This window comes from Canis lupus, chromosome 6 (genome assembly GCF_011100685.1).
Source record: "Canis lupus familiaris isolate Mischka breed German Shepherd chromosome 6, alternate assembly UU_Cfam_GSD_1.0, whole genome shotgun sequence".
NCBI lineage: Eukaryota > Metazoa > Chordata > Mammalia > Carnivora > Canidae > Canis > Canis lupus.
Genome location: NC_049227.1, coordinates 30,410,307 through 31,560,777, shown reverse-complemented (window position 1 = coordinate 31,560,777; position 1,150,471 = coordinate 30,410,307). Strand labels below are relative to the sequence as shown.

Genomic DNA, 1,150,471 nt, shown 5'->3' with positions numbered 1-1,150,471 from the left:
GCCAAGAAATCTGCATGCAATATTGGCAGCTAGTGAAGAATGGGGGAAGAGAAACACAAGCGGCATTTGGATGTTTTGCAGGACAGAGAGAAGGCAGGTAAGCACCAGGGACTTGAAACTCTTAAGGACAGTGTAATAATGTCAAGGGCGAAGACCACCCTTCCCTCTTGTATCCCTCATCGTGGGGTCAATTGTGATGAGAAATCAGCTCTTTGGAGTTGCTGTGCAGACATGTGACCATATGACAACCCAGCAAACGCCCAGAATCTGCACATTTAAGATGAGAACCCCGGCTTCGGATTCCTGCCCCAAGTTCTCACCGCGCTTTCCCCCAGGGGGGCACCTTGTACCATCACCACATAGAGTTGAGCACTTGGAAAGTCAGTGTCCTCCACCCCCACCACCTGTAAGTAACAGGTGCAGGCTACCCTGCTCTCCAGTGCCTGCCCCCTGGCGACCTGGAGCAGAGGCATGCCCAGCCCCCCACTCACTGTGGGCCCCTCCCTCCCATTTTTTACATAATGAATCTTGTGACTCCACTTCCCTTGTGTGGGTGTATTGAAACTACATCTTCAATCAAAACGACCCCATGGGTTTCACTTCCCCAAGGTGGGAGCTCTGATACAGAGGGAACTACCCACCCACGGACCCTAGGACCCCATATGGGTGGCTGGTGCCTCCTCATTCAGCGGGTGGTTATCTGCCTATTGTTCACTTCACACACCAATGATGATGACAACGAGGATGATGGCCTCCCTATGCAAACGCCATGTCGCAGTCAAACGCCACCAAGAACCCATTCCAGCTGCTGCCAGATTTGGAGCAACCAGCTAGAGCAGCAAGCCCAAAATGACACCTTAAGGCTTCACTCGCTCACTGTGATGGGATGAGTGTGACTCCCTTCCTTATCCACTGTCCCCCGGGGAACAGGGGGCCCACTGAGGTTCAGATGGATCAGCCCAGACGTTGGGGAGGGGGGGTCTTCTCACTGTTGGGGGATTTCCATAACAGAAGGGTCAGGCTGTTTTACAGACCCTGAGCTGGAAGGGGATGGTCAGGCCTGAAAAAAAAAATCACACACAGGGTCTTCGGCAGGAGCTGGACTCCTAGCACCCCTACCCAGGGTCCGCAGGATCCTTGTCACACCAGGCCCAAGAGCGAGGCATCCACACCTCAGGTTCACAGAGGACGGCCCCCACTCACACCTGCTGTCTTGCACAATCATAAGCAACCCCCTTCATCCTCAAAAGTCCCTATGTTGGTTTGCCATAATTAAAAAAATTTTCAAAGAACGCAGAGGAAAAAAAAAACTAACAAGCAATTATTTTATTAACCAATAGCACACAGCTAATTCTGTTTCTGAACAGCCAACAGGGCAAGTTGCAATCTTACGCTGCTGCAACTCAGATAAACCTTTTCTTTTAAGATTTTATTTATTTAGGGAACCCTGGGTGGCGTAACGGTTTAGCGCCTGCCTTTGACCCAGGGCGCGATCCTGGAGACCCGGGATCAAATCCCACGTCGGGCTCCCGGTGCATGGAGCCTGCTTCTCCCTCTGCCTGTGTCTCTGCCTCTCTCTCTCTCTCTCTCTGACTATCATAAATAAATAAAAAATTTTTAAAAAGATGTTATTTATTTATTCATGAGACACACACACACACACAGAGAGAGAGAGAGAGAGAGGGAGGGAGGGAGGGAGGCAGAGACACAGGCAGAGGGAGAAGCAGTCTCCATGCAGGGAGCCCGACGCGGGACTCGATCCCAGGTCTCCAGGATCACCCCTGGGCTGAAAGCAGGAGCTAAACTGCTGAGCCACCCAGGGATCCCCAACTTGGATGAACCTTAAAGACACTTCACTAAGTGAAAAAAGCCAGGCGAGGGACACCTGGGTGGCTCAGCGGTAGAGCGTCTGCCTTCGGCTTAAGGCGTGATCCCAGAGTCCCAGGATCGAGTCCTGCGTTGGGCTCCCTGCAGGGAGCCTGCTTCTCCCTCTGCCCGTGTCTCTGTCTCTCTCTGTGTGTCTCTCATGAATAAATAAATAAATAAATAAATAAATAAATAAATAAATAAATAATCTTTTAAAATAATAAATCATAAATTTATAAGGCTTTTAAAAAAGAGCCAGGCATGAAAAAAATCACAAATCACACGCTGTATGAAGTGTGGGGAATGAGCAAACCCATAGAGATGAAACAGACTAGTAATTACTTAGGGCTGAGGGTGGGGGTGGAGAAAGATTGAGGGTTGGCGACTGTAACATACGGGGTCTCCTTCTGGGGTGATGTTGTAAAATTGATTGTCGTGACAGTTGCAAAATTCTATGAATATACCCCCCCAAACCCCATTGGTCGTACACTTTAAACGGGTGGATTCTATCTCCATAAAATAAAGCTATTGCCCCTTCCCACACCCCTGAAAAAAGCTCTTACCTTGAAAGCCACCGCCAATGCCACCCAGGTGCCCGGAAGAGATTCCACAGTGGAGCCTGCACAATTCTTCAGAAGCCTGCCCCTCCCAGCACTTTCCTCCCCACTTTCCCCCCACTCGGAGCCCCACCAGCCACCTCGCCTGGGTCTCAGTTACATCACCCACACCTGCTTGCAGCCCCGCCTCCTCCGGACCCAAGCACACCTGTCTGGTATTCTAGTCACACCAGCTGCCGGGCCCTGCAAGGTAATAAATGAGCTCCTGCGAGGACTGTACAACCCACGTCCAAGCATTTCTTCATTCCTGCTTCCAGGGAATGGGCTCCGTTAATCATGACCCGAGAAAGAAACACCTTCCTTGAGGTCCATGAATGCAAAAGAGACGTTCCAATGATGGCCTTTGCAGACTGCAGGGGAAGCGGCCCCCCAACACCTGTAAAGGGATGTGAGGGCCTCCCAGTGACCTGCAGAGGTGGCCGCTGGCTCCGTCCTCACGATGCAGAGACTCACACTCGGCAGTCGATGGTGGAAAGGGGACCCACGGGGTCAGTTCTTGTGGCCGAGTCTCACCTGCTTGGCTATTCCAATCCTGCTCATCAAAACTGAACACTGCCTGGTCCTAATGGAGACTTACTGCTTGGTGCTGAGCATGGGTCTTGGGAAGTTTCCTACCTTGCCCCTGATAGGCCGAGAGCATGTTCCAGCCTGTTCTGGAATGTTCCATAGCCTTCCCCTGGACCTGCTGCCCATTCCCCAGGACAGACTCTTAGAGCTGGAAGGATCAGCCTTTTTCTTTTTAGAGAGGAGAGGAACTTGGCCCAGGGAAGTTTAAATGACTTGCCCCCCAAAAAAACAAACAAACAAACAAAAAAATGACTTGCCCCAACCACACTGCAGATCGTAGGCAACTCAGCCTATAATGGAACTGATGGAACTGCTGCTTTCATTTCTTTTTCCTTCTAAAGGTCAACAAGCCTGTACTACCCCCCTTCTCTGCACTGTCCTGGTTCCAGAGACGCTAGTACAGAGGTCCTTGCTTTTTACCCTTCACTTTCCAATATTATTGATTGTATGTTATACTCCTATTATACTTTTTAATGGTTATGACCTCACTTAGATGACCACTTTAAAAAAAATTATTTATTTGTTTGTTTGTTTATTTATTTATTTATTTATTTATTTATTTATTTATGAGACAGAGAACAAGCAGGGGGACTAGGAGAAACACACTCCCCGCTGAGTGCAGAGCCTATCTCACAACCCTGAGAGATCACGACATGAGCTGAAATCAAGAGTTGGATGCTTAACTGACTGAGCCACCCAGGGAGCTTAGAAACCCCGCCCCCCCATGTCTTTTTTTTTTAAAATGCATACTCCTGGGCAGCCCAGGTGGCTCAGCGGTTTAGTGCCACCTTCAGCCTAGGGTGTGATCCTGGGGACCCAGGATCAAGTCCCACGTCAGGCTCCCTGCATGGAGCCTGCTTCTCCCTCTGCCTGCGTCTCTGCCTCTCTCTCTCTCTGTTGTCTCTTGTGAATGAATAAATAAAATCTTAAAAAAAAAAAAAAAAAAGCATACTCCTGAGCCCCTCCCAGGCCTTCTGAATCTGAATCTCCAGGCAAGAGGCCCAGGGATCTGTATTTTAGCCAGCGGGAGATAATTTTAGGACCAGAAGGAGTTGCTCGTTATGGATTGTTCAGTGGCCCCGGATAAATCACTTAGTCTGTGTCTCCCTTACTGTATCTGTAAAATGGTGATGAAGTTTTTCCTTTGCCTCTGGAAGCATGCTTGGCAGGATCGGTGAAGACAATATGCAAAGAAGTATTAACCGATAAGATAACCTTATAACATGCAAAGCGATCCTAAAATGATAGCATCCTTATTTAAAACCCCAGGAGCAAAGCAGCCTGCATCTGTTTGCTCCTGTGTCCCTGGAACATGTTACACATCCAGTAAGCACTTACTGAGTGAAAGAGGCACGACAGAGTCTATCACACCAATGATAGAGCTTTGAAACTAAAACCAAACCCTAGACCAGGGTCTGTAACCTGAGAGCACACGGAAGCCATGTGCAGACATCACTGGGCTCCTCCCTTCATAAAATTATATCCAACAGTATATTTGGGGGTGCCTGGGTGGTGCGGTCCGTTAAGCATCTGACTCTTGGTTTTGGCTCAGATCCGCTGAGAGTTTTCTCCCCGTCTCCCTCTGCCCCTCGTGCTCTTGCTCTCTCTCTCTAAATAAATAAATCTACTTTTAAAAAAGTGCATTTTAAGACTGCCTTGGTAGAAAGAGGAATATAATCCAGGTCGGATTCATTATTATGTATTCATTATTATTTGCAGGCTTTTCCCTTCTGATTAAAGAAAAATAAAATCAAAGCATTCCCTGAGCCCCTACAAGTATCATGGGCCCCAGTGGGGAGGTGACTGGAGGCCTGGTTGGTTGTACCCCTGGAGATTCTGATTCAATTGGTGTGGGCTGTGGCTCAGTGGGGTGGGGGGGATTCTGAGGGGCAGCCCCCCGTGTGGGAGGTGGTGGAGCACAATCGCCAGGGCTGGTCCCACTGTGGGGGTCTCAGTAAGAGTCTCTCCCCACTGGAATCCCCAACCTGAAGCCTAAGAGGCTAGCGATGGACGAGGCCCCAGGCCAGGGAGGCCAGGAACGTCCATGCCCACACCATATTCCAAAAGGCTTAAATATAGGGAATAACAATCATTCTGGCCCTTTAGTCCTCAAGATCCCCCGACTGGGGGTGGTTGGTCTGAAAGTCCTTGCAGGGCTCCCAAGCTAGAGGACTAAGGCGCATCCAGGAAGCCAAAGCAAGGGATGGGTTCGGGGGTTGGGGGGCAGCTCCACAGTTCCTCTTTCCCTGCCTACACCAGGAGACACACTCAGAGCCAGACACAACAGCTGGTGGGACACCCAGATGCCACCCTGCAAACACCACAGACATACCCACCCGTGCACCAACACACACATACCCAGACCCCAAGCACCCTCATTGAGGCATGCACACTCCCATGCACTCACATACACACACTCACACAGGCACGCACGCACAGCACATGCATGCACACACATGCAGTCTGGTCACTGATAAACACCTGACCTGATCTAAGTCTTTAAGAAACAAAGGTAGCATGATGACAACGAAGGAGGTTTCCAAGTTAGAAAAGCAAAAAGGGGTAGCCTGGGTGGCTCAGGGGTTTAGCGCCGCCTTCAGCCCAGGGTGTGATCCTGGAGACCCAGGATCGAGTCCCGCATCGGGCTCCCAGCATGGAGCCTGCTTCTCCCTCTGCTGTGTCTCTGCCTCTCTCTCTGTGCCTCTCATGAATAAATAAATAAATATTTTTTAAAAGAAAAGCAACAAAGGAGGGGCGCCTGGGGGACTCAGTAGGTTAAGCATCCGACTCTTGATTTCAGCTCAGGTCGTGATCTCAGGGTCATGGGATTAAGCCCCACATCCTTGAGCTCCCTGCTCAGCAGGACATCTGCTTCTCCCTTTCCCTCTGCTCCTCCCCCTGTGCTCACTCTGTCCCTCGAATAAATAAAGTATTTTTCAAATAATTAATTAACTTTAAAAAGCAAAAAGGCAGGGAAAGTTAACCAGTACAACCACAAAGAAAGGCTCTCAGTGATATGGGGAAAGAATCATGTAATTACATGGTAGAGATGCCAGCACATGCACACACACATACACACACACACACACACACACACACACACATACACGGGAGCTCCATGCTGTGCTAGCAGCTTTGGGGTTGAGAAGGTGCAGAAGGGCGAGACCCCAGCCCACAACCTCTCCACCAGCCTCATGATGAGGATTTTTTTTTCTACCATTTTAATTTCAAACATGAACAAGAAAGGTAAAATATAGTTTCGAGAGCTATCTTAGGGAGGCCTGGGTGGCTCAGCAGTGGAGCGTCTGCCTTCAGCCCAGGGCGTGATCCTGGGGTCCTGGGATCGAGTCCCACGTCGGGCTCCCTGCATGGAGCCTGCTTCTCCCTCTGCCTGTGTCTCTGCCTCTCTTTCTCTCAGTCTATGTCTCTCATGAATAAATAAATAAATAAATCTTTAAAAAAGAGAGAGAGAGAGAGAACTATCCTAAGATGCTGTGTGAGTTCTTACCATACATGCCCTTCCCTCCTCTGTCAGCCTGGGGTGTGCCGGGAACAAAGCAATAGAAATCCCCCCCTTCCCCGATGGAAGTTGAAAGTGGTCATCAAATGTTTCCCACAATGTCTGAGGATGGCAAAGTCTGCTCTGGTGGCCCAGCTTCAGGGGGAAGTCCCCACCCTCAGGGGCAGACACCTAGGAGAATGTTGCAGCCCTGTGGGCATGTGTCCCACTTTCTGAGGACCACAGGCAGGTGGGCAGAGCCATGCCCCACCAGAAGCCACCCCATACTGGAAGCCGCACAGAACAGCAAACTTTCAGGCCCCTTGGGCATAGAAGTCCAAAGGCAGGGAAACATCGGAGGGACTTGACCTCTAGAGGATGAGGCACCCGCCCCCCCCCCAGCGTGGGCCTGCACTGTTTCCCCGGCCTTCTCCCTCCTGGCTTCAAACAGTTTGCAACGTTAGGTTCATTTGCTGTCTCTCTGTCCCCTTCTGTGGTCAGCTGCACAAGGGAGGGGACAATGCTCGGCTTCACTGCTGTATCCCAAGCAGGGCGCACAGGTAAACAAGTGACCAACAGCACCTGAGAACTCTATTTTGGAACCTGTAGCATCTTCTCAAAAGAGGGTCCGCTGAGGGGCAGCACCCACCCCTCCTCATTTTTCCAGGCTTATCGAGAGCCCCAGAAGGCCTGAATAGGGTTCACATCGGCCCAGGAGTCGGGACGGGCCAGCCCGGGGTGCAGGTTGCTCCGAATCCAGGTTCTGTGGTCACCGGGCTGCTCCAAATGGCTCTTGCAGCAGAAGATGACAAAGTTCTCCACGCCAGGTTGGTTCAAAATGGGGATCTTTGGCTAGATGCAGCTTTGCAGTAGGAGACAGTGCTTTTTTTTTTTTAAGATTTTATTTATTTATTCATGAGAGACAATGAGAGAGAGACAGAGACACAGGCAGAGGGAGAAGCAGGTTCCACGCAAGGAGCCCAACGCGGGACTCGATCCCGGATCCCGGGATCACGCCCCAAGCCAAAGGCAGATGCTCAACCGCTGAGCCACCCAGGTGTCCCTGTAGGAGACAGTTCTTTAAACCAACTGAGAGGTTCCTCAAAAAAGTTACAGGGAATTCACATAGCTCAGCAATCCCACTCCTAGGCAGATCCGCGGGAGAATCGAAAACCGCCATCCACGCAGAAACCCACAAACGTGAACGCCAGCTTCCGTGGTTCATAGCGGCCCGAGCAAAATGCGGAATAATAGCCCCATACCACAGTGTTTCTCAGCCAGTAGGAGGGTGAAGGGCCGACACATGCTACAACCTGGATGGCCCCCCAAAACAGGAGGCCGACTGACAGAAGCCAGACAGGAAAGGCCAGAGATCATATGACTGCATTTATGTGAAATATCCCAAAGAGGCCAATCCAGAGGCACAGGAGGCAAATTAGAGGCTGCCACATGCCGGGAGAGGGGCGAAGGGGCGTGAGCGCTTCACACAGTGTGGAGCTGTATGTGGGGCCCATGAAAATGTTTGCAAGTTGGAAGGGGCGATGGCTGCACAGCACCGTGGATGTTCTAAATGGCACGGCATTCGACATTTTAATGGAGGAGAATTTCAGCTTAAAAAAAAAAAAAAACAGGGGATCTCTGGGTGGTCCAGAAGTTTGGCGCCTGCCTTCGGCCTGGGGTGTGATCCTGGAGTCCCGGGATCAAGTCCCACGTCGGGCTCCCTGCATGGGGCCTGCTTCTCCCTCTGCCTAGGTCTCTGCCTCCCTCCCTCTCTCTCTCTCTCTGTCTCTCATGAATAAATAAATAAAATCTTTAAAAAAAAAAAAAAAAAGAGGAGGGATGCCTGGTTTTGCTCAGGGCATGATTCTGGGCTGGAGTCCCAGGATGGAGTCCCATGTCAGGCCCCTTGTGTAGGGCCTGCTTCTCCACCTGCCTGTGTCTTTGCCTCTCTTTCTATGTTTCTCATGAATAAATAAGATCTTAAAACAAAAACAAAAACAAAAAAAAAACAACAAGCCACCAGAAATATGGGCAGGGCCGTGCTGAGCCCACCACTCACACTTAACCAGGCAGGGCTGTGTTTGGCACCCCAGCTGTACGAGGCCCCGGGTACAGCAGGTGTCGATCCATGAGAAACAAGGCCAAGACCACACGTGGCAGACCAGAGACTCCCAGATGTTGCCCTTTGTGCTCACTTTGAACGGTGACCCCCCCCCACACACACACACACAACCCTACAAACAGGTTCACCAACACTGTGCTATTAGAACGCAGTCACTCCCCACGCCCCCACACCAAGCTGATGCTGCCTATTTGGGAAACAGCTTGTGGCCACTTAGGGACGCTGCCCACCAAGAGCTTTAGACCCCCTCGAATGTGTGGTACATCCGCACAATGGAATACACTCGACACAAACGAGCTCTCAAGCCATGAGAAGACGGGGAGGAAGCTTCAATGCATAATGCTAAGAGCAAGGAGCCAATCTGAAAAGGCTCCGTCCTGGATGATTCCAGCTCTGAAACACTCTGGAAAAGGCCAAGCTATGGAGACAGTGAAAGGATTCACGGTTGCCAGGGGTTAAGGAGGAGGGAGGGATGAATCCACAGGATGGATGGCCCACCGGATGTCCAGGGCTGTGAAACCAGTCTGTAGGATCCTTCAAGGGCAGACACATGGCATCACATTCTTGTCCAAACCCATAGAAGGTGCACCGCCAGGAGTGCACCCTGTTGGAAACCCTGGACTTTGTGTGTTGATGTGTCCGCACAGATTTATTCTTGGTAACAAATCCCCTCTGCGGAGGGGGCGGGTGGGATGGGTAGGGGACAGGGGGTGCATGGGAAATCTCTGTACTTTCTGCTCAGATTTGCTGTGAACCTCAAACTGATCTCAAATAGCTTATTTCAAAGGGAAATAAAGGCACTTAAAAGCATGAACATTTTCCTAATATTGTGGAGACTGGACACAAAACGGTTAAACACGCAAGCCGGTACACTTGGCTGTTAACTGTGTGTGTGTGTGTGTGTGTGTGTGTGTGTGTGTGTGTGTTAATCTGAGCCTCAGAATCTTGTTTCTTTAAAATTCTTAGACTGGGGAGAAAAAGAAAAAAAAAAAAAACACCAACTGAAAAAACTCCTGGTTTCTCTCTTTCATCGCCTGGCTGGATCTACTTAGAATTCTCTCATGCGCCTATGAAAAACAGACGGCTCATTGTAAACATTTGAGTCATACATGCAGGAGATAACTTTAATAGGATCAAAAATGCAAATCAGAATTTGGGAAGTAAAAATTCTAACATCTACATTTACTCCCAACGGAGATCTTTGAGCCCAGAAAGTCAGAGGAGGATTTAACATCCTGCACATGAGACACTGTCGCTGGGGGAGAAAAGCAAAGCCAAGCTGTGTGAGTATGAAGCTGCACTGATGAATAGCTCGGCGCCCAACAGAAGAGCTCTCAGTAGCAACTGGGAAGCCAGTTGTCCCAGAGAAAACATTTTCATGGGTAGCGCCGTGGTCAGCCAGGAAGCAGTCATGTGCTTCCAGTTGGCTCTAATAGAAGCTCTGTCTGAATACTTTTTGTTAACGAGACACAAGCCACCACTTCTGGAGAAGCCCACCTCTCCCAGACGGACTCACAGTAGGAAAAACAGGACACACAGCCATTTGAGGCTTAAATTGGTAACCCTCTTCGTTGAGGTCCAAGTAGGTATAAAGGTCTTGCATCACCTGAAAGTGGTTCCATGTTAACAAACTTAACTCTGAAAGCCCAGATGAACAGAGACTAAACAAAAGATCCTTTTTTTTTTTTTATTTCCAAAAGATCCTTTTGATTTGCAACCATATAGGAGTAAGCCTGCATTCTCAACAATACAAGGGAATGATAAAAAATTAAAAAAAAAATACAAGGGAATGAAGGATGGAGGCTTCCTACTCTGGGCATCTGACTTTATTTTTAGTTCCACAGAGTAGGTTTTATGGTCCTTGAAATAGGGCTGTTGTTTTGCAGACTCTGCATATGTAATTAATAACAGCTTGAGACCATTTGTATACCCCCATCTGAGCAAAACTGCTAAATATGCATGGCCTTCATTTTGTCAAATGAAAAGGAAAAAGACACAAACAAGATCGGGTGAGCGGCAATTTTGGGGGGACTGTGCAAGTTGGGGTCTAAATGACAACGTTAGCCACACCAAGATGATGGTCTTCTCCTGTGCCTTCTGAAAAATGAAGCTTTATCGCCAGGTAGGAAAAGGATTGATGGCATTCACATTCCCGGCCAGTTACAATGCCCCCTTCTAGCATCTCACAACTGCCCCGGATCAATTAACAAAGCATGTTTTGTTTGCAGAATGAATGAGGACCGCTTTCTTCTGTGCATTTTCTCAAAACTTGAAAGCTGTGGCCTGCTGCCATAGATGATGCCTGGTGGGTTCCAACAGCCTAACGTCCCAGTCGGACTCGCTAGCAATCCACCCGAATCAACATCGGTCATCTTGACATCGAAGGATATTCAGCGAGTCTGACGTTTTTAATCACGAGAGGTTTTCTACCCTTATGGAACAAGTAAAGGTTCTTTGTGGCTGGAAAACACAAGATTTCCTTCACATCATAAGAACTTATAAATAGTTCACCGAGTGAACCAAAGATTTTATTTTTTAATTTATTTTTTTTAAGACTTTATTTTTTAAAAGCAGGTAACACCAAAGGACTATGTCGTATCCGTATTCATTGCAAAAATAATTACTGGGACTTTCAAAATATCAAAAGAATAAGCTGGATCACTGGTTACAACTATAATTTTCGGCCAATATACACATTTTTGTGTGTGTGTGTGTGTGTGTGTGTGTTCCAGGTCTAGGCTTCCTTTCTATGTATTATCATTCATGTGCATTCTCTGTGTCTATTATCATCAAAATGGGGACACTTGTAACTCGAGCCCAGTTTTATCTTGATTTCAAAGCTGATGCAGCAGCTAAACGATAACTCTGATTTGCTGATTGAGTCCTAGAAATCATGTCTTCTGATGTCATACAACAAATCGTATCTCTGAAAAATAAAGTCAGAATTCAAACTCCTTTGAAACAGGTAAGTCCCCAAGCTCTCCAGCACCATGGTACCTGGATGCTCACACTGTGCTTTCCTCTGTTTCTCTAAACACACCACTGGGAACCCCAAAGGGGTCCCACTTGAAGAGTTCCATTATAGAGGTTTTTGTAGAACTGCACTAAACCCACATAGAGGCTATGGATAAAAATCATCCATTGCTTTTTCTGTTAAGAACCAAAAAAAAAAAAAAGAGTGCCTTCCTTGGGAAGTAGGAAAGTAGTAACAATCCTACAGTTAAGAAAAATGGTTCTATAAATCCCTCCTTCCAAAATTATGTTCAAAGGTGTTTAAGACCCAAAGGGGGTCATAAAAATGGTGAATATAAATGACTCCCCTACTAGAAAAAAAACCCTTCGTGCAAAGTGGCTGAGGGTCTGGTGCGGAGAACCGAGGAAAAGATCCATGGTCAAGACCCGACCCTACATGTTTCTAGCACGTATTAATGATCTCAAGGGTGTAAATGTGGTGGGTGTGAATTGTTCCTCCTTATGCTGAAAGAAGGAATGAAAAAATCAAAGTGAATTTGTGTGCTAACGAAAAGGCTCTGAGAGGCAAGCCCTTTGTTTCTAAGGCAAGAGTTTTGTCATCGGAAGTGGGAACAGATGCACATGGTGGCAGGCACTGAAGGTGGGGCCGGCCGTCTGCGGGCCAGGACAGTCTCAAAAATAAGGCAAGCCGCAGCTTCTCGGTTTGAGACCACCCCCAGGAAGGCCCACGGAGGCCAGTAAACGAAGCTGGCCCATGGCAAACCACCCGAAGATATTCAGACAGGGGCGACAGTCACAGTTAAGGTGGGGTGCCTTGGGGTCACGGCAGGCGGGAACCAGCATTCAAGGTGAATGTCTTTGCATGTCCTGCGCACGACTCCAAGCAGCAATCTCTGGGGTTTTTGGAGGTGTGTTACTTTTTGCAATATATTTTTTCCCCAAAAAGAAGACACGAGGGTGGAGCCCCTGGAGAGATGAGGCCACCAAGGTGGAACGGGGCCGGGTGAGGGTTGCAGAGCACTCCGGGCAGCACGCGGCTTCCTCCAGGTCTGGCCGAGTCCTACAAACGCTTGTAGGTGCCCAGGAGAGCTTTGCAGTTGGGACAGTAGTGGTCCACGTCCTGCAGGGCGTCCACACAGAAGGGGATGAAGCAGCAGCCCGCGATGCACCTGAAGAATAAAAAACAGCCACACACGGAGCACGTTACTCTCTGTAACAGTTTCAGATGGTGGCCACCAAAAAGATAGGTCAGGTGTCCTGACCCCTCTGAACCTATGGCTCTGACCTTACTTGGACTCAAGGTCATTGCAGGTGTCATGAATGAGCTCAAGACGGGATCCATCCTGGGAGGTCCAGGTGGGCTCCCTCAACCCCATGACTGATGTCCTTCCAAGAGGAGGGGACACACAGAAAGACAGGAGGGGGCAAAGAGGCGGATTGAAATCTGGCAGCCAGGAGCCAGGGACCACCCAAGCCACCGGAAGCTGGGAGCAGTAAGGAAAGGATTCTGCACTCCTGAGAGCCTTCAGGGGCAGCGCAGCACCTTGCTTGGGACGTTTGGCTTCCAAAATCCGGAGAAGATAAATCTTGGTTGTTTTAAGCCGCCAGGATTGTGGTTTTTGGGAATGGCAGCCCGAGGAAACGAAGCCACCAGCCAATGCCAGGACTGCTCTCGGATACACTGCCCTCGGTGTGTTTTCAAATCTTGGGTCATCTGAGCATCTGTCACTCTTAGATTGGGGTCAGTGACCTTCTTGCGTAAAGGGCCAGCTAGTCCACATTTTAGGCAACACAGGCCTTGTTTTGCCGAGGCCTGCACACTGCCATAGATAATCTGTAAACAGATGGTGCGATATGTTCCCACAGAACTAAAATGGGCTGGAGTTTACTAACCCTGGTGTCTAGACTGATCACTCTTCCCTGTGTAGAAGCTGCTTCTGACAGCAACGACGGAACAAAATTCCCCAAATGACTTCTCTTCATCTAGTAACCCACTATCAACACACCCAGGCAGGACCTGCAGGTGGCCTGTGGTAGAAGACAATAGATCTGATCTTTGTCCCCAGTTCCCAGGCAATTAGTTCCAAAAAACTCTTGGAATTTCCTGAGCTGACAGGTGAGCCTTCTGTTATTCAAACCAAACCCCTTTCAATTACACCTGATTTTATGCTAATAAGGCCACCAGGGCAGAGGAGAGAAAATGAGTGGGAAAAATCAGAGAGGGTGACACAACATGAGAGACTCCTAACTCTGGGAAACGAACAAGGGGTAGTGGAAGGGGAGGTGGGCAGGGGGTGGGGGTGACTGGGTGACGGGCACTGAGGGGGGCACCTGATGGGATGAGCACTGGGTGTTATACTATATGTTGGCAAATCGAACTCCAATAAAAAAATATACAAAAAAAAAAAAGGACAGGGCTGGTCACCAGAAAGACCCTTGGTTCACGGTGGTTCGAAGGTTAGAACTTTCAGCCCCAACCACAGACCGCAGGGAGGGAACTGGGGCTGGGATCGGGTTATAAACCCTCTTGAGCAACTGTATTCGGACAGCTTCAGGATTGGTAAACACATCCTTGTGCCAGGAGAGTGGTGCACCCCAACTCCACGGCAACAGAAGTGCCTGCACTGGGGACCCCTCTGGACCTCGTCCTATGTATCTCTTCATCTAGCTCTTGTTTTATTTGTATCCTTCATAATAAACTGATAAATGCAAGGAAAGTGTCTTTCTGAGTTCTGTGAGCCATTCTAGCAAATTATCAAAGGTGAGGAAGGAATAACAGGACCCTCCATTTATAGCTGGTCATCAAAAGTGTGGGTGACCTGAGGCTTGTGACTGGGGGCACCCCCACAGCCTTATGACCAATGTTTGCCCAAATTTTTTAAAAATCAACATTTTAGGGGTGCCTGGGTGGCTCCATCGTTTAAGCATCTGCCTTTGGCTCAGGTCATGACCCCAGGATCCTGGGATCAAGCCCACATCTGAGCACATATGGGGCTCTCGGGCTTGCATCTGGCTCCCTGCTCAGTAGGGAGCCTGCTTCTCCCTCTCCCTCTCTGCCTGCCACTCCTCCTACTTGTGCTCCTTCTCTCTCACTGTCAGGTAAATGAATAAAATCTTAAAAAAAAAAAATCAACATCAGCCTAGGGAGTATAATCAATAATATAGTAATATTTATATGGTGACAGATGGTAATTAGACCTATCATGGTGACTTCATAATGTATAAAAACATCAAATAACTATCTTGTATATCTGAAATTGATAGAATATTGTATGTCAATTATAATTCAATTTTTTTATTATAATTCAATTTTTAAAAAATCATCTATGTACAGGAAGACATTGATTTACAAAAAGCAGAAACAGGATGCAGCCTGACCAGGAAACAATCTTATGAAAAGAATTTCCTCCTACTGCCTAAGTTTACCCAAGTTCAAGAAAGGGCAGCCACAGTGCCTTAGCACTAATCCTTACTTGGCTCTCCTGCATTACAAACACAGCTCCATGATACCTCCAGCTTTCAGGGGAGGGAACTGGAGCACAGAGAGCTGAGGTCACTTGCCCAGTCACACACCAGTGAGAGGTAGGATTAGAACCCACAATACCATATTTAAGGAAGAAAAGAAGGGAGGGACAGAAAAGCTGCCTCGATTTGAGAGCTGGATCGTTCAATAGTTCTGACCCTCAATAGCTCTCATCCTGTCCTTCCCCAGTTTTCAAAGATAAAAATGAGTTTTAATACAAAAATGTCCCAGGACGATGAACTTTTATTTCACATTTCCTGCCCAGGGGCTGAAGAGGTCAGCCATCACTGCAGTCCCGTGGGCAGGACGGGGAAACAGGTGCCAATAAACCTGTTTGGTCTCCTTTCCACCCCACTGAACATGTGTCTTCAAGGAAGCTAAGCTCTCCAGGGCTTTGAGCCTCTCTCTTCGAAATGAGGAAGAGAAACACCGTTCCTTCTAGAGCTAAGCCACCAATGAGGAACACGCCAGTTGTACAAGAGGCCAGGGCTCCTAAAAAAAAAAAAGATGCACAGATACCGTTTCCTTCGAGGGAGAAAAATAGAGCCCATGTGGTTTTTCTGAGTGACTCCCAGGCCAGGAATAAAGAGGCTGCCTTTATCTGTTTTTTTTTTTTTTTTTTTTTGGGGGGGGCGGATAATTAAACTGCGTTCCCTCAAATCTCTCCAGAACAAAAACCATAATTTCTTGCAATATACTACCCTTGGTGCAGACATAAACATACACTTTCCCTGTGTAGACAATGCGAAAAATACTTGGAGTCATAAAAAGATAAGTTTCAAAGAGAGGGGCGCCTGGGTGGCTCAGTTAGTTAAGTGTCTACTTTTGACTCAGGTCATGATCCTGGGGTCCTAGGATGGAGCCCCATGCCGGGCTCCTCACTCAGCGGGGAGTCTGCTTCTCCCTCTCCCTCTGCCTGCAGCTCTCCTTGCTTGTGCTCTCTCTCTTTTTTTTTTTTGTTGCTTGTGCTCTCTATCAAATAAATAAAGTCTTAAAAAAGAAAAAAATTTCAAAGAGATCGCTATCAAGTATTATAACGTGCACATTGTTCAAAGCTTCTCTCAGAGTCAGGCAAACATTATTATCATTAACTCGGTTGTGAAATCCTTCCAAAAAAAAAAAAAAGACGCTGCTCAGGGTATCACTCGACAGATGCAGGGGGCTGCTGTGCTAGGCCCTGCACGCAGGGAGTGGTCTGAGCAGGCAGAGGGGGGACAGCAGCTTCTAGGTGCTGGTGGGCTCAAGAGCAGTGGTTCCCAGAAGGGAGGGGTGGGTGCCCCGGGCATCAACGGCAGAGGTCAGGGGGTGCAGCTTGCCAACCTGCGGTGCTGGGGACAGGGGTGGGGGGGCAACACAGATAGATGTGATACAGATTGAGAGGAAGGAGGAGGAGCCTGGGGTCCTTGAGGGCCCCGGGACTTACCCCAGCAGGCACAGGCTCCCGCAAGAGAGCCAGGTGAGGGCACCGGCATTATAGGACAGCTGGGTCACAATCATCTTGTTGCAGGAAGGACAGCACATCTGGATCGGACGGTCAAAAAAGGAGATGGGCTGCTGCACGTAGACGGTCTGCACGGCGACTGGCAGGACAGGTAGAGGCGATCGGTGAATGGAGAGAGCATCCGCTAGACGACCCGGGATGGGGCGGGGGCTGGGTCCCCACGGGGGCTGGTGTGTCCACCACTTGCAGGAGCCAAAGGGTGGACGTCACCCAGGTGCCCGCGGACAGGTGAGCAAATGGCTAAGCACAATGGGATCTACCCACGCGGCGGAGGCTCGCTCAGCCTTAAAAGGACACCCTGACCCGCGCTCCAACACGGATGAGCCGTCAGGATGTTGTGCTGAGTGCCACGAGCCAGGCATAGGACAAGGCCTGCACGATTTCACGTATGGGAGGCACCTCAAGTCATCCAATTCACAGAGGAGATGGTGGGTGCCAGGAAGGGGTGGGGGGGGCAACGGGGAGCTGCTGTTTACTGGGTCTGGAGGTTCAATTTTACAAGATTTAAACATTCTGGTGGGGGGGGGGGGGGGGAGCTGGGTGGTTCAGTCCTTGAAGCACCTGCCTTGGTTTGGTCATGGTCATGGTCATGATCTCAGCATCCTGGGATCGAGTCCCTCATCAGGCCCCCTGCACAGCAGGGAGCCTGCTTCTCCCTCTGCCTCTGCCCCTCCCCCTGCTTGCGCTCCCTTTCTCTCTCCCTCTCTCTCTGATGAATAAATTGTAAAAATAGGGGGATCCCTGGATGGCTCAGCGGTTTAGTGCCTGCCTTCGGCCCAGGACATGATCCTGGGGTCCTGGGATCGAGTCCCACATCGGGCTCCCTGCATGGAGCCTGCTTCTCCCTCGGCCTGTGTCTCTGTCTCTGTCTCTGTCTCTCTCTGTCTCTGTCTCCCATGAATAAACAAAATCTTTAAATAAATAAATAAATAAATTTTTAAAATATCTTTAAAAGTTCTAGAAAGAGATGGTGGTGACAGTTTCAAGACCACTTGAATGTGTTTAATGCCATTCAACTGTACACCAAGAGACGCTAAATTTAGGTGACAAATTTACCTTATGTGTGCTTTACCAAAACAGTGGCAGATTTCCAGCATTATCATTTGGGGGGCTTGCATGCCCCTGACCCCCTTGCCACGTGAGATGGGGAGAAGTTCCTGGAGCGGGGGTCTGGCTCAGCACGACCAGGCTTTCAAACTCACTGACCACAGAATCGGGTGGGGAACTTACTGCCAATGTTGCCAATGCAGGTTCCTGGGCCCTATACCCACCCCCAGCCCCTACCGCTGAGACAGGCTGAGTCAGCAGGTCTGGGGCAGGGTCCCCAGAAGGCTCTTTAAGCTCCCTGTGTGGTTCGATAAAGGTGGTCTGCAGATAGTAATTCCAGAAACAGTGATATGATGGGGTTTTAGCCTCAATTTTCTTCATCCATAGATTAGTGGTTGCCAGGGACTGGGGGGATGGGGAGGGGTGGCTAATGGGGACGGGGTTTCTTTCTGGGGTGATGGAAATATTCTGGAATTGGCGCCGATGCTTGCACTGACACCATTGCATCAGACACCTTCAAAGAGTGAACCCTATGGAGTTAATGGGAATTGTATCTCAATTTAACTCTTTTATTTTTTACAACTGGAAGTAACACGGTTGCTGCCAGGGTCCCATGAGAGAAGGATAGTAAAGAACCTGACACTCTGGGTCACAGCGAACCCAGATCAAACCCTCGATGAAACACTCCCCTCCTTTCACACGTGGCTCCGGACTCCTTAATAGGTCCAACCCCCCCGTGACAGGGCTGGAGTTGGTACCAAGCCGGGGAACACTGGCCCAGGCTTTGCAACGAGTCCGGGAATCGAGCTGATACATGAAACAAAGATATAAAATAGTGCTAAAAAGAGCAAACTATGTGAAAAACATGTACAGGCGTTCCCGGTTACCAGAGGAGAGCCCAGAGTGATATAAATCATGAAGTCCTTAAGCATTCAGAATGTTTTTGCGTTTTGGCAAAGTTGCTTAAGCTCATATTTCTGTCAGAGTGACTCCCTTCTGTTCCTCTCTGCGGTGCTGAAATGCCGTTTCTATAATCTGTGTATTAGGGGAAATTAATTATTGTACTAGCTCTCAGAACTTAATTGTCCTAGAAAGACCTAGGAAGTCTTTCCTTCCAGAAAAAGCAGTATTTGAGCATACTATAACACCTACATGTAAACTGTGTAAAAGTCTTTTTTTTTTTTTTGGTACAGAATGAATTTTTGATCAGAGCATGATGAGTCTGAAGTCACTTTGTTCTCTTCTGTGTGATAGCGTCAAAGTTACTCGAGCCCGGGGACAAGAGCTCACTTTTATCAAATGACTCCTCAGAGAACTTCATTTCATCGGAACAACCCACTGAAGGAGTCACCTGATGAGCCCTATTTTACAGGAGGGGAAACTGAGTCACCAGGCAGTTAGGTGAATCCAGGCAGTCTGACCCACTGGCCTAGTCTCTGAGCTGGCTATTCCCTCCTCGGCTGCTTGTGATACTGAATCACCTATGCACCTGGGCGCACCTAGGCGCACCTGGGCAGCGGGAAGTCCCCAGGGATAAGGCCATGAAGAAGTAGCTAGAAGGCAGGGAAGCAGGCTGGGACAGCACCTGCTCAACCATTTCTAACTCCCAGTTGTTTCTGCTCCTTCTCCCACTCCAGCCCTGGCCTCAGGGCAGGGTCTGTCCCAGGGAGTGTCAGCAGGAAGGGTAGGGGCCTTTGAACGCAAACTCCCATTCCCCAATTCCTCTGGGATGACTGGTGGGCAGTTAGCACCAAAAGATCGGTTTGTGGCTGATGTGGGAAAGCTCATAAACTGTGCTTTATTGGGGAGAAGACATGAGCCCCCCACCCCCACCCCAGAGGTGGAACCCAGAAGACTAGAAGTGACATTCCAGGGCGAGGGGTCAGGCCAGACTGACCGGCACTTCACTTGGACTTTAGGCAGAGTCACCTCTGTGGCTCCCCTGATTCTCGCAGGGGCCCCAAGGCCAGGGTGGAGGGCGAAGAAGACAGGTAAGGGGGCGCGGGAGGTGGCACGTACTTGCATTGGCGTTGGGGACGGGCACTGGCTGGGTGTAGTAGGCTGGCGGATTCATGCCCTTGCCATCCGGGCCCGTCACCAGCCCCGTGGTCGGCCCTGGCGCAGGGGCAGGAGGCATAGGGAAGTAACTATTGACGGCCACCGTCTCTTCATAGGATGGCGGCGCAGTTGGCACCGAGGAAGGCCCAGCGGCCGCCTGGTAGGATCCTGGAACAGACATTTTACCTAAAGCAAAAGCAGAAGACACCAGATCAGAAATACAAGTGACACCTCTCTCTCTCTCTCTCTTTTCCATACCAATCTTCCCAATTTCTACCAAATGGAAAATAGGAAGAAATGGCTCGCGTGCAGCCTTGTCCAAAAACCAGAAAGGGAGTTAGCATCCCTCCTAGACCCAAGCATTATCACTGTAACGAAGGATTCCCTAAATAAAGCTAAAAGGTAAACAGTTACAACCAAAAATCATCAAAACCTAGAAGGTCCCAAGGGCACACATCGCCCCAATCAGAGCAGACGCTTCTCTCCTGGCGCTTTGAAACTACCAACCAACGACGGCCCCGTCTTTCACATCGAGTGTCGTCCTCTCCTCTTTAACCACTGTGGGTTTTTTTTTTTTTTTTACTAAAAGCATCTTAGGTGCCGGAAAAGACAAAGGTGTTCCAAGTCAACCACAAACTATGTCACTGTATCTGCAAATATAGTGGGGGGCGGGGGGCGGGGCAGAGGAAGTCAGAGGGCAGAGGCACCCGGTGGGATGCCATCTACACCCAGTTCAGAAGCAGGCGAAATGAGTCATGAGCCACCAGTCAGGAAAGCAGTTAAATCCTGAAGGGGTGGGGAGTGGTGGCTGGAAGGGGTGGGGTGGGAGGTGGGAGGGGGGGTGGGGGGTGTTCTAGGGGTTGGCCCTGTTCTTATTCTTCATCTGGGGGTAGGCTTGGGTGGTATGCACACTATGTGAAAATCCAAGTGACGCAATGAAGATGTGTGCACTTTTCTGCTTATATGTTAGTTTTTGAAAAAGTAAACACACACACCACACACACCACACACACCACACACACACACACCAGCTCCCATTTTGCAAAAGGAGTATCAGAGCAGCTAGGCACGTATTTCCTTCTATGAGGCCAAAGAAAGGGCCCCCTCGCCACTGCCTTTCCCCCCACACACACTCTGGGGTGGGGGGCAGAGCTGATGCCCGCCTAGAATTACGTGGCCTGTACCCAGGGTGTGTTCCTGTCTGCAGCCCCGTGCTCAGCAGCCCCAGGGCAGCTGGAGAAGGACACAGTGCTGCCCTTTGTATGGCTCTGTTTTTCTAAATGGGCAGGGCTCACGCTGCCTTAGAAGATCCATTCAAACCTGCCTCAGGAGAAATAGGGAAATGAGCTCCCAGGGCGGTGTGCCATGGTCCATGGTCCGGGGACTTAGGCAGGCCTCTTCCCCCACATGCTGCCCCCGTGGGAAGCGGAGGCAGCAATTAACTCTGCCAAGGGAAGAAGGAGAGACTCCTTGGAGGAAGCTCTGCCTTTAAGCGGAGACCAACAAAGGAGAATGAGATCTCCAGGTGGAAAGAGAGGTTCCACCTCAAAGGGGAAGGAGAAGCATGGGAAAGTGGACACATGTAAAACAAAGTCAATAAATAAAGCTAGACAGGTTGGGGCCGGGTTGTAGAAAATTTGAAAGCCCTATGGAGGTGTTTAGGCTTTATCGAATAAGCCTGCCAGATGGAACCTTCTGGAAGGATGGAAACCTTCTCCATTTGGGCTGTCCAATATGACTGCACGCGCACACGTCTAATACTGCATGCAAACTGTTAGAAAACTTACATAAATTGACAGAAACTTACCTAAGTTTTCCCACATCTCCAAAGGGCACCTTGGCTATGTGAATCTACTTTTCCAAGAGCAAATTTAATGAGCTCTGAATCTATATCAGGCGTCTCTGACAAAATATTAGCATCCAATTTGGGATCTGATGTCAACACAAAACACACCCTGGATTTTGAAAAACTGTAAGACATTCACGTGAAGTACTTCATTCATAATTTTTTATACTGACTGTAAGTGGAAACGATGATATTCCAGATAGGTGGGGTTAAGTAAACTGTGTGTCTATGCACTTTTTAAAATGTGGCTACTGGGACGCCTGGGTGGCTCAGCGGTTGAGACCCTGCCTTCAGCTCAGGGTGTGATCCTGGAGACCCGGGATGGAGTCCCACGTCAGGCTCCCTGCATGGAGCCTTCTTCTCCCTCTGCCTGTGTCTCTGCCTCTCGCTCTTTCTGTGTCTCTCATGAATAAATAAATAAAATCTTTAAAATAAATAAATAAATAAATAAATAAATAAATAAATAAATAAAAAAATGTGGCTACTAAAAAATTGTTAAACTGCCTCTGTGGCTCACAGTTTCTGCTTCTACAGGTCAGCAGCACTGTGGAACAAGGGGAGCCATGCAAGGTGATAGAGAAGAGGAAAGGTCTGACCCAAGAAAGTGTAGATGGAGCAAGTCTGTAAGAGAAGCGCGAAGCAAACCTTAGAAGGCCCCTATGCGTGGGTGGAGGGGATGGCGGGTGGCGGCTACGTTCAAGTCCAGAAGAGACCGTTAATCAGGAAGGCAGAAGGGCAGCTAATGAGATTGCAGGGCATCTTTGTGCAAACGGGTCCGGGGTTTAAAAAAAAAGAATGATTGTGAAGGGGCACGTGGGTGGCTCAGCGGTTGAGCATCTGCCTTTGGCTCCGGGCCTCATCCCAGGTCCCGGGATGATAGAGTCCAGCATGGGGATCCCCATGGGGAGCCTGCTTCTCCCTCAGCCTGTGGCTCGCTTGCTCTCTCTGATGAGTCTCTCATGAATAAATAAATAAAATCTTAAAAAAAAAAATGATTGTGAGAAGCGGTTATGGTATGTTGTCAGTTTCCTCTGACACATGGGAACAGAAAAGCAGAAGGAGGAAAGGAGACGAGCACAAACAGCAGCCCGGGACACTTCGTTACCAGGTTCACCCCCCAAGCTGGATGATGTTCCTTCCCCTTGAGCTCCAGGAACCATTTCCTCCTCCTCCGCCTCCTCCTCCCCCACCTCTCCCTCCTCCTCCTCCCCCTCCTCTCCCTCCCCCCCACCCACTCATCACCACCACCACCCACCTCCCCGCAGCTGCTTCTGGGCAGCTGCTTCTGGGCCCGGCCTGCGTGTGCAGACTCTGGCTGGGGCCCAGCAGGCCGCCTGGGTGCTCTAGAGGAATTTGCGACCTCACCAAACGTCAAGGACTCGCTGTCCCTTCCTGTCTCAGGAAAGGCAGACAGACCCCCGGCTGCCTACACAATTTATTACAAAAAACTGACTCACAACAGAAAACCGCAAGAGCCGAGAACACCGGTCGGACAGAAGGCCTAAAATAGCTCGGTGTGCCGCGGTTTGCAAGGGCGGCTTGCAAGGGGAGTGCTCCGGGAGGGGGAGAATGAGGTCCTGGGGCACCCTGAATTGTGCAGAAAAAAGTTTGGGTTAAACCGCTTGGGAAACCATGACTCAACTCATGCCTCCACTTCAAAACCTTTGCTCCCTCCTCCCAAAGTGACCAAAGGCAGCCAGAAGCTGTGTTGTCAAGAGCCAACGGGGAGGGTTTGGGGGTGGGGACCTCCTCTCCTCTCAAGGAAGGAAGGGCCCTTCGCTTCTGGAAACCCAGGCTGGCCGGGTTGGCCGGGTTATCGTGCAGGCATCACTGGTCTCCAGGCCGCGGCCTAGTTTCCGAGCTTCAGGACGCTGCCTCTTGGGAGCATTGCTGTTGTATCCAACAGCCACGTCAACACGCTTAGAACTCTGAAAAGGATACAAGAGCAACAGGGCTGGGGGAATAAAAGCAAAACAAAACCCATAACCAGCTGGTCTGAAGGCTTTCTATAGAAATTCCAAAGCCTCCCTGCCCCAGGCCCCAGGCCAGGAAATGCCACATCGCTCGGGCCTATTTCTCTTTCTTTTTCTCCCAAAGCTCCCCCATTTCTTTTTAATTTGGTTTCCCCAGGGGGCAGGAGGCCCACCCCGTCAGTGGTAAAGGATCCGATCAAGATCAACCTGCCTCCACCTCCTGGTCCTCACCCCCCAGCGCTCTCCCGGCAAGTCTCTCACCGCAACACCCACACGCACAGACACGCACACCGTGGTGCAAGACACAGAAATAGACTACACGCGCGCACACACATGCACACGCTCCCCAGTCAGCACAGAACCCTCCAGATCAGGCCACCTAAGTGCTGCGGCGCGAGCACAGTTCCATCTAATACCCTGTGGGACAAACACCAAAGCATCTCTGGGTTCCACACAAGAGCCAAGAGCGGGGCCACAGCTCCGCCACATAAAAGCACAGCCTTGAGAATGCTTTTGGCGACAGTGGCCCTGGGAGGTTGGGGCAGTGTCTGCGGTGCCAGGTTGTCATGGTTACTGGGAGCCTGGGGGGGGTGGATAAAGGAGCAAACGAGGGGCTCTCCTTCCTCCCTCCCCACTTGGGTTATTAGGCCCCTGAGTGGCTTTTCTCTACTGCCTGCTGGAAAGGACACATGGAAGGCGATCTTCCACCCAAGTTCTCCCCACCCCCACCCCCCCAGTCCCCCCAGAGATCAAGGAAACGCTCAGGGTTGGGGAGCTGCGCGATGCCCATCTCTGAATGGCTCTGCCATTAGCCACTTCCAAGTGCTTCCAAATCCGCAGGCAGGCATTCCAAACCCATTGTTTGAACCGGAAAATATGACCAGGGCTGCCTCCCTGGGCTTGTAGCCTTTGCAGCACCAGGCGACCCGGAGACAGGGCTCAGCCCATGGCTCTGCTGCTACCTTCCTGAAATTCTCAAGACTTAGGGAGCTGGGCCCCCAGGTCACGCAGCCCAGGGTGACCGCAGGGCACAGGAAAGAGAAAGGAGGCACAGGTGATGCACGAAGATGCATTCCTAAAGGCGAGACGGGATGCGGACCTGGAAATCTCACGATCCTGGCCCCCACCTTCTCACCTGTAAATGCGCCCCTTGGAATCCCAGGGTCCCTAGCTGAAAATTCCCTTTGCTCCAAGTCTCCACCATTTCCTCCACGAGGGAGCCTCGCTCTTAAATGGGCAGCGAGGGAGAGACGGGATATTTATTCCTGGGCTTTCGGGACCGAGACTGACAGTTGCTCGTTCATCCAACCCAGGTATATAGAACAGGATTTCTCCGTCTTGTTTTCATTATAGCTGCCTCCACCACCACCACCACCCCCCTTTGCCCCTGAGGAGAAAATTTAAATTATATTTAAATTTAATTAATTAATTTAAATATAATTTAATTTCTGCCTAACAAGAGAAAATGAAATACTAAGAAATGAGATTTCGTTGGAGAGGGCTGAGTTTGGGAGGGCCACACACCACTGTCATCTCTAAGACTTCTTCTTTCTTTTCTTTCTTTTTTTAAATTTTTTTTACCTCTCTCCTAACCCAAAACTGACTTTCGCTCCCCTGGGTCCCCATTGAGAATGGGAGAGGGAGGTAAAGGGGATGAAGTATTTGGGTGCCAGGGAGTTTTTCAAATCACCATCCCTTAGTATGCCCAGAACGTGTCTCTCCTTGACGTCATAAATGCAGTTGTCCGAACAAATTTTAACCTTTTACTGACCAAGTCCTGAGGTCCCTTATACTCGTATGTTCTTTTCCGACTATGCCCAGCTCACTCACAATTTAACCTAATGGGCCGCAACCAAGGGAGGTGGGCAGGGGGAAGGGGCCCACCCGGGGAAGACGCGCCTCTGCCTAACGGGCCCACGCAGGATCGGACTGGCCAGTGTCCACTCCCTCTGCAGCCAGCGTCCTCTGAGTCTTGAATCCACATGTAACCTGCTGGATCCTCACGCAGGAAGAAACCGAAGGGTACTACGGGTACCAGATAACCAGGCTGTTTGTTTTTTTCTTTTTTTAAAGATTTTATTTATTTATTCATGAGAGACACAGAGAGAAATGCAGAGACACAGGCAGAGGGAGAAGCAGGCTCCCTGTGGGGAGCTTGATGTGGGACTTGATCCTGGGACTCCAGGATCATGCTCTGGGCCAAAGGCAGGCACCAAGCCGCTGAGCCAACCAGGCTGTTTGAACCTTCCTTGAGACTCTTGGGAGTCCAGAGGTCCTGGGGTGAGCAAAATCCCCTACCCATCAACTACTCCCCACCCCTGCCCCCAGATTCACAACTGTGTTAAGATGAACCGGCCCCAGCTCTGTACTTCACACCCTCACATGCGTCACCCCACAGTCCTCACACCACTGAGCGAATCACTGTTAACATCCTCCCATCTCACACACGAGAAAGCTGGGAGGTCAAGCTGCTTGTTCAAAGTCATGCAGATGGAGGAGGGAGGGCTAGGGTTTGAACACCTCCCAGGTCGGCAGACACAGACACAGTCAGCAGCCTTGTTTTGCACACCTTACCCACAAATGAAACATGAAAATGTTTGATCCACACATTGGAAGGCCTTCCTCCCTCTCTCTCTCTGCCTCCCTTACATGTGTAAAAAGATGCATTTACTGCAGACGTTCAAGCCAGGGTGAAAAAATACCTATTGTGGATTCCAACTGATTTTCTCAACTGATGACAGGTCATGATCTCAGGGTCCTGGGATCAAGCCCAGAGTTAAGCGAGGAGTCTGCTTGAGATTTGCTTTCCCTCTGCCATGCACCCTCCCCGACCCAACAAAAAATAAATCTTTAAAAACAAAACTAAACTGCTTCTTTAATAAGACCAGGGAACCCAGGACCTTAATATCAACCAAAAGCAGATATCCACAAAGCTCTTCCTTCTCATTCTGGAGGAAAGACAGACAGAAGGGGAACCTCCCTGAGATACAATGCAAGTCCGAAGCTGCATAGTTAAAGGACCTTGTGGTGCCAGGCGTCGCTGCCACCTGCTGTAACATCCAGGTGGGAAAGGCAAAAGTCCCTTGCCAGCAGAGTCTCAGAGCAGCTCAGTCCCAGCCTTTTTTTTTTCTTTTTTTTTTTTTAATTTTATTTATTTATTCATAAGAGACAGAGAGAGGCAGAGACACAGGCAGAAGGAGAAGCAGGCTCCCAGTGAGGAGCCTGATGTGGGACTTGATCCCAGGGTCCTGGGATCATGACCTGAGCTGAAGGCAGACGCTCAACCGCTGGGCCCCCCAGGCACCCCAAGCCCCAGCCTTTTAATATGGCTCTGTTGAAAGAGAAGGAAAGTGCCCTCAAAATCCTGGAGAGAAGCCACGCTGTCAGGCCCTGCGATCCTCACATCCTGAGCTGAGATGAATGAATCGCTCCTGAGACCTCATGATACTGAAATAAACCCAGAGAGGCCTCGCTTTCAGCTGCAGATCTTTTCCTAAAAAGTTCAGCCTGAACGGTCTCGGAATTCCCTGGAACACCCCACCCCACTGGGGGCTGCTATTGTAGGTGTCCGCCACTGCTTTGGGGACCAACCTCCTGGTTCTGTGCCCGCACAGATGTGTGACCCATGTTTGCGGAGGTGAGCCCTGCAGTGCTCTGCCTGGAATCCTAAATTCCCAGGGAAAGGGCTGCCCCCTGGGAAGTCTCTGACCTCTGGGAAGTCTGGCGACAACCAGCACACCAGCCTTTCCGCTGCAGACTCAGCCCCGACAGATCGCCGGGCGAAAACGTGATGCCAAAGGACAGAAGCCAGATGCCAAGATCACACAGGGTATGAGTCCATTTCCATGAAATGCTCAGAACTGGACACCCAGAAGGTCAGTCGGTGCTGGTCCGGGGCTGGAGGAAGGGTGTGGGGAGGAAATGGGGGGGGCGGACTGTTAACGGGCATAGGTTAACTGGGGTGATGAAATGTTCTGGGGGCGCCTGGGAGCTCAGTCGGTTAAGCAGCTGCCTTCAGCTCAGGTCATGATCCTGGGATCGAGTCCCGCACTGGGTTCCTTGCTCAGTGGAGAGCCTGCTTCTCCCTCTGCCCCTCCCTCATTGTGGGCTCTCTCTCTAAAAATAAACAAAATCTTTAAAAGAAAGCTCCTGGAACTTGAGAGAGGTGATGTTTGCACAACAATGAGAGCGTGCGTGCTGCAGGCCACTGAACTGTACACTCTGAGATGGTGAATTTTATGCAATGCGAGCTTAACCTCAGTCGAAAAGGGGGAAATAAAGGCATTGCTAGAAACCTCGAGCCGTAGTCCTCACAAGCCAAGGCTGAGCCTCCAAATTCACCACCAGGCTTATCAGCTCAGCCCAGCCTGTGGTTCCATTTACCTAAAACCAAAACCACTGGGGTCTTTCGGACGTGCCCTGTGCCCCCAAGACTAGAATGACCGAAGATCCTGAGTTGCCCGGGATGGAGGGGGTTCCCAGGGCACAATGAACCCCCACCCCCAACCCCGCCTCCCACTTCACCACCCACGATGCTGCACATCTTTGATGCGTCTGCAGCCTGGCTTCGACGTCCCCGGGCACGCTCTTGCCACTGCCCTGGCTTTCCTTCCTTCCCGGGGCATTGAAAATTCCTCTCCACTGTCATCCTCCAGCTTGCACATCACCTCCCCGGAGAGTTGATCTTTGGCCTCCCCAGGGGAGAATTAATTCCTGCTTGAACCTCTCTCCACCATGTAGAGATCAAGGGTGCCAGACTGCGTCTGGTCAGATGGCATGCCTCACGGCATGACTTTGGTGCCTCAGTTATCCCATTCATAAAATGGGAACACTGGTAGTGTCTTAAGGCTCATGGGAGGATTAAATGAATCCACTTATAAAAGCACCCAGAATGGAACACCTGGGTGGCTCAGTGAGTGAGCACCTGCCTTTGGCTCAGGTCGTGATCCCGGGGTCCTGGGATCAAGTCCCGCATCGGGCACCCCGCAGGGAGCCTGCTTCTCCCTCTGCCTGTGTCTCTGCCTGTCTCTGTGTGTCTCTCATGAATAAATAAAAAAGCACCCAGAGCAACGAGCGGCACGGAAGCACTGAGTATGTGTTAGCCGTGACTAGCACTTTGTCACAGAGCACTGTGTTTGGCTTGTCTGGCTTCCCGATCAGTCTGTGGGTCCTATGAGGACAAGGATTGAAATTTCTTAGAATCTGCATCCCTAGCACCTAGAACTAGGCTCAAAACATCACAGGTGCTTTTATTGAGTGACCCACGGGGATGGAGGGGTTTCCTTGGATATGGGATTTTGGTGCTCACCCTGGGAAAGTTCTAGACAACTCAAGACAAGCTGCTCACCCTGACGCTTCAACAGATGTGAGGAGAAAACAAGACCCATCTTGGATGGCATCAAGACTTGGAAGCAAATGTAAATGAGAGGCTCTTATCCTAACACCTCCGCTTAGAAGCCAAGAACCGTTTTGCAGGAAGATGTTTATACAATGACAAGCCTCAGTAACAGATGGTCTCCTGGTTCAGCTCAAGGTAACACGAGTATTTGGCCAAAGTGTCACCAAATACGCTCCAGAAGTGGAGTCACTTAATTGGGTCTGAAATCCTTCATTTCCCCCAGGATTCCTGAGGAGAGTGGTGTTTCTCAACAGGGCACCCCAGGATGTCAAGGCGGGAGATCGAATCAAGATGTGGGTGGAAAGGGAAGTGTGGAGGTGTGCAAACATGAACAAGATAGAATCAGAAAGAGAAAGAAAGAAAGAAGAAAGGAAGGAAGGAAGGAAGGAAGGAAGGAAGACAACAGGAATGAAAGAAAGAGAACTACAGCATACAAAAACTAAGAAATCCTCCCTACCACTCCACTCCATCCACCCCTCCCGCCGCCTCCCTCCTCCCTCCCTCAATCCACGCCATCACTCCCTCCCTCCCGTCAACTCCCTCCCTACTCCAAAAAAGAAAGAAAACCCCACAATCTCTGAACCTCAAGATGGGCTCCTTTCTACTCCTTGATGCAAGTTTATGACGCTGCTGGCATCCGCGCTCTGCAGCAGTGCCCTGGTTTGTGCCGATATCTGCTCCTGGTTCTGCTCGGGGTTACCGAGGAGGGTGGGGAGGGGTTCATCCTGCGACAGTATCATCCATTCCAAATCCAGATTCATGGGCAGGCTCCTCACTGCCATCACCCCAAACTCACAAACACCTGTCCCTGCATGTTCGTTACCTGCTCTTTGGTGTGGCTCTAGAGCCACTGGGTCTAAATGGATGGTGCGTCATCCTTTCTCCAGAAATGACAATCTGTCTTTTGTCCACAGTGTCAAGAAAACTCAGAGGCCCTAAATATCCTGTGCCCCAAGATGTCATAAATGTCAGCAACCTCTGCTGCTGCATGTGGACAGGAAAGCGGGGGACAGAGGTCACACCTGTGCTGGCATCTCTTTCCCCAGGGCATGTTTATAACCCGGATACTCTTGGCAGATGAGGGACTCACAGAGTCTTAGGTCATTTTCCCTCCCTACTCCTATCCCTTTTTGAGATTTTATTTATTTATTTGGGAGAGAGGGAGAGAGAGCACAAGGGAGGGGAGGGGCAGAGAGAGGGAGAAGCAGGCTCCCCGCTGAGCAGGGAGCTCGATCCCAGGACCCCGGGATCATGACCTGAGCCGAAGGTAGATGCTCAACCCACTGGGCCACCCGGGCACCCCTCCCATCCCTTTCTGATGAGATGACCACCAGGCAGCCCCAAAAGCAAAGAAGGACGTGAGGCCCGATACTAAGAAGTGTCATTGGGCAATGGCGCATCACGGGCTTCCCTGCAGAGTCCAGGCCTCGGAGGCCATGGCCAGCACCGAGCTCAGGGATGGGACAGGGAAGCCTGGTGCCCTGGATACAGTCACGCGTGGGGTTTCCAGAAACACCTGCATGCACTCCCCAGTCATTTGCAGGAGTGGGTGGGTCACTAGGCAAGGCACGGAAAGGAGACCAAACAGCTCAAAAGAAAATCGATATGATGGAATTCATTTCCTTTTTTTTTTTTTTAAGATTTTTTTTTTATTCATGACACACACAGAGAAGCAGAGACACAGGCAGAGGGAGAAGCAGGTGCCCTGCGGGGAGCCCGATGCGGGACTCGATCCCAGGACCCTGGGATCACACCCTGAGTCAGAGGCTGATGCTCAACCACTGAGCCACCCAGGCGCCCCTGGAATGCATTTCTTTTAAAATGATGCAATTTAAAGGCCGGTCAAACGTTGGAGAGCAAGAAACTCTGGAACTAATAAGCTCCTGTGGTTCGAATGCCACAACTCCGCCACTTCTGGGCGGCGTGAAGTGGGGCAGTCACTCAGTTTCTCCATGCCTTGGTTTGCCCATCTGGAAAATGGGCTAACAGTCCTCATACCTCAGAGAGGCACAAGTGGGTGTGCTCAGAACCCCGGGCACGAGGAGGACTACAGAAGCGTTAGTGCTCGTGACTCGGGGAAGCAGACAGGGACCGGGGAGGGGACCGCTTGGCCGCGGTGGCACAGAGGTTCCCACTGCCAAGATCCAAGCGCAGACCCCACTGCACCACGCGCTCCTGTTCTGGGGCCACTACCTCCATGGCTTTCCATGTTTGCCTAACCCCCCCACCCAGAATAGTGCCCCCTAAAGGCGTCCACATCCTAATCCCTCAGAATGTGTGAATCCCTTAAGAGGGACTTTGCAGCTGTGCTTGTTAAGAGAGGAGGAGGAGGCTGTCCCCGAGTACCTGGGGAGTACCTGGTGGGCCCAACGTAACCACGAGGCTCCTCTTAGGAGGGAGGCAGGAGGACCTGAGAGGAGAGGAGGTGCTCCCCTGCTGGCTTTGAAAGTGGAGCAAGGGGCCATGAGCCAAAAAACGCAGATGCTTCTGGAAGCTAGGGAAAGGCAAGGTGATGGATGATCCCCGGGAGCCTCCAGAAGGAACGCCAGCTACACCTTGATTTTAACCCCGTGACACCCATTTTGGATTGCTGACCTCCAGAACGGTGAGCTAATGGATGTGTGTTACTGTGGCCACTGAGCGTGTGGTAATCTGTCCCAGCAGCCGTAGGGAATGAACACACCCACCTCACCACTGGGTCGCCCAGATTCCCCACCTGTGGATTCTCGAGGGGGCTCCCCTCCCTCCCACACCTCTGCCCCCCTGCAGACCTGACTCCCTCAACCTCCCATCCTAAGCCCCAGGCATCTGTCCACCTGCCCTCAATTCACAAGCAAGCGCTTCTCTGACTCAAACTCCACTTAACCGTGTGAGTGTGGCCACCCTGGCATGCCTGCCATCTCTCCGGGGACCCTGCTCCAACAGCCCCCTCCACCTGCCAACCCTGCTCTCAGCTGGCTCCTCTCCTAAGAGCTCTTTGATGGCTCAGGTCTTCCAAAATGTAAAAACATTTCTGGCTCCTCTCCCTCAGCCCGGGTGCTCAGCCCCTCTGGCTTCCTGCTTTTCTTCCCCATCCTCGGGATCACCCTCCACCACTACCCCCCAGCCTCATTCCTCCCTCAGCCACGACAACACTAAACCCACTTCCTATTTCTTGTCCTCTTCTCCCCAGGCTGGAGGGCCTTCCTCACTTGGCCCAGGCTTGCACCTCTGTCTCCTTCTCCATCAGTTCTCCCCCAAAAGGTCCCCAGGGACACAAGAGTGTGCACCCACTCCTCAACTGCACACCAATCAGGTTGACCCTGGCCCATCCAGGACAACTCCACTGGAGTTGTCATCACATGCAAAAAGATGCTATCTCACTCGAGGAGATGCAGTTAAAACGGTGCGGAGACAGGCCGTCAAGATTGCTATCAGTGAGAAATCACATGGACATCACACACTTGCTGATACGATCAGGGGCAAAAGTATGTGTCAGCTCTGTGGTCTTCCTCCCCCAACCCCTTGACCTCAGGCTCATCATGAGAAAACAACAGACAAGCCCAAAACCAGGAGAGTACTCCCCAAAACTGCCAAGGTCACGGAAAATAAGGAAAGTCTCAGAAACGGTCACAGACCAGAGGGGAATGAGACAGAACAACGAAATACAATGTAGGATCCTGGATTAGATCCTGGAAAAGAATCCTGTAGGAAAAAAGGTTTTCCTCTGAGTTCGAATAGTCTGAAGTTGGTTAAGAGGCAGGTATACCAACGCCAGTTTCTTAGTTGTGACAAATAACCCTGATGTGAGATGTTTGGGGGGGTGGGAACCGGATGGGGTAAGTATGTGACTTCTGTACTAACTTGACAACTTTCTTGTAAATCTACAATGGAAGGATCTACCAAAAGGTAACATGCAGGAGACCTTCGAGCCAGCAGTTCTTCCTCTAGGCATCTGTAGCCAAGATACCCAATGCATGGGTGAAGTGACAAATGACGAGCACACAGGGGTATTCACTGCAGCGTGGCCAGAAACCACCTAACTATCCATCTGCAGGGGACCGGGCAGATCGGTGATGGCCCGTCTATGTCCAGGGAATAGAACACAACCACCAAAACAGAACAAGCAAGAGTTTTATGTGTGGAAATGTATCTCTCTAGACATATCACTGCATGAACAAAGCCCCAGAGTGTTCACAGCAGGCCATCATTTGGGTGTAAGGAAGGAGGATATACATATCTCCTTATAGGATAGATAGAAAATGTCTCAAAAGGATATATAAGAAACTGATTAACGGTGGCTTCCTGTGAGCGGGGACAGGGCTGGACTGGGAGATGCAGGAGGAAGGACGTTCTTCACCTACACTTCCCTGGTCTTCTGTTTGTTTTTTTGTTTTTGTTTTTGTTTTTTAATATTTTATTTATTTATGAGAGACAGAGAGGCAGAGACACAGGCAGAGGGAGAAGCAGGCTCCATGCAGGAAGCCCGATGTGGGACTCGACCCCAGGACTCCAGGATCACGCCCTAGGCCAAAGGCAGGCACTAAACCGCTGAGCCACCCAGGGACCCCTGGTCTTCTGTTTGTACACTGAGCCACAGCAATATTACATAATCAAAAAATTAAATTAAGAAAAAATTCAATATAATAGGTTTATTCATTATAGCTTATTAAGTTTACAGGACTCAGTATTTATTAATCATAACATATTTATAATTAAATAAAATAAAAATTAACCCATATCTGCCTCCCGTGTACTCCCACCTGTGGGTGAAATGATGTCATCACAGCCCTTTGTCCCGTGAACCATCTCACGTCACTGCCCAGCACCTGGCCTTTAGCTCCTCCCTGAGTGTTTGCAGAGTGATTAAAGCTTCTGATTACTTCTATTTGGTGAGGAGATATGTAAACTACTATTCTCACTGTATCATCCCCAAATTTGTGACAACAATGTCCTATTTACCAACATAAAGTTCTTTCTCTTTGAATTTTGTGCTAGGACCCATTTTTTTATGCAGGGGGTTCTGAAGGCTGATGGTTCATATGAGACTAGGGAGACACAGACCCTCCCTTGCCAGCCTTAAGGAATCCCTCTGGGGAGGCAAAGTTAACTAACGTGGGGGAGATATGGGAACAGATCCAAAGGGGAAACTGAGTCCAGATTCTGAGCCAAGTGGAGGGTCTAGGGGACACAGGCAAAGGCAGGTCGGGGCGTGGGGAACAGCGTGGCTGGACGCACAGAAGCAGGCACACCTGTGTCCTATGGGGAACATAGCAGTTGGCCAGAAGGGTGGGGTCGGATCACGGGAGCCTTCCCATGGCCAAGAATCTGGCTCAGGCTGGACCGTTCACAGGGGGTCCCCAAACAAGGGTTCTGTTTAATTAACCAGCATCCCAAGAACAACATGAAAACCCCCTAGAAGTATCCAACTCCTGCCAAGAAGGAGGGTTAGATTCTAAAAATAAGCCTCAAAACCTAGAATACCAGGAGAAACCAGCCACAGCAGAAGCCACGCAGCAACTGTCATCAGTATAAACACACATCAAAGGCCCAAGAGCCCAAAGCCAAGGGGGTCCCTCTCCCCACTCACGGCTGAACACAACGAAAACTCCAGCCTCGTGACTTCTGACACTGCTTCATTCTGACTGATGGCTTTCTTCAGCATCCCTCCCCAAAAAGCACCTGAACTTTTTTCTAATATCGATCCCATATTTCTCTCTGCTTCCTTAAAGTCTACAAAGAATAAGAAGATGACGATGCCTGGGTCGTATCTGGTGGTTCTGTGCTGTCCCAGACTGCAGAAGGTCCAGCCTGCGGCTGCTGGCAGCTCCCACCCACCCCTGCCTTTGCTGTGTCAAAGCCTCTGAGCATGGAAAACCCGCACCCACAGTGTAAGAACTCTATGTAAAGTAAGAGTTACGAGTTTTCCTTGGGTGTCTCCTATGAGTAAGGTAAACAGACTTGGGCGTCTGTCTTGATGATAAATATCTGTGTTACTCGGGAGTCTCATATTTGCTTATTTCCTCCATTCTGGCTATATTCCAGTTGACTGCTGGAATTATAACTGTCATGTCTTTGAAAATTATGGGAAACATCCACCTCGCCTTTAGCAAGCCTTCAGGTGAGAACAGGGTGGTAAACGTTACCTACTGAATTCCCTTAAAGACTGCCCCCGTATGCCTGGCCTCACCTACACAATCCAGCCCTCCACAACATATGCCGTCCTCATGCGTCCTAATTGTTTCCTGTCTCCCTAACTGGACCACATTACACCCCTCCAGGGAAAGGACTGGGTTCTACACTTCTCCCGGGTTCCCAGAGGGCTTTGGGAGAGTGATGCCCACACGACATCCTCGTAGAACAGAGATTTTATGCACATACACAGCATCTACACCCCATATACGATGGCGAGATCTATCATGCAAGCTCTTTACAAGTGTGTATTTATTAAATATAGAAGACAACCGTCCTTACAGAAGAATTCCAAATGGTGTGTGTCAATACCCCTCCCTCTCTCCATTCCTCTCTCCTGAGTGTGGGCTGGATTTAGTATCTTGCTTTTAAGGGACAATCTACAAAAAGACAAAGATAGGAACTTGGCAATGGGCAAACCTGGCAACCACCACCTCAACCTAGTGAGGAAGGTTCACATTATTAGCAATGTCTTGTGGATATCAGATACCCCCCAGATGTCAGGAGAAAGGCATTTCCCCATGCCAATTCTTCACCCAAATCCATAACGCCAATGCAACCAGGAGAAGAACTCCAAGACAAACCCAATCTGAGGGACAGTCTACAAAATCTCTGACTAGTCCTCCTCAAGAAGTCATGAAAACAAGACGGAGACATTTGTGAGAGCAGAGGATGCTGGAAAAGGGGGTTAAAATGCCATGTGGTACCCGGGATGGGACCTTGGTACAGAAAAAGAATGTCGGGGGAAAACTGGTGAACTCCAAAACAGAGTCTGGAGTTTTGTTAATGGTGAGGCATCAGTGTCAGTTCCTTGGTTTGACGGTACTGTGGGGATGACGTGAGACATTTTTAACAACAGGGACACCAGGCCAGGGGTCCTGGGAACTCCCTGTGCTAACTGCAACTTTCCCACAAACTTAAAACTAAACTAGAAGGTGAACCAGAGCAGGCAGGCCTCACCCAAAGACATTCAAGTTCAATTTTAAAAAACAAAAAAATTTTAAAGGTTTTTTTTATTTTTTAAGAAGTTATTTTTTTTAAGTGTATTTTGGTTAAATGCAAAAGATGAAGTGAACCAAAGTTTCTAATTATTTCTAAGTGGAGAGAAGGAAGGAAGGAAGGAAGGAAGGAAGGAAGGAAGGAAGGAAGGAAGGAAGGAAGGAAGGAAGGAAGGAGATATCCCCAAATGTAAGTGACTGTACAGGCCTTGAGGTTTAAGGAATCTCCAAAATCCCTCCCAACTGGATGCACAAGGATGCCTGGCCACAAATCTCCCTTAAAACATTGATTTCAAAACTCTCCCAAAGTGGTTTTAAACACATGTGGGTGATAAACTGTTCTAAAAATACATCAGATCAACACAGAAAAGGGCAAGGCCTTCAGAGAAGATAAAGCAGCTTTTTCACCACCAACTTAATCCTCCTTCTTAAAATCAGTTCTTTCAAGGAGAGAAAAGGAAGATTCTCCACTTCTACTCCCTGCCCCCACCCTCCAGCCCCAGAAAAGGAACCCAGAGACCAGTTCCCAATATTCGGAATATTTGCATCACTGAAATCACCCCAGGGGAAGAGGGATTCCTTCAGGAAAAAAAAAAAAAAATGTAGGGGGGCAGGGGCAAAGGGCGCTCCTGCAAATTGTCAGGATGCCTAAGAAGACCGTTCCGTTTATACCCAATAATGTGAACAGAAGTGAAACCTGATTATAAAAACTCTAAGGAACTATCTGGCTTGTACACGTATTAAATCGAATATTGCTCAAAATTCTTAAACTAAGGGCCACTAGCTAGCAATCTTGAAAATACAAAGATACTGTGACGCTGTTTTAGTTGTAATGGAATTTAACCTGCCCACGGTTCTGAAAAATGTCCCAGGCGAATGAATGGTGCTTTCTAAACTCTAAATTAGTATGAGGAAGAATTTAGACAAACAAGGAAAATGGGATCTCCAGCCTTCTTCGGGAAAGGAAGTGAGAAAATTGTACTACAGGGCTTAGGCTATTTGACCTCCATCAAATGCAAGTCCAAGCTACCTCAGTAAAAGCACAGAAGCTCATCGGAAATCTCAGAGAAATTATTTTCAAATGCCATGTTCTCTGAATTGTGTCTGTTTACACGGGCTGACATGCCCCACAAATCAAAGATAAAGTTACCACCATCCGAAAGCCAGGTTCGAATATGGTGCAAGTACCAATTACAGTGATTTGCGGGATGGAAAATCCTTCTACTGGGGAGGTGGGCTGCTCCCCGGAATCAGAGAGGGCGACTTCCCTCTGGATTCCTGGTGAAACCACATCCGCAAGTTTCCACAGGAATGATGAGTTTTGATGAAGCGACACAATGGGAACATCAGCAGGACTGCGTCGGGATGCAAAATTGTATGTGCCCTGATTACAGCTTCAGAAATAAACAGGCACCACGATAAAAGGCCAAGCCGCCGAACAAGGAAAACTGATGCTAACTCTTTGGTTCACAGGCTGAGATTATGCCCAATCTTCTTCTTTATCTTCCACGCTTTCTGTGATAGTGTTATTTTTTTTATATATAACTTTCAAAAATATCAATGCATCGCCTACAAATAACCCCCCTGGGCTCAGGGCTAAGGCAAGTCAATGCCAAGCTCTTAAATTTATCCCAGGAACACTGTCAATTCTAAAGTTCCATGACCTAAGTAACTGACCTTCTCTATCCTTCTCTCTCTCAACTTAACACCCATAAGGAAGAAAGTGATAAAGGAGGGAGTGCTTCAAGTTTTTAGGATCTCAGCGACTGAACTTCCTACCTCAAACTCTCAATGATTCCTTTCTTCTTTTTTTTTTTTTAAGATTTATTTTTAAGTAATCTGTCCCCCTCCCCAACACGGGACTCGAACTCACAACCCTGAGGTCCCGAGTTGCACGCTGTTATCGACTGAGCCAGCCAGCCGCTCTTCTGTTGGTGTCTTAACTAAAGCCTGTGAAACTACACACAGTTCTACTGAAGTCATGTGCACCCGAGGGACAACTATATTAGCCAAGGAAGTGTTGCCAAAGCGGCCCAAAATACCAATAGGGGTTAAAATAGTAAGAAGAAATTGCAGGGACCTAGGAAAGCACCACTCTGAGCACAAATAACAATTTTAAGGTTAAGAAAACAAGTTCAGAACAGACCAGGGCAGGCCAAGTGGGCACCGAAGACATCATCAACATGTCTGTACTAGCGACAGGCAGAGTTAAGGAGGTCTGTCTACCTGATGAGATGGACCACCTCTCCCACTGGGCTACTGTCATTGCAGTAAAAGCATAAAGAAATACAAGACAGGTTGTACGTGGTGCCAAGGCTCTAGGACTTCCTCTTATGAGCCTTCTTTCTTTCACCATCACTGTAGCTCTGGGTTAATTCATCTTTGGTGTGGGATGCCTGGGTGGCTCAGTGGTTGAGCGCCTGCCTTCGGCCCAGGGCATTATCCTGGGGGTCCTGGGATCAAGTCCCACATCAGAATCCCTGCGTTGAGGAGCCTGCTTCTCTCTCTGCCTCTCTCTCTCTCTCTCTCTCTGTGCCTCTCATGAATAAATAAATAAAATCTTTTTTAAAAAATTTCATCTTTAAAAAAAAAAATTCGTCTTTGGTGAGAGAATTTTAAGTTCCAGATGGGCACTAGCCCCTTCTTAGAGTGGTATCATACATGCCTCCATTCTGTAGGGGTGGTTAACAGCAAGAGTATGTACTGCTGATCTCTCTGAAAATTAACTTAGGTTGGGTTGGAAATGCCTTCTGGCTCCTCCCTCCAGTGGTTCCCCTTTTATGGTCCAACCCTCATCTTGTCTGTGCCTCCTCTGAAGCTTTGCCGAGACCCTTCTGTGCCTCTGGAATGCTGCTCCCCATATCCACCTGCCCCTTCTGCCACAGAAGCACAGGCCTCAGCTTTGTTACTAAACCCACTGTGACTATCCTGGCTCCTTGCTCACACCTCCCTCCTTCCCACTCCCCTCAAGATCCTTCCAGGCATTAGAAAGCACTGAATTTCTCACCTGCATGTGTCTCCATTTTCGACCCACAGTGTAGACCCCTCAGGGCCAGGAGCCATTTCTCCTGTGTCTTTTAACGGGCAAGGGTAGCACTTTGTTCCCCCACAGCCAGCCCATAAAAGGGACCGAAGGAGCAGAGGGAGGTCCACTCACCAAATTATCTAGTATTTTAGAGATCTAAGAAATTGATCCTCTGTCTCAGATCAATCACCCAAGTCACTTAATCCACAATAACACGACAGGGATACTTTTCCAAACACGAATGAAAGCACCTATTCTTGATGCCTTGAAGTAACAGGAAAGAGGGAAGATGGGCCTCCTCCATACTAGGTATTTCTTAGAGAGGCTGGTGCACATTCAGATCCCAGACAAAGGCCGGCTTAGAGTTAAGCCAAGTGCGGCATAGGGTGTTTCCATGCCAGGTAGAACCAGTCACCTGCTCTCTGGATTCTGATCCAACTATGATAAAACCAAACACGGTGGTGGAGTCCCAGATACCAGCTCATGCCTCCCTTTACAATGGCAGCCCGGTTCGTCCTATTTTAAAAGAAGTACCCTGAAAAGGCTGGGGGTGGGGGTAGGAAGGTAAGCGAGGTAGTCAAGCATATACCAACACAAGCCATGTCTTTCCTTACAAGGGCCCCAGGGGAACTGCAGGGCTAACCCGCGTTCCAGGCAGCCCCTCAACCAGCACCAGGCTACCAGGCTACGAGGCCAACCGGAGGGATTTACCCCTCTTGGGAAGCCGGGTGGGAGAGTCTAACCTGACGGGTTAGGAAGGGGAGGCCGGTGGCTTCCAGAACCCAGGTTTCCCTGAACACCAAATGTCAGTCCAAAAAGTAATGACATCCGCCCCATGAATCAGAAGCACAAAAGTGACCAGAAAACCAGTGAAGGTCCAACTGGCCTGATGCCTGGAATGTACCGCCCTTTCCAGAATATGCCCATTTCCCCATCTCCTGACCTTGACCAGGAGGTGCGGACACAACACCAACCCCACTGCCCAGGTCTGACCTGCAGAGCAGAGGGGAGCAGCTCACCTGCCAGGCCTGGCGGGGGAGGGGTGACGCCCACCTCTGCCACGGGTTCCCCAGCCCCCAGCCCGTGCCGCCAGCACCCAGCCGACCCCGGCAGCGGGCGGGCCTGGGCCACCCCTGCACTCACCCGGGGCCCCCTGACCCGCGGGGAGGCGGGCTGGCCGGCGCCACGGCTGCCTTCGCGCTCGGTCCGCTCCCCCCGGGGGCTCCCGAGGCGCCCGCGCGCCCGCAAAGGCACCGGCTCAGGATGGCGGGGGCGGCCCTTAGAAGCCGAAGGTCTGAGGCCGGCGTCCGGGAACTCTCCGGGACGATCCCAGCGCGGGCGACCGGCCCACTCGGGGGCGCAGGGCGGGAACCCAGCCCGTCCCGCGGTCGGGGAAGCCGGCGCCGGCGGGCCCCGCGCGGAACAGCTCGGCCGGACCCCTGCGCCCTCCAGCCCGCCCCGACCCCCGGGGCCCGCGCGATGCCCCGGGTCTCCCGGCGGCGGCTGCTCCCGAGCCCGGGGCCAGGGCTCACGCCGCCGAGCCCGGCCCCCGCCCGCGCCCCCGCCCGCGCCCGCCCGCGCCCGCGCTGCACTCACCGCCGCCCGCGCCGCCAGTCGAGCCGGGAGGTCTGAGCGCGCGGTGCAGCCGAGCTGCGGGGCCGGCCGAGCAGGGGGCGGGGCGATCCCAGGCTGGGGGCGGGGCCTGCCGCGCAGGGGGCGGGGCTAGTCATGGCCGGGGGCGGGGCCGGCCGAGCAGCGGGCGGGGCGATCCTTGGTTGGGGGCGGGGCCTGCCGCGCAGCGGGGCGGGGCGAGCAGGGGGCGGGCCGGGCCGAGCCGAGCAGAGCCGAGCCGAGCCGGGGCCGGCGGCGGGGCAGCTCCGGCTCCCGCCCCTCCCTGCTCCTCGCCCACCCAGCGCAGCCTGGCGGGGTCCCTGCCCGAGGTTGCCCACCCTCCGGGTTCTGCCCCTCCCCTCCGCCCCTCGGGACACCCCGCAGAGTACACCCCGACCCGGCTCACTCCCGGGACGCCCCCGCTGACCTCGGAGCCCCCCATCGTCCGGTCCTGGGTCGCCCCTTGGGGATTCCGCTCCTACAAGTCGATCCCCTCCCCTCCGCGTCCTGATTCCCGCCTCCAGCTCTCCCCGCTCCCCTAGGCCCCCCATCTCTGGCATTCCTTCCTCCTCCCTACCCTCAGGCAGCGGGGGCCCATCAGCCTCCAGTCCCAGGTCCAAGGTTGCCTGCCCTCCGCAGGGCGGCCTTTCTCTCCCCAGTGCTCAGTCCTGCACATTCAGACGCATCCACACAGCCCGAAATACTCCGTGTGCCTTTGGGCAAGTCACGCACTCCTCTGGGCCTCGGTTTCCTGTGTATAAAATGGGCATAACAGTACCTGTCTCATAAAGTCTAAGAATGCACCGAGAAGGGTTTAGCACAGATTAGGTCTTAAATAAAACCAATCTGCTGTGCTACTACTTCCTAGGCCCCCAGGGTGGTCCACCACCCCTAGGTACTTTCTCCCTGGCTAAAAGCTCTGGAAGTCTGTATCTGATCCTCTGCCCCTAAATGGGTGCTGCCTGCCTATTTGACCAGAGCCTGCCTGCTAGAGTATTAACAGCAGCCCTGATCCAGCAGGGGACTCTGAGAAGTCCTCACCAGGCATTAAGGAGCCTGTGTGGCTTTCAGAGTACAAAGTCCTGGAGATGCAAGGAACCCTAATATGGCCATCTAGAGAAATGCCACTTGGGTGAAGAGCCTATGAGCCACTCGAGAGGGATTCATAGACCTGGATCCTACTGGACCATCCTCCAGTGATAGAATCCAGCTGCCTTTACAGTGAGACCCAGACAGGGAGAGTGACTTGCCCAAAGTCCCACAGCAAACTGTCCCCTCTGTCCTTGTCCAAAGCTCTCACCACCTTTCACCAGGTGGACCCAGCCATTATCAGCTGTGGACATATTAGTCAATTGGAGGAGGGGATTTCAAAGTCCTCCCAACCATGATAAATTGCCAGGCAGGTGTTATTAGTGAGGCCAATCTTTTATTTTAAAACTATAGAAGAAGCTGAGTTATGCCCAACCTCTGCCATTCTCCATTTTCAATGTGGGCAAGAAGACCTGTTGTCCTGACCTGAAGCCAGAGTATCACAGGCTGCCACTAGCAAAACAAAAGCCTTAGAGAAACTCAGAGCAAAATGTTTTAAGAAATGGCCCTGTGGCTCCCCCTCCCTTCCTATCCTTCCTTCCTTCCCTCCTTCCTGCCTTCCCCTTCCCCTTTCTTTCCTTCTTCCTTTCTGCAGGGGAAAAGTAATTGCACAACTGAATTTACTGCTGTCTTTTTCTCAATGTTACTTCCTTTTTCTCCTCGCAACTGCTAAGCACAACTGGAGCTGGCTTTGCTTTTTCATATATCCTAAACACTTAACTGCGCCTATGAGTTTTTGATTATTTATGGGGAGAGCTGTAAAGCTGTGACTCTTTTTTTAATCCCTGAGAAACCACAGAGATTGAATTTCCAGCCCAGTGCTTCAGAGAAGGGGAGGAAAATGAACCAGGCACACGATCATCTCACTAGATGCTAAAAAAGCATTTGGCAAAATCCAACACCTTTTCATGAGAAAAACACTCAACAAAGTAAGAATAGAAGGAAACTTTCCACAAGCTGATAAAGAGCGTCTACTGCTAACATCCTCCATGGTGAAAGACTGGAGACGTACCCCCTACCCGCCCCCGGAAGTCAAGAACAAGTAAGAATGTCTGTTTTTGCCACTTCTATCCAACATTGTACCAGAAGTTCTAGCCAGGACAATTCCACGTGAAAAAAAATCAGAAGCATCCAGATTGGAAAGGAAGAAATAAAACAGTCTCTGCTCACAGACAATATGATTTTATGTAGAGAAAATCTTAAGGAATCCACAACAACAACAACACCTATCAGTGCTAATAAACAAGTTCAGCAAGGTGGCCAGATTATTAGATCAACATACAAAAATCAGTTGCATTTCTAAACACTAGCGAGGAATGACACAAAAATAAAATTCAGAAAACAATTTAAGGAACTTTGACTTGTACATTGAAAACTACAAAATATTGCTGAAGAAATTAAAGACCTAAATGAATGGAAAGACATTCACCTAGTGTATCAGAGTTCTATTAGAGAAACTGTACTTGAAGGAGAGGATAGATAGATAGATAGATAGATAGATAGATAGATAGATAGATAGATGATAGGTTGGATGGATAGATGGAAAGATAGGTAGATAGATGATAGAGTAGATAGAATGGATAGGTAGGAAGTAGACAGGATAGGATGGAGGAGGGAGAGAGAGAGAAAGAGAGAAAGAGAAAGAGAGATGAAGCTCTCAGGCAGGAGCAGAAGCAGAAGCTCTGGCCCATAGGTATAATTCTTCCTCTGGGAAATTTCAGTTTTGCTCTTAAAGCCTTTTAACTGATTGGATGAGACCCAAATTACCCAAATAATCTCCTTTGCTTAAAGTCAACTTGTAGAAGTTAACCCCATCTAAAAAAAAATCTTCAAAGCAACACCTAGATTAGTGTTTACTTGAATTACCGGCTACTGTAGCCTAGCCAAGTTGATGCGTAAAACTAACCATCACAGATGTGGCTGCCCAAACTGATGTACAGATTAATATGATCTCTACCAAAATCCCGACTGCCTTATTGGCAGAAACAGAGAAACAAATGTCCCACTCTGGTGGGGAATGTTGATAACAGAAGAGGCTGTGCATGCCGGGGTTGGGGGGGCACAAGGGGTATGGGAAATCTCTGTACCTTCCTCTCAATTCTGCTGTGAACTTAAAACTGCTGCTTTTTTTTTTTTTTTTTTTAAGATGTATTTATTTAGGGATCTCTGGGTGGTTCAGAGGTTTAGTGCCCGCCTACGGCCCAAGGCGTGATCCTGGAGTCCTGGGATCGAGTCCCACATCGGGCTCCCTGCGTGGAGCCTGCTTCTCCCTCTGCCTATGTCTCTGTTTCTCTCTCTCTCTCTCTCTCTCTCTCTGTATCTCTCATGAATGAATGAATAAATAAATAAATAAATAAATAAATAAATAAATAAATAAATATTTTTAAAAAGGTATTTATTTCTTTGAGAGAAAGAACACAAGCAGGAGGGGCAGAGCAGGGCAGAGGGAGAAGGAGAGAGAATCTCAAACAGACTCCACACTGAGCACAGAGCCCATGTGGGCAGGGCTCGATCTCACAACCATGAGATCACAACCAGAGCCGAAACCAAGAGTCACACACTCAACTGACTGAGCCACCCAGGCATCCCTTAAAACTACTTTTAAAAAATAGTGGTTTTTTCTTTTTTTTGAGATTTTCTATATTTATTCATGAGAAACACAGAGAGGCAGAGACATAGGCAGAGGGAGAAGCAGGCTCCCTGCGGGAAGCCTGATGCAGGACTTGATCCCAGGACCACAGGATCATGACCTGAGCCAAAGACTCCAACATTGAGCCACCCAGGCATCCCTAAACTATAGGTTTTTTAAATAAAATGTTCTGGAGCTGGATGGTGGTGATAGTTGTACAACATTGTGAATGTACTTAATGCCACTGAACTGTACACTTAAAAATGATTAAAGTGGGGAGTGCCTGGGTGGCTTAGTCAGTTAGGTGTCTGCCTTCGGCTTGGGTCCTGGGAGCAAGCCCCACATTAGGCTCTCTGCTCAGTGGGGAGTCTGCTTCTCCCTCTGCCTCTGACTCTCCTCTCTGCTTGCGCTTTGTCTCAAATAAATAAATAAAATCTTTTTAAAAAATTTTTAAAGGTTAAAATGGTAAGTTTTAATGTTATTTATATATTTTCCCATAAGAAATAAAATTCAGTTAAAAATAGGCAGAGGACATGAGGAGATGTTTCTGCAAACAGCCAAGAATCACAGGAAAAAAAATGGTCCCCATCATTAATCATCAGGCAAATCAAAACCACAATGAAAAAAAAAAAAAAAAACCACAATGAGATACCACTATGGTGGTCATAGAAAAAAAAAATTTTTTTTCAATGGAAAATAACTGGTATTGAGACAGACGTGAAGAAACTGAAACTCACACATTGCTGGTGGCCATGCAAAACGGCACAGCTGCTGCTCCAGAGCTAAATATATACACAAAGTGATTGAAAACAGGTATTCAAACAAAAATGTACAGAGGAACGTTCATAGTGGCAATACACCAGTCAAAAGTGGAAATGACCCAAATGTCCATCAACTGATAAATGGGTAAACAAAATGTTGTGTATCCATATGATGGAATATCATTTGGGCATAAAATAGAAAGAAGTACCGGCATGTGCTACCATGTAGATTGAAAATATTGTGCTTGAAAACATTAAGCTCATTGAAAGAAGCTGAACACAAAAGGCATCCCATTGTCATATGATTCCATTTGTATGAAATTTCGAGAATAAACAAATCTATGGAGACAGAAGGCTGACCAGTGGTGACCCTGGGGCCACGAGGAGCTGTGAGTGACTCCTAATGGGTATGAGGTTTCTTTCTGGTTGTGCTACAAATATTCTGGAAGTTGCTCATGGGGATGGTTGCACAATATTTTGAATGTACTAAATGCCATGGAATTGTAGGGTGCAAAATAGTGAAATGTCAAATTTTATATTATGTGAATTTTATCCCAATTAAAAAAAAAAAAAAAGAGTAAGGGTACCTGGTTGGCTCAGTGATTGAGCATCTGCCCTTGGCTCAGGACATGATCCTGGGGTCCTGGGATCGAGTCCCACATCAGGCTCCCTGCATGGAGCCTGCTTCTCCCTCTGCCTGTGTCTCTGCCTCTCTCTGTGTGTCTCTCACGAATAAATAAATAAAATATTTTTAAAAAACAAAAAACAAAAACGAGTCTTCAGAGAAGGAACTCAGTCCCCAGAAACACCCCCCACAGACTGGTCTCTGCTGCTTCTGATGACAAATTCTGGTAACTGATGTTTCCATAATACCTCTTCCGTTTGCAAAACACGGTTCCTGCCTATGTCACACGACTCATCCTCCAAGAAACCCTGAGCAGAGATTCTTACTGCTGAGTCAGGCAGACAGGGAATCTGAGGGGGGCCCTGTGCCCATTTCCTAGCCCTGACAAGCCCTTTGTTTTTGCTGCTGCAAGATGGAGCCAGAAAGGGGTGAGCTGGGGGGGTGGGGGGTGAGGAGGTGCTGGAGAGAGGCCTTGGGAGAGCTGCCAGATGTAGCAAATCAAAACACAGGGTGCCCAGTTAGGTGTGAATTTTAGACAAGCAGCTAGTGATTGTTTAGTGTACGTAGGTCCCAAATATTTGGGACCCAAATATTTCCCAAATATTGCAGAATTATAATGTATTCCCAATGTTGCATTGGACATACTTAGACTAAGGGGGGAAAAAAAACCCCAAACACTCCTTGTTTGTCTAAAATTCACATTCACCTGGGTGTTCTCCTTTTTTTTTTTTTTTTTTTTTAGATTTTATTTACTTATTCATGATAGACACACAAAGAGTGAGAGAGAGAGAGAGAGAGAGAGAAGCAGAGACACAGGCAGAGGGAGGAGCAGGCTCCATGCAGGGAAACCAACGTGGGACTCAATCCCGGGGCTCCAGGATCACGCCCTGGGCTGAAGGTGGCGCTAAACCGCTGAGCCCCCCAGGGGTCCCTGGCGTTCTCCATTCTATCCGGCAATGTTACCTGCCCAGTCTGCTGGGGCCGGAGCAGGAGGCCCTGGGCCGGGAGCAGTGGCACCTGCAGCCAGTGCCCAGATGGAGGCCCAAGTGAGCTTCCCTGTCATTATGCGGGTCACCCCCTCCTGACCCCCCAGGGGTGCAGACCTGGCCACCCTTCTGTCTTCACCAGGCCCTGGAGCTGCAGGTAGAGTCTTTCCTGGTCTGCTCAGAGTGAGGATCAGGTTACCTGTTGTGGGGACCCCCCAAGCACAGGGAAAGGTGTCCTCGGGATGAGAGCCCAGACCCCCCTTCATAACGACACCCAGATGTCGCACTGCGTGTCCGTGTTTCTAGTCAACGGGACACGTGCCAGCCAGTGCAATTGGGAAAGCATGCAGAATGCTCCCTCCCCAAAGTCACCACTGGCTGCCGAGCCCTGGACAGAGCGCTTTGACCTTCATTCTCTCATTTGCTCCTTACAAAAGTCCTTGTATCCTAGAGCGGGGCACACTGAGGCCCAGAGGGGTTCAGGTGGCACCAGAGCTGGCAGGTGGTGGAGACAGAGGTCCAAGCGGCAGAGGGGCTCCCTGGGTGCCCCTGGCGAGGGGAGGAACCTGTCTGGAGATCTCGGCTGGGCCTGGGGTAAGTTGGCAACGGTTGTTCCCTGTCACACTGGGGAGGGCAGGGGCTTGCTTCAACTCACACAGAACTGCTTGTCTCTGTTTTGTGGGTTGGGGCTCTAAGCTTCTATGGCCCGAAAGGTCTAGACCATCTGGAAGGCTCTAAGCTCCAGGAAGCTCTCCACAGCATGGTGGCTAAACAGACTGGCTCCAGATGCAGCAGCTGCTCTTGCCAGCTGTGTGACCTTTGGCACCTTGCTTAACCTCTCTGGGCCTCAATAGCCACATCTGCGAAGTGGCAACGATATTTCGTCATAAGGTTTGGGGAAAGCAGCACCTGGTGCACCATGTGACTGTGTGTTAAATAAATATGATTCTGGGGTTTATGTCCCCCACACCCCCACCCCCCACCTCCAGTCCAGGGCTGTGGAATGGATGTGTCTGTCCAGGGCTTTCCCTCTGGCTCTCCAAGGGACCTCCTCATCTAGGGCTTTCTCCCAGGCGCACCATCACTGGCCTGTTTCCGCATTTTCTGGAATTTGAACCTGAATACCCGTGTTGGCACATCAGCTCTGGGGCGCCTGACCTGAACTGCAGAATGTGGTTCAAGGCTGGTTTCTCCTCCAACCGGAAGGAGAAGCGCAAGCTGGGGGCTGTGCTTGTGGGTCCCAGGAAGTCTGGGATCACCCCACCTCCAGAGGCTCTGACCAGGGCTTGGGGACAGGGGGGTGTGGGAGGTGAGGGGGTCAGGCTCCTCCACTTTGAGGAAACGGGCAGTGATGACTTCAATTCTGGCATGAGGCCTGGGCCAAAGTTCCCTGTTGGCTCCGTCCCAGCAGCAAGACCTCAGCTGGCCCCTCCCTCCAGACTCCCCCAGTTTCTCAGCTGTCCCACCGGCTCCCAGCATGGTCGTGACAGTGAGAAGACATCACGAAGAGAGCAGTGAGGTGCCTTGCCTGGCACATACGAGGCTTCCGTCCTTAAGCTCCCCGTGCATCAGAAACAAAAACCCGCAAGGCCTACGAACGTGCCTCCCTTTGCTTCTGGGATCACAGTTTTGTTGCTGTTTTTTTTGTTTTGTTTTGTTTCTTACTTTTTAATGAATAGATTTTATTATTTAGAATAAGTCAGAATAATCGAACAAGTAATATAAACAGTTTCCCTATATCTCTATTCCCTGGCAGAGAATTTCCACAATTATTAAAACTTGCATCCCTGTGGAACGTTTGTCATGAAGAAGAAACCAGGGAGTGATATTGTTATTCGTTGAAGTCTATCATTTCCATGGAAGTCGGCTCTGTCGTGCCATAGTATGGGGTGTTTTTTTTGTATATTTTTTTTTTTGGAGTTCGATTTGCCAAAAAAAAAAAAAAAGTTCTGTTTAAAAAAAAAAAAAAAAGGAGTTCGATTTGCCAACATATAGTATAACACCCAGTGCTCCTCCCGTCAACTGCCCCCCTCAGCACCCGTCACCCAGTCACCCCATACCCCCACCCACCTCCCCTTCTACTATCCCTTGTTCGTTTCCCAGAGTTAGGAGTCTCTCATGTTGTGTCACCCTCTCTGATTTTTCCCACTCATTTTCTCTCCTTTCCCCTATAGTCCCTTCCACTATTTTTTATATTCCCCGTATGAGTAAGACCATATAATATTTGTCCTTCTCCGACTGACTCACTTCACTCAGCATAATACCCTCCAGTTCCATCCATGTTGAAGCAAATGGTGGGTATTTGTCGTTTCTAACGGCTGAGGAATATTCCATTGTATACATAGACCACATCTTCTTTATCCATTCATCTTTCGATGGACACCGAGGCTCCTTCCACAGTTTGGCTATTGTGGACATCGCTGCTATAAACATCGGGGTGCAGGTGTCCCAGCGTTTCGCTGCATCTGTATCTTTGGGGTAAATCCCCAGCAGTGCAATTGCTGGGTCATAGGGCAGATCTATTTTTAACTCTTTGAGGAACCTCCACACAGTTTTCCAGAGTGGCTGCACCAGTTCACCTTCCCACCATCAGTGCAAGAGGGTTCCCTTTTCTCCGCATCCTCCCCAACATTTGTGGTTTCCTGCCTTGTTAATTTTCCCCATTCTCACTGGTGTGAGGTGGGATCTCATTGTGGTTTGGATTTGTATTCCCCTGATGACAAGGGATGTGGAGCATTTCCTCATGTGCTTGTTGGCCATGTCTATGTCCTCTTTGGAGAAATTTCTGTTCATGTCTTTTGCCCATTTCATGATTGGATTGTTTGTCTCTTTGCTGCTGAGTTTAATAAATTCTTTCTAGATCTTGGATACTAGCCCTTTATCTGATACATCATTTGCAAATATCTTCTCCCATTCTGTAGGTTGTCTTTGAGTTTTGTTGACTGTTTCTTTTGCTGCCCAGAAGCTTCTTATCTTGATTAAGTCCCAATAGTTCATTTTTGCTTTTGTTTCTCTTGCCTTCATAGCTATATCTTGCAAGAAGTTGCTGTGGCCAAGTTCAAAAAGGGTGTTGCCTGTGTTCTCCTCTAGGATTCTGATGGATTCTTGTCTCACATTTAGATCTTTCATCCATTTTGAGTTTATCTTTGTGGATGGTGTAAGAGAATGGTCTAGTTTCATTCTTCTGCACGTGGCTGTCCAGTTTTCCCAGCACCATTTATTGAAGAGACTGTCCTTTTTCCAGTGGATAGTCTTTCCTGCTTTGTCAAATATTAGTTGACCATAAAGTTGAGGGTCCACTTCTGGATTCTCTATTCTGTTCCATTGATCCATGTGTCTGTTTTTGTGCCAGCACCACACTGTCTTGATGACCACAGCTTTGTAGTACAACCTGAAATCTGGCATTGTGATGCCCCCAGCTATGGTTTCCTTTTTCAATATTCCCCTGGCTATTCAGGGTCTTTTCTGATTCCACACAAATCTTAAGATGATTTGCTCCAACTCTCTGAAAAAAGTCCATGGTATTTTGATAGGGATTGCCCTGAATGTGTAAATTGCCCTGGGTAGCATGGACATTTTCACAATATTAATTCTTCCAATCCATGAGCATGGAATATTTTTCCATCTCTTTGTCTTCCTCAATTTCTTTCAGAAATGTTCTATAACGTGCCTCCCTTTGCTTCTGGGATCACAGTTTTGATCTGCAGGCAGCAGCCGTGGCTCTGTGATAAGGGAATGGTCCTGTTCGAACAAATGAATTCGGGACACAAAACACCAACCACTCCCCAACCTGAGCTCCTGACTCAGTTTCCTCACAATCTAGAGCAGTATCAGGGCCCTCCCTCCTCAAGGCCTCAAGAACTCTAGATGATCTAAGCCCCATTCTTCTCTGCCCTCATCTCCAAACACCTTGACCTCACTTACTCGGCTCCAGTCACACTGGCCGAGCTAGCACAATCCTGCCTCAGGGCCTTTGCACTGGCTGTTCCCTCTTTAAAAACATTATCAGTGGGGATCCCTGAGTGGCTCAGTGGTTTAGCACCTGCCTTTGGCCTAGGGTGTGATCCTGGAGTCCCAGGATCAAGTCCCACATTGGGCTCCCTGCATGGAGCCTGCTTCTCCCTCTGTCTGTGTCTCTGCCTCTCTCTCAATCTCTGTGTCTCTCATGAATAAAAAAATAAAATCTTTAAAAAAAAAAAAAAAAACAGTATCAATGAGAAAGCAATCCTGGTCAAGTGACCGGGATTTGAATCGAAGGTAGGACTACGAATAAATTCACCTGTTAACTGCTCAAATTCTTATTCCAATCCACTGCAGCCAGGAGCCCCCATTCCAAATCATGTGCTTGTGCACGTGCAGCCAGCTTTTCCCGCCTGGGAAGTGACAGGCCAAGTCACACCACACAAGAGCCCCAAGGCCCCTGGCCAGAAAGGCCGATGGCATGGAAGAGCTATGGAATCGGGGCTGAGGAGGGTCCCCTCCTCCAAAGCCTTCCGGGGACGAAAGAGGAAGTGAAGGAGGAGAAAGGAGAAGTGAGTGCGGGCCTGTCTCATTTCTCACACCAAAGCGGGTACTTCCCAGCATCGTGAGCAGGCTTGGAATGAAACAGGAGTGAAGTCCTGTGTAGTCATTGAAGGCAGGCTGCCCTGCAGGGAGCAAACAGTCCTGCCCCCCAACCCCCACCCCAGTACACCCCGAGGAGCCCCTCTCTAGACCATTCCCGGCTGCCATCCATCGAGGTGTCTGAGAGGGGCTCGCTCATTGACCTGGGGGTTCTGCTCTGAGAACTCAATCCACCGATGTCCTGATGTCCTCGCAGCTGTGCGCACAGGGGACATCCCACAGAGCCTCGCTGGTGACAGCCCATTGTGACCAGTCACTGCAGAGGTTCCTCTGCTGCTGTTCAGGAGGAAAAAAACTGTTCCAGCCCCGTAGGCCCAGTTATGGAGATCAGGCTGTGAAATCCTCAGATGGGAAAGGCAAGTTGTAGAGCAAGGGGGAGTAAGGGGTGGGGGGTGGACAGTTGACCTTGAACGTTAACATCTACAGCCTCTGTTTCCCTGGAAGTCACAGCCAGCAGTGGGGCGTGAAACCATATGACTGGGTTATGACCAGCCGCCTTTGCTCTTAATCAGAATGGGATGGGATGGGATGGGATGGGATGGGACAGACAGGACAGGATAGGATGGAAGAGACAACCCCAGACAGCATTTCTTATAATAAGCAGCATTACATAAAATTTCCAGGTAGTTATACGCCAGTGTCTGCGTGTACTAAGTTACAATGCAAAATCTATTTTTTTCACTGTGGCTTGGAGCTAAAAAAAAAAAAAAAAAAAAAAAAAGTCTGAAAACCCTTGATACAGAAAAAAATTAAAGAAAGGACCCAGACAGCTGAGGTTGGCTCCCTCTGGAGAGAAAGTGGTGGTGGGCGGGAGCTTTATTTTATACAGCTCTGTACTTTTTTTTCTTTTTAAACAATGACCATGTATTGCTTTTGCAATAAAATAAAGAGCTTTTAAAACCTTTGAGAAAGAAACAAACGTGCATGCCTCAGTCTCCGGCAAAGAGGCCGGCCGTTTGAGCTGTCAACAAGTATTTGATGTTGAAAAAGGCTGAATCCCTGTCCGGACGGGTGCTGCCTCCCCGGAGGCTTCAAGGGCCTCCCTGGGTTTTTCCATTCATCCTTCTCTTTTCCCTTCCAGAAAGCCACAGGATCCTCCAAAAAGGAAACATGCCTTAAGATGCCAGACTCCGAAAATGGAACGGGCGTCCCAGGGGGAGCCCTAGGGATGCAGCTGCCCACTGGGGAACAGGGCTGGGATCGCCCCATCCATCCCCCAAAGGCCATTGGGTTTTCTGCTTAGCATTAAATCATCAGTATTTTCCACGTGGATAAAAGAGCCCTCCTGACTCCTTTTTTAAAAAGCCTATTTACAAATCCACCAAGGGTTACAACACATTGGGTGCGCCCAGCGATTTCCTATTATAAATGTCGCTGCAGTAGATACTACCGGGTATGTGGCCTTTCTTTTCTTTTTTTAGGATTAGTTCTTTCGGGCAAATTCCCAGAAGTGCGATCACTGGAAAGCAAAGCACAGACCCTTTCTGGGCCCCTGAAACACTCTGCCAAACTGCTTTCAAAAAGATCTGGGACTCCTACCTTTTCAAGGAACTGATGCTGGGGTGGTTAGGTCATCCCCACCTTTGTCCCCTGGCGTGAGCCATCTGTGACCCAGGGGCCCATGTCAGGGAGCCATGGCAATGCGGGAAAGAGCATCTTCCTCTCTGAGCTGGGCCTCCAAGGGCTCCGGAGGGCAAGGAGAGCATCCCCTCCTCGCCTCCCGCCGTGGAAGCGTGGCACCCCAGCTCTCAGCACCCTGAAGCCAGGGCGGGGAGGATGGGCATCTTTTCTCGGTGGGCTGCCTTGTGCGCCATGGACCCCATCCGCGGGTCGTGACCATGAGGAATGTGGCCTAGAGCATGTGATGCTGGGCGTCTCTGTCTGTTTGGGTTGCTGGGATACAACACCGTAGATGGGCTGGCTCGGAAACAACCCAGATTTATCTTTCATGGTTCCAGAGGCGGGGAGGACCAAGGTCAAGGTGCTGGCAGGTTCAGTGTCAGTGAGCCCTGCTTCCTGGGTCCCAGACAACCATCTTCTCTCTGTCCTCACGGGGAGCTCTGTGGAGTCTCTTCTCATGAGTGGGCACTGATCCCACTCATAAAGCCTCTGCCCTCATGACCTAATCCCCTCCCCAAAGCGCCACTTCCTAACACCATCATGTGGGTGACTAGGTTTCAACATGTGAATTTGGGGAGACCCAGACATTTGGTCCATAGCACTGGGTATACACCCCACAGAGATGGCAAGAGCCAACAGTTGTTCAGATGGGACAGCTGGGGGCACAGCTGGGTGCTGGCGTTGCCTCCAGGGACACCCCCTCCCTGCCCATCCCATGGACCTCCAGGAGGTCTGGGGTTCTTCTCCCTAAAAAGCTGAAAAGCTGCTGCTTCCTGCTTGCAAGAAGGGCTGGGAGGAGGGAGAAGAGGTTGGCAGGTGCTTTCTCTGCGCCCCTCGCCCCCACTCCAGTGTGTGGACCTGGAACCACCCTCCCCCGCCCAGTGAGAATCAACACCAAACTCCCACAGGGCCTTGACTCAGGCCCCCACTCCTGGCTCCCCATTTTCTCCTTAGGGCCTTGCTCACGCATGGTGTGTAATTATCCAGTTAGTTAAAGGATCAAATTTTTGCTAAACTCACCAAGCACTATTACAGCATCAACTTGCTCTCTACTGATCTCATCCACCTTCCCCACGCCCCCTCTGCCACTGAATTTTTTTTTTTTTAATAAACTTGTTTCAGGGAATTATTTCATTTTACGGACTGCATTATTTCGAAGCAGACCCCTGACATCAGCTCATTTCATCTGTAAACACATTCATTCGAGTCTCTAAAAGACGAAGACTCTTTATAAAAATATATCCGCAGAACTACGACGTGCTGGGGGAAAAAAAATAAAATGAACACATTTCTGAATTCCATCCAATGTCATCCAGTCTGGGTTTACATTTCCCCGGCTGTCTCATAAACATTTTTGAAAGAATCTGGTTTATTTGAAACGGGACCCTGTTCAGTCTGTCTCCAGGACCTGGCACTCAGCTTGTCTGGCACATAGTAGGTGCTCCATAAATTCTTGCCAGATGAACAAATAAGGTTAAAGAATTTTCAAGACATGGCTCACATTTTCAGAGTAGTTCTCAAGCTGGGCAACCTGACAGCCGTGCTGAGAGGGAATGCCTTTGGTCGTCCCATTTTACAGAGGATACGACTGAGGCACATGAAGTTGAAATGACCTGCCCAAGGCCACACAGTGAGGCGGTGATGCCTGAATGAACAGGTAAAGAGGGCGTGGGGCACCAGCTCAGTGTGCTAGGTGCTCCACGCTACCTGGCAACAGCCCTGAGTCTGCAGGTGAGGCTGTGCTGGGTGGGCCTTACCCACTCCCAAAGGCTCCCTGGAGGCATGAGGACAGACGGGCACAGGTTCCAGGGCCAGGAGTTAATCCCTCTTATAGACAGACACCCAGGGTACCCTCGTGGCACCCTGCAGAGCATTGCCTGGTCCGCTTTCTCTCCCCCGGGAGGACTCCAGGAACATCCTCCTTTGAGCCCCAGAAGGAGAGACAAAAGCATCCGAGGCTACCCCTTGTCCGTTTGGTCATGCAGCAGCTATCGAGTGATCATCACAAGATGCCAGCTGCTATGGTGAGCCCTGGAGACCAAGTAATGGCCAAGACCAAGTTTGAGTCCGGTGGGGAGATAGGACTTAAAGGAGACCATAAAATGCATTTATAATGGCCAGTGGGAAAGGGGCACAAAGGAAGGACGTAGAGGTTCTAGGCGCATCAGGGTGGTGTGGTCAGCGAGGGCTTCCTGGAGGAGGTGAGGCCAAGACTGATGAATGTGAACTCCTGAAGCTAGTGGCTGAATCCTCTTATTTATTTTGAACAATTCCAATTAACAAAATACTATTAGTAATGGTAATTATGAACAAGAATCGCGACGGCTAGCAATTACTGGATTATGTTGTTTTTCGTGTTTGTTGTATACATACTTCATCTCCTTTAATCTCTTCAAGAACCCAACAGGTAGAGACTGTTGTAAACCCCATTTTATAGAAGAGAAAACTGGGGCTCAGAAAGGTGAAGTCATTTAGCCAATTCACAGGACTCAGTGGGTGGGGGAGCTGGGATTTGAACCCAGGCCGGCTGGATCATGGGATGCCTTCTTTTCTGTGAAGAGGACCTCCTGCCCTGATGGACTGCTGGCTGAACCCAGGCCTAGGGCCTCATGGGATCATTTGAGGTTGTCTCTTTTCTCCAGCTGCGACCCTAGGCCCAGCCCAAGATGACTTCAGAGTCACAGGCGCCAACAGTACGCAGAGCCCAGCTGCTGCCTGCACCAGCTCTGCGGTCAGTGGGGAAGGATCTGAATTCTACTCTGGCTCTGGGGCATACTAGCTGTGGGACCCGAGGCAAGCTCTGCAGCCTCTCTGAGCTGCTGCTTCTGCCCCGGAAAAGTAGGGATGACGACAGCTTGACCTTGGGGGCCCTTTGAGGCAGGAGGAACAGCAAGGACAAGGAGGTGGGGGCCCATGGGATATATTTGGGGGATTCCATTGCACCACCCCCGGGACCCAGCACATGGAGGTGGGGAGGCGGAGGATGAAGTTGGAGAACTTGGGATGCCTGGGTGGCTCAGTGGTTGAGCGCCTGCCTTCAGCCCGGATCATGATCATGGAGTCCTGGGATCGAGTCCCGCCTTGGGGTCCCTGCAGGGAGCCTGCTTCTCCCTCTGCCTCTGTCTCTGCCTCTCTCTGTGTGTCTCTCATGAATAAATAAATAAAATCTTTAAAAAAAAAAAAAAAGAAGTTGGAGAGTCTCTGTTGGGCCAGTTGACTTCACTTTTGCTGGGTTTGAGGGCTGCAGATGCAGAGCCCAAGGGTAGGGATTTTTGTCCATTTCACTCCCTGTTGTAACCCCAGGGCCTAGAACAAGGGCTGGCACACAGTAGGCACCCCGGTTGTTGGACCGATTGAATCAATGAGTGGATGTCCATCCTGGCAGCATTCCTAGAGATATAGCTGCGGAGGATGTGAGGCAGGAACCACTGTTCTCTGGGGGGTAGTAAACTCAGCAAAGGCTTTTTAAAGGGGCTGATGCTTCAGGTAAGTGCTACTGTCTGAGCAAGGCCGGGGGGCGGGGGCGGGGAGAGCATCCCAGGCAAAGGACACTGCGTGGTCAAAGGCCTGGGAACTTGACAATTGTCTAGAGTCCAGAATGACGAGGTCAGAGGATGAGGTGGGTGTAGGGCAGAAAGGTTGGTGGCAAGTCAGGGATGAGCCCCAAGGGTCTGGGATAAAGCATTTGAAGGCTGCCCTTCTCTGATGAGGAATCGGAGAAGATTTTCAGAACGAGTACAGCAGGGTCAGAACTGACCGTGTCTGGCTGCGGGGATCTCCCCCCAGCCAAAAACCTATATCCTTTCACTGCAATCCAGAGCACGGCTGGATCCCAAATGCATACACCCCCACCCCAAAGGCTGCCTCTTTCATTACTGGTAACAAATGCAGGTGTTCCAGAAATATTTACCGAGCACCCTCCATAGCACAAAAACAACAGCTGACACGGATTAAGCATTTACTTTTGCCAGCGCTGGAGTCAGCCTTGGGTACATATTATTTCATTTAATTCTTCCAATAGCCCTGCGAGGTAAGCCATATTTCTGCCTCATACGATCCATAAGGAAACTGAATTCAGACATGTTTAGAGAATGGTCCAGGGTCACACAGCTGCTTGAGAGAAAATCTGGGTCCTGACTCCAGGCAATCTGGATCCAGAGCCCCTGTTCCTGTCATCATCCTGAACTTCCTAAAGCACAAGCCCTGCTTTCTGCCAACAGGTTGGGAAAATAAACCACCATACTCAGGCCAGGTGCTTGAAAAAGGGCTGTATTTGCTGAGCTGGCCTCAGCCTTACATTACAGTCCTGCTTTGGAGAATGTATGACATTCACTATTGTATAAGGGCTGTCGTCAAGGACAGTGTTGTCAGCTCTAGCACATTGCTGTGGCCCCTGTATCAAGGGTGGATATGAGAAAAGCCTTGAGTTCTTCAGACCCAGGAAAACCAGACTTCCCTTGAGCTCTTAATTTGTTTTCAATTTTGGAATGGTGAGCATCTTGAAACAGATTATTTCCCTTTTTGCTCTGGCCACTAGGAACCTCAGACCAAATATATATCCCAGCTCTGGAAATAGGAGTGTACTTTAAGATGGGCGCTGTTTTATTTTCCTTTCTTCCTCTTTTTTTAAATGACAGTTTCCCCATTTTAAAAAATCTCATTGTTGGGATGCCTGGGTGGCTCAGCGGTTGAGCGTCTGCCTTGGGCTCAGGTCGTGGTCCTGCGGTCCCGGGATCAGATCCCACATCAGGCTCCCTGCACGGGAGCCTGCTTCTCCTTCTGCATATGTCTCTGCCTTTCTCTCTCTATGTATCTCTCATGAATAAATAAATAAAATCTTTAAAAATAATAAAATAAAATTAAAAATCTCATTGTTTTTTGCTATCTTTGTTAGTTACTTCTAATCCCTTTTGGCAAGGGGCAGGGTCACAAATACATACAGGGATTTACTCCAGGGATGAAAGGATGGTTCAACATCTGCAAATCAATCGACATGATACACATTACAAAATGAAAGATAAAAATCATATGAGCATCTCAACAGTTACAAAAAAGCATTTGACAAAATTCATTATCCATTTATGAGCAAAATATCTTCAACAAAGTGAGTATGAACAGAACATATCTCAACATAATAAAGGCCGCATATGACAAGCCCACAGGTAACATCATACTCAATGGTGAAAAGCTGAAAGCTTTTCCATTAAGATCAGGAATGAAATAAGGATGTCCACTCTAACCATGTTTATTCAACATATATTGGAAATGCTAGCCATAGCAATTAGGCAGGCAAAAGAAATAAAAGACATCTAGCTAGAAAAGGAAGAAGTAAAACTATTTATAGACATGATTTTATATATAGAAAATCCTAAAGACTCCACAGGAAAACTGTTAGAACTAACAAATTCAGAAAAGTTGTAGGGTACAAAGTCAACACGCAAAAATCAGTTGGTTGCATTTTTATATACTAAGGTTACGACCTATCAGAAAGAGAAATTAAGAAAACAATCTCAATTATAACTGCATCAAAGGGATCCCTGGGTGGCACAGCGGTTTGGCGCCTGCCTTTGGCCCAGGGCGCGATCCTGGAGACCCGGGATCGAATCCCACGTCAGGCTCCCAGTGCATGGAGCCTGCTTCTCCCTCTGCCTGTGTCTCTGCCTCTCTCTCTCTCTCTCTGTGTGACTATCATAAATAAATAAAATTTAAAAAAACTGCATCAAAAAAGAATAAAATACCTAGGAATAAATATAATCAAGGAGATAAAAGACCTATACGCTGAAAATTGCAAGACATTGATGAAAGAAATTGAAGATACAAATAAACAGAAAGATATTCCATGCTTATAGATTGGAAGAATTTATGTTGTTAAAATGTTCATGCTACCCAAAGCAATCTACAGCTTCAGTGCAATCCCTACCAAAATTCCAATGGCATTTTTCACAGAAATAGAAAAAAATGATCCTAAAATGTGTACGGAACCACAAAAGATCCCAAAGAATCAAGCAATCTTGAGAACAAAACTGGAGGCATCACACTCCCTGATTTGAAACTGCTACAATGTTATAGTAATCAAGAATGTGGCACTGGCATAAAGACGGACACATGGATCAATGGACCAGAACAGAGGATGCAGAAATAAACCCATGCATAGATGGTCAACTAATTTATGACAAAGGAAGCAAGAATATACGGTGGGTAAAGGGCAGTCTCTTCAATAAATGGTGTTGAGAAAACTGGGCAGCAATATGCCAAAGAATGAAACTGGACCACTTTCTTACACCACACACAAAAATTAACTCAAAATGTATTAAAGGCTTAACTGTAAGACCTGAATCCAAAAAACTCCTAGAAGAGGGACACCTGGGTGGGTCAGCGGTTGAGTTTCTGTCTTTGGCTCAGGGTGTGATCCTGGAGACCCGGAATCGAGTCCCACACCGGGCTCCCTGTGCGGAGCCTGCTTCTCCCTGCCTGTGTCTCTGCCCCTCTCTGTGTCTCTCATGAATAAAAAAAAAAAAAAAAACTCCTAGAAGAAAACATAGGTGATAGGCTCCTTGACATCGCTCTGGGTGATGGTTGTTCTGGAGCTGATTCCAAAGGCAAGAGAAACAAAAGCAAAAATAAACAAGCAGGACCACATCAAACTAAAAGGCTTCTGCACAGGAAAAATAAAAAATAAAAAAACGGTCAACAAAATGAAAAGGCAGCCTACCGAACGGGAGAAGATATGTGCTAGCCATATACCCAATAAAGGGTTAACATCCAAAAAGAAAGAATTCATACAACTCAATAAAAAAAAAAAAAAATCCAAACAATCCAATTTTAAAATGGGCAGAGGATCAGAATAGACTTTTTTTTTCCAAAGAAGACAGACAGATGGCCAACAGACACATGAAAAGATGTTCGACATCATTCCTCCTCAGGGGAACACAAATCAAAACCACAATGAGATGTTACCTCACACCCGTCGGAACGGCTAGTATCAAAAAGACAAGAGATAACAGGTGGTGTCAAGAATGTGGGGAAAAGGAAACCCTCGTGCACCGTTGGTGGAATACACACTGGTGCAGCCGCGCTGGAAGGCAGTACGGAAGCTCCTCAAAAACGTTAGAACGAGAGCTACCACCTGATGCAGCAATTCCACTTCTGGGTTTTTACCCCAAGAAAACAAAAACACTAACTTGAAAAGTCATCTGCGCCTGCGTGTTCACCGCCACATTATTCACAAGAGCCAAGACACGGAAACAACCTAAGTGCCCATCAATGGATGGATGGATAAAGATGTTGGACAGATATACAACGAACTACTATCCAGCCATGACAAAGAATGAAATCTTGCCATTTGTGACAACACGGCTAGGCCTTGAGGGCATCCTGCTAAGTGAGAGAAGCTGGACGGAGAGAGACAAATACCCTATGATTTCACTTACGCGTGCAATCTAAAAACAGGACAAACAAATAAAACCAAGCAAAACTCATAGATACGGAGAACAGATTTAGTGGCTGCTGGCTGGGGGGCTGGGGCAGGGGGTGAGGAGGGCAACAGGGATGAAGGGGATCAAGAGGTACAACCTTCTAGGTATAAAATACACAAGTCACGAGAATGTGATCTACAGCACCGTGACTATAGTCAAGAATGTGGTGGTGCGTACTTGAAATTTGCTAAGAGAGTAGATCGTGAAAGTTGTCATCAGAAGAAAATAAGGGTTTTGTAGACTGTATGGTGACAGTAATCAGATTTAGTGTGGTGACCATTTCACAACATGTACAAACATCGAATCGATACATTATACCCTGAGGCTAAGGTAACGTGACGCATCAATTATACTTCAATAAAAAATATTAGTAGATTAAATACATAGACATACGAAAAATGAGGAACAATGCTATCATATCACTGGCCTCCCCCCAGCATATGCCAGTAGCACCCTCACCCCATAGTGACGACTGATGAGGTCCATGGCCAAATGTCCTTGGGTGGTGAGCTTGCACGTGGTTAAGAACGTGTGCTCTAGCCTGAGTTCCTTCGAGGCGGGTGGGGGGTGGCTTAGGACACCAACCAGGGCCTGGATCCAGGCTGGAACTTGGCGGAGTGAGAACCCCGGCTGCAGAGATGAGGACGTGCTCACCCCAAGGCCACATCGCCTGTCTCCAGGCTTCCTGCACTCAGAGTGCTTGCCCACATCAGTCCTCACGGCAGCCCCATGGGATCAGAATTCAGTCCCCACTTCACAGATCAAGGCACCGGGGTCCAGAGAGGCTGAGCGGGTGGCCCAACCTCACAAAGCAAGCCGGTGACAGGGCAAAGGATGCAAACACAGAGCCATCTCCCTGCTTCTTGGGGAAGCTGAGAACAGAGTGACCACAGTGACCATCCAGCAGGGATGTCAGCTGGAGCCTGCAGCGTAGGTCAGATGTGACTGGGCAGGGGGACCCCAGGCTGGGAAATCCCAGCACGGAAAAGCCCACAGAGAGGCACTAGGATGGCTTGCTTTCTTTCTTTCTTTCTTTCTTTCTTTCTTTCTTTCTTTCTTTCTTCTTTCTTTCTTTCTTTCTTTCTCTCTTTCTTTCTCTCTTTCTTTCTCTTTCTTTCTTTCTTCTTTCTCTTTCTTTCTTTCTTTTTTTTTTTTTAAGATTTTATTTATTTATTCATGAGAGACACACATAGAGAGAGAGAGGCAGAGACATAGGCAGAGGGAGAAGCAGAAGCAGGCTCCATGCAAGGAGCCCGATGTAGGACTCGATCCCAGGACTCCAGGATCATGCCCTGGGCCAAAGGCAGGCATTAAACCGCTGAGCCACCCAGGCGTCCCTAGGACAGCTTTCTAATGACGAGGGACTCCCGAGAGAACAGAAAGCCTGGCCACAGATGCTCACAGCACCACTCCTCACCATCATCCACATGGAAGCCACCCCAGTGTCCATCAACAGACAAACGCATAAACAGGAGGTCCATCCACATCGTGGAAGAGCATCCAGGGGTGAACGGAGTAGGGTCTATACATGCTGTGACGTGGACGAGCCTTGAAAACACGGTGCTCATCAGTGAGAGCTTTGGAAGCTCTGGCGGGGGGAGCGCCGCTCCCCGTAAACCCTCATCCCAAGACCGGTCCCCCTCCATCTGGGAAGGTCACCCCCTTCCAACAGAGCATGCAGCTTCGGGAGGGACACGCACGGAGGGGTGAGGGAGGAGGGAGCCGCCCCACCCCAGCCACCCGGAGCCGCTGAATCAACCCCGGTGATCGTGGGGTGACAGATGTCACGGCCACATGGCCATCACATCCAGAAACGTGATCCTCAGCAGAAGGAGCCGGACACGGCAGGCCACGTTTTGTTCGATCCTGTGTATGTGAAGTGTCCTGGAGAGGCAGATCCCCGGGGACAGAGAGCAGATGAGCGCTGGCCAGGGGCTGGGGGAGCAGGGCCATCGGCGGTGACAGCTAAGCGGGAAGGGTCTCTCTTCTTTTTTCTTTTTTTCTTTTTTTTTTTCTTTTTTTTTTAAAGATTTTATTTATTTATTCATGAGAGACACAGAGGGAGAAAGAGAGGCAGAGACACCGAGAGAGGGAGAAGCAGGCTCCATGCAGGGAGCCCGACATGGGACTCGATCCCGGGACGCCAGGATCATGACCTGGGCCAAAGGCAGACGCTCAACCGCTGAGCCAGCCGGGCGCCCCAAGGGTCTCTTTTCCAGAGCGCAAGAGCATGCTAAACTGCGATGGCTGCAGAACTCCAGATACTGAAGCCACTGCTGGAACTGTGCACTTGAAAGGCAGAATCGTATGGTACGTGAGCAGTGGCTCAAGAAAGCTGTTTTTTAAACCAAAAAAAAAAAAAAATAGACTCAGGTGCGTGGGGCAGTCTCACGGCTGAGGGTTCAGTCTTCTGTGTTGGCTGCAACCCTGCCTCGCTGTGGGACCACGGGCACCTCGCATCCAGAGCCTCAGCTTCCTTATCTATAAAATGGGTACATCAATGGCCCCCCCGTCTGCTACGGTCGAAGGAAGAGAAGATGAAGGAGAAGCTTGAGACCGGAGCCCACCCTACAAGTGCTTCATAGACATTAGTCACCAGACATCGGACTCTGGATGTGCCTCTTCCTACCCGCTTCTCCCTTGAACTCCAGAAGCCTCGAGAATGCCCGTTCCAGGAATGGGGCGATTCCTTGAAATCTGAAAAGACCACGCAGACTTTCCTGGCTTGGGAAGGGAACAAAAACCTTCACTGTTGTCCAAGCTCTGGATCCTTTAAAAGCACGCCAGCCTTCTTTCCCCTGGACCCAGAGGCTCTCGTCCATCATTTATCGTCTCAAGATACCAAATGACCTCAGCGATGTGCAAAGGGATCCGACGTGCAAAGGGATCCTCACAGCCACTGCCACTGGGGGCCCTCGAATCCGTGCCCCCATCCCCCATCCCCGCAGCTTTTGGGGAAGGCAAAAAGAAGCTGGCACTGACCCTGCAAAATAATCCAGCCCGGGTGGGATGGGGTGGTGGGGGGACCCCACAATGAAGCGAGTGTGCGAGAAGCCCGTCTGTGTACAATGGCCCCTCAGAAACCTGTCCCCAGGGAAAACAGAGGATCTCTATTGGCACAGCCTAAGAAAGAAATGTCTGTGTTCTTTTAGGACCTGCCCCCACAGGCGCCAGGCCAAGAATGTGCGGCACAGCATCTTATTAAGTTTCTAAAATTATGCCTAGGTTGGGGGGTTGGCCAGGCCGAGGAGCGGGAAAGGATGTGGTGGGCGGGCAGGCGGGCAGGAAATCTTTAATCCAGCTCTTTACGCACGCTGGGCAGCGGGAAGGGAGTGCCCCTCCAGCAGATGTCAGGTCGGCCCAGAGAATCAAAAGCCCTTCTGTGCCCGGCCTGGGCACTCAACTGTTTTTAAACACTGCCACAGTGCCTTCCCAGGTTGCCCGAGTTTTCCTTGGATGGAGGGAGTCGGGGGCAACGAGATGGTGTCCTTGGGCGGCCCAGTTAGAGGAGCAAAGGAGAGAAAGAAAGCTCCTGGTGGTCAAAATCCAGACATGGGAACGGGGTTGCTATATAGGGTCGTACAGGATGTGCACTGCACGACTGCAAAGTGTCGCATTTTCGAAAATGGAGTTGAACTGCGTACAATGTGTACAACACTCAAGGTGGCCCATGATGTCACAGAAGGAGAAACAGCTGGCCATGGTGGCCGGGGTCCCACTCTTGGGTGGAGTTAGAAGGATGTGAATTGGTGGCCAGCCTGCGTGTCAGGGACAGAGCAAGACCTCATCACAAATATCAGTCCAGATTGAAAAATACTTTCACGCTCCTCCTCCCACCAAACACACGCAAATAATGAAATCTAAGGGGGAGGGGGAGGAAGGAAAAGCCAAAGGGGTAGGAGTCTCAAAATCAGTGGGCTGTCCTACCTCCTAGATATGGTGACCAGAAAAAAAAAAAAAAAAGACAATAGTCGGTTACATTTGAATGTTGAATAAACAATGAATAATTTTTTTAGCATAAGTATGTCCCAAATATTTCATGGGATATATTTACATTAAAAATTATCTGTTGTCGGGATCCCTGGGTGGCTTAGCAGTTTAGCGCCTGCTTCCAGCCCAGGGCGTGATCCTGGAGACCCGGGATCGAGTCCCACATCGGGCTCCCTGCATGGAGCCTGCTTCTCCCTCTGCCTGTGTCTCTGCCTCTCTCTCTTTCTCTCTCTCGCTCATGAATAAATAAATAAAATATTTTTAAAAAATTATCTGTTGTTTATCTGACATTCTAATTTAGCTGGACGTTCTCTGTTTTTATTTGCTAAATCTAGCAACCCCACCTCCAGAGGACATGCCTCTAAAAACTCTTCACCACCCACCCCTGCCTGGAAATAGCCATTAAGGCAGCTGCTAATTAGAGCATGTCCCCCAAGTGGCTGCCCAGCCGAGCCGTAGGCAGGGTAGAGGAGTGAGGGCTGCCTCCCTCCTTCCCCGGCCCAAACACACACACACACACACACACACACACACACACCCTGCCGTGGCCTCCCTCCTCCACGGGGGGCTCTGAGATCACCCCGGGCCTGGCTAAAAGGTTTTTCTGAATGCAGGTGCCCAGCCTGGCCACATGCCCCTGGGGAGGATGGAGGAACAGCCGCAGAGCCTGAGGATCTCGTAGCGCCGCCCACGCCACCGAAACCGGAGGAGTGAATCTTGCACAAACAAGGCTGGCTGGGTCCAGATTTACCATCGAGACTCTCCAGTAAGTCAGATCAGGTGGTTTCCCGGGTCTGTGACACGGTGGATTCTGGGAGCGCAGTGACCTTGGGCTCCGACGTTGTCTCATCGATCTGTAATGGGGCCACGGTGAGGGGGCGGGTGGCCAGATGCTCAGGCCCAGGCCAGGTCAGTTTTCTGGAAGGCTGGTAGAGAAGGAGGAAGGAAGGCGGGGCGGGGTGGGGGGGTGCTTAGTCTCCTCCCAGGTGGTTTCCATGGGAACAGCTGGCTGACCTCTTGTAGGGCCACCTGTGGCCTGTGCGGACACTGACAGGCGCAGAAGAGACGCCCAATGCCAGAGCAGGAAAGGCCTGGATCCCAAGCCCCCGAAGAACCCTGGCTTGGGATGTTCCCGAGGGTGTCTCCACTCCCCCGCCCCAGCTCACAACTGGCCACCGACTTGCTCACCCCTGCTCCCCACTTTTCGGTCTGTTGGAGCCTCTGGGAAGGGTGGGGAGGCCAGGAGGGGCTGAAATGACACATTAGGGGTGAGTCATCCCTCCATGGGAACGGTTGCACCTAGCTAGACCAAAGGTGATCAGGCACCCCTGGAGCTCCTTGTGGCTCTGGACGATTGTGCATCCCCTCCCCATCACCCCAGATCCCTGCTCCCTGGAGAGGCACAGGGACACGTGGTCCCTGCAAAAACTGTCCCCTGTGGGGCATAACTAGGAGATGCCCCCTTCCCACGAGGGGGCCAGCCAATCAGGGTCTTGCCTCTGGGTTCTGTTTCCATCTTTGGATCCCCTGGAGAGAGGAAAGGATGCTCACAGGGGCAGAAAGACCAGACAGAGCTCCTGCATCACCCCGGGCACCCCCACCCCGCAGTGCAGCCAGACACCAGGTCCCTGGGGCCCCTTTCTCCTAATGATCTGGGTACTGCCCTCACAGCCCGGTTTGTCTGCCTGTTTAGACCTGTCCCACTGCAGAGGCACCCGTGATTCACAGACTGCCAACTCCTGGAGGGTAGGGCCACTGCTGATTCAGACCGGGCTGCTGCGAGAGCCTCCTCTTCGAGGCAGATGGCAGTCAGGGAAGGCTTCCAGGAGGAAGCAGCTTGGGTGGGCGGGGGGAAGCCAGGGGTCGATGCAGAGGAGATGGAAGGGCACTGAAGGAGGGGGACAATGAGATCCAAAGTGTGGCACATGGGCAGGCTCAGCTGCCAGGTGACCCCTAGGCGGTTCAGGCTAGCCGAAGTAGGAACACGATGGTAGCTGAACATTAAGAACATTCTGGAATCTGGAACCTGGCCTCAGAGAGCTGGCCTCCGCCCCGCCATGTGCTGCCGCCAGGTGTCTTCACCCTGCGCTCAGGGCCCTTCTAGACCTCGCATCCCTCTTCATCTGGCAGTTCCTCTACACCCTTTATAATAAACTAGAAGAGTGAGAATAGTCCTTTCCTGAGTTCTGGGAGTCATTCTAGCAGATCACGGGACCTGAGGTGGGGTGGGGGGTCGTGGGAACCCCCCGAGTTTGTAGCCAGCTGGCCTCAGTGTGGGTAGGTTGACAACTGAAGTGGGGGCCGCTGGGGGTCTGAGCCTTAACCCGGGGGCTCCGTACCACTCCGGTGACTGTTGGAATTGAACTGTTGACCACCCAGTGGGTGTTGGAGAATCCAAGCACATTTGAGGGGTTCCCCTGGACCTTTGTGGTGTGGGATGGGCTAACCACAAGTTGGCTTTCTTCCCAGCAAGGGACCCAGGTAGTGCCCTTGATCCTGGTGGGTGGAGCATTAGGGAGCTTCTGGGGGGCTGTGGTGAGGGTGGATGAGAGAGGATGCAGGCTGAGAGCTTGGCACAGCTCCATGGGGTCTCCTCAGGTGAAAGCCAGCGCCCCGGGGGCCCTTGAACATCCCATGAGGGCCACAGGCGCTTCCCACTGCGGTGAGAGACGCCAGCTCGGCCAGCGACAGAAACAGAAGACGCCCCGCATAGTGACAACCACAGGCCGCTCCGAGCTACTCTTTCTCTTTCTAGCTTTTGAAGGTGATGCGATCGGAGAGGGAGGTTTCCCTTCTGGAAGGAAATCGGCCGCACGAGTGTGACAACAGGAGGAAGGAATCCCGCACGGCCTCCTGCCAGGCAGACAGGCGATGGGGAGTGGTGGGGACTGCGGCAAATTGGAGAGCCAGGGCCCATCTCGAGGGTGCGGCCGCGGCAGCCCTTTCTGGGACATGTCGACAGCGTGTAGGGTGACTCTCCATCTGTGTAGGGTGACTCTCCATCTGTGACTTTCCACCTGAGGTTTTTCTCTTGGGCAGATGGGCAGTGCCAGGGGGTTAATACCCCGGATCCAGCCCCAACCAGTGACAGACAGGAGCTGCAGGGCAACAGCCCAGTTCCCCGGCCCCTCCGGTAGCAGGACGCTGAGGCCTGCTCTGCGCCTTGTCCCAGAGGCACCCAGCAGTATCCCAGAGACGCAGTCACTGCCCTCTCCTCCCCACCCCCATCATCACCTCCTGGGATCCTCTCCCTAATAAACTACTTGCACCCAGGTCCCGGTGTCAGAGCCTGCTTTGGGGGCCACGGAAACTCGGGTGAGGGCCCAAACGCTGCTAAGCTGCAGCCCCCACTGGGGTGGAGCGGGGAGGACGAGGACGGCAGGCTCAGGACTGCAAGACCTTCCCACCTTGTCAAGACAAACCGGTATCCACAGTTCCCTGCGAAACCTCCGGAGCTTTGATGGCCAGCTCCAAAGAAACAACACAAAATAAAAGAGAACAAAACAAAACGCATCTGTGGGCTGGCTCTGGTCCTTGACCTGCTGGTTCAAAGCCGTTGGTGGCAGGCAGGGCGGGAGGGGCACGGAAAGCCAAGCAGTGGGGGGCTTGGCTGGGGGAGGCGCTTCTGGCAACCAGGCCGCAGCCTGAGTGCGCTCGGTGGGCCAGGCCGCAGGGCCTGTTCATGGGGCTCCAGCTGGAAGCATCTGGAGGGGCCCGGCATGGCCACCGCAGCTGCAGACACAGAGTAAACAATCAGCTGGAATGCTTTTCCCAACACGCAGACCCTGGAGCCGCCTGCGGCCTCCCCGGACTCGCCGGGTGGGGACAGATCCCAGGAACCCCTCCACCCGGCCCTGCCCTACATCTAAGCTTAGGCCCAGGAAAAACAAACTCAGGGCAGCCGGAGCACCCCAGGAGGAGGAGGGGGAGGAGGAGGGAGGGAGGAGGGGGAGGAGGAGCAGGGGGAGCAAGGGGAGGGGGGGGGAGGAGGGGAGGAGGCAGTCACGAGAGGAGCCACTTCTAGACCTCACACTTGCGAACTTCTTTTTAATCCTGAGCAGATGGAGAAGACCGTCTTTACAGATTTCCATGTCTCCGCACTGCCCCACGGCTGTCCTCTCGCAGGGAAAACACAAAGGGTGTCTCTTGAGATTGTTTTTGCATCATTTCACGCGGTTATTTACAGCCGTGGCTTCTCTGTCGCCTTTTCAGAATTTAAATTAAGAACACGGGGTGTCGAGCGTGCAGGCGGCAGTGTGAAGTTTTGCTTTTGCGCGTTCATTGTTCCACAACCAGACAAACCCATCCATGCCTGTTCTCAACGGGTTTAATGCTTTTAGTAGGTTTTAGGTCGGAGCTATATCCACTAGAGGGGAGGAGAAGAGAGATACCTGGGAGCTTGCCTTTCACGGGCCCCCATGAGCCGTGCATTCCATATATATCGTCAGCTCATTTAATCCTCGTTGTGACCCAAATAGCCGTAGAGCATCGTATCATTAAGATGGCTTTTGGTTGCAAGGGATAGAAACTGACACCAAAGGGAATTTATTGGGTTCCATAAATGGAAAGTCCACAGTAAGGACTTCAGGCATGGCTGGATCGAGGAGTCTAAATGTTGTCATCAGGAATCTCTCTCTCTCTCTCTCTCTCCCTCCCTCTCTATCTCGTGACTCAGCTCTCCACTCTGACTGCTTCATTCTCATTCTCATTGCAAAGATGATCTCCAGCAGTTCCAGGCCTCCAATCAGCCAAGCAACCCAAAAAAGGTGGAAACAGAGAACCTTTTTCCTAACCCTTTTGGCAAAAGACCTATGAATCTCATTGGTCCAAGCATGGATCATAAATCCATCCTTTGCCCAATCCCTATGGTTAGAATGATAGAGTTCCTGATTGCATGCCCCCACCTGGACCTTGGGAGGGTCGGCCCCTCCAAAATAGAGGTGGGGATGGATGGGGAGTGACTATCCCCAAAAGGAGTGCTGCACACTGGGCATTCAAAAGCTCCAGATGCCTACCACAGTGAGGTTCAGCGAGAACACAGAATCCCACGGCATCAGCAGGGCCATCCTGACAGTTGCACAGATTGTGCACTGCACATCTCAGTGGGGGGGGGGGGGTCCCTTTAAATTCACTGTCATTGTCCATAAATATATTTATCATAACAAACTTCCAATAATGACGGTAGGTGTCTTACGATTGACAAACATGGTCACAGTATTTTGTGACTTTTACCATCAAGAGACGCAATTTGTTTCCTCATCCCTCAAATCCGGGCTGGCCTGGGTGACCTGCTGTGACCCGCAGAACACAGCAGAAGTGACCCTGCAAATTTTGAGGTCAGGCCTTAGGAAGCCAAGTTTCCACCCTCACCCTGTTGGAATTCTGCTGGAGACCAGCGAGGAAGGAGATGAGCGGCTTCTGGGAGGAGGAGCCAAGGTCCCCAGCTGCCTGGCTCTGACCAGAGGACCTGGGGGTGGGGGTGTGCAGGGGACAAGGGTGCCGCATCCACTCAATTATGCTGGAAATCAGTTTCCCAGAACCCTCATCCCATGCAGTTCCGCGGTGAGGGTTCTAGGAATTTGCCAGAAGAGGAACATGCTTGGGGCTTAGAGGGAGGAAGCAAAGCAGTGGATAAGACTCTATGAAGGTCGGCACGGCCCTGTGCGATGACGGTGCTGGGGACAGAATGAGCCTAGAAGGTGGGGTGAGCCAAGCTGGTGCCAACCCTCGCCCAGAGAACACGGGCACGTCACCCAAGCCCTCAGAGCTTCGCGCAATCCTCGCAGGGGTCCCGTGGGGCAGGAAATGTCCGGCTTCCGTCAGTCAGATGAGGGAATGGAGGCTCAGGGAGGTTGGGTGACTGTCCCAAGGTCACACGGCTGGTCTGTGGCAGAGCCAGGGTTCCTACCAAGAGATCGACTCCAGATCCTATGTGCTTAGCCACGTCCCTAAAAGTTCTAGAGACGGAGGTGACTGAGGCAAGTTCTAGAATTTAGGACTTGCTCCCCGCTAATGGTATGAATTTGTTTCATAAGACTTGCGAGAATGATCTCATTACTTAACTGTTCTAAGTCTGACAAAATTGGAATCCGAGCCTCTTTGCCAGGGGGGCAGGGTTTTGCCACTCAGAAGCCCCCACCCATCCACCACGGCCACAGGCCTCTGTCGGACAGCCAGCCTCCGGAGGGCGATGTAGACGCCTCCTCTGGGTGTAGACAGCATCTCTCACCATCTTTGCCAAAACTCCCTTCTTCCCAGCCTCACCCCAGGCGCCGGGGGCCGAGTTATGCACATGACCAAGGCTGGCCATAGTGATGGCTTCAGTAATGGGCATGGGACCCACGCTGAGCCAGTGAGACTCAACCCCGAGAGTGTGGCTAGAATTTTTGAAGAGGAAATCTCTATCAGGCTGGTGGGATAGAAGCCTGGGGCTGAGGGGCACCATCTTTGCCAGCAGGTGGAGAGAGCCCACCTGAGAATGAAGGCAACACACAGGGAAGCAGGGCCTAGAGATGGAGACAGCGCCGGACCACCCTGCCTGAGCCCCTGGATTCAGCCGTGCCTGAAGCTGTTCCGTTCCCAACTCTTCAGCGACGCCAAACAATAGGTTCTGTTTGGCATCAACTAATCTCAGTAGGATTCGGTTCTTTGCAGCTGGATGAGTCCTGACTAAGGTACTGGGCTTTGGACTAACGTACCGTACCGAGGCCTGTTGATTCTCCCCCGGCCAAAGGCAAACACAGACCTTCAAACACAAAAACAGAGTTGCTCTTTGAAGCAGATTGGAGGGAGGGGGGAAATACCACTCATTCTTTGGTGATGAATCAACAGCCAAATTAAGAACTGGTTCATTTCTCAAGCAGGTTATTCTGCCTCACAACCATTACTCATCCCGGCCCCAACCAGCCCGGCGGTTGGTGTGGCCCCAGAGAACCTGCTACACTCGGAGCCGCCCCAGATTTCCCATGTTCCTATGAAAAGAATGTCTGTGCCATCGCTCCTTTCTCCTCCAGCTCGGAATTCTGGGAACAGACTGGGTTTTCTAAAGCTCCAAGAAAACACTTTATGGGATGTCCCGCCACGTCAGCACCCAACAAATGCTTGCGATGCTTCGGGGAGGGAGGGGGGCCCTCTGGACACCACATCTCCGCGGCAAGTGTCCAAAGAAGCTGGTCTTGCCTGTCCTCACCGAGTGGTGGGCAAGCACAGGGCCTTGGAAGCAAGGGGGTAGGGGTGGGGGAGGAGGTCAGCAGGGCGGCAGATGAGAAATGGCTTCGAAGGCCGAGCCAAGGAAGTGAGAGATCTTTCTGGAAGGATGGGGACCATATGGGAAGATTCTAGACTGGGGAAATCAGACATGATCTCATCTTTAGGTTTGGTCCCCTAGAAACGGAGCCTGAGATGGGGATTTGGGTGCACGTGGCTTTTTGAGGGGGAGGTTCTCAGGAAGAGGGGAATGTCATTCCCTTTGGGCTACAGATGGGGGCACGGGGAAGGGGTGGGAGAGGCAGCTGTTGGCCGCCTCTGCTCACAGCAGCTGGCACGCTGCAGTCTGGTAAACAGGATCTGGGCAGCTCCCTCCTTCCTCCTTGGGACCACATACCTGCTTGCTGGGAAGGGACTCCTCAGTCGGCTGCAGCTGGGTGGGGAGGGATCCACCAGCGTCAGCGCGGCGCAGTGGTTGAGGCCTACCACTGGGTTCGAGTCCCAACTGGGGCTGCGGTGGTGTGTAGATGGCAGGCTGCAGCGCGGATGAAACAAGACTAGGTGTGTTAGATGCTCCTCCACCCAGAGCCCAGTGTGTGGTAGGTGCCCCCAAAGTCTCGCCTTTGCACAGTCTCTGAGTATCTCAGGTCTGGTGGGCTGAGGTGCAAGTTTTAGAATCAGTCACCGGGTTTGTGTGTGTGTGTGTGTGTGTCTGTGTGTGTCTGTGTGTGTGTAGAGCATCTTCCTGGGCCCTTCCCAGCACCCGAAGACACTGACTGATCTTCCTTATGTGCCCGGTGTTACCAGAGCCCCAGTCTTTGGGGTGTCTACACCTCTCTGTGTTGGGAGTCCTCACTTCCCTTCCCATTCTTGATCCATCTGGATGGAAAAGCATTGGCATGTGAGTCAGATCTGGCCCATAAGGCGGGGGGCCGGGGTGGGAGGGTACTAACAGAAGGAACTCGGTAAGAGACATAGGAAGCCCGGCCTCAGCCTTGAACCAGTATCCCTTTGATGATGCTCAAGGCCCTGGGGACAAGCCCAGCCCCTCATAGGTCAAGCTCTTGGGAGAGACCTCTTGGACCTCATTGCTCACCACGACCCGCCTCCTGTGCCCTGGCTGCTCAGAATACCGATGAGTCCCTGTTGTTCCACATATTCCTGCCCCTGGGCCTTTGGACCTGCTGGTCTCGCTGCCTAGGATGCCTTCCCCTACCTACTCCCGGCCTACTTGTCCTCTGCTCTGGCCTCAGGCCTCCCCTGATTCCAGGAAGCCTTTCCTGACCCTGGCCCTCCTTCCTGTTCTCCCCCCACCTCCCCACCTTATGCTGTCACTCTCCTTGTCCACCCACCTCCCCAACAAGACTGAGCACCCTGAGGAGAGTCCTCCGGCTCGGTGGTCTTGCATCCACAGTGCCAGACACGATGCAGATGCTCAGGAAAGCCAGTGAGTGGGGTGGGCGGCCCCTCCACCAGTGGCCAATCAGATGCCACCATGAACTACGTGGCACTTGTGCCCATCACCACCGGAAGCCAGTGACACTGTCTTCCAAGCCGACGGTGACCACGGTGTGTGACGGCCACACATTCCAAGATACATTTCCTTACCGTGTACACCCTCCCCAGCAAATTAAAACTTCCCCTTGCCTTTGCGGGGTGTACGACAGGTACCTCCCAGGGACAGCAGTCACCATGGCGACAGTGACAGTGCTCCCTGCTGCTCCCCACCAACCTGGCTCAGCCAAGCAATGTCTAAATAAGTTTTTTTTTTATCATGTCCCTGTTTTACATTTGTGGATGATAAGGCTTAATGGGGTGAAAGTCGCCTGCCCGTGGAATAGGAACGAGGAATAGGGACCAGGACCAGAACAGCAGAGAATAAATAGGCTGCCCTGGGCTAAGTACAGCGCAGGGCAGGCAGTGGGGGCGGCGCAGCAGGTTCTCAAAAACAACAGAGACTTCCCCTCGCCCTGTCTAGAGGCCAGAAGTCTTCAGGGGTGTCTGTGCCTCTCCTTCGCAAATCCTCCCTCCCTCCTTCCTCTTACAGACCTATGTCACTGGGTTCAGGGCCCACGAAATCCAGAATGATCTCATTTCGAGATCCTAAACTTGGTGACCTCTGCAGAGACCCTGTTTGCAAATAAGGTCACATTCACAGGTCCTGGGACTTATATCTTTTTTTTTCCAGTGGGGGTTACTGTTGAGGGGGAACACAGGGCTAGCGGAGGACAAGGCATGAGCCCGGGGCAGCACACTGACAAGTCCTTGAAATAGGCAGAGGGACATTCGTCTACGGACTCAACTGCCTCGATGTTCATACTTCGCTAAGGGCAAAAGGCAATCTTAGCCTGACCCTCAGGAGCCTGTAAGTCTGCTTTAACATAAAAAAAATTCCTCTAGAAATTTCCCTTTATCTCTAAACCCCCAAGATTCGTGTTGGCGATCGTCCCCCAAGCACACGGCCCACCGATACACATCTGAAGGGTCTCATGACTCAGGTCCTGTTAGACGGTAACAAGTGACCTTTTCCCAACAACAGCTAGCCCCCTCAAGGTCCTGGAAACCTTGCTTCCAAAATTCCTTAGAGAGTCCGCTATCCTCAAACCCCTCCCAACTCCCAGGTATATAAGCAGCCTCCCCTCACAGGCCCAGGGCGGCCACTCTTCCTGCCCACGGATCCTGTCCTCCTGCTTTCATAAAACCACCGTTTTGTACCAAAGATGTCTCAAGAATTCCTTCTTGGTCATCGGCTCCGGACCTCACCTATATTCCAAAACTTCATCACTATCCACCCACTGCAGGTGCAGCAAGAAGACAAGGGCTGAGTCACCAGCTGCCCCCTCCACGGGTGCTGAGAAAGCCGGGGAGGACAGTAGGGTGGGGGGGGGATGGTGGAAGCACAAGAAGCAGCAGGGACAGAGGGCCACCAGCCTTCCTGTCCTGCTGGAAAACCCTCTACAGAAGAGGAAGCAGCCCAGGGAGGCCTTGAGGCTCCGGAAGGTCCCAGCTCAGGACAAATGCTGTGTCTGACTCTGAGACCCAGAGCATCTTGTGCCACCTCCCCTTCTGACCCTAAGTTCCTCTGGCCCTGTGACTCAGCACGTGGGGTCCCGTGGCCAGCCTGTCCTGGAGGAGGCCCCACAGAGCCAGATGGAGCCTCCTGCCAGCAAGGCTCCAGGCCCGAGGGAGGTGTCATCCAGACCCTGCTTTGGGTTCTGCAAACATCGCCAGCCCTGGTCCCTCGGAGGGCAGAATCCGCCCCCACAAGTGACCAGGCTGTGCCCTCCACCGCCCCTCACCCTCAAAAAGCAGATGCCTAGAATTCCCCAGGATTCCCACAGCAGAGGGAACAAAGGCCAGCTAGGGGCCTGGTGGGGGTGGGAGGGCCCAAGATGGGGGGTGTGGGTGGGGGGTGGGAAGACCCTGGGTCAGGGGGATTCCTGGGGCTGCCTTTCCCTAAGATTTGCTCTTAGAGAGAAAGGGTGGGCAGTGCGGGTGCCCCCAGGCTCCTCTTGGAGCCCCCACTCGGGGTGCGAGCACATGTGCACACACATGCACACACACATGAACCACAAACCCGCCCACCCGCATGTCTGACCACACACGCAGGTGTGCAGACACCCCTGCCCCCGTGTGCACATCTCGCCGGGATGGGACACAGGTGAACACAGCCCCGGAGGGCTGCTTGTCCAGGTGGAGCCCTGAGGGCCGACTTAGGGAAGCCTGCCTGGGTTCAGACCCCACCTCTGGAACCTCAGGGGAGTCGCTCGGCCTCTCTGTGCCTCGCTCCACTCCTCTGAAAATCGAGATAAGAGTACCCACCCCAAAGAGTTGTGGAGAGGGTTAACTGAGTTGATGCATGTAGGCCCCGGGATGCCTGGCGCACAGGAAGTCCGGGTAAGTGCTACGGTTACCAGCATAGACCACAGGTAGGCGCGAGGCTACCTACCCAGACACAGGGACGCACAGAGGGGGATACATGCAATCCCAGATAAAAACTTACATGCCGACAGACACACACGGACATGTGCATACACACAGAGATGCTCACACACACGTACACACGCAGAGAGATTCAGCATATAAGTGTGCATGCACAGATGCCACGTGGGAGCATGCATGCGCCATCAGGTGCACAGACAGGAGTGCACACGTGCCCACACATGTGCCCACATGCGTGCACGCAGCCCCTCCAGCCAGCCCCCCCGTCTGGGTCGCTCCCCTTTCAGTGCCTCCCTTTCCCGCCCACCCTCCCAGGGCCAGCTGTGCACAGGACACATCCGGGTGCCGTCAAGGGGGCCCCGGGGAGCCTTCCCCGTCCTAGAGCCTGTGTCATCCCTCGGGTTACAACACCCCGTCCCACATGCGCTGGTTTCTGTTAGACCACAGACACCCCACTCCCCCCCCCCCCCCCCCGCCACACTGCCCTTCCCCGGAGCACAGCCTGGGGCCCCTCTCCCCGCGGACAGAAGGCCCCAAAGTGGGGAATGAGGCTGGGCCGGAGCACAGACCACAATCCCAACCTGCAGCAGCAACTCCCACCTCCATCCTTGGATGGGGGATCAGCATCCCCCGCGGGACCCCTCTGGCCCTCAGAGTCCCACTCCTGACCCCGTGGACTGAAATCTTTTGTCTGCTGGACAACAAAGGGCATTTCTGATCTGGGACTCCAGGCTTTTTATTCCTTCAAGGCCTGCATTGTGGGCTGCCTCCGGCATCTCCACCCTGGGGCCAGAGCGGATTCTGGGCCGCACAAAGGCTCTGGGTGTTCATAGGGGAGGCAGGAGGTAGGAAAGGGCCTCCATCGCCAGCTGGCCGTCCTCCTTTTCCTCCCAGAGCCTCCTTCTGCTCACCTGCATACGAGGAGGACGAGAGAAGCACCATCCATGGGAGCCTGGGCTGTGCCCTTCCCACACTTGGAGAAATTCTCACCCTTAGGGGGCTCAGTGAGGCCGAAGCCCTGCTTCCCCCTGGGACGCCTGGAGACGGCCGCCCTGCATTCACCAGGCTCCTGGCAGCTAGGACATGGGCACCTGACCCATGCTGGGGTATCAAGTCCGCATTGTGGACACAAGTGCCACCAAGAAGCAGGAATGGGGGGGAAGGGGTGCTCCCCTGCAGGTGGCGGGATACCCATGTTCTCGGGCCAGGCCTGCAGCCCCGGGGATGGAACCCCACCTGACAGGTTCCTGGCACGAACGCACTTTCTAGACCATAATCGTGGCGAACACTTACACAGCACTTCCTGTGCGCCAGGCTTCCAGGTGCTCACGTGTATTAACTCAGTCCTCTCAACAACCCTCTGGGCTGGGTCCTATTATCTTGATTTTTAGAAGAGGAAAGCGGACACAGAGAGGCTGAGTGACTCACCCTGAGGTTGCGGAGGTGGGATCTGTGCCCCAGCTGGCTGGCTTCCCTGGCAGTCTAGACCATAGTCTTCAGGGCTCCTAAACATCTTGGAATTTCCCAGGTGATTAGGAGTGTCTTTTGTTCTAAGGAGGTAATTCTTGGTGGGCTCCTGGATGGGGGTTGCTCTTCTGAAAGACTAAGCCATGATTAGAAGGAATTTTCAGCCCCATCCTCCATCTGCAGGGAGGGGAGAGGGGCTGGAGATTGAGTTAATGATCCATCATGCCTTTCTGATGAAGCTTCCAGAAAATTCCCTAGAGCACCTGGGTGGCTCAATGGTTGAGCCTTTGACTCAGGTCATGATATCTATCCCTAGGGTCCTGGGATAGAGTCTTCGCCTTCTGCCTATGTCCCTGCCTCTCTCATGAATAAATAAGTAAAATCTTTAAAAAGAATCCCTAAATGATAAGGCTTCAGCCAGGTTCCAAATTGAACACAATCATGTGCAGGGAGGGTGGCGCAACCCCAGCTCCACGGGGACGGAAGCTCCTGTGCTCGGGACCCTCCCAGACTTCACCCTTTGTCCCTCCTCATCTGGTGGTCCACAGTCCATATGTTTCCTTTATCATATCCTTTATGATAAACTGGTAAATGGAGGTGTCTCTGAGTTTTGTGAGCTGTGCCAGCAAATTATCAAAGCTGGGTGGGGTGGGGTATGAGGATCCTCAGTTGCAGCCACTTTATTTTTTTTTTATTTTTTTTTATTTATTCATGATAGGCACACAGTGAGAGAGAGAGAGAGGCAGAGACACAGGCAGAGGGAGAAGCAGGCTCCATGCACCGGGAGCCTGACGTGGGATTCGATCCCGGATCTCCAGGATCGCGCCCTGGGCCAAAGGCAGGCGCCAAACCCCTGCGCCACCCAGGGATCCCTGCAGCCACTTTAGACAGAAGTGGGGACACTCTGGGGATCTGATATTTGTGACTGGTGTCTGAAGTAGGGTAGGGTAGTCTTGTGGGACTGAGCCCTTATGCTGTGGGGTTCACTCCAGGTGGTCAAGGTCAGAATTGAATTAAATCAGGGGATACGCAGTTGGTGTGTGGAGAACTGGGTGGGGTAATCCCCACATATTTGATGTCAGACGTGTCATGAGTAGAGAGACATCTTTCTTTTATCCTCATGGATTAAATAAGATAATGCACACAGTAATGCTCAGTATTTCTTCTTGGTAGCTTTACATGGTAATGGCAGGATTTATTTGGGCTTCATGACTAGAGGTCCTCAAATTCAGAGGATCTGTGGATTTGGATAGGAAAAAAAATAGCATCTTACTTCACCAGCCTACAACTGAAATTTAGTATATAACTTCAAATCCTACTGTAGCAACACCCACGGGCCTATGACTCTGTCACCAACAGGAATCACAAGGATTTTTATATCCCATGACTGTCACTGTAGATATATTTAGCTAGCTTCTTTTGTAAGCTGTGTATTTTATTTTGGAGGAGGGTATTGCAAAAGATCCTGAATACTCAACTCTAGTTACTGAAATGCATGCCAAAAACAAAAACAAAAACAAACAAAAAAAAAAAACATGCCCAAGTGTTCAAGGAGAGGGTACCGATGTTAGCAATTTACTTTGAAACACATCAAAAAGATAAGAAGGCAAGATAGATGGAAAGATGATGGGATGGGTGGATTGATGGATGGAGAGATGGAGGGATGGAGGGTGGGTGGTGGGTGATGGAGGGATGGAGAGATGAAGGGATGGAGGGTGGGTAGATGGGTGATGGATGGACAGATGGAGAGATGGAAGGATGGGTAGATGATGGATGGATGAATGGTTGGTTGGATGGAGAGATGGAAGGATGAAGGGAGGGAGAGAGAAATGGAAGGATGGAGGGTGGATGGATGGATGATGGATAGTTGGATGGAGAGAGGGAAGGATGGAGAGACCCAAGGATGGATAGATGGGCAAGTGATAAAACAAATATAACAAAATATAATGTGGGTGATAGGTACATGGCTGTTCACTGGACAATTCTTTCAACTTTTCTATATGTTTGTACATTTTCACCATAAAATATTGGAGGACAGTATTTTTTTTAAAAAAGAGGAAAGGATAAAATAGAAAGAAAAGAACACTTGAAGTATGCGCAGAGACAGAAGATTCACCTTAAAGATCAGCTTTATCGAGTCCTCATCAAAATCAGATCATACCAAGAAAGAACAGAACAAAAGAAGGGCAAGAACCAGATACACACTGCAGGTCCTAAGTGTAAAATTAAGGAAAAAAAAAAAAAAAAACTAACTCTCCCTACAAGGAAATTTCGGCATCTAGAGCTGTCAACGTGGTGGCCTCTGGCCACATGTGGCCACTGAGCAGCTGAAACAACGCTGGTCAGAACCGAGATGCGCTGTAAAACACACACCCGATTTTGAAGACTTGCTATAGAGACACAAACAAAAAGAGGACAGCAAATACCTCAGGAATATTTTTTAAAAATTGATTACGTGTTGGGATCCCTGGGTGGCGCAGCGGTTTGGCGCCTGCCTTTGGCCCAGGGCGCGATCCTGGAGACCCGGGATCGAATCCCACATCGGGCTTCCGGTGCATGGAGCCTGCTTCTCCCTCTGCCTATGTCTCTGCCTCTCTCTCTTTCTCTCTCTGTGACTATCATAAATAAATAAAAATTTTAAAAAAATTGATTACGTGTTGACACATTATTATTTTGGATATATTGGACTAAATCAAATATGTTGTTAAAAATTTTTAGGGACGCCTGGGTGATTCAGTGGGTGAGTGTCTGCCTTTAGCTCAGGGCGTGATCCCAGGGTCCTAGGATTGAGTCCCACATCGGGCTCCCTGCAGGAGGCCTGCTTCTCCCTCTGCCTGTGTCTCTGCCTCTCTCTGTGTCTCTCATGAATAAATAAAATCTATTTTTTTAAAGATTTTACTTATTTATTTGAGAGAGAGAGAGAGAACAAGCATGAATGAGGGAAGGGCAGAGGGAGAGGGAGAAGAGACTCCTCACCAAACAGGGAGCCTGATGTGGGACTCGATCCCAGGCCCCCGGTGATCACAACCTGAGCCGAAGGCAGATGCTTAACCAATTGAGCCACCCAGGGACCCCTAAAAATTAATTTCCTCTGCTTCCTTTTCACTTTCATAAACGCAGATACAAGAAAATGAAAACGACGCATGTGGCCTGCATTAATTATATTTCTACCGGGTAAGGCTGGCCTGCAGGAAGTGCCGCCTGTGAAAATTCTGAGTTTACCAAGATACATGTATTTTTCCTGCGCTCGTAGAATCATTCTGTCAGAGGCCAGCCCGATGTGGGTGTTTCGGGAAGGTCATCATCGCTGCCCCCTGCTTACCTGTGAGGTACATGGGGTTTGGTTTGGTTTGGTTTTCATTTTTCTCGTGGTCAGTACCTCTGGGAGATACACTGTCAAACTAGAGCCTAAGATATTTGGAAATAAAGTAAAATCTTTATATGGGGCCCGTGGGTTTTGCCAGGTCGCCAGAGGGGTCCCCGGGAGGTGGGGACATCTTGGTTGGGTTCTCTGCCCTCTTTCCCTTTGAGGGCCAGGGGCCTTCTTACCATTTCTGACTGGGGTTTCCGGTGCCACATGAAGATGGTCACCATGCAAACACGAGGCACTGTGTGACAGTCGCCTGACCCTCCTGAGTGGGCCGTGGTAGAGGCACTTCTGGTCCCTGCTTCAGATTAAGGAAGCTGAGTCTAGGCCCCTGACAGAGCCTGGTATGCAGCTAAGTCAGGTCCCCACACCCCGATATTTACCCTAAAGGGAGCCTGGGCAGTGAGGATCCCTGAGCTCTTGGGAAGTAGGCCCTGGGCTGGGCTAGTCGGCATTTGTCAGCAAGTCAATGGAAGGCATTTCCTGGAACGGGACCCTTTGCTGCCCACCTGTTCAGCCCTGAGCCTTTTTCTTCCTTATTAACACATTTTGAGCATGTTCCAGGAGCTGGCACCAGACATCATCGCGTGTCATCCCTCCAGACCCTCGAGGGAGGCGCTATCACCCCCCTTCCCCTATTTTACTAATCAGTGAATGGAAGCACAGAGAGGTTCTGTGACTGGCCCCAAGTCACGCAGCTCCGGGCCTGTATTTTTGGCAACCACTCCCTGCTGCCTCTAGGAAGGAGGGCCAGACACCCGAGTGTAGCAAACAGACCCAGCTCCACCCCAGTAAGCAAACTCAGGAGGAGCACTGCGCCACTCACCAGCTCCTCTACCAGGAGAGATGCTCCTCCCGGTGTGCCCGGAGTCCTCCGGGCATTGCCACCATCCAGTCATCCAGCCAGACACCCAGGAGTCACCCCCAGTCCCATGACAACACTCAGATCCTCTTTCCAACCCCTCCCCTCACTACTGAGGAAGGTGAGGCAAGCCTCTTGATGGCACTGTGCCTCAGTTTCCCCACCTTTAGAAGGGGGGTGATGATAGGCCTACCTAGGCCTCGCTGTGGTCCTTGGCACAGAGTATGCGTTCAGCGCTAACTACCTTAGTTATCATCTATATCCGGTGCCTAGCGCAGTGGATGGGACACCAGAGGCCCCCAAGCAAATATCTGAGGGATCCAGTCAAGGCCCTCCTGAGCCTGGGGTCCTCGATGGCTTCCTCAGGAGCCCGAGGATGGAGCACAGCTCCCCAAGGGTCTCAGGGGCCACAGCTGGTCTCCCCACTCCCTCCTCCTGCCCACCGAGCTCCCTCACCCTCCGGCGAGCTCTGACAACACAGACCCCATCCTGCCTCAGGGTCTTTGCACATGCTGCTCTGCAGCCCGGAATGTTCTTTCGCCAGCACCCAGTCCAGCCGGCTCCTTCCCATGCTTCAGGTTTCAGCCTGCAGGCAGCTCCTCATGGACCCCCCAGCACGTGGCCCTCCTCCAGGTGCTCACAGCTGGATCCTCCAGCCGAGCCCAGCACCCGGCAGCTACAGCCGGCAGGCGCTCAACAAACACTGGAACGACCACATGCGTGCGCAAACCGGTGAATGGACAAATGGACAGATGGGCTCTCAGTCCCCATGCTGTGTTGCGGTCTGGGAAACCGAAGCTGGTTGGAGGTGACTTCACAGGTCACACACATCGTGGGTGACAGAGCCACAGTGACCTACATGACTGAAGTTATTCTTAGGAAATATTTCGTAAGGACAGAGGGACACATGCAATGCAGATGCGGCTCTAGAAGGCTTCCTCTTTGGGACATCTGGGTGGCTCAGTGGCAGAGCATCTGCCTTCAGCTCAGGGCATGATCCCGGGGTCCTGGGATCGAGTCCCACATCGGGCTCCCCGCAGGGAGCCTGCTCCTCCCTCTGCCTGTGTCTCTGCCTCTCACTCTGTGTTTCTCATGAATAAATAAAAATCTTGAAGAAGAAAAAAAAAGAGAAAATAGAAGGCTTCCTCTTTGATTTGCCTCCAGCCCCAGCAGGACAGGAAGTTGCATCCTAGCTGCTGAGTCAGGGGCGGGTGCATTCCTAAACCAGGCAATCGCCCCCCCGCCCCCCCTCAGCTCAGCTATACCCTATACCCTGCTGGGGAGGCAGGAAGCAGGCAAGCCACCTGCAGACAGGACAGGACTGGTTTGTGGTGGGCGGTCTGGACCCACGTCCCGTCCCGGGGGCTGGGGGGGCAGGACTGAGTCACGATTCCAAGAACAGCTGGGTGCAGGAGGCGCCTACGCAGCCCTGGGCGCCACTTAATCCGTGGCCCGCAGCCCGCGAAATGGGCAGGATGGTTACGGCCACCGCACAGATGTAGACACGGCTCCGAGAGGTTGAGGGCGTTGCCCTGGGTCGCCCAGCCGCCCAAAATCCTGGGGGGCCTGGAGCTGCAGACTGACCTGAACCGCCTGGCCTCGTGCTCCGGGCTTAGAACACATCGCTGCCTTTATTTTATTTTTTTTTTAAGATTTTATTTTTTTATCCACGAGAGACACAGAGAGAGAGAGGCAGAGACACAGGCAGAGGGAGAAGCAGGCTCCATGCAGGGAGCCCGACATGGGACTCGATCCCGGGTCTCCAGGATCACACCCTGGGCTGAAGGCGGCGCTAAACCGCTGAGCCACCCGGGCTGCCCACATCGCCGCCTTTAGAGTGTTTTTACAACAAACTTGCAAGATTTGGGCTGCCTTTCCGGGGGCCGCACCTCCCCTCTGGGATCTGAGGGATCTGAGGCTGTGGGATCTGAGGCTGGGTACCGGTGACCACGGGCACAGAGCCCACAGCTGGGGGCTGCCACAGGGGGGTGCACGCCCCGCGTGTCCGGAGCCCGCACGTCCCCTCTGCACCCAGCTGCCTCGTTCCTCGTCTGGCTGGTCTTGAGACTCTTGGCTTCTGCGCAGTAGGGCAGAGGCAGGTAGGTGACTCACGCCCTGACCTCCAGGCCAAGGACATGGGACTCAGCCACCCCTCCCTGCCTCCCTCCTACTCCTGGGGCTCCTCTATCAGATCAGCCCCAAAGGGAGTGACCCAGTGACCTGATCTGCACACAATGGGGCAGGAATGGGACCTGAAGGCTGTTGGCCAGTGACACCCCAGGGGGGTGCGGGGAGTCAAGGCTGAGAAGTTGGTGACCTTCCCATTCAGGGGATAGGACAGAGGAGGTGCTGAGCACCACTGCCACCCTGGTGCTCCGCCCCGTGCCCCATCTCATGCTGGTGCCCCTCTCACTGCCCCTGAGAGGCCATCTGGTCTAGCAGGGCTCTCAGGACATTCCCCGCGTTCCCCAATCTGCGCTCTGTCAGTCCAGTCAAGCCTGCCCCCTTCCCCAGGCCCCGTGCAAGAAGCGGGGTGTTTCTCCCACTCTCCCTGTATCTCCTCCAGGGTGGGAGCCCAGGCCTCTGGGCTCAGGTCACCACCCCTCCTCCTCCACCTCCTCCTTCTGTCCCTCCTGCCCCAGGCTGTTTTCAGGGACTCTGGCTGTCCCAGCAGGGGGACACCTGGTCCCTCTATCCTCATGCACAGTCTCCTGCCCTGGCCCCACCTGACCTCACCCCCACCCAGGGAGCCCCTTTTAAAGAGTGAAATAAGGCTGGGACTGATGCCAAGAGCTGGACAGATGGACAGTCTTGGAGGCCGGTGGGGACCCAGCCAGGGCACCCCGACAACTAGACAAGCAGGCAGGGCACAAGTGTAATGCTGCTGGTGCCAGAGGTGAACAAGGCAGATACGGAACTTACGTACCTACACAGGGCAGAACAGGAATAAAACTGCCCTGATTTTTCACCAGCCAAACACAGCCCCCTGGAGGCCAAGTTGTAACATTTAAAAAAATACCCTGAAAGTGGGCCTGACTCAGCCCAAGAGTCTCAGAACCTTTTTTTTTTTTTTTTAACAGCTCTATCCGGGTACAATTCTGGTGCCTTACAACTCAATGGTGCTTAGCCTGTTCACAGAATTGCACAACCATCACCACCGTCAATTTTAGATTATCTTCACCCCCAAAAGGAACCCTTTAGCTGTCACCTTTCTATCCTTTATCCCCACTCACCCCGGCCTGGGCAGCCACTACCCCGACATCCCATCTCTACGCGTTTACCTAGTGTGGACGTTTCGTATCAGTGGAGTCACACAATTCGGGTGCTGGTCCCAGAAGAGGTTGAGGCACAGGGGCAGGTAACACACTAGGGCCCTGCCTGGCGGCTCGGATGTGCTGGGGCTGGAGGAGTGTCCCCTCCTCTTCCCAGGCCTCTTGGGAAAGGTCTAGGCCAAGAGGGCACAAGAGCCCAGAAATCCAGGCCTGTCACGCCGCCAGCCTTCGCTCCACCAGGTTCTGATCCTCTGAGATGGTCAGAAAATGGGACCCTCTGGGGCACTGGCCTGTATGCACAAGCTCACCTGGGCATGTGGGGGGCAAGCTAAAAAGCCACCCCCATCTGGGGGGAGGACCTAGCAACGGTAGAATCTGGACAAGAAACTGTCTCTTGGTTTTCTCATCTGTAAAGTGGAGTCACAGTCACCCCCTCTAAGTGCTCGTGAAATCAGGCAAGTGGGCGCGTACCTACGTGACACTTAGCGCCATGTGGGGCACATGGCAAGGGCCGTACGGGTGTTCCTCATCAGTGAGCATTGCTGTCACTACTACTGCCCCCGTGGTCACCCTGGGAGGCAGGGAAGGAAAGTGAGGGAGAGCTCCATGCTTTGGGGAAGTGAAGATCATTAGGCAGTAACTGTCTGGAAACTGCCTGGGGGGGGGCCCCCTGAGAACACCGAGCTGGTGATCAGGGCTGTCACCAGATCAGGGCTGTCACCAGGGCTTGTGCCCACTGCCTGGTGGTCTCGGAGTTGCCAATGAAAGTACGACTCACCTGAGCGCTGGACAGGACAACGCTCCAGCTTCTGCAAGTGGGGTTGGGGCGCCCGTGGCCCATGGAGCCTCCCTGGCAGCCGATGAGCACCTTCCTTGCATCACGGAAGGAAGGATCCTGTCCCCTCCCCACAGGGGACTGATGCGGCAGTGGGGTGGGCCAGGTGAAGCAGGGAAAGCCGTCCCACAGCAGGCAAAAAGCCGGCCCTGGGCTGAGCGGGCTCTTTGAGGCCAGATAAGGAGGGGTTCTGGGCCCAGGTGGGGGGCTGCACACTGCGTGCCCAGAACGCCTTTCCCAGCACGAGGCAATGCAGAGCAAGCCCAAATATCATCTAGAGCTGCAGGGAAATCTAGAGGTGATCTCAGTGTAGGGTTTCCCAGCAGTGGCCCTATTGACATCTGGGGCCCATCCTTCTTTGCTGGGGGGCTGTGCACCGTGGGATGTTTAGCAGCATCTCTGGTCTCCGCCCACTCGATGTCAGCGGCACTTCCCCTCCTACCCCTCACCAGTTGTGACAACCAAAATGTCTTCTGGGGTTGGGGGGTGTAAAATCAGTCTAGAACCACTGTTCTAGATAAACCCTGTCAGATTACAGACAGAAAAACTGAGCTCTAGAGGGGTTCAGGAGTCAGAAGCGCTGCCACCGTTGGGGTCCCTATGTGGTGCTGCCACCACGCCGAGGGCTCTCTACCCATTACCATCCCTTTCAGATTTGCAAAATCTGAAGCTCAGGGGAGGTCAAGTGACTTGCCCCAGGCCACACAGCAGATAAGTGTACATCAGCGCCAGGCATCCCTGAGTCCAAGCCAAGCAGCACTGTCCTCACCCCTGCCAACCCGCCCTGCCCACCCCCTTTGTGAGCTGAAGGTGAACCTCACTGAGGGAATTTTGGTAAACAGGCAACAAAGGCTGGCAAATCCTTGAGCCACATCTGTTGACATGTCTACTGTCAACAGCAAACATCTGCGTGTCTCCATTGGGATCCCTTTGGCTCCTTCTAGTCTCCGCGGCCTGTCAGACAAGGGTGGAATGACACGCTTCCAAGCTCACGGGCCACCCACGGCCCACATTATCCCGGGTCTTGGTGGGCAGGCGGCCCTGCTGACTATGTGACCATCTGTTATGATAAAATAAGCTGTCAGGGCTGGATGCACACTCAGGATGTACCCGATTCAACACCTGAGTTCTCCAAGTGGGGAACCAAGGCCCAGGGAGCTGGAGCAGGGCTGGGAGGGGAACTGTGCTCATGGCCTGTTGGCTTTTCTTCAACAGCTTCATTGGAATATAACTCACATACCAGACAACTCGCCCATCTACAGCGTACAATTCAGTGGCTTTTTACAGAATTGTGCAACCATCCCCACCATCAATTCTCCAACATTTTCATTGCCCTTCCCTGAAATCCATACCCATTAGCAATTGCCCTCACTCCGGGCAATTGCCAACTCCTCCTACCCCACCAGCAACCCCTGGCTTATTTCTGCCTTTATGGATTTGCCTGTTCTGAACATCTCCTATAAATGGAATTGTACGATGCATGATCTTTAAGGACCAGCTTCTCCCACTTAGCATCACGATTTCAAGATTCACCCGTGTTATAGCCGGTGTAAGTGCTTCGTTCCTCTGAAAGGCTGAAAAATAGTCCACTTTATGGATGGGCCACACTGTATTTATCCATTCATCTGGTGATGGACAGTCCTGTTTTGCCACTTGGCATGTTTTCTTGTTAACTCCTGTTGATTGAGAGCTTCCTATGTGTCAGCCTGAGCACTTGCCTTGCAGACAGATCGTACGGCCCTATGGGAGGCAAAATGGTTCCCATCTCACAGTCAGGGAAACTGAGGCTCAGAAGTGCCACAGGACCAGCTCAAGGACGCAAATCAGAGCTACTCCCAGAGGTCTCAAACTGGCAGCCTGGGAGCCAACATGGAATGCACCATTTGGTTTGGCCTGGATAGTATTCCACAGTTGTTTGAATCAGCTGCCCATATTTGAAACTTGGAAGTTTTTGTGTTTGAAAAAAAAAAAAAAAAACAAAAAACAAAAAAAAAAAAACTTTCTAGCTTCTTCTGAAAAAAATAAATAAATAATTGTAATCACAAAATCTGGACACCCAGGCCCTGCCTTTCCCCTTCTAGGAGGTTGGGGACAGCTACTGAAGGATAGGACAAGCCTGATGGGCAGGCTCTCCCCTACCCCCACCCCGACCACCTGCTTGGTTAGGTGGGACTATCCAACCCAGCTCTCCCAAGACCATCCCAGGTTTTTCAATTTTATTTTATTTTTTATAACTGTCTCAGTTATAAAACAAAGCTCTTAAGCCCAGGAAATCCCCTCAGTCCCAGGCAAACTGGGACAATCAGTCACCCAGCTGTCCCTGCCACCCATCACGGCCCCCGTAGCACCCTGCACTACGGAACCTCACCCCTGCTTTTGTTGGGTGGCTGCTGTTCTCCGTCATGGTCATTATTAACCATCTCTCACTCTGCCCTCGTGCTCCAGGGCGGATGACAGCCCTCAACTTCTCAAGGGTCCTTGGCAAGATGAGAAAAATGAGGAGTCTCAATTCTTTGCTAACCTGGGCTCACTCCCTGTCCACTCTCATTCTTTCTTTGGAGACAAGAGGCCTTCCCACTGTAGTGAACATCCTTCCTTTTCTGAAACAGTTGAGGGTCGCAGGTAATGTCTGGGTGAGGTTTTTAATGTGTTCCTTAGTGAAAATAAGTTGTCTCATGGCCACCCTCGAAAATCTTCTTAACAACCTTTGAATTTTAAGAGACTTGTAACTCGGAGGCTCTGAGTATGGTTCAGAATGTTGTACAGATTCACGTCCCCTTCTCCGATTATGAACACCTACCATGGGGACTGGCCACAGGTAACCAACCAACACTCACGCGCTCTTATGAACTATATACAGTCCATGCTTTATCAGGATTTCCTCAGTTGTTGCTAATGTCCTCTTGCTGTTCCAGGATCCCACCCAGGACACCACGTTACATTGAATCCTCACGTGTCCTTGGTCTCCTCTGGGCTGGGATGGTTTTGCAGACTTTCCCTGTTTTGATCACCCTGACAGTTTTGAGAAGCATTCGTCATGTATTTATAGAATGTCCCTCAATCAGGATCTGTCTGCTGTTTTTCTCATGATCAGAACAGGGTTGTGCATTTGGAGAGGAAAACCACACAGAGCAGAAGGGCCATATTGTCACAGCATATGTCACAAAGGGTATACGCCCTCAAGGTGGTGACCTATCACTGTTGGTGGTGTTCTTCTCACTGAGCTGATGGAGGTGAATTATCTGGAAATCTGCATAGGAGATTTACCCCTCTCCCAATTAAAAAAAAAAAAAAAATATATATATATATATATATATATAGCCCTAAATTCTGGCTCTCCCCACTGCAGGCTCCAGCTGGCCGAACGGGGTCTGCTGGGGAGAGCGAGCCCCCTCTGTGTGCCAGGCCCGTGTAGGGCATTTTCATTTCACACAAGAGGCTGCTTTCTGGCAAAATGGGGCTCGGCCTCCCCAGTTTACAAGCGAGGCTCAGAGAGGCAACCACAGAGCCCCAGGGTCACACGGTGTGGGAGGCAGCTATAGGGTTTGCACTTCCCACCTGCCTCCCCTAGGTTGTGTTTGCTCAAGCTAACTGTGAGCAAACAAGAAGAAAGCCAGGCACACAGGAAGGGGGCGGTTATGTGACCCTGGATCCTCTGCCTTCTGCCCATGAGGCCCTATGGGGGGGGGGGAGAATGGAGCCCCACGGGTATCCAGCTTCAGAAGCCTCCCCCTGCTGCTCCTGCCCTGTGAGTCAGGAAATTTAAAAAGTCAAGAGATGAGCTGCAGGACACCTGGCCTGAAGGGTGCCATCTGGCATCGCTCCCCCCACCCACCCCCTTTATGCAGGAGGTGCTGGGTGCCCACCCACAGGGAGAAGCCTGGATGCTTCATTCAGGGAGGCTTGGCTCCCCCCCTGGACCATGCTGTGATGCTCATCTCTGTCCTCCCCCTGCCTCCTAGCAGAGCTGCGCTGGGCATCAGTGAAATCAGAAGGGCTTGCTCCTAAGGGGTCAGCTGGGCATCCTGGATCCTACTCTTGACCTTCAAGTGCCCCCTGGCCCCCTCAGAGCTGGGAAATGCAGCTCAGGTTCCCCTGCTGGGGCTAGAGTAGGGGACCCAGGGGTAGGGTGGGGAATCCTGCGAAGCTAACCTGCCCCTTGGGAGACTCCTTCCTGCTCCCAGGCCCTCAGGGTCCCCCTGGTAAAATAGGCTAAGAGCTGGCATCCTGGGGGAGCCCAGTCCTGCAGGGGCTCAGCGGGTCGGCACCCCGCGCCCGCAGCCTGTGACCGCAGCGCCCCCTTCCCGCGGGCGCCTCTGGCCACCACCCCTCGGGTGCGTCCCTTGCTCTCTGCCTCCCCCTGCAGGTCACTTGGGGAAGGGCAGCTCGAGCGAAAGCCCCCCCAAGACCAGAACCAAGTTTCCAGATTTGGGCCCTCCTGGGTGCCCAGCTGGGCTCTTTCACCTCCTAACGGAACCTTAAGGGTGCCCCTGACCCCCTCAAAACTTAACCCAATGCTTTGTCTTTTTGTTCAACGCGTATAACGTATTTCTTATGTCTTTATGTTTGGTTGAGGCATAAAACCCTTACGGAAAAAAAGCGAATGCACATCTGGAGGCATAGAGGGGCGAGCCGGACAAGGAAAACACACTCGTGAACTATCCGGGGCAAGAACTGGAACACTGTCGGCCTCCCAGACCCCACCCTTCTCAGCCTCCATCACTGCTCCCTTTCTTTCTCCGCCCCAAATGTAGCCACCAGCCTAAATTCCAACACCGCAGTCCATGCCTATTAATATTTACACCCTCCTCGTGGGATTGTGATGAGGGAGGATCAGATGCGGGTCATGTGCACCCGCTGAGCACGTAAGAAGGGGCCCTATGCGAGGCTCTGGTATCCTTGTCTCGTCCACACTCCCAGCTCCTGGGCAGTGGCACACTCCTTTCCTGGGAGCTGTATTTGTAGCCCATGCTGAGGGCAGGAGGATGACCTGCTAAATGACTGGTGACCAGAACACCTCTGCCTCTCTGTGCTAACATCTGCCCAGGAAATAATTACCCCTGAGCCTTCTCCATTCTGCATCCTTGATACTGTCATTTCCATCCACCCACCCCTGGGTCCCTGCCCTGCTAGCCCCTCTATCTCGAATTAGCGCCTTGTCCTTCAAATGGCCCATGTCTCATCTCCAGTCTACCCCCCAAACTGCAGCCAGGGTTCTTTTCTAGAACACAGATCTCATGAGTCACTCCACCCTGCTTTACAACACTCCATGGCTCCCTAGCACCCTCAGCGTAAAGTCACTCCCTGCCCAGCATTCAAAATATTTTACCTTAAAAAAAAACTTTTTTTTACCTTACATCTGGTAGAATGGCTACTATAAAAAGGGGGTGGGGGAGAGAGTGAGACACAACAAGTGTGGATGAGGATGTGCAGAAAAGGGGACCCTAGTACACAGTTGGTAGAAATGCAAACTGGAGCCACTGTTGTGGAAAATACTATGGAGGTTACTTCAAAAATTAAAAATCGAATTACCATATAATCCAGCAATCCTACTTCTAGATACTTATCCCAAAGAAAAAAAATCCCTACCTTGAAAAGATATCTGTACCCCCATGTTCACCGCAGCATTTTATTCCAATAGCCAACACATGGAAACAACCTGTGTCCAAGAGCAGATGAATGGATAAAGAAAATTTTATATATATATATTTTTAAATACTATATATAGTATATAGTATTAAATGCCATATATATTTAATATATATATATATATATAAATACTATTCCACTCTAAAAAAAAAAAAAGAAGAGGAAGAAGAAGAAAACCCTGCCTTTTGTGACGACATGGAGGGTGCCTGAGGGCATTATGCTCAGTGAGATAAGTCAGAGAAAGACAAATGTTGTATGACCTCACTTATATGTGGAATCTAAAAAAGCTGAACTCGTAGATGCAGAGAACAGGTCGGTGGTTGCCAGAAGCTGGGGTGCGGGTAGGGAGCGAAATGGGTGAAGGTGGTCAACAGGTACAGACTTCCAGTTTTAAGTCATTCCCAGGAATCTGATGCACAGCACGGTGACTCTAGTTAACAATACTGTATCCTATATTTTAAAGTTGCTAAGAGAGTAGATCTTAAGAGTTCTCATCTCGGGGCACCTGGGTGGCTCAGTTAGGTAAGTGCCCGATTCTTGATTTCAGCTCAGGTCGTGGGATCAAGCCCCACTTCAGGCTCTGTGCTGAGTGTGGATCCTGCTTAGGATTCTCTCTCTCTCTCTCTCTCCCTCTGCCCCTACCCCAACCCACCCCCATACGTTCACCACTCTTTCTCTCTCTATGTCCCCAAAATAAAGAGTTCTCAAGAAAACAAATTATAACTATGTGTGTGGTAATGGAAATTAACTAGACTTGCTGTAATGATCATTTTATAATGATCAAATCATTGTAATCACCCATGATATGGGCGTATCAAATCATTATGTCGTACACCTACCCTCTCACCCTATGCGATTCTTACATCTGGGCCCTTGCACGTGCTGCCCCCGCTGCCTGGAAGACCTCACCTTTACCTCTGTCCACTACTTGCCTTTTGGGATTCAGCTCAAATGTCTCCACTGCTGAAAAGACCTCTCCTTCCTACTCTGTGTGCTGCCCAGAAAAAGAGTGGACCCCTCCTTCAACTTGTCCTTCAAGTCTTTGCCAGGCTCCACCTCCCCCAGGAAGCCATTCCTGACTACCCCCACACCCCCAGGGTCCTTCCTTTAGTCCCTGCATGCACTCGGCATGCTGAGGCTGGGATATACCAGGCTGCTTTTGGTCTCTCTGCCTTTGGGGACTGTGAGCTCTGTGAGGTCAGGGACTGTGTCTGAGGACGCAGGTGTCTCCCGCACCTTGCCAGGGCCTGGCATGGAGGAAGAAAGCCAGTTGGGGTTTGGTAGATGGACAGATGAATGAGTGAACCAATGAATGAAGGAATGATTGAGTCTGGATAAGTGAGCCAGCGTTGATGGGCATAGAAGGATTGCTGAGTACTTTGTGGGATGTGGGGAAGGCTTTTCCCTGACATGCATCCTGGCTCCTTTCACCCAATCCAAGCCTTGATTTCTAAACTTGGGATGATAGTGATACGTTTCCCAGTTGAGTGGGATCACATTATAGTTGCTTCTACCTGCCAGAGGCTCCCAGCCTGGTGGGGGAGGGAGGGAGAGGGAGAGGGAGGGAAGGAGGGAGAGAGAGAGGGAGGAAGGGAGAGAGAGAGGGAGGGAGGGAGGGAATAAGGCAAGGCTTGGAGGGACTCCAGCTCAGAGAGGCATTCACTGGGAGCTCTGATATGCGCAAGATGATGTCAGCGGGCAGAGAAGCCACGAGGGAGGGAGGGAGGGAGCGTGCTTAGCAGGGGAGGCCGCCTGAGCCAAGTTGTGGAGGTGGGAGTCAATGTCAAGGTCACTCTCTGAAAGAGAGAGCATCTGAGAGGCTGAGAGATACCCGGATACACACACACACACACACACACACACACACACACACACAGCGCGAGACCTGTCTATGTGACCCAAGCATGCATTCGCATGACTATGTGTGCATGCGTGCATACATGCGTGTGTACGTGCATCTGTGTGTGTGCACGCCGTCGGACAAATGATAAGATGTTTTGAAACAGGCAAAAAGAACTTCCTGGGTGTCTTGCTTCGTTCTTGATTATCTTGGCCTGTCTCATCTTCAAGCTGTCTTACAACTCTGCTAAGTTGGAGCAAACTGATTGTAATGCAAATTAGCCTCAGTCCCAGAAACACAAACGACACAGATATACTCCGCGTATTGCCCTGGGGATATCGACCAGCTTTGCCCCTGTGTGTACATCCAGGCCAGCATTCCCGGGCGCGGACACATGCTTTGTAAAGAAGAAACAAAGAGGAGACACAGAACTCCCCTCACTTCCGCTCAGGATGATCCCAGGTGCCCAGTTCCCAGATGTTGGCAGGAAACTCACTGTCTGCAAACAGGGTCCCTCAAGAGCCTGATTTTCTTTTCTCTTTTTTTTTTTTTTTTTTTTTTTTTTTTTTACAGATTTTACTTATTTACTCATGAGAGACACAGAGAGAGGGGCAGAGACACAGGCAGAGGGAGAAGCAGGCTCCTCACAGGGATCCTGATGTGGGACTCAATCCTGGGATCCCGGGGTCACGACCTGAGCCGAAGGCAGGTGCTCAGCTGCTGAGCGACCCAGAGGCCCCTATATTGCTCCTTTCACTTGGCTGCTACATCTTATTAGTTCTCTCATTAATTGATGAGTTAAATAAAATCTCTGGTGCTTGTTGAGGATTTTTACATTTGCACGAGACTCATGGGTTTGCCTTTGTCAAAAGGTGATCTTCAACTGGGCTCCTGCGCCTGCCCTCTCCGGGCCTGCCAGTCCTCTGCCCGCGTGTTCCCCACCAGCTGACCACACACAACAGCCCCCTCAGGCAGGGATGTCCAGACCCACTGAGGTCCATGGGACGTTAATCAGTGTTTTCCACCTGCCCAGCTCTGGATCGAGCTCTTTAAATGTCTGAGCTGGGGACCTCCAACGCTCCTGTGAGGCAGGTGGTCTCCTTACCCCAGCCTGGCAGGCGGGGAGACTGGGAGATGGGGAGGGTTGAGGTGGGGGTGTCAGAGAGGGTGAGAACGTCAGCTAGAGAGGAAGTGGTGAGGCCAAGCTTTGAAGCCCAGCAGCCTGACACCGGTGCATGTGGTTTCCTCCATTTCTACAAGTAAGAGTCTCACCTGAATCAGGCTTGTGAGGGACCCTGTTTGCACACAGTGATTTTCCTGCCAACATCTGGGAACTGGGCACCTGGGATCATCCTGAGTGGGAGTGAGGGGAGCTCTGTGTCTCCCCTCCAGCCACACTTCCCCCTCAGACTCAGTCCCATAGCCTGGGTCAGGGCATCCTACTTGACCACAAGTGGTCAGCCAGGAGTGGGCACTGGTCCCCCTGCCCCCACCTGCTTCCTGCCTGGAGATATAGGCAGTCTTTTCTTCCTTCCTTCCTTCCTTCCTTCCTTCCTTCCTTCCTTCCTTCCTTCCTTTCTTTTTTTCTTTTTTTTTTTCTTTTTTTTTTTTTTTTGAGAGGGAGAGCGAATTCTAAATAGGCTCCAGGCCCAGCGCGGAGCCCAACACGGGGCTCGATCTTCAAGACCCTGACATCATAACTTGAGCCGAAATTAAAAGTCGGATGCTTGGGCAGCCCCGGGAGGCTCAGCGGTTTAGCACTGCCTTCAGCCCAGGGCCTGATCCTGAAGACCCGGGATCGAGTCCCATGTCAGGCTCCCTGCATAGAGCCTGCTTCTCCCTCTGCCTGTGTCTCTCCCTCTGTGTGTGTGTGTGTGTGTCTCTCATGAATAATAAATAAATAAAATCTTTAAAAAAAAGTTGGATGCTTAACTGACTGAGTCACCCTGGTGCCCCTAGGCGGCCCTTTCATGGGAGGCTGGAGGTGGGAATGTCAGGTGTACCAGGCCCACCCCTGCCCCCTTCTCCAAGAACAGTCTGGGGTCACCATGACTTCCCAGTCACCTGCCCCTGGAGCATTGCTGCTCTAGGGATGCTCCTCCACACTCAGCCTCCATTCCCCCAACCATGATCATGCTCCCCTCACCCTGCACAAGGCTAGCTCATGTGTTAAACTATGTGGTACAAAGTTAGAAAGAGCCGCCCCCTGGTGCTTCCTGTCTCAGCAAATGGCACCTCCACCCACACATGTGCACAAGCCAGAGAGCGCAGAGGCCTCCTTACCACCTCCCTCTGCTCCCCTCCCCACCCCACCCCCAATATCCAAACGCTCACAGTGGCAGAGGCTGCTTGCTGGCTGTGCCCCAACCTCCACCTGCCCTTCTCCCAAAGTGATAGAACCACCAGGGACTAGCTGGGCAAGGCCACTCAGAATTAAGACCACATTTCCCAGCCTCCTTTGTAGCAAGGTGTGTCCAAGTGATTAAATTCTGGCATATGGGGGGGATGGCACCTGGGTGGCTCATTTGGTTGAGCGTCTGACTCTTGATTTCAGCTCGAGGCATGATCTTGGGTTGTGGGATCAAGCCCCACATTGGGCTCTGCGGTAGGTGTGGAGCTTAGGATTCTCTCTCTCTCCCTCTGCCCCTCCCTCTTCCCATGCTTGCACATGTTCGCACGTGCTCTCTCTCTCTCAAAAAAAAAAAAAAATCTGGCAAATAGGATGTGAGCAAAAGTGTGCAAGTTCTTGGTTCTGCCCTTACAGGAAAGGGTAGAACTCCCTCCCTCACTGCCTTCCCTTCCCACAAGTCATAGAGCAGGACATGGAACGATGTCTTTGGACATAAGAACAAAGGCAATGGCGTAAGAATAGCAGAGCAATAAGGCAGAAGGTGCCTGGGTCCTTGAGGCCTTGGAGCAGCCAACCCAGAACCAGAACACTTATACCAGCACTGCATGTGAGAGGGAGAAGAGAAGAGAAGAGAGCTCTTCTCCTCTTTCTAAACCAGTATTTAAACCAGTGCTTTGTGTCTCTGAAGTGGCAGCTGAACCTATATTCCAACTAATAGAATCACCAAGTTCTGTGCATTTTACCTCCTAATTATTACCCATGTTTATCTACTTCTTTCAAATCTCCACCAACTTCACCCCAGACAAAGGCATGCCCTCCTCATTCCCCTCACTTTCTGAGTTCCAGCCTCATGGGCCTTCCATCAATTACCCGACTGTATCATGCTCACTCCTGCCACAGGACCTTAACACATGCTACCACCTAGAACAATTTTTTCTCCTCTCACCATCCAGCCATCTCCCACTTTTCCTTCAGATCTCAGCATGACCACCACTTCTTCCAGGAAGCCTTCAGACTGCTCTTTCTGGGGGAGAGTCCCTATTACACGCCTCCATAGCACCATGAACTCCTATGTACCACAGTTATAATTAAAAACCCCATGAGGTCCTCTAGATTTTGCTGTGAACCTAAAACTATTCCATAAAAAGAGTCTTAAGGAAAAGTTAAAAAAAAAAAGAGAGATCAGGGAACCTGAGTGGCTCAGTCAGTTAAGTGTCCAACTCTTGATTTCAGCTCAGGTCATGATCTCGGGGTCATGGGATTGAGCCCTACATCAAGCTCTATGTTGGGCTCCATGCTGAGTGTGGAGCCTACTTGGGATTCTTTCTCTCCATCTCCCCCCACCCACTGTGCCCACGCATATGCACACACACTCTCTCTCTAAAAAAAAAAAAAATGCACTGACCAAAATATGAAATCATGTATGCACAGGTTTTTGTTGCAGCACTACTAGTAATTAGTAATAGTAACTAGTAGAACTGGAAACAATCCAAACATGCACCAAGAGGGAACTGGTTGAACAAACTGTGGACTGCCACATAGGAGTGGCACATAGGAGCTGTGAGAAGGAGCAGAGAAGCTCTCCTGATATTGCACTGGAGTGATCTCCAGGATATGCAACTCATGTGAAAAGATAAAAACAAAATCCACAGAGCAGAAACGTGTATGCAGGGTTTGCTATCTTCTGAATATGTGTGGGGTATATACACATTTTCTTTTTTCAAAAATAAACAATAAATAAACTAACAAATGAAGGAAGGAGGCAACAAGTAAAGGGAACAGGAGTGAAAGTTAGACTTCTCTGAGTGTATCTTGCTCCATAGTTCTTATTTTATAAATGTAAACACTTTACAAAAGTATAAAGCAAAGACCAAAAAAAAAAAAAAATCTCTTAAAATAAAAAAAAAAAACAAGAATGAATAAATCTGGCTGAAAGTCAACTTGGCAACCACACTAAGGATTATTGGAAGTGTCTTTAAAACAGCACTTTGATTGTACATCCCTAATGGGCTTTATCCTAAGGACCACAGAACCACAAAGAATCAGAACCGCAAGGCAAGTTTCAACTGCTCTCCATCATTTTATAGGCACTAATTATATTGGTATCATTGCTTTGAAACTATTAGCTTTAGAATATAAGATAAAGGGCAGCCTGGGTGGCTCAGGGGTTTAGTGCCGCCTTCAGCCCAAGGTGTGATCCTGGAAACCCGGGATCGAGTCCCACGTTGGGCTCCCTGCACGGAGCCTGCTTCTCCCTCTGCCTGTGTCTCTGCTTCTCTCTCTCTCTCCTCTCCGTGTTTCTCATGAATAAATAAATAAATAAATAATTTTAAAAAGATAAAGAAGATAAGAAATCATGTTAGTGTGTTAGGAACCAAGATTTCCTGTATAAGAAAAAAAAAGAGATACAAAAACAAAATCAAAGAAGTTAAATGAAACCTTGTAATCTTAAATGTGACTGAGTTCTCAGTTTCTGCAGCTTGAAGCCTAGATTCAATGATAACCCAGTGGCAGTGAGCACTCTGAATGACTAGATTATGGTCCCTAATTCCCATTGATCACCAAAAGGAACAGGACTCTTGTGAGAACAGCTGATTCCAGGTAGAAAGCATGTAAGATGATCCTGGGACGTGTTGTCACACAGAAATCAGAGAAACCATCAAAAGCTATGGAGGTGATGTTAAAAGGATGCAGGACATGGTGCTAAGGGGCTCCCATTTAGTTGTGCTGGTCATGGTTCTAAGCATGTGTTTATAAGTATTAGCTTACCCTTAGGAAAATTACTTCATCTCATTTAGTCCTTACAACAAGCCTTACGAAAGGGTTGTATGACTATGCTCATCTTACAGATGAGGAAACTAAATCCTGGGGAGATTAAGTGAGTTGCCCAAGGTCAGGCAGTGGGTGAGTGAGGATTTAAACCCAGGCCATCTGACCCTGGAGTCCATGCCCTTAGCCATCTTCTCAGCTGCCTCTTCATTAATGTTAGATGTCAGCATCAAAGTAGAAAAGGAAAATAAAGGGGCACCTGGGTGGTGCCCCTTGGTTTTGGATCAGGTCAGGATCTCAGGGTCCTGGCATCAAGCCCCGCATCAGGCTCCCTGCTCAGTGGAGTCCTGCTCCATTTGCCCCTCACCCCATTCGTGCTCTCATTCTTTCACTCTGTCTCTCTCTCAAATAAATAAATAAAATCTTGAAGAAGAAGGAGGAGGAGGAGGAGGAGAGGAAGGAGAAGAAGGAGAAGGAGGAGGAGGAGAGGAAGGAGGAGGAGAAGAAGGAAGAGAAGAAGGAGGAGGAGAAGAGGAAAGAGGAGGAGGAGAAGGAGGAGGAGTAAGAGAGGAAGGAAAGGAAGGAGAGGAAGGACAAAGGAGAGGAAGGAGAGGAGGGAGGAGAAGGAGGAGAACAAGAAGGGGAAAATAAAACAGCCAGAAGCTTGGCGGAGGCCAGTGGGGCGGGGCAGTTCAGAACCTGGGACAGCACCTCCAGTGTTTCCCCACCCCGTCCCCACCCCCATGAGTTCAGCTGTGTCATAACCAGGGGGCTCAGGCTTGGGTCAAGGAGCAGCTGGGATGTGCTTGGCCCCGTATCTTGGTCACCTGCAGGCCAAGCTGCCAGCATCCCTCCTGGCCACTCCTCACATCCTCCGGAACCTGATAGGGGCCCCTGAGGCTCTCTCCAAGACCGCCACTGAAGAGCAGGGGTCACCATGTAATTCCTCATGATGCCCAACCGAGGTGCATTCTCACTGCACAGTTGGGGAAACTGAGGCTCAGAAAGGTACTGCACTGAGGCCAGGCCCCTGGGAAGCAGCTGAGCCTGGTGTCGTTCCCCCTTGCTCACCCCTCTTTCCTGTCGTTGGCTAATCGTCTTTGGAAGGCTGAGCGTGGGTGCTGGTGGCCCATGCCGAGGAGTGAGTCACCTTCATTTTCTGTGTGTGTCACCTCCCTAGTTGCAGCTGTGAGCTGGGGCGAGGGGTCTGCGCAGATGAGCTGGAGGCAAGAAGGCTGCTTTTCCCAACAAAGAAAGGAGCCCCGCTGTGCAAAGCCCCCTGGAGGACTCCCACCCTCCTCCGCATCCATACAGCACCCAACCAAGTCTGCCTGGCCCAGACCACCCCCAGCTCTCTCTGAGAAGCTGGCAGGTTCCAGCTATGCTTTGAAGGTGGGACTGACAGCATCGTGACAAAATGCACCAATGAATAGATTTAGCCGCTGCCAATATCAACGCGCCTCTGTTTTCTACCCAGACCTAATTTTCTTTCTTTTCAGACAACCAGCAAGGTGGAAATCCCAGCCTCTCCACAAGACCTGGAGGCTGGGCCAACACGCACCCCACCCCAATCCTCGACGCCCTCCCCACTTCTGCTGGAGGCCATTAAAGAGGCAGCAAATCAATGATTACAAGCAAGTGCTCCACACTGTCTGCAATGATCAAAACGCCAGGAAATAAAGAAGAGAGAATCATGACAGCTTAAAAGGGCTTTAAGAGATCTACCAGCCAAATGCAATGTATGGACTTGGTCTCCCGATGCGAACCAACCACCCATAAAAATACATTTAGGAGACCACGGCGGGAAGATGGGATTTTAGAGGGTATTATAGAATCATTAACTCTGCGTAGGTGTGAGAATGGTCATTAAATGAAAATGTGGATATTTAAGGGTGAGTTCTTATCACTTAGAGAGAAACGGGTTCTGAAGAATTTATGGATGAAATGACCTAATGATATGATTTCCAAGAGGATAATCCAGCAGGAAGGGGGAAGGCAGGCAAGGGGATGGGAGCGGTGCTGCGGAACCAAGGTCATCCGAGGAAGCTGCACCTAAAAGGAAAAAAAAAAAAAGGAAAGAAACATAAAGGAAGTTGTATCCTTCCCAAAAGACATGCTTCACAAGCTGCAATAAATGTGCTGTGTTTGGAACTGAGCCAGCCTGGCGGTTTACCAGCACCGAGGGGAACGTGGCAGGACCTGCCCGCTGGCCCACCGGGCGGTGGTGACACCTGTTAGTTATTGTACTATTATCCTCTTTACTTTTGTGTGGATCGGGGGAGGGGTGGGAATAAGGGTTTGGGCGACACTGTGCAGTTCAAACCCCACCTCTGACACTTTGACCTTGGCAAGTCACATCTCCAGTGTGTGCCTCAGCCTCCCCATCCACCAAACAGGAGATATAACGTCAGCCTGACCCGGGTTGTTGTGAGCCACAGGAGTTAACGTTCAGAACAGAGCCCAGCACGTCACCAGTCAAGAAGAAATGTTAACTGCGATTACTGCTATTAGGAAATATCTGAGTATCTGAGCTTTCACATGGTACATTGTTTACTTCCCATCTGTCCGAACAGATCTGGACCTGGCCCCAGCCTTTGGTGGCCTCAGGACCCAAGATACCTGAGGGTTTTTTTTTTTTTTCTTTTATGACAGATACAGAGAGAGAGGCAGAGACACAGGCAGAGGGAGAAGCAGGCTCCATGCCGGGAGCCCAATGCGGGACTCGATCCCAGGACCCTGGGATCACGCCCTGAGCCAAAGGCAGGTGCTCAACCACTGGGCCACCCAGGCGCCCCAGGTTTTTGTTGTTTTTTATTTTTTTAAACAGATTGAGATGTACTTCATATGCCATGCAACTCACCCGTTTATTAAAGAGTACAGTTCCATGGATTTTAGCCTCTCCGTGGAGTTATGTATCCATCACCACAATCAATTTTAGGGTATTACTTGGGATGCCTGGGTGGCTCAGCAGTTGAGCGTCTGCCTTTGGCTCAGAGCATGATCCTGGAGTCCTGGGATCGAGTCCACATCGGACTCCCTGCATGGAGCCTGCTTCTCCTTCTGCCTGTGTCTCTGCCTCTCTCATTCTCTGTGTCTCATGAATAAATAGATAATATCTTTAAAAAAATTTTTTTTTTATTTTTTTAGAATATAACCCAAATCAGGGCACTGCTCCAAGGAAGGTAGGGTAGTGGCTCTGAGCCCTCTTATGACTTCTCTTCTGGCAGAAGGGGTGGGGTTGGAGGACCTCCACCTCCAGCAGCTTCTGTCCCCACAGAACGGCTTGCTCTCTGGCCGGACCTGCGGGGTTCCTTGGGGACACCAGGCTCGTAGACACATTGCAGGTACCGCAATCATGTGAGGTCTATCTTCAGAGAGAAGTGCCCACAGACCTCAATGTGGCTTTCTCTAGATCAATGATAACCTGCCACAATTTAATTTCCTCCCTTTCTCTCAAGAGGGAGGGAGAGAGAACCACTACCTACATTGTGGGTGTTAATACCGCTACCAGACCCATCGAGGGGCGTTCAGGGACCAGCCCCCGGAGAAGGGGCGGTGAAGGAATATTCAGACCGGCTCTGGGGTGTCCGGCTCCGCCACTGGGGAGCTGGTGATGACATTTACCATAACGGAGGAAGTGAAAGGAGGGACAGGAAAGACGCACAAGAATCTGAAACTCCTGTGTTGCAAAACTGTCCCCAAGGCTCTGACGAGATTTGGCATAGAGTGGGTCAGAGAGGACTCTGAGCTGGGTTCAAATCCTGACTCCTGGGCAGCCCCGGTGGCGCAGCGGTTTAGCGCTGCCTGCAGCCTAGGGTGGGATCCTGGAGACCCTGGATCGAGTCCCACGTCCAGCTCCCTGCATGGAGCCTGCTTCTCCCTCTGCCTGTGTCTCTGCCTCTCTCTGTGTCTCTATAAATAAATAAATAAATAAATAAATAAATAAATAAATAAATAAATAAAAACAAATCCTGACTCCTGCCTTCTGAGCCACGTGGCCCTGAGCAAGTCCTACCGTTTCCCCGGGGTCTCCTGATCTGTTAGATGCGCCGGTTGTGAGAGTCTGAGGGGCTCAGGCCTGGCCCGCGGTGGGAGGTCCATGCATGTGACCATCACCGTGAGCATCTGTTCCCCTCTCCTGCTCAGGTCCCGGTGAAATCCCGCTCCAGGGAGGGCCCGGAATAGGGGGGAAAGGGCAGACTCTGGAAAGACCCTGAGCAGGGCTGAAACAGGGTGAGGGGGTTTCCAGGCTGAAGGGGAAGGGAGATTCTGGTGGCTTAAAGGGGGTGGAAACCCCCCACGCCCCCAAAGTCACGGTCACCACAGCCTCCACCCTCCTCACCCCCTGGCCTCCCATTCCCACCCCCAGACTTTGCCCTGGCTGATCCCCTGCCTGGAATGCTCTTCTCTGCAGCTCTACGTCCTCAGGGGTCACACCCCGACCCTTCCCTGACGTGGCCTCCAGCCCACTCCCCACCCTATGTTCCCTGTCACATCACCCCTTCGAGCATTTATGCCTCTCTGAAATCTATCGCAACTGGTTTATTAATGTTCATGTTCCCTGCTCCTCCTCTGGAATGTCAGCTCTTCCTGTTGGTGACCAGTCCCCAGGACGTGGCTTGTGATTCCTGAAAGGGACGTTCTCAGGCCGGGCTGGGCCGAGCAGAGCAGGGCCTTCCTGAGAAGGAGCCCCAGGTCCCCAAGGAAGCCAGGGGACAGTGGTGGGCTCTCAGCCCAGAAGGCAGGCCAGGTTCCCTGCCCAGAGAGGGCCACCCAGCAGCTCCCAGGCGGGGCGGGGCTCAAAAGTCTCCTCCCAAGGGTACCTGTTTCTGGGAGGGAGAAGGGTGTTGGCTCCTGGAATGTGTCTTCTGTGGGGACAGGGTCAGCACCCGTTATGGCCCCAGGCCTGTGGCTCTGGTCCCAGGTCTCTTGTCTGGTTGATGACGGGTGGGCGGCCAGGGACTTTAGGCTTGTCACACCTTGTTCCTGGCTGACCCGGCCTCTGCTTAGGCAGGACCAGGCCTCACCCTGGGCCCTCCTATTCCTCTCTTCACAGAGCCAGTCCACACCTGGCCCCCGGGGTGGGAGAGGAGGTGACACTAGCTCTTTGCCAAAAATTCTCCAAACTCCTTGTGTCTTTCATCTCCACCTCAGTCCAAATGACTCAGGGGCTGTAGGAGCCTCCTCCCTGTTGTCCCAGCCCCTCTGATCTGTTTTCCACAAGGAAGGCTGACATAGTCAGCTTTTAAAAACTTGACTGGGGTCCCATCTTTCCAGGGATGGCAAATGCTTTAACATCCTCGCATTTCTGAGAGTAAAGTTCAGACACCCTCTCCCCTCTGCCCCCACCCTCCCACCCTGATCTCTGTGCTGTGGTGTCTCTCACACGTTCCCCTCTGCATTCTCCTTGACCACTGGGCCTTTGCACCTGTGGTTCCCTCTGCCTGGTTAGTTGTTCCTTCTCAGCTTTAGATTAGGCTTAAACATCACTTCTCCAAGGAGACTTTCTCAGACCCATGGCGGGGCCACACCCCCCTGTTACACATCCTCATGGCACCGTATTTGCCTTCAGGGACTGTATGGGGGTAATTATATAACTATTCATTTCACATCTGCCGCTCCTTAGACCTCGAGCGCCCTGGGGGTACAAACCCTCTCATCCCTGCTTCTCCCAGGACCACACCTGGTATCTTAAAGTTTGGGGGCCAGGGAGACGTGTTCATGCATTCATGCATGTGCTTGCATTGAGCACTTACTGAGAATCCACTGTTGCTGGGCTACCAAGTTGGCCCAGCCCTGATCCCAGCCCTCTGGGGCCCGGAGAGCAGAGCTCAGGGAGGGCTTCCTGGGCAGAGTCTTAGGCTGTGCGTAGGGGGTCTGAAAGGCCTGGGGAGGGTTGGAGGGACCCGCAGGTTGTGGAAATGGCCCGTGCAAAGAGCTGGAGATGGGAGATGACAGGAGCGGCTGTGGCTGTGCAAGGCTGCAATGCAGGGAGGGAGGAAGGAAACGGAGGGAACGGGGCAGCTGGAAGGCAGAGACCCCAGGAGACTTGGAGCAGAAACTCAGGGGGAAACTCAGAGGCCTGGAGCCCCGCTCCTGCCTCAGCTGCTGCTTCCCTCTGGCCTCCCAGCCTGGCAGTTCAGGGCCTGCTGGAGACCCGCTCATCAGGACAGGGCCTGGGGGGCGGGGCCCAGGGCACGGGTGGGCCCCTGTGGGCCACCAGCTCAGCTCAGCAACGAGTCTCATTTTCTTGCACACCCTAGTTGGCCAGAGTTCTTACCAAGGGCTCAGGCTGCCCCTGGACCAAGCCCAAGCTACAAACAGATGGAGAAGCTGGGGCGCCAAGAGGCGGGGGGCTCTCAGAGCTGGGATGAGGCACAGTCAGGCCTGAACCCACAGCCCACGTGGCCTGGAGCCCAGAACCATGTTCCCTGAAGGGCCCATCCCACGGAGGGCAGTCTGGTTCTGAGCAAGGCCCTCCCTGAGTGACATGGGGCTGGCCGGGGCTCACGCTGCTCCCAACAGCCTTGGCTCCCCATCTAAGTAAGCAGCTGCTCAGCTCTGCCCTGAGCACCCCATGCATACGAGGGCATCTAGCTGCCTCAGAGGCAGGCGTTCTGGTCATCCTATCAGCCCATTCCAGAATTCCAGGGATCCCCTGACAGGGCAGGTACACTGCCCGGAATCCCAGCCTTTGCAGAGGCCCTGAGGATGTCCTGATGGAGCCTATTCCCCCTGAACGGGAAGGAGCAGCTGCCGAGGGCAAAGAAGTCCTGGCACCACTTTTCCTTCTGGAAGCTTCTTCCTTGCTGGAGTGAGATCTGAGGGGGCACATCTGCATCCTTGTGCTCTAGTACCGTGTCCACAGCCTCATCCCCACGCACGGCCCCAGAACCAGCCCTGGGGGTGCTGGCCCTGGTCTCAGTTCCTGCGGGGTAACTGAGCTCTCCCTGGCAACATTCTATTCTTGTTAATATATTGCTATATTGTAATATTATTCCATATTAATGAAATATGATAATGCTATACATTAGTATTTTATTATTCTGTTCCTCTAGACAGGGAGCTCTCTCAGACCCCACCGTCTGTCTGTACTGTGATCCAGGACTTGACATTTCCCTAAAAGTTAGTGGTATTTCTTTTCCACCTGTTTATAAAAGCTGCTCATGAACTTGAATTGTTTTGGGGGAACAGCACCCACCCTGTGGGGTTGTGGGGGCCATCGGGTGAGGTGACCATCACTTGGAGCAGTCAGTGCTCAACAAATGCTGGGGTCTGTTATTCCAGCTCAGCAGCACCATGCTTTTATATGTTTCAAATTATTTTTTAAAATCAAGAAATCAAAAAAGAATAAGGCATATCTATGTGTGATGAGGGGAAGCGAGTTTTGAGATATATTTTCAGGTGAAAAAAGCAAAGCAAAGAACAGCACGTATGGAATATTACCATCTGTACTTTTAAAAATGGGGCTATCTCATTCATACAACTGAATAGCAAAAAAAAAAATCTGATTTAAAAATGGGCAGAGGATCTGAATAGACATTTTTGCAAAGAAGACATACAGATGGCCAAGTATGTGAAAGTCCTTGCCAAGCATGCATACAAGTACAAGGTGCATTAAAAGGTGCTCAGTATCCCATATCACCAGGGAAATGCAAGCCAAAACCACGATGGAGTATCACCTTACACCTGCAGAATGGCTATTACCAAAAAGACAGGACACAGGTGTTGGCGAGGATGTGGAGAAAAAAGGAATCCTCTTGCACTGTTGGTGGAATGTAAATTGGTGCAGCCACTGTGGAAAACAGTACGGAGGTTTCTCAAAAAAATTAAAATAGAACTACCATATGATCCAGCAATTCCACTTCTGAGTATAGATCCAACGGAAATGAAATCATTATCTTGAAAAGATATGGATTCATGGCAGCATTATTTCCAACAGTCAAGATGTGGAAACAAACTCAGTGTCTATTGATGGATTAATGGATAAAGAAAATGTGATGTGTATGTATACAGTGGAATAATATTCAGTCATAAAGAGGAAGAAGAAGAAGAAGAAGAAGAAGAAGAAGAAGAAGAAGAAGAAGAAGAAGAAGAAGAAGAAGACAACGACATAAGGAGAAAAAAGAAAGAAGAAGAAAGAAGAAAGAAAGAAAGAAAGAAAGAAAGAAAGAAAGAAAGAAAGAAAGAAAGAAAGAAAGAGGGCAGCCCCAGTGGCGCAGCGGTTTAGCGCTGCCTGCGGCCCGGGGAGTGATCCTGGAGACTTGGGATTGAGTCCCATGTCAGGTTCCCTGCATGGAGCCTGGTTCTCCCTCTGCCTGTGTCTCTGCCTCTCTCTCTCTCTGTGTCTCTATGAATAAATAAATAAAAAAATCTTAAAAAAAAATAAATGTAACAAACTTTAAAAAAGAGAGAAAGAAAGAAAGAAGAAAGAAAGAGAAAGAAAGAAAGAAAGAAAGAAAGAAAGAAAGAAAGAAAGAAAGAAAGAAAGAAAGAAAGAAGAAAGAAAGAAGAAAGAGAAAAAGAGCACCTGGGTGGCGCAGTCGGTTAAGTGTAGGTCCCTTCTCCTCCAGGAGTCTGCTTCTTCCTCTCCTTCTGCCTGCCTCTCCACCTACTTGTGCTTTCTCTCTCTCTTTCTGTCAAATAAATAAAATAAAATCCCTTTTTTCTAAGATTTTATTGTATTTATTCATGAGAGACACAGAGAGAGAGGCAGAGACAGGCAGAGGGAGAAGCAGGCTCCATGCAGGGAGCCCGATGCAGTACTCGATCCCAGGATCCTGGGATCACGCCCTGAGCCGAAGGCAGATACTCAACAACTGACCCAGCCAGGTGCTCCATAAATAAAATCGAAGAAGAAGAAGAAGAAGAAGAAGGAGGAGGAGGAGGAAGAGGAGGAGGAGGAGGAGGAGGAGGAGGAGGAGGGGAAGGAGAAGAAGAAGGAAATTCTGCTGTTTGTGACAATGTGGATGGAACTTTGAGGGCATTACGTAAGTGAAATAAGTCAGGCAGAGAAAGACAAATGCTTTGTGACCTCGCTTACACGTGCAGTCTAAAAAAGCTGAATCACAGAAACAAAGAACAGACTGGTGGCTGCCAGAAGCTGGGAGAATAAATGCGTGAAGGTGGTCAACAGGTACAAATTTCTGGTTATAAGGTAAATGAAGTCCTGGGGGTGTCACGTACAGCATGGGGACTACAGTTAATAACACTGTACCGTATATTTGAAAGTTGCTAAGAGAATAGATCTTAAAGTTCTCATCACAAGAAAAGCCAATCTGTAACTGCATGTGGCGACGGTGCAAAGGAGTCCTACTACGGTGATCATCTTGCAATACATGCAATTATCAAATTATTACGTTGCATACCTGAGATTAATATGTTCTCTGTCGGGGCACCTGGCTGGCTCAGTCACTGGAGCATGCAACTCTTGATCCCAGAGGGCTCGAGCCTCATGTTGAGTATGGAGATTACTTAATAAAACCTCTGAAAAATGTGTTATATGTCAATTATGTCTCAAAAAAAAAAAAAAAGACCAAGGGACGCAAGGATGGCCCAGTCAGTCGGGCGTCTGACTCGTGGCTTTGGCTCAGGTTGTGGTCATGGGGTTGTGGGATCGAGCCCTGGATCGGGCTCTGCACTCAGCGTGGAGCCTGCTTGAGATTCTCGCCCTCCTTCTTCTGCTCCTTGTCCCACTTGTACTCTCTCTCTGTTTCTCAAATAAATAAATACATCTTAAAAAACCAAAAAGACTGAAAATATAGGGCTATATCTCAGTGGTCCATCGACCCATCCATCTCCTGTGTTGATGGAAGGACCATATCTTTGGAAGGATGCACAGGGGATGGATAATGTATCCATGGACCCCCACCTCCCACACTTCCCTCTCCTTTGCCCTAGAACACAGGTGGCATCCTATACGTTAATTATCTTCTTTATTGTCTGTCTCCTCCAACAGAATGCCAGGCGGGCAGGGGGTTTTGTCTGCCGTGTTTGCTGCTGTGCCTCCTACACCAGAAATGCGCTGGCCCTGGGGGAAGTCGGGGATGGGGACCAGCAGGCCCCCGTGGTGACCCAGCACTTGAAACGGGGCTGCTCGGAACAGAGATGGGACGTGAGTGAAATACACACTGGGTTTTGAAGACTGAGTGTGTGTTACGACTCCACTGTCTCTCTCCTGAATTCACAGCTTCAAGCCCTAACCCTCAGTTTCTCAGAAAGCGACTGTGTTTGGAAACACCTTTAAAGAGGTGATCAAGGTAAAATGAGGCAGTTAAGATGGGCCCTGATCTGACTGGTGTCCTGGTAAGAAGAGATTAGGGAACCAGGAGAGAAACCAGACACACACACACACACACGGAAAACAGTGTGAGGACACAGCCAGAAGCAGACAATCTGCAAGTCAAGGACAGGGAGCCCTGTCCCCCTGGGCACCCCAGGCTCAGACTTCCCATCTCCAGAGCTGTGAGAATGTCCGTGTCTGTTGTCTGAGCCCCCAGCCTGCAGGATTTTGTTACAGAGACCTGAGCAGACTAGTTCAATATGAAAAAACAATGTAAGGTACGTCATTAATAATTTTTATACTGGTTCCACATCCTGGGTTTGGATATATTAAGCTGCAGAAAATACATGATTAAAATTAATTTCACCTGTTTCTTTCTCTTTTCACATGTAGCTTCTGGAAAAATTAAAATTTCATGTGCGGCTCTCATTCGAGGCTCACATCTATCATATTTCTAGTGGACATCACGGCCTAGCATGGTGTCTGGCACATAGCAGGTGCTCAACAAATATCTGTTGGATAAATGAATTAAATAGTTGTCTGTGGGGAGTGACTGGAGGATAGAAGGGAGGGAGCCTGGCTTGTCCCTTTGATTTTACATGAGCAAGTATCTCCTTAAAACAAAAACAAAAACAAAGATCTAGGAACATCTGGGTGGCTCAGTGGTTGAGCATCTGCCTTTGGCTCAGGTTGTGATCACGGGGTCCTGGGATCGAGTCCCACATCAGGCTCCTCACAGGGGAGCCTGCTTCTCCCTCTGCCTATGTCTCTGCCTCTCTCTGTGTGTGTCTCTCATGAGTAAATAAATAAAATCTTTAAAAAAAATCTAAAATAAAATATAATAAAATATGCCCCTTGTGATGATTTAATATATTAAGACAAATAATATCAACACTCATACACATAAAAGATGCCTCCAGGTGCGCCTGGCTGGCTCAGTTGGCTATGTGTCCAACTGTTGATTTCAGCTCAGGTCATGATCTTGGGGTCATGAGATCGAGCCCCACATTTCTCTAAAAGATACAGTCTATTTTCCAAAATAGAACCACAATATCATTATGGCACTATTATATCAAATAAAAGTGAATAATCACATCTTAATATCATCCAGGATCCCCGTGGTGTTCACATTTCCCAGAATATCAACAACCAAAAAAACCCACACCAGTTAATATACTGTACAAGTTAATATGTTCAAATCAGGATCCCAGCATTGAATTGTGTTTCAATGTTTCTCAAATTTCTCTCTCTCTCTTTTTTTAAAGACTTAATTTATTTATTCCTGAGAGACACAGAGAGAGGCAAAGACATAGGCAGAAGGAGAAGCAAGCTCCATGAGGGGAGCCTGATGCAGGATTTGATCCCAGGACCCTAGGTTCACGACCTGAGCTGAAGGCAGGTGCTCAACCACTGAGCCACCCAGGTGCTCCCTCAAATCTCTTTTTAACATAGATTCTAGATCACTCCAGCAGTTCTTTCTATCCTCCCGGCTCTTCCCTTCCTGTCAATATCTACCTATTATCTGTCTGCTGCAAAACAAATGACCACAACACTTAGTGGTTTAAAACAACAAATATTATCCTACAGTTGTTGTGGGGCAGGAATCTGGGTGTGGCTAACCCCTGGGTCTTGTGGGCTGCCCCCTGGGGTGTCTGCTAGGGCTGTGGTCTCATCTGTAGACTCGGCTGGGGAAGAGTCTGCTTCTGAGCTCACATAGTAGATGTTGGCAGCATTCAGTTCCTTGCTGTCCCTCCAATGTGGCAGCTCACAACATGGCAACTTGTTTCATCACAGTGAGCAAAGGAGATACAATGAGCCAGCAAGCCATGGGTCTCATGCATGTGTGCATCAGATGCACCTGGAGGAGCTGCAAAAACACAGCCTGATGGGCTCCCCCCGAAGCCTAGAGTGCCTGATTCAGTTAGGCCCAGAAGGGGCCTAACATTTCTAACAAGTTCCCAGATGATACTGAGGACCACACTTTGAGAACTACTGAACTATAGGGACCTCCTCTCCTTCATTTTTAATTTCCTCATTATATTTTATCTGTTGATGGGACACTTAAGAATTCCCAAGCAAGGACCCTGATTTCAACCCTGGCTGTGAATAAGAATTATTTGGCAAGCTTTAAAGAAAAAAAACAATATGCTTAGAGGTCCCATTCAAGACCTACTAAATCAGAAAATGGGGTAGGAGGTTCTGGAGGTTTTTTTTTTTAAGATTTTATTTATTTGAGAGAGAGTGTAAGAGAGATTGTGTGAATAGGGGGGCAGGGGCAGAGGGAGAGGGAGAAGCAGACTCCTCGCTGAGCAGGGAGCTCAACACAGAACTTGATCCCAAGACCCTGAGATCATGACCTGAGCTGAAGGCAGATGCTTAAATGACTGAGCCACCCAGGAGTCCCTGGAGGTATGTTTTAAAGCTCTGCTGTGATCCCTCCCGTGCAGCCAGGGTTGAGACCCACTGGGCTAGGAGAACAGAGGCTGGCCCTGGATAAATCCCTTTAAATACCCACAGTGGTATCAACAACCAGGGTTTACCGGGGTGTCACTAACATGACAGGCTCTGCATTTGTATCTTCTTGTCTCAACTTCCCAATCACCCTGGAGGCAGGGGCTATGACTCATTACCCCCATCTCACAGATGAGGAGACTGAGGCTCATACAGAAGGGACTTGCCTAAGGTTACCCAGCATGGAGATTTTCAAATATCCCCACAAATTCCTTGACATCCCTTCCGTCAAAAAGTGGAGCCTCGCCTTGGGCATGGGCTGGACTTGGTGACCCACTTCCAGTGAACCCAATATGGTGGGAATGAGGGAGGGTGACTTATGTGACGTGCTCATCCATGGCATCCTTCTTGCTCCCTATCTGGATTCCCTCCAGCCGGGGGAAGCCAGCTGCCATGTTGTGAGGGCACCCGAGCAGCCCTGCGGAGAGGCCCATGCCATGAAGAACAGAGGCCGCCTGCGTACAGCCAAGTGAGTGAGCCACGGAGAAGTGGGTCCTCCAGCCTGTCAGGCTTTCCCGTGACCACTGCCCTTGTCTGGCATCTCATCTGCAACCTCATAAGAGACTCTGAGCCAGAACCAACCAGCAGAGCCACTCCTGAACTCTGGACCCAAGGAACCTATGAAGAGAAACGTGTCTGCTGAGGTTGGGGTAGTTTGTGAGGTAGCAATAAACTAATAAGTGCTATAAGACAAACTCAAGTCTGCATGATCCCAGGGGCTTCGCTCTTACCCCAACAGGCAGGTCTTGGGGATGTGAGCTTTGCACAGTTTCAGGGATAGGTGTACATGAGCTCCCACCCCGCCCAGGGGCAGACCTGGGAGACCTCTGCTCCCAGCCTGTGCCCCAGCCTGGCTGCAGACTGACCCCCTCGGGAGGTTTCCTCCTATCAGGACTCCGTGTTTCCTGGGGCACTAGACAGTAAGTGCCATGGATGCAGGGACATGACTGTCGGGCACCATGGAAGCTTGCAGGGCACATAGTAGGTATTCAGTAAACAGCTACTCCATGACTCACCACCCTGCACCAGCTCCTCTGCGGGAATATGTTGGCTGATTAGAAGCCTTTTCTGCAGGCAGTACACTGAGGATCTGAAGGTCTGTCTCCTGCAGGAGACACATCTTTCTACCCTCAGCAGGGCTGGGACACAACCCCTGGAGGAGTGAATGTAATAATAGTAACTCCAGTGAACAAGCCCAGGTGAGGGCTACTCATGCCTCTTGTGCTGATTATTTCTACATCTTTCAGCAAGGATGAGCTAGTTATTCCCATCTTATAAATAAAGAAATTAGCGCTCAGGAAAGGTAGCTGGGAAGTGATGAAGATGGGCTCAAATGTAGCTCAAAGCCCTTTGTCTACTGGCAGGCCACATCCCTGTAGCACATGCTGGAGTCTGCATCCCCTCTTGGTGGGCAGCCACACTAAGGAGATGTCCCCAGGGGCAGGGAGGCTGAGCCAGCTAGGGCAGGAAGCTCCTGAACCCTCGGTCATTCTCCAGCAGAGACATTTATCCTTGGCTCTGTTAGAAGCGTCGTTCAACCTCGCCTTGTCAATGTCTCAGTAAAAGACACTAGACAGTTATGGACAATACACTCCAAGAATACTGGGCTTATGGGTGGGTTGGTTTTTTAAAAGTCCTGTCTTTATCCCCATGTAATGGAGAATGTGCCACTTGGCTAATAATGTGCTTTCAAATCTACAAGTTCAGTGATGACAGAAGAGGGCCATGGTGATCCCATAGAGGCTGGCAGGAAAGGTGAATCGCACATAAGCACCAGCAGGTTAAAAACCTGAAAGAGTGGCCCTGACTGCCCTCAGATCAAGAGAAGAGGCTCAGCTGTGGATAAAACCCCCTGAGAGTTGGGCCTTGGGAGTAATTCCTGCCTGACCCCAAAGCAACCCCAGGCTCAGGATGGTAGCTATGAATAATGGATGACACCGGGGAAAAATTATGGCCAGTGATTCATCTGTGTGGCCTCCAACTGTAGAGGGAAGGATGGATGAACTTTGCCACCAGCCTCTTGCCAGCTTTAGAGTGAAAGACAGGAGCCACCAGGGAATCGGGGGGCCAAGGTGGTCAACCGTACTGCTTACCCCTCCTCCATTTCAGCCTCTAGATACTTCCTCTGGGAAAGGCAGCCATTCCATTCCCTAGAGACTGGATTCTGGAAGCTGGAGGAAGGGAAAGGAGATGGCTTTGATGTGTGATGGTGATGCCAAGGTTCACATCCTCTGCTACGTGCTCGATGTGTGCCCTTAGAGGATTTACTCACTCCTATTGAGACTCAGTTTCCTCATCTGTAAATGGTGGGGAAAAAAACATCTATTTTGGGGCACCCAGGGTGGCTCAGTGGTTGAGCATCTGCTTTTGGCTCAAGTCGTGATCCCCGGGTCCTGGGATCAAGTCCCGTATAGGGCTCCCCATAGGGAGCCTGCTTCTCCCTTTGCTATGTCTCTGCCTTTCTCTGTGTGTCTCTCATAAGTAAATAGATAAATAAAATCTTAAAAATAAAAACATCTATTTCACGGAGTTGCCAGGGGTTCGATGAGTTAATAACACATAAAAAGTGCTTGGCAAGCTACCTGGCACACAGTAAGTGCTCGATAAATGCTAGTCGGTGTTCCTATGCTATGTTCCAAGCAATATCAGGAGCAGTCTGCATACTTTAAATCATGTAATCTCCACACCAACCAAGGGCCATATCCACTGGAATTCCTATTTTATAGATGAGGAAACTGAGGCTCACAGACATGAAGCAATCCATCAGAGAAGCAGAATTTGAACTCAAAACCCAGTGAATGATTTCTAGCATACTCAAGAGCCTGAGTCAAATGTTCTGTCCCACTGTTCCCCAAATACACCTGTCACCCTACAAAAGCTCCTAAGGTTATATGATCAATCCCTACCTTACACCATATATACAAAAAATGAACTCTAGATTGAAGACTTAAATGCCCAAAACCACTTAAAAATCTTTTGTAGAAATTATAGGTAAATATCCTTTAGAACTGGATGTTGGGAAAGATGATAGATTTTTAACTCAAATGTCTAAACAAAGCTTCAGAACCTTAGTAGAAAGTATAGGTGAATCTATTTTAGACCAGAAGGTTGAGAAAGATGTTCAGCACCATTTGTTATCAAGGAAATGCAAATCAAGACCTCAACTGGAAACAGCTTTCTACTCAATAGGCAAACATGTTCAAATCTAATAATACCAAGTGTCAGAGAGGACATGGATCATACACATTGCTGGTGGGAGCATAAATAGCACAACCTCTTTAAAAGGCAGTTTGCTATTCTCTCCTAAAGTTGAAAGTTCACGTATTCTGAGTCTTGGTGGTTCCATTTCTAGGTAAACACCCCAGAGGAACTCCTGCATGCATGTACCAAGACCATTCACAATAATGTCCAAACCATACTTCAAAGTAGCAGACACCTGGTCACCACCCAAAAGGCCACCCACAGGAGAGCAGACGGATCAGTGGAGAACAGTGGTACACTGACCTAGTGGAATATGATAGAACAGTTAAAACAAGTGAACTACTACGGGTCAGTCTTAGCTATATACTATTAAGTGAAGAAATTAAGCCCCAGAAGATTCATACCGCTTGATACCCTTTCTTGGTTGTCTGGACGCCCTTGTTATGGATTGAATTGTGTCCCTCCCCCACATATACACTAAAGTCCTAATTTTCATAACCTATAAATCTGACCTTATTTGGAAATAGAGTCTTTGCAGATGTGATGAATTAAGTTTAGATGAGGTCATAGTGGGTTACATTGGGACTAACCCACCCATGGCCAATTAAGTTTTTCGACAAGGGTGACAAAAACACCCAGTAGTGAAAAAAAGTCTCTTCAATAAATGGTATTGGGGGACGAGCAGGTGGTTCAGTTGGTTGAGTATCCGACTCTTGATTTCAGCTCAGATCATGATCTCAGCGTCCTGGGATTGAGCCTTGTATCCTTGGGCTCTAGGCTCAGCAGGGAGCCTGTTTCTCTCCCTCTGCCCCTCGGCTGGCTTACTTGTGCTCCTCTCTCTTTCTCTCTCTAAAATAAATAAATAACTCTTAAATAAATAAATGGTATTTGGAAAACTGGATATCTGCATGCAAAAGAATGAAACCAGACCGCTGTCTTATACCACTCACAAAAATCAACTCAAAATGGATCAAAGACTTAAATGTAAGATCTAAAACCATAACTACTTCTAGAAGAAAACGTAGGGGGAAATGCCAAGCCATTAGCCTTGGCAATGATTTTTTGTCTAAGATACCAAAAGCACACGCAACAAAAGCTAACATAAACAAGGGAGATTGTATCAAACTAAAGAGCTTATAGGGTCCAAAGGAAATAATCAGTACAGTGGAAAGGCAATCCACAGAATGGGATCCCAAATACATAAAGGACTAGTGTCCCCACGCAGCAGGGAGTCTGCTGCTCCTCCCTCATCCCTCCCTCTGCTCATTCTCTCTCTCAAATAAATAAAACCTTAAAAAAAGAAAAAGGACTCGTGCAATCCAATAGCAAGAAATCAAACAATCCAATTGAAAAATGGGCAAAGGACCTGAACAGACATTTTTCCAAAGAAGATATATGAAGGGCCAACAGGTAGACGAAAAGGTGCCCAACATCCCTCATCATCGGTGAAATGCAAATCAAAACCACAGTGTGATACCGCCTCATGTCTGTTAGGACGGCTGTCAAAGCGTCGGTAAAGACATAGAGAAAACACACTTTGGTGCACCGTTGGTGGGAATGTAGGCGCAGCCAGTACGGAAAACAGTTACAGGGGTTCCTCAAAAAATAAAAAAATAGAACTACCATAAGATCCCGTAATCCCACTTCTGAGTATAGATCTGAAGGAAATTAAGACACTATCTTGAAGCAGTATCTGTGCCCCTAGGTCATTGCAGCATTATTTACAATAGCCAAGACATGGCGACAACCTAATTGTCCTTCAATGGATGAATGGATAAAGAAAATGTGGTGTACACACACACACACACACACACACACACACACACAGGTAAGCGTGGGAGGGGATGGATTAATGATCCAGATCTGGGTAATCATTCCATAATGTGTATCAAATCATCACGTGGTACATTTTAAATATATACAATTATATTTGTCAATTATTCCTCAGTAACGTTGGGTTGGGGCGGGGAGGTGATGACACACAGAGGAGAACTCATGTGACAGCAGTGGCCGAGACTGGAGTGAAGCATCCACGAGCCAAGGGTAGCCAAGGACGGCTGCCAGCCACCAGCAGCCAGGAGAGGCAGGGAACAGATCCTTCCCTGGAGCCTTCGGAGGGAATGTGGCCCTGCTGACACCTTGACAGCGGGCCTCTGGCCTCCAGGACAGGGAAAGAAGATACTTCTCTTGTGTTAAGCCACCCAGTTTGTGGTCATTTGTCCCAGCAGCCCTGGGAGACTAACATACTCTTTTAATAAGGTTAGTAGGAAGAGACTAAAACTAAAAACACAGGGATAACTTGTTTCATTGCACTTTGCTTCATTGTGCTTCCCGGATACTATGTTTTCTGCAGCGATCTTGTGTCTGGCAAGTCTACGGGTGACATTTTCCGAACAGCATTTGGTCACCTCGAGTCCCCGTGCCACATTTTGGTTAATTCTCACAATATTTCAAACTTTTTCATTATTGTTATATTTGAATTCCTGCAAATCTCATGATACAACGGGGAGGGATGAGGACTTGCTTCTCGCAGATGAGCAAAGAAAGCGGTTTCTGGAGATGGAATCTACTCCTGGAGAAGAAGCCGGGCAGACTGTTGAAATGACAACAGAGGATTGCAAATATGACATAAACTTAGTGGATAAAGTAGCAGCGATGGGGTTTGGAGGATTGACTCCAGTTTAGAAAGATGGGTTTGTTTGTTTGTTTTTTAAGATTTTTAAAATTTATTTATGAGAAACACAGAGAGAGAGGCAGAGACACAGGCAGAGGGAGAAGCAGGCTCCATGCAGGGAGCCCGACGTGGGACTCAATCCCGGGTCTCCAGGATCACACCCTGGGCCGAAGGCAGGCGCTAAACCACTGAGCCACCCGGGCTGCCCTTGGAAGGATGTTCTACTCTGGGTGAAATGCGATGAGGGAGCATCACATGCTACAGAGAGATTGTTTAGGAAAAGAGGAATCCATAGGTGCAGCAGACTTCATGATTTTATTTTAGGAAACTGCCACGGCCACCCTCACCTTCAGCACCCACCAGCCGGATCGGTCCGCACCCTTCAACACTGAGGCAAGACTCTACATCAGCCAAAGGATTATGACTCGCTGAAAGCTCAGATGATGGCTAGTGTTTCTTAGCAATAAAGAAATTTTTTCAATTAAGGCATGTGCATTGTTTTTTTTTAAGACATAATGTTATTGCACACTTAATAGACTTCATTACAGCATGGACATAACTCTGACATGCACTGGGAAATTTAAAAAAATTCATCCGACTTGCTTTATTGTGATATTCGCTTTACTGCGTTGGTCTGGAACAAAACCGACAGTATCTCCGAGGTGTGCCTGTGTACTTTTAGGATGTAGATATGAATAAGCTGGACAAACATGAAAGCAGGGAGTGAAGAGGACAGGATTCAGGGCAGGGATGGGATGGGGGTACCTCTGGATCAGATGTTGGCCTTTGTTAGGGTCCTAGCTCTTGATCGACGGGCTGGTGGGTGTGCATTACATGATTGGGGTCATTTTATTTTATTTGTTAAAGATTGTATTTACTTATTCATGAGAGACATTCAGAGAGAGGCAGAGACACAGGCAGAGGGAGAAGCAGGCTCCCCAAGGAGAGCCCGATGTGGGACTCGATCCTGGGATGCCAGGATCACGCCCTGAGTCAAAGGCAGATGCTCAACCGCTGAGCCACCCAGGCATCCCCCTATTGGGGTTATTTTTAATCGCAGAAATTTTTAATAAGAGCGGGTCATGCAAGGACCAAAGAGAATACACCATGATCTGGATTCTGATGTGCCCATAATTCTGTGTATCTGAAGTTCATAACCTGAGTTCTACCTGTCTGGCTCACGGCTATCTCCCCAGTGCCCAGCACAGGGCTCAGCACATAGCAGGTGCCCAATAAAGACTGGTTGGATGAATAACTTAGTGACCGGGTGGATTAATGGGCGGTCAAGTGTGGTGAGGGGAGGGGGAGTACATGGATGGAAACATAGGGCAGCCCCAGGGAAGTAGGGGTGTGGTGAGGCATGCTGATCCCCCCTCCCTTGGTCTGCTCCTCATCACACTGACACCACAGACCCCAGGAATGAAGACCAGAGCCGACCCAGCTCCTACACAACCCATGACCACCCAGATAGAATTTTCTTGTGGACACTGGAGCCCGGGGGACATCTCAGTCTCCCAGCCAGGGCTCAGCTGCACAGCAGTCCGGGGATGGCGGGGAGCCTGAGCTGTGGGTGGCTCAGCTCCAACAGGTTCCCCACCTCATCCAACCGTCTGCCACCATCCCCACTGCTTCCACGTCCCCATGCCACCTCTACAGCTACTTCTATTACATTCTGCTTTAAGGTGACTCACATCTCCCCCCTCCACAAATAGATTAATTTAAAAAGGAATGAGTATGTCACTACGATAAATGGAAAAGTGATACCTGTGCCACAAATAGAAGGAGACTGTAAACATAAATAGGCAGAAAACAACAGGCTGTGAAATTCTGGCTCAAGAGTGGAGACGGAGCAAGATTGTGAGCCCAAGGCCTGCTCCCTCCTGGCTGTCTTTTTCATATATATATATTTTTATTTATTCGAGAGAGGCAGAGACACAGGCAGAGGGAGAAGCAGACCCCATGCAGGGAGCCTGATGCGGGACTCGATCCCAGGACCCCGGGATCATGCCCTGAGCCAAAGGCAGAGGCTCAACCGCTGATCCAACCCGGCATCCCCCTCCTGACTGCCTATCAGGGCTGCACCAGGGCTCAGGGGATGTGAAAGCAGCATAACAGTAAGTGAAACTTTTTCCCCTTGAAGGAGAATTGCTGTGTGATTCAGAGCTAGGTGCCACCTTCTCTGTGACCCACCCTAACCTCACCCTGCAGAACTCATCAGTGGGTCACCTCTCACCCTTCAGGAAACTCCCCTCTGGCCAAGCAGTTTTCATTTTGTTTTTAGGCCTGGAACCCTTAAGGGGGGGTAGGGGGGATGCCTTAGGAGCAGACTCAGCCTGCCAGGCCTTGAGAGCCCCAGCTAGGCAGAGAGGCCCAGCCAGAGGCCCCCGAGGCTGGCTGAGACTGCTCTACCCCCAGCAAGCCCCTCCCATGTTCCAGCCCCCCAGGGAAGCAGGCACGGGGAGGGCTAGCATGGGGCAGGCCCAGCTGGGCCCCGGCAAGCCCCAGGGAGCCAGGGTGAACTCATCCCCCGCCTGTAATTATCTTCCTGGCTAATGAGCAACTGAGAAGCTCCTGCCATCAACAGGGAGGACCCCTGGGATGCTGGGGGCTGGGAGGTTCTAAGGGCCAGATGTCACCTCCCAGGGAGATGGTAGGGGCCCTGAGAGAGGAAACGGGCTTGGGGAGGGGAGCTATACTTCCTGCTTCTGCTCTGCAGGGGATAGAGCTGGGGCCAGGCAGGCTGTGGGAGCCGAGGTTAAGTGCTGGACTCTGCAGCCTACCCAGTGGGGTGACATGAGGCTCAGTGCTCACGGCTTTGTGTGAACCCTAGTGAGTGTCTAGAGAGTGGCCCCTCATTGCTCCGAGTGTGGTTCACAAACCTTCAGCATCACCTGAGAGCTTGTGAGGAATGCAGAACCTCAGGCCCAGAGTTACAGAGCCATAACCTGCATTTCAACAAGACCTCCAGACGAGTTCTATACCTCAGTTTCCCCATCTGTAAAATAGGATTAAAATGTGCTTATGCATATGTGGTGCTTGCTGTTTCCTGCTATTATTATGACTTATCACTCTGTTGTTACTGAAACCGCTCACTCGGGGCAAGATAAAAGCTGGTCCCAGGTCACCGGCTCCCAGCTCCCCACCTCTCAGCATCCCACAGGTGGGTTTGATGGGACAAGAAGCCTGTGGCCCAGAGAGGTCTGATTTCCCACGGGGAAGCCCAAGTTCACCCCACACCTGTCTGACCCTGTTACTAATGTTAATAGTGAATGCATAGGATTGCTTCCTCTGCGCTAAACCCTTGATGGGCTCACACTCACGCTGTGATGGAGACCTTACTTCCACACCCATTTTCAGATGATTTTCAGATATTGAAGGATAGAGAGGGGTAGGGTGCTTTTTCAAAGCTGCCCAGCAGGAAAGGCTGGTCTTTCAACTTCTATGTCCTGTGCCATTCCCCTCACTAATTCCCAACCCAGTCTTTCCCCCCAAAGTGTCCCTACCTCTCCCGTCATCTGCCAGTCCTGGCTCTGGGGTTCTGAGCCTGCTAATGAGCTCTCTGCCAACTCAAGGCTGGGACTTCAGAGTCTTCTGGAACTGGCTTTGTGGGAAGAACCTGCTTCCTCCTGCTCTGAGCTCCTAGGTGTGTGACCCGGCAGGAGCCTTTGAAGGCAGCGCGCGAGGCAGAGCCAGGAACGGGAGCTGTTCTGAGATGCTTGATCTGGCCTCGAGGATAGCTAACCTGGAGCTGGGCTTCTCTCTGCTTCTCTGTCCCCCATTCCTGCTTCACCTCTGGTTCACCGTTTGCACCTGACTCCCTTGGCTAGGGTGTAGCTGTGCCAGGCCTGGAGTTTACTCACTCACTCATCAGCCATGTATTCAGGACCTACTGTGTGTTCTGTTCAGCAGACATGGCAGTGAACAGCACAGACCCAGGCCTGGTGGGAGAGACCGACCAAAAGTGAATCACACACCCTCAAAAACGTACCATTTCACAATGCACGGGGAGGGAGAATAATGAAGGGGCCTGCTCTTGGGTGGATACCTGAAAGATGAAGGCAAGAATGTTGCAGCAGGACGAAATGGCACTGGCCAAGGCCTCAGGGCAGGGGGTGCCTGCAGGGAGAGGCCAGCCACCAGCCACGCTGGAGTGGGGACTGTGAGCAGGGCCTGGCCCCTGGCCTGTGAGCTGGGCCCTCCATCTTCTCCCAGAGCCTTTGCTTGGGCCTGAGAAAAACATTTACAAGCAGACACACACTCCAGCTCCCAAGAGGAGGGGCTCCCTACCTGCATCCCTCCTGCCTTCCAAGCCGTGAGCGCCCTGAGGACTTGAAGGACCCTCTGTCACCCCTCCTGTTGCCCCCAGCTGGCCACCAAGGGACTGTCCTCTGGCTGCACTGCCTTCTTGGGTGGACCAGTGCAGATGAGCGCACTAGCAGGCACCTCCGTGTGTGCAGGCAGGCAGACAGGCCTGGCCCCGAATTCGGCCTCCATCACAAGGGGACTGCGGTGCTTCAGCACTTCGGGGCCTCGGGTTCCCCATCCGTAAAATGGGTGAGTCCCTCCTCCGCGGGGTCCAGTCTGTACAATGTGTTGAGCCATTAACACGGGGCGCGGCCTGGGTGGGAGCCGAATCAAGGAGTGAGCACCCTGACTGCGATGGGCCAAGGCGTGCGAAGTGCCTGCAGCCTCCGCTGGCCCCCGAAGGAGAGCTCCGCGGGGCAGGGGCCGTGTGGGTCTTGCTCGGGGCTGTTTGCACAGCCCCCCGCGAACCCGGCACCCGTGGGGGGGGGGGTGCTCCGCAGGGTGAAGGGAACCGACGCACGGATGATGCATGAATGAATGAGAGAGTGAGTGAATGATCTGCTCCTTCCCCAAACCAGGAGGTTCAACGGCAAGGTCTCGCCTCCCTCCTGGCCCCAGGGTGCACGGCGCTCTATGCCTGCCTCAGTTTCCCCTGTGCCTCGGGGCGTGGGAGGGAGGGCTGCAGGGGCCCCTCGCCCCCGGGGCCGCCAGCTGCGCGCAGCCCCCGCCCCGCCGGAGCCGCCCCGGCCCCGCGCGCACGTGACCCGCCTCGGCCGGCCCCGCCCCGCCGTCCCAGCGCGGGCTCCCATTGGCTCCCCGCGCGGGCCACGCCCCCGAGGGGCGGAGCCTGGGTGCCCCGCCCGCCGCAGAGCGGGGCTGCTGCGTCCCGACGGTGCGCGGCGGCCGGACCGGGCGGGCGGGCGGGCGGAGCCGGGCCCGGGGCTGCTGCGGGGCGATCGGCCGGGCTGCGGGCGGCGCCATGGTGAGCGGGGCCGGGCCGGCGGGAGGGGCGGGGGGCGCGCGGGGCGGCGCGGGGCGGCGCGGCCGGGCTGGGGGCGGCGCGGAGGGGGTGCTCCCCGCGGCGGGGGAGGGGCGGCCCGGGCGGGGGCGCGGCGGGGGCAGGTCGCGCGGGGGCCGCGCCCGCGGGCGGGGGTTCTTTGTCCGCTGCGCTGCGGCGAGATCGGGACAAAGGAGGCGGCGGCGGGCGGCGGCGGGCGGCGGCGGGCGGCGGCCGCTTGGCGGGGGGCGGGCGTCCCCCCTCCCCGGGCCTCCGCACGCCGCAGCCCGCAGTTCCGCGCCCCCGGCCGGCCGCCGGGTTCCTCGGGGCGCCTCGGGATGTTTAAATTAACGGAGGAGGCGGGCGTCCTAGCTTCCTCCGGGGCGGTCCGCCCCCCGCCCCGCCGCCGAGGGCTCCGCGGGCTCCGGGTGGGAGTGCGGGGCCTGCGCCCATCTCGCAGGTGCGGAGACTGAGGACGGGCCGCCGAGTTCCGTCGGCGGTGACTGCGCGGCGTGGGCACGACTGGGTGTCGCGGTTCCCCGTCCCCCCGCCCGCCCCAGTCGGGCCGACTGGAGTTGCTCTTCCAGCTGCCGCCCCGGGGGGCCGGGCCCCTTCCTCCCGCCCTCCAGCGTCAGAGTGGGGGAGACGGCGTCGCCTGGCAGAGGGTGAGAGGAGAGGGCGCTGGAGCTCGCCTGGCGCCGCGCCTGCTCGTCGCCCGCGCTCGGCACGCGGTAGCTGCCCGGCGCCTGTCATCCGTGTGTCCCCAGCATGAGCCCTTGTCCCTGCGGGGCCGCCCTGGGGTTCACCTGGCCCCTGAGCCTCAGGCAGGGGAGTGGGGCGCTGCGGGGTCGAGAATGTGACACTTCTGTGCCAGGGTTGACATCTGGGATGCGGGATCCGGGCTGCTTTGGGTTGGATTCCTGCTGCGGCTACTTTTGAGCTGTGCGACCTTGGGCAGTTGGCTCGACTTCTCTGAGCCGCAGATCCCTTATCTGCAGAGTGGGCGTAGTAATGACACTAGGGTTGCTTTGAGGCGGAAAGGAGAGAGGGCCTGTGGGAAGTGTTGAGCTGCCGGGTGTCTGGAATCCTCCGCAACTTTCGTCAGGCATCTACTGTTATTACCAAAGTTGTTTGGCCAAGTGGGGCTGACCCTGTGAGAGTGACCAGTGGTTGATTCACAGGGTGGGTCATGAGCCTCAGGCTGGGGCCCCAAGAGACCCAGCCTGAGCTTGGGGCAGTCCCTGGGCTAAGTGCACCAGCTTCCTCTTCTGCCCCCAGGGAACCCAGGGAGTTCTGGTGCAAGCTTCCTCTTCTAGAGGATGGGGTGTGATTGGGTGGGCGAGGGGAGGCTGAGATGGCACCAGCTACGTGGAACGCTTAGTTTCCCATTGGCATCCCTGCCCTGCTGTTCTTGGTCCTGGTTTTTGGAGGGCAGGAGCCTTGTGACATGCGTCCCTGGGTCCCAGTGCCTGCTTGGGCCTGGCGCAGAGTAGATGTTTCACCTGTGTCCCAACTGTGGCCACCAGTGCCCTGTCCTCCATATACCATCCTACGTTCCTAATCAGAAACTAGGCAGCAGACGTTTCTGGTTTGTGAACTGCAGTCCCCTGAAGAGGCTGAGTCCGGCTTGTTGGCACACCTTGCAGGTGGCTTTGTTGCCCAAGGGCATGGCTTAACCCCTAGCGGCGCTCCTGCAAGCCCCCTGCCCCATCCCACCCCAGGTGGAGGGGTTGGCCCCCGATAAGCAGGAGGGTGGGGGTGGCAAGCTGGTGTCCTGCTGGGCGTGGTGACACCCATGATATGCTCAGTTAAGCGAGAAGAAGGTGGCAGGTGTCCTTGAGGGAGAGGCTATTTGTGGTGTCAGCCCGGACCAGGCTGCCTACCCTCCTGGGAGGTGGGTCCTTGGTGGAAGGCGGAGGTGATACTGAGGGCTCACTGTCCTCCCTCGGGCACCAAGAAAGGCGTAGTGCCTGGTGATGGTGCAAACCCAGTGGCCCCTTGGCCTTTCCGTTTCCACATTTCTTATCACTGCTCATCCTCCCCACGGTCTGGCTGCTGAGGTCAGGACCTCATTCCCGTTTTGCACACTGCGACTCTGCCGTTTAGGAGCAGTTTGCTTGGTTGGCTAGGTCAGAACAGCTCCCAGTAGGGGCGGGAGGATGGCGGGGATTTGAATCTGCTCTGCCACTAGCTGTGGTCCGCCTGGGCCCAAGTGTGTAAAGTCACCCGTGGCCTGGGGCTAACTAGGGCTCACTTTGGGGGCCTCACAAAGAGGCAGGTAACTGGAACCCAGCGTTACACTGGGGAAGACCTAAACCATGAACTCTGAGGGACAGCAGGACAGTGGAAGGCGTCTACCCGCAACTGTCCTTTTGAACCCACCAGGGGGCAAGGGGGCAGGGAGTGGGGAGCTCCGAGGGCGCCCACGGACTGGCGAAGCTAGGCTTTAGAGCTTGTTTTTTCCAGGAGCTGTGGGTGAGATCTGAGGGCCAGGGCCACGGAGCGGGAGGGTGGAGGATTGGTCCTATATGTTTTGGGGGATCCCAATGCCAGCCCTTGTCCTGACTGAGGGAGCTGGCAAGGTGATGCTACAGAGGTTGGGCTGGGGAAGGATGCCCTGTCGCCCACCCCCAGAGCACCCAGAGCCTGCAGGCGCCTGGCTGGGCTCTGACCACCAGGTGGGCCTGCCCTCTGCACTTGGAAGACCCCTTCTTTTGATCTCTGGGCCCCAGGTAGGGTCAGGTCCTGCATGCTGGCTCCTCACTCGGGCAGTCCACTCAAACTCGTGCCTCAGTTGCTAATATGGAACCCAGAGCTGTGAGCAGTGTGAGCCGCAGGGTTGTTGGGAGGATGAAACAATTGTATGGAATGAGTGTTAAACTACTTAGGTAATTGTTCTGGGGTGGGGGTGAGGGTGCAGGTTTCCCAGGTGCCATCCTGGGCGTCAACCCAGCCCAGGTGTGGCCCTTCCTGGATCAGGGTGAAGGGTCAGCTGACCTGCAGGAGATACCTTGGCTCAGAAGGGCAGGAGGGAAGCCAGGGGAGGCAAAGCAAGCAGGTAGCGTCCAGCCCAGGACACCGGGGCTCAGGGAAAACCAGCCAGTTGCCATCACGCTTCACATTCCCTTTGGGCTCTGATTCTCTGTGGCTTCCTCCCCTCCCTGCCCCCCAGCATGTGGAGACAGTTGCCCCTTCAGGTCTCAGGCCTGCTGGGAATCCGCCTGCCCTCACACACTCAGGATGCCAGCTTCCTGGGGTCTCTTGGGGCAGGTGGGGGGACCCACGTGGAGGGTCCCGGGAGTGGCTTTGGGTTGGAGAGCTGGCTCAGGGGTGGGGGCTGCAGACCATGATCCCCATGAGGGCAGGGTCTCTGGGCTTGGAACACATTTATTGAGCACCTGCTGTGTGCTGATAAAGGGCTGGGGATCCATGGTGGGCCAGAGGGACAGTGCCCTCCTCTTACAGATTCAGAGTCCACCAAGGCAACAGCAGCCAAGGAAGCATGTTCTCGACCTGAGAGAACTTCAGGTAGCAGAGAGCACTAGGGAATAAAATGAAGCCGTGCAATGCAAGGCAGTGGCAAGTGTGGGGTGGTGGCGCATCTGGAGCCGGGGTGGTCTGGGAAGGTGTCCTCCCAGAGGCACCCACAGAGAAAGTCCCAAATAACAGAAAGGAGCCAGCCAGTCATGAGACAGAGAAGAACATTCCAGGTAGAAGGAACAGAAAGTTCAGAGGCCTTGAGGTGGGAAGGCGGGGAGGGTGCGAAGAAGCCTGGGGAGGCTGGGAGTTTTGATTCTCTGCTGATGCCAGGAAGGGTTCTGAGCAGTGGATGATGTGAGCAGAGTTTTTAAACTGTCATTTCTCAGGAAATACCTGCTGCGTGAATGCAGGGACAAACAAATGCACTGGGGGCGGGGGGGGGGGGGGGGGGGGGGGGGGAGGGCGCCAGCGAGCACAGCCAGGCATGCCCATGGCTTGGTCACCTGGCTCTGTGCACTTGGTGGGGGGGTCCTCCTGGCCTGGCCCCGGGACAGCAGACAGGGTTTTGAGGTCACCAGTCCTCTCAAAGGGTCCCTTTGAGCTAGAGCGGCCCCTGCCTGAGTTTCCCCATCAGGACCACTCGGCTCCCTCCCGGACTGGTGAGGCTCCCAGGCAGGTTTGTCCCCCGGGGACACCCCCCCCTCAGGGCTTGCTTGCATTGTTTGATTTCCTACTTCCTGCCCCCAAACACACACATACTTCCCGTTCTGAATTGATACTGCGTTTCCTTCCTATCCAGGGGCCTGGTAGGAGGGCAGGCACCCCAGCAGGCACTGGACCCAAGAAGTCCAGGGGGAGGGACAAGGCAGGCGAGTGTTCTCCCTCGTGCGGAGAGCAGGGGGTTGGGGACAGGTTCACCCCACACAGCTTGTGGGCCATCGAGGGGTAGAGAGGAGACCTGTCCTGTCTGGAGGCCCGAGGGGACAGGCCAAGAGGGGTGGGGGGAGTTGATGGCAGCCCTGGAGGTGCCAGGGAAGAGGCCAGGATAGGCTGTGCACTTGGCAGCACGCAAGTGTGCAGGGCCCTTCCTGGAGCCTGATGGGGGAGGCAGGTGCCAACCAGATGGCCGTGCTGTGGAAGCCAGGGTTGCACTGAGGCAAGGGCCCTGAGGGCGCAGGTGCAATTGCAGGACGAGACCTTCCTGGGCTGCGGGGCCTGGAAGGCATCCCTCCCTGAGCTGGACTGACCACCCTCCACACTGTTGATATTTGGGGCCGGATCCCTGTTAGTGGGGGCTGTCCCCTGCACCACGGGATGTTTAGCACATCCTTGGTCTCTGTCCACTCCATACCAGCAGAACCTCTCACTGTCAGCCGTGACAACAAAAATGTCTCCATACATTACCAGATGTCCCCTGGGAGGCTTAGTCACCCTGGCTGGGAACCCTTGAGCAGGGTGAGGGGAGCAGAGCGGCGGGGCAGAGAGACCTGCCTGGCGAAAGGCCTGGAGGTCAGAGGCGGCAGGGTCAGTGTGGCTGGGGAGAAGCCGGGCCTGGGGACGCCTCGGTCAGGCCCTGTAGGTCCCCGGGAGGACTTGGGCTTCTCCTCTGGGTGACGGGGGCATCGGCTGCAGTGGACCCACACAGGGGGGCCAGGGAGCCTGCCGAGAGTGGCAGCGGCAGCCTGACCCTGCAGTTGGAAAGAAGGGGGATCGCCCCCCCTCCTGCCCAGGGCACCTCTGCGGATGTGGGCACGGGTGGCAGGGCCATCCTGGGGGGAGTGGCGCTGGTCCCTGGACAGACTCCAGGGGCGTGGACGTAGCTGCCTTTGACCTTCAGGCACGCCTGGACTTGGATGGGCCGGGAGTCTCCTCGAGTCTCCTCGGTGTGGGTAAGAATCACTTCTAATTAAGGCCGTTATTGCTCAAGGACGGCAGGTTCCATCCTGTCGGGAGGGAAAACCTTCCCTTCCAACGCTGCCTCCCTGTGTTAACGTCCACCTTTCCGGGGAGCTGAATACAGCGGCCAGCCCTTACTGAGCGCCGAGGGTGGCACCGGATTCTCCAACACGCGGGGGGCCTCGGCTTCTCCAACACGCGGGGGCTCGTTACTGTTATTTGCTTCATTTTTGGAGAGGAGACGTTGCAAGGGGCAGGGTCTTGGGACCCGGGGAGCCTGCTAGCTTGGGCACCTCCAGCCTCAGCGAGTGGTCACCTAGAGAGTCGGGGTTTCTTCTCCCTGCTGCGCTTCCCACCGCTGGCTGGCTCGCCTTCACCCCTCAGCAGCAACAGAGGAGGGCTCTGAGGCTCAGCGAGCTGCAGGGGCTTGTGTGAGGTTGGCAGCGGCCAGGAGGTGGTGGTCCAGCGTGCCCTCCTGGCCCCCACCCACCAGCTGATGCTCCGGCCACCCACCGCCCTCCGCCCCTGCACTTGCCAGCAGGCCCTCTCCTGCCATTCCCCAGCCAGAATGCTTCTCCCTGGGGCCTGGCTCTTCCTGCTGGCTCAGCGTCGGCCTTACCTCCCTGGGCATTGCCTGCCCTGCCCGACGTAGCATCCTGGCACCCAGTCCCGTGTTCCTGGCACGGCCCTCATGCATTTGTAGTGAGAGGCGCTGGTGCGGGGAGCTGTCTGCAGTCTGGGTCCTGGACCTGGGGGCTGAGCTCGCTGCGGGAGGGTAGGTCTGTCCCCTCATGCTTGTCCTCCCTGAGGCTGTCCTGAGCACCTCCACGTTCCAGGACCGGGGCTGCTGAGCACTCTTTGCAGGCTGGTCACCGTTCCCTTGTGGACAAAGGCTGTCTTCTGCTGCACCCTCTCCCAGGTGTTCCGGAGGACCCAGCTGAGTTGCATCTGTCGCGTGGTTGAGAAAGGGACTCAGTCATTTCCCTGCTTCCTGTCCCTTTGTGTCTGGCCGTCACAAAGTACTGGCTCCTCTCGGTCCCTGAGTGGTTACCGAACACCTACCAACACAGGGCCTTCAGAACATTCACCTTAAACAGACCCTCTTCCAGCTTCCAGTGGGGTGCAGGGCATGGGCCCCCTTCCCTGCTTCTTGGTTGAGTGGGGAGAGGGGCTCCCGTCTGGCAGCAGGAGCACTGATGGTGTCCAGGGTAGGACGTGGAAGGGGGTAGTGTGAGCGAAGACAACGCTCATGACGTCACAAGCTACGAACAGCGAGAGCCCACCAGTGTGCTTTCCACCAGGATGAGGGCGGGATGGTCAGGCTTAAGACCTGATTAAAAACAGACCCTTCGGGCGAGGCCATCGCCTGCCCCCGGCCACCCCCGAGGCGGTGAGCTGTCAGGGCCCTGTGGGGTCCCCAGGGGCGCCTCACGCTGCTTTGTCTTTCAGGGCTCTCGTGTCCAGCCTGAGTTCCAGCCTCGCTGAGCAGACTGCCCCACGAGCTTCCTCCTGCGGAAGCCCCCTCAGGCGCTGACCATGTCTATAATGGACCACAGCCCCACCACGGGTGTGGTCACGGTCATCGTCATCCTCATCGCCATTGCGGCCCTGGGGGCCTTGATCCTGGGCTGCTGGTGCTACCTGCGGCTGCAGCGCATCAGCCAGTCGGAAGACGAGGAGAGCATCGTGGGGGATGGCGAGACCAAGGAGCCCTTCCTGCTGGTGCAATACTCCGCCAAGGGACCGTGCGTGGAGCGGAAGGCCAAGCTGACCCCGAATGGTCCAGAAGTCCACGGCTGAGCTGGGATGCCGGGGCCCCGACCCCGAGGCCTGTGTGCAGCCCCCTGAGAGGCAGGGGAGGGGCAAAACCACAGATGCGCTTGCTAAGGAAGGCTTGACACTTGCCAGCATGGCCTCGCTGGGCTTCATCACCGCCTGCACGGACTCCCGAGATCTTGGCTGTCCTTAGCCAGAACACGGTGGCCCTGGGCCTCCCCCTGGCCTCCTGGTGGGACTGCCCATTGCAGGCAGTGGGCAGGCCTGACCTTGCTGGGGCTCACAACCCCGTAGTGCTTTTGTTACTTGAATGTTTAGCTGAGCCTGTTTTTGATGGAGCTACTACTGTAACGTGTGAACTCACAAACCTGTGAACTGTAAATAGGCCCCGGAAGCATGTGCTTAAGCCTTTTTTGCTGATTTTTTAAAAATACCGTGTAGAGCACATGGGACTGGCTGTAGTAATAAGCTGACTCAAGGCTACGGGGGCGTGTCTTAGACATGGAAGGCCCACGCTGCCCTTGGCAGGGACCTCTAATATACCTGTGTGTGTAGGCAGAGGACGTGACCTGTCTTAAGGCTCATGGCTCACCAGCTGGGGTGCTTTGGTGATTTCTGCTTGGTTAGCGGTGGATGGAAGAACCATGCCCCCTTCTCTTTGGGTCGCTAAATGCCAGTTCCTGTTGAGAGTGGAGTTATTGCAAGGAAGCCACCGCCACTGCCTGAGAGCCGGTGAAGGACGCGTCAGGGCGCGCTGACGCGCGTCCCGAGGGCTGCCAGGCGGCCTGGTGGCAGAGCAGTTTCATGAGCATGCTGAGCACTCCCCTGCTGCTGTCCTCACCCAGCATTACTTGGCATAGGCTTTTGCTACAAACACCACAGCCTGTGGCGGCTACCTTTTATCTGAAACCCAGCTGGCCCAGGAAAGAGGAAATTGTGGGTCTTGTTTGTTGTATTTAATACTTTCTGCACTGGAGGGGTGGGGGAGGGGACTTTGAGGGTCCCCCCCTCCTCCTTTTCACACACACGTTTTCTCTCTTCTCTGAGCACCACCCACCTGCTGGGGAGGGGACTTCACTTTCCCCTGTGACCCTGCTCTAAGAGCCCCCAAGTGCATGAGCACCCTGAGTGGGCCCCCCCCTCCGGGGGAGGGTGCGACGGGGAGAGGGAATTTCCGGTTCAGGATGAGGTTTTCACGAAGACCGAGAGGAGCTGGTGGCTGTCGGGCCAGCACCCCCACAATCTGCATCTCCAAGGTCTCCCTTGTGTATCACTTCAGCGAGCTCGCTGAGATTATTGATCCCACCACCATGAGCACGTTCCCCACTACTGTGATTCAAACGTGACTTGTGTTGGCATCCGTGGTAATAAACTGGGGACCAACCCCAGGCTGAACCACGGAGCGCTGGTCAGGGTGCCGGCGGCTCCTCGGGCCCCACTCAAGTCTCTAACAAGCATGTTGAACTAATGATCTGCTTCCTGGAACCTGGAGGAGCGAGCTTAGGGAACACTTCCTTTTAGCAGCACACCCTTAAATTGGGGGTCAAACACGAAGTATTAGCTTGGGGGTTGGGAGAAGCACAGCTCTGTAACTGGGTGGTAGCTGGGTAGCCCATAGGAGATGCCCCAGGGGGTACTGAGGAGCCTCTGCAAGGCAACTGGGCTTTATTTAGTACCGGAGAGCTGCCCTTGGCCCCTAAATGATCTCTCCTGGAGATCCTCCGAGGCCCCGCAGGCTGGAGGGGGCCACCGCTTTCAAGGGTGCCCTGTGGAAGATTGAAGAGAAGGCTGGGTTTCTGATGACGGGCTCTGGAGACCAGTGTACAAGGTGTAAGGGGTGTCTGACCCATTCCGCTTGCATCTCAGAACTTCCAGGCTTTCTACCTCTACTTTTCCGCAGCCAGCAGCATACACTCAGGCTGTCTTCACCCGGGGAACCGGGGGACCCTGCAGGGCTCACCCTGAACACGACCGCTTGCCTGTCAGACTTGCCCTGAGGTTTTCACGGGGCTGATGAAGTTCTGGTTTTGAAATGATGAACCCTCACTTTCTCCTGGGTTTCGCTCCTGGAGGTTCCTCGTCCCACCTATGCCCCGGTGGCCAGGAGCAACATCTTTACAGTCGCAGTGCCCAGTGCCGGGTCAGGGTCGTGGGCGCAGGGGGCACTGCTGGGGGTGTCTGCGAGGCAACTGGGTGTGCCTGGGGAGGCCGAGAAAACCACATAATAGCTCTCACTGTTCCTATTTATCAATAGCTACTTTTTTTAGCATAGATGCCAGGGCCGCACACTCACATGGCTTAGTTCTGACCTGTCGTTGAATTCTTTCTGAATAGACCAACTGTTGTGTTCTGGTCCTCTGACGGGTCAGTCAGGAAATCAGCCTTTCATCCTGCATGGCATCACAGAAGCAACAGGAGGGGGATGGGAGGGAACTCTGACACTGAGCCACTAAAACACGGACTAACTTTTCAGACAAATGTTCAAATGGACTGTGCTACTGTTTGTCTCAAGCTACCAAGTTTGTGCAATAAGTGGAAGGGATGTCATCCCTGTTCAATAAAAGCTGAATGACATTCAAGTTGATTTTCTAGACCACTGAGAAAATCTTTATTTACAATAAATTTCAATAAAATTTGCATAAATATATTCCCAAAGTACAGTTTCCATCTCTGATTTCTTCATGTCATTGTAAAAGTTAGTCTGTCCTGTTCTCATTGCTCCTTTCAGACGCCAGCGTGGAGCTGCTGTTGGAAGGCGGGGGGCTGCCGCCAGGTAGCCGGGGGACACCCGAAGGGTTGGGGTGGCCAGAGCCTGCCTCTTTGTGGGGAGTGAGGTTTTCGGCTCCATCCTTGCCCTCCAGCTTCCGTTCCATGGTCGCCACCAAGATCTTGAGCCACGTGTTCTCAGTGAGGAGGTTTTCCGAGGCATCGGCCAGCTCCTGGAGCTTCTGGGCCACCTCCTCAAGCTCGTGGGTTTTCTGCTCATACAGGGTCTGCAGCTGCTCGCTGTGTAGCTGAAGCAGGCTGTGCTGCTTCTCCAGGGTCTGCTTCTGCCGGAGCAGCCGGTGCTCGTCCCTGCGCGCACTGGACAGCTGGGCCTCCACCTGCACTTGTGCTCTCTGAAGGGTGCTGATCTCCGCCCTCAGTTTCTGGATCTCTCTCTCCAAATGGGAGATGTGCCCCTGCTGGAAGACTGCCTCGCTCTGAAGACACTCTTTGGTAGGAGGGTTAGCTAAGTTCTGGGGGGTAGAAGCAGGGTCTGAGTGATGCAAAATGAACCTCAGCAGGTTGGGAAGGGTGACAGGAAGGTCTTCAGGGTATTTCACACTACGGTCCTTTCTGGAGAGAAAGGGAAAGGAGTCAAAGGTGAGAATCCCATCAACATTCTTAGTCCAAACCACACTGCTACCAAAGGCCAGGCTGCTTGCTTCCCAGCAAAAGACATTGAGGATTTTGCTTAATACGAGTCAGCCAGGAAAAGGTTTCTGGGCAAAAACTCTTCTACAAAGCTGAGGATGTCCCATATGCTCATTTTGTAATTAAGGTGACTTCTCCCAAATGTGTGTCTGCTTCTAAGGACAAAGAGCTCAGTTTCTGAGAACAACCTTCCAAGAAAGACAAGCAGCTCCCAGGCCTTATGGCAGGGCTGGAGGGCACTGGCAGCACGTGGACAGAGGGGACTCTGTGAGCTCTGAGAGGCCCAGTGGTGTGTAAGGAAGGACATGCTGGGGCAGGACGTCACCTGTGTCACTCCGTGGCCATCCACAATGCTTGGTGCAATAAGAAAGACGGAACACTCAGCCGGATTTCTTCAGCTGGCATTTATTACACATTATGCAAGGCACAAGTTCTTAAGAGAGGGTAACTATACCCCCCCACCCAGGGCATCTGGCAACATCTGGAGACATTTTTATTACCACAATGGGGAAGGTACCACTCAAGCCCTGACCCCTGACAAGAACACCAACCACAGGACTCTGAGAAGTTAAGGCTGCCCTGCTCTGAGAACACAGAATAAGGAAGGAAAGTGACATATGAAGGGGGTTCCCCCAAAGCTTTGATGCAAGCCCTGATGTACAAAATTCCTTTTTAGAAATTGTCAACTGTATGATGACCAAAATTTGTATCACATCTAAGGGCCCCAGAGGCACCTGCCGTGCAGACTCACAAGGCTCCACTCGCTGTCACAAGCGCCCAGACGAGTGACCCCCTTGAGCCCCTGCACTGCCTCATCTATAAAAGGAGTAATAAGAGCATCACTGCTCTCAGGGGACTGCTGTATGGATGGCATGAGCTACCTGACTGCTGAGTGTTAGCCTAAAAACAATCATATTATTCTGTGGTATTCTCAGAAACCACTCATTAAAAGCTTACACACACTTTCCACACACAAAACCAGTGGTCAAATATCTAAGAAAAGACAAAAGGTATTCTTTTGTGGGCGGGTAGCTCTTTCCCAATGAAATAAAAATCACAGGAAAAAAAAAATCACATATGCCCCATTTTATACATTTACAGAGACTTTCAAATGAATGGAATAGTCAGGTATTTGCAGTAAGTTTATAACCACACACCCCACCCTTTAAAGCATGGTTTTCTTAACATAGAGAAGTGTGCTTCAAGTGGGGCCTCCCAGTCATTCAACAGATGACTAAAAAACCTCCTGGCCCCCATGAAGCGTGGGCAACAAAGGACAAGAGGAGGCTGGCTCTGCCACTAAGATATGCAATGCCAACCTGGTCTTGCAGGATAGAGTAACTGTGAAAGACCCCAGGAGAGAGCTGCCTAGGTACCGAAGTATGTGGGGGAGACGTTTACATTACAGAGAATGACACCTGTAAGGATGCTATTTTAGAGACAGATCCCTGGAGCAATCTCTGTGAATCTACCAAACGGGTGTGCTAAACGGCTTTCCAACTTTTTGGAAGTAACAAGGACACAAGCTGTGAACAAACTTCCAAAAACGAATTATTTTGAAAGCGTTGTAGTAAAAGGTCCCAAAGTTTGACTCCACTCTAAATTCATTAGAAGTGTGTTCACACACTTCTAACACCTAAACAGCTAAATAAAAACATGACACGGGATCCCTGGGTGGCTCAGCAGTTGAGCGTCTGCCTTCAGCCCAGGGCGTGATCCTGGCATCCCGGGATCGAGTCCCACATCAGGCTCCCTGCATTGGAGCCCGCTTCTCCCTCTGCCTGTGTCTCTGCCCCCACCCTCTCTCTGCCTCTCTCATGAATAAATAAAATCTTTAAAAAAAATTAAAAAAAAAAAAAAAAACCAAAAACATGACAGGGTATAAGGTCTCTACTCTGAAAGAGGAGGTAGGATACTGAGGATACTAAGGGCAGGCTGCTCCTCTACAGAAGTGAGGCCCTCCCCAGGGCACACACTACAGTAAGCCAGCTGGGTCCTCACCCAGGCCCGTGCCAGAGCACCTGAATTTGGAAATGTCACGCAAGGAAGAGTGGCTCTCAGACACCCCTGCGCAGGAATGCCGCCTCTGCCAGGGAGAGGAGGGTCACACGATGGGGGAGGACAAGCTCTTTCATGTAGTTTCTCTCTTCAATGACTATAAAATATGTGCTCACTGGAGACCAATTGCAAGACAAACAAGAGGCATCCCTCACATCACCTGTAATCCTCCTCCAAAATAACTGTCTACATCTTGCTACTTACTGCACACACTTTAACCTAGCACATTTGTGAACTTATGTCTCATTAAAATATATATTTATAGTCTCTTCACCAAAAATAATATAAACATATGCATCATGAAAAAATCCTTTTCATTTTCTCTCTTGCGCCTGCTCTTGGCCCATTTACACCTTCTGAGTATACCAAACGTTCAACTTGGACCAGCTGACAAGGAGCTCACTTCATTTCTGACCACTCTTTATTTTTAGGAAATAAGAAAAATTCTATTCCTGAGTGGCAAGGCTTTGGTTTCCCAAGCTCTCTGTATTAACAAGGAGCTGGACACTCTTCTTATATCTAGTATTTACATTCTTGACTTTCCAATGGTGAGGGGGCTGCAGGGAGCACTGTTGCACATGCCCAAGGTGACAACATCAAGCAACTCTCTAATTAAAGCTCAGTCCTCCCCACACAGCCCAACTCAGTCTCCCAAGCACACAATTCTGTGTGTCTTGTGCTGGGTGTTAGAACTTTATCACTTTCCTAAACCATGTCTGAAATTCCAAAACCATGCTTCATTCAACTTCATGTCCAACCTCCATCCCACAGAGATGAAATTGCTAGTGTTACTATCCAGGATTCCTTGGCTGTGTGGCACTTTAAATGCTTAGAAGGAAAAAGGTTCATCAGGACAGTTAGCAGAACAGGATGAGTCACACTCTGTTTTTAGTATGTGATGTGACAGGACCCTACTACCCCAGGAAGTATTCCAGCAAAAATTCCTTGAGATAAAGAGGAAAAAACAAGGAAATGATTCAGTCCCCATGAAGGAAGCACTCTCTTAGAGAAAAAGAAAGTATGGCAGTGGCTGCAGTGAACAATAGAAGTGAGTGCAGGAAATGAGAACCAGAGACATCCTATGTATGACTTAGGAACCTCACTAAAATAATCCTGCAAACGCTTCTCCCTGGAAAGATACGGTCAGAGCTGCGTGACTGGTCCCTGAGGACCCGTCCTTCTACAAACAAAGGGAATCTTTTTAAAAAGGGGACAGAACATTTGGTTTATCAAGCTTTCAAAGGCCAAGAGTTAATTTCCCTTTTAGCAAAACATCCGCATCCAACACTTACTAATTGCCAAGTTAGGCTGTCCCTTTGCTGATGTCCCATCCCCGTCTGCTGGGCTTTCAGGGTAGGTGCTGTCATCACGGAACTTAGAGTCCACTTAGACAAATGTGGAGACATCAAGGTGAACTCCCCAGGGCGGATGTTCACAGATGTTTGCGTAAGTGGGGAGAAGGCGCCTAGAATCCCAGGATGGGGTGCAGTGGGGAGGAGAGACTCCATTTCCAACTTGCACAAGAGGGACAAGGCAGTCACCAGCAGGACTCCATGGAAAATGACAAACATGCGAGCCTGAGGCAGGCAGGGCCTGATATCCGGGAGGCCCAACGGATGAGCTACCGTCACCTGGCCCACGTGAATGCAGCTCTTTGCTTTCCAGCCACTGTACGCTCACAAGGCCAAGAAGGCACACCAGCTCTGATTGCCACATTCATGTTCGTGAGTGCCCCACACTCTGGGAGGGGCAAAGTTTTCACCAAAACCTCATGTGACCTTGTGATACCAAAGCTCTTTTACCCTTAGTCCCTAATGGCACATTTTGAGCAATGTATTTTATTTAAAATAATTTAGTAATAGCTAATGATCTGCATTTCACTTCTGTAAAGTACCTTAAACTCATTTCATTTTCGGCAAAAGGATCCCATCTGCCCAAATATTGAAAAAACTCAGCATTACCTGTTGCAGGGAAAAAATAAAACAGTAGGAAGACGGTCGACCATAAATTCCCATGGAAGGTCATTCTGAGATACATCAATCCTGGCAAAGGGAAAGATGAGAAAAAGTTAAAGATCAGTCCAGGACACTCCCAACGTGAAAGAACCTTCCCTGATAACGAAGAGCCTGGAGCATTTTCTGTGGCCCCACTGATCAGCTCCTCTTAGAGCACTACCAACGCAAGCTGGCTGCAACTCAGGCAAGAAGAACCGATTCTTCCAGAACATGCCACTTTCCACTCAATTTACGGAGCGGAAGTGACATATCCTGTGAGTAAGTATGAACTTTCCCAAAAAGCTCACTGACATCTCCGGGGGCTGTCTACCCACCTGATGGAGTCGGGTCAAGTACTTTAATCCCCAAATTCGCTCTGGAAAAAGGGAATCATTGTCCAAAATACATCAAGCCTCTGAAGACATAAGAAAGTTAGAAAATAAAGCTTATACTCTATTTTATATTTATGTTTTGTATATCTGGATGGAGGCTACAAAACATGGACTGTTTTGTATATCTGGATGGAGGCTACAAAACATGGACTTTCTTAGCAGATCTTAGATTAATTTTCTAATACAGAAAATGACATCTGTGCTAAATTACCCAACCTGTGCTTTTTTACTATTGAAGTAGCGGCCCCTCCTGCAGCCGGCACTCAGCTAAGCGTGTAGTCATTAGTCCATCGAGATGTCCCATTTGCAAGAATTAGTAGGATTGGAGTAAATAAAGTTATGACCCTGAGCCCCCCACCCCAGCCCGCAAGTCTTGCTCAAATGGTTCAAAAACAAAACACATCCTAGAAGAGGGGAGCAGACCAAGTGGAGGACCACTTGGCCAGGAGGTTCCGATGTCAATCATCAAAAACAATGCACACAAAAGATGGCAATTTTTTGAATCACTAACTTGAAACAAGCTTTCAGAAAGTATAATGGGGGATGGGAGTGAATCAGTGTGATGCATTTGTCCAGAAGGATGACCAAATTATAATGGTTTTACACAATTTAACAAAACAGGACTCCTGCCTCTGCCTGGGACAGCCTACTTAAAACATCAGGGTTCTGTTTTCTAAATAAGTGGTTATTGAACGCTTTAGTCTATCATCAAATACTTTTTTTCTCCTGAGTTTTACTTCAGAAAAAATGTACAATCAGAAGAAAAACATGATCATAAACCTCCACTCAGAATTCCACTGGGCTAATCAGGACTTTCTTTCTGGGATTCTTATTCGAGCGTGGTGTAGACGCCTACATATTGTGGAGAGCGGCATCCGTACATCTCACATGTGATTCAACTAATTATATGAAAAGCATTGTTCTAATAAATGGGTAAAAATCCCTTCAAACTCCAGTCACAATTTACTTAGGCACTGCTCTCCTGGTGGACATAAATCACGCTACAGTGACAGCTCACGCTTCTCTCCAAGTCCCAGTTCCTTAATTCCCCAAAGTGAAATTAACTGGGGCAAAAATGCATAACTATTTTTGTGCTTTCTTACAAATGTTGCTAACATGCTTTCCAAAAAGGTTCCACCCAATTCACTTATCCTATGACCTACTTCTGACTGTGCCAATTTCATTTGACTCTATCAACACAAGACTCCCGTCACTTAACAGCACCTATAAGTGTAAATGATACTGTTATTGTTTTAATTTACACTGACTAGACTGTACTCTCCCTACTTATGTATTTACACTCTCCTCCTCCAGGAGAATCCTACTCCTCACCTCTCTTCTTCACCCAGGAGTCCCTCCCAGCTGTGTCTCCCCCTGCGCCCCAGGTGGTTTTTCACTGTGGTAATATACACACAAAATGTCCCAGCCTGACCATTTCTGAGCGCACTGCTCAGCAGCATGAAGTGCACCCATGATGCTGTGCGGCCATCACCCCACCCGCCTCCACAACGGTTTCTTCATCCTACAAAACACAGACTCTCTCTCCATTCAACAGCTCCCCACTCTCCACTCCCCCCGCACCCACCATCTACTTTGATTCTGTGAATCTGACACGCTTGGGTGCCTCACATCACACAGTACGCATCCCTTTGTACTGCATTTAACACTGAGTCCTCAAAGGTTATACATGTTGTCAGGTGTCAGAATGTCCCTCCTTTTTAAGGCTAAAGAACACTTCCCTGTGTGGACAGACCACATTCCCCTCTCGGCAGTTCCTTAAACCCCTATTCTTTCTCAGGGTCTGGAGTTGGGAGTCCTGTCCTTCACTGACAGGCTATGTGACTCTGGGCAAGTTACCTTCCCTCTGTGGCTCAGTTTCCTCCTCAGTAAAAAGAGAGCAACTATTATACCTGCTTCACTGCATGTTCTGACAAGGTCAGATAACATGTATATAGAAAAACCTCATTGCACAGTAACCCCTCAAATTTGGTTCTAATCATTACTTATAGTAGATCCAGTGGGTGAAATACAGAGGCTGTAAAACATAGCTAGTGTCCTTTCTAAAAGCCTACTTTCCTTATTTTTCTCACTGCACGGAGTAGAATCCATTCATCTAGTGGAATCCGTTCATCTTTAATTATTTTTTTGTAACTGCTTCACTTTGGAAAGTTTCCATCTCTCAAAGGAACTAGCAAACCCAATATTCTATGTTCTGCTATTTTTTCCTATGATTTAATCTTTTATATTTAATTCTGTCTGGAAGGCTGAAGTCTAAACAGCCCCCCCGCCCCCTGAACAGCTTAGTACCTTTTCCAAAAACACTTTAAGGCTTGTTTCTATAAAACAACGATTTAAAAACTGTTTTGATTACTACAGAGGCCACATCCAGTACCCACGGAATCACGAAACTAAAACACACATATATCAACCAATCCTTCCTCCTAATTTTAGGAGCGAGAAGGGAAACCCAGACCTGGTGGAGAGATCTGCTCCGGGGCCGGTTGGCAGCACATCAGGGAGCGGCCCCCTTTCTCTGGGCCGAGGCTCTAGCGCCATCCAAGTCCATGGGCACCCTTCCCATGCTATTCCGGGGAGTTGGCCACTCCAGGAGTTGTCTTAGCAACCAGGTCAGCACTGCTCCCACCACACTCATCCTCCCATGAATTCAATCAGGGCTAAACATACTCGACACTATAGAAGGAACACTCAGAACTCATCAGGAAAACTTTGGTTTCAATGAGGTTTTGCTCATGGCTTTCAGCTGACAATGAAATTGCACCCTGCCCAGGGTTAATGGAAAATGGGCAGACCCCTGCAAACCAAGTGGCTAAGCCATAAGGAGGAGAGACAGGCACAAGCCCAAAGTGCCGCAGGCTCCCTTACCTTGCCACAGTGAATGTGTCCGACGGCAGGAGGCGAGCTAGCTGGATAAAGACGTGATTGAGGGATGGACAGAAGCCGCACCACTGTGCATAATAAAGCAGCAAAACGTCCTGGGGGAAGGGAAGATGGCTGTTACTGGCGCCTCGGAAATGGGCTCATGTCCTCATTGTGCTTAGAACCCAGCAGGCATTCAAGAAATGCTGCTTATGCACCAATTATGAAAAATTTCATTTTTAGAGCTTTCCAATTACAGGCCTTCTCTAAGGACTTTTGGCAGTTAGAAAACCACCGTGCAACTCATGTGCATTGTGCAAGAAGACTGCCACAAGATTAATCTACTCATCAAACCTGAACGCTCACCCCAGGAACTGCAGCTCTGGGAATTGTTTTAATAGGGAGAGATGGCTTAACTTTTGTCTCTCTCATTATTCCATACCTGTTTTTGAAGGACCACTTCCCAAAAGGTATCAGTTGTCACTTCAGTGATTAGATGCTGAGAAGGGAACTGGGCAGAGTCACTTCCTATAAGATGTCTTTTCAAGGGACTGTAGAGAACGCTGAAGTTTTGAATAAAAGACTCTAAAAATAAAGAGAAAATGAGATCAGCTCTTTGCTAAGTACAGGGAGAATAGCTGGCCTACTTTAAACTCTACATTTAAAAACCTGGGCTGGCTTCACAGGCTTACATTTTTAACACTTCCTCTACAGGTAAAACCCTGACTGCAACTGCCCAGGTAAAACCCTGACTACAACTGCCCAGCATGGCACCAGGTGTAGCTTTGAGACAACTCCCCAGACGGTGATTTAGGTAACAAAATGCTGTGCGGGATCAGATGCTCTAGTATTTACAGACTAGGAATTCTCTTTTTTCTAACAGGACTGGTCCACAAATAGACACCCGAGACTGCACAGATCAACACGCCACAATCTTTAAGAGATTTCAACCTACAATTCTAGGACCTTTATTTTTTTTATTTTTTTAAAGATTTATTTATTTATTCATGAGAGAGAGAGAGAGAGAGACAGAGAGAGAGGCAGAGACACAGGAGGAGGGAGAAGCAGGCTCCATGCCGGAAGCCCGACTTGGGACTCGATCCCGGGACTCCAGGATCATGCCCTGGGCCAAAGGCAGGCACTAAACCACTGAGCCACCCAGGGATCCCCCCAATTCTAAGACCTTTAAACATCACTACAAGGGCAGCTACTACACAAGCTGTTGCAAGTGGATGTCTCATGCTCATAAATTCAAGAACAAGGAGCTATGGTTTTTGTTTATTCAAGTTTTTCAAGTTTCCTTCTTGAAAGTTTAGGAAAAATAAACTCAATTATATTTAGTGGGAAAACCTATATATATAACCCAGAAGCAATACTAAAGCCTAACTTGACCTGACACCTCTCCTCATAAACTCCACTGTCCTCAGATTGCTTGGTTGTCTGTCTGAAGCAGGGCTGGTCTGCGCTCTCCCTTCTTTCTCCTTCTTCTAACCCTCTCTATTTTGAGGTCTTGATGAACAGTGACGTGTTCTGCAGAGGGGAGAGGAAGTGAAGGGTGTCATGTGCATACTAAACAGAGGTCATTGTCTACATCTGAGTAACTTACTTGGCTATGTTTCTGAGACATAAAACCAAAAATTTTCTCCTCATCTAAATGAAACCTAAATCCCTAAACTGGCCAAGAGAAGCCAACATAAAAGTCAACTCTGCAAATCAACGACACACAAGTATTTTTTCACAAGGACCCTTACAAATGTGGTCGTCAACTACAGGAATACAACTGAGCTAGATGTGTGTGTTTCAGAGTAGATACTCTGAAGAAGGCTTCTTTCAGATGACCCTTAAATTCAAATTGAATACCATTATGAGCTCAATGAATGCTTGAGTATTACTGAGCAGAATTCACAGAAGTCCAATGAACACTCCAAAAACACAGGCTTGTTTCACTTTAAGAAAATTCAGTACACCAAAATGTAACTTTAGAAAACACAGATGAGGTGCAATTTGTAGTATCAATGGAGAATGCAATTCATAAAGTGATTGGTTCACAGGGTTCCTTTCAACACTTAGGAGCTTCATGTTTATAATACATAATTTGGGGGGATCCCTGGATGGCTCGGCGGTTTGGCGCCTGCCTTTGGCCCAGAGCTGATCCTGGAGTCCCTGGGATCGAGTCCCGCATTGGGCTCCCGGCATGGAGCCTGTTTCTCCCTGCCTGTGTCTCTGCCTCTCTCTCTCTCTCTCTGTGTGTCTATCATGAATAAATAAATAAAATCTTAATATATAATTTGACAGGGGAAAAAACCAACATTTACATAAGCCTTTCCAAAAGTGTCGATTATCAGAAACAAGCTTCACCTGGGCTTTAAAGAAGACCGATAAAAAGACTATTATTTAGGGGGCTCTGAGTTTACTCTTGCTTTCATACCCTCTAAAACTTGGAAATAACAGGTTTCCCTCCCTACCAAATTCCTCCTGTCTGCATTTGGCAAACACTGACTTTCCCCGTGTTACCAATGAGGCTGAACTAACACGGCTTTTGAATTCTCACTTCCTTGTGTGGACATCAAGTATGTCAGCAAAGTCCTGGGAACAGGACAGCATGGGTTAGTTTACTGCGGCTGCCAAGCCCCAGGGGCAAGCTCGCACATGCTTTCCCATAATGGGCCCCCCACCCCCAAAGTGGTTTTTGCTGGTTTGCAAGGGGACACTTATTGCACTGGATGCTTGTTTGTTACAATCAAGGCACAAAAGGTCAGAGCAGCGTTTCTCAAGGAGGTATAAACAGCAACAGAACAAATTAGGTTTTGTGGCCTTGATATTCATACATCCAAACCTGTGAGACAAAAGGGAGGACAGGTGGTTCTACTGTTTCACTGCTTCCTAAGCTCCTTTACAGTGGCACTGCTGTGGGGGCTCATATTCATCAGTCCCCTGGGATGCTCCCATCAGAATGACTCTCCACCACACTGCTTTCCCTCGGGCCAGGTTCCCACCCCATGCAGCCCACTCCAATTTAGAAATGGGACAAGCACTATCAATCTGGAACCTTGACCACCTACCTCCCCACCCCACCCCCAAGGGGCTACATGACAAACTTATCCAAAATTTGGAGTTAGGAAGTTTGTTCCAATGAATAAACAAAATTAGCTTCTTTTAAAATTATGACCAACTGCAGCCTATATATTTTAAATGAGCTAAAGAGCTGATGTCCCCCCCGCCCCCCCCCCCCCCACCCCGTGACCAAATGTACTGAGATCCTAGATGAAAGTGACCGGTATTAAGTTAAGCAAAACTTTTTATGTTTGGGGAAGGAAACTGCCCACAGTACCTAGGGTGAACTTCATAAGAGCTTGTTTTGGATCCAAGATATAGTGAGACTCTTCTTTCACATCAACAATCGTGGCGAATTCCTTCACCCGAGTGGCACTCGGAGCCCCCAGCCTCTCTGCATATAACCAAAATAAATTTGAATCCAAAAGGTAGATGTTCAGGGTCTTGTTGGTTCTGCAGCTCAGGCCTGTGAAGTTTGTGCTACTCACGTCCACCTCAGGAAAGAGATACCTGTTCTCCTCAATGTGAGGAACGGAGCCTGGGGGATCGACCTCACATTTCTTCTCAAGGGAAGAAAACGTGATGGTCGGGGTTTCAAAGACACTTTGTCCAGAATCAATGAAGCCCGTCACGGCCCTGTTTATGGTCCTGCAACATGCAGTGTAGTAGCTGAAGGGACTATAGGAACTCAGAAAATTGCTGCATTCTATGCTGTCCGATGCCACATGATAAAATGTCTGCTCCTTGAGGTAGAAAGAATCCAGAGCTGCCGCCATCTCAAAAAAGCTGCACTGAGGCATGCCCACCGAGCTCGGCCTGACGCCCCCCGTGCTCTGGTTGACACACAGCTCGCAGACGTTGTGGGTCCTGGAGACGGAGTGCCACTGGGGCAGCACCACGGTGTTACAGCAGGGGGATGCCGTGATCAGCGGCGGCTCCGGCAGCTGCTCAGGGGGTTCAGGTGCTAGAGGCCTCAATAGCGGGGCGTCTGCCCGCCGCAGGTGCTGCAGGAGCTGCTCCACCACCTGGTCCCCATGACAGTTGTTATACTCCAAGGCCACTTCGGTGATCTGAAAGACAGGCAGAGCTGGTGAGAGGCGCGGTGACAGTGTAGGGAAAGAGCCCCAAGGCCCGCAGGCGGGGGAAGCATCCTGCTGAGCTTCACGAAGAGCCATGTCCTCTCCTGGTGCCAAAAAGGAAGAGGAAACCTGTGCACTGAAAGCTATTAACAAAGGGGCTCAGATTCTCTCAGAACATGTCCCTCTATCAACAGGGAGCCAACTGTGCAGAGAGGGAGAAGGCCTTAGAGGTGGACGTCTTTGTCACTGCACAAGAGCCCAGCTCACCCATGACATGCTTCCTGGCCAAGGGGCCAGGGAGAGATTTTTAATCTCAACTCCCAGAGGAGGGTATTTCCCCTTCAAGCATTGCAACTCTTACATACGTGCAATGTCTTCTTTTTTTACCTTAAGTCTATATATTTCCCAAACATCTCACAAATGGATCACAATACTTCACAGCATGCATGTTTCCAAGTAAATTCACACCTCACAAGAGACCGCAAGTTCAACCTGTTCCAAACCACATTTGTCCATCCCACTTTCCCCCATAACCCTCTCCTTCCCGCATACCGCCCTCTCTGGGAAAATAGCATCATCAAGTGGGAATGGTGATCCTTTGAGCTCCAACCTCCCCTTCATGTCAGCGCAAACCTCAAGCCCAGCTGCCTCTGACTTGAGCAACATAAAGCCAGCCGTTCTGTGTCCCCAAGGCCACAGCCTCAATCCAAGCCTTCAGTCGTCACAGACCACGACCATGTGCTCTCCCCTGCCTCACTCAGCCTCCACATTGCCACTGTTAATTCTAAAACTACCACCCTAAGCACAGCACTCTGCAGACAAATGATATTCGATGGCTCCCTACTACCTGGAGGATAAAATCCAGCGAAGTCTGGCCTGTGTCTGCTTTTTCAGTGTCGCTCCTCCCTCTTTAGACCAGGCCTGGCCAGGACCTCCTCCATCTGACAAACCTCAATACTGTACCCAAGGCCCAGCATCAGCAGGATGGCTACTTCAGTAAGGCTAACACCACCTCACCCTACCTCAGCTGGGAAGAGTTCAGTTCTGCATCTTCAGAGTCCCAAAGCCCTTCCCACAGTCTCACAAGTATCTGCTGAGACGTCCTCACAAGCTTATGGACCCTCATGGGTAGGGACCCTGTTTGATTTCTCCTGTCTTCCCCAGAGCCTAGCACAGAGCCAGGCACAGAACAAATGCCCAAGAAGCTCTGGTGCATGAATGGCATCTTAGGGTAACATACACATTTCCACTTCCTGGGGAGATTAACCGTTTTACTCTCAGAGATCAGTATTAGCCTGATTAGATTTACATTTCATTCTACAATTATTTCCAAACTGAATACCTTTTACTACCCACCTCAGGTTCATAAGGAAAACTAGCAAGTCATTATAATCCAAAAGCAGCTACTCCATTTACTCTCTAAAACAGAATCATGGGGAAGCCTGGGTGGCTCAGCGGTTTAGCACCTCCCTTTGGCTCAGGGCATGATCCTGGAGTCCCGGGATCAATCCCACATCGGGCTCCCTGCATGGAGCTTGCTTCTCCCTCTGCCTGTGTCTCTGCCTCTCTCTCTGTATATCTTTCATGAATAAATAAATAAAAATATAAAAAAATAAAATAAAAAAATATAACAGAATCATGTACTAACTTGGATCAAATCTTGCCATTTAGTTAAAAGGTGTTAAGTCACTCAGGATTTTGTTTCATTAAAATGTGTGTGTAGGGCAGCCCGGGTGGCTCAGCGGTTTAGCGCCTGCCTTCGGCCCAGAGTGCAATCCTGGAGTCCCGGTATCAAGTCCCATGTTGGGCTCCCTGCATGGAGCCCGCTTCTCCCTCTGCCTGTGTCTCTGCCTCTCTTTGTCTCTCATGGATAAATAAATAAAATCTTTAAAAAATAAAAAAAGGGCAGCCCTGGTGGCGCAGCGGTTTAGTGCTGCCTGCAGCCCAGTATGTGATCCTGGGGACCCGGGATCAAGTCTCACGTTGGGTTCCGTGCATGGGGCCTGCTTCTCCCTCCGCCTATGTTTTTGCCTCTCTCTCACTCCCTGTGTCTATCATGAATAAATAAAATACAATCTCAAAAAAAAATAAAAATAAATAAAATGTGTGTGTAAAGCCAGTTAATGAGTGCTTTTCCAATTTTAAAAACATCCCCCAATTTTATATATATAGTATTTATAGAGAGTTGATTCAAGACACATGCATTTGTACAGAAAAACAAACAGTTCTTGAAAAGATCATTTTAGATGATAAACCAGTGTTTCATTTTTCCCCCCACACAAAAACATCTCAGCCCTTTCTGGATAAGGCTCTGATAGCACATCACACTAATAAGGTCAAGCCCATATGATCCATAGGAACCCAGCTACCCTCTGACCACATCTGGGCACTGCTTGATACCCAAAGACACAGTGGATTACCATTTTCACCTGCACCCCCTGCAGTCTCCCAAAAAAAACCCACAAAAATTCAAGTATTTACTATAGTCTTTTACAAAAACAACCATGACTCTGCTCATGAGGCTTAAACATCGCGAATACCTCTGAGCAGTGCTGGTAAAGGGGGAAAGAGTCACACAGACCCTCTGCTGGCTGCAGTGAGCATCTCTCTGGGGAAGCCCACTGAGATGTCCTGTGACCTCTCTAGGACCCTCTGTAGAGATGCAGGGAGCCTGACGCTATATGCAGTGCAGGCTGTATTCTGTGGTGGGGGTCGAGGGGGAGTGCATGTGTATAAGCAGCTGCCAGTGCCAGACCGGGCCTCACAGTGGAGCCAGCACACGGCCATCTTCTTGTTTACTCCCGACCACAGCTGCCTCAAAACCCCTGGCTTGTCAAGCCCCAACACTACTACCCTCACGGGACACTGACCTCAACAATAGAAACTTCCTCTACAGTCTGCCCAAGTTGGGCCCAGAGGTAGTCACGGGGAAAAAGGCTTATTATGGCTTAACCTCTTCTGGGGTTGGGGAGCTGATGAGTTTAGAACTCACTCTGGGAGTGTCGAGTGTGGTGTTCATTCCCCCACCCCAGCCACCCTCACCCTGATGGCTTCCTTACCTCTGCTCACACACCCCACTTCCCTCCCCCACCAAGCTCTGGATTTTACTACTTCCCACACTCCTGGAACACTGCTACCTGGAAAACTTTACTAAGGAACACACAGCTCTGCTGACATCTCTCCTTTGTCAGTGAGATTGTGACGGCAACAACTAATCCAGAAGTCCTCAAAGATGTACCCAATGGCCTACCCTCTTCAGGCTTTCAATCTGGTTCTTTACCAGGCAGCCCCTATGGGGGGCCCCACAACCTACAGTACTTCTAATCCTGAACCTGCAGCAACTTCCCCATCACTGTGCCTCAGCTCAGGCTGTGCCTTCCCTTACGTTTCTCTCAATGCATCAACATCTTGGCCACCCCGAAAGTCTGTCCCCCATATCTGCCCTGTGCACAGCCTCTCCTAACCTCACCCCTGCCTGGCCCTCAGCATCCTGGGACAGAGCCCTCTCTCCTCTAATTCCTCCTGACCCGGGCCTGGGGCTGACCTTCCTGTGCCTTGTATTATAAGCAAGCTCCTGCTGCCCCACTGGACAAGCCTCTGAGACCATGAAAGCAAGTCTGCATCTTCTCTATCTTTCTCCTCTACGGCTCCATGACACAATGCTCAATAAACATTTGCTTAACTGACCTAAAGTGAAGAGGGAAATGTACTGCACAGAACACTTAATTTGACTAAGTAATCCATAATACTGCTAAGATGCCATCTGGTTTTTAACAACCTCAACCATAGGTTAGGGGAATCCACTTACCTTGCAGGGACACTCTGCTCTGAGGAAAGGAGCCACTGGAAAAAAGTGATTTAAAAAAAAGGAGGGGGGGCTGGGCCATAGGGAGGAGTTAGGAGAGAGAAGGGAGATATCGAGCCAGGGGAAATGGGGGAAGCTAGCGTCCTTCCACCAGGGGCCAAATTCCAACCACAAGGCCCTAAACAGAGGAACTGGGCTCCAGTCACAAAACACAACCCCACCCAGGACCCTGACTTGCCCAAATCAGACAAGACCGAATTCTCCACAAAGAAAATTTAAAAGTTAAAGTAAAAATCCAAACCATAGCTAACACCTCGGTGAACACCCTACCTTTCCTACAAAGAGCTTACGGCTCTTAACAGTAAATGCAGTAATTTGGGAGAGTTCTCCATTCATAAAATATCTGTGTAGTGAAGATTTTCTAAAGAAAATTAGTCTTGGGGATCCCTGGGTGGCGCAGTGGTTTGGCGCCTGCCTTTGGCCCAGGGTACGATCCTGGAGACCCGGGATCGAATCCCACATCGGGCTCCCGGTGCATGGAGCCTGCTTCTCCCTCTGCCTGTGTCTCTGCCTCTCTCTCTCTCTCTCTGTGACTATCATAAATAAATAAAATAAAATAAAAAATTTAAAAAAAAAAAAGAAAATTAGTCTTATTACTCCACATCTTCCCTAATGGGAGAAGAAACAAAGCTAGTCGGTTGCTCTCCTTTCCTCCTCTAAGCCAGGGCGGCAGCAGGGCTAACAAGTTTCACAGTGAGGCTCCAGAGTAGCAAAGTCAGGGGTCTGCTGGGCAAAAACCCCACCTCCCTGTCGCCTCCAGGCAGCCCGTCAGGCTCGCGCGGTGGGGCTACCGGACAGGCAGTGTCTGGTTAGCCTGGCCAGTGGCACACTGGCTGTCTGAAATTGGTTTTGGCCAATTAAGGGATCCTGGAGGGAAGGAAAAAATAAACCCCCCAGTAAATCCAATTTAGCAATCCCAGGCGCTCTCTGGTAATTGTTATTACTCTCTCTAAGTGTCTCCCAATGATCCATGTATGAAATAAACTCACACCCAGAGAGACTGCACCAGATGAAACAGGAAAAGAGGGAGGGGCAGACTCCTAGCAGCGTGTGTCTCTGGAAACCGCTCTGCTTCTCTGTGCAACAGAAAAGGCTTAGGGAAACAAGGGAGCCCAGCTCCACCATGCTGCTACCAACCACTGGGCTGGTGTTCAGCCCCAGCCCCCGACAACGGCATCGCCAGGGCCACACCGAGCATCTGGGCTCCTGTGCTGCTGGCCGTCCCTCCCATCCCACTATGCCCCCTTTGGTCATGGTGGGAAGGGGGACATCTGGCCCTACCCGAGGGACGCGCAGCTGCTCTCACCAACTCCCCCAGACCCAAGCACAGCTATCAGCCAATGTGGCCCAGAGATGCTACAGTGGACCCCATGTCCGGCACACACCCTCCCATTTATGGGACGAAGGAGTAAACACCTCAGAAATGCAGCTGCCCCTCCTGGCAGACTCTCGGCTCCTGGTGGAACTCACTCTCAACGTGGAGTGAGATGTCCAAGTTCTTGAGGTTTTCCTGCTCCTCGTGAGATACCTTTTAACATTCTGACTCTTACCTCATCTATTAAGGGGTGGCTTTCGGCTAAAGGATTAAAAGGTAAAAATACAAGAAGCGCTGGCCCCTTCTTCAGTTCATTGTTCAGCAGGAGGCTCTTGCCGCCGTGTGGCCGCAGCCATCGGAGGAGCGCCTCTCGATTTTCTAAGGCCCACTTATGGATGTTCTCTGCTGTGTAGTTGACAGCCTCCCTGGGAAAGACCTGTGAAGGACAACACACGGAGGGTAGAAAGCAGGGCAGGCTCAAAGCACATCAGCCCCGGCCTCAAGAGGCCCTGACCACCCCACCACTGCCCAGGAGCAGACTAGATGACTCAGGGACGTGACCTGCCCCTGTTCCTCCAGACAGTGTGTTTCCTCACAAGTGGGTGGAAAGAGCAAAAGTGGCTGCAGAAAGTCAGTGACTTTCATATCACAGATTCCTCTTGTTCCCTTTAGCAGACTCCTCTATCAAGGAAGAACTCTCCCTATCTGCTGCTGGCAACAGTGACCTCTTCCACCCTACCTGAAGGGGGCTATTACATTTTACTGAGTTCTTATAAAAGATTATAAAAGGATTAATGAATACCTACGGGAATGGAAGTTATAAAGTCAAGGATCATTTAGATTTTTACATTGGTTCCTCAAAACTTGGCTGATAATGGTGGGAGAAGACCCTCCATTAGGGCAGAGCTTTGTATCCATTTTGGTCACCTGTACCCCCAGTGACCAGAAGAACACCTGGCACACACCAGGAACTCAACAAATACTTGAATGAATCCACGAATGACCTAGAACTTACATAAGGCCACAGATCACACTCAAGTGTACAGAATGAAGGAAAAGAACTTTTAGATTTTGTACTTTTTCTGTTACAACCAAAGTCAACACAAAATTATGTTTGAAATTCTAACAATATGGATCACTGGGTTTCAAATCAAACTCCCAAAAGAAGTGCTTTGGAGGTCCCAAAAATGAGATATTTTATACTCCCCAAAACAGAATTAAATTGTCTCATGACAAAGATGTCCACTGGTTTTGTTGAAATACTGGTTTCCCAGTAGTATTTCATTTGACAAAAAGAATTCTGCTGCTAAACCAACCAGTCGACCTTTAAAAACCACCAAGCAGATGCAATAAGCCCCATGTACATGCCAGGGCCATTCCCACAGGCCTAGCTTCTCTCTGCTTTATGATTCTTCCTCAGTGCCCTCCCTTCTAAACCCAACAAATATGTGTTGGTCGTCCAGAATGCAACAAAAAGAGGATGAAGGAAATGACAGTGAAAACAGAGGGAGAAGAAGCTCAGAGGCACAAGGAGGGCAGGTGGGCAGCAGAGAAACCAGGACGTCAGTGATTCTCCACGTGGGACAGCAGGAGTTTGCAAACCACACTCTAACATCATATATGCATTTCTATTAGGAAAACACAAAAATATATTTGACTTTTGGAGTACAAACTACAAGAAATAAAGCACAGCATCTGGGCTCCTAGGGGTTTGCAGAAGCCAAGGGCACTGGCAAACCAACTGGGAACCAACTAGGGGCACCCCCAGAGAGGGCCTAATGGTCCCCTGGCAGGCACAAGACTTGCACACTGAATCAAGGGGAACAGGTTCAACGATTTGGGTACACAGGGTACAGAGATACTGGTCTTCACTCAACCTGTATGTTACACTGTCAATGAAGTTAGAGACAGAAGATACTTGAGAAAAATAAACTCTCGGTGATGGGACTGAAGAAGCAGCAATAAATAGAGCAGAGGCACAGGACTAAGCAAGATATAGGTCAAAAGCTCAGAAATAGCTGAGGTGGGGTTGGTCCACCAAAAGCAAATGAAATCAGTGAACAAAGACGACAATGGAAAACCAAGGATCTCTAGGGTGAGAAGCCATCAACTTCTCACTGATGTAACAAGAACTTCAAAATCCATTTCATCGGCTGAGAAGAACGTCACATGATCACTCCTGATAAATGGGACAAATGAACAAAGAACATCGTCCGATGGAAGCTTAATCTCTGAGAACATTGGCCCAGAGTAACAAAGCTCCAACAGAATAATCCTGCAATTTCATCCAATGAGGAAAACGAGGCTATACCAAAATCAAAGAATATAAACAAAGAATTTCTAGATGTTACATTTGAGAACCCTCTCTAATGCATGGGTTCATAAACAGGGACACGGGCTCTAGCATGGGATTGTAGAAACTCTCAATTTGCATATAAAATCATGTACACTTTCCTAGAGAGAGTGCCCAGAGATTTTATTCAATTCTCAAAGAAGTCCATGACCTAAACAAGGTTAAGAACCACTGCACTAATATAAATGTGATTTCAAAATACTTACAAGTGATGTGTTGAAATGTCTATGTAAATACACACTTCCAGAGTGTACTAAGGATACCAGTTTCGCAAGATGTTTATTTGTGATAACCCCAAATCGTACTGTTCCTAGGTAATCTGAAACAGAAAATTTTCCTTTATTAAAGAAAAAGCCTATGCCTTGAAACAACCATAAAACCCATTGATCAAGTCTTGATGCACAAATCCCCAGAGTAAAGCTCTTTTTGGTCACCTAGCCTAGACAGGAAAGGAGTTGCTGGAGAAACCTCCTCCTGAAACACCTCATGTCTCCTCCTGAATAACCTCCCTGATCATCACCTGCACTGTGTCTGCTGCAATGATGTGACCTCATCTCCTGTGACCCCGGGCTCCTTCACTCCTTAACCCCACCATAAAGCCCAGGCATATGTTGTTCCCTCTGTCTGGACATTTCCGTGCCTGGCTCCTCATCATTCAGACGTCAGCTCCAACCCAACCTTCTCCAAGAAGCCTTCCCTGACCACCCCGCCTCAATGCAAATACTCTGAGGATGAAATATGCAAGGGCAAATTGGGACTTCCTCGCCACTCTAGCATGTTCTCTACCATTACTCTATTGTTTTATAGCACTTATTAATATCTACATAATCTTGTTGATTTAGTTTGATTTTCTCTGGTCCACCTTCCCCTTACCTTCTGTGATATTAGAAATCTTGTTTATTGCTATTACCCCAGTACCTATAGCAGTACCTAGGCATCTCAGAGATCAATAAATATCGGTTAAATGAATGAGTCTAAGATGTACAAAGAACTCACACAAATTAATAAGAAAAAGAAAGTTAAAAAATGGGCAAACCACATAAAAAATGTAAAGGCTAAAATTACACGAAAATACACTGAACCTCCCTACTTCAGAGGACAGCATATTAAAACAAAATACCCCTCTTTACCGTCTAACTGCCCCAAATTTGAGACACAGGAAATACCAAGTATTGGTGACCAGTAGAGAAATGACGCTTATACAATGCTGGTGGGAAACATCAAGTGGTAGCCACCTGAGAGAGCAAGTGGCTATGCTGATCACAAGGAGACACAGGCGTCAGGCTGCAGCCTCAAACCTTGCTGCTTATCTGCATATGTGCACTGAGAGTCACACATAAAGACAGTCACCAAGAAATACTCTGCAGATGTTAAAAACAATGGAGCAAGGCTATCTATACAACATGAACATTTTTTTGACACGTGTGAGTGAAAAAGCAAGCTGAAAAAAAGATAAAGTATACATTTTTATGTTTAAAAAAACGGGGTGGGGGGTCCCTGGGTGGCTCAGCAATTTAGCGTCTGCCTTTAGCCCAGGGCGCGGTCCTAGAGACCCAGGATCAAGTCCCTCGTCGGGCTCCCGGCATGGAGCCTGCTTCTCCCTCTGCCTGTGTCTCTACCTCTCTCTCTCTCTATGTCTATCATGAATAAATAAATAAAATCTTTAAAAAATAAAAATAAAAACCTCCCACCTTATAAAATAGCATCCATTTTTTTTCCTACAGGCACATATGTTTTTAAACAGTGTAAAGACTCTGAAAGGATAATAAAAATAATTTTTTGGGGGGGGCAGAGATCAAAGAGGACTTTATCCTTAAGTGTAAGCTATCTTTTCTTACCCCTAAGGAGTAGATGTATTTGTATGGCTGAAAATGGACTAAAATATCTTGTGTTAAGGTGAGTGGATAAGATGGTGTAGGAAAAGGTACACTCTTTCCTAACCCCCCTTCTGTGTTATCAGTAGATGTTAAATAAGATACTAGTTAAACTTCAAATGTTACCAAGTTATATCCAAGTAGCCAAAATATAAAAATATGTAGGTAGTAAACACACCAAGCTTCCGGCTTCATCACAGGAGTCCCACTCTGCAGTAGTGGTGTCCCCCTCCTCTCAGAGGAGCGGCCAAGGGGAATGGCAATCCCTAATGTTGTGTTAAACCACCTTTCATACAAATATGATTAAAATGGCACAAAACCAAAGAAACACAGGAAGGATAAGCCAGAAACGACAGAGACTGGTTATGTGAGGGGGGCGGAGGGACGAGGATGGGAAAGGAAAGAAAATGGGGTCGGGAGAGCAGGGGCGAGACAGCCTGACCCTCCTCCTCCGGGAAGACCTTTGTATCGAACTCTCAGAGCCTCAGCGAGGTTTCACACACTTCACATATTTACAAAAAAAAAAAAAAAAATCATTACACCAACCAAGATGTGGGGCAGACTGAAGAGGAAAACAAGCACTAACAGATAAACTATAACACCACAGTGGAGGGGTAGAGGAGTGGGGAGAAAGAATGGAGTAATGAGAACAGTATCTTGACTAAATATTATAAAACTGAAGACAATGAGGGCCAGGATTCTCAGGGTGGGTGGGAAAAGTTACTTGTAATAGAGGAAAGCTATGCTGATATTAGACTGGAATCAGAGGGAATTAGTATAAACTTATGGCTTTTCACATACACACACACAGACACAGATAACAAACAGAACTACAAATGTATGAATATGTGTGGGTGTGAACACATACATGTCCTCGCTCTATCTGCTGAAAGGGCTTACAAGTCAGGATACCTGATAACAAACAGCACAGCCAGCACCCCGATCCTGGTTTCTAAATGCCTTTCTCCCATAACAGAAACCCGGGCTCCCTGGAGAAGAGGGTGATTCCAGAGCTAGGGCAAGGAAATACAAAAGAAAACGGACACATCTTGTGTCATAATGAAGGATGGAGTGCACTCAAAGGACACAGGAGCCAACCCAAGACACTCCTAATGGTGAAAGCTGGAGCTCTTTGAGCAACAAAATGAACAATGACCAGTGTTCTCTAAGTTGTCAAGATCATGCAAGACATGGGAAGACAAAGGAGTTGGAGGAGACTAAGGAGAAAAAAGAACTAAATGTGATATGGGATCCCAGAATGGATAACAGAACAGAAAGGAAACATTAGTGAAGACGACATTGGCATAATTCAAATAAGGTCTGTGGTTCAGTTAATGATACTGTATCAATGGTAATTTCTTAGCTTTGACCAAAGCATCATAACAAATGGTTTGTTATATAACATGCTAACATGGGGGAAGCAAGGCGAAGGAAGAAAACGGAGGAACTCCCCGTCCTATTTCTGCAACTTTTCTACAAGTATAAAATTAGCTCAGAATTTGAATTTCAAAAAATGGCATAATACGTAAGTTCAGATCCCAAAGCCGTCAAAAGAGAACACAGGATGTTAGAGAGGGTTAGGAGACAGATCTCCAGGAGAAGGCTTAATCTTAGGGACAGCCATGGCTTTAAAAAAAAAAAAAAAAAAGGGGGGGGGGAAGCAGCCAACGAGGAAATGCATTTGATAGCCAATGTCACCGACATGACTTATTGGAGCAGAGGAAGAAAAAGTGACAGCCTGACCCAGAAGTTGAAATGGCCCATTCAAATTGCTGTTTAATGGCTTTAAGAATGGACAGTCTGCCTGCACACAGCTGATTCGAACATGCCATGCCTGAACATATCACAATTTCAAAACTTTACTTTTCACATATAGACATATCTATGAAATTCACACATCTATTTTAAGTTCCTGCATATAGCGGAAATCTTGCTAGAAGAAGGCGCTTAAATTTGCACTCTCATGTGCACAAGGAGTACCTGAATTAGCAGAGGAAGTTTACAGTGTAAGAAAGACACAAAAAAATAACACTTCACACCTCCACATCCAGAACATTCTCTGTTAAGCAGAGCTCCAAGGCTTTCTATAGTAGGGGTCTCTGTCATTTCCAAAACAAATAATTTTCTCCTAAAAGTAATGAAGCTTCAGTATTTTAATTAAGGACTCAATCTTAATTAAAGAATTAAAAATAAACTTGGAATAATGCTTTCCCCTTCCCCATGAAAATAAGGCCCAACAATGATACGCATGATCCTGTTAAATTACTTTTTAAGGGATCCCTGGGTGGCGCAGCGGTTTGGCGCCTGCCTTTGGCCCAGGGCGCGATCCTGGAGGCCCGGGATCGAATCCCACATCGGGCTCCCGGTGCATGGAGCCTGCTTCTCCCTCTGCCTGTGTCTCTGCCTCTCTCTCTCTCTGTGACTGTCATAAATAAATAAAAAATAAAAAAATTTAAAAAAAAAATTACTTTTTAAAAAAATCTCAATAGGGATACCTGGGTGGCTAAGCGTTTGAGTGTCTGCCTTTAGCCCAGGGCATGATCCTGAAAACCCAGGATTGAGTCCCACATCGGGTTCCCTGTATGGAGCCCGCTTCTCTCTCTACCTGTGTCTCTGCCTCTCTCTCTCTCATGAATAAATAAATACAATCTTTTAAAAATAATTAATTAATTAATTAAAAATAATAAAAAATCTTAATAAACTCTTCTTAGCCAGGTTAAGTGGCCAGTTTCAAGTCCATTCACAACCATGTAGTGAAAGGTGTCACAAAGACCACTGCCAAAGATGTAACAAGACCAAGAAAGAACACTGAGGTAGGAGCAGCAGTTACTAATCAGTCTCTGTAGCTGATCATATAGGCAACTACGGAGGTCATTTGACCACAGTATGAAGACTGGCTTATCAGACACTTGGTACAAAAAGGTGCTAAGCCCCTGGCTTTGGGTCCCTCAGCTACAAGGCAGCCCACCACATACACAGCCACCATCTAGGCCCACAGCATCACATCACTGTGTGCTCTGAATTATAAATGACCTTGTTTTGATCCATTAATCTTGCCTACTTTCAGTACTTATGCAAGTTTACCCCTTGCTGTCTTTTGAGGTTGGGTTCTTCTCTGCCTCTAACAGAAAGCTCCACCACTGCTTCCCACATTCCCCCTAGGTAGATAGCTTCTGTTGACCTTCCTGTGCCTTCCATACACCACTGTCACCATGTACCTCATGGCAACCTCCAAGGGCACATCCAGGATGGAAGAATCCGAAATCCCATCTGGTTTCTACTCAGATGCATCTGGCTCACTTGCCATCTCTCTGGTTTGCATCAAGATTTTTGTTTTGAGGCTTTTGCATAACATTTTAACATCAGACTATTTTATTTTGCTTAAAGCCACTTCCTTAAATTCAATTTTTAATATTAAAACTTCAGTTTAGTATTGGTATAAAACACATACAAACTGAGGCAACAAAAACTACCACCTCAAGGAGGCAAAGCGTTAAAATTCTCAAACATTCCAGAAAAGAGTAACGATCATTTCTTTTGTTGGGAAAGAGAATAGATTTTCAATGGTTTTAAAATTAGTAATAGGGGTGGCCTTGGTGGCCAAGCTGGTTGAGCGTCTGATTCTTGATTTCAGCCCCCACTTCAGGATCCACACTCAGCAGAGTCTGCTTAAGAATCCCTCTCCCTCTTCCTCTGACCCCCACCCCTACCACTCACAGACATGTGCATGAGCTCTCTCGTGCTCTTGCTTTCAAAAAAATAAATTTGCCTAAAGCAAAGATATACAACTCACACTCACCAACTAACAGATAACCAAGAACAGAAATCTGAAACATTTAACTCAGGGATATGCTTGCAAGAGACTCAGTAGCTCAAGAAAAAACTGTTTTACCCTGGGACACTTGAATAATGAAGCCTATGTCCAGAGCTACAAGGTCCTAGCAACATGTGGCTAATGAGCACTTTAAATGTGAGTAAAGGACTCGATTTTCATCTTTATTTCAATTGATTTAATTTTAAAGTGATACTCAGCTCACTCACTGGAAAACTTTTAAGGTATGTTTAAAACAACTTGAATACGTAAATCCTTTTCCACGTAATTTTTATGTAATCTAAATATAGATTAAGTATTTACAACAAGGGATGCCTGGGTGGCTTAGCAGTTGAGCATCTGCCTTCTACTCAGGTTGTGATCCAGGAGTCCTGGGATTAAGTCCCACATCAGGCTCCTTCCAGGGAGCCTGCTTCATCCTCTGCCTATGTCTCTGCCTCTCTGTGTCTCTCATGAATAAATAATTTTTTTAAAAAAAGGATTTCCAAAAAATAAATAAATAAAAATAAATAAAAAAATAAAAAAAGGATTTCCTACAAAATTTCAACATTTAGGGGTGCCTGGGTAGGTCAGTTGGTTAAGTGCTTGCCTTCAGCTCAGGTCATAATCCCAGGGTTCTAGGATCAAGCTCCATCATCAGGCTCCCTGCTCAGCGGGGAGTCTACTTCTCTCCCTCTGCCCCTGACTCGTGCTTGCTTTCTCTCTCAATAAATAAAACAAGGAAGGAAGGAAGGAAGGGAGGGAGGGAGGGAGGGAGGGAGGGAGGGAGGGAGGGAGGTTGGTTGGTTGATTTCATCATCTGAATGGAGATGTGCTGTTAAGTGCAAAAGTATAAAAGACTTGATCCAAAATATCTCAATACTTTTTATACTGATTGTGTGTTAAAATGGTAATAATTTGGATATACTGGGTTAAATGAATTATTTTATATATGTAAGTTATTTTCATCAATTTCTTATCTTTTAATGCTGCCACCAGAGAATTTAAAAATACCTATATGGTTCATTTCTATTGGACTATGCCAAGGTGATAATCATGAAAAAGCAAGATTCACATAAACTTAGGAAGAAGCTGAGATAATGAATCCAATAATAATGGTCTGGGAAGGATACTTAAGGGAATATTTCATTTTTTTCCATGAAAACCCCTCCAACAGCAGAGAATAGTTATTTTTATTTTTAAAAGTGTGTCCCCTTCTCTCCTTCAGAAAGGAAAAGCTGAGTCTCTAGACCTTGTGACTGTAGGTGTAAACTGCTGAGCTTCTGAAATGAATTCTCTCTCAGAAGCCTAGAGCTGCATGCACTTGGTGCACTGCAAAGTAAGGCACTCAAGGATGCAGTGAAAGAATGAACAGAAAGGCTGGAGCTGAGCTGTGCGGCAATTTTTCTATCAGGAATGGTAGAAAAAGGAGACATCTGTGTGAGCTAATTTCTCAGGGATCATGGAACAAAATGGAGTTTCAGGTCCAGAAAAACACTCATGAGGAGAACTGCTAATAAAGCAGGATACTTCCAAACTAAATATCACTGGATTAAGTCATGTGGCTTTTAATCGGCAATGGCTAAGAAGTCACTGACTCCCTGAGAAAATTTCTTTCACTTCTTTATTCTGAGAAATAGTGACATTCCACAGAGCAAACCTGCATCATTGTACCTTCCACCCTAGAAATAACCCTCATTTTACTTTGCCATTTTTATTAACTTCTGCTTTCCCACTCCTCTTTCCAAGGTTTTAGACCAGGCAGAGAAAGGGAAACAATAAGATTCTATAGAGGAAAAACCACCCCCCTCCTGTGTCACTTAGCATTTACACAGTGATCCATAAATATTCAATGGATGACTTCTCACATTTCCAGTAATAAATACATTCATCCAAATGAAAGAACACCTTCATAGAAATGTAAGACTACCGAAATGTTTGTTTCCAACATATGCACTATAGCAATTACTTGCATTTTGTCACTAGACATGTGACTCTCAGGTTTGCATATTTTCAAAATTCTTTTTTTTTTAATTTTTTATTTATTTATGATAGTCACACAGAGAGAGAGAGGGAGAGGCAGAGACATAGGCAGAGGGAGAATCAGGCTCCATGCACCGGGAGCCCGACGTGGGATTCGATCCCGGGTCTCCAGGATCGCGCCCTGGGCCAAAGGCAGGCGCCAAACCGCTGCGCCACCCAGGGATCCCTCAAAATTCTTAATATAAAGCACAAAGCAATTATCCAGAAAATGAGCTGGCATTTGGACACCACAGATACAACATGCCATTGTGGTGCTTGCCACCATGCTGTTAAATGCTAAGTAAACATGGAACTTCTTCACTGTGACTTTTAATTTCTTGTGACTTAGGGAAGAGAGAAACGTGTTCCAAATACGTTGTTTTAGAGGAACACAAACTGCAGAGCTAAATATGCACTGTCACATATACTAACACGCCAGTGAGCACCCTCACACCATCTATTATTTTACCAAAGCACAATATTAAAATGATCAGTTCAAGTACCTCTCTTGTACATATTTCTTTTTTTTTTTTTTTTTTTTTTTTTTTTCTTGTACATATTTCAATTAAATTCCCTGTTGTTTTTACATGTTCAGGGAAGGAAAGACTTCACAAAAGAAATCCCTCCTTCACCACACTTAGGCTGCTCTAAGGGTCTAGCACAAGGGTCACACATTCTTTTTTTATTTTTTCTTGCAAACAAACCTTTAAAAATATAGAGTTCTTACTTCCTAGGCCTACAGAAACAGGCCAAGGGCCAATGTATTTTCAGACTGAAGTGTCTTTTAGAGGCAACCAGTGCACAGCTCTCTTATCTTACAGACAACCTCAAGACCAGTTGGAAGGGATGACTGGGTGGGCCATGGTCACCCAGGACACTAGCTTCTAAAATGACTTATTAAGAGACTTGGACTGGGCCTATAGGAGTTTCCTGTTAGGGGATCCCTGGGTGGCGCAGCGGTTTGGCGCCTGCCTTTGGCCCAGGGCGCGATCCTGGAGACCCGGGATCGAATCCCACGTTGGGCTCCCGGTGCATGGAGCCTGCTTCTCCCTCTGCCTGTGTCTCTGCCTCATTCTCTCTCTCTCTCTGTGACTATCACAAATAAATTAAAAAAAAATTTAAAAAAAAAATTTAAAAAGGAGTTTCCTGTTAGGAAGATGCTAATATAAAGTTCAGGGGAAAATCAGAAAACCATGCTAAGTAGGACTCCATTTGATGTCCGTAATGTGCCAGACATTATGCTAGCTAGGCAATATTTATAAACACCACCAGGACTTCAGCTAGGCCTTGAAAACTTAGGAAGGTGGATATTAACTAGGGAAAGGCGCTATAGTTGAAGCAGTGTTGGGGCGAAGACCAGGAGGCGGGAATCACCATACTGTGCCCCCTGCCTCATCCCCAGTACAGCACGACAGTAAATGGGAGTAACGTGGTCCTGGGTTCCTCTCAGGTCCTCCTTTACTGCTATGCCACAGTACTCGTTTGCTGCCTCTGCTGTAACAAATCACCACAAATGTAGTAGGTTAAAAGGACATCAATTTATCTCACAGTTCTGGAGGTCAGAAGTCCAAAACGGGCCTCAATAGACTAAAATCAAGGTGTCAATAGGGCATGTTCCTTCTAGAGGCTCTAGGGAAGAATCCATCTCTTTGCTATTGCCAGCCTCCAGAGGCTCCCTACGCTCTGTGGCCTGGGGCCCCTCTCACCTCCAATAACAGCAACAGCTGGACAGGTCCTTTCAAATTGCATCATTTTGACACTATTCTTTGCCTCAATTCCAATTTTAAGGATCTTTCTGAAGATATTGGGCCCACTCATAATCCAGGATAATCTCCCATTCTTTAGGTCAGCTGATTAGCAACCCAATTCCACGTGCAACCTCAGTCCTCCCTCACCATGTGATGTGCCATATTCATAGGTTCTAGTGGGCATCTTTGGGGAGCCACCATTCTACCAATCACAGTGACCTTGAGTCAGTTAACAGCCTCCTCAGAGCCTATTTTCTCAACAGAGACAGTCACGATGACATATTCACAGTTCCTATTTCAGAGAGTGGCAGGGAATTCTGGATCATCCAGGTAAAAGGCTTGACTCACGGAAGGGCTCAGCCTAGTATCAGCTTACCATATCCAATTTTACATGAAAAGTGGCCAAGTAGAGACCAGAACTGGGTTTGTCTGCACTGAGTTGTTTCACCTCTAAGCTTGACTTTATTTTAGAAGGTGAGTTTTTTTTCCCAAGATTTTAATGTTTTTGGTTCTTTGTCTGGAGTCTTATTTTAGCTTCAAAAACATCAAAAAGCCTACCTGTCTGCCACACTATCTGGTGGCACTACACAGTGGGGAACTAGTTTTATTCATCTTTATAGTTGGAGCACACAGTAGATCCTCAAATGTTTGTTGAATTAATAAGTCATGCTTCCAAACCTAACTTAAAGTGTGGAAGAGGTCTGCTTTAGGCTTAATTCTTCCCTACCAGCATTTACAAGGCTTAAGAGATAAGTCATAATGGGAATAAAAGCATCTCCTGTGAAACATGAGGACATGCTTGCTAAAATGACAGCAACATCACCAAAAAGTCAGTTTCAGGTACAGGAACAAAAAGTATATAATTTCTAACATACTTATTCTAATGTGTATTAATCAGTACCCAGTGGCCCTCAGAACAAGGAGACAATTAGGAAAAGATTTCCCTCTATGAGTATAGTGACAATGAATGAGATTATCCAAGAAAACCAAGTAACCCTAGAACCTGTTTCATTTACAGAGAATTGTTAAACCCAATGCCTGCCTGCCTCAAACTCCCAAAAGTTAGATCCAGGAATTCAAGAAAAAAAGCAATCCCAGAGTCAATCTTGCCTAAGAAATCAGTTCGTTTAAAAAAAAAAAAAAAAAGAAAGAAATCAGTCCGTTGTTTTTTTCAATACCTTTAAGAATGTTACTTACAGAATAAGAAAATCCTCCCCTTCTGACTTCTTGCATAAAATTTCACAATCTAACAGAAAAGTGCTCCAAAAAATTGCTTTATTCGTGAATAAGGATATGGAGGAGAGCGCTCTTTACACATCCTGACTCCAGTCTACCAGCAAAGCACAGGTCAATCTGACGCCACCTGGTGGAGTAGAGGGACCCTACACTGGAATCAGCAGTTTGTCCTCTAATAAACCCCTCTTTAAAAAACTCATTACAACCTATTTCCCAAAGGGTGTTCCTTAGAAAACTAATGCCACAAGATTCCCCAGTCAACTAAGTTTAGGAATTCCTAGAGGTAGCAGAAGAAAGTAGACACGACATCCTTAGTTAATGGTTTAGTATATTTTCAAGGTAACATTTAAGTACCATATGAAGTTCAGTTCAGTTCGTCAGGGCTCCAGTGTCAGGGGACAGTGAAACGCCAATGGAAAGACGAAGAAGAATGCAACAGGCAGGGGCCCACGCAGTCCTGCTGCGAGCGAGCCCACACACTGATTTAAGGAACCAAAAGGCCAGGGATGAGGAGAGGGGACGGTGGTGGGAAGAGATCCAAAGTGATTTAACATCTCATTGCTCCAATCACACTCACTTGAGCAATTTCTAAGTCAAGTGCCCTTTATTATAGTCATTCATTCAACCTTTTAGCTACAACACTGGTCAAGCAGGGTGCTGAAGCTGGAGGAGCAGGAGGACAGAACCTTGGCCAAATACTATCCAAACAAAGCAGCTCATATCCTAGTGGGAGAGAGACGTGGTCATTTCCACAGTGAGAACACCACACCATACAAGAAGAAGGTACAAGCAAAGGAAGGCCTGTGTCCACTGGTCAGTCAAGTTACACAATACCTGGTGGAGACACTTTTAAGAAAATAGACACGATACTTATTTGAAGTGCTTTCCACCAGGTGGCTTTCTAATTAAGCTACTGCAGACATGACGACTATTACTTTATTCAAAGTACTGTACACATGACATATCCTTATAAAGCATCTATTCTTCTCTCCACCCTCTCCAGTTTTACAGACACACAAACTCAAACAAAAACAAGTTATATTTTGCTCAAATTTATAGATCCTGTCCTTGGCAAACAAAGGGTACGGATCAAACAGTGCCATCTCCCAGACCACCACTTCCCTCCCTAGGCAGCACTGCATCCTTCCAAATGAAAAAAAGATCGAAACTGGTTGCAAATTTTCTCTTTTCAAAAAGTTGCTGAATCATAGCATAATATAACAACATTTTACCAGAACATATTTTTACAGCAATGATATAATCATAAGAAGGGGGGAAAAAAATCAAGTAAGCAACTTAAAAACATTGAACGCTCCACCAAATTTTCTATAGGCCAAAAAAGAAAGCCTGCCTGCCAAGATCAAAAGTAAATAGGTTCATAGAGGCTCTGTGGTCTGGGGAGAGCACAGAAATCCAAGACACTGGTTCCCTCCGAATCCTGAAAAAGACACAGACTGCTAGCCCACAATTAATCATTCAGCACTTTGGGGATCCCTGGGTGGCGCAGCGGTTTAGCGCCTGCCTTTGGCCCGGGGCGCGATCCTGGAGACCCGGGGTCGAATCCCACATCGGGCTCCCGGTGCATGGAGCCTGCTTCTCCCTCTGCCTATGTCTCTGCCTCTAGCTCTCTCTCTCTCCCTCTCTGTAACTATCATAAATAAATAAAAATTTAAAAAAAAAAAAAAAAAAAAGAATGGAAAAAAAAAAAAAAAAAAAAATCATTCAGCACTTTGAAATGATTACACATGAATGAGAAATGTGTAAGACCTATCATAAAAAATTAAAAGGTTTGAATAAATGAATAATCATGTTGCAATCCTAGAAAGAGAGGCTAAATGTGAAGATGTCCAACACCTCTAAGTCAATTTGTAAACTTAGTACAATTACAACCAAAATCCAGCCAAATGCACAGATGGATATAAAAGAAGATTCCATAGGACACAAGAACTAGAGGAAGCAAAGTCCAGACTTACAAAGCAAGAAATGAAATTATATTTACTTATACAAAAAGAGTAGGCATCTAGACCAAGAAAAAACACAGAAAAAGACCCATTTACAAGTAAAATATTTTGCAATAAAACCAGACATCATTAAGATGAAGGAAAATGCGGACACCTGGGTGGCTTAGTGGCTGAGCGTCATCTACCTTTGGCTCAGGGAATGATCCTGGAGTGACAGGATTAAGTCCCACATTGGGCTCCCAGCAGGGAGCCCACTTCTTGCTCTGCTTGAGTTTCTACCTCTCTCTCTGGGTCCCTCGTGAATAAATAAATAAAATCTTAAAAAAAAAAAAAAAAGATGAAGGAAAATGGAAGTACTATATTGTAAATGGTGCTGATTAGCCAGTAAGAAGGGGAGAAAACAACTACTATACTCTGTATGTGAAGCCAGAGGAAATCCAGGTAGCATAAAGTGCTAAACAAATTTTATATTTAAAAAGAAGAAAATGAACTAGTTAGTGATCAGATTTTTAGGGAAAAAAATCAAAGAAATCAAGAAAAAGAACCACAGATTAAACTACATGAAAATACAGAACTGCTATATAAAAATTGGTCACAGTAACACAGCCAAGAAAATAATGGACAGAAATATAACAAAGGGGCACCGCCCACATCACCTAACAGGCGGGCCTACATCAACTGACACATCAGCACCAAGGCTGAGATCAACTCATTAAGGACCCAGATAACTAAGATGAAAGGAAGCAGTTAAAACAAAGAGAAAGCAGTCAGTATTAAGTGCTCAGGTAGAAAGCCAAATTTCCCTATTGCCTTATGATAACATGCAAAGTATCAAATGTTATACAAATAGTCGGAAGAGAGGAACAAAGGACCATGGAACCAGATCTTACAACTAAACTCAAGAATTCTTGAGGCAAACATGCACTCTTCTCTCTCTTAGCACACTCCTCACACCTAGACATGAGGCTTCACATATGGTACATTCTCAAAATACTTGTACACTGATGGCCAGACAGCTTCAAGACAAATGTCAGAATGTCCTCTTTCTAAGACACTTAAAAAAACATTAAGGCAATGGAAAGATATGTGCATTTTGTAAACACTTGGTAGAGTGTCGAACCAGGACATCTGCTTTCTAACACATTCTAAACACTTCTTTGGTTAAGCTCTATAACCAAGTGTTAAGTGTGGCAAATGTGTCTTAGGCCTCAATTTGTTGTACAGAATCTAAATACAACACTGACCTATAATTTACATTTCAAACTATAACATTAAAAAAAAGTGTATATGTTTCTTACCGAACATCTACCATTAGTAAATAAAATATCATCTCCCTTCTGGGTATGAGAAAGAAAAGTGGGGGAAAAAAATCTTAGATATCAAGGCAAGATTTTGGTGCAGTTATTATGGATCATCCTTCCAAACTTGTCTTTTTCTTCTAAAAATGGTTCATTGAACTTAAGTGAGAGCTTACTCACAAAAACAAGGTGAAAAATGATGAATCAGAATGAATCTCAGCTCTTGCAAAGTTGATATGCAATAGGATTTTACCAGACCCCACTAAAGTCACATGCTAGGAAAGAAATGTAGTAAAGGTAATCATAGACTAGATTATTCTAAGAAACTGCATGTGATCATTTGTCAATAACAGGGATTGACTAAAGAGGTTCACTTTGTTCAAGTAATTTATTTTTTTTTTATTTTTTTTTTTTATAAATTTTTTTTTAATTTTTATTTATTTATGATAGTCACAGAGAGAGAGAGAGAGAGAGAGAGAGGCAGAGACACAGGCAGAGGGAGAAGCAGGCTCCATGCACTGGGAGCCCGACATGGGATTCGATCCCGGGTCTCCAGGATCGCGCCCTGGGCCAAAGGCAGGCGCCAAACCGCTGCGCCACCCAGGGATCCCTGTTCAAGTAATTTATACCGTCACCTTCCTTTGCTTAACAAAAAAAAAAAAAAAAAAAGAAAAGAAAAAGAAAAAATGGGGGAAAGGTTACTCTCTCACGCTTGGAAAGGTTCCTCCAAAAGGAAGTAATATTTTGGAAACCTCTGAATGAAAAAGTAACTTAAGATGAATCTTTAGCACACAATACAAGCTAACTGGGTAATAAAAACATCCTTCCACATTCTTGAAATGTCCTCTTCAACTCAAGAACTTGAACGATGGGGATCCCTGGGTGGCTCAGTGGTTTAGCACCTGCCTTTGGCCCAGGGCATGATTTTGGGAGTCCTGAAATCAAGTACCACATTGGGCTCCCTGCATGGAGCCTGCTTCTCCCTGTGTCTCTCTCTGTGTGTCTCTCATGAATAAATAAATAAAATCTTAAAAAAAAAAAAAAAACAAAAAACTTGAACACTACCATCATGTCAGTGAGTAACTGCAGACTGGACTCTCGTACAGTTTTCACTTGAGATCTCTGAGGGGCTTTCATTTTCTAAGAACATTTTTTTAAATATTTTATTTATTTATTCATGAGCAACAGAGAGAGAGGCAGAGACACAGGAAGAGGGAGAAGTAGGCTCCATGCAGGGAGCCGACGTGAGACTCGATCCTGGGTCTCCAGGATCACGCCCTGGGATGAAGGCAGCACTAAACTGCTGAGCCACCCAGGCTGCCCTCTAAGAACATTTCTGAGTATTGGCTTCTTAAGTTTTTTATGTTGGCAGTATGCTGCTTTCAGAATTCAAACTTTCACTTGCTAAGTCTTTTTATTCACTTGAATCTGTGCAGCTAAGTCTTTCAAGCAGGCACATACTTATGTGACAGCTTGATTTCCTCTCGCAATGTCCCCAAGGTGAAAAATATGAATGCAGTAGATTCTCTATGCATACAACCTTAAGACAGTGTACATCTTAAAATGGCCGGTCACAGAATTGTTTGATCCTCCTCCTCCCAAAATATGGAACCAATCTAATACCCAGTAGTAGAAGGACAGTTATGTATTTTTGGTTGATCTACTAGGGGATAAATGACACAGCCATCAGTCTGATTGCTCACTTGGCAAATAGTGATTGTTATGTGCCAGATACTGGAGAAAGAGCATTGAACTGAAGATCCATGGACCCTACCTAAACTCAGAAATCTCACAGTCTGGGAAGCAGACAGACAATAAACAAATCTCATAACTTCATACATAAACACAAACTATGTTAAGTGTTAGAAAAGAGAACTGATAGGATATCCAACTGAGATCAGCGGAAACTGTGAGAGTAGTATTTAACTGGACCCTGAAGGACGAATCGGGGTTTGACAAGTAAAGAACTGGGCCCTAGAGGCTGGGGAGAACAGATCCTAATGTGACAAAGGGGCAAGAGTGGGTATCAGCTAAGGGTCCATTGGTCTAGTCCAGGGGCTGGGGAAGGGGCCTAGACCAGGGGGTATCAGAGGAGACAGACTCGTGAGCAGATGAAACTGTATCAGAGGACAGAGACAAGCGAGCAGATCAAAGTGTATCCAACAGAAAACTGACAGGAGGTCATGACTGATACAGAGGAGGAACATGGAGCAACATGAAAAGATGGGCAGGATACAATGTTTCATCTAAAAAGGAGGGACTACAAATAATACATGTTTCAGCTAAGTGTAAATAAATTAATTAAAAATATATTTGTGCTTATGCTGTAATATGATATGACTTTTATACATGTAAAAATACTTCCCAAAGGAAATATATTCCTGAATTATGGTATATCCAACTGGTAATATAACCACTAAAAACTCTGACCAAACTTGTTAACTACAAACTCAAAAAATAGATTATGGTATGTTTTTTAAGTGCAAAATACATAATTGCAGACACAATATGATCAAGCCACATCTTAAAAAGCTAAATATCTAAGAGACTGTATTTGAAATAGCATAGTATTTTGTTTGCCAACGGAATCCACAACAGTGTATTTAATACAAATACAGAAGAAAGGAATTGGGAAAATTAAAATACATAATCATAAGGGTAACACACGAAAAAGATATTAATATACACACATTTGCTGAAAGTACTAATGTCTGGATAAGAAGCATTTTTACCTTTCTTTAGTGAGTGCAGCGCTGAAGTGAAGAAGGTCAGATAACCAGGAGGCTGGGGTGAGCCACTGAACTCAAAGTAGCCAAGGACTCCAGGCTGCGGGAACAAGAGCAGAATGAGGTGACTGAGGGACCAGCAGTCACTGCGTAACGGAAATATTTTAAACAGGACACGCCATCATCATTTGGCAACCACAATTCATTGCGTTTTGTTTTTTAAAAAGCCTAACCACATGAACACAGTTGCAGGATGGGACCAAGCTTTCCCTCCATCTAGAAAATCAACAGAGTAATAAGGGATGGAGACGCAGCAGCGTTTACTGGGGCATTCAGCGATGAACTTCCCTTCCCTCTCCCTAAGTAGGTCTCTCCACACTCTGCTGACAGTTCTCCTAGGTCTCTGGCTAGAAACCTCAACATCAAGTTCATCAAGTACTCACGCCTTTTGTTTAGCATCTCCCAAGTAAGCTATATCAATGATTTCTTTGTAATCTTTCTCAGATTTCTTCCTCAATCACTTCCTCTCATTTCCTCCAAACATGCCTTCATGCTTAGGGAAATCAGGTTAAATGCAATTGACTCCGCTTGTGTGCAAGGTCATTCTTCCAAGGGCTCTTTCTTCACCTGCCAGCCCCACGAGAACCTGGCCCTGTACAAGGATAACCCTCCTCTCTGCTCAGGCCAGTCTGCGGAGGGCCCATCTCTTACCTTCTTGCTCCTCTACTCCCACAAATTTATTTCCACCTGCTCATTCCATTTCTCTAACCTTTAACACAGAACACCTCTCAATTATGCCAAACCAATTAACTGCCCCTACCAGGGGAATAATTGTTTCCTACTCTGAAGGCCCTGTGGCAAAAATTCTGTCTGGTGATGCCCTGTGATAATCGTATCTGTCCTAAAAGACAAACTGTGAGATCTCAGGTGGACCATTCAATGGGAAGCCTCAGACAACTCTGGCAAGTTGGGGACAACTCCTCACAAGGTTCTTGAGAAAAATGAGCTTGATAAAGCACTAGGCAAATGTAAAGTCTCCTTTCTGGCCCTAAAGCATGCTCTTAATAAGTAACTGGAGCTGATCACTGAACAAAATCAGATCCCAAAGATACAGTAGAAATTTAATGTTAGTAAAATTTTAAATCAGTACGTTGTAAAAAAAAGGAAATTTCTGATCTGTAGTGGAACACACTCCTTGAAATCTAAATCACTTGCTTAAGATTCAATTTTAAATAAATCAACTGGCTTTTAGAAACCGAGAGTCAGAATGTTTAATCCTAACATCTTAAAAAAAAAAAACCAGCAAACAATTTCTCAAACAACTGAAGAAATCAGAAAGCAGCATTATTGAAAACAGGATTTTCTTTTGCTAAACTCCTTCAAGATGTTTTTTAACAAGCCAACCCAGAACTGACTTCAAACAGAATTACAGTGTTTGAGTTCTTAACAAGGCTGTGATAGTATGATATGCCTTTCTACCGAAAACAAAGGAAGACAAAATCTTTAGAAATTCTAGTCACTTAGTTAACACTGGGCACAAAAGATAACAAAAATGGAAACTAACAGAAAGAAAACAGACCCCTTTAAATTTCTTTAAATTCTGATCAATCTTCCAAACCAAAATCAAATGGAATAAGTTCATCCTACCTATTAATAAATGTTTTGTGGCTAAAATACTTTGTGCAGCTGAAAATTAAATGAGATAAATTTCAGCCCTCTTCTCATTCATGTTCACAGGAGTAGCATACAGCCCACAAGCATGCATGTATCACATGTGGTACAAATACTTGTGTTCATGTATACACATACATGCATGTACACGCAGTAATGGAAGGAAAATCTGAATTCTGAGTCTTCAAGGAAAACCCAAATTCAACCTTTAAAAATGAGTAACGGAGCAGCCCCGGTGGCTCAGCAGTTTAGTGCCGCCTTCAGCCCAGGGTGTGGTCCTGGAGACCGGGGATGGAGTCTCACGTCAGGCTCCCTACATGGAATGGAGCCTGCTTCTCCCTCTGCCTGTGTCTCTGCCTCTCTCTGTGTGTCTCTCAGGAATAAATAAATAAAATCTTTAAAAAAAAAATAAATAAAAATAAATAAAAAAATAAAAATAAATAAAATAATAAATAAATAAATAAAATAAAATAAAATAAAATAAAATAAAATAAAATAAAATAAAATAAGTAATGGTTGGACCATTTGCAAAGGTCCTCTGTGGACACCTCTACAGAGTAAGGGTTTATTCTTGCTGATGGTATCATGGCTGCAGTTTTCCAAGGGGTTATGTAGTTTGTTTTTGTTTTTTGTGTTTTTTTTTAAAGATTTTATTTATTTATTAATGAGAGATACAGAGAGAGAGGCAGAGAGAGAGAAGCAGGCTCCATGCAGGGAGCCTGACATGGGACTCAATCCCAGGTTTCCAGGATTATGCCTTGGGCTGAAGGCAGGCGCCAAACTGCTGAGCCACCCAGGCATCCCGGGGTTATGTAGTTTGGATGAAGGAGCCTTATCTCCAAAAGAACTGGCACTGAAATTTTCAAGCAGCTTGACCAAAGCAATTCCATAAACAATACAAAGCAAACAATCCCATAAGCAAAATGATTTTAACTTTTCATTGCCAAAGCAATGAAGATCATAAGAAGACTCAAAAACTATGGGGATGATACAAGGCTACAGAAACAGTAAAAAAAAAGACCAGCCATCCAGAACACAAGGAACAGGCAAAGTCTACTTCAAGTGTTATTTTTCAAATATTCATGCTATCGTTAACAGTCTGTATTAAATTTTGAAAATTGGGGGATCCCTGGGTGGCGCAGCGGTTTGGCGCCTGCCTTTGGCCCAGGGCGCGATCCTGGAGACCCGGGATCGAATCCCACGTTGGGCTCCCGGTGCATGGAGCCTGCTTCTCCCTCTGCCTGTGTCTCTGCCTCTCTCTCTCTCTCTGTGACTATCATAAATAAATAAAAATTTAAAAAAAAAAAAAAAAAAGATTTAAAAAAAAAAAAAAAATTTTGAAAATTGGCATGTTTGAGACTGAAACTTTCCAAAAAAAGGAAATAAAGGTGATAGTTATCAGTTTATTTCTACTGCAAATTATCACTTAAAAGTAATTATGGGGATCCCTGGGTGGCGCAGCGGTTTGGCGCCTGCCTTTGGCCCAGGGCGTGATCCTGGAGACCCGGGATCGAATCCCACATCAGGCTCCCAGTGCATGGAGCCTGCTTCTCTCTCTGCCTCTCTCTCTCTCTCTCTCTCTGTGACTATCATAAATAAAAAAAAATTAAAAAAAAAAAAAAGGTAATTAAACTGGCTCTCATGACGCCTTAAGTAACAAATATCACAACCACGCCCCTGGAGTTTCAGTGTCTCCCCAAGAGCTGTGTACGAGAAATGGTTACATATTTCAGAGTTTCCTCCACAATCCGTTCTTAAATCTGGAAAAAGGGGGTTTGGGGAACAAAACACTTGCATATTCACACAAAAGGACCTTAGGAGGCCCGGGCCCCTAGTTTGGTCAGTTGCAAATAAAGGCAGGGGCCAACACAAGGCAGAAACTCTGTCCAGCCCTCGCACACTTGTGAGGCTCTTTCAGATGAGCCAGCCGAGCATGTAAGGCCGAAGACGGGGGTGCAAGCCCTGCCGGGACACAGGCAGTCCCTCCTCACTTGGATGCTTACCAACGTGTGAAAATCTTCCAATCCTAGGTTCCAACCCCAAGGACCACTGATCCAGGCCCGTATGCTTTTTTTTTTTTTTTTTTTTTTCAGGCCCGGATGCTTAACTGGCCATCAGGAGAGGGGTCAGGAGCTCAACTGCCCGTGGGGCTCCTCCTTCAGGCGTGCGACTAAGTAAGAAGTTGCATCAGGACACATATAGGAGAAAGACACCTCTGTGACCCCCTCTCCTCTTCTCTGTGATCACTCTCCCCTCTGCTCTGGCTCCACCAGTCCTGATGCTGCCTTACGTCCCCTGACTTACTGTTCCTACCTCCCAGAGCCCTTCCTTCAAATTTCCTCAGGGTTGGGTCACACCCAGGCTTCGTGGGAAATTTCTGCTCCCACGTCCTTGCCTCCGAGAGGTCCTCCCTGTCTTCTACCCCCCTGCCCTCATGTCTGCCACATCACCCTTCATTTTCCTTTGGGCACTTGTCTGAAATGACCTTGTACGTGCATTTCCTAGAGCTGCCAAAACCAATTACACAAACTTGGTGACAGTTCTAGAGGCTAGAAGTCCAAGATCAGGGTGGCAGCAGGACTGTGCTCTCTGGGGGCTCCGAGAAATCCTTCTTGCCTCTTTCCTAGCTTTGGATGGCCCCAGACATTCCCTGCCTTGTGGCTGTATGTGTCTGCCTTTGTCTTCATGTGGCCTTCTCGCCTGTGTCTCTGTGTCCTCTCCTTCTCTTACAAAGACACCAGGGTGCCAGGGTGGCTCAGTCAAGTGGCCACTTTCAGAAGCTCAGGTCACGATCCCAAGATCCTGAAGATCCAGTCCCAGGTGGGGCTTCTCTACTCAGTGGGGAGCCTGCTGGGTTTAGGACCCAGCCTAAGTCCAGGATGATTATCATGTCAAGATCCTTAACGAACGACACCTATAAAGACCCCATTTCCAAATAAGGCAAATTCTGAGGTTCTGGGTAAATATGAATTTGGGGAGGACACTATTCAAGTCCCTGTACCTTGTTTGTGTCCCTGTTTATTGTTTATCTCTGTGTTTACCTCCATGAAACAGAGGGTCTCTCTTGTTCATCACTACATATCCACCTCAGACAGTACCTGGCAAGGAGCGGGCACAAAATAAACATTTGTTAACGAGAGAAAGAATAGAGTTAAAAAGATAAAGGAGACGAGACTCCTCCATTAAGTTTACAATTTAGCAAGAATAAAATATGAGTACCAGATTACAACTTGACCCAGTTTGCATGCTTTTAATTCCATTCCATGGAGCGCAGTGTATTCAGCACCTGCTATAATGAGGAAGTTGGAAATAGGCTATTTATAGGAGGCCAGCAAATCCACGGCAGCTTAAAAAATTTCTTTGCTAAGTGAATACCATTTGCAGTGCAGCATAAATTTCAGCAGATGGTGTCCACACCCTCTAGTGGCCATACGAATAGTAACCTCTGTGTTTCTACTCCATGGCAATTGAAATCTTTCTGTACTAACGCTAACTTAGAAAATTTTAAACTTTAATTCACAGTGCTACTAAACTTTGAATTGACAGAGGCAGTATCTACTTATGCGCTCAACGTCAGAGTAGATTTTTACTAACAAGCAGAAGGATAACAGCAGGTACAGGCATTCTGCTAGGTTTTTCTCCAAAAGACTCAGGTTTTCTATCACCTGGCAATTTTCATAACACCCTGCTTTCCCCTCCAAAAGATTCCTAAGATTCTTCCCAATCCCACTGAAATTTAAAATGTGGTTTGCCAAAACTGCTAAGGATAAATGAATGGATGTATGCTAAATCACTGATCTTAACTGGATAAATTATAGAAAATTCATGAAAAGAATTAGAAACTATTTTAGCTGCAAATACAAACTAAGCATTCTAAAGAACACTGTTGGCGTTTCGTGGGTAGATTACAAAGCACAAATCAGATGATTCTGTCAAGTGCTTTAAAAAATAAAAAACATTGATGTAGAAGCTACTGATACCCAAATCAAATAATGTCTAAAAACTACTAAAATTAGAAGAGCCATACATAGAAACAGTGACTTTGCCAGTGACATTACCATTACTGAATCCTAGTCCCTGTCCACTCGACATTCCAAAATAAAAATGACCCTGGCATATGTTTGTCTATGTTGACAACTAATAAACTACACTTTCCTGTCTGTATCTTAAGTAGGCAGGGAGAACCCTCAAGGAAGAGGGATTCTACAGCTGGAGGGAATGAAGGACATAGAATTTCTTAACATGATTTGCAACGAGAGGACTTCACGGTCATCTTCTCCATCTGCAGTATCCACTGGCAGGTTTACAGCTTTTAGCTGCATTCATTATTTATAAGGCAGGTATGATTGTATCTATTTATACATTCTGACGGAATCTCTACACCCAACATGGGGTTTACATGATCATACTCCTGAGATCAAGAGTTGCATGTTTTGGGCAGCCTGGGTGGCTCAGCGGTTTAGTGCCGCCTTCAGCCCAGGGTGTGATCCTGGAGACCCAGAATCGAGTCCTACATCGGGTTCCCTCCGTGGAGCCTGCTTCTCCCTCTGCCTGTGTCTCTGCTTCTCTCTCTCTTTTTTTTTTTTTTTTTTTTTTTTAAGATTTTATTTATTCATGATAGTCACAGAGAGAGAGAGAGAGAGAGGCAGAGACACAGGCAGAGGGAGAAGCAGGCTCCATGCACCGGGAGCCCTGATGTGGGACCCGATCCCGGGTCTCCAGGATCGCGCCCTGGGCCAAAGGCAGGCGCCAAACCGCAGCGCCACCCAGGGATCCCTCTCTCTCTCTCTCTCTCTGTGTGTGTGTGTGTGTGTGTGTGTGTGTGTGTGTGTCTCTTGAATGAATGAATGAATGAATGAATAAATAAATACATACATACATACACACATTATCTTAAAAAAAAAAGAGTTCCATGTTTTACTGACTGAGCCAACCAGGTGCCCTAAATCCCGGGTATGATTTTAGTGCATATCTGAGAAGAAAAACTGAGACCCTACCCTGCCTCAATATTGTAATTATCATACACAGAACACCCAATCAATAACAGGAAATGGTGATCTCCCATAATGGTGGTGAGGTATCTATTTCTCTCTGTGGTTCTGGTATGTTTTATGTACATGTGAATGTGTGTATGTATATAATTTTTAAGCTATTTTATAAGTTACCACAAGTTTTGAATAACTGGTCTTCTTATGTTGAATCTTTTATTAAGTTGTAACACTCCCTTTTTAATCTCTACTAACTCTTTCTTTGGCATAAAATTAGTATAGATATTTTAGCTTTATTTGGGGATATTTGCTTAATATCTCTTTTGTATTCTTTTACTTTCAACCTTTTAACAGCTTATATGTTAGGTGTGTGTCTCTTTGGAAACAGCATAAGACTAGATTTATTCCCCAAGCTGAATATCCTTCTCTTTTTTTTGAAAGGAAGTCAGTTCAATCAGTTATGTCTGCTGATATTTGGATTTGTTTCTACTATCTTATTTTGTATTTTCTCATTGGCTCACTTTTCTAAGCTATTTTTTTTAAGATTTTATTTATTCATGAGAGAGAGAGAGAGAGAGAGAGAGAGAGAGAGAGAGAGGCAGAGACACAGGCAGAGGGAGAAGCAGGCTCCATTCAAGAACCCGAGGTGGGACTCGATCTCAGGATTCCGGGATCACGCCCTGAGCCAAAGGCAGATAGATGCTCAACCACTGAGCCACCCAGGCATCCCCTAAGCTTTTTTTTTTTTTATTGACTGGGTAACAACATACAGAATCATCATATGCTTATCAAAGCTAAGAAATGAACCTTGGCATAATACTAGTAATTAGACTACATTTACTCAGATTTCTCTAGTTCTTCAACTGATCTTGTTTCAGGATCAAATCCAGGATCCCACAGTATGCTTAGTTGTCATGTCTCCTTGGTCTCCTCTACCTGATCATTTTATCTTTCATGACTTTCACATATTTAGAAGGTACTGGTGGATACGTATGTAGAATATCCTTTTATTTGTGTTTGTCAGATGTGTTCTCATGATTAGATCAGTATTATGCATTATTGGGAAGGATGCTACAAAAGTGATGTACTCTTCTCAATGCACGGAGTCAGGAGGTATAGGATATTGATACTCGTGACTTATGATGCTAATTTTGATCATTTGGTTAAAGAGGTGTATGCCAGTGTTTCCACTGTAGACTTAATAAAGTCTGTGTGATTAATAAATATTTGGAGGAAGATACTTTGAGAATCTGAAAATATCTTGTGTCTGTTTAAATTTGTATCAATACTTTTAGTATCCACAGGTGAATCCTGCCTGCATCAATTATTATTCTGCTGTTCCAATGGTGATTTTCTATTCTCATTTATCAATTATAATTCTTCTATAAGGAAAAAAAAAAAACACAGGAAATGATGAAACTCTGCTGCTTTAACAGCAGGTCAACACCCATGGCCCCATCTCAATCACTATTTATTCTTAAAAACCATTCCTAAAAATGAAGGGGAAAAAAATCACAGTCAAATTAAGAAGCCAAACCTTCAAAATTTGTCTATCCTGAAGAAGAAAGGCTGAAAAATGACATAAAATAGTTAAATATCCAAAGTTTTAACTCCTAGATCCACAGTGACATTTCAACTCCAAGACCTTGAAACATTGCTTTGGATCAAGGAAGAATGTGGGAGCCAGAAGCCCTGGTCCCCCAATTTTACCACCTTCTGAATCTGTTCAGAAGGACCTATCATTTCTATCTCACATGGCTATTAGGAAGATGGGAAGCAAAAGCACGTGAAAACCAGAGGACACTATACCAGGGCATAGTTTGCACATTCTTTGTTGGCTAATAATGAGTAAAGTATTTTGAAATTTACAGAAACAAATGTTCATAATATTCACCCTTCAATATCTTTCTGTGATGTTCAATAAATCAAAGGCAAATTTATTTTCCTAAAAATTGCACCCGGACTCAGTGTCATATTCTACACACAGATAACTAGGGTTAATGACAAGCAAATGGATTTTGGCAGGTTTGAGACATCAAAGTCAAAGGCAATGCTCTCCACTGGTTAAAAACTTCTACTGTTGGGCAGCCCCAGTGGTGCAGCAGTTTAGCGATGCCTGCAGCCTGGGTGTGATCCTGGAGTCCCAGGATCGAGTCCCACATCGGGCTCCCTGCATGGAGCCTGCTTCTCCCTCTGCCCGTGTCTCTGCCTCTCTCTCTTTCTCTGTGTCTCTCATGAATAAATAAATAAAATCTTTAAAAAAAAAAAAAAAAACTTCTACTGTTTTAGGTAATTTAATATCAAATCATCTGAAAGAGGCTTTTGGAAGGATTCATATGTAGGGCTTAGAAAAATTCAAACCAAGATACAATTAGAGCATTTCCCTTTCTAACAGCAACATAAGCATATACATATATGGTCAGGATATACATAATGAAATAATAGTGGATGTTAAAAGTTGTTAATTTCAGAATACCATCACTTCCCAAGTAATAAACACTAATGGCACAATTTTATGATGGTCCAAACTGCTCACAAATATCTGGATTAGAAACAAATGAACTTCTAATTAATCAATATAATTTTTTTTAATGAGAGGACAATTATCAAATGCATTCCTACAAGATGTCACAAACACACCTAGAGACATAAGCAAAAAGCACTGCTATTCTAACAGACCTCAGAAGTGCCACAAAAACATTAAATAATTATCTTATCCTAATTCTGGTATAGCTAAACACACTTGATACTGAAATGCCTCCTTATAAAAAATATAAATTAGAAGATAAGGCTCTTGATTAAAAGTAGTATTTTTCAGAGACGCCTGGGTGGCTCAGTGGTCGAGCGTCTGCCTTCAGATCAGGACGTAATCCCAGGTTCAGGGATTGAGTCCCGCATCAGGCTCCTGTATGGAGCCTGCTTCTCCTCCCTCTATCTGTGGCTCTGCCTCTGTGTCTCTCATGAATAAATAAATAAAATCTTTTTTTAAAAAAGTATTTTTCATAGTAAAAGTTCTTTAAATGAGCAAGATCCTTAACATATTTAGGAAGCACATTTTGGGGGAAGGGGCAGTAACAGTTTGAGTATAAGGCTGAACATCAGGGACAGCTCTACTCATGACAATACTAAGCATTCCTGTCTCTACCCCACAGATAACGCTCCAGAATTTTCCAGTCAAGGCACAGCTGAATTTTCATATTGTCTCTGCCTCTGTGGTAAGCAGATAAGCTTGCAACAATTAGACTTTGGCATTCTGCATGCTACATGAAAAAAAGATGCTTGGACTAGTACCTGCAAAGCATCATCCTAAGGCCTTAGTTGGGAAAACAGTAATTTACAACAGAGGTTCTCAACTGAGGCAATTATGTCCCCCTAGGGGACATTAGGCAATGCCTGGCTATTTTTGGTCGTCACAGCTAAGGGGGGAAGGGAGCACTATCAGTATCCAGCAGGTGAAAGCCAAGAATACTGCTCTGCAAAGCATGGGACAGCTCCCACCCCCCACAGAACTACCTGATTCCAAATGTCAATAATGCTGAGATTGGGAAACCTTAATTCAGAGGAAATGTCCAGAAGCATACTGTGCTCTAGAGTGGAGCCTCCTAAAATTCCTTTACTTCTCATCTTTATTCAACTCTGGAAGCCAAGGCGGTGGTTTCATTTTTTCATTTCTAGATCTAGAATTTTGCCGTTATGTTATCTCACAAAGGGTGTGCATGAAACTGAGACCACTTCTAGGCAGAGTTAGTATGTCTCACAAGATAAATGGTTTCACAAGTGCCATGCTGGGCTTGACTCCTGAGTTCTTTCACCATTAATCAAATATGTCTCTTGCCAACCAATTTCATCTTAGTGAAAAGAAGCCTAGTGAAAGATGATACTAACATGATAAAAGCTATCTACCACTTCAGGAGGAAGCATTCTAAAGGCCAACAGAGGCCATATAAGGTCCCATCTTCGCAACACCTTCTTGGTCCTATTTTAAAGGCAGTCTAATCACTGTTGTACATCATTCTAACCCAGTGCGCCACCAAACCACAACCTTGAGTAATGTCTCCAGCACATCAGAGAGTCTGATGTGAACTCAGTGTGAAACTTGGAACATCATCTCTGAAAGCACTGCTGACAAGCAGAGTCAGAGAACACGGAGGCTAAGGTAAGGAACCTGCCTTGCTGCCCCATCATACAGGGGAACTTGCCTCTCTCCTACAGGTCCAATCACAGAGATGCTACAGAGGCAATGAACAACACAAAATCAGAAAAGAGCTCTGATACAGATGTTCAAAGGCATTGTCTCAAAAAATCTTTCCCAACCAATAACTGATGAACCTTTTTCTGCCTGCCTCTTTCTAACCTTTAAATTTCACCAAAGCCAAAACAGTCAGGAGGGATTGTGTGAGTCAATCCCCTTACTTCAGAGATGAGAAATCTCTGTCAAACTCAGAAGTCAGAGATTTGCTAATGTCAGAGCTAAAACTCAGGCCTCTAGAACCCTACCTGAGGTCTACACCTGATCACGTAACCCCTGCTAAGACGTAGCTCAAAGCTCTTGGGATACAAATCTCCAACAGGGCTGAAAATAATAATTAAGTTGCCTCTTGGTGCTCTTGTTACAAAGCTAAATGATCTCAATTTTTTCTATACTTTCCTTTGAAAGGGTAAACAAATATCATATACTATTTATTGATGTATCATACATGTATTTATTGATGTATCATGTATCAATGGCTTCTCTGCCATTTCTCCCTTTACTTTTAGAAGAAACTGAGTGAAAATGTAAAGAAAAAACAAAGTTTCAAGCAAAATTAGGCACAGTGTTCCACAGAAGTCTCTACAGAGCATACCTGAAAGAAGACTTCTTTGTCCCTGCAGGTCATTTTTTATCATCTTAATTACAAAACAAACAAAACATTTCTTATGTAAGTAGGGAGTTCCAGCAAGCTTTATGCATGTCGAGTTCCCTCCATAGCGCTAAATATCCAAGATATTCCCATGATGTTATTTCTATGGGTAAGTTTTCATTTACTGGGATCCAAGTAGGCATTTCATGTCTCAATTATTTAATCTCTGTTTACAGGCATGGAGACTTAAAGAGCTTAAGTAGCCCGTAGGCCACAAAGTGGTCAGAGCTCAGTGCCTAAGTCCTGCTTCTTTACCGTTTCGCTGTACTGCCTCCATGACTCTATCATCTATTACAAATCTACATGAAAACCCACTTATCACACAATTACTGCACCTAAGAGTTAAATACCCAGTTTCAGACCTCTGATGCCTGGCAGGTGAGTGACCCACCCCAAGTCACAGAACTAGTTAGTGCTGCCAAAAGGACCAAGCCCAGGCACCCAGGGTGGTTCCCACCCACCAACTTGTCCCAGCAGAACAAGAGACACGTCCACGAAGGGCACAGAAGTCTATACTGTCTCCACCTAAGAGTAAGAACACATTCACTCTAATGCACATCCGAGAACTCAGAAGCAGAATAACTATAGATATTAACACTTCTACTTAGAGAATCTACACATAGTTAATACATAAACAGTGCTTCTAACATGACTGAAAAGCTGTAAATGATATCCCAGTGAAAGAAATTCATGTCCAATGTGCATAAAATCTCTCCAACGCAAAAGGTAAAATCTAACCCAGTCATAATTACTAAGTCTGGATTCACAGGGCTTCTCTTCAGATACCTACTGTCCTGTATCTAAGTAGCATTTTTACTTGCTGTACCCAAGTAGGATTTATACTTGCTCCAATCAACTTTTTTGTGGAACTATTCTTATAATTCATTTAGATTACTTTCAGCTTTATACTGGCTTTTCAATAATAAGCAGTCCTGAACACAAACTGAAGATCCTATAAATATAATTTATCAGGGGATGAAGCTGGCGATGTGAAAGCAGCAGAGAAGCCATGTTAGGAAACTTTGTTAAGACCTTGAAAGCGTTATGCACTTTATAAAATAGAAAGGCACGTATTCCCAGTTTCTTTAAAAGCTAAACTACAGCTGATAAGTAAAACCAGGTATTCCATAGTAACATGCCATAAAGTATCAAATAAAATGTTTAGAGATTTGCAGATGCACAGAAATCTTAAGTTAATTTTTACATGCTGAGTTCATTGTAAGAGAAACTAAAAGTCTGCTGGAAATTCCCAAACAAAAAATTCACTAAGTTTTACAAGTATTCTATTCTCTTAAAACTCACTTGGCCAAACCATCCCTACAATTGTGTATCTCAAAAAGCATTTAATTGGGGCTTATCTATAATGTGGTCTTTTCATTGCTGCAAATCAGGAGGTATAAAAACCCTTCTAATATAAACAATCCAACACAACCCGGTGAAACCTTGGGGATGGGAGGAGATATGAAAGACAGGTACCTCGTAGTTTGAGAGAAAATCTAGTAATTCTGATTGAGATGGGATGTAGAGAAGTGGTTTCATCACCCGGCGGACAAACTTCTCAATGTAAACAGCACTCATGGGGCCTTTGTATTCGATTGGTCCAAAACTAGTACCAAAAAAATAAAAATAAAAAAATAAAAATAATACACCATGCATTAAACCTGTAACGTATAACTGAAATCATCAACACCACAAAATGATCCTGACTGCTTCATAGGTAAGTAGCCTTCTGTGTCCTGGGAGGTGAATAGAGGGCCAATTTAGAATAAGCATTTCGTGTACAAGCAGCCACTACTTTTCTATGAGCTTAATTCAACTGCAAACTGAATTTCCACCAAAGAACATTCATGCTAGCCTCTGGGGAAAAAAAATTCTCATATTTCTTTAAAAAGCAAAATCAAACAGAAAGGTGATCCTGGAAACTGACCAAATGCTAGAGGATTTCAGGATCTTAACTATACATAATTTAACGTAGGAAGGACAGACTTTCCTTTTACACATCACTCTGAAATAAAAAACAAGCTGACCAACTGATGCTTGGCCTACTAAAATGTACTTATTATGTATTCCCATAGGCACTCACACAAAGTATCACTAAATAATCTGAAACCTATTCAAAGCTTTACTGCAACAAAAAAACAAAAAAACAAAACAAAAAAAAAAGATTATGTAAAGGGACAAAGTTAGGAACCTGTAAAAATGATCTTATTTTCCCTGCCAGTTGCACTTAGGGATGCAGAGGAAATTGATTTAGTATTGGTAAGAAATAATACCAACATTCACTTATCCTCCTAAGCTAATCAGAATCCTCACATGGCTTTCTACAATCTTGCACAATGCAAACATTGCTTAAATATAACTGAATGGTATGTGGCAGGGTAGGGGAGCAAGGTGAAATTCAGTAACTCCAAAATCATTCTTTTGTCTAAATAGAAATTGACATTAAGCTTGCTGTTAATAGCAACAATAAAAAGAGCACAGTAAAGAGTTACATAAATGCTGTGATCCCAACACTATGTGTTATATAAATGAACACACACACATATAATGGGATGAGATAAACACAATTCTTCAGGGTGTACTGAAACCATGATGTCAGACAAAAGAATGTTAGTAATGAAAAAAGTAAAAATAGCATTCTACATGCACAGCTCAAAGAGTCAACAATTCTATCTATCAATTCAAGACTTCTCTCAGTTTAAAAATAACCACCACCACCAACTCCATCAGCCATTAAACAACTTTTAATTCAAAGGAAGAAATCAAAAAATCATTTGATAACATATTTTGTTCAACAAAAAGGAACCAACGAATCTGGAAATGTCATCTGCTCAGGCAAACAGGCTCCTGGAGTGTCATTATAAGGATCCCAGTGACTTGTAAAAGCTGAAAAGATCTCAGAATGCAGGGTGTAGAACACATTTTACCAACACACCACAGTCATGAGACAGGACACGCTGATCCAGGGCCTCTGAGTCTTGTACAGAAAGTTATAAGAAACTACTCCCTGCTTCAGAATTTTTTATAAACTTTCTTAGTGAGTGGTATCAATACATGCAAAAAAAAAAAAAAAAAAAAAGGAATCTACTTAAAAGCAAAACAGAAGTCTATTAATTTCTCTAAGGAGCCACTAGTAGATAAGCCATTACAAACACAGCAACAACAAAAACACACAACAGCAATGGTCTGTCTGCCTGGTGATGAAGCTGAGGGGACCACCTTTGCAAGCACTATTAACCAAGAGAACCTCAACACTACTGAATGGTCCCAAGAGAGCTTAGTTGAAGAAACACATTCATTCACATGTGTTATGTACAACAGAGAGGACCTGAAGATTCTTAAATAGGATATGAAAAGGCTATCTTAGCCCTTAACAGGTAAATATGAGGGGCAAGCACTTCAGGGAGAGAACTAACCTCAAATTCTTTATTGGTAAAATGAGAAGGTTAGACTAGAGGTTGCTAAAGTTCCTTGCCTGCCCTTCCAATCTTTCTAAAATCTAAGAAAACAAGCAGTATAAGACAATATACTGCACAGCCATATAACCCAAAAAGATATTCTGCACTCAATTCAAGGGAACTTTCCTGATTTTAATATCATGTCAAAGTTAAGCCGACCTCTGGGTAGGTAGCTGGCCTGGTGACGTATAATTGTAGTTACGAGGCCTATATGCCTCACTAGGTACCTGTGCCCTATTTCCTAACTCCAAATATTGTCTATTTAAAAAAAAAAAAAAAAAAAAGAAATGCAGGGACCTTCACAGGGCAAGCTTATTTATCCTATTACAGCGCACAGATGCTTTAGCATCTTCAAATGTAACACTTTACACTGGGAAGTATTCTTGTATCTGCAAGAAATTCTGAAGGTGGGCATAGGGAAAGAACATACATTTTTGCTCAAATATTATTTAACAGGTCCTGAGAAACAATACTACATGCCACAAAATATTTTATGTTAGAAACATGAGGTGTGATGGAACGTGACAAATAATCCACAAATGACGGTTTGATGTTTCTTATAAATCCCCATTGACTAAAGCTTAGGAGTTTTAGAGGGAGGGGGAAAAAGAAAGCATAAAAAGTTAAGCTCTTACTAATGAAACATCCTTTTCCCACTTTACCTTCATTAATAAACTTCAACCCAATTACATTAGACAAAGTAAGAATCCAAAGTCTTCAAAATTCTTCAAGTCCGATTTTAGGTATTACTTAACACTCACGACAAGGTTTGGGCAGTATTCCAAATCAAACACCAATATTTCTGCAGCATAATAAACTGGCTCCAAATAAATAAATAAACTGGCTCCTTACATGGGATAAAGACTAAAGGCAGCCTCTTGTTACTTCAGGCTAGACATTTGGGGACAATGGATTTGGGAACAAAATTTATGAAAACCTCTCAAGGTTTTCAAAGTTCTTTGAATTTCAGGATATGGGAACAGGACTGTGGACTAGAAGTAACTTTCTTCTCAGATGAAAAGGTGCTAAGATTTCCTCCTATGTATGTTGCCAGGTAACAGAATAAGGATCTTTGTGTATTTTTATACAATAAAATACTCTAGAATTCCTGAAATGTACACCTACACAATGAACAGCTGGCATGATCAAAACAATGCCATAGACAATGTGATGGTATGAAAACATGTTCACACAAGCAAGAAGCAGCACTTTAGGAAATACTACTACCACATGATCCCTTTTTTAATTAAAAAAATAAAGAGATACTGGCTATGTATAGTCAGAGGATATAAATCAAAATACATAATGAGGAACGCGCCTGGGTGGCTCAGCAGTTGAGCGCCTGCCTTCAGCCCAGGGTGTAATCCTGGAGTTGCAAGATCGAGTCCCAATCGGGCTCCCTGTATGGAGCCTGCTTCTCTCTCTGTCTCTCTTGTGAATAAATAAAATCTTTAAGAAAAGAAACAAAAAACATATAATGAGGGACACCCAGGTGGCCCAGTGGTTGAGCATCTGCCTTGGGCTCAGGTCATGATTCCAGGGTCCTAGGATCAAGTCCCGCATCCAGCTCCCCACAGGGAGCCTGCTTCTCCCTCTGCCTGTGTCTCTGCTTCTCTCTGTCTCTCATAAATAAATAAATAGAATCCTTTAAAACAACAACAACAACAAAACCCACATAATGATTATGTATGGCTGATAAAACATCCAGATTCATTTATTTACTTTTGCTTAACTGTATTTTCTCAATTTCTTACAATGAATATCTAATACTTTTAAAAAGAAAAATAATTCACTTTAGTACTTAACTGGAATTAGAAAACTAGTTCAAAGTTCTTACCTCCGATGATACAGATATATCACAGGGAAATAAAAGAAGTGTTTTTGTTTTCTGCATTTCCCCTGGTTCCACCAACAGTTAATTGCCACAAACAACACCTGCAGAGCCAAAAAAGGTTTCAAATGACAATGAATAACAACTGAAAAATTACCAAGATTTTAAAGATAAAATTATAGAAATGAAACTATTCCTCTCCGAAACAGAAAGTGAGAAAAAAGTTATTTCCAGTATTCAAAGAGGGTCATCATCTACCACTGCAATTAAAAAATGATTCTCATCTGTAGTGTCTAGCTAGGATTCTAGTATTTTATTATTATTTTACAGTCTAGTTCAAGAGGGAAATGATTTACTTTGATTTCTAAAGCGAATGAGTACCACTGAGCTTTTACTAAGCATGACTACAATAAAACTCAATGGAAGGATAGGTCTTTTGATAGTCAAACTGACAACGGGAGAAGGGAAAAGAAAATGTTATCTGCAAATAAAACATCGCAAATGTCAAAGGACCATTTTTAACAACTATATTAAAAACTCATAAGAGTAAGACGGTTAAAGCTACACTCTAAAATGTAGTATTAAGCAGAAAAAATACAAATTAAATATAGATTTATAGGTAGATGTGAACATAAGGAGAAGTGTCCCTATATCTCCAATCTACTTTGAAATGTACCAAAAACAGGACGACGGGTTAACAGATTAGAGCAGAGTTTCCCAACTTTGGTACTACTCCTATTTTGGCCTTTCACTGTTATTGAGGCTTACTATATGTTTGTGTTGTGAGGAACAGTCCTACACACTGGATGTAGTGTTTAGCAGTATTCCTGGCCTCTACACACTACATGCCAGCAGCTTCCCCTCTCAAGCAGTGATCACCAGAAAGAGTTCCAAACACTGCCAAAGGTCCCCTGGGGAGAAACTTCCTCTAGGTAAAAAAAAAAAAAAAAAAAAAAAAAAACCACTGACTACAAGAATAATAAGAGGAATAAATACATGATAAAGAAAGCAAAATAAAATATTAGTAACAAAACTTAAGTGGCAGGCATATATAAAATCCCATCACCTTTTGCTATGTGAAGAAATTTTCATAATAATATTACAAAAATATGAAGACTACAAATGAAAAGTCACTTTCTGAGGCCTTCCTTATACTTTATAAACAGCAATATTGCTCAAAACTTAGTGGGAGCTCTTTAGAGCTCTTTTTAGAGTCCACTTATAAGAAAGGAAAACAACAGTATTTTTACTTCAGGTGACATCTCATCTCATTTTTTTACTCAAAAATAGGGCACATTCTACCATGTTTGCTAATTTTACTAAAGCAATGTGGCTCAAAAGATTTTTGCCTGTTTCTAAAAATAAGCAACCTCCTTCTCCCTAATAAGAACACAGAATTATAAGCTCTCAATTTGGAAGGAGCTGGAAAAAAAATTTGAAAAAAGCAGCACCCATTAGGTGTGGATGGCATTATAACCTACACCACTTATGTGATCTTTAGCCAACCACTCCAGTCTGAGATCCTGCTTCCAAGAACAGGGATGTTGGCACAAGCATACAGAGCTGTCATGAGACACAGCACAGGGCCTGGCATACCAGAAGGCCACTCTTATAATCACTTGGAAGGACACAGCTGCTTCAGTTGTTAACTGGCACCTGCTCTAAAACACAGCAGACTCCCTCCCCTTGATCCCCACACGTTCTCTTAAGTCAGACAATTTGGGGAATGCCCAGGGAATGAAGTGGTGACTTCTTTTATGCTAACATATCGCTTGCCTCCCAGTGCTCCATTAGAAATCCTGCTTCCGGGGGATCCCCGGGTGGCTCAGTGGTTTAGCGCCTGTCTTTGGCCCAGGGCATGATCCTGGAGTCCCGGGATCAAGTCCCACATCGGGCTCCCTGCATGGAGCCTGCTTCTTCCTCTGCCTGTGTCTTACCTCTCTCTTTCTCTCTCTCATGAATAAATAAATAAAATCTTTAAAAAAACAAAAAAAAAACAAAAAGAAAAGAAAAAGAAATCCTGCTTCCTCCCTGTAAGTGTCTGCCAGTTTGGTTATTATTGGCCTTTTTATTTTTTTAAGTTAGCTCTACTGCCCAATGTGGAGCATGAACCCACGACCGTGAGATCAAGAGTCACATGCTTTACCAACTGAGCCAACCTGGTGCCCCTATTCTCAGCCATTTTTAAAGGGGGTGGGGGGTAAAGACAGCACAAGGAATTGATCGATTCTATGGGTCCAAAGTCAGAACACAAAATCACAACCCCCTTAGAACCAATATCATAGGCAGCAAAGAGTTCTAATGAAGAGCTAGATTTAAACAGTACTTTGCACCACACTCAGGGATATATAATGGTTCAAAAGGCTTTACTAGGTTGGGCAGAAAGCTTCATCAGCATTTATAACATTGTTTCTAAGAAAAAAAACAACCCAGAGTTCCAAAGAAACTTCTGGAACTAGGCTGTCTGCATAAGTTACCTCACATCAGTGATTCTCGGCAGCAGCCTCTTAGAAATCTGCGGAACACTCTTTTTGCTTGTTGTGGTAACTGGGAAGCTACAGGGCATGTGGTGGGCCAGGGCTGCAGGAGATAGCCCACAATGCTCGAAACTGTTTTGCACAGGGAAGAGTTATCAGCAGCACCCCAGAGCAGTATGAAATGTCCTGTCGAAAAGGAAACTAGGGGAAAACCTGTCTGTTATCATTCAAGCCCAGGACCTAATTCTATTTTATATGTGAATCCAAAGCATGGTTTTTGTATTCACCAAATTTCTTGAGAAGGAAATTCCTATGTAAATCCAAGGCAGAAAATATTTTGTTTGGCTCCAGCCTTTACCAAGAGCTGTTCACCATTTAAGAAAATTCAGGGGATCCCTGGCTGGCGCAGCGGTTTAGCGCCTGCTTTTGGCCCAGGCGCAATCCTGGAGACCCGAGATCGAATCCCACGTCGGGCTCCCGGTGCATGGAGCCTGCTTCTCCCTCTGCCTATGTCTCTGCCTCTCTCTCTCTCTCTCTCACTGTGTGCCTATCATGAATAAATAAAAAAAAAAAAAAAGAAAGAAAATTCAAATAGCACGGGGCCTGGCTCTTACCGAGAGCAGTGTTCTCATGGTACCTGAGTCTCTAACACAATATACCTTTACCAGTCTGCATTTCTAACTGTCCACCCCCAGTAGTTCTACATAAAGGGACCAGGATTTATTGTGCCTGAGCATTTACATACTGAAACATACATGACCTGATTGGACACCACCTTTGGCTCAGCTACCTTTATGATATATAATTAGTGTACTGGATTGATGCTTGCAATTACATGTGTAGAGGAGTTTTATCATCTATGAATCCCTTTTCAGGACAGTAAAAAGCACACCATAAAATATTTGTTTATAAAAGGCAACTAAGATCTACTGGGTTAAAAACCACAGCCATCCAGATGACTCATTTGCCCACATATTCATCCCTCTGGTCTAGCACAAAGGTAGTCTTCATTAAGTATTTGTTGCATATAGCTCTGGTCCAAATATTTTTAAAAGGTCAACCTGTTACACTGCAGTCATTACGTGTAAATCTATCTTACAGAAAATAACTAATGAGCAGAGTGCCTGGTTGGCTTAGTCTGACTCTTGATTTCAAATCAGGCCACAATCTCACAGTGGTAACATCCAGCCCTGTACTGGGCACTGCGCCAGGCATGGAGCCTACTTAACATTCTTTATCTAACCTTCCCTACCCACCTCAACCTGATGCTCCTGCACGTGTTCTCTCTCTTAAATAATGTGACTATTAAAAAAAAAAGAAAAAGGGATCCCTGGGTGGCGCAGCGGTTTGGCACCTGCCTTTGGCCCGGGGCGTGATCCTGGAGACCCGGGATCGAATCCCACGTCGGGCTCCCGGTGCATGGAGCCTGCTTCTCTCTCTGCCTATGTCTCTGCCTCTCTCTCTCTCTCTCTCTGTGACTATCATAAATAAATTAAAAAAAAAAATTTAAAAAAAAAAAAAAGAAAAAGAAAATAACTCATCAACAAATATCAAATGGATATTCAACTAGGCTTTTCAGCACTGAAAACAGCATAGCACCCTGAGATGAGCACTGACCTGCTTCACGAGGAAACACAGAATCTGTTTCCTCTCCTGCCTCTAACCAATGATGACCTTCACCATCAGAAACCTGTTTCTTTATAGAAGGCTTTACAATTTATAAACTAAGACTCCTGGCCTTCACCCTGGTTCAGTCAGCCAGCTGGGGTAAGGTGTCTCTCTGGAAACAAACAGCCCTGCACATAGGGCTGACAGTCATCGATGTGCAGGCCGAATGTCAGCATTACCTGGTCTGAAAGCTGACTCGCTGCTTGCTCAATCTCTGACCTGGCGGCGATGGACTGTCCACACCATGGAGCGTAGAAGAACAGCAGTACTACCTCTGAGTCCCGGCGAACGTGCTCTGCGTAGTCCAGCTGGCCCTGGAAGAGGTCAAGAACCGGAGACCTCGAGGAGAAAAAGCTGACAGGTGGCTTTGCTGGTATTATCACATCTTTTGCTCGACTAAAAAAGAGCAAACACAAAGAAGACTACTAAGTTTATCTTCTTTTAACAACAGCTTTATGTGGAGGGAGAATGAAGCTTGAAAGAGAAATCTCTTGAATAAGAAAATGGAGTTCCCAAAACATTGCTCTGGAGTAAAAAATATGCTGTGCTAAGGCAATATTTAGATGAGAAAATGCAAGACATGAATAATACATTGAAAAAGACTCTCTATCTCCCCGGGTGTGGGGTGGGAAGGCAGCAGAGAGCAGAAGAGAAGGATGTCTTTCAATAATCCATATTCTTGCCTCCCACACCGAAAACACTCCACCCTCATCTCTCTGCTGCCTGGCTCTCCAAGGAGCCACTGATTTCCAGGGCTTCAGAACAACCAGGGAGCTTGCTCAGACCTAAGGGGAAGGGAGCTCTCACAACCACCACTAGTAAGATTTCTACAGGAAATTCTTACTATTGATTCAACTCTGAGAAATCATTAAGTTTATTAGCTGGAGTTGGCCAATCCTTATCCAAGGCATTCAGGCAAAAGTAATAAATAAGGTAGATTTATTTCTCCAGGTATGTATGGGGAAGCCACCAAAATGGAGTTGGAGGCCAGAAGGGGGCACCAGCACCACTCTCTGTCAATTATAGGAAAAATGATTAATTACAGACTCCAACAGGAAAAGAATTACCACCCCCAACAGGAAAAGATGTAACTCCTACAAAATGAAGGACTACTCCAGCAATCAGCCAGTGAAAAACTGTCATCCCCCTAAACTCTTGCTTCTCTTCAATGGACTTTCTTTATAACAATCCCTCCCATTTTCCTCCTTCTCTATAAAATAATGTTCTACAATGTTGTTCTCCTTTGTCTATGGGGCTTGCCTACAGTTTGCCATAGTTTACACATCCTGGATTGCAATGTTACTATTCCTGAGTGAACCCATTCTTCTGGTAAAAATAACTTTTATTTTTGAGTTAACAATATCATGATCCAAAGGTTAGTAAAGATGAACAACAAAATAACAGCCCATTTTAACTGGAAAACAGGCTTCTTGAATACCTTAAGTTCCCAAAAGGGAGAGATCAAGAGAAGACAGAAAAAGAGTGAACAAGTGGTCTGAAGTCATACAGCTGCCACTATTTTTCCCATCAAGAAAAAATATCTTGGCTGAGGCTGCATCCCACCAGGTGAAAGGAGCTTAATGAACACCCTGAGCTGTTCACACATCTGCACTAACATGGCATAAAACCATTTTGGTGGTTTGGCCGAGAAACAATAGAATAAAAAGAGACCCTGGAAAATATTCAATTAACCCAAAAAGCAGAAAAGGGCCAAAGAACAAACTCTGAAGGTACAAATGGAAAATAGCCAGAAGATATAATTACACCCAACAATATCAATCATTACATTAAATATAAAAGGACTAAGCCACCAAATTAAGAGGAAGAGAATGCTAGACTGGATAACAAAGCAAGACCTATCATATGCTGTCTAAAAGAGACATTTTAAAAAAGATTTATTCATTTGAAAGAGAGAAAGCATAGGAGTGGAGGGGAGAGGCAGAGGGAGAAGCAGACTCCCCACTGAGCAAGGAGCCTGATGCAGGGTTTGAACCCAGGACCAGGAGATCATGACCTGAGAAAAGGCAAACACTTAACCATCTGAGCCACCCACGCACCCCAAGGAGACATTTTAAACATAAAGACACAAGATGGAAGCACAAGGATGGGAAAATATAAACCAGTATGCATAAGGAAGCTGGAGTAGCTCATTAAGTGAAAAAAATAAGCAGGGGGTATATTCTTACAATTAAACGTTACTCAACAATACATGAATGGACACATACTATAACTGCATGAGTCTCAAAATACTCATACTGAAGAAGTCAGAAACTAAAGAATAGGTATAACATGAACGCATTTATATAAAATTCCAAAACAAACAAAACCAATCTGTAACAAAATAGTCAGTGAGTGGTTTTCTAGAGTGAGGAGTGGGGCAGCGACACTGTCTCCAGGGGCCACCGAGGAAACTTTCTGGGGAGAAGACAATATTCTCTATCTTAACTGAAAGCATGAAGGTGGTTAAATTTATCTAAAGTCATCAACCTGGGATCCCTGGGTGGCGCAGCGGTTTAGCGCCTGCCTTTGGCCCAGGGCACGATCCTGGACACTCGGGATCGAATCCCACGTCGGGCTCCCGGTGCATGGAGCCTGCTTCTCCCTCTGCCTATGTCTCTGCCTCTCTCTCTCTCTCTCTCTCTCTGTGTGTGACTATCATAAATTTAAAAAAAAAAAAAAAATTAAAGTCATCAACCTATACATGGAAAATGTGTGATTTTACCGCCTGTAAAATATACCACCATGAAGCTGATGAGAAAAACATCTCGGCTGGTGTGTCTCCTCCTCTGACAACTCTACCTGAAGTAGGAGAGAGGCTTCATTTTTTTCTATCAGCTCCCTGTGGGTTGCCTTTCTACCCCTCACCACAATCAGTAACTTACTTATCTTGCCGATTATCTATTTACTCTACCACAGCATTAACTCCCTGAGGGCAAGGACCCTATCTTCTTCGCTGTTTATGGTTCCTGGTCCTCTGAAGTTCGGTAATTTGTGAAATGAACAAATCTACCTTCCTACCTCATCTGAACATATGCAAAGACAAATAGAAACCCACACAGATATACATTATTAAAAAGACTCAGAATCAAAGTGTCAGAGGCCCATTTGCTTTACTAGGGATGATCGTAAGGACCACATCATATGTTCTAAGTACACATACATGTTCAAACAAACTTAATAATCTGGCTTCTCAGGGATCCCTGGGTGGCGCAGCGGTTTGGTGCCTGCCTTTGGCCTAGGGCACGATCCTGGAGACCCGGGATCGAGTCCCACGTCGGGCTCCCGGTGCATGGAGCCTGCTTCTCCCTCTGCCTGTGTCTCTGCCTCTCCCTCTCTCTATGTCTCTCATGAATAAATAATAAATAAAATCTTTAAAAAAAGTAATAATAATCTGGCTTCTCAGAAAACAGCAAAGTAGCAGGAAAGAAGAACAAGAAGGAAAGTGCTGTCAGCTCTGAGATGCCCAAGCAGACAAATGGGTATTTAGAACCAAAAAGGAAAATGTAAACACCGGAGACCCAACCTCCTCTAAGATAAGGGAAAGAATCCCACACCCTCCTCTGCATCTAGAAGGTGTTAGCTTCTTGCATTAAGGCAGGTTTAAATATATTACTTCCCTATTTTAACCAAAACATTAACATCATAAAGTAGCAGTATTAAAAGAGCGAATCTCCTACTTATTCACTCAAACTAGCGCTTTAACCCTTTCTATGTAAAATATCTCCATAACCTGAAAAACTCAGTCAGTTGCAAAATAATTCAAAAAATGTTCACTGAGCAAATGTTACTATGCTTCAGAAACTGTACCACAGGCATCAAGGCTACAGCAGCAAGCAGGATAGTGTTCTCAAGGAAGACAAAAGGCAAACCACCAAACGTGTATTCAACAAACAAAAACCCACAAAAGGATCACTGCTATATAGAGAATTTAACAGGGGGATGTGATGGGATCTTTTAAGCCAAGACCTGAATGACAGGAAGCCGTGCAAAGAGATGAGGAATGCCCTGCATGACACATTATCAAAAGCTCCAAAATCCCCTTTGAGATTCTTCTTATACTAGTCAAACTGCATGTTAAGTGTTAAATAACACAATATGAGGGAAAATGTAGGTCTGTGACAGCCAAACAAAGGATAATAATCCACTTAGTGTTTCTGTTCAGCATGTTCAGAGCAGTTCCTAAAGTCACCAGCCAGATAAAATACGTGGCCCATGGAAAAGCAAACATTAACCAGGGAAGAGAAACATCTGCCTCTGCTCCACCAGAAACATTCACAAGTTTCCATTTAACTCTTACGCTTGCTACATGTTTTTGAGAAACTATACCTAGATCAAAGGTTTTCTGCAGCTTTGAAGGCTCAGTGTCAGGTACAAAAAAAAAAAAATAAAACTCAAGAGCTGGCTGCAAGTAGAAAGGAGCAGCTGCAACTCCCGATTTTTTTAGGGAAATGCGCACCCTACATAACTCCTTCTGAAGAGGATCTGAAGCAACTTTGAAACCACAAAATGCAATAAAGCAAAATGAATATATGCACACACACATATATAGACACACACAACTATTTCCCTCCAAAATCAGGGTGAAAGGAAAGTGAGTAGGATGAAGTCAAGGAGACTCAATGCAGAGAAAGGCAGGTAAAATAAAGATGAAAATGGTGCCCAAGAATAGACCATTATGTTTCCAACCCAAATCAACCTTTTTTTTTTTTTTTTTTTTTAATATTATCTAGTTTGAACTCAGCTAAGCAACCAACACTGAAGAGGGCTTTACTTATTTAGGCCTGGAACTATTAATTAAAAAAAAAATTAAATCCAACTTTCTTATAAGCTTCTGTCCTCGTTAATGCAAAAAATCTTAAAACAGAACAGGGACCAGAAATGTTTGAGTATATAACAGTATCATGACACCATTCAATCAAACAAGACTCTAAAAAATCAATCTTAGTCTATTGAAAGATGGTCCAGATTTGCCAATGGCATAGAAAGAAGTTGGACAGGCAAGCAGCCCTTCACTGACTCACACCTATTCTGAAGCAGGTAGGGATCTTGCTCTATCTGCTCCAATAACTGGATTTACACTCTCCCTTCTTCCCCAAATCTCAAAGGACTTTCTTAGCTTTTTCAAGTCATGTTCTTTCAGAACAAACACTAAAGCACTATTTCTATAGATGAACAAGCAGAAGTCTGTAAACTCGCCACCCCCGGAGGTGAGGAAACCTCCCTTCCTAATTTGAACCCAAAGACACTTTGCAATCCCATGTTGTAAAAGACTTCATATATTTTCCTTTGTGCAGCACATGATACAGAGCAAGGTTAAGAGCCTAGTACCTGACGGTAAAGGATCCAAATTCCAGCTCAGCCACTTTGATAGGTGGGTGTAATTGGGGCAAATTTTGTAACATGACCAAAGCTCAACTCCATCTATAAACTGGAAGGACAGAGTATATCCAGACTTTACTGGGGACAGAGTTTTGTTTTGTTTTTTTAAGATTTTATTTATTTAAAAAAAAAAGATTTTATTTATTTATTTGACAGAGAGAGAGAGAGCACAAGTGGGGGTGGTGGAGAGGGAGATGCAGATTTCCTGCTATGCAGGGAGCCCTATGCATGTGGGGCCCGATCCCAGAACCCCAGGATCATGATTGAGGCGGAAAAAGGAAGCCACCAAAGCTACAACAGGATGGCACCCAAGAGGACTGATATTTATTTATTTTTTTTATTTTTTTTATTTTTAATATTTTATTTATTTATTTAGGATAGTCACAGAGAGAGAGAGAGAGAGAGGCAGAGACACAGGCAGAGGGAGAAGCAGGCTCCATGCACCGGGAGCCCGACGTGGGACTCGATCCCGGGTCTCCAGGATCGCGCCCTGGGCCAAAGGCAGGCGCCACACCGCTGCGCCACCCAGGGATCCCCTGAGGACTGATATTTAAATGGTCCATACCAGGCTCTCAGATAATGAATAAATGCACTGATGTAAGCTACAGTTCTCAAGCAAACAGTTTTGTCCCTCGGGCGGCACTTGGCACTGTACGGAGACATTTCTGGTTGTCATAGGTAGGGCTGTATCCTACCGGCATTTAGCAGGTACTTTGCAACACTCTGCAATGGCTAGAACAGCCTCTCTCCCCTGCTGGTAGGATCGCACCCGGCACTTGGCAAAAGCTCCATCATTTCTTCCCTTTCTACTAAAATTCCCCAATCTCTGACACCTCTCTGACAACAGGGCCACCTACTATGCTTAACACAGTCGATAAAAACGTTCCAAGTTGAAATCTTCCTCCTGGCTAATGTGCCAGTCGGCTGCAATGGAGACACTTACACACTGGAGACCCAGGAGATAGAGGACTTGGGAGATCAAAAGTACTCCTGAAATTTAAAGTAAATTTTGGGGCAGCCCGGGGGGGCCCAGCGGTTTAGCACCTGGCTTCAGCCCAGGGCGTGATCCCGGAGACCCTGGATCGAGTCCCACGTCGGGCTCCCTGCGTGGAGCCTGCTTCTCCCTCTGCCTGTGTCTCTGCCTCTCTCAAATTAATAAAATCTTAAAAAAGAAAAATAAATTGTGTACCTCCCTCACCCCCACCCCCACCCCAAAAAAAACAGGCCCAGTACCCTTCATTTCGTCCTGTTCACTGTGGTCCAGCCTGCCCAGGCTTTTTCGGTTCCAGAAGCACCAGCCTCGTCTAGTGTAAGGACACTTGTTGCTCCTTCCACCTTGGACGCTTCCCCCTCTGGCCCACCCTCATTCCTCCTGATTCCCCGCACAGCACTTACAGAAGCCCCGGGAAACTGCAGTAAGCTCTTTTAGGGCCCAGTGGAAGGGGGAGTGCGGTTTTCATCCTCAGCGCTCACCTGGACGAGTGCTCCGCACACAGCACGTGTGGACAGATAATCGTTAGACCCAAGAATGCACGCATTCTCCAAGGGCTCCGGGCCTCTAACAGTTGTAAGTCATCAGACGGGTGTTAAAGGAGGGTCCCACGGCCTGGGCTGAAGTGACAGGTGCGCCGCCCCCCCGAGAGGCCCCAGCAGGTGAGGAGCAGCCCAGAACCTGGCCCACTTAAGCTGGGTGCTCCCCGAGCAGCACCGGCCGGGGTCGGGGTCGGGGTCGGGGTCGGCTCGGGGTCAGGTCCGCCGCTCCAGGTGAAGCCGCCCCCCGCCCCCCGCCCCCCGCCCAGCCCGCTCCAAGCCCGGACCCTGCGCGCCCGAGCTGGCCCCGCGCCGTCGGCCGGGCCCCGGGGCTGCGGGCCGCCTACCTGCAGGTGAACTTGAGGGCGACGAGCAGCGCGCAGCCGAGCGCCACCGCCCCGCAGAGCAGCTCGGGCCGCCGGCGCGCCATGAGGGAGGCGCCGCGCAGCCCGCGGCGGAGCCGGCCCGCCGAGGACGCTGCGGCCGGGGCCGGGCTGAAGGAGCCGGAGCCCGCGGGGCCGCCGCCGCCGCCGCCACCCTCGTCCTCGGCGTCGTCGCTGCTGCTGCTGCTGCTGCTGCCGCCGCCGCCGCGGCCTCCGCATTCCGACATTACATGCTCCCCGTCGCCGGCTTTATACCGCCGCCGCCGCCGCTTCGGGCCCGAGGGCCCGGCACGGCCCGTCGCTCCCCAATCCCGCAGCCCGCCGCGCCCGCTAACCCGGACCCTCCACGTCAGCCCCGCCGCCGCCGCGGCGCCCGCCCCCGCGCAGGCGGCCCCGCCTCCCGTCCACGGAGTCTGCGCGGGCGCCGGCCCCGCCCGGAAGCCCCGCCCCCGCGCAGGCGGCCCCGCCTCCCGTCCGCCGAGTCTGCGCGGACGCCGGCCCCGCCCGGAAGCCCCGGCCCCGCGCAGGCGGCCCCGCCCCACAGCCGACGGCCCCGCCTCTCGGCCACTGAGTCTGCGCAGACGCCGGCCGCGCCCGGAAGCCCCGCCCCCCTCAGGCGGCCCCGCCTCTCGCCCACCGAGTCTGCGCGGACGCCGACACCGCCTGACAGCCCCGCCCCCAAGCGAGTCCCGCCCCTCGCGCGTGGAGTCTGCGCGGGGGCCCCCCCGCCGTCGCCCCACAGGCCCCGCCCCCCGCCCGCGGAGTCTGCGCAGGCGCGGGTCGAAGCCTCCGGCCAGTCCCCGACGGGAGTCCTGCCCACGCGGTTGCGGGCATCTTCGCGCCGCCGGGAATCGGCGCTTGCTTGGCCTGTGAGGCCTCAGCGCTGTGCTCGGGAGCGCAGTCGTGCCCGCGAGTCCGTACAGGCCACGGGGGGCACAGGCGCCGCTACCCATCCCCGCGGAGCCGAGGGGACAATCCATGCAGGGGCCAGAGGTGTCCAGGTCCCGGCACCGGGGCGGGCGGGAGAGGTCACCGCCTCGGCGTGCACGTCTGTGAAATGGGGGTGCGTAATAGCAGCACCTCCGTCAGGGTCGCTTCGAGAGTAAATGAAGGGACTACGGAGAGTGCCAGGCGCACGGTGCGGTCTCACTAGGCCTGGACTAGCGTGGCTGTGCGCCCCAGCCCCCTCCGGCTCCCGCACGGCCCCGGCCCTCCCGGACGCACCCTCAGGCCGCGGGAGACGCCGAGGCCGCGCAGCTAGTGGGCGAGCGAGCGGGTGCAGCCTCGGAGGCAGGGCGCCCCGTGACCTGTTGCGCGGGCCAGGGAAGTCGCGAGGGCGGGGGCACCGCTCTGTGGCCGCACCTCGCTGCGAACGAAACCGGGCCAGGGCGTGCGACCGCCCGGGCGAGAACCGGGAGCTGAGCCCCAGGGCGGCGGGGGGAGCCAGGTGCCCGCTCCCCGGGATGCGGCGTGCGCCCCGATGGCCTCGCCTGTGTCCCCCGCCGAGGCCAGGACTCGGGCCTTGTTGGCGCCCGCCGCTCGCTGATTGCTTCGTAGCTCTCGGGTCCTTCTTCCTTCTTTACTTCCTTGGTTTGTATTAAGTGGATATTTGCCAGGATCCCGTTAATTACTTCAGTGATTTTAAACCTTTCTTTGGTTATGTGCTTAGCCGTCTTTCTGGGGATCACTATGTTTTTTTTCAGAATTTTTTTTTTTTTTTTTTTAGATTTTATACATTTATTCACGAGAGACACCGAGAAAGAGAGAGAGAGGCAGAGACACAGGCAGAGGGAGAAGCAGGCTCCATGCAGGGAACCCAACCTGGTGCGACTCGATCTTGGGTCTCCAGGATCAGGCCCTGGGCAGAACGTGGCTCCAGCACCACTAGATCCATCCAGGCTGCCCTTTTTTCAGGTTTTCTGCCTCGGATTTATACTACCTTAATTCCAGTAAGATACAGAAACTTCTCCCGTAGAGCTCCGTTTCCTCTTCCCATTCCTGTGTTATTTTACGTTTTCATCTATTATGTTACAAACTTCGTATTACAGTGTTTTAGTACTGTTTTGTATTATCTTGTTTTTATAGATAAATGCTGAGAAAAAATGTATTTGGGTTTTTTTTAATTGGAGTTCAATTTGCCAACATATAGCATATCCCGCAGCACTCATCCCATCAAGTGCCCCCCTCAGTGCCCATCACCCAGTCACCCCAACCCCCCGCCCACCTCCCTTTCCACCACCCCTTGTTCGTTTCCCAGTTAGGAGTCGCTCATGTTGTGTCATCCTTACTGATATTTCTCACTCATTTTCTCTCCTTTCCCCTTTATTCCCTTTCACTATTTTTTATATTCCCCAAATGAATGAGACCATATAATGTTTGTCCTTCTCCTGATTAACTTACATCACTCGGCATAATACCCTCCAGTTCCATCCACGTCGAAGCAAATGGTGGATATTTGTCGTTTCTAATGGCTGAGGAATATTCCATTGTATACATAGACCACAGCTTTTTCATCCATTCATCTTTCGATGGACACCGAGGCTCCTTCCACAGTTTGGCTACTGTGGACATTGCTGCTAGAAACATTGGGGTGCAGGTGTCTCAGCTTTTCACTGCGTCTGTATCTTTGGGGCAAATCCCCAACAGTGCAATTGCTGGGTCGTAGGGCAGATCTATTTTTAACTCTTTGAGGAACCTCCACACAGTTCTCCAGAGTGGCTGCACCAGTTCACATTCCCACCAACAGTGCAAGAGGGTTCCCCTTTCTCCACATCCTCTCCAACATTTGTTGTTTCCTGTCTTGTTCATTTTCCCCATTCTCACTGGTGTGAGGTGGTATCTCGTTGTGGTTTGGATTTGTATTTCCCTGATGGCCAGTGATGCAGAGCATTTCCCTCATGTGCTTGTTGCCCAATTTCTGTTGTTTTTTTTTTTTTAATATTAACCTTATTTACCATTTCTTGTCCTCTTGATTCATCTGTGTAGATCTGAGTTCAGTGGTGTATTACGGAAACAAGTATGGCCAAAAGTCATCACCAGTCCTCATCCACTGTAGGTTACTAGGACAGAATCCACCCTATACTTCTGTAAGACACCTGTCATTTGCAGACCTGCATAAGGTTCAAAGAACTTTTGCTGCCTGTGGGTTCTCTCATAAGGCCCCACAGTACCTTGTGGCAATGTAAGGTGAGGTCTCGTAGACCAGGAAACCACCCTGGATTTAAAAAGGCAGTTCATTTCCTCTTCTCTCTAGACATTCTGACTGCTGCTCTCACACCACAATGTACTTTTGAAATGGATAAATTCATTTCTGAATGCAGCAGGCAGCCAGGATCAGGCTGCAGTGCTCTTCAAGGGTAAGTCGGCCCTAATTTGTCCATATCACACCATATCTGAGCTTTCAGAGCCACTCTTTATACCATAATTGAGTTGGTCAAGTTTGAGAAGGGGACAGAGTATATATTTTATATGCAAATCCTTTCTTAGAACCAGAGGGAAATCTACTCATTAACTTTTAAAGCTTCTAAGCATTTACTTAGCAAACAGGATATGCCTGACAAGGTGCAGGTTGGCAGGTGTTACAGGAAGCCTTGCCTGGAGCCTGGGTAGTCTGGACAATGGTGGCTATGCTTCTTGGAAACTTTGTATCAGCACCGCAGCTGGCTTTCCAGAAATTGCTATTCTTCCCTCGCAACAAATACTCACAAGAAAGAAGTCTATATTGTAATCTCTTCAGGCAATCTAAAGAGTGTTTTGAGTTCTCTACCACTCACAGGATTCTAGCTCACTGCATCCCAGCCTCTGAAGCAGATCAGGGGCCCAGAGGACAGCTTAGCTCTGTCTTTGAGTCTGCCAGCCATCCTGACCATGTCTTCAGTGGTCTTTGAACAACCAAAATGGCCCTATTTTGAGTATTGTGCCGGTCATCTGTGGAAACCCATAACCCCCATCCTAGTTGGCGGTCTCCTTGCTAGTCATGCATCTGAATGAAACACAGAAGAGCCCCAAAAGAGTTATTATGGCACCGAACAAGAGAAACTGCTTATCATCCCAAATCTGGGGGAGAGCAGGACAGAGTGAAAAGTCGCTCTCATGTCTAATTTGCATACTATCATTAATTGCTCGAATTAAAGTGTTTTTAAAAAAATCAAACCTTGCGATTTTAGGGCCCAGTTTCAATAATTCTTTGGGGGGAAAGGACCACACCAAAAAATGAAAGACATCTATATATAAAATCTTTATTACAGGCAATATTGGTCCATACACTACACAATACCAACAGTACAAGTGTAATCTTTCAAAATCATCATTTAAACAGCAAAAGACCAAGAAATAAAATTTGAGTCAACTGATTATTTTTCAAAATATTCTCAATGCACATTATCCTTAGTTCCCTTATGATAGTGAAACATACAAATACAGAAAAATACCCCATTTAACATGTACTAGTGTTAAATGGTTATTTGGCTTAAAATCTGAGTTAAGAAAATCCTTTTTAGCAACCTACGTACAGATAAGTAGCAAACTTTATTATATTAAACAAATTCGTTCCATTTAAAACATGTGAAGAATTTCATCCATAGTGTATTCTGACCCCTAGTGCAAGTGTCTATTCTCTCACCATGATGGTTCTTATCTGAAGGACCAACTCAAGGAGTCGTCTTAGACATAACCTCATCCTCTTCCCCAACACACTTCATCCAAAAGTCTGTTCAACAGATGGCAACTGGGTAGCGGTCACTTCGCCATATGATGCCAATGGTGCCATGAGAGCATGGCCAGACCTGTTAAACAGCCCGTTTTCCTACCTACTGTGGGTTGCTGCTCAGGAGGTACGAAAGACGCCAATACAAGCAGAAAATCTGCAGCTCCTCTGCTACGTGCCTTACAACACTTTCAATTTTTCTGGTCAATGCTTTGATTAGGTTACATACATAAAAGCCAGCATATTAGTTTAAATCTTTAAACAAAAAACTATATTTTCCAAAGTCATTATCATTTGGGGCGATTAAGTGATCTTTTCTTGCTTTGTTGAGCTTCATCTTTAGGGCATCCCTTCTTTCTTCCCACTCATGGAGCTCAGCATTCCCATGTGCAAATTTACAGCCGTTTCCTTCTGTGCAGGTGCCATTTGTATACCTGTGGGGCAAGTCAGCGTGGTGAGTGCCCATGAGTTATCTATATAAACCCAAAAAGTGGGATCCCTGGGTGGCACAGCGGTTTGGCGCCTGCCTTTGGCCCAGGGCGCGATCCTGGAGACCCGGGATCGAATCCCACATCGGGCTCCCGGTGCATGGAGCCTGCTTCTCCCTCTGCCTGTGTCTCTGCCTCTCTCTCTCTCTCTCTCTGTGACTATCATAAATAAATTTAAATAAATAAATAAATAAATGAATAAACCCAAAAAGTGCCCACTTCACTAGCTTGATGATTTGCATAAAACTTTTAATTCAGGGGATCCCTGGGTGGCGCAGCAGTTTAGCGCCTGCCTTTGGCCCAGGGCACGATCCTGGAGACCCGGGATCGAATCCCACGTCGGGCTCCCAGGTGCATGGAGCCTGCTTCTCCCTCTGCCTGTGTCTCTGCCTCTCTCTCTCTGTGTGATTATCATAAATAATAAAAAAAAGACCATTTAAAAAAAAACTTTTAATTCAACATCTTAAGCCTAGAAAAATGAGTTTATACAGCCTTGACATCTACAAAGGAAAAATCAGCACTTTAAAAAAAAAAATATATATATATATATATATTTTTTTTTTTTTTAAGATTTATTTATTCATTCAGAGAGAGCGAGAGAGAGGCAGAGACACAGACAGAGGGAGAAGCAGGCCCCATGCAGGAAGCCCGATGCGGGACTTGATCCCGGGTCTCCAGGATCACACCCCAGGCTGCAGGCGGCACTAAACCGCTGCGCCACCAGGGCTGCCCACTTTTAAATATATTTAACAAGAAATACTGATTGATGGGGGGAAAAGAGACCATAGTCCTTCCTGATGCAGTGGAAAGAAATCAGAAGTGGCATTAAGTAAAAGACGTCTTCAATAGTTTTGGGTGTCACGTGGCCCTAAATTGAGAAATTAAATATAAAACTGTGATGTGACAAAATGAGAAGCAATTCAAAACCATCTGGCAAAATTTTTTGCTAAAAAATTTTCAAACTCAACTTAAGCAAAGGAGTGATACTAACATTTTCCTTTGACCTGAGTCAGTTCCATATATGCACTTGAACAGTAAGTATTCAAAGGCAGTTTCAGAACTGACGGAACATCCACTGCAGGGCAGGTTGTGGTTAGCCACTCACCCTTGACAACTCAGAGACAATATGGGCAAATTGGAACAAACCTGTATCTCTCTTTGGTTATCTCAGGACATCTCAAACCCATTCAGGTAGACTAGCGCTAATCTTTTCAAGTAACCACAGGAGAGTGAAGAAACATTCAAGGAGCAGCTAAAACTTTTTTTTTTTTAAGATTTTATATTTTTTATTTATTAATGAGAGACACAGAGAGAGAGAGAGAGGCAGAGACACAGGCAGAGGGAAAAGCAGGCTCCCTGCAGGGAGCCTGATGTGGGACTCGATCCCAGGCCCTGGGCTGAAAGTGGCGCTAAACTGCTGAGCCACCCGGGCTGCCCTAAAACTTTGAGACCAAAACCAAGCATCCACTCTCAGAAGGCTTCACCACCCAGATAACCTCTGCCCACCAAATGAATGACCGTAAGAGTCACATGACATGAGTTTTCATGCAGGAGTTTACGAAACCTACGTACCTATCACAAATACTAAAATACCCTGTTGGAAAGCGGTGCTGCCAGCAGTACTGATCATCCTCGGTGTGAAAAACCTTCTCTTTGTGCTTCTCTGAAGAGATGTGGCCTTGCCACTGCTTCTCACTGTTACAGTTCTTCCCACACATCCAGCAGTGAAAGTCTGCCTAAAGTGCACAAAAGACACACGTCCCATCAGAGGGTGTTGTCCGGTCCCTCGATGGGTCAAACACTGTTCTGGGAGGGCACCAGGGCTAGAAACCACTTGACCTAAGACCCAGACTCTATTCTCAGGGAGCCCATCTGGTGGGGGGAGCCAGGCAAGAACATAAAGCTCAAAGTCAGAAACAGGACCAAGAAAAGGATCCTGGTGCTGGGAGATGGGCCAGAATACAGGCAGCAGAGAGCAGTGGTGATGGATTCGGCTGGGTTCCAGGAAGTCTCTGGCAGCAGGGTGACGGGGGCTGGTGTGTAGACAAGGATGTCTGGAGGGAGGACAAGAGGCCAGGTTCACCCGAGGACTCTGGGAAGGATGAACACCATCAGGACCGGCAAAGAGGACATGAAAGCCCAGAGCTCTCCAGCTGCAGAGGGACGAGCAGCCATTCCATTCAGGGCACGTGAAATGAGCTCCCACTATGGGCCAAGACTCGTGCCAGGGACCAGGGAGGTGCAGATGCTGAGAAGACCCTGCCTCCGGGGCACAGGCCTACACAGAAGGAACTGTGTTCTGGTCAGTGTAAGTGCTACCACAGATGCAAGCTGCAAGCCTCTGAGCTAGGCAAATGTTCCCCAAATGCCCTGGGTAAGAATCGTTTGGCAAGTGGATAAGAACGGGTTCCTGGAAAGACTTCCCATGAGACTGTGACTCACTCTGGCTGGGGGACAGATGGAAGAGCTACCTGAATAAACAGCCCAGGTAAGTCTCACAATCCAGCAAGTCCAGGTGACCCTGCCCTGGGAATGCGGACACACCTCAAGGGTGCAGGGGAATCAGCGCTGTGCCTTGGCAGAGGAGGTGGCGTTCACAGGGCACAGATCCCAAACACACATGTGGGGTCAAGGCCGGGCCACAGACGTGACCTGGATCCAGCTGAATCAATTATGGGGAGGTGCCAAAAACAAAACAACAACATAAAACAAGAAGCAGAATAATGCAAGCACCTGTGTCATCTTTAAAAAAAAAAAAAAAAAAGCCAGGCAAAACTCTAGCTTAGAAATATATATGTCAAAGATATGTAAACATAGCCTGGAAAATACATGCTGGCTCTGGTCCCTCAGGGATGGGGGGCAAAGAGAGTCCCAACTCTACCTGTAACATTTTATTCTACAGAAGCAAACACAGTGAACTGCAAGCATGGTCGACTCAAGATATAATGTTATCTTCTTTACGCTCATGAAAAATTTCAAAGAAAACCAAAACAGTAAAACACCACAGATGACTTGGTCTCCACAGAACCCCGAAGCGGAGGCTGGACACTGGCGGGTATGGAAGGAATGGGGAGTGAGGGGGACAGCACCCCCATGTCGGGAGCATCTTCTGGGGCCCAGCATTGGCCTAAGTGTCTGGGACCCATGCTATTTCCACTTACCAGTCACCACCACGCTCAGGGACGCTCAGTGACTCAGTGACCTGGCCAGGGCCACAGGCTAGTAAGGAGAGGCACCAGCACTGAGATTCCAAAGTCAGCAAAAGGATCAAGGGAAGGATTTGCTAGAATGAGGGAGGGGACTTAAGCTAAGGGCCCCAGATCACTAGAGGGGAGTGGAGAGATGGGAGGAGGCAGGCAGCCAGGGAGCCCTGCTTGAGGAAAAGGCAAAGAAAGGAAAGGCCCCATCAGAAGGGAAGCCAAGGAAGGGGAGGCGGAGTGACCACAGGCACTCGGGGGGGCACTCACGGTCACTTCGGCGTAATCTGTCGGCATGTGAATTTGTTTTCCGTTTTCCTTGTTTGACTGACTTGCTACATCATCACTTTTTTCGTTTTTTTGACTCTTTAGCCAGAGTTCATAAAACTGCTCCATATCTTGTACTAAAGAAAAACAAATCACTTTCAGCAGCAGAGATTTACATACGCCACCGAAATGCACACAAGATCATGCGCACCTTTTGTATCAGCTGGCATACATTTTGGAGAGCAAGACAAGAGGGCGGAACAGAGACAGACTGCATTCGGTGAGTAGAGGGGGACACCCCCCAACAACCCCCCCACCCCCCACCCGCCCAAGAGGGAGGTAAACTCTCACGGCTGTTGAGCCTAGTTCTGAACTGTTAGACTGAAAACGTTGGCTTTCAAGATGAATTAACTCCCTGCATTTGCAAGACACTGGGAGTGTTGAAAAGTCAGGAACCATTAAAAGGGTATTGCTTTAAAAAGGGGGGGGGGGGGCTCATACTGCTTCATGTTGCTCCCAGTAAGACACTCACTATCACCACCACAACCACACGGGCTCCTTACACGGCTCGAGGGCCTGCAGTGGATATGCTCCTATCTACTGAGAGAAAGATGGGAAACTCACTACTACCGGGGCCTGGGTTCTGACCCTGATGGGAACCCATCACTCAAACCACTCTCCCCAAAGACCCACATGTTGGGGCGCAATTTACAACCACCAGGTGCTGGGCAGTGGCTACAAGCTGCTTTCTACAGTAAGAACGAGAGCGTTTGGCATCACCATCAAGGGCTAAGCCAGGTTTCTCAACCTCACCACTGCTGACATTCTGGGCCAGATAATTCTTTGCTGTGGGGGGCTGTCCTGTGCATGGTAGGATGTTTAACAGCATTCCTGGATTCTACACACCAGATGCCGGTAAGACAGTCTGCCCAAGTCATAACAACAAAAACATCTCCAGGCATTGCCAAATGTCCCCAAGGGAGACTGGTATGTGTGGCAAAATTCACCCCCAGTTGAGAACCACTGGGCTAAAAAAAAATCTGGTAATGAGGTTAAGGTAAAAAATCGGCTTTGTTGCCTGCCCAAGTGTTTCTAATGATTTGCCATCAGACTAAGATGAGAGATAAACCTAGAAATCCTTCTCCATTCAGACCAGTGGGAGCAGGAATCATTGCAACAGTCCTGGTATGCAAGGACATCTTCAAAAGGTCCAATAGGACATCCCTCCTCCAAGCAAGATAGCAAGGAGTCCTGTCCATACATGTCACCGAATGTGAACACTGGTTAATAAACACAGCAGGTGACATGCTTGAATCTGATTTGTTCTTGTAATTCAGAGATTGCAGATCTTAAACAGTTGGTAAATTTCCATCCGTTTACTAGAGATTAAGTACAACGATCCTTGTCCTTGTATTAAAACCTTTCCGGCCAAAAGTGAAAGGTTGTCTGAGGCTCCTCTCAAAGCCTCTCATGATAATCTTGCAGTTTGACCAAGATAAACAAACATTCTCTCCTCGGGCCTCTGCATCTGGGCCTGTTCTACCGGTAGGGCCTCCTTATGGAAACCTTCGATTCTAATCTCATTTTTCAGGGATGACTATTCACAATAGGAGCAGATGGTCTGATTCAGGCAATCAAGGAGTTCACTTCCCAGACCATCTTTTGGGAACACGTCTGTGTCACACGCAGACCTACATATTTGTATCTAGCTCTGACCCAAGCAAACACAGATCAGATGTCAGGCTCTGCTCCACTGACAAAATGGCACAATTGTTTAGAACGCAAACTGCTTTCTGGGTTCGTGGTGAGCTGGCATATTTACAGAGAGGAGGGAAACTCCCTGGCAAGCTAGACTTCACGGATGTCAAGCCACAGTTAAGACAGCAACTTACTCCCATTCTCCTTCATGTAAGTCCACACTTCCCGTTCCTCAGGACTATGAGCAAAGGAACAGTTCCCAACATATTGACATTTTTTCCCAGAAGCAATATGATTGCACAGCTGTATTAAAAAAAATGAATATGCTTTAAGACAAAAGTACAGTTTGTAAAACTGCCTAATTTTTACATTTAAGCAAAATAAGCATCATTATCTGTGCTAATGCTGAGTAACACAATGATTACATAAGAGTATTTTGAATTCAAATTGACTCTAAGCCCAACACGCATGAGATGACATTAAGCTTTCTATCTCAATGTTTTTCAAAAGAAAATCTCCACAAGAAAGAAAGCATGGAACTAGGACATGGAATATTTTCTTACAAGAAAAGGTCTACAAACTCCCTTATTCAGAGTATCTGCTTTTAACACAGCAGAGTGTTTGATCTCCACGATGCAAATCTCTGGCCCCTCCTCTGACAGCTCCCACTCTCCCTGCCCACAAAGCCTCCTTGTCAGCTCCTGCAGTAAAGAAACTGCAGACTATTCCAAAGGTCCTAAGGAGTGTCAGGAGAAATCTGACATTGCGTTTACTTATAACCTATACTGGCAGCTCACCTCAGCCATCATTCATTCCATATGCACTATCTGGAGACAACGATTACACAAGCCGGGCCATCCAGTTACACAGCATTCAAATAATACCTCTGCTGGCTATTTGCATGGTGTTTTTACTAAGTAAGTACAACGAAACTGGTAGGAAAATAAAGTGACGGCGATCAGCAGAATGCAGATGTCTCTCTAAAAACCACAACTCTCAAGAACTAAGAAAACCTCCACCACCAAGACAGCTTGTTCTTAAATATCAGTATACTTGTCTTCATAGAGCATTCTAGTACAATTAGTCATCTGCTCACTGTTTCAACAGAGGCTGGCCGCTTAACCTCAGTTTTTGCTAAAAACCTGAAAGCAGTCAGCCCTTAATTCTGCAGGTTTCCTCCCTTGGAACAACGTCAATGCCCCCCCACTTCCAATCCTCTGCATAAAGTGAAACCCCGGCGAGTACTTAGGCAGGTGTTACTAGGGAAACATTTACCATAGTGTCTCAAAGTTCAACGATAAGGAGCAGGGGAGAAGAGGAGATAAAGGAAAAGGCCACCACTGTGCTGGGTTTTTACATAACACCATCCCATGTAATCTTCCCTAGGGCATAATTATTCCCATTTACAGATGAGTAAACTGAGGCTGGGTAACTTGACCAGGGCCCCTTCTGGCAGACTCTGAAGCCCATTCTCTTTGCACCTCACCATACTGTCTACACACATACACACACAGAGTATTATTTCCTCTTTTAGAAAACAGATCCCTTAGCAATACCTAGTATGGTAGAAAAAAAAGAAAATGAGCTACTGGCACGTTGCACGGCAGTAGAGCACGTCCGACTTTGAAGAATAATCAGTAGTCCTGGCAGCTGAAGTAGAATCGTTCTCAGTCACCTCTGTTTTACCAAAGAATGACAAGAGCTCCCGTAATCTCCTCTTGGAAAGCCTAAGATGTCCTGGTTCCAGTAAACCTTCTTCCCCTCCTACAAGGCCCACTGATTAAATCACTCAGGTCCCCAAGTCTAAAACCACTGTGGACAAAACACAAACATCCCGCCTCCTTCTGAGACCAACCCTTGTAACGTATGTAAGTTTACAAAATGCAAGGTACTCTGGGTGATGGGAAATTATCCTGCCTCTTCCTCAACTCTCTCGGGCCATTCAGAGAGGGGTCTCTGCATGTGCGAGGGGACTCTGCAATCCATCTGCACTGCTTCTCTGGGCAAATGCACTGCTTCTCCTTTTGTCTGCCATTGGGGCAGAAAGTTTACTGCCTGTCAATGCTCCAAGTGTCTCTGTTATCTCACACAGTGAAATCCCTCCAGACTCTCTCTCGTGAAGAGTAAAGTCCAGAGCCAGCCAGCTCAAGGGGTTCACTCGGACAGTCACTGTCAAGACGATGTAAGGCATCAGAGGGTACTGATCTGAAACGTGCCACCCGGTGAATGAAACACTACCCTAACTTTAAGTTGGTCTGGTACTTTCATTCTGAGGGTTTTGAAGAACATGTGCCTCTAACACTGAACATGCTTCCTTTGGGTTACTTTTAGAAAAATTCTACAAAGTAGGGTATCTTTTTAGCTGGTATCCATTGCTTGAGTCAAAAGAACTTATCAATAGCAATTATAATAGCAGAAGACCTTGGGTTTGAGAGCAAAGCCCAGGAATCAAATTTAAGTGAAATTCTCTCCCACTCACTCCCAAAGTAATTCATCGGAAAAATAAGGACAGGTAGGTCATGCCCATGACTATCTCTTGAGTCCACTGTCTATTTCCTTTTTCCAAGTAACTTACACAATCCCAGTCAACCTGAAAACTGTCACAGAACCACACATACAAAAGGGGAAGGAAAACAAAAGAGGACCATTTAAAAATTGTGTTATTACGATGAGCATTGAAAGGGCTCCAAGTTTCAATCTGAATCACTACTACTTTCTAATGATTTGAAATGCCTAATTAAAAAAAAAAGTGGCTTAAAAATTACGTATGTACATCAAACTGTAAAGGCATTTGTTTCTTTGTGGGGAGAGGACGGATGTTCATCCACTTCTTACGTTCGATGGACATCACTCTCATCGCACGCCGATCTCTGGTCCACCTAAGAAACATGGAGTTCAGAAAAAACAAAGACACACTGGCACAAGGCATAATATAAAGGGACAGGTACAACGTTCGTACCTGAAGGACCAGAGATTTTTTTCTCAACCCTCCTAAAAGAAATGCCTTAGGATCCTGTCATTTCATTTCCTGTTGATAATTGTTAACAGACATTCCCTACAAATCCTGAGCTAAGAACTGATCAAATTCAGGAAAGGCACTATCCCATTTCATTGAATTCGTATCAATGAAATAGTAAAACTCTCTTCTCTTTCACTTTGCAGTTACTCCTATGTTTTCTACTTTGCTGGGCTCTCTTCAATCTTCCATTCTTATATGTATGATTTTATACCCATGTAGAGAGAATTATGAAACAGGCATTGTTTACACACACACACACACACACACACACACACGTAACACTCACACGCTACTTACGAGTGCCTTGCTTTTGCACTACAATATTTTCTGTTTTTGTCTGGTTCAATGACTTGACCATTTCTCAGACATTGAGCACACACAAATTTTATCTTCATATTAAGAGATCCAGGCATTATTTGATTGCCAAGTACCTTAAACAATTAAAACATAGGTTTTACTTTTAATAGAACACCAGTTTTCTAAGAACAAAATGCTGAATTGCCATGTATTTCTTTTCATGATAGCATACACTTTCTGATACCATCTGTTTTGATGAGTTGATTATATATACTATTATATATATTATTATATATTATATATACTATTATATATACTATTAGATAACTAAATCCTCAATTCTCCACCCAATGCAAGGGAATATGATAGGAGCAGATGACAGACACCAAACCTCAATTTATGAAAGCCAGCTTTGGAGGATGATAACCAGAATTTTATGGGGTGGAGGCGAGGAGGTGATGAATAAAGCAGTTCTGCCAGGTGGGAAGCAGAGCCACGGTCTAACTCCCTTATCCCCAGGACCCTCACAGCCCAAGAACCAAACTGTTCTGTCAATTAAATTGAATAAGAGAATTGTACCCTACTTGGCAGGTATTATGGGATGCCTACTTTTTTTTTTATGATGATCAACTAAAATTTGGGATTTTTTTCACATTAAGAATAAGTCTTATGAACAGCAAAAAAAAGTAAATGGGACTATAAGTATAAACTGCAGCTAGGGCACCTGGTGGCTCATTCTATTAAGTGTCTGCCTTTGGCTCAGGTCATGGCTCCAGATCCTGGGATCCAGCCCCAAGGCTTCTGGTTCCCTGCTCAGGGGGGAGTCTTGCTTCTTCCTCCCCTTCTGTACTCCCCTCCCCCAGTTTGTGCTCTCTCTCAAATGAGTAAATAATATTTAAAAGAAAAAAAGTATAAACCGTATCTGCCAACAACTGGCATCTACTACACTGTCCCAGAAAGGATACCAAATGCAGAAAGCATACAAGAGAAAATACCTGAGCTCCAGGTACGTTCGCTTCCAAATTTTGCCAATATCGCTTCGATTCTTGAGCAATAGCATCATGTGAGATACCTGGCAAATGTACAAGCCTTCCTTTAGTTCTCCCTCTGTGCATGAACGGTCCCCAACCTGACCACAGACTGGATTCCCTCATCATCCCCCCATGCAGCATAATCTGCCACCAAGGATTGAATGCACGTCACTCTTTTTCACAACAGAGTATGTACAAATATAGCTCTTGGGGCCATCGGAAGAATCTCTCTTCCTCACAAAAGCATATTACATGCTTGAATTGGTACCAGCAAGTCACTGCATGAGGCGGTACTCAAGCCACTCTAAAAATGAAAAGTGACAGTTTAAAGCTAAGGACAAAATCAATAGCTATGTTGCCATAGCACAATGATGGAGAAAAGCCTCTGATACTGCTTTGCCAAACCCTGACTGTTTCCCACCGAAGTTTTTTATTTTAATTCCAGTGTAGTTAACATACACTGTCCTATCAGTTTCAGGGGTACAATATAGTGAGTGATTCAACACTCCACTCGGCACCTGGTGCTCATCATAACAAGCAAGCTCTTCATTCCCATCACCTATTTCATCCATCCCCCCATCCACCTCCCCGCTGGTGACCATCAGTGTGTTCTCTACACTGAGGAGTCTGTTTCTTGGTTTGTGAGGAGACATTTCTTTATCATGCACAAGCCTACCTGTTTCATTTTGCAATATCCAGACTTTAAGTTCTACAAGACTGTGCGCATAAAAGCACTCATCTTCCCTTAAACAGCCATATCGAACCTCATGTCGACATAAATCCAGCTGACACTGACCACGAAGAGAACGTATTTTGGAGTATTTTACTGTTGTCTCTCGCAAAATGTGGACAAGGCACCTGAGACAAAAACGGAGTGGCATATTATTGTTCCGCGTTAGCTTTTTCAAAGAAAAACAAATAAAAATATATACATACATCATGTCAAGTTCTAGGCTGAAAATATATCTTAAATCTATCGGAAAAAAATAAATCACTTTATGCAATTGTTGGATTGCATGGGTGGGGGAGATAATTACATATTAAGCCATAAAATACTTAAATCCATGTCATAAGAAGATACAAATTAGTAATGCTTTTCTATATTAAACATCGATTTAAGAATTCACTTAAAAATTCCCACCAAAATACACTAATAGACATTTTTAAATACTCATCAACTTTCAGCAACAACAGAACACAGAGGTAAAATGCCTGGGGAGATACTACTCTGGTTTTATTTGGAGCTAAAAACAGAATCTATTGTGTCACTATAAAAATTAGAAACTACCAACATACTTATTGTCTTCAAACTCATGCTTTGTAACCGGGTGAGAACAAGAAGTAGAATTATCTTTATTTCTTTTACTTATCATTCTAGGCTTATGATCAAAACATTTCTGGAACAGACAGAGAAGAAAAATTACAACAACATAATAAAAAATAGAACTTTTGTACCATACTTATACACATACGTATACATGCCATACTTCTACCGATTAATATTTAAAATGAGCTTTTTGTATTCTCTTGGATACTAGTACTGGCTACCACTGAGTGAGTGAACACTCCCCATATGGCCTGACTGGTGCTTAGTATTTTCTACTTCTGGGCTTGCAAGTTAGAAACTCTCACCGATTTGACAGTAGAAAAGAAGGTTCGGAGATAGTACCTCACAAAGGAATATAAACTCTCCAAGGTGCTCTTGGAGAAGTTTGAATACGGTGAGGTTGATCTTTCCATTGCCACCAAAGAAAGCCTCTCTGCTGAAAGCCCCTTTCCGCTCCAGCGTCCATATGTCTATCTCTTCTTGGCAATAAGCGAACGTGCAGTGGCCTGAGTATCTACATTCCTCCTCAGCAGCAACATCTAGAAAGACAGACAATTAAAAAATGGTTAAAATGTGGCTGTTGTTTTTTTTTCAAAGCCAGTGAATATTTAATATGTTTAGGGCACCGTCTGAATGTCTGTAACAACTCACGGAGAGCGTCAAGCAAGGATACGCATCTTATCGCACAGGGATGGTACTAACTCTAAAACATCAGCACCACGGCCTGAATTATTTCTATTTCTGGTGGGGAAAAGGCTTTGATTCTCTCATGTACTCCACCTAAGTTTAAAAAATCATTGAAGGTCATTCAAAGCACATTCAGGTGAAGTGACAAAAATGAACCCACGAGGTTCTCTCAAGAGCAATTTAAGAGACGCCTGGCTGGCTCAGTCAGTTAAGCACCTGCCTTCAGCTCAGGTCATGATCTCAGGGTCATGGGATCAAGCCCCATGTTGGGTTATACACTCAGCGCAGAGTCTATCTACTCAAGATTCTCTCCTTCTCTCTTTCTCTGACTCTCCCCTCATTCATGCTTGCTCGCTCGCTCTTGCTCTCTCTCTCTAAAATAAATATTAAAAAAAAAAAAAAAGAAGTTAAAAACGAAGGTAAAAATAACAGAAAAAATACAAATGTCTCAACTCAAGGAACTATTAACTCTACCCACACACTTTTAGTAACAGCAATACAGGCACCATTAGAATAAATGTAGCAAATCATTTATTATTTGTGTCATGTATACCAATTAAGTAATTACAGTACATACCTTTACATATATAATAAGGTCCCTCATAATTTGTTTTTGTTGGTCTTGGACGTATTTTTTTCCATGATTTATCGTCAACATTCTTTATTCTACCAATTAAAATATCCTTCTTACATTTATGATCAATATTAGCATGGTAAGTAAAATCCATTAACTTAGGGCCTGGAAAAGATGTAAAAAAGGATTGCTTGTAGGTACAAGAAGCAATGTTTTATTTTACAGGCACATTTACAAGCAGATAGGAGCAGATAGATACTGATTATTAAATTCCCATAAAAATCCTATTTTTATAATTCCCAAATGTAAATAAGCTACTGAAATAATTTGTGCCTCTTATATGCTACTTGTCAGAGAATACAAAGTCTTATTCGACACTAGTGGCCCCAAAACATAACCTTATTTAACTGTGAGGATAAGAATTCTGATGGCTTCTGAAGGTAAAAAATACCGTTAAATATACAACTAAGAAAGAAAATGAATTTAGGTCTGGTTTAGGATAAACTGTTTCTATCACCTGACTGAGGGTAAAGGTATGAAACAAACCAACCAGAAAATACTTTAATTTTATAAACAGTACATCAAACACTGATCTTAGAACACTTTTTTTCTAGTAGTTGCTTTATTTGAAAATGATCACATTCTCGGGGCGCCCTGGTGGCTCAGTCAGTTAAGCGTCTGCCTTTTCAGCTCAGGTCATGATCTCAGGGTCCTTGGATGGACCCCCACACTGGGCTCCCTGCTCAGGGGGGAGTCTGCTTCTCCCTCTACCTCCCTACTCATTCTCTCTCTCTCTCTCTCTCAGATGAATAAATTTTTTTTTCAGATGAATAAATTTTTTTTGAAAAAGAAAGAATGGGGCAGCCCGGGTGGCTCAGTGGTTTAGCGCCACCTTCGGCCCAGGGTGTAATCCTGGAGACCCAGGATGGAGTCCCAGGTCGGGCTCCCTGCATGGGGCCTGCTTCTCCCTCTGCCTGTGTCTCTGCCTCTCATGAATAGATAAATAAAATCTTTAAAAAAAAAAAAGAACATTTTTTAAACGTGTATGTGTGGTGCAAAGAATTTCATAAAAACGTCAATTAGATTTCAAAGTCAGGTAGAGGGCAGCCCGGGTGGCTCAGCGGTTTAGCACCACCTTCGGCCCAGGGCCTGATCCTGGAGACCCGGGATCAAGTCCCACATCGGGCTCCCTGCATGGAGCCTGCTTCTCCCTCTGCCTGTGTCTCTGCCTCTCTCTCTCTGTCTCTCATAAATAAATAAAAATTAAAAAATAAAAAAATAAAAAAAACAACAACAAAGCCAGGTAGATATTCTATTCTATGTAATTCTATAAATGAAATCATATCAAGTAAGAGTGGACTTATCCTATTAGACTCCCAAGGGGCCCAAATCAATAATCGCTGCTTGATAAGAAAGAAGTCAAATGGGGATGAAGAACCACAGTAGCTGGTGTTATCTATGCATGTTTACAAATTCCTAAGAACTCTCAGATTAGGGGCTGGAGCTTATTAATACTATCATTGGTTGGTCCTGACCTGATTTTACAAAACAGATCTGACAAGCTTGTCTCAGTTCATGGGTTCCTTCGAGGGGATGTCTTGGGGTCACTGATGAAGGTGGTTTAGTAACTGCACTTCCAAAAAAGTTTCCAAAGTCATTTCTGGGGTGGCTTGAAATTCCCAGGAAACTCTCAGAAGCAAATAAGTTGCCTGGTCCATTCATCTGCAAGAAGAATAAGAAAAACAAAAAACAAAAAACGGAAAAAAAAAAACAGCCAACAAATATTGCACTATCACTAAAGAAGGAAACAAATCTGTGAAAAATAGGACATTCTTCATCTGCTGAAATGGCTACTAGTCTGTCCTTGCTGTGCATCTCTGTTTAAAACCAGTCTCTTTCTGTTTTCCTCTCTTGGGGTGTCTAAGCCCCCCCCCCCCCAACTCTCTTTGATCCTCCGCGAGTTGTTAAAAGTAACAGGTAATTGTCCTGCCTTGACAGCGCGGGCTTTTTATCTGCCCTGATCTCCTCTTCCCTGTTTCGTTTCCGCTGCACTAGAGCCTCTTCCTTGGTCTGGGACAGCCCCAGTGTCCAACACGGAGCATCTCCTACTGGATGTCCCGGGAGAGTCTTATTTCACCACGATTTCCCCCAGCACACACAACGTTTAAGGGACACCGGCACGTCCATTCAAATAAGTCAGTTACTTAAAGCAAAAAGGCCTACGTTCAAGTTCAAGTTTAAGCGACGACGAATTTACAAAAGAGGAAGTGACACTTACAAGTAAAAGGGAAGAATTACTGCCGCTAAGCGCTGTTCCCTCTCTAGAAGTTGAGGTGGACAGATCTAAAATAATAAAAACACTTCAACAGACCTTCTCATTCTAATCACGTAATAAGAACATCAGGGCTCAGGGGCTGACTACGGCTTCCCCGCGTTACTCCCCGCCCCGGGTCCAAGGAGCTTTCCTGCACACTACTGACCCCCAGAGAGGGCAGTGGACTTTCTCCTTAACTCTGGAAACCAAGGGCGTACATAACCCTTCAGCCGACTTAAATAGAGAGCTGGTTTTGGAGACATAAGCTAATAAAGCAGGGCCTCTGGGACAGGACCTAAAGTTAAAAAAGACTAAGACAATAATTCATACTCCAAGTGGGAACTGAGCCTCTCCTTTGCAAACCCTGAAGCGGGAACTCATAACAACATTAAGAAAATGAGGAAGGCGCAATGCACCTTCTTATTTGTCAGTCTACCACTCAGTTATTCGCTCTCTGCCCTCCCGTTCCCCACAAATCTCAGGTTTTTCGGGTATCCATCTCTTTACATCAATCTCATTTTGATTTTTCTGCCTTTAACCATGTAACAATGCCTTGGAACAGTATGATGATGGTTATCGTTCTTGTTGAAGGTAGATGTTAAGCCTGGAGCTACAGAGACAGGAGTCAGACCAAAAACTCAGCAATCCCTTATAAAACTCAGGGAACCAGGCACAGGGCCCTGACCTCCAGGGATGGAGCCTAATCCAAACCTAGTTCTATAGGTCTAATTCTGAACAATTCTGACCAGAAATTGGTCTTGACTAAGTGTCTGCCTCGTTCAGAATTTGAAAAGATAGCCTGTCTTTAAGACTCTCTCAGATGGGGTACACCTTTCCTGGAAAAAACATTCCAAGTCATTTTGCCTCCGCTCTCCCAGAACAATAGACACCCAGCTTAACAAACACTCTTGTTAAAAAAAAAAAAAAAAAAGGTGCCACATACATTGCTACGTAACCCTATGCTTCCCAATCTCCAGAATGGCACCATTTAGCCCAGGCAAATTAAAACTGGAGACGGACTTTTTATATTTTCAGCTACCCTGAAAATAATCCAAGTACCAACTAGCCAGAGTCAGTTAAATAACGACCAAACACAGACTGTCTTTTTTAAAAAATTAACTGCGATTATTTACATAAATGGCTTGATTCTTACCTCGCTTGGAATCACTCATTGAAAATGAATTTAAAGAAGAGCAGAAATCTTCTAAGGATGTAGTCAAAGGTGGATACAGCTCTGAGAAGGAGGGTGGAGGAGCATACCTCGCACCAATGGGCAGGGTGCCTAACAGAGATGCGGAGAAGGGTATGCTAGGGGGGACGCTGGCTGCCGGGAGGGCTCCTCTGACTAACGCTGATGGCTAGAAAAGAAAAAAGGTTCTATTAAAATCCAGGAGACAGTTACCAGTAGGCCGAACTGCTTCAAACATCAGCATATAGACACGAATTCTTACACTGGGTAATTATATAACGAAGGTGAAATCAAAACCAAGGGGCTTCTGGGAGGCTTAGTCGGTTGAGCATCTGTCTTGGCTCAGGTCATGATCCCAGGATCCTGGGATCGAGTCTCACATCAGGTTCTCTACTCAGCAGGGGGCCTGCTTCTCCCTCTCCCTCTGCCCCTCCCTCCACTCATGTTCTCTCTCTCAAATAAAAATCTTAAAAAAAAAAAAAAAAGCAAGACTTAGAATAATCAAGGCTAAAGAGTTCATTTCTTTGCAAGCCCACTTTTTCAAAAAGGATGCAGGGATGATGTCCAGTACTGTATCAAGCCAAATGTTACATTCATGTTTTCATTTCCTTCTGATACCTTCCACTCATCCTTCCATGAGACTCATAAGATCCAGAGGAATAGAGTGGGGGCTGGGGGAGAAGGAGGGTACTCAAGACAAGGGGATAGCAGAAGCCAGAAACCCTGGACCGTCCTTCTGGGATGTGAATTTATAATCTCACAGGGACAAATGGAATGCAGCCTCTCTCCATCCTCATCAGTGTGACAATTGACTGAGCCTCCATGTGTCTTGTTAAGTACTGATGAAAGTTACATACCATCTATTTTTTTTTTAATTTTTATTTATTTACGATAGTCACACAGAGAGAGAGAGAGAGAGAGAGGCAGAGACACAGGCAGAGGGAGAAACAGGCTCCATCCATGCACCGGGAGCCCGACGTGGGATTCGATCCCGGGTCTCCAGGATCGCACCCTGGGCCAAAGGCAGGCGCGAAACTGCTGCGCCACCCAGGGATCCCCACATACCATCTATTTAATTTTTATACTTTGCAGGACACATCCTACTGTGTGGCCACGGTACAGACCAGGAAATTGGAGGTGAGGAAAGTTGCTAAAGCCCAGATATGTGGTGAAAACCAAACCCCAGGGTGCCTGCCTTTAACACTGTACTTCCTCTCAGTCAATTCCACATGGACATCATCTATTTCAGCCACACTGGAAACTGGCCCTGAATTCCTTTCCTCTTCCTCTTCCTCCTCCTCCTCCTCCTCCTCCTCCTCTTCCTGCTATTGCTGCTGCTGTTGCTGCTGCTCCTGCTGCTATTTCAATATAACTTATGGCAGGGGTCAGTAAACTTTTTCTGCAAAGGGCTAGTTCTTAAACATTTTAGGCTTTGCCAACCACAACCTCTGTTTCAACTATTAGACTGTGTTGCTGCAGTGTAAATGCAGCCACAGACAACACGTAAGTGAATAGCAGTGGCTGTGTTCCAATAAAACATTACTGATGACCCTGAAATATGAATTTCATCTCATTTTCATGTGTCACTAGATACCATTCTTTTATTTTTTCTTCCAGCCACTTGAAAATATAAGACCCCCCCATTCCTATTCTGCAGGCCATACAAAAACAAGAGCCGTCCAGATCTAGCCTGACCTTGGCTTTACACTTACCTTGAGGTGTTATCCTTTAAGCCCTTAATCCAAAAGACCCATTTTACTTTAAATATCAAATGCCTAATCTTTTTCAGAATTTTATTTATTTTTTAAGGATCTTATTTATTTATTTGAGAGAGTGTGTGTGTGTGTGTATGTGCATGTGCACGCGCGCACACATTGTGAGCCCACAAGTGGGGGTAGGAGGTGAAGAGGCAGGGGGAGAAGCAGACTCCCTGCTGAGCAGGGAGCCTGATGTGGGCTCAATCCCAGGACCCAGAGATTATGCCCTGAGCCCAAGGCAGACACTTAACCGACTGAGCCACCCAGGCTCACCCTTTTTCAGAGTTTTAAATGTACCCTTTCCATACTATGTAATTCCCAAAGGTGTTGAGGAAAACCAGTTCATTACTTGATTAGCAATCCTATCTTACTTAAAAAATAACCACATGAGCCTGCTACCACCAGAAAAGGTCAAAGTGATTTTCAAATTAAGAGACGCAAAGTTCAGCCGACAGGTATTGCTGAAAATACAGTTACGTGGCAATTTTTTAAAAATTAAGCTTGGTAATTTATTTTAAAAAATTGAACACCAATAAAAAATTAATTTATTTAAAAAAAATTAAGCTTGGGGTGCCTGGGTGGCTCGGTTAGTTAAGCATCCAACTCCTGGTTTCCGCTCAGGTCCTGATCTCAGGGTCACGAGATCGAACCCCACATAGGCACTGAGCCTGGAGCCTGCTTAACATTCTCTCTCCCTCTCCTTCTGCCCTTCTTCCCCATACCCCCACTTACACTCTCTAAAAAATAATAATAAAAAAAACATAAATAAAAATTAAGCCTGGCTTCAGAAGAGAGGAGTAATGCTGAAATTTACCATAACGGTTTCATTGGCTTCAGGGGCCGAATCAAGAAGGTCATCTATTTCATCCCCAAGGACCATATCTCCATCATCCACAAAAGCTTCTGGCATAGCAAAGGGAGTCTTTCCTCCGTTTGCCAACACTGTTGATGGCAGAGGGCTCTCTTCCACTTGCAGTGGCAAAATAGAAGTTAAGGGCATGATAGGAACTGAGGCCAGCTCACTTCCAACTTGGTGAGAGAAACTGGATGCAGGTACAGAGACAGCGGGAACTGCTTCCTGCCTCGGAGTTAATAAATCTGTAACATGGATTGAAACGTACTCATTCGTTTTCAGTGTACTCACATTAAGACTAGTGTCAAGAGCCAATAACAGAGAAAATGAAGAGCTAGGTGAAAATACGAAAGCAATCGTAAAAATCAATAGGGAGACAACAGTATAAAAGCGATTCAAATAAAAGGGTAAAAATAATTCTAAAAGTCATTTGTTTTACCCAGGAAAAGACATAGTCACTTGTGAAAACGTATCCGTCTTTCTCAAAATGCCTGGGCCCCTTCTGGGCAGAGCTATGAGATGCTGGGAGGGCCACAGGAGGTGTTCAATGACCGCTTACTGACATCCAGTATTATCGACCACTGGCCGGCACATCCAGAAGCACCAGGTAGTTTTCGAAATTATTCTTGCTTTAATACTAATAACCATACAGCAACCGTATTTGACAACACTACAATACATACAACATCTAAAGCTGGCACTTTCTAGATTAAGATGACATGTGGAAACATACCTGGCTCGATATCTTCCACAGAACAGTTCAAAGCCTAGAAATTAAACCAAATAACGGGTCATAGTATTTTCAGGATTCTCCACTACAAGCAATCTGTAAATCTTACTCGAAGACAGCATTGTAAGTTCTCCCAGCAATTTGACTTCCTTCCAGTTAAGATCCAAGAAACAGATGGAATATATAAATGTCGGTGACACGTGGTTAAGCAGGGCTGGTCTATCGGCACCACCGCCTGTTTCTTGTGCACAGTATTTCTCAAAGGATGTTCAGGAGCATATACCAGTTCCAGAAGGACTAGTCTAGCCACCACTCACTCCCCACTCACAATGGCATCCTAACAGCTCCAACACTTACCTTTTTAAAACACAACTCGTTAATTGTGTTTTAACCCAAAGACATCCGAAATTTGCATGTGTCCCTGAGCCATTTTTTCTAATAAAACCTAACATCTATGAACATCCTGTAAAATGCTCCATCAGGCTTCAGGAAATGCTGGTTAAAAGATATTACTTGGTTGTTTGTTTCTTTTTATAGGACAGGAAGCTCTGGCCAATTATGTGTCTGAGGAACAAAAAGCTCTCAAAAATAGAACAAACCAAAAATATTAAAAGCAGAACTGTAAATGCTTCTGCTTGGTTCTGTTTTTTTTTTTTTTTTTTTTTTTTGGGGGGGGGGGTTGTTTTGTTTTACAAAAAGCTATGAGTCTTACAGAAGTCATAACTTTACCTTGGTAGCCCCATCCCCAGGAACTGATTTTAATGAGAGCTGCAAGAAAATAAAGACACTAATTTTAAAAAATTAAGTTAAAAATAGAACTGACTCTAAAGTTACAAAACAGAATGAAAATACCTCATGGAGAGAACCTCAGCTTACCTCGGCCCTAACATATGCTTTTCTTATCTTAAATCCCAATTTCTGAGCTAGTTCTTGAGTTAGTTTTATTACATGTTCATCCTGGAAAAAAAGAAAAAGAAAGAAAGAAAGAAAATATGATTAATGGAGGGTTATATTTACTAACTGTGAAGACAAACAGGCAAAACAGCCGGAACTCCTATTCTGTTGAGATACTTGCTTTATGAGCCTTGTTCCCAGCTGAAGCACGTGGGCAGCTGGCTGGAGAACGGGAACTCTTTCAAAGCCATCTCCCCACTTGGGAGCAAGGATATAGTTATGATGTGAACCAAGGAACTGAAATAGGAGTTCCATACCTGAGGCACTGCCAAGGAGCACTTTGCTACAGAGTCATAAGCCTCTCTGTATCTTCCTAAGTCATTGAGAGCCTTAGATTTCCGATACAGAGCTTTGCAGTTACTGGCATTTAAACTGAGGACTGCATCACACTCTTCTAAAACTTGATCATGGAAACCCTAGGATGTAAGACCAAACAGAGTTAGCAACAATTCATTTCTTGTGCGGAGGTCTTGCCTACAAAGGCAAACAAATGAAGGCCCGGACTATTACCACCACCACCACCCCCATACCTTTTAATCTCTTAAGTTCAAAGTTTTATTTTTCTTTCTAAAAATTATCTTCAGAAAAAAACAAAATAAAAATAAATAAAAATTATCTTCAGGGCAGCCCAGGTGGCTCAGTGGTTTAGTGCCGCCTGCAGCCCAGGGCGTGATCCTGGAGATCCGGAATCGAGTCCCACGTCGGGCTCCCTGCGTGGAGCCTGCTTCTCCCTCTGCCTGTGTCTCTGCCTCTCTCTCTCTCTCTCTGTATCTCTCATTAATAAATAAAATTTTTTAAATAAAATTTTTTTTTAAAAAATTATCTTCATTAGAAGGCAGCCCCGGTGGCTCAGCGATTTAGCGCAGCCTTCAGCCCAGGGCCTGATCCGGGAGATCCCAGATCGGGTCCCACGTCGGGCTCCCTGCATGGAGCCTGCTTCTCCCTCTGCCTGTGTTTCTGCCTCTCTCTCTCTCTCTCTCTTTCTCTCATGAATAAATAAATTTTAAAAACCCTTAAAAAATTATCTTCATTAGAAAATTTCAAATATGCAAAAGCACAAAGAATAGCATGAATCCCCATGTACCCATCACCCAGATCAGATAAACATTAACATCTGGCCATAAACATCCCCAGGTCCTCAAGAAATAAAACTTTCCAGACACAGGTGGTGCCCCAGGCCTCACCCTGTCGTCCTACTCTCTTCACTAGTCACCCTTTGTTGGAGCTCCTTAAAATGTCAACTGGAAGGGCACCTGGGTGGCTCAGCTGGTTAGGCTGCTGGCTCTTGATTTCAGCCCAAGTCATTATCTCGAGGTCGTGAGATCGACCCACACATTGGGCTCCAAGCTCAGCAGGTATTCTGAGGGACATTCTCTCTCTCCCCTTCTCCCTGCCCATAACAATGCAAGCACATCCATGTGCTCTCTCTTTCTCTCTCTCTCAAAAAAATAATCAAAAATGTTTTAAAGATTTTATTAATTTATTCATGAGAGACACACAGAGAGAGGCAGAGACACAGGCAGAGGGAGAAGTAGGCTCCATGCAGGGAGCCCGATGCGGGACTCGATTCCAGGACCCCGGGATCATGACCTGAGCAGAAGGCAGACACGCTCAACTGCTGAGCCACCCAGGTGCCCCAATAATCAAATCTTTAAAAAAAAAAAATCAACTGGAAATATAATTTCCAAACAGCTAACCAAAGAAGAATCCATTACAGAAAACAAAAATCTGTGAACACCTGCATCTTCCTGTGCTGATTTCTTTTATGAGCAGACAGCCCAGAAGCCAGACTGACATGGCAACTCCAAGGACTAGTCCAAGAAACAAATGATTTCTAAAATCCCTAAACATTCAGCCCAAGTTGATCTTTCAAAGCCTCGGGCCATTCTAAAAGGAGTCAATATGTCTTTCTTAAGAATGGAAATTAGAAAATTGACTTTTATTGTACTATGTTACTGAAAACATTTTTTCTCTCTAGAAACATTATTTTAGAAAAATCACAACTCACCATATTAGAATAGCAAGCAATACGATTTATATGCAGTTTTTCAATTATTTCTTTAGGGATGACAATTTCTTCAGACTTTGCATAACCAGCTATATTCAAAGCTTCTGTGTACTGGCTTATTGAGTTGTTCCAATCATGTTCCCGATAAACATCATTGCCTTCATTAAAAAGATTTCTCACAAGAGCACGTAAATATACCTTTAAAAAAAGAAAGTTACCACTTGAAGCCCTTCACGGAACAAGTCAGGGTACTAGGAAATTTTCATTTTTGTACTGAAAACTTCAGAGCCTTATATGATAAGCACAGTTCTAAGAAAATGGGAACCCAGACCATGCCACCACCATCTCATCTTGCTTGTTTTTTAAGAGAAAATTCAATTTCTCATTATGAAGAAAAATGCAGCAAAATATTTTTTCACATCCCCAACTCTGTGCCCATGAGAAATTCCTCCAAGTGGAAACTCTGGGTCAGAAAGAATGAGCATCTTAAGGCTTCTGACCAGTATTTCTAAACTGCCTTCCAAAGGGGCAATAACAATAAACACACCTAGCAGTTTCCTTCATGGCACCCCCATCAACACTGGGTAGGTAGTATGTGTGCAATATGAGTGCACCTGTGTGTTTGTGTACACATAAAACCCCTACTAATTTCTAGGTGAAAAACTGTACTCTTTTTTATTTGCATGTCTGATTACCAATGATTTCCCAAATTTATTGTTGCTAGGTCTTTTTTTTTTTTTTTTTTAGTTTCAGAGGTAGAATTTAGTGACTCATCAGGTGCAAATAATGTCCCACATTTTCGTGGACCATTGTATTTCCTCTTTTGTAACTGTTTGCTGAGGTCAATTACTGATTTGGGAGTGGGGTTATTAAACTTCTTTGTCACCGAAGAAGTAGAGCACATTCATTCTTCTGATACATATAAAAGTTCTGAAGTTTCCTTCGTGATTTCCATTGCTGCTTTAATGTTTTAAGAGTCAGGATCAGATAAATAGTACAAGAACAGATAAATATTCAAGCTTTCAGTCTCATTTTATGAAATTCGTGTAAGCTGACAAAAGTAGTCAAGAAAACTGAAACGATCAACGTTTAACAAGGGAGGTGACTTGTGACATGCATGCCAGTTAACCTCTCGGGAACCCAGTTCCAAATGTAAATGTCAAGACTATAAAACATATTGTAAAATTAATAGATTGTTCCAGGTACTTTCTAGCCATAATACTCTCTGATTCTACATCTGTTTGGAGGGAGGGAGGGGAGAAGCAAGAAAACAGGGAAGGAAACAGAGAAGAGGGAGAGAGAGAAGCAGGCAGAAAGAAGTGACATCTAGAAGGATCAAAACTCAGAGAGACAAAAGCCACGGGTGAACTAACACTAACAGTGTGTACACTGTTAAAGAGGGCCTTTAATCTAAGACCCAGAGAACCGGGCTTTCGCTGTGTTTTGAACTAGTTTCATCTCTAGCTGTTCCCTCCTAGGATCCTGGCACCATTTAGTATTGTTAGAACCTCCCTTCTCTTTAATAAAAATGGAAGCTGCTGTGCACTCTCCTTCACAACACAGTCTGTCCCATTTGTTTTCAGTGAAATGAGAGGTGGACTAAGGGTAATTTTCAAGGGTCCCAGAAGAAAATTAGCACAACCTACACTCATGGAGAAAGGACGATACAGGACAATTGCCCACGCGTGCCAACAAATGACATCCTATGCATGTTTGAGATTGGCAAACTCTTTCTGTAAGTGCCCAGAGAGTAAATATTTCAGGCTTTGTGGGCCATATGGTCTCTGTCTCAGCTACCATATGTCATGTAAGCAGCCACAGATAAATACGTCAACAAATAGGTATGGCTGTGTTCCAATAAAACTTTATTTATAGAAACAGGCAACAGGCCACATTGGGCCCACAAAGCAGCAGTCCACCAACCCCCACTACACATTATAGTTCCCAAGCTATTTGCAGGGCTGTTAAGCAGATATTCCCCATCATTACCGCATATTGTTCCTGTGTTCCTGGATATGACAGTGGTGACCTAAGAAGAAGAAAACAATTAATTTTAATTATCACACTCTTATCAGGATTTGTTCATCCAGGGGTCATCATAAAACTGAGGTTCTATTAGTTTGCCACAAGTTCAAAGCACATTTTATTTTTTTTATTTATTTTTTTAAAATGTTTTATTTATTTATTCATGAGAGACACAGAGAAAGACAGAGAGAGAGGCAGAGGGAAAAGCAGGCTCCGTGCAGGCAGGACTCCAGGATCACGCTCCAAGCCAAAGGCAGGCGCTAAATCACTGAGCCCCCCAGGGACCCCCTCAAAGCACATTTTAAAGACCTACCTCTCTTTACTACCATTATTCACACATAACTGTAGTCACAGGGGAAATAAAGAATCTGTAACTCTTCCCTTCTATTCTCTTGAGTAAATATTATACTTTTCTTTTCAAAACTATTTCTACTAAAAGAAGGCTTAATTCTTCAGATACCAAAAAGGTTTCCAAATAGCATGGAATGACAAATACTTTTTGATTCAGGTCACTGTAGTACAGAGAAGGTGGTCTCCTTCCCAGGAAAGACAGAGAGGCCCTTCTACAGGGACAAATCCACCCAAGCCCTGGGCTGTATCATCACTGCCAGGCTCAAGAAGGCTAGTTAAAGCCCAAGCTTCTTAAGTTTGATTACAAAAGCCCTGTGTGCAAGTTCATTCTCAAGTCACTTTTCAGCCATCAGGAGTGCTCTGATGGGATCAGGTTCCAATTGCTCTTAGTCTAACATGTTCAGAGATGCTAAAGGATTTTCACTCTAAAAATCAGCAACGGGGGCAGCCCCAGTGGGGCAGCGGTTTAGCGCCGCCTGCAGCCTGGGGTGTAATCCTGGAGACCCGGGATCGGGTTCCATGTCGGGCTTCCTGCAAGGAGCCTGCTTCTCCCTCTGCCTGTGTCTCTGCCTCTCTCAATCTCTCTGAATAAATAAATAAATAAATCTTTTTTAAAAAATAAATAAAAATAAATAAAAATCAGCAACGGTAAAAAAAATTAATTAAAAAAAAATCAGTGATGGTAAAGTACATTTCAGAACACCCAAGTAATCAAATGTACAAAAGCAAAAACTATTGCTCAATAAAAATATCTAATTTCAAACCTGAATAAGAAGACTCATAAACAGGACTTAAGGTTTCTTAGTCTAATACAGAAAAACAGAGCTGACCCCTTGAGCAACCCAGGCTTGAGCTGTGTGGGTCCACTTAGAACTCTATCTTTTTTCTGTAAGTATGATAAAAGCCTAGAAACATATTTTTTTTCCTTGTGACTTTCCAAATGGTTTTTTCCTCCAGCTTACTTTATTTTAATATGGTAAATAACACATATAATGTATAAAATGTGTTCAACAACTGTTGATGCTATCGATCAGGCTTCCGGTCAACAGTAGGCTATTGTAGTTACGTTTTGGGAGTCGAAAATCATACGTGGACTTTCAACCGTGCAGGGGGAGGGGGGGTGCGGTCCTGCACCCCTGAGCCCACATTGCCCAAGGGTCAACTGCATCACGGGACGGGAACGCAGGTGCAACCTTACTGTATAAACTGCAGTCCTTCCTTAATGTTCTGCTGCCTTTTTCTTCTCTCCTCGGACACACTGGACATGTTACCCCACACATCCACTTTCTAAATGATCAATCTGGAAAGAAACAAGGCACAGAGTTACAGAAGGCCCCGTGATGGTACCATGCATAATTTGCAGTCCTGCTGCACAACTACTTGTGGCCTCGTCCCTCTCTGCTGACTTGACCCCGGGGTCCTTGATGCCAAGCACTCTGGCTGATCCAGAAGGTCCCTGTGGCCCACCACATGGAAGCATCAGCTTTTCACCCTCCTTTAAGGCCGAGCAGCCACACTGATTTTGTATGTTCCTCCTAAAGAATCTCCGAGAAAAAAGTCATTTTCTTCCACGCCTCTTCTCTCCCCAGCCCTTCAGCTCCAGGTTTTCTTTCTTTCCTTTCTATACGCACGCACGCATAAGCTGCCACTAAAACAGTCCTGGCCTTGTTTTGCTTCTGGAAGCTCTCCAGACGTGAAAAGTTTTCACATCCGTCTGCCTCATAGGGGCCTGACTTCCTGGTGAGCAGAGTGGAAACCTTATACATATTTTGTCACGCCAACTTCTGAAATAGTCCTTGTTCATACAACTGATAGAATAAAAAATCTGAATAAAGTCATTCGGTTGGAATTTTCTAGAAAGTAAGGGTTTACTTTCAACTTGACGCAGGCAAATGTCAACACAAGTCAATGCTGTTGGTGTCTGCCCCCCACCTAATCACTGTTCAGGAAGCAATTCCCAACAAAGTTAAAGGAGAACCACAGGGAAGAGATCTGTGATAAAGCACCATCGCCCAGTATCCTAAACTAGGGCTTCTCCACCCAGAAGCTTGAGCCAGACAGCCCTTTATCATTGGGGGCCACCCTGTGCACGATAGGATGTTAACAGCACCCCGGCCTCCATCCACCAGATGCCAGTAGTGACAACCAAAAATCCCTCCAGGCCTTGTTAATGTCCCCTAGCAGGGGTGAGGAGGGGGCATGGTCACCCTCAGATGAGTACTGGGGTTGAAGCCTAAGAGGACATCTTCTCACACAAACTGTACATTTGAACTCATGTGATGGATGGGGAACTCGTACCCAAGCTTCAAGTAAATAGCTGAGATGTTTTAGTTTCACTATTGCTTGACATTTGTAGTTTTACTTTTAAATCTGTTACAAACTGTAGGTAGGAAAAAAAAAAAAACTGTAGGTAGGGGTGGGGACAAGTGTTGGAATGCCCCAAGGGTGTGTAACTGATAATTTTTTAAATACTGTCAGTTCTAAACATTTTGATATTCTGCCTAAGTTGTCACTTTACTGAAGTATTTGTATGTGAAATGATCTATCTGGGATTTGCTTTAAAATATTTCAGCAGGGCACCTGGGTGGCCCAGGTGGTTGTGTCTAACTCCATCTCAGCTCAGGTCCTGATCTCAGGGTTGTGAGTTCAAGCCCCGAGCTGGGCTCTGCATTGGGTGTGGAGCTGAATGAATGAATGATAAAAAAAATAATTAAAAAAATTCCAGCAACCAAAAAAAAAAAGGAGGGGGTGGGGACGAAACAGTAGAATGTGGCCAACCAATGACAAACACAGGGATTCTTTCTACTTAGTCAACATTCTAAATTTTCCAAAATAAATGTTTACAAACCCCAGGACACAGAAGTAAAATGGCATTATTTCTCGAGTTTGTTTTGCAGGTAATCTAGCTTAAAGGAGGATGAACAGGTGGAAATGAATAAAACAAGACCACGAAAAATATGGACACCTGTCCCAAGCAGCAATGGGAGGTGTATGGGGTTCCTCCTACACTTCCACTTGACATGTCTGACCATTCCCTTAGCAAAAAACAATTTAATCCCTACTTGCATGTACAAAGTTATTTAAGGAGTATTTGTAAGAGAAAAGGATCAAAAATGTACTCAATGGCCTGTCAAGAAGGAAACGGATTGTGCCAAGAAAACTGCACTGGAAAAACACAGGTAAGGTGTGAGTGTCCACAAAATGACCCTGTTCTGATTCTTAATAAAAGGGTGAGGAGGGGATCCCGGGGTGGCTCAGTGGTTTGGCATCTGCCTTCGGCCCAGGGCGTGATCCTGAAGACCCGCGTCAGGCTCCCTGCGTGGAGCCTGCTTCTCTATCTGCCTGTGTCTCTGCCTCTCTCCTGTGTCTCTCATGAATAAATAAATACAATAAAAAATAAAAGGGTGAGGAGACACTATATATTCACATTTGCTTATACATCCACAAAACAGCTCCAGATGGAACCACAGCAGTGGCAGAAAACTGAGGGAAAGGCCTTGTCACTGCATACCTTTAAAACTTGCTTCCTGGGGACGCCTGGGTGGCTCAGAGGTTGAGCATCTGCCTTCGGCTCAGAGCGTGATCCTGGGGTCCCGGGAAGTCCCATATAGGGCTCCTTGCAGGGAGCCTGCTTCTCTCTCTGCCTATGTCTCTGCCTCTCTGTCTCTCATAAATAAATAAATAAAATCTATAAAAAATAATAATTAAAAAATAAATAAAGTGGGGCCAATTTAGAACCAGAGTTTACTGGCTCAAAGGCACTCGGATTAGCACTCAGGGGTGTCACAGCAGTCGGGCCTGAAAGTCAGTGACAAAAGAAAAGGTGACCCAAAGCAAGAACTCTTCCCGGTCTTCGGTGAACAAGACACCTTCCTCCCAACCTCTGTACAGGGAAGGTGGGGAATTAGTTTGAGGTCTCTGTTGGCTAAGAAGGGACTCCAGGATCATGATAATCCACTGAGTTAATAGCCTTAGGGCTATTTCTCCAGAAAGTGCCAGAAAACCTTGAACCTCGACCTCTTAAGGACAAAGGGCATGTGGCAAAGAGCTGACAACTCAAGCAGGTGATTAAGAGGAAATAAGTCGCAAGCTCTTTTAATAGCACAAAACACTTGCCTCCTTTAAATATTTAGGAACATAGTATCAGGGGATAGATACGCAAAAGTAGTAGGATAGGGAATTTCATGTTCTTATAGTCTTCTTCTCCCAAAACGGCATTATGAAAAACTGTACAAACCGTAAAGTTAAAAATCTTTCTCAATGAACACCACATACTATGTTCTACAATGACTATTCATTGTTTATCCCATCTGCCCATCTTTATCCACCCGCCCATCCCTCGGTCCATCCATCAATCCACCTTATTATTTTGATAAACTGCAAAGCGGCACAAATCAATCATAATTCATCAGTAAGCGCCTCAGCCAACATATTATCATCCTAGATTTCAGGATTTGTTTACAGTTTGGGTTTTTTTTTAAGGTAAAATGCAGAAACTTTTTTCCCTTATAAAATGCATAGTTTTAAGGCAGGTTTTGACAAAGAATATGTTCCTGTGACCCAGACCCAGACCCCAATCTTGACATAATACCATTACTGGCATGCTAGAAGTTCCCACAGACCCCTTCCCCAGCTAGTCCCTACCCCACTCCTGCCCTTGGCAATCCGTTCTGATTTTCTTCATCGTAGATAAGTTTCACCTGAGAAATACAACCTCTTTCCCATTTTGAAAGAGAAAAGACGAACACTTTTTTTTTAATTTTTATTTATTTATGATAGTCACACACACACACACACACACACACACACACACAGAAAGAGAGGCAGAGACATAGGCAGAGGCAGAAGCAGGCTCCATGCACCAGGAGCCCGATGTGGGATTCGATCCCAGGTCTCCAGGATCGCACCCTGGGCCAAAGGCAGGCGCCAAACCGCTGAGCCACCCAGGGATCCCCAAGACGAACACTTTTTTTACACATTATCTTATTTTTGGATCCAGCTAAAATCTGGCTTCAATTTTCAGGTGAGGAAGGATTTGATAAAGTCAATCCAAAAGCCACTTTTCTCATTCAAAATCGGCAGCACATGACAGGTGCACACTCCCTCCTCAAGAAAGGGGCTTCAGCCCCCAGCTGGCCTTCAACAGGAGAGCTCCTTCTTTCTCCCCCAGCCACTCTCCCCACTCCAGGACCTTCTGCACCGCCCAGTGCTCGAGATCCTCTGCCCGTCTGAGAGCTCTACTAGATGTCTCATAAGAATTGCAAACTGTTTAAGGAGTAAGATTTTCATATTAGGTGGTCAACAGGAGAGTCTCCTCTCCAGCCACTTGGCCACCCATCTGCCCTTCCTGAGGGCAATCACCCATTGCCACTGGTCTCTTCTATGTCCTGACAAAGAAATTCTGTGAAACAACAGAGTACCTTGACAGAGCAGTGGTTACATGAAATCTCTGCATGGGATTTTTCTTACATGAAAAACTGCAGAGACAGACAGACACACACACACATACACACACACAAGTGTATGTAAAACTGGTAAGAGTTGGGATCCCTGGGGGGCGCAGCGGTTTGGCACCCGCCTTTGGCCCAGGGCGCGATCCTGGAGACCCGGGATCGAATCCCACATTGGGCTCCCGGTGTATGGAGCCTGCTTCTCCCTCTCCCTCTGCCTGTGTCTCTGCCTCTCTCACTCTCTCTCTGTGTGACTATCATAAATAAAAATTAAAATTAAAAAAAAAAAAACTGGTAAGAGTAAGAGCCTGTAGTTTGGTTAGCAGCATTCAACGAATCTCAGTTTCCTGGCTTTGATGCCTCACTACAGTTCTGTAAGATGGCACCACGGGAGGAAGTAGATGAAGGGCTCATGGGCCTCCAAATACCACTTTAGCAACTTCCTGTGAGCTTACAATTTCTCTCAAAATTTAAAGTTAAATAAAAGTTAATAAAAATATCCCGTGTCTGTTATTCTATATACAAACTGGGGTTCCCTGGGACACCTGGGTGGCTCAGGGGATGAGCGTCTGCCTTTGGCTCGGGTCATGATCCCGGAGTCCCAGGATTTAGTCCCACATAAGGATCCCCGCACGGAGCCTGCTTCTCCCTCTGCCTGTGTCTCTGCCTCTCTCTGTGTCTCTCATGAAAAAATAAAAATATTTATTTTTTTAAAATTTTTATTTTTTTATGAGAGAGAGAGACAGAGACATAGGCAGAGGGAGAAGCAGGCTCCATGCACCAGGATGGACGTGGGATTCGATCCCGGGTCTCCAGGATCATGCCCTGGGCCAAAGGGAGGCGCTAAACCGCTGCGCCACCCAGGGATCCCGAAAAAATAAAAATCTTTAAAAACAAACAAACAAACTGGGGTTCCAGCATGCTCTGCACCTTGCTTTCATCTCCTAGTGCCTGACCTCAAAGGTCACTCCCTCTCAGAGCACGAGAAGCTGCTTTAACTGTCATGTTCTGTGTGATACAGTCGTACCCTAATTTCTGATGCACATTTGGGTTGTTTCCAATCTCTAAACTTCATCAAGTACTCCAGACATTTCATTTAGGTCTTTCTTCAAAGAAGTTCCATCGGCTGGGGGCACCTGGGTGGCTCAGTGATTGAGCATCTATCTGCCTTTGGCTCAGGGTGTGATCCCGGGGTCCTGGGATCGAGTCCCACTTTGGGCTCCCGATAGGGAGCCTGCTTCTCCTGCTGCCTATGTCTTCGCCTCTCTGTGTCTCTCATGAATAAATAAAATATCTTTTAAAAAGAGTTCTGTCGGGGAAAGGGTGCATGTGTTTGTTCACTTTACCAGCTACCACCAAGGTATAACACAACCCTGCCCAACAACGCACAAGGGCCCCGATTTTGCCACTTCACCAACCAGTTATCCAAGGTTTCACTCCTGCCAACCAGGGAGGTGAGAAACGTGTGACAACAGTGTGACGATGTGACCAGATTTTGTCTCAGCCCTTCTATCATTAGTGACAGAAGCATGTAGCTGCTCAGCTTGTGAAATTTAAGAGTCATTTGTACTTCCTTCACCATAAACTGTCTGCTCGGGTCTTTTGCCCATTGTCCTTCCAGGCCGCACCCTCTTCATTCAGGAAAGTTCTTTATATAGAGAGGAAAGTAGTCTTTTCTGGTGCTGTTATTGTTTTTCCCCACTTGATGACAATCCTTCTCCTTAGGTCTGGTTTTTATACTTTTTGACAGCAGTTTTTATCCCTAAGTAGCTGAATTTATCAATATTCTCTTCCATGGTACCAGGATCCTGACACACTTACATATACCTTCACCACTTTGAAGTTATAAAATAACTCTCCATGTTTTCTCTTCATATTCTTATTGTTTCATTTAAGAAAAAACTTTTTAAAGATTTTGAGTGAGAGAAAGAGAGCTAGAGCATGGGGAAGGGGTGGGGCAGAGGGAGAAGCAGACTCCCCGCTGAGCAAGGAGCCTGAAGTGGGACATGATCCCAAGATCCGGGGAACACGACTTGAGCCAAAGGCAGACCCCTAACCGACTGAGCCACCCAGGCGCTCCCCCTCCCCAAATTTTTTTAATGTGACCCAGCAGCTGACAGTGAGAACTGATGTAGAGATATATATATTCCCCTCCCAAAGAGCTACCCAGATGTCCAAGCCTCATTTATAGGAAGGCCATCTATTCTACGCTGATCCGTGGAAGGCCACATACCATATGAGAAATTCTGTGGTTTTTACTCAGCATTTCTGACTTGAATGGTCCTAACGCTAGGCCGTCCTGCCGACCCCAACCTTGCGCCCAAAAGACCTACCCTTTCAGTAATGAAACCATTTTCTCGCCACTTGCTCAAACCAGAAACCTGGCACCATCCTCTTCTCTCACATCCCACTTCCATCAACCCACTGACCAAGCTCACAAGTGACACTGTAGAATACGTACAGGGCGCCCCAAATCTGACCACTTCCCACGACTTGCTCCGCCACCCCTGGCCTGGATCACAGATCATACCATCCCGCCTAGATGTCGCAATATCCTCCTTCCCCGGCCTCTGCTCTAGGCCTGGGTCCTCTCCACTGTCCCCTCCCCCATGCACTTCCACCCTAAACTAAAAGGAATGTTCTTTTATTTTTTTTTAAGATTTTATTTATTTATTCATGAGAGAGACAGAGAGAGAGAGACAGAGGCACAGGCGGAGGGAGAAGCAGGCCCCATGCAGGGAGCCCGGTGTGGGACTCGATCCTGGGACTCCAGGATCACACCCTGGGCCGAAGGCAGGCGCTCAACCACTGAGCCACCGGGGCTGCCCAGGAAAGCTCTTTTAAAAACAAGAATCAGTTATGACAGCCCGGCTTTAATTCCTTCAGTGGCTTTCCTAGGACTGAGAATAAAATCCGGAGTCCTTCCCGTGACTTTTCAGGTCCAGGAAAGTCCTTCCGACCTCTTCTCACACTACTCTCACGCACCCACTCATTCAGCTCCCACCACGCTGGCCTTCTGTGGGCCTGTGGAATGAGTCAAGGGCTCCGTGTCTCTGGGGCATTGTGCTTGCTCATCCCTTCTCCCAAAAACACACTTCCCAGAACTACATAGAGCTGGTTCCTTTTCCTCCTTGAGTCCTGGCTTACATATCCCCTTTAGAGGCCTTCCCTTACCCCCTAAATTGCTGCCACATCCCGAGCTCACTGCGCCACTCACTTCTAGGGGTGCCTCGTCTTTCTTAGTCCTGACTGTAAGCCAATATCGGGATCCAGGACAACACACATTTGAATGGAAGAACGAATGAAATGGCCAAGTGTAAAGAGAATGCTTCCTACCAAGTTCAAGAGGCCTGAGAGTTTAACACCTTGCACAAATGTTCACTAAAGGACAGGTGGGACAAAGGAGGGCCCAGGGAGGAAATGATGAGGCAGGCAGAGCTGGCTGTGGTGGACTCTGCCTCCAACCCTTTGGCGGGGGGGGGGGGGGGGGGGGGGGTTTAAATCAACAGGATGGTGGTCCATTAAGGACCGCGACAGAGAGAAAGACCAGAAGCCAACCCTGCAGGAGCACAAGGACGGGTTTCCTTCACTACCAACAGGGGAGACCATGGCAGACACACCTCCCCCTAAAGGAAAGGGGAGCGGAGCAGGAGAGCTTTGAACAGTATACTGTAAAGCAAGAAATTCAACTAAACAGAAGCTTCGTTAAATTATCTCATGTTTTGCAAGCTGGAGATCCGCATCATCAACTTTCTCTCATCAGCTGATTTTATTTTATTTTTTTTTTTTATTTTTTTTTTTTTTCATCAGCTGATTTTAAATCTGTTAATCATTCTGAAGTTTTATGTAGGGAGAAAAGATAGCCCGGATCTTCATTATAATTCCTTAATTAGGGCAGCCCGGGTGACTCAGCAGTTTAGCACTGCCTTCAGTCCAGGGCGTGATCCCGGAGACCCAGGATCGAGTCCCATGTCGGGTTCCCTGCCTGGAGCCTGCTTCTCCCTCTGCCTGTGTCTCTGCCTCTCTCTCTCTCTCTCTCTCTCTCTCATGTCTCTCATGGATAAATAAATAAAATCTTTTAAAAAAATTCCTTGGGCAGCCTGGGTGGCTCAGCAGTTGAGCGCTGCCTTCAGTCTAGGGTGTGATCCTGGAGACCGGGGATCCAGTCCTATGTCGGGCTCCCTGCATGAGGCCTGCTTCTCCCTCGGCCTGTGTCTCTGCCTCTCTCTGTGTGTGTCTCTCATAAATGAATAAATAAAATTTTTTTTTTTTTTAATTCCTTGGGGATCCCTGGGTGGCTCAGCATTTAAGTGCCTGCCTTTGGCCCAGGGCATGATCCTGGAGTCCCAGGATGGAGTCCCACATAAGGCTCCCTGCATGGGGCCTGCTTCTGCTTCTCCCTCTTCCTATGTCTCTGCCTCTCTCTCTCTATGTGTGTCTCTCATGAATAAATAAGATCTTTTAAAAAATTAAAAATAAAATTCCTTAATTACTCAGTGCCTGTAGAGTGAAACCGATTATACTAAAGTCTGGGACGATGCACAATGTTGTTAGCTAGACACTGTATTCATATCCATGACATTTGGGCCTCACAAGATAACTTTAGAAACTAGCTGCCCTTAAGAGAAGACACCACCGTAAGTGATCCGTGATGGCCACAGTGTTAGGCAGAAACAACAGCTAACCCTCAGCGCCCATCCTGGATGCCAAGCGCTGGTCTAAGCGTGGTGTGTGTATTGAATCATTTAATCCTCATAATAGTCTCAAGAGATATGTACCATGAGGACACTTTTGCACAGAGAAGTGACGCAAGCAGTCCAGGATCGGAGCTATGAAGTGGCAGGGCTAGATTTCAGAGCCAGACAGTCTGGCTCCAGGCCCGAATTCTCATTACACCACGCTATGCCACACTGTAAGTGGCAGCGATGCCAGGAGGAGGCTGAGCAGTCTAAGTCGGCCCTGGACTGTGCTCCGAAAGGCAAATACAGCCCCGACAGGCAGGTGGGCATTTTCAAGCCACCCGAGGGGAACAGAATAAACACACCCCTGCACACGTACACACAATGACAGGCTCAAGGGGTTTCACACGGGAATGCAGCAGATGCAAGGGAGTTAGGATACCAGTCCGGGGAAAATCTGCATCTGGAAATATGCTCCACTCGTAATATGTTTAAAAACACGAGGGATGAATACTAAACAGTCTTACAAGACACACACAGGAAACGAGAAAGTGGGCGGGGTATACGGCGCAGTGTTTGTACTTTGCCTAAAAAGGTACCTCTAAATTTCTTTCTTTTTTTTTAATTTTTATTTATTTATGATAGTCACAGAGAGAGAGAGAGAGGCAGAGACATAGGCAGAGGGAGAAGCAGGCTCCATGCACCGGGAGCCCAATGTGGGATTCGATCCCGGGTCTTCAGGATCGCGCCCTGGGCCAAAGGCAGGCGCCAAACCGCTGCGCCAACCAGGGATCCCTAAATTTCAAGTGAAAAATTATAGTTACCAGCCTGGATTAAATTCTATTATCAGACTCCCGCCTGTCTGTGCAATGGTGTAAACAAACAAACAAAAAGTAGTGAAAGCAACTTTACTGTCAACCCCTTCTTTCAACAGTTAGCTCACTCTGTAACACTTACAAAAGTGGCTACAAAAAAAAAAAAAAAAGTGGCTACATCGCAACCGTCAGAGACTGCAAACCCAGGCGGTGAAACATCACAGCTAGTCTTCCACTTTCTCGAAACAATGGCTCCTCTAATGGATACTTTGTTATGAGACAGACAACCAGCACCCACCAAGCAAAAGTCACAGTAACTCAGAGGAAGGCCTTTCCAGGTCCTTTTCGCGGCAAGAGTACCTGAAAATCTACACGCTCTCTACAGAGCCCACACACAGATACTGGCAAATATTCATCCTCGGTAACCGCGATCCGATTGTGACTCTCACCTAACACAACTACTTCCAGATTCCGATACACAGCAGAGAGAGAAAATTTTTCAACAAAGACAATTTTGTCCATTAGCTCGAATTACTCTGCAAAAAAAAAAAAAAACGAGGACAAGATCTCATTTGCAATCAGCTCAGCAGTTCAGCTCGGCTCAGAGTGACCCAGAGAGGCAGAGGCTCCCTGCGAGCCTGGGGGACGGGAGGCCACATGCCACCGGGGAAGCAGGAAAAGGTAAGCAGATGGCCCAGGCTCCCAGCCGCCCTGCCCCCCCTCAGATGCTCAAGCGGAGCACTGTCCAATAGAAATAGAAGGCGAGCCACATATGTAATTTCAAATTTCCGAGTTGCCACGTTCAACAAAAGTAAAAAGATAACCGGTGTGAGTCATCTTAACGATTTATTTTAGTCGACCTAATTAGTTTCAAAATACTATCATCTTCACATGCACTAAAGACAAAAAAAAAAAATTATAAATGAGGTCTTTCACTGTTGGGTTTTCCCTCCCTTTCCCTACCCAGTGTTTGAAATCAGATGTGTCTTTTCCAGCCTTTCAGCCGGCGCACACTCAGCTGGGTCCCCAGCACACACCGTGCGGCCAGCGGGCGCCCCCTCCCCGGGAGGTCCGGCTCGCTCGGTCCCAGCAGGGGTCCCGTCCGCGAGGTGCAGGCGCCGGGGGGCCGGGGGGCCGCGAGGGCAGCCGGGCGCCGCCGAGCCCCCCGCCCCCCCCGCCCCGGGCGCAGGCGCAGGCGCAGTCTCGGGCCCAGCGGGCGCTCCCCGCGGTGGGCCACACCCCTGCCAGGACCGTCCCCGGCCGAGCCTCCGCGCTAACGAGAACTGACAGCTCTCCGTTCCTCAAGGGTGGGGGAAGAAACCCCAAACCCGGCGGTCTCCGCGTCCCCGATAAAGACAGGAAGCCGTCCGCCGCGCGCGTCCCAGCTGCGCGCCCCGCGCAAAAGAAAGGGCGGGGGGGATGGTCACCCCGAAACACAGGGGCCCCGCGCTGCGCGCATCCCTCCCGCCCGCAAACCCAAGACACGGATTTGGGGGCCCCGGGGTCACCAGACGGACACGCACGGGGGGGCGGGGGGCGGGGGGAGGAGGTGCCAGCGGGCACGCGGGCGGCTGGATGGCAGCGGGCTGTGGGCCCGCGCCCCGGGGTCGCCGCGCCGCCCGAGAGCTGGGGGGGAGGGTGGTCGGGGGGAAGGGAGGGGGAGGGCCCCGGGGTCACGGAGGGAGGGAGGGGGCCCGGGGTCACCAGACAGACGGGCACGCGATGGGGCGGGGGGCGGGGGGCTGGGAGGAGGTGCCAGCGGGCACCGTGCGGGCTGGATGGCAGGGGTCGCCGCGCCGCCCGAGAGCGGGGGGAGGGGAGGGGAGGGGAGGGGGGGCAGCGGGGGGCCCGGGGGGGGGGGGCAGCGGGGGGCCCGGGGACCCCGCCTGCCCGCGTCCGCCCCAGCAGCGGCGCCCGATCCCCCGATCTCCCGATCTCCCCCCCGGGGGCCCCGCGGGCCGCCGCCGCCCTGCCCCGCCCGCCGTCCGTTACCGGGCGCGCGCGAGCACGAGGCGGCGAAGGCGGCGGCGGCGGCCGGCGGGGGCGCGCGGGGCGGGGGAGGGGCGCGGGGCCGGGGGCGCCCACCTACCTGCGGGGACGGCCGCGCCGGCGGGGAGCGGGGCGCGGGGCGCGGGGCGCGGGCGGCGGCGGGGCGCGGGCGGCGGCGGGCAGCGGGCGGCGGGGCCCGGGCGCTCGCTCGCAGCTTCCCTCGGCGACCGGCGGCGGCGGCGGGTCGGCGGCGCCCGTGCGGCGCCCTCTGGCGGCGGGAGGCCGCGCCCGGCGCCCGGGAGACGCGGCCATTGGCTGCGCCCGCGAGCGTGGTTGCCGGGGCGGCGGCGCCACGTCGGGCCGGGCCGGGGCCGGGGCCGGGGCCGGGGCCCGGGCGGGCGGCGTGACCCCGCGTGCTGGGGGCGCCGCGTGCGCGCTCCGGGGGCGGCAGCGGGACGGCCCGGCCCGGAGCTGACCCCTTGGCGTCTCGGGCGCCTCCCCGAGGACCGGGAGCCCGGAGCCACCGGCGTGCGCCCCCCACCCCCACCCCGATCTCCCAGACGGGGGCGCGCGGCGCTCCGGCAGCCCCGGGTGCAGGGCCCGGCTCCCCGTCCCGCTCCCCGTCCGGCCCCCGCCCGGCTCCCCGTCCCGCTCCCCGTCCCGCTCCCCGTCCCGCTCCCCGTCCTGCAAGCGCCAGCCCAGCGCCACGTCAGCTCTGTGCCCTGGGCCGCCAGATGCCCCCGGAGGAGCGGGGCGGAGAGCAGGGACACAGACCCTGAAGCCAGGGGGCAGGACCCGCAGGGGGGCAGGGGGGCCTCCGAAGGTGACAGCTGTCAGGCCACAGGCATGCACAGATAAGACGCCTCCCCCGGGCGGAGGGAAGGACAAGTGCAAAGGCCCTGAGGCTGGAGCTCCGTGTTTAGGGAGCAGCAAAGGCCTCTACCTTCGTGTGTGTAAGGGGAGAAAGGTGCGAAGAAGAGCAGGGCCATGATGGGAATGAGGAGTTTGTTCTATGTGGCCTGAGAGTCCCTCCAGGAATCTGAATTCGGATTGCCATAATCTTGATTTGCATTCTAGACAGTCCTCTTGGGCTACTGTGCAGAGACTAGGGTCATAGGAGGGACAAGACCGGGAACAAAGAGGCTAGCCGAGTGGCTCTCACAGTGGCTACGGGGATGTGGACTTACACATCAGCTGTGCTGGGAGCCTGGGTGGCTCGGTGGCTCAAGGCATGACCCCGGGGTCCTGGGATCCAGTCCCCCATGGGGCTCCCCGCAGGGAGCCTGCTTCTCCCTCTGCCTGGGTCTTTGCCTCTCTCTGTGTGTCTCTCATGAAAAAATAAATAAAATAAAATAAAATAAAATAAAATAAAATAAAATAAAATAAAATAAAATACAAATCAGCTGTATTAGTCGACAGAGGCTATCATAACAAAATGCCACAGACCTGGTGGCCTAAAAACAAGAATTTTCTCATAGCTCTGGAGGCTGGAAGTCCAAGATAAAGGCGACAGTTGGTTTCTGGTGAAAACTCTCTCCTTGGCATTCAGGTGTCCACCTCCTCACAGTGTCCTCATATAGCCTTTCCCTGCACACACATCCCTAGTGTCTTTTTCTCGTCTTATTGGCTTAGGGTTCACTCTTATGACGTCTTTTAACCTGAATAACCTCAATAAAAGCCTTATAGCCAGATACAGTCACATGCACATTAGGATATGGATTTGGAGGGGACACAATTTGGTCTATTAACACCAGGTAAGCACTGTGGCAGAAACATCCAGAGAGAGCTGACAGGGGCCATGGCTTCAGGGAAGGCTCCTCTAAGGAAGAGGTTCTTAGGGCCAGAGGCTGCTTGTCATTCAGGCCTCAGCTCAAATGGCTTCTCTTGAAGAGGCCTGCCCGCAGCCCATCTAACAGTGCCCATGAGCACAGCATGCAGCTTGGTCCTTACAGCAGTCCTCACTATCTGGAATGATCCTGTTTAATCATCTGGGTACTTACTTACAGCCTATTTCCACCCCACTAGGACAGCAGAGAGCCTTCATGTTCTGTGGTGCATACCCAGCCCCCCAGAATAGTGACTAGCACTTCGTAAATGCTTCTCGAATGGATGTCCACAGGAACCCCAGAGCTGAGATCCGTAGGAGGTATGAGAGGTAACGGGAGGGATGCATGGAGAGAAGAGGGAAAATTTTAAGTCAGAAGATCCCAAGAGGCCAGAGTGGCCAAACCACAGAGTACTGGGTGGGGTACCAGGGAGATGAAATGAGCAAGGGCCAGGCCCTGGAGGTCATCATAAAGCCACAGGAAGGTGCAGGCTCTTCGGCCAATAAAAGGAAAAAATCAAGATTGTATTAGTTTCTTGTTGCTGCTGTTACAGATCATCACAAACACAGTGACTTAAAACAACACATATTATCTGACAGTTCTGGAGGTCTAGAGTCTGAAATGGGTTTCACCGAGCTAAAGTCGAGGTGTTGGCAGAGCCGGTTCCTTCTGAAGGTGCCAAGAGAGAATCTCTCCTCTTGCTATCCCCAGCTTCTAAGTTGTTTTTTTTTTTTTTTTAGATTTTATTTATTCATCAGAGAGAGAGAGAGGCAGAGACACAGAGAGAGAAGCAGGCTCCACGCAGGGAGCCCAACATGGGACTGGATCCCAGGTCTCCAGGATCACGCCCTGGGCTGAAGGCGGCTCTAAACAGCTGGGCCACCGGGGCTGCCCCTATCCCCAGCTTCTAGAGGCCATCCTAATTCCTTGGCTCAGGGCACCTTCCTCTAACTCAGGGCATGGCTCTGACTCTGCTTCTGTTACATCTTCCCCAGCTCTCCTTTTTCTTGTGATTACATGGGGCCCACCCAGATCATCCAAAATGCTCTCCCCATCAGACTTCGTCCTGTGACCGACAATTTGTACTCTGAAGAGAAGCCATTCTTTTTTATGTAGGAGTGTTTCCTAAGGTGTGTTCTATAGGGATTTCAATCTTCCTTCTTACCTTGGATACTGTACTCTGCATGTTGTCCCACCTGTTATTTCTCTACTGTATGAGGAGTCAGTATTTAGGACTGTTTCTGGTCACCTTGGTTTTCCTTTCAGTGGGGCACTAAATTAGATAACCTAGTGAAGGATTCTTATCTCCCAATGCTCATAAGGAGACACTCAAATGATTGCTCTGTGGGCCTCAGTGTCTCTGGACAGCAGCTCCCACACCTACAGAATGATGATGGTGTTTGTCCTATTTAATTTATAAGTTCTTCAAGATTCTCAGCTAAAGCTGGCCTGCACACATAACAAGAGTATTTTTTGTTTGGTTGTTTTATATATTCACATTCTAAGTTCCCTCCAAAGGAAAAAAGAAAAAGTTCTATATAATGATAAATACCACACTCTCTCACCCAAGCTCCTCCAAATAAATATAAGGTGAATGTTACAGAATGAGTATTCGCGTCCCCCTGAATTTCTCTGTTGAAATCCTAATCCCCAATGTGATAGTATTAGGAGGTGTGGCCTTTGGGAGGTGATTAGGTTTTGAGAGTAGAGCCCTTCTGAATGGGATTAGTGCCTTCCCCAAAAGAGGTCCCGGAGATATGATTTCTCGCTCCACCATGTGAAGACACAAGACAAGACGGCGGCCGTCTGCAAGCCAAGAAGCAGGTCTCACCAGACACCAGAGCTGCTGGCACTTGGATCTTGGACTTCCAACCTCCAGAGCTTTGAGAAATAAATGTTGTTGAAGCTCCTCTCTCTATAATACTCTTTTAGAGCAGCCAGATGGACTATGGCTGTGAACCCCTGAGCTCTAAGTTGCTGTTAGGAGGTGAAAGGAGAAGGACTTTGGAGTCTGGAAAACTTGGGCTAATTCCCAACTTGCTCCCTACCCATCTGGGTGAGCCCTAGGCCAGTATCTTAACATTTCAGAGGCTTGACAGTGCCCTCTGCATGGTAAGGATTGAGTAACACAAATGTATAGAAGGCACCTGGCACCCTGAGTGTGTTCAGTAGCTGTAGCAGTTACCTCTCCTTAGAGGAGCGACTACTGAATGGGGTAAGCTTTCCAGCATAATCTTTGGAGTAGGAAGGGGCACTTGCATGCCACTCCACCCCAGACATTGAGGCATATTCCCTGGCCCACCTGGGAGTTAGCACCTTTGCAGAAACTGTTCCCATGGGGCGCAATAGAGGGGTGGCCTATCTCTTAGGTGCACTGAAGCAGAAGCATGCTTGAGGGTCACTGGCTTAAAATTGGAGCCTCAGGGACTACTGAGCGGCTAGGTGGTTGAGTGTCTGCCTTTGGTGGCTCAGGGCATGATCCTGGGGTCTGGGGATCAAGTCCCACGTTGGCCTCCTTCCGTGGAGCCTGCTTCTCTCTGTGCCTATGTCTCTGCCTCTCTCTCTCTCTCTCTCTCTCTCTCTCTCTCTGGGTCTCTCATGAATAAATAAATAAAGTATTTAAAAATAAATAAATAGGGATCCCTGGGTGGCGCAGCGGTTTGGCGCCTGCCTTTGGCCCAGGGCGTGATCCTGGAGACCCGGGATCGAATCCCACGTCGGGCTCCCGGTGCATGGAGCCTGCTTCCTCTGCCTGTGTCTCTGCCTCTCTCTCTCTCTCTGTGACTATCATAAAAAAAAAAAAAAAAAAAAAAAAAAAAAAAAAAAAATCTTGAAAATAAATAAATAAATAAATAAATAAATAAATAAATAATAAAATCTTTTTTAAAAATGGAGCCTCAATCTTGGAACATTATCACTATATGCAGAGATGGACTGACTGGAGGGACAACATCAAATAAAGAATAATGAAAATAATCTGTTTGCTAATACTACATACCAAATTTCAGAAAAGGAAATTTTATAGCACTCAGACGTGAAAGACATGCTAAATGTTTGCCAAGCGACACTGTGATCATTGCACAAGCCACATGCATCAACATGTGTCAGTGAATCATAGGGAGCTCTGTACTGGAACCTAAATGTGCACCATAACACAGTTAATATTACTTTCCTTCATGAATAATCAAGTGAATTGAACGATCCCCGTGAATCACCTGGGCTATGCTTCTTCCAAATGAAGCTTAGATGAAATGCTGAAGTGTAAAAAAGATACAAAAAAGTATCAACTGGATTCCTTTATCTCCCTATGCTGGTTGCCAGGACATCAAGTTAATGTGTAACTAAAAAAAAAAAAAGTTTAATGTGTAACTAAGTGCAAGCTAGCCACTAAATACTAGCCACTAAACAAGGCAAATATTCAAGGAAATTTCAACCAAATATTCAAGGGAAAAAAGCAGATACATAAATAATATGGGGGATAATAAGACAGACTTTGCATTTTACTTGTTGACATTTTTTCCAGTAATTTTTAGGAGCTCTCCTGAAGGATACTCTGCACACTGGTAGGAAAACATCTTTGCTTCTGGACTTCTTTTCCTTCTGGATTTTTAAAAAATATTTTATTTATTTATTCACGAGAGACACAGAAAGAGAGGCAAAGACACAGGCAGAGGGAGAAGCAGGCTCCCTGCGGGAGGAGCCCGACATGGGACTTGATCCCAGGACCCTGGGATCACTCCTGGAGCCAAAGGCAGATGCTCAGCCATCCAGGCGCCCCCCTTCTGGATTTGATACTGAGGCTAATGTCACAGTGTATCACAGTTCCCTGCTTGTATTTGGAGAGAAAACACATTACCAGAAAAAGAGAACCCAATTCCTGGTAGCTTCTAAGAATGGAGGAGCACAAGAAATCAGGAGTGCTCCCTTCCTGGATCCAGGAAGGGTCCCTTGCATTTTTTCTTTGCTTTTTCTTTTTTTCTTTTTTTCTTTTATTTTTTCTCCAGAGCTGGGAATACAGGATCCCTTTGTCCATGTGTTCTGTCTTCCTTCAATACCTATTCTCAGCTGCTTTTTCCTCCCCCAACTCTCTGATTATGGAGTTAATCCTGCCCATACTGTCTACTGCCTCCAGCCTCTAGAACCCAGGCCACTTGGAATCTGGTCCTTTTGGGGACCATGGATAGAATCCAGGGAGCTTCCCACATCCTTTCAACAAAATACAAGTGCCAACTATGTTCAGAGCAGTTTGCTGGATTGCCAAATCTACCAGTCACGGTTCTACACTCAAGGTCCTCAGAATTTAAAAAGCTGTTTGAAGATCCTCCAAGATGTGGGTTTGGGAAACGGACTAGAGAACAGGAAGGAGCCCCAGGACCCCTGTGATGAAGCAAGAACACAGATTAAAGGGATTTGATCTGTTGGAATGTTGGGGCCAAGATCTTTGTCTTTTAAGATGTGAGATTGTGGGATGGGATGCATATAAATGAGGAGAATTAAGGTGACATCAGAAAGTAACTCACCACCAACATTGCATTTGAAAAGATACTTCCCGTCTCAACTAAAGGAAGCTGCTGTCAGGCTCCTTTAATCCAACTAATCTACAAGAGAGTGTTTTTTTTTTTTTTTTTTTTTTTAATCATACTCAAGGATCATACATTTTACTCAGTCATTTATATCCTTCGGCAGGCTGCCAAGGCTTATTAAGAAATTCACAGAAACCATAAATATAAAGAGTGCAGAAGTCCTCCCTTGAGTAAACACACGAATGTTTCCAAAAATATGTCCAAAGCCATTTTTTCCCCTTCAGTGAGGTTGTTATAAAATGTACTTAGCACAAACTTCCGTCTGCTGCCCTAGACTGATTTATAGCAAAATTTAAATCAACGTATTTAAAAGACATTTGCCAAAAGGGATACATGTAAACACATTCTAAATCTAAATCACGGTAATCTGGGTGTGCTGTAAATTTTAAATACTAATTAAAAAAAAAAAACAAACTCTTAAGCCAGCTCTGTTCCCTAACATTCAACATCCATCGACATGATATTGAAAGCACATTAAAAGAGAGGTTTTGGGGGGCAACCCGGGTGGCTCAGCTGTTTAGTGCCCACTTTCAGCCCAGGGCCTGATCCTGGAGACCCCGGGTCGAGTCCCACGTCGGGCTCCTTGCATGGAGCCTGCTTCTCCCTCTGCCTGTGTCTCTGCTTCTCTCTCTCTCTGTCCCTCATGAGTAAATAAATAAAATCTTTAAAAAAATAATAATAAAATAAAAGAGAGGTTTGGGAACATGTGCTGCCGCAGGTTGATAGTAAGTGCTGGAAACCAAAATGTCCATGCATATGTATGTATACCTTGCCTTTTGGAAGGAAAAAAAAATTCGACCAAAAATTTTATATATTTCACACAAATATGTCACAAAATGGACTTAAGTCTGCTGCGGCTGCTTCTTTTCTAGAATAAACCTGTCTACCTAGATTTTAGACATTCTTGGGTTCAGCATGGCTTTGAAGGGCGTTCACTTCAAATGTTAATTTCTCTCCACCTGGTCTGCAATATTGGCAAGATCTACCTTGCTTTATGTCACTTTTGATCAGCGGAATTGGTTTTCGGTCCACCAGTTTATCCACAGTACAGTAGTTTGGCACCTTTTTTTTTTTTTTTTTTAATAGAAGGACATCAAAATCTAGCAATGAAGTCCCTGGAGCCAGGGGCAAACAACATCCTAGTGGTTAAGATACCCTTTTGGGAACCAGTTCCTTCTGAAGCACTCAACTGGTTTAACGTCAAGAAATTTTTAGTTGCGGGACACCTGGGAGGCTCAGCAGCTGACATCTGCCTTTTGCTCAGGGCATGATCCCGGGGTCCTGGGATCCAGTCCCCCATTGGGCTCCCTGCAGGGAGCCTGCTTCTCCCTCTGCCTGTGTCTCTGCCTCTCTCTGTGTCTCTTATGAATCAATCAATCAATCAATCAATCAATCTTTTTTAGAAAGAAGAATTTTTTTGGGATCCCTGGGTGGCGCAGCGGTTTAGCGCCTGCCTTTGGCCCAGGGCGTGATCCTGGAGACCCGGGATCGAATCCCACGTCGGGCTCCCGGTGCATGGAGCCTGCTTCTCCCTCTGCCTGTGTCTCTGCCTCTCTCTCTCTGTGTGTGTGCCTATCATAAATAAAAAAATAAAAAAAAAATTAAAAAAAAAAAAAAGAAGAATTTTTTTGGTTGCAAGTGACCTGTGAGTAATGAACCCTACTTAAACTAGGTGAAAACAGAAAGGAAATGTATGAGCTGTGTAACCAAATCCTCATGAAGTTGGCCCCGATGTCATCAGAACCCAGGCTTTATCCATCTGTCGACTCTGCTTTCCATTCTTAAACAGGCCATCACCCTGTGGAGGCCAGAGAGCTGCCAGCAGGTCCAGGCTTACAGGGGCGCCTGTTCAGCAAGCCCGTGAATGTTGGCTCTTGGAAAAATTCACACAAGTATCCCAGCCTGACTCTCATTGGCCAGATCTGGGTTGTACAACTGTCCAGAATCAATCACGGAGGCCAGGAACACGCTCTGCAATGGGTTGTATACAATCATGTTATATGACTGGGGCCTAAATTAGGTCCTTGCCCCCCGGAGCCCAGGAGGAGCATCAACCTCTGCAAGAAATGAAAGGGTGGCTCCTCCAGAGAAAAGTGCTGGTACCTGAAGGTTATGTATCGAACACTTGTATGTCCAAGAGAGTGGCTCTATTTGCTGTTAAAAAATTTTTTTTTCACTTTTGGGGAGCCTGGGTGGCTCAGTCGGTTAGGCACCTGCCTTCTGCTCAGGTCATGATCCTGGGGTCCTGGGATCGAGTCCTGCATTGGGCTCCCTGCTCAGAGGGGAGTCTGCTTCTGCCTCTGCCTCTGTCTGCTGCTTTGTCTACTTGTGCTCTCTCTCTCTCTGTGGCAAGTAAATAAAACATTTATTTAAAAAAAAAAAAGAAGAAAGAAAGAAAGAAATTCATTATTGTATGTCCTCTCCTGTTCCAATTCTCTGTCCTTGCAGACAATCTTACAGATCTGTCTTCTTCCACCATCTACACTTCTATGCCTCTCGCATGTGTGTCTCTCTGGCCCAGATGAGGCCCCTACATTCACCTGCCTTCATAGCATCTCTTCTTGGCTTCCTCAGGAGCATTTCCAACATACTGAACTCATGGGTCCCCCCATGTGACACTTTCCCAGGGAAGCCTTCCCTAACTTTACTGAGTAGGGTCAAGTCTGCCCACAGAGACGTTCAGTGCACCTCCCTCTTGGCACTGCACACAAGGGCCAGGTTCCATTTGTTCATATATTATTTGATTCCTGTTTGTCTCCCTCGCTAGGCTGTAAGCGGATGAAGGCAAGGGTTTTCCCTTTTTTCCCTTTTTTTCTTCTTCAACATTGCACCTCATAGTGACAGGAACACAGATGTTCCATAAGTATTTTGTTGACTACATTAGTACATATTGATCTATTATCTATTCATGGAGAAACGTTTTCCATTACTATCTAAATATTCTCTAGGGGCGCCTGGGTGGCTCAGGCAATTTAAGCTTTTGATTCTTGATTTCAGCTCAGGTTGTGATCTCAGGGTGAGGAGACTGAGCCCCACATTGGGCTCCAAGGTGGGCATGGAGCCTGCGTAAGAGCCCCTCTCTCCTTCTCCTTCTGCCCTTCTCCCTCCCAATAAAAAATAGAAAATAAATACTTTCTTAAAAAGATCTTTTGCAAAAAAAAAAACAAAAAACAAAAAAACGTTTGCCAGTAAGAAATTAATTCAAAGTAGAGCCAAGGAGATGGCTGCTGATGGATGAAAAGAAGTTGGTTGTGAACCATACACCTTGATGACCACTCGTCTGCAAGAGATTCTAAATCTTTAGAATTTAAAAGGCCATCCTAAGGTGGGATGCCTGGGTGGCTCAGTGGTTGAGCACCTGCCTGCAGCCCAGGGCGTGATCCCAGAGTGGTGGGATCCAGTCCCACCTTGGGCTCCCTGCAGGGAGCCTGCTTCTCCCTCTGCCTGTGTCTCTGCCTCTCTCTGTGTCTCTCATGAATAAATAAATAAAATCTTTTTAAAAAAATAAATAAAAGGCTATCCCAAGGTGCCTGGGTGGCTCAGTCGGTTAAGCCTTCGGCTCAGGTCATGATCTCAGAGCTCTGGGATCGAGCCCCATGTAGGGCTCCCTGCTCAGTGGGGAGCCTGCTTCTCCCTCTGCCCCTTTCGCAACCCCGGGCTCCCTCTCCCTCTCTCTCTCTCTCTCAAATAAATAAATAAATAGAACCTTAAAAAAAGACCATCCTGATGTCAACTATGCTTCCAGTGTTAAGAAATTAAATAAATAAGCAAAAGGCCATCTGAAAAGATTCTTATGTAGCCTGAGGCTCTTGGAAGATATGCAAGTCAAAAGAATGCAGTGCGCATTTTATTCGTAGTTGCGAAAACCAAACAATAGTCAGATAACTGTATGAGAACTGATGGAGGTGTCAGTGTGAGAGAAGAGATGGGCCCCGGGGGAATAAAGCAGAGAGTGATAAGATCAGGAAAGGCCAGGAACAAAATGGAGAAACAAGAAAGGAAAAGTAAACAATAGGAGGTGATGAGCCAGGGAGCAAGCTGTCCTTCAAGAAAGCCAAAACTGGACAAAGTTCAGCATGTTTACAAACAACACCCACTGTGCTGGTGGCCAATTTTGAACCATGTGCTTTTTAGCAGGATTTAAAAATAAAAGTAGCAGCTCTGGCGGTTATTTGCCTCATGAGGGCCATTAAGTAAAAATTCTGAGAAGGCCATGAGGTAAAATAGCCCCAACACGGTGAGGAACTGTTGATACTACAGGCAAAAGCCATCCATCTGAAGAATCCAGTTTTGTTTTTTTTTTAAGATTTTATTTATTTATTCATGAAAGACACACACACACACACAGAGGCAGACAGGCAGAAGGAGAAGCAGGCCCCATGCAGGGAGCCCCACGTGGGTCTTGATCCCAGGACTCCAGGATCATGCCCTGGGCCAAAGGCAGGTGCTAAACCTCTGAACCACCCCGGAATCCCTGAAGAATCCAGTTTTGAAGTCAAAAGACCCAAGAGGAACACTACAAAGTTCTAGAACAAACACAGAAGTTAAGAGGAAGGCTATGGAAAAGTGAACTGCACTCATCAAGTGCTGGAAGAGACTGAAGCAGGTCTAGACAAACTCAGAAGATCAAAACCTGAAAGTGCTAATGGGGCAAAAGTCAAATGTTTCCCCATTAAACTCTGAAAGCTTTATTGCAGAACTTTCTGAGAGAATCCGGGTAACATTTCTATGTCTTAACAATGCCAGTATGAAGAAAGGAGGTGTAGGGGTGCTGGGGGCGTCTGACTCTTGATTTCAGCTCAGGTCGTGATCTCAGGGTCATGAGATTGAGCCCTGCATCAGATGCTCAGCCGGGAGTCAGCTTGAGATTTTCCCCCTCCCTCTCCCACTGCCCCCTACCCTATAAAATAATAATAATAATAATAATAATAATAATAATAATAATAATAATAAAGAAAGGAGGGGCCATCTGACACATTCTTGGAATTCAGTAATAACCAAATGATAACAGAATATATTATTTCATAAGTCAAAGGATCAGTATAAACCATTACCACTAAATCATTATTAAGAACATTAGTATGGGCAGCCCCAGTGGCGCAGCGGTTTACTGCCACCTGCAGCCCAGGGTGTGATCCTGGAGACCTGGGATCAAGTCCCACGTCGGGCTTCCCTGCATGGAGCCTGCTTCTTCCTCTGTCTGTGTCTCTGCCTCTCTCTCTCTCTGAATAAACAAATAAATCTTTAAAAAAAAAAAAAAAACGAAAGAACATTATTAATGGGGATCCCTGGGTGGCTCAGTGGTTGAGCATCTGCCTTTGGCTCAGGTCATGATCCTGGGGTCCTGGGGTCGAGTCCCACATCAGGTTCCGGCATGGGGCCTGCTTTTCCCTCTGCCTATGTCTCTGCCTCTCTCTGTGTCTCTCATGAATAAATAAATAAAATCTTAAAAAAAAAAAAAGAAAAAGAACATTATTAAAGCTTTGGTCTGAGTTTCTAAAATGAGTTATCACTAAACTTTTCTTATCGTTGTTGCAAGATCAGAACCAAAGCTTGATGTATGTATAATACATATTTAATACAATTTCTATGTTTTCTATGTCTACACATGTCTGTGCAGACATTATTTTGTGGGTATAATTAGGCAGGTGCCATAAACTATCAGCTTGTGATACTTAACCCAATCCAGGTTAAAATGATAATCCTGATTTCAAGAGCTCCAAATCAGGAAAGTGTTATTGTACCGGGAGCAGCTGATATTTCCCATGGCTCTCTCCATGTTCTGGGGTCTCTTCTAGATTCTTGTCCTGCTCATAGTATGATCTGTGTACCCACAGGTCAGCCCTTTGAACTTGTTGGGGATCTGATTCAGGAAATCTGGGGTAGGGCCTGAGGTTTGGAGCTTCTTAGAAATTCTCAGGCCATCCGTGCCAGTGCTGCCAGTCTGTGAACCACGCTTTAAGAAGGGAGAGTCCTCTAGACAATGTCCCATTGGCCTCTTTAAAACCCCATTTCTTTTGGGGGGAGGGTTCTGTGTTTTTACCTAAAAGAGCGGGGAACTGGGATTTCACAATGCTCCCAAGCAGGAAAAAAAAATGTTTGAATATAGCAGATTTGGCTCAGTCAGTAGAGCATGGAACTCTTTTTTCTTAAGATTTTATTTATTTATTTGAAGGGGGGGCAGCAGGGAGCAGTGGGGGAGGTCAGGGGAAAGAATCTCAAGAAGACCCCTACCTGGCTCCAGATTTTGCTACCCTGAGATCATGGCCTGAGCTGAAACCAAGAGTCCCATCCAGGCACTGAGCCATCCAGGCACCCCAAGCACACAACTCGATCTTGGGGTCATGCATTCGAGCCCCACCTTAGATAGAGATTACCAAATAAGTTAAATATATATATTTATATATATATTTAATATATATATTATATATATAATAGTTTGATATTCTTAAGTCCTTTCTTCATGAATGATAACTCATTTAGGGAGGGGGGAAATAATTTTGCAGAGGGCTGTGGCGGGCCACTGGTGACACCTTGTGGCCTGTTCTTATAATTACAATAGCATTTCTGGGACCCTTTCAAATGTAAAATTAGAAAAACTGACATTTTTTTCATTTCAATAGTCTGTGTTTTAATCCTACTTATTTTTTTTAATTTTTTTATTTTTTAATTTTTATTTATTTATGATAGTCTCTCTCACACACACACACACACACACACACACACAGAGGCAGAGAGAGAAGCAGGCTCCATGCACCGGGAGCCCGACGTGGGACTCGATCCCGGGTATCCAGGATTGCGCCCCGGGCCAAAGGCAGGCGCCAAACCGCTGCGCCACCCAGGGATCCCTAATCCTACTTAAATGCTTAACTTTTCATCTTGAAATAATCATAGATTCACAAGAGGTTTCTAATAAATGTATACAGAAGTCCCATCTATCCTCCCAGCTTCTCCCAATGTTTAAGTATCATACCCTCAACAGCAAGAAGTTGACATTGTTCAGATTTCACCAGTTATACGTGGGCTCATTGGTGACAAGAGCATTTTGACATGTCAAGAGAGCCACAGCAGACCTATAAAATTCTTTTATTTTGGTGGTTAAGTAATATTAAATTAAATACCAACTGGAAATTTTTTAAATTAATTAATTAATTATATTTATTGATTTGCTTATTTATTTGAGAAAGCACAGGCAGGGGGAATAGCAGAGGGAGAGGAGAAGCAAGCTCTCTGCTGAGCAGCAAGCCCGATGCAGGGCTCGATCCCAGGACTCTGGGATCATGACCTGAGTCAAAGGCAGACACCTAACCAACTGAGCCACCCAGGTGCCCTTTCCCCCTGCCCCTATTTTTTTTTTTTTTAAGATTTATTTATTTGAGAGTGTGAGAGAGAGAGAGCACAAGCAGGACAGGGACAGAGAGAGAAGGATAACCAGACTCCCTGCTGAGGAGGGAACCCAACACCGGCCTTGATCCCAGGACCCTGAGATCATGACCTGAGCTAAAGGCAGACGCCTAACCATCTGAGCCACCCAGGTGCCCCTGAACAGGAAATTCTTAAGAGTTGTAACAAAGTAAAATGAATTTCATATTCTACAACCCACAATTCTATTGAGTCAAATGTAAAAAGTATGATATAATAAAATAAGTACTAGACTGAAAGCCAGAAAGTTTGGGTTCCTGTCCTTGATTCCACATGGCTGAATGATTTTGGGCAAATTGTATAATCTCACTGGGCTTTATTTTCCTCATCTGTAAAGTGGGAGCATTGGACTAGCTGTTTCTAAGATTAATTGAAAGCCAATGATATATTCCTCGGTCTTTCTTTTTTTTTTTTTTCCCCCTCGGTCTTTCATTCAACAATTATTTGAATATCTTGGTGCTGAGATACATCAATGAATAGTATTCTTCTTCAAGGAGCTTGCAGCGTAGTATGGAGAGAGAGATCTGTAAATGAAGATATCCAGTGTGTCAATGGGTCTGGACCCATGCTATCCAGTACAGAAGCGCCTCGTCACATGTGATGATTTAAATTTAAATTAGTGAAAATTTAAAAAAATAAAATAAAAAATAAATAAATTAGTGAAAATTACCTAAAATGAAGACTTCTGCTTTGGTCAGAATGGAGCGACAGGGGTCAAATAACCCCCCTACATGGAGTGTTTAAAAGAACAGATAGAATGTAGGGACGCCTAGGTAGCTCAGTGGTTGAGCATCTGCTCAGGTCGTGATCCTGGGGTCCTGGGATCGAGTCCCACATTGCGGTCCCCATGGGGAGCCCGCTTCTCCTTCTGCCTATCTCTGTGTGTCTCAGGAATAAATAAATAAAATATTTAAAAAATAAATATAAGCCTGCTATGAATGGAATATTAATGTCCCCTCAGATGGGTATGTTGGAGCCCTAATGTGATAGCAGTAAGAGGTAAGGAAGGCGAGGAGGTCATGATGGTGGATCCATCGTGATTTGGATTAGTGCCCTCAGGAAAGAGACCCCGTGGAGCAGCCTCCCCTTCCTTCTGCCATTGAGGAGGCAACTTGATGTGGGCAGGCCCCGCAGGCCCTCACCAGTACCCGGCCTTGCCAGCACCCCTGCCAGCATCTCAGATTCCAGCCTCCAGAGAGGTGAGAAATGAGTTTCCGTAGTTTATAAGACTGTGGTATTTTGTTCTAACAGCCCAGATGGACTAAGACAGAGCCCTACAGATGTCCCTAGCTTACTGCCTGGGGAGGGTTTCCAGGCCGCAGCGCAGAGGGGGGACGGAGACACAGCCCCGAAGGCCTCCTGAGTTGAAGAGACCCAGCCGAGAGCATGGGGAGGCCAGAATGAATAGACTTCTTGGGGCAGGGGACCGGAGAAGAGAGGGGGTCCTGCAAATATTCAGGGGGGCACTGTGTTTGAGGAAACTACCAGAGGCCAACGAAGAAACACTCGAGGGGGGCAAGCTGACAACACTCAGGCCTCAAGTGCATCATCATGCCAGCTCCACGAATCAGAGGAGACCTCATGATTCAGGGGTGTGTGGGGTCCTGGGCAGAAGATTCGGGAGGGTCTTTACTTCCATGATGGGAAAAATCAGCCTTATCCTAAACAGGGCTCTGGTTCTACTTAAGAAACCTAAAAAGCAAGGAAGACCTGAGAGCGAACTATTTCAAGTAACTTAATTGCATTCCATGCAGAGCTCAAGAATAGTTACAAGAATTCCAAAATATCTAACACCCAACCAAGTGAAAATGGCAATGTGTGGCAGCCAATCCAAACCTTACAAGGCCAGAAAAAACCTCAGAAAACAAAACAGAACCAAAAAAAATCCTTACAAGTCATGTAGGGAAGTAGGGGAAAGTGACCCAGTTCTAAGTAACCTAGAAATGATACAGCAGGTAGTTATTACAACTGCATTCCACGTGTTCAAGGACGTGGAGGAAAACTGGAGGAAGCTCCCCAGAGACATGGACTATGTGTTTTAAGAAGAGACCCAAATCAACCTGTCAGGGATGAAAACTATCATGTGCGAGGTGAAAACCCTGCATAGGGCGCCTGGGTGGCTCAGTCAGTTAAGCATCTGCCTTTTTTTTTTTTTTTAAGATACTTCTTTATATATTCATGAGATACAGAGAGAGACAGAGAGGCAGAGACCCAGGCAGAGGGAGAAGCAGGCTCCATGCAGGGAGCTGATGTGGGACTCGATCCTGGGACTCCAGGATCAGGCCCTGGGCCTAAGGTGGCGCTAAACCACTGAGGCACCCAGGCCGCTCAAGCATCTGCCTTTGGCTCAAGTCGTAACCTCGGGGTCCTAGAATCAATAAATAGGATGGATGAATAAATAAATTCTTTTTTAAATTTTTTTATTATTTTTTTTTATTTATGATAGTCACACAGAGAGAGAGAGAGAGAGAGAGAGAGAGAGAGAGGCAGAGACACAGGAGGAGGGAGAAGCAGGCTCCATGCACCGGGAGCCCGACGTGGGATTCGATTCCGGGTCTCCAGGATCGCGTCCTGGGCCAAAGGCAGGCGCCAAACCGCTGCGCCACCCAGGGATCCCAATAAATAAATTCTTTAAAAAAACATAACTTCTTAGCAAATTTCATGTGTACAATACAGTATTGTTTTTTAATCTGTAATGAACATATATATATATATATATATATATATATTACTGTTATTTTTAAGTATTGTTAATAGTCACCATGCTGTACTTTACAATCCTGGATTTCACTCATCTTGCATAACTGAAACTCTGTACCCTTGACCAATATCCTCCCATTTGCCTTTCCTCCCCAGCCCCTGGCAACTACCATCTTACTGTCTCCCTCTATGAGTCTGTTTTAGATTCCTCATATAAGTGACACCATGTGGTCCTTATCTTTCAGTGAATGGCTTATTTCATTTAGTATGACTTATACGTATCACATAAATGTTCTTTTTTTTTTTTAAGATTTTATTTATTTATTCATGCGAGACACAGAGAGAGGCAGAGACACAGGCAGAGGGAGAAGCAGGCTCCCACGGAGAGCCCGACGTGGGACTCGATCCTTGGACCCCGGAATCACACCCTCAGCTGAAGGCAGACACCCAGCCACTGAGCCACCCACATGTCCCTACAAAATTGTTCTTTATCCATTATCTGTTGATGGATATTTAGGTTGCCTCCAGATCTTGGCTACTGTGAACAGTGCTGCAATGAACATGACAGTGTGGTATCTCTTTGAAATCCAGATTTTATTTCCTTTAGATATATACCCAAAAGTGGGATTGCTTGGACCATATGGTAGTCCTATTTTTTTTTTTTAACTTTTTTATTTATTTATTTATTTATGATAGTCACAGAGAGAGAGAGAGAGAGGCAGAGTCATAGGCAGAGGGAGAAGCAGGCTCCATGCACCGGGAGCCCGACGTGGGATTCGATCCCGGGTCTCCAGGATCGCGCCCTGGGCCAAAGGCAGGCGCCAAACCGCTGCGCCACCCAGGGATCCCGGTAGTCCTATTTTTAACATGTAATGAAATCATTGGTTCTTTTTTATGCTGAGTATAGTATTTCACTATTAAGTATATCGTAATTATTTACCCATTCACTCAATGATAGATACTTAGGTTATGGTTGGTTTAGGGCCATTACAAATAATTATAGATAATTAAAGAGATATGATAAATGAGAGATTTCTTTTCTCCTTTGGAAAAGAAATTTCTTTTTTTTTTTTTTTTTTTTTTTAAATTTTTATTTATTTATGATAGTCACACACAGAGAGAGAGAGAGAGAGAGAGAGGCAGAGACATAGGCAGAGGGAGAAGCAGGCTCCATGCACCGGGAGCCTGACGTGGGATTCGATCCCGGGTCTCCAGGATCGCGCCCTGGGCCAAAGGCAGGCGCCAAACCGCTGCGCCACCCAGGGATCCCTTGGAAAAGAAATTTCATTGAAAAAATATAGGTCAGTGGGGAGCCTGGGTTGCTCAGTTGGTTAAGCGTCCAACTCTTGATTTTGGCTAACGTTGTGATCTTGTGGGTCTTGGGATCACGCCCTGAAACAGATTTAGCAGAGAGTCTGCTTGAAGGATTCTCTCCCTCTGCACACTCACATTCCTGCATATGTGTGCATGTGCACGTGTTCTCTCTCTTTCTAAAATAAATCTTTAAAATACATATATGATATATATATATCATATATATAGTAGTAAAATTTTAAAAAGGAAAAACCACCCTATATGTGCAGAACAAGATTGTCAGAAAATACACCCTCCTTGTGTTTGAAAGGTTGGATTTTAGATTTTCTTAACAGATCTTCTCAGAAATGCAAGACATGTCAAAACCATCTTAGAGATTTGTCTCCATTTCAATGGGGATGCCAAGGCAGATAGTTTTTCATCGCCTGTATGAGAGACGGGTAAAATAACGGCCAGGCTCCCACAGAATACTTCCAGCTCTTTGTTCCTAATGGACACAGGAAGTCTCTCCTGGGAAATGTATTTTCATTTCCTGTAAACTTTCCCAAGTTACTGTCACAAGACAACGTATCAAGTTAATTGTATTCATTTTTTTTTAATTCTACCAATACTTACTGAGAACCTCATGTGTTCCAGGTGTGTTTTATTTCTGGGGACATAGCAGTGAACAAAATTGTCAAAAATCCCTGCCTTCCTGGACCTTCCCAATCCAGTTGGGATGATACATATGATATAGGAAATTAATAAGTAAACTAGACGCTGCATTAAAGAGTGGTGAACATTTTGGAGAAAAATAAGGGGGATAGGAACTGCTGGCAACCATAACCCTCATCAAAAAAGGTGACATTTGAGCAAAATCTTAAGGAGGGAATGTGCAAACCTTGCAAATGTCTTAGGGGAAAGCATTTTAGCCAGAAGGATCAGCTAATGAAAAGGTGGGAACCAGCTACACAGGCTCAGAAAGAGGAAACAGATTGCACAAGGGTGAGCAGATTGCACAGGACGAGAATACAACAAGGGGAGGTTAGGGAAGGCCAAGTGCAGGGAAGCAGCAGGTCTTATAGCACTGCAGACGCACACATACACCGGGTTTTTATGCTGGGAGCCTGAGTGGGTAATATGGGTGGCCTTGAGGGTCTTTTTTTTTTTTTTTAATTTTTAAATTTTTTAAATTTTTAAATTTTTAATTTTATTTTTTATTTTTTTATTATTTATTATTTTTATTTTTATTCTTTTTAGGCCTTGAGGGTCTTAAGCAAAGAATTGGCATGTCTTCACTATGTCCTAAAGGAAGCATGCTCTTTGTTGTGTTGACAGAGTAGCAGAGGCACATGGGAGGAAGAGGAGCCAAGAGTCCGATGTAAAGGCAATTGGGGGCAGCTGGCTGGCTCGGTTGGTGGAGCATGTGACTCTTGATCTCAGGGATGTAAGTTTGGGCCCCACACATTGGGTATGGACATTGCTTAAAAATGAAATCTTAAAAAAGATAATTAAGGCAATTTCAATGGCAATATTTTATGTTACTTATGAATAAATTGGATTTTAAAAAAGTATGGTCCATACATTATCATCCATAGTGGGTTGCATGGTAGACTGATTTTTTTTTATTTTTATTTATTTATGATAGTCATACAGAGAGAGAGAGAGAGAGGCAGAGACACAGGCAGAGGGAGAAGAGGCTCCATGCACCGGGAGCCCGACGTGGGATTCGATCCCGGGTCTCCAGGATCGCGCCCTGGGCCAAAGGCATGCGCCAAACCGCTGCGCCACCCAGGGATCCCCCTGATTTTTTTTTAAAGATTTAATTTGTTTACTTTAGAGAGAGAGAGCATAAGCAGGAGGAGGAGCAGAGGGAGAAGAAGAAGCAAACTCTCCACTGAGCAGGGAGCCTGACGTGGGGCTCGAACCCAGGACGCTGGGATCATGACCTGACCTGAAGGCAGATACTCAACCAACTGAGCCACAGGGCACCCCTACAGATACAGATTTTTTTTTTAATTTTTATTTATTTATGATAGTCACTCACAGATAGAGAGAGAGAGAGGCGGAGACACAGGCAGAGGGAGAAGCAGGCTCTATGCACCGGGAGCCCGACGTGAGACTCGATCCTGGGTCTCCAGGATCGCGCCCCGGGCCAAAGGCAGGCGCCAAACCGCTGCGCCACCCAGGGATCCCTACAGATCTTTTTTTTAAAGATTTTATTTATTTATTCATGAGAGACACAGAGAGAGAGAGACAGGGAGAGACAGAGAGAGAGAGAGGCAGAGACACAGGCAGAGGGAGAAGCAGGCTCCATGCAGGGACCCCGATGTGGGACTCGATCCCGGGGCTCCAGGAACACTCCCTGGGCTGCAGGCGGGTGCTAAACCGCTGCACCACCAGGGTTGCCTCGAGATACAGATCTTTTTTTTTTTTTTTTTTTTTTTTTTTTTTTTTTTTTTCGAGATACAGATCTTAACAAAGTTTCCTTTGAACATTTAATAACAAATTTGTAAGGTGCTGGTCTCTGTATCTTTGGGCCGCTATACAAAATATCTCAGCCTAGGTTAGAAACAGCAGAAAGTCACTGCTTACAGGTCTGGCAGCCACCAGTCTGAGATCAGGGAGCCCGTGGGGTCAGGGTCAGCCTGTTTTGGGGTCCCAGACTTCTTGAAAAGGGGCAAGGGAGGTCTGTGGGGTCTCTTTTATAAGCACCTAATCCCATTCATGAGAACTCAGTCCTTGGGACAAAAAACACTCCTCAAAGTCACTATCTCCTAAATACCATCACCTGGAGGGAGAAGGCTTTCCACAGATGAATTTGGGGGGCCACAAACATTCAGACCACCTCATTCAGACCCTAGCTTTGATCACATGTATATTAGTTGTACTTGTAAGCCAATTCAGAAGAAATTTTACAGTTACAACTTTATGGTCCAATCAATGATCAATAAATCCAAGATTTTTTATATCTACACACACACACATATTTTTGTTGTATAGAACAAGGATGGGGTCATCAAAGAAGACTAAAGGGGCACCTGGGTGGCTCAGTGGTTGAGGGTCTGCCTTGGGCTCAGGTCGTGATCCCTGGGATCAAACTTGCTTCTCCCTCTGCCTGTGTCTCTGCCTCTCTCTTTGTGTCTCTCATGAATAAATAAATAATTTTTTAAAAAGGAAGACTAAAGCATGACACATTATATTAAGATTCATTTCAGAAGAGACAGAATGGAATGGAAGGACAAATGAAAGAGGAAACCTAACTGAATCCGTTTCAGGCTGTGGAAGGAGCATGTACACGTATTTTCAAATGGATCATGGTGGCAAGGATTTAGAGTCGAGGATACATTGAAAGGTGATATAGCGGTTATTTTGAAGGGTTAACATTTACAACATGCCAGAGAATGCATGCATTGTGACTGTTTTAGTATGACGGAGACCTTTGCAAGTCAACTTGACATACAAGGAAGTATAGTTATCTCCAAAACTATTCTGATGCAGATTAAAAAAAAAAAAATCAAAGAGCTCAAACACAGGGAGAATAAAACAGCAAAGCTGTTTTTTGTTGTTGTTGTTGTTTTGTTTGTTTGTTTTTCCCGGTTTTGTATTGTCTTCAGTGGAAATGCTTTGGTTATATCACTGTGGGTTTTTTTTTTTTTTTTTTTCAATGTTCTTTGCTATTGGCTCATTCTTGTTCTTCGAATCAGCGTTTTTAATTCTTGGAGAAATCATCATCATAAATTGGTAGGAAATATTGTCAAATGCATGCTCAGCATTTGTTGGTAAATATGACTTTCTGATTTCCCATTTTAATAGGAAGAAGTTGGGGGGATCCCTGGTTGGCTCAGCAGTTTAGCGCCTGCCTTTGGCCCAGGGCGTGATCCTGGAGATCCGGGATCGAGTCCCACATCGGGCTCCTGCATGGAGCCTGGTTCTCCCTCTGCCTGTATCTCTACCTCTCTCTCTTTCTGTCTCTCATTAATTAATTTAATTAAATCTTTTTTAAAAATAGGAAGAAGTCCTTATGTCCTGAAATAAATCCTGAATGAGACCTTCATTAAATTAAACTGTACAAGTAATTTTCTTAAGCAAGAGTAACTGGTTTCTACAGGAGTTACAGGTTCTGCAGGAGTTACAGGTTCAAGGATTTAATCATGAAATGTATGAAGTCTGCCCCTTACTCCCTAATGATTCCACAAACAATAGCAATAGCATAATAAACTACATGAAGCTATACTAGAGTTATACAAAATGTTAATTTGTGTTGTCTGAGGGGGTAGGTGAAGGGTTTAACATTTCACACATTTGAAATTTTTGATTAAAGATTTTTAGGGGCACTTGGTTAGCTCAGTCCGTTGAGGGTCTGCCTCCTGCTCAGATCATGATCCCAGGGTCCGGGTTAGAGCCCTGCATTGGGCTCCCTGCCTGCTTCTCTCTCTCCCTCTCGCCCACCCCCCGACACACACTTGTGCTCTCTAATAAATAAAATATTTTAAAAAAAGATTTTGGAAAAGGTAAGATTTTATTTTCTTGTCATGTTAGGAACTTAAACATGTATATTTTTAAGTTAGACTATGCCCCAGTTTTGCTGTGGGGAATTTTATGGATGCTGGTGCTAGGGTAACATTACCTTTGGTTTGGTTATTTTTATTTAGAGAGAGAGAGAGAGAGAGAGCGCACATGCACATGTACTAGTGTGAAGTACTAGTGAAGCAGAGGGAGAGGGAGCAGCAGACTCCTTGCTGAGCAGGGATTCCCAACCAGTAGGGCTCTCTATTCCAGGACCCAAAGATCATGACTGGAGCCAAAAGCAGACGTTTAACCATCTGAGCCACCTAGGAGCCCCAACATTACCTTGGAAACATTCCAGAGGTCACAGCGATGGCCAGTCACTCCACCCTTAGGTGGAGGTGTGAATACATTTCTCGTAGCTTCTAGAGTCATTTGTCTGCTGCAAGTTTCTGTTACTTCTTGATTCAATTTTGGTAACTTTTCAAGAAAACCACCCCTTTAACCCAAATCATCAAGTATTTTGACATGAGGTTGTACCTTAACTTTTTCATAATTCTTTTTTTTTAACTGTTTCTCATATTATTCACAAAATGATCATTTTTTGTTGTTGTTGTTGTTGTTTTTTTCAAAATGATCATTTTGTATTGGTTTGATAAGGTTGGTCCATGTGCTGCCTTTCCCAAGAGCAAGCTTTTAGTTTTACCCATCAGGCACGGTCCTGTATTTGATTAGGCTTTTCTCATTAAATTCCTTCTTTATTCTCATTGGTTTTATTTATTCATAGTTCCTTAGGTTGAATGCATATTTTCAGCCTTCCAAAGTAGGGAAAGCATGTAAATTCTACATAGAAAAATAAAATAAAAATGCCTTAAAGGATAAAAAAAAAAACCACTTTTGAATGGCATAAGACATCATAGACAAAGTTATGGCCAGTGACCAATGAAGAGAACATATTTAACACAGAGAGAAGATAAAAAGTTACTGTCCCTCCTAAACAAAGAACATCCACAAATTAAGAAGGCGAAAAAAGAAAAGCACACAAAGGGCCTACCAGGAAACTCATGTCCAGGTGCGATCCTGGAGTCCTGGGATCAAGTCCCGCATCAGGCTCCCTGCATGGAGCCTGCTTCTCCCTCTGCCTGTGTCTCCTGTGTCTCCTGCCTCTCTCTCTCTCTCTCTCTCTGTCTATAATAAATAAATAAATAAATAAATAAATAAATAATAAATAAATAAATAAATAAATAAATAAATTCTAGTTCATTAAAAAAAAAAAAAAACAGCTCTTGATCAACCAGAAAAGCCCAACACCTTCCCAGTGAGACGCCAAAAGCAGCTCTTGGTGCGTCCCTTGGCTAATTGGCATCTTACCCATCGGCTTAGCTTTCCCCCAATTTATCCAAAGCCCAGGGCCTGAGAAAGAAAACTCTTTCCAGGAGAGGCTGGTGGGACGCTGTTTTGTAGTAGTTATCCATCTGGGTGGGAAACCGGGAAATCCTGATTTGTGGCCCCCTGTCTCTCGATGGAGGTGGTTTCATTTGGCTTCAGCTGATGATGGTTTGGTCAAGAGGAGGGAGGCCTCCTTGGCTCCCGCCCACTTCATCCCCATGTTTCCCATCGTCCCTGAGCTTGAGAATTCCCACGTCCCTTGTCAAAAGCACAAGTCACCTGCTGCTTCACGGGGCCTCCTGCAGCGGGACCAGGTGAGTAGACTTTCCACAGCAGCTGGGGCTTCCTAACATATCAGCAAGGGTGGGAAACGCTGCTTAGGATCATTCCCTCTATGCTTCTTTATTCCCAGCTGCGTGGAGATTAAAATGAGGGACAAAGCTGCACAAATTCAAAGTGTGCAATTGATGACTTTTGGTATATATGGGTATATATTTGTGAAAGCATCAGCACGAATAAGATGAGAAACCCATCCGTTGCTCCTAGAAGTTTCCTTGTACCCCTGGATCATCCATACCTGCCTCTCTCCTATATCCCGTTACCACGGATCTGTAGGTTGCTTTGCATTTTACATGAGAAAACTCTTTCCAGGAGAGGCTGGTGGGACACTGTTTGTGGTAGTTATTGATCTGGGTGGGAAACCGGGCAATGCTGGTTACACAGCATTAAGTGTGTAATCTTCTCTGTTTTGCTTCTTTCATTGTGGATGATTATTTTGAAATTCACCCCTGTTGTTTTGAGTATCAGCAGCCTGTTCTTTACGCTGAGTAGTTTTTGCACAACATGTGCATATCATTGTTTATCTGTTCCCTCTTTTATTATTATTTTTTTAATTTTAAAGATTTTATTGGAATGCCTGGGTGGCTCAGTGGTTAGTGTCTGCCTTCAGCTCAGGACAGGATCTGGGGGTTCCAGGATCAAGTCCCACACTGGGGTCCTGCATGGAGCCTGCTTCTCCCTCTGCCTGTGTCTCTGCCTCTCTCTCTCTCTCTCTCTGTGTCTCTCATGAATAAATAAATAAATAAAATCTTCAAAAAAAATAAAGATTTTATTTTGGGGGCCCTCCTGAGTGGCTCAGTTGGTTAAGCATCCAACTCTTGGTTTTGGATTGGGTCATGATCTTGGGTTCGTTGAGACTGAGCATCAGCATTGGGTGGGCTGGGAGGGTGCCATCTGTGTGCAGCAGGAAGTCTGCTTGAGAGTCTCTCCCTCACCCTCTGACCCTCCCCTCACTCACGCACTCCTGTCTCTCAAATATGTAAATATTTTTTTTTATTATTTAAGGGAGAGAGAGAGCACGCAAGTGGTGGGTGAGGGAGAAACAGATGCCCCACTGAGCAGAGAGCTGGACACACGGCTGGATTCCAGGACCCTGGGATCATGACCCAGGCCAAAGGGAGATGTTTAATGATCCACGAAGGTGCCCCAAAGATTTTACTTTATTTTTTTTAAAGATTTTATTTATTTATTCATGAGAGACAGAGAGAGAGAGAGGCAGAGACACAGGCAGAGGGAGAAGCAGGCTCCATGCAGGGAGCCTGATGTGGGACTCGATCCCAAGACTCAGGACCATGCCCTGGGCCGAAGGCAGGCACTCAACTGCTGAGCCACCCAGGCATCCCCAAATATTTTATTTTTAAGTAATCTCTATACCCAATGTGGGACTTGAACTCACAACCCCACAATTAAGAGTCATACACTCCACTGACTGAGCCAGCCAGGTGCCCCCTTACTGCTCCCTCTTTTATAAATATTAGGTTAGTTTGGGGCCATTAAAGTAATTTAAGTAATTAAAGAGATAAGATAAATGACAGTTTACTTTTTTTTCATTGAAAAAGAAATTCCAGGGACATCTGGCTGGCTCAGTCATACAGCATGTGACTCTTGATCTTAGGGTTGTGAGTTCAAGCCCCATATTGGGTACGGAACCTACTTAAAAAAAATTAATTGACAGGGGCGCTTGGGTGGCTCAGCGGTTTAGCCCCTGCCTTTGGCCCAGGGAGTGATCCTGGGAGTCCCGGGATCGAGTCCCATGTCAGGCTCCTGCATGGAGCCTGCTTCTCCCTCTGCCTGTGTCTCTGCGTCTCTCTCTCTCTCTCTCTCTGTGTGACTATCATGAATAAATAAATAAAATCTTAAAAAAAAAAAACAAAGATCTACTTACCTCATTACTTGGAAACAATTACCATTAATATGATTTCCTGTTATGATTACTTCTTTACGATATCAGTTTTAGGGACAGTAAAATGTTTTATTCTTATTCTACTGTATCTTTTTTTTAAATTACATACTGTTGGATATTGAGTTTTCCCCATTATAGATGGTTCTTCTCAAGTTTCTATCATCCAGAAATTTTTGGAGTTTTAATATATGCCATTTAAAAAATATATTTTATTTATTTACTGAGAGGGAGTGTGTGTGCACACGAGCAAGGGAAGGGACAGAGGGAGAGAATCTCAAGCAGACTCCACTCCCAGCACAGAGCCAGACTAGGGGCTTGATCTCATGACCCTGAGATCATGACCTGAGCCAAAATCAAGAGTCAGACACTCAACCAACAGCTAGAAAAGCCATCTGCCTTCATTTTTCTTAAGCTCCAAGAGCTCTTGCTTTTTGTCACTGATCCTTCATAACACCCTATACTTATTTCATTTCTACACTAGGTTTCCCATATGTCTGAAAATGTTAAATACAACTTGAAAGAACATTTCATTCTCTTGCTGCTCCCTGAGTGGTCCCCGAGTCCTCTAAAGCCTTCTGAGTTTGCTGATCATGGCAGAAACATTCCCGAAAGTTCTAGTTTCTGGGCTCTCTGTTCATATTTCAGGGTGAGGCACTGGGGGGCTGCTGGGTAAGGCTTTGTGGGCTGGGACTCCCAGGGAGAGGAGGTGACATAGTTAGGGATCATTTTCTTTTTTTTTAAAGATTTTATTTATTCATGAGACACACACACACACACACAGAGAGAGAGAGAGAGAGGCAGAGACACAGAGGGAGAAGCAGGCTCCATGCAGGGAGCCCGAGGTGGGACTCGATCCCGGGACTCTGGGATCATGCCCTGGGCTGAAGGTGGCACTAAACCGCTGAGCCATCCAGGCTACTCAGGGATCATTTTCATTGTGCAATCCCACATGTCAGAGGAGGGAGCAGGAAGATATTTTCTTCAGTCACTTATATTAAGTAACAATCTTCAATCTCCAGTAGGGCTGAAGGTATGGGGGACACATCGAAAAGGAAGGAGAGAAACAAGAAGTGTCCTTTGACAGAGTGGTCATGAGTTCAAAACAAACCAGCCAACCTTTTGGCATGATTTGCTCCCAGTTGTTTGGGGCTGTAGATTCAGAGACACAGTGGATAGTTTAAGTCAAGTTCCTATGTCCCCAGGCCTGTAGAGTTAGAAGGGGTGAAAAATTGGGGGTATTTCCAATGACAGTCTCTCCTTTAAAAAAAAAGATTTTATTTATTCATGAGAGACACAGAGAGATAGAGAGAGGCAGGGATACAGGCAGAGGGAGAAGCAGGCTCCACGCAGGGAGCCTGATGTGGGACTCGATCCCAGGATGCTGGGATCACACCCTGAGCCAAAGGCAGATGCTCAACCACTGAGCCACTCAGGCATCCCAACAGTCTCTCCTTGACCAAAGTTTAGACAGCTTCCTCTGAATCCTCTTCCCAGGTAGGACTCAGCAGTTGCACTTCAGAAATCTGTCTCTGTATTTGTCCAATTTTAGCAAGAGTCTTGCTGGGCTGGTCTAGTGAGGAGCCCCCGCACCCACCATCCTTCAGGCCATGTCTGACCACCTGGCTCACCTCCAGCGGGAATCCTCCTTCACCTGTGTGGTTTCCTCTACATGATGTCCCACCCACCCATCCTGCTCCCGGGCTATCCATCCCCACTTGTCCTTACTGTATTTGAAGTTGAGCCCGGCTCTACACAGTGGTCTCTTTTCCACTCTAGCCATAGTTCCTGAGTGAAATCTGTTTTTACCACCTTAAAAAAATATTTTATTTATTCATGAGAGACACAGAGAGAGGCAGAGACACAGGCAGAGGGAGAAGCAGGCTCCCTGTGGGGAGCTTGATGTGGGACTCGATCCCAGGACCCCAGGATCATGCCCTGAGCCCAAGGCAGGTGCTCAACCACTGAGCCACCCAGGTGCCCCTGTTTTTACCACCTTACCCACTGTGTGGCTCTGGTTTTCTTGGACTCCAAGGAGCCCAATGGGACAAGAAGCAAGTGAAGGCCCTGTTGGAGAGCGAGGAGCCAGACATCAAAGTGTTCCATGACTCTTCACAACAGAGAGCTGTCAAGTGCAGGGCATGACACCAAGTCATCAGGAGTGATAGACGAGGTGTGTGTAGTGGGGAAGAATGCATGGCGAGGGGATGAGGGGCCAAAAATGATGTTTTGGGGAGTCTCACAGATAGTGTTTATGATAAGGTGCAAAACAGGAGCACAGAGGTGGGCATCTGATGGGGAAAAGAACAAGACAGTGCAGGTGAAGAAGGCCGGCCACCTGCCCTCTTGGGAGGCTCCCCTCCATAGACATTAAAATCTACAGGAGGGGCAGTCCGGGGGGCTCAGCAGTTGAGAATGCGCCTTAGGCTCAGGGCTTGATCCCGGGATCGGGTCCCAGAATCCCACGTCGGGCTCCCTGCAGGGAGCCTGCATCTCCCTCTGCCTGTGTCTCTGCCTCTCTCTCTCTCTCTCTGTTCTTCTCATGAATAAATAAATAAAATCTTTTTTTTTTAAATAAAATCTGCAGGAGTTGACAGAAAGAACCAGAATAAGGGGCAGCAGCTGGATCTTCAATGATGGGAGGAAGACAGAAGTCTGGGAGAAACAAGCAGGAGGAAAGCATTTCCCTCACCAGACATGAATCTGAGAGAGAGGACTTCTTTTTTTTTTTTTAAGATTTTATTTATTTATTCATAGGCAGAGACACAGGCAGAGGGAGAGGGAGAAGCAGGCTCCATGCAGGAAGCCCGATGTGGGACTCGATCCCAGATCCCCAGGATCACACCCCAGGCTGTAGGCGGCACCGAACTGCTGCGCCACCAGGGCTGCCCGAGAGGACTTCTTTTTTTTTTCATTTTAAAGATTTTATTTATTTATTCATAAGAGACACACACACAGAGGCAGAGACACAGGCAGAGGGAGGAGCAGGCTCCATGCAGGGAGCCCGACATGGGACTCGATCCCAGGTCTCCAGGATCAGGCCCTGGGCCGAAGGCAGATGCTAAACCGCTGAGCCACCCCGGCTGCCCAGAGAGAGAGGACTTCTTAGGAGGGTTCATATAGGTGAGCTGGGACAGAAACATCTCACATTCAGGCAACAAAGCTTTCTGAGGCCAGAGTTTATTTCTAGGTAAGCAATACTCCTGGAAGGTTCTGAGGCTAAAAGGCCCCGGGGCATCCGGGTGTCTAATGTTAGAGCCGGGTGCTAGCCATGGCTGCTTCTACTTCGAAACCCTCTGACTGACCCCGGGCGGGGTGACAGCCCTCTCCTTCCTCCTGTCCCAGAGTGGTGTATTCCTTGGAGTTTTGGCGTAATTCATACAGGGCCATCCCTCCAGTAACGAGGACAAAAAGAACGCCAGAAGCCATCATTGTCACCGAGAGGAAGAAAGGTAACTGATCAGAGGAAGCCACCACGGCAATTTCAAGCAGCAAAATGATCAGTCCAGCGTAGAACAAACAGAAGCGTTTGCAGAATCTCCGTGACCATGCTTCCTGGGTTATTCTTGAAAACCAGGCCCTCGGCCTATGAGCTTGAGTCGCCGGGATCATGGTGAGCTTATCTGCAGGATGATGGACAGGAAAAGGTAAAAGTTAGATTTCTTTTTTCTTTTTTCCCCCCTGTGCCAACATTTTATTTTTTATTTATTCATTTGTTTATTTTTATTTTTTATATGAATTTATTTTTTGTTGGTGTTCAAGATTTTTTTTTTTTTAAGGGTTGACCAGAAGCCTATCTCCACATTAGGCGTGACAGAGCTTCTGATAAAGTTTTAAGTATGTTCGTATGCGTTATCAAGCGTCCTCATGCTAGCAGAGAACTTACTTTCTGGACAAATCTGAGAGCAAACTTTTTATTTTTTTTAAGATTTTATTTATTTATTCATGAGAGACACAGAGAGAGAGAGAGAGGCAGAGACACAGGCAGAGGGAGAAGCAGGCTCCCTGCAGGGAGCCCGACGTGGGACTGGATCCCGGTCTCCAGGACCACACTCCAGGCTGAAGGTGGTGCCAAACCGCTGGGCCATCGGGGCTGCCCTGATGGGATCCCTGGGTGGCTCAGGGGTTTGGTGCCTGCCTTCAGCTCAGGGCATGATCCCAGGGTCTCAGGATCGAGTCCCACATCGGGCTCCCTGCATGGAGCCTGCTTCTCCCTCTGCCTGTGTCTCTGCCTCTCTCTCTCTCTCTGTGTCTCTCATGAATAAATAAATAAAATCTTTAAAATAAAAAAAAAAAGATTGGCAGAAAATCCAGGAGGATGTGTGTGTATTTTGAGAGTGAGAGAGCGAGAATCTCAAGCAGACTCCTCACCGAGCCCAGAGCCCGACACGGGGCTCCATCTCATGACCCTGAGGTCACAACCTGGGCTGAAACCAAGAGTCAGACGCCCTACTGACTGCACCACCCAGATGCCTAAGTATATATTTTTAATTTCTTTTAATTATTATTTTTTTTTATGAGGCCATGTATCACAAACTTCTGCATCATTCCCAGAAAGACCACGACTAAATTGGTTACACCGGGTAGTCTGAGGTTCGCTAGCAGACACTTAAAGAACCAGAACATAATTGCATTTAAGGGAAAAGCAATATTATTCGGTGGCATATTTAAGATTTTTTTTTTTATATTTAAGATTTTTGAACTAACTCAGATACACATGAAATGGAACATAAAGCACGAGCTCTGTTGTTTCACTGAGACACAGATGGAACAGAATCCATGCTAAAAGCGACAGGCTGGCTTAGACGAGGCAGAAAGGGGACACTGAACCCCAGCGCAGGGTCCCCTTCTCCCTTCCTCTGTCACTGGGACGACCTGGAAGCGGGGTTGATGCGCAAGAGGGAAGAAAGCTTGCAGGTACTTCCTACTGATGCTCTTGTCCTGGCCTGAGGGACCTGAAGAGCTTCTTAAGGTCACCAGACTTCCAAGGGACCACTTGTGAGGGGCAGAGTTAAGGACAGAGCCGTGAGGAAACCCTGCCTCAGTGGGCTAATTTAGCAGACACACGGGCTGCCTGCTGCCTCAGGACCACGCAGGACCCACGCAAAGACGGACATGGTTTCTCATCAATGGGGTAAATAGGGAGTAACTCCTCTTATTTTCATCTTTTCATTTCTCTGGCATATAACCCACCAGCAAATCCTGGTGCTGCTATGCCTTGTGACATTTGAAGACATTTTTAGGAAGCAATGGGGTGCCTGGGTGACTCAGTCAGTTAAGTGCCTGACTCTTGGTTTCAGCTTGAGTCATGATCTCAGGGTAGTTGGATCAAGCCCTGCATCAGGCTCTGCAGCTCTGGGTTGGTGGTGGGGGGAAGGGGGAGTCGGCTTAAGATTCTCTCTCTCCCTTTGTCCCTTCCCCTGCTTGTGCTTTCTCTCTCAAATAAAATATTCAAAAAAGTGTTAAAGCAGCACTTCACAATTATGGGAACTTATATTTCGATACCTACTCTATTTATTTTAATCCATAAGGTTTTTTTTTACATTGTTCCTCTGGGAATCTCTATTTTTCCTCAAACCAAGAGGTCCAAATACTAAGAAATGACTTTCTAAGAAAGTAAGTCACCCTAACAAGTAGTTTTGCAAGTAGATGTCTCTTATTCTATTTTTTTTTTGTAGATGTCTCTTATTCTTAACAAAAAAACTGAGGACTTGATAGATCGCCAGCTCAGTAAGAATAACTGGATAAAAAAAATCATTATGTGATTTTTGCACGTAACCTTGAAAGTTCACAGAACTCAGTGACACAGCTCTCACAAGGCTCTTTCTATTCCCATATTTTGATGTGAACAGGATTGTTTCTGTTTCTAGGAAAAACATACCTGACCTCACCTGGTAGCAACAACAACAAAAAATTTAATGACTTCTGAACACAGCACAACTTATATTTTGTTAAATTGCAGTTTGCTTTACCTGATTAAATGTGTCTCCTTAACAACAGCCAACTCCTGTCCCATCGAAACGCCAAACGCAGCTCTTGGTGTGTCTCTTGGCTAATTGGCATCTTACCCATCGGCTTAGCTTTCCCCCAATTTATCCAAAGCCCAGGGCCTGAGAAAGAAAACTCTTTCCAGGAGAGGCTGGTGGGACGCTGTTTTGCAGTAGTTATCCATCTGGGTGGGAAACCGGGAAATCCTGATTTGTGGCCCCCTGTCTCTCGATGGAGGTGGTTTCATTTGGCTTCAGCTGATGATGGTTTGGTCAAGAGGAGGGAGGCCTCCTTGGCTCCCGCCCACTTCATCCCCATGTTTCCCATCGTCCCTGAGCTTGAGAATTCCCACGTCCCTTGTCGAAAGCACAAGTCACCTGCTGCTTCACGGGGCCTCCTGCAGCGGGACCAGGTGAGTAGACTTTCCACAGCGTTGGTCATGGGAAGTTCTTTTTTTTTTTTTTTTTTTTTTTTTTAATTTTTATTTATTTATGATAGGTACACAGTGAGAGAGAGAGGCAGAGACACAGGCAGAGGGAGAAGCAGGCTCCATGCACCGGGAGCCTGACGTGGGATTCGATCCCGGATCTCCAGGATCGCGCCCTGGGCCAAAGGCAGGCGCCAAACCACTGCGCCATCCAGGGATCCCTCATGGGAAGTTCTTAATAATCTTTCCATGCATTTCACAAAGCTATCTCATGACATCCCGAGACTGCTTCTGAAAATCAAGTCCTGTGCCAGGGGTACTTGAGTAGGCTTGACCTGACATCTTCCTGAAGCTCTGTTACTACTTGAGGGATACATTTAGATTTTTACATCTTAAATACAACTGATTAAATTTGACATGAAAGGTTAAAAGGGCATCTGGTTGAGCATCTGACTCTTGGTTTCAGCTCAGGTCATGATCTCAGGGTCATGAGATCGAGTCCCGCATTGGGCTGAGCCAATGGTGGCGCTGAGCCACCCAGAGATCCCAGCTCTACTTCTTTACACCATGAGTGTGTGTGTCTGTTTTCCTGAACCACAGAGTAGACCTCTGTGGCACTTTTTGGAATCTTGTTGGAAACATTTCCCCCTGAACAGGCCTGGGGAGTTTTTCTAGTCATTTTCATATACCTCCTTTTCTTTTCTTCTTAAAAGATTTTATTTATTCCTTTGAGAGAGAGAAAGCATGAGCAGGGATAAGAGGCAGAGGGAGAAGCAGGCTCTCCACTGAGCAGGGAGTTCAATGTGGGACTCAATCCCAGAACCCTGGGATCATGACCTGAGCCCAAGGCAGACACTTAACCGACTGAGCCACCCAGGCGTCCCTTCTTTCTTTAAGATGTATTTATTTATTCTAGAGAGTATGCAGGGGGAGGGGCAGAGGAAGGAGAGAGAGAGAGTCTCAAGTGGGCACCCTGCTGAGCATGGAGCCCTATGCGTGGCTCAATCCCAGGACTCTGAGGTCTCACCCTGAGCGGAAACCAAGAGTCACATTCTCAACTGACTGCACCCCTGGGTATCCCCATATACCTCCTTTTCTAGCAGAACTAGCTTTAATGTCACCGTCGACACACCTGAGCCTGACACAGGGCTCAATCCCAGGATCCGTGAGATCCTGGATATATTTTTCAGCTGGAAGTTTGTACGTCTTAATCCCCTTCACCTATTTTGCCCACCCTCCCAATTTTTCCATATGCATCTTCTGTCTTTCAGATTAGAGAAATCCTAGTAGCGTGAAGCAGTATCCGGTAGGTTTGATTTGCATTTCCCTGGTGACTAATGATGTATATCAATTTTTTTAAAAGATTTTATTTATTCATGACAGAGAGAGAGAGAGAGAGACAGGCAGAGGGAGAGGCAGGCTCTGTGCAGGGAGCCCGATGTGGGAGTGGATCACACCCTGGGCTGAAGGCGGCGCTAAACCGCTGGGCCACGGGGAATGCCCTACATCAATTTTTCCTGTGCTTATTGTTGGCCATTTGTAGATCTTCTTTGGGCAAATGTCCATTCAGATCCTTTGCTTATTTAAAAAATTGGATCATCTTGGGGTTGCCTGAGTGGCTCCGTCAGCTAAGCGTCTGACTTTGGCTCAGGTCATGATCTTGGAATCCTGGGGCCGAGCCTCGCATTGGGCATTTTGCTCAGCTGGGAGTCTGCTCGTCCCTTCTGCCCCTCCCCACCACTTGTGCTCTCGCTAATAAATAAATAAGATCTCAAAGCAAACAAACCAACCATTTAGGGACTCCTGGTGGCTCAGTGGTTGAGCATTTGCCTTCAGCTCAGGGCGTGATCCGGGGTCCTGAGATTGAGTCCTGCATGGGGCTCCTTGCAGGGAGCCTGCTTCTCCCTCTGCCTGTGTCTCTGCTCTTTGTGTCTGTCATGAATAAATTTTTAAAAAATTTAAAATATTTTGAGAGAGACAAACACACAGAGATAACGACACAGAGAGCACAAGAGGGGAGGAGGAGAAACAGGGTCCCCACTAAACAGGAAGTCTGATGTGGGGCTCAACTACAGGACCCCAGGATCATTTATCATCTGAAGGCAGATGCTCAATCAACTGAGCCACCCAGATGCCTCTAAATAAAATCTTTAAAAAAAAAAAAAAAATCTACAGTTTCTTTTCTCTCCAAGCCCATCACCCTGAAATAATCACAATCCAAATTTTATCTGTGGTCCATCACCACACTCATTATTTCTTTTAAGACCCAAGGATTGATGAGGGCCTCTTATGGCTCATAAAGTTCTACTTGGAATCTTGGTGCTGGGCACATTAACACAGGGAAAATAGTAGCATTTTTTTTTTAAAGTAGACTCCACGCCAGTGTGGAGCTGGAACTCACAACCCTGAGATCAAGACCTGAGCTAAGATCGAGTCGGACATTCAACCGACTAAGCCATTCTGGTGCCCCCCAAACAGTAGCAGTTTAAGGATAAAGAAATATAGGTAGCGTAGAGCCTTCAAATATTTAATAAAATGGAAAGATTTCTTTGCTATTTAAATCCTTACACAGCTGACAGGGCATCTGGGTGGGGTGTAGCAGGTTAAAACACATCTGACTCGTGTTTTCTGCTCAGGTCATGACCTCAGGGTTGAGATCCAGCCCCATGTTGGGTGAAGGGTCTGCTTAAGATTCTCTTTCCCTCTCCCCTCATCCCCGGGTCACATGCAAGCAATATTTAACAAAAAATCAGCCACACACTCACTCTCGTAACCCTGAGAGTATGATTCACCGTTGCACAGACTTCCCATACTCTTCCTGGCCCCTGCGTAGACAGACCACTGACGGCTCACTGCCCATCAGCCAGCTGGGACGGTGCCTAAGCCTTAGAAACCCAGCAGCATGACCTGTGCCTTTTCATTGCAATTCAGAATTTTCACCAATTCCCCCACCGTGGCTTTCCCTCATCAAAAAATGAGCATCTTGCTTAAAACGTTTAAATCTGCCATTTATGAGAGAATTTTCAAATGAAACAAAGGGACAAGGTAAAACGGGTGCTCATGTTCAATCAGGACAAAGTCACAGGCCAAAGAATCACTTGGTGTTGCAAAGTCCTTATTTGGTTAAAGGTTGGATTAAAAACCATACAGCTGTCTCTCTCCCACTCCCAAACTCTGTCCCGAAGAGGCAGACTAGCATGATTATGTACATGAGTTTGTCTCTGCCAAACAGTACTTTAATCTCCATCTCTGAACACGTGAAGCAAGTCTGGCTGTGTTCCCAGGTCATCTTGTTTCTGTGCAAGAACAATTGGATTATGCTAATGCGCTACATTAAGTGTATACGCGAAAGCTACAAGAACAGCCCGATGACAATTTTTTAAAAATATTTATTATTTATTCACGAGACACACACATAGAGAGGCAGGCTCCCCGCAGGGAGCCTGATGCGAGACTCAATCCCGGATCCTGGGATCACGTCCTAAGCTGAAGGAAGATGCTCAACCGCTGAGCCACCCAGGCGTCCCATTTTTTTTATTTTAGGAGCTTTTGTGACGTAAGGAGTTGATGTCACAATCTAATTTGTGAGTACTAAAAACCAAAAGCTCTCACTCCTCTGACTTGCTGGAGGACCACCTGAAGCTGGACTTGTTTCTGGAGCACGTTATCTTGGAAAGCAGGCTTCATTGGGCCTCTGCTGTAGGACAGTGCCTCCAACACTTACTGCCAGGGACATGGGCCTCAATTCAAATCCAGGGAGAGGCTGAGTACTTCAAGAGTCCTTTCCTGCTCCAGAATATATTTGATGGTCATCCAAAGTGTTCCCAGTGTACATGGGAGTAAATCCACGCAGGCTGAGGGGTCTGGATTCAACCCGGTGCCTCTACCCATGGCTCCCTGTTGACTAACCTCACTGAATGCACGCTAACTCAGTGACCCACAGACTTGGCCGACGACCACCAAAACCAATTATTTTGATCTCAAGGGTCCTTTCCAAAACCCAGCAAGGGTTTCTCGTAAGTTCCACAGTGAGCCCACTCTAGGCCTGAGGAAAAGCACTGGGAGGGTTTGCACAAACCAGGGTAACGGAGCCTCAGTGAACAGAAGGTGGAAAGCAGACGGGGTAAGGACCACATGTTAGGGATTCAAGTCAAAGCAACAGTGTCGGGAAGGCCCGCATCGCTCGGCAGTAAACGGCAGGCTCTAGTAAGTAAATGGACAGCCACAGAGAAGCAGAGACAAGCGCTGTATTTTCCCTGTCATATTAGCAAATACACAGAAGGGCAACTTAAAAAACGGATTTATTTCACAACTACTGGTTCTCTTGCGCACGAACATACGTCAGAATTACCTGCAAAGGTTCTAAAAAATATTTAAGTCTTGACCTCACGCCCGGAGAAGGCTGCAAGGAGTGGGGGCTTGGGACTCCGGCATTTTCAAAAAGCTCTTTGGGGAGTTCGGAGGTTTCCTTCTGCTTGAGTCTCTTGATTGTTAGGTTGACTGGGGTACTTTGCGCTTTTTGGGCCACTGTTTGGGGGTGTGGGGAGCTTTTTTTGCAGATTTATTAGCAGTAGTAAAGAACCTGGCTCCTGGCTTTTTGGTCTTCTGTCTTGGGTCTTTTTTCCCCAGTGAAGAGTTTCTTTCTTTCTCTGCCTCTTCTTTGATTCTTGGCTTCTTCTCTGGGCCGTTACCTGGAGTCTTGGCCTCTGCAGCCTTCGGGGTCTCCAAACCTGGACAGGCCTTTCTCTTTTTTCCACGGGGTCTGTTGGGACCAGGACTCTTTTTTTGAGACTTCTTTCCTGCAGCGTGGTTTTGCACCTAAGAAAAAGCAGAGTAAGTCCAAGGGAAAACAAATCCTGATATTGTAACTCCAAGAGCTAGTATCTTTTTCATGTCACCCCTAAAAGGTATACCTCAATACAATGAGATGGAGGTGGCTTTGCCTTTTGCCTCACAGGCATTTTGAAGGGCACCTGTTTTCCATTAAAAACTATAGCAAGGACCCTGGTGATCTCCATCAGGTCCAGTCAAAAGAGAACCACCTTTGCCCTTGGTAGGGACCCCTGAAGTGCCCAGTGGGGGCATCACAGGGAGCCTGTGCCCCAAACCTGACTCTTCTCCACCTTCAGTAATAAACGCCTTGCCTGTGGGTTAGGACAGAAGGTTCCCAGCCTGTGTGTGTCAAAACCACCTGGGTGGCCTGTCGGGAAACCCTGCTTCCCAAAGGCAGACTGGGAGTCTCTTAGGCAAGTGTGTTGCACAACAGGAGGCCTGCACTTGCCAGGACCTCAGGTGACTGCTGCTGGACAGGACTCCAGCGATGGGCACGTCCAATATGGGAGGACGTTAGAGAGACGACAACAACCAGCAAAGCAAAACTTCGCTTTTTTAGTAAATGTAAAACAACAGGATTATTATGGGAAATTTGGAAAACATAAGAAATGTAAAAGAAACAAAATTCTCTAATAACTATAGCACACAGTATTAACTACCTATTATTCACTACCTTCCCCCCACAAGTGTGCATACATTTAAAAGCCAAATGTTGAGGCGCCTGGGTGGCTCACTGCAGTTGAGCATCTGCCTTTGGCTCATGTCATGGTCCTGGGGTCTATGTCAAACAGACCTTAAATCTGTAATTTGGGATGGAGCCCCACATTGGGCTCCCTGCTCAGTGGGGAGTCTGCCCCTGCCCCCCACTCATGCTTTCTCTCTCTCTCTCTCAAATAAACCAATCTTTAAAATAAATAAACAAAAGCCAAACATTATGCCCTTTCCCCAATAACTTCATTAGCATCTCCAAGGACACTATGAAGACTTCCTTACTGAACATTATTTTGAATTACATATAAAAACTATTGCCAAGGGTACATGATGTGTCCTCATCTGTGCCTCTACAGTGAACGATAATAAAACTTCTGTATGTCATTCCCCGGATCCTGTTTCCTAACTACGGGGCAGGGCAGGACGCACCATTAGAAACGGAACCACTGCCCAAATTTCTCCCGACCTGCATTTTAAAGCCATGGGCAGTGTTTCCTAGAATTATAATGAATATCAATAAAAAATACCTCTATGTTTTCTTTTGCTGGAGTCCCTATTGGTACGAGGAGTGGGATCTCGTCTTCGGACTCGTCTTGCACCTTCTGCTGGGTTTTTCCTTTACCGGCCTCTTTCTTCTCACGAGCTTGCATCTTCTCCTTCTGTGGGGCAGGGTCCTTCGCAACAGCATCACTAATTTTGGGGTCCGCATCCTCTTCCTTTGGGGCCGATGCAGCCTTTTTACCCTGTTTCTCAAGCCTTTTGTTTTTTCTCTTCTCTTTTTGTTTTTCACGATTCTCTTTTTGTTTCTGTTTTTTCTTTGCTTCCTACAAAATAAATAAACAAACAAACAAACCCACACAAGACCCCAGCATAATTTTAGTAAGGGATACGCTTGTTGGCAAATAAATGGCACAGATTTAGCACTTCCAGTTCTTATGAACTGTAAGCTCCTGGAAAGTGCCTCAATCTGTACCAACTCTGAGCAAACAAACCCTGTTATCAGCATTTGCACATCAAGTCCACTTTGGTTTTGGCTCATAGTGCAAGATGCGTGCTCTGTGAATTACACGTTGGGACTCAGAACCCGGGTAACTGAAGTATGCAATCAGAGCTTCTGTAAAAGCTGATCTTGTTTATGGGGGACTAAGGAATTATCCTAAATGTAGAATATTCTGATGTGATTTATCTCAATAAAATTGTTTCAAAAAAACTCACAACTGATTTTTTTCCCCCTACTTCAGGGTTGTGGCTGAGAAGTTAAAACAGCAACTTTACACAGCTAGAGGTCCATTATCCTAACTACATAGTCACGTTAGGTAACATCCATAATCGTGTCCAATTCCATTTTAACCAGCAATTCCAACACTTTCACAAAGTCCTCAAATGAATCTGCTGACAATTGGCAAAAAACTCAGATTCCTTGCTTCTGAGAACAGCAATCTGTTTTTTTTTTGGATCATCTTCCCAATGAAAATAAATAAAAAATTAGGGTTAAAATATATTTAAAAAAAATTTTTTTTTCTTGAAGTCATCAGGGAACCAACTACCTGCAAGACATTTTTAAAACAAAAACCCAATGGGTAAGTGAGCCCAGAAGCAAATTTTGCCAAGAGTATTTGCTGATCTCTAATTTTTAACAGGGAGTCCAAGCGGATGGAGAAAAATCAAACCCCAGTGTCTACACCAGGCAGGGATTCTAAGAGGAACTCCCCATGATAAGCTGGGAGGCTAGTGAGATACTCTCAGGGTAAAGATGAACAGGAGGCGGAGCTGTGCAGACTCTCAGCATGGTTTGCTCTGAAACGTTCAGGGAATCTCAAGCTTTAAATGTGCTTTCAGGGAGCCCTGGACCCCAAGGTACCCAAGAGATGGAAATGGAAATCCTCTAGATTAAGATCTTCATCCTCCACCTCAAATTATTTCTACAAAAATTTCCCAAATGTGATGACCACAACACAAAGACAACTGAGCCCACAAGGAACCAGCAGATGCACAGACCAGCTGTGACACCAACACTGGTACTTCTCGACGGATCAGACAACAAATAATAATGTTTAACATGTTCCAGGAATGAAGGTGAACTGGAGGGCTATTTACAGGTAGGTAAAAAGAAAGTAAAAGAAGTAAAGTCAATCTGAAAAAGAACAAAACGGGCAGCCTGGGTGGCTCAGCGGTTTAGCGCTGCCTTCAGCCCAGGGTGTGATCCTGGAGACCCGGGATCAAGTCCTGCATCCGGCTCCCTGCATGGAGCCTGCTTCTCCCTCTGCCTGTGTCTCTGCCTCTCTCTTTCTCTGTCTCTCATGAATAAATAAATAAAATCTTAAAAAAAAAAAGTGACCTTTAGAAGAAATAACTAACCAACCCAAATTAAAAACCCACTGAACACGATTAACAACATGGCTAAAGAACAGACGTCTGGGTGGCTCAGAAGATGAGCCGCCTGCCTTCTGCTCAGGGCATGATCCAGAGGTCCAGGCTTCTTGTGGGGAGCCTGCTTCTCTCTCTGCCTATGTCTCTGCCTCTCTCTCTGTCTCTTGTGAATAAATAAATAAAATTAAACACACACACACACACAAACATGGCTAAAGAAAAGTGCTAGCAAACTAAGAGAGGTGACTGGTCTAACACATAGAAAAAAAATCTGAATTTTCTCTTGTTCTGGCTTTTTTGGGGGGCAGAGGGGCAACAGTACAAATAGTGCTAAAAACCTGCAAACCCAAACTGAAAGGTTACCTGCTAGCCTAATACAATCTTAAATTCTGTCCATAAAAAAGTTTTTCTTTTTTTTTTTTTTTAAGATTTTATTTATCATCATAGACATAGAGAGAGAAAGAGAGAGAGAGAGAGAGAGAGAGAGAGGGGAACAGAGACAGAGGCAGAGGGAGAAGCAGGCTCCATGCCGGGAGCCCGATCCTGGGCCTCGGAGGATCGCGCCTTGGGCCAAAGGCAGATGCTAAACCGCTGAGCCACCCAGGGATCCCCCATAAAAAAGTTCTTAATAAACTAGATTTAGGTTTTCTTTTAGCTCCTCTTGCCACTACACAGGCTCCTGCTGAGCCTACTCAGCCCTTATCACTGACTTATCAATAAACACAAGATCCGTCTACCTCAATATACTTTATTCACACCACTACTAAAGGGTCTCACATGAAAAGTGGGAACAATGCACACAAGAGCCCAACCACTGGAAAACCAGTGAAGGTCAGGCAGGAATGGAATCTGCTCCTCTTCATGGGCCATGTTTATATCTGTGATTAAGTCTACCTGGTATTTAAAAATTCTACTCACCTTTTTCCTCTGAATACGAGTGCATATTCCCTTGGCTTCATCCTGACAGCTGACAAATGAGGAAAAGATGGGCAGGGAAGCTGACCTCTCTGTCTTCACATACAAGAGTTTCACACTCTCCCACTTCTGCAATAGACAAAAACCGTATCATCAGTCCATGTCCTGCTTCTTTTATTTATTTATTTATTTATTTATTTATTTATTTATTTATTTATTTATTTATTTATTTTTAATTTTTATTTATTTATGATAGTCACAGAGAGAGAGAGAGGCAGAGACACAGGCAGAGGGAGAAGCAGGCTCCATGCACCGGGAGCCCGACGTGGGATTCGATCCCGGGTCTCCAGGATCGCACCCTGGGCCAAAGGCAGGAGCCAAACCGCTGCGCCACCCAGGGATCCCCTCCTGCTTCTTTTAAACGAACAATCAATGGGCGCATCTGTAAGACCGCACCTCTGGCAACTTTTGTGAAAGCCTCTTCGCAACAGCGATGATGTTATCAACGATGTGTTCAACCTCCATTCCAGTGTGGCCAACGCGGATGGTACTGAAATTTAATACACTATTAGACAAGTGATTTTAAAAAATGATTTGTTTTTCAAAGTAAAGCACATTCATGTGAGAAACGTGAAAACATGACCCTTAAAAAAAATTTAAGGCAGAAACATTAAAATCTTCAGGGTTTCACTATTTTTGTTTTTGCAGTTATTTTACAGAACTGGTATTTTTTAATACTGAAATTCAACTAATTTACATAGTGTAGTATTAGTTTCAGAGGTAGAATTCAGTGATCCATCAGTTGTATATAACACCCAGTGCTCATTACATTAGTGCCCTCCTTAATGCCCATCACCCAGTTACCCCATCCCCCATCCACCTCCCCTCCAGTGACTGTTTGTTTACTATGATTAACAGTCTCTTATGGGGGACGCCTGGGTGGCTCAGCTGTTGAGCATCTGCCTTTGGCTCAGGTTGTGATCCTGGGGTCCTGGGATTGAGTCCCGCATCCCTCTACCTGTGTCTCTGTCTCCCTCTCTGTGTGTCTCTCATGAATAAATAAAAACAATCTTTAAAAAAATAAAATAAAATAATAAAATAAAATAAAATAAATAAAATCTTAAATAAAAAAGTCTCTTACGGTTTATCTCTCTCAGATTTCATCTTGTTTTATTTTTCCTCCCATCTCCTATGACCTTCCACATTGAATGAGAGCATACAATTGTCTTTCTCTGATTGAATATTTTGCTTAGTTTCAATGTATTTTAAAGGGAGATTATCTTTCATATTCTAGAAATGCCTTGCTCCTGAAATCATGTCATACTGTTAAGCGGTGATGGAAGAGCTGTGCTTAACGAAGTGAGGCCTATGGGTTTGTGGGCAGGGCTGGAGGAAGTTCTACCTTCATTCTAGAAAACACAAGTCAGAGTCAGCCCTTGAACTTTCCTGAGGAGGGACTGTTCTGGAAGGAAAGACCCCCTAGAAGGGATGCTTGCATCATTATGGTCCCCTACCATGGCCCAGCTGTCATCCCCTAAGATAAACAGTTCTCATCCCTCCTGTAATAGCGTCCTCTGGCCAAGGGCAAGACCATCACTTCACCTGAAACAGGGTGCAGGTAGACGCCAAGTGGGAAGATCCTCTATCGCTCAGCCACTGTGTACCCTGTTCCTGCCAGTCCCCACCTTTCCAGGTGGAAGGCAGGCTCATGGTCTGCTGGCCGTCACAGCATGAGGAGGCAGAGCTGGTGCTCTCACCTCCCTCCAGCCACAGACAAGACTCTGCCCACTGTGTGCTCACTGCCACCTGCAAGCACACCCTTGAGTTCCCAGATGGAAAGATAACAAGGAGGGAAGGAGAGAGGGGAGAGGGGGAAGGGCATGAGGAGAGAGAGAAAGAGAATGAATGAGGGGCTGCAGGAGGAGGGGGTATGAAAGGAGAGCAAAGAATGGTCTGGGTGTTTGTGCTGTTTGTTCACTGTCCACAACACTCCCTAAGGAAAAGAGGAGACCGCTGCTGCCTCCCCCCACCAGCTGCTCATCCATCCCAAGACCTCAGGCCTATGACCTGCTAGTTAATCACTTCCCATGAGCCACTACTTTGGTGTCTGCCTATAACCAGAGCCAGGGCCCAGGTCTGACAACCAATTCTTCTTAGCTGCTTCATTATAGCCAGTTAAGGGACCACCACCTGCAGATAAGACAACCCCAGAAAACCCTATCTGGCCCACCATACTCTGATCTGCCCACCCTGGTGAGCAGAGTCAAGATATCTTGGCAGTACTGTTTTACGGTGTGTGCCACCAATGGATACTCAGAGGCTCCTGGGGTATCTTTAGGAGGGGCAGTACCCTACAGCTCTGCCCTACGGGCAGCTGCCCATCCCCAGACCACAGATTTCCCAGTCAGATTATTTTTATTTTTTTTCTTTTTTAAAGATTTTATTTATTTACTCATGAGAGACACAGAGTGAGAGGCAGAGACATAGGCAGAGGGAGAAGCAGGCTCCCTGTGGGAAATCATTTGAAATCATCATTTCAAAATGATTCTGAATATGATTAGAAGGCCCCTCCTCCTGCTAAACTGCCAAGCACTCAAACTTAACTGGCCCCTCAGCCCTAATAAAAAAGGTTTAGCCACATTCTCTGTCTGCTAGGGTAACCACCACTACCCTGAAGTCCCGGGATCGAGTTCCACATCAGGCTCCCTGCATGGAGCCTGCTTCTCCCTCTGCCTGTGTCTCTGCCTCTCTCCCTGTGTCTCTCATGAATAAATAGTATCTTTTAAAAAAAAGTTTATGGGCAGCCCAGGTGGCTCAGCGGTTTAGCACTGCATTCGGCCCAGGGCCTGATCCTGGAGACCCGGGATCAAGTCCCACGTCAGGCTCCCAGTGTGGAGCCTGCTTCTCTCTCTTCCTGTGTCTCTGCCCCTCTCTCTCTCTCTCTGTGTGTGTCTCTCATGAATAAATAAATAAAACCATAAATAAAACCATAAATAAATAAATAAATAAATAAATAAATAAATAAATACAAAAAAGTTTATGCAATTATCATCAAATGAATCTAAGATTGAACGAGGCACACATGGATACTTTTTGCCTACCTGCAAGAACCACTTTTAGAGATGTTTAAGACAGTGCCACCTATGCATTCATTAATCTCCCTGGATAAATTCTTGGCCAGAAGGTTCACAGGTACAGGAACTCTGTAACAACACACAGGTACTTGGAACAGAATGTATACACATCTATGACATTCACTCTGCTCAGATTCAGTTACCACCAAGAAACTTACTTCTTTCTGTGGTAGAAATGTCTCCCGAGGTGTGACGGTAAGAGCCGCCTGATTCTCGCATCAGTAAGGAAGAAATCAAAACTGCCCAAGAGGCGGAGCTTGGCTTCATAGGCTTTATACTCCTTTTTTAGAGTTCGGAGGGGGATAATCTAGAAAACACAAGAAAGAGTAAAAACATGAAATGTTAAGAACTTGAACAGAAAGGAGAAACACTCAGGCTAATAATTTGTGCCCAGATCTTAGAATGTCCTAGAGCCACAGTTTAGTAAACACGTGGAGATCGCCAACACATGCCAAGCACTGTATTAACCGCTGGGGACATAGAGACAAATGAGCTGGGACGCCAGATAAAGAAAGGACACCAACAACTACAAACCACAACAGGGAAGCACCAAGTCAGAGGCAAACCTGGGATTTTCTGGAAGTGCAGACTATGATCTAACAGAGCAAGCTTCTGTAAAGCCTTCAAGACTTAAAAGTTACTGATATACACATTAGCTTTTAGGTGAGGGAATCTTAACAGTTCATCTATCATAGAGAAGATGGAATATGCCCTACTAAAGCCAAGGAAAACTGGAAAAATTGTTTTAAGTGATTTTATTTATTTATTCATGAGAGACACAGAGAGAGGCAGAAACATAGCCAGAGGGAGAAGCAGGCTCCCTGCAGAGAACCTGATGCAGAACTTGATCCCAGGACTCCGGGATCATGCCCTGAGCCAAAGGCAGATGCTCAACCACTGAGCTACCCATGCACCCCCAAAATTTGAAATAATTAAGTAAAAAATTAAATTCCTAGGGGGCGTCTGGTTGGCTCCATCGGTGAAGCACGTGACTCTTGACCTCAGGGTCATGGAGTTCAAGCCCCACGTTGGGTGGAGAGATTACTTAAAAATAAAAATTTTTAAAAAGGAATGGATGGATGAATAAAAATAAAATCTCTAGGAAAGAAATACTGGGTTACTAGGTAGTACAGGAACCTATTATTTATCACTTCAATTAAAAGACTGAATCAGGGGCAGCCCCGGTGGCGCAGTGGTTTAGCGCCGCCTGCAGCCCGGGGTGTGATCCTGGAGACCCGGGATCGAGTCCCACTTCGGGCTTCCTGCATGGAGCCTGCTTTTCCCTCTGCCTGTGTCTCTGCCTCTCTCTTCACTCTCTCTGAATGAATAAATAAGTAAATCTTAAAAAAACAAAACAAAACAAACAAACAAAAATACCTTAAAATGCTAAATCTTTAAAAAATAAAAATAAAAAAGACTGAATCAGATCTTTTCATTGTCCTGAAAACATTAACCACGCCTGACCTGAGAAATGGTTTTAATTCCATGCTTGTTCAAAAGCTTCTTGTAAAACCGTTCTGTGTTTTCAGGAGTTAAATTGGGTTCATCCTTGGTAAGTAAACAAATATCTGTTAAATCTGATCGAATACCATGAGGCAAGGCCCTGCAAAATACAGAGATGGAACAGAAGAAGAAAGTATTAGAAGAGACAAAAATGTATATTTCTAGTCCATGGAATACACAATAAATTCAGTTATTTCAACAAATTTCATTTTATTTAAGCAAATACTCTACCAGGAATATTTAAAAATACATCTAATTTTCAATGGTACAGAAAAGAGATTTAAGATTCAAGTAAATCATCAATAAAATATCAATTAGGGTGGCTCAGTCAGTTAAGCATCTGACTCTTGATTTTGGTCCAGGTTGTGATCTCGTGGTTCTGAGATCAGCCCCACATTGGGCTCCATCCTGGGTGTGGAGTCTGCTTAAGATTCTCTCTCGCTCTCTCCCTCTGCTCCTCCCCTCCATATAAACAAAATAAAACAGAATATCAATTAATATGTGGGATACAACCAGAGTTAAAATATAATCAAAGACTATGCAAAGTAGCGCACGTGAGGTTATTATTTTATAAGTTGTTATACGTCGACGTGTACTATAGTGTGCTAGAACTATCTGTAATATCAGGATAGTTCTGGTTCAGAACTTCACCTTGCAGAAAACTCTGTACACAAAATAATACAGAAAACATGGAGCAAACCAACAGGGACCAACAAATGTATGTTATTACAGTTGAGCCTTTAAAATTTTTTTTTAAAGATTTTATATTTATTTGAGAGAGAGTGCACAAAAGCAGAGGGGAAAAAAAAAAGGAAAAAAAAAAAAAAAAGCAGAGGGAGCGGCAGGCAGAGGTAGAGGGAGAAGCAGGCTCTCTGCTGAGCAGGGAGCCCAATGTGGGGTGGATTCCAGGAGCCTGGGATCATGATAAGCCAAAGGCAGATGCTTACCTGAGTCACCCGAGAGCCCCCAGTTGAGTCTTTAAAACGAGAAAAAGGTGTAACCCATTTCTTAGGCCTACACGTCCTGAGGAAACATTTCCTTAGTCTAAGAGGCGAAGGCGCATGACTAGCTGAACAAGACGGGGAGTGATATGGAGCCAGGAAGTGGTAGTAATCATCATGAATAGAGTAGCTGGGAAGATATCTTAGAGGTGACAGGGCTTTCCAGAAAAGAGAAACTGCCTGAGCAGAGGTGTGGAATAAAGAATGCATGAGGTATACATAACCGACTAAGGTAACTTGCTGGGGCAGGTTTGTGGTCAGCAGTTAATAGAGAATCTGAGGATCCCAATTTCTAACCATCCTTACCAGCCCCATGACCCCACTCATGGGGGAAAAAAAAAAAGAAAAAGAAACCACCTCTCTGATATACTTTCTTCAGCACAACTGGCTTTTTTGGAGACTTCAAGAAATGAAAGACTTAAAAAAAAAAAAAAAGAAAGAAAGAAAGAAATGAAAGACTTCACAGAAGCAGGGGTGCCAGATAAAATACAGCACAAGTTAAACTTTAATCTTTCTGTGAGTTTTCTTTTAGTATTTATGTCCCAAATATTACAGGGGACCTATTTATACTAAAAAAATAACTTGTATTTTGGGGCACCTGGGTGGCACAGTCGGTTAAGCATTGACTCTTGGTTTCGGCCCAGATCATGATCTCCCAGTTGTGGGACTGAGCCCCCACATCCAAGCTCTGCTGCTCAGGGCAGAGTCTGCTTAAATTTCTCTCTCCCTCTCTGCCCATCCCGCTCATGCTCACGTGCACATGCTCTCTCTCTCTCTCTCTCTCTCTCAAATAAATAAACCTTAAAACAAAATAATACAAGTTTTATTTGCTGGCAATTCTGCAGAGAAGGCATCTCTGACCTAAGAGTTCTACCCATAGCAGTAAGAATGTGTGATCACCATGGGTTTGTTTTCCAGAAAGCGCTCACTGCCAAGTTTTTAATCATCTGCATGAAGGAGTCTGGGACCTCAGGAGTTTAGCTTGGAACCAGCATGATATGGAAAGATAACAGAATCTATACAAATACAAAAGCTGTCTCATTTCTTCTAAAAACCAGGTTCCGCATCCAGTAGAACTGCTAAGGTGAACTGTCCACCCAGCCCCAGAAAACTAGTGAAATGTTTAGGAAAGTTAAGCATGCCTGAATTTGTTTTGTTTTGTTTTTTAAGGCACAATTACATATTTCAACTCACATTTTTATCTTGAGTTTCCAAAGTTTCCACCAGAAACAAAAGGGCGATTGTTAACCGCTAGACAGAATGACCAAGCAGATAACAAGGTCAAAGGCAGAAAATCAGAACTTACAGTCTGACCCTCAGTTCTTTACTTGGAATCTTCCATAATATCACCATTAAAAAGAAATTCTCATTCTCATTCAAAAGCAAGCCATTCGCGTTCTTCCTGGACCTGGAGTGTGCCAACAGTGCTTCCACCGCTTTTCGAATCTGCAAAGTGGAGAGACACACAAATAAATTAAATCTCAATCTAATTTAATTTAGCATTTGCCCCGTCCTCCCGCCCTTTTTCCTCTTGAAGTTCTATGTGAATAGCATCTCCATCAGGATCCTACAACTTGGGATCAGACTCCATCAGAAACCACCCCAAGGGATCCCTGGGTGGCGCAGCGGTTTGGCGCCTGCCTTTGGCCCAGGGCGCGATCCTGGAGACCCGGGATCGAATCCCACGTCGGGCTCCCGGTGCATGGAGCCTGCTTCTCCCTCTGCCTGTGTCTCTGCCTCTCTCTCTCTCTGTGACTATCATAAAAAAAAAAAAAAAAAAAAAAAGAAACCACCCCAAGATTGCGCTCAGCACCCGCCCACAGAAAAGGGCCTCTCCCACGTGAAGGCATCGGGCCAGGTGGGAACATGTTTCCCGGGCCCTCGAGGATGAAGGCAGAGATGCCGGGAAAAGCCGAACACACCACGACCAGCATTTAGTGAGCACTTACTATGTGCCAGGCCCCGGCTACAGCGCGTCACGGGCCTCGCCTCCTCTGATCCGGGGGAGGAGCCGAAGCCAGCGGAGGCCCCTTTCAAACCCGGGGTCACTGAGGCTTGCAAAATTAAGCGACCTGCCCAGGTCAACTGGTAGGGAAGCAGAGCCGGGGGGCGGGGGGGGGGATGGTCTCACTCCGGGACCCCCGGCTGCACTTTGCAATGCACCTGCGGCCCAGGCCGCAGGGCTCGGGGGCGGCAGGCGCCTCCCCGCGTGCAGGCTGAGCTCAGCGCCACCCAGCGACCCTCCCCGCAACTCCGGGGGCGCCCGCGGGGGCACGGAGCCTGCACCCGGCACCCCGCGCCTCCCAAGCCCACCGCCACCCCCGCTTCAAAGCCCCACTCCCCGCCGCCCCCTTGCTCACCTGCCCTTTGTCCAGCTGCTCCAAGCAGGCCGGGGTCTCTGGAGCGGAGGCCGAGGCTGCGGTTGAGGACGACGGTGACGGCGGAGCTGAACCCTCCATGTCGCTCTCACCTCGTGCAAGCGTGCGCGCGGGGACCCGGGGCTGGCTCCCCGTGCGCACGCGCGAGGACCCGGGGCTGGCTCCCCGTGCGCACGCGCGAGCCCTGGTCCGCCGCCGGAAGGGGCGGGGCGGGACGGGCTGTTCCGTCACATCCGGAAACTCGGGGTCGGAAGCACAGGAAGTCCCACCCGCGGGGTTTCGCCGAATCGGGTGCGGCGCCCGGTGTCCGAGAGTCTCCCGTGAGGCGCGGGAGCAGCCTGGCCACTCCGGGCTCGCCCTCTGCCCCGGGGGACGCGGGGGGGCGCCTGGAGGCGGGGAAGCGTGCGGCCGGAGAAGTACAGTGCCCGCGCCCCGTCCCCCCGCTGCCACCCGGGTCCCGGAGCCTTCCGGGGTCGGCCCCCGCACGTTCAGGAAATACTCGTTCTGTCTCTTTAAGGATAACTCGGCTTATTTATTTTTATTTTTTTAATGTAAGATTTTATTTATTCATGAGAGACGCAGAAGAGAGAGAGGCAGAGACACAGGCAGAGGGAGAAGCAGGCTCCGTGCAGGGAGCCCGACGTGGGACTCGATCCGGGGACTCCAGGGTCACGCCCTGGGCTGCAGGCGGCGCTGACCGCTGAGCCACCCGGGCTGCCCTCGGTGCCTGGGTTTAAACGTAATCTTTTTTTTTTCTTTTTTTTTTTTTTAAACACAGCTAGTACTCTGGTATGCCCGTCGCTCTGTTCGTTGGCTCTTCCTCCCCAATGCACGTATCTTGGAGGTTGACTCAAGTCGGTAGGTACCTCGTCCTCTTCCTGCCTCATCGTTAAAACCTGCCCAGCGGCCTTCACCATCAGGCAGGAAACAGGAGTTTGTTTAGGAGCTTTTTGGTGGACATGCTCGTCCTGGCCTTTTTTTGCAGCCAGTTGTGGACCTCTTTGAGAGATGAAAGGACGAGAGCAGGAGGCCTTCCGTGTCTGTTGTTTTCCCCGAAAAAAAACGCGCCTTCCCTCTAGCCAGAGCTGGAGGACATTGCTCGACTCCGGCAGCGACCTTGTAATCAAAGTGTGGAAGAAATGTTTTGTTTTGTTTTTAAGATTTTGTTTATTTATTCATAGAGACACAGAGAAAGGCAGAGACACAGGCAAGGGGAGAAGCAGGCTCCATGCAGGGAGCCGGTCGTGGGACTCGATCCCGGGTCTCCAGGGTTTTTTTTTTTTTTTTATAATAAATTTATCTTTTACTGGTGTTCAATTTGCCAACATACAGAGTAACACCCAGTGCTCATCCTGTCAAGTGCCCCCCTCAGTGCTCACTACCCAGTCACCCCCCCCTCCTCCCCTTTCTACCACCCCTAGTTCGTTTCCCAGAGTTAGGAGTCTTTATGTTCTGTCTCCGTTTCTGATATTTCCTACCCATTTCTTCTCCCTTCCCTTCTATTCCCTTTCACTATTATTTATATTCCCCAAATGAATGAGAACATATAATGTTTGTCCTTCTCCGACTGACTTACTTCACTCAGCATAATACCCTCCAGTTCCATCCACGTTGAAGCAAATGGTGGGTATTTGTCGTTTCTAATGGCTGAGGAATATTCCATTGTATACATAAACCACATCTTTATCCATTCATCTTTCGATGGACACCGAGGCTCCTTCCACAGTTTGGCTATTGTGGACATTGCTGCTAGAAACATCGGGGTGCAGGTGTCCCGGCGTTTCACTGCATCTGAATCTTTGGGGTAAATCCCCAGCAGTGCAATTGCTGGGTCGTAGGGCAGGTCTATTTTTAACTCTTTGAGGAGCTTCCACACAGTTTTCCAGAGTGGCTGCACCAGTTCACATTTCCACCAACAGTGCAGGAGGGTTCCCTTTTCTCCACATCCTCGCCAACATTTGTGGTTTCCTGCCTTGTTAATTTTCCCCATTCTCACTGGTGTGAGGTGGTATCTCATTGTGGTTTTGATTTGTATTTCCCTGATGGCCCTGGGCTGCAGGCAGCGCTAAACCGGTAAGCCACCCGGGCTGCCCTGGAAGAAATGTTCTTGAATCTTCAGCACCTGCTCTCTTTCTCTCATCTATTCTAGAATTTTGTGCAAGAGAGAATTCATTTTGGGCAGCCCGGGTGGCTCTGGTTTAGCGCTGCCTTCAGCCCAGGGCGTGATCCTGGAGACCTGGAATGGAGTCCTGCCTCAGGCTCCCTGCATGGAGCCTGCTTCTCTCTCTGTCTGTGTCTCTGCCTCTTTGTGTGTGTCTCTATGAATAAATAAATAAAATCTTTAAAAAAAAGAATTCATTTTAGCACAGTGGAGGCCCTGCGTATCAACGTTTTCTGGTGTTCTGAGAAGAGCATCAGGGCTGTCACGTGTGTCACTTGAATTCAAGTCTGAGAACGAGGCTTTTATGAGACTGACGCGCTGCCTGCTGCACTAAGAAGGCACCGGCTGAGAACAAGGCTTTTAGACCAGAAGGAAAGGCATGACTTGAGGTTGACAAGCATGGTGGTGTTTGCATGTTTGCAAGTAGTAAGTGGCTGGAGCAGGGACATGCAGAAGGGAGGATGGGAGGTGAGGCTAGAATGGTAGGTTAGGGAATAATTAATTCATGACCAGGCTGAGGGGTGGTATGTACCTCAGAGAAATCTATAGGTATGTGGCTTTTTAACTGGCAGGGGAGAAGAGGAGGTAGCCGAATTCATCACTAGGCTGTGGGAAAGTTCATAATCTGGCTGTGGTATTGTGGTGATATGAAAAATAGGACACACACCCACAGATTCTCTGATAATCAAGTGATGGTGCTCCATTCCCTTCCCCTTGAGTGTCACTTGCTTCTATCAGATATGACACAGCAGACTATAGTTTGCACTTTTTTTTTTTTTATAGTTTGCACTTTGAGTATTTTTCACCCGCTGTGTCTACCCCCCGCCGCCCCCCCCCGCCCTTATTTCCTTCTGTTCAGATTACTTGCTTTGGTGTAGACATCTACCACGTCCTGAGGCTACTCAGCCTGCTGCAACCATGGGAGTGAGCATGGAAGTGGATCCTCAAGGAGTCAGACCTTGAGATGACCACAAACTCTTGACAGGCTTTCAGCCAGGACCATCTAGCTGTGCTGTCTCCTGACCCACAGAAACTGTGAGATAATAAGTGTTTGTTATTTTTTTTAATGCTTTTTAAAAAATATTTCATTTATTTATTCATGAGAGACACAGCGACAGAGAGAGAAGAGAGGCAGAGACACAGGCAGAGGGAGAAGCAGGCTCTATGCAGGGAGCCCGACGTGGGACTCGATGCCAGGTCCCCAGGATCAGGCCCTGGATTGAAGGCCGCGCTAAACCGCTGCGCCACCTGGGCTGCCCAGTGTTTGTTATTTTAAACCATTAAATTTGGGATAATTTGTTATCCATCATAGATAAGTAATGGGAATTTGTAAACCTTCTGTCTTCAGACCCATCAACTATGTTGACACAGAAGTCCTAGGAGGAGCTCACATCTAGTAGGCCCCGCAGCAACTCATTATCTTTCCCATAGGCCTGCTCGTCCTGTATTTTCTGTCTCGATTTATGGCACCACCAGCCACCTAATTCCTCCAACCAGAATTTGGGAGTCATCCTTAACTCTCTTCCTCATTTTCCATACACGGTCAATACCAAAGGCTTGTTTATTCCTTTGTTCTTATTTTATTTTATTTTATTTATTTTATTTTATTTTATTTATTTTAATTTCAGAGAGAGAGAACACACAAGCATGAGCAAGGGGAGGGGCAAGAGGAGGAGCAGACTCCCCGCTGAGCAGGGAGCCCAACAAGGGGCTCAGTCCCAGGACGCTGAGATCATGACCTGAGGCCAAGGCAGATGCTTAACCTGAGCCACCCAGGGGTCCCTTGTTTATTCCTTTTAAAAGTCTCTTGCATTTATCTGATTCTTTCTGCCCCTTCTATCCTGTAGTGCAGGCCCACATCTTATTTTCCCAGACTATCCTAACTCATCTTCCTGCCTCCAGTTGTACATCTTGTAGTCTGTTCTCCATCCCCTTCAATGATCTATATAATCTGCAGATCTCATCCTATCAAAGCCAATCATGCTTAACCTCCTTCATTTAGTTATCCTTGTCATAAGGATAAGGTATAGATTCTTCCAAGTGCCTTACATATATCTGAGTTTTCATCTGTTATCTGGGGTCCTATCTGGTTTAGTATTTGTCCTGAAAAAAAGTGTCCTAGTTTGAAAAATAAATTAAATGGTCATCCACATTAGGCAGGCTACCTTCCATGTTCCCGACTTCGAACACTTCCCCTCACTCTTTGTTTTAGATCCTGCTTTCAGCTCTGCACCTTCTACTCTTGTTTTTAAGATTATATATATATATATATATATATATATATGTATATATGTATATATTTATATTTATTTATTTATTTGAGAGCTAGAGCACAGTGAGATAGAAGGAGAAGCAGACTCCCCACTGAGCAGGGAACCCATGTGGAGCTCAGTCCCAGAGCCCTGGGATCATGATCTGAGCCAAAGGCAGACACTTAACAACTGAGCCACCCAGGCACCTTCCACTCTGTCTTCACACCTTCCCACGTGCCCTAACTTCTTCCAGAATGCTGCCACCTCCACAGTTGTTCTCCTGTAATTGGCTATTTTCTGTTTGAGGAGATGCTCTAAGAGGGCAGGAGAGGGCCAGTTAATGGTAGGAAAATGAGAAATGCTATGCTCACCACTGTATCCTAGCTCCTATCCCATATATGACATACTTGATGTTTCTTTAAAGAACGAATAATGCATTGGAATCGCCTGGGACAGGGCTTGGGTTGATGAGCACCGAAAACTACTGTGGTTTTCTAGGTACTGAGGTCTAATAGGGTGATAGCAGTAGGAAGATGTGTAAGTTTTTATCAGAAGGGCTCCTGGGTAGCTCAATTGTTTGAGCGTCCAATTATTGATTTCAGCTCAGGTCATCATCTCAGGGCGTGAGTTCAAGCCCCACATTGGGCTGCATGCTGCTGGGCATGGAGCATACTTAAAAAAAGAAAGAAAAAGATTTGATCAAAAATTAAATATACAAGGAGGTAAATTCAGATTACTCCCAAATTCTGAACACCTGGGCACATGGGTGGTCGTGTTAATACAATTTGGGAAGACAGGAGGAGCAGATTTGGAAAGAAAAATAGATTATTTTTCAGTATTTTGAGGTTGAAATTCCTGGAGGCACATCCAGGATCTGGAACATGGAAGAGAAGTTTCTTGAAGGAAAGGAATTTGGGACGTCACAGAGGGGACGGTTACAGCTGTGGATGGATGAGAGTACACAGAATAGGACAGGAAAAGCAGGGCTGTGCAGAGCCCCACAGTCCAGGAACAGGAGAGAAAGCCACTGTAAGAGCCTGAGAAATAGTCAAGGATGTATAAGGAAACCAAGAGGGTGTTCTGTTCACTCTGGGGCAGTGGGGAGGCGAGGATGTGGTGACAGCATGTCAGTACTGAAGGTGACAAGACATCCTGACAAAAAGTCATGCTGGTGGGCAGGTGGGTCACGGTGAGCTTACAGAGGCCCCTTCAGTGAAGGATGATGAGGGATGTCAGAGGTAGAGGAGAGATGAAACCTGGGCATATTGCCACCTTTTACTAGGAGGGCAACTGAAATAGATGACAAGATTTTTGTGTCCCAGGGAATATGTTAGAGTCCCAGTTCTTTCACCACCAAGGATAATAACGTGTGTAATGGCACTGCCTCAGCTCTCCAGTAGCATTTTGGTTTCCCCACAGATTGAACATCCATGGCCTCATGTGGCTTTGGGTCCCCAGGGCTCACCCACACGAGTGCACAGGGCGCTGTGTGGTGGGGGAGGCCGGATGTGATAGACCCATGGACACGGGTGGCTTATAAACTGCGAGGACAACAGTAGTAATGGTTCTTCTCTAGAGTCAGTACCTTGCTGTGCCGTGTGGTAAGACCTGCTCATTCCACCAGAACCGGAGGTACACACAGCGCTGGCCTGGCACACGGGGCACAGATGCTTGCTCCAGGCTTGGCTCTTCCTGGTCCACTGTCTTCCTTCCCTTGTCTGGGAGCTGTCCTTGTACTGCACATGTGTTCCTAAGACAGTGCCATGCTTCCTCTCTTTCCCCCTCCCTCCCTCTTGTCCTTTTTGTAGGTGCGTGCTGGTTCTCCGGAATCGTTCAGAGGATTAAATGAGATGGCTTCTATCTACATAGCACCCAGCACATACATAACAGCACGAGACTAGCCTATAGTTGAAAATATAATTAAATGGACTGGAGAGGAAACGTGCATCTCAGCCGCTGAAAGATGGAAGGAGGTGGTGCGCCTGTGTTCAGGCAGGGAGAACTGTTTTAAGGAACCTCTGGAGGGCGCCAGGAAGAGAAAGGAGGAGAGCGGGAAGTCACCAGGGGCAGTTAAGGGGATCCCCGGCAGCTGTATGGCCAGTTGGGCCCCAGAGGGACACCACGTCTCGCAGTCTTGGGCGTGCATCAGCCCCTCCTTGGACATGACTTAGGAAGAAAACGAATCCAGTCCACCTCAGCTTAGGGGAATTGCACTCCTTGAGGAATGTCCTATTAAGGCCAATCTAAAAAGTGATTTCTAGACTTACACAACATAGATTACGGAGACCAGCTATTATCTCTTACCGTGGAAGACAGGCAGCTGACAAGTGCTTGGAGGGCTGTGCTCTCTTAAGCAACACCCATATATAACTGCTAGATGTCGAGACAACTCCATGCCTCTTTACTCAAATTAGTAAGGTTTTCAGTAGCCACTATAAAATATCATGCTAGGTCATCAATGATGAAGGGTCAGTAAAAGAACTTTTAAAAGTTCTACATAAACATAATAAGTCAACTGAACAAGAAAAAGAATAGGAGTTGGTCCTGAGGTTTGAAAGAGTTGGATCAGTAGAGGTGCATGTCCAGTTAATTCACCCTGGCAACACAGAAGCCAGCTGGGGACAGTGCCACTTGGGAACAGGCATGACACGTCAGAGGGCGCACAGTGGAGAAGGCATTCAGGATTGCCTGGGAGATCAGAGGGGAGCTTGTGTAGTTTCATCACCTTTTAGGCGGACTGAATGGTCTGTTTAGTAATAAAAGCATTTAAACAGAAAAGATGAAACTTTTCTGTCTGGTTTATTTGCATTTGTAATGATAACTCCGAGAAGGCTGTATTTGCAGCCAACATGATGGAATCCTAACTGGGAAACAAAATTAAATCTCCCTTTAAGGAGGGATAAAAAAAATCTTGGGATATTCATAAAATAGAATGGTGTACTTGGCAAGAGAATAAACTGATAGACCCAGCAGGATTAATCTCGAAAACATGTTGCTAGAAAGAAGACAGCTGGGTGCATATAGTGATTCCATTTATGTGGAGCTTGAACCCAGGCAAAATGAACGTGTGGCAAAACTGTGATCACCTTGGCAGGAGGAAGGAATGGGTTGGAAAGAGTGGAAGTTTTTGGGGTGGTGGGAATACTCTGTTTTGACGTGGGTGTTTACATAATTGCACACATTCGACATTTATTGGAAGCTCAAGTTGTGTGCATTTCACTGTATGTAAACTTTGCCTTAATAAAAACCCTCCTTTTGTACACAAGTTCTGTCTGCTGGAACTTCTTTACAAATAGTAATTATTTTTAAGAATCTAATTCTTTCAAAATCTCTTGATCCTAAAAATGTAGTGTATTTGCCAGGGAAATAACATAACTGGTGATGGAGATTGCTTTTGTTCTAAGTAACCTGTGAAGTCTATAAGCAGTCACAAAGTGCTTGAGTACTGTGTCCTCATCCCATTAAAAGGGGTGAAATCACCAGAGTAAATCTCAGTCCAAATATAATCACACGATAAAGAATGCAGAACAAGTTAAATAGGTAATTTTCCCGTGATTTCCTCTCTAGCTGTTTTACCAGTAGACTTAGATGACCAATAGACTCTTAAACCACAGAGTAGAACTTTTTTTGGTAAAAAAGCCTTAAAATTAAAATTCCTATAAATCCTTAAATTTTTAAACTATTTTTACTGCTTGCTTTTATATTTGGGCACGATCATTTCCCTGAAACAAAATGTTAAAGAACTCAAAGTGGGATAGGTTAAGAAAATGTGCAGCTAACATTAAATGTGACCCAGTACACATGGAGAGGGAAGAGGTTTTGCTTATTTAAAAATTATTTTATGTATTTGAGACAGAACATGAGGAGGGAGAGGGAGAGTGAAAAAAAGCAGACGCCCCACTGAACAGGGAGCCTGACTCGGGGACCTGAGCTGAAGGCAGACACATAACTGACTGAGCCACCCAGGTGCCCCTAACTAGTTTTTAATAGAAGGATCATATAAAAAAATCTTGATGGGGCGCCTGGCTGGCTCAGTCGGTAGAGCATGCACCTCAATCTCAGGATCATGAGTTCAACCCCACGCTGGGCATGGAGCCCACTTAAAAAATGGGCTTCTAAGAAAAAATAGTAATTGAATAACAAAAAGCACACTTGTCAGCTACAAGATTTTTGTCTCCTTGTTTTAACTAATATATTTCTAGCAGAAAACAGGAAAATATTTCATGCAAGGAATTTGGGCACACAGCCTTCAGAATTTAAAGCAGATACATAATCACAGTAACAAAAATTCCACTTTTAAGACTGAATTTGGAAGGTGAATATAAGGAAACAAAAATGTTTGCCACTGCAGTACATTACTGAAAATTCTTCATATATCTAAATGGCCTTAAATGGCCAGAGACTTAAAATAGATAACCTCATCACTAAAGAGGCTAAATATATATTTTCTGGGACCTGTTTTTTCCCCATGGTCAAAAAGACCAGTGTTTTTTTCCTGAAAGTCTTTTTAAATGAAAATACTGTAACTTGGTCATCATTTATTCTACTAGATAGGGTCTGTAGTTCTTCACTACAGAGCTACCGTGTCCGAGGTACTGATGCTGGTTTTCTGCTTTATTATGCATTGATTGGAAGAATGCGAGTCTCTGAAACTGCTTCCAAGGGCCGTGATGCGTGAGATCCCCTGGTCCGTCTACCCACCGCAGTACAGTGCCTACATGTGGCTCATGTCCCGGCACGCTTAGAGCACAGGGTTGATGGGCAGGGCTGGAGACCTAGTCACTGAAGAGTAGAAGAGTGTGGTTAACTACTGTGGTTAATCAGAACCACTTGTGAACTCTTGTAAAACGGACTCCCTCTGGGCAGCCCCGGTGGCTCAGCGGTTTAGGGCAGCCTTAAGCTCGGGGCGTGATCCTGGAGGCCCGGGATCGAGTTCCGCATTGGGCTCCCTGCATGGAGCCTGCTTCTCCCTTTGCCTGTGTCTCTGCCTCTCTGTGTCTCTGATGAATAAATAGAATCTTAAAAAAATGGACTCCCTCCCTCCTGTTAACTAGCTGACAAGTTGTGAGCCAAGACTCCAGTGAATGTCAAACACCTCTACCACAGACACGATCAAAACCTTGAAGTGATTCCTTTCACCTAGGATGGTTTATGCAAGAACTCATACGAACTCATGCAATAAAAGGACGCAGGATTATACTGCTGTCAGCCCACCTACAGTGTATATGGCCTGTTTACCATTTCTGGTTTGTTTGGTTTTTTTTGAAGATTTTGTTTATTTATTCATGAGAAACAGAGAGAGAGGCAGAGGGAGAAGCAGGCTCCATGCAGGGAGCCCGACGTGGGACTCGATCCCGGTCTTCAGGATCATGCCCTGGGCCGAAGGCAGGCACCAAAATGCTGAGCCACCCGGGCTGCCCCTCCCTACTATTCATTTCTTGTCCTTAAGTATTTGGCTTCTTGATCACTATTAAAAATCCTGAATATAGGGGCACCTGGGTGGCTCAGGGCGGGATCCTAGGATCGAGTCCCTCATCAGGCTCCCGCAGGCAGCCTGCTTCTCCCTCTGCCTGTGTCTCATGAATAAACAAATAAATCTTTAAAAGGAAAACCCTGAATAGAGAGAGTAGTACTTGAGACAGAATCACCAATGTCTCCCCAACTCTGTTCACATAAAGCCACATACTGTGATACAGCTATTTTTTTTTTTAAGATTTTACTTCTATTAGGGCACCCCTGTGATACAGCTATTAAGCACCTCTCACCTGTTTGGTGTTTTTTTTTTTTTAAACTTTTTTTAAAGATTTTAAAATTTTTTATCTACTTATTCATGAGAGACACACACACACAGAGAGAGAGAGGCAGAGACACAGGCAGAGGGAGTCCCCTGACTTGGGACTTGATCCCGGGACTCCAGGATCAGGCCCCGGGCTGAAGGCGGCACTAAACTGCTAGAGCCACCGGGGCTGCCCTGTGTGGTGGTTGTTAAGACTCAGTCACCTACAGGGCCCCTGGAAGTTGTCAGTTAAGCCTCTGACCGTTGGTTTTGGCTCAAGTTGTGATCTCAGGGTCTTGAGATGGAGCCCCGCATGGGGCGACAAGTTCAGTGAGTTTACTCTTCTGCCTCCCTCTCCCCTGCATCTGCTCTATCAAATAAATCTTAAAAAAAAAAAACCAAAAAAACAAAAAAAAAAACAAGCAAGCAAGCTCACATAAGACTGTACAAAGCTTTGCATACCATGTGCAGGGAGACCACGCATTTGTCAGTCCCTCACGTGATCCGGCTCATTAGATCCCTCCAGATCCACTGGGAGATGGTGCTGGTACCTGACCCAGCAGGAACCCAGCTGGTACCTGTTCCCAATCAGGAACTGAACAGAGGACCACTGAGGCCCTCGGGCATGATACAGTACAGGCGACTGTAAACAGACAGACAAGTCCTTCAAAAGGGAAGATGACAATTTTTATTGTTATTACAAAAGCAAGTTCTTTTAACTTCAGTCATGTGAATAATTGCAAGAGCGGCTAAGGGCTTCATCCTCACACAGGCACCAAGTCAGGCACAGTAGGTAGCTACAAATCATAAGAAAAAGGTTTCTTGACCTTGGATCCCCACAGTTCCTACCTAGTCTGCCATACTTTGGAATTAGGTTCAGAACCTCAGCAGAGCTACTCCCTTCCCTTGAATTCTCTGGGTTTTTTTGTTTAAAAAAAAAAAAAAAGAGCCTAGGTATTGACCTATGCTGTTCTAGTAAAAACTAGTCACTAAGTCCTGGCCTGAGAGAGATCCACATTTCCTTTAGAGCAGAACAAACTAGGTAACTAAGGTGAGTTGACTTCCGAGAGTGGCTCCCTGGGGAGTCCCTAAAGTAGACAGGCCCTCGGGGCTGACCTCGGTCACCTGAAGCACGAGGATGGTCACCGGAGGAGCGCAGGAGCTCAGCTCCAGCACACTCTTCCCGGGCGGCAGGAAAGGAGGTAGCAGGGACTCGGGCTGACATCTGGAGCGCTAAGCGAATGTGCCTGGCAGAGGGAAGCCTCAGGAAGCACAAAACATCATTCCACCTTTGCCGTCCACAAATCTGAGGTTTCCGTGTTAAGTTTTAAAGGGCACAGTGGCATGTGTGGTGAGGCAGAAAAGACGGTTCCCATTCTAGGGGCTGCTCGAGAAATCCCAATTTTCTGCCTAATCAGACATGGTGCCTACCTGCTTTTCCCTTATGTTGGAGAACGTCAAGGTTCTAATCTCCACTCCCACACCTCCGGGCCCTTAGAACATTCCCTAGTAAACAACTCAGCTAGCAGATTACTGTTTCAAGGAAGCATAAGATTAGAGGTATGTGAAAAGTGTATTTATTGAAGGGAAGACTCAGTATGTTCCAGGATCCTGAAAATCAAGACTATCCTAGAACCAAAACCATCACAAGTTGAACCAATCTATCCGACCTGAATTCTGGCAGTAAATTGGTTCAAATGGAATCCACTGAACTATCACGGGAAAAAAAAAACAAACAGTCCCTATTCCACTTACTAGGAAATCTAATATAACCAACTGACTGCTAAATTTAAACCTAGTAATAAGTCTTTTGAGTTGTGCATGTATAATTACATTTATTTCACAAGCTGCTGCCATGGCAAGATCTCTAAAGAAACAAAGCATGAATATATCAGATGGCATTTTGCTAGAATCACTGAAAAGTTAGCGGGAGGAAATAGAAGCCACGTTATCTGGAGACAGAAAATCGTCCCCTGAATCCTGCTGATTGCTGTCTACCTCGCGTGTGTCTGTGAGAGGATTAATGGCACGTTTACTCTGATAAGGTAGGCCAACACTGTACAGAACGTCGCGTCGTTCTCCAGGCCGCTGGAGTGCAATGACCACAATTTTCAAAAGTTTCCAAGGGTTCAGAGTCGCCTGATGTTTAGAGTTGTCGTAAAAACTATTTGCCCTTCGGCTACCTTACATCTGTCCCCAGAGCCACGAAGCCACCTTTCACGTGGTGGCGGCCTGTGAGGAAGTCCGTGCCAACGAGGAGAGAAGCTGAAGTGCTGCCCCATGGGACAGTCATCACAGACCTTGGGGTAGTGACAGCTGTGACTAAGTCTTCCTGAAGATGCCAGGGAGTTTAGCTGACTTTTTTTCAAGAGTTCGTCATGGAAGCAGTTTTTGACCATAGGTCCGCCTTTTTCTTGGGTTGCAAAACTGCATCTGATTGAAAGCATGACCCCACATCTCTGCAGCACTTGAGCTGAGAGGGTGCCAGGGACTGTCCGACTGCACCCCCTTGAAAGTCCATCCCACACTGAGAACGCAGTTCTTGTCGCTTAGGGAACTAGCAGGCAAGTACGAGTTCCCTCTTGTTACAGTGAACCACCTGTACTTTAACAATTTACAGAGTTTTTACATTCAGTTATCACATATTTCAAGACTTTCAGTTCCAAACAAAGAAATATACAAGGGCTTAAGTATTCAAGAACACTTTACTATTTGTCACTTAATTTCATGGCAATACATACTCAGTCCAACTCTTCTGGTTTGATTTTACATTGGTTTCCGCTGGATATAAGTCCTTTTTGCAAATTAAAAACAAGAAATAGATGCTGTATTTTCCCCTCTCCCACAGCAGTAAAGGTTTAAAGTGGCAATTACTTCAGATGTTCATTAATGATACCTTTATTCTCAATTCATTAATTTAAAAAACTATAAATAATCTAGCATGACAGTTGTATACAGAACATTAAAGTAAAAAGATGCAAAGAAAGTTGTGATTCTAAGTCTAGATTCTAAGATCTATGCTAAAGCTGGAGGAAGAAACGTTTGGGTCCATATTACCCTCATCTGCAGCCAGTCAGCCTACGTTTGCACTGTCAGCCACACCCACAGTCCATCAGCACAGGACCTTGCACTGCTCTCTGCAGAGGCCCAGCATCACATGCTGCCAGTTCACGCCAGACACTGAATTTCCTCATCCAGATCACCAGCCAGGGTGAACTAGGAGTTAAAATGCATCAATTCTGAGAATACTTCCTAAAGAACTTCCAAGCCCATATTTAACAGTGCGTTTTTTTTTTTTCATGATTAAGTAATCATTTGCACAAATGTGTAAAAGAATCCAATGAAATTTATATTTCATAATCTTTTCTATTTTAGAGCTAGACCCTTTACAGTTGGTATCCATGTCGTTTTGCTGGAGTCTTGGCAACATGCACATAATATTCTAAAATTGTAAATGTTTTAATAGCAAACAGAACTGGTTTTTAAAAATATGCTCGATTTAAAAATGGAAATCTATTTTTGGAAATAATTTCAACAACTCTTGAGCTTTTAAAGATTCATTAAAATCCAAGCAATTGCTATTTGTTCCTATTAACTTGGAAGTACAAAAAGAGTCATTATGTACTGATTAAAGCTCCCGTATTTCCCAGAAAAATAAAAGCCCAGAGATTTTGCTGACATAATAAAATTTAGCTAAATTTCATGCAATTTAATAGCCGTGAGTATAGTTATAGGAAGCTGTAGGACAATAACTTTGCTCTGTCCATAAGATATAGCACCATTCATGAAATGAATGGTAATTCTATAGTTAAGAGAACAGGATTAGATTGTTTTATGCTTTGTGACTGGAAACAGTCTGACTAGGCTTTTCTTTTCTGAGGGAAGGGACTTGTCATTAAATGTACAATTACAAAAGTATCTTATTTAGAGATAAACCACAGTCTAAAAGAGGCCGTCTTTGATACATGATATCCCTCAAAATCAAGGGGGGCCGTCCAATAAACCCAAAAAGTGGCTCTTCCATTTCCCACTCATTCTCATTAAAAATTTCAAAGTCCTGTCAGTTATAGTAGAAAGTCAGCCTTCAGTCTAAAAACCACAGCCATGCTCCATTGTGGTTCGTCCAAATAACAGTTTAGCAAATTTCAGCTTTAAGAAAACAGTCAATTTCAAGTAACTGAGAAAAACTTCGATACTGTGCTTGATTCTATACATCACTGTTAACTTTAGTCTGTGCAGATTTGGATGGTTCTAAATAGGTGTTCCTTTAGTGGCCGGATGAGATTTAGCTTTAAACCAGCAAGAATCATCCAGCCTTTAAAATTACTGATACAAATAGTAAAGGAGTAATTTGCAGAACTGGCACTTGCAATGGATAGTTTTCATACTAGATGCATGCAGCTCTTATAAATGCTAAAGGAGGCATTTCTGCCAGGTCTCAACATGCTTGCTTTATTGCAAATCCCACTAATTTAACACGGTAATGGAATTTTCTGTAGGGGTACTTTTGTTACATTTTACTAATAAAAATGACAGTACACTGTTCTTTTTTAAAACAGCCTACTGTGTTGAAGAAACCGTGTTGAATATAAATTGGCAGGAAACAGCTGGCAGACCTACTACTACAGCAGCGTCCCAGCGCCATACAGGTGTTTGATTGGACATATGCACTAACCACCAAAGGAAGGGGCCAAACTAACGCTTTCCTTTATACAAACTTGCACAGCGTTTGGAAATGCCTCATTTAAAGTAGTGGGGAGGGAAGAGTTTAGAAAAGTCCAAGTCATAAAATGTACTCAATTACTTGGTAAGTTAAAAAGCTAATGCAACAATGTTACATCCAGATAAAAAACGTTATTCAAAAGCAATTCAAATACCGAAAAGGATTTCAAATTGAATATTTTATTAACATGGTAGTTGTCTCTATAACATGTGCACACACTCGCACACTCAGAATGATCTGCCTGGGGGGAAAAAAAGACTAAGTATGCCTAAGGGGAAAATGAAAAATAAAAAAATTCCTGTAAGTTTTCATTATTGTAGGCAATTGTGTCCACATCACTTACAAAGCTATTGCCAAATCTGTCCAAGGAAGCAGAGTTTGGGAGGGGAAGGAAAAAAATTTGGGGGAAAATTCAACAGTGGCATAGCAGAGCTCTCAATATGAGAAAGCTGACATAATGTGGACTTTTGCTGTGGATTTTGTCTTTGCAAAATATGGGGAGAAGTTTGTCAATGGGCAGAAAATAAGAGAAGGCGGTGTGAAGTAGGCTTTTGCAGTCAATTTTCCTCACAGTATTGTGCAGGGTCATCAAGAAAATGCTTAGTCTTTCTCTGGAACCAGTTTCAGAACTTTCCCAATTGCAATGGTTTTACCTAGAAATGAAATTTAAAAAACAGAAACAAAAACCCTTTTCAGTAGTTAACAGCAAGGCTACATAAGGTATTCAAGCTTATTATTTTTTAAATCATAAAATTATTGTCCACAATGTAAATACTAATTAACTGGCTCTTCCACCAAAGTCATGATTTCTTAGTAGGTGTCTTTTAATAAATGGGTCTCTAGAGGGTAGGGGGAGCTGAAAAGAAGCTTATCCTTTCCTATATCACAAACCTAAGCCTGGACAAGTAAAATGTGGAATGTCCGAACCACGGAATAGTATTTGGCAATAAAAAAGAACTAATTACATGCCAAGTTTAAAAAACTAGACACTAAAGACCACAAATTGTATGATTCTATTTATATGGCATGCCCAAAAAAGGCAAACAGAGAAAGATCTGTGGTTGGCTAGGGATAGGAACACCAAGTGACTGTAAACAGGTATAGGAGTTTTTTTAGATGTTCTATGTGTTCTAAATATAAAATGTGGTGATGGTTGTACAACCCTGTAAATAGATTAAATTCATTAAACTGTACACTTAAAACAAATCCATTTCAAGGTATATACATGAACTCAATAAAGATGTGAAGGAGGAGTTCTCAGTTCTATTTATTATAAAGGGTAGAAATACCACAAGGTCATGTGAAAAACCTAAAAGGCCAAGCTACCTTTTAGGAAAAAAACAACTCTGGGATTAAACATTCTTGCTACTTTCTATCCACCGGATTTTGTCAGGTTCTAATTGGTAACTAAGTTTCTCATTTTGTTAAGTTAACAGGACAAACCCAAGTAACCAGGTTTGCCATTACCAAGAAGATTTTTAAGATAAGGACTTCAAAATAAAGTAAATACTGTCTCTGTACAGATTCCTCTGAAATAAGGTGGAGGAGGTGTAGTGCTTGTCACAGCTCCTGACGTGCAGGAGACCCAGAGTAAGTTTTCTGTAGAACAGAAATGGAATGAACACGTGAGGTGCTGATTCTATATTTCAACTGAACCACAATGTTTTAATGTAACACTTTCCACACTCTTAAAATAGTTATCTAAGTTAGAAATATTAATGATCCACAGAGAAACATTTAATAAGAGCCACTTTGTTTTCCTGCTACCAAAAGTTTCATGGCCACAACATAGGAAAAAGCAGAGCTGTTCAGATTCACTCAGAACTAGGGAGAAATGGACACCCACACAAAAAAACGTAACATTAAATAAACCTGTATAAAAATCAGGTGCTTCTGAAAAAAAAAAAAAAAAAAATCAGGTGCTAACAGACCATTAATGTATGTGTTTCATGCTCCCGACATCAGTGTAGTGAATGTTTATTATATTTGATTTTAAAGTGTCTCCTGACCACAAAAATGCCAAGGTTTCTACTTCGGAGGCTTGCATGGCGAAAACTTGCCTTACAGGCTTAAGCCCTTCAAGATGGGCTTTAAGCACACATAGTACAAAGGATTTCACCATAGAAATGTCTCATTTAGTAAATAAAATAACTCTCAAAGCCCACTACTTGCAAATTATCAAAATTAAGATTCTTAATCTACAGCATACTGTTACAATGCATGGTCGGTTCTGTCTGTTCAAACCACTCAACTCATGAAACATTTATTACAGGAACATAATACAGAACACGCATCCAAGTTTTCTATGAACTTGTGACGTGCACCGTACTTGGATGGAACAAACTCGCATCCTAGAGATGCTACTAGGCAGCAGTGTAAATGCTTACCCTCGTCTCTTAAGGTAAAGCGCCCCATCTGAGGGAAGTCTTTAAAGGTCTCAAGGCAGATGGTTCCTGCTGTCCTTAAGCGGGCGATGCATACTTGATCTTGTTTCACAAAACGGGGTCGAGTCTTACTTTTTTCTCCTGATTTTTTGTCTACCAAGCAGATTAAGGCCTAGCCAAGAAAAAGGGAGGAGATCAGAATGCCAAATAAGAGAATCTTTAGGACAAGGAGTACAAATAAGAGTACATTACTGTTGCCGATCAGAAATTATCAAGATAGTCTTTAAACACATACATAAACAAAAAACCCCAATTAACTTAATTAAAGACTCACTGTTAATTAATTAAGACTCACTGTTATTTCGACTTCCTCAATACAGGTGTGAATATGCAGCACCGCATTATAACCTGGGCAGATGATGGATTTGTGCTCTATAATCACTATCTGTCAAACAAAAAAATTCACATCTTTATCCGTGGGGTAAAAAAATAACAGAATGTTCTCTAGTGCCATATAGTACCACAAGAATATGGAACTCAGTCTCAACTTAAGTTATTTTTGAATTAGAAGTGCTGGGTCAGGTCGCCTGATATCCAAGCATGAACTCTGATATCCTTACCCTACTTATCTTCTTGGCCAGACCCAAACTTTAGAAACCTATCAGGCAGACTCATTCTTCTCTGAGAAGCCTCTTTCTTCCTAAGAATTTAAGGTAATCACTGCCACTACAGCTACTTTTGTTTTGTTCCAGATGTGAACTTCTCATAATTTTATCCAGTTTTCAATATCTAAGATCCAGTAAAAGTAAACAACCTTGGGGATCCCTGGGTGGCTCAGCAGTTTAGCACCTGCCTTCGGCCCGGGGTGTGACCCTGGGGTCCCGGGATCCAGTCCCGCATGGGGCTCCCTGCATGGAGCCTGCTTCCCCCTCTGCCTGTGTCTCTGCCTCTCTCTCTGTGTCTCTCATGAAAAAATAAATAAAATCTTAAAAAAAAAAAGTAGACAACCTTGTATCCAAGCATCAAAATCTAACTTGTCATCATAGCTGGTTACAGAACTCAAAAATTCTGAGCTACACCAATCATCAACTCTGTTATTCTTCTGTGGAAGTCAGGTTGCTAATAACAGAGAAATTGTGTTTTCCTGTCTGGAAAGGTACTTACCCTGAATGAGCAGACACACCCTGATTTCCAAGGCAACTGTGTTCTATTTCAGGGGAAAGACACCTTGAGCAAAATTCAAAAGGAACGTGGTGTGCCTAGCTGGCTCAGTCAGTAGAGCATGTGTCTCAATCTCGGGGTTGTGAGTTCAAGCCCCACATTGGATGTGGAGCCTACTTCAAAACCAATGAAGTAGATAAACAAATAAAATAAAAAGGAACTTATAAAAAATACCACCTCTTAAAGACCTCATGTGTGAGATCTACATCATGGTTGTCGTAATATGGTAGGATTTCAATTCCCCCCCTACACAGTGGTATGTCACCAATCAGGACAAAAGGGATTTAAATTCTAATTTCATTTAGACAGTAGAGATCACTCAATTACAATAACTAGTTTACCTGGGCATCAAATGTGCGTCCAGAATGACAAAGATTATTAGGATCACAAAGTATGAATCCCGGAAGAATCTCCTCCTCTTCAATTCCTTTCAGTCTGATTTTGAGGTTTTCACCTGGGGCTACAGAATCAGTTTCTACATCATCAGAAAGGATTCCGAGAACTTCCACATTGTGCTTAAAAAAACAAAACAAAACAATAAATGCAAGCCTGGAGGATTTCTGACATTCACTGCTCAGCAGAACATGAAGTGATCTGAATGTTCATTTTTTTTTTTTTAAGATTTTTATTTATTTATTTATGAGAAAGACAGAGAGAGAGAGAGGGGGGCAGAGACACAGGCAGAGGGAGAAGCAGGCTCCATGCAGGGAGCCCGACGTGGGACTCGATCCCGGGTCTCCAGGATCACACCCGGGGCTGCAGGCGGCGCTAAACCGCTGCGCCACCGGGGCTGCCCTGAATGTTCATTTAAAGACTTGCAGGTCACATTTTTCTGAGGTCATGTATTAGCCAAAACACTTACTTGAATATGAAACTTCATTACATTTGTATGACATGAACTTAATGAAAATCATATCCTAGAAATATGAACTGCCAATTAAAATATTAATTTGGGGGGGTGGGGGTGACTGGGTAGCGGGCACTGAGGTGGGCACTTGACGGGATGAGCACTGGGTGTTATTCTATATGTTGACAAATTGAACACCAATAAAAAATAAATTTATTTTAAAAAATAAAAAATAAAATATTAATTTGGCTTAATATCATATCCTAATAATTTCCAAATTGAACACAGTATAAACTAGCATTTGCCTTATCTTTTCAAAATTAAAACATTAAGTCTAACATCTAGATTTTAATTTTACGAATGTCGTTATTATGATTAGATTCTAGGATTTAATAGCACAGCTTCTATTACCCATCAATTCCAAATATCTGAAGAATGTGCTTCTCAAAAGATACGTGAACAATTAAGCTTTAAAAGAACACAGACGGGATCCCTGGGTGGCGCAGCGGTTTGGCACCCGCCTTTGGCCCAGGGCGCGATCCTGGAGACCCGGGATCGAATCCCACATTGGGCTCCCGGTGCATGGAGCCTGCTTCTCCCTCTGCCTGTGTCTCTGCGTCTCTCTCTCTCTGACTATCATAAGTAAATAAAAATTTAAAAATAAATAAATAAATAAACAAACAAACAAACACAGACTATTTAATGGGTACAGGATTTCCTTTGGAGTGATGAAAATGTTCTAGAACCTCATAGTGGTGATGACGGTGAAGCTTAATAAATGTCACTAATGGTAAAATTTTTTTTTTAATTTTTTTTAAAATTTTTATTTATTTATGATAGTCACAGAGAGAGAGAGAGACGCAGAGACACAGGCAGAGGGAGAAGCAGGCTCCGTGCACCGGGAGCCCAATGTGGGATTCGATCCCGGGTCTCCAGGATCACGCCCTGGGCCAAGGGCAGGCGCCAAACTGCTGTGCTACCCAGAGATCCCACTAATGGTAAAATTTACATTATTTTACCAATTATTAAAAAAAAAGCATAGAGATGGTAGAACATGTTAAAAGCAATACCCACAAGTGCTCCCTTATTTTACTCCATTTCTTCCCTTGGAAATTCATATTGTTAAAACACATACCACAAATAAACAGCCCTCATGACAAAATAAACTATTTCACGCTGGTAGATAAACAGTGGAGAATCCAGAATCGTTATCCTCCAGAATTCTACAGTCTGTCACTTGTTAACCTCTAGTAGTCTCTCCCCTCTTCACCAATAATGGTCTCCTTTCCCAAAAGGCAGCTTATACCTTACTGATACCTACTGAAGTTCATTCCAAGAAGTGAAACAGAGCCATATTTGTTAGCTAAATTCTTTCCAGTAACAGGACAAAAGGGCAGAAACCAGGAGTTCCCCCATAGACAAACTAAGCAAGTACTGTAAACTACTTTTTGCCCAATGTAGTATAACAATCCCTCTCTCCAAACGCGGTCTTCTCTGGCTAAGTACAATAGTTACTCTAATCTTTTAATTAATCCATAGTTTCAAAAATTAAGACAGAACAAATTCTCTTGGTTTATGAAAGGTAATGAGGATTTTGCCTGTTCTAAGTACCTCACAAAAGTGGAATCATAGGAGCGCCTGGGTGGCTCAGTTGGTTAAATGACTGACTCTTGGTTTTGGCTCAGGTCGTGATCTCAGGGTCATGAGATCAAGCCCGGCGTTGGGACTCTGCACTCAGCACAGAGTCCACTTAAGGCTCTGTCTCCCTCTTCCCCTTCAAGATAAATCTTAAAAAAAAAAAAAAAATTGTGGAATCATACATTATTTATCTTTTTGTGACTGGCTTATTAATTCACTTAGCACAATGCCCTTGACGTTCATGTTGTACCATGGGTCAGAATTTCCTTCCTTTTTAGGCTGAATAATATTCCACTGTATGGATATATCACATTCTGTTTATCTACTTATCCATCAATTGACATGATAGGTTGCTTCCCCATTTAGCTTGTGTGAATAATGCTATTATGAACATGGGTTCTGAGGTCTGCTTTCCATTCTTTTGGGCACATATCCTGAAGTGATACTGCTGGATCATATAATTATTCCATTTTTAAATTTTTCTGAGGAAACATCATTATGTTTTCCACAGCGGTGTGCAGTTTTACATTCTCACCCACAGTTCCAATTTCTCCACATCCTCACCAACATCTGTTATTTTGTTTTTTTGATGGGTACGAGGTGTTATCTCGTTGTGGCTTTCATTTGCATTCCCCTAATGATTAGAGATGAGATCTTTTCATATGCTTGTTGGCTGTTTGCACATCTTCGGAGAAATGTTTCAGTCCCTTGCTTATTTTTTAGTCAGGTTGTTAATTTTGTGGTTGAGTTATAGTTCTTGATATATTCTGGATTTAACCCCTTATCAGATTTATGATATACAATTACTTTCTCCTATTTCGTAGGTTACCTACCCATTAATTTTTTATCCTAAGATAGTTTGGCATCTGAGTCTCTTAAAATATTTAATTCCATTCCACTGAGACTCAGCAGGACTAACAAGAACTGAGTCATCAAGGCTTGCCTACCAGCTGCAGGCAAGGCTACACTGACCTGCCTGGTCATCAGTATTAAGTCCCAGCTCCCGCAGAAAAGCTGTAACTAGTCTAGCCTGGCACTCAGTCCACTTGCTCTTAGTGAATTGTACTTTTCTTTCTATTGTGGTAGAACACTCATATAAAATTTACCTTTTACAAATATTTTACATATTACAACTCCATGGCATCTGGTTGGCATTCACAATATTATACAACCAATACCAGTATCTCGTTTCAAAACATCCTCATCATCCCAAAGGAAACTGTGCCTTCATTCAGGTCACTCCTTATTCTTCATCCCCTAGCCTCTTGCAACCCCCAATCTGCCTTCCTTCCATCACCATGACCAAACTACTTCTGTGACTGCCCTATGAACTAGGATTCATGATAAGCATTTTCATTCAATTGCCAATGACCTTCCAGTTGCAGCTATAAATACCTTAGTAAAAAGATCCTATGATAGGCTACTCTAATCTCCAGTGAATAAGGCATCAAAAAACCTCAAAGTATAATTTGTAAGATGCCAATTATACCTAAACCTTACACTGACGATGGATACCTTTTCTTATTTACTGTGCCTGGATTGAGGACTGGTGAAGACATTCTCACTGAAATCTAACAAAATCTCTATATGGAGGTTTTTTGTTTGGTTTTGGTCTAAAAAGGTTTACTTATTTATTATGGAGAGAAAGAATATGCACAAGTGGGGGAAGGGCAGAGAGAAGGAAAGATGCAGACTCCATGCTGAGGGCAGAGCCCCATGCAGGGCTGTATCCCACGACCCTGACACTCAAAATGACTGAGTCACCAGATGCCCCACTATTTGGAGGTTCTGATGGCAGAGGTCTGCTTTCCTACATAAATATCTCAGAAGAGGGAAGCCCGGGTGGCTCAGCGGTTGGCACCACCTTTGGCCCAGGGCCAGATCCTAGAGACCTGGGATCGAGGCCCACGTCGGGCTCCCTGCATGGAGCCTGTTCTTCCCTCTGTCTGTGTCTCTGCTTCTCTTTCTCTCTGTGTTTCTCATGAATAAATAAGTAAAATCTTAAAAAAAAAAAAACAAAAACCTCTCAGAAGCTGTGAGAAGGCCCTTTTGGAAAATAGGTAACGGTTTCTCAAGTAATATGTCTGTAATTATCAGCAACTGAGCAGCCAAAAATAACACAAAGGTAAGTTCAATGGAGACTTTACAGGTTTTAATAAAACCCTCTCCAATAATAAATTACAAAAAGATAGGAAGATTAGGGACCCATTTATGATAAAGGCAAATTCTCTTCTCTCAAAACAGATTAGGACTATAAATTGGGCACATTTTATAGTAGCCAATATAATAATACAAGAAAAAAAAAAGAAAGCAGGGGCATCTGACTTTAGGTCAGGTCATGATCTCAGGGTCCTGGAATCAAGCCCCATATCAGGCTCCCTGCTCAGTGGGGAGTCTGCTTGTCCCGCTTTCTCTGCTCCTCCCCCGCTCATGCTTTCTTTCTCTCAAATATATAAATCTTAAAAAAAAATAAAAATTTTGGGCAGCCCGGGTGGCTCAGCGGTTTAGCGCCGCCTTCAGCCCAGGGCCTGATTCTGGAGACCCAGGATCGAGTCCCACGTCAGGCTCCCTGCATGGAGTCTGCCTGTGTCTCTGCCTCTCTGTGTCTCTAATGAGAAAATAAATAAAAATATTTTAAAAAATAAAAATAAAAATTTTAATTTTAAGGGAAAAAAAGAAAATGAATTATATCATGATTAAGCCTGAGTTTTCATCCTGGACTCACTTGCTAATTCTTTTTTTTTTTTTTTTTTTTTAAGATTTTATTTATTCTTAGAGAGAGAGGAGAGTGAAAGACACACACAGGCAGAGGGAGAAGCAGGCTCCATGCTGGGAGCCTGACGTGGGACTCGATCCTGGGACTGCAGGATCACTCCCCAGGCAGAAGGCAGGTGCTAAACCGCTGAGCCACCTGGGCTGCCCTCACTTGCTAATTCAGTGTGTTAACAGAAACAAGTCACTGAACCACTCAGGATCTCAGTAAAAGTATGGAGGTAAAGTTCTCTTGAGGATACATCTTTTAGCTCTAACATGGTACTAATACTGGCCCTTCCCCATCTGTCATTGGATAACTCTAACACTCTATCTTCTTCTTTTTTAAAGGTGTTCTAAAAATAAAAAAATAAAAAAAATAAAAAGGTGTTTTTTTTTTTTTTTTTATTTATTCATTTATTCAAGAGAAACACACACACACACAGAGAGATAGGCAGAGACACAGGCAGAGGGAGAAGCAGGCTCCATGCAAGGAGCCCAACGTGGGACTCAATCCTGGGCCTCCAGGATCACACCCTGGGCTGCAGGCAGCGCTAAACCGTTGTGCCACTTGGGCTGCCCCACACCATATCTTCTGTACTAAATTTTGTACTTGACATTAATAAAACATAATCCTGAATCTTAAAGTCTCCTCTCCTCTCCTTTCCCTTTCTTTCTTTCTTTTCTTTTTTAAGATTTTATTGGGATCCTAGGTGGCTCAGCAGTTGAGCATCTATCTCCCTTCAGCTCAAGGCATGATCCCGGGGTCAGGGATCAAGTCCTGCATCGGGCTCCTTATGGGGAGACTGCTTCTCCCTCTGCCTCTCAATCTCTGTCTCTCATGAATAAATAAAATCTCATGAGAGACAGAGAGAGAGAGAGAGGGGCAGAGACATAAGCAGAAGAAGACTAGATGCCAGGACCCCAGGATCATGACCTGAGCCAAAGGCAGATGCTCAACCACTAAGCCACCCAGATGCCCCCTAAAGTTTCTTTTCATGGAAACCCTTAACTTTTTGAAAAGTTCTCTTTGAGAATACTTTCAAAAGAAAGTCTAAATGAGAAAGAGCATTACTAACTCTTACCTTGTTTGGCATCATCACAAGCTGCTGGCCTTTACAAATAGATCCTGATTCCAGCTTTCCCAGGACCACAGTGCCCATATCCTGTTTAAATTTGAAATAAAAAACTAAGTTACAGACTTTTGTTACTATTCTACAATAGTTCAACAACCCAAAGTGAAATCTTATGGGGCTTACTCAGAAAATCTTTAGTTCAAGTGGTAGAATGGTTAGGATTAATCTTAAATACAAGCTAAGTAAAAAATATATTATCTGTGTCATTAGCATATGTGCAATTATAATACTAGTAATACTAGTAAGTATGTAGGTCTAAGATCTTTTAAGACCCCCCCCCCCCAAAAAAAAAAAAAAAAAACATGGTACCAGAAACAGCACAAATTTTTACATCTGAAGATCTCAATTTTTTGTTTAAATTCTGGTTCGTTCAAAAATCTAAGCCTGCTTCCTCATGTGTAAAATTGGAAAAACACTTGTTTAAGAAATTTAGCATGGAGCTAATGAAAGAATTATTTGAGGAGGTCAAATATTACATACTGACAAACCTTTAAAAAAGAAAACTCACTTTGAAAATTAAATTAAACATAATAAAGCTTATTTTTTAAAGACTAACATCTAATATTGGTGAGGCTATGATAAAACCAGCACTCATATGCTGCGGGCAGTACTTGGGAAGGCTGCTGGTCAATATTCAGCAACTTTAATGTGCAAATTCTTTGACTCCAGCAGTTTTACTTGTAGGACTTTCTCTCTAAAAAATGATCATTGGCTCACTGAGAAAACAGCTTAAACTAAATTAGGATCCATCTACACCACTAAATAACATTAAGAGACATCTATGCTATGTTGTTATTCGGATTGTTTTGTAACTTAATACACAAAACAATGATTTCACCTCCCATAAATCCCAATCTCTTGAACATTCTGGGTACCTTGTACTTATCCACAATTGGCAGCCTGATTGGTCCATCAACTGATCTATTGAAGTTTGGCAAATTATCCAGATATGGAATAAACGGTAATCCACTGAGAACATAACAATATCCATTAAAGAGAATCAACATAAATGTCAAAATTTTAAGAAGTTACATGACCGTAACTTTATATGAAAAACAGTTATAATACTTTCATTCTACCCACATACTCTTCTCATTCAACTGATTTTTTAAAAGATTTTATTTATTTATGTATTCATGAGAGGCACAGAGACAGGCAGAGACACAGGCAGAGGGAGAAACAGGCTCCCTGTGAGGAGCCCAATGTGAGACTTATCCCAGGACCCCAGGATCATGACCTGAGTCAAAGGCAAACAATCACTGAGCCACCCAGGTGCCCCCCCCATACAACTGATTTATTATTCGGTTCATGCCCTTCTTTCCTCAGAAAACCAAAAATATAACAAAATAGCCTATAAATATAATGAAAAAGCTTCCCCAACAACTTACTTTATTAAAATTAGAAACATTTTCTAGTAAATGGCTTACATTTTGTAATAAAAGAACTACATTCTTTTTTTTTTCTTTAGGGAGAGAGAGCATGAGCACTGGGGGAGGGGCAGAGGGAAGAGAATTTTTTTTTTAAGATAGTATTTGTTTAGAGAGTAGGGGGAGGGACAGAGAGATAGAGTATCTCAAACCAACTCCAAGCTGAGCACTCCAAGCAGAGCCCAACATTGTCTGAGATCATGACCCAAGCTGAAATCAAGAGCCAGATGCTTAACCAACTGAGCCACTCAGGAGCCCATAAAATGACTACATTCTATTACTTAATTCCTAAGGACTTTTCCAGCTCTCAAATCAGGATTCTATAAAATAATTTCCCCTTATTTTTTTTAAAGAATTTTATTTATTTATGATAGTCACACACACACACACACACACACACACACACACAGAGAGAGAGAGAGAGAGAGAGAGAGAGAGAGAGAGAGAGGGGGGGGGGGGGCAGAGACACAGGCAGAGGGAGAAGCAGAATCCATGCACCGGGAGCCCGACGTGGGACTTGATCCCGGATCTCCAGGATCGCACCCTGGGCGAAAGGCAGGCGCTAAACCGCTGTGCCACCCAGGGATCCCTAATTTCCCCTTTAAAACTACAGTATAGGAATTGGGAAGCTTTACTGCCAAGATAGCAATGCTCCCCCAAATTCATCTACAGACTGAGTATAATCCCTATTAATAATCCCAGCTGCCTATCAACACATATTGACAAGTTGATCCTAAAACCTGTTATGCCTCAAAGGATATCATCAAGAAAGTGAAAAGACAGTAACAAAAAAACAATCCAATTAAAAAATGGGCAAAAGTCATGGTATTTTTAAAAACCACAGTTACTTACAGTTATCGTTTTCTGATATTACTTATAACGACGTAAAGTTTTTCTAAAAAGAAGCAAAGGTTACTTACGTGTACCAAGGACAGAAATCTGATTGCTCTTTTAGATTCGCTCCAGTGAGTCCTGAGCAGGGCATAAAGTGAATGTCCTTTTTGGGATTGAAGCCAACCTTTTTCAAAAATGGCACTAGTTTCTCTTTACATTCTTCGTATCTATGAATATTTATAAATAACTTAATTGTAATAGAAAGCAAGGGAACTCTGGTTTTATTATTAAACAAATTAAGGTTTAAGAAAAACCCGAGGGGGGGGGGGAAGAAAAACCCCAGGGGGAAAAAGGATACAGTAGCAAAACCATCCTTTATTCCACTTATGTGTCTGTAAAATCTAGTAAGACTGGCAAAACTTACCTCTCATTGCTCCAATTTACCGTTGGATCATCCATCTTATTGATGAGCACAATTAAGTGTTTGACACCTGCCGTCTTTGCCAACATTGCATGTTCTCTTGTCTGTCCGCCTTTTTCAAATCCAGTTTCAAACTCTCCTTTTCTAGCAGAGATGACCTATTCCAAGAAATCCGACAGTTTATTTTTAAACACTCAGGTATATAGCCCTTGAGCAGTGAAACAGCTTTCCTTTCAGTTTTATCAGGTTTTTGCAAGAAAATAAAAGTACGTTAATTATACCCTGCAGGCTTTTGAATGTCACAATGTCTAAATGGCTTAAGATTTTGGTAAATGTTTCTTCCGATCCCCCAATTTAAAAAAAAAATCTAGTATGCCTTTATATTTTGCGATTCAAACATGTATGTGACAGTGTTGGTACAGTGACAAAACAAACAAAAACTCTGCAAAATGACTGAGGCCTTAAGAAAACAGATAATTTCTCCCTCAGCTGTGTATCCACAGCACATGTGGTATGTACAAAGCAAACCCAGCTTGGCATTTAGTGGACACGGAGATCTGACAGTCATAGATAGATAATGACGAGGTAGAGAAAACATTAAGTGAATCCCATTATAAAGATTTGAGCAGATGAGTGAGACAAAAGTAAAATTTGTGACTGTATATAACTCATTGCAACCTCAATTTTAACTCTGAGGATAAACTCAAATACTTAACACTGAAATGGGGCTGCTCACAACCACACAAGTGAATTGGAAAGGTCTTTCTTACCAGTACAGCCAAATCTGCTTGAGAAGCACCACCAATCATATTTGGGACAAAACTCTTATGGCCAGGGGCATCCAGAATTGTGAAATGCTTCTTTTCTGTTTCAAAATAGGCACGGCCCACTTCTACTGTTTTACCCTTGTCTCGTTCTTCCTGATTTGTGTCTAAGGCCCAAGACAAATACCTGAAATAATTTTAAAATAAGATTAAGATTGCTAAGAATGTATGTTTTTATGATATTCTTCTACCACTTTATACCAAGGTATAATGGTATATATTCTTATACCACATTATACCAAGGTATAATGATGACATTGATGACATCCAGCTTTATGTGCAGCATACATTTAAATCAGGAACAGGACAGGGACACTTGGTTGTTTTAGTCGGTGGAGTACGCAACTCTTGATCTCGGGGTTGTGAGTTTGAGCCAAAGTTGGGTGTAGAGATTACTTAAAAATTTTTTTAATCTTTAAAAAAAAAAAAAAAAAATCACAAGGGATACCTGGGTGGCTCAGCAGTTTAATGCCTGCCTTCAGCCCAGGGCATGATCCTGGAGTCCCAGGATGGAGCCGGCTTCCCACAGCCTACGTCTCTGCCTCTCTCTGTTTCTCATGAATAAATAAATTAAATCTTAAAAAAAAAAAAAAAAAAAATCACAAATAGGACTGAGTAGAAATTAAAATCGAGTGAATAAAATTTGAATTATTATGATTCAAACACTTGGAGCTCTTAGAAATATCTAGTCATTTACAGGTATCCTGATTTTTTAAAGTTCACATTATACCACTTGGCTTTTACAGAAGACCTACATTAGAAAAACAAATAAAAAAAAAACAAAAAACAAAAGACCTACATTGTAACTGCTTTTGCTAACAGAGACATCTGAAGATGATTTTTTTTTTAATGCAGGGCTCAATCCCAGGACTGAGATCATGACCTGAGACAAAACTAAGAGTCAGATAGCGTCCAGTGTTTGCTCTGCAGCGAGCTATCATAGAAGCAGTGTGCACCCTGAGCAGTGAAGAGTGGCGTCCTCAAGCCCTTCCAGCTCTCCCCAGGAACTACACAAAGCACCTCTGCATCAAAATGCCATTGCTCTGAACCATGTCTGGGAACATCTGTGCTTTATGTCCATTTATTCTGTACATCCCTTAGTAAGATGAGTCCTTAGATATCAGAAAAGCCTAATATTCTCTGGGTCTGGTAATGCTCAAAAATTTTTTCCATAAAAACTAATGACAATCACTTCTTTGCTTTATGCCACTTTGGTTTACACAATGTTTCAAAGAAATGCTCTACTCTTACATAGCAGAGAAATTCTGTATATATTTTTTACTTTTATTTTTTAAAGGAGGCTCCATGCCCAGCATGGAGCCCAGTGCAAGACTTGAACTCATGACCCTGAGAGATCAAGACCTAAACTGAGATCGAGAATCAGATGCTCAAATGACTGAACCACCCAGGTGCCTCAAACCTATATATATTCTATAAGCAAACAGTATTTATGAAAACAAGCTGACAACATACACAGGAAGACTACTTTGTACCAAGGTCAATATGACTGGGAGCTTTTATGATCATCTGGCACAAAGTATAATACAAATAATAGCTATCTAAGGATGTTTTCAAAAGTGAAAGCCAAAAAAAAAAAAAAAAAAAGTGAAAGCCAGTAACCACCATTTGGGAGCAATGGGTTACTTGGTAAAAATCATTTCAGTGTTTCTTTGCCATGTGAAGATGATTCATGTAAGTTCAAACCATTCAGAATAAGTGTTATTTTAGATTACCTCATCATCTGTATTTCATTGTATGTAATCCATTTTTTTTAGTATAATGATGATCTTTTCCCTTAATACAGAGGAATACAATTTAAAAAACAACAAAAGCCATGAATGTCCCAAATAAATCTAACTTAAAAAAAAAAAAGTGAGATTAGCAACAAAAAACTGACCCTTTTTCTCACCAAAGGCAACCCCTATCAATAATTCTGTCCATTCTTTTTTCTTTCCAGTGTTTATTTACATCATTAATGATAATATTCTTTTTTTTTAATTTTTTTTTAATTTATTTATGATAGTCATACAGAGAGAGAGAGAGAGGCAGAGACATAGGCAGAGGGAGAAGCAGGCTCCATGCACCGGGAGCCCGACGTGGGAATCGATCCTGGGTCTCCAGGATCGCGCCCTGGGCCAAAGGCAGGCGCCAAACCACTGCGCCACCCAGGGATCCCTAATGATCATATTCTAAGTACTATCATGTCACCTCCTTTCTCTCCAAATTCCACTGTAACTTAAGCTCCACTTCTGGGTATTATAAATTCCAAAAATGCAATTTTTTAGTGGTTATGTAATGACCCTATTAAATGGATGGTTTAGAATTTATCCAACAAGTGTATTACTAGACATATGAATGTTCTCAAATGCTCCCGTACAAGTTTTGAAGTCATCAGGAGCTGATCCACTTTGTAGAATAAGGGGAAAGGAAACTTCTTCGTTATGACACCACTTTAGACCTCATGCACCTACACCTTAGTAGACTACAATAGTATTAAGTAGGCAGTGTTTCCTTAAAAGTAATTTATAGTGCCATAAAAGTTTATTATACCAAGTTTCTCTGTTTTTCTCTTTAGCTTCTCTTTCGTATTTCTCGAGTGTCCTTTTGTCAACCATTCCGGTCAAATACCTGGAAACAAAGGGAAAAGAAGTAAACAATTACAAATTATTCAGTGAAGTCATTTCAACTCTAAAGCTCTTTATAGTGGAAATTCAACTCCAGAAAACAGCTATTTTAAAATACAGGAACTGGACAGCCGGGTGGCTCAGTGGTTTAGCGCTGCCTTCAGCCCAGGGCCTGATCCTGGAGACCTGGGATGGAGTCCCAGGTCAGGCCCCTTGCATAGAGCCTGCTTCTCCGTCTGCCGCCACCCACCCCCACCTTTCTGTGTCTCTCATGAATAAATAAAATCTTTAAAAAATAAATAAAATACAGGAATCACTGATGGATGCTGATATCATAGAAAGTCTAAGAGGAAAAGATATTTACATAGTCTCAAATTCTCTCCCCTCCAGATAAAGGGGAAAAGTAATAACTTTACTGTGGAGAATCCTGGCAGACAACACATCAACCAAATAATCCTGGCTAAGACCATCAGCAGTAAAGTTCTCATATGGAGGGGCACCAGGGTGGCTCAGGGTTGAGTGTCTGCCTTTGGCTCAGGGCGTGATCCCGGGGTCCTGGGATTGAGTCCCACACCAGGCTCCCTGAGGGAGCCTGCTTCTCCCTCTGCTGATGTCTCTGCCTCTGTGTGTCTCTCATGAATAAATAAAATCCTTAAAAAAAAAAAAAAAAGTTCTCACATGGAGAACTGACATGAGGTACTCCTGATAGGATGGTCTGAGGAGAGTACAACATATCTCCTGTGTGACATTCTTGCCCAAATGTACAACGTCAATGTAACTGTGAAACACCTCAATAAGGAACCTACTAAATGGCACTCTTTAAATTCATGACAGTTGTGGAAGACGAGACTGCGGCAATGTCACAAGCTGAGAAAACTGAGAAGAGGGAACCAGAGGATGGAACTACTAAATGCCAGGTGGAATTCTAGAACCCAAAAAAACACATTCGAGGAGAAATTGGTGAAATTCAAGAGCCACAGCTTAGTTAGTAGTACTGTACCAATATTAACCATCTAGTTTTGAGGAGTGTACTACAGTTATTTAATATGTTAACACTAGGAAAGGCTGAATGAAAGGTATATGGGAACTTTGTTACTATTCTTGTAACCTTTCTGTAATTCTAAAATTATTTCAGAATAAAAATATTTTTAATTAATTTTATTTTTTAAAAAATGTTTATTGGATCCCTGGGTGGCGTAGCGGTTTAGCGCCTGCCTTTGGCCCAGGGCGCGATCCTGGAGACCCGGGATCGAATCCCACGTCGGGCTCCCGGTGCATGGAGCCTGCTTCTCCCTCTGCCTATGTCTCTGCCTCTCTCTCTCTCTGTGTGTGACTATCATAAATTAAAAAAAAAAAAAAAAATGTTTAGTTACTCATGAGAAACAGGAGACAAAAAGGTAGAGACACAGGCAGAGGAAGAAGCAGGCTCCATGCAGGGACCCCAACGTGGGACTCGATCCTGGGTCTCCAGGATCATGCCCTGGGCCGAAGGCAGCACTAAACTGCTGAGCTACCCAGGCTGCCCAAATTAATTTATTTTAGAGAGAGAGTGTGAGTACAAGCGGGGGGAGGGGCAGAGGGACAAGGGGAGAGAGACATAGACTTCTTAATGAGCACAGAGCCCCATGCAAGGCCCTATCCCAGGAACTGAGATCATGACCTGAGCCAGAACCAAGAGTCAGACACTCAACTGACTGAGCCACACAGGTGCTCCCAGAATTAAATTTTTTTAAAGGGCAAATACAAATACTATATAAAAGAAGTGTTGTCCAACAGTCTTGTCCAGGCAATTAAGTCTTATTAATACACTTCAATATTTAATATTTTAAAAAATTATCAACAATTAAAATTTTAAAACAATTCCTTAGGAATGCTGAACTGCTTTCCTTGACTCATCCAAATCAAAGCTTCCTGTTGGAGCTTTCATTCATCTCTGTGTGTTCTCTGCAATCATCTACAGTGCATGTTCCTAGCCAGCTGAGCACAGAATCCTAGTGAAATGTCCATGAAAATTACAGCCCATAAGCAAAAAATATACGTTCTCCTAAAACACAAAAAATCAAATGGGCCCAACACTTCCATCCACAGAGCTTTAGTTAACGATTCCAATTTAACAGGTTTTTTTTTAGATATTTATTTATTTATTTATTCATTCATTCATTCATAGAGACACAGAGAGAGAGAGAGAGAGAGAGAGAGAGAGAGAAGCAGAGACATAGGCAGAGGGAGAAGCAGGCTCCATGCAGAGAGCCCGACATGGGACTGGATCCCGGGTCTCCAGAATCCGGCCCTGGGCTGAAGGCAGCGGTAAACCACTGCGCCACTGGGGCTGCCCTTAACAGCTTATTTTAAGGTCTGCAAACTAATATTTCTTACAATCTAGGTTTTATATTAGTTTTTATTAAAAAAAAAAATCTAACAGACAGCTTTTAGAAATACATTTAGTTAATGTTCCAGGACAGTCTGACAGTGATGACACAAGAATTCTAAGGAATGCCTAAATCTAATCAGAAACTACTAACAATGATCACATTGCAAAAATTCCTTCTTAACGTCAGCTTTCCTTACAGGTAATGTCTATCTATAATTTCTTCAGGTGACCTATTTTATTGTCTTTGAATTATTATATGTGTACAATGCCCAAAATTCATTCAATCAAGTTAACTCTATTATTTAACAAAAAATACAGACTTACATTATTTGTCCTCCAATGGTTGACTTGCCAGCATCTAAAAGTAACATCACCATCAAAGATAAATAAACCACAGATGTAAATGGAACAGAACAAAACAAAACAAAACCCGCTAAGTGCACTAACAGCATTGCTGACTAGCATATGTAATTACATAAATTCAGTTGCAAATGAAGCTGCCAAGACCCCTTGCAGCTCAACAATGACTTACTAGTGGAAAACAAGAACTTAGAACTACTTTACCTATAAGGAAGAATTTTTGAACAGATTGCTCTCTGACCTTCAGCGGAGAGCACAGCAGCAACAGAATATAAATTACCCAAGAGGAACCTCAGGGGAGAGCAAAAGTAGCCAAAGAGCTGTGAACTACATTTAGGTAGTCTGCCTTTCACTAATTTTAGCAAATATAGGTGTTCCTTTACACATTTCAAAGGAGTCCTTGCTACTAAAAAAGGAGTATGGTATATAACGTTATATTCAGGAGAAAGCAGAGATAAAGGGAAGGAAAAAAGGACACATAATTCTGTATTTTCTTCTTTCGATTTTGGGGCTAAGTCAGATGGCCAGGGAATATCTGAGTAAATTAAATGGGTTTCATTTTGTGCTAACCCAGCATCCAGAAGTCACTCCAAATTAATTTCCTATATCACTCAAAATTAGTTAGATGAAGCCCAAAAAATTAACAAATTAACTGGAGTTTACACACAAGAAAACCAGATTGGGATATTAATTAACATATGTCATCATAAAAAAAAAATATGTCATCATATGTTTAGCCACCATTGCGCTGGGAGGGTGGATCTATAGACCAATGGCGCATCACATATAAATATACTAAATCTTATTTTTTTCAGCTCCCATGCCATTACAAAATTATTTATTTGTCCCACAAAGTGTTGGCAGTTTTGCCAGGTTAAAAAAAAAAAAAAAAAAATTTATCGAGTTAAAAATCCAAACATTTCAGATTAATTCACGTCAGTTTCACTCAAAATCTCTGTGGAGCTGTTTGATGTACCCAGTGACTGGTGGTATTTCATAGCCAGGAGGGCAACTTACCTACATGCCCAATGAATACCACATTTACATGTTCTTTTTTTGGAGCCCCCGGGGGCGCGACCACAGATTTGGGTTTTGGTATTTCCTCTTCCTCCTCCATCATTTCTTGGGCACTCTCCTCAGCAGCTCTTCCATCTCCCATGGAACAACCCCCTAACTCTGCTTCACTTATTTCTTCTTTGTGCTCCCATGATTCTTCTGGGGACATTTCTGTCTCCCCATTTTCTACTGAAATAAGACATTTAATGTAGAATTCTGAAAAAGACTTACAACAATCTGTACTGTACAACACAGATGCCTTCCAACAACAAATAGAACCTTGCATATTTAGTTCTAGTTCTTAAAGTCTAGTGAAACATAAGCAAGGAAGTCTCTTTCACAACAGAAATGGATTACAGCTTTCAAGCCAGCCCCACTGCTGACATCAGAGATGACTCAGAGATTGATGAGAGATTGCTATTTTAACAAAGCTTCATTTCCATAAGGACAAACAAAATGTAAACAGGAGATGTACCACTCCTAACAGCCCAGTTATTCCAGTGTCAGGAAAATGGGAAAGTTTAAAATCAGAACACAGGGTTTACAAGATCTTTGCTTTTTCTTCTGCAAATAATCTGGTGTCAACTTTATCAACCACATTGGGAATCTGACACCTTTAAGAATAAGAAAGTTGCAAAAAGGAAGGAAATTTTTCACAAACAAAACAGAACAAGCTCAAGTCCTTAACCCAACTTTAGCAGTCTTCCACTCAGCTTTAACATCTGCAATCATTCAGCATATCATGGCAGCGCTGATGCCCAACTACTGCTTTCTAAATTCCAACAGCAAAGACTCAAAGTTTTAAACGTAGGCATTACAATAACCATGACACTTACATTTGCACCTTATATCCTGATAGGGTTTCAAAATACTGTATTAATATGGTCAGAAATTTTCTTACCAACAGGTTCTGAAAGTTCCATGCTAACAGCTGAATTTGAACCTAGACAAGAAATTGAGATATTGTATTTACAAAACAATATCCAGGTTTCACATACCATAGACAACTTAATGTTTTCTCAATTAGACAGAGGGTCGTATCACAGAAAATTACCTTCACATAATAATGACTGTTCCTCTTGAGAAGGTTCCACAGGTGCTGTTAAATAGAAATAAGTTCTATTAAAAATGAAGTCCTTTACATCCATCTTTATATATCTTTTAAGTTACGGTAAAAACCGAACTTCAATAACACAACAAAAGCCTCAATAATTTAGACCAAGAGCAACTAACTCAGGTGTTCAAATTAGAAGTCTCTGTTTAAAAAATCTTTTTAAACACGTACTGATTACAGCCAGTTTTACATTTTCTGTAATTGAAATATACTCATAAAGGCATGCTAATTCTCTTAATTTGCTTCATAAAACTTCTCCTTCAAAGATATTGTAAAAGTAATCTGCAGCACAGTGCAGATCAAATTAGTGAGATTTTGTTCAACAAATACACGTTACTTCTCTAGATTCTCTCTTGGCAGCTCCAGCCCAAGAAGGCTATGATTAGCTATTTTTAAGATTCCATAATCACATTTTATTACCAAGATCCTTGAATAAATTCTGTTTGATACCAATAATATAAAAAGGACATTTACATGAAGTCCTTGAAATGCAAATGATCCCTTACAACATGTCAGAAAAGGTGATTACAATGATGCCAGTTTTGTCCTATATTAGAATTCTAAGATCAAGCAACAATCCAGTTTCCACAGCTGTCACACTGCAAATCTACTTATGACATCACTGGAAGAGAGGTATGAGAAATATATCCTGATACCCAAATATACGTGAGTTTATTTTATATGTGATAAGCCTAAATGACACTCCCAATATGAAAGTGCCCTTGCTTCAAAAAATCTCTAAGATGCAGAATGTATCAAAGAATTCCAAGTCACCTGAATCCTACACACCAAATAATAAAGAATAGTGAATTCATAAACTGCAAAGCTCATATTTAAAAATCACTGCACAGATACACCTGTAAATCAAGACAAAGTTTTGGGTCCAGTCTCCAACAATGTGAAGTGTAGGAAGAAAGTAATTTCCTGTTCCAGAAAGGTAAAGGGCAACCAAGTTTTTCCGAAAAGTAACATGCTGAGTGTTACTCAGGAAGATCCCTCTATGGTGGCAGATAGACCAACATCACCATATAGGAAAGCCTGCCCTCTGAACAAATGAGCAGTACAAATAGAGAGGAGGGGTTGAGGGCAAAGCTAACAGAGGCATCATCTGGCAAGAGGAGGAAGAGTGAAAGGTCTAAGATGATCCCAGCCTACATGATTAGCAGGATATTAACAGAAAATAAGAAAAAAAAAATCATTTGATTTTTTAAAATTTTATTTATTTATTCATGAGAGACAGAGAGAGAGAAGCAGGCTCCCTTCAGGGAGCCCGATGTGGGACTCGATCCCAGGACTCCAGGACCACACCCTGGGCCACAGGCAGGCAAGCGCTCAACCTCTGAGCCACCCGGGCGTCCTCCCACCCCCTCACCCCCCAAAAAAATCATTTGAACAAGGTTTGGGAGGGAACAGGAATTATACTTCAGGTGTAATAGAGATTAACTTTTTGTTTTCCTATTTCAAAGAAAACTTTATGGGTAGAGTAAGGAAAATTGCCCCATTTTCAGAGAAAACCAGGCATGCTAAGTGAACCAAGTTTTTGTGCCTCCTCGGGATGGAGGAGAGCAGCACAGGGTAGTGGTAAGGGGCTGGCACTGAGCTGACTCCTACTTTAAATGCTGGCTTGTCCCCTCAAGTTATGAGATGCAGCTACTTCACTGGAATTCTGGAAATGACATGCCATCCACCTGACAGGACTGCTGAGAAAATTAAATGAGAGAATACATTTGTTTCAAGTCTATTAAATAATTACTGGCACCAAGCAGATAATCAACATGTGAGTCTCTCCCCCTAACACGCACTGAGGTACACTCAACTCTATCAAACCAGCATGACTATCAGATGTGTCGATCAGACGGAGGTACTCAAAAATCCACACAGCACTGGCGGTGGGGGAAATTAACTCCAATTGATTTTTAATGAGCCCTGATGTGCTGACTCATTCAACTCCCCCCCCCCCCCCACCAAACACCCTGAAATACATAAATCACTCCCATCTAACACGCAGACAAACCCAACCCAACTGGGCTTTTTCCAAGTTAGACAAGTGCCATCTCGCCCTTCTTCAAATGGCCGTTGCTGAAAAACTACTCAGTAAAAGTAAACTGAGTCAGAGGTGATGCAGTGTTTTAAGGCGAGGGAAAAGATCACGTAGTAAGACACCCCAAACTGCAGAGGAGCTTTACAAAACCAAACAATACCACACCTGACCACCTAGTTCTAGAACCAACTCTTAGGCTTACAAATACACAATACATGCAGAAGACTGTGAGGCACTTCCAGGATAATGACATCAATCACCAGACCACCTCCGTGGCTGTAAAATAATAATAATCTGTTCGTGGCCTTATTTTTCAAAACATTCTATTTATGTTTGCCTTATGTTTGTAAAGCTCACAGGGACAGAGTCAAGTACTAAAAACAACTAAGTGCTTAATAAATACCTAGGCATATTAAAAGGCCCCCAAATAAGAAGTTGACCGTACTTTCCCCAAGGTGGAAAAAAGCTTTCCACCCATTCAGACAGATCACATTATAAACTTAATGGCAATGCCAGCGACATTTGTGAACTCATATTTTTGCAATAATGAACCAGAAAAATCAGATATAGCAAGCTGTTCTTTTAAATTTAAACTTCTCAATATAACTGCACCCGTCTTCTCATACACACACATACACCCAGGCAACCCTTTCCAGTTCATTCTACTCAGATCTTACTCATAATGTACATTCATTCTGACTTTACTAGCTACTAAGGAGCCCGGGCTGAGAATTCTAAGGCCCAAAGTCATTTGTTCATAGTCAGCAAACAGATGACCATGATTTCAAGTCCTGCACAGTTCATATCCGCTAGCGAAGGAAAAGTTAGTAAATCTCCCGAGGAGTGAGGAGTGACATTATGGTTTCCTATTTTCCAATGGTATTTCCATGTTCAGAGATAAACTCTTATCAAGCATTCAAAAAAAGGAACAATTCTACTTAAGTGGGAAAGCTATCAGAGTGCATCAATGAGTAACCTGCAATACCCCAGATTAAAAGGGAAACTAATACTCTGGTTCGTGATCAAGGAAGATTAATGAACTGGATGTGATACTGGGTATACCACCACAAATTTTAAAACAAGAAGGATGTTACCAATATTATTGCCTGTGCTAAAGCACAGATGATAATCTGAATCTTAAAACTGTTAGAGAAAATTTGAACCTGCTGAAATAAGCCAGACACAAAGGGTCACTCATATAAAATGTTCAGAATAGGAAAATCCATCATAGAGCCCGCAAGCAGGCTGGTGGTTGCCAGAGCTGGGAGGAGGAGGGGGGAATAGGAAGTAAGTGCTTAATGGGAATGGGTCTCCTCTTGGGGTGATGAAAATGTTTTGGAACTAGACAGAGGTGTGGTTGCACAACATTGGCTAAATTATTCACCTTAAAATGGTTAATTTTGTTATGTGGATTGCACTGTAATTTTTTTAATAGATTTTATTTATTCATGAGAGACACAGAGAAAGAGAGAGAGAGGCAGACATAGGCAGAGGGAGAAGCAAGCTCCATGCAGGGAGCCTGATTGTGGGACTCAATCCTAGGACCCCAGGTTCATGCCCTGGGCTGAAGGCAGGTGCTCAACCGCTGAGACACCCAGGCGTCTCTCTAATTTTTGTTTTTAAAGATTTATTTATTTGAGAGCAAGAGAGCACACATGCGCGCGTGTGCAGCTCTTGAGGGAAAGAGAGCAACAGACTCCCAGCTGAGCATGGAGCCCACTGCGGGGCTAGATCTCATGACCCTGAGATCGTGAGCTTAGCAGAAATCAAGAGTCAGATGCTTAACCAACAGAGCCACCCAGGGGCCCCGTGATTTCACTGTAATTTTTTAAAAGATTATAAATATTTTTAAAAGATCTGATCATGGAGGGCGCCAACTGGCTGGCTCAGTCAATAGAGCATGAGACTCTTTGTTCTCAGGTCTGGGGAGTTCAAGCCCCACATGAAATGAAAGATCTCATCATGAAATCAAGCCTTCAACATGGAGATTCCTCAGCCAGCTCATTGATAAAGCTCAAGTTAAGTTAATCAAGGTCATACAGGTGGTTAATAATGAAAGTTATGTTTCAATTCAAGCCACATGTTTTCAACACAAACGTCTGGCCAATTCTTGAAAAGTGCTTAATCTGTATATTTCATAAATAACCAATTTAAATTTGTACTGCTTTAGAAATGAAACTGATCTTTAACCCTCTACACACTAAACAGCAATCTATAAAAGGGCTATCCTAACTAAAATTCCTTAGTCCTGTACATTGTATGCTCATTAAAGAAAAAAATAGGCAACTGCTCCTTCTGTCCTATGTTTTTGGTTTTTTTTTATTTTATTTTATTTATTCATTCATGAGACACAGAGAGAGAGAGGCAGAGACACAGGTAGAGGGAGAAGCAGGCTTCATGCAGGGAGCCTGACATGGGACTCGATCCCGGGTCTCCAGGATCACACCCTGGGCCGAAGGCAGGCGCTAAACCGCTGAGCCACCCAGGGATCCCTATGCTATGCTTTAATAAAACCACCATTTTGCACCCCAAAAAAAGAAGTGAGAATAGTGTGACAAAATCCTGTCCCAATACAAGTTTCTGCAGTGATGGATATGTTCTCTGTGTTATGACAGGATAGTCTCAAGTCACATGTGGCTATTAAGCCCTTGAAAAGTTTTACCTCAACTGAGGAACTGAATTTTATATTTTAATTTCAATTAATTAAAGAGCCCCAAGTGCACAGCTCTGGCTGCTCACACATTCTCCTCCACTGCGGTACAAACCAGCCACACCTGATCTTCCACTCTCATCACAGTCCCTACCCGGCCCCCCACCTGAAGGCTAATGATCCCTCCTCAGAACTCCTCTAGGATAGTACCCTGCCTTCAATTACAGGTGCAAACTCATCTTCCTTCTGGTTCCCAAGGCCATTACAGACTTCCAGAACAGTGGTTTTCTGAAATATGGAGACTTTTTTCCTACCCTTGTAGTCCCCACAAGCTGGCACAGCGCATGGACCATACAGAACACACACCTGATTTTACTGAATCCCTTCAGCTTTCTCTTGGTTTTCAGAGCTAGCTCCTTGTGATCTTATTGGCTCAGTTTTCTCAGCAGTACTGGTGTCGTCTTATGTTTACCACATTCCCATTAGGGCTCAATAGAGTAAAACCAACCTCCTGTGTGCCGACTTTTTAACAAGAGGTTAGAGAAACAATATTCAAAAGATGTTCTGGGGGGATCCCTGGGTGGCTCAGCGGTTTGGCGCCTGCCTTTGGCCCAGGGCAGATCTTGGGAGTCCCAGGATCAAGTCCCACATCGGGCTCCAGGCATGGAGCCTGCTTGTCCCTCTGCCTGTGTCTCTGCCTCTCTTTCTCTGTTTCTCTCATGAATGAATAAATAAAAACCTTAAAAAAAAAAAAAAAAAGATGTTCAAGTACAGTCTGAGTAAGGAACTAAAACTTCTCTAGCACCCAGGTGACTAGGAAGTCTCACCAAAACTGCATGCTGAGCTATTTTTCTCCCAGAGACAAAACGGGAAACAGTAAAGGCAGACATCAGAAAGAAGAGCTCACAGAACATATACAAAGGTCCATGTTTTTGCCTTAATTACCTAACACTCTAAAAATAAAAGGCATGATGTCACAGACAGTCATGGCCAGAGCTGTTTAAATTATTTTACATCATCGTTTCCAAAAATGTATAAAGCAGCAATTTCAAGGTATTACTTTAGAGCACTGCCTCCTTATAAGAATGTTACTCCGCTCACACGGAGACAGAACACAGAGAGTGCCATAGCCCACACAGTCATGGGCTCCTTTTCTGAAGAAAGTATCTCGGCCAAAAAGATCTTTTAATATCAAATCACAAGGAAAGGGCTAGCAAATAACCATTACTAGAATAAGCTTTGAAGTCAGACCTAGATTCTAATCTAGCTTCTCCGTGTAGTCATGGATATCACCTTGCTAATTTACTTAGCTTCTCTGAGCCTTAATTTTCTTATCTGTAAAATGTGTTAACAGCACCTATACATGAGGAGATTGTTGTGAAGATTCCACATTAAGTGGTAACTGCCAAGTAAATTTATGATTACAACAAGCAGGTCAAAGCCCCATTAATAATTACAAAAACTTAAGAATAAAATGTAAGGCAAATTCCAGAGTGAGAAGACCCACGCTGATCGTAGTATCAGCTCTAAGCATACCCTTTTCCCCATTATTAAAAAGTGATGTGTGCAGAGAGCACTGAACTAGCAGTTGGCAAATGTAGATTCTAGAATCAACCATGTCATTAAAGCAGTGAGTGACCTTATGCCTTCACTTAGCATCTCTAGGCTTCAGTTTCTTTTTTTTTTTTTTTTAATTTTTATTTATTTATGATAGTCACACAGAGAGAGAGAGAGAGGCAGAGACATAGGCAGAGGGAGAAGCAGGCTCCATGCACTGGGAGCCCGACGTGGGATTCGATCCTGGGTCTCCAGGATCACGCCCTGGGCCAAAGGCAGGCGCTAAACCGCTGCGCCACCCAGGGATCCCTAGGCTTCAGTTTCTTTATCCAAAAATGAGGCAATTGTATTACTGCTGGAGTCATTTCTAGCCCCCACATTCCAAAATCTTATCTATTTAATCACTAACAATGCCACATACCAACTTGATTAGGCTTTCTGTAAAGTCCCACTGTATTCTTCAAACAACCCTAAAATATCCATCTAAGATTTATATCCCACCTGCATTAAAAACAAGGAGGTATACCTGAAATACATAAACCTGAAACTATTTCAGACAGCCCTAATAAGGTACAAAGTAAGAGAAAAACATCTATATGCAACCAAAAGCAACTACCCAAAGGAGATGGACACAGGCCACTTAGTAGTATGGTTAACCCACTGGAGTTCTGCAGCAATGGTCAACCAGGAAATTGCCTCAATGACACTGACAGGTATGCACTTTTTGTTTGTTTCAAGTGACTATCATTACCTAGTCGGAATGTGGTCTGGAATTTGGTGTCACCACTCTCAGGCCAGGCTAATAAAAGATGCTCAGAAAACCCTTACAGTTTCTCTCACCTGGAAAGTAGAATTATGCTGGGGATCTGGTTCAACTTGGAGTACGGTAACAGTTGGGTTTCCTCAGAACAAAGCCATTTATGAAAAAAAAAAAAAACAAATACATCTACAGCCCAGCCATGCTTTGTTAAGATCTACTGAAAGCAAGGACAAAACTTTTAAGCAGCTTTGATATGAATCAACGATGACAGTTAAAAAAGGAGTCTAAGGGTCTCAGAACAATCAAGAATCTTCAACTAGCGGCCAATTCTTGCTTCCCAAAGATTTTTAAGAACTGCAAATAGAAGGATGCAATCCTAAATTAACATGCCCAACAGATACACTACCAGAACTGCGGTAGCTCAGGGCTGTTCATATGAAAGAGACAACAAATAGTCTAAAAAGAAGAGCAAGCGATGCTAATAGGAATGCAAGCTCTAGCACAAGGAATAGTCAGTGGGACTGTAATAGCAGCTGCCTGGTGACAGACGGGAGCTATACTTGTTGTGGGAGGAACCACTATATTGTACACCTGAAACTAATGTAACATTGTGTGTCAACTATACTTCAATTAATGTAAAAAGATAACCAATGCTCTACTCCAGCAAGTTCCTAGGAAACTTAAAACAGAGAAACACAAGGGTAAGTTGTATATGTAAATTAGATCTCAATTTAAAAAGACCCCAAGGTATTTACAAAGAACACTTAGCAGAAAATAGATCTCCAGTTTTATGATTAGGGTGACAGGACTGAAACCACTTATGTAAGGAAAAGTGTGAACGATTCCTCCTCTCAGCTTTGAAAGCTCTCTCCCCACTCTGTATGGCCCTCTTACCATGTTGGGGCCCTCATTAGAGTAAAATAGGTATTTGATCCATTCCTTTCCAGGCTCCTTGAGGGTCACAACTTAATCATCTTGGTAGCATCCCTTCAAGTACCTGGCACAGCATTCTCCTGTGTTCTAAAGGCCTTCAAACGTTTGTTGGTTAATTGCTATATATATATAAGCAAAGCCAGAGATTCACATCTCAAAACAATCCATTCTATTTCTGCTAATTCACCCCAAAAGGTTATCAAATCTCTTTCATTCCTTTCTTTTCAACAGAAAGACCATACTACTTTAACACTTTAAAACATTTCCTCTTTGGGACACCTGGGTGGCTCAGCCAGTTAAGTGTCCAACTCTTGGTTTAGGCTCCAGTGGTCATCTCAGGATCCTGAGATCGAGCCCCTCCATGGGTTCCAAGCTCAATGTGCAAGGAGTCTGCTTGGGATTCTCTCTCCCTCCGCCCCTCCTGTGTGTGCACTCTCTCTTAAAAAAAAAAAAAAAAAAACTTTTTGTTTTCAAAAAAGGTATCTACTCCCCAGTGAATAAATGCAAGCAAGACAAGGCTTAAAATCTGTCCTGTACATTTCTCTAACTGGCATGATAAATTTTAATTGCTGTCTTTTCATTCCAGAAAAGGTGAAAAATAAGCAAAGGCCAAAAGAAGGCACAAAGCTATGTACTAACTACCCTAAATAAAATCTGCCCCAAAGTGAGTTTATTACCAATCAAAAATTCTAACAGTTTAAATAAAAAACTGCTTGATGTGGCACAGCACCAGTCAATGCGTTCGCTTGTTACATAGTTCTCCATACTCTGGCCATTCAAGCTTGTAAAATCATGAAATAAGAACCCAAATCTAATGGGACGCCTAGGTGGCTCAGGGGTTGAGCGTCCAATTTTGGCTCAGGGAGTGATCCTGGGGTCCTGGGACTGAGTTCCACATGGGGCTCCCTGTGAGGAGGCTGCCTTTCCCTCTGCCTATGTCTCTATTCCTCTGTGTGTCTCTCATGAATAAATAAAAATCTAAGAAAGCAAGAAAGCAAGAAAGAAAAGAAAAAAGAAAAGAAAAGAAAAGAAAAGAAAAGAAAAGAAAAGAAAAAAGAAAGAAAGAGAACGAAAGGGGGAGAGAGAGAAAGAGAAGAGAAGAAAGAGAAGAAAGAGAAGAGAAGAAAGAGAAGAAAGAAAGAAAGAAAGAAAGAAAGAAAGAAAGAAAGAAAGAAAGAAAGAAAGAAAGAACCCAAATCTAAGAGTCTAATAAATCAGTAAATCAAGGTAGGAAAAGAAATTCCAGGAACAATCCTTTTCCCTGCTTCTCTCTTACTGCACTCCACTGTCTGTTCCATGGAATCCTGAAAAATCCTTGACAGTAGAATTGTTGTTGCAGGCCTTCTGGTCTTACAGAAAGAGAAACAAATCTCAAGAATCTTATCTACTGGGGCATCTGGGTGGCTCAGTGATTGAGCATCTGCCTTCAGCTCAGGTCATAATCCCTGGGTCCTGGGATCAAGTCCCATATCAGGCTCCCCACAGGGAGCCTGCTTCTCCTTCTGCCTATGTCTGTCTCTCATGAATAAATAAAATCTTAAAAAAAAAAAAGAATCTTATCTAAATTTATCTATCAATTTCCACAGGTATTGTGTAATGTAAATAATGTCTAAGAGCCCTTCTGGACAAAACAATTATTACTTTGATTCTGGATCTTATGGCTCTGCTGAGGTCACCTTTGAGACTAGTGACTAACAAGCATTCACCAAGTGGTAATGGTCTCAAACTTTGTGAATGTACTAAAAACTACTGTATATTTCTTTTTTTAAAAGATTGTGTTTATTTATTCATGACAGAGAGAGAGAGGCAGGCGGAGGGAGAAGCAAGCTCCATTCAGGGAGCCCAATGTGGGACTTGATCCTGGGACCCTGGGATCACACCCAAAGCTGGAAAGCAGACACCCAACCGCTGAGCCACCCAGGCGTCCCACTACTGTATATTTCTAAAAGGTAAATTTTTAATGGTGCATTATAGCTTACTCATTTTGGGGAAAAAAAAAAAAAACCACCTCTCCCCTACAAAAAGGCATTCAGCGGAACTCAAACACTACAAAATAGAACATTTCTTGGGATCCCTGGGTGGCTCAGCGGTTTAGTGCCTGCCTTTGGCCCAGCATGTGATCCCGGAGACCCGGATGGAGTCCCACATCAGGCTCCCTGCATGGAGCCTGCTTCTCCCTCTGCCTGCGTCTCTGCCTCTCTCTCTATCTTTCATGATAAATAAATAAAATCTTAAAAAAAAAAAAAAAAAGAAAGAAAAGAACATTTCTAAAATTCAAGTTTCACAATACAATGTGCAACATTTTGAAGACAATTCCTCCTCTGAGGGCCTACTTAGGACTGCTAGTTTTATTGTACTGCTTTTATTATTATTTTTCTTAAGGATTTTATTTATGCATGAGAGACACAGAGAGAGAGTAAGAGGCAGAGATACAGGCAGGGGGAGAAGCAGGCTCCATGCAGGGAGCCTGATGCGAGACTTGATCCCGGGACTCCAGGATCACGCCCTGAGTCAAAGGCAGACACTCAACTGCTGAGCCACCCAGGCATCCCTCTGTACTGCTTTTAGTGGCAGAGTTTTGAGAGGTGTTGAGGGTGGGGTGGTAGAAAGAACACTAAACTACTATTTTAGAAGCTCTGGCTGTTCTAAAAGTCCAAGTGCTATGTATGCTCTGAAAAATGTGTGTCTCTCATATTCCTATATTGAAATCCTAATGCCTAATGTGATAAAATTAAGTGGGGCCTTTCAGAGGTCCTAGGTCATGAAGGTGGACCCTTCGGGAATAGGATTACTGCCTTCATTAAAAAAAAAAAAGAAAAAGAAAAAGAAAAAAAGGTCTCATAGAGCTCCTTTGAGCCACAAGAAGTCAGCAGCTGACAACCCAGAAGAGGACTCTCACCAGAACAGGCTGGATTCCCTGATGTCTCAGGCTTCCAGCCTCCAGAGCTGTAAGCAATAAATTTCCGTTGTTTAAAAGCCACCTAGTCTGGAGTATTTTGTTACAGCAGCCCAAATAAACCAAGACACCAAGCAACCCTGATCACCACCATTAAATCTGTTTCTCATTTAACAACAACAACAAAGACTGAACTGGGTGCAAAGTGGAACTTCAAGTACAGTCTATCATAGAAAATGTTAGTTCTAGTACAAGTAACCCATCTTACACATTTTCATTCATTTCAGGACCTCTACTTTAAGGAGCATCACTTAGCCAATTTACTTGGATCTGCAGAGAATTATATTTAAACGAATTATACTTAATTACACTTAAATGTGTTCTACTTAATCATTCCTTTGGAAACCTGTATTAAATTTTCAAAAAGATTCAAGGTCAACACTGAATCCCAAGTTCTGACTTGGGACGGCTAAGAAACAGGCATAACAAGCAGCCCTCCAGAAAGGTGAATGACACTTTGGGCAAAAACATCTTCCTCCTCCTGCTCAAGGCCCACTGAATTTCCAAAAAAAGAGAGGAAGGGAGGGAGGGAAGGAGGGAGGAAAGAAGGAGACCATTTCCTCCAGAAATGACAGATATTCATTCTAGATAGACACATTTTACAAGTCATCCATTCTCATGCTCTATCTCTAGAATCCTTCAAGAGCTCTCCTGGTATTTAGTTTCAAAACACACCCACCACAAATTTCAGCTATGGCTTAACAACAAAAGAAAACATGCTTGCCCTACTGACTATTTCCTCACTATAAAAAAAAGTTGCAAATTTTATGGTCCCCCGCCCCACCGTGAATCTCAATCTAAGTACTATTTCCAACTTTTCCCCTGCTTCTTCCAAGCACAGTTCCCTGTTCTAAGGGTGGTATTTTATGGACCTGAATGGGCTGGAACATGCGATCTAACATAAAACTCTGGACATGAGATGAGAAAACCCATTCTTTTCTAAATAAACATCCTATAGGGGCACCTGGGTAGCTCAGCAGTTGAGCGTCTACCTTTGGCTCAGGACGTGATCTCGGGGTCCAGGATTGAGTCCCACATTGGGCTCCTGCAGGGAGCCTGCTTCTCCCTCTGCCTGTGTCTCTGCCTCTCTGTCTCTCATGAATAAATAAAAATCTTTGAAAAAAAAAAAAAACTAAAAAAAAAAAAAAAGCCAAAATTCTTAAAATAAATAAACACCCTACAGAGGATTATTTTTTAAGATTCAGAGACATTGGGATCCCTGGGTGGCGCAGCGGTTTGGCGCCTGCCTTTGGCCCAGGGCGCGATCCTGGAGACCTAGGATCGAATCCCACGTCGGGCTCCCGGTGCATGGAGCCTGCTTCTCCCTCTGCCTGTGTCTCTGCCTCTCTCTCTCTCTCTGACTATCATAAATAAATAAAAATTTAAAAAAAAAAAAAAAAAAAAAAAAAAAAAAAAAAAAAAAAAGATTCAGAGACATTTTGTAGAAGCATCTGATAAAGTTACACCAAAATAGGTTTCTGATAACAAAAAGAAAAAACCGATCGCAATGTAGGGAATTTCCTTACTAACAACCACTTCCCCACACACTTTTACATCGCCAACTCCTAGCAATGTCACAGGGAAAATTGTTAAGAATAAAGCTGGAATTGGCAAATACCAGGAAGAGAAAAGCAGTCCCCCTGGTGTAAGATGTACCGCCTAGCCACTCAACAATAACCATCGTTCCTGACCACTGCTCTCAGGATGACTGCCCTTGGATGGCTGATGGCTCTGATGGCTACTCAGGCTGGAAACGGAGTTCTACGGGTGGCCCAAGTGGTGCGGGCCGCTCCAAAGGAAGCAGGGAGGGCCACAGAGAAAATGGCTGGATAAAAGGAATCTACGTGATAAAGTACAGGGAAACCAACACTTTAAGGAGCTGGCAAGGAACTAGTTTGGGCAGCAGAAATGGCTTGATCTAGGGGGGAAAAAAAAGAGCTTAATTTCCTTATTGGAAAGGAAAACATCAACTGCCTATGCAAATAAAATACCAAACAACAGGGGATCCCTGGGTGGCTCGGCGGTTTGGCGCCTGCCTTTGGCCCAGGGCGTGATCCTGGAGTCCCGGGATCGAGTCCCGCGTTGGGCTCCAGGCATGGAGCCTGCTTTTGCTTCCGCCTGTGTCTCTGCCCCTCTCTCTCTGTCTCTAGGTCTATCATGAATAAATAAAATCTTAAAAAAAAAAAAATACCAATCAACAAAGCAACCAAACCCGAGCTACGTCCTCACATACACACTTGGCCAAAGTACTTCTCCAAACCTCCTTTGCCTCCGGGGAGAAGACTGTTACGACAACTTAAGAAACCAGCCTCCTAGAGCACTCTTATGATGCCCACCTAGACTAAGAAACAGCGCAACTTAGAGCTTCAGGGAAAGATCAGCAATCCGGTCTCACTCACGAGCTGCGTGGGAACGTGCACGACCCAGGCCCCCAATCCTCTGCCTTAAACACCGGGAGCAAAGTCCCTTTTCAACCTTTTCCTCTTTAAACCCACGCTGACAGCTCCTAAAATAAGCGCCTTTATCTGCCAAGTTATAAAGTCCGCTCGTCCGACGTTCCTGTAAACGAGTCCTCGGGAGCGTGCTGAGACCCGAGGATTCTCGTAAAGAAGCGGGGGTTCGGCTGGGAACCTCGCAAAAGCTCGGCCGGGGAACGGCCCGCCCGCGGCGGCTGCAGAAGTCCTCAACAGACGCTGCGGGCGCGTGGGGCGGGCGGACGGGCGGACACGCGGCGGGCGCGGGCTGCGCCGAGGCCAACCTGGGCCGGGCCGACGGCTGGGGCAACGCGACGGTGTCGCCAGGGAGCGGGGGCGAAGCGCGAGCCCCCCTTACGGCAAGGCGGGCGTCGGCGGGCGTCGGCGGGCGGCCTGGGCATCCGCGCGGCCGCGGCCGGGGCGCCCCGCTGCAATGCATCTCGGGATTCCTCCGGGACGCTCCGCGCCGCGGCCTGGGGTGGCGGGGACACACGCGAGCGCGCCCCCCCCCGCCCCCCCGCGGCGCCGGCGCCGGCCGGCCCCGCTCCCCGGCCTCGTGGCGCTGACCCGCCGCGGCCCCGCCCGCGCCCTGTGCGGGCTCCGCTCCGGGGGGGCGGGGGGCCGGCCGGGGCTGTCAGCGCCCCACGTGCCGCCCGGCCCCGCGGGGCGCGCCCACCCGCACCCCCGGGGGCTCCCGGCCCTTTACCCGGAGCGCCTCCCGCGCCGCTGCCGGCTCCGTGGCTCGCGGCGGCGGGCGGCGGCGGCTGGGCCGGGCCCCGCAGGAAGGACGGCACGAACTCGGCGGCGTGGACGTTGGGCACGAAGGGCTTGGCGTTGACGTTGAGCTGCCGGCTGAAGGCCGCGCTGAGGGGCTCCCGCTGGGCCTCGGCCGCCGCCGCCGAGGGGCCGCCGCCGCCGCCGCCGCACGGTCCCGGCCCGGGCGCCTCCATGTCCGCCTGGTCCCAGCAGTCGGGCGCCGAGTCGCTGCTGCTGCTGCCGCTGCTGCTCCCGCCGCCGCCGCCGCCGCCGCCGCCGCCGCTGCCCGGATCCATGATCGGGGGGGCCGTGTGTGTGGCGAAGAGAGGGCGGGAAATGGAGGCGGGGGCGACGGGCCGGGCGGGAGCAGGCCGCGCTGACCCGGCCAAGCAGCGAGGCAGACGGGGGGCTCGCGACACAATCCCCGGCGTCGTCGCGGCGAGGGCTCCGGTCCCAACTCCGCACCGGCGACGACGAACGGCGGCGGCGGCGGCGGCTCAGCCCTCCTCGTGTGTGCGAGCGGATCTCCTCCCACCCCAACCCCAACCCCAACCCCAACCACCTCGCACCGCCTCAGCGCCAACCCCACGCCGGCGCGGATTGACCCCTCCCCGCCACCCGTACCTTCGCCTCGGTAGTTCCCGACCCTGCCCGTCCGCGTTGCCGGCTACGAAGCGCGGCGGCGGGCCGAACTACGAGTCCCGGCAGCGCCCGCGCGATACCCCCACCCCCATCCCCGCTGCGGTTTTCCCGGGGGCCGACGGGAGTCGGAGTTCGGAAGCCCGGAGCAACCGGAAGCGGCTCGGGCTCCCGGCAGGCAGCGGGAGGAGGCGGAGGACTCGGCGTCGCTCGGCGGCCCCACCTGTCACCCGGTGGGGGCGGGGCGGCGGCGCGTCCTCGCGCGACTCTGCGGCCGCCGGGGTGGTCCTCGCCGCGGTCCTGCGCTCCCGCGGCGCCAGCCGGTGCGTCCTCGGCCCCCGGGCTCCCCGGGCCTCCCCGCCTTCCCGCGCCCCGCCCCGCCCCGCCCCGCAGCCGGATTTCGCCCTACTTTTCAAAGCCGGCGCCGCGCGTCTCGCATCTTCTGCCTTCACTGGGTGCGAGACGGCAGTGACTTGGGCCGCGGCGTGGCTCGTAAAGCGCTCGGGGCCCAGGCTCTGCCCCGGGGCGGGGGGGGGGCGGTTATTAAGCTGGAAACTTTGGATGACTCACCGCCTGTTTGACTAGTCACTGAAAGCCTCCCCCCCCGCCCGAACTTTTCCATCCCTCCCCCCTCCTCCCGGCCCGGGGCCTCGCAGGCTAAACAGAGGACCGGGGCCTCTTCCACGGTGTATCCAGACGTACCCAACTAATAAGGTCATCCCGGTGCGCCCAGCTTCCGTACGACGCACCATTAGGCCAAGTGGGTTTTTCTTCCGAGTGGTGGTGGCGTTGGCTCGAGCGGACCGAGGTTAGGTAAACGTGGGGGGCGGGGGGATGCGGGAGGGGAGGGGGACGGGGGAGCAAAGCAGGAGATGACTACCCAGACCCGATTAGATGCAGTGGGAAAGCAACCTTGTTCCGAGTACCTGTGAGGTTTTTTCCTGTAATTGTGGCCTGTGGAGCCCCAGGCTGGGGGGTGGAGGGGGGGGTGGGGGGGGCGGGGGCGGGGAACCTACTGCTGATCTTTTTCTCCAAGGAGTCTAGACAGAGTGAAACTAACTTGCTAAAAATTACAGAGGGAAGGCGTAGACGCTCAGAGAATGCATGTTTCTTAGCAACCTTACGTTAGGGTCCAGAATCTAGATCGAGATGTGAATTTGAATTTTAAATAGCTGTATCTCTTTCTCTTTCTTTTTTCTTTTTTCTTTTTTTTTTTTTTTAGGTTTTATTTATTTATTCATGAGAGACACAGAGGGAGAAGCAGGCTCCACGCAGGGAGCCCGACGCGGGATTCGATCCCAGGACCCCGGGATCACGCCCTGGGCCCAAGGCAGGCACTAACCGTTGAGCCACCCGGGGGATCCCTAAACATCTGTATCTTAACGATAAAACAGGACTCAGCCCATTAATGAGACAGCTCAAAAACAGCTGTCTGGTACCTTTCAAAACAAATCCTTATGCTAAAGTGGTTTAAAATTGTGTTTAATATTTAGCAATTTTTATGAATTTTTTTCCCTTGAACTCCACACTTGAGAGTATCAAGTGCTGTAAATGTGAAGAAACGAGAGACCCTCCTTAAAACAAACCTGGCTTTAACTTTTTCTTCAACTCTGTGGTCAAGGCTCCCTGAAATCTTCTGGGTATATATATATATATTTTTTTTTTTAATCTTCTGGGTATTGATTTTTCTTTTTTTTTCCACGACAGATGATGTATCCCCCTGATTCATACAAAGTTCAGGTTACAGCCTATTAATATAGTTCTCTGAAGACCCATTTTAAATCTTTCTTAAGACCATCCCACTTTAAAGTTGGTATTAAGTGATTGCCCTCGAATCTACCCAAACCTTAGTAACAATTGATGTAAAATAAATAAATAAAAATCAGATCTTCCGTTATATAAGGGAGACCTGCATTGCTATTGAGATATTTTTATATTATATTTGCAACACGGAAGAAAATACAGTGTGTCCAAAATAAAGTGCCTCCTCACTCAAGATTGGCACTCCCTACCCTATTCCTAAGGGAAAAAAAAATCATGTCAACACACACACAAATGTCAAAAAAAGCAACTGACTCGAAGAGTGACCCGTACTGTCCTTCAGCTGCTTTGTCCCTGGATGCCATACTTCAACATGCATCACCCATAGGGCACCGGATGACGGATCCCTCTTAGGTTAGTTCTTCACATCTAATTAAATTAGCAGTGTCTTTGTGCCCACAAGCTTTTTCAAGAGACAAAGACAAAAACTGCTGAGCCCCACAGCTTAGAAAAGCAGTTGATGTCATTAACTTCCATGTCCCTGAATAGGATAATTATGGAAATTCAGAAAAGAATCCACTCCATTGGTTTTCAAAAGCTGTGACCTGCCAGGGTTGAGGCACTGCTCCAGCAGGGAAGTGAGAGGCTCTTCTTGATAATTGCTGTTGTGCTAAGATTGAATGACTTGAGGTCAGCATCTTTTCATCTTCTTTATGTCTCCAATGCCCAGAGTGATGCCTGGCATAGAAAACATGCTTAACAAATGTTTCATGAATGAATTAGTGCATCAATCGGGAGTTTTGGACCATACTGCCCTTTTATACTCATTTAGAGCTATTGGGACACAGGACTGTCAACATAAAGAGCGAGTTTTCCCAAGGACGTCTTGCTCTATGCTCCATGAACACACAGGGTTAGCTGGACAACCACTTTACTGCAAGCCTGCATTTGGCTCCCTGCCTCAATAAATAAATAATAGTGTGTCTTTTATGCTTCTAAACATGAAGCTGATGTGAAAACTCAGGGCCATCCCAGAGGTTTTAGGGGATGAAAACGTGTACCTACAGATGGACTCAGGTAGCAGGGCCACTCCTGGAAATGTTTTCCATAGGAACAAACACGAGTGTAAAAAGCTGTCCTTTCAGCATTTTTGCAACAGAAACCAGAAACAACCTAAACGTCCATCAACAGGGATATTATGACTCAATATGTGATGGATAGCAACAGTATGCAGTAATATGCAGCTTTCAAAAAGTCACACAGACTTTGTGCTGAAGGGAAAATCCATAACATATGGTGAAGTGGGGCAGCTGGGTGGCTCAGTGGCTGAGCATCTGCCTTTGGATCAGGTCGTGATCCTGGGTCCTGAGATCAAGTCCCGCACTGGGCTCCCTGCAGGGAGTCTGCTTCTCCCTCTGCCTATGTCCCTGCCTCTCTGTGTGTGTCTCTCATGAATAAATAAATAAAATCTTAAAAAATAATAATATGTGGTGAAGTAAGGAAGAGCAATATGTCTTATATGTGTAGAATATAGAGTGGATCAGTATATCTAGTACGATCCTATTTCTTTAAAAGCATCTAGTTTTTTTCTACTCTCTGGGTACTCTTCCCCTAGATCTTCACCCCTCCAGCTCATTGTCATTCAGCTCCGATGTGTCCTCTCCTAACCATCCTGACCCTCCACCAACCCACATCACTCTCTACCCTGTTACCCAGTTTTATTTTTTATTTCTTTCAGATGCCTTATCACAATCTGAAGTTCTTACTGGTCTCCGTGCCTACTGCCCATCTCCTCCTACTGGAAAATTAATTCCCTGACTCTGTCTGACTTGCTATTGTGTTCTCATCGCCTACAACTGTTGCCTGGCATGGATAAAGTGCTCAGTAAACATTTGAGAGAGAATGAGACATATGTATCATTTTGTATGTTATAAAACTTTAAAGTGTGGACAGTTACATATTAAACAGTTAATGGAAAGCGTGTGGGATGGGATTGGATGTGAATGGAAAGTAGCTAAAAGAAGAAATTGCAATTTTTTACTTTTATGTTTGGATTTTCCTACAAGAAGCAAATTGTTTTAAAAAATTCTTTTATCTGTCGCCTGACTCAGTTGGAAGAACATATGACTCTTGATCTCAGGGTCATGAGTTCAAGCCCCACATTGGGTATAGGGATTACTTAAAACTTTTTTTTTTTAAGATTTATTTATTTATGATAGACCTAGAGAGAGAGAGAGAGAGAGAGAGAGGCACAGGAGGAGGGAGAAACAGGCTCCCTGCCAGGAGCCTGATGCAGGACTCAATACCCGGACTCCAGGATCACGCCCTGGGCCAAAGGCAGGCGCCAAAACGCCGAGCCGTCCAGGGATCCCCTACTTAAAACTTTTTTAAAAATTATTTTATTGAGGGCAGCCCAGGTGACTCAGCGGTTTAGCGCCACCTTCAGCCCAGGGCCTGATCCTGGAGCCCTGGAATGGAGTCCCGGGATGGAGTCCCAAATCAGAGGACTCCCTCTGCCTGTGTCTCTGCCCCTCTCTCTCCCTCTGCGTCTCTCATGAATAAATTAAAATCTTTAAAAAAAAATTATTTTATTGAGATGAAACTCACATGATATAAAATGTACCATTTTAAAGGGAACAATTCAGGGGCGCCTGGGTGGTGCAGTTGGTTGAGCATCCTGCTCTTGGTTTTGGTTCATTTCAGGATCTCAGGTGAGATCCCAATCCATGCTCAGCATGCTGTCTGCTTGAAATTCTCTGTCCTTCTGACCCTCCTACCTGTCCTCTCTCTCTCTAAAATAAAATTTTAAAAAATTATTAAGAGGAACCACTGGGTGGCTCAGTGGTTCAGCATCTGCCTTTGGCTCAGGGCATGATCCTAGGGTCCTGGGATCCTGTCCCACATCAGGCTCCTTACAAGAAGCCTCCTTCTCCCTCTGCCTATGTCTCTGCCTCTCTTTCTGTGTGTCAAACAAACAAACAAATAAATAAATAAATAAATAAATAAATAAACTCCCTTAAAATTCTAGGATATTCATAAAATAGAACATTGGCAATTTGGGCAGTGGTTCCATTTTTTTTAAGATTTTATTTATTCATGAGAGACACAGAGAGAGAGAGAGAGAGAGAGGCAGAGACACAGGCAGAGGGAGAAGCAGGCTCCATGCAGGGAGCCCAATGTAGGATTTGATCCTGGGACTCCAGGATCACGTCTTGGGCCGAAGGCAGGCGCTAAACAACTGAGCCACCCAGGGATCCCCAGTGGTTCCATTTCTGATGATGCGTCCTGCCCCTCCCCCCATAATTAGCCTCAGAAAACTTATCAGGGCTGGTGTGCCTGGGTGGCTCAGTGGTTGAGCATCTGCCTTTGGCTCAGGTTGTGATCCTGGGGTCCTGAGTCCCACATCAGGCTCCCTGGGGGGAGCCTGCTTCTCCCTCTGCCTATATCTCTGCCTCTCAAGAATAAATAATAAAATATTTTTTTAAATATGATCCACCTAATTTTTAAAAAACGTTTACACATACAACACAATGAAAGACCACTGTACTGTTGCACGATTTACATATATAAAGCCTGCGTTTCACTTCCTGTGTTTGTCTTTTAACTGCTATAGAGTAACTCCATCTATGTTTATACTTCTTTTTTATTTGTCCATTTTCCCACTCATAGGCTTTTAGGTTATTTCCAAAATTTTTTTGTACCAACAGTACTTGTATAAGTGTCAAGATCCTTTCAGAAAACAAGTTACAGAAATTTCAATTCAAACTAGATTTAGCCACAAGAAATGTAGTATTTTACATGATTACGTTAAAATTCAACTGGTTGAATTTTAAAGATCTTATTGGCTTTATTTAATGATTCATGAATTAAACAGCATTCCCTCTAGCAGGCAGAAAGGAGCTCTGAAGAGCTGAACAAAATGAAAGACTTCTACAGGCAGCAGGGAGCCGGACAAGGAAATTATGCTAGCAAAAAGGAAGATTGGTTGTGGCAAGGTCACTTTCCTTTGGCGGACAGCAGGGGTCTGTTAGGCAGATGACCTCATTAGTGCTGACCAGGTGATTTCTGATTGATTTAAGATGCCAATTCTGGGAGAGGCCAGAACCGAAATTAAGTTAAGTCTTAATGTGTTGGGACACCTGGATGGCTCAGTGGTTGAGCATCTGCCTTCGGCTGGGGGTGTGATCCTGAGCCCTGGAATCCCCGGGATTGAGTCCTGCATCAGGCTCCGCACAGGGAAACTGCTTCTTCCTCTACCTGTCTCTCTGCCTCTCTCTCTTTGTCTCTTATGAATAAATAAATAAATAAAATCCTTTAAATAAAGGAAGAAAGATGGGCAGCCCAGGTGGCTCAGCCTTCAGTCCAGGCCATAATCCCGGAGTTCTGGGATCGAGTCCCACATCAGGCTTCCTGCATGGTGCCTACTACTCCCTCTACCTGTGTCTCTGCCCCCCCCCTTTCTCTCTCGCTCGCTCTTTGTCTCTCATGAATAAATAAGTAAAATCTTAAAAAAAAAAGAAAGAAACATCTTTTAAAAAAAAGTCCCTGTGTGTTGACGTGTGCTTAGCTAAGTGACCCTATTCTAGGCCTGTTGTCTTATTTCTAACAATAAACCCTAAGACTGAGTTCTTAGTCCATTGGGTCTGGAGCTTAATGACATCATCGAGGGCTTGTACCTTTCCATCTATCTGTTGCCCTGGATGTTGGCTTCATCCTCAGGCTGGTCCCAAGAGAGCTGCAGATCCTCAGATGCCAAGTCCAGAGAAACAATAAAGAACATCTCATCCTGCTGCTTTCTTCTAAGAATGAGGAAGTTTTTCCCAGAAGCCCTCCAGGAAGTATCTCCCCCTGTGTCATTGGCATGAATTGGATCAGATACCTATCCTTGGAAAGGACATCTCTTTTTATTGTGGTAAAATATACACAAAATAAGATTCACAAAAAAAAAATGAATAAATTTTTAATTGGTTTAATAATTTTTAATTGGTTCACCACATTAACCAATTGTAAATATACAATACAGTGGCATTAAGTACATTTCACACTGTTGTGCAACCATCACCACCATCCATTTCCAGAACTTTTTCATTTTTCTTTTTTTTAAAGATTTTTAAAAATTTATTCATGAGAGACACAGAGAGAGGCAGAGACACAGGCAGAGGGAGAAGCAGGCTCCCTGCAGGGAGCCCAACGTGGGACTCGATCCCAGGACCCAGGGTCACACCTTGAGCCAAAGGCAGATGCTCAACTACTGAGCCACCCAGGCGCCCTCCAACAGTGATTCTATACAAATATTGTATCACTTAGCATAATATCCTCAAGGTTCATCCATGTGGCAGCACGGATGAGCTTTTTAGAGTTGAATAATTTTCCATTCAACTCTGTGTGTGTTTGTGTATTTTGTTTATCCATTCATCTGTCAGAGGACACTTGGATTGCTTCTACCTTTTGGCTATTGCAAATAATGCTGTTATAAATATGAGTGCACAAATACCTGCTCACGTCTCTGCTTTCATTTCTTTTTTTTTTTCTGCTTTCATTATTTTTAGGTATGTACCAGAAGTAGAATTGCTGAATCATATGGCAATTCCATGTTTCATTTTCTGAACAACCTCCATACTGTTTTCCACAAGGCTAAACCATTTTTTTTAAAGCAGACATTATCTTTTTTTTTTTTAAGAATTTATTTATTTATATGAGAGAGAGAGAGAGAGCATCAGTGGAGGAAGGAGCAGAGGGAGAGGGAGAAAGAAACAGGCTCCCTGCTGAGTGCAGAGCACCACATGGGGCCCAATCCCAGGACCCCAGACCATGACCTGAGCCAACCGAGGTACCCCCAGGCTAAATCATTTTACATTCTTACCAGCAATGCACAAGTGTTCCGATTTCTCCACATTCGCACCAGAACGTATTACTTTCTGTTTTGTTTTAATAATAGCCATCCTAGGGGTGTCTGGGTGGCTCAGTTAAGCATCCAACTCTTTTTTTTTTTTTTTTTTTTTTTTTTTTTTTAGCATCCAACTCTTGATTTCAGCTCCGGTCATGATCTCAGGGTCATGAGATCAAGCCCTATGGGGTTAAGATTCTCTCTCTTCCCCTCCCCCTGCCTCTCTTAAAAAAAAATAACTACATAAATGCATAAATAAGTCATCCTAATGAGTATGAAATTATATCTCACTGTAGAAAGGGGATCCTTTAAACCAATGATTTAGACTGCTGGTTACACATTAAAATCACCTGGGGGGGACTTTAAACTTAACCCATCTCCAGACTCCGATTTAATTGGTCTTGAGTAGGACCTGGGCATTGACAAATTTTAGGTATGAGGCCTCTATGTGAGGCCAAGCTTAAGAATCACTGGTCTAAAGACAAATCACCGGGATGCCTGGGTGGCTCAGCAGGTTGAGCATCTGCCTTTGGTTCAAATCAGGATCCAAGGTCCTGGGATGGAGCCCTGTATCAGGTCCTTGCTCAGTGGGGAGCCTGTTTCTCCCTCTCCCTCTGCCTGTCACTCCTCCACTTGTGTTCGGTCTGTCAAATGAATAAAGACACATCATCTAGCAGAAAAAAAAATGTATGTTGGGGGAATCGATTACAGTGTTCAATACTACTCAGAATTGAAACTACAGAGTCCTCAAGGGGGGTTCTGTACTTGGTAGGTATAGCTAGCTCTAAATTATTCATAGAATTTATTTATTTATTTTAAAGATTTTATTCATTTATTCATGAAAAACAGAGACAGGGAGAGGGAGAAGCAGGCTCTCCACGGGGAGCCCAGTGCAGGACTTAATCCCAGGACCCCGGGACCACGACCTGAACTTAAAGGTAGACGCTCAACCACTGAGCCACCCAGGTGCCCTATTCCTAGACATTAGAAGCAGGGCAGCATGGTAGCCCAGGTGACCATAATGGACAGAAAATATGACTTGCTGCTTAATTTCTTCACCCAGCAAGTATTTTGGTAGAATTGGCAACAAACACTAAGGTAAATTGACTGGTTCTGCACTTGGGCTAGACTCTGTCCTTTCAAGTGGGTGGGTTTTGTTTTTAACAGCTTGTTGAGATTCCATTCACATGCCATACAGTTCACCCATTTGGAGTGTACCGCTCAATGGTTTTGTAGCACAGTCACTGTTGCGCAACTGCCCCCAAATATCACGGTGTTTATTTTTGAAGTCTGAATGGAAATGCAGTTTGGACCGAAATGACCCAAGAGACTGGCATCAAGCAGCAAAGAAGCAGAAACAGAGGGTCTAAGTACAAAGAAGACCACAGCGGGCGAGGTAAGAAAGGTAATGAAACATTGAATTGATAGCAGATGGCAGTGATGCTAAATTTGGTGATGCCAGCACGTGCGCAATGACCTTGAGTCAATCAACCAGTTCTGGTGTGGAAATTGGCTTCCTCAACCAGCTCCTGTGGGTTAACCCCTGTTCAATGAAACTGCTGGGAAAACCAGTTGTTCTGGTTTCTCCAGGACTCGGAGACAATTCCGTGAGTCAATCTTCTATGTCACTTTGTAGGCTTCATTTTCCAAGACCATCCACCCAGAGGAAAGGATTGTATTCAGAGATCTTAGCCAATGTAATCCCGGTGCCCTTCTCCTCCACCCGGCGACTAAAATCCAGGAGGTTTGATGATTGCTGACCTCTGCTGGCTTTCACTGTAATGGTTTGTCCCCCTGAGGCAGAAGGAAGCTTCTAGGACACCCCTGAGAGCAGCCTGCTTCCTCAGCCAGCCTGGCCCAGCTCTGCTCCCCGTGTTAGCAGGGCTTGGCTCAGAAAGGGTATCTAAGTGGCAGCTGTCCCCAGGTTCCACTGGCCTATTGATTTACATTTGAAATAGCTGTCTCATTGCTAATGATTATCTCATTACATCCCTTTTGTGAGTGTAAAAGACCCATAATGGAGAGCACAGAGAAAGTCTGATAATGATCAGTTAACTCAGATGAAAAGTTGATTCATTCTGCAGAAATCAGGGCTCATTATTCCCGAGGTATTAACATATTGCTTATTATGTTTTATATCAGGGAGCCTGGCCTGGCTAACTTCATTACAGGACCCCCCTCACCACCCCCAACCCCTCCACCCCCCACGGCCTGTTTTCCCAGACCCTGTTGTCGGGGAGGAGGTGATTTATAAGTGGGATCAGGAAAACAACTAAATTCAGTTGCTTTAAGCTGCACAACTTAACCTATTAAGTAATGTATATGTTTTGTGAATACATAATAGCGATTGTTATTTAATATTTTCATTGTACAAGTTAGTGGCGCTAAATACATCCCTGTTGTTCTGCAACCATCACCACCATCCATGTCCAGAACTTTTTCCCTGTTGCCAACAGAAACTTTGTGAGTAACTTCTCATTCTCTCTTTCCCCAGTCCCTCTGGTAAGCCCTATTTTATTTTCTGTCTCTATTAATTTGCCCACTCTAGGTATCTCATGTAAGTGGAATCATACATTCCTTTTGTGCCTGGCTTATTTCACTTAACATGTTTTCAAGATTCATCCATGTTGTAGCCTGTGTCAAAATCTCCTTCTTTTGTAAGGCTGAATCACATTCCAATGTGTGAATATACCACATTTTGTGTATGCATGCATCTGTGGATGGACACTTGGTGCTTTCCACCTTCTGGCTACTGGGAACAATGCTGCTAGGAACATTGGTGTACAATGTATTTATTTATCTGGGTCTTTGCTTTCAAATATTTTGGGTGTATACCCAGAAGTGGGAATTGCTGGATCATATAGCCATTATCCTTATTTTTTTAATTATTCATGACACTTTATTTAAAAAAATCTTATTTATTTGAGAGAGAGAGTCACATGGGCATGAGCGGGGGGCGGGGGGGGAAGCGGCAAAGGATGAGGGAGAAGCAGACTCTCAGCTGAACAGGGAGCCCAGCATGGGGCTTGAACCCAGGACCTCGAGATCATGACCCAAGCCAAAGGCAGGCGCTCGACAGACTAAGCCACCCACGCGTCCCTCGCTATTATATTTAATAATAACCTCCAGGTCTGCATCCCTTCTGTCCATTGCCAAGGGAAGAAACAGAGTTCAGAGGCATTGAATTACCTGAACCCAGATCTGTCGGATTGCAAAGCTTTGGCTCCTTCTCTACATCCTCACACATAATCCTAATATCACTGGTGTGTCTTGATTAGGGACTCAATCAGAAAATTGCACAAGTCAGTTTCTGTAAAGAATGCATTTTAATGCTTTGCTCTAACAAATAAGCTGTTTTCTGATCATTTGGATTGAAAATGAACCTCTGGTTTTAAAATGTCACTGATTCCATCAGAATGGCTGAACATTCTAAAAATGTCACTGATTCAAATGCCTATTAACTTCCAGAGAAGATTAGAAGTATTTATTTATTTATTTATTTATTTATTATTATTTTTTAAGATTAGAAGTATTTAATAACACATCTAGGAAAAATAATGCTAAAAAGCATAAAATGAGAGAAAGGTCAGAAACCAAGATATACAAAGGGAAGAAGAGGGAAAGGACATCAAGATTTGTTGAGTGAGGAAGGGTACATGGACTAAAGAAAGATGGGCGGATTGTGTACCTCTCTTTGGTAGTAGAGTATATACTGGTTCATCCATTCGTTCATTCATTCATTTGTTCATTCATTCATTTTATTTTCATTCACTGTGAGTCTGAGGACCAATGAACTTTTTACTGATCCTGAAGTCACTTCCTGGAAGTTGATGTTAGCACAACCAATACAACACAACCTATGATGTTGGGGTCCCACCTTCCCACCCGGACTTCTGACCTCCCCAAATGTGACTGGCCTCCGTTATTGATAAGAGCTTTGCTGGGGTCCTGATGAGCACTGGAGCACATTCAGAAACACAGAATACATTTACCAGCATATGATGCCACATAAGCTGAATACACAGTTTTCAGGACATGAGTGACAACAAAGATTGTCCCTGTCCTCAATTCATTTCACTGCTTATTCTTGCCTCACTGATTCATCGACAGCTTCCTGGTTCTCCTGTACCTTCTCTCTCTCTCTCTTTCAAGATTTATTTATTAATGAGAGAGACAGAGACAGAGACAGAGACAGAGACCTAGGCCGAGAGAGAAGCAGGCTCCTCGCAGGGGGCCCATTGTGGGACTTGATTCCCAGACCCGGGATCACGCTCTGAACCAAAGGCAGAAAGATGTTCAACCGCTGAGCCACCCAGGTGTCCCTCCTGCACCTTCACTAGTGGGATTTCCTCCTCTGGATATCCTCCAGAGAAGTATCAAAAGATGTCAGGGAAGCTTGCACCAAAAGGTGCTGGTTGCCTTTCTGAGCTTCATTCCAGCCTGCCTGTTCTTTTCTTTATTCTTTAATCCAAAAGAGAGGGGGAAAGAAACAGAATGAGGGCAGGTTTTTAGTTGTATACGTAACATTTTATTTGGTAAGTTGGCTAGTTATTTTTTACAAGAGGCCTGATGCAAATGTTACAGGCTGTTTTCATTTGTGAACTCTAAGTGATAGGTAGGCAGAGGTCTGCTAAGCTATTTCTCTGCAGCTTGTGTTTGAGATACTTTATAATTTCTAAAAGTCCAATTTGTATAACAATAGAAATCTATGCAAGACTTTTTTTTTTTTTAAGGTTTTATTTATTTATTCACAAGAGACATAGAGAGAGGGGCAGAGACACAGGCAGAGGGAGAAGCAGGCTCCCTGAGGGGAGCCCGATGGGGGACTCGATCCCAGGGCCCTGGGATCATGCCCTGAGCCCAAGGCAAATGCTCAACCACTGAGCCCCCTAGATGTCCCTACACAAGACATTTTTATAGCTGCTTCTGGTTGTTTTATTTTTCAGCTTTATTGAAGTATAACTGACGAAACTGTAATATGTTTGGGGCCTAGGGAGATAGGCAGTATGGATGAAGGGAGTGGGGGGTACAGGCTTCTAGTTATGAAACGTACAAGTCACAGGGATGGAAGGTACCACATAGGGAGCGCCGTCGAGGGTATGGCAATAGTACTGTATGGTGACACATGGTGCCTCCACTTGTGATGAGCACAGCATAACATATAGACTTGTCAAATCACTGTGTTGTACACCTGAAACCATTGTAACATTGTGTACCAACTATACTTCATTTTCTTTTTATTTATTTTTTATTTATTTTATTTCTTAAAAATATCTAATTATTTATTTGAGAGAGAGTGGGGAGGGGTGGGAAGAACAGAGGGGGAGGGGGAAAGAAGGGGAAAGAATCTCAGCGAAGGAACTCCGTGCTGAGCAGGAAACCCCATGTGGGGCTCGATCTCACTATCTGAGATTATGATCTGAGCTGAAACCGAGTCCAACACTTAACTGAACCACCCAGGGACCCCTATACTTCATTAAAAAATATATATATATATATATATATAATAAAAAAATATATATACATTAAATATATATATACACACAGTATACGATGTGATGATTTGATACCCATATATATTGTGAAATGTTACCATAATCAGGTTAACAGGGATCCCTGGGTGGCGCAGCGGTTTGGTGCCTGCCTTTGGCCCAGGGCGCGATCCTGGAGACCCGGGATCGAATCCCACGTCGGGCTCCCGGTGCATGGAGCCTGCTTCTCCCTCTGCCTATGTCTCTGCCTCATTCTCTCTCTCTCTCTGTGACTATCACAAAAAAAAAAAAAAAAAAAAAAAAAAAAATCAGGTTAACACCTCGCATAGTTACTTGGTTTCTTTGTTTTGCTGAAAATGCTCTATGCAAAGTTTAAAGGCAGGGAAGACTTAACTTTTTTTTTAAGATTTATTTATTTACTTACTTACTTACTTATTTGGGGGGGGGGGAACAGAGGGAGAGAAAAAGAGAATCTCAAGCACACAACCCTGAGCTCTTGACCTGAGCTGAAGTCAAGAATTGGATGCTTAACCGACTGAACCACCCAGGTGCCCTTATACTTAATTTCTTTAGAAGAATATTCAGGAAGTCTTCTCTTAGGAGATGACCCCTTAGCTGGGTTCTGAAAGATGGATAGGAGTTCCTCAGAGGAAACGATGCTCGATGTTAATACAGAATATGCTTACTCAATTACTCTGAGGAAATGTATGGCCATAATTCTTATAGCAGAATAAGATTTTACTTACTTAAAATGGTTATTGAAGGGTAGCAGTTTATGCCATCCCCAAATATGCCACTTTGGCCTAAGGATTAGCTTGAGCTGGGAACAATTGAGAAGAAACAGATTTAAGAAAAATTCTCTGCCCTTTCCTTATTTGCCTACAAGTAGGACAAAAATTTGTAAAAGTGTCTCCCCTCCCCTGACACCAGGGAGGACAGAAGTTAATCACTGGAGATAATCCTAGATCCTTATCATCATGAGACATGCGCATAACAAACCCTGCTAAAGGCTAACCCTCACCATCATCAGTTTCCCCATATATTTACCCTCCCATAATTTGCTGCCTCGGGATGCCTGGGTGGCTCAGCGGTTGAGTGCTTGCCTTTGGTCCAGGGCATGATCCTGGGGTCCTGGGATGGAGTCCCACATCGGGCTCCCTGCATGGAGCCTGCTTCTCCCTCTGCCTGTGTGTGTGTCTCTCTCTCCCTGTGTCTCTCATGAATAAATAAATAACATCTTTTAAAAAATAATTTGCTGCCTCTAGAAGCCCAAAATTCTTTTCCTTGGATTTGTCACTTCTCCAAAACTGCGTTGCTCTTTTGTTAAGATGCTTTATAAGCCCATGTTCTAACCACCCCGTACTTGTGTGAGTGCTTCCAAACTCACACTAAATGCATATGCTGATAAACTTCTGTTTGTTTTCTTCTTGTCAATCTGTCATTTGTTCGTTCAATTTATAGGGAACAGGTCACAGTCAGAGAACACAAGGTGGGTGGAGGAAAAAGATTTCTTTTCTCCCCTACACTATCAAGCGGAGGCCAGTTCAAAGGTGATAGCGGGTGAAGCGGGGTATTGGAACAAATGCTGGATTAGTTCTGTGAATTTCCCAGAACCACTTTGATCCTCCTAGATATGTAATTCCTCACTCTTGGGACTCGAACAGAGTTCCCCTCTCTGGTGCTCAAGGATTGCGTTCTCAACATACCTGAGGGCGGTGGTTCTCAGAATTTAACCTATCAGATTTACCTGCAGGCATGCTTGGAATGCAGACTCAGGCTCCCAAAGACCTGGAATAAGGTAGCTCATTCTAAGGACACCTGGGTTGCTCAGTGGTGAGGCTCAGGTCCTGATCCTGGGGTCCTGGAGTCAAGTCCCTGTGGCGAGCCTACTTTTCCCTCTGCTTGCTCTGTGTCTCTTATGAATAAATATGAGAGGGAGGGAGCCTGATGCAGGACTCAATCCTGGGTCTCCAGGATCACGCCCTGGGCTGAAGGCAGCACTGAACCGCTGAGCCACCCAGGCTGCCCCTAAATAAAATCTTAAAAAAAAAAAAAAAAAAAAAAATTAGCTCTTTCTAGGCACAGAAAGAATGTCAGGAAGGGAGCAGGGCAGGAGAAGGGTGGGGCATGGGATAAAATGAGAGGAAGAGGCTAAATCAAATCCTGCTGAGCCTTAATAGTAGCAATGGCTGTCTAGCAGAGCTCCTCATGCATCTTTGGCTTGCTCCATCTGTTCTCTGCACAGAAGCTGTTGTCATCCTCAATTCTTCTTGTACTCAAAATGCTATATGAGATGATTTTCCAGAAATGAAGGTCAAAGTCTTCATCATGGCCTGCAAGCCTCTGCATCACTTGGCTCTGTGCTACCTCTCTGATCACTTTGCTCAGCCACACTGACCTTGTTCGACCTTAGCCATGCCAAGACTACATTCACCGCAAGGCCTTTGCACTTGCTGTTTTCTCTGCTTGCACCCTCACTACCTACAGGTCCTTAAATGATGACTTAGCAAAAAGGCCTTCTCCACAGTATTTATTACTAACTAACATACAACTCATTTACAGATTTAATTTCTTCATCATCTACTCTGTGAAGGTGAAGATTTAATATCATGTCCCAGTTGCATGAAGTAATAGAGAGCTTCCCTAAAAAAGCAAATTAAAACAAGGAGTTGTGTTTTGTTTATATATTTGTTTAGGATTTCTTTTTTTATTTTTTTAAGATTTATTTACTTATTTTAGAGACAGAAACAGAGAGCACAAGGGGAGGAGCAGAGGAAGAGGAAGAGAGAATCTCAATCCAACTCCAAGCTAAACTCAGAGCCCGTACACCAAGGCTTAATCTCAGGACCCTGAGATCATGACCTGAGCCGAAACCAATTGTTGGACACCTAACCAACTGCACCACCAAGGCGTCCCTAGGAATTATTTTTTATTTTTATATATAATATTTAATAATATCCAAAAAATATTTTAAGTAATCTCCATGCCCAACATGAGGCTCGAACTCATGACCCTGAGATCAAGAGTTGCATGATGCCAGCAGGTGTCCTAGAAACAACAACACCTGCATGCCTAAAATCTATAAATGTGCTTTTGTTTGTCAGTCTCTTGAGATAGGACCAAATCCTTTCTTCCAGGACAGGTCCAGGCTTTGGGGTTCTTGTAGTCTGAGAGCTATAATATCTACCTCTAGCTACCTAATGCATAAGGACATTGACTGGAAGGCTCTGTGGTGGCTGTAGAGTTGAGAGGAGCCTGGAGACCTAGTTTGGGAATGGAAATGCCAGAGGGCCAAGACCTACTTGGAAAAGCCAAGTACAACCACTAGCCACGAGCAAGATCCGGTCAGCACGCCAGTGTCCCTCTCACCTCTACTCAACTCACAGTCCAGGGACAGAGCTGCCCATTGGCCAAGCTCTTGCTGCATTCTTCCCCCCCACTGAGCTGGAACTGTGGAAGGCACTCATGTGGGACTGCTTCCCAGCAAGAGAAAGGTTCCCCACAAAGGTATTTATTTCCTCAGCCTGAAATCGGTGTGTTACTAGAAAGAGGGAATGGATGTGGAATAACCAAAAACAACAAGTGCCAGGACAAACACTGTATGATAGACACTCAACGACACGGGCACAGCATGACACATGCCAGGACATTTGCCCTCTCAGCCAAACTGGCCAAATGTGATCCTTCCTGCGTGGCTCTTCATTTAACAGATGTTGAATTCAAATCTCCCGTATTCAAGATTGAAACAGTATCAGTGTACCTTCGGTCATACTCTGAATTCACTCCTGCTGATTACAAACCTTGCAAAGGGCAAGAAGCCATTGAGACTGACTTTTGATTCACCCTGTAGGCAAGGTATGGTGAATAAGATAAACCACAGGATACTGTGACCATCCATAAAGAGAAGTGCTGAGAGTCTATAGGTTTAAGAAGAGCCAGGGGAGCAATAGAACAATAATAGAAAGAGCCCAGCTTAGAGTCAAATAGTCCCGAGTCTGAATCTTCTCGCAGCATCAAGCTTGTGTGACTTTTGACAAGTGACTTAACCTCTCTGAGTCCTTTTCCTTAAAGCATATGGCTTGTCCTCAGAATGGTAAGCACAATGGTGACATCACCACGATGGTGATGGTGACTCCTCTATATTATTACTGAAATCAAGACAACAGAAAAGGGACTTGGATTGTTGCAAGACTGATTTGGGTCACGCATGAGAGAGAACTTTCTACTCGTTAACATGTAAATGTGTGGGATTTAAGTGCTGGGGCCCAAGTGAGAGGGCAGGCCCCCAAAGGAGCTGCTAGGGGAACCAGGTAGGGCGATCAGAGGTAGGGGCTGAGGGTGGGACCATGGGTGAGGCCTGAAGGCGGATCCAGGTTTTATTTGGTGATGGGTCAGGATCTCCGTGGGTCCCCAGGGCCAACCTACCCTCCATGCTACTTCTCAGCTTCACCTCCTGCTCTCCGACATTTGAGCAGCTCAGACCTCCTTTCTGATTCACAAATTCTCCAGGCTGGCTTCTCCCTCAAGTCCCATGTTCTTGGGGCTCCCTCTGCCCGGCAGGCTGTGAGGCCTAAACCTCACACAGCAGTCTACTTCTCATCCCTCAGGTCTCAGGTGAGATGTTCCCCACGCCCTCCTCAGAGAGATTTCCAATTGAAAACTGTCCCCCCACCCTTGGGCAGCCCCAGTGGCTCAACGGTTTAGCGCCGCCTGCAGCCCAGGGCCTGATCCTGGAGACCCGGGATCCAGCCCCATGTCGGGCTCCCTGCATGGAGCCTGCTTCTCCCTCTGCCCGTGTCTCTGCTTCTCTCTGTGTGTCTCTCATGAATAAATAAATAAAGTCTTTATTTTTTTTTTAATTTTTATTTATTTGTGAGAGTCACACAGAGAGAGAGAGAGAGAAGCAGAGACACGGGCAGAGGGAGAAGCAGGCTCCATGCACCAGGAGCCCGACGTGGGACTCGATCCCGGGTCTCCAGGATCGCGCCCTGGGCCAAAGGCAGGCGCCAAACCACTGCACCACCCAGGGATCCCCTAAATAAAGTCTTTAAAACAAACAAACAAACAAAAAAACAAACAAACAAAACAAAACAAAACAAACAAACAAACAAACAAAAAAAAACTGTCCCCCACCCAATTCACTACCACATCCCACTGATTTATAGTCAGTCCCATTATCATTTGCATGGAGATTCGGTATCTGTGAATGCACCTATTCACTGGAATTTATTTGTCATCCCCCAGTCAACACTCACAGTGTTTTCACGTTCATCCACGAACATGCACAGAGTGGCAAAAAAAAATTTCAGTCACCTGATGTGCATGTTCCCTGCTGGATTGGAGCAAGGCCGTGTTCTGCCTTTTTGTTTCTGCTGTCATGTTGTAAGCAAGTGTGCTTTTCTGGTGAAAAATGGGCACAGACTCTGAAACTGATTCATGTCTATGGATCTTCTTGTTTTTATTATTCTTATTATTCTCTGGGCTTTGGAAGTTATTATTATTATTTTTTATTATTCTCTGGGCTTTGGAAGTTATTATTATTGTTATTATTATTATTATTATTATTATTAACCTCTGGGCTTTGGAAGTGTAAGTGCTCTGAGAGCAGCACCCTCCCCTCCCACTTTCCTTGCTGTCCTTCCCCCATCCCTTGCCTATAGCAAGAGCTTAATAACTACTTGTCACATGAGTGAGTGAAACGAAAGAAAAGATCGGGCTGTCTGCGGTCAGGAGGGAGGGTTAGGAGCCAGGCAGGTCCACTGACAGGTGGCCACACTGGGCGGTGTGAGTAGAAGGGAGCCGGAGCGATGACGTGTAGATGGGAAGGAGCAGGTGTGGGCAGTGAGGGACTAATCCAGAAATATCCTTGTCCCTGTGGTTCTGCGTACATGGACTGGAATGGACCCCTGCATGGGTGGGCTTCTGATCGTTCACCATGACACACAGGCCGTGGCCCGGAGGCAGGCCAGACACTTGTCATATCACTAACATCCATGGAGTGGGCTGCTTTTAGGAGTCAGACGGTGTGCTGGTGTCTTGCTCCCGTTTCTCTTTAAACCACACCAGGACTCTGGGGGGGAGGGATTAACCCCTCAAACAGGTGGAATTATTGGCCGAGGATCAGCGAGCCACCAGGGGCAGAGCTGAAAGCCAAACCCAGGCCAGCCCCATCCCAGACTGGGAGGCCTTGAGCCTGATCTGTTTCTCAAACTTCAGCCTTCACCTGTTTGCCATCTGTACTATTATTTGCTTTATATATATATTTTAAGACGACACCCTTTTTAAATCAAATTTCTTTTATTATTTTTTAATAAAGATTTATTTTATCTATTTCTTTGAGAAAGAGAGAGAGCAGGAGTAGGGGCAGAGGGAGAAGCAGAGTCCCCGCTGAGCAAGGAGCCCGATGCGGGTCTCGATCCCAGGATCCTGAGATCCTGACCTGAGCTGAAGGCAGATACTTAATGGACTGAGCCACCCAGGCGTCTCTGGTCAAATTTATTTTAAAAGGAAACTTTGTAATTCCAATCAATGGAAAACAAGTGCCCCTTCTTACAGAGACCAGATCCTTTTGACAGTATATATTAAAGGAAACAAAATATTGTTGCTGTGTTTTGGCCACACACCGTTACCTGCTTGAGGCTTTTTCTGTTTACAGTACAGGTTAGCAAGCCTTGGAGGGGTGTTAGAGGAGGAGAATTCACCTGAGGCCGTCTTTTAGAACTAATTAAGGGGTATCTGAAAAGAGAATTTTTGTCTGGCTGTCCGACTCACTGCTATTTAATGCCACGCTTCTCCACCCCACATGATCTCCCCCTTGTCCTAAAACCAATTCCTGGGCCCCCCAGGCTCTGGGAAACCGGAAAGGGCAGTACACCTTTGTGGCCTTATGCCCTGATGTGCGTGGCCTCTGAACAGTATAAGGAGGCAAAGCTGATGTTATGGAAAGTTCGCAGAGGGGACTTAAGGGGCCGGAAATGGAAGGCCTTGGGCTGACACCTGCTCCAGTCCCAGAGGAGAGGCCAAGGGGTCAGTCGCCCCAGAGGATGAGTATTATGCTGTAGTGGCTTTCTAGGATGCATCAAAGTCACAATGCCTGGCTTTGAGAATGGCCGTAAGGATCATGGGAGGAAATAAAAATTCATAATAAGGGCAGAGTGGTGCTGCTGGTAATTGAGGACTGGCGCACGGTAGGTGGAGGACTAATTTAGATTGACGTAAGGTCTCTGTCTTCTTGTGGGTTTTTTGTTTGTTTTGTTTGTTTTGAGAGAGGGAGAGAGAGCTCGCATGAACAGGGGGTGGGGGCAGAGGGAGAGAGAGTCCCAAGCAGGGTCTTGGGTCTGTCACCAGGCTCGATCTCGTAACCCTGAGCTCATGAGCTGAAACCAAGAGTCAGACGCTCAACTGACCAAGCCACCCAGGTGCCCCAAGGTCTCTGTCTTCCACTCCGAGTCTTCCTCTGCAGCCTTGCAGGAAACAGAGCCATTATTGGCTGTGCAAAGAGGAAGTGAAGAGACACCCAAAGGAACAAAAGCAGAGGGGAGGGAGGGGAGTCCTGCTGGAGAAGCTATGGAGCTCCTTATGAAGACAGGTGAGGGGGCCTGGTTGTCAGGAGTGATATCGGGTAGGATGCCTCTGCTGCAGTGTACCTGCACCACCCGGAGCTTAGGGCAGGCGAGACCTTGAGGGTCTCAGAACTGGCAGGTGCGGGACACCTGGGGGCTCAGCGGTTGAGCATGTGCCTTTGGCTCAGGGCATGACCCCGGGGCCCTGGGTTTGAGTCCTGCATCGGGCTCCCCGTAGGGAGCCTGCTTCTCCCTCTGCCTGTGTCTCTGCCTTTTTAAAAATATTTTTTAAAAAAGATTTTATTTATTTATTCATGAGAGACACACACAGAGAGAGAGAGAGAGAGAGAGGCACCAACACAGGCAGAGGGAGAAGCAGGCCCCATGCAGGGAGCCTAACGCGGGACTCGATCCCGGGTCTCCAGGATCACGCCCCGGGCTGAAGGCGGCACTAAACGCTGAGCCACCCAGGCTGCCTAATAAATAAAAATCTTAAAAAAAAAAAAAAAAAAAAAAAAAAAGAACTGGCGGGTAGCTTGGGTGGTTGAGGAAGAGGTTGCTAGAAGGGCTTTCTGCCTTCCTTCTTCTCTCTCTCCCATCTCCCATGCTCTTCATCCTAACACATTTTAAACTTTTTATTTTTATCTTGAGAGAGAGAGAGAGAATCTTAAACAGGCTCCATGCCCAGTGTGGAGCCCCCTGCGGGGCTCGATCTCATCATCCAGAGATCATGACCTGAGCTGAAATCAACAGTTGGACACTTAACTGAGCCACCCAGGTGCCCCATCTTTAGACATTTTAGAATGAATGTGCCCTCAGTTAAAAGACGGGACAAGAAAAAAAGTGGGGATGGGCACCTGGGTGGCTCAGTGGGTTGAGCGTCCGCCTTCAGCTCACGTCATGATCCCGGGGTCCTGGGATCGAGCCCCCTGTCGGGCTCCCTGCTCAGTGGGGAATCTGCTTCTTCCTTTCCTTCTGACCCACCCCCTGCTCATGTTCTCACCTTCTCTCTCTCTTTCAAATCAATACATTTTAAAAAGAAAGAAAAGATGGGATCAGGAGATCCAGGGGTTTCCCTCCACACCCATTAATACTCAATTATTCAGCAGGTGTCACTTGTCACTATCTGCCAGTCTCTGTGCTGGCACTGGGCAGCCATCCATGAATGGGAGAGTCCATGCCCTCAAGGGCTTTATGGTCTTGGTGGAGAGATGCAAGTAGTGACAAGTAGATGACCGTACAATACAGTAGTTAAGACCAATGGGCTTTGGCTTCAATAGCCCCGCCTGAGTTTGGTTCTTGCTCTACTAGTTTGCGGTCGTGCAAATTACTTTATTTCTGTGCATCTCAGTTTCTTCACCTGTAAAATGGGGAAATCAGTAGTACTTATTTCACGGGTTACTTATGAGGCTTAAATGAATTAATGCAGGTAGCACTTGGCACAGAGTCTGGGATACCAAAAGAGCTCCATAAGTCAAAACTATTATTCCTGATATATTTTTAAAAGATTTTATTTATTTATTCATGAGAGACACAGAGAGAGAGCGAGGCAGAGACACAGGCAGAGGGAGAAGCAGGCTCCATGCAGAAGCCTGATGTGGGACTCGATCCCAGGACTCCAGGATCACACCCTGGACAGAAGGCAGGTGCTAAACTGCTGAGCCACCCAGGGATCCCCCATTCCTGATATTTTAATCAACAGAAAAATAAAAGGTGCAGTAGCACAGAGGAGGGAATAGCTAGATGGGCAGCTGGGGAGGCTTCCTGGAAGAGGTGAAGGTTTCTAAGCTGAGCTGTAAAAAATAGAGTCCTGCAGGGTTTCTGAGGGGTGCAGGGCATCCCAGGCTGATTGCACAGCTTGCACACAAATGCATACTCCCTTATTAGAAGCCCGTAAGGACACAAAAAGTGGTGAACCAGGGACAGGAAATAGGTTGTTTAAATTGGCCTGCATAACCTACTGTGTGTGGGTTTTTGGTTTTTAAAGATTTTATTTATTTATTAGAGAGCTAGAGAGAGAGAGAGAGAGCACATAAAAGCAGGGGAAGGGAAAAACAGACCTTACACTGAGCAGGGAGCCTGATGTGGGACTTGATCCCAGGACCCTGAGATCATGACCTGAGCTGAAGGCAGATGCTTTAACTGACCGAGCCACCCAGGTGCCCTACTGTGTTTCATAATTAGTGTGTGGAAGCGTATAAATTCTTCAACTTCCTGGCTCCCATTTTTTTTCATTTTCTTTCTTTCTTTTTTATTTTTTTAAATTAAAAAAATTTTTAAAAATATTTTATTAATTTATTCATGACAGAGAGAGAGAGAGGCAGAGACACAGGCAGAGGGAGAAGCAGGCTCCATGCAGGGAGCCCGACGTGGGACTCCATCCAGGGTCTCTAGGATCACACCCCGGGCTGCAGGCGGCACTAAACCGCTGGGCCATCTGGGCTGCTCTCTTTCTTTCTTTTTTTATTTATTTTCTTTCTTTTTTTAAAGATTTTATTTTTAAGTAATCTTTACACCCAACATGGGGCTCGAACTCACGACCCCAAGATCAGGAGTCACACGTTGCACCAACTTAGCCAGTCAGGAGCCAGCCCCTCCAGCCCGCTCCTGTTTTCTAAGCGGTGTTCTCAAATGTTAGTCTATGAGAGAATTGCTCCAGGAATTAGTGGATTATGCAGAGGCCTGGGGCTCCCATCTCGGAGATTATGGCTCAGCAGACCTCAGGTGTGAGGTCCAGGACTCTGCTTTTCAAATAAGCACGCTAAATCATTCTGTTGCCAGTGGTCTACCCCCACCCCCCACCCCCCACCCCCCCACTTTGAGAAACTCTATCCTAAGGTTTCAGCTGTCAATCTGAAAAACACTCACCTAGATCTATAATGCAGTTAGAGATTCCAGCCAAGCCCATGAGTGAGGAGAAAAATGGTATATAATCAAAGTTGGCTTTGATTGTCTACTGAGAGCCATCCCTTTGAGGATCTATATGTCAGGTATAATTCTTTTTCTTTTTTTTTTTTAAGATTTTATTTATTCATGAGACACACACACACACACACACACACAGAGGCAGAGACACAGGCAGAGGGAGAAGCAGGCTCCATGCAGGGAACCGGATATGGGACTCGATCTGGAGTCTCTAGGATCACACCCTGGGCTGCAGGCGGTGCTAAACCGCTGTGCCACCGGGGCTGCCCCAATTCTTTTTCTTTTGTTAAGATTTTATTTATTTATTTTGAGAGACACACAGAGAGAGGCAGAGACATAGGCAGAGGGAGAAGCAGGCTCCCTGCAGGGAGCCTGATGCAGGACTAGATCCCAGGACCCCGGGATCACGACCTGAGCCAAAGGCAGATGCTCAACCGCTGAGCCACCCAGTTGCCTTTCCGTGGCTTATAAAAAAATGTAAAAAACCTCTTGGGACTAGGTGGCTCAGTCAGTTGAACATCTGACTCAGTTTTTGCTCAGGTCATCATCCCAGGGTTGTGATACCGATCCCCATGTGGGGCTCTGAGCTTAGCAGGGAGAAGGTCTCTCTCTCCTTCTCCCCCTCCCCACTCCTGCTCTCTCTCTTAAATAAATAACTAAATAACTAAATAAATAAATAAATAAATATTTTATTAAAAAGGAAAAACAAAAATTTAGCTTGGACTAAGGAAGTGAAAATCTGACCATGCTACAGGCTAGAAAAACAGAAATAGAGAAAACCATATTAAGTTTTGTAACAATCTTCCTTCTTTGAGTAAGTACTGCCTTTTTACTGCTTGAGAAAATCTGTTCTGTAGAATTATTGACAACCAGAAACTTTGTTGTTTGAAATTATACCACTAACAACATCCCAATGTTATCATCTAAGTCACTTTGACACAGAGAAATTGCCTTGATATCCAGCTCAGGACACAGTGTCAGATATTTTTTAAAAAAGATTTTATTAATTTATTCATGAGAGACACACAGAGAGAGAGAGAGAGAGAGGCAGAGACACAGGCAGAGGGAGAAGCAGGCTCCTTGTTTGTGGGACTTGATCCCAGGACCCCGGAATTACCATCTGAGTCGAAGGCAGATGCTCAACCACTGAACCACCCAGGTGCCCCAGTGTCAGATGTTTGATTTTAGGCATGCATCTACCCATCCACGCATCCATGTCAAACAGACTAAGATAATATTGACTAACATTTATTGAGCACTTACTATCTGCCTATGACTATTCTAATCATTTTAGAATAATCTACTCACGGTTTGTATGAGATATGACATATTATTCTTCTTGTAGATGAGGCAACTGGCCACAGAAATAGTAAACAACTTGCACAGTATCTCAGCTCTGAAGTGGCAGAGACAGGATTCACCATTGATTCCAACCCATATTCTTTTTTCCTTTTTCTTTTTAGACTTTAGAAAAGTCGTAAGAGTACTGCAAAAAATTCCTGGAAACTCTTTACCCAGATTTCTTAAATGTTAACATTTTACTACATCTGCTTATCATTCTCTGTTTATTGCTACAAATTTTTTTCTGGACTGTTTTAGAGAACACCACCTTACCAGTAAATACTTCAACATGTGTGTTTCCTGAGAGTAAGGACATAGCAAGATCAGGAAATTAACGTTAATATAATATACAGATAATATATGTTAATCTAATATGCAGATATCATTCAGTTTCTTTCTCTCTCTCTCTCTCTCTTTTTTTTTGTCATTCAATTTCACTAATTGTCCTACAATGTCCTATATAGCCAAAAAAAAAAAAAATCTGGTTCATATCATTGACTTTTTTGAAGAATATAGTCTAGACTGTGGTACAATAGCACAACCAGGACACTGACATTAATACAGTGAAGAACATGCCATCATCACAAGGATCTCTTGTCTTTTTTTTTTTTTTTTAAGATTTTATCCATTTATTCATGAAACACACACAGAAAGGCAGAGACATAGGCAGAGGGAGAAGCAGGGTCCCTGTGGGGAGCTTGATGGGGGACTTAATCCCAGGACCTGCAGATCACGACCTGAGCCAAAGGCAGTGGCTCAGCCACTGAGCCACCCAGGTGGCCCTCCCTTGTCTTATCTTCCATGTTAAACAATTTCTTCTTCTTTATCTCCATCTTTGTCTTTGAACATCCAATTGCTCTAGCATCAAGGCTTCCTCCACTGAATTGCTTTTGCAGCTTTATAAAAAAAGTCAGTCAGCCACACTTGTGTGGGCCTATTTCTGTGTCCTCTGTTCTGTTCCACAGGTTTTACGTTTCTATCCCTTTTCTGATACCACGCAGTCCTGATTACCGTAGCTATATAATAAGTCCAGATGGTGGGTAGACTTATTCCTTCCTCTTTAGTCTTTCTTTAGAAATGTGTTTGAGCTATTTTTAGTCCCATATGGACTTCAGAATTATCTAGAACTATAAAAAAATCTTACTTAAATTTTGACAGGAATGGCATCATTTGCTTATCAAGTTGGGAGAACCGAGACATTTATTATGTTGAGTCTTCCAATTCATGAACATGGTCTGTCTCACGGTTTATTTAGATTTTCCATGTGCTTGCTTCGGCATAACGTATACTAAAATATTTAGATTTTCCTTGATTTCTCCTAACATTGTTTATGAGTTTTCAGTATGGAAGTCTTGTACATGTGTTGTTAGATTTCCACTAAATATTTCATTTTTTCCTAAGCTATTATATATAATATTTTATAATATATTTTATATATTAATAGATATTTTATATATATTTTATAACATAAAATATATAATATACATTATATATAATATATTTTATAATATATTATAGGATTTTATTTATTTATTTATGCATGAGAGACACAGAGAAAGAGGCAGTGACACAGGCAGAGGGAGAAGCAGGCCCCCCTCCCAGCCCAATGAGGTACTTGATCCTAGGACCCTGGGATCACGCCCTGAGCCAAAGGCAAATCTCAATCACTGAGCCACCCAGGCGCCCCTCCTAAAGCTATTATAATGGTATTGTATTTAAATTTTTGGTATCTGTTAGTTCATTGATAGTCTGTAGAAAAGGCTTTTGAAAACAAACAGTGTCTTTTGGTCTCCAGGCCCACTCCCAGAGATTCTGATTCTCTTGTTCTAGGTGGAAGCTGGCAATGATATGATTTTAAAGCAGAGGATACTGGAGTGGAGCCAGGGTTGAGAACAGGCTTGGTTTCACACTTGTTCTTTTCAACATCCAGAATCCTCTTTGGTAGCTTTGGCCTCAACTCAAATATCACTTCCTCAGAGAGACCTTTGCCGAACACACTATCTGAAGAGGACTTGTAAGATACTGTCTCCCTAATTACTTTCTAATTTTTCACAGCATTTTCACTGTCTGAAGTGATCACTGCTTTATTTCCTGGGATAGCACTTCCATAATCCCTAAGAACAGGCACTGTTTCTATCATATTTACGCAGTGTTCCCAAGCTTTAAATTGTGCCGAGCACACAGTTGACACTCCACAAATATTGGATGAATAAATAATTAGGTTTCTTTATTCTCAGGGAGATGGTATTCCCTAATCACTCTGCACGAGCGTGGTATTCCGTATGTTTTTTTAAGTATTTTATTTATTTATTCATGAGAGACACAGAGAGAGAGAGAGAGAGAGAGGCAGAGAGGAGAAGCAGGCTCCATGCAGGGAGCCTGATTTGGGACTCGATTCTGGGACTCCAGGATCACACCCTGAGCCGAAGACAGGCATCAACCGCTGAGCCACCCAGGGATCCCTCCTTAAGTCTTTATTAGTATTAGTATTTACTTCATTTTGAGACTTTATTTTATATCTGGCTAGTTTCATGTTATATCTGTACTTTTAAGATGTTGACAGTTGCACAAATATGTATTCATTATAGAAAAAATAGACGCAAAAGTCTTGAGTTAAAAAAATAAACGCAAAAGTCTTGAGTTAAAAATAATAAACTGGTAAAATATACATAAGGGGCTCCTGGTGAGCTCAGTGGATGGAGCATGCAACTCTTGATCTAGGGATTGTAAGTTCAAAACCTTTGTTGGGTGTAGAGATTCTTAAAAATAAAATCTTAAAAATATGTATATATACACACACACATAAAATTTACCATTTTAACCATTTTTAAGTGTAAGTTCAGTGGTATTAGCTAAATTCACATTATTGTGCAACCATCACCACCATCCATCTCCAGAACTTTTTTACTATCCCAGACTGAAACCCTATCCCCATCAAACAATATTTCCCTCCAGCCCCTGGCAACCACTATTCTACTTTCTGTTTCTATGATTTTGACTATTCTAAGTACTGCGTATCAGTGGAATTATACAGTGCTTGTCTTTTGTGTCTGGCTTATTTCACTGCGCATAATGTCCTTGAGTTCATCCATGTTGTAGCATGTCAGAGTGTCTTTCCTTTTTAAGGCTAAATTACAATCCATTGTATGGATAGACCACGTTCTGCTTATCCAATCAGCCATCAATGGACATTTGGATGGTTTCCATATTTTGGCTATTGTGAATGAATATGGAGCTATTGCTATGATTATTAGTGTACAAATATCTGTTAGAGTCCCTGCTTTCTTTCTTTTTTTTTTTTTTTTTTTTGAGATTTTATTTATTTATTCATGAGAGAGAAAGAGAGGCAGGGTCATAAGCTGAGGGAGAAGCAGGCTCCTTGCAGGGAGCCTGATGTGGGACTCGATCCCGGGACTTCAGGATCATGCCCTGGGCCGAAGGCAGGCACTCAACTGCTGAGCCACCCAGGGATCCCCGAGTCCCTGCTTTCAATCTTCTTCTGTGTATAACCAGAAGTAGAATTGCTGAACAATGTAGTAATTCTAAGTTTAATTTTTTGGAAGAACCTCCACCCTGTTTTCCACAGTGACTGCACTGCATTTTATGTTCCCAACAACAGTGGACAAGGGTTTCAGTATCTCCAAGTCCTCACTAACATGCGTTGCTTTCTTGTGTTTTTGTTTTTATAATTGCCATCCTAGTGGGTGTGAAGTGGTATCTCATTGTGGTTTTGATTTGTAGTTCTAGTCTGATTACTGATGTTGAGCATCTTTTCATATGCTTGTTGCTCATTTGTATATCTTCTCAGGTAAAAGGTCTATTCAAGTCCTGATTCTAAGTGCCTACCCTCCCTACCTTCTTTATGTGTTAGGGTATCTAGCTTTCGCTATATAGTCTCCATTGTATAGATGTTCTACATTTTTAAAATTTTTTTAAAAGATTTTATTTATTTATTCATGAGAGACACAGAGAGAGAGAGAAAGAGAGAGAGGCAGAGACACAGGCAGAGGGAGGAGCAGGCTCCATGAGGGAGCCTGATGTGGGACTTGATCCTGGGTCTCCAGGATCATACCCTGGACTGAAGGTGGTGCTAAACCACTGAGCCACTCAGGGTGCCCCATTTATTTATTTATTTTTAAATATTTTATTCATTTATTTTGAGAGCTAGAGCCTGCAGAGGAAGGAGCAGAAGGAGAGAAAGAGAGAGAGAGAGAGAGAGAGAGAGAGAGAATCTCCAGTAGACTCCATGTTCAGTGCAGAGCCGGATGCAAGGCTGGATCCCAAGACCCCAAGATCACGACCTGAGCCAAAACCAAGAGTGAGATGCTTAACCAACTGCACCACCCAGATAGATGCCCCCTCATTATTTTAGATACCAAGATGATAGCATTCTTATAACCAAGTCTTTGAAGGCTTCCTTAATTTCATAAAAATAAATTCCTAGAAATGAGCTTCTGGATCAAAGAATATATATTTATATTTATATTTATATTTATATTTATATTTATATTTATATTTATATTTTAGAGCCTTTTAATCCACATTGCCCAAAGTCCCTTGGAGCAAGAGGAGTGTCTATACTGTCACCCACATTGTAAGAGAGAAATACATATTGCATTTGTTTGGTATTCAGAAACACATTTTAAGCCCTTATCCGTTATAAATTACAATTAGGTCCTGTTTCTTTGGGGGTTTAAATTGCCTTTGTCAGATTAGCCCGGCTGGTGGGTACTAATCCTCATGGCTATTACTAAACTAGTAAGAGCGGCAAGCCTTAGACTTAGAACAGGTTTGCTTTTCATTTCCAGCCAGGCGATTAGAGTCTGTTTATAATTGCTTGGTGGAGAGACTGGCTGATTTCCAGTTAGCAAACCAGACAAATAATATTCATTTGAAATTTTTCTTTGTGTACAAATGTAGTGTGTCCATAATTGACTTTCTAATTTAATATAAAGTCAGAGTATGATAATGTGCTTGCTATTTTCTGATACTTCCTGGATAAATATTTGCACCCTTGTTATTTAATGATTGTTCCTCAAAATGCATTTGATTTTTGTCCTCACTTGCCCATAGTTTTTCAGGCTTGAAGTGTTAGATATAGCGGGGACACAAAACTCTGATCTAGAAAATGATGTTCAAATGAAAATGGATTTGTTACAGTGCACTGGCTTTCACTTTTCTTTTTTCATTTTGAGGGGCGAGGCAGAGGGAAAGGGAAAAAGAGAATCTTTTTTAAAATTTTATTTATTTTTTGGGTATCCCTGGGTGGTGCAGCGGTTTAGCGTCTGCCTTTGGCCCAGGGCGCGATCCTGGAGACCCGGGATCGAATCCCACATCGGGCTACCGGTGCATGGAACCTGCTTCTCCCTCTACCTGTGTCTCTGCCTCTCTCTCTCTCTCTGTGACTATCATAAAATAAATAAAAAAAAATTTAAAAAAATTATTTATTTTTTAAAGATTTTTATTTATTTATTTATGATATATACATATATATATATAGAGAGAGACGCAGAGACACAGGCAAAGGGAGAAGCTGGCTCCCTGTGGGAAGCCCGATGTGGGACTTGATCCCAAGACCCCGGGATCACAACCTGAGCTGAAGGCAGATGTTCAACTGCTGAGCCACCCACGTGCCCCAAGAGAGAGAATTTTAAGCAGGCTCCACACCCATCACAGAGCCTGCTGTGGGGCTCGATCTCATGACCCTAAGGTCATGACCTGAGCCGAAATCAAGAGTCGCACACTTAACCAACTGAGCCACCCAGGCGCCTCAGCTCTCACTTTTCTTATATCTACATGACATTTATATTATTCTATCGCATCACCTGTTGTGAATGGATGGTCCAGTTCTAGGAAAATAGCATGAAAAACAGAGATCTAGGAACACCTGGATGGCTCAGTGGTTGAGTGTCTGCCTTTGGCTCAGGTCGTGATCCTAGGGTTCCTGGGATCGAGTCCTGCATCAGGTTCCCCGCATGGAGCCTGCTTCTCCCTCTGCCTGTGTCTCTGCTTCTCTATGTCTCTCATGAATAAATGAATAAATAAATAAATAACACCCCAAGCCCCCAAAACAAAACAGTAATCTAAAGCCTGAGACTCAGTGACATTTGGCTCCATCATGTACCAGCTGTGTGACTTCAGAAAATAATTGAATCTCTCTGTGCATCAGGCTCTTCTCTAAAGAGGCATAAAAATAATAACAGCCCCCTCTAAATGGGAAAATGAATGTAAAAATGCTTAGCATGTACCAAAAATATAAGACTAGCCCCTCAGTAAACATGCAATATCATTATCGCCACTGTAGGTTTTGCCACCTTCAGGATTTCGTGTGGAAATTTGCAGTGGAACATCTGAGAATGAAGCTTTTTAACAAGAACTATATTCATAGTGATAACTTTCATTTCAGTCTTGTTAGTGCTATTTTGGGTTCTAGCTTTCCTAGGTGAGGGACCACTGAATTTGTTTTCAGCAAAATCAGGACTCTCAATTCTTTTTCTTTTTACTTTTTTACTTTTTAAAAAATATTTTATTTATTTATTCATAAAGGAGAGAGAGCAAGAGGCAGAGACACAGGCAGGGGGAGAAGCAGGCTCCCCGCAGGGAGCCCAGGATCAGGGCCTGAACCAAAGGCAGATGCTCAACCACTGAGCCACCCAGGCACCCCTAGGGCTCTCAATTCTTGCAAGGGGTGCCCCTTACCCCTCATAGTCTTTCTGTGGATTAAAGTAGAAGAACATCTGAGTAGTTGGCACTGAGTTTACACTCTGGTGTGTTCATGGAGTGGGTGTTCAGTAAACACCTGTTAACTGCTGCCCAGGGACTTAGCCATCCGGGCTTTGCGGGTTGCACCATTACCATTTCATGTCTTCCCTTCTTCCTCTCTGTTTTGGGTAACTTCCCCCTTCTTCAGATGTACCCCACTATGTTTCTGAAGTGGTGGCTCTAGGTGGTCATATTTGCACTAGTTTATTCCACTCCTTGCCACAGAAGATTGGATTAGCCCTATTACATCTGCAAAGACCCTAATTCCAAATTGAAGTCATATTACAGGTACTGAGGTGGGGGGTTAGGGCTTCAACTTCTTTTATTCCAGGGGGGCACAATTCAATCCCTAGTGAGGGGTTGTGTGTGCTGCTCTTTGGGGTCAGCTGCTCTGTGGGGGACAATTGGTTGAGACCAGGAAAGGAGGGCTCCAGTCCTGAGCTGATTCTGAAGAAGAGCATATTGAGTGTAAGACGGGGCTGGTGTCTTCAGTAGGAGGGAGCTGGGTGTGTCTGAGAAACAGCCGAGAGACAGTGTGGCTGGAGCTGACTTTGAGAAGGAACAGAATTCAAATAGGCTGTGGGGCGAGGGACCCTGGTGGAGGGGCTCAGGCCTCCCTGATAGTGTAGACTCTTCCCCTTACGTCCTCATCTTCATGCCATGGGGCAGCACTGGCCCAGGTGCCCAATTTTTTTAAACGGAGGCTAGATATCTAGAATTTTGAAATGCGAAATCTCCCAATTTTTATTTTTTAAAATTAATTAAATTATTAATTAATTTATATTTTATTTATGTATTCATGAGAGATACACACAGAGAGGCAGAGACATAGGCAGAGGGAGAAGCAGGCTTCCCACGGGGAGCCCTATGTGGGACTCATCCAGGGACCCCAGGATCACAACCTGAGCCGAAGGCAGAGGCTCAACTGCTGAGCCACTCAGGTGCCACTATTTAATTTTTTAAAAAGATTTTATTATTTTTTTATTCGAGAGACAGTGCAGAGGGAGAGCGAGAGCGAGAGAGCATGCACAAGCTGGGAGGAGGAACAGAGGGAGAGAGAGAAGCCGGCTTCCTCCTGAGCAGGGAGCCCAGACACGAGGCTCCATCCCAGGACCCCAAGATCATGACCTGAGCCAAAAGCAGACGCCTCACCAACTGAAGCCACCCAGGGACCCCAAATCTCCCAAGTTCTAAATGTTAATGATAAATTCACGTTGAAATAAAATTCACTGGAGGCTGTTTGCAGGATGGAGTGGGAGGAGGGAGGGGAGTTGGGGAAGGCATCTCAAAGAAGGTTTTGGATGCTAAATAGAATAAAAAATAAAGGACAAGTCAAAAATATGGCCCGAGGTGCCCCTCCCCCCCAGGGGTCTCCTTTGCTCTCTTTTTCTCTTTGCAAGTCTGGCATCTTTTCCAGCATCCCCGCTCACCAACCCTGTGCTCTAGGGTTAAGCAATCCAGCTTCTCTGTACCTCTGTTTCCTCCTGGGAGGGGAGGGCAAGTCCCTCAACTTCCTTGGGCTTCAGGTTCTGCTCTCAAGAATGAATGAGTGTGGCAGGGGGCAGGGCAGCCGTTGTGAGGATTAAGGAAGATCCAGTGTCTGGCTCATCATAAGTGGTTAAATAAAAGCCAGTTCTTATGATCCTCGGCCCTCTCCTCTGCACACAATCCCACCCAGCCCAACCGTGGGGGACTCCTCAGCATTCCGGGCCCCCACAAGGGCACAGAGGTACCACCAAGGGGGCCTGGCACTCTGGGCAGAGGCTGCTGGGGGGATTCTCAGCAGTTCCCAGGCGCTCACCTTGTTTCCTCGAGAACTGGCAGTGGTCCCAGCAGGTCTACCTAGCAGGCAGGTGAAAACCTACCATTCCTGGGTGGGGAGGGTGGGAGATCACAGGATGGGTGCCAGTCTCTCCTGCTCTCCTATCTGGATGACTCCAGGCCTCCTGCAAGTATAGGTATGTGTGTGTGTGTGTGTGTTCTTTTTTTTTTTTTTTTTAAGATTTTATTTATTTATTTGAAAGAGAGAGTGATTGAGACAGAGAAGAAGCAGGAGGAGGGGCAGAAGCAGACTCCCTGCTGAGCCAGGAGCCTGATGTGGGGCTTGATCCCAAGACTCGAGGATCATGACCTGAGCCAAAGGCAGATGCTCAACTGAGCCAGCCAGGTGGTGTGTGTGTGTGTGTGTGTGTGTGTGTGTGTGTGTGTTCTGTTGCTAAGTGGGACTCCGGGGTGTGAGAAGAGGAACACAGAGACCCAACCACAAAAGTGACAGGAATTTGGACTTAAGTGCTTTTCAGGCATTAGGTACTCTGGGCTCTAACACCTTTGAAAACTTTATCACTGACAGGGTCAACTGCATTTGTCAACTTGAGAGGGCACAGGGCACCCAGATAGTTGGTTAAACATTACTCTGAATGTGTCTGTGAGAATGTTTCTAGAGGAGATAAACATATGAACCTGAGTCCATTGGATTGTCCTCCCCAGGGTGGGTAGGCTCTTCCAATCCATTGGAAAACCGAGTAGAACGAAAGACGTAAGGGAGACATTTTTTGAGTTAGGTCATCTGTCTTTTCCTGCTTTTTGACTTGGACTCATGGAGGAATTTATGCCATCATCTCTCTTGGGTTTCCAGTTCGCCAACTGCAGACATTGGGACTTCTCAGCTCCCATAAGCAAGTGAGCCAATTCCTTAGTTTGTGTGTTACAGTTTCCGGTTTGTGTGTCTCCTGTTGTTTTTTGTTTCTCTGGGGAACCCTGACTAATGCAACCAGTTTCCCATAATTGAAAATTTCCCCCCTTTACACCTGTCACAATCCACAGAGAAATCTTCCAAATGAAATGAGTCTGTGGCTGGCTTAATTTGGGGAGTAGAGCCAATTCATTCATTCCTTTAATTAGCAGATGTGTGTAGACAGATACAGTGCCTTCTGTTGTGCACTTCTTGGGGGTGAGGTGTGATGTACAGAGAATGCACAGGACACAGGGGCCCCTGGGGTTGTATGGCTTGGCAACCTTGTGCCTCTATGTTAGGTCATAGCTGTGTGCTGGATTCTGGGGACACAACACTGAACAAATGTGACCACCTCCTGCCCTCAGGGGCTCATGTTGGCCTGTTGCAAAGTGCTGGAAGCCAGACCAGTTTACCAGCCCCAGATGCGTCTAGCCCGAACATAAGGAAAATTGACAGTCTTGATCACAAACTGAAGCTTGCAGATTTGGGAGCCTATAGGGAAACATTTTGCTGACTGTCTTATCCCCCTACCCAGTCTGGGTTGGATGCCTTTCTCCTTGCTCCATCTGCACTGTCTACTTCCCTGATCACAGCACTTATCTTCCTGCTTGAATCTGCAAGCAGAGAGACCAGTTACCAGAACCCAGAGTAACTCTAGTTTTAGGAGAAGACTTCCTGGCAAAGTCTGTGGCCTTTGGTTGGAGGAGTGGCACCAACATGCTGTGTCTGGATAAGAGGGAGCTGGGGGTATTAATACCCCAGCCTCTTTCCTCTGGTGCTACTGTCCTGCTGGCGTCTCCCACTTGGCTGACCCCAACTATGAGCAAGAGGACAATGATGAACTAGTGTTGATGTGGTTCATATTCATATTTATCAAAGATGGAATGAGCCACTGGATGGAAGCGCATGGTGTTATAGACACCCGAGTGGGGGTCGGTCAGGCGTCACCTGGGAGACTGTGACAACCATTCAAGTCCTTTACCAAGGACATCAAAAGAGTAAGTGATCCTGTGAAAGCTACTGCCACCTACTGCCCTTCTGCTTTATCCTTAGATGGGACAACAGTCATAATAATGGTAGTAGTAGTAATGATAATAACAATAATATATTTTTAAAAGATTTTATTTATTTATTCATGAGAGACACACAGAGAGAGAGAGAGAGGCAGACACTCACACAGGCAGAGGGAGAAGCAGGCTTCATGCAGGGAGCCCGATGTGGAACTCGATCCCAGATCTCCAGGATCATGTCCTGAGCTGAAGGCGATGCTAAACCTCTGAGCCATCCGGGCTCCCCCCATGTACTAATAATAGTATTAACAATCACCACCGCTGCCACCGTAGCTGCTGACATGCAATTAACATGTGATGGTGCCTGGTAGGTGAGACACATTACTAGGCCACTTACATGTTTCATCTTAATTCTTCCTCATAACAACCCTATGAGGTAGCTACTTTTATGGATTCCATTTTGTAGATGAGGAAATGAAGCTTAGAAAGGGGTTTAGTAACTTTCTGGAGGTCACATAACTAGGAACTTTCAGAGCTGAGATTTGAACCCAGGCCTCTGCAATCATTGGCATAGCCTGGAAGCCAAGAAGTAGTAGAGTCTTGCCGTGAAGAGTTGGGAGGAATGTACAGTGTCTCTGAAAAGAATAGAACCTCCCAGGAATAAGCATTTCCAAGAGCAGGACCCAGTTTGCTGGGGTCTCTCCCAGCATATAGATTCATGGGCTTCACTGGTTTCTAGAACAGTTGAGGTCACCAGTTTCAGTTCTTCCTGACAGTTCACGGGGCTCAGTTGGCTTTTCAGTCTCTGGACGAATCATCCGGCAGCTAAATACACAGACACAGCTCCCCCTCCAGTGGGGGAAAGGAGAGCTATAAATAGTAAACTTGGGGTTCCGCCTGGAACCAGAGTCTCATGGGAGGAGGACGCTGGTGATGGCCAACGTCTGTTACTCTTCCTCTTTGCTGACTTCCAGGCTTGGTTTCTGCTGATCCGTGTATCTTGGCACAGTGAATAGGAGTGATGGCCTTCAGGGGGCCTCCAACAAAGATCAGCAAACTGCCTGTGGCCCCTGGCAGAGCTGGGGCTCTTGCTTCTCTGAGAGGAGGGATACTGGCTCCAGGGCCAAGTGACTCACAGCGGAGAAGCATATCATATGGTACACATCCATAAAATGGGGATCATAATAGGACCCTCTGCATATGGGGGTAATAAGGGCTAAAGATGCCACATAAGAAGCTCATCTAGCACCGTGGTTGGTACATGGTACTCACTTGGTAAGCATTGAATGAATATGCCTCCTCTTATAGTTCTAGAAGGGGCACTACTTCATTATTTGACTTATCTGTATAGCATTTTTGATTGAATGATATTAGATGCTTTCTCTATGTGAAGTATGATAATCAGGGGATCTCTGGGTGGCTCAGTGGTTTAGCACCTGCCTTTGGCCCAGGGCGTGATCCTGGAGTCCCGGAATCGAGTCCCACATCGGGCTCCCTGCATAGAGCCTGCTTCTCCCTCTGCCTGTGTCTCTGCCTCTCTCTGTGTGTCTCTCATGAATAAATAAATAAAATCTTAAAAAAAAATGAAGTGTGATAATCATATGATTTACTCCCTTTAGCCTAAAAATGGGATGAATTACAGTGATAGGTTTTATTCCTTTTTTAAAAATTTAAATTAAATTAATTTCATATAATGTATTATTGATTTCAGAGGTAGAGTTCATTGACTCATCAGTCTTTTTTTTTTAATATTTTATTTATTTATGACAGATACAGAGAGAGAGAGAGAGGCAGAGACACAGGCAGAGGGAGAAGCAGGCTCCGTGTACTGGGAGCCTGACGTGGGATTCGATCCCGGGTCTCCAGGATCATGCCCTGGGCCAAAGGTAGGCACCAAACCACTGCGCCACCCAGGGATCCCTCATCAGTCTTATATAACACCCAGTGCTCATTACATCACATGCCCTTCTTCTTTTTTTTTTTTTTTTTAAAGATTTTATTTATTTATTCATGAAAGACACAGAGAGGCAGAGACACAGGCAGAGGGAGAAGCAGGCTCCATGTAGGGAGCCTTATGTGGGACTCGATCCTGGATCCTGGGATCATGCCCTGAGCCAAAGGCAGATGCTCAACCATTGAGCCACCCAGCCGTCCCGCATTACGTGCCCTTCTTAATGCCCATCACCCAGTTATCCCATCCTCCCACCCCCGTCTCCTCCAGCAACCCTCAGTTTGTTTCTTATGAATAAGTGTCTCTTATGGTTTGTCTCCTTCTCTGATTTCATCTTGTTTTATTTTTTCCTCTCTTCCCCTGTCATCCTCTGTTTTGTTTTTTAAATTCCACATCTGAGTGAGAACATATGATAATTATCTTACTCTGATTGACTTGTTTCACTTAGCATAATATTTTCCAGTTCCATCCACATCATTGCAAATGGCATTTTTTTTTTTTTAATGACTGAGTAGTGTTCCACAATGATAGGTTTTCTTATTTTGAGCTATCCTTGCATTCCTGAGATAAACCCTATTTGGTCACAGTATGCTGTTTTCTTAATATATTGTTGGGTTTGGTTGGCTAATTTCCTAGGTAAGCTTTTCCCTTTTTTCTGTCTAGCTTTATTGAGGTATAATTGACAATTAGAAATTGTATATACTTAAGTTGTACAACTTGATGATTGGATATAGGTATACATTGTAAATCACCACAGCTAAGCTAATTAATATATTTATTATCTTCTTGTATGCGTGCGTGTGTAGGAGGGTAAGGACACTTAAGATCTACTCTCTTAGCATACTTCAAGTATTCAATACATATTTTGTTAAGTGTGATCAGTGTCATACATTAGTTAGATCTCCAGAACTTATTCACGTTGCATAATTGAAAGCTTGTACTCCTTGACCAGGATCTCCCCACTTCTCCCTCCCCTGAGCCCCTGCCAAGCACCATTCTACTGTCTGCTTCTATGAATTTGACCATTTTAGATTCCACACATAAGTGAGATTATGCAGCATGTGTCTTTCTATAACTGGCTTATTTCACTTATTATAAATTGCTCCAGGTTTATTCATATCGTTGCAGATGGCAATACTTCTTTTCTAAGGCTGAAAAGTATTCCATTGTATAGATATATACCACATTTTTGTTTAAAGATTTTATTTCTGAGTCATCTCTACACCTAATGTGGGCTTGAGCTCACAACCTCGAGATCAGGACTTGTATGCTCTACTGGCTGAGCTAGCTAGGCACCCCTATGCCATGTTTTCTGAATTAAGAAGAAATAGAAAGCCTTACTAGATCAGTAACAAATAGGGAGATTGATCAGTAATCAAAAACCTTTCAAGGGGAAGCCCAGGTGGCTCAGTGGTTTGACGCCTGCCTTCAGCCCAGGGAGTGATCCTGGAGTCCCGGGGCCAGGTCCCAGGTCTGGCTCCCTGCATGGAGCCTGCTTCTCCCTCTGCCTGTGTCTCTGCCTCTCTCTCTCTGTCTCTCATGAATAAATAAATAAAATCTTAAAAAAAATAAAACCTTTCAATAAAGAAAAGCTCAGAACCAGATGGTTTCATGGCTGAATTCTACCAAACATTCCAAGAATTAATACAAATCTTTCTTAAACTCTTCCAAAAGTAGAAGAGGGAACACCTCCAAACCCTCTAATCTCATTTTAGGAAACCACCATCACCTGATACCAAAACCAAAGACACTGCAAGAAAATAAAATTGTAGGTCACTATTCCTGATGATCATAGGCGCAAAAATCCTCAATAAAATACTAGCAAGCCACATTTACCGGCACATTAAGAGGATCACATACCATGGCCAAGCAGGATTTATCCCTGGAATGCAAGGATAGTTCAACACATTAGGTAGGATTTTGGCATCTACATTCATAAGTGAAATGGGCCTTTAATTTTCCTGGGTTGATCTTTGGTTTTATTTTTCTTTTTAAAGATTTTATTTATTTATTCATGAGAGACAGAGACATAGGCAGATGGAGAAGCAGGTTCCCTGCAGGGAGCCTGATGCAGGACTCAATCTCTGGACTGGGATCACGCCCTGAACCAAAGGCAGACGCTCAACTGCTGAGCCACCCAGACATCCCTGATCTTTGGATTTAGAATCAAGATCACACCAGTCTCATGTTATCTGGGAAATTTTCTCTTTCTGTCTGTTTCAAATTATTTCTTGAAAGTTTGGTAGAACCCACTTATAAAGCCAAGAAACAGACTCCTAACTACACAGAACACATTGATGGTACCTGAGGGGAAGGGGTGGCAGGATGGGTGAAATAGCACTGTGGTGAGCACTGGGTGTTGTATGAAAGTGTTGAATCACTATATTGAACACCTGAAACTAGTATTACACTATATATTAACTAACTCGAATTTTTTTTTGAAAATTTTTTTTATTTGACAGAGAGAGAGAGAGAGAGAGAGCATGAAAGTGAACATAAGGACACAGGCAGGGGGAGTGGCAGGCAGAGGGAGAGGGGGACTTGAGGCTCATGACCTGAGCTGAAGGCAGATGCTTAACCCACTGAGCCACCCAGGTGTCCCAACTAACTGGAATTTAAATAAAAACTTAAAAATGTGTGGACATGGAATTTTGGGGCAATGGAGATCTTGGTAACTTCAGTTTTTTAATACTCATTAGTTTATTTTAGCACTCTTTTTCTTCATGTCTATCTGTGTGAATTCATCTATTTCCCTAGCCATTGATTTTAGTGGTTGAATAAGAATGCATCTAGTTCAGATACATGTGTGTAACTCAGATACCAGCTGGAGGCTTTCCTGCCACTAAAGGCAAAAGCTGAAACTGGCTTAGAATCACCTTCCATGGGGCAGCCTAGGTGGCTCAGTGTTTTAGCGCCTGCCTTCAGTCCAGGGCATGATCCTGGAGACCTGGGATCTAGTCCCACATTGGGCTCCCAGCATGGAGCTTGCTTCTGCCTCTCCTGTGTCTCTGCCTCTGTGTGTGTGTGTGTGTGTGTCTCATGAATAAATAAGTAAAATCTTAAAAAAAAAAAAAACCTTCCATCCTATGCCCCAGAACCCACAGAAATCCAAAGTCCCACCCTTGACCTCTGCCTCTTCCTGGTTGGTTTGTGTTTTCCTGGCCTTCCTTGCCACTTGGGTTCTGCTTTGTTTGTACGCTGTCTGTTTCTCACAGCACGCCAAGCCCAGTGTGAATTCAGCTTCTTCAGTTTCTACAACAGCAGGTCAAGTGGAGATTTTAGGAAATAGTGCATGGCTTTCCACTGTCCCACTGGTTTCTCATCTCCTCTCCTCCTCCTATATCTGCTCCTTGTCTTCTCCTACTAGGAATTCTCTCTGGGAGCTCAGCTGCTTCTCCTTCTCCTTATCTGGGTGGCTTCCCCTTTTCTGAAGCCTGGGTACTGTAGGACCCTAAAAGCCCGCGGAAGAAGAGGAGGCTTACTTTCCAACTCAAGCACTTATTGAGTGATCTTGACTGACAAAGACGATTCCCACCCCAGAAGAAACTCTTATGCTCCTGTTAAAGCCACATAATTTTCCCCATCATATTCTATCTATCCAACTATTGGATATCATCTATCCAGTATCTATCCAGTATCTGTGCTCTTGGGGCTTTATCGAGATGAGAAAAAGAGAAGTGAAGAGTGAATGATTGAACCCACAAAGACTCTGTAATGTTAATAACTTGAAGAGAAAGGCATATAATGGATTGCATATCCTATACAACAGGATGCAGTCTGATACTAATTTCTTGTACTTTCTCACAAAGGAGCCATTACAAATTTCTTAGTTTGAACTAAAATAATACTCTGTGCTGCCATTCAGTTTGGTGTCCTCTGGCACTTTTAGCTGATTCTCTTCTTTTTTTTTTTTAAGATTTATTTATTTATGATAGAGAGAGACAGAGAGAGAGAGAGAGAGAGAGACAGGAGGAGAGAGAAGCAGGCTCCACGCGGGGGGCCTGACATGGGACTCAATCCCGGGACTCCAGGATCGCACCCTGGGCCAAAGGCAGGCACTAAACCGCTGAGCCATCCAGGGATCCCCAGCTGATTCTCTTCTGTCTACCTTCCTCCATTCTTTTTCCTGGATGTCTAGGTTGGAACAGTTGCCTCTCTGTGTCAACTCCTTTGCTGTACTGAGCTTTTTTTTTTTTTTTTTTTTTTTAGGATTTTATTTATTTTTTTTGGAGAGAGAGAGAAAGAGAGCGCACAAACAAGGGAAGGGGTAGAGGGACAAGCAGACTTCCAGCTGAGTGGGGAGCCCAATGTGGAGTCCCTAAAACCAGGACCCCAAAACCATGACCTGAGTCAGACCCTTAACTGACTGAGCCACCCAGTCGCCCCTTGACCTGAGTTCTTAGTCTTCATCTTAGCAAATGCAAGCTCATTCCAAATGCTAAGCTTCTGCACCAGAATTGGGAAGGAAACTGCCTCTCTCCATTATACTCAACAAAGTGGAAGTAACAGAAAATCCAATTCAATCTGGCTTCAATCATACAAAGGATTTATTGGCTCCTGTGACTGAAGAAGTCTGGTGATTCCAAGACTTTGGGTTCTGTTTTGTTGGTGCTCTGATGCTGTTCCTTTGCAGCTTTCTAAGTTCCCTCCTCCTCTGGGTCACTCATCCTGGGATGGTGAAAAGGTCCCAGACCACTTATCTGAAGAAGCAAGACTGCTGTTTCTTCATGCCTTGCTCTTAAGAGTGAGGAAATGTTCATGAAAAGATGCTAAACAACATTCATCATTACATAAATGCAAATTAAAATCACAATGAGAAACCACTTCATATCCACCCAGATGCCCATAATCAAAAAGACAGAATAATAAGGGGTGCCTGGGTGGCTCAGTCAGTTAAGCATCTGACTTCAGCTCAGGTCATGATCCCAGGGTCTTAGGACCGAGCCCCACATCGGGGTCCCTGCTCAGTGAGGTGTCTGCCTCTCCCTCTGCCTCTCCCTGACCCCCACTTGTGTTCTCTCTCAAGTAAAATAATTATCTTTCTTTTTTTCAAAAAAAGACAAATAACAAATGGTAAGGATGTGGATAAACAGGAACCCTCACACATTTCTGGTAGTGCAGCCACTTTGAAAAAATAGTTTGGCAGTTTATTAGAAGTGTAAACAGAAATTTACCATATGATCCATCAACTTCCTAGTTATTTATAACTGAGAGAAATGAAGACATGTGTCCATATAAAGACTTGTACAGGAATGTTCATAGCCATATTATTCATAGTAGCCAAAGGTAGAAACAGCACAAATATCTAAGACTGATGAACAGATAAGCAATGTTGAACAATAAAAAGGAATAAAGTACTGACACATACTACAACATGGTAAAGCTTAAAAACATGCTAAGAAAAGAAGCTAGTCACAAAAGACCATGTATTATATGATTCCATCCATACTAAATGTTCTGAAAAGGCAAATCCTTTGAGGTGGAAAGTAGGTTAGTAGTTGCTTGGGGCTTGGAGTGGGAATGGAGATGACAGTAAATGGGCATGAGGGATCCTACCAAGATGATGAAAATAATCTAAAACTGTAGTGTTGGGCTTCCTGGGTGGCTCAGTGGTTGAGCATCTGCCTTCGGCTCAGGTCGTGATCCCAGGGTCCTGGGGTTGAGTCCCACATCGGGCTCCCTACATGGAGCCTGTTTCTCCCTCTGCCTGTGTCTCTGCCTCTCTCTCTGTGTCTCTCATGAATAAATAAATAAAATCTTAGATAAAAACACCCCCCCCAAAAAAAAACTATATTGTGATGATGGTTTCACAACTGAGTAAATTAAAAAAATCACTGAATTGTGTGCTTGAGATGGTTAATGTTATGTTAAAGAAAAAAAAAGGATGAACAAGTGTTTTTCAGATGCCTGGGCTGGAGTGGTTTCCTGGGATGTAGGAATGAAAGTGCTAACATTGGGGAAGTCCCAGGCAAAATGGCAGGGGCTGGTCACCCAATGACCCACCAAATAGAAATATAGAAGCACTCCTAGCTAATTGGTGAATTCTGATGTCATTGGCTGTTACCACCATAGAAAGACAACCAGTCATTGTGTGCCTCTCCATGAAAGCACACTCAACACCACTTAAAAAAAAATTTTTTTTTAAATGTATTCATAGAGAGAGAGAGAGAGAGAGAGAGAGAGAGAGAGGCAGAGGGAGAAGCAGGCTCCACACAGGGGGCCGGACGCAGGACTTGATCCTGGGTCTCCAGGATCACACCTCGGGCTGCAGGCGGCGCTAAACCACTGTGCCACCGGGGCTGCCCTCAACACCACTTTTGAAAAAAAATATTTTATTTATTCATTTTAGTAATCTCTGCACCAAACGTGGGGCTTGAACTCATGAACCCTAGATCAAGAGTTGCATGCTCTACTGACTGAGCCAGCCATGCTCCCTGACAAATGACCTAGTTCTTCAACAACAACAAAAAATTAGAAATGGGTAAACACAGAGATGTAAGGGAACCTATAGATGACAAGACACTTAAACATATCAACAGATTGCAATGTGCAGATCTTATTTGGATCCTGAATTGGACAAATTAGAGAAATTTGAACTCTAATAGGATATTCGGTGATGATAAGAAGTTGCTGGCATAGAGGCGTCTAGGTGGCATAGTTGGTTGGGTGTCTGACTCTTGGTTTCAGTTTGAGTCATGATCTCAGGATCCTGAGATCGAGCCCCAAGTCAGGCTCCACACTCAGCAGGGAGTCTGCCTGAAATTCTCTCTCTCTCTCTCCCTTTCCTTTGCCCCTTCTGCTCATGCATTCTCTCTCTCTCAAATAAATAAATAAATAAATATTAAAAAAAAGTTTTTGGTATAATAACATATTGTAGTTATGTTTTCTCAGGAAGAGTTCTTACTTTTTAGACACACATACTGAAATATCTGCAGTTGAAATGATATGATGTCTAGGTTTGCTTCAAAATAATCCAAAGGGAAAGAAGTGAGGGTAAAGATAAAGCAATCTTGGTCTTTGGTGATAATTTTTTTTTAAAGATTTTATTTATTTATTCATGAGAGACACAGAGAGAGAGAGGCATGGACAGGGGCAGAGGGAGAAGCAGGCTCCCTGCAGGAGCCCGATGTGGGACTTGATCCTGGGTCTCCAGGATCAGGGCCTGGGCTGAAGGCGGCGCTAAACCACTGAGCCACCCGGGCTGCCCCCTTTGGTGATAATTTTTGAAGACAAGTGATGGTATACAGGGTTTATTATACTATTCTCCTTACTGTTTGACACTTGACATGTTCCCTAATCAGGACAATGAAAAGAAGACGCATGGTGTTCTCCTCTTTCTTGTGTCCCAACCTTCCCTGATCAGGATGGGGAGGGGGGGCTGTCCTTAGTCACAAGTAGGCCAGTGTCTCAACAGAATTTAGAATGTCACACATCTGTAAATTTTCCAAAATTTTTGGTGAAGCGTGAAGTTGACTTTTCGTTTTGTCAAATTAAAACAAAACACTGCCTGGGCACCTGGGTGGCTCAGTTGGTGAAGTGTCTGCCTTCAGCTCAGGTCATGATCTCAGGTCCTGGGATGGAGCCCCGCATCAGGCTCCCTGCCTAGCAGGGAGCCTGCTTCTCCCTCTCCCTTGCCTCTCCCCCAGCTTGTGCTCGCTTTCAAATAAATAAATAAATTTTTAAAAAACAAAACACTGCCGGGCAGCCTGGGTGGCTCAGCAGTTTAGCACCGCCTTCAGCCCGGGGCGTGATCCCAGGGTCCTGGGATCGAGTCCCACGTTGGGCTCCCTGCATGGAGCCTGCTTCTCTCTCTGCCTGCGTCTCTGCCTCTCTCTCTCTCTCTCTCTCTCTGTGTCTCTCATGAATAAATAAACAAAATCTTTAAAAAAACAAAACAAAACAAAAACCCCACTGCCATCCTCACTCAGCACTGCTTCCTAAAATCAAGAGCATATGAGTTCCAATAACATGTCAGAAAAGAGCCAGCCAGCTTTTCAACTGGGCACGGTCAGCGTCACAGGCAAGCTGGCTTTGGTGACCCTATTTTCTCAGCTCACCCCGAAACTGGCTGCACAAACAGCCTGGGGGAGAGGAAGGAAGATCACGGGCCTGGCTGCTCTCACTTCCCTTTTCTAGTGAGGGAAGGACTTGGATGCTGCAAGGCCTCAAACCCAGAGCTGCTCATGGGGTGCAGGTCAGGGTCCCCCCCCCACAGGGTCCCCCAGTACTCGTTGTGGGCCCAGTCTCCCTTTCTGAGGCCCTCTTTTATCTACTCCTAAGTTTTTTTTTTTTTTAAGATTTTATTTATTTATTCATGAGAGACACAGAGAGAGGCAGAGACACGGCAGAGAGAGAAGCAGGCCCTAAGCAGGGAGCCTGATGCAGGACTCGATCCCAGAACCCTGGGATCATGCCCTGAGCCAAAGGCAGACGCTCAACCACTGAGCCACCCAGGTGCCCCTTTCGATGTTTCTCTTAAGGTCACGTATTTCAGGATCAGATATGAGCCTGGCAACTCAGGGACACGAGAGAGAGATCATGCGAGGTGATGAAAATGTTCTGGAACCAGATAGGAACTAGATTGCGCAATGTTATGAATATAGTAAATGCCACTAGTAGTAAATTATGTCATGTGTATCTTAGCAAAATTAGAAAAATAAACAGACTGTTCCCTAGGTTCTCCTTGGGGCAAAGTCCTAAAGGAGGTCGAATATGGTTCACCTCTCATTTCATAGGTGAGCGTCCTGAGGTCCACATGGGGAGGGAGTGTGCTCAAGGATACACCTCATATTAGGCAGAGGTGGGGCAGGACTCCACGTGTTGAATTTCACCCCCTGCCATGAACTTTTGGTCCTGATGAGGGAGTGGCATGAGCCTTGTCTCCTTTCATAGTAATGGATTCTTGCCAATGGGCCTGGCCCCCCTCAGTTCACAAGCAGGTACCAGACATGTTTCGTTTGCCCTCACTGTGTTTAGTATTCTCAGATTAATTGCCAGTGCTTAAAATTGGGCAAATTTACATAAAAATGCAGATTTCTGGTATCTTTTAACAAGCAGAATAAATGGCAGCATTGAACCCACATTCCCATATGGCCATGGTGGGAGCTGATAGGACGTGTTTGCTCCAGTTCTCCACACTCCCCACTACTCCCCTCTGGCTCCCACTTATCCTCAGGCCTGTGTTGTCTTTCTTATTTCTTCTTTCTTGTTTCTTTCTTTCTTCTGTCGTTGGCTTGGGTCTTGGCGGTGCCTTCCTTGGCGGTCCTTTTTCGGGGCGGTGGTGCGGAGGGATGGGTGGCTGTCTTGCGGTTTCTTCGTGCTTCATTTCGTCGTTCGCTTTCTTTCCGTCTTCTTCTGCGTTGGTTCTTCGTGCGGGATTTCTTCTTTCTTTCTTTCTTCCTTTTTTTAAGTGTTTATGTCTCATTAACTTTCCTTTTATTTTTTTATTTTAAAATTATATTTATTGATAGTCACACACACACAAAACACAAGAGGCAGAGGAAGAAGGACACAGGCAAGGAGGGAGAAGCAGGGCTCCATGCACCGGGAGCCCGACGTGGGATTTGATCCCGGGTTTCCAGGATCACGCCCTGGGCCAAAGGCAGGCGCCAAACTGCTGCGCCACCCAGGGATCCCTTCTTTTCTTTTCTTTTCTTTTCTTTTCTTTTCTTTTCTTTTCTTTCTTTTCCTTTCTTTTCCTTTCTTTTCCTTTCTTTTCTTTCTTTTCTTCCTTCCTTCCTTCCTTCCTTCCTTCCTTCCTTCCTTCCTTCCTTCTTTCTTTCTTTCTTTCTTTCTTTCTTTCTTTCTTTCTTCTTTCTTTCTTTCTTTTCTTTCTTTCTTTCTTTCTTTCTTTCTTTCTTTCTTTCTTATTGTATTTATTTATTCCTGAGAGACACACAGAGAGAGGCAGAGACACAGGCAGAGGGAGAAGCAGGCCCCATGCAGGAAGCCTGACGTGGGACTCAATCCCAGGACCCCAGGATCACACCCTAAGCCAAAGGCAGATGCTCAACCGCTGAGCCACCCAGGTGTCCCTGAGTTGTTTTACTTTTTCTTTTTTTTAAAGATTTTATTTATTTATTCATGAGAGACAGAGAGAGGCAGAGACACAGGCAGAGGGAGAAGCAGGCTCCATGCAGGGAGCCCAATGTGGGACTCTATCCCAGGACTCCAGGACCACGCCCTGGGCTGAAGGCAGGCGCCAAACCACTGAGCCACCCAGGGATCCCCCTGAGTTGTTTTTCTTTTTTTTTTTTTTTTTTTTTAAATGTTTATTTATTTATGATAGTCACAGAGAGAGAAAGAGAGAGAGGCAGAGACACAGGCAGAGGGAGAAGCAGGCTCCATGCACCGGAAGCCCGATGTGGGATTCGATCCCGGGTCTCCAGGATCGCGCCCTGGGCCAAAGGCAGGCGCCAAACCGCTGCGCCACCCAGGGATCCCCTGAGTTGTTTTTCTAATGCTCCCCTGCTTTATTCATTTCAATTGCCTGCTTCCTAAGGATTGACACCCTGCTTTGGCCCTGGGCTGGAAAACGGAGGTCACTGCACATTTTTCCTGGGTGGCATTTCAGTGGCAGAGTGGGGTACATGCACCTGGAGCTGGTGTGTGTCTGAGCCTTTTCTGCTCCACCTACACTGTGGCCCCGAGATAGCGTGGGCTGGCTCTGGCTCTAGGATCTGCTTCTCTGCGATCCTTGCCTTTAAGAACTTTCCCCATTTTACAGCTGGAGAAGCTACAGGGGAACCAAGCATAGGGATGCATACAAAGAGGAAGCTTGCTTGGAACCTAGCAGTGTGTCCAAGAGGATGCGGGGGTATGGGGGCGTCTCCATGCAATGGAATATATTCAGCGGTAAAAAGGAATAAAGCTCTGATACGTGCCACAATGTGGATGGACCTTGAAACATTTTGCTAAGTGAGAGCAATCGGTCACAAAAGGGCACATCATGTATGACTCATGCGAAGTGCCTGGGAGAGGCAAATTCAGAGACAGGAGGTAAAATTGAGGTTAGGGGGGCCTGGAGAGAATAAAGGGGAAAGGAGAGAAAATGAATAAAGGGGAAAGGAGAGAAAATGAGTGGGAAATATCAGAAAGGGAGACAGAACATGAGAGACTCCTAACTCTGGGAAATGAACAAGGGGTGGTGGGAAGGGAGGTGGGCAGGGGGTGGGGGTGACTGGGTGACGGGCACTGAGGGGGGCACTTGACGGGATGAGCACTGGGTGTTATGCTATATGTTGGCAAATTGAGCTCCAATAAAAAAATAAAAAAAAATAAAATAAAATAAAAATAAAAAGAGGAGGGCCTGGAGGAGTGGGGCGTGGGGAGTTCACGTTGTAGGAGTACAGGGCTTCTTTTTTTTTTTAATAAATTTATTTTTATTTATTTGTCCTTCTCTGATTGACTTACTTCACTCAGCATAATACCCTCCAGTTCCATCCACGTTGAAGCAAATGGTGGGTATTGGTCATTTCTAATGGCTGAGGAATATTCCATTGTATACATAAACCACATCTTCTTTATCCATTCATCTTTCCGTGGACACTGAGGCTCCTTCCACAGTTTGCCTATTGTGGACATTGCTGCTATAAACATCGGGGTGCAGGTGTCCCAGCATTTCACTGCATCTGTATCTTTGGGGTAAATCCCCAGCAGTGCAATTGCTGGGTCGTGGGGCAGATCTATTTTTAACTCTTTGAGGAACCTCCACACAGTTTTCCAGAGTGGCTGCACCAGTTCACATTCCCACCAACAGTGCAGGAGGGTTCCCTTTTCTCCGCATCCTCTCCAACATTTGTGGTTTCCTGCCTTGTTAATTTTCCCCATTCTCACTGGTGTGAGGTGGTATCTCATTGTGGTTTTGATTTGTATTTCCCTGATGGCAAGTGATGCCGAGCATTTTCTCATGTGCGTGTTGGCCATGTCTATGTCTTCCTCTGTGAGATTTCTCTTCATGTCTTTTGCCCATTTCATGATTGGATTGTTTGTTTCTTTGGTGTTGAGTTTAAGAAGTTCTTTATAGATCTTGGAAACTAGCCCTTTATCTGATATGTCATTTGCAAATATCTTCTCCCATTCTGTAGGTTGTCTTTGAGTTTTGTTGACTGTATCCTTTGCTGTGCAAAAGCTTCTTATCTTGATGAAGTCCCAATAGTTCATTTTTGCTTTTGTTTCTTTTGCCTTCGTGGATGTATCTTGCAAGAAGTTACTGTGGCTGAGTTCAAAAAGGGTGTTGCCTGTGTTCTTCTCTAGGATTTTGATGGACTCTTGTCTCACATTTAGATCTTTCATCCATTTTGAGTTTATCTTTGTGTATGGTGAAAGAGAGTGGTCTAGTTTCATTCTTCTGCATGTGGATGTCCAATTTTCCCAGCACCATTTATTGAAGAGACTGTCTTTCTTCCAATGGAGAGTCTTTCCTCCTTTATCGAATATTAGTTGACCATAAAGTTGAGGGTCCACTTCTGGGTTCTCTGTTCTGTTCCATTGATCTATGTGTCTGTTTTTGTGCCAGTACCACACTGTCTTGATGACCACAGCTTTGTAGTACAACCTGAAATCTGGCATTGTGATGCCCCCAGATATGGTTTTCTTTTTTAAAATTCCCCTGGCTATTCGGGGTCTTTTCTGATTCCACACAAATCTTAAAATAATTTGTCCTAACTCTCTGAAGAAAGTCCATGGTATTTTGATAGGGATTGCATTAAACGTGTAAATAGCCCTGGGTAACATTGACATTTTCACAATATTAATTCTGCCAATCCATGAGCATGGAATATTTTTCCATCTCTTTGTGTCTTCCTCAATTTCTTTCGGAAGTGTTCTACAGTTTTTAGGGTATAGATCCTTTACCTCTTTGGTTAGGTTTATTCCTAGGTATCTTATGCTTTTGGGTGCAATTGTAAATGGGATTGACTCCTTAATTTCTCTTTCTTCAGTCTCATTGTTAGTGTATAGAAATGCCACTGATTTCTGGGCATTGATTTTGTATCCTGCCACGCTACCAAATTGCTATATGAGTTCTAGCAATCTTGGGGTGGAGGCTTTTGGGTTTTCTATGTAGAGTATCATGTCATTGGCAAAGAGGGAGAGTCTGACTTCTTCTTTGCCAATTTGAATGCCTTTAATGTCTTTTTGTTGCCTGATTGCTGAGGCTAGGACTTCCAGTGCTATGTTGAATAGCAGTGGTGAGAGTGGACATCCCAGTCTTGTTCCTGATCTTAGGGGAAAGGCTCCCAGTGCTTCCCCATTGAGAATGATATTTCCTGTGGGCTTTTCATAGATGGCTTTTAAGATGTTGAGGAATGTTCCCTCTATCCCTACACTCTGAAGAGTTTTGATCAGGAATGGATGCTGTATTTTGTCAAATGCTTTCTCTGCATCTAATGAGAGGATCATATGGTTCTTGGTTTTTCTCTCGCTGATATGATGAATCACATTGATTGTTTTATGGGTGTTGAACCAGCCTTGTGTCCCAGGGATAAATCCTACTTGGTCATGGTGAATAATTTTCTTAATGTACTGTTGGATCCTATTGGCTAGTATCTTGTTGAGAATTTTTGCATCCATGTTCATCAGGGATATTGGTCTGTAATTCTCCTTTTTGGTGGGGTCTTTGTCTGGTTTTGGAATTAAGGTGATGCTGGCCTCATAGAACGAATTTGGAAGTACTCCATCTCTTTCTATCTTTCCAAACAGCTTTAGGAGAATAGGTATGGTTTCTTCTTTAAACGTTTGATAGAATTCCCCAGGGAAGCCATCTGGCCCTGGTTTTGTGTCTTGGGAGGTTTTTGATGACTGCTTCAATTTTCTCCCTGGTTATGGGCCTGTTCAGGTTTTCTATTTCTTCCTGTTCCAGTTTTGGTAGTTTGTGGCTTTCCAGGAATGCGTCCATTTCTTCTAGATTGCCTAATTTATTGGGGTATAGCTGCTCATAATACGTTTTTAAAATCGTTTGTATTTCCTTGGTGTTGGTAGTGATCTCTCCTTTCTCATTCATGATTTTATTAATTTGAGTCTTCTCTCTCTTCTTTTTTTTTTAAAAGATTTTATTTATTTATTCATAGAGATGCAGAGAGAGAGAGAGAGCAGAGACACAGGCAGAGGGAGAAGCAGGCTCCATGCAGAGAGCCTGACGTGGGACTCGATCCAGGGTCTCCAGATCACGCCCCGGGCTGCAGGCGGCGCTAAACCGCTGCACTACCGGGGCTGCCCCTCTCTCTTCTTTTTAATAAGGCTGGCTAATGGTTTATCTATCTTATTAATTCTTTCAAAGAACCAACTCCTGGTTCTGTTGATCTGTTCCACAGTTCTTCTGGTCTCGATTTCGTTGAGTTCTGCTCGAATCTTTATTAACTCTCTTCTGCTGGGTGTAGGATCTATTTGCTGTTTTTTCTCTAGCTCCTTTATGTGTAAGGTTAGCTTTTGTATTTGAGTTCTTTCCAGTTTTTGAATGGATGCTTGTATTACGATGTATTTCCCCCTTAGGACTGCTTTTGCTTCATCCCAAAGATTTTGAACGGTTGTATCTTCATTCTCATTAGTTTCCATGAATCTTTTAATTCTTTTTAATTCTTCCTGGTTGACCCTTTCATCTTTTAGCAGGATGGTCCTTAACCTCCACGTGTTTGAGGTCCTTCCAAACTTCTTGTTGTGATTTAGTTCTAATTTCAGGGCATTATGGTCTGAGAATATGCAGGGGACGATCCCAATCTTTTGGTTTCGGTTCAGACCCGATTTGTGACCCAGTATGTGGTCTATTCTGGAGAAAGTTCCATGTGCACTTTAGAAGAATGTGTATTCAGTTGAGTTTGGATGTAAAGTTCTGTAGATATCAGTGAAATCCATCTGGTCCAGTGTATCATTTAAAGCTCTCGTTTCTTTGGAGATGTTGTGCTTAGAAGACCTATCGAGTACAGAAAGAGCTAGATTGAAGTCACCAAGTATAAGTGTATTATTATCTAAGTATTTCTTCACTTTGGTTGTTGATTGATATATTTGGCAGCTCCCACATTTGGGGCATATATATTGAGGATTGTTAAGTCCTCTTGTTGAATAGATCCTTTAAGTATGATATAGTGTCCCTCTTCATCTCTCACTACAGTCTTCGGGGTTAATTTTAGTTTATCTGATATAAGGATGGCTACCCCTGCTTTCTTTTGAGGACCATTCGAATGGTAAATGGCTCTCCAACCTTTTATTTTCAGGCTTTAGGTGTCCTTCTGTCTAAAATGAGTCTCTTGTAGACAGCAAATAGATGGGTTCTGCTTTTTTATCCAGTCTGAAACCCTGCACCTTTTGATGGGGTCATTAAGCCCGTTCATGTTCAGAGTTACTATTGAGAGATATGAGTTTAGTGTCAACATGATATCTGTTCAGTCCTTGTTTTTGTGGATTATTCCACTGAACTTCTTCTTAAAGGGGAATTTGAAGAGTCCCCCTTAAAATTTCTTGCAGAGCTGGTTTGGAGGTCACATATTCTTTCAGTTCCTGCCTCTCTTGGAAGCTCTTTATCTCTCCTTCCATTTTGAATGAGAGCCTTGCTGGATAAAGTATTCTTGGTTGCATGTTCTTCTCATTTAGGACCCTGAATATATCCTGCCAGCCCTTTCTGGCCTGCCAGGTCTCTGTGGAGAGGTCTGCTGTTACCCTAATACTCCTCCCCATAAAAGCCAGGGATTTCTTGTCTCTTGCTGCTTTAAGGATCTTCTCTTTATCTTTGGAATTTGCAAGCTTCACTATTAAATGTCGAGGTGTTGAACGGTTTTTATTGACTTTAGGGGGGGGATCTCTCTATTTCCTGGATCTGAATGCCTGTTTCCCTTCCCAGATTAGGAAAGTTTTCAGCTAGGATTTGTTCAAATACATATTCTGGCCCTCTGTCCCTTTCGGCGCCCTTGGGAACCCCAATTAAATGTAGGTTTTTCTTCCTCAGGCCGTCGTTTATTTCCCTTAATCTATCTTCATGGTCTTTTAATTGTTTGTCTCTTTTTTCCTCAGTTTCCCTCTTTGCCATCAAGTTGTCTTCTATTTCACTCACTCGTTCTTCCACCTCGTTACCCTCGTCGTTAGGACTTCTAGTTTGGATTGCATCTCATTCAATTGATTCTTAATTTCTGCCTGATTAGCTCTAAATTCTGCAGTCATGAAGTCTCTTGAGTCCTTTATGCTTTTTTCTAGAGCCACCAGTAGCTGTATAATAGTGCTTCTGAATTGGCTTTCTGACATTGAATTGTAATCCAGATTTTGTAACTCTGTGGGAGAGAGGACTGTTTCTGATTCTTTCTTTTGAGGTGAGGTTTTCCTTCTAGTCATTTTGCTCAGTGCAGAGTGGCCAAAAGCAAGTTGTATTGGGAAAAGGAGAAAAAGAGAGGAGAGAAAGAAGGAAAGAAAAGAGAAAAAGAAAAAGGAAAAAAGGAAGAAAAAGAAAAAAAAGAGAGGAAAAAAAGAAAGAAAGGAAAAAAGGGTGGGGGAAGGAAACAAATCAAAAAGCAAAAACAACAACAACAACAACAACAACAACAACAACAACAACAACAAGAAAAACACACGGGGGAGTATCTTCTGATTCTGTGTACTTTAAGTCCCTTGGCTTCCCCTGGAAGTTGTCAGTCAGTCCAGCTGGTCTTCTGGGGGAGGGGCCTGTTGTGCTGATTTTCAGGTGTGAGCACTTGGGGGAGCTGCTGTGCCCCTGCCTGGTGCAGGGCTCAGTGGGGGTTGTTTACCCCGTGAGGCCGCAGGAGGAACAACCCCAGTGGCGGGGCCAGCTCTGGAAACCTGGATTCAGCCCCCGCAGTAACTCCGGAGCTCTCCGTCTGCAGGGCCTGGAGGCCCCGGGGCGGGGCCGCTGATCTGCTCAGCTGGGGCAGGAGCGTCCTTGCTGTCCTGGGCCCTCCCGGCCTCTGCCTGTCCCGGGGGAGGCCGGATCCCGGGCTGTGTCCCGGCGCCCTGTGCTCCGGACTGCGCTGTTGGATTCGCGCTCCCGCCCCGCAGCCCCCTCCGCGGAGCCGCCGCCCGAGCCCCCCCCGCCCCCCCGAGCTGCTCCTGGAACCGCGCAGCCCCCTCCGCACGGAGCCTCTTCCTCCGCCCGAGCCCCTCCGAGCTGCTCCCGGGGCCCCGCAGCCCCCTCCGCGGAGCCGCCGCCCGAGCCCCTCCGAGCTGCTCCGGGCCCCGCCGTGCGCGCTGCAGCCCTTAGGGAGCTCGGCCGCGGGGTGTGGGGCTCTCCCCGGGGCGCAGGTGTCTGTTAGTGTCCCCGGGAGCCCGAGGGCATCCTCGCCCTCCTGGGTCCTGCTCCACCTCCCCGCGAGCCCCTTTCCCCCGGGAAGGTTGGTGCAGCTCCTGCTCCTCCGGGACGGGGCTCTCCTGTCCTGGGGACACTCGCCCCGGCCTCAGCCCGGCTCCTCGCGGGGCCCCTCCCCCTCGGAGGCCTTTTGTTTCTTTATTTCTTTTTCCCCGTCTTCCTACCTTGATAGATGCGCGAACTCTTCTCACTGTAGTATTCCAGCTGTTCTCTCTAAATCTCAGGCGGAATTCGTAGATTTTCGGGATGGTTTGAAGGTTTTCTAGGTAATTTGGTGGGGACAGGTGATTTGGGGACCCTACTCTTCTGCCATCTTGCCCCTCCTCCCAGTACAGGGCTTCTGTCGGGGGTGATGAAAAATTTTGGAAGTAGTGATGATCCTTGCATAATACCCTGAATGTAACTAATGTCACTGAACTGTTCAATTAAAAAGGATTTACATGGGGGCCCCCCGGGTGGCTCTGTCGGTTGAGTAACTCTTGGTTTTGACTCAGGTCATGGTCTCTGGGTCCTGAGATCCAGCTCCACATCAGGCTCCATGCTCTGCTCAGAGCCTGCTTATCTCTCTCCCTCTGCTCCTCCCCTCATGTTCTCTCTTTCTCTCGCTCTCAAATAAATAAAATCTTTTTTTTTTAAAGGGTAAAAATGGCACACTTTAGATGCTTTGGCACAGTAAAAGAAATAATAGAAAAATGTTATCAAAATGTTTAAAAAGTTACATAGTCACTGAAGACCCCAGGGAGAGGGTGCGTGATGCTTCCCTTCCAACTCGCAATACATGGCAACTCGTGCTAGGGCCTCACGCCTCCACCTCGTGGCTCCCTCTCCCTTGCCCTCTCCGTCTCCTTCACGGTGCTCGGGGGAGTTGTGTCATCCTTCGGGGTGATGATCTGATTCATGTGTGTTCTGTGAGCATCACGGCATCCTGTGAGCAAAGATTGTGCCTGGTTTTTGGTTCAACGTTATATCCCCAGCGCATAGCCTGGGACCTGGCACATAGTAGGCTCTCAACAGATATGAACTTGAAGTTCATAAGACAGACCTACTGGCAGATTAAAGTGTGTGTGGGGGGGCCTCATGGTCAGCCCCCACCATATTGCCCAGATGGTACTTCCTTGATGATTTATCCTGCTGGGGGTCACTCTCCCTTTCTGGCTTGCGTTATCAGAGCCAGTTTCTGCTGTTTGCAATCAAAAAACCCTTCCATGATGTAACCTCTCTGAGCCTCAGCTTCCTCATCAGTAAAGGGAGGGTATAATAGCACCTTCCATTTATTCATTTTCCTAAGGATTACATCAGTGAACTGAGTTACCTTTCACCACAATGAGGACAAGGAAGAGGAGAGGAAAGAAGGGGACGTTGGGATCATGTATATTTTCTGTTGCTGCTATAACAAAACACCACAAATTTAATAGCTTTAAACAACCACATTTATTCTCTTAATACTCTGGATGTCAGAAGTCCAAAATGCATCAGCAGGGCTGCATCATTTCCAGAGGGTCCAGGGAAAAATACATTTTTAGGGGGCTCTTTTAGCTTCAAAAGGCTGCCCGCATTCCTTGGCCACGCCTCATTCCAACCGCTGCTATGGTTGTCACCTCCCATTCTCACCCTCCTGCCTCCTGCTGATAAGGACCCTTGTGATTGTGTTGGGCCCGTCTGGATAACTCATGACCACCTCCCAGTCTCAAGATTCTTTGCCCAATCTGCAAAATCACCTGTGAAGTCCCTTTTGCTGTGTAAGGTGACATACTTGCGGGTTCTGGGGGTGAGGATGTGGACACCTTTGGAGGGTTGTTATATAACCTACCACGCCCTGTGCCCAGATTTCGGTTTATAACCATTTATGTAGAAGATTCCAAGATAGAGAAATGATCTTTCCTGCTTTCCAATTGCTTCAAATCCTGCTGGGGAGAGAGAATATTTTTGATTTACGAAGACAGTCCTCAGAGCCCCAGGCAGAGTGGCCAGTGCTGTGGTGGCAGCTGTATGATACGTTGACAAGATGAAGACAAATGCCTGGATCCCCTTCTTTCTTTCCATATCTCCCCTTCTCTGAGCTGCGAGCTGCGACTTGTGCCCCCCTCCCTAATCCAGGGTCCATCTCCTCCAAAAGCCATAGTTCCTTAGAGGGGGAGCTGTCCCTTAGAGGTGTGTGACGCAGCATCCCTGCCTTCTCATACGAAGTGAGCAGAGGCCTTTGCTTTATCCTTTTATTGATTGCTATGATCTGAATACTTATGTCCACCCCCTTCCCAAAATTTCTTCGTGGAAATCCTAATCCCCAAAGGGGATGATAATAGGAGGTTGGGGGTAACTGGGAGGTCCTTAAGTCATGAGGCTGAGTCCCTGTGAATGGGATTAGTGCTTCGCAAAAGAGGCTTCAGAGCCTCCCTTCCTCTGCCACTGAGGATGCAATGAGAAATCTGCAATCCAGGAAGGGACCCTCACCTGGACACCTCTGCATCCTGATCTCAGGCTTCCAGCTTCCAGAACTGCGGAGTGACAGATTCCTGTTGTGTACAAGCTGCCGGGTCTGTGGTATCTTGTTAGAGTAGCCCACACAGACTAACACACGGATGCTTTGTTCATTTGGAGTCTCCGGAGAAGGTTCTCAGTGTTAAGCTGGTTTAGGGTCCGGAAGGTAAATTGATGGTAACCCGGGCTGTGGTAAGGGCGAGGGCATGTCTCCCTCCTCTAACTTTCCAGAGCTCTGGAGAAATTGTATCAGTTAGAAGCATGGCAGGATAAAAAAGAGAGAGAGAGAGAGAGAAGCACAGCAGGATGGTCCAAAGAACAGGAAATCAGTTACCACATTATACACTGTGCGAGCTGTCCCAGGAAGCATGAACCTTGCAGATATATATATATTTTAGATTTTATTCATTCATTCAAGACACACAGAGACACAGGCAGAGGGAGAAGCAGGGTCCCTGCAGAGAGCCTGATGTGGGATTCAATCCTGGGATTCTAGGATTATACTCTGAGCCAAAGGCAGATCCTCAACCGCTGAGCCACCCAGGGATCCCCACCTTGCAGATCTTTCATCAAGATAGTAAAACATCACTGCCGACAGCAATAAAGACAGGCTGTGAGCAATTTAACTGAGTTACCTGGAAGGGAGACCTACCAACATGTGTCCGGTCTCCAGGTAACTGATTCTGGTTTGGCTTGTATCTAGAATGAGCTGGATCATTCATCGGTGGGTATACTTTTTCAACTGGTATCCTGTCCTGGATACTGTCCCGGGACCTGGTCTCTGAAACTCTACTTTCTCAGACTAAAAATTGTGATGTGTGCCTTAGGAAGGATGATTTGATGTGTGTGAGCTATGTGACAAAAACAAAAGTCTTAAAATTTACTTATACGTTGATTTGTTTCTTTAAAAATAGCTTTATCGGGACACCTGGGTGACTCAGTGGTTGAGCGTCCGTCTCTGGCTCACATTGTGATCTCAGGGTCTTGGGATTGAGTCCTGCATCAGGTTCACTGCAGGGAGCCTGCTTCTCCCTCTGCGTCTTGTGTCTCTCATGAATAAATAGATAAAATGTTAAAAAAAAATAGCTTTATTGAGGGGCACCTGACTGAGTCAGTCAGTGGAGAATGAGACTCTTGATCCCAGGATTGTGAGTTTGAGCTCTATACTGGATGGAGAGATTATCTAGGAAGAAAAACTTAAAGAAAGCGGGGGGGGGGGGGGGGGGCACCTGGATAGCTCCGTTGGTTAAATGTCTGTTGTCGGCTCAGGTCATGATCTCAGATCTTGGGATCCAGCCCTGGGTCAGGCTCTCTGCTCATCAGGGAGTCTGCTTCCCCCTCTCCCTCTGTGCAATCTCTCTCAGATAAATAAATAAAATATTAAAAAATATAAAAATAGCTTCATTGAGATATAATTCGCACAGCATATAATTCACCCATTTAAAGTTAGTAATTAAGGGGCATCTGCGTGGTGCAGTTGGTTAGGTGTCTGATTCTTGGTTTTGGCTCAGATCATGAGCTTCCGGTCGTGGGTTCGGGCCGGTGTTGGGCTCTGTGCTCAGCATGAAGTCGGCTTGAGATTCTCTCTCTCTCACTCTCCCTCTGTCCTCTCACTCTTGCTCTCTCTAAAATAAATAAATAAATCTTTAAAAAATAATAAAATAAAATAAATGAAAAAATAAAATCAATTAATTAATTAAAATAAAAGTTAAAAATAAATAACTCAATTTTGGGGGTATATTCGGAGTTGGGCAACCATTACCTTGATCAAATTTAGAACATTTTCTTCTTCCCCTCAATGAACCCCATACTCATTGGCAGCCCCATTCCCTTCCATACCTACTCCCCAGCCCCAGGCAATACCTAATTCACGTTCTGTTTCCATGGGTTCACCTGTTCTGGACATTTCACATAAATGGAATCATACACAGCATGTCCTCTATTACTGGCTTTTTCACTCAGCATTATGTTTTCATGGCCCCCCCTCATGTAGCAGCCCATGAGCACTTCATTCCTTTACATGGCTGAATAGTATTCCATGGCATGGATACACCACATTCTGTTCATCCACTCATTGGTTGATGGACATTCGGGTTATTTCCATTTTTTTGGCTGTGGGCAGACAGTAATGTGGATATAGAGGGTAAAGCAGCTATGAGCATTTGTGGACAAGTTCTTGTATGAGCAAATGTTTTCAGTTCTCTTGGGTCTACACCTATGAGTAGGAATGCTAGGTCATATGGTTACTCTATGTCTAACTGTGAGGAACAGCCAGTTGTCTTCCAAAGCAGCTGCACCGTTTAACATTCTCACCAGCAATGTATGAGCACTCTAATTTCTCCACATCCTCCCCAGCACCCATCATTTTCCATTTTGTGGTTGTGGTGGTGGTTATTTGATTGTTGGTATGGCTGTGCCGGGTGGATCTGAAGTGCTACCTCATTATGGTTTTGATTTGTAGTTCCCTGATAGTTAATGATGCTGAGCATCTTATCATGTGTTTATTGGCCATTTGTGTATTTTCCTTGGGGAAGCATCTATTCAGATCTTTTGCTCGTTTTGTCATCGAGTGCATGGATCCTAAACAGTCTCCATAACAATTACACACTATAGAAACACGAGCCATAGTGGACACTCTGAAGATGATAGCCTGGATTTGAATCCCAGCTTGGCCACCTACTAGTACATGACATTGACCATTCTTTCTGTTTCCTGTGGACACAACGGAGATAGAAGAATTAGCTCATTCACAGGGTTGTTGTGTGGATCAAAAGAGGCAGTATGGGTCAAAGGTTTAGCAAGGACTTGAATGTTATCCGTCATAGAAACGACATCAACACTTAACTAAGTTTTTTTCTATTTTATTACGTACACATAGGTGATCTTATTTAATTTACATGGCAATTTTGCAAAATAGGTATCGTCGCCTCCATTTAATAAGTGAGAAAATGGTAGCTCAAGGAGATGAAGGGAATGTGTGCAGGGCTACACCCTCGGTAAGAGGCAGGACAGAGATTCTGACCCAGATTCGGCTGACCCCAGGGCCCTCCAAGTGTTAGTCCTGGGAAAGTTTTTAGCCTGCAATCGGCTGGCTGCCGGTGTATCCTCTTGGGGCTTCTGGTGTTCAAATGCAACTGTAATTAAGCAAATGCCATCAGAAAGGAATCAGAGAAGAACCCCGTAATGTAATGAAATCGTCACCAGCTTATTCAGGCAGAGAAAAGCTGCAGCAACCCCGAGAAGAATGTGCTCATCTCGCCCTAGGCTGGCTTCTGAGTCAAGGAATTTTTTCTACAAAGTCCTGGCAAGCTTTCCTTGTTTGGCAAAGGAGCTAATAGGAAAACTGTGAAAGACAAGAGTCCAGCATTGCTGCACCGGCCCCTCTCCTCACCTCCCCAACCACCATTTACGACTGATGTGTAGTTCCCCTTGGCGACATTGGGTGTCACCTTTGAGTTGTCTGAGGCCAGTCATCCTTGGAAATTGACAAAATGCGTTCTTTTTCAAGAGTTTCTGGCTCTGGAGGACCCAGTGAGGAGGTGTTCATCACCAGTACTCCTGCCCCCAAATCACCCTGGGTAATCCGGTTTTCCTTTGTGGGGCCAAGTGTTGTCCTGAAAGAAGTCTCACTGCGGCTGGATAAGCTTTGAGCATGAAAATGGGCCCCATGGTCATGACTTTGCAGCTGGCTTCTCTTCCGTTCATGGGGGGATGGTGAGGGACCGTTTATGGAAGCCCAGTAGCTCAGGCCTTTGCTCCCAGAGTTCTCTCCACTGCCCCTTCCCAGAACAACTCATCTGCTCACACACCTGTGTCTGTGCTAGGCTGTAACTATGAGCATCGCGGGGCAACTCTATCCCTCCCTCTCTCTTTGCCTCTGTGCCTCCTTTCCTTTGTTCCTTCCATTCCACCCGTTCACTGAGTATATATTATGTGCCAGGCACTGGGGCAAAGCAGCCAAGTTCTTTTTCTTCATGGAACTGACATTCTAATTTCTTCATTATCTGCATGTTCCCAGCACCTAGCACACAGTAGGTACTTAATAATTGCTTTACTGGCTTGGCATATACACTTCTCTGCCAGTTTTTTCCTATGCATATGCTTTTCTTTTTTAAGATTTTATTTACTTATTGGAGAGAGAGAGAGAGAGAGAGAGAGCACGAATGGAAGGAGAAGCAGAGGGAGGGGGAGAAGGAGAAACAGATTCCCCGCTGAGGAGGGAGCCCAACAAGGGGCTTGGTCTCAGGACGCTGGGACCATGACCTGAGCCGAAGTTAGACGCTTAACCGACTGAGCCAGCCAGGTGCCCCTCCTATCCATATACTAACACATATACGTGATATTTAAATTTTAGATGGAAAAGAGATTACTTCTTTTTTTTTTTTAAAGATTTTATTTATTTATTCATAGAGACACAGCTAGAGAGAGAGGCAGAGACACAGGCAGAGGGAGGAGCAGGCTCCATGCAGGGAGCCGGATGTGGGACTCGATCCAGGGTCGACAGGATCACGCCCTGAGCTGCAGGCGGTGCTAAACCGCTGAGCCACCAGGGCTGCCCAAGAGATTACTTCTTAATGCTACTCTGTGACTTTTTTTCCCTACTTAATAGTATATTTTGGCTATCTTTCTATTTTAGAACATAAAAATCGACTTCTGTTGGATGCCTGGGTGGTGCAGTCAATTAAGTGTCTGCCTGCAGCTCAGGTCACGATCCCAGGGTCCTGGGATCCAGCCCCATGCTGGGCTTTCTGCTCAGTGGGGTGTCTTTTTCTCCTTCTCCCTCCCCCTCTGCCTCCTCCCCGCTGCTCATGCTCTCTCTCTCTCAAATAAATAAATACAAAAATACATAAATAAAAGCTTTTTAAAAATCTACTTCAGTGTTTACATGTTCCCAAATGCTATTTGGGGTCTTTTTGCCCCTTGGAATCTAGAAAAGACTGGCTTGAACCTCAAGTCTGTTCCCTGGAGATTCTCAGGGTCAGGTTAGGATGGCTTATGTTCGTTCTCCTGGTCCCCCCTGGCCCCTTGTCCATGCTTCTGCTAAGTTTATTCCATCCGATGTCCTTAACTAGTTTCCAACTGATGGACATTTAGGTTGTTTCCAATCTTTTGCTCTTATAAATGCTGCTGAATAAATTTGTTCATCCTTTGTTTTATGCATATGGAATAAATTGCTACAAGTATTGCTGGGTCAATTTAGCAATAGATACTGCTGTAGATGCAGATACAGCAGTATGTACTCCTATGGCTAAATTCTCTTTACAGTGATGGTACTGATTTTCATTCATGATAGGATGTGTTAGCAAATCGTGATCTTCGCTTATCTGTGCAAACACACACACACACACACACAGTGTTTTTCATATTCTTTGCCATTTTTTTCCCTGTGAATTGTTGATGGGAAGGAACATTACACATGTTAGGGAAATTATCCCTTTGTAATTTGAAATAAAGATATTTTTTCTTAGTTTATTATTTGTTTTCACGTCATTTTCTTTTTAACAGCTGGCTAGGGTTCTATTAAATGGGCCTTTCTATTTGGTTGTTTCCAACTTTTTCCTATTATAAAGATTTTCTTTCTTTCTTTGAGTAAACACTCCACCCAATGTGGGACTCCAACCCCATAATCAAGAGTCACATGGCAGACTGAGCCAGCCGGGTGCCCCCCCAACTGTTTGCTATCATAAACTACACATCTTTCTCCACCAATCTGCATTGGGTCTCTAAATCTAGAGTAAATTCCTTTTTTTTTTTAATAAAGATTTTGTTTATTTATTCATGAGAGACACACACACACAGAGGCAGAGACAAAGGCAGAGAAAGAAGCAGACTTCCTGCAAGGAGCCTGATGTAGGACTCGATTCTGGATCCTGGGATCATGTCCTGAGCTGAAAGGCAGACGCTCAACTGCTGAGCCATAGGCATCCCTAGGCTAAATTTCTAAAAGTGCAATTGCTTAGTTGAAGACTATTAACTTAAAAAAGCTTTTTGATATGTATTGGGTTTTGGATATCACGTTAAAATTTTTTTGTATTATTACTTTTTTAATTCTTAAATTTTATTATTTTTTAAAATGATTTTATTTATTTGACACAGAGAGAGAGAGAGAGAGAGCACAAGCAGGGGCAGCAACAGAGGGAGAAGGAGAAGCAGGCTCCCCGCTGAGCAGGGAGCCAGAAGGGGGGGCTCCACCCCAGGACCCTGGGATCATGACCAGAGTCCAAGCAGATGCTTAACTGATTGAGCCACCCAGATGCCCCTGTATTATTATGTAAAAACAACAAATGTGGGGGATCCCTGGGTGGCGCAGCGGTTTGGCACCTGCCTTTGGCCCAGGGCGCGATCCTGGAGACCCAGGATCGAATCCCACATCGGGCTCCCGGTGCATGGAGCCTGCTTCTTCCTCTGCCTATGTCTCTCTCTCTCTCTGTGACTATCATAAATAAATAAAAATTAAAAAAAAAAACAAAAAAACAAAAAAAAAAACAACAAATGTTCATTGGTTAAAAAAAAAAACAAAAAACAACCCACCTATCAATCACCCATTCACCTAGACTGGCTGGTCTAATCTATACTCCCACCCACTTCCGCTTCCTTCCAGTGGTAGTAAAGCAAATCATCTACAAAGAGTGAAGGATTTAGGGAGAATCTATCGTTGGATGAGAGGCTTCTCAGCTTTCCTCCGAGTTCCTCCAGATAGTGGCAATGGAGTTAACCCAGCGCTGCTGTTTGGAAGCCTTCTACAGGGGAGCTGTTCAAGGGGTGACCGTGTAATCCCACCCCCTGCTCCCGTTCCCTGGAGCCCCACTCTGCTTTTGCAGATGAGGGGAAAAAACAATCGCCCACGTGATGACTCAGCCAGCCCCAGGCCACCTGGGTGCCCTGCAGGATCCCCACACACCCAAAGGCTTTGCTTCCACCAGAAGTTTTCACTTACTTTTGATTCATCCCATCCCAGACGGGCAGGAAATTGCTGGCGGAGCATGAATCACGGAGTCTTTCCTCTGCCTCCTCTCATTTCTATGTTGCTTCTTTGAACAACACCCCGACCCTGTTGATGGGCACGCCCCCATGCCATCTCATCTGGGTGGGCACTGACGTCTGGCTAGCAGGGGGCTATGTCCCTGCCGAGCCACTGAGGCTCGGGAAGGGAATAGTCACCCGGCCCTACAAGCAGGAGAGCCAGGGGCTGCGCCTGGCTTTGTGGGCTCTTTCCACTCATGCACGTGGCATCCCAAAAACAGCTCCTCTGGGGAGTGGCTCCCAGGAGCCACCTGGATGGGAAATGATGTCCAATACAGTCTTCAAGAGGGTAAAGGGCTGAGGGACTGCATCTTCCGTTGGTGTTGCCCAGGGAACTGCTTCCCAGGACTCTCCAGGCCGGTTTCTGAAAACTTGCTCCTGCCACATTCCTAGTCTCCATTCGTGGTTGGCTTCACTCCAAGGGTACCAGGCACTGAGGGAGGCAGGGCAGACACCTGGCCAGCCAGGTCCCTAGGAGGGCTTCACCAGCCTGCGTCCTCTTCCATGCAGCACCAATTATTGCCAAGGGGGCTGCTAGTCCTCAGGATTTGGGAATCAGGGAGCCCACAGGCATATCCAAGGGTGTTTCTCAGCCTGGAGATTGTTGTGGCTGTCCGTCTGGAAACATGAGCCACAGCCCAACTCTCTCTGCACAAAGGATACGAACCTGAATTCTGAACTCTGAGCAAGGCACCGTGGGGTGGGCCCTCATCCACACTGGCCCACTGAAGCCTCTGTACCCTACATGTGGGCATTTAATTATTCTCTTTTTACTCAAGAGGGATAGGAGGCTCTCAGAGAGTAAGCAACTCCTTGAAAGTTACATGATGATCAACCTATGAACTGGGATTTTGAATCCAGGTCCTCAAGCTGGAATTCTTATCTCAAAGCTCTTGTTCTTTCCTCTTGATTCATTTTTTTTTTTTCAGAACCAATAAGTCAGAATAAGAGGCCATAGTAGAGAGGCCACCTGATAAAACCCACCTCTGAGGCCCAACCCGGGGAATTCAAGAGAAATAATGTTATGTAGAAGGTAACATGAATGTTGGCCAATGACACTCCTCCAGGTATAGTTGGGGTTCAGGTAGTGGAGCTTTCTGGTGGGAAGTCTGTGAGCTATGACTTCTGGCTTCTTTGGGGTCTTATCTAGCAATGAGAGAGCTGGATCTCCACTGGGGGACTTTCTATCCCAGTGACGGGCAGTGTTGGGGCCTCTGGAATTTTTTCACCTCACAATTAACAGAGAGCCTTGTGCAATCGTGCAAAGTTGAGTACTTAGCCCAAGTGAGGGTCCTGGGGCTGGCATCTACTCTGGCTGCATCACCAGGACTTCCGGCCACCAGGGAGCTATGGGATGCCAATGTGGTAGAAAGGAATTTCTTCCACCAAATCTTAAATGGGACATAACAACCAGGGACAGAATTTCATTGTTCCCACTGTAGGGGATTGTTCCCACTGTAGGGGTTCAGAATGTCACCCCAAAATATGCCACTTTGGCATATTGATTATTTTGAATAAGAGCTACTTGAGTAACAGCCAATGCAAAAAGGACACGCTGACCCTCCTCTGTCCCCCTGAAAACAGAAGAAGGATCTCCCATGTGAAAGTAGAAGGCATCCTTAATACCAGACCCAGGGAACTCAGAGCCAAGAAGACTGTATAAACAAGCCTTGCTAATTCTTCACCATTTACTACCTCTAGCTCTCTGCCTTGTCAATCTTTCACAAATGTATGGTTTCTTTGTCTAAAAGGTATAAAAGCTTCCTGCTCTGGTCACTTCTTGGAGTCTCGTATCCTTGTGGGGCTTCCATATGTATGTACGTAATTAAATTAGTTTGTCTCCTGTTCATCTGTCTTTGATGACAGGAAGTCCCAGCCAAGAACCTAGAAGAGCAGAGGGAAAATTATTTTTCCTCCCCTACACTGCTCAGCCCCATTCAATGAAGGTGCATGTTGCGGAGATTTCCAAATGAGAGCTTTGACATAGTTGGGGCCCAGTCATCATTTTGCATGAATCCTCCCCACCCCAGTCCCTTCAGTGAATTTGTGACATCGCCCTTCATCCAGGCTCTCAAATGAAAAACAGGCTCATCTTTACTCTCCCACTCTTCCCACAGCCGAGCATTCATCACTGTCCTCGCTCGCTTATTCTCTCTTTTGAACATTTCAAACCTTGCATGAGCCCTCCAAACACATTTCACGTTTTTCAGCTCTTCTGCATGTCTGTTTATACCACACCAGCCTCTTTTACTTGAATGTGGGGTGGGTGTGAAAATCCCCTCTTAATAGTCTGTGGGTTCTCCTCTTTCTCCACTGCAGCCTGTTCTCACAACACAAGGAAGAATGAGAGTTTAAAACCCAATAATGCAAACTCCTCCCCTTGGCCTCCAAGACCCCAGGGACTGGTCCCTGCCTGCCCACCTGTCTCAGCTGCACTTTTTTTTTTTTTTAAGATTTTATTTATGTATTCATGAGAGAGAGAGAGAGAGAGAGGCAGAGACACAGGCAGAGGGAGAAGCAGGCTCCGTGCAGAGAGCACGATGTGGGATTCCATCCTGGGTCTCCAGGACCATGCCCTGGGCTGAAGGCGGCACTAAACTGCTGAGCCACCTGGGCTGCCCTTTAATTTTTTTTTAAAAGATTTTATGTATTTGACAGAGAGAGAGAGAATGCGTGAGAAAGCACAAGCAGGAAGAGCAGCAGGGGGGTGGAGGGAGAAGCAGACTCACCTGCTTCTAAACAGGGAGCCTGACTTGGGGCTAGATCCCAGGACCCTGAGATCATGGCCTGAGTTGAAGGCAGATGCTTAACTGACTGAGCCACCCGGGTGCCCCTCAGCTACACTTTGTTGCAGGCATTCTTGCTTTCTTTCATCTCCCATCATTAGCACCGTCTATCCAGCCCCAGGCCATTTGCACTTGTGGCTTCCTCTCCTTGGAGTACTATGAACCCCGTCCTTCTCATCCTTAAGGACTCTGCTGAAGTGACAGTCCCTCGGAGAGCCTTCCGTATCATCTGAGCAGATCACACACACACACACACACACACGCACACCCCGCCTTTTATTTTTTTTATTATTTTTTTATTTTTTTATTTTTTTATTATTTTTTAAATTTTTTTACACCCCGCCTTTTAAATGATAGCATTCCTGATGAGATGAGTCATCCTGGATTAAGGTGGGCCCTGATCCATTGACTGGTGTCCTTAGAAGAGGGAAATTTGCATGCAGACACATGGAGAACACCATATGAAGACAGAGGCAGAGACTGGAGTGATGTGTGTACGAACCAAAGAACGCCAAGCTTTGCTGGGAGCCACCAGAAGCTGGAAGGGATTAAGGATTCTCCCCTGGAGCCTGTAGAAGGAGCGTGGCCCTACCGACACCTCGACTGCAGACTTCTACCTCTGGAACTGTGAAAACCCCACTTTCTGTTGTTTTAAGCCACCAAGTTGTGGTGGCAACCTGTTCCCTAGGTATGAATTGTCGGTAATTCTTTTGTTGGCTTATTTGTTTATGATTTTTCTGCCACTTGAGAAGACTTGTATTTCTTTATTCTCTCTGGTGTCTCTAGTGTCCAGCTGTGTGTCCAACACAAACACTCACCATGCAGTTTCAGATGAGATGATTCCCCCACACAATCAGCCGCAACATCTTACCAACTTCAGCTCATCTTGTGTTTACTGCTCTGTACCATGTCTATTGTTCCGGCTCTGGCTCATCCTCTCCCTCTCCGTTATTGCAAGAATCTTCTATCAGTTCTCCTTGCTACTTAACTTTTTACCTTCTTTTTCTTTTTTTAAAAAATATTTTACTTATTTATTCATGAGAGACACAGAGAGAGGCAGAGACACAGGCAGAGGGAGAAGCAGGCTCCCTGCAGGGAGCCCCAATGTGGGAAACTCGATCTTGGGACCGCAGGATCATGCCCTGAGCCAAAAGCAGATGCTCAATCCCTGAGCCACCCAGCTGTCCCTTTTTACCTTCTTTTTAACACAAATCTGATCTTACTTTTCCTTTTAAAAAACAATTAAAAAAACATTTAAAAAATTTATTTGAGAGATAGAAAGCACGAGCAGGGGGAAGGGCAGAAGCAGGCTCCTCGCTGAGCGGGGAGCCCGACAAGGGGCTCGATCCCAGAACCCTGGGATCCTGACCTGAGCCAAAGCCATATGCCCAGCTAACTAAGCCACCCAGCTGCCCCTGATCTAACCTTTCTACTTAAACCTTTTGTTCTTTTGCTATTACTCTATGCCAGCCCTTGGACCTTGGGCCTGCTCCATAAACTCTCAGCCTCAGTCTTAGTCTTCCCATCTGTGGAATGGGAGTAATAATTGTGCCTACCTGAGCAGGTGGATATGAAGATTAGCTGAAAATCAGTGCAAAGCTTGGAGCACAGTGCCCAGCACAGAGAACCCCTCCAAATGCTAGCTTTCAGGATTAATGTCAGCATGTGTTTTGGATTGAGGCTAGAGGCCCAAGGCTATGTAAAATGAGTCCTTTGTTGAGATGAGAAAAATCACATGTTCAAAGCTGGCTGGTCCAACAACTAACTGTTAAAAATGATGAAGAAGCAGTTTGCCTAGCATTTTGGCCTGTTGAAGTTTGGAGAAGTTTGAAAGCGTGAGTCTGCATATCATTACACACACAATACAAATACAAAAAGTGAAAAACTTAAAATAGGCTCACGTTTATATTAAAATCCTATAATTTGCACCATAGACATCATCTTAAATATAGAAATAAAGGGATTCATTTTAATCATGGCTCAGAATTGATGTTCTTCATTTCTGAAAAACCTCTTAATCAGGAAATTTCAAAAAAAATGTTTAAAATGCATGGAAACACATTTCAGAGCAATTCCAAAATTCAATGTGTGCAAATTATTCATATATTCATAATTTTATTATAGCACATCAGATTTGGGGAATCAAGTGCAGGGTAAAGAGAATATCCATTAGTTGCTAAAAAAAAAAAAAAGACCCTTAAAGTGAAATGAATTTAAATATTGTAACTACTTTCCTATTGGCTCAGAGCTCGCCCCAAAGCACTAGCCATTTAATAAGGCTGGAACTTCTCATTGATTTGAAAGGCTAAATTGGTGAGAATCTTTCTTATCAAGAAGTCAGGCTTTCTGTAGAATTGAACCAAGCTGATGTGGTCAGCCGCTTTGGTCAGCGTCAGGGATCCTGACAGGGGGCTCGATCTCATGACCCTGAGATCATGACCTAAGCCTAAACCAGAAGTCTGATGCTCAACCAACTGTAACACCCAAGTACCCCTGGGTTTTTATTTGTTTATTTGAGAGAGAGAGATTGTGTGGAGCGGACAATCCCAGGACTCTGAGATCATGACCCAAGCTGAAATCAAGAGTCAGACACTTAACTGACTGAGCCACTCAGGTGCTCAGCTTTAAACATAGGGAATGAATGATTGAAAATAGGAATACTGGCAGCTGGGGTGGCTCAGCGGTTTAGCTACGCCTGCAGCCCAGGGCGTGATCCTGGAGACGCCGGATTGAGTGAGTCCCATGTCGGGCTCCCTGCATGGGGCCTGCCTGTGTCTCTGCCTCTCTCTCTCTGTGTGTGTCTCTCATGGATAAATAAATAAAATCTTAAAAAAAAAAAGAAATACTAACTTGCCTTGATAGTATAGTTAGCCCCAGGGAAGTCCCAGCAAAATAAGTGTGTTGTTATTTATTATTTGTTAATATTAGAAATTCTCCTAAAGGTAGGAGAAACAGGGAGCCTTTTGGCCAAAGTGTGGGTGTGTGAGAGTTTAAAGGAGATATAGACTGTTTGACAGGAGGAATCTTCAGAGATTCTACAAACTCTGGGGAACATTCCAGACCATGAGAATTGAATAACTACCTGGCCCATACCCAGTAGGAGAAGAGCTCTCTCTCCCCTGTTTCATTCTATTAAAAGTCAAATCTTCTAAAATGTTCTTTATACCATCATACCTTCATGTAGTATACAATGGAAATAATACAGATGAAGTGTTAGTGTTCCTCGACTCCTCCCTCTCCCCCTCTCCACCAGGGACCTACCTCCTCTCATTCCAAGGTCAACGGGCATGTTATTATTTTGATGTTTTCTCGTTCTAGATATTTTCTCTGCATTTGCAAACACACATGTACATATGGAAAAATATAATGTGTGATTTCTAATTTGCATTTTTAAAGATTCTAAGTTATACATGCTCACATTTTAAAAATCTAATTATTATACAAGACCATTTATTGAGTCCTTACTGAATGCCAGGTATTGAGCTGCAGTAGTGTTCCAAGCCAATTCTACAGTGGGTGAAACTTGCCCTCCGGGTGCACCACGCCCACCTCCCAGTCTCCAGTAGTGGGGTCTTCAGTATTATCTTATTTGATCTTCACTGCAACTCAGGTGATAGGTATTATCCTTATCATCTCTCTTTTACAGAGGAAGTAGTCTAAGCTCTGACCAGTTAAAGAAATTTGACCTAAGCCACATGACCAGTCACAGGCAATTTGCCAGGATCTCAAATCACATAGTCTGGTTCCAGGATGGGATGACTCCATGCAGGAATGTTTCTATGGTTGAAATTGCTCTTGTGTCTCACTGAGGGCAATGGCCAGGAAAAGAAATGCATTGGAAGGTGAAGCAAAAGAAGCATGACATGCAACTTTGCATTGTGTGTCCCATGACACCTTTGCATTCTGTATCTCATGACACCTTGAATCATTCCAGGATGTCACACTTCATCAGAGGCATCGATTCTGTGGCTTTCTGTGCCAAGAGGAGGCTTCATGGAAGAAGGTTGTAATAAAACAGCAGTGTGTATCGTATCACAGTACACAGTCACTGCTCAGGGCTTGGCACCCTCTCTAAATCAATTGCCTAAATGAATTGTTTTGTTCACGTAAAGCTCCATCATGAAGAAAGCAAAGTGAAACAAGTGTGAAAAATGCTCTTGCTTCAGATCTTTGAATGATTTTACAACGAGAATTGAAGAAGATAATTTAAAAAAAAGGAATTGAGGAAAATAGTCTCATTCTTCAAATCAATTCATCAGATCACAAATGTGGATGTTTTAAAGTTATTCATATCTGAGGAAAGCTTATTTTTAGAATTTTATTTATTTATTTTTTTAGTAATCTCTACAACCAATGTGGGGCTTGAACTCACGCCCATAAGATCAAGAGTCATGTACTCCACTGACTGAGCCAGCCAGGCGCCTCTGTGTTTAATTTTATAAGAAACTACCAAAAAAAAAAAAAAAAAAAAGAAACTACCAAACTGTTTTCCAGAGTGGCTGTACAATTTTGCATTCCCACTAGCAATATATAAGAATTTTGTTTATTTAACTAGCTCACCTGTACTTGGTATTGCTGATATATATCTCCATTCTAATATGTTCGTAATGATAGCTTGCTGTGGTTTTCATTTGCATTGCCCTGATGGCTGATGATCTCAAGTAATTCTCCATGTGCTTATTTGCCTTTTCACTTAGATGAAGTGTCTTTTCAAGTCTTTGCCCATTTTAGAGAGTGGGGAGAGGGGCTGAAGGAAAGGGAGAGAGAGAGAATCTTAAGCAGGCTCCACATCCAGGGAGCAGGGCTTGATCAAGAGTTGGCCCCTGAACTGACTGGGCCACCTGGGCGCTCTAAGTCTGTCCATTTTTAAATTGGGTTGCATGTTTTATTATCCATTCCATTTGTTACTAATGAGTTTTGAAAATTACTTACATATTTTAAATACAAGTTCTTTGTCAGATATATGATAGCAAAATTCCAATGTGTATTTATTCTCTTAATGTGTCTCTTGCACAGCAAAAGTTTTAATTGGAATGAGGTCCAGTTTATCAATATTTATTTTTATGGATTATTCTTTTAGTATCCAGCCTAAGAATTCCTTATGTAGCCTTAGATCACAAAGATTTTCTCCCATTTTTTCCTGCACAACTTCTGTAGATTTATGTTTTACACGTTTAAAATAAAGATTGTATTTATTTACGAGAGATACAGAGAGAGAGGCTGAGACACAGGCAGAGGGAGAAGCAGGCTCCCTGCGGGGAGCCAATGCGGAACTCGATCCCAGGACCCCAGGGATCAAGCCCTGAGCCAAAGGCAGATGCTCAACTACTGAGCCACCCAGGTGTCCCACGTTTTACATCTAAATCTATGATCCATTTCGGGCTCAGTCAGTTGAGTGTCTGCTTTCATTTCAGGTCATGACCCTGGGATCTTGGGGTCCAGCCCCCACTTCGGGCTCCCTGCTCTGAGGGCAGCCTGATTCTCCCTTGCCCTGCCTCTCCCCTTGTGCTCTCTCTCTCTCACTCTCTCTCTCTCAAATGGATAAATAAAATCTTTTTAAAAATTAAAAAAACAACAACAATGGGTTACATTTGTATGGATTTATTTCTGGATTGTCTATTCTGTTTTCTTAACACATATGTCTATCTTTCCACTGTCTTAATTATTGTAGTGTTATTGTAGGTCTTAAAATGGGATGGCAAAAAAAAGAAAAAAGAAAAAAATGGGATGGCTTGATATCAACTTTTTCTTTTTCAAGATTATTTTAGCTATTCTATTTCCTTTGCATTTCCATATAAATTTTAGAATCAGCTTGTTTGTACCTACCAGAAATTCTACTGAGATTTTGATTGGAATTGCATTAAATGGATAGATTAATTTGGAGAGGATTGACATATTTGCTATGTGAATCAATCACTACATAGTTTATCTCTTCATTTATTTAGGTCTTCTTTGGTTTCTCTCATTAGTGTTTTGTGGTTTTCAGCATTCATATCTGTATATGCTCTGTTAGTTTTATATATAATGATTTCATTTTCATGGTGGGAAGCTATTGTTAATGTATCATTTTTTGAATTTCAGTTTCTAATTACATAGTTTCAGTACATAGAAGTATAATGGATTTTTGTATGTTGACCTTGTGTCTCATGCTAAACTGACTTATTATTAGTTCTAGAAGGTTTTTTTTTTTTTTTGTAATTTTCTTGGGATTTTTTTTTCTGTAGGCAATCATGATATGTGTGAATAGAGAGAGCTTCATTTCTTCCTGTCCAATGTATATTATGCCTGTTATTTATTTGTCTTGCCAATCTTTCCTAAGGTACTTATATTATTATATTTGAAGTAACTTTCTTGTAGATAGTGCATAATTGGGCCATGCTCCACCACTATATCCCCCATTTCCACAATCTGTCTTTAACTGATTTATTTAGACCATTTACATTTAATGTAATTATTAATATGTTTAGATGTAGGTCTACCATTTACTATTTGCTTTCTTTCTTTTTTCTCAAGAACTGACCACCCTGAGGTCAAGACCTATGTGGAGATCCAGTTGGACGTTTAATCGACTGAGCTACCTGGGTGCCCCTTATTGAGCTACCTGGGCACCCCTTATTATTTGTTTTCTATTTGTGACTTTGTTTTTAACTCCTCTGTTTTCCCTTTCCAGCTTACGTTAAACATTTTCTTAGTATCTCAATAAAATGTAAATGGACTGCAAGATGATATTACTTTAGCAGGCAATCAAGCTAGTTAGGCTTAGATTAAACATCCTTATCCATTTTCTGCAGATTGTGGTTCCAGTATCTGTTCACTCTTTAAAGCTTTGCAGCGCCAGTCAGATATGTCTTCTGTGTGTGCCACCAAATGGCCAGTGTGGGATCTGGACTAGGCAGTAGTCTGTTTCAAGGTCCTCCAAGTCTTTCCTGTGTAGAGAAGCTCAGGAGGTCATAAATGACTTTATGGGGTCACTTTCCTAGGCTTTTCCCTTTCTACAATATCCTGGGTATCCTTTTAGTACTCTGGAGATCCCCTTTTTGATATTACAGCCCAGATATAAGGTTTGAGTTATCCCATACTGCTATGCATTTCTGTGGATGCACTCACATTTGGGCTAAGCAGTTAGAGAATTGGAGAACTCATCTCTGATTTGCTAATACCTAATATTCTCTCCTTCATCTCCATTTAATGTCATTATATACTTTTCAGAGTCCTCAAGTAGCTCCATTCTACCTATTTTTATAGCAATAATCATTAGGAGAGACAAAGAGGAGTATGCTTACTTCATCTCATTTAGACACTGGAACCCCTCATGTAATTTTAGAAAACATTTTGAGGAACTTAAATCAGAGCTTTGGTTATTATTCAGAGACATTTCCATTCCTTGTTTTTAAAAATGTTGTGTCAAATACTGGTTTTACTGGATTAAAAAAAAATCCTAAGTGGGATGATCTAGAGAAGAAATTAAATCATTCCTCTTGGCATTCTGATGTATAATCATCTTCTTAATGAACTTTATGTCTCTAAATCACATTTTAATGAGGTCTTGCTCAATGTAATGTGGACTAAATGAGAATAGTCACAGGTCTGAGATGGTTAAAGGTACCTAACAATTCTGGTGTAAAAACATTACTGGTGACTGGCTGACGGGCACTGGGGGGGGGGGGGCACTTGATGGGCAAATTGAACTCCAATAAAACACACAAACAAACAAACATTACTGTTTCCAATATAAAGAGAATATTGACACATCTTTCCACTGCTGGATGGACAGTAGATTGAAAAGAACCTTCTACAACACCTACATAGATTACCCCATCACCTATGAAGAACTATTTGCAGTTAATGATTTGTTTAGTGCTTTCCTTTTCTGCAATACTGAGCTCCATGAGGGCAAGGACTATAACCATTTTGTTCACTGCTCTATCTCTAGAGCTTTGCACAGTATTTAGCAAATAGCTAGCACTCAACAGAAATATGATGTCTAAAGGATTGGATGATTTAAATGGAATGAGGCAGGAATGGATTCCACATAGTTACTGTAAAAAGAAGTATGTGTGGTTGCTGGAGAAGGAAGAGGGCAGGATATGACCAGCTATAATGTCCACTCTATAGTAGTGTTTCAGACTAATACCCTACAACAGGATATATACTTACTTAATAAGCATCTGTCAGATGCTCACCATGTTCAAAGCATTTGCTAGGTGATGGAGAAGAGGGTGATACAAAGATGAATAATGATCAATTTCTTTTCTTTCAGAAAGAAATTTCCCTTCTAAACAAAGGGATGCTGTGTTCTCAATACAAGAAGAATACCAGATTCTACTTTTTAATACCTAATATTCTTTAATTCAATTCAACAAATATATATTGCCTGCCTATCATATGTCAGATACTGTGTGAGTTACTTTCATAAGAATGAGAACAATGAAAGCTACTATTTTTTCCCAGTGATTACCATATGCCAGATTGTGTCAAATGCTTTGCAGTTGTTAAAAAGCTTTTTAATTTTTAAAAATTGTGGTAAAACGAACCTAATGTAAAATGTACCATCCTGACGGTTTTTAAGTGTACAAACAGTGACATTGAACACTAACTCCCCATTGCCCCTTCCCCCAGCCCTTGGCAACCATCCTCTACTTTCTGACTATGTGAATTTGATGACTGTAAGTACCTTACCTAGGAGGATTCATACAGTAAATTTATATCTTTTTAAAATTTTTATTTTTAAAAAGATTTTATTAATTTATTCATGAGACACAGAGAGAGAGCCAGAGAAAGAAGCAGGCTCTGTTCAGTGAGCCCAATGTGGGACTCGATCCCAGGACCCTGGGATCGTGACCTGAGCTGAAGGCAGATGCTCAACCACTGAGCCATCTGGGTGCCCCATAAATTTATCTCTTTGTGGCTGACTTCTTTCACTTGGCACGACATTCTCCAGTTTCATCCATGTTGCAGCATATGTCAAACTTTCCTTCCTTTCTTCAGGCTGACTGATATTTCAGTGCATGGATAGACCACATTGTGTTCATCCATTGCTGTCATACTTTTATTTAATTCTTGCAACAGGCCTCCCAAGAGACACATATCTATAACAGACTCATCTTTTTTTTTTTAAGATTTATTTATTTATTTATGATAGACATAGAGAGAGAGAGAGAGAGGCAGAGACACAGGAGGAGGGAGAAGCAGGCTCCATGCAGGGAGTCTGATGTGGGACTCGATCCCGGGACTCCAGGATCGAGCCCTGGGCCAAAGGCAGGCACTAAACCGCTGAGCCACCCAGGGATCCCCCAGACTCATCTTATGTCCTGGTCAGGGGACCTCCACATCCTTCTCTTGAACCCTCAGTAGGTTCCCCAACTTGAATCTGACTAGTCACTTGCCCTAGGAGTCCTGGATCTGCCCTGCAGCCAGGTCAGTGAGCTAGAGGTATGGAGTTTCTGGCTCTTCCTGTAATTTTCAGACCCGGATGAAGTACCACCATCCCATGCAGCTGCCAAAGCAGGTACAGGATGCAAACCAGCTCAGGCTAGTTAGTGCCCAGTGGAGAACACTTTGCCTTCTGAGAAATGGGAGATGGGAGGAAGTTTGACATTTTCTGTCTCTTTTCTCCCTTGTGACCTCATGGACTATTCTCCTTGTAGACTGTATTAGTTTCCCGTGGCTGCTGTGACAACTTACCACAAGCGAAGTGGCCTAAAACAGTGGGAAGTTCATTCTCTCACACTCTTGGAGGCCTGATGTCTTAAATCGAGGTGTTGACAGGGCTGCACTCCCTCTGAAGGCTGATGGGGAAAATCCTGCCTTGCCTCTTCCAGCTTCTGGCAGCCCCAGGCATTCCTTGGCTTGTGACTGTGTCCCTCCTATGCGCCTCCGTCGTCTTTCTGTGGCCTCTTCTCTGTGCATGTGTCCAAATCATCTCCTCCTTTCTCTTAGACACTGGTCATTGGATTTGGGAGGTCCTGAACTAATCACACCTGCAAAGATCCTATTTCCAAATGAGGTCACTTCTGGAGTTCCAGGGGGACATGGATTTGAGGGGACACAACTCAACTAATTATATAGCCTACCTGGAGATGTCCTGCATCTGCTCTGTCTCTCCACGGCTCACTCTGAATCAGCAGCTGTTGAGGTGACGTGTGTATTGGTCTGTGTGGGGTGCTGTAATACATATTATAGACCAGGGGCTCAAACAACAGAAACTAACCTTCTCACAGTTTTGGAGATGGCAAGCCCAAGCCCAAAGCACCACAGGTTTGGTTTCTCTGGAGGCCTCTCTCCTTGGCTGGCAGACAATGACCTTCCTATGTGTTTTTATGGGGCCTTTCCTCTGTGTGTGCACTCGCTGCCCTTTGAGGCTCTTTTTATATGGACACCATTCAGATGGGATGAGGGCCCTACCCCAATGGCCTCATTTGAACAGAATCACCTCTTTAAAGACCCCGTCTCCAAATACAGTTGCAATCTGAGGTACCAGGGTGGAGGGGTTAGGGCTTGAACATATGGATGGATCCGGAGGGACTCCCTTCAGCCCATGACACTGATGACTCACATTGCTTCACACCTCCTTTGCTTTGCTCCCCTTTCTTCTCACCCTCACTGGCCTCGTTTGCACATCCCTAGTTCAGCAGTAGCACTGTTTATCCTTGCCTCAAGTTCTGTTTTCCACGGAACTTAGGCTAATACAGCATCTCTAGGGAAGAAGATGAAGTCCTGCAGTTTTGCACCAAATCTATGTTCCTTGTCACAGTGGACTTAAAAAAAACAAACTACTTCACTTAAGATTTTGTTTATTTATTCATGAGAGATATGGAGAGAGAGGCAGGGACATAGGCAGAGGGAGAAGCAGGCTCCCTGTGGGGAGCCCGATGTGGGACTCCATCTCAGGACCCTGGATCATGTCCTGAGCCAAAGGTAGATGCTCAGCCACTGAGCCACCCAGGTGCCCCAGTGAAGTGGTTTCTATGCCAAACTGTATCATAACCCCCACCCTGGGTAAAATGCACCAGTGGCTTCCCAATGCACTTGGTCTAAAACCTCCACTTTCACTCCTGCAGAGCCCTGCCTGGTCTATGCTCTGCTCACCTCCCCATTCTCATCTCCAACCTGTGCCCTTTTGCAGGTGCTCCAGCTTACCTGCATCCTTCCTGGCCTAAGAGGCATTGCTTTCCTTTCCCAGGAACGCTGTGACTCCCCAGATGGCTCACAGAGCTGCCTTCTCTTGACTGGTGGGTCTCAAACTAAATATTACCTTTTATATTTGTTTCTTAGGGTTGCTGTAACAAAGTGCCACAAACTTGATTGCTCAATACAGCAGAAGTTGGTTTTCTCATAGTTCTGGGGGCCAGAAGTCCAAAATCGAGGTGCTGGCAGGGCCAGGCTCCCTCTGGAGGCTCTAGGGGCAGCTGCTCCCTTGCCTCTGTCAGCGATGCTCGGCATTCCTTGGTTTGTAGACACAGTTGTCCAATCTGGCCTCATTCCTTTGTGTCTGTAGCTCTCTCACCTTATAAGGACACAGGTTATTGGATTTAGTGCTCACCCTAATCTGATATGATCTTATCTTTTTAAAAAAAGATTTTATTTATTTACTCATGAGAGACAGAGAGAGAGAGAGAGAGAGAGAGAGAGGCAGAGACACAGGCAGAGGGAGAAGCAGGCTCCATGCAGGGAGCCTGATGTGGGACTTGATCCTGGGACCCCGGGATCACACCCTGAGCCAAAGGCAAACACTCCACTGCTGAGCCACTCAGGCATCCCTGATATGACCTTATCTCAACTTGATTCTATCTGCAAAGACTTTATTTGCAAGTAAGGTCACATTGACAGTTCCCAGAGGTTAGGATTTCCATGTGTCTTTTTAGGGGACGCAGTTCAGCCCAGAACACCCCCTTAGCACAGTTCCTCTGAACGTAAGTCCTACAAAACCTTGTTTCTTCAACTCTAAGGGGCTGTGCAAGCCATGTGCTTCTCAGATCTCCCCCACTATGGGGAGCACGGTTGAATGGCCCCAGCTGCCGCCAGTGGTTTATTTTCACAGGGATCCATATCTGTCCTGGGTGAGCCTAGCTATGGTTTGCCTTTCTTACTGGCAGGTGCTCAGTCAGTACTGCTACCTGGAGGCCCGTGGAATACATGGATTCCCACACAACATGGCATTCAACCAGGGGACCTGTTTCACAGTGAAGAAGGCCCAGGAGGGGGCTCATGACCACCGGTCATATTAAATTCTGTACCATCCAGAGCAGTTGGTTATTACACAGTTGGAAGGCTCACCTACAGGCATAGCTGAAATGCCAGTTTATGTGCAGGGCTCTGAAAGATGGGCTTTCATCCCTCAGAAGGCATTAAATCCGAGACCCTTCGAGGGTGCTATGTCTCTGACGGGAAGCTTAAGCTGGTCCAGAAACCAAAGGGAGGGAAGCCAGAGTACTTCTACCTGCGTTACTCACCATGAGCCACTGGAGGATTTTCTGCCTCTTGCCTCTGCAACATTATAGGTCCCTGTCCCCACAGGAGATGCACTGTTACCTGGGAACACAGCAAAGGTCCTGTGCAAGCACAAGCTGTGCTAGGACACTTTGGACACCTGTGCCCAGAACGGCAGGAGAGAAGGAGTATCACCACACTAGTGGAGGTAATTGGCCTGGTCTGCAGGAAGAGGTACGGGAGGCCTCATGCAAGGACCTCATGCTCAGGCCTGAGCCTGGCAAGGGTGTATATATATACTTTTTTTTTTTTTTTTTGAGAGAGAGAGAAAGTGAGCTGAATAAGGGCAGCAGGAGAGAGAGAATCCCAGGCAAGCTCCACACCCAGGGCAGATCCCAATGTGGCTCGATCCCATGACCCTGAGGCCACTTCCTGAGCTGAAATCAAGAGTCGGATGCTTAACTGACTGAGCCCCCCAGGTGCCGCTCCATTATTAATTTTTGCTCTGTTTTCCCCACCAGACTACAACTTCTGTTAGGTCAGGAACCCCATCTAAATGGATCTCACCCTTGCACCGGGTGCCTGGCACAGAGCCTCGTATGCGGTGGGCACATGGTCCATCGGATGAGAGGACTTCCTCTGCTTCTCCATTCTTAATGATGCGACGCCACTGTCAGCCTGCTCAGGGTCTCGTGGTCATTGGGATGTGAAGTAGGGACAAAAAAGCCTCACAGGGAGAAGTTAGGGATTTGAAAAACAAGAAACCACCGTTCCCTGACCCCATGTGCCTTAGAATTGCAAGCAGTCAGGAGGCTCTGGAAATCAGAGTGAAGCCACTTTGAAGAGTTCTAAAGAGCTTATAGGAGGTGGCACTTCTGCTAGTGTGTGTGGGGGAGCAGGAGTTCAGAGGCTCTCGTCTTCAAAGGGAATCTTCACTGAGAAGGAGCAGCAGGCCTCCAGCCTTGGCCCCAAATCAAATTAGCCTTTTCATGTCCACAAGCAAACAAGGCTTTTGAGTGATGTGCAGAGATCTAAGTGAGAAGAAGAGAAGGAGGGAGGAGCATCTTTGCATGGGAATCTTTCTGGTGCAGGGCTCGTTCGGTGGGGCTTCCGGGCTCTGCTTCGTTAGATCTTGGCTCTGAGCACTTGTACCTCCTCCCACTCCCTTCCACGAAGGCCAGCTTCCCCCAGGCTCTGTTTCAACTTTTTTTTTTAATTTTTATTTATTTATGATAGTCACAGAGAGAGAGAGAGAGGCAGAGACACAGGCAGAGGGAGAAGAGGCTCCATGCACCGGGAGCCCGATGTGGGATTCGATCCCGGGTCTCCAGGATCGCGCCCTGGGCCAAAGGCAGGCGCCAAACCGCTGCGCCACCCAGGGATCCCTCTGTTTCAACTTGAAGAAGACCTGAAACCATCAGGAGCTTATGGGTGCTGTAAGGAGCCAATGATTCTGGCTTAGGGTTTGCTGTTCCTTTGTGTTCTTGATAGTTTTGTGCTCTTTGGGGTTTCATTCAGTTTGGGCTGCACTATACTAGGAAGGGGTTGTGGGGAATAGTAGGTCTCCCGAAGAAATTTATAGTGGCAGCAAATTGCACAGTGGTTAATATCATGGCTTTCGACTGTGTATCAGTCAGGAGAGATGAAGCCATGTTGCAGTAACAAATAGCACCCAGGTCTCATTCATGCCATGGGTCTGGCTTAGCTCCGGCTGCTGTACCAAAATATCATAGGCTAGGTGGCTTAAGCAATGGAAATGGTTCTGGAGGCTGGGGAGTCCGAGATCAAGGGGCCGACAGACTTGATGTCTGATGATAGTTCTCCTTCTGTCTTGCAGCTGTGTGCTCCTATGGCATGAGATTGCTTGAGAGAGTGAGTTCTCTGCTGTCTCTTCTTTTAGGGGCATTAATTCCACCATGAGGGCCTCCTCCTCGTGACCTCATCTAAAATTAACCACCTCCCAAAGACCCCACCTCCAAATACCATCACATTGGGAGCTAAGGCTTCTACAAATAAATTTGGGCTCACTGAGGTTTTGCCATTTGGTGGTGCAGAGGGAAGGGAATGTGATGAATTAAGTACAGCCTCTGCCTTCAAGTGGCACGTTTCTTCTGCTCACACTTCCTTGATCAAAAGCAAGTTACATGTGTAACTTCTAGAGGGATATGGAGAGTACCGTCCGGCCTTGTACTCAGAAGGAAAAACTGTACTATCGGCAACAGCTCTAATGATCACTAGAGTGACACAGTCTAGGTGTTGCTGTGAATGTGTTTTTTTATATGTGACTGACATTTAAATTAGCGCACTTTAATGGAGCAGATCATCCTCCATAATGTGGGTGGGCCTCATCTAATCAGTCGAAGGTCTTAAGACCAAGGTTTCTGAAAGAAAGAATTTGCCTTCAAAACTGTGACATAGGAACCCTGCTTAGGTTTCCAGACTGCTTGGCTTGCCCTCTGGATTTTGGACTCAAGGCTGTAACAACACCAAGCTTTTCCTGGATTTTCAGTCTGCTGGCCTGTCCTGTAGATTTCAGACTTGCTAGCCCCTATAACTGTGTGAGCCAATTCTTTAAAATATCTACCTCTCTTAGCTCTTTTTGGGTCTCAAGCCTGCCAGTTCTTTGACTGGGATTTACACCAACACTATTGATTCTCCTGCATCTCCAGCTTGACAATGGTAGACTTTAGGGCTTCTCAGCTTCATCATTGTGTGAGTCAGTTTCTTTCTTTCTTTCATTTTTAAAAAATATTTTATTTATTTATTTATTTATTTATTTATTTATTTATTTATTTATTTATTTATTTATTTATTTATGAGAGAGAGAGAAGAAGAGACACAGGCAGAGGGAGAAGCAGGCCCCATGCAGGGAGCCCGACGTGGGACTCGATTCCAGGACTCCAGGATCACGCCCTGAGCTGAAGGTGGCGCTAAACCACTGAGCCACCCGGGCTGCCCTCATTTTTTAAAAAATATTTTATTTATTAACTTGACAGAAAGAGAGAGAGAGAGAGAACTTGCAGGAGGGAGAGGCAGAGGGAGAGAGAGAAGCAGGCTCCCCGTGAACTAATACAGACCTAAATTTCTCTTCCCAAGTGAAAAATCTGTTAAAGCCCTTGGAAGAAACTGTGTACTTTTGATTTGAAGTTAAGAGCCAATGGTCAAAGTATTCTGCTGTGAAGACTTGATCGTAGTTTAATAATGTGGGGAGATGGAATCTTCCTTGCAGAGCAGGCTAATGGCTTTGGAAGTCTCAGGCAATGTCTCGGCTTCTTCAGAGCTTTAAGTGGGTGCAGAAGCTTGGGGCTGACTCAGGCATGGTTTTTCCTCCTGTTTGGGGTTTTTGTTTTTGTTTTGTTTTGGTTTGTTTTCCTGTATAGAGTGAAGTCAGACCTAGCAATGTTTTGGTGATGTTATTACATCAACAAACTCTGTCATGAAACTTTAAAATATTCTTATTTTAAATGTTGCTCTGCTAAGTCCCCAAATCACAGTCCTGGGGGGAATCATGGAGCTAATCTGGCTTCATCCTTCTCAAATTGTGTCTATGAAACATACATTCCTAAATGTTCATCGGTGGTCCCTGAAGAAAATGGGATTCCATGACAACGTAGGTTTGGTGGAGACAGCATACACTCTCTCCTTTTTGGAGAATCCAAATGTAGTTCGATGAGGTTTGAGGGGCCTCCTGACTTGGAAGTAGAGACATCAAGTAGACAATTGGTAGTTGGGTGTGGATTTCAGGGACAAGGTTGGAGTTGCACACATAGGTTTGGAAGTTAACACATTTAAAACCACAAACAGAGGGACGCCTGGGTGGCTCAGGGGTTTGGTGCCTGCCTTCGGCCTGGGGCTTGATCAAGTCCCAGAATCGAGTCCCATGTTGGGCTCCCTGCATGGAGCCTGCTTCTCTCTCTCTGCCTGTGTCTCTGCCTCTCTCTCTCTCTCTCTGTGTCTCTCATCAATAAATAAATAAAATTAAAAAACCCCCAAAAACCAAAAAACAAAACCAGAGACAGAGAAGAGATTATTTGGGAGATGGTTTGGAAGGAAGAGGTGCATGAAGTCCGGAGGTGCTGCAGCTCTCTTGTGACCAGGAAGGGGAGGACCCAAGAGTAGAAGATGAGATCAAGACCTGAGTTGAGACCAAGAGTTGGATGCTTAACCCACTGAGCCACCCAGGTGTCCTTACTTACTATTTTATTTATCAACACAGCAGAACAGATTACATACTTGCTCAGTAACTTGCATTTTCCACTCAGTTATGTATGGTTCACATCAGAACACATCTGGCACATTCTTTTTGATGGCGGTGTAGTATTCCACCGCGAGGCCCCATTGATGGACAGGCTTTTGTGAATACAAATGATGTAGCAGCAAACATCCTTGGGCACCTGACATCAGGCACCTGAGCAAGCTCATCTGTCAGAAGCAATTGTGCTTCCTTTCCTAAGAGTTGTCAAAGCTCTGTTCTTCTAGTTTCTACCCGTCTTCCCAAGCATGGCCCACATTGCCTGCTTCTCTTTCTCTCGACTCCATAAGTACTTACAGTATGGCTTCTTCCCACAAACATACCTAAAGGGCACTGGTGACCTCCTTCCTTAGGGCATCGCCTCTGACTTTTCTGTAGAATTTGACCTCACTGCCCATCCCATCCTGAAACTCTCCTCGCTTGGTTATCTTTGTCTTCCCATTTCTCTAAGCACGCTTTTCCTATGACCTTTGGCAGCCTCAATGTCTGGCAAGAGCTCGTGGGAGTGGAAGCTGCTGGGGCAGCCCTTGGGCTGTACCCACTGACCTCAGTGCCTGGACCCCAGAGGAATGGGAGGTTTTGATCAATATCTGAATCCACACTCTCTCTTAGGCTCAAACCCTTCACTTAAAAACCAAAAAAGTGTTGTATTTAACTCCCGCATTTTATGTTATTATCATCACTATTTTAATATTTATTATATACCATTTAAAAACTATGAAAAGGTGTAGGGACACCTGGGTGGCTCAGTCGATTTAACATCTGACTCTTGATATTGGTTCAGGTCTCTATCTCAGGGTTGTGAGTTTAAGCTCTCTGTTGGGCTCCAGGCTGGGTGCAGGGCCTACTAAAAAAAAGGTGTTGGGTGCCTGGGTGGCTTACTGGTTGAGCATCTACCTTTGGCTCAGGTCGTGTGATCCCGGGGTCCTGGGTTCAAGTCCGCACCATGCTCCCCTCAGGAAGCCTGCTTCTCCCTCTGCCAGTGTCTCTGCCTCTCCCTTTATTTTTTAAATAAAATCTTTTTAAAAAGTGTCAATAATAACAAAGAATACAACAAAAGAATAACACAACAAATACCAATGTATCCACCATTTGGCTTCATAAAATATGACCAACACAACTGGAGGCTCTTTTGTACCCTCCCTGCACCTCAGAGATATCCAGAGATAATCACTGTACTGAATGCGGAGTTTGTCATTCTCTCACATTTTAACTGAGTCCTGAATTTCTGGCTGACCTCTCTGGATATCTCTCTATGGGGATCCCATTCAGTATGGTGAAAAGCAAATGCAAGTGATTCCATTTATATAAAAAGGAAAATGTGCTCTATACATCTACCTATCATCTATCCTTAGAAATCCTTCCAGAAATATCTATATTGGGGTTGACCAAACAGAACACGGCAGCAGGCCTTTCTTCACACTTCTGTGATACATCCAAATATAGTTTACCTATCTGCTCATTTGTGTTTTCTAAATTTTAAAAAAGATTTTATTTATTTATTTATTCATGAGAGACACACACAGAGGCAGAGACACAGGCAGAGGGAGAAGCAGGCTCCCTGTGGGAAGCCTGATGTAGGACTCAAACCTAGGACCCCGGGATCATGCCCTGAGCCAAATGCAGACGCTCATCTACTGAGCCACCCAGGTGTCCGCCCTTGTTTCTAAATTTTCAACAGTGGAGCATGGATGACTTGACTATGAATGCCCCAAACCTATCTTCCCTGAAACCCTCTTACTAACTGAGCTTTAACCCCAGAAGTCCTTATTTCTGTTGGAATTCCATAGTTCTTCATAGGTGTGAAACCTGGCAGGCATGCTTGATGCCCCTTTCTCTCTTTCTCATTCCTTCAGTGGTTGAGTGGATTTCTATTGCCCCCGTTAGATTTTAAGTTCTTAAGGGGGTTCAGACCTTATGTGTCTCTCTGGGGGCCTATCACACTGCACAGCTCGTGAACAGATGGTCCCAAAGCGGTTATCGAACCTTCCTGCCTGAGGCTTCGGGCTAGTCTACACCTTGCAACTGTCACCTGGATTATTTATAGAAATTTCCTCTATAAATAGACAGTTTCTGTTTCAGGTATGGTTTGCTCTTGATATTTACGCTTTGATCTCTTACCCTCCCCGGGCCTCAAACTTAGAAACCGGAATTGGAGCTGGTATTCAAATCCTTAGTCGAAGTACAAAGAGCGCCCAGAAGAACTAAATCATAGTTGTGAAGTTCTTTTTCTTTTTTTTTTTTTTCGCATCGACATTCTAACTGCTGTCACTACATTTGCTGGGGAATTCCTGACGAGATTTTACTTGTCCTTCCATGCTGTTCTTTCTGGGGCTTTCTTGTTTTTCTTTGTGATCAAGTTCCAGATGGCTCAGCAGTGCTTCCAAAATGAATATTTTGACAGATTGCTTAATGCTTGCAAACCATGTCACCTTCGATGCTCTAATACCCCTCCGGTACCATGTCAGCATTATTGTAATGCAAGTAAGTAATCCTGCTTGAACAACTCATTCGTTGGTGTAACCTATTTTCTCTACTTTGACTACTTATTCAAAGAGTAAAAACATTGCGGGGAAGATGGTGAGGTCTTCTGTATCAAAAAGAGAAAGGAAACAAGGCAAGTATTTGAATGCCAATGGGACCAAAGTAATTACTCAGAATTGAGCTCAATTTGATGCAGTGCTGTTAGCAACATGGATTTTTATCAACTCTTCTAATTAAGTGTTATTTAGGATTTACGAGTCAGTGCTGATGAATTAGGGGAATTGGATGGCAAATAATCTTTACTTGATGTGGATATTATGTTGTCAGTTCATTATCTCTCTGATATTCTTTTAATTCAGTGAAAGGAACAAATGCAATTCTCTGGACCTGTTTGGGCCTGAGCTTGATAGTTTCTTTGACCATTTTCGTGTTTATGTTCTTGCTAAGGAAGATGAATTCTGAACCATCAAAGGACGAATGTAAAAACACAGGTTGGTTGAATGGTCAGACTTTGGAATCTATTTCCAAGAGGTGGCTATTGTGATTTGAGTTCCTTCTCTTCTTTTTTCCTGTTGAGTTATTTCTTTGGTTAGAGCCCTTTCGAGCGTGTTAGAGGACGGTTGTATTAAATGAACTTTGGGGCAGGAGCGAGCTGTCTTCTTTTTGGTGTTTGTCTCTTCTTTATAGGTGCCCCACAGAGTTAGCCTTCCCCTATAGTTTTCCCTCAGTAATTACTCTTCTGAGGTACTGGGCTTCCTTGGCAAACATCCATCTCTTTGACCAAAGTTAGCACATTGATTAAACGTTTACTTACTCTCAAGAAACTGCAAGCTCGGTCTGCTACTATCAGGAAAAATGTATTTGGCAAGATCCATGGCCTTATTTTTAATACAAATGTAAACATTTTTTGCTTGGTGAATATTTTACTGCCCCCAAAATGCTAGAAATGAATAGAACCAGTTGTTCCTGGATTATTTGAGCAGTCATTTTAAAGATCATTATCTTTATTAAGCAGCAGAGAACCAGTCTGAGAGAAGTGAATGTTCTACTTAAGGGCTTTTTAAGATAAAAATATTTCAGCAGCACCTTTGCCCATGATCTGATTTCCCAAATGCTTTGCAGCCTTTGGCCTATTTCTGATGCATTTATTTTCCATGTATAATCTGTAAAGCACCCCCCTCATTTGTCTTCTCATTTGCAGAAAAGGGAGGTAGATGGCTGTTCCACATAATTTACTCATTTTTCTTTTCTCATTTTCTTTCTTTCTTTCTTTCTTTCTTTCTTTCTTTCTTTCTTTCTTTCTTTCTTTCTTTCTTTCTTTCTTTCTTTCTTTTTCTTTTTTTTCTTCTCTTTATTTTTGCCTGGGGTCTGAGAAACAGGTGGGGAATGACTTTAAGTGTGACATTTTGGAAGATGGAGTTATTCTGTGGCAGGTTGGGGAAGTAGTAAAACTTACCTTCACTGACATATAAATGGGGACATAACAGAGACTCCTTCCATACATGATCACAAAAAAATTCATTCTAAAATTTCTTTAAAAAAGATTTTACTTATTTATTAGAGACATAGACACACACACACACACACACACACACACACACACGCAGAGGGAGAAGCAGGCCCCATGCAGGGAGCCCCATGCTGGACTTGATCCCAGGTCCCCAGGATCACACCCTGGGCTGAAGGCAGCGCTAAACTGCTGAGCCGTGGGGGCTGCCCAATATAAAAAATTTTTGATATGATACCAAATGGTCTGTAAGAGAAGTATCCTTACTTTGAATTCTAAAGTGTCCCCCAAAGGCTCATTTTGTGTGTAACATACGGTAATCTGTCATTTCCACAAGTGTAAAATAGAGCCCATAACTTAATGCCTTCAAGGGCCAAGTGGGTAACCAGTGAATGTAGCGGGCCATGTGGAGGTTTCAACAGTTGAATAGCCAGGGCCCTTCCTCAAGGAGACAGCGGCTATTGACTTCAGGCAATTGTTTCCATGGAGGAAGGTTAGCTATTTGTTGTTTTTTTGAAAGAGACCAATTACCTAGATTTGCACATCAAATCCCTTGAAGGCTTTTTTTTTTTAATCTCTTGATTTTTATTTTTTTTAAAGATTTATTTATTTATTTATTCATTCATTCATTCATTCATTCATTCATTCATGATAGACAGAGAGAGAGAGAGAGAGAGAGAGAGAGAGGCAGAGGGAGAAGCAGGCTCCATGCGGGGAACCGATGCGGGACTCGATCCTTGGACTCCAGGATCGTGCCCCAGGCCAAAGGCAGGCGCTAAACCCCTGAACCACCCAGGGATCCCTAAATCTCTTGATTTTTAAACGTGGACCAACAGGGGGCACCTGGGTGGCTCAGTGTTTGAGGATCTGCCTTTGGCTCAGGTTGTGATCTCTGGGTCCTGGGATCCAGTCCCGCATTGGGCTCCCTGTAGGGAGGGAGCCTGCTTCTTCCTCTGCCTGTATCTCTGCCTCCCTCCTTGTGTCTCTCATGAATAAATAAATAAAATCTTAATAAATAAATAATAAGGGATCCCTGGGTGGCTCAGAGGTTTAGTGCCTGCCTTCGGTCCAGGGCGTGATCCTAGAGTCCCGGGATCGAGTCCTACGTCGGGCTCCCGGCATGAAGCGTGCTCCTCTGTCTGCCTCTGTCTCTGCTTCTCTCTCTCTCTGTGTCTCTCATGAATAAATAAATAAAATCTTTAAAATAAATAAATAATAAATAAATAAATAAACAAACAAACGGAGGCCAACACAGCATATAAGCAAACACTTAAAAACACTGTATGGGCCTAAACAAAGTCCAATGTGGCCTATGGTCAGTTCCTGACTCCCAGTGCAGGACATTTGTTTTGTAGGAGATCTGTCTCCATTGCTTTGGGCCCTAAGGTGTCCTGCTAAGACTGCCAGGACGGCACCACCTGGGAAGTTGAGGTTGATCGTTCTGTTTCTACACAATCAGGATCGGCTCACCAGAACGAGGCGGATGCTGACCAGGAGAAGGGCCGTGATAGCAGGACCAGCGAGGAAGTTCTCTCGAGGGGCCTGGAGTACACAGTAGAAGAATGTACCTGTGAAGACTGTGTCAAGAGCAAATCAAAGGTGGATTCTGACCATTTCTTTCCACTCCCAGCTATGGAGGAAGGTGCAACCATTCTTGTCACCACGAAAACAAGTGACTACTGTAATAGCCTGCTGGCCAGTGTCACAGAGATGGAGAAATCCATTTTTACCAGATGATTAACCATTTCAACTGGTCAGAGCTGCTTTGAGAATCTTAACGTCAGAAGGAGTAATCTCTTTAGGATGATTGTACTTATCAGTTGCGGATAGAGCTTTTTGTCCTGATTCTAGAAAATCTTTATGTTAGATGTACTTCCCTACCTTATTGTTGGGAGCTTACCTGTGGAAATTTCCTTGGTTTCATGATTAAATTCTTGACTTACTGAAACAAAGCACTGCAGTGTGTAGATCCCATAGTCCCACATTTCTGTGGCTAGCCCCTTTCTCTCCTATACACACATACATGCATACGTTTCAGGCCAGATTTGATTATTATTATTATTGTTTTTAAAGATTTTATTTATTTATCCATGAGAGACACAGCGAGAAAGACAGAGACATAGGCAGAGGGAGAAGCAGGCTCCCTTTAGGAAGCCCGATGCGGGACTCCATCCCAGGACCCCAGGATCATGCCCTGGGCCAAAGGCAGACGCTCAACCGCTGAGCCACCCAGGCATCCCTGATTTTTATTATTAAAGAAAAGCAAGGTTATCTATGTATTCCTGGAGACAGAAGAAGCCTAGAGTTAGCCACACTAATTTAGTGTGCAGTGCATGAGTGCAAGGCTCAATCACTTGTGAGCTTTCAGCTTAATGGAGACATCAGGCATTATTACAATCCCATAAATAAATGTGTAACTGCAAACTGTGATAAAGGTATAGCAGGTATCATTTTAAGACCCCAATGCAGGTAGTAATAATGATAGCTAAAACCTAGCCTTCCTAGGGCCCCCTGGGTGGCTCAGTTGGTTAAGCGTTGGACTCTTGATTTCAGCTCAGGTCATGATCTCATGGGTCGTGGGATCAAGCCCTGTGACTCAGGCTCTGTGTTCAGGAGGGAGTCTACCTGAGATTCTCTACCTCTCTCTCCCTCTGTCCCCTCTCCCTCCACCTCTCACGTTCTTTCTCTAATAAATAAATCTTAAAAAAAAAACCCAACAAAAAACTTAGCCTTACTTATGTGCCAGGATTGTTCATGCTTCATCTGTACTAACTAATTTAATGCATACAATAAACCACAAGATAGGTGGACAATTATTACCTCCATTTCAGACAATGGCAGAAACTGAGTCAGAGCAAGGTAACATAACCAGTAAATGGCACAGCCAAGATTTAAACCCAAACATCATGATTTTTTTTTCTTTTCACATCAGTTGAAGTCCATTTGAGTTCCTCATCTCTTTGGGCTATAATCTTAGTCATAAGTGGGAAGGAGGGATTCCCTTTCTGGGGTTGTGCATAGATCCTGAGGTGTTATGGAAAGGTTATGCAACAGGTGATGATGGCCTCTGATAATATGTTGACTTTGATTGTTGTTAAGATGTCCGCTGGCACCATAGCATAGACTTCAAAGTCTTGGGGCTGTGTGGCTTCTTCTTTTTTAAAAATATTTTTATTTATTTATTCATGAGAGACACAGAGAGAGAGGCAGAGACACAGGCAGAGAGAGAAGCAGGATCCATGCAGGGAGACTGATGTGGGACTTGATCCCCGGACTCTAGGATCACACCCTGGGGCGAAGGAAGGTGCTCAACCGCTGAGCCATCCAGGTGTCCTGGGGCTGTGTGGGTTCTGTGTTGGGTTTAGGATATGGGGAAACTTGGTGAGCCCTTTTTGCCCATTGGGGGCCCATAATGGTTCCATTCCAGGCCCTTGAGGGCTACAGGAGACAATATAGTACAATGGTTTGGCACTGGCTTTTTCTTTTTTTTTAATTTTCATTTATTTATGATAGTCTCACACACACACACACACACACACACACACAGGGGCAGAGACATAGGCAGAGGGAGAAGCAGGTTCCACGCACCGGGAGCCCGACGTGGGATTTGATCCCGGGTCTCCAGGATCGCGCCCTGGGCCAAAGGCAGGAGCTAAACCTCTGCGCCACCCAGGGATCCCAGGCACTGGCTCTTAGAGCCAGATTGCCTGGGCTTGAATGTTGGCTCTGTTACTAGAAGTTATAGACTTTAGGTGACTGTGAGAGTTACTCAACCACTTGTGCCTCAGTTTCCCTACCTATACAATGGGAATAATAATAGAATCTACTTATAAAGTTGTTTTAAGGATTAAATAAAAACACATAGACACACTCATTTGCACATATACATGTGTGTATATATATTTACTTTTTTTCCATGAAAGTATTTGGTTCATAATAAATACTTTGAGTTACATTGCTGGAATGATTTTTTAAAAAAAATTTAAATTCAATTTGCCAACATATGGTCTAAACACCCAGTGCTCATCCCATCAAGTGCCCTCCTTAGTGCCCGTCACCCAGTTATCCCATCTCCCACTCACCCCCTTCCTCTGTTTCCCAGAGTTAGGAGTCTCTCATGGTTTGTCTCTCTCTAATTTTTCCCACTCAGTTCCCCTCCTTTCCCTTATAATCCCTTTCACTATTTCTTATATTCCATGTATGAGTGAAACCATAGAAGATTGTCCTTCTCCAACTGACTTATTTCACTCAGCATAATACCCTCCAGATCCATCCACGTCGAAGCAAATGGTGGTTATTCATCTTTTCTGATAGCTGAGTAATTTACCCCAAAGATACAGATGTAGTGAAACGCCAGGGCACCTGCACCCCAATGTTTACAGCAGCAATGTCCACAACAGTCAAGCTGTGGAAGGTGCCACTACGTCCTCTGACAGATGAATGGATAAAGAGGATGTGGCCTATATATACAATGGAATGTTACTCAGCCATTAGGAGTTACAACGTTTAAAGGGAGTGGTTGGAGGTAGAAAACATTACAGCACAAGCTACGAGGTCACTAACTTATCCAGCCTCAAGTGCCATGAAGGTAAGGTAGGGGGCGCTCTGAGAAGGTAAATCACGTTATCTTCCCCACAACTCCCTGAAGCAGGTATGTGATGCCTTCCTGGGAGTTACTGAGACTGGAGGACCTAAACTAAGCTTTTGGGGGTGGGGAAGTTGGAGGGTGGATATAGGCACGTAGATTCTTGAGGATTACAAATTAACAACTGTAAAGTATAATTTTGAAAATGGCAAAGACAACCCCACCAATCAAACACACAAAAATTTTCATCTCTCCATTCTCTCAGTACCTGCTACATGTGCTATTTCGACACAATTGTTAATCATGGCATACAGAACACTTTGCATGGGACTTTTTTTTTTTTTTTTTTTTTTTACTTAATGCATTATCGTGAGCTTTTCCCCATACTTCCATCTTATAATTCGCATTTTCAACTACTGCAAGAGATTCCTCATGAAGTGGGCTATGATTTGCTTAGTTATTCTTCCACAGTTGGGGTTTGGTACTTTCCACTCTTTCACTGTCATAAATAATGCTGCGTGACAGCCTTCTCCAAAGAGCTCTTGACTTCTCCTGAATCCAAAAGATAAACTGCCAGTGGCCAGAGGTTTTGTGTTGAGACAGTGTAGTAGGAAGACCGTGGAGTTGTAGGTCACACAGAACTTGGCTGGAATTCTGCCTCCACTTACCTGCAGGGCCTAGTCCTCAATTCAGTGTATTCAACGTGGATCAGGATTTATTAGTGGATCATTCAACTGTCTCCATTAGCATAAAAAAAGAAAGAAAAATAGAAGAAAATACATTACCCATGTAATTATTTTGTTAAACATCTCCTTAAATGTATGCATGTGTACACTGGGTTGGAATGTAAAATGTATTTGTTTACTCCAGGTTTTGGGCAAAACCAGTTGGAAAAATGCCCTTTTAACCTATCTGGGTCCCCTCTCCTCCATGTTCAAAACGGGGCAGTAACCTGAGCTTCATGTTATGAACACATGTTGGCCCAGCAGCATCCATCCACCTTCATCTCCAACGCCACCGTACCCCAGGCATACTATTTCTTGTTGGGCAACCGACTGCAGTGGCTTTCTAACCAGGTGCCCCTTCTCCACCCTGCCCCACTACAATTCATTCTTTTTGTTTTCTTTTGGGTGGCTCAGCGGTTGAGTGTCTGCCTTTGGTTCAGGTTGTGATCCCGGGATCCTGGGATCGAGTCCCATATCGGGCTCCCCGCATGGAGCCTGCTTCTCCCTCTGCCTGTGTCTCTGCCTCTCTCTCTCTCTCTGTGTCTCTCATGAATAAATAAATAAATAAATAAATAAATAAATAAAATCTTAAAAACGAATTCAGATCGCGTCACTCCTCTGCTTACATTCTTCCAACGGCTCCCCATTCCCTTACCTACTTAAAGCGGAAAAATCCGAGACCCACAAGGCCCTCCATCCAGCTCTCCGACCTGTCTCTCACCCACCCCCTGGCTCCAGCCAACCCCTCGAGGCGGGACCTTTGCACCCGCTGCTCCTTCCTGGGACACCTGTCCTGTGCATCTTCCACGGCCGCCTCGCAGCCATCGGTCAGGTCTCCGCTCAAAGGTCGGCTCCTGAGGCGCCCCCCCCCGCCCCGCCCCCGGAGATGCCCGGTTCCCACGGCTTGGCCCGTTACCCGATTTCACTTCCCTCCTAGCCCCTCCCGCTCCCCGGGACAGTGCGGGCTCGGTCTCCTCGAGGCGGGTGCGCGGCCTCCCCGGCGGCTCGGTCCAGGCGCGCCCCGCGACGGTCGCAGCGCGGCGGGTCTCCCACCTGCGGGCTCCCCCGACGCCCCCCGGCCGGCCGTGTTTACCTTCCGGGTCGGGGGCGGGCCCGCGGCGGCGGCGGCGCTCCACTTCCGGGGCGGGGCGGGGCCGGCGGGCGGGGCGGCGCGCTGTCTCCCGGCCTGTCTGGAGCCCGGCGTCGGCGGCGGCGGCGGCGGCGGCGGCGGCGCAGGCACCGGGAGCGGCACCATGAGCGGTGAGTGGCGGCTTGGCGGCTGTCACCCGGCCGGGCCGCCCCGGCTCCCGCCGCTGCAGCTGCACGCTCCGGCGCCGAGCCCCGCGTCCCGCCGGCTCGCAGACCCCCCGCCCCGGGCACCTGCGCTGCCCCGGCGTCCCGAGCCCGGGCTCCGGTCCCCGCCTGCGGTCCGCCGCTCGCGGCCAGCGCCGGGGCGCCCGTGCGCAGACCCCGGCCCTGCAGCCCCCCGGCCCGCGCCCTCCGACCTCGGGCTGCCCCGACCCCCAGCCCAGCCCAGCCCAGCCCAGCCCAGCCCCGGGGCCCCTGCCCGCCAGCCATTCCCGTTCCCCGGGCCCCCCTGCCTTCGCCCCGGTGCCCCCGGGGCAGGGTGCCGGCCCCGGACTCTTCGTTTGCGCCCCCCGGGGCCCCGGGCCCCCGCCCCCGGAGGACCGACTTCTCCAGCCCCTTTGTCTTCCTCGCCCCTCCCGTCCCCTCGCGCCCTGTCCCCCGCCGCTTTGCTGGTCAGCCCCCGGCTGTCCCTCTCTGGTCCGGGCTCCTTACCTTTTCGCCTTTTTTTTTTTTTTTTTTCTTTTTCTCTCCATACTCCCGCTCCTTTGCAGTTCTTTGAGGTCTCTCCGCCCTGCCCTGCACCCCTGCCGTCCTTGTCCCCTACTGAACCCATCCGGGTGGCCCCTTCCCCGGTGGCACTTTCCCAGCAGCGCCCCCCCTCCCCGCCCTCCAGCAGCCCCCCAGCAGTCCCCCAGCAGCCCCCCAGCAGCCCCCTCCCCGCCCCCCAGCAGCCCCCCAGCCCCCCCCAGCAGCCCCCCTCCCCGCCCCCCAGCAGCCCCCTCCCCGCCCTCCAGCAGCCCCCCAGCCCCCCCAGCAGCTCCCCTCCCCGCCCCCCAGCAGCCCCCTCCCCGCCCCCCAGCAGCCCCCCAGCAGTCCCCCAGCAGTCCCCCAGCAGCCCCCCAGCAGCCCCCCAGCAGCAGCGCCCCTCCTCCCCGCCCCCCAGCAGCCCCCCAGCAGCCCCCCTCCCCGCCCCCCCAGCCGCCCCCTCCCCACCCCGCCCGCAGGGGAGGGGCGTGGTTACGGTGCGGAGGCCGGGAGCGGGAGGCAGGTGGGTGTGGACAGCTTGTGCTCCGTGTTGCTGAAGTTTAGTCCCTAGACTTGGCCGTGGATTCCCAGCCGTCCTCCGAAGCGATCTATTGGTGTTTTGGTGCTAAGTCATTCCTGGGTGTTTGAGCGTGGAGAGCGGCTCCGGGAAGCCGCGCAGCCCGCCCGGCCCGGGATCTGGGTTTGCTCGGGAGGACCCGCCTCCCCTCAGGCCGCCCGCCGGCCCGGTAACGTGGACCGGCCTCGGGAGTCCCCGCATCCAGCTCCGGCTCCCTTGGCCCTAGCCTTCCACCCCGGCTGTCTGGAGGGGGCGGGGGGGGGGGAGCCAGGGCGAAGGGGCTGTGTCTCTCTGAAGTTTTAACTTTTGAGTTATCTCCATGGATTTTATTTTTTAAGATTTTATTTATTCATTAGAAACAGAGAGAGAGAGGCAGAGACACAGGCAGAGGGAGAAGCAGGCTCCTGCAGGGAGCCCGATGCGGGACTCCATCCCGGGTCTCTAGGGTCACGCCCTGGGCCTAAAGCAGGTGCTAAACCGCTGGGCCACCCAGGGATCCCCCCGAGGATGATGATGATGATGATGATGATGATGATTTTTAAACAAGCCACGCACCTTCTGTTTTGCTGGTGTTCAAGAGCAAGATTTGTGAAATTGTTGGTCCTGATGAGGGAGCTGGGAAGGGGGCTTCCTGGAAGATAGTCCGTCCAGCTTATGTTGTCAAAGCAAATGATTTTTTGGCCTAATTGGATTTCTGGGTCCTTGAACATTAGTGATAACTGCAACGAAGAGGTGGTGAGCTGGTTTCCACCCAGGAGATAGTAAAGCCTGGTTTAAGCGTAGGCCCTGGAGCCCACCGGCCTGAGTTCAAATCCTGACTCTGCCACATAAAGCTGTGTGATGTAGAGTAAGTTACTTGACCATTCTGGAAGTCCCAGCCAAACGGGGATAAGCCATATCACCTGTCATCAAGGCTTGTTGCAGTGGCTAAGTAACTTTATACAGCTTGGTACTGTGCTTCTCACATGGTATGTGTGCAGGAACTTGGACCCGTCGTGGTTTTCATAAGGACCCTCTGAGGTTCAGGTGGGGTTGTTTTCTGACCCAGCTCTGAGACAAGGGGCTGGGGCTAAGTACGCCTTGAAAAATCTCTTGCTTTGATTTTTTAAAACATTTTTAAAATTTTATTTAAGTTCAATTAATTAATATATAGTGTATTATTAGTTTCAGATGTAGAGTTTAGAGATTGCATATAACACCCAGTGCTCATTCCATCGCATCCCTTCCTTAATGTCCATCACCCAGTTACTGCATCCCCCCACCCACATCTCCTCCAGCAACCCTCAGTTTGTTTCCTATAGTTAAGAATCTTTTACAGAAAACCTCTTGCTTTTAATATGACTAAAGAGACTCTGTCTCAAGCTTAGGGTTCTGGACCATTCTCTTCCTTCGATCACAAGAGCAAGTGAAATTGACAAGCCAAGGGAAATTGATCAATGTGTCCTTCAAGAAGCCACTTAATATCAAAGATAAGGAGGCTTTAAAATTTAATTTAAAAAATCATTACAAAAGGAAACCAACAGATGGCTTTTTTAAGGAAAAAGTTCAGGATGAAAGCCTTCTTTTGGAAAGATTGTAACTGAGGCAGAAAAAGTGGTTGCTGGGGACAGAAGGAAATTGCAAGGTGTTTTCAATTTCTTCTTTCCCCCCATAGAACTAATTGAAATACATCACTGTATAAGTTTAAGGCAAACAGCATGATTGACATATATTGTGAAATGATTACCATAATAGGCTCAGCTAACATCCATCCTCTATGGATATGATGAAAGAAGAAAAGAATAATTTTTTTCCTTATGAGACCTCTTAGGCTATACTCTCTTAATGTCTTCCTATATGTTGCACAGCAGTATTAGTCATCATGTTGTACATGACATCTCGAGTCCTTATTTATCTTATAACTTGGAAATTTGTACCTTTTGAACCCTTTCCTCCTATTGCCGCCTTCACATTTCTTGAGAATACAATTGAAATAGTCTTCCCACCCTTGGGATTGATGATCAGCATACAATAAAATAGTGTTGCTTGGAAATATTTCCTCTCTTTCCTCTGTCCTTTTAAATAGAAAATCTCAAACATCTCAGTGTAGTGAGCATTCATCATCTCATGACCATCCCCTATATACTTATTTCTTTCTTACCTCTGTCCCCAGTTTGTTTATTTATTTAAAGATTTTATTTACTTATTCATGAGAGACACAGAAAGAGGCAGAGAGAGGAGAAGCAGGCTCCATGCAAGGAGCCCAATATAGGACCCCATCCCAGGACTCCGGGATCATGCCTGGAGCTGAAGGCGGCTGCTCAACCGCTGAGCCACCCAGGCGTCCCATGTCCCCAGTTTATTTTGAAGCAAATCCCAGACACTGTATCCTTTCATCCATAAATATTTTAATATGTATCTCTAAAAATATAGGGACTCTTTTTTTAAAAAACATAGCTCAATTTCATTATCATAGCTATACGAAATTAGCAGTAATTTATATCATCAGATATTCAACATTCAAGTTCCCATAATTGCCTTATAATTTTATAGTGTATTTTTTAGACTCAGGATCTAAATAAGGTTTAAACAGTGCAATTTTTTTGGTCTTTTAGTTCTTTTTTTAACCTTAATTGTTATTCTTTTAGTGCTTTGTATATTCACAAAGCTGTGCACACATCATCATAATCAGTTTTAGAACATTTTCTTTAGTCCAAAAAGAAACCCTGTACCTGTTAGCAGTGGTTTCTCATTCTCCCTCCCCTTAGCCCCAGGCAACCATCAATCTACCCTATCTTGGATTTATTTATTTGGGATATTTCATATAGATTGAATCATATAATATGTAGCTTTTTTGCATCTGGCTCTTTTCACTAAGTATCTTGCTTCTAAGCTTCATCATATTGTAGCATGTAACTATACTTATTACATTTTGTATTTGAATAATATTTCATTGTATAGATATTCTACATTTTATTTAACCATTTGTCAGTTGATGGACATTTGACTTGTTTCCACTTTCTGGCTCCTCTGCATATTGCTGCTGTGAACATTCACCTACAAATTTCTGTGTGGGCATGTGTTTTCATTTCTCTGGGGTTGATATCTAAGAGTAGAATTGCTGGCTTCATTTGAGGAGCTGTCAGACTGTTTTCCAAAGTGGCTGCACCAATTTCCATTCCCACCATCTCTGTATGAAGGTTCTGGTTTCTTCACATCCTTGCCAACAGTCTTTTTGATTATGGCCATTGTAGTGGGTGTGAAGTGGTATCTTTATGTGGTTTTGACTTGCATTTCCTTATTGGTCTGTGATGTTCAGCATCTTTCCATGTGCTTATTGGCTATTTGTGTATATCTTTGGAGAAATGTTTGTTCAGATCCTTTGTCCATTTTTAAATTGGGTTTTGTTGAGCTGTAAGAATTCTGTATAATTTCTGGATAAAAAAAATTTCTGAATACAAATCCCTTAGATATATCGTTGACAAAAATTTTCCATTTTTTTTTTTTTACTTTCTCAATTGTATTCTTTGAAGACAAAACATTTTTTTTTTTTTTAAAGGAATGAGTTCCCCTTTTATCTCTCTCTTTTTACCACTTACAGTTTTTGTTGAAGGAAATAGTTCATCCTGTTACAGGATAGACAATTTGTGGGATTTTGCTGACTGCAACCTTCTGGTGTGGTTTGACATGTTTCTCAGTCTCTTGTATTTCCTATAAAGTGTCAATTAGAGTCTGCTGTATTTTGTAGTTGAAAATGTTTGAGTAGAGTCAGAGGTCAGATGGTTTCAAGGCCAAGCACATTAAGTGCAAATAACCAGGAAGTGGAATGCCTAGGTAATGCATACACAAGATAAATGAGTATCCTGAGGCCAGAAACAACTCAGATGACCATTAACAGGGGAGATGATGCGCATATGTGGTATGGTCACATGATGGAAAACCTCAAATGTTAAAAGGAATAAAATGGATTTCTGCACATCACAGTGGCTGTATCTCAACATTAACCTCTAAAAAGCAGTGCACAGAATTATGCTAAAATACATACCTTGATGCACATTAAAACATGCATGTGAAACAATGTTTGCAGATTCACATATGTGTGTAGAAGCAAACAAATTGGAGGAAGGATACTTGCTGAAGGTGAGCAGTCGTCTTAGGATGATAGCAGTCACGATTTGTTTCTTTTTAAAGAATCCAGTAGGTAGGAATACTTGACTACCAGCCTCTACAAGCTAAGGAATTATGAATTTCAGTTAATGCTTTTGCTCTTACTTAGAAGGTAGAACTTGAAGGGTTGGAAAGTCATTAGCATTCTCAGGCACTGTCTTTCCTAAGACTTTATATTTGAAGGTCCTTGATGCTCATTTCCATCAGTAACTAGTCTGTCAGGAACCTTTAAGTTAAAAACCCTGTTTCAGGAGTGGGGAAAGCTTGACCCAGAGAGGTCAAATAATTTTTAAGAACAGTCAAGCTCTAGCGGCCTTATAGACCAGAGTTTGGGGCTTAGTGGGTAATTTACTGCTGTTTCTTGCCTGATGTTTGTGTGTATTTTAGCAGCTTTATCTTATTTTTCTGGAATGTTGAGGGTCATGGTTTTCTCTTTGGCATTGACTGGGTCCTTTCCAGCAGTAGCTTGTGTTTGGGATAAAGAATCAGCTGAAGCGAGTAAATGGAAAAAAGGATGTTTGTGGTTTTCATTCAAAGCAGAAAAAGTGATGATATCAACTTTTTTTTTTCCTCCTAATGAAGGCACTGTGTTGATCTGTTGTGGCAGATTGTAAGAAGAAAGTGTTCTACCGTCAGCAAATATTTGACCATGTCCAATGCTAGTTAAGTGGCAGTGGATTGAATCTCATTGACATCACTTCTCCTACTTTCTTGTTATAACCAGTAAGGAGTATGGTTTTTAGAGCTCTTAAAATGTGAAACCCAAATCTGACATTTTATGGACTTCTCTGAATTCTGGCAATGTGAACATAATTCCAGATAAAGCACCTTCCATCCTGCCACCATCTTGTCTATATGTAGGCCATGAATTCTCAATGGGAGTGAAAATTGGTTCTCGAGGGAGAAAGAAATTTTAATCTTGTGTGTAAAGCACAGATACACATGCAGTATGTAAACAGGCAATATACTTGTGATGTTAAAATTTCACGGAGAGGATGATTAAAAAAAAAGAAGTCTGAAAAGGATCCTAAGGGGAAGGTAATGAGGAAAAGGTTGAGAAACAGTGGTATGAGCTGAAGTAATTTTGCCATTACCATATAAACTTGCATTTTGCTTTCATCCTTAGCATTTTAGGGTAATGCCACATTGCTATGTGGTCTTCATATTGATCGCTTTTATAGACTTCATAATCCATCATTAATCCATTGTTTTACATGTAGTATAATTTTTAAATTGTTTGATTCTATTTGTGGAAACTGAGCTTATTTTACCCCTTTCCTTTTTAGTGAATGTTTTTGTTTAAGGTAGGTTTCCTTCCTTTAGATTGATATGTCTTTAGGATGATTTTTCTAAAATAGCTGTAACATGAAAGTGTTGATAGTTCTTGATTGTTCTGGCTTTCGAAGTGGTTGTAGTAGTTACAGTGCCGCTAGTAGGAGAGAGGACTCTAGTGGCAACAGAGCCTGGCTATAAATTCAGGATTCAACATTCAGACATTTACTGAATGATGGTTTGGTGTTTCTTCTATCACTTAGCAGAGGGCTGTAGTGTTGGCGTCTGTCAAAGCACATTGAATGAACGTACCAAAAAATGTTTAGTTGGAGTAATGAATGAGTTAGCCAGGACTCTTCAGTTGCATGTGGCAGAGTAGAAGCTGATTTCGAAAAATTGGAGTTTAAAGCATCTTGTAATCGAATGTCTAGGGATAGTGCTGTCTTCAGGCTCAGTTGCATCCAGGTGCTTAGTGAGTCATAAGGACTACCTTTTTGGTCAATTTGAAACTCTGCTTTCCTTTCTGTTAGCTCCGTCCTCCAGCAGCCTGTGCTCCATGGAGGCAAGATGGCTACCAGCAGCTTTGGGTCTCATCCTACAATGTAGCAACACCTGAGCCAAGAGTGGGCCTCTTTCCCAGTTGCTCCAGCAAAAGTCCTGAGGCTGACTCACAGCAGTCTGGCCGGCTGTGTGGTCATCCTGGAACCCGTCAATGTGGCTCTGGTCAGCCAAGTCTGGATCGCATGCCCAGTCCAGAGCCCAAGGGTGGTGTCTGACTTGTTGTCTGGATAGAGGATGAACTGAATGGGGAGGGCTGTTATAATTTTGAATGGAACAGTCAGGGAAGGCCTCACAGGGAAGGTGAGGTGTGAGCAGAGACCTGAGGGAAGGAAGGGTGACTCTTGGGTCTTTCAACTGAGCAGCTGAAAAGGGTAAGAATTGCCCCTCACTGAGGTGGGAAAGTCTGTGGAACATCAGTGTTGGGTGTGGGGTGTAGCAGTTTGAGGCCCTCAGGGGAGTGAGGACTCTTTCCCAGGCCCTAACTTCTGCGTGCCCATCCTGGAGCTCTTTAGAGGCCTGGCGGTGGTGCCTTCTCTGTTCTCACTGCCCCACTCTGCTGGGCCCATGCTCCCAGGCTTCCTACTTGGAGGGAACCTTGCCCACCAAATCTTATTTTTCCTTGCTTGCATCTGCATGTTTTGGGATCCGCCCTTTCTTCCTCCATCTTAAAAAAAAAAAAAAAAAGCACACAAACCCCAAATCCCAAAACGACATTAAAGATTATTGTGAAAACATGGAATATCCCTATCAATATACCTCCCTAGAACATTAAATATTTAGATTTTTAGGTATTCCACTTCTGTCTTTGCTCAGCGCATATGCATTTTACATAATTGCCTTGAGTCTACATCTCAATTAGTGTTTTCACTTAGTTACAGCATTTATCCATTTGCCTTCCTGTCAAAATTATTTAAAAAGCCTGCATAACGTTCCACCAAATGGATATACCGTTGTAGGAAAAGAAAGTAAATTCCATTTACAATGTTCTAGGTTGGAATTGGCATATGTTTTCTGTAAAGACCCAGATAGTAAATAATTTCTCCTTCGTGGGCCATCTGGTCTCTGTCCCAACCACTCATCCCCATTGTTGTAGCATAAAGTAGCACATGCAATCAATAAAGAAAAGATGTGGCTGTGTTCCAATAAAACTTTATTTAGAAGAAGAGGCAGCAGCTGGATTTGGTTTGTGTGCTGCCCCCCGTTCCAGAACACTACCGGAAAAATCTGTGTGCCCGTGATACTGTGTTTCGGCAGTCATTGGGGTGTAGTGGAAAAAAGTTTAGACTCAGACAACCCTGGATTTAAATCCCCATGGAAGAGCCTGAGCATGTTATTGAGCTTCTTTGGCTCTGGATTCCCTCATCAGAAAATGGAAATAAAAGCAAGTGATGAACATAGAGTGCCTTACAGAGAACCTGGAGGTTGGAGGGCCTGGTGAAATAGTCCCTTATTCCTTTTTTCATCCTCCCCTTCCTCCCCTTCAGTTTAGTGGCCAAGGTGTCAGGAAGGTATTTTGATATTTTGGTAACTTTTTGTATGTGTTGCCATGTTGCCTTTCAGAATCCACTGCACTGGTATGTTGTTAGCAGCAGTGTGTGCCTATTTCCCTACAGGTTTACCAGCATTAAATGTTTCTTGGTGAATTGAGTAGTTATATAATGGTAACATGTGGCAGCTAATTTAGTGGGTTTATAATTTGCATTTCTCCAGCCATGAGGGAAGATACACTTTTCCTTCAAAATGCTTGCACAGTGCCATTTTAGTGTTTTTCTAAGCAGAGATTGGCGAACTGTGCTGGCCACCTGTTTTGTGAATAAAGTTTTATTGGAATACAGGCACATCCATTCATTGACTGTTGTTTATGGCTGCATACACTCTACAGTGGCAGAATTGAGTGGCCGTGACAGAGATCTTATGGTTTGCAAAGCCTAAAGTATTTACCATTTGTTATGTACAGCAAATGTTTGCTGAGCCCTGCTCCAGAGTAAATGCTTTGCCCATTGATGAATATGCTGTTGACTTGGTCTTTGATCTTAGACCTCACAAGGCCAATGAGGCTATCTATCTCCTTTAAAGCAGAGCCTGCTTCTTTCCATTGTGTGGTGGTGGACAGTCTGTCTTTTTGTCCTGGCCCAGCTGTGCCACTTGACCCCACAGTACAGAGAACTAGTGCCTTGACTTTGGGGAAGAATAAAGTCTGTATTATTTGTTTATGTACAAATGCTGAGCAGACAAAGCTGCTGCTTCCCTCAGCCCATTACACACACCCACAAGGCTGAGGCTGCTTCTGTGTCCTGGCTCATTCTGGTCCTCTCCATTTAAAGCGGACACTTTGGGGAGCCACAGAATCTAACTCCAGAGCCTTGATTCAGCAATTGTTGAGTTCCTTCTGTAAGCAGAGGTGTATTATCGCTGGTTCCACTCAATCTTGGATAGGAATGAGGAGCAGGTTTATGATTCCCCATAATCCTTTCTGTACGGATTATACTAGGGGTGTGGTATGGTTGGAGGGTCACAGGAGCACTCCATAGAGAACAGTTTATTTTGCCTGTGACAGGAAGGTTTCTCATGGAAAGTGACGCTTGGGCCAGCCACTGAGAAGTTGGTTTGTCTTCCTGGGCCCTTTGCAAAGGGATCCCTGCATGGAAGTTGAGCTGCCTGAGGTTAGCCTACTAGCCTTTCGGGCGTTGGCAGGCCTAGGCATTGTGGTAAAGTGTTGGGGCACTGTTCCTGGGGCAAGTGATCTGTGTCTCCAAACCTCAGTTCCTTTATCTGTTATGATGCTGCTGCCATCACCCATCTTACAGTTAGATATAAAGGTTTTATGTGTGTCTCAGAAAATTGGTAGCCGATATGGCCTCTAGTGTATTGTGTTTGATTCACGCAGAGTTGGATGAAGCAGTGCTCCAAAAAGTATAATTAGGTGCCAGTTAATATGAAAATCTAAGTTTCTGTCTTTTCTTGAAAAACCAGAAGATGGGACAACCGCTAGCTGGGGTTGCTATGAGGTGTGATCTGCTTGAGCCTAGTAACAGCTGCTGTTTCTACAGAGACATCCCCCTCAGCTCCCTCAGTCCCTACTTCTGCCCACAGCACTCATTTCCATTCTCTTCCTGACCCTGCTGGAGTGGGAGTGAGGGTGTGTGTGCATGTGTAGGGGCAGGAGGAGATCGGATCTTGGTTGTGTACATGCCTCTGGCCTATACAAGGCCACCTTTCCTGCCTACTCCCTTCGTTTCTGTTTTGGACTGGTGGTGGGGTTTTGGGGATGGTAGAAATTAAACAACAAAACAACAGCACTAAACTCACCATTGGGCCGAGAGCTCCAAGCATCTTGTATGCCTGCAGATGTGACAGAGCATGAATTCTAGCAGTGAGCACAAGTTATGGTGTACCTGTCTCATGCAAGGCTCTTGCAAGGTGTGGGCTCTTGGTATAGGGTGAGGGAAGGTAGGAACATGATTGAGGTGTGGGTCTGGGCTACAGTCTCCTGGGGACCCCTAACAGGTAACCATCTTACTGCTTACTGGGTGGCCATAAAGTCTGCAAACAGAGATACTATTGTTTTAATTTTCAAAACCTCTGTCTGATTAATTCTGCTAGGGCAGTGGTTGGCAAACTGGGGCCCATAGAGTAAATCCAGCCCAAGGCCTGTTTTTGTAAACAGCTATGCTCATTCATTAATGTGTTGTCTGTGGCTGCTTTTGAGATATAAGAGCAGACTTGATTAGTTGGGGCCATATGACCCACAAGGCCTAAAATATTTATTATCTGGCTCTTTACAGAAAACATTTGCTGACCCCTGGCCTAGGGCATGTTAAAGGTACAGGTTTAGTCAGGGAAAACCAGAAATATAGATCATCTGATACAACCCACTGCATGCTTAGGACTTGATAGAAACACAGTGTTAACTGCAGTTCTGCAGGATGTTTTGAGGGAACAATCACAGAGTATCATTGAGTGTATCATATATTTGTTACATAATATCAGTAAGTCATTTGCTGCCACCTGTGCTTCCAGATGTTATGGCTGCTGTGTAGATAATCAATGCAGGGTGAAGGTGATGCGGGCAGAAGGGCACCAGGCCAGAGCCCAGAAAGGTAGTCATGGCAGGGGTGGCTCTCCCAGATAGCCTGGCGGCCCCAGTGAAGGCAGAGCTGGCCAGGGCAGCAGAGAAATGGGGTTGCAGCTGGAAGGGCATGTGGGTACAGGCTTTTAGTAAACTTGGGGGAGGTATTACGACATCCTCGTGTGCTGTAAGGATTGCTTACATGAGAAGAACAAACTAACTGAGGGACAGTTGCTGGAGTGTGTCCTTGAGCAGAAGAGAGGAGACGGGATTCAGAGCACGAGTGGAGGTTCAAGTTATTTAGCTTCTAAAAGCCTTAGTTCATCGTCTCTGAAATGAGACAATCACATGTACTTTAGGGCAGAATTTCCTAATTGCAGCACTACTTGACGTTTTGGACCAGATAATCCTCTGTTGCCGGGACTGTCTTGTGCACTGGAGAAGGTGTAGCAGCATCCCTGGCGTCCACCCACTCCATGCCAGAAATACCTGCAGACGTTGCCAAATGTCCCATTGGTGGGGGCAAAATCACCCTGGTTGAGATCACTTATCTATACCCACCCCTCGTAGGGCTTCTCATAACTACATCTTCCTGAACTCCCGTTATTTGAATGTGCCTGTTGTTCCCTGTTAGTAGCCCCATGATGCAGAAGTTAGGGACCCCCCTCAGTGTAAACAGAAATATGGAAGAGAAGTGAGCCTGGGGGCTGGGTACTATCTGGAGTCCTCTTGTCTCCACTCTGCTCCCTCCCCAGGGCAAATCCTGTCTCTTTTTGGTTTGGAATGTGCTCTGGGCCAATATCTGTCTGTGTCAGCCCTTCCCATAAAAACATTTTTTATTGAACTGAAATTAATATAACATAAAAGCATTTATGTTTTTAATGCCGTTAAAAACCACGGATCATTGCTCAATTGTAGGACTAACAGTTATTATAACAACCGTCTTAAGGTGAACATTTCAATGGCATTTAGTACATTCATGATGTCCTGTGACCACCATCTCTGTCTAGTTCCAAAAGATTTCATCCCCCCAAAGGGAGACCCTGTTCCCATTAAGTCATTGTGTTGTATCTGTGTGGATTTACCTCTTCTGGTCCTTCCCATTTTTTTTAAAGCACAGCTCAAGTTCCTGCTTTTTCAGTGAGCCTCCCTGGCCCCAGCAGAATGGCAGTGTGGAGCATGGTAGAGGGAGCACTGGCCTAAGAGTCAGGCAGACCATGGTCTTAACCTTTGATGTACTGCTTGCTTAGCTGTATGACCTTGAGCAGAATTCCTGGCATGCAGTGGCACCCAAAGAATATTGCCTTTTTCTTTCCTTCCTTGAACCTGCTTCGTACATTGCAAGGATTAGCCATCAACCAGAGAAATACCTGGCATGACTTTACTCCTGCCACTGCATAGAGAGGTAGGGAAATACCACTGTTGAAGTGTGTATGTGACCTTAATCAGATGACCTAACGTCCTCTGTGGGTGGCAACCACATTTACCTTGACCTCCAGGGTTGCAAGGATTAGAGGAGGAATAAACATGGAGTTCCTAATGCCTCTTGCTTGTTTCCCCCACCTCACCCCCACCCCAGATGCCATGGACCCTTTTTTACTTTTATTCCGCCCAGTACAGCAAGCACAGAGTCCTGGACTGGGTAGCTTTCTTGTGCTTTAGAGAGAAAGCCAATTGAAAGCATGTCTTAGAGCCAGAGGTCTTACCCTCTGGGATATAGGGTTGCCAACAACAACAACAACAACAACAACAACAACAACAAGACGTGCCTCATATAAGCTAGGCACTATTCTAGGTGCACAATCTACATTTAAGACACTTAGGAGGTGCAAAGGGGGTGAGTAACTTACTTGCCCATGGTCACATAGCCCAGGGTGAGGATTTGAATCTGGACTATCCCATTCTTAAGTCTTGTCTGTCTCCCTAGGAGGTGACAGAAGGCTGGAGGTTTGTGCTGAAAAGTAATGTAGGATCCTAAGGATTCTAAACATTAAAGACAACAGGGATGCTCATGATTGATTTTTCACACGCACTTGTGTCTTCTGAGTTAGAGCCGCATGGGATCACTGCATTTCTTTGATGGGTTTGTAGCCCCCTGGGGGTACTCCCTGGGGTAGCTTTATATTTTCTTTTGTTTTTAGCTTTCTATTTTCTATTTTCATTTTGATGGGGCCCTAATAAGGAATGCAAAAGAAGCCTCTTCAGGCTCATCTGGTTAGTAGTGTGGACTCAGGGCTGCCCTTGGAAAAGGAAGAGAGCAGGAAGACTGGGGCTTCCTTCACAGAAAATCACAGAAAAATCAGTGGGGCTGTGATTGCAGATTTGTTGCAAAGCTGGAGAGCCAGCAAGATTTAGCAAACGGCCAACGCTGGAGCTAGTGGACTTGAAATGGAATCCTTCCTTGAGTACTTTCCACGGGAGTAGCCTTGCGTGCTCCACGCTGAGCCTCAGTGCTCTGGTGAATGGAGCTACCTTTCCCATGACACTAAGGATTGTCAGTCACTTAATGGCTTTCCCCACAGTTGAAGACCAGTAGGTGGGCATTGCCTCCCTGCTCCCCTCCGGTGGTTACAGCATTTGAGACAGAGGGGACAGAGAATCTTCTTGACCAGGGCAGGGGTGCTTATTCTCCTCTTGGTCACTGGAAGAAGGCAGGAAGAAGGCAGGAAAGACACTGGTAGCGTAGATTGCTCTGTTTGCCTGTCTTCATGGGGGCCCCATGTTCCAGACTGCAGAGCTAGGACAGCACCATCTCATGCAGAAACTGGTGCCTAGAGAAGGGAAGTGACTGTCCCTGTCACATGGCCAGCAAGCAGCTCTGCCGGGATGAGAACTCATGATGTCTTGTGACTTCCAACTGGTGCTCCTTCCACTGCTCTTTATGGCCATGGCCCCCTGGGCACCTCCTGCAGTGCATACGTGCTCCCAAGGCTGCCTGTACTCCCTCCACCCCTGCTTCCCCCCACCCCGCTTCTCTGAATCCCCAGTTAGGGCCAGGATGGTCTCACTCAAGTGTCCTTCTCGCCTGCAGAGCAATTGCAGCCAGGGAGGGTGAGTGGAGGGCTGAGGCCCGCGTGAGGCCTGCGCAACCTCAGATTGTTTCTCTGTGATGAATGGGCTTTTCTTCCCACCACAAAGAGAGGCTTTGCGAGGTAAAGCAGAGGAGGCTGCCAGTACCTTCTCTGAGCAGTGGGTCAAGATAATATAGGAAAGATCCAGGATCATCATGCATATCAGGAAGGGTAGGGTGCCACATCCTCCCTGAACCAGCAGCATCAGCAGCATCCGGGAGCTAGTGAGAAACACTGAATCTCAGGCTCCACCCAGACCTGCGGAATCAGAACCTGTCTATAACAAGAGCCTGGGAGATTTTGTGTGAACATGGAAGCTTGAGAATCACTGCACTAAAAATGATCAGTAATGAGATGATGGAGATTTTTATTTTCTTTGTGCAGGTTTTCCTGATTTATAATTATTTTTTTACATGAATTTTTTTATCATGGTAAAATACAGGTAAGAAAATTCACCATCTTAACCACTTTTAGGTGTACAGTGCAGTGGTATTAAATATATTCACACTTTTGTGCAGCCATCAGCACCATCCATCCTCTTGACTCTTTCCATTTTGTAAAACTGAAATTCTGTCCCCATTAACACTAATTCCCCATCTTCCTCTCTTCCCAGTTCCTGGAAACCACCACCATACTTTCCCTTTCTGTAATTTTGATTACTTCTTATAAGTAGAATCATGCAGTATTTATCTTTTGGGGGACTGACTTATTTCAGTTAGCCTATTGTCCTTAAGTTTCATTCCATGTAGCATAGTTCAGAATTTCCTTCCTTTTTAAGCTGAATAATAGTGCATTGTGTGGCTAGACCCCGTTTTGCTTAGCTGTCTGTCCATTACACTTGGGTTGCTTTCACATCTTAGCTACCACTGATGCTGCTGCTGCGAACATGGGTGTACAATGTCTCTTCAAGATCCTGCTTTAAATTCTTTTAGGTGTCTACCTAGATGTGGAATTGCTGGGTCATATGGTCATTTGATCACATAAATTACTTTCACGATAAAAAAGATAACAAAGGCATTTCAGAGTGGAAAACTTTGTCAGGTTTCCAGCTAGCATTGCCCAAGGGCAGGTAGGGTTGTTGGATGCAGGACTTGGAAGAAGGAAGAGAGAAAGCCTGACTTGTCCATCCCGGTGTTAGAGAAGAGCAGAAGCCATACCTTCTGCTAAACAAAAAAGTAGGATTGACAGCTAGACATAAGTATCAAGAGAGATGTTTGGGGGCTTTGGGTGCGGGGGGGGGGGGGTGTTTTCAACCATCCTGAATGACACTTTGGCATACTTGTGTGGTGGGAATGATGTGTAGTACATCCTTACTCAAAACCCCTCCAGAGAAAAATAACCGTGACACCATTTAGGAAGACGCTTATCACCGTGTGTCCGTGGAGTGTCTATTCTGTGTTTTTTTTTTTTTTTCTGTGGGCCTGGGGTGAAGCAGGAGCCTTGTGTGGTGACCCCAACACAGACTTTTGAGGGACATGGTCTTGAGTAAGGATCACGATTCTACCAATTAGTATTCAAATTAGAACAAAACCTGTTGTTTTGGTTCACAAGGCCCTTTGTGACTGGCCTCTGCCTGCCTGTCTGATCTTTCCTTCCTCTTTTTTGCTCTTTGCTCAAGTTGTAGCAGACTTCTTCCTTCTGGTCCTGGAAGACTAGAAGCCAAGCTTGTTCCTGCCTCTGGGCATCCACCCTGGCTATATACCCTGCCTGGAACGCTGGGATCCCATGTCTTTCCGGGGTTCCTCCTTCTCTTTATAAAGGGCCCAGCCCACACGTCACCTGCAGAGAGGCCTTCTATCACTGCTCTGGTGAACAGGACCCTCTTGCTTCCTCCCTGTCTCATCACCCCATTTGGTTTTTCTTCTCAGTATGACTCTGACATCATCTCGGTTTAGGTTTACTTAAGTGCAATTTCTTTCTTCCCTAAGAGGATCTTTTCTCCATGAGAGAATGTTTCTTCTATATGACTTCACTCCTGTGTCCTGAGCACTTAGCACATTGCCTAGGACACAGTTGAAGTTAGATAAGTACCGAGTGGGTCAGTGCACATGCTTGCTGTGCTCTGTGGACTTCATTTTCCCCATCTGCAGTGTGAAGATCCTAATACTTATAGGGTGGTTGTAGGAATTACAGGATGTAACACATGCAGAGTACTATTTTGTGTCTGGTGTGCAGGAAGTGCTCAACACGTGGTCACAGTTGTTATCAACTGAGTAGCCCTGACATAATTTGGATGAATCACTGACCATCTCTGGTGTGATGCCTTGCTGGGACTCCCTGGCAAAGCCCATGGTAAATTGCCCAAGAGAAAAGCAGCTTGGTGGTACTTTAAGGCCTGTGGTGTGGGGCATCTGTTCTTGTACCTCTGAATTTGATTCTTTTTTTTTTTTAATTTGATTCTCCCTTGAAATAACTATGTTCTCTGTCTGGAGCATCATAATACATAGCTGTGTCTCTGTTGATTGGAATCCCCAGGTCTCCTCTGGGGCATCAGATGTAGCTCTCTAGCAGTCTGCTTGGTGCTTTGAAGTGTCCCTGCCTCAGACATTTTCATTTTATTTATTTATTTTAAAGATTTTATTTATTTATTAATTCATGAGAGACACAGAGAAAGAGGCAGAGACACAGGCAGAGGGAGAAGCAGGCTCCATGGAGGAAGCCTAATGTGGGACTCGATCCTAGGGCCCCAGGATCACACCCTGAGCCAAAGGCAGATGCTCAACCACTGAGCCACCCAGGCATCCCCCTCAGACATTTTTAAAAAAGATTATTTATTTATTTACTCATGAGAGACACACAGAGAGAGAGGCAGAGACACAGGCAGAGGGAGAAGCATGCTCCATGCTGGGAACCTTATGCGGGACATGATCCTGGGACTCTAGGAACATGCTCTGGGCCAGAGGCAGGCGCTAAACTGCTGAGCCACCCAGGGATCCCCTCCCTCGGACATTTTTAAATGGAAGTTAAGCATATACCATGTGTATCAGTTAGGAATGCTTTTGGTTGCAAGTAACAGCCTGGTGTATAGTGGTTGAAGCAAAGGGGGTTATTTGCTGTATGAGAGGTGGGAGATTTCTAGTATTGGTTCAGCAGTGAAATGACATCAGGGCTGGTGTCTCTGTGAGTCTCTTGGCCTTCCCTCCTGGCTTGTTGCTTTGTGGCTGCATGGTGCTACTCTGGCTAACCCCAGTGTGTTTATAATGAAGGCGTGAAGGATGGAAGAAAGAATGAAACCATTAACATGTATTCTTTTATCAGGAAGGCATGGTTTCCCCAGAGCCCTCCCAGTGTCCTTCTGCTTACATCTTGTTAGCTAGAACTTCTTAAGGTCACCCTTCCAAAAGAGGCTGAGAAAAGGAGTAATTAAACTTTTCAGCTTGTAGCACAGGAGGTGGCATGGGGAAAAGATGTTGGAGCTGATGGTGAGGTCAGCCAATGGGTATTGCCTGCCATACTAGGGGAACCTGTATTGTAAGTTAGACTGTTGGTTCTCAACTGGGGGGTGTTTTGTCCCCCATAGGACATTTGGTAGTATCTGGAGACATTTTTTGTTGCCACATCTTGGGTGTGTGTATGTGCTAATGGTATCTGGTGCGTAGAGCCCAGGGATGCGACTAAACGTCCTGCAGTTCACAGGGCAGCCCCACCACAGAGAATTATCTGGCCCAAATGTCAATAGCGCCAAGATTGAGAAACCTGAATTAGACCATTCCAGACACATTCTTCAGGTGTGGGGAACATGAATTTAGCTGCTTTCCTGTGATGTAGCAACAGGCAACTGGCCAAACTTCACTGTAATGATGTAGATTACTGGTGTCTGTTCTTGTTGATTTCATTACAGAGGAGGCTGATGCCTGTTGGGGACAGCCACATACTATGTGGCAGAGTCTTGGTAGAGGGCTCTTGCCACAAAGAACTAATGAAGCCTCATTGCATTTTAGGACCACAGAACAATGACCTGAAAAGACAGTTTCTGCTGGAGCGTCTGCTGGATGCAGTGAAACAGGTAAGAAGAAAGCTCTCATTTGACTTTGAGGTCAGGAAACAGTGTCAGGCCATCCATGTCCAAGTCATCTCTGCCCTTTCATGTGCATGACTTACTCCCTCTTTCCATCTGGGAGCAGTGAGGCTCACGGTGTTCCCCAGAGAGTGACAGAGCAGGGAGGGCAGTTGGAAGTAGTGACTTTCTAATGCCTTTGGAGGACCCCATCCTTCATGATGTCCCTTTGAGAAAGGCATTGCTGTTGGTTTCAAAGTCTCACTTCCAAGCAGTTGTGTTTTAGGGCAAGTCTTCCGGGTGCTGAGGTGGTGGCTGGAGTTGGCACCCTGTGGGCACGAGAACAGAGACGGGACGAATGAAGCCATGCCCAGGGTCACGTGGGTCCTCCAGGTGGGCTCTGCTCCGGTTGCTTCATGCTGTTCTTGATATCCAGTTTTTAGCAGGTGTGAATGCAGGCTTTGGCGTGAGCCCGGCTTGGGTGTGCTTGCCCGTGCCTACCAGATGTGCATCGTGTAGTATGCATGTGTCAGCCACGAGCCCAGCTCCCTGCGAAACTTCTCATTTTATCCTTCTGACCCCCCAATGAGATGGTTCCTGTGATGGTTTCCATTTTATCGACAAAGAAACAGAAGCTCAGAAAGGTCCAGTAATTCACTTAAGGAGCTATAGGTCATGAGTAGCAAAGCTAGGACCCAATGCTGGGAATTCTAGGTAGCTCACATTTTGGAAGGTGTAACTGCCAATCATATGCATGCAGTCCCAATATGGGGAGATAAATACTTTCATAGGGATATGTGTCAAGTGTTAAAGTGAACCCAGAGAACTTGGTATCTCCCAAGCCTCTAGGCATCCTGGTAGGGTATGTGGTGGAGAAGACATAGACTCAGGCGAAGCTGGAGTCCAATACCAGCTTCACCTCTTCAAGGCTGTGTGTGTTGAGGCAACTCCACCTAGCCTCTCTGAGCCTCCCTCTTCTCTGTCATCGGGTCACTGCCTCTAGAGGGCTGTTGAGAGGGTTGCATTTGTTAAAGTAGGTAAAGGGCTCAGCAGTAAATACAGAGCCCACGTTATTTGTTTCTTTGTCCTGGAAGTGGGGAAATACAGTGGGAACATAAAGTAGATGTGGAGCCACTTTCAGCATAGCTGTTGAACAGAAATAAATTGGAGCCTATGCCCAGAGCTGCTATTACTATTGTTGTTGTTGTTATGACTTGGGGGGATGAAAGCGTTGTACATAGACCTTTTTAAGGTCAATTTTATTGAGGTATAATGGAGGCATGCAATAAAATACACTAATTTTAAGTGTGCAGTTCTATGAGTTTTGACAAATATATCATTTATAATCATTCATTCATTCATTCATTGGAGAATACGCTCTGGAATCTTGCAAGCCTGCTACCCACAGTGGAGATTCCACACCTTTAAAAGAGAGTAGTGGCTACTGCTGATGGCAGCACGGTATTCTGAATTGAATGATATATAACTAAAAATGGTGAAAATGGTAAACTTCTCATATTCTATTTTTTTTCCACAACTAAAGAAAAAATGATGGTTTGCTTTTATTTGTATCCACCCTGGATGAAACGTCATTTGGCACAACCAGATGACATGGTTGAAGCCTGAGTCATGCTGCCATAATTTTATCGCCAGTCATAACAACTTTGGGGCCCTTTCCAGAGGCACCCATCATCAGATTTGTGGAAGTTTTAATTGTGCCTTGTGGAGCTCTTGTTCAGACAGTCAGCTGCTGACATACAGAAGTAGCTTCCTAGACGATGTACACAAGGCTGTGTGCTTTTGTTTTCCTCTTGGTGTTGTTTTCCCACTAGCTCCACTGTACAAGGGGGAGATAAGGGCTTCCTGTAAGTGGTGGCTGGAAGGCCAGGGTGTCTACTATCTCATGTCTTGGCTTGACACCATGGTACAGGGACACCCTGACTCGGCACCTGGAGTTCTTGGCCCTGTGTGTCTCATGATCCTGAAATCCTGTGTGGGCTGTTTGTGATGTTTGAGTGTCCCATCCTGATGATCTCAGTGGCTTCTTTTTCCATGCAGTGCCAGATCCGCTTTGGAGGGAGAAAGGAGATCGCCTCAGATTCTGACAGCAGGTAAAGACATTGCTTCTAAAACTATTTACTGTCAAGGTGGAAAAGGTGGCCAGAGATGACTAGCTTCTGCATTCTGTCTCTGCAGCCAAGTGGTGCGGTGATTCAGTTTGGGTGATTGTAGACCACCTATGCAGTGACTACATGTTTAGAGTATTTGCAGCTTCCTGTAATACTCCCTCCTTCTAGTAGTCCATTCTGAAGGAATTACCTGAAATATGTTTCTGCATAAGTTATTTTCAGGGTAATTGATAATGATGGCAACTCAGAAATTGAAATGCTCAACAGGTGGGAAATGCTTAAAAAAATTCAGTGCCTTAGTAGAATGGAATGTTATGTAGCCATTAAAATTGATGTCCATACAGCATTTGTTTTAAGCAGAGAAATGCGCATGTAGTAATTTATAAATTACATTTTTAGTTAAAATAAAAAGAGCAAGATACAAAAGTATGTGGATGCAGAATGATGCTAGCTATGTTAAACCACCACTCTGGTGGAAAATGTACCAGAATGTGAACAGATGTAATCCTGGGGTTGAGAATATTGGGAATCCTTACACTTTCTGATATTTTTCATATTTTATACTGTGATTGTGTGTTTCTTTTATAATTAAAAAAAAGTCTAAAAATTGCCATTGACCTCCATGACCCAGGAAGGGCTGATGTAATTGCATAAGCTTCTCACATTGACTGGGAGGAGACGAAAATGTTTTGGCAAAGGTAAGAGACACACAGGCATTTACTTTGTGAAGTCATTCAGGGCTGATTCATGGTGGCAGGAGGAACGTTCCAGCAAAGGAAGGGAAGGGAAGGGAACTCACTTGCTCAGCATTCATCTCATCCTGGAGACTGGCTGCGGCCCCCACCCTCTCACCCCACCCCTCCCAGTGGAGCCAGTCCCTTGTCTGTCCTTTCAGACCCATGTCTGCGATTCTTTACCAGCTATCAGCAAAGCATGTAGTGCTACGTTTTAATAGAGCTTCAGGGACTGTTTGAAACTGGTGCAGATTTAAAACATTACTCTTCCCTTATTCTATCTCTTTTTTACCTGGTTTTTCTCCCTAACACTTAGCACCAACTAACAGACTATACGTTAAGCTTTTTTATTTTGTTGATTTCTGTCTCCATGTGTCATAATGTCAGCGCTGTGCAGGCAGGGGTGTTTGCTGTCTTATTCACTGATGTACCCCCGTGTCTGAAAGCATGGAGAAGGTGTCTGGGTGAGCATGTGCATTGCACTGTGCTATAGTCAGGTGTTTAAATATCTGTGTCACCATGAGGCTTGTGAGCCTTGAGGGCAGAGGGGTCACTCCTCTAGTTTGTATTTCTTAGGGTTTTGCACAAACATTTCCTTCCTGTCACACATTTGCTTCTGAACATATGCTTGTGGCATCAGATCATTAGACTGATTTACTGCATTAGTTTTTCATGAGGCTCTACTATGGGACCTGGCCCTGGTCAGCACAGGGGTCCTGATTTGGGGATGCAAGGTCCACCTGCATCAGAATCATCTGAGAGGCTTACTAATCAATAATGCAGTTCTCCATCCCCTTCTGACTTCCTGCGTGGGTGCACATGAGCATGTGCAGGTGTGTGTGTGTGTGCATGTGTATGAGTATGTGGATTCAGGACTTCTTCCTCACTTTTTTTTTTTTTCATAATTGTCTGGTTCTTTTCCTGAGAGAGGGAATCCATCTCTAAATGTTAGATTAATGTGTTCTTATATAATAGAATTTACTACTAAGATTTTTATTAGGTGTAATATTATGTTTTATTGTAGAAGTTAAAAAGGTAATTCCTTCAATGAGAAATGTAGTTTATGGCTAAAAGGAGTGTGCTGCTTCATATTAATAATCATAGTTACTGCTTCTTAAGGCTTCTGTCCCTCATTATTCACGTTGACACTTCAGGATAGCTCCGAGAGAAGTGGTGGTATTATTCCGTCTTTACAGATGAGAAAACAGACTCAGAGAAGTTGGATAACTCAGCGTAGGTTAGACATGTGAGAAAGTTAGACTTGCAAGTGGGACCCTAGTTTCTAGGGCTTCAATGTCTATTCTTCCCATGTTATACTACATTTAGTGATTTTGTTGGTTTTGAAGCTAGGTTTAAGAAACATAGCTTTTCCCTAACTTTGAGGGTTCCTTCTCAGTAACAGAGTCTTGGTCTTATCTTTGAAATATGTTTGGGTAAATGTGGCACCACCTTCATATATATAGCAAAGGCCACATCATTGTCCTTATTCCTTGAGAAAGCTTAACCTCAAGAGGGAATGTCTGTGAATGTTTTGTTGTGGGGTCTGAACACATAGTGGGTCTCCTCCACCCCTGACAAATGGCCCCGCACCAGAAGTGATCTCAAATGTATTCTCTTCTTTCCAGCTCTTCTGCTATCACCTTGTCCCAGTCACCACATCTCTCTCAGGACGGCTACCATAGACTGTTTTCCTTCTGGTCCTGCTTCCTCTGCACACAGAGACTTCTGCAGAATGTGGATGCCTTCCTGTCTCTCTCCCACGGAGAGCCTTCCCTTTCTTCCCTTTGCTCTGTGGAAAAAGACTCACATCCCTAACAGCCTCTCTCTCTCTTTGCTCCAGCTACCGTGGTCTGGCCTTTTCTGTTTTTCTTTTCTAGTTTTTAAAGTCTCTTAATAATTTTCAGGGAAATCTTAAGACCCCTGACACCAATTATTCCCCTACCCCCAAGTCCTCTGGGACTGTTTTCCTTGCTCTATACCATGGATTAGCAAATATTTATATTTGTTCCTTGTCATTCTTGGCACTGAGCTCTAAAGCCCCTGAAATTCCCAAAGTCATAAAAGCCATAAAGGTGTATTCTGTTATGCTAATGCAGTGACTTTTAGAAAGTCCCAAAGGTTGGGGGCCGGTTACCAGGAGAACCAGCCCTGTGATTAGAGGGTTGGAACTTTCCTTCCCAGCACCCCCCACTCCAAGGAGAGGGATGGAGATGGAGTTCAATTGCTAAAGGCCAATGATTTAATCAATTCTGCCTATGTAATGAAGCCTCCGTAAAAACCTAAAACGATGGGGTTCTGAAAGCTTCCAGGTTGGTGTACCTGTGGAGGCACAGGGAGAGAGGTGTTCCTGGGAAGGGCATGGAAGCTCCATGTTCTTTTACCTTACCTAGCCCTATGCATTTCTTCCATCTGGCTGTTCCTGAGTTACATCCTTTTATAAGAAACCTGTAATCTAGTATGTAAAATACTTCTTTGAGTTCTGTGAGCCACTCTGGCAAATTAACCCACAGAGGAGGTTGTAGGAATCTTTGAGATATGTAGCCAGTCAATCAGAAGTACAGGTGATAACCTGAGCTTGCCACCAGCATCTGAAGCGGTGTGGGATGTGTGTAGTCGTGTAGAACTGAGATCTTAACCTGTGGGGTCTAATGCTGTCTCCAGGTAGGTAGTGTCAGAATTGAGTTGAGTTGTAAGACACCCAGGACACCCAGTTGGTGTCAGAGAAAATTGCTTGGTGGTGTGGGGAAAACCCACACATCTGAATAGGTGATCAGAATGAGATCTACCTTGCCAGTTGGGAGAATTAAATCAGATACTGTGTGTGAAAGTGCCAGACATGTAGGTGTTAATTTCACTCCACAGGGACCGATATCTGGCGGGGACAGTCATCACTCAGCTGTGACTCCTGCCCATGCTGCCTACTGATGGAGGTAGTAGTCTGCAAATAGAAGGGCAAAAGTGAATTAGTGAGCCTTGTCAATGTTCTCTTTTGCTCTCGGAGGAACTGAAGATGGAAGATTTCTTTCCATGTAACTCCGGGTATAGTTCTCGGTCCCATTTGGAAAATGGAGCTCTTTAGATGTGTCTCTTCCCCCATCATTCTCCTGCAGGAAGTTAAGAACCAGTGTCTACTAAGACACAATGAATATTTGGAAGGGTTTTTTAAAAATTTTTATTTATTTATGATAGTCACAGAGAGAGAGAGAGAGAGAGAGAGAGAGAGAGGCAGAGACACAGGCAGAGGGAGAAGCAGGCTCCATGCAGGGAGCCGGATGTGGTACTTGATCTTGGGTCTCCAGGATTACACCCTGGACTGAAGGTGGCGCTAAACCGCTGAGCCACCCAGGCTGCCCTGAATGCCATTTTAAATTTACTGCCTTAGGCAAACTTCTAGTCATGACTGGAAGTGTTGGCCTATGGTCACAACTAGATTCTAGATGGTTGGATGAACATTAGTAGGAGCTTTTGAAAGGGTAGTCCACAGGTGTTTCTGCCAAGGCTGTTTGGTAACAAGCAATAGAAATCTACTCCAGTTTAGGATGTTGTGATCTTATAGAGTTGATGGCAGGCCAGGTTTGGAAACAGGAAGGGGTCAAGACAACTTTAGAAATCTAAGCTGGAAATGGGGGCTCAGAAATGGTCTTCTAGCAAGAATGGAGGTCTAGTTAAGGTTCTGCAGCGGGAGTGACTCTCTCATTCTGTTCAAGATTGACATTCCAGGGAGAAACACCGGATTGGCCAATCTCAGGTCACATGGCCATTTCCTGGCCACCAGCAGAAGGAGCTTCCTGGGACCACACTGGCTTGTGTAGTGCAAGAAGTCTACTTGGGTTCACCATCCCAAGACAAGATCCAATGAGGAAGAAATAAACCTTCAGATGAAATCTGAGTGCTGTGATGAAGGTGGCTATTACGAACACAGGCTGGCCACAGTGCCCAACATTTGCCACTTGTTGCTGCTGTACTGTAGTGACCATCTTTCTTGGGACAGTACTATGTGGTCTAAAAATGTTCGGGTCTATGTCAACAGCCTCATTTGATCCTTGTAATGACCCTGAGGTGTAGACCAGCAGAAAGGGGAATGATTTTTCACTTTTACTGGTGTAGAAACTTGGAGGCTGGCCATTTATGCAGCATTAATTTAGTATCTAGTACACATTGGTGCTAGGGGCACAGATTTTGGTTGGGTGGGTCACGTGGTTTATGGGTAGTGGAGCAGGACTGGAGTCAGACTTCATATTCCTGGAGTGGTCCTCATTATCTGACATTATAACTCCTCTTGTTTTTCTAACACAATTTCCCCAAATGAGAAATTTCTATCACTGCAAGTGCTTAACATTATTTTTAATATTAAATGTCATGGCATTAGATTCCTTTCAGTTGCCCAGTGGCTCAGTGGTTCACCCTTCCTTTTTCAATCTCAATGATACTGGTGGTGAGACTTGGTTTAGCCTTAATGTGAGGTTGAATTAAATGAAATTGCTGATATTTGATCCTTTTGACCTACAAAAACAATAACATCCTATGGTTCAAAGTGGTCTGTCTCCAACCACCTCCTCCTCTTGAAACAGAGGCTTTAGTCTCCGTCTCCCTCTGGCTGAGGGGCTGAGCCAGGATTTAATACTTTATTTTAATTACATTTTCATTTACTCTGTAGGGCCCATGATGCTGGCTTTCCATTTGCAATAGCAATAGTTTTCCCTTTTAAAACAGACTTCTTTGGGCAGCCTGGGTGTCTCAGTGGCTTAGTGCCTGCCTTCGGCCCGGGGTATGATCCTCGAGTCCCGGGATCAAGTCCCGTATTGGGCTCCCTGCATGGAGCCTGCTCCTCCCTCTGCCTATGTCTCTACCTTTCTCTCTCTCTCTCTCTCTCAGGAATAAATAAATAAAATCTTAAATAAATAAAAAAGACTTCATTTTATTATTTTATTAATTTAATTTAATTTTTAAAATTTATTTTATTGGAGTTCAATTTGCCAACATATAGCATAACACCCAGTGCTCATCCCATCAAGTGCCCCCCTCAGTGCCCATCACCCAGTCATCCCCACCCCCCGCCCACCTCCCCTTCCACCACCCCTTGTTCATTTCCCAGAGTTAGGAGTCTCTCATGTTCTGTCTCCTTCTCTGATATTTCCCACTCATTTTTCTCCTTTCCCCGTTATTCCCTTTCACTATTTTTTATATTCCCCAAATGAATGAGACCATATAATGTTTGTCCTTCTCCGATTGACTTATTTCATTCAGCATAATACCCTCCAGTTCCATCCACGTCGAAGCAAATGGTAGGTATTTGTCATTTCTAATGGCTGAGTAATATTCCATTGTGTACATAAACCACATCTTCTTTATCCACTCATCTTTTGATGGACACCGAGGCTCCTTCCACAGTTTGGCTATTGTGGACATTGCTGCCAGAAACATTGGGGTGCAGGTGTCCCGGCGTTTCATTGCATCTGTATCTTGGGGGTAAATCCCCAGCAGTGCAATTGCTGGGTCATAGGGCAGATCTATTTTTAACTCTTTGAGGAACCTCCACACAGTTTTCCAGAGGGGCTGCACCAGTTCAAATTCCCACCAACAGTGCAAGAGGGTTCCCCTTTCTCCACATCCTTTCTAACATTTGTTGTTTCCTGCCTTGTTAATTTTCCCCATTCTCACTGGTGTGAGGTGGTATCTCATTGTGGTTTTGATTTGTATTTCTCTGATGGCAAGTGATGTGGAGCATTTCCTCATGTGCATGTTGGCCATGTCTATGTCTTCCTCTGTGAGATTTCTGTTCGTGTCTTTTGCCCATTTCATGATTGGATTGTTTCTTTGCTGTTGAGTTTAATAAGTTCTTTATAGATCTTGGATACTAGCCCTTTCTCTGATATGTCATTTGCAAATGTCTTCTCCCATTTTGTAGGCTGCCTTTTAGTTTTGTTGACTGTTTCTTTTGCTGTGCAAATATCATTCTCAATGGGGAAACACTGGGAGCCTTTCCCCTAAGATCAGGAACAAGACAGGGATGTCCACTCTCACCACTGTTATTCAACATAGTACTAGAAGTCCTAGCCTCAGCAATCAGGCAACAAAAAGAAAAGGCATTAAAATTGGCAAAGAAGAAGTCAAACTCTTCCTCTTTGCAGATGACATGATACTGTGCATAGAAAACCCAAAAGATTCCACCCCAAGATTGCTAGAACTCATATAGCAATTTGGCAGTGTGGCAGGATACAAAATCAATGCCCAGAAGTCAGTGGCATTTCTATACACTAACAATGAGGCTGAAGAAAGAGAAATTAAGGAGTCAATCCCATTTACAATTGCACCCAAAAGCATAAGATACCTAGGAATAAACCTAACCAAAGAGGTAAAGGATCTATGCCCTAAAAACTACAGAATACTTCTGAAAGAAATTGAGGAAGACACAAAAAGATGGAAAAATATTCCATGCTTATGGATTGGAAGAATTAATATTGTGAAAATGTCCATGGTACCCAGGGCAATTTACACATTTAAGGCAATCCCTATCAAAATACCATGGACTTTCTTCAGAGAGTTGGAACAAATCATCTTAAAATTTGTGTGGAATCAGAAAAGACCCCGAATAGCCAGGGGAATATTAAAAAAGAAAACCATAGCTGGGGGCATCACAATGCCAGATTTCAGGTTGTACTACAAAGCTTTGGTCATCAAGACAGTGTGGTGCTGGCACAAAAACAGACACATAGATCAATGGAACAGAATAGAGAATCCGAAAGTGGACCCTCAACTTTATGGTCAACTAATATTTGACAAAGGAGGAAAGACTACCCACTGGAAAAAAAGACAGTCTCTTCAATAAATGGTGCTGGGAAAATTGGACATCCACATGCAGAAGAATGAAACTGGACCATTCTCTTACACCATACACAAAGATGAACTCAAAATGGATGAAAGATCTAAATGTGAGACAAGAGTCCATCAAAATCCTAGAGGAGAACACAGGCAACACCCTTTTTGAACTTGGCCACAGCAACTTCTTGCAAGATACATCCATGAAGGCAAGAGAAACAAAAACAAAAATGAACTATTGGGACTTCATCGAGATAAGAAGCTTTTGCAAAAACAGACTTCTTTACGTGGAAAATGTGAGCCAAACTCAGGACAGGTCAGGAAGGGTACCCATCCTCAGATGTAACAAAAGTTGCCCAGCTCTTTATGGCAGATGAAGTCTGGGAAGGAGCTCTGGCTGGTCCAGTGTGAAGCTGGTGTGTGGCGTTTGGGTCTATATGATACATAGCACTGTTCAACTAATACCAGAAATGAATGCAAAATGTGAGAGTGTGGGAGGGAGATTTGTTTGATATTTTGAGATTACACAGCAAGATGCAACAGTCCTTGTGTGAAGTGTCACACACCGGGAAATTAGAGGCAGAGCTTGTTTCAACAGATTCTGTCCTTAGAAACCTCCCCAGGAGGAAGTGGGGGCAGCCACTGGGCTCTGAAATGCATGTGTTTCTCCTCACCCCTCTCTGTTGGAATCCTCTGCTCTGTGTTTCCCTAAGAACAATGACCCTTTCTTGTGCTTCATTAAAATTATTCTGCGTACTGTCAGTCACGCTGGCCTATGGAGAGGCCATAACATATTTTTGAATAATTTGCCTACTAGAAATAGTGGCTCAAGAACTCAGCAGGCACTGGAGGTTACCTCAAGGGGTAGATACGTTATTCTTCCACAAAAGCATCTTCTTCCACGTGAAATTACAGCACACAATCTGGAAGCTTTCCCTTGGAATTATAAACAGCAGCCCAAACTTCGGGGTGGCAGGATGTGCATGGGACTTGGAGCTCAGAGTTTGAATCATGGTGTTGTCAGTCCCGAATCATGTTGGTCTGTGGACAGGTTTTGACTTTCTTGTGCCCTGATATCTTCATCTGTAAGTGGGTACAGTTGTAATCACTTGGTAGAGCTGTGAGTTAGTTTATGTGTAGCCTTTTGAATAGGGCCTTAGCAGCTAGTAAGTTTCCAGAAATTGTTAGCTATTGTTATTGTCACTATAATTTTATGTAAAGTGTCCTGACACTTGGTAAATATTCTCTGCACAATGGGTCTCTTTGCCATTATGGCGGGGAGCGGGGGACAATGAATTGGCTTCGGGTTGTGTCTCAGAACATTTAGGAATTGTACATTTTTGTGACCCTTTAGTGACTATGTCAGAAGAAGCCAGAGAGGAGCTTTCTTCTCCTTTCCAAGCTTACCAGGGAAGAGTGATTTGTTTTGATGACTTTTCTTTACCTATGAGGAATTAGAAACATTTCTGAACTTTTCAGAGAGCTTCAAAATTAAACCAGCTGCACTTTGCTGTTCCCTAGTGTTATTCTTAGCATAGTTGAAAACTGTCATATGTATTTCCTCTGGACACTTATGAAACCAAATGGCTTTTTCAGGCATTCCTTTTCCTCTTTTACATGTCTTTGGATGTTCATCATGTGATTTTTGTCTTTAGTTTTTCACTGGTTTCCTACCAGCCCATTAGTCTGAGACATTGACTAGATATGATATGGCACTCAAGTAGCCATAATCTAAGAAATGATACCCTAGTGGATCAAGTTCAAACACCTCCCCAAGACAGTAAGAGAGGAACCTCCTGACTTTGCAGACCGTCTCCCAACACATCCAACACATCCACGATCTCATCATTTTCTCACGCCTCCCTAGACCACCCCACTTGCTACTCCTACTGCCTGGAATTCCCATCCTACCCATCTGGACCACTAAAGATCCCGCACTCACCTCTTATATCTGTACCTTATAACTACAGGCCACCATGACTATCCACAAGTTACATGCTCATCTCCTGGACTCAGTTCTAAGTTCCCTGAGGACAATGCTTCTCATCTTGCAGAGGATCTTGGGGTTCGGTAATTGGATTCTCTGTCCTCCCTATCCTGAACACTTCATTTCCACTTTCAGGATCTGTAGTAGATAGTTTCACATTGCATTTTCTTTTATTTTACTCTATCAATCAAATGACTTGATTTCTTTTTGGAAAAAAAATTATTTTTAGCTAATGCAGAGCCCTAGGGCATTTAGCTAATTTGAGCACATTTCCATTCTGAATTCTAATACATATTTATATTGATAGCTATTGAAAATAGCTATCACATTGGCCCATAGGAAGCAATGTGTAAAAACTATCATCGCCATCATCCTTGTCATCACCGCCCTGATGGTGGAGAGAGACCATGAGCATGACTTATGAGCTTTTTTTTTTTTTTAAGATTTTATTTATTTATTCACAAGAGATGGGAGAGAGAGAGAGAGAGAGGCAGAGACATAAGCAGAGGGAAGAGAAGCGGGCTTCATGCAGGGAGCCCAATGTAGGACTCGATCCTGGGATTTCGGGATCATGCCCTGAGCCAAAGGCAGATGCTCAACCACTGAGCCACCCAGGTGTCCTGACCTGTGAACTTTGATGTCAGGTGCCCACCCCAGCCACAGATCACCAGTTACCAGCTGTTAATTTCAGACTTAACTTAGCTTTTCTAGGCCTCTGTGGTATCTCTGGAAAGTCAGAAGATGATCACAGTCCCTACTTCCTTAGCTGTAGAACTGTTTGCTTGGCATAACCAGTAGGAACTTACTAAAACTCAATATGTTGTCATTCTTTGACTATAGACATATCAGTATTTTGGCGGAATTGGAAACTAAAGGCTAGACTATTGCTCATTAATTCCTCTATTCAACAGATCTCTGTTTGTAGATTGCTATGTTAGCATTGGGGATATAAACCGGATGAGTTGTTTGCTGTCCTCAGGGAACTTAGAACTGAGTCCAGGAGATGAGCATGTAATTTGTGGATAGTCATGGTGGCCTGTAGTTATAATTACCTAGTACAGATATAAGAGGTGAGTGTGGGATCTTTAGTGGTCCAGATGGGTAGGATGGGAATTCCAGGCAGTAGGAGTAGCAAGTGGGGTGGTCTAGGGAGGCGTGAGAAAATGATGAGATCGTGGATGTGTTGGATGTGTTGGGAGATGGTCTGCAAAGTCAGGAGGTTCCTCTCTTACTGTCTTGGGGAGGTGTTTGAACTTGATCCACTAGGGTATCATTTCTTAGATTATGGCTACTTGAGTGCCATTTTCATAATTTTTGCCATTTCTGTATACTGTCTGAGTCAGATATTCGCTTGTGGTGGAATTTGAAGGCCGTATATACTCTGGTCTTATCATAAGTAATACCATCAGTGAAATCCAAGACTGATGCTGGTTATAGTCTTTCTTGATGCATTGAAATAATTAACATAAAAATGTTCATCTGTGTTCCTCCTAAAATCACATCTTGTCCTGTATGCCATGGCAAAGTGTGGTATGGGTGGGAAAAAACAAAGAAAGACAACAACATAGAGTTGCATTTCTGGAAGAAGTGCAGGGGGGTGGGATGAGATGGGGTCTGGGAGGCAGGGAGGGGTGAGTCTGTGCACTGGGCCAGAGGGCTGAGTGGAGACGTGGCTCTTGAAAGGAGAGCCAGAGGATTGGAAAAGCCTTGTGACTGAGCCTTGAGAAGCCCAAGGGGCTGCCAGGACTTGGGAAATGAGACACCAGTTCTTTGGTGTAAGGTGTGGCCAGAAATCAGAGCAGTTGTGTGTTGTCTTTAATTTTGTTTTAAGGCAAGCTTTGGTGTGGAGTTTCCTTTCTTCCATGCTGTGGGCACCAACTATGCTTGAAGAGCCCTGGGTCCTCTGGCTTAGTGTCACTTCTGTGTTTCCTTGTTTCCCATTTATTCACTCCTTCAGCGTCTAGGGACTCTTGTTTCCTCCATTCTCTTTTCCCCTGGGAACCAGCTCCTTCAGCTGCTTCCTTCCCGACTGCCAGCTCCTGTTCCTGACTTTGAAGCTCCTCATCTGCCAGGAGAATCCTAGGCAGTATTTGTGGCTAGTCGAAGAGCTGGAGGTCAGTCTTCCCACAAGAAGGCAGTTACTCTGTTGATATTAGTAATTTGAAAATGGTCAGAAACTGTGCGTTTTAACTCATTGAAGAATTGGTTATTCTTTTTAGTTTCTGGCTCCTCTGGTAGGACACTTATTTGATTTCTTCTTGCATGCCTGTCTGCCACCCTCAAACCTTCACACTTAAAGCGTCTTGAAAACTACTGCCTTGTGAGTTTTCACTGCTACCAGGCTTGCATTTTTTCTGGTTCTTTGTCAACTTTTTTTTTTTTGGCCTCTTTTTTTTTTTCTCTATTACATCCTCTTCTTGTTTATGACAAAAAATTATTTGTTCTGTGGTTTTCTCCAAGTTCATATAATTTTTATAAGTAAAACACACATGTGTGTACATGTACACACACACAGGTTTTATTGCCCTTGTTTTTCAAAAATTGAATTATATGTAATGTTCTGTATCTGTTTTCTCTCTTGGCACTATCCTGTCAAAACCTTTCTAAGTTAAGGTTTTAATAGTTTTAATTATTTTTAATTTTGTAAATCTAATCATTGTTTTTAAGATGTTGCATTATATCGCATGATGCATATGTGCAAATAGTTGCCTATGAGGTAATAATGACTTCATGTCTAGTATTCACTACTGTGGACAGTGAAACAACAGATACCCTTGAACATCTTTACTTTTGTACTGAGGATTTTATTTCCTTGGCATAGATTTTTCAGTAGTTGGGTTGCTGGGTCAAAGAGAATACGTGATTTTATTTTATTTATTTTTTTTAAGTAAGCTCCACATCCAGTGTGAAGCCCAGTGTGAGGCTTGAACTCACAACTCTGAAATTAAGACATCCCTAAGTGGAGATCAAGAGTCAGATGCTTACCTGACTGACCCACCCAGGGGCCTCAAAATGTGTTTATTTTTTATTTTATTTTAAAAAAAGATTTTATTTGAGAGACAGAGAGACAGAGCATGAGCCCAGGGAGAGGCAGAGGGAAAGAGAGAGGGACAAGCAGACTCCTTGCTAAGTGCAGAGCCTGACATGGGGCTTGATCCCAGGACTCTGAGATCATAGCCTGAGCCAAAATCAGATGCTTAACCCACTGAGCCACCCAGGTTCCCCAATATGTGTTTATTTTTAATAATTATGATCAGGTATCTTTCTAAAAATTTCTACTGGCTGTGCATGAGACTACCCTTCTCTTTCCAGGTAACAGTAGTTGTGAATGTTGTTTTGAAGTTTTATAGGTCTGATGGGTGAAAGGTGGTCCCTTGGGGCCTGGGTGGCAGTCAGTTAAGCATTTACCTCTTGCTTTCAGCTCAGATCCTGATCTCAGAATTGTGAGATTTAGCCTCGGGTCAGGCTCTGTGTGGAGTCTGCTTGAGATTTTGTCTCTCCCTCTGCCCCAACCCCTTTCTTTTTTTTTTTTTAAAGATTTTATTTATTTATTCATGATAGTCACAGAGAGAGAGAGAGAGGCAGAGACACAGGCAGAGGGAGAAGCAGGCTCCATGCACCGGGAGCCCGATGTGGGATTCGATCCCGGGTCTCCAGGATCGCGCCCTGGGCCAAAGACAGGCGCCAAACCGCTGCGCCACCCAGGGATCCCCCCAACCCCTTTCTTGCACACATATTCTCTCAAATAAATAAATAAACCTTAAAAAAACACAACATAAAGAAAAGGTGGTGGCTCACCATCATTTTAATTTGCATTTCCTTGATTGCTAGTGAATATCAGTATCTTTCTTGTTTTTTTTTTTTTTCTTAAATATGTTTTGGCTATTTGGCTGCACTGTTTTGTGTGAAGCTCCTTGATATTATTTGCCCATTTTATTATTGGATTATTTGTCCCCTTATCAGTTTGTGAGAGCTCTTTATACATTATTGTAATTAGTTAGCCTTTCATCTAAAGCCTTTCTGCTTTGCAACATTTTTTTTCAAATCTGTCCATTATTGTTGGAAACACAGATAACAGTATCTATTATACTACCACATTAAAATTTTTTTACACAATTAAATATCTATTTATGGACCCATATGCCTACCTACCAGTTTTAAGGTTTTCAGTGTTTTAAAAACATCTTCCCAACCGTAGATTGTGCATGCAGTGTTTTAAAATTTTCTTGTAAGATTTTTATTGTTTGCAGTTAAACTTTTAATCCACCTATAATTTATTTTTTTTTATGGCCTGTGGGATAAAACTAAAGCCAATTTTAGTTTCTTCTAGATGATTGCTATTTTTTTCACAGATCTTTTTGGCCCTTTATTTCTGGGCTACAGTTTACATTCATTTCATTTATTTAGCACAGAGTGAGCATGCTCTGATTCACAGCATGAGGACTAATTGAGAGTACGAGGCTGGCTTGACTCTCAGGTCCTGGGACGCCTGGCACAGCAAGGAGTCAGCGTGGGAGGAGGGCCCTCACATGCTTGTACTGCCACACTGGGATGAGGGGCCTCACCCCTCATGATTCTTGCTTAAGAAGAGTTTGCATGAATTTTCAGAGATACTGAAATCTGCTCAAATGATGGTAGAAGGTGCAAATAATTGAGAGAACATCATTGAAACCCACTCCACTTTCTCCTACTCCCTCACAAATAAGAACCATACAATTTATATTACTCTACAACTTGCTTTTTTTTTTTTTTTTTTTTTTAGAGAAACTGCGCAAGCAAGAGAGAGAGAAAGAGAGGGGGCTTGCAGGGGGGGCAGGGCAGAGAGAGAGAGACAGCGAGAGCGAGAAAGAGAGAGAGAGAATCTTAAGCAGGCTCCACACCCTGCACAGAGCCTGATATGGAGCTTAATTTCATGACCCTGAGATCATGACTGAGCCAAAATCAATAGTCAACTGACTGAGCCATCCAGGCACCCCATTGTTTTGGTATGTATGTATGTATGTATGTATGCATTCATTCATTCATTCATTCAAATTCAAATTCAATTCAAATTCAAATTTAGTTTCATATACAGAGTTTAGTAAGTCATCAGTTGCATATAACACCCAGTAAGCTCATCACATCATCTACCCTCCTTAATGCCCATCATCCAGTTACCCCCTCTTCTCACCTACATGCCCTCCAGCAATCATCAGTTTATTTCCCATAGATAAAAGTCTCTTATGGTGTTATCTCTCTTTCTGATTTCTTCCCATTCAGGTTTCCCTCCCTTTCCCTATGATCCTTTTTGCTATTTCTTATTTTCCACATAGGAGTGAGACCACATGATAATTTGTCTTTCTCTGATTGACTTATTTAGTTCAGCATAATACCCTCCAGTTCCATCCACGTCTAGGTAAATAGTGTAAGTACCCATCCTTTCTGATGGCTGAGTAATAGCAGTGTGTGTGTGTGTGTGTGTGTGTGTGTGTGTGTGTGTGTATCTATATATATATCTTCTTTATCCATTCATTTGTCAATGGACATCTTGGCTCTTTCCATACTTTGGTTATTGTGGACATTGTTGCTATAAACATTAGGGTACACATGTCCCTTCATATCACTACATTTATATCTTTGGGGTAAAGACCCTAGTAGTGGAATTGCTGGATCATAGGGTAGTTCTATCTTTAACTTCTTGAGGAACCTCCATACCATTTTCCAGAGTGGCTGTACCAGTTTGCATTCCCACTAGCAGTGTAAGAGGGTTCCCCTTTCTCCATGCCCTCACCAACACTTGTTTCCTGACTTGTTAATTTTAGCCATTCTGACTGGTATGAGGTGGTATCTCATTATGAATTTGATTTGTATTTCTCTGATGCCAAGTGATGTTAAGCATTTTATCATGTGTTCTGTTGGTCTTCTTTGGAAGAATGTCTGTTCATGTCTTCTGCCCATTTCTTGACTGGATTATTTGTTTTTGGGTGTTGAGTTTGATAATCTTCGTTAAAGATCTTGGATACTAGCCCTTTATCTGATATGTCATTTGCAAATATTATCTTCTCTCATCCTATAGGTTGCCTTTTCATTTGGTTGACTGTTTTTCCTTTGCTGTGCAGAAGCTTTTTATGTTGATGAAGTCCCAGTAGTTTATTTTTGCTTTTGTTTCCTTTGCCTTTAGAGATGTGTCTAGCAAGAAGTTGCTGCAGTCAAGGTCAAAGAGGTTGCTGTTTGTGTTCTTCTCTAGGATTTTTATGGATTCCTGTCTCATGTTTAGGTCTTTCACCATTTTGAGTTTATCTTTGTGTATGGTCTAAGAGAATTGTCCAGTTTTATTCTTCTGCATGTGGCTGTCCAATTTTCCTAACAGCATGTGTTGAAGAGACTGTCTTTTTTCTATTGGATCTTCTCCCCTGCTTTGTTAAAGATTAGTTTACTATAGAGTTGAGGGTCCATTTCTGGGTTCTCTAATCTGTTCCCTTGATCTATGTGTCTGTTTTTGTGCCAGTACCATACTGTCTTGATGATCACAGCTTTGTAGTACAGCCTGAAATCTGGCATTGTGATGCCCCCAGCTTTGGTTGTCTTTTTCAAAATTCCTTTGGCTATTTGGGTTTTTTTTCTGGTTCCATGCAAATTTTAGAATTATTCCAGCTCTGTGAAAAATGTTGATGGTATTTTAATAGGGATTGGATTGAATATGTAGATGCTTTGGGTAGCATGGACATTTTCACAATATTTATTCTTCTAAGCCATGATCATGGAATGTTTTTTCATTTCTTTGTGTCTGGCTCAATTTCTTTCCTAAGTATTCTGTAGTTTTTAGAGCAGAGATCCTCTACCTTTTTGGTTAGGTTTGTTCCTAGATATCTTATGGTTTTTGGTGCAGTTGTAAATGAGATCAATTCCTTAATTTCTCTTTCTTCTCTCTCATTGTTAGTGTATAGAAATGCAACTGATTTCTTTGCATTGGTTTTATAACCTGCCATGTTGCTGAATTGTCCTGTATGAGTTCTAGCAATTTTGAAGTGGAGTCTTTTGGCTTTTCCACTAAAAATATCAAGTCATTTGTGAAGAGTGAGAGTTTCACTTCTTTGCCAACTTGAATGCCTTTTCTTTCTTTCTGATTGCTGAGGCTAGGACTTCAGTACTATGTCGAACAGTAGTGGTAAGAGTGGACATCCCTGATGTGTTCCTGACCTAAGGAAAAAGCTTTCAGTCTCTCCCCATTGAGAATGATACTTGCTGTGGGTTGGTTGGTTATTTATTTATTTATTTATTTATTTATTTATTTATTTATTTATTTATTTATGATAGACAGAGAGAGAGAGAGAGAGGCAGAGACACAGGCAGAGGGAGAAGCAGGCTCCATGCAGGGAGCCTGATGTGGGACTCGATCCCGGGACTCCAGGATCTCGCCCTGGGCCAAAGGCAGGCGCTAAACCGCTGAGCCACCAGGGCTGCCCAATTTTTTTTTTTTTTAAGATTTTGTTCATTTATTCATGAGACACACACACACACACACACACACACACACACACACAGATGCAGAGACACAGGCAGAGGGAGAAGCAGGCTTCATGCAGGGAGCCCGACGTAGGACTCGATCCTGGGTCTCCAGGACCAGGACCAGGCCCTGGGCTGAAGGCAGCGCTAAATGGCTGAGCCACCCGGGCTGCCCCTGTAATTATCCATTTTGGTGGGATCTTTGTCTGGTTTGGGATCAAGGTGATCCTGGCTTCATAGAAAGAATTTGGAAGGTTTCCTTCCTTTTCTATTTTTTGAAACAACTTCAGAAGAATAGGTATTAGTTCTTCTTTATTTTAAAGAAGATTTTATTTATTGGAGCAAGTGCATGAGTAGGGGGCAGTAGCAGAGGGGGAAGAGGAGGCAGGCTCCCAGCTGAGCAGGGGCCTGGATATGGGGCTTGATACCAGGACCCCGGGATCATGACCTGAGCTGAAGGCAGTGGCTCAACTGACTGAGCCACTGAGGTGTTCTGTTACTTGTTCTTTAAGTGCTTGGTAGCATTCCCCTGGGAAGCCATCGGGCCTTGGTCTTGTTATTGGGAGATTTTTTATTACTGCTTCAGTTTCCTTGCTGGTTCAGGTTTTCTATTTCTTCCTGTTTTAATTTTGGTAGTTTATAAGTTTCTACGAATGCATCCATTTCTTCCAGATTGCTTAATTTGTTCTCATGTAGTTGCTTATAGTATGTTCTTAAAATTGTATTTCCTTGGTGTTGGTTGTAATCTCTCCTTTTTCATTCATGCTTTTATTAACTTGGGTCCTTTCTCTTTTCTTTTTGAGAAGTCTGGCTAGGGGTTTATTGATTTTACTAATTCTTTCAAAGGACCAGCTTCTAGTTTCGTTGATCTCTTCCACTATTCTTTTGGTTTCAGTTTCATTGATTTCTGCTCTAATCTTTATTTCTTGTCTCCTGCTTGGATTACTCTCTATTTGCTGTTCTTTCTCTAGCTTCCTTAGGTGTAAGATTAGCTTGTGTATTTGAGACTTTTCTGGTTTCTTGAGAAAGGCTTATATTCCTATGTACTTCCCTGTTAGGATCACCTTTGCTGCATCTCAAAGGTTTTGAACAGTTGTGTTTTCATTTTCATTTGTTTCCATGAATTTTTTCAATTCTTTTTTAATTTCCTGGTTGATCCATTCATTCTTTAGTAGGATGCTCTTTAGCCTCCAAGTGTTTGAGTTCCTTCCAAATTTCCTCTTGTGATTGAGTTCCAGTTTCAAAGCATTGTGGTCTGAAAATATGCAGGGAATAATCCCTTTCTTTTGGTACAAGTTGATATGTGAGTTACAACCTGGTATGTGATCTCTTCTGGAGAAAGTTCCATGTGCAGTTAAAAAGAGTGTGTATTCTGTTGCTTTAGGATAGAATGGTCTGTTATGTATCTGTGAAGTCCATCTTGTCCAGTGTGTCATTCAAAGTCCTTGTTTCCTTGTTGATCTTCTGCTTAGGTGATACGTCAGTTGCTGTGAGTGGGGTGTTAAAATCCTCTACTGTTATTGTATTATTATCAGTGTGTTTCTTTAATTTTTATTATTACTTGGTTTGTATAATTGGCTGCTCCCAAGTTAGGAGCATAAATGTTGACAATTGTTAGACCTTCTTATTGGCTAGACTCTTTAAGTGTGATATAGTGTTCCTCTTCATCTTTTACTACAATCTTTGGCTTAAAATCCAATTTGTCTGATACAAGGATTGCTATCCCAGCTTTCTTTTGATGTCCATTAGCATGTTACATGGTTCTCCACCCTCTTACTTTCAATTTGGAGGTGTCTTTTGGTCTAAAATGAGTGTCTTATAGATAGCATATGGATAGGTCTTGCTTTTTTTATCCAATCCAATACCCTGTGTCTTTTGATTTTAGCATTTAGTCCATTTACATTCAGAGTAACTATTGAAAGATATGAATTTAGTGCCATTGTATTACCTGTGAAGTCACTGCTTCTGTATATTGTCTTTATTCCTTTCTCGTCTATGTTACTTTGGGAGTATCTCTTTGCATACAGGATCCCCTTTAATATTTCTTGCAGGGCTGGTTTAATGATCATAAATTCTTTAGTTTCTGTTTATCCTGGAAGCTCTTTATCTCACCTTCCATTTTGAATGACAGCCTTGCTGGATAAGGTATTATTGGCTGCATATTTTTCTTGTTTAGTACCCTGACTATATCATGCCAGCCCTTTCTGGCCTGCCAGGTCTCTGTAGATAGGTCTGCTGCCAGTCTAATGTTTCTACCTTTGTAGGTTAAGGACTTCTTGTCTTGAGCTGCTTTCAGGATTTTCTCTTTATTTCTGAAATTTACAAACTTCACCATTATGTCAGGGTGTTGATCTGTTTTTGTTGATTTTGAGGGGGGTTCTGTATGCCTCTTATATTTGAATGCCTGTTTCCTTTGAGATTAGGGAAGTTCTCAGCTATGATTTGTTCAAATATACCTTCTGTCCCTCTTTCTTGCTCTTCTTCCTCTGGGACTCCAATCAATTTAATATTGTTTTGCTTTATGGCATTGCTGATCTTCTTCAATCTTCCTGGGGAAAGAGGAGAGTTACTACATTTTTGCCTGTTGCAGGGCCCCCGCAAAGAGAGGGGTCACCAGATGGTGCCATGGTTCACATTTATGGCAAACTGAGCTGAGAGCCCACTCCGGGGCTTGCTGACTGTAGCCAGTTTCCTGGCTCCAGTGCTTGAGAACTATGTTGGCTCAGGCATCCCCGTTCTTTCTGTGACCCCGGGGATCCTGAGACCAGACTGCCCCACTATGATTCTGCCCCCCTTCGCCACCTGAGCACCTTGCAGGTAGGGGTGTCCCTCACTGGAACAGACTTCTAAAAGCCCATTTTGCACTGCAGGACTATATCACATTCGGGTAGCGGACTTACAGAGGCTCCCTTGGCCCACCATTTATCCTCCCATATATCCCCTGAGATTCACTTCTCTGAACCTCCTACCTTGCAAAAAGTGGTTGCTTTTCTATTTGTAGAATTCTGGCAATTATTTTCTTACATCTCAGGTTGTATTCACAGGTGTTCAGAATGATTTGATAGATATCTAGCTAAATTCAAGGGACTAGTTGAAACAACAACGTTCCCTACTCTTCTACCATCTTGCCTCTTTCCCTATTTTTTGTTTTGTTTTTAGACCTGGCTGTGTATTATGGAAATTTTTCCAGGTCAGTAGGTAACATAATGGTGCAGCTTACTGTCAATGGCATCTTTATGACTAATGCCAATTTGTCTAATTTTATCAATTATGAGGCACAACTGGATTTCAAAGATGTGTGAAAAAAATTTGGTGCTTCTTCGGGTTGATTAGATATGGCATCTCATTATTTTTTAGTTTCTGTGTAATATTTTACAGTCTGAAGGTGGTATAACTTATTTACTATTTTCCTGTTAATGGATGTGCAAGTTGTTTCTAATTTTGTTTCTGCTTTTGCTATTGTAAACAGTGCTACAATAAAAATATTTGTGTATATATTTATTTATATATCTTTGCCTCCAATTTTTGTATTTGTTTATTTAAATTTTTAATTTTGAGATAATTGTAGATTCACATGCATTTGTTTTTGTTTTTTTGTTTTAGATTCACATGCATTTGTTAAGAAGTAATATAGAAAGATCCAGCTTTCCCTTTCCCCAGTTTTTCTTAGTAGTAACAACTTATAAAACTTTAGGACAGGGATCCCTGGGTGGCGCAGCGGTTTAGCGCCTGCCTTTGGCCCAGGGCACGATCCTGGAGACCCAGGATCGAATCCCACGTCGGGCTCCTGGTGCATGGAGCCTGCTTCTTTCTCTGCCTGTGTCTCTGCCTCTCTCTCTCTCTCTCTCTCTGTGTGACTATCATAAATAAATAAAAATTAAAAAAAAAACACTTTAGGACAGCATTTCAGATTTCCCTAGTTTTGCTTACACTTATTTGTGTGTATGTGCTTGTGTGTGTTTGTGTGTGTGTTTAGTTCTGTGCAGTTTTATCACTGCATAGGGACACCTGCTCATCACCACAGTCAAGATAATGGAGTAGTTTCATTGTCACAGGATCCCTCTCCTTGACCTTTTATACCACATGTACCTCCCTCCTGTTCCCTCCCTCTCCATCCCTAACTCCTGGCAACCACCAATCTGTCCTCTGGTTGTATAATTTTGTTACTTCACGAACATTATATTAGTGGAATAATACAGTGTATAATCTTTTGGAATTGGGTTTTTTTCCCCCCACTCAGTGTGATTCCCAGGAGATTGACCCATGTCTTTGCATGTATCAGTAGTGTGTGTGCCTTTTTGTTGCTGACTTGTATTCCATGGTATGTAGGGACCAAACTCTGTTTTTTAATTAACTCGCTGAGGGACATCTGGGTTGTTTCAGTTTTTGGCTATTGCAAATAATGTTGCTGTAAACATTTACGTGCAGGTTTTTCATGGGAACATAATGCTTTTCCTTTTTCTGAGATAGTCACTAAGAGTGTAATTGTTGGGTGGATGATATTTGCATATTTAGTTTTATAAGAAACTAAATTAGTCGGTCTGTGATTGGTTTTAAAGTTGATAGTCCTGAATTGGTGTCTTAGTATTATGACACTTTCCTGGCCACTGGTGAGACTGAATGTATTTTCATCCATTTACTGGTCAACATTTCCTCCTTTCATGATGTGTTTATTGACCTTGTTGAAAAGTTTATTATTATTTGAGTTGCTTGTCTTTCTCTTATCCATTTATAGAAGCTCTCCATATAATATGGCTTTTGATCCTTTTTCAACCATATGTATTTTGTAAGTATTTTCTCCAGTATCTCATTATTGTTTTACCATGTTTATGGTATCTTTTGCCATATAGAAATTTAAAAATTTTATGAAATTAATTATATGAGGCTTTTTTTTTAAAGTAGTCTCCATGCTTACTATGGAACCCAATGTGGGGCTTGAATCCTTGACCCTGAGATCAAGACCTGAGTTGAGACCAAGAGTCAGACACTTAACCAACTGAGCCACCCTGGCACCCCAAATGAACCTTTATTTATTTATATTTATTTTTTAAAGATTTTCTTCATTTATTCATGAGAGACACACAGAGAGAGGTAGAGATAGGCAGAGGAAGAAGCAGGCTCCCCGCAAGGAGCCTGTTGCTGGACTCGATCCCAGATCCCAGGATCACGCCCTGAGCCGAAGGCAGACACTCAACTGCTGAGCCACCCAGGCATTCCTCTGAATGAACCTTTAAAATTTTGCTTTTAGAGTATCCTGTCCTGAGGTTCTTCTGTATTTTTCTCTATTGTTCTTACAGTTTTATTTTTTCCCATTTATAGTTTTATTTATTTTGATCCATCTGGAATTTTGTTCTATCTGGAATTGGAGGCAGAAGTTTATTCTTTCCTTCTAGCCCTGTAGCTGGGTGCTTTTTGTCAGTGCCCCTAGTTTAAATAGTCCATTCTTGTGCATCTGAATTGAAGCACTGCCGTTATTATATCTCACATGTTTCCATATTTATTTGGATGGTTTTTTAAAAATAATTTTATTTATTTATTAGAGAGAGAAAGCAAGGGACAGAGCACGAGCAGGAGGAGGGGCAGAGGCAGAGGGAGAAGCAAACTCCCCACTGAGCAGGGAGCCCGATGTGGGGCTTGATCCCAAGACCCCAAGATCATGACCTGAGCCAAAGGCAGATGTTTAACCAATTGAGCCACCAGGCACCCCTTATTTGGATTTTCTATGAGGGGTTTCTTTACACTCCATCAATTTGTTTATTCCTACACTCAGAACCATACTGTGCCAAGTCCTTCCTGGGATTATTACTGAAATTGTATTCAATTTATACATCAATTGATATATACATAATTAATTTAGACATTAATGACATTTTAATTTTAATAAATCTTATTCAAGAAAATGGTATTTCTATTTATATTGATTTTTATACCTTTTAAGAAAATATTATTCTTTTCTTCATATAGGATTTTTATCCTTCTTGTTTAAAAATATGATTTATTTTACTTTTGTTACTACTGTAAATGGAATTCCCTTGTCCCATTTTGCTTACCTAAAAAAAAAAAATCAAATTTTAATGTTATAGTTTCATTTATTCCAGCATTTTTTATTTGTGGGTTAGAAACACTTTTATATCTTTGTAGATCTGCTTTTTTTGGCTTAAACATTATAATCTAAGCTCTTTGTTTTGAAAAGTTTATTTATTTTGTAATCTAAGCTTTTTAAAAATGCCATTTGAAGTTCTCTATAAGCATTTAAAATAGTTATACTCCTTTCCTCACCATAACTTTCAAGTTGTATTTCTTCATTTGTTATAGCTCAATGTAGCAATATTTCTGGCTCTTGAGATGTCAATACTTCTTTAATGCTTGTTTTGGAAAGAAGCTAAGTTCAGAAAAGCGTAAAGGCAGGAAAGACATCACCAGTAATTCTTTTACCAAGTGGCTATTAATGTTTTCACATAATTCCTTTTAGGATTCTTTTTTAGCATAGTTGAGAGCAGACAATATATAATTTCACATTGTGCTGATTTTTCATTTTATATTACAAACCTGTGGGTTTTCATTATCAACTCTTGGTATGAGTTTTAAGGAGTAAATAGCATTCAATTATGTTTAACCAATTGTCCAAATGTGAGATCTTTAGGTGGTTTTTAATTTTCCCCAGGTATAGATGATGTTGTTTTGAGTATCTTCATTCTTAAATCTTTATGTGACTTGTAGATTTCAGCCAAGGATTGATATCTGCCAGGAAAATTCACAGGCTAAAATTCACAGGTGTGAACCTTTGGAAAACTATTCTTTATACATAAATGTAGAGCATGGCCCATTGCACATGAATGCCATATGGTAGCAAGGCTAGTGGTGATTCTACTGTCCTAAGTCTGAGATATGGCTAATGCTGTTGATTGACTGATTTTTATGGATACAGTTGACTCCATTCCAGGTGACATCCACAGGAGGATAATCCAGTCTGTTTTCATGATTGTACTTGGGTTTTCTTCCAGAGGTTCCTATAACACAGTGAAAGAGCACTTTGAAATATGCCCTCTTTCATAAAGTTAATTTGATGTCATTTGTAAAAATGTGGCTTTTATTGCTGATCCTGTCATTTTTTCTAGCATTTGCCATTAAAAAGTACAGGATTCTTAAGAATCTTATAGATTCATGTGGCAGGATAAGGAGTCTTGAAATATAGGTCAAAGCTCAGGAAAACCACTTGCAGAATTTCAGCAGTAAACTTGTCAAGCTCATGTGGTGTCCAGCTGTGCTGGTATTGGTAGGTAGTTTTAAATTCAGCAGGAGCAAGGCCATTAATTTTCCATTCTTTCATTCCTTTATCAGGCTTTACTAAACATCTTGAGGGCCATTTTTAAAAAAGATTTATTTATTTATTTGAGAGAGAGAGAGAGAGAGCGCATGTGCATGATGGAGCACGATGGGGAAGGGGAGAGAGAGAGGGAGAAAGAATCCTAAGCAGATTCCTTGCTGAGTGTGGAGCCCAACATGCAGCTTGATCTCAGGACCCTGAGATTACCACCTGATTGGAAACCAAGAGTTGGATGCTTAACCAACTCTGCCACTGAGGCACCCCCAATTTTTTTTTGATTTTTAACAGCATTATTGATATCTAATTTGCATACCATAAAAACTGACCTCTTGTAAGCGTACAGTGCAGTAATTTTTAAAGTTAATTAATTAATTATTTTAGAGCGAGCGAGCAAGGGTTCATGTGGGGTTTGGGGAGGGGCAGATCAAGAGGGAGGGAATCTTAAGCAGACTCCCAGTGTGGAGTTTGATCTCATGACCCTGAGATCACTACCTGAATGGAAACCAAGAGTCATTTGCTTAACCAGCTGCCGCCACCCTGGCGCCCCTTGCAGTGATTTTTAGAAGTAAATGTATAGAGTGGTACAACCATTAACTCAACCAAGTTTAGAACATTTTCATTATGCCAAATTTCTGTTGTGTCAGTTTATAGTTAATCCCTGATTCCAGCCTTAGGCAACCACTAATTGACTACTAATTTTGGTTTCTATATATTTACCTTTTCTCAAAATTTCATGGAATCCTACACTTTGTGGTTTTTTGGGTCTGACTTCTTTAGCATAATATTTTCAAGGCTCATCTTTGTTGTAGCATATCTCAGTACTTTATTCCTTAGTATTGCTGAATAGTATTTCATTGTATCAAGACACCACATTTTATTTATCCATTCATCTGGTCAGTAGTTGTATGCATAAAAGCCTGAAGTGATTTTCTTGACTGGTGCTTAAAAAAACAAAGCAAAACACCTCATTTGCTATTAAGTTCTCCTACTTAATTACAAACATGCCCAGTTCATTGACTTACAGTAGAAGTTAAGAAGAAGCTAAGTCTTGAGTGATTAGTAGGTATAAACTCAGGCCCAGTGTGGAAATGCAAAGGGGACATAGGGAGGGTAATAAATAGCATGGCCTTTGGCAACGTAGTCATCATAGTGAATTAATTTTAGGGTTAATACTCCCTTTAGTACTCCCTCTGGGTTTTCTGCTGTATCAAGTTGATTGTGACCTGTCTTCATCTGGAAGGTAATACTGATGATGTAACCCAAACCTTGGTGACTGGGTTTGTGCTGTTCGCCTGCATTCCATTCCCTTTAGGGGCCAGATATTATCTAGAGTTGGCGAGGTAGTTACTGACTTGTATGTTAGAGCCAAGTAAACTAACAGGGATTGTTGATTTAATTATTATATTTGCAGATGATTTGTTTAAAGGTGCAGGCTGTGGTTTATTTTTTTAAGTATTTTTATTTTTTAAAAGATTTTATTTATTAGAGAGAGAGAGCGCATGCGAGTAAGCGAGTGTGCAAGCAGGGGGAGTGGCAGACAGAGGGAGAGATAGAAGCAGATGCCCTGCTTAGCAGGGAGCCAGATGTGGGGCTTAGATCCTGGGACCACAACCTGAGCTGAAGGCAGACGCCTAACCTATTGAGCCACCCAGGCGCCCCCAAGCTGTGGTTTAGTATGGAGTACTCTAAACATAGCCCAGCGTTTTTGTTTTTTTCCCCTGAGGTAGGACTTTCATTGGGCTCCATTTTTGCCATGCTTGTTTTGATTCCTGTGGAATTTAGATGGTTTTGTTAGGTGTCCCAGCTTTCAGGAAGCCCTTAAATGTGTACCTGCATGAAATTGTAGAGGACTAGCATATACATATCTCATGTTTAAGAGTGACATCTGCCTAGCAAAGAGGGTTGTTTCAATGTGGGGGAGTATTCTGGGACTTATGGCTCAAGATTAATTACTTATTTACTTACCTGTTGAAAAAGTGTTTATGGAGCACACACTATGTACTAGACATTCAGTTAGATGCAGGGTAGTCAAGGTAGGTTTCTAAATAGTGTCATTGAGGACAGATGTTACATTTGGGATGCCAGTTGGGGTTCCTTCCAGTGGAGGGCCAACTTTAATCTTTAGCAGTGGTTGCCCAGAATCCTGGGATGGATTACTGATGTCTGTCATGAGCACAGACAGAGAGTAAATGTACAATTGCTATGTATTTGCTGACACCATGTTAGGGTTTTCTGGTGTAGATGGATGGCTTGAATAAAGGTGGGGTATGGAAAAGAGAGGACATTTGTCTCAGAATAAGCATGCTTGCCTTGAGACATTTGTCTCAGAATAAGCATGGGGTGTATATGGAATCTACTTTGGATCAGTTTGGGATTTGGTAGGGCTGGAGTATGGATGTTGTTATTTATGTAGTCTTATAATGCTATTTATTATGTACTCATGTACTGTCTCTTAAATGTCTTTAGCCTGTTTCTTTAGGTATAAGACGGAGATAATACCTGCCTCACCTATATAATAATGTTGATGGGAGGAGCTAATGAAATAATAGGTATGAAAATAGTTTACCACCCACAGAGCAATAAACTCTTAGAGTATTATTACTACAGGTGTGGAGGTGAGTAGAACAGGAAATGCCTGAAGTTAGGCAAGATTGAACAGGATGGTGATGGTCTCAGGACCTTTGCACTGGGTCCCTCTGCCCAGTCTGCTGTGTTTGTCACATCCAGGTCATAACTCCAAGGTTACCTCCATTTAGGCCCTAGAATCTAAGCCTGTTCCTGCTGGGTCTTCATCTACCACCTTGTTTGGTTTGATTTTCTTCAGAGTTTTCATTAACTGAAATGGTCTGGTTAGTTTTGTGTATCTCCCTTTGCTAGAACTGTGCAAATGTGGTGAGGCAGAGACCTTGCTATCTCTTTGTATCCTCAGAGCCTAGAATAGTAGTGCCTGGCACATAGGGGGAGTTCGGGATTTATTATTGTTTTTTTGAGGTGAGGGGGCATGGGAGAACACGAGCACGAGTGGGGTAGGAGGGCCAGAGGGAGAGGAAGAGAGAGAATCTTAAGCAGATTCCACACTCAGTGTGTGGAGCCTGATGTTGGGCTTGATCCTAGGACTCTGAGACCATGACCCGAGCCAAAATCAAGAGTTGGACACTTAACCGACTGAGCCACCCAGGCATCCCAAGGATTTCTTGACATAGGTTGCATGAGTGAATGGAAGGGCCTTAAAGTCCACAGACTCAGTGGGCCTGGGTGCCCAGGAGCCCTATGAGGTTGGTAAAGAATAGAAGGTAGTAGCTGTGACCTCATCTCTTTGCCAACATGTTTTTGAAGGTCCTCTTTTTTGGGTATTGAGAAATGAATTTAATGGAATCCACAATAGTAACTTAATTGAAAATTCATCCCATCAACTCTGGATCTGACTTCATAATGTAATCTCTTACAGCAACATAAAGGATAAGTATCAGAATTCATATTATTATTTTTTTAGTGTATGTAACAGGCCATGAAATTATACAATGTTTCCAATTTGGGAGGCTGGCACATTCAATCCCTTCAAAGATAATGTAATTCCTTAAACTATATGTGATATGAATTAGAGTTGGAACTTGTGAATTGGATACAATTAGCTGTCCACCCCTCCCACACCAGACTGATTTGTTTTTAAATTGGCTTTAATTTTTTCTCCTCTGCTGGCTGGCACCAATTCCATTTTCCCACCTTTCTTGTGAATTGTTACTCTGCTTTCAAGAGCCTGATGAATATGGCTAGACTGTGTGGGGCTTCCTGGAGGTATGTGAAAGGAACATAAATGGGGAGAGGTGTGCTGAGGGACCCAAGTCAATTCCATATCAATTACCTGCCCATAAATCCAGGTGTCAAGTGTGTACCTTCCCTGAGGTTTATAACTGATAACTCACCCGCTTCTTGGAGGTACTGGGGCTATTTTGGGTGTCTCTCTTCTTACACAGGTGGACTGATGAATAACTGGTTCTCTTGCAGGGTAACCTGTCTGTGTGCCCAGTTTGAGGCCGTCCTGCAGCATGGCCTGAAGAGGAGCCGGGGATTAGCACTAACGGCGGCTGCGATCAAACAGGCAGCAGGCTTTGCCAGCAAGACTGAAACAGGTACTGCTCACTCTAATGGAGCACAGAGGATGTAGTCTTTTCTAAAAAGTTTTTATTTTTTATTGGTGGTTAAGGCAGGCATTGTGTGGGGCTGGAATGGGGGCAGCATGTTGGTGCAGAAATCCACGTGTGAGAACGTCTTACCTCTAGTCAGTAATGGTGTTGTACTTTGTTGAATCCTCAGAACCACATGTTGCAATCTCTGGGGGCTAAGGGTCCTGCAGCCCAGGTGCTTTTGTCACCAGTGTGGTGTGGCAGTTGCTGGGAAATCGAAGATATGTTTTAATTTTGTGCATGGGAATAGCATGACATTTTGTAATTAAATCTGCTTTCGACACCAGCAACAGAAACAATAGGTCTCTGAGCTTACAGCCCTGTTACCATCCATTTTAGTACTGTCAAAGCACTTCTTGCATGCCATGCTCCTGTGTGTCTGAATGACAGGGATAATGCTAATAATCACTACCAACAGGTGGGGAGCATTTTGTACAAGCCTGGAACTTCGTTAGTCCTTTATATACACTAACTCACTCAGTTCTTATGACAGTCTAATGAATAGTAGGGACCTTTATTTTCTCCATTGTACAGATGAGGAAACCTTAAAATGATTTGTTTTGGATCTGGACCTAAAAGTATGTCATGTCAAATGAGAAACATCCTATGTCCTTCTTCCCCAACTTTTTTTTTTTTTTTTTTTTTGAGAGAGAGATCATTAGCAGGGGGGTGAGGGTAGGAGGAGGGGCAGAGGAGAAAGAGAAAGAATTTCAAGCAGGCTCCACACCCAGTGCAGAGCTGGGCACAGGGCTCAATCCCAGGACCCTGAGATCATGACCCGAGCAGAAACCAAGAGTCGGCGCTTAACCTACTGAGCCTCCAGGTGCCCTCTTACCCAACATTTTAAAGAGCAGATTCTTTCAGACCCTCAACTTGTGGCTGCTGCCCCAAATTACTGAATCTCATTAGTGTAACGACATCTGTATCACTGCTGCTGCCCCTCGTTCACAGCAGACCGTCATCTCTCGCCGTGTCTGGCAGAGGTGTCTGGCAGAGGTGTCTGCCAAATGAGCCCTGTGCCTTTCCTGCTCCCTTGTGTTGGTGCATTTCTCTTCCTTTTGCTCTCAGTCCTTCAACAGATTTTTGATTGCTGTCGTTCATTTCACCAGGCGCTCGTTCTCAGAAGAATATAGTCCCCTTTGGGGTAGGGGACAGCTGCCAGAGGGATTCCTGTCACTATCAGTTTTTCTTTATTTTTTTTTTTTAAGATTTTATTTATTTATTCACGAGAGACAGAGAGAGAGACAGGTAGAGCCACAGGCAGAGGGAGAAGCAGACTCCATGCTAGGAGCCTGATGTGGGACTTGATCCTGGGTCTCCAGGATCAGGCCCTGGGCTGAAGGCAGCACTAAACTGCTGAGCCACCCGGGCTGCCCACTATTGATTTTTCTTCTGTGCTCTTGGGTCCCTTCTCTAAAAGTCAGGGACCCAGGGGCTGAGTCAGAGTGGAGCCACCTTTCAGTCACTCCCTGTGGAAACCACTGCCTCCTGCCTTGGTCACCTGGGCTGTTAGCCTCTCTTGTCTCGGTGGCCTCTCGTGGCCTCTGCATGGGGGTGGCTCAATGCTGCGGGCTGCGTGATGAACTGCTCAAGGACATAACTTTGCCCAGAGTTGTCCTCAACATCATCATGTCCCTTGTCTTCTTCCCATTTCTATCGTTTCTGTGTGTGCAGCAGCTACCGTAGAGAAATGAGGGTGGAGTAGACCACTAGGCTCTGGGTCAGCTTCCATGCGACAAGGGCAGCTGATAGCATGGGAGAGGCAACCTTGGCTTTGGAGTTGGACCATGAGATGACCCCGGGGAAATGCTGCACTGAGCCTTGGTGGTTTTTACCTGCAAGGGCCATCTTCTCATCCACTGGCAGCCAAAATGGAGAAAATGAAATCTGAAGAGGAGGGTTGGATGGAAATGAGCATCCCTGTGCTCCCTAGTCCCTGCTGGCTGCTGGCCTGGGCCCTTTCTGTAGCATGGCAGTTATTGCTAGACCCTAGAGTCAGGTGACGGGGTTGAAATCCTGGCTTTGTGGCTCGTCACACACGAACTCTTTGGGACATCCCTTCTCTGAACTTCTGTTTCCTCTTGTGTAAAATAAGGTCACTCACAGGACTGGCTTCACAGTTCTGTGGTGGGGGCTCAATGAGATAGTGCCTGCCACGCCAGGCCTCAGTGCAGAGCTGTCGGAGCTGGTGCTTGATAACATGGCCACAACTTTCCATATTTCCAAGGTGATGTGCTTATTTTTTGGATGATGCCACTGAGGCTCAAATAAGTTCAGAAGTTGTTCAAGTTCCCATAGTAGTAAACAGCAATGCTGAGGATTCCAACCCAGGGAGACTGATGTCAAATTCCTGGCTCTTCTCAGCTTCCCCCTCCTCTGGCAGTGGCTGGATGCCCATTACTGCTCCTCTGTAGACCACTCTAGCTCAAGTAACTGAATTGGAAGTGACAGGAGACAATAAGTAATGGTGAATTAATCCACAAGGCTGTTGTAGTAGCTCTGTTTACAGATGGGAAACATTACCTTTTGAAGAGAGAAGAACTGAATCCAAAGTAATGACCAAACAAAATGATATTGTTGAAAATCACCATACAGTAGATAATACTGAGAGTCTGCTGCGGCAGGACGGCATTTGGTCATCTGGGGTTAGGGTACCTACAAGGCTGAGTTTGGGAACAGGTGCCCTTTATGGTGTACTTAAAAAAATGCTTTAAAAAAGTTGTCCACATTTACAGATTATGAGATTTCATGTTGAAATACAGATTTCTAGCTTTTGTTCAGCTGGAGGATCTGTGGCTCTGGGCCCACATTCTGCTCACCACCCCTGCCATCTGTAGAGGGGCCCGAGTACTCTGGTTCCCCACACTCTCCCCCTCTTCTTCTTGCCCCTGAGATGAGTGTTGTTGTTATATACTGAGATGAGTGTTGTTGTCATATACTGTCCCACTGTTGTTGTTGCCAATGTCCTTATCTGAAATTTAGCAGTTTTCAAGCATAAACACCTCTCAGATGATAAGCCTTTGAAGTCAGTTTCCAGAGTGCCAATATGGTTGTCACTTTTGTCCAGTTTTGTAGCCGCTTTTTGGGGAGAGGATTTGTTAACTTCTCATTTGGCTATAGCCTGAAGTCCCTTATTTTATTTTATTTTTTTTAGTTTTGATTTTTGAATCCATCCTTGTCTTTGTCATGTGCCTGGTAGTTTCAACTGAGTGTTGTGTATGAAGAATTGTGTGAAGCTTGGGATGTTATCTTTCTTCAGGAGGACTCACTCTTGCTGCTCAAGCAAGTAGGGTAGACGAAGATCAGTTTACTTCCGTCAGGGGTTGAGCATTTCATGCCTGGGCTTCAGCATTTGGTGAAGATATATTTCTGCTTTTGCCTATTGCTAGGACGTACTTATTTGGGGTTTCCAGCATGTATTTGTTTCCTAGACCTGCCATAACAAATGTGCACACCCCAAGTGGCTTAAAACAGCAGCAAGAAATTTATTCTCTCACATTTCTAGAGGCCCAGAGTCCAAAACCTAGGTGTTGGCAGAGCCTATTCCATCTGGATGCTCTGAGGGAGATCACATTCCCAGCCTCTGGTGGTTGTCAGCCGTCCCTGGCGCCCGCCATCCTTGGCACCCCTTGCTTATGCCTGCTTTGCTCCAGCCTGGGCCACTCTCTTCCCATGGCCCGTTCCCTCTGGGCCTCTGTTTCCGTGTCCTCTCATTAAAGAACAGTAGCCCTATTGGATTTTGGCCCACCCTCCTCCACTATTACCTCAACTTAACTAATTACATCTGCAGAGAGCCTTTTCTCAAATAAAGTCACATTGTGTGGTTTCAGGCAGGCATGAATGTTCGAGGGATGCTCTTCTGTTACCCTGAGCTGTTTACCAGTTTCTGTCCTCCTCCACTGGTTCTGAGCTCGGATTCTTTCCCTATCAGACCTTGTGGGAATTCTGAAAGCCCCTCATAGCTTCTCATCAGAGAAACTCTGTTGCTGGCAGAAGCCTCAAGGGCCAAGTAAAGGCCTGAGTGTAGGCCTCTGGTCTGTGGACTTCCCTTCTCTGGGGGATCTGGGTTCTTTGTTCCTTGCCTTTGTAGTGCTCTGGGGTCCTCTGTTTTGTTTTAATAACTTTAAATAGCCGCCTCGCTTTCTCAGTTGTGTTTTTGGGAGAAGTGGTCTGATCTGGACTCCTCTTCCAAAGCTGGACGTGGCCCCTTGCGGCCACACTGCGAGGCCTTTTCCTCTTGCTGGCTTGCCATCTTCGTGAATGGCCATGTCAGTGGCCTGTCTAGAAGTCAGGTGCCAGGCATTCCTTCTGTGATAAACTGTAGCCTGGGAAAAGGAGTTTGCAGGTGAATTTCCTCCGGTTCTGTGAGGTTTTTAGCTAGTGCCTGCATCCATTCCCCATTCCCTAGTTTGCTTGTTTGGCGCTTTTGTTTTGTCTTTGTTTTTGGCTTAGCATTCAGGTTTTGTTTGTGTATGTGTTTTTTTTTTTTTTTTTTTTTTTTGTTTTGTTTTTTTTTTGTGTGTATGTGTTTTTTGACTTAGAGAGTTTTACCCAAACGTTCCTGAGTTATGAAATGTTGGTAGGGTGGACATGATTACTAAGTGTTATGCCATCAACTCAGTTTTGTCTTGTCAAGCACTGTTGGCAGGTGTGGGAAGCAGTGTCCATCCCTAGCTGAGATCCCCTTGAATGGTTCTGGCAGGTGGGTTATGCAGGACCCAGAGAGGCTTGGGGGGGTGGGGTTACCCAGTGTGTCTCCTTTGGGATTCAAACCCAGAAGTGAAAGTCTGCTGTGTCCGGGGGAGCTGTTTTCTCTTGCTTTGACAAGTGGCTGGATTTATCTACACAAATCATTGATTTGGTGGTGATACAACGGGAATCTGCATTTTAGAGTCTGGTCCTGCAGTTTGTGTAACTCTCTCTTCAGTTACGCAGGTTAGTGTGAATAATTATAGCAGAAACTGCTCTCCCCCTTCTTTCTTGCTAATAGAATTCTGATTTTGTTCACATGTTGGGTTTTCAAGAGCTTCAGGCCTGAAGCTAGCTCCAGGGGGAGTGAATCTAGATCAGATCAGGCCAACCTTAATAATTATCAGCTTGCCAGTAGTTGCTTTTGGAATAGACATGGGACATAATTCTGACCAAGGGGAAGGAAGGAGTCTGCTGAGGGCCATCTGGGAAATATTTTTGCTTTTATTTTTTTATTTTTATTTATTTTTATTTATTTATTTAAAGATTTATTTAAAGATTTATTTATTTATTCATTCAGAGAGAGTGAAGAGAGAGGCAGAGACACAGGCAGAGGGAGAAGCAGGCTCCATGCAGGAAGCCCGATGTGGGACTCGATCTCAGGACTCCAGGATCACGCCCTGAGCCAAAGGCAGAGTCTTAACTGCTGAGCCATCCAGGCTTCCCTATTTTTGCTTTTTGAATGGAGGCCTAAGACTTATTTTATGGTGTTGGGTTGTTGCATGAGACTGTGACATTTGAAGCTATAGCAATGGTCTTGAGATTTTGAAGGGGGACAAATCTGAGGACAAAAGCCAGTACGGCAGCTCAGAAAGATGTACCTTGGTAGGGTCTTCTGAATTAACCACCTCTATACCTATGTCTTTAGACTTAAGTTAATCTTGGAAATGAAACCTGGGTGTTTCTCTGTTTTGATGAATTGGCTGACCATAGGCCTGGCTTTCTTGTTTGCTGAGCAGCAAACATAGACAATGTCAAGCAAACATTTCTTGACATACTGAGCAGCTCCTGTGAGCCAGGGGATTTGTTATTGTTCCATTTTATTTCTGAAATGACTATGCATAGTGAATGATAGATGAAGAAAATGAGGCTCTAAGAATTTTCTTAATACTCCAGATGTAATAAGTATGGCAGAGCCAGGGTTTGGCCTTAGGTCTTAGTGATTGTGATTCTGAAGCTCCTACTATTTTATTCATAATGGCATATTGTTTCCAGGAGGGGACTCTCTGAAAGATCATGTTCTTCCCCAGTTTGAATTCATGAGTAAATGAAGCAGCAAGTATTGTAAGTTATAATCACTTAGAGCAGAGGTGGATAAACTGTGTCCTGCCATGGATTTTTTTTTTTCTGCCATGGATTTTTATAAATAAAGTTTTATTGGAACACAGCAACACATGTTCATCTACTTACTCTGCATGGCAGCTTTTAGGCAGTTGTAACTGATCATTTGTCCCATAAGGTATGAAGTACCTAATATTCAGCCCTCTAGAGAAGTTTGGTAATCCCTGTCTTAGGGAACAAGGACAGGGGATTCCACTTTACTTTATCACACTATATTCACTTGTCTGTTGTCTCTTTACCTAGATGACTAGATGGTAAACTTTGGGACCCCAGGGCATCATGTCTGTTTTACTTCCTCTGACTTCCTATCTCCTAGCATAGCATCTGGAAATATATCAGTATTTCAATCAAAATATATTCATATTTTATTATTTTAGTTTGCACAGTACTGTATTTCATGATTGCCAAGATACCTTATACCAGCAGAGGTCTACAAAGGAAGTGATTAAATTTGAAGGAAAAGAACAAAGATTGATTTTTAGATTTGATGAAAATGAATTAAAAGTGACTGAGACTTACATAGGCGTGACTTGGAATTGGAGGGTTTTGCAGATGTTGGATGCCTAGAGTCACCAATGCAGAATGCAGTATGGAAAAGCAAAGTATTTTTCCTTCTATTGGAGAAAGGAGAACGAAACATTGCAGTTAGTGCCTGTTGTAGTCTATTTGGGCTGCCATAACAAAATACCACAGAGTTAGGAGCTTATCAACAACAGCAGTTTACCTCTCATATTTCTGGGGGCTGGGAAGTCTAAGATCAAGGTGTCAGCACGGTTGAGTGAGGACCCTCTTCCTGGTCCACAGCCCCTGCCTCCTCACTGTGTCCTCACATGATGGAAGGGGACAAGGGATCCCTCTGGAGCCTCTTCTATAAGAGCACTAATCCCATTCCATGAAGACTATCTTCATGATGTCAGGGTCCTCTAAAAGGCCCCACATCCTAACACCATCATCTTTAGGATTTTGACATAGGAATTTTGGAGGGACACATTCAGACCAGAGTACTGCCATTTCATGGCAAAACCTTGTAATTTGATGTTCTTGTTAATGACTGATGGATCATCATGAGGTTATGTGGTGGCAGTCCATTACAAGGTCGTAGGCCTGGTTCAGAACATACCAGAGACACACCTGCTATCATTGAGCTAGCTGTCTGTCCTGTAAAATTTAAGTCTAATATTCCTTGCCTGTTCAGCAGCCCTTGGCACCAAGGACCCTCCGATGTTGACCCACCAATCCCCCCTCTCTTCTGCAGTGCCACGACCTCCTGGGATACTTGCTGCTTCTTTGTTCATCCTTCTTATATATCATTTCTACACCCTCAAATAGTAAATATCATTCATCTGCGGATTCTTTTGTTGCCTCTCATTTCTGTGCATACACATCCTGTCTGAATTCCTTGGTGAAAATTGCTCTCCATGTGCAGATGACTCGAAGTTCTACCTGCAGTCCACATCATTTCCTGGGGCCCTTTCTCTTCCATGTCTATTTGGATGCACCATAGGCTTATTGCAGGTTTCACAACTGAATCCTCATCTTCAGCTCCATTGGTTCCTGTGTTAACCTATGGCTTAACCTATGGCTCTACCCTTTCCTCGGCTTTCCTGGACAGCCCTTGGTTTTCCTTACAGCCTCTTTGTCCTTTCCCTCTGCCATATTTTGTCTTTCTGCCTTCCATCTCCATCCTCCCTGATCCACTCTGCACATTGTGCCAGGCTGAGGGTTGGGGATTCTTCAGTGACCAACCTGTTCCCCGCCCTCTACTTAAAGCACTGTCATGTTTCTCTTCAGAGATGGGGCAGGGGACACACTCCTTGACCTGGGTCCCAAGATCTGTCCTCTACCAGCTTTGTCTGTTTCTGCTCTTTCTCTAAACTCTACCCCACACCCAGGACTAACATGCAGCTTGCAGGTAGGGCATTGCAACACTTCCAACCAGGTGGTAAAGAAACCGTGACCTGAGTCCTCCATGTTGCCCTACTGCCAGAGCCCTTGCCCGGGGAACCCCTGGGACCGCTTCATAATTGAGCAATTAAAGTGTTAATACTAGACAGTCTAGGGGAGAAGGTGTTCAGTACCACTGTCTCTTCATTGTCAGGGACCAGTTTCGGTGTTTAAATCCTACATTTTGAACAGCATGCTTGGTTTCTACATTTGAAGCTATCAAATCTGGACGTGTTCATTGCTTTTACTCTTCCACTCCCTCCTCCCTCCCCAATTCTTGTTCACATATTACCAACTCAAACTTCTGTTTTCTCTTTTAAATTGTGGCAAAGTGTACATGATATGAAAGTGACCATTTAAATCATTCTAAGTGTACACATTGTATGACCATCCCCACCTTCCATCTCTCAAACCGTTTCATCTTCCCATGTTGAAAGTCCATCCCCATTAAACACTGACTCCTCATTCTCTCTGCCCCAAGCCCCTGGCTTTCGTACTCTATGATTTATCTTAAGTGCTTCATGTGAGTGAGGCTCACTTATATACTCCATGTACCTAAGGCTGATGTTGTTTAGCATAATGTCTTCAAGGTTCATGTAGTATGGGAGAATTTCTTTCCTTTTTTAAAAAAGTATTTATTTATTCATGAGAGATACAGAGTGAGAGAGAGAGACAGAGACACAGGCAGAGGGAGAAGCAGGCTGGGAGGGAGCCTGGCACGGGACTCGATCCTGGGGCTCTGGGACCACGCCCTGGGCCGAAGGCAGGTGCCAAACCGCTGAGCCACCCAGGGATCCCCTCCTTCCTTTTTAAGGCTGAATAATATTCTATTGTGTGTATGCACACCCACACACCACTTTATTTCCTTATCTGTGAATGGACATCCATTTATTGGCTGCTAAATAATGCTACCATGAATACAGGTTGTACAAATAACTATTCAAATCCTTGCTTTCAGTTCTTTTGAATAAGTACCCAGAAGTGGAATTGCTGGATCAGATAGTAATTCTGTGTTTCACTTTCTGAAGACCTGCTATACTGTTTTCTGTAGTGACTATGCCGTTGTACGTCCCCACCAGCAGTGTGCGAGGGTTCCAAGTTCTCCACATCCTTGCCAACATTTGTTGTTTTCATGTATTTATTTCTTGATACTAGCCATTCAAATGGAGGTGAATGTGATTTTGATCTCTTCTTTCTTGAAATCTCAGATTTCCTCCCAAGAAGTCATTCATGAGCTCCTTACCCAGTTCAGCTGGCCTGTGCCCCTCCTCTGCATGTCTCCTTTCTGCCTCCCCCTCCCCAGCCCTCATTAGTCTTGAGTCCTCCTCTTATCAAACCTATTTATGGCACTATCTGTTTTTGTGACTGTCTCTCTTGATGGTCAAGGACCAGATCTGTTATCACTCTTCCTCATAGCTCCAATGTATTGCAAGGTCCCTGGCCACCAAAACGGATGTTCAAAATAATGACTCCAGGACCCAGACTTGAGGACTGGTCCTGCTGCTTTCTTGTCCCTGGAAGCCAGACCCCACCCTCTGCTGTGTGCACATCTTCTTTTATAATCAGCTGAAAGCAGGTGGTATTAATACATACCCAACTGTAAAATTAGAGAACTGGACTTCCTTAATCCTCAGTGGGGATTTTTGAAAATGGTTGATTGCATTTTAACTCAGAGCAGAATTTATATTTTGCTTCATTGGGTCACCTTGGGTAACAATTTCATTTCTGTAGAAAAGTATTTTTGGAGAAGCTTCATGGGCCAGGAGAAGCCTGGGCCCATCCTTTTGATTGTGAGGGGAAGTCCACTCCACCGCCCTTCCATCCCTGCACAGCTTTCAGTTCCCTCTCTTTGTCTCTCTGCTGTATTCATGAACTTGCAAATCAGCTAGCTCTGGTGCAAGAGACTTGGGAAGGATGTCAGTGGAAGGTAGAAAGAAAATACTGTGCTCTGTCCAGGGGTGCTGATGAGAATGTTTAACAGCTGGTTGGGAACCACTGGCTTAGGGAGAGAGCCATAGCCAGGGCGCTACCCGCCTCCCGGCTAGGTATTAATCAGCGAGTTCCTAGATTATGGGGTTGTCCGTAGAGTCCTGGGGAGGGTCTGTGACAGCTGGGGTGGCCAAGGGCTTGGGCTACTTACCCAGAGGCATGAAACTGTCCCAGCAGTTTAGGATCTCATATAGGCAGACTGATGCCTTTTGGCCAGGAGTGACCTCTGGCTGTTTTAAAGATGTTTGATCCTAAGGTCTAGTAAATTAAAACTCTGGTAAATTTGGCCTCAGAGTTGTCAATTTTTAGTCCATAATTATCTGGCTTGTTGGATCCATGGATCCTTTGCTTTGTTCCTGTCGGCATGAAAATGACCTTCAGCAAAGGATGGGGAACATCCCTAAAAAGAGACAAGACACAAGCTTTAGAAGTCCTTCGTTTGGCACTAGAGAAGGTTCCCACTTTGTAATAAAGGAGGTGCTGTAGACTCTTGTATACCGTGGGTGAATGCCAGGTGTGCTATGCTGAGTTGTTAGAGCTCAGGACTGCCAACTTCGGGGGCCAGGCAGAAGACAGGAATGAATGAGTCAAGCCTGCGAAAAGCACCTGGGTTGGTGGAGACTTTGAGTCACCTGGCCGCCACAGGCAGGCTGGGAAGTGTCTAGGGGTTCAGGAAGAGAGATTTTGATGAGCAACTAGTAGCTTGCGAGGGTGTGGGCGTTCACTCCTTTGCATGGAGTGGTCAGCAGCCTTCTTTATGGGACTTTTCAGTAGAGACATCAGGGAATAAGGGGAGTAGCTCTGCTGTTACCTGGGGAAGGAATCCTTTGCAGTTCAACAAGTTGAAAGCTTACAGTCACTTGCCTCTGCTCTCACATTTATTCTTTGCCTTTCCCTGCAGAGTCTGTTTCCCAGGCCCCCTTGCTCACTGTCTTCCTGTTCGGCCAGAGGGAGGTGGTGATGGGTTTAGAAGGTGAGAGGAAGAGGGAGGCTAGAGCATTTCTTCCCAGCTTCAGGAGGCATGTCTAGCAGTGCTGTGCTTCCTCTGTGGTCCATAGATGTCCCATGTGGCCCCCTGGGTCAGGCCATGGTGTTCTTGTTTCCCTGCCCTCCTGGTGCCTCTGCCACAGTCCAGCTGTTGCCTGATGGGTCTGTATGTATGCCTGGAATTTCTGGATTGTACAGTAACTCTGTGTTGACCTTTTTGAGGAACCACCAAACTGTTGTCAACAGTGACTGTACCATTTTACATTGGTAATTTTTTTTTTTTGAGTAGAGATGGAATTGCCTTTATTTCTCTGCAACTGAAATTAACTCTGCTATTAAATCCCCTTTCATGTAGTTCTTATACTCTTTATACTACCTCTTCCTTCTGTTCCTCTGGCTTCAGGGATGGATTGGCTTTCTGGCATCAGTAGTCTTTAGGTGGCCTCATTATCTCCTATTTGGCTTTGTAGCCCTGCCAGAGTCTTTGTAACAGATGCCCTGTGTTAAATTCCTTCAGTGGACTACCTGGTGTGGTTTCTGTTCATGGCTGAGCAGGTGTCAGATGGAGCATGCTTGGCGTGTCAGAGGAGCATCAAGGGGATGGGTGAGGCTGTAGCAGGGTGAGTAAGGTGGAGAGTGGAACAGGATGGAAGCCCAGAGGTGGGAGAGGAGCCAAGCCATGGATGGACAGTGAGTGGCAGTTCATCATCCTCCTTGTCTTGTCTGTTCTTCTGATCTCCACCTACCTCCACCAAGCTAATTGGCCCTTGTTCTGTGGAGTCAGTAGGGATGTTTAGTTTTTATTTTTAAAAATATTTTATTTATTTATGAGAGACAGAGAAACAGAGAGAGAGAGAGAAAAGAAGGGAAGGAGGGACATAGGAAGAGGGAGAAACAGGCTCCATGCAGGGAGCCTGATGTGGGATTCGATCCCGGACTCCAGGATCACACCCTAGACTGAAGGCGGTGCTAAACCACTGAGCCACCTGGGCTGCCCGATGTTTAGTTTTTAGATTTAAATAGACTGGAGTCTTTAAAATTAATTCAATATCTCAGATTATTGTGCATTTATTTGTTCTTTAAAAAATGTATCAAGTTCTGAATTATAAACTTTAAAAATGGTAAATTTTATATTCAGTGAATTTTACCACAATTAAAAAATAAACCTGGAAGTGGCTATGTTAACCTTTAATTGGGAAGTTTAGTTTTTTTAAAATTTTTTAAAAATTTTTATTTATTTATGATAGTCACAGAGAGAGAGAGAGGCAGAGACACAGGCAGAGGGAGAAGCAGGCTCCATGCACCGGGATCTCCGGGTCTCCGGGATCGCGCCCTGGGCCAAAGGCAGACGCCAAACCGCTGTGCCACCCAGGGATCCCAGTTTTTTTCTAACTGGAAGGGAATTAATAGTGGACTTAATTTCAGTGGCAGAGAAATAAAGACAATCTCATCTCAAAAACAAACAAAAGATACATCAATGTAAAATGGTGTAACCACCATTGACAATAGTTTGGTGGTTCCTCAAAAAGGTAAACCTAGAATTACTGTATGATCCAGCAATTCTACTCCTAAATACAGACTTAAAAGAATTGAAAGCAGGGACTCAAACATACTTATACATGAATGTACCTAGAAGCATTATTCTAAGAACCAAATGATAGAATAACCCAAATGTCTTTTGGCAGATGAATGGATGAATAAAAAGGTGGTATATATGCATAGTAGGGTATTATTCAGTCATAGAAAGAAATTAAATACTGAGAAATACTAGAACGTGGATGTGCCTTGAAAACATTCTGATAGGTGAAAGTAGCCAGATATGAAAGGTCCCATAGTGTATGATTCTACTGATACAAACTATCTAGAATTGTCAGAATCATAGAGACAGAAAGGAGAATAGAGAGCCTTAGGGGCCGGGAGGAGGGGAGAATGAGGGAGTTATCATTTCCTGGGTATGGAGTTTCTGTTTGGGATGATGGAAGAGTTCTGGAAATGGATAGTGTGATGGTCGCACAACACCACGAATGTACTTAATTCCCCTGGATTATGCACTTAAAAATGGTTAAAGTGCTAAATTTTATTATGTATATTTTACCACAATTTTTAGAAAGCAAAAAAAAAAAAAAAGTATCACGTTTACAGACTTTTAAGAAGTCTTTACTATGTGATGTTTAAACCACACTTCCTGAGTTCTAGTTTCAGAAGGCAGTCCTGTGGCTGGTTAGGAGATGGCTGAGTGACAAAGCTGCGGCCTCTAGTCAGGAACTCTGCTTTGCTGATCTTTTTGTGTCTTGTAGTCAGGCTCCTCCAGATTTGGATGTGACTGGGGTTTGAGGGGCCCTTGGGGTTACCTAAGCCTGAGGCTGGTTTAGAAGGGAGCACTTGGTTGCCTTATGTTCCTGGAATCCTTGATGGCACGTATGGGTGATTCTGTTAGTTTTCCCCATTTCTTCTTTGGCTTAACAGAGCCTTGATTTTGCTCGGGGCCATGGGATATCCCCTGGGTGATGGATCATGAGTGATTCAGCCAGTCTTGACATTCTAGATCTCTGTTCCTCTTGGTTTTCTCAGATTACTTATCCTTTTCTTAAAAAAGGGGTGATAGAGCTGGCTTTATCTTGTCCTCTTTCTTTCTGCTCCGATTGTCGATGGGATACCCAGGGTGGTGGCAGTTCTCTGTGACAGTGAGGTGAAGGTCAAGAGGTCGGAAATTCTGCCCATGACAGAGCCTTTGAATCAGCTGTCTACCTCCAGACTAAATCTGTGAGAAAATTAAGCCTTTGTTTATTAAGAGCCTAGTTCCTTGTAGTTGGTTTTCTGTTTCTCATTGAGCCATGGTATTTTTAAAAATTTTTTATTTTTGAGGGATGCATTTGTCACTTGTATGCATGTAGGCCCTGCTTAGTGCCTGGAGGGTTGCCCCTCCTCTGTAAATGATTATCAGATGACTGAAGAATACCCTCTCTCATTGCATCAGGCTTTTGGTTGTAGGTGACAGCAAGCCACTTAGACAACTTCAGCAAAAAAGGGCATTACTACCTCAAGGAACTAAGAAGACTGGAGGGAGAACTGGGTTTAGGGGCTCAGCATCCCCCACATCTGTCTCTGCCTCTCAGCCCTGCTTCTGTCTGGGTAGGTGTCTTTCCCAGGTGGGCATACTCTACATGAAAGGGAGGGAAGGTGGTTCCAGGTTTACATGATTATTAGAGCACCTACTTCTAAAATAGTGGATGGCAAACTTCTTCCTTAAGGGATGAGATAGTAGGTATTTTGGACTCTGTGGGCCTTAGGTGTCTGTAGCAACTTCCCAGCTATGACTGTGTAGCTGGAAAGCAGCCACAGACACTATGTCTACAAATGGGCATGACTGTTCCAATAAAACTTCACTTACAAAGACAAGTAGTAGGCCAGGTTTGGCCATTAGACCATTGTTTCCTGTCTTCAGTTCTCTAAGGAGACAAGGTCTCTCCTCTGGTGGTTCAGGTAGAAGTTGTGAGGAGAACACTGTGGTCCAGGTCCCAGCACCAAAAAACTCAGCAATTGAGAGGCATAACATTTTCATGCAATATTTTTAAAAAGTCAAAATTAATACAAAAAAAAATCACGGTGCTCAAAATAACAAACCAGGGCAGGAGAAGGGTGGGTTGAATGAGGCCAGTTGCAGCACACATTCTGCTTGGCCGAGTGATTGTCCAGTCTGGGTTATTTGTCCAGCACTGTGGGAGGAGAGGTGCATAGTGCTGAAGGCAACTTCACAGGGAACCAGGTGGGGTGCTGTTCTCCTAGGAAAGGGGGATGCAACTACTAGGGGTAAAGGGAAGGGGTGCTTTTTGCTTTCTGTGCTGCCTTGGCATGAAGCACTTTACACATATGCTTTATTTTCTCATTTTTCCCCCCTCATCATAAATTAAAGGTAGGTACTGCGATCCCCATTTTACAGATGAAGGACAAAAAAAGTTGCCCAAGGTCATACAGTGCCTGAATTAGAATTTGTGTCCGGGTTTTTGTCCTCCAGAATATCTCAGCATCTCTTACAGTCTAGGCCTGCAAGAAAATTTACCAGCAGACCTGTAATGTTAGAGTCCCCCTCTGTTGACAAGTGTCCCTGGAGGTGGCTTGCCTCAACTGCCTCTCCGAGGCTCTTGTTCTTGTGGGCAAATGGTGTTCAGGTGTTCGGAGAACCAGAAACCCTCACCCACTTCTGGAGTTACCCCCTGGTTTCAGAGCAATAAGAGATCGGTATATAGCCCCAAATTAAATTACGGACACTGCAAGCGTTAAGTGGCAGGTGAGCTGCACTTGAAATAGACCGTATTAATGCTGGCAGTGGAAGTGGAGCCCTGCTGGGATAATTCTTATCATCGTTGGCATCGCTTTGGCAGGCTTTAGACGGATTCTGTAGCACTACGCAATTTGCAAAATTGAAAGGTGAAAACACACGTTAAGTGTCTCGTGTGCATTCAAGGTCAGAGGGAGGTCACGGCAGTTCTCCAGAAAGACCAGATGCAGGTGAGAGTCACCTGATTTGAATCATGATAGAGATCCAGATGGTTGTTTGGCATGTTTCAAAACAAGTTCTTGGCCTGCTGGCCCACGGTATTGCTCTCACCATTCCCCCGTCCTGGTTTCTGAGAGAAGCCTTGAGTGGAAAAAAGGCTGTTACACATGACTGATCTCATGGGTTCGGGAAGGGGATTTGTGAGTGGCATTTAGGGGTTGAAACAGAACGTAGTCCTAAATGAGCCGCACTGTTGGTTTCCCCAGTCATTCCTGAGATATTTATTCAAACTGATTCAGAGGTTGGCTTCATCCACAGATATGCATACATGTGCATTTATTTGCCATTATCAGGAAAAGGAGAAGAGGAAACGATGCAGTCGCTCTCATTTGAGAAAGTAGTCACTAAGCAGATGGTGGTTGGTCATCATGGTCTGACCAGCGTGCTCAGCCTCTACTTCCCTTTTCTCCAGTCACCCTAGTATCTCTGGATGATTCTATACTTTGGGGCTTACTTTATGGGAGAGGAATCCGAAGGGTGGCATGGCTGAGTGAGCTGCCAAGGTCATTCTGTTGATGGATCTCTTCCCAGTCGCCCAGCCTGCTAGACTGGAAGCTTTGTTAAGGATGAACCCTTGTTGTGGCCTGTTCATCCAACAGCTGTGGCCGGTCCGTGGCTCCCATTACGAATGTAGTCCATGCTACCTGAGCTGAACTGAATCATTTGAGTGAACTTAAGCCAGTGTCCATTTAATGGAGATATGTGTATTTACATTCTTTTAGAAGGAATGTTGAAAGATCTTGTTTCATTCTCAGAGGGGTCTTTTAGCTTATTTAGCTTCTGGATGAGAATTCCCATCTGCCCGCAAAGACTCAGCATTTTCTCCCGTGGGATACTGAGCAGGTGTGAACACGATTATCTTGAAGAGGGTAGAGCCCTCCGTCCCCACACAAGGCTGTCAGAGTTAGTGCTTTGCAGTCATGTAGCTCCGAGGCCTCCTTCTGCCACACCGCTTACTGACCCTTTGGCCAGGCCTCGGACCTTGTCTTTGACATAGAGATGACATAACTGCTTATGAGGAGTGCGGACGGCTGTCAAGGCCTCAGTGCAGTGGCTGGTACTTTGCTGGTGCTCTGCACACAGGAGCAGCCCTTGCTGATGTTACTGGTTATTATTGACAGCATGGAAAAGGCTTGATGAGCTTATGTGATGAAAGTTGATCACAACATGAGGTATATACTAGAGTGAAAATTATGAATAAATCTGTGTGCATGTGGATGAAAAAGGTGGGATGTAAGGAGATCCAGTAACTACATTGTGGATAAAAACAAACTTTCCGGGATCCCTGGGTGGCGCAGCGGTTTAGCGCCTGCCTTTGGCCCAGGGCGCGATCCTGGAGACCCGGGATTGAATCCCACGTCGGGCTCCCGGTGCATGGAGCCTGCTTCTCCCTCTGCCTGTGTCTCTGCCTCTCTCTCTCTCTCTGTGACTATCATAAATAAATAAAAATTAAAAAAAAAAACAAACAAACAAACTTTCCTAGCTTTCCATTAAAGCCTTAAATCTGTTCCTATTCTCAGACATATGGAAATCTTTTCTAAGGAACTTGAAATGAGGACAGTTATGGACAACGATGTTCAAAGCAGTATGTAGGGAAAATGGGCAATATATCATGTTCCCAGAAGTATAGAAATACTTAAATATGTTTGGCTGGGAAGTCATCAAAAATCATGTTTTCAAAGATCTTTAAATGTGACAGGAAAACGTTCATGATCTAGACAAGTAAAGAAACAAACCCAGGTGCAAAATTATACTCTATGGTATCTTCCTTTTCTGTGCTAAGGAAAGAACTCAAAGTCCTGAAAAATGCCTAGGGAACGTCACTCTAGAACGATGTGCGTCCCAGGCCAAGTGCTACCATACTCATCCCTGTCTCTGCAGAGCCGGTGTTCTGGTTCTATGTGAAGGAGGTCCTCAGCAAGCACGAGCTGCCTCGCTTCTACTCCCTGCACCACATTGCCTCGGATGTGGGCCGCGGCCGGGCCTGGCTGCGCTGTGCCCTCAATGAACACTCTCTGGAGCGCTACCTGCACATGCTCCTGGCCGACCGTAGCAGGCTCAGGTACGTGGGATGGGCTTCGGGGGAGGCATAACCATAACTGACAGGTTGGAATTGCAGAAACTGACCTCCTGGGTTTGCATCCTGGTCTCCCCGTTGGGGGCACCCAGGTTCCCCTTTTATGGTCCCAGTTTATTCGCTGTGCACAGATGATCTGAGAATAAGCAAGAGAATGAATGCTCATAAAGGACTTGCATGACACCTGCATCCAGCAAGTACTCCATAAAGGCTTATTGTTATTTAGGTGTGGGATGTGGAGAGAGTTGTTGTCCCAGGGCACAGCCTGCTCTTCACTTGGTGAAATTTTAATTTGGGCTGCTTTCAGACTAAATTGGGGATTTAGTGCTGTTTTGTGTTTGCTTTTCCTTTGTGCTGGGTTCTTTGCAATTCCTTCTGGTTTGTTTGTTTATTTGTTTTTAAGGTTAATCCCAAACTGACTGAAAGAAATAAGGAAGTTTTGTGCTGGGCAGAAAAGTCAATTGTTATTTAAAAAACAAAAAAACAGGGCAGCCCCGGTGGCCCAGCGGTTTAGCGCTGCCTTGGGGTGGGGTGTGATCCTGGAGACCCGGGATCCCTTGGACGGAGCCTGCTTCTCTCTCTCTCTCTCTCTCTCTCTCTCTCTCTCTGTCATGAATAAATAAATAAAATCTTAAAAAATAAAAGGAAAAAACCCAAAAAACTATTTTATGATGTTTTCTTTTTTTCCCCCCTTGATCGTAAACCTACAGTTCACTCTATCAGTATAGGTCAGTTTATGTTGCTCTAACAAACATCATAAAACCCTCAGTGGCTTGAGACAGCCAGGTTTACTTCTTCCCCCTGCTGCATGTCTGTCATGGATGAGTCGGGGTTTCCCATCCCAGGGTCCCAGGCTGACATAGGCTCCATCTTGACAAATGCTTTTGTGATTGTCAAGGTAGGAAAAGGGGCTGTGGTTGAACTGAACACTGGCTTTTGAAGCTTCTGCCCAGAGAGATACTTCACTTCCACTCACACTTCATTGGCCAGCAAATCACATGGCCATAGCCTGGCTCAGCAAGGTGAGGCATGTGCTGTCTCATAGCACTGGGGGGAGGGTACTGAATATGCATCAACTGTAGTACTGTCAGCCATGTTCCTCTCAGAAACATGTGACAGTGCTGACATTTTCCTGTACTCATGATGTTAACAATGACTCTATGTCAGTGGCTGTTATTTACTGTCTGAGAATGGTGGACTAGACATGTGTTTTGTCACCTGCTGGTGCAGAGGGACAGTGATCAGTCCTGCGCTGGTTCCTTGAATAGCTTCCACATTAGCAGTGTCTGGATCCTCAACAGTGAGGATTTAATTTGAGTGAATTAATTTCATTTAATTCAATAAGCTGGTATTTCATTCATGCCGTGATGCATTCCCATGGTTTTATATGCTGCCCTGTGTTCCCTGGCTTGTCTCCTCATCTGTTTGTGTGTGTGCGCTGCTCGTGGTCACCTGTCTACCAGCAATTCATTTGGTGTTCTGGATTGTGCACAAAGATTCTGACAAATACTCCTGAAGTTCTCCCACTGACATTGCCTGTAGTGCCTTGTCTGGCTGTATGCTCGGGCTGTGGGGCCACTGTGCTGACTGCACCTGTGTGACGCTTAGGTATGAGCCCAGAAGCTATGAATGTCTGGGTGCCACCCTACCCTGAGCATTAAGCAGTTTTAGTTGAGGAGAACATACTCCTCTTTCTTAAAACGAATTTCCACGAAGCTTTTTCCAGCAAATCATTTGCAAGTAGTTCAGAGTTGTACAACTCATTATCAAGGTCGACTGTAATGATGAGCAATTAGAGTGAATCCAGCTGTTAGAATCACAGTTGAACATAGCTGAATCTCTAGCCACTTATCTAACTAGATGTGGGAAAACCAAATTCTTTTACATGCACGGAAACTGGCCCAGATTATTAAAGAATCACAGTGTTGGGAATTGGAGGTAGAGTGGCAGTGCCAGGTTGAACATGTAGTTTGCGCTTGCACCGACACTGCTGGGTAAGTGTATCAGAAGTGGGGCGTTCCTTTGTTCTGTCTGTTGTACTCAGTCCCTTCGGCGGTGAATACGTCCCATCTCATGCTGCACTGTAGGTCCCTCGCCGCTGACCCTGCTTTAGCCTGTGAGCTTTGTCTCCACTAATTGAAAGTTCTCTGACCTCGTAGGGAAGTCAGGGATTGAGGGCATTCGCTTGTAACTGCTTAGCAGGGGTCAGGTAAAGAGCTAGGGAGCTGGACTGGGGCACCTGCTTCAGAGCCCTGACTGTCCCATTATTGCCAGATGAGCTTGGACAAGCCCTGGATGCCTTGCTGACCTCTCTCCTTCTGCCGGTTGAGGTTGTGGGGCCCGTTGGTCTTCCCAGCCCTTTCCAGGGCTAACTTGGACTTTCGGGTCTGCAGCCCAAGCAGTTATTACATACAAACGCTCTGGTTGATGGAGCCATGGAACTCTAGTTCTGAATTTGTCTCTTGTGGTAGCCCGGTCATGGCACCTAGGGAGCCAGCTTGGATTTCCTGCCTATGTCTTAGAGAGATTGCTTGACTGGATGCCACCCCTCCATTTGTGCCCTTCTTTGCTGCTTCATAAATAACCAAGTTTCCATCTCATGCCTATTTCAGTATACTCAAGCTCAGGGGATGAATGAGGAATTCATCATACGTTCAATCCTTTGTTTATAACCAGAAGCTTCAGCCTGGCAGAGACCTTGGATGACCAGGCACAGATTTTTAGGGAACCATGTAAGGGAGTTGTTGGGCTGATGGATGCAGAGAACCACTGTTCAGAACTTTTTCCCTTTCTCTTTCAACTTGCAGCACTTTTTATGAAGACTGGTCTTTTGTGATGGATGAAGAAAGATCTAGCATGCTTCCTACCATGGCAGCAGGTAAGCCTGGCTCAGGCCAGGAGTGATGGGTCCTTGAAGCTTGGTGAGCAGTCGGCTGGGAATTTATAACTCCAAAGGAGGCTGTGATTTTCCTTACTCCTCCCCTACTTAATGAGTTACTTGTCACTGTCCTTTATTTAGTGGCATTGGTCATTGAGTCCATTTATCTTGAGTTGGATATCCTGGCAGGGAAAGCATAGGGTTGGGGGTTTTGGCTGTGGCCTTGAACGGCCTGGGGAATTGGAGGCAGAAGACCTGGCTTTGACACCTGGCTCTACCCTTTCCTGGCTCCTGACCTGGGACAGGTCCTGTGAGCTCTGTTAACTTTACTTCCCTCCTCTGTGAGGTGGGGATCCTGTTAGCATGGGAATTGCTTTCATAGGACAGTGAGAAAATCAATTGTGGTGAAGAGTCATGTACATGATTTGTCAATATGGAAAGGCTGGATTGATGTTAGTTGGCAAATTGTTAGATTGTTTATCTTTTGACTCTCATTCAAAGGGTGAGCCCAACAGAAATGGGTAACTTGCTTCTTTCAAATCTTTCCTTACCTCTATTTTTTTTTCTTTCTTGAAGGTTTATGCTAAGTCCCAAGTACTGAGAGAGAGTTACATTCGTCTTGTCCCATTGATGAGGAAAAGTCAGGCTTTGACTGTGATTTCCTGTGTAGGCCAGTGCAAGCTTTTGCCTGAAGTGATACTAGTAATGCTATTGGTGCACATTTTTGATTGTTTGCTGAACTGTTTTTAGTGGGTGATTGTCTTTAATACCCTGTGAAAGAGATATTCTCATCCCCATTTTCCAGCTAAGGAAACTGAAGCTCAGGTTGTATGTGGCTTGACCAAGGTCTCTAGAAAGTGGCAGTGGTGGGATCTAACCCAGGCTGTCTGACCTCAGAACTTATGTCTTATCAGCCTGGGGTTGATCCCTTATTTATTTTTGACTAATAGGGAGACTATTTGGAAAGACTTAGCTCCTGTGATAGCTGATCTCTACTGACCCCATATTGTGGGAGGTTTTTAAATTCGTGCTTAAAATCAGGGTGTCCCCTCTTGTGTACTATATTGTTTGCCACTCATTTATTGTGTTGGAGGTGTGACTTTCCTGTGGTAGACACTCCAGACTTTTCCCTTTTTTGGGCAGGTCTGAACTCTATCCTCTTTGCAATTAACATCGACAACAAGGATTTGAATGGGCAGAGTAAGTTTGCTCCCACCGTCTCGGACCTCTTAAAGGAGTCAACACAGAATGTGACCTCCTTGCTGAAGGAATCCACACAAGGAGTGAGCAGCCTTTTCAGGGAGATCACAGCATCCTCTGCTGTCTCCATCCTCATCAAACCTGAACAGGACACCGACCCCCTGCCTGTCGTGTCCAAGCACGTCAGTGCTGGTGAGTGAGAAGGGGGTGGGACCTTGAACAGCGGGGTCGGGTCAGAGGATGGCTGACCATGGCCGAGGGGGACACAACTTGTGGTCTGAGAGTGCCAAGGGGAATGAAGTCTCACGCACTTGCATTTTCAGTTCATACTCATGTATATTTTTCTTCCCCCTGTTTCCTCTGGAAGGGACTGAGACCCTTGTTGAGATGTGAAGACCATAGGGTGGGAGAGCATTCGGCTCAATGACAGCAAAAAGACTGTGAGGGTGTGTTGGTCTCATGAAGCCAGATGAGCTTGATCTTCACTCATTTATTCCTTCATTCCCTTCATTCATGGGTTCATTCACTGCATTCTGTGTGCTTGGCAGTGAACCAGGAAGATCTCTAGCATTTTATCTGCAGGCTCTTGGGTTGGGTAAGGATAGATACTTAATGATGAATTCTACAAGTAAGTAATGATCCTTCTGATAAATGGGATGGAAGCAATGCATGGGTGCTACGGAGAATGTGCACTATTGGGGAGGGTGATGTTTAAGTGGATGCCAAGGAGAAAGGGAGAGTTAGCTTTGACTCTAGGCTGTGGGGTGGGGGGGAAAGAAAATTGATTGAATTAAGATCCATTTTGTGAGAACTTTGTAATATGCCTTGAGCCTTCTGGGACATTCAAAGTGTTGCTATAGCAAAACAGGGAATTTTGGGTTTAAGGATGTAGTCCTAATATTCTCAAATTCCTTTAAACAAGGCAGTAATCATGGTCATCTTTTTGGAATTATTAATGATGGTGAAAACTCAGAATCTTCTGGGGTTTTGGTATATATGCTGGATTTATCTGTCTTGTCTGCTCCTTATCCAGTAGAGACCCTAGGTGAATGACATAGGAAAGAGGACTGTTGAGGGCTTTGTGTGACAAAGAAGCTGGAATTTGTATACCCCAAAGAGTGTCATTTTCACTGCTTTTGACATTGTCTCAGTGTTTGATACACTGGTGAAGCATCACCATGTCACACCTTGGTTTAGATGGGATGGAATTTCTAGAGTCAGTTCAAAGTGTCTCACAGCCAAGTTTGATGATTCAGATGGGTGAAGAGACTGACTTCTGTAAGTACTGGTTACAAAGGCAGCCTTGATTTCAGTTTCACTTAGTCTTTGCTGTGTAACAAACAGCTCCAAAATGCAGTGGCTTGAAAGAGCCACGATTTATTATTTTTTAATGAATCTGTGGGTTGGCAAGATGGTTCCACTGATTTCACCTGGGCTCCCTCATAGGGCTGCACTGAACTGGTGGCTGAGCTGGAAGATCTAAGATGGTCCCACTTATGTGCCTAGAAGTAGTGCTCACTGTTAGCTGGGGCATCTGTTTTTCTACAGGTGGCCTCTCATGCTCTAATGAACTAGACTGGCTTCCTTCCCTGGGAGTTTCAGGGCAGCGTTCCAGGAGGGTGCAGCACATCCTGGTTCCTGGGCTGTAGAACTCACCGTTATCTCTGCTGCATGCTATTGGTAAAATCAGCACTGAGCCAGCCCACACCCAAGGGGGTGGAGAAGTAGTTGCCACCCTCAATGCATGCAGCAGCGAAGTCTCATTACAGAGATGGATGAATGGTGGCTGCTGAACAGTTGACCACCACCCAAAACTGATATTCTTGGTCTCATTAATCAGCTAGGAGTATTTTCCAAAGTGAAACAATGAAAGTCCTTTCATCTCTCTGACTTGAAGTACTTACAAGGGACGATTGTTATGTATGCTCTATGGAGTGTTTGTTTAAATCACAAGTAGAGCCCCACATCTATTTTGCTCAGTCTCCTGTAGACAGACTTTTTTTTTTCTCAAGGATTTAAAAAAGAAAATCTGAATTTATCTTATTTCTCAGGAGAATAGTAGAGGATTTTCTACAATATAGAGGCAAAATGGCTCAATCATGGCTTAATCTTGCCTGCTGCTTCCTCATACCATATCTTCTTTTGCCAGATGCCAAATGTAAAAAGGAGCGGAAGAAGAAAAAGAAGGTGACCAACATTATCTCATTTGATGATGAGGAAGAGGAGCAGAACTCTGGTGATGTTTTTAAAAAGATACCCGGGGCAGGGGAGAGCTCAGAAGAGAACTCAGACCGCTCCTCCATCAATATCATGTCTGCCTTTGAAAGCCCCTTTGGGCCAAATTCCAACGGAAGTCAGAGCAGCAGCTCATGGAAAATCGATTCTCTATCTCTGAATGGGGAGTTTGGGTACCAGAAGCTCGATGTGAAAAGCATTGATGATGAAGATGTGGATGACAACGAGGATGATGCGTATGGGAACATGTCAGGAAGGAAGTGCCTGGGCCATTCAGGGTCACCTGAGAAGTAAGTGCCACTTGAGCTTTTAATGAAGGGTGGTGCATTAATGGCTTTCTCTTTTGGCAGTATTGGGTGAAATCCAAGCACACTATGTGTGTAAAGAGCATCATTCACTTTTCTCATCTTGATTGAAGAAGAAGGAGCATGGGCTTACTGTCCTTCTGAGAATGAACAGAAGGGAGTATATTTGAAGGTATTTACTATAAAGTTGGTGTCAAGATGGGTGCTCTGAAATTCCTGCCTTATGTATGTGTTTTTTGTTTTTGTTGCTTGGATATTCCTTGTATCTCTAACTTGCTCCTAGCACAGGAAGCTCAGGAGAGAGGCAGCGTTGTTCTAGACAAGAGTCACCCGCTGGCAGTTTCTGTGTTTATCTACAGAGGTGTGAACAGGACTTTGCCTGAGCTTGCTGCTTTAACGGTGGTGTTGCAGTAGATGAGTGTTTATGGAAGAGCCTTGATGCACGAGAAGGCATCAAGCAGAAGAGCCTAGTTAAGAGTGTGGATCTTGGAATCGAGACAGCCTGGGTTCTCACTTACTAGCTGCATGGCTTAGGTTGGATGAGTTTACCTCCCAGAACCTCATCTGAAACCTGGGAGAAAAACAGCACCTGCTTTTCAGAGTGATTGCTGAGTTAATGGGATATTGCACGGAGGCCTTTGGTCAACTGCTGCCTCTCTGGCTGCTCTGTGAGAATTCCTGTGCTTGGTCTTACTCCAAATGCCAAGTGAACTAGCTTGCCTTTTCGCTTGGGCATGGCAGTGCCTGGTGCCATCCACCACCCCCAGCTTCAAACCCAGCTGGTGAGTGAGGAACATGGAGATGCCAAGACCCTGAGGTGTGAGATGTGGGGCATGGCCGCTCTGGCCCTAGGCTTCTCAAGTCCCGTCTATTCTAATAGGAGTCTTTTTCTTTCTCATGAGATGATACCTATTTCTGATCTCTGCTCTCATCTTCATTCACATGGGTACCTGTATTAGCAGCATCACTTTGTTGTTCTTCTGCGGTGGGCCGGGCCCGGGCGGGCCCCAAGCATCCCTGCTACAACACCAGGAGCTCCCGTGGGAGGCTAATGCGCGTCACCATCTTCACGGATGGAAGGATGGGATTCCTCAGAGAGTGGAGATTTGTCAGAGCAGTGGGTAGAGCAGGGATGAAGGGTCAGTTGTGCTGTGCTCACAAGCTTCTACTGTCAGATATTTCCCACATTTCTACATAATTAGGACTATCAGTTGGTTGACAGATCAACACATCACGATTTGCTGATGTTGCCCCTGGATGTTCAGTATTTAGGTCTTTGGCTTTTGCTGTTGTTCTTGTTTTTGCTTTTTTGTTATCAGCCATTCTGAAATGAATGTTTTCATGTACAAGCCTTTTTTCTACTCCTGACGGGTTGGTCAGGGTCACCTCCCTGAAGCGTTTGTTGCTCTTGGTCATGGGGTGAGTGCTTTCTACCTGGGAACTGCATGTTGCGACCTGCTGTGTGAGTCGATCTCCAGAGAAGCAGAACCAAGGGGAGGGGATCCCCCCTTACCTGTGAGTTCACTTGCCACAGTTACCTTTCTGTGGTTTCAGTTTCCTGTAGCCAATCATGGTCCTGAAGCAAATACTCCTCCTCCTCATGGATCATTACAAGGTTGGTAGTGAACTGGCTTATGCCTACACTACACAGCGCCTTCATCCCACTTCATCTCATTGACGCTGGCTGGCCAGGTCTAAGGACCTAGAGGGGGGTCCCACAGGACCAGCCAAGGGAGTCCCTGAGTGCATGCAGGTTAGAAATCCAATGTGAGCCAGCAAGAGGTGAAAGCAAAGTTTATGGAAGGCATAGAGAGAGGGCAGGTACAGAGTGTCTCGGAGACCCAGGAAGGAAAGGAGGGAGTCTCATCCTTGTTCTGGGTCTGGGGGTTCCTGGAACCTCTCAGGCTTCCAGGAACTGGTTAGAACAAACATGAGGATCCAGGTGTTATTCCTTGGAGCCAGGAGATCTTGGTGTTGAGATGTCTAGTGCCTGTAGTGGAGAACACATCGATGAGAATATGTAGATGGTGACTTCCTCCAGTCATTCTTACCTGGTCCCTCCTCAGACGTTACCTGTTCTAATGAAGTCATTAACTCCTTGTCCCTTACAAGGAGGACAGATGCTTTATGTATCAGGAGGTAGGTGTAAAGTGGAAGTATGGGTCTAATCAAGAAAAGAAGCAAGAAAAGGAGCAGAAAGCAGATTTTTATGGAGTCCTTCAGTTTCCCTATCTCATCATCACGCAGGCAGTTTATCAGTTCCTGTCATCACAAGAAGGGTGACTGTAATACAGTATGATATTTTGAGAGAGAGTGAGAAAGACCACGTTTACATAACTTTTATCGCAGATTATTATTATAATTGTTCTATTTTATTATTAGTGTTGTTACTCTCTTAATATGCCTTATTTATAAATTAAATGTTATTCCAGGTGTGTATGAATAGGAAAAACATAGTGTATATATAGGGTTCAGTACCATGTGCAGTTTTAGGACTCCCCTGGGGATCTTGGAACATATCCCATGGATGATGAGGGGAACTACTGCCTGTCCATCTATGTCTGTCTGTCTAGATCTATTTTAAGGAATTGGCTCATGTGACTGTGGAAGCTTGACAGGTCCCAAATCTGTAGGGTGGGTCAGCACGCTGGAGGCCCTGGGAAGAGTTGCAGTTTGAGTCCAGAGGCAGGCTGTTGGTAGAATTTCTTCTTCTCTGGGGGACCTTAGCCTTTTCCTGTTAAGACCTTACACTGATTGCATGAGGCCCAGCCAAAGTGGGGAGGGTGATCTGATCTACTCAGAGTCTAGTGACTGAAGTGTCAATCTCACCTAAAAATACCTTCACAGAGACAACTGGGATAATGTTTGATCAGATACCCTGGTACCATGGCCTAGCTGAGTTGACAGTAGGCTACCGCAGCCTCCCCTTTTTGTTCTTCACCTGGGCCTTTCAGGAAGTGCCGTGTCCTTCTGTGTGTCCATGGTGAGTGCATCCCTGAGTTGATTCACTCTGTGTTTTTGGCCTCAGGCACAGTGATCTCTCTTCCTACCCCAGACTGTGCCATTGAGGGAAGCCTGAGGGGGGAGGCCAGCTTGTGAGCCAAGGTAGGTGCCTCCAGCATTGTGATGTGTAAAACACAAAACAGTGCAGGGTGACCTTTCCAGGGGTCCAGGCCCTTTGAGGCCACTGGGCCTCCTACAGGTTATGGACAGCCTCTCCCTGGCGTAAGGGGGGGATCTTGATCGAACGTTCTGCAGAGCATCTTGGGGAAGAGCAGAGGAATGATGACATGGCCTACTGAGTAATACTTGCATTTTGATCTTAAACTAATGTTCACATGAAAGGTCTAGGAGCCTAGAGGGGCCTGAGCAGTTGAACAGCACAGCCAAGTTTGTGAGGGAAAGGTGGCCCATCCCGGAGAAGGGCTGTGATTGCCTCCAAAATGCCCTGTTGGCCAAAAGTTGGGTTTACATTTCTGTTTGCTTAGCAATTAAACCACTGCTTTGATGACAGAGGAAAAATCTTGTCCCTCCCACCTCAAAATTTGTATGTATTCAGTTTGCTTTTTGTTTTTTTTCTTAAAAGAGGATCGTATGTTTATTACAGGAAGGGATTTTTCTGCCATTTCATATGTGACCTCTGATACCAGTAGGGACGTGGGGTGAAAACATAATTCAAAAAGAATTTCAAACATAGGGACAAATGTTATACCTCACTAGCAATTAAGCAAATACAGAATGCCGGTAGACACCCTATTTTGCCATGATTTATAACTGGATAAAGGGCGAGCTCTGGGTTAGCGCCCTGGGGGAGGGCTTGCTCAGCATGTCCTCAGCGCTTGGTGTGTTCGAGGCACACAGAAGGCACCAACTGAGGGATGGATGACTGGTGCACTTGGGCATCCTCACAGATGGCCACCCCCTGTGTTGACAGCCCCCTGGGAAGACAGTCTGACGCGATGTCAGGAGCCTTAGAAATGTTTATCCCACTCGATTAAGCATTCCTTCGCTGGGACTCTATCCCGAGGAGAGATATATACCAAAGTCCGCACTTAGAGGAGCAGAACATGAGCTGACCTCCGTTAACAGCCGACTATTCTGTAGCTTACACTTTAACATCCTAGCGTCTCAGGGCTCAAACATCTTTTTTTTTTTTTTTAATTAAGTTTTTCATTTTAATTCCAATACAGTTAATATAGTATTTTATTAATTCCAGGTGTTGGCTATAGTGATTCAGCTGTTCTGTCCATGACCTGGTAGGATCTTGAACTTCTTAAATGACATTTAAGAGGGTGCCAATAGTGTGGAGACCAACTTTGGAATGAATATTGAATGAAAAAAGCAAACTATGAGTCCTGCATTAGTTTCATTACGACGTCCTAAAGAAAAGTATGTGTAGAAAGAAACACCAAGGGAAGAGTGTCTAAGTCAGTTTTGTTTTTGGGAGTGTGGCTTTTGGTGTATTCCCCGCCCCCCTCCTCTTTTTGGCACTTTCTAGGTTTTAAAATAAGCGTTTGGTTTTTCTAATGAAAAGCAGCACCTGTTATTGAGTTAGTAAGCCAATGATGGCACATACTCTGAATTGGTCTCCGCCTTAGCACTCACTTCAGTGTAAATCACATTGGGGGTGGTGGCCCTTGGGCACTTTTGCTTGGGTTCTAAAACCTCACCTGATGGAGCCTGTCCTCACCTGCACTCTGGGTATGTTGCTGGGAAGTGAAGCTGCAAAATTTCCCCTTAGAATAAACAGCGGAAAATCCCACCCGCCTGGAGCCAGTGCAGTGGCCCAGAAAGGGCTGGTGGTTTTGCTGCTTTCTCCTGAGGGGTGCCCTGGAGCGCCCCTGGGTGTCTGGGAGCCCCCTTGTCACCAGCTGCTGGATCAGAGCCCCGGGAGGGCAGTTCTCTGCTGATTCTAGAGGTACAGCCCAGTTCACCCCACAGCCCCATCCCAGTATGGCTTTGGCTTCTGAGGGGCTCATTGTGGGTGTGACCTGCAGGATAAAATAATGGATTCTGCACAGTTCTGTTAGGATTGTTTCCCATTTCTTGCTCATAGCCAAATGTCTGACTAAAAGCTAGAGAGGGCTGAAAGGAAAATCTCTAAGTGGCAGGCCTCTGAAAGCAGGGACAAAGTAGCCTATAGGCCAAGATTCTCCCCCAAACTGAGAATGGTGGTTACTTTTTATTTATTTATTTATTTATTTATTTATTTATTTATTTATTTATTTATTTATTTTTGAACATTTTTATTTATTTATGACAGTCACAGAGAGAGAGAGAGGCAGGGACATAGGCAGAGGGAGAAGCAGGCTCCATGCACCGAGAGCCCGACGTGGGATTCGATCCCGGGTCTCCAGGATCGCGCCCTGGGCCAAAGGCAGGCACCAAACCGCTGCGCCACCCAGGGATCCCTGGTGGTTACTTTTTAAAAGAGAAGGATACTTATGGGCACAAACCCTATATTTCCAGTCTGGTCCTTTACAAAAAAAATTGTGTTGATCTCTGCTCTAAATCAAAAGAAAAAAGCCTACCTATATCATGTCGGCAGCAGCCACAAGGCCCGTTGTACTGGGGTTTGAAAGATGGGGGCTCAGACCCCTGAAGCCTCTGTTCTGTCCAGGATGCTGAACTTGAATGAGTCATGGCATCTCCTGGACCTTGTGTCCCCTTTTTCTCCCCTTCCTTCCCTCCTCCCATCTTTCCTCTAAAGAAGTTTTAGGCTCCTTTACAACTGAGTTACAGAGTGATTTTATAAACTTTAAAGTCCCCTGCAAATACAGCCTGGCATTTATTACTGTTTCCTAATTGCCCAGAGGCAAATGCTCCTGTGGGCAAATCCTTCCCCAAACAAACTCAACTGAACCAGCTGGTGTGACAAAGATGGTCCAAGTTGCTTTTGTACTTCGTGGATAAGGTGACGACATAACTGGTCATATGAGCCCGGTTAATCTTTAAGCTGACCCCTTTTCTTGGGAGGGACCCAGATGCAATTAGGTCTGATTCTGCACTTTTACTAATGAGTGTTTGAGAACCAGTGAAGCGAAGGGACGCTAGCCCCAGGTCACCTGGCTGACATCATTTCAGAGCTTGGGACTCCGTGCTTCCTCTTGCTTCAGAACTTTGCACGTGCCATTCCCTCTCCTGCATTCTCCCCTCTGTCCTCTTTGCTCCGTTTACTGTGGCTCTTGCCTTTGGCTCTCACCTCTAACCTCCCTTCTTCAGGGAAACTTTCCATGGCCTTCCTGACCAGCTCTGCAAATCTGAGCTGCTGTCTTACATCTTCTTGTGGGATTGTGGGATTCATGTCCTGGTGCCCTACCAGACTGTAGGCTCCTCGAGGGCAAGATGAACACTGTTGGCTGGCTCTTTGGCCAGCACAAAATCTGTGTGAGCACAGAGCCTGGAATACAGTAGGTGCTCAGTAAATACTGGTTGGAAGAATGGATGCATGAGGTCTGGATCTGGACTGCATGGGCCTCCTATCTTTAGCCCTGTCACGGTCTGGTTGGTTCCCAAGAGGGAACTTGAGGGAGGCCCACCGATGCTTGTGGTGGTCTGAGCCCTCAGAGGCTCTTCGGTCTGTCACGCAGCTGTATTCTCTCACCTTAGGCCGCTGGATGGGAACACCCACCTCTCCCAGATGCACAGCTGGGCTCCTCTGCAGGTGCTGCACGGTGATGCCGAAGTCCTCTTTCCGGTCAGCGGAGTGGGCTCCTACAGCCCTGCAGGTGGGTGTTTCCTGACTCCTCCTTCCCTCCACTCCTGTGCTTTGGCTGGAGAACCAGTTCTCTGTAGGCATGAGGGAGCAAAGAGGCATGGGGCTCAGAGCGGGAGACTGGAAGGGAATAAGGGTTTGGCTTCTCTTCTTGCTGAACCGGAGTGTTTGAGTTGTTCCTAACCAGAGCGGGTGTGTTGGGCCAGAGCAGCTGACAAGTCAAGAAGGAGCCCCGAAGCCTGTTTTTTTTTCCTTACTAGTGATTTTTTGGGAACTTGGTCATGTACAAACTGACCACAAATGGTGACCCTTAATTTTGCCTTTGAGGGAGAAAGTTAGAGAACACTTAGCTCTAAAGTCTCCAGCACCCTTTGCAGCAAAGCACGTGGGGGTCAGAGAGCAGCTTGCTTCAGACCTGCCTGTACAGGGAGAAGATAAGTGATCCTGACTCCTTCCATTTGGTTGAGTGTGCTCTCCTGTGGTTTGTTACTGTTTTCTTGAGCTAAAGCAGGTCCTGGGGGAATGGTGGGAGGGGGAGGAGGGGCCCCTTGTGCAGGGAGCAGCTCAGTGCAGTGCCAGGTGGCCGTCACTGCCCCACAGCACCACTGGGTGAGTAAGGCCCTAGTGCCCCCCTGACCTCCCCACAGGCACCTTCTCACCCTTCCAAGGCCAGCTTTAAGAAATCATAACGGAGGCCCACCAACTGCTCAGGAAGCTGCCTACAGTCTGAACCAGATGATAGACTGTTGTTCCTTGTCACTGGCGGGCACAGAAACCCACCCAAAGTAGCTGGCACGCAGGGGCGGGTGGGACGCCAGCTGGCAGCCGTCTGGGGTGGGGATCAGATGGCCCAGCCCCAGGAGCCGCACCGGCAGGGTGGGTTCCCCTCTGAGCAGCAGGGAACTGGGGCTGCTGAGTGTGTGTGGTGGGTGACTCAGTCCACCAGCGGGTCTCCTCTCTGGAAGGTGCAACCGACGGTGGTAACAGCAGCCAGCCCTTGTCCTGGAGTGAGCCCAGGACCATAAGGTGGCCCATCCGATGAGTACATCCCTCTCCACCACAGCCTGTGAGGAAAGGCTGGTCACTGTTACCCTACCTTTCTCTCAGATTTGTAGTGAAGGCTCCCCATGTGAACGTGGGGCAAGGTGCCAGGCCCCAGCTAAGGCCTCGTGAAAGCCTGCTGTGGCACCGCAGCAGTGGCGTGGCGGGGCACCTGGTGTAGGATGTGTGTGGGCCGGGAGCTGATGGTTGGAATGGAGGGTGCTCCTGTGTCTCCCCCATTCTGTGCCCCACACTTCCCTATGGGGTCTGCCCTTCTCCTCTTTCCTTTGAGAGTCTTTGCCCTCTCTCACTCCCTCCCCTTTTGTCCTCAGCCAGAAGCTTTTAGCTTGCAGAGAGCAGGTGGTCCTGACACCTATCTGGGACCATATGGCGTCCGCCTGATGAGCCAGTGTCCCTCCCACTCACCTTGTCTCCCTCCCTACCAAGGGGGCCTTTGTGTTGGGTTGTAATGGTCGCTGGGCTGTCAGGTGCCCTTGGTGCTCTGTTTTGTTTCAGTGGCTCCTTCCTTTTTTAGCTGGGTTCCTCTCACCCATCTGGGCCTGGGGACTGAGGGCTGAGGGCTGGGGCACTGCTGCCTGCCGTTTGTGTTGGGGTTTAGTCTTAGAGAACTCCCCGCTCTTCCTCCCTCTGGGCTTTCCTGCAGTGTCTCCAGGGAGAGGCTTCTGGCTGGCCTCCAGCATCCTGGTGTGAAGGCATCCCCCTTTCAGCTTTCCCAGGGTCCCACTGCTTACCTTCCAGCCTTCCTGACCCAGAGGCTTCATCTGGTCCCTTTAGTGGACCCCGAGGTCCAGCTTATCGTGATTATCCTCATCAGAAATGCTGTGTATGAGCTGGGCTGCCAACTTTTTAATTTACTCTAGTAACGAAGCTGCCAGGCGTCCTGGAAGCTTGTGACAGCCTCAGGGGCAAAGTCACTGTGGGTAGGAGTTGCATAGGAAGACAAATTATGCTCGGGCTGCAGAAGATACTAGAATCAGAACTGGAGGAATCTGCTACCTGATGGGAATGCCAGGCTGCTTCAAGTCCCTCCTGGCCCGATGCTCATTCCCTTGGGTGGCACTTGGTCCAGAGGTGCTGGGTCTGGCCTGCCTGCCAGAGAGGCCTTTCCTTGGGTGGCTCTGGGTGCACGATGTCAGCATGTCTCTCCCAGCTCCTTTTCTTTTGCTCATTTCTGACCGGTGTCCCTTCAAATTGACATCTTCCTACAAAGGAAAGTTAAATTATTCCTTCTCATTGTGACTGGGAGCTGTTTTGTGTCCTTAATGACAGCTTTGCACACAGAGGACTCTACCCTTAAGAGACCTTCTCATCATCTTTGAAAGTGTTACTGCCTCTAGTGCCTCTAGTGCCCTTGAGGGCATTTAGAGGAAGAGGTGGGGAGGCACATGGTGAAGAAAGATGAATGTTTTCGGTAGCTAAATCTGAGGAGGGAGAGGATGGCAGAGAAGGGGACTCTGAACACAGAAGTATTATCCTCTGATTCTTGGACAAGGAGGCCTTGTGGATTAAGGGGCTGTGCTTTGGAGCTGCATTTCTGGGATTAGAGGCTCAGAGAAGGAAGATACCAGCCAGGGTCCCACAAGGCCCGGAAGGAGGATTAGATACAGTCATTCCTCTGGGCACGTCTATTACCTGCAACTGAGCAAAGCGCGTTTACCAACATCTCTTTGAAGCTGCAAGGGAGAGAGAACCCCCGAAGTTTGTTTCAACTACGAATACTCAATGGAGGTGAACAAAAACCCATTTTTCTACCCACTGCACACGTGGAACATTACTGCTCGCCTCCTCACCGAGGGTCCTGGGTTTAGTGTTGCGTTGTAGTAAATTCAGTCAGTTTCTGAGGGCTTGTTTGTTCATTTCAGACCTTGGGTCCTCGAACTTTCATTTCCCCATTGGGTAGAATATTCAACGTGTTGTCCTACCAGTGGGTCTTTGGGGTTGCTGGTTGAGGTTGAAGAGGCTCTTTTGCAGCGCTGCTCCGATCTGAGACGGTTGGCCTGGGAGCTGGACTCCCAGGGGGTAATGTTACTTTTGGAGAGTCAGGATACTGTGGTGCCCCACCCCCCAAGCCTGTATTGTGTGTGGTCTCCACCCCCACTCATGGGGGTCATGTGCCACTCAGGGCTCATGGTTTTCTTTATGCAACTACTGGGTGGTCCTGCTCTGTGCCAGCACCATGCTAGGCTCCGGGGAGATCCAGAGGTGACCCCTCCCCCCTGCAGTTTTGCATGTAAGGGGGGGACAAGGGACACCAACAGCTCTCTCTGCTACCCCTACCCCTACCCTGGCCATTCTTCTTTTAGCAACCGGAGTGATTTCTTAGAACATAAGTCAGGTTGCATCATTCTCCTCCAAACCCTTTCAGTGTGCACTGAGGATAAAATCCAGAATCCTCACTGTGGCCGCCCTGTACCCCCCAGGCCCCAGCTCGCTGCACAGCCTGATCTCCCATTTCTCCTTAGCTCCATGCCCCTGGGCACACCAGCCTGCTTCCACTTCCAGGTTTTCTCCTCCTGCCTCCTGCACCCTGTGTGCATCCTTGGGGGGGGGGGGGGGCGGGGGGCAGCCCACGTGGTGCTGGCTTATAAAGGGCTCCTCTGCCCACTCTCTAGGCGGGCCAGGCCTCATGTTCACACTGCCATACACCTCTTACGTCCCCAGCACCCTGACCTCAGCTTGTAACCGTGTGTTTGTATAATCACCTGGTAATTCCTCTCCCCCTGCTGGTCTTTGAGGTCTGTGAGGACAGACTCATGTCTGTCTGGTTCCAGTATGACTCTGGCCCTGGCTAGAGTCAGGCCCACAGTGGGGGGCTCAGGAATCCTTTGCAGAGTGGGTGAAGAGTGAGTGGGTGGACCAGGCACGTGGGGATGGGGCATGCCAAAGGGAGTGGACACCTGGCAGTTGGAAAAATGATATCCAGGTGGGGACACAGTGTAGACAAAGGAATGGGGCAGGGAGTCCAAGGACCTGTAGAGGGAGGGGTATGCAGCTCAGATCAGCTGTGCAGAGAGATCATGAAGTGGGTAAGGGCTCAGCTCTGCCCCTGGGCAGAGTGAGGTTCAGACTCTCATGTGCTGGCGGTCTGGGACAGGTCCCTGAAATCTTCCCTGGCCGTCTCCACATTTATAAAATTAAACTAATAGTAGTGAACCTCACAGGGTGCCTTGTGGATGAGTGGCACATACTGAGAGGTAGCTCTGCACCCCGGAGTGTCAGACCCCCTGCAGCATCACTGCTCAAGGTGGTAGGTTACTGGGGGAGATCACAGATCACCTGGGCTGAGGAGGCATGGTATCTGGAATGCTGGTAGGCTGTGCTGGCCATTGCTCCTGCCGTGGATTTCCGTGGTGCATGTCAGAGTCTCTGTTTTCGCTTCAGGGAGAGGAATCCAACAGCCATGAGTTGGATTAGCAGGGGTGAAACAGAACTGTGGGGACCCCCTGCAGGAGACTCGTAGAAGGCATGGAGCCTTAGCACTATGGTGGCAGTGGATGAGGAGTGGAATGAAGTGGAACCGGCAGGTCTGGGGTACCCTTAAGTGCCATGATGGGGGCAGGGGTGCTACACTCTGAGAGGCCGTGGTCCAGCGGAGAGGGTGGCAGAAGAGGCTGGTTTGCATGGTCATGGTCAGGTGGTGGGCCCTGCAGGGTATTCCAGTAGAGCTTTCAGGCAGACAGTGAGCCCTGTGGGATGAAGATTCAGGCTTGAGGTCCCAGCCAGAGGTGCGTACTCTGGAGCTGTCCTCTTCATGAAGGGGGAGCTGTAGCTGGCACCTTGTTGGGTTTGCCGAGGGGGACAGAGGGGGTGGGGGCAATGATGAAGGTGATGGTGGGAGCTGTGGTAGGCGGGCTGGGTTCTAGAGCGAGCTGCACTAGCAGCCACTCAGTGACTATTCTCACCAAAGCAGACGTGTATTAAAATAGGAGTTTGATCATACATACGGTTGGTGTTATTAAAATGCCCATATGGTAGTCACCGGTGTTACCCCTTTCATAGTTGAGGATACCATGTCGCAAAGATGCTAGGTGACTCGCTGATGTAAAATTGGAGGCCAAGCCTGCAACCTTAAATGAACCACAATGGTAGGGAGGGAAGCTGAGGGGTAGACATTCGCTGTTTCCCCTTCAAACTTCTTAAAAAATTCCAGGAGTGAGTGGAATAGCTTAATGGGGACAGCAGGGTGGAAGAAACAGTGAAGAATAATTTTCTCATTAGGATCCCCTGGTACAACGCCGTAAGAGCTGGGGAGCCTCAAGCAGGAAGAGAGTCAGGCAGAAATGGAATGACAGGGAGGCGGCCGTGGGGCTGAGGGCAGTGAGGGGTGGTCCCTTCCACCTGTGTGTCCCATCCTCCATCTGGGCCTGGCTCTGCAGTGAGCGAAGCCAGGAGTTTCTCCAAAGGGCACGTGCCACCATGGCTGGTCCCAGTCTTTGTGTCCCCGGCCAGCCTGAGGGCCATGCATTGGCACTTTTTTCTGGAAAGCGACTCAAACAGCAGCTAATACATTTATGAAAATCTTCAGTGCCTCTGGAGATTATCTGTGGCCTCACTTCTTCCGAATGCCTTTCCCACACCACCCTTCTCTGAGCAGGGAGGTGGCTTTCTAGAAAGCAGCAGGGCACTTGGTTTTGATGCAGGCAGGTGCTGTCAGTGATTAGGCTGTGCTGCCCCCTTGTGTCTGTCAGAAGCCCCTGCAGCGAGAGCGTTTTTATCTAACAGCTGATTAGTATTCCCTGATCCTGAGGCTGGCTCTGAATGTGGACTTCATGCATAATTCCAGGTGGCTCAAGGTCAAAAAGGTTAAGTGGGAGGATGGGGCCTCCCATCAGTGATTGGTCCCAAATCTGAGATTATGGCCCAAAGAATGAAACAAGCAGCAGATTAAAATCTGGTGAGCAGGTGAGGAAACATCTGTAAGTGGACTGATTTAGCAGAGCCAGTGTCTGCACTGTGTCCTTGCCTCATGGAGAAAATGAAATGAAAACAGACAGCTGACTTTCTCTCTGCAATTGCTCTCTGTGCACAGATGCCCCCCTCGGAAGCCTGGAGAATGGGACAGGACCAGAGGATCACATTCTCCCGGAGCCCAGTCCCCGGTACAGGTTAGTATTCGGAAGCCAAATTGTTTTTGAGATTGAGTTGTCCTGTTCACAACTGTGCTTTTTATTCTTTTTTTTTTTTTTTTGATTTTTTATTCATTTATGATAGTCACAGAGAGAGAGAGAGAGGGGCAGAGACATAGGCAGAGGGAGAAGCAGGCTCCATGCACCGGGAGCCTGATGTGGGATTCGATCCCGGATCTCCAGGATTGCGCCCTGGGCCAAAGGCAGGCGCCAAACCGCTGCGCCACCCAGGGATCCCTTATTCTCTTTTAAAGGTAGGAGCACACCTTTTGGGATTCAAGGTCAAGGCCTTAGTTCACACTAATGTTCAGGTGTAGCTTGCATCATATAATGTGAAGTTGCCAAGGGTGTCAGAGCATGAGAGACAGTGTTTATCAAACTTCATTTGCATACCACCTTTACTTTTATGGGGTGAGGGTCATACCTGGGTGCTGCCTCTAGTGTTATGCCTGATTTTAGCATTCAGTCACAGTAATGCACAATTTTTAAAAAATATTTTATTTATTCATGAGAGAGAGAGAGGCAGAGAGGCAGAGAGAGGCAGAGACACAGGCAGAGGGAGAAGCAGGCTCCATGCAGGGAGCCCAACATGGGACTTGATCCTGGGACCCCGGGATCATGCCCTGGGCTGAAGGCGGTGCTAAACCACTGAGCCCCCCGGGCTGCCCTAACGCATGATTTATTTTATTTATTTTATTTTATTTTATTTTATTTTATTTTATTTTATTTTATTTTATTTTATTTTATTTTATTATTTTATTTTATTATTTTATTTATTTTATTTTATTATTTTATTTATTTTATTTTATTATTTTATTATTTTATTTTATTTTATTTATTTATTTTATTTTATTTTATTTTTATAATAAATTTATTTTTTATTGGTGTTCAATTTGTCAACATACAGAATAACACCCAGTGCTCATCTCGTCAAGTGCCCCCCTCAGTGCCCGTCACCCATTTACCCCCACCCCCCCGCCTCCTCCCCTTCCACCACCCCTAGTTCGTTTCCCAGAGTTAGGAGTCTTTATGTTCTGTCTCCCTTTCTGATATTTCCCACATACTTCTTCTCCCTTCCCTTATATTCCCTTTCACTATTATTTATATTCCCCAAATGAATGAGAACATATACTGTTTGTCCTTCTCCGATTGACTTACTTCGCTCAGCATAATACCCTCCAGTTTCATCTACGTTGAAGCAAATGGTGGGTATTTGTCGTTTCTAATGGCTGAGGAATATTCCATTGTATACATAAACCACATCTTCTTTATCCACTCATCTTTCGATGGACACCGAGGCTCCTTCCACAGTTTGGCTATTGTGGACATTTAACGCACGATTTTAATATTAGATACTGTTGGAGCCACTTAGTTCTCCTCTATTTGAGATGTGCTTAGTCTGGCATATGGCAGTAAGCCCCGTATTGTTTTCTGATTTTCAAGTGAAAGTATCTCAAAGGGAAACTGAGTTGCTCAAAGTCATCGCATGTTGGGTGACAGAGCTAGGATGGACACTGAAGTCTCTCGGGTACTGCCAGGATCTTCGGTGCTTTTCCAGTTGTTTTCTTCTGTCTTCATGTTTTAAATTTGGTGCAAACTTCAGTGAGTGGGGATAGATCCCATCTGCATTTTCAGCCTTAGCTCCAGGATGGGAGTCACTTTTTACCTCAAAGTATGCTTGATGTTATGCTCTCTCCCTGAGTCTATAGGACCTTGCTGTCCGATGGTGACACCACCTGTAGGTCTCTGTACAGGGAGTACACTGTCAGGGAGGATTGGTGTCACCAGCTCCATCCAGGATGCAGAGCCCTTTATGCTTTATTTTATTTTATTATTTATTTTATTTTATTTTATTTTATTTTATTTTATTTTATTTTATTTTATTTTATTTCATTGATTTTTTATTATTTTATTTATTTATTTTATTTTTTAAGGGTTTTATTTGTTCATGAGAAACACACAGAGAGAGGCAGAGACACAGGCAGAAGGAGAAGCAGGCTCCCTTCGGGGAGCCCGATGCAGGGACTTGATCCCAGGACTCCGGGATCACGACCTGAGCCAAAGGCAGACGCTCAACCACTGAGCCACCCTGGGTGCCATGTTTGCTGATTGTGTTAGAAAAATACTAGGTATTGATTTCGAGGACACAAATAACCTCAGTGAGAAGGCAAATTTGTGAATAGGGAATCTGCAATCTGCATATGATGAGGGTTGCCTGTGATTTTGAAGGGCTGCCTCCCCGGCTTCTGGTGGGTACACCTGAGTACACTCAGCACCTGCTAGTTTTTTGAATGATGAGGTTGTGTATTTCCAGTGGCCGAGTCTAACTTCCTTCTGTCTGCCTTCTCCCAGTGTCGAAGCCAGTCCTCCCAGCCAGGGAAGCCCTCTGAGCAGCCTGTTACCTTCTGCCTCCGTGCCAGAGTCGATGACAATTAGTAAGTACTTTCTGCATGTCCTCCACCCATACTGGGTGACTTTTGGGGCTGCATATCAGTGGAGTGGCTTTGTGCTTGCTGTTGCACTGTGGACTTCACGAAATGTGGGGTAAAACCAGGCATGTGTGTACCTGGTCATGGAATTGAAGTGTGTGTGCGGTTCTAAGCTTCCTGAGCTGTGGTGAATAACGTGGTGCTTGGACGTGTGCACGCTGTAAAGGACACGCTGCCGAGATGGAACAGCACTGAGTTAGAGGGAAACTTCTGTTGTTCAAGGTTTAGGGACTTGCCTCCTGTAAGGTCGTCAGCTACAGAGGAACTGTGCTAGTTGGATTTCCTTTAGCCCTGGAGGAATCATTTTTGGAAGCAAGGAAGAGTGTCTCTCTCGAAGCATGAAGGTTGTTGAAGATTAGGTTCAGATAGTTTCTGACCTTTCTACTGAGAAAAAGTATTAGAGATTAGGTTCATGTGGCTTTATATAATAAAGAATAAACTAACTGTACCTTCAGAGGTAGAAGTTCATCTCTTTTTCCAGAGCAGACAGGCTGAGGCTGGTATGTGGCTCCATGTTCTTCAGAGACTGGGACTCCTTCCATTTTGCCTCATGGCCCAAAACGGCTGTTTTAGCTCAAGCCATCCCATTCTCCTCCCAGGCAGCAGAAGGGGGAGGGAGTAAAGGAGAGATGTTTTCCATTTCCATAGGTAGGATTCAGAGTCTGAACTTGCAGAGGGTAAGAAATTACAACTTTTTTCTCTGCAACTGGTTTCTCTGCCTGAAATTTACATTTCCCTCAATTATGAAAGTAGCAGCAAACCCTAGAAACCACAGCAGTGTCAGCAAAATGGGTGACTTTGTCACTGATGGAAGTCCACAGGCACCCTCGAGAACCCCAACATGAGAAAAATCTCAGAATGTTGTTTCTGCTGGAAAACAGCTTTTAATGTAATATTAAATAATTTTATGCATTAGGTCACTTTTTTTTTTTTACATTTTGATAATTCACTTTCAATATATTCAGTTTCCTTTGTAGTCTTGTGTGTCTTATGTATCTTAAACTATGTTTCTGAGAAGAGGCCCAGGGGCTTCACCAGGCTGTAGAGTGGGCCCGTGGTACTAAACAGGTGACCCCCTGCCGCAGCTCTAAGGCCCTCTCCTAGAAGGCACACTCAGTATCCCATTGGCCCTGCCAACATCAGTCCCACAGTCTCTGCTGGCTGCTAGGGAGGCAGTGACCCCACTGCCCTATTAGGGTGTTCATTGATAGGGGAGGAAAAACAGAGTTTGGGAGACAGCTGGCATTCTCCTGAGTTGGGGATGAAGGAGGAAATGGGCAGACTCTGTAAGGGAGGCACCGTGGGAAGGACCAGTCTTACTCTGTGTAATGAAAGTGTGCAGTTCATTATGGTGCTCCTTAGGTGGAGTCAGCCAAGTGGATACCTGTAGGTCTGTACACGGGGCAGGAGAACCCTGAAGTCGCTGGCTCTCAAAGCTCAGTTATTTATTTACTGCCATACCAGTACTTAACCCTGTAATTTTTTTCTTTTTAAATTGGTGCACTTAAGAAAACCTGAATGCCTTTACTTAAGAAGGGAGCTTTGCATGAGTACAGTGAGTGCAGAACCGCTGTTAGTTGCCTGAAATAGCAGGTAACTGAAAATAAAGACACTGGAAAGGAACCGATGTTAAGTCGGCCTGGATGTCACTGCCTGGCCCAGCTTCTGTCTGGGACCCCTTCCCATTGTTGTGAGGAGAGGCCAGTGAGTGAGCAGCAGCAGGAGGGTGGTGGGGATGTCTTTGTCCTGGAAGAAACCAGAGGGGGTGAGAAGGGACAGACGGCCTCTTGTCTGAGTCTCTGCTCCTTTACTCCTTGTCTTTCTGCATCTGCAAAGCTCTCTCTCCGCGTGGGTTACATCTTGTATAGAGGGCTGAGGCTTTATTCCGGCTCTGAGGTGTGTCTCAGAGAACACTGGTGCCTGCCTTACGTTTGTCTTGGAAAGAACAGCAACCTTGAGATTGTGGGCATGAACACCAGGTCTTGCCACTTGTCAGAGCACAGGCATCTTCGTGCGCCCCAGCGGGTACCCGGCATTATGCTTCCAGGCAGTTCCCTGCTTCCTGGGGTGAGGTCCCTTCCTGACAGGTGACCACAGTCTGCTTTGTCGGCACCTCTGTGGGTCTCCCCGGGCCACTTTCTGCCAGAGGAAGCAGCCGGCCCTACTTGTGTGTTGACACCACGGTCATCTGTTATCATGCCGATGGCTGAGATTTTGGTTCTTTTTCTTGTCTTCTACGATCTTCCAAAAATGTCAATCTAGTTTTCTTATTTGGTATCTTTGGCAAGTAGGGACCTATGCACGGTATAACTTGAATCTCTGAGCAGATGTGTCATCACACCCACAGCTTGACTCTTGATACTTTATTTTTTAATTTTTTTAAAAGATTTTTTTAATTTATCCATGAGAGGCACAGAGAGAGAAAGAGAGAGAGGCAGAGACATAGTCAGAGGGAGAAGCAGGCTCTCCGTGGAAGGAGCCCGATGTGGGACCCCATCCCGGGACTCCATGATCACACCCTGAGTTGAAGGCGGATGCTCAGCAGCTGAGCCACTCAGGGATCCTGACTCTTGATACTTTATATCGATGTCCTTTGTGTGTTGGGGCGTGATGCTGTGCTTTTGGGGCAGAGGGTGGTGGCTCCCTGTTTGCTGAAGTGGCTGCAAATTTTAGTGAGCCTTCTGGACACACACACTTGTATATGTTCTGGATGAGAGCTCAGGATTCTTTAGAAATTTTGGGTAGAAGGTGGTTTTGATATGTGTCCCCCTCATCCTGCCTGTGCCACTGTGACATCCGAGAAAAATAAGAAGAGCGAGCCTGTCTGGGTGCCTGGGGCATCAGCTGGGGTGGCCTTGACAAAGTACCACAGGCTGAGTGGCCCAAACAGCAGATCTTTTTTGCAGTTTAGGAGGCTGGGGGTCCAGGTGACCACAGTGTTGGTCCCTGGTGAGGCCGCTGCCCTTGGCTTGCAGATGGCCTTTTCTGGCTGCCTCTGCATTCCTGGTGTCTCTTCCTCTGCTTATAAGGACCCCAGCCCTACTGACTTAGGGCCCCACCCGTAGGACCTCATTTAACCTTAATTACCTTCTTAAAGGTCCTACCTCCAAATACGGTCCCACTGGAGGTTAGGGCTTCACATAGGAATTTTGGCTGGGGTGGGGAGGACTCATTCAGTCCCAGGGAGTCCCAAGAATAGTGTCCTGAGAGCTGTCCAGATTAAGAATTCCATCCCAGCACGTGAAGCACAGGGGATTCTACTCAGGAGATGCTTGACTCTCAAAGACCCTGAGGAGCCTGGCAGAGGATCCCCAACTCTTCTCTGTGATGCAGGGAACATTCTCTCACATCCTGCCAAGTGGCTTCCCTGGCTTCATGTAATCATGGATATCGGTGGCTGCCTCGGCACAGTGGTGCACTTCATCCTCAGTGATTGGGGATGACTGACAAGTCCCTGCCAAGCAGCCTTCCCCTTCTGGATGCCTCTGAAGTGGCAAAGGGTTTTTATCCTGGACTTTTTGGGTGTATATTCTTGTTATGAGGTGCCCAAGAGAGGACCGTGTGGCCAGGCCCACATTCCTGCTTTTCCTACGAGGCCCTTTGGTACTTAAGAACCCACAGAGCCTGTTAGCAAAAATTAATTATTTAGCGAAGTGGTAAAGACGGTTGGAGCACATCAGAACACTCCTACTTCTGCCTCCAGGCACTTCCCTTTCCGGCAGGTGAGTGTGTTTGGGGTGTGCAGGGCCTGACGACAGCAGTTCACCTGTTGTTTTGGTGGGTGATGTGTTGTCCCACCCAGGAGGGCTCGCCCTGAGGCCAGGCTGCCTTGTTTCCCAGGTCCCCCTGCCCTGGGTGGTCTTGAACCTCTCAAGGCCTGTTTCCATATCCAAACATAGGGATGCCACAAACACCCATCATTTGCCTAGAAGAGTATGTGGGTCAGAGCTGAGTGTCAGTAAATAGCAGCTATGACCAATCTGCTTATTTGCATTCTGCTTTCTTAGCATTATTTTCTAGCATTTTCCTCTCTACATCTTCCAGGTCATGCTGCTGAATGACTGTGTAATATTCCAATTTAGATTATTTGAGCCAGGGGAGGAGGGCACACCAGCCGGGTTTGTTTGTTTGTGATTTTTGCTTTTGCACTGAGTCTCTTCACTCATTGTAAAAAAAACAAACCGAGAAGTGCCAGGCTTGGAGTAAATTATTTTTGTCTGCTGTGTGTTTCTTTGTGGTAAATTCTTGGACTATGGGGCGGGTGAGCCAAAGGTGAGTCCCGTGTTTGTGGGTTTGTTATCAGTAGCCATTTTGTGTTTGGAGTGAACATGTTGCCAGTGGGGACAGCTGCTAGTTTCTTTCCCCCTCCACCGACCGTAATTGCTGACGTTTAATGCATCTGCCATTTTCAGAGCTGGAGAACTGGCCCTTAGAGGCTGGGTGGCCATGCGTTCCCTGGAGGGGCAGTCCCCCTCCAGGCCTTTGTCTGACATTTGTGACCCCTGCCCCACTGCACGCGTTGTTTGTGTGATCCTTTCTTTATTTTGTGGTCTCTGGTCCTCCCATTGGCCCTTCTGCCTGATGTGGAGCTGAAATGGGAATGGGGGCCCAGAGTGCTATTTGCCGTTCCTGGCACTGGCCACGTGGCTTGGGGAGGAGGCCAAGGGGACAGGCCGGCAGGACCCCCACCTCCCTGTGCTCCTGCTTATTAGCCTGTATATCAGGGAGCCAGAAGGCAAAGGCCGCCCTGAGGACTTGCCAGGACAGAGGGGAGGACAGACGGCCATGACATGAACAGACTCATGAACTTCCCGTGTGTCTCAAGTGCTAGGAGGGTGAGCACAGGGGGGCTGTTTTAGGTGGTGCTATTGAGCGCAGTCGGGCTCAGGTAGCTGCGGAGCTGAGGCCTTCGGGGTGAGGGGGACTGTGTAGTTTTGGTGGTGGGTGGTGACGGTGGCAGTGGGGCTGGGCAGAGGGGTGAGCTGAGCCGAGGGTGCTCTCAGTCGGATTTTATTTTATTTTATTTTATTTGTTTAAATATTTTATTTATTTATTCATGAGAGACACACAGAGAGAGAGGCAGAGACATAGGCAGAGAGAGAAGGAGGCTCCATGCAGGGAGCCCGATGTGGGACTCGATCTCAGGACTCCAGGATCAGGCCCTGGGCCAAAGGCAGACACTTAACCTCTGAGCCACCCAGGCATCCCTCTCAGTCAGATTTCATCCCTAGGGCAGTGGGAAGCCGGTAGGGGGGGTCTCAAGCCGAATCATGCAACCCTTCTCACTTGCTCTTGCAAATGGCAGTTGTGCAGCGCGTCTGCTACCTGAAGCATCGTCAGGAGCCGGGGGTCCCTGATTGCCCTTGCTTGCTCAGGGTCCTTGAAGGCCTTCCCTGGGTGGGACCTCCTGCGTTGACGAGGGTGTCCTCACTGTTTGAAGCTTCCAGCGGCCCCCAGTCAATGTCCTGAGTACTGGGCACTGACACCCTTAATGCTGGAGCACGCTAAGTGCTGCAAGAGCGCGGGGGGCTAGAGGGATGCTGGCGACCTGGAGCCACCATCCTGGGGTCCGGCCCAGCCCCAGTGCTTCCTGGGGAGATTTCCCTTTCTCTTTCTTCTCTTCCCCCCCACCCCCAAACTCTCTTTCCTCATATGTGAAGTGAAGAGACTGACGCTGGCATCTCAGGGCCGTTCTGAGAGATGAACGCATTCTCGGGAGGCCTGAGTGCTGAAGTGGGCCTCACGCGGGATGGGAGCCCTGGCGAGTGCCTGTAAGCTTCCACATGTGCTGAGCGCTGAGCGCTGCTGTTCTGAGTTCCTCAGAGTTCGGTCCTTGCCCAGCAATGCTCGGGGAGTGGCGGGGGGACCAGGCCGAGACTGAGGACGAGTCACTGTTGTGTCCTCTCCTGGTATTTAGGTGTCAGGTGGCGGCATTGTCTTAGGGATGTTGGTTCTTTCTGAAATGACTTCTCGAAATCCCCTGGGGGGTCAGTTTGGAGCTCATTCAGTAGCCCCAGGGGTTCAAGCTCCAAACCCTAGTTAGAGCCCAAACCCCTAGGACTGCGGAGCCTGGCCCCTGACATTTCCATCCTGGTCTTTCCAGGTGCTCTTGGCCAGTCACTTCTGATAGCAGATCTGCTGGCGAGTTCTTCCCTCCCCTGACCACTCGTCCAGAGAGCTCGCCTGCACCGCCCACTCTCTCCCTCCACGGCTGCTGATCCCAGGTTTTCGAAGCCCTCCTGACCTGGGCATACTGTTGCTGTGTCCCCACCGGTCTGTGAGCTCCCTGAACACAGGTGCTTTGCCTGCTCCTTCACTGCCTGAACCCCAGCACCTCAAGGCCTCCTGCCGTGGCGTTGTGACTCAAGAAACCTTAGTTTAGGGGGTGAAGGAATGAACTGATGTTGATGCAAGTTCTAACAAGCCTGAAAACATCCAAGTGCTCTGCAGGAATGACCCGAGGGTCAGTTCCCGGGTCACTGGTGGGTCTCCAGCTTGGTCTGCAGCACAAGCCCAGGAGTGTGGGTTACACGGGGTTGGGGGGAGTGAGTGATTTTCCACCCGTCCCGCATGGGGCAGGAGGCCGCTGGTGCTTGCAGAAGGAGCACTAGCTTGGGGATCAGAAAAAGTTGGTGCTCAAACCGGCTCTGATAGCAGTGGGTCCCTCAGCCACTCTGTGCCTCAGTTTCCCCAGCTTTAAAGTGGAGGAGCCTGCACTCCAGGATTCCTTGCACTTCTAACCATCTGTTCTGGGAGAGGACTTATGATCCCTGCATTCTCCTTTATGACCATGAAGGAGCCAAGTCGTGGAAGTCTGGGTGTTTCTGGTGTCTTGCTGGCTCCGGCTTGTTGCTCTGCCATCACAGGCCTCTTCATTCTCCCTGTGCTGTCTCCTTTGCACATGTCTTGACTGTTGGGCTGACCTTGAATGACCTTTGGTTGCTAGGGAAGCTGGTAAATGCAAACCTGCTGGCGTTGACATTTGGCCTGTAACTTGTTTTCCAGGCCAAGTGTTGGCCGATGTAGGAGGCACGGCCGTTTGGAGAGAGGCAGGGTGGTGTTTGTGTGAGTGCCCAGACGCCTGTGGACTGCTCGCAGGAGACGCTGTCTTACAGAGTTGGGAAAGGCGAATTAACCTTTGGGAAAGACAAATGTCACCTTCAGGTTTTAATTCTGAGTGGCAAGCAGCCCTCCTTTACACTGTCCCTGCCGAGTTTCCTCACCAGGGCTGCTGGAGGATTAGATGTATAAAGCCTTTATGCATCCTTTATATTTCCATAGCATTCTGGCCCAAGTGGTTGCAGATGAATTGAGTTGAGAAGGCAGCCTTTTGGAGTGGAAAGAACACTGGGGGTCAGGCCGGCCAAAGTACCACTGTTCAAGAGCTCTGTGACTCTGGGCAAATGCTTTTGCCTTCCCCCCGAAAGGAAGTGAAATATTACCTGCTTCCAGGATTCTTCACGAGGTATATGCAGTGTCTAGCATGGAGCCTAGAGTGTCTTGTGTCTGGTGCTTAGCTGGAAGTGCAGGGATGGTTTCAGAGACTGTGGAAGCCCTCGTGATTGTGTGCAAAATTCTTTTGGTGTGTTTGTGCTCATATGTGGATTTTCCCTGGGGGGAATTCCTTTGCTTTCACCATTCTCCCTCAGAGGTTTCCAGACCTTGGAAAAAAGGACCACGTAGCTGCTCAGTTTGCGATAATTGCACATAGTGTGTGTAGCCCCCCCAGTAGGTCAGGTGCTGTTCATCCTTGCTCTGAAGGATGAACCAGTACATTTTGCTCTGAAGTCACTACCAGGTAGACTTGCTATGTTCCTAACCGTGTTCTTCCACAGATGAGCAGTGGGAGCCCAGGCAAGTTATTTAGCCTGTCTGTGCTTCAATATTCTCACCTGTAAAATGGGATGAATAGTAGTATTCACCTAATAGGGTTGTGAGGAGTTGCATATAGCCTAGTACTTTTTGTAATGAATTAATATGTGAGAAATACTGAAGATACTTTATGCAAATCATACCTCGGTAAGAAAAATTGGAAAAACATACTCTGGAGAGTGCCTGGCATATTATATGTGCTATTATTAAGATCCTCGAAGGGTACACTGCCGGCTAATCATCCTTCAGGATGATATTTATTGAGCTGCAAATAGACCCAATTCCTGTTTTACTGACACCATCCCTGCCGCACAGGTCACTGTGGTTCCCTTTACCTGGCTTTTACTCCTTAATTTTTCCTCCTAGTTAAAAGGAGATTAACATGTATACTTTTTTTTTTTTTTAAGATTTTATTTATTCATTTGAGAGAGAGAATGCACAAGTGAGCATGAGTAGAGGGATGGGATGGGGACAGAAGGAGTGGGAGAAGCAGGCTCTCTGCTCAGCAAAGAGCCCGATTTGGAGCTCAGGATCATGACCTGAGCTGAAGGCAGATACTTAACCGACTGAGCCACCCAGGTGCCTTGTGTACTCCATGTGGTTGTAATGGAAGCGATAGTCAGGACAGTGGTTCTCAATTAGGGGTGCTTCCAGCCCCCAGAGGTCAGTGGGTGACACCTGGAGACATTTTGGGTGGCACAGCGGGATGGGGATGCTGTGGCATTTGTGGGGTAGTGGCCTGGGACACTGCTAACACCCTACGGTGCACAGGACCGCCCCACAGCAGAGGATGATCCAGCAGTTGTCAGTAGTGCAGAGGATGAGAAAGTCCACAGTAGGAGGGGGAGGCACTGGGACTATTCTCCAGGAACCGTGTTTTGTTTTAGACCTTTTTCTTGTTTTATAATCACTTGCGTGCTCAGGGAATGAGACTCCAGAGAAACAGGAACCTCAAATGGACCCAAACAAAATGATACATCCCATAGAGCCTTTGTTCTTGGGCCTGTCTTTGGGAGCTGCTTCGTCCCATCATTGCAGTGAAGATAATTTAGGGGGGCTGTAGATGCATAAGCATAAACACCTGTGGCATGTACCAGCATAAATCACAGCTGGATCTGATAGCTGTAGAGACTTTCGCATTCAGCATGTGTAGCTCCTTGGGGCTCAACTCATTGAGAATTCCTTCAGTTGATACTTATTGGTATTCACGTCGGCTGTACATTCCTTCACTCCCTCAGTAAAAAAAAAAAAAAAAAGAGTTTCTACTCCTGAACTGAAATCTTTGTTTGACTATATGGTCATTTGGGAGCGGGAAGTTGCAGGCAGGCGGCTCAGCCTTTCTTCCTGCGGGCTGCGGAGGGCAGCCCTGCGGCCACCAGGTGGCGCTCCGGCCCTTTCTCTGTCTTGCTCGCCCAAGCTTTCCTCCTGCAGCTGGGGGGTGTTGCGGACTCAATTTTGATGTCCAGCGCTTGTGCCCTATTTTAACTGTGAGGTGGGGTGGTGATGGCAGTGGCAGCGACGGTCTTTTCTAGTTGAGGAACATTGAGCATGCACAGAACATCGTATTTGCCGCGAGTGTAACTGCGGTTGTATTGTTGCTGATGGCTTTCTGAGGAGGTAAAGGTGGAATAAAAGCTAATTAGAAAATATTTCTGCTTTGTCATCGCTTTCCACAAGATGGAATTAATTATCCGTGGAGGTTTGTTCATCATTGCAGTCCTAGTCATTGCCACCTTTTTCCTTTCTTGTGGGGTTGGGGGTTGGGTGAGGAGTGATAGATAATAGAAGTAAGCCCGGATAATCACCATGACTGTTTCCTTTTGATTTCTCCTCACTTTTGATATTGAGCCAGGGCAGAGGACAAGAGAAACATCCTTGGTTGTCAATAGGCCTTGTTGACCGGGTCCTTTTTTGTCCTAGCTATTATTGGAAGGGAGTCTCAGTACTAGTGAGGAGGTCTGGCTCATTGCCTGGCAACACGGTTCCAAACTTTCTGCAGCTTGAAGATGCTCTAGTAATGGTTTAGAGGAGGAGGCGAGGTCCCACGGCCGGCTGGTTGCTTGGCGGGCAGGGTGGGCCAGCAGGCCGCTGCACTGCCTCTACTCTAAGCCCCCTACCCCCTTGAGTCCAGGGAGTGACTCTAGTTGATAATGGCCAACACAGGTCCTCTAGTTAGGCAAGTTTCTTTAAAGACGAAACTTCTCGGGGTGCCTGGGTGGCTTAGTTGTTTAGGCATCTGCTTTCTGCTCAGGTCATGATCCCCCGTATTGGGCTCCTTGCTCAGTGAGGAGTTTGCTTTTCCCTCCCCCTGCTCTTGCGCTCGTGCTCTCTCTTCCTCTCCCTCAAATAAATAAATACAATCTTTAAAAAAAAATAAAGGGGAAATGTCCCACTGAGTGTTATCTACTAGACTTTCAGTCATTGTCTTGGTAGTTAGAATGTTCCAGATGGAATTCAGACATGCTTCAGTTCTTTACTGATTTGTTTATTCAGTCCACAGACATTTACTGAGCATCTCTCACATGCTGGGTGCTATTCTAGGTGCCGGGGAGTCAAAGGTGAAGGAGATCCAGTTCTACTCAGGAACTCTGTGCCTCAGTTTCCCCATCCTGAAAATGCAGGTTATAAGAGTAGCAGCACCCTGTGTTGTTGTGAGGACTGAAGAACTTAACATAAAGTGCTTATGCCAATACATCTGGCATGTGTGAGTTCTTGTTACATGGTCCCTGCCCACCTGAAGTTCAGAATCTCTTGGAAGTAACCATGATGAGAAGACCCAGAAATAAGAGAAGAATGGTTGCATGGGGCAAAGGAAGGCAGTTGGGTCATGCAGGGCGGATGTATTCTTTGTTGCTTATGGGCACTGAGTGACCGCCATCATGTTCTTTCCTTACCCTGACCTGGAAGGAGTCCCCCGCCGAGCAGGAGATCCTTTTTTTTTTTTTTTTTTTTTTAAGATTTTATTTGTTTATTCATGAGAGACACACAGAGAGAGGCAGAGACACAGGCAGAGGGAGAAGCAGGCTCTTTGTGGGGAGCCTGCTGCAGGACTCGACCCCAGGACCCTGGGATCACGCTCTAAGCCAAAGGCAGACGCTCAACCACTGAGCCACCCAGGTGCACCGGAGCAGGAAATTGTAACTGGAGCTTGAGATCAGGCTGTCCAGCTTCCCCCGACATGGAACCAGAGAGGCCTCCAGCTGCCTGACAGAGATGGCTGTTTCCTTGCTGCTGCTGAGGGTTGGGGGCTGCTGTCCAGGAGGACAGAGGAGGGGAAATGGCTGAGGGGGCCGGTGTGTGTGTGGGGGTTGGGGCAGCCTTGATGAGGAGGGGGGGCACTCCACGGAGGGGGCAGCTGTGTGCAAAGGTTCCTGAATGAGGAGCCCAGGAGCCCCACCTCTGAGCCCTGCTGAACGCTGCCAGACATGCTGCGGGCCTGGAGGGGCTCTTCCAGAGGAAGTGTGATGGTCCAGCCTGTGGGACTCACTGTGTGTGCATAGCCCAGGAAGGCTGTGTTTTAGCTGGCCTGTCCCCCAGGGCATTGCCAGGAGTGTCTCAGGGCGACCTCCTGCTTTAGTCTGGGGTCACTCCCCTGGGAAGCTTTCCCTTGACCTTTGTAACCATGGGCTACTATGGATGAACTACCGTGAACTCTCCGGGTTTCAGGATCCTGTCTGGATTCCTGGTGCTTCTGAGCCAAATATGACTCCCCCCCCCCCCCCCCCTTTGGGGATTACATCCGTCTAGTCTCAGGTCAGTTGAGTTCTTGCCGGCCCCCTTAACAATGCAGTCTCCATATTTGTTGACAGACATTCTGGGGTGGGTGCTCATTGATCCCCCAGCCAGGAATAATTTTTGGTCTTGAGCTCTTTAGTGGGCTCTTGGCTAGGCCTTGCAGCGGCTTATGTAACAGTTTGTTGTAATTCAGAGCTGATCCAGAGCAGACTTCTTGCTCAGGGGGAAGCACCCGTCAGACTTGCTTGAAATATCAGCTCTGTTCGAAATGTGCCATCAGAAGAGCTGGGGCAGCTCAGTTTGTAGAGTTGTGTCAAGGGGGCAATTACCAGGTTTGAATTCGGGGTGGAGGTAGCTGGCTGGGCCGGACATCCCGTGGAGGTGGTGGGTCACTGGAGCAGTGAGGTCCAGAGGATGCCCCAGGGGCTCCCGTCCTAAAAAGGGGTGAGCAGCACCCACCTGTGAGAGGGCCTGATCAGTGAAGGGGAGGGGTGCTTGTGTTTCGGTTCTGGCGTTTCTTCCTTTACCTGCACCTCTTCCCCCTCCTCTCCTGGATCTTAAGTACTAACTCTCAAGGTAACTATTAAAATCTGTATTCTCTGTGTGAATACGTCTGCATGGAAAAAGCCCAGAAGATACTCATGGATCTCAGTAAAGAGTTTGCCTATCCCCCTCGTCCCAGCCACTTTAGCTGCCCCCCAGCCTCGGGACCCGAACCTTTGTGGAGTTCAGCCTCCGGAAGGACAACAGCTGCCAGACTGACAGGGCTGGCACGAGATCTGCACTCGTCCTCTGACAGGCTGTCAGGTTGCTTTTCAGCAGCTCTAGGCTGCCTCGGCCCCTGCACCGTCAGCTTATTGTCCCTTCTGGTCCTTCTGCTTGAACCACCTCCCCCGCCCCCAGCTGTGCCCCCCTCCGCCCTCCTTGTGGCCTGCAGAGCGCTTATTCATCTTTAGGGCTTAGTTTAGGTGGTGCCTCTAAAACAGTAGCAGTCTTGTAATCAATAATGCTGCCTGGAAAATCGCTTTAAAGCTGTGAGCTGGCAAAGATGAAAAAATGTCAGCCCTGAGTTCATTAGTCAGGCGAGGTCCCCCCAGGGGCAGGTCCTGAGTGTACCCCATGGGTGGGTGAGCAGCCCGTGGGCCCCAAGAGAGGGAACCCACAGGGGTTGGGCTGGGCATGCACAGTTCCTCCTCCTGGGCTCCAGAGTGGGATGTCACCCGTTCCTCCGGGGAGCAGTCATGAGGGCAGAGAACTCGGAGTGGGAAGTTGGGGGCACTTCTTCCCCGTAGAGATGGACAGTGAGAGACCTGGTGGCGTCTCTCCCACCCAGAGCACCTCACTTGAGAAGAGACTTAGAATTCAGGCTGTTTTTAGGTATATGGTTGTGGGTAGGTGACTCTCCTGAGGCTCTGTTTTCTCTCCTGCAAAATGGGATCAGTGATCTCTCCATGACAGATTTGCCAGCAACCTCTGATAAAATAGAGCACGTAAGGAATGGTGCCTGAGTCAGCTGACTGGCTGAGTGTGGAATCCATGACTCCTTTCACTGGTAGCCGGCCTTCATTTTCCCTGATCCATCTCCAAACGCACATCTCCTGTTCTCCCTGAAGCAGGGAAACGGGAAGCAGCTACAGAAGTGGGCCACAAATCTAGCAGGGAGGTCAGGTGCAGCCCCGGGGGCATCAGGTGGCAGGCTGTAGCTCAGCAGTGGTGACCCCTGAGTCGGTACCTCCCCTCTGCTGCTGCACACAGGCTGGGTGTTTGTGGGGGGCATGGTCGTGGGGTGGGGGGGAGTGCTGTGGCCCAGGTGGGTTTTGAGCTCTCTCCCTCCCGGTATGGACACACTCTCCTGCTGAGTTTTCCAATTCAGTTAGCCAAGAATCCAGAGCTTAGGGGAAATGAGGAGGCCTTAGGGCACAGGAACAGCTGTAGCCTGTCTTGCGTGGGTCTCCCCTTGCCTCTGGGTTCCCTCAGCTGCGTCCAGCACAGGTGGAGCCCTGCTGGCTTGGGGAAGGGAGCTGGGTTCTGCCAGCCACCGACTGCCCTCTTGTTCCCCCACTTCCACGGGGGTTTGGGAGAATGGCGCCAACGTTCTGTGCCCTTCCGATTCGGGGAATGCCTACCGAGGGAGAAAGCAGAATGCCCAGATGTGTCCGTGCCTCCCTGTGACCGAAGACCCTCGTACGTGGCTGGTTCTGCTAGGGGTTCCGAGCGGACACTCCTGGATGCAAAGCCGTTACTCCGGAGTGCTTTAGGGACATGAAGGCTGGGCCGCAGGGATGCAGCAAGAGGAAGTGCGCACTCAGTGTATTCTAGGCGCCAGGCTCTGCTCTAAGCGTGTTCCATGTGTCCCCTCCCCCCCCCGCCCGTCTTCCCAGCAGCTCTGCCAGCCCTGTGTGTTATCATCCTGTCTTATTGGTGAGCAAGAGCTGGGTCCTGGTGATGAAACTGCTCGATGACCCTCACACAGGTAGTGAGTGCTTGACAGGGGTCCCTCTGGCTGGGCATTCATTCAACAAATACAGGGGCCCTACTATATGTCAGGCACTGCCCTGGGCTCTGGGGCAGGTTCCCTCAACCTCTGCACTATTAGCATTTGGGTTGGCCCATTCTCTGCCATGGGGGCCGTCCTGTGCACCGTCGGGCATTTATCCACATCCCTGGCCTCTCCCACTCGATGCCAGAAGCACCTCCTCTCCAGTTCTGACAGTCAGAAATGTCTCCAGACGGTGCCAGATGTTCTGTGGGGTGGGCAACCCCCCCTCAGGTAAAAACCACTGCTCTAGGGGGATAGCAGGAAACCAAGAGCTTACGTTTTGTTGGAGAATTTCAGAGACCACACACACAAATAAATGTATCAGGGGATGCTTCGTCTTCTGAAGGAAAATGAAGCAGAACACGAGCACAGATGGAGAGTCAGCTACTCTGGAGGGGCTGCTGTGGCCTGCTGTCTGCGAAGGCCCTTCTGACGAGGGGCCTCTTGAGGAGAGGCCTGATGCCATGAGGAAGGGAGCTGTGAGCTTTGTGGAGGAAGAGTTCCCAGCAGAGGGGACAGCCGTGCACAGGCCTTGGGGTGGGAGGGTGCTGAGTGTGGCTGGGGCAGCAGGAGAGTGGGTAGGGAGGGTGGGGGTGGCTTTAGCTGTCACTCTGTGTGGGATGGGAACCACTGGGGACTCTGGAGCAGTGGAGGGCCATGCTGGCCACTGGGTGGAGAGTTGGCAGTGCGCGGGCTGGGGGGCAAAGGAGAACAACTGATCAGCGTCCTGGCAGCAGAGCCAGCCACTGGAGGAGGCTCTGGGCTCTCCGTTTAAGAGGATGACCTATGGTCTCTTTTGAAATTCATATGATCAATGCTGTTTTCGCTCTAGATTGAAAACCCTGGCCCACCTCTGCCCACCTGGAGTCCCGTCCCTCTCAGGACTGATCATGTGCCTCTTAATCTTTGAGCTGTGCCTTCTGCAGCTCAGGCCTCTTCTTTGACCTCATTTCTTGATTCAGCATTTTTAGGAAAGATCAATTAGCTTCCTGGAGAAAGGGGAGCACCTTACTGGGCTGAGGAAGCAGCAGCCTTTTCTGCTCTTCATCCTCAAGGCTCTTTTTGTTGTTGTTGTTGTTGTTTTTCCTCCTCTAAATCCAGTTGCCCTAAGGTAGCTTTCTGGTTCATGTTGCCTTCCGAGCCTTCATTTCCCTCCTGTTGTGTTCCGCCAACCACCACAGTTTATTGACCCCCTGATTAATTTTAATCATTCTGTATTGGCAACTTTGGTTAGTCACAGCTGCTCCTTCATAATAACGAGAAAGGAAAGTGTCTTCTTAACGTGTCCTTGATTCCATTTATCATCTCTCCATGGTGTTCTCGTGATCATTACTTTATTGGTTTATCCCCAGAGGCCTGTGTGATTGGGGCCCTTCCGAAATTCACTGATAAAAAAGATGAACTATATTTGAAAAAACCAGCAGCCTCTTTCCTTTCCTTTCCCGGAATCGGAAACCCACATCTAAGACAGTTGTTCAGGATGAGGCTGCAAAAAAGCAGAATGTGTTTCCTTGAACTGTGCCTACGATGTGGTCTCGGACCATCTGACCGTTAGGTGCCCTGTTTGGAAAATCTAGGTGTGGTTTGGGGCGTGTGGGCACTTGGACGCCAGGAGAATCTTTTCAAGGGAAACCAGACGCAGACATCGCCCTGGCTAGAATTCTCTGGGGCAAGTTCTTTCTAAAAAGTTCTCACCACCACGTTTACCTGGTGGCGTGGCTTCTCTCAGGATGGCTCCAGGATTAGCTTTGGGTGGAGGCCGTCACTGTCATGTGCTGTAGTCAAAATAAGATTGCCTCACTGATCACCGCGAGTCCTGGAAATCTGCATTTTTCTGTGCCAGTCTTTGTTAAAAATAGTTGCTGACCCTTGTCTGTATTGCTGGATACTGTATTCAGAGCGTTCTCTGCCTTCTAGAGATCGGTCCAAACAGCAAAGTATGTGAGGAAAAGAAACCGGGAAGAGTGCCAGAGACTCGCCTTCAGCTGCATCTGGGTATCTGCTGGGGATGTGGTGAGGCCCAGCTCCTGCAGGTGGGATGCGTTGGCTCTGAACTCAGACCCACTCGCGTCCGAACAGTGCTTCTTTTTGCCAGTTTCCTGGCTGATCACTGCAGGGGGGGAGGTTGAGGGTTCGGGGAAGTCAGCCTCACTCCCCAAGAGTGTTAGGAACAACACAATGTGCAGGATTTTCCACAGTCAGGGCCACAGTTAACTCACATACGAAGCCAGACTGCTCTAAGAATTTGATTTAAAAAGACTATTTTGGGGGAAATTATCCACCAGCTTATCTTTAATGAAGTTTGACCCTTTAGTCTACAGTAGAATTTTTTCTCTTCTGAGTCACACTGATAACTTAGAGCAGCAGATTTCTTTTTTTTCCAGGTAACACGTGAGCCATGGAAAACTCAAAAACTGATGACAAGGGTTGTCTGTCTGGGGATTCCTGTCCCTTCTCTCTCCTCCCAGAAGCCTTCAGATTCATCAATATGGTCCTGTCACACAGATGAGTCACTGTCCCTGAAGTGGAGAGATCACTCTGGAGAGGAGAGTTTTGCAGAGTTCTGTGTGGATATTAAGTTCAGGTGATTGAGTTGAGAAGCTGGAACCAAGGGACCCCAACCATATTTAATAGAGAGCTCCTCAGTGGGTGTGCTGCTTGGTCTAGCGTGGGAGGAGATAAGGAGTGATTGCTTTCCAGAGGCGGCCCTCCACCATCCATCTTCACTAAGATGGCTCCTCTAGAGGGGCAGGGAGTACGTCTCCATCTAAATCACATTGTGGAGGAGGGAGAGACAGTGAAGCAAGCTTGTCACAGTTTAATACGCAATGCTTTCACCAGGGACCTGAGAAGTTTGGTTTCTGTAAATTTCCTTTGCTCATCCCCAGCTCGTGGGGGCTATGGGATGGCACTGAGGAGCCACCTTGCTAATGCACTGGTTGCTTCATCAAGAAATGCATATGGTAGCGTATTAGGCAGGAAGTCACTCTGGCTAACAAAGACCTGTGGTGACGCTGGTTTAAACAAGGTGGAATTTTCTCTTCCCCCATAATAGCTTGGGACCTGGTTCTTCCCTTGTGTGGCTACGCCATCATCTCTCAGATGTTGCCCTTGTTCCACATGCCCATGACATTGACCTTTCTGCCAGAAAGGAGACATGGCCTCACACTCCCAGAGTGGCTTCCTACTCCCCTCACTTCGGCTCACATGCATCCTGTGGCCATATCTAACTGAAAGAGAAGGTGAGGGATGTGGTCATTCTGAGTGGTCATGTGGCCAGTTACAGAAGAAGAAAATGGGATTTGGGACAGTTGGTGCCCACTCCTGGTGGAAGATCACATGGTCAATCTGACCGTGGAGCTTTTGTTTTTTTTAGCATTAAACTTTTTGTTTTGAAAGAATTTACACAAGAAATGGTGAAAAAAATAGATTTCCATGTACCCTTCCTCCCTCTTTCCCCTAGTGGTACCATCTTACAGAACCAGAGTATGTTGTAAAAACCAGAGAAGCGATGCTCTACAGGCCTTACGTGATTTCACCCGTTTTTATATGCATTGGTGTGTGTGTGTGTAGCACTGAGAAAAGCTATCACCCATGTGGATTTGTGTAGCTACCATGCAAATGGTGTTTACTAGTTGCCCACCCCCTAGGATCCAGTCCAGGACTGCACGAGCCATGGGTCCCTGCCCAAGATTGAGCTTCATCCTGCCATTCCTTGATCTTGAAATATAAACAGCTGGTGGTTTGCTTGTTTACTGTGAGGTTCCTTAACTTCCTGCCCCTGCTTATGCCTATGGGTTTCAAACTGGCCATCCACAGAGGGGTTTCATTTGGGGCTGCACAGTGTTGAAAATAGCTTTTTAATTAGTTGCCAACATTTAAGCATTGGGTGATTTTCATGTTAAAAAAAAAAAAAAACCAACAACAAACCAAACCACTTAACCTCAGTGGAAAAATCAGAACATCTTGTGACCACTAGGTATTTTTGCATAGCGTTCAGCTGTAGCCAGTGGTGGCTACTGGCTGCCTAATAGCAGTCCCTCCTAGTCCCACCTGCCAACTCTGCTCACGTGTGCTTCCTGCCTGGCCCCCTGGCAGGTGCAAGTCCGATTCCTTAACAGAAGCAGTTTTCTCTCTCAACAGGGGGCCTTATCCAAATTTGGGGGGCCAGCTACTCATCCTTCCAGCCTTTGTGCAAGCATTTCCCTCTAAGGAAGCACTTAATGGCCCTCCCACCCTACAGGATTGGTAACGTCTCCTCTCTGTTCTCTCCATCATGCCGCTCCCCACTTCACTGCTTGCCTGTCAGCCTCTGGGCCAAGTCTGCACACTCTTTGAGGGCGAGGGGCCAGGATCAGGGATCGTGTCTCTGCTCTCATTCATCTGCGTGTCCCCAACACCTCGTACTGTGTCTGGCACCTCGTGAGTGATTAGTAGTGTTGGTCGAGTGAGCACAGCAGAATCAAGGCCACCATCAGGTGCTGATGTGCTCACCGCTTACTGTGTGCCAGGCCTCTGCTGGGCCTTGACTGTCACCCTCATGCGTCCTCACTGTGACTCCATAGGAAGCTGTTCTTTCATCCATCTTAGTAATGAAGGAACGGAGGCGCAGAAAGATGAAAGAGCTTGGGTGCAGTGATAGCACTTGGTACCGAGAAGGTATGGGAGGACTTCTGCCATGGATATTTTTTAAGACCAAGGATTGATTGATGGCCCCTGGAGGAGATGTAGAAATGTATTAGAAATTGTTAGAAAATGACAGGAAAAAGGGAAATGTTGAACCATAGAGATTTTTCCTATTGATTAATCATTGGCTATTTGTTGTCCCAAAGAGGATAATTGTGGCACTCTGGCCCAGGTGGCAGATGGGCTTGGCATTGGAAGACCAGGATCTTCCTGGACCATCCTTAGGATCTTGGTGGCAGGGAAAGTTGACTTTTACTGACTGTATCTGACACTCTTTGAAGCACTGATGAAAATGAGGAAGGGGTCAGGCTGAGGCTTGAGGAGAATACCACTTGGCTCTTGGGGCTGGGATGCCAGTGCTGATGCCCTTTTCAAGGGAGATGCCATGCCAAACCACAGGGACGCTTGGTTAGTGGCTTCCATCAGTAAAGATGACTGGGCTGGACTTGACCATGGGAGATTAAGGCGGCAGGTGTGCTAGAAGCACTTGGCTGTTAGTTCTGGCTCCAACCCCTCAACCCTTTGGGGGTCTTGGAAGTATCATGTTGTCCCTTCTTTCAGGAGAGGAATAAGAGGTGTCCAAGCTTGTTGGGGACCTACTATGTCACTATGCTGGCAGGAGCATGCGAGTTTAGCTTTACTTCAATTCCCCCCAGCAACCCTGTGAGGTGGGTGGTATTATTCCTATGCCCAGGGAGGTTCAGTTTGCTATTCATTGACCCAGCTGGTGATTACTGGCATGAGGACATGAACCCAGGCTCAACCCGAAGCCTCTGCTCCATCCACCGTGCCAAGGTGTCCTCACAGTCTCTTGGTGGCCTCACTGCTACACCGGCCTTAACCGTCTATGTGCAGGTGTGCATGCCCATACCCAGGAGCTGCCGTCAGCCAGAGCACAGCGAGGACACAGCAGTTAGGAAGCTGTCCTGTTTTCTAGCGGAGAAGCCCAGCACTACAGACACTAGGAGGTTCCTGGGAGTGACACAAACATTCTTACAGGGCCCAGGCTTTAACCTCTTCAGCCTTGTTTCTTCATTTCTGAAATGGGAGCAATCCCAGCTGTTTGGTTTCTTCACCGTCAGTGTAAAGTTTCAGGCGCTTTGAGGATGACGGACTGCCGCCGCCCTAAAAGCCAGAATCTGCCTCAAGTGCTGAGCTGGGTGGGAGGTTGTCAGAGCCTCAGGCTCAAGTGTCTGCAACACAGTAGGTGTCAGGTGACCCTCTTCCCACCTCCCTGCTTGGAGGCCTGTCCCCCCCAGCAGGTCCTGTGGCAGGATAGAGGTGGCAGTGCTACTGGTCACTTGTGCTCAGTCTCAGCCCTTATAGGGTCCAGCAGCCAGCGCCCCATCTCATGTCTCTTGTTGCCCATCTTAGTGTCGAGCATTAATTTCATTAAGGACTAATTTTTCAGCTGCTCAGGTGAAACTTGGCACAGATTTCTCTAGATGAGTGGGCTTTGCACAGGTGCTCCAGACTGTGGGCCAGGATTAATACAAAGGCAGCGTTCAGTATTAGCACCTGCCTGCCAGGCCCAGCGACTGGGACAGGAGGGCATTTCATGTGAGAGGTTGGGCTGCTTGACACACCCCTGGTTTCCAGAAGGCTTAGGAGCTCCCAGCATGCCTATGGCCCAGACTTTAAAAAACATGCAGCCCGAGCTGACCGCTGTTGCTTCTGAGGAGGCCAAGGTGTCTGGAGGCCACTACTGTGCTGCCTGGCAGACCCGTCAGCCACCTCTCTAGAGCCTGTGGTTCCAGCCCCTTTAAGACAGGCTGGTGGCCTAGGAAGCAGACGATTAACACGAGGTGGCGTTTTCTCTAGAGGCCCAGGGTTTTAGTAAAATGGGCTGAGCACGAGGACTCCTAGAAAGACAGACCACTGCACCCTTATCCTCTTTACAAGGTGGTGGTTTCTCTGGGCAGGTAGGACGTGTGCATCCAGACCCTCATGCGTTGGCTCGCTTCCCCTCTGAATCCTGCAGGGGCCTTTTATGTACTTGGGGCAAAAGTCAGATTCCTACCGAGGCCTGTAAAACCCGGCCCTTTTGTCCCCTGTCCTGTGCCTGTCACTTAGCAGCCACACTGACCTTCAGGCAGTTCCTTAGTCACACAGAGTATGTGCTTGCCTGGTGCCTTCCTTTTCCATGGATGCCCCCCTACCTCCCAACACCTTTCTTTTAACAGGGGGTTTTATCCAAATTTCGAGGGGTGCTTGGAAGAAGCCTGGATTGGGGCTCCGGGTGCAGCTCAGTTCTGTGTTGTGCTCACCATATGACCTTGGGCCAGCTGCAGGGCCTGGGTATGTGCGTTGGGGCAGCATCCCCTGCCCCTGGGTGTGGTGCAGCTGGGGTTAGTGAGCGTGCCGCCTCATGCTTGTGGGTCACCCACAACATCTGGTCCCGTCCTCATGCATTCTTAAGCCGGGAGATCGTGGCTCTTCTGGTCTGCAGCCTGAGTGCTCCGTTGGCTGTTATGGTGCACCCTGGTCTCTTCTGCGGGTTTTCTTGGTGGTGTGGCATTCCCCTGCAGGAATCACTGTGAGTAAGGGATGGGGTTAGCATTTGTAGCACCTGATGGGAAGAACGCCCAGACTGCGGGTTCAGATGGAAGGGAACTGCGGCCAGGAGGAGTCCTTCAGCCTTTGGAGGAAATAGGTGATGGGGGCCGTGGTCCTCATGCTCTCTTTCTGCTAGGCCTCGGGGGCCGGGATCCCAGGGCCGGCTGCACCATCTGAGAGTGGGAAGGCCTTCCTCTTTGGGTTCTTAGGTCTTGGGAATGGGGATTCAGCATGAAAGAAGGGAGAGCATTCTCTGGGGTTGCCTTTTATCTTAGGTACAAAATCCTCTGCCGAGTTTGGGGGGACTGTTTCTGCCAGGAGGAGGTTTTCCCCGCCTGTTTGTTTCTTCCAGTTGCTTTTTTTCCTTCTTTCTGCTCCTGTCTGGGAAGGGAGCCAAAAGACACTTAGCTGCCCATATTTGGCCGCATCTAAGGAAGGTGGTGGTCTCTTCTCCTTTAGAAGATTTAATGTGGGGTGATTTTGCCCTTGGGGGGTTGGGGGGGAGCATGAATAGGTGTTAGGATTGGCCTCTTTCAGCTCTTACTACCACCTGGTGTTCTCCAATAATCTCCTTTAATTCCCATAATGGCTGCAGGAGGGGAATATGGGTCTTGCTGTTTTACAGGTGAGGAAATGGGTTGAGAGGTTAAATCGATCGCCTGAGGTAAAACAGCCAGTAACTGACCTAAACTCATTGGACCATCAAGTTTTCTCCCACTGTCTCAATGACAATGTCCTCCGTCCCATCCTACTGAGTATTTTGTCTCACTTAATCCCCGAGGCCAGCCTGTGGCCTGGGTCATGCGATCCCCTTCTTAACAGGGCACCTGGAAGGCCCAGAGGGAGCACCACTAACTTGGTTCTGAGCGGGATTTGTGGGCTCTGTGTGGGGCTGCTTCCAGAGATGGCTTCAGCAGCCGAGAGGGCCTGTGTTCAGCTGGGGTGCTGGGTGCGAGGGGGGGGGCATGCAGGGAGGAGCGTTCTCAGCTGCAAGCACTTGAGAGCCCTTTTCACTGTGGTTTAAGTAAACCTCTTTCCTTCCTAGAACCGGTTGGGAGGTGGGTAGTTGCTGGCATGGTTCAGGTGCTCCGTGCCTCTGATTTGGGTTCTTTCTTCCCCAACTTCCTTACTTTTGAACTGCACTAGAATATTCTGTTAGTTTCAGGTGTATAACATTCAACCATCTTGAGATAATTGTTATCCTAATCCTCTGTTTACCCCCCACCTCTTTGGCAACCACCAGCTTTCCGTGAGAGTCTGTTTCTGTCTTTCTTGTTTCTTAAATTCTACCTGCAAATTGGTACAGCACCATGGAAAACAGTTTGGGGAGGGGGTTCTTCAAAAAACTTAAATACCACTTGATCCTCTATGCTACTAAGTGTTTACACAGAAAATAAAGACCTTAATTGGAAAAGACACATGCACCCCTGTGTTGACTGCAGGATTATTTATAACCACTGAGACACGGAAGCTTCCCTAAACTTCTTCAGTTGTGTGTTTCCATCCTACTGTTTGCCGCCTCGTGTTTGCAAGCTGGTTGCTGCTGTTCTAGATACCATACCCATTTTCAAGCAGGAAACAAGGGAGAAAGGGTAGCTCCTGCTATTTCTTACTAGGAAAATAAAAGGTCCTCCGCCCTAGTCCACTTAGTAGGCTTGGTTTTCTATCTTGCTGGCCAGGACTGAGCCATATAGTCCCCTCCAGCCTTAAGGAAAGCTGTCAGGCGCTGTGCTAGTCTGGACATTCAGGGAGGATAGGCTTGCTCCTGCTCCTACAGTTCTCCCCCTTGAGCCAGTGGAGGGGGGTGGTGGTCCTCAGGCTGCCCCAAGGTGAAGTATTGGCTTCATCTTCTAGAGTCCCGAAGGCTTCCTGCAGAAGAGGGTGTAAAGGTGAACTAGGGGTGAAAGAGCCCTCCCTTCACGAATGTTCGAGGCCACTGACTGTTCAGTATCCAGTTGCTCTCTTCCTTCAGTCTGGCTAGTCCTGAAAGTCCTTCTGCTCTTAGCTCAGGAGTCTCTGTCACCGGCCCCAGGGGCAGCTTGGTCTCTGTACCTCCCACCTCCTTCCTAGGTCTGTACCTGCTTTCTTCTTCCTCCCACCCAGATTTTCTGCCTCATGTTCGAGATGGCCCCCTCTCTGAGTCCCCAGGGTGCTGGAGGACTGCTTCACTGCACACAGCAGCAGCAGTGGAAAAACCGTACTCAGGGACAACGTGGTATGCTGGGTGTCCGGAGACTCCAATGCTTGCCATTGCTTGTTGGCCTCTTGTGTTCTGAGTGACTCTTGTCACTCTACCTGTTTGGGCCTCCCCTGCCTTAACAGTAAGACTTGGGAGCATCATTGTGCCTGTCCTCCCTGCCATCCATGACTGAGGTGGCAGCTTGTGGGTGGCTATTTAGCCATTAGCCTCCCCCCCTTTTTTTTTTTGTTTACAGAGCACTTCCCTGTCCTCTCTCCCATCAAATCGCTTTACTTTGGAGGTAGGGAAACAGTCTGGGCATGTGACATACCCACGGCTGCATGGGAGGGAAGTAGTGGAGCTGGGACTGGTGACACAGACCCGACCTCCACGTGTCAAAGTGTAGAGCAGGACAGCAGATAACCGCTTGACTCCGTCTGGTGTGAGATTGGCCTATGTCCTCCGTAGCTGTGTGCTTCTAATTAATTGCAGATTATGTGTGTGAATCTGTCTGAGAATTGGCCACACATAGGATATCACAGCCTGAGGGCGGAAGGAAGCTGTGCAGCTGATGTCTTAATTATTTATGGGTATTTCACGTGCAATTAATCTTCCTTGCGTCACTTAACCCCACCACTCCACTGTGCGTGAGGCCAATTGCAGCAGATGTCGGTGTGGCCACCCTCGGGGCCGTAGCAGGCCTGGTGCTTTAGACAGGTCCCGGTCACATTTATGCTGGTTGCCTGGGGCCGTCCAGCCAAATGCAGCTAGCCGGCAGGGAAGGAGCAGATGATGGGGATGTCTGATGCTCTAGATTAGCTTGCAGGAGTCAGAAACTGGAAAGGTCCCTCTGCTGTTTCCGAAGAAGCTTGGCATTGCAGAGCTAGGAGTCTAGAGGACCAGCTTGTCTAAACAGCTCATTTGATAGATGGGACACCTGAGATGCCGAGTGGCCATGAAATACCTCAAGGACCTGGCTGCTTAGCAGCTGAACCAGCCAAGGACCTGGAATCCTTACTTGTTACCGGTCTCATCTCTCATCTTTGCTTCCATCCTCTTCTCGTCCCATGAGTCTCCCAGCCTGCTGGCTACTGACTCCAGTGCCAGCTCACTGTAGGTTCCAGGATGTGGCTTCTGGGGTAGGACTCTGTTGGTTGCAGGTGATAGGAACGAGCTCTAGTCAAGTAAGGGAGTATTCCTTCTCCTGCCTCTAGCACGTGGGAACATCATTGCATGTATTTATTTATTTATTTATTTATTTATTTTAATTTTTTAATTTATTTATGATAGTCACACACACACACACAGAGAGAGAGAGAGAGAGAGAGAGAGAGAGAGAGAGAGGCAGAGACACAGGCAGAGGGAGAAGCAGGCTCCATGCACCGGGAGCCCGACGTGGGATTCGATCCCGGGTCTCCAGGATCGCGCCCTGGGCCAAAGGCAGGCGCTAAACTGCTGCGCCACCCAGGGATCCCACATCATTGCATTTAGATGGCACTGGCCGCCTTGGGTCAGGCAGTCCGGCCTCCCTCCTCCTCTGTTAGTAGAGGAGTAGTGAGCTAGGGAAAGCACGTCCTTGACCTCTGGCCCAGCTGACTCTGCCTAGAACCTGCTGAGGCTTTGAGTCTGATGAAAATCGAGAATGTTAATCTTTTGGGGGGAGTGTGAGTGGGGGGGAATGCAGAATACAGCTGGTATGGAGCCCTGGCCTCTTTCTGAGATGCCACTGTGGGGTTGGGGAGACTGTAGGTATCACATGGTAGTTGTGGGTCTCAATGTAGGTGGTCTGGGTTCTGGTCTGTTTCCTTATTGATGAAATGGGTTTGATTATAGAACCTGTTTCATGAGACTGCTGAGAGGGCTTAATGAGATCACTTTTGGAATGTTTCACCTGATATCTGGTATGAGGAGGCCTGTATCCTGCTAACTACTGTTACTGGCAGAGCCCTTTGTGGTTTTTCCATCTGTAAAATGGGGCATGACCGCATCAGCCCCATGAAGTAAGGAACTCTTTGGTTCCTTTAATGCAGCCAAGCCCTGACCGTTGCTCCAAAGTTAGCAGTATATGCAAAGTTGTTGCATGCAGGAGACTGCTAGACCTGGGGCAGTCTCCTCGGCATCAGCTGTTCCCTTTTGGCTTGCTCCCAGTCACACTGACCCCGAGCCGCCTCTGGGGGTGCTGTGTCCCCTTTAATGTTCTAGCCCCAACGTAAACACCTGAGAGCAGGCTGGAGTGGTTAATCAGACTTCTTTGAGTGTTAGGATACCTGCTTTGTCCCCTTTCCCTGAAGGGGGAAAGCTCCACAAGTTCCCCAGAGAAACCGTGGCGATCCTTCAGGACAAAGGACTGTGTCTCCCCCATCCGGTTCTGCAGTGTAGTGATGGGGAACACAGGCTCCCTGCACAGCAGGCTTCCCGGTTTCCCAGTTGTGTGATTCTGAGTGAGTGACTTAGTCTCTCTCAGCCTTTATTGGACTCCTAAAAAAGCTGTGCTGGACAGAACAGGGTGGGGGGGTCCTCTTGCCCCTTGATTTACGGTGGTATGTCAATGTCATGGATGCTGACAGGATCTTGGTCAGTCCCAAGAGACCATCTCCAGGAAGGACCTCCTCATGGTGTCACGTTTGTGACATTGTGGGAGCTGAGAATTCTGACAGTGGTATCTCTGGAGTAGTGGGGAGGGCATGGTGCTACCATCTTTGTGTTCCTTATGGTCAGAAATCTTTCTATAGTAAGGATTGTGCTTACCACCACCGCAGAGGAGGAGCCTGGTTTCTCCATTTACCCAGGGCTTATGGACCCGTGTGGCTTAGGAGTCAGGCCAATAAAACCTCAGGCAGGTATGGGGCCCAGCAGGTAAGATGTATCTGTCCCAAGAGCTTCTGATGTAGTTTTTGCTGGGCTGTACTGCACAACACAGGGATTCCACATACCCACAGGGCAGGTGGGTATGTGGAATCTCACAGGCACAGCAGTAAGATGGCCCAAGTTCTCAGTGGTGCTAGCAGGAGTACCTTGGTAGAATGTCCACCTCCTTATGGGACCTGCTGATCTAGCTGTTTTGCAGTGAAAAGCAGGTAGGCCCTGCTTTGTACAGCTTTGCGTTTGTCTGACACCATCTAATTAACACCTGAATTCCACTTGTTGCCTTAAAACCAGACACTGGACTGGTTTCTACTCTCACTGGGCCTTTTTAATAAAATGCTCCAGCCCATAACTAGTGCTTCCTACAAATGGAAGGAGAGAGGGCGAGGTCTGTAGGCCGGTGAAGTAAACCACCTGCTGCCTCCTGCAATGATTACCTCTTAGGTGAGCAGCTGTCTTCTGCTCCTTCCATCTCCACTGCCCGACTCCTTCTCCAGAATCAATTTTAACTGTATCTGTAGTGATTTCTTGCTTTAAAGTATACTTGCAGTGAATAATGATGAAAGTAAGAATAAGAGTTGACTGTGCTGGGTGCTGAGGGCCTGGCTCTCTACTACACACATCTGAATCTCCTGTGAGATGCAGTGAGCGTAAACAACTCTACTGCCTCCCTGCAGGGGGGAAAAGGCTCTGCAGTTCTCCAGAAAGTGCAGAATTACCCTGTGACCCCGCAGTTCTCCCGGGTGCCTAATGTGAAGAGTTGATCATGAAGACTCTAACAAGTATGTGTACACAAATGTTCATGCGGCACTAGTGACAGTCACCAAGGGTAGAAGTGGCTCACATGTCCATCAAAGGATGAAAGATGGACCAAATGTGCTTATCCCTACCATGGAAGGGTGTGAGGCCATAAAAAGGAATGAGCCCCGGTACGTGCTCCGATGTGGGTGGACCTCGGAAACCTAAGTGGACTAGACCAGGAACAGAAGGTTACCTGTTGTAGGACTGGAAGTGTGGACATTCTGGGAGAGGAAATTGCACAGAATCAGAATGCAGATGAGCAGGTGCTGGGGACACCAGGGTGGCAGGTAGTGTGGGAGAAATTGCTTCTTGGGTGAAGGGTTTTACTTTGGAGGGGTCTAGTTTCACAACTAGAACAAGGTGCTGGCTGTGTGATGCTGAGTGTGCTGAGCATGGCTCAGTTGGTCACTTTAAGGTTGGTTTCACATTATGGGACGTTCATCTCCATACTTTATTAACAAAAGCCATGACTATACTCCCTCTATCTTCATTCTCATAAGTTCCTCCATTCTATTTCTTCTCCTTGAAGCAACCTTTACAACTGTTTTTAGTTCTTAAGGCAGATACTTCTTTAAAACTGAATGATGTGCTGATGGATTTTTCTTTTTAACTTTGGAGAATAAATGTACAGATTGTTCTTGACATCTGAAAAAGTGTAAGGGGGTATGAACTTGAGACCCCAGCCCCCGAGTCACTCCTAACCTGACAGTTGGTATGTATTCTGCTGTTGTCTTTTCTAGGTCTTTCATTTTTTAAAAGATTTTTGAGAGCAGGAGTGGGGGGAGGGGCAGAGGGAGAAGCAGGCTCCCCACTGAGCAGGGAGCCCAATGTGTGGTTTAATCCCAGGACCCTGGGATCATGACCTGAGCTGAAGGCAGACACTTCACTGACTGAGCCCCCCCAGGCACCCCTTTTCTAGGTATTTCTCAGTGGAGTGGGGCACTGGGATTCTTGTTGATTCCCAAGTCCATTACTTTGAGGTTCCTGGGGAGTTTCCTGGGGTTTCCAGTCTCTGCTTCCAGCCCCTTCCAATTCCATACTTGTGACATTCTCTGTGAGACCTTTTTTTTTTTTTTTTTTTTTTTAAATGGCTATACCTATGTGCCCTACTTACCCTGCCATTTGCAAGCTGATGGCATGGTGATCAAGAACTCCAGCTTCAGAGCAGATCTCAGAGTGGTGGCCCATAGCCATGATGTGCTGAGCCTGCCTGATGAGAGCCTTGTCAACTGTATTTAACATCAGATTTGCATAAAAAACGTGGTTGCTGGCTTCTCTTGACCAATCAGAACTGGTGGTAGCCTGGGACAGTGGACTGGAGACAGGGGCTGCTGCTGTGGTGGGGCCACCTTCTCCCTTCTTCCAGCTGGCCCCACATCCCTTTGAGGACTTCACTATGTTCACTGCCATAACTTGTGGGACTTATCTGCTTTTGCTTTTGGGACACTTGCCTTAAAGTTTGTATTAAAGTTGCTGTAAATACACTGCTGTAAGTACATGAGTATGTATACAAATGAGCGCGAACCCCAAAATTTCACATGTGCAGAAGGTGATAAAGATTTAGAACTTGATCATTCTTGTATTTTTCTTTACCTTGTGATTTTTTTTTTTCCCCCCCACCTCATTTTGTCCCCATGGGCTCCTCAAACCTTTTCTTCTGGATTATGTAGAAACAGTTTTAAGGGTGAGGTGAGGTGGAGATTTTAATTAGATTCCTGATTTTTTTCTTTTTTCCCCCATAGTAGGCAGAGGTTGGGGGAGTGGAGGCTATATGCTGGGGATTTGAGTCTTGAGTGTGCCCCATCCCGGGGTCTGGCTCCAGCTGACCCTGCCAGTGCAGGTCAGGGGCAAGCTTCCCAGGGAGGCTGACCAGGGTAGGGCCTTGTCCTACCAACTCCCGGCTCCATGGCCTGCAGCAGGTACCTTTTTTTGGGTCTTTGCTTCCCCATTCATAGAATTGGTGTAGTAGGCCTTGCTTCTCTGGAGGTAGTGGGAATCCAAGGAGACTGTGGCCAGAGCGTGCTCTTTCCTGGCTGGGCACACAGGAAATGCAGCAGGGTTGCCGCTGGCCCTTGGAGCATTGGCAACACATATGGGGGGGCACCTCCCCCCCACAATCTTAACAAATCACAAAGTAGAAACCCTGAGTTGTCAGGAGGAGGCCGGAAACAGAACAAAAGGCAGCAAGGGCCTGATGGATTTTTGAAGTTAAAGTGGAGCTCGATATAGTTTATCCTTTCTCCTGGAGATGAGCGGGAGTGGGTAGGCAGGAAAAGATATAAAAAGCAGTAAGTTAAGTTTGAAAAATGACGGTGTAGGTTAAGTATATAGCCGTAGAAGCATATTATTTATTTCTGTGCCTGTGCCCTCGTGAGCTCTCTCTTTAAATATAACGGAGTATGGGCCCCAGGGGAGCATTTGTAAAGGCTCTTTGAGGTCTTTGGGAAGAGATGCTATATAAAGGCAAAGAATTATTATACAGATCTATGTATATGTGAGAGTGTGCATGCGCGTGCACCCATACGTCCCGATAGACTACATCCAGTTATCTTAGTCCTTACGTTTTTCTCCCTCTTAAAGTGATCTTTGAACTCCTTTTTAAAAATTAATCTCCAGATCATTTCCCCTGCCTAGAGGGCCTTCAGTGGCTGAATATATGGGCAGGCACTCCTTCTCCGGCCGCTGTCACTGGCCCAGTACTTCACATAGCCGCCTCCGACACCCGTCATCCCTTGACGAAGGGTGTTATCTGTAGTGTGTGTCTGCATCTGTGCTGGTTCCTGCTCTGATGATCTGTTGGAAATTTGAGATCCGCGTGGGTGGATTCATGTGCCGAGGAGGAGGGGAATGGTCCAGTTTTATGGCCTGGTGATGATAGAAGAATTTGCCTTCCCTTCCATTCCCAAGACCCATTGGAAAAAGCTGGGTTTGAGCCTGAGTCTCTGTCCCTGGGGCAGGAAATTACAGCTGTGCATGCGGTGGTTAGTGTTTTCCGGATAGGCCTTGAACGTACTATTAAGCACAGTTGATGTTTCTGTCTGGCCCATCCCATGCTTCTCTGTTCCTGGAGATGAGCAGACTTTAGCAGTGGGCACCAATCGCTCATTAATTCATCTCGCCCTTCATGCATTCTTCAGGTCTTGGGTGTACTGTGGACAGGGGCTGGAGCAGGTGGGGGGCCCCCAGTTCTGGCCACCTCTCCCCCTATTCTATGGGGGTGGAAGGCTTGTATAGATTCTTTCATGCTAGTATAGACAAGGTATGACAGGGCCTTAGGGAAAGGGGTCTTGTTGACTCCGTTGGCTGTGAGGACTTGGAATGGTTGAGGTTTGGAACACAAGAGCATGATAGTAGGAGCTCCCAGGGGCCTGGGTGTTGGGAGGAGTCAGGCAGGAGCTGGGGTGGCAATTCCTTGTGCCTGTGTTACTCCTGTGGTTCCGGTCTCTGCAAGTCACCCTCAGAGAGCTATGTTGGCTGCTACATTTGTGCACTTACAGACCAAGTCAGCCAACGGTGAGTTTACCAGATCCATAGGGATTCTTCTCACAATTTGGGTTTCTCTCTGTCTTTGCCCCAGTGTCAGGCAGCAGGGCTTTATGGCTTATGTTTGACACTTCAGACGCCAGCCCCTTTGGGAAACTCTGTATTTTCTCTGTGCTGGGTTTGCCTGGAGGGGTTTTACTGGCTCCTCTTTGGCATACTTGAGCTCCTGTATTTGTCAGCTCCTTGGTCCCTGGCTTGGCCAGCTGTCCTCAGCTCAGCTTTCAGCACATGAATCTTGGTAGAACACCTTCGAACCATTTGTTCTTGGCCAGATGTATCTTCTTCCACCATTCCTTTATCTCTAGTCAGAGACTGGCCCATCCTAAACTCCTGGAGGACCCCCTCTGATTGGCTCTATTTGAAGTAACCAGCTGTCCTATATCTCCCTGCCTGTAGCTGGAGGCCTGTGAGGTCAGAGTCTTGAGGAGGGGTGTGAATAAGACTGGCTCCTTGACTGCCAGGTACCTATCCTGGCTCCTTGACTGCTACTGCCTGTGGGTGAGGACCTCACAGAAGAGGTGATCCCTGCCTGAAACCCAAAGGAGGTTCCAAGTCCTTTAGGACAGCCTGCGCCAAGACCCAGAAGCATGAGAGAAGGGGAATGGGTCTGTTCTGTGAGACCGAGCAGGGAGGAGTACAGGAGATGGGCAAGGTGTGAACCACCTTGGGGACTATGGTCCATGCTTGCTGGGGCTTCGGACATGTATGGGATGCAGGCGATGGTTGAGCCCTAGGTGTAGGCACAGCTGCCTCTGGGGAACCAACAAAGACCATGAAGCCCAACAAAGACGATCCAGGGCAGGAGGCTGAATGGACAGCTGGAGGGACCAGCAGCATAGCTGAGGAGACCTCTGAAGGGCTTGGGGGGAGGGGTCCATAGGGTCTGAGGCAGCAGTTACCCAGCCGGCTCACATCTATTTCAGCTTGGTCGACAGGCTTAGTGGGGTCCAGCCTGTCAGCTCCACTGCCGGGCATGAATGTCTGGCAGGCCCCACTACCTCCAGGCCTGAATCAGATGGTTGGCCATGGAGGAGTAGAGGCTAGAGTTTCTGGACAGTTCTCCTAAGACCGATAAACTTTTCCTAAAAAAAAATAAAATAAAAAAAAAATAAACTTTTCCTATAAAGGGCCAGATGGTACCTATTTCAGGCACACAGGACCCTCCCTTCCTGTCCCAACAACTCAGCTTTGCTTTTGTTGCACAAAGGCAGCCAGAGACTATTTGAGAACGGGTGAGTGTGGCTAAATTCTACTAAAACTTCTGCCGTCCCCTGCTCTATCCTGTGAGGCTGGCAGTATGAGCAGCAGTGTTCAGCCAAGGGGGGTTGCCTGGGGTCCCAGAATGAGGACTTGAGGGATCTGGGATTTCATGAGAAAACCTGTTTGTTTTTCCCCTGCTTTGCCTGTTGGCTGCCTTCGAACAGTGTCAAGTTTCCATAATGGATCATTTTTTTGTTAGACGGGCCCTTGATGGGCAGAGGTTTTTTTTTTTTTTTTAAGATTTTATTTATTTATTAATGACACACACACACACACACACACACACACACACACACACACACACAGAGGCAGAGGGAGAAGCAGGCCCCATGCAGGGAGCCTGACGTGGGACTGGATCCTGGATTTCCAGGATCACACCCTGGGCCGAAGGCAGGTGCTAAACCACTGAGCCACCCAGGGATTCCCCGCCCCCCCCCCCCCCCGCCTTTTTTTTGATGGGAAGAGTTTTTAAAAAAACAAAATGTAATTTTTTTCATGGACTTGTTTGCTTTCGTGTTAAGGCCTCTTGTTGCAAGATGGCATAAATGTTTGTTCACATATTTCTAAGTGTTTTATGGCCACACTTCACATTTAAATGATTCCATTTGAAATGTGGATACATAACAGAAGCAGAGATGTAAGTCTTGTTTCTTGCTCCTAAAATGGTTCCTTGCCCTGGTAACATTTATGGACGAATCCATCTTTCCACAGTGATTTGAAATGCTGCTCTTTATCTCAGATCAGTTTCTTGGGGTTAAAGCGAACCTTCTCCTGTGAACTTGGCCGGATTTGCTAGTCAGTTCTCTGAAGCCAGGCAAGGAATCAATTTTTGAGGTGGTTGGTCCTCTGCCCTCAGCCTCGGGTGAGGGAGACCCTCAGACTCTGTGGAGGCTGCAGAGCAGAGAGGCTGGTCCGTGGGCACTTGAAACGTGTGTTGTGGCAGGTAATAAAAAGGAAGAAAACCGCAATACTAGAGACTAAACCAGTAATGGGATGTGCGTTGCTGGGGGAGAAGAGAGAAAATTATAAGGTAGGGAGCACCTCTGCTGGCGTGTGTCACTAGTGCTCGGGCAAATACCATATTTACATGGTCTGTGAAAACCAACCCCAGCGTTACTCACTGGCTTTGCTGCTTCAGAAAAGTCAGCAGGGTGGAGGTGTATGAAAGTAAAGTCTGTCCCCAGCATTTGTTAGCAGATAGCCGCTAACTTGGGACATTTCCTTCTTTGTGGGGACCATGAATGAATGTGCTGTGATGGTGGCATGGGGAGGGTGGGAGGGATTGTCTGACAGCCTTGTTTTTACTTCTGATGCTGGTATCCGAGGATGATGAGCTCGGCCTTGGTCATCCCACTGTTTCTCACAGGTGACTCCTGCGTGGTGTGGTTGGGGCCCCTTCAAGGTGAGCCTGTGGCCAGGCTCTCTCATTCCAGCTACATGGCTCTTCTTTGCTAGAAGAGCATTCATGTTTTCTGGAACTTTCTGGGACTTGCTGGGGACTGTTGCTTCCTCCAGGCTGTCTTTCACCTGTGGAATATGCAGGTTTTAGCTGCAAAGTCTGAGAGGCAGTATCTGGGATCCCTGTGTGCCATGCCCCCAGAACCTAGACACTCTGTCTCCTCTAAGTGACACCTCATTCTGTAGGTCTGATTTCCCACGTTTCCCATGGTGATCTTGTTTGACACATCAGAAAATTCTAGTATCTAGTCTGCTGCTCTAGGGCTTAGACCACTTAAAAAAAAAATCTTATTTCCCAAGGTTGAGGTGCATAGGAACTCTGTAAAATCTCATAACTCCTGAAAATGTGCTCAGTTGAACCAACTCCTACTTTGGCAGTCACTTGTACCTTATCCCTGTCTTTCTGTCCCCTGCTGTTGAAGGAAAATGTACTAAGTATGGTGATAGGTAACCATTGCTATAGTGCCACCAGGCGTTAAGTGGCTGAGCTGGGGTTTGAAGTAGGATCTGCCCAGCCCAGGAGTCTGTTGATGGCAGTGCTTCATGGGTTGTGCTCCTGTCATTGGCGTGGAAGGTTCTTGAACCCATACCGGACCACCTTGCCCTTCCCAGATCCCCACTAAAGCAAATTCTCTCTACCTGTTGTGGAAAATGCCTTTGGCAGGACCAATTCTTGGCCTTCGGGTGTGGAAGGTGACTTTCAGACCCCCTAGCCTTGTCCCAGTGTGGGTTTCTTCTCTTTACTGAGTGCCCTCTTTAGGTTGTGAAAATTGAGACCAGACTTGCCAGATGCGGATACTTTACATGTAGAAAGTGGTTATCACGTGTCAGCTGTTACTCTTGTTAGTTTCCATGGTATTGTAGTTGGGTATGAATAGTGTGTCTAGACCATTCATTGTCCATGAACCTTGACTAAGCATCTAATGGGTTGGACCTCTGGGGACCCAAGGTGTGTGATGTGTTGTGCATCTTTAAGGATTTGTAAGCCAATTGCGAGAGATAGGTGGTTAATTGTACACATTCTGCAACTTATTGAGGGGTGGGCAAATCCTGGAGGGCTTCCTGGATGACATGCCTTTTCATCTGGGCCTGAAGAAGGGGGCTGGGTTTTATAAGACTGCAAGTTGGACATGAACATTAGAAAAAACCAATTCTGACCATGAATCCCAGCAACTTGTGGATAGGGTCAAAATGGTGCAGTTAAAATCATCCCAGAGAGCCTCTCAGGAAGGCCTCTGGTCAGAGGCTGCAGCCCCCAGTAAAGAGGCTGGCGATGCCTGGTGACACCAGGAGGGGGCATGACGCAGACATCTCAGCATAAGGCTCCAGTGTGTGGGTGGTGAAGTGCTCCCTCCAGCAGAGGCTTGTCAGAGGCACAGGGGGACTGAGCAGTCCGGGGCACCCCATGCTGTGCTGTGGCGGCGGAGGTGCCCTGCTGTGCACATGTGCTCTGCAGGGTGCTCCTGCTGCTTGGATCCAGTGCACATGGCTCATTAGTATAAATCAGACATGCGTGTCACGTGTTGCCACAGAACAGAAGGCTTACAGATAGTGTAGTTTCTCCAGAGGATTTCTCTGGGGTTGGGGGAGGGAGGATAGACAAGTGGAGCACAGGGGGTTTTAGGGACAGCAAGACTATTTTATGTGCTACTATAATGGCAGACACACATCAGTACCATTGTCCAAACTCCGAGAGTACTCTGTGCCAAGGGCAAGCTGTGATGTTAACCTGGTGGTGGTTACAGTGTGTCTGTGCAGGCTCATCATTCATAACCAATGTACAGGGAGGGTGCATGGAAAAGCTCCATACGTTCAGATCAGCCATGGACCAAAAATGGCTTTAAAAAATAAGTCTATTGAAGAAAAAAAAAATTTCACCTCTTCCAGCCTCATGGAGCAACTCTTACTGTAAGTGCATATCCTCTTCTTCCATCCTTATGTGAAGTTTGGACTGATAGAGAACCCCAGTGGGGAGGTGGCTTGGTAGGAAAACTCTGGATTCAAGCAGTCCTTGGAGTACAGGAGCGATTTCAGGTCGCTGGCCTCTGGTGCTGGGTTTCTTGAAGAGAAAAACCAAATAGATCTTAGCCTGTCCTTGGTCTTTATTTTTCCCCTTTCATGGCCATGGTGTCATAGAACAGATTACTGGGTGGTTTGTGTGTGGCTCCCAACTGCCCCACCCATTTTTCAGTTTAAACTGCATACGTTGATGTTCTTCTAAGGTGATAATGCTCCCTGCTGCAGTGTGTAAGAGGCAGTGCTTTACCATAGCGCCATCCCATCCCCTCTGTCCTCGGAACCTTCTGGCACCCCAGGGAGTTGGGAAGGTGGGTGCTGATTTTGCTTCTCATACCTGAGGGAGAATGAGAGACTGGGATGAGCCTGAGAGCCAGGACCCAGTTACCTGGTCAAGTTTGGAAGGCAAAGTCCTATAGACCCTGTTTCATGATAGGCATATGGGAATGGGTATTGTTCCTTTAAAGACCTTCCTTAAGTGAGTTAAGGTACCTCACCTTAACTTGGGAAGGTACCTTGTAGGTGCTCAGTGGGTGTTTAAGGAGCACGCACTCTGCAGCTTTATCTGCTTCGTGAGCTGGTTCCTGTCTCTCGGGGGGCTGTGGGGCAGCTCAGCCCCTTTGGTCTCATTAGGCCTCAAACTCTTCCTAACCTTACTTCCCTCCTTCTTGATCTTGCCACCACCCTTACTCTTACCCTTTTAAGGTAACTGCTTTTTCTGCTTATTTATTTTTCTAATTTTTCAAATGTTGAAAGGTTGGAAGGATCATGTGTGACTTGGATCTTACGTGTGGCAGGAGCTGTGCCCCTCTGGTCCTGGCTGTGGCCTCATTTCTGGACACGCCTTGTTTCTGGACCTTGCACACGTGTGACCTGGGTCTCCTCCCTGGCCCTCCCACCTTCTGCCAGTGCTGGTGTCTTCATGGCAGTGTCCCCCTGGAGTCTGAGAACTCGGTTTTGATCCGGTTATGGACTAATGTCCCTGTGAGGCCTCTGTAAAATCCAAGTTCTTCCATCTGCACATGTGACTGGTAGCAGTTACTGTCTCCTGGGGTCCAGCGCAGAGTTTAGGATTGGGGAGATTTGGATTCAAATTTTAGTGCTGTCAGTATTTAATCTGTTTGAGCTCATTAGCACACCTATAAAACGGCCTATCGTGGTTGCCACATGGCTCTGTGTATTCACTGGATGTGTAATTTTGGCTGTGAGCTTTCCAGCAGCCAATCCCAAGAGGGAAACAAAATTTCACAGGATTTGTTAGGGAGGGAAAAAATAAAACTGGGTCTCTTGGAGAAATCCAGAAGTTCTATGTCTTGAGATCTGAGTGATAACGCTAAACAGCGTCTTTAATACGTGGATGGATTGTGACAACAGTTAAGTTTGGAGGTAGGAAAGTTGCATGCTTATTTAAAAGCATGGTTTCCTATCAGTGAATGCTTTCCTAAGTTGAAGATCCCCACAGGAGTAGCACCTGTAGGTCAAGACTGTGTTTTGGGGAGGCCCCACCCCTTTCTAGTGTCACCTGTACTAATGAGAGAAGTCCATGTAGGAAAACCAGAGCTCTTAGGTTTTACTAAGTGTTTCTAAGGTTTACTAAGTGTTTCTATGTCCATGTGGAGCCAAATGGCACTTGATCAGCTCTCTCTTCTGTTGATAAACAGCTGTACCTGGAATAGATTGTTGTTCAAAGCAGATATGGTCCAGTAGTAGGGGTTCAGAAAAGTGTGTAGAAGCTGCAAGACTGTCTTTTTCCCGTAGCAGTGCAGAGTATGCTCCCTGAAGAGAGCCCTCCTCACACCTCACTGTGCCCTCCCCTCCCGTTTTGTGTGGCTAATAAGTGATCAGCTGTGCTCATTGGGTCTTTCAGACTGAACAGGAATTAATTTTGAAAGGGAAAATGGAACTTGTCTAGACAGCTTGCCCTAAATAGCACATAATCCAGCTCGATGAAGGAATGGTGAAATGGGCGGGGTCTGCTGAGTAATCTCGACTGTGCTTTCTTCCCTTAGGTGAACTTCGACAAGCCATCGTGGCCATGATGAACAGGAAAGACGAGCTGGAAGAGGAGAACAGGTATCCTGATTTTTCAGGCTTGAGGAATAGTCTCTTTGACATTAAACCTCCGGGACGAAGAATATTACAGATGAAGGAAATCTTGCTTTGACAAGATTGTGACCAGCGATCTCCTTTTGTGTAGGATGTACCACTTTAGCATTGGGAGGGGATGAAAGCCTTCCAATCATGGATCTACCTTAGAACAAACTAAGGATTTGGTAAAGCAATCTTCCTGAACTTTTTTTTTTAAAGGAGACTCTGAGATACAATTCACATATTATGTAATCAGCCTATTTAAAGGGTACAGTTCAGTGTTTGCACGCATGTGCAGCCGTCTCCAAGGTCCACTTCTAGAATGTGTTCACCTCAAAAGCACCCCATACCTGTTGGCTGTCTTCCTCTGCCCCTCGCCCCCCAACACAAAGCAGGCTTTTGAGTAACCTTTTATTTGAAGGCCTGTCTTCCCATGTCCTGAGCACTCAGATACTTAGTTTTCTCAAATCAGGGATACCTAGGGCAAGATGGTATTTGACTTCTTTTTGGCTTGTTCAGAACAAACAAGCCCAATTGCAGATAGTGAGAAGGTAAAGACTTTAATTGTTTTGGGTTCCCTGTTGAAAACAATGGTAGCTGCTTGCCCTGTGTGAGCTCTGCTGCTCCCATCTGGTGGCCTTGACTATGAGCTTCTCAACTGTGACCTTGTCTTGGCCTCAGGGCAGTTGGTGGAGGGATTTGCCTGCAGTTGTAGGTTAGGCTTCCCGAGCCATTGTTTGTCTCCCCGGGGGTCAGGGGACATGCGCCCTTGGGCCTGCGTGTGTGCATTCCTGTTGCTTCCTTGTTCTACTCCGAGCAGCAAGCAGGAATTAAGTGTCCACGGTGACAGGCAATCATGATTGTCCTTCGTAAACCTTACTGTGGGCCCTGCTCGACAAGCTTCTTCCTCCTCCTCTACGAAAACACATAAAAGAAAAACAAGCATGATTTCTAAAACAAAAGATAATTTTTAAAAAAAGGAATCTCGAGACAGCACAATTGTCCAACTAAGAAACGTTAAATGAAGGGCTTGTAGATACTACAGGATTCTTTTTCTTTGCTCTAGCTGGAGCTGTTCTCTTGGAAGAAACTGTAGGTTTTGTCTTACCTTGTGAAGAACAATAGTTATAGTCAATTTCTCCTTCCAGTGGGGGAAAAACAGTCACACCATGTTTGTGTCAGGGGGTTGCAGGCCCCAAGAAGGGAATATTTTCAAAGCCCTAAAGGAACTGCAGACTTCAGAGTTGAGTGAGTGATGGAATGGGGTGGGTGTGTGTGTGTGTGTGTGTGCGCGCGCGCGCGCAAAACTCCCAGTCCCACTTCTGCTTATATCCTGATGTCACCTGTACACTAGGTTTGGGATGTAGGGGCCCCAAAGTCAGTAAGTGCTCTCTGAAAAGATCCATTCGAGGTCCAGTGAAGTATAGTCAGAACCTTGTTTGGCTCACTTCTCGGTGGCTAATCATGGCTCTTTCTGGAACAGCTTCTGTCTTGTCTGCTTTACAAGACCAAGGATGACCGAGAAGTGAATGTTATTTGGAGTATTAACTCTCAAGCATAGTACAGAGCAGGATCCCTGCAGTGTGAACCCAGGTAACACTATAAAACACTAGGTCTGCCCGTGTCACCTGGAGATGGTAGACAGGATGCCAGTGTGCTTTGTGGGTAGAAGGGGAAGTGAGAGGAGGCCTCTGTCCGTATTCTACTCTTTCAGCTCACGGGACACTTGGGGCCTGTCCTGGAATCTCTTCCCTGGTTAAATCTCTTCTCTGATTCAGCTGTGACAAAATGGTCTTCATTTCATGTGTGGCCTTTCTGGGTGGCATGCCTTGAAAGGAGCTTGCCTGGGGGTCTCTCCACTCTTTGCCTTTAATTTTGCTGGCCACTGCTATGGTGTGTGTGTGTGTGGGGGGGGGGGGGGGCGTGCGCCACAGAGCCTGGGCCACATCCTGGTTCTTCCTCAGAGGCACATGAGCAGACTTGGGTATATCTGTAAATCACTTCACATGAGATAGACTGGAACACAGGTTCATACAGACCCTTTGTGGAAAATGAAGGGGTGTGTTTTGGTGCGGCCGTCTCCACTGGCCATGTCTGAACAGATGGCCCCTCTGCCCAGGTCTTTGCGGAACCTGCTTGACGGTGAGATGGAGCACTCTGCGGCCCTGCGGCAGGAGGTGGACACCTTGAAAAAGAAGGTGGCTGAGCAGGAAGAGAGGCACGTCCTGAAGATCCAGGCGCTGGCAAGGTAGGGGGTGCAGAGGGCCTGACAAGTGGGTGTGGCAGCGGAGGTTTGTGCAAACCTCAAGCACACCCTTCCCTGGCACTATTTTTTTTTTTTTTTTTAAGATTTATTTATTCCTGAGAGACAGAGGCAGAGACACAGGCAGAGGGAGAAGCAGGCTCCATGCAGGGAGCCCCATGTGGGACTCAATTCTGGAACTCTGGGATCATGACCTGAATTGAAGGCAGATGCTCAACTGCTGAGCCACCCAGGTGTCCCTTCCCTGGCACTTTAATCAGCAAAAAAGACCAAAGGAAAACTATACATTTGAAATTTTAACTTACAATTACTGAATGATATACATACATATGGTTCAAACTATAAAAAGTACACAGCATTAAATGATGCAGTCCCCCTCGAGCGGGCAGTGGTCAGTGCAGAGATGTTCCACGCATGTCCTTTGTTTTGTCTTTTCACTTACCTCTCCTGCCTTCCTTTGACCTCTGTGAAACATGGTCCTTTATTCCACCCCCACTCACTGGACATCATACAGATGCTTCTGTACTGCTGTACTGGGGCCACTGCCTTTCCAATAGTTTCTGATCTCTCATCTACACTAGAGTTGATCTGACCAGGATGCTGACAGCCAGGCATTGGAAGTGGCTTGTGATCATTTCCTAATACTGTTTGTAATGATGCCACAGTGCATAACCTTTGTGTTTGTCACTCTGTTCTATATTTGTTAGAAAAATTCCTTGAGGTAGAATTGCTGGGTCAAAGTGCAGTAGTTTTCTAAGGTAGATAGAGGTCAACACCTCCTCTGCCCCACATCCCCAACCTCTGAGGCTGAGCTAACTGTCCCAGCAGGAGCAGGTGGGAAGGCCTGCTTCTACTCAGCTGTGCCTACAGAGGTCAGGCCCCATTTCTGGGTCCCTGGTAATGTAACCTGGTAAGGTGAAAAGTGGCATTGGCATAATGGTTTGCATCTGCAACTTCCTAATGAAGAGTACAGTTGAGTGTGTTCTTAGTGAAAAGCCATTTTATTTCCTTTCCTGTGATTTAGTTTATATCTTATTAAGGAAAGCTCACAATCTCAAGTCCCATAAAAATGTGGATTTTCCTGAATTTGTTCACATGCAAACATTTTTATGTACTGCACTTAAAATCTATAACTGTCATTTCTTAGTCTGCTTCTCTGAAGCACTTATATTTTATGTTAGTGGCTTTTATATGCCCAGATATGGCATTGCATTGAGCTAATGTACCACATTAAAATAATTCCCATTTGTTGGACATTTGAGTTCTTTCCTGTTAGGTAGGATAAACAGTTTATCAGTGGTTCTTTAAAGCTGCTTTATTATTTATTTATTTATTTATTAAGATTATACTTATTAATTCATGAGAGACACCCAGAGAGAAGCAGAGACACAGGGAGAGCAAGAAGCAGGCTTCAGGTAGGGAGCCCAATGTGGGACTCCATCCTGGAACTCCAGGATCACTCCCTGAGCTGAAAGCAGACGCTCAATCCCTGAGCCACCCAGGCGTCCCATATTTACTTATTTTTAAAGGTTTTATTTATTTATTCATTCGTGAGAGACAGAGGCAAAGACCTAGGCAGAGGGAGAAGCAGGCTACCTGTAGGGGGCCTGATGTGGGACTGGATCATGCCCTGAGCCAAAGGCAGATGCTCAACCACTGAGCCACCCAGCCTCCCCTAAAGCTACTTTAAAATGAGACCAGGATGGGGCTCCTGGGTCTCAGTCAGTTACGCAGCCAACTCTTGATCTCAGCCTGTGTTGGTCTCTGCGCTCAGGAGACAGCCTGCTTGAGATGCTCACTCCTTCTGCCCCTCCTCCTGCTTGTGCCTCTGCTCACCCTCTGGAAAGAATAAATCTTGGGGAAAGGCCAGGAGATGATGTCCTGTGGATGTGCAGGGAGTCCAGAGTCCTGTCATTCATAGCAGCATTACTGCCCTGGTTCTGCCCTGTGATGTGTGTGGCACTAATGGAATTGTTACGTATATGTTCTCGAAAGTTGGCACAATGATCTATTTTTAATTAGAACTCTGCTTTCTTCATACTTGAAAATAACCTCTCAAGACCTCATGATGCATCTCAATGCATCAGGCAGTTGAAGGACAATGACAGGCACAGTACTTGGCATTTTCTCCACTGGACCACCATTTTGCCTTGGCCATGCCAGGGTTCTGTCATATAATTGTGTTTATGATAAAGGCTGAAGTCTGTAAACACTCTGGTTCTGCTATTCATGGTCATCTGGGGGTTGTATTAGGGGTCTGCTTAGCTTTGAGTCCCCACTCTGTTGCTGGCAGATTATGCATCTCTGGGTGATTGAACATCAGCAAGTGTTCATTTCCTTGTTGAGGAAATAGGATGATGATCTGCACCAGAAAGGACAAAATTCAAAAGGGCGTGAGGCTCTGGACATGAGCAGTTGAGTGTATTTTATAGTTAGTGTGTTTAATATAGGATAATTCTGGGGGAATTGTAGATCATGAATGGAATAGATGAACCTAATTTCCTAAGCAGTCTTTATTTTAAAGATTTTATTTATTTATTCATGAGACACACACAGAGAGAGAGAGAGAGAGAGAGAGGGGCAGAGTCACAGGCAGAGGAGAAGCAGGCTCTGTACTCGATCCTGGGTCTCCAGGATCACACCCTGGGCCGAAGGCAGTGCTAAACCGCTGGGCAACCCGGGTGGTTTAACCCCATTTGAACAGTGGGTAGCTAAGAGTTGAAGGTGCCTGAAAGTTTGCAGAAGGAACACCTATGAAATTGCACACAGTTAAGCAGGAGACAACAAGGACGCAAATGGAACAGCTGGATGTGTGAGGTTTTTTTTTTTTTTTTTTTTTTAAAGATTTTATTTTTTCATGAGAGACAGAGAGAGAGAGAGAGAGAGAGAGGCAGAGGGAGAAGCAGGCTCCATGCAGGGAGCCCGATTCAGGACTCGATCCTGAGGCTCCAGGATCATGTCCTGGGCTGAAGGCAGGCACTAAACTGCTGAGCCACCCAGGGATCCCCAGGATGTGTTTTGATACAGCCCAACTGCTGACCTGTTCCAGAGAGTTCCTCTGTTAGTTGTTGGAACTCTCTTACTGCTCCTTGCCCCAGAAGGAGAGCTATCAGTGTTGCCGGATGGTAGAGGTGTGTGGTCAGTTGTTGCTTGTGAGCCTGGGGTGCGGTTGACTACGTGCTTGCACTGGGGCTGTTCTGTTCTCATGTCCTCTTGTGTTCAGGTGGCAGGTGTCACAATGGAGGTGGTTTAGTCTAGTAGTTGGTGGCACGGATTCCAGCGTTGGCCTGTGGGAGTTGAATCATGGCTTTGCTGCTGCATTATTGTATGAGCTTGAGCAAGTGACTTCCTTGTTTCCTTAACTGTAAGAGGAGGTTAAAAAAAATCCTGGACCTCACAGTTGTTGCAGGATAAAGTGAGAGACTGTGTGTTGGCTCAGTCAATGTGCTTCATAAGTGCTCAATAAATGTTAATTATCATAATCTTTTTTTCCTGAGTACAATAATTATATTACTAAGAAACCTTATCTAATCAAAACCTGAATTTTAATTTGGCAATGGTGCAGAAACAATTAAATGCTAGGCTATTTCAGACCCTAAAAAGTGAAATTATTTTTTGCAGTGAGTATGGGAATATGCTGTGTGTGTTTGTACGTGTGTGCTATACTGGCTCTGAATGTTGTAAAACTGAAACACTGTAGGAAAAAATCAGCTTTTTATCACCTTCCTTTTTGCTCAAAATTGATGGCTTTCTTTTGGTGCTGTCCTGGCTCAGGCAAGAACAAAATTGTGTAACCAGCTCAGTGCTTTCATGGCCCTAACTGGCTGCTCAGTCCCAGGGTGGAGGCATTAGTGTCCATAGCAATTCTAGGCCTGTGAGTCTCCCTCCCTAAAGGATTATTTCCTACTGAATTAAGAAAACTGAAGCTAGGAGTCAGGTGTTCACAGAAAGAAGGCCTTTACATGCGAACTACCTTTGAGAGAAGCAAGTGAGCAGGGTAATTGGATTATTGCTAGGATGTTTTCTGTTTTTTTTTTGTTGTTGTTGTTGTTTTTTTCTTTTTTTTAATTTTTATTTATTTATGATAGAGAGAGAGAGAGAGAGGCAGAGACATAGGCAGAGGGAGAAGCAGGCTCCATGCACCGGGAGCCCGATATGGGATTCGATCCCGGGTCTCCAGGATCGCGCCCTGGGCCAAAGGCAGGTGCCAAACTGCTGCGCCACCCAGGGTTCCCCTGTTTTTTGTTGATTTTATTACTTAGCTTTTGCTTTGTAACAAATTTATTTCAAAGTCTGGTAGTTGAAAATACATGTTCATGATCCTCCACAATTCTGGGGCTTAGAAATCAGGGAGTGGCTCAGCTGGGTGGTTCTCAGAGTTGACCATGAGGGTGTAGTCATTTGAAGGCTTGATTAGGCCTGGACGATCTTTTTTTTTTAATGTATTTGAGAGAGCACACCTGTGTGCACAAGAGGAGCAGAGGAAGAATGAGAGAATCCCAAGCAGACTCCCTGCTGAGTGTGTAGCGTAATGTGGGGTACAATTCCACAACCCCAGCTGAAATCAAGAGTCCGATGCTTAACTGACTTGAGTCACCATGTGCCCCTGTGGAGGGTCTACTTACAAGCTTACTCCTAAGGCTCTTGTAAGAGGTCTCCATTCCCTGCCATATGGGCCTCTACCAGTAGGGTGGCTCACAGCACAGTAGCAGGTTTCCTGGAGTGTGAGTAATTTAAGAGCAAGAGAACACACTCAACATGCAAGACATGGTGTCATTCTTTTACAACCTAATCTTGGGAATGAAAACCTATTACTTTCCCTGTTTCCTGTTGTCCCACAGATCAACCCTGATTTAGTGTAGGAGGGATCTACACATGGATGTGCTTACCAAGTGGCAGGGATCATTGGGGGTCAGTTTGGAGCCTGCCCACCATCACCACCAGGATTCTTTCTTCCTGGGGCAGACACTATCCCAGTCTTTCTTGGTGAGTGGTTCTTCCTTCCTGTTCTGTGTGATTTGGTGGGACTGACCCTACCACTGCCTAACTGGTCTCCAGAGTAGGGCAGGTAATCAGGTCTGGATAGTCAGCTTGTTCTATTTCTTGGTCACTGTGATTGGATCACAGAAGGTCATGTGGCCAAGTTGATTTGTTAAGAGCCAGTTATGGCATTCTTGAGAGGATAGGATGTAAGACAGGCATTGTTGGCATCAGTCTTTGCTGCTATGTGGGAAGATCCTGACCCCAAATGGTAACACCATGGAGAGATGGAGGGAGAGAGAAACAGGCAGGTTCTAATGATACACCTTAAGCTCTTGGATCTAGTCTTTCCTGAAGCTGTTATTTATCTAGACTTACCAGTTGTATGAACTAATTACTTCCTTCAGTTATTTGAATCAGTTTGTGACTGATGTTCTCTGTTACAATCCTGAGTCCTAACTAACCAGACTTCTTTGTTTGGATAATAGGGGGTTGGAGCAAGTTGTTTCCTTTGTGCCTAGGCAACATTGCTCCCTCAACCATCAACCTGTTAGGTTCACAAATAGATGTGTGGCTGGCCGTGATTCATGAAGAGTGAAGAGCCTGTCCTGAAGAGCACCCAGTGGGTGGTTCCACAGAGCCCAGCTAAAGGGCTTTGCTTCCTGTCGCCTGTTGGGACTGGCCTTACTAATACTCTTGGTCACAATTTTATCTCCTGTTGAGGCACTTTAGTGTGCAAACAAGAATATGTTGGTTGTATGATGGTGCCATTTCTTTCGTCCTTCTGAGCCTCTGGTTTCTCCTCTGTTGAAAATTTAAAAGACAGTGGGTAGCATGGGCTCCTCCCCATACTTCCTGTGAGAGGACAAAAAGGATGTTGTGTGGTGTGTCCTGAGTGCTGGCTTGCAAGGGCTGTGTCTAACCCTTGGCTAAGGAAGCAGCACAGTGACTCTGGTCCTGGCTGGGTCACCTAGCAATTTCTTACATCTTCCTTTCCCTGGTTGTGCACTGGTGCATAATAATCTGAACTAATGTTAATAAGCTTTTGGCTGTAGAAACCCAATCCAAATTAGCTGTGGTCAACAGGGCAATTTGGTGTTGGTGGGACTGGTCACTCTATTCAGGTGTTCCTGGACCTGGGCTCTCCAGTGAGGTCAGTGCTCCCTCTCCTCTGCTCTTGGCTCTTTGTGTCCTTCTTGGGTAGGGCCTCTGCACCTAGCAGCAAAGTGACCTCTGATGGCACCGAGCCTTGTGTAAGATCCAAAGAGAGGAGACTTTCTCCTGATGATGTCCATATATAGTCTCTTAGACTCTTCACTGGGCATATTGTGGCCGGGAGTGAGCAGAAGGCCATGATTGGCTATCTCGCCAGGTCTCCGAGGCAGGCAGATAAATCATGCCTGTTATACTTCTCTTAGGTTTGTGGGGAAGATTATAGGAGCTAATGCTCCTAAAGCCTTCAGGAGATCTCCAGGCTCATCATAAATGTTCAGTGGCTGTCCCCTGATTTCTTAGCTGGTACATTGGCTGTGGGTGCCTGATGCTGAGGCCAGACAAGAGCATGTAGGTCTCTCCGTTGTCCTAGCTTTCTCTTGCAGTGAGCATCTTAGAGCCTTTGGTCACTGGCCTTCACTTGACCTTCAGTTCCTCCCAGTGTTCTTTCTGTCCTGCATGTGAGACAGAACTGTACTGCACAATCAGTAAGGGAAGGTTGGGTAAGGTGCTAGGTGCCCCACTCCCATCATTCCATCTGGACCCCTGGAGACCTTTACTGACTTTCCATGAAAGCTTTAAATCTCAGTGTCTGCCTTTTATTTTTAAATTAGAGAAAAAGGAGGAGTATGCTTCTAGTGAAAAAGGACAGTAAATCTCTTTTAAGTTTCCATCTAAAGGCATTGATGATGGTTTTCATCCTGAGTCCAATGGTCATAGGTGAGAAGGTCAAACATGGGCTGTATGTCCTCGTTTCTGTCTTGCCTTGTTTGGGTCTTAATGTCCAATAATAATTGGACCTCATTGATAAGCACTGAATCATGTGGATGTGTAGTTCTCAGGCTCTAGAGGAGTCTGTATTCCTTTTTTAGGATAATAAAAATATTTGGGGGTGGAATTTGGATAAGGTCCCCTTTACTATACTGAAATGAAATGCGTAGCTGCTATAACTTACCTATAGAACTAATTATTAAAATAATGAAAAAAAAAAGCAAAATAATGAGTGTAACACCCTAACTGCTATGAAGGAGAAAAAAAAGGAAAGTAATTTATAATAAAAAGTAGATTTCAATATATATTGGCCAGGTATGGCTTTGCTGGAAAACATGATGCAGTTAAGTGCTTGCACCTACTTATAATGCATGAGTTTGGATTAAAGGCAGTAAGAAGATCTTAAAGGCCTTGATTATAAGAACAGAAAATGAAAGTAGAGCGTGGGTGAATTCTAGGGTAAAAAACCAGTATGTTGTGTGTATTTTAAATGAACTAGATTGTAGTCAGACTAGAAACAAACTTGGCACCTACACGAAGGGTCCTATGACGATTGAAAGTATGATGGGGGATCCAGGCCTGCCTTGGCCCGACTGGATAAATGCTAGCAGCACCCTGTCATCCCGATGATGGCCAAAAGCATCTCCATACTTTTGCATTGCTTAGACTTTGCCAAACATGAGTCCCCTGGGAGCTTTTGAAATGCCTATGTTCACACCTCTAGGAGGCAGTGATGTTTCCCAGTGAGAGTCCTTGCCTTTGCTCTTCCCCACTAATTCTCATTTTCAACAAGATTTGAGAACTAGGCCATCAGAATTGGGTATTCAGGAGCCTTCTGGCCCATTTTCAGTTGCTTTGGTCTCTGAGAGGGTTTGGCTAAGGACTAAACCCTGACCACAAAGATTTCTCTGTTGAGAGCTCCCACTGTGTGTCCCAGCCTACTCTGGTACTCCTGGCCCCTCACTTCCCCTTGGACACGACACTTGCTTTCCCCAAGGTCACTGGCTCTTGGACTGAGTCTCATTAGCCGAATGAGTTATGTTCTTCGTCATTCTTCAGTGGGTCTTTGTCAGCAGCTGACAGGTCCTTTATGACTTATACCAGAGCAGCCACGGAGAGGGGAGTGCATGTTGTGGGACAAGGAGGAGTAGAAAACATATGTGTCAGGGCGGGAGACAGGATGGCTTAGAGGGAGCCCAGTTCCTGAAGTTGAATGCTACCCACAGTCAGTGAAGGATGGTTAGTACTCATGGGCTCATTTGTTGAGTCACTCATCAAACATCTACTCTGTGTTAAGCTTAGTCAATCAGAGACAGAGTCAAGACAGAGCTGACTCTGACCCATAGGTATGAAAATCGAGAGGGGTGAGCTATATATAAACAAAGATTTTAACCTTTTGGCTGGCCATTCCTTATGCTCTAGTTGCCCCTTCTTGGAAGAAAGTATTATGTAATGATATATGGGGTAAGCCTTGGATTTGAGCTCTGCCTCTTAAGGTCAGGACTAGGGTGAGGTGAAGGAGAAGGTCACTCTGAGGGCCATCCAAGTGCTTCTGCCACTTTGAGATGAGAGATTCTGGTGGTAATTGTACCCCTAATGCCTTTCATCTAGAAAACTGGGATAATCATCTCTCCCTTATAGATGCTGTCGAAGAGATAATGCATGAAAAGTGCTAAGCACAGTGAGTGCCCTGAGTAAGTACTTAGTAAAAGCCAGCCGTGCTTGTTACTGGTTTCGTGGAAGTAAATTATTCTTCCATCCAAGCTTGCAAAGAGTCATTTTCTGGAGTTAATCTAGCCTGCTGTTGCTCAGATGTAACTAACTTTCTAATAAAGAATTCTTTGGGTTGAAGAGCTAAATGCCTCACTTAGACTTCGATATATATTACATTTACCAGGGGAGCTTTTGAAACTGTGTCCAACTCCTCCCCCCCCCCCCCACCAAAAAAACCCAACCGCACACCAACTGTGCAGGCTGCCCCTCTAGACCAATTAAATCAGAATCCCTGGAAGTGAAACCCCAACTGCTCCAGTAATTCGAGTGTGCAGCCAAGGCTGAGATTCGGTGGTTTAGAGCAGCACTCCTCAAACTTGAATGTCTCCACCAAGTGCACCTGGTGGTCATGGGGACCTCAAACTGTTTCAGCAGGGCTGGGCAGGGCCAATAGCAGGTGTTTCTTGCTAGCTCTGGTGATGCTGATGCGTCGGCTTCCTGACCCACACTGAGTAGCAAGGATCTGAAAAGGTGAAGTTCTCTGAGACCCCCTGAGCTTATAGAAAGTTTGAAGGCACTTATTTTTTTTTTCTTAGTCAAGTTGGGAATTAGTTTTGTTTGCTAGTTTGAAAAAACGAATACTATGATCCACTATGAGAACTAGCACCATTAACATTTGTCATTTTTGCTTTTGCTTTATTTATTTTTTTTAAAGATTTATTTATTTACTTGAGATATAGCACAAGGGGAAGAAGGACAGGGAGAAACTCAAGCAGACTCAGTGCTGAGCATGGAGTCTGATATGGGGCTCCATCCCATGACCCTGAGATCAGATCTGAACTGAAATCAGGAGTCAGGTGCTTATTAACTGATGGTACACATCCAGGCACCCCAATATATTTTTTTCAAAGACTGATTTTATTTTAGAGAGATGGGGTGGGGGAGGGGCAGAGGAAGAGAACATGTCTTAAGCAGACTCCACATTGAGCATGGAACCCAACATAGGGCTTGATCTCATGACCCTGAGATCCCCATCTGAGCCAAAATCAAGAGTCTGACACCTGTCTGATTGCACCACACAGGCGCCCCTTTTGATGATACTTTTAAGCTAACAAGGAAAACCATGCAGACTTATTTTTGATGGGTCTTGAATGGACTGCATATGAGGTATTAGCACGTGCCCATCTTGCAGGTTGATTTGCTCACCTGACATTGAATTGGATGCTCTCATGTTCAGATGTATGCATGTGGAATTCCAGGGCAGTCAGCTGGAGAGTTTTGGAGAAAGCTCGTCTTTCTGTGCTTTTTCTTTTCTTTTCTTTTCTTTTTTTTTTTTTTAAAGACCTTTATGTTGTAAAAGTAACCTGCAATGGAACAGAGCATCCCAATCTCCCAACCCTAGTATGATTATTTCCCCTTAGTCCATTTAAGTACAGTTTTTATATCTACCACCATCAGTGTGTGCATGCAATTTTTTAATGATGTTTTCTTGTGTTTCTATGTAGTTTTCAAATTATGTTTAGAGAGCCTTCCCCCGGGAATATAAAATGTACAAATTGCAATCCTTAAGTCTGAGAATAAGAGTAGTTTAAAGAAGAAAATCCCCTGGACACAATTACCATTGATGTGTTATATTTATTATTTATGAGGTATTTTATTCCAGTTCATTTTATGTATACATTCATTTTACATAATTCAGATCACTCTGAATCTGTAAGTTTATCTGCTTTGAAAAGCAATTAGCATCCCACCATGAACATTTCCTCTCGTTATTCCCATCTGTGGATATCCTTTTCAAAGGTCATGTGGGATTTTGTGTTGGGCTGTGTCCTTGTTTCTCACATCCTTTCCTTAACCTTTTCTCTCCACTCCCCACCCCCCTTTGGGGGCAGGATTTCCATGAACATTTTTTGGTAAAGCTCTTTAGATTAAGGACTTAAAAAAATTCTAGATCTGTAAAAGCTCTTGATCCATATTGCCAAAATTCTTTCCAAGAAAGAGGTGTCACCTGATAGCCCTATGGTGGTATGTGGAGGGCCTTCCTCTGTCCGTTCTGAAGGAGGAGAAGGACCTCACGGGTGACTTTGTGGTTTCCACATGGGTTGGTTTTGGGCTAGTTTTCTGACATGGTGGATGCAGGCTGAGATGTTATCCTTGTGTCTGTCACTCATTTTCCCCTCTGTGAACTTCTTTCCTCTGTACATCCTGGCAAGAGCAGGATCACAGGGCAAAGGATATGAATCTTTTAACGGCCCAACTTAGGGGTTGCTCTGGCTCCAGGGTGAGGCAGAAGGACCCACCCAACAGCATTGGAGCAGGTTTCTTCACCCTTCATCACCCCCTTGACTCCTGCTTTTGCGAGTGTGGAAAGTGAAGGTGTCCTTAATATGGATGATTTCCTGGATGATTTTTACTTTAGGGAGTAGAGACCTGGGGATCCTCTCTCCCTCAGACAGAAAAATGGAAAAGCCAAATGTGTTAACATTTGAACCTCAAATTATGGAAGTACCTTCTCAGACACCATGAAAAGTGGAGAGCCATATAAGTTCCTTCCTGCCCCTTCTAGAATTATGTGATCCATGTGAGTTTCCTAGATATTTTGTATGAATACCATGAACAGGAAGAGAAGATCAGGAGCATCATGGCATCTGTTACAGCAGTCACATACAAGGGAGAAAGCCGTGTGCTTGTTTGTTTTCTCTGTTTCCAGAATCCAATCAAAGACTCAGGTTTTGTTGATGGACTAAAATTTTTAGGGGGAGTAAGCAGCAAGGTATATTTGCACGAACATCTGCGTTTTGAAACACGTGCCCACGTTGAATGGTTAAGCGTTAGAGCCATTAGTAGTCACTGCCAGATGTTCCCTGCAAAATGTGCACCAAACATGGATTTGGGTGGTTCATCAAGATGCGAAAAATCTGCAGCTGCTGAGGGAACAGGGAGAAGGTTGTATCTGAAATATTGTTGCAGCTCATCACTTTCCCCATCAGAGCACAGGAGCAGGAGATAAAAAAAATTACCCCCCCCCAAAAAAAATTACCCAAACCAATAAATACGATACAACTCTGATTAAAAGGTTATGATAATTATCCCCGGTAGGGGGAGGGTTATGGTGTGTGTACCATTCATTAATGCTCCATTTGCTGTTTTTTTTTTTTTTTTCTTCCTTCCTAATGAGAAGTGGGTAGAGCAGTCTGGAGGAGTAAATAACAGTTTTGAGGGCAAACTAAAGACTGGAGAGCTGGGGAAAGAACATTTGGAAGAGAGAGCACGCTATCTGGAGTGAGCATTTGTGCTACTTGAGAGAAGTGGTTGAGATGAACCATTTGGACCTGGCTGATCCCAGAAGCTGGAACCCATTGCTCAGTTTAACACCTTGGCTTTTCCCCTTGGCCCTGGGAGAGGCAGATTTTGTAAGCTGGTTATTCGTAGAAAAATTTTCGAACCTTGCCTTTCCGGTATGGTTTGCAAGGTGGCAATTTCCATGTCACTGAACATGAAGCCTGGGTCTTAAATATAGCCAGCATGTGAATGCCCTGCAGGCGGTGACAGTGGCAGTGACATCACCACCAAGCAACTTCTTGTTATTCTGGAGCCGGGGAGGGGGGGAGCAACAGGAAGCTCAGTGGAGGGGAGATATTCTTGGCAGCAGCAGAAATGCAGTTTCAGGAGAGACAACTGTCAAACTGAGGGATTTGGGAAGTTTGCGAAGTTTATTTGCTCGATGAACAAATGAAAGTTCAGAGTTTATACTGGGTGCCAAAGACACTGCACAGATGCCTGAGATGCTTACTTGCCATCACATGGTTCCTATGGCCTAACCAGTATCATGAAAACCTTTTAAGCCCAAGAACCCTTTCTTCAAATGCAGCCTTCCTGAGAGTGGAGCTGTGTGGGGTGGGGATCCTGGAACGCCACCTACTGAGCTGTAGTAAAACCCCTTGTGAACCACGCCACCCAAAGAGGCCATTTGAAAATGTTCACGGGGGGGGGGGGGGGGGGGGGGGGGGGGGGGGGGGGAAGAGGTTTGCTTTTGAGTCCAGTTGTGCCTTGTTTCTGTTCCATGGATCTGAATCCACACCAGGCCTCTGCATCTCTTCCCCACTCTCTGGGGCTGTTGCCCAGGGGGTGTTCACCAGGACTCAAGTTAATGGCGTCTTTAGGTCTTGTTTTTCTCTTCATTGACTCCCCTGTCTGTGCGGTTTCCTAGTGCCATCTCTCTTCCCTGTGTTCTCGGTCTCCCTTATTTGCTCTTTTTCTCCTCCCTCACCGCCCTCCCACCCCATGACATTTGGCTGCTTCTAGAATGTTACTATGTTAGCTGTTGCTGACTTTTTTTTCTTAGATCACAAACCTTACAGGGCTGCATTGCTCTCAGGTCTGTTTCAGGGACCTGTGCAATGCCTGACATGTATCAAAGCCTGGAGGGGTCTTGAAGGAACAAATGTGTATTGGTCAGTCACGTCTACGTTGTTGCTCTGCTGCATTGAGCTTATCTTCTAATGTCCTTTTGTGGTCTAAGAAAGCTACCCAGCTATCACATCTGCATTCTAAGCAGCAGGAAGGATGAAGCAGAGGAGGAGGAAAAAACAGTTTGTGCTGACTTTTTTTAAGTTTTAAAAGATTTTATATAGAGAGCATGGGGTGGGGAGGGGCAGAGGGAGAGACAGAGTCCCAAGTAGACTCTTTGCTGTGTGCAGAGTTTGATGTGGGGCTCTGTACCATGACCCTGAGATCATTACCTGAGCTGAAATCGAGAGTCAGATACTTAACTGACCAAGCCACCCAGGTGCCCCTGTGCTGACCTCTTTTAAGGAGATTATCCCCACTCTCTCAAAACAGTTTTTCACTTATGTGGCCTGAATTTACTCTGTTAGGAATGCTGAGATTTTTTTTGTTTTTAGTTGGGTATCTCATCATCCCAAACAGGACAGCAGAAGGGAAGAATTGGTATTTTGGTATTTTGAAAGGCACAAAGTGGTCTGTGTTCAATGCCTTGAGCATAGTCCACTCTCAGAGGGAAAAGTCACTTTTGTTATGAGAAAGATGAGGTTCTATTTTGTGGTCATTGGTAGATTCACTTACCCCCATGGTGATGAGCAGAGTGGCTTTTTTTTTTTTTTTTTAAGATTTTTATTTATTTGACAAAAAGGCAGTTGCTTAATGGACTGAGCACTCAGGTGCCCTTTTTTTTTCTTTCTTCTTAAAGATTTAGAGATTGAGAGAGTGCTGTGCATGCAGGTGGTGGGAAGGGGCAGAGGGAGAGAGAGGGGAAGCAGATCCCCTGCTGAGCTGGGAGCCTAATGTGGGGTTTGATCTCAGGACCCTGAGATCATGAGCTGAGCTGACACCAGGAGTTAGACGTTCATCTGACTGAGCCACTCAGGTGCCCCAGAATGGCTTTTGAGTCAGGAAGATCTTGGTTCAAATCCCTGTCCTAAGCATTTGCTTGCTACGCTAGCTGTGTGATGTTGGGCATCACACTTTAACTTTACTTCTGTGAACTTTAATTAAAAATAATCCATAAAAGGGGGTAATAAAGAGCTTTTTCATTGGTGATGGTGAGGATTGAAGGATTCTTCCCATGTCTTGATCACCATCTTAATCAGTTATGGTTTCCAGATGCCCAGGGATCCAAGGCTGACAAAAACGTGGTTTCTGAGTTCCAGAAGCTCACAGAAGGGTATGGTAGGCAGAGAGAAGAGTCTGTGCAAGGGCGAGAGAGGACCATTTGGATGGTATGTTGAGGAAGATTCAGGTAGCTCGACATGGCTGCAATCCAGAGCCCTGGAGTCCAGGGTGTATTTGGGGCATGACTGAGGAAGGGTCCGGAAGAAAGGCCTGAGGATAATTCCAAAGGCTCCAATGCGTTTGGCCCTGGTTCTGTAAATGGTGGAGAGCTAGCAAAGCCCCTTAGGCAGGAGAGTACTTAATCAGGTCTGTTCTGTGGACCATTCTCTCTCCCAGACCGGAGGACTGAGTGTAAGCCGGAGCCATTCAGGTAAGAGGTGGTGGCTGCTGCATCTAAGTAGGGTGGTGATTCCAGAGAGAAGATGGTGCCGTGAGACCATGGTGGGATCAACACTGAGGGGTGTGATGCTGGTTGCTCCACACTTGGATTAGGCTCTGTCTGCCCAGCAGCCTTGGTTCCCTGGGGTGAGGGGAGGATAAACAGGCTGTAAGTGGAGGTACTTGAATAGCTCCTAGAGCAGAAGACCATACCCCACCTGGGTCCTTGCCACCAGTGTTTTCACTGTGAGGTTTTCTTCAGGCCTGAGCATCCTTCCTAGTGGAAGGGCTTTTGGCAAGTGAAGCAGCATGGAAACCATGAAGCCCTGTGGCGATGATAGCCTGAAACCTCAGCTAACGAGCTTGCTACTGCCCAGTGATCACATCTCCATGTTGGGTGTATGAACCTGTATCCCTTTGTAATTGCTGTGTCAGAACATGAGTAGGCCCCCAGTCCACTAGGGAGGAGGTTGTCCCTGGGTCACTGGGGTGATCACAGCATGTGATTTGGGTTCATCTGTACAGATTGAGGCTAATCTTTTGACTCCTTTATCTGACTTGAAAATTGCTCAACTGGGCAAGAGATGTGGTCTTCTAGCAGACAGATGCACAGGGATGGTGGGCATCAGAGGGGTGTGACCTGGGTTTTCTGCCCAGGTTGGTTGCTAATTAGGTTGTGACCTTGGCTTTCCAAGGACCTAATGAGACCAAGATGGCTCTGTCCTTCTCTGCCACCTGGCTACAGAGTGAAACTTAATATCTGTTTGCCCATGTTTCTTATTTAATTGTTTTATTATGGTATTTTCCAAATATATAGAAATAATCTAACCCACCACCCAGCCTTAGCAGTTCCTAACATTTTGTCAGTCTTGTTTTGCCTGTCCCTTCACACTAACTGCTTGGTGTTTCACTGGAATGCTTCAAATGCTAGGTATTAGATCACCTGTGAAATTGGTTTTATATGAATCTCTTACAGGTAAGGACTCGTGAAAAACCTAACAGTATGCAATGCTGTTATCCCCTTTAATACAATTAGCAGTGATCTCTTGGTATCATCTATCATCACAGATCTTTGTTTCAAGTTCTTACAGTGGCTTCAGTTGAATCTGTTTGGATTTTACTTTTAGAAGTAGAAATCTGCTCATGTCCTCCTCATGATTAAGATGCTCTGCATTGGGAGGGGATCTTCACTCTTGACCATGGCCTGCAGGCCCTGCACGATCTGACCTGTGCCTCCTTGCTTCCCTGTGGGGATCTTTGTTTCTTCTGCCTGGGGCATCATACCCTTGGGACTTGTCATGGCTGCTCCCCCTCCTGATCTCTGAAGAGAGGGCAGCCTTGTCTCAGCATGCTTCCCCCACCCTCTCCTCCAGACCTATTCTATTAATCCCTTCTAGTTCTTGTTATGTGAGTGGATGGTTATACAGTACAGCTTGTCTGCACTGTGTGGCCGGGGTGCCTGGAGCACACCCCTCTTGTAGGGAGAAGCCTTTCCCCCTCTTTTAAAGGCTTTATCTATTTTCCAGAGAGGCAGAGACACAGGCAGAGGGAAACGCAGGCCCCTGGCAGGGAGCCCGATGCAGGAGTCATCCCAGGATCCCGAGATCATGACCTTAGCCAAAGGCAGATGCTGAACCACTGAGCCACCCAGGACACCCCCCTCCTTTTGTAATCATAATACTGGCACAGGTGGTTAAGGCTCTCAGAAGCAGCTATGCCTTGTGATGGTTACTGCTTACATAATAATACTTTGTAGATAACCCATGTAGACTCTTTGGTTTCTGTAACTCTTTCCTGTTAAGAGGAGGTCCCAAATGCATATTTGAGTCCTCAGCCCCCACATACAGTGCAGGAAACTGGTTTATAGATGGCAGGTCAGGACCCCTGCAGGCGGTCATCTCAAGGTTTTGCCTCATAGTATCTGGAGAGGAGACTGTAGCCTGATGGGTTGGGCCCTAGGGTTCTGAGTAGAGCTATCTGGAAATCCTGTCTTGTCTGTGCTGCGCAACCCTGAGTGCATCCCTTCCCTGAGCCTCAAGTTACTCATGCATCAAATAGGGTGAACCGGCTTCTCCAAAGCAGCAGGCAGCAAGGCCTTCTTTGGGCTCTTTAGTCGCTTGCACACAGGCTGAGGTCTGTTTGCAGCAGCATTACTGAGGACTGTGTCTGCCCGGGAGGTGAATGAGTGTGGTGTGCACCCATAGGTCCCTGAACACGTGCTGCCTGTTAATTAGGGGTGGAACGTGGCTGAATAACTTTTACCCATTTTAGAAGTGTTCTCTCTGCACCATGGATTGTTTGGTCTCCTACCAGCTCAGTTATTCCTCACAGCGGTCAGTGAGTTGTGTCCTGCAGCTCCCAGTTTAAAGGGGGATGTGCTGGGGGAGGCAGGTTGCCCAAGGTCCCACATCTATGCAGTGGGTGGGGCTGGGGTTTGAACCTCTGTCTGCCACCTGACTCTGTTGTCGAGTCCCCTTGATTTCCCTTTTCACGGCCATCAGGATGGCGTTACCCCTGTGTCATGGTCGCAGTGGGTCTCTTAGGTGCTGTGTTTTTGTCCCGGCCCTGGCTGCTCATGGTCCACACTAACGGTGGTTTAAAACGGGCTGCCTCCCACATTGTCTCAGTTCCATAATAGCCTCTGGTCCTGAACCTTCATCTTGTTGCCGGTCTAAGTCTCTCGGCCAGTCTCCTGGGATGTACGACGCAGGCCAAGAGCCTCTGTTGCCTATCTCCCTGTACCGTTTTTCCCCGAATCTTCACGGGGAACTTGAGAATGCAGCTTTCTCAGAAAGTTTTATGTAGCAAGACATTGTGACAGGAAGACAAATTGTGGAGCTTTAAATTGAAGAAAAACAGGAGGCAATTTGTCTGATGTGTTCCAGTTCTGTTCTTTTACCTTCTTCCAGTCTGAGTTATGGAGACAGTTTCCTCTCGCTTTGAAGGTTAAACTGCTGGGAGCTGTTTTATCGGGGAATGTTCTATTAAAGCATTAAGAACAATTAGACGTGGAGTCCTTTTTTATTTTTTGCAGATTTTGACATCTAAGTTATTGGGAGCTTGGCTCTCTCTTTTGCTCTTCTTTAAAAATTAGAGAACACTGGAATGATATAGATTTTAGGGTGGGGGGGGATTTGGCAGCAGGCTTACTGTAGTCCTTCAGAAGGAGAGAAAACGTTTACTTTTAGAAGTGGAATCTGATCCTCTAGGCCTGAGGGCTTTGATGGGGGGAGCTATGCTCTCCCATCCTCGGAGATCCTTGAGATGGGTCAGGGTATTCTTTTGTAGATTCTAGCAGGGTTTTCTTCATAGCCCTGACTCTGGTTTATAATTACATATTTGGGGGCCTCTCTGATGATAGTCTGTCTCCTACTGGACTTGGACTTCCATGAGAGAGGGGGGACATGGTGTTTGTATTGTCTGGCTGTTCAGGCCTGAACCCTGCACCTAACACAATAGATGTTAGGAATCTGGAGTATTTGAGGAGTAAGTGTATCTTGAGTAAAACTTGGTCTCTTTCTCCCTGCACTCCCCTCCACCCCTCTCCTTGCACCTGTGACACACTCTGCTGGATGTCCCCATCCTGCTGGTGCCACCTGACAACCCCTTCCCACTGCAAGGCCACTCTGGTGCCTATTACACCTGTGCCGATCAGAAGAGAAAACTATCCCAGGAGGAAGTAGATTTGGTGGGAAGCTGGTGACAGTGTAATTATGTGCCTGTGACTGCTTGGAAATATTCTGTACATCATGTTGATGGAAAAATATTGTGTTAAGTTGGTGAATTCAGCAGAACACACAATTTAGCTAAGCCTTTGGGAGGAACAGCTAAGAGCTCCTGAATGTTCATCTTTCTGAGAGCCCAAGAACGAGGTGAGCCCAGGTACGTCCCTAACAGGTACAGTGGAAGATCTGGTGTGGGACACCAGACCCCTCCAGTGGCCTTTGCCTGGAGATTGGTGCTATGCGTTGGTGGAAAAGAAAAGGGTCGACTGGACTGGTTGGGTGCTAAGATCCCTGGGGGGGAGAAGACCCAGAACTTGGGTTGCCCTGCTGGAGAGGCCACACCAGCATGGAGAGAGAGAGTAAGGGGTCACAAGCCCTGTGGCCTTCCCTGTTGTGCTGGTGACAGTGATGCAAGGAAGGGACCTGTGCCCATAGGCATGATGTCATGTGTGCTCAAGTCTGACTGACCTGGTGGAGTCCTGGTCCTTTACTTTGTGCTGTGTGACCTGGGGTACCTTTGAGCCTGTTCCTTCATCTGTAACGTGGGGGTGTGAGGATGAAATGAACTGAGCCCTTAGCCTCATGCTCCATGCATGGCTTTTGGCCATGATATTGTGATCTCCACCAGTGAATGCCCAGGAAGTTGTCTTTGACATTGACCCCCAACTCCAAACAAAAATCTTCGTTTGTAGAGTTCAGTTGAATGGGTAGAGGATGGGATTGGCCACACGTGCTGCTTGTTCAGAGTAGCCCTCCTGGCAGGGAGACTCTTGGGGGTGTCAGTAGAGAGCACCTCTTGTTCGTTATCTTAGCAGTTAGAACAAAGTGGCCAGATGACCTCTGCCAGGTCCAACAGGGCTGCTTTGGCTTCCAAGTGTGGTTGGCATCTCTATAAGTGCTCTGATGACTCCATGCCAAGTTAATCCCCAATTGTGCCTAATTCCCAGGTCCTGGCAGAGCCTGTAGAGTATTACAGGGAGCTGATGGCATTCCCCACCTGTCCAGAGACAGTGGCTCAGCTCACTGTGGGTTTGACCACTTTTCTGAACAGAGGTGAGAGCTAATTAATTCCTAGTGATCCGAGGGCCCAGCATGGAGCAGATATAAGAGGATTTCGAGAACCCCAGCCACTTCATGTGCTAGGCTTTGGCTTCAGATGTTTCTGACTAAACTTGTATCCTTATAAAGATGATGAATTTTCCCCAACTGGAAACTGCATCTCCTCAGAACCACAGTGGAATGTTAATTCAAGAAGGTAAGTAACTTCACCAGTAGGAGGATAAGAGACCCTACTGACCAGGGTGCTCACACCTCAAAGGTACTAGCCTCATTGCCCTGGACGCACGTCTTAGGAGGGATGAAGGAACAAGTAGCTTGTTGCTGCTCTGGCATCCCTCGCTCGTGGCAGACGGGAGTCTTCAGTCCCTGCACACTTTGACATAGACACAGAATCTTCTCAATCCCATGTCTAGGCTTCCACTTCTAATCAGAGTTGGTTCTTCAGGAAAGATCTGTTCTTTACCTTTCCTGCCTATTTGAACCCTAAGGAAGGCCCTTTCCAGAAAAGGTAGAGCAGCCAAACATCCTAACAAATGGTTCTAAGGCCACGTGGGGATTACGAGCCTGGTGAGAACCAGGAGGAGCACCGAACTTGTCCTGATGGGCAGGCCTGCTCGTGATGCTGAGGCATTGGTTGAGTTGACCGTCCTGCCACCCCCTAAAGATCACCTCATGTCCCTTCTTCACCGTGTTCATGCTGTAGGTGGCCATCCCAGGAGTGAGTGTCAAGTCTTAACATGAAGAAACTTGCTTGGTAGGAGAATACTTGACCTTCACCTGGTTTGGATTCACAACCCATTTCAGCCTCTGCTTCTGCCTCCTGAGTTACATAGCAGTTACACAGCTTAGGTGTCCTGCTGACCAGCCCAGCCCACCAACTTTGAAGTCCTAGTCAGAAAAATGTTGCAAACAAAGTATGTAATAGGAACTCTGAGCTATTATGATTCCATGTACAGGTTGTATCCAGAACAGGCAAATTTGTGGAGACAGATAGTAGATGGCTGGTGGGTGGGGGGAGCAGTTGGGAATGATTGCTCATGGATATGCGGTTTCTTTTTGAGGGGATGAAAATGTTCTGGAATGAGTGCTGATGGCTCATTATACTTGGGCGTATTTATGAACTTTGGCACTAAATGCTTTCAAAGAATGAATTGTGAATTGTATCTTAATGAAAAACTGGGAAAAGTACATGGGGGTTTTAAGCAAAACAGTCAAATTTTACTAACAGCTACTATTTATTGAGCACTTAAAATAATAACTTAGTGATAAAAGTGCTGTGCTATTCCTTAGTTCTTTCTACAACATCACTGGGGAAAGGAAGATGGTAGGCTTTCTCTTTGGGGTCACAGGTAGTAGAAACTTGGATGCTGGGATCCCTGGGTGGCACAGTGGTTTAGCACCTGCCTTTGGCCCAGGGCTCGATCCTGGAGACCCGGGATCGAATCCCACGTCAGGCTCCCGGTGCATGGAGCCTCCTTCTCCCTCTGCCTATGTCTCTGCCTTTCTCTCTCTCTCTCTGTGTGACTATCATAAAAAAAAAAAAAAAGAAACTTGGATGCTTTAAAAAAAAATATTTATTAGTGGAGCAAGCACGAGTGGGGAGCAGAGGCAGAGGGGGGAGCAGCTCCTAGCTGAGCAGGCAACATGATGTGGGGCTCGATCTCTGGACCCCCTGGGATCAGGACCTGAGCAGAAGACAGACGATTAACACCCTGAGCCACCCAGGTGCTCCTGAATGCTTTTATTTCTGACCATGCAGAGGGAGCAGTTAATGTGTGTGTGATTTTGAGATACCCAAATTTTCCTTTCCTGGTTCTTCTCAGGAATGTTGACACATTACAGCTGATCGAGGTACATCCTGATTGCTTTTTTGATAGAGCAGCAGTAAGAACTTCACCTTCCATTCCCATAACCTTTTTTTTTCTAAGAGTACATCTACCTGGTACCTCTAATCATCCCACGTGGTTCAAATTCTCTCCACTGATGGCCTGTGGAGCTACATTTTTACCATCAGATGTATAGAGGTTGCCATATAGATATCGTCTTCCCCTCTAGATTTAATGTCCATTCTTTTCTACCTTGTTCTGTACTTCAGGAAGGGCACCTGGGCTCCTCTGCCCCTCCCCTTCCAGGGGGGGGTTGGGGTGCTTGGTGGATGGGAGGTGGGGGCATGAGGAAGGCAAAGCGGGGGCATTTATTTCTCTGGCTCCCCCCTTACCAGGCCTCAGCTTGGTGGTGGCTGTATTCCTGTCCTGGAGACCACAGGTCCTTAGTTGCCTGACCATGTCAGTCTCAGTTCCAGATACTATTGCCTCCCTTTGATTGTTGGTCCCATAGGAGTGTGGCATGGGGGCTTCCCAGTAGTGCCAGGTCCTCATCAGTCACCATCCCTTGCTGGTAAAGAGTTCTTTCATTAAACCCCATTTCTCCCCCTTCTGACGGTGCTTTTTTCTTCTGGGCTGCGACTGAAATGCCGGGCTTGATCTTGCTTCATGGCTTTGTGCTTGATGGTTCCTCTCCTGGAATATGCTTTTTCCTGGATCGTGGCAGATCCCCAGGCTCGGTGCACATGTTACCACCTCAGGGGGAGCTTCCCCTGTCTACCTCTTACCCATTCTATTCAAGAGCTATGGTTATATATTTTTTGGCACTTGGAGCCCTTAAATCCTCTTTTACTTGGTTGGCTGGTTGGTCTTGTCCTGAGTATCCCCGGCTTTCCCAGGTAGATGAGGGATAAGCAAACTTTTCCTATAAAGGACCAGAAAGTATTTTTGGTTTAGCAGCCTAGATGGTCTCTGCTGCAACCGCTAGAGTCTGCTGTCCTAGCAGGAAAGCAGCCACAAAGATGAAATGAACAAGCATGTCTATGTTCTTGGAAAACTTACTAAAAACAGACTAGAAACTTGCAGTAGGTAAAGGACATCTTAATACAGCTATAACAGAGCAACAGCATAATAAGCAGCATGATGGGTTTGGCCCATGGCCCATAGTTTGAAAACCATCAAGTAGACTGAAGTCTCCATGAACACTGGAACCTGAGTAGCAAATGTTCACTGAGTGGCCTGCTCTGGGTATGTCATTGTTCTGGACAGTGGGACCGATGGTGAAGGAAGATGGTCCTTGACCTTGGGGACCCTGGGAGACAGACGTGTGTGTTGTGCAATGTACCTGTTGATGCTGATAGATGGAAATGTCCCCTGGGGCCTGCTGGTGAATCTGCTCACCCTGCTGGAGAGGTCAGGGACTGGCCTCTGTGTGGAGGAGCCCTCCAAGTGTACCTGGAAGGATGATGGAAGGGTTGGCAGGTAGACAGGGTGTGGTGTGCTTAGCAACCGGGCAGAGCCCAGGTCCATTGTGCTGTCATTTGGTCATTGTTCTATAGCCTTGGAGGGCCCCTGGATGAGGCTGGACTGAAGAATTACTGTGATTAGAACAGTCATCCACTGAGAGTGGCATGGATGCTGGGTGTCAGGGGCTGGTAGCAAGGGGATTGTGGAGAAATTTCTTCCCTGAGAGTGGGTATTGTCTGGGGCAGGGTTTCAGGAGGATGTGGATTTCTTAAAGCTGAAGCTGATGCTTGCCTGGTCTGGTGACTGGTCTCTGCCTTTCGACATGGTGTGGGAGGGAACGGATGGAAGGCTAATGCAGACTCTGTTCTTGGCTCAATGGATGTTGGTGCTGCTCCCTGATCGAGGAGGGGGAGCAGGTGTGGATGAAGCCAGGATGTATTCAGAGTTTGGACAGTGGTTGGGATGGGGAGGTGAGCGACAAGAAAGACATAAAATATAAGATCTTGGGTAGTGTAAGTATCAAGAAGACCAATAAGAGATGGTTGAGATAAAGCTGCTGGGAATGTCTAGGGGAGAAGCTACCACTTTCCTGGTTAAGGAAAGCCTCTTGGTGATTGGAGGGCAGGGCACACAGGAGCTGAGTTTGGAAGGATGAGGAGGAGCCAGTTTGCCCAGATCTGGGGGCAGACTGTTCCAGTTAGACGAAGAGCATATGCAAAGGTCCTGAGGTGATAATGCACAGGACATGTACAGGGAATGTAGAGAAGGTGTGTGTGACTGGAGCAGAGGGGCGTGAGCTACGGAATGAGGCTGGAGATGCCACCAGGAGTCCCATCACAGAGGCCACTGTGAGCAGTTTGGGAAATAGAATTTATAGTCAATTGAGACTTGTGATTTTAGGCCAGTTTCAGGAAACCCATGCAGTAGTGAATTGTTGTGTAACAGATTTATAAGATGTGCTTGGGAATCCTTAGCTATGTAGGTTGGAGGCTTTGAAGAGTTTAGCCACTATATTTTCCCTTCTGGCCCAGTGTGACAACTTTGAGAAGATTTAGTACTGTTTACGACTGTGTTCCTTTCTGGTTGATAATACTTTTTTAAACTTCTTACTTGAAAATGGGCTGGCATTGGAAAGCTGTACGAGCAGTCTGAGCATTTGGCTTGTTTTTAATCCTGGGATTTTCTTATTTGGGCAGTGAGATTCGTATGGAATGTGTTTATTCATGCTTTCTTGACTGACTTCTCCCACGGCTCTTGGTGAATTTGCATTGCCACCGTAGGAATAAATCAAGAATTTGTCATGTTCAGGCTTTTGAGGGGAAAAAATGAGGAACATTTACCAGAACTTTTGGGAACTTTTTACTAAGTCAAAGTACACAGTGTGGCAGGGAAATGAATATAACTGAGCAGGCCTCCATTTTTGGCTTGAGGGTCATGGTCTGGGAGTCTGCCTTGCAAACATGGTTCTCTAGGTAATCATCCTGAAGGATAGAGGAGCTTGAGTGGCACCCCATCTGCAAACATCTTTTCCCTTACTGCCCAGTGCTTGCTAGCTGTTTGGTGGCAAATACGTGGCTTGTCAAGCCATTCAGCAATTGAGTGGCATGAAAAGATAATTTGCCCGTCCTCTTCTGTCTTGGGTCAGCTCCCTTACACCTAAGCAGAGGGGAGAAGTGATGTGTGTAGTAAAAATTGTCAATCCTTCAGTTTCTGAAGGCTTACTCAGCTAAATGTTTTTTGTAAGCCTACTTTATAGACCTATTTTTATCATTCAAATAAGAAGGAACTTTGATTCCCTGAGCACTTCTGAGGGGTCATGCATCATTTAGGGCTCTTGATGGGGAATGTCAGGAACTCTAATGCAAATTGACCAAAGCAGAAAGGGGATTCATGGGCTCCTATCACCCAGTTAGATTTTTGTCTTCAGGCATGGCTGGATTCAGGGTCCACCTCTGTCCCCTCTCTTTGTGGGCCTTCTTCCTAAACACTGCTTTCACTGACAGGCATGGGATGGTTGTAGCAGCTCCAGACCTCCTGCGTTCTTAGTTTCATGTCCGATGGGCAGGATAGTGCTGCTTAGGTCTTAGTGGTCAAACAGAAGTCTTTGGTTGGACGCTGGTTGGCTCCTACTGAGGCTAAATGTGTGCTCATTCTTGAGTCAGCCCCTGTGACTGGGAAGAGTGAAGTGAAGTCCTGATGAGCTAGCTCTGAATTATCTACCTGTGAAGGTGAGTTAGGCTCAGCTTCCACGTGAGCACAGGGGTAGGGGGAAGAGCTGGGGAAGTAACGCTCTTGCTGTGAGCAAAAACAAGAGCTTCCCTGCAAGAGGTATCCTGTTCATATGTGTATCCCTCCTCCACAGCCCCTAAGTGCCCAGCATAGTGCCCCAACATTCAGTGAATGTCCTCAGAATCCAATTCTACACCTGAGAGACTGCAAGTTAGATGGAGCTCAGGCTGGCCAGAGGGGGCGCTGTGGCACTTGGCCATGTTCTCCAGTTGGCAAACTAGGGTAGATTTTCTTGCTGTACAAATAAATGCTCCCCCCCCAAAAAATTATGTTTAGGAAGTATAACCCATCAAATGTGTGATATTTCAGATTCTATTGCTTAGGACAGGGTTCTGTTAAAATGTGGATTAACTTAAAAATATTAAGGAGACATTAGTATAGTTGCCATAGGACATGGTAAAAAGTTATTTGCCCATGGATGACTCATGGGTGTGCAAGCCTGGCACAGTAAGGGTTAAGAGCTGGGATCCAGAGTCAGCGAGCTGTGCCACACACTGGCCCTGTGACCTTGGGTTCCATTGCCTCACCTCCCTGGGGCCCCTTTCCCCCTGTGAATTGGGGCTGCCCTGGAGGGTTGGTGGAAGAAGTGGAGGAGAATCCCATAAAGTGCTTATCACAGTGTTTAGCACAGGGTCAATGTTGAGTTTATAGCAGCTATTGTTAGTGGTGGTAGGATAGGCATGGCTCAAGGTTAAAAATGTGTTTTTGGGGGTTCAGTGAAGTACAAACATTAATAAATGTTCATTGGGCACCTACTGTGTGCCAGGCCCTGAGCAGAGTGCTTGGGATGCAAAGTGAATAGGCAGGGCCCTTGCTTTTGAAGGCATCCAGCTTAGTGGGAGAGACCAACAGAGAAGCCTGCTGGGAGTGCTCAGAGGGCAGTAAGGGGAAGATGCTGTGCTAGCACAGAGGACGATGTCTGCCCAGAGTGCAAGGGCTGGAGAAGGCCTCCAATCTCTGCCTTGAAATGAGAGGAGTCAGCCAGGGAAAGATGGTGGAGGGAGGACACTCTACCCCAGGGGGCTGGTGTGTGCCAAGGCACGGGGCATCGACAGCTAGATCTCATGGTGTGCGGGCAAGACTCGAGTGCCGGGGGTTGGGGAGCAGAGCAGTGTGGCACTCAGTGTATTTGGAGCTATGACATTTTGGGTGATTTCTTCATCACATTCTTTCCCACCTACTTCCTGGGTGACTGCTCTCTGTTGGGGGCCTAGAAAGGTGGCAAATTGTTGCATAGCCACAACTCACAGAAACTCACAAGATTCTGTGTGCCCTTCCTCCCTTGGATACCCTCTCTTTCTTTAAGAATTGCCACCAATGGCTTCAAACATACAGAATGTGGTGTATATGTACATATGAAAATATGTCATGCATTCAAAATCAGAAGGACAGGATACAGCTTTATTGAACAAATACAGGGAATCCCTGGTCCAGCTTTGTGTTGTGAGTTTATTAACTGTAATGATTGGTCTGTTTGGGCTACATATATATTTATTTTGCAAAACAGAACTGAAGCCCTACTTTTTGTTTTAAAGATTTTGTTTAGAGAGAGTGAGTGCTTGTGTGTGAGTGTGGGGGGTTGGGAGCATTGTGTGAGAGAATGTCAAGCAGACTCTCCAGCTGAGTGTGGAGCCCAATGTGGTGCTGGATCTGACAACACTGAAATCATGACCTGAGCTGAAATCCAGTGTTGGGCGCTTAACCAACTATACGACTTAGGTGCCCCAAAGGCCCTGCTTTGAACAATGAAAATGTTTCCATCCTTGCTTTGGATTTTGGGTCTCCCCCTGTATGTGGGGTCCACCAGGAGTCTGTGCAATGGTGGTAAAGCAGGGACATTTGGGTACCACTTCCCACATGGCTCCTTAGCACTGTGCTGGTCTCCTTTGCATCCCAAGGATTTTTTGACTTTGTGGGGACCCTGTGGTAAAGTCTTAGCTTTGTAGCCTGGACTAGGAAAACGGGACTTCCTGGCCAGCTCTCAGTTCATGACATCATTGTTCTCATTTGGAAATGAAACACCGTGTCCGTTTTCCTTGTGTCCCTGCCTCTTGAGAAATCAGATTGCAGTGGCCTAGGACTGTACCAGCTGATTGCCTGGCCCAGAGCTTGAGGCCCCCCAGGAGCTTGTCTGAGCTCTGCCAGGAAAGCCGGTGGATCAGTTGCACCGAGGTGACTGTGGTGAGTCACCTGTCTGGCCAGGCTGTCATGGAGCCTCTGTGTCTCCAAGTAGAAGTCTTGGAATCCCTTTTCTTCCCTGAGCTCACCTGGTTGCCTCGTTCCTTGCCAGGGTTGGCTTCATGACCCTCATCGTTAATAGGGCCAGCATCATGGCAGCCACCCTTTAGTAGCTGCCTAGGGTGGGAGGTGCTATCATTGATTGTGTCATCAATACCACCATTAATGATGGCTTTTATGATTATGGTAGCTCACATTTACTGAGTGCTTACTGTATTCCGGACACTCCTTGAATCCCCCCAGAGCTCAGAGAGGTTAGTACCAGTGTCTGTGCCATTTGACAGGAGACTGAGGCACAGAGAGATGAAGTGACCTGCCTGGGGTGTCCTTGCTGGGGAGGTGCCAAGCCAGGATTGGAATTCAGATCGTGACTGTGGAGCAGGGGTCGGCAAACTGTGGCCTGCAGTTTTACGTACAGTCCTCCTGTAGCAGCCACACCCCTCCGTTGGTGGATTGTCCAAGGCAGCATTGGTGTCACCGCAGCACGGTTCAGTGGTGACAACACAGACTGCCTGGCTTGCGAAGCTGAGGTATTTATGGTCTTATCCTTGACGGAAAAAATGTGCTGACCCCTGTTCTAGAGTCCAGGCTCTGAGCCACCATGCAGCATTGCCTCTTAATTTGAAAAATAAAATCCCTGAGTTCCTACGGAGTGCCAGGTGCTGTGCCAAGAGCACTGGGACACCATGAGAGGCTGGCACACATGTCTCTTGTCCTGGTGGGCGGTGGGTTATGGTAACAGGCACTTACCCTAGTGTATGTTTGCAAGCAGAGTCGTGCTCTGAAGGAAAAGGGCAGGCCGTGGGAAGGCAGTAAAGAAATGCTTAGTACTTGTACAGAGACGATGGAGGGTGTGGATCAGAGGTGTTCTTGGGGCAGGGATGCTTGAGCACATGAAGTCAGAGGTCAGAGGAGTCCTCAGGAGGAGGCAGCAGGATGTGCAAAGGCCTGGAGGTGAACAACAGGAGATGGGGGGGGGGATGGAGAATAACTCATCTTTGAGATAAGAAACCGAAGCTCAGCAGGAGAAGTAACCCTTGTCCAAGGTCACACAGCAAGGTCATGCAGGCAACTGAACCTACTTTCTTAACCCCATGTAGTTCCTTCTGTGTTTTTCCACACGAAGAGTCCATTACCTTACGTGCCTTATCCTGGCTGGCATCTTCTTCTCAGAATGGGGTAAGCCAAGGGGTATGTTCCAGTAATTCTGGGAAGAAGCCTGGACACTTAGTGGGCAGCCACACAGGTGAACTGGGGCCTTAAGACCCTGGTGTGCCATTTAGAGCCTGATCCATTATATGTTCCTGGCCTCGTTAGGAGCGACTTCTTGGGGCTTCTTTTAATCCCTTATCATAGTGAGGCAATTGGAACACATTGCCAAGTTCATCTTTGTTGCTAGAATTTTTTTAATGATCCATCTTGAGTTATTATTAGAGTGTTACATAAATTCTTATCAGTGCATTCTGGTAGGTTACCCTCTGAGGAGATCTTTTAGGAAGATAACAGCAATTCATAGAAAACGGATGTGAATGAATTCCAGTTACCTGAATGCTGGTTTCCTCTTGCGCCAAATCCGTGCTGGAAGAGGCTGAGCATGGCAGCTGGGGGCTGGGCGGGAGGTGCCGTTCCACTCCTGACCAGCACCAGTGGGGGCAGGCATTCATGAGGCATTCACACCAGGGTGTGCATCTGGTGGGACCGTGCCCTAACTGGAGCAGGCCCTTAGAGGTGACCGCAGCACTTCAGCCTGCTGCTGGGGGGTGGGTTTGGGGGGTGATGAAATGTCCGAAGATGGACTGTGGTGTTGGTTGCACTAAAAATCATTTATTGTATGTGTGCAATAGGCGGATTGTGCGGTTGGTGAATTATATCTTAACCTGTTAGTTTAAAAAAAGGGACTGGAGGGGTGGGATGCCTGGGTGGCTCAGCAGTTGAGCGTCTGCCTTCGGCTCAGGGCGTGATTCCGGAGTCCTGGGATTGAGTCCCATGTCAGGCTCCCTGCATGGAGCCCGCTTCTCCCTCTGCCTGTGTCTCTGCCTCTCTCTCTCTCTCTCTCTCTCTCTCTCTCTCTCTCTGTGTGTCTCTCATGAATAAATAAATAAAATCTTAAAAAAAAGGGACTGGAAGGGTCGGTGAAAACCCCCTTCAGCTCATTCAGGCTCAAAAAAATGAGTGAGGGGCATGCAAGGTGATCTATTAGAAGCTTTAAGAGATTTCTAGTTTGAGAACACTAATCTTGTCTGTGGTTGTGATGGAGCCCCCGTTGCAGAGAGGGCTCAACAGGCACCTAGGGTGGGCTCAGCACAAGGCCGACTGCTGTGTACACAGCCCTTGCGAGGCCCTACTCAGACATCAGATACACTAGAAGGCACCTGCCACGTGTGGAACACTTGGGGGATTTCTTCCCAGGAAGGAGTCTCGGATACCTTGTGGGGCTTGTCAGGGGGCGCACAGGCGTGGTGGCCCTGGGCTGGGGTCAGGCTTTTCCTGACTCCTACCTGACGGATTGTGGTGCAGTCCTTTCCCCTTGGGTAGGACATGCCCTGAGTGGGAAGGCCCAGCAAACATTGAGGGATTCACTTTCAGTATGCAAGTACTCCTGTGCTCCAGGGAGGTAGAAAGACTCTCCCCCCAGTGGAGCGGAGTCCAGAGTGGGGTTTCTCACCCTCAGCCCTGCTGACATTAGGGACGGTCATTCTTTGTTGGGGGCTGTCTCCTGCCCTGTAGGATATTTAGCATCTTTGGGCTCTATCCACCAGATGCCAGTAGCATTCTCTCCTCAATCATAACAACCAAGAATCTCTTCGGACATGGTCTGCTGTCCCGGGGATTGAAGTTGGCCCCCATTGAGGAGTAGCTCTGTGGACGGGGTGGGAGGTGGGAGACAGCTTGTGCCAAGTCTCTGCGCTGGAGGAAGCACAGCAGCATGTGGGGGAGGGAGGCAGCCAGGGAGGGAGGAGAGCCCATGGGTGAAGAGCAGTAGGGGCTCGGTGAGCTCTGGCACCCAGCACTCAAGGTGGCCACTGGGAAAGTGGGCACGGGGTGTGAGGGGCTGGGGGTACTTGGGCAAAGCCTGACTCCCCCTGCTCTCTGGTGCCCTGGGAGCCAGTCTCTGCTGTGACGTGGAGGTGAGGCTTCTGCTGTGCTGCCGTGGGAAGGAAAAGGGCTGGGAGCATGTGGCACTCAGGATGCCTGCCTGTGTCCTGTCGTGATGGTGGCACCTGGAATGACAGGGCATATGCGGTGTTGGGGGAGCTCAGAGCAGGCCCAGGGGCTGGGGGTGTCTTAGGAGGACGTGACCTTTGATGGATGACAGTCTTGAGGGATCATGAACGAGTGGTATATACTTCTGTGCAGGGGTGTGTGTATATGTGTATGTACGCCCCTGCCTGCTGGGTAGAACGGGGTGGGGGGGGGAGGCCTCTCAGGTACGTGGATCACATGAGGAGTGCCTGAGCCCAGAGGGACGACAGTGGCTTGGAGCAAGCGCTTCTGGCCCCGTGTGAGTGAGGTGGGCCTACTCTGTGAGGCGGGGAGTGAGGGCTGACGTGGCAGCAGAGTGGAGGGAGGGAGTCCAGTGAGGAGACGGTGCTGGTGATCCAGGGGGGTCTGATGAGTTGCCCTTAACAGGCACTGGTGGAGTACAGAAGGGTACTGGGAGAGGAGCTTGGGAGGGGGGGGTAGGCTCCGTGAGATGGATCGATTACATCAAAGGGGTGGTAGAGGATGATGGGGCTCTGTAGGAGGTGTATGTGCCTGAACATGTGTGAGTGCATGCACACGTCCCTATGGGGTGTGTGTGTGTGTGTGATGCCAGCCCAGGACTTTCCTGGGAAACCTTGATTTCCAGGGAGATGGTGGTGGTAGGGTTTACTTACAGCTCTGGGGCTCAGGAGAAAAAATCATGACTTGTAGGTGCTTTCAGAGTCTTGGGGAAATGTGATTTTTGTATCTGAGATGTCTCTGGTGGTTTGGAGGAGAGCTGGGAAGACCTTTCACTAGGGCCAGGGTGTATGCTGGTGGTCTGTGATTTCTTCTCTAACTCCTGATAGACCTTGTAGTAGGAAATTGGGGGTTTCACAAAGCTGCCCACACCATCATCACGTTATAACTAAGAGCACCAAATTGATCCTGGACTGGAGTCTGCTGTTGTTTTGCTAAAGCCTCACTGAAAGGCTGAAATTTATTTAACAAAACAAAAAATGGAGGATTAAAAAGCACTCAGTTACTTCCACCTTGTGATCATTTTGAGTCAGCAGTAAATGTATACTTTTGATAGCTCTTTGCTGGAATATGGGTTTTTGTTTTTATTTTTTAAGTGCTTTTGGTAGAGTCTCTTATTTTGAGCCTGTGCTGTTTAAAACTGTCTGCTGAGGGAGAAAAGGCAGGAGTCCCCCAGTTCTGGCTGTGGCCATGTTCCAAAGTCCACGTCATTGTCTTTGCCAAAGATGAGCTTATAGGTGGTAAACTATGGGTGCACTCTCTAGGAATGGCAAATGGAGAGGAAGCCCTGTTTGTGAGGATTTTGGGGGTTGCAGTTCAAAAAAAAAAAAAAAACCATTGAACTCTAATAAGTTTACATAAAGCCAAAAAAACGAGGAACTTATTTATTGGTTAATGTAAAAGGGAAGCCCAATAGGATGGTGTCTGCTTCTGATCTGGATCCAGAATAGTAATGAAGTTCCTGACCTGTGAATCTTACCTCTGAGCTTTCTTTATGGGTTGACATCTTATTCAGGTGGGGATTCTGAGAGGTGGTTAACATGACCTTGAGCAGCATTAGGCTTTTATTCTTCTTGAAGGATCTCTGTAGAGTGAGGAACACCGTCTCCTCCCCACCCCCCCCACCACACACAAAAGAACCCTGGCTTGGTCTGCATGGGTCACTAGGGCCTCCCCTGGCTTGGTCCTCAGTTTCAGAGGGTCTGACTAGCTAGGGCCAGATGCCCATTCCTGGTAGGTAGGGAAGGTAGAGCTATGGAATTGAGTGTCCCCAGAAGGAAGGGAATGGGATGACCCCCAAAATCAGAAGAGTTTCTTCCACCTGGAAAGCTTGGCAAATCCAGGATCCTGGATTTCAGGTCTTTGAAGTGTAGAGGAACTTCTCTTGGTTAGAGGGTAGCGATCCCTACTTTGAGGCTTAATACAGCATTTAGGTCAGATTCACATTGTCTAATATTTGTTACAGATGCTCAATGTTGACCTCAGCCTCTGCTGTCTCCTATGTCTGCTGCTTGTGGCATCATGGGTGGCCAATTATTAAATCTGGTTGAGGTTCATTTTAATTCTCAGCTCTGCTCCTTATAGGCTTTGTACCTGCAGGCAAGTCTCTTGCTCTCTCTGTGCCTCGTTTCCAGTGAATGCCAAGTCTACCTACCTGATCTTTTGTGCTTTTGTGAGAACCGGATGAGAACCTTGACTTGGTGAACTGGGAAGTTGCAGACTTTCCCACTGCTGATGCTTGCTGATGTTTTGGTGCACACGTGTTGTTGTTGTTGTTTTCTTTTTCCTCCCTACCTAACTTAACACCAAAAACTTTGAATTTTTATTCTGGAAGTATTACACTCTGAGAACTTATGTGTCTGTGTGTTTTAAAATTTTACTTTTTAAAACTCTCTCTGTGTGACTATCATTAATAAATTAAAAAAAAAAGAGTATAATGTTATAACAAATGAATGTAATCTTTAAATAGGAAGGACAATTGGCCCTGGCCCTGTAATTCTCACTTCAGGGATAATGGACCCTGAGATTCAAAGAAAGTAATTTATGTGAGGTATCCCGTGGCCTTTTATTTTTTTATTTTTATTTTATTTTTATTTATTTATTCATGAGAGACAGTGAGAGAGGCAAAGACCTAGGCAGAGGGAGAAGCAGGCTCTACGCAGGGAGCCCGACACGGGACTTGATACCGGGACCCCAGGATCACGCCCCAGGCCCAAGGCAGGCACTAAAGCGCTGAGGCACCCAAGGATTCCCTCCCGTGGCTTTTGAGGCGGCAAACTGCATTTGTAAAGGACCAGATAGTAAATACTTTTGGATCTGTTAGCTACACAGTCTCTGTTGGAACTACTGAACTCTGCCACTGTAATGTAAAAACTGCCACGTATGACACGTCAACAATTAGTTGTGACTGTGTGCTGTTACCAACAAAACTTTATTTACAATGGTTGTGGCTGCTTTTGGCCTGAGGCCATCATTTTGCCCACCCTGCCCCTACCCCATCATGGTAAGTTGCCAACTGCTGAGTTAGCTACTTGCATCTGGGGCTTCAGGCTTCAAAATCTAGCCCTGTCCCACTGTGATATGCAGCTTCCTCTACGTGCACATCAGGAGGAGCTTGTCTGCCAACCAGGAGCCAAACACCTGCTTTGGGAGGGGAAGGACTTCATCTCCCACTTTGTGAGGTGATGGCAAAGATGTTTTCTCTCTTTAGGGCTTAATGTATTTTAATTCCTTTAGTGTTTGCCTCGGTTTTGCCACCCTGCTGCTGTTTGTTGATGATTCAGCAAAAGTGAATGTGATTGATTGGAAGGTTTTGTCTGGAATGGCAGGCTCCTGCTAGTTTGTCCCTGAGACTACAAGGGCCTCAGACGACAGGTCAGCACCTCCCTAGTGTCTCATCACTGCTGCATAGCAGCCACCAGTGGCCTCTCCTGGGATGGAACTAAGTCATCGGCTTTGTGCTCCTGAGCTGCTGGAAGAGCCAGGTGGGGAGGGGTGGCAGAGTGAGACCCCTCGGGAGAGCAATCCTGTGACCGCTCTGCTCAAAGAGCAAGAAAAAGTTATTGAAGTTGTTCAGCCTTGACCTCTGCTCAGAGCAAAGGCTGAAAGAATCCAGTTGCTGCTGCCAGTGTCTGTTGTGGGCAGACAGGCAGCGGAGGGGTTTGTCGTTGGACTCCTGTCGTCGGACTCCTGCCAGGTTCGTGCCAGGTGACCTGGGCCAGGTGGGTGCAGGATGGAGTGGTGACTACATACCACCTCATGTGGTGTTCACCACCATCGAGGCAGTCTGGGAACCAGCACAAAAGAAGCCTCAAAGCTCCTTTAAAAACCGAAGGAATATGTGTATTTTCCACGTGATAACACTGTTGGTGCTTTATTAATAACAAATTATACAAAGTTTAGGAGGTGACACAAGATGAAAATGGAATCTGTGCTGGGTGGCTTGTTGGAAAGTGGCTAAGTTTTCCCTCTTAGTAATAAACAGCAAGCTGAAGGAGATTGTGTGCTTGGCGGTTTTGCTCTTTGGATTTTTGGAGGAGGAAAATGGTTCTATAAATTGCAAATATCATTAATCTGTTGGAAATCTTAATTCTTTTGTCCCTGAGCTAGGAGGGACCTAGCTTAGTGTCCTCTCCTGAGAAGCCTAACAAAAAACATTAATTATATTTCGTTTACTGCTTAGGTAACTTCCAAAGGGAGACTGGATTTGGGAATAATTACTTGGGGATTATTCTATTTTTAGGGCTGTTTGGGGATTATCTGAATTGTTACTAATCTTACTCGGCTGCATGTTACTCACTGCTTATACTCACTTACAAACTTGCCATGGCATTGGCTCCATCAGAAGTGGGTCATTATTTGTTACAGGCTGAGTTATGTCCTCCCAAAATTCATATGTTCAAAGCCCTCACCCTTAATGGGACTGTATTTGGAGACAGGGTCTTCAAGAAGTAATAAAGAATAAATGAGGTTGTCAGGGTGGGGCCCTGATCCAAAGTGATAGGGGAGGTCTTAGGCTCTTTGGGGAAGAGGAAGAGCTAGCAGAAAAGCAGGCACACAGAGGAAGGACTGTGTGAGGACACTAGGACAAGTATCCCATCTGGCAGCCATCTGGAAGTCGAGGAGAGAGGCCTTGGGAGTAAACCTAACCTCCTACACCTTGGTCTTGGGCTTCCAGCCTCTGTAATGCTATGAAATAGATGTGGGTTGTGTAAGCCACCCAGTCTGCGGTACTGGGCAGTGGCAACTCTAGCAGACTAAGATACACTCCACTGGTGTGTCTGGTCCCAGCTTCTGACAGGGGGCAGTTCAAATCCGGGGTCCATGCTTATTAGCTGTGAGTACTTGGGCCAGACTGCTGAACCTTCCTGTATCTCTTTTTCTGTAAACTAGGGATAGTGTATGTCCCAGAAATGGTGTATTCTGTGCTTGTGTGCTATAGTGTGACTGGTAGAAGGGTTTGACTCCATCTGAGCCTTGCTACCTGGTGGTAACTTGCATGCTGGTGTTCAGTGTTCCTGGGGGTTTTTACTGGTTGTCAGTGATGGAGGCATACCTTTCCCTAGGATTTATGTCTAAAGTGGTGTGGTATACAGGGAAAATGAACTGGTCCTAGGGTCAGGCTGCATGGATTTTTCACGTCTGTGTTGCCGGTTTTGGGTGGGGCCACTGGCTGGCTGCTTTCCTACTTAATGCCGCAGTCGGCTCAGCTGTATAATGGGGACAGCATTGACTTGGACTGGCATTCTCGCTAGGATACTGTGACACCATTTTAATCCACTTGGGACTATATCCCTCATGGCTGTCTTTGTGGTTTTTCTTCCAGGGTGTCAGGTGGGGTGGGGGTGGGGGGAAACTAGTCTGTGGAGGGTCTTTTTTTTTTTTTTTTTTAAAGATTTTATTTATTTGAAAGAGAAAGTGAGAACATAAGTGGGAAGAGGAGCAGAGGGAGAAAGAAGACTCCCCACTGAGCAGGGAGCCCAACGCAGGGCTCAATCCCATGACCCTAGGATCATGACCTGAGCTGAAGGCAGACACTTAACCTTCTGAGCTACCCAGGTGCCCCTGTGGAGAGTCTTAATAAAAGTCTTATTGATCTTCTTAGAGGCAGACCTTGTTGGTTACATTCTCACACATCCTCAGTGCCTGGTATAAAGCAGAGGCTCAGTTATTTTTAAGTTTTACTGATAGATAATGCACATATCATAGAATTCATCTACCCCAAGAATGCAGTGTAGTGGTGGCTAGTGTATTACAGGCAGTGTTGAATTATTTTCTCAATTTCTGAACAGAATGAATGATCAGGTGCTTCATTGGTAGTATTCATTCATTCAGTCAGTATTTGCTGGGTGCCTGCTATTTACAAGGTAAGGTGCTATTTTCACCTAGTTTCAGCCCTGGGGATCCAGCAGTATTCTAGGCAGATAAAATTGTGTGCCTTCATGGAGTTCACAGTCTTGTGAACTCCAGGATTTGGTAGTGGTTGGCCTTCCCTCTCTCATGTAGCTGCGGGCTAGCTACTGTGAACGAACCTGCCAACGATAACTCCCATCTACTTGGCCTTGGGCTTCATCTGTCTTCCATTCCAGAAGTTGCTAATGTGGCCTGTATGTCATTGTAGTTTTCATCTCATCAGTATTCACTGGATGTGGGGGAAGGGACCGAGATCAGGAAATACCAGGTTCCATGCTGCTGGGAGCTTCAGAGGATGAGACCTGAAGGGACCTCCCAGGATGAACACCTGATTACAGGGCATGGCTTTGGTGGTGTATTGACTGCTCTGGTATCTTATAACGTTCTCTTCCATGATCTGTTTTGCCATGATCTGTGGTTGTTTTGGAAGGGGGCTGCAGTAAGCTGTTACTACAGTGGGAGGTGGTGGAGGGCTTGAGTTTGCTCATTTGAGAGCAAAGCTAGAGATAGTCATTGCCCTTGGTGCTATGGAACATAGAGCTCAATCGGGACATCCACTGGTCTGAGATTCCACAAACCATCCTGGCTCTTCTCCTCTTTCAAGTCAACCCAGGACTGCAAAGGGCCAAACTCCTGCAGAAAAAGCCCTTGTCCTGGAAGCTATATGGAACCCTCAACAATCAGGAAACTCGTTTAATAGGCTGTTTTGTTGTTTGATTTTGGAGAGGGGAATGGTAGGTAATCAGATTCATCAGACATGGGTCAAAACCGAGCTTTCCATTACAGACCACGGGCACTTCTCTTTTTTACCCTCTGCTTTGTGTCCACGGACACTTGTCTTTATGGCTCATGAAATAATATCCAAGACCTCAGAATTCAAAAAGTTCAGAGGAGCTTGAATGGTGTTTGTTTTCTTTGTACAATTGTATGAGCTATGTGTGACCTAGAAGGACTGTATTTGGCTAAATGGACACAGGGGCTGCTTTAGTCCTTACTCTGGTGGTGGTGGTGTTACTCTGAGACTGGTGTGGTATGAAGTGCATGAACTAATATGGTCTCTCCTGATTCCATCATCCTGTGGATCCTTGCCGTACTTGGTATGAAGAGAAAAGGATGTACAAATCTAGAAGTTAAATAAGTTCTTCACAAATAAAATTTGTATTGAATTGGAACTAGCAATATGAATCATGAGGTGTTTTATCTTAAAAATGTTTATGTGTATATCTAGGTATACATTCCCACGTGTAGATAATTTGTGAAAGCTCAGAATAACACCAGTACCAATGCTTTGGTGTAAGAATTGAGAACACATAAAATTTTTTACATATGCTTTCCCCTTCTTGGGGGAAAAAATCCTTCTGCATCTACGTTACCTGAATCTGTAGCCTATTATTTCACTTTAATACTTGCTTAATCTTAGTTCTGTCAGTTGATGTAAATTCTGCAAGTTTCCCCTCCAGGTCTTGGGCTGGGTGGCTAGTCATTTGGGTTTTTGTAAGCTTGTTCTGTTTTGCTCGGGGTCAGGTGGGGTGCGGTGGTGTTTTCAGGAACAACATGCTTGAACTTCTTGCACGTTGTTAATAGTTGGTGTTCTTCGTACTTGGTGGATCGGAAAAGTCTTAGATCTCGTTTTCTTGATTATCTTAAATTGGTTACTATCTATTTGGGAAGCATTGCTTTTGGCAGATGGGTGATAACCTGATTTTCTTTCCCTTAGAAGGCACTTGCCCTGGGGCGGCAGTGGTGGTGGTGGGGGATGTCTTCTGTTTCTCCTGCAGTCAGTAATTCTGCTAGATTGCATCTTGGGGTTAGTCACTCAGAATTCGTATTCCTAGATACGTGGTGTGCTCTTACAATATATAATACCAAATTTCTTTGAACAAGGTTGTTTTTTCCCCCCCTTTCTAGGGGCTTCTGTTTTCTCTCTGTTTGATCTTAACTTGTCTTGAGTATTTGTCACTTTCTCTCAAATCTTTTTTATCCCTTTCTTTCCTTTTAGGTTTGTGGTTTTGTTTTTTTATACCTTCTAGGTTGGTCTTTTTCTGCAATGTTCGCTTTAATAGCCTGAGTTTTGTCACCTCATGACTGAGTCAAATTCTGCTTCGTGTTGTTTTTTCCTGTGTTCCATCATTTCCATGGGTCTTTGAGCATAGTTTGAAATAGAAAGTTGCAGTTACATGGGTATTTCTGGCATGCCTTCATTACCTGTAGATATGTTCCAGTTGTTACTCATTCCTTAAAACTTTGGGATTTTATCTGGATCCTTCTCTGTTGCTCTTCATGTGTAGTTAGGAAAGGAAACTTCTGGAGGGCAGTAAGGGGAGGGGAGGCTGCTTTTTCCAGCTTGGCAAGAGCTCCCTCTTCTGTTTCGATGGCAGGGTCAGGTGTGTGGCAGCCTTTTCCCTGAAGCTTTCTGCTTTGTCCTGCTTCCCAGCCTTTACTTTGGTCATCTTCTCTCACCTCTGGTGTCTGTCTCCTCCATTATGATTGTGTTCTAGTGGTTGGTGTCTTCATCTGGTGCCCTGCCCTGGAAGGGAGTCCTAGTGGGCCAGTTTCCAGGCTGAGTGGAGGCCAGCCTGTGTGAGCACCTTCAGCCACCCTGTAGGTTCCTTGTAGTCACCTGCTGTGGGGAGGAGGGAAACTCCTGAAGTGTTTCTGTACTTGATGGCTCAGCATGTTTCCTTTCCAGGGGAGTAACCATTGGTGGTTGAGAGGGTTCTTTCTGCAGGATATCTTACCAGATGTCCTCATTGCTTCCCTCTGCACAGAAGCTGATGCCACTGTGGCTGATGGTTTGTCCTTTCATGCTTATTAGTCCTCCAGCTTTACTTTATCCACAGGCTGGTGGTTTTGGTATTTAGTTGTTATTTATATATTTATAGAGACAAAAAATTTTTGCTTCTGTCACTGTTTTCCTAGAATCCCTTCCTGAGTAGACCTTTTAAAAATACTACAAATACATCTCCTCCTCTTTAATGATTCTACCAGACAAAGCACAAAAGAGGGAAGTTACCAATGAATGTAAGATTGAAGGTGAATGAATTGTAACAGGCTGATTGATCACAGTGGACCAGAGTTCATTTCCTTCACAAAACTAATGATTCTGTTGTCTCCTGCACACCTTCATTCATTCCTAGCAGTGCTTCCCATTCTCCCTGCTGCACGGGGCTCCAAGTGGCTGAGACTGTGGATCCTTCAGCCCATGATGTTGCCAGAGGGACCAAGGTGCCAGGAGCTCCTGGCCAGTCACTTTCAGCCTGGGCGGCTTCATCTGTTCACCTTCAGTGGGGTATAGAAATGTCATTTTGAGTCCTGTTTATGGTTTTTTTTTTTTCCATCAAGCACTCCTTATTTAAAACAAAACAAAACATTACCTAAGTTTTTGGTTTGAAATTTTTCAAAATATTTCTCAAAATTTCAAAATTTTTCTAAAAACCCAAAATAATTTTCAAAATTTCAAGAAATTTCCAAAAACCCCAAAATGTGCAAGAATAGTACAGTGAGGGCAGCCTGGGTGGCTCAGTGGTTTAGCGCCATTGCCTTCGGCCTAGGACATGATCCTGGAGTCCTGGGATAGAGTCCCATGTCGGGCTCCCTGCATGGAGCCTGCTTTTCCCTCTGCCTGTGTGTGTGTGCCTCTCTCTCTCTGTGTCTCTCATGAATAAATAAATAAAATCTTAAAAAAAAAATAGTACAATGAATTTGAGTACACATACCCTGCTCCTAGATTGACTAGTGGTCAACACTTGGCACGTTTGTCTTTGTTTCCACTCTTTTTTTTTTAATTTAAATTCTGGTTAGTTAAAATACAGTGCAGTATTGGTTTCTGGGATAGATTTCAGTGATTCATCACTTATATACAATACCTAGTGCTCATTGTAACAAGTGCATTCTTTATTGCCTGGCTCCCAGGTAGCCTGTCCCCCACCCATATCCCTCCCTTAACCCTCATTTCTCTGTAGTTAAGAGTCTCTTATGACTTGTTTCCCTTTTTTTTCTTTTCCCCATTCCCATATGTTCATCTGTTTCCTTTCTTAAATTCCACATACGGGTGAGATCATATGGCATTTATCTTTCTCAGACTTAATTCACTTAGCATAGTATGCTCTGGCTCCATTCATCATTGTTTTGATGGCCAGGTAATATTCCATTGTATATATACACCACATCTCTATCAATTGATGGACACTTGGGCTCTCTCCATAGTTTGGCTATTATTGTAAATAATGCTGCTCTAAATATCAGGGTGCACATATCCCTTTGAATCTGTATTTTTGTATCCTTTTGGGTAAATACCTAGTAGTGCAATTGCTGGATCATAGGGTAGTTCTATTTTTAACTTTTTGTTTAAAAAGTTGTCCAGAGTGGCTGCACCAGTGTGTTGTCCAGAGTAGCTGCACCAGATTGCATTCCCACTAACAGTGCAAGAAGGTTTCTCAACATCCTCACCAACATCTGCTTCTTGACTTGTTCATTTTAGCCATTCTGATTGGTGTGAGGTGGTATTTCACTGGGGTTTTGATTTGTAGTTCCCTGATGATGAGTGATGTTGAGCATCTTTTCCTGTGTCTGTTAGCCATCTGGATGTCTTTTTCGGAAAAAAATATCTTCATGTCTTCTTCCCATTTCTTAACTGGATTATTTATTTTTTGGGGGTTGAGTTTGATAGGTTCTTAATGTATTTTGGAATCTAACCCTTTATCAGATTTATTGTTTGCAAATATCTTCTACAAAAAATATTTTGTTGGCTGCGTTTTGGTTTTGCTGGTTATTTCCTTCACTGTGTAGAAGCTTTTTATCTTGATAAAATCCCAATAGCATATTTTTGCTTTTGTTTTCCTTGCCTCAGGTGACGTGTCTAGTAAGAAGTTTCTATGGCCAAGGTTAGAGGTTTCTGCCTGTGTTCTGTTCTCCTCTAGGATTTTGATAGTTTCCTGTCTCACATTGAGGTCTTGATTCATTTTGCATTTATTTTTGTGTATAGTGTAAGAAAGTGGCATGGTTGCATTCCTCATGTGGCTGTCGAGTTTTCCCAACTCCATTTGTTGAAGAGACTGTCTTTCCCATTGGATATTCTTTCCTGCTTTGTTGAAGATTAGTTGACCATATAGTTGTGGGTCCAGTTCTGGCTTCTCTTTTCTGTTTCATTGGTCTATGTGTCTGTTTTTGTGCCAGTACCATACTGTCTTATGACTACAGTTTTGTAATATAGCCTGAAATCTGGAATCATGATGCCTCTAGTTTTTTCTCTTTCAGGATTGTTTTGGCTGTTCAGGATCTTCTGTGGTTCCCTACAATTTTAGAATTGTTTGTTCTAGCTCTGTGAAAAATGCTGATGGTATTCTGATAGGGATTGCATAGTTTGATTTAGGTAGCATAAGCATTTTAACAGTATTCTTTCAATCCATGAGCATGGGTTGTTTTTCCATTTATGTCATATTCAATTTCTTTCAGAAGCATTCTGTGGTTTTCAGAGTACAGATTTTTTACCTCTTTAGTTAGGTTTATTCCTAGGGATCTTACTGGTTTTGGTGCAGTTGCAAATTAGATTGGTTCCTTGCCTCCTTCGTCTTCTGCTTTGTTCTTGGGGTATAGAAATGAAACAGATTTCAGCTCCTTGATTTTATATCTTGCAACTTTGCTGAATTCATGTATGAGTTCTACCAGTTTTTTGGTGGAGTCTTTCAGGTTTTTTACATAGAATATTTCATTTGCAAATAGTTGAAAGTTTGACTTCTTTCTTGCTGAGTCAGATGCCTTTTACTTTTTTTTGTTGTTGTTGTCTAATTGCTGAGGCTAAGACTTTCAGTACTATGTTAAATAGTAATGGTGAGAGTGGACTTCCTTGTCTTGTTCCTGACTATAGAAGAAAACTTTCCATTTTTCCCCCTGGAGGATGATATTAGCTACAGGTCTTTCGTTTATGACCTATATGATTTTTGAGATATCTATCACTACTTTGTTGAGTGTCCTTATCAAGAAAGGATGCTGTATTTTGTCAAATGAATTTTCTGCATCTTTTGACAAGATCATACAGTTCTTACCTTTTCTTTTGTTAATGTGGTGTATCCCATTGATTGATTTGCAGATAATGAACCACCCCTGCAACCCAGGAAAAAATCCCACTTGATCATGGTGAATAATTTTTTAAATATACTATTGAATTCAATTTGCTAGTATTTTATTGAGAATTTTGGCATACATCTTCATCAGGGATATTGGTCTGTAATTCACCTTTTTGGTGGGGTTTTTGGTTTTGGAATCAAGGTAGTGCTGGTTTCATAAGATGAGTTTGGAGGTTTTCCTTCCGTTTCTGTTTCTTGGAACACCTTGGGAAGAGTGTAGGTATTAACTCTTCTTGAAATGTCTGGTAGAATTACCCTGGAATGCTATCTGGCCCAAGACTTTTGTATGTTGGGAGATCTATAGATCTCTCTCTCTATTTCAAGATTTTGAGAGAGGTTTGAGAGAGGGAGCATGAGCAAGCAGGGCTGAGGGAGCGGAGAGGGAGAGAGAATCTGAAGCAGACTCCATGCTGAGCACAAAGTCCAGTGTGGAGCTTGATATCCTGACCTTTGAGACCATGACCTGAGCTGAAACCAGGAGTTGGATGCCTCATAGACTGAGCCACCTAGGTGCCTCTGTTGGGAGGTTTTTTTGATTACCTATTTAATTTCTTTGTTGGTTATGGGTCTGTTCACATTTTCTATTTCTTCTTTTTTCAGGTTTGGCTGTTTCTTAGTTTCTAGGAATTTGTCCATTTCTTCCTGATTGCCCAACTTGTTGGCATGTAATTTTTCATAGTATTCTCTTAAAATTGTTTGCATTTCTATGGTGTTGGTTGTGATCTATCTTTCATTTGTGATTTTTATCTATTTGGGTCATTTTTCTTTTTGATAAGTCTCGCTAGGGGTTTTATCAATTTTATTAATTCTTCCAAAGAACTAGCTCTTAGTTTTATTGATCTGTTCTACTGTGTTTATTTTTTTGTTTCTATATAATTTATTTCTGCTGTAATCTTTATTTTCTTTCATCTGTTGGCTTTGTGCTTTTTAGCTGTTCCTTTTCTAGCTCCTTTAGATGTAGAGTTAGGTTTTGTTTTTAAGACCTTTCTTGCTTCTTGAGGTAGGGTTTATAATATACTTCCCTCTTAGGGCTGCCTTTGCTGCATCCCAAAAGTTTTGGACTGGTGTTTTCATTTTCATTCATGTATTTTCTTTTAAACTGATAACCTGGTTAATCTATTCATTCTTTTTTTGTTTTGTTTTTTAGAGTGAGAGAGGGAGAGCTTGTGTGCCAAGTGGTAAAGGAGGGACAGAGGGAGAAGGAGAGAGATTATCTTAAGCAGGCTCCATACTGAGTTTAGGGCTGGACATGGGGCTCAGTCACATAACCCAGAGATCATGACCTGAACTGATATCAAGAGGCAGATGCTCAACTGACTGAGCCACCTAGGTGCTACACTGTTCATTGTTTAGTAGGATGTTCTTTAGCCTCTATATATTTGAGGTCTTTCCAAGCTTTTTCTTGTGGTTGACTTCAAGTTTCACAGTGCTGTGGTCTGAAAATATGCATGGTGTGATCTGAATCTTTTTGTACTTGTTAAGGGCTGATTTGTGACCCAGTATGGACAGCGTTCACTCAAAAAGAACATGTGTTTTTCTTTAGGATGAAATGTTCTGAATGTATCTGTTAAATACATCTGGCCCAGTGTGTCATTCACAGCTAGTTTCTTTGTTGATTTTCTGCTTTGATTATCTGTCCATTGCTGTAAGTGGGATGTTAAAATCCCCTACTATTATTATCTATGAGCTTCTTTTTTAAATTTATATATTTGTGTTTTCAAGTTGGAGGCATAAATATTTACAGTTTTTTAGATCTTCTTGATGGGGAGACCCCTTAATCATGAGATAATGCCCTTCTTCATCTCTTGTTACATACAGTCTTTGGTTTAAGATCTAGTCTGTCTGTTATAAATAGGTCTACTCCAACTTTCTTTTGTCATCCATTAGCATGATAGATCTCCATCCCCTCACTTTCAATCTTCAGGTGTCTTTAGGTCTCAAATCGGTGTCTTGTAGTCTGCACATAGAACTTGTTTTTTTTTTAATTTTTAATTTAATATATTTTTAAGATTTTTATTTATTCATGAGAGATGCACAGAGAGGCAGAGAGCTAGACAGAGGGAGAAGCATACCTTGAGCCGAAGGTAGATGTTCAACCACGAGTCACCCAGGTGTCCCAATCTTGGTTGCTTTTGTGTGTGTGTGTGTGTGTGTCTGTGTGTGTGTGTGTGTGTCTGTGTGTGTTTGTGTTACTTATTTTTTTCAAACAAAATTCATTCTGATACCCTGTGTCTTAGATTGGAGCATTTAGTACATTTACATTCAGAGTGTTATTGAAAGATATGAATTTAGTGTTACTGTGTTGCCTATAGAGTTGGTGTTTCTGGTGATGTTCTCTGGTCCTCTCTAGTCTTTGTTGCTTTGGGTCTTCCCCCCCCCCCCCCCCATTTAGAGTCCCCCTTAATATTTATTGCGGGGCTGGTTTAGTGATCACAAACTCCTTTCGTTGTGTTTTTGTTTGTTTGGGAAACTCTCCTTCTATTCTGAATGACAGCCGGATAAAAAATTCTTGGCTGCATATTTTTCCTATTGAGCATGTTGGATATCTTCTTTCACTTTTTACCAGCCTGCCAAGTTTCTGTGGACAGGTTGGCTGCAAACCTGATCTGTCTTCCCTTGTAGGTTAAGGATTTTTTTCCACTTGGGTGCTTTCAGGATTTTTTCCTTGTCTATGTATTTTGTAAATTTGACTGTGATAAGCCTTGGTGATGGTTGGCTTTTGTTGAATTAATGGAAGTTCTCTGTGCTTCTTGGATTTTGCTGCCTGTATGCTTACCAAGATGAGACAAGTTTTAGCTGCAATCTGCTCAAATAAACCTTTTGCCCTTCTTTCTTCATGTTTTGGGACTGCTATGATATGAATGTTACTCTGTTTTAATAAGTTGCTAAGTCCCCTAAGTCTGCCTTTGTGATCCATACCTTTGTTTCCCTCCTCTTTTCACCTTCATTATTTTTCGTGGTTTTATCTTCTTTATCATTGGTTCATTCCTCTGTTTTGTAATCTTGTTTCTATGACATCCATTTGGATCTGCATCTCAGTTATAGCATTTTTAATTTTGATGTGACTAGATTTTAGTTCTCTTATCTCTGCAGTAAGGGCTTCTCTAGTGTCTACTATGCTTTCTTCAAGCCCAGCTAGTATCCTTATAATTGTTATTCTAAATTCTAGTTCAGGCATCTTAAATCTGCAGAGATTAAACCAGATTAAATCTCTGGTTGTCATTTCTTCCTTTTCTTTCTTTAGGGTGTATCCCTCTGTCTTGTCATTTTGGAGGGGAGTGGGAAAGGCAAAATTAAAAAAATAAAAAATGAAAAAATACATAAAGGAAGCTAGATCCTAGTTGTGGTTTGGTCTGCTTGTTAGAAGAAGCTTGATAAAAAAGTAGAAATAAAAACGAAAAGAAAAAAACTATAAAATGAAATTGCTCTTTCTGTATTCAATAAAAACAACCTCCCCTAAAATCCCAAAAGATATTAGATCCTGCTTTGCCTATAGCTGAAGCTTTGCATCACTGTATGATCAGTGGACTTAATATGGGTGTGGGGTTTGTGCTGTTCTTCTAGGGGTGGGGCCTGCTGCTCTGATTCTCAGGTGGAATTGCCCTATCCATTCTTTGTAATAAATGAATGAACACACACATATGTTGTGCATATATAGTTTTTCTGAGCTATTGGAAAAAATGGTTTCAGACATGATTTTTTTTAACCCCTCTTTCTAGGTTTACTCCCCAAGAATAAAGACAATCTTTTATATTATCATAATATTATGATGCCTGAGAAGGTAATTCCACCGTATTTAACATCCAGCCTGATGTGGGAAAAAGACAAAAAATTAAATTTTCTTATTTCCTAGAACCTATCAACAAGTCCTTGAAACAGGAGGAGTGATTTTTTATTTGTTTGTTTATTTATTTATTTAGGAACTCTGCTGCCTCAATGTTAATACTTTGCTAAGGCCAAGAGGCAATCTTAGCTCAACCCCCAGGATCTGTGAGTCTGCTTTAACATAAAAAAATTCTTTTTATCTCTAATCCCCAAGATAAATGTTGGTTGTCATCCTCCAAGCGTATGACCCACTGATATACATCTGAAGGGTCTCATGACTAAGGTTTTATTAGACAGTAATAAATGACCTTTTGTGAATAACAGCTAGCCCCCTCAAGGTCCTGGAAATGTTACTTCCAAAATTCCTTAGAGAGTTAGGCTTTCCCTAACCCTCCCAAATTGAAAGGATGTAATTGGCCACACCTCATGACCCCCAGGCAGCTCTTTCTGCCCATGGGTCCTGTCCTTGTGGTTTATTAATAAAATCGTTTTTTTTCCCCCCCACCAAAGATCTCTCAAGATTTTTTCTTGGCCATCAGCTCTGGACTCTCCAATAGCACTCCAAAACAACATCACAGCCCATAGTTATAATTCTCGTATTGTTCCTAATTTTTTAAAAGTAATTACCCCCCCCCCCCTAGATTCAGGACTTAAATGAAGTTTATGCATTTATTACTTTGGGTTGTCATGTTGTCAGGACATCTTTGAGGCTGAATTCTGTGGTGCATGCGGCATGTGCTGCAAGGCCAAGTTCCTGCTTCTGCGGCATGCCTGCCTAGCAGCAGCCCCATGTTACAAATAAAAGCAGTGAAGTGTTGGACATCCTAGAGCTTCCTGCTGGTCACTGTATTCCCGAGCTCAACCCCCCTTATAACAAAAGGCATCCAGTTCCCTCCTGGACTTTGAGATCACGGTGTCTCATCAGCTGGCTGGGATGTGTGAGATTTCATTCAGTGGTCTGGCCCTCTGGAATTCCCCTGGAACCCGGAGGCCAGAGAACAGACACTTCTTATAAATAGTAGTAGTGTCTTCTGTAGTTTCTCAGTCTTTCATCCTCAAGGTGTGGGGTGGAATTGAATAGAGTAGAAACATATCTTCATTAAGTGAAGATAAGTGAAGCAGTAGTGACAGGCAGCTTGAACGAGCTGGGCTATCTATCTATCTATCTATCTATCTATCTATCTATCTATCTATCATCTATCTATCGTTTCTTTTTTGCTCTGTCAACTTGCAGTATTAGCTGTTTGGGGGAAAGTAATGATTTCCTCAGAGATGTGTTTTCATTGGTACCTCCTGCAGGACTGATTTTGCTTCAAAGTGAATGAGCCTTTTTGAGCAGGCCAGTGAAAGTTCTGCTGTAGTCCCTGAACCATAAGCCATCCTGGAGGGAGGGCTGTTGGTATGAACTGCCTGGACTTAAAACTCTGTGGTCTCTTAAGTTTTATATCCCATCTTTGCGTTGACCTGGAAATTTCCATCCCGCAGCTGTCTCTGAAATTGATCAGAGTGCCAGTGTTTATGTGCAGTGGGGCTGGGGGGGAGGTTGTCTCAAATTGGACTTCCTGCCTGGGCCAGGTGGATAATGGAATGAGTAAGGCTGGCCACAGGAGAGAATAGGGAGTAGGGGAGCCTTTGGGATACTGGAAGCATTTGTCCTGCCTGAAGGAGTTGCCAACTACACATTGCCACCCACGAATGGCCATGAGGGCTTGCAGGCCTTCTATGATCACACACTGGCTTTTTCAAGAGAAGTTAAAAACCTGGATCTTCATAGACATGGCCAACAAGCACATGAGAAAATGCTCCGCATCATTTGCCATCAGGGAAATACAAATCAAAACCACAATGAGATACCACCTCACACCAGTGAGAATGGGGAAAATTAACAAGGCAGGAAACCACAAATGTTGGAGAGGATGTGGAGAAAGGGGAACCCTCCTGCACTGTTGGTAGGAATGTGAACTGGTGCAGCCACTCTGGAAAACTGTGTGGAGGTTCCTCAAAGAGTTAAAAATAGACCTGCCCTATGACCCAGCAATTGCACTGCTGGGGATTTACCCCAAAGATCCAGATGCAGTGAAACGCTGGGACACCTGCACCCCGATGTTTATAGCACCAAAGTCCACAATAACCAAACTGTGGAAGAAGCTTCGGTGTCCATCGAAAGATGAATGGATAAAGAAGATGTGGTCTATGTATACAATGGAATATTACTCAGCCATTAGAAATGACAAATACCCACCTTTTGCTTCGACGTGGATGGAACTGGGGGGTATTATGCTGAGTGAAATAAGTCAATCGGAGAAGGACAAACATTATATGGTCTCATTCATTTGGGGAATATAAAAAATAGTGAAATGGAATATAGGGGAAAGGAGAAAAAATGAGTGGGAAATATCAGAGAGGGTGACACAACATGAGAGACTCCTAACTCTAGGAAACGAACTAGGGTGGTGGAAGGGGAGGTGGGAGGGGGTGACTGGGTGCTGGGCACTGAGGGGGGGAACATGATGGGATGAGCACTGGGTGTTATTCTATATGTTGGCAAATTGAACACCAATAAAAAATAAATTTATAAAAAAAACTCCTGGATCTTACAGGAAGATACTTTGATTTGTTTTTTTAAATGACTTGTATCTAATAAAACTGCATTGAACATGTTTGCACATACACAGAGACCCCATCCATCCCTACCCCTAATCCCCTGAGGGTCAACAGAGCAGGTCTACCAGCTAGACTTTTATCTTTCTCTTTCTCTGCTTCTTAGCCTCCATTGTTGTATTTTGTTGTTACCTTTAAAATTTTGCTTTATTCATAGTCTACATTTCCCTCCTGTGGTCTCAAGAGACTAGGATTTGATGAGACTATTGTGACTTATTCAAGAGCCAAACTTGAGTTTTCCACCTTTGTATTCAGATGCAAGACATGTGTGCCTCCCAAGGCTCTGGCAGTGACAACAGCTTCTCCACAGCCCATCAAAATCCCAGACGCCATACCACTTCTCTGGAGGAAAGGGTATCGTTCTAGGCCTCCCCTTACCCTGGCCCCTTCCTCATAGGCAGGCTGCACAGTAATGGTGAGCATGTACCCTGATGCCCAAATGCATTTGGAAGTGTTGGCTAGGTTCTGGCTCAGTGGTCCTGTTGGCATCGGCACAAAGGAGGTGAACAGGTTTCCGGAACTCTGCACCTCTCTGAATGGTGATGTTTATCAGAGTGACAGCACTGGCTGGGCCATGTTCTCAAATCCTATTTAGTGTGCTGTATTTATATTTACGAGGCAAAACTTCTTGGCTTTTCAGTGTCATTTAGGAGCTGTTCAACCCTTTGAACCCAACTTTGTGGGTTTTTACTATAAACCCATGTTTTTGTTGGTTGCAAGCCTGTTTTTTTTGTCTTCTTACTTTGAAAAATTTAAAAATGGCTGAAGAATTACAACAGTGAAAGGACTCTCATGTACCTTTCAGCTATATTATCTAGTCATTAGCATTTTACCACGTTTGAGGTAGTTTTCTCTTTACCTATAAAAACTCTTTTCTGGGATCCCTGGGTGGCGCAGCAGTTTGGCGCCTGCCTTTGGCCCAGGGCGCGATCCTGGAGACCCTGGATCAAGTCCCATGTTGGGCTCCCGGTGCATGGAGCCTGCTTCTCCCTCTGCCTGTGTCTCTGCCTCTGTCTCTCTCTGTGTGACTATCATAAATAAATAAAAATTAAAAAACAAAAACAAAAACTTTTTTTTCTGATCATTTGAGTTGTAAACATCATGACCTTTAACCTTTAAGTACTTATGTTTTCTAAGAACAAGGGCATTGTCTTTGATACCCATTGTGTGATGATAAAATTTAGGAAATGTAATACTGATGTGATAGTATGTGAAACTCGTATTTTTATTTTACTAGTGAGGCCAACTAAGCCTTTTATGGCCATTTTCTTTGCCCAGTCCAGAATCTGGCATTGCATTGAACTCTTGTATTTGTTAAATCTCTCTTAATCTGGAGCCCTTCCATACTGTCTTTGTTTTTCGTGACCTTGATTTGTGTATCTATTTTCTGGCCAGTTGCTTTGTAGACCATCCCTCACTCTGGATTTGTTAGCTGTTTGCTCACGATTAGAATCAGGTTATGCATTTTTGACAGGAACTGAAGGGTTTTAAATCCATTTCCTCTTGGTCTAAGATGGGGACACTAAGTGGCGCTTAGACTTGTGGTCTGATGGAGGGCAGAGCTTGATACTGAGAGGTGAGTGTGAAGAGCAAAGGGAGCACTAGGGCCCCAGCCAGAACTTGGCTCACAGGTGGGTCTTCTTTGGCAGGGGAACTTTTTTTTTTTTTAAATTATGATTCAGTGTTTTAAGACCTTAAAACTTCGCAGAGAAATCCAGACTGCCAGCTGCTGGTTGGAGGGCTTGAAGATCTGGTGACACTGGGGCTCCAGTTCCAGGTGCCTGTTGTAGAGTTATGGATGACCCCTGCAGATGGGCACGTGTGCTCTCCTGTGAGCCCTGCCCTCACACGAGGCGTGATGTGTGTCACCCCTGCCTGCTTCACTCTCTCTCATGCTACTGGTCTTGTTCCTGTGGGTCTGTGACTCGAAGACCTCCAGAATAGGCTTGCAGTTGAGCTCTCTGTATTCTGTTCCTGTACAGTCATGCATTCTTCTTGGGACCTTCTTTAGGGAACAGTTGGCCATTTTATAGCTGCTCCATTTGCTTGTTCTTCCTCTTTTGGGCGGTTGGTTTATTTGGCTATGTTGTTATCCTCCTGTGGGATGCTGTTTGCATTTACTCTTCCTAAAGGTAGATTCTCACATGGAGGACCTTAGGGTGTCCCAAACTGGCTCCTGGGGAAGCCCAACTCCATGTGCGCCTCCTTCAGCTCCAGTTACTGTGAGAAAGGTTCCATCCCTGAAGGGGCCTACACCAGCCTGGGGAGATCAGGCAAGTATTTTTGGAGGAGGTGAGGTTGAATCAGTGACTCATCCAGTTAGCTTGAGGGAAGAGGACTCTATATGGATGCCTGACCTCGACATACCCAGAGGATGACTTGAACATTATTGCAGGTTCCCTAGCTTTTTTTTTTTTTTTTTAATTTCTTTTTATTGGAGTTCCATTTACCAACATATAGCATAACACCCAGTGCTCATCCCATCAAGTGCCCCCCTCAGTGCCCGTCACCTAGTCACCCCAACCCCTCCCACCTCCCCTTCCACCACCCCTTGTTCGTTTCCCAGGTTAGGAGTCTCTCATGTTGTGTCACCCTCTCTGATATTTCCCACTCATTTTCTCTCCTTTCCCCTATATTCCATTTCACTATTTTTTATATTCCCCAAATGAATGAGACCATATAATGTTTGTCCTTCTCCGATTGACTTATTTCACTCAGCATAATACCCCCCAGTTCCATCCACGTCGAAGCAAAAGGTGGGTATTTGTCATTTCTAATGGCTGAGTAATATTCCATTGTATACATAAACCACATCTTCTTTATCCACTCATCTTTCGATGGACACCGAGGCTCCTCCCACAGTTTGGCTATTGTGGACATTGCTGCTAGAAACATCGGGGTGCAGGTGTCCCAGCGTTTCACTGCATCTGGATCTTTGGGGTAAATCCCCAGCAGTGCAATTGCTGGGTTGTCTTCCCTAGCTTTTTACTTTTGTGGAGAAAACCTTTTTTGGGTTACCAGATGATGATGGAGCTCCTGTTAATAATTTATGAATAATGAGAATAGGAAATAGCAAACATATACTTAGTATTTATTATTTTCCAGACACTCGATAGATACTTAAATTTTCTCTCTCTCTCTCTCTCTCTCTCTCTCTCTCACACACACACACACACACACACTTTAATTATTTCTGTAGTTTCTGAAGTAGGCACTTCTATTCTCCCATTTTATAGGTGGTAAAACCAGGGCCCAGAGAGGTCAAGTGACTTGCCTAAGGTCACACACAGGTAGAGTCAGTATTCATATTAGGCCTGTTGGACCTCAAAACACTTTTAAGGCAGCTTACTGCTCACTTCTATCCTTTATGTCATTAGTCAGTGCCCTAAAGAAGTAACTCGAAAGAGTTTTGAATGAGTGTAAATGACAGTCAAGTATGATTCCGGCTATTAAGTTTGGAACCCAGTGATTTTCCTGTTGTGCTCAGGATATTTCGGGTGTGTATCATCTGCAATTAATTACCTTCATGAGTTGCTCGAGTTGTCTGGGCTGTTTCCCTGGCTCTGGGTATGAAATGTGGGGCCAGCGTGCCATTCTGAGTGGAATTTACCAGGTGGCTAATGAGATGGGGTTTATAAAAGAAATAGTGAAATGGTGGCAACAGGGAGTGAGTACTAAAAATCAAACAAGCTTTTTACGACTCCCCTCCCCCCTCCAGCTGGCAGATGAGACACTACACAGCTCAAGTCAGAACAGTCAAGGAGAAATGCAGACTTCTTGGAATTTGGGCCCCCTAGCAGCCCTTGCCCTGTCTTTTTAGAGAAAATGGCTAGAAAAGACAAGTAGTCAGATTTCTTATGCACACTGAGGGACCATTGCTTCCTGACCTGCAGTAGGGGGAGCATCGTTGTATCTCTGTGGACTCTTGCTCTGATTGGGGTGTGCTGGGACGGCGCAGGGCAGTGAGTAGTTCTTGGGCTCAGGTGTGGCCCGGAAGTGACCCGGAGGCTGGTTAAAATGCAGATTCCAGGCCTACTCCAGATTGTGAATGTTGAATTCTGCAGCAGGGCCTGGGAATCTGTTTTGACTTAATTTTTGAATTCCTGAATATTATTAGTATTTGCTATGAACAGAGCATTCTTCTTCATAATGTGTACAATCATCCCAATCAGACAATTAACATTACATTTTTACCATCTAGTCCTTTCTTCATGTTCAGCCTTCACCTGTTGTCTCACTAATGGCCTTTCTTGCAAAATAATTTGAGTCCAGGATGGCTTGTTGGATGTAATTCCTTCGATCTGGAACAGTTTTTTTCCCCTGGATTTCCATAACTTTGACATTTTTGAAGATTACCAGCCAGCTTATTTTGCAGAATGCTGCTCAGTTGGTTGTTGTTTGGAATATTAGCTTTCATTTATGCGTCTTGGTTACTTGAATCACTGAAGTGATGCGTGCTCTTCTCTGAACATCCTAGCAGGTGGTGCCCGGCTTCAATTTGTCCCATTACTGATCACAGTAATTCTGATCCCTTGATCATGATAGTATCTGCCACTCTTCTCTGCTGGGAACATTTTCCCTCCTTTGTGGTTCAGTATTTTTTGGAGAGGTAGTTGGAGTCTATGTGAATATCTCATTATACATTAAATTTTCTCCTCATTCACTTATGGGTTCATGGATTTCTCTTCAGTAGCTCATCCATTACTATCATTATTTTGATGGTCAGACTGTCTTGGATTTGTCCTGTGGCAACCCTGATGAGTGGGCTTCGGTGTCCTTTTGAAATGACTCTGTAAGTTTAGATGGACACTCTGAATTCCAATTCAACGCCACACTGTTGACCTTCAAACTTCTCACTTTATATATTTTTTGCTCCCTTCTTTGAAGCAAGAGCCCTGGATCAGACTGTCAGTGTAATAATTACTTGCAGGTGTCCAATATAGAGATTCAGCAGTTCCATACATCACCCTGTGCTCATAAGTGCAACCCTTAATGCCCATCACCTGTTTTAGCCATTCCCCACCCCCACCCCCACTTTCCCTCTGGTACCTATTATTTTTCTATAATTAAGACTGTTTGTGGGGGGCCAGTTGGTTAAGCTATCTGCCTTCTGTTCAGATCATGATCCAGGGTCCTGGGATTGAGCCCTATGTCTGGCTCTCTGCTCCTTGGTGATTCTGACTTTGCCTCTCCCTCTGCCCCTCCCCCCAGCTCATGCTTGTGCACTCTCTCCAAAATAAAAAAAAGTTTCTTTTGAGTCTCATTTGTTACCCTTTGTTTCTTAAATTCCACATATGAGTGAAATAATATGGTATTTGTCTTTCTCTGACTTCTTTTGCTTAGTATTATACTCTCTGGCTCCATTGCCTTCATTGCAAATGGCAAGATTTCATTCTTTATTATGGTTGAATAATATTCTATACCACATCATCATTATCCATCAATTGTTGGACACTTGGGCTGCTTCCATATCTTGGCTATTGTAAATAATGCTGCTATAGGGGTGGACGTATCCCTTTGAATTAGTGCTTTTATATTCTTGGGGTAAATATCTCATAGGGTGATTGATGGATCTTAAGATTGTTCTATTTTTAACTTTTTGAGAAACCTCCATAGTGTTTTCCACAGTGGCTGCACCAGTTTGCATTCCCACCAACAGTGCATGAGGATTCCTTTTTCTCTGTATCCTTGCTAACACCCCTTGTTTCTTGTGTCATTGATTTAGCCATTCAGCAGGTGTGAGGGGCTTTCCCATTGTGGTTTTGATTTGCATTTCCTTGATAAGTGATGATGATTATCTTTTCATGTGTCTGTTGGTCATCTGGGTACTTCTTTGGGAGCTGCTCATTTTTAAATTGGATTATGTTTTTGGGTGTTGAATAAGTTCTTTCTGTTTTTTGGGTACTAACCCTTTATTACATAAGTCATTTACAGGGATTTCCCATTTCATAGGTTGCCTTTTAGTTTTGTTGATTATTTCCTTTGCTGCATAGAAGCTTTTATTTTGACGTAGTCCCAGTAGTGTAGTTTTGCCTTGGTTTCTCTTCAGAGACCTATCTAGTAAGAAGTTCCTAAGGCCAATGTCAAAGAAGTTACTGCCTGTGTTCCCTTCTAGGATTTTTATTGTTTCAGGTCTCACATTGAGGTGTTTCATCCATTTTCAGTTCGTTTTTGTGTGTGGTGGAAGAAAGTGGTTACTCTTCTGCATGTTGCTGTCCAGTGTTCCCAGCACTATTTGTTGCAGAGGCTTTTTCCCATTGGGTATTCTTTCCTGCTTTGTTGAAGATTAATTGATCATACAATTGTGGACTTCTAGGTTCTCGCTTCTGTTCCATTGATGTGTATCTATTTTTGTGCCAGTACTATACTGTCTTGATGATTACAGCTTTGTAAGATGAAGTCCAGAATTGTGATGCCTCCAGCTATTGCTTTTCTTTTTCAAGGTTGCTTTGGCTATTTGGGGTCTTGTGTGGTTCATATGAATTTAGGATTATTTGTTCAAGTTCTGTGAAAAATACTGTTGGTATTTCTATAGGAATTCCATTAAATGTGTAGATTGATTTGGGTAGCATGGACAATTTAATAATATTCCTGTAATCCATGAAATGGAATGTCTTCCCGTTTCTTCAGTTTCTTTCATCAATGTTTTATAGTTTTTCAGAGTAAGATCTTTGACCTCTTTGGTCAGGTTATTGCTAGATAATTAATTTTGGATGTAGTTGTAAATGGGATTATTTTCTTAATTTCTCTTTCTGCTGCTTCATTATTGGTATATAAAACATATAATAGATTTCTGTCGATTGATTCTGTATCCTGTGACTTTACCGAATTTGTTTATTGGTTCTAGCAGTTTTTAGTGGAGTCTTCAGCATTTTCTGTATTTAATATCATGTCATCTGCAAGTAGTGAAAGTTTTACTTCTTTCTTACTGATTTGGATTCCTTTCATTTCTTTTTGTTGTCTGATTGCTGTGGCTAGGACTTATAGTACCATGTTGAATAAAAGTGCTAACAGCAGATATTCCTTTCTTATTCCTCACCTTAGAGGAAAAGCTCTGTTTTTCCCTATTAAGGATGATGTTAGCTTCAGTTTTTTTTTTTTTTTTTTTTAACAGATGGTTATTATGTTGAGGTATGTTCCCTCTAAACCTATTTTATTGAGGGTTTTTTTTTTTTTTAAATTTATTCATGAGAGACACACAGAGAGAGGCAGAGACCTAGGCAGAGGAAGAAGCAGGCTCCCTGTGGGGAGCCTAATGTGGAACTCTGGGATCCTGACCTGAGCCAAAGGCAGATGCTCAACCACTGAGTCACCCAGGCGGCCCTTTATTGAGGATTTTTAACATGAATGGGTATTATATTTTGTCAAATGCTTTTTTTTTTTTTTTTGCATCTATTGAAAAGATCCTATGGTTCTTAGCCTTTTTCCTATTGATGGCATGTATCCCGTTGATTTGCAAATATTGAACCACCTTTGCATAGATCCCACTTGATGGTGGTGAATGATTTTTTTAATGTATTGTTGACTTTGGTTTGCTGGTATTTTATTGAACTTTTGCATCTATGTTCACCAGGGATATTGGTCTGTGGTGTTGTTTTAGTGGTGTCTTTATCTGGTTCTATTCATAGAATGAATTTGGAAGTTTACCTTTTTTATATTTTGGAATAATATAAAAAGAATAGGTATTCTTTAAAAGATTGGTAGAATTCACCTGTGAAGCCACCTGGTCCTGAACTTTTGTTTTTTTGTGAGTTTATATTACTGACTCTTTACTTTGCTGGTTATTGGCCTGTTCAAAATTTCTATTTCTTCCAGTTTCAGTTTGGATAGTTTGTTTCTAGGAATTTATCCATTTCTTCCAGCTTATTCGATTTGTTGGCGTATGGTTATTTATAATATTCTCTTATGATTGTATTCCTGTGGGGTTGTTTCTTCTCTCTGGTGATTTTGAGTCTTGTTTTCCTCTTGATTAGTCTGGCTAAATGTTTATCAATTCTGTCCCCCCCACCCCCTGCATGAGCCAGCTCTTGGTTTCATTGATCTGTTCTATTGGTGGTTTTTTTTTTTTTAATTGTTTATTTCTGCTCTAGTCTTTATTATTACTCCTTCCTTCTGCTGGTTTTATGTTTTGTTCTTTTCAAGTTCCTCTAAGGTATAAGGTTAAGTTGTTAGATTTTTCTTGCTTGAGGTAGGCTTTTTTTTTTTTAAGATTTTTTAAAGATTTCATTTATTTATTCATGAGAGACACAGAGAGAAGGCAGAGACATAGGCAGAGGGAGAAGTAGGCTCCTCGCAGGGAACCCAATGTGGGACTCGATCCTGAAACTCTGGGATCACGATGCCTTGGGCCGAGGGCAGACGCTCAACTGCTGAGCCACCCAGGCGTCCCTGAGGTAGGCTTGTATTGCTCTATATTTCTCATAATCACTTTTGCTGCATCCCATAGATTTTGGATTTTTATTTTAATTTTCACGTGTTTATCTGTTTTTTATTTTCTAATTTCCTGGTTGATCCATTCATTGTTTAATTAGCATGTTTTTTTAAACTCCATGTATTTCTGATCTTATTTTTTTCTTGTGGTTGTCTTCTAGTTTCATAGCATTGTGGTCAGGAAATAGGCATAGTGATTACAGCCTTCTTGAATTTGTTGAGGTTTATTTTGTGGGCTAATATGTGATCTCTTCTGGAGAATATTCCATGTATACTTGGAAAAATGTATTTTGCTATTTTAGGATGGAATATTTAGAAGATGTCTGCTATATCCATCTGTTCCAGCATATCATTCAAAGCCACTGTTTCCTTGTTGATGTTCTGGTTATAGGATCTGTCCATTACGGAGTACGGTGTTAAAGTCCCCTACTATTATTGTGTTATTATCAATTCCATTATGTTTAACTATTTTAAGTATTTAGGAACTCCTGTGTTGGGTGCATAAATATTTATAGCTGTTATCTTCTTGTTGGATTGTCCCTTTTATACAGTGTCCTTCTTTGTCTCATTCTTGTCTTTGTTTTAAAGTCTATTTCCTCTGATAGGAGCATTGCTACTCTGGCTTTCTTTTGACATTCATTTGCATGATAGATATTTTTCTGTCCTCTCCCTTTCAACCTGCAGGCGTGTTAAAGTCTAAAATGGGTCTCTTTTAGGTGGCACATTCTGTCCCTCTCCTTCTTTTGATTGGAGCATTTAGTCCATTTACATTCAAAGGTAGTATTGATAGCTAGGTATATATTGCTATTTTATTACTTGTTTTGTGTTTGTTCCTGAAGATTTTCTTTGATCCTTTCTTGTCTCTCTTTCATGGTTTGCTGATTTTCTTTAGTGATATATTTGGATTTCTTTCTCTTCATTCTTTGCATATTTATTAGTGGTTTTTGATGTGTGGTTACCATTAGGTTTGTATATAGTGTTCTGCTTTAAGCAGTCTGTATTAAGTTGATGGTTGTTTGTATTTGAATCCATTCTTTTCTCCTCTCTTCCCCACATTTTAGGTATGTTTTATTTTCTATCTTTGAGTTCCTTGACTAATTGTGGTTTTTTTTTTTTTTTTGAGTGAAATATTCATTTTTACTGCTTTTGTGTTTCCTACCTCTACTGTCACTTTTCGTCTCTTCTTTCCAAAGGGTCCCTTATAATACTTCTTGCAGGGCTGGTTTAGTGGTCACGAACTCCTTTAGTTTTCATCTGGGAAGCTCTTCATCTCTCCTCCTATTCTAAATGATAGCCTTGCTAGACAGAGTATTCTTGGCTGCAGATTTTTCCCATTCAGCACCTTGCATATAACATGCTGCTGTCTTCTGACCTGCCAAGTTTCTGTTGAGGGATCTCCTGCTAGCTTTATGGGTTTTCCCCTTGTTAGTAACTTGTCTTACTGGTTTTAAGATTTTTTTATCACTATTTTGAAATATAATTCAATAGGCTTATTCAGTAGGCTTATAATAGGCTTGTTGTGGTTTTGGTCACCTCTGTTGGGCATTATCTGTGCCACCCCAATCTGCATATCCATTTCCTTCCCCAGATGAGAGAAGTTTTCAGCTATTGTTTCTTCAAATAAATCTTCTGTCCCCCCTTTCACTCTTTTCTTCTCGGGGCTCTGCTAATACAAATGTTATTACATTTGATGGAATCACTGAGTTCTCTAAGTCTATTCTTGTTTTGCATAATTCTTTTTTTTCTCTTTTGTTCGACTTGATTACTTTCCATGACTTGGTCTTCTAGGTTATTAATTTGTTCCTCTGCCTGGGGTGTGTGGCTAGAGGCACACAACTGGGTGTAATGCAGCAGGTGTGCATGGTGGCAGCTGTGCACCTGGCTGGCTTGGAACACCTGGGTGGTTTTAACAAAACTTTCCCTGAGCCCAGGTAAGTCCAACAGGCTTGAGGTGGATGAGTCTTTGGAGAACCTGTGGGTGTGGTGCATGGCTAGGGGTTAGACAGCAGGTATATGTGCAGCCCCATCTCCTGCAGGTGTCTCTGTGCCTTTGTTGGCAGGTAAGGGGAGAAAATGGCACCTGCTAGCTCCCTCATTTTCAGAGTAGTCCCCCGACAGGTTCAGAAATCAGTATGAACTAATGTCTCCTCTTTGCCCTGGTGTTGGATAAACTGCTGTTTTTCTGTTGCTTCTCTGCCCAAGCTTCTGTCTCTTTAAGGGCAGTGTCCTGGCTATCCCTCCCCTCCAGGCTCACCCAGTGCTGAATCAGCTGACCTCCAAAGCTCCAGGTTCCAAGCCCCACTGGTTTTATAAACTCAAGGAATTCAGCCTCTCTGGTTTTTAAAGCCAAACGTTGCAGGGGATTAGTCTTCCCCCTGTGGGGGCCCATTTCTCTGCTCACTCTGCACATGCAGCTCCCTCCTTCCTGCAGGCACCCTCCCTCCATGTTCTGACCTTTCAGATGCAGCTTGTTGTCTATATTGACTTATGGAGTTCATCCTGCCAGTCTCCTGATCATTCTCCAGCTTATTGACTTGGATGTGGAGGATACCTAGTTGAAAACGTGGGACGGGGTGAGCTCAGGGTCCTCCTACTCTACCATCTTAGGATATCAGGCTATTTTTGGTTACTATATCATTTCCCCTGAATGTAACTGGTTCCCAGTGGCTTTGGCGGGATTGGCTCAGGAAGAGAAGGGCTAGGAGATATCTACTTTCTGACTAAGCTCCTCCAGCTGAATCTCTTAGAGGGGATCCTCCATCCTCTGACCACCTTGGAAGAACCTGGCCTGTTGCAGGGTGTGGACTTTGGAGTTGACTAGATATCAATCCTCTACATTCATGGGTGATCTTGGCTAGTCTCCAACCTGCTGAGCTTCCCTTTAACGCATTTGGTCAAGTTTGGACGGTAGTAATACTCAATGTTTTACAAGGACTAAAATAAGAGAAATCGGATCTGACCACTTTCCTTAGGGTCTTACAGGTGAAATGGTGGTGATGAGCACAGGCCACATTAACATGTTTTACTAGTTGAGAGGTAAGCTTCTCGGGTATGGTAGGGACAGAAGAGGTGGTTGGTCACAAAGTCCTGGTGGTGGAGGAGTGGCTTCAGAAAGAGCATGCCTTGGAAGAGACTCTTAGAAAACCTGGAGTGTTCACCAGGGAACTGGGACAGTTGGGAGAGTTGTAGACAGAGTGAGACCAGCCTTGGGAAGGCACAGGTGTTAGGAGGAGCCTGGCAGGTGGGAGTGACAGTGATGAGCGGATTGCCAAATCCCAGAGTCGGAGTGAGTTCTGTGTGGCTGCTCATCTGAGCTACTCAGGGAGCCCTGGGCAGCTGCAAGAAGAGAGGAGGGGGACAGATCCGTCCTGAAGAGCACTATGTGTTGCAGGGGGTCAAAAGCCCGCATGGAATCCTAGAGTAGGCCCCCCATGGTGGCCTCAAGGAAGAATTCTCTGAAAGACCTCCTTTCCTCTCTAACCCCCTCATTGCTGAGATGCTGGCTGGCTGGCTGGCTGGGTCTAATCCCATGGACCTCTTTGGCTTGTTGATGGCCTTAGAAAGGTAGCATAGAGGAGCATAGAGGCCTTAGAAAGGTAGCATGGAGCCACACTGCCCGGTTCTGGGTCCTGGTTCTGCTGCTTGCCAGCTTGTTACCTACAAGTAGAATTACTGAGTCTCCCTGTAGATCTGAAATCCCTAGCTGACCCTAGTCCCCTTGTCTGCTGCCCTAGTCAGTGCTGGACAAGTATTAGCTTCTGATGTCAAAGTCATGGTGAAGATTGAAGAGGGTGTCTGTGAAAACAGTACAGAAATACATGTGCTTATCCTAGTGCCGGGGAGCAAGAATTCCTTCCCAGAATTAAGGGATAATTTAATTAAAGACTAATTAAATTGGCATGAGACAGATTAACAGGAGAAAATCAAATTTAATAGTGCACATACAAGGTGTCCACACAGACTGGAAAGGTCAAAGATGGCAAAGTCAGGTATATATATCATGCTGAACTAAGGAGAACGGGGGTGTAGGGATCTAGGGCTTAAGAGGAAAGGAATATAATTCACAGGGTGATGAGAAGAGTGGATGATTGGTAATTAGATGTTTGCCCTGCCATACAGATGTGGGTCATGAGATAAAAGGGCCAGTAACCCCTTACTCTGCAAAGACCCTCCAATTTAGACCCTTCCAGGTAGTGAAGGGAGGTGTGAACACATCTCTTGCGGTTACAAGGTCTCGATTACCTTCAACTCAAGACAGTCTACATGTGAAAGTGGTACATTGTGTGTGTGTGTGTGTGGTGGGGTGGGGGAGGTGGGGAGCAGAAATTTTCCTTACCCCTTCACTAGCAACAGGCCTGAGAGATTATAATACCCCTGTAAGGTGATGCGGCTGGAGTTGCAGAGGAGACTTACGGGGGAGCACACACAGTTGAGGAAAAGTGATTTTTTCCACTTTGTTTTTTCAGTGAACTTGACCTTGAATGCTAGAACTGACTATGAACACTACAGAGTCCAGCAATTGATGCTTCCCTTCCTGCCTTTTGTTGGTGGCTGCTTGGGACTGTGATCACCATTTTGGATAGCCTGATCACTGAGCTACATTTTTCTGGTATTGAGGTGTGGCTGTGGTTAGTGCCTACTTGACACCCACTAGACCATCACTCTGAGGTGGCCTTGCTCCAGCCTCGGGCTGGGGAAAGCGCAGTTCCTGTAGGTGTGTTGTACAGTGATGTTTTGATGCCTGTGAATTACCAAATGCACTTACCAAGTTCATTGGTTTTGTTGTGAGTAATTATCCTTTGAGTAGTGCTGTCTGGGGTTGCTGGTTATTGATTCTGACATTGGGGCGGGCATAATTGCTTTCACTTACAAACATTAATTATCGCAGTCATTGGAAGCTGTTTGAGAGGTACTTACCACCTCCTCCACCATTGGCTTCCTTTACTGATGTTTTTAAAGATGACAGGGTGGCCTGGTGTAATTGGGGCTGGGGCGGGAGTTGGCAAGGCTTTTTGGACTCTTGAAGAATACCTGATTACGTCGGTCTCCTCTGTCACCACCCAGTCTTCCTTGTCCCAGCCATTATCCTTTCTCACCTGGGTGAGTTGTCAGCCTAACTTCCTTCTGTTCTGTGTATTTGTTTTTGTCCCTTTTTTTTTTTTTTCCACATAGCTTGTCACTCCCCTGTGTAACACGTTGGATTGGCTGAATGAAGTCCATAATTTGGGGTCCCTTATGATTCCTTAGCTGCTCTAGCCTCCTTGTCTGCCCCAAGTCTGGCCTGGGGGCTCCCTGCCTCCCCTGGCTGGTTCCTCTGCCTGGAACCTCCTATGAGTGTGCTCCAAAGTCTGGCAATGTGGGCATCCCCTGGGGGCTTGATAGATAGGCCGAATCTCAGGTTCCATCGAGACACTGAATCAGAACCTGCATGTTACCAAGACCTCTACTTGACCTGTCCTGCATGTTCATACCATGCCCTTCCTTGCTTCCTATTGGTGTTGCCTCTTTGTCACCTTTCAGAAAGGCTTTCTTAGACTACCCCATGTGAAATACCCACTTACTTATCCTGTATCCTTTTCCCTTCCTTCCTTGCTTTATTAATCGATAGACCTTTGGGAACAGTTTCAGATTTATAGAACTGTGATCAGAAATACTGAGTTTCCACATATCCCTTCACAGCCTTCCTCCCCAACTTCCCCGGTTAACATCTGGCGTTCCTGTGACATTGGTTATAGTTGATGAACCAATGTTGATATGTTATTAAATCAGGTACATAGTTTACATTAGTATGTAATGTACATTATGTACATTCTATGGGTTTGGACAAAGGTAGAGGGACATATGTCCACCACTGTAGCATCCTACAGAGTGATCTCACTGCCCTAAAAAACCCCTGTGCTCTGCCTGTTGACCTCCTTCCTCCTAGCCTCAGATTGCTTTGTCTTCATCATTGTGACTTTTCCTAATTATCTTACCATTGGAATCATAGTCTGTAGCCTTTTCAGATTGACTTCCTTCACTTAGCAATATGCATTTCAGTTGCCTCTATCTTTACATGGCTTTTGTAGCTCATTTCTTTTCATCACTGAATAATACTCCTTGTCTGGATTTACCGGTTTGTTGATTCATTCATTTATGGAAAGTTGTCTTGATTCCTTCCATGTTGTGACAGTAAGGAACAAAACTGCTATAAATATTATATGCAAGGTTTTGTGTAGACATAAGTTTCAACTCCTTTGTGTAAATACCAAGGCGTGTGATGGCAGGATCATATGGTAGGAGTATGTTTAGTGTTGTGAGAAACTGCCAGACTGTTCGGGAGTGGCTGTCCCATTTTGTGTTCCCATCAGCAACGCATGAGCATTCCTGTTGCTCTGTGTCCTCGCAAGCATTTGGTGTTGTCAGAGTTCTGGATTTCTGCCATTCCAACGGGTGTGGCTTGCTTGAGCTTTTATAGGTCTCATTGTATCTGAAGTCTGTTTGGTGACTGGTTTGTGCACCTTGAAAGTTGCTTTCAAGAGAGGAGAGACCTAGTCCTGTTACTACTCCATTTCTGTTGCCAAAATGATACTCAGTACACAAGCAGGTCTGTGGGAACGTGTTGAGTAAATGATGTACTTTCTACAATGTTCTGGTTAAGTCCTCGGGATTCTTCCATTATTGAGGTGAGTGAAGTGCAGACAGGGATGTTCACGCTGCACACATTTGGTTAGAAATTACTGTGAGACTCTCCCTTTACAGATGAGTGATGGGTCAGAGGAATTTGTCACTTTGGACATGTTATTTGCCCTCTCTGTTATTCTTAAGTCTGTTTCTAGACCTGAAATTGAGGATAAAAGTATCTCATAGAATTATTAGGATTAAATGAATTAATGTATGTAAAGCTGCGTTAGTTCTCAATTGTTAATAAATGATCCCAAAATATAGTAGATGAAAACAACACATTCTTGTCTCATAGTTTCTATGGGTCAGGAGTCTGGACACGACTTAGCTGGGTGCCTCTGGCTCAGGCTGTCAGGAGGTTGTGGTCACGTGTTGGGTGGTGCTGCTGTCATTTCAAGGCTCGGATGGCCTTCCAAGCTCTCTCACTTGGTTGCTGGCAGACCTCATCCCTCACCAGGTGGGCCTCTCCACACTGCCGTTATAGAGATTGCCTATCCCAGGAGTTGTCAGAAATAACTTGATACCCAGTGAGCACTATAGGAGTTTAGGTGGTGATGCTTGCTACCACCCCTGCCACTACCACCTACTACTATTACTACCACCACTGTTGCTACCACCACTAACTGCTGCCGCCACTGTCACCTACCACTGCTACCCCCATCCCTCTTCAGGTGTTGTCAAAGAGCTGGTAAGAACTGGAGCTGAGAGTTGGTCTGAATCTAGATATTTCCAGTTTCCTATACTGCCTACTGACTTTTCTGCTTTGCAGCATGGTTGCTGAGGCTAATCTTCTTTGTCTCACTGGAATGTGGACTCTAGGAGGGTATAGAGTCCTTGTCTATTTTGTGCAACCTCCTGCCTTCTGCACCCAGCCCTTGGTGAATAGATGCTTTATGATAACCTTGTTAATAGAACCAGTGTTGCACCCTTTACCTAATCAAATGGAAAAATAAAGTTGAGAAATGAAGGAAGCTCCAAGAGGTCAAGAGAATAGTCTTTTTTTTTTTTTTTTTCTGATGGATTCCCTTCCCTTACCTCATACCTGGCAGTCCGTGAATTCCTGATGAATGAATGAGAACAAAATGACAGCTTTTTGTGGCAAACACTCTAGCCCCCACCTGAAAGGAGGAAGGGATTGGCCAGTGTTGTGGTTAACCCAGTGCAGTGTTCAGTAGAGGTTAAATCCAATTGTCTTGTTATATTCATGCCCTGCTTTGTGCTGTATGGAATTTAAGGCATATGGTGCTCTGAATGTGAGCAATTTTCAAAGAACTGAAAGGTGACAATAAAATAGTTGAATCTAGAATTGAACTTTTTCTTGGATTCTAAAGTCAGGATCTCAGAAGGAGACCTAGCTTTCTACCCCACCCAGCAATTCTGATGGTACTGCACTTGGGTGAGAATGTGGACCTCGGTGTGATGGAAGCCTGAGCAAGCCAGTCTCGGCTGGGCTTCTCTTACTGAGAGGTCCTAAATGACTCTTGTTCATGGGTCACTGAGTCTTTGGAGCCACATTACAAACCCAAGTTTTGAATTGGCAACAGGCCACTTTATTCCCCAAAGATCTGTTCAATGATGTACCACTCTTGATACATTTGCCTCATCCTTTTTCTTAAAAGTTAAGAGGGTATTAATCACAGAGACAAAGTGGAATGTAGTTGCCAGGGGCTGACAGGGTGTGCAGTAGGGGTGGGAAAGGGGAGTTGTTTAATAGGTACAGTTTCCACCATTCAAGATGAAGAAAGTTCTGGAAATGGCTACACAACAATGTAAATGTACTTTAAAAAAAATTTATTCATGAGAGACACACAGAGGCAGAGATCTAGGTAGAGGGAGAGGCAGGCTCCCTGCAGGGGAGCCTGGGATCATGCGCTGAGCCAAAGGCAGACAGTCAACCACTGAGCCACCCAGGCATCCCGACAATGTAAATGTACTTAATGCTGCTGACCTGTATACTTAGAAATGATGAAGGCAGTAAATCTCACATGTATTTTATTTAAAAAATTGAGAAAAAGATGAAGAAAAGTACAGAGATGCAGTGGCAAGAGGTGACTTTGTTACTCTGAGGGTTTTTTTCCGGCCTCCTGCCTGCAGTTGGCAGTCTTTGGTTTTATGGTATCTTTCTTAGGTGCCCATATTGTGGACTCCCGTTAGTGGGAGATGCCTTCTAGGTGGGTGCAGTGGGAAATGTGGCCTTATCTTCTTCTCCTCTTTAACTTATACTTTTTAAATTGTCTTTTGGTTTTGGTGTACATACAGTAAAACTCACTTTTTTAAGGACGTATACTTACGAGTTTTAAGACCTGCATACACGAATGTAACCCTACAGTTAGGATGTAAAATAGTTTCATCATCTCTGGAAATGGTCACCTGCTTCCCCTTTGCAGTCAGACTTTCCCCCAACATCTAATGTTTCCCTACTGATAATCTATTCATCATAGTTGGGACTTTCCTAGGATGTCATATACATGATAATCCTGGGGTATGTAGCTTTTTGAAGATGGTTTCTTCCATTTAGCAAGTGTTTCTGAGCTTCATCCAACTTGTTACATATCCATAGGGCATCACCTTTGTATTGGTAAATAGCATTCCTTCGTCTGGATGTGTTCAACCCTTTACCCACTGAAGGACACTTGTTCTCAGTTTTGGAGGATCATGAATAGTACTGATAAATATTCATGTAGACATTTTGTATGAACAATACATTTTCATTTTTATAGGAAAATGAAAATAAGTTGCTGGGTCATTTGACAAATATGTTAAACCTGATGAAAGGTTGCTGTGCTATTCCCCAGAGTCCCTGAGTGTTTCTGCATCCCACCAGCAATACCAGAGAGATTCAGTTGCTCCACATTATCCCCAGCACTTAATATCATCATTTTAAGAAGTCTCTAGTGCTATCTCAGTGGGTTTGATTTGTATTTCCTTAATGATGAATGATGTTTAGCATTTTCCTTGTGCTTGTTTACTGTCTATATATCATCTTTGGTGAAATGTCTGTTCAGCCAGCTTTCCCTCTCCCCTCTTATCAAGTGGTGGTGTTTTCTTGAGTTTGGATATTCTCTATGTATTTTAGATAAGAATCTTCTGTTGTTTATATGATTTATAAGTATTTTCTCCCACTCTGCAGCTTGTCTTTTCATGCTCTTAACAATGTTCCATGCAGAGTAAATCTGCTTTGACTTTTTTTTTTTCCTATCACAAATCATGCTTTTGGTGTTAAATCTAAGAACTGTGTGCCTAACCCAGCTCAGGCATGCAGATTTTCTCAAACGTTTTAGAGTTGTATGTTCTGGATTTATCTGTGGTACAGTTTGGTTAATATTTGTATAAGATGTGAGGTATTAGTTGAAGTTGACTTATCTGCTTATGGGTGTGCAGCTGTTCCAAAACCAAGTATTGAAAAGACTGTACTTTGTCCTGAGTTGCCTTTGTACTGTAGTCAGAAATTACCTGGCCAGGGGTGCCTGGCTGGCTCAGTTGATGGAGCATAAGAGTCTTGGTCTCGGGGTTATAAATTTGAGCCCCATGTTGGGGTGTAGAGATTATTAAAAATCTTAAAAAGTTACTTGGCCAGATTTGTGAGTTTATTTCTGACTCCTGGTTCTGTGGCATTTTGCTATGCCCCATTCCTTAACTGCTGTACCTTTATAAAAAGTCTTAAAATTGGGTAGTATGAGTTCTCCAAAACTGTGCTTCTATTTCCTAATGATTTTGATTATTACAGTTTCTTTGGCTTTCCATATACATTTTAGAGTCAGCTAGTGCATATCTATAAAAAATCTGGGATTTTGATTGGGCTTGTATGAAATCTGTGGATCAGTTTAATTGACACCCTAGGTGTTTTGAGTCTGTCAATCCATGAGCCTGATAATTCTTGTCTATGTAGTTATGTTTTGATTTCTCTTGTCAGGGTTTTATAGTTTCCAGCATACCTATCCTGCACATTTTTTATTTGATTTACACCTATGCATTTCACATTCTGGAGCTATGATGACTCTTAAAATTTTGCATTCTAACTATTCATTTCTAATGTGTAGAGATACAATTTTTACATCTGACCTTGAAAAACTCATTCTTGGAGATTTTTGTAGGTACTCACGATTTTCCGTGTAGAGGATCATGTCACCTACTCCAGTAGGGGCCATTTTAGTTCCTCCTTTCCAATCTGGATGCCTTCTTTTTTCACCTTAGTTTACTGGTTAGACCCTCCAGTGCTGTGCTCAGTAGGAGTGGTGAGAGTGACTTCTTTGAGTTCTCCAGCTTCTGAGAAACCATTCATTTTATTACTATGTGTGATGCTAGATGGAGGTGTTCTTCCCCCACCCCTTTTCCCCCATCTCAGGTTAGATCTAACCTAACTTTTAAAGTTTTTTTTTTTCCTAGTTCACTACCGAAGTATATTGATGGATAACTTACAAATATCTCCTAATTCCATCGTGTAGAAATGAATGCTGTTAGCATCATGGTTTATATATTTCTACCATAAATACATAGCAAACCATACATAAGGGGCTGTAGGAGGTCTGCTACTTTTGTCCTCTGCTATGTTAATGTGATGGTATGTTACAGATGTTCCTTCGTGTTAAACATAGATTCCTCACAACTGTGACAGCTCCATAGTATCTTGTTGTAGGGAGATACACCATAATCTATCCACTCCCCTGTCATCTGACATTTAGTTTGTAACCAGTTTCTTTTGGATATATTCACAACACCCTCATGTATGTGTTCTGAGACTTCTCGTTTATGGACTGTGGCTTCCTGGAAGTGGAGTTGATGGGTCAGAGGGTGTACTGTTACTGAGGCTCTTGATTCCTGTTTGCTAAGCTCACCTCTGACCAGCCACTTCCACTCATGAGATGGGTGATAATGGGTGGCAGAGGCTCATACTGTGCAACTTCTGGAAAGTCATTTCCCCCTGAACAAAGCTAGCCAGTCGGGAGAGTTGTATTCACATTTGCCCAGGAGCCTAACCAGCCAAGGGAATCTGCAGACCCATGCTCATCATCAGCCCTCCTTGTTCAGTGGAATCTTTTAGGGCTTTGAATTTTTGATTTTTTACATATACTTCTCTAAATATATGTTGAACAACACAAAACTTTAGAGCCTAAGGGACATGGGTTTGAATCTCAGGTTTGACTCCCTGTGCCACTGCTTTCCATTCTGCAAAACAGGCACAGTGAAACCAACCTCCTGATGTACTGGTGCTCTAATGAGATCATGTGGGTGCAGAGTGAAAGAACCAGGAGTTGGAGATGTTGACATGTGAGTTGTAGCCACACATTGAACTCTGATTTTTTAAAATTTGTTTTTATTTTATGGCCTGTTTAACCTCTTGCAGACTGTTTCTTCATCTGTAAAGTGAAGGTAATAAAATTTGGGGATAATCCCAACCCTTCTTGCAGGGGTGTGGTACAGACTACACAAGAGCCTGTGTGCATCGTCTCTGACATAGAGTGCCCCACGCGGGGGCAAACTGTGATTCATCATAGATGTTATACAGATCCTTTGAGTGAAATGCAGCTTTTACCTATAGGATGTCTTGGCCTTGAGCTGCTTTTCCCTTCTTAGCTACCATGGAGGAATTTCAAGGAAAATCTAAAGCTTTCAAGTGCCTACCTCTGCCACAGTCCATGTGGGCCACATTTTTCTAGCAGAAACTCAGTTCTTTGCCACTAAAATTGGTCTCCCAGTTTTAGGGGACTATGTCCAATCTAAAACAGCATTTGGCAAACTGTAGGGTAGCCAGTGTGCACGAATACTTCACTTTGAAGGCTCTGAGAAGCTCTGGGGCAATAGGGGTGGGGGGAGAGAATGAAGTTGTTCAGTGCATCTCTCCCTGATTGTGCTTACCTGTGATCCCCTTCCTCCTCTTTCCACGATCTTTTGTCACCCCCTCTAATGCAGTTCAGGAAGCACTTTAAAATACCTTCTCTGTATACCTTTATTTTATTTTAAGGCAAAGGTTCTCTGCCCCAGATTGTGGTCATGGTGCACCAGCTTTGTGGTTTGGGCCACGCCTGTGTCCTACCTGCATTATTCTCTCTTTAGTGTTCTTTCAGTCCACCTTTGAAAACCTTTGAACTTCTTTTGAAAGGATTCTTTATATCAGAGCAATATTTGGAAAATCAGTTTTTTAAAAATCTACTAGAGGAATATCTCTGTTTTATTTATATATATATATATATATATATATATATATATATATATATATATATATATATATATATATATATATAAAAGATTGGTATACCTCTAAAATGATCTTGGCAATGTACCGCATTTGGAAGATTCTGTTTTAGTTCATGCTGTTTCTCCTCTTTGGTGGAACTGTGAGGGAGTTAGGTCCCACTGCCATTGGGAGTGGAGAGAACTGGGTAAGTACTCGAGGGCAGTCAGGGAATGGGGGATTTCTCTGCAAGTTTATCTTTGTGAGGTTGGTTTCCCACTGCAGTTGCTTGGGCCATGACAGGGCTAGGTCTGCCTGACAGAAGCTTTACCCCTACTCCTCCTTGTTCTGTGGTTTGCTCATTGTGGACATTGTGATGACTGATGATACCCCTCTTCCCCCAACCTCCCCCAACCACACCTCCTCATTTGAGGCAGATGGGTGAGTTAGAGTTGAAAGACCAGATCCTTGGAGAGGGCCTGGCATTGACAGGTGGATCACTGACTGGTCCTAAATGGGATGAGAAGCCCTCAGCTGCACCTGGAGCAGCAGTGACTACACTTGGGTGGACAGGGAAGTGGTTGGACCCTTAGGACTTCCTAGTGTCTCGTGTCACTGGAAGGTCTGAGCGCAGGTGGTTCTTAGTAACAACAACATCCCAGCAAAAACAACAGATGTTTTTTTAGATGGCATGTCAGGGTTTGATATTAAATCAACTCTGTTGGTTATAAAAACAACTAGATGTGGTAGGGCAATCTTCAGCTGAGCAGTATACATCCTAGAACCAAAGAAGGGGAAAATCCTATGAAGTGGAGAAGAGGGAGTTGCTCTAAGGTATTAATGGACACGGTGACAAATACCTATGCCTCCTTGATCTGAGCTCTCTGCCTCACAGGCTCACCATGCATGTGTTGTCAGTGTAGACAGGGTGGAGGTGCTTCCCCCCATATAGGTGAAGGGGTGGCCTGATCCATAGTACTACCATCTTTCCTCTTGAGGATTTTCTTTAATGTTTTTGTCTGCAAACATAACTTCCCTATAGAAGATTAGGGAATACAGCTGAGCAACCAAAAGAGAAAAAGGCTAAAAGTAATAGCCCTATGAGCTCATCGCTCAAAGGAGTCTGTTGGGATGCTGCCTGCATGTCTAGCCGTCAGGGCTGTGTGGCACTCATGCTCCCTCTTGTGCATGCACATGTGGGGTGGGGTGTAGCAAAGAGGTGAGGCCCCCTGGCAGGAGACACCCTGCCTATGAACTGATGTGCCCAGAGCCCCACTCAGGCTTTGGTCTTCCTTGCTCACCTTGGCCTTTACCTATTGAGGCTGACCAGCTTGTGGTGGTGGGACCTGTGGTGGTTTGTAGGCCTTTGGAGGAATGAGTGAGCCTACACCATCCTCCCCACATCTTTCACTCACTCAGAGCCTTTTCATAGTTAGTATTCATTTAGTTAACTAATCCATTCTATTGTCTCATGAGGTGCCAAACAAAAAGGCATTTTTAATTTGCTAATCATAATAGACCTGTGTAATAAGAATGATGGACTCTCTATGGCTCTTCTAGCTACAAATTAAAGTTCTGTTGGCTGGTTGCAAATTAGTTGTTCAGAGCCTGGGAATTATTTTCTTGGCCTGGTAATGTGCGCTTTTTTTTTTTTTTTAATTTATTTTTGTTGGTGATCTCTGTACCCAGTGTGGAGCTTGAACTCATGACCCTGAGATCAAGAGTCACATACTCTTCTGATTGAGCCAGCCAGGCACTCTAGTAATGTGTTAGGTTTTAAGAAAATTTTTTTGCTGGAGCAGGAGCTCTCTGGTTTTCATAATCACCTGCCACCTACTCCCTCTTTGTCCTGGTTTGCTCTGCTCCTTGGCCTAGTCTGTGTGACTCCAGTGGCCATTTAAGTTTGTATTCCATTCTCAAGAGACACACTGTGGGGGAGGATGCTTAGAAGCATCAGTGAAAACAGTGGGCTATATGGAACTGCGTGCATGCATGCATGCGTACACGTGCACACACACATTATGCCCATAGGAAACTCTGGTTTTGCTCTTGTTCCATAGTTAGGTAGGCTGTAACCATTGGGGAGACTGGGCCAAGGGCATAGGATCTCTTGATACTATCTTTGCAACTTCATGTGAATCTAATTACTTGAAAAAACAAACAAAAAAAAAACAAAAACAAAAAGGGCCTTATACAGGTGTTTGAATTTCCTCCATAAACAGTTCCAGTGACCTGAAAGTGTTAACTTCCCACAAAAGGCAAAAAGTTCATTGGTACAAAATAGTCTGGGATGAATTTCTGGCTCCCAGAGGTGCTCACCCAGTGGTTTGATGTACTCTGCAGTTTCCCACCAATTTGATGCATATCAGTTTATATTAAAAACTTCAGTTTTAATCTGTTGCATCTAATTTTTAAATAGGATTGTAAGACACTATTAAAAGATCCAACCCAGAAAAGAAGCAGCCACTTGAAACCTTTCTGTGCTGGCTGCAGCACAGCAGAGGAACAGGGAAGCTAAGGATTGGCCTGTGTGCCGTGAGCAAATGAGAGCCCAAGCAGCAGACGTTGACACGGTTCACCTGTCTGTCCGCCTAAATGAGCCTGCAGATTCCGCCACATGGAAGATGCTCTGCCTCGAACCCTTGTTAAATGATGCCATATAGAAATGCAGATCAATTGCTTTCCCTGGTCTTCAGGTCCTACGTGACTTGAATTCACATGTGGTGATGAGGAGGAGGTTGGAATGAGTGACAAGACTCTGCCGAGGCAATCCAAGAAAACAGGCTGGACAATCCACGTGTATCGGGGAACATTTCCCTCCCCCAAACCTTTCCAGGACTTGTAGTTGCTTAGCCTCAGACATTTGCTATTCACATCACAGATGGAGAAAGTTGCAGACATCTTTATGAACATCCGTTAGAGGCTGTCTAGGAGGAGGGAGGGGGATATAAAGGACTCCTCTGTGGTTTACTCTCTAGAGCTTCTGAGATGAACGTAGTGTTCTCAGGTGACACCTAAGTATATGGTAGAATCTGCAGTTGGTGATGTTTTTTTTTTTTTTCTGTCAAAAGTGCAGAAAAGCAAAATAGCAAACACAGGGCTGAGGTGTAGTCAGATACTTGGAAGATAGTACTGATGATGGGAAGTCTGAAGCTTTTACCCTGAATAAGTGTGTGGCGCACGCCCATGCCAAGGAATGGCATTTGCATCCATAAATGGATGGAGTTAGAAATGGCCTATGTGGTGAATTGTTAAAGGAGACAACCTAGTTGCAGAAAAACTTAAAATACCTGGTTTTACGAAGTAAGCCATAGTTGAGTGTATGGGTGTTGTTGAGTGTTGAGGAAGGCCTGAAATGTATATGCTGGATTTTCAGTTCTGGATACCAGGAGGAAGGGGGGTGACTTGAGTGGTGAACAAAGGAAAAAAAGACTTTAAGCAAAAAAAAAGAAAAGAGTGTGAAAAATGTTTCATCCAAGAGAAATAGATTAACTGCGTGTATGAGCACGTGCATGCATACCTAGAGAGAAGTATGATAGCATAGCTATAAAAATGTCACTGGGTTGATTTCAAGGTGTTCGGCTTTCAACTGACTTTTACATTCCTGCTGAAATGTGCTCTGATTGAGTATTTTGTGATGTGCATTTACATTTTTATATTTATAAAAAGAAACCTAGTCTTAAAGCTGTTTTCATATTGAGGAAATGTTCTCTGATGCTTAAAGGCACTCAGGCTCAAGACCTTTGGGTGGGAGGAGTAGAATCAGAAAGTGTGGAAAAAGCAACTCTCTCTGGGGGCACTGATGAGATACCAAGTCCAAATCCCAAAAGGAGACTGAGAAAAGCTCTTCTGGGCCTTGGGACAGAGCGACCTGGGTTTATGTCTTGGCAGTGAGCCTTGCTTATGACCTTGACCTTGGCCATGTGACCTTAGTCACAGACCTTATCTGTGCCTCAATTCCTCCTCTGTAAATTGAGGAGAATACTATTGGGTCATTGTGCCTAATACACGATAGGCATTTAAACATTTTCCTAATGAATGAAGAATGAATGAAGTCATGTAGGTGAAGTGTGAGCTGTGTGATACTCAGTAAATGGTAGTTTTCGCCTTCTGATCCTCATGTTCTTTTCCTTAGCCATGTACCTGGGGAATGAATTTGGTAGAGTAGGGTCTCGATGGAGCCTGAGTTCTGTGTTGCATAATATAGAGTCTTGTATGGAGATGGGTGTGGACTAAGCTGCTGCTTCTCTTTATGACTCCATTTACTCACCTGTAAAATAGGTGTGATGAGATATTGGAAAGATTAATGAGATGACAAAGATTTCACGTGATGCCTGGCAAATAATACATGTTCAGTGCATTGTAGCAGTTAATAAAAAGTGATTTTTCCCCAGGTCGAATACATGGTATTTAGGACGTGCTACTGTTAACAGAATATCACCGAGTGCCTGATTCCGAACAGGCACCTAACAGCTTGACAGACTCAGATAATCCAAGCACAACTTATGTCTGTATCCTGACTTTGTGGGGACTGGAACCAGTTAGCACTTAATTTACAGTTTTTGCAGGCTTTTTGCGAATGTGCCCTTGCTAATGTCTCCTCCAACAACAATCTCTTATACAGAAAATGTATTAATATTTATATCATGAGCCCTATGTTATTTTTTTATACAGATTGCCCCCCCCATTTATATCTAAATCTCCAGTTTTTAAAAATGTATTTTTTTTAACGTTCTTGTACCTGCAGAGAAAACGAGGTGCTCAAAGTCCAACTGAAGAAATACGTTGGAGCTGTCCAGATGCTGAAAAGAGAAGGTCAGACAGCTGAAGGTGAGGGGGAGACTGAGCCTGGTTGGGAAGGGGTCCAAACTTTTAAATCTCAACAGTCCTTGTACCTGTAGTGTAGGAGACCCTCAAAGTGTGATGACTGCTTATGCAGATGAATTAGAGAAACAGTGCTGATCAGGAATTTGGAAAACAAATTAGATGGAACATCCCATTGTGTATTCTTGCTAAATGCATAACTAATATTGTAAGACTTAATTGCTGGATCACTAGCAACAGTTGTATTAATTTGTGTACTTAGGCAGTTTTATGTCTGGGATCTTGAGGTACTTGCTAGGTAGAGAACCTTGCAACATGATAAAGTTCCATCAGGCCAGTGGTGAAGAACCAGAGCTGGAATTAGGCTGACCTGGTTTCAACCCCAGTTCTGGCTAAGCTTCTTCATCTCTATGTATCTTAGTTTCCTCATCTGTAAAATGGGGTCCCTACCTTATGAGGTAAATCCTCTAGATATCTCAGCATAATGCCTATTCTAGGGTAAGTACTGAATAAATTTTAGCTGTTAATATTAGTCAGAAATGCAGGTTAAAAAAAAAAAAAGATCTCTTGACCAAGATTGCACCAAAGGAGGTGATACCATATGCTGCTTCTCTCTGCATTTTGGCTACACTTTAACTGTCCTGAATCAACTCAAATATTTCTCCGGTCAGCTGGAAGAAAGGATATTTAACTTTGGCTGAAATGTCTTGCAGCCTTCAGCCAGTTTACCATTAAAAGGTTTCCTTAAACACAAATGAACTCTTGGAGTGTAGACATTTTATTTATTTATTTATTTTTTTAGTGTAGACATTTTAACAAAGGGGTGGACCCTCCAGGCTTACAGGTCCTGGGAGTCAGCTTGACCTGCATTTGAATCTAGACTCACCAGGTATAACTTGATGTCTTGGAGTTATTTTGCCACCTGTAAGTGGAAACATCCCTCCAACATCATGGAGATAGTTGTGGGGATTTACTGAAACAATGAACACGAAGTTTCCGGTATGGCACCTGGTCTGTAATTGGTGTTCAGTAAGTGGTTGTTATTTTTCTGTGTGCTAGAAGGAGACTGACTTGGAATCTGGATATGGTTTGCATAGGAATAACAGAATAACAGAATAACAGAAAGTCTTGAATTTTGTTTGAAGCTTTTGTGTTGATTATGGTCTCTGTTTGGCTTCAACATGTTGATGATTACTCTTATGATTTTTATCACATGCTTTGCTTTGTTCATCATTAGTCTAGGGGTTATCATTGCAGAATTAATCATGTTTTCCTGTGGGCTCTTCACTTTTTCAAACAGACGTTGCTATTATGGCTCTGAATTTATTTGACCATGTGTTCTGTGGATGTTGGTCTTTTGACTTTCACTCCCCATCTTCGTTTCCCCAGCACCTTGCTTTTGTAGTTGCTCGTTCCATCCATGATGCATTTTGAGTGAGTGGTATTTATCTTCCCCTTTCCAGGCAGCTTCACCTCTGTTTCCTTTGGACTTTGTCACCCTGTGAAGAGTAGATATTTTTCCTCTGTTCTGTTGTAATTTTTAATTTTTTTGGTTTTTCTTTCTTGTATTTTAGAAAGTTCATTATTAGAGGCTTATGGGAGTTTAAGGGTTTTGTATGTGTATCGAGGGTGGAAATAAAGTCAGGTCATTTTCTTCCAAATCCTGGGTTCTTTGCCTTCCAAAGTTCTTGAACTATAGTGTGCAGAGGGCATTACCTGGGGAACTTATTAAATATGCCTCTTTCCGGGGAGGGGGGGAGAATGCTGTTTTTGTCATGGGTGGTTTCATCTAGGATGGGCCCCACATTGGCATGTCTAGATAATGTGACTCTAATGCACATGACTCATGGACTATACCTGACTGCCTTTTGAGAAATCTGTGCCCTGCCTGCTCAGAACTAGGAATCGGTGCAGTAAGAAAATTAAACCTAGGAAGAAAGAAGCATTTCTGGGCTTGTGATTTAAAACCTCAACTTTATAAAACACATGGTGGAATGTGAGCATCATTGGAGTCCTTCCTCTGGCACTCGAGTACACAGAACCCACAGTGTACAGAATTGTTTCCTTTACCATTGCCGGTCCTTAGGCACAGCCTGGATGCCCTGAGCCAAAGTTGAGTATGTGCCTTCAGGATGTTGAGATGGCCCTTGAGTGGATCAGTAGAGACCGTGTGGCGTGTCTTGTACTCTGTGTGACAGCAGTCCTTACTGCTGTTCATTATTGTGAAATGTAAGACCATCTGCCTTCTCTGCAGGTCATTGGTCAGTGAAAGGTTTTTATGAAAGTCCTCTAGTGTGGGCGTGCACAGGTCAGTGCTCTGTTGTGGTGCCTTAGGCCATGTAGTTTATGCCTCTCACTCAGAAATCCTAGTGAGCACCTGTAATGTGCCAGGCACCAGGAAACAGCCTTATTAAAAGGTGTGCTTTCAAAGAGCTTTGACCTAATTTTCAAGTGATGCCCTCTATTGGTCAAGTGAATCAAGGCTCAGTCCTCAACCCCAGCTAGTTGCTGACTCATGTTCAAATACAGTGTGTGCCCTTGTCAGGCTATAGTAGCTCGGGGTGTCTCAGCCAGGCTAGGATGGCTTGGGGTGTCTGGGGAGTTGAAAGAGTAGGGGCAGGGAGAGGTGGGAGGGGGAGAGAGTCCTTCCTGATCTCTGATTCCCTTGGGGTTATGGGTGGACGTAGAGATGTATACCAGCTTCCCATATTCTAGGTGGGAATTCGGAATGCATTTTCCACAGTTATAAGCCTTTTAGTTTGAGGACCTAAAGATTCTCTTTATCTTTTGGCAACAACTTATTTATGAAGTTGTTATTCCCCTCATCAGTAGGGGAAAAGAGTTGAGAAATCATTCTAAGCCCCAAATACTCAGGGTTGAATAGATTGCTTAGGGCTGTGTTGGGACCCCCAGCTTCATTGTTGTGGAAAAATGCCTCCTAAGATTTAAAACAACAACAACAAAAAACATTTAAAACGGGGCCTTAGAATAGATTGTTGACAACCTTTAATTTTGTAGATTTCAGATTCCTATTGTCTCCCTTTTCTAAAAGAACGGTTCCCTCTAAAATAAATGAAGATTTCATCAGTAAATATGGATTTAGGATTTTGGGTGACCTCAATATTAACTGAAGCAATTTTTTCTCCTTAATATGGTCCAGGAGTGTGAGGTTGGGTTATTCACCACTCGAGTGCTAGTTTTCCTTCCTGAGACCTGATTTCCCAAAAGCTTATGCCTTCACTTGAATTTTTGGATCTCTTTCATCCTGACGTGGATTGTCTGCTCTCCTTCCAGCTTTAGAGCTGTGTCCACAGTGAACTGGCCTGACAGTTAAGCTTGCAGTGTGACTCCTATTGGATGCTTAATCAGTTCTGTTAAGGAATTCAGACATTTCTCCAGTGCAGGGGAGTTTCACTTAGAGAGGGAGAGCAGGAGATGGCTCTCCAGACTCCTGTTTTCATCTATGAATTCACTGAAGTATGAAACCTAGTATGTCAAGTTGGCTTCTTGCCTGGAGAAGGCCTTCTGGCAGCTCACTGAGGGACCTGAGGAGCGGCGAACCCCCTCAGATACCTGCTGGGTTTTGTCGACAAGATGGCTCATTTTCTCAAGAATGGACTCACATTAGCCAAGCATGCAGAGGATGATGTGTAGTCAGAAGAGGAGTTCATCCATTCATAGTGAGTAAACCAGAAGCCCAAATCTGTTGCTCAGGCACATCGTTCCTTTTGAGTCTCCTCTGATGGTGGCTTGTGGAGTCAGAAAGGGGGTAACTAGTTGGGTGCTTCTTTAGTGTCTTGATGGGACCCAGACAAGCCCTTACTTGTAGAGATGCTGTCACCTACTGGCTCTTTACATGGTCCTTTTTGGTTGGGGGTGGGGCTTTTGGTTTAACAGGATCCTGTGCTGATTCTGTCAGATGGTAGTTGATGGTGAGAGAGAGAATGTGCATGTGCGGCTCTTCTGTAAGAGAGATATTTTGTACTTGCCTCACAACCGGTGGTCAACAGATAATTTTCTTTCCATTAGAGATGATAATTAATCCTGGCTCTTCCTCTTTCCTCTCTAGTTCCCTGTAAGACCTAGACACAGGACTCTCTAGGAAACTCCAGCTTGAGTAGCTGTGGTCACTATCCCTCACACACTGCCACCCAGGTGTAGACCCAGGGACTCTCCTGGTGAGTTGAGTGTCGAGTCTGCAGACTTATTTCTCACCCAACAGGGACCAAGAGGGAAGAATGTCCGTGGGGGTTAGTAGGTGACTTTTTAATCAACTCCACACAATTTGAGAATCTCCCCAACCAGCCCTTGAGGTATGGGGAGCGAGGGTGAGAGCATTTGGCTGGTAGAAGTCTCCATGGGGAAGCACAGCTCCCAGATGGAGGCCCTCTGCCGAGAGCTGTGAGGAATGCCACTGGGGAGAGGTGTCCTGAGGGAGATCCGTCAGGACTGGTCCAGGAGCATGGCTGTGGTATGGATTTAGGACTCCTCCTCCCTTGCATCGACCACATGGAGAAAGAAGGATGGCTTATTCTATCAGGGCCCCTGTGTCTTTGTCCAAGGTGTCACTTCATCCTGCACATGGGGCCCTGGGCATGGCCCATGAACAAGATGCTCACGGTCTCAACATTGGGGAAACCCAGCATGCCACATGGTCCTAGCATCTCACCATGGCCTTGGGTGGATGGATAACTTCTGTGTAAGGACACTGAGGACTCCCATGCACAACTGATGGGGCCATATGACCATTCTGTGACTCTGTTTCTTCCTCTTTAAAATGGGAATTGCAGTAATGACTTCCTCATGGGGTTTTGGGTAAGATGGAGGTGGGTTAGTATGTGTAAAGCACTTAGCATCCTGCTGACATGAGCCAGTCAGTACATACTGGCCACTGATCCTATAGTAGGTACCTCTACCTCTCTCAGCCCTTTTGTATGGTCCTAAAATTAGAATGAAAATAGTATGTACTTCATGGACTTTTGTGAGGATAAATAGTAATTAAATGAGGTAGTTGGGAGAACATGCTCGTGTCCAAGTCTGGGACGTAGAAGGTACTGTGGTAGACAGGAGGATGGCCCTCAAGAATGTCCATGTCCTGATGCCTAGGACCTGTGAATATACTGCCTTACGTGGCAAAAGGGACTATCCAGATGGGAGTTAAGGATTGTGATAAGGGGAGATGATCCTGCTTTATCCGGATGCCCCCAGTGTAATCATGAGGGTCCTTAGAGAAGGGAGGAGGAGGGCCAGGGAGGGAGAAGATGTGACAACAGAAACAGCAGTAGCTGGAATACAGGGCCCCAAGTCAAGGAGTGTGGGCATCCTCCAGAAAATGGAAAAGACTGGGAACTGGCTTCTCCCCTAGAAGGAGCACAGCCCTACTGATGGCCTGAGTATAGCCTGTGAGACATTTGAGACTTCAGGCCTCCCAAGCTCTAAGGTAGTAAACTTCAGTTGCTGTAAGCCGCCAAGTTTGTGGTTGTTAGAGCAGCCATAGGAAATGAACACTGGTTGTGAAGGTGTACTGAGGTATTAACTTGACCCCCCATGGGCATAGGGACCATCGTCATCAATGTCTTACTCAGCTTGTAGTGGGAAGTTGAGGTTTTGAAAGTTGGGTTTTTGGTCAGCGGTCCCCTGGTGGACAAAATGGGACCTGAGAGGGGATCTGTGGCCTTTGGCAGCACACATGGGGCAGGAAAGCCCACTGTCCCTGGCCTGTGCCTATGCATGGCATGCTTGTCTAGCCAAGCAAGGGAAGCCCTTGCCCCAGGTACACACTTGCCCCACTCTGGGGTTGCTGTGTCAGCTCTTGTGGGTGATTGCTGTCCCTGCCTGCTCCAGACACTGGAGTGAAGCCTCCACACCGTACATTCGGGACCTTGCTTGTCCCATGGACCCTTGGTTTTACCCTTTGGGTGTGGTCAGTGGTTGTATGTGCAGCTGATGAGGCCAGTTTCTCAGTGTCCCACAGGAGGATGTTCTCACCATGCCTGCTGCTCAGCAGAACCTTGCTTGGTGTTAGCTTTCTTTTGGGTTTGTCCGAGGAGCATTTGCTTGTGAATTGGAACTGGCTTTCCAGACTGTGGAAGACAGATGGTCTGCTTGCCAGAAGCATGGTTCTTTCCTGTTGGACTGGGAAGGCTGGGGCCATTGTAGCTCTCTTGTGTCCATGTGAGGCTGTCACACAGATGGAGGGGCTGAGCCAGGTTGGCTGAGAGGAGCTGGGATCATAGCTGAGCTGTGATCGTATCCTTTGAGCCCCTGAATCCAGCCGTGCTTGACAGGACAGTTTAGCCCTGAGCTTTGTGTTAATAAGAGCAATAATTCCACCTATTTCCCCTGCCTGTCCTCAAGCTTGAGTTCAGTTTCTGTAGTTCATAGGCTCGTGGCAAACTATCAGCTCTTTACTGGAAATGGAGTCCATCATGTGCTTGTGAGGGGCTCTTATTTCTTGGAGTCTGTCTTTCTAGATGATAGTGTCTGGGGCATCATGAGGCTCTTGCTCCCGCCTTCCCCTCATTAGGTACTTTCCGCTGTCCTTTTGCCTTGGCCACCGTATCTTATTCCCTAGTGATGGATTTAAGGCTGCATGTTCTTGTCGGTAGCTCAGTTTAATTAATCTGTCATGAGTTCAGGGACAGAGAAGAAATGGCCTATTGCTGGTGGCAATCAGAGTAATCGGCGGTGAGGCAGGAGGTACAGTGGGAGGAACTTGACAGATGAGGGAGGCATGGTAGCAATTTAAAAAGTTTACTCTAAGAAACAGAAGTTTAAAAAAAAAAAAAAAAAAGGAAGTCCTCAACCTCCCTGATATGTCGTGTCTCTGCCTGCAGGTGGCCTGCTCACAGATTCCCTATTCAGTGCTTGTGCTTCATGTTCTCACCAGGCTTCTGTTTCCCTGGGCTCGCAGGAGATAGGGCAGGGCAGTTGAGACCCTTTGATTCTGTGGAGGTGGATGGCCACGGGCGAGGGGATTCCTGGAGCCTGCACGCATGTGGGGCATAACTTTGTATCTTGCAGTCTAAACTGTCGCGGGTTTGGGCCATCTCCACTTGGGTGGCCTTGCGTTCCTGCCCTGGGTGTGCACAGAGGTAAAGATGTCTTGGTCTGAGGCAGGCTTCTTGGGTTTCGAGTAAAGCTAGTTCCTGACTCTGTGCATGTCCTCCTGTCTGATTGCAGTTGGATAAACGTGAAGCCTCATGGAAACATATGTCAGATCCCATCACTCTGCTCCAGACCTTCTGATGATGGCCTCCAGTGTTGGCTGTGGTCTGGCTCTTTTCATGTTCCAGCCCTGCCTCCTCCTGCCCTGCTCCCCCCTTGCGCTTTCCTGCAGCCACCCTGGCCATCAGGCTCTTCCTCAGATGCACCAGCCTTGTTCCTGCCTCAGTGCCTCTGCAGGTGTCCCTCTGCTGGAATGTTCTTTCCCTGTGTCTCCACGGCTGATCCCATGGTGGCAGGCAGGTCTCTGTTTCAGCAGTCAGCTCCTCTGCCACGTTGTATCTTCCCACTTGCCTTTTATTGTGTTACTTAATCTTCATCACAGGGCTTACTGGTACCTTGGACCATCTTGGTGGTTCATCCCCTTCTCTGTTTGCTGTCTGTACTATCTACAAGAGCAGGGACCTTGCCTGTTTTTTTTTTTTCTCGGCTGTGATCAAAGTGCCTTGAGCAGAGCTTGACCCACAAATGTTCAGAATGTGAAGAATAAAAATTTCAGAGCTGTTGGGAACCCAGCCTTCTGGCATGTAGGTGATGGAAGACCTAAGGTAGCTCCAGACAGTGCAGCCGTGGGCGAGTTGATGGGTCTTCGTTCTAGGACCACACCAGCAATGTGCTGGACCCCATATAACCCTTCTTAGGCTCGTGCCTTGAATCAGAGTCTTCTTTCTCATCATGCATAGTTTTGTATTTTGTAACCACAGTTTGCATATGACTTCGACTCTCCTATGGTTTCATCATTCAGAGCTCTTGATTACAAGAGTCATAAAATCCAATTTTATCTGGCCTAAAAAAAAAAAAAAAAAAGTTTAACAGTGCCTGTCTTCAAGGATGTCTTGATCCAGGGATTTAAACAATAACAGGAGTCCCTCCCCAACCCCCATGTTTCTTAAGTCTGTGGTGTTCCCCACCCCTTTCTTTTCTCTCCACAGAGTTGGCAGTGTATACTGGTATTGGTTTAACCACCAGGCCTCTGAGGGGGAAGGGCATGATTTCGGGTGCTCATTGATTTTCATAGTGTAAATGCTCCCACTGGCTGATTCCTGGCTGCCAGCCCTGTGTTCCTGAGGGCTGTGTTGGGAGGGATACACACACTGGACTCCTGTGAACTGTTGTACCCCAGCCACTGTGCCCCACTGGGTGCCTGCTCTCTTCTCAGGCAGGCGTTCTCATGCTGGCAAGAGGCTGTCTGAAATTCTAGGTTGAATCTTCTCAGCAGGGGCACCTGGGTGGCTCAGTCGCTTGAGTGTCTGCCTTTGGCTCAGGTCATGATCTCAAAGTCCCAGGATTGAGCCCTGTAGTGGGCTCCCTGCTCATGGGGGAGTCCATTGCTCTCTCTGCACATCTCCTTCCCCATGCTCGCTCTCTCAAAACAAAACAAAACAAAAACAACTCAGCAAACCAGAAGAGCACACTTCTCTTTCCCACCAGCTTCCTTATGAATAGCTCTACCCTCTTCCCCCACTTAGAGCAGAGCTGGGGTTCTTAGTCCTGGCTCTGCATTGGATCACCCGGGGAGTCGGAAAACCTCCCATGCTTGGCCACTGGGAACCACTGCCTTGGAGGATACTTCTTTCAAATTAATGAAGTTCAAGGCCAGCCGGTATGCTACAAATGTGCCAACAGTCTGATTCCTGGCCAGCAGGAGATGTCTGAGATCAATCGAGGTTATGTCTTTCATCTTCCATCCAGGTTTGGTCTCAGAACCTGTCTCCACATAAGTTCCACCAATTAAGAAGACAGTGGGGGGGGGGGGTGCAGTGGAAGGTGTTCACCACTGTCAAGTTAAATCTGTACTTGTACCCACCCTTGCCCCCCCTTCAGGGATCCATGGTGGGTTTCAAGCACATCTTTCTCTAGCTTTTCCCTTCCTCTGCAAGCTTGGCTCTTCTCCATTGTGTCTAGTATGTTCTCTCTCTGGGCACTGCTCACGAGGCTTCAGTGCAGTTTTGCCATGTGTCCCCATCCTGACCAGTTCCTGATCCCTTCTCTTTGCTCATCCAGTTTCCTCTTCTGGAGGTGTCATTTCCCTTCTCCTTGTTCAGGCCAGACGTTACATTTATTGTAAGAGCCAGCTCTTCTCCTGTCATCATAAAGAAATGTAATCCCACTGATCTTTGAGTTTGCTAAACTCCTGTTTCACTTAGGAGCAGCAGCCAAGGTCTGGCATGCGATTGCTCACTCTGGTGAGTGTAATCCTATCTTTCGGGTATGTAGTCTCTCTGACTACACGGAGGATCATCTGAGACTTAGAGACTTAATTTTGTTTTTCTGTGTGTTGACCAAGTGGATGATAGATATGTGATAAAACTTGCCAGATTGCATCCAAGTAATCTTAGCAGTGACTTTAGAGTACTAGGCAAGTTGGTATAGATGAGAACAGCTTATCTGAGAAAGAAGAAAGTTTGGGGAAGCGATGGTACTTAATAAAGAGGAAGAGAAGAATTGTTCTCACTACTTCCAGGAGTGACCCACACTGCTCTGCCCATAGCCCATGGGTGGTCCCACCTAGATGCAGAGAGGGGTCTGGGAAGTGTCCTTTCTGGCTGGGTGGCTCCTTCCCAGTAGGAGTTCTGTACAAAGGAATGGGGGGAATAAGGACTGTACCAGTCATGCTAGGTACTCGCTTTGATGCATGTGGTGTCTGTCTTTGAAACCAGTTACATGGCTCCTTAGGAAGAGACCTCACACCCAATATGCTTATTTTGGGGCTTGCACTCTTTAGAATCTTAGAAGGAATGCTTGGTAATTTGTAAGGGTCTGCAGTAGAAAAAGTGTCCAGGGGCGCCTGGGTGGCTCAGTCGGTGAAGCCCCTGCCTTCGACTCAGGTCATGATCCCAGGGTTCTGCTCAGCGGGGAGCCTCCTTCTCCCTCCCCCTGCTTGTGCTTTCTCACTTGTGTGTGCATGCTCTCTCTCAAATCTTAGAGTGTCCAATAATGTGGGAAAGATGTGTCTGTAAGAAGTACTGATTCCTTTATTAGTTATTAATTGGGATGAAGAGACCATGTTGTACTACCCTTTGTTGAAAGATGTTTCTGGGATCCCCTGCACATCTTGACTTGTGGACGGTAAGAAAGGGTGCCCTTGGATTCACTCAGAAGTTGTTAATTGAACACTGCCCATGTGCCAGGCATAGTTCTGGGAGTACTTGAGTGAATGATAGGTACAAGCGCTACCCTTGAGCTGATAGTTTATTTTAGGGGAGATGGACAGTAAGAAGGTAGACAAATAGATCATTATAAGTGATTCTCTAGGAATTGCCTAGAGCAATCTTTGGTTGACAGTGGGGAGAAAAGGTCCTGTCCATTGGTGCTAGACCCTTTGCCAGGTTCTTAACTACAGTGTCTCTGTGAGGTTGGTGGTGTTGTCATTGCCATTCTATAGATGTGGAGCACCAAGGCTCTGAGAGATGGATGTGCTCCAGGTCACCATATTAGGAGTCTCCAGAGAAACTGATCATACACACCCACTTATGTAAGCACATGTGTATGTATGTGTGCGTGTGTGTGTGTATATATATATATATGTTGTATACAAACGTGTAGAGATGTACATGTGTGTGTATATATATACACCTTTGTACACGTACTTGCCTATATGTCCATCTTTATCTGTCTAGATTGGATTGACTGATTTTAAGGAATTGGCTCATGCTATTGTAGAGGCTGGAAACACAAAAATCTGCAGAGTAGGCTGGCCGGCTGGAGATCCAGGGAGGAGTTGACGAGTCTCAGGCTATCTGGAAGCAGGATTCCTTCTGGGGAGCTCAGCCTTTTTTCTTAAGGTCTTCAGCTTAAGGTCTACTCCCCTTCCATTGATTGAATGAGGTGCACCTACATTATGGAGAGGAATTTGCTTCACTCAAAGTTGGTTAAAATCTCCTCTTAAAAAAAAAAAAAAACAAACCCTTCATAGTAGTATTTAGATGAGTGTTTGGCCAAGTACTTGGGTGCCATGGCCTGGGCACGTGGACATGTGAAATGAATCCGGACAGTCCTCTGTCTAGAAAGAGCCAAGCCAAGGTTCTGGCCCGGTCTAGGCTGAGTGCGTGCTTTCCCCGGTGCTCCTCTACCTCTATTCTCCCAGCAGTGTCCTAGCTGGTAAGATCTGTTGCATCGCCCTGGGCCCCAATGATGGTGTGTAGCTGCTGATCAGGAGCTGCCTGCCTGTGTGGGGCTGCCCAGGGCACGATGGCTCAGCTGGTAGCATCCACCCCTTAACTGTATCCAGGGAAAGATCCACTCCCTTCCCCTCTTCTCCCTGGATGACTGAAACCTGATGGTGTGCCGTCAGCCACGTGGAGAACTGGCAGTTAGACTCGGGGAGAAACCACTTCTCGGGAGTGGTGGAGACCAGGCAGGCTACTGGCATTTCACGAAGGCTCCTTCTTCCACAGTGAAAGGAGAGGAGGAGGTGCAGGTGCAGGGGGGGAGGCACCGTAGTACATGGAGGTGAAGGCTGGCTCAGGTTCTGTAGCTGGTAGGATCTGGGTTGAATCTCTGTGCTCTTTGACTAGTTCCATATTCTTGGAATGAGTTCTTAACTCAGAGCTTTGGTGTGTTCATTTGAGGAGCAGAGATGATAATTTGATTTGATAAAGCATTTGAAGTTTCAGGGAGATGACATATGTAAAGTACCAGGCAACTCTTGATGGTATTTTGGATTGGAGATGCATTTTGGAGGGCGTCTAGGCTATAGAAGGTCAAGGCACATTAGCAGAACACCTGTACACTAATTTCTGAAAGTGGGTAATTGTGGTAATCATAGAGTGAATCTCCTTGAAAGCTTTGCATTCCTGGTAAAACATTTGTGTGATTGGCTAGTTTACTGACCTTTAAATTTCTGAACTGGTAGCTCAGTACCTGGCCCCCTATACAGTGCTCAGTACAGCAGCACCCAGGGAGCCATTCCTGGGACAGTGGCCCAAACTCTGACACACACACACACCACACACACACACACACACACACACACACACACACACACACACATTTTTTTTTTTTTTAATGAGAACTTACTTGAAAAGTCTGGGGAGTAAGGTACCTAATACTCAATGTATTCACCATTCAGATTTAACATATAGTTTTCCAGACTTATTTTGGATCAGTAAAAAGAATTAAGCTTTAAGTGTCATCTAGAATGTCCTCACTGATGACATCCACGTGTTTCCAGATGTACGCTGGTGGCTCAGCATGGGTGGAATGCCCCTCTTAAGCTATTCCAGAGGCTTTAAGGGGAGGGTTAGGTTAGAACTTGGATGGCCCAAGCCAGGCTCCTCACGTGCCCATACCTAGAAGGGGGTAAGGTGTGAGCAGCTCCACCAAATACACTGGATTGAGAACAGGAAGGGGCAACACCCTTGAAAATAAGGGTGGGTCCTGATAAAGAGAGGACGTTGGGGAGGAAAAAAACAGATAGCCATGCAGCTGGAGTGACATGGGAAATGTAGCATCTCCAAAAGTTTTACTTAGGAGGGGTTTGGTGGTTTTATTGGGTAGGGGTTTGGAGATGTTGTTTTGATGCTGTATCTACATAACATGCACTCTGTTTTCGCTGAATTGGTATGTTCATTTGGGCTAGTCTATCAGGTAAACTAGGTTTGGGTGCATAAAAAAAAAAAAAAAAACCTCAAACAACAGTGACTTCCACAAGATTTTTCTCTTATCTAACATGAATCTGGAAATTGCCTTGTTTCGGGCTAGTGTGATGCTTATAAAAGATCATCAGGAATTCGGGCTGCTTTTTTGATTTTGCTCAACCATCTTCAGTACATGGCTTTTTATCTTCTTGATTGCCTCATGGTACCCAGATGGTGGTGGTGTTCCGGCCATTACATCTGTATTTCAGGCAGGTAGAAGCAGGAAGTGGGGAAGGACAGAGCAGGCACTTCACACCTGAATTCTATGAGGATTTAAAGCTTTAAGAATAATCTATCTTTAAGGAGCTTTTCAGGCCCCCCAACATGACTTCGACTTACAGCTCTTCGGCTCCCTAATTGAAAGGAAGATTGGGAAATGTGATTGTTTAATTGGCATAAAAGGAGGGGTAATTGATATTGGGTAGACAGCTGGCTGTCCTCAAGTGGCTTTGGGGAGGGTGGAAACTGTGGGGGGGAGGGGGGCTGCCAAAGCTCCTCCCACTCCTCAGACCAGCCCTTTGTGCCTTCACTATTGAGAATAGCTTCATCAAAGGTACAGGGGTCATCACAGCAAGCAAGAGGGTCTGGTCCCTGGTTCTAGAAGTGCCCGTGTCTCTCTGGGGCCTGCCATAAAAGATAATGTTTTATTTGTTCAACCTGATTGCATCCTCTGCAGGATGCTTTCCCCTCCTAAATCATTGCAAGAGCAATTGCCTGGAAATACCAAGTATCGATTCATGATTTTTGTTCATTTTTTATTTTTCCGTGAGAAATGAAGGCCCAGAAAGAAAGCAGGAGCACTCAGAGGCGGAGACCCAGGGCAGACATATATTTGTCATTGCCACTGCCCCGTTTTAGGGCTGCCTTGGTGTTGTGATTGTTGTGCAGTTTGTCAGTCAGTGTCTTGTTTGGTGTCCGCGTCCTCTCCTTCCAGGAAGCTGACAGGTGGCTGGTTTTGTTAAATGCCACTTTGGTTCTGAAAGATGCTCTAAGTTTCTAATTATAGCTTTCATCAGGCATCTGGTCACTGTGCTTTGGTTGAGTGGGTAATGATGCCTTGTACCTCAGATGAGCGTGACTTGTCTAAATGTTTTTTCTTGGACCAAATAGAAAAATAGACATCCTGTAAAAAGATAAAGCTGTTCTCTCGATCTGGGGTTATTTCACTGTTAACGGCCTCAGTTTCACTCTGCGTTTCAGTAGAAATACTCCTTCCCCCAGGCCTCCGAGGAATGCCTTCTATTCAGTGTCTAGAACCTCCCTGCTGCCCAACACAGCCCCATGCAGAGACATCCCTGCCCCACCGTCAATCCCCCCAGCTCTGTAGTTTGTTGCCTATTTTGTACTTTACAGTTTTTCTTTTTCTTTCTTTAGTGACCTAACTAATAAACATTGATGCCAGGATGCATACTCCCTGAGAATAGGGGTGGACTTGGTTTTGATACTGTTGGGCAGCCACCTTCTGGAGCCAATGCCTGACCCCTGGTAGGTGGCAGGCAGCTGGTTGATGAATGAGTGAAGTCATGAATGTAGTTAAGCACCTTACAATAATAGTGAGGATCCGGCATCGTCTGACTGGCCCTGCTCTAACGGCTTGATAGGCAACCCTCCTGTGAGGCCAGTACTGTTACCTCCCCGCAGCACAGGTGGAGGAGACCAAAACTTTAAAAGGTCAGGGCATACACTGGGGCCGAACTTGGTGAAAACCCCTGCCATTCTCTGTGTATTTGATTTGGTTGCTCCTGTCATCAGCATGGTCAGGTGCTTTGTCCTGGGTACACAGCAGGTAGATGGTGGGACCGGATCATGGGTGTCCTGACACAGAAGTGAATGACCTGCAGTGTGCACCCCTCTGGAGCCCACAGACTGGGGTGACTGGGAGGGTACACTGGGTGGGTTCCCAGAGAGGGAGCACCTAAGGATCTCCCAGCCAGCCATGCCAGAGGGCGGAACAGGACAGGACTTGGACACGGAGCCATGAGTTGGGCTTCCTGGGTGCCCTCAACCAGAGTGATTGGTAGGAATTCTGGGTATGTGCTGTACCTGAAATTTCTTACCTTGCCACACTCCTCATTACTTTTTCATTTCTCTCTGACTTGTAATCTCCCTTCCCCTGGGACCCAATCCCTCCAAAAGTACACCCTCCTTCCCCCCTGGTGGAGCCAATTAGGCCAAACTCAGCTGTCTTTAATTACTGGTCCTTGGTTTGCCTCTGGTTTTTCTCATTATCTTGCCGTTAGCAGAGTGCAGGGGTCCCACTGCTGGGCAACCAGGAACAGTGCCTGCACAGTTTGGGGCCTTGCTTCTGTGGGCTTGGCTTCCTTCTGAGGAGTAGACAGTAAGCAAACATATACCGATGGGCCAGAAGCAGTCTGCTGAACTGGTAGCTTGCCTAAAAGTGGTTTTTCAACAACTTTAAGGTCGAACAGCAGTTCGTGTTTTCTTGTTAAAACAAACAAAGATAAGCAGAAAGGGGGGAAAAGAAAAGCACAAAGCTCAGGTGTCACTGATAATCTGGAACGTATCCTTATAGGTAGAAATGACCTTTTACAGGAGAAGCACCCCCGCCTGAAGAGGTTAGTGATTTCTTACCCCATTTACATTACACATGGACTTTATGGGCTGAGAGAAGAGCTGGTGGCATAAACACACACAATAAAGAATTTAATAGTAAAGTCAGGCAGGAGTACAATACGACTGTGAATTACATCCAATGTCTTGTCACCGACCAATCACTTGTGTGCCGAGTGCCAGGGAACACGGTTTGGTGGGATGCAGGCTGGGTGCTACTTGCTCTTGTTCCTCCTTTTTCACCTCTTTTCCAGAGTAGAGTGGGGCAGCATTCATGACAGCAGGCTGGCCTGGAAAGTGAGGGTGAGGTCATGGATTTGGCCCAGAAAGCCCTAGCTTTGCCCTTTTCTAGCAACATGACCTTGGGCAGATTACCTGCCCTTTATTTTTCTGTCATTGGGTTTCATTTTGGGAAGTTTCTTTTCCTAAGTCTTCAAGTTCAGGAACCTTTTCTTCTGCAGTTTGCCCATGACACATTCATGGGGCCACACTGAGCTGCTGGGGATGCTTGGAAATAATAGTCTTGGTTTTCTGTCCTGATGGTCAGGTGCCAGGCCCAAAAGGTGTTTTTCTTGCTAAAAAAGAAAGAAGGGGTATTAGGGTACGGGAGCCATTTCTGCCACACTTCTGAACCAGCAGCTACTCTGTGTTTGCACAAGGGAGTTGGTGGTGCTGGCTTTGCTAGCAGCAGCAGTAATGGGGGCAGTTTCAGTGGCGTAAAATGTGAAACATGATTTCTGCTGAATGCTTTTGAAACTGTCCCCATTTGAGTGAAACAAGAAACAATAGACCTTCTCTTTCTGTTTAAGCAGTAAGTTGTCAATTTCTTTGCATCCTGTGCTTGCTTCTACTGTGAATCTAGGGTGTCCTTTAGCATGCAAGATTGCATTTACCATGGACAAATGGCCTGTTGATCAGCTGTTGTCAGTGCCATGAAAATTGTACTAAACTAGAATTGAGACCCATGTATGAATCCTGACCTCATGCTCAGCTGGTGTCATTTTGGGAGGGCATGTGCTCAGCCACTCCATCTGTAAGATGAGGATAGTAACTACCTGGTAAAATGAGCAGTTTCACAAACTTAAGTTTTAAACTCCTTCAATATCATTTTGTGTCTCATTGAGAGAGGATAAAATTAATCTGCTTGGCTTCTCATGACTTGGTATTACTCTTCCCACTTTTTTTTTTTTTTTTTTTTTTTGCAACTTCTAGCTGGAGAGTTCTTTGTATGACACTTGGCATCCAATTAAATAGGAATTATACAAGGTACTTTCTGTTATTTGCAATAATAAAAAAGGGTTAAATGTATTAGAGAATTGATTTTTAGTGAAGTCAGTCACTACACAGCTTGTATTTTCATACCTTGTTTTTTAATAATTGAATATTTTGTTGAAATCTTAACATTGAGTTATATATACTTTTTGTAACAGACTCAACAATATACAGATGTATGAAAAAGTTAATCTCACCTAATGCTACCCGTTTTAGACAACCGGAATTAATGTTGATATGTATCACCTTACCATAGATCTTGACAAACGTGTATCCCCCCACCTGGCAGGAGTGGGATTACAGTCTCCATCAGTAGTTGGCAAACCATGGTCTGTGAGCCTGCTATATATGTTTGTGTAAATAAAGTTTTATTGAAACACAGCCACACCCAGTATTTGAGTATTGTCTGTGTATGCTTTCTCAGTAGAACAGAACATTGGTAGTGCAACAGAACTATAACTATCTGGCCTTCTAAAGAAAAAATTGCTGACCCTTGAAATATTTAGCCTTTCTCAGATAATAGTATATCACTCAACAGTTACAAATCTTGCTCCAGATCAATAGATGCAGATCTAGATTAGTCTTCTTAATCTTTTTTATTAGCGTCCATCATGCAGCTGTAATTTTTATTTTTTTAAAGATTTGAGAGAGCACACGAGCTGGGAGGAGGAGGGGAGAGAGAGAGAGAGAGAGAGAGAGAGAGTCTCTGAAGCAGGCTCCACCCTGAGCATGGAGCCGAATGCAGGGCTTGATGCCAGGACCCTGAGATCATGACCTGAGCTGACACCAAGAGTCAGATGCTCAACAGACTCCGCCACCCAGATGCCCCAGCTGTGGTAGAATTTTGAAGATCATTTTCCTATAGGTAGCATTTAGCTTATTTCCAGATTTTTGCCACCATAAACAGTGTTGAAATGAACTCCACATAGGTGTCCTTATAATCCAGGGGCTTCATGTTGATGGGAAAGATTTATAGAAGTACAGTCACTCAGTATAAGCATGAGTTCTATGCTTGTCAGTTGCCTTTTGGTTAAAACCAATAACAAAAGTGGTTTTTCAGTCCTTTTTGACTACAGGTCACGATAAGAGAGATGCTTAAAGGCTCACACATTCGTGTATTAAGGAATTGAGACATTACCTTCCTAGAGCAGTACTTACCTTTACTATGTGCAAACCATTCTTATGTTTTATATCCTGTTCTATTCCATCTTAATAAATAGTTGTGACTCACTGAGTTACCTTCCCCACCCCACTGAGGGGATGCAATCTGTAGTTTGAGAAACATTATTTTACAGAAGAGGGTAATACTCCAGAATCTAGAAATTGAGTTAATATGTTCAGTATTTTCTGTATTAAGGCCATTCCTCCCTCCTTCCCTTATTTAAGGCATAAACATCATTTATCTTACTGAAAACCCCTACATACTTTAGTGCATAACGTCTTTAGTTTCAAGGCAGGCACATACAAGTTTCCTTTGGAAATGGGAATTGTCCTTTGATGTTGATGGTTCCCTGAAGAGAGTGGACTTCAGGGCTTTCCTGCCATGTGTTTGCTGTCATTACCTGTGAATCAGGCCACCTCCTTTCTTGGATTTCACCCAGTCCTTCCTACATAGATCCCGAGCACCCTCTGACCCCAGCATTCACACACATAGATTTACCACCTGCTGGTTCTACCCCCACCCCATCCCCCACCTCAGCTCCCTCTGTGCTGCCTGCCCAGTACTCTGAGTTTGACCAGGACTGGCCTTGAGCCCCATGATTCTGTTTTTCCCTCAGGGTCTGTGGAGGCCTCTAGCCTGATATTATTAGGCTAGAGCCTTTGGCAAACAATAGAAACCAACTGAAGCCAGCAAGAAAGTGTATTATCACATAGAAGTAGGCCTGGGGTGCAGGTATGGCTGGACCCAGGTATGCAAACAGTTTACCAGGGGCATGTATCTCTCTGCCCCTTGGTTCTGCTTCCAGTGTAGGGTTGTTTCAGTTTCAGACAGGTGTTCTTTCCTGGAGGGAGGAAGAGGTAAGAGATAAACAGGGGTTAGAGTAAGGAACACCCATGTGGCTTGCTGAGAAGGTGTTGATTTTATCCTCAGGTTGGGGGGTGGTGGCTGGTGAAAACTTAGAAGTAGGAAGTGACATTTGCCTGTTTCCTCCCCTCAGACGAAGATCTGCCCCATGTGTTGTGTTGTTTCTGTGCATGACAGAAATGATTCTGCCTTTAGAGGGCTGGTTACTTTTAGACACCTAAAATATTTTTCTTTTCTTTTTTTTTTTTTTTTTTTGAAATTTCTGACATTGTTTGAATTTAATGATTCATATTACGAATTATTCATGAAAATGATCTTTTAAGCTTCTTATAATAGCTGAAATTATCCTTCATTAGATACTGACAGGTCCTGTGATGGGTGTAATTATAAAAAAATATTCTTAGGCTAGCTATATTCTGCAGTGTTAAAATTACGCAAATGAGCAAGAGCTAAGAATAGAAGCTGAGTAGGATGGTCAGATTTTATGGGAGCCGGTTGGGGGGGGGGTGGCAGCTTTGCAAATTTTCTAAAAAGGAATAAATATGTGCTGTACACATAAAGTACGTTTTTATTACAGTCTGCCTCCATGCTTACCCTTTCCTCATCGGTGAGGGAGCAAATTAATTTTAGCGTCCTGAATTGTTTGTAGCTCCTGCCCATATATGAATCGCATGAAGCAGAATTTTTTTCCCCCCTTCCTTCCACTCAGCATTTTCTGAAGGCATGCTGTAGTAGTCTGACGGCTCTGAGGAGAAGCTTGTCGCTGAGACTGAGAGCGGAACAGGGAGGGGAGAGATGGGCAGGCAGGGCAGCAAGTCTTGATCCCAGGATGGCCCTCTGGCTGACTGAGCCTGGGAAGTCAGGACCTCCTCTACTTCAGGTCGTGAGCATGGCCCGGTGGGATGTGCGTGGCTTTTATAGGGGCCCACCTGCTTCTTGGAACTGACCATGGCAACTTTGTAGGGAAAGGCCAGAAGGGGAGAGCACTGAGTGGCCCGTTGTGTGTGTTAAAACCACAGTGCCCAGCGCCCCGCGTGACCTGGCCCAGCCTGCCTCTCTGAGGACTCTGTTGGTAATGCTACCTTTCTACCTCTTACGTGGGTGGGGCCAACCCTTGTTGAGGGTTTTATGGAAGAGCCGCTGGGAGAGGGGATGGTTTGCAGGGCACCATCACACTGTATGATCCCTGTCCAACTCACAAGGAAAGCTGTTGGGGTGAACTCTTAATTCCTCATCTTTGAATTGGACCATTCAGCAAAACATCAGGGAGAGAGAGTGGATTTAAACACATTTAGGGACGCCTGGGTGGCTCAGAGGTTGAATGTCTGCATTTGGCTCAGGTCGTGATCCTGAGGTCCTGGGATTGAGTCCTGCATCGGGCTGCTTGTGAGGAGCCTGCTTCTCCCTCTGCCTATGTCTCTGCCTCTCTCTCTCTCTCTCTCTCTCTCTCTGTCCCTTGAGAATAAATAAATAAAATCTTAAAACACACACAATTAAGTAATGCTCAGTCTCTTAGGCACTGTTTAAAGAACAGTCTGCTTGCTTAATCTGCATATCTTAGATGGTAGATGCTATGACCATCCTCATTCTGTAAATAAGGAAAATAAACAGAGAGCTTAAGTCACTTGCTCAAGATCACACAGCAAATCGGGAAGGTGAAGCAAGGCTGATGAACCTCCATTGATTGGGGCTGGAGGCACTGGGAGAAACACCTGATGTGCCCACCCGAGAGATTTATAGTCAGGCTTAGGTTTATTCACAGAGATGTGTCTTCAGGATTTCTCTTTTCTCTGTTACCTCTTTGACTTCATCCTGTATCCCATCTCGGGATACCCATTAAACAACTCCCCATTCCCTTCTTCACCCAGGTCCTTGCTCTGCTTATTTTCTTATTTTTATTTTTCTTTCTGTGCTTAAAAAAAACCCCAAAAAACTAACAGTGAGAATTGCATGCCCTTGATGGAAATGAAAACAGCACTGATATCTGTGCACAGTGGTTGTGCTTTGGGGTGAGGCAGTGGCCTCTTCCTCCCCAGCTGTCATGGTGCTTCCATTTATTGAGGGCCTGCTCTTCACCGGGCTGTGGGCTAAGCCCTTCATGGTCCAGTGTCTGGCACAAGTCCTCGCGCAGCACTTTCCAGCATGTCTTTGCTTCTGAAGAAACGGCCTTTCAAAGGGCCCGGGCAGTTTTTTTCTGGTCCTGTGGCTGACAGGGAAGCCTGGGACGACTGCAGAGCCAGAGCTCCTTACCCTCACCCAGGGGAGTGGCTTTGCTTTGGGTGGCTTCTCATCCCTGTCCAATCTGTTGTTACTGGAGAGCTGTGGGGAGATTTTTTCCTCAGCACATGAAATACCAGTCCGATTGAGTTGCAGGTGATCAGGGCACATGCGTCAGACTTGAAGACTGGAGTGGGTGGAGTAGGTGGCGAGTAGTGCCTTTCCCTATCTCCTCCCTCGCTGCCGTCCTTTCTGGGCCCCTTTCCTCACATCATCGAGCTCTCTGACATGTGTAGGGAGGGCCTGCCACAGACCAGGCCTGGTGCAGGTGCTGGGATGAGGACATGAGCCATGTTCGCTGTCCTCAGAGCTGACAGATAAGAAGGGCAGACAGACGAGTGGGAAGGTCACAGTACGGGAGGCCACATCCCCTCAGCTGGCCCTGAAGAAAGGCCAAGTGTAACCAGAAGGGTTCATGGAGAAAATGCTATTTTGAGGGTTGAAGTTTGAATAGGAATTGTCCACGTGGAAAAAGGATGGATGAGGAATTTTGAAGAAACTGTGTATGCAAAAGTGGGAGGATTATTGGAACTTCCCAAATGATCTTTAGCCAAGAGATAGATCTGAATATATTTTTAATATGGCCAACCAGCAGACAACCAGACCAGCTGGATGGCATCCTAGCTCTGTGTCCCCCTAGATGCTTCCATGGCACTTTATGAAAGAGTCCAGGGCAAGAGACTGTATTCTAGGGGCAGGATCTGTTAACGTTAACTAGGGATTCAGATCGGGGGCTGTACACCAGGCCCGTTTAGAATCCCGATGGGTGAATGCTGTCGGGTTTCCTGGATGTTCTTCTCTAATCAAGTAAGGACAGAATCGTATGTACATTTCTAGCTAATCTGTAGACCTTGATCGTCCACTTCCTTCATTGAAAAATCTTTACAGACACCTGTTAATCTAATTCACAAAGCCTTTGGTGGTGGTCAGAGATAAAGATGGCCTAAATCTTAATATGCCTATCTTTAAAAGGGATCTTTCATACTTGGTTGTGGAGGATTGTAAAATTGCAGTAGGCATCTGGGTCTACCTAGGGCCTGGCCCTGGATGCCAAGCAGAGGCAGCATGGAAAGCTTATGTTCCTTCCCTCAAGTTATTTGAGGATTTGAGGAGCTGATATAGGTTCTGCCCAGATCTCAGCAAAACCTAAACAAGTCTTGTTCTTAGGTCTGAGCTCAGCAAGCTTTCTTTGATCTATTAAAAACGATGACTCCCTAGCATCTAGCCCCACATCTACTTTGCCGTCCTCATTTTAGTTAGGCCTACAGGAATACACAGGCGCTAATGAAGAGGCCCCACCTGCCTTTTAACTAACACTAGTTAGACAGATGAAGCAATCGAGCCCTGTGTTTTATTCTTGGAAGCTAGCCAGCGTCTAGCCCTCCTCCTCCAGCATCCTGGCAAGAGGCAACTTCATCCATGGTATGAAATCCCTTGCATACAAATGACTTCTTGGTTGTGTCACCCCTTACTATAATTCTGGTAGTGATTAATTCTTTTCACTGTCACGTTATCTAACAAGTAGTCTTGTTCGGCGTTCTGGAGACCTGAAGAGTGCTCTATGGATTTTGGGTTTAATGTTAATATGCAGCCACTCAGAAAGGTGCAGAATAAATGGGATTGATATTGTCTGGGAGTTTGGGCTGCTGTACCCAGCAGAGGCCCAGAAGTGAGGTGTGTACGGGTAGAAAGCATGAATCACTTCTCTGCAACAGGAGAATGTTCTCATGATTTTTTAATGATATTCCGAAAATGAATGTGCACTATTAAGGTAAACTCTTTAAAAATTAAGGCTTTTGTAATTCTGTGAGTTTAAAACATAGAGAAAATCTGAGTCTGTTGACTGTATGATGCATGAGAGACAGCTCTTGGGGCTGCCTGGGACCACATGGAGCTGTAGGGGGCTCTGTTTATTTTTAAAAGGGGCTTTGGTTTCCAGGGAAGCTGAATGCCTTGGACTCTAGGTTTTGGGAGTATTTATTTAACACCAAGTCAACTGGCCAGCTGATTCCATCTGCAGGCAGCGGGGTCTGGCTACAGCCCCTGGTTCTGAGCTGATTTAGATCTGTTTTGGGGAGGGAAATTTGGACTCTGCTGAGGTTCATAACAGTTAGGATTATGGACCAGGAGTGTGGTGGGATCCAGAAACAGGATGCAAGCTACCCTTTTGGGGCTTCTGTAGGAGCCAGCATTGCTCTCACCATGCAGTGTAGCTGGCGGTCCAGCAGGGGGCGCGGTGCTGTTCCTCTTTCTTGCCTCACTGTATTTCCAGTCATTCACGGTGCTTAGAGTTCCAAGAATAACCCTGTGGTTAGAATCATTCCTGTGAGGCAGTTTTCTAGCCTTGCATTTTCATTGCTGCTTTTTTTGGGCCCTTCTCCCCCCCACCCCAACCAAATGATCTTTAACTTGGTCAGGACGCATTGGCCTCACAGAAGATGGATGCTATATACATGCAATGTTTGCCATATTCTAGGGGGATCTTTTTTTTCTCTTTTTTCTATTTTCTTTTTTTTTTTTTTTTTTTGCTGAGGTATCCCTGTTATCTTGGGAATTCTTTTTGTAGCAGCTGAGGGCTGAAACACACACACACAGTCACACACAAACCCCACACACATATACACAAAATCCAACTCAATTCAACCAACATTTCTCGAGTATCTTTGTGTGTCAAGTCTTGGGAACTGGTGCTCACTCTATAAATCTCTGGGGACAAAAGACGGTAAATTCTCCAGATCCTTACTATTCAGAGTGAGGCCTCTGGACCAGCAGTACTGGCATCCTCTGGGAGCATGTTAGAAATGCAGATGCACAGTCCCTCCCCCAGCCTCATTCTTTCAGAATCTGCACTTGCACTTGCACCTAGAGATCTCTAGGTGAGCTGCCCACATGTCCGAATGGGAGAAACACTGCTCCTGTTTCTGTAAATGGAGGACAGACCCTGACAAGTGTTGGTGTTACTGCTTACTCTATGCCTGGGGCAGGCATCACTAATCAAACTGGATGCTTCTTCCTGGTGAAACCTGTCTACACTCCATGTTCTTTCTCAACACGGTGGTCCCGGCAGCCACTTCAGCTGCTCAGAGCAGGCATGGAGATCAAGCTGTGCTGCTTTATCCCACCTCCACCCAGTCCATGGTGATCTCTTGCTCAAGGACAACAGTAACATGCTGTTCCCCCTGCTTCTGCTCTTGCCCTCTTTCCCTCCTTTTCACATCACAGAGTCGTCTTTTTTTTTTAATAATAAATTTATATTTTATTGGTGTTCAATTTGCCAGCATACAGAATAACACCCAGTGCTCATCCCATCAAGTGCCCCCCTCAGTGCCCGCCACCCAGTCACCCCCACCCCCCGCCCTCCTCCCCTTCCATCACCCCTAGTTCATTTCCCAGAGTTAGGAGTCTTTATGTTCTGTCTCCCTTTCTGATATTTCCTACCCATTTCTTCTCCCTTCCCCTCTATTCCCTTTCACTATTATCTATATTCCCCAAATGAATGAGAACATACAATGTTTGTCCTTCTCCGATTGACTTACTTCACTCAGCATAATACCTTCCAGTTCCATCCACGTTGAAGCAAATGGTGGGTATTTGTCGTTTCTAATGGCTGAGGAATATTCCATTGTATACATAGACCACATTTTCTTTATCCATCATCTTTCGATGGACACCGAGGCTCCTTCCACAGTTTGGCTATTGTGGACATTGCTGCTATAAACATCGGGGTGCAGGTGTCCCGGCATTTCATTGCATCTGTATCTTTGGGGTAAATCCCCAGCAGTGCAATTGCTGGGTCGTAGGGCAGGTCTATTTTTAACTCTTTGAGGAGCTTCCACACAGTTTTCCAGAGTGGCTTTTTAAAAATACAAAACTGTCTTGCTTAAAACTCTTTAGTGACTTCCTGGTGCAGTTAAAATAAAACCCTGCCTGACTAGGCCCTCTGGCCCTGTCCTGTGTCTCTTCTCCCCCATTGCCTGCTGTTTGTTCACTGCCTCTCTGCCCTCGTATCTGTTTTTGTAGCATGCCCCACTCTTTGCACGGCCGGGCTGGGATATTGGGAAGTCACTGTCTCCCTTGACTGTCCACATTGTCCATGTGAGAAAGCTAAGGAGCAAAGTTCTTTGATCTGCGTGAGGCCACATAGCCAGTCAGAGCCCTAGAAGGCTCATTTCAAGGCCTGAGCTGCTTGTGGAAGTGAACCACCCTCAGTGGTCCACACCGGGGAGCTGTCAGCAAGTCCTCTGAGTGTTCAGTGCTTCTTGTGTCTACAGTGTCAAGAATGCTCCTCTCTCCCTCCTCAATGCCTGGCTGCTCCTTGTCTGTTAAGGCTGGTCTTGGGTCTGTCACCTTCCCAGAGATGCCTTCTTTGGCTTTGCTAGTCAAACAGCTGCCACTGTTAAGTCTCAGCATCCCAGTCATGTTCTCCAGAGCACTTGTTAAAATTCATGAGTAGTTTTATTTATCTGTGGATTGGCTTGTTTTTAGTCTCTCTTCTTGAGTCTAAGCTTCATGGTGGCAGGAATCCTGTTAGCATTATTGACCCCACACCTGAAGCACAGTGTCTGGCACATAGTCAATATTCAGTAAATATAATTTGGGCTTAGCCTTGAATGAATTACAGAAGTGGGAGGATAGTCCTAAAATTTTAGTCTTGGTTTGGACCCAAGAGTATGTCTTGCCCACTGTCTACATTATGCAGATGATAAAGCTGAGAAACAGATGTGACCTTCCTGAAGTCAAGTGGATCTGAGCTAATCAGATCCAGGATGATTTTATTTAAATACAAGGATTCTTTTTAAAGTTACATACTCCCAGCAGACCATAACAGCCCTAAATAAAAGTATCTTATTCTTCATACCCTTTAAAAAAATATTTATTTATTTGAGAGGAAGAGAGTGAGAGCTCGAGAGTGAGCACATGAGCAGGAGAGGCACAGGCAGAGGCAGAGGGCAAGGGAGAGAGAAATTCAAGTAGACACCACGCTGAGCACAGAGCCTGAAACAGGGCTTGATCCCACTACCCCGAGATTACGACCTGAGCCCAAACCGAGAGTGGGACGCTCAATGAACTGTGCCACCCAGGCACCCCTGTACCCTTTTTACCTTATTTCCTTTGAAGAACGGTGTCTTTTTGACTCTTACATGACCTTTTTCCTAATCAAGTAAGATACTTTCTATGTTGTGCAGAGATGTTGATGTTCCATCAGAGCAAACTACGTGGTATTTGAAGTAGGCGGTTTGCTTTTCTTGGATGAACAGACAGTCTCCATGGGGTGGTGCCCTGAGGCAAATCAGAAGGGAAGAACTGTGCTGCCTCTGACTTCTGTAGCCATGCCTGTGTCATGCTGAGATCTTGACAGGTAGCTAAGTTGTGTGTCATACGAAATCTCTTTGGACTCAAAAGGTCAGTCACATGAATTGCCTGCCTTCTTTGTAGGATAAGGTTCAGCAAACTTTTTCTGTAAAGGGCCAGTTAGTACATATTTTCAACTTTGTTGGCTGCGTGAACCTCTGTGGAAACTTCTCACCCCTGCTGTTGTAGCACTGAAGCAGCCCTAGACATTCTACAAATGTGTGGTCATAGTTGTAGATCAATAAAACTTTATTTGCAAAAATAGTGTGAGCCCAGATTTGGTGTGAGGGCCATAGTTTGCAGACCTCTGTCCTAGGATGTCCAAATTACATATTAAAACCAAAGAACTTTGAAAGTTAGCTTTCATTTTTTTCAAGTTTGTGAAGTACCTTGAGAGATGGCTTTGAGGCTGCTGTTCTTTGGATCAGGAACAGGTTCTGAAACTTGAGAAACCGTTGTTTTTGGCTTTCTGTTTGGGCAAAGAGTCAAGCAGTGATTTATCAGTTGCAAAAATAGTTTTTATTTTTCAAATAAACAATCTCATTCTCCTCATTAGTAACCCATCTGCTGGGCCATCAGCAGCGTAGAGAAAGATTGCTTCATCAACACGGTAGGGAGCGGGATCGCATAATACATCTAACCCTCATTCTTGAGTGACAGTCCTGTTTTGGGAGCTGGACTGCTTTGTACATGGGCCCATCATCCTTGCCCAAATGCTGGGAGAGCCCATTCAACACGATGGAAATGCCAGTCTCCTTTGAGATAGATTCAAAAAAGCTGCATGCGGACAAATGTCAGCATTTGTTTTTGACTAATGAGCAGGCGATAACCCTTGACTGCCCCAAATGCTTATCTTTGAGTGAGACTGGAGAAAGCTACATCATCAAACCCAAAGTGAAAATTAATATTACTCCTTCCCCTAGAGATGATTTGGGCTGGAAGTAACAGTGAGGTCTTGTTTGTGTTTTTTAGAATAAGGGTTTACTGTGCCTTGTAACAAGTCATTTAAAGGTCAAACTGTCCAAGGAGGACACTATTTAGCCAGGTTCATTAAATAGGGTACAAAGTTGACTCTTGGGCTCCAAATGCCAGTTGACTAGAGAAAATAAAACAGGGCTCCCTTCAAAAGATTATTTCCCCCTGCTGACATTAAAAAAAAAAAAAAAAAAGTTGAACTCATGCTGTGTATGCATTTTTGTACCTGGCTTTTCCCTGTCATCATCCACCTCAAGACTTTTTAAAATCTAAAAAAGACTGATAACTCCAATTTGCAACAACTGTGCCATACTGCATTTAGGACATAGACCAGAGTTTATTTAGTCAATGTCCTGTTGTATTAGACCTTTTTTTTTTTAATGTTTTACTGAAAACTGCTGCGAGTAATGTCTTTTGTATATACAATTTTCCATGTTTCTAGTTACTTCAGAGAATGTAGTGCCATCAGTACTGTTGTGGGATGAAATGCTATGTTTTTTTCTGACTTCTGTGATAGATTACCATGTTACTGCTCAGGGTTGTGTCCATTTGATGGTGTCTGCACCAAATAGGGCTGATTGGCCACTCTCCAGCATGAATGAATGGTTACCATTTAAACACCACTAGGCACAAAATCTAGCTGATTGTATCTGATTTGTATTTCCTGAGTTGCTATGGAGATGGAATACTTTTTTTCTATATTTATAAATTGAATTTCCTTTCGGCGAATTATCAGCTCATTTTTTTGGCATGTATAAGAATTTTCCTAGGGTTATCTGAGGGCTTGGCATCAATAAAGACGCTGGCTCTGTTTTTTTAACGAGCTGTGCCTCTTTTGTTAATTTAAGCCTACAGCACAATAGTAGCTGGCTTTGTTGTAGCGGGTTTCCAGTTCAAACGTCTGGGCATAGTTCTAAATTCTCCTCCCCTTCACAAGTGTCCCCAGTTTGGGTGTTCAGCAGTTGGCCTAGTGTAGGCAATCTGACAGTCCATATTTTGAGAATGAAACCTTCAAGCCTTTGTTTGAAGGTACTTATGAAACCTTATGGTCATTAAGGGGGGGAAACATCTGTAAAGCCATGTTGAAATCCCCCCTGCCGTCTTTCCCATGGTATAATTGCTTTGGTAGTAGATGTGGTTTAAAAACAATCCTGGGCTTGCTTTTCCTTTGGTAAAAGAAAGAACAGCTCTGGTTCTTAGTCTCCCAATGAGCCTCACAGTGGGTAGCTGAAACTTCAGGAAACTTGGCTGTTAACAAGGATGTCCTTCTCCCTAAGCTATGAGGATTCTGATACTCCATTACTGTGTGGAACCCATTACCCTAGGAACAAAGCAGGGCTTTGAGCAGCCTGTGCAGGAGGAGTGCAGGTGCCTGACACCCTTTGGTGAGCACTTGCCATGTGAGCCCTGGAAGTGCTGGGGAAGAGGCTCTGGGATCAGGCTGACTGCCCAGTGGGTCCTGGCCATACCACCTTCTCCTTTTTTGGAGGGGGGAGGCGGGGCGGGGAGGGGGAGAGGGGAGGGGGCTTCGGAGGGGGGGGGATTGGAGGGGGAGGGCGGGGTGCGGGAGGGGAGGGGGGAGAGGGTAGGGAGTTGTCTTCTTCCTCAACGGGAAGAGAGAAGAGGCTCTCTTCTCCGCTCGATCAGCTCTCTTCCGCTATCTAGCTGCGATTCCCTCTTGCACGCTACTGGATGCTCCTCTCTCTTCCTCTCTTCCTCTCTTCCTCTCTTCCTCTCTTCCTCTCTTTCTTCCTTTTTTCCTTTTCCTTTTCCTTTCTTTCTTTCGTTTAAGAGAGCAAGAGAATGAATTGTGTGAACTGGAGAAGGCGGTGGGATAGAGCGGGGAGGGGGGAGAGTGAGACACAGAATCCCAAGCAGGCTCCATACCCAGCGCAGAGCCCAATGTAGGGCTCCATCTCATGACCTCAAGATAACCACCTGAACTGAAATCAACAGTTGGACACTCAGGTCGCCTAGGTGGCTCAGTTGGTTAAGCATCTGCCTTCAGCTCAGGTTGTAATCTCCTGGTCTTGGGATCGAGCCCCACATTGGGCTCCAGCTCAGCAGGGTGTCTGGTTCTCCCTCTTCCTCTGCTCCTCCCTGCCACTTGTGTGTGTGTATGTGTGTGTTTTCTCTCTCTCTCTCAAAGGAATAAATAGAATATTAGAAAAAAATAGTTGGATGCCCAACTGATGGAGCCACCCAGGTACCCCAGCCAATAACCCTTTTTTGAGCTGCATGCCTTAGGCAAGTCACAGTTCTGAGCTTTATATTCCTCATCTGCAGAGTGGGCATGGTAATGGTTCCCTGAGAACTATCCTTATGAAGATCCAGCCCTGTGCCCCTGGAGGGACTCTGCCCTTAAGTTTCCTTCCTTGGTTCTCCATCTCGTACTGATGTGCCTAGAGCTTATCAGGTGCTTTCACATCTATGACCTATTCAGATCGTTCAAATAACTTCATGGGTTCTGGTCTTTTTCACATGCAGATAGAAGTAGACCATAATGTCAGGATGATGTTGCCTCTCTTCAGCATAGGCCAGCCTGTGGTCACCGCAGCCGCTTCTCCCCATCCATGCACTTCTGCACCTTCTCTCTGTGCTCTGGCCACCTGGGCTTGTCTGTTCCAGGAGGGTATCTCTTTTCCTCCTAGGGCCTCAGCACTGATATTTTCTTTGCTTGAATCCCTCCCACCCCCCCAAAATAAAAAACTGTCAACTACTTCACCTTTTTGATTGGCCTTTAGGTATAGGGTATAGGCCTAAAGGGCATAGGGTATAGGCCAAGGGTGCAGGGCTGGGTATAGGCCTAAAGGGTGCAGGGCTGGGCAGTCAGAAGGCATGGGGACAGATTATTTCTCCAGCATGCGGGCTGGTTGGTGATTACCCTTAGCTGGATTGCAGTTATGCTATTGATGTAATTCTGTGCTCCAGTTCCGTCTTCCTCACCAGATCACTTGAAGTGGCCACTCCTTCCCCTTTCCCCGGCCCCCAGCAATCCCTGATGTATTGTCTGCCTCTCTGTATTGTCTGCCTCTCTAGATTTGCCTGTTCTGGCTATGCCCTATGAAGTGAATGGTGTGATGGGTGTCTGGCTTCTTTCATTTAGCATCATCATGTTTCCAAGATTAATTGAAATTGTAGCATGTATCAGTACTTCATTCCTTTTAGGGCTGAATAATTTTCCATTGTATGCATGGACCACATTCTGCTTATCCAGTCTTCTGTGGATAGATTACTGGTGCTGTCTTTGGCTGTTGTGAATAATGCTGCTTTGAATGTTCAGGTGCCAGTTGTTTTGTGGACATGCCGTTTTGCTTGGGTATGTTCTTAGGAGTGGCATTGCTGGGTCAAATGGTAACTAACTTTTTGAGGAACTGCCAGGATGTTTTCCAAAGGGCACCTCCCACCAGCAGCGAACTAGGATTCCAGTTACTCCCCATCTTGGCCAGAATCGATCGCCTGTCCCCCTTATTATAGGGGTCCTCATGGAAGTGAAATAATAACTTTCATAATTTTGATTTGCATTTTCCTGCTGACTGGTGACGTTGATGATTTTTCATGGGTCCCCTGGCCATTTGTGTATCCTCTTCAGAGAGCTCTCTCTTCCGACCCTTTCCCTGTATTGAGTTGATTGTCCTTTTTTATTATGTGTGTGTCATTTGTATGTTCTGGACACGAGGCCCTTATTATGTGATATGCAAATACTTTTTCCCACTCTCTGGGTGGCCTTTCACTTTCTTGCTGGTGTCACTGAAGCACAGCTGTTGTTAATTTTGCTAAAGTTGTTATTTTTGTTGTTGGAGCACATGCATTTTGGGTGTCCTACCTAATTGAGTTTATTTTGATGATTTGTGTTTTCTGTCCATTTCATCCCTCAAAATGATGTATTATTTAGGATTAAATATTGTTTGGCTCTGGCCCAAAGGTCTTGGGGTTATTCTGAATTCCTCTCTGAACTCCCCACTGTGCTACATTGACATACTTGCGCTTGGGACTGAAACTCTTTTGGGCACAGCTGTGTCTCTCCTCAACAGTGTAGCGGGTGCCCAGAAAAAGCCTGCTGAATGTGTGACTTGATGATCTGCTTACTCTGGTTCTGGGTCCCCCCCCTCCACCCGCCCGGCCTGTGTGTCTCCCTTCTCTCTTCCTCAGGTTGTGTTTTTCTTTTCTCCTCTCTCTCTGTATGAGTGTGTGGATGGATGTCTCTGTCTCTCATTTCTCCCCTCTTTCTTCCCTTAGCTTGTCTTCCACTCTCTTTAAGTCCCTCTGGTTTGGTGTCTTTATTTTCCTCCAGTCTCTCTCTTTCTCTCCTCTCTTCTTTGCTTTTTCTTCCAGTTGACCCCATCCTACGGTCTTGGCAGGTGATCAGAAGCAGACCTCTCTCCCTTTCTTTGTCTCTAGTGTTTAATAAGTTTGGGGGGGAACGTAGCCACAAACTGTTAAACCCCTTGTCATGCCTATACCCTGGGTTGGCAGGAGCTGCTGCGGAACCAGCTGGCACAGTGCTCAGGTTTGCAGCATGCCATGTACAATCCTTTCCCCTAGGCCTACAGTACTTCATTTGGAGTTTGATTAGGAAGCCGCAGTGAAGCACTTGCACATTGGGACATCTTAGGCATGTCGGATGGGAGCAGTACAGTCAAATATTTCCCTGTGCACCATTGCCAGCGTTGGGAGCTTTATTATGGAAATCACTATTTCTGCCTTTTCATTCTCCCAAGTTCCTCTCCTCTGTTGGTGTATTTTCACCTGCTCAATGTTGGGATAGTCTTCAGGGTTTTCTTACTTTCTGATTGAGTGGCAAGCCTCAAAATAACACAGGGGAAAGAAATGGAAAAACCTCTGGGTAAAGCAGATTTGCACTCTATGCTTCTCTTATTGAAAGGAAAATTAATCAGTGTTTGGAACAGAAAAATGTAAACACAATAAAAGGTGGATTAAGACCTAAGTTGTAAATTTGATCTGGGTGTATACGTATATGTTCGGAGTATAAATTCTGATTTATAATCACAGTTCTTTTTGGCAGTGCATAGAGGCCTTAGGGAACTGAAGAGAAGCAGGGAAGGATTTGAAAATAAATAACAATTTAGGGGTTATTGGAAAAGTACAGTTTTCTATTACTGTAGGACTTGTTTCTGCTCTGGGGGGTAAGTTGAGAGAGGATATGTGTGACTTAAAACTTGATTCCTCTTTTTAATATATGCTACCTCTGGTTGCATAGATAACCCAGAACTGCTTTACATATATATTTCCCAGTACTGTAGGTTTTGATTTTATATCTTTAGCTTCTTCACATCAATCCAACACAAATCTCATTAAATAAATGTCCATCAGCTGTGTTCCAGCAATTACTATGTGCTGTTGGTTTAACCAAAAGACTAGATTGAAGAAAGAAAGGCAGTCTGTTTCAGTCTGCGGGTATTTATTTTATTTTATTTTATTTTATTTTTTTTTCAAAACTATTAATGATACTTTAGTGTTTCAACTTAAAGATCTCAGGTATTAGAAATAATTGGAGGGAAAAACTCCATTAAATGGGAACTGGGGAAATAATATTTGAAAGTAAAATCCTATTTTTATTTAAATAGTTCATGCATAAGAGGTATTCCTTTAGATTGTCATTATTTTTAATAGTCAACACTTCTAAAAATATGAGTATATATATATTTAATGAATAAAGATCCCAGGAATAATCAAGTGGGGAAAAATGTGGGATTGTTCAGCATAACCCAGCAGTACCTTTTTTTAAAAGTCTTCATTTGAATGCATGTCTGCACGAACAGGGCTGATGGCCTACTGTCTGTCCTTTGGTTAAGAAGCTTTCCTGGAGGCCCCATCTAACAACTTGGGTTTACAGATTACTGGCTGGTCTTAGGTAAAGGAGGTGTGATGTGGTCTTTTAGCCTGGAGCATGGCTTTTCAGAATAAGACTGGGCTTCTGCTATGAGAGAGGAGGTAGGCAGTGGATGCAAGGCAGGCTACCCTGCCCTGGCTGTAAAGGTCATGTTGGCAGTAGTTCATGTTCATTGAGCCATGCTATATGCCAAGAAGTACACCAGGCACATTAAATGTGGGGCATGTGGGTAACCAGATGGAGCCTACATCTGCCTCTGCATTTAGCGTTTGGTTGGCTAGTAGACTTTTTAATTGTTTAGCACCATTTCCTGGGTTGTAGGTAGCTCACTGGACTAAAACGCCTTGAGGACAGGAATACTTGCATTTGTTTTCCAAAGCACACCTAGCTCAGTGCTATGTACCTAGGAAATGTCCCCCAAATGTCGACATACTGAACCAAGGTACTTGGTGTGTGTGTATATTTCCACTGAAGTGTGCATGTACATTTTCTGATTATAAAGAGCTTTACGTTTATTAGAGATGAATTATAAAAGCAGGCACTAGGATGGAGAAAGGAAAAAAACGACAATGTCCTCATTCAGATGGAGCCACTGTTAAAATTTTCAAAGTACTTATTTGCAGCCTTTTATCTTTGTGTGTCTATGTAAAACAAATTTGGATCATTCTATGAATATCATTTTGCATTCTCCCATTTCACTTGGGATTACATCATGAGCATTTTTGCATGTCATTAAACACTCTTCCCCCTCTGTCTTTGTGGCCACATCACATCCCCCTCCTTGCTATGGCCGGGCACAAGAGTTGTGTTTCATTGTTACCACTGCTGTGATGACCATCTTTACATGCATGTACGTATGTGATTCTATGATTTCTCTAGGTCAGTGATTCCTGCAAAGGGAATCACTAGGCCATTGGAGGCCCTTGACAAAGGCAGCCAACACACTTTCCAGCAGGAACGCATCCACACTGGCTTTGTGGGTGTGCCTGTTGAGCATCTTTGCTCTCTGCTAATTTGATGACAAGTGTTAAGTGTCTGTAGTGGTGGGATTTTTCCCAGGTGTTAATAGCCATTTGTAGTTTGCTTGTTGCTATGAAGAGTCTATTTGTTGTCAATCTTGATTTTATTTTTTTCCTATTAGATTTTTAGGCTTTCCATTTTTGATCTGTATTTGCTGCTTATTCTTGGCCATTTTTGTGGCAAATACTTGTTTTTCTTCCATTTTTCTGTGTAATGTTTTTTGACTTGTAGCATTTAAAATTTTTTTTACCTAATAAAATTGGTTGAAATTTCTTTGTGGTTTTGTCCATTGATTTGGAAAGTTCTTATAGCTCCTGAGAACTAGTTTTTACCTCTTTGACTTACTTTAAATTTTTAAGTCTTTTAAATACATTTTGGAGTTTATTTTAGCATAACATGCAGAGAGAGGTTCTGACTTTGCCCCCAGTATCTCCCCCCACTCACTAGTTAAGCAGTTACTTCTGCATTGTTTAGTAACATTTATGTATTAGGTGGCTTTTAAGAGGATTAATGAAAATTGACTAAAATTCTCATCTGGGCTTGGCCTGGTCTTTCTGTAGAAGTCACTGTTGTAAACAAAAGGTAGGGGGAAGAGGAAAGAATGATTGACTCGGTATTGACTCAAGGAATCTTGAAAATAACAAATCCCTTTTTTATATTAAGAGGGAGTTTATTGATTTATGTAAAGACTTATAGTGGCTTTAGGCAATGCTTGGTCAAGGACTTGATATTATTAGGGCCTAATCTGTCTGTGCTCTTGTGTCTGTTTCTTGCTTTGTTTGTCCTTACTTCCCAGTCTCTCTCTGTCTCAGCCTTTCCCTGCTCATGTTGGTTCCATCATCAGACAGATCAGGCTTCCCACATGATTGTAGGATGATTACAGCAGCTTCGGGACCTGGATCCTTTCTAGTTTGAGTCCAGTGTGGAAGATGGGGGAGAGCCTCTGCTTCTGTGTAGTGGAACTGTGCACATACTTCCTGGGGTTGCACTGACTCCAGCATGCCCAGCTCAGAACCAGTAGCTGGTGAGGAAGATTGCAAGGCTCTGGTTGGCCCAGCCCTAATCACATACCAGCCCTGGGGCAGCCCTTGGGTGGAGTCAGTGGTGGATGAAATTTGGGGAGGACTGGCTTCCCAAACAAAAGTTGGATGCTCTTTCCCAGAAGTTGAGGGAAGTGGAGTCCAGGCTTCCAATAGGTAGTGCGTGTCTACAGTAATTTCTTGTGAGTGGTGGGGCAGAAACCAACCAGCACACCTTGAGAGAGCTAATGGCTGGAAAGGGCCAGTTGGAGGAAGCTAGCAGCGCCCTGACTTTAAGAGAGGAGGTCACTTTTCAGTCCTGACCCCAAATCCTGTGAGCAGTGATGTTTGCAGCCCTCTCATCTTCTCTCTGGAAAGCTGCCATCTCTTGTCCTGTCTCTGGTTGGAGGAGAGTATTAGGCTGCTGACTTTCATGGAGAAGAGCATTGATCCCAGGAGTTCACTTAGGTCTGCTTTGGCTGCCTTCTATTATCATCAGAGAATTCAAATCACAGGTAGCCCACCAGAAAGTGAAGACACTCTTGGCAATTCTGTCATTCTTCAACAGCCTATTTCATGTAGGGGTGAAGCAGAGCATACATGAACGGTGGTGTTGCTGCAAAGCAAGGTGCTGGTGGTTGGTCAGCATGAAATCCCATGAGGACCTTATGGGTGTATGCAAGAGGACAAAAAACAGGTGCTTTTTTTTTTATTTTTTTTCTTTTTTATTGGTGTTCAATTTACTAACATACAGAATAACCCCCAGTGCCCGTCACCCATTCACTCCCACCCCCCGCCCTCCTCCCCTTCCAACACCCCTAGTTCGTTTCCCAGAGTTAGCAGTCTTTACGTTCTGTCTCCCTTTCTGATATTTCCCACACATTTCTTCCCCCTTCCCTTATATTCCCTTTCACTATTATTTATATTCCCCAAATGAATGAGAACGTATAATGTTTGTCCTTCTCCGACTGGCTTACTTCACTCAGCATAATACCCTCCAGTTCCATCCACATTGAAGCAAATGGTGGGTATTTGTCATTTCTAATAGCTGAGTAATATTCCATTGTATACATAAACCACATCTTCTTTATAAAACAGGTGCTTTGAAGAAGGCAGGCAGCATAAGCTAAGGCAAGAAGTTTAAGAGAAATGTGTCACATTGTCAAAAAGCAAAGTCAATTTTTATGGTTCTTTTCTTGTCACTCATGTTTCTCTAATACATCATTCCATGGCCTTTGTGTTCCTATGAGAGGTCCTACCAACCTTCTCAGTAAGTGGCTCTGTAACTGAGTTGGTAGGCTCAAGAGATACCTCTTGTCTGTTCAAGAATGCTGATAACCCTATTTGGGCCTTCATCTTGGCTTGGACACCTGCTGGACATTTAATTAAATAGTTGTGTTGGGTTTTGGGGTCTGTCCATTTGGAAGACACCAAAGGCCTTGATTGCAGGGTTGGTTCTGTCCTCATGGAATCTGGTTGGGCTTTCAAGTATCCATAAGTACTACTTGTTGCTCTGCTCAAACAGAGGAGCCACTGGTTACAGATGCATGTGTGAGTCATGTGGGTGAAGTAGGCTAATGTTAGGACTTTGTATCTCTGTAGAAGTCCAGCACATCTGTGTCTGTTACCTAATGTCACAGATTCCTTTGTGGCTCTTGGAGAGGCTGGGTTCCAACCAGGATGGATGGTGAGAATCCCCAATAGTTAGAATTATTTTGGAAAATCCTTTGGGGAAGGTATCACATCGTGGATGCTCCTGCTTTCAGAAGTGGAACAGATTGTTGCTTGTGAAATAAAACCTTGCACGAAGAGGCTGGTGGGTGTTTAAGAGTGAGGTTGTTTATAAACACCCACACTCTCTCAAACTCTTTGTTAAGCCCTACATCCTCTGAGTTTGGTAGGAGCCTCGGACTGGGAGAAGCACGTGGTTGCTGACACTCCTGGGGAGCTGCAGTCTGCATGTCTGCTGGGCGTGTGTCCTGGTGCATAGACTCGGTGAGCGGGATCGTGGGGGGTGGCATCCAGTACGGGGCTTGTTTTCTCCTCTTTCAGTGCAGGCCTGGTGTCTCATGTCCAGTCCTGGTCTAGGCACCTAGCTGAACCTGGATGGACTAAATGTCCATTTGATGCCACTCTAGGACCTGTGCTGTGTATCCTAGAACGAAAGCCTGGTCCCCTCACCCATGTGGTCATGCAGCTCTGTGAAGTGAATACTGGGGGCAGGTTTCCTGTCTGGCCCCGGCTGACCTCTGAGCACCCTGCTTCTCCTGCTCTGCCACCTGGCTGTTTCTTTCTCACCTGCCTGGCATCTCCTTTTGCAGTTGGTAATATCTTCTGATGCCTTGTGACGAGTTTATTAATGGGTAAAGGAGAGCATATCGGGCTGAGGGTTTCATAGGGTACGAGGGGTTGGGGAAGCTTGAACGAGATCCTGGCGGTTACTCCTGCCCCGTCAGGGGGATAAAGTCGGTCTAGAATTCTGAGAATGGAAGAAGATTCTGTTTTTTCCTTCATATAATCATATAAATCACACATGCTAAACAATTTCTTAGGCTTCCTAGAAGCAAAATCATCTTCTCAGTACTGATAGGCCTAGTCTGATGTAAATGGAAGATGGTTTACCATTTTTGAGAAACCATTTCCCGTCTCTGAGAAGTGGCTGTGGCTGGCGGGAGTGAAGCGGATGGGTTAACACGGAGGGTGGCTGGTTAATGTTCAAACACAGATGTGCCTAGCTCCCGGAGCCCCATGTCTCACCATTTGTTACTGTTACTTAATTTGAAATGACAGTTTTGTGTTCTCGAAAGAGCAGTCACGTTTCTCCTTCCAGATTTGTTGTGGCAATTTATTAGTGGATCTAATTATGTTTGTTTGGTGAGGCCTCAGGTAAGGACCCACCTAAGTGGTAATAGCACTGGTTTAAAAATAAGCCTGAAAGAGAGCAGGTTTTTCTTATAATGATATAGAACATTGATTTTTTTCCCCCCAATAAAAATTGCTCCTAAATCGTAAACTTTTTTTTTCTTCAAAGATGTTATTTATTTATTTATTCATGAGAGACCGAGAGAGAAGCAGAGACATAGGCAGAGGGAGCCTGTCTCTCCTTCATGGGGAGCCTGATGTGGGACTCGATCCTAGAACCCCAGGATCACGACTTGAGCCAAAGGCAGATACTCAACCACTGAGCCACCCAGGTGTCCCCTAAATAGTAAACCACAGACCTGACTCCTATGAGGAAGAGATGTGGGAGCTCAGGACTGAAGGAGAGGAAGGCTGTCCCCTTCCCACACCAGGTTTATCTAGTTGCCTCATAGGTGGAGAAAGCCTGAGGCAGGAGGAAGAACAGGTGTCAGAAGAACTAAGGAGAGGCCGATGCTGGACCCCAGAGAGGGGAATGGGGGTGGGCTGCCCCAGAGTCCCCAGGGCCACCTACATCTCAGGAAAGGGTTTAATCTTTAAGAAAAATGGAATGTCTTTGAAGAGTCCCAAACAGAGATCAGATCTGCATTTTAAATTTGTCACACCCTCCCACTGTGGAGAGAGAATTGACCAGGGCAAAGGGCTGTGTGGGGTGAGCTGTTGGCCCCCGCAGCCAGCCTCAGCCACACCAGCTACTGGAGTTGGCACTGGGGTTGAGGATGATGGGAATTAAAGGAACATCAAAGGATTTGGGAGATGAAATGGACAGGACCAGGAGTCCATGCTGCAGTTTTTTATTTTATTTTTTAATTTTTTTTTCATACTGCAGTTTTAGGTAGAGCTCTCTCCTATCAGATTATATTCTTTCTTTAGTCTTTCTGCCTTTGCTTCGTTTTCCTGTGGCCTGTGCAGTCCATTTCCTTCTGCTTTTCCCTGAAAATGATTCTGTGGGTAAAAATAAATATCTTCCAACTTTGAGCAGCTCCTCTTCCAGATGAAGCGAATAAATGAGAGACTGAAATGCGCAGTGATTTGTGATGAGAAAGGAACCAGTGGTCCGTGATTGACGCAGGTGCAGCATTTCCTCCCGGAGAGCCGCCGGTCCCACGTCCCATTTACCAGACGCACAGCAGGGCCTGTGTTCTGTAGTGGCTTTACCCAGCAGAGCATTACAATATTGTTTAGTTTATTTGAAGACTCAATTAAGGCTGAAAAAGTCCCCCTTCCAAACGGTCTCCGGACTAGGTTTGCTTTTCTTTAGATGGGGTTCCTTAGGTGGCAGGCTCAGGAGGTGCCATTAGAGTGTGTCTTAAAAAAGAAAACCACCTGTGACGGCAGCCACATGCGTTTCCTGTTCCCACCTTGTGGTTGTGTAAGAGTGACAATCTAATTTTCATCTCTAAGGAAGGTAGATGGGGGTGAGACCGGCAGCTCTGAGCCTGCCTGCCTCCCTGGTCAGAGCAGTCAGAGGCCTCGGCTTCTGCTTCTACATGGGCCGCCCCTTCCCTACTGTTGCACCTTTGTTGCCTCGAGGAGGAGCCTTTGAGAATAGAGGTTGGGTCCTGTCCCCTCTGGCCTCTTGGGCTTCCCTTCATACTTGGACATGATCTGGCCCTGCCCTCCTCTTCCTCTCTTGCCTTCCACCATCCTGCCCCGGACACCTTCCCTCCTTCCCATCTGCCATATTTCACTCTTAAGACCCTTGTTCATGCCCTTTGGCCTGGAATGTCCTACCCTGAGATCTGTGTGCACCCGTCTCCCCTTCTTAAGGTTTTCACTTAAATATCACTTTACCAGGAGGCCCTTCTATCTGTCCTGGGCACCCCTGACACGGCTGCATTTTTCTCTGTAGCTCTTGGCACTGCTTGATGTAAAAATTAATTTATTTGTTGGCTTGTCTGGCTCCCCCACTGGAATATAGACTCTCTGGGAACTGAGGCCTTCTCTCTTTTCTTCTGTGCCGGATCCCAGGCCCAGACAGTGCCTGGCGCACAGTATGCCCTGTGAATACTGCCGAATGAGTAAGCACTTGAGAAGTACCCCACTGGGTGCTGCGTGATCACTGCATGATCCTATCGGTGAAAGGAAGGCAGTGTCTCTGTTAGTTATTTTTGCTTAACGAACCACCCCAAAAGTTAGTGGTTTAAAACAACCACCATTTTATTTGCTCACATGGCTGCGAGGCAGAGATTGAGGTGGGGCGCGGCCAGGATGGCTCCTCTGTGCTGCCTGTTGCGAGGCCACGGCTGAAGTTCCTCAGGGGCCTGGGGGATGGAGAATGGGTGGGTGGAGGCTTCTGGGCCAGTCCAGCTAGGGCTGCTGCATCGGCACTGTGTTCTGGCTGGTGGCTGCGTCCCTTGGTCCTCCTTCACGTGAAGGCTCCACATGCCTCGCTTGGGCTTAGGCACACCTGGTCATCTCCAAGTTCTCGGGGAGCCGTCCCAGGGGACAGCCCCGTGTGCAAGGCTGTCAGGCCTCTACTTGTCTCACGCCTGCTAATGCCCCATTGGCTGGAGCCCGTCCAAGTCAGCGTGGAAAGTGACCGCACGAGCACAGGGATATTGGGAGGTGTGGTTCGTGTGGGGTCTCCGTACAAAGTCTGCCACTGGCAGCATCGTGTGTAGCTGAGCGGACAGATTTAGAACCAGCCTGCTGGGTTTGTGTCTGTATTTATCTTCTCTCCAATGGCAGGACTTTAGGTAAGTCACCTGATTTTTCCGTGCCTGTTTTTCTCCTCTATAAAACAGGGCAAGGCTACTTCACAGGGCTGTTACTGAGTTTGGAATCTGCGTTAAAGTTCTGAGAATGTCTCCTGGCCCGTAGTAAACACTAGATTAGCCATTGGGTGCCCAGCATCTGTGTGCTGGACTATTCCATGCTCCATTTCCCTGTTCATTTCTTGGCTCACTCTTCATTGTATGTATCAAATGTTTGTTAAGTGCCTGCTGGGTAGCAGCTCAGTGCTTGGGCTCTGGGATGCAGGAGATCCCTCGTGGAGCTTGTAGGAGGGTGGGGAGGGCAGATGAAGAGGTCAGGAAGCCTTCTACAAGAGTGAGGTAAGCCAGATGGGAGAGCTCCAGAGCTGGGGGAGGCCAGAGTGGGAGACACTCACCTAGGTTGTGGTGGGGATGGGCAGGGTAGGCTTCCTGTGGGAAATCACATCAAACAGTCCTTGAAAGATAAGATGGACATTGTGGGCAGAAGGTTCAGGTTGGTGGAAGGGCATATGCAAAGGCCCAGAGGCAGGAGGAGGAAGTGGGGTAGACAGGAACTGAAGGAATTGGGGCAGGAGGGGTCAACATCCCCCCCCATCCCCGACATACACCTGTGGTTCGTTACTTCTTCTCAGTCCATAGAGGTGAGGTATCAGAAGACGACGCGTTGGTGAGAGCCCCAGGAGAGAAGCTGCTGTAGTCAGTTGGGCCTCAAGCCTGGCAGCAAAGAGGGTTTCTAGAATGGGTGGAAGTAGATGTCAGCCAACCAAGAGCTAGCCTGAAGGATCAGATCAGGTGGTTGGGGAGAGCTCATTCTGCAGCTCCCTGTGCCTGCTGGCTTGTGCCTTAAATGCACCACCTGCTTCCTTGCTCTACTGTGTACAGGCTCTTAAAGGAGCAGCACAGGGCCTGCCACATGTCCTGGGGCTATATTTTGGCAACAGGTTATTTGTTTCCATTCTGTAAATCCTCACTAGGGATAAAAGCAGATCTGTGTACAGATGGTGGAACCATTGGGTTGCAGTTGACCCAGTTGTAGCGCATGAGAGATGGAGAGGGTAGAGTGATGGGCTGTTTTGGGTGGTTCAAGGTAGGCTTCCTGGAAGAGCTGACATCTGGGAGGTCCAGTCTGCATCCAGTGAGGGGGTGGGAGGTTCTCTTCCACAAGAAATCAGGGTTGTGCTTGGCTTGGGGCATGGACAGCTGACCTGGGGAACTGCAGGTATGCAGAGAGACCACAGGGTGCTGGGAAGATGGCATAGTGGAGGGTTCGCCTGCTGCTCCTCAGAGCTCCCACGTCCCTCACCTGACCTCCACGACCTTGCTCATCTATAAAGTGGCAGCAGTAATAGTTCCTGCCTCAAGGAGCTTTGCTCAGGTTTAAATGGAATAACGTATGGCAAGGACTTGGAACAGCAGTAAGAACTTAATATAGTTGTTATTATGGCCGTTGAGATTACAGATCCTCAGGAGATTGCTTTTTAGCTTTTTTCATGCCTAAACTTGATGATGCAGAAGCCATTGAGCAAATATTTGGAAAGAAGATTGTAGCACTCTCCCAGGTCCCACTTGTCCTTACAAATGATCAATAAGGATTTCTAGAAACAGAGTTTAATGACACAGAAAACTGTCCACAAGCCCCATCCTCAAACCTCATGGTAATGATGTGAAGGAAACTTCTGCACTCCCACTCGCACCAGGTCCCAAAGCATTTGAACTACTGGGCTGTAAGCTGGAAAACTGGGAACTGCCAAGAATGTCTGGAGTGGGGTTCCTACTTGGCAGCATCCTCTGGTGTCCTCTGGAAGTCTGAGCCATACCTGGCCCGCTTCCCTACCCACTGGCTTCCTGACTTCTCAGGAATTCGGTCTTCCCAACTCCAAGGGTATATGTGTACTTTCTAGGAGTGATGAGAGAATTCAGTCAGGTGATGTAATCACATTATGATTTGTCCTTATCGACTGTGAACATGGGCTCGACTCTTGTTCCACCGGTACTGTTTGTTTGTCATACCTGTCCCAGAGGGCGACTTCCCATACCTGCCTCACACCCGCCCTCGGGTGCTGGCAGCCATGCCTCAGTCCTTCCACATCTTTGGGAAAGGCTCTTTGCTTCCCTGGCTCCCACCTCTGAGAGGCAGCAGCCACTTGAGGGGCTCTGGGCGCCCAGCCACACAGAGCCTTTGGACCACCAGCTGCTTCTCCAAGTGGCATGGTGCCCGCAGCAGGGGCGCAGCTGCCTCTTCCAGCTGTCTAATTGCTCATCAGATCCACTTGAGCACCAGCATAACAAATCTTACTCCTTCATTCCCAGCCATCTTTCTCAGGATCTGGACTGCCAGCTGGGGATGAGGGTGGGAGGAGGGTTTGTGTGTTGGGTTTGAGGAATTCTTGAGGCCCAGATGGAGAAGCTGGTGGTATTGGGGTCTCTGGGTCCAGTGAGCCCAAGGAAATGGTCATGTGTTCATTCAGCTGGTTCCTGTTAACCTTGCCACGTGCTGGGCAAGTCATGAGCTGAGATACAGAGATGGCGGGACAGTCATTTGGGTCATGAGCCTTTGGTGACCAGGCATTCACCTAGAAGTACTCATTTATTCTTTCGTTCATGTATTCCTTTTAAAAATAAACATTCATTAGCTGGCTATCATAGGCTTCTTGGAATTTTGGCTAACATTGAACCAAACAGATCCAGACCCTGCTCTTGCAGAGTTACATTTTAGTCTGGGGGAGACACACAGTCATCCCCAGATAGGATAAAATAGGTATGTCAGAACGTGATAATTGCTGGAAGCAAAGTAAAAATAGAGCAGGCTAACGGAGACCAGGGGTGTGGGAGAGTCTGATGTTAAACAGGTGAGGATGAGCGTCATTGAGAAGGTAGTTTTGGAGCATTGGCTTGAAGGGGGGAGGAGTGGTCATCTGGTAGGAGAACGCTTGAGGCAGAGGGGGTAGCCTGGTAAGCATAGGGTGAGGGTGTGCCTGGCACATGCCAGGGGCAGCGAGGGGTGACTAGGAGGAGGTGACGTCATAGAAGCTTCTGGTGGGTTAGATCCTGCAGGGCCTTATGAGTTGCAGTGAGAAGGTTAGGTTTTTAATTTTTTTTTCCCCTGTGTGGAATGGGGAGTCACTTGGAGGATTTTGAGAAAGGAGTATCATCTGACCTAGGTTTTTGAGGACCACTTTGGCTGCTGCCTAGAGATGAGAGTATAGGGGAGCAAGGGTGGAAGCAGGGGGGAGAGCCAAAGGGATTATCACAAGAATCTAGATGGGAAGTGATGGCTGAAAGCAGGGTGGGTGGTCACAGTGGTGAGAACTGGCTGGGCATTTACGGTGCGACTTTGGCTGTGATGTATGAGTGGGAACAGGGAAGGCCTGAGCAACCAGAAGGATGCCATTGCCACTAACCAGGATGCGGCCAGCTTTGGGCAGAGGAGGAATGTGAGGGTCCAGCAGGAGTTCTGGTGCAGAGGTGCTGAGTTAGAGATAGCAGGACATATTAGAGGAGACAGGAAGGAGGCATGTCTTTTGTGGGCTGGAAGTACAGACTTGAAAGGTGTGGACAAATAAACATACTTAAAGCCCCAAGACTGGATGAGATCCCTGAAACAGTAAGTGTAGATGGGTCAGGACCTTGGGGCCTCCCACATTAGGAGCTTGTCGACAGGAGGAGGAGGGACCAGCACAGGTGATTTTGAGGGAGTGTCTGCGGAGGAAGGGGGATACTGAGAGAATGGGGTGTCCTGGAAGCCCAGTGAAGAACATGCTTGAAGTTGGAGACTGAACAACAGTGTCATGTGCTGCTGATGGTCAAACAAGTTGGGAATAATCTAGTGGATTGGAATAATCTAATGGCATTTGGAATAATCTAGCAGCAGCCAGTGGTGACATTGATAAGAGCAGGTCAGTAGGCCAGGTCAGGAGAGTGTGCTGGGAGAGCGTGGACGAGAACTGGGAACAGCTAGTGTAGGCAGCTCTCTGGAGGAGGTTGGCCACGGTTGAGAGCAAGGGGTTGTGACAATGAGGGTAGGGATGTGGAATGAGAATTTTTTTAGTAAGCTCCACGCTGGGCAGGGCTTAGACTCATGACCTTAAACTCATGACCCTAAGATCAAGGCCTGAGCTGAGATCAAGAGTCAGATGCTCAATGGACAGAGTCACTCAGGCACCTTGAGATTTTTTTTTTTTTTAATAGGACAACCAACATTTACCCCACTGTTGTTAAGCTCCACATGCTGTGCTGCTGTCTGACTTAGAGTGGGGAGCAGGACCCAGTTCCTGAGTACGTGGGCTTTCCACCTGCTGGAGTTGAGGATGGAGGAGGCAGGTGTGACTCTTGGCCTCTCCATTAGGTGTGTGTGTGTGTGTGTGTGTGTGTGTGTGTGACCACCTGCCTTCTGGCCTGCTCCGCTGGATTTCTAAGGTCCGAGCCAGAGTACTTGCTCTTTCCACCTGGCCTTCGATTCCTCCTCTGTCTTCTTATGTGTATTAGTTTCCTCTTGCTGTGGTAACAAATGGTTAGGACCTTAGTGGTTTAAAACCATGCACGTGTGTTATATTACAGTTCTGGAGATCAGAAATTTGATGTGGTCTTTCTGGACTGAATTTGAGATTTTGGCAGGATTGTGTTCTTTTCCAGAAACTCTAGGGGTGAACCCATTTCCTTGTTCCTTTGATGTTGCAGAAATAATTTCCAAGTGATTATAGAACTGAGGTCCCTGTTGCTTTGCTGGCTGACAATTGGGGTACCCCCTAGCTCTGCAGCCCTCTTCCAGGCCCTACATATGGTTCTTACATCTCTGAACCAGCAGCGGGTCACTGACTGCATGTCATACTTGGAACCCGACTTCTCCTTCTACTGCATCTCCTCTGTCTTTCAGCCAGAGAAAGTTCTCTTTTTGTAAGAATCTCTGTGATTAAAGGGAGCCCTCCTAGGTAATCCAAGGTAGTGTCCCCACTTCAGGGTCTGCCTGCCACGCTTGTCTCAATAAGTGCTATCAATGGTTGCTCAGACCAGCGATCTCAGGAGTCAGCCTTAGTTTCTCTGCATACTTTACCTCCCATTTCCATCCAGAGGTCTTGTCTGCTCCAAAATACACCAAAGATAGCCGTTGTTTCTGGTCTCACGGCCGTGAGCCTGGCTCAGGCCGCCACCATCTGCTGCCTGCAATGTTGCAGTAGTTCCTAACTGGTCTCTTCCATTGTATTCTTTTGCCATCCATAATTCACATGGTAGAATGACTTAAAAATAATCAAACAAATGCCATTGTATGACTTCCCTGCTCGGAACCCTTCATTGGCTTTGCCTGAAAATTCTTCCCATGGCCCCAGAGGGCCCTGTGGGATTCAACCGACACCTGCTTTCTCTGCTACTCAGTCACTGTGCTCCTTGTTTATCATGCGTCAGCCACACCGGCCTGCCTTCTGTCCTCAGAGAAGCCTCTCTATCCCGTGCCATAGCATTCACCACTCCTTTGCCAGAATGTTCTCCCGTCGTCGTAGTTCCTAACTGTTCTTCTCAAAGAGCCTAATCTCCCCTTGTCTAAAGAGCTATCCCCACTCCTGCACTGCCTCCTGCTTATTATATTTGCATGGCATTTGTTACCATCAGGAATTATCTCCTTTATTTGTTCATTTGCCACAAACCAGATGTAAGTTCTTGGACGGCAGTAGCCTAGCATGTTCTGCTCCCCATGGGATCCAGAGCATCTGACCCATGGCCACCACTCAGCATGCATGTACTGGGTGAAAACATGAGGGTGCAGCATTAGAATTCTAAAATGCTTTTGTGGGATGAGTGTATCTCTAAAAGAAAAAAATGCTTTCTTCTACTCTACTCACAACACTAATGCCAAATGTGTGGGGCTTTTTTCTGTACCAGCCAATCCTCAAATTTAGGGACACCAACTGGGTGTCCTACAGTGCAATTCATTTCTGATAAACTGGAGTTAGTGCAGACAACACAGTCTCAGGGCACAGTCCCAGAAGATGGCCTCCTTTTCCGACGTCAGTCTCAAGCCCTGGGTTTCCACCTGTGCTTCTGAGCAAACCGCCTATAGATTGGAGTTCCCACCACCCCTTCTTCAGGTTCGGCAATTTGCTAGAATGGCTCATAGGACTCAGGGAAATACTTCTTCACATTTACTGGTTTCATTATAAAAAATATTACAAAGGCTACAGTGAAGAGTCAGATGAAGAGGGTACACAAAGTGTGGTCTGCTGGAGTCCCGAGCACAGGAGCTTCTGCCTTGTGGAGTTGGGGTGCTTGCCCCTGCTGGTATGTGAGTATGCTCACCAACCCTGGAGCTCTCCGAACCCTATAGGTCAGGGATTTTTATGGATGGTTAGACCACCTAGGCAAGATGGATCATAAACTTAGTCTCTAACCCCTCTCCCCTCCGTCAAGATTAGGGAGTGGGACTGAAGGTTTCAAGCTTCTAATCACAGCTTGGTCTCTTTGGTGGCCAGTCCCCATCCCATAGCCCACCAAGAGTCACCTCATGAAAACAAAAGATATTTCCATCCGGAAATTCCAAAGAACTTGGGAGCCATGTGTCAGGAACTAGGGTCCAAGACCTCTGTGTGTATAGGTGTGTGCGTATTTTATATTTATATATATAAATACTTAAGTATAGGTATGTATTTAAGTTATTTTATATTTACATATAATATAGTGTTATGTAATATATGTGTTTAAATATATATATAAATATACATACCCATATATTTCTAAAGATGTTATTTTTGAGAGCCTGAGTCAGAGAAGGGGCTTAGGGAGAGGGAGAAGTGGACTCCCTACTGAGCAGGGAGCCTGATGTGCAAGGCTCCATCCCAGGACCCCAGGATCACGACCTGAGCCAAAGGCAGACACTGACTGAGCCCAGGCGCCCTGCATTCCTTATTTTTTTTTTGTTTTTTTTTTTTAATTTATTTTTTATTGGTGTTCAATTTACTAACATACAGAATAACACCCAGTGCCCGTCACCCATTCACTCCCACCCCCCACCCTCCTCCCCTTCCACCACCCCTAGTTCGTTTCCCAGAGTTAGCAGTCTTTACGTTCTGTCTCCCTTTCTGATATTTCCCACACATTTCTTCTCCCTTCCCTTATATTCCCTTTCACTATTATTTATATTCCCCAAATGAATGAGAACATATAATGTTTGTCCTTCTCCGACTGACTTACTTCACTCAGCATAATACCCTCCAGTTCCATCCACGTTGAAGCAAATGGTGGGTATTTGTCATTTCTAATAGCTGAGTAATATTCCATTGTATACATAAACCACATCTTCTTTATCCATTCATCTTTCGTTGGACACCGAGGCTCCTTCCACAGTTTGGCTATCGTGGCCATTGCTGCTATAAACATCGGGGTGCAGGTGTCCCGGCGTTTCATTGCATTCCTTATTATGCAGTTTATCTGCCTTTCCACCTTACTAGTTAAGAGGAAGAAATACTTTTTATCTGCTGATGTTGCATGGCACTTGTAATGGTTTGGGAGTTAGTTCACGCATCCAGCATCTCAGGGGTGCCATGTGTGGAGAGAGTGGTTATTTTTTCATTTAATACACAAACACCCTAGAGGACTTCTAGCCTCCCTTGGGGAATTTCCTTGACTCTTGGTAAGAGGAGGACTTCATTCTTATGTCATGATCTGATTGTAGTAGTCAATCAAGTACAAAGAGACGACCATAAACAGACCAGAAACATCCCATTGGTACAGAGAGAGATGGATTCAGCCTTCTGGCCTGGAATGTTCCAAACCCTTCCCCAGCTTCCTTCTCCTCTCCCTTCTGTCCTCTGCTTCCTCCAAATCTTCCTTGCTTTGGGTTCTTAGATATAATTAAGATTTTCTGGGAAGTTGTCAGGATTGCAGAACATCTCTGTGGGCCTTTTGAAATAGCCTCCTGGTTTGTCATATATTATCATGTTGTTCCAAATATGTCAGAGTCTGTTTCTCACGTGCATAGGAAGCCTACATCACTTCTAGGTATCCAGGGAATTGTCCAGAGCCCAGAGAGATCATGGCCAGGCCACCAGGTCCTTCTGCCCCGTCTGAGGGGAGGCAGTGTGGACTCTCCCTCCTAGCATGGGCCGGGTTGCAGGGGGGTTACTGGTGGACATGACGCCCGCCCTCTTTCTGCCTGCCTTCAGCTTGCACAAGCTCCAGTTATGGCTGTGTGTGGGCCGTGCCAGGTGGGTCTCTAGCTTCCCTCACCCAGCAGCCTTGCTAAGAGCCATGACCGAAGGCCCCCTGCCTGCTGAGCTCTGTGGAGCCCTGGGGAGCGGGAGGATCAGGGCTAACCCTGGGGGTCACGTGTGGCTCCTGGGGGGTGAGCACTTGAATGTGCTCCTTCTCCCCTTTCCTACTTACCCTCTGTAGGATGTCTTCTCCTTGCTTGATGCAGTGGTTCTCACACTTAGTGTGTGTGTTGAAATCACCTAAGTATTTACTAAAATGCAGCTTTCTGACCTTCCCTTCAGACCCTAGTTGAATTAATTCTGGGAATGGGGCCATAGAACCTCCGTAGAACCTCCATTTTAACACTTTCTATTCCCATCACATTCCTGTGCAGGTGATGCTGTTGAGGGTGGGCCATGGTCCACCCTTAGAGTCTTGCTGTCCTGGTAGCCCTCCCTGTGGGGTCACTGCAATGTCCATGAGTTTCCCCTCCCTCCTCCCTCTCCTGTCCCTGCTGCATTTGCCCGTGTCCTGCTTGGGCCTTTGCTCTTCCCCACAAACATCCACTTTCCATGTTCTTCTGTCCCCTTGGGAGGCAGCTGCCACATCGAGGCTTTTCCTATGTTTCTCTGTGACCTCTTTTTTCTTTCCATGGTGACTTGACCTTATGGCATTCTTTAGAATTCATAAGGGATGTGAGCTTTCAATGTGATTTCTTTTCTAAACCAATCAGTCTCTCCACTTCTCACGCCCCAGTTTGAAACCTCAGCCATGACCTTGAGACTCGGGGATGAGGATTTTCATTTCATGCCAGTATTCCGGGCGTCCCTGTTTCAACTTTGACTTTACTCTGCTGTAGGTGCCTGGAGCAGAGACAGATACTGAGTTTTCAACATTAATTGTGTGAGCCTTAAAAAAAAAAACAAACAAAAAAATAAACCTCCCCTTTCCAAAATTCTCTTCCTTAAATCTTTTGCTATTACTGGCTTTTATTGACCAATTTTGTTCTTCCAGCTTCAGGTGTGGTGAGCATCCTTGTTGATTACTGCTCAAGGTACCTGCTGGCATCACCTGTGGTCTGGATGAGTCACTCCTCAGAGCCTAGCTGTAGGCCCCTCACCTTGGGGGTATAGGGCCCCGCCCTGCCCTGCAGCTTGCCAGCCTGGCAGCTTGAGGTCCTGTTTCACAGAGTACATACTTTTCAGCTCTCTAGCATCTTTGTCCTTCTGCTTGCCTGCCTTGGCCTTTCTCGGTCAGGTGTCCGGCTGTAGTGGCTGTGAGTGTACTCTGAGCTCAGGTTTGCCATTTGCTCCAGAGCCTCTCCTTTTCCATCCTTCATCCTCTGGGTCTTGTGGGCTTACAAGATCAATGTTAGTGCTAAAATTGACTCGGTCTTCTGCTTGGTTTCATCCATGAGAACATTGAGGCCCATAGTGGTTAGATGGAAGTTCAAGATCACAGAACACTGGGAATCTGGGGGTGGTGGTGGTGGTGGGGCAGGAAGCCTTTGTTAGCATTAACAGTTTAAACTGTGCATACCCTTTGACCCAGCCGCTCTGTTTCCAGTCGTTCAAAGAAAGAATTATGCACATGCACAAAGACAGGCACCAGGCTGTGGATTGTGGCCTTGCTTGAGTTGGGATCAGTTCCAGAGACTGGTGGGAGAGATGGTGGTTGTGTCCTGTGGTGGTGCTGTGATGAGGAAGGAAGCCAGTCTGCCTGTGCTGGCGAGGTATAGTCAGTCACCCAGGCTGGTTGTAGAGTGACAGGTGGCTATGCTGTGTATGCCATTTAGGTCGTAAAAACCCAAACCTGTAAGAGTACATAAGTACTTATGTAGCTGTGCATACAGTCCAGTAACAACAGTGAGGGGAGTGGGCGTGGGGTGGGAGGGTGAGGCTTTGGGGAGGGGTGCAGGACACTTGCTATGCTGTATACTTAAGCATCTGAGTTTTTTTATTCAGATAAAATTCACATCACATGCCTTTCACCTATTTTTAAGTGCAGAATTCAGTGTTTTTCAGTATATTCACCAAGATGTGTGACCATCACTACACTGTAACTCCACAACATTCTCATTACTCTGAAAACAAATCCTGAACCTATTAGCAGCCAGTCGTTTCCCACCCATGTGCCCCCACCCCCCAGCCTTTGGCATCTATGAAACTACTTTCTGGTTCTGTGGATTTGCCACTTCTGGACATTTCATACATCCCCTGCTGTCTGAAAGCAGGATGTTCCTTTGAAATCTTCGTGAGCTGACGTGGTGTCAGGTGAAGAGCATTCCCTTCCCCACTTTTTAAATTTTTTTTTTTAATTTTTTTTTTTAAATTTTTTTAATTTATTTATGATAGTCACACAGAGAGAAAGAGAGAGAGGCAGAGACACAGGCAGAGGGAGAAGCAGGCTCCACGCACCAGGAGCCCGATGTGGGATTCGATCCCGGGTCTCCAGGATCGCGCCCTGGGCCAAAGGCAGGCGCCAAACCGCTGCGCCACCCAGGGATCCCCCTTCCCCACTTTTTAAAGATAGATAGATAGATAGATAGATAGATAGATAGATAGATAGATAGATTGATTCAGAGAGAGACAGAGGCAGAGACACAGGCAGAGGGAGAAGCAGGCTCCATGTGGGAGGTGATGTCTCCAGGATCACACCCCGGGCTGTAGGCGGTGCTAAACCACTGCGCCACCAGGGCTGCCCTTCCCTCCCCTTTTTTGAAAAGGGAAGACCTTTTGATTTCTTTTGGTTAGCAAAAACGGGTAGTAATGGAGGTCTTCTGTAGAAGTGAAGTGGTGTAATGCAAACTTGTGGCAAGTGGGAGATAACCTGTAAACAGAACCATACTGTATGTGTCCTCAGGCATCTGGTTTTCTTCTCCTAGTGTAATATTTTTTTATAATAAATTTATTTTTTATTGGTGTTCAACTTATCAACATACAGAATAACACCCAGTGCTCATCCCGTCAAGTGCCCCCCTCAGTGCCCGTCACCCATTCACCCCCACCCCCCGCCCTCCTCCCCTTCCACCACCCCTAGTTCATTTCCTAGAGTTAGGAGTCTTTATGTTCTGTCTCCCTTTCTGATATTTCCCACACATTTCTTCCTCCTTCCCTTATATTCCCTTTCACTATTATTTATATTCCCCAAATGAATGAGACCATATCATGTTTGTCCTTCTCCGATTGACTTATTTCACTCAGCATAATACCCTCCAGTTCCATCCACGTCGAAGCAAATGGTGGGTATTTGTCATTTCTAATGGCTGAGGAATATTCCATTGTATACATAAACCACATCTTCTTTATCCACTCATCTTTCAATGGACACCGAGGCTCCTTCCACAGCTTGGCTATTGTGGACATTGCTGCTATAAACATCGGGGTGCAGGTGTCCTGGCGTTTCATTGCATCTGTATCTTTGGGGTAAATCCCCAGCAGTGCAATTGCTGGGTCATAGGGCAGGTCTATTTTTAACTCTTTGAGGAACCTCCACACAGTTTTCCAGAGTGGCTGCACCAGTTCACATTCCCACCAACAGTGTAAGAGGGTTCCCTTTTCTCCGCATCCTCTCCAACATCTGTGGTTTCCTGCCTTGTTAATTTTCCCCATTCTCACTGGCGTGAGGTGGGATCTCATTGTGGTTTTGATTTGTATTTCCCTGATGGCAAGTGATGCGGAGCATTTTCTCATGTGCGTGTTGGCCATGTCTATGTCTTCCTCTGTGAGATTTCTGTTCATGTCTTTTGCCCATTTCATGATTGGATTGTTTGTTTCTTTGCTGTTGAGTTGAATATTTTCAAGGTTTATCCCTGTTGTGTGTACCAGTACTTAATTCCTTTAAAAATTATTTTTAACTGTGGTAAAGTATATAGAACAAAATTTATCTTAAGCATTTTGAAATGCATAGCTGAGGGGTATTAATAAGTACATTTCACTGTGGTGCCACCTCTTCCCACCAGACATCTCCACAGACTGTTTCTGTCCTGCAGAGTTAACTCTGTACGCTTTGAGCATAGCTCCCTGCTCTTCCTCCCCTAGTCCCTGGAGACCACCTTTCTACTTGCTGTCTCAAGGAGTCTGACTACTCTAAGTACCTCCTATAAGTAGACTCACACAGTATTGATCTTTTTTGACTGGTTGACTTCAATGAGCCTAATGTCCCCTGGGTTCATCATGCTGTGGGATGTTATGACTCACTTCCTTTTTAAAGACTAAAGAATATTCTGTTGGATGTGTAGACTGTGTTTTGCTTATCCATTCATCTACTGATAGACACTGGGGTTGCTTTCACGTTTTGGTGATGGTGAATAATGCTACAATAAAACATGCGAAGTCTCTTAGGATTAAACTTTTTTAAATAACATGCTTGTGCTCATGTATTACTTTTGAACTTAGGATGAAATGGGAAATAGAAGGTAAGTGGTCACATCTAGAATTGAAAGGTTTCTGGATTCTGAATGTTTTTTTCTGGTTTGGGGTGCTGGCACAAGGGGAGAAAACCATCCAGGGGAGGAGCATCGTCAATTTGTCTGAAGCTCGCTGAGGCCTTCCCTCTGGAATCAAGAATCCTGTCCGTCTCTGCCAGGCCAGAATGATGGGAGTTCCTGTGGAATGGTATAACACTGGGGTTAGGACTGTGCCCCCATCACTTGCAGATTGGGGAGGAGGAGGAAGTATCTTAGTGCTTACAATCATGCTGGGTACTCAGTAAGAATCCACAGATGATTAACTGCCACCAAGTTACTATTGTGGCTTCTCTTCTGGGATAGTTGCCAGCCCTTGAGTAGTTGTATGGGTCAAGTGGGAGTGGGTATGTGCACTCCTTGGAGAGAATATAAACTGTTTAGAAGTACAGTGGCTTATCCTTTGACCTCTTGGCTGGGTTGGAATTTCTACCATGTTCCTGTTCCTTAATTGGCTGAGGTCTCATGTATGTACAAGAGGGGCGTGAAAATACAAAAATGGATTTTTTTTTTCCTGTAGCGAACATGTGTTGCTTTGATAATTTGAGAAAATAAACTTATTGAAGAAATGCAGAGAAAACACAGAACAAGATCTTAGAGCCATGATAAACATTAGCCTGTCAGTTAGATGGCATCTTCAGTTAAGAGTGGCTAGCGTCTGTTGATCAAAAGTCTTGATAGGTTGGTACATTCAGATTCAAAGAAGTGTTGGTCAGCCAGGAAGGAAGTACTGAGAATCTTACTTGTGCCCCATCTAATTGTGAACACCATGTGAGTTGAGAGAAACAAGATGGAACCTTTAGGGAGCTTATAGTCCAGGCAGACAGATAAGCTCACACACCTTTGCCACATGGAGAGCTTGCCTTCTGCAACAGGACCCTGCTTGTTGCTTCACCTGCTTCCTTGGGTCCTCTAGCGGGGGGTCCTGCAAGATGGGTGTGATGATCCTCTCTTTGCCAACCAGAAGGCTGGGTTTGGGTCAGGAAGCACTTTGCAGAAAGTGGCCAAGCTGGGGTTGGAAGCCAGGTGCATCTGACTCCAGCTCCTGTGCCTTTGGTGCAGTTACATCTCTCTTACTGTATTGATGTGTTTCCTTTTTTAACTGGATGACATGGACTGGCTTATGGTGTGGCAGCAAGTCCTAGGAGGGAGGCAGTTCAGAGAAATTGTCCACATGGGTGTTTGAAATTCAAGGGGTCTCCTCTGAAGAGCAGATTGTACAGTGATTACCCAAGTAAGGTTTTAGTTCTCAAAACTTGGGCTTTATAGATAACCCAGTTCTGCCTCTCATATACATAGCTGTGCTGTTTTAAGAACAAATTGCAGAAGTCACACGTAGTGGTTTGATATAAAATGATTTAAAGGCTTCGAATGAAAATACCGATTGCTCTCTCCTGCTCCTGCACCCCAGGTTTCCAAGGTTGACAGCTTCGTGTGCCCTTTGTCCTTGCTCGGATGACCAGGTGCACACTTAGGTGGGTCCTTCCTCACCGTTGCTTCCATCCTCCCTTCTACCAAAATAGAACCACACACATTTCTGTTACTAATTTAATTCTTGAACGTCAATACATTTGCATTTTGAAATGAAGTTTAAAAAACATTTGCAGCCATCCATGTCCCCTTTTCCCATTGTTGACAAGGTAACCCTTCATGAACTTCTAGAGAGTACGGTCTGGCCCAAAAGTTCTGTTTAGGGCAAAGATCTGTTCAGGGCAAAAGATCCCTGTGTCTGGCATGCCTAGCTGCCTGTTTCTTTCCAGCAAAAGAAGTGGTTTTCACTGTCAAACTGTTTTTCACTTAAGGGGGAAAAAACACAACTCTCAGGTGTCTATCAGAGGCTCTGCTAGGCTACATCACACGAGCAGGTGAAAATGTGCTCAGCAGAGGGTGTGAAGACAGTTCTGGTTTATGCCACCATCATTCCCAGCTGTCCCAGTACGTATGTTTTATATTTAGGTGCTCTCTCAGAAGAGGGATGTGGCATCCGAACAGGTGAGCATCTTTCTCTAGAAAGACCTATGCGAGATGGAGCTTCTGATGAAGAGGCTTTCTGTTTTGAAAAAGAAGGCAGGCTCTTGCTTTACATTCTTCTTAAAAAGTTATCCTGTCTTTAACACTTGGAGTGAGGATATAAAATGCTTGAGAATCTTGCCTTATGGAATCCTCGTAAGAAGTACCCTCCCCATTTTACAGAGGAGGAAATGAGGTGATGAGGTCTCATTCTACTTGGTGGCAGAGCCAAGATGTGAACCTTGGAATGCCTTGTGTGTGTCTGTCGACACTTCTGATCACACATAATTCCTCGTCTGGTACTAGAAACAATATCCCTGTCAATCCCTTGGTTCCTGGTCCTGATCTTGAGGGATACAGATGAGTCTGTAGTCTTGGGATAGGTCTCATTGGCATGGATATCCCCTACTAGGGCATTCTTTGGATAACATTCTCTTGGCTTGACTATCATATAAGCCCCTTGCCTTAAAAAAAATAAAAAATAAAAAAACCAACCTGGAGAATGATCTGTGAGGTGAATGGGTTTATATCATGTTTTTGAAGAATTTGATTTCAACTTTCTGGAGAGCTGGGAATCTATAGTATTCTTACACCATGAAGCAACCAAAAATGTCAGGGTATGTGTGTTTGCATATAGGAAAGTAGGTCTCCTTTGGAGTTTTGGAAGATGGCCTTGGAAATCTGACATTGTAGGAAATTGGTACCACCCTTGTGGGTAGGCTCTGGATGGCTAGGAGACAGTGTGGTGAGTGAGGAACAAGTGTGGGACTTTGAAACCAGGCAGACTGCAGTTTGTATAACTGGGTCCATCATTTACAGTGTTCAAAAAGAAATAGAGCAAAAACAAACCACAACACACCCAAACCTCTATTTTCTCATCTCTGAAATGGAAATTTTGTGCAATGGTATTGTGAGCCTTAAGTGAGAAGATAACCCCTCATCTGGGAGGTGGGATGTGTCAGGGCTCAGGAGAGCCTAATGGGCTCTTTATTGCTGCCTGTAGGTGCTCTATGCTGGAGCCTGTGCCCACGTCCACGTGGTAGACCCGCTCCTGCATCAGTAGGGAGCAACCGTCCCCTTTCACCGTGACGTCTCCTGTCTGATACACCTTCCCCGAGTACTGTGGTCTGGCTTCTCACAAGAGATTCTAGCTTGGATGAGGATTTCTTGGTGTTGGGGGACTTTCTTCCCGAAGATCAAAAGTAGCTGAATAGCAGCCACAGTTCATCTGTTGCCCCATCGCTGGAAAATCATAAGATGTCGAGTGCTGAATGGAGCAAGCCCTCCACAGAAGCTCTCCTGAGAGATTCCAGGGACTCACTGCCCAAGCGGCACCGGCTGTGGCAAAGCTGCAGCCATGCAGGGGCTGGTGGCAGTGGCAGTGTCCTCCACCTGTGTCACAGTCCCGGGGCAGAGAGAGAACCATTGGGCCCCCTGCCACCCCCTTTCTCGAGTTCTCCTTAGCTTTTGGGCCTCATGAACACCTATTGGACCAAGGTCTGAATGAGAGAGAGAGATTCTCTGTTACTCAGCTGCTGATGGGGTAGGAACACAGGTTGGGGTTTTTCTGTCTCTGTCACTTGAAAGATATCTGACCTTGAGTGAGTCCTGAGATTCCCCTGGAAACTGATTTTTGGCAGCTGTTACTCTCTATCTTGCATGTTGACTGTGAGAACAGGAAAGCGTTCAGTAGTGTGCCTGGCTCTTAAGCATCATGGTTTACTGATGAGTGCCAACACTAAGTGTCTTTCCTCCCAGCCAACCTGTGCTGGGATGGGTGGCCCATCCTGTGGCTCCTTGGGGTTGGCCTATTACTATTTTACAGCAGGAGGAGCCTCAGCTTCCAAAGGATAGGTAATCTCATCCATCCAGTTTTATCATCTCTATGCCATTGACTTCTAACTTGACATCTCCAACCTCTCCTCTCCCTGGAACTCCAGATTCACACGCTACTGTGTTCACACTGCTTTTCTCAGGTGGGCTGTGTCCAACCTGACTTGTCTGAAAACTGGACTCCTGGTGGTCACTCACTCTTCCCTGTCACACCCACCCTTCCCTAGCTCAATAAAATGATAGCTCCATTCTTTGATTTTTCTGAGACCAAAAATGTTGGCATTAGCGTGACTTTTATCTTCACCCTGACCCCACGTCGGATCTATCGGTATCTTACTTATACATCTGGGGAGTGCTGTAGCTGGAGAGTGTCCACTAACTGCACTGCTTGCAAAGAATGGTAAGTTCTTCCTTGAAGGGAGATCTGAACTGTGCCTCCTGATCCCAGCCACTACACCTGTATCCTGAGCTTCCCCTCTAACCTCTTCACATGGCTGGAAGAATGATCTTTAAAAAAAGGTCTGGCCATCCCCCCTTTGTTCTGAACCTTTTAGGGTCTTCCTGTTTTGCTCAGAATAAAATATCGTAGCCTATACACCCCTCCCCCCTGCCCCGCCACCTTCTCTATGACCTCACATCCTGTTCTCTCTCCCGTCCATTATCCTTCAGCCATGCTGGTACTCTGGCTGTTCCTGGAGCACTCCCAGGGCCTTTGTACTTGCTCTTGCCAAGAATGCTGTCCCACAGGGCTTGCATGGCTCATGTTCTCCACTGTAGTGCGTCTCTGCTCAGCTGGCATCTCCTAAGTGAACCTTTCCTTGCACTTGACTTAATTAACATTCACCACCATCAGTGCTCATGTTTCACCACCTCAGTTAGCACTTCTGACAACCTGATATATTAAAGAGTTACTTCTTTATTTTCTGAGTCCCTCCACTCAAGTTTAAGCTTTGCATTGGCATTCACAGTCTCCCTCCTTAGCACATCCCTCTATGCCCGGTGCCTAGTGCCTGATACAGAACGAATCTTCAGTAGCTAGTTGTTGCATGAATAAATAAAAGACGTGCTCAAGGTCTCTCACTGGGAAGTGGTGGAACCAGACTTGGCCATTGGTCTGAATGCAGAGACCACACTGTCTTCAGTATGCTTTCCGCTTGCCACAGCCAGCACATGGAAAGCGATGGATGCTATTATTATGAAGACTGTTTCTTCTGCTGCTTTGTAGGGATCATTGTCACTCACCCAGGAGGGACCTTTCTTCTTTAGAACCTTCGGATGTCCCAGATTTCCCATCACACCAAACCAGGCTTGCTATTCCGGGACTGGCACACTTCCTTGTGTCCATCAGGATGTTCAAGGGAGCCATCTCTGAATTTAAAGTGGTTCTTTATCCTCTTTTGCCACCAGCGTCTGACACTGTTTGCATCTGGGATCGTGCTAAGCTTGTTGAAATTGAAAGCAAAACAGTAACCTTATCATACTGTTTGCCATGTTGCTCTCCATGGTCTTTGAAGTTTTGCTTAAACTAATTTAGGCAGAAAACCCCATGCATTCTCTGGTGCCTGCTAACGAGACCAGCATAGTGTCTGCTGCTTTTAGATGACTTACCACAGACACCTCCAAACAGTAATGGCAGGCTGTGAGGAGGTAAAAAAACTGTGTCATGTTTGCTAAGTTTAAATGACCTGCTAACAGTACTAACAAACCCACAGCTTCTCTGAAACAAGAAAAATAGTTCTGATTGAAAGTGTTTCTGTGCTCCTACCAAACGTAGTTGCAGTGTCTGATTGTTTGCATTTAAAAGGAGAAGGCTCACTCTTTGGGGCCAAAGTTTTCTATTTGGAGTCCAACTTCTATAATCAGGCCGTTATGGAAATATAAGAGAAAATTGCTGACCACTCAGAGTACATGCAAGTAAACAAAGTGTAGGATTTCCTCTGAATACTGTGGATGTTAAGCAGGTTGACTGGGCTGGTAGGTTATCAGGTGCTACACAAAAGACCTAGACCTCTTCCCCTTTGGCCCAGGCTTGAGGTGGTCAGATGGAGTTGCAAAGGAGGCTGCAGTGAGAGGGTGCATCTGAAGATGCATTGTAAATTCTAAAGCACCACATCACATGAAGCACTATTACTGTTGCATTTTTATGAGTATCCACTGCATGTGGATACAGCTCTCAAATTTTTCTTAGCATGTTAAATACGGTTCTTCCTTTTGCCTTTGGGCCTATCTCTGTGCTTTGGCTTTTTCAGTACAACTTAAGTTCCTTATCCAAGAAGGAAATATCCAACCCTGTAGGTGGGCATTTCTTGTTAGGAAATGTTAGTCCTAACTAACTAACTAGTCTTGTTAGGTCCCAGCAGCGACACTTGGCTCATAGTCCTTGATGAGGGCAGGCTGTTAGGGTCCGAACACTGTCCCGTAACTCAGATTATGGGCTGGGAGCGTTAACAATGAAACTATAGACTGAAGACTATCAGTTTAATCAGTTATTGAGCCTTGTGTTGTTGAATTCAGAAGGAGCTGTAGTTGATAGAAATAGAGAACCATGTGTTCCTCTTGGGCTTTCTTTCCATTTCAGACTCAAAGATCGCTCTGAGGAGATGTGCATCTTTAAAAAAAAAAACCCATCACCAATCTTTAGTTGGATCCATCACAAATGTTTGTGTTTGTGGTGTAGATTTGACTTGTGGAGGTCAATCACAGTTGATCCTTGCCACGTTGATTGGTTTATTGGGGGATGTACAGAAAGTAAGGAGTTGAGGGTGCAATGTGCTGTTTTTGGCTCTCAAATGACTTGATGTTACTCCAGCTTTGATTATGCTGCCTTCCTTGAACACCCAAATGTTACCCTGCTCCTAAGGCAGATGAAGTCTTTCTGGCTTGAAAATAAACAAATGAGATGTGGTGCTTGTAAAATTTAAACTAATGGAATGACTGGACTTTCATGCCTCACCATGTGTTCACTTTGCAAGTGGAGAGATGGAAAGTGACCAATTAAATGGCTCCCTTCACTTTCCTAATAAGCCATAGAGATAGACGGGCCAACTCCACTGCTATGTTGTCCTTTTATATATGTCACCCATGTGGAACCATACCATCGTCCTTATGTCTCCAGGGCCTAACTCAGTTTTACCCACAGTGCTCTCTGAGGAAGTACCTGTTGAATGATTAGAGGTACTGTATTGTTAATCTATTGCTGTGTAACAAATGACCCCAAAATTCAGCAGCTTAAAACAACAAACATTGATGACTTTAGTTTGTGTAGAGGAGGAATCCAGGTGTGGCTCAGCTATGTGCTCAGGCTCTGGGACACAGCTGCGGTTGTCGTCTTAGAGCTTGACGGGAGGAGGATCCATGTCCACTCACCTGGCTGCTGGCAGACCCCTGGCTGTGGGTGGATACATCATGGGTTTCTCCAGAAGGCAGCTCACAAGATGGCAACTGGCTTTCCTCAGTGAGTGGATGTGGGCACCCAAGGCAGAAGCCACAGTCTTTTAAAAGTCAACCTCAGGAGTGACATGCCATCAGTTCTGCCACTTTGTGCTCATTCGAGGGGAGTCAGTAAGTCAGCCCATCCTCAGGGGAGGAGACGATTGAACAGTGGGAATCCCCAGGGAGGGAGGGATCACCAGGAGCCATCTTAGAGGCTTCCTGCCAGTGAGAAAAGCATGGTATAGCTGGGATTCATCATTTATTATTTTATACCTGGGATAGAAGTTTCTGATATGCTTGTTAAAGCTGTAGGAATGGAACCAGGGCAACAGGAGGTCAGGTCTTTGCAGGGGAAGGTTGGCTGGTTAGTTTCTAAGAGACCTTTTATAAATTCATGAGTGCCCAAGGCCTGTTCCCTCGTCTTGAAGGTTAAAAAGCTTATTCATGCATCTGCCTCCTTCAGTGCAGAAGATTGTGGCTTCCTCTTAGATGTTCCAACAGAGGACCTAGTATCTGAGGAGGGGAAGGCCAGTGGCTGGATTTCTAAAGAGATGTGCAGACATCAAGCAGGTTGGATGGCCGTGTCTTTCTGATCAGCAGGATCTCCTTGTGGAGGAAAAGCAACCTCGCTTAGGCAAAGATTGGGTCGTTAGGAGGGCACCAGCAGGCCGTGCTGTTCACATACCTGTCACACCTCAGATGTGTACTAGCACCAGCCTTCACTAATGGGGCACGGGCAGCTTCCTGCTGGGGGTGGCTGCCCTGCCGTGGCGGGCGCTGCTACTATCTGGTCTAACATTTTTAAGTGCAGACTTCTCTCGGATTCTGTTTCCTTGTTTAAAATCAAATTCGGTGTTTTGTTGTTTAAATCCAGCATTTGCATGTAGCCTGGCCATAGAAGACCTGGCACTTCTGGCCTCCACACCCTCCCCCATTTCCTACTCCCCACAAGCAACTGCTTCAAACCTTGAACTGATTGTTCTGGGTGTTACCTTGATGTTTCTGAGCAGTGCATGTCCACTGCTACTTGTTGATTTCTCCATTGATACCTCACCTCAGAGGGTGAAGGGTAGCTCTTCCATCCCCACCCCCCCATGGTCTCCCTTCCCCCATCCTCCAGCACAGACACACCATCTTTTTGGTTTGGTCCCTGGGCTGTGAATACATTATTAGGACTCTAAAAATGCTCTGCAGCTGAGCTGTGAGGTACTTGATCATTATTTTCATGCAAGTTTTGAATTTCTTTTGAGTTAATACTTGCAAAAAAAATTTGGCGGGTGTTGCGTGAACTCATTACTAAGCCAAATGCTAGTACTCTCTTACTTCTGGAAATCTCTATATGTTAAAAACAGGGCATCTATTAGTTTCATCCGGGGACCATCTATCCTGCAGTTCTGGGACCCACTGTGGCCAGAGGAAGCCTGGCTGCTCAAGTGGGCCTGTTCTGTCCAGTTCACTGCTCCCGCTTGGTGCTCCTTTATTTAGAGAAAATTCACATGCCATACTTATGAAGTGTACAATCCAATTCTTTCTAGTACCTTCATCACCTCTCTCCAGATCTAGACTGTTTTATCACCTCCAAAAAGGTGTCCTAAACCCATTAGCAGTGACCCCCATCCCTCCTTCCTTCCGGTCCCCGAAACCAATACTTGACATTTCCTATAAATGGGATCCTGCTGTATGTGGCCCTTTGGTGTCAGTTCTGGCGTCTTTCCCTTTGCAGGCTCCTTTCAGGGGCTCATCTGTGTTGTGGCAGATGTCATTTTTCCTTCCTTTTTATGGCTGAATGGTGTTCCATTGTAGGGATAGACCATAGCATGTTTATCCATCAGTTATCTGTGATGGCCATGTGAGTTGTGGCCACTTGTAATTGTTAATAATCTTCCCACTTTTGTGTTGTATCCTCTTTCCTAGGAAGCCTGTTTGTTCTTAGATTTCTTCTCCTGTTTTGGTTAAAATTTTTGAATGGTTGTGTGTCTGAGGATGTTTTCACCTTCTTGTCATGGGGCTTGGCTTGGTCCATAATTCTTGTCGCGGGGCTTGGCTTGGTCCATAATTCTCGGTTGGAAATAATTCCCCTCAGGATGCTGACAGTATCACTTCATTGCTTTCTGGCTTACAGTGTTGCTGTTCAGAAATGCTATGCTGTTTCTAATTTTCTGTCCTTTGGACAAGTTCTGCCTCCACTCTGTGAGTTAGTGTCCTCTCCTGGTCGCTCACGTTCTGAAACTCCCCTGAGAGGTGCCCGAGCATGGTTTCCCCATTGTGCTGTGTGCTCCGTGAGCTCTTCTGTCTCCATACGCCTGCCTCTCGGTTCTGGGGCATTTTCTTGCATTAAGTCTTCGACTTCCTTGTCTCTGTTCCCCTCCCCACTTCCTTCCCCCTTTCTTGGATTCTTAAATGGCAAGTCTCCATTTCACTTTTTGTTTTCTCTCTTGTTATCCTTTGGCCTTTGTTTTCTGGAGATTTTCTTAACTTCTTTTCTTTGTATCTGCTGTTCATTTCTTCTATCACAGTTTTGTTTTGCAAAAGCGTTTTTTTTTTTTTTTTTTTTTTTAATCTCTCTGTGCTGCCTTTTCTTCTTTTTAAATACCTCCTTGCTCCTGTTTTCAACCATACCATCTTCTTCTCTCTCCGGGAATATTAATGAGCATTTGCTTCTTGGGTGTTCTTTTCCCCTAATTTGGGTCTCTTGCTTATAAGTTGTTTTTCTCTGTTGATTCTGGTCCTCATCTTCCATCATAGGTGCTTGTGTCAGGTGTGAGGTGTGTTCTAGTCAGCCCCTCTGAGGTAGGAGTGGGGTGCTAAAAAGCTGGGCTCATCTCCTGGCATGCAAGCAGGCTGTGCCATTTCTCTAGAGAGCCTCTCACATCAGGGTCTTCAGCATGTTAGATTCCCAAGACCAAACTTTCTATTCCTTGCCTAGAGGTAGGTTTATGTTGGCTGCAGGATGCTCTGGGAATGGGTGAAGAAGAATGGAAGAAGCCCAGCAGTATTATGTTCTCTCTTTTCCATAGGGTACCCTGACCTTCAGCTTGACCCAGAGCTGTGATTTTCCAGATTCTCTGGAAATAATAATTCTCTGATTATTCCAGAGAATAAAACCCTAGTTTTCTGCAAATTGCTTCCTAAACAGATCTTGTGTTTCTTCTTTTCACTTTCAGCCCCATGTTTACCCCCCACTTCTAAAAGTGTCTCATATTAGCAGTCTATTAGCCGTTCACAAGTTGTCCCATGGTCATCGGGTTGAATGTCAGTGTTGCCACCTTGCAGCTGAGAAGGAAGCGTTCCCAGGCCTACAATGCACCTTACCAGTGATCTGCACTGGAATTTCAGAAATGGGTGTTTTAATGGGACTCTGAGAGGATGTGAATGTAAATGAATGTGTTCAGCCTATCACCTATAACCGGAAGCCCTTGAAATTTTCTCTTAAAACCTATTTTAGATTGAATAGGGTTACTTGGGTCACTGTTCGCAACAGTGGCTGGAGCCATGGTCACTGCTGGGACGGGAGCATCTTTGGGTTCATGCCAGCATGTTGGGTGCCATCACTCAGGGCCATGTTGCCTCTGGGGCCCTAGGTCACTGTGGCCGATGGAGGCTTAGGGAGGGGGCTGATAGCAGAGCTGTAGGCAGAGCAGGTGCAGGACCCCCATTTTTGCTCAGCCTTTGCCCACTTGGCCATTCTCCCCAAGCTTCCAAATCCCAGTTGCCAGAGGGCTGGCCTTCATGACCATTTCTTCCCACTCTGTAGGGCATCTAGGACTTAGCTCTTCTGGAACACACAGGGAATGGGATCTGCTTAGTGGATGTTTGTTTTTGGACTTGGGGTGAATCCATATTCTTGAGGGACTTCCTTCCTGCCCATGCTCCCCTGGTGTTCTTGGAATTAGCCTGCTTGTTCCGGTCCTAACTTGCTGCTCTTCTCCACAAAGTGAGCATTTATGGATGTATCCCTGAAAGGAGGAACAACACCACCCACTGGTGTCTGCTGTGCTAATAATTCTTGCATTGATCTGGGGGCCAGTCTCTTGTTAGGATGTCCTTGAATTGTCATTAGGCATTGATTTTAGAGTTTTTCCTGAAGCTACCTGGCTTCTGCTCTAAGTACGTTTTATAAATGGCAATTCTTAGTGGCTCTATGTGGACTCTGATCCCCCCTCTGCCATTGATGTCGAGCTATAGGCAGGTGAGTGCTGCATTGGGGGAACTTCTTTGTTGGAGAAAGAGAAATTTGACCACTATAAAGATGGAGGTTCTTTAGTCTTGCCAGTATGTTGCCTGTGTTTCATTGGAATGGGGAGTAGTGATAAGATTATTCCCCAGGGTCGCACGCCTCTGTCTCTGTGACCATTCTTACATTTTTAAACATAGCTTATTGTTCACATCATTGTACTCATGTGAAAATGTTACAGTGTTGAAGTAATTAGTAATTGTGATTCCCACCCCCGCCTCACCTTAAAAAACAGCTTTCTTTATGGAGAAGATATTTGGCAAAGAAGAAAAGATTTTTTTTTTTTAAATGGGAGAATAACTCTGATTACTGCTAAAAATATTTATGGGCTTTCTTTCTTTCCCTAAAGTTGTACCAAATCTTTGGAACGTTGATGGAGAAGTTACAGTCACTGAGCAGAAGCCGGGCGAAGTGGCCGAGGAGCTGGCGAGCTCCTATGAAAGAAAACTCATTGAGGTAAGGCTGGTGGCCTCTGTGCATTCACTCCCAGTGTCGGCTGCTTTGGGGACTTTGCAGAAACAGGTCCAGCCTGTTGTGCTGATGTTAGCATAATCAGACACTGCTCCCCTTGCACTATCAACAAAACACAAAATAGTAAAAGCATCGTACTTGATGAAGAAAACTAAGAAGAGCTGGTTCTTCAGAAATACTAATGAGGCACTTTTGGTGCCTATGGCAAGGAAATGGAGAAAACACAAATATGTCATGTTAAAAATATGAAAGCAAATGTACTCTTGGATTTGGAGGAGATTAAAAGCAGGACAGATTATCATACACAACTTTGTGCTGATAAATGTGCAAATGTGGACTCTTTCCCAAGATAATTATTTATTGTTGATTATCAAAATTAATTGATGATGCAGCCTACTTACCTAGAGGGCACCAAAAACCTGACAGAAAGTTCTAAAAATAAAGGAGTGCCCTTGGAGGTAGCAAACCTAGATGGTTTCATAGAGGTTTCTAGGCAACCTTTCGAGGTATGTACAAACAGCCCGTTGCTCTTTGTACTTCCTTAAAGCATTGTCTCTATGTACGTCTGTATTTCTGAATCTTGGTTCCAGTGTGCATCACTCTAATATAACAAAAACTGACAAAGATAGCCTAAAAAAGAAACTATAGACTAGTCTTATTTCTGCATAAATGCATAAAAATTCTGGAAAGGTATTACCCAGTCAAACCCAGTTCTATATGAAAGGACCAGTCCATGTGAAAGTAGGATTTATTTAGAATTTCAAGGATAGCTTAATGTTAGGAAATTCATCAAGTCAGCTTATTAATAGATTAAAGGCTAAACACCAGATACAGATTTTGCCTGATATCAAAGAGTCCTTTCATAGCATTCATCATCCATGTCTAGCAAAAATGCTTTTTTTTATTGAAATAGAGTTGATACACAGTGTTATGTTAGCTTTTAGTAGACAACATAGTAATTTGACAATTCTATGATAAAAATATTCTTGATAAAGGAGAAGGGTACTTATTTGATAGGATAAAGTGTTTTTTATCACCATATTTAGTGGTAGGCCGGAAGGCTAAGTTTTCAGTTAGGCAACTAATAGGTGAAAAATATATGTATAGGTGTGTGTATATGTTGTGGTCACATACTGGTGATATCCATTACAAGTCATGTATGTTTGTCTAGATACATGCATGTAAGTGTATAACTATACTTGTGGTGCTTTGTGACCATTCTACAGTAAATTTTATTTTTGGAATCAGAAAAAGGCCTGCCATTGCCATGGAGACATGCCTGACTTAGGGGTAGGTTTTAGAGGCAGGCCCTTTGAGGAGGAGCCCTCAGTGCTCCTTCTTGGTTCAGGCTGACAGTCTTATTATAGGTCTATTTGACCTGGTTCCTAATGACCTCCAAAGAAGGGAGGTGAGAAACCATTTGAATTCTAACTCAAGGGAGCTAAAAGAGGGGATGAGCTGGGGTCTTCCCATAATGGGCTAACAGGGGAAGAATTACAAACCAGGATGGAAGGGCCTGGGGATTGAGGGGGACAACTGTCCCCTTAAGGCATGTCCTCACCCCAGTGCCCATCTTTGCAGCCTCATTCAGTGGGGTCATTGACCAGAGTTGGCTGGTGATGGTGCCAGGTTCTGGTGCATCATTCCATTCTCAGAAAGCCTGGATGGGTAAGGGAATGGGCCTTGTACCCTCAGGATTGTGTTAGCCTGTGTGTTTGTCTCCTCTAGGACCTCAAGTCCCTGGAAGGCAGAGACTGTCTTTTCCCTCTGAAATATACTCAGATACCATTTCTTGGCAAATGATAAAAGCTAAATAATCCTTGAATTGCAAATATTTTTAAGTTGTCCTAGGACAGGGGTATCTCCAGTTTATTGAATTAATGAAGAGCTGATGAGCTAGGAAAGGTGGCAGGGTTCTTATCAGAGTGAAAGTAGGTTGGTAGCTTGTGTTCTTTCAGGAAAATCTGGGCAAGGTGTTCAGTTGTAAGGACTTTGTCAGACCAGCCACATATTTCAGAGACTGGTGCTCATGTCCCAGGGCTCCTTTGAGTGTGCTGAGCTCTGGGTGGGGGGCAGGAAGGCAGTGATCCACATGTGGGTTCCTCCGGCCAGAAAGCTGACCTACTCATCAGTAACTCTTGCTCTGAAGGACTTGCAAAGACAGTGACTGGCCATTTGACCCACTGAGCAAAGTTCATTGGTTGGATGGGAAGTTGGGAGGTTGATCTGGTATTTTTTGAGTTCCTGCTTTCTATATAGGGAATGGCAAGGACAAAGGTCCTGCATGGGGAAAGAGTTTAGGTTTGAGGACCAGAAAGGAGACCCTCAGGTCTGGAATGGAGCAGACAGGGACAGTGGTGGCATTGTGGCTGCTGAAGGCGGGCCAGATGATGGTGCCTTGGAGGCCGTGTCATGGCCATGCTGCCACCTGCTTTGATGGTGATGGAGTCTCACCATCTCACTGCACAGACTTGAGTGATGTGCAGAGAAGGTGACAGTGTGATGCAAAGTTACTGTCTGATCTGTGTGTGGTGTTGTGCTTGTTAGCTGCTACATCAGAGGGAGTGGTGATTGGAGTGTAAGGGCTTCTCTGGTCAGCCTTAACTTCTAGTCTAGTTCCCTGTGACCTCCTTACCTAGTAGTAGGATTAGTGGCTATAGTCAAGGAGCTGAGAGAGATGGAGCTTGAAGCAGAGATGTTCTCCGTTGGCATTTACTCCCCCAGACTGATTTTTTTCATTATTTTCTGATGGCAGAGTGAGTGGCCAGTGATCTTTCCTCTGTGAATATTATTAGTATCTCATTATACCAAGACTTTGGCTAAACTTAGGTTAGCAGTAATCAAGCTCTTTACAACATTCTTTGTGATGCTCATTTGTCATATTACCAATGGTTAGTTTTTACCAAGGGGTTCTAAACACATGTCCAGTAATGAGCATGGGGAGGAAGAGTTGATGCACTTCTTCCATTGCAGAAGGGCAGAAGAAGAGACATTTTATGTTATAGGACTGTTCAAAGAACCCCAGTGGTTGAATGACTCTTTTGTGATTCATCCCAATGGAAAAAGATTCTTGAATATTCTTTCTTTAGATGTCTCTGAGAGCATTAACACCACCTTGTCCACCTGCACACACATACACTGCACACTACACATCAGTGCTTGGTGGCCTGACACCTGCACCCCCGATAGCTCAGTACCCAAATTCAGCATTGTAAGGCATCTTTTAATGGCTGGGAGAACATCAGGGACCAAGGATTGGAGATGGAGAGATTGTCCTTGACATCCTATGATGGTTAACTTCTGAAAACAAGAGAAGAGCAAAATGCAGGTGTAGGTTCATCTGGCAGGGGAGAAATACGAATATGAAAGCATGAATTACCCAACAGCCACTGTGATACTGGCAGCTAGCTGTTGGCTGCACACTTATTTCCGTGCACTGTGCTAAGGCTTTTATGTCTATAAACTCCTGTGATCCTCAGCAGACTTTCTCAAGGAGGATGCTGTTCACAGATGGAGCTTTGAGAAATTGAGTAACATGCCCAAGATTTCTCTGCTTGGTAGAAAGCAGGGCTGGATTCAAATCACCCAGGCTGTCTAGCACCAGAGCACAAACTTGTCTTCTGTCTGCCTGTTCTGGAAGGCCACGCTCACAGAAAGAAACAAAAGGGAGACCTGCCAGAAGGGAAGGGACGGTCACTGGCCATGTTGGAGAGAAGGAGTGGAAGTGGAAGGAGGAAGACAGGCAGCAGAGAAGAGGGATAGTGCAGCACCAGCAGTTTGCAGCAGTGCTAGGAGGGGACACCCCACACTCTGGCGTACAGCAGGAGGGAGTGAGCTTGTCTGTGCAGGAATAAATAACCTGCTTCTGAAGCAAATGGAATGGAACACCAGGCTGGGAGCTCCTCGAGGGAACTGTAGATGATACCTTTTTAATTGTATATTAATTGCCTAGCACGGTTCCAGCATACAGTAGGAGCTGCATAAATATTGAACAGAATGACAAATCTGTTGAGTGGATTCAGCTGTTCAGTGTAAGGTTTATGAAAAGTGGTAGATGTGACTTTGCAAGTCACGGATTGAGAGGGCGTAGTTCGAGGCACCACTGTAGCTCAGGATAGATATCTAAGGAGAGTTAACATGAGTTCTTTGGAGGGTGGGGGGCAGACTCTTCTCACACTCAATTTCAGGAGGAGTTGTAGCCTGGGGAGTCTAGAGAGGACATGGAGGGACAGATGGACAGTTTGAACTGCTTTATCATGTATTCATTGAGGACTTTCTAAGTGGCCAGGCTTTACCTTCCTTCCTCCTCATTTCATGGCTTTGCCACCCCTAGGAGCAGTAGCACTGATGGTTCCAACAGGTGACTCATGGAAGATATGGGTTGAAGCAGGTTCTGAAATGGCATTTGCTTACCTAGATTGACTTTTTCTTCTGTTTTAATGGCAATGTCATTGCTGTTTCCTCGATAGGTAATACTAGCTATTCATTACCCCCAGGCTGGTCCGAGGTCACCAAGATGGGTAAGATGCAGTGCCTGTGTTTGAGGAGCTCTCAGCCCAGGAGGTGAGGCAGACGCCTCTGTTAGGATCATCAGGGAGCAGAGTTGAAATGCAGATGTAGAGTTATGCCTCATGGGGTCCTAGAGCCATGTCCTTACCGACAGTTCTGCAGAGCTCAGGTACTTTATGGGAGCTTCTGGAATCTGTTCCTCCCTTTTTCATTGGGACTGTTAATAATGAAGCTTGGAATTTCTTCTGTAAACTTCCCATCTGTCTTGAAGATGTGGACACCAGGGGAAATGTATGTGTTGTCACCAAGGGCTTTGGAGGTAAAAGATAATGGACATGTCCAAGAAGGATGTGTTCTAAGATTCTTCTTTATCTCTTTTAAGTACAATAGCTTTGGTTTAGACTCTTCTGTAGAGATTTTCCCATTCTTCTCCAGCAGTTGTCAAGAAAAAAATGTAAGATGGCAATGGCATTTGGACTTGGATCCTGCATCTTTTCAGCCCTACCTTCTACAGCCTTGTGGCTTGCAGAGCACACCTGTCCCCGTCAAGATGGACTGTGTACAGATTTGTCACTCCCTGCCATGTGTTCCTGGGGGCGCTCCTATCCTCTCTAAGCGTTCGTTCCCCCATCAGTAGAATGCAGCCAATGTACATGCTAGCTCGGTCACTTTGAGGATTGAATATAAAGAATCCAGTTCAGTGCCTGTAGTAGGAGGTATCTTTGTGCTTTCTTTTCTCCCTTCAGATTATTATTATTTTTTAATGATCCCTCACCACAACTTGCTCTCTGTGGGGAGTAAATCCAAGTCCTCTGCCTTTATTTGACCCAGGGGCAGGAGTGTGCCAGAGCCAAAGCAACAACAACAGTATATGGGAGGCTGTTGATTCAGTAGCAGTGTCCTGCTTACTCTTGTGGCTCCCGTTGAACTTGCCAGAGCTGTTCTGGAGCTCTGTTCTGTCCCTTCTGTGAGCCAGTTTCTCCCACTTTCCTCTTTACAGTAATTAGTTTTTCATTAGGTTAGAATCTGTTTCTGTTACCTCTAAAGTAGCCTAGCTCATAGGAAACTTTTATATATACAGTTGGAGCTTGAACAACATGGGTTTGAGCTGTGTGGGTCCACTTACTTGGGAATTTTTCTGACAAATGCAGTATAATACTGTAAAGGTATTTTTCTCTTAACATTTTCTTTACCTTACTTGAAGTATATGGTATGTACAACATACACAATTGGTGTTAGTTGAATGTGTTCTTGATGAGGCTTCTGGTCAACAGTAGGCTATTAGTTGAGTCTTGGGGGAGTCAAAAATTACATGCAGATTTTTGTGTAGAGGTAGCACCCCTAACCTCAGGGTTCAGCAGGGACAACTGTGTGTATGATCAGTAAACAATGTCATTTCCCCTTCCACCCTCTGCTTACCAGAGCTCCTTTATACCTGTCTTTTTTGTACCTAAGTTTTAACTTAAAGCCCCACATCCCTGTCAGTTGTCTATGGGTCTCATGCTTCAATACTACCAGTCCATCCTCTGCAAACAGATCTTTATTTCCTCCCCTGTGTCAGGACTCAGCTAGCTGTTGATTGATTTTTCAAATTATAGGATACTTATCATTTACTGTATGAGTGTAGTTAGTCCGTGAATTTTTGCTCATGGGTGAAATAAATGGTATATTAGCAACATTTATTCTCATTATAATGGCAGGTTACTATTAATGGAAAAGTAAGCTGAAGCCGGTAAAAAACACATTCATAATCACATGCTGTAGATAACTGTGAATGTGATCATCATTTCAATAAAACACAAAAGTTCCTGAGACAGCCGGGACCTTGGGAGCAGTAATACCACCAGTGCTTGCTTCATAAATTGGCACCAGTGGCATCCAGCACTCTTGATGTATTTGAGAGTCATTTTTATACAAAAGAAGGATGAGCTTTTAAATAAAGGATTAGATCCCATGTAAGGACTCAGGATAAAGAACTCTGAGCTGAGATCCACATTAAACTGATGCTCAAAATGAAAAGCGTGGTGTGACTTTGCTTTTATTATTGTAGTCACAAGATGCTGAATGATGGAGATCAGGCTCTCACTTCTTGGGAGAAGGGAAAAAAAAGTTTTTCTCATGAAGCAAAACCGTTGAAGTGCTTGTTAGGTAGGAGCGAAAATTGGTAAGCAAGTGGGTTAGGTGCAGTTCTCACTAAAGGCCTCTTGCTTACAGATCGCCCTCCCCAGGGGATAGGGAACCTGAGAAAGAAACCTTAGCCTCTGGGTCATGCCAGGTGGCCCTACCCAGGTTATCTCTTCCTCTTTCCTGCCCTTTGCCTGACTCCTACACGGATTCCAGTTCGCCTTAACCATACACATGTCACCAGCACAGCTGTTGCTGGCCCTTGAGGGTTGAGGAATTTGGAGATGTGGAGGAGTGACCACGGATCACAAGTTTTCACTGGTGCCATGGGTTTCCAGGCCTCCAGTGTGTCTTTGTTTATGAGTGAACTCATTCCCTGATGATGGTCTCAGAAGAGACAGGCTGTCTCCCACAGGCAGCTCCATCAGTGTTTCTTTTATACCCCCCAAAGGATATTTTTACTCTGGATACTTCAAACCTATGTAAGAGTGGACAGAAGGTATGAGCTTTCATGAACCCATCCCCCAACCATCGTGAACTCACTGGCCAATCTTGCTTCATCCATACCTCTTTCTACTTTCCCAGCTTCTCATGGTATTGGAAGCCAGTCCAAAGGATGAACTGGATTTCATCTCAAAGTATTTTGGGACATATTTCTAATAGAGGGGTTCCTTATTTTTTTTAAAGGAAAGCACCCTATAATATCACTATTATACCTGCAAGTCAGAAATAACTCCTTAATGCCATCAAATGTCTGCTCAGTGTTCAGATTTCCAGTCCAGACAGATGTTTGAGTAAGGCCCAAGTGGGGTCCATCCTCACACTGTGATTGGTTCATAGTCTCTCTCAATTTACAGGTTTCCCACCTGTATCTTCCCCAGCCCTCTTCCTTCTTTACTTGTAATTTATTAGTTGAAGAAACTGGAAAATTTCTCCCACCACTGTTTTTTGAGGATTATAATGTACCCTGATTTTTCAAGTTATAGGATATTTATCATTTACTGTATGAGTATAGTAACTCCCTGAATTTTTGCTCATGGGTGAAATAAATGGCATCTTAGCAACATTTATTCTCATTATGATGGCAGGTTACTATTAATGGGAAGTAAGCTCAAGCATGAAGCTGGTAAAAGCACTCTGTGATCTGGGCTTTTGGTGACATTTATGTACAGAAACGCAACCAGCAAACAGTGATCACGATGGTGACTGCAGTTAGCATAAATGAAGGGCTTACTCTTGTTTCTAGGCTGTGTACCAATGGCAGTACATTGGGTCATCTCATGTTTGGTACATCCTCACAGGTGAGGAAACTGGGGGCTTGGAGCGAAGACCCCTCTCTGAGGTCACATGGCTTGTGTGTGTAGAGTTGGCATGCGGCCCTGGCGTCTGACTCCTGTACCAGCACGCTCGCCGTGATGCCTCCTGCTGCCTGGCTAGAAACTGGGACCAGGCCTTCCTGGCTGCTTGGCTCTCACTTAGCTCCAAGCAGGAGCTGAGGTGATGAAGGCAGTGACAAGCACACCAGCCATTAGCTTGTCAGATCCTGGGGGAGTTATGGAAGGGATAAGGAGGGATAATAGAAATTAATTCTGACACACACAGTACCTGATACAAGCCTTAGCAACATAAACAAACTGGAGTGCTTGCTCACGTGGCAGGCCTGTTCGGGTATGTATTGTGCTCATCAGATGTCTCGAGTCTGCTCCTAGATGCGTAGGTTATCTACCCGGTGCAACAAAGGAGAAATTCCACTCTTGTCTGCATCCCTTCCCACCTGGCAGGTCTTCTTTCTTCCCTCTATCTCCCTGGTCTTTCGGTTACACATTGCTCCAGGTGGGGTATGCCCAGTATAGGTGACGCCCTTACCCCTGTGTGGCATGTGTGTGCTCCAGGCCTCTTGGCGAGTGTCTTGGCCCGTCTTCCGATCTCTCTTGTAGACCTTTGGGCCTCTCCTTTCCCATTCCATGGTGGAGTTGCCACCCTCTGTTGATGGTGCTACAGACCCTGCTGCTGGCTCAGTGTCTCCATGCCATGTGTGCCATTAGGCTCCCAGTTCTGTTAAAGTCTCATTTCCGGTTGTGTCTCTCTGATCTGGGAGCCTGGAAGACTTGACAATGAACACATGAACTTCCTTAAACGCCACAAAAAATGATCCCCTAGTCCTTTCTGGGCAGTAGATAAAAACAGCTGTAATTAGGGTATCTGGTTTTTAGCTTTTCAGACCCACACTGTTCTGGGCCTGTTTGATACTTGCTTTCCTCCTTGAGTGGAAAGTGGCTGCTGCTGGTGCTGCTGTTGCTTCTTCTTCTTCCTTTTTTTTTTTTTTTTTGTTAGATACTTAATTTTTAATGTTTTCTGTAATTTACAAACATATAGCTTCCCATAATTATTATTTTCTTAACCATGATACTGTAATTTTCCTAATCAGTTTTATCTTTTTTTTTTTTAATTGGCTTCTTGAAGCTACTTCTGGGTCATCAGAAGGAATTGTCTGGTCTCTATAGCATGAGGTCTTCTTGGGGCTGGGCTCAGTGTTGTGACTATGCCAGGTGAAGGCACAGGGGTGTCCCAGCCCACCAGTAACATGTAGGCAATGCCACTAGCAGGTGCTATGGCAGTGGGGGCCGAAGGCCAAGACCAGGAGGAGGGAGGCCTTGACTCGATTGCTCGAGGACCACATAGTGAAAAACCGCTCCAGGCCTAATTGGTCCAGGCCTTTGTCCTGCATAAAACTCAAATGGCTCCCTTTTGCACTCAGGTACACCGAAATGTGATAAGTTTTTTTATATATTACCATAAGACGCTACATGTTCTAGCTCTCTTGCCTTTCTCTTGAGACCTAGGTCTACCTTCCCTCCGAGCTGGTTTTCATTCCGAGATGTGTGTATTCTCTCCAGGCCTGCCCACGGGCTGGTTTTGACCTGGATCTATGTTCCCTCCCTGTTTTCCCTGGCTGCTGCCTTTGATCCTTCAGATTGCCTCCCACAAGCTCTCCCGAGTCACCTCACTGCCCCACTGAAGGCCAGATTCAGTTCCCGAGGCGTCTTGTTGGAGCCAGTGTCTCCCCTCTTCGTCCCATCAGTACTATGCTGTGTACTTCCTGGCCTGCCTGTGTCTTCGTTTCCTTCCTTTCCCCTGTTCTGTTGTGTGCCCTGATCCCTGCACCTGGCTGGTGCTTAGGTCATGCAGGAGTCTGTCGGTTGTGGGTGGTGGGGACATTGCTGTGTGCTTATCGGGTCTTTCTCACTGCTCTCTGCCGGGACCAAGAGGATGGGGGTGTTTTCCCATCTCCCTTGTGGTCTGGTCAGGACCTTGTGACTGCTGCTGGCTCTCAGGCTGTCAGCAGAAGGTGTGCGTGTCATCCAAGATTGAAGCACAGAAGAGGTGTTGTGAATTTTCTTCTTGTTTCTCCTGCCATAGTGACCTTGGAAGCAGTATATTCCATGTGGCCTTGCTATAAGACAACACTAGCCCACTACAGACCCGGTGAGAGCAGGAGCAGGCTGAGATGTGTTCAGACCCTGAGCTGTCTGGGTTTGGTTGTTACTGCATCATGCAGCAGCCCACCCTGACTGTCCCCAGGAAGAGAATTCCTTAATCCAAGGGATAGTCTGGCTTTCAGTTGACTGAATCGTGTGACATGCACTGTGTTATCAGGCCCCTGTTGCACTCTCTCTGGCCCCTGCCTCTACCATTTTTGGGTTGACCTCTCTTTAGTGCTGCCCCCTGACCACTCGTGATGGTCACATGTGGCTGTGATAATGCCTGGATGAATGTTCTTCTAGGTTTGAGTTCAGAGGACAAAGCAAGAGTCTGTTTCCATTCCTGGCAAGAGCCTTGAGCTGACTCTGATAGAGATGTCTTAGATCCCAATCTCCCTTTTCAGCCAACCGTAGCTCTTGCTCATGCACTAGGCTGAGGGGAGGGGCCCCATTCACACATGCGAAAGGAAGGTGGGGTGGGGGTGGGGAGGAATGAAAACTGAGACCATTGCTAGACAGGAAATGGGTGCCAGAGAGGCGGTGCCAGCACCCACGTCAGTGCTCACTGAATGTTTGAATGAATAAATGAAAGAATGAATGACTGAGTGCCAGATGAGTCAGCACATTGATGACTAAACCTTCGTCCTTGCCCTAGGGGGTTCACAGCTTACTGAGGAGTAAAACAGTACTTTCTAGCAGCAAGGGGTTAGTGAACCAGAACTTTCTAGCAGCAAGGAAGCAGTACAGAAATGAGGTGTGTGTGTGGGGGGCGGTTGGCTGTGAGATCTGATAGTGGAGGGGATGTGGTTTGGCTTATCCTAGAGAAGAGACTCCAGAACTCTTCATTTCTAAGCTGGGCTTTGAAGGCAGAACAGGAATTTGCCAGAGATACTGAGACAGAGGAAAGGCAGTCCGGGGCAATCTGAACAGCAGGTACAGAGGTCTGACCAGGTTGTCAGGATGACACTGAGTAACAGGTGATGGGGGCAGAGGCAGAACATTGTCAGAATTTATTAGTACTATCCATTGGTCATGTCTCTCTGAGTCTTTTTCTGCTTAGTTGCTACGATTAATGTCTATTTTTCCAAAAGTGGTAAAATTGGAAAACATTCTCTTTCCTTGGTCGTCTTCGATCTGCTTCCCCTGACACAGGCGTGCATGGGCTGCCACGCCTCCCAGCCTCTTGCTGCTCTTGGCCCTGTGATAGAAAGCCCCTTGTGAAGCCTAGCTAGCCTTTTCTGACCTGTTCAGGAACATACATAACAGTTTTATGGCTCAAGTCAGGTGTCGAGAGACTTCTGTGTCTTAAAAACGCCCTGTAATTTGGTCCTAAGGGACCACCCCTGAAAGCTTCTAGCTTGAACAGTTTGGAGCAGTCTGGCTCAGGTGTAATTGTGAAATATTTTGTGAAAAGCATTGCCTGAGGGTGCCCTGTCATTTTAGAAGTGGGACTCAGCTTCTAATGGCTTGATGTTCTTGTTTGTTTTATTTAAAGGAACTAAAGCCTCCTATCACCTGCCTGTTCTCTTGCACCAAGAGGCTGACACAGCACGGTGGCTCTGGTGATAGGTTTGTAAAAGGTGGAGGTTCAGGCCTCTTGGCTTGTATGTAAAAAGTGCTGCTAATGTCCATATGAGCAACTTTTCCATGTGGAAGAAGTAGAAGTTTTCCCCAGAGGGACTCCCTCACCTAGAAACGGAGGAGTAAATGAACGGATGGTTAAATACAAAATAATACAATTGATGCCACTTAATGAACACCTATTATGTGTCAAAAACTGGACTGGGACATTACATGCATCCTCTCTTTAATTGGTACAACAACAGCTCAGGAAACTGAGGCTCAGAAAGGTTGAGCAGAGTGTCCTGAGTCACACCTCTTGGGAAGTGGCTGAAATGACACTCCAGTCCACAACCAGGAGGGACTGGAACCCCCTGCCTTGCTGCTGAGACACAGGTGCCTTTGTGTGTGAAGGTGTCCCCTTGTTGGAGGTTTAGCTTGCCATTTGTTTCCTGACACATTTTATGACAGTCTTCTTTTTTTAAAAAATAAATTCATTTTTTATTGGTGTTCAACTTATCAACATACAGAATGACACCCAGTGCTCATCCCGTCAAGTGCCCCCCTCAGTGCCCGTCACCCATTCACCCCTACCCCCCACCCTCCTCCCCTTCCACCACCCCTAGTTCGTTTCCCAGAGTTAGGAGTCTTTATGTTCTGTCTCCCTTTCTGATATTTCCTACCCATTTCTTCTCCCTTCCCTTCTATTCCCTTTCACTATTATTTATATTCCCCAAATGAATGAGAACATATACTGTTTGTCCTTCTCCGATTGACTTATTTCACTCAGCATAATACCCTCCAGTTCCATCCACGTCGAAGCAAATGGTGGGTATTTGTCGTTTCTAATGGCTGAGGAATATTCCATTGTATACATAGACCACATCTTCTTTATCCATTCATCTTTTGATGGACACCGAGGCTCCTTCCACAGTTTGGCTATTATGGACATTGCTGCTATAAACATCGGGGTGCAGGTGTGCCGGCGTTTCACTGCATCTGAATCTTTGGGGTAAATCCCCAACAGTGGAATTGGCTGGGTCGTAGGGCAGGTCTATTTTTAACTCTTTGAGGAACCTCCACACAGTTTTCCAGAGTGGCTGCACCAGTTCACATTCCCACCAATAGTGCAAGAGGGTTCCCTTTTCTCCGCATCCTCTCCAACATTTGTGGTTTCCTGCCTTGTTAATTTGCCCCATTCTCACTGGTGTGAGGTGGTATCTCATTGTGGTTTTGATTTGTATTTCCCTGATGGCAAGTGATGCGGAGCATTTTCTCATGTGCATGTTGGCCATGTCTATGTCTTCCTCTGTGAGATTTCTCTTCATGTCTTTTGCCCATTTCATGATTGGATTGTTTGTTTCTTTGGTGTTGAGTTTAATAAGTTCTTTATAGATCTTGGAAACTAGCCCTTTATCTGATATGTCATTTGCAAATATCTTCTCCCATTCTGTAGGTTGTCTTTGAGTTTTGTTGACTGTATCCTTTGCTGTGCAAAAGCTTCTTATCTTGATGAAGTCCCAATAGTTCATTTTTGCTTTTGTTTCTTTTGCCTTCGTGGATGTATCTTGCAAGAAGTTACTGTGGCTGAGTTCAAAAAGGGTGTTGCCTGTGTTTTCCTCTAGGATTTTGATGGAATCTTGTCTCACATTTAGATCTTTCATCCATTTTGAGTTTATCTTTGTGTATGGTGAAAGAGAGTGGTCTAGTTTCATTCTTCTGCATGTGGATGTCCAATTTTCCCAGCACCATTTATTGAAGAGACTGTCTTTCTTCCAATGGATAGTCTTTCCTCCTTTATCGAATATTAGTTGACCATAAAGTTGAGGGTCCACTTCTGGATTCTCTATTCTGTTCCATTGATCTATGTGCCTGTTTTTGTGCCAGCACCACACTGTCTTGATGACCACAGCTTTGTAGTACAACCTGAAATCTGGCATTGTGATGCCCCCAGCTATGGTTTTCTTTTTTAAAATTCCTCTGGCTATTCGGGGTCTTTTCTGATTCCACACAAATCTTAAAATAATTTGTTCTAACTCTCTGAAGAAAGTCCATGGTATTTTGATAGGGATTGCATTAAACGTGTATATTGCCCTGGGTAACATTGACATTTTCACAATATTAGTTCTGCCAATCCAAGAGCATGGAATATTTTTCCATCTCTTTGTGTCTTCCTCAATTTCTTTCGGAAGTGTTCTATAGTTTTTAGGGTATAGATCCTTTACCTCTTTGGTTAGGTTTATTCCTAGGTATCTTCTGCTTTTGGGTGCAGTTGTAAATGGGATTGACTCCTTAATTTCTCTTTCTTCAGTCTCATTGTTAGTGTATAGAAATACCACTGTTTCTGGGCATTGATTTTGTATCCTGCCACGCTACCAAATTGCTGTATGAGTTCTAGCAATCTTGGGGTGGAGGCTTTTGGGTTTTCTATGTAGAGTATCATGTCATTGGCAAAGAGGGAGAGTCTGACTTCTTCTTTGCCAATTTGAATGCCTTTAATGTCGTTTTGTTGTCTGATTGCTGAGGCTAGGACTTCCAGTGCTATGTTGAATAGCAGTGGTGAGAGTGTACATCCCTGTCTTGTTCCTGATCTTAGGGGAAAGGCTCCCAGTGCTTCCCCATTGAGAATGATATTTGCTGTGGGCTTTTCGTAGATGGCTTTTAAGATGTTCAGGAATGTTCCCTCTATCCCTACACTCTGAAGAGTTTTGATCAGGAATGGATGCTGTATTTTGTCAAATGCTTTCTCTGCATCTAATGAGAGGATCATATGGTTCTTGGTTTTTCTCTTGCTGATATGATGAATCACATTGATTGTTTTATGAGTGTTGAACCAGCCTTGTGTCCTGGGGATAAATCCTACTTGATTCATGGTGAATAATTTTCTTAATGTACTGTTGGATCCTATTGGCTAGTATCTTGTTGAGAATTTTTGCATCCATGTTCATCAGGGATATTGGTCTGTAATTCTCCTTTTTGGTGGGGTCTTTGTCTGGTTTTGGAATTAAGGTGATGCTGGCCCCATAGAACGAATTTGGAAGTACTCCATCTCTTTCTATCTTTCCAAACAGCTTTAGTAGAATAGGTATGGTTTCTTCTTTAAACATTTGATAGAATTCCCCTGGGAAGCCATCTGGCCCTGGACTTCTGTGTCTTGGGAGGTTTTTGATGACTGCTTCAATTTCCCCCCTGGTTATTGGCCTGTTCAGGTTTTCTATTTCTTCCTGTTCCAGTTTTGGTAGTTTGTGGCTTTCCAGGAATGCATCCATTTCTTCTAGATTGCCTAATTTATTGGTGTATAGCTGTTCATAATATGTTTTTAAAATCGTTTGTATTTCCTTGGTGTTGGTAGTGATCTCTCCTTTCTCATTAATGATTTTACTAATTTGAGTCTTCTCTCTCTTCTTTTTAATAAGGCTGGCTAATGGTTTATCTATCTTATTAATTCTTTCAAAGAACCAACTCCTGGTTCTGTTGATCTGTTCCACAGTCCTTCTGGTCTCAATTTCGTTGAGTTTTGCTCGAATCTTTATTAACGCTCTTCTTCTGCTGGGTGTAGGATCTATTTGCTGTTTTTTCTCTAGCTCCTTTATGTGTAAGGTTAGCTTTTGTATTTGAGTTCTTTCCAGTTTTTGAATGGATGCTTGTATTGCGATGTATTTCCCCCTCAGGACTGCTTTTGCTGCATCCCAAAGATTTTGAACGGTTGTATCTTCATTCTCATTAGTTTCCATGAATCTTTTTAATTATTTTTAATTCTTCCTGGTTGACCCTTTCATCTTTTAGCAGGATGGTCCTTAACCTCCACGTGTTTGAGGTCCTTCCAAACTTCTTGTTGTGATTTAGTTCTAATTTCAGGGCATTATGGTCTGAGAATATGCAGGGGACGATCCCAATCTTTTGGTTTCAGTTCAGACCCGATTTGTGACCCAGTATGTGGTCTATTCTGGAGAAAGTTCCATGTGCACTTGAGAAGAATGTGTATTCAGTTGAGTTTGGATGTAAAGTTCTGTAGATATCTGTGAAATCCATCTGGTCCAGTGTATCATTTAAAGCTCTCGTTTCTTTGGAGATGTTGTGCTTAGAAGACCTATCGAGTACAAAAAGAGCTAGATTGAAGTCACCAAGTATAAGTGTATTATTATCTAAGTATTTCTTCATTTTGGTTATTAATTGATTGATATATTTGGCAGCTCCCACATTTGGGGCATATATATTGAGGATTGTTAAGTCCTCTTGTTGGATAGATCCTTTAAGTATGAGATAGTGTCCCTCTTCATCTCTCACTTTAGTTTATCTGATATAAGGATGGCTACCCCTGCTTTCTTTTGAGGACCATTCGAATGGTAAATGGTTCTCCAGCTTTTTATTTTCAGGCTTTAGGTGTCCTTCTGTCTAAAATGAGTCTCTTGTAGACAGCAGATAGATGGGTCCTGCTTTTTTATCCAGTCTGAAACCCTGTGACTTTTGATGGGGTCATTAAGCTGGTTCACGTTCAGAGTTACTATTGAAAGGTATGAGTTTAGTGTCATCATATCTATTCAGTCCTTGTTTTTGTGGATTGTTCCACTGAACTTCTTCTTAAAGGGGAATTTGAAGAGTCCCCCTTAAAATTTCTTGCAGAGCTGGTTTGGAGGTCACATATTCTTTCAGTTCCTGCCTCTCTTGGAAGCTCTTTATCTCTCCTTCCATTTTGAATGAGAGCCTTGCTGGATAAAGTATTCTTGGTTGCATGTTCTTCTCATTTAGGACCCTGAATATATCCTGCCAGCCCTATCTGGCCTGCCAGGTCTCTGTGGAGAGGTCTGCTGTTACCCTAATACTCCTCCCCATAAAAGTCAGGGATTTCTTGTCTCTTGCTGCTTTAAGGATCTTCTCTTTATCTTTGGAATTTGCAAGCTTCACTATTAAATGTCGAGGTGTTGAACGGTTTTTATTGACTTTGGGGGGTGGGATCTCTCTATTTCCTGGATCTGAATGCCTGTTTCCCTTCCCAGATTAGGAACGTTTTCAGCTAGGATTTGTTCAAATACATATTCTGGCCCTCTGGCCCTTTCGGCGCCCTTTCCACCCCAGTTAAACGTAGGTTTTTCTTCCTCAGGCTGTCGTTTATTTCCCCTAATCTGTCTTCATGGTTTTTTAATTGTCTCTTTTTTCCTCAGTTTCCCTCTTTGCCATCAACTTGTCTTCTATGTCACTCACTCGTTCTTCCACCTCGTTAACCCTCGTCGTTAGGACTTCTAGTTTGGATTGCATCTCATTCAATTGATTTTTAATTTCTGCCTGATTGGATCTAAATTCTGCAGTCATGAAGTCTCTTGAGTCCTTTATACTTTTTTCTAGAGCCACCAGTAGCTGTATAATAGTGCTTCTGAATTGGCTTTCTGACATTGAATTGTAATCCAGATTTTGTAACTCTGTGGGAGAGAGGACTGTTTCTGATTCTTTCTTTTGAGGTGAGGTTTTCCTTCTAGTCATTTTGCTCAGTGCAGAGTGGCCAAAATCAAGTTGTATTGGGAAAAGGAGAAAAAGAGAGGAGAGAAAGAAGGAAAGAAAAGAGAAAAAGAAAAAAGAAAAAAGGAAGAAAAAAAGAAAAGAAAAAGAAAGAAAAAGAAAGGAAAAAAAGGGGTGTGGGAAGCAAACAAATCAAAAAGGAAAAACAAAACAAAACAAAAAACAACAAAAAAAAAACTACGGAGGAGTATCTTCTGATTCTGTATACTTTAAGTCCCTTGACTTCCCCTGGAACTTGTCCGTCTAGCTGGTCTTCTGGGGGAGGGGCCCGCTGTGCTGATTTTCAGGTGTTAGCACTTGGGGGAGCTGCTCTGCCCCTGCCTGGTGCAGGGCTCAGTGGGGGTTGTTTACCCCGTGAGGCCCCAGGAGGAACAACCGCAGTGGCGGCGGCAGCTCTGGAGCCCTGGAGTCAGCCCCCGCAGTAACTCCGGAGCTCTCCGTCTGCGGGGCCTGGAGGCTCCGGGGTGGGGCCGCTGATCTGCTCAGCTCGGGGCAGGAGCGTCCTTGCGGTCCTGGGCCCTCCGGCCTCTGCCTGTCCCGGGGGGAGGCCAGATCCTGGGCTGTGTCCCGGCGCCCTGTGCTCCCGGTCTGCGCTGTTGGATTCGCGCTCCCACCCCACAGCCCCCTCCGCACGGAGCCTCTTCCTCCGCCCGAGCCCCTCCGAGCTGCTCCCGCCCCGCAGCCCCCTCCACGGAGCCGCCACCCGAGCCCCACTGAGTTGCTCCCGGAGCCATGCAGCCCCCTCCGCACGGAGCCCCTTCCTTTGTCCGAGCCCCTCCGAGCTGCTCCGGGTCCCGCCGTGCGCACTGCAGCCCTTAGGGAGCTCGGCTTACTCTCCCCGGGGCCCAGGTGTCTGTTAGTGTCCCTGGGAGCCCGAGGGCACCCCCGCCCTCCTGGGGTCCTGCTCCAACTCCCTGCGAGCTCCTTTCCACCTGGGAAGATTGGTGCAGCTCCTGCATCTCTGGGACGGGGCTTTCCTGTCCTGGGGACACTCGCCCCGGCCTCAGCCCAGCTCCTCGCGGGGCCCCTCCCCCTTGGAGGCCTTTTGTTTCTTTATTTCTTCCTCCCTCCCCCCGCCCCCCCTCTTCCTACGTTGATAGAAGTGCGAACTCTTCTCACTGTAGCATTCCAGCTGTTCTCTCTTTAAATCTCAGGCCTAATTCGTAGATTTTCAGGATAATTTGAAGGTTATCTAGGTAATTTGGTGGGGACAGGTGATTTGGGGACCCTACTCTTCCGCCATCTTGCCCCTCCCCTTCTTATGACAGTCTTCTATTGGAATGCATTTCTAAAACTTGAAATACACCCCAAATTGGACTGGGAACGGTTCTTAGGTTTGCTGGCCAATCCTTGCTCATTACAATGCAAATTAATCAAATGAGTTATGTAGCTCAGCTAATAACTTGCTTTGATCCAATACCTCTGAGAAACAATGAGTTGAACATTTTTATTTAATTCACTTTGGGGGCATTAGTTGAATGGATTAAAAAATTAAAAGCACAAAGAATCCTTTTTATCCATTAATTTTGAGCCTTTTTGTTCTTTTGAGTGGGTGTCTGTCTTCATAATTGTTATGATCTTTGTCGGGCTGGCTAGCTTACGTGTGTCCAGTGTTTATACCGTGCAGGTGTTTTTCTGAGCACCTTATCTCATTTGACCCTTAAAGTCACTCTTTGTGACAGTATTACTCTTACCCCTGTTTTACAGAGCCGGAAACTGAGGCATAGTGAAATAACCTATGTTTAAGGTTACATGGATACTTGGTGGCAGGGTTGGGAGTTAAATACGAGACCTGAAGCTCGTAACCAATCCCTGCTGGAACGAATCATTCTTGAATCTAAACTGCAGGTGATGGTGGAGGGGGTCTGTCCCCAGGTCGGCCAGAGTGTGAGGGCTCCAGCATGGCCTTAGCTGTATGCCCTGGCCCTCTCACCTGGCCTCTGTGAGCCTTGGCGGTCCTCATCTATGGCCTGGGAATAATCCTGTTTGATATGTCATGTTTCTACATTGAACTAGGAATGGTCGGCATCGCTTCCTGCTATTCCTCTTCTCCATGCGTGGCACGAAGGACTCAGCTCCCTGACCTTTCTGAGTTGAACAGTCTTGAGCCCCACCAGTCAGGGAGTAGCTGTGAGTCTAGTCTTCTCTTGGGCCTGTCTCTGCCGAGTAGTTGAGACTCGCCCGATGTGCTTACTCAGGGACAGTGAGCCATTGCTGGTTTCTGAGAATGCATCCTTCCACCTGGGGCCAGGGGCATCCACAGGCTTCACCTCTCTGCAGTCTGTGCGGGAATCCGGATGGCTTTGGGCTCCTGCTGCAGCCACCCACCATCTCTGGTCCTGGATCCTGCCCCATCCTCTTCTGGGAGTGCAACCCTTTCATGGCTGGCCTCCAGGCTGGCTCCTACCTCCCTCCTGGCTTGCTGTCACTTGGCTGAGGGCCACTTGTTCCATCACTGGACCTGCTCTGAGCCTCTCTGGGCCCTCGAATCCAGGCCCAGAGCAGGTGGAGCCCCAGGGAGAAGACGTCCCTCTGTTCCCACCTCCTCGGTTCTTTGCCTCTGCCTGTCTGGGGATGGACTTGACCAGGATGAAGAGCGGTGGGGTCATCGGTTCCCTGCAGGGAAACACTCGCCTGCCACAGGCAGCAGAGCCTCCTGCTTCTCTTCCTACACTGTCCACTGGTGAGCTTTCCCAGAGCCTGCATTTTTCAGACCCATCACCAGGCTTGTTCCAGGGCCGGCTGCCCCAGTGGCCGACTGTTCCTTCTCTTCCTACCAACCTAAGTGCCTTCACTTGCCAAGTTGCCTGCTGCTCTGAGTTCTGCTTTTCACCCAACTCTGTCTCACGGCTTCTCTGGTGGCTGATGGTTTCTGCCGGCACCCCGCTTTCTCTGCAGCTCCCGATGATGAAGGCACCAGTTACCTCTGCCAAGGGTGCAGCGAGGAGCAGAGTGTGCTTTGCCTCCTGTCTTCCTCCCTGTGAGCCACAGCCCTGCTTACAGGGCCGTGAACTCTACTTTGCTGGGGCGGACTGACAGCCGCTTTTGCACAGCCACAAGTCCTTCTTGAAAGTCTTCTCACCCTTCAGAGCCTTCACACGGCCCCAGTTCACTTACTTCCCTGGGCCATGCATGCAACTCTGTGGCCCACTTTGGGCAAACAATACTTGAGCAAAGGAGATTGAAATTGGGTTCTGTTGATTTCCCCTCCCCCTCCCTTTCTCAGGTGTTTTTTTTTAAAAAATGCACTTTTAACAGTGAAGTGAGTGGAGATTAGTCTTCTGGAAACTTAAACATGTTTTCTACAAAGAACAGCTTCTATGCACCAGCTCTTTGATTTCCCGGTGCCTGAGATTAATGCTTCTGAAAAGGCACCTTTAAAATTCAGTTCTCCTCTAAATGGAATGTGTTTGGTGGGAATGGCCCAGTTTCTACTATATAATATGTAGAAATTATTTTCTCTTTGCGAGGAAACTAGATTTAAATGCTAAAACATTACCTTTTTGTTTTCTTGGAAGATCTTTTCTGCCTTCAGTTGGAAATGCTTTTAGAATTAATGGAAAATTCTTCCCTCCCTTTCCTGCAGCGCATGAGGAGAGCAAGATACTGGCTTCTCTGTAAATAACATAAGAACTGCTTTCCTGGCATTTGAGGTTTGAATTGCTTTGACGGCATATATTTTAAAGCAAGGTGGTGGTCAATTTGGATGAAAAATGATAAAAATTGATTGGATTAAATTGGCTGTCAACCATTAAAATGCCATTTTGCGCCTGAAACTTTGTACCAATAGCCTTTATGTAGGTATGGAAAGAAATGTAAGTTTCCCACAGTTTTTTTTTTTTCCACATTAGAATTATAACTGTGTGTGCGTAGCACTTGACAACTTCTGGATCCTGAGTCTATATGCTTTTTCTATAAAGGGCTGGATAATAATAAGTGTTTTAGGCATTGTGGACCACATAATCTCTCTTGAAGCTTCTCAGCCCTGCATTGTGGCACCAGAGCAGCCCTACACAGTATATAAGCGAGTGGGTGTGGCTGTACCAGTGAGATTTTATTTACCAAGTCACGTGGCAGTGTGCCAGTCCCTGATCTAGATAGTTCTCCTCTTTCTTGATGGCAGCGGTGGCAGTGGTGATGCGGAGCATCATGCGTTAGAATGGGCTGCTGTCATGGGCCAGGCAGTAGGCATATTTAATGCTCATAAATGCTTGAAGGAAGGGTGTGATTATTGCCACTTTATAGAGTAATACATTGAGGCTCAGCTTTGCTCTAATAAAACTTTATTAGAACAACAAAAAAATAAAAATCTACTTCTGCAGTTCAGAGACCTACTCTTTTGTGTATATTGTGCACAGACACTATAATTTTCTGTTGGTGTTGATTGTGTTGTTTGCTGTCATCCTGGGAACTTTGTTCAGTGTAATACCTTTTGCCAAGCACAGTGGACTATCTTGGAGATGCATATTCAGGGTGTGAATACATTTTGAAAGGTGTCTCACCATATTTTCTGAAAAGCATTTCTAGTTGGAAAGGATCCATCTTGAGAAGAGCCATTGCAAATGAAGGGTAATTTGATTAATCACATTCTCATGCCACTAGGAAGAGAATTAACATCATCATTGCAAAAACAGATGAGTAAAACTTTATTTTTTTAAAAGATTTTATTTATTTATTCATCAGAGACACACAGAGAGAGATAGAGACATAGGCAGAGGGAGAAGCAGGTTCCCGATGCGGAACTCAATCCCAGGACCCCGGGTTCATGCCCTGAGCAGATGCTTAGCTGCTGAGCCACTCAGGCATCCTATGAGTAAAACTTTAAAAGACAAAATTCACTTGCAGTTCATCCCAGAGATAGTCCCTGTAGACACTTGGGAGCTTGTTACGACAATATTTTATTTCCATGTATAGATCCAGTTGTCTGTATCTGTTTATATAGACCTATAAATAGAGGTATTCTCTGTCACATAATATACTTACTTTTGACTGGAATGTATTGAATTTTTCGAACTTGGAGTCCTACTCTCTGCAGAGTTATATAACTTTTATCATGGAAATCAAATCCCCTCTCTGGAGGCGTTGTCAGTAGTTGGTGGTTTAATAGTGCCATTTCTGAGTGCATAATGTGACCTCCTAACACACTGTCAGAATTCCCTCCAACTCTCATTTGGCTTTGAAAGGGTATAGGGATCTGTCCTTGGTCAGTAGCACATATGTCTTCCCTCTGGGTTTGTGGGAAGGAGTATGAGGTCAAACTTTCTGCTGTCTAAAAGTCTTCAAAAGTGCATTTTTAAGGAGTGGTATTCACGAACACCTGCCCGAAGGTTATAGGGTCTATCCATGTGAGACCCTTTTGTCCTTGAGTTAAGCTAGATCATGGGCAGGAGCAAATGTGGTCTGAATTGCTTTACTGCTTAGAGAATTATCTCACAGTTCACCATGGAACTGTTGGCCTGAGTTGAATGCTACAGGCGAGCAACTGAAGACAGTGTCCAGCCTGTAGAGAGTCAGTCTACATAACGTTCTTTTTTGATTGAGATTAGTTTGGCCATCATTAAAATCTAGATTTCAGCTCCACCCTAAAGAAGCACTTAGCCCAGTGCACCAGGAAAGACACACACAGACCTGTCCATTGTCGTGCTTTTATAATGGTAAGACATTCAAAACAACTTAAATATCCATCAATAAGAGAACAGATTTAAAAAAAAAAAAAAAAGAGAACAGATTTAAAAAGGTGATGTAGCCTCCCTTTTAAAAATCAAGGTAGCAATGAAAATGGATGATCCTCAGTTGTGTACATCATCAAGGTGGGTCTCATGAATATTTTGTGGCTTGAAGGAGGCAAGTTGCTGCAGGACATGTTACACTAAAGATCAGAAAAGTGTGGAATGGAACAGTAGATCGGTTAGGAATTCACACTTGTGGTAAACTATACAGAAAGCCAAAGGGAGGACACATTTAAAAACCAGGGCAGTGATAACAGAAGATTAGGTTTCGAAAGTACCAGAAGGTTTTGTATCCTAAATGATAAAAGCAGGGAATAGGTACATAGATGTTTGCTTTTTTTTTTTTTCTTCTATTTTTTAGGTGTTTGCTTTTTTAAAGCTTCTATTTCCTGGACCTAGGCAATAAAGTTTCATGTGTGCCTGAAAGTTTCGGTAATTAAAAAATTGGATTATCTGGAAGCTCTGGGCCTTTATTCTTATACAGCAGCAGTCAGCTGGAGCCAAGTTAGAGCTTCCTTTTTCAGATGCTACACAGACTTCCAGCACATAGTCCTTAGTATTCCTCTGGCCCAGCACACCCCACCCATTTTCTGTGGCACTTGAATTTTGATCTTTGGGCTTGCTTGGGAGAAAATAGCCAGCTGAAAATCCTTTTTTTTTTTTTTTTTTTTTTTTCTTCTGTGACATGTAGGTAAGGATGTCATGGGTTGCTCACATTATATGTAATTTGTGAGATAAATTGCTCTTAGGTAGAAGGTACCAGGAATGATTTTCTTGGCTAAGTGGTTCTTTTGGGCCCTGTGAATATTGTCACTGATGTTTCCTTCTTTGCCTTGGCTTCTAGGAAGCTCACAGGCAAATGTGGGTTCATCTGTAGTTGAAATGAAAGCACTGAGGCACGTTTTTGATTCTAACCTTATTGGCTTTGCCTGTTTTCCTGCTTCCTTTATCTTCTCACTTAATATAAAAATACTATTCCAGGTATACCTGTTCATAAGTGGCCATATTCTTTTTGGGAAAAAAAGATAATATAAATTATAAAGTCAGGCAGCCCTGGGTGGCTCAGTGGTTTAGCCCTGCCTTCAGCCTGGGGTGTGATCCTGGAGACCCGGGGATCAAGTCCCATGTCGGGCTCCCTGCATGGGGCCTGCTTCTCCGTCTGCCTGTGTCTCTGCCTCTCTGTCTCTGTGTCTCTCATGAATAAATAAATAAAATCTTAAAAAAAATTATAAAGTCTCCCTTAGAATGATGGCAAAATATGGGTTTGTGAGAACATTCTGGAAATCTGAGCTTTATCCAGAATGTTTTATTCACAAAGCTGCCTTGATGATGTATTTCAGCCGTGTGGGTTACTAATTTTCTAAGAATGAGAATATAATTAAAATACACTTAACGCTAAAATGCAACTGAACATAATTTGATCTTCGATAATTTAGAAGGCAGTTAAGGAACTTGCCTTGCCTCAAGGCCATAATTACAAACATCAGTTATCATAGTGTGACACTATAAAAAAAATCTGGTTCTTTGAGCTTTCAGATTATTTGAAATCTGTAGGAACTAGAATTGAGAATCCTGTGTGCAGTGTATATATAGGTCTTTCGAGCACCCACCTGGGAATAGTTCCTACGTGATTTCATGATGATTATTAGAAAAGGGGAGGCACGTGGGTCACAGTGGAAGGGGTTCAGTTCTCCAAACACCTACTAGGTAGTGCCTGCTTGAGAGCTGGAAAAATCTTTGCCTTTTGGTTCGATATAATATATAAGAATGTAAATAGATATATTTGCCAGAAGTGGTGACTGCCTTGGTGGCATAGATTGGTCTCTTATCTGAGCATGGAGGAAGTAGTGAAAGGAGTCCCTACCCCAGGAAGTAGCATGTCCACTGGGAGGCAGAGTGTGGGTAGATTGGGGTGTGGAAGGCTCTCAGAAAGCCTAAAGCAACCTAGTTGTTCAAGGGGCTTATTTCTTTTTTCATACTTATCCTATGGTGAGAAGAAAGTGGTAGAGGGGTTACTGATGGAGGGGATGGTGAGGGACACGAGAGGGTGCTTTTCAGTGCTGATTGAGCACTGCTGTGCCGGGCACTGTGCTGTGTGCTCTACACCTACTGTCTCATTCAGCCCGCATGGCAACCCTGCGATGGTAGGTATTTTTGTATTCTCCACTTTGGAGGTGAAGAAGCTAAGGCCATTCCTCAGGAGATGGGAGTAAGCCAGGGGGTGGATAGGGCCTCATTTCCTCCTCTCCTTTGGATTTTCACTCAGGCATCCACTACTTACAGAGTTCCTCTTGCAACACCCTGCTGTTCCGGCTTCATTGGGGTCCTACTGACATATACCTTAGATGTGCTTAAGAGGACATACAAAGTGATCATTCGATACACGTGTGTATTGTGAAATCATCAGTACAATAAGTTTAGTTAACACCTCCATCCCCTCACATAATTGCTGTGTGTAGTGTGTGTGTGTGAACTTTTAAGATCTACTCTGGTAGCAACTCTCACGTTTGTAATACAGTATCGTTAATTATAGTCACCATTTTATCCATCAATCTTGAGAAACTCGTCTTACAGCTAGAAGTTTGTATGCTTTGATCAGCTTGTCCCCATTTCCCCGAGCCCCTGGCAACCTTTACTTCTTGTTTCTACGAGTTCAGCTCTTGGAGATTCCACATATAAGTGAGACCATGTGGTATCTGTCTTCGCTGAGTCATTTCACTTAGCATAAAGCTCGCAAGGTATATCCATGTCGTCACACATGGCAGGATTTCCTTCTTTTTCTGACCACCCTATTTAAAACTGCTTTCCTCTCCCCCACAGACAACTATTCCTATCTCTTACCCCTGCTTTGCTTTCTTCCGTATCCGCTATCTTCTGGTCTACTCTAGGTCTCCCCTACTCTGTTCCCTGCGTTTTCCCACTGGAACATGAGCTAGGATATGATGCATGGTTCCTTTTGTTCACTGCTGTGTGCCCACTGCCTTAAAGAGTGTGCACGGGTGGTAGGCCTGACACTTGCTTAGAGCTCTGGCTTTCCCCCACTTCCTCAGGGAAGGTGGGCCCAGGGTCACAAAAAACACTTCTTTGAGAGGACTCAAACACATCTGGGTTCTCCTGAAATCTTAATTTCAAAATGTTGGCAGGTGATTTTAATTGGAAACAGCCAGAGAGTCCCACAAAATCCAGTCGCTAGCTGAATTTTCCTTGCTGGCTGCACACTTGCCCCTTCTGTGAGTCTGGGAGAAGCACCTGCTGACTAGAAGCTGGCAGCATTGTGATGTCAGGACTCAAGTAGGGACCGAGAGGCTGGTGCAGTAACCCCACCCCGGGTCACAGGGCTCCCGACAGCATAGTGTGGAGGGCCTCAAGACCTGGGCATTTTAGGGACCAGTGACACTGTGACTATAGCAAGTCACTTCCTTCTTTTGGGAAAGAGTAGCCGTGCAGAGCCCAGCGGCATCAGAGCCTGAGGCCAGAGGGGAAAACAGTAATACTGATCCTGTCTGTATTTATAATTTTGCTATTTTGTTCGTTAGAGATTTTTTTGGCATTAATTTTGGCTTTTCAGAATTTTGCATGAAAACATTATTTATCATGATGAGTGAATTTTTTGGCACCCCTTAAATTTTGCACCTGGCCCCTCATCACCCCAGCCCTACCCCAAAAAGCAAAAGCAGATTGCTTTTGACGTTAGGGCCCATCTGGGCTCCAAAACCTCTGACATAGTACAATTAGAGTTTTCTAATTATGGCTCTCTGGGCTTTGAAGAGGAAGAGACAGCATTTCTACCTAGAATTTTGTCAACTTGCTTGTCTTTTGATGTGGCAAGGTGGAGTACCAACAGGCTCTATGACCTGTCTAGATTTACAGTAGGCCTTTAAATACATCTTGTGCTTCGTTGGAATAGCAAAATCTTTGGAGAATTAGATTATTACGGAGCATTTGAAATCTTTGTCCTGGCAGAGGCTGAGTGTGAATGTCTTTGAACACATATTTTGCTGCCTTTACGACCATGTTCCCTCCAGCTGAAATTGAAGGCAACCTCTGTGTTTTAATGATGATTGCTACGAGTTAGCGCACTGCTAATGGTAGAGCTCCTGCTGCAGTGGCCTGGCCTTTGGGGATGATGGCAGAATGTTCGATTTTGCTTCCCTAGCATTTTGGAAATTCTTGGAAAATTCTTCGAGTCTGACAGCAAAGGACAGACTTGTCAGGTGAGCTGTCCTGTTGAACTCACCGGAGTGGAAGCCCCTGGTCAAGGCATGAATCTTTGTCTTGGTTGCAGGTAGCTGGAATCACTGCTCTTCAAAACTTTGAGACAGCATCATGGGGAAAATGCCCTATGGGCCACCTTTGCCCACCGGGGAGTGGTGTGGGGGAAGCAGAGTGGTGTCCTAGAGATAGTGTGACGTTTGGAGGAACCCAGGCTGGCTTCTCAGCCCTGGCCCTTTCAGGGGTGGGTGTACAGGTGACCGGAATCAGGCCCCCTCTCTTCTCTACACCGGTTTCATCATCCTTAAGTGGTTGATGAATAGGCTCTTCTAAAAATAGATTGCAGAAGGGCGCTCTCTAAGCGGTAACCAAAAGCTAGAGATTCAAATTCTGGGTATTCTTAACTACCAGGAGTCTGAATCTTCTCCTCCATCAAGTGGAGTAGTGATGCCAAGTGCATATGTGTCACGTGCCGGGCAGGCAGGATGTGGTGTGGACAGTTGTGGTCTGTTGTTGGGACTTGGGACTTAGGGAACTGTTTGCTCTTGGAGGCAACAAGACTGCATTTCCTGTCACTACGTGGGGTGATGTCACGAGCAGTGTGAAGAGCAGTGCCAGGCACATGGAGTTACCACCACACACACGTTGCATGAATGTTGGATGTGGTCATGGATGCATGAAGCTCCTGCCTTGTGAAGTGCTGATTTGGGTCTGTTTTTATCCACTCTGTTTTATCACATGTGTCTGGCACAGAGTGGGGCAGCTTAATAGGTATGTACCTTTGCCAGATGCACATCTAGGCCAAGAGGAGACAAGAAGCCATCAGTGGTGGGATCTGTGGAGGCTGCTTGGGCTCTCCTGAGTGGTCTTGACCCTGGAGGAGGTCTGGGAATCCTGGAGGTCTGTCTGCACGCTAGTCTGTGCCCGGCTGCCTTTTGGCAGGGCTCCAGTTTAGCACTGATGTGGCCGTGCTACTCTTTAAAATGGTGAAATATGTCCTCCACCTGTTGGCAAAGTGCTGCCATGAGCTCCCCGTGTCATCCTTCACTTCCACAGTGACCTTGACTGTCTGGACTCTTGGCCTACCAGCTGCCTCTGCTCTCAGGGCTTTTTACACTCAGCAGCAGACTTGACCCGTCACTGGCTATGCTGGCCTCTGACAGGCAAATGCCCGGGGCTCATCTGTCCCACCAGCTGGCATTCTACCCTGTTTCCTTTCACAGTGGCTTTTGGACCTGCAGCCTCTGCTCTGTCTCATACTGATTGTTCCCCACAAGGCCTGGGAAGGTTCCAGGTTTACTACAGGCTTCAGGTTATGTATTATCCAGGTGCTAGGTAATTGCTATGGCCTGGCACTATTCCTGGGCCCTGTATAGAGGATATTCTTAATCTCAAACTCCCCTGGGTTGGGTACCATCATCGAGTCTACTTTGTATTTGCTGACTTACTGTACAAATACTTAATGTTTATGGTGTGCCAGCCAGCTCTGGGTGTCAGGGATAAACTGAGCAAATAGGTCGAAGGCAGATTGTGGCAATGCATGTATAATACTCCCTATTGCTATTTACACATAAATGATGTTCTGGATGGGTACAAATTATAGACCATTCCATCAATTTCTCAGCTGGAGAATCTTGACAATGCATAAGGATTTATTTACCCTAATGAGCAAAAGCAATAAAAATGCCTACAAGGTATAGCAATCCTAAGCCTGATTATGTAAGCTGTCAATGATGTCAGGATACATTAGGAACCTAGGAAACCTGTTGCATGTAGAGAGGAGAGGACAATCTGGGAAATGCAGGTCATGGTTGGCTGGGGATAATGGGAACATAAATGCTTATGGCAGACTATTTAAAAGGAAGCCTTATTGTGATGGAAAGGTAGTCCATCTCTGGGGCCTTAACATGGACAGAAACTGTTCTAAGATTATCCACCAAGTGATCTTGTTTTTGGAGGCTCTGCTGGAATTCTATGTATCCTGAGATGGGGTTTGAAGATGAGTGCTTCCCCCAAGAGTTGAGAGGCCACTGGAGTCGGATTCAGTTTGCAGGCCCTTCAGTTTGAACAAAGGGTGTATTAGCCCCTGAGCAGAGAGACTCCTCTGGACCCCAAGATGCTCAGATGGGGGAGATGCACAGCTACTAACTAAAGTCCAGCCATCCACATACCCCTACACACATTTCTAGCTGGTGAAATAACAGTAGCCTACAGGTCGTGAGTGTTCATGGTGTTGACAGGCATTGTGTGATCTCTGCTCAGAAACCTGCCTCTCAGGACATCCTTCTGGGTCCTCCTCTGTAAAATAACCTGCCTCCTCCCATTGTCCTCTTGTCCCCCTACCCCTGCCACACACTCTTCCTTCTTCTCCACGCCTGACATTTACATTGACTTGTGCCCTATCTGTCCTCATCAGCTCACCTGTCTGCTTGGTGTGTGTGGTGCCCGCTTTGTTCCCTGCATGATCCCCAAGCCCACTGCAGTTCCCGGCACATAGTAGGTACCTGGTAGACGTGTACTGAATGAATGCTCACAGAGACTCCCAGGGGTGGGTTCCACTGGCTTCAGCAACACCCAGGACCCCTGGGAGAATGAATTTGTGACTCCACTCTCTCTTGCCAGTCTTTATGGGGTTGGAGGTGTTGTGTGGTTTGGAGAAGGCTGGAAGATTGCCCTTAGAAAGGGCAGGGGAGTTGAAGGCGCCCTGTAGGTGTCACCCAGTACCTCTGACCGTCTCTGCCATCTGCCTGAAATTGATGTGCATCCCCTTCAACTATATGGCTTAAGTCACAGCTCAGTGCTGGTGGGCGCTTTGTCTTCATCCTGCTTGAGCTAAATGTGCAAGAGTCAGGGTTTAATCGGAGAAGCAGAACCACCAAGAGATCGGTCCATGTTATATATTAAGGAATTTGATAGAGGAACTTGGCCTCACACGCTGTGGGAGCCAGTGAAGCAGACCCTGTGGGGCCATTGTCTTTCCATCTGATGCTGGAGTGTGAAGTCCTCAGGGCAGGTTGTCAGGGAGGGGAGAGGGATGGAGGGCAGGGACGCGAGAGCAGCTGGGGAGCCACCCAGTAGCCAAAGCCCAGGCCAGTTCTCCTTGCCTTCCCCTTGCTGCTGTGGGCATCCTGAAACAGCCAGCCCCTTCTTCCTCAAGGAGGTAAACATAGGAGTAGATTGAAGGTGGAGTGCTTGCGGGGTATGTACACAAAATGCATAATATTAAAATAAAATGAAGCCGTGAGAGGCAGTTGAGCAAACTGATGGGGAATGTGGCGCCACAAGCCAGGTGGTGGGTTAGGATCCTGCCTCTCCCACGTACCTGCGGCATCTGTCACCAGGGCAGGTCCCTTCGGTCTGGCCCCTTGTCCTCAGTGTGGTGATGAGAATAACACCTCTTCATAGGACTTTGAGAGGATCAATTCACGGAAAAACTGGAAAGTGCTTATCACAGCCTGAGATACACATTAAGTGCTCAAGATGTTAATAGTAACAACAGAATGAAAACATTTACCTTCACGCTCTTTCAGATCCAGGTTCCCTCTTCTGTCCAAGATCATAGTTGTGCTGCATTTGGAGAGACTCAGCTAAATGCTGATCCCAGTATTTGAGCCTGAAAAGAAAGATGCACCAAAAGGATAATGTTCCACCTTTGAGGACAAGATTGTCCTACCACTCTGAGGTTTTCATCCATGAGAAAAGGAAATACATGTCCCTACAGAGATGGTGCACAAATGCTCAGAGCACCTTCATTTGTGATAGCCCAAAGCTACAAACCCCCAAGTAGCCATCACTCATAGGTAGATACGCAACGTGGTATGCCTATACAGTAAAGGGGAAAGAACTAGTGGATACACAATAGTATGGATGAATCTCAGTTACACTGAGGAGGGAAAAAAATCAGACCAAAACGAGTTTACTTTATGATTTCATTTATGGAAAACTCAAGAAAAGGCCAACTAATCTATGTATATAGAGAAGGCAAATGAGTGTGGTTGCTTGAGGTTAGGAGATGGCAAGGAGTAGAAGGGATGGATTACCAAAGGGGACTTTTGGGGATGATGGGTACGTTCACTACCTGGACTGTGACGATGATTTCATGGATGTAAACCCATGTCAGAATTCCCCTACTACACGCTTGGATTCTGAGTTTATTGTATGTCCATAGACCTCAGAGAAGCTGTTGTAGGGGGAAAAAAGGGTGAGGTTAGAACAAGCAAGGCTGTCCTAGCATGTGGAGGAGTGGTGGCCCACTGCAGGAGCGCCTTCCTAAAAGGCCCCCGTTCAGTGAGATGTCACAGCGAGCCAGCAGCACATTTCCCCAGAGGAAAGCCCGTTATTAAATAATCACTGTGCAAGGAGGGAAGAAGGAGGTAGATAATGGGATGAGGCATCCCTGGGAGGACTGTAACCTAGTTACGCGCTGCAGTAAAAAGAAAGTAAAGAAGGCTTCCTTTAGAAAGTTGTCCGGGCTGCCCATTAATAATCACCACTTTGGAGCTGAGGCCCACGGCTACACCATCAGGCTGTTCCTCAGAAATGCTGTTGGGGACTTGGAGGAGTTGTTTTTTCAAAATCCTTCTGGGTGAAGCACCTTCCTTCCCGCTCCTCAGTGGGTGTCCTCCCAGAGGTTGCTGGACACATGTCATGGTGTCGTCCACAAGTTCTGTTACGAGGGGGACAGGAGTCGAAGGCTCAGGGGGTGTCTCCTGATGGCCTCCCGTGACCCAGGGTGTACACTGGGACAGTGCCTGGCATACCTCTTGTGGCATGTCCTTTCCCCTGGGGCATTATCTCAGGCCTTAATCTCTGATTGTTTGCTTGAGCATTTGGTTTTTTGGTGTTTTACCGCTTGGCTGCAAGCCCCACCTCACTGAGCGCCCCATTACTATTGGTTGAGAGAATGAGTCCATATATAATAGGTGCTCAGTAAATTGGAGCCACTCGAATAACTAGAGTGTTTATGATCTTACTTTATGACAGCTGAGGCTCACAGGCCATTAATGGCAGAGCCTGGACTCAAGCCACCTCTTTGGTGTCTAAGTCAACCCTGTTCTTTTACATCTCCTCGCTGTAGTAATTCTAGAAATAGGTCTTAGATGAATGGACCACTCATGTGACCTGTCCCTATCAGTTGCCCCTGACAGGGAAGAAGGGAGTAATGGTGGGGAACAGATGCTAGATTCAGACAGCCTGGGTTGGTATCTTTGCTCCCTGAAATCGTAGCTATGTGACCTTTGCTGAGCTACTTAGCTTGTCTGAGTCTCCCTTTGCTCACCTGTAAAATGAGGATCATAATAGCGCCTGTCTCAGCTAGCACTGGATGAGTTAATGGACATGAAGAGATTTAGAGCAGTGCCTGGTGCCTGGGAAGTACTTTTTAAGTGTTTTTTTTTTTTTTTTTTTTTTTTTTTAAACAACCTGAAATCAGGTATTCAGCAACTTCCCTGTGAGCTTTTGAAACCAAGGCTCTTTGACTCTAATTGAAATTGTGTTTCAGTAGAAAGAAAAAAAAAGCCACAAGAGGACTGGAAGCCAGTCATATCTCTGGCCCTTAATAGATCTTGGTAGATAAAAAGTGACACATACGACATCACTCTGTCTCGTACCAGAAGGCCTTGAACACCAAAGTCCCTTGTCATGAGAACAGCCCTTGAGTGGTTCCTAAATTATGGAAGTAGTGTCAGCAAACCTGCGTCCTGCCAAATTGCTCTGGGGCTGACATCTGGTAGGTGATTCAGTTTAATTCCCCGGGTGTACCTCCATTCTGAGTTTGTGGGCTTGAATTTATAATCTCTGGCTTCATATTCCCGAATCTCGGGAGCCTTGGTGGCTGACTTGGGAGGGACAAAACTACCGGTGATGGTGAAGCAAAGTGACAGTACCCAGGTGCTGCAGACGGGGCTTTAGATTGTATCCTCTGATCAGGAATCCTGGGGAAAAATGAGGATCGTTGTTACACGTTAAATGTAACAGGGCATTGTTCTAGACCAGAAATCCACAAGCTTCTGTGAAAGACTGGGTAGTAAATTTTTCATGCTTTGCATATTTGATGCTCTGTGTGACACTCAGGTCTGTTGCTATAGCATGACGGCAGCCAGAGACCGTATGTAAACAAATGTGTGTGGCTGCAGTCTTTATGGACTCAGTTGTGTATCTGCCCCCCACCCCATTTCTTATATTGGATCCCTAACCCCCAGTGTGACTGTATGTGGAATGTGGAGTTCGGGCCTTGAAGACAGGAATTTAGATTACATGAGGTCATGAGAGTGGGGTCCTAAGTCGGTAAGACTGGTGAGTGTAGGGGACATTTGCATACAGAGCACATCAGGGCTATGTGCTCGCAGAGGAAAGGCTACACGAGGATCCAGCAAGATGGTAGCCATCTGTAATCCAAAGAGAAACCAACCCTGCTAACATTTCCATCTTGGGCTTCTAGCCCCCGGAGCCAGGAGCAGTATATTTGTGGTTTTAAGTCACCCAATCTGTAGTACTTCTGGGAAAACTTTACGAAAACAGACGGTGGGCTGGATTTGGCTTACCATCTGTAGTTGGTTGACCTTGGTCTAGAGGACTGTCAACACTAAAGAAGATTTTGAGCACATGTTCTGAGCAAGGTGCTGGGGGCCTAAGGGGGTAATGAATTAACGACAAGTACTCTGCTGGAATGGAGTGGATGTTCTCATGGGGGAGACCAACAGCCCAACAAAAGCACAAAAATAAAGCCAAGCCAATTTCAGATGGAGCCAGCAACTCCGAAGAAAGTGGGTGATGTGATAGGTGACTGCTAGGAGATGAGGGTGGAGGGAGGATGGTCCCTGGTCTCTGAGGAGGTGATGCTTGAAGTACAAAGTCCTAGTAGTAGAGTGTCCTAGGCAGAGAAGCAGCAAAGGTCAAAGGCCAGAGGCAGGAACAAGCTTGGTAAGTTGGAGGGCCTGGCAGTAGCCTCACAGGTGGAAGGACTTGGGGGAGCTCCCGTAGCAATGGGGCTGACCTGCACCTAGGCTAGTGTCACATGTGAAAGGTGACCCCTTTTACCAGAATCCAGGTGGTATTCTTGGTCACCTTGGGCCATCCCTGCCTACCTGAGTTTACTCGTTATTCTCTGTACCCCGAGGTGCCTCACTGCTGCAGCCCCAGTTCCCACCTCAAGGTCTGTCCTGTTCCCCCGTGGGCTCAGAATGGGTGCACCTCCTCTGCCTTTCACTCCTTCCTTCTCCCTGTTGCTCTGCGTGCCTTTCCCTCCTGGCTCTTTCCTACAGCCCTCGTGGGATAGAACAGTAAGGGCGGGCCTTGTGCCCAGTAAGCTGGGAAGATGGCAGAAAGTGAGGTCTTTGAGGTCATGTGGGAACTCATTGGAGTTTTTCAGCAGAGGCAGGTTTTAAGAGGCTCATTTTGGCTGTTGGATTGAAAACTGACCATGGAGTGGTGGCTAGGGCCTGAAGCCCCATGTCCCTGGGGTTAGAAATGACACCTGATTTGATTTTTTTTTTTTAATTGAAGAAATTTGACTTATACTCCTCTTGTTCAGCTTACTTCCTACCTGCCATGTTAGAGGAAATCTAATCAGTCATTTTTGTGGGATCCTCCCTACTGCCTGGAAGTTTGTCTTTCCACCTTAGCATTTTGCAGGAACCCAGGGCCACTCTAGAGAGGGCATGGGCAGACAGTCTTCCCATCTGCAGCATGGAGATGGTTGCTCCAGCACTCCATGAACAGGCCATTTGCAGGCAGGAGCCTCTGCTGGGCACTGCTACTTTCTCCAGGCCACAGGGACATTACCACAGGCCCTTGGTATGTGGGGCTCCCCCTACTTTCCCATCTTGGGGTCCTGCCCCCTGAGCTCATGGAGCACCCTCTCTACCATCCCCTCATCGCTTCTCTTGGTATCTCTTTTGGTTCTATTACAAAACCCTCACCAGTAACCCATCTAATCCTACATTCCACCCCAGACCTGGGTGAGGTTACTAGCCCAGAATTCCACAGGGTCCCTGCTGGAAATCAGAGACCATCCCAAGGAAGGGCAAGGCATGGATACTGTAGAGGCCATCAAGTGATCACTATAGGTCTGCTGGGGTTCTGGCCCATGGGAAAATACAGGGAGTCTTGTCCTGGGGTGGACAGGTTTCCTTGATCACAGATCCCACTTGAGAACAAGAATCCATAGTATATGTATTTGTTTGCAGTGTATATCTTGTTGATTATGTATAACCCTCAAAGCAAAAAGCAGAAAAACATGATGAGTAAACAACTCTAAATTAGAGCTCTCCCACTTTTCAGTGCCCCGGAGAACCATGCTGTTCTGTGGGACCCCGTCGTGATGCAGTTATTAGAGCTGAGCCTTTCCCTTGAGACCTTCCCATGTCAGAACTTTCATGGTGTCTGCCCACCAGTGCTGATGGAATATTTACCCTAAGTTGGCTTTCTTTCTTTTCTTTTTTTTTTTTTTTTACTTACCTAAAGCCAATTTATTTGTAAAGAAAAAGCAGTTTTGTTTGCCACTGGAAGAAAATACCAGCAGACGCACCGTGGTGAATACACAACAATGTATAGTTTCCAACCTGAAGCCACCGGCTGCCCCAGGGTGAAAAAAGGAGCAGAGCACCAGGCCAGAGGTGGTCCTGAGTTCTCAGAGAGACTGGGGATGTATAAAGAAGAGAAGGGCTGTTAGCCTGGGCCTCTGTGGTGTCCAGGACCACAGCCAGCGGTCCTCCTTGCTGAGATCCATGCTGGGGGCTGGTAAACACCTGTGGGGTGGTGAAGAGCTGGGGCTCTGAAGAGGAGGGATGGGCATGAGTTTGAGTACAGTATCACTTCACTGCTGTGCCTCAGTTTCTACATCTGTAATAGTATCTTTCACAGAGTGATTGGATTGAATGGAATCTTATTTTGAAATCTCTTTCATTGGTATGCAGCTGATAAATGTAAGCTTATTATTATTGGTTTGAATTATTTGAGTTGTCCCCTGCTTTTTTCTTTTTCCTTTTTTTTTTTTTTTTTTTTTAAGATTTTGTTTATTCATGAGAGAGACAGAGAGGCAGAGACATAGGCAGAGGGAGAAGCCTGATGCAGGACTTGATCCCAGGATCACTCCCTGAGCCAAAGGCAGATGCTCAATCACTGAGCCACCCAAGTGCCCCTGTCCTGTGTTTTTTTAAAGAGTGACTTTTAAGTTAAAAATATTAAAATGGGATCCCTGGGTGGCTCAGCGGTTTAGCGCCTGCCTTTGGCCTAGGGTATGATCCTGGAGTTCTGGGATCGAGTCCCACTTCGATGAGTCCCACTCCCGGCATGGAGCCTGCTTCTCCCTCCTTCTGTATCTCTGCCTCTCTCTCTCTCTATCATGAATAAATAAATAAATAAATCTTTAAAAAATATTAAAATAGAGATCAATTTTGAGTGCTTTGTGAGCAAACTGACCCTGCGAAGAATACAGCAAACTTCCTCAGTTTCCCCGTGGGGCTTGAGATCACATTGGTCTTCAGTGACCCAAGTCAACCTATCACCAATGTCTTTGTTTTTGTTTTTGTTTTTTTTCCCATGTGAGAAGAACTTTCTCATGATTAAACTGGCATTCCATGGGCTCTTGGGGGTGTCCTTGGTTGACCTGAGAGAGATATCCTTGGAACCTTGGGAAACAAAGCAGCCCCTCACCAGCCATTCGAGGGGTGCTGGGAAAGCAAACCCCAGTGGTGCAGGGGGTCCAGGTTGGCAGCATTCAGGAGGGATAGAGGAGAGGGAGTTAGGAACGTTTCAAGAGGGTGGCCCTCCCTCAGCAACATCTGACTTTTGTTCTGTGGGGATACCTTTGGCATTTCACTCTGGCACCTGGCTCATGTTCTCTTTCTTTAAGCTAGAGTGGCGAAGCAAAAGCTATTGGCAGTCTCTGGCCTGGGTCCCTCTACTGGTCTGGGCTCTGTCCTCCTTCTTGCTCCCCACATGTTGACCTTGAAGTTCACATCTGGCTCCTTGCCCATCTCAGAGCCTCTTTGATGGTAACCTCTGCCATGAGCACAGCTCAGCTGGCAGATGGTCCTCTTGATTTAGGGACTTATCTGGAAATGACTGACCCACCCCCACCCCCACCCCCACTCCCTGCAGCCAACTAGACAGCCTTTACTAAAGCTCCAGTAACTGTCAGGTAATGAAAGATAATGAAGGGAATTCGAGCAGCAGAAACAGCAGAGCCTCATCCAGGACACAAGCTCTTAGCGACTTCACCCAGAACGCTCTTTTCCTCACCTACTCCTGGCCCTTTATATAATCCCCCAGGGGATCCCTGGGTGGCTCTGCGGTTTAGCGCCTGCCTTTGGCCCAGGGCGTGATCCTCGAGTCCCGGGATCGAGTCCCGCGTCAGGCTCCCTGCATGGAGCCTGCTTCTCCCTCTGCCTATGTCTCTGCCTCTCTCTCTCTCTGTCTGTCATGAATAAATAAAAAAAATAAATCTTTAAAAAAAAATAATCCCCCATAACGGTAGGCAGGTTACAGCACCATTGCAGTAACCTTGCAAGAGGTACTAAAAACATGCAACGACTCCAAAGTCGTGACTGCATCTCCCTTGCTGGATCTTGGCTTGCACGGGCGGCTTGTCCCATTTCTACGTCTCTGTGGGCCCCTCTGATGGGAAGAAGGGAGTGAAAATCCGAGATGTCTACATTTTGACTGTAGCCATTCCCGTCTGCCCCCTCTGAAAGGGGTTCGCAAGAAGGAGCTGCACTATTGGAAGGCCGCAGGGCATGTATTTGCAGTTTCGTAGCAGATTTCAATCTGGCAAGGAGGCTGTGGCTGCCAGGAGGGATTGGAAAGCCAGCTCGGGGTGATTCAGAAAAGGTTTGCTTTGCAAAAATTAGTTACATGCATCCTGGCAGGTCTTCTCTGAAGGGTAATTGTGATACTGACTGTTAGGGAAAACCTAATTAATAATAACAGGAAAAAAACTACATTTAAGTAATATTAAGGTTGTGACAAGCATTTTATAAAACCAAGAATTCAACATTAAGGTTTAGACTTGATCTTCCAACCTGTGGCCCATTGTTCCCAGGTGGTGAAGCAGATAAAATGCTTTAATTAAATATTTGGGAGGCACTTTGCTGGTTCTTCTTATTTATTATCTTGTGTGAGGTTGACATCTTGGCAATTTCTGAGAACAAAAGAATCCGCAGAGAAATTGGTTTGCTCTTTGTTTCATCCGTAGGATTAGATTTAAATAGAATTTTTGTCCCCCCCCGCTCCCATCTGTCTGGGTGTGAGGGGCAGTCAGATTTGGGAGAGTCCCGGAAACATTGAATCAGGTGGGTGTGCTGTGGGGTCAGTTGTCTAGAACGAGGTCAGCAGACTTTCTGAAAAGGGGCAGATAATAAATAAGTTCAGCTTCATGGACAAAGGGTCTCTGTCGCAGTCTCCTAACTAAACACAGAAACAAACGGGCAGGGCTGTGTTCCAGTAAAACTTGATATGCAGCAATAGGCAGCGGGGCCAGATTTGGTTCGCCGACCCCAGCCAGAGAGTCTGGACTCTGGCGGCCTGGGTTAGAACCTAGATCACTTCCCAGTCTGCGCCCCTGGAGCAGTGCTGTAGGTTTCTTGGGGGAAATGGGGATAATAGTAGTACCTAGTGTCGTGGGGAGGGGGCAGAGAAGGAGGCCCAGAGGTCTGAATGATGCAGTCGGGGGGCAGGGGTGTGCATGTGTGGGTGATTGTGCCGGGTGGCAGGGGTCCGCGGGGCAGCCCCATGTAGGTGGAGCCCAGTGTGTTTGTCACTGTGAGCCGTTGTCAGGGATGTTGGGGAGATGCTGGACTGGGGGTGGCGATGGCCGCTGAGACTGGGGAGGAAAGCCTTGCAGCCCCCTGCTTAGCTGACGGAGCACTGGGCCGCTGCGTTAGAGAGCGGGAGGGCTGATCCTGTAGGCCTGTCCCAGGCAGGTTGGCACAGCAGCTCCTGGGGGCAGGAGTTCAAGGCTCCTGTGTCGGTTGCGATTTCCCTTGGTGTTGATGACAGAACAACTTTATAGACCTGGGGTCTTCAAAGCTGAATAGACGCTCCTCCAGCTGAGGAGGTAGGATGATGGATTTGTTTGCCCAGGCTGCCATGACAAAGTACCACAGACCGGGTGGTTTAAACGACAGACATTTATTTTCCACCAGTTCTGGAGGCTAGGAAGTCCAAGATCAGGGTGCCAGCCAAGCTGCTTTCCTCCAGGGCCTCTTCCCTTGGCTCGTAGACGGCCACCTTCTCCTCATGGTCGTCCCTTTGTGCATGTTGTGTGTGTTCTGATCTCACATGAGGACACCAGTCATAGCAGATTAGGGCCTATCCCAGTGATTTTTTTTTTCACCTTAATCCACCTCTTTAAAATATAGTGTCTGCAAACACACACACATTCTGCAGTTATGGGGCTAGAATTTCAACATATGATTTGAGCTGAGAGCACACAATCCAGCCCGCAGCAGGTGGAATCTCTGAGTGCATGAAAACGGAGCATAGGAGAGAAAGCGCCCAGGAATCTGAGAATGCAGGCCCGTTCATGCGTGCGGGGAGGATGAGGAGGAAGGCTCCTCCGCTGGGCCACCTGCTAGGCTCACTCCAGTGAGGTGACCATTTGGGATTAGGTCTGAGCAACCCTCACAGAATGCCAGCAAGACCGTGCCCTTCTGGTCCCCAGCCTGGATCACGGCCTCATCCTCCTGGTTTCCTCAGGACCTCCCTGTGGAGCGCAGCACCACCCAGGGTCCATATTCAGACCCTGTCACATAGTAGGTCAGCTGGGCTGTAGCTTGCTGCGTGTTCTGGGGCAGGCCACCACTTGGCGGAGCCTCCAACTCCTCCCCTTCCCCCTGCCCCGACCTTACACTACTTGGGAGATGGAGCGAAAATCTCCATAGGAACCGTGTACCTCCATGCCTCCCATAGAGAACTCCTCCATGAACGTTAGCTATTCTGTACTGCTTTTGCTGTTTCACTCCTATTATTATTTCTCTCAACCAAAGACATTTCCAGCCTGTTGGCATAACCTTGGTCTTTCAGATAAAGTGTTTATTAAAGCAGCTAATCCTAAAATGGACTCAGTGATGATTCCAAGTATTTTAGCAAACGTAAAGAAAGCCCTTCTAGAAGGGAAATGGCAGGCTCTCGACTGCCTCACATCCCCAGTGACTGTATCTTCTGTGCTAGCAACAGCTCTCAGGAAACAGAGCACGGGCTTGGCCCCAAAGCTCTTCACTCTTGGCCAAGGGGAGATGGCAGACAGCATGGCTTTGTGGAGCGTGACTGATGCTCTTGTGCCCAGGATTTGTGGTTCTCTGTCCCCAGAGGACCCAGCTCTCTGACGCATCAGTCACCCTCCTTTGTCTTGCCGCGTTCAAGCCCCTCTTGAGAAGGATTGTTGATCCTTTTCCTTGGGCATCCTCTGAATCAGAATCCCTTTGTATCACAGCTCAGCTGACTGTGCTTGTATCTTACTCTTTACAGACTCATCTCACTTGTTAGGCTTCCTTCTGTTAAGATTGCCAGAGACCCATCGTAACATGATTTGGGCATCATTTAAGCCACATTGATTGGCCGATGTAACAGACTTGTGGAAGGGTGATGGCTGGATATAGGCGCTGAGGTGATGGATGAGGACTCCACCTCCTTGCTTCTCCTGCTGGCTTCATTCTCTGTGGGCCTCCATCCTGGAAGCTCAGCAACTCCAGCTGAAGGCCTGGGGTGGAGTCTCGGTGGCCACTTGGTGGTGGCGGCCGCAGTGGGGGTGGGGGCTGAGTTGACTGGTGAGGGCCTGACACGGGTGTCAGCCCCTGGCGTCCTACTCCTCAGAGGTGTACAAATAATTGTTTACCTGAACAAAGCCATTGTTCTGTTACCATGGATGGGAAGAAGATGCTGGGCTGCCACAGCAGTGGGTGTCCTCTCCAACCTCAGGAGCAGGGAACTCTGGCTCCTGGATTTTGCTGTCTGAGCCCCTTGCAGAGTGCCTGACAAGTGAATCTAAGGCAGTGAACAGATCTGTCACATGAAGATAATTTGGATTCTCAATTGGACCTCCCTCTCCCAGTGGCTCTTATGATTTTGTGTTTTGGTAACATAAATGACCCGAGAGTGATTTGTACCATGTATGGGCCTGTGCAGTAAATGAGAATGTGTATTATTTTAGTGTCTTCACTTGCCAAATGTGGAGCACATTTCCCGGCCACGTGTTGGCCTTCTCAAGTTCACGGTTCATTGGTGCCGAGTCCTGCTTTATGTCCCTTGAGAGGGTGGAATAGGGATGTTTTGTACACGTGTGAAGTGGCCCTTCTCTGTTCAGCCAACAATAGATGACTTAGCTGGGGTTTTTCAGACAAATTCCTTTGTCCTTCTTATGCTTTGATGAAGGACTGTCCTCCCAAAGGGATTGCAGTGTTTGCAATTGTGTGTATGTCTGTGTGGACAGAGGGACTGCAGGTGGAGGATGGATTGTGAGTCAGGTGTTGTCCTGAGGTGGGTTTGTGGGCTAGTGTGGAGGCGGTGCCTTTTCCCACAGACAGATCTGAATGTGTGGTCTGGGTCCCAGGCTGGCCCTTGTCACCCTTTTGACCCAAGGAGATTTCACTGAGAAGCACTAACAAAACTTGGGGAATGTATATCTACTCTGTCTCTTAATTATAGGGACAAAAACACCGCCAGTGAATGCATCCAGTGGCACTGGGTTCTTGTCCTCAGATGCCACCTTGCTAAACCTTCCTTGTTGCCCGCTACTGCAGCAGAGGGGCTCCGGGGTCAGGGCCTGTGCTGAGCGCTGTGTGTGCATGATGTAGCTAATCTCCATACCTGCGACAGGGCAGTCTGGGGAATCTCCATGGGGTGGGGTGGGGTAGGGTGGGGTGGAAGTGGTTCTTGTACTCCCAGGGGACATTGGGCATTGTTGGGACACACTTTTGGTTGTCACAACTAGGAGGGGATGCTCTTGGCTACATGAGTGGAAGCCAGAGATGCTCCTGACATCCCGCAATATGTAAGACACCCCGCAGCAAGGAAGTGCCAAGTCCCAAATGTCAGTGGTACTGAGGCTGGGACACCCTTGGCTGGGCTTACCCTGTTGCACATGCGAAGAAACAGCACAGGACGGTGAGATGGTGAGTCATTTACCTCAGGTCAAGCAGCGGAGTGGCGGAACCCAGCCTGGGCTCGGGGTTTGCCTGGTGGCCGAACTGCTCTCTCTCACTGAGCTGGCCTGGGTGCAGTAGTGAAGCCTACAGCCACCACCTCCCCGTTATTCTAAGCCAGAGCTTGATAAACTTCTTCCTGTGAGGAGCCAGATAGGAAGTATTTGAGGCCCTCTGGTCGCTGTCATTGTGATGTAGAAGCAGCCACAAACTGTGTAGACAAGTGGCCGTGGCCATGTTCCAGTAAACCTTGGTGTAGAGAAACAGGCCATGGGCCGGATTTGGCCTGGGAGGTGTAGTTTGCTGATCCTGTTCTAAGGGGTGGTATGTGGCCTTTCTTATTGTCAGTGCGTGCTGTATTAGAAGAAGGTAGATTCTGTTTTGAAGACATGCAGGTAAACGTTGGGGCTGTCTTTTACTGTCTTGCAGCTGTGTCACCCAGCCTCCTGGACCCCAGTCCCATCTGTGAAATGGGAACAACACAACACCTATTGCAGGATGTTCTGAGAATTACATAATTTATAGCATAAACGTTATTTCTATTGTTGTTGCCGTCATTATTACTGTTCACCTCAGGGGAAAAAGATGATAGTCCAGGAAGATGAACTTTTAGTCTGGCTCAGAACAAGGGGTGTGTGTGTGCATGTATGTGCTTGTGTACCTGTGTGCGCATGTGTGTGTGTCCCAACCTCATTGCCAAATGGTTGCTTCTGTTTTTTCCTTGCATGAAGTGCCATCATTTTCCATGGATTCTGAGTAACATTTAACTTTTGCCTGTAGCCGAGGGAGCTCATTAGTAGTCATGCCTGTTAGGAATGTCTGATTAAAGCAGCTTTATTGGTGTGATACTTTAAATATGCGTGTAAATCTTCATGTATCCCTTTTGCCTGTTGGAATGATTCCTTCAAATCCTCTCCCATCCTGATCATGTTTAAGGCCATGGTCAAAAAGCTTGAGAAAGACCTGGTGCTTGGTGGGATGTCTGTGGGCTCCCCCAGGATCCTTCAGCAGATGCTTCTGGCTCACGAGAACCCGTCATGAGGTTCACCTTCGGGGTTCATCTGCACTTGCCTGGCCAGACCTGTGTCACTTCCTTCTTGCCACGCTTTTTTCTGCAGACTCGTCCTCAGCCCTCCCAGTCCTGTCTGCTTCTCCGTGATTTTTCCATTGGCCTCAATTATCCTCCTTCCCTCCTCACCATGTCTGCTCTGGTCCTTCAAGCTTCAGCTCCACCCAGCGGAGCTCCTCTCCGGGCCAGCTCTGAGACCCTCCTGGCAGCCTTGCTCCTGTTGTTAGTGGGTGCTTATGCTACTTGTGCTGCCGGTGGCTGCCGGGAGGGAATGGAAGGAAGGAGGCATGGGAATCTGTAACCCCCGTGAAGGACTGGGTGCCATGGTTCATAGTCACCAAACTTTACAATGACTCTCAGTACAGTGGCAGTGTTTTCCCCTTTGGAGAGATAAGACACCTGAAGCTCAGGGAGATGATGTTATGAGGCCAGTGATGGGAGAGGATGAAGTGTTGAATTCAAGCTTTGTTCACTCATTAATGTGCAGCTTTTCATCACGCCCCTGCTGTGGGTCTGATCATGCTGCAGGTGCTGGGCTTGTGGCTCACAGTCCAGATCCAGACCCAGGTCGGTCTGATGCCATGTCTGTATGTTTCTCTCACCATGTGATCTGATGAGGATTTCCTCCCAAGCAAGTGGTAAGGTCCTACTTGGACCACTGTCTACATCCCCCATGGAGCCTACATTTGGGGAGCTTTCATATTGTTGCTTGACAGTCTGGGGAAAGAGCATGATTAGCCAAGTCCAGTCTGGTCCTCAGAGACCCGGCTGAGCGTCTTGACAGCAGCCACTCTCCTGGCTGTGTCCAGCCGTCCTGTGTCCCATCATTTGCTTTGTCATTTCACTGCACTTCATGTGCCCTCATGGGAATGCTCGTTTCCTCCTGGAGCCAGTGGGTCCATTTGTAAACATTTGGGAGTTTCATTTTTTTGGAGAACAAAAGATTGTCCCTTTTAGATAAAAGGAAATAAGGACAAAAATCACACTTCAAAGGCAGTGTCTATTCTGAAACCATTCTTTGCAGATTTTTGAGTTATGGCTGGAAACCAGTGTGATGAGATGATAAATGTTGATTTACAACCCTCAGTCTGGAGCTATTTTGGATGGGATTTTTTTTTAATTTAAAGGAATAGTTTTATTGGTGTTCAATTTGCCAACGTATAGAATAACACCCAGTGCTCATCCTGTCAAGTGCCCACCTCAGTGCCCATCACCCAGTCACCCCCACCCCCCACCCACCTCCCCTTCCACCCCTAGTTCGTTTCCCAGAGTTAGGAGTCTTTAAGGGAAGAGGGTTCATCCGAGTTGTACTTCATTTTAAAACATCCCAACCATGTTCCGTATCAGAAAGGGAGACGGAACATGGATGGGATGTTTTAAAATGAAGTACAACCCGGATGAACCCTCTTCCCTTAGGGCATCTTCAGTTGTAAGTGCCTATTGATGGGCCTTTTGATGTCTCGAGAGATGTTGCAGACCGAGGTCTGGGGCTTTCTTCCAGGAGGCTCTGTTGTCTTCCGTTGAGAGTCCCATTTCAGGGACAGACAGGACTAGCCTGGAGTGGATTGTCACTGTGTGCTGGGCACCATGTAGCCCCCTGTGCGTGGATTATCTATTGCACCTTGATTGGTAAAGCAGACGGCTAAAGGAGCCATAACTGTGATGACAAAGGGTTCTTCCCCTTCAAGAGGAACTCATTTGCGGGACTCCCTTTGATTAGAGATTCAAATCTGGCAAAGTCGTCTGCATTTGGCCCACAGATTGGTTTCATTTGACTGATAAATTTTTAAAATTGATTTTATTGACCATGTTCAACCACCAAGACCTATCTCCCATAAAATTTTTATTTCCGGTTTGTCTTGGGGAAAAAAAAAAAAAAGAAAGATCTATCAACAGTAGGTCTGTGCTTGTCGGGGGCTGGGTGGCAGTGCCCCTTTTCCAGATGTGTCCCTGCCTATCTTGTCTCTTTCACTTTCTACCTTCCTGGGCGCTATGGGCATTTGTGTTGGCCCCTCTGCTTTAAATGATCTGCTTTCCAAGTCCTTTTAAAGCAACAGTTTCTCAGATTTGATTTCATATACAGACTTTGAGGTGTGTTGTTCATTCAACATTCATTCAGCCAACTATGTGCCAGAAAACATAATCTGTCAAGATGCATATAGGAGGAGATGGACTGTTGCTACCTGACTTTTTCTGTGGGGGAAATGACTTAAATTGCAATGGGGAGGGGAGAGGCCAATGGGACCCTCAGCAGCACTTCCTGTGGTGATGTCTTGTGAAAAGTGCATCTGTGGGTGTCTCCGTGTGCAGTCATGTTTGTCTGTTGTCTTACATGGATGGGCCATAGGTCCTAGACCTCTGAGAGCCTTGGACTCCAGGCAGGGCTGGGATGTGGCAGGAAGGTGCTTTCAGAGGTGGAGAAGAATCTGTAATTTTACTTGAAACTGTTGCTGTGTGGAATAGAATTCACTTCATCAGTTGAAAAAGGCTCCATGCAGTGGTGTTCAGTAGTAGCTAATGCTGCTTGCATTTGCCCTGTGTGCCAGGCAGCATGTTAAGTGCCTTACCCAGATTGTATCTGTTACTATTTACAACCCCATACAATGGGTACCATGATTATCTAGGTTTTACTAGTGAAGATGTCAGGGCCTAGCAAGGATGGGTGGTGCTCAAGCTCATATAGCTTGCAACTGGCAGGATCAGGATTTTAGCCCCATAGTCAGACCTGCCACCTCCACCCTCTCCTGCCTCCCAAGGGTCAGGGTATATCTGTGAACACCTTAGCTCTGGGTCTGCCTGGGTAATAGTGGTCAAGGTTCTTTGTTGAACCATTATATTCAAAGAGGAACCAGTTGGCATTTAGGAAGGTAGAAAAACATAATATGTACATTTCAGATCAAGTTCAATGAGACCCAGAGGCATTGAGTGTTCCTAGAATAGGTAGCAGAAGGTTGAGATTACTTAATGTTGCAGTCTTGCAGCTTTTAGGGAGAAGATTTTGATTTAGAGCTCACCATAACACAGGTAGAGATGAGATATTCAGAACAGAGCCTCTGCTTAGCATCCCACGACGGCATGGGAGCCATAAATAAATTTGACTGCAGAGTCGTTCTTGGCAGAGATTTAAAAGAAAAAAAAAAAAAGGCCACAAAAAAACCCAAACCAGCTTCTGGTGGGTGACATAAGGCTCTGTTCGCACTGCCCTATATCTGTTGTGGCACTGTTCGGATGGGTCTGGTAGGTTGGCTCATCTCACTGGCTGCTCATTGTGTTGTGGTGACTTTAACACCTTAAGAGTTCTCTTATGGGAAAGTGATAGGGATACGGTGGTTTCTCTTTGTCTAGAGTTTGCATGAAAACTGGTGACCTTTGTACTTCTTTGGTTATTTTGGAGAGGTGGCAAGAGACAGATCTTGATTCTCCATTTTAAAGATGAAAGACCAAGGGACGAGCAAGTCTGGTTCCCCATAGCTATCCCCTGAGTCTGGCACTAGAGGAAGCCATAGGAGGCAAAGGGGCTGAACATTAATTGAATTCCAGCATTGGCCAGGCTCTTGAGAAATTTTTTTTTTCTCAATTTTACCTCCTCCTCCTCCTTTTTTTTTTTTTTTTTTTAAAAAAAAGGAGACCATGTGAACATTTAGGGGGAGATGCAAATGGGGAAGAAGAGGAGAGAGAGAATCCTAAGCAGGTTCTGTAGCCAGCATGGAGAATGATGTGGGGCTTGATCTCACCACCCTGAGATCATGACCTGAATCAAAATCAAGAGATAGACACTTAACCAACTGAGCCACCCAGGCCCCCCACCCCCCCCCCCCCCCCCAGTTTTGCCTTCATAATCATCCTAAGCAGCAGGTAGCAGTGGACTGTTTTACAGACGAGGACACTGAGTATGTGACATTGATCCTAAGTTATGTAACCTTTTCAGGGTCAGCTAGTAGGTGATCCAGCTGGGATACAGATCTAGATTTGTCCCTAAAAGCCCTGTTCATGTCACAGTGCCACGGTGTTCCCAAAGCTGCTAAATGGAGATCTTTTAAGGTACCCACTGAAGGTCACCTTTCCCAAGGCACCAGTTTGACTCTCTGCTTTTGTCACAGTCCTGGAAAAGGCAGCTGCAGATGAGGCATGGCCCAGCAGCTCAGAAGTGGTCATGAAGGACCACATCCCTCCTTCCTGTCCATCGAAGCTGTGTGCACCCCCATCTCTGTTAGGCACCCCCTCAGCAGCTCCAGAGCTCCCAGCCTCTGTTCATACCACCCACAAGGAGGCAGAGCCAACCTCTCTTTCCAGAAGCCTCTGCAGGCATCTCTTCCCTTCTTGTACACTCCGATGTGGCTGTCCCTGAACCAATCACTTGGAATGCGGGTGGCATCAATCCTGCCAAATGCCTGTGGTGAGAAATGGGAGAGGGGACCCTTTCATTTGATAATTTCTAAGAGCTTGTCGTCATGTGTGTTATAGAAATATTTCCCTTAGACCTGTCATTTGCCTGTCGCATGGCTGGCTACATAATTTGCAGGGCCTAATGCAAAATGAAAGTGCTGGGCTTTGTTGAAAAAATAGGATGACAGTGTCTTCCTCCCTTCCACAGTCTCTCTCTTATCCTGTCAGGGTGTTTTAAAAACTTTTTATTCGCTCTTTAACACCGTGATCCCTTGGGCATGGGGATACTTGCATACCCCCACAGGCCCTGTGCTATGACCTGACCTATGCAGGCATGCGCCATACCCGGGCCCTTGTCAGGAGTGGAGCATGGCAGTGCTTCCTAGGTGCAGGCAGGCAGGGAAGCAGGCAGCCAAGAACCTGTGTGTCCTCTGCTCATGCACACTCACTATTGCCCATCCAACTTCACTTGCAAAGCACCAGTTCGAAGGTAAAATTATTAAGGATTTCAAGATGGCCCGCCCCTTCTGAGCACCGGTCTGTGTGACCACACTGGTCATGTTACTCATGAGGCTAGCCTAGATTCTTGACCTTGTTACATGGTCATTTCCATGTAAAGTTAAACATGGTCACCTTTTATTTTAATTTCTGGGTTTTGCAAAGGCGGCTCCAGGTTCTCTTGTAAGGAGGGAGGAGTCTGTGCTAGGTAATAAGTAGCAGAGTCCATAGCAAGGAGATTCCTTTGGAAGGTTGGAGATGGTGTATGTGGAGGTGTAAGGTGTTGTCAAAGAATGGGTGAGACCCAGGGATGTTGGCTCCTGCCACCATATTAGCTCAGATGTGCCTATTTCAGTTGAATATCATCCCACCACCCGAAGGCTTGGTCCTTGGCCAGTAAGTATTTTCTTTGACTGCAGTCTGTTCTTTTTAGTTGAGACTCTTCATCCTTTTAGTGGAGAGAAGCTCCTACCTCCTATGCAACTGAGAAAGTAGATAGCTAGCCTGGCTCAGCACATCCCAGAACGTTCCTGGTCTCTTAAAATTCCTTCCCTTCAGACAGGCCCCCAATAGAAAGTGAGGAACAGTGTGTCCCATACCTCCTCCATCACCTGCTCAGCCTGCCCCAGCCCCCAGGATGTGGGGATCCAGGCGAGGGCTTCTGCAGCCACATCCTCACGCCCAGCCCATCCCCAGTCTCTTCTTGTGATGATTTCTTTTTTCTGTACTAAAGGCAGTGAAAGTTTGTGTGTTAATGCCCCTGGTGGAGCAACAAGTTATTTTTAAAGACATGTTTTATTATTGATTTGTGACTAAATTTACAAAGCAACATATGCATGATATTAGTCTGTCAGTACTGAGATCACATGCCAGTTCCTTCTCCAGAATAAACTGCTGAAAGCGAGGGCACATCTGCAGAGTTGCTCTGACTTTTCAGACTCATTTTGCCAAAGCACTAGTTTGACATTCACGGTAGTGTGGAGGGAAGCACCCCGCTTTGGGAATCCAATGGACCTGGCTTTGAATCTGAGCAGCCGAGTGGCTTTGGCCAGTTACTTCAGCAGCGTGGTTCTTGTCTTCTCATCCGTAAAATGAGGGGAAGTGAGGCCAACCTGATGGTGACAGGTTGAGGTGAGACAGCTCTTGGAAGGTAGGCATATTTCTACCAGTGTCAACTGGTCCCTCTGGCTCATAACCTCTGAGTGTCCTCTTCAGTGTGTGGAGCCCCTCCCAGGGTGACTGTCCCAAGGGACCATTTCCAGTGTAGCTGATGTCACAGAACCCTAACGCTGGAGGGAGTGGGATCCAGAGACATCCTGCTCTGGATGGAGATTTATGGAAATTTGTTGATGCTGTGTTTTTTATTTCACAGACACAGTGTCATTGCCAGACACGGGCGTGTGTGCCGATGTGCCCACGAGCATGCGAGATGCACTTGGCATTGCCTTCGTGGAGCTTAAGTTCTAGCAAAGGGAACAGACTAAAAACAAGCTGTCAGTGAAGAGTTAGTCTAGGTGTATTGGTTGTGGTTTCTGCATTAAAAAAAAAAAAAAAAAAAAAGACTCCCCGACATAGGGGTTTGAAACAACATTTTGAGGATTTGTGGCAAAAATTGCCATCCAACAAGTGGATGTGCTGGTCTGTCAACACCGTATCACAGGCCACATCCCCTCTGGGCCTCAGGCCCCCACTGGCCGGGGCCTCTCCTAAGGACAGCTCACACATGGCAGTGGCCCCTCTGAGGGAACCAGGGAGAAACAGAGAGGGCGAGAGCAGGAGTGAGGGTTCAGTCTCCCGTCATCTCATTTTAGCAATGGCGTTTCCGTACTTCTGCCACTTTGTTCGGAAGTAGTCATGGGGTCTGGCCCACAGACAGGCACGAGGCGAACAAAAGCGGGTGCTAGGAAGAGCCTCTGTGGTCAGGGTGGCCAGGGATCACCCCCTGGAGGAGGTAATGTTTGAGCTGAGTTCTGAGTGGTGAGAAAGAAGAGAAAGGGAAGGTCTATGGAGACTCTGAAATGGGGCAGGGCTCATCAGAGGAACCAGGAGACCACTGTATCAGGACATAGGGAGTTAAAAAAAAAAAAAAAAGTGAAATTAAGCTGGAAGGGTTGGCTGGGACCAGCCTTTGCCTGTTGAGATCTGTGCTTATGAGGAGTTCACCACCTTACAGAGGCTCATCCTGTCCTGTTGAGGGTCAAATGTCAGCATCAGGAGTTCTGCTCATATGTTGAGCCCGGACTGGTCCTCTTACACTGGCTGCAGGTCCTGGTCCTAGTTCTCGTACTTGAGCCGTGATACTTCCTGAACTCAGTGGGCCTCCTGTGTGTGGTGCAGGGGGCTGGGGATCCTGGGGTTTAGACTGGGGTCAGCGTCACAGCATCCCTGAGCTGGAGAGAATGGCCTGGGCTTGAAGCAGTTCTGTAGGAGACACAGGACCTGCTGAGGGTTGAAGGCAGACTGATCAGGCCTGTGGGTGGGGATAGGGGGGATGGGGGAGAGGCTTCTGGAGGAAAGTGCTCTGAAGGCGTCTGGCACCCAGGGTGCTGCAGGGAGGTCCTGTCTGTGAAAGGAGTGAACCGTGACCTCAGAAAAGCGGTGCACTGACCGTTGGTACAGAGGGGGATGGAGTTGGGTGTAGTTCATGTCTGTAGGCTCCAGTCAGTGATCTCGAGTGTGATGGAGATTTCTCAGCTGTGGGGGATGCTTCTGAGATGATATCACATTCAGAATGGTTGCCTCTGTTGAAAAGGCCCCAGAGCTTTCCTTTAGCTTCTGAACTAGCCTTTCTTAGCATGTGTGCCCTTGGGGAAGCCAGCGGTCAGGGGCTAGTGGTCTCTGTGGTGTTTCCTTCTTCCTTCTTCACTCCTATCAGATGTATGCTTGCTGTATCCTAAGCACTGTCCCTGGAGCTTTCTGTACACAGTTTGGCTCTTTACACTGCCAGTGAGCAGGTACGAGAGCCCTTTCTTAGTGTGGGACCCGAGGCCCAGAAGCTCGGGCTGCCTGCCCCAACTCACAGTTATGATCATAGAGGTGGGTCCGCTGAGGCCCCCTGCCTCCAAGCCTGCCTCCTTTCTTCTGGCCACACACTTTCCCTTTTCAAAAGTCTTGGGCGAGAAAGCATCACTTAACATGGTGATGGTGTTCGTGTTAAACATCCCCAAAGAAAACGCTGGAATCTATGAAGCAGGCATAGATGGGGGCTTAAAGTTTATGTGGAAGCACACCCTGTAAGCAGAAAGGAATGAGGGCAGGCTTTTCCCTCACCTCTTCTGGATGATTCTATCCTCTGGGTTGTTTCAGTGTCTCAGCAGTCACTTTATTGGTGATTTGTGAGCATGAACTGTGTCAGGCACATGATTTGTCCTAGAGATCCAACAGTTGAACATGACCACAGTCTACCCAAACTGCACCATCTCTGGTTGAGCATGAGACCCCAGTGCACAAGAAGAGGTAAGGTCCTAGGCTTAGGGCTGCGATCCAGGACAGTGGAACAGGGCCACCCTCTGCATTCCCGCTGGGGATGCAGTGAGCCGAGCTGACATTTTGCCCCCAGGACAGGACCCAGGAGTCCCAGCACCATGGCATGGACCATGGCCTGAGGCTCATGGTACCCATCCCCCATGGTAAGATTGTTGTCCTCTACCTCTGAGTGAGAGGTCTGTCTTGGTCTCTGCAGGCTGCTGAAAGGTGGGCAGCAGACACCAGGGGCTGGAAAGCCCCAGATCCAGACTCCAGCAGATCCATGTCTTGGTGAGGGCCCACCTCCTGATTTGCAGATGGCTGTCTTCTTCCTGTACCCTCACATGGTGGAGAGAGAGAGGAAGCATTCTGGTCTCCTCTTCTAAGGGCCCTGCTGTGGTCTGGATATTTGTGTCCCCACCAAATTTTTGTGTTGAAAACCCAGTACTCAAGGTGATAGTGTTAGGAAGTGGGGCTTATGGGGATGGTTGGGTCATAAGGAAGAGTCCTCAGGTGTGGGATTAGTGCCCTAGTCACAGGAGCTGGAAGCAGCCCCTGGCTCCTTCACCATGCAAGCATGCAGCGAGAAGCAGATGGTCTGCCTCTGGAGGAGGGCCATCACCAGAGCCCAACCATGCTGTCACCCTGATCTGGGACTTCTAGCCTCCCGAACAGTTGAGAAATACATTTATTTTTCATAATTTGTTAGAGCATGAGACCCCAGTGCACAGTGAAGAGACCAAGGTAGGCTGTAATCCCATTCATGGAGGCTTCACCTTTGTGTTCTAATAACCTCCTGAAGGCCCATTCTCCTAATCTCATCACGTTACGGGTAGACTGCACTAATTTACATCGCAGCCAGAGGTTGCAGGTGTAGGTCACTCACTGTGGAAATATGTCCTGGGGTTCTAATGCTTGCTTTTCCAACATTTAAGCATTTAACATAGCATTTAAAAAATGCTTAGAGATGATATATATTCTTCTTCCCCCACACTCTCTGTACTTTATGTGAGCCACTGTTAGGGTCAATGGGGGTATGGCAGTGGACACAAGACAAAGATCGCTGCCATCCTGTTGCTTGCTTCTTGTGGGGATGAAATGAATATGAAGAAAAGTAGTCTGTAGTCAGGAAAGGTTATACTGAAATCAGCACAAGGATGGGGAGCAACGGGAGTAGGGAGAAAGGGTTTGTATAGTGTGGACCTGCAAGTTCCTACTTACGCAGCCAGGAATAGAGGCCCACTGGTGGAAGAGGGAATGGGCCTGGTGATTAGTTATCCGGGGGAGGAAAGTCCTATGCAAAGGACATAGCAAGTGCATAGGCCCTTTTGTTTAAAGAACAGAAATGAGGCTGGTAAGGCTGGATATGGGGTCAAGGGCCATGGTAAGAGACAATGGCAGAGACATAAAGGCCTGGTCAGATCGGGCCTCGTAGGCCCTTCTTAGGGACATGACTTTGACTGTGAGTGATAGGGGAGCCACTGGCAGATTTTGAGCAGTGATGGCAGGTGCACTGGCCACTCGGTTGAAAGTGGGAGGGCAGGGCGTGGCAAGACTACCTAGGTACTCTTGTAGGAATCCAGGTGAAACAACATGGTGACTTGGACCAGCGTGCTGATGGGAAGCAGTGAGAGGGTGGCTGGGTTCTAGACTTGCTGTGGAAGGAGAGCCATTGGATTTTACTGCGGGTTGCATGCGGGCTACGAGAGAAGGAAGAGTCTGGGAGGATTCCAGAATTTCTGGCCTGAGCAAATGGAAGGCAGTGAGTTGTTATCTGGTGTAATGGGGACAGCTGCAAGGGGAGGAAAATCAAGTTTGCTTTTCAGGCCATTTACTTTGAAGTAAATGAGTGAGCAGTTGAATAAGTGTGTCTGGGGTTCCCAGAAGGAGGTATAAATCTATTGGTGCTCCACGTACACGTGGTGTTGAATACCCCAGGACTGGCCGAGGGCCCCTAAAGAGGATTTAAAGATGTCAGTCTGAGAAGAAAGCTCGCAAGCATCCTCTCACCCATTGGCCAGATGTTGAATGGAGGGGTTGAGCTCCTCACTAGCTGCGGTGTTCAGCACCTTCCCCCACCACCCTGGATCTGGCCCGCTGCCCTCCCATCCTGGGAAGGAGAGCACCGAGTGAGCACGCAGAGCTTGCCCCGAAGCCGGTACACAGGGGACGTTTCAGGGGCTGAGTGCGTGCTGAGTCATGCTCTCCGGGCTGCCCTCGGCTGGCTGCGTCAGCTGGGATGTGTTGCGTCCTCGAGCCAAAGTCCCGTGCTCTCTGCAGTGCTTCGCGGGCGGCCTGTGAGGCACCTGCCCCCTGGAGAACCTCCCGTGTGTTGCGAGATGGGTTTTCCTTCTTGGCAGAGGCAGAGTTGCACCTAAATGTCTGAGAAGTGTTTTCAGGGGCTGAGTCATTGCGAGGGTCGGAGGGTGATGAGTTGTTTGGGCCAGACGTTGCCTTTTTGACATGCTGATGGTGAAGTGTCTGTTCTCTTTGAAAAGGAGAGTGTCGGTGTGCAGTCAGCGTCCTTAACCAGGGCAGAGGGGCACTTGGGGTCCTGGGTTACAGAGGAGGAGGTGAGCCCTCTTTAGCAGCTTGCTCGTAAGTCCTGAGCTGTTTTGTCATTCCCAGAACCAGGGTAGCAGAGGAGCCATCCCGTCTTGCCGGCCTTCCCACTGTGACATGTTCCGGATAATGACGACACTCACTCTGTTTTTACACAGTTGTTATGTATCTGGTGCTGTGCATTGGGTTCCGCATTCTCTTAACAGCTCTGGAACATCAGTATCCTTGACTTCCCATTTGACAGATGGAAAAACCAGGGCTCAGAGAGGCCATGTAATTTGTGTGGGGTCTCATAGTATGAGGTCTGCCTGAACCCCCAGCCCGCACTACCCTCATGGCTGTCTGTCTGAACAAGGGACATCGTCCTAAACCTCTTGATTTACCCAGTGGCAAGGGTCTGGGAGATGGGACTGCATCTAATTCTCTGTATCCCCAGATCCCTCACCTTACAGATGGGGGGCCCATATATGTGGCCCAAGACCATAGAGCATTTCCCAGGAGAGAGTTCGTGATGCTGCGCTGCAGTTTAGTGAGTCCCCTTAAATATAAAAGGATGTTGGGGGAGGGGAGGGCATTTGTTTCAAACCCGATGGTCATGGGTCAGTCCTCAGACTCTAGTCACAAAAGGAGGAACCTGCTGTCATCACTATATAAAGATGAATGGTAGTGAATTGCTTGTAATTAAGGGTGTTCAAGCAGAGACTAGACATTACCTGGTGGCTCTGGTATTCAGGACTCTAAGCTAAAGGACAGAAGACCCAGTGCAACGTGGGTTTCAGCACAAAATGAAGTCTTGTGGTTCCTGGAACCTTGGGTACCCACCCAGGGTTCATTACACTGACCTTGGGCCAGCCAGTATGCAGGGGTCAAATGATAAAATGGGGGTGTGCTCTTCTTTTGCTTGTTTCTGTTTTCTTTATGGTCTTCATTCTTAGGCAGGCTCACTTGCTCGCTCTCTGTTGGTTTTTAGCAGGTCCAGCTTACATCCTATGAGCTGAGCAATTTTGGTGATGAGAGAGGGCTTTTTTCTCCATCAAGATTCTTGGAATTGAGGAATTGAGCCTCCTGCCATCCCTGAACCAATCCCTGTGGCCAAGGGGGTGGTATGTACTGATTGGTGAGGTCAGGGCACATGCTGACTGGGACCAAGGGTGTATGGTCAGCCCCCCAAAGCTGCTTGAGCTCAGAGCAGCTCTCACAACCTTCTTTGGGCTCAGTGCCATTCTGCAGATTTCCAGGCCCATCGTCGGGGAGTCCAGGAGATAGAAAGTTGTTTCATTGAAGGATTCTGTTATTCAGGATAGGCTTGGCTGTACTGCAGTAACAAGCACTCCCTAGTTGCAGTGGTTTACAAGAATAAAAGTTGATTTCCTGTGCACACTGTGTGTCCAGCCTGAGCTGTCCAGGGCCAAGGGTGGAGGTGGCCTGCTCCATGCAGTCACTCAAGAATTGGGGCCGACAGAGGCTCCCCTGTTTCGCAGCCACACTGTCTGGAGGACATGGCCTTCTCACTTGGCAGGGGCGGGGACAGCTGCAGAGTCCCCGAGCAGCAGCCCTTTGCTGAGACTTGGAAGTGACATGTTTTTACCTGGAGCCCATGGGCCAGAGTAGCCAGGTGCCTGTGCCCTGCTGAGTGGGGCCCTGGGAGACATGAGGGAGTAGAAAGGCAAGCGCTGGTCTCTCGGCCACACGGACTCCTTTGTGCCTGTGTCCTTCCCACTTTAGGGCTAGAGCGGCCCTGGGCTTGTGATTTCAGTCCACCTCTAGACCGGTGCTTTCTGCCAGTAGGGAGAGAAATTTAGCCTTATCCACCCTCTGCCCCCAGCTTGATACATGCTGCTGAACAAGTGAACTCCCTTTTACTTCTACCAGATTTGGGGGGTGTGGGCATGGTCTCACTGGGCAATTGATTGCTCAAGTGCTAGAAGACAGTGGAAAGTCCCATTTGATGAGCCCCTCTGTAGGGGTCGGTCATGGGGAACCACTGTGATACTGTTATATTTATCTTCATTACATGTCTTGGCTCTCCAGTGGCCCAGGGAAAAAGTTATTTCCATGGCCCTCCATGGAAGGAAGAGACGTGAGTGATGTTTGTGGAGTGCTTGCTGCAGGCCAGGCTGTATTCTCAGTGCTGATGTACATATAGGATCTTAGTTAAATGGCACAGTGTCCCTGCAGGGAAGAGGGTATGGTCTCAACGTCGGGACTTGGAAATGGTCAGATCTGGGGAGAAATGATAATTACTCCTGGTCATGGGATGCAACCCACCAGGCGTGGCCCCAGGATCAGACCCAGTCTGTCTACCTCTCAATTTTTGTTTTCTAAACCATTCTATCCTGTCTTTTCATCCTGACGACCCTGGGGCTTCAAGAAATGTTACAAGGGTACACGTTTTCTTGTGTCACCAGGAGCTGTGAGAATCAGAGTCATAGTTGTGGCACCGTTGATTGAGCCCTCCCTGGGTATGGACTCAGTTAATCCCAGTAGTGACCCTGTGATATAAGTGCTTCTGTGGCCACTGCTTTATAGATGGAGAAGCTGAGGCCCAGAGAGGCTGAACAGCTTGTCCAAGGTCACCAAGCAAGTCACTGGCCGGTGGGATTCCTCATCCTGGCTGTCCAGCTCTCCCAAGTTCATCTTCCAAATCACTGCCCCACACTGTCCGCTTCGACTTGAGCATGACCTTCCCTCTGTACAGGCGGACGTCTGTGTCCCCAGCTCACCACTTGGCAACGATGGTGTACCCCATCCCAGAAGGGGCCCTCTCAGCTTGAGGCGAGTGCTGTGCGGTACAAGAAGGGGGACTCTCCAGGGAGGAAAACATTTTTTTTGATGCTCATAAAATTTAATGTTTTTCATTTACTTTCTTCTCTTTGAAACTTGGGCATAATAGATTGAGCTGTGTTTGAAATATTCAGGAGGTCTCTGTATTCCTTCTGGTGGAAGGTGATTAAGAATGCATGCTGGCCTCCCCTCATTTCTAGAAGACATTGGAATATGACAAAGAGCCATATAATTTCAGAATTTACATCTTTATATGAAATTCTGTGCTTTCTAGCACCCTGCACAATAAATGTAAAAACAACACTCCAGGGTGAAATATTTTTTGAAGAAACCTCTGGAATGGGGAGTGAGTGTTGGATACGTGATATTATATAACTTCCTTGGTCTGGCAACCAGCTCTGGGGGGTAAGAAGAAGCTGTCCCCTTGTGAGCCCCTCCTGGGTGCCACCCTGGGTGCTCTGAAGTCTGTTCCTGTCCTGCTTGGTTCTCCTAGCAGCCCTGCCTGTTCTGTGTGACGGATCCCTACTTGACAGCCGAGGAGACAGAGCTCAGAATGCAGGCTTGGAGGTGGGGGCCTGGGTTTTAACTTGTTCCCCTGCCTGATGCTGCCTAACCTCCTCCTGCACTGCAAACTTCAACTTGGTATAACTTCTGGAACCCTCCCCTGGCCCAGGCTGAGTCGGGGCCTCTCTATGTTCCTCCTGCACCACTGGCCACACTGTGTGGGGACCATCAGAGTCTGAATCCCATGGAGACAGGAAGCTCCCTGAGGGTCACCATGGATGCCCAGCACCCAGGACAGTGCCTGGCACACCAGCGAAGGGCCAAATAAGCAAATGAGGTAGTAGTTCTGGACATGTGCAGGGAGGCACCTTTGGTCGCAGGAAGAACTTTATAAAATAATGACTCCGGAACTGCAAGAGATCATACCCCATGGTAGTCAGGAGCATGGGCTCTGAGTTCGGATCCCAAGCTCTCTGTTGGTAAGTCTTGATTAGGACTTAACCTCTGTAAGCTTCCATGTGCTCACCTGTTCCATGGAGATGGTAGCTAGCATGCAGAAACCACCAGGGCAGGGGTTTTATCTCTTTTCTTGGCTGCTGTATTTACAGTGCTGAAGTACAGGGCTTGGTGGATGGTGGGTGCTCCACAGAAACTTGTTGAATGGATGAGTCTGAACATTCTCAGCTCTTGCAGAGATGCCTCCAAAGAAGGGAATATGTTGTGGCCGGACCTCACAGGTTAGCTGAGCCTGAGCTCACGTGTGGGTCCTGCTGAGACCCGGGTCTGGCACAGAGTACGTGCTCAGTAAATGTTTGCTCTTAGTGATGAGGGCTCCCTCCTCCCCCCCCCCCCCCTCCTCCACTGCCTTTAGTCCCTGCTCTGCAGGCAGGAGAAGGCTTCCCGGGCTGGGAGGTGGATGAGGCCCCTGTGGAGATGCCTCCTAACTCCAGGATCCTTGGGAATCAATAGTCGTCCTCCGTGAGCCAGCCTGTAAGCAATGCTTTTGAAAGGAGAGGCCAGCAGAGCTTTTTAAAGTAATTCCTGACCCATTTTCACAAGCTCAGCCAAACACAGTATTTTGTACTTGTAATAGGTTATAATTACAGCCATTGTATGATGCCAGGTAAACTGCATCATCTCCTGTGTTAACAGAAAGGAGTCTTTGTCCTCTTCTCCACCACTGACCCTCCCATAATTGATCCAGCAGAAATAAGCCCCGGAAGTGTCTGGTTTTGTTGCTGGCTGTGGTAGGGATCCCAGCTGCGGTGTGTGGAGAGGATGAGATCCTGTGCTCCATTCAGGACTGTGAACTGTGTGGGAGACAGCAGTGTCTGCTGGGTGCGTAGAGGCTGGCCACGGCATTGCCATACCTCCTCATGCAGGAGTTTTGTGTAGCAAAAAGAATGTGGATTTAGATGTTAGCTATTGCGATAACGTCTTGATGATCGTGGGCAAGTGTTTGAAACTCTTTGGACCTCATTCTCCTCCCCTATGAAATGGGAGCAACAATAGCAGCTGGTAGAATGTTGACGGCTACTGTGTACAGTTGTGTAGGTTGTACACTGCACAAGAGCATGTGCTCAGAGTCCAGCAGGAGCTGTATCCAGCCCATGCCCCACTCACTGAGCTTAGGCTGTGGCTACCTAGAATGTGCACTTTTTTTTATTTGTCCAACAGATCCTCTATCAATGGCCCTGCACATGCTTGATCTGTATCAAGTGTTCAGAAAACAGCAGCTGCTGATGTATCCTTCATGGAGACGATGCACGAATGGATCAGAGTAGTTGGGGAAAGACGTAAAGTGAGATTTGAGTTAAGCTTTGAAGGGTAGATAGAGTTTTTAGGAGGTGTGTGTGGGAGAGGGTTGGAGGAAGAGCTGCTAGTCTCATTTGGTGAGCGTCAGTCTCTCTTGAAATGTTTCCTCCCCTCCCCTTCCTACCTCACCCGTCCATCACCCTCACCCCTCCTTCCACTGCTTGAATGCCATGCCAAGGAAAATAACAGGATGCCACTGAATGCTGTTCTTAAGTTTTGGGTTCTGGACAAATTTCAGTGTAGACAAAATGGTGTCCCGTATCTCCCCGTGCCCATTACAGGCCCCACGCTGTTCCTCCTCCAAGACCAGGCCTAACGCGTGCTAGCTCTCCTTGGCCCCCTCCTCCGTATCATCTAGAGGTTAGTTGCAGATATCATGTCACTATTTGACAGGTGTTAGGCTGAGAAGGGTGCGATCTGGTTTGGGTTTTGGGGGGGGGGGCTGTTTGAGCATTAGTTTGGGATTGCGGTGAAGAGCAAGAACAGGGAGCAGGGCTGTCGTGTTTGTCCAGGTGGGAGATGGGGGTGCTTCTGACCCAAGGCTCAGGTGACTGGCGGGAGGAGAGGGAGTGGATCCGAGAGAGGTTAAAGCTCTCGATTGTACAGGGCCTGTGGCACCGGCTGCTTTTGTTGGCACCTGGTTAATAGCAAATAATGGCTATTAGTACGGAGTGCTTAGTGCGTGCCAAGCTCTAAGCTAAACACTTCTTATGTGTTAACTCATTTAAATCTCTAAAAAGCCCTGTGACCTTTACACGGTTACCAACGTCATTTTACGGAGGAGAAACTGAGGCCCAGAGAGGTAAAAGCAATTTGGCCGAAGCCTCTGCTAGGACGGGGATGGGGGTGGGAGGGTGGTCTGGTGACTCCAGGTGCACACCTTGGCCACCACTCCAGGCAGCCTCTCTGCTGATGCTCCAACAGGAGGGTGATAGACGAGGGGACCTGTTGGAGAGCTTTGCAGCTGCATAGTGTCTCTGTGTTGTTCTTGTGTGAATGCATCTTTCAGCAGAGGGCTGGAACTCACGGTTTTGTCCCCCCCCGCCGTTGCTCATTTGTCTCAACTGCTGGGAAGGTGTTGGCTGCTACTTTATTATCACGGTTTCTATATATGCTTCCTTTGCTCTTTAAGGGCCATTAGCAAAGGCAGCAAAGAAAAGGTGTTATCTGTGCTGTTCGCAGCTGCTGCTCCGTGTGACCTTTCTCTACGGCTCGCCTTGTGTATTCTCCGAAAGGTCACGCATCAGGAGACATGAGGACCAACACTGGGGCCCGGGCCCCAGCAGCGCTGCGCCGGGGCTGTCACAGTTACTGAAACATCTGTTTCTCAGAGGCATCCCATTATTAATTGAGCTGTTGTTAGTTCTGGGTGTTTCTTTTCCCCCATTAAGTCGTAATCCCAGCCAAATGTTATCAAGTGTTACTTCTCTCGAGCCTGGCGGTTCTGAACACGGAGGGGCTCGCTACAGAGGCGATTAAGGGAGGCTTTTTCAGATTGAACTTCTTATCGCTAGGGTTTCCTTACAAGCTTCTACTTACCTGGGTGACCGTGCAGAGCCCACACAGCCCTATCTCGGTGGCACTTGAGGATGGGTCCGTCTCAGGCTTCGGTTGAGTGTGTCACTTGACAGCTTTATGATGTGATGTCGAGGAGGACCAATCCCGAGATTGCAGAGCTGCTGCCTCATTGGAGGGAGCCTGAACAGCTCCTGGGCTCAGCAACAGTAGGCACTCACCCCACCCGAGCCCCCCACCAGCTCAGCAGGATCACAGCGAAAGGTAGCCCGGGAGGAAGGAGGAAACCAGAGAGACTTGGAAGACAGGAGATGTAGGGCTGTGAGCTTTGGGGTTACTGCCCCCCCCCCCCCCCCCGCCCCGCAGACTGTGACTTTGGACAATTGCTTGCCTTTTCTGAACCTTGGTTTCATCTTCTGTAAAATGGGCAGAGAGCTGTACTTCCCAGGCTTGTTGTATATGCTAATGTGTAAAGTGCCTGGACCACTGCCCGCCTCTAGAAAGTGCTCATCATGATTACTGAAGGAGCATTCACCAGGATGAGCACCGGGTAGCTACCGGACTCTCTCTCTTGGCTCCTCATGACATACCTGAACGATAAGGGATAGTGTCCTCTTTTGGCAAAGAAGGTAGTATGAATCAGAGATGTGAAATTACGGTCACACAGCAGTGGGTGGACACGGCCTGGATTTGACCTCCATGCTCTCTTGTTTTTTGTGCCCCATCCTGATTTTGAACATCTTCAAGTAATACCTAATAGGCCCTTGGACTGTCTTCATGTTGGAACCTGGTTTCCAAAATGTCTTCACATGAAGCAAAAACCACCTTGCAGAAGCCTCATCCTGGGGTGGCCTGCATGCTCCCAGAATGTCCTCTGCGGTTCTCCTGGGGACTCTGCGTTCCACAGTTAGGGCCTGCCCTAGCAGAGGTTCTTGCCTACCCTGGGTGCTCCCTCCTGGACCGCCAGCGCCTCCTGGGAGTGGATGTCTGTGGAACGGCCTGAGGCTGGGCCTCTGGAGGCCCAGAGGGCAGTGGAAGCAGCCAGAGCCCACATGGCTGTCTTCTGCCGCCTGCCGATGACAGCTGTGCTCTGTAGAGTGGATGCTGCCTTTTCTTGGGTGTGTGTGTGCGTGTGCGTGCACCCACCATGTGTGTCCGATGGTGCCTTTCCTTCGGAGTGTGTGCATGTGTGCTCGCGTGCGCACCCATGTATGTTCGATGGTGCCCTTTCCTAGGCTGTGTGCCCCCGTGTGTGTGTCAGTACCTTTCCTGACACGTGTGTACAGTAATGTGTACACCTGTGTGCATGTGACAGTGCATTGTCTGGGGTGGGAGGGTGAGTGTGCCGGTGTTGCTTGCCTGGGGGCAGTGCTCTGAGTCCACAAGCCCAGCCTCATCACCCCTGGGCAGGCCCCATGCTGTTGAGACAGCGGCTCAGCATCCTGGTGATGGTGGGTGGAGAGGGCAGGGTAGAGTGTCTAAAACATAGGCTCAGAACTGAATCTCGGTTCCGGTGCTGCTGGCTCCCTATGTGGCAGTGGGCAAGACGCTCACCCTTTCTGTGACTGTTCCCTCAGCTCTAAGATGAGGAAAAGTAAGAGCATTCTCCTCCTAAGGAGCCCTAGCATCCCATGAGGTACTTCCCGAAGAGATGCTGGAGCAGCCCTAGTGCAGGGTAAGTGAACTGTGACCCTGACTCTTCCTCCCCACAATCACTGTGCAACCCCCCTACCCCCACTATTTCTCATCCTTGGGAGTCTCCTGCCCCCAGCAAAGGAGCAGCCTGGGTTTAGAAGTTGGAGATCCGGTCTAGAGTTGTGGCCCTGGCAGGGCATTAGCTGTTGGCCTTACACAGGGCTCTTGGCCTCTGTCAGCCTGGGCTTCCTCTCACCCCAAACAATCACAGCATTTCCCTTGCTGGGTGATTTACCATCACCTGAAGGGTTGAGTGATGGAAAGAATACAGGCTTCGGAGCCATGATAATTGGGTTCAGATCTCAGCTGTCACTCGTGGACTCTGTGGCCTGAGACTTCCTCAGCCCCTGAGCCTCACCTTCCTCCCCTGGGAAGTGAACCCACTCAGGCATCTATAGGAAAGGGTCAGAGAGGTTGATGGCAGCTATAACTTTTCCAGACCTGTTTCTGGGCTGGCTGTGGATACTCATTATTTTAGTTAACGTTGGTAATTTTCTTAGTTTTCAAGCCCAGATGGACACTGGACAAGAACATAACGTATATCCATCTGAAAGAAGGACAGGTATTGATGGCATTGGTTCTGTTTTATATGTATATATATAACGACTCTTATCTAAAAGGGATTATATTTTTACTTTTTTCATCATTATTCATAATTATTTCTGATAATTAGTAGAAGACATTGTTAAATTTAGCATATGTGTTGTATGTAGATAGGTGCCTTTCAGCCTATTTGGAGTGAAGATCTGGGTTTTTTATTTTTATTTTTTTTAAGAAAATTGCCAATTCATTGCGGACTGACACCTGTGTACAATACAATAAAACCTAGAAAAACCATGGAACTCCTGGATTTCATAGCCATATGAAATTGTGTTAAATATTTGTAGACCTGTACTGTCAACTCCTGTTCTTCCCTTGTTCCAGACTGGTAGCCAGATCCCACAGTCCACGTCTCAGCCCCAGTTCCTGGGCCCCTCTGGGCAGCAGGGCTACAGACCGAGCACACTACTGCATGCACTATACTGCATGTGGCTTGAACTAGTTTTTCTCGGGCTTGGGGCTTTGCTCACCTTAGTGAGAAGTTGGAAGTAAACAGCTGACACGTGGAAAAGCTTCTGTGACATCGCTGTTTTTGCAAATACAGGTTGAAACACTAGTTTTTCTACAATGAGGGACTAGCCCAACTGCAATTCATAGCTCAGGGTGTAAAATGCTTCCCTTTTGTCTTTGCTGGTGGCTCCCAAATCTGGATGGCCAGTGGAATCTTTAAAAAGTAGTTCCTTGGGTTTCCCCTCACCCCCCACCCCCGTCAGTTCCTGAGGGTGAGGGCCACAAATCTCTATTTTTCAAAAGCCCTTGAATTGGCTGATGATCGACTTGCTCTGGGAGCCGCTGGGCTACACTGCACTACTTCCCTTCACCCTGTGGGGCACACTCTTCTCCTTAACCCCCGGAGGGCTTGGCTGTGTCCTGTAGCCCAAGGTGGAGTGCGGAGAGCACAGAGGACAGTGGCCATCCCACCCTGTCATCTCCTGATTCCCACACCTTAGTCTCACAGCCTGGCATCTCTGAGCCTTGAGGAAGACAGGCCCAGCCTGCAGGAGGGATGTGAGCGAGGGTCACGTGAGCGGATCGATGGAATTGCCTGGAAAAGGCTCAAAAGCAGGTTAAGACAGATGGGCACTGGCAAGGTGCTCCTCTCTACCTAGATGCAGGTGCAGTGTCCTCATCACAGAGAGAGGGCCTGGATCCCTCCCCGCAGCCTGTGTTGGGGGGACCAAAGAACAGCATGTGCATCTTATAAGACTTACGGTGCGGAGACCTCTAAGTGAATGTTCTCACATAATTTGGGGTATGTGACCAGAAGAGCCTCCATTGCTGTTAAAACTGGGGGCCTGTCTTGGCCCGGTTAATCAGGGAAGTGTCTAATTAGGTAGCTGAGGGGAGGGAGAAGCAGGATTGGCTTGAATGTGATTAGATAAAACATTCCGATATCAAAGGAAATGCCAGAGGTATTTTTTTTTTAATTTATAATTCTTTCGTGATTTGGCAGGTAATTATGATAATTCCTGGGATTTTCACAGACTTAAAAGCTTTTTCACAGCCACCTTATTTTTGGAAATCGTCTTCTCTGATGCTCCAGCTGGAGTGGATTGCTCAGTCTCCCGAAGTTCCAAAGCTATCGTCTTCCAAAGCCCAACTCAAATGTCACCTTCCTGATGACGCTTTCCCCCATCCCTTATGCCAGAGATACCAAGTAGGTGTCATCCACAGGCCAAGTGTCTGATCGGTAGGGGCTGCCTGGGTGCTCCCGTGGGGAAGGAGTGCAGCAGGCGACTAGTGATGTCTGCCAAGGGGCCAGAGGTGGGGAAGAGGAGGTGAGCCCATGTGCTTGGGCATTTAGGTTCCAGCCATTTGGAGCTAAACTGGTGCTCTGGGCACAGGTGCAAGTATAGGGGCTGGATAACTCTGCAACAGATTTGCCAAGTCACCAGGGTGTGGTTTTAAAGGTTTGATAGATGTCGCCAAACAGCCTGTGACTTAGACTTCTTGAATCTTTCTACCATCTTCTCTCCAACCTGAAGGGCAAAACCCAAAGGGTAACTGATGAGCCCATGCACCTTGTTAATCCATGAGGTACCTCTCAAAATGGCCCTGGGCATAGTGAGCGGTGGGGGGTGGGAGGCTGCCCGGCATGTGCCAAGGCTGGTGGGAGAAGTGAGCGAGTCCTGCATGTTCTCTCTGGGGGAGCCCTTCCCTCATGCCCCGTCCTCTTTCCCAGCCGTCCTCTCTTGGCGAGCTCTGTTTATCTGATCTCTGGGGTGTGAACCCCAGGACCTTCCTGCCCCCTCCCCCATAATAAGGCCCGGCACATGGTCAGCAGTTGTGTTGGTGACATTTCCTCACTGGGGGGTGGCGAGCCTCTCTCCACAGCTGAGTTCCTTGGTAAAGCACGTGTGGCCCCTTTGCACCTGGCTTCTGCAGACAGCCCTGTCCTCCATTCCACTGTTATGTGATCAGCCATCCTGTACAACGAGCTCTCTTCCTGAGCAGCGCAGAGCTTGTTAGGTGGGGCTGCTCCTGTCGGTGGCACAGTGGCCCCAGGCAGTAGAGAGGGCATTGAATCCCCGTTTTGTAGGTGAGCGGCTTTAGGCTCCTCACAGTTGAGCCTGGCACCAGAGCACACTCTAAGTGATCAGGTGCAAGCCTGTCTGGCACCAGAATCTGAGCCCTTAACTGCCTGTCTCAGCTGGTCCCCAACCCCCGGCCCCAGCTCCAGTAACCTCTGGGCCTTTGCACCTGCAGTTTCCTCTGCTGGATATGCTTTTCTCCTCCCTGTCTCCGGGTGACCTCCTAGAGCTCAGCACATCTATGGGACATAGAAGACCTACAAGTCTGCGTAATTTTAGATGCTAGGGGGTGAGCAGGTGATGGGGTTAGAGAAAGGCTGATCCTGAGCCTGAGGGTTTTATTCATCCTTTGGGCAGTGGGAAGCCAGGAAGGTTTTAAACATCATCAGGTGAGAAAATCCGATGTTGCTTTGGGAAGAGCATTCTGGTCTGCTTAGCCAAGAAGGGACTGAAGGGCAGCTAGTGTCTGTCCCATCCCCTGCAAGTCCATGGCTGCTGAAAATAAAGACTGGGCAGGCGAGACCAGAAGTGCCCTCAGAGCCTCATAGAAACTCCAGCAGGCGGTGGCTGTGATGCCGTCTTTTGTTTCTATGATCTCCGCTGCTTTTCTGAGGCTCTCGGAGTCTTGAATCCATTTCTAGTCGCACTAGACTTGGAAAGAGTTATTCAAGGAACAGTAAGCTCAGCATGGTTTATGTAAGATCAAAGCTGTTGGTCTCAGTGGCTGCATGTGGGGATATCTAATCTAGAAATTCGGAGTTTCAGAGCTTAGCTTAGTAACAATGAACATTGCAGTTTTAATGATTGGTCAAAATTATTTTATCGGTTTGTCTCCTCAGTTCTACTGGATCTCCTCCACCCCTACACCCTCACCCCCCTTCCCTCGTGAAATGAAAGCTTTGTCTGACGTGGTCAAGTCACTCTTCTGGCTGCAAGAGAGAACCGGGGTTTTGACAGCTCGTGATAAATACTGTTGCGAGCTGGGATGTTTCGATGTTTTATGCATTTATGGAAAATTGTTTTTAACACTCTGGCTCCCCCTGTAAAACAAAGCAAAACAAAGACAAAGTAAAACCCCGTTTTGCTCTGGAAATGCCGGTGGCATTTATTTAAAGCTCTGTTTTGTGGGGGCATGTTAGCAGGTATTTAGCAGTAATACTGGCAAGCTGTGTGTTCCCTGCTTACTGTGTGGTAAATGGATCCTCCGCCCTGAGGAAGCTCATGGAGGATTTATGTGATTTCTTGTGTGGAGGATCCGCACAGGCATTATTAGCGATTGGTTATTTGTTTGTGAAAGGCCAAAAGAAGATCGTCTTAAGCTTTTTCTATACAAAAGGAATAACGCAACTGGGAAATATTCATTTTAGGTCTGTACAAAAAGAAGCTGGTTAAAGGCTCCCTGACTTATCTCCCGGTGTTAATTGCATGGTACTTGCAATGTCTTTTGTGTCATTCTCACTTCGCATCTCACCCTGGTTTGAAAGAAGGTGGGCACTTAAGTGACAGGGAGTTGCCACGAACAGGGTTGGGGATTCACGGAGCAAGTTGAAGGAAGCATCAGGATTTGATTGGGAGCCCGGTGCATTTTATGTTGACTGCCTTTAGTTTCAGGTGAAGAATTTTAATTCTTTTACAGAGCCCAAGTGGTTATACCCACTGATTAATGGAAGAGTGTTCATTATCAGCAAACTAAAAAGTAAGGGAAAATAGAAATAATGGGAAGAAAATATGCCCCTTGACTAATGTTAATGTCTTGTTTATTTCCTTTTATGCTTTTTAGCCTTTTACCTTTTATATAACAACATATCCCCCCCCCCCCAAAAAAAAAAAGAATGAAAGAAAGAAAAGAGGATGGCCCCTCTTTTTAGTTCTCCTGAGACATTGAGACTTAGGTAAATGATCTTTTCTTTTCCCACAAAACGTCTCCCTATATCCCTTCTTGATTCTGACAGTATGTTTTACATTTTACATATAGTATTTACATATACTATATTACGTATAGTATCAACGGTCTGATATTTTTTGTCTTAAATAGAACATGCTTTGTGCCTGGCTGAAATCTGTGGTGTAAAGGACGGGTGATCTTGGGAAAATCAGGGGGATGGGGATGGGGGAGGGTCTATTGACCTCTGAATTCTCGAGGGATTCTCTTTAAGATGGTTGTAAGATTCTTCTCTGAAGGTTCCTAAAGAGCATGACATCTCACATTTCCCTGAACTGCTCAAATAATTGTAGTTGAATTTGATTTTAAGCCCCAATATGATCGCTCAGTAATCAGAAAAATTACTCTCTGTTTTGACCACAGGATATCATTGTGCTTTTTGTAAGTTAATAGCTGGAAAGACACGTGGTTCATTCTGTACATCAGTCATAGACTACTTTAGGGGAACCTCTTTTTATTTTTTGGGAATGAGCCAAGGGTATTGAATAAACATGCACAAGTTCAGGGGCTCATGGCAGGCCTGAATGGGCTGCATGTGGGCACAGTGTACATGGTGGAATGGTGGCACGTGGCCCAGTGGTCAAGAGCCAGGGCCCCGGAGTCAGTCCTTTGTTAGCGGTATGACCTTGAGCTGCTGCTCCCCTGTGACATCGTTGCCCTTCTGAGAGGCAGAAATAATACCTGCCTCACAGAGCCAGCATCACGAAGATGCAAGGAGCTCACGGAAAGGATTTCCCTAGCATAAGTCAAGTGGTGACTGAGAGGTAGTGGTGTCTCTGCTGTGGTGTCAGTCACTGTCACTGTCACCATCGCCACAAGACTTTGGTTCTGTTTTCTTGGTTTTCAGAACCAAGACCCTGATGAACAGAAGTGGTCAGTTATTTCAACTGTGCCCTAAGCGGGGTCATTCTTGGCAGGCACAGCTCTAGATGAGGAAGAAAGTGTCCATGAAGGATAAAAACCTAAGGCCCTGATAGAGCACTTTCGTGCCTGTAAACTGTGGACTATTGCTTCTGTAGCATTGACATCAACTAGGTCACAGGTGCGTTTGACTTACAGGTGCATTTGCACAGTTCATAGGTAAGTGGTGTTCTGTCTCCCACCCCCACAACCTCCCGGTTGCCTTGCCAGCAAGTCGCAGCCCCAGAAAAGGTGGGACCAGGGACTGGGGGTGGAGCATGGGTCTGCCCTCTGAGCCTCACCCTTGGGTGCTTGTGTGTTCCAGGTGGCGGAGATGCACGGTGAGCTGATTGAATTCAACGAACGCCTGCACAGGGCTCTGGTGGCCAAGGACGCCCTCGTGTCCCAGATGAGGCAGGAACTCATTGACCTGCGGGGACCGGTGAGTGCTCCCACCTGGGAAGGTCTCAGCCTCGCTCTTCTGCTTGCCTTGTCTGTCTCGCAGCCTCTGCTGCCCACAGCCACCTTGTTCAGTTTGTTCATCCTTGGCAATGGCGAGGGTATAGAAGAGTACAGGGACTGAGAGAGCGAGTGCTCGTGTACCCACCGTCCAGCTTTCATGTGCATTGACCTTTCCTACACTTGGGTTTGCTTCGGGTGGGAAGGGGTGGAATAAACACACGATACCGAGTCTATTTGAAGTCTCCCCTTTGCATCATTTTCTGCCCCCGCACCCCATAATCAATATTCTGCAATTGGTGTATAGCCCTGTCTTTCCTGTTTTTACACTTTGCCACGTAAATTTACATGAGCAACAAACAGTCGTGGGTTTTGTGTAACTTTTACCTACGTGATGTTACCTGTATGTATCTCTTTGCCCCTTGTTTTTTGTTTGTCTTTAATTCAGTATTGTGGTTTGGGGCGTATCTCACACAGATCTAGTATAGGAATTTAAAACTGTGACCCTCTTGATACTTTGGGCCACTTAGGGTGGTCCCCACATAGCTGTGGTTCCACCTGCCAGGATCTGGAAGCAGATGACCCTCTTTCTGATGAGTTGTCAGAAGGTCATTGGTAGCTGGATGCTACATACAACACCTCCATCACTCACCTCCTTCATCTCATCACGTAGGCATTGTTTCATCTTCACGTCATCATGAGGAAGAAGGGAGAATAGAGGCCAATAAGATATTTTGAGAGAGAGGCTGCACTCAAATCTTCTATTATAGGGTATTGTTAAAATTGTTCTGTTACATGCTGTTGTTGCTAATCTCTTAGATGCAGAATTTGTAAATTAAACTTTGTCATAGGTGTCACAGGGAAAAGCAGAGTATATGTAGGGTTTAGTACTGTCCACAGCTCAGACATCCAGTGTGAGCATCTTGGAATATATCCCCCACAGATAAGGGGGATGATTATAATTACTTGTTCTGGGGACCATCCTGTGCATCATAGGATGTTTAGCAGCACCCCTGATTTCTACCCACTAGGGGCCAGTAGCACCCCACCCCATCACAATATCCAAGAATGCCTCCAGACATTGCCAGACATTCCCTGAGGGGTGGGGGCCAAACCACCTTGGTTGAGGGGCCCTGGTCGGGTTCATTCACTTCCTTGACTCTTGAGTTCTCTCTTGCACGAAGTACCATGATAATTTTAATCCAGTTTCACTTTAATGCATAGTTAGGTTGTTTGCATTATTTTGCTATCATAAACTGCGATGCTGAGAGCATTTCTTCCTTTAGTACATGTTTGTAATAGCATCTTCATTTCAAAGCTTTATTGTGTCCAATGTTAGATGCTCACAGATTAAAGAATCTCTTGTATCCTCATCAAGTAGAACTGTCCTCAGTGCACTCGGTCTTGTTTAAAGTTAGCCGCACCCATCTCCCTTCTCTATTATTTTGAATCAGATACTAGGTGTTACTTCATCTCTAGACCTCTTTGTATAGATCTTTAAAAAAAAAAAAAGGAAACCATAAATATAATATTGTCATCCCTCCATAACCCTTGATTTCTGTATAGACACTAGGATCCACATGAGATCTCTGTGTTGTCATTGGTTACATCTGTGTGTTTATTTATTATTCTTTTAATGTAGTTGTTTTGACTTTAGTGAAATATAAGCTGAAATGTACCATCTTAGCTAGTGTTCAGCATGGCTGGTGTGGTGTAGGTATGTGGACATTGTTGTGTAACCCTCACTGCCACCCATCTCCTGAGACTTGTCCTCTTCCCCAGCTGAAGCTCTGTCCCGTTAAACCTTGGTGCCCCATTGCTCCCTCCTCCAGCCCCTGCCTACCACCATCCCACTCTCTTTGTCCTTAAATTGAACTGCTTGCTGATGAATCTTCCTTCACCTCTCTTTCCTTTCTCTTCCTTAACCTGTATTTGTGGAAGACCCTGAGTCGTGTCACCACTTGAAACTGGCTGATGGCACCTCTGCCATGATCTTCTCTGTGCCTCTCTGTTGCTTATATTTTCTTGAATTGGCACTTGGGTCTGGGGGCTGGGATGTAGGTGTAATTTTTCTGCAAACATTGCTGTCACTGGGGCCATGTGTTTGGTCAGGAGACACACATAGTCTGCCTCTCTTCGATCCTGGTGAACCTTTATTAGCACTTCCTACGTCCACTATACATAGCAGTGTTTCCCTGAGACCCGTGTCTCAGGGCAAACTTGCTGAGTTGGGTGGTACTTTAAACACCAATGAGTTTTACTTTTTTTTTTTTTTTAAATACCTGTTTACAATCCCTCTGTGAGTGTGCAGGAGTGTGCTGACACTTTGACATCTCTACCAACACTCCCGGGCCTGAGGTGGGTTTTAACTGGTGTTTTTCTTTTTAAAATTTATTTATTCATGAGAGACATACAGAAAGAGAGAGACAAAGACACAGGCAGAGGGAGAAGCAGGCTCCATGCAGGGAGCCTGATGTGGGACTCGATCCTGAGACTCCAGGATCAGGCCCTGGGCCGAAGGCAGGCGCTAAACTGCTGAGCCACCCAGGGATCCCCAACTGGTGTTTTTCTGATCGTGAGTGAAGTGGACCATCTTGCTATTGACTAGCTCATATATTGTTTCCATTTCTGTGACTTGGAGCCCGTGCCCATTTCCTGTTGGGTTGTGTGTGTTTTCTTGCTAATTTCTAGCAGTTCTTGTGTCTTTTCAGTTACACATGTTGTGAATATTCCCTCCTGGCCTATGGTTTACTCATGAGCTTTTAATAAAAGTGGAAAATTTTAAGTCTCTGCAAAAGGGAGAATCATTTAATGAGACTCCATCACTCAGCTCTGGCAATAATCAACTCAGGGTTGTTCTCAACTCATTCTTACTCAATTCAGCCCCTTCCCAACTCAGATTATTTGGATGCATATCCAAGTCATGATATTACTTCAGTCACAAATAATTCAGTATTTATCACTAAAAGATATTTACAATACCATCATCATACCTAAAAAAATTAATGATAATTCCTCAAATGTCCAGTCAGTGTTCAGTGTTCTCCAGTTAACCTTAGATATATTTTTAAAATTTATTTGCTTTAACCGAATCCCAGTGTGGTACAAACATTGCAGTTGGGGGATAGATATTTTTAGTTCAGTATTTCTCTCCCCTCCCCTACTCCACCCCTGCCTTTTGTTGTTATTATTGAAAAGCCTGGCATTTTTAACTGTCTCCTATTTATGATTTTGTTGATTGCAGCCCCATGGTGATCCTTACCATGTTCCTCTGTCCCCTGCCTTTCCTTTGAATTGGTCCTTAGTTGTAAAGTCTGAATGATTTTCAGCTTTTTTTTTTTTTTTTTTGACACCTTGCCCTTACAGGTGGTGGTATAGTACTTCCATCTGAGGGCACTTGAGCATTGATCTGGAAAGGTGCTGCTGGAGATGCCACTGGACACCAGACCCTGTTTATTTATATGATGCCAGCATGTGAATGTTACCTCCTGTGCTTAAAGCCCCGTAAAGCAGTCCTTGATTGGGTTGGTTTTCCTCACTCCTTGCATGTCCAAGATTTGTACAAGGTCTTTGTGGATTTCTTTCATTAGGGAGATACATGTTTTCCTAAGCGAGAAACACATTTAGTAGGTACCTATTGTGTATTAAAGAGCCCTTTGTGGGAGGTGATTTCATCTTTGTTTTATAGGTTGACTGAGGCTCAGCGAGGTCCCCAAATCTTTCTATATCATGGACCTAGATTCAAACTCTGACTTAATCCACAAAGTCTGTTTTCTTTCTCATGCTCCAACTTTGGGGAGTTAGGAAGAACAGATGTGGATGGGTTCCCTTGTGTTACCCATTGCCCTTCCAAGCAAAGTTCCATGGGTCCCTTTGTGTGTACTTCCTGGTTGTGTCCCACATTAAAGACTTGGGCAGCATAGCTTCTCATTTTACTGCTATCTGTGGCCCCATAGCTGAGAAAGGACAGTGGGGTTGCAGGAATGGGGAACTCCCTGTGCTGACTTGTATTTCAGAGTGTGAGCAGAACTGGTGTGGGGAGCAGACAAGTGGCTCCCATGTCCCTGCATCCTGGCATACTTCAAGGCCCACCTTACTAGAACAGGACTTGATTGCAGATGAGGACCAAGGAGTGGTCCCATTCCTTAGAATGGGTTCATTTTGGATCCCAGAGGAATGCCTGTGTGTCCTCAATGCTGAAGGAAAGATAAGTCACTCCTGTCACTGCAGGTACATTTTCCGAGAGTGCCTTCAGTGTATTATTCTCTTTATGGATGATGAAAACAATGAGCCAGCTGGTCTAAGTCAATTCTGATTTTAATAAGATAATATTTATTTATTGAGTATTGTTGCTGCTGTCTTTGAGGCGTAGTGATTCCTGTGGTAGGTGTCAAGTTAATGTGGGGTGGCTTACTGAGTGAAGAAATGGGCAAATGAGTGAAAATCACAGGTAGGAGATGGTGGAGTCCAGACTGTCTTCGGGCCCCTTTGACATGCACGCCCCCCTTCTCTGTGCCAGGACATGCTCCTTTTTGTTTCAAATCTGAATGCCCCATGGGGCAGTGACATCCGTTCTCACAGAGGAGACCCTGACTGTCAGGGGGTGCTTTCCTGGGGTGTGTGTGTGTGCAGGTTGTGATGGCCAGAGATGGGGGAGAGGAAAGTGGGTGTTAAGGGGCCTGCAGGCTGTGGGAACGGCTGGCCATTTGGGCAGTGACCCCCCAGAGGACACTTTGGCCTTGTTATCATTGCCTCAGGCCTGCTCCAGAGTCAGACAGCAAGGGCCAAAGGAAGGAGGAAATCTGAAGCTCAGTTTCAGTTCTGGAGGCTTCTCTTCCTTTGTGAGAAGCATCTGTTTATGGAATCTCTGCCTCTTCTCTCTTCGTTTCCAGTGGGCCTGGCTCCCTGCTGCCCCTGGATTAGACTGCCTCCCACACCACTGCAGTGTTCTAGGGCCTCAAGGGCACCGGTTTTTGCTTTATCTGGAAACCATCCCAATTTGCTCTTCCAAGTGGGGAGTAACGTGGCATCTCTGGGCCGCTTAGCGAGAGACTTGCCAGTAAAACCAGTCAGTGGTGGGAATGTGGCAGGGGCCTGAGCATTTTCATCTCTGAATTCCCAGTGCCTGGCACCACAGCGCACATAGTAGGTACTCTGTAAATGTTCACTGTGCGACAACTTCATTTGCACAGAGCCTGGGAGGAGTGCATGGACCAAATAATTTTTTTTTTTTTTTTTTTTAAGATAAGAGCAGGGACATTGTTTGCTCTCGGTGACAGACTTTTAAGCCAAGTCACTTATTTTAAGAATGAGTTTGGGATTAGGGGTTGAAGTTTTTTCATTTTCTTTTTTTTGAATGTAAGTATTTTTAGGACTCTGCTCATTATTCTTTGTCCCCCTCTGGTATAAGATGTGAATGAATGCCGGAGTTTTTTCTTTCTTTCTTTTTTTTCCTTTAGCGGGGATTTGATTACAGCCCTGAGAATTCTCTGGGAGAACAGCTCCTGTTTTGAATAATAAATGGAGACAGAGAAATAGAACCTTGTAAGACTGTAAGGCGTGGAGGTCAATTAAAGTCCCCAGTGGGGAGAGCTGAAGGCTAAGCGACTCATTACCTGCGAGTTTGTTCCGCTCTCGGGAAGCAAACTTGGTCTCACTTTACATAATTGAATCTGGATTCCTCTTTTTTTCTGCCCCTGTGGTGGGTCTCTGTTTCTGTCCCAAGCACCCTTTAATTAGATCCCCTCTCCTGAGGAGGGTCTGACTCGAGGCCTGTAAAATCACTGCCCTGCCCTGACTCAGCATTTGCCCCTGTGGCTTGCTTGCCCACAGCATCACTGCACTCTTACTTGCCCCCCAACCTTCCCGCCCCATTAGCCATGGTCAGTTGGTGCTTGATGTTGGTGTCCGTTCCTATCTTCCCCCCTCTGAGCACAGCCCTATGTGATGGATTGATTAGATCCAGGTTTCGGCTGAGCTAACGGAGGTGCAGAGAGATTTTGTGACTCAGCCCAGGGCATGCAGCTTCACGGTAGCAACAAATGTGGACCAAGTCCTTTCTCATTTTTTAAATACCATGCCGCTTATGCTTTCATTTTTTTTTAAACTTTTTTTCTTTTTTTCATTTCAAGCCAAATGTAGTGTCTATTGTGCTCTAGGCCAACACACTGGGTGGTTTCAAAGACTCCCATTCCTCTGTGGTGAAGCTCTCACACCTTCCCACTCCCTACCTGCAAAATGAATCTCTCCCTTTCTTGTCTCCCCATTTCACTTTGTACATCAGAGTGGTTTCTTTTTTTAAGCATACTAATCAGTTCTTCCTGATAGCAAAAGGGCTCTTTTGGAAACTCCAAATCTGGAGAAGGCAGTTTCCCAAAAAGCAGAACAGTGATTCAAAGGGTGTGTAAAGGTGGTGTCTCTAGAAAAGGGGAAGCATGGTGATGGAATAATCTGGAAAATCATTAGACCAGAGTGTGTTCGACAAGCTCTCCTTTGCTGTAGCACTTCTCACTTTTGCCTCGTAGCTCTCCAAACGAGGTAGAGAGAACCATGCAATATACGCATTATTTCCTAAAATTAATTCCCCAAGGAGCATCTTTTCTAAGATGTTTTTGGAGGAACGCATTTGGGAAACTTAGGGCCAAGTTACCCACGCACTGGCTGGCAGGGAGCTCACGGAAGCCTCATTTGTCTCCTGGGCCTGCCCTGGCACACCATCCGCGGGAGCTGGAGGGGGCAGGGGGTGAGGCCGTGTGGCTGCGGGGTGCAGCGGGCTGGCTCCGACTGGCCTTCTGCTTGGCCCCAGCTCGCTGGGGCCTCGGTCATCTGGGCAGCACTGTGCCCCGGGCACTCGGGCCTCTTACCCAGTGGCTGCCAGAGAGCAGGTGGTCCTCCTCTCATGTGTTCGCTTCTCTCCTGCTCTGTTTGGTTTGTTCTTCAGTCTCTGTTTCTCCTCCTGTCCCTTGTGCTTCTCGCTTGTCCTCTCCCCTGTATCTACCTCCCTTCCTGCTCCTCTAGCTCCTTCTCTGCTCCTTCCTTTGTCCCTCGGCCTCTACCCGTCTTCATCTGTGGCTCTCTTTCTCTGCCACTTCCTGCGTGTGCCTTGGTCTCCAGCTGCCTGCCTGTCTCTTGCCCGTGCCTGAGCCTTTCTCTGCAGCCGGCTCTGTCTCTCTCCTCCCCGCTCCTTCCCACCTTCTCTCCTTCCGTGAGCATTTGCGTTGCTATGTGGCGTGAAGATGCTCACTGTTCGACAAACTCACATCCCTTCTATTTCCTCTTCCTCGTCTGACTGGTGTGTTTTGCACCAGGCCCCCATGAAGTGGCTTAGGATCCAGTTCCCTGAATGCCTTTGTGGACTCTCCCCTCTTGGCCACTCCCCTCCTGAGCCCTGCGCCCTAGTCTGGCTTTCCACAGCACTTGGTGCTGCGGCCTTTGTCTCACTGTCTTAACACTTTTGTGTTGAACTTTGTTTCCCTTGCAGACTGATCACTTCCCTGAGACGGGGCTCCATGTTCATGTCCCTCTTCTTGGGCCGGGCCCACAGTGTCCCTCATGGAGCCTCTGATGCGGTATCCATGGTAACACTCTGTTAACCAGGATACTTGATTATCCATTAAGGTGCCTTCCTGGTTTCTACCAGATAACAGATTTGCTGTTAATCCTTGCTCTAAGCTGCTTGGTGTTTCCACGGGATACCTTCTTCTACTGTTGAAATGACTGAGCTAGTGGTGGGAGAGGAAGACAAGTAATTTAAAATTCAGGGGTGAGGTGGAAGGAGGAAAAAGAACCTCATCCCAAGTTTTTTTTAATATGGCTCACTTTGAAATGAAATGCTTCCTGGGACTTTCTTGGTATCGTTAAAGCCTTCAGAGGGAGTGATCTCATTTGGGGGCTGATGCTATTTAAATAGAGAAGCTTAATAAGAAATATATTTTTCAGCTGGGTGACACTTGCAGAATATCTAATGATCAAGTACCAAATTGTCTGCGGCCCCACAGCAGCTCTAAACATCGTGTTCCAAATTATAAGAGGCTTTTAAATTCAGTACTTGGACCATCAGTGTTTTAATCGTCTACCGTCTTGAAGGAGATTATTTTTAAAAGTGCCATTTAAGAGAGGCTACTAAAAATATGTCTCACATAGAGGCTTAGCTTAGAAATGTTAGTTTTTGACACAAAATCATCCAGAAAGATGCTTGCAGAACCCGCTTTAGACCTCTCTGTGTCCCAGAATAAAAGCCCCTCTGGAGTCCAGCATCTTATTCTGTCCAGAGGCAAATACCCTGAGTGATCACATGCACTTTGCTGGTAAAGCAGTGCCTGGGTTAAACTCTTGTCCCTGGTTTATGCCTGGCTTGCTCCTTACCATGGGTAGGTGGGTTTCATGGGAGAGCCCCGAGGGGCTACAGTTTACGGCTCGAGTGGGCAGCGCCTGGCTACCCAGGGCTTATTATGGGTGCAGAACTTTGAAAATACATTTTCATGAGGATGAGAGTTTTGTGTCTGCTGGCAAATGCAGCATGTGCAAGCTTTGCCCCAAAGCGAGTCTCATATTGATGCAAATAGGAAACACTGGCAAGGTACGGAATAGTCCAGATTTATACACCTGGTGCTCCGTAATGATTTCAGCTGTGCATTGAGCAAGGAATTTGCTGCACTGGCTGCGACTGCCTGTCGGTCTCTCATGTTTTGTGTGACTGTCTCATGCAGCGCTTGGGCACATTGTGGGGATGTGGCGGATGTGGAAGGTGTGGGCTCTGCCCTTGCAGAGGTCAAAGACTAGAATCTGTTTTATGTGGCTTGATGTGGCTTGCATCTCTCTGGTTTGGCTGCTTTGTAATTTGGTTGGAGATATAAAGGTCTACATGGGGGTAACTCTGACACCTGTCCTGCCACTGATTCTGAAGAAATAGAAGCCAAGATCACGAGGCGGCTTTTGACCACCCATCTTACCGATTCTCTCTTCCCCAGCATAGCTTCATGAACGGCTCCTTTGAGTTGGCTGCCCACAGTGCCACCAGCCCCACCAGCCAAATTGGCAAGCAGTGGCAGCCAAGATGCTCTTGTGCTCAGAGCCCCTGTGCCCCCTTTTATGTGCCACCAAGTCCTTCCTGAAATGAGCCTATTGTTTGTTTGTTTTCATCTGACCCAGATGCTCACATTCGCATGAACCAAAATCCCATGCTCAACACACACACATTATTGGTGCCAGCAAGGCCCACTGTTATTTATGCAATAAGGTAGCTATGATCTCACTCTGCCTTCTGTGGAAGCTGCTCCCACACTACACCCCTGCCTCCCCCAAGGGTAGCAACCTCAAGACCCTGGGTTGCTTTGCTCCTGACCATTGTGTGTTTTATTGGCATGTAGGTTTCCCTACATAGGGATGTCATTAGCTTGGTAGAGGGGTTCCTGTGATTAGGATACTGTAAAGGTTGCTCTGGGCTAGGACCTGTGCCCCACATGGTCAGACTGCAGTGCTGTCTGGACTCATTTTTGTCATCTTCAAAATGTGGATAGTCCCAACCTGCTCCATTCTGTCACCACCATGTCTTCTAAGCCTTTCTGACCAAGACACATCCATTAAATGCCAACTTATTCTGTTTCTGCTAAATTAACCCAGTATTTCTAAGTATACATGACCACATGGTAGTACTTATACAAACTCTATAACTAGATACATTATATGTACTTATTCCTTAATTTAATAAATTTTTCTCTGTGATAATAGAGCTCCCTTCTGATTAGTTCTATCTTTCCTACTAATTGCATATAACTTTCTTCATGTTTGTTAGGTTTCTTCCTAGTATTTATAATCTTTTTTTTTTTTTTAAGGCCTATCTCTACTTCTCCTCTTCTGGCCTGTCATAAACTGAGGGCTGCTGTGTTGGGCAGTGAGCAGTTTTAGCAGAATGGCATGTAGACCTCAAAATAACCTAGCAGTTTGCTCTGGAAGCTTTCCCCATCCTCTTTAAGTGCATTTATGTTTTTTCCAGTAAAAAGGAAAAATGCTGTTTTTGTTCTGTGTTTCATGGATGTTGAGTCCCTGGCCGGTTGGTTTATGGGATCCAGAGTAGATTATGCCTAGATATGTTGTGGTTAGATTGGAACAGATGCATCTTGGTAAAGGGATCCCTGATTAATTTGATAAAACCAAACTATTGGTTCCCTTGATCTGTTCTTTTGGAAATGACCTCTTCCTGAAGGATGGGTGCCATCTTGGAATTGCCCATCAGGTTCTTGGCCCTTTTGCCCATGGTAACTGCAGAGTGGCTGCTCCTATTTTTGAGGAAAATTATTTTATTGACTAAGATTCAGATTGTTATCTACCAGATACTCAAAAACTGGGGAGTTTGTCCATACCAAGATGGGTGATTGTGCTTTGAGGTATGCCTGGTGGTGTCAGCTGGGCAGTTGGGATCTGACTTGACCAAGGTTTCTGATAATAAAATTGGAAAAACCTAGGTCCCCTTTCTCCTGGGAAAGAGGCTCTCCTTTTGCTTTCCTGGAGCATCACGGCCTTTGGCAGGATGAGTGTGTCACCTCTGTAGGAAATCACTCCCTCCCACTACTGCAAGGCCCACAGCCATCTGTTGCCCCCAGTGCCTTGATACAGTGCCGGTGTTTCTTCTAGGCTTGTTGGAAAGAGAATCGGGCAGATGCTGGAGCAGCACCTGACTCACACCGTCTTGCTAACCTCTTACTGCTGGCTCTGGGGTCACAAGGTTCTGCTGCCCCTTCCATTTGCTGTTGCTCTTCATACTGTGGGCAGTGCCTTGCTTCTCTGCCTTTTGTCTTTCAGGAGACATGTTTCAAGCTTTTTTCTAAGTTGTGTAAACAAAAATACATTTTTGGAATTAATTATATATAAACTGTATATTGAACAGAGTAAAAAATACACGTCCCTCCCCTAGAGATTGCTCCTACGAAGAGGTTTGGTATCTATCCTTCCCATACACTCTTGTGTTCCCATAAACTTCACTTTTTTTTTTTTTAGAGAGATTTATTTATGTATTCATGAGAGACATTCAGAGCAGATACACAGGTGGAGGGAGAGGCAGGCTCCCCATGGGGAACTCAACACGGGACTTGATCCCAGGACCCTGGGATCACAACCTGAGCCAAAGGCAGATGCTTAACCACTGAGCCACCCAGGCATCCCTACTTTATGATTTTTAACAGCTGGTTGAGTCTTGGCTTTCTCCATTCATAAGCATGAGTTGGCATCTCCTTCCCTCCTGCTCTTCCGCATCTTTCCTAGCCCTCGAAGTCCAGCTTGTTTCCCAGCCCCTTGTGGCCCTGTCAGTACTGAGTTATTTTTATTTGTGACTTCCTCTGCATTCCTATAATCCTCCTTTCCTCACTGGGCTACCCATTTTGTCTGCTTTTCTTATGCCATCCTTTGTTTATGAATTTGTTCTGTTGAGCTCTACCTAGTTAAGTCTTTCTGCTGGACACCCATTCATTCTTCAGTGGAGGGGACGCAGAGATATGTTCACACATAATTGTGATGGAGGAGGATTATGTGTGATGGTTGGTTCTCGAGACACATTTGTTGAGTAAATGCATTAACAAACAAGAGATGGAATTGTGTGGGATGGGTGTAATGGTAGCACAGTGGTGGGTTGAGTGAATGATGGGATTGGCAGGGAGGGCTTCAGAGAGGAAATGCTGGAGTTGGGTTTTGAGGATGAGTAGAGATCAGTCAGGAGGACGGGCCTGCAAGACTGAGGGAATGGTGGTGTCAGTCAGCATGGTTCCTTTACCGACATTATCCACTGGTTTGGCAAGTATCGTTTTGCTTTGGCATCAGATAATGAAATCCTTAAAAAAAAAAAAAAAACAAACCATGGGAGTGGCATTTATACTTCAACTTATAGCAACAGATTACATTTATTTGAGCACTCACTGTATACCAGATTCTTTCCCAAGTGTTTTATGTGCAGCAGCAAGTGCATGGAGTAAGTACCCTGGTTTCCACTTCAGGGACTAGGGAACTAAGGCAGAGGCACAGTAGGGACTGTCCCCAAGTCCTTGTAGCCAGTAAGTGATGGAGCCGGTAAGTATCCTACTCTTTCAGTCTTCATATGTTCATCTTTAAATAGGACTGGCACTGCCCACCAGAGAGAGTTGTACAAGGTTTGAATTAAATAAAATACTGCTTCTAAATGATTCAAAGTAGTGGGTCACATATTACTTTATCCTAACCCTTAGTAAAATAGCACCCCGTGCTTTATTTTTCTTCACAGCACTGACGGCTAGTTGGCATAGCGTTGTTTATTTACCGTCTCTCCCCTTCATCCTTTTATACATGGCTGTGTCCCCAGGGCCAGGTGGAGACTATGAAATATTTGCTGAATGAACGACTATTAGTTTGTACTTCTCACCGGAGCGTCCTGATTGTGGGTGCCCAGAAAATACTGGGTGAACGTGACCGTTGCTAAACATTCTGTACCCATTCCACACACCAGTGAGGGACCACAAGTGTATGTGTCACAAGACGATCAACATTGGCTGTTTTCCTTTTTTATTTGCTGTCATGTGTAAGGAGCTATCATATGTCTCCCGCCTCTGTTTTTCCTGATGTCTCGATTTAAACAGTTTCCAATTTGAGTATGAAATTACCCATCAGTCACAGAGAGAACGCCTGCTTTCCTTTGTGGCTGTTAGAATAAGCCAGAGCTTAATTGGAGGAATGGTTGTTGGAAGAATAAGGGCTGGCTAGAGAAGTCATGCTCCTTCTGTTCTGTGCCCCCATGTAGAACATCACCTCTCTCCTGGATGATAATATTGTCCACCCATCACCCCTCAATCCAGTGTGGATGACACCTTGTTGATTTATTCACCGGATGTGTATTCATGTCCTCTGTGTGTCAGGTACTGACCTGAGCCCTGGCAACAACAGGCCCTGGAGTGTCCCCTGGATCCTTAGTCTGCATTGTAGAGGGGACAACCACATGAGACCACCAACCCCCCCCCCCCCATGACCTAGAATCTCTGTGTTGTGAGAGAGCACACTGTGGAGGACTGCGCAGGGAGGTGCCCCTGCTTGCTCCTCAGGTCCATGCTTCCCATGGCCTGAGGCCTCTGGTCCTGCTCTTTGGCAGGATAATTTCAGGTTGTTCAGGTGTCAGGTGTTAAGCAACATGGACCCCACAAGGGAGGGGAAGGTGTTTTCTTTTGCCGGGGGGACAGTTCAGCAGTGCTGGTGTAGCTTCACTGTATCGCTTCTGATTCCCTGACAAAGTGGGGGGTAGGCGTCAGGGTGCTGGTCAACCATGGTATCTAGAAGTCTAGATGCTGGGGCTGAACCCCCAGGTCAGCTGAAGGGGAGTCTCTGGAGTGGGGCCAGGACATCCCCAGTTGCCCCGGGTGATTCTAACATAGGCAGGGTTCAGAACCACTAACACTTCGAGTTCAAGTTTTGCATTCATCGAATCTGTTTTGCTTTGTATGTATAGCAAGTAAAGTTGGTTTGCTATTTGCTAGAGTGATTCCATTTTTAAGTACTTTTTAAAAAATCTTATTTATTTGAGAGAGAAACAGAGATAGCAATTGAGATTGCACAAGTGGGGGAGGAGAGGGAGAAGCGGGCTCTCTGCTGAGCAGGAAGCCCAACCTGGGGCTCGATCCCAGGACCCTGAGATCATGACCTGAGCTGAAGTGGACGCTTAACTGACTGAGCCACCCAGGTACCCCCATTTTTAAGTAAATTTTATAAGTAAAAAGGGTAAGTTTATTTAAGAGATAACATTAGTAAGCCCCAGTATAAGTGGTATTCGAATGGAGCTCAGTCATGCTGGTGCCTGGAGATGGGCTGATGGTGGGGAGTACCCCTTGAATTGACTGCAGTATCAGTGTGTGAGGCCCCAGTATTTTGGCTCCCGTCGAGTCTCAGGAGTGGCACCTCAGCACTTAGGCCCTACAAGCAAGTCACTGGTGCCACCCACATTCCAGGAAAGGGGGCCGTGCCAGGGTAAGAATGCCAGGAGATGGGGACCACGAGGATGTGTGTGAGAAGGCTGCTTAGCACAGGCAACTGACCGAACACACGTGCTCCTTCACACCCCTGTCCCCTTTAGGGGCACCTGTGGGTGAGAGTTCTCAGGTCCTAACGCCAGGAGAAGCTGTGCTGCTTCTGAGCAATCATGGGTTATTTTATGGACAAAGAGGATCTTGTAACTAGTTTTATTTCACTCTTTGGTCAGAAGGCGTCTGAGCTAAAATTACTGCTTCTCTTTAGTTGATTGTATAGAAAAAAGCAATTGATTATATAGAAATGTCTAATACAGAGCTTCTGTGGCGGGAGGGGGGGGCGGGGCTCCCAGGCCCGGTCCTTAAGTCCTATTGCTGTCATCATCTCTTCCCTCCATCCTCATTGCTTGCTTTATTCTACCCCATAGGAAGTATTCTCACAAGTCTGTAACTTCACGTGTCTTGAGGTTGGGGGCGTTAGGTATCTGTGATTGTGCCCTGCTTTGGGGTGGACTCTTAGCTTCTGAGACGCAGAGGTGACCAGCACCTCCGTTCTCCTGGTGCCTGGGGTTTCCAGCCAGGGACATGTGGGCAAGGCTGGCATGGAAAGCCCCGAGCCAGCTGGTTTGCAGGGTCATCACAGCACAGAGTGGCTGGGCTTCTGCACCATCTCCTCACCATCTTCACACCCAGATCCGGGCCGTGGGAGAGGGACAGGAGAGCCTGGCCACGCACACTCTTTCCCAAAGCTGCTGCCCAGATAGGACACACATCACTTCTCTCTTATTTCATTGGCAAATCGAGTCCCACAGATGCATCTCAGTGCAGCTGGGAGGGGAAATGTGTTCTTGCCAGGCACCTGGAAAGAGGGTTATTTGTGGATAGCCTTGCTGACCCCCAGAGGTGGCACCTTACTTCTCAGGGTGGTCATGAGGATTCCGTCAAATGATCTGTGTGGAGCTCTAAAGCCTGGCATCTAGTAACCACTCATGAGCAGTGATGCTGGAAGTGGTTTGGGCCACGGTAATGATGCCGATCAGAGAAGTCCGGCTTATCCAGGGGCCCACGGTTGGCAAGTCTCTGTCTTAGTGATCTGTTCCTTCAGTGCATGTGTTGGGAGGATCTGGGGTTCCTGAGTTCCGGGTACTGTGCTTTGAACTGGGGATCAGAGGTAGGCCCGACATGGTATGTGTCCCCAAATACTCCCGGTCGTTCCTTGGCAGCAGGGATGGAGGGATTTCCTTTGGGTTGTTGTTTTTAGGACTTTGACCTTCCTAGAAAGTCCCATAGAAACAAGTAAATGCTGGAGCTGGAAGGACCCATTGATTCCGTATCAGGATGCTTTCAGTGGCAGAAGCACAGAACTGGAGCCAAACCAAGGTCAGCAAAGCAAAGAATTTGTTTTGTTGAGTAACTGAAAAGTGTAGAGCTTGGTGAGTAGTGGTGCCAGGCTGCTTATCCTCCCAGTCGTCATCAAGAGAAAGAATGCAACTCCATCCAACATGGCCCCCCAGATCCCCCACATTCTCTCGGATCAAACTGGCTTTGTTCATGGGCTGATGTTGAACCTGTCCCTGGGACCACAAGGACAGGATAACCACAGGTGACTCTGTGCTCATCCAGGGTCGAGGCGCACGGTGTAGTCCACACAGATCTCTCGGTAGCGGATTTTCCAGAAGGTGAGCCGATTCTAGGCAGCAAACAGCTCCAGTCTACCCCTTTATCTTGTCCCTTTCTTTCCTTGGGGAAGAAACAAAGCTCAGAGCAGGGAGATGACTTGCCTGCTGCTGCTCAGCCTGTGAGAAACAGAGAGGGGAGCAGGGTCCAGGACTGTGCACTCTTGCTGCTTTGACTTTGTTCCAAACACATCTCCAGGTCCATTTCAAAGGGTGTTGGGGAAACATCGCACGTTGGGAGCTGTGATCATGAAATGGATTTTAAATGGCCCTGTGCCTAGTGTCTTGTTCATTAGTAAAACTTCATTATTTACTGCTTATTGATAGAAGACAGATTGGAAATCAGGCAGATTTCTCCCTGGCAGGACTGTTTCTTATGTCCAATCTCTGTGGTGACAGTTTGGGGCTCTAATTGAGGGTTTTGCTGATTGGCTTCCTCAGTCATCAATGCCAGCAAGTGGGTGCTGCCCAGTGGTGATGAGGCCATTGTGTAGTTGGTCATGAGAGGCACTGGTGTGTGTGCTGGGGGGGAGGGGGGCAGTTACTCTTATGGGTATTTCTGGAAGGTGCTGTTTTGGAGTTCTTGCTAGTCTCCAGTGTTAAACATCACACAAGTTGTCCAGGAGGCAGGTTCTGGAATGTGCCATTTTGGTGTTTGAAGACAGCTCAGTTTTAGGCATTCTTTCTCACTAGCTGCTCTCAGTGCCCTAGTCCTGGAGTCCTGCAGCCTGGAACTCCTAAGGCTATCCTAACTCCTATCAAATGCTTAAACCATTCTGTGGGCTTCATTAACCACCCCCACCCCCATCCCCCCACCCATCTGGCATTTCCAAGAGCTGTTAGCACAGTGGGACAGGTTGGGTGAGTGAGTTTAGGAAATGATTTGCCCCTATAGTCATCGTGTTCTTCACAGAGGAACGTGTCTTCTGGCCAGCCCCTATCCTCAGAATTTGAAACGACTGTCCCTACCAGCAGATGACACCATGGCCGTCCCCTGCTTATTCCTTTAGGAAATACTTCTGGAATGCTTCCTCTCTGTTGGGCCCTGGGATACAACACAGCAGTACTCAGTTTCTTTCACTTAATCTGTAGTGAGGCCGGCCTGGGAAGTAGTATCTGCCTGTTTCATCACGGAGAAATGCAAGGCTGGAGAGCCCGGGGCTTTGGCCAGGATAGCAGGGTCTCAGTGCAAGCTTGGACCTGTCTAACCCCAAAGCCATGCTCTTTCAAGATGGTGTCCTATCCTGCTGTGGACTCTGGACCCCACCACCTGGTTCCACTCCCAGCTCTGCCACTTACAACCCTGTGCCCTTAAGTCAGGTCAACTCTGGGAATCTGCTTCCCCATCTGTACATGGAGTGGCTAACAGGGCCTGGCATGGAGCAAGAGGTCAGTACGTGTAACAGATGAGCACAAATCTGGTGGCTTAAAATGACACACTGAAAGCAAGGTGCTGGCACCGACAGGGCCTTGCTCTATCTGGAGGAGCTAGGGGAGGATGCTTCCCTGATTTGTCTGGTGGGCAACTGGCTCCCCATCCCGCTCTTCATTCCATAGCACTGAGCCCCTTAGCCCATAGTCACCCGATTGCTGTCTGGTCAAGCAGCTGTGGCACTGCCACTAATGTTGGGGTTCTTGGTAAGATGCTGTTCAGGGGGCACCTGGGGGCACAATCAGTTAAACCTTCGGCTCTTGGTTTCGGCTCAGGTTGTGATCTCAAGGTGGTGAGGTGGAGCCTTGTGTCAGGCTCTGTGCTCAGCATGGAATCTGCTTGGGATTTTATTTCTCCCTCTACCTCTCTTCCTGCTCGCTTTCTTTCTTTCTCTCTCTCTTCAATCTTTAAATCTCTAAATCTTTAAAAAAAAAAAACAAAACACCATTCAGGAAGTGGGGTCTGCTTTAAAACAGATGGAAACCTTGAAACTACAAGGAATGGAAAATGCACGGGTGCATTTGTAGCCTAGGATAAATCATTCCCAAACATGTGGCAAATGCAGATGGCAGCTCAGTGTAAATAAGAACAGAGATAAAGGGTGAGAAAGAAAATAAAAAGCCTTTGTTCCAGAAGTGAGGACAGGTCAAAGAAAAGGAAGGGAGCAGCAGGTCTTCATTCTGACACACAGAGACAGAACACAGTCCTCGGTGCCCTGGCACCAGGGGGCAAGCCAGGCTGTGTCGGTTCTCCGCTCCTCACGGCAGGGCTGAGGGGCTCTAGAACTTGCAGGAACCTGGGAGAAAGCTGGCGCTTGCTGTAGCATCCTGACCCCCCACAGGGGCCGCAGGCATCAGGATGCCCGGGAGAGGAGGGGACAGGCTGGATTCCTGCAAGTGGGAAATGGGTCTGATCAAACATGAGCTGAGGGAGGACTATAAAGTTTGAAGCTGCCGGATTTGCCTTCCTGTTGTGCAGGGAGGGGCTGAGGAGGGCAGCATGGGGCAGGAGGGTGAGGAACGGCAGTGCCCGAGCGCCTACTAAGGCAGAGTGGGCAGTATGCTGGGCAGCTTGCAAACATGATGAAGTCTCGGGCGCTGGCCCCATCTTAAAGATGAGGAAAACCGAGGCCTAAGAAGTCACCGTGAGTAAGTGGCGAGACCCAAGTCCTCCTGATCTTAAGATATCAGACCCTGTGTCTTTTCTTGAGGACCTCCACAGCCAAAACTAATTAATGTGGAGCTTCTTGAGAAGCAAACCCCTCCCCGCCTACCCCGGGTGCCTTAAGCATCATCCAGGACATGGCTGTCTTATTGGTGAGCAGTAGAAATTAAACCCCTGGGAAGAATCCTGGGAGGAAACATTCCAGAGCCATTTCGCTTTGGTTCAAAAATGAGCAGTGCCTGCTCATCTGCAGATGTAATCATTGCACTTGTAATGGTAAAAATACAGCCCTTGCGTGATGTTAGCAGCAGCCGGCCCGGGCATACCCGTGCTCTCTGACCCGCGTGTCTTCATCGCTCATTACAGGAAGCAGCCTTCCAGAGGCGCTCAGTTTTGTGGGCTCAGAGAGGAAGCTTCAGAGAGGAGCCTGGGTTCTTGTTTTGGGACCCACTTTTCTTGGTGGAGAGGCAGCCGGTGATTCAGCCAGGCCTGGCTTTGAATCTTGCTGTGTCGGTGGGCACATCACTTAGCCTCCCTGAGCCTCTTGCAGAGTACGGGACACAGGCTCCTACTAAACAGTTGCTCTGCGTTTCATGGATAAATGTAATTAAAGGCCTGGATCTTCCAGTGCTGTTCCTTATCATTCCTTCTCCATCACAATCCGGGCCTCCTTTTATTCTTCAGCCTCTCAGGTTCCTATCATGAAGCTGTGGAACTCAAACATTTCTTCCTCCCCACCCACCAAGAAAAATTAAGTGTTGCTCTGAAATCACCAACCATTTTCCTGTAGCTGCTCTGCCATCAATTGGAGCAGGAGGTAGCAAAATTCTTCTGTAAATGCCCAGATTACAGAACGTGTTTTAGTACGTGTTTTAAGAAGGGGTCCATACTGTCGCTGTCACATTTACTCAGCTTTGTTGATGTAATGGGAAAACAGCCACAGGTGATGAATGTTGTACACGCGTCCCTGTGTTCCAGTGAAAACTTATTTACAAAAGCAGCCTGGATTTGGTCCATGGGCCATGGTTTGCCCGCCCCTTATCCTGGAGTATGGGGAGGTGCTGGGTTCAGGGCTGGAAGTACCAGTGCGGAGGGTTTCTCAGTGACGCACCTACCCTTGCACGCTCACAGAGTGTGCTGTTGGCAAGGAGACAGACCTGGTAAGTACCTTCTGGTTTTCTTTGCAGTTTGACATCTCCAGCAGGTCAGCCCAAATGCACCCACACCTACTCCTGTCGGCAATAATGAACTGCTTAGACCCGTTGCTTAAACATCTGTTATATCTTCTATGGTTATTGAATGCTGCTTGGTGGCCCCTGGCTAGGTTCTAAGTGGCCGTTTCAGATGTACTGGCAGGCACTTTGGGAAATCCTACACATGCGCTCCACTGTGTGGAGTCCTAGCGAGAGTGGCTACACAGTTGTCCTAGCGAGAGTGGCTGGCTTTGGGTGCTAGGCTTTGCACAAACCCTGTACTTTCCTTTGGTGTCTATTGGTTGCTCTGTGCCTCTTTTTTTCTGGCTGTTGAGTGGGAATTAAGGGTGAAATAAGAATGAATGAAGCAGTTTGTTCAGTGTTTTATTCTAAACTATTTCTTTTCAAATAAATCTGGCTCGTGTAACCCTTTGAGCAGAGCCCTTCCTTGGAAACTCAAAATGGGCATCAGATCCAAGTGTATCCTGTTTCTGCTGAAGAGTGTGGGGGGAGGAGGAGCTGTGGCCACGGAGCTCTGGGGGCAGCTACTAAAATCCAGGGCACTTGCCAGGAGCAGGTAGGAATGCCCTGTATGGTGTGAGGCGGTAGGAGGTGCAGCCCCTGTGAGGCCATGTCCTCCCTTCTTGGGCCTCATGGTCCTCATGTGTCGCAGGAGTGAGCTTGGACTAGTTGGCACTTCCAGCTTGTTATGATGAGCCTAGGTCTTTTCACTGGAGATGGGCTGAGGATATTTGAGAATTGCTTCATGCCTTAGTTAAGTTAAGCCTAGAGAAACTGGAGACGGTTGTTAATGTGCACTTTCTTACAGGTGAGCCTTAAATCCATGGGTGGGAGGGCGATGGGCAGAGAGCTTGGCAAATCCTCTCGTGCTCACAGTTGAGGTGGGGTGTGTGCATTAGAACCATGCACCTCCTGGCTGCCCTTTTGCCTGCCTCCTGGGAACTACTCTACAGCCAGAGAGATTAGCAAAATGCCAGCGAGCCCAGGCTCTCCCTTGCTTACTCCCTTGGGGGCCTCTCACTGTCTAATCAAGGACCAGAGTCTTGCTGTTTTACCTTCATCCCTCAGCCTCCTCTCCAGCCGCCCTCCCTCCACACCACTCTGCCCTGTCCCCCTCCCAGATGCCTCTGCTGTCCCTTTTCTTCTCTGCAGACTTGCCCACTGTAATGGTGTTTATAGCTTGGCTGAAGATGGTCTCTCCTGCTGGATTATATGCTACGTGAGCCCCAGGGCTTTGTATCTCAGTTTGTTGCCACCTCCCTGGCACCAGGGTGCCTGGACCTTAAGAGGAGTTTAGTATGAATTTGTGGACGCAGTGTCTGAATGGCTGGCAGGTGTTTGCATCTGTGGAGTGGAGCAGTTGGCCCCTCACTGGTGGGTGAGGGCTGCCCAGCCCCAGTCTTCAGTCTGTGCAGTACCCTTGAACTCTACCCAGGAAGGTGGGCCTGGCTGCCACCTAGCAGGCACCTGTTCTCAGCCAGGCACTGGCCTGTCCCACAAGGCAGCTTCTGTTGCCCCATTGTACTGGAGGGAAGGAGTCACAGAAAAGGGTGGTGGCTTATTTTAGACTACACAGCAAAGTCAGAATTCAGTCCCAGCTGACCAAAGTCCGAGTCTGGTCCTTCTTAAAATATTATTTATTGATGAAGAAATAACATGTTTTCACTTTTATTTTATTTTTATTTTTAAAGATTTTATTTTAGAGAGTGAGCAAGAGAGAGAGAGAGCATGAACAGAGGAAGAGGGAGAAGAGAAGCAGGCTCTCCGCTGAGCAGGGAGCCCAATGCGTGTTCTATCCCAGGACCCCAAGACCATGACCTGAGCTGATGCCACCCAGGAGCCCCATGTTTTCATTTTCAAAAAGCTGATAAATGCCACTAATATCTCAGAATCCAGAAAAACAAAGTAGTTATATTAACCATCTGACACAATTCTATAACACTTTCTCTCCTACATTTTTAAGCTGTCTACTCTGAAGGCCTCTTTATAAGACAGTGATATTATGTCATTTTCTGTGCAGAGAATAGAAAGGTAATTTGGTTATTCTTCATGGTTGATCAAAACTTATTTTTTCCAACATTCTATCTGAAAAATTTTAAAAAACTGTGTTAAAGAATTTCACCGTGAACACCGTATAGCCATCACATAGATCCTGCTATTAACAGTTTATTGTGCTTGCTTTATCTTCCATCCCTCCATCCATCCCTCTCTCTCCCTTCCTTTATACTCCATCAATTCATCTTTTTTAAAAATGCATTTCAAAGCAAATTGCAGATATGATGACATCTTCACTGTATGCTCGGGGAGTTCTGATAAGTGCATGCACCTGTGTAGCACAAGACCCAGAACTTTGCTGTCACCCCAGAATGTTCCTTGATGCCCCTTCCCTGTCAGTCCCCACTCCCTTCCTTTTAGAGCACTTTCCTGCTTCTCCCCATCATAGACATAATACTTTTTCCCTTTATTTTTTTAATCTTTAATTTTTTTACTTTTCCCCTTTAATTTAAAATTACAAGTCATTACATTTATTTTTTGAAAGGGTGACTGACTACTCTCTCATGTCGTAAAAACTTTTATTTATTTATTTATTTAATTTATTTATTTTCGTAAAACTTGATAAGGTATAAAGTTGTATAGTAAAAAATAACTCTGTGGGTACCCTGGGTGGCGCAGTGGTTTAGCACCGCCTGCAGCCCAGGGCATGATCCAGGGGACCCGGGATCCAGTCCCACGTCGGGCTCCCTGCATGGGGCCTGCTTCTCCCTCTTCCTGTATCTCTGCCTCTCTCTCTCTCTCTCTCTCTCTCTCGCTGTGTCGCTCATGAGTAAATAAATAAAATCTTAAAAAAGAGAAACATTTCTTAAAAAAACAAAAAAAACTATATCTTCCTCCCACCCTTCCTTTTCATTGCCCTCCCTGTGAAGACATCCACAGTTGGCAGTTTCCTGTGTCTTTCTAGAAACAGTTAATGGAGATGCAAGCACACACGCATATCTATCTTCCAGCTTCTCGATCAAATAGTACTTGACCTGACCTGTTGTTTTGTGTCTTGTGTTTGTCACTTGACATTATATCCTGGAGGCCATTTTTATTGTTAGCAGAGGAGGCCCATGCTATTCTAGTCCTCACTGGTGCAGGTGGGCTCTGACTGAACCATTATTTTATGGAGCCATTTCATTACTAGTTACCCAGCTCTAACTGTCAGAAATGGCATTGCAGTGTATGTCCTTGTAGAGCTGGGTATACCTATGTTGTCTGTGCATCTTCATTCCTTAGAAAGAAACTTGATATTCACTCTGAGTTGACTGGATACTTTCCTCATGCCTCTTCCCTGAAATTCCTTTTCTTCCTTTCTCTGTGTATTCATCTTTCCATCCAGTGGGGACATTCATTGAGCAATTAGCACGCGCCTTATACCACTGAGGCCTCTGGGAATATTGTCATTGAGACCCTCCTAGTCTTTTCTGGGAAGCAGACACATCAAAATGTAATTCACAGAAGTGTAGTAGTCTCATTTCTTCAAGCTTCTGGAACTTCCTGGAGGGTAATGTAAGGAACTCTTGAAAGCTCTTTGTTGCCAGTTCTTTATTCCCAATGGAGTCTTTGTCCTCAGCTGATTTTTAAACCACAGGAATGCCTCTAATTGTTTGTAAAACAAAAGAACAGATGAAAAAATAAACCCAGGGATGCCTGGGTGGCTCAGTGGTTGAGTGTCTGTCTGTCTGCCTTTGGCTCAGGGCATGATCCCAGGGCCCAGGGATAGAGAGTTTCGAGAGTTTCACATTGGGCTCCCCACAAGGAGCCTGCTTCTCCCTCTGTCTATGTCTCTGCCTCTCTCTCTCTCTCTCTCTGTGTCTCATGAATAAATAAATAAAAACTTAAAAAAAAAATAAAGCCCAGAAGCCTGAAAGTGGTTCAGACCTGGGCTGGCTGCCCCTGGTAGGCCCAGAGGCTAAGGCTGACTTCATACTCAAAGGGCAGGCCTGGGCCTGCCTATCCTCTGGCTTGTCTAACCACGCTGGAAGACAGCTGTGCCATTGCACATTTTGTTCCTTATTAAAGAAATGAGATGAGAAAGCAAGGCTGTAGGGGGGCCAGGAAATAGTTGTCGTTTTTGGCACTGCAAAGTGAGAGCTAATTGCTTAAGGGAAGGCTATTTGAAAAGATCGATGAAGGAGAAAGTGACTCTGGAAAACATAAATCATGGGTGTCATTTCGTGATTGGGACAAAGATTTGCTGCTCCGTCATATCTGCCTTTTGCCTTTTCTTCTGAGCGGTAAATCTGAAAGCTGTGTAATTAGAAGAGAGAGAATACAATTCTCTTCCTTTGGTTTTTCTTATCTCCAGACCAAGTCATCCTTATCATGTGTGAAGATTGCGAATTTGCTACAAAGCAGTTTCAAAATAGATTGACATTTCAGTGTGGAAATACAGCTTATATTATCATTTATTTCATCAGTCACAAATACTAATTCAGTGTCGACGCAGGGCGGGGCTGTCATGTGTCACAGTTGCATGTGTCGTCCAGCTCACAGGGAGGGACTGGTGCGCAGACTGATCAGAATGGAGTAATGGCCAGCGGCCCGCGAACCCTAGAGAGAGCAATGGAGTGCCACTGAGTTTTGGCAGTCAGGGCAGAGGTCTCTAGGAATGCATATTTTAGCTGAGTTTTGAAAGGTGAGAAAAGGGCCAGCTGTATTAACAAGTTGGAGGAAGAGAGGAAATGAACATGACTTGAGATAATTCTTGTGTCGCACATTATTTGGGGGGATCAAATGTGCTAATACATGGGCACATAGTAGGTATTGAACACATTGTTGGGTGGGGGTCCCCTTGTCTTTGTTGATTCTTTCTAATAGAGCACTCAGAGACAGGTGTCACAGGGTAGGTGAGGAAGAAACCAGGTTTGTTGAAACCGGGTGACTTCTCTAACAATCAGCGGGAGCCTTCTCTAATGATCAGAGTGGACAATTTTCCGCCAGTCCATTGGGACTTGATGTGTTCTGCTCGGAGTCTGTAGGCTAATGTGTGTATCCAAAGATGGGAAAGGTCCTGGGATTTCCTGGGGAGAAAGGCAGTCACCATGGACTGGGTTGGGCCTGTGCCTTGTTCCTCCAGGCCAGGTGCCTGCCCAGAAAGCACCCTGTGGCATCAGAGAAAACAGGCTTGAAGAAAGGCTTAGGGTTTTAGACCCATACGTATACCTGTGCACACCTACTCTTAAGGGGTTGAGTGTTCGTCTCTCCAATCAGAGCTCTTTATACCAGTGGAGCTTCTTCATTGTGGACCTAGGTTACTTTATCTTCTGGGCTTGTCAATGTGCAGAAGCAAAATGCAAAGCTTGGGGACTTAGTAGGAGGCTGCATAGCTTGGTGGTAAAAAATGTAGTTTCTGGAGCCAAATGACCTGCATTTGACTCCTACCTCTGTCACTTACTAGCTGAACGACCCTGAGAAAGTTACTTTTTGAGCTACCTCTTGCTGTGTATCAAACCACCCCAAAACCTAATGACTTAAAAACACAACCTTTTTCTTTGTTTCATGATTCTGTGGTTTGACTGAGTGATTTTGCTCCATCTTATGCTGTTGCTTGGGGCTCCAGTCATCTGAGACTCAGCTGAGCTGGACATCCAAGATGGTACATTCATTCTTCTGGCAGTTGGTGCTGGCCTCGTGGCATCTCTGTTTCTTTTGTTTATTTTAAACCAAGTCCTCTTGTCCTTGCCTGTGAAATGGGGGTGACATCTGTGTGTGCCCACAGGGCTGTGAGGAGGAGGGTATATGGGACGAGTTGTGATGTGAAAGCACTTTGAAGAGCAGAAAGCCTTTGACGATACCTGGTGGTGGTGTGTCTATGTTTGCAGCACCTCAGGACTGCAAATAAGGGCAGCTCCAAGGACGGGGAGGGCTCTTTGTCCATCTTTGCTTGCTCCTGCCAGGATCCTGATCCTGGAAGTAGAAGGAGGTAGAGTTTTTCCTGTGGCTCTGGCGGTTGCCTGATTAGCTCTTTCCTCTTTTCTTCTGTCCTTCCCTTTCTATTTAAATAAGCATCTACTCAGCACATTTGTTCTCTTTTTGGCAGAATCTCTGTTATCTGAGCCCCAGTCCTAGGTTTGAGGAATTCCCAGGCAGAGCACCAGGGTGAACCAGTGTCTGAATTCCATGTGGGCATTCCAGCCTGCCAGCAATCCAGGAAATCCTGAGTCAGGAGAGACGGGGGAAGCATCTTTGCTGACGTGCCCCAGAAGCAGATTCTCTGTGCACACTCTGTCCCTACCCATGCGCGTGCAGCCCCTGGGGTGTTTGTCCAGGAGGAACCGGGAATCCTGGGTGCTGTGTTTCTACGGTAATGGGTCCGGCCTTTCCCGTACCTGCGTATTGCTGTGCGAGTTCCCAGACGACAGGAGGGATGGGGACTTCCCTTCTCCGCAGGGCCAGGGAGAAGTCCATGAGGGCTCCATGCTGCTGATGACTTTTTTATGCCCGCTGTTGAGGGTGAACCAAACACAGGCTATGTTCCAGAGATCTGTCCTCCAGGATTCCCTGCAGCTTCAGGAGGTATTACAAGGGATGCTTGTGGCCAGTGACATTAGAAAGTTGATTTTTCTTAGAAAATACTGTCTGCCCCCCACCCCCAACCTTTTCCAGACTGGAGTAAAATCATCTTTCTGGATGATGACTGTAAACCCTAGATGATATCTGGTACCAGTCTGGATAGACAGCATGAAAAGACAAAATGTTAAAGGATTGGGTAGGTTTTGGGCATCAGTTATCAGTATGCAGGTACTGTCGAGCTGGGCCTGATTTGCAAGATACATTCCACAGAGGTCGGAAAGTTGACAGATTCTTTTCCAGTCAGTCTCTCCGGAACTCACAGACACGAAAATGTCTCCTGGCTTGCTGATACCAATAATGCCACATAATTAGAAGAAAAGCTCCCAATTCAAAAGGGCTTAACACCTCCCAGCTACCTAGATCCATTGTCCAAAATGTTCCCTACAAGTCAGACCCCCAAGGGTTAACTGATCTGTGAAGAAAATGCCTTCTTCTGAGAATTGTTTTAGAAGAAGCTTTTTTGTTTTTAAAATTGTAAAGTGATGTCTGTCCTTAAAACCCTTACCTTTTCTTTTACATAAGTCCTTCTGGCCACCTTTCCCTTTAGCTCTGTGGGGTTGACCCAGTCAGAACCTTTCCTGTTCCTTCACCTGGTTCCCTGGGTCCAAGATCTGTTCACTTCCGTTCTGAAATGAGGTTGATTTAAAGGCGGCATCCTGATGCATGTAATGTGCGGCAGGTGTCTTCACAGCCTGGGAGCCCCTCCTGCAGTTTCCTTGCCTGCTTCTCCCATATTGCCAGAAGAACCTTCCCCAGATCAGGCTCAGAGAAGAGAAGCTGAGAGCCACCCCACAGGCCCACCAGAGAAGGTGCTAGACTCCTGGCTGTGGCCACAGGGCTCTGTGTGGAAGAGTGAAGGGGAGAGGTGTCTGCACGGTGGTGTGCCTTCTGCCTTGTCCTTTTCCTTCCCATACACATGAGAGCATTTGAAGACAAAATCTCTCATTTCTGGCTTTCTGTATATTAGCCAAGTGCATTTTTATGGTGGGGTAGATTGAAAAGAGCATCTTTCTTACTTTACACAGTAATAAGAGAGACACTTAATATGTATTATGTGTCTGTTTCTGGTTGCATAAGTAATGCACCTTCATTGGAGGCAGTACAAGGAAGTTCACATGCATACTGCAAATCCACCTGCCCTCTGTCACTCCCGAGCTGTGCCAGGGTCATCTCTGATCTGCTTCGTTCTGACCTCACTGATATGTGGATGTCCTAAGTCACGCTGAGGAGCCAGACTGAGCATTTGCAGCTCCCAGTAGCTTTTTTATTAAACCCAGAGCTGTTTGCTGTGCCATTAAAATTTTATCAGAAGCACTCTTTTGGTGGGATAATACGTTTTTATTTAAATGTTTAATTAGTAGTGCATTATTTCAGAGCTCAAACAATGTAAAAAAAAAAGTGTTTAATAAAAAAAAAACCCTTTTCCATATTCTCTGCCAATTGTCCAAGCCCTCACCACCACCACCCCCCCCCCCCGCCCCCAGTGCCCACAGGAAAAGGTGCCTCTTTTCTAGATGTCTTAAAGTTCACCGCCGATGCTTCTTGAAGCAAAAGCAAAACCAACTTGATAGTCCTAATTCTCTACTTTTGCACCCCAGGTGTAGTGTATTAGACCTACCACCTGCACCCTGCTTATGCTCTCACTTAATCTGTCCTGGAGATCTTTTCATTATAGCACATGGAAAGCTATTTTGTTCTTCAAAAGTGCATTTAATTTTTTTTTCTAAAACAGTTTATTCAAAAGATAAATACTTTTTTTCATCTTAATAGAGCAAATGAAAATTCAGCCCTTCTCTCCATTCCCACTTCTGTATAATCAATGAAAGCCCCTGTTAATTTCCTCATATATTTCTCCACAATTATCATTGTGTTTGTACCCTCATGACTGTGCATATGTAACTCATTAAAAAAAAATCTGGTCATCTCATACAGACATGCCATAATCTCCTGAATCATTTTCTCTATAGTTGGACCTTTAGATTGTTTGAAAAATGTTTTTCAACTTGTCTAAGCAATTGAAAGAGGAGTGATCTTTGATGTGAATTCTGGTCCAGGTCTTTGATGATTTCGTCTGGATAAGTCCTGAGAGTGAGCTATCTGGATCAAAGGATGTGGATGTTCTCAGGGATTGTGGGCCAGCCTCATGGCTTCCCTAATAGATTCTATCCTCTCTCCTCCCAGCCATCCATAGGAAAAATGATGCTCACTCAATAGCAGGGCCACAATGACACCCCCGTCCCTCCCACCCTGGTTTTTTGAAACTGAGGATTTCTCAACTTGGGGGTAGGCAGGTTTCTCCTTGTTGGGTTTGAAGGAATCTCTCAATAGCAGCTTCTTAGCAAAACCTGATCCTGGAGCCCATTATAATTGCTTAGCTCCACACATCTGTCAAGTGCTCAGGTTGGGTGGTTCTCCCTCTGGGCTGCCATATGTGGGGTGAGAGCTTACCCCTTGGGGTGGCAGGACAGATTCTGTATTGGTATTAAGGCTAACATACTGCTTTCCTCAACACTTGCCATATTATTAGCACAGTTCACAGGTATTGTGACCTTCCTACCTGCCAGGCACGATTGGGCATACTCTGTGGGTCTTCAGAACCACCTTGGGAGTTACAAGACTGCCACACCTGTTTTACCTGTGAGGACAGTGTGGCACAGCAGAGGCACATGATTTGCTCATAGCTGCAGGGTCAGGAGCAGATGGAGCCAGAGTTGACCCTGAGCCATGTGGCCCCGGAGCACTGTCTCCAGAACCATGGAATTACCTTCTGGCATCTCCGGCTCCCTGGAAAGACTTCAAGTCTTGCTTTCTTCCACCTCATAGCTGGTTTTCCGTGTGTTTGCTGAGGGTTTGTGGCAGAAGCGCCTTTGAAGTTGGGCAGCCCGGAATTTAGATCCAGTTCCTGCAAGTGTGGCCTTGGGCAAGGTCCCAGCCTCCCTGAGCCTGTTCCCTTATCCATGAAGGCTGAGGGGGCCTGGGGCGGACAGCAATGGTTAGGAAGATTGATGACCACTGCCGGTAACACCAGAGCTCTGACAGGTGCAGAGCATGAAGTAAATGCTCTTCCCCTGACTGGCCCACACCCTCCCCTGTTGCCCTTGTTCCTCCAGGTTTCCATCAACATTCTGAAATTCTGGCCACTTGACATTCTCTGAGTGTGACCGTAATGTCACCACTTACGGAGCATCTACTACTGCTGACCATTTTGGGATCCACTTTACGTAGTACGTGCCATCGTGCCAGGCAGCACAGTTTCTTTCACCCAGTTGTGTTCCCATGGGGCCCTTGTGAGTCAGAAGCAGCAGCTGTGTTCTGCCTTAAATTGCTCATGCATCACGAGGGGGGAAGGATAGAGCCGTTTGGGGGCAAACGTTGGCCTTTTGGGTTTACGTACTAGGTGTGTCTGTGTGTGTGATGTTCATCCCGATGACAGTGAATATTTTTTCCACTGCTCATTTGATATGTCGCATCTCATATCCTAATTAGGCCTTTATAGATCCAAAATTACATGATTTTACAGGCCTGCTATTATCTCAATAGGATTAACAGTCCTTTCTCCGTGAAGATAATGGAGATCCCTCATGGTGGCATGTTTTTATTACCATAACACTGTCTCTAACCATCCTTCCACAAAATCTCTTATTGTTTCCCAGTAACTGCTTTTTCACCTCATTCTGAACAGGAAATGTTCAGGGATCATTGAGTGGCAAAATTCTTGCGTGGTTATGCAAACTACAGTAACCAAGATGCATTTTCTCTCTCCCTTCCCCCTCTCCTGATGGCAGGTGCCTGGAGATTTGAGTCAAACATCCGAAGACCAGAGTTTGTCGGATTTTGAAATGTAAGTCCACAGCATCTGCTCACGAGGGGCCCTTTAGAAATAGGACTCTGTTGTGAGGTTTGTGTCCCAGAGGAGCACAGGGGAAAACAAAAATTAGGTGGAAATCTGCATGGGCTGATTTGGTTATCCTAGAGGTGAGAAGTTGTTCTCCTGCAGCCCGAGTCTGGCCTTCATACATATTTTATTTCTCTTGTTGGGTACTGGAAAACAATTAATTTTTTTTGGTTGACATTTAAGACTTGGAAGCTATCACATAAAGAAAGTAAATTTTGCTTTAAAAAAAAAAAAAAAAAAGACTCAAATTCCCTACCAGGCCACAGAGCTTGAGTACCAGCCGCCTCCCTCACACGGGGTGTGTGCTCTTCTGCTGACCACGGTCCCCACTTGTCCCTGGCTCCTGGCTCTGGCCTGCTTCTCTGCTTTCATTATCTGTGTGTCTCCTGGAGGAATTTGAGCTTGTAACTCCTGAGTTAGAGTTTCTGAGGCTGGGTCTCATTGGTTACTGGCTGTGGTTCTCTCTGGTGCCTCTGATGGTAAACCCCGGAAGACCTGAGATGGTCTTCAGACTTCTTGAGATCATGTTGCTTTGGGGTTTGGATGGGTAACCCCCTTGGGTTGGTGAAGGCAGCAGAGCGAGTGCCAAGTTAGGACCCAGCAGAGCCTCCCTGCTCTCATTCAGCTCTTCGGAGCAAGAAGGCCCAGCCTCCCTGAGGGAAGGTGTCAGCTGGGCAAAGCTCGCCTCTGGAGAGATAGGGCGGGACATCAGAAAGAGCACTTAGCAGGGCCAGGCTGACCCATCCTGAGTCCTGTCTACAGGACTCCCCCTGCTATGACCTCGGGCAAGCCTCTAGACCTTGCTGGCCCGAGTTCCTCACTCACACGGTGAGGTTGTGATGCCAACGTCACAGGGCAGCCGTGGCAATGACAGGGAGGTTATGAAAAAGGCAGAGGGTTCAGGAGGCCGCTCGGTGCTTGAGTGGCTGTCAGGCTGGTAGGCTGAGGGGGGTCAGTGTGAGGTGAAGTCATGAAGGATGGAATTCAGGGGTGAGCTTGCCTCCCATGGGCCAGTGGCAGGGGGCGGGGTACAGGCTGAGGAGGATTATGGGATGGCAGCCTAGTTGGGGGCAACGGTCAGGACAACCTGGCAGAGAGGTGAGAGCATAGAGGTGGGGGGGTGTCTCAGAGACATTCGTGAGGCAGAAGGCTGACTGCCACAGCACAGACTTACCAGGCACCTTCTGTGGGGGGGGGGTGGCATGCCAGGTCCTTGATGGAGGGCATGAGTAAGGCACAGCCCCTGTCCTCAAGGAGCCGCTGCCTGGTCCAGCTCCATCATCTCTCTCCCGCAGACGTGCAGCCCCTCCCACAGGTTTGTGCATCTCCACTAAAGTCAGAGGGAAGCACCATTTTCCTCTCTGCAGATGGAACCCCAAAGCCCTCATGTAGTTTGCACAGAAGGTTTGCTGACCTCTGAATTTGTCCTCAGCCCTCCCCTGTCTCTTCCCTGCACACAGCCACCCTAGCCACCTCGACTCCTCTAAGTCACCTGGTCTTCCCTGCTCGGGATCATTCCTTCCAGACCATTTCCTCTGTGCCAGGCACAGTTCTCCCTCACAGAGTCCCTTTGACAACGCTGTGACATGGGTGTCATCCTCCATATGACACAGTGAAGGCAGGATTCAGACCTAGGCAGTCTTCATCTGGGCTCTGTGTCCTTCACAGACATTAGTACCCCTGCCTGAAGCATCTTTCCCAGTCACAGCCTACCCTCCCCAACTTGGCCAACTCCAAACACTGTTTCCTCCAGCCCCTGTGATGCCTCAGACTGAAGCAGCACCTCACCCCCCTCCCTGACCCCCCACGAGCAGCTTTCACTGTCCTTAGATCCAGTATTCCTTGGTGGCACAAACAACAACGGTAACTAAATAGTTTCTATTCACAATTGTGAATGTGTATGTCCCTAACAACCGAGCCCCAAAACTTAGGATGTGAGAATTGGCAGAAATGAAGGAGGAATAAGTAGCTCTGCAGTAGTAGTTGGAAACTTTAATACCGCTCTTTCCATATTGGGTAGAACACCTAGGGAGAAGACCAGCAGGGAAGCAGAGACGCGAACAACACTGTAAACCAGTTCGATCCAACAGGCATGCAGAGATCTCTCAGCAGAGTACACTTTCTTTGAAGTGTAGGGGCACATTCTCCAGGACAGACCATACATCAGGCCACAAGTCTCAGTAAACTTAAAAAGATGGAAATTACACACAGTATCTTCTTAGACCACAGTGGAATAACCGTTAAGGGATTTGTCTCTCTCTTACTCACTGAGGCCAGGAGTCTCTGCTTGCCTCCTTGCTCTGTCTCCAGGACCTTAAAGTAGTGACTGACACATAATCGTTTTTTTTTTTAAAGATTTACTTATTTATTTTAGAGAGAGCACAGCAGTTGAGGCAGAGGGAGAAGGAGAGAAAACCTCAAGCAGACTCTGCACTGAGCCCAGAGCCAGATGTAAGGCTCGATCCCATGACCCTGAGATCAGGACTTGAGCTGAAACTGAGAGTCAGATGCTTAATCAACTGTGCTACCCAGCGCCCCAGTCATGCCAACAATTTTAACACTGTATGGAAAATGCTCTGAAAGGGAGAAGTGCCTAAGCCAGTCAGGGGTGCCTGGTCCTTACCAATCAGGAAGGTTAATGAAAAGCAGAGTGTCAGGTACATTTCTGCACTGCACCCACTCCCTTGATAGAAATGAAAGGGGAGCACTTTAGGTGCTAGTACGATTTGGGGGACCTTTATAGGAGAAACGCCATTAGCTGTACAAACCAACTTGATGGCTCAGAATTGCAATTTTTACTTGGAGCTCTGAGGAAGTGATGAATTATTTTGCCCCATGAAAGAGGTCAGCACCTCATCTCAGAGCTTAGAAGAAATGCTGTTTCAGGAGAGAGCCATTTCTTTGTGAAACTAAACTGCTCTCCACCCGGAGATGAGGAGGCCACTGAGTCATGGAATCTTCCACCATTGTCTCAAGCTGTGTTCTAAGCACAGGAGGCTGGCACATGGTTATGAGCTGCTCTTGAGAGAAAAGGAGAGTTCAAGAGAAAGCGTTTAGCTCTGGAACAACTCTAAGTAGAGGCCAGGGCTGGAACGTCCCAGTCCTTCCAGAGTTGTGCAGTGCTGTTTTGATAACCACCAGGATTGATCTTTAGGTGACAGCGACAGTCAGCATATCTGTCCAACGTGTCTTGAATTCAGCCTGGTGGAGGGTGTGGTGGTAGGTGCGTGTACCCAGCGACTCACAGTTAGGTGAAAGTCATCCCGTAAGACAAAACTCACAGAACCAAGGTGACCCTTGAAGACCCCTTAAATACCCTGTGAGGATTAACTGGGACACTGTAGGTGAAAGCATGGAGTCCCATGCTCTAAGCACTCAGTAAATGATTTGCACTTGAATTTAAGTCTTGGTTTATTGGAGCCAAACATAGTGCTTCTGGAAAGTTGCAAGAGAGGTGTTTGTGTCTGACTTCCTGGTTTCCCCTTCCCCACCCCAAGCAGATGTTGCCTGCGTAGCCATGGATGTCCTGAGCCTCAGAAAGCCTTCTGACCCTTTCTGTGGAGTCTGATCTTACAGCGGGGGCCGTGGTCTAGAGCGAGCACGGCAAGGAGGCAGCATGGCGACTCTAGGTGCTCCAGGTACCCCATGGTCGTCAGCACATGTAATCCTCCATGGCATGGGGGGGCTTCAAATTATTATCCTGTTTTTCAGATGAGGAAACAGGTCGAGATAAATTATGAGTCACGGTGACTCCTTATAAGAACTGAAGGGCAGCCCTTTCTCACAGCAAAGTACAGAATGTGTATGTAAATAACAAATACACATCTATGAGACCAAGTCCCGTAAGGATAATCCCAGAGGCTGGGTGACAGGCTTGCACTGGTCCTCTGGCTTACTCCTGTGCCTGCTGGATGTTGTCATAAAGTGCTTGTGTGTAATGCCTCTTAGAGAGGATGGTTTCCTCTCTTTCTCTTGGTAAATTGAAATGACTAATGTTGATCAATCCTCTTGCTCAGATCAAACCGGGCACTGATCAACGTGTGGATCCCGTCAGTGTTTCTCCGGGGCAAAGCAGCGAATGCCTTTCACGTCTATCAGGTGAGTCCCTGGTTTTCAGTTGGATGTCCCTGCTCAGGTGGGACCGACAGCTGTTTGTTGCCTTCTGGTCCTGCTGCCTCTTGGTGATGGAGCACTGTACTGGGGGCCACAGCCTCCCAGCACTGAGGTTCCAGCTGCCCCACCTCCCTGAGGAGGTGCTCCTCCCTCGTTCAGGCAGGAGAGACCAGGGTGGAGCTGCTTCATGCCAGTCATGCCTCTTGGTGTGGCTACTGCAGGTCTCAGCTTGGACAGCTGGAGCCAAAATGGGATTTGTTGGCTTGTGTTGCAGCCACCAAGTCCAGGTGTTGGTGTGGCCTCAGGCATGGCCCAGATCTACAGCTTAGGTGTCCTTTTCAGGCTGGTGCTCTCTGTGGGTTGATGGGAGGCTCTCAGCCTGTCTGGGTTGTTTCAGTGTGTCTCCCCAGCTTGTCTTAGATCAGGAGCCCATTCCTGGCCCTCTGGGTGATGCATTTCTCTGATTGGCCAGGTTTGGATGTGACCACTGCTGGTGCTGGGGTGTGTCCGGGAGAGGGGAGAGGAGTTCTCCAAACGGAAACCAGGCTACTCTTCTCAAGAGAAGGGATAGCAGTTACTTGACAAAACCAAAACTGTGGATGTCTCTTCTTCCTCCTTGGGAAGGGTCATTCCCTGGCTGGGGGTGGGGTGCTGAGGGCCATGGGGCCTTTGTCTTCTTTGGAGGTGGTTTGTCTCCCACACCGGGGACTCCATTTTTCCATATTTTCTTTGATTTTCTGATGCTTCTTTGAGCCTGGCCTTCTTACCATCTTGTCATCTTTTTCTTGGCTTTGCTTACCTTGGATCCTGATCTCCAGCCGTTGGTGTTCCCCTGTCCTGGACCGCTTTGTTTTCAAGTCTGACTCTTAGCTGCTCCGTGGGTCGGTCATCTTACATCACGACAACTTTCATTAGGTTTTGTTCCTACTCCCTGTCGGCTCTGTGAAAAGCCTTGAGTTTTGCTGGCCACCCCCCCCCCCACCTTTTGGGTAGGAAATGGGCCATTGAAGACACCTCAGCTCTTAAGATATTTTCCCAGAGACTGGGGTGGTGAAAAAAGTACAGTGGACTTGAAAATAGGAGCCTGGTCTCATTTAGTAAGCATTGGAGAGTCTGAGTATCCATGATGCTCCCTGCTTGGGCTTAAAAAGAGAATCAGACATGATGGCTTTCTGTATCTCCCCTTTGTTCTCTTTCTCTTCTTAGGCCAAACCAACAAAATCCCTCTTACTTGACTGTCCTTCGAGTTCTGCTTTGTGGTCATCAGAAGGCTGGGAGGTGTTGCCTGGCGGATGAAAAAAGTGAAGCAGACAGCTTTATTTTAGAGTGAAATTGAAATGTGCTATCACTTGAGAGGTTTCCTTGACCTTTCGTTTCTGACTCTCTCCCCTGCCACCCCCTCCCCCAGCCCAGGATGCGATATGGCAGGTTGTAGCGTCTAGAAATCAGTTATGGAATGAGACAGACACAGCCCATGTGCTGTTGCCTAGGAGATTGTTTCCACAGTGGTCATGGTGGCATCTGTGCCCCTCGGTCCCTGTCCTTCATGTCTTTGGAGCTTTCCTTGGTGCGGTCCAGTCAGCGCCCGGAGGAGGGGGCCTGGAGTCACCACATCAACTAGAGCAGCTTCGTCTCATCCTGTGGGTTCTCCAAAACCTTTCCTGGTGTTGCACCTCTGGAATGCAACTCTTTCTCCTTTTAGCTAATAGTGCTTCTGGTCGGTCCCTCAAGAACGAAATCTAAGCATGTGTTTGGAAATGTTGGAGAAAGCTTTTGTTTTACAGTGTTCTTATCATGAATGACATCGGATAGAAGGTGACTCATTTAAAATGCTGGTACCATTGGACATTATTTTTCTTAATTGAAAAAATACATTCTATATGTTTCCCCCAAAAGGTATGAAATAATTTCTAGGAAACTCCTATAAAGGAATGATAAAGGAGAAGTGAAAAGTGAAATATTGGGATCTGGGAAAACATAAACGAGGAGAACTGACATTAAGGGAACCGTGGAAATCACACCTACCTGTCATGAGTTCCTGTACAACTGTTCTCATCGGTTTGTGAATTTCTTCTGGGCTTCCTAGCAGCCAGGGTGAAAATGGAAATGTGGCTCTTCTGGATAGTATCATGGCTAATGAGAAGAAAGTACATCAGTTCCTCAAAGGGAGCTCTAAGAGAAGTTTCCACCTTGGGCTTTAGATTAAACAGTATTGAGGGATATAGTAGAAAATCCCCATTACATCCCGGAGACGCATTGCTGTCAGACTTCATCCAATCTCCCTCAAAGGAAGTCAAGGGAATAATCTCCAAATGGAAGTAGTTCATTTGAAGAGCCAAGAGGAGAGGTCCTACACATGTAGTTCCCTCCATAGATGTATGGGCTTTCCAATAAAACACCTACAAGCCATGTGTAGCCATTTGTATGTACATTAACTAAAATAGAAGAAAATTTAAAATTCAGTTCCTCAGCCCACTAGCCACGTTTCAAGTGCTTAACAGCCACAGGCAGCTAGTGACCATCGTGTGGGAGATGTCACTGCCCAAAGTTCTCTTGGTGGTGGTGAGCTAGAGCAGCATGCCAGGAGTATGGGAAAGCAGGCTAATTTTATGTGTGCCGAGTCAGGTTTTAGAAAGACCACGGCTGGTCATGAACCAACAAATCCTGCAGGGAGAAAGCTACTCACTCTTCAGCTCTCCCCTGGCTTGGGATTACCGGCGGGGAGCTAGTCCCTGCGTGTTACCCCTGCGTCACCTTCACCCTCAAATCTTTCTGTTCAGCAGAGACAGGAAGGCTCAGGACAAGCATCTTTGGCAGGAGCAGACTTGAGCTTGATCACACACGTTGTTTTGGTTTCATTGTGTTTATTTATACATTTGCCTTCTAGTTATGGCACAGGATCCTGTTTTCCACCCACCATGGTGATCCATTTTCCTTTTAAAATAAAGTTAAGAAAGAAAGTGAGCCTGCTTTAAAAAAAAAAAACATGAAATAAATGATCGCGCAAGCAACAGTAATTTGGGACAGCACAATGTGAGAAGTAATAATCTGGGAAATGCTGAGCTGAGGGAATGGACAGTGCATGATACCGCAAGGAACAGTGATCCTACAAGAAGCCACAGCGGCAGTAGCCTCTCACTGGTCTGTGTGCCTTCTGTAGCCCATTTGGTCCACATGGCCACTCTGGCAACACACTCTGCTTAGCCCCATTTTACCACAGAGAGAACAGAGACAGAAACATTCAGTGAATTTTTTTTTTTTTTAAGCCCAGGTCATATTTTCTTCCAGGGTACCAGTTTGCAGCAGTTCTGAGAGTGAGTGTGGAGCTCTTCCCAAATCCAAGAGTGGGACAGGTGCCTTCCTTCTGAAGGGAAGGGCCCAGCCTGCACAGGCGGCCACCTGCAACCCAGGGTTAATGGGCCAAAGGGCATGGCACAGACTCGTGACCCACCAAGCCCTCCAAATCCAAAAGTCAGGCTGAGGTGGTCTTGCTTTGGGTAATTGTCAGAGCAGGTGCTGGCTCGTGGTGGCTACTCTGGCTGGAGATGGGTTTCAGGGGTGCTCCTTGAGAGCGTCTCCCTTGAGCAGTGGTGTCAGGGTCTGGAGAGCCTGCCCCAAGGTTTGGAAAACTGTGCTCCTAGATGCCGGAGGAACTCGGATAGCTCACCTGCTGCATGCAGTGCTTGGGCTCTCGCTCTCTGTACTGTGGGAAGAGGTCCAGGATTCTGTGTCACTCAAGGGATCCTGGCAAGAGATGCCATCCCCAGACAGGATTGAGTGCGGGTCTTTAAAAAAAAAAAAAAAAACCAGTTTGTGCCTTCGAATGCTGTGTTTTCCACACTCAGCCCTCACATCTGAGATGGGGACCAGGTGCTCTGGCGCTTACGGGACATGGCAACATTTGGACAGTTCTCAGAACACAAGTAAAATTGGTGTCCAGACTTTTCCCAACTTAAGGTTTTCATCCATGGATATTTCTGACGCTCCGGGCCTCTGCGCGTGCTTGGCTGCCAGCAGACACTGACTAGGGACAAGACGACTGAACAGCAACAGATAAAATGGGAAACACTATTTTACTAACTGGTCTTGCTGAATGTTTCTCCCTTTTTCTGTGTGTTAATACACCGTTGTGCTTGAGAACTCTGTGGTCTGTCACTTGTGCATGATAGTTACGTTTGTTGTTAATCATTTAGTTTCTGGTTTATACCTTTGCAGTGGTTTGATCTTATTCCCCATATGCCCCCACTTCCAAGCATGAGTGAGGTCCACTGTCTTTAATATCCTGCTGTAGTATTTATAAAGGGACGTTAGACCTTCAAATAAACAAACAAACCCCCCAAAACCTATTTTTTTCTTAAGCAGCTATTCCAGCCCCTACACTGGTATGAAATAATCTGTCAATACAGTTATTTTCTGAGCCCTCAAGTCCTTGCCTTTGAAAAGTTCTGTTAGTGTAAGTACAGCTGAAATCAGTCTTCTGTGGGGGATTAATTTCAGCCTTTGAACTTCGCCACCGGAAATACTGGCTCCGTACAGTAGTCCATCTGCCCAGCCCAATTAATTAGGTCTCCTTTGTATTAAAAAACAAAACAAAACAAAAAAACATTGCTTTGTTTCAGCAAAGCTCTTCCCTTCTCGAGTAAGTCCCCTTTCCTAGAGACCACAGCGTGTCCTCTTGGCTTAAAGAAAGGGCAGTGCCCCAGGAGACGGTCACCCCCCAGGGGGAAGCCGTGTCACCTGCACAGCCACTCTGAAGGTTTTCTCCAGCGGAGCCTATTTTCACACGTGGCGCAGGGAGCCCACTGCTTGCCCCGTCAGTAATAGATCACGGGATCTGGGTGGGCTGCGTGGGGCAGCAGGGGTGAGGAGGATGGCGACGGGTTTGTACCGAGGCTGAGGGCTTCCCAGCCTTGGCTCTCACCCCCGGTCCTGGGGGGCTTAGCCCGCGGGGCCTCCGCTTCTCGGTCCGTGCAGCTCCGTCCTTTGGCCGCTCGGCGTGGAGCTCTGCAGAGCGTGAGAGAGTCAGTGGGGAGAGGAGGCTGAAGCGGAAGCGGGACCCACAGCCGCAGAGTCGTGGGTTCGGAGAGCCCCTGCCCTGGCAGCTAGGACTGGGGAAACGGGGACGGGTTCGAAGGCGGACGGGCCTGTCCCCACCACCCCCCCAATCCCTCCTGCCACAGCCGTTGTGCCGGGGCAGGCAGGAACGGCAGCTGGGCCCCGTGGCCCTGTGGTGCCTGGTGTCCTCCGAGCCACCGGTGGCATCTGTGCTGCCCGACGGGCGAAACCCTGGGACGCTGGCCTTGGTTCTTGCCATCTCTATCTTTGAGAACTTAGCATCCCGCCAAGTCCAGCACCTGAGCACCTCCTGAGGCTCACAGGACATTAACCTACAGCTGTTTCTGGGGTGTTCAGGGCTTGTGAGAGCCCAACATGAGTGAAAACAAAACAAAAAAACCAAACAGGCTATTTTCCTCCCTTTGGACGAACATGTCACTATTATTCTGTTACTACATCTGTCTTCCCATGCAGGAGGAACTAATTCTTTCTTTCACAGTGTAATTCCTTTATTCACCCCAAAGGTGTTTATTGAGGGCCTACTATATGCCAGGCTTGTGGGCAGAATAGTACACTGAGGTTACCTCCTGCCTACAGTCTGGTGGGGACACAGATGCTGTCGAGTGAACGTAGCATCCTCTCATGGGAAGGGCTGGAGAGAGAGGTGCGGGCGGGAGGGATGGAAGGCCACTCACCTTGCAGAACAACAGATGAGATAAAGTGTTGGCGCAGTGCCTGAGCGTGCTACCTTTAGTGACGTGTAAGCACTTGTGATAAGCTGGCTATTACACCTGGAAGCAAACGTAAAAAGAACCCCTGTTTAACTGAATGTCTCTAGACATGCTCATATGTTCAAAACAGCCTTTCTTTGTCCTCTCCTTGGTCGGGCTCCATGTCAGCTGCCTCAGGGGTCACACGCAGCAAGGTACCTTTGTCCTCAATGTTTCTGGGTCTACCAAGGAGGTGGGACCACTACTCAGGACCCGGAAATGGAAGGCGGGTTCTGTGCAAGACTCCTTGAGGCTTTGCAGAGGGTGAACTCTTCCACCTGGGGGTGGGGGAGGTACAGGTGGGCAGAGCTCAGAAGATAACAATCTAATACAGGAAATGTTTGAGGGGGACTCCACAAAGGCCTGAAGTATCTAATTCACAGGCCCCAGTACATGAGAATTTGGCCAAGTGGGAACTGCCCAGTTGGGTGCTGGGTTTGGTCTTATTTTGAATTTAAATAACTTACTGAGTTGGACCAGTATATTATTCACCGGTGTCTCCACGGTGCCTGTTCGTGATTCCCCAGCATCGCCACCACCTCTGCCCTCCTTGGGGAGGTTTCCTGGGGTAGCATTACAGTTTGACACTACCTCTCTGTCAGGAGCCATGAGCATGGCTAGTGTGCAGTCTGGATGACCTAAACATACCTATGTTCTCGGTTTCTGTTGCTGCTGGAATTAAGTTGGGGCTAGACTCTGGGTGGGCCCTGCCCCTCCTTTCAGAGCCTTCTGTTTGCTGGTCCCTAGGCTTGTTCCCTCATGGGCATGTTTACGTGGGGAACCGTGTCTTGGTCAAGGGCGGTGGAAGTTGAATCTGAGCAGTCCCAGAGACCTGGATGGTGCCACTGTCCTCAGGATGCAGCCATCGCCTCAGCCGGACCCAGCCTGATCCTCTCATGTGATCCTGGTCACATCCAGGCCAAGGCTCCTCAATTTGGGACCGTTTGGGAGACAAGCTGACCACCCTTCTTCTGACTAGGATACTAATTCCCATGATACACCTGCCCTCTTCTGGTTGTATGAGAGGGAAATCAGCCCAAACTGTACCAGAGCTTGAGGGGTTCACTACCTGGGGTGCCTTAAATGGAACACAACCCAAGGAGGTATTGAAAGCAAAGAACTTATATTACTTGTCACAAGTAAGGAGGCAGGGAGATACCTCTCAAAGCACTGCATCTCCTTGGGGTTAGTGCTAGAAGCTTTTATCTGGCACAGCAGAGGGTGGGGGCAGAGAGCTTGATACATGAGCCATCTATACGTTTTCTGTTACTTAGGCACTTTGCTTACATACACGCTTAGCATGTCAGCAGGCTAGTGCATACATCATATGTTCAAGACAGTGGTGGCCAACCCCACCCATAGAAGGAGATCTTAGTATCGTGGCTAAAGGTAACTGGGTGGGGGGGCAGCTTGGAGGGCTTCTTTGCAGGCCCTCAGCTCCATTCCAGCTCAGATAGTCTCTCACAAGGGGGTTTTCAGCAGAACGCTTGGTCTGCCTCCTCAGGGGGAGCTGCTGTTTCTGCAAAAACAGCCACGTTCTTTTTACGCTTTCGTCCGTTCCTCCCTCCTGATAGCTTTCAGTCTTCCAGGTAACTCTGTATTGAGTCCTAACTAACAAAACTTAACAAAGGATATTCATTGGCTTGCCTAATGGAAAACACCAAGGGCAGACACAACTTGGATTTCAGAGACTCAATGTCATGAGGACTCAGTCCCCCATCTTTTGAGAAAGTAGCTTTTCCCCTGTGTTGGCTCTGTTACGGCCAGGCTGCAGTGGCAGGATGTCTGTAGGCACCTATGGGCTGATAGCTCCTCAGCTCAGCTGACCCCAGCAGGAGAGATCTCTGTTTCTCCCAAGGCTGGCAACAGTCCTGGAACTGATGTTCACTCTCATGGTGTGGGCCGTATCCCTGTCAGCTGATTGCTACGTCCCAGTGGATGGCATGCTTTCAGGTTATATGCCTATTCCTGTATCTTCTGTTGGTAGAATTAGGGGTGTTTCATCCAAGGAAAATGAGGGTGCTCTCACCAGCAGAAGCGGGACTGGTGCCAACACATGTCCTCTGAAGCCTTCAGGCTGTGCACAGCCCACACTTGCCTTAGGAGCAGTTTGGTGGAAGACACCTGTACACAGAGTTTCTCCACGAAAGCACAATTGACATTGTGGATGGGATAATTTTTTGTGGGGGCGGGGGGTTCACCTGTGTATTGAAGGATGTAGAGCAGCATCCCTGGACACTACCTCCTCACTACCCATATGGTCTTTCCCGTTATGACAACCCAGGATATCTCCAGACATTGCCAAACATGCCCTGGGGCCATAATTGCTCTCGGTTGACAACTACTGCTCTACACGGATCCGTTGAAAGCTGTTAAGGTTTGATTTTGTTGAATGTAAATGGGATCCCATAATCTATACCTTCCTCCTGAGTATACAGACCTCTCTCTTCCTTCCTCTTTTTAAACTTCTGTGCATTATTTCCTAGAATGAGAGAACCATTACTTACTATTCTGATGATGGACATTTAGATTGTTTTCATTTCCTGGGCCTTGCAAACAAAACTGCCAGATTGTTCTCGTACAGACCTCTTTGTACATAATGTAGGTATGTCTTGAGGATAAATAGCTAGAAGTGTATTTGCTGAAGGGAAGACTGTATACATATTTTATTTTAATAGGCCTCGCCGAATTGCTCGTCCAGAGGCTGAACCAATTTTCAGTCATACCAACAAGGTGAAAGAATATTTTGTCCTCATGTCCTAGCAATCATTGGGTATTATCAATCTTTAAAATTTCACCATTCTGATAGAGGGGGAAAAATTACATTTCACTGAGGTTTAAATTTGCATTTTCCTTATTCCTTGGGAGGGTGATCATATGTATGTGCTTTAATTTGCCCTTTGTATTGTGTGTGTGTGAATTGTTTGTTGGTGTCTTTCCCTATTGTTTTATGACACCGTTCATCACTTTATTACCCACGTGTAAGAGTGCTTTGATTAGTAATCCTTTGTACTGTGTGTTTCAGTCTGTGGCCTGGCTTTTAGCTTGATTTATGAGAATTACTGAGTGTTCTTCTATTTTCTGGTCTTCAAATCTTGGGAAGCGAGGAGTTTCTTGCTTGACTTGCTGAAGTACTATACCTTATTCTCTTTGTTGTTACAGTAGCCCTGAGGTCTTATAGATGTTCTTTCCAGTTTTTTAAAAAAGACTTTTTATTTATTCATGATAGAGAGGCAGAGATACAGGCATAGGGAGAAGCAGGCTCCATGCAGGGAGCCCAACATGGGACTTGATCCTGAGACTCCAGGATCACGCCCTGGGCCAAAGGCAGGCGCTAAACCGCTGAGCCACCCAGGGATCCCCAGATGTTCTTTCCATTTTAGAGGTGGGTAAAGACCTGTTTAGAATGGTGAGTAAATAACTCATCTAAGGTCTCAGCATAAAGCATCAGAGCTAGGTTCACTACTGGTCTCTCTACTCCAAGTCTATAGTTTTTACCTGAATTCCCAGTTGCCTCCAGAAGATAGAATAGAGACCAATGAGTAGTGGAAGTTGGAGAGAAATAGGTTTTGGCTCATCTGTTGATCTCTCCAACTGTCAATTCATCTCCCTATCTAGCCATCCTGCAGTTGGCTGGGTGCTGGGGATATTGTGAATGATAGACACACAGTCTTGGTCATTGGCTACTTGATATAAGGAAGATTGAATGTGGAGAACTATTCAAAGGCAGAGTGATCTTTTTTTTTTTTTTTTTTTTTTTTTTTTAACTAGGCAGAGTGGTCTTACCAATACTGATCTTGACATACCCCCACCCCCTGCCACATTTGACCTTGTTCTACGAAGGAGGGACCAGATCTCTGGGCCTCTTGCCAAGGTTATAAGAACTTTACTGACAGATACTGAACTTTACTGGTCCACGTGGGCAAAAGGGAATTTTTTTCTTATTTTACTGTCACAGTATGAAAAGTAGATACACTGTTACTCATCCATCTTGAGACCAACCCAAGTGCAAGAAGCAGCCAACATACTAACTGCCCCCAGCCGTGTATTTCTTTTTTTTTTTTTTTTTTTTTTTTGAGCCGTGTATTTCTTGAAGGAAGTTCCATATGGGCCCCTCACAGCCAGCAGAGTTAGGATGATAGACTAAGACTCCTTCCTGGAGCAGGGTGCTGCAGAGCATGGGTGTGCCATAGCCACATTCCTCCATGGTGGCTCAGCAGAAGCCAGAGGCTTTGGTTCTTGCCAGGGTTTTCATGTGGTCATCATGGCCATGGCTATGTTGTTTGTAGTCTGGACCGAGCTCCTGAGGTTTAGACCCAGGCCCATAGTGTCCCACTCTGTGCAGGCTGTGACCTGCAGCTCTGTGAGGCCCTGCTCACCCTAAACCTGCTGTTCACCCGGTGAAAGGTCAGCTCCACAAAGCCACAGCTGCATGCCATTTTGGCTTGCTGCTGTATTTCCAGTGCTTAGAATAGAGAAGCAGGCTCATTCCACGATGGATGGATGGATAGATAGATGGGTGGATGGATGGACGGACAGACCATTGGACCATCCTGACTCTAGATCTCTACCCATAGTATATTCTGATAGGCTCCTCTTCGCACAGTTCTCACTGTGGAGAACGATGTTATCAGACTCTTCCCTAAACTCCCTGGTCCTCCTGGATGATTTCTCTTGTCATTCATTTTGATCCTGCTTCAGTTTTCTCACTGATTGAAACAACTGTCCTCAGGCCCAGCCCTGGTTCAGGAAGTTATACCTGCCCCAGGTAATATGCTGTTTTATGGTGTAGTGGTTCAGTTTCTCTGGTGTTCAGTGTTCAAGGACAACCTGTACCTTCACTTATAATCTCTAGATTTTTGCATAATCACCTGTACACACTCAGGGCCCAGTCCCAGCACCTGCCCCAACATTTTAGGTACTGGGAGTTAGAGTTCAGGATTGGCAAGAGGGGGCTTTATGAAGGTCAGAAAATAAGGTTTAATTGAATTCTTGTGAATCAGGCACTGTACTATGCCCTGGAGATAGATCAGTGAACACTGTGGACCTTGTGCCCCTCCATTGGAGTTTACAATTCTACCAGAAAAGAGACATTAACCATGTTAATGTATGTATAACACACAGATAAATATGTAGTTACAAACTGTGGATGTGCTATGAATGAATACTACACAGGGTTCCAGAGATTATAAGAAGGGGCCCCAGTTAAACTGGGGCTAAGAATGGCATTCTTCGAGAACATCTGCTCATTCCTGAAGGACAATTTATTTTTTTTTATTTCAGTAGTTTATTTTCATTAATGATAGAGATTATCTTCTCAGTAAATTCAAATAATTTTAGAACAGTGTATGATAAGCCAGAGCTACAAAAATTAACATCCAGCATTATCTTGAAATTTCAGGGGGAAAAGTGGTTGACTATAACTTCACCTATCTTTTTGGACCAAAAGATGTTGACTGAAGGACAATTTAGAGTTACTAAAGTAAAACAAGAGGAACAGTCCAGGTTGAGGGAATTTCCTTGAGATAGGAAAGAGCATGGTGCATTAGAGGAGCTAGAAGGCTGGTATAGCTGCTATGGCTGGGGTGGAGTGAGAGAGAAAGAGAGAAGGCAGAGAGGCTCAGGGTCTAGAGCCAGCTGGATCTTCCAAGGCTTTCTAGTGATGCCTACGTGCCTGCTAGTTTGCCTATCCATCCACTGACCCATCTGTCCGTCCATCCATCCTTCCACCCACTCATCCACCTACCCCCCTGCCTATTGAGTCACTGTTGGAGGAGACTAGGTGATAGGAAATGATAGTTGAGATATGCAGAAAGCCCAGGAGAGCAGAACAGGTGATGTGTCTGAGGTATGAGTTCATCAGGATTTCAGGTACTCGGAATAGCTAGCACTTCCCGTGTGGACTCTTGAGTCGGTCCAGGTTTAAATCCCCCATCTGCCCCTGGGTTCCTAGTTGGATGGCCTTTTATGGTGGAGTCTTTATCATTCCTTTGAAGTCCCAATATTCTCACCTTTAGCGATGTTGCTTCCTTCATAAGGTTGAGAGCTCTACATGAAGGCATGTCTCCTAAATACTTAAGGTGGTGCCTGGCCTACTCGGTGAATGGGAAGGACCACTCTTATTACCGTTTGCTCAGCCAAACAGGTGTGCACCTCGGGCACCCGAGTGTGCCTGTGATTTGAAATACATGCATGTGGTGTGAGTCTCTACACCCACAAAGAGGTGCTCCTAGGCACACAGTGGCCCATAGCCTTAGAACTCTGTTCCTCTGCAGTGGAATCCGGAATCCATATCACCCTCTTCTTCACTCCACCCGATCGAGCATTTGGACACAGAGTCTGCTGGTCCCTACTTTGCTGAGACTAGAAGACCCAAACTGCAGCCTGGAGCTTCTACACTGGGTGATGCGGTGCTGCGGGCTCCTCACTGGGAAATGACGTGTCAGTGCTGCCCTTGCCCCTGCCCTCCACGCACACACTGAGGTTGAAGGGGAAGTAGGACGTGGAAACACTATGACAATTAGGCAGCTGCTCAAGGGTCAGCTCTCATGACTTATGTTTATGTGATGAATGTTTTCCCAGGACCTAGGGCATGGGAATAATAACTCTTTTACTTCTGTGTTTAAAAAAATAACTTGGGGCAGGCAGGAGCCCAACTCTGTGCATTGGCAAGTATATGCCTTTCCTGGCGCTGGTGAGCCCTCTTAAGATCTCTAGGACTTGAATTGGGTTGGTGTGGGAGGGCTTTCACATCCCCTTAAGCGTTCATCCAAGGGGATGCACCTGACCCCGCTGGGGCTGTTGGTTTTTGCCCGGAGTTGGGCCTTCAGAAGCCTGGGGCTCATAATGAAGTAGGAAGGGTGGGGCTGTTTCTTTAAGCTTGGATTTTTTTTTCCTACCCCTTGCAGATACTGAAAAGCATTTTGAATCCAACCTTTAAAGGTTATCTCCTTGTGCCGCCGGCAGACTCATCCCGAGAGACTGTGAATTCCAGCTCCGCCAGACTTGCCAGCAGAGTGAATTTCTGCCAGACTGCCCTGGCTGTCTGCAGTTGTGAGAAGCAGCGCAAGTTGGCGGCCGCGTGGAGGCGGCTTTTCAGGGCCAGTGGAGAGAGGAGTACGAGGAAAGCGGTAGGGCGCTGGTTGGGGTCTCAGGAGGTCCCAAAGGGCTGTGTTAGGACGGTGAGCACATCATGGGGGTGATGGTGAGGAGGAAGCTTCCCTTGGGTTACAGGATACATTGCCACTGGGTGACCATGGCCCAGATGATAGGAGGCCGGGCTGGAGGCGGAGGCCCCTAGAAGATTTACAGGTTCACGAGATTCTGACGCCTCAGTTGCCAGAGTCGCAGAAGGGAAAACAAGCTGCACTTGGCAGCATGTGATAGAGAAGAAGCCACATGCTAGACTGTGGAAGTCAGTGAGTCATGTCGCCAAGCCTGCCCCTCCCCTGCCTGCTTTTACTTGAGTCTATTTATGAGACACCAAATACGGGAAACCGATGTAAGGCCACTGTGACTAGTGAGCACTGGTACTTATTAAGCCTTTCCCAGATACAGTTCTGATCTGAGAGGAAGTATTTTCACCTCTGTTGAGAGACGGCTACATCAAGATCAGAGAAGTGAAGTAAACTGCCCATGGTAGCACAGCTGGGGGGTATCAGGGGTGCCCTGCAAACCCAGGTCTAAATGACCTTCCCGCTCTGTGTTCTTTCAGAGAACAGCGCTGCTTTATTCTTGTTAACTGGGTTTCCCAAACAAAGAGGGAGAATGTGAAATAAAGATGATGACAATGAGGATAGTGGTAATGGTGTTAGGATAGTTGGTGGTTGATGAGGATGAGGATGGTGAGAAGGGTGGTCGTGAGGTGAATGATGATGATGGTTGATGAGGAAGGTTGGTAAGGAGGATGATGGTACTTGGTGAGGATGGTATTGGGGAGGAGAAGGGTGGTGATTGTGAGGAGGAAGATGGTTGTGAGGATATTGGTTGGCGAGGAGAAGAATGGTGGCTGCAAAGGATGTTGGTTAGGAGGAAGATGGTTATGGGGGATGATGGTGAGTTGGAGGATGATAGTTGGTGAGGAGGAAGATAGTGGTTGGTGAGGAGGAGGATGGATGGTTGGTAAGGAGGAAGGTGACGGGTGAGGTGGAGGAAGTTGGATGATTGGTGAGGAGGAAGATGGTTGGTGAGGAGGAAGAGGAGGATGGTTGGTGATGGCAGCAGCTGTGTTTCCCATGCACTAGACATTGTGCCAAGTCTCTCCATGTTTTGTCTCCTTAAACTCTCACAACACTCTGATGGGAAAGTTCTAATTATAGCTGTAGAAATAAGAAGAGGGCCATGTTTTGCTTGAATACCCCATTCGTGTTAAGGAAAAGCATGTTAAGAAAGATTCTGGAATCTTTTCACCACTGAGAGAAGTTTTTCTACACATTATAGCTGGGTTTCAATTATTCTTCATTCAGGGCCTAGCTGCGCCTGGGGGACTGAAAGCCCCGGTTAGTCTCCACACCTCCCTGACCAGATTTTTGCCTGGACTTGCTGAAAGCATCAAGTAAGCTACTCCTGATCTTCATCCCCTGGGCTTTTAGGACTGGCACCTAATACTTCAGACTTTTGGCTCTTCCCACAACAACAAAGTTGTGGCTGGCTTGGCTTCCATCAGTTTGTTTTTCAAACACCTTTGCCTCTGGAGCCCTGAGGATCAGAATGTGATTTGCCCCCCTCTGTTATTCAGCAGCTGTGTGCATTTACAGCTCTGTTCCTCATCTATAAAATGTAGCTAGTGAGCCCCTCATGTGTAGGATTGACATGAGAAGTAAGTGAGATTATATAGGAAAAGTGACAAGCACCGTACTTGGCATCCAGTGGATGCTTGAGAGATCCGTGTCTCTTTCCCCATCTTGCTGTCCAAGGACGGTGCTCATCTTCATTTATGCACTTGCTTGTTGTCTCTCCCGCTTTCTGCATGAGTGCTATCTTTATTTTCTGCTCTATCCTGGTGCCTAGACCAATGCCTGTCGAGAAGTATTTATAACACGAGTGAAGAGGCAAACGTACGTGCATATGCATTGGGGAAACAAGTATTCACATGAAGAGTCAAGGCAAGGAGTTGAAAGATGAAGCTAGTGAGGTGGACACAGGCTTGTGTCCAGGCTGTTCATAATTTTCACGATAGAGTGTGAGCTCCACAAAGTGAAGTTATTAGATGTTTTGCTAGACCAGTTGGTCAGGGAGAAGGACCACACAGGCTGCCCCAGTCTTGCCTGTATCTGAGCTAGAGCCCTCTGAGTTTGATTTTAAAGGAAAGGACATGCACTTTTTGGATCCTGGAAGCCAATTTCTGTTCCCATTTGGCAGAGCAGTGACTTCCTCCTGTCAACCTCAATCAGAGGTAAAAGCCAGAGCCCTTGAAGCCTGGAGTGTGGAGTCCATTCAGGGTATGGTCACTGCCCGAGGCTTGAGTCCCTGGCCAGGAGGCCCACCTAGTGCTTTCTGTTCTCTACCTGATAAAGGAGTTTTGTGTTTTTATTTTCCTACCAGTGTCTATTTTACAAAGAAAACTGAAGAGATAATTGAATAGTGAATGGTTTTATCTCTTGAACATGCTGATAACATGAAGATGATAATGTTCTCTCTTAGGGCCCAACCTCAGGCAAGTAGAATCTTGATAAGCACCCTATTTTAAGAGCCAGACTCTTCTGGTATCTGTAAATTATTACTAATAACAACTAAAGATCTTCATTGGCAGTAAGAGGCAGGGATCATGTGAGAGCCTAGGGGCTTAATTTAATGTGAAATATGTAGGGAGAGAAGACTTTTACAGCAAGCAGGAACTGGGAAATTATTTGATGGTTGAAGCCGACCTTGTGTTTGGGATTGGCATCCTATCTCTGGGCACACTTGTAATTTGTATTCCCCTCCATCGACTTCTCTCCCTCCCTCTATCCCTTCTTTCCTACCTTCCTTCCTCTCCTAGTATGGATCAGGACTGTGTTAAGGACTGAATTACAGTAATGAGAAGGTGTAGAATGGCTTCTTGTCATCATGGAATTATAGTCTAGTGAGCGGAAAACAAATATTAACCCCGTGAGTAAGTGCAAAATAACAAGCATGGCCTGTCCATCCACAGAAGAATGGATAAATAAGCTGTGGCATATTCACACAGTAAAACACTGGAGAGGAAGAAAGAAGATCTCTAACTGCGTGCAGTAGTACAGAGGACTCCCTCCAACACTGTTGAATGAAAGATGCTAGATGCCAAAGAATAAAAGAAGTGTATATCAGGTGATTGCATTTATATGAATACAAACTCAGGCAAGATTAATCCATGGTGTTGGAGGTGCAGTGGGTAACAGGAGAACAAGCTTGACCACTGTGCTATCCATCCTGTGCTGCAGTCAGCTCTGCAGAGGATAGAAGACAACACCATGCTTACGTTTGCTGTGGATGTCGAGACCAGCAAACACCAGATCAAACAGGCTGTGAGGAAGCTCTGTGACACTGACCTGGCTGAGGTCAGCGCTCTGATCAGGCCTGATGGAGAGAAGAAGGCCTATGTTCCACTTGTTCCTGACTGTGATGCTTTGGATGTTGCCAACAAAATTAGGATCATCTAAACTGAGTCCAGCTGGCTAATTTTAAATACAACGTCTTTAACCATTAAACACAAAATAGAGCAGGGCCTTTGGGGTCCTAGTGTGGCTGATGTGGGCCGCTTAGGTTAGTAGGGCTCAGGGTGAAAGTGTGGCAAGGGGCGGGAGGTCCTAGGAGAGAGGAAAAAGCTGGATCACCAAGCACATTCCCAGAGACCAGGACCAAAACCTGGATGTGTCAGATTTTAGAGAGGGTAAGCAGCATCATTAGCTCAACAGATGTCGTAAGGTTATGGAGTCTCCTTCAGGACTCCAGCCTCTAGATTATCACTGTATATATTTATTGTTTAGTCAAGGGAGCAGCAAATCATTTTGGCTCTGAGACCACAGGGCCCATGAAGGAGGAGGAGAACCAGGAGCCTTAGTGCACCCTGATGCACAGTTTCAGTTAGATGAAGTTAATTCTACTTCACTGACCAAAACTGTTTAGAAAAAAAGAGGTTAAAAAAAAAAAAAAAAAAAGAGGTTGGGGATGGAAAATGTAAGCTGGTATACAGTGGAGGGAGAGACAGATGCCTGGCCTACTTTGAATCCAAGAGAGGGCTATTCCTCTCCTCTAAGAGCATGTGTCCTGGAATGAGAACCACACGGGGGGCAGGCACCTGCCCTTTCCTTGGTCAGTCCTCCTTTCTAAGTTCTTTTCACATCTTAAGCACCTGTTTAAAGGCACTTGTTTTTGGTATTGCTTTCTTGGACCCTTGGACACAATAACCAATTTCCATTGACACAAATAGCCGTCTCTGTCTTAGCCATGAAACTGGGCATGTTCTTTGTGGGGCCAGTGGGAGCCTCCTGTATGCAGCCAGCAGGCACACACAGCCACTGCTCCCGGCCACATCCTGCCAAGACTCTCAGGGCAAGGCTTGGGCAACTGGCCAGAGACCTTCGTAAATGGTTTATCTGAAGTTATTTTAAAGAATATTTTAATACTTAAGCATATCAGTCTGCTGAGGCTAACTTATGCTGTTGTAACAAACGATCCCCAAATCTCAGCAGTTTAGAGTACTAAGTTTATTACATGTTTATGGAGGGTGCCTGATTTATGATAGTTTGACTTAGGATTTTTCAACTTTGTGATGACGTGAAAATGATAGGCATTCGGTAGAAACCATACTTTGCATTTTGTACTTGGATCTTTTCTTGGGCTGGTGATAGGTAGTGTGATCCTCTCTCAGGATGCAGGGAGCAGAGCCTAGCTACAGCTCCCAGTCAGCCATACAATCATGAGGGTAAGCTATCAATACACTAAAAATCATTCTGTAGCCATATAACTGTCCTGTTTGTCACTTCCAGTGTGGTATTCAATAAGTTACACAGCACTTGATTGTAAAACAGGCTTTGTGTTAGATGATTTTGCCCAACCGTGGGATAATATATCCGTTCTTTTTTTTTTTTAAGATTTTATTTATTTATTCACGAGAGACACAGAGAGAGAGAGGGAGAGACACAGGCAGAGGGAGAAGCAGGCTCCCTGTGGGGAGCTCGATGCAGGACTCGATCCCAGTACCCCAGGATCACACCCTGAGCTGAAGGCAGACACTCAACCACTGAGCCACCCAGGTGCCCCTAATATAACTGTTCTATGTTTAGTGTAGGCTAACCTAAACTGATGTCCAGTAGGTGAGGTACATTATATACATTTTCCACTTGAAATATTTTCAACTTAGAAATGGGTTTATTGGGGCATAACTCTCATAAGTCGAGGAGGATCTGCATTTCTCATTTGTGTTGCGTGTCTGTAGGTCAGCCATGGTTATGCTCCATGTTGTGGATCCAAACCAAAGAAGCAGCCCTGAGCTGGGGCATCCTATTCTCATGTCAGAGGAGAAGTGAGAATAGCAGACCATACTTGCTTCTGAAAGCTTGTGCTCAGAAGTGGCAGGCATCACTTCCACAAGACACAGGACAGGACGGGGAGAATAATCCTCCACATTAAACATAGAACAGTGGGCCTTGAAGATAGGACAACTGGACTTTCTGGTGGAGGAGTAATATGATATAGCTCAAGAAGTCATGCTCCCTCATTATGGAAAGATCTGGAAAGGTAGATCATTGTGATACAGCCATTAAAAATGATACTGTAGATTTCATATCTCAGCTTGGAAGGTTATTTCTCATATGATAAAACGGGCAAAAATAAGTAAATAGAACGTATAGTGCCACTAAAAGCATAAAAACTTGGAAAACGTGTGCTTAGGAATATAAAGTGGAAAGATCTAGACCAACTGTAGCAAACCTAGGCGTTTGCAGAGCCCAAGCAGGAAGTGAATCGTGTCAGCTGCTTCTCCGTGCCAGCTCATTGTCACTACACAGGAATTAGGGCTTTGTTTCTCCCCCATCTTCCAGGCTTTTTATTTTAAATAGAAACCTAGAGTTAAATGTTAAAAAAAACTCTCATTTTTAAATGTTGGCAAGTAATGATAGTAATGAAAGTTTTTATCCTATATGGCTTACCAGTTTTGCAGTTCCCAATATGAACCAAAAATAATTTTCTCTGGGTGGTGGTTCCCCCCCCCCCCCAAGATTTTATTTATTTATTCATGAGAGACACAGAGAGAGAGAGGCAGTCTGCATGCAGGGAGCCCGATGTGGGATTTGATCCTGGGACTCCAGGATCACACCCTGAGCCAAAAGAAGGCACTTAACCACTGAGCAACCCAGGCACCCTGGTGGGGCTTTGCATATTTTTTTCCCCTTTTTCCTTATCTGTTTTCTAACTTTACCCCAAACCTGGGCATTTCTTTGTGACAAATCATGGGAAAACAAAATAATTAATAGAAGGAAAAATACGATTTAGCTGCAGGAATTGCTCTTGACTTTGTATCTCTCTATTCAGCTGAAAGTTGGTGGTTAATCAAAAAACAAAAACAAAAACGACATAAAGCATGGACCATCCTTGGGGCTCAATTTTACTTAAAACTGCTGAGGACCTGTGTGTATGATCAGGAATAGCCAAACCCCGGGACGAGGTCACAGGGAAGAAAGCTTGGGGTCCATCTTGTGTCAGGATTCTCTGTGCTGGCTTCTAGTGACGCCATCCTGCGGGTCCCGCTGAAAGTAACACCGACTTTGGGGAGACCCAGGAAGATGCCAGCTGTCTCAGTGGGAGGAAGAAGAGCTGCTGTGAGGGCCAGCTCCCAGAGCAGTTGTTGAAGAAAGTTGGTGAAACTCTTGAACTCTTGCTTGGCAGGGGTTTCAAGTACAGTGTCTCCTGCTGCCCCCACTGCCCCCACAAAGGAGATTGGCTGGGTGTGGATGTGACTGCGGGAATAGGCTGGAGGTTCAGGCTGCTGAATATTCAGGAGTGGTTTTCATTTCTCTCTTCCCCCAACTGTAATTCCCTGCCTCACCACCCATCATGCAAATGTGATTCTTGTGCATTTTCTGGTGTTACTCTTTCCCTAAACAAGTAATCAAAACAACGTTTTGAGCTGTATTCGAGCTGCAAATAAGTTTAGTATAAAATGCGATTATTCGCCTCCAAAAAAAAAAAATCAACAGAGACAATTTGGACATTTGAAAGGATTGAATTACCCTTAATCAGAACTCAGAATGGCATCTATTCCAAGAATTAAAATAAGCTAAGACTCAGCCCTTACTTGATAATAGCCAGTTTTTTAAAAAGAAAAAAAGAACTTTAAAAAAATGCTTAAAGTAGTACATGCTGATTATAGAAAAATTGGAAAATAAAAGGAAGAAAAACAAATGACTCAGTGCTAATATGTAGATAAGATTACAATTAATACTTCTTTCAACTCTTTGTGCTCTGTATTTTCTCTCTAAATGGAAATGTCCCATGTGTGAAGTTCTGTGTCCTGTTTTTTAATTTGACGTAAGTTTTGTCCATGTTACTCCACACTGGATGTCAAAATCCTCTCTGACAGCTGCGTAAGATTCCAACACAGTGATGTAATACATTTCCTTGGATCTCTCCATCACAGAAGAAACTGTGTCCTGTAAAAAGTTTCAAGAGTTTATTGGAGCAAACGTGGGTGCCAGTTGAGCAGCACCAAGAGAGGTTAGGAGCATTCCACAGACAGGATTTGGGGCAGAGTTTCTATGGGAGAAGATGCAGAGGCAAAGCAGGGAAATGACTTGATTGGCTGTAACTTAGGTGGTTGCATTATTTGGGAAAGCCTCGTTGGCTGTTTGAGATCAGTTGTTCTTAACCTCGAAGCATTTTCAGGGTTTGACTCTGGCCTAGGTTTGGGTTTCCTTACACAGGCTACCAAGGCCTTATGGCCACTTCAGTCTCCTGGTCTCCTTGTTTCGTTAATTTAACAATCCCTCTTGTTCAACATTCAGGATTTTTCCAGTTTCTCACTGTCCTAAACAATTGCAGAGAAGCAGTTACCCTTCAGTCCTGTTAGATGTTTTAGATTCTTTTTTCTAAATAGGTCTGTAGTCGGAGGAGGGGTACAGCACTTCGGGAGTAGTTAGGTGGGTACAGATTGCAATCTGACCCTACTGTTTTCTTGCTCTGGGACCACAGGCAACTCTGTCAACTGCTCAGTGTAGGCAGTATCACCAAGCAACTTGCAGGGTCATCATGAAGTTGAGAATAATGACTGTGAGGCCCCCGGCACCTGAGGGACCCTTAGGTAACTTGATGTGCTATCGGCCACAAGGAACGGGAGACCTGATTGGCCATAACCTTGAAATCAGACACATTGGCTTTGGAGTCAGGTCATTCCTAAGTTTACATCTCAGTTCTGCCCTGAGGGAGCTGTAACCTTGGACGAGTTATGGAACGTTCCCAAGGCTCAGTTTGTTTTTTTAAAGATTTTATTTTTTAATTTGAGAGAGAGATGGGGGAACAGGGGGAGAGAGCATCTCCAGCAGACTCCCTGCTGAGCACAGAGCCCATTGTGGGAGTCAGTCTCACAACCCTGAGATCATGACCTGATCAAGAGTTGGATGCTTCACCAGTCGAGCCACCAGGCGCCCCAGCTCAGTTGGTTTATTTGTAAAGTGGGAATAGTGGTACACAGCTCACAGAGGGCTTATGAAGATTACACGGAACTGACAAAAGGAGATGATGTGTACATCGTGTACAGTGCTTGGCTCATGCTCGGTGCACGACGGCCATTATGACTCTTCCCTCATCCTCGTTCCTTTCAGTGCTGGGAGTGAGATCTACAGAAACTGCCGTGGAAGAGTAAGGATACCCCTCACTCTTTGCAAAGGGTGGTGGGAGGTCATAGAAGCTTCCAAACCAGTCCTGCTGAGCTGGGACAAGCTACGTGTGTGAGAGAGGCTCCCAGCTCCCAGATGAGGACAGGCAGGGGGATGGCTGGGAGAAGGGGTCCACAGGCAGATGGCCAGGACCCCCATACAAGTGTCAGATCTGTGCAGACCCTGAGGTCCAAGAGGGCCTGGGAGGAAGAGGAGAGTATTCTTAAGATTTTATTTTTAAGGGCTGGAGCCTTTCTCTGGTTCTTACATTGCTGTTATTGATCTGCAGTATATGAGTGATGCTCTCCAGCTCTGTGCTATAATGAAAAAAACTCAGCTTCGATGCAACACATTTGGAAAGTGAAATACTCCTGCCCTCCTTAAAAAGAAATCTGATGGTTTGCAAAGTTTCAGAAAACAAATCTCATCTGTGTTATGTAAAGCACCCTCTTACTTTCTCGAAACCTCAGTTGAACCAAGTCACAAAATAACAGTATAAACATTTTCTGCTTCAGAGTGTTGAGAATTCTGTGGCCACTGTCCTCTAATCAAGTAAATTTGGCAACTGCCCATTCCTAGATGACCCTTGAGGAGATTCTAGAGGCCAGAGGCATAGCCGAGGCTCATCATAAACTCCTTTCTGGAAGTTTTTCTGTTCATTTGTTCATCTGTTTGTTCATTCATGCCTTGAATTAACCAAGGAATCCATCAACAGTATTTATTGAGCACCTTCCCGGCTAGACTGTTTCCTATGCCCTGGGGATGTACTAACAAGCCCAACCAGGTAAGATACCTGTGGCCTCAGGGCACACATTCTAGGAAGAGGCTCAATTAGCCAATAAGCAAGCACTGTAGTTCTATTCAGTAGTTAGTGCTAGGAAGCAGATAAAAGGGGTGCTTTAGGGAGGGGACTGGGGTGTATACAGGTAGAGGCTGCTGCCCATGGGGTCTGCCCAGAAGGCCTCCTTCATTGGTTGGCAGAGAGTACATCCTTAAGCTTATTGGCAACTGAGTGACTTGTTCCTCCCCACTTAGAAATTCAGCAGAAATATTGTTAGGAACAGCTTCTCGTGTGTTGTTGTTTGTATTCCTTCGTCTAGGTTAGCAAGGCCAGCGGGCAGAGAACTTTGTACTACGTTGTGACTGTGTATCACTTTAGGGAAGGACTTAGAGGGGCTCCTCTTGGATGAACTCGGCCGGCCTTGGACACAGGGCACGGGGTGTAGGCTGGGCCTGGGGCCCTGTCCTGGAGGCCAAGGTGTGAGTGGAGCAGACTCTGGCAGGGCCACAGGATGACATGGGATGGTGCCGAGGGGCTTCTTGGAGCAAGGGGCGCCAAGTGGACAGAGCCCACCGTACTCTTTGGAAAAGCACGTTCACCCCGTTCCTTTTGGACTGTTGCAGAGATCTGCTCCCGCCATGGAGGACGGCAGGTGTCCCATCCCCGTTAGCCACGCTTCTGGGCGGCTCTTGTCAGTTTAAAGAAAAAGGAAAAATAAATGGTGTGGGATGGGATGTCTTGAGGGGAAATGGCAGTCTACAAAATGAGCCTCCTCCCTCTGCTGTAGTGACCACTAGTTGGAGTACATCCCTTAGTGGGGTCTTCTAGCAGGAAAGTAATGAGTGTAGAGCTCACAGGCCTCATCCAACTTGCTGGCGTTTGCATGGAAACATTCTCGGATCCTGGAACAGAAACCAACGTTTAGCAACCCCTACTACCCTCTCCGAGACTTTAATTCCAAGCACAGCTGCTTCGTTGCTGAGGCTTGTCTCCTCTGCTTGGCTCGCCTGCCTGGGTGTGTGTCCGCAACCCTCTATTTTGAGGTTTTCTTGTTGGGTGTCCTTATATTCATTCCCCAGGTCAGGGGTGCTGGGCAGGTCTTCTAGGCACCATTCCCTTAGTGTGCTTTCAGATGCTGGGGCAGCAAGACTGCAAGCCCTAGAAGCAAACATCTGCTTTCCAGCCCTGAGTGGCCTTGGGCAGCTTACTTGACTGCCCTGGGCCTCAGTTTCCTTCTCTGCAAAATGAGACATGGCTTTGGTTCCTTCCATTTTTGTGATAAGGACAACTTTGCAAGATAGTATAAAGTGTTCCTTAAGATAACGTGTAACATGGCTGCTACAATGTGTAGCAGCTCTCAGGGACTGCCTTTATTTTTTTGTCCAAACTAAGAATTGGTGAGCCCCAAGACCAGAGACCTAGGCCCTGGGGACTGCCCTGTACCCTGAACTGCAGAGCAGGGTGTTTGGTGGTAGGAGGGGGTTGGACCAGGGCGGGGGGGGGGGGGGTTACTGCTCTTATTTGCTTATTCTTTCGTGTCCTGTGTCTGAGCTAGAGCAGTGTGCCCTGATGTGTCCCCTACCTCAGGTCTTTGGATGACCCCCACAAAGCTGCTCCCCCCCCCCCCCAACTGCGTACCCTTGAACAGCTCCACAACATGCTGGGGGCTTTCTGTGACTGTGCTCTCTCTATCTGGCACTAGGGGACCTGCTGACCTGACCCCACCCAAACCAACGAGAACATTTATATTAAGCTGTAAGGAAGGGCTAGAACACGATGTTCTCCAGGCTTGACTTTTCTATTGTACTAGGGACGTTTGTCCCTGCTGCTACTTTGTGACATCTTTGTTGGAGAATTAGGTCAGGCCCTGGTGGTCCCCCAGAGAAGATATTCCTGGGCATGTTTGCTATCAGTCCTATTGGCTGTAAAAAGGGGATAGGGGAGATCCTTTCAAGGGAGACAGGCTGTGTGTAACTGGGTGCAATTTGAGCACCAGCTCACCTTGCCCTAGGCAACTCCTCGGTCACCATGCCAGCCTCTCCGCCTTGAGATCAGCTCAGGTAACACCTGATGAGACTCACCTTGTGTTAGCTGGTGCCTAGAATAAAGGGACTTTGCATGAGGTAGCCTGCCTTATTATCTGATTCTTAAAATTCTGAACTGTTTTCTCTCTAGTTTAGAGAAAGATCCCATTTACTAAACTGATGGACTGGCAAGATGATAGGGAGTTTACTCAATCTAGTAAATTTGGGAACTGCCCTTTCCTAGATGACCCTTGAGGAGACTCTAGAGACCAGAGACACTGAGCATGACTTGCATCCTTTCCATTTTTGTGAGTACCTGTCAACATCTGTGACACAGCTGACTCAGGGCACTGTTGAGAAGACACTGGTTGAGGTACAGTTCCCCCACCCCCTTTAATAAACACAGTTCTTTATAGTGCTGCATCAAGGAGCCAAGGAAGCTGAGAAATTTAGTGTTTTCTACTTACCACCTCGCCATGGGTCCTCTGCCGTGAGTTTCTCTCTTGCTTTGTTCCACGGAGGCTCTGGATGAAAGGGCAGAGGACCGACCCTTGGTGGCTGCTGTCACCTGCTCCTGGGGCTCCCTGCATGGAGCCAGCTACCTTGTGGTGAGGACATGGCAATCAAGGCCCCTGGGCTGGTCTTGGGGTTTCACATCAGCCTCATTCATTGGGCAGCTACTAGGATCAGATGAAAAAGGGGTCCATGGTGCTCAACCAGGGTTCACACATCACCCCAAGAGTTTTATATTGAGATGCAGCCCTCCCTCTGTATAGGCTTTCCAGAGGTGTCAAGGCTATTTGCTGGGAGGTGGCTGAGAGCCCCACCATTCTCAGCTCAAGCTCTCCGTGAGCAGCCTTGGCACAGTTGAGGGCCCATCTCCTGCCTAGGCCCAAGCGTCAGGCTCGGTACCAGAGGCAGTGAGTTAAGGAGCTCACAGACGAACGTTTCTATTCAGAGAGCGGGAAAGGAATGAAGACAGGAACACGGCACCATTTTTAGTACAAGGAGACGTGACAGCTTGGCATCAGCACGATGCGTGACATCTCCGTGTATGAGGTGCGCTGCTGCCTGGTGAAGTGGGGAGCGAGCACCTGGCTGCTTGCCTCCCTGCCAGATGCCATTTCGGGAAAGCGCCTGTGTTGCTCAGACAGGCGTTCACACCCCCGACTGCTCAGACGCTGACCCGGCTGAGGATTTGGCGAGGCTGAGGGGGCTTCTCTGAGCTCCTGTTGGGCTGGAGGGACTCTAGTGGGTCCTTGGCCCCTGGCTGCTGTGGTGTGGCTATTGGCCCAGGCTGCTTTCTGCCTGGGTGATCTTGGCCTGGCCCTTTCACTTCTCTGGGCCTTACTTTGCTTTTCTTGTCTGTGAACTTGAGAATTGGCCCAGGTGACCTCTAAGAATATGTAAAAGGAAGGTATCAGTCACCTTTTTGAAGTGTACAATCACTTTGTAGTAGATTCACAAGACTGTGCAAAACTGTCCCAATATCTGATCTCAGAACATTTTCATCAGCCTCAAAAGAAACCTCGGGCACGTTAGCAGTCACTCCCCATCACTGACAACCCCTTCCCCAAACCCTTGGAAGGTTTGGAAACCCTTGGAAGCCACAAGTCAGCCTGTTTGCCTTCCTACCTTACTTTTTTTAAAAAGATTTTATTTCTTTTTAGAGAGAGAAGTGCATGAGAAAGCAGGGGGAACACAGAGGGAGAGAATCCCAAGCAGGCTCCAGTCTGAGTGCAGAGCCCAACGTGGGGCTTGACATCACAACCCTGAGATCACGACCTGAGCCCAAATGAAGAGTTGGATGCTTAACCGACTGAGGCTACCCAGGCGCCCCATACTTTTCCTTTTAGGTTTCTCTTTTTTTGTGACATTTCACATACATAGAATCATGTAAATCCTACATCACGTGCCTTTCGTGGCACGTGCCTCTTTCAGCACAAAACTTCCAGGGTTCATCCACATCGTAGCCTGTCAGTGCTTCATTTCTTTTTATAGCTGAAAACACTGTGTAGATAGTAACATGTTTTATTTATCCATTCATCCACTGATGGAGTTCTGGGTTTCTCCTTTTTGGCTGCTATGAATAATGGAACTGTGTTTGTGTACAAGTTTTCTGTGGGTGCTGGGTTTCATTTCTCTTGGGTCTCTACCTAGGGCTGGAGTCACTGGGCCCCGGGTCACTCTCATTGGTTGTAGCCTAGTGGTATAAAGGAGCCTCTCATTGCACTTTCGATTTTCGTTTCCCTAATGGCTGACGGTGTTGAGCATCTTTTCATGTGCATATTGGCAATTTGTGTAACTTCTTTAGAGGAATGCCTGTTTCAGTCCTTTGCTCATTTTTAAATTGGGTTATTTTTCTAATTTTATTTTTGAGTTGTAAGAGATCTCTTCTGTATTCTGCATGCAAGGCCCTTATCAGATACACATTTTGCAAACGTTTTCTCCATTCTGTGGTTGTCTTTTCACCTTGCTGATGGTGTCCTTTGAAGTCCAAAATTTCTTAATTTTGACAATGTCCAATTTATCTGTTTTTTTTTCTTTTGTTCATGTAGGTAAGAATTAATCCATAAAGTATTGATTGAGTCTTCAGGGTATCTAGGATGAGGCTAGGCACCAGGAAAGCTTTTGTTCTGGATTTTTAGAATTCCACTAACAGCAAGTACCCAGTAATGCATACTTCTGTCCATTTATAAAAAGCCAGGTAGAAAGGTACCTGAAGCTCCTGCTGATGCCCTGTGGGCCTCCTTGAACTACCTGAAAATGCTTTGAGAATCTGAGATTTGAGGGAATGGCGCTAGTCTGTGGTGTTTATCTTAGTTAACCATTCGAAGCATGTTTTCTTTTTTTTTTTTTTTTTTTTTTTTTTTTTAAATTTTTTTTTTTATTTATTTATGATAGTCACAGAGAGAGAGAGAGAGGCAGAGACATAGGCAGAGGGAGAAGCAGGCTCCATGCACCGGGAGCCCGACGTGGGATTCGATCCCGGGTCTCCAGGATCGCGCCCTGGGCCAAAGGCAGGCGCCAAACCGCTGCGCCACCCAGGGATCCCTGAAGCATGTTTTCTAGAAACCTTCATGCAGTCCCTTCCTGAGACCTGTGCCACCAATGGGGACTCTCTGAAGTTCGTCCAGAGGAGCAGGATGCAGGAGAGGGAGGCATGTGATGGTGAAATTCCTACTTATTTCATACATTGCAGATACTTTTCTGCTACAATGGCAGAATCAAGTCTTTGTGATGGAGTCCATATTTGTAAAAAAGCCTTAAAATATTTACTATTTGGCCCCTTACAGAAAATACCTGCCTTTCTCTGCTCTAGGGAAAATACCTGCCTTTCCCTCCCTCAGGGCACTCATACACCAGAGCTTTCTCCATTCTGCACTGTCCACACTGCGCGCTGATGGTACAATTCTGTGTCTGTGCCCCGTTCACGGGGGAGCTCCTTGAGAGCAGCGGCTCTTTCTTTCCAGACCCTGTCTCTCATCACAGACACACAGCAGGTGCTCTGTGACTCTGAGATGGACAGAGGCCTGGCTGAAGGATGAGTGAATGAAACACGCTAAGTAAACAGGTGACTAAGATGAAGTTCATCCTGGGTGAACCGAAGCTCAGGATCCTCATCTGTGGAAACGTGGCCTCCGTGTAGGCTTGGCCCAGGAATTCTCCATCTGCTGTCCATCAGCTCCTTTCCCAACTCACACAACGAGTAGGCGTCACTGATCAAAGTGGCTGACACTCAACATGGTACCTGCTGTATGCCTGGCCCTATCCTGAGAGCCTCATGGATACTAACTCAGGACAGTCCTAGGAAGGAGGTACTGTTACTACTTCTGTTCCACCACGAGGAAATCGCACACGGGGGAGGCAGAGCAGCTTCTCCAGGGTAGCCAGCTAGTAAATGCGTGTGTGAGGGGAGGAGGCTGCGTTCCAACCCACGTGGTGGGGCTCGAGTACACGCTCTGTGTAGTACACATCCTGCCTCTACTGTGCCGGGATATGCAGTTGAAACAGTAGCTTCTTGTTCCATTTGTTTTAAAACAGGGAGCTCCTTTCAGCTTCTCCCCTTCAGATCTTAAAAGCATAACACAGTTGGTAATTGTTCTTCATCATCTGGTGGCATATTTAATGCATTAACCTTCTTTAATTGAATGAGTAATTCAGGATTGATCTAGCACTCCAAAAGGCACCCATTGTGTGCTCGATGAACAGAAAAGAGAGTTGAAAGAGCTTGTCAAGAACATTTCTCCAAAGAGGAGCTAGCAGTTAAATGCTTTCATCTGAAGGAGCTGGCTCTGTGGAGGAGGTTCCTTGAAGGGTTTCATGGTGGTGGAGCTCCTATGACTTCTTGAGGAGCTCCGATTTTCCCTTTCTGGAGGTGTAGTAGTAGTTTGGCTGAAAGGACGGTTAAGGGAAGCGACCCTTAATACAAGATCAGGATGCTGTGACCATAAGAACGTGGACACACTGGGAGGAAAAAGGAAAGCCAAACAAATAAGAAAACTGGTTCCTGTTTTTTGTTACTGGAATAGGAACTGAACTACCATAGGGTGTGTGTGCACACGAGGGAGGGTGGGTGGGTGTGCGTGTGCGCACACATGCTGGCAGCCTTACTCTTTTGTTAATTCATTCTTTCACTCATTCAGTAAATCGGCTGAGCGCCATGTTGGTGTTGAGTATACAATAATGAGCAAAAGACCCCCATCCTTGACTCATATGGGAAACCTAGTGGTAACCCAGGAAGTTGGATGCTAGTTAGAAGGCTGCTACATATTCCAGGCCACAGGTACCATTAGATGACTTATGCAGTGGTGAGGCTAAGCTAGGATGGCTGGATGTGTCCATTTCCTAGTAGGGAAGGAAGTAGGGAATCTATTGGCCGAAATTCTGTCTGTCTGGGACCCTGGTGAGGTGGGCAGTGCCATTACCTGCTTCCTGATGCTCCACATAGTACTTCTTAGGAAAGTATTAGGTTGAATTACATGAAAATTCTCTTTTTGTGTCACACTTACAAAATGTGGCCCAACCTTAGTATAGGCCTCTGTTCAGGCTCCAGGCTGATCTTACAAGCTGTTTGGCACCTCCCTTCCTTGGAGGTGTCCCATGCTCAGATCCATTACGTGAGGCTTGTGCCCTTGGGCTTCTGAGGACAGCCACCTCCTCCAACTCTCCAGATTCCTGGGGAGAAATATCTCATGTTACCATCACCCACCAACCAATGACAACTTCATTGACATTTGATAGGCCAGGTATTCACAGTGATTTCATGTACTTGTTGTGAACCAGAACACGGGACTCGTTCTCCCCAAATTATATCTGAAGGGTCAGTGCTTCATTCCTCTGCATTTTAGCCAAACTGTTCTTCATACAGTTCCTCTCACCTCTTTGGTCTCTTTAGAATTCAGATGTTCACTTTGCCTGCATTTTCTTCCTCCTCCTCGTTCTCTGTCTTCCCCCTGCCCTCTAAGACTCAACTGGAATCTTCTTGCCTGGCTAGATGTCACCTTGCCCCCTTCATCTCCATGGGCCTTGTTTGGACTTATCTCATAGCATTACCCAGAATCAGTACTAAATGGCACTGATTTGGGTATGTATGCCAGGCCAAGAGTTCAGGCTTTGGGGCCTGACTGCCTGGGTCCACTAGCTGTATAACCTTGGACAAGTGATTTCACCTGTATGTGCCGTGATGATTAACCTATGGAAGGCACTTCCAATCAGCGCTGGTATGTCCTAAGCTTTCAGCATGAAATGGCTTTTTCTCATATTTTGCTTTCTACTTGTCTTACATTGTTTATTGTAATAGGGCAGGATATAAACATTTTAAGTACCACAGACTAGAACTGTTCCTTCAAATAACAACTGTGATTCTTAAAGTAGGTAGGTGAAGAAGGCCCATTAGGGGCATCAGCATGAACCTCAGGTACCTTTCTATGGGGCCTTTTTCTATAAATAGACAGAAGTATACATTATTGGCTATTCGTTGCTAGAGAATTCTAAAAATACAAAAAATTAAAACATTCCTGGTGCCCAGCCTGGTCCTGGATACCCTGAAGGCTCTCAATCGATACCTTATGGATCAGTTTTTTTTTTTAATTTTTATTTATTTATGATAGTCACAGAGAGAGAGAGAGGGGCAGAGACACAGGCAGAGGGAGAAGCAGGCTCCATGCACCGGGAGCCTGATGTGGGATTCGATCCCGGGTCTCCAGGATCTCGCCCTGGGCCAAAGGCAGGCGCCAAACCGCTGCGCCACCCAGGGATCCCTGGATCAGTTTTTTATCTCCTATCAAACTTCATTTTTAACATATAAAAACAAAAGTCTAGAGAAGCCACTTGGACAAGACAGAGATTTCATAAATGGGGAAGAGATGGTTTAAACCAGCAGCCCACTCTCCTCACTTTTAAAGCAAAATCTATTTTCCGGTAGTGTTATAGCAGATTCGTGGAAACCAGTTGGTCAGGAGGCCTAATTGGATGTGTTTTGGAAATTCTCCATTCTCAGTTGAAATGCAGGTTAATAGACAAGGCTGTCAACTCATGCATTGTTTTTCAGAGTTCACTCCGGAGATTGTTTTTGTGATGTGACTAATTACAATGCTTCATTTTACTGAACAAAAGCTAAAATAGCCCTGCCACTCACAGAGCCCTGCCTTCCCTGCCCCACTCAACAGACTTCAGAGTCTCCATCGGTGTCACAGTTGTCAGGAAGAGACTAGGTAGGGGAGGGCTTCCAGAGACTGTGCCTCACATGGTTACCTAAGATTGAAAACCCCTCAAATTCTGTGATAATTGCTGAGGCTGCTCTCAGGTATCCCAGGGAAGCCCAAAGATTGAAGCTTGGGAGACACAAGGATGACAAGATGTTATTCCTGAGAATGTGCTGGTCATCGTGCATATATGTTCCATTTGCTTTGCAATAGCCCTGTAGGGCCCCGGCAGTAAGAACATCATTATCTCTGTTTCAGAGAAGACAGCTTTAGAGAGGTTAAGTGAGCTGAGCAAAAGCCACACAGACAAACAAGGCTTGAATCCAGTCTGTCGTACTTCAAAGCTGGAGCATTTCCTGCAAACCACCCTCCCACCCCAAATCCAACGAGCCACCCCAGTTCCTGTTGGTGAGATCCTGTCATGGTCAAGGTGACAGTGACTGTGGCAGACACCAGCTGAGCATTTGACCATGTTTTTATGTGATTCTTTAATTGCTGCAGAATATCTTTCTTCAAGCACAGATTATTAAAATTAGAATTGTTCAAGGTGATTGGGCACTTTTTTCTTAAACCAGCAGTCAGTGATCCCACTTGGCTTACGATCATCTTTTACTGTGACATCTCCTGTTTGTGTTGCAGCTTGACATCTGCAACATACTTAAGTAAGTCAATGATGAGAAAGCAGATGATTTTTCCAGATAATCCTCTGGCCCATGTTGCTGCCTCAAAAAGCCTGACTTCCATCATAGGACCTCATCCCATTCATTCAGACATTGGTACATGGTGCTAATTATAGCAGTGGCTGCCTCGTGCCCAGAGACATAGCTGAGACTCTCATCAAGTATCTGGTTCGGAGTCATGTGTGTCTGTCTGTCTTCAACACGGTAGGCCATTCTGATGAGGTGCTTTGAATTTAGCCTCTTGTATCCAACCCTGTCCATCACCTCACTTCTAATTAACTATCTTCCTTTCCCTTTCAGACAGTAGTGATTTGCTTGGTTTTCACTGGACACTACCTAGAGTTTGACTCCCTGTGATCAGTAACCCAAGGTATTGAGATGCCCACTGGCTGCCTGGAGGTTTCCAGTGGAGCAAAACCCTGTTCCAGTTCAAAAGACATTGTCTGAGTGACCTACTTACTGCTGAGTGTGATGCTCAAAACAAGGGGTAGAGAGAGAGATGAGAAAAGACCACTCCAGTCCAGCCGGGAAGACAGGACACAGGCCCAGTAGCAGGTGGGGAGTGGAGAGGGACAGTGATATAGTGTAGCTTAGAGCACCATGGGAAATGAGAATAGGATACCCTTGAGAGCCGGAGGAGAGAGCAGGGCAGGTTGCTCCAAGGAGAAGATGCTTGTGGGCAAACCTTACAAGATGAGTAGGACCTTATCAGGCAATGAAGGCAGGGTGGGGACAGGTAGAGAGCACAGGGTGAGGAAAGGGAACATGAAAAAAAAAAAAAAAAAAAAAGAAAGGGAACATGGCCCACCCACATGGGGAGCTTGGAATCAGTTGGTTCAGCTAGATTATGCAGTGCAGAGTGGGTAACAAGGTTTATATCTGCAGTTTCACTTGAAAATGACAGAAAGCTCAACCCAAATTGGCTTAAGCAAAAAGGGAATTTATTAATCCCTATAAGTGAATAGCCTTGGTGTAGGGCTGGCTTCAGGCACAGGTTGATCTAGGGCTCGGACAAGGTCTGTTTGCTCTCAGTGTCTCCCATGTTCTCCGTGGCGTGGTTCTCTTTTTTGTTTGTTTTTGTTTTGTTTTGTTTTTGTTTTTTTTTTTTTGGTTTTTTTTTTGCGTGGTTCTCAAATAGGCTTTCTTCTCACAGGAAAAGTCAACTGTGGCAACTCTAAATACACTTTACTTCATGTCAGTGAGAACAGAAAACGAAGCTCTCCCCCATCATTCTCAGCAAAAGCTTCAGCAGATCCTAGGTGGTCCTATGCCCATGCTTGAACCAGTTGCTGTGGCTGGGGGACTGACGGTCGGAGCTGATGGGCTTATGCCAGGGTCACAGATCCCATCCAGAGCGTGCAGCATGAGAAGGGAGGATGGCAGCTTCGCAAAGAGCCGGCAGGCTGACGCCAGGCAGGGGGAGCCATATGAACCAGGTGGCCTAACGCAGCCCACGTCCAGTACAGGTGGGCGGGCAGTTTGGGCATTACCCAGCATGCAATGAGGGCCCTGGGAAGTATTTTAAAAGAGTTTATTTATTCATGAGAGACACAGACACAGCAGTGGGAGAAGCAGGCTCCCCATGAGGAGCCCGATGCAGGACTCGATGCCAGGCCCCCAGGATCACGCCCTGAGCCAAAGGCAAACACTCATCTCTGAGCCACCCAGGTGTCCCCCTGGGAAGTATTTTAGGAGGGGAGTGACCCACATGATGGGTGATCAGAGCTGGTCACTGTGGCGGCAGAGAAGTGGGGTTGATTGTGTGCCATTTGGGGGTCCTGGCAGGGGATGATGACAGATGGAGGAGTGGAGATGAGGTAGGTAGTAAATCCAAAACACACCAGGAGGTAAAATGGGCTACACTTGGGGCACTTTTTGTCCAGGGAGAATACGGGGTGAGCTGCCCTGAGCGGTCACACGCACACCTACCCTGGGAAGGAAGGCTCTTGATGGTGAATTTAAACTGAATGCTTATCTTACGCAGGCGAGGGCGAGAGTCCATGCGCTGCGGCAACAGTGGCCGCTTTCTCCTTGCATCAAAGATCTCCTGAGATACTTCATGCTATTTTTATTTATTCAACAATCCTCTACCCAGTGGCCCCCAAACTCTTGAGATTTATGTTCTCATTACTCCTCACCACATTGCTCTAAAGTACACATTAGGTTCATAAACACAATTTCAGGGCTCTGTGAGAAGAAGGGGATGCACTGTAACAGAAAATTGGCTTCCCTGCCAGCTCTGTGGGCTTAGATTTCATTTCCTCTGATGACAGTATTCTTGGTGGGGGGCAGAAAGGCACCCTTGGGTTAGAAGTATTAGTAAACTAATCACCGAGTGGTAGCTGCCTCCTGTAACCCATCATTTAACTATGTGGCGGTGGTCCAGTGAGCAGGACAGCCCACGACCCTCTGTATCTTTGTACCCACAAAAGCTATCCCATGCAGCAGCCTTTTGGTACTAGGAGACCTAGCAAAGGCCACCCTGCAGCGATGGCCTCGCATCAAGGAACAGATGGTTTCCAACCAAAATGATGTTGCTGAGCACCAACCCTCCCGCCCCCACCCTGTCCTATCAGCTTCAGCCATCCAGGTCTTATGGATCCAATTCTGGGAAAGGGCAGTTCCCGGCTATGTGGGCAAGCTCTTGAGCCTCTCTGAACCTCGCTTTTGTCATCTGTCTTTTAAGGATACCCATACCTACTGCATCAAATTATTGGGAGGCATAAATGAGCTCTAAGAACAGTTGTCAGGAACTTAGCACAGGCACCAGTTGTATGACTCTGGGCAAGTTGGTGGACTTGTCTGAGACGTCCTTCAGTGATTCCCAGCCAGGAATGATCTTCCCTTAAGAGGAAATGAAATCTTAAGGCAACATCTGGCAATGCCTGGAGGCACCTTTGGGTGTCACAGCTTGAGGGCTACTGCTGGCCCCCAGTGGGTGGCGGCCTGAGATGGTGCATATCCTGCAGTGCACAGTGCTCTTCCCACAGCAAAGAGTCATCTGGCCTCAAGTGTCAACAAGGCTGGGGTTGAGAAGTTCTGATGTAAAAAACAGAATATTTAGTATAGTACGTGGCTCCAAGTATTTCAATAGTGGGTAACTAACCAGTGGTGGGTGCTAAGTGCCTGCTAAATTTAGACAGCCAGAGATCAAAGATGGACGTCCATTGGATGGTGGTGATAAAAGTACCAGAGCTCAGAGGAGACTCATCTAAACCAACTGGGGCAGAGAAGGGGCTCGGGGACTACTTCTTGGAGGAAAGGCACTTGAGCCGAGTCTTGAACTTGGCATTAGTCCTTTTCTCTTTTCTCCTCCATTTGGCCTAGCTGATGTCAGAGGAGGGGCACCAGCCCTAGGCACTGGGGTGTAGGGACAGGTGGCCTGGCCGTGTAACTCTTGGATCCCTCCTAGTGTCTGTCCCATGGACCTATGGGAGTGAAAATAGAGGCCAGGTGACAAGGGTGTTGGCATGTCACTCCAGGATAGGAAGTGTCACCTCACTTCTAAGATCGTGGCTCTGTACTTTTAAAGTTGGGTTTTAAAATAATCTCTTGTTCAGACTGTAGCTGTCACTTTTGTTAATTTTGAGGCTATTCGTTAGTAAGAGATGTAATTTAGGGCTTGGAAGTGGCCTTCATTTTGGCAAGTCACTGAGCACCTGCTTTCTCGAGGTGCAGGGGCCCTAGATGCACAAAGTTCTTAGCAAGACCCAGGGTCATCTCACCTAATGGCAGCATGTGCCTCCCCTCCCACCCTCTGCAGATGGAGACACCAGAGTTCAACTGCAGTGTTTCCACGGACAAACCCAGCACCAGTAGCCCCTCTAGCTGGAGCCTTAAGCCCACAGCACCCCACGCCACACACACACACACACACACACACACACACACACACACACACAGTACTCCATGACTGTGTCCATGGCAGACATAGCTAATCAATCACCACCTTCTTCAGTGACTCACTCAGTCCTCTTCTCAGAATCCTCCTCCACGTAGTCACTCCCTTCCTCGGGCAGCCACGCTAATGGATTAGAGTGGGCAACAGGTCTAGACCTGGCATGTCTGCCATTCTCATTCTAGGTCCTTACTGGCCGTGCAGTCCTGGGTACATCATAGGACCCCTCCAAAATGTTGATGGTATTACCTAATTTGCGTGGTTGTTATGAACCCTAGAGAGGTAAAGATAGATAAAAGTGCCTCGCATAGCCCCTCTAGTATACAGTAGGTGCTCAATAATTGTTAACTGCCTTCCTCTGTGCATCAAACTTGCCCTTCACAGATGGCAACAGAACTTGGGGTCCATTTTATTCTCACCTGATAATTGCCATTTATCTTTTCAGCTGTATTTTTTTTAGTCTTTGGTCAGACTGTGGGCATTTACAGAGCAGGGCTGGTGTCTTAGGATTCTTTATATATATATTTTATTTATTCATGAGGGATAGACAGAGGCAGGCAGAAGGAGAAGCAGACTCCCTGCAAGGAGCCCGATGTGGAACTCGATCCCAGGACCCCAGGATCACGCCCTGAGCCAATGGCATATGCTCAACTGCTGAGCCACCCAGATATCTGTGTCTTAGGATTCTTCTTGTCTTCTGGCCTTCCATCAAGATGTGGTAATTGAAATGTCTAAGAATATGGCAGAGACTGCTATTTGTTTATCCAAAATATTCGTTTCTCACTTATCTCTTAGTAAGAGAGCCCTGGGCAATGTGCCCAAGTGGAAAAAACTACATTTCTCTGCTTCTCTTGCAGCTATAGCTGGCCATGTGATTGAAATCTGGCCAACCAGATACAGACAGACATGTTGGGTTTGGCTTCCCAGGAGACTTGCTCAAAGGGAGGAACCTCATCTGGGTGGTACATGCCTTGCCCCTATCCTCTTCCTCCTTCCTGCTGATTAGAACTCAGGCGTGATAGCTGGAGCTGCAGCAGCCATATTGGCCCATGAGATGTCCTCGCAGGGGGCAGGGCAGCAGGATGGAAGACGTACTTGGTCAGGGACTTTGTGGATTGGCCATACCAATCCTAGACTACCTCCTTCTGGGCATGAGAAAATAAGCCCCAAATGATATGCCCCTGCTGTTTTGAAACCAAATGCAGTTCCTAACAGCTACCAAGATTTCTTCAAAAGAGGTTGAGAGAATTGCATGCCCAGAACCCTAGAGCTGCTAGACATGTGATATTTTGGGACATTGGAGTTTAATTAATTTGACAGCTACTTATGATTTCCCATGTGTACAAGGTGTTGCTGGGCAGCATGGCTCACTGCTGGGTTTAAGAGGGAAAACAGAAGAATCTAAGAAGAGAGCTGAGCAAGGGAAGATCATGCTGTGCCCTTGAAGACACGTACAGGAATTTAGACTCACTCTTGAGTGCCGTGGGAGGACTTAAGTGTGGCTTTGGAACCACCTTTCTAGCTGTGGTGTGGAGAAGGGGCAGGGAGGGAGAGAGCTGACTTGATGTGTGCAACGAGGGTTGCTTCTCCCTCCCAGAAGGCCTGAACCTGTCAGCCATCTATGAGGATCGCCCCCACCCCCCGTTTTCCGTACCAGAGCCCCGAGTCTTACTTGACTGCTCAGTCAGACCTTGGTTTATTTCTGGCATTCTCTAAAACACCCACAGCTCTGGATATTGTGGGCTGGGCCTTCTTGATCCTGGGTCTGGCCCTGTCAAAGGCCTTTTAATTGAGACCCTCATCGGTTCCTGGTCAGCCGCTGTCGCATCCGCTCTGTCTGTAAGTGACCTCTAGGTGGCGGTGGCTGCCTGCTGCTGCTCTGGCTCTCGGGGCCATGGTCACCGGAAGTCCTCTTTCCTCCCCTTTAGCCAGTGTTGCTTGTCTCTTTCCTCCCTGAATTTTGAATCCAGACACCTATTTCTCTCTGTCTTCATGCTGTCCTTTTGACTTCACAGTTTCTGCTGCTGTTAATGCCATGTATCTTCTTCACAAAGTCTTTATTCATCAGGAGAGCTGGATGGGGCATCACTTTGCATAGACTTTGGTCCTGCCCGTAGAAGACCTTGGTCAGTTCCTCACTGTCAGGCCAATGAGGATGGGCATGATGATGTGTAGGTAGGCGACTGGATACACAGGGTGAACAATGCGTCTGGCTGCCCACCCTCTTTCTCCTTTTCTCATTGTCTCCTTTTCCTTCTGTTCATCTGTCCGTCCATCCATCCATCCAATCATCCAGTCCTCTGTCCATTCACTCCTACACCCTTTGAGCACCTCAGGGGCCCTGAGGGTTCCTGGGAGCGTCTCAGTCATGGATTGCTGCCCTTAAAAAGCATATCACCTGCTAGAGATAAAAGACTTAAAAGGTCCAAGTGCCGGTAAACGTTCAGGTGGTGTTCATTTGTTCTTTCCATCACTGTACAGAGTTTACTGGATGTCTGTTCTCCGGGCACTGGTCTGGGTACTGGGGCATAGTGAGGAGTCTTGGGAGCTTCCATTGTCATTGAGAGGAGACAGAGAGCGGTCAATAAATACATACGTGAAATGATTGCTAATTAGGCCACGTGCTAGGAAGAAAAAGTAATACCGTAGACAATCAGTTAGGGGCGTGGAGTCCTCCTGCAGAGTCCAGTGGAGGGTTGAGTTGGGTGAACGGAGTCTTGGGAGATGTGTGGGGTTTGCTGGGCCGACTGGAGAGGGAAAGGCATTGCAGGCAAGGGCCTGCCGTAGAAAAGCCTGCATGGGGGAGAGTGTTCGGGGGCCTCCAGGGACAGCTTAGGAGGGTGGTGGCCCCGCTACCAAATCCCTTTTTCAGATTTAGGGATACTTGCAAACCAGCCGTGGGAGCGGGGAGGAACATTGGAAGGTTTCTGAAGCAAATGTAGTTGTTAGCCATCCGGGCTTCTGCTCCCACATCTGCTTGCTAAGCCTCAGTTCGTCTGGGGAAGAGGGCTAACAGTAGTGCCGCCTCCTAGAGTTCTCAGGAGGAGTGAGTGTGGTATACAGGAAGGTGCTTGGCCCCAGGCCTGTGGCACGGTCAGTGCTCAGGAAGTGCTCACTCGTCATTGTCAGAATTGGTGATTCTCCCGTGTGCTCTCTCCAACTGCCTCTCCAGGGCCTCTCGAAGTTCTCAGAATATTCCTGTTGTCATTGCTCATGCTTCCCTCCCAGGGTTCCATGGTGACCAGAGAGACCATCCTTCCATTCCTCTTTCACAGTGCACATGATGGAGGCCGAAGGAAAGTCAGTAGAGCACTGTGGCCGAGAGCTCAGGTTCAGATTTTTTTTAAAGATTTTATTCATTTATTCATGAGAGAAACCGAGAGAGAGAGAGAGAGAGAGAGATGCAGAGACACAGAGGGAGAAGCAGGCTCCATGCAGGGAGCCAGATGTGGGACTCGATCTCGATCTCGGGTCTCCAGGATCATGCCCTGGGGCGAAGGCGGCGCTTAAACTGCTGAGCCACCCGGGCTGCCCTCTGAAACGATTTGTATGTGTGTGTGTGTGTGTGCGTGTGTGCCTGGTGGGGGCGAATGTGTGCACGTGCACACCTAGTGGAGATATGTGTGTAATTGTCTTTTTCAGAAGAGAATCCATAGGCCGTAATGAGTGTTTTGGGGGGTGATCTGTCCCCGGGAAATGTGGGAGGATTCGGAATGCTAGCTGCTGGAACTCGTGGCAGGATAGGAGAGCTGCTCAGGAGCTCCTCTACATGCAGACCTCTCAAGGCAGGGCACCTTCTTCATCAAACCTGACAAGGGCCTCTAGAAAATGCTCTTCCCCTCTTCATGCCTCCCTAGGTAGCAGTGCAGCCATGGAGAGTCAGGTCTTGCCTGTGTCCGTCTCACATTCAACAAGAATTCAGCCCCTCCTTGGGATGTTAATAATATGATAGATGTGTCATGTACAGTGACAACAACCAATGAGGAGGTGCTAGTGTATCCCCCTTGTACAGGTGCTGAAACTAAGGCTCAGAAGGGTTAAACAGCTTGGCCCATGCCACCCAGCTAGAGCTGGATGGAGCCCCTGGGGGCTTAACTTTTGTTCCCTCCCCACTCGGGGTGGCCAGGCAGTGCTTACCCAGTGTTGTTCTCTCCTGAGATGTGAAGAAATGTACATCCCAGCCCCATCTTGGACAGCAGGAGCTTTTTTCTTTTTTAAATGCTGTCTACTGGGTGTCATTATGAGGCAGAAATGAGTACATGGAGCAAATGAACTGTGCTGCAATGTTTGTGGTCGGCATGCGGGCAAAATTTGGTTGTGTGGAGAGATAAAAGAGGGTTCCTCCTAATGACTACTATGTCTTCTTATACGACTTTAGAGAGAGGTGCACAGAGTTCTTGCATGATGTCAGAAATATTCTATTGTTTTGTTTGTTTTTCATTACTCCGAAACGATTACTGCAAAAATTCTTAAATTGGATGCTTTTCAAAGAAGAAGATTAAAGACCATAAGCGGAGGCTTGCAGCTGTGTAAAACGGAGCATGCATCTGTGTTGCCCAGGGACACTTAGGGTGGAGTTTGGCAGCTTTACCTTGGGCTCTCAGTGGGGACCCAGGGTGCCTCTGTCCTGCTCCTTCCACAGCCCTGAATGGAGCTAAGTTGGTATTTGATGGCATTTCTTCACCAGCCATCCTTTTGGCATTATGTACCTAAGCCTCCCAAACACATTTCAGTGGGGGACGGGTCCTCAGGGTACCAAGTTGCACTTTTGCTTCAGCAACTGCCTGAGAGGATCCATTCTAATTAGAGAGTCTAGTACTCATTATCCACGTATGTTGGTGGTGGTTAGAAAGCCCCTACCCATCTTGATTCTTGAGTGAGGAGGGAAGTATTTGTACTCCTGGTGTTGGCTGCAAGGTTGTCCCAGGATCACTGGAAAGGGTACAGGGAAGGTTTTGCATTGTTGTGCAAATGAGCTAAGGAGTTCATTAAACTGAGAAAGGGGAATACTTTGGGGGAAAAGGAGGAGGTATCCTTTCTGTTCCTCTGAGAGTCGCCCCTTCCTTGCACTTGCACTTGCATTGAGCAGATGTACAGAGACAGATACTCATCAACTCATTGGTCCATGGGGGACACCAAACTAGGGGAAAGCTATCTGCATAGTAGCCTAATCACATTCTCTTTTGGTCTGAGTTCTTTGGAGTATAGGTGGCAAAAACTTCATCTTAAAGTGGCTTAAACACAACAGTTTATGGGCTTCTGTAGCCGAAGAGTTTAGGTACGGCTTCATCCAGGGGCTGTGTGCCTCTCCTCCCCTTTTCCCCCAATTCTACTTCCCTCTTAATGGCTTTATTCTCTGGTACGTTCCCCTTCTTGTGGTCATCAGCAGTTCTGAGCTTATGTCCTTTCAGGCTGAGAATAACTAAAAAAAAAAAACAAAAAAAAACCTCTCAGCTCTTCCCCAGTCACACAAACTCCAGATTGGCCTGGCATGGGCCAAGTGCCTATACTGTGGTGCATGCAGGGTCTTGACCAGCCAGACCTTGATGTCACGCCTGCCTGTAGGGTCAGAGCTGGCTTGAGATTCAAAGGAAGCACAGAGACCGAGCTTGGATGGAGAAGTGGGTCTCTGGAGGGGAACTGAGTTGTTAATGCTAGGCAGAGAGGAATAGCCATGTTTGCCGTGGGCGTGTTCTCCTGGAACATTTGGGATTGAACAGGCTTGACCGGGCTGGTCTGAATGTTGTGGGGCTGGGTTTGAGAGGTGTCCTATTTGGACCTAAGCTCAGAAGAAGAGAAAGCAAGTGGTGGGGCGACCAAGCAGCATTTAGTGTGCACCCACAGTAGCAGAGCATGGGCTGTACAACCACCTGCCCTCGTCCACATGGCTTTGCGGCTCCTGGTCCAGCTCTGCAGAGGGCCCAGGAGCATGTCTAGCGTTTGGCCCTCTGAGACACCTCGTGTCCTTCTAGTAGGTCCGCATTTCCTCAAAGGCGTCATGAATCAGTTTCTCTTCCTGATGATGAAGGGGTCCATGACTAGGAAGACAAGGGCCAGAGACATCAGACCAGCTCACGGATTTTTGTCTGCAGGAGAGAGGGGGTACCCGACTCCTGGTGTAGGTGGGGGTTGAAGCGCCCAGAGCAGAGCACGATGAGGCAGGGACTAGGATGAGTATATACTGAAGGAAGCTATCAGTTCCTTAAAGGACAATTAGCAGCAGTAGGAGAAGGAGGGTGATCCTTAATCACATTAGAAAGGGACATACTTTCCTTGCTGAATCATTTCCTTGCTGATTTATGGCCTCCGTATCCCATTCGTTTATATAAGAGCTGCTTGCCCGTGTGATACTTGGTCACTCAGCCCACATCATGGAGGCCAGATGAGGTAGGATAGTCCCAGTGTAGCTGAAGCTCTTCATTCAGAAGCCCTGGAATCATCTTTGAGGAGTTGTCATTTCTTTGCTTCCTTCAGAGTTGAGTATGTGCTTGTTCACATGCCAGATTCTTCCATGACACTTTGATTCTTACTAACCTCTTCTCAAGAATGCGTAATGGGGAAAGGTCTTGGTGTGGTCAAGTCAAGTAGGAAACTCCTCCTGCAGCTTTGTCATGGACAGCTCCTCCCACCTCCCTCTCTCTTGGGCCAGCTCTTCCTCCTCCTTCAAGGCTTTGTTTAGACATTACCGCCTCCTCCAGGAAGCCTTCCTTAATGCCTGCCACACTTATATACCACTTCCTTGATGTTTGCCACAATTATATACCACTTCTTGTTTCCTGGCCTCATGTGCTTCCCTCTGTTACAACACTTATTCTACTGGCCTATAATTTTTTTTTAAGATTTATTTATTTATTCATGAGAGACACGGGGGGTGGGGGGACGAGACATAGGCAGAGGGAGAAGCAGGCTCCTCACAGAGAGCCCAATGTGGGACTCGATCCTGGATTCCTAGATCATGACCTGAGCCGAATGTAGGCGCTCAGCCGCTGAGCCACCCAGGTGTCCCTGCCCTATAGTTTTTGTCCGTTTCTCTGTCTGCCTCACAAACGTGTGATCTCCTTGAGAGCGGGCACCTAGCTTTTGCTAATAAGCGCTAACTTCCATTAAATATTTATATGCCAAGCAGAGTGGTTGATCTTGGACACAATCCTAGAAGGAGGGTGCTAGAATTGTCCTCACTTTGCATTAAGAAAGTAGGGTACAGAGAGCCTTACTAAATTACTTACAGTCACACAGCTAAGTAGAGAAGGTGGAGGCAGTGTTTGAATCCAAGGCAGTCCTTGTCCCCAGACTGTGCTCATATTCATTGCTCCAACTGTTGGTCTGCCTCTGTCTCTGTGTTTGCCGCCGGCACAGGTCCTGGCATGTAGTAGGTGCTCAGTAAACAAAGGGTGAGTGACCCTGAGGAGATGGGAGTGCACGGAGCTGGATGTGCAACGAATGCACTGCTCAGGATGGAAGGACACTGCCTGAGGGGGTTTTGCTGCTTTTATTACTGAGAGAGGCAGGTTGGGTGCCCACTTAAGTAGAGGCACGCAGACGGAGAGCACGTTCTCACCACAGCCCTTCCCCTCCTCAAGGCAAAAGGGACTCAATGTTTTTATTTTTTATTTTATTTTTTTTAATGTTTTTAAAACTTCTTCCCCACACCAGCAGCTTTCTCTAAAGGCGCACAGAGTGAGAAACAACTTCCTATCTATCCCAGCAATATCTCACAGCTGTTAGGGCCAAAACAAAGTTTGGAGCCTCAGCTCTTACAAGGGGGTTTTACCTTCAGTTGCCCTGTATTGAATTCAGGCGTGGATGGAGATGAGCACCGGCAAGCCTCCCGTAGGCTCTGGCTTCACGCAGGCTGCGCTGCTTGGTCTCCTGCCCCAGAGCGGGTGCCCACTCCCCAGTCTTCTCTGAACTCTCTCGGCGGCCTGGCTCTGTAGCCCAGCTCTGGGCCCCTTCCCCAGCCTGTGCCCTCAGGGAGGTTTCCTCTTTTCTTCCTAAATGACAGAGATAGTCCTTTCAATTCTGGATGTGGCCATGCATTTCAGGATGTCTCTGTATTTGGAGAAAAGGAGGGTCAGCTCTGCATTGTCTTCGGCATCCACCAGAAGTCCCGCTTACTTGAAAAATGTGACTTAATTTTCCTATTACCAAAGTCAGTGTTCAGTAGAGGAAAGAAATTTGGAAAACAGAAAATGCTAAAGAAACCGTAAAGATAATAAAAATCCATCAATGTTAAGAAATAACCACGGCAAATGTTTTGATTTGAATCCTTCTGGTCTTATTTTCAGGGGTATAATTGCACACATTCATACATGTGATTGAAATCTTATTTTTCAACATATCATAAGTAGGCCCTAAATTAACTTATTTCAGAATAAACAGATATCCAGCTTCTGTTTCTCCCTTTCTCCTACCCCAGGAAGACTTGATTAGTATTAGTATCTGGGAAGAAAGAAGCAGAAGACTTTTCTATTTTCTGAATGGATCTAAAATGCTATTTGATAATTTCATTGCTCCAGAGCAACCAGCCTTCAGCAAGAGAAGGTGTCTCACAGGGCACATGGCTAAGGGGGTATAATGTGCATGACTCAAATATCTAGACTGGAACATGTGACCAGCAGATGAAGTCATAGTTCCTTTTTAAATTCCCTGAATATGATCACTGGGGCCCCCAGCAGCTTGATTGCCGGAAATTAGCTCCCATCAAAATGGCTCCAGCTATTTCTGAGTTCCCCAGGGACTGTCTCATGTGCACTTGGGGACTTGCCCCTGTGATTTTCTCTGTGGCCCGTGGTGTCGCTGTCCATGCTGAAGATGACCATCCTTAGGCAGCCACGCTCCCACTCCCAGCTGCCCACCAATGGTCACGGCCGCTCCGGCGTAGGGTGGGATGGGGGGTAGTTCAGTGCTTTCTCTGCCCTGCTATTCAAACCCAAATATGACAGTGGGGCTATTCCTTATGTTCCTTCAGCAGAACCAAGACCAGGCTAGAAATTTTAATAAAACCATGCCAGCAGTGTAGGGATCATGGCCAAGAAATCCGACACGAGGAGAACTCTGTTACCACTCCTGGACGTAGGTCTCAATTCCAGGCCCATCTTTGGGGGTGTTGGAAGCCTGTCTTCCTGCCTTGCTTCTGGTGTCCAGCTTCCTTTAGAGGGTTGGCTTACCGCCCCACTGTGGGAGCCCGAGGCCTGCAACCTTGAGCTCACAGCCTCACACCAATCTCCTCCTTAACTCTCTGGCAGAGGCTGCGTTTAGCAGTAGTGGGAGCTGCAGGGAGCTGCAGGGGCCGTCTTGCTGAGCAGAGGGTCCTTGGTGGGCTCTGAGGAGATTGGAAGGTCTGTTAACTTAGTGGATGTGCCGTGAAGTGGAGACCAGGCCCCTGAGTCCTCTGGGAGAGCCCGTCTGCCTCTGCCCTTCACTGGAAGTGGTCCTGCCCACTATTTTATCTAGCGCCAGGCTTTATTTTGAGACAAAGTTGTGAGTTGGCGGGGTCAGGAACTTAGAGTCAAGGGGACCAGAGCCCCCACCTTTTCCACTAGCGTCCCTTGGTCTTGAGGGTGAGGCAGGTTCTCAAAGGCAGAGTAAGATGCCCAGAACCCTGGGTCCAATTCTCATTAGCGCAGAAAGCGCTCATCTGCAGTCTGGGGAGAAGGCTGATCTTTGGGTACCCCTGGCCAGTGCCGCCCGTGGAAGTGTCGAGGCTGCTCTGCAGTGTCCGAGACAACAGAGCTTGGGCTGGAGCATACTGACCGCGGTCTGTGTGGCACGATCTTCTGTCCCTGAGAGAAGCCGTCTGCTGGTCAGCCAGTGTCCACGACTGTGGTGTTTCTGCTCCGGGTACTGCAGAGTCTGGCCTGGGTCTGTTGCATATCAAAAGTGCCCTTTCTCTTTCCTTCTTTGAAAGGTATGTGTGTGTTGGGGTGGGGCGGCGGCCGGGGAATTGTGCTGCCAATCCTAAGTAAATACTGCATTTCCCGCTTTACTAGCCTGCCGTGTTTACATAACCCTATGAGCTAAAAAGTCATTTTTCTCCAGCTATGTTATTTATCTTGTTCTTGGCATTGGGCTGCCGTAATATCACTCCATCAGCATGGTCGTATGGTAATTCAGGCATTTGGTTCTAGCAGTGAGGACACTTACAGTTAATAACACATGAAGCCATTTCATTAAAAGCGGAATTTTATTAGGACACATTAACACAGGCCACCAACCAAAACACAAATCATTCCATTCCTTGGATATTAAGGAAGCCAAATGAATTAGGAACCTAAAGCCATTTTTAGAATAAGCTTTGTTATCCTAATATCCTCTGTCTTTGCATTTAACCATGTGCAGAAAGGACATTGTGGCTCAAAGTTCATAGCATGTTCTTCCTCTCGGTGACAGATGATGTGGCTCTTGGGTGTAGCATCAACGCCAGGACCTGTTCTTCTCTTCCCCTCTTGGGTCATATTGGGCATGTTTCTTGGTTATTCCGAGTCTCTGTTTTAGGTCATTTAAAGTTGCAGGGCTTTGGTAAAAATTGTAGGTAAAGTATCTGGTACCGGCCAGGTGCCACTAAATATTACATCATCCCCTGTAAGTCCAAGGAACTTCTCTCCCTTAATGCCAGCCTTCAGTCTTGAATATCACACATAAAGAAGTTTTTGCTGCCCTGGGGAGGAGTTTGGATCATTAAAAAGTGGCCTGAAGTTTGAAATGGAGAGGCATGCATTTAGCTTATGCTGAAGAAAGGGCAGCCTGGCGTTTTGTTTGTAAACCAGCTGTGTGTAAATGAGCATTCATCTCTGAGCTCTTGCTGCATTCCCATCAGCAGTTTCTCTGGAGGGTCTGATTTTCACGGTAACCATCAAGTATCTCCTGTGAGGTCCTCCTCCTAAAATAGGACTCTTGTCCAGGACCCTCAGTGCTGGTGTAACAGGGGCTGGGTAAATGCCAGGCCTGTCTGCAGCCCACAGAGAGACTGTGTAGCGAGCCCCTCTTGCATGAGCAGCCCCAAGAACACTTCCAGGTTGTGTTGCAGTGCTTGAAAACCCACCCAAGGAGGTCACGCACCAAACTCTGCTGTTTCTGTTGACAGTTTTTTGGAAGCAAAGGAGCGGCTTAACTGCCCAACCCACAGACTCTGCATTATGTTTGCGTTTCCTCGCCTGCCTAGCATTTGACAATTAATTAGGCATGGTAATTACCTGCTGTAATTTTGTGATTGCACATCCTATAATTACCCCTAATTCTGTAATAGGGAGGTTCATGTACACAAAGGCAGACAACGATGAAGGTGATGGTTGTCACAGTATGAACAGCTGCCACTGCTCACTGCCTGCCAGGCCCAGGCCAGGCACAGCATCTCACAGCCACCCAGCAAAATCGCTCTTGTCCCCATTTTACAGATTGAGAAGCCGAGTCCCCAGGTGGAGGATCCTGCCCAGGAGCACAGCTAGCAAGGAGAGGAGGTGGATTTGAGTGCAGGCCCCTCTCCCTACAGAGCCTGGGCCCTTTCACTGTGCCATTCTGCCTCTGCAGGGGAGGCCCCGGGTATCCCTAAGGTCAGCGTGTGCCTTTGCTGGCAGAGCTGCAAAGTAGATTCGGAATTCAGGCCACTTAAAAGCAGCTTTTAAATCTTCATTCTTCATCTCCCCCCAGTTTTCCTTTACATATGTGTATGTGTGTGTATTTATTCACACATCAGTGGGTACATATGTTGTGTGTATGTGTTTAAGACTCTTTCTGTATAATTGAGAATTGAAGAGGTGAATTAACTTACTCAGGATCACTAGGCTTTCAAGAGGTGGAGCTAGAACCCAAACCCTTATCTGCCTAAGGCCGGAGTCTAGTCTCTGGACCCCCTTCCCTCAGCACTCAGGTCTGATTGCATGTCAGGTCCTCACGGATGCTCACCCACTACATTCTCATTGAGACATCCTGGGACAGAAGTGCGGGTGAAAGTTCAGTCTCCATGGCTTTGGGTGGGAGAGCTTCTGCTTTTAATTCCAGGCTTAACATAAATATCAGGTGCATAAATTTAGAGTTTATAGTTCAATGAATCTTTACTTTTGTATATACCTGTGTAGCTACTGCCCAGAGATACAAGGCATTTCCAACACCCAGAAGGTTCTTTGTGCCTTTTTTGGGCTCTGTGTAAGAATCCTTGCCTTCACCCGTAAGGTCATGAAGATCCTCTTCTATGTTCTCTCCTCGTAGCTTTATAATTTTACCTTTCACATAGAGATCTCTGATCCCAAAAGACATGAGTGCAGAAGCCAAGCACATGAAGGTCTGTAGCCCCCTCTGCCATAGCAGCCCCAACTGCAAACAACCCGAATGCCCACCCCAGCAGAACAGGTTAACAAATGGGGTGTGTGTTCCTACAGGGGAATGTACTGTGTGACCCTGAACAACACATGGGTGCTACCACACACGCTGCATAGAGGGAGAGAAACCAGACACAAAGGAGCACACTCTGTATGAGTCCAGTTAGATAAAGTTCAAAAACTGGTTAAGAAACGGGGTGGGGGAGCTGGTAAGGAGAGTGCTCAGCAGAGGAGGCAGGGGGCACGAGGGGGCAGGTAGGTATGCGCATGCTCCAGCAGATGTTGCTAATCTTTCAGATGGAAGTGTTTCTGGAGGCCCTGTCTACACAAGAGTTTGTTGTAGATTTACTTCACTGAGGGCCTAAGGTCCCCCTACCCCCTCCTTACTCCATGTCGTTACAGGCACTGCGAGGGTAATTCTTCCCAGTGGAAAAGAAATCTCCAGATTCAAACTTCCTCTCAAAACAGAGAAGAGAGGGTTTGTCCTGATTCCCAACTGCAGATATTACCTTCCTATTTTATTTTTCTTTTGCTGAGTCGAGGAGATTGCGCTTGAAGTGGCTTTTTATTGCTTGTTTTAGAAGGGAGCTTGCTTTTGCTGGAAGAGGTCAATTCTTGTTATTTCTCCAAGGAATTATTATCTTTATGGCTCGAGCAGAAGGAATTGAAGCCTATCAAACTTAATTTGGGAGGGGGGAGCCCTTAAAATAAAAATGAAAATCCTAACAATTTTGGACATAAGCGCTTTTAATTTTTCAGTGAAATAAATGCACAATTTGGTTAAGTGTAATTCAAGGACAACTTAATTTACAGAGAAAGTTTTCCGACTGTGGATGCTAAAAGCACTGCTATTGATGATGGACCGTTGAGGTAGTTCTGGCAATTCGGATGGCACTAGATTCCCAAAGGAGGGGATGTGAGAAGACACGTGATTAGAGCATGTGGTACCAAAGGGACTGTCTGAGGACATATGATCTTTCCAGGAAAGGGGCATTTAGGCCACAGAGGTATTAAGCAGGGGCCTTCCTTACAGCTACTATTCCCAGCTGCCAGCACTGCTGGCTCAGAGTTCCTGGGATCCTGGGGGGCCTTGTGCTGTGGTAGAGAGTGCCAGGCCTTAGTGGCATTCTCCCAGGCAAGTGACACACCTTCACTGAGCCCATGTCCGCGTCTGTACAAGGGGCATGTTCACCATCTGCCTTGAGGATCCAGATGAGGATGGAAGGTGAGTCCTGTGGAGCGCCTGGCACAGGACCCACTGCATAGTAGGTGCTTCAGAGATGGCGAGTGGTAGCCTTGGAGTTAATTATATTTTATTGGAGTTCTGAAAAAAAATTTTACTCCCTTGGGTCTGGTCTTCCACTCTTGCTGAATTTCTCCTAGAGCCTCATAACTTTGACTGCCAACCGAGGACAGTAGGATTTGACCAATGTCCAGACAACAGCAGAAATGGAGAATGGGTGCATGACCTACAGGCTCCATGGCTGTCTCCTCCCCCTTCATGATCCAGTGGCCTCCAGATAGTAAAGGTGGTGCCAGAAGTACCCATTGGCCACTTTCCACCTTTGTCTAATGATGCTGGCAGAGGCAGGGGTGAGTACAGTCACCAATCTTGATGGAAGCATCTAGAATCCTCTCCACAGGTAGCTCCCCAGTGTCTGTTCTCACACCCCAGTGTTCATGGGAGGCACACTCTCAGCCTAATGAGGTGACTCTCAGACAACTGAGCTTTGAAGAAAGAGGCCACAAGGATGGTTCTGCTGTTGGTTTTCCCCTTGAATATGAGACCATCCAAGGTTGAGTTCAGGTCAGGCCTCCTGCCTGGTTCCATGAAGCCCTTGGTCTCCAGAGTGAGATGGTAGTGGGACGTGGCTGGGAAGAGTTTATAAATCACCTGACAACTCAGAGGAAAGAAACTTGAGGACTGTGAAGAGGCCATCTTGTCCTACCCCTGCATTTTACACACAAGGAAATGAGGCCCAGAAGAAGCAGGGAGCACACACAATGGCCAGGAGGGGCCATGTCATCCAGTCTCTGTTGTGCTCCCAGGAAATACGTATTTGTGGAGCTCTTTAGGGGAGAAGCACTAAATTCTGTATTTCTGTTTAAAATTTTCAGCGACCTATACCATAATTTGTTCTAAGCTCTAGGTCTAAGACTGAGTGGTAATTCACATAACTATTCTTTACCAAGCAAGAACCTTAAAGATTATAAAGCCAAGACAGACGAGACTTTGATGCCAGTGCTGCTTAAAGCTTGCAGAATGTCATGGTTTTGGTGATGATGATAATGACAGGAGCAGCAGTTGACTAGGGATGCCAGGCATTTTTTATGCATGCTTTTCGGCGTCTTTTTATTACTATTTGATACCCACTTCTCAGTTGAATAAACTGAGACCTGGAAAGAAGCAGTTAGCTGGTGGGTGGAGGAGGTATGGGACTTCCGGGATGCCACTGCAGTTTCCGGGCTGGGTGTGGATGTGCTGACGTCTCAGCACAGCCCAGTCTCCACCAGGCAGACCACTGGAGAGGGTGAATGTTACAGCTGATTGGAAGAGCAGAGACTTCCAACATCCAAACCTTTGTCACTTTCCTACTGGAAACCTCGCCAATAGGTTTATATTTTCGTTTATTTATGAATATGCACTTGGCGTCTTCTGTGTATCAGGCCTGTGACATGTGTGAACTCAATTCTGCTGAGACCCACTGAGGGGCATAATGTTACTGTCCTCATTTCTCAAAGGAGGAAGCAGGGCACAGAGGCATTTGGTGACTTTCTCAAAGACACACAGCAAGTATGTGGCAGAGCCAGGATGTGGTTCAGGGAGCTTGGTTGCAGTCTGCTCTTCACCACCCTCAGGCACTGCACATCTTCAGTGATCAAATGATGATGATGAGGAGGAGGACGATGACAATGATGTCAGATCCTGTGCCCGGCCCAGTCCTCATGCCTGGGGTTTTGCCTGTTGTCAGGGGTCTACTCTTTTCCTCAGTGCATGTGGTTCCCCACAAGCCACTGGATGGCATGGGGGTATTTGTCAGATAAATCCTATGACTTGTACAAAGAAGGGTTGAACTAATGATTTCTGAGACTCTTCCTCCTGAGTTGTTGAATGCCTACTGTTCCTCCTGAGCAGGAGATACAACAAGGAGAAGGTTGGAAGGTCAGGAGAGGCTTTAACATAGGATGTTTGGTCTAATCACATATTTCTTAGAATATTTTAAAGAATGGAGGCAAGGAGTGCCTGGGTGGCTCAGTCCAATTAAACATCTGCCTTTGGCTCAGGTCATGATCTCAGGATCCTGGGATCAAGCCCCACATTGGGCTTCCTGCTCAGGGAGGAGTCTGCTTCTCCCTCTTCCTCTGCCCCTCCCCTCTGCTCATGGTGCACACTCACTCTCTCTCTGGCTCTCTCTCTCTCTGAAATAGATGAAATCTTTAAAAGAAATGCAGGCAAATTGGCACCATCCTGCTTTGCCAGAGCATGTGGTGGAGTCTACAGTAAGATAGTGCAACGGTGTAAGAGTTGTCCAAGCCCACGCAGGCTGCCCGCCGTACCTACTCTAAAACTATCTTTGGTGTATGCGCATCCTGCATGGACAGCCACTGAAGGAATTTGAAGAGGAAGATGGAAATAAATTGCATAGGGGAAAATGGGTGGCCAGAGGAGCAACTAGAGTCCTGTTGCTGTGGCCCAAGCAGAGGCAGGGTTAACTCTGGGGATGGGTTGGCAGGCCTGTTGTTCAGTACTTGGCCCTGTGGATGAAAGAACAGGACTGGTCAAGGGTGAGACCCAGGTTTCTGGCTCAAACAACTCTGGTCCATTCACCAAGGGAGCAAGGTCCCAGGAAGAGAGAGGAACAGATTTGTAGTGCAGATCATGGGTTCAGATGCAGACATGATGAGCCTTATCAAGTCTGGGTCTGGAGTTCATAGGAGCGGTCCAAACTAGAGATACAGATTTGACCTAAAAATGAAGTGCACAGACCAAAGTTGGTTGCTCATGTAGGGAAGAAGAGGACAGCGAGTGAGAACCTCCATCTCTGGCATGGGGGGAAGAGGAGATGCCCACGTGGAAGACCAAGAAGGAGTTGTCAGAGAAACAGGGACTCTGCACTTTCGTGGAATGAAGCCATTGGCTCTTGACTATGTTAGGAAGAACACAGTCACAGTTTCTCTCTCACGTTAGAGATGCCTGTTTTGTCATTATGTTAGAGGCTTTTAAGATGTGCATTGACACTCACTGCTTGCAGATCATACTAGCTGTCAGTCATTGGAGATTTTACTCTTTTAGGCTCTTCTTGACTCATGCGATTTTTAAAAATGCACTGATCTCTTCCTGTTCTCCCTTGCTGTGTAGTTGCTGTGTATTTCTGGAAGGTGTTGGGGCCTGTAAAAAGCTGACAAAACAACCCTTAGATTGTGTACCTCCAGAATGGTCTCTCCAGTCCCATCTTGATGAAACTAAAGTTTTGTGCTCCAGTTGTGCTTATCCCATCTGGATGTGACCTTCCATCCAGTTGGCTTGATGCCAACTCTGACTCCTCCCTCCTTCCCCAGATTGATTTCCACTTCCTCTCTGTGGTGGCCTGTGTCATCCCGGGCACACTGCTTGTGTGTCCAAGTGCCCCGGCACCACCTTAGGAGGAGGTGCTATCAATCAGTTCCATATTATAGGTGAGGAAACCTATAGTCAGAGAGGAGGCATCGTTTGTCTGACACCCTCAGTCTGGGCTTTACCTCAGGGGTTCCCAAATGGCCCACTCTTAGTCCGTTCATTCTGCTGTAACAAGCCACTGTAGACTGAGGGGTTTATGCCTCACAGTCTGGAGCCTGGGGATCAGGATGAAAGCATCAGCAGTGGTGAGAACCCACTCTCCGATCCACAGACAGATCTTGTTTGTTTGTTTGTTTGTTTGTTTAAAGGTTTTATTTATTTATTTGAGAGAAAGAAATAAGAGAGCACAAGAAGGGAGGAGAAGGAGAAGCAAGCTCACCACTGAGCAGGGAGCCTCATGTGGGACTTCATCCCAGGACCCAGGGATTATGACCTTAGCCAAAGGTAGACGCCTAACTGGCTGAGCCACCCAGGTGCCCGTAAACATCATCTTCTCACTGTGTCCTCACATGTCAGAAGGGGCCAAGGAGCTCTGAGGGGGGGGGGGGTGTCTCTTTTCTAAGGGCGCTAATCCCATTCATGAGGGCTCCACTCCCATGACCTAATGACCTCCAAAAGGCCCATCTCCTCACACCGTCATGTCAGGGGTTAGGATTTCAACATACAAAATCTAGGGGAACATAAATATTCAGACCACAACATCTACCTATCAGAATCATTAAAAAAAAAAAAAAAAAAAAAAAAAAAAAAAGAATCACTAGGTAGGGAAGCTTTGAAACACTACAGATTCCTGGGTCCCAGATGGTTAATGCATCCTAGCCAGAGGCTGGTAATATTTGGAAAGCACTGCTCCTTTCCACACCAGATCTTGGATATGTCTGTGGGAAAGTAACAGTAATGAGTATTGAGTATCTAGATCAGGGGTTGGCAAAGTGTTTTTTGTAAAGGGCCAGAAAATAAATATTTTCAGCTTTGCAGGCCATATGGTCTTTGTTGGAACTGCTCAGTTCTGCCATTATACTTCAAAAGCAGCTATAAACAATAGGTAAACAAATAGATGTGGTTGGATTTGGCTCATGGGGTGTAGTGTACCTCTCCTGAGCTAGGTAATTAACCTCATGCATGATGATCAGACAAGCAGTTGAACTTGCCGTTCTCCAGGGGGTACTTGGATTTGTGAAACAATACACTACAGGCAGACAGTCCATTCGGGATGTGGCAGGTTGAAGCTGCATTCAGCCACCAGGACAAAGACCTCTAAAACAGTAAGCTTGAATAAATTCAAGACAAATATTTCTCTTTTGTGAAAAAAAAAATTTTTTTTACAATAGAAAGTCTAGTAATTGGTGTGGTGGCTTCATAATGACATCAGAGACCCTTAGTCCCGTCTATCTTCTTCATAATCAAGGTTATCTCATGATCACAAAATGACTGCTGGAGCTCCAGTTATCATGTCTTTGAGAAAGGAAGGAAGGAGGGAGGGAGGGAGAAGGGTAAAAAGGTACTGTTGGTAGAGTCAGATCTCTCCTAAGGGCTTCCTTAGAAGCCCCAGTGAAGTTTTTGCTTACATCCCATTAGCTACTCTTTCCTGCAAGGCAGACAGGAAAATGTAGTTGTTTTTTGTTGCTGTTGTTTTTTCCTGAACATCTTGCTGTCCCCAGAAATACTAGGAGGAAATAGAGACTGGGTGGGCAATGAGCACTTATTGTGACGCAGGAGGACCCAATGAATGCCCCAAATGCACTGCATTAAAGTGCCCCTGAGCCCCACTGGGTTTATTTGTTGATTGATCATGTCTCAATTTATAGAGATTAAGAAAGCCTGAAGTCCCTTTTCTCTACAACTAGCCAGGCTCTTCCAGATCTTCTGGGGTCTAATGTATGTGTCACTCTTACAAATCAAATACTTATATCATCAGGATAATAGTCCTATCAATCATCATGCCACTGCTTGGACACCCAGTGCCAAGCAGCCTTTTGAGATAAACCTTTCCCTCTCGGCAGTTTTTTCCTCTTTTGTCTTCCTCTACTGTGTATCTGCTGGAAGTCTGCTTCCTGAGGTTATTCAGAACACATCATCTTGGTCTTTTCTCCAAGGTCTCTTCCCTCTCTACCTGAGGCTCACATGGTCACCCCTTCATTGCCTGCCTTCTTTGTGATAATTTGGCTGCAGATCCTCTCATGGGGCCCATGGTTCTCAGATTTACAGCGTGTGGAACCACTTGGGTTCTTGTTCTGAGCAGATCATTGAGGGTGGAGCCTGAGACGATGCCTTTCTAACATCTTTCCACCTGGTGCTGGTCCATGGAAAGCCCTTTGAGTAGCAAGTGATCTGGGCCTTTCTGAACATATTGCAGGTCATCCTTTTAGTAGATGGCAACCAAAACCCAACTGTGTTGGTTGGTCAATTTAGAATAGAGCAAGAGCAGGTTTTCAACTCATTTATCCCAGAAGTTAACATACACATTTTCATGAGGTCTGAAGACGACATAGGGCTTTTTTTTTTTTTGTTTTGTTTTGTTTTTGGTGGCTCTCCCATGTTATTTCCTTAGCTCATATTTACTAAAGTCTATAAGTCTTTGTCCCACAGGCCACCCCTGTGCCGTATTTCCCCATCTCTTAACTTTTGGTGTTGGTTTTCTGGATTTTATTGTAAAACCTGACACTGATCTTTTTGAATTTCATCATATTGGATTAGATTCATTCCTCATGCCAGTTGAGATCACTTGATATGTGTCATCCAGTATATTTACCATCTCTTCTAGCTTGGAGGCTTCAAACTAGACAGGTCTCTGTTTCTCTATCCTATTCCCTTGGAAAGTTCTGGCCGTTAATTGCAGCTCTATTGTTTAAATCATCTGTCCTTGATCTTGTTCACAAGAATATTACAAGAGACTTTGATGGCTGTTTTACCAAAGTTCAGGTATATGACGTCTGCATTTGGGAATACTGGGTGGTTTTCACATAGAGGCAGAATTATCACTCATTTCATAGATGCCTATTTTTATTATGTCAGAGGTTTTTAAGATACGTATTGGCATTTACTGATTGCAGATTATAGTAGCTATTTATCATTGAGAACTTTACTCTCTGGGCTGTTCTTGTATAATTTTTTAAAACGCATCGATCTCTCTCCCACTTCTGTTTTCCCCTGAGATGTAATTGCTGTGGAGGGTGTTGGGGGCCTTTAAAAACCTAAAGAAATGGTTCTTACCTTGTGTTCCCCCAGAATGGTCTCTAGAAGTCCCATCTTGATTCAAAGTAAATAAGTTTTATGCTGGTCCTTATCCCATCTGGACATGACCTTCCATCCAGTTAGGTTGATGTTCACTCCAGCCTGTCCCTCCTTCCCCAGATTGATTTCCACTTCCTCTGTGTGGTGGTCCGTGTGATCCCAGGCATAGCTGCGCTGCTTACGTGCCCAAATGTTCCTTGGTAGAAGGTGCCATTAATCAGCTCCATCTTACAGATGAGGAAATGCATAGCCAGCAATCTGTCACTGCTACAGTATGCATGTGACGGAAGTCTGATGACCGTCTTTGCGATCAGTTGGCCTGTTTATCTCTGCTGATACTGGGAAATGATATGTAGTGTGGTGTTCCCATAACCTGCCTGATTTATTCTTTCATGTGCCTCTTTGTTGACTCAGTACCATAGAAGCCCTTCTCTGTTGAGCCCTGGGCATCCGGTGGCTTGGGAGATAGATGTGGCCCCTGCTCTTACAAGGCTGGCTCTTGTGGGTGGAGCATAACCACAGTCCCACCCCTTTGTAATCAGAGATGTTTGTTTGTTTGTTTTTTAAGATTGATTGATTCTAGAAAGGGGCAGAGGCAGAAGGAGAGTAAATCCCCAGCAGACTCCATGCTGAGTGCAGAGCCCGACATGGGGCTGGATCCCATGACCCCGAGATCACGACCTGAGCTGAAATCAAGACTCCTAACCAGCTGAGCCACCCAGGTGCCCCTGTAACAAGAGCTTGAAGAGAGATTTACATTTTCTTTCTCTTTCCCCTTCCTTGTCAGGTCTACATCCGGATAAAAGACGATGAATGGAATGTCTATCGGCGGTACACAGAGTTTAGGAGTTTGCACCACAAGTTGCAGAACAAATACCCTCAAGTGAGGGGCTACAGCTTCCCACCCAAAAAGGCCATTGGAAACAAGGTACTGTCACCGCGGGGACCAGGCAGCTCACACAGGAGTGCCTGATGCACACACGCTTCTGTAGATGTAGGACTCAGAAGTTGGCTTATGTAAGGAAAAAGAGGAACCAAGAAAACACTCATAATTCCATCCCTTAAAGACAAACATGTTCTGTTTTGTGTACGTCCTCTTCATTCTCTAGGGCAGAGGTCGGCAAACGTGTTCCATTAAAGGGCCAGAGAGGAACTATTTTTGACTTTGTGGAGCATATGACCTTAGCTGAAAATACTCAACTGTGTCATTGTCGTGTGAAAGCAGCCACAGACGGTGTGAGCACAGATGGGCATGGCCGTGTGCCAATAAAACTTTATTCATAAGAATAGATGGCAGCTCAATTTGGCTGATGCGTCATAGTTTGCTGACCCCTGTTCTGGACCCAAAAAAATGATTTCTGGTTTTTATCCATAGTTGTCATGATGCTTATTTGGACTCATGAATGTGGGGCATATTCCCAATAAAGCTTTCTCGGAGGAGCTTCTTTTGGTATAGGGTTACTTCCCTTTTGAAGGCTAAGAACTGATAATGACATAATTTGTTTCCAGGTATTCATCCAGGCACGTTGGAGAAAGGAGGTGCTAACACTCCATGAGGTTGCTGGTGTTCATCCAGCAGGTGTTTACTGAACACCATTATGTATCGTGGGGCGGGGGATTGGAGCCCAGGGCCAGGAGGACAGGCCTGGGCCTCGTGTGGGGCTTCGCATCATCTGCCTCAGCCCATTGGCCTCATTTTGTCATCCCTCACATTAGCTTAGAGCAGCAGTTCTCTGTCTTGGCTACACTTAGAATCACATGGGGAGCTTTAAAAGCTTCTGAGACCTGTAGTCCCCACTCCCCTTAGGGTTTAAGGTCTGGAGTGAGTCAGGGGTCCTGAGGAATTTCAGACGTCTCCAGGTGGCTCCGGCATGCAGCCAAGCTGGAGAACCCCTGGCTTCCACTCTGGTAGGAAACGGTGACAGGTGCATGATTACAGTATATCAACTAGCTTGGCAGGGACAGTTCAGCTGGAGGAGGTAAGGTCATGACCCTATTGAGGACAGGTCAGAAGCTGGGCCTTGTTAGAAGGGGGATCCCTGTACTCCCGTGGTTCTCAGAGTGTGGTCCCTGACAGCAGTAGCAGCATCACCTGGAACTCGTTAGAAATCCCAATTCCCAGGCCCCACCTCAGACCTACGGAAGTATCTGCTCTGGGGCTGGGGCCCAGAAACCTGGGTTTCAGTTTGTGTGGTGCTGATGCACGAGGAAGCATGATGACCACAGTGCTATCACATTGACAGGGTTGTGAGGCAGATTCCATATATGGTGAGTCCTAGTCTCTCCCTTGAAAGAGGCCCCTAGTTAGGGTCTTCTTGAATCTTCCTCGCAGAAAACTGGTGCAAGGGTTTCCATAACCATTCCCAACCCTTGGGAGTTCCGCAGGGAAAACTATTACTGACTGTTCTGTTTACATGTTCATGGATTTTTGTGCTTCAACCAGATTAGAAACCTGATCACGTCAGGGTCTGTTAGATCTTAATTTAAACAGTTACAAAGCAGGTTTATCTGAGGCCTCAAATAAATGTGTCATTCCATTTTTTTCTGAAGATAAGTGGAGTTGAACCCATAAAAATGGAAGACTGAGAAATTCTACACTTGCTCATAGCAAGAAGGACAATAATTCTTATGAAAAGAGGGGAAAAATTATATACTGATTTAATCTAATGACTTGCAAGCTCATACAAATCTTGGGACCCATCCAGAATGTCTTAAAATGTCATAAAGCAAAATTCTGCCTAACTAACGTATTACCATTATAAGATACTCTCATTTGAAGCAAGCATTATACAGAAGCAGCCTTTCCATGACACCTTCTTTGGGGAGCTCGGCTTGTCTGTATGTCACTACGGGAAGTGAGCACAAAGCTGAATCAGGGGTATTCACGTGGTGAAATCTGTTGTGTGTTTGCTTCCTGCAGCTGCCCTACCACACTGGCACCCATTTAATGGTCTAAACACACAAATTGATTATCTTAGAGTTCTGGAGGTTGGAAATCCAGAATCCATCCGTCTGGCTGGGCTGAAATCAAGGTGTCAGCAAGGTTAGTTCTTTATGGAGGCTCCAGAGGAGAATCCTTTCCTTAGCATGTGGCCTCCTGTGTCTCCAGAGCCAGCAATCACATGACTGTGACCTCACCTTCTGTCACATGGTCCCATCTCCTTCTGTGACTTCTCTCCCTCTTATAAGGACCCTCACGATGACAGTGGGCTCACCCCGATAATCCACAACAATATTCTGTCTCAGGATTCTTAACACATCTGCAAAGTCACTTTTGCCATGTAAGGTAAAATATTCTCAGGTTCTGGGATTAGGCATCGTTGGGGGCCTCATGTTGCCACATTCTTTCTCTGCAGACCAAACCGACACCCTCCCCACCTTGGATCTCAGGGCAAGCCTTGGAGTTATTCCAAACTTATTTAAGACAAGACAAACCTACTGACACCACCTCCCAGGAGCAGGGACTGCCCTGACTTCCCCCTCTGAGGTGGGTCATCCCCAGTCCTGCGTCACATTCTCCTATCCTTGTCAATCTTGGGACTGACTCTGAGCAGCAGTGGGCTTTTGCCCTGTGAAATATGTGTCAATAGGGCACTGTCCCCGACCCCCCCTGCCCCCATACCCAGTGCAATCCTGTTGGGAATAAAAGGGCTTTTGGGAATTAAAGGTAACATCTTGGTGGGCCTGGCCCAGTGATGGAGTTGTACAGATGCCCTGGATGGCTGGTTCTTCACTAGATTGTGGGTCCTTTTCCCCATGGTCAGGGCAGGCCTGATAGTTTCCTCTGTTGCTCAGGAACCTGACAGCTCCTGAGCAGTCATGGGGCCTCCATCTCTTGTCTTGGCCTTCGAATTGGCTGGTTGGCCATGACTTTACTTTGATTCCCTCTCTCCCTGTGCGTTTGGCTAAGACATACTCCCTTCCCTTAAGTATACTTTGGCTGCTGCCCAGAACAGGTTGGAGGGTTTATCGGATTTTCAAAGGCAGATTAAATCAGCATGCAGGATTGCAGCATCCAGCAAAGGCTACTGATGATGTCTGTCAAGAGACAAAGTCTGCACTGGTCCCAAATGGGCCTACAGGCTCAAGATACCTGCCTTCATACCCCGAGGGCAAGTTTTCTAGTTCATTTTCATTCTAAATTGGTCCAGAAAAATCAACTGTGTCAGCATCTTTTCCTTGATTGGATCACTTCGAGAATGTCTCACTTACCACTTAACACCATTAAAGTACGAAGACATGACTTCTTTGTGGATTGAGTTACATGTCCCTTACTCCTGTAAGCCTTAGATCCATTAAATGATTCAATCCAGAATCCACAGACCTGGACACTATTCAAGAAAATACTAGCCACAGTTTATTTTTTTCAAATTTGTCATATGAGTATCTTTCTAGCCTGAATTTCTAGGTATTTGCCTAACACTGCCACCGTTGTTGGTTATCTGCCAGTTGTAGAATTAAAATATCATCTTTATGATGATAGTTCTGACTTAAACATTTTATTTATATATTTGAGAGAGAAGAGAGTGAGCAAGTAAGTACGTGAGAGGGGCTGAGGGAGAGAATCTCAGGCAGTCTCCCCACTGAGCCCGACACAGGGTTAATTTTCACGACCCGTGAAATCATGACCTGAGCCACAACCAAGAGTGAGATGCTTAACTGACTGATATACTCAGGCACCTCCAAGTTTGAACTTTAATTGATAAATAGCACGTTGAATAGTCGTGGATACAGCATTTGTCTTTAGCAAGGAATTTCTTTGGTCTTAGTATGCCATGCGTATGTGCAGCTGTTCATACCCAGAGTACTCACTAGAGCTCCACATGCCTTCAGGTGCCACATCAGGCCTAAATCATGTTAAGGTAGTTTCCTGATTATCAGTCTACCACTTGATGAAGTGTATTCCTTGGTAGCTGAGTCAAGCAAGCCACAATAGTTGTATATTAAAGTTACTTATTAAATTTGAAATAGCACAGCCATGGCGCTTGTATCTATCAAGATAGTCTTGGTTAAGCTGGAGTAACAAATCCATGATCTTGACAGTCTTAGCCAACCAAGGTGTATTTTTGGCTCTCCTCAGGAGACCAAGGATAGGGGCAAATCAGACACACTGGCTCTTAAATCTTCTGCCCAGATGTGAAACATGTTAATTCCACTCCTCTTTCATTGGCCAAAGCCAGTTACTGAGCTGTGCTTAATGCCAGGGGAGCAAAGGAGTCCACTGCTACCATGTGCCCTGGAGAACTAGAATTTTTTCAGTCTGCTCCCTTGACCCCCCCAGGGGTGGCACTTCTCTTGAGCCACATTTCTGAGCAGGGTGTGGATAACAGGAGAGCACAGCTCTACCAGTTCAAGACTGGCACACTGAGTCCTGTGGTTTCCCTCCATGAGTCCCAGTTCAGGTGCTTCCCTTCATCCTGTTTCAGTTTTCCCAGCCCACGCCTGGTCCTTCCTGGTGTGGGCATCTGCACCTTTTCCACTCTTGCTTGCCCACTCCTCCATTCCCTATGGTATAGCCACAATGAGGTTTATACAACATAGATTACATGGCGTCATTGTTGATGAAGCCTGCCCCCCAACGCCAGTGGTGCCCATGGCAGTTAAATTCGAGACTCTTTATGGCCTTCCAGATGTCCCCTGATCTGTCCCCCGCTTCCTCTCCTACCTTATCTCCTGCCCCACCCTCTTCCCCCTTACACCTAGTACACTGACGACCTAAGGCTTCCATGCTGTTCTTACCTTGTGGACTTTGCTCCTGCTGTTCCCTCTGTCTGGATTGGCTTCCCCCTCATCTCTGTGTGGACGGCTCCTGTGGTTCATCAGACCTCAGCTCGAATTCCACCCCTAGGGCAGCCTTTCCCGACCACCCTCGTCAGTGCTGCCCCTTTGGTCACCTTCCAACCCCTGATCCTTTGTCTGCATGAATTCTCTCCCGCCATGTACCATTAATTCAAGTGATTGGGTTGTGACCTTGAGTAGTGTTGTCTCTGCCCTGGAATGGAAGCTCATGATAGCAGGGTCTTGGCCTGTTCCCTGCTCTCTCCCCAGCTCCTAGAATAGCACCTGGCACCCCAGAGAGACTCATGGCCTGAATTAAGGAATAAGTGAACAAGCATTAAGTGGGAAAATTTCCCTGTTACTTTCTTCTTCACATCACTGGGTCTCGGCACAAATTCAAAAAATCTGAATTCCCAAAGTGGGTGGAATAATTTTGAGGGTGACTTGGGAGGTTGCTCTCACTCCACTTGGAATGAATGTGTTTTTTGTAGAATGGGCCAGAGGCTGGCAAACCTTTATGGATGGGAAAGGTGGCCCTCTAGCAATCTGGGGGGAGTCACCTGGCAAGCTCCCCGTCCAAATGGACTTCGCCAGCATGAGGGGTTAGGAGAAAAACTTGTTTTTGATGACGCTACTCCCAAGTCTGCATTATTGCTCAGTGAGAGATTTGAGAGGCTGTCATTTCTTCTTAGGATAATGGAGTCAGTCTCTGAAAGTTCATTTGGCATTAAGGCAAGGCAAATCACTTTCCCTGGAGCCGCAGATAATTCAACTTGTTGGGGAAATTATGCATTAAAATCCTCATTAAAAACACATACACCAGTGCCAGAGGAGCCCACCGGTGCTCACTGAGCCATGGAAAGCACCTTTGCGGCTGGAGAGGCACAGATTTAGATGCAGCCGTGGGGGCACCAGGCCCCCAGCAGAAGGTACTTGCAATGTTGGGAACAAGCAGCGATTTGGAAGAGTGTAGGAGCCGCTTAATTTTTTCCATTTAGAAACACTTCTGGAACGCCAGGATGTCATGTTAGATGTCAGGGGGCTTAACGGAAGGTCTCTACCCTCACGAAGTTCACGGCCTCGTGGGGCAAAGCCCATTGTGTCAGTTCTCATGGAAGAGTCCTGTGATCTTGGGGAACCGAGGGTTCCTAGTGCACTCTGGAGGGGGCCGTGAGCGCCGCCGCCTTGGGCAGGGGGCGAAGTGCTCAGCAGGCCGGCAGGTCAATTCAGGGGCCGGCCTTTCCTTCAGTGTGCCCTGTGTTAGCTTTGTGTGGTTGCCTTAGGAAATAACCACAAACCTAGTGACTTTAAGCAATACACATTTATTAAGTTACAGTTGAGGAGGCCAGAAGTCAACATCATCATCACGGGGTTGAAGTCAAGGTGTCAGCAAGGGCTGCATTTCTTTCTCGAGGCTCTCAGGGAGAATTCCTTTCCTTGCCTTTTCCAGCTTCTGGAGGCTTCCCACATCCCTTGGCTCTTCCTTCCTCTTCAGTGTTGTAACTCTGTGACCGTCCTTGCCTGGTCACATCTCTGACCAGTGGGGAAAGATTCTCCGCTTTGAAGGGGTGGGATTAGTCTACAGCCATACCACCCTGACCCGTCCAATCTTGTCTGAAGGAATGGGATTGGATGGGGCGTACTCAGGTAACCCAGGATGACCTTCCCATCTGAGGACCCTTAACTGAATCAGCTCTGCAGAGTCTCCTTTGCCCTGTGAGACAGCGTATTCACAGGGATTGGGGGGTGGAAAACGAGAGGGGGGGCTGTTTCTGCCTGCCTCACACCTCTCTTTCCTTGCCTGTAATAAGGGAACTATTACTGTGACTTTGTAAATGGGGGGAGGGAGGCACAGGGAGGCCAAGTGACTTGACCAAGGCCATCTTGCTAGGCAGTGTCAAGGTGATATGTGGGCCCAGGCAGACAGTGCCAAAGCCCTCACCTTCCCCCAGCACACGGGGATCTGCTGTGGAGTACCACGGAGGGCGGATGAATGTAGATGACTTAACCCTTGCCCTATGGTGGACTTTGACTGCCGTAAGGCCCTTCCTCGACCTCGGTGGTGTAGAACTCTGCCTCTCCACTGCTGACCCACCATCCCCACCCACCCCATGCTGACTGAGGTACCACTTACACAGCTAGGGGATGATGCCCTCATGGTCAACCGGGAGGCTTATAGGAACTTTCCTTGTAAATCTACATGGATGGAGGGGTAGTTACTCCTGCCCATTTATTTATTCAACAAGACTTTGCCAACTCTGAGAATCAAACCTAGAAAGAAAAAGGTTCCTCTTGCTTCACTAACTGTATGGCCTCGGGCAAGTTATTTGATAGTTCTCTGCCTCAGTTTCTCCTCCAGATACCACTTCCCTCTAGTGTTATAGAAGGACTTACAGTGGTAGCATCTGTAAAGAACTCACAACAGCATCCGCATTGGATCAGTGCTGCGGACGTGTTTGTTAAGGGGGTGCCTAGGCTGGCAGTGAGGCAGAGCAAGCCAGCAGGAGCACGTCCTCCTCACAGAGGATGCAGCAGACGAGCCTGACACAGGTGGCCCTTCCAGAACCCTCCACGTCTGCGTTTCTGTGCACAGGAATACCAACCACCATGTGCCGGGCGTGTGCACAGTGGGGGCTTTGTATTCATTCTTGCACTGTGGTATTCTTGTCGGGTCCCATATAAAATATCTTCGAGATGGGGAAGCCGGGCGCAGAGGCTGTAAACATCCTGCCCAAGGTCCTGTAGCTCCCATCAGGGACGGAGTCACATGGCTGCTGATGCCCCTGTGCCCCCTGCACCCTGGTCACCCAGCCCCAGAAAGCCACACCCAAATCTGGGAGGTGGTAATGCACAAAGGAACCTGCGACGATAGCTCTCTCAGGGGAGATGCAAAGTCTCTGGAGATTCTACCAAAAATTCCATCATGTGAAAGAGAATCCAGAAGACAATGCAAATTTGGGAGAAAAAAAAGAAGCTCCAACTGAATGAAGCCGTAAACTCATGCTTGTTTCTCGTTTGACACTCTGCCAACCACTGTGTAAATAGTCCTGATACTTAATGTATTAAGCGAGAAGAAGAGTGAAATTGGGCTCATTATACATCACACATTTGTGTTTCTCTTTAATACAGTAAAAGCCTCTTAAGATATTTTCCAGGAGAGCAGTTGCTAAAGCCATCTTGCCAGAGAAATGGTCTCAGGAGAGAGACTTTGAGGAGCCTCAGACTTGGACCGTGTATATGCATACATATGCAAATGAGTGCATGTATTTAATAAGGGAGGGGTTCCTTGGGAGTACTTCTTTGTAATATCAAATTAAAATCCAATAAAAAAGTCAAGGTCATTTTATGAACAAATAATCCAGAGCCAGCAATGAGAAGTGTTATCAGTTCACTGTTCGCATCCTGCGTGTTCTCTGCAAGTAGCACGTGGAGAGGTTGAATCTAAGCTAATCATCTTGGTGATCTCAGGCTACGGACCTTGCAGGTGCCCCCACTGTCCCCAAACTCGGAGTTAGCCTAATGCAGCCTTCTCTCTCTCAACCCACCCACCCTGTGGAATTAGAGCAGCACCTGGCTTATAGAGTGTCTGTCTTCTCAGCATCTCACACGTGCCTGGCACATGGTGGGTGCTGAGTGAAACATGTTTGATGAACCCGAGAACTCAAGCCACCTAAAAGCTGGTGTGTGACAGCAGAGTTGTGCAGTTCCTGGGTTCCCTTTCTTGTCCGTTCCCTTCCTCCCTTTAGCCTGCAAGGCTTTGGTAATTGTTCAGAGGAAGATTGACACAGCACGGTGAATATTTGCATGAGGCTCTGCAGAGACTTCCCATTTGCCATGCCTGGTGATAAAGAGGAGTTATTTGACCCGTCGGGATCTGGCCTTCCCGGTTCACCAGCCAGACTGGGCCGGCTCCTGTCCTTCACCTGTCTCAAGGCCTCTGATGCAGCAATGGTGAATCCATTGGTTTGGAAACTGGCACAAATTACACTACACTTGACTCTGCTGGGCATGAAATGTCATCCAAAATATTTCTGGGGCTGTTAAATTATTTGTATGTCATTATTTCATCCCTCCTTCTAGCTCTGAGGGCCTTCTGATTATACTTAACTCATGTTATATCTGTTTTTTCCCCCTCACATTTTTGGACAACTGATTAAAATCACAACCCAGAAGAGTACTTGTCAGCTCTTACTCTCTTCTTGAATGATTGAGAATAATTGCTACCTCCCCCTTCAGTACTGCCATTAATATGTGAGAACTGCATATTGCAGTCTTGGTTCATCTTAAGCACACTAGAGAAAAACATTTTTAGTTCCCTAAGTTGCCACCTTAGGGTTCCAGAATCCTTTGTGTATGAAGGAAGCTGTCCCCTTCCCCTTGACGTCCTCACAGGCCATTTGGATTTTTAGAAGGTTAAGACTTTGGACTTCAGCATCACACTGGCCTCACTTCAGACCCTGTCTCTGGTACACACTGGCTGCGTGACCTCCGTGTGTCACCTGGTCCTCATGATGCTCAGCTGTTGCAGCAGTCATGTGGGTTGAGGGTGCTTGCATCGTGAGGTCTCATGATAATCCACCCGACATATCCTGAACCCTCAATTGGTAGCTTTAAAAAAAAGAAATAGGTCTTCAGAGGAGGCTCATCAATTTGGTTTCCATTCTTCTATAATTTGTGATAACTCAGACATAAGCATGCTTGGCTCTTTTCTTCCCTTCTCCTTCCTCCCCTCTTCATCCTCCTTGATACGGTATGGTGTGTGTGTTTGTGTTCTCCCCCTTTTTAAATCTTTTTAAATTGGATTCTAAATGCCTCTAATCATACATGTATAACATGATGGATTGCACTAAAAGAGTGCACCTATGCCAACAGCACAGACAGTAGGAAATACGTTCTTGGCCTGCCTCCAGTCCTCCTTTTGCGGGCAGGTGGCCACCTTCTTCCTATCTAATCCATGCATTACTTTTGCCCATTATAGGACTTTATGAAAATAGGATCATAGAGTATGGCCTCCTGTGTGTGGCTTGTTTCCCTCAACATTACATCTGTGAGAGTCAACCATGTTGTCCCAAGTAGCAAATCATTCTGGTCTTTTTCATCACCATGTAGTATTCCATCGTAGGGCTATATCACAGTTTATCTTTTCCATTGATGGATGTTGGGTGGCTTCCAGGTTGGCTCCATTACATACATTGCATAATTAACATGTTTGTATATGTCTTCTTGTGGCTGTATTCGCTGGTTCCTGTGGGTCCCTATGTGGGAACGGCATTGCCGGATCACAGGGTTTGCATATATTCCACTTCAGAGAGTGCTAAAGAGTTTCCCAAAGAGGTCACAGGTGATGATTTCTTAAAGGGTAGGGGAAAAGTAGAAAGAGTAAGGTAACAGGCACCCATATCCCTACCACCTAGAATTAACAGCTGTTCATATATACCTTTAAGTTCTTAAAAGTATATCTTAAAACATTTCAAGTGTGTCCCAGAATACATAGAAAAGTACAGTGAACGCACATCATCCTCATCTAATATAGTGTTTAGAAATGAAACATGACAGATCGAGCTGAATCTTCTTCCCTCCCCCCAAGAGGGAACCATTCTGTGGAGTTGGGGATCCTTCCTGTCTAAAAAATACATGCCTTGTATTTACCAATATTACCTTTCTGAGATTGATACATTTGGGTGCATCGCATTCTAATTCATTAACTGCTATACTTACTGACTATACTTTCTTACTATATAAATTCAGGTTGTATTTATTTATTCTCCCCTGGTGGGCAGTCAGACCGCTCACAGTTCTGCAGATGGTGTTGCAGTGAATACCCTGTACCTGGCTGCTGGCCTTGCCTGTTTGGGCTCCATTTCTCCAGGCTGAGAACAGGTGAAGGCGGCTCCCGACTCCCGGGGTCTGCTTGCCTTCACCTCTCCTGCCTTTTGCCAATCACACTCTAAGCAGAGGGCACTACTTGTTCCCTCCCAGCCCCGTGGATGCAGGATTCCTGTTATCGTACGTCTTCAGCAACACGCAGCATCATTAGACTTACAACTTCTTTATGTTTTGCTAGCACGATGCGTACCAAGTGTCAACTCATCACGGTTTTAATTCCTGTTTGCCTAATTACAGGCGAGGTCGATGATCTGCTCGTGGTTTTTGGCCATTCAGATTTCCCCTTCCCTTTCTTGCCTGTTTGTATTTTGTGGGCTTTATTACACCAGTTTTTATCTTACTGGTTTGAGGATCTCGTCATCTTCTCCTGATGCTCACCTTCGTGCATTCCTTTTAAAAGGGCATAACTTTTGCCTCCCGCTCCAAAGAACCCCTCTTCCTGCCCTGTCTCCGTCCATGTGCTTCCAATTCCCTTCACAGCCCCCACAAGGCTTCAGTGCATACACTAAATGCCAGCTTTCCTTGCTGGACCGATTTTCCAGAGGAGCAAAACCACTCATCGTGCTATACACAGCAAGAGGATGGCATGGTGGTATGTGTCAGCAAAGGCCCAATCAGTGATTGTTTGCAGGAGAGAACAGAAGGCCCCAGAGTACACCCATCCCGGGGCTCCTCTCTCTGAGCGGGGGTCCCAAGAGCGTTGAGCCCTGCCTTGGAGAGCTGCTCTTCCCTGCCACTTACCCACCACATTAAGCTTAGCTGCCCCCTTGGAACTTTGTCACTGTTTAATTTCTCAGCTCTTCTGCCTTCGGAGGGAAAGCGAAGTTCTTTTTTGTAATGAGTTTGGAAGTTTTTTTTTTTTTTTCAGTTAAGTGCCTGATCCTCATAAGCTCATGAAAATGGAACTGTTTTGTATTATAAAGGAGCCCTTGATACTGGCTTTTAGCTCTCCCTCGTGAGCTGGGCAGCCTTCTTCCTAGCAGCAGGAAGTAAACAAGCCCTTCTTCACATCAGTGCTGCCATCTTACTAAGAATAGTTGCTGTTTAGTGAGTGCTAACTACATGCCAGGCGAGGTGCCAAGGACTTTGCCTGTGCGCTCATTTCATCCCCAGCATCCTGGTGGCCAGGGAATTATTATCCCTGTCTCACTCCCTGCCACTGTGCCTGTCCCACCCTCTTAGATCTTGAACCCTCAAGCTCTTTCTTGCCTTGGGGCTTTGCTCACACAGTTCCTCCTAGAATACTGCATCCTCCATCTGTCTTGTGGTGGGGTCTTTCTCATCTGTCCAACCTCACTTTAAATCATACCTCCTGAAAGAACCCTTTCCCAACTGCTCAGCATAAATGACAACCCCCCTACCCCCATTTTGGGCTTTTCATTTTGCGGCATCAGCTCTAGTTACTTGTTGAAACCTGACAGGAGGAGGGGGAGCCATTGAAGGATTTTAAGCAAGCAATGCCAAGCTTTGATTTGTGTTCCAGAGACATTGCTGTCATGCAGAGGATGGATTGATAAGGGGATGAGCAGGAAGACCCTTGCCTTGCCAGGACATTGTCTGTAGCTGGTGCCAACAAGTTCAGGTTAGGGCAGCACTATTGAGGACTGTGAGACAGTCCATAGTGGACCTGGAGACGTGGGTTCTGACCAGAGACAGGGTCTTCCATGAGAGACAGACAGTACATAGGTGACTGTACTCTGTGGTGTGATGGTCCTGTAATCTTGCCATGGGCAAAGCCCCAGCCCAGAGGTGGTCAGCAGGCAGTCCAGTCCAGAGACCACATTCCACCTGAGATAGGTGTTTGGTGATGATGACAATCACAGTGACAATAATAATAATAATAAAACCCATGTCTGCAGCTTGGAATCCACACAACTCCCCAGCAAGGGGAGGCTGGTCTTTATCTTTCTCTCAGATTTCCTTGTGGCAACAGCTGGCAGGAGCCGAATGGAGGCTGGCCCTTACATGGGACATGTGCGCTCCAGGTCACCAGCCTGCCCTGCTTTTCTCATTTCCTAGTCCCTGATGCCTTTCTAATTTGTCACCCCTAGAGTTGAGGGTAGACTCCCCGGAGGGGGTGATTTTTCATTTGAGCTTTGAAGAATTAAGTAGAGAAGAAAGGGAAGGTCATTCCAGTTAGGCAGCAAGCACCAACAGAGGTACAGAAGCATGACAAGTTAACAGGTTCAGGCGTGTGTTGGATTCTTTATGTCCCAGTGCTCCCCCCCCCCCACCTGGGCAGCATCAGGTTCCAGCAATGACTTTGGCCTCAGTTGAGGTCCAGGTGAGCAGGGTACAGCCGTAGTTGGACCCAGGGTCCTGTGCGTTCTCAACACCTTGGACCTGCCCCTTCCTTGTTACCTTTAGGATTTCCAGCTTTGGAGAACTGAAAAACCAGTATTCAGAGGAATAGAGCAATGGCCAAGAACCTGAGGAGTGAGAGTTCTTAGGAGAAAGAGGCCCTTAAAGTATACTGAGATAAAAATGGAAAGCTTCATTAATTCCCAGGTAAACATTCTTTTCCAGATAGACATACCTTTATTTATTTTTTTATTTCACAAATCCTTTTGGGTATTTACGGTACAAGAAGTCTTGGGGCTACTGAGGCAAGTGAGATGTGTTTCTTGCCCTCAGGAAGTGCACAATCTAGAAGGGCAGTTGGCAGATCACCCCCTATTAGGTGCTTGCAAGGAGTTAAATCAGGGTTCTGTGGGAGCACAGGGAAGAGTGTATCATCTAGGATGCTTTCCACTACAGATGACAAAAACCGGAATCAAATTATTTTTACTCTAAAAAGAGAATTAGTTGGCTTGTGTGACTGAGAAGTTGAGATCGGGAGACCTAAGCTGGAGTATGCCTGGATCTAGGAGTTCAGTGACATCATATGTCATCTCAGCCAGTCTCTTCTTCTCCATTGATCACTTACTCTCTTGCTTTTTATCTGCCTCTGTCTGTTTCTCCTCTTAGCTTTTTTCCTGAGCTGGCTACGTTCTCAGGCAGGCATGGCAAAGATGGCCACATACTTGCAGACTTTCCCTATCACCTTAGCAGCTCTGGAGGAAAGGGTTCATCTCTTTCCCGTAGTTCCGTTCTCTGTGCTGACACTCACTGGCCCAGCTTGAGGCCTGTGCCTATCTTAGGACCACTAATAGTGACTGTGATTGGCCGGGTCATGTGCTGAGCCCTTGATCAGGGGATGGAATTGGTCCTATCTCAGCCACATGGTCTGAGAGTGAGAAAGGCTGATTGCCCAGGGGAAAATGCTAGTGCTGCCAGCAGGAGAACGGGGCATGGGTGCTGAGTAGGAGAAACAAGGGCAGCCAGCCTGGGGTGGGGCAAGGGGGAGAAAGGAAGGAGAGACTCCAGAGAAACTTCAGGATGGAAGTAATACCTAAATTGAAGGCGGAGCAGGATCTAGGTCTTGAGAGAGATGGGGAAATGCAGGCAAAGGAAATAGTACTTTGGGGGCCAGAATTGATGGAACAGCTCTACCACCTCAGGCCCATGATGCCTCCTGAGCAGATGGCAGGTCCTGCATGCCCTGGGTGCACGTGACATGGGGTGTGTGGCATGGGAGGAGATCACGCAGAAGAGCCAGGGAGGGACAGTTATCTCACATGTTTAGCTGAGCAGTTTGGATTTTCATCCCAAAAGCAAATTACTTGGTTTTCAAAAATAGTTTTGCATATTCTTTTTTAAAACTTACTTGGGAAGCAGTATGGAGGATAAGTATCAGGAGAGACTGGCCCAGAGGGCTACATGCATACCAAGAGGGGCATCATTCATTCTCTCATCTGCTCATTCCTCAAGTCTTCCTTGAACACCTACCATGTGCCAGCCACTGAGAAAACAGCAGGGAGCTGAGCAGATATGGTCCTGCAAGCATACACCCAATTTCTTTTTTTTTTTTCATTTTTTTAATAATAAATTTATTTTTTATTGGTGTTCAATTTGCCAACATACAGAATAACACCCAGTGCTCACCCTGTCAAGTGCCCCCCTCAGTGCCCGCCACCCAGTCACCCCCACCCCTCGCCCTCCTCCCCTTCCACCTAGTTCGTTTCCCAGAGTTAGGAGTCTTCCATGTTCTGTCGCCCTTTCTGATATTTCCTACCCATTTCTTCTCCCTTCCCTTATATTCCCTTTCACTATTATCTATATTCCCCAAATGAATGAGACCATATAATGTTTGTCCTTCTCCGATTGACTTATTTCACTCAGCATAATACCCTTCAGTTCCACCCACGTCGAAGCAAATGGTGGGTATTTGTCATTTCTAATGGCTGAGGAATATTCCATTGTATACATAAACCACATCTTCTTTATCCATTCATCTTTCGATGGACACCGAGGCTCCTTCCACAGTTTGGCTATTGTGGACATTGCTGCTAGAAACATCGGGGTGCAGGTGTCCCGGAGTTTTATTGCATCTGTATCTTTGGGGTAAATCCCCAACAGTGCAATTGATGGGTCATAGGGCAGATCTATTTTTAACTCTTTGAGGAACCTCCACACAGTTTTCCAGAGTGGCTGCACCAGTTCACATTCCCACCAACAGGGCAAGAGGGTTCCCTTTTCTCCGCATCCTCTCCAACATTTGTTGTTTCCTGTCTTGTCAATTTTCCCCATTCTCACTGGTGCATACACCCAATTTCTAACAATGTCTAGGTGTATGAACTAGGTAAGAGATTTGACTCTAGACCTGTCCTTGAAGGGTTACCCAAGCCACAGGAGGTTTCAAGTTATGAAGTGAACAGTATGGACTTTCTTTGATGTCCAAATTAAAAGTTTTTTTTTCTCATTGCTGCCAACCAAAGTAAAATTATTCAGCTCCATTTGAAAGACAAGGGTAAAGATAGAGAGGTGGTGTGTTTTCAGCTAGTAACGAACCATCATTTGTGCTTGACCTCCTGCCACTTGATGTTCAAAGTGGCTCTGTGTGCTGGGTAATGGATCTGTAGTTTGTTTTGGACAGGTGCATAAATCTTTTTGGGAAGCTAGAAAAATGAGCCGGCCAGGCAGACCTGGCATTCTGCTTCATCTTCATTTCCACCTTTTATCTCCTCCCCCACCCTTGCCCTCTCCTACACCCTTCCTCCCTCCTACAGTGGGAAATCCCCACAGAAAGCACAAACCAGAGTTTGGCATAGGCATTCTTCAAACTAGAGCAACAAATAAGAAGTGGTGTTGCTATCTGGGGCCTTCCCCTCAGTAATACCATTAGTGTTCAAGCAGGTCTGGAGAGCTGTAAATCAGGCCTTTCACCATCCGCTTCAGGGACTCTTGCAGATGCCTCAGATGCATTGATTTTGGAAATAATTGGACATAACTGTTTTCCCTTTGCCAGTGTGTTAAGCTTCACTGGTATGCTGCAGGTGACTGATGGGTATGCCAATAATGCCGGCACTTAAGCAGAACAAAAGTGTCTGCATCTTTTCCAGATTCTCAAACAATGTGGTGAATTATTGCCACCCAGGGATCCCCTAAGTGTGTATTTAGGCCACATTACAAGTCACCGGCCAGCACCACGGACAGTTCCACCATGGCGGCCATTTGTCTGATGTCTTCCCACCCTGGATGCAGTTGGGAATAGTTGGTTTAAACAAATTGAGATGCTCAGACCACATTCCAGACCACCTGGCAAGCTAAGATCTCTGTGGGTGAATCCCCAGAATCTGTATTTTTGAAAAATTCTTGGATAATGCTGACACAGCTGGTCTGCAGACCAGTGATTGGTGGCACTGACCAGAGGCCCAAGAGAAGGAAATGACTTGCCTAGGATTACATGGTGAGGTATTCCGAGAGCCAGAACTGGAAATCTGATGAGACCACTTCTTCATGATCTCCATAGGCGCATTTGCTCTCAGTTTTGTGCTGTTAGGCAGAAAAGCAAAGAACACAGGGGTGGATGGTTTTATGAGTTGGTGCTAGGCTTTCCAGCCCAAATCTGGTTTGAGATTAACAATATAAAATAGGACCTCATAGAAAGCTCTTAGATTTCTGTCTCATACCTATTCTTTCCAAAGGCCTTGCCCTTTAAAGTGTGGTTTGGATGGGCAACATGACCCTCACCTGAGACCTTGTTGAAAATGCAGAATCTCAGGCCTCACCCTAGTTCTTCTGAATAAGAATCTGCATGTTTAACCATGCAGGTGAGTTGTAGATGCCTGAAATTTCAAGAAGCACTGCTCTGTGTTATTTTTGTGTTCGTATCCGACTGGACCCTTGAAACAACACACTTCCTCATCTCCTTGTCTTGCTCACCCTGATCCTCTCCAGGGGTGAAGATTGATGCTCAGTTTGTCAGGTAGTCAGACTTCGAGCTATACCTGTTGATGGACAGAGTCACTGTGTGTTAAATTGTTACATGAGGATGTGCCTGTGTCCAGTCTCTGCCTCCCAGGCTGAAACAGGAGGAAGCCCCGCCAGCAGCCAGCTGGCTCAGTCCCTTGTTGCTTTCTTTTCTTCCTAAGTGATTTTATTTATATTTATTCAGTTCACACAGTTATGTTTAAGATGGTGAGGAAAAACAGATGTGGGTCCTGCCCTCATGGAACTTTTGGTTTAGCAGAGGCAGACATTATACAAATAAACCATATATCACCTTCAAATGGGGCCAGGTTTCTATGACAGTACAAGAAGCTGTAACACAGAGGACCTGCTGTAGTGAAAGGAATCCAAGTAGGGACATTTATTTATTTATTTTTAAAGATTTTATTTATTTATTCGTGAGAGAGACAGAGAGAGAAGCAGAGACACAGGCAGAGGGAGAAGCAGGCCCGCTGCGGGGAGCCTGACGCGGGACTCAATCCCAGGACCGGGGGATCATGCCCTGAGCCAAAGGCAGGTGCCCAACCGCTAAGCCACCCAGGCATCCCTAAATAGGGACATTTAAACTGAAATATGGAAGCTGTGCAGTAACTGGCTAGCAAACAACCTAGAGGCGTGTTCCAGGCAAAAGCAGCCTTCGGGCAGCTCCACAATGGATATTGGGCCAGACACATGCTTGCTCACTTGCGCGCTCTCTCTCCCCCTCCCCGTCCCCCCTCCCCCTCCCCCCTCTCCCTGGCTAAGAGGGCCTTTCATCTTGTTCAAATGGAAAGATGCTAATTCTTGTTGCAAACTCAGAGTCTGCTTTGTCTCTGGGCTCAGGACTGCCTCTGACCCAGGCAGAACATGTGTTCCATGCATATGTACAAGGTTCAGAATGGAGGCCTCTAGCTCAAAATCCAGTCTGACTCAGTTTTTCTTTGCCTCCTCTGGGCATTTACCTCCCTTGGGACTCTGGGTGGGGGGCAGGGAGTGAGAGTCAGTGGAGGAGGGCATGGGTCCTGGGGTCCTGGTGAATCCTGACACCAGTGTATAGCAGCCTGTCATGTTTGCACCTCGGTGCCCTCCTACGTGAATATCCTGGCATCTCCTGCTTGAGGTTGCTGTAAGGATCTAGTGAAGAAATTCAGAGAACAGGCTGACAACACAGCCTGATCTATAGTGAGTGCTCAAAAGCCACTGGTGGTGGTGATGAGGCCGTTCCCTGGGTCTCCTCGCCACACTGCCCTGTCGATGCCATCCTCCTCCCCCTCCACTGTCCTCCCCTTCCCACAGTGGGCCTTATGCCATTCTCGGTCCCATTTTACAACCCAGAGGGGCCTGCTTGAGGGCTTAGCCTGATTCAGCCCACAGGGTCTTACTCTAGGGTCTGATTGTCCAGATGATTGATGAGCAAGAAATGCACTTTTCATATCACTAACATCCAATTAAAACATGAACTTCACACATGAACTTAGGCCACAAGCTATTCACAGTAGTCCTAGTATCTGTAACTTTGTCTACAGTAGGAATGAGTCTCCCTGTTTTCGTATCACATGACAGTTGCCACCAATGGCTATAAATATCCTCTAAGCTCATCCCTACCTTGAAATTACAGTAGTTATAAGACCTGTCACTAGATTTGTTATCTAAAGCCTCAGCAAAGAAACGCTTGTATTGCTTTATCATCGTTTTGATAACTGTTTAAATGTAAGTGCTTTTCTTTCTGATCCTGTGTAGCTGGTTTCATGCATTTAAAAAACACAGCTCTGGGGGATCCCTGGGTGGCTCAGCGGTTTGGCGCCTGCCTTTGGCCCAGGGCCCAATCCTGGAGTCCCGGGATCGAGTCCTGCATTGGGCTCCCGGCATGGAGCCGGCTTCTCCCTCTGCCTGTGTCTCTGCCTCTCTCTCTCTCTCTCTCTGAGTCTATCATAAATAAATGAATGAATGAATGAATAAATCTTTAATAAAATTAAAAAAAAAAACACAGCTTCGATTAGGGGATGGTAGGCTTTAGCAAGGCCACGCAGAGAACCCTGCCAGAGCCCCTCCCCAGAGGCCCCTCCCTCCCCACATCACATGGCTCCCTGCCCCGGCTGGGAGCCACCGTGTGCCACCACTCTTTCTGGCTGCCTTGCTCTTTCCAGACTTTTCTCCCTGTTCCTATTCTGACGAGTTCTGTTTTTGTGAGGCAGGTGCTAGATAAATAATTAATAGGGTGGGAAAACTTGTTGGAAATAACACAGCGCATGTTTATTTTTAAGCAGCTGAGTTATAGAGCCCTGCTCCAGGTGTGTTCCAGGTGGGGAAAGTGTCTCTGGCTAAAAGGAGATGCTGGGAGGTTGATGGGAGGCCACTGCCAGCAGGAGGGAGAGAGGATTTTCAGAAAAGTTCGTGCATTGGGAAAGGTGGGTTTTGGGGTAGGGGTCTCCTGGGTGGGAAGCCCAGGGAAGTGGTGAGGGAGGGTCTGTGACCTGAACAGTGAGTGAAGGATGCCAAGGAAGAATCAAAATTTCAATGAAGACCTGAATAAAATCCTCTCACACGGGCAAAATTATGTGAGAGGAATTTGATTTATGTGATTGAAAAGAGCAGGAATGGATTGCAGCTTCAGGCAGAGCTGGCTCCAGGGCTCACAATCTCGTCAGGACTTGATCTCTTTCTCCTTTGCTTTAGTCCTGCTGGCTGCTTTCTCAGACAGGCTTTCTCTAACAAGATGGAGCCTCTGGCAGTTCCAGGCTTCCATCACCCTGATGGCAGCTCCAGAAGAAAGCACTGCCTTTCCCAGTAGTTCCAGCCAAAGTCTGGGCGTGGATTTCACTGTTCTGTCTGGGTCATGTGCCCTTTTGTTGCTGCTTTAAACAGCCGTAATTTACTTTTTGTACCTCCAGATTGGCCTTTTCTGAAAAATCTCATGTAAATAGCTTTGTACACGATGTAGTCTTTTGTGATCTCACAAAAGCAGGCTATTTCCAAGGTTCATCCATTGTTATAGCGTATATCCGAACTGTGTTCCTTTTTATTGCCAAATACTATTCCACTATATAGGTAGACCACATGTTGTTTACCCATTGGTCTGTTGATGAGCCTTTGGGTTTTTGCCACCCTTTCACGTCATTCGCCATGGACATTTGTGTGCAGTCTTCCATGTGGTTGCACCCATCTCTTTTTCTCTGATTTCATTCTTGCATTTGATTTCATTCCATGTAGGAGTGGAGTGCTGGGTCATGTGGTCACTCTGTGTTTAGCATTTTGAAGTACCGTCGGTTTTCCACAGTAGCTGGGCCATTTTATATTTCCAGCAGCTGGGTATGAGGATTCGAATTTCACCACATTCTTATCAATGCTTGTTTCTGTGTGTGTGTGTGTGTGTGTGTGTGTGTGTGTGTGTGTGTGTGTGTGTATGAGAGAGAGAGAGTGCGCACACATGCACCATCATAGTGGGTGTGAAGTTATGTCACATGGTGGTTTTCATTTTTGTTTCCCTAATGATGAATGATGCTGATTGAACATCTTTTCATGTGTTGATTGGCCACCTATATGTCTTTGGAGAAATGTCTGTTCAGCTCCTTTCCCTATTTTAAGACTGGGTTGTCTTATTGTTGAATTGTAATCTTTTCCATATATTCTGGATACAACACAAGTCCCTTATCAAATATATGATTAACAAATATTTTTTCTCATTCCTTGAGTTTCCTTTTCACTTACGTGATGGTGTCCTTTGTAGAACCTGTATTTTAAATATTGATAAAGTCCAGTGTATGTTTTTTTTTCCTTTTGGTCCTTAAGCTTTCTGATGTTGAATGTGAGAAAGCTTTACCTAATACAGGGTTACTAAGATTTATTCCTGTTTTCTTCTAACAGTTACACAGTTTCAGTGCTTAGATTTAGTTCTGGGACTCATTTAGAGATAGTTTTTCTGTATGTTATGAAGGAAGAGGTCCAACTTCACTTTTTACATGTGAATATCCAGTTGTCCCAACATTGTCGAAAAGACTGCTCTTGCCCTGTTAGAATTGTCCTGGCATCCTGGTGGAAAATCAATTGACGATCAACGTGAGAGCCTATTTCTGGACTTGAAGTTCTTTCCTACTGATCTAAAGATCTATTCGTATGCCAGTGCCATTCTGTCTTAGTTACTGTAGCTTTTGTGGTAGGTTTTGGAAATGGGAAGTGAGTCTTCCATATTGGTTCTTTTTTCAAGGTTAGTTTGGCTACTCTGGATCCCTTAAATTTCCATATGTTTTGGGGTAAGCTTGGAAATTCTGTTAAAAAACAAACAAAACCGTACCAGCAACTGAGATTTTGGTAAGGTATTACATTGCATCTGTAGATCAATTTGAGGAATATTGTTATTTTTATAATACCTTCCCACTTGGGAACATGGGATATTTTTCCATTTATGTAGATCATCTTTAATTTTTCAACAACATTTAGTAGTTTTTAGAGTATGAGTTTTGTGCTTTCTTTGTTTATATGCCCATTCTTGAGCCAATCTCTGTGACCAGGGGGATGAAACATGCCAGTAGCTGGACTTGACTCATGTTTCTGCTTCTACACCTACAGGGCTTATCCTCTACCTAACTATATGGACTTAAAACGGGGAACAGGAGATCTTTGAAGGGATTATTATAGTGCTCTTAACAGTGGTATAGAGAAGATGGCTACTGGACAGGCAAAAATAAGAAAGAAGAAATTGTCATTATATCTTAAAATCAAGGCTTCAGTAAAGGCATCTAAAGGGATATAGAGGCCCTGGAGCCAGGGTTTAAAAGGCTATTGTCCACTTGGTGTCTCATTAAAGAAAAGATAAAAGGAAATCCTTGTAGTCTATAGCATCTCAGGATACAGAAGTGAGATTTTGGAATCTTACGTTTACCAAAGGCTGTACACGAGGGATTTAAGGCAAGGCAGGTTTGGGAACAGCAAGTCTGGTCAGTAAAAGGAGGTAGTGAAGACTTAGCTGGGGAGGTGGGATCTCCCTGCCTGGACTGACCATGCCCCCTCCCAACCAACCCATCATATTCACTGTAACCTCATTCCTCAGATGCCTTTCCTGGGGCTTATCCTTAGCCCAACACATGTCGTTCCTTCTCATCTTCAGCTTTGCATTCTTTTGTCTGACAAAGCTTTGGAACAGCAAAGACTTGGCCTTGTGTGCTTATCATTATCAGCTCATGGAGATGATGACTATCCGAAGCATACAGGTTATTTTGAGAAAGAAATTACCTGGCAAAGTGATGACAATGATAGGACTAGTAACATGGACTGAGTGATTACTCTATGCCGGCGCCACAGCTACTGTTGTGCTCCCTCTTGTAGAGACTGTATTTTTCAAGGCCATAGCTCTAGTATGTGGCAGACCTGGGATTCAAACCCACACGGTCTGAGTCTCCAGCTCAGTCTCTTTGCCAGCATATCAAAGTGTTGAGCACAGTGTCTGTACACAGCAAGCCCTCAATAAAGGTTAGCTGCTCTTTGCAGTCAGAGAAGAAGAATCTTTACTATGCAGAGTAACTGATATGTAGCCCCATCATCCCAATCTGGATAACCACTGACCAGTGCAGAATGGAGTCTGTTACCCCCTCTGTTCCCCCACATGTTAGTTGGGGTGGAGCTAGCTGCTGCAACAAATTGAAACCTCAGACTTTCAGTTTGTTTCCTGTTGATGTTTGTGATTAGTAAGTGGCTTAAGCATGGCCCAAGCTCTTTATGTCCTGAGCTTTCACAATCCTTTAGGGCAGGGGTCAGCAAATTTTTACGTAAAGTACCTGGTAGTAAATATTTTTGGCTTGAGACCATATGGTCTCAGTGGCAACTACTCCATTCTGTTTGTTGCAGTATGAAAGCAGCCAGATGACCCAGAAACAAATGGGTGTGACGAGTTTCAATAAAACTTTATCCACAAAAACAGATGTTGGGTCAGATTTGTCCCCTAGGAATTGGAACATACTGCTCACCAAGGGACGAGAGGGAATGAGAGAGTGTGGAAAAGACATATCCACTTCTTAAATGCCTCAGACTGGCAATGGAGCATCACCTCTTAAATTTCACAAGAACTAGTCCTGCAGCCTTACCTGTATGCAGGAGAGTCTGGGGAACCGAGCCTTTGGCTGGACCACTGCTTTCCAGAAACATGCCTGCCCTCTGGGAGGAGAGCATGTGTTTGGGTGTCAGCCTGCTGGTGTCTCTGCCGCAAGCCCAGGAGGTAGCCTCCTGTGGTGCAGTGAGTAGACTCTGGCCCCAGGTTTGAGGTTTGCCTATTTTCATCAAATAGCTTGAATTCTTTTAAGTTTATTTGCATCACCTACTCACTTGCTGACTGGAAGTAAAAGCTCTTTTCGTAGAATGGCTCCTTGGACTTAAGCTGACTCAGCAACTGAGGTGTGTTCAGTGTGATCTTGTGGAAGAAATTCCAGGTTGGGGATGGGAAGGAGTAACCATGCTGGGTTCCTCCTCTGTAAGACCAGGGGTGGGCATCATAGTTTTATTTATTTTAACTTACTTAATTTTGACAGTAGTACCCCTATGGGACTGGAGAGCATGGTTGGATAGGTGGATTCTGAAGTCAGAGGGGCCAAAGTTTGACTTCTGGCTCCATCATCCAAAGGATGTTTGACCTTGGGCAAGTTTTTCACCTTGACGTTTCTTTCTTTCTTTTTTTTTTTTTTTTAAGATTTTATTTATTTATTCATAAGAGACAAAGAGAAGAGAGAGAGATGTAGAGACACAGGCAGAGGAAGAAGCAGGCTCCATGCAGGGAGCCTGACATGGGACTCGATCCCAGACTCCAGGATCACACCCTGGGCTGAAGGCGGCGCTAAACCGCTGAGCCACACGGGCTGCCCTCACCTCAACATTCTATTTCCCCATCTGTAAAATGGGTTTAGTAGTAGCACCCACCACCCAAGATACGAGGATTAAACAAATGGAATAACTGTTTAACACCAAGCCTAGCACCAAGTAAGATCTCCATAAATGACCGCCATTGCTGTCATCAGTCACCATCTGCAGTACTTGAACAGAGAAAGGGGGGCTACTTTGTTGAATTAGCCCTTCCTTTTATCTCCCAGATAGAGCCCCCACCCAAGACACTTCCAGGAAATTCTGCAGGAGCCTCCTTTGAAATGATTCTTTAAGTAATCTTAAACCCAACATGAGGCTTGAACTCCCAACCCTGAGATTGAGAATCCCATGATCAACCGACAAACCTAGCCAGGCACCCTTGCAGGAACCTTCTTTGAAAACTCCTGAACAACATAAGATCAGAAGTCTCTGGTTCTGAGAAACGAGGTCAAGGAACCTGTGTTCAAACTTGCCTGCCAGACAGGTCTGTGCTTCAGGGGCCCCATGTGTGCAGTAGGGTTGGCAGTAGCTATCTTGCTGCCAGCAGGTCATTTAAGGCTGGGAGGTGGGAGGTCCCCTTTTGGAGGAGCTTTGAGAGCAGCAGGGAGAAGGGACAGTAATGCTCCCAGGTCTCTGCAGCACGCTTTGCAGAGAGAGAGAGGAGAGAGAGATACTGGCCCCGAACTGTGCCCCAACCAGCCAACCATATATACCACTTCCATATATACATACCACTTCCAAATGCTGGCCATTGGCCAGAGCTAGCTCTCTGACTCCAGCCTCTCTGCAGTTTACTGGGAACTGGGAGTGGAGTTTATAGATGTTTTTTGAGCACCATCTTCTGTGCTGTAGTCTCATGAACCATTGTATCCCAGCTCCTAGCACACGCTTGGCATATCATATTGGTTGGATAAATGCATGATGATGGCTGCCACTCTCTTACAGATAAAGAAGCCAAGACCCCCAGTTGGCACATGTCTTGACTCTAGCTAGATTGGATCCTTATTGGGCTCTGATTTTATTTTTACGTCTTACAGAAAAACTCCAGGGTCCTCATCTAGGGTAAATAAAGCTTCCAAGTAAAACTTGAAAATAATCCCTTTATCCTTCTTGCTTTATTTTATCTATTTGGTTTCTTGATACTGTGATATAATAACAAATATAGGCTTAGCCTTTATCCCTGGATCCTGGCACAGAGCCCCTAAAGCCCTTGGGGTTTCCTGATGGGGTGAGGGGGGCATCTTTTGATAGACTATTGGACTTAGTTTTGGGTCCTGACCCAAGAGCTTCTAAGACCCTTGAAATCTCCTGAGGCTAATGAGCTGAGTGGTGGCTGGGGCCCCAAGATGGCTTCAGGAGGGAGCCGTCCTCCAGAAGGTCCAAGACATGATTAGAGGGTTGGAACATTCAGCCCTAACCCCTGACCTGTGAGGAGGGAGAAGGGCTGGAGGTTAAGTTTGGTCACCAACAGCCCGTGATTTAATCAGCTGTGCCTGTGTAATAGAATCTCCCTAAAAATCCTAAACTGTAAGGTTCATAGGGCTTCTAGGTGGATGAACATGATGAGGTCCTGGGAGAGTGGAGGGGGGAGTAGGGGGAAGTGCAGGGATGCTCTGCACCCCTCCCCCTCATACCTTGCCTTATGTGTGTCTTCCATTTGGCTTTTTTTGAGTTGTATGCTTCATAATAAACCAGGAAATATTAAGTAAACTGGTTTTCTGAATTCTTTGAGCCATTTTAGCAAATTATGGAACCCAAGGAACGGATCATGGGACTCCCCCTTACGTATAGCCAGTTGGTCAGCAGTCTATCTTCTGATTGGCTTTAGATGTGGGGGCAGACACATGGGACAGAGCCCTTAACTTATATGGTCTGATGCTGACGTCAGGCAGTTAGTGTCGGAATTAAGCCGAATTTTTAGACAACTAAGTAGTGTCTGGAAAGTTGGAGGATTAGTTTTCGGTATGGAAACAAAAAAAGAAAACCCTTCACACTTGGTATTGGAAGTATTGTAGATAAACACAATTCAGGCTTGCATTAAACTCAGATGTCCTGTAATGTAGGTCTCCTGTCCTCTACTTGTCTCATCCCTCCGATGCCCAGTATGGCACCAGGCACATTGCAGAAGCTTTCTGAATGGAATGGAATGGAATTTTTGTAAATGTGTCCTTTGTAAACAGGGGGACAATGTGGGACAGCAGAGTAGCTGGGCCTGGAAATTGGATGGACCATTTCCCATTTTACAGGCTTATCTGTAAAAGGGAGATCCATCCCCTGGCTGAGAAGTGGGTTTGTGAGGGTTAAGTGATGTGCCATGTTCTGAACACCTGACCTCAGGGGTGTGCTTACTGTTGAGTCTTTAACAGTTACAGTCAAGGGCAGGAGTCCCTGAAAGGGGTGCCTGGTTAGAGCCCCAGTCCTGCTCTGGTGGTCCAGCTGGGCCCCATCCCCTCCCATGGTGTCTGGAGTGTTTCTGCAGGAAGGCACTGGGTCTGCAGAAGCCTGGATGTGGCCCCTCGCACCAGCCTAGCTTGATGGGCTCTGATGGGGGGAAGTGGGGGTCCAGTCTTGCAGAGATCTGTTTTTGATGATCTATCGATTTTTTCTCTTGTTTCTGGAGGGCTTGCAGATATATTTTCTTTGGTCTGCTTCCTGATATTCAAGCATTTGAATTAGCCACCAGCTGATTTGAGATCATTGAGAGATTTTGCCTTCATTATGCCTTTCTTGGCCCATCCAGCCATTTCAGCCCATGGCACTAGCAGTTAAGGATTGATACTCCTCATGGAGGCTACAATGAAGACAGAGATGGTCCTGCACAATGCAGCCACCACTGCTGTTAAAACCTCTGAGAATCTCTAAACCAAGCCCCTTGTGACCATCACACTTGCAACAGACTGTGACATGATCCAGGGCGTTGTGAAGGAACTCGCTTGCCGGTCACCAGGGAATGGCTGTGTGCGCGCCATCTGTCAGCCGGACTGTCACCGTGCCAGTCCGGGGCCAGCACAGCCAAAGGGTGCATGGACGAGCAGGGACGGAAAGAGAGAGGGGCCCCATGGGGGTGCTTTCCTGTATTTTATGTATTTTATGTTCCAGTCTGCCCTTCCCGTGGGAAGCCTGGGACAAAATACAGGCGAGCACTCTGAATTTCCAGTTGGAATGTGACAGCTCCGTTCTTCAGGGCAGAACACGTATGCACCCAAGGTCCTGCTTGGGTCTTCGGGTCTGATGGAGGGAGGTCCTGGTGGTAGACAGGTGCATGAGAAAATATTGCCACGCTCCTGTCTCTCTTCTCTCCCTGGACCTCAGGTACAAAAAAAGCAAGTTAGTGTTGTTCTTCAGCTCCGATAACCTGATCCCGTTGGTTGCTCTGAAGCCTCCAGCCGTTTCTCATCTCTCATCCTGTCCGCCTCCTGTTCCCTGTTCGCCTGCTGCGGACAGCTGCTCCAGAGGGTTTGGCTGGAGTTGCAGATATGTTTGTTTTTTTCTAGACTGTGTGGCGTTGCTGTGTGTGTGTCTTGTATATATACTTACATGATGCTGGGCTCTAATCTCTGTTCCTTTACTTTGCGTCCTTGACGTCCTGTTGCAGCTCCATTCATGGGGCCATCTCTTCCTAATCTTCTGTAACCGGTGATTGTAATTTCAGGTGTGCATCCGCCACATCTCGCTCATCCCATCTCCCAGAGGGGCCACCAAGTGGCTCCTGATTCCAGGACCGTGCAGTGCTGACTCTGCCTGTCTGTGACCCTTGTGGTCCTACGTAAGCATTTCTCTGGGATAGGTGCTCAGGATGGAATTGCTTGCTCATGTAGTCCACTCTCTATAATTTGACCAAATACTGCCACGTTGCTCAAACATACAGCCATTTCACAGGCAGAAGGAAGCTGAATTGAGCTCCGTCCTAAAAAGGAAATCCATTGTGTGTTGAGCGTCCGTCCGTCCACTGTGTCCTGAAAGCAGCCCCAGTTTTTGCTTTCCAGGCATTATGTCGTTGGGTCACACGATGATCCCCTGACTCTGCCACTCTTGATACCTCTAGCGTGCAGCTGAGGAAGCTGTGGTCCAGAGCTAGCTCAGGACTCCCTCACGACCCTTCCGCTGAGCAGTGGTTGGAGCCGAGTGGCTCTCAGTGACTCTCATGGATACGTCATGCCCTTGCCTACAGAATCCCAGGTCCACAAGCTGGCTGCTGTGCATCTGAGGAGAGTGCCCTGAGCCGAGGAACAGCCAATGAGATCATGTGTCTCATGCTGGTGGCTTTGCATGGCCTGCGCTTCATGTTTTGTGTAATCCTCTTGCTCTTTAAGTATCTTCATGATTACCCTTCAGCATTTTAAAATGTGAGATTTCACTTGAAAATCTAGGCGGGCTGGCCCCGTGCACACTAGCCTCCAGTGGCTACTGTTCCTGTGGCCCCAATGGCGCCAAAGCTCGTGATTCCTGGAAGAGGCATTTTTGTGTGTGGGCAGTGCCCTTCTTTCCCCTCTGAGTTCTTCCATTCGATGCATGAACTGGCCTTGCCCCCTGCCCCCAGCGGTTGGGCCTGCAGTCTCCCTTATAGGCTTTAGCTGCGGAAGAGCCTGCTGCTTGCCCACCATGAGCTCATTTGCTGTGTCCTACCAAGGGCCCAGCCCACGCCTGGCATCGTAGGGGGCAGGAGACAGGCCACCGTACAGTGACAGTGACGCCGCTGTACATAGTTCACCCTCCCACAGACAGGGGTTCCGTTGATAGAAAGGTGAGAATTTATCAACCTCAGATACTGTGCCAGGGGGAGAGTGTTGAGAATGATGGTGTTTGGTTCACTCTGTACGAACCGTAGGATGAGTTTGTTTTGGATTTCCGTTTTTAGCAAAGCTGTAGGTCTCCTGTGGTTGTGGATACATTGATCCTGACAGGCAGGGACAGCATCCTGGCTATGAGCTGAACTCAGGCACAGGTGGCTGTGAATCCCAGCTCCGTCCCTCACCAGCGGGTCACAGAGAGAAGGCACTTCGTCTCTTGGAGCCTCAGTTTTCAGATCTGCCCAGTGGGGGTTTGAGGGTCCAGTTCATAAAGTCCTTGCAGGGGCCTAGTTAGATAACGCAAGTAGATGCTTCAGCTGAGGCTTGGCATACAGTAAGCCCACAGTAAAGGTGTCATAGTTATCGTTGTTACTGTTGCTATGAGAAGCTTCTGGGAGGAGGGCATCGATGTAGCTTGAGCCTGTGTGGGTTTTCTGTTCTTTATCTGAAAGAGAGAATTGCTTTCTTTCCTGAATTTGCAGTCAGGGTCTGGTGCAGGTACGCCTCACTGCAGGTGGGGTCAGGGTTTGCTCTCTGTTCTGACGCTTGGTGTCAGGCCCTGTAGCATGTGAGTGCTGATTGACAGCCTCCGAACTGCACCTCCTGTACTCCCCTCAAGCTGCCCAGCCCTGGCGGGTCTCATCTGCCCCTCCCATTTACAGTAAGATCTCACCAGCAGTGGGGCTCACCACAGCACCCCCTTAGCAGTGTGAGCAGGCGAGGTGGGTGGGAACAAGGGGAAGAGCGAGCTCGTATTTGATGTGGGCACCAAGCCCATGGCCTTTTCCATAAACGAAGCATGGACAGGATCGGGTCTGAAAGGTCCTTTTGGAGTCTGCCCTTTTCTTCCACCCAGTCTTGGGCTGTTGACAGAGCCCTGAATCCGCCTGCCCATCATGCAGAAACTCCTAATTCACATGGCACGGGGGAGGCAGTGGGGATGTCGTAACCCCTTGGCCTATCCGTGGGGGGGGGTGGTGGTGGCAGGATACACTATTGATGGGGTCAGAGGAACTGGTTTGAAGCCTGGCCATGTAATCGACTGGATCCAGGAGCGTGGGCACGGCGCCTCCTCCCCCTGCACCTCTGATTCCTTATTTGTGAGATGGGTGCATAATAGAGCCTACCTCGGAAGCTCATTTTGAGGGTGAACCAGATAATAGGTACAAAGGACTTAACCCAGTGCAGCATGTAGTAAGCCCTGAGGTGTTAGCTGGGATGATTATCCTTGAGGCTGGTCTGTGTGCATCTGCAGTGTGCATGTTTGTAGTTTCTTGGGAGCTCCTGTCACCCGTTAGGCAGGGATCATGGTTTCCTTTGCCTTCTCCACACGCAAGTTCTGCATACACTGAATAGAGAGGAGGCACTTTAGGGTAGGTCAGCAATTTAGTGCAGAGACAGGGGTATGGTTTGGGTCTGAAGGTCCAGGTGTTAGATTCCAGCCTTCCACGTTTTGCATGGCTTTGGAAAGGAGGGAACCCTGTAGGTCTTGTGTGAGCACCGCTGCCGCAAGGCCTGATAAACTCTGCTAGCTCCCAGCTGCAAATGCTCCCAGCTTCCTGCCTCTGACACCTGATGCTCTTCTTTCTCCTTTATGTAAACCTGGTTGAAAATACTGCCAAGTGATTAGGAGCAGGGCTCTGGTGTTGGACACCTGGGTCCAAATCTCAGTACCACTACTTTCCAGTTGTCTTGGAACATGATGAATGACGCCTCTGGCCTCAGTTTTATTGTCTTTGTAAGAGGTGATGATGATGGTGATAACCCCACCTCGTCCTGGGCCCAGTGCTCCCCACAAGCTCTGCGGCATCAGCCACAGTCTGATGACCCAGGCTCCTTATTCTTGCTCAGCCTTCCATGTCCTCCCTTCCCCAGGCAACAGCAGCGGTGACCGATTGCTCTGTAAGCTGGCGATAATAACGTGGGATGGATACTAAGTACAGAAGGGGCTCCTGGGCCCCAATACCACAATAACCCAAATAATGAGAAGGCACTGGTAGATTTAAGGGTCAAAGAAGGTAATGGACTGGTGGACTCGAGTTTGTGCTTTCTCATCTTTAAGGGTGGCCGCCGCTATAGCAGTCCGAATTATTGAAAGATCTGCAGTAATAGAGGATTCTTCAGGTCTTTGCCTTACTGATTTTGGGGTGCATTTTCCCTTAACACACGAGCTGAGTCGCTTCCATTTGTGGCTGGGTGTACATTGTCTGCCATGCTGTGGAGAAGCCCTGTCAACTGGTGAGACTATGTGGGATGAGATTACCTGGGGAAGTCTCTTTCTTCTTTAATTAGTCTTGATTCTTGGAATGACAGGAGGAGCTACAGCCTAACTAGAGCAAGGGTTCTAACACGTCCACACAGGAAGGTAGCTGAGGAGTCCTTGGACCTGCCCATTCCCTTTGCAAGGAGAGAACAGAGACTCAGGAGGGACCTGGCTTTCCCAGCCTCCCAGCCTGGGACCCCTCCCCTATAGCAGAGCACAGGTGGTGTTGGGTGGCCCTAGGCTTGAGGTGGGGAAATTGATCTGTCTGGTGTCCCCTCATAATCGGAGAGGTCTAGACACTTGTTTCTCATGCCCGTTGTCTTGGAGGGTTTGCCAAGCACCTTCCCCTAGAGCTCATTCCAACTACGTGCCATGGGAGGACAGGGATAGGATGGGGATGGGAGGTAGATCGGAGGGGTCTTCTCTGAGAACCAACTGGATCTGCAGGACAAATCCATTCAGAAATGCAGGCTGGAGAAGAGGTAGACCAGAGCTTACCCAAAAGGGAATCCAGAAACCTAGGAGAGTAGAGCCAGGGACACCTCTACGCATGGATACAGTTGCATCTGGTGACATCCCCACCAGGGCCCCAGGAACCTGTTCTTCCAGGTAACCTAGGGTTGGAGCTTTCATTAATGGCCGCTGCCTGGGAGTTGATAACAGGTTACTCTTCCAGGAGTAGATTTGCATTTTAACAAGAACTCAGAAACCCCAGCCGAGTGATTGGGGTGTGGCCTCTAGATTGAGCCGTGAGATAGGCCTGGATTCCACTTCCAGACTGCTCACTTACTAGCTCTGTGAGCTCAGGCAAAGTCCTTAGTGTCTCCGTGCCTCAGTTTCCCTAACTGTGAAATAGGAGAGGAGCAGAAAGGACCGTGGAGGGAACAGCATAGGCAGATAAAATGTTCAGCGGACTCTATTTAGCCAGTAAACACTTAGCAAGCACCTGCTAGATGCCAGATACTGTCACCAGGCACCAGGGACATGGATGGTCATCACCATAGAAAAATAAAGGGATAGGGGCAGATAGGCAGAGGGGACCCAGAGTGTTTGTTTTTTGAACAGAAGGGACTTCCGGCAGAGATGGGGACATAGTGAGTGACGTGAGTCAAGCAGGTATCTGGAAGGAGGGTATTCCAGACCGAAGCAGCAAGTGCAAAGGCTCAGAGACAGAAGCAGGCTTGGCACGTCCCAGGAGGTGCACATGGCTCTTAAATAACGAGGAGGACAGTGGAGGACATGGGATGGAAGAGGATGGGAGGAGTCAGGGCAAGGTGGCCTTGGTGCCACACTGAGGACGTGGAGATGGTCTAGATGGAGGGTGTTGGGTGGGGCAGGAAATGCTTCGGGCCCCTTGGAAGCAGCTTGGTAAATGCTGGCTGTGAGCACTCACTTGGGAGCATCTGCCAGGAACCTGCAGATGGAGACGAGAGTGAGCCAAACTGGTCCCTGCCTGGAGAGACTTGTAGCCCAGGGGAGAGTTCCATGTGTGTCATGAAGTGAGGCCACTGGGCGCTTGGGTCTGGGCTCCTGGCTGGAAAGGGAGCCAGCTGTCCTGGGAGGCTTCCAGGAGCCCTTATGTTCAACACCAAAGGCTGAGGACGGAGCTGAGAGCATCTCCCTGGGGATGTGGGCCTGGAGCCCTGCCCAGGTGAGAGGGTGAAGTCCACAGGCCCGAGGCAGCCGGGTGACAACGGCGTTTGCTGCCATGAGAAGAAACTTGAAATTGATCCCGAAGCCCCAGGGGGTTTCTGCCTGGGAAGTGGATGGGAGCAGAGCTTGAAGGTGACCCCTTGCACAGGAGTCCTGAAGATCCCTGTCCAGTCACTGTGACGTTTGTCCTGGAAGGCCGAGAGCGTTTTTACAATGGGTCTATTTCGGATCTGGCCCCTTCTCACCCCATGGGACTAAGAAGTTAACACTCTTGGGGGCAGCATGGCCTGGCCAGGGAGATGAGAGCTCCACAGCCAACCATCCAGGTTCAGATCCTCGCTCTGCCACTTGCTCTTTCTGAGCCAAGCAAGTGGCTTCATCCTTCTGGGCCTGTTTGTCCAGCTGTGAGGTAGGGTGGTAATTCTAGCCCCACCAGAGGCCGCAAGGAGTGATAAATTGACCTGAAGCTGTCGGAGTGGTCCATGTGAGGTGGTGAGCATCACATTGTCCACTCCCACATCTTCTCTGACCAGGTGTCTGACCCGTGTGTGTGCACCTGCCCTCTCCTCAGCAGCTCCTAGTGACTTCTGGCCTTAACCTGGGACTCTCCCCACAGCCTGGCTCAGCCCCTGCTTCAGTCTATCCACCCCTCCATCCGGCTCCCTCAGCCCTGCTTGCCACCCGCCCGTGCACTCCATCCCAGTGCCCCCACAATTTCCTGGCAGTCCTACTTGCCGTGCCTTCTCCTTGGACCAAGGCCCGTAGTGCCTCCTGCTTCCCAAACTCTCCTACACCAGCCTGGCTGGAAGGGAACGCCACTTCCACGAGAAGCTCTTCTCATGTTCTGCTGCAGAGTTTTGTTAATGATGCGTCTGCCCATTGTCTACCCCTGGCCCGAGAGTGACTGGCGCTGTGACTTGTCACCTGGGTCCTCAGCATCCCATAAACATTGTTAGAAGAATGGAGAGCTTCTAGATGGCCACCTCTAGGGCAGCCGTCATGGTGCCCTGCTCTGGCACCTGCTCACCACGGGTCCTGGTGCAGCCTGGCGTCCGGGGAGTGAGGATGGCGAAGGGAAGCTGTACCCTGGTGCCTACTGGCTACTTGGCTGCATGAATGACACATGTAACCTATATTATCTTGTGGGCTCCGTGAATGTCAGAGAGGAAGACCATGACCTCCATGGGGTTACACCTGTTTCTTGGCTGGCTCTGTCCTTCCCAGGTGATTACTGACTACTTGCTTGGTGAAGGGTTGAGCTGCTGGAGTGAAGTAATTAGCAGGACTTCTCTTGTCCCTTCAGAAGGACAGTGACTCTGGCTCCTGAACTCGGGGGTGTCTGTAGAGACAGGGTGTGAAATTCTCACCGAGGAGGCCTTTGAGACACATCCTGGCCTTCCTCTCCCTCCCCTCCCCAAACTCTCCAGATACAGCCTTCTCCTTCCCTCTTCCCTTCACATCTGGTGCATTCCAGCTGGTGAGCACTCCGGAGAAAGGCTTGTTAAATGAGACTTGTTTGGACCAGCCAGGTCACTCATCCTGCGGTCTGGCTCTGGTGTGAGCCCCGGGACCCCCCTGCTCACGGCCACTTGGAGCCCGTTCTCAGCCTGAAGATTAGGACTAGTTTCCTTTCTAAGTGCGCACCTTTATTATTTCCCTGAGTTAATCAAATGAAGATGCTTTGTGCAGCTTTGCCAGAATTACCCCATCAGAAGCTTGTACAAGGGGCTTAGCCGCGTTTGGGAAGCGCACAAAGGTCCCTCTCACCTGCCCTACAATTCACTGCTCCCAGATGCCTCCGTGGAGAGCGTTGGCAGCGCAGTCGCGAGGATTTTCTCTCCTGGCCTTGCAATTCGGTTACATAACGTCTCCCTGGAGACTCTGCTCAGGCTTCTCACCCGAGCTGCGAGCTCCGGAGCTCACAGTCTGCAGCGCGGCCAGGAGGGCGGCCCGGCCCGCGCCAGCACCTCCCAGCTGACCCACCCTGGAGGGGGGCGGGCAGGTGTTCGGTACCCCAAGACTAAACAGAGGGACAGTGAGCCCTCCAGAACTCAAGAGTGTCACGGGAGGAATCGCGGACTGTCGCTCTCCGGCTTGAAAATAGCCACTAAGGGGGGCACTTGGTGGGATGAGCACTGGGTGTTATGCTATATGTTGGCAAATTGAACTCCAATTAAAATATATATGTAAAAAAAAAATTTAAAAAAAAAGAGAAAATACCCTTAGCCCTGAAGGGGAGCCTGCCTTCTGGCTGGGGACCCCGCAGGCCCGCCGCTGCCCCCCACCAGCTCCGTCCCCGCGTCGGGTCCCCACATCCTGGCTGTTCCCGGACCAGCACCTTCCCCTCCAACGCTCCGAGCAGGGGATGCGGGCACAGGCCCAGGAGGCAGGCGCGGCGCGGGGAGCCCGGGGGCGCTGGTGCCGGCCGAAGCGCTGCTCGCTGAGAACCCAGTGAGGCAGTGCGAGGAGCACTCAGCCCGGGCCACACAGCTAAGGGACCAGCCCCTGTGCGGCTGCTGCGAAGGGCGGTGGGGGCCGCCAGCTTTGGGGGAGCCCCGGCGCCTGGCGGGCCGCGCACGCACCTTTGTCACCAGGCTCCTTGGCCTGACCGCGACGTTCACGGTGACTCCAGCCCAACCGGAAGCTCCAGGAAGTCAGGACCCAGGCCGCGTGGCTCCCAGGGGGCCCCAAGGCTCATCTGTTGAATGAACCAGTAAGTGACCAGATCAGTGAATGAGCAAGCGAATGAGTCCAACCCCTGAAGTCTGGCCGAGAACTCGAGTGCCCTTGCTTCCCCTCGAGGTTGGCAGCCTGGGCCGTGCCACTAGCACCTCTTGGCTGGGTGACTGCAGCGGGCTGTGCCAGGTCTCCCCGCCTCTATGCCTGCCCCCCTCCCTCCTCCAGTCTCGCCTCCGAGGGCACCCCTCCTGAGGGCACCCCTCCCGAGGGGCCTTCCTTCCGCTACCACCCCGGCCAGCCCGGCTCCCTTTGTCCTGTCCAGCCCACGCCACTCCCTCCCATAGTGCTTCCCGCGACATATTCACGTCTCCACTTTCTGTCTCCTTCTCCTACGGCCTCGGAGCTCCTCGAGGACAGGGGCCACCCTGTTACCCCGCGTACATCCATTGAAGTCACACCGCAGAGAGGTTAACTTCCTGCTCAGGTCACGCCCGGTGCAGACGGGGTGGCTTCCTTGCAAGTGGCTCTACCCCGTCCCACGTGGCCTCCACACTCCCAGAGGAGAGGGTTGCAGGCTCTTGGCCTTTTTCTGGCAAGGCCTGGACCTGGTTGCCTCCTCTGGCGTCCACCAGCCTGGCCTGTGGCTCCCGCCTCACCACAGGGATGCTGGGAAGCTTGTCTCCTATGTTCCCAGGGAGAAGAAATGGGGCAGGTGGGACGGGATCCTCAGAATTGGACATAGAAGGGGATCCCGTGGCTGCAGAATCCTCGCGCTGGGCTCCCTGGGCGTCCAATCAATGGTCCAGAATTCTCCAGCCAGTGGACCATGTGTCAGATCAGCTGACTCTGGAGAAGCTGTCTCTCAATGGGGCCTGAGCTGCTCACTGCTCCTGATGAAGCCAGGCCCCTAATGCACTTTATACAGCACCACGATGTTCTTAGGCAGAAAGGAACTGTGGGTTATAGTCCCCTCAGCCACTGCCGGAAAGGTGGCCCCGGGGAGACAGTGTCAGACGTGGCAGGTTGCCATGGGGCCGAGTGTCTGTTCTAGGAAGCGCCGCTCATGGTCTGGTTTACAGCATTCCGTCGTTTTCAGAATTACTCTTTTTGTTTTTGTTTTAAGATTCTTATTTTAAGGAGCAAACATGAGCAAGGAGAAGAGTAGAGGCAGAGGGACAAGCAGACTCCTCACTGAGCATGGAGCCTGGCTCCGTATCATGACCTGAGCCAAAATCAAGAGTTGGCTGCTCAGCCAGCTGACCCACCCAGGTACCCCCTCAGAATTGCTGTTCTTAATGTGATGGCATCTTTATTTTCTTGAGGCTCAAAACAAAATTACCCTCTTCTGGAGGGAAGAAAATACTTGCATCCATACAGCCCTCGTTTCTTTTTCTGAAGCAAGGACTGACCCCCAGCCCTACTGATGGCTCTGGACTCTTAAGTGACATAGCATTGTGATGGGAATGCCATGGGAATGACGGCAGGGCCATGGCTGTGAGGGCTCGGGAGCGGCCCCCAGATGGGTCTGGCAGGTTCTGTGAGCTGGGCTCTCATCCACTGCCACCACTTCTTGTGCCACGATTAGGCTGCGGCCTAGGGGGCCCCACCAGTGAACTCAGAAATACCTCCTGGCCCTGTCAGCGCTGGACCCGACCCTGTGGGCAGGCTCCGACAGGACATCCGTCCCCTTCCAGGCACCCTGTGTGACAAGTAAGGTCTCTGAAGGACCCCGTCTTCGTGCACTTACTACCTGCCTTCTGCTTGCTGCCCGAGGCCATTTGGAGGCCAACCTTCTTTCCTCCATCCCACTCCCCTCACAGGTCTTTGTCCTCTCCCGTTGGACTTTGCCACAGCCTTCCAACCCTTCTGCCTGGTGGCCTGCCTTTCCTCCCCTGAATTCACGCCCCACAATTATGCGTTTTTGCAGTAAGTGTTTATGGGGCTTCTCATCATCTCTAGGCTCTGGTGGTACAGGGGAGAACAAGACAGATAATGTCCCAGCCTCTCTGGGACTTGGAATTGATTAGTGGAGGTGGGGAAGCAAGAGGCACATGATGAGCCAGCAAGACCATTCCAGGCAGCAGTGAGGACCATGAAGAAGAGAGAACAGGGCGATGTTAGCTGGTACATTCTGGAGGGCCTCTCGGAGGTGGAGGCACAAGAGCAGAGACCTCCAGGCCAAGGGAATGGTTTGGGAAAGGCCAGAAGGCCCCAGGAGAGTGTGCGTGTGACATGGGCAGAGAGGGCAGACATGCTGACAGTGTTGGGTGGGTGCTGAGCGGAGGGCAGGGAGGCAGACATTGGCAGGGTGCGCTGTGGCCACAGTGTGCAGGTCCCCGTGAGCCGTGCTAAGGGTTTAGACGTGCGTGTCGGGGGTGGATAGAGTTCCCAGGGAGCCACTGAAGAATTCTGAGCTCGGATGGTGTCGTGACAGAATTTTGAGAGGTCTCTGTGTCCGAGGCTGCCTGCAGCCCACTTCCCCGGGCAGTGGGACCACACATCTCCTGCAGCCCCCGCTGCCGGCTTCCTCCCGTGGTCTGGGAGGCTGGGCAGGACAGACTCCGGCTGCCACTCGTCTTGTCTCGCTCAGGCGGCCGAGCCCAGCTCTCGGGGCCTGCCCTCTGCCTCTGTCCTTTGCGTCTGCTCTTCCCTCACCTCAGCACGTCTGTTCCCTGCCCACGGCCCCTGTGTTTTCTCCCCGAGATGCTGAAGCAGTACTTTCAGGAGCAACTTCCTCTGATTGAAACCCTCTCTCCGTTCCTCATGTGAACTTCCTCCGAGCCTCCCTGAGCACCTGTGGATCACAGCCCCGTAGCACTTGCCCCCCTCCCCGGCCTCGACACTCCCCCCAACACCCCAACCCCCGCCCCCACACCGTCCACATAGAAACACCTTGAGGGAAACATTCTGGTGGAGCGTCCACGAATCATCCTCTATCGCAGCCTGGCAGACGGCATTGGTCACCAAGGGCTTAGCCTGGGTTATCATGAATGAGGTAGGCTCCCTCCTCATCCCCGTTTTACGGATGAGAAGCCTGAGGCTCCCCGTGGTCTAGCCACCTGACAGTAGAGCTGGTAAATGGCAACGCAGGTCGCTCCGCCTGCCTGAGGGAATGTCGTCAGGTGCGATCATCCCACAGTGTGATCTCGGATGGTTTTAAGGGGCCCAAGGAGGCCAGGCAAGGATAGGACCAAGGGGACAGCCTGGGAGGGTGGTGGCACTGTGCTTGTAGCTAATGAGGGCGGGGCTGCACGGTTTTCAAGGGAGGCCAGGAATCTGCATTTTATACACAAATATCCTGGTTTTAGTGTTAGGCCATACAAGCCACTAGCACCTCATGGCGGAAAAGGTAGGACCATCTTCATCAGTAGATGGGAACCCAGCTGATTCCCCGACAGGGGAGTCTGTTCCGGACAGCATTGCGTTCAGTCCACTGAAGCCACCAGCTTCCTCCCGGAACGTGCAACAGCCCCCTTTTCAAAAAATTCCAGAAGCAGCAGGCACATTTGAAAACTGAAATGTTTAAACACGGACTGTGTATAACACCAGCAATTCCTGATTCACGTCTTAGAGGTACTAATGGTATTGCAGTTAAACAGGAGAATGTTCTTCATGTTTTAGGAAGCATGCCGAAGCACCCCGCGGTGAAACGTCGTGATGACTATAATTTCCTCTAAAACACCTCAGCAAATGGTAGCAGCAATGAAGCAAATACAGAAAAGGGTTAAGGCTTATTAGATAAAGGGTTATGGGGGTTTGTGATAGGCTTTGCTCTGCTGTTTGCCGTACTTTGAAGTTTCCGTAACAAAGTCAGGATGAAATGACAGACGTAGGGAGCCATGCAGTCTTCCACAGTTCCGAGATCTTGCCTGCCCCGCTGCGATCTGTGCGGGGACTCGGGGTGTCGGTGCCTCCAAACCTGACTGAGACCTGGGAGCGATGTCCCGGGCAGGGGTCTCTTCCCATGGTCAGCGGCTGCTGGAGCTGACCCCCAAGTGGAATTTCTGGTTTGGGGCAGCCTGTGGTGTGGAGGATCGTAGCTCTCTCACCTGTAAGTTGGAGAGCGACTCCTGGATGGAGGGCAGCTCTGACTCTGCCCCGGCTGAAGTCCTGGGACCCTGCTGCCCGCCTCCGCCCGCCTCCGGATGCTGAGCCTGCAGGCCTGGTCCTTCCCGTTCCTGAGCTTCCGATGGGTGGTAAGCAGGTCAGGCGAGGAGAGCGCAGAGCGCAGAGCATGAGTAAAGATTCCACAAATACCTTGGCTTATTCCGAACAAGCTCCGCCAAAACTTGCCCCCCCCCGTGTCAGCTTCAGATTGCCTCCGCGCTGGGTTTTCTCAGGGGCGGGCCGGCCTTCCAGGCACCAGTCTCTGGAGGGATGAGTCCTTGGAAGGACAGGGGATTCTTCTAGGGTGATGACCCCTCTGCCCCGTCACGGCCGCCCCCGGGACTGGGGTGAGAGCAGGCTCTGAGACCAGTGGAAAGTGTTTTTGACCCCTGGGTGGCATGCTCCCACCACTCCCTGGGATCCTGGTGCCCTCCTGCAGGTGGCCTGAGGAGCCATCTCCCGCCCCTGCTTGTTGCTGCAGAGTGTGCCCAGTATCCCTGCTGCACAGACGGGGAGACCTGCATGCGCCCCTCTGGGGCCCATGGGCTCCTTCGTGGTCTGTCTGCAGCCCCAGGCGGGCCTCGCAGGCTTGTGTGCCGATCCAAACTCAGGCCTCACGAGCTCCATTTGGCACTGACCTGGCACCTTAACCACCTTCCAAAGGACGAACGTCTCACTGCTCGGGGCCACAGGGCAGCAGCTGGTGTTCAGACCAGGGATGCAGTGCAAGCGGCTCCCACTCGTGCCGAGGACCTGATGCTCTCCCCACCCAGTGCCCCCATCCCGGGCTGTGGGAGACCCAAGGCCCCGCCTGGAGCTGGAGCGGCCCATCAGCGTGCAGTGCTCCCACCCTCTGGAGGGAGGGTTGTGATGGGGTGGCTCCCGCAGGGGTGGCTCTGGACAAGAAGACCTTGCTGTGACCCAGAGAGGGCCCGGGGGTGGGGGCTTGCCGCCCCCCCCCCCTCCCAGCTCAGTGACCCTTCCTCCCACCTGGTGCTCCGGGAGGGCTGCCAGATGCAATAAAGGGTGAAATTTGAATTTCAGATAAATGAATAATTTCCTAGTCCAAGTGTATCCCAAATACCGCATGGGAAGGTTTCATTGTGTAGTGCGTAGTCGAATACGGAGACATTATTGACTCATGAATTATTGAATATTGAGCTATGAATACTGAGAAATTACACATTGTTTATCTGAAATTCACATATCACCCAGCATCCTGTATTTTTATTTGCTAAATCGGGCGACACTGAAAGAACCTCCCTGCCGTATTCCAGTCCTTGGCTGCTGGGCTTTGTGGGGACTCTTGTCCTGAGCGCAGGGTGGGCTCTGGGTGCAGCGGTGTTCAGCGGACTATCGCTGAGCCCCTCCTGGGGTCGGCTCTGTGCTAGCCCGGGGCAGGGGGGCAGGGAGGAGTGCCCCACTCCCCCTATGGGACCTCGTGCCTGCTCAGGCTCCCCAGACCCCCTCCATGCCGCCACTTGCTCATCTGTCATGTGCTATTAGTCAGAGTCCATCTCCTCTCGTGTTCTTGTGAGGATGGATGACTCCATTCCTCCGCCTGCCCTCTCTCTACTCTTCCCTCACCCAACGTGGTTCTCAGAGTTTCCCATGCCCCCCATCCCCGCCCATGCTGGCCAGGGCCCCCCATGCAGATGTGTGTGAGCACAATCGGCTGCAGGATCTGTGGGGGCCCCTTATTTCAACATGATTAAGGGTGTCGACACGGAGACAGCAGGCCACCACACAGGTCCACATTCTGTGCCCGCCAGGCACCCTTGGGAGGCCTGCACTGCTGCCTAGGGCCAAGCAGACACAGGGGTGGAGCAGTGAGCGAGGGCGGGGGTAAGTGTGAGTGCAGAGGGCCAGAAGCACCGGAGCCCAGAGAGGGTGGAGACCGCATGGACCCGAGGTGCTGTGCCCTCCGTGGGAACCGTGCTGCCCCTGCCGCGGCCGCCTGCTGCCACATATCCTAGTTATTTAAGAGAAGGTGTTATTTGTTTATCAATAAAACCTTTCTTAAATAGTGAGGACTGACTCATATCTTGGAAAATTCCTATGTTAGCAGATTAAGCACCACCTCTGGAAGGTAGCGTTTAGTGTGATTCATAATTAGACACTGAGCTGTGTGGTCACTGGGTTTATTGGTGTGTCCCACGCCGCCTGCAACCTCCACCAGTGACCCAGCAGCGAGCATGTGTGTTCGCTGTTCAATCCCCAGACCCCGTCGCTGCACTTGGCACATTGTAGGTGCTCCATGCAGAATGGCCACAGTGGCTGAGACTTCGTTCATTCGTGGGAAAGCACTGTGGGTGGTTTTAGGGACCCGCTGTGCCCCTCTTAGTAAGAACATCATGAGCATCCTCCCTGCTACTCAGCATGACTGCAACGGAAAGCCTCAGGCACCATTTGCATGTGGTGATCACTCAGTACCCTTTAGCTGTCTGCCTGGCGATGATTGATTGCTGTGTCTTCTGTGGGTGGTTTTGGGTCAGGCGAGGAGTGCACACCTGAGCAGCCCCCGTGTGTCTGTTTCCCCAGGATGCCAAGTTTGTGGAGGAGCGGAGGAAGCAGCTCCAGAACTACCTGCGCAGCGTCATGAACAAGGTCATCCAGGTGGCTCCCGAGTTTGCAGCCAGCCCCAAGAAGGAGACCCTCGTGCAGCTGATGCCCTTCTTTGTGTAAGTACTGCTCACAAGGGCCATCTGCCCCGCACTTCCTCCGTCCCCTCCTCCGAGGTTGGCCCGCAACATGTGTGTGTGTGTCCCCGACACACTGGGGCCCAGGTGTTCCGGAGCTGGAGCCGCGGCACTGCTGACTTCTGAAAAGGGCTTCGAGACCGCAAGTCTGCAGATGAGCGTTGTTGAGCTGAGATTTGCAAATAAGCGCAGGCCCATGAGGTTTTCTACTTCACACCTTCTGATCACAGGAGAGCTTAATATTCCCTGCAGCTCGCAGAATGTTCCAGAACCAAATGGGTCCATCACTGTTGCTTCAGCGGGTAATGGACGCAAGGAAAAATCCTCCGACTCCCGCTGCTCCTGACTGAAGTAACATAAATATGAAAATACTTTAAGTGTGAGCTAACTTAAAATTAGGTATCAATTTCTTACTCTTGAATGTCATAAAAGTGAAAAGAAAATGAAAGGCGTTTGTTGACATGTCAAGCACTTACAAAATCATTACAATTCAAAACTGTCAACACAATGGATGTGGCTGTTTTTCTGAAACTGGAGCTTTGCTCACATTGGCATGCAGCACGTTCTTTCTGTTTGCCATGTGCGGGCGGCGCCTGTGTGTCTCCATGCTGACTCCCTGCCGCCCCTTTCCCGGTCACATTGCCGGGGAACATTTGTGCAGCACCTTGGGGCAGGTGGTCGTCACTTGGTGTCACTACTCGATCACTGATGAGTCTGCTCTGTTCTATATAGTCTGTTATTAGCCTGACCCATTTATAGCCTGAAATCGGGACCGAGGTGATGGAGCAGCAGTTGGTTTTTTGTAGAGCTTTCAGATGCTATAGAACATAATTATATCACTTCTAGAACATTACCATCATGTGAAAACACAAGATGTAAACTCTCATATGGCAAACCTGTGGATCCCAAAAAATGGGATTGGGACTCGTTAATTGAGAAGCATTGGTCTGGGTATGCGTGATGTGTTGGGGCAAAATAGGAGTTTCTTTTCAGTCTAGTTCTTGAAGACGGTACCCTGAAGGTTTGGGGGACTGTCCTCGTTAACAGCGGTGCTCTAGCTTCAGACACGGAGCTTACTCTGCTTGTGTCTGGTTGGGGAGGGTGCCTTTGGGTCACACTTCCCGGGATTTCTGGGTTGAACTTCCAACCAGCCAGCCACTGGCTGGACTGCCCCTCTAACTGCTGCCAGCTTGCGTCTGTTTTTCTGATTGTTTCAGGGCTTTTGTGAGAAGACAAAGTCTGTATTTGGCCTCGGGTAAAAGGCACCTTTTTTCCCAAATGCTCCAGATGGAAAACTGCACTTTTCTTTCATTCCCTTGTGATGCCAGGGCCTCGGCTCCACTGTTTCACAAGTGCTGTAAGAGTTCACGGGGCGGGGGACTTCCCGTTCCCTGAAAGGCAGACCTCTGGCTGTCATGCGTGTTGGAAATTAACCTGTCACTGAGTCCTGTGAGTTTGAGCTAAATTTTCTGATCAAAACCAAGTTAGAGAGTCGGTCCTAAGACCATGAGGCTAAGCAAGGCTGCCTGCCTCTGAGTCTGAGGAGGAAGGACTGCTCACAGGCAGGCTGGTGTTGTTCCCGCTGGGTCCGGGCAGCCCAGGGGTCTCTGGCTGAGTAAACATCGGCCTGCGGGATGGTTGGTGGAAATGGTGCATCCACTGAGCATCTCAGTGTGTGCGGTGAGCTCGGCCAGGCTGGTTGCCATTCATCAGAGCTGAGGGAGAAACCTTTTGTGCCTGATTAGCATGGAGAACGTAGGGTTTGATGCCACAGGCTTAAAAAAAAAATACAAAGAATTTCAATAAGAGTCTGTGGCAGATGACAGACTATTGACACCAGACTTCTGAGTAAGCACTAGTCTAGACCCCGGTTGGGATTAAACCACTCTTCCCCTTGGCTTTCCTCCCAGTCCAAATTATGCTGCTGCCCTGTCCTCTTCTGTCTTTGAGTGAGGTGGGACTCCAGGTTGGAGTTTGCAGATGGTTCATTCTGGGGCCCAGTGTGTCGCTGCTGGTGAATCTCCACGTGGTAATTTCCTAGTTGCGTGTGCCCACAGGAAACAGCGTGCCTGGCCTTCAGCTCAGAAGCTCACCCTGAGAAATTTCTAGTTAAAAAAAAAAAAAATCTTTCTCGGCTAAGGAAATAAACTTCACAAAGCATAATTATTCCTATAAACCTTGACAGATTTCCTCAGTTCTTTCATATTTTTTCCTCTTTTTTTTTCCCCCCTCAGTTCTTTCAAATGCTGATTCAGGATTCTAAAAACCCCCTTTAGCTACTGGCCAGGAGTTGGATGTGTTCACTAAGGATGGCACTGCCTGTCCCCTTCCATTTGTTGAGTACTTGCTACAGGCACTGGCTGAGTGTTTCTCCTTCCTGAGAACCTATTAGGTGGAACCTTAGAAAGTTGCCAGTAAAATGGCAATTTCATAAGGTTCTCCTCAAAGCTGCCGAGGAGGGTGAAGCCCAGAGAGGTTACCTGCTGACCCCAGGTTTACCCAGCCAGCACGTGGTGAGCCCAGGCTGTTTGGTGCCATATCCCGTGTTTCAGGACAAACCTGCGGCCTATGGATTGAGCCTGCCTCTCTGCCCTGTTTTATTTGACCAGTCCGATGGGGTCTTATTATTTATTTATCTTAATTGAAGTGATGGCAACATCAAAATATTAGTGTCCAAAAAAAAAAAAAATCAAGTATCAGAATGGGTCATGTCCTGTTATAGACTGAACACTGTGTCCTCCCAAAATTTATGTGTGGAAGCCCTGACCCTGATCTGATGGTATTTGGAAATAGGGCTTTGGGGAAGTCATTAGGTCTAGAGGAAGTTACAAGGGTGATGTAATGGGATTAGTGCCCTTATAAGTAGAGGGGAAGAGGCACCAGAGTTCTCCCTCTCTGTCTCTCTGTCTCTCTCTCTGCCACGTGAGGACACAGTGAAACTCAGCCATCTGCAAGCCAAGAAGGGAGCCTTCACCTGGAACCAAATCTGCCAGCACTGTGATCTTGGACTTTTAGCCTCCAGAGCCAGAGTGGGAAATAAATGTCTGTTGCCTAAGCCACCCAGTCACTGGTGTTCTGTGACAGCAGTGGAGGCCCATCCCCTCCCACTCAGCCACACTTGGCTGCCGTCGGACAGCGCTGCCCTGCCCTCACTGGGACCCCCCACTCCTGTCGTCTTCTGGACTCTGAGCGAGCCTTCCCAGCCATTTGCAGTTGGCATCTGGCTCTTTTCTCACACACTCCCCTGCATTACCTGTGTGGCCCCCACTAGGTGCTTGAGTTTGCTGCGTCTCACCCACCGCTCAGACAGCTTCTCCATATAGGGGGGATGGGACACCAGACTCTTCTATGAGCTGACCCACTGTTGAACTTCCTAAAGGTGGTACCTGCCAGCCTGGGGCAGGAGAGGGAAGGTGGGCAGGGGAATCAAAGCAAGTGGGTAGAATTTGCTCATTTTCCTTCATCCATCTTCCTTAAAACCTTGGGGCTTCTGCAGCCTGGAATCCATATCCAACAGGACCTGCTTTTGCATGCACATTTCTGGCTTTTTTCTCTTCAGTGTGTCAGTATTTCACCTGTTTTGCAAGGGGCACCATGACTTCCAGGCATTCTGCACACCTGCACAACCTGAGAGTCGAAGAATCAGCTGATTGAATTCATTCTCCCAATCTCCCCGCCTCCCATTGCCTTCCTTGGTAATGCCCGCAGCCGTCCGAGTTTGACAGCAGGACAGTAGGACGCAGGCCATTTCTTCTCCATTTTGAACTCTGCGCGTCAGGTGGGGACCTTAATATGTCCCCAAAATTGGGAGCTGATGACGAGTGCTCCCCAACAGCCTCCTCCTTGGGAGCTCAATGTTCGCATCCTCCCAGCATTTCAGGGAAAGGTGGGCGCGAAGACGTGGCGCGGGACAGATGTTAGCAGACCCTGGGGGGTGGGGGTGTCAGGTGCTCTTTTGAAAGTGCGTTAATGAGAGAGGCTTGGCATCTAAGAATTCATTCCGCAGAACTGGACCACAAGTCGGTGAAGGCTTCAATGATTTGTTGTGCTGTCATTTAGCACATTATTAAAATGTTTTCTACACCGTAATTCATCCTTGGGAAATACATCGTGTTCTGCTGTTCTTGAAGGGGAGAGGAAGTTACGGGGGCAGGGGCTGGGGTAATGTAGGTCACAGCACAAATTCCCCATTGAATTTGCAGCAGAAGATGGGGCACTTGGCAGGATGAGCACTGGGTGTTATGCTATATGTTGGCAAATTGAATTCCAATAAAAAAAATTTTAAAAATAAATAAAATGGAAAGATAAGATACAAAACAAAAAAAAGATGTGGTTGATATTTGCACCACCCCTTCACCCCCATCTGCTGCTGCATTTACTCTTAAAGCTGCTGGATATATTTTTTGCTGATATTGGAGGTGCCGTGTTCTCCCTGTGGGCAGAGGTTTAGCTCAGGGATGATTTGCCCCCAGCCTGTGCACCAGGGAGAACCCGCATCCTAAGTTGAGAACTTTCACTTTGCAAGTTGCCGCTAACAGAAATCACTTAGCTCCTTCCCGGGGACTTTTAACTCACACTGCATTCGCGGACTAACCCCAACCTTCCAAGCTCAACAGTCCTCAGCGTGGTCCGGGTGCCAGAAAGGAGTACAGACCCTATTCGAGAAATCTCTAACGTGTGGCCAAACTCAGCAGACTGGCTAGGTGTGGACAGCACTTTAAAAAGTAAAATATAAATGTGAGTGACCAATGATGAGATGAGCATGCCCCAGCTTGGTGCCTTTCTGACCACCCTGTCTTGCATCTCCCTTCGGCTTGCTTCACTGATGTACATCAGCTACCAGGCCCTCAAAGGCAGGTGAGTTTGAGATTCCTGGTAGCCAAATAGAAAGGATGGGGAATTTGGAATCCGCGATACTCCCCAGCTCTACCACTGAGGAGGAAGGTGACCCTGGGCAAGGATTTGGCCTCTGTGTCTCGTGTTATAAAGTGTAAAAGGGAAAGAGTAGCAGTACCAGGGCCACTGATCAGTTAGGGTATTAAGTGAGGGCAGGTGAGAGAGCCCAGCACAGTGTCTTCTCTGTGATGGCTGCTGTTAATCATGAGACTCGTGAGAAAGAGGAGAGAATCCTTATGAAAACCCCATGGACACTTCTCTTTTTGTCTCTTCATTCAGCCAAACATCCATCTGTCCCTACGAGTGTAAAACTAGAGGCCCAGAAAATTTAAGTGATTTGCCCAGAGTTGTTCTGAATTATTCCTAAAGCCAGCGTCTCCATCCCTCCTTCTCCTGCTGGGGACTCGAGCTCCAGACAGTGACTCTGGGCCTGCCCTGGGGAACCTGCTGATGTGTCGCTCACCTGGGGAGAGATGATCGTTAAATGCCATCTAATCACCTCCAGCCCAGCCAAGTGACTTCCGGGGCTGCTGTTAAGAGATGTAGAGGAGGTGCTGGCCCTCCAGATCCTCCAGAGCTCCGGCCCAAAGAGATGGGAATGGGTCCCTCTGTTTGAAAGTGACAGGGGCACCAGCTACTCTTCTCTACTACTGAGATGGCCTCTCTGTCCTGCAGACATCCCACCACTCAGTAATCGTGTTCCACTTGCCATCTCTTTCTGTTTGGTGGGGGGCGGGGAGAGGTCACTTTCACAGGAGAAGGAGAAGAGGGAGCGGGGAGAGGATGGTATGGCATTAACAGGTTCCAGAAGAAGTGGGAGATGCTGGGATACTTCTAGGACAGACACTCTGCTTGAGTGGATGCATAGAACATCCCCCTCAATGAATGCTTGCAGTCAGCAAACATTTTCATCCAGTCACTGAAACAGAGTACCTACTAAGTACTCACTCAGTAAGCACTGGGGTTATAGTAGAGAGCAAAACAGAAGACAGATTAAGAAAATAAAAAGAAAGAAACCTCTGCCTTTATGGAGTAGGTTAAAAAAAAAAAAAAGATAAATATACATGCTGCCAAATAAGATCTTTGAAGAAAGTTAATGCAGAGTCAGAGGCTGGAGTCACATGGCGGTGTTTTCCATCAGATGATCAGGACCTCATCAGCTTCTCTGAGGGATGATCTTGCAAACTTCTGGGGGAAGGGTGTGCAGTTAGAGGGAAGAGTAAGTGCAAAGGTCCTGGGGCAGGAGGAAATCTGGTGTGTCAGATTAAGGCCAGAGTGGCCAGAACAGAGAGTGCAAGGGAGTGAGGCTGGAGAGCTCACCTAGAGCCAGATCATATGAGGCCTGGGAGTGGAAGGGGGCGGGGAGGGAGGGGCATAACAGGGACTTTGGGCTTTATTCTAAAAGAGTTGGGAAGACATTGAATGGTTTGGAGCAGGAGGGTGATAATGACCTAGTTTGCATTTTTAAAACTTCACTCCGGATGTGAGATAGAGAGTGAAATTGGAGAGGAGCGGGTAGGGAGGCTTTCAGAGGCTCCAGGTAGGAGTTGGCATCTTGGCCAAGGTGATGAGAAGGGCAGGAGAGGAGTGACTGGCCCCCGATGTGTTTGAGGGCTGGCTGTGGGGCATGAGGGTACTTTATAATATGCCCAGCATCCTGCCAGGCCAGGCAGAGGTGGAGATGCCCCAAGTCAGTACACATTTATTGAGCACCGACTCTGTGCAGGCCCCTGGGCTGGTAGAGAGGTTGACAGGAGTATTACCCAGATGACTGAGACTTGGACCTGGTCTTGGGGGCCAGCATATGTGTGGGACATGATATTATAAGGCCACATGTCATTCATTCATTCATTCATTCATTCATTCATTCATTCATTCAATAAGAGCTTGCAGAGTGCCTCATTATGTGTCACCCTGCTGAGTTTGTATCCCAGCTCTGCAACTGATGGTCTGCATGGGCTTGAGCAAGTCACAAGCTCTCCCAGGCCTCAGTGTCTTCACCTATACAGTGGAGGTGTTAGTGGCATCTACCTCGTGGGGGGGGGCCAGAGGGTTCTGTGAGGGCCTATATGTTAGGCCCTTAGAATAGCGCCTCGCCCATAGTAAGCATGTACGGGCGTAACTATTTTTACCAGCAGAAAGGAAGCACGGGGGAAGGAGAGTCTGGGGAGCAGACGTTTTGGAGGAAGTGATAAACTTAAGGTATTAAAAAAAAAAAATGAAACCCCACAGAAAGATAGGAGATTAAGAAGGAAATGTCACTCTACTGAGTATTGTGCCCTCACCACCCCCCGACCCCCGTGATCACTGTCAAGCTGCTTATGTAATCCTGTAGAAATCATTAATACTTATGTAAGTCAAAGCCAGACTCGACCGTGTTCTGTAGTTTGCCTTTTTCATTGACTAAAGCTGGCTAGTTCCTGGTGAAAGCCACACAGTATCCACTGCAATGTCTGTTTCATAACGTATTCTATCTACCCTTGCTCTCTTGGAACATTTAAGAGGCTTCCAGATTTTTCTCCGTCAAACAGTGTTGCCAGGAATGTTGCAGTAGGTATACATTTTGACACCTAGGTCCGTAGGATTGATTTTTAGAAGCCCTTCTGGCTCAGAGGGCAGGTGCATTTAAAAATGTTGATAGATGTCACTAAACCCCACCCTCTTATGGCAATTCGATATGCAGAGTTTTGATAGGCAGAAAAGATGTTCTTTTTACTGTAGCCAAAGAACAGGGGGTTGGCCCCTGTGGTCAGGATGCCCTAGAAAGCAAGGCTGGGACCTGAGGTAGAAGGTCTTGAGGGAGCTTCTGTCCTGGTCTCCAAAAGGGATGCCTGTGCTTCTAGAATAACCTAGACACAGGCCATTTGGGCTCGCGGAGCCTTTGGCCCCTTTGGGCTCAGGTCAGCTTTAGGAGGATCATGCTGGCAGCCTGCGGGTAGTGGGGGGCAGTGGAAGCAGGGGAAGAGTGGATCGGTGAGGAATGGCAGGGTGCTTTCACGGTAACCCAGAGAAACAGTGCAGCCAGCCTGAACTGGATGATGCCAAGTGTTTCAGGATGAATGTCTGGGCAACTGATGGCCAAGGGGACAGAAGAGAAGCTGGTTTGGGAGCAGACAAGGTGAAAACAAAGCATTAGGTTTAGAAACTGGTCTCCGTTTGGTCCTGAAGGGGAGTTGGGAGCCAGGAAGAGAAAGGGATGAGCGTCTCCAAGGATTGCACTTTCTGAGCTTCACATCAGCTAGAAATTCCTTCCTGGCATTTCTCAGGAAACATATATATTCCAATCTCAAGAAAAATCCGTCAGGAAATCGGGAGAAAGTATTGCAGTTCTCTTCTGGAAATTAAAGTGCGGCAATCAGCATTCGTGGTTTGAAGGAATCCATGCCGGCTGAGGAGGCAAAAGGAAAAGCAGGGAGAGCTGACACGAGGAGGTGGTTAAGGTCGACATTTCTAGGAACCAAGGCGGGAACTGGTAGGAGAGAAGTGGTCACGGTCTAATTAGTCGGCTTGCTTTTAGCTGCCGCCACACTTTAAGTGTGTGTTCCTGGCTCCGTCTGCTGCAAACAATGAGTCATTTCTGCAAATAAAATAAATACTAATAAGCTTGTGTGCATAGTACTTGATGTGAATGGTATTCCCAGAAGTAAGTTTTGGAAGCACAGTAAGTGATTTCGACCCACACCTCTGTGTGGTGCTGCTGACCTTGGTAGGGACCCGCTGCATTATCACAGGAGCAGCCCCGGGAGTGCGCGCCGGTGTTGGCCAGTGTTGGGGTGCTCACTCGAGGCTGCAGTTCTCCGTAAATATCCCCAAACTCACCGTTTCTTATTTAGGGAAACAAATCTTTTTAGATTTCCACAGTAATAAATAGTACAAAGCACGTTAGGAGTATGGGAAGAACAAGTTGTGATTTGGGAAATTGCCAAGAATGCCCCGGGAATCCTGCTTTTCTGGCTCTCCAACCCCAGCAAGTCCTCTCTTGCAGGAATCAGGGAACGCTCCTTGGGATGCAGTCTGCTGACACACACTTGGCACTGGTGCCCACGGATGTGGGGAAGGATGCACAGCAAAACGGGAGAGCAGAGGAGGGGACCACGAAGGATGAACGAACGTGGGGGACAGGGGCAGGCCCTGCGGAGCCAGCGAAGCAGCAAGAGGGGGAGGCAGGAAACTCGGACAAAGGTGGGGTCAGGGTCGTGAGGATGGGGTGTTTCCCAAAGAAGCCTCCCTCTGCACGCAGGAGCTGCAAAATTAGCACCCCGGCCCAGAGCAGTAAGAATAGCAAGCCGTCCTCTTCGTCGGCTGCCAAGTTGGCGAAGGACCCACGGAGCAGGTGGTGCGGTACAACTGTGGTGGCATCCCCGTCACCCTCATCGGGGAGAGCGCTGTGAACAAGTCATCCAGGGCAGCGACAGGGAACCAGCGCCCTCGCCAGCCCCAGCCCGCCTGTCACGCCTCCGGGTGGGGATGGGACTCAGTTCCACAGCCCTGCTTAGACGTGTGGCACCTCCGACAGGTGGCCTCTCTCTGGGAGCTGGGAGCTGGAACCTGGAACCAGCGGCTGCCTGAGGCTGAGGAGGACCCTTGGCAGCTGTCCTGCCCGAGGGAGAAGCGCTTTACATTTGCAAAGCACTTGACATAGTTCACAGCCTCCGCCTGGAAATTCAGTGCTGCAGCCCCTCTTCTGGAACCATGCCCTTTGCTTCTAGAATAACCTAGACACAGGCCATTTGGGCTCGCGGAGCCTTTGGCCCCTTTCTGATGTGTCCAAACAAAGCCCCAGCGCAGTGGGGGTGAAGCGCTAACGTGTCACCCCAAGTTCACAGGGACCACAACCAGGCTTGTATGGAGGAGAACCTCTCCCACTGCAGCCTTTGTCACTGTTCTTCACCTCCACACCTGACCCCATTATTATTATTGGGGGAAGGGGCAGTGTGCCACCTTGGGAAGTAAATGCCAGGGCGGGGGGGGGGGGTCCCCTCCTGTGATCTCTCAGCATCTTGCTTGTTGATGGCACCTTCCCCTCCATCACAGAGCAGAAGGAACGTCCCCAAGTTTACCCCTCAACTGGGGGATGGTGGCAAACCCAGATGCCCGTAGGCCCAGGCAGGTCATTTAAGTGAGTAACGTGTGTAAGTGTGAGTGGCGATACCAATAGAAACCTAAGAGAAGGGACGACTGTGGCTGCTCTGCATGAAACCCCTTGAGGCAAATTTTACTTGTGAACAAGAGCTGTTTCTTGGACTTAATAAGGGAAAGTACCAGACTTCCTTTTCAACCCTGTGTGAGTAAGGTGTGACCTCAGGGAGGGGTGTGGATCCTAGCTGAGAGGTGGGCAGCTACTCTCCCCAGTAGGTTATTAGTATGCCGATCTGCAGGTGGCCAGATCTTCGAATTCTCCAGATGGTAGAAACCCTTATCTCCTTATAAACTCTGATTTTAAAATTAGCTGTCAACTCACTTGTGTGGGGGGCGGGGTGGGGTGTGCGTGCAGGCCACTATATGTATCAGAAGGCTTCCAGGGCAGACAGGACCTGCATTAGATGCACCTGTTCAGCACATGAAGAAATGCAGGGGGCAGGGGGTAGTAACCCCTTTGATCCCAGGGGACACTGACCACCAGATACTGGCCAGGGCAGCTCTGACCACCAACCAGCCCTCAAGACCGAGCAGCCCCGGGAGTCCTGACGGAGCTTGCCTGAGCACGGGCCCCGACCGGTGATGGGTCATCGGGTCAGTCCAGAGGTGGGAGATGCCTGCTGGGGATCCCAGTGCAGCCCGTCCACCTGCCCTCAGCCTGTGTGGCAGGCCCTGGATCCCCAGAGAGGGCTCTGCAACCAGCCGTCTGTTGGCTCTTGCGGGCCAGCCGCCTGCCCGAGTCCTCCCCACCTTCTCTATGGCAGTTCTTTGTGTGCCTGGAGGCAGCACTTGTTTACCTACAGAAAAGGAGCACAGTCATGCTGGGGCTTGCTTTCTAGATGCTCACCAAGAACTGTGGGACGTTGGAGGGCAGTTGTGTCTATTCTGGGGAATTGGTCACAGGTTATTAGGGTTGAAAAGGAAGTCTGGTACTTTCCCTTATTAAGTCCAAGAAACAGCTCTTGTTCACAAGTAAAATTTGCCTCAAGGGGTTTCATGCAGAGCAGCCACAGTCGTCCCTTCTCTTATGTTTCTATTGGTATCGCCAGATTTTCCTACTCAGTACCCTGCCCTGCTGAGCCCTGCTGGGTTTCCTTGTGCCCCTAAGGTTCTCAGATGGGGGCTCTCTTGCCTCCCAACCCCAGGGACTGCTGACAGTGAATGAAGACAGCTTTGGGTGTCACAAGGTGGGGGGCATGCTACTAAAATCTAGCCGGGTGCAGGTCAGGGGTGTTGCTAAACCTGCTCCCGTGCCCAGGACAGCTGCTCAAAACAGTTTTCTGACCCATGGTGGCCGTAGTGCCCACATGGTGAGCCCCTGATCCTGTTCAAGAAGCTGGTCTGTCATCGACTCTTACGAGACTAGCTGTAAATCTCTGTGGCTCCACGGCCAGGAAGAAAGCAGACGTGAGGCCAGGAGCTCTTCTGACATCTCCCCTTTGAGGGTAGCGTTCCTGTCCCTGCCGTCAGACAAGGAATCGGAGCTTCCACCAGTGATGGGACCTGGCTGTAGTCTCGCAACTGGGACGTGAACAGAGTCATGCGCTCTGCAGCCTCTCTTCTTGGTCACCATTATGTCAGAATGGAGCACACGCTAAGAGTGTTCATAACCATCTTCATGACAAGGGGTTTCCAAGTTGCCAGTTATGGGTGCTAGTGTCCCTAGGAAAGGAAGCCTGGGCTCGGTCACCTTGCCTCCCCTCCGGAGGGGGTCCCCCTCCGGTCCTTGGCTTTAAACCTGCCCCCGCTGTGGTCTCATTGCAAGTGTCAGTGATGGGGCCACTGGTTGGTGCTGCCCAAGGTCCTATCCATTTCCCCCTCTTTGGGGTTAACTCCCCAAGTAAATATTGCAGAAAGACCTAGAGATGGGGCCCAGAGGTTAAAGCACGAACGGGGGCTTCAACCCAGGTGACGAAAGCGGTCTTAGCTACCTGCCCACCACACACTTCCTAGCCATCTCCTTCCTCCCTGGTCTGCTCATGGGCAGCGGCCCCTTTTTTTCCTGCACAAATCTAATATACCCAGGATGTTTAAGTGGGAAGGAGAACCTGCGTCGGCCCTGGGAACACTGTCCTTTGAGCACACCATCAGCTGGCTTAGCAAGCATCGCTCAGAAGGTAAAGCAGGTCGTGGACTGAGGAAAAAGAACTCCTCATTTTGTTTTTTTGCTTTTTTTTTGTATATTTTTTTTATTGGAGTTCGATTTGCCAACATATAGTATAATACCCAGTGCTCATCCCATCAAGTGAATTCCTCATTTTGATTTCTCTTTTTTACACATGAGAACTTGGTGTGACGGACTTCTGGATGTTTTTCTCACTAGCTCGTTATGGGAAGGCAGGTTGAGAAATTATTAATGCAACAGGAAACAAGCCATTCTGTCAGAGTTTGGGATGCAGCTCATTTTAGGATTTTCACATGAAAGGTATGAACAGAGTGGCATTGTCATTAAGAGAAAGGGCTGCAGTCCCACAGGCCTGGGTTCCAAGGCCAGGCCATCTCCCAGTTTGGTGATCTTACATTAGACGTTTTAAGGACTCTGTGCCTTGATTTCCCCATCTGTAAAACGGGACTGATAATAGCCCCTCCCTCGGAAGGCTGGTTCAGAGATTTAACAAAACGGTGCCGAAGCACTGAATGCTGAGTGCATGGTAGGCACTTGGCTGTGGCTGCAGGAAAAATCATCACTGATTCAGCTGTTGGCAGAGTCTAGACAGCTCACGCCTGCGTTCCCTAGAACCAGCACAGACCTTGGAGCTCCGGGGCTTTCAGAGCAACACCCAGCAAGCCCACTCACTGAGGAATTTGGGGAGACATGAATCTTCCTGAGTCTCCCCACCACAGTTACTCTCTTATTTCCAAATTATCAGTAAAGTTGATCCGGGGAGCTGAGGCTCTGTGATCTTAGCACCTCGAAGAGGGCATCCCAGTGGCCAAGCCCAGAATTGCTGAGACCAGGCTGCCAAGTGCCAGATTCCCCAGAACAGCAGACCTTCTCTGCACCCCAGTAGACTATCAGTAGACTATTCTATCTGACAGATGGTCAGATTTCCTTTTAATAGATAAACCCAAGCTCTATTTTGAGTTTCTCATAGGATGAACAATGGCAGTTTGGTACCGAACTGAAAGAGCAAGACCTTGGATCAGTTCACATGTCAGCTGTACTACCTAGCAGGCATGTGACCTTGACCGCTCTGTGCCTCAGTTTCCCTGTCTATAAAACAGGGCCAGTAGCACAGACCTCTTTGGTTTGGCGAGAAGATTAAAGGCAGCGTCACCCAGTAGGAGCTTCTCCAAGGGGTCTTATTTTAGCTCTGGTTGCATTTCACTTAATCCTTTGTTCAGACTCTCACTTAGTCCCAAAATGATTTGAGTTGGCAGCTTAGATAGTATTACAGTTGCTTGTCCTACTTCCTGTCTTTTATTTTTAAACATCGGAGCATCTGAAAATTCAGTGTGGAGCCCGGGAAGCAGATTAGGTTATTTTGGGCACAATAACCTCCATCCTATTTTGGGGTTAGTAAAGAAATAATGGTAATAAAAGTTCTCTGATACTGAGGAGGTGAGACTGCAGCACACAGGAAGTTGGCACTCTGCCGGCCAAGTTGTCTTGTCCCACATAGTGTGATCCATATGCCATTGCTTCGTTCTCAGTGGGCCAGGGCACCCACATGGCACTTCCACGCACCCATTAGGCAAGACCCGTGATAACTGGGAATGGTGACCATTGGGTTAGGTATTGGCACCTACCTGCCACGTCAGGACTGTGGGGGTTTACCTGTGGCACTCAGTGGCCGCGGTGTACTGGGCGATGGGCTGGGAGGCCAGCTTCCACGCTTGGGGATCGGCTTGCTGGCTGCTGCTCCAGGATGGCCTTGCCTGGGAATAGTGGGCCTGCGGGAGCCGGGGAGGTTGCCAGGGTACATGCGGCAGAGCGAGAGCAGGGAAAGCCCAGCCCCGGTGGCACTTTCTGACCTCGACTACATCGTGTTTGCTGACATGCCATCAGCTGCAGCAATCTCCAGGCAGAGGCCCGGGCCAGAGAGGGAGGGCCCCGCAAAGTCGCAGCGCAAGGGACAAGGCGCAGAGCGGTGGGCGATAGGGACCATTTCTGCAACTAGCACAGATGAGTAACTTGTTCTAAGTAGGAGGTGGAAGTGTGCGAGCGAGGGTTGGAAGAGTGGGTAGAGGGTGCACAATTGTGAGATTTATAGGGTGAATGAGATTTCAAGAAGGCGGAAGGAGGCCAGTGATTACCTCCCTGGCCGCCCACGAATCAAGAGTGGGACTTACTCCACACTGTGCTCCAGGGAGGGCCGCATTAGCACCTTTGATGTACTGCCCTGAGTCCTGTTTGCCTTGCCTTTGCAAAATATCTCTTTTTTTAAATCGGCATACAGTAAAAGTAGCTTTTTTTTTTTTTTTTTTTTTTGTCTGGAGTGGAGGTCTGTGCATCTTAATGCATGTATAGGTTTGAGCGACCGGCAGCATCCCATTCAGGATACAGACAGTTGCGTCACCCCAAAACTCTCCCTCGTGCTGTGCCTCTGTGGTCGCACTCTCCCTGGCCCTAAGCCCTGCCAACCACCCATCATCTCTCCTCTGTCACTATGGCTTTGTCTTTTCAAGAACATCACCTCCATGGACTCACACAGTAACCTCTGGAGACTGGCTGCTTTCACTCATCGCCATCCCTTTGAGATGCACGCAGGTTAGGCGTGCCAGGGGTCTGGTCCTTTTGTGCTGAGGAGTATTCCGTTACGTGGAAATGCCACACAGTATGCATTCACTAGACTCGTGTTGCTTCCAGGTGTTGACAGTTTCCAGCTAATACAAACATTAGTGTGCTTTTTACATGGACTACAGTTTCCATTTCTTTAGGGCAAATACCCAAGAGTGGGATGGCGAGCTCCTATGTAAGTGTAAGAAAGTGGCAGCCGGTCCCCGGGCGGCTGAGGGCTTCAGGTGCTGCGCATGTGGGGGCACCCCTCCCATCCCGGTGTTCTAGTTTGGCCGTCCTGGTCCTGAAGGACGTGTGGTAGGTCTCCCGTGGCCCTAGATGCCATTTCCCTACCGCCTGCTGATAGTGAACACCTTTTCATGTGCTAATTTGGCTTCCATATCTTTTCTCTGGGGAAGGTCTCTTCAAGTTTTGTGCCCATTTTTTAAAAATTGTGGGGTTTTTTTCTGTTGAGTTTTGACGGTTCTTTATATATTCTGTGTGTAAACCCTTTGTCACATAGGTAATTTGCACATAATTCCTCCCAGCCTGTAGCTTGTCTTTTCATATTTCTTAACAGTATCTGGTGGGCAACAAAACGTTTTGATTTTGATGAAATCCAGTTTCTTGGTTTTTTTCCATTATGCTCTTGGTGCCCTAAGAACTCTTTGTCTAAACCAGGGTCACAAAGATATTTCTCTCAGGTTTCCTTCTAAAAATTTTACGATCTTACGGTTAGATCTGTGGTTCATTTTGAGTAAACTTTTGTGTAAGGAGTAAAGGTGTCAAAGGTAACAGACTCCCGTGTTCAGAGCCAAGGGGAGGGGACACAGAGAGGAAAGAAGCACTGAGGGTCTGGCCTGCTGTCTCGGGACCACAGCTCTTCTGATGCGAGAGGAAGATTTCCCCCTGTGCCCGTTTCCTGTGTCCACTGAAACCAATCAACACAAACTCTGGAGTTGTTTCTCTTACCGTCCTGGAGGTCAGGAGTCCAAGGTCAGTCTCATGAGACTGAAGTCAAGGTGTCGGCAGGGCTGGCTCCTCCCCAGGGCTCCAGGCCAGAATCTCCTTCATCACCCCTTCCAGCTTCTAGAGCTGTCACATTGGGGCCCCTCGTGTCACGGTGACGCCCACTTCTATCTGTCCTGTGACTCTACCCTCCTGCCTCCCTCTCACGGAGACCTTGTGACCACCGCGGACCCATCCAGAAAATCTGGGACCATCTCCTCATCTCGAATCTTTAAATTAATTACATCTACAAAGTTCCTCTTAAGAATAACTGGGATTAGGACACGGGCATCTTTGGGGAGCGATTGTTCCTCCCACCACACCCTCTCAGAGTGCTGGGTGCTTGAGGATGGCTGCAGACTGAGGCACGAGAGACCCGAGAAGAAAAAGAGAGAGACCTGGGCTCCCCTTCCCCACCACTGCGCCCAGGATTCAGTGCCACTGTCCTGCTCTTTGAATGGACTGGAGCCCTGTCCATGCCATGACACCCATTTCTGAGTGTCAGGCTACCTTGACTCCAGGCTTGGAGGGTCCTGGAGGGGACGGTGGTGAACTCACTGCAGCTTTGATGGTGCATCAAGTTCTGATTTTCTTCCCCAACCCCCCAATTATTTCCTTTCCAGACAGACCCCTCCCCCCCTGCCCATAGCTGCCTCATGATTCTCCACATGTTGCATAGCTGATTTGGTGGCACTTATGCTTTCTTACTCAGATCTGTAATCCCTTCTTTAGTGTTTTCTACCCCAAAGTATTATGGAAGAGTTGTGTATGCAAAGGAGGGATATGCTGTGTGAACTCATACTATGTCAGGGAGTGAACACTCAATAACAGGGATGTTGCTAGTCACTATAAGGGTCAGCATTTATTGAGCCCCTTTCTGTTTGCCAGAATTACCTCATTAATTTTTATAATACTCCCTATGAGGGTAATTACCATTTTTAGGCACATTTTAACAGATTAAGAAACTGAGGCTCAGAGAGGCTAATGAACTTGGCCAGGGATTCATACTTAGTGAGTGAGTGTTGGTGCCTGCATCTCAGACCTAGATTGGTATGACTCGGGAGGGCCCCAGGCCACAACTACTCGGTCAGGCTGTTTTTAACCACCCTCCTGAGTGCAGACCAAGTCTGACCACGTCTCTGGATTCACGGAGTCTCCTTTGGCTGTCCTGACACCCATTACCACTGCCATCAGGTGGGAGTGTGGGTCCCTGTCTTGAATCTGGTCACCATACGTGCTTCCCTTCATGATGGAACCCAGGGCCTTGTGCTGACTTGACTTGTGATGAGTATTTCTTGCCCCCTCTAACGTGAATGTCCAGAGGGCAGGAGCTCTGTCTCTTTTCCTTTGTCCCTACGTGAAGCACAGCGCTGGGAAATGATGGTTGCCCGGTGAATATTTACTGTAATGAACCAAAGCTGTTTTCCACAGATTCCCCACAGTAGGGAGCTCCCCCAACAGGATGCCTTTTGATCCATTTACAGAGACTTGGCTTGTCTGATAAATCCGAAAGGGCTCCTGTGTGCACTTCCACTTTGGTTTTCTTTACCTTTTTTCTTTAATTAACAAAGCACAGATAGACCTAATCACCAGTTAGCTCAAATCCTGCAGTACTATCTCCTCCCAGACGCTTCCTAACCTAAGCCACCATTTTAGGTTCAGCCGTGTTACCTGGTGCTCCTTCTGTGTGTCTTTCACTAGCCTCTTTGCTAGCATTTTGCACACAGAGCTCCTTGAGTCGGCACCTCTAAGAGACGTGGGATCTGTCCTTGTTCCCACTTCCTAGAGGAAGACTTTGAACCTAGACCAAGTGAAGGATTTGCCCAGAATGGCACAGCCGGTGGGTTTCACGGCTGGCACTGGGATGCAGGCCTGAGGCATATGCTTGAGCTGTCTGAAGGCACAGTGTTGGGAGGACAGCCCTCGCGCTGGTCCAGGTTGCTCTGACTAAAGCCAGTGTTTGTAAGCACTGTACTATCCCCTGCTCCTTTAAAAAATAAGTTAGCAGCCGAATGGTAAGATGCAGTAAAGGCGTCTAGTAAGCTGTCCGAACACCCGATCGGCACTCAGAGCTAACTGAGTCTCTGAAGGTGTCAGAAGCATGGTATATGTCACAAGGGACTCTGGTTAGCAAAATTTCAGAAACCCACCTTGAATCCACGTAAGCTGAAAAGAAGCATTTGTTCATGGAACTCTAAAGCCCAGGGAGACTATAGCTCCAGTGGCTGGATCCAGGGGTTCAAATGCTGGCAGCAGCCCTGTGCGTTGGCTTCGTTTTCAAGCAGGTTTTCTCTGTCTGGTGGAGCGATGGCCCCTGAAAGCTGCAGACCCGTATGGATCCTACGGGTACAGGTCCTGAGAATACGCATCCTCTCACTGGCTCCAGCCACTTAGCACATCCTGCCCAGCAGAAATTCTAGGGCCGATCCTGATGGGCCAACCTTTGCATCGTCGTCTCGTCTCTGAGCCAGTGACTGGCCTCGAGGATAGAATCCCATTAGCCGAATGTGCCAGATCTGGGCTGAAGGAGTGGGGACAGTCAGCCACCTCCACTTAGGGACCAAACCTGATGGTTAGGGGGCAGTCCCCTGAAGGAGGAAGGTGAGTGGACAGACGCGTCCATCCTGTGGGTCTGTCACCCAGCTGTGGGTGGAACCACAGCCAACTACTGCGTCAAGTGTTTGTGTAAGAAGCTTGTGACAGCTTGGTGCCAGCCTTGCACGCCCCCCTGAGCCATGGGATCCTGTGTCTGGGCACATCCCCAGCTTGTCACTCCAAATGGAGCAGGAAGCATACCTGAACGCTCTCTGGCAGGCGTCTCTATCTCCAGTTGTGCTCCAGCCTCTGCCTGGCAAAGCAATCTTGTCATATTCACCAGAATGAATTCATGAACTCAGGGCTTGTAGAGTAGGTTCCCAGGTGTGTCTGCTGCTGTAGAGTTTTCTCCCAGGCTGGGGGCCGGAGGGACTCCGTATGCAGAAGTCCAGGATGAAGGTCCTCTTGCCACCCATCAGGGCTCTCCCATCCCTTCGTCCTGGGCCCGAGGTAGAACCGGTGTGCTCTCATTGCAGAGGAGGAACAGATCCAGTGGTGGGGGCCGGGACAGGAGGGAAGGGGCTGAGCCCCGTCACACCAGAGTTCACAGCAGAGGCCCGACCTCTGGGCTCAACTGACTCGTCATGTTCCAACACCACAGCAGTGACTGTTGCTCACCTCAGCAGAGGCAAAGTTCTTTAAGCAGGTTTGCACTCAACAGCCAAGGGGGATCCTGGGAAAGAAGTTCACAGTCCTACGTTCTAAGGTTCTGTCGTTTATAAGAGTCGGGGGAAGGATGTGTGTGGATCAGAGGCCAGGAGCCATCACCTCCCCATTCCTTCACACATGCAGGGCGCGCCAGCAGGGAACCAGCAGCCTCTGCTGGTTCAGGCAGGGTCAGGAAAGGGGGACCCATCAACATGAGGTGGCCAGTGTCCAGACTGCTGGAACAGAGAGCTGAATGTCAGGGTGGGAAGCGGTCATGGGGCTTGTCTGGTAAAGCTTGAAGGATCTGTCAGCTGTGGAGGCTGTAAACTTCCATCTCTCTACCTCACTCTGCAGAGGCTGATTCCCATCTGGGGCACTTGATGGAGTTTTAATGTGCAGAGTTATATGGCACAGAAACATCATCCCAGGAAATTCCGTTAAGGGATTCCTTGGTTCAGCGGGCTTTTGTTAATCTGTTCCCATTCCTCATTCCGTGTCAGACCCTGGGGTCAGTGGCTCACGAGAGAGTCCACTTATTTGTCACTACAGCTCTTAAGAGAGCTCCGGCTATAATGATCTTCACTTAATACCCTTTCAATGGTGCCAGGAAAATTAAGCCCAGGGAAGTGTAATGACTTGCTCTGGGTCGCACAGCTGATGAGTGGCAGAGCCAGGAGTCCAGAGCTCAGGCTCTTCACCACGCCGGGGGCCTCATGCCAGGGAATTGAGCAGGGCCTCCTCGATGAGATGCCCACAGCTTCTGGGGGAAAGGTGGTAATTAACCCATTTTCACTCCTTGTGAAGAATTTCAGGGCTACGCACATCCCAAGGATTAGCTGTAGCAAGGGGTATCGATCAGGCTCAGAAATCCAGATACTGAGGAACGTCACAACAGGTCATTCCTCAGGGAATAATCCTGGTGACAACTTGTACGGATAGTCCCTGTCCCATCAGTCAACAGCTGTTCACTATCACCACTGCCATCCATCCTCTGGGGATGTTATTACAGGTGAGGCAGGCTCAGAGAAGTCGAGCCATGTGCCAGGCTCACACAGCTAGGAAGCATCAGAACTGGGTTTTAGTAGCCAGCTCTGCGAGACTCCAGGGCCCAGACACACACACACTCCACCTCCCTCAAAAGTCACCAAGTGCAGACACTCTGGTAGCCTTCCCGAGAAATAAAAAATAGAAAAGGGAGGGATGACAAGGAGGTAGGCCCTGCTCTCAGGTAGTTTCACAGAGTTCTGTTGAGTAACCGGCTTGCCATGCAGGTCCCTTTAAACACGGAGGACCTGCAGCCCCCTGAGGCGGGGCGACGTGGACTCCCACTGCATGCAGGTGGCGGCAGGTGTGCAGTCACCCTCCCGCCCCGCCTGGCTTCTTCCCGCTGGGATTTTTCCTGCTGGGGCTGGTGGACTGATCCCCAGCCTTGAGCGAGACCTCGCCCTCCTGTAGACTGGGTTTTGAGAGAGCAGCTGATGAGGGCCTTGGCCAGCAGGGGATTTTTGGAGAAGCTAGTTTGAAACAGACTGAAGTGCCCCTCTCCTCTAGAATCCATACGTACAGAAAGCAAAGATCGGGCTCTTCTTTTCTTCTGTTCTCTGAGCCAGACTGGCCCTTACCCAGCTTGTAGTCTCCAAATAAAGGAGACCTGGATGGTTCGAAAGTGGCCCCATTATGGTCTAAACAAGGGATCCACAGATTATGGCAGGGGAGCAGGGGAGAGCCGGCTCGCTCCTTATTTAAATGAAGCTTGATTGGAACCCAGCCATGCCCATCCATTACCTGCAGTCTGTACCTGCTTTGCCTTTGCAGTGGCAGAGGGGAGTAGCTGCAGAGCCTGGAGGATTCTTAGGGCCTCAGCTCTTTACCGTCTGGCCCTTTACAGAAGCACCTTGCCGACCACCTCTGCGCGAAGCAGTTTGCAACATGCCCTCCGGTGTGGTCAGTGTAGGGAAGGACCACGCCATGATTCGGGCTGTAAGTTAGAGGGAGGTTAGATCCCACCTCGGCTGACAGTATAGGACAGTGACTAAGCATCCCAGGATTCTTGTCGCCTGAGCGCCCACAGTTCTCGGTCACGCCACTGTGAAGAATGGAGAGGTAGACCAGACGGAGAGTGGTGGGCAGCAAAGCAAAGTTTATGGAGTGACAGGATAAAGCTTCTGGAGAGTGAGGGGACCCAAGAGGGGTGCCCTTTTGGCATTTAAGTCTAGGGGTTTTTATATAAGCTCTTCCGTGGAACTACCTTGAGCATCCTGAAGGTGGGCCCCTGTGGGTTGGCCGCCGAGGTGTGCCAGTCAGGGCTTTGTCCCTGCACCGCTCTCCCTATTGGGTTCTTGTGCACAGGCTGGTCTTTAGGGCTGACAGCTAGAGACGAACTGGCTCAGCTTGTGGTGGTGACCCATGTTCCATGACTGCATTGTTTCAGGTGTTCTGCAAAAGTCACTTCTGCAGAGGCTGCTAGACAGGATGCTACTGTGGTCCTGTCTCAGCTGTAAAACGGGATGCTAGTGTGTTTTCATCTTAGCTGTCCCGGCTTTTTTTGCTGTCTTGCTGGGGACCCTGGCCCTGACTACCTAAGTGTCCAGTTAACCTCTAACACGAGGGCTTGCGGACCCTGCCCCTCACTGGCCGTCAGACCTTGAACCAGTTACTTCACTTCTTCTCATCCCTACTGCATCTTATACACAAGGAATCTAACAGTAGCACATGCCTTGTGGGGTGGTCGTGAGGGTTGCCCCAAGACCAGTGCCTGCCCACTGTAAACGTGATCCACACGTGTGCCATCTCTGTGGCTGCTTCTCTGGTTATTATTATCTGCTGCATGAGCATGGTGTCCAAGCCTTGGGTCTGTTGCTTGACAAGGGTGCGAACATGGGGACCTTACTCGGGGTCTCAGCTGCCTCCTCCTCTATAATGGGCATAACTCTCATTCCTCCCTGTTGGGGTTGTCTGGAGGATTATGTGGGACAGATGCTGTAAGGTGCTTCCCTCATGGCCAGGCATGGGGTTGTGCTCCAGAAATCAGGGGTGCCAAGGGTATTTTTACTGTAAATGTAGAATTTTGTCAAGTCCTTTTTCAGCATCTAGTGAGATGATCACTTGTTTCCTCCTTCATTCTGGTAATGTGTGGTACGTCACATTGAGTGATCTCTGTATGCGAAACCGTCCTTGCAGTCCAGGGATAAATCCCACGTGGCCTTGGGGCAGGATCCTCTTCACGTGCCCCAGGATCTGGTTGGCCAGTACTGTGGTGAGGGGTTGGGCATCAGTGGCCATCAGGGAGATGGGCTTGTGGTTTCCTTGTAGCGGCTCTGGCTTGGTACCTGGGCAGTGCTGGCCCCACAGGAGTTAGGGAGTATTCCCTCCACTTTGGTTTTTGAGAAAAGTTTGAGAAGGATTGTTCTTTAAAAGTCTGGCAGCATTTATGGGCGAGGCCATCGGGCCCAGGCCTTTCCTCCGTCAGGAGGAAAGTTGGTCACCGTTCATTCCCCTTACTCGTTACGGGTCTCTTCAGATTTTCTCTTTCTCGGATTCGGCCTCAGTAGGTCCTGTGGCGTTATCCGACTTGTGGCATGGGCGGTTCACAGCACTCTCCTGACCCTTTTTATTTCTGTAGAATCAGAAATAACGTCTCCATTTTCACTTCTGATCTGAGTGATTTGGGTCTTGCGTTCCTTAGTCCATCTAGCTAAGAGTTTGCCAACTTTGCTGATCTTTTCAAAGAGCCAGTGTTTTGGTTCCATTCATTTTCTCTTTCGCTTTTCTGTTCTCTATTTTGTTTATCTCTGCTCTCATCTTTATCATTGCCTTCCTCCTCACTTTAGGTGAAGTTTGTTCTTTTTCTAGTTCCTTAGGTTGTGAAGTTAGGTTGTCAGTTTCAGGTGTGTGTGTGTGTGTGTGTGTGTGTTTGTGTAAGGTAAGCAGTTACAGCTGGAAATTTCCCCCTTAGCACTGGTTTCACTGGATCCCATTTGCTATGGTAGGGTGTGTGTTCATCTTCTTTTGGCTCAAAGTATTTTCTAATTTCCCCTGTGGTTTCTTATTTGACCCACTGGTAGTTGAAGAGTGTGTTAATTTCCACAAAGGGGTGAATTTTCCAGTCTTCCTTCTGCTCACGGTTTCTAACTTCATCCTGTTGCAGTCAGAAAGGATACTTTTGAAATCTGTTGAGACCTGTTTGGTGTCCTGACACACGGCTGCTCCTGGAAAGTGTCCCTCGGGCACTTGACAGTCACGTGCACTCTATCGTCGGGTCGAGTGGTGTGTGTGTCTGGTGTGTTACGTCCCCTATTCCCTTCTGTCTGCTGGTTCTGTGCGTTGCTAGGAGGAGGTATCGAGGTCTTCAGCTATGATCCTACAGCTGTTGTCCTTCTGATTCTGTCCATGTTTGCGTCCTGTATTTTGATGGGTGGTTAGGGGTGGATAAATGTTTATAATTGTTCTATCTTTTTGCTATATTGAACCTTTTCTTAATATATGACATTTTTTTATCTCTTGTAACTTCTTTTGATTTGAAGTCTTTCTTATCGTATGTTAGTACAGCCATGCCAGGGGGACCAGGGTGAAAATGAGACTTGTTACTCATTTTCATGAATGGGATTCATTCTTTTATTTATGTTTTTTGTAAATTTTTAAATTGGAGTTTGATTTGCCAACATATAGCATATCACCCAGTGCTCATCCCATTAAGTGCCCCTCTCAGTGCCCATCACCCAGTCACCCCATCCCCCCTCCCACTTCCCCTTCCACCACCCCTTGTTTGTTTCCCAGACTTAGGAGTCTCTCATGTTGTGTCACCCTCTCTGATTTTTCCCACTCATTTTCTCTCCTTTCCCCTATAGTCCCTTCCACTATTTTTTATATTCCCTATAAGAGTGAACCCATATAATGTTTGTCCTTCTCCTATTGACTGACTTCGCTCAGCATAATACCCTCCAGTTCCATCCACGTTGAAGCAAATGGTGGGTATTTGTCATTTCTAATGGCTGAGGAATATTCCATTGTATACATAAACCACATCTTCTTTATCCATTCATCTTTCGATGGACACCGAGGCTCCTTCCACAGTTTGGCTATTGTGGACATTGCTGCTAGAAACATCGGGGTGCAGGTGTCCCGGCGTTTCACTGCATCTGTATCTTTGGGGTAAATCCCCAACAGTGCAATTGCTGGGTCGTAGGGCAGGTCTATTTTTAACTCTTTGAGGAACCTCCACACAGTTTTCCAGAGTGGCTGCACCAGTTCACATTCCCACCAACAGGGCAAGAGGGTTCCCTTTTCTCCACATCCTCTCCAACATTTGTGGTTTCCTGCCTTGTCAATTTTCCCCATTCTCACTGGTGTGAGGTGGTATCTCATCGTGGTTTTGATTTGTATTTCCCTGATGGCCAGTGATACGGAGCATTTTCTCATGTGCTTGTTGGCCATGTCTGTGTCTTCCTCCATGAGATTTCTGTTCATGTTTTTTGCCCATTTCACGATTGGATTGTTTCATTGCTGCTGAGTTTAATAAGTTCTTTATGGATCTTGGATACTAGCCCTTTATCTGATATGTAAATATCTTCTCCCGTTCTGTAGGTTGTCTTTTAGTTTTGTTGACTGTTTCTTTTGCTGTGCAGAAGCTTCTTATCTTGATGAGGTCCCAATAATTCAGTTTTGCTTTTGGTTTTTCTTGCCTTCGTGGATGTATCTTGCAAGAAGTTGCTGTGACCATGTTCAAAAAGGGTGTTGCCTGTGTCCTCCTCTAGGATTTTGATGGAATCTTGTCTCACATTTAGATCTTTCATCCATTTGAGCTTATCTTTGTGTATGGTGCAAGAGAATGGTCCAGTTTCATTCTTCTGCATGTGGATGTCCAGTTTTCCCAGCACCATTTGTTGAAGAGACTGTCTTTTTTCCGGTGGGTAGTCTTTCCTGCTTTGTCAAATATTAGTTGACCATAGAGTTGAGGGCCCATTTCTGGATTCTGTATTCTTCATCTAAAAAGCACTGGTTGCATCTCCTCTTCCCTTTCAGGCCCCAGGCACCGTGCTAGGCGTTGGGAAGACAAAACCTGCGGTCTCTGGCCTCCGGGAGCTTCCAGGTCAGCCTGGAGGCCTGTGGCAGGGGTCTCCCTGCCTAATGCTGTTACACCACTGGGCCTGGGTGTTTTGGGAGTGCCACCAACCCCTGGCACAGCCAGTATCACAGAGTGCAAACCACTAGCCCCCTCCCCAGGGAAGGGCAGGCTCTCTTTTGTATTCAGCACATAGAGCCTGTTTGGCTGATTTTCCCATCAGACGGGGCTACCACCCTGTGCCGGTGGCAGCTGGCAAGGGACACCACCATCCACTGAGGCAGCAAGGTCCTGCAGACACCAGGGCGGGTCATCTCCCTTGACACCTGGCTGCCCCATCCTGCTTCCTGAGTCGCCACTTTCTGCTCTTTCAGCCTCGGCAGGATCCGGGGGTCCTCGGGTCTGGCTCTCCAGGCTCGGGGTGCCTGGAGGCGTGTGGTCACCCTAGGGTATGAGGAAGGCGTGAGTCTCAGGACAGCCTGAGCAACCCGGGTATTTGGAGGAGTTTGACATCTAGGGGCAGGACCTGAGCTTTGGTGGGGACTATGGTTTAGTTTTGACCTCCCAATATTCCGTCCCAGCGTGCACAATGGCAAGCAGGACGCTCTGGGATCTGGTTCCCTGGCCATGTCTTAGCTCCGTGACCTTGGACAGTATGTTCTCCTCTCTGCACCTCTGATTTTTTTCAGCCACAGACAGGAGCTAATCAGCCTGAGCCCACAACAGGGCAGAGGAAGGGATCCGGGGAACAGAAAGCCAGCAGGCACATAGTAGGTGCTTCGCTCCATGGAGCAGAAACGAATTTCCCCTTTCCATCCTCAGGCAGCATAACCTGAGAAGAGTATGAATATAGATGGATCATTATAAACAATTAGAACAAAGAAGGGAGAATCTTTATTTCCTAATCCATATAGAACCCCTGCAATTAAAGATGTTGTTTTGACTGGAGAACTAAGAAAACATGATGAGAAAATTAGAGACATCTGAGCACCTACCTTCTACGCATGTACATTTTTTAAAGGACATTTTACACATAAACGATTAGGAATGCTTTCAAAATACATAAAAATACAGAGATTAAAATTAGTCTAAACACACAAAGGTCTGATCAGGCTCAGGCTGTGCCAGGGACGGGCCAGGAGCGCCCACCGAAGTCCTAGGAGGACGTGGGCAGGGATGGAGGAACTTCCTCAGTCCATCCTCCCACCCCTCAGCAGGTACTTAACTGTGCACCTACTATGTGCTACACACCATTTCAGCTACTGATCGTATTTTATTCAGCAGTAAGTCCAGTCCCTGCCCTCTGGACCTTCTAGGGGAGTGAATAGACATTAAATGAACAAGTAAATGTGTGTGTGGCAGATGGTAGTTGCCATAAAGAAAACTAGAATAGCAAATGACACCCTATGGGGGTGTGCTGTTTACAGCTAGGAAAGGCCACCAGGGGTGTCAGATACAGTGTGTGGAGACGGAGAGATGTGTCAGGTAGTAGAAGCAGCACGTGCAAAGGTCCTGAGGTAGAGCTTGCTCAGCCCACTTGAGAAAGAGCAGAAAGCCAGGATAGCAGGAGCAGAGGCAGCAAGGAGAATGGCCCCATCACAGAGGGCAGTGTAGCCAAGGGAAGATTCGGGCTGCCACTTGGAGTGACATGGGAGCCACCAGAGGGATAGAGCTCTGTTGTGAATGAGGATATGGGACCGGGAAGGAAGCAGAGAGGCCAGGTGGAGGATGATTTTCCCCGGGTGGGAGGAGATGGTGAACAGCACTCTGAGTCTGGATGTACTCTGGAAATAGGGACAGACAGGATTTGCCACACGTTTGGCATGGACATGAGAGCAGTCAGGATGGTGTGAGGCCCAGGAAGGAGACAGTTGCCGTTTTTAAAGTGGGGATGGCCAGGGGCAGTGGTGGAAGGAAGAGGTGGCCTTGGACATGTTGCATCGAGCTGCTGGTCTGACATCCAGGTAGAAAGCGTGAAGGGCACTGAGCCTTAGAGTCCGGCCTTCAGGCTGGAGCGGGCTTGGAGGAGTCACCGCATGTTGGTGTGAGTGCTGTGAGCCCAGGTCAGGTGCCTGGGACGTGAGGGCAGAGGAGGAGACAGGGCCCGGCCCACCCACCTTGGAGAAGTTGGCCCCTGAGAGGGAGCAGCGGAGAGAATGGAGGAAGAGAGCGGGGATTCCAGCACCATGAAGCCCAGTGTGGAAGGCCCAGGAGAACGTGTGCCAGGCAGGACATCGGGGGACCATCCTCTGGACTTTGTCCAGGAGGCAGCCAAGCATGGGAGGGCTGCATCTGCGAGTCGGGCAGCCCCTGCCAGCTGTGGGGAGTCCCGGGGCACTTCCTCCCCCTCTGAGAGCCTCTTCTGGACCAGGATGCCCACAGCCTTCTCAGGGACTCTGGCAACCATCCTTACTTCCCAGGACCTCTGCGACCATGCCCACAGCTGTTGCTCGCCAGGACCCCCGGCAGCACCCTCTCTGACCCTCTTGCGTAGCTGGCAGCCTCCAGCAGGCCCTTCCCCAAGTGTTTGAAGTGTGGCATGAGGGCTGTGCACGGCTGGCAAAGCCCCAGGCCCGGCGGGGCTCCTTCCACACAGCTGCTTCCTCGTTTTGTCACCCCTGCCAGCAGCTTTCTCTGCCTTGGCCTGGGGTCTGCCCCTCGTTCTTTTCAGAATGGTACCCGGCAGAGGTATCGGTGACGTTAGATATTGTCACCAGCACTGGCTCTCCGAGGCCACACGGCGTGTCTCCAACCTCTAAGACATTAAATGTCCCTCCCCACACCGGGCCACTGGCACATCTGCCAAGGTCATTGTGCTTCCAAAGGCCGTCTGATGTCTGGGGGGGGAGGGGGAGCTCTGGGCTTGGTGGAGTCCAGGCAGCAGCAGGCAGACGGCTCGCTAGGTGAAGAGAGGGCTGGCCCTTAGCAGGAAGGAGACTGAGCCCCATGTCCCCACCCTGAGCCTCAGTTCCTCACCTCCAGAATGGGTGTGCTGTACTCAGGAGCTCCAGGACCCTCCCCACACCCCCACCTGGAGCAGGTGTAGGCCTTGTGGTAGGTGGGAGGAAATGGCCACACATGGGGTGATTGACCGGTTTGGCGGGCTCCCTGGGGGAGGCGGCTTCCCCTTGGCCATGTTGATGGAGCACCCAAGTGCTCATCCATCAGGGGCCAGCTGCACGCCCCCTATGCTGTCTGGCTGCCCCTTCCCGGCCAGCTGTGGGGAACCGTGGCCCACTCTTCAGGCCCAGGCTCAGGGCAGCCCCTGCTGTTGAGCAGGGGTGGGGCTCGATCTGAAACCATGGGAAACACATTGCAGGCCTTTCAGCTCCGGTCCTCGCCCCTGGAAGGCAGCACTGTTTGGACAGGTGAGCAGGTTGTGGATCCAGAGATGAAGTGACTCACCTGAGATGCCCAGCCAGACCCCCGGCTGTGGAGGCCTTCCCGTTCCCTGCCGCCCCTCCTCACAGGGTACACTGAGGGGAGGCGAGGGCTGGCATGCTGCATCAGGGCTCAGAATAGCATCGTGGCAGCAGCGGGATCCGCCTCTGGAGGAGGAGGGTGGCAGAGCTGTCCTAGCACAGAGAAGTCTTCTTTTATGCCTGATCTAGAAAGTCCACTGTTCTCAGGGTGCCAGCGTGGAAAGGGCGGAAGCTGGGCCTGGGGCTGCTGCTCTACAGGGAAGATGGCTGGTGTGCACCTGCTGGGGCCACTCAGTGCTGGCTCTCATGGATGGAGTTAGGCTCTTAAATCCCCATCTAGGAAATGAGGAACCTGACACTCAGGTTGCAGGAGGGACTCCCTCAGGGTCCCTCAGCAGGTGTCCAGTCCAGGATTTGAACCCAGGGCCGCGGCCCCTCTTCCTTGAGCTGTGACTGCCTGGCTCCATAGACTTGGCACATCCAGAACTGTCTAAACAGGGGAGACCAGGTGGGGAGTGCAGACGCTGCACGCGGGTGGACCTGGCGTGAATTTCAGCTCTGCTCCTCCTCGTTGGGAGCCCTCTCTTACCCTCACTATCCTCATCTGTAAAATGGGCTTATTACTGTCCTACCTCAAAGGGTCAGAGCCTGCTCAGAGCAGGCCAGTTGCTGTCTATCCACTTTCTCAGTTAAGCAAGATCTAAGGACCAGGCGTGTTGCCAGCCACACAGTAGGGACTCCATTGTAAGTTGGCTTCTCTTCAGTGAGTGCTCTGAGGAAGTGCCTCCAGGCCAGGGTGGGAGAGCAGGGTGGCCTGTCCATGGCCCAGGTCTGTCTCCAGGAGTGGTCTTGTCCCCATGACACTTCTGTCCCTTGCGGTCTTGCCCCATGGCCTGGGCCTGGCCAGCATCCGCCTGCCTCCTCATCGTGCTGCATCTGTGTGGCAGGTGAGGCACTTCCATTGATGAGGCTGTCATCAGACTCACGTCTGGGCCCTACGGGAGTATAGAGGCAGTTGGTTGCAGCTTTTCTCCCCTCTGACCTATGTGCCTTCAGGTTGAGCCCTCTGGGAATACCTCTGTCTGGTACCTGCTGTAAGGTGGCTTGAATTGAATCTTCTCCACCCGCCTCCCCACGCCCCATGACTTTGCCAGGACAGTGGGCTTGGCCCAGGGCAATCTGGTCCAAGCACCACAGGGACCCTCTGGGGTGGAGGGGGCATTCCTGGACTCCACCGCACTGTGATAAGACTTGCTCTCAGCTCAACCCCTGGGGACTCTGGGTAGGGGATGGACCTGTATCATCTCTGCCCGGATTGGGCTTGGGTGTGTCCAGCTCTTTCTCTGTTCCTCAAGTTTTCCAGCCATGGCCCTCGAGGTGTATCCTGGTGGTGCCAGCACTCGTTCTAGCAGCGCTGTTCTGCAAGCATGTGCTTAGGCTCAGCAGGCTCTAGGACAGGGGAAGCCCTGTTTCCCTGGTGGTTTATGTTTGAGCATGTGAATCTAACTGTAGGCAGGGGCCAGGGCAGAGTTCTCTGAAGAAGGAAGTAGGCCATGTAAGGGCGCCTAGGCAGGCATCCCAACCTGGAGCTGAGAGTGGATAGGGCAAGGAGAGGTGGGCCCAGAGGAGCGAGCATGGACAGGTCACAGAACAGTCTTGGAACTGACAGCCATGCTTGTAGCTGGGTATTAATCATAGCATTTGGCTTTATGTTAAATGATGGTTTCTTGAGGATATATCAGATGGAAAATCCTGGAGTAGAATTTGGACCTTGTTTTTTAATGATTTTTGTCATCATATTTACCATTTGAGTGTCTACGGGCCCAGCGCCCTCAAGCTACTTTACATTTGTGTCTTCTGAGCCCCACACAGCTGGTGAGGGGTTGGAACAGGGCTTCACTCTTTGCTGCAGGACCCCAGCCATAAGGCCTGTGCCTCTACTGTCCCCCGCCTCCTGCAGCTGCAGAGCTCTTGACCTCCACACACATCCCTAAAACGAAAACAATGCTGCTTAAATCAGTTTGAAATGGTCCCAGGGCCTGGCATTTTGGTGTCCTGGTGTCCTGGATGCTGCTCAGGGGGCCAGGAGAGTCACCAGGCAAAATCCGTTCCAGCATTTAGCTTGAGATGTGTTGGGTAATAAACAGATGGATGATTTTTATGTGCAAACACTTGTAAAGGGGACAGCCCATTCCTGGTCCCTGTGCTTGGGGCCAGCAGGCCATGCTGTCTTGGTATCACACAGCCACTGACAGATACAACTGATAAAGTGCCAGAGAGATTAGGCTAGAACAGAGATTATTAGCAAACTGTGGTCCACAGGCCAGATCCCACCCATTGCATTTTATAAATTGTGTTGGGACACAGCCACACACATTCACGTTCTGTCTGTGGTGTCTTCATGTTGCAAGGGCCTCTGTATACTCTTGACCCCTTCAGAAGTTTGGTCCCTAGACTAGTATATAGAATACTGGAGCCGACCTGCCTGTAGTGGGATAGAAGACTCTCCATGACACATCTTTAAGAGGAAAAAGCAATATGCAGCACAGTGCCTAAATTTCCACTTTTAGAAATAGCGAATAGTATAGATGTGGACATGAGCACACCTGTGTTTATGGATATGCTCTGTGTGCAATGGATAGCTCTAGAAAGAAACATAAAAAAATCACCATGGTTGCCTGGAGAGTGGAGGTAGGGAGACTCCCTTCATACATTTTTCTCTGCATGCTTTTTTATTTTGCACCACTTTGTTTCTTATTGAAGGAAATAATTTAGTTCAAAAAGTATATTAAGGCTGAAGAGTAGAGAAAAGGAAGACAGAGAAGGGAATAGCTTTTGCCTTATTTAGCTTTTTCAGGAAGATGGAACTACTGTCTTTTTATACCTGGGACTTTTCTTATTTGAATGGTATCTTCATAAGAATTACTTGGGGGAAAGCTGCAAGAACTCAGAATTGCCAATGATCTTGAAATGGAAATAAATTTTCAGTGGAACCCTAGAGGTAGAGAGGCTTGGGGCCCTGTGGAGAATTAGTTAGCCTGTCTTCATCTGAGTGGAGTGAGCCATGCTTCTAAGCAAGGTGCTATCCTAGCGAGGGGAGCAGTGCCTTTAAATCTTCTGATCATCGTCTTTTTCTTGGATGAGGCCTGATCTAGTCTGGAATGGTCAAACCAGGGCACACATCTGCCAGGAAAATATGAGAAAAATCTTCACTGTCATCCATGCAGATCTCACAGCTGCTGACCTTCACAGACTGCTCAGATCTGCCCTCTTCCAAGGAGGGTTTAAAATTACTTCTCTAGGGGCGCCTGGGTGGCTTGGTCTGTTTAGTGTCTGACTTGGTTTTGGCTCAGGTCATGATGTCATGGTCATGAGATCAAGCCCCAGGTCAGTCTCTGCATTGAGCATGGAGTCTGCTTAAGATTCTCACTCTCCTCTCCCTCTGCCGCTCCCACCCCTCTCTCCTTCTCTAAAAACATAATAAAATTCTTTCTGCAGAAGGCCTGATGCAATCCAATGTTCACCCAGTTCACCACTCCACCAAAATACCTGCCTTTGAGCTCAAAGATAAATGGAACCATTCTCCTTTTAACTGGTCTTCAAATTTGCAGAACTGCTCCCAAGTGATACGGTTGCTTTAAGTTTTTGGCCCTCAGCCCTGGTCTGCACATTGGAGCACCTGGCATGAGTCTAAGTCCCAGTGGTGATTCTAAAGTATACCCAGGGTTGAGAACTCCAGCTTTAAAAAGTTGTTGGAGGAGAGTCTGGGAAGATGGCAGAGTAAGGGGACCCTAAGCTCAGGTCCTGGATAGAACTAGGGAACACTCGCATCAGCATAAATAATCCAGAAAACGACCTGAAGACTGGCAGAGAAGAGGTTACATGAAAGAAGTTGGGAAGGGCGGAGATGTGGTGGGGAATGAAAGGGACCATCATGGCCATCTGTAGTCAGAAGGGAGTGGCGGCTGCAGAGAAGGGCAAAAAATAGACATTTACTCTGGGAAGGCTGCAGGAGCAAGACAAATTCCCAAAACATTTGGCCTTAAAAATGAGAGGGGCCAAATTTCATGAATTCTTAAAACCAGAGGGACTTAACAGCCCAGAATTTGAAAACTCTCAAACTCAGCTCCAGGAAATAAGAAGCTGAATCCCCATCCAGAAGAGACAGCAGGACACACAATCCATGGAGATACAGTGTAAAAGCAGCAGTTTGAAAAATGCCTGGGGCATACTGGAGGGAGAGTTATTTACTCATCTCAAAGCGCGTCCCAGGGGACTCCTCTAGGAACAAAGCAGTTGGCAGGTGCCATCTCCCTAACTCAGGGCCTCCTGCTGGAACCAGTACGATGCCAGCATTCACTGCCTTCCTCGCTTGCGCCAACCCCCACCCCCAGCAGTCACATTGGCCTCACTCCCTGTGCTACAGGTCCCCTCCCCCAGAAGACCAGTGAAAACCTTGCCAACACATCTTCCCCCATACCTTTAGCGGGGCCTCATCCTGGCAGCAGTGGTGGCAGGCCCTGTGGAAACCAGAGGCACACTTAGTTAAAATTACACGCTCCACCTAGGGACCAAACACTGCCCACAACAGGCAAAGAGAGCCTCTGTGGGTGACTGAAGGAAAAATCAGCCAGGACAAAGCAGCAGGGTGTGTGCAACACACATAGGAGACACCCCCTGCAGTGCCAGGTTCTGGGAAACCGAGGACACTGCCCTGCAGGGCACTACAGGACCTCTTCATCAGGCCATTACTGTCAAGAGCAGGAGATGTAGCTGACTTTCAGACAAAATGAGACAGAAGAATATGTCCTAAATGAAAGCACAAGACAAAATCACAGCAAGAGACCTAGGCAAAGTGGATACAAGTAATATGTCTGTAGAGAATTTAACGATCATAAAGGTACTCACTAGACTTGCAAAAAACAGTGGAGGACATCAGTGAGACCTTAACAAGGAGATAAAAAAGAATTTATCACAGATAACATAATGAAATTAAAAACACACTAGGTAGAAAGAATAGCAGGCTAGAGGAAGCAGAGGAACGAATTAGCAACCAGAGGACAGAGTGAGGGAAAATAGTTACAGGACTCTGTGACTTAATCAGATGTAATAACATTCATTGTATTACAATAGCATGTAGGGATCCCAGAAGAAGAAAAGCGAGAAAAGGGGGCAGAAAATTTGAAAAAAAAAAAAAAATGCTGAAAACTACCCAGTTACAGGAGGCACAGAGATCTCAACAAAACCAACCGAAGGAGGTCCACACCAAGACATACAGTAATTAAAATGGGGGAAAAGTAGTGATAATCAGCTGTCTTTAGAGAATTTTAAAAATCAACAAGAGTAAAGACAGTTATATTCAAGGGGGAAACCCCATAGGCTATCAGATTTTTTAGCAGAAACTTCGCAGGCCAGAAAAAGGTGGCACAATATATTCAAAATGCTAAAAGGAAAAAAAAATGTGCAGTCAAGAATACTCTATCCAGCAAGACTGCCATTCAAAATAGGAGAGTGAAAGGGTATCTCAAACAAAAGCTGAAGGAGTTCATAACTACTAACCCAATCCTACAAGGAATGTTAAAGGGGGACTCCCTCAGTGGAGAAGACCATAAACATGAAAAGAAACTCAAAAATAGTAAAAATAAATATATCTGTAAAAATCTGTTCAGGGACTCACAAAATAAAAGGATGTAGAATATGATGCCATATACCTAAAACGTGGTGGGGAGAGGAATGAAGAGTAGGTTCAAACTTAAGCAACCATTAACTTAATATATGCAGAAGATATGTAGATAAGCCTCATGGTAACAGGCAAACAACAAAGAGAAAGGAATCCAAGTACATCACTAAAGAAAGCCAGCAAACCATACAAGAGAAGGATCAGAGAAAAACTGTAAAACAACCACAAAAAAAGTAATGAAATGGCAATAAATACTTACCATAAGTACTTTGTCAATGGATTAAGCATCCTAATCAGAAGATATAGCCAACAGAATGGATTACAAAAAGATCTTTCTATATGCTGCCCACAAGAGACTCATATCAGACCTTAAGACACCTGCAGATTGAGGGGATGTGGAGAAATATTTATCATGCACATAGATGTCAAAAGAAAGCTGGGGTGGCAATACTTACATTGGACAGAACAGACTTTAAAACAAAGACTATACCTAAGAGACAACGGAAGATAAAACGAAATATTTATGCGTCCAACATGGGACACCTGAACACATAAAATAGTTAATAACAAACATAAAGGAATATGATTGATAGTGATACAGTAACATTAGGATCTTGAACCCTCTAGTTACATCCACAGACAGATCATCCAAACAGAGTACAGAGTAACAATAAGGAAACACTGGCTTTGAATGAACACACTGAACCAGATGGATTTAACAGATACATTCCATCCTAAAACAATGCACATTTTTTTTCAAGTGCACATGGAACATTCTCCAGAACAGATCACATAGTAGGCCACAAAACAAGTATCAAACTAAAAAAGATTGAAGTCCTACCATGAATCTTTCTGACCACAAATACATGAAAGTTAAATAACATACTACTAAACAATGACTGGGTCAACCAGAAAATCAAGGAAGAAATAAAAAATTATATGAACATTCCCAAATCTTTGGGATGCAGCAAAAGCAATTTTAAGAGGGAAGTTAATAGCAATACATACCTACCTCAAGAAGCAAGAAAAATCTCAACCTAACCTTACACCTCAAGGAGCTAGAAAATAGAAAACCCAAAACCAGCCGAAGGAAGGAAATAATAAAGATTAGTGTACATCATTGAAACCAGGAGATGGTTCTTTGGCTAGAGGTTTATCAATTTTGTTGATCTTTTCAGTTTCATTAAATAAAAAAGAGAACTCAAAATCACAAATGCAAAAGGAGAAATAACAACACCACAAATCCAATCAGTGTAATAAAAATTATATGCCAGGCACACCTGGGTGGCTTAGTCAGTTAAGTGTCCGATTCTTGATTTCAGTTTAGGTCATGATCTCAGATCATGAGATCAAGTCCCAAATGGGGCTCCATGCTTGGCATGGAGTCTGCTTAAGATTCTCTCTCTCTACCCCCCCACCCCTGCTCATACTCTCTCACTCAAACAAAAATTATATGCCAACAAATTGGACAATCCAGATGAAATGGATGAATTTCTAGAAACATAACCGACGAAACCTGCTCATACTCTCTCACTCAAACAAAAATTATATGCCAACAAATTGGACAATCCAGATGAAATGAATTTCTAGAAACATAACCGACGAAAACTGAAGGAGGAAGAAATAGAAAATTGGATCAGACCAATAATCAGCAGTGAAATTAGATCAGCAATCAAAAACTGCCAACAAGGGGCACCTCGGTGGCTCAGTAGTTGAGTGTCTGCCTTTGGGTTAGGTGGTGATCCCAGTGACCTGGGATCGAGTTCCACATCGGGGTCCACACAGGGAGCCTGCTTCTCTCTATGCCTATGTCTCTGCCTCTCTCTGTCTCTCATAAATAAATAAAAAAAAATTAAACCCCCCAAAAAAACTCCCAACAACAACAAAAAAAGTCCAGGACCAGATGGCTTCATAGGTGAATTCTACCACACTTCTAAAGAAAAATTAATACCTAAAGATACCACACATAGAAAAGAACTACAGGCCAATATCTCTGATAAACATAGATGCAAAATTCCTCAACAAAATATTAGCAAACCAAATCCAACAATACAATAAATCATTAACCACAATCAAGTGGAATTTATTCCTAGAATGCAAAGGTGGTTCAGTATTCACAAACTAATCAACACAAAACATCACGTCAATAAGAGAAAGGCTAAGAACCATATGATCATCTCAGTAAATTGAGAAAAAGCATTTGACAAAGTATAACATCTATTCATGATAAAAACCCTCAACAAAGTAGGTCTGAAGACCATATATGAAAAATGCACAGTGGGACAGAACTGAGAGCTTTTCCCCTAAGGTCAGGAATAAGACAAGGATGTCCACTCAACGCTTTTATTCAACATAGTACTGTGAGTCCTAGCCACGGCAATCAAACACAGAAATAAAAGGCATCCACATTGGTAAGGAAGAAATCAAGCTCTATGTGCAGATGACATGATACTATATATAGAAAACCTGAAAGACCGCCAAAAAACCTGCTAGAACTGATATGTTAATTCAGTAAGGTTGTAGGATACACAATATATAGAAATCTCTTGCATTCCTCATGCTAATAATGAAGCAGCAGAAAGAGAAATTAAGAAAACAATCCCATTTCCGATGGCACCAAAAAAGAATAAATTACCTAGGAATACACTTAACTGAGGAGGTACAAGACCTGTACTCTGAAAACTATGAAGCACTGATGAAAGAAATTGAAGATGACATGAAGAACTGAAAAGACATTCCGCACTCATGGATTAGAACAAATATTGTTAAAAACCCAAAGCAATCTACAGATTTAATGCAATCTCTGTCAAAATACCAATAGCATTTTTCACAGAAGTAGAACAAACAATCCTAAAATTTTAATGGAGCCACAGAAGACCCTGCATAGCCAAAACAGTTTTGAAAAAGCAAAAACTGGAAGTATCACAATTCCAGCTTTCAAGTTATATTACAAAGCTGTGGTAATCAAAACAGTAGGATACTGGCACAAAAAGTAGACACACAGGTCAATCAACAGAAAGCCCACAGACAGACCTACAACTACATAGTCAATCTTTGACAAAGGAGAAAAGAAGATGCAACAGGAAAAAGTCCCTCCAAATGGTGTTGAGAAAACTGGACAGCTACATGCAGAAAAATGAAACTGGACCACTTTCTCATACCACACACAAAAATAAATTCAAAACAGATTGAAGACCTACATGTGAGACCTGAAACCATAAAAATCCTAGAACACAGGCAGTGATTTCTTTGACATCAGTCATAGCCACTTCTTTCTAGATAAGTCTCCTGAGGCAAGGGAAACAAACTGTTGGAACTACATCAAACTAAAAAGCTGCTGCAGAGCAAAGGAAAAAAATCAACAAAACTAGAGGACAGCCTATTGAGTAGAAGATACTTGCAAATGACATATCTGATAAAGGGTTAGTATCCAAAATCCAGAAGACCTTAGTAAACTCAACACCAAAAACACACATAATCCAACTTTAAAAAGGGCAGAAGACATGAACAGACATTTGTTCAAAGACAACCTCCAATTGGCCAAGAGACACGTGAAAAAGATGTTCAACGTGACTCATCAGGGAAATGCAAATCAAAACCACACCCTCACGCCTATCAGAATGGCTAAAACCATCGACACAAGAAAGATGTTGGCAAGGATGTGGAGAAAAGGAAGGAACCCTCGTGCACTGTTGGTGGGAATGCAAACTGGTTCAGCCACCCTGGAAAACAGTAGAGGGTCCTTGAAAAATTAAAAATAGAATTACCCTATGATCCAGTAGTCACACTACCAGGTATTTACCCCCCAAATACAAAAACGAGTGCGAAAGGATACAGCCTCCCCCCCCCCCCGCCGTGTCTATAGCAGCATTAGTAAGTATGGAAGCAGCCGTAGACAGATGGAAAAATGGGGGGGGGGTGTACACACACAATAGAATATTACTGAGCCATAGGAGCAAGCAAAATCTGGCCACTTGCAATGCCTCTGGATCTGGAGAGTATAATGCTAAGCAAGCAAGCTAAATTAGAGAAAAATACCAGGTCATTTCACTCATGTGGAATTTAAACAAAACAGATGTGTGTGTGTGTGGGGGGGGGTGAAGGCAAACCAAAAAACAGCTTAACTACAGAGAACACACTGATGGTTTCCAGAGGGAGGGCGGGGGGATGGGAGGAACAGGTGGTGGGGATGAAGGAGCGCACGTGTGACGAGCACCAGGTGATGGATGGAAGCCTTGTTCGGGAAGACTCGAAACTGAGAACACACCGTATGTTAACTACACTGGACGTAAAATTTTAAAACCAATGTCGGGGACTCAGACCTGGGTCTGATCACCTCCTCCGCCACCTACAGTGCCACGTGGGTCCAGTTGCTGTCTCTGAGCCTCCGTCTCCGCTCTGGTGTGACAGGAGGGTCTGCCACCTGCCAGCCCTTGCTTTACAGAGGCTGAGTCAGCGACCGCCTGGGGGTGGGGGGTGGGGGGTCGGGGGGAGAAGCTGGCTCCAGAAGCTTCCTCGCCACTTCTCACACACAGCCAGGGACCCTGAGTTCTGGGTCTGCTGTGGGATAGCGCACACTTCGGAGTCACAACAGCGGGTCCTCATCCCCGCTTGGGCCCTACAGGAGAAACCATTCGCCCTTCCTGAGCCGCTGGGACCTTCCTACCCAGGCGTGCAGAGGACGCTAAGGAGTCAGTGCACGGACGGCTGCCCCCACAGCAGACGAAGTGGCCAGGGCCGGCAGCTCCTGGCACCCTAAGCTCCCGCCCCAGGCCTGTTGCTCCAGTGAAGGCCGGGGTCACGGACTGAAGAGTGGAATGCTTTCAGCTTTGAACTCGGGCCGCTCATCCCTGCAGGTACTCAGCTCTGCCCTCGTGGCGCAGGAGCCCCATACATGACGGGCAGGCCCCTGCTGTGTGTGATCCACGAACTTCTCTCTTTAGCTTCAGCCTCACAAGCTAGGGCCAGAATGTTCTTGCCAGATTTTATGGAAAGGGAAAGAACTCCAAGTTGGGGAAAGTACAGTGCGTCAGGAGGGAGGGAGGGGGCCCCGGGATTTGGCAGCTGGGAACCTGTCATCTACATGCTCTTAACCCTGGGCCACTGAACCTGTCTGTGCCTCAGCTCCCTGAAAAGGGAGTACGAATGGGCTCCCCCTCACTGGCTTCTGGCTGTGCTTTGTTGAATACGTGCAGGGCAGCGAGGGCAGGGCCGGGCACACAGCAAGCACAACATAAAGGTCAGCTGGTACAGTTCAAGTGGAGAAATGATACACCTCTGTCCATCTGATCACACCCGACAGTGGCCCAGGGATCTTGCTCAGAATGACCAGTTGAGCAGCTGCTCGTTTTTCAGCCACTTACCAGGTGTTCCTGTGCACCAGGCTCAGGGAGCATGCAGTCTCGTGGGGGAGGCCAGGGAACAACCAACCAAACCTCAAACAGCTGGAATTACTGCAATGGGAGATACACGCCACGAAGCACATTTGCAAGTAAGAGAGCTCGCTAGGTATAAGGGACAGTCTCTCCAGAGAGGTGAACTCATGAGGGACAGATTTTGGCCACATGGAGAGCGTCTCCTTAGTGGAAGGAGCATAGCCTTGTCCACAGGTCATAGGGAGCACAAAATTTATTCATTGTGTGGCAGCAGCCTCTGGGGGGCTCTGATCAGGGCGCCGTGGTAGGGTCAGCTTTATATTTTAAAATAACCTAACACCATAGTACTTAGAACCACTGATGAGTAGCTCAGGCTTGGTGGAGGAGGTGGTGGCTGAAGGTTGGGGAGCCTAGGACACCGGGCTTTCAGCTCCACAATCTTTCTGGCACTTTCTAAATCCATAGTTTGTACATAAACGTGGCCCTTTCCCCAGGGCAATGGCTCTGAGCAGGTGTGACAGCTGGACCCAGAGCCTGCACCAGGCGTGCTCAGACCCAGCCTAGGAGGCGTCCTGCAGGACACGCTGGTGTGTACCTCTCACAGGACAGCGGAGAGGGACGGAGGGAAACTGCACAAGGACCTCTAGCAGCAGCATAGGGGGCTCCTTCCTGCAACATTTTCTTTATGAAATGAGTAACGTGTAAGGTCTAGTTATAAAAATTTAATCCGCGTGAATATATAGAACAAACACACTGCCCTGCGTTTCCTCCTTGTCTCTCCATTTGGGTGCATGTGCACCTTTTCTCATTTGCAGTTTTGTCTTTAATAAAGTTAGGATCCTGCACGGTCTTCTCAACCCTGTTGTCTTCATGTAATTGCATTTGCCAGATGTGTCACTGCATGTTGGTGTGTCACCCTCTGTGATGGCAGGTGGCAGCGCTTATTACAAGTATGTCATTGTGTGATTAATAATATCCTGACCTACAGGCAGGTAGCTTGTTTCCCGGCTTCCAGATCAGAAGCCATGCTGGGTTGAACATCCTCACACCCGCCTTTGTGAAAACACTCCCGTGTTTGTGTATATTGTGCAGTGTGTATTGTGTCGAAGGGACACCTGGATGTGGAGCTCCCGAGTCAGGATTTGTATGGGGGGGGCGGTGTGCACCTTCACACACAGCTCCCTCCCTTTTCCTAAGAGGTGTCACCTGTTCGCACGTCCAGCAGCTATGTAGGACCAGCGGCCCAGTGCTTGCCAACAGCACCTTCCGCCAGCTTGCGTCTCTGCTACGTGAGAACGGTGTGTGGCTGTGCCGTGGGCCCCCTCCCCCCAGGCCTACTCATTCCATGCACCTTTGCGCAGGGCCTGTCCTGTGTCACCCACCCTCTTTGTGCCCGGTTTGTGTCTGTGAACCATACTGACCGCGGGAGCACACGCCGGAGGCTGGTGCAGGGGAGGGGGCGGAGGCCTGAACAAGAGGACAGACGGGGACGAGGCGCGCCAGACGAGATGGGGACCAGGGACTGCAGAGGCGCCAGGGCAGGACTGTGCCCTGTGCCCACTGGGGGCCTGAGGGCTGGCGGACAGGGAGGATAGGAGGAGAGGCGCAGGACCGCATCCGGGAGGGCTGTTGCTGAGTAAGGGAGGGATTTGCTTGGAGAAGGCGGGGAGATCACAGTGTTAGGAGCCACGGAGCGTCAGGAGCTGGCTTGTTTCAGCTGGATGGCTGCAGCCAACTCACCTCCCCAGGCTTCAACAGATAGTAGCAGAGTTACCCACAAACCCGCTTATCCCCCACCCCTGCCCCGAAGTGCTCACTGTATCCTTCCCTGTGCGTCTCTTGGGCTGCCCACTCTCGGTGGTTCGTAGGAGCCCCTATACGCTCTGGGCCTTCCATGACCTGCCTCCTGCAAGAGGAGGGACATCTCCTCTCGTTGCTTTTTGTTCTCTGCTCCCGCACTGTTATAATCTCTGAGCTCTTACCTGTTGGAACAAATCTGGGCGATGCTCAAAGGCGTTCATGGCTTTCCGATTCCAAGGCGCATGTCCTGGGTTCCGTCCAGACAGGAGGACAAGGTTCAGTACGCAGAGACTTGCTGTTCCAAGTGTATCAGATGTGATTCTAGGCCCTGGCCATACAATGGTGAAGACGACGGTGTGGCAGGTGCATAAGGAAACTAGGAAACCATGACTTGGTAGCACATGATTGGAGGGGACTTTGAGTAAGACCTGCTGCTCAAGGACAATTGGGGAGGGCTGGACCCAAGGGCAGCCAGAAGCTACAGAGGAGGGAGGTGGCAGGATAACTCTGGACGGGGTGCAGAGGAATCTGTGAACACAGGGAGACCATTTGGAAATCTGTAGAGAGTCCGGGCCAGAGGCCGTAGTGCTTGGCCCTCCAATGGCCATCAGGGGGCATGGAGAGAAGTGCACATGTGGCACGCAGATCCAGAGGGAGACACCAAGGGGTATTAGGCATGGAGTGAATTAGGCATGGAGTATGAAGGGCAGACAGACCAAGGTCGTAAGGCAGGGATGCAGCCAGGAGGTAGATCGTTGTACCATTTAGCAAAGCTGAGAGGACCAGAGGGAGCACTGAGAATTTCTTTGCGGGTCAAGTTCAAGATAGGGACATGGGCAGTGGTTACCACCTCCTCCGCCAGGAAGGAGGAAAGTTAGGACTAAGGCAGTGAGGAGGACCACCCAGCCCCTTTCCAAAACAGCTTTTCGGGGGGAGGTCTCAGCGTGGCAGGGGTGCAGAGCTCCTGCAAGGTCAGCCTCAGTCTGCTCAGGAACTTGTGAGACGCCCACTTGGGTAACGAGTTCTAATTGAAGAGGCTCCTGGCCAGGTGCCCAGTGCGGCCTCCTCGGCATCAGGACATCTATAACCATCAGAAGCCCCTCCAGCACAGCTCCCGGCCATCAGATACTTAAGCCGACACCTCCGGGTGCCACAGTAGGCGGGATGGTGTTTTTATGGGCTCCCGCCATCCTTCTAGGCAAATGAGGCCAAATGCATTACTTTTTCCAATAGCAGAATTTATCCCAGGGACCCACACACATGCCTTCGCTTTGGGGGCCCTCTCCGCCGTCACCTTGTGTGCCTTCCCCTTCAGCTCAGCTGCACCCGCCCCCAGTCCAGCCTCCAAACAGAAATGAGACCTGTGTTCACTCCCCCTCTGATCAGTCACTGTGCCCGTGGGGGCTCACTCTCCAGCACCCTCATACTGGCGCCCCCTCTCCGGCTCTGTTCCTACTGCCCCCATCTGGGTTCTGACGTCAGGATCCTCCTCCTGGGGGCCCTACAGCCCCACAGGGCACCCTGGCTCTGGGGCTCATCTCTGTCCTTGTCACTCCCGGCCCTCTAGTAAGACTTAGAGGCTATACAGCTGAAGCGGGTTATGCTAATGGGGCTCCTCATGATCCTCAGGGGGCTCCCATGACAGTCCACAGTCCAGCCCCCCTTCCAGCCTCAGAGCCCACACCATACTGTCTTCCCAGAACCCTTGAGGGCTTTTCTCTGCACATATCTCCCTGTCATCTGCTCCTTAGCCCAGAGGATGAGAAGAACTGGTTCTAGTCAGGCAGGTCCAGGCTTTCCTGCTGTCACTTAGGAAACACATGACATCGCACCTCTGCGTGCCACACTCGATGCTCTAGACTTCGTGCATGCAGCAGAGCCCCCACCTCCCAGGTGGGTGGGAGGGGGAAACCAATGAAGAACAGTGCTCAGGCCTCCTGCCCTCTGGCAGGCACCCCGTGACTGTCACCTATAACCTCTGCTCATCGACAGCGGCACCGCAGCTTTCCCGGCCACATCCCCCATGACTTGGCATCCCAAGCACAGAATGCCTGGATCCGAGAGGATGTCTGATCTCGAAGCATCTTTATCTAGGAAGGAACCATTCTCTTTGCGAGGTTCACTATGAAACACAGTAAATGGGGAAGAGCCAGCCGGACAAGCTGTGGTCATGTGCGTGGGGCAGGCTGACGGCCACACGGGCCCCCTTCCTCCGTGGACTTTTGTTTGCCACCACCCTGGGTCGCCCCCCCCCCTTATTTTAAACGATGAGAGGATTCTCCACATTCCTGCCACTCTCCCCGTGTGCCACCCTTCGACTCAGGCGTACAAAACAAACACCTGGCCGGAGTGTGGATCGCGAGAGCCAACGCCGCAGTACTAGGACTCCACAACAAACAGGAATTTCACCTGAGCACAGCTGGAGGCCCTCTCGAAGGATCCTGAGAAAATACCAGTCGCTCTCCTGAGTCCTGAGGTGGGATCTGCATCCAGCCGGGCTGCATGCACCCTCTGCGGCTTGAACGGCTGGGCGTCTGGGAAGGCACCCTGTTCCCTGCCCCGTCCTTAGGGTCTTCCATACTCACCCCTGCTCCGGCTCCCCCCGACCCTGCCCCCGGCTCTTGTCACGGAGTTCCCTTGATTGAAGCCCTGCTCAGGGGCGCACCCACTGCCTCTCTGTAAGTCCCAGAGGTCGGGGCGGGGGGGTGTCCGTCTGTCCCGCTCAGCCCTGGGTGCCAGCGGTCTGGCTCCTGCATCCCACGGCCCCTCCTGACTGCAGGGCCCCGCTGTGTTGTCTGGTCGGGGGTTGTGGTCAGACTGCGTGCTCAGGACCAGGCCCTGCTCCTCCCTCGCAGCCCCCAGTGCCCACAGCTCCTCGTCTCAGGCCTCGGGCCCGCGTTTGAAGCCGAGGCGGTGAGCATATAGCAAACGGTGGGACTTTCAGCCCCAAGATTTAAGTAGTGGCCTGTTTGAGTCTTAAGGGTCAGGAACTGTGGGGTTCTCAAGAACTGCAAGAACCATCCATTGGTCACGTGTGAGGGCAGAAGTCCTAGGCCCCAGATCTAACCGGGGAGGGGGGAGCAGGAAGCCGAGGAAGAGCCAGGAGGTCACCTCCCACAAATCCTCAGAGCGGGCACTCCCCAAGAGAAACCATCACGATGGTAGCAGAGGGGGCTGCACATTGGGGCCGGGTCCTTTGGGTCCCCCTTCGTGGGGTCCTGAGCCTGCCAGCGTGCCCCCAAGCCAGTTCACAGACGGTGTAGCCCAGTGCGCCTGGACTGACAGCCGCTGGCAGCCCATGAGGCCCTCACTGTTGGGGTAGGAGGCCTCCCCCCACCCACACCCTGGAGGACACCACATGCTAGGAGCACAGCCCTTTCCCATGGTTTGCACACCATGGAGGTGGAACGCACCCCCCCCCCCCCCCGCATGCACAGACCTCCCCCAGGAGCCGGGTCCTGGAGGACAGCGGCCCCAGCCTCGGTAGACAACAGCTGGGTCCTATCCTTGCGCCAGGGGCCACCCCGGCCTCAGGCACCACCCATGCGAAGCCACCCTCCAAGCTACGGAAGGCAGCTCCCAGCAAATGGAATATTGACCGGCTCTCTACACCTAGTTTATAAGCAAAATGAAAAGTACATCTCTCCCCGTGGCCATTTTTCACTGATGAGTGACTGACACCATCAAATCGATGTCACCCACCTGCTGGGGACTGGGATGCCGCAAGAGTGCACCCCAGAGGCTTATTAAAAAGAACAGCCACCCCTGGGGCTTCTGGCAGGTGATGCTTACACAGACCTGGATTCCTCTGGCCCCGACGAGCGCCAGAAGGAGGGAGGAGGGGTTTCTGAAGGGGCTGCCAAACTGACAGGGACTGAAGACCCGAGGATAAGGTACGCAGGGGATGCCGGGCTGTGTCCTGGGTGAGCAGCCGTGCTCAGGGTGCTGCTGCCCCCCTGCCTGCTGGCTGGGAGCCCAGGCTCCCGCTGAGCAGAGAGCCAGGTACGAGGCGTCGGTCACAGGGCTGATGCCCCCAAGCCGTGAGTCCCTGGAGCCCAGGAAGTCCACATCTCACGCACGGTGGGAGGGAGGCCTCTGCTTCCCTCCAGCCCTTGCTTCCAAACTCCAAGGCCAGCCCCATGTGGACTCCGCGATGGCACCACCAGGACCAGGATAAGACTCTCTTACGACTTGGGAACCGTGTTCTCAGAGGACGTGTGAGCCACACTGGAAGTGACCAAAGCCAAGGTGGGCAGCAGGGCAAGGATGCTTACCGAGCACCCAGGATGGTGCCACGCTCCGCCACACGGACCTGCCAGAGAAGACCCTGCAACGTCCTTTCTCGGTTCTTTGAGCTCGTGCCTTTTAAGTAGCCCTAAGCCAGGGCTCACCCTGTAAAGCGTGTGCACGCGTCCTCACGTTAGTGTATGTTCACCACAGCAGACAGGAACCCCGCGTCCCCCCTGACCCCGGCGACCCCACACTTGCTATTTCTCCAGATTACCTGGTTTCAGACCTTTGCATGAACAAAGTTACAGAACATGGGGACTTTGGAGCCTGGAATCTTTCCGCCAGCTCGGTGTTTGCAAGGTTTACTCCCTCTGTGGCACGTGGCGTCCCCTCTCCCGGCGGTTTCCGCTGGCCTGACCGTTAAGTAGCCTGTGCCAGACAGGGCCAAGGACAGATTCCTCGGTGTTCTGTGATGTGGGAGTTACAAAGACCCCAAAACTGGCCAAACCTACCTGCTTTCAGGTCAGGGAGAACCAAAGCCAGCGTGGAAGAGTAAACCGTGTTGTAGGGGGTAGCCCGTGGGAAAGGATTATTTTCAGAGATCTGCTTGTATAGAAGGCACATGGCCTCAGGTTCCCCTCCCTGGTGAGACAGTTACTTTGCTTCTGGTACAGGAAGGGTGTCTTTCTCACGGGGGTTTTAAATTTTCTGCTTTTAAGGAGAGGGAAGGTCACAGTCCTTTCCTGGGGTTTGCCGCTTTCCAGCTGCCTCTCACCCCGTGTGACCAGTAGGCACAGCGGTGTCTCAGGGGGGCGGGTTCCGCCTCCGGGACTGGAACCCGGGCTTCAGCACTTCCACAGTGACTGCCCCACCTCAGTTGTATAGACAGACCACGTTACCCATTCAGCTCGTAGACATCTGGGGTGCCGATGCTTTCTGCCCATTACAACTAACGCAGCTTTCTTTTGACATCCAAGTTTCTGTGCTGGAGGCGTTTTCATTTTCCTTAGGTGTGTGTCTGGAACTGTTGGGTCCTACGGTCCCTACGTTTTGTCATTTGAGGAACTGTCCGACTGTCTTTCAAAGCAGCCTCAACAATTCAGCATTTCCCCCCAGCAGGGTGGTCGGGTTCTGGTTTCTCCACGTACCCCCAACATTTGTTATACTCTAGATTAGCCATCTGGGGAGGGTGATCTTTATGGCTTCGAGGTGCATTTCCCCCTCGCTAATGATGCTGAGCATCTTTCCACATGGTTGCTGGTCATTTGTATGTTCTCTGAGAAACATCCGTTCAGATTCTTGACCTTTTAAATTCGGTTGTCTTTTTACTGTGATCCATCTTACAGGGGAGGTACTGGGCGGACTGGGCGCCTCAGTGACCTGTACAGGTAGCCCGGCTGGTAAACGATAGAATTGAAGATTTCTGTTCCCAGGGCCCCTGCCCTTTCTACCCAGAGAAGGGGACAAGGTCATAGTCTCCTTGGAGACTCAGAGTAGAGATGCCCATTCATGCTGAAGTAGATCTAGAAAGACAGTCTTTCTCAGCCAAGTTTATTGAAACTTGCCCTTTTTATTGCATCGTTCTAGGAGCTCTGACAAAAAAAGCATGGAGTCCTAGAGCAATCTCCCCCCCTCCCCAGCATCCCCTGGAACCCCAGGACCTGTCCCTAGAGTTGTCCTTTTCCAGAATGTCCTATGAAAGGCATCTGGGTATAGCCTTTGAGACCGGCTTCTTTCTTGTAGTGTAAGGCCTAGGAGATTATCTGACATGCCAAGAACATGCATTTTGAAGAAAAGAACATTCACCTAGGATTTGGGGGTGCAAACAAAAACCTCTGGCAACATAGGGGAAAACTTAAAAAAAAAAGTTTTAATATGCCTTGAATCTATTTTACAGGTATTGTCTTATAGGTTAAAGTAACCTAAAAATAGAGGTAAAGAAAAATCTTGTTTCATAGCGGAGCTATGCAGCAAGGAGGGAAATGGGGAAGGTATAAATGGGGAGGAAGATGGAATCTGGGAAACATTGCTGCATATTCTAATCACAGCTCTGGGCAGGGCAACCCCGGGCCTCTGTGACTGTAACCACCTCTGATAAAGATGCTGTGACTTCAAGGATCCTCCCACTTCACCACTGAGCCTGGGGACCAGAGACGCTGCACGGTCATATAGACCCGTGGCCAAGTCTGTGTGCGGTCTGCAGCCAGGCCCCGAGCACATTCTCCACGTGAGAAAGAGGGAAGACCTCCCCTTGCCTCAGCACCTTTATCTGCATGATTGTTCATGTCGAGGCCAGTGCCCAGAGAGGGTAGCTGGGCTGTTCATGCATTACGTCCTTAGTTGAGGTCAGCAACCTGCTAGGGCTGGTGATGTTAGCCGTCCGTGGTCCGTGATGGGGAAAGCACTGCCCAGATCCAGAAGAGGCTTGTCTTTTTGAAAAGCCAAGCCTTCACTCACCACTGGCTGGAGATCCGCAGACAGCCAGGTTAGTGCAGCTCCAGGACAGCAAGATCTCTGCCACCTCGCAGCCTGCCAGGCCCCCCTCTCCCCTGTGCCACCCTGCCTCTCTGGGCAGCTTGGGGCACGGAGTTTGTCCCCTTCTTGGAGACTCTCTCGCTGTTCTTCTCTTCCTCGTATGTCCCTGGGCCTCACTCCTCCCCCAGGACCCTCCCCAGCTCACCCCCCACCCCCACCCCCACCCAGCATGGTATATGGCATCGGTTCAGTCGGTTACCACACTCCCACCCCCCTGGTCTGAGCAACCTCAAGGTAGAAACCAAGTCTTACCTTCATTTCCCCAGAAGCCCGCAAGGGTGCGGCTCTTCCGAGAGAGAGAGAGACAGTGAAGATCTCCCAGAGGCTGGGCCCTTGGTCTACAGTGGCTAGGCCTTTGGCCCTGGTTCCCTGATATTGGGAGGCTGAACCACCACCTCAAGTAGAGTCTACAGGGCCCTGCCACGTCCTTGTCCTCAGGGCGCCTGAGACACAAGACTGACTGCCCTCCGCTGTGTTGAGACCAGCCAGCTTATGGTCTGCCATCCAAGAGGCTGATCTTTCCAGAAACGCAAGGATGGTCACATGAGAGAAGGTTCCCTCCCCTGCTTCCCAGCCCCTTCCCTCCAGGTTGGACAGAGAGGGAGTGGAGGATGGGAGGTGGTGAAGTCACTACAGTTCTGTCATTTGCAAAATCCTCTACCCTGGAATGGCCTGTGCACAGCCTCGGGGCACCAGTGACCTTGACCCCAGTGCTCTCAGGGGAAGGACCCAGGGAGGGGGCAGCGCTCCTGCTCCAACACGCTACCCCTTCTCTGCTCCCAGGTGACACGTACCCAGTGTCTCACACCTTCCGCTACTGTTCATTTGTATTAGACACAGACAAAAATTACACGGCGGTGAGAACGTGAGATCTACGCGGTTACGTCTTAGGCATATGTGACCTTCTTGGAGACGACAGGGGAGACTGTCGTAAGGCAGGGCTCTCAAAGCGATTCATGTGTAACTGCAGCTTCGTGCCTGCTGACTCGTAACTCCTCGCTTTAATAACCAGAGTTCCACTCTGGATTCTAGGGTTTTGATGATGTTAGACGTGGCCTGTAGGTGGAATCTCATGGAATTTTAGCTTCTGTGGACTCGCTGTCTTAGCATAATCTGCTCCAGGTTCATCCACGGGGTCACATAGGCCAGAATTTCCTTGAAGGCTAAGATTCCATTGCGTGTACACACCACGTTTCCTCTCTCCATTCGCCCATCCACGGACTCGTGGCTTGTTGCCGTGGCCTGGCTGTTGTAAATCATGCTGCAGTGAACATGTGGCTGCAGGTACCTTTTCAGGATCCTCGTTTCAGTTCTTTCGGGTAAACACCCAGAGGTGGGACGGCTGCATCGTACAGTTCTCTGTGGTTGGTTGAGGAAGCTCCGTACTGTGTCCCACTGCAGCTGTAGCATTTTGCACTCCCACCAACAGCGTACAAGGCTTCCAAGCTCAAACTTCCTCCCCAAAAGGTGTCTTTTGAGAATCACCATCCTGGCCAGTTTGAGGGGAGACTCACTGTGGTTTGGATTTGTGTTTTCCCAATTGAAGAGTGGTCTAAGGACTGCAGCAGACATTTCTCCAAAGACAATATGCAGATGGCCAGTGCTGGGTAAACAGTACTTCCTTGGGGTGTGTGGCCTTACACATGCCTGGGACTGGCAGCTCTTTATCCAGCTGCCTCAGCATCTACCCAGTCATTATTACAGCTTCCTGCTCCCCCCGAACCTTCTACAGACGTCACACACGCCATAGGCCACCAGCTAACTTCCTCCTTTGGCTCCCTGACACCCCCACTCTCCTGTGTCCAGTGATGGGACCCAGGGAGTTACTGCAACAGGTTCTGCTCCTCTTACCCGGCACTGCAGCCAGCTTCACGGTCGCTGGGGGCTGGGGCCTTGAGGACAGAGCTGTCCCACCCCATGCACCAGCTGCTTTTACCATCAGGCCCTCAGCCCCAGCAGTGACGCTCCGAGTCCCCAAGCCTCATGTCTGTGACTTCTCCATCCATGCGGCAAGTCCTGCCTTCCAGGAGGTGAAGCCGCCGTCAGGGCCTGCCAGGCTCCAAGCCAACACTTCCCAGCACAGAGCCCTTCACACGGGAAACCACTTGATACTCTCCTCTTCCTCTTCCCCAGCTCTTCCTCTGGGAAGCCCTCTAACCACTGTGTTGGCCCAGTCTGGTGCCCTGCTCAGAACACCCTGGGTTTACCTGTCAAGGCCTCTACCGCCCATCCCCACTGAGACTGTGGGCCCCTCTCTGCCAACATAGCTCACATGGTCCAAGTGGCCATCTGTCCCCAGAACTCTCAAAACAGCCCCGCTTTTCCTCTGGCCTGGAAGCCAAGGCTCAAGGAGAACAAGGCACTTGCCTGGAATGCAGCTGGTGGGTGACTTCACGTGGGGGTAACTCCCCATTCCTCACCGCGGCATCGTGAGGGCCACATGCTTGTCACCTCCGTGTGACAAGGCTCAGGGTGGCAGGACTGTGCCCTGATTCAGAGCCCCTGCCCTACTACCACAGCTCCGCTGCCTCCTCCTCAGTAGGGGCCCTTTGGGAGAAACACAAGGTCCCGACTGACTTGGACTCTGCCTCCCAGCAGCCAGTTCCCTTGGGGCCACCAGGCTGTGGCAGGACTCACACCCACCTTGCAGGTACCTCTGGGTCCTCAACAGGGAAGGGGGGCAGTGGGTTTCAAGTGACATTTATACTCAAGCCCTCCTGCACAGCATGAGCTAAGAGGCCTTCCAGTATCTTCCGCCCATCCTGTCAGGGGCCTTCAGGGTCCGGAGGCTTCTGGTAACTTGGCTAGTTTCCAGAGAAGAGGACAACAGGCTGGCCTACGGCCAGCTGTCATCCTGAGGGAGGCCCGTGTGGGAGCAGCTGGCCGGGCTCCAGGCACATGAAGCAAAGCCCCCCCCCCCCCCCCAACTGCGGAGGCAGAAAGCAGTCCCTAGAGGAATTCGGCATTTTGTCATTGAACTGCCATCCCGAACCCCAAACAAGGGGCATCTCACCGTGCCCCACGGCCACGCCTCAGAAGCGGCATGAGATCGGATCCTTGTAAGCAGAGCCTCTGCGGAGCCACGGGAAGGATGGGGGGCATTTCACAGCACCCCCGAGGACCCCTGGAGCTAGGCTCCTCCGGAGGGGGCTTGGAGGATTCTGATCTGCCACTACTCCCTACGGAGCCCCAGTGCTCGTCGGTAGGTGGGCTGTCCTCCCTCGCAGGATCTGGGGGCCCCACATCAGCAAGGCAGCAGGACAGGCACACTCGAGACCTGATGAGGAGTTCGGTCTCCACTTGGGTTTCCAAAAGCGTTTTGTACCACGAGGTATCTACTGGAGAAGGTACTTATTTCTCACCTCTCCTGCCAGCCGTAGAGCCCACCGTTATTCCAATACCAAGTCTTGTTGGTTCCACTAAGGTCCGAGTCTTACCACACACAGGGGCCCCAAGAATGTCCACGCCCGTGTCTCCGACATAGGGCAGCGGCTCTGCAGCTGTGGTTAGAGACTCGAAAAGGCAGATGGCGCAGGTGGGCCCAGTGTGACCACAGACGGCCTTGTAAGAGGGACACGGGGACCGTGATGAGGAAGGCAGGGAAACATTCTCCACGGGAGCCTCCAGAAGGAACTAGGAGCCCCGCCAACAGACTCCTTGGACCCATTTTGGACTTACGGCCTCTGCAACCATAAGACAGTACATTTTGCATTAAAGCCATGAGGTCTGGGGTCATTTGTTATGAGAACCACAGAGAGTTAAGAGCTCACCACCTCTGCATGCACGGCCACAGCCCGGACCCCGGCAGCCCCTCTCCACACGCAGGCAGGGGTCACTTCACAGGGTGGCCGGGCCATGGCCTCGCTCCTGCCCTCCTGGAGGTGGTGGCCTCAGGCTTCTGCCCAGGGATGCGCCGGCTGCCCTTGTAGCCTGTGACTAACGACATCCCCGGAGGCCCAGAGTCTCCCCCAGGCCTGGGAGAACCCGTCTTGATCACTGCTCTGGCTCCAGTGGCTCCAACGGGGCTCAGCCCACATGGTGCTCCAGAAAGTCCTAGCACGAAGGGACCCGCCGCTCCATCCTGCAGGGTCACACGCCATTTTATCTCGGGTTCCCCCGTTCGGCCTCCCCGTGGGTCAGTGCCACCTCCACCACGGCTGGAGCGCTCCCACGGTCCCATCGTGTAGACCGTTTAAAACCGAGATGGGGAAGCCCCTCGGTCGGACCGGGGAGTGGTTTTGCTGTTCTTGGCTCTTTTATACGAGGAACGTCCTTATAATTAGACGTTGGCCTACGTCCTGGTTATTCTCGTAGGACGAATTCCACAAGAAGTTCCCCCGTTTTTGCTACACCTCTTTTGACTTCAAATGCCATGTTCTCCAAGGCACTTTGATCTTCCAGCAAGGGCACATTTCAGTGGCACCGGGGGAAGGAAGGGAAGGAAGCCATGACCAGCACCTTACCTTACAGCCTGAAAATCGAGTCCAGGACGAACAGCCCCAAAGCTAGCTGGGACGCGCAGCTGTGCTTGGGCACGTCGGAAGACAGATGAGTTGCCTAACTGGGTTCCCCCCTTGTCCTCGCCAGTCAGACCTGGGTCACAGATGCCCCCCAAGACCACTGCTGCCATTCCCACAGCCCGCGGGACACCCTGACTTAATCAGATTCTCCCCTGCTCTGTCTTACAGTGACATTACCCCTCCTGGAGAACCACTGACCAAGAACAGCCGCCCCAAAGTGGCTTCCCGCTTCCCCAAGCTGTCCCGAGGTCACCCCAGAGAGACACGCAACGTGGAGCCCCAGAGCGGCGACCTCTGACCTCAGCCGAACCCCAGACTTGGGCCCTCTGTGCTGCGCCAGCTGCCTCTGCCTAGCCCCTCCGCGTCTGACCTGGCCACCGCAGCTGGCCCCTCCGCCCTGGAGTGACCACCACGTCCACCTGGCGATCCCCCGGAGAGCACACCTTCCCCAGCAGTCCTTGACGCTGATTAAACTGGTCAGTCTCAGAGGGCAAGGAGGCTCCTCTCCGGACAGACTCGGACGCACGGGCACCCTCCCGGGGTCGGCCCGTTCCCTCCCTCCAGCTCAGGGGCCAGCAGGAGGGTGGGCGCCCCGTGGAGCTCGGAGCCCCTGGGTGGAGATGCACAACTGAGGTTGGTCAGCAGCCGCCTCTTGACTCCTTCCCCCGTGGGAATCAGGATGACTGTTACCCTTCTTCTTCTTTTCATGTAACTGCCTGCTTAACCTATGGACGCGTGCGGTTAGAGCGGGGAGGTCCTGTGCCTCCCCGTTTTACTCTCTACCAGTGGCCCGAAGATGCCCTGGTTGTAGAAATCGTGGCCGGCGGCAGCTCACGTGGCCTCCTCGAGGGAGACAGCCCCGTGACCTTCTCGTGAAGGAGCCACGAGTGACGCTGAACTGGGGTGCTTAGAGCACTGCCCCCGACCTCCCCAGGTGGGCTCTGGAGGGGCCAGCCCGCAGTGGCAGCCTGGTGACCCCAGGTTGGAGAGCCCTGGGTTGTCCAGAACTCTGGGGCCTGACCTCACAAGCCACGAGGTCTCGAGGTCGTGGGAGAGGCTTGGGGCCCTCGGTGCAGCCCCCCGTGAGCTTGGAACAGATCACGGTCCTTGCTGACAGATGTGTCCCTGCACTCCGTGCCGCCACCCCAACCCACACAGCCCTGCCCAGCCCCTGCCCCGGTGCTGCCCGGCAGCTGGCTCCGTAGATGGCAGCATCCCGGAGCATGTGCTCAGCCGCAGAGTGCAACCGGGAACTCGGGTTCCAGGGAAGGACTGAGCAGCCCCGTGGGTGCAACAGCAGCCTGAGGCAGGTGGAGAGGGCGAGGCATGCATGGACACTCCCCAGAACAGTTTCAGCTCCCACCTGGGACCGAGGAAACCTCTGGAAAGCCTCACCTGAAAGGTTTCTGCTGTGCATCCCCAGTGGCCAGAAGGAACCAGAAAGGATTCAGGGCAGTCACAGGAAGCTGAGGTGACGTTGGGACCAGAGGCCACGTGAGCAGGATGAACCCGCTGTCCTCTGTGGGCCGAGGCAGGAGGGGACTGTCGTCAGCCGGTGGGTCGAGGGGACCTGAGACACCGTGTCCCTGAAAGGCAATACAGGGTCGCTTCCTCACTCGCCAAGGTCCCCACTGCACCTGCGTTTCCTCTGAGCTCCGGGTCCCATGGGGCCGGTTGGTCCCCTCCCAGGCTGCGGGAGCACAGTTGTCCTGGACAGAGCCAACCCTGAAGGCTCGAGCTGCCCCGAGTCCTGCTTCCTGAGGGTGGTTTACTGCTCCCCGCGACGCCAGCTGGGAGACTGCCCCTGCACTGCCTGTCCCCTGTGTTCCCCTTGGAGACAGAGGGGAGCCTCTGTGGCTCACGTCCCCTGGGGCTGAGGGTTCTGCTCAACCAGCCTGTTTGAGCACTGGACCCACAACACCCTGAGTGTGAATCTAGCTTCACCTTCTCCAAAATCCCCACCAGGAACCTTCGACATTCTACGGAGGTTAAAAAAAAAAAAAAAAAAAGTGCCCAGAGTAAGGGACAGATGCTAAGCCTTGAGAAATAATGACACACTCAGCCTGTATTTACAAAAGGAGAAACTGCCTATTTTTTAAAGCTTAATTGTTCATGGAAAACTTGCCCTGCTCTCCTGAAATCAGACGGAAGAGCATGTTCCTGGGACCACACGTGAACCATCCGGGCTGCTTGCTCTGTGCACTCCCTTCTCGTGATGTGGTGGGAATCTTAGAACCACGTTCAGCACACGGGCCACCTCCCCAATTTCAGCTCAGATATGCATGTGACACACACATGACACTAACTCCTTAAAGCCTTAACTCTGGAGTCATAGAATGTTCTGCGGTGGTACATCCATCCAGCTGCTCAGATACCACCGCTCCCTAGTGTGGTGGGATGGACACAGAGCAGGGGAAGAACCAGACCCAGGTCCAGCCGGGTGCAGACTACGATCTGATGCACAAAATGCCCTCCCCCAGCCCCCCCCACGCCGTGTCGTCTGCTGCCCTTCCATCTGACCCAGTTCAGAGGGCTGGCTGGCCCCTGCCCTGCACACCACCCACTCAGCCCCATGACCCGTCAGAGGGAAAGACAGTGCTACGGAGAGAACCCGCAGACGTTGCTCCTGTCTCCTGGATCCAGGAAGAGGACCCATTGGTGCCTCCAAAGTTAGCACCTGCGGGGCCCACCCGGGATAGCACATCACATCCCCCGGCAGGCACCTGGCAGTCACCTGTAGCACCAAGAGCCACCACCTCCAGGGCTTTCTGGCTACAAAGGGATCACCTGGTTGTCAAGACAAAACCATCTTCTGAGTCGTCCCTAGCAAGAGAGGGAGGGACACGGATGAGGTCTGCGGGCACACGCTCTGCTCCACAGCGACGCCCCTGAGCTCCCGGCTGACCGCTCCGTTGTCAGCAGTAGCAGGGTGTGGGTCGTGCCTTTGAAAACCAGAGGCAATCACAGCTGTTGACATTCGCAGCCGAGCACAGCTGCAGCTCCTGCCCAGCGGCCACCGTCAGGGGAGGCCTCAGGGTCAGGACCAGGAACAGAGAGGTCCCAGCCAGCCCCGCGGATCAGAAGCTGCCCTGCTTACTTCCCAGCCCCCAGAACCGGGTCTCTGGCTGGAACACACTAGTTTCCTCTTTTTCTCAGCTCCACAGGGGACTATTCACTCACCTGAGGCCCCAGGCACAAGGCTCTGGGCCCCAATCGCCCCCCAGCTGCCCGCTTTCAGCCAGGGTACCGGCCAGGCCTGGTCCTCCGGGGTCCCAGCAGGCTCCCTCCCCATCAATCTCCTCATGCCTCAGCCCAGCTCCCTCGTATCGGCACCAGAACCCATCCCCCGTGGGGCACTCCACTCCCGAGGGGCCCTCTTACACAGCCTGCAGCTGCCAGTGGAAGACCCGGCAAGGCCCCGCCTGCCCAGAAACAGCAGACCGGCCAGCAGGCAGCCCCGGAAGGGGAGCACCTCCACCTCAGTTTCAACCCCAAAGGCAATAATCGTCTTGACCTTTCCCCAGTGCTTGACTCAGGACCACGCCACACATTGGGCTCTGCCCCCAGCTGGGGACGCGGTAGACAGAGGGTGCTTCCGGCAGGCAGGCATCTGCTCGTGAGCAGGGTCTTGGACAACGATCATTTTTCAAAATATTTTGCATTGTTTCATTAAAGCTAACATTAAATATTTGCTGTTGGGTTTGGCTTCTGTGCTAATTTTGCACAATTGTAGCACTGTATATTTTATCTAACGTTTATGTGCCAAAAAGTTCGTCTTCATGTTTCTGTAATACGTGGTTTTGATTAGGTTTCTAAAATAAAATTTCAGCTACTGGATCAGCAGGGATGAGGGTAGAGGTGCGCTCAGACCCCACCAGCTCTGGGCTCCTCCTGCCGCTGCCCAGATGCACCTGCCCCCCAGCCAGGAAGCACTGTGGTGTACGGGCCTGCTTGTGACACTCTTGGGCAAGGAGCCTCTACTCTTGCAGCAAAATCTTCACAACACGTCGCATGGGCTTCTTTATGTACCTAATGAGTTTCTTTAGGAGAAAACAAAAATCTGATTTCTCTAAAGGATGGCTGAGCCTATGGCACGGATGAGCACCTCATTGGTAGAAAATGCCGAGTTCACTAGTGTTTGGAGGTCCAGGGGTTCTGTTCTTATGGGCACATGAATGCTTCTCCATCACGACCGGAAAACCACTAGCTGACCTGCCCCCCTCAGAGCCTGATCAGGTCTAGCTTCCTGCCTTCCCAAACTGCAGGCAGAGAGGCCACCCGTTCACCTTTAGAGGTTCTTCCCACCATCAATAGACAACCATGGAGGGGAAAGGCGCTTGCAAAAAATTGGGACGGAGGCCACGGAAGGATATTTGCACCCAGGATCGCTGAGAGGAACCTGGACAACATGCATTTCCGAGGGAGGGGGGAGTGGAGCTCGTTAGGATGTTTTCTTTTCTAGGATTCAGCCTAGAAAGAATGTCTACGTCTGCAGCCTCAGCTTCACCATCGCTGGCATCGTTTGGTAGAGATCACTTTGCTCACCTTAGCAGGTACGGACTTCCTGGAGGAGGGAGACTTGTGAATGCAGGAGCAGGGGGCCCAGCGGGGAGGCCGTCTATCCCGAAGGGTCTCCCACCGCTGACCGGGTCCCTGTGAGCCCTCTGCTGGGAGGAATATGGCCACATATTGGGAGTCGAGTCCACTGTCTGGATGCACGTGGGGCCTAACAGTCTGCAGATTTGCTCCGAAACGTGTAGTATTATGTTAACTACCCTCTTATGTTAAGGTTTACACAATAGGATTTTTAAACAAATGTGTTTAATTTTCTAAAATCTCTTGTATTAAACTTTTCTTTTGGAATAAGCTGTGGTAATTTTGTTACAATCTGGTTCAGATACACCTCTTTACAATGAAAATAAAAACGGTCACATTTTATAAATTAGACCGTCCATTGAAGGTCTGTTTCTTTGAGTTCTCTTTCAGCAATGGGGGGATTCGCTAAACTTTCAATATACACATTTTAAAGATTTCCAGAAAGCTCATCCACCATTTCATAGGAGAACCTAGGAAACAGCATTCACTTAGACCAACCTGTTTTTATTTGAGCTTAAGTGGAGCAGAAATCCCACTGTGAGCTGTTAGCCCTGCAGAGCTTAGAGACCATCAAAATGCCATACAGAAAAAGCCCTCATTAGAGTTTCCTAGTCATCCAGATTGTTATTTGGCACCTACCGTATACCAGGCATGGGCATAGAGCAGGAAACAGGACAGAAGCACCCCTGCCATCTTGTACTTGAGTTCCAGGTGAGCCAGGTGGGTGATTTAAGTCAGCCATCCCTGCAGTTACTGACTGCATTAGGTGCCACCAAGAAATCAGCTGGGCTCGGGAAGCCAAGAACAGGGCCAGGACTGACTTTGACCCATGTAGGCCAGGGTGTCGCACTGTGGCACTGACCCTGGGGAGTGAGTAAGGCTGAGCAGGGTGACCACATATAGGATGTTTACAGCATCCCTGGTCTCGACCCACTAGACCTGTAGCACTGTGCAGCTGTGACAACCAGAAATGTCTCCAGACCTGGCCACCTATCTCCCAAGTGCAGACGGCCCCCGGTTGAGAACTGTGGGGCGAGGCCAAGGGCTTCTTTTGGCAGAAGTGACATTTAAGATTTAACTGGAGGATGAGAAAGAAATGGAACACTGTCCTTCCCTTCCTCCCACCACCCCTCCAAGCCCCCAAGTTACATTGGCTTGAAAACCCATGCCCAGAGCCAGGGACTTGGCCTTCCTAACCTAGTTATGGGAACGGAGAAGAGAAAGGTTCTCTAAGAAGTGCCCAGGCATGGGGTCATTCTGTGCAACTCCTACCATCAAACCTGGGGGGGATCTGACCAGGGCTCCAAGGAGGGTGGCGCCACAGCTCCAGAGCCCAGTGCTGTGGGAAGGCCACGCAGGGTGGGCTGGGGGTTGGGGGGGGGGGGGGACACAAATGCTGGCCATTAAGGACGTGTGTGTACGGCACTCAGCACACCCACTGTGGCCTCCAGCTTTCTCAACCCTGTGCCCCCCACCCCCATCCCTAGGCCCGTGAAGCATGTGCCTTCCCATGTATTTGAACAGATAAGAAAACTAAGCTCAGGCTGTGTGTTGGTCCCAGCTCCAATCAGCCTTGGCCACACTCCAGCGTGTCCCAGTCACCTCTGCCTCACATCCATGTGTGTCCTGAACCAACCCTGACATGTGCAACCTCTCATCAGGGAGGTCTCAGCTGCCTGGCTGCCTCCAAGCACAGCTCACCACCCACCCACCCACCCACCCCCAACAGTATTCTCCTGAGCCCTCCCAACTAGAGGCTCATTCTCAGTTTCCCTATTCCAGACTACTTTGCCTCCTCAAAAGCATTAGTCCCTGTGGAGCTCAGGCCAGCTACTGGTCACAGCCTCTACCTGACTCCCTGCAACTTCTTCTCATTCCCTGGTCATTAGCACCCCAGCTGATGCCCCATATCTCACTCCCCAGCTTCTCCCTCCCTGAAGGCTTTTCCTCTTGGCCACTTGCACCTCCTCCAGATCCACACAGCAGCCATAACCCTGCCACTTCTAGAGTTTGACTTTAGGTTCTCTGCTCTGACTGGTCTGTCCTCCCAGTATGTTACTCCAATGTCCCCAAGACAACAACTCTTCAAATACTCTAAGACCTGCAACCTGTCATTCTGTAAAGCCTGTCCTCACTTTCTTGCTAAGCCCCCTCCTTCCCGGCATTGGTTCTACAGGCATGACGATCAGCGCTCCCTTCCAGGCGTCGGTTCTCTTGCCCATCTTTCTACTTGGCCAGCAGAAACACAGCCTTGGTCAAGCCCAACCAACAAGCCAGTATTACTGCAACTTTGCTTTGGGACTCCACACTTTGTTTTCCATGTAGTTTGAGACAAATGCATTTGGAAGAATTCTTAGTTTGTGTTGGGGGCACACAATGCATAAAGAGAGAATTTTGTAACATCAGCAACTGAAAGGGGTGGGGACAGAGCTATAGCATTTTGTAGGTTACTGAAGGTGAGCTGGATAAATAAAAACCAGTTGGAGTGCTAGAAGTTGAAGATGTTCAGTGTAACCTCCACAGGAACAGCAGATCACTACATACACACAAAAAGAAATGACAAAGGAATTTAAACATTTCACTAAAGGAAAAGAAATTAACAGAAGACAGGAAAGCAAGAAATGAGAAATAGAAGGCTGTAAGCCATATTGAAAACAAAAGGCAAAATGACAAAATTCCCTCCTTATCAGTCATTTCTTAAGTGTAAATGGATTAAACTCTCCAATCAGGACAGAGATTGGCAGAATGGATAAGAACACATGATCCAACTATATGCTGTCTACAATGACTCATTTGGACCCAAAAAAAGACAGTGAAAACATGGGACGATATTCTATGCCAAGAGTAACCAAAAGGGAGGAGCAGCTATGCTGATATCAAAATAGACTTTAAATAAAGGTTGCATGAGACAATTATATAATACGAGACTCAGTATAGCAATAGTACAGCAATATAAGACTCAGTATCTTTATATTAATATCTAAATGCACACTTCATGATGGACCATCAAGTTCTAGGGAGTAAAAACTAAGAATTTAAGGGAAAGTCAGTTCTACAATTATAGATGGAAACTTCCATACCTCTTCTTGATAATGTATAGAGCCACAACCAGAAGGAAAGAGGACGTAAACACAATAAACCAAGCAGATGTAACACATGCATAGAAACTCTACCCAGGGACACCACACGCACAATTCTCAAGCGCACAAGGGACATTCTCCAGGACGCCATATGTTAGGACACAAAACTAGTCTCGTATTTAAAAATACTGATAGCATATAAAACACCTTCTCCAACCACAATAGGATGAAGTTGGAGATCATTAGCGGAAGGAAAACTGGAAAATTCACCTTTTTCTGGAAATGAACACACTCATAACCAAACAGTGGATCAAAGAAGTCACAGAGGACATGAGAAAATACTTCAAGATGAATGAAAATGAAAATATAAAATACTGAAACTTATAAGATCCAGTGAAACCAGTGCCAAGGGAGATGTGTATAACTATAAATGCTCATATTAAAAAAAATAAGATCTAAAATCAACCACCTAACTTTACACCTTGAGGAACTAGAAAGACAAATTGAACCCAGAGTGAGGAGGAGGAAAATACAGGTTAGAGCAGAAATAGAGAAAAGAGAAAACTAATGAAAACAAAAGTTGGTTCTTTGAAAAGATCAAGAAAATTGACCAACTTCTAGTTAAAGAAAAAGACTCAAATTATTAAAATCAGAAATGAAAAATGGAGATGTTATTACTATTCCTCAGTAATAAAAAGGATTATGAACACACCGTGACCTGCATGCCATAGTTGAATAACCTACATGAAAAATACCTAGAAACACAAAACCTTGAATCACTAAATTCTGCACCTGAAACTAATATTACACTGTATGCTACATGGAATTTAAATAAACAGAAGAAAAAGAAAATGTGCACAAAGCCTACCAAAACTGAATCCAAAAATAGAAAATTTGGAGCAACCTATAACTGAATCGATGAAAGGCTTAGACTCAATGGCTTCACTGGTGAATTCTCCCAGACATTTAAGGAACTAATGCCAAACCATGACCTTTTCCCAAAAATTGAAAGGGGGGGGGGCACTTTCTAACTCATTCTATGAGAACAGCACTTCCCTGAAAACAAGAGAACTACAGACGAATATCCCTGGATAAGTGTTGATGTAAAATTCCTCAACAAAATTCTAGCAAACATTCGGATGCATAGTAAAAGAGAACTATACACCACAACCAAGAGGGAATTATTTCTGGAATGCAAGAATGGTTCGACATGAAAACTGATCAGTATAATGTGCACATCAGCAGAACAAAGGGAAAAACCACTGGATCATCTCAATAGGTGCAGAAATAGCATTTGACAAAATTCAACCTCCCTCTTATGATAAAAACACTCCGTAAAGAATAAAGGAAACTGCCTCCACAAAATAAAGGCCATATGTGAAAAGTCCACAGCAAACCTCCTATTTACTGAATGATGAAAGACTGAAAGCTTTTCCTCTAAGATCAGAAACCAGACAAGGGTGCCCACCTTTACGCTTCTATTTGACATGGTACCAGAAGTGCTTGCCAGAGCAACTAGGCAAGAAAAAGAAGAGCATCCAAACTGGAAAGAAAGTAAAATTAAACCTGTTCACAGATAATAGAATATCATATGTAGAAAACCCTAAGGATTTCACACGTGCAGGCGCGTGCGCATGCACACACACACCTATTAGAACTGATGAACAACTTTGGCAAAGGGCAGGATACGAAGTCAACCCATAAGGCAGTTGCATTTCTACACACCAACCATGAACAACCTGAAAGAGAAATTATGAAAGCAATCCCCTGTACAAAAGCATCAAAAAAGAATAAAATACTTAGAATTAACCTAACCAAAGAAGTGAAAGACTTGAAGATAAATGGAAATACCATGTTCATAGGTTAGAAGACAATGTAGTTACATCAATAGTACAATTAAGAAAAAAGAAAGCCCAGGCCCCAAATGGTGTGACATAGAATTCCTAAACTGGTGAATATATCCTCTAATTGCAGATTCAACACCTCCCAGAAATGTCGCCTTGGCCGGTCAGCTAGGGATTTTTCAGTCCATACCAGTGAGTCTGCCACTGGAGCCCTCTCCATCCCCCAGAGAAAAAGGAAGTAATCTGCCTAAGACATCTTGCTCTTTGCCCTAAAAAGTGGCCTTATCTGGAATAATCGTTTTCTTTTGCCAGTGACTTTCTTGCCCTTCCTCCTCCTCCTACAGAAACCTTCCCTTTTGTACAACTCCCTGGAGCACCTCTCTGCTTGCTGCATGGGGTGCCTCCTGACTCATCATTTAGTACATCCAGTTAGATCTTCAGATGTACTTGAAGTTTATTATTTAGCACTACCCAGAGCAATCCACCAATTCAATGCAATCCCTATTCAAATCCCAGTGATCTCTTTTTGCAGAAATAGAAAAAAAACCCATCCTAAAGTTCATATGGATCCTCAAGAGAACCCGAGTAGCTACAGCCACGTTCGGAAAGAACAAAGCTGGGAGACTCGCACTTCCTGATTTCAACACTTACTATAAAGCTACACTCATCAAGCCTTTATGCCCTGGGATAAAGACAGGCACACAAAAAGAATAGAAGGTAGAACCTAGAAAAACGCTCACGTGTATATGGCCAACTAATTTTTGACAAGGGTGCCAAGCCCTTTCCATGGGGAAAGGATAGTCTTTTCAACAAATGGTGCTGGGGAAACTGGATATCCACCTGCGAAAGAGACGTTCAACCCTTACCCCCACACCATGTACAAAAAATAAACTCAAAGTTTACCAAAGACTTAACTGTAAGACCTAAAACCATAGAACTTTTAGAAGAAAAACAGGTGAAACTTTCAAGACATTGGACTTGACAATGGTTTCTTGGCTATGACTCCAAAGTCACAAATAACAAAAGCAAAAATAGACCTATTGGATTCACGAAAATAAGAAGTTAAGCACCAAAAGATGGTATTTCCAGAATAAAACTGACACACAAAATAGCATATTTGTAGATCTTGTATCTAATAACAGATTAGTATCCAGAAAATACACAAAACTCTTAAAACTCAGCCAGAAACCAAGTCATCTGATTGAAAAAGGGGCAAAGGACTCAAATAGACAGTTCTCCCAAGAAGATACACAAGCAGCCAAAACACACATGAAAAGATCCTTAACATCGCTAATCATTAAGGAAATCAAACCTACAATGAGACACCACCTCATTTCCTTTAGGATGCTCACTATTAAAAACACGGTTGCCTGGGTGTCTAATTCAGGTGCGCATCTGACTCTTGGTCTCAGCTCAGGTCTTGATCTTGCAGTTATGGGTTCAAGCTCTGTGTTGGGCTCCATGCTGGGCCTGGAGCCTACTTTTTAAAAAGTTAAAACAAAACTGAAAACAAAAAGAACTTAAGTGGTGGTGAGTATGTGGAGCAATCAGAACCCTCATACGTGGTTGATGAGAATGGAAATTAGTGCAGCCACTATGGAAAACAGTATGGTGGTGCCTCAGAAAATTAAACACAGCATTACCGTATAACCCAGCAATTCTCCCCCTGGGCATATACCCCAAAGAATTAAAAGCAGGGTCTGGAAAAGATATTCATACGCCCATGTTCAAAACAGCATCATTTACAATAGTTAAAAAATACAGAAGCAACCTAGGTGTCCACTGATGGATGAACAGATAAGCACAACGTGGTCTGTCCACACAAGGGAGTATTACAGAGCTTTAGAAAGGAAGGTCGAATCATGCTACAGTTACGTCAAGGGCAGTAAGACAAACACAGAAGGACAAATACAATTGCACCTACAAGAGAGACGTAGAATCACAAAGCACAGGGGTTGCCAAGGGCAGGGGTGGGCAGAGAGCACAGGAGAGGACATTCAGTGGGCGCAGGGCTTTGCAGGATGAGGACAGTTCTGAGAATGGGCGGTGGCGCTGCTTGCAGGTGATGGATTTACTTAATACCCGAGTGTACTCAAAAATACTGTTTCATTATGTGCTTCACCACAGTGAAAAATAGATACACTGACGATAGAGAAGAGCTTTAAAGTCAGAGTCTTGAATTTGCAGATTTGCCATGGACCCTTTGATCATGGCGCCCCAGCCTCGGTTTCCTCATCTGTGAAAGGGACACCCGGGCTCGGATCTGCTCCAGGCTGTGACAGGTAAATGAGGCACCCGGGCCTGTGGGGACCACATCGCTGCCCTCCTGCTCCGGGTCACCCATCCTTCTGGTAGCTGCCCCTCGAGGCTGAGCCAATGCCACCACGACTGCCCAGAGGAGACCAGCCCCTCAGAGGGTGGCCCTGGTGTCCTCCCAGCAGCGGGGTAAACGAGGACAAGCTCAGATCACCACGGCCCCTCCATGTCTCAGGGAATAGGGCTGTCGCCCCCGGCCAGCTCCCACCAGGCCCCTTCTCCAGACCTGGGCACATGCTGGACAACCTGGGCAGCAGAGGTTACGGAAGCAGCAGCCACTTTCGGTGCCAGCATTCACCCCGCACCTGTGACAGCCCGGCCATGTCCTGAGCTCTTGCGTAGACCACACCCCTGAAAGGCAGGTGCCATCACGATTCCCAGCTCACAGATGAGCAAACCGAGGCACGGGGAGATTAAGGCCACACAAGTGGCATTGCTGCAGAGTCTAAGACTATTTGCATCAGGGACTTCAGACTTTCCCAACCAGCAGGGAGAGGGACTTGGAGGGGGGCAGGGGGGAACACATGATTCCTTCTCCGTAGACACCTGTTCCAAGGCCTTCCCCAGAGTAGGGTCTTTAAGTCCTTGCGTGTTTCTCCTCCCTGTTCACAGGCCCTTCTGGCTCAGGGGCCTGTCAGTTGCAAGACAGCTGGGGCCCGGGTTGGGGGTTAGGGGACGGAGGGTCTATTTGGTCTTGAACCTGAGCTCCTCCTTCCAAGCCCCATTCATCTGAGCTCAGCTCTGGGGAAGAGGGGGCGGGTGTGAGAAACACCCCAAGGCCAAGCGCTTCGGCGGGGAGGCCCCCAGGAATGGAGCCACACAGTAGGATGAGGATTAGTGCATGGCGGGCGCACACTTGCCCTGCATCCTCGTGACAGAGAGGACCTGAGCCAGGCCGCGGAAAGGCTCTGTGATGGCAAGACCTAAGACCCAAGGGGGAAGGAGTTGGCCCAGTAAAAATGAAGGGAACAGCATCAGGCCGAGAGAACGCACGTGCACAATCGGAGGCAGAGAATTCATCAAGAGCCACGTCTGCGAGTTTTTCCTCCCAGCTTTGAGGTCACCAGGGTTTCCGAAGATGTCGGCCTCTGTCTAGCTCGCTCCAGTCATATTAGATTCAGTGCTACGTGCCAACCCCGCTCTTCGCACAGCTGGCAAGGGAGGGATCTGGGACTCCTGATCCTAGGAGCACCGTAGCCCCGCTGTGACCCCCCCCTTACCAGCGGGCAGGGGCTCTGTCTCCATCCCAGCCCCCTGCCCCGCTTCCTCCTCATCGTCCCGCGTAATGCAAGGTGGGGATCATACTGCTCAACAAAAGCCAAATCACGCCCAGGAAGATGACACCACAGGGGTGCAGGCTCAGGGGTCCCCAACATGTCCTTGTATTATCCCAAGGTTCTGGATTAAAGAATTTTCCTTATGCGGTCACAGGGGCTCCTCAACCCTCCACCCACCTGCAGGGAGCGGAGAGCCCTGAACGGAGGCAGCCAGGCCGAGGAGGCCGCAGGTGAGCCTGCAGGGGAGGCCGCTGGAGACCAGCGAGCTCGGTCGACAAGGCAGCTGGTAGCTACTCCTCCGGTGGACTGCGGGAGGGCGGCTGGATCCGGGTCAGGGGCCGCTTGGGACCAGGGCGGAGCAGAAGCCCCACATCAGAGCCCGGGGAGCCCGGAGGCTGTCGGGGAAACGTCCGTCACCTGGATTGGAGGGCGCGTAAGCCTGTGGCCGGGGAGCCAGGATCCGAAGCCACTGAAGCTGGGGCTTCAGGGCCTGGGTGAGTAGCACCCTCTGCCCTTGCCCCTCCCTTTCAGAGAGGTGGGACGGGGCGGGGAACCCGGCCGTGCCCCAGGTGACAGGAGGATAGAGCAGTCACTCCCCTGCCAGTCCTGGGCCCAGGCTGTGGACCTTCATGTTCGCGACCCCCAAATCCCTCCACACCCCCACGGGCAGGTTTCCTGCGATCACACAGGGTAGGGGGCTTGCCCACGGTCACCCCGCCCGCAAGGGCTGAGGCAAGGGCTGAGGCCAGGACTGAAGCCTGGGCTTGGAGGCTCCAGAGCTGTGTTCGCATCCTGGGAATCCTGGATGCAAGTGCAGGGGGTCCCTAGGTAGACCGGCGGCCTGAATCTCCCTGGCACGTGCCCCCACCTCGGTCTGCTGTGTTCATACTCTGGCCCAAGACGAGTTTTCCAGACGGACTTCCTCCTCCTCCTTACCCAGACACCTCAAGCCCTCAGCTACCCCAGTCCCTTTGCACCTGCCAGCCCCACCGCCTGAATTTCTCTTCCTGCCTGCTGTGGCCAACTCAGCGCTTTGAGTCCACCTTTAACACTGCTTTCCCGAAGAAGCTGTCCCCCACCTCCCAGTCCCTCTCCATCGCGCTCACAAGCCCCGTAAGCCTGTTTTGGATACTTTGAGATCTCGAAGTTTGCTTATGGTGGCAGCTGCCACTGCTCTGAGGAAGGGGACCACGCTGGGGTTATACACCAGTTTGCATCCGCACTGCTAGACCATAGCACTGAGGTGCTGCTCGTTAGGTGAGTGACACTCCTCTCTCCTCCCGACTCCACCTCTCCCAGGAGGAGGCACAATTACTTACCTCCTTCCAGGAGATTTCTCCGAAAACCTGGCCAACAAGATGCCCCCCACCCCACCCCGCCCCCATCCCAAGTTGCAAACAGGCAAGTGAAGGCTCCTAGATCTTGCCACTGCTCCGTGCAGCTCCCAGCTGGCACTCTGTGAAAGGGGTGGGGGGAGTCCTGTGATTTTCACAGGCTCCCTTGTCAGCTTTCAGTCCCTTGTCTGGGTGGTCACCACCCCCGATCCACGGCCGAGGTGCATCTGGGCCCCCGAACAGCATCACGGGGACCGTGAGCCCTCCTTCACCTTCGCGCCCAGAGCCCTCCGGCGGGCTCCCTGTGCTCCGTCCCGGGAGCATTCTGTGTCCCCGGCAGAGGGGGTCACCAGGAAAGTTCTCAGGTGGTTATTGATCCTGGATGAGGAACACAAAACCTTCATAAACCGAGGCTGGAAATTTTCTGATGCTAACAGAACAGCTTTTTTCATTCTCGGGAAAACAGAAGTGTTTCTTGGTCCCACTTGAAATGAATTAGATGAATTTAAGTGGATTGATTTGTCAAATTACATGAACGCGTAGAACATAATTCTGATTTATCTCCTCCGCGCAAATGCAAAGGCTTCACATTCACTTTATGTTGTTACTCTAGCTCGCATGTCTGCTTCTGGCTCTGAAGGTTCACAAATGCTGCTCGTACTTCTCCCGCAGCTCCCGGTGTTAGGAACCCACAGATGGGTGGCCGCCCCTGGCCCAGGGGAGCTCATCCAGTGCTTGGGATGCTGTCTACACTGCTCTGACTGCCCCATTGGCTTGTTTGGAGTCTCCCATGGGAATGTCTGAGAGGCATCTCAAAGTCAACGTGCCCCAAACAGAACCCTGGAGGACGCCCCCCACCCCAGACTCACTCCTCCTTCACTTGCCTCATATGGTCAAGGGCATCTTCCCCCAGTTGTCCAAGCTACACCGAGTCCTGCTCGACTTCTCTTCCACTATATTCAACACGTCAGCAAGAAGTCCCTTCTGCTCTAGCTCCTAAAATCTAGCCATACTGGGTTGATTAGCAATCTCCTAAAGTTCGGGTCCATCCAAAGCTGAGAAAACAGGCTCATTTGGAAATAGGGTTTTTGCAGGTATGATTATTAAAATGGATCCACACTGGATTAGGGTGGTCTAAATCCAGTGGGTGGTGGCCTTAGAAGAGGACAGGCCAAGAAGGCATGGGGAACAGAGGCGGAGGTCAGGAGGATGCAGCCACGTGCCAAGGAGCACCGAGGATCGCCAGCAACCAGTGGAAGCTAGAGAGCCTGGGAGGGAGTCTTCCCCGGAGCCCTCAGAGGGAGCATGGGGCTTGCAGATGGTTCCATTTGGGACATCCAGCCTCCAGGACAGTTGGAGCAGCAACTCGTTTGGAGCCATCGGGTTTGTGGCAATGGGTTACCAGCAGCCCTCCGGAGAGAGGAGCGTGCCGTCCAAACCCATCTACTCCTGCCAGCATTGTCCTCGGGACTCCCGTCAGCCCTCACCCGGAATGCCCCACACCAGCCTGGCGCTGGTCTCCGTGCCATCCCCCCCGAGCCCTTCTCCCCACAACAGCCTGGGGGATTTCCTGGGCAGCTTGCACACTGAACCACGCGTACAGGTGTCTAAGAGCGGGCTGGGACTCTGCACGCTGCATCCTTGTCCCTGGGACACACACAGGAGCCTATGAAGCCGGTCACTCAATCACCAAGGGGACGAATGCAACCCAGCGCGGCCCCTGATTCCCGTGACCACCCCGCCCCCGGTGACCCACATGGCCTCCTGCTCCTGCCACCGCCTCTGTTCTCAGGCCCCAGCCCAGGCCGCCTACCACAGCCTCACACCCACCCTGCCTTGTTGTTCTGTTATCCCGCTGTGCACGCGCACAGCACCCCGAGAGCTCAGCGAGGGGTTCCGGCCCGGCCCACCGGGTAGAACATCCTCGGCCATATTTGCACAAATGAAGTGATCTGCAAGACAGTTCGGCCAGTTTATGCTTTTGGGTTCCCCGTCAGTCCCATCCCACCACGTCCCTGGGTCCTTGGCCACTCTGACGTCAGGCACAGCCAAGTATCCTGCATCGCCCGTGAGCTGAGTCGAGTCCCATTCACCTCCCTTTCCCCCCAAAGGGGTGATCACGCAGGTTACGGAGCCCCCCTACCAGCCCGGGGCCCCAGCATGACTCCAGTAACCAGAGCCTCCAGCTGACCTCTACCAAACACGTACCATGAACGACAAACACTGTGGGAGACAGGGACACCCAGGGGCTGCTTGTCACCATGGCACCGCCTGTCCGATCCTGACTATGTCACGTTCTCTTCGTCAGCATCTCCACGTTTCCCTCCTCCCACTGGTTCTGGAACCCCTGATCTGGCGCCTGCCCAGCTGCCGGCCCCAAAATGTGCTTTGTGAAGGTCACAGGGTGAAACCCAATGTCCAAGTCTTGGTCTCCATGTGACCTGAGCGTCGGTGTATCTGGGAAGGCATCTCACCCTGTCTCCTCGCGCCCCTTCCGTCACTTGGGTTACGGGACCCCGTGTCCTCCCGGCTTCCTCCCTCCTGCTCTGCACACTCTGGGTCCGGACTCTCCTGCTGGTTCCTCCCCCCGCCCCGACCTAATGCAGAGCCCCCCGGGGCTTGGTCCCACACCACTCCTCCCCGCTGCTTAGTGGCTTCCTCAGGCTCCGGGTGTTTGGTAGCAGCCACGTGCTGGTGACATACCCAAACAGGGCTCCTGACATTCCCCTTGAGCCCACGCCATCCCGATCTATCCTGTGTCCCCGAGGGACTAGGAGAGCAGAGGTCAGAGGCTCTGGAGTGCTCTTCCATTCCTTCCTTTCCTGCCTCCACATCCCATTTACCAGCGATCCTGTCAAGCTCTATACCCATCATTTCTCACCGTCTCCTTACCTGCTTGAGCCAAGCCCCCTGGATTCGTGCCTTAGCCTCAGGGCCGGCCCTGCTTCCACCCTTGCCCCATAATGACCGTTCTCAACCCAGCAGCCTAAAAAAAAAAATCTATCAGAAAATGTCACTTTTAAATCTCTTCTACTGTTACCTGTTTCTCGAGTAAAATCCAAAATCCTTAACCCATCAGGCAGGAAGCATCCAGCCCAACAGTCCCCAGGCTCATCTCCCAAGACTCTCCCCCTGGTTCCTCCAGTGACTGTCACTCTCGGGGAAGAGGAGTGGGGGACACTCTTGCCTTAGAGCCTTTGCAGTTGTTCTGTCTTTGGCTCAGGTCACTCTGGCCCCACGTCTTTACGCAGATGTCACCTCCGGAAGTCCCATTCTGGCCAATCTAAGTAACATGGCTGGGGAGGACTCGAAGACCCCAGGGACCTCCTACAGGGGAGGGACAAGATATGAAGGGCCATCATTCCCATATTACCTTACATGAAGCCAGAAAGGGATTTTCAGGTATAATTAAGGTTACTGATTAGTTGACTTTGAGTTAATTAAAAAGGAGCAGATCTGGTGGGCCTGGCCTCATCAGGTAAACCTTTCAAATCTGGCTCTACCGGTAAAGGACGGAGGAAGACCAAAACCCAGCCTGAGCAGGATGTGACGTGCCACGTGGGAAGGAACAGAGCAGCTTCCGAGTCAGTCCTGCCGCCCACGAGGCACTGCATTCTGCCGATGACAAGGATGAGCTTGGAAAGAGATGCGCACCCCCCGCCGCATCTTCCAGACGAGAACCGAGGGGACCCCTTGACTTAGCTTTGAGGTGCCTTGAGCAGACAACTTGGCCAGACTGTGCTAGACTTCCAGTCCACCAAACTGGGCGGATACATGCGCGTTGTTCTAAGTGACCGTGTTTGTGATCATTTTCTACGTAGCCAGAGAAACAAAGTACAGGTAACCACCTTCAGACTCCTAGAGTGAGAAAAGGGATTTTCCATTCACATATCCCCAAAGCTCAGATCGAGAATATAAAGAAACCTTGCAGAGAAAAGAAAAATACGGGCAACTCAATAGAAAAGTGAGCAAAATACCTGAGTAGATTCTTAATAAAAGGGGATACCCAAGTGGCTAATAAACACGAAAAAATATTAGTCATCAGGAAAAGACAAAACCAAAATGAGCCAGTACTCTGTATCCACCAAAATCCAAAATTGAAAGAGACAAGAAATACCAAGTATTGGCCCGAAGGCAGTAGAACTAGATGCTGGTAAAGAGCAAATTGGCAAACACACCCTTTGAAGACGCACCTATCCACTGACCTTGAACCTACGTAACGTGGGGTCCAGCAGGCCTGCTCCTGGATGGACCTGCTTCACGGAAATAAGTAGTTGGCACAAGCACACTCCCTCGCGCCATCTGTAGTGGCTCATGACGGCCTGACTCTCCAAGCGCTGACCTTACCTAGTCCCCCCCAGCTCCCCTCTACGGGAGCATCTTCTGTCCTAGAGCAGTTCCCAACGCTGGTGTGGCTTGAGCCCTAAGGGGACATTTGGAAATGGTCTGGAACTAGCTTGGAGTCCCACACCTGGGGGGCTGCCACGATCATCTCATGAACAGGGACCACAGATGCTACTGCACATCCTGCGATACACAGGGTCCCCCCACCCCATAGCAGAACCGTCCAGCGTCCACAGAAGGTCCACAGTGCTGAGGGAGGCCACCCTATGTGTCACTACGGCCCAGCCCCCAATCTCCCTGAAGTCTGCTGGAACGCCACTCCGCCTCCCCAGGAGGCCTTCCCAAGCCACCACATTTAATGTCTTGAATGACACTTCACTAGGGGTTGTCACTGTTCTCTTTCACTTGTTCCAGTCTCTCGCCACCTGGGAGAATGTCCACTTCCACAAGACAGAGGTCCCAGCCGGTTGGTTCCCTGCATTCCAAGCCACCATCAACATTTGCCGGGTGGCCGGAGAGCAGAGGAAAGGAGGGAGAAGCCCCAAACTTTACCACGTGCGCAGCAGTTCCATCTGCTCTCCTACACCGACGGGGGACGTTACATGGGAAGGTATGCAGGCAACTGTGAAGACCCCAGGGACCACACAGAAGTCTCTGGAAGAAAGGCTCCTCCTCTGCCTATGGTCTACTTCAGTTGTGAAGGTTGCTCTCAAGGTCTAGTGCTTCCCTGCTAAAATCAGGCTGTACCTTTTGTTCCAGGCAGCTGGTTCTTCTTGTCCATCAACAAACTCGGGGCAGGGTCGGGAGGAAAGGGAAAAGCAGAGGCAAAGGCCACACATGTTCTGGAAGCAGATCGTGACACTGGACAGAAAACCTACGATGGCCCAAGAGGGCAACCGCACGCAGGATGGCGTGCCCTGACCACACCAGTGCTTCTCTTCCTGAGGCTCTTCATCCTGAACACCTGTAGCAGCCACGTTGGCATTCAGATGAAAGATAAACACCCCTGCCCCGTGATCCTGGGGCCCGGAGAGCTGTAGGGGGGCTCTGTGAAAGCCGAGGCTGGCTCTGAGGGGCCTCGGGCTTGGGGGCACAGCTAGGATGTCCACCTCTCCAGTGTAGGCCTCTCGAATGTTCTTCGTTACATGACTTGTCTGCGTGTCTCCGAGCATGAGCTTACAAGTTTCTTAAATTTGGAAATGATGCAACGTGTCCTAACATACTATGCTATTTCTAATACACAGCCCACCAGAAGGGTTTTCACGAGAATGAGATTTTTGGAAGCGGGACTTTTATTTCTGATCGTTGTTCTTACCAACGAATGGTCTTAATTGCCATCTGGGGACGTGGACTCCATGTTGGCAGCTGCTGCGTAGAGGAAATTCTCCTCCACGGGCTCCGTCAGAGCAATCAGAGGGGACGATGTGGGGCTTGAGGAGTGTGTTGTCCTGAGAGGGTTGTTGACCTCACAGTCGTCACCAGCCACACTCGATCTTGACAGGGACTTTGGAATGAAGAGAACGTGGCAGAGGGCATCTGGGACTGTGTCCATCTTTTCTTTTCATCTGAACCTCCTTGGCCTTTTCTTCCACCCCCTTCTGGAGCTTTCTAAAGTTCTAGCCAATAGGATGTAAACATCAGTCAAGTTCAGTTTCTTTAAAGGGAAGATGCTTGCCCTCCCCTTTCCCCCTTCCTGCTGGCCAAAGTGTGGCCATGAGGGGGTGCCATCTTGGGCCACATGGGCAAGAGCAACCCTAGGGATGGCCAAGCAACAAGATACAAAGGGAGGGGCTTGACAACTTTGCAGAGCAGAGGTCTGGTCTCGTTCAGGCTGTTATTCAGTCTCTTGTTGGCTGCTGGAATTATGTAACAAGGTAACACATAAAAGAAAATCCTAGAAAGGCCCACCAGATAATGGGCTTGTGTCTTCAAAACAATGCTAGAAGGTCTAACAGACGTTTAACCACCCAGGGAAGAGAAGATGAAGGCAAAACATGGCAACGAGCTTCAGACACCCAAAAGCCTGTCCCCAGGAAAAGGGTGGTCTGACTCTAGTTGCCCCAGAGTATTTGTTGGGTTGGTTAATGAATAGCTAAGACTTGATGTGTGGAAGCTTCAGGAAGGCATATTTTGGTTCTAAAAGTAAAGATCCTTTTGAACAATTGGGGTTAATAGGGATGAATGAGAAGAAAGTAATGTTTAGTTGAGGAGCTACTGTATGTCAGGCACAGAATTGAGTGCTCAGCATCCTGCTTGCCAGGCCATCCCATCCAGTGTGAATTCCCAAGTACAAAATGCATTCACCATGTACAACTTAAAATCCTTCTCCACTTCTCTAAAGTAGACAGAGTAGACAAATGGTCAATAAGCACATGAGAAAATTCTCAACATCATTCATCATTAGCAAAATGCAAATTGAAGCCATAATGAAATACCACTCCATATTTACGAGGATGGCTAAAGTACAGGAGACAACAGCACATGTCGACAAGGATTTGGAGAAATAGAAATGCTCATGCACGGGGGGTGGGGGTGACCGGGTGGCGGGCACTTGACGGGATGAGCACTGGGTGTTATTCTGTATGTTGGCAAATTGAACACCAATAAAAAATAAATTTATTTTAAAAAAATGCTCATGCATTACCAGTGGGACTGCGAAGAGCGCTGCTTAGAAAACAGTCTGCCTATTCCTCACAAGGTTAAACAGTTTGTGTATAACCCAACTATTACCACCTAGGAATACGCCTAGGAGAACCGAAAATATATGCTCATACAAACTTTGCACACAAACACACATAGCGTTACTCATACAAGCCAAAACAAAAAGTAGAAACAACCTACATGTCCATAAACTGACGAACATGTCAACAAAATGTGGTTTATCCCTACAACAGAGCACAATATTCAGCCATGAGGAGGAGGGAAGCACGGACACATGGTACGATGTGGGTGAGCCTTGAAAACAAGCTATATGGAAGCAGCCAGATGCAAAAAGGATGAATATGGCAGAATTCCATCTATTGGGAACATCCACAAGCAGCACTTTAAAAACAAAACTGATGGCTGGGTGCCAGGGGAAGGGGCGGAGGAGGGGAATGCGGAATGGCCACTCGTGAGCATCAGGTGTCTTCTGTGACTAATGAAAACATTTTAAAATTAGATCGTGATGATAGTATTCACAAAGATAAGGTGGCCAGCTATTGAAATATTTAAAGAGGTGATCTATAGATTAAATGCTTATCTCAATAAAGCTTTTTTAAAAAAAATCCTTTAGCAGCCCTGTTGCCTAATGCTATATCCGTGTGCACTATTATTGACTTAATATGTTCCTTTAAAGCCACTTGAAGGAAATTTTTATAGACTTCTGGAAAGACAGAAAAATAGAGGGTCTTAAGCTCACTTCGGCCCACACACTGAGACAACACTCACATCAGTGCAACTAATCCAGAAAACGACGTGAGGACCGGATAGAAGGGGCAGATGACACAAATGGGAACCAAATCCCAGTGAGACTAACCATAAATGGGAGGGACACCACCAGCACAGAGAAGGGAGAGGAACAGACTCAACACCAGGCATCCCAGACATAGCGGGAGCTACACTGGGAAGGCCAGTCCCTGTTACACTCGGCTTTGAAAACCAGTGGGACTTAACTGAGTTTTTACAATCAAGGGGACTTACCTCTGGGTACTTTAAAAATCAGTGGGCTCATCTCTGCGTGAGCTGGAAAATAATAGAAAAAAAAGGAAAGGGATGCCATCTTCTATTATTTATTTGGAGAGAATGTGCTTGAGTGAGGAGAGGGGCAGAGGGGGAGAAAGGATCTCAAGCTGATTCCATGCTGAGCATGGAGCCAGATGTGGAGCTTGATCCCATGACCCTGAGATCATGACATGAGCCAAAATCAAGAGTCAGATGCTCAACCGACTGGGCCATCCAGGTGCCTTTTTTTTTTTTTTTTTTTGAGTCCCCATCCATAAAAAAACAGCATAACAAATAACTGGGCTGGGATATAGCATAGAAGCAGGAATTTGTGCCGGGGTATATGGGAAGGAGATTTACTTATTGATCTCAGAATGTGTGGAGGGACAGGTATCTTTAGATTTCTCCAAGAACAAGAGAGCTGACAGGCCCATTTCTACTCCCCCGCCCCAACCTAGATCGCCTGACTCTTGCAGGAACCAGCATGAACACTCTCTACCAACCTTGCTAACAGACCACATGCACCCCATCCCTACCTTCCCTACAGATCTGCCCCATCCAACCCATGCCACTCAGCAGGAGTCCCTCTCACGTGGCCCCTTCTGCATCACATCCTGTCCTGCAAGCAGCCTTGGCAGGGAACATCACCATTCTAGAGAGACTCCTGCCCCAGGGAAAGGGGAAGATAGCCACGGGCACCAGTGCACCCACAGTCCTGGCAGCTGCACCTGAGAGCCAGCAGCACAGAAAGTTGGTGATTAGGGACTAGGGCCCCAGCAGACCGACAGGGGTGGGCAGGCATCTGGTCTGATGGCTGGCACCACCCACCTACAAGCCCACAGCTGCCCAGACTGGCTCCTTAACAGCACAGGGACCAACATCTGTCTGATGTATCAGCCAAGTGGGCCACTGCAGATGACTGGCCTGAAGGCAGAGGGCACACGCAGCATCTGAAGCACCTGCTTCTGGTGAACAGGGGCCATTGTGCTAAAGGACACTACAGCAGCTCTTCTTCCCAAGGCCTCTACCCTCAAGGAGATGTAGTTGGCAGTTGACTTTCCTACCACAGAGAAGCAGCTCTACAAATTGAGGAGACAGAGGAATGTGTCCCAAATGACAGAAGATGGCAAACACACATCAAGAGGACTAAGTGAAATGGATCAATACACTGGATGAAGAATTCAAGCTTCTGGTCCTAAATATAACAGACTTGAGAGCAGGGAGGATCTCAGTGAGACCTTCAACAAAAACAAAATATGAAAAAGAACCAGAAATGAAGAACTCAGTAAATGAAATTAAAAATATGGTAAAGGCAATCAACAGACTAGAAAAAGCAGAACAATGGATCAGCAAGGTAGACAGAATGAAAGTAACCAAGCTGAACAGCAAAAACAGTAATAAAGAGATGACGAGAACCCTGTGAACACCTCAAAGGGAATCCCACTCACAACATAGAGGTCCCAGAGGAGAGGAAAAGTGGGAAGAAAACGTGAAGAAATAGCTGAAATCTTCTCTAACCTGGGGAAGGAAACCAACATGAAGATCCAGGAGGCACAGGAGCCCCCAACAAAATCAACCCAAGAACACTCATAGCAAGAAACATTAAAATGGTAAATAAGTAGTGATAAAGAGAATTTTAAAAGCAGCAAAACAGTTACATATAATGGAAATCCCATAGGGCTGTCAGAGGACTGTGGCTGAGAAGGGAGCAGCAGGATGGAGAGTGCTGAATGGGAAGCACCTGTAACCAAGAATGCTCTCCGCAGGAAGCCTACCCCGCAGGGGACAGGGGGAGAGAGAAACAGTTTCCCAGACAATAGTTAAAGGAGTTCATCATTAAACCAGCCCTACAAGAAATGTCCAAAGGAATTCTTTGTGTGGAAAGAGAAGGCCTAATGAAGGAGTAAGAAAACTAGAGGGAAAAGTCTCACAGGTAAACACAAACATGAGCCTAATCGCTCATCAAACCAGTAAGGGAGGTTAAAGCACAAAAGCAATTCAATCTATAAAAATCACAGGATTTACTAAATAAAGGATGCAAATGAAGTAGGACCCTGTATACATTAAAGGTGCAGTGGGGGTGGTGGTAAAAATTTAGTGCTTGTAGAATGGGTTCAAACTTAGGCAACCATCAACTTAGCATAGATTGCTACATGCACAAGATGTTGCATGTCAACCTAATGGTAACCACAAGTCAAAAACCTCTAATAGTGACACAGAAAATAGAAAAGGGTCCGAGTATTGTGCTAAAGCAAGCCACTGAACCAAGAGGGAAGGAGGCAAGAGAGGAAAAGAACAGAAGAAATACCAAAACAACTGTAAAACAAGTAACAAGATAGAAATAAGTACATTCCTATCCATAATGACTTTAAAGGTAAGGGGGCTGAATGCTCTAACCAAAAGCCACAGGGTGACTGAATGGATAAAAAAGCATGACCCACCTATGTGCTGCCTACAGGAGACTCCCCTCAGGCCTAAAGACACATGCAGATTGAAAATAAAGGGACAGAAACACATCCATCATGCAAACAGACGCAAAATGAAAGCTACTGTTTTCCAAATTCATTGTAGGAGGCCAGCATTGCCCTTATAACAAAATCAGATAAAGACACTACACACAAAACTATAAACCAGTATCTGATGAATATATATGGGAAAACCCACAAAATATTAGCAAATCAAACCCAACAATACTTTTTTTTTTTTAATTTATTCACGAGACATGGAGAGGCAGAGGGAGAAGCAGGCTCCCTGAAGGGAGCCTGATGCGGGACTCAATCCCAGAACCCTGAGATCATGCCCTGAGCCAAAGACAGACGCTCAACCACTGAGCCACCCAGGTGTCCCGACCAACAATACATTTTAAAAAATCATTCACCCTGATCATGTGGGGTTTCTTCCAGACCTGCAAGGGGGTTCATTATTTACAAATCAATGTGATATATCACATCAATAAGAGAAAGGATAAATAACCTTATTTCAATAGATGCAGAAAAAGCTTTTGACAACATCCATTCATGCAAAACTCTCAACAAAGCAGATGTAGAGGGAATATACCTCAACATGATACAGTCCTTTTATGAAAAACCTACAGCTAACATACTCAGTAGTAAAAACAGAGCTTATCCCTTAACATCTGGAACAAGACAAGGATGTCCACTCTCACCACTTTTATTTATTTATTCATGAGACAGAGAGGCAGAGACACAGGCAGAGGGAGAAGCAGGCTCCTCATGGGGCGCCTGATGTGAGACTCCCAGGATCACTCCCTGAGCCGAAGATGCTCAACCACTGAGCCACTCAGATGTCTCTCACCTCTCACCACTTTTATTAAATATAGTACTAGAGGTCCTAGCCACATCAATCAGACAAGAAAAAGGCATCCAAGTTAGTAAAGAAGTAAATCTTTCACTATATGCAAACATCATAGAGAACCATAAAGACTCCACCAAAAAATTACAACTGACAAATGAATTCAGTGAAGTTGAAGGATACAAAGCCAATATACGGAAATCTGTTACACTTCTATGCACCATTAATGAAGTAACAGAGAAAGAAAAATGTACCAAAAAGATTCAATACCCAGGAATAAACTGAGGTGAAAGACTTGTACTCTGAAAAGTAACATTAATGAAAGAAATTGATGAAAACCCAAACAAACGGAAAGACATACCATGCTCATGGATTAGGAGACTATTGTTAAAACATCCATACTCCCAAAGCAAACTATGGATTTAATGCAATCTCTATTGAAATATCACCAATATTTTTCACAGAACTGGAACAAACCATCCTAAAATTCCTGTGGAACCACAGAAGACCCTGAGAAGCCAAAGGAATCTTAAAAACAAATCTGGAGATATCCCAATTCCAGACTTAAAGTTATATTACGAAGCTACAGTAATTGAAACAGTATGGTAAAAAAACAAAAAAACAGTATGGTACTTGCATGAGAATAGACACACAGATCGGTAGAACATAACAGAGAGCTCAGAAATAAATCTGAGGTTATATGGACAATCTATGACAAAAGAGGTAAGAACATACAATAGGAAAGTTCTTCAGCAAATGGTGCTGGGAAAACTAGACAGCTACATGCAGAAAAATGAAGCTGGACCACTTTCTCCCACCAGGCACAGAAATGAACCCAAAATGGGTTATGAACCTAAATGGGAGAGATGAAACCATAAAACCCACGGAAGAAAACATCGGCAATAATTTGACATTAGTCACAGATGCAATTTTCTAGCTAGATCTTTTCAGGCAAAGGAAACAAAGGAAAATTAAACTGTTGGGACCAAAATGAAAAGGTTTTGCTTAGTGAAGGAAGCCTTCAACAGAACAAGGCAACCTACTGAATGGCAGGAGACATTTTAAGTGATCTATCCAGTAAGGGGTTAATTGCCAAAGTACACAAAGAAATTACACAACTCAACACCAAGAAGTTAAAAAAAAAAAAAAATGGGCAGAGGACCCGAGTAGACATTTTTCCAAAAAACACATCCAGATGGCCAACAGACACATGAAAAGATGCTCAACATGACTAATTTTCAGGGAAATGCAAATCAAAACCACAATGAGCTGCTACCTCACACCTGTCAGAATGGCTGGAATCAAAAAGACAACTAATTGTCAGGAAGGACGTGGAGAAAAAGAAAAAAAAAACACTGTTGCACTGTTGGTAGGAATGCAAGCTGGTACAGCCACTGTGGCCAACAGGATGGAGGCTCCACAAAAAGTTAAAATAGAATCACCATATGATCCAGTAATCCCACTATAGGGTATCCGAAGAAAACAAAATCATGAATTCAAAAAGATATCTGCACCCTTATGTTTATTGCAGCATTATTATAATAGCCAAGATATGGAAGCAACCCAATATCCATCCACGGATGAACGAAGAGTATTTCTCAGCCATAAGAAAATGAAATCTTGCCATTTGCGATACGGATGGCCCTATAGGGTGTAATGTTAAGTGAAATAAGTCAGAAAGAAATAACTCTAAGGGCTTCACTCCTATGTGGAATTTAACAAAACAAATGAACACAGGGAAGAAGAGAAACAAAAAACAGACTCTTAAATACAGACAACTGGAGGTTACCAGAGGGGAGGTGGGTGGGCGGCAGGCACAAGGGCGAATGGGATGAAGAATACACTTGTGATGAACACTGAGAAATGTATAGAATTGTTGAATCACGTTGTACACCTGAAATTAATCTACCACTGTACATGAATTACACTTGAATAAAAGAAATGATCCAAAACAAAAGCCACCATGGTGATCCATGGTGATCCATCCAGTCTAATGCGTGCAGTGGGAGTGTCAGGACAACACAGACGCAGGCAGGGCTTCCGCTCTAAGGCAGTGCTCAGACTGAAACGCAGACATACTCGAGGAAATCTGTGAGATGAGTGTCTTAAGTTTCGACGAGGAAGGTAAACCCAAAGCCAGCAGAAAGAAGGAAATAAGAATGGAAATCCATGAAACAGGAAACCTAGTAACGGAAACAAGTTTTGAAGTTGATTTTTTGAAAAGTTCACGTTGATATGTCACTAGCTTAGGATTGAAAGTCTATAGGGACTAACATTACAAATGAAAAGACATCACTACGGTCTTACCGACATTAAAAAGAACTTTATGAACCGTTATTTCACTAAGTTTGACAAGTTTTTAAAAGTCAATAAATCCCTGGGATGAAACGAATTACCATAACTGACCAGGAGGAAATGTGAACTCTGAAGAGTTTTGAATCTATTACATGATTGAATTATTTTTTTTAATTTTTATTTATTTATGATAGTCACACACACAGAGAGGGAGAGAGAGGCAGAGACACAGGCAGAGGGACAAGCAGGCTCCATGCACCGGGAGCCTGACGTGGGATTTGATCCCAGGTCTCCAGGATAGCGCCCTGGGTCAAAGGCAGGCGCCAAACCGCTGCGCCACCCAGGGATCCCTATATGATTGAATTCTTAAGTTAAAAGCACCCCACAAAGAAAAATCCATTCAGAGAGGCCTTCACTGGAAAATTGTGTTATATAAAGAAGTTTTATCACACCGAAGGAACTCTACACCAGCTCTTTCAAAAAAGAATATTTCCAACTCTTTTTAAGAGGCATCATTCCAACACAAAACCAAGAGAAGAGGGATGCCTGGGTGGCTCAGGGCATGATTCCGGGGTCCTGGAATTGAGTCCTGCATCGGGCTCCCTGCATGGAGCCTGCTTCTCCCTCTGCCTGTATCTCTGCCTCTCTGTGTCTCTCATGAATAAATAAAATCTTAAAAAAAAAAAGAGAGAGAAGACATCATAAGAAACAAACTACAGACCACTACTGCTCATAAACACAGACACAAACATTCTCAACAAAATGTTCAGAAAATCAAATCGAGCAACCAGGTGAAGTTTGACTCTGGAATCCAATATTGTTTAATATCTGAAAAGTAACACAATTCACTACATTGAGATAAAGCAGTAAAACCACATAATGTCAGTAGACAGAACAAGCTTTTAAAATAGTCAATACATACTTATGACAACTCTCAGAAAACGTCATGGAGCCTTCCCACAAAAACCCTACAGCTACTATCTTAACAGTGAAAGACAGTTCCCCCTAAAATGTGGAACAAGGAGGAGAGGTCTGCTCTGGCCACTTGAATTTAAAATTTTACTGGAGACCCTGGCCAATGCAATTAAGTGAGAAATACAGCAAAGTCACAAAAATTAGCAAGGGCCAAAACTGTGTCGGTTACAACACTGTACGTGGAAAAAATGCCAAGCAATCTACTAAAAACAAAGCCTGACTAGATCTAATAAGCAAATTTAGGATTGTTTCAGGAGAGGAGGTCAACATACAAAAATCCATTTAACTTCCATTATCTCAGCAGCAAAAAGGTGAAAAATGAAACTGAATACCATTTACAACAGCCATCAAAAGCCAAAATGCTCAGGTGAATTTCTGTAAGTATAAGAAACGTCACTGGTTTCTTAAGGTACAGGACCAGAGAAAATCTAAATGAAGAGATCTGTTATACTGGTGGACTAGAGGATTCAATGTTAAGATGCCAGTTCCTTCTCAAATTCACCTGCAGACTTAAAACAATCTCAAAAACCTCAGCAAGACTCTATTGTGGAAACCGGGAAGATGAATATAAGCTTTTTTACAGGCAGAGGACATCCAGCCCAAACAGTTTTGGAAAGTGTGATTTTTGACAGAAGGACCAACAGATCAATGGAATAGGATAGCCAGTCGCAAAGTAGAACAACACTTACAAAATAAAGTTTCCCAAAAAAAAAAAAAAAGTTACCAATTTAATGTGGAAAGGAAAATTAAAAAATAAAAAGGAAAATTAACAAACAATGCTCGCTGGAAGAGTAGATATTTCTATAGAACAAAAATGAACTTTTTTTTTTTTTCCAAAAATGAACTTTGATTCATCATTTCACACACAGAAGTTAGAGTAAGATGAATCAAAGACAAAAATAAAAAAAAAAAGACTATAGGGATTCTAGGAAACGTAGGGACATGCCTTCAGGATCTTAATTGAAATAGGCAAAGTTTTAGACAAAGGGTAGAAATAATCACTAGAGTTTTAAGATGTTAAAATATCCTAAATCAAAGTAAAAAACATCCATATGTCAAAGGACATCAGGAAGGATAGGGTAAGCCACTACCTGGAATAGCAAGTCCTAATACGTGGACCTGACGGAAGACTTACATCTGTGCTTTCTAAGCAAATGTTACCTCTGAATAAAAAGCCAAAAAAGGAATGGACAACAGACCCGAAGGCCCCTTTACAAAGGAAGACCCACTGCTATCCAAGCAACGCATGGAGCAGCGCTCAGTGTAATTACCTACCAGGGACGTGTAATTTTGTCCACGAGCTACCACCGTGCACCCCCTGACAGCTAAACTCTAGGTGGGCAACATCCCGCACTGGCAGGGAGCGCTCCTAAGGCGGGGGGGGGGGGGGGGGGGGGGGGGGATGATCCAAGCAGAAGCCTTTCCTGGGACCAGAGAGCCGCTCCAGAAATGCAAGTGGGTCTCCAAAGCCAGTCTTTTACGAGAACGGTCGCAGCAACTTCCCTGGTAACCGCCCACACCCAAGAACCACCAGAGCGTGCCATGGCCGGTAAGTACCTCGCGCTCGCACACTGCATACTGCTCAGCACTGAGAGCATCGGGCTGGCCTGAGTCTGACACGTTAGGATCTCAGAGAACTGCTGGGTGATGCACCACGTGCAATTCCAGGGCAGGCAAAACCAACCCAGGGAGGAAGGCATCGTGATGGTGGCAGCCACTTGGGCAGGAGTGGGAAGCGAGTGGACAAAGGACACGAGCCAGTTTTGAGGGATGAAGACGTTCTGGAGCTCGGCCAGTGTGGCTCCTGCAGAAGCATGTGTGCATCCCTGGGCCAGACGCCTAGAGATCTGTGCGTCTATCTCCTTGAAAGTATCTCGATTTTAAAGACTTTTCAGTTAAAATGTTATTGCCACTCCTAAGGTTCCAGGTCATCGTGAGCACAGCTTCCTGGGCGGAGTGTGCCAGATGCTGGGCTGCTCGTCCTCATCACAGCAGGCCACACTGGCCGTGCCCGTCCCGAGCACTCGCTGTGCACCAGGCACTACTCTAAGCCCTTTTAGGGAGACTAACTACCCGGTGTTCTCGAGTGGTCTTTATGATATTCACTCTCCTCTTATGGAGAAGGCTGACCCGCACGTTCACACTCCCGGCCTCCCCGAGGAGGCCCTTAACGAAGGCGTTTCAGTTAGTGATGGGGACACGGCTTTGCTGCCGGCAAGGTGATGTCATGTTTCGGATCAAGTTCACTTGTGAAGGCCACAGACTGACAGCTGATCAGGTCTAGGGAGATACAGGTCTTCTAGAGCCCAGGCTATGCGCACCCTGGGGGAGAGGGACAGCTTAGGGCTCCCTGCTCGGTAAGGAAGCATCCTTCCTGCTTGGGGCCCTCAGGGGCCATGCTGGGGGGGCCTGCGGAGTCTTTCCACAACCCTCCCCGCCCATGAAGGACAAACTCTAGCCAGAAGGCAGTTAGGAGAACCCTCAAGTCTAAGGACATCGATATGTAACTTTTCCAGCTCTCTCAGAAAAAAGATTATGAACAGAGACATTTTTAGGCACGTTACATCAGTGTCCGTGTCCATTGCTACACGTGGACAAAAGCATGAACCCCAGGGATTTAGGGTCACTGTGTAGATGCAGGGAAAATCCGCGTTTCTATCAGATTGGGGAAAAAACCCATCTCACTACCCCACACGCACAGAGAGCTTCAGGTTCCATAACATGCCTTTGTGCCAATGAGGAGGAAGATTTCTTTCCCATGGGAGGTGGCAGCCCCCACACATGCACAAGCTTGGCCAGCAGGCACAGGTTGGGTTCCTTGTCCCCCCTGCCACACCAACAAGGCACCCTGGGGCTGTGACCTCTCCCCAGCCACACAGGGCGGCCCTGGATTCCCACCCAAGGGGAGCTAACACAAAGGGTCAGAACTCCGTGTTCCATCCAGAGCTTGGCCATGGCGAGCAAGCCTCTTTGGAACCGCATTTCAAATAGGAGCCCTGTTTAGACGAAGAATCCCCTCTTTGGCTAAGGGGTGGCTGTGGGGATGACAGTGACACGGAACCTGTCTGCCTCCAGCTGACCCAGCACTTCATCCCTTTGTGTGAAGAATCAAGGTACCACCAAGCCCAGATGGAGGAGCTGGCCTCTGTGGTGCGGTGGCTGAGATAGGGACCCTCGGCCCTCATTGTTACCCACAAGATTCCAGCTCAATCCTGCTCATCTACCCCGGTTCAACTGACTCATTTCAAAACACACAGGGCTGTGCGTGTTTTTTAAAGCCACACTCTACAGGAAGACGAGCGAGACTCCAGAAGTAGGTGTCCGGGGTCACACGGCTAATAGCTCTGAATTCAAACCCAGGGTTGTCCCCTGCACATCTGGTGCCCCTCCCACGGGCTCACCACGCATGGGATCCAAGCCAGCAAGGGCCCTGAATGTCGACACCACTTAAGAGCATAGTATTGCTGCCTCCAAGACCAAAACACGCCTCCGGGAATTCAAGTTAAAATAATTACCCACTTTATTCACGCCAGCCTGGAAAAAAAATTAAGAAGCCTAATAGATCGTGATAGGCAGAAATGGAGCCCTAAAGATCTCCACGTGGTAACCCCTGAACGCGGGGGTAGGCCCTGCCACCCCTGCAAGGGAGGGAACTTGCAGATGGAATTAAAGCTGACAGGAGCTGGGCCTTCTGCGCTGGGGGTGCCAAAAGGGGACAGAGGAGCCCCCTGAGGACTGCGGAGCTTTGGGAGAGGGAGCCACCAGCTGAGGAACACAGGTGGCTTCTAGAGGCAGGGAAAGGGAACCCCTCCGGCCCCCTTAAGGCGGCAGCTCTCCAGCACCTCGAGCCTTAGCCCAGGGGAACCGCAGTTCAAGCTTCTGTACCAGCTGTAAGGTGCTAAGCTGCTAGGGTGACCCGGGGGGGGGGGTGCCCACACTAGGGAACTGGTGGGGGAGGGGGCTGGCTGAGGGGCTACCCCTGGGGAAGAAGCTCAGCCCGGCTGAAGTCTGAGGCTCAAGCGGCACAGGGGCTGTGGGGGACCCCAGGAGAGCAGCCCAACAGGCAGCAGGCCTGGTGCAGCAGCGCCCAGGAAGGGGCTGGGTTCCCAGGCAGGGGGGTAGGGGAGGGTGGCTCTGGGGTAGGCCACGCGTGGGAGCGCACAGAGGGGCCCCGGGGCAGGCAGCTGCAGCATTCGAGCAGGAAGGACCGCACACCTGGGGGGGTGGGGGCAGTCTGAGACCCCAGCACGTCCCGGGCATCCCTCCTTCACTCTGTCCCACCCCGAGCTCCAAGAGCTGCTCCACTCTTATAGCGGCTGCCCGCCCCTGTCCCCAGGGGGGCTGTTGAACGGGGACCAGGGTGGTCAGTCACCATCTGCCCAGAGAGGCACCCGCGGAAGAGGCAGCCCAGTACTCGGGACGGACCCGGGACAGGGACAAAATGGGCACCATCTGCTCTGGTGCCTGGGGGAGCAGAGGGACGAGGACATGGACACGAGGTGGCAATCCCAATTTAGTTCCAAGGATAGCAGTCCCGGGCTTGGGGACTAAGGGACCCAGGTGTCCTTGGCGATGCCCTGGGTGGACCATCTGGTCCCCACCTAGGGAGTGGCCCTGGGCCTTCTCCCCGAGTAGGGCGGCTGTGGGGAGGGCCCTGGGACCTGGGCAGCAGGGCTGTCGGGGTGCGAGGAGGGGGCTGCCAGCTGAGGGGCTACCCCTGGGGAAGAGTGTTGGTGAACGAGCTGGCTCCAGGACACGCGGACTGGGGTGGGGAGCCTTCACCGTCTAAGAAAGATGGACCCCCTATCCAGGCACAGCTAGGAGCAGAGAGGAGTAAGGGGCTCATGTATCTCAATTACCGGGTAACTTTTCTAACTCATTTAGTCTTTGTAATAATCCCATGAAGGGAGAAGTTCTATTACAACCATTTGGTACGTAGGGAAGCTGAGGCTTGATCAAGAGGTCAAGGCTAGTCTGTGCGAAGCCTAAATTCGAATTCTGGTCCCTGGCCCATCATGCCTTGTCCCCCACCTTCCTGGGAGCAGGCCCTGGGGTGACGGTGCTATGATCCCCCACCTGTGCATCCTCTCCCCAAACACCAAGGCCACTGCACTTCAGCCTCGGCCGATATCCGTCCACTGAAATGGTCCCAGCTCTGATTGAAGGCGCCAGTAGCAGAAATCCCAGCTCAGGAAGAAATCGTCTCAAGCCAGGGGTTGGCAAGCTTTTTCTGGACGAGACAGTGAATGAACATTCTAGTGTCACGGCACAGATCTTCATGTCAACAACTCACTTCAGGTGCCCGGGCCTGGCTGCATTCAAATCAGCGTACAGAACTGGAGGCAGGCCGGATTTAGGCCACGGGTTCAAGTTCGCTGAGGGCCACATACTAAGTTCACTAGAAGATCACCATGGAGGCTTGGGGGTGGACCTTAGAGCCCAGAGGAGGTGGTTAACATGCTTTCTCCTTCCTGTAAGATCAGGATTAAAGTCTGAAGACAAGAGAATAAGGATATCTACCTTTAATTTGGGGTCTCCTGCTTGTCTGGTACCTTATATATGGCTGCTGACAAATGTGTCACTCAAGAAGGTTTTAGCCCCATTTTCCAGATTAAAAAAAAGGCTCGGAAGGAAGGTGCCCATGATCCTGCAGCAATGAGACAACCCTGCGAGGTCCCTGCTGGCCACTCCGAGCACAGACCCCGCAGGACAGGAGACTCGAGGTGGCTCCAGGGTGCCTGCCGACCACATCATCCCGGGAAGAAAGGGACGGAGGAATCAAAAGTCAGAAGACATCATGATGAGCCGCTATGAAGGGTCTGGAGATTAAGGGACGTTTTGTAGGGTTGTAAGGTACTCTGAACTTCCAAACACGGACTAGGGGTTGAAAAGCACGCTTATCTTGATCTTAAGGGGCAGAGCCTTCCAGCTGACTTCCGGGTCTACACCAGAATATTTGAAGATGCTAAGGGGGCTGCTGTGATGGAAATGGGAGGGGACAGACCTGGGAAGCTACCCTATAACTCAGTGGCCAGATGGTGGTTGGGGTTCAAGTCTTTTAACCTTGAGATAGGACCATTAGAATACAAGTTACACCTTAGATGAAAGTCACCCTCAAGGCAGAGAGGCAGGATCACTTCTTAGTGTTCTAAGATCTGGTGAAGCCAAGAGAGGCAGGAAACCTGAAGATCAAGCTCCTGAGGGGACCAGCGTAGGCGAGGAGAGCTTAGCTCCGTAACCCAACAGGTACTTGGGTGCCTGCACCCATGCCCTCGAGGACAGACAGGAGCTACGTTCTCAACCTGCACCACCACTTGCTGCCCCAGGAACCTTCCTACGGCCACTGTGTTCAGTGCCAACTGTCCAAGGAGACCTCAAAGCTGTGTGGTGCCTCAGGAGCAAACTGCGAGCACGCTTACTGGTTTTCTTCCAGGGCACACACGTGGGTGGTAGCTGGGTGGTCAAATACCCGTTTGCAGCTTGAGATCAGCGAAAAGCCGGATTCCAACAGCTTGTGCCTATGTCACTGTAGGGACTAGTACCTCCAGCTGTGTGAGCTCCGGATGCCCAGGGGCGTAGCTCACGTTTCGTGGCCAACTTCACTTCCTTCATGTAGACAATGACCAGTGACCATGGTCTTAGTCTCCAGCAATATGGGTAAGTCACGCAAAGCACATAAATAGCTTGACAACCAACATGAGAAGTTATTCAATGGGAGATACTCAACAGGGTGGAACTGGCAAAAAGTGCCAAGTGGTCCAAATGTGATGGGTATGTTTCTGGCCTGCAGGACGATGGGTAAGGGCAATAGCTAAAATAACTAAATGAAGCCCAAATGTGTTGAGCACATACAGTATGCTAGGTGTTGGGACCAGAGGGATGTCCACTAGGGCTGCCAGAAAATGCCACAGGCCATGTGGCTTAACATCAGAAATCTCTCCTTGTCCTGGAGGATGGGAAGTCCAAGGTCAAGGACTTACTGGTGAAGCCACTCTCCTGGTTGCTCTTAGGACACCAGTTGTCCTGATTGGGGCCACCCCCACATGACTTCATGTAACCAGAATGATCTCCTTACAGGCTTATCTCCAAATACAGTCACATTGGGGGTTAGGGCTTCCACACAGGAGTTTGTGTTGGGGTGTTTGGGGGGTAAGGAGATAGAAGATTAATCCCTGTGCTATGGACTGAACTATCTTACAGGGAGGGACTAGTATTTTACATTTTGCAGGTGTGGAACTTGAGGCCTGGGGTAGGCACTTGGGGTCCAGAGCCCATACTTGACTATGGGGGCAGGGGCACGGGGAGGATTCCTGCTTCCCCCAATACCAGCATGCTTCCTGTAAGTGCACTGGAGGAATGTCATCCCAAGAATACTTTGAGTTGTCCAGGCACCTTCCTAAGTCATCTGCCGAGAGGAGAACCAGGCGTTAAGACACACAGGCTATGCCTTCACCTTAGAGGGGTCACATCTTGGGTAGCTACAAAAGAGCATCCTCAGTTCGCCTCATCCGTACACAGGGAGGGGATGTCTCCAGCGGCCTGGCAAATCGGGGGATGCAGAGCTGAGCTCTCAAATCCTAAGAGACATGCAAATGGATTCCACGTCCAATCCTTCCATCTTAGTTTTTAGAAGTTCTTGACACTGAAGAGGACCTTAAAAGCTTTCTTGCCTCAAGAGAGCCAGGCCTGGAGAATCCCTCATTCCAGCAGAGGGGAATTGAGGAGTTTCTGAATTCACCACATGGTGATCACCAGCGGGGTTGGACGGTTCATTTGTCCCACAAAGAACAAGGGGCCAAAGGCCAGAAAGCAAAGGAGATTAACAAGGAAGAGGGGGGAAAAAAAGGAGGGTCTAAGATGTTTTTATCAACAAACTAAAAAATGGAATCCTAGTTGAGGCAGTTCTTTGGCATTGAAAGTCCACTAACTTATTCTTAAAGTTTCTATGGTTAGAAGGCTAAATCCAAGACCTCCTGAAAGATACAATAAAGGTTAACCACAGTAGGCCACAGGATTTTCTTGAAAATTAGAAAGTCTAAGATTTTGTGAGGAAAAGTCATGACTGAAAAATTTATGCCCAAAGCCATTAGTGATGGATGAGGTCTAAGCCATCCTAAGACACAATATAAAGCTGCAATGTATTTAGAGCAGTGTGAGATCAACCTAAGAATAACCCTCTAATCAATGAATTAATAGCTTTAAAATGGGCTCCAGTAGAAGTTAGGACCAATGCAGATTCCTGGTATCGCTATTCTTCAGACTTGCCCTAGAGGTTGTAGCACATTAACAAGAACTAAACAGATACGAAAGTATAGATCATAGAGGCTTTCTAGGAAATCCTTTGTGTTCTAAGAAAATACCATTTATAAGTGAGCAAAGTGGGTGGACAGAGACCTACATAAAAAAATGTAATAGGAAATTTAAGAATTGGATAGTAACAAAACTTTATAAGACAAAAAGGAGGTTGGAGAGCAAGGATAAATCTTGCCTGATTAACAAGAGACTCAATGGGTGAAGGAGAGGACTAGGATAAAAGTCTAAGTCACCTCTTCCCAAGTTAAATACTTTATGAAGGTAATATACTCCCCATGTAAGCTCCAGTAAGATTTTTTCCCATAGTATGACAAGATTTTGAAGTTCAGAACAAGAGCTGGGACCATTTTGGGAAAACAAAGGGAGACCTGTCTCACCAGATACCAAAAATAGAGGAGGAAGCCATGGGACACCAGAACAGAGATGTGCACACCTATGAAGGACAATACAGACCCAGATAGAGAGGGGTTTATGGTGTTCTATGGGAGACTTCCCATAAACAGACTCCTCCACAGTTGGTATCGAGACAACTGGCTGCACATCTACAAGAAACGAAAACAAACCCTAGAGGTTGGAACCCTACCTCATGACCTGCAAAAGTAAGTTTTAGTAAAAACCAAAACTATTAAAATATTACAATAAAACATGAGCAAATGTTTGGCTTAAGGGCTTTAAAGACCTTTACAGATACGGTTTTAAAAGCCATGAAAGATGACTGGTTAATAGGGGTATAGTAAGGCATTAGGGTTCCACATAAGAAAAACAAAGTTCAGGGCACCTGGGTGGCTCAGTCCAGAGAGTGCCACTCTCGATTTCAGCTGAGGTCATGATCTCATGACCGGGATACAGTCCCTCCTCCCCCACCTGTGTCGGTCCTGCCCCTTCCCCACTTCTCCCCCTTCCTAAAAAAAAAGGGAAGTTCAGGGGTGCCTGGGTGGCTCAGTCAGAGCATATAACTCTGGATCTTGGGGTTGGGAGTTTAAGCCCCACATTGGGTATAGACCTTACTTAAAAGGCACCTGGGCAGGGGGCTCAGTCAGTTAAGCATCTGCCTTCAGCTCATGATCCCTGGGGTCCTAGGATCGAGCCCACATCAGGCTCTCTGCTCAGCAGAGTCTGTTTCTCCCTCTCCCCTCCTTACCTCCCTTGCCCCTAACTCATACTTGCTCTAATAAAATCTTCTAATCTTAAAGAAAAAAAGGCAAAGTTCAAAGGCAAGCGACTTTCCAGAAGATATTAACACACGTGACAAGTTATCTAAAATTATCGTAAATATATTCACTTGAGAGGCCAAAAGCCTTTTATGTTAAAAAATTAGCCAGAAGGAAAGTGGGTATTAGTGATCAGTGTGCAATCCGGAGAGGAAATACAAGTACCCAATGATCATATGAAAAAGTCTCCAACCTACTTAGCCAGAGAAATGCCAATTGAATTAAATATTTCTACCTAGTCAATTGCCAAAACCTGAAATAACAGTACTTTCATGCATGGCTGGTCACCAATTGCCAAACCATTCTGGAGGCTTGGCAGAAAGGTATGAGCCTACCTAGGATGGAGCAGTTCTACTTTCACCGTCCTTCCCCCGGGAAAAGCATTTGCCCGTGTTGGCAAGACAGCCTGAACACGGTGTTCATAGCCTTGTAAGAGGAAAAAAAAAAAAAAAAAAATCAGAAGACAACCCCAAGTTCCCAGTGCCGGGTGAGTGGCTGGATAAGCCGTGGGGTATCTGTACCATAATCTGATGTGTAGCATTTGGAAAGAGGAAGTGTACTAGTATACCTCTGATACAAGTGGTAAGGAAAAAAAAAAAAAAAAAAAAAAAAAAAGATTTGAACAGTACATTCACAATAGTATTGACACCAAAACCAGAAACAGTCCTAAAGGGGGTAGATATTCAAGCACAGAAAACGGTCTGGAAAGGCACACATTTCACCGGGGACAGAGGAGGGAGGTCTGGATGGGCTAGTGGTCAGAACTTTGTAACATCCAGGTTGTGAAGAACATAGTTGCCCAGGAGGATGGAGAACTCACACTTGGTCAGTAAATTGGAGACCTTGACAAGGATCCTCAAATCTCTACTCACATCCTAAGAGAATGGGCAAGGGGAGGGAGCAGGGAATATGACGGAGATGGATGAGGTTGGGTCTAACTCCAGTTAAGGGATGTCAGAAGTAGAAGGTTCTGCTTGTTCAAATTTATGATCTAAGGAAGTGGCATTTCTTCTGGTCCCCAGTGACACCGCATATGTTCAGTTAAAAAAAGAAAAAACAGCATTTCCATATTCAAGCCCCATCCCTACTACTTGGTAAACTGGCGACTTTTGGGTGAGCCGCTCGCTACCACCGAGTCTGATTCCTGTACACGGAAGGACATGCTGTGCTCCTAGTCTCCCTCCCAGTGACTGAGTCAGACACAAGATAACAGAAGCAAAAAAGACCAGAAGCAGAAGTGCTCTAAGGGCACAATCAGGATAATGTACGTATCCACTGAGTGGAGACACAGTTAAAATAGTTTTCCCCTCCGAATTTCTCCTCCGTTCAATACCTCGCACCACATTCTACAATAAAGCCCAGATGAAATCAAAATGAAACCATAAAGAGACCCAAATCCAAACCATATCATACCCAGAGAAGGGCTTGATCACACAATATTTGATCACACAAGAATTTTTAACTTCTTTACATCAAGTAATAGAAGGAAAAAGAAGGCTGACAACAAACCTCGAAAGCAAGGGAGGACACATTTAGTACAGAAAGATCTTCCACAAACCAGGGTGAAAAACAAATTCTTTAACAGGGAAATAGTTGCCAGAATTCTAAGCCAATAAACCCCAAGAAAATGAAAAAAAAAAAATCAAGGAGGGAAAAAAAACCCCACAAATGAGGGTGGGTTTCTTTCTTGGCTACCATATTGGCCAAAAATCAAAATACCAGCTCCACTCACTGCTGCCAAAAATCCAGGAGGACGGAGCCCCTAGAGCAATGCCATTGGAGGAGATCCCCTGCCAGCCAGGAGATTTAACACTTTCCAGGATCTGCGTTAAAAGCAAAAATAACCAAGTGAAATTTTAATACCTTTAACCCAATATATCCGAAGTGTTATTTTTAACTCGCTGGAACACTAAGATACGTAAGTACCTATCCTTGGAAAAGTAGTCCTCCTTTGAAGTTTGATATTTTCGACTTCCAGCGTCTCAATCCAGATGCTAAGCTTTGGTTGGAAGGGCCTTCGGTTTCCCAGGATTTTCCGTTCAAGGAGACTCACGTACCCATTTTGTCCCGAACGTATTTCAGTCTTCCCATAACTGAATCCAGTACCAGGCTTTAAAGTTCATTCTAGAGGAATCGAAATTCCAACTGTCCCCTCGCCTCGCTTGGCACACCTCGAGGGCCTGGGAGCCTGGCACAGCTGGTGGCTGCCATCCTGGGCGGCCTGGTTCTAGAATAAGCCCGGCTAGCATCCCGTCCCTCAGCCTCCTGAAACCTGGCACAAGGGCTCCAATCACCACCCGTATTTGGGGACTCCCCGTCCTGCCCTGCTACACGGGGACCTCCCCCCCCCCGGACAGGATGCATCCATCCCCTTTTCCCGGGTTTCCTGGGAGGCCCCCCGCCCTGGGTCCTTAAGTGGTGGCACATCTTAAGCTCCCAGGCTGCAGAGGACCAGCGGGGAGAACGAACGAGCAAGCCAATGCTACACAGCAGCAGGCTCCACCCACGGGGCCCCCCAGGGACCAAAGGCTTTCTGGGCGCCTCCAGTTTCCCAGCCTGGAAGGACCGGGCTCGGGTCACACTGTCCAAGACCCTTAGCAGAGCTGCTCCTTGTTGGAGCCAGAGCTAACGGCCCCTAAACCCTTCCAGGCTCTTCCCCACGTGCCCCCCCCATCCCTGGCAGGGGCTCCTGACTCTTTCCATAGGACCTGGTGTTGGGATCCCCAGGGCACAGCCTCTTCCCCCCGAGCACCGGGCCCACATGAAGGCAAGGGCAGCATGAGAAGCCCCCTGTGCTGGGCCCTGGGCCAGGCCCTCGCAGAGAACGCCCATGGCCACTCATGACAGGGCAATGGTCACGCAAGCAGGGGGGTTGGGTGGGGGTGTCAGGATTTCACCGGGGCACACACCCCACACGCTCCCCGGATGGAAGGTGCTGTGTGGGGAGGACGACCAGGGACAGGGGCTCCCCATACCTCTGTCCCCGTCTCCGGGCTGGTCTAATGCCGGCCTCGGTAGGCCACAGGGCCACCTAAGCCCCAGAGCACGGCAGACAGGAGCGTTCTGGGGGGTTCTGGGCATCCTACCTCAGTGGCACATCTCCAAGGCCAGCGCCTGGGCCTGGGCCCTCGTGCACCTACCTCGCTGCCCGGGCATCGCCGCCTCTTGCACCTACAGGCAAGGTGCCATCACCCGCCTGCGGGAAGCTGCACCTAGGAGGACCAAGCAAGCGAACAGCAGAGTCGGGGTATGAAGCTTCCTCCCCCCCACCCCTGGGGGCTCCCTCGGAGGGGCAGCCTTCGGGCAAGCAGCTACCGGACAGGACAGGCCTTGTGCAGGGTCCTAGGCGCAGCCCCCAGCGGGGGATGGTCTTCCCTCGGGCCACCTCCCTCACCTGCTGTTCCCCGGCCCCTCCAGAGTTAGGTGGCCGGGACGGGGTCCCTGGTCGTGGCCTGGAAGCGCCAGGTCCAGGTGGAGGCACCCAGGCACCTGGAGGCACATACGGAGCTGGGGGAGCCCTGAAGGGCCGTGGGGCATCTCTGGGCACAGGGACAGCCAGCAGAGAACATTCAGGGGTAGCTGCATGACCCCGGACGGGCAGGGGGGAGTGAGCAGAGGGAGTCCAGTCCGAGGCAGGCTCGGGAGGCCACGGGGTGGGGGTGGGGGGGCCCAGAGAGTCCCGTGCAGCGGAGGGGCGTCATGCATCTCAGGCTTCGGGTGGCTCTGGTGGCAGGGCTTCCCGGCAAGGCCCCAGGACATCAGGCAGCGGCTGGGGGCTCTGGACTCCGGGGGTCCCACTCCACGTCCCACGGTGCACAGGGCAGCCCCGCAGCAGGGGACAATCCGGTCCCCAGCGGGTCAGGGCTCCCGAGGGAGGTGGCTGCGGAGACGGAGCAGGAGCTCCCAGGAGGCCTGGGTCGGGATGGCAAGACTTCGATGCTCTTAGAAGGAACCGCTGACAGCATTTCTGGAGAAGCTAAGGTCAACACCAGGGTCGAGAGCCCGAGCAATCAAAGAGGCATTTCTACATAGAAGTGTTCCTTGAGCACCTAGTATGTGCCCTGAGGTGCCTGGGTGGCTCCGCGGTTGAGCGTCTGCCTTCGGCTCAGGGTGTGATCCCAGGGTCCCGGGATCGAGTCCCACCGTCGGGCTCCCTGCAGGGAGCCTGCTTCTCCCTCTGCCTGTGTCTCTACTTCTCTCTCATGAATAAAATCTTAAAAAAAAATATCCCTGCCCCCACTGAGGCCTACTATGGAGTGGGAAGAAAACTGGTAGAGAAGCCAACAAGAAGTCCTTTCTGGTAGCAATAAGCCCTCTTATTGCAATTTAACTCGATCAAGCGTAGCTGGGGAATTTCTTCAGGGAACAGATATCTGAACTCCACTCGGCCAGGAGATCTGGGGTAAAGACCTGCCAGGCCGGGGAGACCATGGATGCAAAGGCCCCGAGGCAGGAATGTGCACGTGTTCGCAGAGCTGCAGGAAGAGCAGTGTGGCTGGAGCAACCGAACGAGAGGAAGCTGCCACTGGATGGGAAGGAAGAGGTGCAGAAACCAAGGTCCTGCGGCCACAGGAGTTCCGATTTCATTTTCGGTGCAGCCGGCTGCCATTTGAGGACTTCCCTCTTCAGGGTGCCAAAGCTGCCACGGAAGAAGGGACCAAGGGGGCGTCCAGGAAGAGAGGAGACACCTGGGGGGCTGCACAGATGTCAGGAGAGGGGATGCTGCATCGGCCCCCGAACCTGGGAATCAGAGGAGCTTGCAGAACCTAATAAGATCCTGACAGCTGGGCCAGGGCCCTGAGCCACCAGGGGAACCCGGACCTCCTCAGCACCCTTGCTGGGATCACATGGTACTGCTTAGCGACTATCCCCAGCTGCAAAGCACCCTGCTGGACGTGGCTCAGAAGGCGGCCAGTGGCCTGGGTGTTGGGTCCTGGCCACCAGACACCTGTCAATCCTGAATTCCAACAGCCACGGGGCTTTCGTGGGACACCCCTGGAGTTACACCAGGGGGACTCCCCTTAGAATCTTGACCCTACCAGCCCATCCCCCAGCTCTGATGTAAAAAGAGGAAAGCTAATAGCAGCCGCCACTTAGTTGGAAGCGTGCAGCGTGCCAGGCCCATAGCAGGTGCCCAGGAAGTTAGCAGGATCACCTGTGGGGTGGAGGTTCCAGCAGCAGGTGTGCGCCCCGCCCAGCCACTTTCAATTAATAAATTTGAGGCCAGAAGGCGTTTGGAGGGAAGCGATCAGTACACCTGTGTCGCTAGAGCCAGGACCTCCAGGCCGGGCCTCCCTGCAGGCTCAAACAGCTCCTTGGGTTTGGCTGACTCTCTGCTCTCCTCTACAAGATGCAACACAGCAACTACTCCCTGGGTTCAGGGTCTGCTCGACAGGGACATAGCAGCTTTAGTGTTGGACTGAAGCCAAGACGGGCGGGGGGTGGGGGTGGGGTACGGCCAGCTGGGTTTAAAAGGCCGGATGTAGGCTGCCCGGGGTGACACCTGCCCATGGGACAGGGGACAGCTTCCCAGCAACCTACATATGGCACTAGAAGGTCCCCTATTTGGGCACAGCCACGGGCCACCCCGAGGGCAGGCGTGAGACAGCCCTGCACCTGCTGCTTCCAGCACCTGCCAACACCACGGAGGGCTGGCCGGAGCCGAGGTCACCTCTCACCTGCAAGGGCCCCTCCCAAGGCCCGGTAACTGAGGTGGTGGTTTTCCAGCGTATTTAAGTCCCAATGATTTCTTTAGGAGACCCAGCCAGTTGGGTCCACTCAGGCCCAGAAGCGCCTCCACCTGCCGTGGTCTATGATGGGCAGGTGACCTTACCTGAGCACTGACATTTCTGTCACTGCAGAGCCACACCGGGACTGCTCAGACTCCCCGGTGCCCCAGCATCCCCAGGAGGGTTTACTAGAAACCTGGTTGATGGAAATCCACCAGCTGGGGTTGGAGGCAGGCCCGGGTGGGGCCGGAGGATGACTGTTCCCCAAGGCTCCCAGGTGATGCGGATGCCACTGCTGCAGCATCACTATCCGAGAACTGCTGCTCTGCGCGCGCCCCCTCCACCTGCCCACCTCCACCTGCCCCGTATTCCCTGACTTCACCAGCTGCACGAATTCCCTCGGCCCCGGAAGGCCCTCCACAGGGCTGAGGTCTGCTTGTCCACCCCCTCCAGGAAGCCCTCCCTGGCCTCCCAGGCTGGGGCCAACCTCCGCGGGGGGCCCTAAGCCTTCCTTTGTGGCCCAGCTGGAGGGTAACGGCCAGTCACCTCATGGCTGCCCCGCCAGGTCACAGAAAACCACCTCCACCCAAGGTTTCCCACACTTCCCCCATCGGCAGGCGCCTAGGAAGCCCCTGCTCCATGTCAAGCCACGAGGTTGTATCCTGCCCAGCTCCCTTCCCGGGCTGGGCTCCTCCACGGGGGTTGAGGCCCCGTCCGTCCTCGGGTCCCCCCAGGAGGACGTCCGGCAGGCAGATAAGACCCCCTGGGGAGAAGAGCACCCCTCCACGAGAGGAGCCCGGGGCTAACCCGGGTGCCACCAGAGCCAGGGCACGGGCCTGAGTCTCCTGGGCCGGGTTAGGACGGGGCCCTGCGGCTGCTCCTGGCACAAGCCTCTATCCTCCCCATGGATGCGCGCGGGACGGGCAGCTGGCGACTTCAGGAAGGCCTCATCCAGCGCTTGGCCTTTGGTCCCTCCCCCGTCACCCAGGGGTGCTGCCCGTCCCTGCAGCCGTCATGGAGCCGGGGCTGCCGCTCACACTGCCCAGTCCCCGCGGCCCTTCTGCCCCCACCCCTGCCCCACGACGCTCAGCCTCTCCCAGCCAAGCCCCTCCCTCCTGCCCTGAGCCCCAGCAACCAGGGGACCCCCCCCAGAGTTGAGGCAAGCCTCAGATGCCTGGCCTGAGGTTAACAAAAGAGAAAAGTAAAACGCCACCCACCTCTGCGGCTTCCAGGGACATCCTCCCACACCCACAGGAGAGCCGGGAAGAGCGAAGGGGGTGCAGCTGGGCTTTAATGCTGTGGGTGGATTAACAGGGGCCACAGCTGATGACCCTGGGAGGAGCCTCGTGCAGACTTGCCCCTTAGGCCCCCCGGGGGAGGCTTGATCCCCAGCACCTGCTCAGATCACCCAAAGCCACCCTACCCGAGACCCATGAGTCACAGCTAAAGCCTGGGATCTGCTTTTCACGAGTAACCTCCAGCAGGTGCACGCACGTATGCACACGGGCACGCATACACAAGCAGGGAGGAAAGTTTGCAGACCTTGTATTTTCAAGGTTTCCTTATGATCAGGGCATCTGAGGGGCCTCAGCTGTGAGGGGTCTGCTTCTCTCTTCAGGTTTTGTTTACTTGCTTCTCTTAATGAGCCAAGGTGCTCACAGCCCTCGGCTCTCACTATGAACCAGACACTTTAGATTTTATGATAACAAATCACCCCATTAAAAAATGCCAGTGCCCCCACTGCTTATTCAAGTCTTACATGGCCATTTTAGGACATTGAGAAACTACAAAAATATATGATGAATTATAAACATAAAAATGATAATCACCTGTTATCCCACCAGCGACAGATACCAACACCCATTGACACTGTGGTACATTTCCATCCAGTACTTTTTCTATATGTATATTTAAGATAATTGGGAGTGGATCAAATAGTTTTTTAAAAAGATTTATTTATTTGAGAGAGAGAGAGAGAGCATGAACGGGAGGAGGGGCAGAGGGAGAGGAGAATGGCAAGCAGACTCCCCGCCGAGTGCAGAGCCCAACATGGGGCTCGATCCCAGGACCCTGAGATCCCTGATCTGATCGAAATTAAGAGTTGGACGCTTAACTGATTGAGCCACCCAGATGCCCCTACTTTTTCTTTCTTTTTTTTTTTTTAAAGCAGCTCAATTAAGGTATAATTGACATACAAGAAGCTGTACATATTAATTTAATATGTTTTGACACATACACACTCGTGAAACATCACCACAGCCAGGATGATGAACATATCTATCACTCCCAAGTCAATTGTTTAAAAAGGTTTTATTTATTTGACATAGTGAGAGGGAGAGCACGAGCAGGGTGAGGGGCAGAGGGAGAAGCAGACTCTGCTGAGCCAGAGCCCGACGGGGGCTCCATCCCAAGACCCCAGGATCGTGACCTGAGCTGAAGGCAGATGCTTAACTGACTGAGCCACCCAGGTGTCCCCCCAAGTCCAATTTTTTTAAGTGGAGTTTTTATTTTGGAGTAATTCTGGATTTACAGAGAAGTTGCAAAGTGAGTTCTGGCACAATCCTGGGTGTAAATCCCAGTTTACCCAGTTTACATACCATGTACGTTCATTAAAACCAAGACTTAAATGTTGGTACGTCACTATTAATTCAACTACAGACTTCACTTGAACTTCACCACGGATTTTTTCATGGTGCCCTCTTTTCTGTTCTAGGATCCAATCCAGGATGCTGAGCTGCGTTTGGCCAAATGTAGTTTTATAGCTTATCTTTTGTTACTTAACATTATCCCTCTAGAAACCATAAACCCTTCAAAAACACTGCTTTAGATGCTTCATATTTTTTTATACCAATTTATCATATTGCTCGACTTCAGTGATTTCTAAGGTTTGCTCTTGTAAGTGATGTTGCCATGAAACTCTCTGCAGCTGGTGTTCGCAGCCACCGCTGCGCCGCCGTCGCTCGCCGAGCTCCAGCCGAAGGAGAAGGGGGGTAAGTAAGGAGGTCTCTGTACCATGCCTCGTACAAAGCAGACTGGCCGCAAATCGACCGGTGGTAAAGCACTGGGGAAGCAACTGGCTACAAAAGCCGCTCGCAAGAGTGCGTCCTCTACTGGAGGGGTGAAGAAACCTCATCGTTACAGGCCTGGTACTGTGGCACTCCGTGAAATTAGACGTTATCAGAAGTCCACTGACCTTCTGATCCGCAAACTTCCTTTCCAGCGTCTGGTGCGAGAAATTGCTCAGGACTTCAAAACAGATCTGCGCTTCCAGAGTGCAGCTATTGGTGCTTTGCAGGAGGCAAAGAGGCAGGCCTCTTTGTAGACACCAACCTGTGTGCTATCCATGCCAAACGTGTCACAATTATGCCAAAAGACATCCAGCTAGCACGCCGCATACGTGGAGAACGTGCTTAAGAATCCACTATGATGGAAAACATTTCATTTTTAAAAAAAAAAAAATTTTTTTTTCTCTTCTTCCTGTTGGTAGTTCTCTGAACGTTAGATGTTTTTTTTTTTTCCATGGGGTCAAAAGGTACTTAAGTATATGACTGCAAGTGGAAAAATAGGGGACAGAAATCAGGTATTGGCAGTTTTTCCATTTTCATTTGTGTGTGAATTTTTAATATAAATATGGGGACATAAAGCATTAATGCAAGTCAAAATGTTTCAGTGAACACGTTTCAGCAGTTCAACTTTATAACAATTATAAATAAACCTGTTAAATTTTTCTGGACAATGCCAGCATTTGGATTTTTTTAAAACAAGGAAATTTCTTATTGATGTCAAAAAAAAAAAAAAAAAAGAAAGAAGAAAGAAAGAAAGAAAGAAAGAAAGAAAGAAAGAAAGAAAGAAAGAAAGAAAGAAAGAAATTCTCTGCAGCTAAATCTTTGTTCGCATCTTGTATTGTTTCCTTGGGATTTTTTTTCTCCCCCTCCTTCTGGTCTATTGAGATGTAATCGACACATAAGATTATTTTCCTTGAGATATAACCAGTAGGTCAAAGTCCCCTAATATATACTTGCTCCTAGTCTTCTCGAGAAGGCAGTAGGATTTGGCAATTGTGATGATACTTCATTTCAGCCCAGAATCATTAGTGGAAGCTAAAATTATAGCGTGAAGGTTTGATGAGAAACGGGAAATTCACATGGTCTTGAAATAACTCCCTACATATTACTCCTTGATTACAAAGGAAAGAGTAGCCACTCGAAGTGGAGAAACCCGGCAGGCACCATCTTATTTGAGAGGTGGGAGTCAAAGACGTCAGAATGACACAGGCCAATACCCGAGCGTCATCTGCCATGCAAAGAAAACCACAAGATCCATCTGTTACATTCCTGCCAGAGACGCATTACCTGAATGTAATCACAAGAAAACTTCAGGCAAACCCAAACTGAGGAACAGTCTACACCATAGTTGGCTGTACCCTGCAAAAATGTCAAGGTCTTGGAAGGCAAAGGGAAGCTGAAGAATGTTCTAGATGAAAGGAGATTAACGAGACATGACTGCCAAATACAATATATATAATCCTGGCTTGGATCCTGAACTGTTGAAAAAAAGAATTTTTTGGGGGGAAGAATTCATGCAAAAGGCATTATTGGGAAAATTGATCCATAGATCCATAGATCAGATGATAGTATCAATGTTAATTTCCTGACTTTGATAAATATATATATATATTTATATATAAAAATATTTATATATATAGGAGGAGGCAGTGTGGACTTCTATCTGTAAGGTATTCCGGAGACGCCTGATATTAGATTTTTTTGTTGAGTGCTAAGAGGCATATTATGATGCCTTAGGATTCGAGCCTCAGAAAAGCCTTATTATCTCCCCACGGTGACGGGGAGATGCTTCCATGAAGTCTTGAAGTTTCCAATTTCCAGGGAAGTTGCAAATGACAACAAAGACCTCCCATAGGCTTCTTACCCAGGGACCATATTCAAGTTTTAATGATTGCCCGATGATAGTCTTTAGCAGAAAATGCCCAGTCTGTGATGATGCCTTGTGACCAAGTTTTATGTCTCCCCGGTCTCCTTCAGTCTGGGCTGGATTAGGAAGGACAGAGGGAAGGAGGAAGAGAGGGCTGGAGGGAGGGTTGGTTTAGATTTTTAGAGGACCCTTTGGTTTCCCAGCGTCAAAGTTTCTGAGTAGGAACATCTGGGAAACAGCAAAGCGTGCAGGAGAGAAACTACTTTCAGATTCACTCCACCCAGACAGGCATTGTTCACTCTTGGATGAATTCTCCATTTTTTTTCTTGACCATGTTTGAGATTAGAGTGACCGTATAACATTCCAGGGGCACATGGCATCTCTGGGTGAGCTTGCCGGGAGTACAGATTTTTGTCCTTGTTCTACACCAAGTCCACTGAGTTGGCATCTGCATTTTTAGCTGGTTCCCAGGGATGCTGATACAATTTAGGAATCTTTGTGGGGCACCTGGGTGACCCAGTCAGGTAAGCATCGGCCTTCCGCTCAGGTCATGATCTTGGGGCCCTGGGATGGGGCTCCGTGCTCAGGGGGTGAGTCTGTTTCCCCCTCTCCCTCTGCTCCTCCCCACTGCTGGGGCTCTCCTCTCTCTCCCTCAAATATGTAAATAAAAAATCTTTTGAAGAAAGACAATCATCTTTGCGTTCTGTATCTGTGACATTTAATATTCCATCAGAAACACCTCCCTTCGCCATGAGGAGGCCTTTTCTATCACTTACATGACCATGTATTGGTTATATCATCCAAGTGGTTTTTGAAAAATCTTCTAAAGGCCAGCCATCCTCACAATTCGGGTTTGTGACCTGTATTTGAAGAGAGAGTCTAAGTCAAGGTGGGCACACACGGAACGGGCTGAGAGAGCGTCTGTGGAATCTCAGTGAGACACGTGGGACCTTCACATCAAGCAACGGAATGAAGCAGGGTCTGGCCCCGTGACTCACACTCCAAGGGCAAGGCTGAGCTGGGTAGCAGCATCTGCTGAAAGCAAAACTCTGAGGAGCCAGTGGCCCAGTGTTTCCACGTGCAGGAATTGGGTTCCCGGGGATGTTCTGCACAGAGAGCAGACACATGATCTGCAGAGCTCACTGCAGCATTGCCCGGAATAGCAGAGGACGGGGCAGGACACAAACAGGTCTCCATCAATAGGAGACGGAGACTGTGCCATGGAGGGCTGGTGGCCATAAAGGGAATGTGCCAGTTCCACACATAGTGACAGGAGGAGCTGGCCCAAGAGCCTCATTAACGGACCCAAACTGTGCATGTACACGTTTTTAAGTATGAGAGATAACTGTCCACTCGCAGGTGTGTCTATGCAGGAAACGCTTCTGGAAAGACACAGAGAGACTGTTAAAACCATCGTGGCTTGTGGGGAGGTGGCCTCAGAGGTGTGGGCCACAAAGGAGATCTGGATTTCTTTTCTTTTCTTTTTTTTTATCATATTATCTTCTTGTGCTGTTTGGAAATTTTACCTCGTGGATGTATTATCTGCTTTGTTAAAAAAACAAAGGGCAGCCTGGGTGGCTCAGCAGTTTAGCACTGCCTTCGGCCCAGGGCCTGATCCTGGAGACCCGGAATCAAATCCCATGTCAGCCTCCCTGCGTGGAGCCTGCTTCTCTCTGTGTGTCTCTCCTGAATAAATAAAATCTTAAAAAAAAAAATCTAGTAAAAATAGATAAACATTAAGGAAATGTTACCTGCGGGAGGGGGCGGGGGGGCTGGTGGCAGCAGTGGTTTGGGGTGTGATGGATGTGGCACGTGCCCTGGTACTTCCTGGTGATGCTAATGGGTCCTTACACCTCCTCCTAATTGCAGTGGGCTGGCCGCTCTGAGACGCATCTGTCACCCGTCCCCACTGCAGCAGGAGCTCTGCGTGCTGAGCATGTGCAATGCGAGGCCCCTGTCCTGCCGGCTGGGAAGCTCGAGTCCAATCCACAGGTTTCCAGATCTGCTCCTGGGCCTCTAGGCTTCTTTTCCCACTGCTTCCGTGTGGCCTCCTCCTTCTAGGTTTACAAGGTGGCTCCTCGGGCTAGAAGCCCAGCCCATGGCCACTGGAGCACGGTGGCTGGGAGTGGCATGCAGAGGGCTTAGAGCAGGGTTCAAGGCCTGCTTCCCCTGCTTACTGTGTGGCCTTGGGGAACTTGCTCAACTTCTCCGAGCCTTCCTTTCCTCATCGGTAAGATGGGGTTAATAACCATATCTATGTATGTCATGGGGCTGTGTTAATGGAGAGTCTGTAGTAAGAGCTCATCAGATGTCAGCTGTTTGTTTGTTTGTTTGTTTTAAAGATTTTATTTATTCATGAGAGACACAGAGAGAGGCAAAGACATATGCAGAGGGAGAAGCAGGCTCCATATGGGGAGCCCTATGCGGGACTCGATCCCGGGACCCTGGGATCATGCCCTGAGCCAAAGGCAGATGCTCAACCACTGAGCTACCCAGGTGCCCACAGCGATTTATTTCCTTAACAAATATTTATCAAGCCTCCTAGTCAATGCTAAATCCTTTGCTAAGAGCTGGGGATTAAACATGCCTTTTAAGGTGAAATAGTCTTTCTTTTTAAGTGACTCAGAGTCCAACAGGAAAAGGGTACTACTACACAATATTTAATAGTTGTTCTTCAAAATGCTACCACATTCATTATCTTCTTCAGTTTTTATCGTAAGCCTGTGAGGTAGCGATTACTGCTCAGATTTTATAGATGATGACATTAAGGTTCCTGGAAGACAGAGCAGTGGGCTGGGGGCAAAAGGACACCGGGCTTCTTTCTGACCCCGTCTGACGTTGGGTGTGTGGCCCTCACGTGGCTCTCACAGCTCTCTGCCACAGCAGGTGGGCGTCCATCAGTTCAGGTCCGGCTCTCCCCAGATCTACTGTGGGCCCCACAGGTTGAGGTCTCTGTCCCACAAGACTGTCCCCTACTGCGGGTACCAACCACAAGGAATAGGTCGCCAGGTACTCACCACTGCGGTCCGACGTGGCGACGGCTGGAAGGTTCCCACAGCCCTCTCCTGGGATTCGCTTTCCTTCGCCAGAACAGTTCACATACCTCAAGCCATGGGTGGGGAGTGGCACGAGGAGCCTGGGCCCTCGGCAGCCCGAGAGGTGTCCCTGTGGCCCCCATGGAACCGTCGCTCTCCCTGGAGCAGGTTCAGAGGCAGGGCCCCTCCCAAGCTCGGGGGCTGCTGAGGGCACCCCAGCTGTGTCCTTTGGGCAGGTTGTTTCCCCCTGGCTGATCCTCGAATTCTCTTCTGAAAAATGCTGCGGCAGCTTGTGGCTGTATCCAAACGCCTGGCTAAAAGTGGCCCAGACAACAAGGACATTTATTATGTGTTTGGATAAGCGGCCTGAGGGTAGGCGGCTCCAAGATGCCTAATTCAGCCCTTGACGGTGTCCATATGGGCTCTGGGACAGCTTCTCTGCATTTTTTTTTTTAACTTTCCTCCTAGGGCTGCACAGACACCATAACTTCATGATGCCCTAAAGCAGGAGGAAGGGGTTTTCTCTGAGGATGTGTCTCGCTTAGAACCAGGGCAGGGGGAGGGGAGGGAATCTTTCCCTAGATATCCTCTCAGTGGCCAGAGCTGGGTCCCATGCCTACACCAATCACCAATGTGATCTAGAAGGTTCTACAAGGTCTGGGTGCAGCCACCCTGGCCAGCCTCAGCAGAGGCCCTGTCCCCACAGAGCTCCCTTCAGTTCCCTGAATGACATGGTTCCCTCCTGGTGTCCTCTGTTAACGCCAATGCACCCTTCCTATCTCGGTTAGGGTTTTTTTTTTTTTTTTTTTTTTTAAGATTTTATTCATTTATTCATGAGAGACAGAGAGAGGCAGAGACATAGGCAGAGGGAGAGGCATGCTCCATGCAGGGAGCCTGATGCGGGACTCAATCCTAGGACTCCAGGATCACACTTTGGGCCAAAGGCAGACGCTCAACCGCTGAGCCACCCAGGCATCTGTCTCGGTTAGGTTTTAAAAAGAATTTACTAAACCCCTCTGCCTTACTTTCCTCTTTAGCAAAATGCATTCCTATTACTTACTCATCTTTCACATTTGTATGAGATTGCTCGATTGGGCAGTTCTTTGGTCTCACGTGGGGTGACATGCAGCCGCTGCTAGATGGCGGCTGTGGCAGTTGTGACCAAGATGGCTTCACTCATGTGGCTGGTGCCCTGGAGGGGCAGCTAAAAGCGGGGGGCTCATGCAGTCTCCTCACAGGACTTGGGCTTCTTTACATGGCGGCCAGATCCCAAAAGCACAACAGTGGAAGGTTCCAGGTCTTCTGAAGGTTTTTAGGTTCAGAGCTAGCATGGTGTCATGTCTTCCATATTTCAAAATGGTTAAAATGAGTCAAAGGACCACCCCAAACTCGAGGAGAGGGGGTCTCTACAGGGTCTGAACACTGAGAAGCATGGGTCACTGGGAGTTATCTTTGAAGACTAGATACCATACCATTTTAATAGGCCACCTATCCAGTAGTTTCCACAACAGATGAAAAATAGTCCTTTAAGTCATTGCCATTGCAAGACACACTCAGCCAAATGAATAAGTCTGCTAAAGTCGCATTGCCTCTAACCCTAGACAAATGGTCTGTTCCCCCAAAGCCCACCTTGTAGAGGAAGACAGCTAAAATAATAACCTTTTTCACAAGGGCTCAACATCTAAGATCTTACTCAAAAAACTGATTTTTCTCTCTTTTTTGTGGGAAGAATGTCTCTTTTTTGGGTGCAGGGGATCTCGAGACACAGCAATGATAGGGAAAGAGCACTGGAACACAAGTCAGGAGCTGTAGATTATAATACCAATTTGGCAAGTAAGTAGCCTAGGCTTTGGGAAATCTCTTCCCCTGTCTGGGCACAAGCTGTTCCTCTAGGAAAATGAGAAGGATAGAACTACATAAAGGATGGAAATAGGTTTCCTTTATGGCAGCTTTTCCCACAATAAGCCTGCCCAACAGAGGGGCAGAAAATAATCTCTTGGCACATATCTCATGACTTTAGGTGGCACACCCACAGGGCATGGAACAATATCCTTACTTACTGAGATAGTTACTTGGTCACAAATTCTTTTTCAGTCCTTCTGCTCACACCAAGGTATGGCATGTCATCAACCTCTAAGGCATGGTGGAGTAATCAGGATAAGTAAGATGAGCTGCTGTAACAACTCCAGGATCTTTTTTTTAAAGATTTTTAAAAAAATATTAATTCATGGGAGACACAGAGAGGTAGAGACATAGGCAGAGGGAGAAGCAGGTTCCCCAAAGGGAGCTTGATGCGGAACTTGATCCCAGGACCCCAGGATCACAACCTGAGCCAAAGGCAGACACTGAGCCAAGCAGGTGCTCCCCCAACAACTCCAGAATCTTACTGTCCTACATCCAGATGGCCAACAGACATGGATAGATGCTCAACATCACTCATCATTAGGGAAATGCAAATCAAAACCACAGTGAGCTATCCTCACACACCTGTCAGAATGGCTAACATCAACAACTCAGGAAACAACAGGTGTTGGCGAGGATGTGGAGAAAGAGGAACCTTCTTGCACTGTTGGTGGGAACACAAACTGGTGCGGCCACTCTGGAGAACAGTATGGAGGTTCCTCAAAAGGTTAAAAATAGAATCACCTTAGGATCCAGCAACCAGACTACTGGTATTTATCCCCCAAATACAAAAACATTAATTCAAAGGGATACATACACCCACATACACCCCCTATGTTTACAGCAGCATTATTTACAAGAGCCAAGTATGGAAGCAGCCCAAGTGTCCTGGCTAGATGAATGGATAAAGAAGGTGTGGTGGAGATCTACAGTTGGAATATTAGCCATGAAAAATGAAATCTAGCCATTTGCAACCACGTGGATGGAGCTAGAGAGTACTTTGCTAAGCTAAGTAAATCAGAGAAAGACAAATACCATATGATCTCACTCATATGTGGAATTTAAGAAACAAAACAAATGAGCAAAGGAAAAGACCGAGACAAGGCAAGAAACGGACTCCAAACTGTAGAGAACACACTGATGGTCACCACAGGAGAGGTGAGTGGGGGATGGGGAAACGGGCGATGGGGATGAAGGAGCGCACTTGTGATGAGCACGGGGTATCGTATGCAAGGGTTGAATCATTATGTTGTACACCTGAAACTAATATTACCCTGTATGTTAACTATACTGGAAATTAAATTAAAACTTAAAATAAGGGGGATCCCTGGGTGGCTCGGCGGTTTGGCACCTGCTGTTGGCCCGGGGCATGATTGTGGGGTCCTGGGATCAAGTCCGGCGTTGGGCTCCCGGTGTGGAGCCTGTTTTTCCCTCTGCCTGTGTCTCTGCCTCTCTCTCTCTCTGTGTCTATCATAAATAAATAAATAAATAAACAAACAAATAAATCTATCTTAAAAGAAAAACACCTTAACATAGAAAAAGAATATTCCCATATTTTCTTGGCCAAAACTGCCATGGGATCTCACCTAGAAGCAAGGGGACTGGGAAGGAGGGCCTAACAGTGAACCAAAGAGAGAGAACACAGATACTGGTGGATCATTAGCAAGTCACTGGCATGCTTGCTAGTCCTCAGGGCCCGAGCATTCTGGAAGCAACAGGATCTCAGTACTATGAAGTTACACTGTTTGGGGCTTTCAGGGTGGCTCTGTCTACTGTTACCTTCTCTTTGCGGTGAGCAATGCTGGCTTTCCATTTCAGTTGGTAATATGAAGTTTCCATATTAAATAAATACCTTTTTAATGAATGAATGAATGAATGAATTTATTTATTTATCTTAAAGGTTTGAGAGAAAGAGAGAGTGCAGGGTGGAAGGGCAGAGGGAGAGGGGAAGCAGACTCCCTGCTGAGCAGAAAGCCCAATGCAGGGCTCTATCTCATGATCTCGAGATCATGACCTGAGCTGAAAGCAAGAGTAGGTCACTTAACTGACTGCACCACCCAGGCGCCCCTAAATAAGTACCTTTCTAAAAAATGAGTCATTGAGGCAAAAAGTGTAAAGATATGTGAACACTTGACATTTGGGAAACTGATCTAGGGCCGTGTTGTCCAGTGGAACTTTCTGCAACTATTGAAATGTATCCTGTGTGGTCCAATATGGTAGCCACTAGCCATGTGTAGCTACTGAGCACTTGAAAGGTGCCTAGGGTGATTAAGAACTGTATTTTAAATTTAATTTTAAATTTTACAACATAAGACAATGCAGAGCTAGGGTGACAGCCAAGATTGACAATGAATGCTGGCAACGTGTCTCAAGGGGAATTCAGAGGGCAAGAGTGCTATGATTGTTACTGATGGCTGGGATGGGTGTGAGAGGCATGTGAAGGTGAGCGTGCCACTTACTGGTCTTTGCTATACTTAATTTTCTTAGAGGGTCTTTCTAGCTCTAACATTCCAGAATTATATATCCTTCCCTAAACCTCCCGTAGCATTTAGTACCCCCTTAATGATCTGTCTAACCCACGATGTAGTGGAAGTATTTCTCTCTGGTCTCCGTGTTCCTTTTAAAACCTCCTACCATCTGCTCCTTTCTCGATAAATGTAGAGACTATTGATTAGAGGGATTAACTTGAAAGTACTTACCCATATCTACATGCATTTGCCCTGAAACTAATGATTTCAGGCTTGTGAGATGTGAGTCACCTTCTCTTTTTCTCAAGAAAGACATCGAAAAGCCACCTCTTTGGAGGCAAGGGGTCATTACCAACGGAAAAGGGAAGGACCCCTTCTGCTTAATGTGTGGCTAAAAGTGGGACGCTGGAAATAACCTTTCACCATGTGACCGCAGAGGTGGGACAGGCTGTCAACAGGCTTTGGTTGTCTTGGAGAGGAATCCACAGGTTCTGCTGCAGAGAAGGGAGGCAGGGGTGTGGAGCAGACGCTGAGAGTCGGGGAGACTGGCAGTTCTTCTAGAGCCATCCCCAGCATCCCTGGCAGGCCTGGAGGGATGGGTCACCAGACTGACCCCAGCTGGCATTTCAGACAGCTTTATAATTACCCTATCTATTCTTCAGCTTACCAGGGACCTTCTGATCTTGTTTGAATGCATGTGTGTTTTAGATGTGTCTTTTATCTTAGCCTGATATTCTAATCATTTTCTTTTCCTTTCCTCTCTGGCTTTTTTTTTTTTTTTTTTTAAGATTTTATCTATTTGAGAGAAAGAGAGATAAAGAGAGTGTGAGTGAGCATGAATAAGGGGAGGGCGGGGGTGGGGGAAGAGAAAAAGAGAGAGGATCTCAAGCAGAGCCCAATGGGTGTCTTGATCTCATGACCCTGAGATCATGATCTGAGCCAATATCAAGAGTCGGACACTAAACCAACCAAGCCACCCAGATGCCCCCTCTCTGGCCTTCTTTATTATTTGGACCACAAGACTGCGCTGTTAGGGCCAACTTGGTTCTCCTTCCTTCTGCTTTTTGCTGTAATTGTATTACCTTGAACAAGCTCCGTCACTTCCTGACCTCAGTTTCCTGTTTGGGAAATATTTCCATGGCATCGGAAGAACTGGTGACGCACAACTCTTGACCCGGCTCACCATGTTTCTATCACTTCCCGTTATCACTGCCTCAGTCTGAGCCCTTGTGCTCTTTCAAACTTAGGACCATGGTCCTAACACACTGAAGGGCCATCCCCACAGGCACTGGGCTCCCCTGCAATCTGTTCTCCCACCTGAGCTGGAGTGATCTTTCCAACATGTAAACTGGGAGGTGGTTAGGTCACCAGGGTGGCGCCCTCATGAATGGGGTTAGCACCCTATGAAGAGACGGGAGAAAGCTTGCTTCCTCCCTGTGTTCTTTCCATGAGAGGCGCCAACTGTGGACCAGGAAGGGGACCTTCAGCAGACACCAGATCTGAGAGCACTTTGACCTTGGACGTCTTGGCCTCCAGAGACGCAGGAAACAAATCGTTTGTTGTTTAAGCCCCAGCCTCTGACAGTGAGACGGCTGGTCCTCCTCCAGTTTGGCCAGTTCTCAGTGCTGTCCACAGCGGGAGGACAGTGTGGGAAGAAAACTGGACTTTGGGGTTTAAATACTCGCTCTGACACACGCCCTCTGTAGACTCCGGACCCACTGTCATCCACAACCTGTTTCTGCCCCTGGGCCCTGAGTATAAAACAATGAGTTCATTGCGTTCTAGGGAAAATGAAATAAGATGTGGATGTAAAGCTCAGAGAACAGAGTCTGCGGCTCCACATGTGTCTACTGATGGCTGGTCAGCTCCTTAATTGGGGTGAAAGTGCTGAATTCTGGATCTTTTTCCTAATATTTATAAATGACAAATTTAAAATATAATGAGAGGTTGTAAACATACCCGCCACCTACATTCTATCATTAATGTTTTGCTGTATTTGCTGTTACCTCTCTGTCCACCCATCCATTTATCCACCCAGTGATACATCTGATTTTTGTTATATTTTAAAGTGAATTTGGGGCATTACCTACTTCATATATTTGACCCTTAAATACTTCGGCATGCCTGTCATTAACTAGAGTCCACTGTTTGTTTGCAGCCTTTCCCTCTTTTGATGCACAATCTACATACACTGAAATGCATAGATCTTGATTATATGTTCACTGAGTTCTGACAGATGCATACGCACCTGCGTGATCTAAATCCCTGTCAAGACACAGAATATTATTATCTCCAGAAAATTCTCTCATGCCTCATCCCAGACAATTGCTGGCCCCAGCCCCGGAAGCAACTATTTTTTTGATATTCTTCATTCTAGGTTAGTTTTCCCTATTCTACAATTTCATACACAGGGAATAATACAATAATATATGCACAGCACATACTCCTTTGTGCAAGGCTAATGCATTCACTCGACACAATGCTTTTGGGATTCATATCAATAATTTCTTTATCACAGCACATATTGGTCAGCTTGGGCTGCCATACAAAACACCATGCAGTGAGTGACTCAAACAACAAATTTAGTTCCTTATAGTTCTGGAGGCTGGGAGTCTGAGATCAGGGTGCCAGCATGGTTGGGTTCCTGGTGAGGGTTCTCTTCTTGCTGACTCACAGATGACTGTTCTCATCCTGTCCTGATCATCTACCAAAGGCCCCACCTCCAAATGCCACCACGTTGGTTGTTGGGGCTTCGACATGTGAATTTTGGGGGAGATACAGACATTAAGGCAATAGCGCAACGCCAAGGTTTTTCCTTTCCATATTTAGATATCTCTTGAAACTCAACTGCCAAGCTAATCCAACCAGCTCTCCTCAGATGAAAGACGTCAATAAAGAGGAATACTGCTGTGCTATCAAATAACTTATTATGAACCAGGGCAATAATTCATAAGCTGTAAATGGCATAGATTTTGAGAAATATGAGTGTTGTATTTGGCAAGATAAAGGCCATCCAAGTAGCAACTTCATGGCATAATAAAAATAGGATTTTTCCTCTTTTTTTAAATGCTTGAGTAGGGCAGGGAGGCTCTTGACAACTGTTACATGACATGAGGGTTTTAATCAGACATACAAGCCAGTGGACTTTACTTAACATTCAGGGCAAGGATTCCATCTCACTTTTCCACTGCTAGATCCCTAGACCTGGAAGTGGGCCTGGAGAGTAGTGGGTGATCAATAAATATTTGCAGGATTAATTGAGCACCACAAATGTGCAGCTATGAAATGCTGACTCATCCTCCCAAATAGGTTGTTCCTGAATTTCTGGTAACTGTCCTATGAGTCTGTGTTGCCTTCTGACCAGTCAGGTTGCATTACTCTTTTGCCATGCCTATATCCCATCCTTTAGCCTCCAGCTCTGGTTAGTGGGAATAAGTTACAGAGTTAGGATGAAGAAGACAATGGGAGTTGATGTCAGTACATGTGGGATGGTATCTTGGTCAGGTCTTTTTTGGTTTGTAAAGAACAGAAAATTGACTTAAGCAAAGAGGGAAGGTTTCTGGCTCATTTAACTGAGCTGCCTGGCGTTGCCTGGCTTTAGGCATGGCTGGGCCCAGGAGCTCATTTTGGTTTATTGGGTCTTCTTTCTACCCTCCCCCCATTTCTCTGCCCTAGTTTCCTTTATAATGTTTCATTCCTGGTAGGTTCTGTTACGGGTGAAACCTTCAGCAGAAAGAGAGCTTCTCCTCTCAATAATTCCAGCAACAGTCCTGAGATTGTATCTCCTTGATCTGACCTGAGTCATGTGGCCTTCTCTGGCACACTGGCACCAGAACCATGGCACTAATATGTCACAGGCACTCCTGCTTCCAACATAGGCAAAGCTCAGGAATGGGACCAACCCCACCTGAATGACATAGACTAAATGGGGGAAGAGGAGGCCCCACAAAGTAAAATCAGAGGGGGCAGTGGATGCTGTACAGGGAAAGCAACAGATGCTAGTGGCAAGTGGGTGGCTCACATGGCCGCTAAATCATCCCGGATGAAGGTTAGACTTGGAGTGGACAGGAAGACCTGTTATGGAAGGAAAGCCTTCCATAAAAGAGAGAAGATCCAGAGATGATTTCAATGACAGTGAGCCATGAGGTGCATCCCCGGCACAGAGCATGTGGTCAAGAATTCGTGGGATGAATACACCAATGAGGGGAAGGAAGGGTAGGAGCAGAGGTTTGGAATACAAAGTGGATAACTGGGGGCACACCAGTCTCACTTGTGGGAATTGTGGCCATTAGACCTGGAGCGGAGGTGGATGGTCTGAGCCCAGACAAGTGGTTGAAAATATAGGCGTTTTTCTTTAAGAGAAATGGGAGCTCCAGGGGCTTTGTCTGAAAATTTTGACACACAGAGAGGGAGACAATGAGGGAGAGGGAGAGGAGGTGCAGAGAATGGCAGGAGGAGCAGGTGGCAAAGACGAGAGTCAAAAAGGCAATGACGTTACTGCAATTAAGAAGAAAACTTGGAATGAGCCTCCTTAGTCCTCTGACGATGCATGGCTTCTCCGCACAGATTTCCTGGAGCTGAATGATGTGCAGCAGGAAGACAGCATTGTTGCCAGACTGACGTTTTCAGACTGTAATTAGTTGTGTTAAAAATCTTTACTTCTCCAAAGCTCAATGGAATCCTGCCACTGGGGAGATCAAATTATTCCCCTACTCTTTTTCCTTTTGAAACAAAAGCATATTGTGAAATTTATCAGAATCAATTAATATTTGTATCCGCTCTAATCCTTTAGGTATTGAGCCATCTTCCTTTCTGCTGGGTTTGATTTCATGACAATAAATGGTACCCAGGGGCACGATGACTGAGCTAGCGATTTAATCGGAATTTCTGATGCGTGGCAAAATTCATCCCAATGCAAACAATTAGCCCTAGAGCCCTCCAGGAACCCAACTGGAGCCAAGAATGGCAAGGTGTCCAGGACAGAGAGCAACAGAGCTGAGTTCCAAATTTCTAGCTCCCTGGGATCCGGTGTTATCACCTTCAGAAGTGCCCATCACGCACCAAAAACGGTGTTAGAATTATCAGCCCTGTTGGGAAGATGTTGCTGAACTGTCTACACAACATCAGAAAGCTTGTTTTCTTGAATGATAATTAGAACATCTCCATGGGAGGGCTAGTTCATAAAGATGCTCCCTGTGAAATTCCTCCATCCACACAAACAAGCCAGACGGGGTACTGCGACCAGGGGGGCAGAGGCTGCCGCTAATTAGACATGACATCAGCATTTATACTCCACTGGCCAATTATGTCAGGAGAAGTAAATAAAGCTAATGAAACTTTCTTTTCATCTGTGCCAAGAGCTAGAGTCTCAGTAGGGGAGATTGGTCCAGAAACCCCTCTGCTGGAGATCCTGTAGGTGATGTGTGACTTTATTGCCAGAATTCCTTGGAGAGAGGGGGAGGGGGGGAGGGGAGAGAAAGCTTGATTGAATAATTAAATAGATAAACTGCATTCCATTTGTCGGAGGAGACGTAATTTTGGGACGGAAAGAATTTGCTTTCCAGTCTGTGACTCCGAGAGGGGCAGGGGCCTCCACACTGGATGGTCGACCGTGTGCAGCTAAGCGGGTGCGTGTGTTGTTTCCACCCCTTCCAGCACAGGGGGCTGCGGCCTTCCCCCCACGGCAGGCCCCGCAGGCCACTTTGAGGCTTGATGCAGTGTAGGGGTCCTGGGCTCCCATCGCGCGGCTTGGGTTTGACTTAGCCCTGCCACTTTCCAGTTGTGTGATCCTGGGCAAGTTCCTCACTGTCTCTGCACTTCAGTTTCCTCCTCCGTAAAATGGGGATAATAAAAGGACTTATCCTGGTGCGGCAGTTGGCAGCATTCAGTGAGTTTGTGCGTGTGGAGTGGCTGGCCTGGTAGCCGGCGTCCCTTGTGCCTCAGCTACCTCCTCCCACCCCACTCCGCCCCATGGCTGACCAGAGGGCAGTTTCTTGTTTCCTTCTGAGGATGAAAACACCAACCACTGATCTGCTACTCACATCACACCTGCCTTCCTCTTTCCTGCTCCTGCTGCCAACCCATTCTCACCACCTGTTGTAATCATCAGCAACCGTGTTCTTCTAGAAATTTGAAAATTTAAATCTGGGAAGTAAAACACATAAGGGGTGGGGGAGCAGTGGGTCCCTTGTGATGCACTGGTGGGATCTGTGTAGGCGGTAGGGGTGGGGAATCAAATGTGTGGTGCTTGCTGGTGATCAGCACGGTCGTTATTACCTACTGTGTGCATATTCTGTACCCATGAGTAGGCCAATGCATGAAGCAGTAAGCGCATTTAAACCTTACAGGGAAGGTTTTGTACCCATTTTATAGATCAAGAAACTAAGTCCCCTAAATAGGATATGACCTGCCCAAGGCCTCAGGGTTATTGCACAACTTTTCCTCCCGGGCCTGGAAGGGGAGGGACGTTTTAGAAGTGAGGAGACAGGCAGGAGGCCATGACAATGACTCGGTGACCTGAGTGGCAGCTGTGGCAGTGGGGATGGCATTTACTGATGGCTCACTGCATGCCTGGCCGTAGGCTGACAGCTCAGCACACACTATTTCAATTAATCCACACCCAAGCACCATTACTGTCCTCCTCAGACAGATGAGAGTGTGGATGAGGTTTGCAGAGGTTAAAAACGCCCAAAGGCAGGATGCCACTGGAGGCCCAGATGGGATCTGGGTCCAGAGTCTATCTTGGGAACCTCTGCTGTCAACCAAGGGTGCCAAGGATCCCGGGGGACTGAGGTATTAGCAGTTGTGAGAGACTGGACATGGCGCATGGGGCAGAGGGAGAGCTAGAGGCTGGGTTTCTGATTCCAGGCAGATGGCTGGGGAATGTTGCCACTCGCCAAGATAAGGAACAATAGAAAGCGTTTTTAGAAGGAAGATGAATTTGATTTTGGAAATGGATCTGAGTCGTCTTGGGGACACTGTTTCGCTGTCCAGTTGGCCTTCGCAGTACATAATTTGGAGGCCTTAGACGTTCATCTCATCTTTAAAATGGTCTGTGTGGGGATTGTCATCACAAACGTGGTAATTAAGGTTGTGCTGGTGGTACTGATGCTTCCCAAGGACAGGAGGGAGCAGGGGGGTGCTATCCAAGCTGTAGGAAACATCAATATTTAAATTGTCTCGCTGAAGTTGAAGGCCACTTTCTGTCACGGGGGCTGGGCACAGGGCTTGGTGCCTACTTGGCAAATGTCTTTGGGATGGATGAATAATTGGAGGGAAGGTTCATGGTACAGAGGGTTGCTGAGTGGTGCATGTCAACAGATATCTATCGGGAGTACCAGGTCCTGGGCCAGGCGACGAGAACACAGTGGCCGACAAGACACTGTTCCTGTCCTCAGGAACTCGTGATCTTGTCTGACACACACTGGAGATCAGGAAAGTACAGGACTACATGAAAAGTACAGTACAATTTCATTTAAATGACTTTTCAAAATCTGTGACAGCTAAACTATGTGCTTAAGGGACACAGTGTTCCAGTTTGGTAGTTTTAAAAAAAGCAAATCCAGAGAGTCTTTCAAAGATGTTATAAGAGATGAAGTCATTTAATTTCTTTGTGAAAGCTTGAAAGAACGGTTTCAAAACCCAAGGAGAGGCTTTTCTACAGCACAGTAGTAAGTCACACCCTGCACTTGCTCTCTCCTTCCACGTCTAAAACACACACCGTAGGGTCCACCTGGAGGCAGAGCTTCAGTGACCGCCGGATGACCAGTTCTCTACAGATGGTGGCTTTTGCCTGACAAGATGAAGGCCAACTGTGCATCCTCTCACCTGCTTCTCAGTGAGGCACAGATGAGGAGGCCCTCTGAGAAATGCATCAGCAGGAAGTGGGATGTGCCCGCCGGTCAGTCAACCAGTCAGTCACCCCATGGCTCTGTCCACGCTCTCAGGTTTACCACCCATTCTGTCCTCTTCATTCTTATCTCATGGCCACGGCTGTGGTCCCAAGGCCCTTTGTTTCCCCTTCCAGTGTCCTTTTCCAATTCCATGTTCAGCCCTATTCTCACTCGAGATTGCTCAACCCACACCTTTCTCCATGTGCTCTCAGACTACTCCCATCCCGACTTTCCTGGAAAGATGAGTCTCTGCTGATTCCCATTTCTTTCCCACTACTCATTTTTTTTTTTTTTTTTTTTTTTTTAAGCAACTTAAAGTGGCTTTCACGTGCACAGCGAGTTGCTCTTTCACAATTACTGGTGAGCCTGAACCCATATCCTAGGGTCTTTTTTTGTGACTGCAATGGCTGTTGGGTTGTATTGTTGGCATTCCTGGTCCTGGCCAATGGGACTTACAATGGAGAATCAATTGGGGGCCTCTGGGTGATAATTCCTCTTGACAGAAAAAGTGACTCTGGAGGTAGAGACCCACCTCATCAGCCCTTTCTTCCCATCCTGGAACACAGTTCCATGTGGACATGATGCTTGCAGCTGGGCCGCCGTCTTCTCAGTAGGAATCATGGACCTGTCAACACTGAGCTAACCTACTGAGGTGTTCGAGCATCCTGGAACTGCCAACATTAGGAGTCAGGACTGACGTTGTGTGAGAAAAAACACCCTCCTTACTTATCAAGCCCCTTCTGATACTGTTACCAGTGGCTAGAAGGGTTCCAACTGATGAAGTATGTGCTTTTACTGATGAGGAAGCTGAGGTACGTGGAGGTTCGTGACTCTTGTGAGAGAACCCATGTTCACAGTAAAACCTAAGAGCCCGGATTCAGACCTGGGTCTGTCTTCAGAGGCACAGGGGCTCTGGAAGCAAGCACCTCGCATGCCAAAACGCCTCAACTCTACTGAGACATAGTTTTTGTAAAATAAACTACTAAGCTGCACACATTTAACATCTTCAATGACTTCTGGCAGATTATACGCCTGTGAAACAACTACACAAAAGGATACAGAATATTTGCATCCCTACAAAACTTTTCCTTGGGCCCCCTTTCCAGGCCATCTCTTCTTCCATCCCTGTTTCCAGGCAACTGCTGATCTGCTTTCTGTCACTACAGGTTAGTCTGCATTTTCTAGACTTTGATGTTAAGTGGAACTGACGTAAATGTATGGAAAAAGTGTGACTTCTTTTACTCAGCATGGTAATTTTGAGATTCACCCATGTTATTGCATGTATCCGTAATTCCATCCTTTTTGTGTGGAGTAGGAGCAATATCCCATTGTGTGAATGTACCACGTTTTGCTTGTTCATTCAGTTACTGATGGGCAGTTGGGTTGTTTCTAGTTTGGGGTTCTTATTACGAGTAAGCTGTTAGGCTCAAGTTTCTATGTGGAAATATATTTACAGTTTTCTTGGGCAAACCCCCAGGAGTGGAATGGCTGCAACACAGGTGGAAATGGATTTTTAAAGAAACTGCCACACTACTTTCTAACATGGTTGTACCATTTACTATTCTCAACAAGAATGTATATGAATACAGGTGCAGGAGAAACTCTTCCTTTATTTACTACTCACGGAACACTTTACTCCTGACACTTCTGTCAAAATGTGTGCCCCCGCCCCCCTTACCACCACCTGCAACCAAGCAATTCTATAGCACCAGCTGGGGGTCCTACAAGTTAACTCAATTCTGACACGATCTACCTGAAGATGGTGCTAGATCTCACAAGCTGAGGGCTCAGTTCCACAAGACTGTCCCCCTTCCCCCTTCAGCTGCAAGTCCAGGTTGTCCCCTGTGCTTCTGACTGGTCAGTTGTAAACTAGAGCTTCCCACAACCCCCTTGTTGGGTTTGGTTAATTTGCTCAAGTTGCTCATAGAACTCAGAGAAATATTTCACTTACTAGATTACCAGTTTATTATAAGAGGATATAATTCGGGAACAGCCAGGATGAAGAGATGCATAGGCAAGATATGTGGAAAGGGGTGTGGAGCTACTGTGCCCTCTCTGGGTGCACCTGGGAGGCTTGGAGCAGAGCAAGTGGGGGCTCTGGGGAGCTACAGTGAGAAGTCTGAACTTGATTTTACGTGAGGTACAAAGTTCCTTTGGTGTAGAAAATGACTTTTTAAAGACAAGTATCAGAACAGAAAAATGACAGGTGACTTGTTGATTATTCATTTTCAACTTTACTTACATAGGGTTTAAAAAAATCTACATAGGTCCTTTATGTTTTATCTAAAGGAAAAAATCCAACCTGTATATATTTGTGTATGTGTGTGTAGTCCACTAATGGTAAAAAAAAAAATAATAATGGCAATACAAATCCATTGAAGGAAAAAGAGAATTTAGTCAGTAAAATCTCTTCTAGAAAGAGGTTAGAAGTCATTATTATTCCAAGAATCCTCCATTTTATATATATATAAAATATACCTACATATAAAACATATAAAATATATATCCCTAAGGGCTCTCCAATGACATAAGATAGTATTTTATGAAATTATATAAAAAAAATCAATATTACCTGCCAAGTACTATCTCTTGCATGTGCAGCCCAAACTGCTAAGGTTATGTGAACAAGAAATCAAGAAATCCCTGGTGTCTATTACAGAAAGCTTTTAACAGAACTTGCCTTGACAATTTATTCCTATATCTTCCTTTTCCCCCCAGCTCAATACAAGATTGCTGCTTAATTTCACGACTGCGCAGAGCTGTTTTTAGGCAGTACTTGGGAAATAAGTGTTAAGAGTTCAAGTAAATGCAAATGATGTTTTTGGTACCTTTCCTCAAAAGATTTCCATGAGAATACAGACTAGACTATTAAGCTGTATTATGCATATATAGTTTCTACAGTTATATGTAACTTGGTTCTTTTTGCAGTACATAAGGGAAATGGTCCTGGTGCTATTATTCAGGCTCAAAACTAGGGTTTGCCTTGTAAGTCTCTATCACGGACTGACAATTTTGTAATGCTGGAAATCACAAGATATTATGAAATATTCTGTTTGCTCAGCTTCAAAGAGTTTACTCTAGACTCCCCCCACCCCTTTCTCTAACCTCAGGGGAAACATGACTGAATTCTATAGATAAACTTACTTCTTGTAAAAGGTGAATGCAGTGAGGTGTCTCCCCACCCCTGTCCACAAACCCAGTTGAGTCTTGACAACTCAATAATCTCCCTTTAGTAGCACGCCCCCCCATTTCCCTCCCCAATTAAAATGATGAATTAGGGCACCTGGGTGGCTCAGTCGGTTAAGTGTCTGCTTTGGGCTTGGGTTGTGATCTCAGGGTCCTGGGATGGAGGCCCATGTTGCTCCCTGCTCAGTGGGGAGTCTGCTCCTCCTTCTCCCTCTGCCCCTCCCCCCTGCTCATACTCTCTCCCTCTAGGTTTCCCAAATAAGTAAATAAAAATGAAAGCTTTTTAAAAATAAAATAAAATGATGGATTGGAAGGGGAGCATTGGTGGCAATGCTTGCATTGAGGGTTTCCTACCCTCAGGGGCGGGATGTATAAGCAAGGGGCCAGCATCATCTGATGAAACATTTACTGGTGTGGGCAGAGCTATGCCCTAGAAGTCCACTTTAGTCTTCCAGTCTTCTCTGGCGAAAATTCTCTGCCTTGAACAATCTGGACAAGCTTTGCCACCCTGGATCTAGTGCAATCAGAGAAGAGGCGTCTGGGCTTTGCAAACCCTGGGATCAAGTTCCAGTGGGATGCCTGGGTAGCTCGTGGTTGAGCGTCTGCTTTTGGCTCAGGGCGTGATCCTGGTCTGGGGATCAAGTCCCGCATCGGGCTCCCTGCGGGGAGCCTGCTTCACCCTCTGCCTATGTTTCTGCCTCTCTCTGTGTGTGTCTCTCATGAATAAATAAATAAAATCTTTAAAATTAAAAAAAAAAAAAGTCTCAAGGTTTCCAGCTAATACTGCATTGTTGGCCGGCAAACGTGGTCAAAGGTGCTTCATATTGTAGTATTGCCACAGGTGGAGTTGGTACAAACCCTCTCATTCATGAAAAATGAATTAAGGAGCATGGGCTGGACAGCTGGACTGCTTGCATCTCATTCCTTCCTTTCCTACTGATGAGCTGTGATCTTGGCCTAGTGGCCCCACCTCTCTGAGCCAAAGCACTTACAGTGTACTTAGCACATAATAAACATTCAAAACCATAGTACTTATGATCATGGAGTATTTTATTATTTTCAACAGCATAAGGCACTTATTTTTTAATGTGTTTTTTTAAAAGAAAAAGCAATCATAAGTGAATGTATTGGTAATTAGCTATTCTCAGAATGATACATGCTCATCTACAAAATCATTTCTTTCTGAACCAACCGGCATTAAGGAATACTGCTGGGTACTTAAAAAAATGGTGAGAACTTCCTATGATTCCCTATTCTTAGCATATCTTTGCTGTGTTTTGAAACAGTTCTTTTACATATTAGGTTTGTGCGGAAGGAGACCTAGAAGTCTCAGTTCCATTACTTTTAATGATCTCCAGATCCTCCCCCCCAACCCAAGTGCCACAGCCTACTGAGAGCATCTTGCACATGTCCCATAACACAGAAGGCTTTGTTGGTCTGTTGGGACTCCTCTTCCCTGGGCCCCCAGCAGCCCCACACCTGTATTTACAATCCTGGCATCTGATTCTGAAAGTCAGCACATCCCATGCCTCGGACACGTGGCTTATTACCTTTTACTGAACTCCTGTTCCTGACCCCTTAAATCCACACCTATTGTCAAGAGAAATGAACACAAAGCAAGACTGTGGCAAAATATTAAAACAAGAGTGTTCTAATTTTGAAAATCTTTAATTTTCTTGTGCCACATAACAATGAGCTATGATGCATCACCGATCTGTAGTATAATTAACTTCTTGGCTTTTGTTGCTTATGAATTTACGTATCCAATTATCCTTCTATTTAATTTCTCATGGTTTTGCTACAGTGACTAAAACTTTTTAATATGAAAATCTTTTTTGATTTAATGGACTTTTCAGTTAATTTGTAACCAGTCATTGGGGTACGATTGCCTGCTCTGGCCTGGCGTGTGAAATCTTCCCGGCAGGACGGAGTGCCTAGGTTTCCTGGCCGCCAGGGCAACAGATGAGATCACACTGTGGTCAGCAAGCAGCTGCAGAGAAGCAGCAGTGAAGGAGAGCACATAAAAACGATGCTGATTTTAAACCACCCACGCTCTTTTGTCAAGGGGTACTCCCATTCATTTAACCAAGTTGGTGCCTATTTAGGTAAGAAGGCTGAAATGAAAGCACCATTCTTGCCCTGCCAGAGTTTCTGCTTTGTTTCTTTAGAGAACTTCGCAGCAAGTCCCACTTGTTCTGTCAAAGTAGATGCAGTGAAGAGCCTCATATGTGGAGGGCCATTCCCATCACACAAGAAGGCCATTCTGTGGAGCTCCAGCGCCAATCGGATGTGAACAGGAGCAAACTCAAAACGTGCTGCTGGTGAACTGAGATGTGGGTCTTTGGGGCTTCAGTTCTGGTCTCTGGCATGAGGTTTTTGGAGATGGCCGATTTATGTGCCAATGAAGCTTTTCTCATCACCCAAAAGGCGAATTCAACTTTGACTAGTGTCGACTGCATCATCGACAATACCAGAAGTCTAAAAATTCAATGGCAAATGTCTGCTCAGTCAGTTCCTTGTAAAGAGCCTCCTGCGTGGCTCTGCTAATGGGACACAATTATTTGTTTTGTTAGGAAGGAAAGGTAATGACCTTTCTTTCGCTATGTATTTTGGGAGTCAAGAACACAATTTAATACAATCAGATGCAGTTTGTTTGTGGAATTATCAAAGACCATACTTGGATATCCAGGTGGGATGGAGGTCGACAGGTAGACATTTACCAAAATGCTACCAGGAAACAATCTATTTCACAAGCCACGCTGAGAAACACATCATTAGGAGGATTCACTCAAACACCCAGGCATCGAGATTCTAATATTGTTTATTCCTTTAATTTCAGGCTTCCCTCATGCCTCTCTTTTTTATTTAAGGGAGGGCAGCTCTATATTGTATGTAATTTAGGATAGGAGGATAGGACCCAGCCCTCTGGTTTATGCAAAAGGACATAAATCCACAAATCTGCCTGGAGTACTTTTCTATTTCAACAGGGGGTGGTACACAGGTGTGGTTTCTAGCAAAGTGAAAAACCAGTGAAAGTGAACTATGAACAGACTGTCAGGGGCAGTCACTTTTCCTTCATCAGGCCCATGAGATCGTCTTCTATGCCCTTCTCACTCAGCTCATCCAAACTGTAGTACCGATGAACAATTTTCTTGGCGGTGACCACCACGACTCGGAGCCCGTGGGTGTCCTGGCCCAGCTGGCATCCAATGGCAGATGACACTACCATGTCAAGGTTCTGGTAGGTGCCCCCGGCATTCCGGTGGTAGTGGCCTGAGAACACAGCGGTGACACCTGCGGGGAGGGGGAGGGAAGAAGACATTAGGGGGCCGAGGATTTCCATTTAGGGAACCTGGGGACCCCATGGTTTCCTTCTGGGAGCAACGCAGTATGTTATGAAATTAAATGCATAATATTACTCAGTGCATAATAAATGAGAAGACCACATATGTGACATCCAGAATCCTCTCCAGGATAATTCATTGATACAACATATGAACACATTTGTCATAATGAGTACAAGAAAGTGCTAGGGAGCAAGAAGAGAGAAGATAAAGTGAATCCCTTTGGGAGAGATACAGGAAGCGGAAGGAAATATTTTGAGGCCTGTATAAACAGCCATATGATGGAAGTTAAATGTCTACAAAAAGGAATGTTTATGGAGTTCTAATCAAGATAGCACAGCATGCTCAACATTTAATGTACCTCCTCCGCTCCACACTCAAGAGCCATGATGGATAAAAATCTAAAAAAGAAAACCAAAGGACAGAAGTAGACTCAAAATAAAAATATATAGCTCTGCGGATGAGAAACAAGGCAGAAAGGCAGAGTAATGAGCAGGGTTATGGTGTTACTGGGAGTTAAGCTCCTATAGTGTAAGAGACTGCAAGGAGTTTCTATGCCATGACCCCTGTTTGAAAGAGGGTTGGCATGAAAACCTCTCTTTATGGAAGAAGAATGCAGAAAACCATCGCTGCAGTGGTGTGCAGGTGTTTTTTAACAAGTACTCCAGGAAACAAAAGAGAACCAACTTGTGACGTTTACTAATTTCTATGGTGTAAATACCCTGATCAGGCTGATTTCAATGTGATGTCACTGCCCAGACGTGGGAAGAGATGCCTGGTTGTACATTATTAATGGTGCTTCTTCTACATGGACACAAAAGCTGTGAGCAACCTTGGCTGCATGGTAATAATAACATGTAGCAAGATAATTAGAAAATAATCAGTTTTGAGTATTTATTACCTTTGCTTTTTAATATAATTTGACAGTGAGTTTGTAGAATTTAATTTTTAATAATGGTTGTTTAGCAACAAGCTCACAAAGTTCCTTAAAATTTAATAACTGGTTTTCGTGAGCTGGGTTGGAGCTGTCTCCAGAAAAGCACGGGCTAGGGCTTGTAGCAATCTGTGGATCTAGGAAGGAAGGACAGGCACAGGCTCAAGTCTAGGAAATGAGACATGTTTTCTCAGTGCTACAGTGGGAAAGGGCCCTCAGGCTTGACTGTAAGACCTGGCTCCAGGTGAGGGCTGGGGTGGAGGTAACCCAAACCACTAGACAAGGAGAAGCTACTCAAGAGGGAAAGTGAAGGAAAAACCAAAGCTGACCTCTTGCTCAAATTGAATCTGAAAAAAAAAAAAAAAAAAATCTCACCACCTGTGAAGAAATTTCATGCTAACTAGGGCAGTCCATAGACTCCTTAATCAGGAATATGAATGCACTCCAGGTGAAATGAATGATATAAAACTGCCTGAAAAATATTTAAAATGAGTATATTTAGGGCATCAAAAAGTCCTTAATAAAGGACTGATATCTATAAAAAAGAACCAGATGTTATCAAATGAAACTGGGATGAATTCAATGAGAATAAATGGTAATGAAAGCTTAGAGACAGTGGCCATTAAAGACAGAACACAAAACAATTCTCAATAAATGAGATAAATCTAAACTGGACACTAATCAAAAAGGAAGCCAGTGAACTAAAAGACAGAATGGAGGCACTGAGTCAAAAGACAACACAGAGACTCAGACACAAGCAATAAGAATACACAGTTTAAGGAACCCAAAGAATGGACTAAGAGGTATCAATGGATGCTTAAGAGGCAGTGGAACAAGAGAAAGGAGTAAATAACAGTAAGAGCTACCTACAAATGAAGAAACGATTGTTGAGGATCTTCCAAAATAGAAACATACGGGTCTTCAGATACAAAGTACTAGGTAGGAAAATAAAAGTTGATTCATATTGATATATATCATGCTGATATTGTGGAACATCCAACAACAACAACAAAAAACCCTAAAAAGATATCATGGTAAAAATACTACAAAAGAATGGTGATTAGATAGCAGGCAACCCAGCCATAAGAGAATCAAAGTGTAATGCCTTCCAGTGCTAAGGGCAAGTAACTATGAACCTCAAATTTTATGCCCAGCTAAACCATCGTTCAAGTTAAAGGGCAAAATAAATACATGCTGGGGAATATGAAGATGAAGAGTTTACCACTTCCAAACCTTCACTGGAAGAATTATTAGGAGATACATTTTAGCAAGGAAGGGATGAAATATTAAAAAACAGTGATGAGCAAACACAAAAATATTTGGTTAATTTAATTAACTACTGATTTTCTTTGAAAAACTCTTTTTTTAATGCAAAAGTAAAACTAAAACTCAAGAATGTCATGATAGGAAGTTCAATGGATAATTAAATAACATAAAAGCTATTATCATGTTTGGAAGGAAGATGAAAACAATGAGTAACTTTATATTCTGCTAGGAAAAAAATGCCTAATTAACATGCCTCTTAAAAACATTTGGGCACAAGCAAACAAATTAAAAACAGGCACACTGTACTTCATCAAAATTTTAAACTTTTGTGTGTTAAAGAACATTATCAACAACATGAAAAGATAGCCTGTGGAGTGGGAGAGAATATTTGCAAATCATCTATTTGATAAAGATCTAATATCCATAAAATATGAAGAGATGAATATGAAAAATATGAAAAAATGGTCAATGTCACTAATCATTAGTGCAACACAAATCAAAACCATAATGGGATTTCACTTCACATCCACTAGGATGGCTATCATCAAAAAGATGGAAAATAACAAGTGTTTACAGAGATTTGGAGACATTAGAACCTTTGTAGAGTGCTGGTGGAAATGTACAGTGGTGCAGCCATTCTGGAAACCATTTTGGCAGTTCCTTCAAATGTTAAACCTACAGCTATCATGTGACCCAGCGGTTCCACTCCTAGGTGGAAATGAAAACACACACCCATGTAATAACTTGTACATGAATGTTCTTAACGGCATTATTCATAGTAGCCCAAAGAGCAGAAGCAACTTAAATGTCCATTTGAACTGATGGAAAAACAAAATGTGGCACATCCATATGATGGAAGATTACTCAGCTATCTATAGGACTGGAGAGTGCTGACATAGGCTCCAACATAGACTGACCCCGAAAACATCATGCTCAGCGAAAGAAGTTGGATACAAAAGGCCTCACACTCTAGGATTCCATTTATATGAAATGTCCAGAACAGGTAAATCCACAGAGACAGACATCTTTGTTTGCCACGGGATGGGGGACATGGCGAAGGGGGAGTGACTGCTAATGGGCACAGCGTTTCTTTGTGGAATGGCACAGTCTGAAATCAAACACTGGTGATGGCTGCATAACCCTGTGAATATATTAAAACCGCCAAATTTTAGACTTTAAAAGGGTGATGTAAATTATATGCCTCGATAAAAAAAATGCAAAACAATGTATGGGAAGAGGCAGAGGCCAGAATGACCCATGTGGTAGTGATCAGAGGTGGAGAATCAGTATGAACTCATGTTTGCCTTAATATCATGTTAAAAACATAATGACACAGAGACACATTTATAGATGTGTACACATGCAGGATTGTATACAGACACATATTCCCCTGCTCTGTCAGCCGTCAGTGCCTAGAAACAAGGGCACATATTGGTCATGAACACACCTAGTGTCCAGATCTTGGTTTCTAGTACCATTCTCCAACAAAAGGAGCTACAGATCCTTGGAGAAATGGCTGCCTGTAGGGCTGGGGCAGGAAATCTACAAAATGAGCCTAGAAGATCTTTCTGGGCTGGAAAGTAAGGAGGTACTCAAAAACTCACATGGATACGTCAGAGGAACACAGTAAAGAGCTCCCCACAGCCAAAGCTTAACAATTTGGGCAATAAAATAAATTGGTGCTGAATTATAACATAAAGTGTAACAAATAAATCTATGAGTCCATAAAATAAATAAATAAGGGAAAAAGAGACCAATCTCCTGTACATAAGAACAAATAATTTACGTCAATATTCCGCCCTCAAGGAGGTGGAGAACTCCACCCTCCCATCAGTGTGGACTATGCATACCGACTTCCTTCCAAGAGTAACTTCACAGTGGAGACACAGGCTAAACATCAACAGGGATGGAAAGTCAGGTTGCTAGAACGCACCCTTGATGCACTTTGATGATTGTGATGAAAACGGCACTTTACACCTGTGTGGTCTTCTCTCCCTACCCCCAATCCATGACTCCCAGCATGAGAAAACCATCAAACCAATCCCCATAGAAAGACATTCTACAAAATACCTGACCAGTACTTCTCGAAACTGTCAAGGGCATCAAAAACAAGGGAAGTCTGAGAAACTGTCACAGCCCAGAGGAGACTAAGGAGGTGTGATGCCTAAGTGAGGAGTGCTATGCCAGATGGGATCCTGGAGCAGAAAGAGGACATTAGGTAAAGAGTAAGGGAACCTGATATGGACTTTCAATAATAAAACTGTGGCAATATCCATTCATTAATTGTAGCAAATGCACCATACTAGCGTAAGATATTAATAATGAGGGAAGGCAGGGACAGGGTATATGGGAAGTCTCTATTATCTTTGTAATTTTTATGTAAATTTGAAATTATACTGAAATTAAAAAGTTTATTTAAAAAAACATACGGATAATTTCCAAAATAACATAAATGGAATATGTAGATTTCAATCAACAAAGAGGCAGAGGGAAAAAATTGCAAGGACTATAAAAACCAAAAGCATCAAACACCAAATTTTAAAATGTTCCCAACACCAAATGCTGGCTCTAGAAACTGGATCACTCCTACAGTGCTGGTGGGAAAGCAAAGTGGTACAGCAACTCTGGGAAATAGTCTGGCAGTTTCTTACAAAACTTGCATTTGCCGTATGACCCAGCAACAGAACTCCTGGACATTTATCCCAGAGAAATGAAAACTTACGTTCAAATATCTGCACACGGACGTATACAGTAGCTTTATTTTGTAATAGCCAACATAAATGTCCTTCAAAGGTTGCACTGTGGTACATCAACACCATGGAATACCACCCAGCAATAAAAAAAGGAATGAATGATTGATACACCAAACTGGAATATACTTCAAGGAAATCTTACTCATCTAAAAAAGCCAAACCCAAAAGGTTCCATCCTTTTGATCCCATTATGTAGTACTCCTGAAGTGACGAAATTATAGATAACAGTTGCTAGGAGTTAGGCACAGAGGTGGAGAGGGAGTTGGGAGCGGGAGTGGCTATGGAAGTGGGGCAGGAAGGATCCTCGTGGTGATGGAACTGTTTGCATTTGACAAGGATTCAAAAAGGTCTGAAGGAAATGTGTTCAAAATATTTACAGCAGCTGCTTCTGGGAGACTCAACAGAGCACTGTGACGACAGCCGCCAGGGCCCTGCAGGGGGCCTGCAGCAGGAACAGGGACACACCTGTGGGCAGGTGTGGCCATCTGCTGGCTGAGGTCCACACCTAGGGATGGGAAAAAAGGGCACCCAGGTTTCTCTACTCAGAGCAGTGAAGGGTGGCAGGAAACAGCTACTTCCATTTACTGCTATGAGGATATAAACAGCTACAACTCATTTCAGAGAGTAATTAGGTGCTATTCTCTCACATTTCATCGTGTGTTCCAATTGACCCACCACCACCACTTTCGTAGAAATTTATCCTTCAGACATAACCAGAGAAGGTGTGTTGTCTCTGGGAGCATAAATACACAGTATTGTGTTCACTGGGGCACTGATTGTGAAGTTCATTTATGGGAGACTGGGTAAATGATTGAAGGTGTATTTTTTTTAAGATTTTATTTATTTACTCATGACAGAGAGAGAGAGAGAGAGAGAGAGAGAGGCGCAGAGACATAGGCAAAGGGAGAAGCAGGCTCCCTGCAAGAAGCCCATGTGGGACTCGATCTCAGAACCCCAGGATCACACCCTGAACCAAAGGCAGCCACTCCACTGCTGAGCCACCCAGGAATCCCTCATAGGTATATTTTTAAACAGAAGTAGACTTACATGTGCTGGCACTGAAAGGCATGGAATATGTTATTAAGTATGAACAAGATGTTAAAGAAAAGTACTGTGTGATCCTGGTTTTGTGAAACAAAGACAGTATATGCATGAGAGGCTGTGTGCACATATGTTTGCAGCCCCCAGCTGAAGTGGGATACATTCCCACTGCTCACACTGGTGACTTCTCAGGGAGGGTGGGGGACTGGGGTTAGCAAGGGGCATCCCTTTCTACTCTTTAGTACCGTAGTATGATGTTATCAGGGATCATGGACACAAGCATCAAGGTGCTGTGAACAGCGTGAAAGTGGCGTGCCAGATGGACGGGGTGGGGGGCAGAAGGCATGGAATGGAGGTGCCCAAGCCCCGGGTAGGGTGCCCAGAGGGTCCTCACCACAACTGGAGAATTGAACAGTCCTGACCACACAGACTGGAGGACCTTGAAAGTGACTGCTTCCTCCATGGCCTTCCTGGGGTTTCAAAGCTTCATGGCTTGTGCTGCCAGAGGCCCAATGGGAGCCTGTGCTGTTAGACGGGCCTCGGGGAGTTCCTCACGGCCAGACGGAAACCACTTAGTGTTATTATTATTTTGTGGTGTACTAGATTATGTGCATGGAATTTGGGTCTTTATGCCTAATTCACAGTTGCAAACGGCAATATTCTGGAAGGAATGTTTGGCAATTTTCAATGTGGCTTGCATTAGCCGTAATTAGCTGTAAAAACTCATTTCTGTTCAAGTTTCACGCCGTATTTATTGGCGTCCACAGAGACAGGAGCATTAACGGGGATGTTCGAGTGACCCGCAGAACTTCCAGAGCAGATCTCAGCGGACCCGGGACAGCTGTGCTGGTCTGCTACGTGTGTGCTATCCATCTTCCCACTGCGAGCCCTTCAGGCTCACCGTTTGTTGTTAATGTCCCAAGTCACAGCATATGTGACCAAATGAGGATTGTGGCATTAGCAAGGACACCTAAGAGGACTAGCAATAAAGATGAATGAGACTGTCAGTGAGCAGGGCCATTCTGTTCAGAACGTCCTCCCCCCTGGCAAGAGATCTACCCCACTCCCACCATTACAATTAGAAACTTCACATCTTGGAATCCTAAATCAGAAACCGTGGAGTGGCCAATGAACAAGTGTGTAAAGGGATGGTCAGGCAGGAAGCTGGAGTCTGTGTCGAACAGAGGAGGGTACGAGTTAACTCTCCATCCTGCCGAGTTCTCAGGCTGAGTTCAAGGCTCTGGGCTATTCCTGGTGGGCCCAGTGACAACCAAAACACAAGGAATGAGACGTGGGGAGGGACATGAGCAAGCCTCCTCCCGGAATGGAACCAGAGCCAGAAGGTGCCTGGTGGCTGACAGAGGGAGTTTCTATTTCCCACGTCCTGGGAAGTCCCGCAGTTCTGAAGCCTGACTAGGTTCTCCAAATCCTCCCTCGAGTCAGGACAGTATGGAGGTGGAGTGGAAAGAGGATGGCTTGGAAGGGAGGACAGAGCAGGATGCTAGGCCAGGAGAAGAAACAAGGACAAAGTTATGCAGCTAGAAAACTCATGTCAGAGCCCAAGTGCTGAACGGGCCCTGCAGACTCTGGCTCTGTTCTTTAGGGACCTTGGGTAGGCTGCTGACCTTCGCAGGCCTCCACCTCCTCCCTTGTGAGATGAATCACGATGAACACCGGTCTCGTGGGTGGCACAGAGGTCTGAAGGAGAGCATGGAAACAGGCAACAAGCACCCAGCAGGTGCTCAGAAACTCCTGGGGCTCCCTCTCTGGCAGGGCCAGAGGCTCAGACACCAGGTGCTGGCCCTGCAATGTACAGTCTCCTGCCTGAGTTACAATCCTGTCCCTTTTGTGCTGACAGGCCATGAGGACCTGTCTCTGCTTTCTATTAGCTTTTGGTGGGGACACATTGATTCACAACTCAATGGAGGTAAAGAATGCATTAATAAATCACAGTTTCCTTGACGGAGGATTGATTTTAGCCGTGTTTTCAAGAGTTGTGCAGAATTTCCATCCTGGCTGTTCATTAGTCATCTGTGGCCGACATACCTCTATGGTTCCTTAATTGAGTATTACGTATAGATTGTTTCTGAATAATGAACTGCCGTAAGGAGATGACAAGCATCTTTTCAAATTACCGCCAGAAGAATTCCCAAGCAAAAGACGGCCCCCTGTACATCAACAGAGGACAACTTCTGTGGCATGAGCCTGGTATTTATTTCTCGGTGGTATCAAGTCATAAAGACGCTATAAAAGCTATTTTTAAGCTGTCTTGATTCAAATTCATTTCAAATCAATCAGAGGATGGGAATGCAATCTCCATATAATTTAATATTCTAATCCTGGAAGCTTGCCTCAAATCAATCAGGAGATTGCGATGTACCCCAGCACAATTTTAATATTAAAAACTTGCTTCCTTAATGCTTTAGTGTTACTTAAGCCTGGAAAGTGCAAACAAATTTGAATTGGACCACTTTTGTTTTTATACTGAGTACACATTTATGAAAATGCTATGTATCTTTACATCGCCAGCTGTGACAGTGAAAACTGTGTTGCAAATCATTAGTCACTCAATTTATTCTGCCTTGGTGGTAAGGAAAAAGAAACGTGACTCACTAAAAACAACAACAACAAAAAAACAAACAAAAAAGGAAAGTAAAAAAAAAATGGTATGAACGGACAGAAAACAGGTACAGATAATCTGTGCTGCAGGTAAAGAATTTCATTAGCAGGTAGCTGAGAGGTGGGCCCTTGAGCCTGGGGTGGCCACATGGCAAAGGGGCACAGACAGATGTTTCTTAAGCAGGGCTGGGAGACACAGCTGTTAATCCAAAATCAGGGTCTGGCCCAACTGCCTCATTAAAAGGTTCTTTAGGGCAGCCCGGGTGGCTCAGCGGTTTGGTGCCTGCCTTCAGCCCAGGGCATGATCCTGGAGACCCAGGATCGGGTCCTGCATCGGGCTCCTGGCGTGGAGCCTGCTCCTCCCTCTGCCTGTGTCTCTGCCTCTCTCTCTCTCTCTCTCAAGACTGAATAAATAAAATCTTAAAAAATAAATAAATAAGATAAATAAAAGGTTCTTCACTACTGGGTTAGGGTTTTGAGTTGCCAATCTGGGAATTCTAGATTCCAGTATAATCACTCTCCTTAGGTTCCACGGGCAGGTATCTCCCCTCCAAAGTTCCCCTGGGCAGGTATCTCCCCTCCAGTGTTCCCCTGGGAACATGGAGAAAGGAAAAGGCTAGCTCCACATTCTGTGGGTGAGGCATAAACACTGGTGGAGCTCTCCGCTGATGTTGGAGTGTAGGGGGGCACCCAGACTGATCATGCCTAGCAGCCGAGCGCTTAAGCCCTACAGCTGGGTAGTAATATAAATAGCTATTCCTAATAAAAGGTAGCAAGTGATAACAGCCGGGTTTGGTAGTTCTTATTTACTGTATGCCCATCCTGAACTGAGAACTTTGCATATGTGTCATTTCAGGTAAGTTTCATAAGGATCCCCATGAAGATATTAACTCTCTTTTGCAGGTGAGAAAAGTAAGGAAGCACAGAGAGATTAAGGGACTTGCCCGGGGTCACACGGCTAGGATTTGTATCTGGATCAAGGCTGACTCAGAAGCAGATGCTCTCTCTGTCCTTTACCTTAGAGGTACGAAGTACCAAGGATTGTGACACTGCAGGCCCATGTCCTCCTCTTTGGCCAGTTCTTTGTTCACATCTGCTCCTAGGATAATGATTCTGGTGGTAATAATAATGATAATAAGTGATATTTATGGAGCGCTATCAGACATTGTTCTGAAGAGCACTACATATGTTTTTAAATCATGTGAGCCCCACAGTCTCCCTATAAAGAAGGCATAGTTATTATCCCAGTTTGGCAGGTGAAGAAAACAGATGTGGACACATACCACAGTTTGCCCCACTTGGCCAGTGTCCGGCAGGGCTGGGATCAGAGCCCAGGGGTCCGGCCCCAGAGTTGGCGCTGTTAACCAAACACCTGCTAAGTTGAGGGAAACTAAAAGCACATGAGAGATGGGGCATGTGAGGAGGTAGCAGGAGCTAGGTAGGTTGTCACCCCACAACTCCTGCTGACCCACCACCTACAGGAACCCCTTGTTCCTTCTCTGTGCTTTTGAATCCTCACCAGATTTGCAATATGGGAGAAATTCTTATGTGCGTTCTCCAGGGGAGTGAGTGGTGGTACCAGGATTCCAGGTCAGAATCCGGCTCTGCTGGAGGGCAGGGGCATGAGGCTGTAGGCCCAGACTGACAACTGGCTAGAATGGAGACAAGTGAGGTGCCAAGCTCAAGTCTGCATCCTCCTCCTCCTCGCGGTGAGAGCATCAGAGCATGTCATCACATAAGTTCAAATGTTCCCATCCCCAAATTCCCATTAACTAAAGTGAGATCTTAAAGATATTCTCGTGGAACTTCTTTTGAGGATTGCTTGTAACTTGATTGACCTGAGGTCCACAAACATTTTTTTCTGTAATGGATCATAAAATATATATTTTAAGGCCATGAAATCTGTGTGGAACTATTCAATCTGCCTTCCTTCATAGCTTGAAAGCAGCCACTATTCACAGTTATGTAAACATGTGGGCATGGGTATGATCCAATAAAACTTTATTAACAAAAACAAAAGGAGGATCACCCCCAGTAATGGGAGAAAAAAAAAAGCATACTATCTTAAAAAAATATATTTGGGTGATAAGGTTCAGCCACAGTTTCTCAGTTCTTCAAAAAATTAGAACTTTCTGTACTTCTCACAAATAAAGAAAACAACAAAGAGAACAGTAATTTGTGGTTTGTAAAACTATGAATGCCATTCTGACCAGGGGAGACAAGTGTACTTGCCCAACAGAGAACACTGCTTTCATGAACACAAAATTATTCTATAAACAATTACTCAATTATATAATAAACAAGAGCATTTGTACGAATGGTCAGAAAGAGATTTCTATATTTACTTGGAACGTAAGAGTGTCCATGTCCTTCATCTAAAAAAAGTAACTCAAACATTAAGATCCAAAAACATTTAAAAAATTGTGTGCTGATAATCTTTGCTTGAAATTAAATGTCTAATGGGCTTATAGAGGAAATGCATGTACCAATAAGAGAAATTACAAAATTCAACCAGCTTACAGTTTATACTCAATAAACACAAATCTATGCTGCTGAATTAACTTTATAGTTGTCCTTTATATGGACAATGTGAAGTGGAAAGAGCTCTGGGTGGCCCTGCTCAAGAGAAACATAATGTGAGCCTCTCATGTAATTTTAAATTTTCTAGTAGCTGCTTTTAAAAAAGTAAACAGTAACAGGTAAAATTAATTTTAATGATATGTTTTAAAGACTATATTTAAAATGTTTCAACATATAATCAATATTTAAAATATTACCAATTTTACATTATTTTCATACCAAGTCTGGGAAATCCAGTGTGTATTTTACACTTAGAGCCCACCTCATTTTGGACCAGCCACATGTGGCTACTATATTAAGCAGCACCATTCTGGGGTGGGGCAGATGTGGAAATCCAATTCTAGTGTTGGCTCTTTTTAACTGAATGGCCTTAGTTCCATTACCTGAAAAATGGAGATAATCACAGCTGCCCTGTAAGGCTGCCGCTATGAGAAATAGCTTTCACTGTGCCTTGTACACAGTAGGCTCCTAATGAATGAGAGTCATTTTAATATCAATTATTAAATGACTGAATATTTCTTTAATAGAAGCACTGAATTATCAATGCCATATAACAAACACAAGGCCCTTCGGCAGAGCGAGAATAACTACACCACATATAGAAAGAGACCAAAATAAAATAAAATAAAATAAAAAAGTAGCCCTAGGATCAACAGTTTCCAAAGTTTACAAGTAAGTTGAACCGCTAGGTCAAAGAATACCTCCACTTTTTTGGCACAGCGTCAAGTTATCATTGAAGAACCGTAAACCTCATATACTTGATCAGTTTTAACACACGTACACTCATGGAAATCATCACCAAGATCAAGATCATGAACATGTCCACCACTCCCAAAAGTTGCCTTGTGCTCCTTTGGAGTCACTCCTTCCCTCCAGCCTGGCCCAGGCAATGTCCGACTTGCTTTCTGTTTCTATAGATTGATATGGATTTTATATAATGGGATCATTTAACACACACTCTTTTTTGGTCTGGCTTCTTTCACATAGCCTGATTTTGAAAACTTTGATATATTTCATGAAAAGAATCATGAAGGCATGATTTTGAAAGACTCCTCCATACTACTGTATGTGGCAAGAGTTCATCCTTTTTATTGCCAAGTAATATTTCATTGTAATATTTCATGTCCTATAATTTGTTTACCATTCAACTTCTGACGGACCCTGTGGTTATTTCCAGAACTGCCTCAGCACACTTGATGAAAAGTGATGAACCATATATATGTTTGGGTTTATTTCTAAACTCACTTTTCTGTTCCATTAATCTGTTTATCTTTTAATGCCAACTGCCAGCTTTGATCCATGGGTTTACGGTTTGTCTTGAGATCACGTAGGGTAGGTCTTTCAACGTTGTTCTTCTTTTCCAAAATCATTTTGCTACTATAAGTAACTTGCATTTCCACAGGAATTTTAGAATCAGCTTGCAGATTCTACCTTAACCTTCAGGAATTTTTATTGGTATTATGTTGAATCTAGAGATCAATTTGGGGAAACTCTCCTATTAACAACAGTCTTCCAATCCATGAACATGGTCTATCTTTCTATTTACTTAAGTCTTCTTTAATTAATGTCAACAAAGGGCAGAGGTCTTACATGTCCTTTGTTATTCCTGGGTATTTTATGTTTTTTGCTGCTATTGCAAATTGAATTATTTTTGTAATTTCATTTGACAAGTGTTTGCTGGTGGTATGTAAAAATACACTTCATTTGTGTCTATTAACCTCATACCCTGAGATCTTGCTAAATTCATTTATTCTAGTAATTGTTTTGTAGATTCCAGGGATTCTCTAAATAATCATATCATCTGCAAACAGGGACAGTTTTATTTCTTCTTTTCTGATTGTTATGCTTTTCCCTGCTCTTTGTAATGACTGGAACCTCCAATATGCTGTTACATAGGAATGATGAAAATAGGCAAGCTTTCCTTATTCCTGATCTCAGGGGGAAAATTTAGTCTTCCATATTCCCATAGCTTAGACTTTTGACATGACTGTCAAATGATCCATAAGGAAAGAAAGCAACTTAAATTCCCACCAAGGATGTGAGAGTTTGGTCACTGAGATTTCATTCCTTGGGGATCTTATGAGGCAGAGCCTTTCAAAGACTAAAAGGGAGACTGTCCAACACACATTTATCAAGATATTTTGAGTAACTGCTATCCTCCCTGGTTTTATCATGCTGGATAATTCCTGTCCTCTTACTCTTAACTAAGCCTTTCACACGATTTACTCTGGCAGATCCTGTCAGTGTCCCTACCAAGCCCCTTCCCAAGCTGGTGTGTCCAGCTGGTGCTGGGAGGGTTGGCTGCTAACTGCTCACAGCGGCCCTTCCCGAGACCTGAATGACTGAACCAAAGCTGTGGTGGGGGGCACAGCCAATGAATGACTGATATGAGAGTACAAAAGGCCAGCCCCCAGACCATGTGGCATGGGACTCCTTTTATATGAAATATTCAGAATAGATGGACACATCTGTGGTGAGAGAAAGTAGATTTCTAGGGCAGAGAGGGAGGAAAGGGGAGTGGCTGCAGAAGGGTGCAGGGTTTCTTTATAGGGTCCTGCAAATGTTCTACAATTCATTGTAGTGGTGAATGAACAACTCTGTGAATAGATTGAAACTGCTGAATTGTACAATTTAATATGTGAATTGTATGGTATGCTGATGGTATGGCATGTCAATAAAGCTCTTATGGTGTGGTGGGGGAGAGAAAGACAGGGAATATGACCATAACAGTCATAGCTATCATTTTTTGAAGACCTGCTATGGGCCAGGCAGTGTAAACAAGCCTCACTGTATTATTTTACATTTTTCTCCATCCCTATAAAGGATTACTGTATGTGGGAGCTGGGGGACATGGTCCCCCTGCCTCAAGCTGGGGGGAGGGGGAGCATCCATCTCTGTAGTGGTGTGATTCCTGCTCTGGAGCTCTGGCTGGATCAGGCTGAAATCCTGAGCACACACCCTTGCTGACTTTGCTCCTTGCCCTGTCCTGGGTCCTCACTTCCCTGCTTCAGGGAGCCTCCCTCACATGTCTGCCAACCTCAGGCTCTGCTTGGACACTGACCTAGGACACTGGACACTGGACACTGACCTAGGACACTGACGTATAGGAGGTCAGCTGGACCTTCTGATGCCTCTATTACTCTCTCTGCCCAAGGGTTCCTCTCCTGGCCCCCTAATTTCTCTGACAGCCCCACCCACTTTACAAATAACAAAGACTTTCTATTAAGAGCTTCAGCTTGCTCTCTTCAGTGGTTTTAAAATTTCCCTTCCACTATTTATCTTTATTGTGTTTCTGCCTTCAAAAATAATGCATGCCTTAGGAGAAGAGAGCAGTTGAATAAGCTTTGGTACACACGTTGTGCAGCTGTAAGGAAGAGTTAGGAAGATCTCCATGAACTGATATGGAATGACAACCAAGAAAAATTATGTGAATAAAGTGCAAAAAGCATATACAGTAGCCTTCTTTTTGTGTAAGAAGGGATAATAAAACAAACACATATGATGCATGCAGCTTACCCTCAAATAGATCAGAATATATATATATTTGCAATATCTCTCACAAATAAAAAAAATAAAGCAACTGGGGGTAAAAATGCTAGATAAATCTGGGTGAAAGGAATATAGGTGTTCTTTTTACTTGCAACTTTTCTGTAAGCTTTAAAATATTTCTGAATAAAAACAAGAAAAAAAAGCAATACATACTTGCTAAAATAAAAATCAAATGTTGTAAAAATATAGAGCATGAAAAAAAGGAGGGGCAGGAAAATCTCTTTAACTTTCTCTTCCCACATAATTTAAATGTCTATACTGGTAATACAGGTATTAGATATAGATCTACAGCAATACACGTTTATACAAATAGACACAACTTCACAAAAATGGGATATGCTATCTATAGATATGCAACTTGCCTTTATTCACTCAATAGTCTATCTTTCAACTGTACCACCCAGGATATACAGCTCTATCTCAGACCCACTCTATAAAATCCTGAAAACTGTATTTCTAGTACATAAACATCTAGGCTGTTAGATGATCATTCTAAACTGGGAGGCCAGGTGGGGTTCAGCTCCTTTCAGCTCTGCAGACTGCTCAGGCACATGCAGAAACTCAGAGTTAGCACAGCTTCTCAGGGAGCCCTGGGGACCTGGAGCAAACCACTCCTGGGAGGGAGGAGTCTTGTAGCCATCATTCTGGTGGGTCTCAGGGGAGGAGTCCATCTGTACCTGTTTGCTGTAGGATTATTAGCAAAAGGAAAGACTCCCAGTGTATGGACCACCTAAGCTGAGAGGCCCTGCCTCTGCACAATCTGACCTCAGGGGAAGGCTGCATCATCTCCTCCAGGAGCTGGGACCCAGCCTGCTGATGGGGGGTGAGCAGCCACAGATGGCTGGTGACAACTTCATTACCGTGTCACCAGGCGTTCCTGGGCTGGGCCATTGCTGGGGCCTGGGGTCGTGCCTCTCCTTCTCCTGTGGGCACCACAGAACTCGCAAACATCTGGTTACCTCAGGCATTTGCCCAGATGTCTGATTTACATAACATGAAACATCTGGCTTGTCTTAAGGACACAGCCTCCTCTTGGGATTCTTACGTTTTCTTTCTTTGATTGGGTAGCAGTTAATGGCCCAGTTGCTGAAATGACCTATGACCTTCACCCAAGGTCAATTCATTCATACTCTAAAACCACAAGAGCTTTTTTTTTTTTTTTTTAATTTCCTCCTCTCAAGAAATTAAACTTTTCTTGCCTCAACTCAATAATAATCAACAAAAATTATATTATTCCCTGTTCCAGGCTCCTCTTAATTGAAACCACAAGAAGGTGGTGGGGGGTGTGTGTGAAACTATAACTCTTGATGGCACAGAAGTGGTCCAGAGAGTACCAAAGGCTGTGCATTTCCAGCTTAATCAGGTTAGAAGTGGTTCTGCCACAAAAGCCCCAAAGAGCAGATAGGGAGAGAGCTGCTGGTCGGAGTCCTCACACCAACACCCAGAGGGGTGGAGAGGGGCTCAGGTCCTGTTTATAACATGATGTTTCCACTTCTACCCACTGGACCTACTTACACTTAAATAGGACACAAGCCTCCCCTGCCTTTGGGAGCACGTGAGCTTTTACAATCCAGGGCACAGAGCAGCACTGCTGGGAAATCATTCCTTTCCGAGGCCTGCCAGTGCCTGGCTGCCTTCACATCCAAAGCTCGGGGAGTATAGGCTGCACCAGAGCCCCACTTCCCACTCTGGACTCGAGAATTAATTAGTCTTCTACAAAATTCAAACTCACTTCGTATTTATCTACAGGGGAGGCTATGCTCAACTTTTTAATTGAATTTTTCCCCTTCCTGATGACGCAGAAATTCAAAACCTGTGTGGAATATGCAAAAGGAGGGCTGCATTTTACTCATACTAGTGTTTGGAGACCAAAAGAGTAGTGGCAGCTTGAGGTAGGGGTCAGGAGAATGAGGGCCTGAACCTCAGTCTGCTACAACCAAGCTGTGTGAGTGTAGCATCTCCATCAACCTCCCTGAGCCTCAGTTCCCCCTTTTGGAAGGCAGGGCTAATATCGGCCACCCCCCACCCCCCAGGGTCACTTGGAAGATCAAGTGACACTCAGAGCCATGCCCAAGGTTGCACGGCAGGAAGCCGCATGTGGTATTCAGGGAGCGTTCAATAATTACACCTTCCTCTCATCCTTCTCTGAGTATATGAAGATCTTTTTTTTTTCTTTTGCACAAATTACATCTTTTTTCACTATTCATAATTTCCTCTTTATTTTTAAAAGAAGATGGCGGGCTTGTGTGTGAGATGCAGTGCGGGGCACACATTAGGGTTTCAATCCAGAACGGACAATTTTCTAGATTTCCATTACCCGGCTTCCATGCCCTATCTTAAACACAGCTGTCAGGACAAGAGGCTCATTAAAAAGATTATTTTGACTGACGGCATGTTCATGCATCAAACTGGAAATCCATCCAAAAATACTCGAGGGAGGCAGACAGAGGTGGCAGGACGCTGCGGGAGGGAGATGTTTTGCAGGGTGTCGAGGATGAAATGTGCTGGGGAGAAAGCGCTCCAGCTTGGACTTGAGCCAGGGAGGTCTCGGAGCAGAGCTGCAGCTGCTGAAACATCAGGACCTTAGAAAAGTCAGCCTCCATTTCGATAACTGGAGAAAGACTGATGACAAGAGGGTAGATTGGAGCGCGGCATGTGCCGAATGAGTGTCCTTTTCCAAGAGTCCTTTGACGGTGGTCTTCCCTGGGCTCTGTCCACACCCTTGTCGTCCCCCGGGGTGAGCACTGCCTCTCTGACCTCGGCCACCCCACTCGCTGACTCTGACGACTCCCAGCCACTTCCCAGCCATCTCCCTGCCAGCAGACATGACTCACGCACTTCTTTCACCCCCCATTGCCTGCTCCTCCTCTTATGGGCTTCCCCGGGCCAGCACGCACAGTCACCTGCTCCAGGGATGCAGGCCATACGCCTACTGTTTCTGGCTAGGGCCTGCTCACAGCCTTCGCAGCTCTCTACCCTCAGGACAGTCTTTGAGACTGCCTGCCTTCCCGAATGCCTCTCCTTTCTGCTCCCAGATGTGTCAGGACGACAGTCAGCTGTCAGTGGCTTAAATAAGTAAAAGCCGCATTTGTATTTATCTACGATGTCTTTATCCACCCCATATAAAGAAAGGAGGTGGGTGGTCAGGGTGGGTACGGTTTTGCTCAAGGATTTCACTAAGAATGCTGGTTCCTTCTGTTTTTCTGCTCTGCCATCCTCAGCTTGTGGCTTTGTCCTCAAGACTGCAAGATGGCTACAGGGCTTCCGGGCACTGTGTCCAGGTTCCAAGAAGAGAAAAGGGCCAACAGAAAGCTTTCCAGGAAGGCCCGCTTGCTGAATTCCAGGACTGGGACAAGTGGCCACACCAGGGGTAAGGGAGTCTGGAAAGTAGGGTTTTCATGACATTTCGTGACATCCTGCACGAAATCTGGTAGGGAAAGACAAAATGCATCCTGGGCAGACTGAGCAAGGTTGTTCTTTCTAAAATGCATACTTTGATTGACAGAAAATCCTTCTCATGCTTCTTTAATGCCTAAGATCTGGCTCCTGTTCCCTGCCATAAAGTGACCCGAGTCCTGTTCTTCTCATGAATGGTTCAAGGCCAGCTCTGACACAGACTGGGCTGTCTGTGGCTCTGGCCTCAGCTCATACTCTGCCTAGGGTCTTGAATGCCCTCTTCCTGCCCACATCCACCTGGTGCACTCTTATTCATCCTTCAAGACCCTGCCTGCTCCTCGCCTGAAGAAATCATCCCTGGCCCAGCTGAACCAAGCTGATTATCCTTTCTCTTGATTCTTTTTTTTTTTTTTTTAAAGATTTTAGTTATTTATTCATGAGAGAGACAGAGAGAGAGGCAGAGACATAGGCAGAGGGAGAAGCAAGCTCCACGTAGGGAGCCCCATGTGGGACTCGAATCCAGGACTCTGGGATCATGCCCTGAGCCAAAGGCAGGCGCTCAACTGCTGAGCCACCAGGCGCCCCTTCCTCCTGATTCTTCCACATTCCTCTGCTTTTGTTCTGCTGTTTCTTGCTTTCCACCTTGGTGTCCCCTACTGGTCTGTGAGGGCCGAGAGCAAATCTATTGAACTGGATATCCATCCTCAGAATGAAGAGAATAGAGCTGCTGCTCCATAAATGACTGCTGGCAGACGGATGGACAGACAGAGGGATAGATGGATGGTGAATAAGTATATGAAACTTGAGGTAACTTGTAAGCTCTATGTTAGTAGGTGTCAGGGAAGAGAAACTCCGATCTCTCCATTTTGTCAATATTATCCAAGGAAAAGTAGGGTTCCAGTATTTTCTGACACTACAAAAGAATCACCATGTTCCTTGTCAGGGAAAGCCTGATTATTACTAACACGAGGGTGGGAGACACAGAGAAATGAGCACTGATTCTGAACCTTGTCTGTTAATTAAATGCCACATGAGGCACTACTTCACCTCCTTGAATGTTGTTTCTTTGATTTCAAAAAGGAGATGATGATAGATCCCTCATGGAGTTGCTGTTTCAGAGATGATGTATCTAACCCCCCAGCACAGGCTCAGTGCACCACAGAACAGAATGCCTTTTGGCACTGTTTCTGAAATAAGGTGTGAACGTGGGTTCTTTCTTCCTGGCCCCAGTAGACAATGCTGGCTGCCTTCCAATCCCATGCTCTTCCTTTTTGTCTTTGCTGAAAAAAATTCCCAATTCTGTTCTGGGAAATGCCTGGCTCTGGGAGGTCATGGGCTCCATCCCCAGAGCCAGGATTGGCAACTCTCCTCTTATGGCCACCTGCATTATAGGCCAGGACGAGGCCCAGGTCTGGGTATGGAGCTGCGGGAGGATATATCTGCTGGGATCCTGAGAAAGGTTTCGTTTCTTTTTAAAAAGCCCACTGTCCGTTCTGAATATCAAGTCCAGAACTCCGGCAGCCATCTGAGAAGCTCCACATGGACTGGCAGGTAGGGGCAACGAGCAGCATCACAGCAAGATCCTGATTCCCGAGTCGGCCTGGCTGAGAGCCTGAACCATGCCTACTCTTCTATTACACAGGATGATAAACTTCCTTATTCTGTGCACTGGGCGAGTTGGGAGTTTCCTGGTACAGCCAAGAGGAACTAATACTACCTTACGCTTTTTAGAACAGTGACTCTCCTTTTGGGGTGACCAATAAACTTTTAAACACTACATAAATTGGCTTTTAGAAGCTCTTATGAAATAATGGACTTCACTTGTTCTCCAACAGGACCCACGATGGTCCCTCGATAGGGTGACCTTCTCGACATCCCTTTTCCAGCTCGTGAAATTGCTCTCCCAAGCAACACGCACTCAGTGTGACCGAGGCATGGACCCAAGGCACTGTAAAGGCACATACAGGGGGCCAGGTTGGCTCGGTCACCTCAGGCCATGACAACTCAGGAGGCAATTTGGAAGTGAGAAACAGACAACACACGTTGGAGGCAGAGTATGTCATTACAAGACCCAAAAATACAGTCAATGAAAAACAAAAAGGGAAATCTCCTCCCTTAGAATTTAAGCTTTTTCATATTTAATATTAAATGAGGAAAACGGTAAGTGGCATATTTTTTTGAAATGAACTGATGGCTCTATAACTATTATCCTTAAATATAAGTGTCAGTGGTGATTGATCTTAAGTATCTGGACCAGGGGCTGGGAAGCTATCTATATAGCCCACTGTTTTCTTATAAGGTGTGTGAGTTAAGAATGTTTCTTAGCTTTTTAAATAGCCATAGGTAGGTTTATAGAAGCACCTATGCAGTACCTTTAATTTTGCCTCTTGGCCCACAAAGCCTAAAATATGTACTATCTGGACATTTACAGAAAAACAGTCTGCCAACCCTGATCTAGGTATCATTGTAGGGAATTCTTTTTGTTATTTTTTCATTTTTTGGAAAAACTTAAAAGATTCAGATGAGTACAAAAAATGTTAACATTTACATTCCAACCATCCATAGATAACAGATATTAACATCTTGTAAGATCTGCTTTCACGGGTTTTAAGAATAAAAAAATTTTAGTTACATGGTTTTTATGCAATTGTAGCCCAAGTCCCCTTTGACTGCCACCTGCTATACCAGAAGCGCCCAGCTTTTACCTTTAAGGACAGGTAGAGCTTTGGCCAGGGGGTCTGCGACCTCGACAAGGTTAAGACAGCTGTTCCTTCACCTTGATCAGAAGACAGGAAATGGGGACACTGATCACAGTGCTTCTGTGTATTGATGGATCATTTATACAAAAAAGAGGCTTCTTTCCCTTGAAAGCAGTCTCTGTCATGATATATGGGCTTGGCCGAGAGCCCAATCTATTGAATTGAATGGGTGCCCCCATCAAAGCAAATGTCTGATGGGTGATTTCATGAAGATGCAGCCGTCAAATAAAGGTGGTTATGAATGAAAAGGAAGAAGAAAAAGAAAAGGACACAGGAAGAAGGGAGGAAATGTCCCTGACATGAAGACTATCCACAGCAACAGGTATGACGCAATTCTCACGTTCTTATGGGAAACCACGCTCCTATCAAACAGGTAGCAAGCAAAGTACTGGCACAGTTTCAAATGTGACTTACTGGAGAGAGGAATCTAAGTAACAGAAACAGACATCTAATGTGTCATGAAGTCCCCTCTAAGACATCTATGTTGACTATAATTCTCTGGTTCATTCTCTAGCTTTTCCTCCTAAACTGAGCTTCTTGATGGTAGGACTGATGCTTACTATATACACTTCCTGCAGGCAGAGAATGTGAGCACTAAGGGTTCAACACATAAAGATGAATGTGACATCAGGCAAAGCATCCAACCCCAGTGTCAAGAGCTCCAGTAACGCTTCCAATCAGAACAATGAACCTCTCATCAAAACATGCCGGGAGGTTACAGCTAGCTTTACCAAGACCAACTTCAGGCATGCGTTTTATAATAAAATGTGTGAGCATTTTTAGTTTATGATTCACACCTGTTTGTGCCCAAAGAAGTTCACAACAGCTTTTTTTTTTTATATAAAGATTTATTTATTGGTGGGGGGTGGGGAAAGGGGCAGAGGGAGAAAGAGAGAGAATCTCAAGTAGGTTCTACGCCCAGCTTGGGGCTGATGTGGGGCTCAATCCCATGACCCTGAGATCATGACCTGAGCTGAAATCCAGAGTTGGACACCCAACCGTCAGACCCAGACACCCCAAGCCAACCTTTATTTTTATTTCATCACTCTTCTCTAAGAGCTGCAGTCCCTGTTTTAAGTTTCACCATTATCCTCAACTTACAGCCACCCTTGACTCATACCCCAAGGAAGCCAGCCAGAGTCTACAGGATGGTACAGATCCTTCCCTCCCTGTTTCCAACATTATCTCTGTCTGCAGGAGGCGTAATTCACACACTGAAGTTCAAAGGGTGGGCTAGGAACTCACTTTGAAAGAAAAAGTTGCTTGCTGAGGCCAGAGGGGCCTTCCTCACCCTACGTGCACTTCCTGGAGCCTCACTCTACACACCCTCAGACATGATGGCTCTAAGCCTCCTTGGCAAGGTGGCCCCGGGAGAAGGTGCAGCAGAGTGGATGTGTGGGTGAGCAGGTGGGGTCCAGTCCTGGCAGCCTGCATCTTGAATCAACACCTGTGCCCAAGGTGCATTCTACTCGTTACCCTGACAACAGCTTGGCTAAGAGGTCAGAGCCCTAGGATGAGAGCCCAGCTTGGCCACTTCCCAGCTGGGTGTCTCTCTCTCCTTTGTAAAATCAGAGAAATAGTACCTGTACTGTTTATTAGTCTAATAATACTGTACTGTAATCTTTAATAAGTGGTCATTGTGATTACATGACAGTAATGTTCATTGATTTTAAATGGTTTAGGAAGTAAAACTGGCCGAGAAGTCGGTGACCCTGTGGTTTCGAGCACCCACTGGGGGGCACACGATGGGGCGGTTTCAGGGACACAGGACTCTGTCTGGTGGGCAGAGGACCAGAACAACATGGTCAGAGAGACTGGGGTCCCACCTCTGGCAATACTCCACCACCCAGCCGCAGGTCAGAGGTGGGAACTTGCAGAAAGGAGAAGATCTGTTCCCTACACATCCATTTACCTAAGGTTAAGTCACTCATAATATTTTCAGAATTTTAGGATATTAATGACAGTGGCAGGAAGACAGATAATACTAATAGCACTGTTTTTACTGAACACTTGCCAGGAGCCAGACCCCGTGTCATGGTACTGGGTTATCTTATCTGATCCTCATGAAAACCTGAGGTATTACTATGCTAGTTTCCCAGCTCCGTAACCTGAACAAGTGACTCTGCCTCCAGGGCTCCAGTCCGCTGTCAGTGACATGGACAGAACACCAATGTCTTGTAGCATTCCCTGCATAGCCCAGGCTGACAAAGCGCATGGCCACTGACATGCCATACGTAATGGTAAAACTGAACATGAGCCACGGCTCTCAAAAAGCTTGTTCACCGCTTCCCTTTTCCAGGAGAGAAGCTGCTCTGTTTGGTGTCTGTGAAGTGACATCTGGGAGGGAGTGAGGCTACAACCTTGAGGGAGACACAAGTGCAGATCATGAGGCCCCACCTGGGGAAGGGCAGCCCAGCTGGAGGCTCATGGGCAAGGTGGCATGGCCACCTGCCCTGGACATGACCCCTCCCACCTGGGCAATGTGACCGCAGGGAGCTCCACACCTGGGCTCCCACGGTGCACAGAACAGCGCCTCATGTAAAAGAAACATCTGAGAGAAGTTCTTTCCTTTCCTCTGATGTGTCTATGACTTAAGTTTAGGATGGACTGGGAAGCCAGAGAGCCTCTGTGTGGTCTCCTCACCTGCACTGCAGATAGGCGCACGGCCTCCTCAGCGCTATGACAAGGGCCCATGAAGCACCATGACGAGGGCCCATGAAGCGCTATCTCTGTGCTAGAAGGCTTGATCTAAAGGGGTGCCGTTCTTTCACTTCTAAAGGAATCATCAGTATGCAAACATTTCTGTTAAGTAAAATAAAAAAAAACACAACCCAACAACTACAAAACTAAAGTGATCTCTAGCTTATTTTAAATAACAGTATTCTAAATTTTCACTTGTATTGGTGGCCATAGTGGGTGCACAGGTCTTTTAAATGCGAGCAGATCCAGTAACTAAAAATACTTGAACTAGTATAGGAAGTAAGTCAGGGTGTTTAGCTAAGCTAGGGATATTTCAATTTACAAAGGAATCCCACCGCTCATTTGGAAGTGACACTAATTGCTATTTTTAAACTGTGACCTACAAAGAGAAGATATAATATTTTGATTTCGTAAACTTAAGTAGTCACTATGGTTTCCTGTGCACTTGTGCCTCCTTTCTGAAATGGTGCAATGGGATTTTTCAACAAGATTTCTAATTTTCAGTTTGAGACTGGTATCTATGATACCAGAGGAGGGACCTCTGTCTGCTGCTCCTGCCTACGCTCAGTGCCTAGCCCAGGGCCCATACTACTTGTCGAACGAATCAATGTTGACTTAACTCTGGGAACCAGAAAGCACATACTGACACGCGCCAGATTCTCGGTTTATAAATATTTACAATCAGGACTTGATTTCGATTTTAATGAGCCCAACTGTTAAGGATACCTCCAAAGTGAGAAATGTAATCCATCACTTCCCGCCAGATGCAGCTTCGGCAGTTGGTCTTTTATCTGGGTTTGTAGTGAATGAAGCACAGACGTCAAATGACTAGAGTAGGATATTTTATGGTGGACTGATCAAAACAGAAAACAGATCCAACCTGGGAACATGAATTCAGGACCAAATATGAATTAAGGAGGGTCAAATTCCTCAAGCTGATAGGCCCCCAGAAACTCTGGATTCTATAGATGCTTAAGAAAGGATGCCTTATGAGGTCTCACATGAAAGTTGGTTAAAGAAAACCAACCATTAGCTTTTTTTAAATGCATTTTAGACAGAGGGGCATTGTGGGGCACCTGGGTGGCTTGGTCGTTGAGCAGACATCTGACTCTTGATTTTGGCTCAGGTCATGATCTCACAGTTGTTACACTGAGTTCTGTGTTGGGCTCTGTGCTCAGCGCAGAAGTCTGCTTGGGATTCTCTCTTTCTCTTCCTGCCTTTGCCTCTCCTGCTGCCCGCAGGCATGCGTGCTCGCTCACTTCTCTCTCTCAATAAATAAATAAATAAATAAATAAATAAATAAATAAATAAATAAATAAATAAATAAATAAATAAATAAATAAATAAAAAAAATCTTTAAACAGGGAGCACCTGGGTGGCTCAGTGTCTGAGTGTCTGCCTTCAGCTCAGGGTGTGATCCCGGGGTCCTGGGATCTAGTCCCACATGGGGCTCCCCAGAGGGAGCCTGCTTCTGTCTCTGCTTCTCTGTGTCTCTCGTGAATAAATAAATAAAATCTTAAAAAAAAGAACCTTTAAACAGAGGACATCGTAGGATGATCACATATCAGCTAGATTCCGAAAAACCTATGAAATTATGCACTCACAGGTGTGTTTACCAACACGTTCACTGGCATGGTATGTGCTTAAGAACAAGTAATGAGGAGTCAAAATCTATCACCAGATTCCACAGAGATCTTCCATCTAGTTGACCGCTTCCCTCTCTTTTAAACTATTACTCACTTTTGATACAACTAAAAATAACACACATTCCTCATCCACCTTGAAAAATCTCAGGTTCCTTGAGACTGAGACACAGTCTGTCTTCCTGCACCTCTCAGGAGCTAGGAGACAGTCTACCTTCCCTTCCTGTTTGTATTATGAAGACTTGCTAATTCCTTTCTTTCTCAACTTACAAAGTCACATTAGCGAACATGCCTCTCTTTGCTTGGAGATGCTCCTACGCCCCACTTGTGAGAAGATCCTGCCCTTCCTGCTGGCGCCCCAGGGTGAGAAGCACTGAGGTCAGGGTCAACCCAGAGCCTGTGCAAAACATATTTGCCGGCTGTGAGCTCGCGATCTAACAACTGGGTCATCTAACAATGAACAACCCTCCCTGGAGCACAAGCCCCGCACGTCCTTGCCTCACTTTATCTACTTCTCACACCAACCCTATGAGGTTGGGATGAGAGGCCCCACTTATTAAGTGAGAAAACTAAGGTGGAAAGATGTTCAGTAGCTTATATGAGGCCTCTTGGCTCAGGGCGTGGCGCCAAAGGATTTGAATCCAGGTCTGTCTGAAGCCAAAGCCTGCCTGCTGCTCTGTGATGTGTGGCCTTACCCCTCCCACCCACACACATCACCCCTGCACTCCCTCTGCAAGCTCTGTCTTATAACCATGTGCTACCTGTACTCTTATTTACTGAATATTTTTCACTGACTTGAAGAGCTTGTTATATTTTTTCTAACGTGTTAAAAATAAACACCCAAGTATTAGATTTTAAGCGCTTTCATGTCACCTCCCACACCCCCCCCCATCACATCATGGGCCTCCAAAGGAATGGGCCTCATCCAGGTGTGCCCCCTACCGAGGAGCCTGAGGTAGCTGCCACACTGCAGTCACCAGAAGCACGCTGGGGTTAGATACATGCACAGTGTGGACACGGCCTCGAGGGAGGGCAGGGTGTCATGTGCTAAGAGGAAGAGTTCTCTAAGCTAAGGGTGGGAAAAGTATATGGCCTGCACCCCGCACCCGCTTCCGTAAATAGAGTTTTGCTGGAACACAGCCATCCTGTTTGCTTACGTATGTCTGCTCCCACCTATAAAGCAGAGCTCAGCAGTCTATAGAGAGCACAGCCCAAAATGTTTGCTGTGGGACCCTTTGCAGAAACAGTTTACCAACAGTTGCTCTAAGTCATACATATCCCATCCAAAAGTCAGCTGGCAAACACCAATCCAGAGGTGATACGGACATTACTTATGATTCTGATAAGTATGTGAATCAAGTCTAATTCCACTCCACTTAACCAATATTTATTTATTGATGGGGCTACTACATGACAAGTCTTGGTGACGGGCTGCGCTTACAGAGGCAAACAAAGCTGGGACTCCATTTCTTGGAGGAAGCAGGATATGAACAAAAAATTTCAATGTAACTCAGTAAGACATTAGAGGAGGATCTGATGTTTTATTTGTCCTATAATATGGATCCTGGAAAACTGACCTCTTTTGTTCTTTTAAATGTTGAAATTCTAAAACTGTAACCATGGGCTAAGATCTCTTTCTCCCCATTTTTTTTAAGCATAAATAATAGAGATGAAACTCTTTCTGTGAAATTACTCATTAACTTTTGCAGGAAAGATCAACTTCTGGAAGTTTTTGTAATTGCCAAATTCTCTCTGGGCCCCTGACTACCCAGTTCTCATCTCTATGCTGAGAATGGAAAAAGGCAAAGGTATGGAGACATCAAGGGAGACGGGGTCAGTGAAAGAGCCAGACTTTTGTTTTTTCAGACTGAGTTTTTAAATTGGAATCCATATTAACTGGGTCACATATGAACCTTTTGCTGAAAAAGGCACAAGGGACAGACAGTGGCCGGGCTCAGCCACGATTTCATTATCTACTATCTGTCTTTGCAACTCAACTAGGTATCAGGTGAATTAAGGGGAGAACCAATTTCTACATCCTCTGGATGTGATGACACTGATTATCCTTGGGCAGAGCAAAGGAAGATCAATAATAAGAGGTACTGCTTCGCATCTGTGCACCTGTCCTGCCCTGATAACTATTTATGTTCACTGGCCACTGACGCCTTTGTAGCACACAAAGAAGGTTTTTCACTGAGCTTCACAAGTGGATACAGAATGCTACCGTTTCTAGGGAAACCTGACTGGGGAAGCTCTTAGGCTTCAGTTCACAAAATGCGTCCCCATACACACAGTGGCCCATTTGTACAGTAATACCCCTCCTCCTCATTTACCTCATCCCATCTGAAAAATTAATGCAACAATGAGAGATGATTGTTGATGCTCGTTATTAAATCATTTATTCATCCCACACAATGATTCAGAATTATTCATTAAGCTTGCTGGAAGGAAGCTGGGTTTTACCTCCATGGTGGTTTGAGGAGGGATGTGCTCTTTAAAAGGATATTTTATAACAACACAATTATCATAATTAAAAGCTACCCTGATATTCTGATGAGCTTTTGACATATTTTTGAGTACTGGCATTTTAACACAAGGAGATAAATGAGACTGGAACAGTACTAGGGAATAATATTGCTGTGGGGGAAAAGCTGGAGGCAGCGTTATACAGCAGCATCACCCCCAATTTTATCATGGTCCTTAAGTTAATGAATTCTTACAAAATGTCACTTGAACTTCTGGCTTTCCCATATGAATCCAAGAATTACATTCTGTGACCCGAGCAATCTTCTGCGTTATTGAGTCCTAAGTGCATACATTCCGCGTGAAAGCCTACCTAACTATGCTTCCAACCAAGCAGGTCACCTGCCACAAGCTGGGTCCATACATGGCCTGGATCTCTTTCCAATGTTGCCTTTGGTTTGTTCTGTGTCTGACAGGCCATAAAGCAAAGGTCCTGGTTTGGTAAGCCACTAAAACTGACAGGTGACAGCAGGAAGGGCTCCATCTCTCTGCTTTTGCCTGGTTAAGCAGACTTAGGTGAAGATCCTAAGGCCAAGGGCCAAGAGAATCCTTCTCATGTGTGAAGGTGCATGATGGGTATAGTGGGGGGACCATATGGGAAGAGAGAATTTGACTGCTATGTGAACCTGGAAAGGTAACACATGGATCAGGGTGGAGGCACACAGTTACTTTACCCAAGAACGAAGGGCTTGGATGCTGTGGGATGTATGCTTGGCTCTTGGGACATACCCAGGGAAAAGCTTGGCCCAGGAGCAACGTGAGAGTGTGAACCTGGTCTGCTCTGTACCCAGCATCCAGTGGACAAATAAAAGGGCCATGTCAGTCCTTCACTCACTCCACAAATACTGATCAAGCACTAATTATGAGCTAAGACCCGAGCCAGGCATTCTGAATGCAGAGATGACCGCAGCAGCATCCCCACACTCAAGGAACTGAATCTAGTGGACAGTGGAGACAAGTCAGCACATACAAGTCCTCAGGGATCGAGGAAAGCTGAGGAAGAACCCAGGTGGGGCTGGGAGCACCTCATACAGAAGGTAACAAAGTTGAGTAGCCAGCCAGGTGAAATGGAAGAGGCAGAGACCATAGGGAAGAGGTGGAGCTGGCCTTGTCCTGGGGGTGAGGGACCCTAGAAGGAGGGGTTTTGTGGAGCTGCTATGATCCAGATGGTAGCCTCAAGAAGTGGACAGTCTGATGAGATATTAAAGGCTCTAGCACCACTAGTGGATTCTGGGCAAGGAGGCCCTACTGGAGATGGCTCTGTCAGAGTTCCGGAGCCTGACGCCACTGAGAGTGGAAGAAGACTACTCGCTGCTCTGCTCTGCCTCATGCTGAGCAAGCGAGCTTCTGCTGATAACTTGGCTTCCCATGTTGCTCTGCCTACGGGAAGAGATTGTGCCGCTGGGGCTTAGGGAAGGGATTCAGTCTTGTTCTACATCAATCAATTGGCATTCTGGGGGAGATATCCATCTGTGAGCTGGGGCAACGGGAGCCCACCTCCAAGACACAGACTGGCTCTGAGTGTGCTGATAAATCCTTCCTTGCAGGGCTGCGGGCCCGATGGCGGGGAGGTGGCTGGCGTATCCTGAATCCAACACTGGGTTCCTGGTGGGCGGGCAGCAGGCTTCCCTCGAGGCTGCCCCATTAGAGCTGTGGGCTCTCTCTGTTAAGTGTCTACAGGTCTCAATATCTGGGGGTGCCTGTGGGCCACATGTATTCCTCCTACAATGGGAAACCCAGAACCACATGCCACTCAAGAATGTGGCTGACAGGAGAGGAGAACAAAGAGCAGTCACAGGGACGGCATTTGCATCATTTAACATTTGATATGAAAGGAATCATTTCCCTGGCATTAAATGTTCTCTCTGGCATTATTCTCTGTTACAAAATAGTCTCCATGGTGGTGCTGATGCCATCTTGACACTTCATTTCCTTGTCATCAAAATGGTTTTCTGCACCAACTCGAGCATGGCATGAAATTTCAAAGACCTCAATAGAAGTTTTCCAACTTCATCTCCATGGAACAGTTGGAAAATGTCTCCAATTATGCAAGCTTTTTGTAAAATGTCTCAAAAATACAGAAGGGCCTATTGTACATTTCACAAGTAAATGCGAACACATTTAATGCTCAAAGATGAAAAGAAGAGTGTCAAGACTTTTTTTTTTTTTTTTTTTTTTTAAACAAATGCTTGCTACTGGGTCAGGACACCACCTCCCTCTCTCTACCCCCTAACAAACAAATGGATGTATTTAAATGTTAGATGCATTTGATGAAGTACAGTCTGGAAAGATCTGAAAGGAGGCATTAAAATCAAAACAAGAGACACAACAGTTGTCAGAACTGGAATCCTGCCAAATCTCTGGCCACACAGGGAATTGGCTTAGAACTACCCTTTTCTCATGAGAGCAACGCTACAGGTGCTGCCAGGAGAGACGGATGTGTGCAGGCCAGGATGCCATCAGAGTGCTTCATGTTACATGTGTATGTGTGTGTGCACACACGTGTCAAATATGTGATTAGCTAATAATTTACAGCAGGTTAAATCAGACTAAATACATTTCTCTTCCCTGGTTCTAGAGAAGAATTCACTCCTCTTTCTGGGGAACCTAATGAGGAAGCCCCAGGACTTGCCAGGATTAATTTAACCCTGGTAGGAAGCCCGGCTCTTAAAAAGCATCTGCCATTGGGCAAGTCCCTGCTTCCCAAGAATATGAGAAAAGATGCCCCTGGCATCACTCCTTCTCCCAGGGTTGTGACAGCCACACTCAGACCCCTTTTCCCCCCAATAACTGTGTACCCACAGGACCCTGTCCTCAGCTGCCAGCAACTGTCACAGTTTCATTACTTGGTAGGCCAAGGGCTACTGTAATGGTTTACAGATCCTCTCTCCTTTGATCCTCACAATCCCTCTATGAGATAGCTCCTTCTGCTACTCCACAGTGAGGGTGAAAGGGCTAGGCAGTATACAGCCACTGAAAGGGCTGTGAAGCCACACGGCTAGTGAGGGGTGAGTTGGGGTCAAAACCTGGTTCTCTCCAGAGCCCCATCCTCTTCCCTCCCTTGCTAGGCTGCAGGGAGGCAGAAGGATCTGGAAGCTTTCTCTCTAGATGGCCCTCCTAGCCAGCCATGAGGGTCCCCAGAGGTACCTGCTCCAGCGAGTTTGTTGGCTATCTCCTTCCGCACGGACTTGGTGAGGTTGAAGTAGTCATCGTCCTCATCGATGCTCCGCAGGAACAATGGGATGTGCTGGAAGACAATGGCATGCTGGCACTTGTGCTGCCCCACGATGCTCAGCTGCTGATCCAGCCATTGGTCCTGTGCCTGCTTCAAAGCGGGGCACCGGGAAGCATCGTACCAGAACTGGGAGTTGAGGACGAGGCACAGGACACCCCCAACCCAGAAGCTGAAATAGTCGTCCCCCCAGGTCTGCTGGAACTCTGCCACAGTCTCAGGTGTGGGGGTGTTGCCCACGTCGTGGTTGCCGCTGACCAGCACCAGTGGGATGTCACTGTCCACCTGTGTGAGCACTCTCTGCAGGTCTGCTGTCTGCTCTTTCCGCCAAGGCATCCCTGCAAGAGTAAGGGTCACGTCTGAGATGGCTGTGGCTATTTATGGGTTTACTAACATCAGGTAAGAGAGCACAATCTAGAAGTACACTAAATCTGGCATGTGGAAACTGCAAACAGCAGCTGTGTGTTAAAAGCAAGTCAGTAAGTTAGGTGGGAACCTCTGTCCGCCCCCTCTTCCCTTAGAATGCACTGGAAATTCAGTGTCCCAAGTGGCCATCTGACCCAACATTGAGATTGGGTGATGATACGGAGTTATTCTAATATTAAATGTTAATGAGGCTTCATTTCTTCTATTCAGATAAAAAATGGGTCATAATGTGCGCCCCTATCGTGTGTGGACCCAGCTCTGAATACTAGTCTGAAACCAACTGCTATTTGAAGTTATTCTTACCATATCCGTGGTCTTGCACACTGCGTGAGCACCTCTATAAGAAAAATTCTTAGAATCCAAATGGCCACGTCAACTGGCACATGCATTTTGCCAAATCCCACTATCCCCTGCCCACACAGGGGAAGAGGTACTTTATATTCCACCACCGGTGTGTAAAAATGCAAGGGCTCAAAGTCTTCGCGTGTCTCCCTGTCCTAGCCCTCATCCCAGGCACACAAGATTATTCAGTATGGAGATGATGTATTTAAAACTTTAAAGAATGGGATTTGAAATGACCATTTCAACTCTAGATCATTTCAACTCCAGACCTGTTTTTTGTTGTCTTTGTTTTGCTTTGTTTTTTGAGCTACTCTGTGCTAATTTATTCAAAAAATATTGAGTACTGGCTATGTCTAAGGCACTGATTTAGTTACTGGGGCAAGCTGTGAGCCAAAGACACAAATCCTTCCCTCCCAACTGGGGAGTCAGATAACTGGGCCAGCAAATGATGGATGCACACGGTCCGTCTCAGATGCTAATGAAGCGTTGTTGAGAAAAGCAAGGTGGGGGGACATGACGATTCCTGTACCATGCTGGTCCAGAGGAACATGCTCAACATGGCGAAAAGGATGAGGGAGAAGAGCAGCCCAGCTTCCCGAGGGATGATGACAACTCACCTGAAACACCTTGCCAGAAACAGATGAAAATTATACCCAACAGTCCTCGTCCATCATGAATTTAAAAGGCAAAAAGGTCTTTATGGAGCAATTACAGCTAAGAAGGAAGACCTAATGCAGAGAGGAATTCAGCCTAGATGGTCATAAAATAGGTGGGTGTGAAGCTGGAGTAGAAGAACTAACACAGGAAAGAAATAGAGACAAGAGACATAACCATTTCGGAATTTATGACTACAAGAAATTAGCAGTGGCAAGATCTCTTTTATAGCCAAGTATATGCCCGTTTTTCTAAATATCCCATGTGAGCTTATAAAGAACATGCATTCTCTAAGTGTTGACTACAGAGCTCCTTGTATCTCCCCTCAATCAAACCTGTTCATGGTGTGATTCAAGCCTCCTGTGCCATTCATCACTCCTTGCTTTTGGCAGTGTCTGATTCTGAGAGCCTTGGTTAAACCTCCACTATAATTGTGAACTGATCCATTTCTCCTCGTAATTATGCTAAGTATCCTTTACTTTTAGCTCTGTTATTGCGTAAGAGGTCAGGATTTCCATATCTTACTGAAATAGCTTTATAATTCATTCTAAATAAAAAGAAGAGGTAGCTCTACATTGATGCAATAGAAAAATAATTAAAGTTATAAAGGTAAGACATGGAGGAAAAAGCACATGTAAATTTTTAAAAGGCTTATGCATATTCACATATTAAGGATAAAAGTTCTCCAAAGACACAAGGAGAACTATTAACTATGGTTAAACATGGCAAACAGTAGGGATGGACAGGGACTTCCACAATTCGGTTTTAACCCTTTATACACATAGTTTTTTTTTTTAAAGAAATTGTTTTCTTGGTTTTTGTTTTTTGTTTGTTTGGTTTTTTTTTTTTTTTTTTTTTTTTTAAGGGGCTTTTAGCCCCATAACCTTAAGGTTTCAATAAAATTCAGGAGAGGCCAGTCAGGCAGCTGCATTTCCAAGCAACCCCAATTTCTAGGATGAGTGGCATTTGCTTGGAGAAGGGTGTTAGTCAGTTGATCTCTGCAGAAGCTCCTGAGGGGAGAAGCAGGTCCCTCCTGGCACCAGGGACCAGGAAGCTCCTCCCTCGGTGGTGCTGGGCATTTGCCCACCTCTAATGTCTGCCTCCTCGCTGGTCTGGGCTGACCTTGGGGTTCCTGGTTTAAAGGGCCCATGACTGATATTGCTTCTTTAGCTGAACCGACACTGTTGGCATCTATGTTGACTTACATAATCCTCCCTAAGACTCCGCTCCCATGTCAACAAATAGGAAAGATGAATCCTTTATGGCCTTGAACATGATAAACCATTTCAAAGGAACTCCACAGACCAAGGCTAAATCACCACTACTTTCCTTAACCAGTTTTCTAAAAACCCCAACGTTGCCACTAATGTTCCCTTCTTTCCATTCATATTGACTTGGGGGATATTGTGATACTCGACAATAGCCAGTACTTACCTGGTACTTACTACGCGCAGGCACTGTTCTAAGAGCTGTACTCATATTAACTTGATTTGACAGCCAGTGGGGGTGTCAGGAATTGAACTCAGTGTTCCAGCTAAGACTGCTGCCTCTCATTACAGTGTCCTGGTCACAAACTAGGATCCTGGCTTCCTGCGTGACTTCTCTCGGCCATCCTGATCCACAGGACATGGGTTTATAATACACTGGGGTACACAGTGTTCCTCATTCCTTATATTCAAAGGGCATTCATCATGATGCTCTGATTGAGTCAGACACAAAGAATGTTCAATTAGCTAATGACCATATACAAAAAAGTACCTTCAAAGAACGGCTTACTCAAAACTTTGAAAAGGAGACCCTGTCTCCAAGCAATCTACAAGGAAGAGCTGTGACTTACACATGGAAATAGGATGTTTGTTTCCAAACTTTAGAGGGATCCTGCTTTAGGGGAAGTCACAACTAGCCCCCAATAACCTATTAAAAAAAGACATGACGCTCATCTTCTCTACACCCCCTTTGTCAAATATGAGCCTCTCTTGTGAGGCTTTTCCAGAACTTTCTATACCCCTCATGTAGAGGCATGGCGTGGAGGTGGAGTCTAGGACACCTGGGTTTGGTCCTTGGCTCTTGCCCCTCACAAGCCTTGTGGTATCGGTGAGTCACTTGGTTCCTGAGCCTTGGTCTCATCGTGTGTGAGAGGAGGATGATAGGCTCCATACCTCAGAGGGCAACTGTCAAGATTCATACCAAAATAATGATTTCTAGAGTTCAGTATGAACAGGAATGTAAAAATGTTAGCTGTCTCTTCCTTCCACCCCCACACCCGAATGTACTGAATTCTCCCTTTTTTGACCGGTGACTCAGAGTGTGCACATAGCAATCAATAAATCATTTCTGAAGGAAAGAAAACATTCCCCAGGGATATAAATAATTTTTAGGTAAGAATTTAAAAGTGAGCAAGTAACTTCTTGATTACAAAAAGCCAAGTTTAAGGAAAACATTGCATTTATTTTCAACACACTTTTGTTTGTGCAGATCAGAATTTCTTTAGCGTCAGAATATTGAATGCTTAGTATTATTAGCATAGCTAAGAGTACATTCTAGCACAGCTTCCTAAAGAAGTCATAAGATTACAGCAAAGGCCAAAGCCAAACCTTAACTAGCATCAGGAATAGAAAAAATGTTAACTTGGCCAAGGATATAGAACTTCCAAGAGTCCCTTATAGATCAAATGGGGCTTTCCACTTCACAGGAAGGATAGAAATAGAGGCACAGAAAGAAGAAACAAGACTTTTGTGAAGGAAGAAAAACTGCAAGAAATGACTCAGGAGAGAGGAAATTCCATTAAAATTTAAGGATTATTTATTCTAGTTCTGTGAAAAATGTTGGTATTTTTATATGGATTGCATTAAATCTGTAGATTGCTTTGAAGAGTGAACATTTTAACAATATTGGTTCTTCTGATCCATGAGCATGGAATATCTTTCCATTTGTTTGTGTGAACTTCACAGAACTAGAACAAATAAGCCTAAAACTTGTGTGGATTCATAAAATACCCTGCATAGCCAAAGCAATCTTGAGAAGTAAGAACAAAGCTGGAGGCATCAATCACAATCCCAGACTTCAAGTTTTATTACAGAGCTATAGTAATCAAAACAGTATGGAACTAGCACAAAAACAGACATAAGATTAATAGAACAGAAAACAAAACCCAGAAATAAACTCACACTTCTATGTTCAATTAATCTATGGCAAAGGAGGCAAGAATATGCAGTGAGGAAAAAGTCCCTTCAACAAATGGTGCTGGGAGAACTGGACAGCTACATGCAAAAGAATGAAACTGGACCACTTTCCTAAACAGTACATAAAAATAAACACCAAATGGATTAAAGACCTAAATGTGAGACTTGAAACCATAAAAATCCCAGAAGAGAACACAAGCAGTAATAGTTTTGACATTGGCCATAGAAGCATTTTTCTAGATATGTCTCCTGAGGCAAGTGAAACAGAAAGCAAAATTTAAAAAGGAAGTCATCAACAACAACAAAAAAAAGGCGACCTACTATGTGGGAAGAAGATATTTGCAAATGATAGATCTAATAAGGGGTTAAGATTAAAATTACATAAAGAACTTATACAACACCAAAAAACACTAAAAAATCCAATTCAAAATGAGCAGATAACCTGAACAGACATTCTTCCAAAGAACACATCCACATGGCCAACAAACACATGAAAAAAATGCTTGGTATCACGAATTATCAGGGAAATGAAAATCAAAACCACAAAGAGCTACCACCTCACATCTGTCGGAATGGCTCAAGTCAAAAAGACAAGAGATAACAAGTATTGGCAAGGATATGGAGAAAAAGAAACTCTCTTGCGCTGTTGGTAGGAATGCAAACTGTTGCAGCCACTCTGGAAAACAGTATGGAGGTTCCTCAAAAAATTAAAAATAGAAATACTACATGATCTAGTAATTCTACTACTGGGAATTCATCCAAAGGAATCTGAAATACTAATTCAAAAAGATATATGCACCGCTAGCTTTACTGTAGCATTATTTACAATAGCCAAGATATAAAAGCAACCTAAGTGTCCACCGACTGATGAATGGGTAAAGAAGATGTGGTATACATGCACTCACACACTCCCTCACTCACACATAATCACACACACACACACACACACATACACGAATATTACTGAGCCATAAAAAAGAATGAAATCTTGGCATTTGCAACAACATGGATAGGCCTGGAGGGTATTAGGCTAAGTGAAATTAATCAAACAATGAAAGACAAATACCATATGATTTCACCCACATGTGGAATTTAAGAAAACAAGTAAACAAAGGAAAAAGAGACAAGCAGAAAATCAGACTCTTAAATACAGAGAATTGGTGGTTGCTAAGGGGAGGCTGACAGGAAAAGCATGTAACAGATTAAAGGGATTATGAACACACTGTGATGAGTACTAAGAAATGTATAGAATTGTTGAATCACTATATTGTACACCTGAAACTAATTTAACATTGCATGTTAGCTATACTTGAATAAAAACCAAAAAGATGAGAAGAAGAGGACTGCTCTGGGCAGGTCTCCAAGGTGGAGGAAGGGCATCTGCCAAAAAGTGGGTACTGAGAGGACAAGGATCCCGAAGTCAGCACACACTTGACTGATGAGAAGAACTCTGGAAGGACAGATGGGGCAGTGTGGAAAGCTGTGATGTACTCAGAATACACATTTAAAAAAATTTTTAAATGTGAGGAGTTTAAAATAAAACCAGGAGGTAAAAAAATATTATAAAAAGATAATTACAAAATAGTTATGTATATCATTCGTTAACACTGAATTTTTAATAGTCCCCAGAGGACTGAGGACAAAGCAAAGATGTCTGTTCTTACTATTTCCATTCAGCATCACACTAGAAGTTGTGGCTAGTGCAGTAAGGCAAGAAAAAAGAAATAAGAAGCATACAGACAGGAAAAGAGAAAATAAAACTGCCTGTTCTCAGAAGACATGACTATCTCTGTAGAAAATCCCAAAGAATCTTTTTTTTTTTTTTTTTTTTTCAGTATCTAGACTAACAAGGGAGGATTGGCTTGGTTGCTGGATGCAAGGTCAATGTATAAAAATAAACTGTATTTCTATAGACTACAATGAAGAATTGGAAGTATAAAGATAATTTTTTTTTAAAGATAAATATTTGAAAGATACTTAGGGGGTAGAAACAATAGGAGTCCTTGTATTCGTTACAAGAAGGAGAGGAAGGACTCAAAAATAATTCTCGATGTCTCAACAGCTGGGAGATCAGTCATTCATTTACTTACAGGAAAAGACTGGGGAAGAAATAGGTTAGAGGTAAAAATCGAAAGCTCTGTTTCAATATAAAACTTGCCCTACTGATATAGATACAGGCAACAAAAGGAAAAAGCAGACAAATGGACTTCATGACAATTAAAAGCTTTTGTACATTGTAAGATGTGAGTATCAACCACAGGATAGGAGAAAATATTTGCAAATCATATATCAGGTAAGGCATTAATATCCACAATATATAAAGAACTCTTAAAATTCAACAACAGATTAGGGCTCCATCTTCTGAAGGGAAAATAACATGGTGCTTCACTTAGAGTACGTCTCAGCCAGAAGTGCAGGCAGACACCAAAAAACCTGAGTGCATACCTGCCAAGCACAAAACACCACGATAAACATATTTTGTTTTCCCTTTGGGGATTAAGGAGAACAGAAGCTGCTTCCAAGCTTCCAAGAGTATAACCTAGCTACAGAAAAAAACAAAAAACAAAAACAACAGAACAAGAAACAAACAGCAAACCCACATGTTTCTATTCCCCTTCAATCATCACCATCCTGGCCAGCAGAATGCAGTGACAGCAGAATTCCACCTGGAAACTACTGACGAAACCATCCACCTCTGAGACTTTCACATTTTCTTTCTCCGCGGAGGCTATCCAAATAACAGATGCTGTGAATAGACTTCAACAGTGTTATGAATCTATTTACTGTTTCAGTAAGATTTTCTTCTTTTTTTAACAAGCAAACCAACAAGGAAGGATGTTGCTTTAAGAAGACTTCTATCTTTCCTAGTCCCTGGAGGCACAAGAACTCAAATGAGAGCCGATGATAATACACTCAACCACTGTCAGGACAATTTAAATTAAATAGCGGGACAACCTTAGCAAGCACAGAACCTATCCAGTAATGTAACGGCTGTTTATTCAGGGGGATTTAGGGAGTACTTCCTGGCTGGACATGGGCTGCAGTGAACGGAACACAATCAGTCCAGCGTTGAGTAAGCACACGCTGAGCAGATACTTGCAAACCAAATTTTTTCCCCAGCCAAGGCTGGGGCAGGGGAGGCAGATGAATCGGTGTGTGCTGAGGAAGGACTTCCTGTGTGGAAGACGGCGGCTGTAGGTGCTCAGATCCCTTCACACCTGCACAGTCTTCTTGGCCTGCCCCTGACTCCCAGAGGCCTGCTCCGGCCTAGGATCTCACATGGCCTCAAGGCTGGGCTGTGCACTGAGCAGCGGTCTCCAGGAGCATCTTCTCTGCATGGTGAAGGTACCTGGTAGGTATGTATGGATTTGGTCTAATTTGGGATCAGATTAGTGTAGAAATGGCAGGGAAGACACTGGGACATGTACAAAACAGCCCCCTCTTGTTTCTCCTCTCCCTAATATCAGCAGTGGGTTCTCAGCTGGGCAACCTCAGAACTCTTGTTCCTCAGTCCAGGCTTTCTGAGAAGAAAAGAAGGTTCAGCAGCTTCTCCCTCCAGGTGCAATCCAACTTCTACACACTTACATACACACACCATCCCTCTGTCTCTAAAGTCTCTTTTCCTAAGAGAGCTGTAGCGAAACTTGAGTTAAGTGAAGGCAGGGCTTTTCATTTACTCTGTGAAGTTGCACCTGCTCTGGGCTAAAATGCTTCCTCCCAAATTCATATGTTGAAACCCTAATCCCCAATAACTGCATACAGTATACATACCCTTCCCAAGAGAGCTGACCCTTGGTCTTCCTCTCGAATTCTTTTCACCTACCCTTCCTGTATCACAGCAAAGGTAAGACCACGTTTCTTCTCCCCTGGTTATAGCTTACTGCCTACAATGGCCTCCAGGCCGGCCCCTGGCTCCTATGGGTGACCTGCGACCCGTCCTCACAGCCAGGTCAAGAGGTTTTCCAGCCAGGTCACCAGCCTGTCAAATTGCTCACCTCACCCAATCACAAACTACTCCAAGCTTCAGATACTTAACCTCATCTTCTTATACCCTGGCCCATCTGACCCTCCCGTCATCCCTGTGATGGTGCAATGGATGGATCTCCGTGTAGCATCTTATGTAAGAGACACATTTTGAAAACACCGCCCAATATAAAACTTGCTTGTTTCCAAAGTACTCCTGAAACAGAATGGTGGGTTATTTGCTTACTAGATGAAGTGTCCCGGACGTTTTGCAAGAGCATGAAAAATTTTGCATTTACTCATCACCAGCTTCACCAGCTCTAAAATGACACAATTCTTAACAAATGTTTAATTTGAAAGGATCTGTATTACTTCAAAGCTAAAACATAAAGAGGCTTTTCTTTCTTTCCTTTTTTTTTTTTTTTTTAAAGTATAATGCTATTTTGGATTCACATAGCATCAATCCATTGTTCTATTACCATGGTTTACAGATGAGCAAACCAGGGCTTACTGCAGCCAAAGGGAAGGGAATGGGGTGGGGGGCAGAGATGGGGACCCAGAGCCAGCCAAGCTGCATGGAACCCAGGGCTCAGCCATGGTGGGCTAGCCTGAGAACTGGCTCGTCTAGGGGGGTGGGGTTCATAGGATTCGGGGAATGAGGAGACAGGCATCCTAAACCTCACTCTGTGACCAACCAACTGTGCTCTTTTTTGGCAACAGTTATGAACATGCCTCTTGCTATCATGAATGAGTTACCGTCTGCCAGGGCACGAAAGAAGGAACTGCAACATGACCACCACTGTCCTGTCACCATGACACTTCTTATTTAACAGTGTGCTGCCTTATTTTGCCCAGGTATAAAGTAGCAATGGAAACTCACTATATCTGTGATGTAACATGTATGGGTCCAGGTACCTGGCGCAGTACACTGAAGGAGACAAACAGGGTCCCTCCTTCATGGATTTTCAAATACGTACACCAGGCTTCTGCTGGTGTGGGGCAAAGGAGGACACTCACTTGATGCTAAGGACCATCCTCACAAGACCCGCCAGGGAACTACTGACTGACAATAAGCAGGAAATAACTCTCACAGCCTTTCCACAACTTGACCCCTGGGTTTAGGAGGTATGGTCATCAGTACATCCAAAAGTGTCTCAAATATAGGGGAATTCTAGACTCGTTGAAATGTATCCAGTTCAATCAGGCAGACTGGCATTCCAGCCAGTGGTAATAGCAAATACACAGAAGCAAATTCTTTGATGAAATCATCAAATCTGCCAAAATCATAAGGTAAGTCACTGGAATTGTGGGGGAGATTCTAGATACCAAAGCCATTTTTATTTAAGCCTTTCATTTGAGCAAGCTATGGTCAGTTCTTCAATAATTATAGATGATGCTCCATACTTTGAGTTCATCATAATTCTGTACTTAAAAACATTATAATACAGATGTATCAAAGGTTTGTTGCTTGGTATATTATCCCCCTTGTAGCATCCAGCAGTATTTTCTTTTTAAAGGGGAAAGACACTAGAATTATAAAAATCTTTAAACCTCTTAGAATGGTTTTCACTTTGCAAATGTATTGTGTGCAAAAGTTTGTTCATAAACGGCTGCCTGGAATGCAACTAGGATCTGTCACAGATGTAACATCATAACTGTTGATGAGCTCTCAGGCTCACTCACAATAACCTAATCTACAACACAGATGAATGTACTCACTGAACTACATAAGAGTTATAATCATGCTTCTCTTCCCAGCTGCACTGTTTACCTTCCCAGCAAAATATTTGAGATTTCTGTTTGTGTTGCCAGATTCTGCGTCTTACCTTTCTTTCAAAAATGCTCTTACCAGTTAGCATAAGAACCTAACCATTATTTATACCCATAGATAATAACGATTACAAGGGGTTTTAATATACTAGAAGTGAGAAATGTATTATGTGAAGTAATGAGTACACTAAATGCATCTGACTAGAGGTTTGGTAAAGGTACAATTATGTGGTTATCTATACTTAGAAATATTATTTATTACATTAATAGAAGGAAAATGTACTAAAATTAGGGATTTTAGGGTAACATATCTCGATATATGAAATATGTCAGGGGAAATAAAGATGAAGCGTCTTCAGGTTGAATATATTCTTGGGAGCCCAAAGAAAGAGTGAGGTGAGCCAAGGTCAGTTTGAGTTTGACCAAGTGAAGCAAGTAACTCTCCTAGGATATTCAGAAGCTCATTCTATGAGAAGAAGTAATAAACATGATGTCAGCTATCACTTATGGAATTCTTACCACGTGCTAAGCACTGGCATTACTGCATCCTGAGGCATCTGTTACTCTACTGATCCCATGCTACATGACCAGGTCAACCTGGCTGGTCAGGTGACCGGGGGCCCCTTCTCATGCTAACATCATTCTAATGAGTAAAACCACATCAAATGAAGTGAACTACTGGCCAGGGAAAAAGAAACGTGGTCTTGCTGGTTCTGTGATGCAAGAAGGATGGGTAAAGAGGGTTAGGTTGAGGACAAAGGATCAGCTCTCCTGGGAAGGGCCTGAGTGGTAAATGGATGGGACATTCAGAGTCTGGGAGTTCAGGACCATCTTCTAGTGCCTGTCATCTTTTCTGCTGGCATGGTCACCACAACCGTGAGCAAAGAATGTATCTGGGATTCCTCACTGTCATCCCCACCCCACCTATTGCCATCTGTGCACTTGAAGGAAGCTCCAGAAGGTGCCCAAGGGATGGGTGGGAGCCAACGTGCACACTCAGTTCTTTGGGGGAAAAACATGGATTTCCAATTCGGGCTGTAGGAGTTCTTTCATGCCTCCTAGTCCTCGTGTACCCAAACCAAAGTGCTGAAGTCCCAGGGCCAAGTTAATTACCTGGAACACATGCTTGGGATACTGCAAGGCTAAATGTTAGGGTATTGGGATTTGCCTAGACTCGAACACTGCAAGCTCAGGAAAACAAAAATTAAGGGAATGAACCCCACAAACTAAACCTTCAGTCTGTGTTCCTTATTGACTTTTATGTCTGATAAAGACATGGAATCAGAATCATCTTGTCATCTTGCTGGAAATGAGGAATATAGAAAACAATATCTGGAGAAGCTATGAAAGGCTGAAGCAATAAAACCTTGTTTTTATCAAACCTTTAAGCAGAAAGGACTCAGAGAAAACACAAGTGTGATCACGTTTGGTGAGATTGAGAGCTAAAAGCCATCTTCAAGTCCTAAGAGGCTTCCAGCTAAAGATGGCAGATTGGAAACACACACTTAGCTCTATTCCTTCCACATACTGCCCTGCAAAGATAGTAAATGCTCCAGGACAAAGACGAGAGGAGAGAACAGGCACAGAAATGTGCAAACCGGAGAGCAGGTGGACAAGTGGGCCTAGTTCACTCAAAGTTAAATAATCAGCTGGAAGTGGGAAAAGTTATGAAGCAACTGGCTTGGTGTAACTCATCTGGAAAACCCCCTGGAGAGATTTACCAAAGATCAACCTCCACCTTCCTGATGACCCAACAATTTCACTTCCAGGGCTATCCCCAAAGAAGGGAGTGCACAGGTCTAATAAAAGACACTAGTAAGAATGCTCATAGCAGCCTTATTCACAAGAGTCCCCAAACAGATGACCTGGATCTCCATCAGTAGTAGGATGGGTGGGTAAATTATGATATAATCATCACACCGATACTGTGTTGCAGTAACAAAGAAGGAACTACTGTTGCATGCAGTAAGGTGGAGGAATCTCAGATATTACACACAGCACACTGGGCCAGAAGAGCACATCCTGTATGATCCCATTGTTAAGAATTTCAAGAAGAGGCAAAACCAACTGATAGAGACAGAAAGATTACTGATGGAGAAGAAGTGCGAGGGAGCTTTCTGGCAGGTGGCAAATGTTCTCTATCGTGATGTGAGTGGCAGGGGTGGACATGCCTGTTCAAGCTCTTCATCTCAGATTAAATGCATTTTACTTTTTTAATATTGAACTTCAATTTTAAGTTCAATTGAACTTAAAAGAAGAAAATGAATGAAAGGGCGAAAACATCTGATCTGTATTACATATACTTTAAAGGCTAAAGAATGTGCAGTGACAGGTGTTCTTGGAAATGAGGTAAAAGACAGCCAAAATGGAAAGATGCCCTGAAATCCCACAGAGCTGGACCACTGTCCTTCATACTTTGGTAGATGGGGACTTCAGCTTTTGTAGTGAGTAAACGATTCTGAGAGTCAGCAGGTACAACTACGGTAGGGGTAATCATAGTGAAGGCAGGAACATTAAGATAAAAGGTTTGACCCTAATTTTGTGAGCACAGCCTTTTCCCTGTATATGCTCTGAGAATGAGAGCAGCCAGGTGCCTCCCCTCCACCCCCGCCCCTTGCACCTCCCCTACCCACCCCACCCCCAGCCTGAGCAAGAGGCAGGAAGAAACTACCATGGGGCATCTGAGAGACAAAGAGAAAAGACCTACAGACACTGGTTTTGGGGAAGAAGGGGAGCCTTCACCACTTTATGGTAAATATCATAGGATACAAGCCCAACCCCAAATGGTCAATGCTGCATTATGTACGGGTGACATACTCATACAGGCATGAGCAGCCAGGGATCATTATATACAACCAATATGAACAACACACCCAAACAATCAAAAAAAGAGGGGAAACAGACAATTTGGAGGAAAAAAAAACTATCTTCAATATTGTCAGGGAAGGAAAAGAAAATATTGCACCCATCAAACAATTACAGGAATAATAAGCAAAACAAATCTTGAAAATTAAAACTATGGTAGCAGAAATAGCAGAAGGAAAATCTCAGCAGAAGGCTTAAAAGATAAAATTGAAGAAATATCTCAGAAAGTAGAATAAGCAAGGAAATTGGGGGGAGGGGGGAAGGAGACAATATTTGAGGGCCAGTATTGGAAGTCCAACATCTGAAGTACCGGAAAGTATAGAAAAAAAAATCACTGGGGGGAAATCATCGCTGAAATAATCTGACAGTATTTCAGAACTGATAGCCACAACTTTAAATAATTTTAAAAAAGCAGATTCACACCACAGTATATCACACACAATGTTACTTTAGTACCTTGGATACAAAGGGAAGATTCTACATGTTTCCACTATCAGATAAAGCATCAATTTTCAGAGGGGAATTGAACATCTTCAAAATCTCTACTGGATGGACAAAGGCAAGGAAGCTGAACTTTCAAAATGCCAAGGCAAAAATGACTCCTTATCTAAGATTCTATACCCAGCTGAACTACCACAATCTCAATGGAATGTGAGGCTAGAATGAGGATATTTCAAATATAAATTCTTTTCCAGAAGCTACAAGAGCATGTCATCCATCTAAAAAGGAAGGAAACAGGATTCAACATGAGAGGTAAAGGTAGTCAGTTCCTAGAATGGGGATGGAAATCTCAATCTCAATAACAACTACTGTTGTTAGCAGGCTTAGAGTTACCAAGCAGGACAGATAACTTTCTCCTAGACAAAGCTCAAAAAGCTGAATCTGACAGATGCCCAATATTTTTAAATTTATCAACAGGAAATCTGTGCACTTATGCCTTTGGAAGAAGAGAATCAGGTTGTATTAGTACATTTAAAAAATTAAGACATTTTGGGGCAGCTGGCTGGCTCAGTTGGTAAAGCATGCAACTCTTCATCTCAGGGTTGAAAGTCTGAGCCCCATGTTGGGCGTAGCGGTTACTTAAAAAAATAAAATAAAATCTTTAAAACAAAAATTAAGACATTTTATTTTAAAACATGAAAAGAAGCTGCAGGGAATATAATCATAGCATACAAACATTGCTCAGTTGTGAATGTTTAAGATAATGTATACATAAATGAACTACTATAAATACTGAATTCTGATATAACTAAAATTAAAATTCAATGAAGATGCAGATAAGATAAATAACAATGAGCAAATCCAGAAATGGCAACATAAGCATGTTACTTACAACTACAGAAGTGATTATCAACATTGTTAGCCAAAATCACTGACAGGGGCTGCCGCTGGGAAGGGAGCCACAGCCAGGTGAAGGGTCATAAACTGCCTCTTCTCATAACAGCCTGTGTATGATGATTTGACTCATTAATCTGCAAGCCTAGATAATGTTGACAAAGATGAAAAACCAAATCAAAGAAGCAAGACTTTAAATCATAACACTGTTTTTGGTTACTGTAAAATGGCAATTCCATAAGCTATGTAAACTATTACATGATAATTTTTGTAATTAAGAAAATCACTTTCTTATCCCAAGGGTATTTAAATGTCTAGGATGTATTTCAGCTCCTTAGTGGCAACAGGGTTCTCATGAGACCCCTCATCAGAGCAGATGAGGAGGAGGTAGTGGGGCTGAACACAGATTACAAACCGTGGCATGCACCCCCACAAAGACCACTAAGCAAGGGACAGCCTCACAGCAAAGACTGGCCAGCGCCAGGGGCTAATAGGCTCCTCTTTCCTACCTCGTACTCAACTGCTCTCCCCTGCTGGCCAGCAGACTTCAGACGCCATGCAAGGCAGGAAGATACAGGACAGGAAATGGGGTGAAAGCCCTGGTGACAGGCAGAGAAGTGGGGAATGTTGTCTGGAGGGTCAGCTGGGAAGACTTAGGTCACTGCCATCACAAGTATACAGATATTCGGGGGACCCTGGGTGTACTTCCTTTTCAGGGCCTGAAAATCTGCCCCTCTGACACACTCCATTAAACAATTATCATTTTTCCCTTTCCATCCCTTGGGCTCATACATAATGAGCAGGCCATGCCTGTAAAACAATCTGCACCAAGATCCAGGTGCCCTTTCCCCAAAGATGAATTACAAACAGAGTAACAATATGTACAATTATACTGCCTGCTTTATAGGGTTGTTATGAAGATTAAGCACCTTCATCTTTACAAAGCACTTAGAATGATGCCTGGCCCACAGCAAGTCCTATATAAATACTAGTTATCTTAATAAACTAAGGGAAGAGGGCATGTCGTGTTTGCAAAGGCACAGTGGCAAGTCTCTCTCTATCCAGAAGTTGTGCTCATGTGCTGAGGAAGGTGTCCTACAACAGATTTAAAAGGTGCCTGCCTCCGCTTGTGGTCTCAGTAAGGAAAGAAAGTTCTATTTAGATTAAACTGGACCCCAATGGTGGGAGAGGCCTAGGTCTTGGATATCATTATGGGCCAGGGTTTTGGCCTTGGGGGAGGTGTAATAGATCAGACCACCTGCTAGGTGAGACACAGGGAACCCTGGGCCCTTAGAGTGCAGCTGAGCTTGCTGCCGTTGCAGTGAGCAATTCACTTTGTTGCAGTGAGCCGGGCACATAGGCTGTGGGGGGGTCCCTGTTAAGTCTGGAGTGGCTTGGACCGTCAGAAAGCCAACCCCAATGCCAGCAATGATCTGAAAGCTGGGTGCAGCACAACCAAATACCGCTTTGCACTATCCACCTATGAGGAGAAGGTTTAAATACCTTTAGATCTTGGCTCTTGATGTCTAGAAATTTCCTGCTACTGAATTAGAAGAAAGTGAATTCTAACCCAGAGAGAATAGGGGAGTAGCTTAGATTTTGTATTCTTCCCTTTGGCTTAACAAATGTCTATGTAACACCCATTCTGTCCTGGGCACTGTGCTGGACTGTAAGAGCACAGATGAAAAATGGAACTTCCTGCCCTAGTGGAGCTCACCCACCAGTGGAGAAAGACTCTCAGTACAGTGAGTACGTACCATATGCCAGATGATACCTGGCACCAAGTGTTACGAAGAAAAATACCGCAAGGAGTATTAGGGAGAGCAGGTGGGGATGGGAGGAACTACAATTTTACGATCAGAGACAAGTTCAGTGACAAGGAGACACACAAGCAAAGATATTGAGTATGGAGGACAAGCAGTAGTTCAGGTATGGGAAGAAAGGAGAGGAAGCAGTGGGAACAGTTTCCAGGAAGAGGAATAGTATGTATGAGGACAGAATGTCAAGGGGGCATAGCCCATGAGGGAACTGTGAAAGCAGTCAGGATGACCAGGGACCAGAGCACTCGGAGGAAAGTAACAGGAGACGTGGCAGGCAGGCCCAGACCAGGCAAAGCCCTATGGCCCACCATAGGGGCCTATGGACTCTATAGGTCCAGGGGCCTGCCTGGACTCTAAGAGCAATGGGCAGCCCCTGCAGGATTCTGAGCAGGGATGGGCATGGTCAGAACTGAGGTTTAGCCAACCCCGCTGGCTGCTAGGTTTGTATTGGCCATAACTCTTTTGAAGAATGAGAAGTAAACAGGTGGGATCTGTGGAGTTTCCCCCTGCCTTACCAAAGATTTCTTTTCTATTTTTTTTTTAAGATTTTATTTATCCACTCATGGAGACACACGCAGAGAGAGAGAGAGAGAATGAGAGAGAGGCAGAGACACAAGCAGGCTCCATGCAGGGAGCCCAATGTGGGACTCGATCCCAGGTCTCCAGGATCACGCCCCAGGCCAAAGGCAGCGCTAAACCGCTAAGCCACCAGGGCTTTCCCCCAAAATTTCTATTAACCATATAGAGCTGCAGAGGCCAGATGGCTGGCTGAACCATGAGAAGAAAAGGGACACTGGAGCTGGGCAGCAAAGGGGCTCAAAGCTACCAGAGTGGTGGCCAGATATGGACCAGAGGAAGGGGAAAGCTGAAGGGAGCACATGCGTTATGGTCTCTCTGTCTTCCTGGTGTTCATCCTCTCAGCATCAGGGCACACCTGCTGCAAGACTGAAGGATTTGAAAAAAAAAAAAAAAAGACTGAAGGATTTGGTCATTTTTTAAAATATAAAAATTGCTGGCATCTTGTTCTACCAAGAAATCATCATGACAATAAGAATGACTGATGCTCATCGATGATAAACTGTTAATATGGACTTTGATGCAAGTAGAAGGCCTGTGAGCTAAAAAAAAAAAAAAAAAAAAGAAGGCTTTGAGCAGATATGTAAGGACTTGAATGATCCTTCCTTTAGAAAATGTTAACAATCCAAGGCTCACATCATGGTACTCATAAGGTAATCCAAACATACATCAATAAAGGATGGAGCTGGTGGGAGGTGGTTCTTTAAGCCATGGATATGGAATGGCACTCTTTCATTATAAATCTTTTTTTTTTAAAGATTTTATTTATTTATTCATGAGAGACACAGAGAGAAAGAGAGAGAGAGAGAGAGAATGGCAGAGACACAGACAGAGGGAGAAGCAGGCTGCACGCAAGGAGCCTGACATGGGACTCGATCCTGGGACTCCAGGATCACGCCTTGCACTGAAGGCGGCGCTAAACTGCTCGGCCACTGGGGCCGCCCCTATAAATCATTTTCTATCAAAAGCCAGATGTAGAACCAAAAGCAGCAGGATAAAGGACTGAGCAAGTAAAAGGCTGTGCTCACTCTCAGTAAGAACAGCCTCAGACTGGGACCCCAGAGTGGCACAGCAGTTGAGCGTCTACCTTCAGCTCAGGGTGTGATCCCGGGGTTCCAGGATCGAGTCTCACATCGGGCTCCCCATGAGGAGCCTGTTTCTCCCTCTGCCCGTGTGTCTGCCTCTCTCTGTGTGTCTCTCATGAATAAATAAAATCTTAAAAAAAAAAAAAAAGGAATACACCCTGCAGATGTGCTAAAAAAAAAAAAAAAACACTCCTTAAATTATGCATTTGACTTAAGAGGAGATGATGTCTTCTGAAAAAAATATGCAAAATATTTTTTCCTAAAAATTAAAAATTCGCTGCTCTGATGGGTTCTCATATTTGCAGCATACGTTACTTGAGAGAGTAGAATAATTTTTTTCCAGTCCTTGAAATGCAAAACCCAAACAAACATGACACAAAATACTGTCTGCGTATACACTTGAGCATTAGACCCGGCCACAGAAGAAATTACAGTAATCCCTCTCCCAAACATGTGTCGCTGTGGCTCATACTTCCAGATGACAGCTTGGCACTCTGCATCTCTCAGAGCCCTGGTTCAGGTGTGTGTGAGTCACTCTATTTGGAGGCCATATGAGCAGAGGGCTGGGAGGGAGACAGAAGGAATGGGGGTGGAAGGCGAACAGAACACACTTTCACACTGTTGTCTTGATCAATATGGATTTCAGGTCAGCACCCTAAATGCTTGCCGGGCAGGAGGAAATTAAGACATATAAGACGGGCCAGAGAAACAGGAGCCAATCATATGAACCATAAAACGAGGAAGACATTGGACATTTAGAAAGAGAACACTGCCAGAGTAAAGGAGAGATAAACAAAATGGGGAATGTACTTTGTTTGGTATGTGACACCACAAAATGCATTTACAAGATTTTCTTAAAATCAAGAGACCAATCCTGAAGCATATCTATCAAGAAAATGTTTGTCTTAAGGCATGTAAAGAATGTTGAAATTATTTTTACTTAAGGGGCTCTATTTTATTTACTTATTATTTATTACTTAAGGGGCTCTGTTTTATTTTAATGCGCATTTAAAAAATAAGAAAGATGGTGTGTTCTTAATGAGGGGACATTATGCAGCCATTCACAATGATGCTTGTAATAACAAAGAGGCTGATTTACGTTACATGAAAAATCTTAGTACAGAAAACTGCAAATAATGTATGAACTTGACTAAGCAAAAAAAAAAAAATTTTTTTAAGATTAGGAAGGAAATATGCCAGAAATGTTAATAGTTATTGCCTCTGGGTGGTATAGAATTATGAGTAATTTTTTCATTATTCTTCTTCCCTAATTTCTCTCAATTGAGCATCTATTACTTTTATAATCACACACAAAAACCAAACACACTATTAAAAAGCATGTTGCAGGGATGAAATGTCTCTGAATATTTTAGTTCATAAATGCATAGCTGTAAGCTGAGGGCATGAATATAGATGATCACTGTTTCATTTATTCTGAAACAAGAATGCTGGGATTTTCGGGAATAATGAAGGGTAAAAGCTCCTGGCAAAGTATCTTACCTACTCAAACAGCAGAAGATTATACAAATGATTTAGAATTGAAGACTGCAGACTAACTGCTGGGTAAAAGCTTATTCAGTAGACTACCATCCCAGGTCCCGTGCTAAAAATTACAGCCCTGCTCAGGGAATCAGAGTCATTTTATAGACCCTAAAGATACAATCATCCCAAATTATCGTTGCAAAATTACTAGCAAACTGTTTCTGCCAATACATGTCTAATGTAGAAGCTAAACTGTGGCAGGCAGTAGTCACTGCCCCCCACCCCTTGGAAAAGGTCAAGTACAGGAGATCTGCTATAATCACTCCAGCAGGTAGTGTGTCAGTGTAGAAGGAGAGGGCTCTGGAGGGAGCGAGGTTTGGCTTTGAGTCTTGCTTCCGCCCCTTACTGAGCTGCATAATCTTTGGCAAGTCATTTATTCTTCCCGAGATTCTGTTTCTAATTGCAAAGTAAGGATAATGATGTCTACTTTGCCAGAATTGCCATGACAAAAAAGAAAGTGTGTGTGTGTGTGTGTGTGTGTGTGTGTGTGTGTGTGTATGGTACGACTAGAGACTGGCTCACATCGGACAATGGATGAATGAACATACAAATAATCAAAGCAAGTGAGTTCTTCTTTCTTGTCCACTAACACCAAAGTCCGTGTTCAGGTAAATGCCGGGGGGGGGGGGGGCGGCAGAGCACTACTAGTGGGCTGGCCTAACTCCCATTTCTTCCCTTCTGCTCTCTTGTTCACCTCCAGTGTGGAGGCTGGAAAGAGCTACACACATGGTTTCTGGGCTCCCTTCTAGTTAGAAGTGGCAAAGTGACAAAGTGACACAAGAACAGAGTGGCTGGGGGGATTCCAGGGAAATGTTTGTGTTCTTGATGACAGAGTCATGTGTCAGCGGTACTGCCTTCCTCCCTTCCTTCTTCTCTTCAACACGGAGGGGATGGCTGGGCTACAGCAGCCACCCTGCAATCATGAGAAGAGTCACAAGACGCTGATCATGACAGTGTTAGCCAAGGTAATGCCAGTAGCTGCCAACTTTCAGACTCGTTATTACGTGAGAAAAATAAGCCCTACTTTATTGAAGCCACTTTTTCCTAAAACCCGCAGTCAAAAGCATTCTTAGGGAATACAAATCATGAATATAATTCTATCTGGTCCTTGCTCTCAATGGAGCTTACTGTCTTTATGATATGGACAATAAAGGGGGCTCACATATAAATGTAGAATGAGAACATACTATTAGAGTTATGAAGAAGGGGGTACTTGAAATTCTGTCCTTTGTATATGAAGGGTTTTGAGCCACTAGAGAAGGTCAGGGGTGAGGGGGACTGGAGGACAGAGTTCCCAGCGGGGCAAACAGCAGGTGCACAGCCCCATGGCAGGAAAGGAAGGCCAACCAAGAGGATGCTAAACAAGATGGTGACTAGTGCAAAGAGTGCAGAGAGCACAGTGTAAGATCAGGCCATGGGAGATGGGGAGGGCTACACCTCTTTGGACTTTGTATTTCTTATAAGTATATAGGGTCCCCCCACCCAACCCAGGAGCAAGGAGAAGCCATGTAAGTGAGTTTGGCAGGGGGTGGGGCGGGGGGGGCATGTTCAGATTGAATTCTGGTGGCTAACTGATATCTATCTGCGGGTGTGGTGTGGTACCCGAGAGACAGAGACTGAAAATCCCTATCTGTGGCATACCGTGTATGAGGATCCATTCTCCCTTCTCCTTTGCTGACAGAAACCAGGTCATGTGCTGTGTCCTGCTGACAGACTCTGATTGGTCCATGCCAATAAGTACTTTCTTCTTTCCTGTTTCCTATGATTCCTTGGAGTCCAGGAATGGACATATAGCCCTAATCTGACTGAGGGGACCTCAGCAGCAGTCCATCTGCTGGTGAGGGTGGGGTGGGGTGGACTTGTGAACAGAGGGCATAATCCTGCTTTCCTAGTAAGAGGGGAACCCTATGGGGCCAATCCAGCTCTGGTGAGACCACATGGTAACTAGCAGGAAAATGAAAGCCGGCATGCTAAGGATGATGGGGCTTATTGTCAGAAAGACCCTGGGACCCTGCTGGACTCCAGGGCTACTTGTTCAAGCTGCTGACACTGGGGTGGCTGTTCCCTGTAGCCGAACACCTTCCTAAGTGATGTACCTGATATCTACAGAGAAAAGGCTAAGAGCCCACATCTATTTAACATGCTTGGTAAGTAATTTGCTTCATCAGTCTAAGAAGGCAGCACTGTATTAGGTAACATTCCCTGCTTCCAAACCAGGAGAACTGCCTAATATGGGAATATAATGGGACCCAATTATGACAAAACATTACAATAACTTCAGGCCAAGCGGCTGGATGATACTTATAATAAAGTGGGCAGGACAGCAGGCAGGGTAAACCATGGCTGGCACCAGCAACTTTCTGAATAGTTTTGTATAAGACTTCAAAAAATGAGCAGAAAATAAATGCCTTTTTTGTAGACAAAGTGAATCGAGACAGACCTGTTTATGGCGAGCTGTGGAGAATTATATGTGAGTGGAGAAAGATGACAATCATTACGAGTGATAAAGGGATCTCCGCTCACTGGGGGTATGGTTAAAGACATTACACTCAGTTTAGAGCAGCTTTTGAAATGGGCATGATTATCTGCTTCCTTTCATTAGGGAAAAAAGTTGGTCGGGCACTATTGATCTATTCACACAAGCCACTAGAAAAATTCACTATCAAAAAGCTGGTCAGATATGTGAATTTCTATGGGACAGAAGACACTGAATAGACAAATCAGACAATGGTCAGAATTTTAGGGGAGGATTCACAGTTAACTGTGCTGCAGCTTACAACTTCTAGCACATACTGCCAATCGTTTATGTGTGTGCTTGCCTTGTGTCTATGGTCAACAAATGTCAGAAGCATTTAAGACATGACACATAGAGACATTCTGAGAAACACATGAATAGAGAAATATATAGAAATAATACTTGTAGAAAAACATATTTTAAATTACTGTAGACAAGTCTTTCAGACATTACAAAACATGTAATCACTTGTGATTGAAGTGCTTAACCAATAATAAACTGCTACCTAAGGAAAGAGTATGGATAAAAGCAACTGGTTGAAGTTGTCTCGCTATGTTAGAAATCACACAATGACAGGTCTCAGCCCGGGCTGCTTGTAGCACAGTGTCACACACGGGGTGACTTACACATAGCACGAATTTATTTCGCGTTCTGGAGACTGAAACTCCAAGGTCAAGTGTGCCCGCAAGGCCAGGTTCTGGGTTGAAGGTGACTGACTTCTTGCTGTGTCCTCACATGGCATTAAGAAGGGCCAGGGAACTCTTTGGGGTCCCTTCTATAAAGCACTAATCTTACTCACTTCCCAAATGGGATCTAACCACCTCCCACAGGCCCCACCTCCTAATACAACTCACTGGGGGTTAGGACTTCAAAATAAGAGTTTTGCAGGAGACACAAACATTCAGGCCATAGGATGACACAAAGGTGGGAATGTCAAGTGTGTTAAATGACCTTGGGATTTTAAATTCTCAGACATGAATTAGGGAAGTAGAAAATTCTTAACTGAAGATATCAGAGGCATTATAAATATCCCAAGATGATTTTAAAATAAAAACCTTTTTACCCATATCTATTTAAAGTTGGCAGTCATAATTTATTTCACTAATTGCAAAAACATAAAATCTACCCGCCTGGGAGATTTACTGCTGAATATTTAACACCTTCCGCCAAACTACCATTGCGCTTTACCTGCTCCTTTCTTAGGGTTATTAATGATCATTTATTGAGTGGCACAGGGTATGTGCCAGGTATTGTATAAACCACCCAAAAGGGAAGAGGCCTTAGATAATTCAATGAAGAAACTAATGTTCAAGAGGAGTTAAGAACACTGCCCAATATCTACTTCTGTGAGACCCCCAAGGCGGCTCCCAGGTTTGACGACTCTAGGAGAGCTCTCAGGATAGAAGTCAGCACACATCATGCTTACGGCTGTGATTTATCGCAGAGGATACACAGCAAAGCAGAAGAGCCAAGGACGTAGGAAATCAGCCACCAGTTTCCGAGTCCTCTCCCAGGGGAGGCACAGAGGACATGCTTAAGTCTTCCGGCAGCGAGCTATGACAACACATGTAACATGCTATCAAGAAAACACAGTAGAGAGCCTGTGTCAGGCCTTTTAGAGCTAGTCATGTAGACAACCTCTACCTGGCACATACAACATTCCAGACTCAGAAGAGGAGGGGGTGTTCCACATAAGCCACTTTGTCTACACAGTTGAGGTGCAGTGAGGTCCTCCATCGTCAGCTCTGGGAAACCAACTTCCACCCCAAAGTGAAGGTTCTCAGATGCCAGCCAACCATGTGGACAGACCTTCCTATGGGCAAGTCTCAAGCCTGCCACGCTAACTCTTGTCTGCACAGACAGATCGTTAAGGGGGCTGCGGCAACTGGCAATCACAGCTAGAAAAAAATAAAATATAATTGGATCCCTATCCCAGCACATGCGAAAATCAATTCCAAGTGAATTAAAGACCAAAATTAAAGGACCTTTTTAAGATTTTAGAAGAAAATGTAGTAGAATTATCTCCATGACTCCAAGGTAAAGAATGACTTCTTACTTAAACAACAGAAAGTGCACTGACCATAAAGGAAACTGGCAAACTGAACTATATTAAAGCTTAAAACTTTGGTTCATCAAAAATTGCATAATTTTAAAAGTGAAAAGACAATTCAATCTAAGAAAAGATAGCAACAATCGATATATACTGACAAATGATTAATCTGTGAAATATATAAAGGCTATTCTAAGTTACTAAGAAAAAGACATATATGTCAATGGGGAAAAAAAAAAAAACAGGCAAAGAAGACCAGACAATTCAGAGAGGAAGAAACCCACGTGATCCAAAACCCTGAATAGATGCCTAACCAATCCAGCAATTACAAAAAGGAAATTAACAGGCACACAGGGACTGACTTCTGCTTCCAGGCAAGAAGGATCACACGCGGGATTTGCGCTCCTGCCTGGGACAAGGACAAGGGAAACACTGGAAAACTAGAGAACCCCTGGCGCTCGGGGCTCTGACCTAGAGGCAGACACAGGTGAGGGGAGCCAGGCAACTGCCCAGAAACTGCGTGCGGAGTCTCCAGGCGGCGCTGCAGGGAGAGCAGCCCCAGGCCGGGAGCCAGCCACCACTGAGCTGAGACAGGAGCGTGCAGTGCGGGCATCGGACACCAAGAGTCTGAGGGTAGAGAATGAGCAAGGACAGAGCTGCTAGGAGAGAGAAGCCTTGGGGCCAGAAGTGGGGCCAGAAGTGGGGCCAACTCAGGTGAGGGAACCGCCCGCCCCAGGCCAAGGAAGGAAACATCTGAAAGATGCGGAGGGAGCAGTCCTCAGTGTCCACACCCGGCTGGGAATGATTCCCATTCCCACCAGCCACGGGGAATAGCCTCATAATTCAGGGGCTGTCAGGAGAAATACTCGGAAGGCTTTGCTTCAGAAGTGGGGAAAAACTAGCACGCAGCCCACCCCCCCACCACCAAACTCATCCTGCCCATAAACTTAAAAGCAAGACTGAAAGGATGAACTGTTCCAAACAACCGTGCCCCGGAATGGCCCAAAAATATTAATAGGAAGGCAGAAATATCCAGCATCCAACAAGGTAAAATTCACTATGTCTGCTGTCCAACCCAAAATGTCCAAAAATGCAAAGAAGTAGGAAAATAACACCCACAACGAGGAGAAAGATGGACTGAATGGCTAATAGAACGGGAGAGCGTAAATGCAGCAGCAACAAACTGCAAACACCTTACCAGCTGGACGACAGCACAGCGGGCAAGGGGGTGAGCAAGCTGTGGTGTACGCAGACGTCGCCGCACTCTCCAACAGCAGAGAGAGCCGAGCCAGCATGCTTCACGGCAACCTAGAGGCCGCCAACGTACGACCGAATGAGGAAAAACGCTCATGGTGGAAGAGCACGCCCAGGTCATGCTACCCTCTACAGAAAATCCTTGAAAACATGTAAAATAAGCCCATGTATTCCTGGGGGGGACGTACACACAGAGTAAAAACACAAGGAGATCCCAACTTAAAACCCTCTTACTGGGCAGCCTGTGTGGCTCAGCGGTTTGGCGTCTGCCTTTAGCCCGGGACATGATCCTGGTGTCCCGGGATCGAGTCCAGCATCGGGCTCCCTGAATGGAGCCTGCTTCTCCCTCTGCCTGTGTCTCTGCCTCTCTCTGTCTCTCATGAATAAAATCTTTAATAATAATAAAAAAAACCCTCTTACCTCAGGACAGCATTTGTCTCAACGGGAGAAGCTGCTAGCTGCCCACCTGATCACCCTTCTCTCCTTCCTTCTTAAAAACTGTATTCTCCAGTCTGAGTCTAGTCTCAGAGTGGAAGCTGTTAAGAGGGCCCACCCTGAAAAGCCCTTCCACCACTGGCCTTACCTCCTTCACAGACAGGTGACGTTAGGGCTGCTGGGGTCAGGAATTAGGGCCTACCCAGGCGATGAAGGAGCACAGAGCCAGAGAAGCCTGGGTCCCAGGAAGGCCTACCCCCAAACTTCTCGTTTGGGACTTTCTGTCACGTGCCCTTGATCCCTCACAGAAGTGGCACACGGGTGGCTTCAACCGCATGGTTTACTTCAGAAGCTGGCTGGTATTCCACTGTATACATAAACCACATCTCCTTTATCCATTCATCTTTCGATGGACACCAAGGCTCCTTCCACAGTTTGGCTATTGTGAACATTGCTGCTATAAACATCGGGGTGCAGGTGTCCTGGCGTTTCACTGCATCTGTATCTTTGGGGTAAATCCCCAGCAGTGCAATTGCTGGGTCGTAGGGCAGATCTATTTTTAACTCTTTGAGGAACCTCCACACAGTTTTCCAGAGTGGCTGCACCAGTTCACATTCCCACCAACAGTGCAAGAGGGTTCCCCTTTCTCCACATCCTCTCCAACATTTGTTGTTGCCTGTCTTGTTAATTTTCCCCATTCTCACGGGTGTGAGGTGGGATCTCATTGTGGTTTTGATTTGTATTTCCCTGATGGCAAGTGATGCAGAGCATTTTCTCAATGACAAATACCCACCATTTGCTTTGACGTGGATGGAACTGGGGGGTAATTATGCTGAGTGAAATAAGTCAATCGGAGAAGGACAAACATTATATGGTCTCATTCATTTGGGGAATATAAATAATAGTGAAAGGGAATAGAGGGTAAGGGAGAAGAAATGGGTAGGAAATATCAGAAAGGGAGACAGAACATAAAGACTCCTAACTCTGGGAGACGAACTAGGGGTGGTGGAAGGGGAGGAGGGCGGGGGGTGGGGGTGACTGGATGGCGGGCACTGAGTGGGGCACTTGATGGGATGAGCACTGGGTGTTATTCTGTATGTTGGCAAATTGAACACCAATAAAAAATAAATTTATTATTAAAAAAAAGAAAAAAAGAAGCTGGCTGGTAGAGACATGTGTACTCATTATAGTCATCTTTACACTATTTCAGGCATTCTTTATGCTTTTCAGTTTTTTTTTTTTAATGCTGAAACATCTGAAACTTTAAAAAATATGGAGCCCGATATCTAATCCTCAGAAAGATTTGAAGACTCGGTGAGAATGAGCAATGTCTTTCGAGGCAACTCAGTAAAGAACACTGAATCAGAAATAAAAAGGAGGCTGCCTAGAGTCACCAAGCCTGCAGACAGCAGCGCCAGAGTCCAAGGTCTGAGTGCTTCCCACCCCACAGCTTTGCCTTGAAGATAAAGGCTTCCCCCTAATAAAGGGGTTCTGGCTCATGAAATCCAGTGCAACAGGAGTAGGGCAAAGGCCAAGTGCTGTTATGAAAAGGCTCTCTAAGAAAACCCTGTGAGAAGAACATCACGGGCTGGAACTGGATTTTGGTGGGCAGTGCTCCGTAGGTCTTAAGAGACCGACCTGGTGTTTGTTTAGAACACTCAGGTGTGCACCTGAATCGCTGCTCAGGTGTGGAGGGGCTGCCGTGTGGGAGAGACTCACACGCCATCCATCGCTCTACCACACAAACGGCGCAGCTCTGTTCAATCCTCACAGCCCTCACTTAATTCTCCCTAACTGCCTTCCGGTTAACTTGTCTTCGGAGGGGTGGGAATTTATCAATTTTGTCAGTGCCAAGTAGATCAAATTTATTAAACTCTGAAAATCGGTTACTTGAGGGCTATCCTGGCAGGTAAACTAATGAATAAGCAGAGAGTGCGTATGTAATGGCCTGAAAACCTGTGTCTGTGTGTAGGTCATTCTGCCTGTGTGGCAATGTCAACTCCAAACTCTCCTGCCCTTCGGACTGACGAACGAGCCCGCTTCCTCTCTCTGCCCTCCTCCGTGTGAGGACACAGCGAGAAGCCGGCCATCTGCAAACCAGGAAGGGGCCCTCGCCAGACACCAGATCTGCCGGCCCCTTAATCTTGGGCTTCCCCTGAGAAATAAATGTGGTATTGTTAAAGCTGCCCAGTCTGTGGCAATCTGTTATAGCAGCCTGAGCAGACTAATACACATGTTACAAACGCAGTGCTTTCAAAAATTCCACTAGAGTTAAGCACCAACAAAGGAAAACATTTGGATCTGGTGAGCATCATCTACTGAAATCCATCTCTCTAGGATAGCTTTTACTTCTGTTTTGTTCTGGGCTTTCTCCCCTCCATGCCTCTGCTTACCACCAACCCACTGAGTCAGAGCGGAAGGACTGTTGCTCCCTAACCATGCGTGTCCAAGGGCCCCGGGCTGGCAACCATGGGGGCGCTGGCGCCTGGCACAGGGTGACCTTGGTAGGTGTGGGCAGGAAGAACTAAAGGACGATGAGTCTTCAGAACGGCCAGTACACAGCCACAGCTTCCAGGTGTCTTCCCTCGGCTGCCGGATTCCCTAACATCCCTCTGGGGGATTGGGGAAACCGGTTCCAGGAGGTAGAGGGGTGTCACTGCCTGGGAAAGGCAGACGATGTTCCTGCACCTTCTCCCCCTGCCCTTCCCTTCCGATCCAGCCAAGTGGGTCTTTGCACGTCCCCCAACCTCAGGGCCATCCTGCCCATGGGTCTTGTGTCAGAACGGTCCTCTCTGCGGTGGAGTCTGTTGGTTTTACCCGCCCCGCATTCAGTTTCTCTGCTTTCTGACAACTGTACCACATTCTGACTTGAAGAACTACCTTTGCCAGCTGTTCAGTGACTCGGCGGGGATAGTCATTTAGGTCAATGTGCTCTTCCTGGCTGAGGCATGGGTGTGTACATGGACTGGGCCCATCAGACTCCCTTTCCCTGGCACTATTCTCGAGTGGGGCTACAGGAGGATGGAGCATGGCAGCAGCAGGTGCACCTGGCCTGCAGTGCTGTGGGAAGATCTTGTGTTAAGCTCTGCTTCCCAACCCCCCAGAGCTTTCCAGATGCCTGTTTTCAGCCTCTCCCTTCAATCCTTGAACGACCTCTAATCTTTTCAATTAACCCATTTTCCCCCTTAAATTGGCCAAGGGTTTCTGCTGCTTGCATCCAAAGGACCCTCTCCTCCCCTCCAGGAGAGATTTATCTGGAAGATCCCTGCTCCTCCTGCCCCTGTACACACAGACGGGGACAAGCGCCTGCAGCCACGTCTGTACAGTGTGACCCTAGCCCTGGCAATGGCTGGCCAGTCTCAGGAGACATCCGATCCTGCCTGAGCCAATCACACACTCTCTTCTGGGCATTGAAAACTGGACCTTTGGATATCTATGCATCTCACTGAGAAGAGATGCTATGAGACGACATGAAGGCAGGGCAGGGATCATCCTGTATTTGTGCCCGAATCCAGAACGTTGGTCTTCAGAGACGGGAAAAATAGAGTGGGGAAGGCCCCTGGGACCCAGGAGAGGCAGAAGTCGGTGGCCCTTGCCTTTCCTGTTTCTGTGCCCACGTGTCCCCTCCCTCCTTGGGCCTCAGTATACTCCTGCCCTCCCATTCACCGAAATCCTCCTGAGTCCCACCGCCCAGAGACACTTTTTTTTTTCCTTAAGCTACTTTGAGTAGATTTCCGTTTCCTACAAGAGAAACACCTTTCTTCAAGACCCTCCCCTGCTGTATAGGCTGATTTGAATACAATTCCTATTTTTCACAAGAAGTCTGTGGGTCCTTCCTTTTACCTGGATCATGCTCCTGGTGGGAGCTCCCCCATCCATCTGTGGTTACTCCTGCAGAGTCTAGCCTTCTGGAAATCCAACCCTATTCAGTGACCCAGGAAAAGAAGAAATGCAGCCATTCCTCCCATGTGGGCTATGAAGAAGATGGACAAGGATGAACCAAGATGGCCACAAACGAGGCTCTGGCCTCGTTTCATCGTGCTCATTTCCCTACGATGCACACAACCTCCCAGGGGTCCTCACAGCTTTCCCCCTGGCTGCCCATCAGTCTCGGCTCTGGCCTTTTATTTCCTTGTGTGGCACAGTTCTGTCAGACGACAGAGAGATATCTGGTCTTCAAAGTGCATCTCAGTAACAAAGAGCCATAGCCAGGTACGTGGTGGCCTCTGAACCCACCCATGTGAGCATTCACAGGCTCTGGAGGAGGACAAGTGAAATGACAAATATTGGTTTTAAAACCAGCTCTGTCCCTCAATCATTTCAACGGGATGTTTTCAAGCCAGACCCAAACCAGAGGAAGCCAAGGCAACTGATCTCCTGTGATATGTGTGCATGTCCATAAACACGTGCACACAAAAACACACACACACACACACACAGGGGCCGCTCCTCCTCCCCCCGAGGAAAGAACCACCCTCCCCGCCTCCCCCGACTAACAGCCATTGGTCTCTATATGCTGCAGGGGCAGAGGGGGCACACAATTTCTCAATCTGATCCACAGGCATCTGATTAAACAAACTGAGGGGATGAGTGCACATACATGTGGATTCCTCATCCTACTAAAAGACAAACTGTAGAGACCTCTAAGACCCTCTGCTGCACATAGTCTATTTATAAAAATCTAATTTGCACAGGACCTTCTCTACTGCTGAGAGGAAGAGGCCAACAGGGAGAATATCAGCTTTTCTTGTACCTTACAGTGGATCAAATTAGAGAAAATGTTAACATACAGCAGGAAAAGTGGGGGTGGGGTGTGTCCTATGCCCAGGAAGCTGCAGGGCAAGTGAACAGTCCTCTCTCTCTCTCTCTCTCTCTGTCTCTGTCTCTCTCTCTCTCTCTCTCGGGTGGGAGGCAGCAAAAAATGGGGTCAAACGTCTCTGAGGGGTGTCTCTTGGCAAAAGAACTGCATCGTTTATATGACTGTCACAGTGACCCTCATGGGTTAACCACTGAAGGTTCTCTCAGGGTGACCCGTTTGCAAGCATTTCAGTCTACTAGCATCTTTATGCATCTACTAGCTTTATGCATCTACTAGCTCAGAAGACATTAGATCATTCTTACCATAGATAAGCTCAGAAGACTAGCTCAGAAGACGTTAGATCATTCTTACCATAGATATCAATACTTTCAAGAAGGCTCACATCCGTATGATGATGATAATTCATTCTCTGTTGTATCGTCGTATGAAAATAGCTAGACACATTCAGCAAATTTGGGAGATATGTTTGGGGCGGTATGACATAAAATCCAGGTTAAGTGACATATTTAAATTGCATCGCGGGCTCTGCAGGGTGCCTCAAAGAAGCAGAAGTTGGTTCAGCTGCAGAGCCTCTAAAACAGGCATGATGGTACATCCACGAGATGGGCGGCTGGAAGAGCATGCTTGTCCATACCGACAGTCTGTGGACACATGCAGCTGTGGTTTTAAACAGGAGCCCCTGAACGGGAAGTCCCAAGGGTGGAGACCACAAATAAGAGGGGTGATTTGTGAGAGTGGCATTGCACACAGCAGCCCCCTGCGAGCTGCTGCAGGGGAAGTAGCAGTGGGAATGTTTATTTAGCAACAGTTAGTGCTTCTCCTTAGTGATACCAGGAAAGCCAAGCAGCAAAATAATAAATCAGACAGAAGTAAGCAATTAAAGGCTGCTTAGTGAAATTTAGGGTACAACTTTAACCCTTGAGACCAAGGTTGTAGACCTTGACTACAATGCTCTCCCAAAATATATCCCCGATGGGTTGTTTCTTCCTACAGAGCGGTGAGCATTTATATGAAATGCACGTATCGACAATTTTCCATGTTTAGCTTCTATAATTTTGGTTACAATGCCCTGAAAAGTGTTTATCTTCAAAACAACAATCTGGGTATAGGAGGACTATACGATGGCACACTGAGGGGGACCAACCATCTTGGTTTGCCAGAACTAAGGGGTTTCCCAGGATATGAGACTTGTTAGTGCTGTAACCAGGACAGGCAAAGCAGGCTGGGCAGCCGCCCTAATCTGGAATAACACAGAACTCCAAAGTCTAGCTATAAACATTACCACAGATGCGAAGAGCCCCATGCAATGCAGTCAGCCTAAAGGGTGCGCCTACCTGAACTGTACAGAAGGGCCTTAACATGTTTACAAATAAAACCCATAAAACTGAATGCACTGGCTGGTTTCCCTTTGAGCACTTGGTATTTTATGGACAGACCCTCAGATCCTTGGCACTGATATTCCACACAGGGGTCTTAGAAGCAGAGGTACCAGGGGTAGGTAACAGTTTGTATCCATGACAGGCTTCATTCCTTCCAGATCATCTACCAAACCAATCCTAATGGCAACCTTTTAAAAAAGGATAAAAGGTCTTCCCAGCATGCTCTCAAATGATACCCGATTAAAACACTGTGTAATTATTTACAGGAAATGGTAGTGTGTCAGAGCATTTGACTGAAAATACCATCTTCCCAAATAAATTTGCTAGAAAGTTAGGGTTGCTCTAAAACAGAGCAAAATGTATGGCAACGAAAGGCAGAGGAAGAGCCAGTCACTTAGGTCCAGCATGGTGTCAAGTGAGGATAAAGGAAAACGAGCAAGGACATTGCTCCATCACGGCCACCACCAAGGTCTGTCATAGGCTCTGGTAATTTATAATCTTGTTTAATCCTCCAGACAACCCAAGAACAGAGATGTCACCACCCCTGACTTCCAGATAAGAAAGCAGATGCTCAGCAAGGTCTAGGAACAGCTCCTAAATGACTCAGTTTAGGACTCAGGTTCCTCTGTCTGCACAAGGTGTGTATGCTTTAAACACCTACTATGTTTCCAATACCAGGGTAGGTGCTGGGATGCAAGTGGATTACTGGCAGAAAACCTATCCTTAATAAGTTCCCAAGCTGGGTGCAATTGCACCATAGCAGGTGGTACACTTACCAAGTGCTCATCAGGTGCCAGAGATTATGCAAAATGTTCCCTGGTTACTGTATCAGCCAGTCCTGGTACAGATATTGCCTCCCATTTTTATTATTTTCCACAGTTGTACAGAGTCTGAGGCTTACAGATGTTTTTTGTTTTGTTTTGTTTTGTTTTACAGATGTTAACTAGCCCAATGTCACAGGGTTGATTAGTCATGTTCTCTGACTCCGAAACCCAGACTCTTAACTAGACCATGTGTGTCAGAAAAATGCAGACTGAGCTTGGCACTGCATTAATGAAACCGACTACTAGCTTTAGAAGTAGAAAGAATCATTAGAAACTGGTATTTCTGAAGAAGTCCTCAAGAATACTGGAAATGGAGCTGAACTGCAAAAGAGGACAAGGATAATGACAACAGTAACAAGATGGAAGAGGATGGAGGAGGAGGATGGCTCAGCCACCATTTATTCGATGCATATTTTGTGCCAGCCCTTCTATGTTTTCTATCTTGCCTCATTTCCACAACAAGCCTCTGAAAGTAGGTACATTAGCTTCATTTTCCAGAGAAGGAGGCCCAAGGTCACATGGCCATGACAGGATTCAGCTGGGACTGGTACCCAGGCAGGGAAGACAGATGCCGCAGCCCGAGCTCTTAATCACTGCCCCTCTGCAACCAGAGGTTAAAGAAATACAAGAGACCCATTCCACCTCCCAATGGAAGAGCTGCAAAGTCACACTGCAGGATGGGATGCATGGAGGGTTGCAGAATGGAGGCCATCTGTAATAAGTATACCACAGGGGTGATAGGCTGAGCACATGACACGGTGGAGGTAGACCAGGTGACCAGTGGAAGGGACAATTTGATGAGGGACCACGCTGTTGGCAAAGAATTCAATCAGGCAGCTGCAAAAGCCCTGGTATGAGTGGGGCTAATACAACAGAGGTGAGTCAAGGCTGCAAGCAGGGTGGGCTGCACTGGGTAGGGGTGAGGTGGGGAGGAAAGATGGCTCAAGAATGAATCTCAAAAGTTCACATCCTTATAAATGAAGGAACGAGACACCACCAAATGGAAAGGAAGCTCTAAGAAGAGCGAGTTTGGTTTTCCCACGATGGAAGTGAGGTATGAGTGGAACGACCAGGCAGATGCCCAGGGAGAAGCACAGAGTGGAATCTGGCCTGGTGGTGGGTGAGTAAAACCAGTGATTCCGACTAATTTAAGCAGAGAAGCAATTTACTAATGGATATCAGGTAGCTGCAAATCAAAGAAAGCTGGAGAACCAGGTTTCAGAGCTAAGAGGGGAGAAGCAACACCTCAAATCACACGTGAAACTGCTTCCAGGAAGAAGTGCACAGCCCCCAGCACCCCGGCCTGCCCAGTGACACTGCCGATGGTCATGATAGATGTTGGTAACATTAGGACCCTGCCCACTGTTGCCCTTGGCAAGTGGGTGTAGCTGCCAACCCCTCACCAGGACAGATCCTGTCTCTTCGGTGTCTACAGCTGAAGATTCAAAATCCACTTTAGGGGAGTCTGAGTCTTTGAAACTGGGCCACGTGCCGGAGTCCTAGCTGCAAGGGAAGCTGAAGAGAATAAGAGGGCTTCTGGGTATCTGGCTTCGATCACAGCAAGTGGTTTCTGCCTCCCTCAAGGAAGGAAAGAGAAGTTCAAAGGTACAGGGAGGCCAGGCATAAACACCCACTGGTGTTCTAACATCCATCTGGTTCTGTCTCTTCTACATAACTGAATGTTAGGTTTGCCCTTCACCGGTAGAAAAACCTTTACATGTCTCAGAACAGAGAGTTTAATGTGGTGGTGCTAAGATTTTGAAGAAGATGGCTGCATTCACCTTTGGTGAGTCAGAGGCTACTATAATGATCTGGTCGGCTTTTCCTGATGCTGGGGGTGCTGGGGGCCCAGTGGTCCCAGGGCAGGCTGTCAGGAGGCCGGTTCACTGGGAATGAGAAAGCTGTCTTCTGTTCAGAATTGCTGCAAATCTCCCACAGCATGTGCCCAGGGTTTGGAGGTCCCTGGGTTACAGGCTCTGGGGACCATTTTTAATTTACCGATAAGTGAAATTTTAAAATGTGACATCTTTGAGTACCGCTACCCTGGTCTATTAAACAAAGAAAAGCAACTCCCATGACAATATCATCCTATTAACCTAATGCTGATAATGTTGATGTGGCCCAGGGCTGGCAGGATGGCCTAAATTGCAACTAGACTGTACCTGTTTCTACTTGCATGCACCTGCATGGCCTCATCCTTATGTGGACAGAGACAGATCATTTTGTATTCTGCAGATTTAGATCCAAAAGAGCTTGCAGGGGTGGCTATCATCAAACTCAAGTTGGGAACACCTGTCCCCCACCCCAACCTACCTCCGCCTTCACCCTTTCCCCTAGTTTTTTTGCAGCCTTGGCCTGTTGGAGGGTGGCAGGTAGAAGGACTCCCTCTAGGACTCACTTCAGGATGCCTTGTGAGGGTTCAGTAAAAGGAGACTGCCCTCTGAATTCCAGAGCTGGGCCCAGCCACAGTACCCCACGCCAGCTGGGCAATGCTGGGAAAGCTGTCAGACCTGACAGTTTGCTCATCTGGAAGAAGGGATAATAACACAGCTACCTCGGTGGCTCCCCACCACCCTGAGTAAGACTATTTATGGTAACAAGCTCTTCCCAATTTCTGTGGCTACTTCAGTTTACCTAATGATAAGGAATGAAACCGTAAAGACTATTTTTGAAGTGATGAAAGAAGAAAGAAAGAAAGAAAGAAAGAAAGAAAGAAAGAGAGAAAGAAAGAGAGAAGAAGAGAGAAAAGAAAGATAAAGAAAATCATCCCTACTACAAGAAAGAAAGCAATACCAGCTACAATCACCCTCCAATCCCTCCCTCCTCGCCTCCCTCCCTCTCCCCCCTCCTCTCTCCTCTCCCCTCTCCCTCCATCTCTCCCTCCCTCCCTCCCCCTCCCTCCCTCCCCTCCTCCCTCTCCTACTTCCTCTCCCTCCCTCCCTCCCTCCCTCCCTCCCCTCCCTCCCTCCCTCCCTCTCTCTCTCTCCCTCCCTCCCTCCCTCCTCTCTCCCTCCCTCCCTCCCTCCTTCCTTCCTCTCTCTCTCCCTCCCTCCCTCCCTCCCTCCCTCTCTCCCTCCCTCCCTCCCTCCCCCCTTCCTTCCTTCCTCTCTCTCTCCCTCCCTCCCCTCCCTCCTCCCTCCCTCCCCCCTCGACCGAAGACTACACGCAGCTACCGAACCCATCCAACTCAACTTAGTGAACTTGCTATTCAGTTTCTAAAAGTTTGGGTTTCATTTTCAGACAAAACTATCCTTAATGAAAACTGTAGAGAATAGTTAGTCTTACAATAAATAGATTCTCATCTTTTCAAGATGGCAAACTAGGATTAACCTGAGTCAGAGAGATGGGCCACTCCACTCCCTCCATTGTGTTGAGTACCCAAGACCTTCACTTTCACATTAAAAACACTTTCTTTTCTATTTTTACTTTTTTTGGGGGGTGGGGTGGAGTTCACACACAGAAGATAGTAAATTTGATCTTTTGGGCCACTAGAGATATTATTTAGTAATCGGATAAAAAAATACAGAATGTACTAGTTATGCCATGTATTAGGACAAAGGCCCAATTTCCCCTTTTCTTAGTATTACCAGTGATTCAACGATCTACTTCTAAGAATTTATCTCACAGACTAACAACAAAATCAAATGTGGTAGATCCACACAGTGGAATATTATTTGGACGTGGACAGGAATGACAGGCACCAACACCTGCTAGGACATGGATGAACCTTGAAAGTACGATGCTCAGTGAAAGAAGCCATTCATAGAAAATGTCCAGAAAAGGCAAATCCACAGAGACACAAAGCGTGCTAATGGCTGCATAGGGCTGGGGGCGAGGAGGGGTTGGAGGGAAATAGGAAATGACTGCTAATGGGTAAAAAGCTTCTTTTGGGGGTGATAAAAATGTCCTGAAATAGATGGTGGTGATGGCTGCACAGCTCTGTAAATATAATGAAACCAGTAAGTATCCACTTTAAGTGGGTGAATTATATGGTATGGGAATTGTATCTCAATAAAAAGATCTCATTTAAAAAACCCAACTAGAATTGTGATTATTGTATGGTATTAAATTCCAGATAGCATTCTAAGCACTTTTTTTTTTAAGTTTTATGAGAAGTCTATGAAGTACCATGATCTTCGGCATTTTACAGATAAGGAAACTCAACCACACACAGAGGGAACTCACCCAACATTATCCAGCTGGTAGAAAAGAGTCCATGATTTGGGTGTAAGCAAGCTGACTTCACAGCTGTATTTCTAACGGCAGCACATATACAAAGAGGTGTGGGTTCAAGCAGGGGCCCTACAGTACTCATCATAACATAAGAAGGGACACACGAAATGCCCACCAGCCAGGGACAGAAGATGTATACTCTGCTATCTGTGCATTGAAAACAGTGACGGGCACCTGTATGTGCTGCTCGGGAAGAGAACAGAAATGTCACAAATAAATGCTGTGTCCTTCTGGCTCCCATTCTGCTTTTTCATGTTGCTTTTTCAACGCAACATGTGCAAGCATATATAAGCTTGATGATTCTATTATTTTTTTTCACGAAAACCTAGTAACTGTGTTTTCTCTGAGAAGTGTATCAGTGGGGGCAGGAATGCAGACTTTTTTCCTGTTTACCTTTTGGCACTGCTGAATTTGATCTGACTGCTGAAACCATGCACTGGTGGGGCCACCCAAGACCACTCCAGTTTTGAGGAAGCTGCTCTGACCCAGCACGCCAGACCAGGGCCCACATGCCACCCTCCCTCTCAGAACAGCTTCACACTTGCTAAGGCCACCAGATTATTCCCTTTGTGTGGCCTCTTTCTGCCAGCCTCTCTCCTTGACCAGCGTGGGCGCCTCCTGAGGAAAGGAATGGGGCCTGTTTCTTGCTAATGTGGACCACGCACACACGCAAGCCCTCCATACTTACCTGCTATGACTGATGTGACAAATGAGTAAATGACCTACAGTCCAATGACCTGACTTCAACAGCCTACGGTCAAAGCCAGAGCAGACCGGTGGAGCAGGATGCTGCTCTGGGGCGTACCAGGACTGGGGACTCGACAGCACAAGCAGCCGTGAGTGGAACTTAAGAAAATGATTTATTCCTTCAATTAAAAACATTTAGTTTCATCTAGTGCCAGAGAATTTATAGAGCCATAATCCTTTCCATCTCGAATCCTTTCTATTATCTTTTCCTAATTAATTGAGGTATGTAAATTCATTGATCTAAAACTTTGCAAGCCTAAGAATTACTCATGTAGTGATCTGGAACCATGCTGCCAACAGATCAAGCTTAATCAGGTTCCACCGCTTTTTAAATTATACATGTTATTAGACAAAATTCATTTAATTTTGCATCTAACAGCTACAGCTTATTACACTGGCTGCTCCCAGACATTTACTGCAACTCACTGTTGAATATGTACTATAAGCCAACTTAGGATACAATTAATAAAATGTTTGACATAATGGGAGGTTTTGGTATGATGTGGAATATGCCTTAATGTACTTTTGGGGAAAAAAAAAGATGAACGAAGGTATATTATCCATATGAAATTTCTAAAATTGCTACCTTACAGATCAATACAAAATTTCTTCACAGGGATATTTACAGATTATGGAAGCAGTATTTCACCCAAATAATACATAAAGGAAGGAAGGAATAATAAATTTTTTATACAACCCAAATAATATATATTGAAAAGAACTTACATGGTTTTCCAATAAACTATTCAGGAAATAGAGTTGGATATAAATATTCAACAATCTAGAATTCCAAACATGCAGGTGAATTTCTAAATTCTGAGGGTTAGAAAATAGGTGCCCCTCAGCAGTTCTGGCACTTAAAGGTGCCACGTTTCCAATCTCTCATTATTTTTTTCATTCCACATTCTAATCACTTGACCAATTACCTGATAATTGAACTTCTTTGGGATCATGCTCCTTTTTAGTATTTCATTTAGTTGCAGAAAATAGGCCCATCAAAGCGGTGAAATGTCCCAATTCCAGGAAATGAGTGTTTACAGCAAAAAACAATGAAAGATATAAATATTCCCATCAGCTTAGCACAAGCTAGGAAGACACTGGTTTTGTCGATTTGCTATCTACTTGCTGGGGAATTCTGCTGCAAGTTTCTGCAGCATCCATCTGCCATCTCTGGAAAACTGTCAGGGCAGGTCAGAGGGTAGAAGTGGGCTCCAGAGCAGACCACCACAGTTTCTTTGCCAAACGGCATCTATGATCTTGGCTGACCATAGGGAAAGTGTCCTCAGATGGAATTCAAAAGTAGGAGCACTCAGCATCGAGGTTCCTTAAACCATCTTTTGAGTCATGGAGCCCACGAAGGGTCTGATGAAAGCTAAAGACCCTCTCCCCTCACCACTCCCCAAGGCATCTATGCAAAGACACTGGATTTTGTCCAGTTTTATGGGGCTCACCGGCTGGACAAAGCCTATTAATGGACTTCACACCCAGGGCAAAAAACTACTTGAGAAGTCCCCTTATTGGATATTATGTTACTTAGTGCCCCAGAAAGAAACCCCCATAAAAACTTCCTTTCAAATCTAAGATATTCTAGAAAAAGCTGTGCCCGTCTTAGAGATGGGTTTGATTTTGTTTCTTTGACGACTGTCTTTTTTTCTTTCTGGCTAATCTACCATTTCTCTGGCCAACCACAGAGAGGTTTCTCTGTTTCTGCCTCCCTCCCTTGGGTCATGACTTCATATATAAACTTGTATTTTCTTTGGTCCTGATTAGTCATTCCTTACTTATATTTTTTTATTGTGCGCTTCTATTTTTAGCCTCTCAAACACTTCATGGAACAAACAAACCAATGGGACAAGGCTTTCTCAATTTTCTATGTTTGATCCAAACAGCAGAAACCAAAGAAAAAGAATACAGAAGGGCTGGTTTTTTCTTCTTTTTTTCCTTAATCAAAAGGCAATTATTCACAACCTCCTGTTATTCAGCTCCAGTCATTTCTTTTCACTGAATAATCAAACATCCACATTTTCCTAGCCACAATTAAGAATACTTTGAGCCTTTACTTGAAGGTAGAGTTTCCACCTTTGAGGTTATACTTTGGTCAATCATAAAATCCACACATTGACTAGGATGGGACAGCTCTGAATGGCGGACGGAGTACGTCCGTATATGCACACAGGGAAGGGCTCTCCATCTGGGGCCTACAGGAACCAGTGAACCCATATGGGGAAAAACTATGTTTTCACTAACGTTTGGTATTTAGTATTTCCTCCTACTATTAAGCGGAAAATCACAGAGGTATTATTAAGGCTCCTGGGACTTTGCCACCAACAGAAACTACGAGGACTTTTCATATACTATTAGAGTTGTAGACACCTCACCATATTGTTTAAGCTCAGCACCACTTTGAAATTATAGTAGTTATTTAGTCCTGCTGTTAGACTGTGTTGTATAATAGATCAACAAAAAAGTATGTATTTTATTCTATCAAATAATTTTAAAATATTTTGATAAGTGTATTTCATTATGCTTGGTTTCCTCTGAAATCCTGTGCATTTTATTTTATGCATTTAAATAGATTACTCTGAGAGGTGGTACAGAGGTGGTATGTCAGCCTGCCAGAGGGGTCCAAGGCATAAAACAGGTTAAGACGCCCTAACGGAGGACAGAGAGCTGACACAGCCCAGCAGCGAGCATAGTCCCTTTGCCAAGATGCCACGCTGAAAGTGTTGGGGGGCTAGGGGGAGGGGTGCAGGCAAGGATGATCACAGCTGCCAACAACACTGCTTCTGATCACACACCTAATCAAAAACAACTTTTCAAGTAATTCTCCAAGCTCCCTAATTAGTAATATTAGGTAAATTAGTTCAAACCACTTTCAATCAGTCTCAGCAGAAGGAAGGTATTGTTGCTGATTGCCTGGATGTTTTAACAGGCTTATAATGGATGTGAAGGATCTAAGGAGCCATGGGGCTGGCTGATTGCTCCAGGTTACCACTGCTCAGCATTCAGCCATACACAACCTGTGGGAAGAGCTGAGGCTGACAGCCCTGCCCATTCCAGGGCCTGGTGGTATCTGAACCCAGGCACGTCACTTTCCAGCACTCACAAGACCCCTTTTATGTTTCAGTATGTTGAGCAATATGGTAAAGTGTCTTCAAATCTTGGCATTTCTTGAAACCTGGAGTAGGCACTTAGAAAAACTCAAGGCTAATCAATCACAAGGTGAGGAAATGAACATACGTTAACTGAGCTTTTAGAAGAAAAAAAAACCAAAACCCAAGAGCTACAAATCCTACTGTGATGGGGACAAGAGGATTTCTGTTCAACGGAAACTTTTGAGTAGCTATGGTGTAGTGGGCAGTGCAGACATTCAGCACTCGTACGACAGGGACTGAGGTGCTGGTGGCAAAAAAGAGGTAATATGGAAGAGCAGGTCAATCCCTGAAACATATCCTCTGGGGAACCACACAACAAATTGACTACAGTTCACGTCAAGCAAATGCTAGAGCAGATCCCAAGCCCAGACAACCCATTTGACTTCAAGTAAAACTAACTGGTGTACCCAAGAATGTCTTACAGCAGCATTGTTTAGATTAGCTCCAACATGAGGAGATTATCACTCCTCGTTATGGCCTGAGGAGAGGATTAACCAATTATGAGATCCAATCCATGGAATGCAATGCACTTACTAAAAGCCTGACATAAACCTCTATGTATCAACATAACAGGATTTCCCAGGTAGATGGAAAGGGAAAAACTAAGTCACAGAACAATATGCACAGAATAATGATATTTTTTTTATTTTTTTTTTAATTTATTTATGATAGTCACAGAGAGAGAGAGAGAGAGAGGCAGAGACACAGGCAGAGGGAAAAGCAGGCTCCATGCACCGGAAGCCCGACGTGGGATTCGATCCCGGGTCTCCAGGATCGCGCCCTGGGCCAAAGGCAGGCGCTAAACCGCTGCGCCACCCAGGGATCCCAGAATAATGACATTTATACAAGACAAGGTTGCTCACATATGGTGACCCCAAGAGAATGACTTGGGTGAGGTTACAGTTTATTCTAGACGTAGATTCTAAATTTTTAAAAAGGGAACATATTCACATATTTATGTAATTTAAAATCTAATAAAATAATAATAAAACTGATCCTTATCAACCCGAGTTTGAACATTACAAAAGATCAGAATGGAAAAAAAAAAAAAAGAACTTCCTGTTTCTGTGTGTCCACGTTCCTTTTTTCTAGGTCAAGCAAGGACTTTTGTCTGTTTTATTCACTGATGTAGCACAAGCACCCAGAACACTGCCTGGCACAAAGTAGGCACTCAGCAGAGATCTCGTAAATAAATGAATCGACTGTTCATTTAATCCAGAAATGCGTACTGGGTGCCTCCCGGTGTATGGGCCACTTGCTTCACATCACGGGAAACACAGAATGATTCATTTGACTTGCATTCAGGGAACACCCTCCCCGTGTCCAACTGTGTCGGGCGCTAGATGAAAACACATCAATACAAGCACATACACCCCCTCACTGCCCCGTAGGAACTTGAATTAAGCTTGGTGGAAGGTGAACTTGTAGAGGTTGCAGGGATGAAATAAGGCCTTTTCCTGGCTAGAACCTTAATTCTGGCTTTGTTTTTCAATGCCTCTGAGGCTTTGCTTATCATAGTCTGTCTTATACCAGAATTACGTTCATATGTTTGGTGCCTGCCCAGCTGGGGAAAATGAACACCAACCCTCCCCGATTATGTGTATGCTGGAAGGACAAATGGCTTACTCTCTGCCCAAAGCCCAGATCGCCAAAGCACTCCATCTTTGCTCAATGGCTTCATTTCTCGACTCTATTCCTTCATCCTAGAATTAGAAAACTCCAAGTGAGAAAGGCATCTTGATGGTCATTTGGCCATGGCTACTCCTATCTGGACCTTAACCCAGTCGTTCACATCTAATTTAAGGCAAAAGGCTACCACACTGCATGAAATAGGATTTTTCAGGTTTCGCTTGAGTCTTTTCAATAAAATATTAAAAAAAAAAAAAAAAAAAGAATTGAGAGTGCAACTAAGGAGTGAATTGCAAAAGAAAAGAAAGAGAAAGAAAGAAAGAAAGAAAGAAAGAAAGAAAGAAAGAAAGAAAGAAAGAAAGAAAGAAAGAAAGAAAAAAGAAAGCCACCTCAATCCCGCTTATTAGTAATTCTACTTTGCATTTCCGCAGCATCTCCCAATTCCTAATCACCACTCTGCTGATCCCTTTACTTTTAGCCCTTCTCAGTCACATCTGCAGACACCCAGCCCTTTTCTGCGTGGAACTTAAGACTTTTCCACCTAAGTGGATTATTCTGCACTTATCTATAGCAAACATCACCCTGGTGCACATATCCTCTCCTTAGACTTGTCAGAGTCCTTTCGGAATTCAAGTACATTTTCATATCCTGTCCCTTTGGTCCGAACAAGGTCCCAACCCAAAATCCATTTTAACTTTGAAACTAAATCATGGTTCCCTTGCAATGGTGTGGTTACCTTAGGGGAAAAGTTATATCAGAGGGAGGAAAAAGCCTTCTGCTTCTAGTGATGAAGGGCTTCTTCATCCATAAATCCAAAATTATCAATACTGCAAATTCATATGTTCTTATCCTGAATCAAAGTGGCCACACCTGCTTTGAAATTTGTTGGAGTTTTTCAGACTCGAAAACAGCAATACTGTGCATGGGGCACATATGAACTCACACCTGGAACTGGGTCTTGGGCGACATCCCATTGTGGACACAGTAGCATTTTGCTAGCAAAACATATGAATATTCTCACTAAGTAGGAATGAAGGGAGACTATAAACAACCTCATGTCAGTTCAGGTGAGTTTTGCTGCCAACTGAGTTAGTTTTCAAACTTGAGAAAAACTCTTAGCTTTCAGAGCTTTCTGGATTTTGGAATAGCACATTAAGGGATCATGCACACGTACACGACCCAAATCAAAGAACCAGTTCTAGATCTCCCAAACATCCCACATAAGATCCTTTTATTTATTTATTTATTTTTATATTCTTTTTTTTTAAATTTTTATTTATTTATGATAGTCACACAGAGAGAGAGAGAGAGAGAGAGAGAGAGAGGCAGAGACATAGGCAGAGGGAGAAGCAGGCTCCATGCACCGGGAGCCCGACGTGGGATTCGATCCCGGGTCTCCAGGATCGCGCCCTGGGCCAAAGGCAGGCGCTAAACCACTGCGCCACCCAGGGATCCCCCACATAAGATCCTTTTAGAGCATGCGTGTGTGATTGTTTTCCTGAATATTCTGGAAAAGTTCTGTTTTGACTCTGCATGGCAGAGGTCACTCTGCTTTAATTGTTCAAACTGTTTAGAAAGCAAAACAAAGGCCACAAACTTAAAACATTTCCCTGTGAGAGCGCAGCATGAAAAATCCAAAAGTAATAACAGTTCTCTTGTTAGGCATCATTATCTTTAACAGTTGGAGGGAATGTCCACAAACCACTAGTGTACACACCAAAATTAGGCATCATTATCTTTAACAGTTGAAGGGAATGTCCACAAACCACTAGTGTACACACCAAAATTGTACCTAATGCAGAAAACACAGGGCCTGGTGCAAAAAAAGCAAAGCCTGGTACATTTTTATCTGGCAAGTGCATCTCAAACTTAATTGTCCATAAGTTCACCTGGGAATCTCATTAAAAAGCTAATTCTATCTCATCAGACCTGGGTGTTGCAAAAATTTTACATTTTGAACAGGCTCTTCACTGATGCTCTGGGGTCCACCCTTTGAGTAGGGAGGTTGCCACGTAAACTATATGAGGTCTGAAAACAGCTGGACCTGAGTTAGATCCTGACTCCACCACTTATAAGCTGAGGAACCATGGGAAATGTATGTAACTGCTCTGAGCCAGTTTCTACCATTAGTTAAAAGGGAAACAGCAAGGACACCCCCTTTTCATGAGTCTAATGAGTCGGTGAGCTAGCAGCAGCAGTCCTAGCAGATACACACCCTGAAGTGCATCCCATGCCATCTGTGGTAGGCTGAAAAGGGCTCCCAAAGACGTCCTCACCCCAATCCCCAGAAGGCAGTGACTATGTTATCTTACATGGCAAAAGGGGAATTTGCAGATGTGATAAAGTTAAAGATCTTGAGATGGAGAGGTTATCGAGAGGTTATCCAGGGTTATCTGCGTGGGCTGATAATCACAAGGCTGTTCATAAGAAAGAGGCAGGAGGGTAGGTTCAATAGAGAGAACATGAGAAGATGAATCAAAGGTCAAAGGAGAGAGAAGAAGCTTTGAACATGGGAGGAAGAGACCATGACTCAAGAAATATTGGCTGCCTCTTAAGTAGGAACTTCTAGAAGGAAGGCAACCCTGCACACTCACTCTAGACTTCTGACTTCCAGGACTGTGAAAGAATAAATCTGTGTTTGTTTTAAGCCACTAGGTTTGTACTAATTTGTTATAGCAGCTATAGGATACTCATACACCATTACTAAAAAAATGCTAACACAGGCTTGTCTCACTTCAGGTAATAGAGGGTTCTTCCAGAGGCTGAATCATGAACTGAAATGAAATCATGTAACAGTTGCCTGGGTGGAGGTCAATGAACAAAGAGCTGGTCAAGAAGCCTTTATAACCAGGGAAGAATTTGCTCTCCAGCTCTCTGTTTTGTTTGGTTGTGGCAATTTTTAGTTGATGGGCCAGACACGCATATTAATAACGAGCTGTTCTACAGGCTGAAAGGATCTCTTGTACTCTAATTGCATCACCACATTCCGATCTGTCAAGTTCTCCACGTGATCTGGGGAAAGCTCAGAAGGTTCCTGGGGACAGCACCAGTCAATGCCTCCATGTCAGGGTGACCAAACAAAGTAATAACCCTAGGCTTCAACATGAAGGACTGAAAATCAATGGTCTCAATATTTGTACAAATCTCCACTTGCTATTTATAATGTGGTTTATTCTATAGAGAAGCTTTATAAAATAAGGGAAAAAAAAAACAAACAAACAACCAGGTAACCAAAAAAACATCTGCAGAATGAAAACACGTATTTTAAAACTAACTAGACTTTGTCCTACATTTCTTGGGCTTTCTCTGCAGAGCCTGGTACCATGAAGGCCCCTCACCATTCCTGGTTTTACACTTCCCTTACCAGATTTTAAGATCCATGGGAGGGTTGGTTGTTCATTTCCAACCACTATATCCAGAGCACGTAGTGCCTTAACTGGCACTCAGTGTGTACACAGTAAGAATGTGTAGATGAACAAATATTGTGATGAATATGTATAATGGAAAAGTGTGTTACAACTTTCATTAGAAACAGCATTATTCATAAAGTTCTTTTTCTCCAGTTTGAACTCAAAACTACTTGGCCCAAGATATTATTTATGGTAGAATTAAAAGTATGCTTTCTGATTTTATTTGCCTATTAATACATGCATCTGATAATTAACAATGTGCTAAGCAGTCAAAGCAAATAATTACTTTTCTAGTGGCTGCCCCAGCATATGAGCTAAATGAGGAGGAAGGCACTAATTGCATATTAAAAAATGGTAACTAGCTTTAAAACATTCTGTTTAATCTCAGACCACAATATTCAAAATAGTTACAGTCCTTCACTGGCTCAGTTACAATCCCACAAAACAGTCCAACTCTTCAGAACAGATACGAATTCTGCTCGGGTCACACTGAATATAAAATATGTGTTCAAAAGACTGACGGTTCACATTTACAAGGTCTTCCGACCAATGGAAAAAGTTAATCATAAAAACCGTATCTTCTAATTTACTAAGCTCAGTATATTTTATGCAAGAAGCACTGAAATTGCATAGAGAGCTTTTATTTTAAATTTTATTTTGAAATATGACTGATTACATTAACGTAATTCAGAATAAGTCAGTAAACATCTACAAAAACATGTTACATAATTTTAGTCAGTCTTAAAACATTTCTGTTTTCAAAGAAAAGAAGCCACTGGTCATAAAAACTGTAAACCTGGAATCTAACCTTCAACTATCCAATAAAAGCAGAAGTTTGCTCACTGGATGGTCCAGAGTGAGAGATCTAGCTGATGCTACACAGTGCATATTACACCAAATGATTCCAAAGAACCTAGCTAACAGCAAAATCAGAGCATCTGGAAGCAGCATTAATCTGGTCAACTAGCATCTTACCTTGGTTTTACCTGATAAACCAAGACTGAGTCCTGCTATGATTTCTAACTCCATTAGAAACTGGAGCATCCTGTAGTCACTTTAGCAATGTACAATATCAGCACCAGGAAACCCTTGGTCAAGGGTCACCAAGGATGGCCCAGTTCACATGCAGCTAAGGTTTTACCTCTCTACAAAACTTAGCAACATCCTGCGAATGTGCTTCTGTACCAAGCTGCTGAGACATCCACCACTTGCCCAGAGAAACAGAGCTCACTGACCCTTTCTTGTGAAGCCCCAGGCTATTGGGGTTTTGAATGCTTCCTGCATCAATGGGCTCTTGGCTCAGAAATGGAGGTTCTGAGAAGGTAAGGGGTCTGTCCCAGTTTACCCAGCACATCAGTGGCAGGTGTGGAGCTGGCATCTGCCTATTTTGGGTCTCTGTGCACTGCCTTATTTTTCTTCTTCCCTACCTTGCTGCATTTGTACAAGCCCAACAGTAGGAAAGGCTGCTTCTCCAAGGACAACCACTCTGGATTCTACCCAGTGGGACCCAACAAATGACATGGGAATGTCCACATTCATAACTTTGCATTAAATATGTATAAACAGAGAATGAAGTCCTCCTGCTCATTATACTCACTGGACTCTGGAAAGAGTGATTCTGGGCAGCCCCTTTCTCACATCTTCATTTTGGGATTGTTTTGGATAGGTAGGCAGCCAGACAAGTGAACCCTGGGGGGGGAGAATGAATGCACCCCAGCTTACCACAGAGTGCCTCAGCTTCTAAAGGCACTGGAAATTACAGGACTCAGAGCCCAGGTTTACAAGATAGTATTAGCCAAATGTGCATGGCCACTGCAGTGTTTTCTGCAATGGTCTTCAGGTTTTCTGCAATGGGGTGTCTGCTCTACCTCTCTGATGGGCAGGCGCAGTTCCACCAGCTTATATTTGCTCACCAGGGTTTATCTTGCCTGGGGGAGAAGGTATCAGAAGAGGAAATCAAAATACAAGAGTTCTAGAAGGTGTTATTTTTACATTCTACTTCTCTTATCTTGAAGGGAACCATCCTGCTCTTCAGACCACACTGCTGCGGCAGAGATGACCCCACACCCTGGCTACAAGGGACCACGTGAGCTAGACAGTAGTCAGTCAAGGACTTTGATTGGACCACCTAGAATAAGGCACTATATGTTGTGGTTTCTGTGACAAAGATGTAAACCCAGAAACCTAGAGAGAGCCTGCATAAGAATGAAGTCAACCCAGAGGAAAGCAGGGCTGAGTGAAAGAGACCAAGTCCTGATAACAACCTAAGCCTCTGGATCCAGCCATATCTGAAGCCCAGATCTGCCACTGGACTTTATAGTCCCATAAAGGAATATGCACCTTTAATTAAAAAAAAAAAAATTGGTTTAAGTTAGATTTCTGTCGCTTGCAAATGAAAAAGTAAAAATACAGGAGAAATTAAAGTGCAAGAAGAGAGGAAATAAGAGAAGATAGCACTTATAGATATGGTTATCTGGAAGCAGTTCAAGTTTGTCCCCTGGAAATAAAGGTGACGTGGGAATCTGTTCCATTTTTCATAGTAAGTTCAGATCATCAGAACTGTAGCTCTGCCTAATTACTGTGATTAATCTCACCAAATTCTAAATATAAAATGAGCGTGCATTTTCTGATGTTCAAGGATACTCCAATAGCCATGGAGAGAAGGAATGCACCATTACTGAATACAGACGTCTCCTATTTTTTTTTTCTTCTTTTTTCTGCCCAAATGCAGCCATGATTGGGAGGAGAGAAGGTCACATCAACAGCACAAGTCTTACCTGGCATGGCATGGATGAGGTCCCCGCAAAGAACAAAGAATCTGGGTTTGGGCTTCAACTTGTTGATGGCCTGCACAGCTTGCTCAGTTAGACGGATCTCCTGGCCCCACTCGTCACCGCCACTGTCGCTGTCCCCAGTGGACCAGGCCTTCATTAGTCCAAACTGTGGGTCTGCTCCTTGGATGAAGTAGAATGGGCCTTTCCATTCCCTTTCCTTTTCTTATAAAAACAAAACAGGACAAAACAAAACGGAGAGGGAAGAAATATTATAAAATCTGTCAGGGAAAGCATCCAGGTTATCGTGCAAGTGGATACAATATTTTTCTTAAATTAAGTAGGTCATTTTAATAAGCTGCTGTTCAAACATACCATTTTCCTGTCATAGTCTAGAGGATTTTGATTTATACTAATTATGCCTGGGACCTGGTGGTTCCCAAAGGCCAGGAAAAACCACGTGGGCTGCAACAGCCACGCAGCCAAGCTGTTTGTTTAAAACTAGCCGGCCAGAATGGAGCGCAGAGGCACAACAGCACGCTGTATAGAGGATATTAATGTTCAATAATAGTTTTTTTAATTAGAATTAAAAATACCAGAAATTGAAAGCTGCCAGAAGTATTATATTTAAATTACTAGGTGAAGTGCTTTCAAATCTTTTATGCCAGGCTTAATGGCACAATTTGCACTGTTTCGGGGGATGTGACAGCATTTTAATTATAAAACTTGGAGCCTGGAAGCTCCGGCTATCTGGTAGGAAATGCAGTGCCAGAAATGAAATCTTGAAAGGAGTTAGTCAACGAGAAGAAAAAAAAAAAATCAATGCTAACATTTCAAAGGCAGCATAATGTGGGCTTAAGCAAGGCATGAGGCTGGGGGGTGGGGCAGTAAGGGAGAAGGAAGGGAGAGGGGATTCTTTATGGTCTTGGAAAGGGCCAAGCACCAAAGGGTCACTTGAACCAGGATTATTAGGCTTGTCCTTCCTATCAGTTCCAATAATCCTAAGCTTGGTGGGCCACAGGTCTCTACCCGTATTAGCCAGAAGGACTGCAACCAGTACTTGCTTTTGCAGAGCTGGAATGGCCATTAGTGAGCATGGAAGCCCTGTGGGTGTCAAACTTTTTTTTCATGGGGACAGCATCTTCCCCTCAAACAAAATCTTGTGTGGTAGACCAACATTGAAAAAGAGAGCCTCCTCTGCCTAAGCTGGATCTGAGGACAGGGCAGTCTGAAGACCCCCAATTTACAGCCCCTACATTTACCCAATGAGAACTGAGGCCCAAAAAAGGAACATGACTGGCCTAACGGCCACCAGCAATCACTGGCAGGAAGAAAACCAGCCCACAATCAATCTTGAGACTGTTTTCTTCTTCTTTTTAACAAATTAGTATATTTTGCATGTTAACTGAGTAAGTGGAATTTCCTTTGGAAGTCATGAAGATATTACGATTTCCAAAAAGCTCCTTGGAGTCATTTCATGTCTCTGTGTTCAATTCATTTATTGAATTGATAAGTATTCACTGAGAGCCTACCATCTGCCAGCCCCCATACGTGGTGCTGACCATACACGGCTGGACCTAGACAGACAAGGCCCAGCTTTCCTGGGGCTTAGTCCTCATGGGGGAGAAAGACCTGGAACAAGGAAATGAGCAGGGAATGGAGCTGGAGCAGCAGGTCTAGGAGGGTGAAGTGAGAAGTGATGGCTAATTTCAACTGGATGCACAGGGAAGGCCTCTCTCTGAGGTGAATCATCTATGGTGAGAGCTTACTGGCAAGGAGCCAGGCTAACCTTTCTAAATATGGTCACCACCCTTCTGCCCACCATGCCTTGCTTACTGTCTTCTTAGAGCGGACCTCTGGCTTTAGGACTCCCTTCCTTCTCAAGTGCTTTTTCAGAATTTACAAATGCAAGTGTGCGAACTACCTGCACATACTTTACTGAACAAATTGCATATGCAAGTTACTCCACCAGTTCTTGACCCACAGCTCAGAGACTGTTAGCTGCTCAATCAAATCACAACCAACTTGAACTCCATCTTTTTTTTTTTTTTTAAGATTTATTTATTCATAGAAACACAGAGAGAGAGGCAGAGACACAGGCAGAGGGAGAAGCGGGCTCCATGCAGGGAGCCCGACGTGGGACTCGATCCCGGGTCTCCAGGATCACACCCTGGGCTGCAGGCAGCGCTAAACTGCTGCATCACCAGGGCTGCCCTGAACTCAATCTGAACAAGGAGTGCATGAAACTCTGAAATATGCATCTCAGTGTTAAGGACAGCTGTCTAGCACAATAACAGACGTGAACTTGTATTTATTGAGCCCTTACTACGTGTGGCAGAAAGAATACCAAAAAGGTCCCAAAGATCCCTTGGTCAAAGGGTACAAAGATTTAGTTCTACAAGATTTGGTTCTACAAGAAGTTCTGGAGATTTACTATACAGCAGAATGCCCACAGCTAACAATACTGTATTGTATACTTGCAATTTGCTGAGAAGATAGAATCTATGTCAAGTGCTCTTACCACACACATAAATAATGATGATGATGATAAAGGGGTGACAGGAACCCCTGGAAAGAGATGGGTATGTTTATGACCTTGATGGTAGTGATGGTTTCACAGGTGTTTACTTATCCCCAAACTCCTGATGGAGTTATACACATTAAATATATACAGCTTTTTACATGTTAATCATGCCTCAATAAAAATGGTCAAAAAGAAAGAAAAAGGGCAGCCCGGGTGGCTCAGTGGTTTAGCGCCGCCTTCATCCCAGGGTGTGATCCTGGAGACCCGGGATCGAGTCCCACGGGATCGGCTCCCTGCATGGAGCCTGCTTCTCCCTCTGCCTGTGTCTCTGCCTCTCTCATGAATAAATAAATAAAATCTTTAAAAATAAATAAATAAAATGCAGATGTGTCCAAAATATTTAAAAAAAAAAGAAAGAAAAAGAGAGAGATTAGGCTAGAAAAAGACCATGATTTTCATCTCTTTCTCACACACACACAGCCCTCCCTCTGCAGGTAAAAGGTTGCCGTGCTGTGACCCACCTATTGGAGAGGCCAACATGATAAGGAATGGAGGCAAAAGCCCGTGAAGAGTGGAGACCCTCCATGCAACAACCCAAAAGGAGTGAAATCCTGCCAACAATGACATGAGTAAACTCGGAAACGGACTCTCCCTTATTAGCTGGACTGTCAGATGAGACCATGGCCCCAGCTGACATGGTGCCTAAACCCTGTGGGAGACTCTGCAGCAGAAGGAAACTGTGACACAGCACAGGTTTGTTGTTTCAAGAGCTGCCAAATTTCAGGATGCTCTGCTATAAAGTGATAATAGATACTGAGGGATCAGGCATTAAAGATACATAGTCAGCAAGACTTCTTCAAGGGTTGAAGGCTGGTGTCGTTTAAAAAAAAAAAAAGAAAAATGAGATTCCAATTTGTGTTTTAAAATTAATTGTTGGCATCATTCATTTATTTTACTTGAATAATAACCTTTCTACATTGAATGCTTTTAACGACATTCCTGTTTCTGAGGCAGTTTGCAGAGCTGTTTAAACTGGGCAAATTAATCAGAATCAGATCAGGGAGGTGATCGTCATCCCAAGGTTGGCGCATAAATCAATCTTCTATAACAAACAGAATTTATAAACAGTTTTCTACAGCAAACATTTTAACCAATATAGTTTCCTACAACAAATAGTCATCATCTCAAAAAGTCAATAGTCCTTGGAGGTATTAAAATAAATCTTTCATTATTATTTGTTTACTTAGTAAAATCTTAGATGGAATCTCAATTTTACGATGACAAGGTACAAAATAAATAGATTTGACCTGAAATGAATGACAGGTCACATATCACACTATTCCACCTGCCTTATATATATAATAAGAACAATTTGACTTCAACCTCTGCCTTCTCAAAAGCACCTGGGTCCTCTTAAAGTTCTGCTACAGAAGCTTGTGGTCTTCAGTCTCATCTTAATTAAGGCTGAATTTGAGACTTATGATGCTTAGTTGCAGAGGGAGGAATCTTTTGTAAATTTATACCTCCCCCATCCTTCAAAACACTGAGAAAGTGAATACTTAACAATGCTTGCCTTAAACTATTTTGCCAAAGTCCAAAGTCACGCCCAGGGCAGGACACAGGTATTAGTTAACATCTACAAGAGCCAGGGAGAGCTTGCCATGCCATCTCCTGCCAGGCAGAGCACATGTCTGAACTCGGCACAGTCCAGCTGCTCTCTTTAGATTCCCTAAAAAACACTGTTCTGGCAGTTCGAGCCCCAGAAGTTCAGATATACCAAGGTTCACTCCTAAAGCACCTCAATAAAGAATCAGAGCACTGTTTATTATTGAAGAAAAAAAAAAAAAACCCACCACTTTGGCATCCAGGGAGCTTTTTGTTTTTGTTTTTATTTTCCTAGTCAAAGAATTTAACTGTGGGACTGCTTAGTTAAATGGTAAATGCCTGATAACCACCCCCTCCCCTCAAAAAAAAGGAGAATTGCTGGAAGTGAATTGAGGGAGGGGGGGTGGTGCATATGATAGGAGGGCACCAATGAAGCATGCTGCCCTGGGCGTGAAAAGCAGGGCTGGGCCTACACTTTGGGCCTCACGGTGTGACCCCTGAACCAGCATCAGCATCACCACATGTGAGCTTGTTCGAAAGGCAGCATCTCAAGCCCAGCCCAGACCTACTGAGGCAGTCTGCATTTTAACAGATCCCCACATGATCCGTATGCAAATTCAAGTTTGAAAAGCACTGACCTGTAACTAATCAAGGAACTGCCTAAACGTGTTTGATCAGAAACAGGTGCAAAGTGATTTTTGTTTCCCTAAATTGAAATAATGGCTTAGAGGATTGGTTGTTATTTTGCATATTTTCCTACTGATGGGTTTTTTTTTTTTTTTTTTTTGGTTTGCTTTTAGTTTTCTCTTGCATATTTTCCTTTTCATTTTTAGGTCCCTGTCTGCGTCCAGCCCAGGTAATTTCCAAAATTGATAAAAGAATGCAGTCAGGGACCCTAATTAGGGACGATGATAAAGCCAAGGTCAAATTTTGAGATAAACTAAGTACTTGAAGAATAAATGCATTAGAGGATAACGTGAGGCTGATTAAATTAAGACCTCATTTCTGACATAGGTGGTACCAAAACAAGACTACAATCTTGAAACATTTGACACAAACTTCTGATAATGTCTACAGGGTGCTTACTGTTAATACACCATGAAGTATGCAGGTATTTGACTAAAACACCTAAGTCTTCTATAAATAAGAATTCCACCATGAATTGAACTTTTTCAATATAATTTTTGTAACAAATTCACAGAGATGGTGTATTAGCAATCTACTGCTACGGTAACAAAGGAACACAAAGGTAGTAGCTTGAAACACTACACATGTACTATCTCAGTTTCTGTGGGTTGGGGATCTGGGCACGGCTTAGAGCACGGTTCTCTGCTCACGGTCTCTCACAAGCCACAATGAAAGTGTCTGCCAGTGCTGAGGTCTCAAATGAAGACTCACATGGGACAGAATCTGCTTCCAAGCTCGCTTACGGGGTTGACTAGGTTCCTAGCCGGCTGTGGTCCAGAAGCTACCCTCAGTTCCTCGCCATGTGGGCCCCTCCAGCATGGCAGCTCGTAACATGGAAACTGGCTTCATCAAAGACAGTGAGGGAGAGGGTCTGCTAGCAAAGAGCAGTTATAATCTTAGGTAATATGGCGATGGAAGTGAGATCCCATCACTTTGCTGTATTCAATTCATTATAATCAAGTTGCTAGGCCAGCCCAGACTACAGAGCAGAGGATCACACAGGCTATAAATACTCGGAGGCGGGGACCCCTGGAACCAACGGAGAGTCTCTGCCACAGGGGGGACTATTAAAGCCTAGCCTCACATACTTAACCACACCACTTAGACCTGACCCTCCTGTACAGAGCTGAGTGGGCCCATTTATTGCAGCCCTATCCCAGGGCGGCTGAAAGGTTACCTCACAGAAGCCAACCTTTTCCCACTACAGCAATGGAAATTTTCAGTGTGGGAGGGATTTGCAGAATTACTTAACCCCTTATTTAACCAACGAGGGATACTGAGGCCTGGCTAGGGATCTTAGTTATGGCTCAAGTTCAAGATCACACAGTTAATGAGCAGTGGCTTCCACTGTTCAGAATCTCAGTGCTGCTGGGCTGGCCTGCAGAGGGGAGAGCCATAAAGGAGATGGAATGTGCCTTGGGCTGCCTGCAAGTTATCCACCTCCATAAAAACATTTTTATCTCCAAAAAGTTTCCTTTGAAAGGAACATCTTGGTAAATAAGAAAAGTGTACACAAAGATAATGCTGGCAAGGCCCAGAGCTTTTCCCCAGTAGGCTGTGATGCTCACAGTCCCTGCCAATAGCACAGGGCTGATTCAGGGTATAGGCTAGAGCCCAGAACATCTATCTTCTACGGGATGCTAATTGGTGATCTTCTCCAGGAATTACAAACTCCAGGTCTCTGGATGCGGTCTGCCTAGCAGGTGTGTTTTGTTTGGCCCACATAGTAGTTATAAAATTTTGAATCTGTTGCCGACATTTTAAATTCATGAGTTTCATACAGATACCTGATTTTCTAGATGCTCTTGGAAAATCTAGCCAAATCAGGCCCAACTGGAATATGCTGACTGGCTGGGCTAAGCAGTGGCTGCTCCTCAAAGGGGACGTGTGGTCTCAAATTCACCATGGTCCACACTTGGTCCCATTCACCAGCTGGCCCTTGTGCACATGGGCAGTGACAAGCCCAAATCTATGATAACTCTTCCATTCTGCTCAGAGGTGCAGAAGAAGAAACTCAGCAAGGTCAAGGTCACATAACTTGCTCAAGGTCTAACAAAGGGCTGAGAGGCCGAACCAGGCCTATTATGCCACAAACCCCTGACTTCAGGGCAAGGGGTCACACAGGTGAGATTATAGAGAAGACCTAGCTAGCTGGGAGTGCCAAAATCTGTCCAAATGGTATGTCAGAAAAAAACAAGCTCTGTGTTACCATAATAAATTACCATAATTTATTAAGGTACCACAGCCTGAATCGAATTAATTTTAAAATTTCTTAAAATCTTTAATTAATTAAAAAATATTTTTATAAAGGAAATATTGGCCTTAGAGAGAAATCTGATTCATCCATTGTACAGAGAGTATCAGGATTTGGCCACTTACAGATTTTAGCTGATAGAGACTGTCACAGAAACCACCATCTTTCAAAACTGAGGAATAATAGGACTGTGGATTTGTGTGGTATTAAACTATAGACAGTAAAGGCCTGTGAATCTTCTTTAAGCATTACTGGGTACAAAGCGACTGCACGCATAGAAGAATCTTAAAAACCTTTAAAAACTCACACAATGCCTTACCGCTAATCCTTCCTATGCAACTGTTTACGTGCCAATATCCTGCCTGAAAGACAAATATTCAGATTGCAAGGACTCTTTGCTGTTAATATCAGGAACTAAATGTTTTCTTAAATCTGTCTCTGTCAATACATTTCCTCTCCCTCATTTTTATTATACCTTTCAGGCATGTATGTCAACTCGTATTGAAAGCTGACTTTTTAACATATACCAAGAATTAGAAATTTCATTGATCCTTTTGCTATTACTAGCTCATCAATGACTAATTATAATAAATGCACCCCCAAAAGCAAATGAATTACTATTTTCATCACTCAGCTAGGAAAAGGCCTATAGGAATCAGTCATGCCATTAATTAACACCTAATACACTAACAGCATGTGCTCTCTCGATGTGCCAAACTTGCTACTGTACAGGCAACTTCAAATGGTTCAAGGTGGAATACAATGATAAATAGCTCTCAGTTTAATTCTAATAAAGCTAAGTCTCATTTCCCAAATCTCTTTTGCTTTTGGGAAGATATTTATTAAGAAGTCTGATGAGCAGGATGGTGAACAAGGCCGCAATCATTACAACAGTGTATCACTACACTGTAAGAATATTTAAAAGTTCAATGTTTGCACTCCTGTTAACTTCTCCGAATCAAAATCATACATGAACTGGGACCACAGGGGCCACATTTCTCCATTTGACTAGAAAGCTGCAGAATTAACTAAAAAAGTGAGCAGAGTAGTGGTTTTGCTTTCCTGAGTATGTCCAAGGTCCCAGCTCATCCCATCTGCACCTTACAACATTCCCACAAGCAAATCCTTTAATACTGGCCTCTTTTTCCTGATGGCCCTGAGTCTGCCAACAAGGTCCCCAGTTCACCAGTCTACAGATGACAGGATTGTGTGTCACTGGGTCCATTTAGCCTACCAGGTGGATGCACGTGCTCTACAGTACCTCCTTCACCTCCACAGCCCCATCACCTTGGGTCAGTGCTCCACCACTCCCACCCAGGGCTACCAGAGCAGCTCCACGCAATGCTCCCTACTCTGATCCACTGCAAGCAATCACTGCCGCTGTGACTTCCTACAACCCTTGTCCTGATCATCAAACTCCCTTGCTGAAGGGTCATTACACTCTAATTTCCATAAGTAAAGACCCATGTTCACGTTTCCTTTCCAGTATATTGTCAGCATGTATCACTGGGTCACTGGCATGGGAGAGGCATTCAGTAAACATTTGGTGAAGGGATAAACCAAGATGTCGACGGATCCTTGTTCATTCTGGCACTTGGGTCTAAAATGTAGTGCAAAATTTTTCTAGCTATACTGATTACTGTTCCCATTAGATTGGTGGCTCTCTTGACCAGGGATGATTGTGACCCCCAGGGGACATTTGATGTCTGGAGACATTTTTTGATGTCACGCTGGGAGGGTCACAGTGCTTCTGGCATTCAGTGGATAGAGGCTAAGGATGCTGCTCAACATCCCAGAGTATACAGGGTGGCCCCACAGCCAACAGTCTAGCCCATAATGTCAATGCAGAGATTGAGAAACTCTCCCCAAAACATGCCACAGGATCCCTCCAAAGGGACCCTTATCTGCTCCTCAACACATGCAACCTTTCCCACTGCTTCCTCTAGAGGATGCTCCCCACTCTCCTAACTCTTTCTGCTGAGACTCCACCTACCCTTCCTAGTCCAGCCCAGCACCTACCTCCCTCCCCTGCAAGGAGATGGAGCTCTTCCTTCTTCCCTCTTTCAGCAAGTTTGTTCTGAGTACCTGCTATGTGACAGGCACTACACTTTAGTCACTGGACATTCAACAGTGAGCAAAATCACAGGTCCCATTCTTTAAGACCTTACACCATAGTGGGGAGATGGATGACAAACAGATCAACAACTAAGCTGACTACACACTGTGCTCATCATTACTGCAGAGGGAATCACAGTGATCGTGGACAGAGTGACTGGTGGGTGGGAGCTGAGGCTGGATGGAGCAGTGAGGCGACATGAGAGCCAGGCACAGGGTGGCTGTGGGGACGCACCCCAGGCAGAGGGCACAGCAAAGACCAGACCCTGACACTGGAGGCAAATTTGAATGTAAGGTAGGGGGTAGATCATGCCAAGGCATGTCTCCCAAAGCCCTCACCGGGCCCTAGTATAGCCTAGACTCTGAGGCTTGCATGCCAGGTTCAAGTCCCAATTCCACCCTTTACCAACCATGCGACATAACACAAGATCTTAATCTGAGTCTTAGTGTCCTCAGCCATAAAGTAAACCCTACCTCAGAAGGGTTGTCATGAACAGTGACTGAGTGAATACATATAAAGCATTTGCACTTGGTGCATAGTAGCCAAAGCTCACACCAAGTGTGAGCTTCTGTGATCCTGACTGTTACTTACAGTAACTCTTTCCCTTCTCTTAGCAGAGACAAAGCCACCCAAACCGTACCCATTTCTTTATTCCCCATAGTACATGGTGGGGCGCAGAATATACTTGGTGATACAGATACGAATGCAAGCACACACACGTACAAATTACGTGCTTTGATCTTAACATTCTTCCCTTCACATACTGGGAATATTGTGTCAGTTATAAAACAGCAAAGATGGGTAGCTTTACAGCTGTGTGGAGGCTTTCTGGCTAAAGAGCAAATGCCAACGAGATGCAATTTTTGCAGTTTCTCACAGTAGCCATCTGCACAGTGAATCACAATCTAAATGTCTGCAGTAATACCCCTCATCTTCTCCAGGGACTAATCTTATCTTAGTAGTGAAAAGCAACAACAACAACAACAACAAAACCACAGCAGTGGCAAAACAATCTTCACCACCTTGGGACTCTTTCTGGTTTAACGATCCAAGTGTCCCGACTGTAAAACTGCCAGAACTTATGTTCCATATAATAGTGCCATTCCTTAGTGGCTGCCCAGGGCTGGAGTGGCGGGTGGGGTGATGGCTGATGGGTGCTGGGTTTCCTTCTAGGGTAATGAAAATGTTCTAAAATCAACTGCGGTGACGGTCGCACAACTCTGTGAACGGACTAAGTGCCAGCTATTTAAAGTAAATAGTGCCCTCTGAGGCCCCCCTTCCCCTGAAATAATTAACTGTGACAGCACTATCCTCAGAGTTTCCATATTACTTTTCCTAAGTAGCAAAGCAAATTTATCCAATCTCTCTTTTCTTTGCCTAAATGCACCAAAGGTGGTTTTTGAGACACACAAAAGCTTCTGAGTCATAGCTTGGCTGCCAAACTTGCCATTCGGGGATAAAGGACCTGCCAAAATCTTTATCTGCAACCCTTCAGAGAAGTAAAAGGTAGACAGGCTCGGGCTCCTCGGCCAGGTGGCTTTCAGCCTAACTGGCTTTGCCTGATGCTGTTCTAGACAACAGCTACAGGGGGGAAAAGACATTTCCTGAACCTCTCTCACTTTTCCAAAGCAGAACTCCATTTGGGGTTTGCCTTTTTGGGGTAGATGTTTGCTAGGACTTATTTCCCTCCATTACCCATGCTGCTATACCAAGAAAGCAGGTGGCTGGTGCCCTGGGTGGTACTTTGGGGAGAAGTGGAAAAAGACGCTCTCTCTGGGCAGAGGTGCCCTGCGGGGGCAAGCCTGGGTATAAGGAGAAGGCACCCCTTCCTCAGGGCAGATGTGGCCCAGAGAGGGCTCACCTGATAACATGAAGCTGCTTTAACAGGTACCTTTGGGAAAACAAAACAAAACAAAAACAAAAAAAACAGGTATCTTTGAATGCATGACCTCAGCACCACCTGGGGTGGTTTGCAAGGAATCCCATTAATTGACTCAATATCTTGGTTTTTGTTTTGTTTTGTCCAGAGGACTCATGGTGTAAGCAATTGGTCAGGCAAATACAGAGAAATGTGATTGTATTTACTCGTTTACTTATATGACAAATGGCCACCGAGTGGCCTCCACTGCCCGACACTGTCCTAAGTCTGGGCTCCCTGCCCTCCAGGAATTTATAGTCTAGGGGCATGAAAAGGCATGAAAGTCACAGGAATAAATACACAAATGTAAACTGTAATAAGTGTTGTAAAGGAAAAGAATGAGCAAAGGGGAATAACAGGACCCTGAGAGTGGGAGAATGAGCACGCGTTTCTTCTAAAATGCTAGTCTGCTTCTCCCTCTGCCCATGTCTCTACCCCTCTGTCTCTCATGAATAAATAAAATATTTTTAAAAAATAAAAATCAATAAAAAATAAAATAAAGTGATACCAGAAGAATGACAGACCCTAGAGAGAGAAGGAGAGGGACAGAGGAAAGCTATGGCAAGGGATGACAGGCCCAATTTTTGTTTCAAAGAGATGGCTCTGAATGCCGTACAGGGAGTAGACTGGCGGGGCAAGAGTGGACACAGAAGGCTACTGGAACAGTCCAGGTGAGAGATGCAGGGCTGGGGGTCATAGTGGGAGCTGGGAAGGGAACAGGTGGACAAAGCCAAGGCGAGCTCTGGAGGCTGGAGGGATGGGGCTGTGGAAAGAATGGGAGGAGGAGAGGATCAGGATTGACTCCTGGGCTCCTGACTGAACAGGAGTGGGAGGGCAAGACAGGAGAAGGAGCATTCTGGGGAGCAAACGAAGAGTTCTGTCCTATTCCAGTATGTGCTGGTGGCCAGGTCAAAGGGCTGGATGCCAGGAGAGCTGTGCTCCCTTCCTGGCCCTCCCACCTCCTGATTTAGGACCTGAAATCCTGAAGCATCTCAGCACCCTCGGGTAAATGAAGCCACTGCATCCATCACCACAGCTCATCTTCAGACAGCTGTAGCCAACACTCTGCCTCCGTTTTACAAATGAGGACCTACAGCATTAGCAATGATTAGGGTTTTTTTCTTTTTCTTTTAAACAATGGTACATGGCAACTTTGGGCATTCTTTCACTCAACAAGTATTTCCTGACTGTCTGGCTACATAATGGACTCAGTCCTAAGAGTGGCTGACAGCAGTTCTTGGGCTCCTGGAGTCTCCAGCTGCCAGGGCCCCATGCTATCGCCAGTAACTAATTGGGAGGGTTTGGCAAAGTTAAAAATCACATGCTTCACAAATATAAAAAGCTGCCAGTTAGTCCTCTCTGTGAAAGAGATGCTCTCTTACCAAACCCACAGATTTACCAACACTCTCCATGCCCTCCGCAAAGGCACTGACTGTTGCCCAAAGTCCCTCAAGGGTTCAGCTCTGCACATCCATCAGTTGTCCCCGAAAGTGTTCAAGCTAGCACTTACTTTTAAATCACTTAATTAAACATGTAAACCAGAGAAATATGAATTGTAAAAAGGGCCGCTTCCAATAAAACTAAGACAGATGTTTCGGGAACACTCAATAAAAGGCAGGCTGGCCAAAATAAAGTACTATTGAATTAGGTGTTGTGGAGACAAGTGTAAAAGATTAGAGGAAAAAGAAAGTATAAACCTAGAATCCTTTACTTGGAGTGCTTTCCAAGTGATTTTTAACTGACTACTCCACTGGAAAAAACCCAAACTGGAAAAGATTCATTATGGGTGTTGTTTATGCAAGAAAGACTCCATGGCAGGCCCATCTGTAAACCCAATACTCTAAGACAAGTCCTTGGCCCGACCTCAAAAGAATGGTAAATGAATGTACATTTATAGATTACATTAAAAATAAATGTTAAAAGAATGTGTATTTTTTTAAATTCCCCTCTTCAGCTCATTTTTTCTTTTGACCAACTGCTAGGTTTCTACTGTAGTTAAAAAAAAAAAAAAAAATCTTTTTTTCCTAATAATTAGACCCTTACCCCACACCATTCATAAAAATTAATTCAATATGGACCTACACCTAAATGTAGTAGTTTAAACTAGAATACTCTTAGAAGAAACACAGAAGTCAATCTTCATGATTTGGGGTTAGGCAAAGGTCTCTTAGGACATCAAAAGCACAAATGATAAAAGAAAAAGGTGATAATTTGGAACTTCATCAAAATTAAAAATTCTGATGCTGCATAGGTTATCATCAAGCAAGGGAAAGGAGAATCCACAGAATTGGAGAAGATATTTGCAAACCATTGATTTGATAAGGGATCTGTATTCAACATATGTAAAGAATTGTAACAACTCAATGAAAACACAACCCAATTATAAATGGGGCAAAAGACCTGAAAAGATATTTCTTCAAAAATATACAAATGGCCAGTCAGCACAGGAAAAGATGTTCAACATCATTAGTCTTTAAGAAAATACCACAATGAGATATCAATTCACACCCATATGGTTGATTATAATAAAAAAGAGAGATACGACAAGTGAGAAGTGCGTTGGCAGGGATATAAGGAGGTGTGGATCCATATATCTTGGTGATGTGAACGTAAAATAGTGCAGCTCCTTTGGAAAACAGTTTGGAAGTTCCTCAAAATGTCAAATATACTTATATGACCCAGCAATTCCAATCTTAGGCATATACTCAAGAGAAATGAAACATATGTCCATACAAAGATCTGTATGTGGATGTTCACATCAGCTTTATTCCTAACAGCCAGTGTTCATTTGGGAAACGTCTGCCAACGTCCAAATGTACATCAATACGTACTTGGATAAACAAGACATGATTTCCCACACAATGGAATGTCAATTCAGTAAAAAGGAACAGAGTGCTGATATCTGCCCAACATAAGAGAATCTTGAGGATTATGCTAAGAAGCCAGTCACAAAAGAACACAGATTGTAATTCCATTTATATGAAATGTCCAGAAAAGGCAAAGCTATGGAGGTAAATTAGTAGTTGCCTGTGTGAGGAGTGGAAACAGGAACAGACTATAAATGGGCACAAAGTTTCTTTTTTTGGGAAACAGAAAGGTTCTAAAACCCTGACACTGTACCACTGTAAATTTATTAAAAATCACTGAACTGTGAACTTAAAATGAGTCAATGTTATGGTATCTCGATAAAGTCACTAAAATATAGAAAAGCAAAAAAAATAAATAAAAAAAAGACACTCAAAAATAAAAGCTCATTTTTTCTCTTAGACTTGTTATGATGAGAATGTTTTACACACTAATTTTGATTGATGATGATGATGATGATAATAATGAGGAGGGGATAAATAATCAAAATTCTTGTCTTATGCACAGGAGCCCTTCTTAAATAAGAGATAACTGGTTTGGCCTGGACGTATGACATAATTAAAAGCATTTATTTCATTTTCTTCACTGATCTGTTAGAATTTTTCCAATACAATATTTTCAAGACCCCATTCAGACCTCAATTAACATTTTCAGGTCTAGTAGTTCTAGAAGAGGCCTTAGGTGATACCTGGAAGAGATGGGGCAAGTTATTTTTTTTGGGTGCTCCACTTATATTCTGCCACGTGAGAGGGTTTCCAGAGGCGACCGAGAAATATTCAGGACTGGTGAGGAGCTGTTTCAGCTCCTCTGAAACAGCTGCAGAGATTTAAAATGTCCAGGGAAATCATCTTTTTAAGAAAACCACCAAAGAGCCCTATCCTCTAAGGGGGCAGGGGGAACATTCTGGTGGTAAAAATAAAACTGGAAAAAAGAACAGCTTAGGACCTAAAAACAAATAAACATGGGTAATTTTTAAAACCAATTTTACCTTGATAGTTCTCCTTTTTAGAATTTCTTCAAAACTGATGTCATGAACTTTTCAGAAAAACAATTATTTGCTAGGATAAAGTGTAGCCTTGATTAGGGTGTATGTGTCGAGGAAATATAATTATCAATTTGCCTAATTAAAATGAATATTTGAACATGCCTGAGGAATGTGCACCTTTCTCAAATGAGAGGTGTACAATTTACTTTTTATAAACATCTGTTGATGGAGCCTCGCAGACTGTGTTAACAAGGAACGGATGCCTGAGGCCAAGCTTCACGTACAATACTCCCGGAAGAAGTGCACGTCGTACTGCCACTCCTATAAATTACCAGGGGGGAAACAGTCTTAAAGTGCTTACCACAGACTGTTGTATGCCCCCCAAAGTTTCATGTTGAAACCCAAACCCCAACATGATGATATATGGAGGCGGGGCCTCATGGGAGGCAGGGGGGAGGGTGTGTGTGGGGGGTGATGAGGTCAGGAGGGCTGAGTGATGAGATTAATGCCTTTTGGAAGAGACCCCAGGGTGCTCATTCCCCGATTCCCCCGAGGGCACAGCAAGAAGATGGTTGTCTGTGAACCAGGAAGGTTTGCGCCCATTCGCATCTCGCTGGCACCTTCATCCTGGACTTCCAGCCTCCAGAACTGTGAGAAGCATCTGTTGTTTATATGCCACCCAGTCCACAGTGCTTGGTTACGACAGCCTGAATGGACTAAGACAGCACTCTTCGGTTCCCCTGCCAGGCGCTTTCGCTAATTCTGAAGGGGGCTTTGAGGAGCGAGTGTATGAGGGTTATAAGGGAATCTGATCAGTGTCCTTGTTTCCTCACACATGCAGCTTCAAACTCTGATGCTTTAGGTAAAGACCAAAGTCCTCAATTACTTATCCCCCCACCCTGCCCACCACCATCCTCCTTCTCATAGAACACCACAGCCCCCAGTCTTCCCTTTCGCATCCCGCCAGGCCGCAGATTTTTACACCTGCTCCATCCACCGTCCACGATGCTCTTTCCTCCCTTTATAGTCATCCTCCTGCAATCAGGTAACACACCCCTTCCTCAGGGAAGATACTCAGCAACGGAATGTATACAGTAGATACGTGTACAATGGACTACTGCCCAAGAGGAAAGTGCATGAACTAGAGCTTCTGACATCAATATGGATAAATCCCAAACCTCACGTTGGGCAAAAAAGTCCTATCAAACTATTTTGAAGATGGGCACTACGGCCAACTATGTTTTCTAAAACCTGCCACAGCTACATTTCTGGCCCCGACACAGTCTTCCAGAACCTTGCTACTCCTCACCAAGAGCTGCAAAGAAGAAAAGAACAAGGTTTTAGGGCGGAAATCTTGAGGAGAAACGTATTTTAAATAGGCTAGCCAAGAGCACCTGGGTGGCTCAGCAGTTGACCATCTGCCTTTGGCTCAGGGTGTGATCTCGGGGTCCTGGCAAGTCCCCCATCGGGGTCCCTGCATGGAGCCTGCTTCTCCCTCTGCCTCTCTCTCTCTCTCTCTCTCCTCTCTCTAATAAAGCCTTTGGAAAAGAAGAAAAAAATAGGCTAGCCAAGGGAAAACCTGACCCTGAGAAAGTGACTGAACTTTATATACAGTTTGGAAGCTCAGAAAGAGAGGGCCAGGCTCCACCAGCCCAGCTACTAGCTATGGGAGCTGGAGAAAAGAAAGCCCTTGGAGAAAAACCGTGTGGCAGCAGAACTGGGCAGAGGTCAGGACGTCATGCATGAAGCAAGAAAGGTGAGCGCACCCACCAGACCATGCAGGGCACCATGGGGTGGGGGGTAGGGAGCAGCGGCTCACAAAACTGGTGAGTGCATGAGAGGGGAGCCTGACTTCTGGCAGCAAAAAACCTAAGAGGACCAAGCAACAAGCAATGTGCCAGCTTCCTGCCTTGGGCCCCCAGGGCTAACATCCACTTAGCACCTCACCTGCATAAGCACACAGCGGGTCCAGAGGTTGGATTACAAGAATACCCTTCATCGGAAAGTATGCTCATAAATTGAATTTAGCTAAAAAGAAAGAGGCACCTGAGTGGCTCAGCGGTTGCGCACCTGTCTTTGGCTCTGGGCGTGATCCCGGGGTCCTGGGATCGGGCTCCCTGCATGGAGCCTGCTTCTCCCTCTGCCTGTGTTGTGTCTCATGAATAAACAAAAATTTTTTTAAATCTTTAAAATAAATAAAAAGAAAATACATGCATCTAAAAAAAAAAAAAAAGCAAAACGACGTAACATTTTTGCATTTTACAAGGAGCCCGAGTAAATGCAGACCCCCTCCGGAGCTCCTGCACCCTGCACCCTGCACCCTGCCCCGCCCTCCACATGCTGCAGGAAGCCAGCGGGACGACGGGAGCCTAAGATACAGGCTGGGGGCCTGCAGGGGCACAGCCGCGCGCAACAACAGCGAGGATGCTCTTCCCGGTTTGCAGGTGGGGAAACTGAGGCCGAGCCGCCCTGCTGGGGCACGCGTGCAAGGCAGGGCCGCCAGCAAGCGAAGTGCACTGCCCGCGCGCCCGGGAAGCACGCTTTGCTGCCTCAGTGCATCGCCTCCTGTCTCGGTCTCTCTCTGGGATGCGGAGGCCGGCGAGGCCGCGCCGCCCGCACACCTGCTCCCCGGCCGCGCCCCTCGAAGCCCCGGGCGCGGGCGGCGCGGCAGCTATGCGGTCCCCGGCTGCCGCCCGCGGGGCAGGTGCAGCCCTCGAAGCCGTCCGGCTGGAGGCGCGCGCGGCCGCACCGACGGTTCCGCCGACGGAAGGTGCCGCAGCCTGAAGTCCCCGCTCCTCCCCTCCCCCGGCGGAAGGCCGGCCGTACCTGAGGGAAACGCGTCCAGGGTCCTGCCCCGGGCTCTGCGGAAAACACCCCCCGCCTCCGCAGCCGACATGGCGAGCGAGTTTCCCGGCTCCCCCTGAGGACACAGTGGCGCGGGAGGGAACGGCAGGACGCCGCTACAGTCCCAACCGCCGGGCCCGTGTGGCCGGGCGGCGCCCTCTGCTCGGGGCGGGGCCGCTCGGGGCGCCGCTGGTGCTGCCTGGGCGAGGCGGAAGCGCGAGCGGCCCCTCTGGGATCGACTGCGGCGCCTGGACCTGGGCCTGGATGCAGGCGTGCAGGGGATGCTCTGCCGCTCAGGCGGCGGGGGGCGACCGCGGGGTTTCCCTCCTCCCCCCCTCCAGCTCCCCCGGAGGCGGCCTGCCCTGGTTTCACAGGTGCAAACACGGGGCGCCCAGTTAAGTTGGAATTTGAGACGCACGATGAATGATGGTTCAGCGTAAGTATAGCCCACGCGGCATTTGGGATATACTTACCCTAAAATTGTTTTCGTGATCTGAGATTCCACTTTAACTGGAGCTCCTGCATTTCATCCAACAACCCTACCTTAGGCGGGGTAGGGGGGGAGGTCCGAAGCGCTGGGCCCTGTCTCAGGACAGTCCTCCAAGCTCCCCCCCCCCCCTACTGTGACCCAGGAGCCCTGATCATGAGGCATCTTCACCATCACGCTGTTACTGTCATCATCGCTCCCTCGGAATCGTAGCTCACCTCCGCTGCACATGAGCGCCAGGGCTGTCGTGAGCTGCGTGTGTCAGAAGGGGAGACTGACGCCCAGAGAGGTGGCGCAGTTTGCACGAGGTGACACACCTGCAAAAGCAGTGAAGCGGCCACCGACCCAAACCAGGACCTGTCTAGGAAAAAGAAGGGGGAAAAAAAAGCTCTTGCACCACGCTGCTGTAGGCTGGTGTTTGTCAACGTGGTTAAAAACAAATTCCGGGAGGGGTGGCACCTGCCGAAGCCGAATCTCTAGGAGAAGGGTCTGGCTTTAAAAAAAAAAAAAAAAAAAAAAATCATTTATTTATTCATGATAGAAAGAGAGAGAGGCAGAGACACAGGCAGAGGGAGAAGCAGGCCCCATGCAGGGACCCTGACGTGGGACTCGATCCCGGGTCTCCAGGATGATGCCCTGGGCCTAAGGCAGGTGCTAAACCACTGAGCCACCCAAGGATCCCCAAGGGTCTGGCTTTAACTCCTTATGAGGTTCTTTTGATCCATCAGGTTGGGAACTTCTCAACTAGCTGCCTACATCCAGGAGACTCGTCCTCCAATCTTGGACAAGAGTTCTAATAGTAAATGGTAAGTCCTGGGTAAGTATTAGGCATTCACTCTCATCATCACTAGTCACCGTATCGCTATTCCCTGCGTGTGGTCTGCCCCCCTCCTCCCCAGGAGGACTGTCAGGAAACATTCAAGAGGGAATGACAAAATGAAAACTAAAAAATCCCAATGGGGACCTCAAGACCCTGCAAGTTCCAGCTCCGGCCCGCCTCTCACCCAGTAACTGTCCTCTTTCAGTTCCTTAAACATGCAAATCCAGTTCCCTATTTTTGCACATGCGGTTCCTTCTGCTTAGAATGCACCTGCCTGGGTAGCTCAGTGCTTTAGCACCGCCTTTGGCCCAGGGTGTGACCCTGGAGACCTGGGATCGAGTCCCACGTCAGGCTCCCTGCATGGGGCCTGCTTCTCCCTCTGCCTGTGTCTCTGCCCCTCAGTCTCTCTCTATCTTCATGAATAAATAAATAAAATCTTAAAAAAATATAGAATGCACCTGCGCATTTAAACTTCAAGGCCTCTGCTTAAATCACACTTTCAAGGAGAGGCTTTAGCCCCCCACACACTTGCACACACCCTTCCTATCGAAAGCAGGTTTCCTCCTTGTTCTTTTTGTAACTCTCTGTTCTTGTCTCTTATAGATAGCCCTTTGCACAGTTGGTGCTATTGCCACACGTGATAATTATTTACAGATGTACTCATTTGTTTCAGGTGTTATTATTTGTCCCCGATGTCTTTCCCAACTCAACTGTTAAAGTCCACATGGGTGGTTACCTCAACTGCCTTGCTCACCAGGAAGGGTGCTTGAGGCATAGACACTCCAGTGCTGCTGCATGAATAAATAGATTATGAATATCTTGACAGTATAGCCTGATTTGAACCTGGGCAGTGGTTGGGCATAGCTCTATTGGTAGTGATGATGAGGAACCTCAGAACGACACAGGAACCATTGAATGCTAATAATGGGTGCAACCAAACCTTGTCTGCCACTGGGTCCCAGCAGCTTCTTAGCCTCATTGCCTGCCCATCTTCGCCTCATCACTGTATAGGTGGGTGGTCCCACTCTCCTCTGACCGTGGTCTTCCAGTTCATACCCTTTTCTGTTCAGCTGTCTGCCTGGCAGCATGAGAAGAGGGTATTCCTGGGCAGCTGGGCCTGTCCAGTCCATTTCCCAGCTGTGCAACCCTGAGCAATTCACATCATCCTTCTGAGCTTCAGCATCTTCATTTAAAATGAGATAATCAGGGGACGCCTGGGTCGCTCAGTGGTTGAGCGTCCGCCTTTGGCCCAGGGTGTGATCCTGGAGTCCTGGGATCAAGTCCCACATCGGGGTCCCTGCATGGAGCCTGCTTCTCCCTCTGCCTGTGTCTCTGTTCCTCTCTCTGTGTGTCTCTCATGAATAAATAAATAAAATCTTTAAAAATAAATAAAATTAGATAATTGTAACACCAACCTCATTTGCTTTTGTGATAAATCAGTGAAGCTCTGAGCAGTTTCCAAAACATACCAGGTGCCTCATACGTTTTTTTCTGAGTCAAAACTGTTACTATTATTGTTAGACTATCCCTTCAACCCATTCTTTTCTAGTCAAAAGTCTCCTTTTTTCAAGATTAGGTGTTCAGGGGTCATCTCTTATATCAGTCAGGCATCATGTCACAGCAAATAACCAAAAATCACTTCAAATTGGTTTAATAAGAAAAGGAATCCATTGACATAAACAAAAAACCCCATGCAGCTTCAGGTGAGGTTTGATCAAGTTGCTCGTATGACGTTATAAGAACCCAATTCTCTCCATTTATCCTCCCTGCCTTTAGTCATTTTGGCTTTATCCTCAGTCTCCATGTAGAGAACTCCTTCCCACCACTTGAAAGTTCCAGGCTCCCCCTTCTAGGAGCAGAATGGCTACCACAGTTCTAGACCGCACCCTCATGAGACACCACCTAGGGAGGAGAAGGAAAAAAGGTCTCTTTTTCTCAAAACCCCCAGCAAACATTCGGTTTCATCACCGCAATGCCACTTGGAATATGTGCTTCTTTCTGAAGCAAGGTCAGAAGATAAATAGCATGTTTAGACTGGCTTAAGCTATAAGGGCCACCCCTGGAGGAGTGGTATCGATATCACTCAAACCACCTGCCTGAAGATGAAGAGCCTAGTTCTCTTAAAATGACACATGGATACCCTGATTGCCCTGAGAAAGGGGGGAATGGCTAATTAAAAAAAAAAAAAAAAAAAAAAAAGAACCGACAGAGAATCCACTGTATTCCCTCCCCATGCACAAGTGAGGGTTGGAGTGAGGGGAGGGAGAGCATATCAGCCAGCGACTACCATGCCTCCTCGCCACCCTTTAGAAACTGTCCTTTTTCTCCACCCACCCCTTGTAACAGCAGGTCCAATTGTGTTGTTACTTAGAAACCCAGGTATATAATTAAGAACACTAGTTGCTGTACTGGACTCTATTATAGCTTCACTCCATGAAGCCAACAGAACAATCTGTCTTAATACTCAAAGGCCCCTATGTTGCTGAGGTTTTTTAGTTCTTCCATCTACTCCTTAGAGATCTTCCGTCTCCTTCTCACTGTCAGGCTGTGAACTTCTGCTTCTCACCATTTCTGGAATCTCCCCGTAGCAAGTCCTCACTCTACCTCCTTCTCTGGTTTCTTGTCTGCCCATGTTTGTGAAACAAGATGACAAAGGTTGTTAGGATTATGAGCCAGGTTGGTTTACAGATTTGAGCCAGGAGGCCTGGCATATGAGTTCAAAGCCTCATTTAAAGGAAAGTGCTTAGGCTTGACTTCAGTGGATGTAGTCATTCCCAGGTGGACTGTGTGATGGTTAAGTTTTATGTCAAATTGGCTGGCCCCCAGTGCCAAGATATTTGGTCAAGCATTATTCTGGATGTCTCTGCCAGAGTGGTCTTAAGATGAGATTTACCTTTCAGTTGGTGGACTTTGAGAAGAGCACGTTGGCCTCCACAATGTGGGTGGGCCTCGTCCAATCAGTTGAAGATCTGAATAGAACAAAAGAGTGATTCCTCAAGCATGAGGGTATTCAGCCAGCAGATGGCCTTTGGATTTCAACTGCAGCATTGGCTCTTCCTGGTTCTCCAGCCTCCTGGCTCACTTTGCAGATTTTGGACTTGCCAGCCTCCATAGCTGTGTGAGCCAATTCCTTAAAATAAATCTCTTTCTATATGTCTACACATTTTTGCTTCTGTTCCTCTAAAGAACCCTGACTCACACAGATTGTTCAGAGGTCTTTTTTGGAAGTGTTAAAGTCCCAGAGTGAGGCTTTAATTCAGGTTGGTATCATTCTGGAAGGAAGGATAGTATTCTGATACAGCACATTTGAACTAGGTGGAAATGTGAGACACAAGACAATGACTCAGCAATGTGGGCACCAATTTGTCCCCGGGGCACCAGACGCCCCTCACCATTACCCACTCGTGACCTGCACTTTTTCAGCTGACACTCAGAAATCAGGGACTAGGGAATGCGATGGGGTCAAGGCGAAGGGCAGCCCATGAGGATGTCAATTTTATACACGTGATTGTTTTTTTTAAATTGAAAATAAATAGATTGGACCAGGTTGACATGCTGTGTGTACTTCAGACCCCAAAAGTTGGTGTTTTTTTGTGTATTTTTAAAAAATTTATTGACTTCACTGATATCGTCACAGTGTTGGCATTAACAGGACTTCCACGATTTCTCCCCTTTTCAGGGTGTTAGAGAATTTCTGAAATGTTTGAGATGTACCTACGTTCAAAGTTAAATCCTGTCCCTGAGACCTTTTAGATGTCATTGCAACTCTCTTGGGTAAGCCACAGAGCTCATAGATTGTGTTTTCATCGTTAGAAAGAAAATATAACCATTAGGTGAGCTACTATGTGTAATTATCGTTTATGAGTGCCTGCCAGGTCTTTATGTGCACAGTCTCTCCTGTTAGCCCTCAAACAAAAGAAAGTCTCACCTCATTTTAAAAATGAGACTATGGAGCCACAGAGGAAGCCAAGTAATGTGCCCGGAGTCATCCCACCACTTGCCAAAATAGCGAAGCCTACGGCCCTCTTTTTACCCTGTTTCTGCCTCTCACGTTCAATTTCCATGTCTGTTTGGCACCAGTCCTCCTTGCTGCCCACCATTTGGCTTAAAGAGTTTAAGTCTTAAAAAAAAAAAAAAAAAAAAAAAAAAGAGTTTAAGTCTTTGAAAACTTGTCCCATTTGGGTGCAAAGCACTTACACTGTTCTGTCACATGACCTAAATGTAAGCTCATTCTACATACCAGCTCTGTGACCTTGGGCAAGTCACGTAACCTCTCCGGGCTATGTTTTCCTCAGCCGCAGAGTGAGCATGACCATGTCCACAGCAGAGTTTGGGGCAGGATTCGGTGAAGTGGCATATTTAAAGTAGGTCTCACAGCACATAATAATTGCTCAGTAAATGGCTTGTTCTTTTTGTGGTCATTACTCTCTCAGCCAAGCTCCTGAACACCTTCCAGCATGGCAAGGCCTTCAGACTTCTTGTTTACAGAGACGGTGGCTTCTGGACATTTAGAACCTGGACAGAAGAATTTGAGCTTGAAAACCATTCCCAGCGAAACCTCACGCTGTCAGAAGTCCTCTCACGTGTCCCTGTTTCTCCAGATTGATCTGACCATGACGGTAGCCACCAGCCACACACGACTACTTCCACCAATCAAAATTAAATAAAAGTTAAATGACAGTTCTCCAGGTACACCAGGCACATTTCAAGTGTGCAATAGCCACACGTGGCTAGGATGACCAGAGTTTAGGGGAAGAAGAGCCAGGACACTCAGTTAAATCAGAACTCCAGATAAAGTATGTCCCAACATACAAGAAAAAAAAGTCACATGTTGTTTATCTGAATTCACATTTAACTGGGCATCATATTTTCTCTGGCTGGGGCTTCTATGCTGGACATCAGAGATGTGGAGCATTCCCATCATTATAGAAATTTTTATTGGACAGCACTGCTTCCGAACCTCAGTGAGCCACTTGAAGTCAATGAACCCTGTTACTTGTGTCCTTCTGTCCAACTGTATATGATGGGCACTCAGAGCATGAACAGCTGGAAGTGTCCCGGACTACTATAATAAACTTCTTGGCCTTTGAAGCAGTTCATACTAATTACTCAAGTTCTTTTTCATCCAAAACACTTTAATTTCCTCATTTAGGCTTTTGTTCCTCCTTTCTTTCTTTTTCTTTTCTTTCTTTCTTTCTTTCTTTCTTTCTTTCTTTCTTTCTTTCTTTCTTTCTTTCTTTCTTTCTTTTTCTTTCTTTTTTTTTTTAACTGCCCTACAGTGCTTAGCACCCCTTGTAAATCATTTCCGGCATGATTGTATAGGGGCTTATTCTTTCCTTTTTTTTTTTTAAGATTTTATTTATTTATTCATGAGAGACACAGAGAGAGAGAGAGACAGGAAGAGACACAGGCAGAGGGGACACACAGACACAGGCTCCATGCAGGGAGCCCAACGTGAGACTCGATCCCAGGTCTCCAGGATCATACCCTGGGCCGAAGGTGGTGCTAAACCGCTGGGCCACCTGGGCTTCCCTTACTCTTACTTTCCAATCTTTATTTTATTCATCTGTATCGTGAACTCAGCCACCCCAACTGTTTAAATATTTTGCAGTTACTCAGTGCCATGAAAAATCCTCTTTTCCCCCATTCTCAACAAGAATTAGCATTCTCCTGAAAGCTCTAAACCTTGCAACATAGACTTGAGATAGTGATGCGGTGTTGAGAACACCAGCACCGTACACATGAATGGCCCCACTTAGGGCCTGTTAACACTTTCAAAATTTGGCAAGTGGGTGCAGGGATCCATCCATCTTGCCACCCAAGACAGGCTTTCAACATAAGTTCCCTTTGCTTATGAAAATCTCCACGTTCTGACCTGGAGTGGCCTCCCTATTCTTCTCCCCATCTCTCCTTGCCCTCTGAGAACAGGGGCCAGTTTCATTTTACACCCGGGATGCTCCCAAGAGGATTATGAACCAACACAGAGCTCAACTGCCCAAGGCACGTGTGTATCTCCAGTGCCATAAACCAAGTGCCCAGAATAGGACCTGACCCATAGGAAGGCCTCAATCAATACATGTTGAATTCAATCAAATTTGCTTCTCAATTAAACTTACCTATGTTGACAGTCCCAAAGGCACATTTCAAATTCTGTTATTTCTGCATGTGCCTTCATATAGGATCGGTTTACAGTGAATGACAACAATAACAAAATCCTACCTACTTCAGCCCCACTGAGTGAGTCTCTCCCACTCGTGCTTTTCTTTCATTTGTCATGTGTCCATGCCAAGTCATTGCAGTTGGCTCCTGGCCCTCTCTGGAGAACATTTCTGCCACTGGGGGCTCAGGACCAAATTGAAAGTTGTCAGAAAACACTGTAGACACCTGTCCCTTCTTCTGTTTTCATTTCATTTGTTGGCCTTCATCCTGCTGGGCACTGTTTGAGTGGATCAGATCCTGTGTGTGGTAATGTTATAACAATACTTTGTTTCCCACAAAAAGGAATATATACATGGGTCTGAATCTGACAGGTCTTACTGGGTTTTGTTTTTCCAAAGCACTGGCCTCGTTCTTTGCTCACCTAATGTTCTGGAGAAGTAAGGGCTGTATCCAGCAGCACTCCAACAGCATAAGTCTGAGTTTTCTCTCTTGGGACTCTGACCACATTAGTCTCAGCAAGAGGTTCTCAACCCAATTGTGTGTCATCATCAATCACCTGAGGGGGTGGGGGGTTAAGCACGCATTCCCAGACTTTACCCTGGAGTGTCTGATTGGATAAGTCTTGAGTGAGGCCTGCGAATTGGTCTTAAAAATGTCCCAGGTGGAGTGCCTGGGTGGCTCAGTTGATTAAATATCTGACTCTTGATTTTAGCTTGGGTCATGATCTTGGGATCCTGGGATGGAGCACATGCGGGGCTCTGCACTCAGCAGGGAGTCTGCTTGTCCCTCTGTCTCTCCCCCTGTCCATGCTCTCTCTCTCTCTCTCAAATAAATAAATAAAATATTAAAAAAAAAACACATATCCCAGGTGATTCTGGTATGCTGCTGGGGTGAAAGACTGCTTGTCTATACTCTTAAGATGAGGCCAACTATCTGAGTCAGGTGAACAGCTAGGAAACATTATAGCCTGTGGCTGTAGCAGGTCTGCTAAGAGAAGTGCAGTGACATTTGCTGCATCACTGGGCACTGGGATATGTGCCTTTTATTTTTTATTTATTTATTTATTCATTAGAAACACAGAGAGGAGAGAGAGAGAGAGACAGAGACACAGGCAGAGGAAGAAGCAGGCTCCATGCAGGGAGCCTGACATGGGACTCAATCCCAGGTCTCCAGGATCACGCCCTGGGCTGAAGGCAGCGCTAAACCGCTGCACCACCTGGACTGCCCCGATATGTGCCTTTTAAATGGGATCTCATTTAAGTTTCAACACAATCTTGAGAGCTTGTATGTTGAAGTGTCTCCCTAGATTCATATCTATCCAGAACCTGTGTCTGTGACCTTATTTGGAGATAGGGTCTTTGAAGATGCAACTAAGTTAAGATGAGATCATTCTGGAGTAGGATGAGCCTGATCTGATGACTGGTGTCCTTATAAGAAGGGAAGAGGACACCTGGAGACACCCAGAGAAGAAAGCCATGTGATGAGAGATGCAGACATTGGAGTGACACATCTACAAGCCAAGGAACACCAAGGATTACAACCAGTACCTGCAGCTTGGAGAACAAGGAAGGATTCTCCTCTAGAACCTTCTGAGGAAGCACAGTCCTGCTGACACTTTGAGTTTTGACTTCCTGGCTCCAGAGTTGAGACAGACTCTATTTCTATTATTTTTTTTTTTTTTTAAGATTTAAGATTTTATTTATTTACTTTTGAGATAGAGAGAGCATGAGCAGGGGGAGGAGCAAAGGGAGAGGGACAAGCAGACTCCGTGCTGAGTGCTGAGCCAGAGGTGAGTCTCCATCGCAGGATCCTGAGTTTGTGACCTGAGCTGAAATCAAGAGCCAGATGCTCAAACAACTGAGCCACCCAAGCACCCTTCTATTTCTGTTATTTTAAGCCACCCAGTTGGTGGTAATTTGTTATGGTAGCTCTAGAAAACAAATACAGATTTGTATAATTGCCATTTGGCAGATGAGGAAACAGAGGCAGTGTGAATGACGCAGAGAAGTTAGACGTGGGCTCTATCCCTGAAATCTCTCCCGGGGACTGTAGGGAAGCACCATGTGCATACGGAGAGCTTGGGCTCTGGAGGAGACAGACCTGGGAAGCATCTCAGCTCCATCACTTACTTGCCATCTGACCTCAGGCAAGCCCCCTAGTGTCCACCGAGCCATGGTGTCCTCACTTTCACAATGGAATATTTCATAGAATTTTGGAGAAGATGAGGTGAGAAACTGTGGGAAAGACACCTCGACTGGTACATGATGGGCTCTCCAAAAAATGGTACCTGTCGCTATTGTCCATATGGTCAACATTAATAACAGATGAAGCTGGCCAGGATGCTTCCAAAAGAAGGAGGAATCAGAATTTACTTCTGATTTTATGCTAAATCTTCACCCTTTAATGTGACCTTATATAATTGGCTTTGGTCAACAAAATCAACCCGAGATGAGGGAGGAGGGTCTTGAGCTCCCCCTAGAGGTGAGCATGGGTTACAAACACCAAGTGAGGAGAGGAAGGGAAGGACAGAGATAGATCTGTTGGAAGTAAAAGGAGAAAGACTGGTTAGGTGGACAAATTGGGGAAAACCTTGAACACTAGGCAGAGGAGTAGCTTTAAGGCAGACAGATGGTGGGGGGCGCCTGGGTGGCTCAGTTGGTTAAGCATCTGCCTTCCGTTAAGGTCATGATACCAGAACACTGGGATCCAGCCCCACATTGGGATCCCTGCTCAGTGGAGAGTCTGTTTCTCTCTCTCCACCCTCTCTCCCTTGCCCCTCCACTACGTATGTGTGCTCTCTCTTTTGCTCACTTTCTCCCAAATAAATAAAGAAAAAGAAAAAAAAGACAGACTTTGGTTTGAGTTGGAAGGAACTCGATGTGAAGTGAGCAATAGAAATCTGCAATGGCTAGGCGGAAAGTTCTGGCAGTCAGAATGGAAAAGAAAAAAGAAAAGTAGGACAGAGATGCTATGAAACAGGGCCTGGTGACAGAATGAATACAGGGACTCTAAGGTAGGAATCAAAGGTTTGGGTTTCTAGCCTGAGATAATGGGAGAAAAAATGATTCTGCTCTTAGAAACAGATTAGTTGGGAGCAAGAGCCGATTTGGGGGGCAGTCAGGGAGATAATGAGTTAGTTTTGGAATAAGCGGAATTTGAGGAAAGTTTTTCTCCTTTTATGACCCCCCTCCTTTTTTTTTTTTTTTCTGGTGTTCTATTCATATGTTTTGTCTGCCACCCGGGTAGTCCAGTATCATGGAAGACGGAGGTGGTAAGCTGCGAGATTGAAGGCACCTCTTTATTTTCCCAGCAAAAGTCCAACTACCTGATTCAACTAGAGTCTTTACAAAATGCCAAAGCAATGAAGAGAAGATGAGAGTTTCTGTAATCCTACCTTCCCAGCCATCTCTACAGCAAAGAGCGTTAGAGATTCAGATATTGATATCAATATAGATATAGCTCAACTTCATGATGCCCATACAAGTGTCTATGTGCACACAAGTGTGTGCATGTCTGTGTGTATTAGAGATTTGGGGGAGGGGTTCCAAGAAATATCTTCTTTATTAGCTATGTAAGGATATTTTATTGGATATATAAGGAGATCAATGTGTCTCTGGTCACTGATAAAAGCAAATTTGGCTTGACGGGATGAGCACTGGGTGTTATGCTATATGTTGGCAAATTGAACTCCAATTTAAAGAAAAGGCAAATTTGAAGGACATGGCTGATGTAGGTAACCAAGTGGGCTTTTTAATGCTTTCTGCCTCTGAATTAGTTGTATTTACTCGCCCAAACATTGCTCAGCTGGACAACGATCCGCATCTCCCAGCAGGGGTAGAACCAGCTCCTCTAAACTTATCCAGTCTAGGGGGGAGCAGATAACAGGAGGCCAGTTCTGGAACCATGCTGACCCAGTAAGAGGAAGTGCGCATGCCCAGTTCATCCTAGACAAGTGACCAGTGAGAGAAGCCCTCCCTCCTCCCCTGGTGTGTTGTGAGGGATGGGATGGAGAAGAGTCGGGAGGTCCTTCCACAGGGAAGCACAATGGAGTGGGGAGTGAGGGCACAAAATATTAGAATTCCTATGTTTGTTTTCAAGCCTTTTTCACTACCCTCAGAGCTCCACAAAAATGTTCAGGAGGATAGAAGGGGAATCTGCTGTTTTGCAAACTGCTTTCTTAACGTGTTGACATTATTCATACACTCTGTGTATGTATGCATGTGTGTAAAACTCACAATTTGATCCACAATTTGATTTGGGTTCTATTCTGGGGTTGCTTCAAATTCTCTTCTTCTCAATAGAACTATGAGAAATTGTTGTTTTCATAATCAAAATGGTCAAATGTCAGCAACTTTATGTTTCAATCTAATATTTATGAGCAATGCCGCAATGAACAGTTTCAACATATTGGTGCACTTTTCCAGTAATCTCTTCAGGATAAATTCCTAGAAATGGAGCCATTAGGCTAAAGAGTATACATATGTGAAATGTTGATGTGGTTTCTCAGAGTGCCTTCTGTTCCACCAACGTGCATGAGACTCCCCAGCTCCCCCAGCAATTGCAAATGAAGCCATGGGTAGATCAATTCACTTGTTACCAAGTACGTATGCACTCCTTTTTGTTAGATTTTTCTGTGGAACTTTTGTTTCCAGTTGCCTTCCTTTGGGGTCTTTTTTTCCTTTGGCATAGAGGTATCCAACTGCTTCCTCCACCCCTCACTGCCCAAGAATCAGGAAGAAGAAATCTGAACTGTGCTTTCTTCCACGTCGACTGTAACAGAATTTCTTGAAGTGTGATTTCTATGAAAAAAATGCACTTATCTATTTTAATGTCCTGTATGTTGTATTACTTAACTTCTGAGATTGGTGCAAATGGTGAATATAAAATGTTGTCAATAGGGGCGCCTGGGTGGCTCAGTTGGTTTAGTGTCCAACTCTTGATCTCAGCTCAGGTCATGATCTCGGGGGCATGAGATCAAGCTCCCTGTCAGGCCCCACACTGAGCACAGGGTAGCTTTAGATTCTGTCTCTTGCTCTCCTTCTGGCTCTCCCCTCACTCTCACTCTGCAAGGTACCAGTTATAATATTAATGTTCAGCTTATGGAATCTTCACAGCCAACCTGGGAAATTGGTATTGGTATCCCCAGTCTACAGTTAAAGGACTTGGGCTCAGAGAGGTTTAGTAGCTCCTCCAAGGTGACATAGCCCCTGTATTAGTTACCTATTGCTACATAACAAATTACTACATGCTTAGCAGCTTAAAACAACAACTATTTATTATTTTACAGTTGCTGTGGGTCAGAAGTCTGGGCATAGCTTAGTTAGGAATTCTGCACATAGACTATCCCAGACTGCCACCAGGTGCCAGCCAGGACTGGGGTCTCATCTGAAGACTTGACTGGGGAAGGTCTGTTGCCAACCTCTTATGTGGTTGTTTGTTGGCCCAAGGGCCTCAGTTCCCTTCTGGCACCTGGCTGGAGCCTACCCTCAGTTCTTTGGCACATATCCCTTCCAACATAGCAGCTCACAACATGGAAGCTTGCTCCATCAAAACCGGTAAAAGAGAAAATCTTCTAGTGAGACATAACTCATTGTTCATAGCCTCATTACAGAAGTGGCATCCTGTCATTTTGCTATATTCTATTGGCTAGAAGCAAGTCACCAGAACAGCCCATACCTACAAGAAGAGGTTATACAGGGACACGAATACCAAGTGGTAAGACTCCCTGTAGGACATTATAGACCCTGCCTGCCAAAGCAATTAAATAGCAGAAGTAGGATCTGAAGTTGGTCGTTTCAAACTGCAAAGATCTCCATAGTTAACCACTATGGTTACTGCCTTCCCAGACAAATTAACCCCATTACATCTCAGAAAGATTAATCTGATTATTCTAACATGGATTCTAACAGGGTTTTTTAAAATGTTTTTTTTAATGTATTATCTTTTTAAATTTAATCTCCTAAGTGGGAAGCAGAAAGTTCCATCTAGGGTGGGTAAATTAACTAGTTCCATGGATTTTAGTTAGGATTAACTTTAGAAAGAAAAACTAATGACCACAAGACTTCTAATGTTAAATCCTTGACTCCTAAATATTAGACCTAGCCTTCTCATATAACTTTTAGAACATCCAACCAATTTACATGAGGATAAATACAAGTAGGGCAGATGATTAGATTCAAAGCAGATAAAATGATGTTTCCTTGGGAGAAATAACTTACATTCCTTGTCCAATCCTTTTTTCCCTCCCATTTGTGTCTTGAATCTGTAACTAAATTCAGAATTGAAATGACTAGCTTTAATAAACATCCTCAGACATAGCCATACATCTGTGTGTAATTTGGTTTGGGGGAGAACAGGAGAACTGGTTCATGGGGGCATCTATGTGGGCAGAGAAATATCTTCATTTATTGAAATGTTCCTAGCAACAGAAGTTTGTTTTCTTTTTTGCCTCCAAATTCTCAAACTAGAAACAGGCAAAATGATGATAAGAAATCTAGAAAATTATAGATTTATTTTAGTTTCTTTAGAGTGTAATTGTGTTATAAGGATATCTCATTACATTGGCTAACATAAAGTCAGAATCTTTTTTTTCATTTTATTATTTTTTTAAAAATATTTTATTTATTTATGACAGATACAGAGAGAGAGAGAGGCAGAGACACAGGCAGAGGGAGAAGCAGGCTCCATGCACCGGGAGCCCGATGTAGGATTCGATCCCGGGTCTCCAGGATCACGCCCTGGGGCAAAGGCAGGCGCCAAACCGCTGCGCCACCCAGGGATCCCTTTTTTTTTAATTTTAATGTCAAACTTGGCTTACTGTGGATTTTTTTTTTTCAAAAGCTAACTTATACAACAGCAGGTAAATGCTATTATATTAGACCGCTTCAGGACTGCTTTGGTATTTCAAATGCCTTTCCCTTGCATGATGATTTTTCTTTGGCTGTTTTCATATTATTCAACCCTGCACGCATTTAGAACTTAGCCAGCTCAATCCCTTCTGGGAAGTAACAACAACAGTAATACTGTTTATTAAAAAATTATATCCATCCGTAGTGTTTCATACCAGGCTCTGCATTTTCCATGCATGCTTCATTCTCTCTTCATAATAATCCTTAAAAAGTAAGCACTTATCCTAATTTTACAAAAGAGGAATATGAGGTTTGCAACTCAGAGGACTCAGAAAACTTTAGCAAAATGCCCAAGGCCACACAGTTAGGAATTGGTGGAGCAGGATTTGAGACTGTGCTCTTTGGAATTATGTGATGCTGGCACCCCAGGGTTTGGCATATACAATGGATGAATAAGTGAAAGAATAAATGACCAGTGAGCTTAATTACATCAAGCCTTACTTTAAAAATCATATTTTCTCAGGGCATGTAGGTGGCTCCATCAGTTAGGTATCCAACTGTTAGTTTTGGCTCAGGTCATGAGCACAAGATCGAGCCCTGCCTGGGGCTCCATGCTCAGCAGGGAATCTGCTGGTGATTCTCTCCCTCTCGCTCTGCCCCTTCTCTCCCCTAAAATAAATAAGTAAATCTTAAAAAAACAAATAAAAATCATATTTTCTCAACTTCCCACCCTCCCTTGGCAACACATGTTCTAAACCTCTCGCAGAAGGTAAAGAGTGTGCCCTATGATGTCAAGCAATGCTTTATTCCAATTCAGACTTGCAGCTTTTTAGCTAAGTGATCTTGGCCAAATTGTATAACCTTGCTGAGTCTGCTTTGCTCCACAACAAAATGGGAGTCCTATGTGCATCTACTTCTTCCAGTAAATATCCATATCTACAGGGATATATGTATATAGATCTTTGTCAACTTATGATGGGGTGACATCTGGATAGATGCATCATAATTTGAAAATATTAAGTCAAAAATGCATTTAATACATGTAACCCACTGAACATCGTAGCTTGGCCTCTCCACCCTCCATAAACACATGCTCGGAACACTTACCTACCTACAGTTGGGCAAAATCATCTAACACAAAGCCTATTTTATAATAAAGTGTTAAATATGACATGCAATTTATTGTATACAGAACCTAAAGTGAGAAACAGAGTGGTCATAGGGGTACAGACAAATGGTTGTCAGCTTGTCGGTGTTTACCCTCCTGATCACGTGAGAGCCTGGGAGCTATGACTGCTGCCATTGCCCAGGATCACAAGAGAGGATGCTACAGTATGGCCCTACCCTGGGAAAAGATCCAAATTCAAAACTCCAAGTACACTTTCTACTGAATGCATCTCACTTTCACACCATTGCAAAGTCAAAAAAAAAAAAAAAAAAACCTGTTAAGTCAAACCATCCTAAGTCAGGGACTATTTGTACACGTAAAGAGTTTAGCACCAGGCCTGACATGGGCGCATGTTTACTTGTGGGCGGTTACTACCACATGGAGTTGTGGGAATCTGGATTTAAACCCTAGTTCTGCTACTTATTTGCTCGACATCTAGAAGCACGTACTTACCCTCTCTGTAAAATGGGCATCATGACATCTCCTTTGTCATCAGGGATTTTTTGAAAGGCTGTATGGCAGTGGTTCTCAAATGTCATCAAGCAGACATTTGGCAATGTCTGGAGACATTTTGGTTGTCATGACAGAGTGGGGATACCACTGGCATCTAGTGGGTAGAGGCCAAGGATGCTACTAAATACCTACTGTGCAGAGCACAGCCTCCACAACAAAGAAATATCTGGCCTCCAATATCAATAGTTCTGAGGGTGATGCATCCTGTTGTATGGGCATGTCGCAAAGAGCAAGGACCCAATACATGCTAGCTAGTCTGATTTCCTATCTCTTTGAGCTTCCATTTCAATTAACACATTGCTTCTGGGAGCCCTGTCAGTTCTAAAATTCTCTGATTCTAACATTTGTGAAATAACTATATACACAAGTAGGACACAAACCTTGTTTCTGACTGTTCTCATCAAGACCCATCGAAAACAACCATCTATGCTGGCAAAATAAAAAATTTATCTTTGTTATTTGACGTTTTGTAGAAATCTTACTTTAGAACACAAGTTGAATGCAGTCATTATAAGTTTTCCTCCCCATCTTATATTAAAAGAACAGCCTCAGAGAGAAAGTATTTGTGCTACATAATCTCATGCCTATTTGCGGGGCTTTTATAAGAACTCAAGGTTTTTCTGGGACAGGCACTGTCCACTTATTACTATGTTTTTTCTGAAACGTTATGGTTATGGGTATATTTGTCCATTTATGTTTTAGGAGTTAAAGTTGACATATCAGGTCATCCATTCCCTAGAGATCAGCCTTTTTTTAGGGTATGCTTTTTTTTTTTTTTTATAGTAGCAACACTTAATCATTGTGGCAAACTTGCACAGTCTTAAGAAGTATTATAGAGAAGGAGGAGAAGAAAACAGGCATAATCTTATTACCCAAATACACCCAGACACACCCAAAGGAAGTACTACTAGTATTTTGGCATATTTCTTCCTAGCATTCTTTTTCTGAGCATTTCTTTAGACAGTTGAAATGAAACCGCATTAAGAAGTTTTATCTTACCTTCCCCACTTAACATCACAGCATAAAAATTTCTGCATGTTATAAAAATATGTCCTAAACATTTCTAGGGCTATAGCATATTTTATCATAATAATGTACACTTTAAAAATGTATTACCCACTTATAAAAATATTTCATTATAGAACGAATTAGTTGCAAAATGTCACACAAAAAAAGTACAGTATACAAAATGAAAATGAAAAATTAACCACTCCTAGGGGCACCTAGGTGGCTGAGCCACTTAGGCCTCTGCCTTCAGCTCAGGTCATGATCCCAGGGTCCTAGGATTGAGCCCTGCTTGGGACTCCCTGCTCAGTGGGGCATCTGCTTCTTCCTCTCCTTCTCCCTCTGCTCTGCTTGTGCTCTCGTGCTCTCTCTCTTGCTCTCTCTCTCTGTTAAATAAATAAATAAATAAATAAATAAATAAATAAATAAATAAATAAATAAATAAATAAAATCTTAAAAAAATCAACCCCTTCATCCTCCTCAAATTCTCTTTTTTTCATTTGGAGCTATTTTAAACAATTCCATGTGTATTTCCAAGACACTGCTTGTGGCAGTCAGTAGGGCTGTCTGCTGCCCAAGAGTTCCAGCCATTTTCTCAGGCACAGAGTCTGATGCCACCTGCCAGCTAGTTTATGTTCTAATTAGATCCTATGACTAGTTCTGGCCAATGGGTTGTGAGTATTTAATAATAATTTCTGGTAAGATCCCCCAGGGCCTTTGTTTCCTCGTATCAACTGCCAATGTTCCAGTTAGTAGCTGCTGTATCAACCAAGTAGTGGAGAGAGGTAACCCAGAGCAGCGCTCCCAGACAACTCAGAGTGGGCAGGAACAGTAAGTGAGAAACAACACAGAGGTTATCTGTTACAGGAGGATAACAGCATAGAGCAGTGTAGCTACCCTATCCTCACTAGTAGAGTGGTTGTATTTATATATGTGCACACACACATACACACACACACACCACAAATTGGCTATAATGTATGCATTCTTTTGCAGCCTGGTTTGGGTTTTTATGCTAAGAAATATATTAATTATTCAAAAGCTGTTCACTGAATATCTACTATGTCTTGATGCTATTCTAGATCTTATATCAGTGAACAAAACAAGAAAAATAAAAAAGCTTATACCCTCAATGGAATGTAAGTACATGGGTATCTTTCCATGTTTGTACATATATACTGACCTTATTACTCTTTTTTTTTTTTACCTTATTATTCTTAACAGTTGCCTATCATTCTACTGTAAGGCTGTACCAAATTCATTAAGCAAACTCCTACTTGCAAATATTTAGGTTATTCCCAATTTGTCTATTCTTGGAAAACAAGGTTACTGTAAATACCCACATACACATGTGTCACACACATCCCTGGGTATGACACCCACAATTGTGAGTGCACCTTAGTTCACTTAACCATTTTTTCACAACTGGACTCGGGAACCATTTTCAATTTGGGGTTATTATTGGCCATGCAGTGTGGTTTTAGGGTTAACATCTGTCCATTTGGAGATTTGGGGGAAGTATGAATGGATTAGACTTTAGGCACTTCTTAGGCTGCTGATACATGTCAGCACACATGGCATGATTCTCTTGTATAGACTTCCTAGTTCAGCGGGAATTGTCCTGGCCTCTGGGATTATTTCACACATAGGAAGTAAGAGATGTGAACTGCCCATCATTAACCATTCCTTCTCAAGGACATCTGAGACACTAAGAAAAATCAAGCCAGGAATGAAAAATAATTAATATTGGTGGGCTATTTTTATTAAGACTATGTTTTAAGCCATTAGCATCTTTATTTTCTTTTCTAGGCATTACTGTATTTCTTTGTTTTTAAACAAAGTTGCTGTAATAGACACTTTACACAGAGGACTTCACACCAGCATCAACCTTGAACCCAGTAGGGCACACCTCCTGGGCTTCACTGTGAACTCCCTTTTCTACTCTCCAAGACAATGACTCATATCTTTTCGCCTTATCTTCCCACTGACACACCAGCCCCTCCCTGTGGCTGTATCACTTTCGCACCTCCCTCCTTCCAATGATCACAAAGGGACACACTATGATACCCACAAAAGACACCCTGTTGTCTTGTGCATAGTGTCCTATCCCCTTACCTGCCCAGGAGATAGAAATGCTCCCTTTTGCTACTTTATCATTCATTTAAGCTCAGAATGGCATGTAGATTTTTGTTACAGCACAAGTTTAGCCACAAAAGTGCCTGCTTTTCCTCTCTTGAAAGGGAATACAAACAAGCTGCAAAGGGCAATATCTTGTCAGGTTTTCTCACCAAATCAGAAGTCCTCTGAAAATGATGTGGGCTGCAACTGTCCTGTCCTGAAGGATTTGCCTGTGGGACAAACTAGCTGCTGCCCACACTGCAGATTGGCCCAGACAAGCTGTGAATTTTTAACTGCTCAGGGCTACTGTATTACCACCCCCCAGAGCTGTTGGTGGAATGACATTCAGGATCCCTAGCATGCATGCCATGAGCCGAGCAGACTAACTGGAAAAAATGAAATTCTTGAGCTCTTTATCCAGTACAGTTACAGCTTTTCCCAGTTAAACAAAGAAATATGCAGAACTCCAAGTTAGGTTGATGGACAGGGGGAGTGTCTCTTCTTTGGGACTTCCATTCATTTGTTCTACAAATATGTATTGCATGTCTCCTCTGTGCCAGGCACCAATTTGGGGGCTTGGGATACATGAGTAAATAAAACAAAGATATCAATATTCATGAAGCTTACATTCCAGGAGGGGAGTTAAGATGATACATATAATAGACAGATGATAGAATGTGATAGAAGTTGATATTCACATTACATAAAAACAAACAAATCAAAACAAAACAAAAACCGAGCAAAGAAGTCTGAGCTTGCCAGAGTAGGAGAGAGGACAGTTTGTATCATCATGTAGAGTGGTCAGGGTGGCCTTCATAGAGAAGGTAAAATGTCAGCAAAGATCTGAAGGAGGCAAGGGAGTTAGCCAAGTGGGTATCCGGGGAAGAGTGTCCCAGTGGAGAAACAAGTGAGAGCAAGTTCCCAAGGAGATGGGAAGTGGTGCCTGGAATATCAAGGAGCAGCAAAGATGCCCACTGTGCCAGGAGTAGATGAACAAGAGGAATGCAGTAGGGGAAGCGGTCTGGGAGGTGATGGGAGCGCAGCACGTGAAGTACTTTTATACCACAGTAAGAGCTTTGGCTTTACTTTGAGCAAAATGGAAGCCACTGCAAGATTTTGAGCAGAGGTGTGACATGATTCAACTTACGTTTTTAAAGGATCACTCTGTCTGCTATGTTGAGAATTGACCAGAGGGAAGCTAGGGGTCCTACCCAAGCCAGACTCGACATCAGGACCAGATGCCAGAGGACAAGACAGAGAGCAATGGTTGGACTCTGAATGCATTTTGCTAATGAAGTCAGCCTGATTTTCTGAGGGCTTGGAAGAGAAGAGAAGGCACGAATACTTCAGAGACTTCATCCCAAACTACTGGAAGGGTGGATTTGTACAGACAGAGTCTGGGAGCATTGGTGGGAGAAACAGATTTCAGAAGGTGAGGGAACCAGGAGTTTATTTTGGGGCATGTCGAGTTTGAGATGCCTGCTAGACATGCAGGTATAGTTGTTAGTAGGCAATTGGATAGATGCATCTAGAATACAGGAGAGAGTCTAGGTTTGATACTGGCAAGTACTAAACTTTTCTTTTGTTTTAAGTCTGCTCCACACCCAGCATGGAGCCCAACACAGGGCTCAGACTCAAAACCCTGACATCAAGAACTGAGCCAAGATCAAGAGTTGGATGCTCAACCAACTGAGCCACTGAGGCGCCCCAAGTGCTTAAATTTTTTTGGTCTATTTTTTATGTGTCAAAATTCTATTGATGCAAAAATCACTATTAACCACTTTTTTGTTGTTTGTTTGGGTTTGTCAGTACTTCCACGTATCTATCGTCAATAATATTTGATGTTCTGAATGCTGAACCCAAGACCCATAAGACCCTCAAATAACCTTCTGATTCATCAGTGGAATAATAAAATCAAGTTGAGAGGACCTTTTGAGTTAGTTTATACTTGACAGCTTGATACCTCTTGCAGCATGTGTGGTTGCATACCACCAGGACTATTTGTTTTTGAGTCTCCTTCTCCAATTGTCTGTACAGAGAAGGGAAGAGGGCATGAGTGAAACACCTTCAGAACCAAATATCTGAATTATATTTTAGTGCTAGAACTTTTCTGCTGTGAAAAGTAATTAAAATTTTCAGTATCCCTGAATCTTCCCTATAAGGTGAGGTTAACACCCATTTTGGAGGGCGGTCGGGGGAAATGCCATGCCTGATTCCTGATAATCATGATTTTTGTGATTTATTTCTTTTTTAAAGATTTTATCCATTCATTCATGAGAGACACAGAGAGAAAGAGGCAGAGACATAGGCCGAGGGAGAAGCAGGCTCCACGCAGGGAGCCCGATGCGGAACTCAATCCTGGGACCCCAGGATCACGCCCCAAGCCAAAGGCAGATGCTCAACACTGAGCCACCCAGGCGTCCCTGATTTTTGTGATTTATACCTTGTCCACAAGGTGGGCGCCCAGTAACCTTTCTATTCCCTCTACTGCTCCCCCAAGTACCCACCAAATGCCTAGCACGTAGTAGGTGTTCAGTAAACACTGACTGGTTCACCACTTAGGTTATCCGCCTTTCTCCCCCAGCTCTTCCAAAATACATTTGTTTGTTTGCGTCACGGTCACGTATCAATCACTATGTGCAAGTGGTGATGTGTTTACCTATTCACTTTCCACCTTTCCCAGGAAACGTAAGCTCCAAGAAGGTAAGAGCCTGCATTCATTCAATCTCTCTATCTCTAGTGCCTAGAACTGTGTCTGGAATGCTGTAAGGGCCCAATAAATACTTGCAGAGTACATTAGTAGGTGAATGTATGATGTCAGCAGACAAACCAACTCTACTATTTCATATACAAGGTGAAACTTCAAGGACCATAAGCCAAATCACCTTGAAAAATCTGCTGCCCGGTAAAGGGCAGACCTGACATTACTTCCAGCAGTACGGTTTTACAAATTAATTGATTTTTCTGACTCACTTAGTGTGAGTTTAAAGCATTTATCTGAAAGTGCCGCAATATATTCTTTGAATTAGTCTAACCATAAGAGACACAAAAGCTGAACTAATGAGTTAAACACTTAACTGAGCTATCTTTATTAGCTTCTTGCCTTCACTGGTCTCACTATCACCTCTGTCCTGCTGGTTGCAGTATTTGGTTCTTCTGGGGACAGATTCAGTGAGTTTTCCCTTCCAGCTCGTTGGAGAAAACTGCAGATGTGCCCTTGGGTGATATCATCTCCTCTCAGGTTGGGAGGCTTTGTCAGGGGCCTTGCCAGACCCTCCAGAAAGCCACTGCCTCCGTCCTGGCCCTGGTGTGCCACCCACCCCTGCGGGAGCAGTATTTGATAACACAAGCCCAGCTGGATGAGTCACTGTTGTGAGTGACCAGCCAAATTGAAATCTCCTTTAACAAAAAGGACTTGAAATGCAGGAATAAAACACATTCTTTTAATTTCCACTTTTAATGGACATATTATGCATGGCCAGGGACAACACCTGTGTTTTCCTCCTCCCGTTGGATATCATAAAACTCCTCTGAATCTTAGTTAGGTTCAAAGTTCTTTCTTAACGCAGCATTCTGTAAATGTCAAGCATTCCCACACCATTTCTCTCACTTTCTTTGCTGTGTCTGTGGACCACCTCCTGGTTTTCTTTACTGTAACTCATCTTTGCTGCTCAAATATCTTTGCTCAGAAGAAAAAAAAATTTTTTTTCCTAATCTCACACCTCATGATTCTGGTTAAGCCAGCATCTCCTAGCACAATAGATGCGTATAAAATTGGAGGGGAAAATAAAATAACATTAATACACATAAGACAACTCCATCTGCCGGCAAAGGACTCTGAGGCTGGAATGTGTGAGGTCTCCGATGAAAAGGGAGAGTAGGGATCCCTAGGTGGCGCAGCGGTTTGGTGCCTGCCTTTGGCCTAGGGCGCGATCCTGGAGACCCAGGATCGAATCCCACATCGGGCTCCCGGTGCATGGAGCCTGCTTCTCCCTCTGCCTCTCTCTCTCTCTCTCTCTCTCTCTCTCTGTGACTATCATAAATAAATAAATTAAAAAAAAAGAAAAGGGAGAGTAGAAAGGATTGATGTTGGTGTTGGAGAAGCAGAGACTGCAGGTGGGGACTGTTCTCCCTGAAGTGACTCAGATGAGGGAGCTGCTTTGTGGGGATCTCTTCTGTACCAGGATTGTGCGGTGGTTGCATGAAGCTTACAGGGGTTTTAACTGCATGCACACACACACACACAAGCCAAAACTGGTGAAATCTGAATAGGATCTATAGTCTGATTGGCAATACTGTATCAGTGTCAGTTTCCAGGCTTTGACATGGCACTCTGACTATCTGACATGTCACCACTGGGGGAAGCCAAGGGAAGAGTCCATGGGATTCTATGTTCTATTTTTGCAGCCACCTCCTGTGAGCCCACAATTATTTCAAAAAAATTTTTTTTTAAAAAAAGGATCACCTCTTCCCTTACATGGCTTGCATGTGTGTGTCACTTAAGAAAACATGTGCACCACCTGCTGTCACATGTCCTGCTCTGAGCAAGAATTGGTTTATCATGTTGTGAAGGTGAAATCTAAGAAGAAGATGCATATCTCAGACTTTGAAGCCCTTGAGAGATTTAGGCATGTAGTAATGAAAGAAGAAAGCTAGCATTGAGGTAGGAGCTTAGGTTTGGGGTTCCTGTCAGAACTGGAATGAATCTCATGTTCACTCTACCAGTAGAGAGACTTTGGACAATTGTCAACCTCTCAGAGCCTGTGTTTTTTTAGCTGAAAAATAAGGACAAGTGTATGGCACCTTTATCATAGGATTTCTGAAAGGCTTATATGAAATAACTTGGGGAAAGCCCTTAGCATACTGCATGGCACTTAGTATTTATTTCTGTCTTATCATCTTCTTTCCCTTATTCTTGCTCTTCTTCCTATCATCATCATCCTCATCCTCATCCTCATCATCATGAGTTGAATTGTATACCTCCCCCCAAATGATGTATTCAAGTCCTAACCTCTGGTACCTATGAATGTGACCTTATTTGGAGATGGGGTCTTTGTAGATATAACCGAGTTAAGATGAGGTCATGCTGGATAGAGATGGGCCCTGACCCAGTGACTTGTGTCTTTATGAGAGAAAGAGGAAGGAGATCTGGAAACAGAGACCCTGGAGTCACATGGGGAAGAAGGCCATCTGAATATGGAGACAAATTGGGAATTATGTTGACACAAACTAAGGAATACCGAGGGCTGCCAGCAATCATGAAGAGTAGTAGAGGTAAGGTAGGATTCTTCCCTAGGGCCTTCAGAGGAAGCATGGCCCCCCGCCTCCCTCAGCATCTTGATTTCAGGGTTCTTGTGTCTAGGACTCTAAGATGACAAACCCTGTGTTTTAAAGCCACCCGATTTATGATAATTTGTCATGGTGGCCCTAGGAAACTAAAACAATCATCATCATCATGGGTCAACCGTTTTATGCCTAGTATCTCAGTATCTATCATATTGTCATTTAAAAGACTCCATGAAGTTCCATAAAAGGAAGCCCAATCAACTCTCTTTGTCTTGTATTTCCAAACTGTTTGACCAGAAACTAGCATGTGCACGTAGAAAGAGGAATGAGCACTCGGGAACTACTAACTTCATCTCATCTCACAATTAAGAAGACTAAGAACCAGTGAGAGGAGTTGACTTGCTCTAAGTCACAGAGTGAAAGCAGTGGAATTATAACTCAGTCCTCCTCCCTCCTCTCCATCCTAATCACAACCAAAATACTCACCATTGAGCTCCAGAATTCTGTCAGGGTCTT

At 46.6% G+C, this 1,150,471-nt stretch overlaps 10 protein-coding genes, 3 long non-coding RNA genes and 1 pseudogene across 37 annotated transcripts; 6 read left to right on the top strand and 8 right to left on the bottom strand.

The window, feature by feature from the left end:
- Positions 1 to 12,300: 12,300 nt before the first annotated feature.
- LITAF (lipopolysaccharide induced TNF factor) lies at positions 12,301 to 40,883 on the bottom strand. The gene is made up of 4 exons (XM_038540357.1): positions 40,781 to 40,883; positions 19,735 to 19,959; positions 16,591 to 16,747; positions 12,301 to 12,813 (listed from the first exon to the last, which is right to left on the bottom strand). The coding sequence occupies exons 2-4, from the start codon at positions 19,952 to 19,954 to the stop codon at positions 12,705 to 12,707; spliced, it is 486 nt and encodes a 161-aa protein (XP_038396285.1). The 5' UTR covers positions 19,955 to 19,959; positions 40,781 to 40,883; the 3' UTR covers positions 12,301 to 12,704.
- Positions 40,884 to 64,983: 24,100 nt separating this feature from the next.
- LOC119872197 lies at positions 64,984 to 67,866 on the top strand. The gene is made up of 2 exons (XR_005360909.1): positions 64,984 to 65,359; positions 67,349 to 67,866. It is a non-coding gene; the product is annotated as an uncharacterized LOC119872197 (long non-coding RNA).
- Positions 67,867 to 68,625: 759 nt separating this feature from the next.
- LOC119872198 lies at positions 68,626 to 86,281 on the bottom strand. Its single transcript, XR_005360910.1, has 3 exons — positions 85,488 to 86,281; positions 72,197 to 72,334; positions 68,626 to 71,338 (listed from the first exon to the last, which is right to left on the bottom strand). It is a non-coding gene; the product is annotated as an uncharacterized LOC119872198 (long non-coding RNA).
- An 857-nt stretch (positions 86,282 to 87,138) lies between these two features.
- LOC111096503 lies at positions 87,139 to 88,690 on the bottom strand. The gene is made up of 2 exons (XR_005360377.1): positions 87,913 to 88,690; positions 87,139 to 87,284 (listed from the first exon to the last, which is right to left on the bottom strand). It is a non-coding gene; the product is annotated as an uncharacterized LOC111096503 (long non-coding RNA).
- A 33,342-nt stretch (positions 88,691 to 122,032) lies between these two features.
- Positions 122,033 to 131,929, top strand: SNN (stannin). 3 transcript variants are annotated; one of them, XM_038540356.1, is made up of 2 exons: positions 122,033 to 122,107; positions 128,948 to 131,929. In XM_038540356.1, exon 2 carries the CDS (start codon positions 129,035 to 129,037, stop codon positions 129,296 to 129,298), a length of 264 nt encoding a protein of 87 aa, XP_038396284.1. In that variant the 5' UTR covers positions 122,033 to 122,107; positions 128,948 to 129,034; the 3' UTR covers positions 129,299 to 131,929. The 3 variants fall into 3 exon arrangements, with proteins under 3 accessions (XP_038396284.1, XP_038396283.1, XP_038396282.1); XM_038540355.1 differs by lacking the exon at positions 122,033 to 122,107 and adding an exon at positions 122,561 to 122,582; XM_038540354.1 differs by lacking the exon at positions 122,033 to 122,107 and adding an exon at positions 122,659 to 122,787.
- On the bottom strand, positions 131,855 to 196,950 carry TXNDC11 (thioredoxin domain containing 11). 8 transcript variants are annotated; one of them, XM_038540344.1, is made up of 12 exons: positions 196,605 to 196,867; positions 189,528 to 189,744; positions 185,210 to 185,307; positions 181,391 to 181,520; positions 168,361 to 168,454; positions 151,885 to 151,997; positions 149,561 to 149,761; positions 143,344 to 144,136; positions 140,455 to 140,597; positions 140,019 to 140,128; positions 136,711 to 136,791; positions 131,855 to 132,613 (listed from the first exon to the last, which is right to left on the bottom strand). In XM_038540344.1, exons 1-12 carry the CDS (start codon positions 196,865 to 196,867, stop codon positions 131,971 to 131,973), a joined length of 2,886 nt encoding a protein of 961 aa, XP_038396272.1. In that variant the 3' UTR covers positions 131,855 to 131,970. The 8 variants fall into 8 exon arrangements, with proteins under 8 accessions (XP_038396272.1, XP_038396274.1, XP_038396281.1 ...); XM_038540346.1 differs by lacking the exon at positions 196,605 to 196,867 and adding an exon at positions 196,201 to 196,403 and having other exon boundaries at positions 131,971 to 132,613; XM_038540353.1 differs by lacking the exon at positions 196,605 to 196,867 and adding an exon at positions 195,772 to 195,818 and having other exon boundaries at positions 131,971 to 132,613.
- A 3,903-nt stretch (positions 196,951 to 200,853) lies between these two features.
- Positions 200,854 to 239,191, bottom strand: ZC3H7A (zinc finger CCCH-type containing 7A). Of its 3 annotated transcripts, none has more exons than XM_038540340.1 (23): positions 239,145 to 239,191; positions 227,310 to 227,411; positions 225,725 to 225,764; positions 223,736 to 223,933; positions 221,985 to 222,143; positions 221,650 to 221,730; positions 221,503 to 221,541; positions 220,777 to 220,810; positions 220,005 to 220,288; positions 217,398 to 217,602; positions 216,209 to 216,273; positions 215,466 to 215,655; positions 213,934 to 214,095; positions 213,012 to 213,208; positions 212,639 to 212,739; positions 212,019 to 212,200; positions 211,307 to 211,383; positions 210,312 to 210,445; positions 209,769 to 209,874; positions 207,190 to 207,298; positions 205,301 to 205,434; positions 203,406 to 203,569; positions 200,854 to 201,779 (listed from the first exon to the last, which is right to left on the bottom strand). In XM_038540340.1, the coding sequence occupies exons 2-23, from the start codon at positions 227,375 to 227,377 to the stop codon at positions 201,590 to 201,592; spliced, it is 2,919 nt and encodes a 972-aa protein (XP_038396268.1). In that variant the 5' UTR covers positions 227,378 to 227,411; positions 239,145 to 239,191; the 3' UTR covers positions 200,854 to 201,589. The 3 variants fall into 3 exon arrangements, with proteins under 3 accessions (XP_038396268.1, XP_038396270.1, XP_038396271.1); XM_038540342.1 differs by having other exon boundaries at positions 215,466 to 215,652; XM_038540343.1 differs by having other exon boundaries at positions 215,466 to 215,649.
- Positions 239,192 to 275,653: 36,462 nt separating this feature from the next.
- On the bottom strand, positions 275,654 to 288,437 carry RSL1D1 (ribosomal L1 domain containing 1). The gene is made up of 9 exons (XM_038540339.1): positions 288,248 to 288,437; positions 287,194 to 287,333; positions 284,848 to 284,986; positions 283,542 to 283,690; positions 283,351 to 283,452; positions 280,706 to 280,799; positions 280,253 to 280,378; positions 277,492 to 277,788; positions 275,654 to 276,238 (listed from the first exon to the last, which is right to left on the bottom strand). The coding sequence occupies exons 1-9, from the start codon at positions 288,344 to 288,346 to the stop codon at positions 275,912 to 275,914; spliced, it is 1,473 nt and encodes a 490-aa protein (XP_038396267.1). The 5' UTR covers positions 288,347 to 288,437; the 3' UTR covers positions 275,654 to 275,911.
- Positions 288,438 to 299,119: 10,682 nt separating this feature from the next.
- GSPT1 (G1 to S phase transition 1) lies at positions 299,120 to 339,464 on the bottom strand. Of its 6 annotated transcripts, none has more exons than XM_038540333.1 (15): positions 338,263 to 338,608; positions 324,126 to 324,170; positions 323,973 to 324,014; positions 323,033 to 323,260; positions 321,980 to 322,013; positions 319,211 to 319,288; positions 316,607 to 316,787; positions 315,840 to 315,994; positions 315,502 to 315,642; positions 314,030 to 314,123; positions 313,104 to 313,184; positions 307,124 to 307,297; positions 305,917 to 306,006; positions 305,565 to 305,733; positions 299,120 to 303,830 (listed from the first exon to the last, which is right to left on the bottom strand). In XM_038540333.1, exons 1-15 carry the CDS (start codon positions 338,606 to 338,608, stop codon positions 303,778 to 303,780), a joined length of 1,911 nt encoding a protein of 636 aa, XP_038396261.1. In that variant the 3' UTR covers positions 299,120 to 303,777. The 6 variants fall into 6 exon arrangements, with proteins under 6 accessions (XP_038396261.1, XP_038396266.1, XP_038396264.1 ...); XM_038540338.1 differs by lacking the exon at positions 338,263 to 338,608 and adding an exon at positions 339,361 to 339,464 and having other exon boundaries at positions 303,778 to 303,830; XM_038540336.1 differs by lacking the exon at positions 338,263 to 338,608 and adding an exon at positions 338,937 to 338,995 and having other exon boundaries at positions 303,778 to 303,830.
- Positions 338,607 to 342,690, top strand: LOC102151240 (serine/arginine repetitive matrix protein 1-like). Its single transcript, XM_038538929.1, has 3 exons — positions 338,607 to 339,274; positions 339,608 to 339,759; positions 342,451 to 342,690. Exons 1-3 carry the CDS (start codon positions 338,607 to 338,609, stop codon positions 342,528 to 342,530), a joined length of 900 nt encoding a protein of 299 aa, XP_038394857.1. The 3' UTR covers positions 342,531 to 342,690.
- Positions 342,691 to 424,778: 82,088 nt separating this feature from the next.
- TNFRSF17 (TNF receptor superfamily member 17) lies at positions 424,779 to 428,589 on the top strand. Its single transcript, XM_038538872.1, has 3 exons — positions 424,779 to 425,130; positions 425,490 to 425,621; positions 428,097 to 428,589. The coding sequence occupies exons 1-3, from the start codon at positions 425,013 to 425,015 to the stop codon at positions 428,372 to 428,374; spliced, it is 528 nt and encodes a 175-aa protein (XP_038394800.1). The 5' UTR covers positions 424,779 to 425,012; the 3' UTR covers positions 428,375 to 428,589.
- Positions 428,590 to 433,152: 4,563 nt separating this feature from the next.
- On the top strand, positions 433,153 to 961,835 carry SNX29 (sorting nexin 29). 9 transcript variants are annotated; one of them, XM_038540328.1, is made up of 21 exons: positions 433,153 to 433,207; positions 451,418 to 451,482; positions 453,532 to 453,584; positions 481,960 to 482,084; positions 499,588 to 499,768; positions 502,591 to 502,661; positions 503,805 to 504,053; positions 506,011 to 506,386; positions 513,011 to 513,129; positions 519,208 to 519,283; positions 521,657 to 521,739; positions 559,313 to 559,376; positions 561,511 to 561,639; positions 636,699 to 636,781; positions 702,142 to 702,248; positions 771,125 to 771,241; positions 801,118 to 801,173; positions 805,244 to 805,325; positions 862,039 to 862,179; positions 904,104 to 904,243; positions 957,059 to 961,835. In XM_038540328.1, the coding sequence occupies exons 1-21, from the start codon at positions 433,201 to 433,203 to the stop codon at positions 957,186 to 957,188; spliced, it is 2,454 nt and encodes an 817-aa protein (XP_038396256.1). In that variant the 5' UTR covers positions 433,153 to 433,200; the 3' UTR covers positions 957,189 to 961,835. The 9 variants fall into 9 exon arrangements, with proteins under 9 accessions (XP_038396256.1, XP_038396252.1, XP_038396251.1 ...); XM_038540324.1 differs by lacking the exon at positions 957,059 to 961,835 and adding an exon at positions 913,143 to 913,563 and having other exon boundaries at positions 636,699 to 636,766; XM_038540323.1 differs by lacking the exon at positions 957,059 to 961,835 and adding an exon at positions 913,143 to 913,563.
- Positions 961,836 to 1,004,216: 42,381 nt separating this feature from the next.
- LOC100685427 lies at positions 1,004,217 to 1,004,664 on the top strand (annotated as a pseudogene).
- Positions 1,004,665 to 1,025,665: 21,001 nt separating this feature from the next.
- Positions 1,025,666 to 1,125,741, bottom strand: CPPED1 (calcineurin like phosphoesterase domain containing 1). The gene is made up of 4 exons (XM_038540321.1): positions 1,125,534 to 1,125,741; positions 1,107,760 to 1,107,978; positions 1,058,888 to 1,059,310; positions 1,025,666 to 1,027,927 (listed from the first exon to the last, which is right to left on the bottom strand). The coding sequence occupies exons 1-4, from the start codon at positions 1,125,601 to 1,125,603 to the stop codon at positions 1,027,698 to 1,027,700; spliced, it is 942 nt and encodes a 313-aa protein (XP_038396249.1). The 5' UTR covers positions 1,125,604 to 1,125,741; the 3' UTR covers positions 1,025,666 to 1,027,697.
- Between the last annotated feature and the right edge of the window lie 24,730 nt (positions 1,125,742 to 1,150,471).

What these genes read in the sequence shown, in the direction of transcription:
- LITAF (XM_038540357.1), bottom strand. Translation starts at nt 19,954, where the DNA reads ATGTCTGTTCCAGGATCCTACCAGGCGGCCGCTGGGCCTTCCTCGGTG. An exon ending in CGTCCCCAACGCCAATGCAA is followed by an intron (nt 16,748 to 19,734) that starts GTACGTGCCACC and finishes CTGTCCTGCCAG; the next exon opens with TCGCCGTGCAGACCGTCTAC. An exon ending in GGGAGCCTGTGCCTGCTGGG is followed by an intron (nt 12,814 to 16,590) that starts GTAAGTCCCGGG and finishes TTTATTCTTCAG; the next exon opens with GTGCATCGCGGGCTGCTGCT.
- SNN (XM_038540356.1), top strand. Translation starts at nt 129,035, where the DNA reads ATGTCTATAATGGACCACAGCCCCACCACGGGTGTGGTCACGGTCATC.
- TXNDC11 (XM_038540344.1), bottom strand. Translation starts at nt 196,867, where the DNA reads ATGTCGGAATGCGGAGGCCGCGGCGGCGGCGGCAGCAGCAGCAGCAGC. An exon ending in GCTGCACTCACTAAAGAAAG is followed by an intron (nt 151,998 to 168,360) that starts GTAAAAATGCTT and finishes TTTCTGTTTCAG; the next exon opens with ATTACCTAGGAACAGTACGA. An exon ending in TTATTTTTTCCCTGCAACAG is followed by an intron (nt 132,614 to 136,710) that starts GTAATGCTGAGT and finishes CTTTCTCTCCAG; the next exon opens with AAAGGACCGTAGTGTGAAAT.
- ZC3H7A (XM_038540340.1), bottom strand. Translation starts at nt 227,377, where the DNA reads ATGTCCAGTGTGTCCGAGGAGAGAAGAAAAAGGCAGCAGAACATTAAG. An exon ending in TGTGGAAGATATCGAGCCAG is followed by an intron (nt 220,289 to 220,776) that starts GTATGTTTCCAC and finishes TCCATGTTACAG; the next exon opens with ATTTATTAACTCCGAGGCAG. An exon ending in AAGCCAATGAAACCGTTATG is followed by an intron (nt 217,603 to 220,004) that starts GTAAATTTCAGC and finishes TTTCTTTTCTAG; the next exon opens with CCATCAGCGTTAGTCAGAGG.
- RSL1D1 (XM_038540339.1), bottom strand. Translation starts at nt 288,346, where the DNA reads ATGGAGGGTTCAGCTCCGCCGTCACCGTCGTCCTCAACCGCAGCCTCG. An exon ending in AAAGAACTGAGGGTCAGACT is followed by an intron (nt 284,987 to 287,193) that starts GTAAGTTCTGAT and finishes TGTATTTTGCAG; the next exon opens with GGCCTTGCCTCATGGTATTC. An exon ending in CATTTCTACCACAGAAAGAA is followed by an intron (nt 283,453 to 283,541) that starts GTAAGTTTCTTG and finishes GTGTTGTTACAG; the next exon opens with AGTTCCTGTACCTGTGAACC.
- LOC102151240 (XM_038538929.1), top strand. Translation starts at nt 338,607, where the DNA reads ATGATCGGGGGGGCCGTGTGTGTGGCGAAGAGAGGGCGGGAAATGGAG. An exon ending in CGCTCCCGCGGCGCCAGCCG is followed by an intron (nt 339,275 to 339,607) that starts GTGCGTCCTCGG and finishes GGGGCCTCGCAG; the next exon opens with GCTAAACAGAGGACCGGGGC. An exon ending in GTTGGCTCGAGCGGACCGAG is followed by an intron (nt 339,760 to 342,450) that starts GTTAGGTAAACG and finishes TATTTCTTTCAG; the next exon opens with ATGCCTTATCACAATCTGAA.
- GSPT1 (XM_038540333.1), bottom strand. Translation starts at nt 338,608, where the DNA reads ATGGATCCGGGCAGCGGCGGCGGCGGCGGCGGCGGCGGCGGCGGGAGC. An exon ending in GGAACTTTCAGAACCTGTTG is followed by an intron (nt 323,261 to 323,972) that starts GTAAGAAAATTT and finishes GTCTTATTTCAG; the next exon opens with TAGAAAATGGGGAGACAGAA. An exon ending in GTAAATTGGAGCAATGAGAG is followed by an intron (nt 315,643 to 315,839) that starts GTAAGTTTTGCC and finishes AAATATTCATAG; the next exon opens with ATACGAAGAATGTAAAGAGA.
- TNFRSF17 (XM_038538872.1), top strand. Translation starts at nt 425,013, where the DNA reads ATGGCTCAGCAGTGCTTCCAAAATGAATATTTTGACAGATTGCTTAAT. An exon ending in TCAGCATTATTGTAATGCAA is followed by an intron (nt 425,131 to 425,489) that starts GTAAGTAATCCT and finishes CTTTTAATTCAG; the next exon opens with TGAAAGGAACAAATGCAATT. An exon ending in GGACGAATGTAAAAACACAG is followed by an intron (nt 425,622 to 428,096) that starts GTTGGTTGAATG and finishes CTACACAATCAG; the next exon opens with GATCGGCTCACCAGAACGAG.
- SNX29 (XM_038540323.1), top strand. An exon ending in TGCTGGATGCAGTGAAACAG is followed by an intron (nt 451,483 to 453,531) that starts GTAAGAAGAAAG and finishes TTTTCCATGCAG; the next exon opens with TGCCAGATCCGCTTTGGAGG. An exon ending in AGTTTGTCGGATTTTGAAAT is followed by an intron (nt 801,174 to 805,243) that starts GTAAGTCCACAG and finishes CCTCTTGCTCAG; the next exon opens with ATCAAACCGGGCACTGATCA.
- CPPED1 (XM_038540321.1), bottom strand. Translation starts at nt 1,125,603, where the DNA reads ATGTCGGCTGCGGAGGCGGGGGGTGTTTTCCGCAGAGCCCGGGGCAGG. An exon ending in CCTGGACGCGTTTCCCTCAG is followed by an intron (nt 1,107,979 to 1,125,533) that starts GTACGGCCGGCC and finishes TGTTTTTATAAG; the next exon opens with AAAAGGAAAGGGAATGGAAA. An exon ending in CAACAAACTCGCTGGAGCAG is followed by an intron (nt 1,027,928 to 1,058,887) that starts GTACCTCTGGGG and finishes CCCTCCCCGCAG; the next exon opens with GTGTCACCGCTGTGTTCTCA.